The sequence below is a fragment of the Hippopotamus amphibius genome, chromosome 4 (assembly GCF_030028045.1).
Source record: "Hippopotamus amphibius kiboko isolate mHipAmp2 chromosome 4, mHipAmp2.hap2, whole genome shotgun sequence".
Classification (NCBI taxonomy): Eukaryota; Metazoa; Chordata; class Mammalia; order Artiodactyla; family Hippopotamidae; genus Hippopotamus; species Hippopotamus amphibius.
In genome coordinates, this window is record NC_080189.1 from 117963259 (window position 1) to 119116691 (window position 1153433).

General features: G+C 41.7%; 3 protein-coding genes, 1 long non-coding RNA gene and 1 pseudogene across 46 annotated transcripts; 3 read left to right on the plus strand and 2 right to left on the minus strand.

Moving 5' to 3' along the window:
- Positions 1 to 10514: 10514 nt before the first annotated feature.
- Positions 10515 to 78765, minus strand: CREM (cAMP responsive element modulator). Of its 17 annotated transcripts, none has more exons than XM_057731986.1 (10): positions 78479 to 78761; positions 71342 to 71441; positions 60901 to 61024; positions 39788 to 39934; positions 37407 to 37504; positions 37126 to 37268; positions 28849 to 29037; positions 18425 to 18460; positions 14475 to 14631; positions 10515 to 10996 (listed from the first exon to the last, which is right to left on the minus strand). In XM_057731986.1, the coding sequence occupies exons 2-10, from the start codon at positions 71383 to 71385 to the stop codon at positions 10852 to 10854; spliced, it is 1083 nt and encodes a 360-aa protein (XP_057587969.1). In that variant the 5' UTR covers positions 71386 to 71441; positions 78479 to 78761; the 3' UTR covers positions 10515 to 10851. The 17 variants fall into 17 exon arrangements, with proteins under 17 accessions (XP_057587969.1, XP_057587968.1, XP_057587972.1 ...); XM_057731985.1 differs by having other exon boundaries at positions 10515 to 11416; positions 78479 to 78756; XM_057731984.1 differs by lacking the exon at positions 10515 to 10996 and adding an exon at positions 11298 to 11733 and having other exon boundaries at positions 78479 to 78765.
- Positions 78766 to 79045: 280 nt separating this feature from the next.
- On the plus strand, positions 79046 to 184949 carry CUL2 (cullin 2). 5 transcript variants are annotated; one of them, XM_057731981.1, is made up of 21 exons: positions 79046 to 79727; positions 128428 to 128568; positions 136559 to 136661; positions 140916 to 141010; positions 147064 to 147169; positions 148060 to 148142; positions 158627 to 158723; positions 158820 to 158930; positions 162401 to 162563; positions 164178 to 164302; positions 165854 to 165961; positions 167409 to 167468; positions 168144 to 168272; positions 168730 to 168816; positions 169822 to 169974; positions 170263 to 170340; positions 174990 to 175056; positions 178727 to 178929; positions 180780 to 180881; positions 183161 to 183277; positions 184365 to 184949. In XM_057731981.1, the coding sequence occupies exons 2-21, from the start codon at positions 128450 to 128452 to the stop codon at positions 184494 to 184496; spliced, it is 2238 nt and encodes a 745-aa protein (XP_057587964.1). In that variant the 5' UTR covers positions 79046 to 79727; positions 128428 to 128449; the 3' UTR covers positions 184497 to 184949. The 5 variants fall into 5 exon arrangements, with proteins under 5 accessions (XP_057587964.1, XP_057587962.1, XP_057587961.1 ...); XM_057731979.1 differs by lacking the exon at positions 79046 to 79727 and adding an exon at positions 112380 to 112516; XM_057731978.1 differs by lacking the exon at positions 79046 to 79727 and adding an exon at positions 112576 to 112786.
- Positions 184950 to 299922: 114973 nt separating this feature from the next.
- Positions 299923 to 908318, plus strand: PARD3 (par-3 family cell polarity regulator). Of its 23 annotated transcripts, none has more exons than XM_057730263.1 (25): positions 299923 to 300486; positions 403405 to 403506; positions 531730 to 531910; positions 569078 to 569256; positions 588632 to 588763; positions 625746 to 625837; positions 627982 to 628065; positions 640118 to 640243; positions 641365 to 641744; positions 645698 to 645837; positions 648485 to 648613; positions 651014 to 651052; positions 662639 to 662827; positions 664147 to 664317; positions 673583 to 673742; positions 680142 to 680331; positions 685283 to 685431; positions 686498 to 686542; positions 691855 to 692082; positions 706230 to 706461; positions 734450 to 734560; positions 750272 to 750514; positions 888660 to 888780; positions 898668 to 898795; positions 906305 to 908318. In XM_057730263.1, exons 1-25 carry the CDS (start codon positions 300367 to 300369, stop codon positions 906699 to 906701), a joined length of 4068 nt encoding a protein of 1355 aa, XP_057586246.1. In that variant the 5' UTR covers positions 299923 to 300366; the 3' UTR covers positions 906702 to 908318. The 23 variants fall into 23 exon arrangements, with proteins under 23 accessions (XP_057586246.1, XP_057586253.1, XP_057586251.1 ...); XM_057730264.1 differs by having other exon boundaries at positions 299924 to 300486; positions 685283 to 685434; positions 888663 to 888780; XM_057730262.1 differs by having other exon boundaries at positions 299925 to 300486; positions 685283 to 685434.
- On the plus strand, positions 309261 to 317507 carry LOC130850863 (uncharacterized). Its single transcript, XR_009053034.1, has 3 exons — positions 309261 to 309756; positions 311355 to 311412; positions 317436 to 317507. It is a non-coding gene; the product is annotated as an uncharacterized LOC130850863 (long non-coding RNA).
- On the minus strand, positions 502593 to 503559 carry LOC130850862 (deoxyuridine 5'-triphosphate nucleotidohydrolase-like; annotated as a pseudogene).
- Positions 908319 to 1153433: the final 245115 nt, after the last annotated feature.

Sequence of the window (1153433 nt, forward strand, 5' to 3'; positions counted from 1 at the left end):
GATCAGAGGTCTGATCAGATAACACTCCGAGTTTAAGCTCTAAGGATCCTGAGCTATCTTTATCTCAGGTGAAATGCTCTCCGTGCAAGGCCCCAGGGAACCCTTGACTTCTCCCTGAACCCTCCCTACGTGGCCCTTGGGGCTCACCTGTGGGGTCCAGTCACTTGTTGAGGACAGGGCTACAAAGTGAGGGGCAAGGATTTAACTCGGAGGGGGCCCCAGTTTTCAGCTCTGCGGCAGGTAAGAGTCACCCAGGTGATGCCCACCCCTCACCCCCTTTCTCTGCCCCCCTTTTGAATTAACTGGATGGAAGGGGAGCCCAGCCTCAGTGTTTTAAAAAGCGCCGAAGTCTGGGGGACGTCCCAGGTGGTCCAGCAGTTAAGCCCCCATGCTTCCAATGCAGGGGACATGGGTTCGATCCCTGGTCGGGGGAATTAAGATCCTGCAAACTGTGTGGCGCGGCTAAAGGGGAAAAAAAAAAGAATTCTCTCCTAGTTTTTACGAAATTCTCAAATTACAAATGATACTTTACCATTCTTCATATCACAGAAAGCAACATAAAACCTAATTAGTTGACTATAAATAGGCATGAACCATCTCAGTGGAGTGGTGGAAAAGTTCTAAATCTAGATGGTGGTGATGATTGCACAACTAGGTAAATTTGCTAAAAATCATTGAATTGTACACTTAAAATACATGAATTGTGGTATGTGAGTTACATCTCAATAAAGTTACTCACACACCCCAAATTAGTTGCAATGCATCATATGACCACAGAATGTCAGCAAAGACAAACACGAATGATTGTCCATAAACCTATCTCCAAGGAGAACGTCTCCAACCACTGGCTTGTGGCCGCCTTTCACCACAGAAATTCCTCTGTCCTGGGTCTCAGGGGCTTGAAGTTACCAGAGTCAGGTATCAGGAATGAGGAAATATTTTCAAATATTGGCGTATGCAAATCTACAATGATCGTAGCTATCAAATCATGTACTTCATGATATATGCAATTAAGTAAGACATCTCACACCGCAATAATCTTCAGTAAGCAAACTAGAAATTCAGTCCTGTTGGAAATATTAAAATCCTTTAAATCTAGTTTTGGACTAGGTATATGTTCTAGTAAACATATTATATAAATTAAAATTTTTTTTTCTTTTCTTCCTTTTTCGGTTTGTTTTACATATTTTAATTGGCCACGTATCTTTTTTCTTTTTCTTTTTTTTTTTTTTGGCAGTGCCTTGTGGCATGTGGGATCTTACTTCTGTGACCAGGTATGGAACTTGTGCCCCCTGCAGTGGAAGCGTGGAGTCCTAACCACTGGACCACCAGGGAAGTCCCTAGACTTTGATTTTTATGGCTATTATATTTTACATTAAGAATGTACATTTAAAAGTACAATTTAAAACATTTCCATCTAACTCCCTCTCAGGTAAAAAAAAAAGTAATCAATAAAACTTTTCAAATAACTAGTTAACATGGAGAAATCTTCTAAAAGGAGTACAGTCTCTCTCTCTCTCTCTCTCATTACTAATTTAGTTCTTTCAAGAACGTAAAAACAATAAATCAGGTTACGGGAAGGTAAACGTTCTAAGACACTGAAAACCACAGCCATTTCTGGGCTAGCAATGCTTCCTCTTAGCGCAGCTGTGTTAAGATGAAGAAGGGCAGAGACTTGTGAGCTGCGAAATTTTCAGTCAGTCACATTTTGAGCATCTTTATAAATAACTGTAAGTGATGTAACATATGTCTAAATAAAGTCTTCACGTGTCAAGATCTTAAGCTAGGTGACCCAGATCAAAGTAGACGTCCCTGCCTTCATTAAGGCCAGTTTCAGTCTAAGGCCATTTTGCTCATGAACCCTGGTTACAGGCAATCTGAACGACAATTTCTTGGATTAATGACTGCAGTACTGAGAATCTAGAAACTGTGCTCAGAGGGATAAGAAAACAGGGTCTGATGAAATGGTACTTACATTTACTCTTCTCAGAAATTTGAGGGTCAATTCACAGTATCACCAAATGCCAAGGTCAAAGCAGAGGAACAGAGGTTGGGGCCAGTTAAGTGACACAAGGAGTGACTGGAAGAGCTGGGACGCAGCCAGGAGTCCTCGATTTAAACATGCAATCCTGGGACTTCCCTGGTGGTGCAGTGTATAAGACTCTGTGCTCCCAAGGCAGGGGGCCTGGGTTCAATCCCTGGTTGGGGAACTAGATCCCACATGCTGCAAGTAGGGAGCCCACCTGGTGCAACCAAATAATATAAATATTAAAAACAAACAAACATGCAATCATCATTCATTCTACACGTTATATCATCTGTAACATGGCTTTTGGTTTTGTTTCTGTGGTTCTTTTAGTCAGGATGAATTCTTATTTTTATTTTTTTTATTAATTAATTAATTTTTATTTTTACTTTTGGCCGCTCTGTGAGGCTCTTGTGGGATCTTAGTTCCATGCCCAGGGATTGAACCCAGGCCCTTGGCAGTGAGAGCTTGGAGTCCTAACTACTGGACCGCCAGGGAATACCCACGAGCATGAATTTTTAAAAATAACCACTGCCTGATGTGAAAGCTTTGAAATCAAAGTCATGAGACACTGAGGTCTGGGATATTAAATGCCCTGAAGAAAGTATTCCAAGTGATGAGTTACAGCGAAAACGCCATCTGTCTAAAACACTGCAAGTGCATCCTCCTGTGCTCTGGTGGCTGAGGTCTGTGGGGCTGGGGGGCACCCTGGCCGCTCTGCAGAGCCTGCCCCGCAGCCCAGGCCCCCTCGCCCTGGCTGCTCTGGGGACAAACATGGGTCTGAGGACCTCCCACCCCCACGCCCCAACTACTGCAATCCTGAGTATTTCTGGAGCAAGAGTACCAGCGTTTAATGAGGTAAGTCATGTTTCTTGATTGGAAAGATGAATGGCTTAGGCATGCTATGTACCCTTGATAAAGTAGATGTGTGTTCTGCCCTTCGAGGTCTAAACTCCAACAAAATCCAGTTGGGTAATACCACTTCAGGCATCTCAATGAAAGGCTAAAGGAAACCATATAAATAATACAGATACTATATGTGCCAGGGAAAAAAAAAATCACACTGCCTAAAAGCTGCATCCTTTGTGGAAAATCACATGTATTTTAACACTGGTTGGTTAGGTGAGGAAAGGGATAGTAAAAATTCTAGTTGACCAAAGTAGTATGTTAGTATGTATGTGTATTCTTAAACAAATAATGAAACAGATTAATGTTCTAAAATTTGTGATTTCTAACATTCTCTTATTACTTATAATTTCATATATCAAAGTCTCTGAATTTAAACTGTTCAGAGGCAGATAACTTCAACATCACTACTTTCTGTCACTAATCTAACCTCTAAGCAATCCCAAATATCATCAGTGCCTTCATCTCCAGTCACATTTTCTTCATCTTTCAAGTTAAGATAACAAGACAAATTCTGACCTCAGTATCTACTAACAGGATATGGTATTAATTTGTTTTCGTTGGGTTTTTTTAAATTTTTATTGGAGTATAGTTACAATGTTGTGTTAATTTCTGCTGTACAGCAAAGTGATTCACTTTTATATACATACTTTTCAGATTCTTTTCTATTATAGGTTATTATAAGATATTGAATATCGTTCCCTGTACTATACAGTAGGTCCTTGTTGATTATTTTATACATAGTATATGTCAATCCCAATCTCCCAATTCCTTCCTCCCCACACGCTCCCCCCCAGTAACCATGTTTGTTTTCTACATCTGTGACTCTATTTCTGTTTTGTAAATAAGTTCATTTGTACCATTTTTTAGATTCCACATATAAGCGATATCATATGACATTCAGTATTTTAACTATTGAAACATCGCTGGTCTTCCACAGTGAAGGAAACATTTATTTTCCCAGTATCGTCAATAACTTCAGTGATATGATCATGCTCAGCTGATCCTCACAAGGCTGACAGTCTGGTAACAGGTTAAGATGAGAACTGTTGATAAAATGCCATCTGCGGCCAGGGCTGTGACACCCACAGGCAGGACGGTGAGCGTGATTCCTTGACCTTGGTCTCATTTTCCATTACGTTCTAACCACCTAAAGTAACTAATTATAAGCAATTAAAGCAAAACTGGCCATTTTACCAAGAAATGATTGATTCATCTTAAAGTCATTTATTTGCTAAAAACACATGACTTGGAACTAATTTATAAGGTTCCTATATCAAATAGCTCCTTCTGTTTGCGAGTAACTGTGTACCTGTATACTTCTGAGGAAAATCTATAGTCGTAGGGTTTCCAAATCTTGTCAAATTATTGCCCACTCCCCTATAACAGTTTGCCCAAGACCTCCCAGAGTTACTATGCACATAATTCACTAAACTAGATCAGAGAAAACACCTTTTACCCCCCTACCCTCCTCGGGCTTGGGATTTGCAGAGGCCATGGCAGAAAATATCACCCACGAGTTCTGAAGTCTTCATAGACTAAGACTGTTTCAAAGAAAAGGAATTACAGAAATAGCATGTCCACTACGTCAGGCTGTGGCATTAGACCATCTTGTGTGCTCACTAAATGCAGGCTAGGAGTAGCCATTCAAGGGCAACCACGGCTTCGAGGGAGACGGGGCAAGGCCTGATCCCAGACCACGTGGTCAACATTCTCCAACATGAGTGTCTACAGAAGCAGGGGTGGGACTGGCCAGAGGTGGGAACGCCCAGGCCTGCTGAATCAAACCTTGACACAGCGAATGCCAAACACAAACAGACACAGGAGCACACTCATGTTGTCTCCCATCTAAAAAGCCCATTTTCAGGGACTTCCCTGGCAGTCCAGTGGTTAGGACTCTGAGTTTCCACCGCTGGGGGCCTGGGTTTGATCCCTGGTGGACGAACTGTGTGGCCAAAAAATTTTTAAAAAACAAAAAGTCCATTTTCATTAAGGGCCTCCTTCTTTGGGCTACTTAATTCCTCAAAAGTGTACCAGTAGTTACTGTGTTTTGAAAGGAAAGGATTTAGGAATTCCCTGACGGTCCAGTGGTTAGGACTCGGTGCTTTCTCCACCATGCTTGGGGAACTAAGACCCCACAAGCTGCATACCCATGAATGAATGAATGAATGAAAGGTAAGAATTTAAAAATCTGTTCCCAAGTCAAACCCAGCACTGGTCTGCTCATGTCAGTGCTTCCCAGAGCTCACCAGACACTGAACGCAGGAGCAGTCAGGAGCCTCGTCAAGAGCCCGCTGTCGTAGAGACGACTGTACCACGTCAGAGGTCGATGGGTGCAGCGGGGTCGGCCCTGTGTCGTCTCTCTGCTTCAGGGACCACGAGGGCAAATGTTTTCTCAGAACGCTGTGCTTTCACCAAAAGCTGGTCGAAAATCCAGTTTATAGAAAAAGAGAGGCATCATGGTGATACAACGGCAGTAGTTAAGAGTTCTGAGTAGTTCTAGTCTCTCCATTCCCAGTAACTATCAACATTTACGTAAATCAACCTGAAGCCTGGTTTCCTTGCCTACAAAATTAAAGGAGTAAGTTAAACCTTTCTGATCTCTTTTAGCTTGAGGATTCTGTTTCAATGTGCACATCTGCAGCTTTGACATCCCAACAGCTAGTTCTTCAATTGTTGCATCGTTTTCTCCTGATCGGCATCATGGATTTTAAACACTGGAGAGAAAGGATGCATGCTTTTGTTCATTAGAACAGGAAAGGTTTGGGTGTTCCTACGTCTACCCACTTGGACCACAGAACTCTCTCCAGCCACCACCTACCTGGCCAGCACACACCCCCTCTGGCCACCTTCCTGCTTTGGGTCCAGGTTCCCTCGCTCCCTGCCTGGTTTGCGCTTGGCCCTGATCCCTAACAGCTGTGTGACCTTGGGCGAGTTACTTACCCTCTCCAAGCCTGCTTCCTCACCTGCCAGTCGGCAATGATGAAAAAAGCACCAACACTGACGAGAACTAGATGCAATAAGCACCATGTGGTGCACGGTTTGGTGCCTGGCACGGGGAAAGCACTCAGTAAATGGCAGCAATTACTTTTGATAACCACAACTGCGTGGTCAGAGCATCCGCAGGGCTCAGGACAGAACGGCACAGTCTATGAAGTGCCACCAAAGTCTATGAAGTTGCCATGGCCCCTGGTCCCCTCTCCTTCTGCACCCCTCTTACTTGTGGACTTGAAGGAGTGAACATGCTGACTGAATTCCTGTGTCTCTTTCCAGAAACTCCTCAGCACACGGCCCTGAAGATGGGGCAGCAATCTAAGGGGACAGGTGGCACTGTCAATGAATCTCTTTCACAAAAAAGAAACTGGTGACACTGGTTGCCTCCCAGGTGGCTTGCAGCCAGGGATGGGAGGCAGACTTTTCACTATCTCCTTTGACTTTTGTATCCTTTGACTTTTGAACCTTAGGTACCTCTTACCTATATTAAAAAATAAAGTATTTTTAACATGTTTTAGAAGTAGAAAGTATCATCTTTTTACTTTTGAAAAGCAAAACGATACGATGTATATTTTTAAAAGGTTACACCTTCCTTCCTAGGAGTTGGGGAGCTGAAAGGTGAGCTTCACATGCCTCCTCCCAGTGCACCTGACAACCACAGGGCTGTGGGCAGAAGCCATGTGAGGGGGAGAAGGAAGGGTTTTCAGCTCAGGCTCTGACTGCTTTCTGCACAAAGATCCAAGGAATTCGTAGATTTGGAGCAGGGCTTTATCTCCAAATCTGATAAATGGCCCAGGGAAGGTAAAGACCTGGATTAAAAGCAAGAACAAATGGCAATGCAGTGTAGCCCAACCCACACTGGCCCAGCCTCTCAGTGCTATTTTCCAAAATGTTTTTTTAATAAAGAAATCTGAAAAAAACTCTATGTTCCTGAAAACTAAGACTGGCTTAGAAGTCAGAAGGGTTGCATTTTATTTAAGCAAGTACAACCTAGTGTAACAAAGAGCAAGGTTACTTTTCTTCCATTCCTCATTTTCCACGCACGATGGAATTGTGTGAGTGTGTAAAGAGAAATATCTTAGATCTCATTGTAAGTTGTCACACAGCACCCAGTGGCAAAATGGATCTTTGAAGAATAAACAACACTGTTAAAAATGCTTTGTGTTAAAAAAAATACATTTGGAATTCTGAAATGTACAAATATGAAATGTACCTAGGAGAAAATGGATTTATAGAGAAATAAGCCACACACAAAGCATAAAGATTAAACTATGCCACGCTTGAGTAGCTGGCATCAGGCGGGTGTCTCTAGGACAACCTTAGGAAAGATGAAGCACATGGAGGCTGTCGAGAAGCTTGGTGAACGGCGATGATCACTCGGCAAGGCTGGTGCCCCACATGTATCCAAATCCCATCATTATTTTCGATTGTGGACTAGAAAAGCAGTGGTTGGTTTCACAGGTCTTCATATTTTTTTTAATAAATTTATTTTATTGGCTGTTTTGGGTCTTTTTTTTTTTTTTTTGCTGTGCGCGGGCTTTCTTTTTAGTTGCGGTGAGTGGGGGCTACTCTTCGTTGTGGTGCACGGCCTCCTTATTGCCGTGGCTTCTCTTGTTGCAGAGCACGGGCTCCAGGCGTGTGGGCTTCAGTAGTTGCAGCACACAGGCTCAATAGTTGTGGCTCACAGACTCTAAAGCGCAGGCTCAATAGTTGTGGCACACGAGCTTAGTTGCTCCGAGGCATGTAGGATCTCCCTGGAGCAGGGATCGAACCCATGTCCCATACATTGGCAGGTGGATTCTTAACCACTGCACCACCTAGGAAGCCTGGGTCTTCATATTTTTAAAATACACTTTAGGAATAAAGGCATAACCTTACTGGACATAAGAAGAAGAGCAGATGAAGGAAACGGAGAGGCGAGGCTGCTGATGGGAATGGTCCTGCTTCAGGTAAGCACACAGCTCGTGGCAGCACACACAGCAGACGTCCTCCTTTTATTTTCCCATTTTGAACGATTTTACATCACGAGCTACCTAGTTCAATTTGACCAGGTGGTGTAATCCCCTGGCCCAGGATCAGTAATTTCCATCTCTACAAGTCCAGGTGCAAAAACTCTTAGCATTAAAAAAAAAAACAGATGCAGACACAGCTCTGGACTCTGCAACACTGTTGCACGAGACCTAAGATGTTCGCACAGCTTCCAACTTAACACTTGCTCTGTCCACCAGGAGGCTGTAGGCAGTATCTGCTAAGGCTGGGTGGAGAGCTAGCAAATCACGCTAATCTAACAACAAAAGGTTTCAATCCCGGGACAAATCAGATGAGCCAGAATCCGGTGTCCCATGCGGTTCCGAGAGCCTGGTTCCAGCCCCAAGTCCCACAGCTCTTCCCAGCTCCCCACCAGCTGCGGCCTCACACAGCTGATGGCAGACAGCTGCCCACACCCTGCTCTTCCAGAACCTGGTTCTATTCCACACGGATTGGCCGCATGCTTCATAGATGCCCAGAACCCTCCCAGCCCCAGGGGTTCAATCCTCACTAGTAATCCAGAGCTTTTAACTCCACTCTCCTTGCCAGTAAGCAGTTACGGAAGGAGGTGACAATGAGCGTCCAGCTGGTGAGACTCAGGGGGTATGTGCTGCTGCAGGTCTTCTGTGCAAGTTTTCCTTGCTGTTAAGACAGGACAAATGGAAGAGGGGCTGCCAGTTGCCCCTGTGGTGCCTGCACCAGGCAGCAATGTCAGGATTGGGAGACTAGCTGCACAGGGAGTCAACGGTCATGAGGCTGTGTTGAGATACTAGACCTCCTACCTCTGGGCCTGGTGTTTTGTCAGGTGACAACATTTCCTCACTGTTTAAACCACTGGGGAGAAGGGGGGACACTGGCTATCCGGGGCCCCAAGTAGTCAGATGCGATCTCCTTCCTCTGAAATGACAGAGTAGGGTACACATGTGCGTGCACACTCCGTTAAACCAAACCAACCCCCGGCTGCGTCCTAACTTCACCTCCCCTGCCTCCTCGACTCCAGCGCCTTGGGGAGGGGTGCCTGCTCTGTACCCCATCTGGATGCACCCCCTGATACTACCACTCACTTCCACGTCTGCCTCCTGCAGGAAGAGTTCATCTGACCCCGCCCACATCCTTCTCCAATTCTTACATAGAGCGTCTTCTGCCTCGGCTTGTCTACACCTTGTCTGATGATACCTGGGTGGCCCTCTCGGGGTCCACCCTCCGAGCATGCTTGCCACTTACAGTGACTGACCATCTGATGGACTGAAAGGATGAGTGAATGTGTGAATGATGAATGTGCAAGTACAAAGCACCAGTTCCCTTCCCCTGAAACCTGGGGTTTTCCTTTCGTCTTTTCTTTCTTGTCTTCGTTCCTCATCTTACTTCTCTGTAGAACAAAAGACAAAAATTGAGATAAAAGATATTCAGAGCTCAGACTCTGAGGGATGAATAAGTATTTCTAGACAAAGCCGCAAACGGCATGCCCGACCTCTTGGGAGTTACAGATAAGGGAAGGGGATGCCGGTGTGGGGACGGCACTGAGATGCCACACAATGGCCTCCTGGTCTGTGGTCCCCGCCCCCCCCCCCCCCCACAGCGCCACACGATGACCAGTTCCACTACTGAAACTGGGGAGGGTGGGTGGAGGGGCAGCCTTAACAGGTCAGGAGTTACAGCAGAAAATACAGCAAGTCTAGCCCACAGCAGGCCTTCAACAGCTGTCCCACGAGTGAATGAGATGACTGAGCATCTTGTGGTTAGGGCTTTGGGCTTACACCTTCAAGTTTTTATTATAAAAGCAGGATGAAATGTGGGTACCAGTAATCACTCAATGTAACGAACTTCATCTGAATGTGCTGACTCAAAAACATTTGACCTAAAAGCAGCTGTTTTGAAGTGGAAGACCAAAACTTGGGTTGTTTTAGTTTTTACCTGAACACTCCTATGGTTGTTAGCCAAAACCCAAAATAGAGGGCCACCAGCAGGAGATTTCCAGACCATCTGCAGAAAGCCCTACTCCATCACACCAGCTGAATCTCTCATGGTTGCTCTTCTGTGTAAAAGCCCTGGGGCTGTGCTTCTGATGAGATGGCAGAAAGAACACTGCAGAGTTCACCTCCCACCTGGCGCTGGACCCCACTGAAGGTATGCAGATACGATTCTAATTTAAACTTTTAACTCAGGACAGATATTAAAATTTGTGTTAACTTTCATCACGTAATAGCAAACCAACACTAAAAACTTCTGCAAGATCTTTTATATTACACAAGAGAGTAAAAACTGTAGTAAATGTTCAGATAGTTAAAACGAGCACCAAACACTACAAAGTGTAACCAACATGGTTCTATTACAAATTCTCTTCAACTACGGCCTTCAAGGACAGCCATACAATATTTTCTTGACAAAGCAACTAATATAAAAATCTGCAAATGCTGTAAATTCACTTCTGGGCTATTATTTTCACATAGGCATGTCATTAGATTCTTTCAGTTCTTTCCTGAGGTATTTTTTTTGCAGTTTACTTTTATTGTACTGCTGGATGCATTACCTTTGATCATCCTTTCCTGAAATGATTTTTAAAGACCTGCAAAAAATTTTTATTGCATAGGACACTATTCGTGACACAGAGATTGGGAACTGCAAATATGTGGCATTGGAACAAGTCTTACAAATATTGCATTTTAAGAATTTGTTACATACTTTTTTTTTTTTTAACAGTTTGTCTCAAAAAAAATTGAAGTTACAGCTAAGAGTTAGCTACGTACAGTGAAGCAATTTGGGAATGTTAGAGATTAGAAAATATGATGAATGATACAAAGGAGGAAAACAAAGCCATAATTCTTGCCGGCTATATATTGTATTGCCTTCAAAAGCAACTGTACATGTTGCGATCAGTTCATAGTTAAATATTTCTACTAATCTGTTTTAGGAGAGCAAATGTCTTTCAAGGTTTCCAGTTCCTCTATGAGCTTCTTGTTCTGAACTTCCAGCACTGCAACTCGACTCTCCAGACATTTGACATATTCTTTCTTCCGACGTCGACATTCTTTAGCAGCTTCCCTGAAAGAAAGTAGAAGCAAAAGGGCAAACAAAACATTTTTTTTTCTCGCATGCATGCTACGGACGGGGAGGCGGAAGTAAGCTCGGTAAATGTGATCATGGTTGCATTCCAAATCCTGGGACAACATTCCCAACGCAATGTCAAACACTAAGCCAAACTGGGTTCTTAAGGGTCACAAGTGTCCCTTGCACAAGTCCACATGGCAATTAGTAGGACTGCTGCATGTCCTGCCTTGATTAGAATTCAGAGCAAACAAGGTCCAAGTCAAAGACAGTTACTCTGCTTTATGGCAATAAAGATCTTTGAGGGCCTTGAGTTCCTCAATCAGAGTCTTGTTTTGGTTTTCAAGCACAGCCACGCGGTTTTCAAGACATTTGACATATTCTTTCTTCTTCCTGCGACACTCCCGGGCGGCTTCCCTGGAACCAACACAAGGCAAATGACAACAGGAACAACCAACCTCTCAGCACAGTCCAGAGCGGCTCACGAACTTCTGCCCCCCAGACTCAACCGCCAGTCAGTCCTCGGGCAGGTCTGCACAGAGTCGCACAGTTGTGACCAAGCACGTGCCTCGCTGGGAGGCTACCCTAAGACAGCAGGAACGACGGCTGAGTACAACGGTTCACCCGGCGTCCGTGGTAAATGGTGTTTTCTTAGGGCACGCGTCCCACGGTCACAGTGACCAGCAAGGTTTTCAGTAACCAAAACGATAGGACCACATCCCCAAGAGGAATTTCTACAAAAACATTTACAGATCTTTTCAATTCTCTTCATTATTTTTGTCCAGCAAAAGCCACATATTCCATCACAGTGAGTTAATTTCATTTGGTCAAAAATGATTAGCAAAATTAATCCTTAGGAACCTTAGATGTCAGTATTTGGAGATTTTAATTCTTCAAGACTAAATCTCAGTCAAACAAGATCAATCACGACTGCAAGGCAACAGTTTATCGGCTAGAAAACAACACGGAGAAGAGTGACAATAAACGAATCACGCACATTTTCATAAACCAGAATGCAAGGGACTCTGCTTCTGAAACCTAAGGAAGGAGGGAAGGGAGGGTACGGAATACAGCCCTCGGTAATTCAGACAACTGAAACCCGGAAATGTGAGAACACCACGACTGAAAGCACGGGAAGGACCTGAGAGACACATCTGCTAGCCAGGTTTTAAAGCACCGCAGACACGCCCGAAGAAGGACCAGACCAGCAGCCGAAGCAACACACACAAATAAACAGATGAGCTGGGTTAGTCATTTTCACGCATAACCCCACCACAAAAACAATGGGCACAGCCAACATTTTCTTTCTCTCTCCTTTTTTTCAGGGTAGGGAGGAATGGCTACTACATCATTTAACTCCTCTTTAGAATATACCCTCCGATAACAGCTTTATTTTGGAGTATTCCTTTGAGAATACCTGCCTTTGGGGTACCCATCATATCAACAGGTAATTCAAACATATATAAACAAAAGCTGCACGGAATGTCTAATCACCGGTTACTGCAATGCCAGTTAGCATCGCAGCAATTCTGAACGAGGAGTGACACGTGCAACACATTTGGCCAGTTCTGTTTTATTTTTAGGATAGTTGACACTCACTAACAACTGGTTATCTGTGTTTTCTCTGCGGGAAGCAAGGGTCAGCAGAAGAGAGACCTTGAAATCCCAATGAACTGCAGGAAAAGACCGAGCCCTACTTCCCAGTCAAGAACAATGCTGTCATCCTGTGAACTTAAAAGGTTCTCAGACTTCTCAGCTGGTTAACAGAAAAATTAACCGTGTAAAAGTGAACCCAAGCTGATAAACACAGATTAATTTAATCTAAATGATTCTCACAGCACAGTCAAGAATAAATCCAAGCACACTTATAAATTTGCCAGTTTGGGAACACAATTCAACTTTTCCACAAAGAAACTGAAATACATTTCTGAATACCAAGGTTTTTGTGATTAAGTCATTATATTAAATTCTAGATCTGGAAGGAAGATAGTCATTTTACAAAACAAGTTACTACTAAATGAAATTTTAAACGTCGAATGGCAGTGTCATGGGATGTCTAATTTTTCAAGTGTGATTTACCAAGACGTACTATTTCTTGTGAATATCCATACTTCATGTTTCGTGCGCCTGTGTGCACGTTAGTTACCACAGTCAAAATGTTCCAAGCACAAAGCTTTGAATGGTCACACCAGTAGGTAGTACATTCCTAAGTCGTCTCAGCTACGGAAAACACCTGCTTCTTCTATTAATAGCTCCGTTTTCAGGCCTTGCATTTGTCTGGATATATCCTTAGCACGGAGAGAAAATACATGGCAAAGAGGAAAAGCTGACAAGGTTGCTAAAGAAATAACAACTGTTGCTGGGTTGACAGAAATATAATCAAGTATATGTTATGAATGCCAGCCAGAGAATTTATTCTTTTTAAAGACAGTATGTACAAGAGGTCTTTTACATTAATAAGTAAATCCTACATATTCTCCAGAAAACTAAATCTGCAGCTGACAGTGGGGTCTCTTTGAGGTGACCTCAGAGTTAGCACTGCGTGAGCTCTGAGGAAAGATGGCCTGATTGCAGTTCCAGGTTCTGTCCAGTTTGGGCTGTGTGATCTTAATCAGCTTGTTACCTGACCTCTCTGAACCTCAGTTCCTAATCTGTAAAGTAAAGGAGAATAACCAGACCTATTCTCATGTGAAAGCTATGTGCGAGTTACAGAAACGATAGAAACAAGCACTGAAAACTTGCTCGGCAGACACTGAGCGACCGAGCAGCCATTTATCACGTGCTTTTGTCTTGCTCTGAAACTGAAATCTGGAAGCTAAAACAGACCCTTCTCAGAATCCCTTGCACCCAGTTAGTTAGTTCTTTCTAGCCAATGAAATGTGCAAGAACAGGTGAGAAAATGAGAGAGGGGACTAGAAGTATATGTACTACAGGGGGTCTCCACGTGGTGGGCCTGTAGGTAATTTTAATTCCTCCTCTTGCTTTGTACTTGCACTCAGCTAGAATTTTTCAGGATAGATTGTACTTTGGTATAATAGAGAAAAAAACAAAGTTATAAAATGGATAAAAGAAAACTGCATGTAAAAGACAGGAAATTCTGAACTCACACTCAGATTTATTTTGCTCACAAAGCTAAAAATTCTACATATCACCTACTTCACAAAGTAAATATCAAGTACAAAATGAATCTTTATTTGTAATAAAGCCCTTCCATTATCATTAAAGAAGTTAACGTATCTTTTAGATATTACCCTAAAACACATGAGGATGTACTGCCTGCTGATGAAACAGCTTCATGGCTGGAACTCTGACTAGGAGACTTACCTATCAGCACATGCAGAGCACAAGCCCACATAAAATGCCACACAACACGCACCTTGGGAGACATAGCTGAGGAAAAGTAATTTTTTAAAAGCCCTGCAGGAATAAATGATATGTCCCCTAAGTGGTTGCGGTTTCTGGCGAATCACCTTACCTGTTTTTCATTAGCCTCAGCTCTCGTTTACGTGTTGCTTCCTCTGCTAGTTGCTGGGGACTGTGCAGGCTTCCCGGCGAGGCAGCCATCACCACTCCCTGTGGCAAAGCAGTAGTTGGAGCTCGGATCTGGTAAGTCGGCATGTCACCAGTGGCGGCTGCAATGAAACAAAATGTCACAAGTTATATAAACAGCTCACGACTTGATATTTTATATAAAATTGACCTGGAAATAACATACTTCTTTTTTACATGTTGTAAGAGCTTGCTGATGTTTGAGATGATTATTCAGAGCATTACAGAAATCTTAGGTATCAAAGATCCCTTCAGCATTTGGAACAATGATATTCAGCATGCTCTATACATTTAATTGAAAGGTTTTTATCAAAGGCTGAAGTAGAGAGGCTTTTCAACTGATAGTTTATGTAGCCTAAAATCAATGGTGTGCTGGTAAATATTTAACTATCAGCTCTCCAGGGGGTAGGGGCGGGAAGCCCTGGTCTATAGTGTTTATCAATTCCCGTGATGTAAATACTTTCACCACGGCCAGTTTCAAGCTACCAATGTGACTTCACTAAATGTAGACTTGGAAAGACATACCACAGCAAGCAGCACACCATACAGATAGAACAGATGTACATAATCTGAAGAGCATAGATACAATGATTAGAAATGATGAGTTTTAAGTATTTATTAATGTTTTTTCTAATGTAGTTTGTTAAATGTATATGTATTTATATATTTAATTTTTAATAATGGCTGTTTTTGCAACCAATTCATAAAAATCCTGAAAATTTTAATCGTTGGCTCCAGCAAACCAGTGGGAGCTGGCCCTAGCACACCACTGCGAAGATTTTAATTAAGCAGAACATCTACCTCATCTGAATACCCCAGTTAAGAGGTTTTCCTAAACCCTACATCATGCCTGAAATAGTTCCTGAACGCATTTAAGTGTAAGTCTTATTAACAGGTGATGACTGAGGTACTGGAAGGAAAATACTAGCTTACTGTATTTTCAGCTTAAAAACAAGGACAAAATAAGAAACAGGAAAGCTCTACTTAAAGCTGGTTTCTCTAAGGAAGCATAATTTTTGTCTTTCTTAGGTTTCTTCGGATAATAATACCTTTCTAAGTATTCATTTTTTAAAACATTTTCTAATTATAGTACCATCATAGTTAAATGACAGATTTAAATATTTATTTAGTATTCAGATTGAATACTAAAAGTAAGTCCTCAAAGTGTAATAATTTAATTTCAAAATGTGTCTCTCTACTGCAATAAACACAGCTTCCTAGAAAGGACAGATGGATTTAAGTGATGAAACATGTTTCTACCACCAACGTCTCAACTTTGAGAATCTATGGTCCAGAATTAACTTGATGTTTTGATGAGATATTACAAAATAGATGCTCTCTCAAAGCTAAATGCAAGAAAAAGGTTTTAAAAAGCTATCAAATCCTATAAAAATTGGTCTGAACCTAATGCCAATCAAAATATGAAATGTATCACTGCTGTATGTCATTAAAATGTATTACACCTACTGAGGAAGAAACAAAATTTTGCCCAAAAGGTAAAATTAAACCCAAAGGCATTGAAAAATAAAAAAATAAAAACACATATTTAATATATGAAAAAAAAAAAAAACCCAAAGGCAGTTTAAAAGGTTAATCAGAAATTGATCTATATGCTTCTTTTGGGTAAATGCCAGGTTTTTTTCCCCTCTAGGGCTCAAGAGTTAGGTGAAAGAATAAAAATATGGCTTTGGGTAAAGATCACTTAAGGTCTTCATAAGAGTAACAAAAATACCATTTATAAGGTTGATTCTTCCTTCTCTATATAATTTAATAAGCAATGGTGATAACTGGTAGCTGTGATAGATATAAAGATCACCAGCAAAATCTTTTCATGAACTTGGGAAAAATCCTAAATTTGTTTTTGTGATTATTTAAAATATTGTACACACAGATGTCTCATTATATGTCATAGAAAATTTTGAAATATTTTGAAATATTTAAGAAGATAATTTAAAAAATCAGTTGTAAACTTAAGTTACTAAAGTTTTTTTTTAAAGTATTTTTATCATATTGCCAGAGGAGCTAGAATGGTACACAGAACAACAAGGTTCTCTCCTTTTCTCTTTACCCACATTAAGGGAAGGTGGTTATGGGATCATAAAGGTTAAACAATGGAACAGCTGGAGGTGACAGAGGCTTTCTAAAATTGGAACAATGGCCAGTGACAAACGAGAAGTTCATGTGTCGTGGTGCTGGCATTTGCAGCAGCAGGGATGCAGACCTTGGTCTAGGGTTGTTCTTGCCAAACACTGCTCACAAAGAATGCAATAAAATTAATAGAAAGGTACAGAGGGGTTTGCTATGCTTGCTCTAGCTTTGCGTACATCTGCTATTTTCTGTACTGTAAGTTAGAGCAGACTGCTTACATGATGTACAAAAGCTAGTTTAAGAGTGTCCATTTTTAAAAAAAAGGAAAAAAAGGGGGGCGGCAAGAATACTTCACAGGTGAAAAATAAAATTCATTCACTGGTCTTAAAACCAGAGATAGTTCTGTACTTGTGCCTGTTTCTGAAAGCTGAAACTACCCTCCAAGGACCAAACTTGGCACCATGAAGAACAATGGCAATTTCAAAAGAAGTAGTCTTAAAACACTTTGAGCAATAGCTCAGGAAAAAAAATATCGCTTTAAAATGATAACTTGGAAGAGAATGATATATTTGGATATATTAGTTCTCGGATGTTAGCTAACAAACTGGGTTTTATTACAATTCTTCAGACATAGTATACATTCATTTTATCTTCTTCAACAAAAAGCAGTTTGCAGTTCATTAGTCCAAGCCAGAAACAGGAATTAGTATAAATTAATAGGAATTAGTATAAATTTCTGTAATACTCCAAAGAATCTATATGTTAGTACTATTCCAATGGTCACTGACTAAGTATCAATGGATGAATTCCAAACATTCAAATATGATCTTGTTAGAAAGCATGTTAATCACATATGGTCAAAGAGAATCTCTTGTTTTGAGGAAATCCAAATGTCAAAAAGTTTTCTTTTTGAAACAAGTTATCAAAAAGTTTTTATCTTAGCTTTACTTTCCAGTGTTATGGATTCAGTGGTGATTTAAAATAGGTTAGATATTGAGGATCACAGTTCAAAGAACCATACTACATTCTTCGATGACGTTCTGATCCCTGTACTCTTCTCTTAGAAAGGCCAATTCCTGTTCATCTTAACTGCTAAAAGTGTCCAAATTATTTTTTATTCTAGAATTTCACTGTGTAAATTATTTCTGAAAATAAATGGGCTGTCAGTGGGGCCCATTCTTATCTTGAAGAAAGATAAGAAAAAGATATTTATACACTAATTCTATTCTAAGGCACCGAACTTTAAAGACAAGTCAGGGATATCTTTTTTTACCCTAGAATCTAACACAGTCCTTGGCATATAATGGGTGCTTGGTGAGTTTACATGTGCACCACAAAGTAAATTTTGAACTTTTCAGGGTTTTCCAAAAGCCCACTGTCACTCAGAATGTTTAAAATAAGCAATCATTATTATAAGACTATAATTAGCTATTGTTATTACAGCTAAGTCTTTAACACTAAGCCATGGAAAGCCGGATAAGGTCTCATGTACTTATGGCAAACTGGCCTTTCTTGATAAAAGGCACTATTTCTTAACTCTTCCCTTAGACACTAGTCATCTAACCTGGCATTTTAGAAGCAGAGGAGTTCTAATTTTAGGGTGATTCCAACCATCTAACTCCTGATGTGAAAAAAAGAAAGTTTAGGTTTATTATCAATATGTCATGGGAAAGAAAATTCCTAGAACTCTCAAATCTGGTCTGTAACTTCATACCTCTCTTTAAACACGGTACAGCAGAAAAAGCATGGGATTTGGAGTTTGGGTTCTAGTCCAGCTGTGCCACTTACCAGCCATGTGACTTGGGGCAAGTTCAGTTTCCTCATCTGTAAAATGGGGATACATGATCTCATTTAATACTCACAATAAACCCTGTAATGTATGTCAAAGTGTCTAGCACAGTGCCTGGCACATGGTAGGCTTTCAGCAAATGTTAGTTCCCTTCCTCTTCCCTTCCTTAAGCTCTGAAAGACAATGTTCCAAATTATGCTTATACTGTATATTAGTTAAAAGTCATATAACAACCATAAATATATTTTCCCCCTGGAGTTTCCCTTCTAACAAACCTGGGTAATAGAATGACTGAAACGTATGGCTCTTATTCCTTATTTTGTTTAAAAAATATGCCTCTTAAAAAACTTTTAAAATTTCTACTATATTTTATTATATCCCATTAGAGAGTAAGTTATTAAAAGATAATATAAAATGTCCTTTTAAATGTGTGTAATCATTTAAAAGAGAACCTTGAAGGTGGAGAATCACAAATAAACACATGATACCATCTCATCAGACCGGTAATAAAAAAACTGAAAACCCCACAAGTAAAAGGTGTTTGTTTCTTTCTAACAAAGAAAGAAATAAGAAACTCAGCCAAATGCCTATCTTGATAGCTTCCAAAGTGAAACAGTTTATCAACACCCCAAATGATGGTGCCATTACTTGCTTACTTGCTAATCCCAAACACACTGAAGTAATGAGCGATGGAGGTGATGTAGGAGCCGTCCTTGTCAGGAGGGGCTTCTTTCCCTGGCTCCAGAGAAGGAACCACATCCTCACTTTTCTTTTTGGTCCTCTCCTCCCCGCCACCACACCAGTGCTCAAAATGCCCAAATCGGGTTTGTCCTCACCTGGTGTCTCACACTGTCAAAAACTTTCCCTCCTCCATTGCTCCACTTTTTCCAGGAAAATTAGATCCTATGTAAATACAACTAAGTATTGAACATTTTCAAATTTGTTACAATTACTATAACACATAGACCACGTGGAATTAAGCCAGTACTATTTTTTAAGTTACACATAAGGGACCTTCCTGAGTTGTTTATTAAGTGAAACTCCTAAAGTGACCAAAAAAAAAAGTCTAAAAGATGAAATTATGAATACCGAAATTTAAAGTTCTCTATGATAACAAATATGTGCTCTATTGTCCTATGAGAGTAGTGATAAATATTCTAGAAAAAATTCCATTTTGACTACTTAACATGATGCTAACGTCATTTTGCATGTTTTATAAGCAGTGCGTAGTATGCTATTATGACTCGTAACATTAGCATTCATTTACCAATGTTAGGTGGATTTTGAGGAGCAATGTAACGTAGTGTTAACAGAACCAGACAAGGAGTCTGAAAATACAAACGGGTTCACCACTTGCTAGCTTTGAGAGCTGGAAGGGCCTTTACCGACGCTGATCCCAGTTCAGTTACACGCAAATGAGTGTAACGATCCCTGCGCTAAGTGCCTCAGTGAGAGGGCGCGGAGGAAAGCGCTGCTTCCCTCGGGTATTTAAACACGGTCCCCTCAGTGAGGCCTGCCCTGATCCTTCAACCTGTATTACGTGCTCCCTGTGGGTGTCTCATGATCTGACAGCTGCTTTGATAGCACTCACCACATTTGTATTTATTTGTAACATTAAGTGATTTTTAAAATTTAAAATTTTACATGAATGCAAAGTATCGTCATAATTATTTTATTAGGTAATGTATTCATATAGCATACACAACTGGACAAAGTGAAACAATTGTCCCAAATTATATTTCATTAAAAATTTTTCAAAAATAGTGAGGAAAATAACACAGTGGCAATTTCAGTATACTTTCCACACAGGTTTGGAGTTTTATGGAAACAACGTAGATGAGTGACTTGTTATTTTCATTTCCAACATGATTATAACTTACTTCACTACCAACTTCAAGATGCTGTTACAACTGGATCCAAAACATTCTTTTATGTGACAATTTCCAAACAAAAACCTTTTCCAGCAGCCTCTTTTCACAAAGGTGAAATGTATCCTTATTCTCATGCACAAATATTAACTAAGATACTATTTTCCAAATTTGAGTAAGTTGTAACATTTGTTTTTTTTTAACAATTCAGAAATCCAGGCTGAATACAATTCATTAGAGTTTTTAGACTTGCAGACTAAAAGATATGGAATTAGGCTCCTAAACATATCAGCTTATGAATAAAGCCAAAAACTATTTCTAATAAAAATTTAAACTAGGACTTCCCAGGTGGTGCAGTGGTTGAGAGCCCACCTGCCAATGCAGGGGACATGGGTTCGATCCCTGGCCCAGGAAGATCCCAGAAGCCAAAGAGCAACTAAGCCCATGCGCCACAACTACTGAAGTCACCGGCCTAGAGCCCGTGCTCTGCAACAAAAGAAGCCACAGCATTGAGAAGCCCAGGTACCACAATGAAGAGTAGCCCCCGCTCTCCACAACTAGAAGAAGCCTGTGCGCAGCAAGGAAGACCCAATGCAGCCAAAAATAAAAATAAACTTATTAAAAAAAAATTTAAACTATACCTAACGGAATCAATAATATAATTCTATAAACTATAGATATTCATTTTCACATTCGATTCAACGACCCTTTAAGCAAATGCTCTTAAAACCTTTTCCAGGCCAGTCATTATTGTGGAGGCTGATTTTGGTCTCGATCAGCTTTTCAAACTATAAGTTGTAGACCACGAGTAAGTCATTATTGAATTTCATGGGTCAAGAATAGCACTAAAAAAAGAATAGACAAATGAGTCCATCACATAGAGTAAGGATAAGCACTATTTTTGAAACTTGTTTTATATAAATGTACTTGTTTTATATAAACACACATACACACAAGTCTGTATCATGATGTAAAATGTGGGTCATGGTCAAAAAGTTTGCCAGCCAAAGAGCTAGCTCAGTCCACTCTGTTCACAGTCCACACGGGGAGGGAGCGGAACTGGGACTCCAAAGGTGGGTCCCACAGCTGTTCCACTACACCTTCAAAAGGCCCCTTAAATCCTGTGCTCTGCGGGCAAATAAAACACACTTTTCGTTTTCAAATAGCATTTTAAATAAAACTGATTCTGTGAGAAATGACCAGATTTCCAAAAATAATGATTTCCAAAGGCACAATGAGGTCTTGTGAAAAATGTCTGACTTGTTAAAATTTTCAGCATTCTGAAAATTTTAAATTGGGATGGGTAAATCCTGTACAAGCATTATGGGTAAAACTGTGGAAAAAGCTTTTCAAAGATAGTAGTGTGTTCACTCTGTAAACACAAATGTATAAAAAATTTCGTTTATTTACAAGCAAAAATTTTATGTAAATTCTTACTTTAAAATTTAATATTTAAATATATTCTGGTATTCTCAAGTCATTTAATTTTATTTTTTTGTTATGATTCTCTCATGTTTGGACATGAAAATTAGAATTAAAGGCTTAGTCGAAAAAGATATAAACCAACTAATAATTTTTAGAAAATAAATGTATGCACAGCAATGCCTTTTGGTTCTAAGAAGCACATGCCATGCAGTATTTGAGATGAACTTCATCTATATCTTACAATAAATCTGTCATCTGGGGGCTTATGCAGTCTATAGCACCTGTAAAACCTCACAGAAACTTCTCTGAGAAAAACAATTTCACACACAGGCTTTGCTTGCTCAAGACAATGGAAGGTTCCCATCCGGGAAGAAGGTGTGGTGAGGTAGTTCACAGTCACCCATTCTTCAGGAATTTCACTGCAAGTTTAGGACCGGGCTGGCACTCCACTGCAAGGCACTAAGTCACAAGCATTACCTGTAGCTGGGAGCACCGACCGGGGGAAGACCTGCGGGGGGCGGTGGCGGGGGGGGGGGGGGGGGGGCGGCACTTACAGACGCGCACTCCCCCGACCCGGCGCTAGTGGGCGCTGCGTCCCCAGGCACCTGCGCGCGCCGCTGGGCGCCACCGGGCACACGCGGGCCTCCGGCGGGATGTTACCGCGGGGCTTCCGGGGCCTGCCAGGGGTCGGCGGGCGCCACCGCAGAGGGCGGCAGCCCCCGCCTGCGCGCGGCCGCGCGGAAAGCACTGAGGCCATCGCAGCGTGACTCGGGCTGACGTCAGCGTGCCGCCCAGCCCGCCTGCAGTTTAACTTTCCACTCCCCGCCGCCCCGGTTCCAGGAAATGTGGTGACGTCGGCTCTCTGAGCCCGGGCAGCTGAGACGCAGACCATTTTAAACAGCACGGAAGGAACGGCAGGCTCTCAAACAAACACCCCCGGCGCGCTGGGCTTCCTAGGCTGTCTTGCAGCTACATTTGAACACAGCAAAGGCATCGGAAGCTCCCCCCGACACCCCCCCTCCTTTTTTTTCTTTTTTTACAACTCGAACAGAATGTGTGTTTAACTTGCAGCTGTGCTGGATCTGCAACAGGTTGCAGATGAATCAACAGCTTATTTTAGTAGAGCGAATGGAGACAGAGAGAGACGGGGAGAGAGAGAGAGGATTGCCGCCTCGGTCAAGGAGGCAGCACAGTGCTGAGCAAAGAAGCAAGTGCGCTCGGGTGCCTGCACGGAGTGCCGAGTGTACACGGTCACAGAGCACGAGAAACGTCTCACTCCTCTGCTACTAGACAGTTAATACTTTTTGAAACACTCAGAGGTCCCTAAGTAATTTTTCTGAACTTCAAAAACAACTTTGCGGAATTTCAGTCCCTCTTTAAAATTCTTACCTGTTTCATCTCCAGTTACAGCCATGATGGGCTTCTGCATACAGAACTGTCCTGCTTCCCCTGTTACAGGTCCGCATAAAGTGTTCCAAACCAGCAAGCATGTGCAGGGTAAGTAGGAGTACTGACATCACAATGACATCACTAGCCTATCGCTGCCATCAATTTGCTTTGTCACAGACGAGCTCACTGAAACCAAACCCTATAAAACCCCTTCCTGTAATAAATCATCTCAATGTTCTTGTTTCTCGTTTTTACATAAAAATCGAGTTGGGCTCCGTCAAAAAACATCTCATTAGCATGAAAAGTTACGTGGTTATTTCTTATGGGGCTACTTTTAAATTATTGTTCTCTCCAAGGTTTCTGAGTAATCAAAGCAGGCATACATCTTATTTTTCACAACTCAAAGGAGAAAACACACATATTAAAAAAACAAAAAACCTGACAATCAACCCAGAAACACTGAAATACACAGAAATGTATTTCACAGACACTTCTAAACTTAGCAAGAAATACCCGGTGAGCTTAGTTTACTTAACACAGTTTTATTTGCAAAAATACCATAAAATTCAGCTGTTCCTAAGATGACACAGATTTTGCTAATTTCATTTGAAGGGAGTATATACCGAAATCTTAAAAAAATTCACTGTGCCAAAAGTAGCAAGTATTACATAGCATTCTTCTATAAAAAATAGATGGAATCTTATGAATTTGCTCATATTTAATCCTTTTGGCCCACAAAAACAGCAACTTCATGCGGCTCAATCTAATACACTCTTTTACTCAATTAAAATCACTTGAATTTTGTGGTTTAAAAAAACTCATAAATAAATCACAATTACTGTTCATAAATTTAAAATATGTATATATAAATATCCAGTTTCATTTGGATCACTTACTAAAGGTTCAGCACATGAAGAGCTGGATCACTATTGAAAATTTAATGATTACAAAGTTAGACAAAAGACTGGCACACGTTCAACAGTAAAACAGACCACAGCCCAGGGAAAAAAAATGATCTGCATGGCTACTGCACAAAAATAAGTGACATGTACTGCTCTTATATCTTTATCAGTGGGTTTACAAAGCCCATTCCCTGTATGGTTAGGATTCAACCTGATCTTACCTTACGTCAGAGAAAGGGCATTCCACCACATTCTTGCCTTTTTAAATAAAGTACCTCTAGTTAGGCAGGGACTTCACATTCAGACACTTAGGAGGCGAAACATGAGGGAGGATCTGTGTTTCTAGTAATTATCCAGAGCACATAAAATGAAGACATCCTGGCTAAGAAAAAAAAGCCTGGGGACCAACGGAGGGTCCATGAAGGACTCTTCCATCCCAGCCACATCTAAGGGCTTGGTTCCGAGACTACAAGTCAACTTTACTTCAAATTTGAGAAAGTTCAAATTGATTTTAATCTCAACATGTCTTTAAATTGGCACTCAGGTGCTCAGTAACTGTTAGTGTAAAAAAAGGATACCAGAAGGAAAGGAAGAAGGGAGGTTGCTTGTTTGGCTGACTACTGCTATTGGTACAGTTTTAATAAACCCCTGGGACCAGATAAACTCAGTTAATCAGCACACAGGACTAGTAATATTTTCACAGAGGGCGAGTATTTCACTCTCATTCAGTAAATGGTTACTGAACATTTATCATACGCCAGGGACTGTGCTAGGGACTAAAGATCCCTGTCCAAACAGAAGTTACCCTGTGGGAAGGACACAGAGAGTCACAACACAGTGGGATATGTGCCCTAAGAAGGTACAGGGGTCACACCAGCCAGATCTGGAAGGTGGGGGAAGGCTTCCTAGGGAAGTGCTAGCCACGTGAAACCTGGATAATGCACGTGACTGGGCAGTGTTCAGGGCACACGGCTCTTGTGAGGGCCCCAGAGAGGAGGGGGACATGGCACGTCACAGGAAATGAAAGGAATTCCGCACAAAAGAGGGAAAAGTTGAGGGAGAAGTCTAGGAAAGGAAGTAAAGCCTGGATCAAGCAGAGGTAGGGCTTTGTTAGGGATTCAGACTTTGTCTAACAAGTAACAGGCATTCACTGAAGGGTTCTGAGCGGGAGGCTGACAGGATTACAGGCGTGTGAGTTTTTTAGAAACACCACGCCTGACTGCAGAAGTGAGAGTATAATGGGGAAAGGGAAATGTTGAAGGCAGAGACTTTTGTTTTTAAGAACTATTAGTAGCTCCCAGAATCACTGGAGAAATGAATAACGGAAGGCTAGCTAACATTTCAGGAGCAATTCCCAAAAAAACCAGGCCGGAAAGGGAGCTTCTGCTTCTGGCATGATGGGGAAAATCAGGACGCTGCTCCTCCGCTACCAGCTTCAGGGCAGCCACCTGGCGGGCACTAGGGATCCCAGTCATGCAGGGCAGAGGGGATGGCAGGTGGAACAGGGACTGTGACGGTAGGGGCGGAGAGCAGTGAGGAGATACGTGCTTCAGCAAGAAGGACACATGGAGAAGGGGAGGGAAAGGGATGGGTGACACCCGGGTTTCTGCATGAAACAACAGGATGGATAGTTACTGAAATAGGGTAACAACAGGAGAACTAGGGTGGGAAAAATGGCTGTGGGGTTTTGGACTTCCGTTGTCAGAGATGTGTGCCCTGGGCAGGGAGGGATGAGATCACCCAGGGAAAGCACTCAAGCCAGGCGGATGAGGGCCCAGATACAGCCCGAGCACCACCACCCAGGAGCTGGGCAGAGGGGACTGGAAGAGAGGCAGGAGTATCCAAGAAGTGAAGGAAGCAGAGATCAGTAGGGCTAAATATTGTGGAGGGATTGATCAGGATGAGGGCAGAGACTCACAGAGAAACTGCTATGACCTTTCAAGGGGATGACAGGGTGGAAGGTGGACAGACAGTAAGACAAGAATGCCCACAGACCCCGCTATGTTTAACAAAGAACTAGAACCCCTGGCCACCATTATTTTTAAGATGGAGGAGGAGAAGAGAAAAGAAAAGAGAAAGCAAGGAGAAAGAACAAAAGGAGTAAAGACTGGAAGGGAAAAAAACATATTGCTTGTATTTGACATAAATATATGTCACAGTATCATAGGGAGATTCTCCAAGATTCAGCGTATTATTAGAAGCAATTAGAGTTTAGCAAGGTTCATAGATAAAAGGTAAACTTAAAAAAATCAATGTCTCCAAACCAGCAACAACCAGAAAATGTAACAGAAAGCTACCACTCATAATTGCAAACGAACAAACAAACAAAAAGCCAGTAAACATTTAAGAATTAATTGAACAAAGAGGATCAGAGATTCCCATGGAGAAAATTTTAAAGTGTTAAAAGAAGTTAAGATCTGAATAAGTTAAGACATTCTATGCTCTGTTGGTAGGAATAAACTGGTGCAGCCACTACGGAAAACAGTATGGAGGGTCCTCAAAAAATTAAAAATAGAAGTACCATATGACCCAGCAATCCCACTTCTGGGCGTTTATCTGAAAAAACAAAAACAAAAAACAACTAACTCAAAAAGAAACCTACAGCTCCATGTTCACTGCAGTAATATTTACAATACCCAAGACATGGAAACAATCTAAGTGTCTATCGACAGATGAATGGATAGAGAAGATGTGGTATATATATTATGCAATATAATTTTATTCAGCTATAAAAAAGAAGGAAATTCTGCCACTCGTGACAACACAGATGGACCCTGAGAGCAGCACTGCGCTAAGTGAAATCAGACAAAGATGAATACTGTATGATATCACTTATATGTGGAATCTAAACGAACAAACAAACCCAAATTCATAGACAGAGAAGAGATTGGTGGTTGCCAAAGGTGGGGAATGGGGGTGAGTGAACTGGGCGAAGGGGGTGTCAAAAGGTACAAACTTCCAGTTATAAAATAAATAAGTCCCAGGGATGTAAGGTATAGCATGGTGATTATAGTTAATAATACTGTGTTGCATACTTGCAAGGTGCTAAATCTTAAAAGTCCTCATCACAAGAAAGAAAATGTGTAACTATATATGGTTAAGGATGTTAACTGGACTTATTGTGGTGATCACTTATTGTGAGTATACAAATGTTAAATCAGTACATTGTACACCTGAAACTAATAAAATGTTACGTGTGAATTATACCTCAATTAAAAAAGACTTCAGTTCTCCCTAAATTAATCTATAACTTAAATGTAATCTCATCATTGGTTTTATTATATTACATTATTATTATTTGGAAACTCGAACTTATTCCAAATGCATATGAGAGAACAATAGTTCACCAAAGCTAAAATAGAGCTGTAAAAAAGTTAAAATGACAAAAAAAGGGGCACTTGTTCTGTGACAACAAAACCAGTGTGGTGTTGGCACGCAGCACAGGGAATGCTGAGACAGATCAGGGCTGCAAGAGGCCTAGTTACTGCACAATTAAGACGCCCATGGATTGGTGGGGAAAGGACAAACTGTTAGCAGGGAAAACTGGCTCCACATGTGAAGAAAAAATTAAAATGGGTTCCCAGCCAACACTATACACAGAGGTGGACCGCAGGTAGGTTAAGGCCACAATGTGAAAGGTAAAAGCATAAAGCTAACAGAATCAATGTAGAATAATATCTCTGTGACTTATGGAAGAAAAAGAGTTCTCAAACCCCCCAAGTATAAAACTTATGCGTCTGTTATTGATGCAAAACACCAAACATTTAAAAAACTCTCCTGCTTAAAGTAGCAGTAGTTTTTAGTAGATTTTCCATATAAACAAGATAAAATTGGAAGAAATTAGCATTCTTTATGATTTTTCATTTAGACACACAGGGTTCATGAGTATTGGGGAACAGAATGAGTGCTTTAATTTGGTATTTAAAAGAAAACATTAAAGCACTAAGTACTATGGATTTTTTTTTTTTACTCCATAAATGTCACCACTTTTTAGCTCTTCACACACTTTTATTACAGTCCATATAATACCTAAGAGTAAAGCTGATTATCAAGAGATTCATCAGTTATAACCTGCTTTTTTCTATACTGTAAGACTTTCAAACTAAAAGAACTGACATTACTCCCCTTAAAAATAGTGCAAACAGACCAAGGGGAATAGAATTAAACTAAAACACTGGATTGTTGAAAGTTGTATTAAACATGTTACAATTATTTGAGCACAACTGAATGAAATTAAAATAATGTATAATTCAATTTTAATTGAAATCTTAGGTTACCTTAAAAAGTTAGGGCTCCATCCCAACTGCTTTATTTTACTACTCTCAGCTTTCATAAGAGGTAGAACAGGTACCTCAGAATTCAAATATACTAAGAATGGTCTAAAGAAAGAACAAAATCAGCATTTGTTTTGAAATGAGATGTCTAGAAAGTAGACTTGAGTGTGACAACTGGGGAAAAACCCAAAGTCAGTGCATCACAGACTGGATACTTAAATCTTCCTGGACTAGGTACTAAAACATACTCAGTACATTTCTAACCCCCAAATGAAGAATATTTAATTAAAAACTTCATGTTTCCAACTCCTTTTTTCCATTATGCTACTCTGAATTTAACTTTTGTTTAGAGCCAATAAAATCTGCTAAAAATTGAAAACTGTATAATTTATTTAACTTAGTGTTTAATATACTAAAATATTTCTTCACCGAGCCTTTTTAAGTCCTCCCTCCCTCCCCCCAACATCTACCTCCTGTATATTTCAGAATGCTATGAAATCACCACTACATGGTGTGCTGTAGTAACCCACAGGTATTCTCAACGTATTAGAGGAATGACATATACCTTGAACCACCACCTGGCTGCCTGGGACAAAGAACTGCTGAGTGCCATCTGCTGCCTGTGCTGCGTACTGTACAATTGTAGCACCTGGCGGAGGAGCTCCTGAGTTTGTCATTGTTAATGCCTGCAGTCCCTGAACACCATCAGATCCTGGGTTAGAAATCTGGATTGTTCCACCTTGGGCTATAGCAACTTAACAGAAAAAGAAAAGAAATATTAGAGAACTTCAAGATTCACTCTTAATAATCCCATACCAGAAGAATAAACTCTGGGTCTATTTATTACCAAAGCTCCTCTTTCTCAAGTTACCCTTAATTTTCCATGCTGAATTGATAAGGGATTCCACCTTCATGGGACAACACTCTGAAAAAGCTCAAAACACTTGAAAATATCTTATATTCAGAACTGTTTGAAATATGCAGAACTCATGGAGTTCTCCTCCTCCCTGGCACCCATCCAACGAAATTATTTAAGAGGAAGAGTGGAGATGCAGACAGGGAGAAGGTCCAGGTTTTGATTTTCTCCATTCTTTCACATATTTTTAGTTATAAACAACATTCTTCTAACATTTAAGAAATCGTCAAATTCCACTGAGAATTATAATGAATTTGTAATTTTTTCGGTTAACTATTTGTCTAATTTGTCACCAAAAGAAAGTAGTTTTTAATGGAATATATATATACACAGTATATAGCTTTAAAACATATATTTATTAAAATATATATTTCTATATCTATGTTTCTATACTTATTAAAACATATATATGTATATTTAGACTCGAGGTTTTAAAGCTCAAGTCTACAAAACTGTAACCTTTACCATTTTGACTATGTCAGGAGAATCCTGAAATATAGAATGTTAAGTTGGAAAGAACCTCAAAAGGTAACTGTACTGAAAGAATTTGTGCTACAATGTTTAACTCTACAAAGTGTGTTGAACAACTGTAACTAATGGCAACAAATAGGAGGTAGACTTCCTGTAAATACTGAGACTTGCCAGCCATGTTTAAAAATTAACATATTAACAGAAAGTTTCAAAAGAATAATGGATCAAATGTTATGTTTTTAAATTTCACTCTAATGGACAAATAAGTACTATTTAAAATACCTGAGAGTTCCATATACTTTAACATAAAGATGACGACTCCATGTTTTAGTTTAAACACTAGAGGTAAAGTGGAATGGGCTGTTCTTTAAAAAAAAAAAAAATCACACATAAACCAGCTAACTAGACTTTATAGTGGAGATAAAAATGACACAATCAGAATAACACGACACCTATAATTCAATGTAAATGCCTTACAGGAATGCTATAGTAGTGTCTAAAGTATACTCTGAATATTTCTGAGTCATTCATTCCCTAACTTCGTAATGGCATCTAAGCAAAGGTGACAATCTGACTGAATAAACCTGTCAGAACTATTGGTGAGATCAACAACAAAAACGAATTTTCAGTTCTTTGACCTAAGTTTCTAGGGCCAACACAGACGGATGGGTTAACATTTTAAAACCATTTCAACACAGAGGCACTGTCTGGTTTTAGTTTGTTGGCAGGCTGCTATGCGATTGACAGAAACTAAAGAATCAGTTACCAAAATGTCAATAGCGCTGTGGTTGAGAAACTCTGAAGTAATCTCACTTTCTTTGCCTGGCTGATCTAGAGCATTATATTCCGTTCACATTTTAAAAACAAGATTTCACTGTGACTCTCCAAAGATTTCAAGGGTCTCCGGACTCACCCCTTAACAATAAAAGGGTTTGGAGAGAAGTCTGAAAAAGAAGCGATATTGCTTCCTTGGGTCTCCGTGGCTGGACATGAATGAATTTCATATGTTATCATATTTGAATGCATACTTTCAGTTGATAGTCTGATGTCAAAGAAACAGTGCTTTAGAAAAGAAGACATAGGCAGTGTAACCACAATGTTAAGAAGCACAAAGCCTAGCTTACAGCAGGCACTCAATAAATATGACAAATGAACGGCTATCCTTTCCTCAAGACAGAATATATAAAAACGACTTAAGCCACGTGTGAATCTAGAAGAGTCAGATGAAGTATGGCTTCAAATTATAATTATAGAACTTAATTTTCCACATTGACAATACAATTATCAAGCTTTTGAACTAGAAAAAATCTGGATAATTGCTTGCAAGGATAAGGACCATGAAATAGGTAAAGATCCCTATTCTTTCTTCTTTTCATACTCCTTTTTCACATTTTTTTTCAATGTTTCCCCATAGTTCCAACCACACTTCTTTGCTTTCACACTGTGAAAAGCTGATATATCAAAAATCGGTTCCTCTTATTTTATTTTCTGGTCAAGTCATTATATAATTGGATGTGGAAAACAAAAGACATACATGGACACAGAAGCTGGCTCTAGGGGAAAAACGTTTCTACTGATGAGGCTTGTCTTTTAGCCTTTTATTTTTTATACCAAAGGCACTCGATTTTGGCATTATCAAATGAAAGAGGACCCTCCCATTTAAAAATGTTACCTCTCAATTGACAATATTCCCAATGCTTGAAGATTTTCCAATGCGTCAGGATACAAGAAATAGGCTTTGTGGGTGTGTATGTGTGTATTCAAAAGATTTGAGGAGGAAACTTTTTAGGTTACAAAATATTCAAGGACAGCGTAATATGTTTTCAATAAACACACATCAATATAAACAGAAGGAAACATTAAAAGAATTAACTGAATGAGTTTATTCGTATCTTGTTTTAGCTAATTATTTTTTTAACTTACAGAAATTTTCTAGTGAACATAAAAGGTGAGAGAATTTTATGTCATTTATTTTCCCTACCCACTCATTCCAAACATTTTTCTGTGTCTGGAGTATTTTAAAACAAATCTCAGACATCATGTCTGGCAAATCATTTTAAAATAAAATCACTGGCCCATATCAAGGCCATTAACCAATGAAAATAAAACACCTTTGCATTTCCTACTAATTTTACCCTGGGGACCTAGGTTTTAATTAATGCTTTCTTGGACTGATGTATGCAGCTGAGGCATAAAAGCTTACACTTATGGCCACGTCACTGTTTGTAATGAAGAGTCCTCACGGGTCTATGCATACTGATTAGGACTCAAGCAGAAGTAAAAGTGGTTTATTATTTTAGACTATATGCACACTATTTTCCTCTTATAAATAATCCTTAATAACATTACAGTTTGATGAAATAATCTAAACTGAATTACAACTTAACAGTCAGATTATATAATCAATTAAATTCTACTTCAATGTCCATTATTAATTGATTCAAGCCTGATAGTATGTTATCTGCTCGTAGTAATGGTGGGTAGAGGTTAAGCTCTGTTGTCCTAGTTGCTCTGGGAGGTACACCTAACCTTTTGCCCCATAACGTCTCAGGTGAGTTATACCCCATAATTAAGTAGGTTGCTCTATACCCACAGATTGAATATGGAACACACTGACCTTACATTAAAAAGTTTGTCTAGAGAGAGTGTAATTCATTAATTATTTTCCTACTAGGTTAGTTTTAGCGGTTACACATATGTCTTTGTATACATTCTTATACAGTCATGATATTTAGTTAACCCAAGTACAGTCTCCCCATCCCCAACTTACCATACTACCACGGTAACCAGGATGATATCATATCAACTAGTCTAGGCAGTAAATTCTTTAAAAATTCCTGGTATAAAGAATTGTGCTTAAAAAAATCTGCTACTTCCACTACTCATTGGCATTGAGCACCTCTCTCCTAGAGCAACTAATATCATTGAAGCAAGGAAAATACTACATATGGGATGAAAATTCAAGAATTTTGATAAAAAATGTTTTAATTAAAAAATAATATTTTAAAGTCTTATATAGTCAATAAAGAAGGAAAAAAAGAAAAACAAGGGTGGAAAACTGAAGAAAAAGAGTTCATGACCAAATGAGGAAGGAGCAGAATTTATTTAAATTAAGATTTCATCTGGCTTCTTTTCATATGATGCTAACATCTTTTTAAACATAAACCTGTATATATGAGCTAATTCAAACATGAACATGTAAATGTTTAATTACTTACAACTTAAAACCATCTTTATTCCAAATTGCAATAAAAGGATTCATAAAACTTCATTGAATGAACTTTAAAAAGGAACAGCAGACCTTATTCCAGTGAATTCTTAGATTTCAAAAAATGAGCAAAGGGACTTCCTAGGTGGTGTAGTGGTTAAGAATCCGCCTGCCAATGCAGGGGACACAGGTTCAAGCCCTGCTTTGGGAAGATTCCCACATGCTGCGGAGCAACTAAGCCTGTGCACCACAACTATTGAGCGAGCCACAACTATTGACCCCATGTGCTGCAACTACTGAAGTCCACGTGCCTAGAGCCCATGCTCTGCAACGAGAAGCCACTGCAATGAGGAGCCCGTGCACCACAATGAAGAGTAGCCCCTGCTCGCTGCAACTAGAGAAAGCCTGTGTGCAGCAAGGAAGACTCAACGCAGCCAATAAACAAATTAAATAAATAAACAAATAAATGTATTAAAAAACAAAAAGCACAAAACAGAACCTGTGAGTACCTGTGCCTTGAAGCCAAGAGGTGCACAGAGCAGAAGAAAGACTAAAACAGCCTCATGCTTTTACAAGAACAGCAACACCAAGGTTAAAGAGCCAGATTTACATCAAGTGGATCCCATCCTAAGTTTGCTTTGAAAGGTACCTTGGGAGCATGAAAGCAAGGTCACTCCTAAGAGCAACAAATGCAACTGCATTTACTTTGGAATGTGCAAGAAATGGAATCGGTGTTTATTCATTTGAGTCTCCTGAGAATTCTGAATTCTTCAAGCAGTCCACAAAGTTCACAGATATCTTTCTTCATAATGGTGGATTTAGGGTTGACCCACTTACCTTTAGTGTATAAGATGCCAGTAAAGATGAGTTAATAGAGACTCTACCAAGATTCCTAGTAAAATAAAGTAGGAGCAAGCAAAGAGACAGGAACATTTAGGAAAAAAAAATTTGAAGTCTTGGGTGATAGTCCTTAATTGGTAAGGGAAGAAGTAGGGTAGACAGGGGATTAAAAAAAATCATTAGAGATAATTTAATGAATTAAGAAACTTCAAACATTTAAATTTCTTTACCTGCAAAAGCACAGATAGAAGAACCACAACTTCTACTGTTTATGAATTCACTCCCATTTAATGCATGTCTTCAAGTAACATTCTTTGCTAATTCTAAGACTATCTGAACCACCATCGTTCAGAAATATTCTCTTGAGACGGAACAGATTTTCTTTGACCAGAATGACTTAATTGGCATACAGCAAACCTATCACTAAGATCTGTACTTCCAGTAAAGTTTTGCAAGTGTAGCTCACTTTCTTGGTGTTGCAATAATGACTCCCTGCCTATTTTAAGTTATTTTCCCTACTCCCGGAAATAGGCTAGTCTAACTTTCACTTCTTATTTTTGTGATTAAAAAAAATAAGTTGAAATAATAAGGCCAAACTTCCATCAAATATCTCATTTTCAACTACTAAAAATGTGACTACTTGTATATGAGAGAACCTAAGTACACTTATTTTTATTTTATTGTTTTCAGCTTTGACTCACAAGGTCCTTTTATACTTTAGTTCTTTTGTTTTTAACTCCAACTACTCATTACATCCAACTAAAAATAAATGATCCAAAACAATTTTTGAAAAAAAAAAAAAGTGAAATTTGGGAGAAAGTCATCCACGGATACAAGCTGAAGAAAGAATTAAAATTTTTTTATGATAAAAGGTTATAAAAGGGTCTCAAAAGTAGGTACCTGCAAATACACAGAAAAATCTTCAGAAATTCTAGTAAAATAAACTCTACTCTAAAAACCAAAGGACACTAGTAATTGTTTCTATTTCTAGACATTTAAGAACATTTAATCATGAACTTCTGTTGTTATTGCTAATAAGAAATGGTTGATGAAAATGGATCTTGTGTATGTATAAATATGTATTTAAAGCAAATGTCTCCTAAAGAAAATGTTAGTATTCACTTTTCAAATGAAAGAATTCTCAACATAAACAAGTATCACTAAATATCTAAGAAATGCATTTTTAAAAATAGGCAATATCCCTTTTTTTGAGAACCAATAAAATGGCAATTTTTAACCTGTGGACAGCACATACAGGACAACCACAACTTCTTCTAACTGCCAGGATCATATTGTATGAGTCCAAATTAAGCAAGCTAAGTAAGACATTGTCCATCACTTCTAATGTGGCGAGTAGATAAATGTCTATAAACGTGTGATTTTCTAGTTCTCAACCAGAACTCCTGACTCCACTCCCCACCCCCACATACCCCACACCCAAGGGGGTGACACTTAATTTTGAGCCCCCGGCTGCCAGTGCGCACTAAGAGCACAAGAAATAAAGGCTCTGGTGCTGGCTGGAGGAACAGTTTTAATGACTGTGAGTGAGACACTGCCACAGTTCGCTTACATTTCTCTGTTTCATGTCAAAAGTAGCATGTCTTCTTTTCCCCACAGGCAAAATCTGTTATCTCCTTTTTGTCCTCACATTAACTCCCGAGTCTGGCAATTCAGGATCACTCACATTTCAAAGACTAAAAATCTGAGATGCAAAACTATCTCGCTCTGATCTAGGTAGTGACCGGCAGGACCAGGTGCCTTCTTGCCCTATGTCATCTCCAGCTTCAACATCCTCTCAGCCCAACGTGTTCTCACGACTCCAAACTCTCAGCTAATAATCTAGGCAAATTCACCCACAGCATCCTCGCGCATGTCACTTATAAAGAGATCAATTCCTAAGCATCATCAGGATATGCCAGAGAAATGTTTAAGATGACAGCATCTGAGGTCACCCTCCAAACTTTATGACGCCTTAGCATTATTTCAGCAGTAATTTCCAACTTTTTCCCTATCATGACACAAAATAGAAAATAACATGTGTACACCCCAGTGCTCAAGGCCAGAGCTGACCAGCCAGGAGGTTCCAGCAGCTCCAAGCCCTGCCTAGCTGCACCAGTTCTAAAACTTCCACCATCCACTCCCAGTGGGTCAGACAAAAAAGGCACAGAAATCAGAGAAGTAATAAAAGAGAAACGAAGGTGGAAACCTCAAGGTCTAACTCTGACAGACTGTGGGGAGTTTTCTTTTCCTAATGTCAACTTTGAACATATCCCTTCAGCGCCCTGTACGGGCTGTGGACAAATTACACCCCAGTTCTGCCAGGTATCACTGTAGGAGCTACCTGAAGAACTGGAATCACCAAAGCAGAATTTGTTTAATACTTCAAATCTACCATCACTAAAAGAAAAACTCTAAAAAAACTAATGACTAAGCCTTTCCCATAGATTATAGCTTGCTTTAGCATCTAGGTCATAAGTTAAAACCTGAGATTTTTTTGTAGGTATTATTACTTTTTAGAGGGAAAACCGAAAATACACCTAAAATCTTAACACTGTACTTGGATCAACACAGTAATTAACATCACATGTATTCCTGTACCTAACTAGCTTTTTTTTTTTAACTTTGTTTCTGTCCTTTTTCTTTCTTTTCCTCCCCACTTTTCTTTCTAGCTCTCATTTTTTACTAGAGTATTTTTACATATCAAACATTCCTGATTTGGAAAAAGACTAGTCCTTTAACTGAAGCAAAAAGCACAGAATTAACAGCCCATTAAAATGCACAAGACTAAATGTGAATGTATCTGTTTATTTACAGCTTTCAGTGCTTAAAATTTCAAATAAAATGATCTGTCCAATTGCTTTAGTTTAAAATATAAATAAATCACTTTTCCATTCTCTTCTAGAAAAAGCTGCAGCAAAAATTAACACAATAGAGTAGTGAAAACAGAATTACATTCAAAACATAGTTTAGAAAACATATGCGCCTCTTTTAGATTAGTAAGCATAAAATGTAATTGTTGGTAACAAAAGCCAACAAGAATGAAATACAGTCATTTATATCTTTTTATATTCACATGCATCGTAGAGACAAAAAACAGTATTTTAAACTGTTACTAGATATGAATATAAACATATAAATAAGAAAAACCCTCCTTTTATTTTTACCCCACAGTTTTCTTCTATTTTTAGTAAATTTTTTTTTTTTTTTTTACTTTTCAAAAGTATATGACAACTGTCAGTACAAATCTCTCACTTCTTTAACATGCACTTTTCACACTATGATACACAGTTTAGGCATTGTGATGCATTTTAAAATGGGACAGTTTAGTGCCAAAACCCGAGTGGCTTCAAGGAAAGGAGAGAGACTTACAGCTAGCACTACGTCATATGGAATCACAGCATACATACTGTATTGCCCCGTGCTAGTCTGATATATGCTAGTCGGTACTGCCATAGCAGCGATATTAGGTGGCGTTCCTTCTTCCTCTGATTTTTCTTCTTCAATCTTGGGAACACCAGGCACATCAGAGGAAAGTTCATTCAGTATTCTTCTAAAATATAATTTAACAATATAAATAATTAAGATACATGAATGAGATTTAAAACAAAACTGCTATAATGGGACAATCTGATGTATAATTCTCTTTTTTTTGGAAAAAGTATCATTACATGTAGGAAACTTAACTTACCTGTAAGAGGGTCTCCGTGAAAGGATTTCTCTACGTTTATGAGAATCAATCACACCTTCTGACTCTGCAGACTCATCTGTCTCTGCAATTGCTGCTACCTAGAACACAAGAGTTCCTGAAATGCATCGTAAAATCCACGGTGTCTCCTGCATTCACAACATGGTGCTTAAGGGTCTCTGTGTGCAGCACTAAGCGGGGTGCTGGGGACAGAACACACAGAGGTGCACTAACCACGCACACAGCCTGTTTTAGGAGAGGAAGTGCAGACGCGCACAGTTGGCTGTAGAACCACCTTCTGTGCAAAGGATGGCACGGATAACAAATGCTACAGAAATGCAGATGAGCAGCAGGCAGGCTTCAGAAAAGCACCAGATCCAACCCTGAAAATATTTCACAAATCCAGCAGGGGGTTAGCCAGCGAGTGACAGAGGCAGAAAACAACACCACCGCTGACTTACGCTGGGTCTTCCTATTAGACATTAGATAGGTCCAAAGAAGAAAGACCATTTAAGCAGGTAAACAAGTGGGTAACAAGCCTGGTTTATATTACAAGAAGCAGGTTGGGCTTGATGGCAGTAGGTCTTGAAGGTCAAAATAAGGAATTTCTCCTTAAAAGAAAGATCAGAGTTTTAAATACAATTTCATTTTTCCAAGTAATACTATAATAACATGAATAGTAAAGAAAGTCAGGAAACTAAAATAATGAATCTCTCTACAACATGACTGCTCTCAGTATATTCAGCCACCTGTCATAGGGGCTAGGACAGTTCTGAGTTTACAAAACTCACTTTACTTAATGTTACAATCACATGGGAACTTGATTTGGGCACAATCAAAAAAGCTTATTAAAATACCCACAATGCAGGCAGGAATACATACTTCCCAAGGCACACGGATGTGCATACATGTTCACCTACACGTATGACCGTGCATCTCTGGTCATGAACACCCTACACATAAGCACACTCATCCATGAGGAGAACTTATTAGAGCAATTGTCATTGCAAATCAGACAACCACATATCACCACCAAACACTGATCACTTTACACTGGGCTTTCACACATCTCTCATATAACCGTAACGACTCCCTTATGCAAGGCAGGCTATTATTTTAGAAAGTGAAAACTGAAGTTCATCATGCAACAGGTAGAAATTCTAACACAAGATCCACAGACACCTAGCTCTACAAAGATAATTATATCAGCCATTTAACAAAATCCAAAAGAGCCTACTGAATATGAGATAATACTTTCTTCTAGTACCAGCAAGGTTAAAACTAAGTAGAAATACTGGGTTGGCCAAAAAGTTTGTTTGGGTTTTTCTGGAAGATGTTACAGGAAAAACCCAAACGGACTTTTTGGCCAACCCGATATCTGTACCCCAATAAAAGTCATAATACAAAGGAGTGGAAAGACTTTCTTGTTTTACAATCAGGGTCAGAAAGAGTCAGAAAGTCCTGGAACCAAACGTCATCGCAGGAAAGGAAAAGAAAAAAGACACAAGCTTCTAACACGCGTGGTTTTATTACTGCAAGTATCACGTTGCAGCTCTCATCCTTATTCTGCAACAAACTGGATTCAAGTATGCAGAAAAGGACAGGCTAAGTATAAAACACTACATTTGCCCCAGAGATCCTTCTGCCATCAATTAGGTTCAAATAATTTCAACATTTAAAGGATAAGAACAAACTGACTTGAAAAAGGAACAGAAATAAATTCAACAAAAGAGAGAAGCATGCTTTAGAAAATGCATACTTAATAACTGATATCTGTTGATGCAAAAAAAATGTTTTAGCTTCAAGAAACGTTAAGAATTTATGACCAACCTTGATGACAGCGGATAACAAACCACACCTCAGGATCACAACCGCAACACTAACCACGTCTAGGAATACCAAGCTTGAATCTGATGTATAAACGTGATACCAAGTAACAACAATATGATGTCACACATATTGAATTAACAATAAACCTAAATTTCTACCCTCCAATGTGAGTACTGGCAAAAATAGCATTAGTGCTACAATATTTACATTACCGTGTTTATAAGACGTCTCCAAAGAATCCTCAAGGTGCTTTTAAGCATCTTTGGAGAGCTTTGCTAAACACGTCTAAGTTTGAGCTGAGAGTCACAGCTTAAAGGAGAATGACGCGATCTGCAAATTCAGAGCTGACAACAAAACTGCAACTAGAGTCCAATCTATGTATCTAGCAGGGCACCGTGCACGTCACATATAGAAAGGAAATTCGTCTGAATGTTTAATAACAAGATTTGAGCATCAAAGCTACACAAGGAAAAGGAGGATAAATGAATTAGTAAAAGGAAAAAAAAAAAAAGCTCAAGAAAGTCAAAGACAAATCATCTGGGAAGGAAGCTAACCTGAACAGTCTGTATTTGTGGTGACTGGATCACTGATGGCTGTGGTGTCTGAATTACTCCCTGCACATGTACAGTTTGGCCTGAAGGTAACTGTACTAGAGTTACAGCTGGGGAGCCTCTTCCGGTGCCTGATCCAGCTACAGAAACCTGCAAAAATGATCATCACTGAGGATTAAGGCTGGACCTTTTCTTGGTTCTTTACGTTTTTCTTAAAGAAATATCATTCACTATTATGACTGGCCTATTTTTCCTACTTCTAAGAAATGACAGGCAAGCCTGGGTACTTACCATGAGGAGATGGTTACTGCCCTGGAACAGTCATTCTCTGATGTGACAGATATTAAAGAACCCATGCTCCTCACTTTCAGTTCCCATGCTTCAGTGGCTAAGAATGTTCCAAGCACAAAGTTCTAAAGCAGTTAAACTACCTCACTACGACTTCACGACTACTAACAGTGAAGCCTTATTTAGGCCAGAGTATAAACTATCCTCCCTAACTTCTTAAGATAAATCGGAGACAGAACTTAAAGATGGTAAATTATTTCTTAATAAATGAAACTTCCAATATATGGTATTATAGTATTACTCCAGATACAAGCTAATGCCTTGTCTCTATACTAATGAAAATTGCAGTTACTTTTATGCCCCAATAAGTCTTAAAAAAGGCACAAGCCAAAGAAATTCCAGGACCTCTCATGCCCCTAGCATCTCTGAAATAGAGAAAGTGCATGCCTTGGAACCTGTGTGGCCCTTGCACACTTCCCTCCCCCAAGCTTGCGCACCCAAAGGGGCCAGAACCATTGCTTGGCTTGCACAGACAGGGGAGAACAGCCACTTCCCAGCTACCCTGGGTGCTTTCGACAAAGATTCCTACCAGCAAAACACATTACGACCTTCACTTCACTAGACTCAAAACCTGCCAAGTTTCTAATGAGTAAACAACTGAGCCCTAAAGGCCAGTGTAATCTTATAAACTTTGCCTCATTTTATGAAGTTTCACTATTCATCATGACTTACTCAGAACAGCCAAAGACTCTGGACATGAAAGAAGCTACTGGTTTCTATCATGAGTGGTGGTAGGCCACAGAATCTAAAACAAATTTTGAAGAAATCCTCTGTGGTACCTCACTTTAAGGAAAACCAATCATTTCCAATCTACTTACACTAATACTTTAAAAAATATTAAAAACTGGGTTTAAAACAAATAATTAGATTTTTTTACAACATCATTCCCTTGGAAGGCAAACTTCTTTGGCAATTCAAAAGTAAAAAATCTTCTATCCATGCAAGAGCACCTATGCAGAAAGCATTGAAGTAGGTGCACTAGGGTGGAAAGCAGAATTGCTAAAACCAACACCTAGGAAACAATAGCACACAAACAGTACAGAACTAACTACTCCATTGTCCAGGTCATGGAAACCACAGGAGTACAGAACAGAAAGATCAGTGTGGGCCTGAACAACAAGTGGAAGCCTTGTGTAGAAGTTGCCGCTTGAGCTGGGCCTTGCTATGGCCTGGATAACAGTTGGACAGAAAAGTGAGAAACCAGGGCAGAGATACCCAATGTGTAGCCCAAGGGTCAAATACAGCCCCCCTGCCCCTGGTGTGTTATTGCCTACTTTAGATTTCAGGGGAAAGAAAAAGTGCCAGCAGTATAACAACCAGAAGTTTTAAAACTACTGGATCTATTCTACAAATGTTCCCTGCTTTATTGTAAAAAGGTATCCATCTCTTTGTGAATAATTGCCAAAAGCTATTTCTTTGCCAAGTGACTAATTCTCAAACTTTTTAGTCTCAGGACACCTTTATACTCTTAAAAATTATTGATGACCTCAAATAACTTGTTTATGTAATTTATATCCGTACAACCAACTCTTGAGAAAGGAGAAGACTATGGGTAACTTTTGCGGATTTCTGTAACGTAAATTCTCCTACTACGGCAGATTTCAAGCTACCAACGGGTGACATTGAACACAGCTGGAAAAAGACATGCATGATCAGCTCTCACAAGTTAGCTCAACACACCGTTGAGTTACATGTACTGACGTTTACCATAGTAGAAATTAAAACAGAGATGTTTAAAATATTCAGTAACTCGTTTAAAAATAGCAATAATAATTACATTACATGCTAACATAAATATTTTATGAAGACTGTTTTCCAAGACAAAATAATTAATAACAAGAGTGTCAGTTTTACCTTTTACAAATTATTTTAATGCGTGGTTTAACTTAAAAGAGCTGGATTTTCATACCTATTTCTGCACTCAATCTGTTGCAATATGTTATTTTAATCAGTATGTATAGAAAATATGCCTCATACAGATGTATAATTAGAAAAGGAGTATTTCAATAGCTTTTTCAAGAGAAAGGTGGGTATTCTTCCCCGACACTACACTAAAACTCAGCAAGTGGTTGTTCCTCAAAGGTTAGTGGCCATGTGGAATCTGAAAACTCAGTTATGTTAAAATACTTATACTTATATTTTGGATGACTCTTTAGCCAGGCATGATTTTGTAATGTCATGGGGTAGTTATTTGGAAAATACTGGCTCACTGAGTTAAGTATAGATCTCCCACATGCTGACACACTTCATGATACACTATCAGAAAACCACACTCACTAAAATCAATATCAGCTTCATCAGAAAACTATTAAATATTGGGATGTGACCAAGCTCAAAATGGCAGGTGCAGATTTTCCAAAATTCAAAACTTCTGCTTAAAGGCCTGAATTGTATCATTGGCAATAAACACTGTTAACTGTTTTCCTTGATGTGACAAGCTTGCTTCATTTTCTTTAGAGAAAATGTTTTTCAAATACTCAAGTCTGAACAGTCATAGTTTGGCTATTTGCCATTGTTTTGAGAAAAATAATGTCCCGTCAGGGAGTGGGGAGGCGGGTAGTGTGGAAACACAGCTAGAGCGTCTTGCCATTCATTCAGTAACTCAAGTGCATGTTCTCAAGATCACCGTGGTCTTCAGTACACGGCAGAAACGCTTTCAGTGAATATCCCACTTTCATAGCACAGAGTATTAAAACAACATGTACTTGAGGGTCGAGATTTAATACCACTGGTAATGTTTACTGCTTCATCAAGGACAGTCTTCAGTGAAACTGACTTTAAAAAAAAAAAAACTGCAAGTTAATGTAGTGCAGATTCTGATGAACACGGTTTGGCGCCATTTACTCGACTGTGCTAAGGCGCCAACAGTTTAGCCTCCCCCCACCACTGTTTTTGCACCATTGGGGTAAATCCCAATACTGAGAAAAAGGAAAATATATCTTAGTATTATTGTGAAAGTAGGTTTGTCCTCCCAAACCTCCAGGCGTGATTGTGTAACATCATGTTGTAGTTATTTGGAAAACACTGGGTCCTTGGAATCCCCCACAGGGTTCCCCGTACCGCACTCTGCAAAGTGCTGCTCTATCCTCACACGGCCCCTAGGTAGGCCCAGCTCACAGCTCAAAGCGCAGAGGGCTGAAGCAGGTGGCAATTTCAGCTCCACCACAGCAGCAAGGCTGAAACCACCACATACAATAACCCTGACAGAGCATTCATATGTCAGAGATTGAGCAAAATAGAACATACATTATACCCCAGAGTATTTACGAGTATCCTACAGACTGGACCTGAGACTTGACATCGCAGACAGGCCCCATTCACTTTCACGGGGAAATGACTCAGCTTCAAAGAAATTAGATATTTTGAAGAACTCAAGAACGACTCAAGAAAGATTCATGGGGTTTTGATAAGTATATATCACGCTTTAAGTTGCTCTAGCTATCTTTCAAGCATAATTTTCAGGACTTTAAATTATTAAACAATGCTCTCTCCAAAAGGCTTACTGAGAAGAAAACCTGCTATAGAAAGGGAGCTGTACCCACTAATACAAAATTGTATTCCTAGAATTCTGGAGATGAGTGATGGGAATCTGTAACTACAGTGAAAACTCTTATGTCCAAACACTGGGCAGTGCAAAAGCTCATGAGATAACTCTGTAGTTAAACTGTTGAAATAGAGGCTGAGAAGCAGCACAGGTGACACACCCTAGAGTCACAATTCCAATGTAACCTTAAAAAACAACAATACTCTTAGGTCTAGGGAACCTGTCAGGCATTCTACATTCTCACTGGTTTTGCCAAAACTGACACGTGGCTGGCATGAAGCTTATAACTGTATTGGTAGAGTTAACTGGAAAACATCATCATTATTGATAGGAAAAAACTTCATGTGGCTCCCCACCTTTAATATCTTAGCATTTTTATTATTCTACCGATCACATGAGCTGCAGGTGACTACAGGGCGTCCTTGAAGTAGGATGTGGTCCACAGACGGCACAGGAGGAACTCAGGCAAAGACTCAAGAACATGCATGGTGGCTCCTAAGCCAAAAATGGATAAATAAAGAGGCATCTTTCTGTTTTTGTGTAAGGTGGCAGATTCAGTTTTAGGCAGGCTAGGGTGAAAGCAATGGGAGGCAAGGAGAATTATGGGACTGATGCTTGGGTTAGAGCTCAGACAGGAAATAAAGATGTGAGAATCACTGACAAAGAGCAACCTAGAATTCTAAAGAAGGCTGGAAAGAGAAGGGAATTCAGTCTTTCCTAAAGGACACTACTGGTAGAGACACAAACTTTAGTTCACTTGAACTAAAATATGCATACTTCAGGTAGAAACAGAGAGATCTTTCTTACAAACATCAAATATTCATTCCAAGACTTTAGTAAGTACATCTCACAGAAACTAGTACTCATGAATTAACTCATTTTGTGGACCAATCTAGACTGCAGGGATAGAGTAGTGAACGAGAAAACTCTGCTCTCCTCAATCAGAAGGAGACAGAAAACAGATGAAGAGACAAAAACATATTTGGGGTGGGGCCAAATTCTTAAAAGAAAAATGAAGAAGGGTCACTGATGAGGCAGAGGGAGTGGGGAAGGTAGGTACTTAAGGTACACCTACTGTGGAAAGCTTCGCCACGGAGGGAACTTTTGGGCAAAAAGCCTAAGAGAAAAGCAGGAAAGGAAGCCATGGGAAGATCTCTATTAATCACATTCCAACAATCAAGCAGGCAACTGCTCAAAAAACAAGCACATAAAATGCATGTATTTTATATTTCATAATTTTTATACCTCTTTTTAGGAGGCTCTAAAAGTGTGTACAATGAACTCACGGTCGACACAATTTTTACCTTTTTTTCCAGATCCCCTGAAGAATAATCCTCTTCTATAGGATGCCTGAAACATAGATTATGCTGATGCCACCACATCCACTGAAAACCCCACTACAGACAGCAGTTAATCTGAAGAAATAAAGTAAGATGATACAACTGACAGCCTTACTTGGCTTTGGAATTTTAAAAGATCCTAATAATGACACTTATAACTGGGAAAACCTCACAATGTTGTAACACAGCATTTGATTAGCACCTAACTGGACTAGCTCCAATCTGTAGCTAGGTTCCCTTATGATGGGGTTTATGATGTCACAGTGCAGCTGCAAATGTCACAGAGCCACTGAGCCTGCATTTAAGACGGTTAATAAAGGATGAAAAAAATGTGAATTCATGGTGTAGCAAATTTCGCTATCAACTCTGCTGCCTGAAAAATCAGATCTATATATTACCTATTTTAATTCCAAGGACTACAATGGAAACCCAATAACGCTCTACACGAGAAGCTGGAAAATATTGATTTCTGTGTATTAAGACAGGATTCTCAAAAGAGTCTGTTTCTTCTATGGAAAAATAAAGTGTTTAAAGAATATTTCAAATGTTTTAAGGCTGAAAACAAGAAAATAATGTTATAAATGTGAACACGTTAGTAAATATACAAAATATTTCACTTCATTTTTTAAAAAGTTGTATTTAATTGTGCTAAATGAAGACAAACACAAAATGAAAAAAGTAGAATTGGTATCATTTTAGTGTCTTTAGTGTTTTTCTTTCCCATATTGAGGTTTTGTTTTGTTTTGTTTAAACAGTGTGGCTAACAAATTCCAAAAATCAATGGAGTTAAATTTTACCTTGTGAATATCAATGGAAAACGCTGATAACAGAGTTGGCCATGTAAGACTGATATTCTTATATATACTGTGTTAAAACTGTAAGGAGAAGTATAATAGGATCCTTGAATCCTTTCTGTGTGTAGGGCATAAAGAAACACCACCTGGACTCTATAATCTGAACTTAAAAAGGGAGAAGTGACTGTTTCTGCTATTATAATTATAAATGGCCAAATATTGTGTCTCTTCAAAAAAATTTCCCTCTTGAAAACAAAGCAAATATCAGAATCAAGTCATTCTTAATTATATAGTCTATTCTGATAATACTTCCAATAAGCAGTGGTGATCACTGCGACGATCAGTGATGAAAAAATTAAGGTTTCTTTATGCTTTGAAAAACAATGCTCTAGCAAATCTTTTTTCCCTAGCTAATCCTTATAATTTCCTATTTATAGTTCTTGGAGCATCATTTTATATAATAATCAATACAAGGTGTGTTTTACTAATATTTATAATCTTTACAGAAGTCAAAATTCTTTTAGCTCTAGACTTTTAAAAATCAATCTTATATTTTGGTTTCATTAAGATGGAAACTAAAACTGATCATAATTTTCTAGCCAATTGCATTACAAAGTAATAAATGCACATAGTGAGGTAAACTGCAGTGAGATCCTGAGCCCAAAGCGGCACTTACCCAGCAGGTGTCTGATAAGGGCAAACACTGGACTCTTAACAATGACATAGATCATTTCTAATAATGAATAGGAGATGCACATGCCAAAAGTCAGAAGCTACAGAATGAATGCCTAAAACCACTTATTATCCAAACAACATATATTAATCTTTATTTCTGACCAAAATCAACTCATAGGCATATCTACGAAGGAAACTTCAGTTCATTTGAATTATTCTACCTTAATTCTTCTACCAATCACTTGGTGTAAGTCCTAAAGAGTACTGACTTAGCAAAAACAACCTTAAAAAGTAGTAATAATAAGCAAAATGTGGTATATACATACAAAGGAGGAAGGAATTCCTATCACATATGATACAGATGAACCTTCAGGACATTATGCTAAGTGAAATAAACCAGTCACAAAAAGACAAATAGTGATGATTCCACTTACATGAAGTATCTAAAAGTAGTCAAACTCATAGAAACAGAAGGTAGAATGGTAGTTATCAAGGGCTGAGGGGAGGGGTAAAAAGGGAGTTGCTGTTTAGTGGGTATAGAGTTTTAGATTTGCAAGATGAAAAAGTTCTAGAGATCTGTTTCACAACAATGTGAAAACACGTTAACAGTACTGAATTGTACCCTTGAACTTGTTAAGACTGCAGATTTTATGTATTTTTTTACCACACACACAAAATAACAATAACTACTGACCCATATTTGGTGGATATGATAATTAACTGGCTCATTGCCAGGAAGATACTCAATAAATTGATTTTACCAAAGGCAATGAGACTGATCTCCCCATCATTTTATAAGACATAATTCTAAACTCTGGGTGCTCTTATATTCTTGGTCCCAGAATTACTGCTCAATACATAGACTGGCTATTGATGCCAGGATTTATATGGACCAGTTACTAATATATCAAAATGGATAAAAATTAAAATTTTCTATCTATGCTTTTCATACATCCAAGGTCAGAAGCTGAGTTGGGATCTAAACATAAAACTATCCTATCTGCTCCTAAATAATGAAGGAGTAACAGTACACAGTATATATACAACAGTTACTGCATAGTACTGTGCATATATATATAGTATTATATATACAGTAACTGTATGTAGCATATACTTATGATTACTCTTTGCTAACTATGCATTTTCCCAGGTAATGCTCTCTGAAATGGTCTGGTTCAACACTGAGTACCTACAAGTAACAGCAATGCTTTTCTTTTGTTTTTTTTTTTTTTTGGCACACGGGCTTAGTTGCTCCGCAGCATGTGGAATCTTCCTGGAGCTGGGATCGAACCCGTGACCTCTGCATTGGCAGGCGGACTCTCAACCACTGCGCCACCTAGGAAGCCCCAGAAATGCTTAATGAAATCTAAAGCTGCATTGCCTGGGCTCTGCCTTTTACTAGCTGTGTGACCTATGACAAGTTATACAGCCTTTCTGTACCTTATTTTCCTCAACTGCAAAAGAGAATGGGAACAGTATGACCTTTCTACAGAGTTGTTATGAGAGATGAGGTATGTGTATAAAGCATGCAGCAGTGCTTGGCACACACTGAATATTCAATAAATGCTCACTTTTGTTATTTTTATTATTGTTATATTTCATTTAAATAATCTGGTCAAGAATGTAGAGCTTAATTTAATCCTTTGATTTGGAAAGATTAAAATTTTTTTTATAGTCTTCTTCAAAATTGAGATAGGGAAAGAAGAATCGAGGATCTGCATAAAAGTAGAAGTCAAAATCTGAATCAGTGGAAAAATATGGCCAGAGCAAACTGCATCCTTAAGTTTTTTCAGTTTCAGTCCAAAGGTCAGAGTTAATAAATAGTAAAGCCTAAGAATTTAGCTCCTAAAAAAAAATTATAATGAAACTTAGTCTTAACATGAAATTGAAAATCTAGTAATACATTTTATTTTAGATTTTCAGAGCCAAAATGGTGTGAAGGAATTCCTGCAATGTTTTAAAAATCTCTAAAAGAAATCCAAAATACAAAAATTTAGGAGCATGTTAAACATACCATGTTAAATACATTCATGACATTATATCAGAATTTTGCTTGTAAAACAACTACATGTCAGTTTTTCTTCTCTATACCCTTTGGAGGCCTATTTAAGCGTAAGTAGATTTATATTACTTTAGAATGAATTTCTGATACGATATATTTTTTTTTTTTTTTTTATTATTATTTTATTTTATTTTTTTGGGGGGGTACACCAGGTTCAATCAACTGTTTTTATACGCATATCCCCATATTCCCTCCCTTCCTTGACGCCCCCCCTCGGTTCCCCCCCACCCTCCCTGCCCCAGTCCTCTAAGGCATCTTCCATCCTCGAGTTGGACTCCCTTTGTTATACAACAACTTCCCACTGACTATTTTACAGTTGGTAGTATATATATGTCTGTACTACTCTCCCGCTTCTTCTCAGTTTCCCCTTCACCCCCCACCCCCTCCCATACCTCGAGTTCTCCAGTCCATTCTCTGTATCTGCTTCCCTGTTCTTGTCACTGAGTTCATCAGTACCATTTTTAGATTCCGTATATGTGAGTTAGCATACAATATTTGTCTTTCTCTTTCTGACTTACTTCACTCTGTATGACAGATTGTAGTTCTATCCACCTCATTACATATAGCTCCATCTCATCCCTTTTTATAGCTGAGTAATATTCCATTGTATATATATGCCACATCTTCTGTATCCATTCATTTGTTGATGGGCATTTAGGTTGCTTCCATGTCCTGGCTATTGTAAAGAGTGCTGCAATAAACATTATGGTACAAGTTTCTTTTGGGATTATGGTTTTCTTTGGGTATATGCCCAGGAGTGGGATTACTGGATCATATGGTAGTTCTATTTGTAGTTTTTTAAGGAACCTCCAAATTGTTTTCCATAGTGGCTGTACCAACTTACAGTCCCACCAACAGTGCAGAAGAGTTCCCTTTTCTCCACACCCTCTCCAACATTTGTTGTTTCCAGACTTTGTGATGATGGCCATTCTGATTGGTGTGAGGTGATACCTCATTGTGGCTTTGACTTGCATTTCTCTGATGATGAGTGATGTTGAGCATCTTTTCATGTGTTTGTTGGCCATCTGTATGTCTTCTTTGGAGAAATGTCTATTTAGGTCTTCTGCCCATTTGTGGATTGGGTTATTTGCTTTTTTGGTATGAAGCTGCATGAGCTGCTTGTATATTTTGGAGGTTAATCCTTTGTCCGTTGTTTCATAGGCAATTATTTTTTCCCATTCTGAGGGTTGCCTTTTAGTCTTGTTTATGGTTTCTTTTGCTGTGCAAAAGCTTTTAAGTTTCATGAGGTCCCATTCGTTGATTCTTGATTTTATTTCCATGATTCTAGGAGGTGGGTCAAAAAGGATGTTGCTTTGATGTATGTCAAAGAGTGTTCTGCCTATGTTTTCCTCTAGGAGTTTGATAGTGTCTGGCCTTACATGTAGGTCTTTAATCCATTTGGAGTTTATTTTTGTGTATGGTGTTAGGAAGTGTTCTAATTTCATTCTTTTACATGTTGCTGTCCAATTTTCCCAGCACCACTTATTGAAGAGGCTGTCTTTTTTCCATTGTATACTCGTGCCTCCTTTGTCAAAGATAAGGTGCCCATATGTGTTTGGGCTTACTTCTGAGTTCTCTATTCTGTTCCATTGATCTTCCTTTCTATTTTTGTGCCAGTACCATACTGTCTTGATCACTATGGCCTTGTAGTATAGTTTGAAGTCAGGAAGCCTGATTCCACCAACTCCATTTTTCCTTCTCAAGATTGCTTTGGCTATTTGGGGTCTTTTGCGTTTCCATACAAATCGTAAGATTTCTTGCTCTAGTTCTGTGAAAAATGCCATTGGCAATCTGATCGGGATTGCATTGAATCTGTAAATTGCTTTGGGTAGTACAGTCATTTTCACGATGTTGATTCTTCCAATCCAGGAACATGGTATGTCCCTCCATCTGTTTGTGTCGTCTTTGATTTCTTTCATCAATGTCTTAAAGTTTTCTGCATACAGATCTTTTGCCTCCTTAGGCAGGTTTATTCCTAGGTATTTTATTCTTTTGGTTGCAATGGTGAATGGGAGAGTTTCCTTAATTTCTCTTTCTGCTCTTCCGTTGTTAGTGTATAGGAATGCAAGAGATTTCTGTGCATTAATTTTGTATCCTGCTACTTTACTAAACTCATCAATGAGTGCTAGCAGTTTTCTGGTAGAGTCTTTAGGGTTTTCTATATATAGTATCATGTCATCTGCAAAGAGTGATAATTTTACTTCTTCTTTTCCAATTTGGATTCCTTTAATTTCTTTTTCTTCTCTGATTGCTGTGGCTAACACTTCCAAAACTATGTTGAATAACAGTGGTGAGAGTGGACACCCTTGTCTTGTTCCTGTTCTTAGAGGGAATTCTTCCAGTTTTTCTCCATTGAGAACAATGTTGGCTTTTGGTTTGTCATATATGGCTTTTATGATGTTGAGGTAATTTCCTTCTATGCCCATTTTCTGGAGAGCTTTTATCATAAATGGATGTTGAACTTTGTCAAAAGCTTTTTCTGCATCTATTGAAATGATCATATGGTTTTTATCCTTCAATTTGTTGATATGATGTATCACGTTGATTGATTTGCGTATATTGAAGAATCCTTGCATCCCAGGGATAAACCCCACTTGATCGTGGTGTATGATTTTTTTAATGTGCTGTTGCAGTCTGTTAGCTAGTATTTTGTTGAGGATTTTTGCATCTATATTCATCAGTGATATTGGTCTGTAGTTTTCTTTTTTTGTGACATCTTTGCCTGGTTTTGGTATCAGGGTGATGGTAGCCTCATAGAATGAGTTTGGGAGTGCTCCGCCTTCTGCAATATTTTGGAAGAGTTTGAGAAGGATAGGTGTTAACTCTTCTCGAAATGTTTGATAGAATTCGCCTGTGAATCCATCTGGTCCTGGGCTTTTGTGTGTTGGGAGATTTTTAATCACTGCCTCAATTTCTGTACTTGTGATTGCTCTGTTCATGGTTTCTATTTCTTCCTGGTTCAGTCTTGGAAGATTGTATTTTTCTAAGAATGTATCCATTTCTTCCAGGTTATCCAATTGATTGGCATATAGTTGCTTGTAGTAGTCTCTCATGATGTTTTGTATTTCTGAGGTGTCCGTTGTGACTTCTCCTTTTTCATTTCTAATTCTGTTGATTTGCATCTTCTCTCTTTTTTTCTTGATGAGTCTGGCTAATGGTTTATCAATTTTGTTAATCTTCTCAAAGAACCAGCTTTTAGTTTTATTTATTTTTCTTATGGTTTCTTTCCTTTCTTTTTCATTTATTTCTGCTCTGATCTTTATGATTTCTTTCCTTCTGCTCATTTTGGGGTTTCTTTGTTCTTCTTTCTCTAGTTGTTTGAGGTGTAAGGTTAGGTTGTTTATTCGATCATTTTCTTGTTTCTTAAGGTAGGACTGTATTGCTATAAACTTCCCTCTTAGAACTGCTTTTGCTGCGTCCCATAGGTTTTGGGTTGTTGTGTTTTCGTTGTCATTTGTTTCTAGATACTTTTTGATTTCCTCTTTGATTTCTGTAGTGATTCCTTGGTTGTTTAATAGTGAATTGTTTAGCCTCCATGTGTTTGTATTTTTTGCAGTTTTTTTCCTGTAATTGATATCTAGTCTCATGGCGTTGTGGTCTGAGAAGATGCTTGATATGATTTCAATTTTCTTGAATTTGCTGAGGTTTGATTTGTGACCCAAGATGTGATCTATCCTGGAAAATGTTCCGTGTGCACTTGAGAAGAAAGTGTAGTCTGTCGTTTTTGGGTGGAATGTCCTATAAATATCAATTAAGTCGAGATGGTCTAATGTGTCATTTAAAGCTTGTGTGTCTTTATTTATTTTCTGTTTGGATGATCTGTCCATTGATGTAAGTGGGGTGTTCAAGTCTCCCACTATAATTGTGTTACTGTCGATGTCCCCTTTTATAGCTGTTAGCATTTGCCTTATGTATTGAGGTGCTCCTATATTGGGGGCATAGATATTTACCATTGTGATATGTTCTTCTTGGATGGATCCCTTGATCATTATGTAGTGCCCTTCCTTGTCTCTTTTAATAGTCTTTACTTTCAAGTCTAATTTGTCTGATATGAGTATTGCTACTCCAGCTTTCTTTTGACTTCCATTTGCATGGAATATCTTTTTCCATCCCTTCACTTTCAGTCTATATGTATCCCTTGGTCTGAAGTGGGTTTCTTGTAGGCAGCATATAGAAGGGTCTTGTTTTTGTATCCATTCAGCCAGTCTGTGTCTTTTGGTTGGAGCATTTAATCCATTTACATTTAAAGTGATTATTGACATGTGTGTTCCAATTACCATTTTCTTAATTGTTTTGGGTTTGTATTTGTAGGTGTTTTCCTTTTCTTGTGTTTCCTACTTAGAGAAGTTCCTTTAGCACTTGTTGTAAGGCTGGTTTGGTGGTGCTGAATTCTCTTAACTTTTGCCTGTCTGGAAAGCTTTTGATTTCTCCCTCAAATCTGAATGAGATTCTTGCTGGGTAAAGTATTCTTGGCTGTAGGTTTCTCTCTTTCAGGACTTTCAGTATATCCTGCCATTCCCTTCTGGCCTGCAGAGTTTCTGTAGAAAGGTCAGCTGTTATCCTGATGGGTTTTCCCTTATATGTTGTTTGTTGCTTTTCTCTTGCTGCTTTTAATATTTTTTCTTTGTGTTGAATTGTCGTTAGTTTGATTAATATGTGTCTTGGTGTATTTCTCCTTGGGTTTATTCTGTATGGGACTCTCTGTGCTTCTTGGACTTGGTTCATTATTTCCTTTCCCATGTTGGGGAAGTTTTCCACTAGAACCTCTTCAAATATTTTCACAGACCCTTTCTTGTTTTCTTCTTCTTCTGGGATGCCTATAATTCGAATGTTGGTACGTTTAAGGTTATCACTGAGGTCTCTGAGGCTGTCTTCTAGTCTTTTTATTTTTTTATCTTTTTCCTGCTCTGTGGCGTTTATTTCTTCCATTCTATCTTCCAACTCACTTATTCGTTCTTCTGCCTCAGTCATTCTGCTGGTTAGAGCATCTAGAGTATTTTTAATTTCAGTTATTTTGTTATCCATTGCTGTTTGTTTTTCTGAGTTCTTATGAACTGTTTCTTGTACTTTCTCTAATTTGTTATCGAGATTTTGTATCATTTTTACTATCATTACTCTAAATTCTTTTTCAGGCATTTTTCCTATTTCCTCCTCATTTATTTGGTCTTGTGGGTTTTTTTCCTGCTCCTTTGCCTGCATGGTGTTTCTTTGTTTCCTCATGGTTGTCCAAGCTTTTGGGGTTGCTTGTCCTGGTGATAGAGGTGTTTATAGAAGACTGTCCAAGCCTCAGACTAATGTCCAAGTATTGGATTAGACGAATATTCAGTCGGCTATGTCGGGCTCCCCGCAGTCCCATCCGGTGTCCGAGGCCGTCTGCTGGTGTTCAGCTGGTTCTCTGTGGGAATGACTGCGTCCTTCCGTGCATTCCCAATGCATCTGTGGAGAGGGATGCACTCCACGTCTCTCTACTTCGCCGCCATCTTTTTCTCCTCTCTGTGTGACTGTCTGAGCGTCAGTTTTCGGCCTGTCTCTCTTCCTCCCTGAGTTAGAGATGGCTCCAGCCGGGCGCTCGGCTCTCTGATACGATATATTTTTAAACTAGCATAAGCCACTGCATCTCAAAGCCTGGCCACTATTATTCTAACCATCTGAGGTTACTATAACCAATAAAGCAAACATTTATTACACGTGGACCTTGTGCCAAGTGAAGTACTTGGGCTTCACATAAGTCATCTTATTTAGTGGTTAACTGATGAAATTAGTATTTCAATTTTTTTAGGTAAAGAATCAAAGAATTCAGTCTATTAAGTATTTACTTAAAATTATGTATAAAAATTAAGAAAATAATTTTGTCTTTAGTGTTAAAATATAGTACTTAAACTACTTCACTCCATTACTTTTAACTAAACAAACTATACTTAATTCAAACAGTGTGTACAGGTATAAGTTAGGGCTCTTTTTCCTTATACCAAGTACAAGCAGTAAACAAGTCCTTAGAAAAGGTAAAAGTAGAAAGTTTTCAGGACCTGGGAGACCAACTTACACTGGCAGTACCTATTGTGGTATATTAACACATCTGATATCAAATAAAAACCCATTATTTTTTTAAAGATATTTAAAATAAAAGAGGTCTACTGCTGTTTAGAACATTCCTATTGAAAGGCAAGTGTTTTCCTTCAACTATTTCTCCTTGCACCACTGTCATCTGATGTTGTCTCTACTTAGTATTTTCAGCTCCATACCCAGGCTTTTCTTTTTGATGCCTTTTTGGAGAACCACACGTTATATCTCTGATGGGGCTCAGAAAACTCACATTTCTGAAGATAACTATTAAGATGCTGTCATCACAATCAATGAAGTGAACATTTCCCAAAGCCTCTGTGTTTTCCAAATGTAATTCCTTGAATAGTTTGGGGTTTACAAAGGTCATAGTAGCAAAAATTGAAATGAGGCAAAGTAAATAATCTCTGAATCTTATTCAAAGAAGACACTACAAAAATTAATGTTTCAATTTTTAAAACTGCAGTGTCCAGTGTACTATTTTTGGTTTTGTTGTTTTTTTTTAAATTGTGGTAAAAAATACATAAAATTTACCATCTTAACCATTTTTAAGTGTACCATTCAGTAGTAAGTATACTCACACTGTTGTGAAACCGATCTCCAGAACATTTTCATCCTGCAAATCTGAAACCACACCCTTTAAACAACAGCCCCCCTGTACTTCCTCCCCCCGACCTACTCTTTAACTGGAAAAAAGTCACAGAAAAGGTTAAAAAGAATAACTGTTTATACTGTTATTCTTCTATTACCACTAGTGACAAACTACACATTACTAAAGCTAAGAAGGAAGACTTGAATATCAAAGAAAGTACCCAAACCTCGTAGAAAATCATTACAAATACCAGAAAATCTCTAATGATCTCTCAAACACTAAAACATATTTGTACACAATTTTTTCTGATTATAAGGCATATAAAAACAAAATCTTTTTCTGAAATTTGACTTTGATTGCTTTATACCTACTGAAATTACCTTTGAAACACCAATTTTCATTCAAAGAAAAGTATTATCACATTTAATACACTGGGATGAAAACACAGAGTACATTCTAAAGCAGAAAGCTAACCTTAAAAGAAATCTATTAGCTATTATATACAAAGTTATCAAAATATGAGTACAGATTATATAACAAATTCTTACTCAAACTGAACAAAATGGTGACTAACAGATCACAAATTGTCCCTTAAACCCTGAATTACTTTCAAGAATGACTTACAATTCAAAGCAGTACATTTTCTTGAATTAGCTGACTAATAAGCAGCAACAAAGATTTAGCATTTACTAGAAAAAATTCACTGTTCTATTTTTTCCTCCCTATCTCTGTTAATTTCTAGAGATAATTCTAAGTGAATACAAGTATTATGTTCAAAAAATTAAATTAGGGCAGTTAAAAACAACCAGGGGAAGGAATACATAAAATTAAGAAGCAACAGAAAGCCAAAAATAAAATGAAAATTTTTATTTCAAAATCTTAAAAGGAACGTTTTCTCCTTCAGGAAGAGCCCCTCAAGTCAGAGAATAGTATACTGAAGTTTAAAATACAAGATTCAATTAAACACTGAACTTGAACTAGATATACTTAGCCAACAGTAAATATACCAAAATCAACCTAACATGAAGCAGACCATCTTTAATATACAAATATGATGTTGCTGACCAATTATCAATAGCAAATGTTGCTTGTTTTGTTTTGTTTTCTGATAGCCATCCATATTCTTCCTGGTTCTAACTAGGACCAAGAAGATGGATTTCTGGCACAGCTGGCCAAAACAATGAGAAATGTCATTCCAATTTTCCACCACGTTGAAACAGAAAACACACAGTCATACACTGAAACCTATCCCTTGTTAAATCATTCCTACTCCAATCCCTCACTGTGTGCCAGGTCTGCTTTCTTCTAAGGTGCTTCTTTACGCACTGTTTGCAGTTACAGCAGACAGGATAAGAAAGGAGGTTAGCAGAGTAGAACCCCTGAACAACATTCCCTATTGGCTTCCTCTGCTCCATAGAGTCTCCTTGTTTCCAAAAATACAGAGGTCCTTGGAAAGGTTTTTTTTCTTTTGAGAGTTATGTTTTATTCGCCAGAAATTTTTAGGGCGTAAGCCCGGGAGGCAGCATCTCAAGTAACCCTGAGAGAACTGCTCCGAGAAGGCAAGGTGGGGAGCCAGGTTATATAGAAGTTTTGCAACAAAGGGCAGGTAGTCGGGAGTATCAAAAGATTATTGTCAGAAAGGTTAAATTTTATTACAATGAACTCTCTCGAGGCACTACGCTGACCTGATGGTCTTGAGTTTTCTTCCAGCTCTATGACCCATGTGATTCTGCTCCTTTCACCTTCCTTCCTATCTGTGCTGAGGGTGTCACACTCCAGCCACAGGCTGCACCAGCAGCTGTAAGGCATGAGCTCCAGAAAGCACATCCTCTCCTGAGGCTCCATCCGGATTACCTCGCTCAGTCAGATCATCATGGCAGCATGATCAATTCCCAAGAGACGTGGAACGAGAAAAGTTCAGGGTGCTACCACTGTTGCTTTCAGAGTAATTACACATTTGTGAGATACATGGGGAAATGTGAGTACGGAGCGTATACTATGCCAAGGAATTATGCTCAATTTTATTAGGTATGATCATAACATTTGGTTATATAAGAAAATGTCCATAACCCAGAAGAAAGTAAGAATGAGATGGCGTGATGTCTGAGATCTGTAGAGCTGCTTAAAATTCGACAAAAAGGAAAAAAGAAGATAAATGAAGCAAGTGCTACAAAATCTTAATAATATTTAGGTTTCTATATAAATATGGGAGTATTATTCTATTCATTATATATGTTTGAAATCTTTCATCACAAAAGAAATGATAACTTTCCATAACCCATTTAAGGATTATATTATTTCCAAAGGCTGTAAGTGTGCCTTTTAAAACTACCTGTATATATAGTAATTTTGCTTTTCACCATTTTGGCTTTGGGAAACAGTTTTCTCTTGGCTTGATTACATAAAATAGACTCTCCAATTTATCACCAAGAGTTTTTCTGGGGCGGGGAGGAGGGTAGGATCTAGTCTCATTTATGTATCAACACATACACTTAACAGACAAGAATTCAGCTTCAATTTTTGTAAAATCAACATAAAAAATAATTCAAGCAAGAATAAAGCCAGGGCACAGTACTCCACCTCGATGATCTGCCACCCCAGCTTCTAGCCCTGTGACACTGTCACCACATGACTTCTATTTACTTTCGGATACAAATAGAAGGGAAAGGCTCCACTGATACCTGGAAAGTTATAAAACAGAAAAACTGAAAACTGAGAACTCCAGCCTCCCTCAGTCAGTCAGCAGAACAGAGGCGTGAGGGCCAGGAGCAAGCTCAAGTTTTCAGATCTTCGTAACTAGGATGACTGTCAGCGTTAACGTGATTAGCAGAAGCTCTGGAAAGGCCAGGATACTCAAAACTACTACTATCAAATGACCAGAGGCAAAGGATCAAACCCACTGAATCTTCTGGTCACACCTTTTGTTCCCACACTACTTAATGATAATTAGAACATGTAGAAAGGAAAGTAAGTGTTATAAATTCCTCTTTATACAAACCTGAATGTAAGTCTAAAACATCTGGGAATTCACAATCCTTTAGTTTAAATGAAATAAGTGGCAAGTACACAAAATGACATCAGGAATTACTCAGAAGAGTTGGTCACTTTTAGCATATATTACAGGCTTAATTAAGATTTCAGCCTGATTTCCTAATCCATTATATAATATTGCATAATAATAATGAATACTCATAAATGAACAGCTTCAGGCATTACAAGAATCTAAATTGATAATTATGTTTAGAAAAGTTTGACTGCTAAGAACTGTGTTCTAATTGTACAAAATGTCATGAACCACAGAGGATTTGTAGCCTCATATCCATAGAGGACAACACTTAGTTAACCAAAAGGATCACTGAATCAGCATTCAGATTTCTTCTTAATCTCAACATTCCTAGTATGTGAAAGATAAAAACCATAATTTATTTTTGATCAGATATTTTAAATATATAGAAAATAGAGCAACATTGCACCTCTACAAACTTGCTATCCAGACTTAATGACTATCAACATTTGATATATTTGAGATTTCTAAGGACGCAAACTTGATAAATGTAAACCAAAACTAGCCTTTTCCTAGTTCTGTGATTCAGCCTTCTCACAAGTCTCTGTCTCGCCCTTCTATTTTACTTAGCGCTCCCAACTTTCCCACATGCCAGTTCTCACTCCTTTCTTTCGCAGACCCATCGTTCTCTATTACTTCACAGAAAAACTTCTTGAAGAATTTGTACTGCTAATTTCTACTTCCTCTCCCTCTTATTTATTCTCTAATCTACTAAAGCCTGGCTTCTATTCACTAGACACCTATTCAATTCCAAAACCTCATAAATCCAAGGTTACTTTTCAGACTTCATATAACTTGACCTCTTTAGCAACTCTGCCTGAGGCTCACAGAGCTGGGTGTCACCCAGGCTGAAGGTCCTCAGAGTTGCCAACTATCATGACTATCATGCTTAGGCAATGGAGATCGACTGTTTTGACTGTGCTGGCCCAGGAGGCTGGAGGAAAAGGCATGTGTGGAGGACAGGGAAGCAGTATCTAAAAGGGAGAGAAGTGGGGGCAGAAGGAAAATTTGCTTTCAACCACCACTTCAGCAAAAGGGCAGAATTATAGTCTAGGAATCATGGTTATGAGAACTCGACAAGACCCCCAAATTCACCAAAAGATATATGTGCATTCTATTCTATTTTCACAGACAAAAAGACTACAGGATAAACACCAAAATGCTAACAACAATTAAATTTCTGGGATGTTAAGACTACAGGTAGCTTTAATTTCTTCTTTATGATAATACATGCATTTTCTTTTTTTAAATAAGAAAAAGGCTGCTTTCTTAAAAAATAGCAAAGGTCCGCATGCTTATTTTCCAGGGTAACAAAGACGGGTGTTGCCAGGGAGATGTAGCTCCACAGAGCACTTGTGAAGAGCAAACCCCCGGGGAGCAAGTGGGTGTTGGGAGCCTGAAAGAGGAAAGGAAAGCAGGCTGGGTGCATGGGCGTCTTGGGAAAGTAGAGGCCTCACAGGAACCAGTCTGGCAGGAGAAAACCCAGGAGGTGCCTGACCATCCCCTGGGCCTTCCAGGCAGCCACTGGATCCTTTCTATTGTCCCTTCAAGATGCTGCAAACGTCTCTCTACTGCTCGCACCTCAATCGTGATGCCACCCAAATGCTGTCCCCACTCCTGGCTTGCTGACGTCTCATCCAACCCTCACACAGCCACTGGTGTCCTAAATACAGTGAACCCTGGAAAATGTCCTGAGAATGCTTAGAACACAGGATGGTCCACTCTTTCGAATGTATACCACCCTCCACTTACCCTGATCAGCTCAACTTCCCAGCCCAGACACACGGCTCCACTTGGCCTCAGCACCTGCAGTTCCTACCCCCATCCTCTGCCTTTGCGCCTCTGTGCACTCTTCCCTGGCCTAGAATCCAATTCCCTCTCCAATATCCACCCAGCAACCTCTACTCACCCGCTGTGTCCAGCTCAAAAGTAAAATCTTCTACAAAGCACTCCTGGTCAGCCGGCTACTCCCTCTCTCCAAGCCTCAGTCATTTCTATGAAACATCTTACAGCACTTCTTACACAGCGAGAATTATCCCTCAAACATCTCTACCCCCACTAAATCGTGAGATGTCAAGGCCAGGAAATACATATGCCCACGCATCTAGAATAGAACCTGGATACAGGAGGGACTCAATAAGTATTTGATGGACTAGATAAATGTGTTTGTTTTTACTATGTATTTTTATAGATATCTCAGAGATAAAGTTCAAGAGCTGAAAAACAAACATTAACTCAAATTGGTGCTCTGAGACCAATTCAAAGTCTAAGACCTAACTAAAAAGAAAGTAAAGATTAAACCAAGTATATAACAGACAAATGTCAAGATTTCCGTCATCTTTATAGCTAAGAATATAAAACTATATCAATTTGGAATCACCGACCTTTTCAGATAATAATTTGAGGATTACATACTGTGGAGGGGGATTTGTTTTTCCTTTACATAGTGTCTGTTACAATGCAAAAGTAATTCAAACACGTATCTACTCTTCAAAATCAAATCAGTAAGAATGGCTGATATCTAGGGAACAGGGGAAACTGAAGACCGACTGCAAGAAAATAGAACCTGCATGTAATTCGCATTTCCATGCCGGTTAACTTTCCTCGGTGCCTGCCTCTTGCCTACACTGAGTTTACCTGAGCTAAAGTGGGGATTGAATTTTGACCAGTCTGCGTCTGCATGTGAGCAGATTCGCTCTCTGCCACAGAATCTGGTATACTTCCATCCTGCTGAGAGTCAATTGTTTCCATGGTCATTTGTCTGAAAAGACAATAAAAAGGGAGAAGTATTAAGGCCCTATCTGAAATACCTGCTTTCACCTGGCTTTCTGATATTCACTTCTATCATCCAATTGTACAACCTTATTTTTTTTCAAGAAACAGATGTAGTGGCGCTGAGCCCTAACTCGTCAAACTTAAAGGCACCTTCTGTGCTCACTGGATACGAACATTACCAAGGGAGCACTGCAAAACGTTCCATGGAAATTAGTTTGTTTTAAAAAATTTTTAATCTTATAATAAAGTCTCCTCGATAGTTATTTTAAGCCCTCTAGCATAAATTAGTAATAAAGTTAGGTTTTATATTTTACATGAAGTTTAAATATTCTATGACTCTCATAGCCTAATACACCTGCTTTACAATATGAAGCAACAGGAAAGAATTTCCGCATTGTCTAAATTAAGTGTGTTACGATATAAAGATGTATCTGGTTTTGTCAGCACTAAGTAGTTTCTGATTTAAAAAGCCTGTCAAACTGAATCACTTAGAGCTCACAACTCGTCCTGCAGCTCCCCCTTTACTTAAAGAGGAGAATCTAATTTTTCCAGGAAAAACTTAGGAAATAATTTTTTTGCCTATAATTTCAATTTAAGTTAATGATTTCTAAATGAACTCTTTCCAGATAGAAGGTAAACCATATTATGTTACCCTACTATTTGAAAGTATAAAATGCAAAGAAAATAAACAAAATCAAATTTTAAAAACTTACAGGAACTACTCCCTGCTATTGTACATCTTTTCAATTGTCAATAATATAGCATTTTTTTTTCACCTTAGTAGTCTGAATATATATCCAGAAAGTATGTAGGAAACTTAGAACTCTGAACTGAAATGTCCAGCTCTTTTTTTCCAGATTTAATTAGTAACCAGATCCTTCATCTACTTAATACCTTCTTTTGCATTTCAACAACATTACCTGAATCCAAGTCTTCTGTTCTCAAAGCTGTCTGCTATAGTCTATACTACACCTAGAATTACTTCTCCCTATTCAGACATTTCAATACTTACATGATGATTTACAGCAATTATAAAAATAAAAATCTAGAGTCTACTATGAAAAAATGTCTTTTCCTCAACACTCCCCAATTCCTTTATCTCTTTTCTTATGATTTCCCAGCATGGACTCTCCAGTTCTAGGTAAGTAGAGGCCATCCCCCTGCAAAAACTGCCAATTTCTGCAGTTCTACTTTTCCTTGTGAGCAGTTCCCAGAGAGAATACCTAGAACATTCAGTTCTGCAGGATATGAAAATGTATTATCTGGGAAAAGAGGGTAAGGCAGAAACGCTTAGCTAAAGTTTGAAATATCTGAGATTAAAAGGGTTTCTTTGCCGCAGAACTTTCTCAGAAGCTTGAATATTCCAGTGTGACCTGAAAAGTGTGGAGGGTGCAGATCCAATAGGCAGCATTTTCCAAAAGTATCTGAACCCCCAAGACCCTTTTCCCACAAAGCAAGTCCTAGCAGAAGTGTTTTGGAAAGAACTTGAGAAATGTTGTCTTGTGCTATTTCTTACACCTGTATTAAAAGCTCTCTTTAGGCTCCACCAAGGGCTTAGGTCTCCACTCAAACATTACACGCTGAAGGCATTCCCTACTTCAGAAACATTCCTTTAGCACCCTCTACGTGACAGGCCCTGAGAATACAAAAGTGGGGAAGTCAATTAGACCCCTGATTCAAACTTTCTGAGGGGTCTGATTTTTTATATCCAAGAGATTCTGATATATGTTAAAATTTGAGAAAAACTTACCTTATTGATAAATTCTATCAGTTAAACCAACAGTGAACACTTCTTAAATTGTGTGAGGGATGTTACGTATGAAACACAGGAAGGGATGATGAAGTCGGCCTGAGGATGGGGATGTATACTGAAGAATAAGATTTCACCAGGTAGAAAAGGACAGGAGGACCATGAGAAGAAGGAAAGGACAGAGCATATTTGGAAAACAGAGTAGCTGACTGTAGCAGAGAATTGGTGAGGCGCAGGGGAGCCCACTATGTAGATCTAGCAGGGGGAAGGCAGAGTAGATGGGTAGAAGGACAGTCAGAAAGGCTGGATGGAGCTGGATTAAGAACTGCTTTTAATACTCAAGAGAGAAGAAAATGTCCACCTCACTCAGCTGCTCCTCTACTCTAGGTTCTTCAGCATCTATACTATACAACGTTTCAACTATTTGATATCTTCATAGAATTCAGTCAGGAATGAGACAATAACCAAGAGTTACCTGTTAACAGGCAAAACAAATGGCCCAAAGTTCGTACACTGAAACTGCTAAAATAAGAAGTTCCCCTGGTCGGTACTCTAAACTTATTCAGTTTAATTTTAAATACAATTTTCATTTATCTGGTTTCTAAACAGACTGCATATAAGAAGTGACAGCTCAATTCTGAGAACTGTTCTCAAAGAAATGGAAACAAACCAACCAAACCTGGAACTGAAGATTAACTGCACCTAAAACAATCACGATGACTCTGGTCAGAACATCTATGACCAATTTCAAGATGACTGTCAGAGCTGACTGTATTGTTTCTGCATGCAGTCCCCTCCCTCTGTCAGTGGTGGGGAGCTGGCCTTTGGAGAAGCGTCCCTCCTCCCCTCCCCCGGTTTGCCGGCATCCAAAATAAAGCAAACTTCCCTTTCCACCAAAAAAAAAAAAAAAGTGACAGTTGGCTATGGGGTGAGGGGAGGAGAAAATACATAGAATATAATAAATAGGTCAAGAATTCCAAGTGTGACTGTTGGTGGGAATATAAATTGATGCAGCCACTGTAGAAAACAGTATGGAGGTTTCTCAGAAAACTATAAACAGAACTACCATATGACCCAGCAATTCCATTCCTGGGTATATATTAAAAAAAAAAAACCACCCACTAATTCGAAAAGACATATGTACCCCAATGTTCCTAGGAGCACTATCTATGACTGTTAACATATGGAAGCAACCTAAGTGTCCATCATTACATGAATGGATAAAGAAGATGTGGTATACATACACAATGGAATACTACTCAGCCATTAAAAAATGGAATCTTGCAACAATATGGATGGACTCGAAGGGTATTATGTGTGGTAAGTGAAATTAGACAGAGAAAGACAAATACTCTATGATATCACTTATATGTGGAATCTTAAAAATACAACAAATTAGTGACTATAACAAAAAAGAAGCAGACTCACAGATATAGTGACCAAACTAGTGGTTACCAGTGGGGAGAGGGAAGGGGGGAGGGGCAATCTAGGGGGAGGGGATTAAGAGGTACAACTATTATGTATAAAATAAGCTACAAGGATATATTGTATGACACAGGGAATACAGCCAATATTTTATAATAACATAAATGTAGTATAACCTTTAAAGACTGTGAATCACTATATTTTACACCTGTAACATATAATATTGTACATTAACTATACTTCAATAAAACTTTTAAAATTCATTTTAAAAAAAGAATCCCAAGTGTGTAGCAATTTGGGCCCATACAGGGTAAAGTTTCCTAGTTCTTTATATTCGGGAAATGGAAGGATTTATGAGTTGAAATTCAATAACTGATATTCACAATAACTATCCTGAGTCATTAAGAAAAAAATAATTATATTCCATATAATTTAAGGAAAGAGGAGTACACATAATAGAAGCCAGGAAGACTCCCACCCAAAAGGCACCTAATGCTTAAAAAAGTAAACCTAAGCTATTCAGGACTTGTATTTTGAGATATAATAAAAGACTTCATAAGTTTTTAAACATTTCAAAATGTTTTGCACATGAAAGTGTTTTAGACATACTGTTTCAGGCACTCACGTTCACTGTTCCCTCTTTTATTTTCCTGGGTATTTCCAGAGTTCAATCCTTTACCCTTTTTCTTTTTCCAGTCTACACACTTCGACTTCCTCAGTCCTGTATGCATTTGACTCCCAAATCTGCATTTGTGCTTCCCCCTCCTAGTGAGCATCTTAACCTGGAGTCTTCACAGACACCTGTCCCTTCGAAAAGCATCACTATCCACTCAAGCTCCAAAGTTAGAATCACGCGTTTGTATGTGAGTCAGTACCAGACAAACTACCAAAAAACCCATATAGCTAAATATCAGCCACACCACGTTGCCATGAGGCCCTGAGCCTCCTAGGGAAGAAAGGCAGAAATAGAATGTTAGCAGCACCCCACCCCCGCCCCTCCCCTTTCAGCCTCCCTGCCACACTTGGCATCATCTACTAACCTGCTATCCCAACACTGGACCACGCAGCTGCAACACTGCTCCTCACAACTGCTACCGTCCACTCACACATCACAGTAAGGCCCCCTGTACCCCTGTAAGCCATGACTAAACTGCAATGTCCTTTCACCTATGCCAGAATCATATCCACTAACATCTTACGTTCCTGTTTCCCCAGCCAATGTCAAAGATCAAAGCTTCTCTCACATTTCGCTTTCATTCTCATAACCGGTGCCTCCCTTCCCCTCATAATACAATTGCTCACTCCTGCTCTCCTTCGAAGCCTTTGCAATGTGCTATCTGGAACTCCCAAAGCCCCCTACAGCCCCCTGAAGAGGGAGCTACTTGTCTTCCCACAGTGAATCAAGAACCCAATGTTGACCCGATCCCAGCTGTCCTTCCTCTGCTCCTTCATAAAAACTCTTGTCCACTGCAGCTCAAGGTGATGGGGTGTACCACCCTATACTACTCATCCACATACTACCATCCTATACTACTCATCCACATACTACCACCCTATACTACTCATCCACATACTACCACCCTATACTACTCATCCACATACTACCACCCTATACTACTCATCCACATACTACCACCCAATACTACTCATCCACATACTACCACCCTATACTACTCATCCACATACTACCACCCAATACTACTCATCCACATACTACCACCCTATACTACTCATCCACATACTACCACCCTATACTACTCATCCACATACTACCATCCTATACTACTCATCCACATACTACCATCCTATACTACTCATCCATATGACAATCATCAGCTTCTACTTCAAGGACTGACACTGAAGACTTTGCCTCCTGACTTAAAAGAAAAAAGCTTTCCTCTTCATCATTCTGTGTTATGTTCAACACTGAAAGCAAAGGACCCATCCCTCACCCTGAGGCCTCAGTTAATGACTTTCTTCTCTCCACTTCAGCCTTCTACTCGAGTGGCTGGCTGTACACTGTACCTTGTCAGTGTCCAAAACTGCTCCACCTCTGAAATAATTTATTCTGACATCCCACTCTACCAATATCCTATCCTCTCAGCTCACACCTGCCCTGAATTACTCCCATCATGCTTGTATTTCCACCACACTGATCTCCAGACCACTTTCTCCCTTTCAATCAGCCTCCCCCTTTCTTCACATCCTGTTCTAGTCTCCTTAGAATCCATGGTTTCTCATTTTAACCATTGTTTCCCAATATCCTAAATTCTTTCATCCCTTTTCCTTTCATTTTATCTGCTTAGTAAATACCAATCTCAGATAAAACCAATTCAGTCTCCTCTATGCCTCCACCAAGGCTGATGAACAATACTGAACAAAATTATAAAACAGAATATTATTAAGGTTATTGAATTCAGTTTTCAATCTCATAGAAGCAGCAATCTTATTGCTTACCCGGAAGGTTACTCTCCCATAATCTGCTACTGCTTCAAGTCTCCCTCTTCTCAAATCCCTGAGCTCACCTACCACCATATTCCATGTGAGACCTTGCCTCCTGCTTCAGATGAGAACCCCCGCAACTTCCTGCCACCAAATCAACAAATCCACTTACATCTACACCCACCATTTTCCCTTGCTTCCTGCTCCCCACCCTTAAATTCCTCTGTCTGTCTTTGGGATCCCTCTTCATTACACTATGGGGGCATTACACAGACAATTACCCTCTGCCCTCCCCAATGGTCTCCCCCTATCAAGATTTAAACTTGTTCAAATCTCTCCAACCACACACACACACACACACACACACACACACACACACACACACACAAAACCATTGAACCAGAAGGCCTTCTCTAGCTGTTCTCTTGAACCTCTCTTCTTCCTCTCCCTGCTAAACTACTTTAAAGAACTGCCAACACTATCTCCATTTCTTCACCTCCCACCTACTCCCAGACAATCCCAAGCTGGTTTCTGCCTCACTGAAACCTCTCTAGTGAAGGTAATCAATCTCGGTCACTGAATGCAATGTTCACTCTAAGTCCTATCTTGTTTGATCCCTCAGCAACACTCAAAACTGCTGACATCTTCCTTCTTGGACTCTATCTTGAGGTCATGATACTGATTTTCTGCTCTCATCTGATTCTCTGACAATTTCTCTACAAGCTCCTTTGCCAATTCCTTCTCCTACTCTATGTCAACCTTCAACACTGCACATCTTCAGGGCTCTGGTTAGCCTTCAGGCCTCACTCTCCAATCTCCCCCTGTGTAATGTCATCCATTTCTCTAGATTCAAGCACCAGCTTTGAGCTTATGACTCTCAAATCTAGATCTCTGGCCCAGAAGTCTGTCTTGAATTCCAGAATCATATATCCAAGTGCCTATTTAACATCTCCAAGTAGATGTCCTGCAGGTACCTCAAACTCAATGGGTCCAAAACTACCTCCTTTTCTTCCTCCACAAACATGTTCCTTCTCTGAGTTTCTTATCTCAGGAAATGGGGCCCCACCTTCCAACCATTTGCTCCAGTGGAAACCTGAGTGTCATCCCTGAAACCCTCTCCCTTTCATTCCCTACAGCGTCATCACCAGGTGGGATGATTGTACCTTCCAAAGAACAATTTTCTCTGCCACCACTGTCTTGCCAATAGTCATCTTTCTAAAACATATTCCTGCTTAAAACTCTTCAGGCACTTCCTATTGACCGTAGGATAAAATCCAAGCTTCTTACAATAATCATAACTACAAGTACCATTTGTTAAGTGCTTATCATGTGGTAAATGCCTACTAGTTTTCACCCGTAACAACTTTATAAGGGCAATACAGCTAGTTCTTCTTTCAGAGATGAGGAAAAGGAGACATAAAGAGGTTAAGAATCTGATTTTACCACAAAGGTATTGAGTGGCAAAGCCAGGTTTCAAGCTAAGGTCTTTTTCCAAAGTCCCTATTCTCAGTTACCAAGCCAAAATGCCATTCTGTCTCTTTCACAATGTAACCTGATTTTTTTCTTTACAGCCTCATCTTCAGTTATTCCATTCCATCCCACACTCTGCATTCTAGTCTCCTTATGAGCCATTTTTTTGGTCAAATACACATCTTATTCCCCCAGTTCTAATCTTTTATATCTGCTCTTCCTTCTTCCTGGAATGCTTCACCCCTTCTTTGTCCAACAGGCACATTTCTACTCGTTTATCAAGGCCTGGCTTAAGGACACCATCTTTCAAAAGCCTACTTCTAATAGCCTTGGGCAGAATTAGATTTTTTGTTCTGAGTTCCCAGAGCATCTTGTGCAATCCCTCCAACTCAGCATCTGTCTAGCATATTACACATGTGTCCACAAAGTACTAGCGCTAGTGTGAGCAGTAGAGATAACATCTTGGGTTTCAATGTATTTCCAGTGCCTAGTACAGAATCTACCATAATCATTGAATAAGCCAAGCAATCAACTATTCTGGAAGACTATGCAACTCTTAGGTATTACTAAAATGATAAAAATAAGGTTCAGAGAGATTAAGTGACTTTCTACAGGGCACACAACAGATTGCATAACAGAGGATGAACAAGAGGTCTTGGGAGTGTGACCTCAAGGTTCCTTCTACAGCCAGTGCCCTGAGCAGTAGTCCCATTTAGACACATTTTACAAAATGGTGTGCTTTTGAGTATGCTGCAACTGTTGTCACAATCTTCATTTGGATATGCTTTGTCTTTCCCACTAGGATGTAGAGGCTCTAATCTAATTCCATTTTATTCTATTGGAGTGCCTCGTACAGTGCCCAGTACATGTCATTCAGTAAAAGTTTGAAACTAAATCAATTTATTTTAAGGTGAAAATCATCTACAGAAGAGTAAGGTCAGCACTACCAATTTATACAACCTATCATTTTCAAATAAGTTCATTCTGCTGATCTATAGCCAACTGTTCTCAAGTACAACCTCCTAAAGCCACTAAAAACCAACCCCAGGCCAGGACTCAGGCAGAAGATTCAATTAACATTGAAGTGCTCAACATGAGTCAGGCACTGTACTGGGTATTTTCAAACACTAACTCAGCAGGAAATACAGGACCCAGACCGCTGCTGGAAATGATGTACATCAACACTAACATCTCTAAATCAGCCTCAGCTAGGCCCAATGGAATTTATTTAAAAAGTGTAAGAGAAAGATCCATTTTAATCTTGCACTGTTCACGTACATACTTTATAGCGAAAACTAAAGCAGTGTATCATACAATATTTCCCCCCAAATCTCACTTTCTATAACAAATTTTAAACAGTTATACTAGTATTAATAATCTATAATTTAATTAATTATGTAATATTTTAATCTTAAACAAATCCAAATTAGAAAAAGAGCAATTAGGAAATATAAATTACAGAATATTTAAAAATAAAAACATACAACATAAAACAATAAAAAACTAAAACAAATTAAAAAGTTCATTAAGCACTATAAACTAACAGTAAGCAAAATACTGGCAAACATTCGGTTCCACAATTCTAAAGAACCGATAAGGATTTGCTAAAATGGGCGTATTTAAACTTACAAATGATTAATGGTAGTGGCAACATTCTTTTCTTATGAGAGCTAAATATTTCTTCTAAAATCTTTTTTATATTATTAGCAAACCATTTTCTTCTTCAGTAGAAAAGTAAATGTTATCCCAATATGTTCTGAATATACTGGGATTCAGTTTAATAAATGTTAATATAACTATTGTTTTAAAAGAATAGGATCCACCCAGGAGCATAATTTTCAAAGACTTCTAGTGTGAACTACTTTTGGGGGTGGGGGTAGAATTGCATTTGTTTGTTTACTCTGTTATTTTTTAGGCCTTTAGTAGAACATCTACATCAAACTGCAAAAACTCCCCAAAATACTGAACTATGACAAACAGTATGGTACTGTTTGTATATGATTTGTACAACATATTTTCAAGAAATGAATACAAAGGAATATATTTGTAAAAATTATATTTACAATTATAGAAACATGGAGGTAATTGATGACCAATGTTATTTCGGCATACCTATGCATCAAGAACACATAAGATATTTAAAGAGAATGAAAAATGAGAAGAAAAAGGAAAACACATTTTAAAGAAACACTATCCTAAGTACTCAGGAAAGTGTTCTTAAAAGATAGGAACAAAGGAGAGAAAAGGAATACAGGCCAAAAATATCTAAATGAAAAATAAGACAAAGGCAGTTTCCTAATTATAATTAAAGTGTACCATTAACTTATAACTTCTAAAATCTTAGCTGTATCCAACTTGCAAAGACATGTTACACTGCAGAGCAACTATATATACCCTTGTAAAATTTTTTCACCTCTTTTAAAAATAGAAAAAGGAAAAATGGCCAGCAGCAAAAGGAAAAATTAAAGTTCTTTCTATTGTCTATTTTTAAATAGTTTTGATGAACCAGAATGTCTCTAAAAGTAACTAAAAGAAAACCTGAGAAATAATATTTGGATTCCTGTAAAACATTGGCAGAAACTTCCCTCTGTTTTACAACTTTAGGTACAAGTGTAAGTAGGAAAACGAAAACTCTGTTCACATCCTTACATACGGTCTCCTTTCTAAATGAAAAGGCCAGCACTTAGAATGAGCTGACTGTGAATGTTCACTCATCCTCTGCATTGCCTCACAAAGTACATGGTAGAAAAGAAACTCCTTAATTGAATGGCTGAGCAATTTGAGTACATGTTATTATTATATTTTTACAAATATAATATCTATTATCTATTAATGGTGTATACCTATTACTATAGATATATTACTATAGATATACAGCATTAATTTATCCATCATTTTAACTTTAAGCTAAGTAGAACTTTTTTTTTTTAATATTTATTTATTTATTTATTTATTTGGCTGTGTCAGTCTTAGTTGAAGCACTCAGGATCTTTCGTTGCAGCTCACAGGCTCCTCTCCAGTTGTGGCATGTGGACTCAGTAGTTGCTGCAAGTGGGCTTAGTTGCCCCGAGGCATGTGGGATCTTAGCTCCCCAACCAGGGATAGAACCCGTGTTCCCTGCATTGGAAGAGGGATCCTTAACCACTGGACCACCAGGGAAGTTCCTTTAAGTAGAACTTGCTTTCAAAAGAACAGAAAAATTATATATCCACCTACCTTAGATTTGTCTTGATATATTTTTTCCTGCCACATTTGCTCATTATTAAGACATCTGTGATCAATGCTTCGCTCCTTCCCGTTTTCTTCTTTATTTATCCTGCAGTAAAATTATAATGTTGAACTGGGAGATAATAAGATTTTGTTTTAAAAAAATTAAAATCTCTCAAAACTACACCAGAATACCCTAATTTCCAAAAAACTTTAAAAAAAAAAAAAAAAGCACAGAAAGGTGAAAACAACTCCGTATTTTTTTTCAAACTTAACTTCTATTCAATGTCCTTATCTTCTTAGGAAAAAAATTCAAAAAATTTAAATCATGTGCTACTTATCAGATTACTTTCTCTTGAAGAGAAAGCAGTGCTGCATAAATCATTTCATACACACTATACATTGCTCAAAGGTATCAGCTCTATTTTAAAATTATAATAAATTACTTAAACTGAATGAATCTATCATTTTCTCAAATTTCATTCCACTGAAACAAATTTATCAACTATTTTTCCTTTACCTTAACTTCAAAACTGGGTTTTGTCAAAGAATTCTAACTCCAAACAAAATAGTAACTGTTCCTTTAAAATCTCCCCTGATAGCCTTTAATCCATTAAAGCTGGTTTAGACACTCTAGCAATTAAACTCCATTTTTCTTTTACTAGTATCTCTTTAAAATATACACTTAGCATGCTGAATGCAGTAAAATTGGCAAAGAAAAAGACGAAACGAGAGCAGTGAGCCCTCAATTTGTTTTAGATTTGAAAGGACCAACAGCAGCATCCCTAAGTTCCTTCCAGGTGTCTATGTCAGCAACTGGTGGTGCTTGGCCACAAACATGCTATTTTCAGGGCTCCCTCCTAAGTGGTTCCCCTAAAATGATGTCACACCATCCCGCCCATTTGGAAACTAAGTCAGCAGGCAGGTGTGTTGCACCTCATTACGGGGCACCAGGACAATGGTTACTGTTACCACCTGCCACCAACCCTACCATAGGGATGAGAAAAGGTAGGGCATTTGAACCAGGCCACCTACAACATGAACAAAGAACAAGGATGGTGACATTCCTTCAGATTAAACCTTATTCTGTGTTATGTTATGCTGGCATTTTACGTGGGGACATCTTATCTTCCACAACAATTGTGCAACCATGAGGGCAGGGGCCAATTATTTATTAAACAGTGATTGGCACCCAAGATACCCCAGCCCTTGTGCTGAGCACCAAGACACAGATAATAAAATGTCCCTGATCTCCAGGAGCTTGGATTCTAACGAGGGAGACAGACGTTTAAACAAGGAATAATGATAGTATTATCTGAAAATGATGATAAGCATGGCACCATATAAGAAGAGAGAATTCCCAATTTCTCTTGGAAATACCATATTCTTTAATTTCTGAGTAAGTAATACATTATGATTCAGAATCCAAAAATTTGAAAAAGGTAGTTGGTGAAGTCCTGGAACAGCCACCCATTTCCTCTTCCCAGAGGCTGCCAGCATTGAAGACAGTCCCAGCCTCCTGCCACCACCGCCACAAGATATCAAGAGAGAAAATGACCAGTCTCACAACAGAATAGTGACCATCAGATAAACTTGATCCTGACTCAGACTCATCAGAAAATTATTTTATTCCAACTACTAAGAAGTCATCACTGTTTGATCGCCTGCTTGCCAAATTTTCAAGAATGATCTTTAGTCCCTATCTTCCTTAATGTGCCTATAGCATTTCCTACTCCCCAAATTTCATCCTCCTTGAACTCCTCAGGACACCATGTTCATGCTTCCCTTCCAAATTATCCAGTCTTTTGGCCCACTTCTTAAGGGTTGGTATTCTCATGCTTCCAGTCACAAAACCCTCCACACTCTCCCCCAGGTTGGTTCGTCTCCAATTGATGAGTCTCGCATCTCACCTCCAGCCTGGACCCCTCTCTCCTGAGCTCTAGCCTCTATGTATCTGCCTATTCAATATCTCTTAATAGCTTATTCATACATCCTCAAGCCTAAAATTTTTAAAACTAACCTCAACTCCCTCGCTCTGCATCTCCCCTCTTGCTGTACTTTTATCTCGGTTGGGGACCAATATCACCATCAGCTCAGCCACCCTACCCAGGAGTCCTCTCCCTTCACTCTCCACTTCCTTTGTCCCCCGTTCCGCAGGAGGCAATGTGGTCCAGTGGTCATAGCATAGCAGTGTGTGATATAAACAACTTGGCACCGGAGGCTGACCTGGGTATTAACTTGAGTTCTATCCCTTGTTAGCTATGGTTTTTGCAAGAAGGGCAACACAAAAACCCCACTGCAATTAGCATGGTCAAAATAAAAAGAATGTAGAATAAAGGGCAGCATGCCTTTAATGGAAGCAGGAAGAGAAAGAAAACAGAAAAGTACAAGCTATTTCTTAGGTTCTGGATGAAGACAGGTTTCAGCTCTTTGGGAAAGTAGGAGATCCTCATAGGTTAACTATGATGTAAGTAGCAGCAGCAAGTAAGGCTTGAAAGCAAACAGGAGAATATGAAGCTCAGAGTGTGTTTCTGGCCTTTCTCAACCAAGTCAATTAAAAAGTTGGGAAAAAGGCTAGCTGGAAGAGAGGAGCACAGTTGACCCTTGAACGATACAGATTTGAAACACTGTGGGTGCACTTACATGCAGATTCTTTTCAATAAATATACTGGAAAAATTTTTGGAGAGTTGCAACAATTTGAAAAAACTCACAGATGAAACTCATAGCCTACAACTATCGAAAAAATTAAGAAAAAGTTAGGTATGTCATGAATGCATAAAATACATGTAGATACTAGTCTATCCTTAACACAGGCATAAGGTGAGTGATATTTAATATAAAATAATGTTAGTTTTCTTACCGTTTTAAAATTGACTTTCAGAGAATTACATTATCATACAGTATGCCTCTCATAATTGGAGAAACCACATCACAGGTTAGTGGTTTAAAAAAAAAAACAACGTTTCCAATACTGTATTATGGACATGACAGTAATACTGTACACCATAAACCTCTATAATGATCACTCAGTAGTGTAAGGGCTAGGCTACCCTGATGCAATCATATCGATTACACTAGGCGACCATAAGGCAATCATATTGCTGCTTCTTCACTAACAGTGCATGAATAGTTACACCTGTAAATAAATACAAATTTCTTTCTCACATTATCTTCTCATTTTTGATGTCCACTGTTAGTAATACGTATAACATCTACGTTTTGTATCATCTAAGACAATACTGATGCCGTACTGACAAATGATTCAATTCATTTGTAAACTTATGGTACTGATAAATCCAGTAGAGTGCTGCAAATGTATTTCTCATCCATATGATTCTATTAATAACATTTTTTTCTCTAGTTTCTTGTAAGAATACAGTATATAATACATATAATATACAAAATATGTTTTAATTGACTGTGTTATTGGTAAGGTTTCTGGTCAACAGTAGGCTATTAGTAGTTAAGTTTGGGGGGAGTCAAAAGTTACATGGGGATATTCAACTGAGCAGGGGTCAGTGCCCCTAACGCCCATGTGGTTTAAGAGTCAAATGTAACTACAAAGAGCCATCTATGAGAAGTTGACAGGGATGAGCCTATGGTTACGGTGCATTTTAGGTGAAGGAGATGAGTACAGGAAAAACAAAGCAACACAGTAGTAACAGGAAATTATGCCACTTTTAATGTTTTGTAATCTCTGTGAAGCAAAGTTAGAATAACTTTCAAATAACATTTTTTACACTTTTGTGTAAAAATAGAAGTGGCCAGGAATAGTTCTTATAAATAATTATTTCAAATAATTATTTGAAACACTTGTAAATACTGTCTTTACTATTTTGAATATGAATCATATAGAAAGTCAGCATTCTAATATAGATTCAAGGCCACTCCAGTTTAATTGCTTCAGGTACCTATAATTAAGAAATCTTAACTCTTTACTAAAATCACCAAAGGATTAACTATTCAAGCACCTCTTTTTCAGTTCATTCCCCACCTGGTGCCTGCTTTCATCTACTGCAGTCAATGAACAGCAGAATCTGCTGCAAAGGAGGAAATGAAAAATGAGATTCAAATAATCATGGCCTACCTCTACCTCTCCAAGCACCAATGCCCCCTCCCCCCACGAAAGGAAATAAAACTTTCAATCTTTTGGGGAAGTTATTTGCTTAACTAATCATTGTAGGTTTTTCTTTTCAACAGCACACTCCATTACTGCACTTTAAGTACATTTCAAAACACTTATCTACACATAAAGTACAACTGCATTGACTACTAACTAGTAAATCTGGGAAAGAGTAGATAAGACACTGGAATTACCCAAAGTTCACAGAAATGAATTTCAACGTTATTATACTTATGTAGGTCGGTCCTATCTTGTGCATATGAACAAAACTAGTATCTAACTGCAGAAAGATGCCTAAATAAGTTAAACTTAACTCCTCCATCACTTTTAACAGGTGCAAAAGCATCCCAATCTTCTTCATGCATGGTATACAGTTGTCCCAATACCAGAGCTGGAAGCTTTCATCATAATCCATGCTAGGATATAAATTCCTCACCGTTTCTAGGCTAAAAAACAATTTTTGTGCTACCAATGAAAAAATTGAGGCTGTTTGAGAATATGAACAAAACTCTATGACATTTGACATTCTGAGTTAGGATGGTCTAATTTTAAGTCTGCTGTGTTAAAAAAAAAAAGCTTCACTAGGATAACTTTGAGGAAACTGAGTTTATTTTCTGAGTTTATTCTCAAAAGTAAAAATATCAGAATCACATGAACCCCACTGTTAAAATTTCACAGGATTTCACTTGACATTTGATTGGTCTGGTTGTATCACTGTTCAGAAAGTACGCTTGAAGGTGCTTCCCATTTGGGGAGAACCGAGAGACTTCAAAAGAGCCTCACAAAAAGTTGCCAGTAAGGTTTTCTTGGAGACAAGCATCCTTCCTCATCAGTGAGTTAACTAAACAGTCCCAAATAACCTACCAGCCCATGCTTTTCCTCAAAACTGTTTCACATACACCTTGCCAGTAATTCCCGGTAACACTCCTGGGAAGGTCAGTCAAGAGATTTGCAAAGTAGATATTTTTTAAATTTGCTATAACTGAATCATACTAGTAAGACTCAACTTGTCTTCATGAGTAATATTAAGATAAATCCCTGCTAACATCATCCTTAGATTTTCCTCTTCATCCTCCCTTATTTTCTACTGGATATCCTACAGCATTATTAAAGGAAAATCATAAATGATTTTATTGCACACTTTTTATTGCACACTCTATTATGCAATTCCATGGTAAAAAGTATTTTAAATACCTTGTGTTCTTTAAAAGAAAATTAACAAAATGATTTAAAAGTTTACTTCTACATATGCATAATGGATGAGAAACTTTCCCTGAAATCTATATTTTTACAATGTATATACCTGTATTGATAATATTGAAATTGTATTCAGTGTACGACAGTAACTCTTTTCAAAGCTGATTTTTATATATGTCCACATCGGTTCAATAAAGTAGAAATACTTAACAGAATTCAAAGACACTTCAGGTCAATTTCCTTAATGACCAATGTTGATCATATGTCAAAACATCAATGATTCAGCTAAGTGTTAGCAAGGTTCAGTTTTATTTTTAAAAGTCTATCTAAATGGGACAAGACATTTGAGCACTTTCCAATAGACTATGCACGTCGACAATAAACCTGCTTTACTTTCCTGGCCCAATATTAACTTGTGGAGAATACCAGGTTGGGGAAAACAGGAACAGGAATATACGTCTATACTACTAAAGATTCAGTCGGCATTCCTGACGTATGTTAACAACCTGAAACTCCTCTTTACTTTTCATGAGATGCCCGTAATTCTAAACATGATTTCATTTTAATCATGCGATGATTTGCCTCAGTAGGAAACTAGGGCAATCTGTGGAGTCTGGAGTTTGTTAAATTCACCAAATTTCAGTAACCTGCTGGGACACTGCGAAACAAAGACTAGAGAGTTCCTCTGATTTTACACATCCAATAAACATTTATTCATACACTCTTACAAAATGTGTACACAAAACATCCGTGTCATTACAACTTCAGACTCACCAAAGAGACTCCAAGTTGAACAGCAAGTCACTGATCAAGCACGTGCTTACACTGAACTATTTACAGATGCACCAGAAACGTCTGTGTCGTTGCCAACACAACATGACAATGCTTTCAGCGTTTACCCATCCTGAATCAAACCCACTGAAACATCTTTTTAAAAGTTGTGTGTGGATCACTAAGTAGCTCTTTAAACATCAGTATTTTAATATTTAGCATAAGTTAGCCAAAACACATTGTGTGCAATTTGCCTTTCTTTGAGGAAAAAAAGTTCCTCAAGTTCAAAGATTCAAAGCCTATGAGGGGAAAGCAGCCTGTTGTCCAAAAGAAGGATCGAGACTAGGAGAAAAATGTGGTACCCATAGGGAAAAAAACACGAATTGTTCATGTAATCTAACACAGTCTTCACACTGGACCTCTAGCCCTGCGCATCTCGGTTTCTATTTATTTCCAGGAAGGGTGGCTGCACTCCCAGCAGCCGGGAGAACGAGGCAGGAAAGGAAGAGATGTTCGGAAGCCGCTCGGGTGAGCCGCCCGGTTACAGGGCCTCCGGTGTGGACCGGGGCTGGTCCCGCGGGTCAGCATCGCTCAGCCCCGCGCCGGCCGGCCGCCGCTTCCCGGCTCACGCTCGGGACCGGGTCCGGGGTCCCGGGGGGACGGCGGGGCAGACGTCCGAGGACGCGCGTCCCTCTCAGTTCGCGCCCGGGCTCCGGGGGTCTCGCCGGGCGGGCTGGTCCCGGCGCAAAGGGGACGCGGGAGACGCGGGAGACGCGGGCGGCGCGCCCCTCTCGCTGGGTCTCCGGCCGCGAGGACCCGGGGGCGGCAGCTCGGGCGAGTGAGGGCAGCTGACGGGGCCGCGGCGGCCGCCCGCGCAGCGGCCCTCGGCGGCCTCCTCTCGCCCGGAGCCGGAGCGGCCGCCCCTCGGGAAGCGCCCGCCCGGTGCGCGGGGCAAACGGCAGAGGGCGGCCCGGGCTACCCGCTCCGCCCCGCCCCCCGCTCCGGCGCCGCCGCCTCGGGCTCCGCGGGCCCCGCCGGCTGGCTCACCACTTACCGGCCGCGAAGCGATTTACGTAGCGGGCCTCGTCACAGTTTACGGACGCGAGGAGGTGGGACGACGAGCCCCACCGGGACCGGCGCCGGCCCACGTCGCTCCACGTCAGCGCTGATGCGGCCACCGCCGCCTCTCAGCCGAGCGCGACCCAACGCAGCGTCGCAGCCTCCCTCCCTCCCGCGGCCTCGAGTCCGCCCGCCCGCTCGCCCACCAGCGCCCGCGCCCGCGCCCGCCCAGCTCCGCGCCGCGCCTGCCCCTGCCGTGGGGACGCCGGGGGAATCCACGCGCGAACCCCGCCCCCTGCCGGCCGCCAGAGGGAGTGCGCTGCCGACAATCCAACAATTGAATGGAACGGAGTCGGGGGAGGGGCTAGGGGCGGAGCCTGAGGTTGGGCTGGGGGCGGGCCCTGGTAGTGGGGGAGGAGAAGGAGTGGGGTCTGAGAACGGGGGAGGAGGGGCCAGGGGCGGGGCGGGGCGGGGCGGGGCCGGGAGGAGGAAGTAGGCTTGGCGGGGAGGAAGCGCGCGTCGGGGGCGGGGCCTGAGGGAGGGGCGGGCGGGGATACCGGAAGTTGCCCCGCGGCGCCTGCCCCCAGACGCCAGTCAGTTGGAAACAGCTGGTAGAGGTTGCGGCTGTGTCTCTCTTGGGAATCGCTTCACGTGGGGGCGTCCTCAACTGCTAGCCGAGGCCCGCGAGCGCGTCCTGCGGACCCCAGCGCGACGCCGCCGGCCGTGAGCCCTGGAGGCTCCTCCCGCTGCCGCCCCCCGGCGACCGCGTCTGCGCGTCAGTGTCGCGGAGACGCAGCGGGGTCCCCACTTGGTGATGTGACGAAGGAGAGGAAGGCTCTTCGGTGACAAGCAGAAGCCCCCGCCTGGAAGAGAGGAGAGTTTCGTTTTCGTCCAGCTGGAAACTTGGGGCTCTCCAGTAAGAGGGGTGGTTCCGGCCGGTAAAACGGTCACCGGTTGTGCACCAGGAACCCGGTTATGACGGTGACCCCACGCCCGGCCTCAGGTTCGCGGGAGTGGGTCACGCCGAGCACCGCCGTCAGGGACACTGCTTGAAAAGCTGACGAGTGCAGAAAAGAAAAGCGTAATCCACGTAGTGCAGGCGGAGAAGGGCAGCTTTGTGAAACACTAGAATCGCGGTGGAGTTACCCCAGCAGGGGGAAATCCTGAATGTGCAGTGCTAGGTTATGGCCAATCCGAACTACCAGCTGTGACGCGCACTAGCAGAGATAAGAGGATAAAAACTGGTAAGTTCACGTCCTCCTTTCCACGTTGGCAGAGTTTTGAAATTCCTCCTTCCCCCCTATAAACATGAATTTCTTGATAGGAGACCTTACCAAACTCATAAAGTTACATTTAAAAATTAACCAAGTCCTTTTTCTGTGTGTGCTCAGGGAAGGCTGGCGCAGAGTATTTATTCGTTAAGTAATCAATACAGCTCATTTTAGCTCAGGAGGAAAAGGAGTCATTAGATGGAAAGAGAAGGAAATAAGACCAGATTGCTAAACCTGAAAAAGCTTAACATTCCTTTTGGTCACGGTTGACCATGTGCTGGATGAATAGATTTTTAGCTTCGAGTAATTTAGGGGAAGTTGTGATCACTCTCCTTCCCAAAACATTGTTCTCCCCCTACTTATTAGTAAATTTCTTTAACAAAGGAAGAACAGATACTCTTTATAGATAGAATCAATCAGACAAAGGGCTTAAAATGCAAATACGAGTGCTAAATCAACGTATACTAAGATGTAAATGTCATACCAAATCCTTGAGAGCAGGGGAAGAGTATTCTTCCCGAGAACAGGAGACAGAGTACCTGGGGTCTGAAGAGAGAGGGCAGGAGATAGCAGGAAAGGTACGCGCAGTTTCCTGCTGCTGCTAGGACAGATTCACACAAACGTAGTGGCTTAAAACACAAATTTATTATTTAAAAGTTCTGTGGGCTAAAATCAAGGGGTTGGCTCCAGGGAAGAGTCGATTTCCTTGCCTTTTCCAGCTTCTAGAGGCCACCCACCTTCCTTGGCTTGCAGCCCTTTTCCTCTCTCTTTAAAGCCAGCAACAGCTTCCTGGTTCTTTCTCTTACCTCTCTCTTCCACTTATAAGAACCCTTGTGATTATAGTGGGTCCACCTTGAGAATCAAGGATAATCTCCCCATCTCCAGATGAGGTGATTAGCAACCTTATTTCCCCTTTACCATGTAACCTAGCATGTTCACAGTTCACAGGGATTAGGATGTGGACATCTTGGGGGGGGCGGGGGAAGGACATTATTCTGCCAGCACACAGTGAAGGATTCCAGAAGAAGCTTGAGCTCCTGAGACAGATCACCTGCCTCTCAGGGTCATCCCTTGTGAAGAATTCAATTATTTGATTAGAAATGCCAGTAACTGATTTTTCAGTTTCTCATATTTATACTTCAAGAGTATAGTAAAATCTAAAATGAGATATCAGGAATAAAGAAGAGGAGCATGGTTATATTCTCATTTTATGTGATCAGCCACTGTAGTGTCTTCATAATTTGCACTGAGTAGGACCTGGGCTAAATCCCAGCTATATTCAAATCTGATTTTCATAGATCACTTGAAGGGGAATTGTATCCACAACAATTATCTCTGTCACAGAATAGGAATTCATATCAGGCCAAAAGAATCAAAGCAATGGCAATTTCTTGTTTTCAAACTTTTTTTTTTACTCTTTTCCCTATACTACCAATATTTCACTCCTATATGTATGTACAACCTCCTACTGTGTTTGTTTTACTAATTTACTGCAGAATAGAATTATAAAACTAATTTACACAGTCCCTTTCTATTCAGGCTTTAGGATTTAAGACTAACAAATACAGTGTGCCCAGTTTGAATGTTTGAGAACAGTAAAAAAAAGTCCATGTAATAGATACTTGACCCATGATTCTCAAATTTGATGTTTGGCAAGAAATGTTTCACTGTACTAGAAAGTTAACAGTTCTCAGTTCCAGCATAGAAAATATCCTTTTACGTGTGTGTGTGTGTGTCTGTGTCTGTGTCTATGTGTGTGTCTGTGTGTGTGTGTGTGTGTGTGTGTGTGTGTGTATACTTGGTTTTTTGAGTTTGGTAAACTTAAACTTCCAAAGCGAACGTGCTCTGAACTCAGCAGAATATTTAGAACAGTAGTTAAAGGATAAATGTTATAATACAAACTCAGGCCACTGAATTCTTTAAAACTATGAGATTATTTATACTCATTAGACTATCATGTCTCATTTTTAAAATAATAAACTTACAACGAAAATCTACTTTCAAAATTTTTCTACAGGTTTTTAATTGACGACAAATTCAGTTGCCTGCCAGATTTACTGTTTCCACACAGAATTATATTGAAGCTATTGTCAGAGAGAATGGTAAGGACTGGAAAGCTATGAAGCTTGGCTAAAAAAAAAATTTTTTTTTTAAATTTTTTTGGCCGTGCTATGAGGCATGCAGGATCTTTTAAGTTCTCAGACCAGGGATCAAACCCATGCCCCCTGCAGTGGAAGTGCAGAGTCCTAACCACTGAATCGCCAGGGAATTCCCTGAAGCTTGGCTAAAATTGACCTCTGTTCAGCCCTGGAAATTGCAGGGTAGGATTTGATAGAATTAATGCAGAGACTTGGTTCTCTTTTTCCTGAATATGTTTTGGTAGAATAATGGTAGTAATTAGTATTTCTTTTATTTCTGTATTTTTAAGATGCTAGAGGAACACCAGCATGGTAGAGACATCAGTAATAATTAATAGAGCATATGAACTGCTTTTTAAGTACTTTATCATTTTAATTACTTAAAAGAAATTTGAAACTAGCCCCAGAATTAAATCCAATGACTGTTATATAAGACCCTTTACAAGAATCAAGCCCAATTTTACAAGAGGATTAAAATAAAACAGTGACTCTAGAGAGCTCACTCCAACAACTGCTTGGCCAGGGACTAAATTCTGAAGACTAAATCCTATTACATTGATGTGGCAGCTGTCAAAACTCAGGAGCAGTCAAGGTGAGCCAAACTGGAAGCACATATCAAGAGCTGTTAGAAAGCATCACACTGAATTGGTGTGAGACAGGTAATTGATCAGACCAAAAAGAGGGAACAGAAGACTAGGTTAACACAGGAGAAGAGGAGTCAGTGCTATAACTTGGGATCAGGTAGTCTAGGATCCCAAGTTGGATTGTTGCAGAGAGGATTACAGGTGGAGGAGAGGAGAGAATAGGAGGGAAAAGGTAAGAGGGTAGAAGGCTGTTTATATGTATATCCAGCCCCCTTCAAGTCCTTAAGAACTAGAGCAAGAAAGAAGCCAGGTATGAGGAGGAGAGATTGTCACTGTTAATCTGTTTCATACTGGAAAAGAGCTCTGTGCCACATTTTTGCTCTGTGACCATGGCCCTTCTCCCAGCCTACTTTCCTTTAGCTATAGACGAGAGATCATAATACTGACCCCAAAAGGTATTTGTGAAGAATAAATTAACAAATAATGTAAAGGCTTTAGTATAATACAAATCACATTGTAAATGCTTAATAAATATTAGTTATCATTATTACTTTATACAGTCTGTTTATATCATATTCATGAAATAGTAGAAGAGGTAGTAAAGACATTCAGAAATCATCTAGTAAAGTTCAGCCCCCGATTACATGTACTTCTTACATTTTGAACTTACAACCTGTGAAAATGTGATCCATAAGACTAGCCAGCAGCACACTGCCAGATCTCACCACCCTTGAGTCCAACAAAGATTCTCATCTTGACCAAACTCTAGCCAGGCTCCTCTGAGCGCTCTTCTCCACTAGGTCTCTACCTTGGCCTATAAAAACTTGAGCAACTTGAGAAGGAAAGACAGAGCTGGAGGAATCAGGCTCCCTGACTTCAAACTACTACAAGGCTACAGTGATCAAGACAGTATGGTACTGGCACAAAAACAGAAATATAGATCAATGGAACAGAATAGAGAGCCCAGAGATAAACCGACACACATATGGGTACCTTATCTTTGACAAAGGAGGCAAGAATATACAATGGAAAAATGACACCCTCTTCAGTAAGTGGCACTGGGAAAATTGGACAGCTACATGTAAAAGAATGAAATTAGAACACTTCCTAACACCATACACAAAAATAAACTCAAAATGGATTAAAGGCCATGTAAGGCCAGACACTACAAAACTCTTAGAGGAAAACATAGGTAGAACACTCTATGACATAAATCAAAGCAAGATCCTTTTGGACCCACCTCTTAGAATAATGGAAATAAAATAAAAAATAAACCAGTGGGACCTAATGAAACTTAAAAGCTTTTGCACAGCAAAAGAAACCATAAACAAGACAAGCAAGCCCTCAGAATGGGAGAAAATATTTGCCAGCAAACCAACTGACGAAGGATTAATCTCCAAAACATACAAGCAGCTCATGCAGCTTAATACCAAAAAAGCAAATAACCCAATCCACAAATGGGTAGAAGACCTAAATAGACATTTTTCCAAAGAAGACATGCAGATGGCCAACAAACACATGAAAAGATGCTCAACATCACTAATCATTAGAGAAATGCAAGTCAAAGCCACAATGAGGTATCACCTCACACCAGTCAGAATGGCCATCATCACAAAATCTAGAAACAGTAAATGCTGGAGAGGGTGCAGAGAAAAGGGAACCCTTTTGCACGTGAATTGATACAGCCACTATGGAGAACAGTATGGAGGTTCCTTAAAAAACTAAAAATAGAACTACCATATGGCCCAGCAATCCCACTCCTGGGCGTGTACCCTGAGAAAACCATAATCCAAAAAGAAACATGTTCCACAATGTTCATTGCAGCACTATTTACAATAGCCAGGACATGGAAGCAACCTAAATGCTCACCAACAGATGAATGGATACAGAAGATGTGGCACATATATACAATGGAATATTACTCAGCTATAAAAAGGAATGAAATTGAGTTATTTGTAGTGAGGTGGATGGACTTAGAGTCTGTCATACAGAGCAAAGGAAGCCAGAAAGAGAAAAACAAATACCATATGCTAACTCATATATATGGACTCTGAAAAAATGGTACTGATGAACCCAGTGACAGGGCAAGAATAAAAATACAGATGTAGAGAACGGACTTGAGGACACAGAGTGGGGGGGTGAAAGGGAAGTTGGGAAGAAGTGAGAGAGTGGCATTGACATATATACACTACCAAATGTAAAATAGCTAGTGGGAAGCTGCTGCATTACACAGGGAGATCAACTCGATGATAGATAATGACTTAGAGGGCCAGGACAGGGAGGATGAGAGGGAGAGGATATGGGGATATATGTATAAATGCAGCTGATTCACTTTGTTGTACAGCAAAAACTGGCACAACAGTGTAAAGCAATTATATTCCAATAAAGAGCTTAAAAAAAAAAAAAAAAAACTTGAACAAAACACAAACTTAATTTCTAACAGCTCAAGGCCTCACCCCTAGGATGACCCCAGCCACCCTTAGAGTACCTGTCTGAGAAAACTCAGAGCTGCCTGAAGAATTCACAGCTTGTTCCAGCGACATCTCAAGACCGAGACCCTGTACCCCCAGGAGCTTCCATTAGCACCACTTAACACACCCAAACAGGTCCACATGACCCAACCCAACTGATCACTTCCCTGAACTCTACTGAGCCCCATTTGCCCCCCTCCCCCATTCTTCCATTCTGCCTTTAAAATGCCCAATCACCTCTCTACAAATTAGAATTGAGTTCAGTTCATGCTGGACTCTTTTTCCTTATTGCTATAGTAAATAGGTGATTAAAACCACTTTCACTGGTGTCGGCTTTGTTTATCTGGCAAGTCACTGGAAGCCATAAATCATTCAATATCCTTGATTGACACCACCCATGACAGGTGGGGAAATAACCTGATCTCCCTTCCTTTTTTTTTTTAATACATCTTTATTGGAGTATAATTGCTTTACAATGTTGTTAGTTTCTGTTGTACGACAAAATGAATCAGCTCTGCGTATACATATATCCCCATATCCCCTCCCTCTTGAGCTTTCCTCCCACCCTCCCTATCCCACCCCTCTAAGTCCTCACAAAGCACCATCCCTTCCTTTTCTTCTATGACTTTCTTCATTGGAGAGATTTTTTTTATACCTGCCACACTCCCATTCCGCCCTTGAGTGCTTACATTATGGTTAGGTCCACCATGGGCTCCAGTGTTCTCCCTCCATCAGGCTGTGCCTTCCTCTTAAACCCCACATCTGTGCCTTTTTCTTATACCTCCACACTTGTGCCTTCCTCATACACCCCTACATCTGTGCCTTCCTCTTGCATCCCACACCTGTGCCTTCCTGTTATTCCCCCACCCCCATATCTGTGCCCACACCCCCTCCTCACACTCTCACGCTTTAGTTTCTCCTTTTTTTTTTTTTCTCTCTCCTTTTCTTTTTGACTACCACTTAGTTGCTAGAGGAGAAAAACAAAAACACCTTTCTCCCTTACCTTCTCTGATTCTATTTCATTTAGAAAGCCAGATGGGCTTCCTAGGTGGCGCAGTGGTTAAGAATCCGCCTGCCAATGCAGAGGTCACGGGTTCGATCCCAGCTCCAGGAAGATCCCACATGCCGCTCGTGTGCCAAAAAAAAAAAAAAAAAATAGAAAGCCAGAACACATATCTAATCATGCCCCTGGGGCATAAGAGTAGATGTGGTAATACAACTATACCAAGGAAAAAGAAAATGTCAAGTTTTAAAGTCAAATTAAGCTAAAAAAGAGTCAATGCCCTCAACCTCTAAAGATCTCTTTAATGTGCACAGAAGTTCTGTTGAGAATTTCCACAAAAGCCTCAGCTGATGACCTAAATGTTTCTCTAACTAAACTATCCTCCATCTTCAGCATACAAAATGTTTCAAAATTACTTCTACTTTAACTTTCTTCTATTTGTTAATTACTTATAATGCAGAAGTATCATATAATAAGAATCACACATATAGAGAATAAACTAGTGGTTACTAATGGAGAGGCAGGGCAATATAGGAGTTGGGGATTTTTTAAAAAGGGTTATTGCAGGATTGTATGAAATCATGTGTGTGAAATTTTGAAAACTGTAAAGCACTATAGAATTTAAAGAATCTTTCATTCAATAAAAAAAAATAAGTTTTTTTAAAAAAGGGAGAGACATTGATGGTGAATTACTCTCACCAGGCGAGCAACTAGTCTCCCTGAAAAAAAGTATTATTTTTGAGTAAATTATCCCTTCTTGAAGTACCATAATGATATGCTCATAAATACCACTAAGAATATTACAACTAAATGAAACCAAATGTAAGATTTAAAAATATATAGAAATCCATATTTCATGATTTATAGAAGGAAAATAGTATATATCAGAAGCTTTCCAATTGATCTTGGTAAATTGATTTGGATGTTTCAAACATACAGATATGGTACAAATAATTCAAGGAAATGTCATATATTCTCTACCCAGGTTCAACAGTTGTTTGCATTGCGCCCATTTCAGTTTTATTCTCTCCCCTCCTCATTCTCCTCCACTCTTTCTCCTATTATTTATCTATCAATGATTTATCTATCAATGATCTATGTATCTATCTTCTATCTATCACCACCCCCAATGCCATTCAAGATTAAGTGTATTATTTTCTTCTGTTGCCATAGGAAATTACCACTTAGTATTGGATGGCCAAAAAGTTCACTCGGGTTTTTGCATAACATCTTACAGAAAAACCTGGACAAACTTTTTGGCCAACCCAGTAGTTTAAAACTCAGCTAGATAGTTTAAAATAACAGAAATTTATTCTCTCACAGTTCTGGAGTGTAGATGTCAAAATCAAGGTCTCAGCAGTATTTCTTTTGCTACAGAGGTTCTAGAGGAGAACCCATCGCTTCCTGTAGCTTGTGGTGGCACCAGCATTCCTTGCCTTGTGGTGACATGGTTCTAATTTCAGCCCTTAGTCCCACTGCTGCTGCTGCTTTGGTCCTGAAACTCTATCTGGATCTCTCTTATAAGGATACACATGATTGCATTTAGAACCCATGCTGATAAGGCAGGATATCCTCTTTCTCTAGATCTTTAACTTAATAACATCTTTTACCATATAAGGTAGTATTCAGATATTCTAGAAATTAGGAATTTCATACATCTTTGAGGGTCATTTTGAATCCTTCCACAGCAAGAGATATCCTAACCCTTTACCTCAATTTTTTTCATTATATATTTCCTAAAAGTGTATTGTCTGAAACATGGAACAGTTGACCAAATCAGGTAATTTAACACTGATATCATCAGTGTTTATGCCTAGTCATACTGGAGCCTACAGCAAAAGGAAAAATCAGAAATAATTTTGTAATTTAAAATTTTGATACTTTGTTCATCATGGATTGTTGCATTAAATTTTATTTTTAAATATTACATTCAAATGTTATTTAGTTTGATTACTGAATTTTTTGTGCCATCATAAATTCTGTGCTGGGGCTTCCTAGGTGGCACAGTGGTTAAGAATCCACCTGACAATGCAGAGGTCACGGGTTCAATCCCAGCTCCAGGAAGATCCCACATGCCGCGGAGCAACTAAGCCCGTGTGCCAAAAAAAAAATAAAAATAAAAAAAAATAAATTCTGTGCCCAAGATAGGTGGCTCGCTCCTATCACAGTATCCCAGGCTTAATCTGCAGCTCATATTCAAATTGTATCAATTTTCCCAACATTATTCTCAATAGCTGTCTTCTCCATCCCTGATCCCATCCATATGGGGATTCATGAATTGCACTTATCTGTTTATGTCTTTTTATTCTGGAGCTGTTCCTCAATCTTTTCTTTCTTTTTTCAAATAAATTCACTCATTCATTCATTCATTTATTTTTATTTGTTGCATTGGGTCTGTGTTGCTGTATGTGGGCTTTCTCTAGTTGCGGCAAGTGGGGGCTACTCTTCGTTGTGGTGCACAGGCTCCTCATTGCAGTGGCTTCTCTTGTTGCGGAGCATGGGCTCTAGGCGTGCAGGCTTCAGTAGTTGCAGCACATGGGCTCAGTAGTTGTGGCACACTGGCTTAGTTGCTCCGTGGCATGTGGGATCTTCCCAGGCCAGGAATCAAACCTGTGTCCCCTGCATTAGCAGGTGGATTCTTAACCAGTGTGCCACAAGGGAAGTCCAACCTTTTCTTTCTTAACCTTGATATTTTGAAGAGAATAGGCCAGTTATTTTGTAAAAGATCAATTAAAAAAAACTATTTATGGAGGACAGACTTCAAGGAGAACAGTCAATATTACATTATGGCTTAAATAGGCTTCATGGTACCATTATTTCTATGATTTTTGTCATGGAAAAAGATTTTTCCTTCTAAACAGTTAATTTTTCATCAAACTGTTAGAATATAGTTCATCTATAAATCATACATAATGTTCAAATTCAGAGATTAATGAATTGGTAGTAAAATGTCCTGAGCTAACTCTTGCCTCATAAAAGTCAAGATAGGATGGATTTTTCATGCTCTCATTTCCTGGAACAGGCCATTGCAGGCCCTTTGCACATGCCCATTCCCTCTGACTGTAATGCTTTTCCCTTTCTTTTGCCTAGTTAATTTCTATTCATCCTAAGAGCTTAGCTCATAGTGTCTTCTTCAATGAAGCTGCCCTTTACTTTGCAGACTGGATGTAGCCCCTTTAACCAGCTACGGTGCTTTCATTTTACTTAGACTTCTCTTTTGTAGCAGTAACCATAGTTTTAATTAAGTGATTATGTCAGCATGTATTTAAAGCCTATCTCCCCTGCCAGAATATAAACTCCATGGTGACATCTGTCTTATTCAACATTGTTTCCCTGATAACTTCTTAATTATTCCTTAAATTCAACAGTAGGGAGAAATGATATTATGGGTAATGCATTAAGTAGCTCCCAACACAGTTGCATCCTCATATTAGGCTCTTAAATACTTTGCTTTTGTTCTGATTATCCAGTTCAGGGCTATGTGCTGGAGATGATTAAAACTGTTTTCTAAAAAGATGAGGACTAAGATCATGTTATCAAATGAACCAGGTAAAAAATGCACCTGAAATGAGAGATTAGCCAGTGTGTCTCTGTAAAACACAAGGGAAATGATATCCATACTATTTTGCATATAAAATGCCTTATTTTTATGCATGCTCCATCAATAATAAGTACTTTAGCTAGAATTTACCAAGTTCTTGGTCTTCATAAATTGACAGTCTCTTATTTTGTAGATTATAGTGCCATCATGTGGATACTTCACTTTCCTAAAATAAAATGTAACATTTTGTGATAGAGACTAGAAAACTACGATTGGGAAATGCAGCCATCCCACACCCAGGCACTACAACTTGTAATTCAGTACTGGTTCCCAAGAGTGGCTGTATATAGATTCATCTGGGGACTTCTGAATTTGAGTCGTGAGCGTCTTTTCTTTCTGTTGCTTAGAAGTGGCAAACCCATTCGTGCTACCTCTAAAATAATTCCCTAATCCATACACTTCTTATTATCTTCTATGCTAAAAACCCTAATCCAAGATACTAGCATCTCTTGCTGAGACATTGCAATAATACCCTAACCAGTCTCTCTGTTTCCATTCTTGCCCCCTGTTACCGACTGAATTGTGTCTCCCCACTCAGATTCATATGTCAACGTCCCAATCCCCAGTACCTCCGAATGTAATCATATTCGGAGATAAGGTCTTTAAAGAGGTGATTAAGTTAAAATGATGCCCTTATTGTGTGGACCTAATCCTATATGAGTGGTGTTCTCATATAAGAAGAGGGAGAGATCCCAGGAATGTGTGCACAGAGGGGTGAACAGGTGAAAAGACAGGAAGCCACCTGCAAGCCAAGGAGAGGACCTGGAACAGATCCTCCTTTTATGGCCCTCAGAGGAAACCAACACCACTGGTTCCTTGATCTTGGACTTCTGGCCTCCAAAACTGTGAGAAAACAAATTCTGTTGTTTAAGGCAATCCAGTCCACTGTTTTATGTTTTTGGGGTTTTTTTTCATAAATTTATTTATTTATTTATTTTATTGGGTGTGTTGGGTCTTTGTTGCTGCACACGAGCTTACTCTAGTTGCAGTGAGTGGGGGCTACTCTTCATTGTGTTGTGTGGGCTTCTTATTGCGGTGGCCTCTCTTGTTGCAGAGCATGGGCTCTAGGCGCGTGGGCTTCAGTAGTTGCAGCACATGGGCTCAATAGTTGTGGCTCACGGGCTCTAGAGCGCAGGCTCAATAGTTGTGGCGCACAGGCTTAGTTGCTCCGCGGCATGTGGTATCTCCCTGGGGCGGGGATCGAACCCGTGTCCCCTGCATTGGCAGGTGGATTCTTACCCACTGCACCACCTAGGAAGTCCAGCAATCCAGTCCATTGTATTTTTGTTGTGGCAGCCCTGGAAAACCAGTACAGCCTCCTACAGCCCAGTGAACTTTCAAAATATGGTGAACCAAATCATATTGTTACCCATGCTTAAAAACCTCCAAAGATTTCCCATGTGGTTAAAATGAAATCTAAACTTCTTACCGTAGTGGACAAGGTCCTACAAGACCTGGTCTTTGTCTTCCTTTTCAATTTCCTTCTGCAATACTCTTCTCTTGGCTAACTATGCTCTGGTCCTACTGGCTGTCTTTCCATTCCACCAACACAGCAAACTCATCCCTTCTTCAGGCTTTTTTCATTTGCTGTTCCCTCTGCCTGGAAGTCTTGTTCTGTAGCTCGTTGCGTGACTGGCAATGATCTCTGTTCAAAGAGGCCTTTCCTGATTGCTTTAGCTAACCATCACCCCCATCACTTTATTCCCTTACTCTAATTTTCCCGAGTATTAATTACCAGATTAAATGATCTTTTTCGCTTGTTTACCTGGGTATTATCTGCCTCTCCTCACTGGCATGTAAATTCACTGAGGCCAGGACCCTGTGAATGCTGTGCCTGGCACCTAGAACATTGCCTGACACATAGTAGGTCTGCAGTGATGACACAGTGTGTCATTGACTGAAAGAAGGATGTGCAAGTAATATATATAATTCGGCCTGGTTGAAATGTTTAGTTTCGTTTTTTTTTTAAATATTGATTCAATAAACACTGACTACCTGCGTGACAACTGGCAATTTCTAAGGAGACTCAGGCAGTCCCGTGGAGAGGCCCACACGGACCACATGGAACTGAGGCCTCCTCCCAGCAGTCACTGAGGGACCAAGGCCTTTGGCCAACAGCGCCGCAGGTGAGCCCGGAAGCAGATCCTCCAGCCAGTCAGCCCTGCAGATGACTGGAGCCCAGGCCAATCTCTTGACTGAAATCTCGTGAGAAACCCTGAGCAAGAACCACTCAGCCAACGCCTCTGAAATGCCTGACCCACAGAACCTGTGAGAAAATAAATATTCTTTGAAGTCACTGGGTGTGGGGATAATTCGTCGCACAGCAACTGATAACCGATATGTTCACAAATCTGGAAACTATAACTCATCCTTGTTAACTTTCTTCTTCGACTCCAACGTCAAAGCCATCTACCTACCTCCCAAATCTTCCATTTCTCCCTGTCTTGCCCTCCACTATCCAGTCAGTTCTCTCTTAGGCAGATGCAATAACCTCTTAACTGTTCGGCCTGCATCCATTTTGGCCTCCCTTTAGCTCTCCATACTGAGGCTAAAGTGTTCTTTTCCAAACACACAATCTCATGAACTCCCCGCTCCCCCTAAATAATTACAATGACCTATGCTAAGTGCTAAATTCGAGGTAATCTCAGAGATTACAAGTACACAAAAAGAAGCGACAAACTTATTGTGAGTAGGAATCAGATCTCCTGGTTTTTTATTAATACTTTTGCAATAGGTAATATATGAACATGGTACACAATTTCCATGACACCAAAAGGCATACAGTGAAAGTACAACCCTCTCCTGTCTCTATGCCCCCAGTTCTCTCCAAAGGCAACACTTACATAGTTTTTGAATATATCTTTCTGGATGTACTTTGTAAATATCTATTGGCAATTATGGGAAGTGATTGAAGTAACCTACCCTTGTCTCTAAAATCTTGGCCTTCAGCCTGCTTTCAAACCCACTGTCTATAAATTCCTTTTCAAGTCATAACCACTCTGCTTTCAAAACCAGGTAAGGGCAATGTAGATATATTTTATCCATTTTCTTTATTGCCAAAAGGAGTTACGATGATAAGAGCGAACCCACACACTTTGATTTAGCCTCCAGCCCTCTAATCCTTTAATTCTTTGTTTCAATAATTGTTGAGGATATATATTTTTTCTCATCTTTCATAACTCTCTACATATAAAATACATTGTCTCATGCCAACATCTCATTTTGTGTGTGAAATTTTTTTTCTTTCACTGTTTTTGGTTTTTTTTTTTTAATTTAAGGAGGCTGCTTCTTTCAGGATCCAGGTTCTTGGCTCTTAATAAAGCTTGCGACTAATATTAATTGTACTCCCTTTATTGTATATAATTATTTAATTTTTTTGGAACCTAAATCCAGGCCATCACATTTAACCCTTGTTAAATGTCATGCTGTTTGTTTCATTTCTGGAACCCAAATATATCTTTAAGAATCTTGATTCTGCAATGACCTATAAACTGAATTAATTTGACATTGATTTATTGAGTGTCTCGTATTTGCACATTACTATGCTTTCCTAAAATCTCACCTATCTTTAGCACAACTAAGAAATAGAAAAGAAGGCCAGCCATCCCTTCTGCTCTGCCACACCAAGGTCCTAAGCAACCGAGAAAAATGAGGAGTCAGAAAGACTGAGAATGCAAAGAGGGCAGGAGAGAAAAGAGAAGGAGACCAGAAAGTCAAGAGGCTAAGCTCAGTGGGAAAAGAAAAAGATGTCTTGCACCATCTTCTGGGCTCTGTGTGTGTGTGTGTGTGTGTGTGTGTTGTAAATGTGTATGTGTGTTTGTCTTATAGTAACATTTTTTTTGTACAGCTAATAGACTGTATTTAAACTCTCCCAGATGTCAGAGACAGAAATGATTTACCATAAAGTTAATGAATCTTAAATTTCCTTTGCAAGGCCCTCTGTGGGGCTCTAACATTTTTTTAATTTGTAATTTTGTGTTCTTTTTGTTAAAGATGACCCCTCAAATCCTGGGTTTGGTGAGGTTACATTTTATTGTGAAGTTTTAGATTAAATATAGAGGGGGAAGGGTGAATGGGGAACAGAATACGAGGTCAATGTTAGTTCAAACAGGCTGAATGAAAACATTTTGAGTAAAGTAGATTTGGGGTGGGACTACCTGGAAGGCTCCTTGGTTTCTGGCTTAGATCATTTGCAAAAATCCAACAGATTAGACACTGAATGAAAAAATATCAAATTAGAGAGCTTTTCATACTGATTTTACTACTAGTTCTTTCCCTTAATAGATAGTATTATTCAGTTCAGGTTTTATGGAACTTCAGCAATTTTGACTGGAAATGACATTGAATGTCACCTATTTCAAATTTCTTATTTTATTACTGAGGCACAGACATTTAAATTACTTGTGTGATGTTACAGCTACAAAACAGATCTCCTGTTTCTTGTGCTGTATTATGTCTACTTCCTCTAATTAGAAAGTATTCTCTTTGGTGTGCTAGAATTAGAGCAATTAGCTGAACAGTAGCTGTACAACTACCAGTGTCAAAAGTAGCTGCTCTATTCAACATCCATTTATGATAAAAACTCTCCAGAAATCAGACATAGAGGGAACATACCTCAACTTAATAAAGGCCACACATGACAACCCACAGCTAACATCATACTCAACAGTGAAAGCTGAAAGCATTTCCTCTAAGATCAGGAACAAGACAAGGATGCCCACTCTTGCCACTTTTATTCAATATAGTTTTGGAAGTCTCAGCCACGGCAATCAGAGAAGAAAAAGAAATAAAAGGAATCCAAATTGGAAAAGAAGAAGGAAAACTGTCACTGTTTGCAGATGGCATGACACTGCACATAGAAAATTCTAAAGACACTACCAGAAAACTACTAGAGCTCATCAATGAGTCTGGTAAAGTTGCAGGATACAAAATTCATATACAGAAATCCTTTGCATTTCTATATACTAACAACAAAAGATCAGAAAGAGAAATTAAGGAAACAATCCCATTTACCATAGCAGCAAAAAGAATAAAATACTTAGGAATAAACCTATCTAAGGAGGCAAAAGACCTGTAGTCTTAAAACTATAAGATGCTGATGAAAGACATCGAAGAAAACATAAACAGATGGAAGGATATACCATGTTCTTGGATTGGAAGAATCAATATTATTAAAATAACTATACTACTCAAGGCAATCTACAGATTCAAGTAATCCCTATCAAATTACCAATGGCATTTTTCACAGAATTAGAACAAAAAATTTTATAATTTGTATGGAAACACAAAAGACCCCAAATAGCCAAAGTAATCTTGAGAAAAATGGAACTGGAGCAATCAGGCTCCCTGACTTCAGACTATACTACAAAGCTATAGTAATCAAGATGATATGGTACTGGCACAAAAACAGATATATGAATCAATGGAACAGGATAGAAAGCTCAGAAATAAACCTGCACATCTATGGTCAATCTACAACAAGGGAGGTAAGAATATAAAATGGAGAAAAGACAGTCTCTTTAATAAGTGGTGCTGGGAAAACTGGACAGCTACATGTAAAAGAATGAAATTAGAACATTCTCTAACACCATATACAAACACTCAAAATGGATTAAAGACTGGATACTATAAAACTCCTAAAGGAAAACATAGGCAGAATACTCTGACATAAATCTCAGCAATATCGTTTTAGATCTGTCTCCAAGAGTAATGGAAATAAAAAACATAAATAAACAAATGGGACCTAATTAAACTTGAAAGCTTTTGCACAGCAAAGGAAACCATAAATAAAACGAAAAGACAACCTACAGACTGGGAGAAAATATTTGCAAATCATGCTACTGACAAGGGCTTGATTTCTAAAATATACAAACAGCTTCCCCAGCTTAATAAAAAAAAAAAAAAGGTATAGCAGCTCAGAGATATTTACAAGGACGTGTGATTCTTCTGTCTTTCTGCTATACCATCCTAAGAGTGTGGCTTTTGCCTTTACCATTGCTAGATGGCTGCTACATCTAGAGGCACTGTGCCCAAGTTCAGGCAGGAAGAAAAAGACAAGAGACAAAGGGCAAAGTACAAAAGCCTTTGTCTTTGTGAGACTGCCTTTTTTATTTAGGAAAGACAGTTATCCTCTGGGACATTTGCCTACCTCCTAATTTGCCAGAAATGTGTCACATGACCCCCCTAGCTGCAAGGAAGTATTTGCTCTATTTGGAGGGGGGCCAAGGAGAAGAGGGTTGGAATGGCCAAATGAGCCAGCTTGTTTCTCTCTAAGACTGGATCAGATGCCCTTTTTAATACGTGTCCATAACAATCTGTAAGTTGAGACCAACTCAAATACCTTTCAATACTATATCAGTTTAAATTTGAAATGTATTAGTTGTTATAGACATGCAAAGAGTATATTCTGCATATTGTATTTCACCAACTTATATACATTAATAGAAGTGAGTAAATTGAAAACTCCCTGAGGGCAATATACTGCATGTATGATGGTCGCCCAGTATCTGTACTTGAGGATCTTTCTGCTCACAGTGTGGTCCTGGACCAGCAGCATCAACATCAGTGAGGACCTTGTTAGAGATGCAGAACGGCAGGCCCTTCCCAGAGCTGCGAATCAAAATCCACATTTTAACAAGATCTCTAGGTGATCTGTGTGGATATTAAAGTTTTTAAGTACTGTTTTAGAGGATCTACCTCCAAGAGCTTGTCCCCTGGATCTCCCAGTTATAGGAGCCATTACATTTCTCTTGTGCTTAGACTTGTTTCTGCCATTGGCAGTTGAAAGAGTCCTGACTGAGCCAGACAGTCACCATGTATTTTAGGTGTGTTATTCTCTACAGCGACTCATACATTTCTGTTGAATTGAATTTATGATGGAATGAATCATCTAATTATATGCATTTGGAATACAAAAATAAATATATCAAGAATTGCAAATGGATTGCAACTCTCCTGCCCACCCGGGTTAATTGTTAGTGGCACCCTGGCCATCCCAGTGTGTTGAGAAGGACTCTACATTAGCATCAGGTCTCAACAGGAAAGCGCACACTTAGCGATGACTGCTAGTCACAAGCTATGAACATGGTGACACTGATGTCACCCTCTTATCTCAGAGGCATATTTCACATATTTCATAGTGTAGTTAGGGATGGCGGTGATGGTCAGGTCAGCTTCAATATTGCTCCCCATTCATTGATTCAACAATTATTTATTAGGATTTACCAGGTACAAGGATAAAGTGGTACAAGATATACATGGTACCTGCCCAGCTAGAATTTATAGTCAAGTGGGGGAGACAGACATTAAATAAACAATCATGCAAATAATGACTTGATTATACTTGTGGTAAGGGTTATAAAGAAAGAGTATGAAAAATTACAAGTATATGAAACAGGAACCAATCAAGTCTAAGGAGCAAGTTGGCTCTCCTGAACAAGCAGCTTTTAAGCGAAATCTTGAAAGATGGGTAGGAGTTATCTTGGAGAAGAGTCAGTACAGAATTGTTCTGGGCAAGGGATGCTTGTGGAAAGGCTCTACATTATGAAGGAGTTTGGCATTTGAGGAAGTGCAAGAGGACCAATGTGGCTGGAGCACAGAGTACACACAAGACAGTGAGAGCGACTAAGACGAGAAAATGAGGCCGGGGCCAGAGCACAGATTCTCCTTTTAATTACTGTCTAGGAATGATAAGGTCCTCAGGTTAATTGGAGCATGCTAACCAGATTCACATGAGGCCCATTTCCAATCTGAAAATGAATTTAATAATTGATTTCAAAGCTTACTTCCAAAATCAAGAACATTAGATTGCTAAATAGGAATATATTACAGAACTAGAGAGACAAACATCTACTGTGGAAATACACAGACTAATATGGCCCAGTAACTTTCCACTTATTCAAATTATTCATTCATTGCAATTAATGTTTATTGAGTGTCCCATTAGATATTTTTCAGCCTTCTTATATATTCCCTTGTGTTTTACACATACTAGTTGCTCAGTAGCTTTTCAACCTAGTGTTGGCAGATTTGACCCATGGGTCTCTCACATTTCTGCTCATCTTGCAGACAGAGGCACTGACTACTTTTGCTGCAGGCTGTGTTATCAAGGATGTCGCATAGCAAACAGTCCATTATAAAGCCACTGATTATTAAAGATTTGAGATTCCTGATCTCAGGGTCCCTGAGATATAACTGAAACTCACTATGTGCACAGTGATCCCTGGGCTGCCTCATGTCACCCGCGTGGCATTTGTTGGGGGAGACATGGGAAACCAGCGTGAACATGAAGCTCATGCTTCTTGCTGTGATGATGTACATAACAAAGTCCTTTGTCTCCGACACAGGAGTTTCATGTCTTCTGCCAGCATCCATGAAACTGTGGCAACTTATCTGCTTCTAAGTAGCGTTATATTCTCAGACCCTTCACAGTGCCTGACTTATAGTAAGGGTGACCTATATGTGAATTGGTATGTTACAGTATGGAAGGGAAGGTATTCATATAGAAATATGACAGCAATATTAGTTCAGCTTGATGGTAGTGGTAGGAAGTTGGAGAATACAGTCTTGTAGGATGAATAGAATTTTCACTCACAGAGAAGAGTAAAGATATTCCTGAGAAACGGACATTGTACACAAATGCAAAGAGTCATTAAAGGGCCTGATTTGTCTAGAAATAGTAAAAAGTTTAGTTTAGTAACAGGATCAATTTGGTGGGTAGCAGGAGCTAATATTAGAAAATGTTAGCCCATTAAAGAGGGGTATGTCCAAAAGTACCAAATATAGCTGTAATTGCACTGTTTTCTTATTTTCAAAATCAGATTTGCACTCAGGGAGGTAAACTTGCATCTTTGAGCAAACTTGACTGTTCCAGACTAGTTTCAAATCAGATAGTGTTAATCTTTTCTAATAAATGAGACTATTTAAATGTATAAATATGCTTGCCTTTTAAAAACCTTGTAAAACATACTAAACAAATAAATAATGGATTTTTGGACTTCTGTTTATAAGTCTGTTCTTACATAATTTATTGTTCATAATGTACATATATACTTCTAATACATTTCAAAATGTTTGAAAAATGTCTATTCTAAGTTCAGGTGCTACAGCTTAAGTTGTTTTTCTTTTCAAATATCAATCGTCACCTTTATAATTTACATATTCTTTCCCAGCACAGATAGGTAAAGCCTACACATGGAATTGTGAAATGTGGAATCTGAAAGTAAACTTAGGACTCTTCTAGTCTAGTATTCTCTGTATGCTGGATTTAACTATTCTTAGTGAAAAATAATTTTCTTAATAAAAAGCATTAAGCTAGAATATTTCAATTTTCTGTTTTTCTTCCCGCAAATTTTTACACAATTTGTGCTTTCTGTTTTTAAAAATAGAATTGAGGAGGCAGTTCAACATGGCGGCGTAGGAAGCTCCTGAACTCACCTCCTCCTACAGACATGCCAAATCCCCAGCTACATATGGAAACGTTCCCTCTGAAGAAGGTCTGAAAACTAGCTGAAGGGCTCCTGCACAACAAAGGATAAAAGGGCCACGTGGAGATGAGCAGGAGAGGCAAATACTCCACACACAGTGTGGTGACCCACAGTCAGGAGGGATCTCGCAAAGATGGAGCTTCTCCCTAGGAGCAAGGGGTTCACACCCCACATCAGGCACCACAAGCCTCAGGACCAATACCAGAGAGATGGGCTCCCAGGACATCTGCCTTTGAAAACCAATGGGGCTTACCTCCAGGAGACCCAAAAGGCTGTAGGGAGCTGAGACTCCACACCTAAAGGGCTTATTGATTTTAAAAAATATATGCACAATGTGAGAATTAAGTTTCATTGGGGGCAAAATGAGGACTGCAGCCCGGGAGACAGCATTTCAGAGAGCTCTGAGAAAATGCTCTGCAGAGGTGAGGGGAGGAGCCAGGATATACAGGAGGTTTGCAACAAAGCACAGGTAGTCGGAAGATTATTGTTAATTTAAGAAAACCAGATATCTCAAGGTAAGAAATTTAACACTTTTCTATATATGGGAAGATGCAAGCTCTGGGCTCACTGAAATCATTCCTTTGATATGCACCTCACCTATCTGGGGCCTGTATTTTCCCATCCTGAGTTTCCTCAGGGCTCACCACAGGGAGTGGCTGCAGTCTGATGGCTGCTAGATGGCAGGTATTCTTTTCAGCCCTGAGCTTTCTCAGCTCACTGGCTCACATTGGAGGGCTGCAATCGTTGATGACGGTGACATCATTTGTTTATTGATATGACGGGAAATATTCCATTTATAAATATTCCATATATCAGGCTCAAGTGCAAACTCACCTTGGGACCCAGTGCAAAAGCAACGATTCAAAAAGCATCTAGACCTTATGTGAAGGAGACTCATTTGCTTATCATAAATCATCTGCCCCTGGGGAGACAGAGGCACTGGTGGGTACCATTTTTGTACTCTCACTCTACCTTGCTCGTTGCGAGCAATATGCCCCGCCCTGGTGCTCTACTGAGGCACCTCTAAAGCTGGTGTGGTGCATGGAGTCCACACAGGGGATGCCCCTTAAGTGACTGGCTCTGGTGGTAGTGGGAGGGGCTTGTGTTTATGGACCCCATGGGACTGAAACAGAGAGACAATTCTTGGCATGCTACCACCCCTAGAGCATGGCACAGATAGCAGACAGCAGACTGAAACACACCCCTAGTCTTCCTGTGAAAAAGGCCTATTTACTTGTCCTGGAGCTTCAGCCTGAGGGGCAGGCTTATCACACATCTAGAGGCTATAGAGGTGCTCCCAGGGCACAGAGGCCATCTCTGTGCTCTCCCCTGGCCTCGCTACAGCTCACCTGCACCTCCCAGAAAGAAGCTTATACATTTGTCTGGAGTCAAATTTTGCAACTTCGCCAAGGGGACACCGCAAGATCGCCTTATCTGGAGGCCAGCAGGATTTACAATTGCAATCCCACAGGATGGTATATATTTTCATACTTTAAAAGATGCTGCCTGAGGGTAATGTCCAATCAGCCTAAGGTGCAAAATGAGATTCAATTTATGTTCATGGATTGGAAGAATTAATATTGCTAAAACATTTATACAACCAAAGCAATCCATAGATTCAATGCAACCCCTGTTAAAATTCCAATGGCATTTTTTACAGAAACAGAACAAATAATCCTAAAATTTGTAGGGGACTGCCAAAGATCCCAAAGCAATCTTGCGAAAGAAGAACAAATCTAGAGGCATCACATGCCCTGATTTCAAGCTATATTACAAAACTACAGGAATCAAAATGGTATGGTATTGGCATGAAGACAGACACATAGGTCATGGAACAGAAATAGAGAGGCCAGAAATAAACCCATGATAATATGGCCAATTAACTTACAACAGAAGAAGCAAGAATATACAATGGGGAAAGGATAGTCTCTTCTAGAAATGGTACTGGGGACAAACAACAAGGTCACACTGTATAGCACATGGAACTATATTCAATATTCTGTGACAAACCATAATGGAAAAGAATATGAGAAAGAATATATATGTGTGTATATACATATGTATATATATTATATACATACCTATCTGAGTCACTTTACAGAAGAAATTAACACAACATTGTAAAGTAACTATACTTCAATAAAATTTAAAAAAATAAATGGTGTTGGGAAAACTGGAATGCTACATGTAAAAGAATGAAATTAGACTACTATCTTACATCACACACAAAAATTAACTCAAAAGGAATTAAAGACTTGAGTGTAAGACCTGAAACCATAAAACTCCTAGAAGAAAGCATATGCCATAAGCTCCTTGACATCCATCTTGGCTATGTTTTTAAATCAGACTTCAAAAGCAAGGGCAACAAAAGCAAAAACAAACAAGTGGGATTTCATCAAACTAAAAAGCTCCTGTACAGCAAAGGAAACCATCAACAAAATGAGAAGGTGAGCTACTGAATGGGAGAAGATATTTGCAAATCATATATCTGATAAGGGGTTAATATCCAAAATATATAAATAACGCATACAACTCAACACGAAAAAAAAATCCAATTAAAAATGGGCATAGAATCCGAATAGACACTTTTCCAAAGAAGACATACAGATGGCCAACAGGCACACGAAAGGATGCTCCACATCCCTAATCATCAAAGAAATTAAAAAAAAAAAAAAGCCACAGATGTCACCTCACACCTGCTGTCATGACTATTATCAAAAAGACAAGAAATAACACGTGTTGGTAAAGATGTGAAAAACAGGGAATCCTTGTGCATGGTCAGCGGTAATGTAAAATGGTGCAACCATTATGGAAAACAGAATGGAGTTTCCTAAAAAAAATTAAAAATAGAACTAGCATATGATCCAGAAATTCCACTTCTGGGTATTAATCTGAAGAAAATGAAAACTCTAATTCAAAAAGATGTATGCACCCCTCTGTTCATTGCAGCATTATTTACAATAGCCAAGATACGATAACAACCTAAGTGTCCATCAATGGATGAATGGATAAAGAAGATGTGGGTAGGGAATTCTCCTGGCTGTCCAGTGGTTAGGACTCTGTGCTTTCACTGCTGAGGGCCCACGTTCAATCCCTGGTCAGGGAACTAAGATTCCATAAGCCTCTTGGAGTGGCCAGAAAAAAAAAGAAGGGTCTTCCCTGGCAGTCCAGTGATTAAGATGCCACACTTACACTGCAGGGGACACAGGTTCAATTTTTGGTTGGGGAACTAAGATCCCACATGCCACACAGATGAAAAAAAAGAAAAGAAAAGAAAAGAAAAAAGATGTGGATATATATACAACAGAATATAATTCAGCCATAAAAAGAATGAAATTTTGCCATTTGTGACAACATGCATGGACCTTGAGGGTTTTATGCTAGGTGAAATGAATCAGACAGAGAATGACAAAAACTGAATGATTTCACTTACATGTAGAATCTAAAAACAAAATAAATGAACAAACAAAACAAAATGAAACTCATAGATACAGGGAATAGACTGGTGGTTGCCATAGAGGAGGGTGGTGAGTGCGGGCAAAATGAATGAAGGGGGTCAAGAGGCAACAACTTGCAGTTATAAAATAAATACGTCACGGGGATGTAATATAGAGCATGGTGACTATAATCAGTAATATCATATTGCATATTTGAATGTTGCCAAGAGAAAAAAAAATTGTAACTTTGTGTGGTGACAGATGGTAACTACACGTATTGTGGTGATCACTTCAGAGTGTATAGAAATATCACATCATTATGTTGTACATCTGAAACTAATATAATGTTATGTGTCAATTATAACTCAATACAAAAATAAACATATTAACAATAAATTAGGAGTTTCCCCATGACTTAATGAGAAGATAGTAGGATAACTGAATAGAGAATAACACTGTCACTATGTGATTCAATACCACTTAATGTCTTGTCTGTAAAACTACTTAGCATATAGCTCATGGTATATATTCTACGTGTTTCTGAAGAAGCTGCAACTCACCGATGATCCATGATGAAGAGATTCAGTGGGAGAGATGAGAGTGGATACTCACAATACACTTGCACACTTGAGACACTTCTTTCCATGCTTCTTGCCATCTGGTCTACAGACAGGGTCATTCTCTCTGGAGCTTGTGAATATATCCTATTCCCACCTGGTTCTGCAATTCACTGTAGAGTTTATGGAAACTGAAGAAAATATTTTTAGTGCCGTTTTTTACCCTTCGTGCACCTTTGCTTATGATGAGGAATAAGTGAGGAATAAGTAATGCAGGGTAAGAAGACAAAAGTGATTACATGTAGCAGTAAATCAATAAGCGTTTACAACCTTCCACAATGGACTCAGAATTGTCCTGGCACTATGGTGGGTCTGTGAATATTCATCATCACTCTCCTAAGCGTGCTTGTCATCTGGGTGCAGAAGAAGGCAGACCAAAGTGGTAGAGACCAATAGAAATGTTTGTGTTGCGTTGCACATCACAATCTATAAAAGGCACGAAAGATCAAAGTGAGGAAGTTCAGTAGACCTAGAAGGGGAGGCTTCCTGGAGGAAGTGAGAATATTGCCAAGTCTTCATGAGAAAGAAAGAAATCCTGCCATTTGTGACAACTTGGATAAAACTTGAGGGCATTATGCTAAGTGAAATATGTGAGACAGAGAAAGAAATGCTGTGTGATCTCACTTATATGTGGAATCTAAAAAATCTGAACTCATAGAAACAGAGAGTAGGGAGGTGGTTACCAGGGGCTAGGGGGTGGGGAAGATGTTGAGGTCAGAGGGTACAAACCCAGTTATAAGATGAATAAGTTCTGGGAACTTAATGGACAGCATGGTGATTATAGTTAACAATACTGTCCTATATACTCAAAAGTTGTTAAGACTGTGGATCTTAAATGTTCTCACTACGAAAAGGAAATGGTAATTATGTGAGGTGATGGAGGTATGTTGGCTAAGCTATGGTGATAATCATTTCATGATATTTAAGTGTATCAAATCAACACGTTGTATACGTTGAACTCACACAAGGTTATGTATCAATAATATCTCAATAAAGCTGGAAAATTCAACATAAAATATGCAAATTTTAAAATAGAATCTATATAAGATAGTGTCTGAATTAAGATAAAACTACATATCAGCTGTTAAAATAGTAAACAGAATTATTTTATGGTATTCCTTTAGGAATATCCTGACTTCCAGATACTGTATCTCTTTAACTCCTCCAACTCCCGACTTTCATGCATGAGGACCACAAGACTTCTTTGAAGGTTAAGAGAGCTGCTCAGATGGAAGACTGAAAGTTGTTTTTTGAATACATTCCCTGCTTTCCCACTACCCAGAAGGCCTCTTCTCCCATTTCCTCCTCCTCCTCCTCCTCACTACCAGGTACCCACCCACACAGACAGGCATTGTCCTTCCCCACCCTGTTTTTGCTGGGGTAGATTGGTCAGAAATGACAGGGTAAACTGGAGAAAAACCTAAATGAGCAAGAACTTGGACAAGAAGCCATGGTGACACCAAAAGAAGCAGAGTGATATGAAGGAGTAGCAGGAGAGAGCAGGGTCATGGAGCTCTTCTGAATCCCGATGGTGGCAGCTACACCCATCTACACCCATCTAAACGGTGTTAAAATTGATGGAAATGTACATCTCTCCCCCAATCAACTTTACTACATGATAATTTAAAATAAAAATAAATAAAAACAAAGTGTAAAACAGTGCAAAGAGGCCAAGCTTCTTGGCTTTCCTATCGTCTGAAATAGTCCTATGGGAAATGTAATGAGGATTTAGACTACAAAGTGGGCTTGTAGAAATAGTATAGGTAAAAAGACCCACCACATTTACACATATGCTGATTTCTAAGACTACATACATAGTGTATGAATGTGTGACTGTTTCACTTTTTTTTCTTTTTACTAGCAAAATACATCTTTCTGGAAGCAAGAGGTTGCTAACTTTTTTTTTTTAGGTTGGTGTGATACATGGATATTTTTCTTAAACGTTAAACCATTGTGCAATTCTTAGCATATTATTAGTCTTATTTGCTTACACGTAGAGATCTCAACAAGCAAACCATAAAGTTAAAAGGGTCAATTTTTTTTTTCTTACCTGACTCATATTCTATTTACTGGCTCTTAACCTTGCCATACCTACATATGCTATTTTAGAAACCCGGTTGCATCATCTTGCATAGTTCCTATCTCCAGCATTGGTGTTGAGGAGACTAAGCACTTGGGACCCCCAGGCACAAGTTAACTCTGTTGATCAACCTCCTTCCTTTGCCCAGAGATTGTGTCTTTGCCATTTACCTCTCACTAAATTAGCTTCCTTCCAGACTTGCCACATCTGATTTGCTCCTTCTTTATCCCTTTCCCCTAGAATGAGATAGGCCACATTTCTTCTTTTTTTTTTTTTGGCTGCTTTTGGGTCTTTGTTGCCGTGAGTGGGCGTTCTCTAGTTGTGGCAAATGGGGGCTACTCTTCATTGTGGTGGCTTCTCTTCCTTTGCAGCTCTAGGTGCATGGGCTTCAGTAGTTGCAGCATGCAGGCTCAGTAGTTGTCGCACATGGGCTTAATTGCTCCTCAGCACATGGGATTTTCCCAGACCAGGGCTTGAACCCATGTCCCCTGCATTGGCAGGCTGATCCTTAACCACTGTGCCCCCAGGGAAGTCCCCACATTTCTTACTTTTATTAAGTTACAAGATTTCCCATCTTCTCTGTTATCACATTTATCTAGGTGGATCATGATTCATGTTCTGCTCTAGTGACACATATTTTTAATGTGATATAACAGTTGAGAAAAATGTCACCTCTCCTTCTTTCATATATTACATATTATTTATTGTAAGCCATTACTCAGATTCATTCTCTCTTCCCAAGTCTGGGAAATCACCTTCTAAATGCAGTATCTCAGACAGTGAACTTTATGGGTATTTCTTTTTTCTTTATTATTACTTTTTAAAATTTTATTGACGTATAGTTGATTTACGGTGTTGTAGAGGTGTTTCTTTGAAATGAGCTCTCTTTCGACACAGCTTTGATCTTGTTAAATTACCTGTCTGAATGTGACTACAAAGAAATATAAAGGATTCATAGGTAATTTTTTTTAATTTAAAAGAGGATACTTTTCCTTTTCTGTTTAAATAACTTTCAACCAGAATTGTCTAGGAGAGGCATAGATGTATAAACTTCACATCTTGTTCCACCTTCCCATGTGGAAAAATCTTATGGGAGCTTTTCTGATTAAAGACTCTGGATTTTTCTTTTTTTTAGGGGACAGTTAGAGGAGGTTTTTTAAAATTAACAGACCCTATGTTTTAGAATAGTTTTAGATTTGCACAGAAAATTGAGCAGGTAATAGAGTTCCCACATCCCTCATCCCTCCACCCCCAGTTTTCCCTGTTAACATCTTACACTGAGATGGCACTTTTGTTACAATGAATGAATGCATTTTGATACATTATTATTAGCTATAATCCATAGGATTCAAATTTCCTTAGTTTTTTTTTAAATTTATTTATTTATTGGCTGCATTGGGTCTTGGTTGCTGTGCACGGGCTTTCTCTAGTTGTGGTGAGTGGGGGCTACTCTTCCTTGCAGTGCTTGGGCTTCTCGTTGCCGTGGCTTCTCTTGTTGCAGAGCACAGGCTCTAGGTGTGTGGGCTTCAATAGATGCGGCACATGGGCCCAGCAGCTGTGGCTCGCGGGCTCTAGAGCACAGGCGTAGTAGTCGTGGCACATGGGCTTAGTTGCTCCACAGCATGTGGAATCTTCCCGGACCAGGGCTCAAACCCGCATCTCCTGCATAGGTAGGCAGGTTCTTAACCACTGCACCACCAGGGAAACCCCAAATTCCCTTACTTTTTACTTAATGTCCTTTTTCTGTTCCAGGATCCTCTCTGGAAACCCTGTATTACATATAGCAGTATGTTTCCTCTTGGCTGTGACAGTTTCTCAGACACCTTGTTTGTTTGTTTTTATTTGTCTGTTTGTTTTTTTCTTTCAGATTTATTGAGGTAAGACTTAACTTGGTTTTGATGACCTTGACCATGTTGCAGGAGTACTGGTCAGGAATTTTGTAGAATGTCCCTCTATTGGAATTTTTTCCTGATTAGACTGCAATTTTGGGTTTTGGGGAGGAAGATCACATCACATCAAGGGGACACACTATCAGCAATGAGTTATCACTGTTAATGCTGACCTTAATCACTGGCTGACGTGACATTTGTCAGCTTTCTCCACCGTAAAGTTACTCTTTTAAATTCGCTTTTTGTACTGAATTCTTTGGAAGGAAGTCACTTTTCCTGGTCTATACTTAAGGAGTGGGGACTTATGCTTCCTTCCTTTAGATGGAATACCTGCATAATTTATTCGGAATTCTCCTGCAGGAGATTGCTTCTTCCCTCTCATGTAATACTTTATTCAGTCCCTTATTTATATTAGTGTGGACCCATGGGTAGTTAGTTTATACTTTGGGTTATAATCTTTGACTCCGTTATTTTCTTGCTCACATTATTCTAGCTTTGGCTTATGGGATCTCTTGCGGTTGGCTCCTGTGCCTTTTCGGTGTACTCCTATCAACGTGGATATTTTTATTTTTGAGCACTTCCTTACTTTCTTACACTACATGATGTTCTAGGCTCATCTTGAACATTTGCTGCCCTCGCCCTACAGTCAGATGTTTCTCCAGAAAGGAGCCTTGCACTTTTATAAGCACAAAACAGCTCCTTAATCAAACCCCAAACATGAAAACTGTTCTTCAATCTCTCTCTTTTTCAGTTTACTAGAAACAAAAGATGGAAAGGTGTTTTAATAAATGATGTAACCATGAAATGTAAATTTCCAGTGAAGGTTTAAGAAAAGGTGATTTAGGTTTACTATATAAATTATAAAAATGAGACAAATTATTTGAAATAGTAAGTCCCAGAAAAATCAGGACTCTTTGGGTTTCATGTCTCTAAAGGAAGCTTATAAGGACAGAAAATTATTCTGGTTGGGCTTCTCAAATAGTAGGTACTATTTGTAGATTATGAAATGAACTTGGAAAATTTTGAAAGAGAAAACTATGTACACTCACAAGTGGAAAATGAATAGAAATAGACATATTTTGTTTACTGAGTTATGTAATGACATTTTAAGATATTCTACTTAAAATGTTTTCCATTAATTTATCTCTTTAAATATTAATTTATAAAGTACTTTGCCCATCTAAGAATTATTTGTGTTCTCACAAAGGCCAAAATCAGAAAGATTTTTTTGGGGGCCGCACCACGCAGCTTATGGGATTTCAGTTCCCTGACCAGGGATCGAACCCAGGCCCTCTGCAATGAGAGCGGGGAATCCTAACCACTAGACCGTCAGGGAATTCCCCAGGAAGATTTTGAAGTGAAAATAGCAGGCTACAAAGTAGCATATTTATAACATGATCTGATTTGTGTAAACATATTTAATCATATTCATAGAAAAATCTTGAGGAATATTTATCAACCTAAACATGGTAATCTAAATCTATTTCTGTAATATTGGTAGGTGTTTTTTTTTGTTTTGTTTTACAAAAAAGCATTTATTACTTTTGAAATTGGAAAAAAATAAGGGAATTCAATAAACATTATACAAATCCAAAACACATTTTTTAAAAAAGTAATATATGTAGTTTTTGCTGAAAAGTAAAACAAGGAGAGGACTCAGAGATAAACTAGGACTTGAGGTTTAGTTTGGAAGTAAAGACCAACTATTGCTTAAAGCAGTGGCTTGAAGCGTTGACTAGAAAGGATAACTTTTTTTTTTTTTTGGAAGGAAGAAGTAATCTCAATTTAATATTAAGGCTTTATATGCTATAACTTTTAAAAAATGTAACTTCCCTATTATCCATGTTGGGTAAGATATAAATTCCAGAAAGTTCTCTAGAATTTAGAAATAGAGGAGCGTTACAGCGATTCATGTTTGGCACCCTCCATGCTAGAGTTTGCAAGGAAAGTGGTGAGAGCAGAGGTGCTTCATGAGTTCAGGGCAACTGTTCTCAAACTTTTTGGTCCCTGGACCACTTTACACTCTTAAATGTTATTGAGGGACTCAAAGAACTTTTTATGTGTGTTATATCTAACTTTAGTTACCATATTAGAATTAAAAAGAGAAATTAAAAAAAACTTAACTATTAATTAAAAAACACATTTTAACATAAATTGCCTGTCTTTATGAAAACTGAACCTTTTCCAAAATAAAAACATTCTGTGAGCTTTCATTCTTTTAGTAAGAAGAATGCCATTGCTTTCTGTTTTTATGTATCTCTTTAATATCTGGCTTAATAAAAGATAGCTAGATTCTCTATAACTGAGGTATATAAAGAACACAGGAGGATTTAGGAGGAGAATTTAATAATCTTTTTGGGTAATTGTGGATATTCCTCTCTCATACTACAGAAAATTTGACAGGTGGATGTTTCTTTTTTTTTTAAATTAATTAATTAATTAATTGGCTTCTTTGGGTCTTCCTTGCTGTGCACAGGCTTTCTCTAGTTGCGCCGAGCAGGAGCTACTCTTTGTTGAAGTGTGCAGGCTTCTCATTGCAGTGGCTTCTCTTGTTGCGGAGCATGGGCTCTAGACATGCAGCCTTCAGTAGCTGAGGCACACAGGCTCAATAGTTGTGGCTCGCTGGCTCTAGAGCGCAGGCTCAGTAGTTGTGGTGTATGGGCTTAGTTGTTCCATGGCCTGTGGGATCTTCCTGGACCAGGGATCGAAACTGTGTCCCCTGCATTGGCAGGCAGATTCTTAACCACGGCGCCACAGGGAAGCCCCATATCAGGTAATCTTTTGTACTCTGTTTTTTATGTGTATACACACACACCTATCTATCCATTGGTCTATCTTTCACTTTGAATCGATATTTTATCCATGCGTGATTTTGAAATGTCCTGCATTGGTCATATGGAAAATATTGGTTCACTATGTCATGTAGATACTCCACATGTTGAGATGTCTCATCATACAAAATCATGATAAAAATAGTGTGACAGTCTCATCAGAAAATTCTTTAAGCTGCTAGACTCATGGCAGTGATAGAAGACATCTCATATTGAGGTATGGTGAAGTCATTCTGGCTTATACATGATTTGGCTTGAACTTTAGGCTAACTAGAACAGCCTGTCATGGCCCATCACACATACATTGTACATCTACTGTAACCATTACAGAAAAAAATGCATTTAAAAAATCAAAAGGGAGTAACTGTGGTTCAGGATTCAAAATGGAAACAGGTTGTCATTGTGGATATGGTTTCAGACATGTTACTGTATCCTTGAGAACCTGAATTTTCTGAACTCAAGGACACCACCAGCAGTTCTCAAAACAATATGTGCTAGCAGCTGACAGCTGCAACCTTATGGTCTCAAGTTCCCCCCTTTTAACTGTGCAACTATTTTGGACCCCAATCAATCCTTACCTAACAAGCATCCCTATTTCTTGCCAGTTTCATTCCTAAGTCTTAAGGAACAACTAAGGTAACTTTGTAGTTTTTGCTCATATAAGCCTTCCCCATTTTTGAGCCTGGAGGAACAAAATTCAAGTGCTTCTGGAATCTGTGTCTCCCGGGCTATAGTTCTCAGTTTGGCTGGAAGAAAACTCTTTTCTGTTGTTATTATAGTTTATTGATTATTTCCATTGACAGTGTTGATGCAAATTTGATTTCACCTGAAAGCTACATTTTATCATTGGCAACAAATACTGTCAGTTGTTTTGCCTGAAGTGATAGGCTCACTTTATTCATTTTGGAGAAATGTGTATCAATGCCCAAGTTAGAGTAACATTAGTTTTTCTGTCCACTGTTCTTTCAAGGAAAAATGGCGCTGCATGAAAAAAACAGCTAGTTCAGCTGGCAACTCTGCCACTCCAGCGTTTTTCTTCAAGACGACCATGCTACTTTGCTATACAGCAAGAGTGCACGTATGCTTCCTATTTGTTTCCTTACAATGTTAGAAAGACGTGTACTCACGGTTGAAGTTTATACAGCTAATATTTTTCACTACTTCATCAAGGATATTCCTTCAAAGCAAACCAACAAACCAACAAACCAAACTGGGAGTGTGTGGCAGCAACACAACGACCAGTGGGCTAGTTTTGTGACACCCTCTTTTTTGGCTCCCTCCGCCAGGCTTGTGGGGGACCTTAGTTCCCTGACCAGGAATCGAACCTAAGCACACCCCCCCCCCCACCCCTCCACCCCACCCCGTGCAGTGAAATCTGGGAGTCCTAACCACTGGACCGACAGGGAATTCCTTGTTGCCACCCTCTTGACTCCTGCGGAGGCGAGGTCAGCAGTGCTTGTGAACCCAGAAAAAAAAAAAAAAAAAAAAAGACAACGTGGCATTTACTACGAAGATTGTTTTTTTAACATTGGGACCCCTGAAAAGGTCCTGGACATTTCCAGAGGTCTGGGGATCACACTCTGAGAATTGCTGAATTAGAAGAAGGAGAACATGTGAGAAAACAGGTCATATAATGGATTTGCATTTAGCATATAATAACTTTCCTAAAATCAGGACTGCAGACTTCCATTGCCGTGAGAGGCAGATTAGAAGAGGAGAAAGAGCTGTGGGACTTACCAGGTCGGGAGACAGGATTTTCAGTGGGCCTTGAAGGATTGGTCCAAATAGTTTGATGAGAGAGCAATGGAAGGGAAAGGCTTGCTCAGAACGCACAAAGAAGACTAGACCCTGACTTCCGAGATCTTGTGGATACGAAAGGCTGATCAGGAATAAAGCCAGGCTTTTGTTCCCTGCGGTGTTGTGTGTACTAGGAGGTGATGGGTAAGTTTGCACTGTGGTCAACATCGCCCTTAGAAATTGTATGAGAGGAAACCCTTGGACTGACAGGTGCGGGGAGGCGGGGAGTTGGGGTCACGGCTGTGAACAGACGGGCCTCTATTGAAAATACACATTTTATCTCAGAATGTCTACAGATACAAACTCACTGGAAAAGGAGTATGTCCGAGGAAACTCATTTTGCCAATACATATTGATCCTTTGAAAACGCCCATAGAAGTAGGCGGCAAGGAGATGGTGGTGTATCAGAATGTTCACATAGTTCTGAAAGAACTCAAGTGATAAGTCCTTGTGTTGAGACCACTTTTCTGACACACTGTTATCAGAACTCCCAAACTTGGGGGGGGGGTCCCCAGTCCCCAGTCCCCAGCTCAGCGAACCGCGAGTGCTCGTGGGCAGCGGGCGCTGCCAGCAGCAGCTCGGAGCATGGGTCCCGCGGCCTTCCGCGATCGCACAGGAGCGGCCCTCGGCGCTCGCCGTACGCGGACTCTACCATCGCTGGCGCAGGGGTGTCGGAGGCCGCGGAAGAGGAACCCCGAGGGCGTGTCGGGAAAGCCGGGTGTCGGAAGACGGTTGTTTCGCGGCTCGCGTAGCTCGCCCGCCCTTCTCCGTCTCCGCTCCCCACCGCGCCGTCCCATCCGGGAGCTCTGCCGTGTTCCCGCGGCGGCAGGTGAGCGCCCGGCCGCGGCCCCGGGCCGGGCCCCCCCGCTTCTCGGCGGTGGCGGCGGCCGGCGGGGAGGTGCCTGCGCGCAGTAATGGCAGCGCGGTGAGCAGGGACGGAGCTGACAGCCGCCGCCGCCCACCCTCCTCGCCGGGCTTCGTCCTGCGCGCCCTCGGGCTGTCTCCCTCCCCTGGCCCCTGCCCCGCGTCCCGCCTCTGCCGTAGGTGACCCGCCGAAGGCCCGGAGCCGGCTGCGGGAGCCGGGAAACTTCCCTTCGCGGTTAGTGGGTGGCGGGGTTGGGGCGGGGAGAGGAGTTGGGGGCTTGGAGGGGGAGGGGAGGGATGGAGGGGCGGCCGGGGACCGGGTGTCCTGTGGGTGACGCCGGCCCCGGAGCCCGGCCGCCCCCGGACTGCATCCCGGGCCTCCCAAGCCGGCCTTGGCCGCCCCTCCCTCGGCCCCATTTTCCTCCCAGGGAGGGAAGGTGCGAGTGCGTGTTCTCTGCTTATTTACGTGCTCACGCGGGTACACAGCTCTGTGTGTTTGCGGTGGGGGGGCATCAATCTCATATGTCCTCACCACGAGTGTTTTCACTTTTGTTTCCGCAGACAGCGAAGATTGATAGCTCTGGGGAGGAGTGTCCTACGTGCAGGCTAGACCTGTCTCAACACTTAGGGTCTGCTGAAATAAGATCCTTAGTCTCTCTTAAGAGCACTTAGTTACACACCGGGGAGTCTGGACCATTCCCTATCACCCCGCAAATACGTGCATGTACACAGAACATTTGTGAGTCGCAGACTGTTGCTATTGTTAAGTACTCTCGTTTCCCAAGGGATTACTATTACTATTACCGGTTGAAGGGCAGTACCTTGGAAGTTTACAGTTTCATAATAAAACTATTAACATTCGCTACATACTCTTTGCCTTTACAGTGTAAGCATCTTTGAACTAGACCTGTCCTAAATCTACACTCACAGTAAGGTATGGGAAATAATCACTTAGTCCTGATTTGCTACGGACAGCGTTCGGGTAATAGACACTTAAAAACCTTCGAAAGAGTGCTGCCTCCTCTTTACAAGCTCACATTTCTTTCCAAGACAGACAGTTGAACAAATTGTTTATATTTTGCCTCTTTTGCCCAAATATAGTGTTGGGAAGACTCTTCCAAAAGAGTCAGAGATGAAATAGCAGATGTACACAGTGTTTTGAGTTAATCAAACCCCCCCACACCCTTAATCTTTATAAGTTGGGGGAACATCTCTATAGTGTGCACGCACATAGTATGTGGAAAGTACTTTTTCTGTGTCTTTCAGTGTTCACATGCATCTGAACTACTGTTACTTCACCCTCCACCCTCTGGTGAGCTTTCAGTGTTTTGTGTGGGAAGGTAGTTTATTCACGTTTTTTATCTTCACCAGTCTCACTAAATTAAATGCTGTGGAGCTTCTTTAGAGTCAATTTTGCCTTGCCTATCAGTTCAGTGTTTATTAACCACCTGGTTTGTATGCCAAGCATTACTGGAGGCATTAGGGATATCGCCATAAACAAGACACATGAAATTTCTGCTTTCCCGGAGCTTCAATTCTGGGAAGTAATGGAAAGTTAGAAAGTAATTAAGAAATAAAAGCAATTTCAGAGAATCGTAAGTGCTATAAAGGAAGTAAAATAGGGAATTGTGGTAGTGACTGGGACAGACTGCTTCAGATGCTGTGGTCAGGAAAGACCTGAGGTGACTTTTGACCTGATACCTGAAAATTGGGAAGGATTTAGCCTTTGGAAGTCTGAGGGAAGAGCATTCCTATCTGAGGGAACAGCAAGTGGAAATGCCCAGAAGTAGTTTCAAGCTTGGGTTCAGCAAACTGAAAGAAACTCAGTGAAGGTGCGCTGGGACCCCTGTGAGAGAGAAGAGGTTAGGTGGTAGCCAGGGATCAGGTCATGTGAGGTGTGTTATCTAGAGGAGTCTGTTTGACTTTTATTCTTATAGTACATTGAAAAGCTCTTCCCTTTTTGTGAAGCTGTCAGTGATATGGTCTGGTTTACAAGTCTGACTGTGAAGGAGATTGGATAAGAGGAGAAAAGCAGGGATACCAGTGAGAAGGCTGTGGCAGATTTGAGTAGTGACTGGAGTCAACTAAAAAAGATTTTGTGATATATTTTGTAGTTAAAAGTAGTGATTTGGCATGGTTTGGACAGGAATGCAGTTGGTTGGGACAGGGGTGACTCCTGGGTTTGGGGCTTCACCTGACTCATGGTGATAGTGCGTATTGAGATGGGCAGAAGTGAAGGAAGCAGGTTGTTATATGGGGATAGGGTTGGTTGGGTCGTATTACAGAGGACCTATTAGATGTTCATGTGGAGGTGAGAAGCAGGCAATTGGATATGCAAGTCTGGGATTTAGTGGAGAGGTCAGGGAGTCATTCATTCATTCATTCAACAAATATTCTTCAAGCACCAGCTATGGACTAGGCAGTGGGGATGTATAGTAGTGAAAAAATAGACAAAAGTCTCTGCCTTCATAGGCTTTAAACTCAAGTGAGAGAAAGAGATGGGGAGTCATCTGCCTTTATCTGTTGGTTTATTATAATTATGTTTGGGTAGAAACATTCACATGATTCAGAATTTGAAATGTTTGATGGAGTATAGAATGAAAATCTCCTCTATTTGTTGTCCCTGCAGTTTTTGTTGAGGCTAAATATGTCGGTGGTTTCTTACGCATCTTTCCAAAGATTTATTTTGTGCACGTGTAGGCAACTGTGTGTAGATTCTTCTTCCCACTTGGCAAAAGTGGAAGCATATTTTACTTGCTTTGACACCTTGTATATTTTAGAGTATTAAATAGTATTTAAAAGTTATGAAACAGTATGAGAGCACCTAAGGAAAGAATGTAGACAGAAGAGGAGACAGTACTGGGGCACTGCAACATTTTCTGATTTGGTCCCTGCCCTCTTTGAGTTTGGGATCTGCAGATGGGGAGTTGTTTAAAGAGCTCTTATTTTTGTGAGGCTTTTTACAAAAGTTTGCACTGTTTCTTTTGTGTTTCACCTTTCTTTTCTGCCTGTTTTCTTTAAATGCTAGAAAAATGTTTGATTTTGATTGAAAGCAGCATTTTCATATATGTACTGTCAGTTAAATTCAAGTAAATTGGATCTTAATATTTTGAAGAAGTTTGTCTAATGTTAAATTTTGGAAAAACAAGCAGAAGTTTGGAATGTTATCATGAGACATAACACGTTATTGATACTTGAGATGTATGGCTGCATTCTCTCTCAGTAATCAGTTAATAATCAAACTGTCTGTTCAGAGTGATCTGGCTCTTTGCCTGGGTTTGAATCTTAACAGTAATGTTTCTATTGCATTGCAGATGTTAGCATAATCCTCGTGTTATTATCTCACGGAATACAGACCATCCCCAATGTACGGTGGTTTGACTTATGATTTTTCAGCTTTATGGTGGCACAAAAGCGATATGCCTTCAGTAGAAACCATACTTTGCATTTTGAATTTTGATCTTTTCTTGAGCTAGCAATATGGAATAAGATAACCTTGTGATGCGGGACAGTGGTAGCAAGCCTCAGCTCCCAGTCATCCAGGCAGTCACGGGGGTGAACAGCCAGTACACTTAACATCATCCTGTACCCGGACAGCCATTCTGTTCTTCACTTCAGTACAGTGTCAAAAAGTACATGAGATAGTCAACACTTTATAAAGTATGTTTGTGTTAGATGATTTTGCCCAATCGTGGACTCCTGTAAGCGTCCTGAGCATGTTTAAGGCAGGCTAGATTAAGCTATGATGTTCAGTAGGTTAGGTGTATTGAATGCATTTTGACTTATGGTATGTTTACCTCTTGATGGGTTTAATGGGACGTAACTTGATCTTAAGTCGAAGAAGATCTGTGTATAGATTCAAGCTATGCTACTACTGTGTGTTTGGAAAGGCCTGTTGGAGATACTAGGACAGTGAAGTTCCTTTGATTCTTAAAAGTTTTGAGACAGTGATTAGTGTTAAGATTATCAAGTTGGCATCTGCAACAACTTTTGGGGTGCAGGTGAACCCTGTTGATTGACCTGGAGGAGGGGAGATGGAATATTTTCTCTAAGTTGTTTTAAGCTTTGTTATTTTGAAGAATTAAAAAAATCCAGACTCATGTTCTCTACTGAATTTATAATACTTTTTATATTGGTTGACATTTTGCTTTTCAGTTATCTGTATTTAGCCAGATACTTTCTATGTAAATTGATCTACCTCTTTTTTTCTGAGATTGTTCTTGATTTATGAACTGTTTTGTTCAGTTTTATTTTTGTGGTTATTTTTGTTATTGTTACCTCCCTTTTTCTCTTTTTTTGTCTAAGTAAGCAGCTAGTTTCTAGGTTGGAGAAATACAGTCTTTGGTAGAAAATATTTAATATTTCTCTTTGAAGCGTCGGACACTAATTACTATGAAATATGTGTGGAGAGCATATTAAGCTTACTTAAACTCTGTAAATGTATAGATGTTAATGTCCTATTTGAAGATTTCAGTTATCCAAAGGATTTTCATTTATGTATTTTAACGTTGTAAATGATGTTAGTGTTGTTATTTAATCATTGGCTTGTAGCCTGATTGTGTGTGTGTCAGAATTTTTCAGCAGTCAGGTTGATAGTTTATCATTTTTGTTTGTCTTATCAGCTCTAAGCTTCTTGAAGGCAATATCTCTAGTACCTGGTGGAGGTCTGAGTATTGTAAATACTTAATAAATATCTATTAACTTAATGACTTAAGTCTTGTTCCAATGTAGATTGCTTTTCAGATAATAAAATGTTGGATTTACCCTGTGTAAATATTTCTTGAATTTCTCAACTTTGTTTTACTTCAGTTGAAGGAAAGTACAGGATACTTAAAAAAATTTTTTTAAATGTTGAAATAAATGTTTAGACTTACTTGAATCTCACCAGTTTTTCTTGTAATGCCCTTTACCTCTTTCAAGACTCAATCCAGGATCAGACACTGCATTTAGTTGTGTCTCCCGAGTCTCTTCTGATCTGTGATAATCTTTTCTCATCTTCCAGTACCTTCATGCTTGTGATGCGTATGGTCAGTTATTTTGTAGAATGTCTCTCAATTTTGGTTTGTCTGATGTTTTCTCATAGTTAGATTGAGGTTTTACATTTTTGGCAGGAAAACGTACATTCTGTGTTGGAGAATGGTATTTAGAAGCCAAGATCTGGGTGCTGTGTGCTTATTGCCACGGGGTGTCATTGCTTCTAGGCCCTCTCAGTGAACAGAGCTAGAAATGTGTGTATGCATACTAATCCATGCATACACAAACATGTGTGTTTATTTCTGTATCTTTTCATCTGTGTGTGTGTGTATTAAAAACCATGAGTTCATACTGATAACTCTGATTCCAGTCAAGCACTATAGCATTTACACTAGCTGTCCCCTTTTATTTATAACTGCTATTTTCTAACAAAAATAGAGCACACTTTTCTAATAGTCATAATAATGTACATAGTATGAAGTTACCAAAATAACGAATCCAAGGTTTTTAGATATATGTGACTTAATTTAACTCTCAGAATAGAATAGGGTATTGCAAGTAATCTGGGTTGTGCGAAGAGAGGATAATTAGAGTATGCTTTTTAATATTTGGATAGAAGGTCAGGCCTAGGGAAAAAATGCACTCAATGTTTGGATTATTTGTGAAAAGGCTTATTGGTCACAGCGTTGTCTAGCCTGTGTGCCAAAGTGGACTTGCCTACCCATGAGAGACTCAGACAAATTCAAGTTCTCAAACTCATCCCTGATACATATATGACTTTTTTAAAAAAAGTCTAGTTTGTGTCCTAAATTCCTTGCCTAAATTCCTTGCAAAAAAGCAAGTGGAAAATACATTAAACTTCATGCTGATAGGAACGATGTGAAAACTTGGAAAGAAATACTGTCTGTGTAGACATGTGGGAGAGTCTCAGGTTCATTGAGGAGAGAAGAGTCTTTAGTTCTGGTCAGGTTGCCTTTATTTGGGAAGCAAATGTCTTCTCTAACTTCGCTGTTGTATTATAAATACATACCCTACTCCCCACTGTCCCCCTTCCCTTTTTTTGAGACTAAGATTGTCTGCCTGCACGATACATTTTGCCAACTGGGTTGACAGGCTGCTGTATTTCTCTTTACTGTTTTTTTCGCCAATTTCCTCATTTTTTTTTAGCATACTACTAGAAGCTCTTAAGTAGGGAGGTCACATGATGGAAATGACATTTGTGGTTTGGAGCTGTGTGTGACAAACCTTATTACAACAGTAAGCATTGTACTCTGAGCCTCCAACTAACAAAGATACCTCTTGGCTATAGGTAATGGGTCACACATTCAGTACAGTAAGATGAAAGTGTTCAGATGCATTCTTGGAGCTTATTTTCATATGAAATCATGGTAGCATTCTTGGTCAGTGTACACCAGCGATAGCCTTGGAAATGGAAAATATTGCAAAGTTAATAATGCTCTTGCATTGGGTCTTAAGTATTTTCGTTGTTTTGTGTATTTAGAATATAACCTGCTCAATAAGCCCCCTGAATGACATTTTAAAAGCTAACTATGGTATATTGACTTACCTAAAATTTATTTAGGCCCCAGTATTATATCTTTTTGGTTATTTTTGGAATGCCAAATTTTTATTGCTGTAATGATCAATACTGAAATAGAAGTTATCATTTGGTAGGTTTTTGATTTTGTTTTGTTTTGTTTTTTTGCTAAAAGGAGACTCATAGCAGTAAGTGTTTATCCATTTACATTATTGGTAATTATACTTTTGGAAAGCAATGGAAATGTTTATCAGTAATTAAGCTGTAGTTATACTGATCAGTATGTTAAACATGGCTATACATTTTACTAAAACAGTTTATTTTTCAAATAAAATATTTATCTAATTATGTACAAGCGTCAGTTCTAGACTTAAAATGGAATGTTTTGAGATTCTGTTACTGCTTTACCTGCTAGAATGTAATTATCCAAATTACTTCTTTGTATGAAAAATGTCTAAGTGAAGAACAGTATCACTCCAAATTAAAATCCATCTATCTTGGCAAAGTTATATCTTTTGTATTTCTGCTATCACTAGTAACTTTGTTTTTTGAAACATTTCTGGGGTGGGAATTTTGTCAGACTATGTTAACACATCAAACTTTGGGACAGTACCATGCTATTTTGTAGCTCTTTTGACCTCAGTACCTGAAACTTACTGGAAAGTTAAATTCTCAAGAGAAAGGAAAGGTTAGTGACAGGTCAGCTTTTAGTGTTCTGAGAAGTGAGGTATGTGTATGAGGAGAAAAACCTAAAAAGCGAAAGAGGTTTTAGAACATTGCTATCAGAAATCTAGGTAGCTTATCAATTTGATTTTCCTCACTGCTTCTTTATTTTCGTCTTTACCTTGGGTTCCCTAGCTCCTCTCTTAGAATTGATAACTGATTTTAAAATCTCTTTTATCAGAATATTGGTATTTATTGACTTTTATGGAAAGTCAGTGATAAATGAAGAAAGCACAGAGAAGGTCTATTTTTTCTTAGATGATAATTGATAAATAATAAGTTAAAAGTCTTCAAAGAATTTTAATCAGACTTGCATTTTTGGAAAACTTACATTGGCCAAGCTGTTTGGAATGTACGAAGGGGGCAAAAGAGGATACAGGTGGCTCATTTAGGAGGCAGTAGTTCTGTGAGGGGTGGTGGTTTGGTTTAGGGTGATGTCAGTGGAAATGGAAAGAGGTGGTTGGAATCAAGAAATGGTTAGAAGATAGGGTTGACCGGATTTACTAATTGATTGGATTGATTTGTAGAGGAGAGTAAGAGAGAAATCAAGAATGATTAATAAAATTTCTACTTTGAAGAGCTAGGTGTAAGATAATATCATTTATTAAGATGTGAAATACTGGAAACGGATGGACATGTTGAGTTTGAGGGATCAGGTTTATTGAGGTATAACTTACACATAGTAAAAATCACCATAAAACAGATATACAGTTCTTTGAATTTTGACAAATTTATATGATCACATAACCACCACCACAGTCCAAGATATAGAATATTTTATCATCCAAAAAGTTTCCTATTCGCTCTTTTGTAGCCCATCCTGAACCTCTGACAACTGGTGATCTGATGTGTGTCCTTATATTTTTGTCTTTTTCAGCAACCGTCCAACATGTAGCCGGATGAGTCAGTCTGCTTTCACTTGGCATGATGCTTTTTGAGAGTCATCCATTTTTGTCCACATATCAGTGATTTGTTCCATTTTAATGCTGAATGGTATACCATTGTGTGAATGCACCACATCGTTTTCCCTTCACTAGTTGATGGGACATTTGGGTTTCTGTGTTTTGGTAATTATTAATAAAGGTGCTCTACAGATTTGTGTTTAGGTTTTTCTGTAAATATATGTCTTCATTTCTCATGTATAAATACCCAGAAATGGGATTGCTGCGTCACATGGGAAATATACGCTTAACTTTAGTAGAAACTGCCAAAGTGATTATTTCATTTTAATTTTCCAGCTGCAACAAATGAGAGAGTTTCAGTTGCTCCATGTCCTCATCTGCATTTGATACTGTCAGAATTTTTGAGCCATTCTAATAAGTGTATAGTGTATCTTGTTGAAGTTTTAATATGCTTTTCCCTAATGACTAATGATGTTCAGCATTTTTTATGTGCTTATATGCTATCAGTATTTCTGAACTGTCCATTTGGGTCTTTTGGTCATTTATTGAGTTGTATGTTTTCTTATTATTGAGCTTTGAGAATTCTTTATATATTCTAAGTACCAATCTCGTGTGTGTGTGTGTGTATCCTATATCAGATAAATATCAATATTTTACAAGTATTTTCTCCTAGACTGTGACCTTTCTTTCTTTACAAAAAATTTCTGTTGAGGTATAGTTGACATATAGCATTATATTAGCTTCAGGTAGACAATGTAATGATTCGATATTTGTATATATTACAAATGATCACTATAGTGAGTTTAGTTAACATCTGTCACCATACATAGTTACAGATTTTTTTCTTGTGATGAAAGCTTTCAAGATTTATTCTTTTAACAAGCTCAAATATGCAATATGGTATTATTAACAGTAGTAACAGCTGTACATTACGTCCCCATGACTTATTTTATAACTAGAAGTTTACAGCTTTTGACCTGTTTCACCCTTTTCACATACCCCCAAACTCCCTATACTCTGGTATTCATCAGTCTGTTCTCTATACTTACGAGTTCAGTTTTTTGTTCTATGCAGGTTTTTCATTGTTCTATTTCTGTGAAAAATGCCATTGGAATTTTGATAGGGATTGCATTGAATCTGTAGATTGCTTTGGGCAGTATGAACATTTTAACAAAAATAATTCTTCCAATCCATGAGCACAGATAGCTTTCATTTTATCTTTTATTTGTGTTGTCTTTGTTTTTTTTTTTTTTTTTTTTTCCATTAATGTCTTAAGGTTTTCAGTGTACAGGTCTTTCACCTCCTTGGTTAAATTTATTCCTAGATATTGTATTCTTTTTGATGCCATTGTAAATGGGATTGTTTTCTTAATTTCTCTTTCTTGGGCTCTCTATATATAATATAGTGTTACTGGTTTTACTTCTTTCTTTCTAATTTGGATGCCTTTTATTGCTTTTTCTTGCCTAATTGCCCTGGCCAGGACTTCCAGTACTATGTTGAATACTGTGTGGCAAGAGTGGGCATCCTTGTCTTGTTCCTGATCTTAGAAGAAAAGCTTTCAGCTTTTCACTGTTGAGTATGTTAGCTGTGGGTTTGTCATACATGAACTTTATTATGTTGAGGTACATGCCCTCTATACCCACTTTGTTGAGAGTTTTTGTCATAAGCGAATGCTGAATTTTGTCAAATGTTTTTTCTGCATCTGTTGCGATGATCATGTGATTTTCATTCTTCATTTTATTAATGTGGTCGATTGATTTGTGGATGTTGAACCTTGAATCCCTGGAATAAATCCTAGTTGATCATGGTGTATCATCTTTTTAATGTATTGTTGAATTTGGCTTGCTAAGTTTTTTTTGGAAGATTTTTGCATCTTTGTTCATCAGGAATATTGGCCTGTAATTTTCTTTTCTTATGGTGTGCTTGTCTAATTTAGGTAATCATGGTAATGCTGGCCTTGTAAAATGAGTTTGGGAGTCCTCCCACCCCCCACCCCCGCTTTTTTTTTCTTGGAGAGAACCCTCCTGGAGCCCTTTGTTCTGTGTCTGTGTAGACGAGTTGTTGTTAAAGTCTGTGAAGCTGTCGTTCTGAAAAATTCCTGTTCGTCTCTCCTGTGTTAGATGCCTCTGTTTCTGGGATCCCAGGTCTGCCTTGGTTTGTTCATTTCCTCCCGATAGATGATATCTTCCAATAGATTCTTGAGTAAAGTGGCTTCATGGGAAGTGAATTATTTGATAACACTCTTGATAGAGAATTCCAGGTGATTAGTCTTTTCCCTGAGAATTTGGAAGGCGTTGCTCTTTATTACCTTCCAGCTTCCAGTGTTGTAAATCTAAAGACTTTATAATTTATAGTCGGTTGTGATTTTTTTTTTCTTTTCTGAAAACATAGGGAATCTTTTCTTTACTTCCAGTGTTTTAATATGCCAAAAATAGGTGCCTTGTTATTTATTTTAAAATAAAATATTCTGGGTATTCAGTACACCCTTTTAAGTTGGAAAACTAATGTTCATTAGTTCTGGGATAGTTTTTCTTTGATAATTACCTCTCGTAATTTTCTAGAATACATATTAATTGAATGTTAGACCTTTTGGATTAATACTACTTTTTTTTCTTTTACGCTTTCTGATTTCTTTTCTGTGCTTCCCCCCTCCCTTATGTTTATGGAACTGTTATAATGATGATGATGGTAAAGATATTTTTTTTACCCTTTTACTTTGGAAAATTGCAAACATATACAGAAAATGAATGGTGTGATAATCTGTCGTGGACCTGTCACTCATTCTCAACAATTGTAATTTATAAACAAGCTGTTTAATTTTTTAAAATATTTATTTATTTATTTGGTTGTGCCAGGTCTTAGTTGCAGCATGCGGGCTCCTTAGTTGTGGCATGCTAACTCTTAGATTCAGTATGCATGTGGGATCTAGTTCCCTGACTAGGGATTGAACCTGGACCCCCTGCATTGGGAATGCAGAGTCTTATCCACTGCACCACCAGGGAAGTCCCATGCTGTTTAATTTTGAAGCAGATCTCAGACAGCATTTATTACATCCATAAATATTTTGGAATGTGTCTCTGACAAATAATGTGTCTCATTTTTAAACCTCTCATTATTATTGTTATAAAAATTATTTTTTAAGGTCATCAAATATCCCATCAGGTTTCAAATTTCTAAGGTTATTATAAATATAATTTTTAAAAAAGCATAAATCTAGATCTAGATATGATCTATCACACTGTGGTAGATTAATGTGCCTTTTTTAGTTTATTTTATTTCAATTTCCCTTCCACATATATCTCTCTCCAACTCTCATTTTCTTTTCTCTCTGTTTTTCTCTTATGTGTGTGCATAGTTTATTGAAGAAATCTGATTATCCAGTAGTTTCCTGTAGTCTGGATTTTGCTGACTTGCAGGTTGATGGTTAGTAATACTTGTATATATAACAGGTATAGCATAGGAGGAATTCAGAAGGTGTTTAGTAAACAGTAGCTAAAGATAATGATAATGTAATTTTCTTATCAATAAGTATTTATAGAAGTTATAACTTAAATTGTGTTATCAGTATCTTTAGAGGAAAACCTTATTAATGTCAATGTAAAAAGAGCTTACTAATCCATTAAAAAAATGATTTAACTTAAAATTACTGATATTAAACTAGGCACTTTAATTTTGAAGGACTCAGCACATATCGTATCAAACATAGTAGAATGAAACCAGATGCGGCCAAACAATGAAATGCTATTAGGATTAAAGAAATCCCTATGTATTAATATGGAATGCTTTCCCAAATACACTGCTAAGTGAATATATTGGTAAATAAGCAGTATAATACCACTTATGTAAAACAGGTGAAAAAAGACCATCTCTATATTCATTTATGTAAAAAGGGGGGAATAACCATATAAATGTATGAAATACCCCCAGATGCATATAATATATGCCTCCAGTGATGGGAGCTGGTGACCGGAGCATGGGAGTGAGAGGGAGACTGAGACTGCAGAATCTGCAGCCGTGTAAATGTACCTGTTTTCCCCTCCCCTCCACATTAAATTGCTCCAGAATTTTTGGTACGATTATTTCGCCTTAAACATCTAGGAGCTTTATTGAGTTATCCTTCACATAACCATTCAGTGTAGTCATTTGAAGTGTACAATTCAGTGGTTTTTAGCACATGCACAGGGTTGTGCAAACACGATGACAGAACATTTTCATCATCGAATTAGCCGTCACTTCCCATTTTTCTCCAAGTCCCCTAGCCCTGTGCAGCCACTGGAATACTTCCTGTGTCTACGGATTTGCCTATTCTGGATATTTCATATAAATGGAACTCTATAATGTGTGGTCTTTTGTGACCAACTTTATTCACATAGAATGTTTTCAAGGTTTATCTGTATTGTAGCATCTTATCAGTACTCCATTCCGTTGTATTACAGAGTAATAATCCATTGTATGGATATACTACATTTTATTTATCCAGTTATTACTTGATAGACATTTATTTCCACTTTTTTGGCCTTTATGAATACTGCTGCTATGAACATTTGTGTCCAGGTTTTTGTGTGGACTTGTTTTCTCTTGCATAGGAGTGGAATTGCTGGGTCATATGGTAGCTGTTTATATAAATCACTTTTGTAATTATTTTATTTACTATTATTGACAGCCATACATACTTAGAAATGGTACTGTGAGAAAATCTAATCTATGAATCATTTTCAAATGTAATGAAAATTTCATAAATGTTATGGTCATAAAATATTGTCATAATGTTATCTGGAAACAAGTAGACGTGAATTTTTATTTTGCAAATTTTTTTTTAACTTGGAGCCTGTGATTTGTGTTTAGGGCCCGTAACACGCATGGGCCTTAGGCGCAGTACCTGCGTGCCAGCACGTTAAAAACACCAACATTGCACGGGCGAACCCGAAAGAAAGCTAGAGGAGACTGTGGTAATGTGAGGTTTGAACTTTGCAGATGCTCAGTAGGACACAGTCTCACTGACAGAGGATGGACGTGATCCTGGCAGGACATCAGGTGTAGGACATGAGGTGACACAGGAATGGAAACAAGACTCGTATGCATTCTTGTGAGTTGTCTGACAGCTCAGGAAGTGAAAAAGAATATTGCAGTGGTTGTGGTCCTGTTTCTTTCTTTGCCCTGTCTTTTTCACATCCTTACATAAATTCTCCATGAGTCAGTGATCATTTATACAGTTTAGATAAAGTGAAGGAACTTACATTTTATTTAAGGAGCTTAAATAAAGGAGCTTTCTATTGGGCAAGCAGAGAATTTAACAGACTGTTTAGTATACTTCGTGTTATTGGTTTGTTAATTTTTAGTATGTTTCCCTGGGCTGATGCTTCTCTCGCCTTGGTGTCCATATTGTCCCCCATCTAATAGTGGGCGATCACTGCACGTGAACCCACTCTATCATCAATCTATTGGTCTCAGCAGAGAAGTCCGTGCCAGTCTGATTCTGCTAGAACTTGAATAAAGCTAAAAGGTAATCTGTGCAGCCATTAAAGTAATTTATAAGCAGGGTGTGTAGTATGATCCCATTTTTATAAGGGGAGGAAATGAATGAGAAGTGAACAGTGACAACTTTTTGATACAGACTTAGAAACACTGCGATAATCACAATTGAGGGTGGTTTAATCCTCTGATAGAGGTTAAACATAGAGTTCTCAAGTAACACATAAGAGGGTACCTTACCTAGCTTGAGTGGGCCCAGAAAATTTCTTAAAAGCAGATATTCTGGGCCAAGGCTGAACTATCAGTAGGAGTTAGGTGAATGGGTGGAAAGAGGGAGGGAAGGAGAAGAGAAGAACTTTAGGTACAGAAAACAGTGAGATTAAAAGGCAGGGCATGTGAATCAGCCTTTGTGTGCAGTGACCTCTAACCAGAGAAGTTAACGGATTGTGATGTCAAGGAAGGGAGTCCCATGAGAAGAGCAAGGTGGAGAGGTGCTTTAGTCCAAGGTCAAATCACGGAAGCTTGCTGAGCCACGTTGCCAATGAGCTTAAACTGGATACTGTCTATAGTGGAAACCCTCAAACAGCTTTAAGTACTAGAGGAACCTGGTCAGCGCTGTGGTCTAGGTAGGTTATTTTTGTTTCTTAGTGCCAGATCCAAGAGTCTAACCTTCTGGAAGGTCAAGAACTTTGTTTATTGACCACTGTATCCTCAGCCTAGTACAACATCTGGCATGTACCAGAGTATTCACAAAGAATGTTAGTAAGGCAGTATAGTTGTATATGGCAGTTGAGGGCAGGGGTTCCAGCTCAGGCTGAATCCTCCTGTTGCCACCAATAAATAGCTTCGCAACCTTAAGCAAGTTTCTTAATCAGCCTGTGATCAATTTTCTTATCTAGGAAATGAGGAGAACAGTGGGCCCTACCAAATCAGTTTGTTGAGAGGATTGAGTTTATATAAAGCACTTAGATTTGTGTTTGGCTCAGAGTAAGTACTGTGTAAATATTAACAGTTATTAGTATTTCTTTGATAAATGACAAACTAGAACTGCTGAAGGCCTGACCCCAGAGCATTTGTAGCGTTGCACAGGAATGGATGGATTTAGGAAGTACTGAGTAACACAGATAGGGTGTGTGAAAAGGGTAAGAAGTTAAGGTTAATTTTCTGATTTAAAGCTAGAGCTTAAGGTTCCCTCCTTCCCCCAGTATGTACACGTGTATACCCCACCCCCCCCACAGGAATTACAGCTGATCCATTCTAGTTAGTTAGAGGAAGTTTAGGGCCTGGAGGTGGAGTCTTTGGTATGTTGAAGAAAGAGACTTGATTCAGCATGCCACACCCTCTTTTGGGTTTTTGTTTGGCTTCTCTGATTCCTTTTCTTCTCTTCCTTGAAGTCTGTTCCTTGGACTCCTCTTGAGTTCTTTTCTTTACAGGACAGAAACATAAGAAGGGCCCAGGGCCACCTCCAGTTCATGGGCCAGGACCGTGCAGCTGGTCTCCTGCTCTTGTCCCTTTTTTCCTTTCTCTCTCTGCATGCCCCCTTCTCCCTGCTGTCTCCCTACCTCCTTTTCTCCCCTGCAGTGGGACACAAGAGGAAGAACATTTCCCCCTTGTTTGGCCCTGGCTACAGACGAGCTTGGTGCTTCCCAGTCCCAGGCATGAGGGAGAACTTTGGGGAGGATGTGAAGGCACATGCCGGAAAAGTGCTCCCTTGTGCAATTAAATTTAACTTTAAGAGGTTTCTCTCTTAATTCTGTTCTTCTAATGTGATATTGGGAAGGAGTTGGAATCTAGCTAAACTGATGCTTCAGGAAAATGAACCCTGTAATTGTTGTGTGTTTTCTCATATGTGGCCTCAGTCTCCAGTGTAAGGAGTGCAAACCACGAGGATTTGGGACCAAAACCTTTGTATTGAGTGTCTTGTGCATTTCTCATGATGGAGGTTAACTTTTTGGCTCATTGGGTCCCAGCTTGTGTCTCTCAGCACGTTAAATGAAGCTTCTCAATCTTTGGGCCACCCTGGGTTATAAATAATTTGTGCTAAAAGCTTTTTATTTCCTAGAGTTTGTAGTGAATGCAGATGTTCTGTGGAATTCCTTGTCTGGACAGTCATGAAAAGAGAGCAGCCAGTATTTATTGTTCTCACCACGTGCCAGGTTCTGTTCTCACCCCTCCCGTGCATCATGCTGTCTAATTAGGCGTGCTTTAGAAACAAGTAACTGACCTTGTAGAATTCATGCTAACATTACCTTTGTTTTTAATTAACAGATTTCAACACTAAACTTGCACAATGTCTTTGAAACCAAGAGTAGTGGATTTTGATGAAACCTGGAACAAACTCCTCACGACAATCAAAGCTGTGGTCATGTTGGAGTACGTGGAGAGAGCAACGTGGAACGACCGCTTTTCGTATCCTTCCAGTGGCATTGATGCCTGCACCCATCAGCGTGCTAGGTTCATAAGCTTGTTGAGAAGTGACAACAGGTGTGAGCTTTCCTCAGTGGGAGAACATTCCAGTGTGACTGTTTTCAAATATATTGTTCACATTTTCAAGTTCATCGCCTGTATGTGGCAGTCACCAATCTTTGATAATCTTTTGTTCGACAAATACTGAGCACTTAGTATATGCCAGGCACTCCTTCAGGCTTTGGGAGTACAGCTGTGAACAAAACAAACTACTTTCCCTTCATTCTACTAAAGGAAATAGACATTAAACAGGTGTAAAGCAAACCTAATGCCAGTGCTTCTAATAACAGGTTACATACCGTGGGGGGACGTGAAGCAGGGTGAGGGCACGAGCGTGGTTGGAGTGTGTATGTGTGCGGCTCTGGAGGTGGTGGTCCAGGAAGGCCTCCCCGAGGATGGTGATACTGGAGCAGAGACTGGAACAGAGAGAGGGCCCAGGTCACACAGAAATCTGGGGAGAGTGTTCCAGGCAGAGAACAAACAGCAAATTCAGTGGCTGTGACAGAGAAACGTCTCTTAATTGGTTTGTCTGCATCTGTGAACTAGGGGTTTTATATGAAAATATAAATTTGTAGTTTCCCTAGAACAGTCTGAAACCTGCTGTCCTGCATTCCTACATGACAGCAATCTTTAAAAAAAAAAATACATACGTACGAGGGTGAGTCAAAAATTATCCACACTCTGGCTGTAGAATTTATGGAAGTTTTAATATAACGGGAGTGTGGATGATTTTTGATTCACCCTCATATACACACGTATACACACTGTACATAATATGTATAATGTATGTATATTATTATATATATATATACACATTATATGTGTAAAAAACACAGAGCAGCCTCCAGCAACCAGGATATATACTCTGGCACCAAGGAAAAACCCCACAATATTCCAATACTCTTAGTATTTGGGAGGTTAAAGGGGTCTCTAGGAACCCTCAGCCGCAGGTAGCTGGAGTGGAATGGTCGGTGGCTCCTCACCAACTCTGCCCAGTGTATGGTAGGGGCCACGGCTGGCAGGGTCTGGGGATGGCCTGTGCCCTGGCAGACTCCTGACCCACCTCCATCTTCCACCACAGGGACCACCGCACATACCACGTCCCAGGGTGAAGAAAGGGAGTAGGGCTGAGGCTGGTCCCTGGGTCTGAGTGGCACGGCAGTGCCCCAGGGTCCTGACGGAGGCCTTGCAGACTGGGTCGATGCTGTAGGAGCTAGAGACTCTTTCCCCCAGAGGGAAGGTGAGATGTGAAGATGTTATCACCGGAGTATGTGTGGAGGTCCCGAGTCCTCTCGCGCTCAGTGCCGCCGGCTCCACAGTGTCCTGGGGCTGTGTGAGGCATGCGTTCTGAGAAAAGCTTGATTTCATAAGATAGTGATTCAGCTTGTTCTCAATGCCTAACCCAGTTGTTAATATTAAACTAAATGTTGATGCAAGAACAGTGACGTTCTTTGAATTCATTACAGTTGCATTTGTCAGTAGGAAACATTTGTTGGGCTACCTATGTTCTAGGCACTGCAGATACAGAAGACGATCATAGCATTTCTGGAAGGCTTCATAGTTTGCAAAGATCTTCTATATTTTTAATATAAAAACAAGCCTGTCAGTTTGGGGGGACAGGTTGTAATAGATGAGGAAACATACTCAGAGGCGAAGGGACTTGCCCAGGGTTACGCGGATAGTCATTGGTGGAGCACAGACTTGTGTACGAGATTCTAACATCTAATTCCCTGTACTTTCCATTGTACCTGGACGATAATTGATGTAGATTCTGCCTTTGAAGAGCTTATTATTGAACTAGTCTCTTAAACTTTTTTGTGGAACATGATGAATTGTTTTTGGTGGGAATCTTAATAAAACCTGAAAAAGTGTCAAAGGTTACTTGTGCGTTAATGAGGTTGGGCTGGGCAAGTGCTCAGGTACTTTTAAGGCTATTTTAACTAAAATAATGAGCAGAGAGAGAAGAGAAGGAGTTGGTCATAGAAGATTATAAGAAAAGAGAAAATGAGCATAAAGTAAAGAAGATAGAATAAAGCGTGTTCTTGTTCTTCTACAGAATATACAGTTAATTGTTGGTATGTAAATGGTTTTGAGATAGCTAACTTCCTTGGAAAGTGCCCCTTCAGTTACTGATATTTCTGAGATGTTTATTGTTTGATCTATCTAAGATGGCCCAGTCACTCTTGACCTGATCATGTGTTTTCTCCTCCTCCCCTGAAATCAAAAGTGTCTGCAAAAACAGTAAACTTAGGATTGGAATCTCATTTTAAATTTTATTTTGAAAAATAAAGAACTATGTTACCAATTGTTCTAAAGCCAGATTCCCTCCTTTTCCCTGTGATTTTGCCCAGGAATATAAGGTTGACTTCCAACACTCAGGTATTTTAGGTGGAAATTTTAGAGGCTATAGATCTTTTAATATTTTGAAACTGAAAAAAAAGCCCCCCCCCCCCGATTGTGCACTACCATATATTAGTGCTTGATCTTTTACGAAGCGTTTTTTGAGGTGTTCGAAATAGAATATATATTTGGAAAAGAGGGATATACTTGTAGGGTTGAACAAATAATTATAAAGCAGACATGTGCGTAATCACCACACAGGTTAAGGCTAGGACACTGCCGGCGTCCACCAACCCTCCCCGACCAAGTGCCCCTCTTAGTTCATATGCCCGCTCCTTTCCCTTGGAGGTCACTACTGTCCTATTATTTTCTTGTTTTTTTAAAAAACAATATAACTGCTTATATATACAACCCTACACAATATTGGTTAATTCTTTGTGTTTTGAACTTTGTATAAATGGAATCATACTGTGTACATTCTTTTGTGTCATAATTTTTTCTTTCAACATATAATGCATGTGATTAATTTGTTACAGATAACCTTGTAAAATATGTAGTCCCATTTTACAGTTGAGAATATAATGGCCCAAGAAGGAAGAGGACTTCCTGATATTGTAGAATAGATGCTGTGGTAAAAATGCTCAAGTCTCCTTGTATCCTTGAAGTAGGCATCAAAGAAGCTTGGTCTGCCAGCTGAAGTGTTAAACATGCGTAGGTACAGAACTTAGTGAACCCCTGTCTACAACATTTTGACTAAATATTACCTCCATAAGGGCAAGGATTTCTGTCTGTTTTGCTCACTGCTGTATTCCCAGCATTGGATACATATAGAGACCTAGCAAGCATTTGGTGAGTGAATAGCTACTGTCAGTTAAATGCCATGAAGCATACCATACAGATGAAACAGGTAACATTAGCATTCAGCTAGTTGTTGGTAAGTGGGGCTCTTATCTCTCACCCTTCATGAATGCACTGGTGCGGCTCTGTGTACAAGGCATTCTGGTTGGTAGGTAATGTGAGTAGAAGACATAGGTGTCTTCTTGTGATACATAACAAATTACTACAAATTTAGTGACTTAAAGAAACACCCTTTATGATCTCCCAGTTCTGCAGGTCAGAAGTCCACGGTGTGACTGGGTTCCCCACTCAGGATCTCGCAAGGCTGAAATTGGAGTTGGCTGGCTGTGTTCTCGTCTAGAGTGCAGGGTCCCCTTCTAAGCTCATTCCTGTTAATTGACAGAATTCAATTCCTTACAGTTGTAGGACTGAGGTCCCAGTTTCCTACTTGATTTTTGGCTGGGAGCTGCTCTCAGTGACTTACCGTCACTCTCCGGTTGTTGCATGTGACCTGCTTCCATCTTCACAGCCAGCAGTGGCATGTCAAGCCTTTCCCCTTCTGCAGCTGGCGCAGGGGACAGGGGCTGGCAGGGACCTGCTTTCGAAGGGCTCATGCGATTAGATTAGGCCCACCAGGAACGTCCAGGATAATCTTCCTATTTTAGTCAACTGATTAGTAATCATAATTGCAGCTGCCAAATCCCCTTGCCATGTAAAGGAGCTGGGCGTGCTTTCTTATATTCACAGCCCCAGGGGTGAGGGTGGGAAGTCTTGAGAGGCCATTTTTAGAGTTCTGACTAACACAACTGATAATGATGCCCCATGATACAAGCTCTGTGATGGCTTAGGTGCCAGTCTAGGGTGGTTTGGGACTTACCCTTCCAGATGTATATCGAATGTTTACTAGGCTGTGATAGAGGCTGGGTGTTGATGTACATTTACTATTTGTTTCCCTGCGTTGGAGTTCTTTGGTTCTTTTGGTTTGCGGTTGACCCTTGAACAATACAGGTTTGAACTGCACAGGTCCACCCATACTCAGCTTCATTTCAGTAAATATACTGTTGGTCCTGTGCCCATGGATATGGAGGGCTGACTGTAAGGGGCTTGAGCCTACTTGGATTTTGGTATCCACGGGGGCTACTGGAACCAATCCTCTATGGGTACTGAGGGACAGGTGTACTTGTATTCATGGTTTTGTGCCTCTTGGTAGCTGTTAGGGCAATTCCTGGACCCCAACAGTATGATAGAGAAGCTCTCCTACTTAAGGGCAAGATAGATTATATTGAATAAATGGTTTTATGTGTAAGTCCATAGTGACTCAGTGAGGGGTTATTTAAGATTGCTTCCTTGAATGTAATTCTCCCAGATAGGAAAACCTGGCTCTAAAACTACTGTCCTTATTTTAGATACATATTCTATGAGGAGTCTTTTTCAAACCTAGTCCAATTTTGACTGCATTGAAAAATGTTGAGGCAGGAAATCCTATCCCTGATGATCTTCACAAGTGTTAGAAGGAGGGCTCCTTAGTAACCTGGCATCTATGCTTTGAAGCCCATCAGTCTTTCTTAGATTGTGTGGATTGGAAAAGGTTGTATCTGTAGTCATCTCTGATTGGTACATCGGGAACAGTTTCACTCGGTTCTTCTAAATTATAAGATGGATTTTTGATGTTGATCCTGAATCTAGCTATACACTTGCAAGTTCTTTTATTTAATCAATCATTTTTTATCCTTGCTTGCTAATTGATGATTTCATAGGTATTGCATTTTTTACGTCATAGTTTTATTTTTTCTCTTAAGAAAATGTCAATAAAATTTTTCACTTTTTATAGTTTTTTTATTGTCAATTCTTTTTTGATCATTATTTTACCCTTTTCAATTTTAAGATAATCTTATTTCTATTCCCATTGCAAAACTCATTGTTTTTGACCCACTACACAGTACAGTTAATAGCATTAAAACTAAAAATTAAGCCGACGCATAGGAAGCATCTTTTAATAGAGAAGATGAACTAAAATAATTTTGCCGCTGGCCAGCACTGTCTTGTGGTTGTAACAGTTCAGAGCTTTTGCTCTGGACCACATTTTGTTTCTGACTGTGGGAATTTGTAAGTGGGAAGTTCGTACATGCAGTTATCTTTCTATTCTGGCTCCCTAAAGAGTGACGTATGGAAAAGGTGACTTGGGGAAGAGAGTGTTCAAGTCTAAATCTCACCACCTCCAATTATTTCCCATTTTTGGTCTTTTAAAGTGTCTTGTCTATAACCAAATCGTAATTGAATGCGAGAGGGTTGAAAAGAGCTTCTCTTGGGTACTCTTCCTAAGGCCTGATGGTTTCCAGAGTGGTTGGGTATTTGAACAGGTTAAAGAAAAAGAACATATTTAGGTATATTTTTTAGGCACTTGAGTGAAATTATACAATGAGACTCCAAACTATGCTGAGTTAAAATATTAATTTTAAAAATTTATTAAGCTGGACTCCATTAAAAATAATACATGAGTACATTCTCATTGAGGAAGAGTCAAAGAGCATGTAAGTCCTGTGTGAGGAGTGAAATGGGAGAGTATCCCTGGATTCCTCCCTTGCACAAACCCTTTTTCCTCAGCAGAGAGAAGGGAAGCCCTTTAGGTGAATTTTGCTGCTCATTTTTGGTTGTATATACATGCAGTGTATACACTGATACATTAACTTTGTTGATGTAAAACATTTGGGCACATAATTAGCATATCACATTGAAATTAGTTATTGAATCACTGATTTTCTGTATCAAGTAAGTTGTGTATCCTAGAAATAAGCATGTATATGGCTTAAGGGAAGAATAGGAGCAAATATCATCGTGTTGGATGGAAGTTCTGGAAGTAGGTATTAAGAACTTTAAGATAGTAAATATCACCTTTTTGATTGTTGATCTAGAGCCTGGCCAAATTTAGTCATTTAAAGAAAAATAAAATTTAAATTTAAGTATAATATACTGACTAGTGAATGTAGAGGTGAATTCTCACAAAGTGAGCACACCTGTGTACCAAGTAAATCGAATGCTCCTAACACAAATAGAATTTGTGTCCAGATAAATTGAAAAACTTTTTTCTTAGGTGGTTTGTATTCACATCTCTACTTTCTTTGTAATACAGGTTAATTTGGTATGTTACTGCTGAAAAGTAGTTCTTATATCTATACTATTTTATTTAATCTTCTAGTTAATAAAAGTTCATTATGATATCTAAGTTGATTTAAAATAACTGAATGGTTTCTTATTGTAACTTTAAGAAAGAAATTTTTTTTTTTTTTGGCTGTATTGGGTCTTCATTGCTGCACACAGGCTTTCTCTAGTTGTGGCGAGCCAGGGCTGCTCTTCGTTGCAGTGCATGGGCTTCTCATTGCAGTGTCTTCTCTTGCTGTGGAGCACGGGCTCTAGGCACACAGGCTCAGTAGTTGTGGCACACGGGGTTAGTTACTCCGAGACAGTGGGATCTTCCCAGGCCGGGGATTGAACCTGTGTCCCCTGCATTGGCAGGCGGATTCTTAAACACTGCGTCACCAGGGAAGTCCTGTAACTTTTTTTTTTCTATAAAAAAACCTGACACAGTGATATTACACTATTTGGATGATATTTTTGCTTCACTGTCATTTTTTTTAGTACATAAATAAAAATTTAAATACTTAATACGGTAGTATATTGAACAAATATACATATACATGGATACATGAAGGTATTTAGTTACTATTTATAGTTAAAAATAAACAGTGGAGGGACTTCCCTGGTGGCGCAGTTGTTAAGAATCCGCCTGCCAATGCAGGGGACATGGGTTGGAGCCCTGGTCCGGGAGGATCCCACATGCCGTGGAGCGACTAAGCCCGTGAGCCACAACTATTGAGCCTGTGTGCTGCGATTGCTGAAGCCCATGCGCCTAGAGCCTGTGCTCCACAACAAGAGAAGCCACTGCAATGGGGAACCCATGGACCACAATGAAGAGTAGCCCCCACTTGCCGCAGCTAGAGAGAGCCCGTGTGCAGCAATGAAGACCCAATGCAGCCAATAAATAAATTAATTAAAACAAACAAAAAAAAAACAATGAAAGGGGACTTCCCTGGTGGTGCAGTGGTTAAGAATCTGCCTACCAGTGTAGGGGACACGGGTTCAGTCCTTGGTCTGGGAAGATCCCACATGCCAAGGAGCAGCTAAGCCCATGTGCCACAGCTACTGAGCCTGTGCTTTAGAGCCCATGAGCCACAACTGCTGAGCCTGTGTGCCACAACTACTGAAGCCCACGTGCCTAGAGCCCATGCTCCACAACGAGAAGCCACTGCAATGAGAAGCTTGCATACCACAACAAAGAGTAGCTCCCGCTTGTCATAACTAGAGAAAGCCCATGTGCAGCAACGAAGACGCAACGCAGCCAATAAATAAATAAATATATGACAACAGACAAACAAACAAAAAAATAATGGAAGAATTTGGAGGGAACTTAGAAAAGTCTGAAGTCTCCCAGACAGTGACGTCACATGGAGGGGGCTGCTTGCTCTTTCTGGGGTGAGGCTACAAGGTAAAGGGTCAGAGCATGTGAGGTTGATTCCCCACCTCCCTTCTATCACCCAAGTGTTGGATAAGTGTCTTTAATTCTGTATATAAATCTGTATAATCCTAAACTGCAAAAAATGAAACGAGTTTTCATTTTTTAATGCCAAACTTGAGTTAAATTTCATTTGTTGTAAAGTAATATCTCCAATGAATATGAGAGCCTTAACAGTGTAACTAGAGATATCTATGCTTTATGTGTGGCCTATCCCGAACCCCTTGGAGAAAGACTTTATACAGAAACTAAGATTTTTTTGGAAAATCACGTACGGCATTTACACAAGGTAAGGACTGATTTATACATGATGTAAATGTGTATATGGCTACATAGTTATTTGACCAGGTCACTGTTTTCCAGTGCAGAACTTGTATCAAGTTAAGGTTGTTTTGTTTCCTAAATAGCATTTTTCTAATATGTATTTAAGAGCTATGGGTCAAGCTCTATGTTGTTAGGTTCTCCAGAGGAAGTCAGTTTAGTTGCTCAAGATCATACAACTGTTAAATGAAAGAGTAGGGTTGCAAGTCAAGGTTTGTTCAAGTGCTCACATGTCCTCTGGATGGTATTCATAGAATCAAGTTTTTCTTTTACTGTTGCTTCCCACCTCTTGGTGAATCTCTGTCTTTATATTCAACCTTTTAGCTGCCTCTTCATATCTTATATAAGATCTTTAGAAACCTATGTTAAACAGGAGAATGGCAAATTAAAAAGTACAGTAGAAACTCTCTGTGACCAGTTATTTTGGTTAGCATGCCTTGTGCATGAAGGTGACATCACAGACTTGATCTGTGTATAAGCAGTGGATGGATTGTGCAGTATTTGGCTATATGCAGCATTTCTAACTTATTTTGGATTCTGATCTTATCAGAAACTGGATGAGATCATTTATTGTTTGAGCTAGAAACTAGACTATCTTTTATTAGCCCTGTAACCCTGGGCAACTCACTTAACCTACCTTGTGGATTGAACTTTAAATTCCTTTATCTGTAAAAGGGAGATATAGTAACGCAATCTGTGTAATAATGTATCTAACCCTGCACATTGCTAGGAGTAGATCTTTTTCAAGTGGTAGTAACGGGTAAGTAGAGCACAATTGATCCTGTGATATTTCCCTTATGACATTTGAAGAAAAGCTCAATTTTTCAAAACCTATTTTATCTATTTTATTTTATTTTTTTGAAATATAGTTGATGTACAATATTTTGTTAGTTTCAAGTGAACTACATAGTGACTCAACATTAACATACATTATGAAATGATCACCACATTAAGTCTAGTAACCATCTGTCCTCATACAAGGTTGTTACAATATTATTGACCATATTCCTTGTGCTCTAGGTTGCATCCCCATGACTTATTTTCTAACTGGAAGTTTGTACCTCTTAATCCCTCTGACCTTTTTGGCCCCCTACTCCAACCTTCTCCCTGGCAACCACCTGTTTGTTCTGTGTATTTATGAGTCTGTTTCTGTTTTGTTTTGCTAGTTCATTTGTTTTTCAGATTACACATATAAGTGAGATCATGTAGTATTTGTCTTTCTCTGTTTGACTTATTTCACTTAGCGTGATACCCTCTGGGTTCATCCATGTTTTGGCAAATGGTGAGATTTCATTCTTTTTATGTCTGAGTAATGTCCCGTTATATACATATATCACATCTTCTTTATCCATTTGTCTATTGTTGGACACTTAGTTTGCTTCTGTATCTTGGCTATAGTAAATAATGCTGCTATGAATGTTGGGGTGCATGTATCTTTAATTAGTGTTTTCTTTTTCTTCAGGTAAATACCCAAGAGTGGAATTGCTGGCTTATATGGTAGTTCTGTTTTTAATTTTTTGAGGAACACCCTGTTTTCCGTAGTGGCTGCATCAGTTTATATTCCCAACCACAGTGCATGAGGTTCCCTTTTCTCTACATCCTCGCCAGCACTTGCTATTTCTTGACTTTTGATGATAGCCATTCTGACAGGTGTGAGGTGATAGCTCATTCTGGTTTTGATTTGCAGGAAATGCTCTACTTTTTATATACATAACAGATACATTTTAGTGTTCTAGTATGTGCATTTCTCAGTTTATGAAAGTGGTTTTAATGACAAGTAATTTAACCTAGTCTTAAAATTTTTCATATGTTGGTTTTGAAGTTAAAGTTCTGCTATTGTGAGCTGGTTAACTTTGGTTGTAATATAATTGATAACTGTCTGAGGCATTTATAAAGTTTGCAATTTTATATTTTAGCACAGGTTGTAAGTATGATTTTTTAAAACCTTTTTATTTTTAAATAATTTTAAACTTATAGAAAAGTTGCCAAAATAATACATAGACTTCTCAAATACTTTTTACCCAGATTCTTAATGTTAACATCTTTCACAACAGTGGTACAATTATTAAAACTAAGAAATTAACATTAGTATAGTTGTGTGATTTAAAAAATTATAATTGCGAACAAGTTTTATAAAAGTTTAGAAAACTTATATAATTGTATACCACGTGTTCTCTCAGATCCAGTGACAAAAAAAAGAAGTTGGCTAATGTGTAGATGACAAAGTAAATTGTTACTCTAGACAACAGAACTGAAACAATTTTGCCTGTGAGAACTTTTTAAATTACAAAAGTATTGCATTATGTTATAGATTATTTAGAATATATAGGTAAGCAAGAAAAAGAAAATAAACACCACCCATAACATACCTCTGGAATTAAACAGTTAGCATTTTTGATATATCTATTTTAAAATATATCTTTTTTGGTACATATTAAGAAAAATGTAATTTGATGTATGGCTTTTGCATATTTTTGTGTAGACTTCTATTTTTTATTAGAAAATTGAGTCATGTTGTATACTTTATAATGTGTTTTTTGCTTTTAATAACATTGTAGGCCTCTTTGTCATTAAATAGACTTGTGTAATCCTGGCAGGGAGTGTAAACTTTTTCATTGTGTGGAGATACTGCGATTTGTTTAAATATTCCTGGGCATGTAGATTATCTCCTATTCATCAATTTGTTATTAGAAACAATACTTCGGTGAACACCCTTGTAGCTAGGTTATTTTTGTGTTACCAAGTTTTTTTATTGGATGAGTCCCTAGATATGGCATTTCTGGGTCATAAGTCATGAGCAGTTTTATTGTTTTGACTTACACAGTCGGCTCTCCTCATGCACGAGTTCCGTATTGGTAGATACGGAGGCCGGACTGTAGGGGACTTGTGCACCTGCGGAGTTTGGTATCCATGGGGGTCCTGGCAGTAATCCCCCTGCTATGGAGGAATGACTGTATCAAGAAATTGTTCCTGGATTTATATTCTCTCCAGCCATCAGCAGCAGTTCCTCAGGGGGCCCTATTCCCCAGCATTATTAATAGTGGTTGCTATTTTTATTTATTCACCATATGATAGGCAAAAAAGTACTATTTCTAAAAGGCTATTCCTATCATCCTGAGCCTTAATTGTTAAAATTCTAAGTTTAAAAGCATAGCATTTCATCAGAGAGTTAACTGGATAAGCGTTGAGGTCATGACTTGCCTAAGGTCACATGGACGGTTGATGGAAGAACCGAGGTAAGAGCAGCAGTGGCCTCGGGAATGTCCATCCCGTCCAGTGGGTTTTTATTGTTAGACTAGATTTCCATTACAGTTAACTTTTTAGGGTTTCCCTGGTGGCGCAGTAGTTAAGAATCCATTTGCCAATGCAGGGGACATGGGTTCGATCCCTGGTCTGGGAGGATCCCATGTGCTGTGGAGCAACTAAGCCCGTGTGCCACAACTACTGAGCCTATGCTCTAGAGCCTGCGAGCCACAACTGTTGAGCCCATGTGCCACAACTACTGAAGCCCACGTGCCTAGAGCCTGTGCTCTGCAGCAAGAGAGGCCACCACAATGAGAAGCCTGTGCAGCACAGTGAAGAGCAGCCCCCGCTTGCCACAACTAGAGAAAGCCCATGCGCAGCAACGAAGACCCAGTGTGGCCAATAAATAAATAAATAAATTTATAAAATTAACTTTTTAAACAGGCCTCAGATTTCAGTTTGATTTTCATTTTTCGAAAAATAGTGGGTTTTTATTAAGTAAATATAAAACAGCGTATTTAGGGAATGTGGAAAACGTCGATTTTTATAAGTAGTCTCATTCACAAAAGTGAATAACACTAGGTGATGACATACGTAACTAGCAGGCTGATCAAAAGCGATGGACGTGAGGAAATACATACGTACATGGCAATAGAATTACACTGTGTTCTAATCTGATCTAATATTCTAGCCCAAAGAACAGCAAGCATCAAACCATCACATTTTGTTTTTTTCTCTTAGAGAATGAAACGTTTACTCTATGGTGTGGCTGTTTCACTTTCATATCTAAGATTCACATTTTTTTTTCTAGCTCTTTCATTGTTACTAAAAGTAGTTAAATTAGAATGTAATTTGTAAATGTAATACGTAGTGCTTGAATTATGTCACTTATTTAAGGACATGAGTGATCGATTTCATAGCTTACAAATGAAAATGATTAGTGCTTTCTGAGTGGAAACTACTTTTCTTCTTTCTCTAGAGAGTTCTGGAGTCTGAAGAGCAAGTGCTTGTTATGTATCACAGGTACTGGGAGGAGTACAGCAAGGGTGCGGACTACATGGACTGCTTGTACAGGTGAGTATGCTTGTAGGCTCTTGATAGCCTGAACGCCTGTACTGGGCAATTAGAGGAGTTTTTGGTTTGTTTTTATTACCTGTTACGTATCAAAACACGCAGAACGAGAGCATTACCTGATGTATGGCCTTTCCTCTGCCGCGGGGCAAGGTCTGCAGTGTGGGTCATGTGGGTATTTGGGAGTCAGGCAGTGTGTGGAAATGTACCCTGGGAAAACTAAAACTGTACCTGAAGGCATAGCTCTGTTTCCTCAGTTGTCTGGGGCTGTGTGGCACACATTAAATCTTGAGAGATCGGAGGTGAAGCTTCAGCTTGGATGGAACTTGGAGTGAGTCTAAGCCCACGCCCGTCTCCAGCATGCTCCTGTTTGACTCTGGGTTTTAGTGTTTTGTGTTTCATGGAAGTACCCACCAGCAGTGTCCTCCTGACATTCTCCCGCCCTCTCCCCTAGGCCTACTCAGTCACCAGCAGTGTCGTGATGCCTGGTGGCCTCATATCCTGCCTTTCCTCATGCTGTGTGTCTGTCTGGGTTGCTTTTCTTCCTTGCCATGAATGACTAACCCCCTCTGAACTCCCCTCTCCTTGCCTCAGTTTCCTGCTTAGATCTTTGGTGTTAACTGTGACTCCTATGTGTTCCTGTGGCACTCTGGGCTGGTCCTCTCTAACTCATTCACGTGGACATTGGAAATAAGTACAGTACCTAGGTACACAGGCAGAGACCCACTTGTTGAAGGATAGTGGATAAATAAGGAATGGTGCCGCTAAGCTCCTGGGCCTTGTGGCCTGTGATGGCTGCAGTGATAATTTTGCCCTGTGCATTGTGGCTTGGGCCACACATGAACCCTGCCTCCATTTCTTGCTGGGAAGAAGCTGAGGAGTAGAGCTGGGTCTCCAAGCATTAGTTACATGATGCTTTGCAGGAAGCCACACTGGGGCCAAGGCGTGGTTGCCTTGGTGTGTTTGTCCTTCTTTACTTTACTGGTTTGTGTTCCCTTTGGTTTTTACAACAATGCTGGACTTTACTAGATATAAGTTGCCTGTGTTAGAAACTGGAGCTTACTTCTAAATGGCCAGTAGCTGTATTTCTTCTTAGAAGAGCAAAATGTAATAAAACCAGAAACCAGCAATTGCTAACAAGGACAAGGTTTACTGTGGCTTTGGCTTTCATAGAACAGCGTCTGCCATCCATTAAACATCCTGAATTTGATTTTTTTGTCCCCTCTCATCCACCAAGGTGACCCAGTCATAAATAGAACTTTAAGAATTCCTTAGCTAAACCGTGGGGGAGAGCGGGGCAGATTTAAGGGTCAGAGTGAGAGCACACGCATGGCTTTGCCACTGCTGAGGAGCTGGGGCCACATGACAGAAGAGAGCGCTTCGGCTGTGTGCCATGCAGTGGGGTCCTTTGTGAGCTCAGACACTTCAGTGAAGATTCACGTTTGCTTCTGTTCTTTCTTAGTTTTCTGGGGCACCATTCTTTTGGTTCTCCTGCATCTCTCTTCACCAAAACCGATTTGGTACTATTGAAAGTAGTACTATTAAATTGGTACTATTGATAACTTTTTATTAAATTTTGCAATATACATGATGTATACATGTGTGTGCGTACATATAAAGCCATATGAGGTAGTTGGTTTTTTACAGCAGAGGAAAACTAAGGGTTTGAAAGCTTAAATGACTTTGCTCAAGGTCCTTGAGCTGGAAAAATTACAAGGGCAGAATTTAAACCCGGTTCAGTCTAAATAATTCCATTTAACTTCTTCATTCTACCTAGCCTCATTGTAGGTAGTCATTGTAGTCACTTATGTAGGTTCTGTTTTCATCCCTTAGCTACACTCCGTGTTCTTTCTAGGATGATCTCAATTACTCTTGGTTTTAGCTACAACCTATGTATTGATAGCCACCAGAATCAATGTTTTTTTGCAGGCGGTCTAAGTTTCAGAGGAGTATTCTGACCTAGCTGCCTGGACCTCCAGGATGTTCCCTGGGTACATGGTACTGTTGCAGGTGTTCACAACTGAGCTTGTTATCTTTTAGGCACACACTGCTCCTAGTAATTCTCATTTCAGTTAACGGTAGTACTGGACACCCAGGTGTGTATGTCTTAGTTATCCTTCACTGAGGGTTGTCCTCTCTACCTGACCCTTCTTGGTCAAATCCTCCAAATGTCTCTTAAATTTATTATTTCCTTTGCTTTCCTATTCCAGTATATTGCCGTTCAGGCTTTTTATTGTTTCTCACCTGGACTGCTGTTGATAACGTCCCTGTAACCAGTCTCCCAGCCTTTGATTTCTAATGTATTCTATTTAGTAAATTTCTCAAGTGCAGATTTGGTCACTGTCTGAAATCATTTCATAACTCTCCACTGTCTGTAGCAAAAGCTCAGAACCAGTGGCTCATGGGATTCACTTATAGAGTGTTTTGTTTGACCTCTGTGGTGTTGGCTTCATGTGACTGATTTATTTAATGCTATTGGTAGACTGGGTGGTGAGAGCCTCCTCATAGAGGGCACATTTGGCAGTAATTAGATGAAAACTGCTTGGTAGTCTTCACTTGTTGGGAAGTAGATTATCTACACTATCTCTTGTTACTAATCATAGTCTATAAGGAAATCTGTGTGAAGAAATGTGAAGGAAAAAAATCAGTTTTGTTTCAGGTATTTTTCAGTATTATTCTTTTGAAGATTTCTAGCCTCTTCTTTACTCTGATTGATTTGTAAGATGAATATGCATTAGCATTGGTGACTTAAGGATTCCGATTTTAAAGAAAAATAATGATGCTCCTACCCCACCTTTCCTGCTGCTACGTATCTGTTTAGGTACTTAGCTTGAGAACTAACAACTTTTGAAATCCGGGAGGTATTAGCATGAGAACAGTTCTTATCATGGAATTTCTTAAAGATAGATTGAAATGCCTGATTTCTTAGAGGCTTCAAAGTTACCTTAGGCTATTAGTTCTTGTTAGTTAATACTGTTGTGTTACTGCTAGTACTCTAGAAAAGCAGAGGATACTTATTAACCACTTCTGTTGACAGAATGAATTATAAAAACATGTACTACTGTGTGAGTTACCTCTGAGCAGAACAGTCAGGTATTGCCTGTGTGGTAGAGTTTAGACTATTTAAAGAAATTATTGGAAGCTATTTTATTTTATGATTCCCTAGAACATATATCTTTATTTAAAAACAAATGTGTAGTTAATAAATCTGTTTGTGAAATACTACAGTGACTTAGAAATTAAGAATCGTGTCTAAATCAAAGTGAAAAATTATACTACTTACATTTTAAATTATATCTATAAATTATTTTAAAAGCTTCTGTGTCAAGCTTAAACTGTCCAGAGTAGAAATCTGGAATGAGAAGGATATAGGTAATGAAAGTTAGTTTAAAATTTATTCCATGAGGTAAGGAGGATAGTGACTTGTCCTATCAGATATAAAATATATGTCTTCACTAAAAGAGTGTACTGGCTCCAGAATATACCCCCAGGTCTCTGGAAGGGATTCGTGAGTCCAGACATCTGCAGATCTAGCAGCTACTCTTCAGAGTCAGAAAACCCCTGTGCTAAGAGATTTACACTTACTGTATAGGAATAAGGGGGCTGCTGTAGGCTTCTGAATAGTGAGTTGATGATATCCTGAAGACAGAATTTTTAGATGAAGGAGAGATGCACAAATGGGAAGTAGAGACCAGTCCCGAGAGTGTTGCACACAATCCAAGCAGGGAGTCAACAAGTGGCATCGGAAGTGAAAAGGAAAGTAGTGGGGGGAGGTGATGAATAGTGTAGGAGGACGGGAGGACCAGCCGATTAAAGGAGGTAAAACGGAAGGATAAGTGATGCTGATGTTTTATGTAGGATTACTGGGATGGTCATGGTACACTGACCAGAAAAGAAATGGTGTGGAGCAGAGGGTCTTACAGAAAGGCACACATAACGGTGCAGGTATGACAGTTAATCCCCCCTACTTAGCAGCTGTCACTGTTCAAATGTTACATTTGTTTGTGTTTTTATGTCCTACCAGATGGGTAAGCTCTCTGGGTGGAGATTACATTGTTCTATCCCAGTGCCTTGTTGTACCTGGCATGTAGTAGGTTGGTCAGTACTTGCTGAGTGAGAGTGGGAGACCTTGTGAGTTTTCTGGGCCAGCTCTGCCACTTAGTAGCGGGTGGACCTTTGCTGAGTTCTCTAAGCTCTCTGAGCTGCAGTTTTCTTACACGTAGAATGAGGATCCTAATAGTACCGCATGTATCTGCCTCCTAGTGTCAGTCAGCTAGCGTGCTTAGGGCTGTCTCTGACAAGTGATGGGCGCTCCGTAAGTGTTCGTAATTACTTTTATTTCCTGGCATTTGTGGCTTTTATGATCTGGCTCCAGGCTGCTTTTCCAAGTTTCTGTTCTAATGTTAGCTTTCGCTGTCCGTGCTGCTGGAATGTTACCTGTTCATTCATTTCATAATTTGAAGAAGTATTTTTCAAGGACTGCCTATCTGCCTGCGCCTGTCCTGGACACTGTCTGCCAGACCTCACATTCTAGAGAGGAGGTGGGTGTACCAAACAAGTAGACAGAGAAGAACAGGATTATTTCACATAGTAACAAACTCTGTGAAGAAAAGAAGACAGTTGTGTGTTAGATAGTTACTTCTTTGGGGATGGGAAGTGAAGGTTAGTTTGGTTTGGGGTTAGGTCAGGCCTGAGAGAGATGAGACTGATTTGAGCCAAGACCAGAGTGACAGAAGCCAGAGGTGAAACGCCCTCCCCCCGGGGCGTCCGTTTCAGGTGAAGCTCTTGCTTCCCGTCTCTCAACCCCGTTCCCCTTGCCTCAGCTGGAAGGGGCGGTGGAAACCCAGCCGGAGATTATGAGGGTTACAGTGAGAATGGAAGGGAAGGTTAAATGGTATTTTGAAGGAAATGACTTCGTAACTAGTGGACAGAAGAGACTAACATGTCGAATGGAGCACCAAGGTTGTAAGCCCTGGAGCCCAGAGCTGGAGGTGAGTGAGTGTGGGAGGGAACGTGTGTGCGTGGTTGTGGCCATAGCGCTTTATTATCTTTCATCGCCTCCTAGGATTGTCGGTGGAGGTATGCAGTTGAAATTTTTGTTGCCTTAGCTTTCAGTTTTGGCCGTCTGTGAACAGTGAGATGCAGACAGCTCTCGTTTGACACGGTGAGCGTGGGAAAGTGTGTGTGTTAACATAAGAGATTTTGTGGTTGTTGCCTAAATACTTGTATTGTTGATAGCTATTTCCACCTTCGCAGAACCTGTCAGAGGAATCGTTTTAGGTGGTGAGCTTTAAAGGCCTTGTGGAAAAATCTGGGATGGTGAAAAGAGATGCTTGAATATTATATGCCCTTTGTACAGGTTTTATTTACTCTTAGAACTCTTTTTTCAGCTCAGTAATTCTTAGAGTATCACAGTTATTAGTATTTCTTTATAAAGCTGTTTCCCACTGGTAGACAAAGTGATCTTAAGTCTGTCAGTTTTGCCCATATTTCTTCCTGTCTGTAACAATCTATTCCGCTTTTTTACCTACTGATTATGATTTTTTGTTGTTGTTTAAAAATGAAAAGTTTCATATTCAATGGTGATAAAATATAAATTAGAGAACTTACTTGACTTTGATCTTTTAACCATTTTCTGTTTAATTCTTTGCAAAGTGAACTTGGCTTAACAAGAAGAATCTGGGGATATGAGCAAATTAGATTGTAGAGGGTTGGCCCTTGGGTAGGAGATGTTGGGCTATAAGAATATCTGAAATTTTTAGAGCTAAACCTTTGAGTTTTTTTGAGTTTTTTTAAGTGAGGCTGTGCTAATAGGATTTTTTTTGCTACTCTAGAGGTCTTACTGTTTGTCTCTTAGGGCCTTGAAAAGGGAGTTGGGCTGATAATTTTTATCTTTTTTTATTATATTTCTAATTTCTACATAATTTCTTTTGGATATATTATTGAACTGTTCTGTAGTTGATTATAACCCTAAAATTACTGTTCTGAAGTTGCAAGTTACTTGTTTTCCTTCTGGTTTTGACATAGTGTCTATTGATACTACATTTGTTTTTCAGGTATCTCAACACCCAGTTTATTAAAAAGAATAAATTGACAGAAGCTGACCTTCAGTATGGTTACGGTGGTGTAGATATGAATGAACCACTTATGGAAATAGGAGAGGTAGGACATTCTTTAAATGACTGGCAAACATAAGAGTGTTTTTATAAACTGAGGTAATATGATTCACTGCCCTTTTCTTAAGGACACTGAGTGGACTGTCTTAAAATTGTCAAGATTTAGAATAGCCCAGGGAATGATTCCCTGGCGATCCAAGTGGTTAAGAGACTGCACTTCCAACGCAGGGGACGCGGTTCGATCCATGGTCAGGGAACTAAGATCCTACAAGGTGCATGGCCAGAAAAAAAAAAAGAAGAAGAAGAAATTGTCAACTTCAAAAATATTATATGGAGATACTTACACACTTGGTAGAACTGTAAGGAAGGGAATAATTTAACACAAAATGCAGGATAGTGATAACCTCTGAGGGGAACGAAAGGAGGGCATTTGGGGCAATGGTAATGGTGGAGTTGTATTTCTTAAACTGCGTGTTGAATACAGGGGTGTTTTATTATTCTTTAAGTTGACTTACTCTTTTATGTTTGTATGAGAGGCTTTATAATTTCAAAAGCCAGCCAACAGCCAAATCACATTATTTTATTTAACATAACTCCTGTGTTTCTGTTTTAGTGTTGGCGTCCGTAGCCCTTCACTAATATTGGGCATTTAACAATCAATAAATGAAGGTTTTATAAAAATCAATTTTTTCAGTAAGATTTTCAATTAATGATAAAAGCTTAATTCTATTCTTTGTACAAGTCTGATACGGTGTTCACTGTCATTTTAAATTAGAAATTTATTTTCCTATGTATATTCAATTTTCATTCGAATTTTGAAATATAGTTATAAATACTTCTTTTGATGGGTATTTTTACTTTTTAAAAAAATTTGCACAGATGTTTAAATCAAATAGTGAGTGATTCAGCCTTGACGATTTTCTTCTTTCCCGGCAGCTAGCATTGGACATGTGGAGGAAATTGATGGTCGAACCCCTTCAGACCATCCTTATCCGAATGCTGCTCCGAGAAATCAAAAAGTGAGTGTTGACGTTGATCTTCTGGAGTCGGTTCTAATTTGCTGTTTGAAATGGTTTAAAATAGTGAACAGTTGCATGACTGTCAACACACAGGCCTCATTTTACTGTAATGAGCCTCATTTTCCATTTTAATGCCAATATTTTAAAATCGTTTATATAATCTTTTGGTTTTGGGGGGCAGATTTTACTGTGACCTCATATGCTTAGTAAATAAATACGTCCCTGAAGGAAGTGACTTGTTGTGTAATCCTGAAGCCTCTTAGATCTTGTAGGCAGTGCTTAGTTGTTTGAACGTATTCTCATCTGAAACCCTGATGACGGTGACCTACTCAGGAAAACAGATTCTTCTAGTTAGTTGGTCACCTTAATAATCAGTTAACTCGTGAGGTAAATTTATGAGAAAAGGGCTTCCCACTGTCTGTGTGGCCCAGAGTGGTTAACTCTTTACCTGACTGCTGTGTGGATGGAGTTTGGCACGAAGTGAGTTTTCCTTTGGAGCCCAGAGGAACATGCTTGGTCAGCTCTGGCCCAGAAGATTCTTCCTAGACCTCTGCTCTGGGGACTCAGAAGCTGAAGTCGGTCACATAGAGAAATTTAGGTGACTGGCACTGCTGTGAAAGGGATTCTCTTAGACCAGTGAACTGCCATGTGATAATGCCACTCCCTCCAAAACTGCTTTCGTTAAGACCCAAATATAAAGTTTTTTATGTGAGGGAAAAAGCAAAGCGTAGTTACTGTGGGGCTCCTAATAGGAAATGAAGGGTTAAGAAAAAAAAGCCACAAAAGGAGAGACTGTTTTAATATTTAATGTTAATGCCGAATAGAAAATATGTGGTAGTAATTAGAAACTTGGTTTTTAAAAATTGTCACTCACACTTTTAATGATTCCACTGTTTCCGAAGGTGATGAGAAAGAGAAAAGGCAGCAGTGAAGCAGTAGGGTGGAACAGCTTTCTTCCTTCCTCTTTTCTCCGCTGAACTCTGACTGACTAAAAGAACACTCCCAGCAAGAGTTACAGGCTCTAATATTTCCCTTGCTAAGAAATGTTACTTTCTTCTTGACTTGGAATTCAGCTATTTTACATTAAAAGTATAATGGAAATATTGTTATAATTTTCTAAATGCACTTATAATGAAATGTTTCTTTTAATATTTTGATCCAACCTAATACATTTTCCTTAAGTATGGTTGTTAGCTTGTTAGAAACGAATTTTATGAAAAATTAAAGAAAATATAACTGTATAAGAAAAATAATACAACTGTAGGATACTAATCCTGGAAAGACATAGAAACTATATGGTCAGAGACAATAGGCCAACTTGTTTTAGTTTCATTGTTAAAATCAGTTTCCATTAAAATATTCTTTAACATGCTTTACTAATATCTCATTTATTTTTTATGTCCACTCTATTAGGTAGGTATTATCTTACATTTTACAGCTAAGGGTACTGAGCTTAACAATAATAGTATTAAAATATGGAAAGTGTGTACCAAGTAGTGATCTAAAAACTTAACAAGCCAATCCCATTTAATCCTTACCACCCTAGGAGCTTGGTACAAAGAGTTACCATTTTACAGATGAAGAAGTCAGTGGTGTTGCTCTGTTCAGCTCCCATTTTGTTAATTCCAGAGGTTCAGATCTGGGATTTTTAACTCTTAAATCCATTAAAAAGCCTGTCTTTTTAATCCACAGAATATTTCTTCCACTCCTAGCTAGCTCTAGTACTTTAGCTTAATGATGAATACATTTTGGTTTTATAATGCTTTGAGTATTCTAGTGTTTTCACATATATTTTCTTTATTTGATCTGAAGAAGGCTGGGCAGGTTTTATCTATAACTAAACGAATTGAACTTCAATAAGGAAAAATGACTTATGGAACTTGATATAGCCATGTCTTTAAGCTTCCAGTTTGGGTCTTTCTGCTACATTACTTTAACATCTATTTACCCATTGTCATTTGAGATATGGACAGATAGGGTGACGATAAAGCATGATGAGAGACTGGTAAATTGCCCAGAGCACAGGGAAAAGTAGATTGAAAAAGTTGAGGTGGAGAGGATTATACAGGGAAAAGATTTCAGAGCGGGGACTAATGACATGCAATCCCTAATAGATAGACCTGGTCCTGCCCAGATAGGTCACCCTTACTGCTAATGTTATTTAATGTAATCTGAGAGGTTATTTTTTTTGTCATAACAGCCCAGAGTTGCTAAGAGAAAAGACATGTGTCTTTCCTAGTTCTTAAATACATTTAGTACTTGGTACATTGTTTACACGGGGACATCAGCATTTTTTAGATACTGCTGCTTAAGACTGTTCCTGAGTCGGTTCACATTTGTTTAGCCCTGTGATTCTTAAGCACTTGTCCTTTAGCTTAAATGCTTGCTTGCATCACTCAGGTGTTTATCTAATAATAATGATACAGCTCTTTTCCTACAACTTGGGTTAGATAATCCCTATCTCAGTTAGTTGTGTAATTATTCTTTATTTTACCCAAGTAATATACTTCCTCCTTCTTTTAGCTGTGTGGTCTTGGCCTCATCAGTAGATGAATTAATTTGGCTAGCACCTTTAGAGAAAAGAGTACTTCCTAATGTAACTTTGGTTATGCAGAGGTATATTTTATGCTACACCATCACCTATATCTCTAGGGGTTTTTGTATAGAATCACACACAGAACTGTCTTTCATTTTCTTATTGTAAGAGAAATACACAGATCATAAAAATTCCCCAACTCCAAGGTGATGTGTTAATCTTCTTTGAAGATTTCAGAAATTTGAGGGCCATCTCAGCCTTTAAAGAGGTAAAGTTATCTGTCAAGCTAATGGAGGATTCTTTCTTGTGAAGTCAAAATGTTCTGCTAAGTGAAAATTCTTACTAGGTATGAGTGCTGAAATGCTCAGTAAACTATAATAGGATTTTATGACTTTTGAAAAAAAGGTGCAATTGGGTGGAGTGGGGTTTTTGTAGATCAGAAAAGATGGTCTATAAGGGGCACAGACAGAAAAACAAGACAGCAACATAAAATGACGTAAAAGGCTAAACATCTATGCATCATCTACTTTTGAGATACAGACTAGGACCAGGCTCTTTTTTTGATTAATTGTATTCTATAAAGGTGGCTTCTTTTGAGGTATATAAACACTACAGGAATAATCCCAGCTTCATGCATTTTGGAGAAACTGTTTCAGTGAAGTACTAGATTTAAAGTGGAAAGTAGGTTGCAGAATTTTTTTGTTTGCTTAAGAGAGTCAATGAAACAACTGTTAGTTTAATTCTTTTTCATGGTATCATGAAATCTGTACACACAAAATTAAATTGATAATCCAAAAGTGAAGGTGCTCCTCCTAAACAAAGGAAGAAAGAAACAAGTGATGTAATCACAGGTATCTGCATGTTTTTCACAGTGTCTGCTTCACTAAGGAAAGGTGAAAGTAATTCTATTCATATAAGTTGTCTTTTCTAATAAAATAGAATTGTTAACTGGGACTTTCAGCATAGTAACAACCTAACATTGTTTATAATTTTAATAAGTAAAAATGCTGTAACTTCGTGGATGTAAATGTTACAGTGTAAGAATATGAAATGAGAGAGAAGAAAGTAGATAAACTTTTTAAATGCAGGTAAAAGGAATTGCTTAGATGCTTAAGGGTACTGTTGAAAACAGAACTTTTTTTTTTCCCCCTACGGGAGAAGTTTTTATAGAGTTTCTTATAATCTTGTTGACACAACTGTCAATAATTTTTTCACTGGCACTAAGTTTTTTTTTTTTTTTTTTATATCCACACTCTGGCTATAGAATCTACTTTAATTAACTTTTAGAAAAGACAAAGACATCATTTTTCAACATAATCTCCTTGCTTTTCAATACCCTTTGTCCATCTGTCAACAAGCTTTTGTATTCCCTCGTTTTTTTTTAAGCTCTTTATTGGAATATAATTGCTTTATACTCTTGTACCAGCTTTTGAGGTGCACCAGAGTGAATCAGCTGTATTTATACATATATCTCCATATCCCCTCCCTCCCGTGACTTCCTCCCACCCTCCCTGTCCTGGCCCTCTAAGGCATCACCCATCATCGAGTTGATCTCCCTTTGTTATACAGCAACTTCCTGCTAGCTATCTGTTTTACAGTTGGTAGTGTATATATGTCTATGCTACTCTCTCACTTCATCCCAGCTTCCCCTTCGCCCCCTGCACCCCCACCCTGTGTCCTCCAGTCCATTCTCTGCATCCTTATTCTTGCCCTGTCTCTGGGTTCATCAGTACCATATTTTTAGATTCCATATATATGAGTTAGCATGCATTATTTGTTTTTCTCTTTCTGGCTTACTTCGCTCTCTATGACAGTCTCTAGGTCTATCCACCTCATTACATATAGCTCCATTTAATTCCTTTTTATGGCTAATATTCCATTGTATATATGTGCCACATCTTCTGTATCCATTTATCTGTTGATGGGCATTTAGGTTGCTTCCATGTCCTGGCTATTGTAAATAGTGTTGCAGTGAACATTATGGTATATGTTTCTTTTTGGATTATGGTTTTCTCTGGGTATATGCCCAGTAGTGGGATTACTGGATCATATGGTTGTTCTATTTTTAGTTTTTTAAGGAACCTGCAAACTGTTTTCCATACTGGCTGTACCAACTTACATTCCCACCGACAGTGCAGGAGGGTTCCCTTTTTTCCGCACCCTCTCCAACATTTATTGTTTCTAGATTTTTTGATGATGGCCATTCTGACTGGTGTCAGACTTTCCTTTCTCTAATGATTAGTGATGTTGAGCATCGTTTCATGTGTCTCTTGGCCATCTGTATGTCTTCTTTGGAGAAATGTCTATTTAGGTCTTCCGCCCATTTGTGGATTGGGTTATTTGCTTTTTTGGTATTAAGCTGCATGAACTGCTTGTATATTTTGGCGGTTAATCCTTTGTCCGTTGCTTCATTGGCAAGTATTTTCTCCCATTCTGAGGTTTGTCTTCTTGTCTTGTTTATGGTTTCTTTTGCTGTGCAAAAGCTTTTAAGTTTCATGAGGTCCCATTTGTTTATTCTTGATTTTATTTCCGTTATTCTAGGAAGTGGGTCAAAAAAGATCTTGCTTTGATGTATGTCATAGAGTGTTCTGCCTGTGTTTTCCTCTAGGAATTTTATAGTGTCTGGCCTTACATTTAGGTCTTTAATCCATCTTGAGTTTATTTTTGTGTAAGGTGTTAGGAAGTGTTCTAATTTCATTCTTTTACATGTTGCTGTCCAATTTTCCCAGCACCACTTATTGAAGAGGCTGTGTTTTTTCCATTGTATATTCTTGCCTCCTTTGTCAAAGATAAGGTGCCCATATGTGCTTGGGTTTACTCTGGGTTCTCTATTCTGGAAAACAGCACTTTTTAATGCTGAATGGATTCCAAATTGCTATTCTTTTTCCCAGTAGCTCTGCAGTTAACTTCCTAGTGTCACATAGTGTTTGAACAAAAATAAAAACTTAAAATAAGATTCTTTCTTCCCCTTTGAATTAGGAACAATCTATAATATCGGCTGCTATGGCTGATTTGTGTTTTCTCTGACCTGTTCATATGATATTATTCTGTTTCTGAACTGTAAAGATATTATGTATTGCATTGAGGAAAAATATAATCTTGGATAAAAATAAAATTTAATGTAGTAGTCTTTATTCATTTGTGTCTCAGTTTCTGAGAGATGTTTTAAATTTCCCAGCTCCTTTTAGGTTTATTGATTTTCATCATTGCAGTTGGTAGTTTTTGTTTTATGAATTTTGAGCCTCTGTTCTTAGTTGAATAAATATCAGGATTGTCCTCTTCATGGTTTTTTTCATTGTTATGTAGTAACTTTATCTATCTTGTGCTCTTTTTCCATATTCTGTCACATATTAATATCATCATAACAGTTTTCTTTTGGACTTTTGGGGATTTTGTTGTGTGTGTGTATCATTTAGCCTTTTTAGTGTAAAATTAAATATAGATAGAGGAGACCATACAATACAAATGTACAGCTTAACGAATTATTATAAGGTGAATGTGCTTGTCGCTGCCACCCAGGTTAAGAACCCTGCATGTGTCCCGTCTCCTCCCTTTCTCCCAGAGTAACCACTGTCCGACTTTTGAGGCAATCACTTTCTTCTCTTTCTTTATGGTTTTATCACCCATGTGTTCATTCCTGGACTCTGTAGTTTAGTCTTGTCCATCCTAAAAAACACTTTGTCTATCTTTCAAATCTTTTAATCAACGGGTTTCTCCTCCATCCTTTTTTTTTTTTTTTTTCTACTTGTAACTTATTTGTTCACGAATCCTGGCCGTTTGATCTTTAGACTTTACTGCTGTGGATTTTGCTCACTGCACGCTTGAGGCCCATTTATACGTATTCCTTTGTCCTCTGTGTTCCCTGTAAATTGGCAGTTCCGTGGCTCACTCAGACTCCGATTGGTTCTCGCTGGCAAAACCATAGATATTTTGCTCTTTCATAATATCTGATTTTTCACTCTTTTTTTGATGTAAGCAGCCACTGATGCTAAATGCTGACATCTTTCAGTTTATTGAGGTTTGTGAAACAGTGCCACTTTAATTCTATCGTTTGGTGTTAATTTTTTAACTTGAAAAATTGTATAAAAATATATTTACCCTTATCTACTATTTGGTTATTATATAGGAAAGGTGAAATAACTGCTTGTTTCTTTTCTTTATCCAGTTGTCAGGATGATGAGTCAATTTGCTGTCAGCTTCAGAAAGTGGCCAGTTAGCTATTTTTTTTAATGTATCATGATGAAACATATAGACTTAAATACAATTGATGTGTTTCTATTCATTGTCTAATTTTATTAAAGTTTAAATAGCTTCTCTTTGGTTAGTTGGTGCCAGAGACTTTGATATGACCCTAGTCATCCCTGACAGATTTCTTGCTATCTAGTATGTCAGGATGTTCCAGGCTTATCTTGTACATTTTCTTCTCCAGACCTGGTACCAGCTACTCAGTGAAAAAGTTAGTTCCAAATACACAGATACTATGTAAATACGTTCTTGAAAAACTTTGAATGGTCCAGATCCTCTCCTCAGTCTTCCTTTCCACAGACGTAATCCCTGTTGTTGTCTGGCTCACTGTCTTTTCAAACCTTTTCCTATGAATTTTTATATCTATGTACAAAAACAAATATGATACAGAATATTGTTTTCTTTTTTTAAGTATGTATTTTTTCTTTTTTTCTAACTTTTGAAAATCATTTATGACATATTTCTTTTAAAGTTCAATTATATATCTTGATGATTTTTTTATATTTGTACACAGAGATCTTCCTCATTCTTCCTAAACTCTATATAATATTTGGTGTGGTTATACCTCATTTTATTAAACTCTCCTCCTAGTGGTGTGTGTTAGATGGTTTCCAGTTTCTCCATTAGCACAACTCTTGGCTCTGTTACGCACACATGTAGACATTTGGAGCCATGGAGTGTGTGCATTTAGAATTTTGCCCTCTGTAAAGTACCTGTTCTTCCAAAGGCAGCGTATGGGAACCCGTTTCTCTACCACTCATCAATCCTTGATGCTACCAAATCTTGCCAGTCTGAAGATGAACCGTGTCCTTGATTTCCCAGTGCCTCCTGAGGTGCTCTCAGGTGGGGCCCAGCAGTCTGGGTGCAGGCATTTCCCTTCCTCCTGCCACCACACACATGGCTCCTGCGGGGACACACAGAGCAGCTACTCTGCTGACAACCTCGCTGGTTTGGTGCCGGCCCGCTTTCAGTAATGCCACTTCTTGCCCATCCTCCTTCACTGTCTTCCACCCCCTCCGTGTAGCAGTTCTTTCTCTTGCGCGTTTTGGTCTGTAGTTCTGTTGTTCTGGGCTGTGTAGTCTTCGTTCCATCTTTTTTCAATTTCTACAGGTTCAAGGGCTACTGCCCACAATGGAGTATTAAAAAGCATCCTTCCTGTCACTTCTCAGATTTGGGATGAGAGCAGGAGACGGTGTTTAACTTGTTGGAACCATATTCTCATTTTAATCACGGGGGTAAATGAAGGTTCCACTAGGAGATTGATTTGCCCAGTGCCACACATCAGAATTAGGACTTCTGAGAGTTCCAGCCTAACTTTTAATGACCATCACAAACCTGGTCTGCCTTCCTGGATGGCTTGGCTTTAAAATCACAGTCAGTGCTTTTTTGGTCTCTTAGATTTCTTTCCCTCTCTAATTTATTGAAAATGCTTCCTTTTTGCTCCTATCCATACTTAAAATCCTAGCTTATTGATGGTTTACTCACGTACCAGGCACTGTGCTGCATACTTTCTTGGCTTATGCTTAATCTTTACCGTATCCTCATGAGAGTAGGTACATTTCTTGTCTCCACTTTACGGCAGGGGAAGTCTCTGAGTACTAAAGGCTAAGCCCCTGCACAAGGTGACATATTAATGCAGCCAGAACTTGAACCTAGGCAGTCTGACTCCAAAATCCTGGTCTTAAGGGCTACAATAAACTATTCCTATTAGCTCCCATTGTCCCAGCTGAGTGATTTCATTGTGATTTTTGTAGGCATTTTCCACTTAGTTCTGTCAAGATCAAATAATGAGCCCTATTCTAAACATTCTTCATATCCTTTTCTCAAGACTCATCTCTTGGGATCACTGTTCTTAGATGAGACCGGAGCTTATTCAAATAACCAGCCTAGTCATTGCTCTTATAGAGTACTAACTTAGCATCATTTCAGTTTATTTTCATTATCTGTCAGCCTTATAGAAATGAATTATAATCATTTTCTATTGTACGTTTTGTGCAGTTGTAAAAGTATGTGGTGAATCGAATAATTATGCCTAAGATTATCTGAGTTCAGATGTTCTTCTTACAGGAGAGGACAATTTAGTTATTAAGCACTAGGAATGTTGATGTTCTTTCTAGGCACTACCTTACCTGATTCCAGCTTCTCTGGCCTTTTGGGGTCAGAAACAAATGGCAGGAGTGCTGAGAATAGCAGCAGTGGACGTTTTCCTGGTGCTGAGCAGGGACAGTAGGACAGTCATGAAAATAATTTTAGGTAACCTGATTTTCCAAATATTTAGATATTTCTCACGCTTGACTGATTTTCATTTGGTCCCAGACAAAGTTAAAAGGCAAAAAGTGATGCGCTCCAAGTCAGTAGAATAGATTATATTATTACTTCAGCAGATTTAATTTGGGCTTAAGAGGGAAGGTCAGCAGAGGAAATGAGCTCACCACGTGTCACCTTGTATGAACTCATTGTTCTTATTAGTTCTTATATCAAAATGTAGACCTTGTCACTAAGATTCTGTGACTGTCAGAAGGACTATAGCCATATTAATTCAAGCACAAAAAACTTTTCCCAGAAAGTCAAGATAATTAATGGAAGATGGAAAGAGAATTAGAGGGAGGTAGAGGCAGGGAGGGACACTGATATGTAAAGGTTATTGCCTCAATATTTTTCTTAAAGGTTAGAAAATCTTAATATCCCAGTATAAAAACCAGAAGATTTTACTAGGAAATGATGATAATGTATTTTTTCTGTTGCTTTCTTTGTAAAATAATTGTTAATTCAAAGGAAAAAAAACCATTTTAAAGTGAGGTGGAAGATTACCAATGGAGAGGTAAACCTCTGACTGTATAATGGTTTGATTTGAGCATCATTATTGGAGTCAGAAACTTCCAGCATAGAGCCAGACTGTTTTACTGTGGCTTTCAGCAAACTCTTTTTTTTCCCCCCTATTTCATTTTCCCATTTCTGTAATTACAGAGGTCAAAATTCACCTACATTTCTTATTGTGATTAAGACTTACATCACAGTAGTGCCCTTGACTAAGTAGGAACTTATCAAAATGTCCCATGAATAATTGAGATGATTTCCAATCCCTTTGTAACTATAAAGGAATATAGAAATATTAAAACATACCACACTAAATTTCTAAGTAGAGAAATACCTTTGTGCTTAAATGAAAGCAACGCAGTGGCTCCAGCAGAACTCTTAGAGAGAGAGCAATAGCTGTTAGTCATTTCACTAAGCAATATATTGTATAGAGTGTACCTATGAGGAATGCGTCCCATCAGATTACTGTGGGCATGCTTGTGAAGGTTCAAAGACTGAATTATCAGGCCAAATCCTCTAGTAACAGAGTTTGTGGTGAGTGAAGTTTAAATATTCTTAACCACTGGTATTTAAAAATCTTGAATTGATAGGCTCATAGCTACTCTACTAAAATTGAAGAAGTGTCATCTTAGTATCAACATAGTGTCTTTAACTTTATGATTAAGCTTTTCTGTTGTTTATTGAAATGACATCTAATTATCATAAATGTTAATTCAGCTGCAATCTGAAAAATCATTTTTAAGCTTCATGCGTGCATTGACCTTTAAAATGCTTTATACCTAATGTGATTAGACCAATAGAACAAACAGCCATATGTTGGCATACTTTGTATATTTCCATAGACATTTGTATTCTCAAGAATGTTTTGTGTTATGCCTTGTTTTAGTGATCGTGGTGGAGAAGACCCAAACCAGAAAGTAATCCATGGGGTTATTAACTCCTTTGTTCATGTTGAACAGTATAAGAAAAAATTCCCCTTAAAGGTAAAAAGTCTCCTTTAAAAACATAAATAATTAGACCTGTAATTTCTTAAGTTGCTTGTTCTCATGTTTAAAATGTGATTTAATTGATTTATTTAGTTTTATCAGGAAATCTTTGAGTCTCCCTTTCTGACTGAAACAGGAGAGTATTACAAACAAGAAGCTTCAAATTTATTACAAGAATCAAACTGCTCACAGTATATGGAAAGGGTAAGAAAACATTATGTTAACTACATCATCTATTATATATCAGGCATGGCTTTATTTAACATTAGTTATCTTAGTTAATGTATTTTTTTGGTGGAAAAGGTTCTGTTTTTTTGATCATTACACTGAGTTATAGTTAATGTACAACACCTATTGATAAACTGCTGTTCTTGCCATGGCATTTTCCGTGAGAAAAAGTGCTATGCTAGTTTTCATCGTGGTTGATGCTTTCTGATAAATCCTGATTGCTGGATTTGCTTGTCTTTAAAATTAATATATATTTATATTCTTGGCAAAATAATAAGCTGTGTTTTGTGCTTAGTAGATAAGGAGATAGGGTAAGTACAAAAGCTAGATGTTGGGGTTTTTAACTTCCTCTAAAATGGAAGGAAAAAATTAGTAAAAATATAATAATTCTATATACTTGGTCTTTTGGTCTATTAAGTTTGTGGAAGGCTGAGAAAAATCTCCACAAGAAATTTTAATCATTAAACCAACATATTGATAACCATATTTATAATTCCATGTATATTTTCTTAGTAAAAGAATAGTCAGATTATAAATTCAGTCATCAGATAAGATATGTTAGAAATTTTAACTAGATTTTTTCATCCACAGTGTTGGATTTCAAGTATTTTATTATCAAATGAGTTTTGTTAGTTTACCCTTAAGAAAGGTAAAATGTTTGTAGTGGAATAGCTGTTGTAAGGCCTCCATAGGACATAGGTCAGGAAATATCAGTACTTACTGATATGATACAGTGATGCATATTCCACAAAGCCCAGGTCCAGAAGTCTGAGCTGTTTAATTCTCTTCCTGCTTTGTTACTGATTAGCTCTGGGACCTTGAGTAAGTTGTCTAGGACATTTTCCTCCATTAAGTGCAGGCTACAATAAGTCAGTGGGTCTTAGTACTTAGCCCTTTTTACATCTTAGACTCTTGTTAAAGGTTCTAGATCTGATCCTGAGAAGTGTACACAGAGCATCAGGGATACATGCTCTCATCATTATATCTGGCTCTCAGAAACAGACTGTCGGCAGACAATGGAAACAATCCACATGCCTTTCAGGAGTTGAAAAGACAGGCAAAATGCGTATGCATACAATGGAATATCATTCAGCCTTAAAAAGGAATAAAGTTCTGACGCATGCTACAACATGGATTAACTTTGAAAACATTATACTGAGTGAAATGAGCCAGACACAAAACGGCAAATATCGTATGGTTCCACTTATACAAGATATCTAGAATAGACAGTCACAGAGACAAAGTATTATGCATTAGAAGTTATTGGGAAGGGGGAATAGGGTTATAGCTTAATGGTTACAGAGTTTGGTGTAATGAAAAAGTTTTGGAAATAGACAGTTGCACAACATTGTAATTAATGCTACTGAACTGTCCACTTAAAAATAGGTAAAAATGAAGAATTTTATGTTACATGTATTTTACCACAATTTAAAAACACTAATAACGTAATATAACAAAAACCATTGAATTGTATACTTTAAATGGGTGAATCATATTATATGTAAGTTAGATCTCAAAGTATTAAAAGGAAGGCCATTGGAGATTATGTTTGGAAAATAGCATTTAGAAGAATAGGTCATTTAATTAACAGACAATTCATGTGGTCTTCCTACTTCCCTTTCTATATCTTTCCTCTAGGTTTGGCTTTTTCTGCCAGCTACAGGTGGTTTATTTGAAGCCCCGCATTGAGGCACTTCAAAACTTAATTTATTTTTCTTGCTATTCCACGTCCCCCACCCCATTATTGTTATTTTATTTTTTTCCTTTTCTCATCCTCCCTCACCTCTCTCAGACCCACATCCTGATTCCTTTTTCATTTAGTTAATGCGTAAGCACATTAAAGTCATGTTTGTATACTGTACATGGCTAGGACTGTTTTCCTTTTAAAAGAAAAACTTGCTGACCAAAATGACTTTCTTAGTTGATGAAGTATATGATGAACATCTTTTGGTCTCCACACCTTATTGTCCACCTTTGGTTTCTATGACTTTGCCCGGAACTCCTGGCTCTACAGGGTAAGCATAGTAGGAAAGCTAAGACCATGAGTCTCTCAGTCTTGAGCCTAATTTTCCTCAAAGGATATCTGAGAGGTGTCCAGGAATGGTGCATTACTTCCCCTCTCAACACCACTTTTTTATGCCCAGGCAAACTCAGTAGTACTCCCCGAAAGCTTCAATGTACAGGGTTCCCTGGGACCAGTTAAGTTCAGAAACTTATTACAAAGCTTCACATTACAGACTGTTCTTAAACTCGTAAACATTTGTATGTGTATGTGCTATACTAGCATGATTTTCACTGCAAATGTAGTTTGTTTTAAGGTAGAAATTAGCCAGGTTCTCTGGCTGTTATCTTTATTATCTGGCTCTTGTTAATGTTAACCAGTATACTGTTTGTACCTCAGTGCTTTTTTATAGGATAAGCTTTAATAAAGGTCTTGATTGAAATATCTGACTATGACTAAAGTTTTTTTACTTTCAAAAAATTTAATGGGATCTTTAATACAGTAGTTAACTATCATGTACATACAGTTTATGTTTTATAAGATGAATCAACATAAAGTAATTTGATTAACCTACATGATCTAGTTGATGTAAATTACTTTTTAATTTGATGGTTAAATATTCATAAAGTGACCACCAATTCTGATTTTTAATGGTCTTTACCCCCGTTTTCCTATTGCATATAGGTTGCCTGTATATAGGATGATTGGGGTCAGTAAATGAGGACAAAATGCAGACCATTAAACTTTTGTTCTTCACGCATACACAATACTATATATGAAATAGATAACTAATAAGGACCTATTGTATAGCACAGGCAACTCTGCTCAATACTCTGTAATGACCTATATGGGAAAATAATCTAAAAAAAGAGTGGATATATGTATTTGTATAACAGATTCACTTTGCTGTACACCTGCAACTAACAACACTGTAAATCAATTCTACCCCAATTAAAAAAAAATAAAGTATTCAGACAAAAAAAAATAGATTGGGAGTTTGGGATTGACATGTACACACTGCTATATTTAAAATAGACAACCAACCCTAACCTCCTGTATAGCACAGGAAACTCTGCTCAGTATTCTGTAATGACCTAAATGGGAAAAGAACTTGAAAAAGAATAGACACATGTATATGTATAACTGAATCACTTTGCTGTATACCTGAAACTAACACAATATTGTTAATCAACTGTACTTCAATATAAAATAAAAATTTAAAAATTAAAATTTATTGAGATAAAAAAATTTGTTCTTGTTCATAAGACAGTGCTGAAATGTAGGTGACATCTAGTAGCTTAAATAAAATTTGGAAATGACTTATGGAATGTGAGTTTAAATTAGTTATATAATATTTATTTGTTACTTTGCCATGTAAGTTACTTACTCATATTACAGGTGTTTTCTTATAGTAGTTCCTGACTGTAAGAATATATTTCCAAAGGTTCTAGGTAGATTAAAAGATGAAGAAATTCGGTGTCGAAAATACTTACATCCAAGTTCATATACTAAAGTAATTCATGAATGTCAGCAACGAATGGTAGCAGACCACTTACAGTTCTTACACGCAGAATGTCATAATATCATCCGACAAGAGAAAAAAAATGGTAAGTGATATCAAACATCAATACGAAAAAAAAAACATCAATACGAATAGAAATTAAATTATAGACCCACTTTTTACATCATCTTCCAGCTACCTTAGACTTCAAACATATTTAAGTAATAGTCTCTAAAATATTCAATTTACCTTTTTACAGATTATTAATAATCTTTTAAAAGATTGTTTTGGAAGAGTATAATTTTCAAACTGTATTCTAAAGTCAAAAGAGAAACTGGGAGAATGTGTTTGCACATTTTTAAAAATCACAGGGGCTGATTTCTTTAATACATTAAGGGTTTCTAGTAAATAGGAGAAGAGGCAAAGAACTTGAAAAGGAAATATAGAGTAACAGGAACTTGTTATACATTGGATGTAGAGTATAAATCAGTGCAGCCACCTTGAAACACTGACAGTGAGTGCTTGCTAACACTGAACAAATGCATCTCTTACAGTCCAGCCTTTGCTCTCCTAGGTGTTCAACCCCCCACCCAAAATGCATGCATGCATGTACAAAAAGACACGAAACATGCTCACAGCAGCACTGTTTGTAATAGCCCCAAACTGGAAACGGCTCAAATGTCCAGCAACAGTAGAATGAATAAAGTACCGCATATTCACACAGTGGAATATTAGAGAAGAGCAAAAAGGAACACATTATAGTTGCATACAACACAGATGAACCAAAGAAACCAAACATGAAAGAATTGTATGATTTTGTTTGTGTAAATAGTTCAAAACAGGCAAATCGAATCTGTAGTTTAGTTTAGTAAGTAACTAATCTGTCATGACAGTGATTCCCTTTGCAGAAGAACAGGAGGAGTAGTGATTGGGAAGAGGTATAAAGGGGACTTCTGGGTGGAGGTCATGTCTGTTTGTTACTGTGGGTGGTGATAACTTTGAGGGGGGTTGTTCACGTGTGATAATTCATTGAGATATACACTTACCGTCTGTATACTTTTTTGTATGTGTGTTACACTTCAGTAAGAAGTTTAAAATAAAAACCACTGAGATATCATCTTCCACCTGTCAGTGCAAAGATCAAAACATTTGTTGTCAAGGGAGCTCCTGGCTGCTGGGACCTCTGTCTAGAAGGTCCTTCTACAAGCCTAAGCTTTGCACAGCAGTCCCACTTCTAGGAATTTATACTACAGATATTCTCACCCATATGCAGGGTTATTAATTGTAACGTTGTAACATCAAGAGATTGGAAGCAACTAAATTCCCATTAATTGTTAAGTAATTGTAATATAGCCATAAAATGGAGTGCTAAGCAGTTGTAAAATATGAGGAAATGCTTTATGTACTGATATAAAAAGATCTCTAAGTTAAAATGTTATTTATAGTACATGAAATATGCTACGCTATTTGTATAAAAAGGGGCAGAGGGAAGAACAGCTTATTTACTTGAATGGATAGGAAACAGCTTTGAGAGAATACTAAACAGCCACAAATTTGCTCTCCCAGAGGAAGAGGACTGGGTGATTGGGGGAAAAGTGTGGGGGACTTGCTCTGCATACTCTTCTGTAATTCTGCATTTTGAACCATGTATTACCTATTATGTTAAAAAGTATGTTTAAACTATTTGGAAATTTAATAATAAATTTCTTTTTCCCCTCAGACATGGCAAATATGTATGTCTTACTCCGTGCTGTGTCCACTGGTTTACCTCATATGATTCAGGAGCTGCAAAATCATATCCATGATGAGGGCCTTAGAGCAACCAGTAATCTTACTCAGGAAAATGTGAGTTACATAAGGAACTGGAAAATTTTTCTCTTAATCAGATGATCATGGAGTTTTTCTTTTGACTTTACTATTTAAAAGCATGAGAGAACAGTCCTACCATACCAATAAATGAAACATCTTTATTAAAATGTTCAAACCTAGAATTTGTTGGGCACATTTGGGAATCACCAAACTGTTAGAAAATCAATGAGTAAGATAGACTTCTTATACACTGCCGCGTTCGTTTAGCAATTGTTCGGCTTAATTTCTCACTGAAAAGTATGTTTGCTGTTTCTACATAGTCGTGTTTCTCTGTAACTGGAATTAATGTTTAGTTAGTTGTAGTGGTAAGTGTGTTAATCAGTGATATTATAGACAATGTAACAGTTTGGTTTCCTTTTACCTGCCTTGGATTTGATAGCCCAGGAAGCAAGTTTGGATTAGAACTATCTTCCCTAAATATATGCTTACTACCCAAAATACCCAGCAGTGACCCTCATGTCCCTAATCCCCATCTTTCTCAAGAGTTCCCTGCCATTTAAATGACTGTTTACAATAAGGTGTCTCTCCTATCAAAGTGTGCTCCTATTGTCAAATTTTGTTGGACCACCTTCCTTGTTTTCACTAGTGATGGTTGACAAATAAGCTAGCCATGACATGTCACTTCTCTTTCCTAAGTAGAGCTGTTTGCTTCTCCTGTAATACAGTGGTCTGTGTACAGACCTCCTTGTTCAGGAGCATTAATTAAATGCTGATCTCCTCAGTTGTAGATTTATTTGTCTTTGGCAGATAATTCTTAGACCTTATGTCCTGTCACAGTATTGCATAAACTTTCCCATTTTTGTAAAACTATTAATTTATATTGTTTAGAACTAATAGCCTGTATTATTTATTAGGTTTCTTAGTTTTTATTAGTTTTACAGATTCAGGGTGTGGAGTGACATTGGGCATAGAGGCACAGAGTTTGGTGTCAAGGTCTGGATGCAAATACAAGAGAAGGCATTTGTAGGAGACTCAGATAATTAGCTGACTTAGAAGACTTCAATCTAAGTTCATAGCTATCTCCATTAAGAGTGAAAACTCACTTTTGCACTACTAGGTATTTCTTCCCTCTGAGATGTGGGGAACTGTACTGCCCAGCTCTAGGGGGTCTCAGTTTTCACAGGTAATGGCTTTTTAACTTCTCCTCTCTCAGCCTTCAGTGGCTGTGAAGGCCGTTTTGTTTACATAATCCTCTATGAAAGTGATAGGCCTGGTAGTTCTGAGATTGTATCTTGTTACACTGAAGATAGACAGAATTCCAGCAGCAGAGAGAGCTGTGTTTTCCATGGGTTCTTCTGGCAGAGGAACTATAGTCTGCATTTCTGGTGTTGAATGACAGCTACTTTCAACATCAAAGTTTTAGATTTTTAAGACCGTCTTAGCTGAAAACATTTTTTGAGGATGTGTGTCGGGTATAACATTATTTGCCTAGGGAAAACTTTTCTCTTAAACGACTCTTTACTAAGCCTAATTATGTCCTTGCACTTCTTCAAATGTGGTTTTGTACTTTGTATTTCATGTTTTCAGATGCCAACACTATTTGTGGAGTCAGTTTTGGAAGTACATGGTAAATTTGTTCAACTTATCAACACTGTTTTGAATGGTGATCAGCACTTTATGAGTGCATTGGATAAGGTAACTTTTTAATACATGTATCTTTATATATAATTCATTTAATCATCATTCTTTAAGGTAGTTTCAGAAATAGGGCTTCTAATTATGAAATTTCTAATCTGGACATGGAGATTAACCTTAACCAACCAGTTTCATAGTGAAAGTCAAAATAGAAGTATGTAATTTGTAACTTTAAAAAAAATTTATGTATTTTTATTTTTGGCCACATCAGGTCTTAGTTGCAGCACATGGAATCTTTTGTTATGGCGTGCGGGCTTCTCTCTAGTTGTGGCATGTGGGTTTTCTCTTCTCTGATTGTGGTGCATGGGCTCCAGGGTGCATGGGCTCTGTAGTTGTGGTACGCAGGCTCCAGAGGGCATGGGCTTTGTAGTTTGCCACACGCAGGCTCTCTAGTTGAAGCGCGTGGGCTCAGTAGTTGCTGCTCACGGGCTTAGTTGCCATGCAGCATGTGGGATCCTAGTTCCCCGAGCAGGGATTGAACCCGTGTCCCCTGCATTGCAGGACAGATTCTTTACCGCTGGACCACCAGTGGTGAAGTCCCGTAACTTGTAACTTTTAACTGAATAACTGAATGATTAAATTGAATGCTTGAATTATATGGGAATTGAATTTCCCATGATTATGCTATAAAAGGATACTTGTTAATACACTAGTACATTCTGAAAAATATATGTATAATTTTAATATTCTTTTATTTATTTATTTATTTATATATTGGTCGTGTTGCGTCTTTGTTGCTTCACGCAGGCTTTCTCTAGTTGCAGAGAGTGGGGGCTACTCCTCGTTGTGGTGCATGGGCTTCTCACTGCAGTGGCTTCTCTTGTTGCAGAGCACGGGCTCTCGGCACGCAGGCTTCAGTAATGGCAGCACTCGGGCTCAATAGTTGTGGCTTGTGGGCTCTAGAGCACAGGCTCAGTAGGTGTGGTGCAAAGGCTTACTTAGTTGCTCCGTGGCATGTGGGATCTTCCTGGACCAGGGATCGAACCCGTGTCCCCTGCACTGGCAGGCGGATTCTTAACGACTGCGCCACCAGGGAAGTCCCCAATTTTAATATTCTTTAATGCTCATTTTTCCTTTGAACATAATACTTAGGCTGTAATGAATAATATTTGAAAGAAAAATAAATATTATATTTTACAAACTTTTGAATTTAAATTTGCTTACATGGTTGTAAGATTTTTAAAAATATAACCTTATTTTATCTGTGTTCAAATATCAGCAATGATAAAGTATATCTTTCAGTAGGAACAGGATAGTCATTATAGAATGATCATGAGGGATACAGGGAGAAGAGTTTACCCTGTGTTAGATATGAAAACAGTATTAACAAAATGCCATGTTTTGTGTGGGGTGGTAATTTTCAGATGTACAGATTATAGCATATATTGAGCCAGCTGTATTTTCACCCTATTACTGGTGGCTAATTTCTGGTCTGTCTTCTATTTAGGCCCTTACATCAGTTGTAAATTACAGAGAACCCAAGTCTGTTTGCAAAGCACCTGAATTGGTAAGTCTGATGGTTGCGTAAATGTAATCTTATGAAAAATCAGCATTAGAAAATGCAAACTGAAGTGAATGTCAGTTTGTTTTTGTAGCTTTTTTTGAAAAATAGTTGAAATTAATTATTAAAAATAAAAATGTAGCAACATTGTATATAATTTGGCGGTTATTTAAGAATGCACATAGGTCATCTCTGTAGCCTTTTCTTCAGAAATAATTGAAGGAGAAGATACTCCATTTTACAAAGTTTGGGTTTGAAAGTATGACTGCTTTAAAATAATTTGCATTACTTTTCATAGAGATTTTATTTTATCTGAGATCTAAAGGGAATTTGTTGAAAAATGTTTGATAACCTTTAAAGGAAACTTCCTTACCAGGTTGTTGTAAGATTTTTAAAAAGTACTTGTTTAATGTCAGAAATGATAGAACTACTCAAAACTCACCTAGGTGTCCCATCAAAACTTAATTATGATCATTCAGTGTGGGTTAGATTTTTTTACATGTTTATAGTTTTTAAAAAATTTCCCTGATGACACGTATCTTAAGTTCTTTAGTGCACATCCATAATTTTTAAAACATAAGCCTGAGGATGGCAAAGACCGTGATCTTATTTTGTGTTGTTGCCACTGTGCCTCCTTTGAGAAGGCCCCTGTATAAGAGTCACTGTCGATTTCTATTTGAGCTCGCTAAGTACTGTGACAACTTGCTGAAGAAATCAGCCAAGGGGATGACAGAGAATGAAGTAGAGGACAAGCTCACGAGCTTTATTACCGTCTTCAAATATATCGACGATAAGGATGTTTTTCAAAAGGTAAGTTATGAATCAAGAAGTTTTATGTCAGCTCTGATTTATTTTTGAACTTCAAAGTATCAGAAAGGAAGTAACCTCTTTTTTTTTTATATTATTTATTTATTTGGTTATGCTGGGTCTTAGTTGTGGCAGGCAGACTCCTTAATTGCTGCACGTGGACTCCTTAGTTGCAGCATGTGGACTCCTTAGTTGCGGCACCTGGGCTTCTTAGTTGCAGTGGGCGGGCTCCTTAGTTGCGGTGGTCAGACTCCTTAGCTGCGGTAGGCGGGCTCCTTAGTTGCGGCTCACAGGCTCCTTAGTTGTGGCATGTGAACTCTTAGTTGCGGCATGCATGTGGGATCTAGTTCCCTGACCAGGGATCAAACCTGGGCCCCCTGCATTGGGAGTGCGGAGTCTTATCCACTGCGCCACCAGGGAGGTCCCTGAAAGTAATGTTTTAAAATATTTTTTCATGTAGTTCTACGCAAGAATGCTGGCGAAACGTTTAATTCATGGGTTATCCATGTCTATGGATTCTGAAGAAGCCATGATCAATAAATTAAAGGTATTGTAGGCCTTTGTTATGATAATGTCCTAGAAATTATTCCACTAGCACACAGAGATGTTCATTATAGCAGTATGAGTAATAATAGCAAATGATTCATCAACATTTGACTGGTTAAGTGTAAAGTGGTGTAGTTTCATGGTGGGATATGCAAATACTGTATTAAAAGACAAAATCTCTTTATATGTTGGTATAGAATCATCCACAAGAGAAAGTTTTAACTTTATGAAAGACTTATATTACTTATAAATGAACATACCTAAAATATTCCTTAAAGTACAAGTTTTGTGGAGTGCACTTGAATTTCAGTTCACTTTTACGTCATTTTAGCATACACACTGATGAGATAAGCAGTTGCTCGTTCATATTTATCCTGAGTTATTCAGTAGTTGATAATTTTCCTGTATAGTATATGTTGAATGTGATCCTTTTGAAATATGCCAAAAATAACTTATCCTCTGATTTGTAGAGGTAATGTTAACAAAGCTTTTTATATCTCAAGATTAGAGATACAGATTTTCTGACCTAGTGATGACAGAGTTTTGAATAATTTCAGAGAAATAGATTTCTCATTACTCAGTTGATGGTATTAAAAATCCACCTCAGTAGCCTCCCTTTTAACAAATACTCCCAGTTATCTTTTATGTGTATTATCTTTCACGTGTATAGGTGTAAACTTTATAAGGTATCTTACATTCAGTAATGGAGCATTTTGTAGTATTGAAATGATATATGGGTTTATAGAAAAGTTCTTGTTTTAAAGAGAAATTTGTTGTTTCATAAATATTTGTTTTCATTCACTTATTTCATCTGCATTAAAAGAAAAGGAATTTTTGAAAGGTTTGGAATAGCTGCTTTGGGTCATGAATAATACAGGCCTTTGATGTAAGTATACAGGCAGGACCTTTGACCATAGCCCTAGCAGTAGCAAAACATTCTTAATAATCAGTATGGTTTATTATTTTTGTTTTCAAGTCATGTGTTTTTTAAAACTTTCTTTTACAGCAAGCCTGTGGTTATGAATTTACCAGCAAGCTACATCGGATGTATACAGATATGAGTGTCAGTGCGGATCTCAACAATAAGTTCAACAATTTTATCAAAAATCAAGACACAGTAATAGATTTGGGAATTAGTTTCCAAATATATGTTTTACAGGTATGACTGTGTGTTTTATTGTCAGCATTTACTAGTCATTTCAAATACTCTGATACAAAGGATTAATAAACGGATGCCTGATTACCTTTCTTTCAATCAGAATATTATAGCTTCTAAAGTTATATGTTATACTGATTTGGAATGAACTGTGCCCTAATAGTAATGCTGACGCGTTTTATCAACATTTTGAGGAAGGAAAAAAAAGGTGCTTTAGTTGCTTAAAACATTTTATAAACATTTACTTTCAAGTGAGATGTTTATTTAACTATTTTACTTTCCTCCTTTTAGGCAGGTGCGTGGCCTCTTACTCAGGCTCCTTCATCTACATTTGCGATTCCCCAGGAATTGGAAAAAAGTGTACAGATGGTAAGTTTGCGGAAAATATATTGGAAGACCTGAGGAATTTTAATACTTATCTTCATGTTATATCACTTTAAATATTTCTCCCAAGTCTTAAGTGCTCACGTGATATAAAAATATACTCAGAAATTATGGTTATTCTGCCTTGTAGGAAGAATGTAGATTATTGTGGTTTCTAATATTAAAACTAAAATGCTAAGGGTATCAGTTCTTTGTGAAAACATGTCTCTTATTCTTAGTAAACCTTTTATCTGTCTTAAGTAGTTCTAAACTACAAAAATTTTGATATTAGGAGAAAGTTTAGAATCCAGTACTTAAAACAATCATTTTCTAATTTTTCATTTGAATATTGAGCCATTTTTATAATTCATTTATCCCTTATCATAGTTATTTTTATTTCTGGGCTGTAATTTAGGTAAATATATAGAGAATGTGACATATTCTAGAAAAAGCAGATTGAAACTGAAAAATTCAAGTAAAAATGGCTTTTAAGTGTGACTGAGTAGAAACCTTAGACGTCTTACCCGAAGCTTTTAAAGAGACTGTGGAGACTACCTCTTAAACAGCTGTTGAGATGTAATTCACGTACCACCTGGCTTAGTCGTGTAGTCCTACAGTCATTATGTCAGGCTGCCGTAACAAAATACCACAGCCTGGACGGCTTATGAAGGACAGAGATTGATTTCTCACAGTTCTGGTGGCTGGACGTCTGAGGCCAGGGTGCCAGCACGGTGGGGTGAGGGCCCTCTACGGGGACAGACTTTTGCTGTGTCCTCACATGGTGGAAGGGGCTAGGGAGCCCTGCGAGGTCTCTTTTATAACAGCATTCACGCCACAGATGAGGGCTCCACCCTCCCAAAGGTGCTCTAAGCACCTCCCAAAGGCCCCACCTTCTAAAAGCATCACCTTGGGCATCAGGATTTCAACATATGAATTTGGGGAGACACAAACAGGCCACAGCACTATACAGTTCACTCAAAGTGTGCACTTTCAGTGGTTCTCAGTATATTCACAGAGCTTTGCAATCATCAGCACCATTTTAGAACATTTTACTTACCCTAAAAGAAACCCCCTACCCATTAGTAGTCCCCCCTCACCTTCCCCAAGCCGCGCCCCACCCGCAGCCGTAGGCGGTCTGCTGTCTTTCTCTGTAGATTTGCCTGTTCTGGACATCTCGTGTAGAGCTGTGTCATATGTGGTCTTTTGTGACTGCCTTCATTCCCTTTGCAGAATGTCAGGGTCCATCCATGTTGTAGTCTGTGCCAGTAGTTCATTGCTTTTTATTGCCAAATAGTATTCCTTTGTATGGAGACACCACATTTTATTTATCCATTTATCAGTTGGTGGACGTTTGGGCGTACATGATGCTGCTGTGAACATTTATGTACAAGTTTTTGAGTGGATGAACGTGTTTCCATTTCTCTTGAAACTGACCCTTTTTGATTCTCCAACTCACCAAACGAGGCTTCTTATTTCTTGATTGGAAGGAAGTTTGGGTACCATTTTTTTCCTAGCAAAATCGTCATTATTTTTTACTAGTCTTTTTTTGGGCAAGAACTTGAGGTTGTGAGCCAGGTTTATGCATAGGTTTATGAAGTTTAAAATGAAAATGGTATTTCATTACACTGTCTACTCAAGATGTTCACAGTGTGTGGTTTGAATCATTAAATTATGTGTGTATGTGATTTTTGTTTCTTTCAAAATAAGGATTATAAATCAAATAACACAGTGTAAGCTCCGGAATCACCATTCCTGATTTTAAATGTCTGTTCTGCCGTTTACTGTGCTCTGTGACTCTGGGCAAATAACTCTAATTTTCTGTTACTACCACTACCTAGAGTGTTGATACAAAGATGAAATAGGTAAAGCACTTAGTCTGGTGCATAAGAAGAACTCAATAAATGATAGCCAAAAGTAGACGTAATAGTTAATAGTGATAGTAGTGGAAATAGTATTGTAGCCAGGTAGATTTCAAGATACCACGCATAAGGTAGACTTTCCGAATAGGAGTCCAGTTTAGGACTTTCTTCGTCTTTGAAAAGGCATGATAACACAAGCCATCTTAGAAATTTTATGAAGAAGAGCATTCGTTTGGACGGGCAGAATGTGATCCCAGGGCAGGGGATGGGGTAACCAGGTGTAAAGCATTTTGATGTGTTTGTGACCAGGTGAGAGAAAGAAAACTGACCCCTCACCTTTGACAGTATTAAAACTTATTTCTTCTTAAGAGCCTGCTTTTCCATTTGAAATTAAGGGAGAGGGTGGGGGCTGGCAGAAATAATTTCCTTTTAAGTTTGTTATTCTCTTTCTCTTTGAAATAATTATTTTCCAGTAATTATTGGAGCACTGGAATAAACCCCTTAAACTTCATTTATTAACAGAAGACCTTCCCCAGGCTCCAGTGACCCCATTTACAAACAGGAAGTGGATTTCTTTCTGGCTATAAAGTTATGATTCCAAGAATATCATTCTCTTAGTTTGGACTTTCTCTAATTACCAGTAGAGGGAGTTTGTCCTTATATTTTTTTTCCTAGTAAATACAAGTTTTCAATTACATAAGAATGAAAAACCATCTATGTATTTAATAGTGTACATTTTTTCACATGTAAATTAAAATTCATCTTGCCTTAATGATCATTTATATATTTCACATCTTTACCTTAAATATAGCTGTTTATCAGAAATCACATCCATTATACATATATGTTAAAACTATGGAAATTAAACTTTAATTAAAAGTAATTTATTTTGCATATTATACCAGTAAATCTTAAATCTACTTTTGTACCTGGTCCACAAACCTGAATAATACTAAAGAAATATTAAGTAGTGCTTATTAATGCAGCTCTCTGTTTGAAGTGAATAAGCTCATTAAATATGAAATGTTCATTTTTAAGGCCCCTTGAGTTCCAATTAATGCCCTCAAATGGCATTTGAAAGATGCTATCTGTTAGCCTGTTATAACTATGAAGCCTGACTTTAAAATGAGAAGTTTAGTCAAGATAGCTTCTTGCTAATAAACTTTGATTACACAGGTTTAATGATATCATTAAGCAAGATTTTACAACTTTTGTCTTTTAATACCAGGTGAACTGATAATACTCTGATCTGGAAGTGAATCTTTTTGTTCTTGACTAGCTATGGATATGAGAATCTTTATAATCAGATTTTAAATTTAAGGATAAAGGAATGCTTTCTTTGGCATATTGATATCATCATAAAACTTTACTGATAGCACTAGTTGCTAGGGCTATACAGAGGTAAAGCGTGTGCTATCAGAGCTTGGAATATACGTCCTAAAGCTAGTTTTGCACTTAAATAATTTATAAAGAGCATTTTAAAGTTTGGTTTTCTCAGTTTCAAAAATGTTTTATCTTGCTTCTGTCCATAAATACCTTATAAATGTTTCATAACTATGAATTGTATAGTAGTAGTTGAATTTTATTGACACCCATGGAGATTATTAATTAGTCAGAGCATACCTCTGGGATCCTTTTATGACATACTCTGATTTTCTCTTTGTCTGGATTAGGACCAGGCAGAAAATCATAAGTATTCTAGGTGCCAGTCATTTCCTATTTATCACGTGAAGGGGTTGGTGGATTTGCTCATGGTGGAGAACGCTGCACCATTGGAGGGAGAAATGCTCAAGTTTCAGCTTTCCAGGATTATGTTGGAATAAATTGCTGAAAGAATTCACTAATTTTCCTGGCTCACAGCTGTGAACTTTTGTTGTAAGGAGTGGGCATAGTGCAGCTTACAGGGCAAATGTTGTTGATTGCTTTGTTTAAACTTCATTTAGAAAGTACAGAAAGTAAAGTTTGAAATACAAATAAAAGCTTTAGGTATATTACATGTGGCTCGTCATGCTAAAAGTATGTCCACAATTCTGAACTGTGATGTGATGAGTATGTTTATTTTTCAGTTTTATATGGAAGTTGAGTTTTTATCTTTTTTACATTTCAGTATCATTTTCTCACTGCAGAGTATGTACTAGCTTTTTAAAAGATATGAACTCTTATTTTGGACTGATGTCCTACATTCAGTCTGAGGGAGGAATTTGTAAAATTTCAAAGCTATGTTAATAGAATGTTTAACTTTTCACAATAATATCAACAAAAGATATAAAGACAGGACTCTGAAACTTTGCTTGTATTAGAGTTTGACTCTATGTGGAAGTTAAGGCATGGATGTCACTTCTGGAAAAACCACTGATATTATTCAACCTATCCGTTCAGCAAAGGTATTTGTTGGCAAAAAGGGGACTAGAAATGAAGGATGATTTATATTTTCATATTGAAATGTATGTGGTAGTAGTTTTGATCAGGGATTTTATTTACAAAGTCCAAATTGATATCTCGTTCAAAATGATAATTTCTGAATTTATACAAAAAGTTAAATTTGCAGGCTGTGGTTTGGTGGAGAGAAGCACGGACAGGGTTGTAAGTGAAAAGAGCTGGCCTGGTATTTATATGATCCTCGTCAAGAACATGCATGGGTGTGTTTTCTCATCTGTGAAATGGGTAAATATACCAGATGGGCTCTAATGTCTTTTCTAACATGAATTTTCTTCTTACTTTTTTAGTGTAGTGACAGCCAAGTAAGTTAGGTTGTTGTAGCTGAAAATAATTTGATTCCTTTTTTCTTTTTTACAGTTTGAATTATTTTACAGCCAACATTTCAGTGGAAGGAAACTTACATGGTTACATTATCTTTGTACAGGTAAAATGCATTTAATTATATTTAGTTTAATGAAATTTACTGATATGATTATGTTAAAAATTTGTAAAGAGATTTCATAGGCCCTAATTATAGTTTTCTTTTTTTTTTTCCTAATTATACTTTTTAACCTTTTCTTCTTCATCTACCTTTCTGGTTACCATTAAAGCAATTAATAATGAAGTTCAAGTGCAGCACTTTTAGTAGCATTTTATAATTTTGCTGCTTATAAAGAGTTTCTGAATTTTATAGTGGTTTCCTGCATTTCTGTCACAAACCACTTTTTATGGATATTAGGAATTTTATTTAGAAACCCAGACTTGATAAATCGGATACTCCTAAAAACCTCTTCTCTCTAGATATACCAGATATCCTCAGAAATTCATTGACGATTATAGCATGACAAGGAGACCTAACCAATTGATTTTTTTTTAATTTATTTATTTATTTTATTGGCTGCATTGGGTCTTCATTGCTGCACATGGGCTTTCTCTAGTTGTGGCATGCGGGGGCTGCTCTTCATTGTGGTGCGTGGGCTCCTCATTGCTGTGGCTTCTCTTGTTCAGGAGCAGAGTCTCTAGGTGTATGGGCTTCAGTAGTTGCGGCATACGAGGTTAGTTGCTCCGTGGCATGTGGGATCTTCCCGGACCAGGGATCCAACCCGTGTCCCCTGCATTGGCAGGCGGATTCTTAACCACTGCGCCACCTGGGAAGTCCCAAACCAATTGATTTTTATTTGTTGTACTGTAGTGAAAGCAGTAGTAAATGCTTTTTCCAGAATGTCCCAATTAACTTCCCCAGTACTTTCCAGTTTTAGAAAAGTTTAATCAAAATCTGATCATTTCCTTAGCTTCTTCCTGGAACAGTGGGGTCTACTTATTGGAAAGTAGGATTAACACTTTGAGTGACTGGAGCCTGTATTCAATTGCTCTAAGCTCCCTGAAGATGTTAGCCAAAGCAAACACTCAGAATTTCTCTACTTTTGCTAAAGCTATGCTTTGAAAAGTGCATTGAATCAACTTTCCCTTTGTATGAGAAGGAAAAGATAGCTATATATGTTAATGTTTCTTAGAAATGGGACAAGAAAATCTGATTAGTTGCCATACCTTTATTAGGAAATTCATTCACCTAAAAGAAATTTCACCTAAGTAGTTTCTCTTAAGTACCATTCGCTTGACTACTTTATATTTGCAATATGATGTTTCATTATGTTAGTAATATATGTTAGCAAATAATAATTAGTATACAGTAATACATATTTATACAAGTTTATCTTTATTGAACAAGTTAGACATTTTCATTTTTTCAGTAGTTTGTGAAATAAAGAGATGTTTGTTGATAGTATGTGGTCGCTTAGTAATTGGCCTTTAATTTTACATCTATTGTGAATTTTGTGTATTCTCATTTAGTAGATATAATTGATTTTAAGGAACAAAACATTGCTACCCTCTTCCAAGCACAACTGTATCTGATGCTCATTGCTTGAATCAGTTATCTTATTTCTGGTTGCAAATCGGTGGTACTCTGTCATGTACTCAGCGTTTAGTAGCTGACATTCTTCTGTAAAGAAAAACTTTCCCTTAGAGGCTAGGTTGCTGATAGGTGATAAGGGAATAACTCAGGTGAAAGTATTGTAAGAGTTCTGCCCACTCTTTATTTCTGATAATTGTTAACACCACTTGAATTATGGTTGGCTGATTTTTCAAGTATGTATTTATGAGAATGTTTTATTCTAGTTTGGAGTTCAACCTATTTATTCTGAAGGTTAAAGGACCTCTTTGTCATTTTCCCTTTCTATTTACACGGCAGTAATTAAGTGAATCACCCAGATTTGGGATTTCCTTCCCTGCCGCACATGTTCCTCCACCCTTTCCCCAATCTTTTCAGCCAGGAGCTGAGTAATAAGAGAGTGATGCTGAAAAAAAGTGTGGAAAGAGGTCCATGTACCCCTGATACCGATGATTTACTGAAAAGTAGCAAGAAAAAGACATAAGACAAAACTAACAAGTTTTCCTCTTTTTAAGGGTTGAAGAGTGGATTTGATATCAATAAATGATACTTTGACCCCTTACTTGCATTGTCTTCTATGCTCTTTGGGTTCTTGTGGCAGAAGAGTCATTCTGTTTCCAAACCCATGGCAATACATTGCAGCATCTGTGACAGCTAGGTGATGGTCCTAGCTTAATCATCTAGTGCTGGAGGCACTGTTTTATACTCCTTTCTGGGATATGATTAAGCAGTCATTGCACACATGGTGTAATGCAGTTGATATTATTATTTTTTTGCCTCTCACCACATTTCCTAAACTTTAATGTTGAGATGAGGTCCTTAAAGTACTCTTTATACTAATTGTTAGTAGAACAGTCCTAATGACAGTATTCTACTTGAACTCTGTGAATTGGATATTCCAGTTAATTAAACTTCCTTTCATGAAAATTCAGAGATTAGAATTTTTTCTCTAGGTGTTCCTATCCAAATAATTCTGAAAAATATTTCTGAATATCAGTTTTTAAAAAAATAAGTCGCAGCATAATGCAAGTTAGAATAGGCATCTGTGTGGTGATAGTAAGTTGGAGAATTGACTTATATCCTTTAAAATCTTCAATTACATCATGAATTAAATATATATATTATTAAATAATAAAAGAAGCACAAAATCTTGATCAGAGTTGCTAATTAGCACTGACAGGGAGAATGCAGCCTCTGGGGTAAGTTCATGTAAAATACAGCTTCCTTGAGTTAAAATGTAGCACCCTAAAACCAAATCTCATGCTGATTTAGTTTATAAATTCATTAATAGTCAAATAATTTAGGATGTGCGTGTGTGCTTGTGTAAGAGAGGAAGAGAAATACAGTCACTAAACCACAACTTTATGCTTTAGGAAGCAGTTCTTTGACTTGCATTAACTGTTTCTTACACGTTACAAGTGCATATCTGTTTGACACACTGTTTGTTACCAGCTTTTCAGCTTGCTGTCCCCTGGGATGGGTAGAACTGTGGTCGGCCTAAGCCTGAGGTATCTTTATGGTTCTCGGGGTGGTATAGCGCAGCTAGAACGTTTTTATTCCATCAACTGCTTCAACACAATAATGAATCTGCCTGTTTGAGTCTCCTCCCATTTGTGTTTGTTCCTTTTTTGTTCTTAGAAAATTACTGGAGAGAAAAACATTATTTATGAGACAAATATCATTGTTATATTTTGGCAGACATTATGGTTTAGATACTTTAGTAAAAGTGTCCTGCATGCCTGAACCTTCCCTGGGGTAGACCAGATACACACACACAGGAGACAGTTGTTGGTAGCAGGCTGTCATGTTCTCCCTTTGTCTGTCTGTTTCTCCTCTTATGTCCACCTCCTCCTGCTGTTTTTTCTGCCTAAGTCTAAGCCTTCCTATTACTATTTAAAGACATTGTTTAAGCCTACTGGTAATGTTATGACAGCTTAACCGTGATTTATACTACATTCTCAAAACCAATAGCCCTCCCCTTCCTCCTCCCCTGGCCCCCCAGCAAACAGATGATTACATTGCTAGGGGGAATAGCTTTACAACAATTCAGTAAGTTCTTGGTTCACTCTTTCAGGAGAAAATACCTGAAATAAATGATTATTACTGAGGTGATTTTGGAATGCTTCTTTGGTGAGTTATTGTCACAATTTTGTTTTAATTGTAGGTGAAGTTAAAATGAACTATTTGGGCAAACCATACGTAGCTATGGTTACAACATACCAAATGGCGGTTCTTCTTGCCTTTAACAACAGTGAAACCGTCAGCTATAAAGAGCTTCAAGACAGCACTCAGATGAACGAAAAGGAACTGACAAAAACAATCAAGTCGCTACTCGATGTGAAAATGATTAACCATGATTCAGAAAAGGTATGGGGTAATAGTTCAAGGAATTTAAGCATTACAGACATTAAAGCTTTTTCATGGGATGTTTGCAGTTTTAACAGTAAGGTTATAACCGTTAATGCCCTTTGTACTCTGAGAAGCACTGGAATCGTCGCAGAGCAGGCGCTCTGAGTTGGTACTCATGTGCCCTTTGTAGATTGATTTTATTTGTCCTGTACTATGACAGTTTACTGGAAAATTTTTGAAGAGTTGACATCAGAAGGATGCTGGTTAACTGAGGTTTTAAAACTGTCATAAATCTTTCTGGGTTTTTTTTTTTCCATGTGTTTAGTTAATATTTAATTACATGGTTCTGTAATAGGAAATGACAGCCTATTGATGTCTGTTTATATGCATATTTAATACATGTAACTGCATCTCAGGTGCTGTCACTCTCATGTCCCTGAATTTCAGGACTCAACCAAGCCCCCATATACGAGGGTGAGTCAAAAATGATTCTGTAGAATTTACAGAAGTTTTAATATAATCGGAGTGCGGATGAGATTTGACTCACCCTCGTATTTTTAATATCTGTCGTGAAAATAGCAAGCTGATGGTATGTTCCTTGTTTTTTCCTTTGTAACTTTTTTTTCTAGTAACATTTTTTTTTTAATGATATGTCTTGGATATTTAAATGGTTAAAAAAGCAACAGATATGGGTTAAATCTCCTTCAGAGTATGTGCACGTAAGAGAAAACTCTTGTAAATGATGTTTCGTTTTTATTTTGGTTCATGACCTACGGCTTATTTCTCTCACCAGTTCGTTTCGCTAATGTCTCTAAGGTTATGACGATGTCTGTAGTCTGTAATCGAACAGGTCTAAATGGCATGTATGCTGAAATTCAAATCAAGCTTTCCTTAGTTTTCAGAAATGATTCATTTTTCTGCCTTTAGAAACTTAGCAAAATATTAAATTCTTAATATGAAGGTTTTAATTAAGGCAATTAATTATGAGTACAAGTTTTTAAGCTTAAAATTTAAAGTTTAAATTTTTAAGCTTAAGTGCTTAAAAAGTTGTGTTTTTCCGAAGCATGTCATTTTTACTGCCCAGAAATGTACAAAATAAATATTGATAGGTTATTTGCACATTAAATTTTAATTATGAAGCTGGCGTCCCTTCACAGAGTCTCTGTGGTTGTTATTGAGAAAGTGCCATCTGCCAAGTGCTCCGTGGTCCTGTTGGTGGACAGATCCCACTGTATGACATGAGTGGCTTTCTTGAGCCCAATAGAGCTTAAGAGCTAAAAATTGACTTAGCAACTTCCACTAGAGAAAATGCCACTCGCTTCTGGCAGAGTGAAAAAACGTACGTTGAGAGGTCAGAATCACACCGGGTGATGGGAAAGTGGTGTTTCTATGCCATTAGAACCAGCTGGCTTCTCTAGTCAGGTTATTTTTAATTGGTATTTTGTTATTGCAGCATTCAAAAAAAAAAATTTGGTTGTTTGGTTTTTCAAAATGTGGTGGAAAAATTATGAGCCTTGATATTTCATAACAATTAAAAGGTTAAAATTCTGTTTAAACCAATGAGCTTGAGTCTTGTCAGATTTATCTGGTAGTAATATATTAAACAGTTGAGCCAGAAAATAGCTTTATTCTGAATCTAAGCTGATTAAAATTCTTTCAAGTGTAAAATTAGAAAAGAATTGTTTTTTCCTTCATTGTTTAATAGAAGGCAATTATTTTTCTCTTAAATACTGTTTACAATGTAAAAGATTATGAGAGTTTAGTCTTTTTTGCTTGGTCATCATTTAATTTCATGGCATATGATTTACAGGAACTGTTATTTAATGATTTTATTTTTATAAATGTAAATGAATTATTTTTAATTATAGGAAGACATTGATGCAGAATCTTCATTTTCATTAAATATGAACTTTAGCAGTAAAAGAACAAAATTTAAAATTACCACATCAATGCAGAAAGACACACCACAGGTAAGTGCTTTCTAATGTCCTTTCTTTTGACAATATTTAAGCATTGGTCTTTGCAAGTGGTAGCATTGAGACCACCGCAGAATTTTGCATATCAAAATTGTCATGTATCTTCTCTGCTTTATTCTTTGTATTGACTAACCTTACAAACAGTATTTTAAGATTTTTAAAGTAGTAGTATACTGAGTATCTTGGGAAAAAGGTGTCATAGTTTAGTCATATTTGCTCTTTTGTTTTTGTCTTTTCTCCCAGTTTTATTGAGAAATAATTGCCGTACAGCACGGCATAAAGTTTAAGGTGTGCAGCATAGCGGTTTGACTTACATATGTCCTGAGGTGATGACCACAGGAGGGTTAGTGAGCATCCGTCATCTCATACAGATACAGCATTAAAGAAACAGAAAAGAAATTTTCCTTGTGATGAGAACTCTTAGGATTTACTCTCTTAACAGCTTTCATATATAACACAGCAGTGTTAATCATATTTATCGTGTTTTCATTACATCTCTAATACTCATTTATCTTATAATTGGGAGTTTGTACTTTCTGACTGCCTTCATCCAATTTCTCCTCTCTCCACCCCCCACCCCCTGCCTCTGGTGACCACAAATGCAATCTCTTTTTCTGTGAGTTTGTTTGTTTTCGAGATATAATTGGCACTGTGTTAGTTCTTATTACACAACATAGTGATTCAGTATTTCTATGCATTTCAAAACAATCAGTGTGACAAGTCTAGTTACAGTATGTCACCATACAAAGATACTACATAAATTCCCCCACACGGTACATTTCATACTCATGACTCATTTATTTTGCCACTGGAAGTTTATACCTCTTAATCTCCCTCACCTATTTTTCTCTTCCCCCCCCCCGCCATCTCCCTTCCTCTGGCAATCACCTGTTTATTTTCTGTATCTATAATTCTGTTTCTGTTTTGCTGTGTTTGTTCATTTGTTTTGTTGTTTAGATTTCACATATATGTGAAATCATACAGTTTATGTCTTTCTCTGTCTGACATTTCACTTAGCATAATACCCTCTAGGTCCACCTGTATTGTCACAAATGGCAAGATTTCATTCTTTTTTTATGGCTGAGTAATATACCATTGTATACATATGCCACAGCTCCTTTATCCATTCATCTATTGATGGGCACTTAGGTTGCTTCCATATCTTTGCTATTATAAATAATGCCACAGTGAACATAGTCATATTTGCTCTTAAACTGTATTAAAATGTATGGATTTGTTTTGTATTCTTTCCAAAAACTTCTACCTTGTATAGTAATATAATCTCTCATATTTTTCATTTGTAAAATAAGGGAAAGTTTTACAACACATTTCTCGCAAAGAAAGGTTGTTGAAAATGCTTCTCAAACTTTCCTGTGCAATTGAACAATGGGGGGATGGTGTTAAAATTCAGAGTGTGAGCTTGTTGGTCTGGAGCGGGGCCCAACCCCACATGAGCCAGCTTGCACAGTGCACGTCTGCTGCTGATCGCCTCACCTCAGCAGTGGGTGGTGTTCCGGGGCTGCCTGTTCATATCACTGACGTGTCCTGATTGCCTGCCACGAGCCACCCTGACCTTGGGCGCAGGGCAGGATGTGAAGGTATAAGAGATATCAGGCCTCTCCAGGAACTTTCTCCCGCATGGGAGACAGATGGTAATCAATTGCTATTAAATTTGAACCCTGAAATGTTCAAGATCTCATGTTCCTGTAGGCTAATGATAGTGATTTGTAATCTGGGTTGTATTTTATCTTTTAAAAGCTGTCACGAGATCCCTGTTAAGGCAGCGTCGCCTGCCTCTGTGCCTTCCCTCCACTGTCTCTCCTTGAGCTCCTTGGAGAGAGGCCCTTCTGGCCCATCCTTCCTGGCTTCTCTGCTTGAGTCAGATAGAGCCCTTCACAGCTCTTGCCCTGAAGCCTGAGCCAGTGTGCACTTGGAGCCAATTACTAAAGTCTGCAAGCTTTGTGGTATAAGTCTTTACTCATTGATAGGACAGCCGTCTTAAAAATCATTCTGCTTTATTGACTGTTTACACTGAGTACAATTTACAGTAGTGTTCATTTAAAAAAGAATAACCTTCCAACTTTAACTTAAGAAATTATATGTAAATCACTACAGATACTCTTTTGGTAATGGTTATCTTATATTGGGCACATAATCGTATAATTTCATTCTCAGTATTGATTGGAGATTTATTTAAACTCACAAATAAAGTGCGTTAAAAACAAGTGCAGTGGCTTAATGTCTCATTCGCTTGTTTCGTCCTTGTAAAACAGGAAATGGAGCAGACGAGAAGTGCTGTAGATGAAGACCGGAAAATGTATCTCCAAGCTGCTATAGTTCGTATCATGAAAGCACGGAAAGTACTTCGGCATAATGCCCTTATTCAAGAGGTAAAAGGGGGAAAATTCCTCAAGACTTCTTGGGGCAGAGTGTGTTAGGATTAGGAACGTTTCTTTGTGAAGATGATACAGAAATAATATGACTCCCAAATAGCATAAAGAAATGCTTCATTACTTAATGAGAACAGTACTCACAATGTCGGTATTCAATTCATGTTTGGATTTAGAGGTCTAAGCCTCACCGATTCACTGTTGTGTCCGGTTGTGAAGGATGTTGACCACAGCAAACACTCATTCCGTGAATACATGAGCGCCTACCATGCTGGTGACTACGGGCTGCAGAGCAGTTCAGGATGGGACTCCTGCCCTAGTAGGGAAGAAAAGCATCATTGAAATAATATGCGAGTAAATGTAAAAGCTATACAGTACCATGAGGACGTGTATAAAGATCTTGACCTGGGGAAAGCTTTCGTGCACAGATGTTACTTCAACTAAGAGCTGAAAGTTGAGTAGGAGTTAAATGGAAACTTGAGGGTGTGTATGAGTAGTTAGAGTGATGAGTTTATGGTGTAATTTAGTTATGTATGGCTATTATTAGGTTCTACTCCATCTGTGTTCTTCATAATTTTAATTCCTTTACAACATAAATGTTAGGCTTTTTTTTTTCCCTTTCTAAATATTTATTTGGTTGTGCCAGGTCTTAATTACAGCAGGCAGCCTCCTTAGTTGCGGCAGACGGGCTCCTTAGTTGTGGCTCACCAACTTCTTAGTTGTGGCACGTGGGCTCCTTAGTTGTGGCACGTGGGCTCCTGTTTTTAGTTGTGGCTCACAGCCTCCTTAGTTGTGGCAGGTGGGCTCCTTGTTTTAGTTGTGGCTCACGGCCTCCTTAGTTGTGGCATGTGAACTCTTGGCTATGGCATGCATGTGGGATCTAGTTCCCTGACCAGGGATGGAACCCAGGCCCCCTGCATTGGGAGCGAGGAGTCTTAACCACTGCACCACCAGGGAAGTCCCAAAGGTGACACTTTTTCCTTAGTTTCCATAAAAAGTTATTTTTGGTCATCATGTCAAGTTCAGCTAATTGCTTCAGTGTCCTCCTGGTGAGAAGAGCTCTTTAACACCCGTGTCTCTCCCGCAGGTGATTAGCCAGTCAAGAGCTCGGTTTAACCCTAGTATCAGCATGATTAAGAAGTGTATTGAAGTTCTGATAGACAAACAGTACATTGAACGCAGCCAGGCGTCAGCAGACGAGTACAGCTACGTAGCGTGACACGCGTTCCTCCAGTGTGGATGTGAGAAGGTCATTGCCATCGCCATCCGGTGTGTCCTGTGGGGGAAATCAGGCCTGTGCCTCCATAATTTGGTCATTTGGCAGCCCCTGTTTCTCTGCTGTTTACAACATCACCAGTGCCACGTCATGAGCGTCAGAGAAAATGCCTAGGGATATTTCAAGCTCATGTCATTACGACATTTCTTAAAACTTTATTAAAAAAGAATGAGTGAAGTATTGCTGAAATGTGGGAATTTGGCTGGGTACCATGCTTTTTCTCCCCTTCACGTTTGCAGTTGATGTGTTTTTTTTTTTTTTAATGTATCTTAAAGGACATAAGATAAAAAACTTAAATATTGTAATATGACAGATAACCTAATAATTGTATCTACATTAAAATGACAAACATGATATTGCTGCTTGTCAAATAAAAAAATAAAGAAATAGAATGCCTTTTTTATGTGGATGTAGTATCACAAAATAATACATGTAAATATCCGTGAGTTTTCCGAGCAGCTCATGCACTTTGATTGCATTTGTATCTGAACGGTGTAATTCACTTATGCTCCTGTTTAAATCCTACATGAAAAAATGTCTAGATTATGGTTTTTGAATGCATAAAAATGCATTCAGCATAAAGAATGTTTCATTTTTGTGGACTAGAACTGCATTGGATACGAGCGTTTTGAGTAGCGGAGGATTTAATTCCATCAAGAGTTTCCGGTGGTGTCCTGCTGCAGCTCAGAACCAAGAGGGAGGGGAATATGTGTGACCTCACATCTGGCTTAGAAAGAGCTGTCGTTTAAAGGTTGTCTCACTTCTGCTTCCACAGCACGTCAGTTCTGATGTAGACCCACACCCAGCCTCTGCTGCCCGCCCTAAGCCCTTCCTCTGGGATGTCAGTGATCCTGTGGTCCCTGTGTGTCCCTCCCACTCTCGCTACCCGTTACCCTTCCACCCCTACCGTTTTCACACTAGGGGCACTCTCCTGCATCACAGGTGTTCTCAGCAATGCCTAACTTAAATACCTTTCTTTTTTTTTAATCTGTATAATGCATTACACCTGCTGCCACTTATATAGACATGAAAGTCCATTATTTTGTTTATTATATATATCAATAGCAGTATTGGAATACTCTGGTCTATTTTCATATTTATTATCTATCTACCCTTCCCCCACCCAAGACACACATTTTTTTTTTTTTTAAGCTGAGATATTTTAAAGCGTATCCTACATGAATCATTTCACTTATGGTACTTTGGTTTATATCTCTAACAGAAAAGGCCTTAAAAAAAAAGAAACCAGACAACCACAGTTACTTTATTACACTTCACAAATAAACAATAATTACTTAATATTTAATATATGGTCCATTTTCAAATTTCTCTTACTGTTGCAAAAATGGCTTTTCCAGTCGGTTTGTTTGATTGCACTTTTTCTAACTCATGTCTCAAGTGTTTAAAAAAATCTACTGAGCTTTTATGATTTCTATACTGTATTTCTCATTTTCCCTTTGTTCCCCCAGAGAGGAAATAATGGCAAATCATAAAATACTGTACCTCCACTGTCAAAAAACCAAACCTTTGTTTTGATAACTCATTGATAAAGTTTTCCAAAATGATTCCTTTTTTCTTAAATATTGATAAATATTAAATTGTCTCATCCTGCTATCTAATTGTCAAGAAAATATGTTGAAAAATGGACAGAATAGTTGTGCTGAGGTCGACAGAAATGACTGACAGGAGTTTTTGTCGCACTTTTTTCCATCTCACCTGAAAGGAGACATATTGGAGACACGCTTGTCATGCGTGAGGAGGAAGCCGGATGCGCTTAACCAGGTCCCCTCCCGGAGGGGAGCAGCGAATAGGAGGGCTTCAGCGCCCCTTCTGCGGAGGAGCAAGCGAGGAGCTCGGGAAAGAGCTGAGGCTGTCGGGTGGGGTCAGGGTCAGGCAGTGGACGTCATGGCACCAAAGCTTGACATGTGGCCTTGTGTGCACTGCCCAGGGCTGTGGGCAGGAAGGGTCACCGTGACAGAAGGGCAGGGTGACAGGGAAGAGGAAAGGCCCTCAATGCTTTACCTTAGAAAGTAAAAGGAATGTGACCCAAACTTTCAGAAGTTAAAAAAAAAATCATGAGAACTGAGGTGGTTAGTTAACACGTGAGCCAGGGATCTTCAAGGCTGAGTCAAAAATTATCTGCACTCTGGCTGTAGAATTTATAGAAGTTTTACTATTACCGGAGTGCTAATTTTTGACTCACCTTCATATTTTACAGCCAGATAACGTGTGGCTCTTGTCAACACTTTGTCCTTTTCATTGCTACTGTAGGTGCAGGTTTATTCTAGGTTTTGGTCTAACATTGTATGACAATTGCTTTAATATAAACTAAAGAATAGACACTCTGGGGTTTGTGTTTTACTTTATAACTTAAAATCTTGATAGGATTTTATAACCTGTATATGCTACAATGCTGTAATATTTCTGTTAATTTTTTTAAAACTTTATTGAATGCAGACTGTGGCTAGTGTTTCCAAATCTTATTTGTTCAATCTTCAGGTAATCCTGTTGAATAGGCAGTGTTCCTCCCTTTTCATAGATGAAACTAAATGTAGAGTGTTTTCTGGGAGTCATTGCCCGAAACTGCAGAACCTGAATTTAAAACCCAGGCAAAACTGTGGACCTAATAAATACAGTCTATTTATATAGAGTAGCCTGTGAGTTAGATAGAAACAACTTCATTTTTACATGAAGAATAGTTTTTCCTGACTTTTCAGAATAAAAGTGTCTAGTTAATTTGTGATAAACACTTCCTATTTTAGTTTCTTAAGATACTTATTTAAGCTGTAAATATACATGGTTAAGAGACTTGGTACTTGTGAATTTAATATTTTACATTCACACGCACAAGTATAGAACATTTATTTCAAGCGCATATATTAAATGCAAGCCTGTTTTCAATTAGATGTTTTTGAGCTCTATGGTAGCAATGGGTAATTTATTGAGCTCTTAATTTTTGGCCCCTAGCACAGATTCTTGGTTGAGCAAGGTCGGAGTAAAGATGTGAGCTTTTAAAAATACTAGTCCTAAGGGCATTTGTACATGGGCCGTAGATAAATGAGTGGAGATTAATATGGAAGGCCTCACTGGTTGAGGATTGGTATGTTCATGGATGAAGCAATTAAATCAGGCAGCCCTTATGTGAGACAGAAGCCCCATAGGTTGGAGTTCATTAAAAGTGGGCTTCACCGATGGGCGGGAATGATTTTCACCTGCGGTGACTGTGCCGCCTGCGAAATGTAAGGTTTTCCTCCCCACCTCCATCCAGGGCTCAGGCAGTCCCCCTTCGTTTGTCACCTAACAGCCATGCCCTGGGGTCGGGGCTTGTGTGGGTACCATTGTTGCCACCGTCAGTAGCCAAGATACGGTCTGTGCCCACGTGGAGCGTTTAGACTTGCGACAGTCGGACGTGAACATGCCGTTCCAAGTGTAAGTGCTCGCCAAGAGAACTCCTGGGCTCTCCAAGGAGGTCGTGTAAGAGGAGTTCAAAGGCAGACCACGAAGGCAGGAGAGCAGGGGCGACGGCACGTATCCCGAGGTAGGAAGCAGCGGGCAGAACACCTGCGAGCCTGAGCGGCTGATGTTCACGCGGGCGCGTTCCATTTGCGCAAAAAGAAAAAAAAAGATGATGGTCATGTTTTCTTAACTTAGGTGGTGGGTGCGTGAATATTTCTTTGATTATGGTGTGTAGTGTACATATTTCCATTTTTGGTGTTTGTGAACTGTTTCAGAGTCTTTGCAAGGTCAGTGGGAAATGCCTACGCTGCGTTCGTGTGCGGAATGGACTCTGGAGGGCGGGCTGCGGACAGTCGGGTGGACGCAGGAGGCCGGACAGGAGCGGGCAGTTAGGAGAGGGGCAGTGGCGCCCTCTAGAGGGGGCCGTGGGTAAAGCGGACACCGCTTCCCGGTGGACTGGGTGAGCGAGGAGAGGGGTGAGTCAAAGATGATCCAGACTCTTGGCTGTCACAGTGATGCCATCCAGAGAGATGGGAGACCTGGAACGGGATGGGCTGGAGAAGCAGTGGGATGAGCTTGGTTCCAGACACCTTGCGTGTGTCGTGCCTGCGAGATAACCCAGTGGAGCTGGTGGTTGGTCACGTGGGCCTGATGCCCCACCACGTAGATAGATAGATGCTCTGACCCTGAACCTCAGAATCCAATCACAGAGGCTTCTTAATCCACTCTCATTCCCCTGACTCTAGCCCATGAATTAATGTCCAGGAGAAATGTGACTAGAGAGTAATAGACATTTACTGCCACATGGATATACTACATACTCTTTCTTTTTTAAAATATTTATTTATTATGTTATTTGGTTGTGTCAGGTCTTAGTTGTGGCAGGCGGGCTCCTTAGTTGCAGCCTACATGTGGGATCTAATTCCCTGACCAGGGATCAACCCAGGCCCCCTGCATTGGGAGCTCAGAGTCTTAACCACTGGACCCCGGGGGAAGTCCCTAGTACATAGTCTTAAATCATGAAAGTAAGAGCGAACAGGGATGAGAAGATGTGGTCATTTGTACACGTTCCAGGGTTTGTCTTCCTAGGACGTCAGCGGGTGGTCTTTGTCACCCTACTTGGAGGCGAGGACACGTTTGTAGAAGTAGGGAAATTGAGCCATAAGTCAAAGTGCCGTATGATTGTTTCTTCTGTTCACAGTCTTTGTTGGTGTTAAGCATGTACCTTGAGGGAGGAATATGTGTGATTTGCATGCTCCTGATGACTTTAACGGGACCGTTTTTCAACAAAAGGAAGAAACCTTGAGAATTGACTTGTGGAAAAGAACTTGAATAAGAAAGGCAGGGTTTTTTCAGTCTTCATTTCTTTATTGTTTTCTTTTTCTCTATCGCTTACTATTTATAGTTACAGTAATTGAAGAATTGCAGCGTGTGTTGAGGTTCACAGCCCTGGGAAGGGGGGTAGGGCGAGTGGGTTGCTAATTTTGTCCTGTGCAGCCAGATCAGTATTTTCCTTGGAAGAACTTTGGTGTTGCAGGAAAACGATGGAAATGCTCTGTGTTTTATAACTGCCCTGTTTAGGTAGCATTAGCTTGCGGGACTGTGCTTAGCACAGTACTTGACGCGATGCAGAGAGCCTGACCGTCTCAAAGTGGGTGGGTTTTATAAGTTTGTTTGTCTTCTGGGGAAGAAAGGACAGACACAGTGAAGCAAAGATCTACTTTCAGCAGAAATAAAGTGGTTTAGCATAAAGTGTACCTAACATGTGGCCCAAGGAGGTCACTGATACAGCAGAAGTACTCTGACAAAGGGAAAGCTTCATGCTGAATAGAAGAAGAAAAAAAAGCTGTTTTAGCTTTTTTAGCTTCCATACTGCTGAGGTGACTAAATTCAAATCAATGCTGTGTGTGGAGGAAATTTCTGAGACGACTTAGACTGTATGTTTTAAAATAACCATCTCTCAATGTTGGCAGCCAAGGAAAATGCAGCCCTCCAGCCACCTGGTAAAACGAGACTGGGACTGCGTGGTGTGGGAAGGGACCAGGAATGTGGCGGGGGGGATGCCATCTCTGCTCATACCCCACGTGCTCCGTCTGGGGTTGGGGCTACCCTGGGCACTGCTCCACAAAGCAGGGCAGCAGGCACTTAGGCTGAGCAAGAGGTATCCACAGCCTGACCCTGCCGCCTCCGCCCTCTTCCGTGCTGGCATCGGCCCGTGTGCAAACAGAGAAAGCTGGTCTGCATTCCCGTGGAGGCTGCACCTTCAGGAGGCCAGCCTCCATCTGGAAAAGTCAATCAGGCTCACTGCAGACCCAGTCATTTAAATCTCAGCTGACTTGATCCAAAACCTCTGCCACCCATTGGAATTCCTTGAACCCATCAACCTGGGATTGCCCAGGAAGCAGTGCTAAAGGACCAGGCAAGCTAGCTAATGCATCTTTGTGCCTCCTAGACCCTCAATCCCACCAGGGATGACTCACAAAGGGGCCAGGAGGGGGCCAACTCAGGAAGCTCAAGGGATTCAGTGGAGCACTGTACTGTGGTTTCTGAACATACACCTGAGAGATGTGAAGTGTGACGTAAACTCACAGGATCAGGGTCGGTTCTTTTCTGCCTGAAGGGCTTGCTTCGTTAGCTGCTCTGTTTTGCAGGGGGTGTAATGCTCATTTTTATGAGACTTGTCCTATACCCTGTATTGAGTTACATATTCATTGTAGTTTGCTCTCAATTACTGCACCGAGTTGGATAATGTTCCCCCACATTGCGTGTCCACCCAGAACTTGTGAATGTGACCTTGTTTGGAAATAGGGTCTTTGCAGTTGTAAGTAGGTTAAGATGAGGTCACACTGGGTTAGTGTGGGCCCTTAGACAATGATGGGGTCCTTATAAGAAAAGAGAAATTTGGACCCAGACACACAGGAGAGACAGCCATGCGGAGACAGGCGGAGACTGGAGTGATGCAGACTTGACAAGCATCAGAAACAACTGGCAGAGGGATTCTCTGGTGGCGCTGTAGTTAAGAATCCGGCTGCCAATGCAGGGGTCACAGGTTCAATCCCTGGGCCAGGATGATCCCACATGCCTCAGAGCAGCTAAGCCCATGCACCACAACTACTGAGCCCACGTGCCGCAACTACTGAAGCCTGTGTGCCTAAGAGCCCATGTTCGGCAACAAAAGAAGCCACCGCAATGAGAAGTCGGCACACTGCAACAAAGAGTAGCCCAACTCACCGCAACTAGAGAAAGCCTGTGTGCAGCAACAAAGACCCAATGCACCAAAGGGAGGGGGGGAAGGAGGGAAGGAAGGAAGGAAGAGAGCACACACCTAGGAAGAGGCAAGAAGGGGTCCTCTGGAGCCTTCGGAGAGAGCCCAACTCTCAGAGAGCTGACACCTTGGTTTGGGGCTGCTGGCCTCCAGAACTGTGAGAGAATACATTTTTCTGTTTTAAGCCACCACGGTTACGGTACTTTATTATGGCAGTCCTAGAAAACTAATACAGTTCCCTTTATGTGTGTTTGTTTGTTTTTTTGCAGATTGATTTTTTGGTTTTACTTTTTTTTTTAAAGCTCTTTATTGGAATATAATTGCTTTACACTCTTGTACCAGCTTTTGAGGTACACCAAAGTGAATCAGCTGTATTTATACATATATCCCCATATCCCCTCTCTCCCGTGACCCCCTCCCACCCTCCCTGTCCTGGCCCTCTAAGGCATCACCCATCATCGAGTTGATCTCCCTTTGTTATCCTTTATGAGTTTTTAAAGTAGATGTGCTTAAATTTTTTGTGGGTTTTTATATTTTAAATATTTTATATTTTAATTAGGAGATCACACTTTGGTATAAAAATCAACTAAATTCAATTTTTTTCTGATTTTTTTTCTTAAAAAGACATTGAGAAAAAGCTCCCAAAGAGTCAACATTTAGCAGATGAAGAACATATACACAAACAAAAAAGTCAAATGCCCACCTTGCAGCTATGATTGGTTAGCGTATTTGGAGAGAGAAGATTGTCCTTAAATCTTATTCAATCCATCTATAAACTGCTCTGCTCCCTGGAGAGAGCTTTTGCTTCTCCTTCTGCTGCATTTTCCTGCAAATGCTCGCCACCAATCCCACATGTACCAGGAGAAAATGGGGAAGGCTTGGAGTAACCCAAGTCTGTGGTCAGAACTATTGAAGAAGACCTGTGATAAAATACTTGAAAGTTAGATCCGGAAGACCTTACATGCAGATAGTAAAATTCCCAGAAAGCTAAAAGAAACAGATAGAGGAGAAGCAGTAATTAAGATTAATAATAATAATAATAATAATAATGAAATTCCTGTGTGCTAAAAAAAAAGACGTGAGTGCTCAAAGTGAATAAATTTACTAGTTCCCAGGGTGGATTAATAAAACAGCCACTTAAGGAATATCCCTAGTAAAATTTCTGAATTCCAAGAGCAAAGAGGAAAATCTTTCATACTCTGCACTGAAAGGAAAAGAATCAGCTCGGCACTGGATTTGTCTTCCAGAATACTGCAAGCTGGAAATGGTGGAATAACATTTAAAACTACTGAGTCCTGCTTTCCTAGCAGCCAAGATGACTGTACAACTGTTAAGGTAAAAGACAAATATTCAACTTTATGCAAAGATTAAGAGAATAAATCACACATCTACTTCCATTTGGTGTAAATACTTGAGGACTGCAATCAGACTACAAATAAAGCCAAAAAAAAGACCTCAAGATTGGAGTGATGGGCACTGAGCTTTGCAGTGTGTGTTTTGCGATGTATGTAAAATGATAGCATGGTCAGAAATGTGTAACTAAGCGCTAAGTATGGAGCTTGGAATAGAAATGATTCTACAAGCAAAACCGTAATAATAGCCGGGAACTAAAAGCACTAAACTACCTGATGGAGCAGTGGCCCCTGGCTCCCATCGGGCTCCGGGAACCCACAGGGTAGTTGTAACATTCTCAAGGTTTCTTCTTATTAAGGAGGGAGTGGCATGCCTGGGGGAGAGGCATCGTTTGCGCTGTGTTTTTGTTTTTACATATAGTGGTAGATGTACCAGGTGTAGGATGGGATCCACTAGTGAAATGGAAAATTATGGTAGAACTTTAAAAAAAAAATGCCTTTATTGGCGTATAATTGCTTTACAATGTTGTGTTAGTTTCTGCTGTACAACAAAGTGACTCAGCTGTGTGTATACATATATCCCCATATCCCCTCCCTCGTGAGCCTCTCTCTCACCCTCCCTATCCCACCCCTCTAGGTCGTCACAAAGGACCGAGCGGATCTCCCTGTGCTGTGCAGCAGCTTCCCGCTAGGCATCTAGTTTACCTTTGGCAGTGTATATACGTCAATGCTACTCTCTCATTACGTCGGGGGAAGGGGAAGCTGGGATGTAAGGTAGAACTTTGCATCTCTCAGGTCAGCTAAGGACAGACAGAAATCCACACCTGTTCCTTGCCCCATCCCCACTCCCCTCCCCCACAGCCCCCACCCCCACGCTGGAAGGTCTCCATTTCCTTGGCTATGGATACAGAAACTCGAAGAGACCACACTGGACCGGAAAAGTTGTGCCTTTTGGTGTAGCTGGAATCCTGCTTGATCTGAGAGGCTTAGTTCTGTGATGCTTCACAGCCCTGGATTTTTAGGACTTGTGGTTCTGTTCAGGGAGAATGTATACAAACAGCCCTAATACTTCCACAGACATGCAGATCTGCTTGCTCTTGAGCCCAGTTCAGAGCCATCAAGGCCTCGTCCCTGGAGCCAGAGGAGGACTCAGAGTCAGCGTCCAGGCCCCCCCGAGCGGCCCCTCGGCATCCATCTTTCCAGCTGGAGAGCAGCTTGCCTGCAGATCTCCAAACTAACAAAAAGGAAAGGGGAGATAGGAAGGAGAATGGGAGCACATCAGCAAACTTTAGGAAAAGAGAGGAAGCAACAGTATAAAATAAATGGTAAACAAAGTCGTATGGAAGGTTTAAAGCGTGTAATCTTTGTTACACTAAAGGTGCATAGGCTGAATTCCCTATTATAGTAAAAGACAGAAATCATAATTTATATGTTGTTTACAAGAAGCACACAAACCAATCAAGATAGGATGAAAAGGAGGGAAAAGGCAAAGTGATGCAGGCAGATACAGGCAGGAAAAAACCCAGAAGTGACAATACGAACCTCCGACAAAGCAGCGTTCAAGATTAAAAATACGAAACAAAATAGAAAGAGGCCTTATAATAAAGGCAGACTTTACGAAAAAGATATAAACAGTATAAAGCTGTATTCACCAAACAACATAGCAGCTAAATATATAAAGCAAAAATGATTAGGAATGCAAAGAGACTGTAGTAAAAGTGTGATTGTAATTGAAGATTTAAGAGAGAAACTTCTTTTGAAGGAAATTTCCAAACATACATAAAAGAGGCAAGAATTACACCATGTTATGAAAGCATTATGACTCCTGTGTTTTCATCACCCAGCTTCAAAAATTATCAACATGGTGCCAATTATGACAGGAGATTTTCACGTATTCCTCTCAGAATGGCCAACCTATTAGATAAAATGGCATGTAAAAACAGAGAAATTGAACAAGGTCATCAGTGAATATAGTTTAATAGATATACAGTTTTATATACAGAGACCTTTGCACTCAAGAAATACACTACTCCCCTTTTATTTACTTTTATTCCAAGACCCCCAGTGGATGCCTTAAACCATGGACAGACAGTACCAAACCCTATATATGCTATGTTTTCTCCTATACATACATACCTGTGATAAATTTTAATTTATAAATTAGGCACAGTAAGAGATAACAGTAATAACCAAAAATAAAATAGAACAATTATAAGAATATACTGTAATAAAAGTTACGTGAATGTGGTCTCTCTCTCAGAATACCTTATTGTAACAAATTTAATGCCTTTTCTATATTTATTTGGTTGCGTTAGGTCTTAGTTGCGACATATGGGATCTTTCATTGCGGCGTGCTGGCTTCTCTAGTTGCTTCTCCAGAGCACGCGGGCTCAGTTGCCCCACAGCATGTGCAATCTTAGTTCCCAGACCAGGGACCGAACCCACATCCCCTGCATTGGAAGGCGGATTCTTAACCACTGGACCACCAGGGGAGTCCCCCTTTGCCATCTTAACTAAGCACCGAGGCCGCAGCTTTTGCAGCCTGAGTTTCGACAGCAAAACTAGCATGAATTTGTTTTTCCTTCTTCACAATCTCACGGATAGAAGATTTGCTCTCTTAGCAACCTCTGCATATGATTTTACTCCCTTATTAAGTCAAGAACTTTCACCTTCTCACTTAGTGAAGCACTTGACAGCTTCTCTTTGGCCAGCATCACTCCTTTTGTGTTTTGGGGCCAATATTACGTAAAATAAGAGTTATTATTTGCCTTTGCCTTATATTTCTATGCCTCTTATGGAAGAGCAGGAGACAGTTCTACAGAATGTCTCTGAGAAGGAGAGAAGCATCCCTGACACCCAGGTGCTGGCAGATGCAGCCAGTTGGACCCCAGTGCTGCTCTGAGTGGTGGGCACCCACAGGAAGGGCTTGGTGTTCTCCTGCTGAAGCCCAGTGATCTCACAGAACCCCAGGGCCACTCTGTGACCATGCTGGATCATGACAAAAACAAAACCACCCTATAATTATGTCTGAACACAGACAAAACACGACCATCGCCAAAGCCACAATGGCCCAGACACCCTCTCTGGCTAGTGAGCGATGGCTGCTCTAGCCTGCCCTCCCCACAGACAGGGTTAGGACTTCTGGGCAGAACTCACCCCTGCGTCTCAACAGTAACCAGCCCTCCTCCATACCACCTCTCCCAAATCCCACAGGTCCTCCTAACGTGCTTATCTGAGGGGACAAGGAATAAGACCAGTTCGTCCAAACATAGGGATGCTCCTGGCCATCTTTGATTAATCCTCCCAGCTGGGGCTGGTGTGGGCTTTCCTCGTCGTTAGACACACAAGCTGGCAGATATAGGGTGGACACGGATGGTGAATTTTAGAAAATAACTTGGCTTGGGTGGATTTTCAACAACTAGTTGAATACATTTTCCTTAAATGTGATCCGGGAGATCACAGGTCTCAGATGAGGGCTAGAGGGACTTTGGCCGTCCTCAAGTCATCCTCCAAATTATTTTGGAGCATCTTGCCCCAGAAACTAAGGATGCTTTCCCAGACACACAGTAGAAATGGCTGTTCCTCCGTCAGAACTGGCTCCTTTTCTCTGAAATGCTTGTTCATACCCTTGGTCTACTTTCTATTGTGTTGTTTTTGTTGCTTATTGATTTCGAGGAGGTCTTTTTGTATATTTGATAGTAATCTTTCATCAGTGATATTTACTGCAAATACCTTCTTCCAGTTTGTAATCTGACTTTTCACTCTCTTTAGGGTGTCTTTTTTTGTTTGTTTTTTTAATTTTGTGTGTGCGTATATGTATGTGTGTGTGTTTTACTTGTTATCATGGAAAATTTCAAACATATAAGAGTCAAAAGTACTACAATGAATCCGCAGATGCCCAGGTTTTAACAATACACCAGTTTTTAACAATTATCAATGAGCGACTGAAGGTATTTTTGATGAAAAAGAATTATTAATTTTAGGTAGTCAAGTTTATCAATATTTTGTCATGAAAGAGTCTTTGGTCTTACGTATTTTTAAAAAATAAAGTTTTTCTTTGGGGATAATTTTAGATTTACGAAAGAGTTTCAAGGATGGTAAGTCCAGAGCTCCCGTCTCCCCCGGCCAGTTTCCATTTTCCCTAATGTTATCCTACTTTACCGTGGGACATTGTTAAAACTAAGACACCATCATTAGTGCATTACTACGAATTAAACTCCAGGCTGAATTTGGATTTACCAGTTTTTCCATTCACATCCTTTTCTGTTCCAGGACCTCAGGCAGTAAACCACAGTGCATCTGGTTGTCACATCTCTTAATCTGCTTCAGGACCATTTCTCTGCCTTTCTTTGCTTTTCATGCCCTGACAGTTTTGAGGAGTCAAATATTTTGTAGATTGGGCCTTATTTAAAAATTAGTCCTAAAATATCAAATTATACACTTTAAGTATATGCAGCTTATTATCTGTCAATTGTATCTCAATAAAAGTTCTTCAAGAAAAAAGAAATTAGTCCTTACTCTCAGGCTAGAAGAAGTCACCTATGTTTTCTTTTAAAGTTGAAAGTTTTTCTTTTGACGTTCAAGTTCTTAATCTATTCAGGAGTCACTTGTTTAGTGAGGACTGATGTTCATTTCTTTTTCCATAGGTATAACCTATTTTTTTTATCATTGAGCAGTTACTCTTTTCCCCAAGGACTTGCCATGACCCCTCGGTCGTATTTTAATGCTCCTCATTTGCATGCTTCTATTTCATCCCACTGATCACTTTGCCTGTGTGCCAGTAGCACAATTGCCTTAACTACTCTAGCTTCATCCTAAGGCTTTGTGTACGGCAGAGCTAGTCTCTTCTCCTCCGTCTTCTTTTTCAGAAGTGTCTTAGATATTCTTTGCTCTTCCTCATACATTTGTTATGTTTCATAAAAACAAACACGTAAACTCTGTTATGAACTTTGATGGGAGTTGTATTAACGCTATAGATCATCACGTGAATTATGACACTTTAGGTTAAACCTTCCTGCTCATCAACATATAATATCATTCTCTTTATTTGGGTCTTCTTTCATGTTTTTCAATAAAGGTATACAACTTACTGTGTATAGGGCTTGCATATCTTTTATTAGATTTATTTCCAGGCTCATTAAGGTTTTTGTTATTATTAAATGGTGTCTTCTTAAAGTGAACTTTTCTAATTTGTTGTTGCTAGTGAGTAGAATAAAACCGTCACTTATATGTTTCTATATATCATCTTGCCAAACTCTCCCTCCTTTTTATATCTAGTAATTTACTTGTTTTTTTTTTTAAATCATTTCTATCTTTCTGTTTTACTTTTGGCTGCGTTGGGTCTTTGTTGCTGCACACGGGCTTTCTCTAGTTGTGGCAAGTGGGGGCTACTCTTTGTTGTGCTGCGAGGGCTTCTAATTGCTGTGGCTTCTCTTGTTACAGAGCATGGGCTCTAGGAGCTCGGGCTTCAGTAATTGCAGCATGCAGGCTCAGTAGTTGTGGCTCGCGGGCTCTAGAGCGCAGGCTCAGTAGTTGTGGCACATGGGCTTAATTGCTCTGCAGCATGTGGGATCTTCCTGGACCAGGGATTGAAATTGTGTCCCCTGAATTAGCAGGCAGATTCTTTTTTTAAGGACTTTTATTGAGATATAATTGACACACAATAAACTGCATATATTTAAAGTGTAGAATTTGGTATTTTTTTCTTATTAGTAATGTATATATGGCAATCCCAATCTCCCAATTCATCCCCCCCCTCCCCACCCCTCTTTCCCCCCTTGGTGTCCATATTGTTGTTCTCTACATCTGTGTCTGTATTTCTGGGCAGGCGGATTCCTAACGACTGTGCCACCAGGGAAGTCCCCAATTTGTTTGTTAATTCCTACTAGTTTCCTATGAAGACAATCATATCATCATAAAATATTATAATTTTATTTCCTCCCTTTCAGTCCTTATGACTTGAATTTCTTTTTCTTGTCTTGTGGCTGGGACATGCTGAATGGACACGCTGAATGGACACGGTAATAGTGGACACTGTTGCCTTCTTTCTGAATTTATAGGACACTATTCCTACTGTTTTTTAAAAGTCAAAGTTATACTTGCCTCATGAAATGAATCGAGGAGTAAACTTTTTTCTCTATTCTAGAAACATCTTTATAAAGTTAGAATAATCTATTCCTCAAATCAGTTGACTTGCCTGTAAGACAAACTGGGTTTAGTGTTTTCTTTAATGGGAAAGAGCCCATTTCTGACATCCATCATGTTTAGAAAGTCACTAATTTTTCAAATGAAAATGTACTTAGACATTTATTATTCTAGTAAAAAGGCTCTCCTTATCTATCATCTATCTATCTATCTATCTATCTATCTATCTATCTATCTATCACCTATCGTGAAACCTTTGTAGTAGCTGACTCTGCTGTGTGGCTTTTAGGTTAAATATTAGCTGAGCACTTTTGAAGGGCAAGTTTCTGAGTAAAGAAGCTGATTTCTTAAGTGCATTTTGAATGAACACACACACACATTTATATCATATTGTTCTTGCCAAAATACTTTTGAGAAAATGACAGTGTTTTAAAATAAATTAATTCTCTGTGTGTGGATTTTTAAAAATCTGTTTTGTGATGCCAGGCTGACTTCTTTTTGACACTACGTTCGTGTCTCATCCTGTCCCTCCTGACTTGCTGAAACGTGACTACCTGGAAAGGAAGTTCTCCGTGAAGCAGAGATTAGCTCTTTGAGAAAGAGGAAGACAGACAGGCATCCACAGCAAGTCTGGGCAGGTTTCTTAGATCTCCTTTAAGAGTCAGTCCTTGAAGAACAGACTGAACTCTTGCTCCCAAAGATAAAATCAACTTTTCAGAGGAAATGTCAAAAATTTAAGAAATCAGAACAAAGCTGTTATTAATCATACCTTCACTCATGTAGCTGTTTTGAATGCCTCCTATGTGCAAGGTACCACAGTCGACACTAAGGATACAAAGAATAAATATGGGCCAGTTCTTGCCCTCAAGCAACTCCAAGTCTAACAGTTAAGTTTTAAAAAAATATATTTATTTATTTATTGGCTGTGTTGGGTCTTTGTTGCGGTGCTTGGGTCTTCATTGCTGCACGCAGGCTTTCTCTCGTTGTGGCAAGCAGGGGCTACTCTTCGTTGCGGTGCGAGGGCTTCTCAGTGCCCTGGCTTCTCTTGTTGTGGAGTTTGGGCTCTAGGCACTCGGGCTCCAGTAGTTGTGGTGTGCGGGCTCAGTAGTTGTGGCTTGTGGGCTTTGTTGCTCTGCAGCATGTGGGATCTTCCTGGACCAGGAATCGAACCTGTGTCCCCTGCATTGGCAGGCTGATTCTCAACCACTGAGCCACCAGGGAAATCCCAATATTAAGATGATCATTAAATCTGCACAGGGCATTTTGGAAGGTGAAGGTGCGTGTTCGACGATGGCTTCCTGGGGGGACCGATGCTCCCGAGTAGGAACTAAGCCTACGATGGTCCACGGTGCATAATCAAGACTTTGTTTCCAGTAAACAATGGATGGTGACTCCCTTCATTTCCAGTAAACAATGAATAGTGACTCTCTTCTACTACGAAGTCTGAGTTGAACTACTGAGCCCGTGTGCTGCAACTCCTGAAGCCCACGTGCCTAGGGAAGCCACCACACTGAGAAGCCCCTACAGCGCGATGAAGAGTAGCCTCTGCTCTCCACAACTAGAGCGAAAGCCTGTGCGCAGCAACAAAGACCTAATGCAGCCAAAAATTAAAAAAGAATTAATAAAGTAAATAAACAGTGAAGTCAAAAATAAAATAAAGCTATTAAAAAATTAAATATGAAAGGTAAAACAATAAAACTTTTAGAAGATGAATAACATAGAAGAATATTTTCCTGGCCTTGCCTTAACACTATTTTTTTTTTAAAGATCAATACGTTTGCCTACATTAAAATTAGGAACTTCCGTTCATGAAAAGACACTAGGAGGAGAGTAGAAAGGCCAGCACAGACTGGGAAAAGATGCTTGCAGCCTGTCTAGCTGACAAAGGGGCTTCTATCTAGAATATTGAAATAAGTCCTGCCAATCAATAAGGACTGATAACCCAGCAGGGAAACTGGCAGGAGACTGAACTTTACAAAAGCGGAAATCCAGAGGGTCAATTAACATATGAGAGGACAGGCAACCTCATTAGTAATCAAGGAAATTAAAGTTAAAATCACAATAATATACCACTACCCAACCCACAGAATGGCTAAAATTTTTGAAACTGACTTCCAGGATGTGAAGCTACTGAAAAATTCATGCATTACTGGTGGCAGTAAATTGGAGCAATCACTTTAGGAAACTGAGGGCTGTCTCCTAAAACTGGAAATACACATGCATACCCTGGGACCCAGCAAGTCTACTCCCACCTGTGTGCCCCCCACCCGTGCTCCTAGGAATGAGCAGAGATGTGTCCGAATGTGCACAGGGGCACTGTTTCAAGTAGCCCGAGACTAGAAAGAACCCAAGTGTCCATCAACAACAGAATGGGTAGGTGGTGGTGTATTCGCGGAAGAAATGCAAAGAGAACTGTTTACTCTGGAAGCCACGACCACAGCGTGGACGAAGGGGCTCAAATAACCACGGAAGCGACGCGGACGAGCCCATCCTGGGCTACAGAAGAATGAACGCGCTCCCAGAGACGCCCTCAGACCCGCGGTCCTGTCTGCCTCCGCCTCCCCCACCCCTTCTCCTTCTTGAAGTTAACAGGGCGTTTCTTTTCCCACCTGCCCTGTGCTCTGGATCCCTCTCGCTTCTGAATCTGTAACTCTTCCCCGATGGAGACCCCTTCTCTCCCAGGCTCCTTACCTCGGCAAGCCTGTCTTACTGTTACCCTCCCCGCTAGAGCGCACGCTCCCTCCGCGCAGGTTCCCATCTGCCTGGACCACCCGGCAACCGCCGGTGCTCGGAGGGCCTGGGCGCACGGAGAAGGCTCCGTGACCAGTGTCTGAGGGCTGCCCGGTCCCACCTCTGCCTCGACTGGCAACCGACGCTTTGCAGGGCTCTTCCTCTTTTCTGGGTTCCCATCTTTTCGCCCTTGAATGAGCTCTCCTCCAGAGCTCCACGACCCTCTGATCTTGGGACTGGCCCCTAGGACCTGCGACCCGGAGTGCTGTGAAGTGGATGCAGAGGGAAATAGCCTTCCCACCCTCTTTTTAGGAGCAGATGCTGCGATCTGACGCAGAAGGCAGAGGGAGTCAGCTCCACTGAACTGTGTGCCAGGGTCTGTGATAGGCTTCCGGTATTTCCCCCTGTATTTCTGTATTTTTAAATTTATTTTATTTTATTTTTTTGCAGATCAGGAAACATATTTTGCTAGGACTGCCTTAACCAAATGTGCCTTAACCACGGACCGGGCAGCTTCAACAATAGAAATGTACTGTCTTTCTGTGCTAGAGGCCGGAATTCTGAGATCAAGGTGCCAGTAGGGTTGGTCCCTCCTGAGGCTGTGAGGCAGGATCTGCTCCAGGCCTGTCTGCTTGGCTTGTGGATGCTCATCTCGTTTCACTGTCTTCACATCATCTTCCTGTGTGTGTGTCTGCCTCTGTGTCCAAATTTCCCTTTTTTGTAAAGACACAGTCACATGGGATGGGGACCCACCTAATGGTCTCATTTAAACTTGATTGCTTCTTTTTTTTTAAATTAATGTTTATTGGAGTGTAGTTGCTTTACAACGTTGTGTTAGTTTCTGCTGTACAGCGAAGTAAATCAGCTATATATACACATATATCCCCTCTTTCTTGGATTTCCTTCCCATTTAGGTCACCGCAGTGCATTAAGTAGAGTTCCCTGTGCTATACAGTAGGTTCTCATTAGTTGTCTATTTTATACATAGTATCAATAGTGTAAATATCTCAACCCCAGTCTCCCAATTCCTCCCACTCCTACTCCCCCTGTATTTAAAAAAAAAAATTATTTATTTAAAAAAAATTTATTTATTTATTTCTTTATTTTTGGCTGCCCCGTGCAGGTGTGCGGTATCTTAGTGCCCCGACCAGGGATGGAACCTGTGCCCTCTGCAGTGGAAGCCTGGAGTCTTAACCACTGGACTGCCAGGGAACCCCTCCCCATCTCTATTTTAAAAATAATTTAATTCTCAAATCAACCCCCTGAGGTGGTTCTCATGAGCCCTTTTTAAAACGAGAGTGAACTGAGGTTTAGAAAAGGTGAGTCAGGTCTCCGCCCTCCCCTCGCCCCGCTGCCTCCGAGGGACACCTGCCAGAACCAGCATCCGCCTCTATCCCGCGTTTGAAGCGGGCGTCTACGTCCTGAGGCTCTGAGGCCTTGAGCAGGTGACTGAACGTCTCTGAGCCTCAATATAAGTTAAGGAACTGGGTGGGACCCTACCTCCCTGCTGGCTATGTCAACAGGCCGGGGGGAGCTGAGGTTGAGGACCACGCTCGGGGCCGGGATTTGGGGTGTGTGGCAGCCTCTGCCTTGTCCCGTGGCCACGTGTGAGAGGAGCCAGAACAGTGAGGGCCGCGGAGGCAGGGGGGCTGGAGGGAGGGACCCTCGCCTGCACTGGGACCTCGGGGAGGAGGGGATTCCGGGGGCCTGCAGTGCCTTTTCTAACCCTGAGTGGGCACCACGGGACACGTGATGTAGGACATTCCTATAGGGCACTGGACACTCCAGATGCCCCCCCAACCCCCGACCCTCAGGCCCATTTCTGACACCTCCTCTAGTTGCACCTCAGGCCACACCTGTCTCTTGAGTCTTGTTTGATGTCTCAGTTCAGAAGAGGCTGGGCTCTTCCCAAGATCTCTGTCACCTGTCTCTCCCCTCGCGGCCCCTCAGCTGTCGCCTCCTTACCGTCTCCCTCCCTCTGCTCTCCTCACACTGTCCTCTCAGCCGCTTCAAAGCCGTCTCCCCGATGGCTTCAATCTGAGCTGAAAGCTCTCCGCTGGAAATGCTGCGATGCCGCTTTTCCGCGGTGCGGGAGGCACCTGTGTTCTGTCACGCTGTGGGTTTCTCCGTCTGCACACAGCTGACGGGGAACTCCTTGAGGGCTTTGTCCCTGTCGCCCCTCAGCCTGGCCTCCCCACCTGCCTGAGGGAGCAGCGCACGCGTGACCACAGAGCTGGCCCTCCTTTCCACGTCTGCATTCCCCTCCACTGCTGAGCAGCCTTCAGCTGCACTGCGGCAGCCCTTCCTGCCCTTTGCTGCTCCCTGTCCGTGTTTCTACTAATCACTCCCCTCTCTTCTTCTCACGGCCCAGCGCCCCTCACTCAGAGCCGGGGCTCCAGCCGGGGAGGCCGTGGAGGTGGCCAAGTGACATCCTGACAGCTTCCAAGCTTCTCCCACTGCCCTCAGTGCCCCAGGCCCGCAGGTGAGCGCCTGGAGCCTGTTCAGGCTTCTCTCTCTCTCTCTCTCTCTTTTTTTTTTTAAATAGATTTACTTATTGGCTGCGTTGGGTCTTCATTGCTGCACACGGGCTTTCTGTAGTTGTGGCGAGCGGGAGCTACTCTTCATTGTGGTGGTCAGACTTCTCATTGCAGTGGCTTCTCTTGTTGCGGAGCACGAGCTCTAGGCATGCGGGCTTCAGCAGCTGCGGCACACAGGCTCCATAGTTGTGGCTCACAGGCTCTAGAGCACAGGCTCAATAGTTGTGGCTCACAGGCTTCATTGCTGTGCGGCATGTGGGATCTTCCTGGGGCAGGGATCGAACCTGTGTCCTCTGCATTGGCAGGTGGATTCTTAACCACTGCACCACCAGGGAAGTCCCCCTTCAGACTTCTTATCTGGAAGATGTTCACTCTTACGAGTAGGGCTCCCAAACCTGCCTTCTCTCCTGTGCTTGAGAAAAGACCTTGTAGACCTTCTCTTTTCTCCTATTTGGTCCTTCATTTCTTTACGCAGAAAGTGCCATGGGGGGGGAGGGGGGACAAGGACACATCTTGGTCTCTGGGGACCTGCACAGGAGGTGGCACCCACAATGCTGGCCTCTGCTCAGGCCAGGGATGTCCTCAGGACGCTTCCTCACTGCCTCCAACCTGATGTTGACAGAGAAATGCTCTATTAGAAAAAGTTGCCTTGAGGCTGAATTATGGGAACTTTCTGGCAGTGACAGGTTGGCTGTGGTCACTGCAGGCTCTTACAAGTTGTAAAAGTTGACAGTAAGGAGAGTAAGAGAAGGAAGCACGTTTCTTACTCTAGGAGGGGACGGTAGGGTATCTAATGGCTGCAGAACATTCATGAAAATGTCTGGATTCTTGGTTCCAGGGATTGGAGTCTGACTCCAAGCATCTCCCAAGGCCTCGTCCCTGGTCCTGCTCTATTCAGGGTCTACTGGCATCTGTGAGTCTTTGCTCCTCGACAGAAGGAGGAAGCCTAAACTCAGGGCATTGGCCTCTGTCCCAGGCCCAAGGTCACAGCCTTCACAGTAACTATGCTCTTGCCAATCTTTCCTGCCCTCAGGGTCTTCTCACAGCTTTGACCTTTGACCCTATTTACCCCACTGAACCCCCAGGCCTGCCTGATTCTCCTTTATTTCACAAACCTTCTTGGCTCTGAACTTGGTTTCCCCAGTGAGTGCTCATTTCAACTCAACAAACGTTCCTCGAGCTTCCAAGAGAGTTGAGGTCTCTACCTTCAAGGAACCTTTAACTTTGTAGTGAAAATAAGACACTTCCACAAAAATCAAAATGTAGACTATGGTGTTTTAGCAGATGGAGAACCAAAGTGCTACTGGAGCCGAGAGGAGGAGATTAGTTCCAAATGAGTAGAGGGAATAAGGGTGGGCAGGTTTGGGAAGGCTTCTTGGAGGAGGTGGCATTGAGCTGGGCCTGAAGGATGGGACACGCAAATCCAGATGGATGGAAAAGAACATTGGGCAGAGAGGGGGTGTGCTTGGGAAATCACCAGCCTTCCACTATGGCTCAAGTATAAGTTGAGAGAGAGAGAGAGAGAAAGAGACAGAGACACAGAGAGGAAGAGATTATCAAAGGAAAGTTCAATAATGATGTCATTGATGATGTCATGGAGGGTCTTCAGGTTAAGCTCAGAAGCTTAAACTTTTGTAGAAAAAGGGGAACCAGAGAAGAATTTTGAGTCAAGCAATGCCCAAGACTCAATTTGGAAGCCATTCATTTCCCTAATCAGTCACCAAATCTACATCCATAACCTCTTTAAGAATCCATCCAGGTCTCTCCATCCTAGGGTCAGCACAGCCCCTGTTCACACCACCATCTTCTCTCACCTGACTGACACAGCACTGCTCTAATTCGTTTTCCCATCTCCAGACTCCCCTCTGCCATGTCCACTCCTAACGTCTCCTTCCCCTAGCAGCCACACTTGGTCACTGTCGAAGCACAAATCCATTGTGTCCATCTCCTGCTTTGCGACTTGCGAGAGCTTCCCGGTATCCTCGGGATAAAGCCAACATTTCTTTCATATGACACACCTGTCCCTTCCTGTCTCACACCCTTCCTGCCGTGTTACTGACCGACCTCTAATTCTGCATGCCCTTTCTCCATGGGAACGCCCCCTCCACTCATCACCTGGCCTGACCCCGCTGGTCTCTGGGTCAAGGTTCCGCTCTGGTGCCCTTCTCCCGGGGACCTGGCTCTGCCCCCCACCTCCTCTGGCTTCTGCTCCCCAGCTTCCTGTTGTTTTAGCACTTATCACACAGTGTTGAAATAGCCTGTTGATTTATTATTTTCCCCTGCTCTCTGATTTATGATCAGATCTGTGTTCCCACAGAGCAGGTGCTTGGGGCTCAAAAGAAAAAGAAGTGTTCTCAGAAGGATGAGGAAGTGTTCACTTCCTCCCTATGCTGATTGAGCTCTCCTGCCCGCATGGCCCATGCCCTCTGGACAAAGTATTTGCTCCTGTTTCTTCTTCTCTTTGTCTTTCTGTCCAAAGAGGTGACTATGGTGCAGTAGGAAGAAGACACAAAAAGTTTCTTACAAATAACACCTCTGTGAAAATTCTGGAGTGAAATGCCAAAAGGTTAACAGCGGTGGCCTCTGGGGAGTGGGGCAGGAGATGATAGTGTATTCTTTCCATTTTCTCTAATTTCTTAAATCAACTATATTTTGTGATGGGGAAATACTCTTTTTTTCTTCTCTCTCTCTTTTTAGTTTGAAAGATGTAAAGAGCATGGTTTCAGGCAGAATAGTATATATATTAAACTGTCATCTGTTTAGAAGAAGAAAAGCAGAAAAACCATATATTTATAAAATCTCTCTCGAAGGACATATAATAAATGGAGAATCTCAATCACCTCCTTGGAGGGGAGCTAGGAGGCCAGGGCCTGGGGAGGCAGACTTTTCACCATATCCCTAAGTATGTTTTGGACATTGAACCATGTGAAAAAATTAATAAAGTGTGATTACAAAGCTGAGTTTGACTTTCAACCCTCAGATGACTGAGGGAACCTCACTTTCCCCATCTGTGAAATGGAGAAAACAGATCTGACTTCACAGGGTGGTTGCAGGGCGTTGGTGGTGCGGCGGGCTCTGGGGCGCCACCCAGAGGCAGGCCAGGGCCTCTGCCCTCTGCTTCCGTGGTGCTCCCTCCCTCTCACCCCTGCCTGTCCTCCAAATGAAGCTGTCAAGGCTGAACTGTGTCTGCCAATATATCTCCCCTGGAGTCGCCTACCTTGGCCCCCTGCCTGTTGGAACCCAACGAATAGCATGGAGCAAAAGCCACCCTTAGCGACTCTGGGCATCTCAAAGCAGCCAGACAGCTCTTTGTGTTTTCTTAGGCTCTCAGCTTGCCAGTCATTTCCACACATTAGAAATATTTTGGGTCAGCACTGCAGTTTTCAACCACACAGATTCGTTTTATTTCGTGACTACTTCCTTATAATAGCTCTGGGAAAAACTGCGCTGGGCCCCGTCCCAAACCACGTTCCTGGCATGGCCAGCTACATTCAAGATGGTGTCTTGGGTAGAATCATAAACGAAGTCGAGATCTCCTGCAACTTACTAGGATTTGGTCTGGAAAAGAAAGGACTGTTTGGGTTGAGTTTCTAAAAGGCTGTCATCACCACGACCTTCAAGCAGTTTGAGGCAGGAAGAGGAGCTTAATTTGCCATGTTTCTGCCTGTTGAGATCTCCCTGCTTCTCTCTGCAGCCCTGTGGATTTTTTTTCTTCTGTATGTGGATATTTATTGAGTGTTGATGAGCAGTACTTTCTCTGTTGCCTAGGATAGGGCATGCCTGCTTTAGCAAATAAAAATACGGGGCACCGGTTAAATCAAAATTCCAGATAAACAGTGAATATATTTTTAGCACATCCCGTGCAATATTTGGGACACGCTTACATTAAAGAGTATTCATTGTTGTAGCCTAAGGATGTCCCATGTAATATTTGCATATATAGACTAAAAATTATTCATTGTTGATCTGAAATTCAGATTTCACTGGGTGTCCTGTATTCTATCTGGCAACCTTGCCTGTGAAGGACACGGACGAATCCTCCTTAGCTCCACAGGGGAGACAAGAGGCCCACTGCTCTTGCTCGTGGGCCTGGTCCTATTCTTGAAAGCAGCCCTGCGCCCTGGGCCACGGGCTCAGAAGCCAGAGGGGTTGGGCCCAGCGTGCTCGCTTGGTCACCGCAGCCCCTGAGCAGCTCTCCTCCCCCGGCCTGGGATCCAGGTCCAGGATGGGAGCCGCACTCCTGCTTCCCATGACTCAGGCTCCCCCTGAATTTGTTCTGTCCTCTTTCGTTGTTTTATTTTGTTTTTTGTTTTTCTGGCTGTGTTGGGTCTTCGTTGCTGTGCGTGGGCTTTCTCTGGTTTTGGCCAGCCGGGGCTACTCTTCATTGTGGTGCGGGGGCTACTCATTGTGGTGGCTTCTCTTGTTGTGGAGCACAGGCTCCAGGCGTGCAGGCTTCAGTACTTGTGGCTCACAGACTCAGTAGTTGTGGCTCACAGGCTTAGTTGCTCCACGGTATGTGGGATCTTCCCAGACCAGGGATCAAACCCAGGTCCCCTGCACTGGTAGGCAGATTCTTAACCACTGCGCCAGCAGGGAAGTCCCGTTCTGTCCTCTTAAGACAGGTCCACCTATTGCCTTGGTGTGAGGATCCAGCTCGGAGAGGAATCTGGTAGAAATGCCATCAGTCCAGAGGCCCTAGTTCCACTGAGACCCTGTATCTGATGATGTGAGTGGATTCCAGAGGTGGGTGTAGATGTGCACCCGTGCTGAATTCCCTCCAACACCATCTGTGGTGGGGCAGGTGGTGACTGGGGTGCCTTTCTTGCCATTGCATTCTCGTCCAGTAGGTGAATCCCAACAGAGTCTGGGCCGGAGCCCTCGGAGGGAACCATGTCATTTGAAAAAATGGGATTCAAATTCACTTCTGAGTCACTTCATGATGCCAGATGCCCTGCTGGCTCCCAGAGACCCACACCCAGTCATGACTTTCTGCATAGCTGTGACGTGAACTGCTTTGTGGTGCCACCCTGACCTTCCTTCCAATGAGAGGTCATGTGAAAGGGGCCGTCAAGCCCTGCTGGTCAGCGCCCAGTGTGCAAAATGCCCCTTGCAGCTTAGTGAGGCCTAACCAGACGCTCCACGTCGTGTCAGCCAGAGGCCATGAAATAACACATCTGTGCTCGCTGCTTGGGCAGCCGTCACCAGGTACCACACGGGTATTGTCTCTTGGTTCTGGAGGCTGGAAGTCCAACTCCGGGTGCCAGCGTGGCCGGGCTTGCTTTGACACCAGCCGGGAGGCCTCGCCAGCTGCTGCTGGTCACTGGCCATCCTCGGTGTTCCTGGGCCTGCAGACCCATCACTCCAGCCCTCCCCCTTCACGTGGCCTTCTCCCTGTGTCCTGTCACCAGATGCTGCCTGGGACATATATTTTAACAAAAACCAATTGGTTGCTAATATATAAAAATTGGAGGGCTTCCTAGGTGGCGCAGTGGTTAAGAATCCGCCTGCCAATGCAGAGGACATGGGTTCGATCCCTGCTCCAGGAAGATCCCACATGCCACGGAGCAACTAAGCCCATGTGCCAAAAAAAAAAAAAAAAAAAAAAATTGGAAAAGTTGACATCAAAAGTCTAGATTTCAGAATGGATAAAGAAGATGTGGTACACATATACAATGGAATATTACTCAGCTGTAAAAAGGAACGAAATTGGGACATTTGTAGAGACATGGGTGGACCTAGAGACTGTCATACAGAGTGAAGTAAGACAGAAAGAGGAAAACAAATATCGTATATTAACGCTTATATGTGGAATCTAGAAAAATGGTACAGATCAACTGGTTTGCAAGACAGAAATAGAGACACAGATGTAGAGTAAGAAAAAAAATATCAACTTGTACACTTTAAATATATGCGGTTTATTGTTGTTAATTATATCTCAGTAAAAGTTCTTACAAAAAATGAAATTACAGATATACAAAAATAAAGAAAGAAAGAAGGTCTGGATGTCAGCAGGTAACTGTGACCATTGTGCCACGTTTCTAGGAGCAGGTGACCATCTTGTCACACGCATAAGTGTAAACAAATTCTTCAAATGCTTTTCTGAGAGTAAACACAGAAAGATGGGGGACATGGGATGAGGCATGGGGTAGAACGAGGGAAACTGAGCCCCCGGCACCTGGGTGGGGGTGGGGACGTGCGGAGTGGGCCTCAGACCCTCCCGTGTGGCCCCAGCAGTGACGACGACGGTCTGAGTATATGCTGACTCCCCGGCCTCTGCACCACGCTCGGTCCCGCCTCTCAAGGTCCCCTCCTTCTCTGGCAATTTCTTCAGGCACCAGAAAAGGGCTTTCAAGGGCTGTTCTGGGGGTCTCGTCATTTATATATGTGTTGGCTCAGGCCGTGTTTGTTGTAACTCCCAGCCACGCCTGTTTCCATCTGGTTTCTCGAGGTTTCTGGGACTGTCCTCGCCCCGCCTCGGGTCAATCAGAGCTCTGATTTTCAGGAATGTTTCTCCTCTGTATGATTCTGCCCCCCTTAGAACCTCTGCTGAGGAGAGCGCCACAGATGCCGTCCTCGTTCGTTTTTCTGTGCGCAGAGCAGCCCAGGGAGGCATTTGTCCACATCCTTGTCCCAAGGCAACACCGTAGCTAAAATCCCACTCCTTAGTTTACCCCCAATTTTGATTTTCCTGGCTGAGAACCATCACCTTCTTAATTTTTTAAAAAACATCCACCACCGACACACAGCATTTGGCTTTTTAAAGGTCTATTTTCAACAAAGCTCCTAGTCTTTCTCTTTTTTTAAAGATTTACTTTATTATTTATTTATTTTACTTTATTTTTGGCTGCACTGGGAATTCGTTGCTGTGCACGGGCTTCCTCTAGTTGTGATGAGCAGGGGCTGCTCTTCGTTGCGGTTTCTCATTGCGGTGGCTTCTCTTGTTGCGGAGCACAGGCTCTGGGCGCATGGGTTTCAGTAGTTGTGATGCATGGGCTCAGTAGTTGTGGCACACGGGCTTAGCTGCTCTGTGGCATGTGGGATCATCCCAGCCCAGGGATCGAACCAGTGTCCCCTGCATTGGCAGGTGGATTCTTAACCACTGTACCACCTAGGAAGTCCCAAAGCTCCTATTCTTTTAAGTGCCATATATCCACAAGCCAAAGGTTCTATCCCAGATAACCACAAGAATGCACTGAGTTTCAGCTGTTGGGAGGCCAGTGAGGCAGGGGTCCCTGGTTGTCCCAAGGTTCGGGTCCACAGTGGGTGAGATGCACCCACACGAGCCTACGAGGCACACATTGCTGTCCAGGTGCTGGAGAGGGGTGTCCAGAGCTCAGAGCTTAAGGAGCTTGTCCGAGGTCACTCAGCTACCAAAGGGCAGAGCAAGACCCTGCACTTTGGTTCCCTCACAGCAGAGCTGATTCCCCACTGCCTTCCGGTCAGATGACCAACACGCCTCCCACTCAGGGGAGTCTGGCAGGAAACACCCTCCTACAGGGGGGTGGGGAGCACCGTGGGGAGGGGGTTAAGAAGACACACTTTTATTTATTTATTTATTTATTTTCTTTTTTTTTTTTATTAAGAAGACACACTTTTAACTTAATTTTTTCGTGGCTTATTCAACTTCGATTCAGAGCCACTTTATTACCGTTGTAATTCTCAAGAAGCAATAAAATACTAAAATCAATTGATCGATCAGTACAAATAAATATTTGACGCCTAAAAGAAAATGAAAGAAATGGAGGTTCAGCAACGCGGCATTATTCCTTGTCATTGACTTTGATAATCTTTTGAGAATTGTTGTGAATCAATAGCTGTTGAGAGTCTGTGATGTTGGAATGGTTGCCATTATCTCTCTCTCTCTCTCTTTTTAAAATTTACTTATTTATTTTGTTGGCTGTGTTGGGTCTTTTTTGCCGTGCGCAGGCTTTCTTTTTAGTTGCAGCGAGTGGGGGCTACTCTGCGTTGTGGTGTGCGGGCTCCTCATTGCCATGGCCTCCCTTGTTGCAGAGCACGGGCTCTAGGTGCATGGGCTTCAGTAGTTGCAGCACATGGGCTCAACAGTTGTGACTCACAGACTCTAAAGCACAGGCTCAATAGTCGTGGCGCACGGGCCCAGTGGCTCCGCGGCACGTGGGATCTTCCTGGAGCAGAGATCAAACCCGTGTCCCCTGCATTCACAGGCAGATTCTCAACCACTGCGCCACCTAGGAAGCCCTGCCATTATCTCTTGTTGGAAGAGAATTCAGTTCTGGATTTTGTCTCCTGTGTATTACTGCTGACCTTATGGCTTTTTTGAGGTGTATTTTATAAATTTGCATATCCGAAGGATGGCAAGCCCCTTCAGAACACAGACTACGTTCTCACTGCACCTTTTACCATCTGTTCTCTGGGGCATCTTGGGCAAAGTGAGAAAACATTCTCCTCCTAGATCTGTTAAAACATTTGGAAATAAGAGCAATAGATCTTTTTTTGCTCAGAAAACTAAGCAACTAGAAAACAGTTAAGACATAAAAGTCACATGAGAAGGGAAACATACAGTACACGGCTTAACTCAACAGTAAATATTCACATAGTTAATATAAAGGGGATCATTAACATATAAATATATTTGGAGAATGAAAGAGGAAAAAATAGAAGTAGGTAGTTGTGTTAAGTTCACAAAAATCCTGTGAAAACATTGGATCTAAAGTTAATATGTACCAGAAGCATCAGCTAAAATGGTTCCAGTGTTGCCACTGGGAGTGGGGCTTAGGGCTGGGCTGCCGTTTTTCATTATAAACCCATAATCCTTTATTGCCAGCGTTCTTAGTTGAGATGACAAAATCCACTCTAGCTTTTCTCTTAAGGAGACAGGAGTTTAGGGACCAGCTGGAGCTCTAAGAATCATGGGGAGACGTGACAAGGCTGGGTTTCTGCAGTGATTCCCACGCTGGGCTGCAGAAACCGCCACTGCCTGGACGCCCACTGCGCAGGCAGCAACCTGCTCGCCCCAACCCCGAGCCGCAAAACACAGGCCCCGCTCGCCCGGCTCCAGGTCAAAGGTGTGGGAGGTCAGGTGATGGGCAGAACCCACCTCCCATGGTCCAGAGCGGTGCTGAGAACTATCGAGGCTTAAATGCCACTGGGAAGGCGGGTTTTCATGACGTCGAACTGTTCAAACGAATTTGATGTTTTGAAGCCAAGCATACATAGTACTTTGATGAAAATAAAAAGAATCAAAAAAGCAAAGGGCTTTGCGAGCTGCAAGTAGAGCCAACTTTGAGGCTCGTCAAGTACTTCTAATAGGATGAGTTGGCATTTTCAGGTGGTAGGTGGAAAGTTATCTGAAGGTTGGTTTTTAGCTCACTTCATCTTAAGGGATGTGGTGTAGCCCTCTTGCTGGCTGCAGTCAAGTACAGGGGAGGCCAGGAGCCTTATCCTTACGCAGGAAAGAAAGGCATTTGCAAAGTCAGTGCCTCTCCCCCAGTTTCGTTTCGAGCTCCTGACCTCCCCTTTCCTCAGGCCCCTTAAGATCCACATGTGAAACTCGATTATCCTAAAGCAGTCATCTGAAATCACACTGTGTCAGGTCAGATGCCTGGCTGAGCCCTGCCAGGGACAGGTGTCCGTGAAGGAGGGAGGAAGTGGACACTCCAAGGTGCATATTTATAGCAGTTGGGGTTAAAAATACAACCAGCCTGGTCCCAAAGCCCAGGCCAGACGCCACGGTGTGAGGACCTCTGTGATGAGTGGGTCTGCGGTGCCGAGAAGCAGACTGGCGTGGGGAGAAAGGGCCCTCACCAGAGAAAGCCCCAAACATGGTGCACTGGAGGTCTGTAACACCATGAACACGGGCCCCGGGAGGTAACCGGCCACCAGCAGCCTGATGTCTCTTCCCATATCCATCCGGCTTCCTCGCCAGGTGGAGCTCAGATTGTGGAACACCTGGGGGGGGCTGCAAGATATGTTGATGAAATCTGCAGCGCAGGGGGGATATTTCCAAAGAATTTCACATTTAATCACGATATTTTCTCCCCAGTTTTACTGAGATATAATTGACATATAACATTGTCTTGGTTTTAGGTGTATAGCATAATGATTTGATATATGTATTGAGGAATGATCATGGTGGTACGTTTCATTAACACCCATCACCTCACATAGATAACTCTTTTTTAAAAAATTAATTAATTAATTGGCTGCATTAGGTCTTTGTTGCTGCACACAGGCTTTCTCTAGAGGTGGTGAGCAGGGGCTTCTCTTCATTGTGGTGCACAGGCTTCTCATTGTGGTGGCTTCTCTTGTTGCAGAGCACAGGCTCTAGGCACTCAGGCTTCAGTAGTTGTGGCATGTGGGCTCAGTAATTGTGGCTCTAGAGCACAGGCTCAGTAGTTGTGGCACATGGGCTTAGCTGCTCCACAGCATGTGGGATCTTCCCAGACCAGGGATTGAACCGCTATCCCCTGCATTGGCAGGTGGGTTATTAACCACTGCACCACCAGGAAAGTCCTTTTTTTAAAAAAATATTTTATTTATTTAATTAGTTGTGCTGGGTCTTAGTTGCAGCAGGCAGACTCCTTAGTTGTGGCTCATGGGCTCCTTAGTTGTGGCATGTGAACTCTTAGTTGAGGCATGCATGTGGGATCTAGTTCCCTGACCAGGGATCAAACCCGGGCCCCCTGCATTGGAAGCTCGGAGTCTTAACCACTGGACCACCAGGGAAGTCCCCTCCCACCGTTACTCTTTACTTATAAGCTGACTGATTGGCAAGTTTGTCACTGATGTACGTTGCGTTGTATCTATTGAAATGCATTTCTGGAAAGAGATGGAACGTTGTAGAAAACTGCTTTCGTGGTGAAAATTATAAAACCACTTTCTGAAGGAAGAAAAAGGCTGCCAGGAGAGACAGGGAGAGGGCCTCTGCCTGCCTACAGGGACCCAGCATAGAGCAGGTCCCCCATGAGGCCAGGGACACAGACGCAGACCTCGGGGCCCTGTTGCAGTGCTGGATTCACTGACACACACAGCGGAGAGATGTCAGCTCCCGGGTACCCCACCACCATCCACCATCTGGAAATGAGGCCGGGGAGCCCCTCACATGCTGCCCTGGGGAGCTGGACAGGGCTGAGGAGAGCAAAACACGCAGGGATGAGGCCTGACCAAGGAGTACCCCAGGGACCCACACGTGAAATCTAAAAAAAGATTTCTTTTTTCAAGAGAGAAAGAGCTGGGAAGAAGCACAGTAACAGGAGACCCGGGAGTGAGCGGACAGGTGCCTCGCTCCCCGCAACCTGCACATGCTGCTGGGTTGATCACTCACCGCGACTGGGCCGTGGGGTCAGGCTGTGCCCTGGGGACGTGGGCAATCACAGTTCTGAGCATTAAAACATAAAACATCGTGCCTGTGGGCACCTCTAGATGCGCAAAGGGAAAGGAGTCAGCAGGGTCCTCCCCGTCAAGCTGCCCAGAGACCCCGACTAAAGGGGAGAAGTACATGTGTCGAATCCCCTGTGTCCTCTCCCCCTTTATTCTTACCCACCCCGACCTCCCCAGGCCCCAAAGCGAAAAACAACCCAAGAGTGACAACGGTGGCCAGCTTGCAGGTAGAGAGCTGTGACAAAAATCCAAACTAGATTTTCAAGTCCTCCCTGTTTATGCAACTTTCCAAGTGGTTAAGTCAATGATTCCCAGCTCCGGTTTTAGGACACCCCCAGGTATCTTTATTCCAAGGGTGATTGTGAAATTCTAAAAATAAAATGATTTTAAGTCCCTGCGCTTTAAAATAAGCTCACACCTTGTCCTCTTTACAAGCACACACTTTTGGAGGGAAAGAGATTGTGCAATCCAGCAAGAGTCTGATTCCAACAGGCCAGTCACAGCAATCAAAATACCACTTTGTATTTGGGTAACGCTTTGCGGCTTTGAGAGCACTTTCTGATTCCTTGGTTAGTGACTAAACATGTGAATTAATACAAAAGATGATTGTCCTAGCCTCCACATTGCACTAGAGGTAGAAACGGAGATGGGCCCTTCCTCTGGCACAAATCCATCACCGTGTAGCTCATCTGTGAACTTTCAGTTTGTCAGCGGCTGGTGGAGGCGCTGTTTGGAAAGAGGCTGGTGGTCCAGGCCCGGGTAGCAGTGGCATCGTTTGGGCCAGGCGGACAGGGCAATGCAGGGGCCCCGGGTCACGGTCAAAGAGAAGGAAGGGGAGGCAGCTCCAGGCTGGTTCTCCCACTGGGCCGAGCTTGGCTGGAAGTTCTGGGGCCATGGCGTGAGCAGCCGGTCAGGTTAGCAATGAGCTTGTGAGTAGCAAGGCCCAGACTGAAATCTGGGTTCGTTTGTTCCCGAGCTCACACCCCTGCCAGCCTGGAGGGCTGCCTCTCTGTCGAATTCCTAGAACTGAGTTGTGTTCAGAGAAACAAGGGTCTGCTTACGTGGAGCTGCCTGCATCCTAACAGGTTGATGTTTATTTTAAAGGAACATCATGGAAACTGAAGAACAGAGAGCAAACTTGGTTTTAAGGAAAATAAATACAAGACAAAAACAGAGAGAAATATCCTGTGTCATGGAAACACAATTTGAAGAGGTTCAGAAGGTCTTCTGCTGAAACAAGCAAAGCTTCTTCCTTGACTTCTGTCTCTGGCCTCACCCTGCCCAGCGCCAGCCCACCTGTCCACTCCCTCCTGAGGAGCTGACGGGCTGTCTGCTTGTGGTTTTGATGCCTTGTGGGCAGGACGGCTCAGGGCCCCTCACGGGAGAGGGGCAACTCATTGAGAAAATGGCCAAGGGCAGAGAAATTGCTCCGAGGGCCAACAAGACCAGCCAGAAAGAGTGAGTGAGGATGTAATTAGTGGGGTTTGGGTATCTGTCTCCAGAAGTCTAGTCCAACAGGTACATGGAGTGTTTAAAGAATGAGCTAAAGTTAAAAACATAAAAATGCACATTATACCAACAGTTTATGTGTCATGAATGACATTCACACGCACTATCTACAGCTATACTGAATACAGTTTTTCAGTCCATATATGAAACAATGTGGCAGATTAATAATACTGGCAATTGGGACTTCCCTGGTGGCACAGTGGTTAAGAATCTGCCTGCCAATGCAGGGGACACAGGTTCAATCCCTGGCCCGGGAAGATCCCACATGCCACAGAGCAACTAAGGCTGTGCACCACAACAATTGAGCCTGCACTCTAGAGCCCGTGAGCCACAACTGTTGAGCCCATGTGCTGCAACTATGTAAGCCTACATGCCTAGAGCCTGTGTTCCGTAACAAGAGAAGCCACCTCAATGAGGAGCCCGCACACCACAATGAAGAGTAGCCCTGCTCGCGGCAACTAGAGAAAGCTCGTGTGCAGCAAGGAAGACTCAATGCAGCCAATAAATTAATTAATTAATTAATTAATTTTAAAAAATGTTGGCAATCATACTAGCTGTAGATAACCAACACACAAGCCCACATGCTCCTGGAATTTGACAGTTTATTTGCATTTTAGGGAGTCACAACTTAGGCTGCATAAGTACATCAAGGTTCGCTTTATCAATTCAGGGACTGACGTATTATTTTATATTTCACTCTGAAAAAATAAAACTAAAAAAATCTTTCAGGTAGAAAAACACATTTCAGAAAAATCTTTATTTCCCCTTTAAATTGACCATATCTGGCTATATACTTTTTAACTTATTTCAGTATTTGTACCATGGGTAGTTAGGTCTAAGTAAAAAAAGAATTGCCGTTCCCCAGGGTATAATATACACGATAGAAAATGCCTGTCCTTCTGTATTCACACTGACACAATTACAAAAGGGGCAATCGGGGATCTACTGTATTTTCTGCAGCTGTCATTAAAAGCAAATCTCTATTTTCACTTGGGAAATGGGATACATTATAAAAATCAGATCAAAAGAGGCAGACAGTTGTCACTGTTTATATGTAGCTTTACACCCTGGAGAATGTTCTTAATGTTTTATTTCCCATTCATTTAGTAGCTTCCATGGCTAGGTTTGGGTGCAAGGAAATTTCTGGAAATTTACCTTATAAAAAATCATGTACCACATATTCTTAGGATACACTTTCAAGAGTCAGGCATGGTCTCCAGATTTCAATTTTCTACTTAAGTCCTGGCAGTTTGCTACATGTCAATGATATTGGATCATACTTTATATACTATTTTATGATGATTCAGGCAGATTCAGCTTCCAAGAATCTTTAGGAGGGTTGCATCCTTTGTGTATAACAGAATATAGACAATACTGCATGAATAATTTCTAGCCTAAATGGATGGCAACTGCATACTTCTACTTGCTGAGGCCAAACCTTCAGAATCATTTTTTTAAGGGCATTCATTGTGTTTATTTTATTATTATTATTATTATTTTGGTCGCATTGGGTCTTTGCTGCTGCCCGTGGGCTTTCTCTAGTTGTGGAGAGTGGGAGCTACTCTTTGTTACAGTGCATGGGCTTCTTGTTGCAGTGGCTTCTCCTGTTGCAGAGCACGGGCTCTAGGCACGTGGGCTTCAGTAGTTGCAGCACGCAGGCTCAGTAATTGTGGCGCATGGGCTTAGTTGCTCTGTGGCATGTGGGATCTTCCCAGTCCAGGGAACAAACCTATGTCCCCTGCATTGGCAGGCAGATTCTTAATCACTGCGCCACCAGGGAAGTCCCCAGAATGATTTTTGATTCCTCTCACATTGTACGTCCAAATCCACCAGACAGTGCTTTTAACTCAGCCTGTGGAATATATCCAGAATCTTCCTAGGGCTCAAGGCTTCCCCTGTCATCCCAGAGTGAGGCCCCGGATTCGGGCACTGTCCTCCAATCTGGTCCACCTGCCCCTGCCCTGGTCCTCTTTCAGTCTGTTTTCTGCCCAGCAGGCAGTGTCCCTTTTAGGGCATGAGTCAGATGGTGTCACTGTCCTGTCCCAGCCCTGCCATGGCCCCACCTCACTCAGAGCAAGAGCCGCGGTGCCCACAACGGTCAGCCAGGCCCACGGCTCACCCCCAGCTCCTCACTCTGCGCCAGCCACGCTGCCCTCTCCGCCCCGCCTCCAGGCCTTTGCTCTGCCTTCCCGGAGAGTCACCTGGCTGGGTCCTTCACCTCCTTCAAGTATCGGCCTGAATCTCACCTTCTCAGCGAGGCCTGGTGTGAATACTCCCATTCAGGATGGCAAACCGCCCTGTCACGAACAGTGCCGATCTCCCCGTGCCACTCTCCTCCTCCTCTCCCCATAGCCCTTATCCCCTCTAGCAAACCACAGAAATTGCCTGTGTATGACGGTTATTGTCTGTTTTCTCCCCAAACTGGAATGTATGTTCCTTGAAGGCAGGGGTCTTTGTTTGTTCTGTTCACTGATACATCCCCAGATCTAGAATGGTACCCAGCCAGGACAGGCGCTTGATAAATACCTGTTGGAGGCATCGTGTGATGCTGCATCACATGGCGGCTCTGGTGAGGGCCTGCGGGGCCGCGGGCCGCCTCCCCACACTGGGCTAAGGCTCAGTCACGTCTTACCTGGAGAAGGACCAGGGCCCAATCCTTTCAGCTGAGTCTGTTGTCTTGTAGAGGCATTCACGGACTGCCTGGTTTTCTTTTCCTTTTTAGCACCTTTAATTATCCTGAAGAACAATTTGAGTGTGATGGTACATTAAAACATGCTTCTAACGTGGGTATTCTATGCTGCTGTATGTGCTTTTCCAGGTTTGCGGGCAGGGCCGGCCTCGTGAGTAGACCACTCATGTAGTCTCTTGCAGTTGGAAGAGTCTGAGGAAGACCAGCTTGCCTCCAACATCCTCCTTCTGGTGCCGTGGTCCACCAGGAGGTTAACTGAGGGTGGAGGGACAGTTATGGAAGTTCGTGGTGACGCCCACCGGGGCGGGGGTGCAAGTGCTGATTGTTCACTTTGTTGGTGAAATCCTAAATGGTGAGAAAGTATGAGAATACATTAGAAGATGAGTTGAAGCTGGAAGCATGCAAGTGTGTCACAGCAATGACTTGTTGCTGGCATGTCTGACATTCGCAGTCCAGGTGTCCTTTAATGCCCTTCAGAATGGAACGCCAGCGTCTGGTCAGGTCAGGTCAGGATGGGGAAGTGTGTACGTGTCACAGGAGACAGGGCGGCAGGCAGCGTGGTGGTCCCTGGGCCAACCTGCCTGTGTTCCCTAAGGAGGGATGACCGGCCCTCAGGCGAGGCTCAGTTGAGAAGGAACGCTTCAGAACAGCGGTCACCTACCAGACAAACAGCAAAGGCTCTGGGCACCTGGTGACACAGATGAGCACGGCAGGTTTCGTGAGAAGGATTCTCCCCAATCTTTCTGACCAATCCCCAGGGAAGTTAATGGGAATGAATGCCGACCAGCAGTCTGGACCAACACACCTGCAGCCTTTCTGGGAGCACTGGGCTGGCAGCTTTCCTACCAGATACACGATCCACTCCTACACAAATGAGGAAGGGAACAGCCTCCGGCCCTGAAGCCTGCGGCTACTACTCAGACACGGGGCCTTGGAGGCGTGGGTGAGGAAAACAAGTCCCACAGCGTCTGTGACCCTGGTGCACAGACCGTCACCTCCTTCCCCCCGCCCCCCCCCCCGTGCAGTCAGGAGAGTGCAGGGGCTGGAAGTGCGCACAGTGAAAGTGGCACACCCTGTTTGCACCGCGCACATCTGCGGCTTCCGAAGTGCAGGCTTGTCCACAAGTACAACTTCGGCCATAACGCAACGTCTTTCTGCTGCTTCTTCCTGCTTGCAGCCTGGGAGCCTGGCAGGGGCCGCCGCCGGGCCTTCTTTAGGTGGGTCTCACCAGGGTGCCCGGGCACAACCTCTGCTCTGAAGTCCCTGAAGCAGCAGCGCAGCCCTTGGCCCATTACAGGCCTGCCCGGCCCACTTTCCGGAAGGCGTTAGTCCCTGTCCCGTTTCCCAGTGTCCACCAGGCCACAGGTTGGATGATCCAAGAGCTTCCATCACCCGACAGGCATGGACCCGGGGGGGCGGGGCCACGGCACTATAGGGAGGAGCCTGGAAGGCCCAGGCCTGGGGAGGGGCGGAGCCTGGACTGGGAAGGGTGTGTTCTGGGCTGGGCCTGAACTCGGAGGGGCGGGGCCTCAACTTGGGCGAATCCCGAGGTGGTGCAGGGTAGGCGGGGCCAGACTTGGGTGGGGCCTAGGAGGGGGTGGGGCCTGAACCGGGAAGGGTGAGGCCTGGGTGGACTGGGAGGGGCGGGGCCTTGATGGGCGGGTCACCAGCCTGCTGTTGGCTCAGGTCCCTCTATGCAAAGCTGTGAGTCTGATCTGGAGGGGTTTCCTTCTTGAGTTTGTCCTATTCCTCCCCAGACACAAAGGGATAAGCTAACTGGTTCAAACAAACGGAGAAATGTGCCCCCATTATGGGGGTCCAAGCTTTTTCTCCCCGAGCAGTTCCTGGCCATTAGAGTAGATGAGAAAGACACAGGCCCCTTAGGTGAGCTGCCTTACAGGTGAGATGAACTGCGATGTTCCACGAATCAAAATGCTTTTTAGTGGTTTTATGGTTTAAAAAATCATGAAAGAAATACAAGATTATTGCTTAAAAAAACAAAATAATGCTGTTGCATATGAAGTAAAAAGTGAAATCCTCCTTTACGTCTCCTGCCCTCCACTCCCACTGTCCACAGGTAAGCACTGTTGAAGGTTTGCTGCATCTTTCTGGAGGTTTTCCTGTCCACTAAATGTGAGAGCACACACAATACACATTAAACGCATATATGGGATTTTTTTTTCTTATGTACATAGGGCGATAGCTTACATACTCAGACAAAAACACTGCACCAGGAGTGTTCCTAGCAGTGTATTTGATCCACCTCATTCTTTTTAACCAAGGCATACCATTCCATTGTATGGACGCAATCACGAAAACATTTGGTGGCTGTATGAGTTTCCTGGGGCTGCCATTAAAAAAAATTACCAGTCTTGCTGGCTTAAAACAAGAGGAGTTTATTCTTTCAGAGTTCTGCAGGCTAGAAGTCCAAGATCAAGTTGTCAGCAAGAGGCTCTAGGGGAGGCTCCGTCCTTGCCTCTTCCATTTCTGGGGACTCTAGGAAATCTTTGGTGATCTTGTAGCTGTATCCCTCCAGTCTCTGCCTCCATCTTCATAAGGGCTACTCTGTGCATCTTCTCCTCTTTTTATAAGGACATAGAATTTGGGGCCTGTTTTTTGTTTTTGTTTTTGTTTTTTAACAATTCTGTGATTCTTTTTCAGAGCTCTTTCCTATCATCTTTTAAAATAAATTTATTTATTTATTTATTGGCTGTGTTGGGTCTTTGTTGCTGTGCACAGGCTTTCTCTAGTTGTGGCAAGCAGGGCTACTCTTTGTTCTGGTGCACGGCCTTCTCATTGCAGAGGCTTCTCTAGTTGCGGAGCACGGGCTCTGGGCACGCGAGCTTCAGTAGTTGTGGCAAGTGGACTCAATAGTTGTGGCTCTTGGGGCTTAGCTGCTCTGCAGCATGTGGGATCTTCCCGGACCAGGGATCGAAGCCGTGTCCCCTGCATTGGCAGGCGGATTCTTAACCACTGCGCCACCAGGGAAGTCCCGGGGCCCATCTTCTTAACTAATTGCATCTGCAAAGACTCTATTTTCAAATAAGGTCAGATTCTGAGGTTCTGGGTGGATGTAAATTTGGGGGGGACCACTATTCAACTCACTATGGTAACCACAGGTCTTGATGGCTTCATTTTACTGCACATTGTCTGCGTCCCACTCCAAACCCAGATGGAAGAGTCATAAAGGCCCATTCCTGAAGAAGTTTCCATTCATCCCATGAACAGATAGGGACTGAGCACCTGCTGTGTGCTAGGCACCTAGGTTAGAATAGGCTGTGGATGAGACCGGGGCTCCTGCCTCACAGTGCAGTTGCTCTGTGAGACAAGGGCTATGCCTGTTGCCAGAGAATCCCCAGTGCCTAGGACAGTGCCTGCAACTTAATAACTAAGTGTTCCATTAATGAATGAGTGAACGGATAAATGAGAGATACAGATAAACAAGCAGATAATAATAATACGTAGTGGTATGATGCTGCGATAGGTGAAAATTACAGGGCAGCCAGAAGAGCATCTGTAATTTAGACTTTGGGCACTTAGGGATGCTTTCTTGGAGGAAGTAACTGCTAAGTTGGGACGTTACTGGAGTTAGTTAGGCAAGGGGTGTGGGGTGGGAGTGGGTGGAATGTTCTAGGCAGAGGAAATGGTGGCGTGGCAGCTGGAGGTGAAGCAGGTATGGGGAATCGGAAGTGGTTAGAAGCTCAGGGTGGGTCGTGAGCCATCTCCGCAGGAGACACTGGTAGACAAAGCTGCAGGGCCCTCTAGAACAGTCTGTCTAATAGAACCTTCAGCAGTGAGGGAAATGCTCAAGGTGGTCTGTTCAAGGTGGTGGCCACAGCCATGTCTGGCTAAGGAGCACTTGAAATGAGGCTAATGTAACTAAGGAACCGAACGCTTAATTTTATTAAATTTTTAAGAATTTAAACGTAAGGACTTCCCTGGTGGCTCAGTGGTTAAGAATCCTCCTGCCAATGCAGGGGACATGGGTTCGAGCCCTGGTCTGGGAAGATCCCACATGCTGTGGAGCAACTAAGCCCGTGCGCCACAACTACTGAGCCTGAGTGCCACAACTACTGAAGCCCATGCACCTAGAGCCTGTGCTCCACAACAAGAGAAGCCACAGCAATGAGAAGCCCACGTACAGCAACGAAGAGTAGCCTCCCCTCGCCACAACTAGGAGAAAGCCCGTGCGCAGCAGGGAAGACCCCACGCAGCCAAAAATATAAATGAATAACTAAATAAATAAATAAATCTCTGTTGTTAAAAAAAAAAAGAATTTAAATGTAAGTAGCCCCATGTGCTAGTAGTTCCAGTATTAACAAAGCGGCTCTAGATCCTAACATCCTAACGTAATCCAGAATCACAGGTTTGTCCATTAATTCACCTTCTTCCTATACTAAGTCCTCTGCTAAATTTAGCTACTGTTGGAGAGCCAAATGGATCTGAGCTCTGCCTGCTGTCCAGATTAACAGAGGCTCTCACAAATGGTAGCAAGTCAGGAGCTGGCTGGCAGAGGCAGGGCCAAGACTTAGAGCAGAAATGGAATTAACATTTATTAAACATCTGTGGTAATCTAGACACACATGACCATTCTTTGAAACACACAGTTACTTTTAATTTAAAAAACTAAATGTAAATATGCACCAACAGTTGGAAAGACCCATTGACTCTGGGTAGAGTCAACTGAGGATCAGAGGTCAGGAGGTCAGGCAAGGGAATTTCTTTTCACAAAATGCCTTTTTATACTGTTAGATTTCATAGGAGCACATACTATCATTAAAAGTGAGCCAAAAAAACAAAACTGATGGCTGTTCGTGGCAAACAGTGGTGACTACAGACGGAAGGAAGTTAGAATTCCCGTTGGCTGTGGGAGCCAGCCAAGTGAGGTCCAAAGTCAGTGAGATTTACTTGATGCACTTACTGTAGATGAGATTTAAAAAGCTCACCATTTCCCAGAGACAATGTTTTCTAGCTGTTGTCTGGAGAGGGGCAAGGAGGCTCCCCAGATTCCACAAGAAGCAGGCAACCTAAATTGTACCCTACACCAAACAAGCCATGAGTTGTGACATTTTTAAACTGTAACTGGGTAAGGGAGAGTGAATCACAATTGAGGGAATGTGGTCACAAGGAGAAGTGAGGACACAGGTTTGCTGGGCGACTCCAGGGATGTGCCAGAAGCGGCTGCCTCAGCAGGCTGACCTGGCCGTCTGGCTGCAGCAGGACAGCCACGGCTGTAAGGACCTGATAGGGGATCCTTTAAGGGTATTGGGACTCCTTTGTTCTGTCTTTGCATCCAGTAAGTAACTTTCTTACCTTCCTTTGCATTTCCAAGTGCGTTTTCCCACTGGGGAGAGACAGTGCTGACTGTCTTTGACTTGAATACTTTTCCTCTGCTGTTCCTCCCACCTTTTGTTCTTGGTGGTTTGCAGTATTGTTCTCTTTCTCCCTCAGGTGTCCCCATGATGTGACAGATGAGGACTCTGAGGCTCAGGCAGGCTCTGTCACTGGCTCATTCATGGATCCAGCCAGTGGTAGACTTGGCCTAGATGCAGGCTCCTGTCTTTGGAGCTTTATCTGATGTTCCAAACCCAAATCAACTCGGTGGAGCTGGCTGATGGACTCTGGGGGGCTTAGAGGCTGTGCATGTGACTGTGGTCACGTCCAGCTCATGGAGGGGGACTCTGTGTCATATATGTACAGTTTGAGATGGTCATTTATATATGCAGTGCTTGGGGCAGTCATGGGTAATCACCTCTTCGCTTCTGGTGATCTCATTAGTCTCCTGGTCACCAGTTGTGTGAGGTCTCCCATGTTCATATCCCCGACCCAGACCTGCCCCCTTAATTCCAACTTTATGGCCAACACCCCAGGTGAACAGGCGTCTCAAGCCTCCAACTCTTTCATTCTTTCTCTTTTTCTTTTTCTTTTTTTTGACACAGGAATACCAACTTTATTTTATCCAGGGAGGATATTAAAAAAAAAAAAAAACTTTATTGTTTAGAATCACCTTCATTTCACAAAACAAAGGACATGTTAACATTTTAAAAGTAGAAAGGGAATAATCTCAGAATCAAGCCTCCAACTCTTGCTCTTTCCCCCAAAACTTGCTCCTTGTATGACCTCTTATTTCAGTAAATGACAACTTCATGCTTTTTGTTGCTGCTCTGGACTGGATTCATATGTTGAAGCCTGAAGCTCCCATGTGACTGTATTGGAGAGAGGGCCTTACGGTGAATTAAGGCTAAACGAGGGCGTAGAGGTAGAGCCCTGATCCCATAGAACTGGTGTCCTTATACGAAGAGGAAGAAACATGGAGATCTGTCAGCAAATCCTATCTTCAAAATACATCCAGACTTTACCTGCCACTCATCCCTGACAGGGTTCAGGCCGTTGGGTTATTGCAATAACCTGTTAGCTCCCCTTCCCTCACTGGCTTGTCACATCCCCACTGCAGTCCATTCTCAAGAGAAAAAAAAAAAAGTATCCAGAGTAATGCTTTTATTTTATTTATTTATGTATTTATTTTTTATCAAAGCATAGTTGCTTCACAATGTTGTGTTAGTTTCTGGTGTATAGCAAAGTGATTCAGTTATACATTTATTATTTCAGATGCTTTTCTATTATAGATTATTACAGTTATTACAATTAATACAGTTATAATATTTAATTATTCAATTAATACAGTTACAATAATAACTGTATTATACTACACAGTAAGTCCCTGTACTATGCAGTAGGTCTTGGTTGATGATCTATTTTATATATAGTAGTGTATATGTGTTCATCTCAAACTCCTCATTTACACCCACCCTCCCTTTCCCCTTTGGTAACCATGTTTGTTTTCTATCTGTGATTCTGTTTCTGTTTTGTAAGTAAGTTCATTTTTATCATTTTTTTAGATTCCACATATAAGTGATATCATATGATACTTGTCTTTGTCTGTCTGACTTACTTCACTTAGTATGATCATCTCTAGGTCCATCCTTGTTGCTGCAAACGGCATCATTGCCAGAGCAATGCTTTTATCGCTGAAACAGACTGTGTCCCTTCTGTGCTCCCGCACCTTCCACTGGTTTCTCCTCTTGCTCAGGGAAGTCTTCATCTTTAAGAACGGCCTCCAGGCCCTTACAACGTCAATGTTCCCCTGGCCGCCATATCACCACTCCCCCTTCTCCTTTCTGACCTCACCTTCCCTCGCTCTAGTTGCTCTGCTTTCCAGCTGTTCCTCGCACGACCTGTGTCCTTTCCTCTGGCGCGGGGAGGCCTTCCCTGACCACCCTCTTGGGACTGCAGCCTCCCATCCCCCCCACTCTTCCCTTTGCCGGCTCTATTTTCTCTGTTGCCCTGTCACCATCTCACACTGCATATGGTTTGCTTGTTTCTTGTCGATCTTCTGCCCCTAGAATTGTTCTGGGAGGGTAGGGACTATTTTCTGTGTTGTTCATCACTGTGCCCCCAGACTGAGAACAGGCCTGCCGTAGAGCAGCACCCACCCCATTAAGATCTGTTGAATAAAAGGATGGGCGAATGAACATCTGTTTCTTTACCTTTTTTCCCAGAAAGCTCAATCTTTTGAAATCAACCATTCTTTAACATTGGTTTATGTAACTGTCTTTAAATAAAGATTTTAACTCTTGAGAGAGTAATTAACTCCATCACTGATGAGCCCATAGCTGGGTGAATCCAGGCAGCTGGAGCTACACAGCCACCTGATAGGTGCATAGTCTTCACTGCAGGCAAAGTCCTGCAAGGAAAAGAAATGTCTTGAAGGCTGTGTTTATAAACCTTAAGGTAAAACAACATTCTAGCAGTATTTTTGGTTTTTTTTTTTTTGGCCATGCCATGTGGCTTCTGGGATTTTAGTTCCCTGGCCAGGGGTTGAACCCGGGCCCAGGCAGTGAAAGTGCTGAGTCCTAACCACTAGACTGACAGGGAATTCCCTCTAGCAGAGTTTTTTTTTTCAATAAAAATAAACTCCCATCCTTGGGCGTTTTCAAGGATGCTTTTAAAGGCAAATTACTTGGGGCACTTAGTTCATTTGGAAGAGACTCATCTTTTCTACCATCCGCCTGTTACCTGAAAAGCCTTCCTTGGAAACATGGGGAGTTTCCATTCTTCTGGGGTTGGAATAATCCTTGGAGAAACAATATGTGGGGTTCAAGCAGTTCCAGTGGTGTCCTGGGGACTTACCAATAGGAAAAAAGGAAAATTACCCAGAAAAGCAGTGGTTCCGATGTCTGGCGAGGGTCCGCCTGGGCCCGCTGAGAGCATTTGCCGGGGATGCGGGTCGCAGGCAGCCTGGCCTTGGGCCCTTCTTCCTTCGCCAAGCCCGCGCCAACCCCAGGAGGGAGTCTGACACTCGCCCTGCAGCCAAGAACTGTTATTGGAACCCCATGTTCTGATGGTTCCTGCAGAGACCGCTGACAGTTTTTGCTTCCGAATCCCCTCTTCCAGGAAAAGCCTTCTACAGAACAGATTTGAAACCATATCAAGTCACCAAAAAATATTCTTTCTGACAAAGAGGCAGGAGGAGCCAGGTGCTGCAGCTGCTTGCTTCGGTGCAGGAATTGAGTCTGGTAGCTTCTTCCTCGAAGTCCAGAAAGCCCAGAGCACTGAGTGTGCTAAGCTCGCTGCCTCCCACGTTCCTGGTGGGGTTTGGTTATAGAGAGGCAGGTGGTCTCTGAGCTTGGCTCCTGCCCACTTGGACTATGAGAGCTGAGACAGCCTTCAGAACGCTTCTCTTGTTGAATGTCTGTGCTCATTTCTTTTTTCTTTTTTTTTTTAAGATTTGTTTATTTATTTATTGGCTGTGTTGGGTGTTCATTGCTGTGTGGGCTTTCTCTGTTTGTGGCGAGTGGGGGCTACTCTTCATTGTGGTGCACGGGCTTCTCAGTGCAGTGGCTTCTGTTGTGCAGGAACACGGGTTCTAGGGTACGCAGGATTCAGTAGTTGTAGCACGTAGGCTCAGTAGTTGTGGCTCACAGGCTTCATTGCTGTGCGGCATGTGGGATCTTCCTGGGCCAGGGATCGAACCCATGTCCCCTGCAATGGCAGGCGGATTCTTAACCACTGTGCTACCAAGGAGATGCCTGTGCTCATTTCTTAAAATGTTCTGAATCAGGTGGTTAAGAACTGGTGGCTTCAACGTGAAATGAAAGGCATAAGAGAAAAGCATCCTGGATTTTGTACAGCATCCATCTCCAAGAAACATGAAGCACTTCACATCAGGGGATGTCTTAAAATGTGGTGCACAGACTCTGAAGGCCCAGGTTGCCTTCTGTCCCTTGCCATGGGGTGCTGGGTGGATATAAATGATTTGTTTCCTGTCTTTGATAAAGTTCTTAAAATGGCCGCAACGGTACATGCATCTGGTGAAAAAGTTCCAGCAGTGCAAAGGCTTTGTGAAGGACCACGGGGTTTGCTTCAGCTGTCTCTCTGCGCCCCACCCCCACCTTCTTGGCTTCTGTCAGGGGACTTTCAGCTTTACACAGCCATGGTTCACATCTACATTTGCCTCTAGAAACACAGTGAAATCTGGTGCTCTGTCTGTAGATTTATTCCAAATGTTTCAAACAAATAAACAGTGTCTGATATGCAAATGTCAAGGTCTTTTAAGATCTTTATGGTCTAGCTCTCTGAGAGCTGGGTCTCTGTATGATAACCAAACAAAACCCAGGCATGGCCCATCCAGTTATCTTCCAATCGTCCCCTTTGGGGTGGCAGGAGCCATGCAGGCAGCAGCAGATCCCATCATGAAAAGACTTTTCATTCTGCACGTCCCTGCAGGGCTCCAGACCAGGTTTGCAAGGCATATGCAGACGTTGTGCAATTACCTGGGAGGTAATTGCTGACTAGTCTTACTGGTTGCCTTGCAATAAAATCAGGAAGAAGGGCTCTGCAGCTCAACCCCGTCAGGCCACCAGAAGGCCCAGTATCTTCTTCTGAACATGAGTTTAGCACAGCAGAGCTGGCAGAGATGGAAGTGCAGGCTTCTATGTAGCTGTCAGGGCCTGTTGACATCGCCCCACAGAAGCCGCAGAAATAAAATAAAAGTGAAAAGATTTCTCAAAGCCTTTGACAGAATAAGTACTTTTTAATCAGATGCAGAAATCCGTTTCAGCAAACAGCAGTGCTGAAGAAGCCACACGCAGGCCAGAGCATGGCCAGGGCAAAAGAAGCAGGGCCTGCTTTCAGGCTCAGAGACTATGGGCCCAGGTGGACCCGGGTTTGGTTCTTGGCTTTGCTCCTTGTGAGCTCTTGGGCCCTGTTAACTTATTTCCTCTCTGTAAGCCTGTTTTCTAAGGTGTGGAGGTACCTGCCTTACCCTTCTTGTGGGTTGGTGAACCTCCACGCCCAGCAGGCTGTGCACATGGAGGGATTAAACAGACAATAGACAGCTGGTCACACCCCCCCACACACACACCCCGCTCCTAGGAGATGTTCACGTCTTCACTCTGGTCCGTCCTGTTTCAGGCAGGATTGGGCCAACACCTGCAGACGGGCCTTGTCTTCAAAAGCCATTTTAAAACTAAAGTTTCTGGAAAGAATTCCAACTGTCTCTCCATTCTATTTTTGCCAACTGGAATTTTTAAGTTTCAAGACATTTTACCTTTCCCAGGTAGGCTACAAATAATATCATACTTTAAAATTTCTTGACAGGCAATACTGTAAGCATTTAAAGATATGTGTTTTTTCTTTTAAGATTTATTATTTATTTATTTATTTTATTTTTGGCTGCATTGGATCTTCGTTGCTGCGCATGGGCTTTCTCTCGTTGTGGAGAGCGGGGGCTGCTCTTTGTTGTGGTGTGCGGGTTTCTCATTGCAGTGGCTTCTCTTGCTGCAGAGCACAGGCTCTAGGCACGTGGGCTTAAGTATTTGCGGTGCTTGGGCTCAGTAGTTGTGGTGCATGGGCTTAGTTGCTCTGCGGCACGTGGGATCTTCCTGGACGAGGGAGCGAACCCGTGTCCTCTACATTGGCAGGGGGATTCTTAACCACTGCGCCACCAGGGAAGCCCAAGATATGTGTCTTAATCTCAGCCAATGTGAGTCTGAGTCAGAGAGAGATGGAGTTGATAAAAATTCTGTCATTTTATGATTATCTAATAAGATGGAGATCCCAGACTGTGTGTATGTATTCCACGTGAGAATGCATAATACCTGCATGGACCTCATTTTAGTGTTGGCATTAATTTCTTGGCCAGGTTTTTTAAAGGTGTCCATAAATAAGAACACCTTTATAAGATCCTTCCAGTTTCTATTTCAGTGTGTATAAATACATAGAAGTAATACCGGAGAAAATATAGCTATCTCAGCCACTAAAATTTGTGTGTGTGTGTGTGTGTGTGTGTGTACATGCATATTTCCATTTAAAACCCAGTGACAATAATTGAAATAAAGGAACATTCTTGATAGGCATCAATGTAGACAAAAAGTATACTGAAATGCACCGTCATCACTAAGTAAATACGGCAATTCCGAATTAATGAGCGATAAAATTACTCCTTTGTTTTGTAACTCTCTTGCTTTAAAGTTCCGTTTCTATTTTTTACAAACTCACTGAAATACTCAGAGAAAACTCTCAAGGCATCTTCAAGCTGGCTTTTGTTATAATCACTAAATGAAAAATAAGTTAGTTGCTCAGAGTTTGGAAATCCAGGCACTGGGTTGTTCTGGCCTTTTTGGTAAGTTTCCTTCCATGACAATAGCTGAAAATCTCTTTTTTTCCTTAATAAACGCTTTATCTAGAAATTTTAATTTATTTTATTTTATTTATTTATTTTTGGCCACACCACCTGGCTTGCAGGATATTAGTTTTCCCACCCAGGATTGAACGAGGGCCCTGGCGGTGAAATTACCGACTCCTAAACCACCACCATGGAATTCCCTAGAAATTTTTAGATTTACAGAATTATTACAATGATAGCACTAGAGTTCCACACACCCGGTACTTAGTTGCCTCTATTACGAACTTCTTCTATTAGTGTGATATATTTGTCACAAATGGCAAACCCATATTCCTACATTATTATTAAAGTCCACACTTCTGGACTTCCTAAGTGGCGCAGTGGTAAAGAATCTGCCTGCCCATGCAGGGGACATGGGTTCAAGCCCCGCCCTGGGAAGATTCCACATGCCACGGAGCAACTAAGCCTGTGTGCCACAACTATTGAGCCTGTGCTCTAGAGCCCGTGAGCCACAACTGCTGAGTCCATGTGCCACAACTGTTGAAGCCCACGCACCTAGGGCCCATGCTCCACAACAAGAGAAGCTACTACAATGAGGAGCCTGCACACCACAATGAAGAGTAGCCCCCACTCTCAGCAACTAGAGAAAGCCTGTGTGCAGCAATGAAGATCCAACACAGCCAATAAATAAATAAATAAATAAATAAATAAATTTATTAAAAAGAAAAAAAGAACTTGGAAAAAAAAAAAAGCCCACACTTCAGATTCCTTTATTTTTAAACTGATATCTTTTTTCTAACTCCTCCTTCCTGCCTGTCTGTTGGCAGCTTCTTCTCCAAACTCAGCCCCGGGCCATCTTCTCTCCTCACTGCATGTTCATCCCCCAGTGAATTTTATCTGCTTTCTTAGCTTTGGGTGCTGTCAGCACACTGTCAGGGTCCCAGTGGAGCCGAATCAGCTTCCTGTCATGTATGTGCCAACAATCCACATCTTAGAAACCACAGGCCAGCAGGACTGTTGCATTGTTCAGCCTACTGATCTGGAATTCTGAAGAGCAGGCGACCACAAAGTTGCCTACAATGGGTGCATTTAAAAGGGGGAGGCTGCATGTGCTCTAGAGCCAGTGAACCACAACTATTGAGGCCATGTGCCACAACTACTGAAGCCCACGCGCCTAGAGCCTGTGTTCCATAACAAGATAAGCCACTGCAATGAGAAGCCCTTGCACTACAATGAAGAGTAGCCCCCACTCGCCACAACCAGAGAAAGCCTGTGTGCAGCAATGAAGACCCAATGCAGCCCATAAATAAATAAATTTATAAAAATAAAATAAAATAAAATAAAATAAAAGGGGGAGGCTGCACCTATTGACCCTGGAAACTGCTCAGAGCGTGTTCGGGTGAAATGAGAGTCCTCCCAGCCCCGACCATCTAGCTGTCTACTGCCCACGTGGTAGGAGGTGCTCAAGTATTTAGAAGGGCAGCTTCATCTCTGTCTGGTGTGCTCAAAGGAGCTACTGGAATAGCAAATGCCTCTTTGGCTGGTTAGACTGTTCCAAATGAATCCCAGCAGAAAACCAGAAAGCAAGTGCCCTCTCTCCTTCCTCCTAGCCTCCGTCAGAACACAGCTGCCTTTGCCAAGGACCCGGGTTCAATCCCTGATCAGGGAACTAAGATCCCGAAAGTGGCCCCCAAAAAAGTCTACCCATCCCCAATCCCTGCCCCACACCCCTACCAAGTGTGGGGATTCCACCATGAAAGCTCTTTCTCTGGGGTTTCTTGGTGACTTCCGAGCAGATGCCTTAAAAACACGAGTGTGTGGCCAAAGGAGGGTAAGAGTAAACACAATTTTTGTTGGTCCACGTTCTGGAGACGCAGGGGAGGGAGCGGGAATGGGGAACAATGGGGAAAGCTTCGGCACGTATGTTCCCCTGTGAAGAGTCGTAACAGGAGGCAAATAAAATGCTGGGGAGAAGACGCCCAGAAAGACCGCGTGGTGATGATGCGTCTCTCCAAAGATAACGCTCTGGCTTAATGTCGCCTAAGGCCTTTAAAGCCTACACCATAGGACTGGCAGACTCCTAGAAAGGCCATTGTTCTTGTGATGTAATTCACTGTGTAAAAGATTCTATTGGGTCTAGCTCAGTTGGAGTAGGATTCAGCCGCACATCTGTTTGCTATTAAAAGTGTCACCTCCATCCTAACACTCTTCAGCTTGAAGGAAATACATTCTGGGTACTGGAGGCAGATAAAGTGGGATGGCTCATGTACAATTGCCTTGGCTCAAGTTCAGGGGCATTATGACTCTTGGCCTAATAAAACCCATGGGCTCTTTTCAGCTACTATAATAAGATGCTGGTTTTCCATTTAGCCTCCTATAAAGAAATTAGAAATTGAACATCTTTATTTCCTTCGGAATTTTTATATAAGGTTTAATTACACGGTGCTTACCATATTTTCAAAAATGGGTCACTGTTCTGTCTAGCTGTTGGATGCCTCCAAGTGTAGAAATGAATAGGGTCAATGTTTTTTGCCATTTGTACATTAGCAGGGTGTATGCTCAGTGGGGTCAATGGCAAGGCAAAAGGCGTGATTGCTCTTCTGGCCAGTTTGACAACATTGACCTTGATCTGCTGATCTGAAACCACACACGGGAAAACAAATAGGGACGAGTCTTGGCTTTGATACACGGTGCCCAAAGGACAGTGACGGATTAGAAAAATTCCAGTACCCTTTCTTCAAAAATACTTTAAAAGGAGTTTTGCAATGAAAGTGCCTGTCTTGCTGTGAAGGGTGATGCCCTGGGGCCCACTCAGTGCAGTGCTGTCTCTGGCGGCCCCCACCTGGGCTTGCGAGGGCTGGACAGGCCCCCCGGGTAGCTCTTAGAGGCCGGTTCTCTCTCATCAGCACACGTGGACATGGGCCTTGCACACCAGCAGTGTGTGCTCATGGGAAGGGGGCACTAGAGTTCCTGAGCTGGAAGTTTCACTCATTCATGGGACAACTCTCATCCAGTGCCTATTGACTGTTGTTTTTTTAGTGAAAAAAACCCACATCTAAGTGAATTTCTTCAGTTTAAACCCTTACTATTCAAGGGTCAGCTGTATTTACAATTTTTATTGTAAGTTTCATATAGCCAATGAAGTCTCACAAAATGGCTTCATTGATTTTTTTTCCTTTTAAAAACAATTTTATTGAGGTATGATTGACATGCAATAAACTGCATATATTTAAAGTGTACAATTTGATTTTTTTTTCTTATTAGTCATTTATTTTATACATATTAATGTACATTTGGCAATCCCAATATCCCAATTCATCCGACCCCAAACCCCCATCTCCGCTTTACCCCCTCCGTGTCCATATGTTTGTTCTCTACATCTGTGTCTCTATTTCTGCCTTACAAACCGGTTGATTTGTACCATTTTTCTAGATTCCACATATAGGCGTTAATATACGACATTTGTTTTTGTCTTTCTGACTTACTTCACTCTGTATGACAGTCTCTAGGTCCACCCATGTCTCTACAAATGACCCAATTTCGTTTCTTTTTACGGCTGAGTAATATTCCATTGTATATATGTACCACATCTTCTTTATCCTTTCATCTGTTGATGGACATTTAGGTTGCTTCCATGACTTGGCTATTGTAAATAGTGTTGCAATGAATATTGGGGTGCATATGTCTTTTTGGATAATGGTTTTCTCTGGATATATGCCCAGTAGTGGGATTGCTGGGTCACATGGTAGTTCTCTTTTCAGTTTTTTAAGGAACCTCCGTACTGTTCTCCATAGTGGCTGTACCAATTTACATTCCCACCAACAGTACAAGAGGGTTCCCTTTTCTCCACACCCTCTCCAGCATTTATTGTTTGCAGATTTTCTGATGATGCCCATTCTAACCAGTGTGAGGTGATACCTCATTGTCGTTTTGATTTGCATTTCTCTAATCATTAGTGATGTTGAGTATCTTTTCATGTGCCTTTTGGCCACCTGTATGTCTTTGGAGAAATGCCTATTTAGGTTTTCCGCCCATTTTTTGCTTGGGTTGTTTGTACTTTTGATATTGATCTGCATCAACTGTTCATATATTTTGGAGATTAATCCTTTGTCAGTTGCTTCATTGGCAAATACTTTCTCCCATTCTGAGGGCTGTCTTTTCATCTTGTTTACAGTTTCCTTTGCTGTGCAAAAGCTTTTAAGTTTCATTAGGGGCTTCATAGATTTTTGTCAAACTGCATCCACAGGCAACCTAAGTTTACAACAAATGAACAAGTGTGGTTCCATCATGCGTGCTGGTTGATACTTTCCTTTTACGTGAACGAATTAAGATGAAAGTGAAATGAGTAAGATGTGTGTCAGAACTTCACTCATTCGTTCACCAATGACACAAGTGACGGATTTGCTGAACTGGATAACTGGATAATTGGTTTTGAAAACTGAAAAACATTTCCTGAATTTTCTGCGCTTTTGGCAATGGAACAGTTTTTCCTATGACTTCCTTAAGTCCTGATTTGTAGTATCTGCCAATTTCCAAGGTGTAAATACTCCCACAATATTTCCAAGGTGTAAGTACTCCCACTAATTGCAAGCTGCCCAGTGACCTCACTGAACTTGAAGTTGAGGAGAGACATGTATTCCACTGTATACGATTTCCACCATGTGGGTATATAAGAAATATAAATCGCTTCGAGAGCACAGACAGTAATAAAACATAGTAAGATAATTAGGAGGTGACGAATTTTGAGTATTTATTACCTCCATGATGCTCATGAAAACTGGTACAAACATGCTTCCAGATAATCCGGCTTTCGGGAAAAGAGCCCATAATCCAGCTTCTTCTCACCACGTCCACTAGTATGACAATGGTCCAAGCATGGTCATCTTTTGTTGTCATTATTTCAGTCACTTCCTGCTATGGTCTAAATTCCTTTTTTTTTTTTTTTTGGCCGTGCCACGTGGCTTGTGGGATCTAAGTTCCCCGACCAGGGATTGAACCCAAGCCCTCAGCAGTGAAAGCATGGAGTCTTAACCACTGGACCACCAGGGAATTCCCATGGACTAAATTGTATCCTTCCAAAAAAAAAAAAATATGTATATATATATATATACATGTTGAAGCCCTAGCCCCCAAGGTGACTGTATTTGGAGACATGGCTTTTAAAAAGAAGGTTAAATTAAGATTAAATGGAAGGGACCCTAATCCAATATGACTGTGGTCCTTCTAAGAAGAGGAACAGACACCAGGCATGCGGGCACACAGAAGAAAAGCCCTGGGAGACACGGAGAAGGCAGCAGCTCTCTGCATGCCAACGAGAGATGCCGCAGGAGAAACCCAGCTTGCCAGCTGGATCTCGGACTTCTAGCCTCTGGAACTGTGAGAAGGTACATTTCCGTTGTTCAAGCCGCCAGGGCATGGCAGCCTCAGCAAATGATCCACCTCCTGACGGGTCTCCCTGCCTCCATGCCTGCCCCCAGTAGTCTGTCCCCAGCAGCCGCCTGAGCCTGATGAAACGTGATCATGGCATGCCTCGCCCCTGCTGACACCCCATGGGCTTCTCGTGCCGCTCAAGCCACAGCCCACGTCCTCACGCTGGCCAGTCTGGTGTTATTTGGCCCCTGTTCCCCCCTTGACCTCATCGCCTAAGTCTCCCCTTTTCCTGCCTGACTCCGACCGCTGTGCCTCTTTGCTCTTTCCCAACCATGGCAAGCACGTTTCTGTCTTAGGTGCCTTGTGGTGGTCCTTTTGCTCTGAACGGTCTCCGGATATCAGCACGGCTCACCCACGTGTCTCCCTCTCCTCGGGGCATTCCTCAATGTCAGCCTCTTGGTCAGGCCTTTTTTTTTTTTTCCTAAGAATATATATATATTTTTAAATATGGACCATGTTTAAAGCCTGTATTGAATTTGTTAAATATTGCTTCTCTTTTATATGTATGTTTTATACATATATATATATATTTTTTGGCCATGAGTCATGTGGGATCTCAGCTCCCTGACCAGGGATCGAACCCACATCCCCTGCAGTGGAAGGTGAAGTCTTAACCACTGGACTGTCAGGGAAGTCCCTTGGTCAGGCCTTTTGACCAAATAATGTAAAACAGCAAACTTTACCCATGGTCCAACAGTCTCTAACCCCTCATCCAACTTGTCTTCATGATTCTTACTACCTCTGGACGTTCAACACATTTGCTTCCTTATTGTTTATTCTCTGAGTTTGTTTATTGCGTGAGCAAATAAATGAATGGAGTTTCTTGATGATCTTTCTACCTGTAAGTACCCTGCTGTGGTCTGATTTTATTCCAAAGGACTGCTGCTGGGAGTCTCGGAGCCAGTTTAAGAAAAGGAATGAAGTCAGAAGATCAGGCTCTGTGAGTTTCAGTGGGTCTTATGAGACTGTGAAGCTCTTAGGACCTGGGAAGTAGCAAAAGATAACAGATCATGAAAAATGGGGACCTCGTCACTGCCTTCCTTATGAGTTACGTCAGAAGGGCACATGCCACTTAACACAGTGCTCCCAACTTTGAGTAGGAATCAATGTATGCGCGTTGCATATCATTAACATGAACTGGGGTGCCAGCTGCCACTGGCCGTAATTAAAATGGAGCGTTATGGTGTTATAATTCTGTTAATGCAAAACCATCTTGCAGTGAGTAGGAACCAATGAAGGATGAATCTCATTAAATGCAAGTACTTACTCAGACAGTTCCTTAAAACTCCCTCAAATGCCGCATACTGTGTGTCCGGGAGATGCAGGTGGAAATGCATGTCCTTTGATGTGTGGTACAGAGAGGCAGCTGCGCAGAGTGAAACAAAGCTTCCATATGTCCATCAGATGTCCAGGGCTGGTGGAAAATGCGGGGGATGCCCGGAAGACACAGCGGTACTCCTGAGTGATGGGCATTCAGAGACATCTAAGGGGATGACTTCTTTGCCTCTTGAATTCGTTAGTCTCTCGATAAGACTATGCAGTGATTAGTGGGCAGATCTGACTTCTCGGCAACATGGAACGAGAACGAGGTGCTTGGGGGAGGGGGCTCTTTCCCGGGGCAGCTGTGAAGTCGTATCAGGAGATGAACAACTGATTACACAAAAGGAGAGCAGCTGCAGGGGAGCCTCTAGGGGGTGGGGGTCACTGCCCAGAGAGCCACCAACCTGGCAGGCCGGGAAGGCAGGGCTCCAGCGCTGAGCTGCCAGGCGACAGCTGTGGCTGCAGCCCCAACAGACCCCACAGGGCCATCTTCCAGGCCGGAAGCTGGAGACGTGTGGATGGCGGCCTTGGTTCAGCTGTTTGGGTAATTTTGAGCATTTGGCGTCACATCTGGTGTCAGTGATTTGGTTACTGTTTTACATATTTCATTTCATGTTGGGTATTAAGGGATGAAGCCAGTCGTCCACAGAGGCAGGGAGTATGGAAAAAGAGCCCCCTTCTGAGCGAGTCCTCAGGTTACAAGGTTAATCCGCTCCTGTGGCTCCTGTAAAAACTGCTAATTGAAGCGTGGCTCAAGTCCGGGAATGCAGGCAGCATCCTTGTCCTGGTTATCACTGCATCCTTATGGATGTTCTTTCAGCTCCTGGCCCGACTGCCTTCCTGTGGATGCTACCTGGTACCGGGACAGATTTTTTTTTCTGAAATGACTGTCAGAATATTGTTTTAGTGTCACTTGCCCATAATTGAGTATTGGCTCTGTGAAAAGAGGAAATCTCTAATGTGTAAATCGGGTGTCAGTGACAGACCTGTGATCATTTCCTAAGAGTAAACAGGTGGGTGAAGAGTCATACACAGGAGATGCTGTGGTTATTACTAGACCGTAGGTGGGGAACGGTGTGGGCAGGAACGACCGTTTGCCCTATAAGCAGTGGGTCTCAGTGCAAAGAACACACAGAACTTGGGGTTGAACCTGAGTCGCGTCTTACAAACAATGTGGCTGTGGACAAGTCCCGGGCTCAGCGTCCCCACCTGCAAATGGGGACAGCATGCACCTTAGATGGTTATTTGAGGTTGAGTGATGGGGGTATGTGAACAAGACGGGCGATCTGTCCAAGCAGTGCCAACCTCAGGCGTCCCTGGTGCTGGGCACCTGGGACTCCTGCCCAAGCTCTGTCCCCCCATCCCTGCCTCCACGCATCCCTGCTCTCCCCGCTCATCTTCCTGCCACCTCCATGCCTTATCTTGATCGCCCATCTCCTTTTTTTTTTTTTTGGCCATGCTTGGCGGCTTGTGGGATCTTAGTTCCCTGACCAGGGGTCGAACTCAGACCCTCGGCTTTGGCAGTGAAAGCAGGGAGTCTTAACCTGCTTAACCACTGGACTGCCAGGGAATCCCCTTGGTTTCCCATCTCCTGGCCACCTTCCAGATCCTACTCTCGCTGAGTTTTAGCTGCAATCATCCCCCGGGTAAAGGTGTCACTGATTTCCTCTGTATTTCACACTCAGCAGTGAGAGCATGCCCATCTGTAACTGCCCTGCGTATCAGTCTCCCCAAGTAGATTCTTAACCCCAAGGGTGGAAACTGCTCCATCTGCTTGTCTGGTTTAAGTAGCCAGAGGGGAGGCTCAAGGAACACCTGAGCACCTGCTTTTTCTGGTCACAGGATAGAAAAGCAGGTGTTGACATTATATGATAGTTTTGTAGGGTTTCCTGTTAGTCTTACCCAAGTTGGAATTAAGGTGACTGCCTTTGATAAGGTGGTGGGACCATCATCCTCTGGACAGAGGCAGAGGAGAACCCTAGGCGGCAGATGCAGGGACGGAGGGCTGAGGGGAGCTGGGTGCTTCCCGGGCCCAGCAAGCCCAGCGTGGCGTCTGCATCCGAGCATCTGCAGAGCCCCCCTCAGGCTGGGGAGCGGGGCCAGCAGAAGCCAGAGAGCACTTGTGTTTCCAGAAACAAGGGACTTGTTATGACTTTTCTTCTAATTCTAAAATATCTATTAAGCTTTCACAATGAGCCAAATACTATTTATAGGGTCTCTAATAAGCTGGTTTGTGCTCTCAGAGTCAGTGTTGAAAGCACAGTAATCACAGTTTTTTAGATAGTAAAGAAAAATATTTTCCCCGACTTCTGAATAGGTGGGCTCGCCCATGCTGCTGTTTTCTGCTGCGTGGACCCACAGGGGCTGCTCTTGGCAAAGCAGGGAAGGAAGCAGTGCTTGTCTTTCCCACCCAGGTCCAGCTCCGCGGCTCACCGGAACCCGCACGGCTGTCCAGAGCAAGCCCTTTCTTCCCCGGGGAGCTCCGCACAGCCGTCTCCCTCCGGAGCCCCTCACTGGGTCATGTTCTAAACGAAGTATTGATCGCTTTTCACTGCTAGGATGATGCATACGAAATTTAGGGCAACAATGGTCACATATCAGCAGTCTCATAGCGTTCACCTGACAGATGTCAGATTGAAAGAAACAGACGAATTATTTTAGTTAATAGCTTAAGGGAGCTTAGAAGTCATTAGGAGCCCAGACTCAGGAGTCAGATGGGCCTGAGTTCAAGCCCTGGTGCTGCTCCCTACCCCCATCTCGCCTCCCAGCTGTCCAACGTGAGAAACTATCTCCCTCAGTTATCAAATGGAGGTAATAATGCCGACCTTCGCTGTCTGGTGTGACGATTAAAATTCACAACCCAGAAGAGTGTTCTTACCAACTGACGGGCATTTACAGGTGAGCCTTGATGATGTGCTGGTCGCAGAGCAGATCTTAGGTGGTGTGTCCTCCTTCGTCTGTTTGGAAGGCCTGATGAATGCTGAGTGTGCCCCCCCCCCCCCCCCCCCCCCGCCCCCATGCCAACGCCCATCAAAGTGATTGATGTGTATTCATGTGCGGAACTCTCAGATAACAACCCTGCAAGGTAGATACTATTATTATTCTTCCCACTTTACAGATAAGGAAATGGAGGCTCAGAGAGGTGAGGTAACTTGCCCAAAGACACACAGCTAGAGAGGGGCAGATCTGGGTTTCAAATCCATGCCGTCTGCCTCCAAGGTCCACACATGTAATCTCCCTGCACCTGGCTTCTCTCTGGGTCCTAGAATCGACTTGGATAAGAACTGGATTTCAAAAGACTGTCTTATTAAAAAGTGGGCAAAGGGCCTGAACACACATCTCAGCAAAGAAGATACACAGATGGCAAGAAAGCACATGAGAAGCTGCTGGACATCATGTCATGAGGGCACTTCAGGTTAAAGCAATGAGATACCACTACATACCTCTTAGGAGGGCTAAAATCCGAAACACTGACAACAAATGCTGGTGAGGATGTGGAGGTACAGGAATGCTCATTTATTGTTGGTGGGAATGCAAAACAGTACAGCCACTTTGGAAGATGGTTCAGCAGCTTCCTACAAAACCAAACATACTCTTCCCATAAGATCCAGCAATCACATTCCTTGATATTTATCCCAATGAAATGAACCCTTGTGTTCACACAAAAGCCTGTACACGAACAGTAGCTTTATTCAGAATGGCCAAAACTTAGAAACAATGAAGATGTCCTTCAGCAGGTAATGGAGAAATCAACTGTGGCACGTCCAGACAATGGAATACTATTCAGCACTAAAGAGAAATGAGCTAGCAAGCCATGCAAAGACACGGAGCAACCTGAAATGTGTATTACCAAGTGAAAGAAGCCAATCTACAAGGACTGCTACACTGGACCCCTGGGGGTCCTGAGGGTTAGGACTTGGCGCTTTCACTGCCAGGGCCCAGGAACTAAGGTCCCACAAGCTGCGAGATTTGGCCAAAATAAAAATATAAATAAAAACATGAAAGGATTACACACTGTGTGTTTCTAACTATTCAGGAAAAGGTAAAGCTATGAAGACAGTGAAAAGATGTGTGATTGCCAAGGGTTGGGGGGAGGTGGCACCCAGAGGATTTTTAGGGCCGTGAAGCTAACTGCAGTGGCAGGGACCTGTCACTACGCATTTGTCCTTTCTACACACAGGTGTAGGATGCCGAGAGTGAACCCAAATGCAAACTACTTTGGGCTTTGGGTGATAATGAGATGTCAGCGTCGTTCCTCAGTTGTAACAAATATACCATCTGGGGCAGGATGTTGATTGTGGGAGAGGCAGAGCACATGTGGGGACAGGGGTGTCCCAGGGGCATATGGGAACTCTTTGTACTTTCTGCTCAATTTTGCTGTGAACCTCAAACTGCTCTAAAAAATAAAGCCTAGGTAAAAAAATAAAAGACTGTCTTTGGGGACCAAGGAAGACTTTGGACTAACCCTTCCTTTAAGCCCCTCCAGGATCTAACTTCAGCACTCAGAAAGGAAAAAAAAAAATCCCTAACTTCAACTCAGAGCTCACCAGACCAACACAGCAACCTTGCCAAAGCTACACGCATGTTTGTGAGGAAGAATTCCATTTTAACACAGCATCTCGGAACATGGAGCTGGGAGATGAGGAAGTTTCTAGACATTAGAGTTTCCGGAATAGCTTCCTGGTATTCTGGGCCCGGGGTTTTTAGGACAAGACTCTTAGTGAATGAGGTCGTGGACATATGTGTGAGCAAATGGTGTGTGGGCTCACGTCACGCACCAGCTGTGCGTGAGTCAGAAGCACTTTTTAAAAAATCTAAGCTGTTAGTGAAATCGAGAAATCTAACATGCAGAAACATCAGCTCTGCGTCACTCAGAGGCCGTCATCAGACACATGTGACGTGGAACAAATAAACTCAGATGCTGAAATAGTCATTTTGTTTTCTTTCTTGTGTTACCGTATCAAAACTCAGAACATGTAAGTCTGCTCAACAAATTGATTTTGTTTTTCTAAATCAATCAATCAATCAATTAATTAATTAATTGGCTGCGTTGGGTCTTTGTGCTGCTCATGGGCTTTTCTCTAGTTGCGGAGAGCGGGGGCTACTCTTTGTTGCAGTACATGGGCTTCTCATTGCGGTGGCTTCTCTTGTTGCAGAACACGGGCTCTAGGTGCACGGGCTTCAGTAGTTGTGGCACGTGGGTTCAACAGTTGTGGCTCATGGGCTCTAGAGCGTAGGTTCAGTAGCTGTGGCACATGGGCTTAGTTGCTCCACAACATGTGGGATCTTCCCAGACCAGGGATTTGAACCTGTGTCCCCTGCATTGGCAGGTGGATTCCTAACCACTGCGCCACCAGGGAAGCCCAACAAATTGATTTTGACTCATAATTTCGGGGCCTGAACAGAACTGGGACAAGCTTAAAAAAAACCAGATTGGAAAAAAAAATTGAAAATACTACTTGTTCTGTAGATGGGGTGGTTTCAGGGTGTGAGCTCTCCTTGCCATGAAACACTACTTCTATTTTACCTGGACTACACAAGGGGGGAACTGGTAGAAGGCTTACAGGTGGAAGTTTTCAAGTTCTGTCTGTAAAAATCTGAGAGCATGTACATAATAAGTCTGATGAGTGAAAACTCTTTCGTTGTCTGTGCAGGAGTCCTGGTCCTCAGTGAGAGGAGAGGAAACTCACTTTTTTATCTTCTGGATTTCTATCTTCTTTAAAGGGTGCTTCTTCCGGATCCTTCTCCCCTTGTGAGCTGGTCACACATGGTAGAAATAAACTCACCCTCCAGGACCCACCTTTGCTTTTTGCTTACAGCAGGCAAAAGAACACTCCCCAAAATTCTGAGGGCTTTTCCTGATTTTATAATTGCTTTAGATGTAAATTACTTGGGGCTTAACTTCTGCTTCCATTCTTATTCACCTTGTACTAGAGAGTTTTCCATGCTGGCAGGTTTGGTGTTCCTACAGACCAGTGATGTCTTGTTCCCTGAATAACTGGTTTTGGAATGGAAAAGAATAGGTAGAAATAACTCATAATCTTTGACTTCTTCAAAAAGTACTTATTTTTGTCAGTGAGATTGGCCTTCTTCTGGTACAGAGAGTCACCTGCACCTCAAAGTGTTCATGGCAGGCAAGTTGAAAATGCTCCATTAGGACACGAAGGAGACTTTCCTACATATTCTCTAACAGGAAAAGCCAAACAAGTTTTCAGTCTGTCATAAAGAGGCAAGCAGACATCATGATGGTGATTTTCCTGAAAATCTGAGTACTATTTATCTATGACTTTATTTCAGAGATGCTCAAAGAAACGGTTATCATTTGAACTGCTTGACCATCTACTCAAAATGGTCAACAACACTGATTTTTTAAGAGGCCAGGTAACGTTTTCCATGTGCATTACTCTATTATGCTGGAGTAATTGGACAGATGGAGGCTAATTTGAAAATACATTAAGATGAAACGAGATGATCGTTTTTAATCAACACGGGAAATGTGTAGCCCTTCAACGTGTCCAAAGCATCCCACGAGCCAGCCCCTCACGTACGAGACCAGGTGCTCAGCCGTCAGGGAGGAGGCTGCACTCATGTAAAGGTCCTGATTCCAGCCTGTGGTTCCTGATGATGGTGCCTGTCACTGTCCCTCTGAGTCCACTCTGAGGAGTTAATTAATTGTCAGCCAAACAGTCTCAGTTGGTGGCTGGAATGAGACTTGGAAACTGACCCATCGAGATAGTCTTCTCAACGGTCACCTTTCCTCGAAGCTCACGGTTGTGACGGCTCTTGGCCAGGGTTCACATCTAGATATTGTGTGGCTCCTGCTGCTTGGTGGCCCTGGGCAGGGCGCCCTAAGTCCCTTCTGGCTGGGACCGGCCTGGAGGGAGGGGCTGGCGGCTGCCGGGCTGGCAGGGCTGCCGGGGAGCCTCTGTGCGCCGCCTGGCGCAGGGGGAGAGCTCTGGCCCCCCACTCTGCTGACTCTGGGGAGCAGCTGCCCCTCGCTGCCATCCTCCTCTGAACCTTCTGCCTTCCCCAGAAGGTCTTCCTCACGTGGCACTGTCTGGGGTTATTTTTGAATTAGGCTGTTGGCACTGAGTCAGCAAGTACTGATTTTGTTTCCCGGTGATGCTGCAGCCCCTCTTTTCTGCTCACCCGCCTTCACCTCCAGACACCATGTGTAGCAAGCAAGAGTTGAGCACTTGGCAGATGCTTAGTAAACACGGATCGATCGATTGGCTGACGGATTGAGCGGGTGACTAACCGGTGGGTTGATTGGAGCTCCCTGCTCTTTGCTTACGTCATGGCGATGCACCCCCCCTAAGGACCGGGTGGTAGGCAACATGCATTTGAGGGCTGGGCTGGGCTGCAACCGGCTTAATCTCGGAAACCTCTTCCTCCAAGACGTCCAGCTCCGAGAGACTCACATTTGCACGGTTAAATCCAGAGAAGCATCAAAACACTCAAAGCCTCAGGACTGAAAAGTCATGGGGGGAGGAGAGGTGGTCTGCGGTGGGCACAGGCTGCTTTCTTCTCTGGCTCAGGGCCCTCTGCAACCGAACAAAAACAAGTGCTGGAGGCCTGCTGGCTTCTGGCTGAATGAACTAGTCAGAAATATGGTCACATTTCCCCCCTCTGAGCGTCACAGCCCCTGCTCCAAGGGAGCTAGCAACTGTGTACATTCGAACAGCACAGGGAAAGGCCAACTCCCCTGGTATTTTTGACACTGCAAGGTTCATCTCTGTCTTTAGGTTTAACCTGGAACATTGAGGATCTGAAGTGCATTAATAAGCCAGGGACATTGTTAGCTGCCGTCCCTGCAGTGGGAGCGGACTCTGTCTGTGTGTGGTTTATGATTTTTGAGTTTACTGTGCCTGGCAAAAATAATTATACAGAGAAATGTTCTTTATTACAAACTCTTCTTATACAGTACAAGACAATTTGGTCAGACTAATTGCTAAATGAAGCTTGCCCCTAATCAAGCTCAGCTGATTAATTTTAAAAGTTTTGACAACGGACATTTTAGGAGTGTTTAACCAGGCTAATAAGTGCTCTTAAAATAGAAATCTTATGATAACTACACTCTAAGCCGGATAAGTAAAAATATGCAATGGATGCCCCACCCATTAGCCACAAAGGGAAAAATTATAGCCTATACGTACACATACATATACGTATCTCCTTTCAGCTGAAATCCTATAATTTATTGTATAAGATTATAGAATAGGAACAAATAAGGAAATGGTTTAGTCTCTGATGAAATTTTAGCAATAAAATATGTTGCTATGGTTCGTGGAAGCATGTATAAATAAAGTTTAAAAGAAAACCTCTCCCTGTCCCCATATATAAGCAGTGCAGATGCACACCCTCTATTTTTACTCTGTTTTTGAATGAATAAAATTTAGATGCACAGGGCTTCACCTTTAATAGCCAAGGCCTTCTTTAGCTATAAAAATATGGTTCTTTCCAGGAGATTTCAAAATTCACTTCACATACACCTGAAAAACACGAACACACAATTGGCTGGTTTTCTTTACGTGATAATAAAATCATCTGTTCTCTAACCCATCCTTTTTATCTTTGGCAGAAATGTGACTGTACTCTAACCCAAAAGACATCTGTTAGCAATTTGCAGTCTCTGAGTGGCCCATGGTTTTATAGGAGCTTCATCTGAAACTCTGATTCATTTGTTAAGAAGTCAGCTAACATAAGTGGGGTCTGGACAGCCATCCCTGCACTGGGATCTGGGGAGGGTCTGGTTAGAGTCTGGGCTAAGCAGAGGCTCACAGTATCCGGCTGATGGGCCCGAGGTTTCCGGGCTGCCCCAGAGCAGGCAGTGGTGGGCGGCGGCACTGCCCACCGTGGGCCTGAGGTTGGATGCTGAGAATCTGGTCTCTCGCCTTGTCATCCTATTTTCTGTAATATTCTCTTACGTTCACAGAAGGGTCTATTCTGAGTTGACACAAGGATGTTTCTCAAGTCATAAAATCGGAAATCACACTCGCATACTGGGACAAATGGAAAATCTCCCCCTTGGATTCACAAAGACACGGCTCCAAGTCCAGGTCCACGGTGCTCTGACCTTAGGGAAGTAATGAATTTCTTCATTATTTAGAAAATGAACATAATAATGCCCACCTTGATGGAGATGAAATGATCTGTGTTATGTTTCTGGAGTGAAAAAAGTGTTATTTTATAAGGCCAGGTACCCCCTACTCCTCATTGTGTTGTTCTTAGTCAGAAGATGTGTTTTAGGCCCTGGTGTTTGCACAAAGCAATCAGAGGACAGGTTTGGAAATTAGGGGGGATAGTTTTGCTTATTTCTCTTTCCTGATGCTGGAAGAAAAATAAGCGATGAGGCTGTTTTACATTTTGTTAGTCAAGAGGTTTCCTCTCCTCCTAAGTATCCGCACAGCCTTCCGGGGGAAGGAGGTACTCAGGTTGAAGCCGGGTTACCCTGGATTTTTCTCGGCTTCAGTTAGTTCGTCTGTAAATTGAAGGGATTGACATCTAACTTGCAGAATCATTTCAGTATGAAAAATAACACAACTAACACAAACAAACAGTTGCTGCTATTTTTACCCTCACGTTTCTTCCTGTTTCGAAGGATGGTCAGCTATGCCTCAGAGGATGCTACCCTCAGAGAAGAGAGGACAAGCGAATTATGTGAAACAGTGAAGAGGAACAGCATGCAGCTGGGCACGTGGTAGTTTTCCAAGAACAAATATGTCAGAATCATGGCATGATCTACTCTCGTTTCTTTCACCTGTCCAGGCGGGTACAGGGAATTTAAATTCTGAGCCATGTTCCTTTCCCCCATCACCTCCATCCTTAGGAGATAGGATCACATTTTAATAAACAGACATACAGCAACAACAAATATATTCCAAGGCCAAATATATGTTGTCTTAGGACGACTTGATGTTGTTGACTATAGTTTTACTTTTCTCTCTCCCACGTGATGGGTTTTATGAACTTAGGACAGAACACGAGGTTCTTTTCTAGTGGTCAGTGGTGCCCAAGAGGAAGATGGGGAGAAGGGATTTTTCTGATTGGTTTGTCAGCTCAGATGAGGCATGAGTGCCTTGTCCAGCCCCTGCCCGCTCAGGCCCAGACTGCTTTCCCCACATGAGCGACTGAGACCGGCCCCCAGGCCCGTGGGCACCTGACAGCCCATCCCTCCTGAGATCCAAGGTCAGCCAGACCTGGTTTCCATGCAGACCCCTCACTACCCGAGAGGCTCTGAGAACAAGATGTGCACCTAACATCACCTTTCCCAGCAAATTTCGGCAGACTTTCTCCTAATTCAGCAATTTCCCTGACTTTTCAACCTGCATGTGACCCTATCAGAAAGAATCCTAAATTAAGCTCCCACAGAGGGAGATTTGCCAGTTTTTATGATCACGAGAAGGAGAACAATTTCTTGAACACACGTGTTGTCCTTTTAGGGTAAAGCCACAGAGAGTCAGTGTCTGTGAACATTATCTTTTATTTTCATCATTTTCTCTGCTGTGCTTTACCCCTCTTCCTCTCCCCTAGCCCTTCTCCTTCTCCTTCATTTTATGTTTATTTCCTCTTCTCCTTCTGCTCCAGTCTCCTGTCCCAGGCAAACTCCTCACACCCTTTAGGGGATGGAACTGCCCCCTAACCATGGCCACAGCCCCACGCGCCCACAGAGCATCCTCCCAGGCCCCACCCCCCTTCACGCTGGCTCAGACACTGCCTCTTTCCTGGTGGCTCCATCCGGGAAGGAGCCCCTGTGGCCCACTCCCCGGGCAAACAGTTCAGTTTCTTGTGGCTCTTTCTTCTAGCATCTACCTTCATATTTCTCAACAGTGCACTTACTCTGCTATTTTTCAGTTCATCACGTTTAGACATTTTCTGTTGACTTCTGATTCTAACATCTGGACATTTCTCTATAATACACCCCCCCTTTCTCCCTCCCCCATGCGGTTGTTGTATTTTAAGAGAGGACTGTATCGGTGCAAACTATTATATAGAGAATGGATACATAACAAAGTCTTACTGTAGAGCACAGGGAACTATATTCAATATCCTGTGATAAGACACAATAGAAAAGAATATGAAAAAGAACGTGTATATATATATATATGCGTAACTGAATCACTTTGCAAATCAACTGTACGCCAATAAAATAAATTTTTTAAAAAAGAGAGGGCTGTATTAATAGTATCAGCACGATTAGGATCTTTTAAGCACTGTTCAGTGCTGAGCCGTGGAGTGTGCTATAATTGTTTCCTTTCTTACACAACATTCCCCTTTTTCCTGGAATGAATAATCAATGTTTTGTCTTTGGGGGGTTTTTTTTGTCTTTTTTATAAACTTAATTTGATCCACAAGCTTCATCTAAGATATTATAAACATTTCAGTATTATTTTTCGAATAGTGAATAAACTAGTTAATCAATCAATTCCATTCCTCCTGCCCTTCCCACCTCAAGCCCCTGGAAACCCCCTCCCAGACCTTTTCACTCTCCTGTTCTCATCTGTACTGGCTTGGACAAAGCTGTCCCCTTTACGGCTTACTGCTCTCGGTGTTGAATCCTACTTCCTGGGTTGCTTTTCTTCATTTATGCTCTTGATTTGGAGGGGGAAGTCAATCACTCTTGAGAAAGAATGTATGGGAGGTAAATCTGTGTCCGTGCAAAACCAGTATTGGAGATTTTTCTCAGATGATCTTTGCTCCTTGTGTGTCCTTCTGTATTTGAGAGGGAGGTTCTCAGGACGTTCTCTGGAAGCTCTCTGTGCTGATGGAGCTTGTCAGCTCAGGAACTTCTGCTCTGAATGATTAGGTGGCCTTTTCATTGGCCCCAAAGTCAGCCTGTTCAGGGTGTTAGGAGAAGATTCCTGCAATCCCAACCCCTCCCCCGCTGCCCCTTTCCAGGGGACCAGAGGGCATCCTGCTGGAATTCTGGAAGCAGATAAGGAATGAAGGGGGTCAACTTGAAGAATTTCACTTAATAATCCTATGTTCAAGCCCTGGGCTCACCCTGCTTTCTCCTTGTCTCCTTCTGGTCTCTTGTCACTTGGGGTGCTGAAGAGGGTGCACGGGTGGGGGTGGGCAGATACCTGATTTCTGGGCATGGGGGAGTGAACACTTCCCACCTCCCTGTCTTCAGTTCTGAGCTTTCCGGGATCCCCTGGAAAGAACTGGTGCTCTCTTTAGCATCCCCTCTGCAAACCATTGATCCAGTTTGCCTTCTTTCACTCCACAAATTAGCTGCCCCTCCACCCTTGGCTCTCAGAAATGTGTTCAAGTCTTTCATCTTCTGATGTCTCCTCTACCAAAATCTCTGCCCTTGTGTTGGCTGCATTGGGTCTTCATTGCTGCGCAAGGGCTTTCTCTAGCTGTGGCGAGCAGGGGCTACTCTCCATTTTGGTGTGCGGGCTTCTCATTGCGGTGGCTTCTCTTGTTGCTGAGCACGGGCTCTAGGAGAGTGAGCTTCAGTAGTTGTGGCACGTGGGCTCAATAGTTGTGGCTCTCGGGCTCTAGAGCACAGGCTCAGTAGTTGTGGCACACGGGCTTAGTTGCTCTGAGGCATGTGGGATCTTCCGGGACCAGGGCTCGAACCCATGTCCCCTGCATTGGCAGGCAGATGCTTAACCACTGCACCCCCAGGAAGTACCACCCTTGTGGTTTTGCATATTTTTTATTTTGAAGGAAAAGGAGACACATATACGTGGCTAATTCATCACATTTAACCAGGAGCCTTAGACCTGTCAATTTTGCTGAAAAAATCTGGGTGGTGGGGACCCAGGCTCCCACATACATGTTCAACCCAGAACAGCCGAAAAGGGGAGAAATCTCTGAAAACCTGGACAGTGAGTGTGTACTGAGAACCTGGCAGTCATGATTTAGATGAGGTGCTCCTGGAAATATGCTGGTCTCACCACCACCCCATCCAGGCTGTGCCAGAAATACCAGGCTCCACAAATGCTGTGTAATGTGAGGGACACCAAGCTCCTACAGGCCCAGATGTTCTTCTTCCGAAATCACTTATTTGACCTGAGAGTCAAGGAAATCCACACGGAAATGTGATATGTTACCTGAAGGGCATCCCAGTCACCGTAAGCACCCACGGCAGGGGTTAGTGTGTCTCCGTCAGCAGCCTGTCAGGGCAGGGGTCTGGTGAACCGGGGCCTGGTTGCCCAGATTTGGGGGAAGGTGCTGGAACTGCCTGGAGCTGTGAGATACCATCTGAGGATGAGAGGCCAGGGGGCAGAAAGGGGGCCTTGTGGGGCCAGCAGGGAGCACGTCAGGGACAGAAGGTGCTTCCTGAGCCAGGCCCGTGCTGATCAGGCATTTGGGAGAGAAACATGGCCAAATACTGTGTTCAGACCCAAGGACCCAGGTTCCCCTAGGATAACTGGGCCAGAATCCAGAATCAGAGTCTAGTGTAGTTGCATTTTCCAAGAGCAACCATGAAATCACCCCCAAATATTTTACATATTTGATTTTTTGAAAGAGTTATTTGTTTCTTATGGTTTTTGCATTAATAAATAAAATCAGTTTGTAGTTTTCTCTATCAAAGCGTGTACTCTCAGGCTTCAACATCAGTGTTATATTTCAAAAAATAATTCCAGGGTTTTCCTTCTTTTCTAAGCTTTGGAATGATTTCAGCGGAATTAAGTACTACCTGCTTTTTAAAGATTTGGTAGAATAATCCTGTGAAATTAGTCAGGTATTTTTAAGACTCTTTGACAACTCTTTCTTGTATGAAAATCAGTCTGATCTGATTTTGTTTCTCTCCTGGGGATCGATTTTGCCAAATTATATTTTCGGAGAAAATTATATGTTTCATCCAACTTTTTTTCCTTTTCTTTTTTTTAAATTTTTATTGGAGCATAGTTGATTTACAGTGTTGTGCTAGTTTCAGGCGTACAGCAAAGTACGTCAATTATACATAAACATATATCCACTCTTTTTCAGATTCTTTTCCCATATAGGCCATTACAGACTATTGAGTAGAGTTCCCTGTGCTATACAGTAGGTCCTTATCGGTTATCTATTTTATATATAGTTGTGTGTATATGTCAATTCCAGTCTCCCAAATTATCCCTCCCCCCTCATCTAACTTTTCAAATATACCTTTATGGAGATAGGTTAAGCAGTTCCTTATGATTATTTTAATACATTTTTTTGTGGTTATTTTCCTCTTGTTTCTTATTTTGTGTATTTGCATTTCTGCTTTAAAAAAAATTAAGTTAGCTAGTGCTTTAGCTATCTCTTTGCTTTTCTCCCTAAAGATGAAGGTTATTTATTTAACTTTTTTTTTTCTGTTTTCTAACTTAATAAGTTAGAAAGTTCTGGTTTCTCGTTAATTCCCTCTTTCTACTTTCCTTTTATTTTCTTGTTGTTTTTTAAGCCCACCACCTGCTGTGTCTCTCAGAAGGAAGCCCGCTGGGTGGTGGATGAGTGCTCAGGACATGACAGAAGGACTCATGTTTCTGGAGTTCTAGAACCACTTTTGAATGTATGGGGGAAAAAAGTGCAGTGAAGCAAGGAATGAGGTTATAGCCTTGTTGGAAAGCAACAGGCTTGTCCTTAGTCCTCGAGACTTTCTAATTCCTCATCTGTATCTGGGAGCCAGCTGTCCTTTGGGGGAAAGAAAAAAGCGTTGGCAGAACAAGTGATTTCCCTGGGTCTCCTGCACGAAACTGTCATGTGCAGGTGGGTGTTCCTGATGTCAGGTGTTGCTTTTAAGATAGAGCTATAGCAGGACGGTGACGTGGCCGCGGCCTTTTTTTTTTTTCTCCTTCTTGATCCTGATCTCTTGGGCTAAACGTAGAATCTCCTGCAGAGGTTGTTCACACAGAGGACAGCAAATGAGGGACTAGTGACAGGGACCCATGTTTGTCATCTAAGCCCTGATACACAACAAAGATGGGATCAACCAAAAAAATTAAAAAAAAGAAGAAAGAAAATAAGAATACACGTGTAGAGAAGAGAGTTTGATACATATTAATCAGAGCTATCAGATTTATTACGTGTGATATGAGAGTTCTACATGATCGATTTCATTTTATCTAGTCAACTTGTCATAAACCATAGAGACAAGGATGAAACCAGTGTGTTTGTTTATTTTTCCTTTAATATCCTATAAATTCAAGTTTATGGGAGCTATTGCTGTGTTATTTGGTGCTTAGCTATTTATAATTGTTATATCTTCACGGTGACTCACACCCTTTAGTTTTATAAGGTGCTTTTGTTGGTCTTGCTTAATCACTTTTTTTGGCCTGAATTCCAACTTACTTGAAAAACCAGGATCCCTGCTTTCTTTCGGTGTATTTTCCCCTAATCTATCTTTACTTATCCTTCTATTTTATGATTTGTTTTACTTGTGTCTCAGGTGTATAGAATTCAGTTCTGCTTTATAATGAAATCCAAAAATATTTTTTCTCTTAGAGCACTAATCCCATTTGCATTTGTTTATTGACGAGATAAATGTATGTTTAGTCTTAGTTCTGTTATATTATATTATGTTATGATTTGCTTTCAGAGTTTCTTTTTAAGTCAGCACAATTCCATTTCATTTGTTTATTTGTTGGCTTTTGCTTTGTTTCTTAGATGTAGTCTTTCTGATATTTAGGAAATTAGTATATTTTCTAGTAGATACCTTTATAATGATAACTTTATATAATACCTTTAACCTTTTATTTACATAGAAAGCAGCTATTAGTTCCCTACTATAAGCAATGGTAAAATTAGTATGTTTTCTCTTCCTCCTCATTTTACTACCACTTCATTTTGGACAATAATGTAATATTTATTACCATTAATCTTTGTCCTTTTAACAGCTTTATAGTTTTATTACTTGAGTTGTCAGCTCTTATGTCGGTCAGAGTCTAGGAAAACAGAAACCATGATAACAAGTTTAAAACAAAGTGACTTAAACTCAAGGAAATGGGTATACAGGTGGCAGAAATCCTAAGAAGCCCAACAGAACTCTGAAGAAAGCAAGAGATTAGTAACAGTGATAAGTTGCTACTTCCCCTAGGGGGCAGGAAGGAGGTAGTGTTACTGTCAAGGACCAGAGTTACCTGGTGGTGGCTGCCCCAGGGGAGATGCAGCTCCTGCTGGAGGCACTGCCCAAGGCGTCTCTGCCCCACTCTCCAGCCTTCCACCAGTGCCTTCTCCTGGCTGACCCAGCCAAAGCCATCAGACCCAGGACGTAGTAACGCAACTGGCTGGGATCAGCCCTCTTGTGATATCGACCAGAGTAGCAAAGGGCAAGGATTGTATCTGAAAACAAGCAGGCCAAAGACTGCACAGCTTTAAATGGTGTCCTATGAGGGAACTGACGTATCCAGAGTTGGTGCCCTCTCCATCTGTGTTGGTGGCGTCATTTCTTAATCCAGTGTGACTGCGCTTAGTAAGAGGCTGTATGGACAAGTTCTGACAGCTGGAAACTCCAGGGTCCAGTCTTGGAGGGGATACGCTTATGTGAGTTTTACCTCTAGGAACCCTACCACGTTCTCACCGTGAAGATCAATCACCTACGGCTTCCAGACCGAGGAGGGGGAAGCAACCACTTTGAAATATGCCCAAAACACTCTTGTTCTTCCCTCCATGGAAACTAACCAACTAACCAGAGCTTAACCAACCTGGGGGAAGAAAAGTCCTCAACTCCAACCTTCCATGTGGAGATCTTACACCTCTTACAAAAATTAAATCAAAGTGGATCATAGCCCTAAATGTAAAATGCAAAACTATAAAACTCTTAGAAGGAGATAAACATAGGAGAAAATATAGATGACCTTGGGTCTGGGCATGATTTTTAGATACAACACTAAAAGCACAATACATAAAGAAAAAAATTGGTAAGTTGGACTGCATTAAAATTTTTTAAATTAATTAATTAATTAATTGGCTATGTTGGGTCTTTGTTGATGCGTGCAGGCTTTCTCTGGTTGTGGCAATCAGGGGCTACTCTTTGTTGTGGTGCGCAGGCTTCTCATTGCAATGGCTTCTCTTGTTGCAGAGCACGGGCTCTAGGTGAGCAGGCTTCAGTAGTTGCAGCACGAGGGCTCAGTAGTTGCGGCTCACGGGCTTCGTTGCTCCGTGGCATGTGGGATCTTCCCGGACCAGCGATCAAACCCATGTCCCCTGCTTTGGCAGGCAGATTCTTAACCACTACACCACCAGGGAAGTCCCTGCATTAAAATTTTAAACTTTAAAATTTTAAACTCCTGTGGGCTTTTCCACATTTGCCACCAGTGCTGCTGTGCATGCTGCGTGGACCACCCTTAGCCACTGGCAAAAGCCACAGAGATGGGAACTCCTGATCTCACCTCCCCTGTAAGTGTGTAGCCCCCACCCCTCAGGCCGTCAGCTTCTGTTCACGCCCCAGTATTTTTTTTTTTTCTTTTCTCCTTCTCCTTCTCCTCCTCCTTCTTTTTTTTTTTCCTTCTACTTTTTGGCCATGCCACATGGCACGGGGGATCTTAATTCCTCGACCAGGGGTAGAACCCGCACCCCCTGCAGTGGAAGTGTGGAGACTCAGCCACTGGACGGCCAGGGAAGTCACTCTCCAGTACTTCTTGCTTCATGTTCAGGTTTTATACTCGTCTTCTGCAGCAGAGTGGAGAGATTGTCTGGTTGTGTTCTAGTCCATCAAATCCAGAGGCAGAATCTTTTTTTTTTTTTTTTTAAGGGGAGAAGACCTTCTATTGAGATTTTGCTATAGATATGGCTACAGAAGGCTGGGAGGACTGAAGGCAGCAGCTGCCATCTGCCTCTGCACAGTTCACTAAGGAACCCACGGGAGCCTCATAATGTCCAGAGGGAGAGAGGATCCCCTGGATGCCATCTGGCATGAGGAGTCTGATGTGAGAGAAAAATAGAGAGGGAGAGGGAGAGAGAAAGAGAGAGAGAGAAAGGAAAGAAAGAAGCAAAGAAAGAAAGAAAGAAAGAAAAGGAATCTTGATTGCAGTTTTGATATCAGAATGGATATGAGTAGACTTTTAATACCCAGAAAAGAGACTTCCTGCTATTAGCTGAGAATGACTGTGGGAGCCACGTGACCTTGCTCACTCGGGCAGGGAAACGTCATGATTCTACTTCACAGATGATGGACAGTTTGACTAGGTAAACCCTGAACCACTGAGTCTCTGCTTTTCTTACAGAACAATATTTACAATGACCAAAAACAAATAAATGTATAAAGAAATAAAGTTACAGAAATAAGAAAGTTCTAGGAGATTTCTCTATCCATTCAAGCAATGGACTTTGTTGGCTTCTGTTGAGGTTGTGGGTGTGGGTCTGGAGTGACCACGCAGGATTTGTCTGAAAGCACTTCTTCCTTAGGAGAATCCGCTCTCTCTCACCTGTGGGGCTGGTCGATCACGGTGTCCTTCTCCATCTGACCACAGAGACAGGTGTGGGGGCTCAAGCAAGGCCAGGCGCGTTTCTGCTGTGTGGTTAGGAGTAGATCTGACTGGCTATTTCTGTGTGCCTTTCCAGACACGTTCTTGCCCTGCGTTCACCTGTTCTCGCTGTCCTGGGAGGCTCCCTGATCCTTCAGCCTCCCACTGGACTGAACCCCTGGCGCACTGCCCAGAGATCAGTGAGAGGGCGGGCAGAGGCCAGACTGTGGGGGTTCACGGTGCCCCCCGCCCAATGCCACAGCTCCTGTCAGAAAGCCCTCTCCAGGACCTCCCTGGTGGCGCAGTGGTTAAGAATCCAGCGGCCAATGCAGGGGACACGGGTTCGATCCCTGGTCCAGGGAGATCCCACATGCCGCAGAGCAACTAAGCCCGTGTGCCACAACTACTGAGCCTGCGCTCTAGAGCCCGTGCTCCACAACAGGAGAAGCCACTGCAATGAGAAGCCCCTGCAATGAGAAACCCGTGCACCACAACGAAGAGTAGCCTGCCCACTTGCTGCGACTAGAGAAAGCTTGCACACAGCAACAAAGACCCAATGCAGCCAATAAATTAATTAATTAATTAATTATTTTTTAAAAAGCCCTCTCCACGTAGCTCCCCACTGCACCTCACCTCCCCAAAACTGCTTCCTCCTCCTGACTCCTCCGGCCTGGGAGTAGTAACAGGTCCTGTGGTTTGTAGCACCAAGGACAGCACTAGCTTGTGCTGGTTTCCTTAAACCCTGCGCTCACCACCGTAAATGACCCCTTTATTAAATTATCTCACATCACCTAACTCTGAGTGTGCGATCTGTTTCCTGCTAGGACTTTGGTGGATACACTCTTTCCCCTTGAAGGGGGTGAGGCCGGATTTGCTCGTGGCCACCAGCCAGGCGAGCAGAAACAGAGCCATGGGGTAGAGATGGGCCTGATAACATCCTCTGAGCATCTGGACTCAGCTGGGTCTGCAGCTAGCTCTATCCCAGTCTTCCCAGAAGTATCAATGAACAAATTCTCTTTTTAAAAAAATTAATCTAATTGGCACAGGATCCACGGAATTTATGGGGAGCTTGCTGGCTATCTGTGAAGCACCGGAATGCAGTTCTTACCTAGACTTGTTATTGCGTGGCCATGCCAAGTTACGTCATTCTTGATTTCCTTATCTTTGTCACAGCTAAATGTTCACCTGCCCCTACTAGCCTATCTCATGGTATATTGAAAGAAGACCTTCAAAGCACAATATAAATTCTTATTTTGTGCCCAAGATATTGGCAATGCAGTTCAAAGTTTAAAAAAAAAATTATTGGAGGAAATATGTATCATATTCCCTCAAGAGATCTGGGCCTTACATAGAAAGTTCATATATGCAAACCCATGTTGGTGATTCTGGAGCCTAGGGACAGAGGACTTATTTAAAAAATGGAAAGTGCTCTTTATCCGGGTCCCTGGGAGACTCTGGGAAGCAGGTAGGTCTTTGCTGCCGGCCTGTGGCAGACCCCATGATTTGCTCACTTGGTGTCCATCTCCCACTTCCTCCTTGCTAACAGAGCTCTAATTTTGTTGAGAAACCAGTAAGTCCAGCCCCAGGTTATGGGCATCAGAGATCTAATCTAATCGCTACCATTAATGTTTCCCACTACTCCAGTCTCCCTGGAAGCTGGGGTGGCCATATGCCCAGACCTGGCCAATGGCCCCAAAGCGGAGGTCGCCAGGGTGGTGAGAGCAGGGTTGCTCAATCCTGGCACTTCTGACATTTTGAACCAGACAATTCTTTGTTGTGGGGAAGCCAGCCTGTGCGCTGTGGAATATTCAGCAGCATCCCTGGTCCCTACCTGCTAGATGTCAATAGTACCCTCTTACTTGTGACAACTGCTAATATCTCCAGACATTGTTCAATATCTCCTAGGTAGTAAAATCACCTCCGCTTGAGAACTACTGTTTCAGAGGAAAGATCGTGTGTTGCTGATAAAAGGGAACCCATGTGCCTGGTACCTTCTTCTCTGTCCTGCCTCCTGCCTCGGACAAGGGTGTGGGCATTGTAGCTGCAAAAGCCATCCTGCGGGAAGGACCAGACGATTCCCCCGAAACCACTGCTGCTTAACCGCAACCACCTAGTATGCGTTTGTGTTACTGCTGCCAGGTGTTCTGAACTTTTAACCAGATACGCTCCTAATTGCCGGTGCACATAGTGAGCTGGGACAGGTACGCTCTCTGCACAGCACTGGAGGTTGAGATTTATAAGATCAAGATGTAAAACTCAATTCTCCACCTCCCTCTATACTAGCAAGAAACAATTAGAAATTGAAATGAAAAAATACCACGTATGACAACATGGAAAAATATTTAATACTTGAAAATAAACCTGACAAAAGATGTGCAAGACATGTATTCTGAAAACAACTAAACCTTGCTGAGAGAAAAGACTTCAATAAACGGAGACATAAACCATGAGTTCTGAAAACTCAGAATGGGTGAGATGTCAGTTCTCATCAAATTGATCTATAGGTTCAAAGTTATCCCAGCAAAATTCCAATAGGTGCTTTTTAAAATGTAAATTGACAGGCTGATTCTGAAATTTTATAAAAATGTAAAGGAGCAACAAGAAGCAAAACAGTATTGAAAAAAAGAATAGGTTGGAGTACTTACACCACCTCCTTTCAGGCTTATAATCAGGTAATCAGGCAATGTGGTGTTGGCGTAAAGACAGACACATAAACCCCTGCCACTGAATAGAGTCCAGAAACAGGTCCACGTGTGTGTGATTAGCTGATTTTTGACAAAGGTGCCAATCTAATTCAACGTGAGATGGACAGTCTTTTCTGCAAATGATGCCGGGACAATTGGACATCCATGTGGCAAAAAAAAAAATAATCTCAACCTTAACTCATGCGATACGCAAAAATTAAGTGAAATCCATCATAGGCTTATGCATAAAATCCAATACTATCAAACTTCTAGAAGAAAACACAGAAGAAAATCTCTGCTTAGTTGGGGTAGGCAGATTCCTTAGGCAGGAAGAAAAGCACAAACACAAAAGAGAATTCATAAATTGTACCTCATCAACACTACAATCTTCCGTTCCTTGAAAGACATTATTAGAAAATTAAGTGGCAATCCATAGAAAGAAGAAAATATTTGCAACCCACACATATAAGGAAGAACAAGTATCTAGCATATATAAAGGAGTCTCTTTTTTTTAACATAAATTTATTTATTTATTTATTGGCTGCATTGGGTCTTCGTTGCTGGGCTCGGGCTTTCTCTAGTTGTAGCGAGCAGGGGCTACTCTTCGTTGCAGTGCGTGGGCTTCTCATTGCAGTGGCTTCTCTTGTTGTGGAGCACGGGCTCTAGGCTCATGGCCTTCAACAGCTGCAGCACATGGCCACAGTAGTTGCAGCACGTGGGCTCAATAGTTGTGGCTCACAGGCTCTAGAGCACAGGCTCAGTAGTTGTAACTCATGGGCTTAGTTGCTCCGAAGCATGTGGGATCTTCCCAGACCAGGGATCGAACCCATGTCTCCTGCATTGGCAGGTGGATTCCTAACCACTGTGCCACCAGGGAAGTCCTATAAAGGAGTCTTACAACTCAATAATGAGAAGAAAACACCCCTAATTTAAAAATGGGCGAAAGATTTAAACTGACACTTCACAAGAAAGACACAGGAATAGCCAATAAGTACATGAAAAGATGCTCAGTATCATTAGGCATCAGAGAAATGTGGATTAAACCACAATGAAACACCCCTACACACCCACTAGAATGGCTAAAATGAAAAGAACAGACCATATCAAACACTGGTGAGAGTGTGGAAACACAGGAACGCTCATACCCTGACGGTGTGAATGTAAAATACAGTACGACCATTTTGGGAAACAGTGCAGCAATTTCTTATAAAGCTAAGAATATACTCATCACACCATCCAGCGAGTCCAGTCCTAGGCATTTACCAAGAAAAATAAAAACATGTGTCCGCAGAGACTTTTACGTGAATAGTCCCAGCCATTCTGTTCATAATAGTACAAAACTGGAAACAATGCCAATATATATCAACCGGTGAATGAACACACAAATTGTGGTACAGCCATGCAGTGAGATGCTACTCAGCAACACAATGTGAAAATCTACTGACACACAACAGCATAGGTTAGTCTTACACATACGCTGAGCAAAAGCAGCGAGACGCAGAGCATATATGATATGAGTACACTTACAAAAATTCTAGAAGAGGCAAAAGCAATCTCTAGTTGCCATCTGGGTGTGTTTTTGGGGTGGGGGGAGTGTTTTGCAAAGGGGCAGGAGGAAACTTTTTGGAGTAATGGAAATATTCTGTATATTGACTGCGGTGGTGATGGACGCACAGATGGATAAATTTGTCAGAATTCAGCTCTGTGCACAGCTTAACGTGTGCGTTTCATTATACGTAGCTGACTTAAGAAAGATGACCCGGACTGGTCTTTCTGCTGTATCCTAAGCTATAGGAGGGGCTCTGCCCCTGAAGCGATGGGGGGTGGGGGGTTGCTTGTGGTTTCCCAGTTCTATGACGAGATGTCTTCCTCGTTGGGGAGACACAGGAGAAGGTGGATCTGACTGCTAATCTAACCACATCTTCTCACTACCAGTAATAAAAGAGATCCCTTCTGAGGCACAATATAACTTACTGATTTAAATACTTTCTTATTTCTGTCCCCAGGTGTCACCCCCTCACCCGTGTTAGAATCAAGCTTTCTTCTGCTTTTCTCCTTGTGCCTGACACACCGTGGGTATCAGTAAGATATAACAGATGCCCAGCTGTCATCTTCTGTGTCTTATTTCTCAGTTGGTTCCAGACTCTGAAGGGAAAGATGCAATTGTTATTTGTCTGTCTCCCAAAACTCTAACAGCCCTCTCCTCCTATTGAAAATAATAATAACAAAAGCACAATGATAAACCATAAACTGGCCATAAAGAAACATTTATTGGGGACTTCCCTGGTAGTCCAGTGGTTCAGACTCCGTGTTCCCAATGCAGGGGGCCTGGGTTCGATCCCTGGTCAGGGAACTAGATCCCACATGCTGCAACTAAGAGTTTGTATGCTGCAACTAAGGAGCCCATCTGCCGCAACTAAGTCCTGACATAGCCAAATATATAAAAAATAGCCAGGACATGGAAACAACCTAAATGCCCATCAACAAATGAGTGGATAAAGAAGATGTGGCATATATATACAATGGAATATTACTCAGCTATAAAAAGGGATGAGATGGAGCTATATGTAATGAGGTAGATAGAACTACAGTCTGTCATACAGAGTGAAGTAAGTCAGAAAGAGAAAGACAAATATTGTATGCTAACTCACATATACGGAATCTAAAAATGGTACTGATGAACTCAGTGACAAGAACAAGGACGCAGATACAGAGAATGGACTGGAGAACTCGAGGTTTGGAAAGGGGTGGGGGGTGAAGGGGAAGCTGAGATGAAGCGAGAGAGTAGCACAGACATATATATACTACCGACTGTAAAATAGATAGTCAGTGGGAAGTTGTTGAATAACAAAGGGAGTCCAACTCGAGGATGGAAGATGCCTTAGAGGACTGGGGCGGGGAGGGTGGGGGGGACTCGAAGGGGGGGGGGAGTCAAGGAAGGGAGGGAATACGGGGATATGTGTATAAAAACAAATGATTGAACTTGGTGTACACCCCCAAAAAAATAATAAATAAAAAAAAAAAAAAAGAAAAGAAACATTTATTGGGTGTTTACTATGTGCCAGGTTACTACACACGAAAATGCTTATAACACGGCATATCTTCCTCATAATAATCTTCATAATAACTCAGTGAAATGTGTACTATTTTCATCTGCCTTTTGGAGTGGATAAACTTTAAGCAGAGAGAGGTTAGGTAACTCACCCACAGTCACACAGTTAGTAGGTGGCAGAATTGGGTTTTGAATCCAGGTAATCTGATCCCAAAATGATGGCCTCACCCACCACTGCTTCCGATCTTGTCTGGCTGTAGTCCATTTTGCACACAACGGCCTGAGCAATTTTTAAAAATTAATTAACTTATTTATTGGCTGTGTTGGGTGCTCACTGCTGTGCTCAGGCTTTCTCTAGTTGTGGCGAGTGGGAGCTATTCTTCATTGCAGTTCATGAGCTTCTCAGTGCTGTGGCTTCTCTTGTTGTGGAGCATGGGCTCTAGGCTTGCGTGGGCTTCAGTAGTTATGGCACATGGGCTCGGTAGTTGTGGCTCGCAGGCTCTAGAGCACAGTCTCAGCAGTTGTGGTGCACGGGCTTAGCTGCTCCGAGACATATGGGATCTTCCTGGACAAGGGATCGAACCCGTGTCCCCTGCATTGGCCGCTGGATTCTTAACCACTGCACCACGAGGGAAGTTCTGAGCAATTTTTTTTTTAGATAGATTTTATCAGATAATTTCTCTGCTATAATTCCTTCAATGGATCCCTATGATCCTTAGGGAAAAAAACAAAAACAAACAAAACAAAACAAAACAAAAACCCTTGATATGGTTCATAAGACCCTGCCACATCCTTTCCAGACTCATTGGAGCCATTTTCTCCTCCCTTACTCTTCCAGGGCCACACTCATCAGGCACATGACATGGCTTCCTGCCTCAGGACCTTTGCACATGCTATGTTCCTTACATGGAAGGCTCTCCCCACACCACTGGTTCTTCAGGCTGTGTTGAAATAACACATTTTTCAGGAGGCTTCTCTAAGCCCTTATTCCCAAAGCCAATGGTATCTCCCTTTTATTATCTCCCTTTAGCCTGTGTTTTACAGCCATGGCACTTCCCACAATTTGAAGTTATTTTCCTTTCCTGTGTGTAACTGGTATGACCTGCTTCACCAGCTTGGGGTAAAAATTAAGTCACAGTGCTTCATTTTTCAAGTCAGAACCGGCTCTGGTTTCCACCAGCCAGATTTCCAGGAAGCTTACAGTCTTCCTAGGGTTGTGAGGAGGTTCTTTTTCCATCAAGTTGTCCAATAACTTCAGGGGTTTACTCAGCTCGAAGGGGCCAGTCCTGACCCCAAACACCTCGACAAGAGTAAGCTGAGGCCTCTGATGAGTTCAGTGGTTCGAGCCCTTGCTTTCAACGGTTGTGCTCCTTGCTGAGAACTGCCCCCATGCACTGCCCCGGTCCACCTTCCTCGGCTGAGTTCCCACTGCGGGGCTCCCTGTGTGGGGGCGGGGTGTCCAGCGTGGCTCTGGGGCTCAGCCCCAGCACCCATTACCCTCCCAGTGGCCTTGGGGGTCCCGGCTCTACGCCAGGCTCTGTAGCTGGCACTGCCCCTCTGTGGTGCATTGGAAACTGGGCTCAGGAGAGATCCCTGAGGACTCCAGCCTGCTGCAGTGTAGACAGCTTACACTCCGGAGTCCCCCGTGGGATCCAGCTGGCTGCACATCCTCCTTCCTGGTGGTCCTGCTTCCTGTCCCCCCTCAACGACCCACACCCTGGAACCCCATACTGGTGAATCCTCTTGTCTCAGGGTTGGTGGCTGCAGGGGGGGGACCCAGGACCCCTCCCTTGTGACGAGCCACCCTCCGTACCCTTGGCATTTTCTCTGTCAGCTGATCCCTGAAGGCACCTCATCGTCCAGGCTGTACCACCTGCACCCACCGTCAAGGTCTCCTTCCCTTTCATCCCAGGAAGGCCTGGGCCCTGTGCAAGTCGCGCCCCCACCCCTTCCCCGCTTGCCCGGAGCACTAGGAGAAGCAGCTTCTGTCGGGCACACACAGACATGGGCCTTTTGACCCTTGCTCTAGAGGAAGGGTGTTGCTTGCCGCTTGTCACCAGGACTGGCCGCTCAAGTGAGCCTTTCCAACACAAAGACAATTCGCTCGCGAATAACTGAGAACTTTCCTAAATAGAAACTGTGAGACACTTTTAAATGGAAGGTCATTTTAGATTAAAAAAGAAAAGAAAAAGAAAGACTCCATCCTACTGTTTCCTCACTGCATGTGGGTCTCCTGTTTAAGCCTCGGGACCTCAGCTTCTGAAAACCTACTCGTGCCGCATGGCGGGCAGCCAATCAGTGTGTGCTGAATGAATGATGTATCACCAACTGCTGACAAAAGTCACGCCTGTCAGAAAACCAGGACAAGAGTCCAGGAACCAAGCGATTAGCATAGAATTATCTAATAACCTTATGTAAAGCTCATCACGGGTAGATCCATCTGTCTGTATACATGCAATCTTATCCATGTTTTCTTCTTTTTCATTTCAAGAAGGGCTCTTTCTTTTTCACCTGGAAACTTTCAAGAAAGATTTCAGACATTCCGAATGGCATGAAAAAAGAAACTAAACAAACACCAGGGAACCCACCACAGAGTTTAAGAAATAAACCCAAACTACAGTATAGTTGTAGCCACCTGGGTAACCCTCCTCACTTTCCCTCCCACCAGAGGTGACACTGTCCTCATTTGGAGAAACGTCCACAGCCCAACTCAGACGTGACCTTGCCCCTCCCCCTCCAGCCACCGGCGATTCAAACCAGGTGCCCGCCCCACATCCCTGGGCCAATCAGCTGCTGCTTCTTTAGACGCGAGAGCCTGAGCTAGGCTGCTGTGCTGAGCACGCTAGTTGTAGGGCTTAGACTTTTTTTGGGTGTGGCCACAAGGAGCCTTGTGAGAGCAGAGTGTGAGTAGTGCCGAGGGAGTAAAAGAGCAGATGCTCAGCGAGGGGAGGGGAAGGGGGAGGGGAAGGGGGAGGGGAGGGGAGAGACGGGGAGGTAAAGAGAGGGAGGGGGCACAGGGAGAGGGGGAAGAAGAGAGGGAAGGGGGCGGGGAGAGTCTTTTGCCCTGTTTCCAAGTAGTTTCCTCTTCCCTGTTCCAGACCCGCCTGCCTCCCAGACCTGCCTGCCTCCCAGACCTGCCTGCTCTTCCTAACTGTGATTCGTGACAGTCTTTTATAACCTTCCCATGATCTCCATTTTCCTTGAACTAGTTTGGAAGGATTCTATTACTTTTAGCTAAATAATTCTTTAAATAAGCTTTCTCCACAGAAAAAAGAAATAGTATTCACTCAGTACAAGTGGACGAAGTTCCTAGAATCACAGATCCAACAGATGTTTACTGAGCACCTATTGCAGGTTTGCCAGGATTTTCCCAGTTTGAGTACTGCACCTCCGTCTCTGCACACTGGGACCCTGGGGCTGCCCTACTTCAGTGTCCTGTCTTGGTCCTCTAATTGTTCATACTGCACAAGCATTCGGCTAGACTTTAATGGCTAGAAAGTTCTTCGTGCTAAGTTTATTCCATCTTCATTTAGTTTCTACTGCCATATTCTACTCTGGTTCTTCTCTGGTAGGACGTATTTCTCCAGTGTTAAGATCTATTCCCTTCTGGCCAGGCATGAGCTATAATTTATGCTTGGATTGGTTATCCACTGCCTACCCCAGAGCAGGCAAAAATTAGGGTACTTTCCAGGCTCCAACAGTCCCCTGGCGCTATGCCTGCGTCCGTTCCTTCCTCGGGAGGAACGTTTGAGAACCCCTTTCTCTGGCCAAGTGACCCAAAGCACTACCCATACGTGTGCCCCTGACACCTGTATCCGTTCATCGAACACATCCATTGAAACTTTGGCGCCGACACAAGACTGGGAGATGAGTCCTAGATTCCAACAAATATAAGCAAGGTCGTGAGCACCACATTCTATAAGAGAGACAGGTCAGATGCTAACGGGATTGAGAGGAAAGAGGGAGGACAGACGGCTGGGGGAGTCGGTCACTTCAGATTAAAGCACCGTCTGAAAAAGCAACTGCTCAATTGCAGTCTTCTAAACTAGCAGACCGAGCACACCAACCTCATTGTGAAGACTGACTAACTTTAACAGGTCAAGCTTTTGGAGAGTATTTTTGTTTCATTTTCAAGTCAAAGCACTTAGAGACCTCGCCCTGAACTGCCCTTGCTTGAGAGGTGCATGACCTACCCCCTAATTTAAGGAGGTGTCTTCTTTTTTGTAAAAAATATTTTACAAAAAATTGACGTACAGTTGATTTACAATGTTGTGTTAATTTCTGCTGTACAGCAGAATGATTCAGTTATACATACGTATATATAAAAAATACATTATTTTTCATATCCTTTTCCATTATGGTTTATTACAGGATATTGAATAGAGTTCCCTGTACTATACAGTAGGACCTTGTTGTTTATCCATTCTTTATATAATATTTTCATCTGCTAATCCCAAACTCCCACTCCAGCCCTCTCCCACCTCCCTGTCGGCAACCACAAGTCTGTTCTTTATGTCTGTGAGTCCGTGTCTGTTCTGTAGATAGGTTCATTTGTGTCATAGTTTAGACTCCACATATAAGTGATATCATCTGGTGTTTGTCTTTCTCTTTCTGACTTCCTTCACTTAGTATGATAATCTTCAGGTCCATCCATGCTGGTGTAAATGGCATTATTTCATTCTTTTTTTTATGGCCAAGTAACATTCCATTGTATATATGTACCACATCTTCTATATCCATTCGTCTGTCGATGGACATTTAGGTCATTTCTAAGGCTTGGCTACTGTGAATAGTGCTGCTATGAACGCAGGGGTGCATGTATCTTTTTGAATTAGAGTTTTCTCCAGATATACGCCCAGGAATGGGATTGCTAGATCATATGGCAACTCTATTTTTAGTTTTTTGAGGAACCTCCTTACTGTTTTCCATAGTGGCTGCACCAACTTACATTCCCACCAACAGTGCTGGAGGGTTCCCTTTTCTGAGGAGGTGTCTACTTAAGCGCCACCTTCGCTGAAGCCTCCTCAGCTATCCAAATAGCACCCCGATCATCGTTCTCTATTTTTCTTCTTAGCATTTATCATCACGTATTACATATTTTTTGTTTGTTTGTTTAATCTCTTCTCCACCTCCCACTAGGATGGAAGCTCCATGAGAGCAGGGGTGTTATCTATTTTATGCTCTGCTGTATCTATAGAACAGAACATGCCCAATAAATGTTTGCAGGAAGAAGGAAGGAAGCGGATAAGTTTTAATGGAAGAAGAAAGGTCTGGTGCTGCTAAGGTAGAGCAAGTCCACTCCATGTCTTAGTTCTGCCACTTACTGGCTGAGTGACCATGAACAAGTCACTTAACCTCTCTGAACCTTGGTGTCCTCATCTGTCAAATGGTGGTAATACTAGCACCTGTGGGCCTTGAAAGGTTGTTGGGAGGAGTACATGGGGTCCTCTGTAAATAGCTTAGCAAAGTTCCTGAAAGTGGGGGCAGGTACCCCATCAACAGGAGCTACAATGATGTGTATCGTGTTGGGGGGCGGGGGAGGGTCCACAGCCCACAGTCTTGGATGCTCTGGTAGAAGCTGATCCTCCTGCAGGGAAGGAGGGCAGGTCCTGACCAGGCTGGAGGTGAAGGTCAGTGGTTAATGATAATTGGTGACCCAAGTCAGTCTTTGCCCTGAAAACCAGCTTCTCAGATCTCCAGACCTCCAGTTTCTTTGAGGATCAAAAGAAATACCTTATATGAAGAAGTTCCTTTTAAGCCATGAGTTGTATATAAAGGCTCTTATTATGATCTCCCAATTGCCCGAGGCTGTCTATATATAGACGCTTGCCCATCCTGTCCTCCAGGCACTGTCCAAGCAGAAACATTGCTAGTTATCTGCGTCCATCTCTGCTCAAAAGACTGTTTCCCCCTGAACTTATTTTATATTATTTTAGCCTATTTTAATATGGGCTTTTAGGGACTTCCCTGGTGGCACAGTGGTTAAGAATCCACCTGCCAATGCCGGGGACATGGGTTTGAGCCCTGGTCCGGGAAGATCCTGCATGCGTCAGAGCAACTAAGCCTGTGTGCCACAACTACTGAGCCCACGTGCTGCAACTACTGAAGCCCACACCTAGAGCCCGTGCTCTGCCACCAGAGAAGCCACCATAATGAGAAGCCCGCACGCACACTGAATGAAGAGTAGCCCCCATTTGCCGCAACTATAGAAAGCTCACATGCAGCAACGAAGACCCAACACAGCCAAAAATAAATAAATAAAATAAACAAATACATTTATTTTAAAAATGAGCTTTGAGCAGAATAAATGTACTTTTCTATTATTCTACATTATCATATTACAATCCCTTTAGGGAATGTTATCTGCTTTGGAAAAATGCCTAGTTTTTCATTATCTGCGTCTTTGTTGGTGTAATTTCTTTGTCTCTGTTTATAAATGTGTACTCACTTTGATTCATTTTTATCCCTGTACTCCTGTCCCTAACCTCCATGGCAGGATCACAACGTAAGCCTTAGGAACAATTTCCCCTTACTCACCATAATGTGTTCATTCATTCAATCATTTATTCATTCAACAAATAAAATGTCCACCATGTGCCACAGTGGACTGAGCGTAACACAGATTTAAACAGAGTGGATTTAAAAACGAAGAGCTGTGGAAGAAACTAGAGCAGGGGAGGAGGACAAAAGGTTGAACTGTCAGGGGTTTCAACACTGGGATGGCCGGGCTGAGTTCACTGAGAAGGTGGCATTTTGTAAAGACTTGGAGGAGTCAGGGGACTGTTCTGGTATTGATATCTTGCAGAGTCCCAGGAAGCAGGGCTGGTAAGTGCGAAGGCCCTGGGGAGTGAGTCAGGTCAGAGAATGAGCCCGGGAGCAGGATGAGGGGGAATAAGTAGTAAGATGTGGGGTCACAGGTGGTGCAGGGCCTCGGGACCACCCACTGTTAAGACTCACAGAGGTGGGGCTTCCCAGGGACAGGACCGGCCTGATCAGACATCCGCTGTAACAGGGTCACCGCAACTGCTCCAGTGGCAACAGTGGGAGGCAGAGCTGTTCTGCAGCCAGCAGGCACCGGGGCCTGGAGTGTGGGTGTCCTTGCTTATTTTCATATCACCTTAGTGTGAGGGAGGCAAGGGTGCACGCAGGGCGACCAGGCGGGTGACTGTGGCGACCTTCCAGGTGAGAGGTGTGGATGGCTTGAACCGGAGAGGTGGCAGCACAAGAGGTGAGAAGGGGTTGAATTCTGGAAATAGGTAAAGAATAGTCCCTTGCCACTATTTAAACATTGTCAGTGATCTATACTGGAAATGTGACTTCATTTGTATGACACTGTTAGTTTAAATAACCCCTTTTCATATTAAGGGCCCAGGAGGCTGGTGCAGATCCTTTCCTCTGATGTTTCAGCCCAAATTCTACCCCTCCATTTCTTTCTTTCCTCCTTCCTTCCTTCCTTCCTCTCTCTCTCTTTCTTCTTCCTTCCTTTCCTTCTTTCTTTTTCTTTTTTCCAAATGTTTATTTATTTGGCTGTGTGGGGTCTTTAGTTGCAGCATGTGGGATCTAGTTCCCTGTCCAGGGATGGAACCTGGGCCCCCCTGCACTGAGAGCATGGAATCTTAACCACTGGACCATCAGGGAAGTTCCTCCACCCCTCTATTTCAAGTCACGGTCTCCTCCATGCATCCCCATCATCTCCATCACAGCCGAGATGCCTTCCCTTTCACAAGGCCAGGGCAGGGCTTCTGCTCCCAAAGGATTTTCCTCCCTGTGTCCCAGCCTCTGGCTCCCCCACCATCAGGATGTCATTAACCTTTTCTTTAAATGCCTACGCTTTGACTTGAAATGAAGCAGAAACACTCTTCATTTTCTCTCTAAAAGTTCGACTTGTTAAAGTTGGTCAAATTTGAAAATGACATTTTAAAAAGCCACTGACCTAACTATGTCAGCTAAATCCCACCCTCTGCTACATGGTGTGGGGTTTGGGTAACACGTTGCTGCACCGTAGAGCTGGGCCTGTGTTATGTTATCCATCCAGGCTGCTGCCCACCCAGGGCTACACCCCAGGACTCCGCTGGCATTTTGTTCTCTGTAGTTTTAAATAGCCTTAGCGACTGGTCTAGCACGGTGCCTGCATGAATACTATTCTTCTGTTTTCTCTTACAGTTCTTAGTGGGGGGAGTGCTTCCCCCCCAGCAATGAACGCACAACTTCATCTTGTGTGTTTGTTTCCCATGTTGCATGTGTTAATATAGTTGTGTTTCATGTTCTTCTTTTTCCAAGTACTTAAAAAACAAAATACAGAGAGCTACACATTGTAACCATCTGGCTATAACGCCATCCGTCGCCCTGAGTGTAGCCCACAGGAACTCTATGAATGATTAAATTGAGCATATGACACTGAACTTGGTCAACTTTGTGATGCTCCTTGCATTATCACCTCAGCCTGACCCCAGAATGCAATCAGGGTATGTTGAAAATCCAGATGAAACAACACTCATTTTCTGACCAAAATCAAACTAAGCTTACTTTCCCTTTACCCCAGAGAATATGGTCACACTGCCATAGACTCTACATGGTTTTTAAAAGTTTGGGACAGAAAAAACCAAGCACCGTTTTTGCTTTTGGTTTTGTTTTGCACTCTTTGCACTCCTTTATGATTGCTTTTGCTTGTGGCACACGAACAACATTTCAGAAAAGACGGTCACCTCCAACCTACCATGTGAGATGGGGTGTTGGGGGTCTCGACATTGAGGGCCCTCCCATCCCACTTCGTTGCTTGATAACTTTGACCTTGGCCAAATCACATCAAGTCTCTGAATCCGAATTTCTTCTTTCATGATGCGATACTGATTCTCCTTCTCACAGGGCTACTGTAAGCCCAGGAATACCAGCGGTCCCAGCAGAGGCAGACAGAACTCAGTGCTGAAAGTGTCGGCTGCTGGAACTCCTCTCCTAATGCTGGGTCTTTCTGAGGGCCTCAGCTCTACCTACCCACCCCTCCTCTAGAGTGTCTTCCTGTGTTGCTTTCAGTCACCAAACCCCTCCTCACGCTTCCACAAATAACATCATCTCCTTGTGAAGGCTCTGTGGAAACCACAAAGAGAAACAGCAGTGTCTGGGATAATTAACACCCTATTGGTTTTTTTTTTTTTTTTAAACTCTCCTGAACTGTGTTAATTTTCCCCCATTGTCAGTTTCAGTTTTTCCCAAAACTTATAGAAATGTTCAGTATTACTTGGTAAAGAATTACTGCTTGCTAATTACTGTTGAAATTTTTCTTTCTAGCAGACACCAAACGAGCATCTGCCTTTCTGCTATCATGATCACACTGCAAATCAAATTTAACAACCTGTGGAATAAGCAGACCCAGAGACAAATAGCACTTGTGCACTGTCACATGTTTTAGCAAGTTAGAAAATGGATCAAATCCTCGTAGGGGGCAATATTTAGTTTGGGATTTGCTCTGTCTTCAGGGCACTTTAGGTACTAATATCCTGGGGAATTTTCTAGACAAAAAAAAACCCCAAAACCAAAACAACTCCCTGTTTTCAAATTCTCCAATCTGTGTCTTATCAGTGGTTATATTTATAAATTTTATTGTTTGTAAATAAAGAATATAACAAGGGAAAGCATTTGGGACAAGGCACAGGCTTTCATAGAAAAATAATCAGCTTGAAGCGTTTAACTTGAAATAAGGATTAAGCACACTTAGATAACCGTCTTACATGGTTACGAAGTGTTTTGTTTTATTTTCAAATGTCATTTGTCTTACTGCAAACTCAAAGCCCTCCTGTGCAACACTTTCTTTAAGCAGGAAGACAAAACCAGATGTGAATTAATGCCTTCCTCTGACACCTACCCTTTCTCTATTCTGAGCTCTTCAATATTCAAGGTGCCTCTTTTTTTTTTTTAAAGTAAGAGTAATTCTGTTTTATTTTATTTTATTTTTCTATTGAAGTATAGTTGATTTATAATGTTGTGTTAGTTTCAGGTGTACAGCAAAGTGATTCAGATATACATATGTCTATTTCTTTTTTAGATTCTTTTCCCTTGTAGGTTATTAGAAAATACTGAGTAGAGTTCCCTGTGCTATACGGTACATCCTTGTTGGTTATCTATTATATATAAAGTAGTGTGTATATGTTAATTCAAGGTGATTCTGAAGCATGTAACATTTAGTTTCTTTAAATGTCCACAAAATCAGTGAGTTCTTTGCTATTTAGAATTTAACCTCTTGAAAGCAAGTGCTTAACTGTACTTTTCCTGTTGTATTGCCGTTGACACATTTTCAATTGACTTTCATATATAAACCCATCACTGTTCTCTAGGTTTTACCAACCGCCTTTTACGAAAGGTGACCTTTTCATGGCGAGATTCCTACAAGATACTGTACGTACTGCATGCCTTTTGGACTGGCACCTGGCGTTGTTTTATTGATAGTTCCTGACAGGGATTGGATTGACTTCCAGATATACAGAAGAGAGATGCAAAGAGGCAAAAATGCAAAGATGCAACACTCATTTACAAGTACTTTTTTTCAGAGAAGTTATTCATTTAGATGACAGTACATGAGCCACCCTCTCTTTAATGCCCAAACTACTCAGTTAAAGCAAGTGTTTCAAGAAGGGACTCCCTAATGAACCATTTCCTGTAGTGTCTTGTTGCTGACAAGTATTAAGCTCTTTCTTCTACCTACAGACTATCCCAGGCTCTTTTTATGGTTTCTGAACCCATCTGTTCTAACCTGTACTCGCTGCTATTTAGAATACAGATGTTAATTACCTCTTTAACATCTCCCAGCTCCTTGCTAGAAGCCTCGAATGCCCCCAAGTAGCTATTAGGTTCTCAACACCCAAGCCTTTCCTCTGGTTTTTCACCCCAGCCCGAGCTGGACCCTTCTCTCCCATCAGCCCTGGTTAGAGGGACAAGGATTTGCCCTCCAGGCAGAAGTACAGACCTGGCTCTTCAGCTGTCTGCACTGAAGTCCCAACTAAGGTAGACCTTCTCCCTCTGAGTTGAATAAAATAATCTGAATTCTAAACATCTTAAACATCTCGTTAACAGGATGAGTTCAGACATGTCAGAGAGGCTCTTTCCCACCCCAAGTCTGTCCAGCTTGTTTGGAAGCTATGGTTTCCCTTAGTGATGTGCAGCCCTGGCTGGGTTTATTCCCCTACTGGGCAGTCCATGGGTTAAGGCTGGTGCTTTATTATGGTTTCTTTTCATCTGTGGGTCCTATCATCTTTTCCCTCTGATTATAAATTCCCTAAGGGGTCTAACATTAATTCTGCGATTGTTATTGGTTTGTCAACTGATTTTTTCTTTGTTTCTTGTTTAATGTTCAGAAAGTTGCCACGTAATGAATGAAACCCAGCTTCCAACAGGCCTCTGAGAGCACAGAGAAAGCCCATTTATCAATAGAATGAAAATATCACTTTAAATCATTGTTGAGAATGACTCAGTCCTACACCTTGAAAATAACTCATTTTAGTAGAAATTAAGTACTTGTAATTTGATGAGTCTTCTAGAACTTTGTGCTAATTATCATGCGTTTAATTAATTAATTAATTAATTAATTAAAGCTCTTTATTGGACTATAATTGCTTTACACTCTTGTACCAGTTTTTGAGGTGCACCAAAGTGAATCAGCTGTATTTATATGTATATCCCCATATCCCCTCCCTCCTGAGACTCCCTCCCACCCTCCCTATCCTGGCCCTCTAAGGCATCACCCATCATTGAGTTGATCTCCCTTTGTTATACAGCAACTTCCCACTAGCTATCTATTTTACATTTGGTAGTGTATCTATGTCCATGCTACTCTCTCACTTCGTCCCAGCTTCCCCTTTGCTCCACCCCCAACCCCATGTCCTCAAGTCCATTCTCTACATCTGCATCTTTATTCTTGCCCTGTCACTGGGTTCATCAGTATCATTTTTTTAGATTCCATGTATACGAGTTAGCATACGGTATTTGTTTTTCTCTTTCTGGCTTACTTCGCTCTGTATGACAGTCTCTAGGTCTATATCGACCTCATTACATATAGGTCAATTTCATTCCTTAATGCTTCATTTTATTATCAAAAGCTTTAGATGAAAGACTGCCTTACAATGGCAAAGAATGGAATTTTTTCAGGTCAGTGAGTTCTTTAACTTTATTACTTTACTTACTCCTAGTAGTTGATAATTGAACTGAAAAGGAGGTAAGTCAGAAAACAGTGGAAAAAGAAGAGAGCACAGTGCCAGGCAAGACTAGATTCTCCAAAAAACAAAAAACAAAACAAAAAAAAACCCAACAAAAAACAAAAAACTGAAATTACCAGATACACACACACACACACACACAGAGGAATAGATTCTCAACAAATGTGTGCTGAATAAATGAAATGAAAAGGAGAAAAGGAGTCCTGAAAATTTAAAAATGGCCACACTGGGCAGGATCTCAGAGCTCCTGGGATCAAATTCAACGAAAAACATTCAGATCATCCCACTGTGAGCGTGAGTCTGCTTTTTTCCAAGGGGAAAACACGTGTTTCTTTTTTGAATCAAATTCTAGAGAACAAAAAGGGGCAAAAAGAATGTCAAAAGAAACTGAATGAGACAACGAAGGCAAAGAGGAAACGTGGATGAGTCTGGTAAAAGGAAAGCTAGCAGAAATGATGCAAATTCACTCACGTTTCTGTTTTTCTTTCTTCTTATTCCCTTTCCTTCTTTCTAGTGTTTGTACTCAGAATTCCAAAGGGAGATTTGAGAGCAATTTGGAAATATGTTAAGTGAGACGACACCAGGTGGCAAATAGCAATTTAGTTCTCCTTGCCAACAGGGCTAAAGACTTAGCGTGCTTTTTATTAGAAGGGCCGGGTGGGAGGGAGAGGGGAGGGAGAGGGGAGGGAGAGGGAGGAAGGAAAAAAGCCATTAAGTGTGTTGTGATGAAGGCTGCACAGCGACTGATGGGGTTCGGATAAGAAATCTCTTAATACACGCATGAATTCCCCTTTTCATCCTGCCTCCTTCTAGAAAATTGGGTGTACAGGCATTTAAGACGTTTTTTCTGCAGCAAATATTTGCACGGGAGTCGTGTGTTGACACTGTGTGGCTTTGGATTTCAGGGAGCAGGCCGATGCCTCTCAGGACATGTAAGTACAGATGGCCGGCCCGCCACACCCGTGAGAAGCTAGCTGGTTTCAGAGGCAGCTCCAAGAGTCCTATGTGCAAACCGGGTCAAGGACGGTACTTTTCATTTTGAAAATAGGATGAGGGGTCTGCTTCTGAAGTCTTTCATGTGGTTATGTCCTATTTGGTTTTTATCCAACGGGAAAATTGGATTTTCTGGGACCCTATATAAAATATCCTATTTGTTTTTTTGGCTGCATGGCTTGAGGGATCTTAGTTCCCTGACCAGGAATCGAACCCACGCCCCCCTGCACTGGAAGCAGAGTCTTAACCACTGGACTGCCAGGGAGGTCCCTAAAATATACTACGAGGGTGAGTCAAAAATTATCTGCATTCTGGCTGTAGAATTTATAGAAGTTTTAATATAACTGGAGTGTGGATAATTTTTGAATCACCCTCATAAATAGACACTGATACATACATATTATTTAAGATAAACTAGTAGATCTGGCCACTGCTATTGCTATTATTTCAGCTTCTGGACCCATCAGCATCTTCAGCCCCTGTCCCGCTGTGGAGGCTGCTGAAGTTCTGTCTTCATTCTGGCTGGGAAGTTGGGGAAGCCCAAACCCAGTCTACTGACTTGAATCAGAAGGAAGGAAGGTTCCTCTTTTTTTTTTTTTTTTGAAGTCACACACTCTTCTTTTTTGTGAAGGTCAGCAGCTGTGAATGGAAGAAGCAGGTAGGAAGTTTCGTCCCCAAGGGAGCCGAACATAAAGAGAACCGTGAGATGCACTGAGGTGAATGTCATGAGCTCGGTGCCCTGTCTGACCAGACCCTCCATCGTGGAACAGGAGGTGGTCTGCCCAGAGCGGCTTGACACATCCAGAGAGGCTGGCCTTGCTTTCTGCCTCCCCTCTGCCCAGTGGACAAACAGGTTGTATGGATGCAGTGGGGGCAGGGCACCCTCTGGTGTGAGGACCACCTGTCTTTCCGTGAGTTTGTGGGCAGCAGTCTTGTCAGGCTTTAGACTCCGGGAAGCCAGTGGCGGTGAGAAAAAGGGCCCAGACAGGAAGGGATGTGCTTAAGACACTGCAGAGTAGGTGGTGAGGGGGCAGAACACACTGGCCGCCTTGGGAGCACTGGAGGCCCGAGGTCCAGGGTGGCTATGTGGGTTGTGCAGCCCTTGTCAGTGAGTTTGGAGATGGAGGAGTCATCGGGGATGGCTTCAGGGGCCTGATGGAGGAAAATGAGGTCTCCTTTGTAGCAGCCAAGAGAGTTCACTTCTCAAACAGACCTATGACACTCCCGGGGCTTCTGTGAACCACCGGGGCTTCTGTCTGCAAGAGGCTGGTTCTTAAGCTCTGCCAGTGGACAAGGTCATGGACATAGTACTTTGCTACCGTGACCCTATTTCCATCGCAGGCAAGTGCACGCAGCACGGGCCATGCAATAAATAATAACAATGACAGCAACACCTGTGCAACGTTTGCCCTGCCCCAGGTGTGGCACTAAGTGCTTACATACCCGATCTTATTTAACCCCAAAATAATACCCAGAGGTCAGCGCCATTACCGTCCCATCCTCCACATGACAGAATGAGACACCAGCTGTCCCTGCGTCTGCCCTGAGTTAAAAGGTTAGGAACCAAGGATCCTTCAAGCTTCCTGTGATCATCGGCCTTTTCTTACTGAATTAAGAAGCCCAATCTGAACACATCTTGCACAAATCCTCAGGCCAAAGTTTTCTCCTTTTCTTCTTCAGTTTCAAGTTTGTTTTCTCAGCTGATGAGATTGTGGGTGAAGTGACATCACCATCTGATCCGTATCTAAAAACATTTTGGCTAAAAAAAAATAGAGATCTTGAACGTGCTCCCTTAATTACATTTGACCATTTGAGCAGCTGCGTGAAAACCCCGGGTAGCCGGCCTGTTCTGCAATTTGTTTTGAAAACAAGCTTTTTAGTCTCTCGGTGGCGGCGAGGATTCTGTGTAAAGGGTGTACACTGTGAATCACAGTTTCAAAGGAAGGCGACAAACACAGCTCTCAGCCAAGCAATTTGTAAAGCTGGATTGCTGACAGAAATCCAGGAAGCAGCAGAAAAACAACCAAACACAAAGACACAGTCAAGCGCCTGCGTGTGAGCTGGAGCACCCACGTGGAAGGACCCCCAGGGTGAAGGGAAGACAGGGAGCAGAGACCCCGAGGGGCTGAGTCCAGGATGCCCGGCTTGCCTGCATGTGATACCTGAGCCGCCTTCAACAGCTCCTAACGTGTGTTCAGTTCACCAAGGGAATAGGGAACGGAATGTTTCGTCAAGTAGATTCACAGGTTTTATTTTATTTTATTTTAGAAGTTCTCACATTCTTTGTTTTTTTTTTTTTTCCAATTTAATTTTATTATTGGGCTGCGTCAGGTCTTCGTTGCGGCACGCAGGCTCTCTAGCTGTGGTGCTCGGGCTTCGTTACCCCACGGCATGTGGGATCTTAGTTCCCCCGACCAGGGATCGAACCTGAGTCCCCTGCGTTGGAATGTGGATTCTTAACCACTGGACCACCAGGGAAGGTCTGGATTCATGGTTTTATAGTAGTCATGAACTCAATCAGTCCAAATTTCTTTAATGATTACTTTCATGGATTTCATGGTCTTTTTCTTCAATGATAATAATAACTAACACTTATTGAGCTTTCTACCTTCAACATGTGTCAGAGTCTCTGTCCTCACTTGAATGTAAGCTCCGTGAGGGCAGAGGTGTCTATCTGATGTGTTCGGTGATGTAGCTACAGTTCCTGAAACAGTGCCGGGCACAAAGCAGGTGCTCGTTAGGTGTTTGGCGACTGAATGGATGGATGAACACATCCATCTGTTGCATGTTGGCAGGTAGTATAAGGGCTTCACTGGTTCATTTAGACTTCATCACTATTCTGTGCAGTAGGCATTTGTTGTTCTTCCTATTTTACAGATGAGCCAACTGAGTCCCAGAGAAGTGACTTAGCTTGTCCAAGGGGCAGAGGCAGTATAGGACCCAGACAGTCCCACCCCAGGGTCCCCTTCTCCATACTGCTGGTCTTCAAGCTTCATTTGCTCACTTTTAGTTTTTCCTCCATTTCCCTAAATTTAATTCCTTACAATGCTCTTCTAATAGGCCAAACTATTTTATACCAAAACCTTCTTTACACACCAAAAAAACCCCTTAATTTTGCTCTTTTGAAAGCATACAGTATTGAATAGTCTTATTGTTTATGCCAAAGGGCCTTGAGTTAGTTTAGATGTAGAAAAAAAATTGACTGGAGAATGGAAATATGATCTGAAGGAGAACCTTAAACTTACATTTCTTTTTAAGAGATGATAACTATTATAATGTTTTTTCATAAAAAGATATCTATACTCGAGTTTTCTCTGTGGAATAATATAAAAAAATCATTTCTTGGAAGTAATATGAAGCAAAGTTTCCCAGGTCATAAAATAAAAAATCCCTAATTTTATATAGCCTTACTAATTCTCGAGGGCAATTTTCTCTCTTCAAGACAATGAGATAGATGTAAATGATACTATGTTCAGAGAAGTACAGGCTTACCACTAAAGAGAGAGATAAAAACATATTATTTATCTCACTCTTGGGCATATATCCAGAGAAAACTCTAATTCGAAAAAAATACATGCACCTCAATGTTCACTGCAGCGCTATTAACAACACCCAAGACATAGAATGATATAAATGAACTTTTTACAAAACAGAAGCAGACTCACAGACTTAGAAAATAAACCTGTGGTTACCAAAGGGGATTGAGAGGGGAGGGAAAGGGGGAGTGATAAATTAGGAGTTTGGGATTAATATATACGCACTACTATATATAAAAAAGATAAATAACAAGGACCTACCGTATAGCACAGGGAACTAGATTCAATAACTTATAATAACCTATAATGGAAAAGAATTTGAAAAAAGAATATATATACATATAGCCGATGACTTTGCTATACACCTGAAACTAACACAACATTGTAAATTAACCATACTTCAATGAAAAAAAGTGGTTAAGAAAACATACTATTTAACTACAATTGCAGCCTGTGCTGAGCTAAATTTTTTCATGATAGATACTCCTTATACATTGGATATGTTTAGGGTTACTTGCTCAGGCAAAGAAAAATCAAGGAAAACGTCTGTTTTAGCACTGTATACTGTTGAGTTTGCTCTCAGTTCAATTTTGCACTCATGACTAACCGACAACATTACAGCTTCTTATGTGATAAAGCTCCACCCTCCACTTTCTCCAGCCATATCCTGTCATCTCCTAACCCTGGTGCCCATGCCCGTTAATGAAACTCATGCTCCAGCCATCACAGATGGTCATTCCTTTTGCATTTTGGAAGAGCATGATAAAGGAGGTAGAAAACCTTTGCTGAGGATGTGTCCACCTCCTTTAGGTTTCTTGGGTCTCTGATTACCATCCAGTGGAACTTGGAAGTGAGGACATAGCATTAAGCCCAGCCCTTTATTGGTAGTAATTTTTGTAAGTGACACTCATTACTCACAAAAAGTTCATAAATTTAAAGCCATAGACTTTTTTTTTAACAAAGTCTATCTTTTTAAAAAAACTAAATGTATTTATTTAGTTTTAGTTTTGGCTGCGTTGGGTTTTCGTTCCTGTGTGCAGGCTTTCTCTGGTGGCAGAGAGTGGGGACTACTATTCCTTATGGTGCATGGGCTTAGTGCAGTGGCTTCTCTTGTTGCGGAGCACGGGGGTCTAAGAGTGAGGACTTTAGTAGTTGCAGTATGGGGGCTCAGTAATTGTGGCTCACGGGCTTAGTTGCTCTGCGGCATGTGGGATCTTCCTGGACCAGGGTTCGAACCCGTGTCCCCTGCATTGGCAGGCAGATTCTCAACCACCGCGCCCCCTGGGAAGTCCTAGAGCCATAGACTCTTAAGAGAGATCTTAATAATCGTTTTGTACAACTTCTCAGGTAATTCAGAAATCATGTATTAGCTAAGTCCTTACTGAGTTATATTAGCAGAAGGCTAAAGTTACAATGGCAAGTTACAAGTTCTTTTTAAAAATATTATTTTTCCTATTGAAAATGTTTTATGATAAACATGGAAATATGGCTATATAATTTGTGTGTGTGTATCTCAAATTTAGCTGAGTTAGTGGAAACAATCTTTATGGAATTAGATAAAGCCTCTTTTCTTTTGGACAACCCCTCTACTTGACTAGGCTTCTCAGACAACGTGAATGTGAAATCTGAATCATATTTGAATGTGTGGAAAAATATACCATGAAATTGTCAGATCCCATAGTCCATTGCCACCCTACATACTAAATTAGAAGGATCTCTCCCAAGAGAAAGCAGTTCATCTCCTACTTTCATTTTTCAAACAACAATCATGTACCCTGGTTGAATATTTATGTCTCACTTTAAGAGAGGCTCTTCAGCAGTTTTCTTTCTGCAACTGTAGAAGGTTCTTCCTCTGTAAATGTAGACTCTTTGGAAAAACAAAAGCAAACATTTTCTTACCAATTTTCATGTCTTAGTTCTGTCACATTTTCCTGTTAAAAACATTAGATTTTTATCTCTGATTTATTTTATGCTCCTTTGATTGGGTCTGAGGATATTTAAATGGTTGTAGACCTCACATTTTCTAATCCAGATCTCCACATCTTTAATTTTTATGAGGAAAAACTGTGTTCCTTTTCTGCATTTCACCAATTAATTTGACAAATCATGCCCTCCTCTATCCTCTAAGGAACATTTCCAAATATCTGCTGAGATCTCTTCTCCTCCACATCCCCAGGGTCCTCCCAAAGGCCGTCACCTCCCAATAGCACATATTCACTGACCTAAGATTCATCCCCTCCCCCAGCCTCCATCGACCTTTTAGCTTTTCTTGGGGGGGTTAGTTTTGATCACTGAAGATAAATATCTCCCAATATGCATAAGCTCAATAGGGATTATATTATAACACCATAATGCACAATTTTTAAGCTGAGTGAAGTGATGCAGTTAAGTTTTAAAAGGAGACCCATGGTAATAAGGTGATGATAATATTGCTCACTTATTTTCCAAAATTCCTTGGAAAATGAATGTGCACAGTTACACTTTACAGATCTTGTACTTTGCAATCACAAAGTATAGTCTCGACTATATCAACATCACTCAGAAAAGCTGGTGATGATAAAAGCTAAGGACATCATTCTATTCTATACAGGTTAAAACAAGTTTAACTTACCTATCTGTGTATATTGTTTTAAATTAGTTTAAGGTGTTTTTCCTTTTGTAGCCTTTCAGATAGGGCTATATAGAGTCTGCCACTGTCACTATATCTGACATCTGTCACTATATAGAATCTATAGAATTTGGGGGACTTCCCTGGTGGCACAGTGGTTAAGAATCTGCCTGCCAATGCAGGGGACGTGGGTTCAATCCCTCGTCCAGGAAGATCCCACATGCCGTGGAGCAACCAAGCCCATGAGCCACGACTATTGAGCCCATGTGCTGCAACTACTGAAGGCTATGCACCTAGAGCCTGTGCTCCATGACAAGAGAAGCCACGGCAATGAGGAGCCCGCGCACCACAACAAAGAGTAGCCCCACCTTGCCGCAGCTAGAGAAAGCCTGTGTGCAGCAACAAAGACCCAGCACAGCCAATAAATAAATAAATAAACAAACAAATTAATTAATTAATTAATAAAAAGAATCTATAGAATTTGGGTGAGGAAATATTCTTGATTCTTCCCTTTTTCTCACCCTTTCAACCCAACAAATGTCAAGGCTTTCTGATCATAACTATAAAGTATTTTTCATCTTTGTCCGCCACATGGAGATTAGAAAGGAAGAAATAAACCTCTTATTATTTATTGATGATATGCTTGTCTACATAGAAAACCCAAAAGGTGATACAGAAAAGTTATGAAAATCAATAAGAGTTTGGCTAGGCTGCTGAATACAAAATCAATGCATAAATGCCAATTGCATTTTTATACACCAGCAAAAGTAATTAGAAAGTATGATTTTGAAAAAAGGTGCCATTTACAGTAGCAGCAGAAGTATAAAGGAGCAAGGGAGAAATCTTCCAAAGTGAGCAAGCTCTTTATGAAAACACTTTAGAACTTTGTGGATTGACATTAAAGAAGGACAAAATAAGTGGAAAGATGTATTATATTCATAGATGGAAACAGTCAATATTAACTGTTCCTATATTGATCAATTCATTTTAAATCAAGGTCCCAAAGGTTCTTCTCACTCTCTCCCTGCCTGGAACTTGACAAGATGATCCTAGAATGTATGAAGAAGAGCAAAGGGTGAAGGCTGGTCAGGAGACTCCTGAAGATGTGTCTTGACTTGTTATGTTATATAAGACCCATTATACGGTAGTAAAGACTGTTGATGTTGGCACAAGGTTAGGCAGACAAATGGAAGACACTAATACAAATACAGAAACTCTATTCGTGACTGGACAGGCATTGAAGATTTGTTTGAAGATTCATGGAAAAAGGGTGGACAATTCAATAAATGCTATTGGTCCAACCAATTGGTCATAAATACAGAAAAATTTAAGCTGGATTGCTCCCCTACACATGAAAAATCCATTCTACAAGAATTAAAGACTTGAAATCAAAAGGCAAAACATGAAAAAATTTAGAAGACAATCAGGAGAATGCATTTATAAGCTTGGAGTAGGTATAGGTTTTTAAAATAAGATGCTGAAAGCACAAACTATGAGGGAAAATAATGATAAATTCGAATACATTAAAAATAAAAATGCTTGCTCATTGTAAGCCAACTTATGAGAGTAAAAAAAAAGTAACAAACTGGGAAAGGACATTTTCAGTACATACCATTGACAAAGGATCAATATTCAAAATATACAAATTAACAAAACAAGTAGATACAAAAACAAAACAAAATACCCTCAAACAACCCAATAGGGAAATGGGCAAAGGTATGAAAAGGTACTTCATAGAAAAGGAAACATAAGTGGTCCATAAATATATGAAAAGGTGCATGATGTCATTTAGCAATCAAGGTAAGGATAATTAAAGGCACCAATTAGATAATGTTTCACATGCACACTGAAATTAAAAAAGTCTAACACTACTAAGTGCTAGAGAGAATGTGGAGAAATGGAAATTTTCACTTTGGAAATTGGAAATTTGGCAGTGATTAGTGAATCCCACATGTGCAGAACCTACAACCAGGAAGCTCTAGTGCCAAGAAATACATCCTACATATACATATCCTATTTCTAGCACGTGCACACCAGGACAGTTGTAAAAGAAGTCCACAGCAACCTGGTTCCTAACAGCAGGATACTGGGCACCCAAGTGGTCATAGACGGTAGAGTGGCCAGATCGTAATATTGTCATACAATGGTCATCTATTTCACAGCAGCATGCATCAATGTACCTGAATTCAATAATATAATGTACGCCAAGGAAAGCATGGCATGTACTGTACACCATGCAATTTCATTTCTATGAAGGATAAGATAGGCAAAACTAAAGATATTGCCTAGGGATATGTATTTATTGGTTAAAACAAAGGAGAAAGGCAGGGGAAGTTGACATGAAATTCAGGAAGGAAGAGGGGAAGCCACTGAGAAGGGGCTTACTAGAAACAGTGTTTCCTAAGAAGGATCTGTTTCTTAGGGAACAGTTACATAGAAGGTTAGTATTATTATTCTTTAAAATGTGTATGTACAGTTGCATAAAAGAGAGAGAAGCAGAGATGGAAGAAAGAGAGAGAGAGAGAGGGAGACAGAGAATTTCACATGGTCCATTACATCCTTGTCATGTGACATCCTGATGTCTTTATAATAAAAATTTCTCCTTTGTTCTCTAATATTATGGGCTGAATTGTGTTTCCCCAAAATTTATGTTGAAGTCCTAAGCCCCTGGACCTCAGAATGTGATTATATTTGGAAGTAGGGTCTTTTTTTTTAAGTTGAAGTATAGTTGATTTACAGTGTCATGTTACTTTTAGGTGTACAGCACAGTGATTCAGATATTGTATATAATAATATACTGTAATATAATACAATATATATAATGATTATTGTCAACAAGAGTGTTACCAAACATTTGTTTTCAAAAAAATCAAAGTCATTCCCCCTAACTCTGGACTATAAAATAAATATAAACAATAATGATAATGACAGTAGTGAGAAAACCATTTTTATCAAGCACCTTCTATAAGTCAGAGACTCTGCTGCTTTGTTTACTTTATCACTCTGGCAGCACCCCGATGAAAAATTTATTTATTTTCTTAAAGAAATGTTTACAAATGAAGAAGTTGAGGCTCAGAGAGTTTCATTGTCTTGCGATGAACAGGTGACAGGCGATGAATAGGTGACAGATCTAGGATCCAAATCCAGACTTGTTAACGCCCAGGTGCTCTGATTGCCCAACGATGCTCAGATTTGGGTTTTGCAAGCCCCCCTTCCCATGGCCCTCCACACTGTGTTTCCCCAAACCCCACAGGCCCTGGGCAGCTGCTACCATAGAACAAGATGTATGACGGTTGCCAGGATGCTGGGAACTTGTCTCATGGTTCTGCTTAGAAGCTGCTCCATTTTCTTCCCATTTGAAATGGTTATGTTTTCTCTCCCATGACTGAAATGGTTACCACTGTTAATGCAAGAGCTATTTTCACATTCCAGCTATTGCCTGAAAACAAAAAGTCCTGTGGGAATAAATATGACCTATTCAGGACAAGTTCTAGCAAGCTGTGTTTAAGGTTATTTATATTTTCCAAAGGCTTCTTATTTCGAGTTCATAAATAAATGTGCATGTTTGCACTGCAATCTTCTGGAGATCAGAATTGTGTTTTTCACTGCTTTATATTTCCTTTATAATTCTCTAAGAGCTTGGTATGCAGAAAAGGTGTTCAATAGTGGAACTGCTGTCTAGCTGATGGCAAGTGGTTTTTGTTTTGTTTTGTTTTGTTTTGTTTTGTTTGTTTGCTTGTTTTGGCTGTGCCACATAGCTTGAGGGATCTTAGTTCCCCAGCCAGGGATCAAACCAGTGCCCCCTGCATTGGAAGCTCAGAGTCCTAATCACTGGACCACCAGGGAAGTCCCTGGTTGATGGCAAGTGTTTGTGGAACACTCAGACTCTTACTTAAGAGTTTCCTCCTATCTAGGTCATAAAGAGCTCCAGGGAATGAGAACTTTGTCGGACTGGACCCTTGATTGAAAAAGCCTTCCTTCCATTTTTTTTAAAATTTATTTATTTTATTTTTTATTTATTGGCTGCATTGGGTCTTTGTTGCTGTGTGTGGGCTTTCTGTAGTTGAGGAGAGTGGGGGCTACTCTTCATTGCAGTGCTCAGGCTTCTCATTTCAGTGGCTTCTCGTTGCAGAGCACAGGCTCTAGGCACACGGGCTTCAGTAGTTGCAGGGCGTGGGCTCAATAATTGTGGCTCACGGGCTCTAGAGCGCAGGCTCAGCAGGCTCTAGAGCGCAGGCTCAGTAGTTGTGGCGCACGGGCTTAGTTGCTCTGCGGCATGTGGGATCTTCCTCAACCAGGGCTCGAACCTGTGTCCCCTGCATTGCCAAGTGGATTCTTAACTGTTGCGCCACCAGGGAAGCCCTTTCCTTCCATTTTTAACAGCAACCTGGGGAATGATTGACCAATCGCTAAACTTTGAAAATCTGCTTTTCGCTGTGCATGTATGCCATAGAAGGGCCCTCACTGTCTGAACATAAAAACCTACTTAAATGAAATCCACTTCTAATGGGGAACAAAATTTCATATTAATTAATTTTTTAAGATTTTTTTGATTGAGATTAATTTAGAAAAATGAATCTAGATAACAAAAACCGAATTTTCAAAAATTTATATTAAGGAGGTTTAGATTAGGTCACAGTATAATATGAACTAAGTTTTAGAGTAAACCAATGAATTATTTATTTGGGAAGGAGGTGAATTTCTGACACAACCGTATAATCCAGCATCCTTTGCTTCCTGGCTGATTTTACAGTCTGACCATGGAAAGAACTGTTTTTACAAAATATCGCCTAGCTTCACCAGTTTTCCCAAGGGCTCGTCTTAATCCTTTGATGTTCAAACTGTTCTTTTCTGAAGCCCCATCTTCATCACCCTTGTGGATTCTCTTCTGTCTTCAACAGTCCAACCCGGGCAGACCTCCCCTGATCCACAGCACTGCCTGTGATGAGGGCAGTTGTCCAACACTGTTTCCATGAAAATCCACCCATCTCATGAGATGGCAGTTTTGCTCTGTGCGTATCTGCACCGGATATTTACAACCTCAGATCGTCAGATCGTTAATGACTTAGGACCTTGGTGACCCGGACGGCGATGGAGACGTCTCCATTGAGCAGAAAGAGACATCACAGTGGCCATGCATGGAGCTCCATTAGTGGCCTGTTTTGGTGGTTGTTTCTCTAAGCTATGTAATTTTGGAGCTAAGATAAGAACATTTGCCCATTCTGATTAGAAGTGGTGGGGTGGAGGGAGAGGAAGAAAGAAGGAAAAGAATTAGAAGGATCTAAGGTATTTGCTCTTAACTTCCTTTCCCACTTCATCCCATTCAGGTCTCTTGATGGTCCATATTTCTCTGGAATAACATCCTCCTTCCTGCTTCAACCCCAATTCAATTAACCCCAGTTACTAACATTTCCTGCCCACCCACTCTTTCCTCTAACCCCAAGCACTGGCGGGAAAGGGAGGGAGCCTAGAAGGGCCTGGAGGGTAAAAGTGCTTCTCCAAGAGGCATTTGGCCCAGTCAACAATGAGGAGATGGATGTAGGCCCCGAGAAAAGGTAAGAGGATAGCACCTTTAGTCCCCATCCCATAATTTAAATTCTCAGCACACCCCAGGGACCAAGGCGTAGCTCCGTGCAGCAGCTGCTCTAATTACAGCCCTTCAGGGAATGCCGTCATGCTCTCTCCAATCTTCCTCTCCACCACCCCACCCACCTAATCACTGCCGCCCAGCCCAGGCCCAGAGTCACCACCTCCACTGCTCTGCCAAGGCCTACACCGAGGTTAGATGACCATTCTGTTCCAGAGGAGCTGTCTTTAACCACAGTGGAATTCCTTTATGTCTGTAGGTTACATGCTATCTACACTATAATAATCTACATTAATGAGATGAATCCACTTGTACCGACACGAAAAGCTGCCCGAGATATATTCAGTCACCAAAAGTTTGCAAAACTGTATCCATGATAAAACATTTTGTTAAAGTATTTGTATTGACATATATATTAGCTCATGGAACTGGATGTTAAAATTGAAGATTTGATAGACTCAACATAGTTAGGAAAGATGTCAGACACCACGTGAAATGTGATACAGGTCACCCTGGAGGAATCTTCAGAGTAAATACTGAAAACTGGTTCTGGGACCCTTGAATCCTGTCGCCCATTTTGAGAATACAAGCAAGTGGAGATGGAGGGCTTTGGGAGCAAATGTATTTGAAGAGTTCTGCTACCGAGGGCCAGGAGAGGTGCTTAGCCCTTTGTCTGGAGCCCAGAGAGGATGGGCATCTACAGACTCTTACAGAGCTGGGTTTGTGTCCCTTGGAATTGGGGGACCCCACGGGTTGGTGCCTGATTTACGCCTGACAAAGCAAAAGTGGCTTGTGACAGGCAGAGGGCAGCTGGCTGCGTTTGAGAAGTAACCACGCTCCCACAGACCCCGTGTATATGGACACGGGATGCGTGACTGTTTCTTGCAGATCCCAGGCCAAGAGGGAGACAGAGCCAGTCTGCAGCCACTTAAAGTCCATTTAGGTCCAGAAGGAGGATGGGGAGGGCCAGGCCCTCCCTCAGGGAGAGTCTGAGTGAGGAATAGATCCTGAGACCCACGGGCTGAACTGGGCAGGATCCAGTTGAAGAAGGGGCATCCCCCAGGCCTGGGGACTTAGCAGGGGACCCCCAAGATGGCCCCAAAACACCCTGGAAAGGAGGTATTGGCTCAAAGCATTTGTCCGCGCAGAGTGGCAAACAGCAGCTGAGTGAGGAGGTTGGAGTCTGTCCTCAGCTGTCTTCCCCATGCTCAACTTGACCAAGCCGGCAAGCGGGGAAGAGAAGAAAAGTAAGAAAACCAGACCCATCACTTGCAGGGAAGAAAGTCTCTCTTTCGCGCGAAGGCTGAATTGATGCATAAAATCTTGGACTGGATACCTAGTTTCTGATTTGCTGCTGTGTTTTGTGATTGCACGACAGTTTCTAAAAACTGAGTAAGAAAATTGAGGGGACTGCCACGTGTTGAGCCAGTGGCAGAGGAAAAGTTCCCCACTGAATCAACTTCGAAGGGCTAGAGGGAAACAAAAACAGAATGGCCTTTTTCTCACACCCTTGTTGTGCTTTGTGGAAAGACCGGTTTCATAAACAAGGTAAGATGTCCAGGAAGTGGACACACCAGCCCGGGTTATCTCTGGGGGGCTGAGGACAGGAAGTTGTTCTCTTTTTTCTTATCTGTTTCCACTGTGTTTGAATTACGGAAGCAGAGCATGGTGACTTTTGTTATCAGAGAAGTCATGATGATGAATGTGTCCACCTAAATCATTCGGGGGAAAAATCGTCTCCATGAGCTAAAAAAAAAATATGGCGAGAAAGAGAGCAAGCTGAAAAACAAAATACCAATCATCATAGCTAACATTTGTAGGCAGCATTCCATTTTCCAAAATATTTTTGTTTTAATGATCTCATCTGATTGTTACAGCAACCCTGGAGATGTACATCTGAATTATTCACATTGTGCAGATGTAGAAACAGACACAGTCATAATTGTTGGTGCCTTCACTTGGCCAACAACACTGCTAGTGATGAGAAGGCTCAAATTCAAGTCTTTGGCTCTAAGTCCCATATTCCTCCCATTTCATAACACCAAGTGCTGCCATGGAAGGATATTTAGTTGCCAGGAAGCATTCTCCCAACCTACTCCCTATGGAGGACACGTGGTGCCCTGGTGGACACGACACGATAAAGCCATGTTGACACCGCCTGTGTTGACAGTACTTTTACGAACTATATTCCACTTTCCTCTCTAAACCCTGGAATCTCTATGTGTTTAACCCCTCATTTTCCCCCACCTTCAAACTGATATTCTTGCTGAATTCCATGCCTATCAATGACTCCATCATTTTTCCCATATCACAGCCTCCAACTTCAGTTTTCTTTGATTTCTCCATCTCACTTTATTCCATACTTGGTCATTTTAAAGTCTAGAGGAACTCAGACCTGTCCATGATCCATTTTCATGGATTGGACCTCTTCCCCTTGGTTCAGACATTTAATTTCCTGTGTGGCTCACTGCCAATTGTCCATTTTCAAAATTATCCTTTTCTGGAAGTTTTATCTGACCACCTCTGGCCACTGAGGCTTCAGCCTTCATGTTCCCATGGTAAACTTCACACTGTGCTATAATGGCCTGTTTACATCAATCTCTGGCTCTCTCCCCTCCAAGAAGAAGGACATCCTTGAGGGCAGAGATTACATCTTACCTTTTATCCCCACTATTTAGCACAGTGCTTGGCAAAATACTAATTTCCCAATAAAAATTGAATGAGTGAATGAATACATTTTTCATAAAAGGTATCTCTGGAGCACATGAAATGCGGGTGTCAGAAATGGGAGAAGGGAAGCTGGGTGTCAGGAGAGGGAGGGAGATGGCCAAGGGAGGCACCAGGGCCCTGGTCTGTGATCCAGTCATGCTGAGAGAGAGGAGAGGGTGAGGTGCAGGCCCTGGGGAAATGAGCTGCTTCAGCCTGCATCCCCACTCATTGGACTCTGGGCAGCTTTAGGGGAGGGCGGAGGGGGTGAGCTGCAGGGATGTGGTGGAGACACTCCAGAGGCAGTGACTACGAGTCACTGATCACGTGGTCATGCCTGGGAGGGCAGCAGAGGGAGCCCAGGCCCAGACAGCTGTTGGCGGTACAGCCCTGCCCAGGGAGACGCTGTCCACTCAGGGTGAGATGTTATCCTAAGTCCTAACTGCAGGGGAGGGCAGTACCCCCCAGAATCACTGCTTGTTGCCATTTTGCCAGGATGCTGAGGCAGGGAGGCCATCCCAGCTGATCAGACTCCTTTCCCCATCCTACACTTGGACTCTAGATCCTTCAAAGACTCCTCACTGACCACTGAGTAAAAGAGGAACTTTAGCATAAAAAGCCATCCATTACCAGGTCCCCCAACACATCTTTCACTCTTTACCTCCAGCCACTCACTTCCAAGAATCCTCCACTTCCACAAGCCTGTCCGCTCATCACTGCTCCACCCAAAGCCTTGTGTCGTCCTGCTCCCTGCTCCTGCTCAGTGGGACCTCCTTCCTGAATTACCTGGGAGCCACCCTCAGGATGCAGGCAGGAACATCTCCACGCTGCCTCTGGGCTGAGCAGGGACCCAGGGCAGTAAAGGGAGGTTGTGCATGCATGTGCACATACACACACACACAGAGTAACAGCCTCTAGCATGTTCAAAGTAACAATCTCAAAGGAAAAGCCATGGGAACCTGCACATTAATTAGCATCCTAGGTGATGCTTAGCATCAGGCTAAGGTCTTAAGAGGAACCTCAGAATTTCAAGGTACTTTAACATACAATTCAAAGCCCTTATCATGTAGATGTATTCATTTTCTATTGTTAGGTGACAAACTGCCACAACCTTAGTGGCTTAAAACAACAGACATTTATTAATTCACAGTTTCCGTGGGTCAGGGGTCCAGGCATGGCTGAGCTGGGTCCTCTGCTCAGGCTCTCACAGGCTGCTCTCAAGGTGTCAGCAGGGCTGTGGTCTCATCTGGAGGCTCAATTAGGGAAGAAACTGCTTCCAAGCTCATCTGTTGTTGGCAGAATTCACTTCCCAGTGGCTGTAGGATGGGGACCATGGCTCTGAGGGTACCTCCAGCTCCCGGCCACATGGCCCTCTCTGTGGGCCATTCATGACATGGGCAGCAGAAGAGTCCCCCTCAGGTGTGCTGGGTGGAGTCTTATAGGATGGAATGTCATCACCAGAATGGCATCCCATCGAGTTTGCCATATTCTGTCGATCAGAAGCAAGTCACAGGTTCTGCTCCCACGCATGGGGAAGGAATCACACAGGGTGTAATTTACTGGGGTTGCCTTATTACGCATCTGCTGCAATAGATCAGGACATGGACGCTCTGAGAGATTAGCCTGTCAAGGCCCCAAAAGAACGAGAGGCAAACATGAAAGTAGAAGTCATATTTCTTGCTTCCAGCCAAGCGTTCTTTCTACTCCACACTGTCTCCTGTCTTCTAATCACTGTGCCTTGCTTTAAACCACAGTCAGCAAACTTTTTCTGTAAGTAGCCAGATAGTAAATATTTTAGACTTTCTGGGCCATATGGTCTCTGTTGCAACCACTTACCTCTGCTGACGAAGCACAAAAGCCATAGATAATACGCAGGGAGTGAGCACGCCTGCGTGCCAACAGATCTCTATTTATGGGCACTGAAGTGTGAATTTCATGTAATTTTCATGTTATAAAATGTTATTCTTGGTCTTTCTTAAATTTTATTTATTTACTTATTTGGCTGAGCTAGGTCTTAGCTGCGGCACATGAAATCTTTTAGTTGGAGCATATGGGATCTAGTTCCCTGACCAGGCATTGAACCTGGGCCCCCTGCATTGGGAGTGCAGAGTCTCAACCACTGGACCACGAGGGAAGTCCCTATTATTCTTGTTTTGATCTTTTTTCTCAGACATTGAAAAATGAAAGAAACATTCTTAGATCACAGGTCACACAAACAGGTGGTTGGTCAGATTTGGCCTGTGGATTCCATCGATGGCTGTTTTTTCACAAGGACACACCTGCTCTGCTGAGGAGAGGCAGGCCCACTCAGCAGGTGCCTGTGGTACCTGTGTGGTACCCAGCACACAGTCGGCATTTACTTCTTTCCAAAATAACAACTTAGGAACCATTGTAACATCTATCTCACAAGGCTGAACTCTGGAATGAAGACGATGCCACAGAACCACCAGGTGACAAGGGTCTTGCTGGTCATTAATGACTAAGATGTATTTCACAAACTGTATTGAGCATCTATATGGACTAAGCACTATAGCAGACACCGAGAACATGGTGGTAAGCAAAAATAGAAGAGGTTTCTGCTTGAATGAAGATTACATTCCTTTGGAAGAGACAGGCAGTGAATTAATAAACAGGTAACTGTGTCATGTGTCAGATGGAGAAAAATAAAGCAAGGGGGACAGAGAGGGATGGGGAGAGCTATTGTTACTCTATACCGGGGGTCAGGAAATGCAACAGAGGCCTAAAGGATGTGAGGGAGGAGTCCAAGTGGATCCTGGGGTGAAGGGCATCCTAGCAGAGGGAACATCAAGGGTGAAGGCCCCCAGGCCTCTCAGCCTGGTTAAGGATCAGCAGGACCCGTGGGACAGAGTGGACAGGGGAGGAGTAGAAGAGGTTTGGGGATGCTGGGTGGGTCATGGAGGTCCTGGTAATCACTGTCAGAACATTGGTTTTGCTTGTGCATGGGCTGGAGGGCACTGTGGGGCTCTGAGCAGGGCAATGACAGGGCCTGGCTCCCAAGGTCACCCACTTGAGAGAAGGGCTGGGTGAGGCAGGCACACATGATGCTGTTTTGTCAGCACAGAGACTTCTTGCTTCTCAGGGTTCTGGGTCCAGGACTGGGCCCACTGCATTGTGGTTACCTGGGGGGACCTCTCTGTCTGGAACAAGCTGAGATGCTGAGCAGGTGACATTCCAAAGCACAGAGTGAGCTTTTGAAACTGAACCCCTAGCCTAACAGAGTAATGTGACAGAGGAGGGAAGGATGAGTCAGCCATCTAACATCAGGGACAGGGGAGCAGCAGGGCTGGGTGCGCACTGGTCCAGCACACCTGAATGCCTGCACAGAATGCCAGGGCCTGGGCACCACATTTCATCAAAGGGCAGCCTCCCTGCACTCACCTGCACCCCATCTGACATGAGCAGGTCTGGCTCTGGGGGAGGAGGACTTCTCTCCTTCAGCTGGATAGGGACCCGGATGGGACCTGGCTGGTAACTCAGGTCGGCCAACTGCCCAGAGACCCTCTGAGAAGGCCCCGCATGATTGTTTAATTCCACCATAGTGACTGCAGCTAAAGCGTCTCTGTCACCCCGCCTCACTGTTTCAGGATTTGAGAATTTCAGACATTGATTCTTGACAAGGTTAAGAAAAAGTATGTTGTTCCAATTATGAACCACAATGCATTTTTTTCTCTTTACTGAATGAAACTGCTCAGCCACATTCACTAAAAAGTCTTTAAAAGCTGATTCATGTCCCCTGACCAGAAGTCCTTCAGAGCTAGATTTATTTAAGCCCTGGTGTGAGGCTTTATGTGAATTCATTTCATCCTTTTGCTTTTAATCATCAAAGGTTAAGTGTCCTCTGGGTGAGAAGAATTTCTCTTCTTAAGAAATGATTAGGACTTCCTAGGTGGCGCAGTGGTAAAGAATCTGCCTGCCAATGCAGGGGACACGGGTTCGAGCCCTGCCCTGGGAAGATTCCACATGCCACGGAGCAACTAAGCCCGTGTGCCAGGAAAAAAAAAAAAAAAAAAAAGAAATGATTAAAATCATTGCCTTGATCTGCTCCCATTCCACTTCATTTTCTCAAAGTTTTTTAGAGTTAAAATAAACAAAAAATGACCTAAGTACTTTATGCTTCTAGTAGAACCAGGCCCACCTTGGAGAGAAGGCAGATGGTCTACCCTGCTGGGAATCCCAATTGAGACTAGGAATATCACTACCTATGTCTCTGGTTTTCCCCAACTTAGAAGTCTAGCACTCTAGGCCTCGCTGGAGAACTTGACCCTGAACTTTGCCCTCAAAGAACCTCAGGTGGAAACACCTCTCCACACCACTGGCTGCCCTGATCTGCCTCAGGTCAGGTAGCCACTAGGAAGTAAGCGGCTCAGACTGCAAATTTGCCTCCAATAGTTGGATTTTAACATCACCAACTGTGCCGTTTTCACCCTGCTCTGTGCCCTGCTGGGCTGGCCTTCAAAGCCTTGATTGACAAGTTCCCTTGTTCTTAGGCTTTGGAGCCTTGGAAGGACAGAGGCATTTGATCAGGGACCAGGGCTCTGCTGGGTGGATCACGACGATGGATGGATGCATGGATGGATGGATGGAAGGATGCAGGAGATGGCTTTCTGTAAGGAAACCGGGCCTCTTTCTGCATTCCGACGCTGGGCGACACGGTGGGATCTAGAAGTCATGATCTCATCCTGGACTCTAGCTTTTCCAAGAATGGTGGTCCTGACACAGCTTCCAGGCATTTCTGGGGACTGGAACATGACAGCAAGAATGTGGTGGATACTTTGGTGACGGCAACTGATGCACTGGTTGAGGGTGATGTGGAATATTTTGAAGGTGAGGACTTGTTGCACATGGTTGGGGCATGAAAGTCAATACCACCCCATCTGAAATCAAAGCTGGTGAGTCAGGTGCCTCTTGGATCACATCAGCCTCTAGGGTGAAGACACAGCATCAGATGTGAGGGAAAAGGAGTTGGGCCCACCCTGTCCTGTGCAATTTTCTCCTGTTTTGAACCAGGTAACTCTGAGTACTTTTCATGTCTGATGACACCTTTCAGTAGATTGAGGGATCATTAAGGCTCCTTCTCTCTTTCTTTTCCTTTCCTTTTTTTTTTCCTTTTCTTTCCTTGGCTGTTACTCTCACCCATACAAGTCATATGAGCTCAAGCTTCATTAGAAAAGCCACTGTTGGGCTTCCTAGGTGGCGCAGTGGTTGAGAATCTGCCTGCCAATGCAGGGGACACGGGTTCAATCCCTGCTCCAGGAAGATCCCACGTGCCGTGGAGCAACTAAGCCCGTGTGCCACAACTACTGAGCCTGCACTCTAGAGCCCATGAGCCACTATTGAGCCCATGTGCTGCAACTACTGAAGCCCACGTGCCTAGAGCCCGTGCTCTGCAACAAGAGGAGCCACGGCAATGAGCAGCCCACGCACCACAACAAAGAGTAGCCCCCACTCACCGCAACTAATAAGAAAGCCCGCGCACAGCAAAAAAGACCCAACACAGCCAATAAAATAAATAATAAATAAATTTATTAAGGAAAAAAAAAAAGGAAGAAAAGCCACTGTTTCTAGACTCATGTTTAATGTTGCACAACAGAGAAGCTCTGTGGAGCCTAAATGCCATTCTCATTTCCCTCAATCTTTGCAGTTTATCCTAAGCACAGCTATACCATTACAAGATTCGTATCTTTGTCAAGAAGCCATCTTTCCCCCATCCCTGCGTATTCATTCACTCATTTACCAAGCGCTTACTGAGCAACTAGCCTGAGTCCAGCCTTGGGAGAGCAATTCTAGGGAAGCGCTATGAATAATACCACCTCTGCCCTCGGAGAGCTCCGTCCACTTGTAAGTTCCTCGACGATACATGTGGCTTCCAGCATCGGCAGTCCCGTCCTCCGGAGATGCACTGTCCAATAAGGTGACCACCAGCCACCTGTAGCCACTGAACTCTCATGAGGTTGGACGCGTGCTGGTTACTCAGTGTTTGAATAAGTGAAGGCGTGAGTGAATGCATACAGCGGGCTGGTTCAAAGTGAGACGTGCTGTATGTATAAACGACGCCCGGGGTCATGAAGAATTAGTAGGCAGGACTTCCCTGGTGGCACAGTGGTTAAGAATCCAGCTGCCAATGCAGGGGACATAGGTTCAATCTCTGGTCCAGGAGGATCCCACATGCTGCGTAACAACTAAGCCCGTGGGCCACAACTACTGAGCCTGTGTGCTACAGCCTGCGAACCACAACTATTGAGCCCATGAGCCACAGCTACTGAGCCCATGTGCCACAACTACTGAAGCCTATGTGCCTAGAGCCCGTGCTCTGCAACAAGAGAAGCCACCATACTGAGAAGCCCGCGCACCACAACGAAGAGTAGCCCCCTCTCGCTGCAACTAGAGAAAGCCTGTGTGCAGTAACAAAGACCCAACTCAGCCAATAAATAAATAAGTAAACAAACAAACAAACAAAAGAATTAGTAGGCAAAAGAATATATGAAAAATGTTGGTTAGTAGACGTTTGGTTCTGTCCCAAACTTCCGTTAAGACGTGGTCTATGCCAAAAAGTTCTCGCTGTTTGGTCATTTTTGGTCCTGTCCAAAACACCTATGGAGACGTTTGGTCCCTGCCAAAAGGTCCTTGATATTTGGTCACATCCAAAACCATATGTCATGGACCAAACATGCTCATGGATGTTTTGGACAGGACCAAATGTCCTGCAAGGAAAATATTCATTAGTATTTTTTAAAAGTCGATTATATGTTGAAATGATAATAGGATATGTTGGGTTGAATAAAATATATTATTAAAATTAATTTCATCTGTGGCTGGCTACTAGAAGATTTAAAGTTACAAATGTGGTTCGCTTGATGTTTCTCTTGGACAGCTCCACTCTAGATGGCCTGCTTCCACCTCCTTCTCTTTCTTCTCTCCCAGGAGTGAGCATTTCCTCTGGGTACCACCACCATCCCTGATGTGTAGCACCTATCATACTCTAGTGGCTGCCTGTTCACCTCTGAGACCTTTTCCAGACTGGGCACCTCTTGAAGGAGGAACTTACTACCCAGCCTGTGGTGTAGTGCTTGGTATAAACTAGGTGGACAATAATTATTTGGTGAATACTGATCCAATTCTCCTGTTAGACTAAACTTGTGTGAGGCTAGGCATACAAGATTGTTCACATGGTCTTAAGCATAATATTGAGTGGGCATGCAATATGTGTGTGAAACATTTCAGAGATAATTTTAATTTCTAAAGTACAACTGAATTTTCAAAACTCCTATAAATGTTTTCTTTATTCCTAATTATGAAAGCTTTTAAGGGTAAAATGCTAGGTAATACAATACTGTTGCTCACACGTGGGGTGTCTATTTATTTCACGGTGCACATGAATGCTGCTGGATAAGGTTGCATTTATAGTCCATGTGGTCACACCTGTCCATTTGCAAAATAGGCACAAAGCCAAGCTAGATTCTAATTAATTCTCAGAATTCTCCGGTGTTTTCAAAACCAATTGAATCAATCAATGGTAAAAGAAAAGTATAAGTAAAGTAAGGGTCGTATTTTTTTTTTACATAAAATAAGCAGAATTTAAGACAATAAACACACTAGAAACTATTTATGTGACATTTGACCCTTGACGTTGATGATTTTGCTTCTCACTGGGACTGGGTTTGCTTTCATGCTCATCTCAGGCCAGAAGCAATTTAGTCAAGTTGAACACTTTGTAGATGTGAAGGTAGCCTGGCCCTAATGCAGCTTTATGGTTAGACTTTAGGTGAGTATATTAGTGAAAACAGATTCATTTTTTGTGAGGAAATTTTAGAAATCTGACTCAAGACACCAAAGTGTCTGGTGTCTAAAATTAACACAGCATTAACTTTCCATCAGTTGTTAACATAAAAGGAATCACTGTATCTAGATAAACTAGGCAGATTTAAATAAAGCTTTAAGGCTTTATCTGGTTAGCTAAGCAGGCATTTTAGTTATTAATCTTATGATCATATTTTTGAAAAACTGTCTAACCCCTTATTAACTATTGAATAGTGGAAGGAATTGATGTAAATAAAGTGGTACGGGGTACTTGGATGCTGCCTCTTTCGTGAAGGCAGGCCTCCCTCCCAAGTACTGCTGTAAGCACTTTGCTGGCACTTAATATTTAATGTCTTGAACTACAGTTATTGGAGTAGCTATCTTATTCTAAAATCTATACTTTTCTTACTCACTTAAAAAATTCTGCTTTCCCCATGGAAGTCCCTCTTTAGCTGCAGGCGGAATCGAATTAAAGTGAAGTGAGTACAGGCCTGAGAGTCATGAGCCCTGGTCCAGACACTGAACAGCTGTATCACCAGTCTAGCAATTTCTCTGAGCTTTGGACTCCCCCCTACCCCCTTCTCCCTTCCTCCTCAGCATCCTCCTTTGCTATCTGGTCCTGATTTTGTTATCCCTCACCCACATTATGGTAACTGGACTCTACTAAATGACACACTCCCATGCGGCAGCATATACTAAATGTATTAATACATTATTTTATTTAATCCTCATAATTTATTTAATCCTCATAACTTACAGAGATCATCAGCCCCACTTTTCAGTGGATAAAACTGAGGCTGGAGAGAGATTGAGTGCGATGCCTAAGGCACTAGTAAGTGGTAGAATCAGGATCTGAATCTACATCCCAGCGATGTCTGATTGCCTCTGGCTCTTTCTGAACTTGCCTTTCAATCAGAGCTATTTTGAGAAAGCCCCATTCTAAAGTAGTATACTCCTCCCTCCCCAAAACATTAAAACAGAAGCAACATCTATAATTACGAGTAATTGTTATTGTGGATCCAAGTATTAATATAATAAGCAAGAAGACCTCAGCAAGATTTGTTGTTATTGCTGTCAAAAACTAAGTCACTGGGTAGAAAAGTTGAACGTCGCTGCTAAACAGCAGCATGAGAGCCTTTCCCCTGAATGTGTGGAAGGAAACCTAGGGTCTCTTTCTGGGTCTGCATCAAGCTTTCTCTGTGGCCTTGGGCAAGTGATGTCAACACTTCTAGCATCCTGGGGTGAGGTGGGATGCCTACTTGTTGCATTGCTCTGCCAGGACAACGGATTGTACTGGTCAAGGGCTGTAGATGAGCGGAAGTACAATGTTTTATATGACAAATTGCACTATACCTGGGGCAGTGGAAAGTGCAGGTATCCTGGAAAGCAGATGAATCTGTCCTGCTTCCTTAGTTTAAAATGGGGGGGGGGGGTGGATGGTCACCAGCTCTTCCTGCTCTACATGCTGAGGTTCTCCTTGAGCCCACAGAGCTGTCGATTGCTTTCACACACCCTAGGAACGCCGGCAAAAATGAATCCACTATCGTTTGCGACAGAGGTGGGCCGGTGACGACGCCCTGCTGACATCTGCCATTCTTTCAACACAACGATACACAGTTGTAAGGAACCCCAAGATTCCTGCCATAACTGAGACAGAGGAGCGTCTGTTACTTTTCTTTGACTTGGTCTCCGTTCCTCTAAACTGTCGCCTGTCCCACTGCAGGTAACTCCTTGCGGAGCTGCTTTCCTCTTCCCGGCCGAGGTGGCAGCGCTCGGCGCCGGCCTTCTCAGTGTATTGTTCATAACTTTGCGTTAAGATTGCTTGGGTTGCAGAATTTTAAGAAATAAAACGATGTGAACTGCTGATGTTGGAGTCGCGCACGTTGAAGCGGGTGGGTCGCCGCGGGGTCACAGGAGCTTCTAGGTAAGTAGTGGCCTCGGGAGACGGCCCTCCCGGCAGAGCACCCCCTCATTTCTGCCGCGAACGCGCAGCCCGGCCGCCGGGGCGGGGGCGGGAGCACCCGGCCCTCCCGGGGCGCGAGGAGTCTGCGGCGATTCCGCCCGGGCCCCTCCAGCCCGAGGAGGGGGATTCGCAGCGACAAAGGAAGGGGGGCTCCGGAGAGGCTGCGGGAGGCGGGGAGCCGGGAACTGCGGCGCAGGGGCTGGGGGTCGGCGGGCGGGCAGGGCGCGGGCGGAGGGAGGCGGCCGCGCGCTCCGCCCCGCGCCCCGCGCCCCGCGCCAGGTCGCCGCGTGTGCACAGTGTTGTGGGACCGCCGCGCCCCTCCCCTCCCCTCCCCTCGGCTCCCCTCCCCTCCCAGCGGCTCCCCTCCCCTCCCCTCCCAGCGGCTCCCCTCGGCCCTCCTCCCCTCCCCTCCCCTCTGCGTCCCTCCCCTCCGCTCCCCTCCCCGCGCCTCCTCCCCGTCCCTCCCCTTGCCGCCGTCCCCTCCCCCGCGGCCCGGAGCGAGCGCCGCGCCAGCGCCACACGGCCCGGCCGCCGAGCGCGACGACACGCCGAACAGGTGGCCGGAGGCTGCGGCGCTGCGCGGGCACAGGCGGGCGAGCCCCGGGCCGGGCCCGGCGAGGCGAGGCGAGGCGAGGGCGGCGGGCCGGGCATGCGAGCCGATCGGGCCCCAGGCGCCGGCCCCTAGCCTCGCGCCCGCGCCGCACGCCCCGCGCCCCGCGTGCAGCCGCCCCGGCCCCGGGCGCTCCGGCCTCTCCGGCCGCGGACAGCGAGGGGCGCGGGCCGGCCCGCGGCGGCGGCGGCGGCGGCATGAAAGTGACCGTGTGCTTCGGGAGGACCCGGGTGGTCGTGCCGTGCGGGGACGGCCACATGAAAGTTTTCAGCCTCATCCAGCAAGCGGTGACCCGCTACCGGAAGGCCATCGCCAAGGTGAGGGGCCGGGGGCGCGGGCGGGGGCGGGCGGCCGAGGGGGCGGAGGAGGGGAGGAGGAGCGGGAGGAGGGAAGACGCCGGGATCAATATGGCGCTTCCTGGAAGGGGAGGCGGAGGCGGGGACCGCGAGCGCGCGGCGGCCGGCCCGGCCTGCGCCCCCCGCGCCCGGGCTGCGCGCCGCCAACTTCCCCGCGCCCGGGCCCCGGCCCCCGCCTCTCCCTCGCGGCCCGGCCGCCGGCGCCGCGAGCCTCCCGGGAGCCGAGCCCGAGCCGCGCCGGGGCGCGCGGAGCCCGGCCGGACGCCTGTTCCCGGCCGCGGGCTGCGGCCCCGGCTCCCCGCCCAGGCCCGCGGGCGGAGCCCGGCGAGGGAACTTTCCTGGTGGAGCAGAGTCGGCTCCGCGCGCTGGGAGAGCGGCTCGCCTGTGCCTCTGGGCCCCCGCCGGGGGCGGGGGCCCCTCCTGCGTGCTGGGCGGGGGTCCCGGGCGGGTGGGGGCGCGGCGCGGGCACCGATCGGCTCCCGCTGGCTCGCGATCGTCGCTGGAGCCCAGCACCTCGGTGACCCAGAGGCCCCGGAGCACGGCTCCTGGAAGGAGCGGAGCCCCGAAATCGGGCGCCGATTCCTGAGTTTTCCTGCCGGCACCTCGCCGATGACCTGTCTGCGACGAACTCCACGCGGAGCCGGGGCCGCGGCCCGGGCCTGGAGTTGCCTAGATGTCCCTTTTCCCGGTGGAGGGATAACATGGTCTACACTTCACCGCATTCCTCTGCAGTGTGTCAGAAGTGAAAAGGCATTTTGTTAAATTGTTTTGTCGTCTGTGTCTGTTTGACAACAGCCCACGCCTCCCAAGTTTCTCTCGAGCACCTGAGGATATTTCCTCTGCGGCAGAGTGGCGTTTGGTGGAAAGCATGTTCACTTTCAAAATTTCCTTTTTGTCCCCGATCTTGGAGTGCTTTGAGTCCTGTGGGTTTGGGCGCCGCAGGTGAGAGGGACAGTGGCTTTGTCAAGGCTGATTGTGTGTAAACAGGGTGCTGGGGTGGCATTCTCCAAAGTCTCTCAGAAATTAGAGGGAAAAAAAAACTTTTTACACTGTCGTTTTTAGTACAAAGGAAAAATTGCATAAATGTGGCCTTTAAAGATAATCTTGGGGACATTTCAGAACCTGACACAGTGATGGAAGATGTTGACGTTACTTAACAGCTCCAAAATGTTCCTTACAGTTGGTTGAACTCTTTTATTGAAAATCAAATAAAATTAGTGGAAATTGGGCACCGGTTTATCTTGAACCACTGTGGGGGGGAACCCCTCAAAGCCTACATTTAGCATTTTAAAGGATTGTTTATGAGTGACAGTTGGTGAGCTAAATGTTCTATATCAGTAATCAGGTTGCACATGTACTCAGGAAACCAACAAAATAAATCATGAAAGGAAAGAGAAATACAATAATATATACTCTGCAGTGTGCCCAAATTCCTGAGTAGGGAGGGGTGATGGACATTTCTTTGCTTACATGCTAAATTTAAAATTTACATGCTTAAAATTAGTCATTTACATGCTTAAACATTAACATGATTAAAATTAGTCATATTTCATTACACACACCATGCATGTTGGTCGAACAGCTTGTTTGGGAGACACAAATGTAGTTGTTTGAGTCATGTGTACCTTCCGCAGAAACTCTTAAGCATTTACTATGTCCATGGCATTGTTCTGGGTGCTGGACATCTGCGGGACCTACGGCTGCTTGTGGAGGTTGTACTGTGAGAGTCTAGGAAAGAGGCTCCGTCTAGGAAAGAGGCTCCATGGTCCTTTGAGTGAGGGCGACCAGCCTTTGCACTAGTGGGTCGTGATGCAGTGGGGAGAAGACAGGCCTCTGGGGTGTTGGGTAGATGGAGTTGAGAGGCCTCGGTGAGAGATCTGGACCTTGTTTTTAGGTATCAAGGGTGGTTGCACAGTGACTGGGAGCATGGAGAAGAAGTGCAGGTTTCTGCAGGGCATCTGGGAAAGCATCCTAAGAAAAGGAGCCCAAGAGCTGAGTAATGGCGGGTAGGCTTGAGATTGATTCCTTTTCCTGGTGGAGATGGAAGGAAGGAAGGATGATTCTCAGAGAGTGATGATATTGGATACAAATAACTCAGAGATGATTCAGGGTTTTCCAAAATTATTTAAATTCTCTTTAAGTGCAACTCACAGTTCAGAAGGTAAATTTTAAAACAGGCCTTGTGGTCTACAAAGGTCAGTCATTGGATCACAAGACTGTTGACTCTCAAATGTTGCAAGAGCTGGAGTTTCTTCCAGGTCCATTTGTGTTTTTTCCTCTTAAATGATTAGGTAACGGCTAAGATTAAACTTCAGTCACTCTTCCCATTTCTCCCACCCTGTTTAAAGTGATTATGAAGCAAACACTTATTAATACTTGTTTTAACTTTTATTTTCTTATCTCTTCCTTACTCCTTACTGTTGAATAGAACAAGATAAATTTTGTATGAAGAATTGGGTAACTGGGTAGCTGTGGAGTGGTGTTTGGTTGCTAGGTGACATGTGCCGTGACAAACTCCCATCTGGTGGGGAAAATGGGGGAAGATGGTGTTTATGGCTTTGTATAAAAACCAGCTAAGCTGAGGGGGAAAAAAAAAGGAAAAGGAAAGAGAAAGAATGATCCCAAGCCCCTAAGACTTTCTCTGCAGTGAACATTTTGTGGTGTGGCAGGACTAATTTTTTGGCATTATATTTGAGCTGTTTTCAGGTTAAACAAATCAGTTTTTCTGGGCAGTGGAGTGGTGTGACTTAATACCAGAAATGTCCTCAATAAGCAGATATTTGGAGGCTTACACTTATTCAGAGCAATTTTTTTTTCTCCAGTGAAAAAATGGTTTTCTGTTTATGATCACTGATCTGTGAAAATGCTGTGGCTGTTCTTCTCCATCTATCCATCCTCAACCAGACCATCTGCTAGACATGGAGAACCATGTTACGTGGGTCTTCTGTGTATGTGACTATTCTTCTCCTATCTGTGGCCTGGCTCATCCATGGTCCCCAGTGGACAAGAGTGCAGAGCACCAACTGCTGGGACTCTGTAGTGTGGTGACTTGGCTTCTCAGGGCTTTGCCAGCTCCTTCTTAATGCTGAGTGGATCAGGGCTGGCCCTGAAACTTCCCATTTGTCCTGCTCTGCATCCCTTTGGTTAGGAGAAAGATAAAATCTTCATGCTTTTTTTTTTTAATTGTTAATTTGCTGAAAGGCTACTGTGTGCAAGATGTCATGCTCTATGAAGAAATGTAAGGCTAATAAATTCTTGCACTCCAGAAGAATGTAATCTGGGAGACAGGGTGAATATATTAAACTATACATAACAGAATGCAGTAGCATTAATTAGCAACAGGGTGGTACATACAGACAGTAGTTGCTTCTGGGTTTCAGAGATGGGAGTGGTCCTTCTGGCTTGAGGGGTGGTGATCTCCTGTAATCACTGGGGTTTGAGTTGGGCTTAGAAAGTGGGAAGCCTGGCTTGGATTTAGGACAGTGCTTCCTAACTGGGTGGTGGGGTGACCTCCAGAATGACCTGCCTGGCCAGGTGTGCCAGTTCTGTAGGGCTGCGGTGGGGTCCAGGCGTGTGAACCTGGAGAGTGCCGGCTGCCATTCTGAGAGGTGGGCGGGAGGGCATTGCAGGTGAGCATCAGGGCTACTTTGGCTCCTGTGCTGCCTTCCTGTCGGATGGTGGGGCAGGACCAAGCTGAGGAGGACTGGGAGTGCCAGGGCTAGACGCTGGGACTTCCTACATTTGGATGGTCTGGGGAGGACTGGGGTGTTTGGGCAGGACACGCGCTCCTCTGGGAGGAGGACGAGGATTGCTTTCATCCTCAGAAACACTGCTGATTGCTGAGTAAAGGAGGGAAGACGGGGCAGGAGTGAGGGAGGGGAGTGGCTGGAATCTCCTAGCTCACCCTCCCCCCACCCCCCATAACCCTCTTCTGAGGGGTGGCGGGTAGAGGGGAACTTTTGGGTTTGGAGACCTAGGTGTTTTCCCCATTTAACCTTGGCCAAACCAACCCTACAGAGCCTCATTTCCTCATCTCTAAGACGGGTTACTCCCTTGCGGGGGTTCATGTGAGTGCTGAGGGGATGCTGCACGCGAAACTCCTCAGCACTGGATCCCTAGTGGGTTTTACTGCCTGTGAGACTTTACCAAGTTTGGTAGTCTACTATTCCTGTTTGGGTGTTTCCTCTTTGCTTAAGAAGACAGTGTGTAATTTAATTAAAGAATTGGTAGAAATGTTAATATTTGTCCAAGCAGCACCACGATCAGAAGAGAGCAAATTGCGTGTGTGCGCGTGTGTGTGTGTGTGTGTGTGTGTGTGTGCGTGTGCGTGTGTGAACTTAAAAGTTGTGGACATTGGCTTTACTCTAGGTTGCTTTCTTGGCCTTAGATTTTGGGGCCACTGCTTTTGTCCCTTGAGAGTGGAAGAGTTATGTGAGAGTTATTTAATAGCAATTTGTTGTTATTTAAAAAAAAATGACAACTTAAGTTTATGGGCAGTAACTTTTGAAAACGTGCTTTCCTTTTTTTTGAGGGGGAGGGGGCATGTTGATCACTAAAACCGTGTAAGTCATGGTTTTTATGACAGATCCTGTGGTTGCTGTGAGATTTCTCGTGAACAGATGGATGACTGCATGTTGTTACACATTCACAAGCTTATTGAAACTTTTAGGAAAACAGTTAGACTGTTGCAGAGTTTGAATGACCATATTTTTGAATAGTGAAATGAAATAAATTTTGTTATTTCATTAACATTTTCCAATCTTCCCCTTCAGAAGGGAAAAAATAAACAAACATGTCTGAAAGGCTGATCTTTCTAAAATGCACATCTGCACATACTCTTCTGCTTAAGGGCTCCAAGCACCCGCTTTCCCCAGAGGCCAAGTCCTGCCACCTTGGCAGGGCCTATCCCTTGCAGGACCCCTCCTACCTCCAGCCTCTCCCTCCCTGGACACCCCCACCCCATCCCTACACACCTGGCCTTGCTTGCACTTTCCTGCCTTTACTCTGGCATTTTCTGTTTGTTCCGCCTGGACCACTTGCTAGCTTCATGTCTGCTCATCTGTTGAGCCTCAGCTCAGCTCAGGCTGGCCCTGCATCCCAAGGTGGCCTGAGGTTCTCCCAGCTTGGCATTTCTCCTGGGAGTTTCCCCGCAGCTCCTGTACTGACCTGGAGGAACGTGCTTTGCTGTGGGTGCTTTGGTGTGTTTGTTTCGGAGCAGAACTGTGCCCCTTCTCCAGGTGAGGTGCTTGAAGGTGATGGCCTTGCCTCAGTTGTACCTGGATGGCCAGTATCTGCTTGCAGGTTGCGTAGATACGAAGTGGAGAAGAAATACATGGCACATTTTCTTACAAAAAGTGCACTTTTGCTTTGGAGACTATAATCTTAAGGACTTTAAGGTTTGGTATGTTTGGCATATTGGCACAAAGAGAATGTAATTGAAACTCAGATTTAGTGTGATTTTGGAGTAGCTGCAAGTTATTCTTTTGTGTCAGCTGTCTTCAAGGAGTTCGGTCTGTTTTTCAGACCAAGTAGAGGGATTGTCCTGGGGTTTGCATTCGGCCTGGTTCGAGGCAGGTGGCCAGGGCAGTGCAGGAATCTGGCCCCGAAACACACCTGTGCTGGGTCTGGTGCTTCTAATTCTGTCAGTTGGAATCCGTGGGTAAGTGCCAGGAATGGCAGAAATGTTTAGGATCTGAGATTCACAGGGAGAGTCTGGCGATGGGAAGTGCTTCTTGGCTCATGGTGAATACGAGTGAATTGGATGCAGAGGTAACATTCAAAGCCCCGCTTGCACAGAATCTCCATCTTTCCTGGGAGGCTCGTATCTCCCTGTAGAGTTGGATGCAGGTGGGTGGTGGCGAACACTCGACAGATGACCAGAGCCTTCTGCATTTTTTTCAAGGATGGAAAGAAATATGTAACATTGGTCCAGGAAGGTCCTCTCCACAGGTGGAGGTGCTTTTCCATGGTGGAGGTGGGTGGCTGGGTCCACACAGGGGGCTTTTCTCCTGCTTGGCCATTCATGCAGCAGTCCTAGCTGCCACCAAGGTCAATGGTAGTAGAGCAGAGGCTCAGGAAATTTACACATTTTACTGATCTTTGGTATCTTTTATGTTTTACGTGGAAAATAGAAAAAAAATCTTTATGAAAAGAAATGCACAGTTCTGTGAGCATAGTAGAAACATGATTATTTTTTGTCTTTTAGTCATTATTTTACCTTGTTGAAAATTTTTTTTCCATTTGGAAGAGGATTATGTAAAAATGCCTTTCCTTCACGGCCCTGTGTCTTCCTGTGTCTGACCTGCCATCTTTATGTGGTTCATGCCATTAAATATGACTTTCATTTATTCTTTTTTCTTGATCAACTAATATTGGAACTTAGAAACAATTTCCAGCTTCATTCCAAATGACTTGAAATGTCAGTTTTGTAATTTTTTTCTCTCAAAAGTAGCTAACATACGCACATACACACATGAGAAATGAAAATACGTGTCTACACAAAAAACATGTACATGAAAGTTCACGGCAACATTGTTCATCACAGCCAAAAAATGGAACAAGCCAAATGTTCTTCAACTGAACGAAATGTGGTGTATCGTCACATTAGAATGTTCTTGATCCATAAAAATGAAGTTGTGATACATGCCTCGCTATAGATGCACCTTGCAAACATTAGTGTATGTGAAGGAAGCCGGTCATAAAGGCCCACATGTTGTATGAGTCCATATATAGGAAATGACCAGGATAGGCAAATCTGTAGATACAGAAAGTAGAGTAGTAGTTGCCAGGGCCTTGGGGGTTGAGGGTAATGGTGAGTGACTGTTTATGGAGATGGGGTTGGTCTTTGGGGTGATGAAAATATTGTAAATTTAGGTAGTAGTGATGGTTGTATGCCTCTGTGAATACACTAAACATCATTGAATTGTACCCTTTAAATGCGTGAATTTTATGATATATTATTAAGTCTCAATAAAGATGTTAAAAAAATAGATGACCTAAGCCACTACGAACAAAGCTCCATTTTTAGGTATTTTATAGATCTGAGAGTCCCATAAAACATGTTTTTCTGTGTCAGAGATGCTCAAAAACCTCAAATGAAGACTGGCTGTTTTTAGGAGTTTTCCATACAATGTGTGATCCTGCTTTCTCAAGCCTGCTTACTCTCTCCTGGTGCTGTCTGCTAAGCCCCCGACTGCTGAGGCTCTCGGTCCCCTGGTCCCCCCATAAAGGCTTCACCAACTAACCCTTCACCTGTTCTGCCTTGTTCTCACTCAGCCAGAGATTCCTTCCTGCCCAGCTCACCAGCTGCCCTGCAGTTGATTCAAATGCCCTAAGATGTCCATGTGGAAAAGCTTTTCCAGTTTTTGGTCTTGGACTGTAGTTTTGAGCTTTGGCAAATCTCACAAGCTCTCTGAGCATCAGTTTTCCCATCTTCATCTTCCCATATTCAGAGGTTCTGGGCTGGGCTCCTGCTGTCTGTCCGCCGGGTGACAGCCACCCCGAGTCTGCGTGGTTTGTTGTCTGCCCATGGGACCATGAGGCCTGAGTGGTGTGCAGTGGCTTTTCAGAGGCGCAGACAGGGTAGATCTCTACTCCACCCACCCGCCCTGTGAGAATGTTTTGCTTCTCGTTCTTTGAAATGATGGGCTTGCCCCCCAGGTCAAACATATACTGTTTGAAAGTTAGGATGTATTTTGCCTGGACTGTCCCTCAGAATTCCTTACTGTCCCAAGATAAGTATCTTTTAAAATAAAATTACATGCTCAGAAGTAACTTAATAAGCCTATTTCCTTTGTGAAATGTAACTAAATGTATGCTACTGCATGATTCTAAATGAATGGTATATGTGTATATATACATACACATGTATTCATGAACTTGGTATTTCTGTGGTGGTATAAATTTAAGTGGTTTTAGAGGTGACAGGTCAATATTTTCCCCACTTTTAATGGTCTTTAATATTCAGAAACACAAAGACAATTTTTTGGAACCCAGGTTTGTTTTTTTCTGGTGTGTAGTTTTTCTTGTTATTGTATTGCATCCCTGTGTGATAGGATTTATGTTTCTGAAAAGGCCTCTTTGAGATATTCTGCAATAAAACCGATGTTTCCTTCTTTGTGTTGATTTCAGAAAACAACTCACTGTATATCAAAAACCTAAATACTACAAAAATGCTAAATACTAAAAATATGTGGTATTAACAGATGAAAAACACAAAAAAGAGAGTGCTGCTTTTTGTAAGTGGTTGATATGAGACTGGGTTTTTGGGTTTTTTTTAAGCTCTTTATTAGAGTATAGTTGCTTTACACTGTTGTGCCAGCATCTGTTGAACAATAAAGTGAATCAGCTGTATTTCTACATATATCCACATATCCCCTCCCACCCACAACTCCTTCCCACCCTCCCTACTTTTTTTGTTCTAGTTATTTTAAGTATACAATAAAAACTGGGAATTTTTTTTCATGTTTGTGTTTTAATTTTTTTCTAAGTCTAATATTGAATCCAGAATTAAAAAATAAACCGTTTTCCAGGGACCACACAAAGGCATTGAAGAGGCAGCATTTGTAACTCTGAAACCCAGTGTGCAAAGGCACCTGTGAATAAGTTAGCCAGGTTCCTGCCCAGCAGGGTCATCCTCCAACCAGAGATTCTCTCATTCCAGCCAGCAGCACCTGCAGAAGAAGGAGATGAAATGTGCAGGATATTGGTTCCTGGTGACCCACCACACAGGATATGAGTAATCGCTAAATCCATGAAAGCTGAATGTAGGATTTGGTATCTTTACCACTTTGTTAGAGATCTGGAAAAAACCTTTCAGACAAATCAAGAGGATCTCTAAGTGAAAGTGCCTCATTTGGACTGATAACTCTTTAAACAACTGCATCGGGAAGGTGGTGGCTTTTCAGCATTTGTACTGCCTGAAGAATCTGAAATGAGTCATATTTTACATTATGAAGGCACATACTATCAGGAATATTTTTTTCAAGGAAACCTGGAAAGCTGATAAAATCCTAAACTTTTCACGGTGGAGTCAGTTTTATCTTTTGTATTTTATGACCCACTTCTTAAAAACACAGATGCAAAAACGCAATTAGCTGGAGGTGGAAAGTTTGGTGGTGGGTGTTTCTTTCCTCCTAGGAGGCAGGCACATCAGCGTGACACACTCTGGGCCAGGATTCAGAAGAGGAGATTGCATCATTTGTGTGTCTGAGAGCAAGAACGGCAACCTCTGTGAGTCCAGGATTCTTGGCTTCTAATACCACGTCCTTCATGGGATTGTTGTGAGGGTATGAAGAGAGAATGTAAAAAAAGCATTGTAGGAAGTAAAACGGAGTGAATGTGAGCTGTACTGTTCTTTCGTTTTTGCTAAGGACAGTTGCCAGTGATTAAGGCTCGCTTGAAAAAATGCTCCTAAATTGTTTCTTCTCATCCTCCTTAGAAATGCTGTAGATGTGGGAAATTGAATGTTTGGTAAAGAGGTTCTCTCTTAAAAAGTCTCCAAAACATTCTTCTGCAGTTTGAGAAATAAAAACCCAGTGACATTGATTTAGATGCTCCAAAGATGTCCATAGTGGAAGAGCTTTTCTAGTTTTCAGTTTTGGCTACCCTAATTTTGAACTTTGGCAAGTCCCACTAGCTCTGTGAGCCTTAGTTTTCTCATCTGTAATTTGGGAATGTTTCCTTTTGTTGGCAGTAATGAAGATCAAGGGATTTAATGTAGATAATCTCCCTGCTGTATTGTAGACTCTTAGTCATTTTTAGATCTTTTTCTTTCTCTCAAGTTTTACACATAGATTAGGCACACCTTTAATGGCTAATTCTTAAAGTCAACTTGATTTTTATTCAATTTATAATACCATTTGTCATTTTTCATGGTGATTTGTTAAAGAGTTACCACTTTCTTCTTAAAAGTACTATAGAAATTCCAGTTTTAGTATTTACTAATAAACCTATTGGAAATTGGGAAGAAGAATATTCTGATAACCCAGTAGTTACAGCTGATTCTTTTATAGATCAAGAAGCGTGTTTGTCTATCTTAACTGTGTGACTTTTTCTACTATTAGCCCATGTTCTTTTCTTTTCTGAAGATTTATGTATTTATTTTATATTTATTTTTGGCTGCATTGGGCCTTAGTTGCCTCACATAGGATCTTTGTTGAGGTATGAGGAATCTTTCGTTGAGGTGTGCAGGCTGTTCGTTGTGTTGTGTGCGCTTCTCTCTAGTTGTGGCATGCGGGTTTTCTCTTCTCTAGTTGTGGCCTGGCATGCAGCCTCCAGAGCGCATGGGCTCTGTAGTTTCCGGCACACGGGCTCTAGTTGCAGCTCACGAGCTCAGTACTTGTGGCACATGGGCTTAGTTGCCCCGCTGCATGTGGGATCTTAGTTTCCTGACCAGGGATTGAACCCGTGTTCCCTGCATTGTAAGGTGGATTCTTTACCACTAGACCACCAGGAAAGTCCCAGCCCTTGTTATTTTCTGAAATAATTGTGGCTGCCATACTGCTAGATGAAGGGAGATGATGGAAAATTTCTTTGCTGTATTTACAGTATTTTAAAAGGTATTGGTTACACATTTTTTCCATTAAAAAAATCTTCTGAAAACTTGGAAAGAGTAAAACTAGAAATTGTAAAAACTATTGATTTTTATAACACGTACAGATGTTTTAAAGACCTTTAGCGTTTATTAACTAGTAGCAGTACTGAGAATACGCTGGAGCTCAAAGAGAGAATCTGAGTTATAAATAAAATGGGACCCCTCTAATCCTTCATTATATAGGCCTCTATAATTCACACGCCCATAACACTTCTTTATTCCTCTGGATTTTTAGATGGTGATTTTGGGCAGCTAAATCAGCAGCAAATGAACACAGAGCACCTTTTGCTTGGGTAGGTAGTTGTAAGGCTTGACAGATTGATGTGACTTTTAATACCTTATACTTCAGCTACAGGCACCCGATGCCAATCACCTGAAGACTTCACCCAAGAATTGACCTATTTATCATCCTGAACAGGGAGTGGTGCCCAGGAGGCTGCTCAGGGTTCCGGGTGTGGCCGTGCTTCTTTGTCAGACGTGCGAAGTCATCACAAGTCACCTGGCTTCGCGCTCAAGAGGACCACCTATTCTCATTTACCTCTTCCCCACCATAATGTTGAGAGTTGTCTTCCTCTCTTTGAGGACTTTAAACCTCTTATTAATTAAAGTACTGCTTCCTTCCTCTCTGCATATGTGTTTAGGGAAGTTGCTAGGTAGTGATTAAAACAGTAAAGCTTATCTAGTTGTGCAACATCCATATTTTGATTTTGATACTTTCCATTATTTGTTTGTAAACATTGTGTCATGTGAGTGCATTTGAAATCCAAAGCTTTTGTTTCATACAGGACATGAAAAAGAGATACAGCAGCCTGGCAGATTGGAATTTATACATATCTTTTCCTTTCACTATTTCCTGTGTTTTTGTGCTTTGTAATGAAAGTGATAAGTGATGCTTTTAAAACCTTTCCAGTATTTTATAACAAAACTGTAGAGAAACAACTCAGGGGGATTCTCCCCCCACCCCAAGCTTGCTTGCTTGCTTTTTTTTTTTTTTTAATTTATTTATTTTATTGGCTGTGTTGGGTCTTTTTTTGCTGTGCACGGGCTTTCTTTTTACTTGCGGTGAGTGGGGGCTACTCTTTGTTGTGGAAGCGCGGGCTTCTCTTGTTTCGGAGTATGGACTCTAGGTGCGTGGGCTTCAGTAGTTGCAGCACATGGGCTCAATAGTTGTGGCTCACGGGCTCTAGAGCACAGGCTCAATAATTGTGGCACATGGGCTTAGTTGCTCCGCAGCATGTGGGATCTTCCTGGAGCAGGGATCGAACCCATGTCCCCTGCATTGGCAGGCAGATTCTCAACCACTGCGCCACCTAGGAAGCCCGCTTTCTTTCTTAATTTATTTAGTTTTGGCTGCGTTGGGTCTTAGTCGCTACGCACGGGCTTTCTCTGGTTGTGGTGAGCAGGGGCTATTCTTTGTTGCGGTGCGCAGACTTCTCATTTCGGTGGCTTCTCTTGTTGTGGAACACGGGCTGTAGGTGCTTGGGCTTCAGTAGTTGTGGCACACAGGCTTAGTTGCTCCGTGGCATGTGGGATTTTCCCGGACCAGGGCTCGAACCTGTGTCCCCTGCGTTGGCAGGTGGATTCGTAACCACTGTGCCACCAGGGAAGTCCCACCCCCAGCTTTATTGAAGTATAATTGGCAAATAAAATTGTAAGGTATTTAAAGTGTATATCATGATTTGCTATATGCAGACTTTCCCCCCATCAAATTAACACATCCATCTCCTTGCGTATTTCTTTCTTTATGTTTGCTGAGAACATTTAAGTTTTACTGTTTTACCTGGGAGAGTTTTAGACAGATCTGTTTTGGTAGGTGAGATTTTAATCTAAAGCAAAGGAGTTTTTGGTCCTGGGCAGTTTTTCCATCTACAAGGAGGGAGGCAACTTCCTGTATAGATTCAGGGGAGCAATATTTTCAGGTCAGTCTTGGCTTTTGGTGTCAGTAAGCTTTTTAGGTCAGGATGGATGATCAAAAGCTCCTGCACAAGAAGTGCTGTATCAAGGGCGTTATTTTTCTGCCTATCAGACTGGGGAGCTGTTGAGAAAGTACCTGTAACAGTGATACCCATCACGTCTTCTCAGTCCCAATTTATTGAGGAGTTTCTGACAGGCAGGAGGGGAACCAGGACACAATGGCATGGGGAATAGTAGCAGTGATACCCTTATTATCAAGAGTCATGGTTAGCACTTTGAGGGCGTTTTGTGCATCACGCCCTAAGTGCTGGGCTCATGCCCCCAGTGTATGCCTTAATCCCATGGAGTGGTAGTGACGCAACTCTGAGTTTATGGGTGAGGACGCCCGGGCTAGAGGATTAAGAAAGTGGCAAAAAGTTGTACATCTGATGTGACCCCTCTGGCTGGAGAGCCTGTGCTGTTCCAAGAAAGAGTAAACAGTGCCCATCGGAGAAGGCAGGTCCATTTTTTACTTTATTTGGTTGCACCAGGTCTTAGTTGTGGCTCACTGGCTCCTTAGTTGTGGCACGTGAACTCTTAGTTGCAGCATACATGTGGGACCTAGTTCCCTGACCAGGGATCGAACCCGGGTCCCCTGCATTGGGAGTGCAGAGTCTTAACTACTGCACCATCAGGGAAGTTCCTGCAGGTTCTTTTCCTCAAGCTGCTCATGGGCTTAGGGAAGAAATGTGCCTTCGGGATGATGGAGCCGGTTTGGTCAAGGAGGCTTCTGTGCGCTTGGCTAGATGTCGAAGCCCCTTGCTGCTCAGGTGTGGTCTGTGGACCATCTGCGCTGGTCTTGCTTGGAAGCTTGGTAGAAATAGAGAATTATGGACCCCATCCCAGACTCTCTCAGTCTGCATTTTAACCAGATCCCCAAATGATCCCAGAAAAGTTGATCTCAACCCTCGGCTGCCGGTAGGAGCACCTGAAAGGGTCTTAAGAACTGGATGCCCAGGTTCCCCGCAAGCCAGGGGAATCAGATCTCCGGGTGGGGATGTTGCTGTGAAGCTCCTCGGGGGTGCTCTGTGCCGCCGGGGTGGAGAACTGCTGGATTAGAGCAGCCTCCAGGCCCTTCGGGGTGGTTGTGTTATGCGACCTGGGACCTGCCGCCTTGTAGCTGTGCATGGAAATTTCCAGAACACGAGTTGAGAGGATCAGCCAGGGTGCTTACAGGCTGGTCACTTATGTGACAATGGCCCAATCTGTACATTTTCATTTCTGTCTTTTGAAGTCACTCACTTTAAAAAAAATTTTTTTATTTTATATTGGGGTATAGTTGATTCGTAATGTTGTGTTAGTTTCAGGTGAACAGCAACGTGATTCAGTTATATGTATACATGTATCTATTCTTTTTCGAAATGAAGTCACTCACTTCTCCTGCCTGTTAATTTTGAGTTGTGTTTGTGGACTAAAGTTCACAGCACCCACGTTAGGAATTCCTTAGGGTTTAGCCGTTAACGCTGAAGGATGTCTAGTGTGAGTTTAATGACAGAAGTGAGTTAAAGGGTCCAGGAGGAGCAGTAAAAAGTCAGTATGGGGGTTAGAAATGAGGGGGGAAAGGAAAGGTCATATTGTGTAACATAGGTGAGTTTTGGTCCGAGTCACGTGATGGCCTCTGGGAGCCTGTGATGTGCAGAGACAGGACAGCTAAGATGTTTGGTTTTGGTTAAAGCAGGCTTGTGAGCAGTGGACTGAATGCTCCTTTTGCTGGAGTTTCTCTTCAGGCTTGTTTGTGGCTGCGTCTCTGTGTGCAGGAGAGAAGGCACACCCTCTCCAGGCCAGCAGGGCATCCCTCTCACACACTTCCACACTCAGCTTGTTGGAACATTCCCTTCAGACAGTCCCTGTCCCCACACCAGAGAGCCAGGGCAAACGTGTCTCTGGCCTGAGGCCTCAGGACCCTGAATGTGGGTCAGAGGATGTGCCTGCCCTGGATTTGTTTTATTAACTTTGACCTGGCGTTGTTTTTGTTTTTCCTGGCATCGTGGTTCCTTCTACTTTTTTTTTAAGAAAGGAAGAAAGGAAGAAAGAAAGGAAGAGAGAAAGAAAGAAAAAGAAAGGAAATCATTCTTTTTTTTTTTAAATTAATTAATTTATTTATTGGCTGTGTTGGCTCTTCGCTGATGCACACGGTCTTTCTCTAGTTGCGGCCAGCGGGGGCTACTCTTCTTTGCAGTGCGTGGGCTCCTCATTGCCTGTGGCTTCTCTTGTTGCAGAGCACGGGCTCTAGGAACGTGAGCTTCAGTAGTTGTGGCACGTGGGCTCGATAGTTGTGGCTCACGGGCTTAGCTGCTCCGCAGCATGTGGGATCTTCCTGCAGCAGGGTTCGAACCCATGTCTCCTGCATTGGCAGGCAGATTCTTAACCACTGCGCCACCAGGGAAGCCTTACTTTATGTTTTTATACGTTTCCTTTGTTACTTGAAGTAGGGAAAAGAGGACAAACGACCAGCTGTCATTCTTCACACTGAATTTGCCAACTGACCTTTGTTTGGACAGCTTGCATGTGGGGCTGGGCTCCTGGGCGCCGCCTCCTCGCCATGGTGCAGGGAGGACCCCACACAGGGCTCACTGGCAAGAGGTGATTAGGACAGTACATCATTTCCTCAAGGGAGCTTTCAGAGCTGCAAAGTGCAGTTCTTGGTAATAATATTTAAAACAGTGTCTTCAAAGATACTGTAGCTGTAAGAATTTACTAGTACTGAATTTTACAGACCTCCTAGAAACTACTTTAGTTAAAGGCATGATATGTCTGGGAGCAGTGCCCATGTGAGAATTTTTTCGTATTCGGCAGTTTCAAATAGCACTTAACTATAAGCTGATGAGTGTAAATGTTGTTTGAAAATTTATGTGTGTTAAGGTATTGTTGCTTAACAAACCATCCAGAACTCCGTGGCTTAAATCAACAACTAACTATATCTCATGATTTAGTGGGTCAGGGTTTGGGCAGGGCTCAGCTGGGTGATTCTTCTGCTTCACTTGGGGTTACTGGGGGGTGTTCAGCTGGCAGGTAACTTGGTCTGGGGGGGGTCCTAGATGGCTGCATTCACATATCTGGTGCTGGTGGGGGTGGTAGAAGCTTGGGGTTCACTGGGACTGTAGACCAGAGCACCTAGTCATCGCGTCTCCAATGTGGAGGGCTCAGGGCTCCTGGAGAGGGTGTCCAGAGTCAGGAGAGGAAATTGTCACTCTCTAAAGACCCACACCCGGAAGCCAGCACAGAATCATCATCACTGTCTTCTCTGCGCCAAACCAGTCACTAAGCAGCCCAGATCCCAGGGCAGGGGATGTTGGCCGCACTTCTCAAAGCCTGGATTGCCCAGAAATTTGTGATCTCTTTATTCTGCCATCAGTGTAGGGGTGTGTGTGTGTGTGTGTGTGTGTGTGTGTATTGCATGTAACATCAAACATTTAGCCTTTTTTTATTGTTTTGTGTCATGTTTTAAAATTCTCCTTTTCTTGATCTGGGCGCAGTAATAAAATGTATGTCCTGAACTGTCAAGGTTGACAAACCTATGAAATAGTTGGAGTTCCTAATTGATGAGTCGAAAGACGTGACAGCTTTCCTGGGCTTTACTGCAGGAAGAAAAATGATAATCACACCTTACTAGGTTTTCCATGGCATCTTCTCTAAGAGGTTCAAAGTGTCTGTGCCACTCATGATTCCTTTATCGGAACGTCCTGTGAGGTACATCAGCCACATACCCTCAAGTTCGTATACCGACGAGGAAATGAAGTATTTCCATCAGTCTGTTAATGAACAGTGTTCAGAAGGCAGCTCTTCCAGTGTTCCAGGTACTGATTAGAACTTGAGTTATGAGTTTACCTTTCTTAGATGGGATTCTGGAAAATGATGGAGATTGACTTTTGAACAACTGGTAATATTTTGGATTATGTGCCAGTTGCCAAACAAGGGTCGTGTCTGAAAAAGAGTTAGTTATTTTTCTAATGTGGAATTTTTTTGGGTGGACGCTTATGGGTATTGCATCACTGGGGTGTTTCACTTTAATGGGTTGAATTCTCTGTGCTAAGCAGAGACAGGCAGACAGTAGACGGGGTGAAGGCGGCTGTCCTCTCCTGAGTGTGTGGTGTGGACTGAGGGTGGCCTTGGAAGTAGGAGACCCTTGTCCCCTGTGTGGTGTCCATTCCTGAGTCTTCCCATCGTGGGAGCATCTCCTCGTGCTGATGGGTGATTAAATGGAGTTTTCAAGGGTGGCTTTATATGTTAAGCTCACTTTGCCCGTGCTGTTTGGTGCCTAACCTTTGGGTGGCGTGCAGCTGCACTGTAATGCTCTCAATGTGATATTGCTTACATTCACTCGGCTTTGCTTAAAATGAGACACTTTACATATAATTGATAGGTATCAGGCTTTGGAAATAAAGCTTTCCAGCCACCGCTTGTTAAGGGCATCTCCTGGTGCATGACCTCTCCCCGTGTGCGGTGACCCACCCTGCGTGTTCCCAGCAGGACAACTCCCCAAGGACAGCTTTCATCACAGCACTGCCCAGCACAGAGAAGTCCGTGGGGCCAGCAGGGCCTTCCAGGTAAAAACAACATGTATTGGCCTGAAAACGGCCCCCTGCCTACCTTTCTCCCCGATGTCCCACCACCTCTCTTCACTCTGCCCGTCATGACAGAGCGGACCCTCGGGTTTCCCTGGCCTGGAATCCTCTTGCCTTGGTTTCCCCTCTCACCTGGGTCCTCCCATTCTCTCCTCTGTACTGTCACCAGAGCTATGCCTTTCCGCTCTGATAGATTTAGGGGCTCCCCGTTGTCCCAGGACAGTCCCTCCTCCAGGCGGTGTTCAAGGCTCTGCCCCTGCCTGGGCTTCTCGCCTGGCGCTGCCTGCCACTGCCGGGCCCCGCGGGGCCATCTCTGCCCCGGCGTGGTCCCAAAGGTGCCCTCCGCTCCTCCCCACCCACAACCCAGAGAGGTCCAAAAATAAGGCGAGTTACAGGGATATAAAGCATCACTAATACAAACAGGTTCTTTATGAAAAGAAGTTACCCCAATACTTTCAGCTGTGTTATTACATGTTTTTTTTTCCCGTTTTTTTCATATACAGTAAACTGCATATATTTAAAGTGTACAATTTGATATTTTTTTCTCATTAGTAATGTGTATATGGCAATCCCAATCTCCCAGTTCAGCCCCCCCCACCCCCTCCACCCTGCTTTCCCCACTTGGTGTCCATATGTTTGTTCTCAACACATCTCTCTCTCTATGTTTGCCTTGCAAACTGGTTGAGCTGTACTATTTTTCTAGATTCCACATATATGCGTTAATATACGATGTTTGTTTTTCTTTTTCTGACTTACTTCATTCTGTATGACAGTCTATAGGTCCATCCATGTCTCTACAAATGTCCCAATTTTGTTCCTTTTTACAGCTGAGTAATATTCCATTGTATATATGTACCGCATCTTCTTTATCCTTTCATCTGTTGATGGACATTTAGGTTGCTCCCATGACCTGGCTATTGTAAATAGTGCTGCAGTGAACATTGGGGTGCATGTGTCTTTTTGAATTATGGTTTTCTCAGTGTACATGCCCAGGAGTGGGATTGCTGTGTCTTATGGTAATTCTGTTTTTAGTTTTTTAAGGAACCACCATACTGTTCTCCATAGTAGCTGTATCAATTTACGTTCTCACCAACAGTGCAAGAGGGTTCCCTTTTCTCCACATCCTCTCCAGCATTTTGTTATTACATGTTTTATTACTTGTAAATAATTAGAGGAGGATGGACTTTTAAGAGACAACACGCTGATACCATCAAGAAGGATTTCTTGAGTGTTCCTTCTGCAGTGTGGTGCCAGCTCTAGCAGCCCATCTCCATGAGGAATCCGTGGTGCTGCCTGCCTTCCGCTGCTGACAACTGTGGCTTGACATGCTAGATTTAGTGCGCTCAGATGTCACCGTAAAGATTATGGATATGCACGTTCCAAGGGTGGATGACTTTTCCATAAAGTGGATAAAAGAGGGGAGAGTGTGTCCTTTGTGGAAAAACAGGGGCCTTGGAAACTACACGGCAACTATGAGTCATGCTGGAGTTAATTAAGAAATACTCCTGTGGTGGTGAGGAGCCACTTTTTTTTTTGTCTTTTATAATTAAACTTGAATGAATATTAAAAGATGTGTTTTCTTTGCCTTTGCTGTGCTCTGAGGAGTGGAGTCTGTGAAGCGCTCATCGTGGGAGAACAGGTGCTGCTGTATTGATGACAATTTTTGAATCAAGTGAGGAAAGTGAAGTGGCAGCCTGAGCTGGGTGTTTGGAGTATTCATCTTTCCTTACCTTGGAGAATCGGCAAGACCTTCTGGACTGCGTTCTGTTATCACCGATCTCCTCAGCCCCAGTGCTAGGCAGACCAGGAGGTCCATGCAGAGCGAGTGGTGTAGGGGCACCTTGCGTGAGGCTGAGCCTGCATCCCGATGGGTCTGGGGCCATTAGGTGGTGGGTCACAAATAGGTAGGTGATGGATCTGGGTGAGTTAGATGGGGGGGGTTGGGGCAGTTAGAGGAAGCTGTCAGAGCAGGAGGCGTAGGAGAGCCCACGTGTAGCCCAGGGCAGCCTTGGATCTGCTGCCCTCCAGGGAGGCTCGGTCTGCTCAGCCTGCTGGCTCCGTGGGAGGGGCCGAGGGCTTCCGATGGGGTGAAGTGAAGGATGAAGTGTGCGGAACCCTCCCTTGTTCCTGTCTCTTCCCTGAGGAGGGCACTGGCCCTGGCGTGGGCCCTGAGTTCCTGTCCCTGCTCTGGGGCGCTGGCTGTGCCTGGCAGCGGGCTCCGGGGCTCGGGGGCTTGGTGGGCGTTGGTTCAGGGGTTGCTGGCAGCCCGGGGTGTCAGGGCCGCCCAGGCTGAGCTCAGGGTGCTCTGGCCGGTCAGGTGGTGTCCTGTGTGACAGCTGCTCACTCAGAGGCGTGGAGACTGCAAAGTGACAGTGTATGCATGTGGCCAGATTTAGGAATGGTCATCGAGGGAAAAAATTGTGTTCTGTGTTCTGTGTTGCATAACTGAACCGAGCAAGAGCATCGTAAAGGCGAGTTAGGCCCTCAGTTTGCTTTCTTTCTCCCAGTGGGGTGCTTTTCTATTTTATGATGCTCTCAAACTATCAACCAAAGTGTGGACGTCTGTGTGTGGCGTGTGTCCATGTGTGTCCATGGGTCTTTGGGTACCACGGATGTGCGTCTGTGGGAGGCTGGGATGGAGGGTGGTTATTGCACTGCTTGAGTTCTCTAGTCAAAGCCTTGGGATTTATGTTACAGTCATAGGCTGGCTTTTGGTGTCTCCCAGGGAATAAATCCTTCTAATAAATCCTTCTCTTATATAATTCTGTGGATTAAAGAAATGCAGTCACTTTTTGTATGGCTCATTAAATCTTAAAAAATCCATCTATACTGGGGTCTGTTGCCGGAATATTTAGAAACCACTGTACAGAAAGCTTCATGTTTTGTTTTGTTTGTTTGTATTAACTCAGCTATAGCCTGATGTTTCCTGCTTTGTTTACGAACTGCTCATTTCTTTACAAGCGCTGCATTGCATGAATGCTGGTTCTGCACAGGGCAGGGCCTCCGAGGCCCCTCTCTGCCCCTCGGCTGGTCTGTGTGGGTGTTCATGCTCTCGCCCGCGAAGTAATCCAGCATCTTTCCCCGCCTTGTGCGTGCACCAGCATCACTGCTGTGGCTGCCTCCTCGGGGACCTGACTGATTGGTAAATTAGTGCTGGCAGAGGAAGTGGAAGACAAGGCACAAGTGTTTTATTTAAACAAACACACTCTACAATTTATTTTATTGGATTTTGTCCTTTGAATGAGAACACCACAAGTAATCCTATTACAGTCTAGCAACTGCGTGCTCACACCGGATTACAGGCTTCGGAGTGTGTCGCCGTGCCTTCCGAAGCGCATAAGTCTTTAATCAATGAGGCAATTTCCAGATTCATCAATAATTAACCAGGAATACCACACGTTTTATCCCAACCCAAAGCTGCAGCGTGTTTGAGACGGTCTGCTTCTGCAGCTAAAATCTCTCTGGAGCTCAGCATTCAGCATCTGGGAGCTCAGGATACTTCCTCAGAGATGCTGGTTGGAGCGGGTGTGATGAAAGTTTCCTTGAAAAATGCTAAGCATTATGTTTACAGGAACATAAATACTTATTTTAGGAAATTTGGAATATACACATGATTTTGTAGAACATAAGTCACCTACAGTTTCGCCACCCAGAATAATCTAAAATTGGAGTATGATTTCTGTATGTTTGTGTGTATGTAAATACAGATGCTTTTTAAAAATACTTGAAATCATGATGTATGATTGTTCCTACCTTGTTTACTTGATATGTTCACATTTTCTCATGTCTCTCTCTCTCTCCCTCTCTTTCCCTTTTTTTTTTTTTCTGGCCACAACATGTAGCATGCAGAATCTTAGTTCCCCGACTAGGGATCGAACCCACGCTCCCTGCATGGAAGTGTAGAGTCCTAACCACTGGACTTCTAAGGAAGTCCTTCCCATGTCTTTTAAAAATTGTCTTAATATATTTTAAAGGTTGTATAGTATTTCATTGTGTGGATATATACATATTTATCTAACTGTTTGCCTACTGTTGGAAATTTGTTGCCCCATTTTGCACCATTTAAAAATATTGTAACAATCTTAGTGCATAAAATTTGGTCTCTGGTTTGGATTATTTATTTAAATTAGGTGTATAACTTTTGGGGGGGGTAGGAAGTTATGAACTTTTTCAAGGCTCACAGTTTATGTATTTTGCCAGTTTGCTTTGCAGAAGCTGCGCCAGTGCATGCCTGGCCGCGCCGGGAGGTTCTTCTTGCCTCCGCCAGGGAGACCTCCTGGGTCAGTGGGAGACACGCTCACGCTCACAGCTGTGAGCCCCTGGGCCCAGGAAGGAGGTCTGCAGCCTCATTTTGACCATCCGTTGGCTGGGCTGTAATACCTGTACCCTCCCTTTGAAGGTTGATTGAGAGACACGGATGTGAAAGGCGTGACCCGGAGCTTGTCCAGTGCAGGCATAGAGTCCTTGGTCGTTGTGGCGGAGGTGACTGATCTTACGTGCAGGGTTTAGATTCTGCCATGTTACTGGAGCAGGACAGTGACTTGGGAGGTGAGTGGCAACCACAGAAACTCGTCCCCCACTTTCAGGGAGACACACAAAGTGCTTCTCTGAACTGGGATTCTGCGTAAAACAGTTCGACAATCAATATTTTTTTAAAATATTTTATTATTTATTTATTTATTTATTTAATTTTTGGCTGCATTGGGTCTTCGTTGCCGCACACGGGCTCTCTCTAGCTGCGGAGAGCGGGGGCCACTCTTCCTTGTAGTGCGCAGGCTTCTTATTGTAGTGGCTTTTCCTGCTGTAGAGCACAGGCTCCAGGCATGTGAGCTTCAGTAGTTGCGGTGCATGGGCTCAGTGGTTGTGGTGCACAGGCTTAGTTGCTCCACGGCATGTGGGATATTCCTGGACCAGGGATCAAACCTGTGTGCTCTGCACTGGCAGGCGGATTCTTAACTGCGCCACCAGGGAAGCCTGACAACCAATGTTTAATATTAAAAAAAGAAACAAAACTTCTTTTCCTGAGGATGCTATGTGAGTGGAATGCAAAGGTGTCCTCATGGGTAGATAATTTCCCACCTGTCCACACGGCACCCTGTGTCTTAGGGACCCTGCGGTGCTTAGTCAGTGCATGTCGGGTGCCCCTCTGTCCTGTGCACTGACTAAGCACTGCAGGGTCCGTAAGACACAGGGTTAGGGTTAGGGTTAGGGTGGACAGGTGGGAAATTATCTACACAAGAGGACACCTTTGCATTCCGTTCACATAGCATCTTCAGGAAAAGAAGTTGTTTCTTTTGTTTTTTTAATATGAAACATTGGTTGTGGGGGATGGCATTTTCCACAACTTTCTTGATAGCCTGACTGGGTTATGGCTGTGAAGTTTGCCTTTTCTCCACTTTAAGACGCACGTTTCCTTTGCCTCTCTGGTCTTCAAGGATTCCTTCCATCTTTCCTGAGATACAAAAATGCTGAGTATCTGCACCTCTGTTCACCCTGCTGCTTACATGCTCCCATACCTTATTTAGATGAGCTGTAAAGCACATCGGTCTTAGCAGTTCCCTGACAGTTCTGATCTGCCCACTCGTCTTCTCACTGAGGTGGGGTATCTCGTCAGCACTGCGTCTTTTGGTCAGATTCTGCTGTTGGAATCCTAATTGTTTCGTCCGTTTCTTTTGAGTGTGTCCCGTCTCCCCATCACTTGTGAAGGTCGTGTCCTTGTCACTAGTGCGTTTGGATTAGTCTGTACTGCGTTGGTACTGTTTATGTGAACTGGGTTTTATCTTTGTATTCTCGAGCTACGTAATAAGTTTATAAGGATTTTTGTTAAGTTTCCTAAGACTGAGAAGAGTTGGGAAAGACCCAGTAGTTTTTCAGTTACTCGACTCTGAGCTGGATGTGGTGCTAGTTTCTAGACTAATTGCTTTCAAGAACTTTGCACAAGCCTTGCAGCCATGTGTCCCACTTTCGGGTGTTTGATCCTCCTGAAATAATGACGCACAGTAGTCACTTTTTCACTGAAGTCTGCATGACATCTTTGAACTTCTAGAAACAAATCTATATGTATATACTGGGAAAGAAATAGACATAGGATCCTAAAACTCATTTTTAAGTTTTTAACACGGCAGTGAGTGTCAGAAATGGGTAGATATTAGGTGGATCTTTTGGGCGTGCTATTTGAATGGGATTGAGTCCGGTGTGTGGTTGTCCTGAGCCGGCAGACGCTGGTGGGCACCCGTGTTCCTTTCTAATCCCCAGATGTCACGAGATGCCCCTGACTGTAGCTACGTCCGATTGCCATTCATAAAACTGACTGCCCAGTCCTGCTTGGGTGGCGGTGGTGGTTGCAGTGTCTTTCAGGCTGTCAGAGGGTGTCCCCCCCCCCCCCCCCCACCATGGCCCCCTCGCCCTTCCCTTGTGAGGCTCACACTGCTCAGACCAGTGAAGTGTTGTTTGTTGATTTGGGCTTTTCCTGCATCACATGCTTTGCCATCACTTGGCCACTTTTAGTCCCTGATTACAGGTCAGATCTTTGGCCAGAACAGAAAATGGTTGCCAGAAAGAGTCAGTTTGGGTTATCCCAAGCTGCTACCAGAGTATGGATTCCAAAGTGCAAAATTAAGGAAATAAGGAGAAAAGTGTTAGCAGTCATGGATTTAGATGTCGGGGGTTTCAAAACATAACTATGTGGTACTTGTGCAAGCTTTTGGAGATTGAGGTCATTTGAGATTTGAAAAACCATTCATTTTTAAAAGCATAAAATCATTCCTCTTTTTTTGTATTTAAGTAAAAATGTAACCTGACATCCCAGGTAGCTTTGCTGTGTGGGCTGAAAGATTAACAGCATTTCTTTGAAGCTCTAGCCATTATTTCCTAGTATGAAGCACTTTAATATTCCTATAAATGAATTTAAATAAATTCCAGTATCAACTTTAACCATTTCCAGCAATTCTAAGGCAGCCAGGAAGCTTAGTTGGTGATTGGATTTCTGGCACCACTTTTCAAAGAGGACATTGAGGTGAAGATGGAGAGGAATGAATACTAGGACTTACCACTGCTGTAATGCATTTAGTAAGAGGGTGTCAATGCCCATGAACTGTTAGGGTGCCACCTGACAGTGTGGGAAAGTTCACGATACATTCCCAGTTCCACAAGATTAGATAGAAGAGACAGGACTTTTCCTGGGAAGGGAAGAAAATCTTTTCAAAAGTACATTTGAGGGACTTCCCTAGTGGTCCAGTGGTTAAGAATCTGTCTCGCAATGCAGGGGATGCCAGTTCGATCCCTGGTCAGGGAACTAAGATCTCACACGCCTCGGGGCAACTAAGCCCTCGAGCCGCAACTACTGAGCCTGCACGCCTCAACTGGAGGGAAGCCTGCACACTGCAACAAAGAGCACATGCCACAAAGAAAGATCCTGAGTGCCACAGCTAAGACCTGATGCAGCCCCGCCCCCCAAAAACAAAAAAAACTGCATTTGAAAATACCAGAAGAACGCTTATCTCCACTTAGACCTGCTCTTTTGTTACTATCCAGATCTTCATTGGACAAAGTGAAACATCCAAAATACTTAAGACTTTTTCTCCTGCCATCTCACAGAGAGCTAACATTTTCTTCTCTTATTTTTTATTATTTATTTATTTATTTATTCATTCATTCATTCATTTATTTTTGGCCATGCCTTTTGGGTTGTGGAATCTTAGTTCCCCAATCAGGGATTGAACCCGGGTCCTGGCAGTGAAAGCCCGGAAACCTAACCGCTGGACCACCAGGGAACTGCCTCCTTAATTTTTATATCTTGCTATTTATATTGTATGACTTGGACTACTATTAACTTTTTAGAATACTTACTTTAATTATTAGAATGATGGTTATAAAAAAAGAATACTTACTTTAAATATTAGGATGATGGTTATAAAAACTTTAAATATTAGAATGATGGTCAGAAACCACTTATAAGATGCTCATTTTGTATATAGCATGTTTCCAAGTAGTTAAAGGAATGCATTAGATGACTTGGAAACATACTAAACCAGCAGCACAGTATTTGTTTTGGCGTGCTGAAATATGATGGTTTCCCTTTTTTTTATTCTAAAGTTTTTATGATGTAGTTATATGTTTGTGATAAATTAAAACTGTATATATAGTCTCTTGCTTTTATTTTAAATGTGCTAGAGGACTTATTAAAGTCTTAATTAGTATACACCCCGAGGCAATTATTCTACATAAAAGTTGACATCAGTCAAGTATCTAAAAGTTCAAATAAATATCCTTTAGAGAGAATATTTAGAACCCAAGATTTCTAGATGGGAGTTACATCAGTTCCAAATTAATGCTTTTTAACTATTGTCCCTTGGATTAAAATAAATTCAGCATGATTCTGTCAAATCTTAAGTTTTAGCCACACTGACAAAGGTGGTATTTTAAAAATGTTTTAAACTAAATAAAGTTTAAATGCTTATTACTTTAAGTCCTTCTTGGAATAAAGCTGGCATGTAGGGGGAAACCAAATTAACCTTTGTAAGTCCTTGGGTAAAGATGACAGCACTGACGTGTTGAGGGGATAATTCCTAGTAACTGCAGGTCTTCTGAGCAGCCAGAAGTGGAGTGGCCAGCTCTTAAGTGTGTGGATGTCATTGTGAGAACTGCAGGTAAGAACAGATGTAGGGCTCATCTGAACGTTGGAGGCTATGAAAAATGGAGCCCCTTAGGGAAGACCTTTCTCTGTGCTCAGGGTTGGCTGAGCACCTCTGGCTCTCTCAGAGGGTGTTGGGGTCCTCCTTCAAGATTCCATGGTAGCCTTTCTAAGACTTTTCTTCAGTGCTCAGTGGAGGAGGCTGGGTGCGGCCTCTGCTCCCCTAGGACTTCTTAGGATCTCCTGTGAGCATATGGGCAGGTCCTCTCACACCTCTTGATCAGAATGGATTTGGGTTACACCCTGGCCTTAAATTGGGCCTCTGTAATTTGATGGAGGCTTCTGCTATGATGCAGTTGGGTCCAGGAGCTAGCTGGGGTGATATTTGAAGGAAAATGATTTGGTAATAGTGGAGACAAGGTGTATTCCCTTATTCTGTTCTCTTTACAAGTTAAAAATATCTAAAAAGTATAGCAGGCGTGTCACAATTTCTCAGTAGGTACCAGATTTAGGTATCACCGTTTAGAGTGCTTAAGTGCTGTGAAGAGAGAATTCCATTAATTACACAGTTTTGTTTTTCTGAAAAGTTCAAAAACATCTCCGCTGCTGTCTTGTGACTGCTGGGACGGTGCCGTTCCGTCCTGGGTGTTCAGCGGGGCTCATATGCTCCCCCTGCTTCAGGAGCTGGCTTTTCCCCCCACAGAACTGTGAGCTCCAGGCCAGGGGTGATGCCTTGTGAGTATAGACCGTGCTGAGAAATTGTTAATTTGTGTCCTGCTCCCTTCCCCCACTTCTCCTCTGAGAACCTCTTGTTTATTCAAGTCACTGAAGCTGAATGTCTCATAGGAAAAGGCATGGTGTATTTAGAGATTCAGATCCAACTTTGTTTAAACATTCTATTACAGGATCATACTAACCTTTTCCTAAAAACACCACCAGACTCTTGGTTTGAGAGGGTTTCGCCTGTTATTTTTCCCTTTTGCATCAAGTGTTAGCCGTGAAAGAAAGCCTAAATCTGGTGGGTCTCTTTATTCTGCTCTTTTTTTTTTTTCCTGAATGTGGAAACCACCAGAAACCAATAAAAAAGAATGGGAAGTGACTGGCAAGCAGACAGGAAATACCAGTTTCCTTAGCGAAGCATCACAGCTCATCCAGAGCCTGAGAGGTCGGGGTCAGAGGGGCGAGGGAAACAGCGCAGAGGACGTCTCTGCTCCCCGACCTGCCGCATCTGCGGGCTGTGTGGCCTCTTGGAGATGCTCGGCGGTAGCGTCACCCAGATTCCTAGTTTGATGTTCCTGTGAGCCTCTGTGCAGACGGGCGCTCTGGGGGCTGGTGGGGGAGGGGTGCCCCAGGGTCCTCGAGGGGGCAGAGCTTCACGAGGTTGCTGTGCTGGAACTGGGAAGCCTGGGATGCGAGAGTCATCCGCCACCCCCCAAGTTCAAGAAAAGTACAGAGTAAACGGAAGTACTTCCCTTCAAATACAGGAAATCCCCAGTTGCTTTTATGTTTCCCCTCACAGCTGTGTGAAATAATATCTTGCAATTTAGCCTTAACACTGAGTTTCAGCTCCTTTTACTGCGTGGCATCCCGGGGGTTGGTTTTCAGTATTTCCTTATTACAGTGTATTGTATTTCTCGTCTGCACCGATTATTGTTCTTTGTTAGTTTAGAAGTCCTGTTTTACCCAGAGAAACTGAACAGGAAAATAACAGCAATTTTGAATTGCAGCTCTCCCTGTTTTTATTTTTAAAAATAGTGCTTTTGTAAAAACTGTGGCAAGAGAACAAGAAGGGGTGTGCTGTTGTCCCTGGGGATAAAATAGGCAGGAGATCAAAGACGACACCGTTTCCACTTAGCAGTGATTTCATTAATGAATCCCAGTAGAGTTTTAACAACAGAGCAGGATTTCCTTCTATTGTAATTCTCGATGACCTCCAGGATATAATTCTTTAGGATAGTACTCATATGACCTCTTTCTGATTACAGGCTTGTAATAATTAGATATTTATCCCCAGAAAAAAATGCCATAAAATTTTATTAGTAGTGCAAGGGAAGTGATTGTGTACCTTATCGTGTAAATTGTTATCTTAGAGTCTACATCATTCCAAAAATGTATTGAGAAGGCTGTTGATCAAGAGTTCTCCCATAAACCGACACTTGGACTTACAGAGCATACCCTTCAAGCGCCTGACAAATTGTACCCACACTTCCATTGTTGAATAGCATCTGGGTCTGAGGGAAGAAATGGAAAACCAGGGACGTATTTGGTGATTGGTTTTGAGGTTAGGTTAGGTCAGGGGCAAAATAAATATTTTAATAAATATGTATTAGCAACTTTAAAACCATTCATATAAAAGATGCAGAATCAAAATAAACTTCACAGTATTTCCAAAATATACTTCACAGTATTTCCATGGGGATAACCAACAGCTGTAAGGCACCTCCTGTGCAAAGAAGCTGATGGAGAGAAGACACGGAGAGTGTAATGGGGCACGTTGATCCTGTGTGTCACTTGGTGGCCTCAGTGTCATCGTTGGTGGATCTCTAACCATATGGATGGTCAGCTACAAGGGATCAAAGGAGACAGGGACCCAAAAAACCACCCAGGAATTTGCCCCTGTAGACGAGTTTCTGTGAAATGGCCACATCTTCCCGAAATACCAAATGAGAGAGCTGTGTTGGATTTTTTCATTTGTGAATCTCATCTGTCTAGTATTTGCAGTTTTACAGGACGTGTGATTGAATTGTTATAATAAATGAATGTCTCCTACTGCTTGCACGGTCTGCACGTCACTTCGCAGAAGTAGTGAATCCAGTGGGTTCTTGTAGCAAATTCAGAAATGGGTGATCTCCGCCTAGTTGCTTTATTTTATATGGGTGGTGACTGTAACTTTATCCATATCAATGTTCATTGATTACATATATTGTATATGCTGTAGGACGCTAGATTATTCTAAGTCAGAATCCGACAGCTTTGTCAGTTAGCTGTTATTTGGCCATCCCTTGTGAGCGAAAATGCTGGTTTACCTGCCTCACTTTAAGGAATTGGGGTGGGCTAAATGCAGAAGCATTTTTACAAAGGATGCACCAAGAAGAAAATCACACTAGGACTTTTAAACAGCAAGTTGTTCATTGAAAATATAGATGTCATTAAAAAAAAAAATTTTTAGGTTGGTATGTTTTTTAAAAAAATTAATTAAGTGTATTTATTGGCTGCATTGGGTCTTTGTTGCTGTGCAGGCTCTCTCTAGTTGCGGTGAGCGTGGGCTACTCTTTGTTGCGGTGCTCAGGCTTCTCATTGTGGTGGCTTCTCAAGTTGCAGAGCACGGGCTCTGGGCATGCATGGGCTTCAACAGTTGTGGCACATGGGCTCAGTAGTGTGGCTCAAGGGCTTATGGGATCTTCCCGGACTGGGGTTCAAACTCGTGTGCCCTGCATTGGCAGGCAGATTCTTAACCACTGCACCACCAAGGAAGTCCCATATATGTCATTTACATCAGTTCAGCTTACATACAGTTCCCCCAGATAATTGATAGAGTAGAATGTAGGGCAGTACCGATCTTAAGACATCGGTTTTAAATATGAAAGTCTTCTGAGCCGTGGAGACATTTTCTTCACCAGATGTTTGCCTGGGGATCACCCCTGTGGCAATGCACTCAGCGCCGTTCGCAGCAGCCAGTTCTAAGGCTTAAATACTCTTATTGGAAAAGCTCAGTCGGCCTGACACCTGCTTCATCTTCACCGTTGGCAATTCATGTTGCTTGTCATTCAGGAAGACAGGCGAGTCTCTTCCCCTCCGTCCGTGATACGCAGGTCTGGCAGCTAAGAACCCAGCAAGAGGTTGAGGCAGCACAGCAATATTGCTGCTTGCCGGAGAGGTGGATCCGAACCAGCTGCTGTCTGGTGTGTGTCCTCGGCCGAGGGGCGTGGAATCAGACACACTGGGAATCAGAGCTGGAGGTCACCTGGTACTCTCTCCCTCCCTCCTTGCCCACTTACAGGGGGCACCTGGAGGCCCCACGAGCTTGCAAGTACTATCCAAAGCCACACACACACGGTGGCTGTGAGCTCAGTGAGTTTCATTTCACGTCTGGGTTCAATAATGAAAAGGTGATCTCCACGTTGACAAGTTGCTAGTTCTTGTTTCTGAGTGTGGTTTTGACCAGGTTCAACACCCCAGGACATTTGCCATCTGTATACAGTTTCACCATCTAATATAATAAGAGCAATTTGGGAAATTTAAAAAATACTTGGTTGGCATTTGGCAACCATAGTATAAAAACTGAGGCTAGTTTCATGAACGCGGCCCCGGTGGTCCCAGGGTGGGTCCCTGGCCCCTGGCTGATGCTCTGAGTTCACTGGAATCTGCTGCTCCTCCCCTCCCCCAGCTCCGTCCGAGGGAGAGGGGAGAAACTTTGGAGGCATGTGGACATGGGGTTTGGAACCATTTCTTAGCTGTGGGACCTCAGACAAGTTACTCAACCACTGAGTTGCAACTTTCTCTTTGTTTTGTTTTGTTTTTTTGAAAGGCATGGCACTCCCTCCCTTGAAAGGATGTCGGAGAATAAAGCTCTTACTCAGAGCCTAACGGGTCTTCTGCATCCTTGGGGAGGCAGCACGGCTCATCTTAATTTTCTGATCTCTTTCCTGGTCTCATGACCATTCTTCAGAGAATCAGCCATTCATTGGTTAATTAAGAAATGAGCATCTCTTACTGAGTTTGTGGTGCTCGTGATGTGAAGATGCCCGTCAGAGCCCCTAGCCCTGTGGGAAACAGCGGCAGCAGGGGTGAGGAATGGGGTAGAGACACGAGCGCCACATGTTGTGGGGACCCAGGGGAGGTCACCTTCGCTCTTCCCAGGCGGATGGCAAGTAAGAACCCCTCCATAGAAGATGACATCGGAGGTGGATTTGGGTGAGTCCACTGGGGGAAGAGGGACCGACCTTGGAGGGAGGGGGCTTATCATCAAGGAGGGGAATTTGTACCTGCCTCCATGAGCAGTTGAAGGTTCTAAAGTGGGGTTCTAAATTACATGCAATTACTGAAAATACTTTGGAAATGTTCTTATTTTTAAAACTTTTTTGGAGGGAGGGAGAGGCTATGGATTTTCTGCACAGTGTTGTTCCTTTTCCAGCTTGAAATTCTTCTGTTATGAAAGACCAAGAAAAAATACCAATTGCTTAGTAGTAGCCTACATTCACCACACTGTAGCCTGTCTCTTCTGTGCTCCAGATATAGCTTAGAACCTTAATTTCCTCCTTTAGTTACTGAAAAGCAGATTGTTCCTGCACTTCAGCTGATTCTGGGGTTTATCTTCCTGACAGAGTTTTTTGTGGTTCATACCACAGTTCTGTTTCCTTCTTGGCCATGTGCCTGCCCCTCCAGTTTTTAGATATGTTGTTTTAAAAACTGAACCACCCAGCAGTCAGATTACTTGCTTCGGATAGTGCTGCGTTATCTTTCTCAGATTGTCATGTTTTAGTGTCTCCGGTGCTGCAGAAACAGTGATCTCTTTTAGGTGTGTAATGTGTATTTTTTCTGGACTTTTCAAAATTAGGTCTAGAGATGGTGTCCGCTGTGCTTCTTATTCCCTTGTCTTGTTATTACTAGTTTCAAAACTAGATTCTCACTCTCTTCCAGGGTTCTTGACTGCCTGACTGATGAGTTCCTGGTTGGTCCAAACTATGGGTGGATTTGATTTGCTTCATACTTTCCCAACATTTCTCAAATGAACTACGTTTATTTTGTTAAAGAACAAAGTGTTATTAATTACAGAGAATGAAACAGGATAATTACTTCTCTTACTGCTTCTTCAGAGGCAGGTCAAGAGTTCTTATGACATGCTCTTAAAATTCTAGAGTGATACTTGCAGGTTTCCCTTACATCTTGATTCTGTGCAAATTTGTGGTTAAAAATAATAAAGTTTTATATATTTTTATATACATAATTTGGTTTCTCTGGACAGTAAGTGGCAACTGCTCATAGCAGTGCGTTGTCTATTTTGCATCCCTCTTCTTTGCACCCAAATTTCTTCATGCTCCCACAAATATATCCAGCATTTTCTATTGTAATACATTTTCTGAACAAAGGGTACCTTTAACTGGCAGCCTCGTGTTCCATTGTCTGTCCAGTCTTGGTCCTGTAAAGAAATGTATTCTTTTTGCTGGTCAGTCTTTGTCTAATGGCACAGAAAGGATAGAGTACTGCTGTATTTTGAGCAGGTTCTCTGTAACGTAACCTTGAACTACTGGGTACCGTGCTACTAATTCTTTCTATGTTGTATCAGTCTCCAGAAGAAAGGGATTTTGGAGTTTAAAAAAATTTCCTCAAAGTATATTTCCTTTACCTGAGTGGCACTTGTCTTCAAAGCAGTGATTTTCAGAGCATAATTTTGGACAAGCCTTAAATGCCAATGCAGATCTTCTTCTGGGTTCTTCCATTTCATATGCTTTTTTTTTTTAAGATTTATTTATTATTTATTTGTTTATTTATGGCTGCATTGGGTCTTTTTTGCTGCGCACGGGCTTTCTCTAGTTGTGGAGAGCTGGGGCAACTCTTTGTTGCAGTGCGCGGGTTTCTCATTGCAGTGGCTTCTCTTGTTGCGGAGCACGGGCTCTAGGCATTCAGGCTTCAGCAGGTGTGGCATGTGGGCTCAGTAGCTGTGGCTTGTGGGCTCTAGAGTGCAGGCTCAGTAGTTGTGGTGCACGGGCTTAGTTGCTCTGTGGCATGTGGGATCTTCCTGGACTAGGGCTCGAACCCGTGTCCCCTGCATTGGCAGGCGGATTCTTAACCGCTGCACCACCAGGGAAGCCCTCATATACTTTCATTTTTACCAAACTAAGTAAAAATTTAAGAGTGACTGAAATTTGGTATCTGTAAATGAAAAATTAGTGTGAGATTTGAGTTCAGTATTTTGAAGTGTGGATGTCACTTAGTACTTGGCAAGATTGCAAAACAGTGACAGGTATGTACATGCAGGTGATTTTAATTCAAGTAAAACTTGAGAAGGGAGTTTATCAGCATAAGATCAGTGTGATCTTTGAGTTGGTTGTGGTTTTCAGTGGCTGCTTTTGTTTTGCTTTTAAATTATAAATTAGTGCATTTGGCATCATCATTAGCAGCTTACAGCGGCACTGTGTCATGTGCATTTAACTTATGCTAATCTATAAATATTTGCTTAAAAATAATTAACAGTGTGTATATATATATATATTTTTTTTTTTCCCATGCAACATTCTCTTAAACAAGTCAGACTTGTATTTACCAGACTTCTGGTATTCAACCAAAGAAATAACAATCTCTTCCAACACTACAGGAAAAACTGGCAGCATTGGCCTTTGTGAGAGAGAATGTAATACTCAAAAAAACCGTATATGTGCTGTGCTGTGTGGTCTATTTAAGTAATTTTCGGGGATAATTTTGTCTTAGCCCTGATTGTAGAAGCCCTGCATAAAAGGTGATGCCGTGCAGTTTGCTGTGAATTCTTTGGCTAAATCTACAACGTGTAGTGATGCAGTTTATTACCAGCAGCACTGGGGGACTGTACTTTTTTAATAATGAGAATTTAAGTTAGGTATGCTTTGGTGTTCAAGCACGACCCACCCACGACCCTGTTTCAATAGGTGTATATTTTCACTCTCAATTTGTTTCTACGGTGACGGTCCATTTTGTCCTTGAGTTTGTTCTCTGTTGGGCAGTAGTAATGGTAGAGAAATGTGAGCTGTGTTAAATAAACTGGAGAGCTACTGCCTTAAAGCAAAGCAGTCTTTCCTTCCCAGAGGTGTGAGTCCCTGGGCGTAGTGTGTTGTTTACTTCTAAACATTCATCCAACTGATCGGTGATAGAATTAAGTCCCTATTATTCTTCCTCCGGTATGAAAGCTTCTCATTGAAAATGCGAGGCACTTATGGGGCACTTTGACTCCATCAAATTAATGAGAATATTAAGAGCCCAATGGATGCTTGGCCAAAGGACTCAAATGGGCAATTTACAAAGGAGAGAAGTAACTAGTAAAAGCCATGGAAAAACACTGAATAAACCTACTATTCACAGACTCACAAATTAAAATATTATCATTCATCTTATTAAATTGGCAAAACAACAAATGCATAACATACCCAATGCTACAAAGTCACAGTGACCTGGTGCGTTTGGACCACCAGGTTGCTGGTGCTCTTGGGCAAAAGTGTACATCTGCTTTGGAAAGCAATTTGGCAAGATTGTCAAGATCTACAAAAATGTTCTTACCCTTTCTTTCAGTTCCTGGGATATTCTTTATCCCTAGGAAATTGAAATTATGAGTGAGAATTTTCAGCCAGCATTATTTAAATTCTGAAATCCTCAGAATGACTTCAGTGGTCCAGAAGCAGGAAAATCGTCATATAAGCCACAGTTTATCCATTAGAAGAAATAATATGTAGCCATTAAATGTATATAAAGACTTTATAGCAAAGTGAAAAAAGGTTATGCTAGGTTAAGTGAAAAATGTTGCACAATTAAATGTACCATACCATTAGAACAATGTTAAACAGGCTGTAACTAAGGTAAAACTCAAATGTTATTTGCTGAAGGGTGGAGAGTTTATAGATGCATTTTCTTTTCTTTTCTTTTTTGTTTTTTGTTTTATAATTAAGAGTTTCATCAAAGTAGAGAGAAAATTAAAGAATTAGATAAGGCTACGGTAGGATGAAAATGAGATGCTGGGGTGACTTTATTTTGAATCCAAGGAAACATGTCAGCTCCTTTGGTGTGCCGCCTGGTTCCGCTGGCAGTCCATTTGCTGTGGAAGTGGGTACTGTTTTCCTAGATGCCTGGGTATGAATGAGAAGTAATTTTGGTAGTGTTTTTTTTTTTTTTTAATGTATTTATTTATTGGCTGTGTTGGGTCTTCGTTGCTGTGTGTGGGCTTTCTCCAGTTGTGGTGAGCGAGGGGAGGAGGGGCTGCTCTTTGTTGCAGTGCGCGGGCTTCTCATTGCTGTGGCTTCTCTTGTTGCAAAGCAGAGGCTCTAGGCAAGCGAGCTCAGTAGTTGTGGCTCGCAGGCTTTAGAGCACAGGCTCAGTAGTTGTGGTGCATGGGCTTAGTCGCTCCGTGGCATGTGGAATCTTCTGGAGCAGGGCTTGAACTTGTGGCCCCTGCATTGGCAGGCGGATTAACCACTGTGCTACCAGGGAAGTCCCTAATTTTGGTAGTTAAATGAACATGTTAAGGCCATATTTTAAAGCTCTGATTCCATCTGCTGAGTGTGTCTGTTTTTGCAAAGGTCTTCATTGCAGCTTCCTTGTTCTTGAGAATACAAACCAGAGAACCACGTAGAAATAGGTTTTTTTTTCTTAAGTATTTGAGTAAATCTTTGAATCATCAAATGTTTTGACTCTTACTCCACAGTTTGAATCATTTTTATTATCCTGTTTGCAAAAGTACTCTCCTACCTTTGATATGTAATTGTTATATTAAAAACTCATGCTTTTTAGCAAAGTACTTACCACATTTTTTGATAGTACACATCTCTCAAAGAATTTAATCCTCACTGAATAACTAAGATCACACATTTTTGGATGAAGGTTGAAATTTACGCAAATGCTTATTCATGCTGTATAAGCGGGTCTTAGCCAATAAATAGGCATATCTACTCCATATCTTGGTGACCTCTCAGTTTTTTTTAAATTTAATTAATTAATTAATTAATTTATTGGCTGTGTTGGGTCTTTGTTGCTGCACACGGGCTTTCTCTAGTTGCGGCGAGTGGGGGCTACTCTTTATTGTGCGCGGGCTCCTCACTGCCGTGGCTTCTCTTGTTGTGGAGCACGGGCTCTAGGCATGTGGGCTTCAGTAGTTGTGGCACACGGGCTCAATAGTTGTGGCTCACGGGCTCTAGGGCACAGGCTCAATAGTTGTGGTGCACGGGCTTCGTTGCTCTGTGGCATGTGGGATCTTCCTGGACGAGGGATCGAACCCTTGTGCCCTGCATTGGCAGTTGGATTCTTAACCACGGCACCACCAGGGAAGCCCAGTTATGTTTTTTATTTGCACATGTTTTCCTTACTGTTCGAGGAGAAACTTAAAGTGGATTTATAGAGAAAATGTTACTTTGAGAAAAATATGTGGAATCTTTCCATAGCTGTTTTTTTCTTTTAGTGAAGAAGCATCATAAGAGCCCCTAGCAGTGTACTTTCTGCATTTTTGTTTGTGTTTGTTGTGTGTTTGGCAAAGGTTACTTGAGTCAGCAGCCACAGTGGTCATTCACAGTTTGGTGAGTTTTTTCATTTAAATTTACATCTACAGAAGAGCCTCCTCATTGAATGAAATTTGCTTCTTGGAAGATGGGGAGGAGAAGTGTAGGAGGAGCTAAGCTCTGCTTAGGGCAGATTCTTTCCCAAGTCTCTTCAAATCTTCATTTTTCATCTGATTTGTTTGGTTCTTTACTCACTGGAGTCTGTTTGTGTGATAAATGAAAAAAAAAAAAAAAAAAAAAAAAGGAAACCCCATCTGTTGATTCAGCCAGTGTTTGCTGAGCACTTAGCTGGCACCAGGTACCATGTAAGGTGCTTGGAGAGACATGGTATCTTAGCACTTGAGTATTTTAGAGGCTATTTGAGAAAATAAGGTTAGTCTCTGCTTTTGGATTGTAATCACTGGCATATTACAAGGCCTAAGTTTGGAAAATTAGTGAGGGGTGCAGTACCCTTATAAATGTAACATTGTTGTGAAGAAAATCTTGATGAGGGATCTTTCTCCGACCTCTTCTCCCTTCATCCAGAAATTTACTTGAGTTGGGTAGCTTTGGGTACCAACCTGCAAACCTTCCGTTGCAGGTTTTACCAGTCATCACTTACTCTCCAGTGTGTTTACCTACTGGGCTTGTCAAGTTAAAAGGATTCACAATATAGTTATTACCCTGATGGAACTCACTAACAGGAAGGAGAAGAAGAAAAAGTGAATGTCCGTGAACATGAATCTTCAGGGACACAGAGAGCCCTGTAGCTTTGGCCCCATGGAGGAGATGGGACTTGGCTTTGGAGATTAGACCTTGCTAGAGTAACAGATTCCAGGCCAGGAGACAAGTCTGAGCAACGAGGAATCTGCAGGGTATCATGAACTATACATACAGCAGGTGGGCTGGAGCACAGAGGGAGCTGTCGGCTGCCTTGGAAGGTGAGATGGGAGAGACCTACCTGTGTGGCAGGTTGCACATGCAGACGTGGGCATTTCTCCCTTATTCCCTAAGAAATAAGATCTTGTGAAGTTTTGAATAGGTGAGACTCCTGATGATATCTGAGGAAGACTACGGGCAGGGATCTGTAGGGAGGTCTCGGCTTGCAGAGGGGATAAACAGAGGACCTGGGGGATGTATGTTGTATGAGGTAGTGAGCGATGAGCATCTGAATGAAGATGCTGGTGGGAATAGAAAGGGCTGATGCAAGGGACGTGGCTGCTTCTTTGGGTAGGGCATGAGAGGAAGGAGGCAAAGATACCACGCAGAGTTTAGGTGCTGAGAGACAGGGATGGAGAATTATTCAGTCATAACTCAATTCCAGGCCAGCAGTCATCTTTGTAACCTTGCATATCATTTTTCTCATCTGTAGACTACGGAATTAACCTGCAGGTTCCCTTCAGCTTGGAAGTGTAATGATTATCCACTTGTGTGTAATCACACATCTTTTTTTCTGAGGACGGCGCTGGCTTGTCGTCGAGGATAATTTCAGGCCTCCTGATTTTTGGTGTGCACATGTCAATGGGATACTGTAGTAAGACTGCTGGAATTTCATCACTGCCACATGTGGGAAGCCTGGCTGGATGAGTTTTACTGTTTTTTTTCTGTGATATTTCATTACATTTTTTTCCTGTGTGTTTTTTAAAACAATTTTTTGGCCTGCGGTGCGGCATGCAGGCTCTTAGTTCTCCGACCAGGGGTCGAACCCATACCCCCTGCAGTGTGGAAGTGTGGAGTCTTAACCACTGGACCACCAGGAAAGCCCCTTTTTTCTGTGTTTTTAAATGCTATACTCCTCTAGAGCAGCGCTTCTTCAACTCACGTGCACACACCAGGGAACTTGAGAAAATGCAGACTCTGATTGAGCAGGTCCAAGGTGGGGACTGAGGGTCTCCACTTCAGACAAGATCCCAGGTGTTGCAGGTGATGCTGGACCTTTTGATGGTCAGGAGCAGCAGGGCTCTGCAGGAAGGATGCTTCTACTTAAATTGCATGCTTTGAAAATTAATTTAATTTTTGATGGTGGGCAGGAACTCCACTGCTTCAGGTTTTTAGCGTAATTTGAATATTGTGTGAAGGTGGACTGCGTTTGTACCCTGCTTTCCATGTTGCTAAAACATCGTAAAAAATCCCCCCACCTCCCTTCTAGAGCTTGCATTATAGAAATAATAATATTTAGAAAAAGTTTTATGTATTAAAATAAACTTGATATTTGAATAGTGATACTTTCTACTGTTGAAGAAACCTAAGTTACTTAATAATAGCGGCAAAATACTGGATCGTATGTTTCCAAATGACTTTCTGCAACCTGCAGTTCAGAGCAGACCAAAGAAAATTAGTGGAGTTTATTTTAATAGTTTCAAGTAAAATGGCTTCCTTTTATTTTGAATCATGACAGCACAGGAGAATAAACTGTCCTGTGAAAAATATTGGAATTAGGTTAGTGAAATATGAAGCATCACTGTATATCTGTCATATTTTAGTGCCAAATGATTTGAAGCAAAAGCGATTTCAGCTGCTTAAGAAGGTAATCATGGACAGAGAATGAAATTTTTCTTTCTTTGAGAGGATGACTCCTGATTTTATTATCTCTTTTAGAGAAATATCTATAAATAGGCATTTTAAATAAAGGGACATACAGAGAAATCAGTAAAAAAAAAACAGGTTACGAAACCATTAAATTAGTCCAGTTTCTAGCATTCAGTTTCATTGAGTTGTCCACATGTTTTGGATAAATTTATTGCTTAATTGCTAACATTAAAGGTACTTTGTACGTATTTTTAATGTATTGATGGTCTACCTTAAAAAGGCTGACCTTGTTAAATTGATATCTGCTTTTTATTGCAATTAAGAATTCTTAAAGATGTTTATGTCACAACTTGCACTATGTCCTTGATAGGCAGAGTTGTAGATCAATTTCTGAATAGGAAATAAAACATTTTGACGCTCTGGTAATAAAATCACTTGGATGAGTTCCTATTCACATTTTTAATATAATTGAACGTCTCCAGAAACAACTTTTTTGCCAAATTTAGTGTAATTTCCTTCGTTTAAACATTTAGTGTAGTTACAGTCGTCCTGGCTTTTTTGTTCTGTTTTGTTTTTGTTTGTTTTGTTTTTTTAAGTGATTTTTAAATTAATTAATTAATTTATTGGCTGTGTTGGGTCTTTGTTGCTGCACACTGGCTTTTCTCTAGTTGCGGTGAGCGGGGGCTTCTTTTGTTGTGGGGCACAGGCTCTAGGCACGTGGGCTTCTGTAGTTGCGGCACACACACTCAGTAGTTGTGGCTCACGGGCTTAGATGCGCCGAGGCATGTGGGATCTTCCTGCAACAGGGATCGAACCTGTGTCCCCTACATTGGCAGGCGGATTCTTAACCATTGCACCACCAGGGAAACCCCCATCCTGGCTGTTTTAAAGAGTTACTGGCTCAAGTTGTAAGTGTCATCTGCCCATAGTGACAACAACAGAATGATATGTGTCCATATGTTTAATTAGTGAAGACATTCCTCCCACTCCAGTTCTGTTAGCACTGCTGGCTGCTCATGGACCAGCCTGCCTGCCAGCTGCTTTAGCCATTGCTTCAATAGCAAATGTGGGAAATTTTGCCCCAACCCAAGGGTTTCAGAGAGATTAGCTGCCTTGATAGGAAGGGCTTCAAACCTGATCACATGCGCTGCGCAAAATCTGTTTTTATCTTTGGATCCTCTTTATATCCAACTCTATTCGCTTGGTTTATTCATTCAGTTCACACAGGCCTGTGTGTCTGTTTTATGCCGGCGTTATCATCCGATGGGTATATTTCTGCTATAGAACTTACCAAGGCATTACAGAGTGGTTGGAAAACTCAGACACCCTTAGAGGCGCGTCCTTGTGCTTTGCTGGTTGGGAGGAATGTAGGCAGTCTCGCCTTCCAGGTTGAAAAATTTCCTTGGTGTTTGGATCCCTGACTTCTTCCCACTGTCAAGGGCTGACCCGAACTTGTTTCCAGGAGTGACCCACCTTTGTTGGCTTACCCTGTGAGCCGTTAGGAAATAGTGTCATTTTCATTTGCTCTATTTCTGTGAAGCTCCATTAAACAAGGTCTGAGCTCACCCCGTGGAAAAACTGCTTTGTTTCTGCCTAAAAGGACAGGGCATTCATTTCTGCCAGGTCGGTTCTTTTACATATACCAGCCTGGGCATGTGTGTGTCTTTGCCTAGACACCTGTTGCTTCATGAGATATACCACAGAATTGGAGGAGGTGGTAAAAATTGTTCCTTGGCTTGCATTAGAACTAGACACCAAAAAAAAAAAAAAAGCAGCAAGTGTTTGTAAGACTTACGTGGGTGGGACTGGCTGACGTTATTTATCTTTCTCAGTTCTGTGTAAGTATTTTTTGCTTTAGAAAGTTGTTTTGCACTAACAACGTGCGGGCAGATGTACCCTGCTAACTGCACGGCAACCATCTTGATAGTGGTGGTGATGGGAGCAGCGAATGTCCATTGTGCTGTGGTCCTCAAAAAATGAACCCAGGAGGCTGAGTGATGCTGCGTCCAACAGCTGGGATGGGCAGAGCTGCGCCGTGCCTGCTTTCGAGGGGGACCCGCCCTGGTGAATGGCTTCAGCACTGCTGTGCTTTGTCCACATTTGCTTTCAGAGGCCAGAACATTTTAAAAAATATTTATTTATTTATTTATTTTTGGCTGCATTGGGTCTTTGTTGCTGCATGCGGGCTTTCTCTAGTTGCGGTGAGCAGGTGAGCAGGGGCTATTCTTCGTTGTGGTATGTGGGCTTCTCATTGCAGAGGCTTCTCTTGTTGTGGAGCAGGGGCTCTGGGCACGTGGGCTTCAGTAGTTGTGGCTCATGGGCTCAATAGTTGTGGCTCGGAGGCTCTAGAGTGCAGGCTCAGTAGTTGTGGTGCATGGGCTTAGTTGTTCCGTGGCATGTAGTATCTTCCCAGACCAGGGCTCGAACCCATGTCCCCTGCATTGGCAGGCAGATTCTTAACCACTGTGCCACCAGGGAAGTCCCCAGTTTTGTTTTTTTTTAATTTGTTTGTTGTTGAAGTATAGTTGAATTACAATGTTGTATTATTAATTACTTCTGTACAGCAAAGTGACTCAGTTATACATACACACACACACACATTCCTTTTCATATTCTTTTCCATTGTGGTATCACAGGATATTGAGTAGAGTTCCCTGTGCTATACAGTAGGACCTTGTTGTTTACTCCAGAACATTTTCATCAAAGGAGTACAAACTTAAAAACCATTATGGATTACATCTGTATAGTTTCTTGAGGAAAATCTTGAATAAGCATGTTTTACAATGGCAGATTTTTTTTTTTTTTTTTTTGGCACACGGGCTTAGTTGCTCCGTGGCATGTGGGATCTTCCTGGAGCAGGGATCGAACCTGTGTCCCCTGCATTGGCAGGCGGACTCTTTACCACTGCGACACCTAGGAAGCCCTACAGGTCTTCCTCCTTCCCCTCCTCCTCATCTCCCAGAGGAGCACTTGAACTTCATTCCGGAACAACCTCATAGACTTTTAGGGTTTTGAGTTCCCAGAGGAACATCGCAAAACCTGCGCAAATCCGGTGATGCTAGACCTTAAAGGTCATAGGGTCCGAGGATGGCAAATCCATGGCCCCTCGTTGTTCCCCAGCTTTCCAGTCTGGTGGATCCTGAGAAAAGGTCTCACGCTCTCTGTCTGGAGTCCCCACGTAACCTCAGTCATTGCAGGCGCCACCACCAGGACATTGAAACTGGACCTTGACATGCACTTTATTCGTGCCCTCTAATTTACTCTCAGAGCAGACATTCTGGGTTAGGTTCCTGTGGTCCAGGGCATGAGTCATCTGGCCGCAGTTACATACCAGGTAAGTGGAAGGCGAGTTTGGACTTCCAGTCTAGTGCTTTCCACTCTGCTGGGCCACCCTGTCCCTCTGGGAGTGAGCTCCAGCCCTGTGATGCACCTGCTCAGAAACGTCCGTGCCTCCCCTTTACCTACAGGCTGTTCCTCCCGTAACTCAGGGCCTCTGTCATGAAGTGTTGGGTGAAGGATGCCTTATCCCGTCCAGGTAAGCCATTCTGTGCAGGTTCTTAGCAGGGGTGATGGGATGAGTCAGACGTTGAAGATCTGTCTTCAGGGAGTGGACAGGCCAGCTCAGGGCTAGAGGCCTAAGCTTAGCTTTGGAACACGTAGAATACCAGGCGAAATGGGATCGTTTTCACCAGAGGGAGAAAGTGCTTTTGTAGCACAAAGGCGTGAGAAGTGATCATTGGTTGAATAACCAGGAAAGATGTTGGAGGGAAGATGGCGTTGTGTAGATGTTAATAGAAGAGCAGATATGTGGGCCTGTTGACCGGGACAGCCTGCTGAGCCATGGAAGTGATGGGATGGCTCGTGTCTGACTGAGGTGCGGGAATATTTGTCTGGATAGTATAGCTGCAGGTGGCGGACAAGGCGGTAAAATGGCATCGTGTAATAGAGGGCCTTGGATGTAGGACCATTGGCTGATACTTAATTTAGGACGTAATTGGGAGCCACTGAAAGTTTTTGAGCAGGGGAATTAAGGGATTGGGGCTGTATTTTAAAAAGCTGGCTGTGGTAGGAAGGGCAGATCAGAGCAGGGAATCCACCCCCTCCTCCCCCGCCTTCCTCATTTTGAATTAATGTCACTTAGGAAAAGAGCCACGGAGACTCAGCAGCTGGGGGTTTAGGTGAAGAGGCACTTAGGCCTCACACCCAGTTTCAGACCCAAATGGCTGTTGTCAGTCTGGGAGGAGGCTGTGCTGGGGCAGAGCGAGCTCTGAAAATAAATAGCAGCAGTTGTGCTGCTGAAGCCAGTGTCTCCCACGTTAACCAGAAGGCAGGTTGCAGGCAGTTGTGGTTCTGGGGAGCGTGGAAGGGTCGTGGGGTGTCGTGTGTGAAGTGGGGAGACGTGTAACTGAAGAACACCGGATAGCTTTATACAAAGAAAAAATTGGCACGGAAGATTTTTGTCTAATGTAACTCTTTAAAAGTCTCAGGAATCAGTCTGTCAGGGTTAATGACTGTGCAGATGTATAACCTATGTTTTTTTTTAAAAGACCTTTGAGTTATTTGGAGCATTTTGGTTGTTTTTTCATGGTATGTACAGTGCTAAAAGTATTGTTCTATTTTTCAAATGAGGGAACTGAGAAACACTGAGGCCCGTTCATCTGTGTAATCCTTTTAGAGCTGAAATAATTTAATGGAGAAGAGAGCAATTCTGTGTTCTGTTACTGCTGTTTTGCTCAGTTAAGCTCCATCAGCGTTTGGTTAAGAAGGCTTTTTTAAGTGAACCCATCCTACCCAAATGTCCCCTCCCCCGATCAGTCAGCCCTGTTGTTCTTTAGTGAGCCCATTGCGTTTCTGGTGTGATGATACTGTAACATGTTGTTATACATGTTCTTAACCCAATTTGTGTTCCTCTTAGACCGTGGACTCCATGAGAGCACAGCTCCCTACATCCTCGGTCCTGGTGTGTACGTGCTCAGTGGATGTCAAATAAATGGAGGAACTAATATGCACCTACAGTGAGGTTGGGGTGGGCTTTTGGGGGTAAAATGAACAATTGTAATTGCTGGAATATATGCAGACAGCTTCAGTATATGAGGGAGGGAGGTACTGTTGGGACACCCCCTGCCCCATTTTATAGAGTAGAAGAGTGAGGCTTAGGGGTCACTCAGAGAATATCAGAGGATACGGAAAGGGCACTCATCCGTGCCTCTTCATTTTCATACCTTAGTGCTTGTGAAATATTATTTTAAAGCGCTCATGGGGTTTCCAGTGCCATGTGAAGCATTGGCGGGTATACGATAAAGGTTGGCTGTGCACTGATCCTTGGGGGCTGTCACTGAAATGGCAGTGGAATAAACAGATGCAGAACCCATGACATTTACAGGAGTGTGTCCATGGTCCAGGGAGAGAATAACGGAAGAGTAGCTGGTGACATTTTGGAGGGTGGGTGAGAGGTGGGCCAGCTCTTGTTCCCCAGTTTAAAGACTGGCTCGCTCCAGATGGAGGTGTAAATGTGAGGGTGGTGGGCGGGGTGTGAGAACAAATGCAGGCCAGCTGCGTTCTTTGGTGGTGCTGAATTCTGTGTTCAGAGGCTTTCAATTAAGCCAGTTGAAGGCATTTTTTTTTTTTTAATAAATTTATTTTATTGGCTGTGTTGGGTCTTTTTTTGCTGTGCGTGGGCTTTCTTTAGTTGCGGTGAGTGGGGGCTATTCTTCGTTGTGATGCGCGGGCTCCTCATTGCTGTGGCTTCTATTGTTGCGGAGCATGGGCTCTAGGCGCGTGGGTTTCAGTAGTTGCAGCACATGGGCTCAATAGTTGTGGCTCACGGGCTCTAGAGCACAGGCTCAATAGTTGTGGTGCACGGGCTTAGTTGCTCCGCGGCATGTGGGGTCTTCCTGGAGCAGGGCTCGAACTTGTGTCCCCTGCATGGGCAGGCGGATTCTCAACCACTGCGCCACCTAGGAAGCCCCTGAAGGCGTTCTTTTAAGTGAGAACTTGGTTGTAGAGGTGGCTCAGTAAGGGGTGACGGAGTGGGTCAGGGTGGTGGTCCGAGAGCGTGGCCGAGGCTGCGGTATGTGGGGGCACTGGCGGAGCTCATGGTCCTGAGATTAAGCCGTGCCCCCCACACCTGTCGGTTGGCTGCCGCGCCCGTCTCGGAGCAGTACGTGGGCCACCCTGGTTCTGCAGGGAGTCAGGGTTTGTTGATGGTGACATAAGTTTGAGATCTAGGTCGGGTGGGATGATGGAACTCATTCAGCTTTGGCAGGAGGCGGACGTCAAGGGACTTCATGGAATTGCTTGATGGAGGCCTGGGAAGGGGAGGTGGTGAATGTGCGTGTTGTCAGCTCGCTGAGCCAGTGAGGGCTGAGCACCGAGGTTGACGCTGAACTCGAGCTCAGCGCTGAGAACTGGGTGTTTACCTGTTTGGACCTAAGGGAGTCACACCCATCACAGCCCTGTCTCTGGAGCCGCACCCCGACCGTGCTCACAGGTGGTGGCCTGTGTGCAGGGCTGCAGCCAGGGCTGGGAGCCAGGGACCGAGCTGTTTGAGAATAAAGGTGGACAAGGGCCAAGCCAGGGCTCCTTTCCCTTTTCCCTCTGTGGTGACGCTCTCAGAGCGACTGCTCCAGGGCTCTGTATGGTAAACTTCGACCTTGGAAGGTCCTTCAAGCACGAAAGCGTGGAGGAGTAAAGGAGCTGGCAACATAAGGAGACGAAAACATTTGTATGTGTTTTTAAAAAACAAATTCATGCTTCTTACAGACAGATTGCAATCTTCTCTCTTAACATTTGGTATTTTCATCTTTTTTTTTCTCATATTCCTGTGAATTTGGAGATCACACTTAGATGACCATTTATTCCTTTAAAAACATGTTAATGTTTTCTTCTATTAATATTATTTTAAACATTCTTAATGGCTTACATATTTCTTTGTATGGATATACCTTTTGCATAACTTTCCTTCCTAGATATTTAAGTCGTTTTTATGAATAACCCTGCACTGAGCTTGTTTGTATGTAAATACTTATCTAAATATCCAGTATTGTCTTTAGATTCCAAAAGAGGAGTTATTGGGTTGAAGGAAGCAAACTGTATATATTGCCATGTTGCTTTTTAGAAAGGTTGTAATTTTATAGTCCCACCAGCATACCAACATTTATGAAAGTAAATGCTTCATTTCGCCTTTATCTTCTGAATTCTATCATTTTTTTTAATTTTTTATTTATTTTTTTATTTTTTTGGGGGTACACCAGGTTCAATCATCTGTTTTTATACACATATCCCCGTATTCCCTCCCTTCCTTGACTCCCCGCCCCGAGTCCCCCCCACCCTCCCCGCCCCAGTCCTCTAAGGCATCTTCCATCCTTGAGTTGGGCTCCCTTTGTTATACAACACCTTCCCACTGACTATTTTACGGTTGGTAGTATATATATGTCTGTGCTACTCTCTCGCTTCGTCTCAGTTTCCCCTTCACCCCCCGCCCCCTCCCATACCTCGAGTTCTCCAGTCCATTCTCTGTATCTGCATCCTTGTTCTTGTCACTGAGTTCATCAGTACCATTTTTAGATTCCGTATATGTGAGTTAGCATACAATATTTGTCCTTCTCTTTCTGACTTACTTCACTATGTATGACAGATTGTAGTTCTATCCACCTCATTACATATAGCTCCATCTCATCCCTTTTTATAACTGAGTAATATTCCATTGTGTATATATGCCACATCTTCTGTATCCATTCATTTGTTGATGGGCATTTAGGTTGCTTCCATGTCCTGGCTATTGTAAATAGTGCTGCAATAAACATTATGGTACAAGTTTCTTTTGGGATATGGTTTTCTTTGGGTATATGCCCAGGAGTGGGATGACTGGATCATATGGTAGTTCTATTTGTAGTTTTTTAAGGAACCTCCAAATTGTTTTCCATAGTGGCTGTACCAACTTACAGTCCCACCAACAGTGCAGGAGAGTTCCCTTTTCTCCACACCCCCTCCAACATCTGTTGTTTCCAGATTTTGTGATGATGGCCATTCTGATTGGTGTGAGGTGATACCTCATTGTGGCTTTGACTTGGATTTCTCTGATGATGAGTGATGTTGAGCATCTTTTCATGTGTGTGTTGGTCATTATCATTTTTAAAATTTTGCTAAATTTATTCAAAAATCATAATTAAAAAAGTCTGTTGTCCTCTGCTTCCCGGAACTTTACCGAGGGGGCGTGTCCCCCGCTGCCCTTGTGCCCAGCAGTGTTTGGATTGCAGCAGCGGCAGGAGTGGATGTGTTTGTCAGCCAAAACCCCGAAGAGAACTGGAGGCCACTTTTCAGTATGCCTCTGCTTGTAGTTACAAGAAGCCATTATTGGTCGCCTCTCGTTAGCCCAGTGAATTGAGGTTGAATTAAAAAGACACGGAGTCGGTTGTCTCTCTCGGGATGCTCAGGTGTGCAGGAGCACCCCACGAGGGCCTGTCACTTGCGCCCCCAGAGCTGTGTTTGCTCCTCTTCCCTGTGCCCGGAGGAGCAAGGTGCTGGGCTCCACCTGCCTCTCTGTCTCCTTATCCCGTTGCATTTTTCAGTGCCCTTCTTCCCAACTGAAATCATCTGCCTTCTTTGATTCTGTGTTGTCGCCTTAGGATCTGAGTCTATTGTAATAAGCACTTGGGTTTTCCGGTTGGTGCTGTCTCACCAGGATCTGGCCTGTCAGAGGTGCTGAGTGAGCCCCAGAGGCTCTCTGTTGCCCGTGGAAACAAGTGCAGACTGTCACCCCATCTTCGGGTTGTCCCAGCCGCTTTCCTGGACCATCTTCCTGAATGACACCACCCTGCATCCCATGTGCGTGCCCTGCTGCCCGGGGCCTCATTTCCCTGACTCCCTCCTTTTACACGGGGCCCCGCTGAGGACTTGTCGAGCCTTTCGGGTCCAACTCAATGTTCTGCTGGTCTCCCCGACAAAACCTTCCCTCACACCCTAACTGGCTCTAGTGCTTGCTTTTCTGCACCCCTGAAAGTCATCCTCTATCTTAAAAGTGCCTTCTAACAGTGTGTGTAGTTGGGTCTTTGTGCCTTTGGGTTGGGGACCTCTGCTCACCCAAGTTCCTGGCCCAGCAGCTGAAGGCCCACCAGACCTTATGCTCAAAGGTCTTTGCTTCACAAACTGCTTTTTTTTTTTAAATGTATTTATCTATTTACTGGCTGTGTGGGGTCTTCGTTCCTGTCCATGGGCTTTCTCTAGTTGCAGTGAGTGGGGGCTACTCTTCATTGTGGTGCGCGGGCTCCTCATTGTGGTGGCTTTTCTTGTTGCAGAGCACAGGCTCCAGGTGTGTGGGCTTCAGTAGTTGCGGCTCAATAGTTGTGGTGCACGGGCTTAATTGCTCCAAGGCATGTGTGATCTTCCTGGAGCAGGGATCGAACTCTTGTCCCCTGCATTGGCAGGTGGATTCTTAACCACTGTGCCACCAGGGAAGTTCCTGAAACGGCTTTTTTTTCTTTCCTCTGAAAATTTCTCAGAGTTTCTCATTTTATGTCTTAAGTTGTATATTTTTTGGCCAATGAAATACTTAAAATATTACAGCTGGTAGGAATCTTGGCCAATATCTAGTCTCATTAGAATACGTACCTGTGCTGTGGTTTTTCCATTAACTTCTGCCCCAGGAGTTTTGGATCAGCTTTGGGGCTGGTAGCAAATGCAGGTAACTGTTTCCTGATTGGGAGTCAGAGTTGACACTTCCTATTGAAATGTTTTGCTGTCTGGGATATGAAGCAGATGGTCGCTTATGGCAGAACAGATGTCTGTGTTGAATCAGAGCGTTCTAATCTGCTCTTGTACCTTGAGGTGTTTCCCTTGGCAAACACCCACTTCTGACCTGCTTGTTTCAGCTTTGGGTGATTTTCCCTGCTAAGGGGCTACATACATCCTTACAAAGAAGTCTGATAAAATATGACAAATGAAACATAAGTAATTCAATATTGGTTAATCCACATGCTAATTCCAGTGCAAGTCCAATGTCTTAATTGACTGGGTAAGTGGCAGTTCGTTGATAATTAACATGAACTACTGGGGCTTCCCTGGTGGTGCAGTGGTTAAGAATCCGACTGGCAATGCAGGGGACACGGGTTTGAGCCCTCGTCCGGGAAGATCCCATATGCCTCAGAGCAACTAAGCCCATGTGCCACAACTGCTGAGCCCATGTGCCGCAACTACTGAAACCTGCACACCTAGAGCCCATGCTCTAGAAGACAAGCCACCGCAATGAGATTACTGTGCACTGTGACAGAGTAGCTCCCGCTCGCCACAACTAGAGAAAGCCTGCACACAGCAACAAAGACCCAACATAGCCAAAAATAAAATAAATTAAAAAAAAACCCCATGAGCTACTGATTATGACACTAAAAAAGTCATTTCACTTAAATACAGTGTGAGTCTTCAGATGATCTGTTGGACTCAGGCTGTGGGTGGGCTCTGCCTGGTTTTGAAACTTAACTCTGTCACTAAGATCTATGTAGATTTAGGCATTGACCTCGCATTGCTGTGCTTCAGTTTCCTCATCTGTAAAATGGGGGTGAGGGAGGGTGGTAATAATAGTCTTGCTTTTAGGATTGAGTGAGGGTTACATGAGTTCATGGGTGGAGTGTGCCGAGAATGCGTCCTGGCTCATAATCACCACGTAATATTAGCTCTGCCACTAATATCAGTCATGCACCACCACTGTCCTCATCTGAGACATCGGAGCCGTCACTGTCCGTGTGCACAGTACAGGGACTGGGAGAAGGGCCAGAAGGTGTCCAGCTGGGACCTCTGTGTGGTCTACCCAGCGTGGCTTTTTTGTTGTTGTTGTGTTGGGTCCTCGTTGCTGTGTGAGGACTTTCTCTAGTTCCAGTGAGCAAGGGCTACTCTTTGTTGTGGCGCTTGGGCTTCTCAGTGTCGTGGCTTCTCTTGTTGAGGGACATGGGCTCTAGGCGCTTGGGCTTCAGTAGTTGCGGCATGTGGGGTTAGCAGTTGTGGCACATGGGTTTAGTTGCTCTGCTGCATGTGGGATCTTGCCAGACCAGGGATTGAATCTGGGCCCCCTGCATTGACAGGCGGATTCTTAACCACTGTGCCACTGGGGAAGTCCCCCCAGCTTGGCTTTGTTTCTCTTTCTAAGGTGCTGATTGTACCAGCTGTTTCCAGGATATGTAATGTCTGTGGACAGTTTTAGTTTGAAAGTATGGGTTTTTGAGACTCGCAGACATAGAGAACTTGTGGTTGCCAGGGTGAGTGGGGGGATGGGGGTGGTTGGGGAAAGGCTGGACTGGGAATTTGGGATTAGCAGATGCAAACTATTGTATATATATGTATATCTGAATCACTTCGCTGTGCACCAGAAACTAACACAACATTGTAAATCAACATACTTCAATAAAATACATTAAAAAAAAAAAGAAAGTTTAGGTTTTGGAGATCTTGTTTAGGTTTGAGCCTTCACTCTCAGAGTGTATGTTATTCATTTTAGGATAGAGATTAAATAGAGGTATTAGAAAACCAGTGTGTTGAAGTTGAACTTCCAGGCTGTCTTTGCTCAGTTTGCATGGTCTCTGCATTCCTACAATATTGAGCGCTATTGAAACTGGGCAAAAATACTGTGTAATTTAAGCTCAAGGCTCAGAAATTTACGCATATAAACAACTTGTTACTTACCTGAGTGCCTAGTGGGACCTTTGGAACCTGAAGGTGATTTCTTCCCTCTGGGAGACTGTCCGCACATTGCAGGGTGTCTGGCTTCCCTGACCTCTGCCACTGAATGCCAGCAGTGTCTCAGCCCTTTGACAACAGAATTTCCAAAATGTTGTCATTCAGTGGTACCTCCCCCTTGGAGAACTACTAAGACAGAGGAAGAAATGTGAGTTCTCATGACAGGATCTGTCCCTGGTGCCCATGTTGGGGAGAAAATGCTCAGTGTATGGAGTGTTGGTTAGAACCAGTCTGATAATATTGATGTTCTGATGTACAGTGTTTATTCTTAAACACATAACACCCCCTAGGTGCATGTTGTGTTTGCACAGGGCAGTCGGAGTGCTCTGCAGGTGTGCTGCTTGCTAGGTGTGAGAGCTCGTGTTCTCCAGGCGTGTGGGACCCTGCCAGTCCCAGCACCAATAGCTGTGGTTTCTTCATCAGCTACAAAATCGCTTTTCCAAACCCCAGTCTCTAATATATCAAAGCTACTTTGTGGGACATAAGAGCTTTTGTTGTGTATCGTAAAGATGGAAAGAAACTTTACAAAAGTAGTGTGTAGTAAGCTAGGTTGCTAAGTGTTCTTGGGTCTTGGGACCTAATCTGTAATTGGGCTGAACTGGATGATTTTCAGGGTTAGAAGCAGAATCAGAGGCTTCTGTTTTTATGATTTTCTTTTTTTGAGATAGACTTGTTTCAGTGTCATGAAAAGTATGAGTCTAAACTAAGGCATCAAAGTAGCCCTGTCAAGTGAAATTGAGTTCTCTTTTGTGGGTGCCTGTACATGTACATGTATATGTGATGTGGACACATCTTATGGGTTCTCGAACTGTGTATACAAAGCTTCCTAGACGTGTGCAAGCACTTTTTCAAGCCCCATCCTTGAAGCTTCTTCTTCTTTAGTTCCTTTATCATGACATGCATAATTCCTTCGGTGGTAGCACTTTGTTCCTTTAAGATCCTGTTCTTAAATACAAAGTAATAGCCTTTTTGGGGGACAGGGGGAAAGCTTAAGATACTACAAAGATAGCACAGAAGGAAGGCATGTGTCTTTGCTTAACGCTGATTCTCCAGGGAAATCCACTCATTTAAGCGTTATGGGAGGAACGCTAGCATCATTTTATGTGACTTAGTAGAAGAAATGTGCCATTATTTGCCTCTGGAAATCTCCTAGGAATTTTATAATTTGGCTGAATTTCTAAAATGGTTCACTGATCATTTTCTTAGAGTTAAAGAATAATAACTCCTAATTGTTTAGTTTTAAACTACCCTAGATACTAAGATATGTGTGTAACTTTTTTTTAATGTTTGAAAAATAGTAAATCCAAATTAGGATTCTTTTTATTTTCAATAAGGCCAGCTACTTGAATACATTTTTGCCTTAAAAAAAAAAAAGATTGGTTGAACCTTATGGCCAAATAATGTCATATCTTCTATGATGGGCTCTATATAAAAAAGTATATTACTTATTTATATAATTTGTCTATTGCAGTATAAAAATTATCCCAAAACGTAGTGGCTTAAAACCCCGGATGCTTATTAACTCATCGTTTCTGGGGGGCAGGACTTACAGTGTGGCTGGGCTCGGGGCTCTGTCTCGTCTCTTATGAGGCTGCGGTCGTCTGAAGGCGAGAGTGGGGTTGGGGAACGGCAGATGTTCGTGCATGTGGCTGTCAGCAGGAGGCTTCAGTTCCATGGCCAGTGAGTGCGTAAAACAGAAGCCACCTGCTTTTTATAACCTAATTTGGAAGTGACAGGCCATCTTCTGCTATATTCTATTCATTAAAAGTAGATCAAGGAGAAGCGATCACACAGGGGTATGACAGCCAGGAGGTGAAGATCACAGAGGGTATTCTAGAGGCTGCCTGCCACATCACGTTTACTTATGTAATACACAGTTTGCTAGAGCTTGGAATTACAGTGAACGTGTTGAAACCTGAATACCTCATGGCCACGTGAAAGATTTTGATGGGTAAAGTTCTGTTTCTGAAAATGTGTAAAGAAATCTCCAAGGAAAATGAAGGAGTTTTAAAATTCATAATGTTCTAAGCAGAAAACTCAGTGGTATGTGCAGAGCTTTTCACTATTTTAAACCTTATACTGTAAGACTCTTTTATTTCATATGTGAACTAAGTGACTTATGAATTGCCACTGGGGGTGAGCTTTCATTCAGTAATCCTCTCTAATGTTAGTTTTTACCTCCGCGTTATTATGCGGGCTGAAATCTGTGTGCTTAACATGGTGTTTGCTCAAAAGAGTTTTGCCTTGCTTTTGGGTGAGGAGTGATGAATTGGCTGCCCTAAACCAGCTCTCTCAGTTCATTTTTAGACTGATGCTTTTTTTTTTTTTACCCTCTTTTCACTTGCTTTAACTTGGAATGTTTGGTTGCTAAGTATATCATCCTAAAATGAAATGGTCAAGGCAGAAAGCTCTAGAAGTTTATTTTCCCTTTTTGCTGAAGGGAATAGATGCCAGTCTCTTGTGGAAATAACCTCGATGATGCTTTTTAATCTTTTGGTGCGACACATGGCATGTAGGATCTTAGTTCCCCAGCCAGGGATTGAACCTGTGTCTTCTTCATTGGAAGTATGGAGTCTGCATTGGACCACCAGGGAAGTCCCATAACCTCCCTGATTCTAACCAATAATCTGATGTTGTCCTTAAGCAGGGTCACTTGTGAAACAGTTCTCGAGTACATTGTATCTACTATTAAGTCTCTTAAGTGTAGACACAATGCTTATTGGTTACATTTATACTTAGCTTTGCTTTTGAAGGTGGTGGGACCAGTTAGATCCTAAGTTTAGAGATTTGATAGTGTGACTAAAGTCCTCAGCCAAATCTTTGCTATTCTTTTCTGTGCAGTAGTATATTTATTCGGTTTCCTATTTCTGGTCTCAGTATTGTCTTTTTTAAAAATAATTTTTATTTTAATTAATTTATTTTCGACTGCGTTGGGTCTTCATTGCTGCGCATGGGCTTCCTCTAGTTGTGGGGAGCGGGGGCTACTCATTTTTGTGGAGCACGGGCTCTAGGTGTGTGTGCTTCAGTAGTTGCTGCACGAGGGCTCAATAGTTGTGGCTTGCAGGCTCTAGAGCTCAGGCTCAGTAGTTGTGGCTCACGGGCTTAGTTGCTCGGCCACATGTGGGATCGTCCCAGACTGGGGCTCGAACCCATGTCCCCTGCATTGGCAGGTGGGTTCTTAACCACTGCACCACCAGGGAAGTCCCTCAGTATTGAGTCTTGATTAATGGAAGCAGTGGTAAAGTATTTTCTCTTCATTTGTTTCAGTTCTCACTTATCTTCAGTGCCTGTGATTCGATAGCTTTTCTTTTCTCTTTTTCCCTTTCTGCTCTTCTTGGGCAGCAGTGAGTATCCAAATGCATCCTCAGTGTATGCTCTGTTTACATAACCTATTCTGTCTGACACAGCCTTCTGTCACGACTCTATTTAGCTGTTTCGGTCACACCCATTATACAATGGGGAATTTCCAGCGTTAAGCCCTCCTTGTCACTGGAGTCCAAGGTGTGCCTTTCAGGGGGCGGGGCTAGAACTCTCCAGGTCTTGCATTTTAGGTGGGAGCTGTTCTTAGGGATTTTGTCTTCTGTGAATGAGTAACAGTGAAATTAATCCAAGGTCAGTGCTTAAATTAAAACACATTTACCTATTACACTGTAAGTTGAAGGTCCATAGCTACTTTGCTGCCCCAATGAGAAAATGATTCATCCTTAGGTGTTGTTCTGTAGAGAGCATGACATGATAGAGGAAAAAGGAAATTGCAGGTGAAACAGCGGCTCTGACTGAAATTCTCTTGGTTTCTCTATTGTTCGTTGTTTCAAAACTACTTTCCTGCAGTTGAGCGTGGGCTGTAGTGCAGTGTGGTGGGGAGGCTTTGGAATGACATTCTGCCACTTCCCAGCCACATCACTTGGAAAAATTACTTATCCTCTCTGAACCTGGGGTTTCTCATCTGTAAAATGGGGAGAATGCAGATTTCCTTGCGAGATTTGCTAGAGGTTCACAAGAATGTATGAAATAACATCTAGCACAGTGCGTGGTGATTGGTGGTTATTCCAAAACAGTTAGTGGGATTTTAAAACTCTTTTTCTTTGTTTAGCTTACATTTCCGAGCCTGGCTTCTCCCATGTCATTGCTAAGACCCAGGTTGTGTGAGGTTTTGTTAAAGTGGTCCATGTAGATGACAGTTTTGTGTCCAGCATGGTCTAGGCAGCTGTTGTAACAGAGAAACACTGAGCACTTACAGAGGGGTCAGGAACAGGTGTGATTTAGGAGTAAAGAGCAGGGTGGGCTTGAAACTGAGTTAATAGCAAGGAGTTAGTTTAGGAAATTAGATTTCATGCCTAAAAGCTTTGTGTGTAAAAAGGCAGCTTTGCCTTCAAAGAGAGAATTTTAGAACATCTTCGTGAAGCACCAGCAGTGAAGCCCTCCCAGTGTAAGGGCAGAATGAGGGTATTTTACAACAGTTGTTAGAAAAATGTGTCCCTTACAAGGGTACGTGCAGGCCAGAACCTTGGGCATGGTCTTAGTTTGTCCAGGGGAGTTCAAAGTGGTTTTCGATATGCTGTTTAAGAAAACAAATCATTCCAGAGTCTCAGTGAGTGGAAAAGGAGACTGGAGATGAAAGGCAGATCCTTCCATGTCTGAGCTCATAACTGCTGTGAATTTCCTTAACCAGTTACTGTGGTAGATGAGAATGCACACTTTAATTTTTCTTTAGTTAAGACTAATTAATGTTCAGGGCTTCCCTGGTGGCACAGTGGTTATGAATCTGCCTGCCAATGCAGGGGACATTAATTCGAGCCGTGCTCCAGGAAGAACCGCCATGCTGCGGAGCAACTAAGCCCGTGCGCCACAACTGCTGAGGCCCGAGTGCCTAGAGCCTGTGCTCTGCAACAAGAGAAGCCACAACAATAAGAAGCCCGTGCACTGCAACGAAGAGTAGCGCCCTTCTCCGCAACTAGAGAAAGCCTGCACAGCAACGAAGACCCGACACAGCCAATAAATAAATAAATAAATAAATTTATGAAAGAAATATGTAATTGGAACCACATATGTAATTGGAAAAAAAAAGACTGATGTTCAGCTATGAAGTTCAGTTACCATCTCTGTATTTGAATCTGTCATGCAAACATCCTGGAAATACATATTTTGGAAGTGATAAAAGTTGAATGTAAATGAAGCCTCAAAAATAAAGAAAAGGATTCAAAATAGCATCATAGATTTCCAAAGTGGCTTTGGATCAAAAGGAAAAAAACCAAAAAACAAAATGAACCCCTTAACCTTGTACATTACAAAAGAATCAAAGAGAAATTTTCTTCCACAAATATTCAAGAAATCATCCCATCCATCTTAACCTGACAGCCCTCCAGAAACTAGGAGCTTTGCACTGTAAACAGCTTATTGGTTCAAAAGGACAGAAACTGTCTATAAAAAGGTGAATGGAGAGGGGGGAGGGGAAGGAGGAGGGGAAGGATTACTGTCTACCTGCCCAGGGCTGTCAATCCAGGTCGGACCCCAGTCCCTCTACTGGTTTTACTTGGCATCTTGTTGTGAGCCAGCTGCTCCCCTTTGAACCCACAGCAGTGACCTTGGTGGGCATCACAGGGAAGCTCTCCACCTGCAGCCCTCGAGCAAGAGGGGCCAGCCACCACACTTCTCACTGTTCTCTTTGAGGCAGGTAAACCCAGCCTGTCTTGAATCTTGAGATTTGTGACTATCTGATCCAGTTGATCTATCATCATTTTCTCTGTTCTGTAATTAGTTGATCAACACAGAAAGGGAAAGATAGAAAAAAATGTTGTACATGGTTAGGGTGGGATATTTTCTTTTTCCCGTCCCTCATCTCAGTTCTCATTTTAAAGCCTATTCTTTGATCATTCACATCCTTGAAGAGAGACCGTTCTTAGGAGGCCTTTGATTAGGACTCTGCTAAGAAGCAGCAGCAGATGCTGACCTTGGAGGCTAGTTTAGGTTACTGTTAGCACTGAAGATGCAGGTCTGGATCGCAGTAGTGCGGAGCACAGACCCTGACTAGGACCTCACGAGTGGCCAGTTGAGCCTCAGGGAGGAAAGGCTCCCTGTGGGGGGTGTGTCCTTGCACCTGGGGCTAGTGCTACACCCAGCTGTTCTTGGTGGAGCTGTCAGTCTCCCTGCCCATGAAGACTTCTGTCTTTGGCTCATTCCACTTGTTTTAAGGACCTTGGGAAAATGATAGTACCTCCTTGATCGAAATCCTCAATTTGTTGATAAGCTTGGGGGATTTCTTGCACGTGGTCCTGCATCTTTGCAGTCAACCCATGTTCTCATCACTACTGACATCTGTGTCGTGGGTTGAAGTGTCTCTTCCTGCTATTAGCTACTCAGAAATGCCATTTGTTAAAAGGGGAAGGTTATGTCTATGAAAGTTATTTGTGATGAGATGTTTCTATGTGTGTAGTTTAAGTCAAGGGATTGTCTGTCATTTGACACAGTTGGAAATAGTTTTTGGAAGTTGGCAGGGTTTCAGTTTAGCCTGTATAATTTGTTCAGAGAAATCTAGAATTTATAGAAGTTAGCTGAAGATGGAAAAAAAAAACTCTGCCTGATTTTGAAATTAGTGGTTTTTAACAAGTGTATGTATACTATGAAAAGGATAGATTCATTGTAACAAAATATTCCTTGTTGCTAATAAAGTATTTGAATCTGTCAGGTATAGCCACGTGGATGCATAGAAAATAGGTCAACCTAAAGTATGGTCTCTGCTTTCAAGGAACTTGCTTATTTTGAGAGGTACGGGATGAGACACAAGTTGTCACCTAAGGCAGGAGGTGTAGAAATAGCCATTATGATTTGGAAGAGTTTTTATTGGTGCTGTGAAGAGCTGCTTGTATATTTCTCAATAAGTGAATGATTCAACAACATTAAAAAAAATCTGCATGCTGTCTGATTTATGACAACTAATTTTTGTTTTTTCCACAATTTCATAAAAAACACTTCTCTTGTGTAATTCAGGGGAAGCCGCTTTGAGGTGGCTTCATTATAGGCAGGGCCGTTCTGTTTTGTTAATATGCTGTAAGCCTGTCAAGCACGCCTATTTCCCGATATTTTCTAACATATCCTAGATAAGAAGTATGCCCCTTTTGGGCTTTGAGTTACTTTTTTCTCCCTGTACGTCCCCCATGCACTTTGAGGTGGATTTTGTGCCTCTCCCTTTCCCCAACACGCTCTCCTGTCTGTGAGTCTCTGCTTTTCCACGGGCTGGATTGGCTGGTCTAGAGAGAAAAGAGAATTTGTCCTCTTGGATTTTGATAGCCAGGCATTTGAAAGTCCAGAGTTCACAGAACTCTCTGCTGTGCCCTGTGGGGATGGACTGGCTGGGAGGATGTTCCCTCTTCTCCAGGAGTTTTCCAGAGTCTAGGAACCAGGCTGGGACACTAGCCCTGGAAAGCAGGTGAGGGCACGGAGGAGGGAGGGTTAAATAATCTTGTTTTCGGTGAAGCCTTCCACCAAGTAATTCAGCCCTGATGGGTCGAGGATTTTGTATGTTGGAAACTAGGATGCCCACATGCTTTAAGCGAATGCTTTAAGGGGGTTCAGTGGAGCTTGCATTTTGTGGTGTGAAATCACTGGTGTGTGTGTATTTCATCCAGGTGGGTTAGGACTGAAGGGAGGCAGAGGAGAAGAAAACTTGTTACTAAATTAATGAGAATCAAAACATTTCCTTTCACCCTTTCAGTCTTGGTGGAAAATTTTGCTTCTAATCCTCTGCTAAAAGTTGTGCATGCTGTGACTGGTATCCTATTACAGCTATTGTAAGTAGCTAAATATTTACTTGTGTCCCAATTGATATTTTGATAGGCAGCAGTGAACTATACAATTGCATTATTTAACCAGAGCATGAGTTACTTTCTGTGTTACTTTCCACGCTCAGTGGTAAGGTCTCAGGAATATTTGTCTGTGCCTTTGGCATTTTAAATGACTGCATTCCAAGGCTTCACTTGCAGTGATCTGGTCTTACGTGGAGGGATTTAGAGCTAAAATCCATTGGTGTGTCAGGCAGATGTGGCACTCCGTGGTTCACGGTTGGCACCGATACACCTGTTCTTCGAGGTTTGCCCGGAGCTAGGCTGCCAGCTTCTCCGAGGCTGCCTTGAGCTCTTGGTTTGTTTTTCCATTTGTCAGTCCAGGTGCCCTTGGTTCGTGGGTAGTGTGTCATCCACTTCTGTTCCTCAGCTGGGTGTGGGAGAAGAGGAGAGGTTGCGTCTGTGCGCACATCCAGCCGGGTCAGGTTCTGAACACCGGTCCCTGGGGTCCGAGACAGCAAGGCTGAGGCCACCGAGTGCGTCAGGAGGGGTTTACCTGCTGCTCTGGTTCTTCTATTCTGACATCTTGTGATGGGGCATCGGGGGAAATCGGTAGTGGTAGAAGAAGAAAGCATTTCCACTCTGACTTTGAGACCAGTCCCTGTTAGTATTAGGTTTAGTAGCGATAGGCTTCCTTGGAACAAAAGCTTTTGGCCGAGGTGTCCTCAGAAGCTCCTGGCCGTGCACATGGGGAGAGTGGCCACACATCAAAGTACTGTCATCTGGCGGTTACCGAATACCAGTCTTTTCACATTCAGTTGTGTGACAGGTGACAGCATCCCCCTGCCAATTAAGGACAGGTGTCTGTTGTAGGTTGGATCTGCCTCTTGCATTTTCTTTGGATATTTTGTGAAGAGATTCCACTGAATTGAGAGACAGAAGTATTTGGGGTCAGTGATTACACTTGACCCCATAAAACACTCTAAAGTGGTCTTCATATCCGTCATCTCCGACTTAGCCTCAGAGTAAATAATTAAGTATAAATACTATATATATGTTTTTTCAAAACTTTCTTAGCTTTTGCTACAGTTTCAGGGCATTTAAATGACTTTTCTAAAAAGTTTATCCCATAAATAATATAAAGGGCTGCCTTATGCTATTGGAGCTGCTGGGTCAGGAATGCTGTCTGCACAACAAGCCTGTGCACAGGCTTTCTCTAGTTGTGGCGAGCAGGGGCTACTCTTTGTTGTGGTGCATGGGCTTCTCATTGTGGTGGCTTCTATTGTTACAGAGCACAGGCTGTAGGCGCTCGGGCTTCAGTAGTTGTGGCATTCATGCTTAGTTGCCCTGAGGCATGTGGGATCTCCCTGGGCCAGGGATCAAACCTGTGTCCCCTGGATTGGCAGGAGGATTTTTAACCACTGTGCCACCAGGGAAGTCCCCGTACACTTCTTATGTGGTTAGCAGATAGGTGGTTCTCTCCTGGTTAAGCGTGTCTCCACTAGTACTTCCTAGTTTACTGGCACCTTAGAAGCTAAGTTTTTCTTATCCCACAGAAAAATCTCCCACAAAAATAAATTGCCATTCTGTAAGGAAATGTGTCTAAATTTTAGTTTACTAAGAAAAGCTTTAAATTAACAAATTAGGAGAACTGTGTATCTCAGATGTGTAGCCAGCTTGACCTCCCTGTCTCACGGGCGTGCAGTGCTTACTGTGCAGAGTTGAGGTGCTCTTGCTGTTTTAACCAGAGTCCTCATCGGCACAGCAACTGTTTCCTTGTATTGGGTCATTATGCCCCAGGTACTAGGCTGAGTATTTTTATGTGTTTAGTATGTAGAGCACCTCAGTGAGGGATTCAGCCTCATCTTGCAGATGAAGTTGTTTAAGCAACTTCCCCGAACTCATGCCAGCAGTGCCTGGAAGTGAGGGGTTTGCGCCTGGTTTTGTCTGATGGCAATGCCTGTGCTTCTCTGCATGCCTCCCACCCCGACTTCACAATACAGAAGAGTATAAGTAAGAAGAGAAGAATGTTTCTTATGTCACTTCCAAGAGTAGTCCAAATGGACATAGTGTATAAACATTCAGACAACTTGATCAGTACAAACAAGAAATAAAGGCTCTTACCCCAGCTCCTCGCCTCCAGATGTAAACACAATTGTGGCTTCTGCACAGCCTTCCAGTTTTCTAGGCTTTTGGGTAGGTGTGTGTGTGTGGTGGCGGGGGGCAGGGGTATAATTCCAATGTTGGTAATACTACAAGAATGCCTGTTGCTTTCTAGACGTGGCATTGCTGGACCATTTCTCTTTTCATAATCACTCCTTTTGGCTTTTGCTTGAAATGACGTATCTTCCGTAAGTTAGATATTTTTGACTCTCTTTCTGTATTCTGTCTCTATTCTGTTTATTTTTTCTCCTTTTCTCTCCTCAGTCCTGAACTGTTTTTAATCCTGGTAAGGCACCTCCACGTTACCTTTTGCTTTCATAATTTTTCTGAATTTTCTGTGTTTATTTTTCAAGAGTATAACTTTAGACTCATTTTGCCAAAGCTGACCCATTCCACAGAAACGGGACAGAGTGAAAGCTCTTAATATTGTCATTGAAAGTGCGTTGTAATTGTCAGTTGTTGCAGGGAGGGAATTGACATCTTTAAAATAGTTAAATCTAACTAACTTAAAAAAAATTCCAAGAGTATATATAATTTTCCTTTAACTTAAGTCCTTTTGGGTCACTTTTTAGAGTTCTAAATCTCATGTAAGTCCAATACACTTATTAAGTGTGTCCTAGGTACTTAACCCTGCCCCCCCCCCTTTTTTTTTTACTTAACTCTTTTGATTGCTATTGTCAACTTTTCCTATTTTTATTTTTTATTTTTATTTATTTTTTCATTCTATTTTTAAAGTGGCTATAGTTTATATATAGGGAAGCAATGATTATGTTTAATTTTTGTAACATGTATGAATTATTTGTTTCATTATAATTCAGGTTATTCTTTTGGGTTTTCCAGGTATGTAATGCAAATAATTATAATTTTGCCTCCTTTTCTGTATTCATAGCAGATATTTCCTTCTCTGTTTAGTTGCTTGGCTAGCACTTCCAGAATAATGTTCAACCAGTGTTAATTAGCTTCCAGCCAACTATCTGCCAGACGACAGGATGTTTTTGGTATAAAGGATATCAAGGTCTACCATAGAGACATATGACTATTAACTTTATAACTGTGGAAACAGATAAAGGGAAAGTAAGTTGAAAACAAAAGTACATGGGGGAGGTAAGAGAAGAGGACTAGAGTTTGAGGAGTAAATAACACGAAAATCTAAGGGAAGAAAAATAAGGTCAGTCTGGGTAGAAGGGCTGCAAGCAATGCTGTGCTGAGTTGGTTAGTATTTTGTAACCAGCTGTGCATCAGGCACTGTTTCTGCCTGACGGATGCTTTGCAGATAATAACATCTTTTCATGAAGTGCCTGCGACAGAGGGGCAGCTCCGTCAATGTCTGTGAAGGGGTAAACGAAGGGAAGGGAAGGAGGGAGGAGAAGGGAGGCTGCTGCTTGGAGGTGGAAGAGTTAGATCCAGGTGAAATGTCCCCAACAGGGTTAAAGCACGTGGTCCTGTTTGCCCTGTGGGGCTTTGCAGGGGTGCCTGGAGTGGGTGTGGCATGGAGGGCTGCTGGTGGCTGAGATGAGGTGGCAGCTCTTGGAGGGGAGATGGCCAGTGTTGGCTCCTGCACCCACATTTTCTCCGTGTTTCGTGCTGTGAAGACAGGAAAGAGGATGGACCAGGCGCTGCCCCGACCCTGTGCCTGCGCTAGGACTGTGGGTGTTAAGGCTCCTGGGTCGGAGAGCAGTGAGGTTTGAGCTTTTCTGTCCACCTCGAGGAGCACACAAGGGCACAGGGTGTTGGAGTGGATGGGTAGCCTGGCAGTCCCAGGGTTTGCTGCAGAGCCGCCCTGTAAGAGTGGTTCCTGTAACTATCGTGAGCCCTTCTCAGCATCTTTCTCAAGGAGCTTTTCAGTCACTGTTAGTCATGGGCCCTTTGATTAAATGAACTCTTGTGAGGAGGGAGCCCAGTAAGATGAAAAGACTGCTTTGGGTTGTGGGAAGAGGGCAGAGAAGAGTTGAGACCATCTGTCTGGGACGCAGTTTGAGGGCATTGGGCTGGGTCTTGAGGACACTGCCTGCAGCTCAGTGAGAATATCAGCAGACGTCAGTGGACTTGTACTGTGATAATATTCACTTTTGGTTGCGCGGTGGCAAAAGGAGCAGAGCAGTTACTGCTGGGAGGGTTCAACTTTGCATTCATAGCTCCCAGTATTTGCTTTTGTTGTTTAAGGGTGAGACATTTGCCTTCCATGGTTTAAAAATAAATTATGTTTCCAATATTCTGACAACAGTATTAAGAATTGATTTTAGATTCCTAGAGGCTCCTTGCTCTTTCCTTTGCATGACGTGCGATCACTAAGTTCGCAATAGCAGCTACGTGTAAGACCATCACCTCTTTGTGGGCAAAGACACCCGGCCCAGTATTCCCTCTAAGTCAGAATAAACTGTTAAAGGAATAGTGTATTTTACCATGAGGTTTATTAGTTGGGTACAGGGTGTTTTTAGAATTCTGGATTCTTTAGTGCGTTTAGGGAGGATTGGAACGCAGGAATGTCTGAGTGGAGCTCCTGGCTGAGATGGAGGAGGTCAGGTCTCTGGCCTGTGAGGTGATGTGACCACTTTGTAAGGGGTGCTGCTGGCATTAAGGGGGAGGGGGAGTCTGGGATTCCTCCCTAGTCTGGGAATTCAATGTTCTGTTACCTGTTCCCCAAGATGAGATGCTGTGTGCTGAAGGTAACATGCGTGGGAACTTCTGAGAGGAATTACAGACCACACATGATCACTCAGCCTGCGCTATAAAAAGCAACTTAAGGAGACTTTTGTGTTGCAACTTGTAAATCTTTGTAAAATGGGAATATCTGCTAACTCCAAAGTGGTTTTAAAAAGTAAAACCTAATAGGCCTTGGTGGTTTAGAATCTGCCTGCCAATGCAGGGGACACAGGTTCGATCCCTGGTCTGGGAAGATCCCACATGCCATGGAGCAACTAAGCTGGTGAGCCACAACTATTGAGCCCATGTGCCACAGCTACAGAGTCTGAGCTCTAGAGCCCACGAGCTGCAACTACTGAAGCCCTCGCGCCTAAAGCCCATGCTCCGCAACAAGAGAAGCCACACGAACGAGAAGCCCGCGCACCCCAATGAAGAGTAGCCCGTGCTTGCTGTGATGAGAAAGCCCACATGCAGCAATGAAGACCCAATGCAGCCAAAAACAACCTCCCCCCAAACCCTAATAATGCATTTTATAATTATTTCTTATAATGAGAAACAAAAGGGAGAAACTTGGTGGCACTTGAAGAAAAATGTATTGGTCACCTGATGGTCATATTGGAACAGAGGGAGCACCTGGGGCTGTTGGGCATTTTGCTGGCATATGACAAAACTGTAATCTGCTTTTTAAAAAGATGTGAAGCATCTGTTCTCTAGTTTTTGAAAGAGTGTCATATGGAATGGTCATTAAACATGACTACCAGTAGGTTAAAACATTAGAGACATCTGAAAAAAGTTAAATTTTTGAAAGTTGTATGCATTCATTTCCAAGGCTATTCCTTCCGGAGCAGGGCAGATAATTTTGTTAGAAGTTCTATTATATTAGAGAGTATTATTTTTGTTACAGCTATAGTTTTGATTTTTGAAGAGTAAAAATACTGGGAGGACAAATGAGGAGAGCTTTTTGCATAGAAAAATTTCAAGGTTAATTACTGTTACGCATTTACGTATTAACAGCTTTAAAGATGCGGAGAAAGAAGGTGAATCACTGAGTCCCCTTGACTTGCAGCCCTGGGTGGGACTGGGAGGCGTGGGTTCTGGTTCTAGCCTTTCCACTAACAGTCAGTGGGCACAGAGTGTGTGTATTCATTTCTGGAATTTACCCTTTTGAAAACTCTTCTTAACTGCAGCATGGTGAGTTTAGTGTCTTGGTTACCACTGTTGATTTGCAGGACAGAGAACATGCCTGGGAGGATGCAAAAGTCCTTCTCGCCTCTGCTTCCTCCTGCTGACTTTCCTCCCACTGCCGGGTGGAGCACTGAGGGGGAGCTTGCCCTCGGCAGAGGGTTGACCCGAAGAGACAGGTGTCCGGAGGGGCTGGGTGTCTAGCCCGAGGCCTGAGCTTCTGCCTGTGCGCTCATTTCCTGAAGCCCACTGACCCTCTTCTGATCCCTGGGGGGAGCAGTGTGGCCTGCGGTTACGATGAACATTTGGAGGGAAGTTTTCAAAACTCTCCTCAAATGATCCTGTTTTTATTTAAAATTTTGACATTTTATTCATCGTGGATATTTGGCATTAATTTTGATTTTTTTTCAAAATTTGCATTAAAGTGTTTATCATGGCTACGGAGATTCTGCACCCCCCCACCTTAAGTTTTGTCTCATAGGCAAATTTGCCTTGTCTCATCCAGTCCCAGCTATGCTGCAGTCATTGCCTTTTAAGACTGTAATTCTTTGCTGTGTATCATAAAGTGGTTATCAAAGCTAGCTAATTTGGAGGTTTAAACAAGAGATTCCAGTGAGAGGTTGGTAAACGATGCCTGTTTACACTGACGTGGTTGGTGGCCGGGCTAGAGCAGCTGCAAAAACCCGACGTGAAGACAGGGCTGTAAGGCGGGCTGTGGTCAGGGTGCCAGTCTCTCCCCTTAGGGGTGAAATGAAACCTTTTAGTCTTTCAATCCTGGAAGGTAAAGATAAACAGCCAATATTGGATTAACTTTTTAAAAAATTTACTACTTTTGAGGTGGTAAATGTAATATTCTTGCTATTGAATGCATCTTAATGGTGAATTTTTTTTTTAAACTGGAATTTCTCAGGGTAAATATTTCAAGATTAACACAAGTAATGAAAATCTTCCTCCAACGTGTGTAATGTTGGGAGAAGCAGAGCCGTCTGGCTTGTTGGGGGCGCTGGGCTCTGTCTGTCACCGGGATTGCCCAGGCCTGGCTGTTAGCTGCTGCTTGCACAGGCTCAGAGTGTCTGGGGATCTCGCCTGCTAGCAGAGACATGCTTCTCCTTGGAGCAGTCTAGCAGGCGGCCGGCCCTGAGTGCCGGCCTTGTCTGCCAGGTGCCCAGCGCTGCTGTATAAGGCAGGGAAGCGCCGCAGTGGGAGGGCCCGCCTTGCCCCCCGATTGAGGGGACGCAGAGCCATCCCGGGCAGTCCCGCGGCTTGCCAGCCCTCAGGCCGGCTCTGTTTTCCTCTTCCCTCCTCCCAGACCGTGGCGTTGACTTTCGATAACTGACATGCAGGATCAATATTCACGTGACCTGGGACAAGTCACTGTAGAATCCATCAGGCTGGTGAGGGTGTCTGTGTGTCCAGAGGACGTAGATTTTAGGTAGGGGAGACCCTGGCCGCTTCCCTTTGGCTCTGTGCGCTGCATCAATTGGCAGGAGATTTCAGGATCTGAAATTGAGAGTCCGTTTCAATCCATTATGAGAGGCAAGTAGGAGGGGAGGCCCTCTGTGTGGCAGGTGCTGGGTAAGCTGGGGTCTTATCAGGGTCGATTTATCCTACATCCATCTCTCTGTCCATCAGATCTATCTCAGAAGCGGGTCTGAGGCTGTGCCACCTCCTTCACTCCGAGCTGACGAAGCTGTGTTGGGTCATTGACTCTGAGCCGTGCAGACGAGAGCATTGAAGTTACTGACCAGCTGTGTGGCTCTGGTTCCTTAGGGAAGTGCCTACTTGCGAAGACAGGGCAGAGAAGCACCAGGCCCGGGGTGGGGTTCTGCCCGGCCTTGGGTCCTTTCTCTGCACATGCCCTGGAACCCAGATGTTCCTAGAGGTTTCCTGGTTGCGAGAAAGATATAGCGGCAAATAGTGAGAAGATGATGATACAATTTAATTGAATGTCTGCTAAGTCCAGGGCACTCTCCCAGTCCTTCACGCGTGAATTTGGAACCCATGAACTAGGTGTTATCTTCACATCGTACACGTGGGAACGTTGGCGTTCCGTGGTGGGAGATGGAACCCGAGACCCTGTGCCTCCAAAGCCTTTGCTTCCAGCCAAGAGCCTATGGAGGGAGAGCGTGGGCCTCGGTCTCTGGGGGTGCACTGTGCCCGTCCCTGTTGCTGGTTATAGATTTTTTCACTCTGGACACGGGGGGCTGCCTGTGTGGTTTCTTCTCTTCTTTCAAGAATTGATTTTTAAAAGAAACACATATTTTAAAAAAACCCCGCAAGCAGTATGGAAGTTAGTAAGGACTGAGCCTCTTCTTGCCAGTTTCACTCTCTGGCCTGAGAAGCCTGGCCGTTCCCTCTGCCCTGCCCTGCACAGGCAGCGAGGGAGCGGGTGTTGGCTGCGGGCGGGGCGGGGGGTGGGCGGGCTCAGTGGATCCTCTTTGAGCTTCTCTGTGTTCTGAGGGCCAAGTAATGACCCCTGATCTGATGACACAGTTTTGCTGCTAACCTGTCAGGACATTTTAAGGCCAGGAAAACTGACAAGAAGAGAGGAGCTTGGGCTGTAGGATGTGAGATGGAGACCACCGATGTTATGACGCCGTTCAGGGCAACCGGACCGAGAGAACTGGGAGTCTGGAGACCTGGGTTGGCAGGGGATCTAGTTAATCTCCCGGTTCTGAGGCTGTCATGTGCCTTTTCATCCTCCCAAGGTTGTTACGGGGAGGTGGAGGCAACAGAAGCACAAACATCCTGAAATGTAAAAAGGCAGTTCTTGTGCTGGATGACGAGAAGGAAATGTTTTATTTGCTACTGGGTTTTTTGTCCCTGAACCTGCTTGTTAGGAGTTTGCCTTACTGTTACCTGTTTTAATGATTTTGTAAACCTTTATATTTCTAGGGATTTTGTAATCTTAAGAAGTGTCACATGAGTTTACAAAAGCCAGCCATTGTTCGTTGCACGGAAGCAAGTGTTTTATCACCGTTGTTACTTTCTCTTTCTTGTTCCTTCTTCATTGTGAAGCGGTGAGAGACTTCTCAGTGAAATGCACAGTGTGCTGATTCCTGCCTGGTAAGGGCTGTTGTCCGGGAACCTTGCACCCCGGGCTGGTGAGGACCACAGTGCACGGACCAGGACGAGCAGAGTTTCTTTGCTGCCTGTTGGGTGCCGTTTGGTTTCTGGCCCCTTGCACGTGGCTGCACTCTTGTGCACAGCGGGCCTTCACGTCTGCTGAGATTTGGAGGCATGTTCATTCAAAACGGTTAGAGCTTTTGGTGTCCAAGGAAAATGACACAAAAGGAATTAGCTGTTTTTTTGGTCCATTGAAGATTTTCTTTTAAAATAAAAAGACATATTCGACCTGTGAAAACGTAGCAATAGGCTTTTCCATAGGAAACAACCTGTTTCTAAGTTTGGCATATTATTGTGTTTGGAGATATGGTCTCGAGTAGACCATTGGCCCATTGGTCTGCCCGTCTGCAAAGAGGCCAGTTCCATTAAGCCATAATACTCAGTTTTGGGAAAACAGTTCTGTGTGACTAAGTTCTATGCATTTATACTTAGGTGTGTTCCATTAAAAGTTGAACTCAGGAGTCCACGGTTTGAGACCTCTCCAGTGTTGTGTGCCCAGCGGATTGTTTCTGCATAAAGAGACATAAAGTCAGGTTTCACATTTTAAACATTTAAAATCACCATCGAATTAATTGATTTTATTATTCTGAGAAGTCTGGATCTAAAAAAAAAGATATATGCCCATTAATTTTGGGGGGGGGTTCAGAATAAAGATTTGTCTTTGAGTCCCCAGGAGGAGAGGAGAGGGGACAGAATTTGTTGTGCATAAAATAGAAAAGAGCCTGGTGGGGGAAACATTTCAGAGCTTTAGAACAGATTGACTCGCACATGGAGGAGACGTGGGAGATGACAGGTGGGAGGAGTGGGGGATGAGATGGGGGAGATGGGGTGGGAACCCAAAGAGCCGTTCAGCTCTGAACACGCTTTTCACAGCCCTGCCAGGAACTGATGTAACTGCCAAGGTGATTGACAGAGGAAGTTGTCTAGAGCCACGGCCACCAATTCAGAAGGCCGGTGACTTTGAGATACTTGGGTCATGAAAGAGGCCGAATCCTAATGGCACATTTGTTTACGGGGAGACCAGATCCATTGAAACATTTTTTTTTTTTTTATCATTTTGCATTCGGAGCATCTGTGTCTGCTTGAATCACCTACTATCTCGGCGTCTAGGACAGCTCTTAGAGGCATCATCTCCTGCCGCTCAGCTTGGAGCTTTTTCCAAGGAGAGGCGTCTGCCTCTCAGCTCTGACTGCGCTGGTTATTGTCTGGGAAGGGGCCCCGCCTGCCTTCCCTCTAGCACCCGTTTCACATTTCCTTCCCTCCTCCTCTGGGGATGGGTGGGGGCTGGCTCTCACCAGCTGCCGGCTTTGTTTTCTCTCTAGCTGAAGCCCTCTGACACCCGCCTCCGTCCCCTTTGCCTCCTGTGAGCCTGTGGGAGGTGAACCCTGGTGGTTGTCTGTGCCTGCACGTCTTCCACGGCTTACGGTGGCTTGTGTTACTTAACTGAACTCTAGATTTTATTTGGTTTTCTCCAGTGTTTCCGTTAATGTCCTCTTTCTGTTCCATTGTAGTGAGTTGCCAGTTGTATGTTAATAAAGACTTACATTTCAATGTGCAGTAATTTTGTTTCAGCGGATGGTAGCGGGGAGCGTGAGTTACCGCCTCCTGGCCGTCATGCTTCCTTACTTCCTTTGGTAGGTATTTCATTCAGATGCATCATTTATAGCCTTTCACTGAAGACCCCCATTTGTACTTGTTCTGGTTTTATGTTTTGTAGTAGTGTGTTCTTTAAACACTTATTTACAAGTAAAATCAGCAGTACGTGGTGTGAAGTGGCAATAGACTTCCCTCTATTGTCATGAGTTTGAATGCACAGTAATTCTGATGTGCTGTTGGGCTGATTAAAAGTGAGATTCTATCAATATTTTGTAATAACCTAGAAGGGAAAAGAATCTGAAAAAATATGTATATGTGCATATACATAGATGTATATGTGTATATGTATATATATATATATATATATATATATATGAATCACTGTGTTATACACCTGAAACTAACACGACATTGTAAATCAAGTATACATTAGTTTGAAAAAAAGTGGGATTCTACCTGTTTGACAGATGGGTCTAGTATCAGCTTTTCCGGGACCAGTGGTACTTGTCCAGCTATCTAATAAATGTATTTTCCTTAAAATCGCAGATGCGTGTATCATATAGGATACTTAGTCCAGTGTGGGAGGAAGGAGGGGAGGTTGTTTCTTAGTGGGTTAAAAGTGGCATTAAAAATTAAAAGAAAATAGTTGAGGACATTGCATGTATTAAGACCCATAGCCTTTAGTTCAGAGTCTCCACTTATTCAACAGGACACCCACACCTGGTCTTGCCTTTCTCCTTCCTGGCTCTTAGCCCAGGTGCGTCCTGTGCGCCAGGTGCCTAGATGGCGTCTGTCCCAGGCTTCTGGGCGTGACACATGGCATGCTTGTGTTCCTGTTTTCTTAAATGTGCATCAGGCTGACCTGCTGTGGTTTTGCCTCCCCAGACATAAGCTTGTTGAAGAAGGGGACCTAACTTCCACCTCTGTGGCCTCAGGGTAAATGCCACTCAGTGATGTTTGTGGCAGACATCTTTTCTGTCCCTGGGGGACCAAGGTTAAGGGCTTGACTTCACCTGTCTTTGAAGGCAGATGTAACCAAGAACCTACAAGGGCTTTCCGCTTTTGCCTGTTGTGACTGCAGAAATAGGAAATCCTCCGTGCCTGACCACATAGTCACAGAATAAACTTTGGCTTCTGTTAAAAAGTGAAAGGCAAATTGTATGAGTGAGAGACCTTTGACTTCACAACTGTTAGCTCAACCACCTAAATACACACTGCAGAACCGAATTCTTGGGACCAGATAGCACCGCACATCCCTGCCTTCTCCCTCTGTCCATTCATGATCCTGAGACTGGATCTGAATCCTGCTGTTCTCAGCTGAGATTGTGGAGAGTCTCAGCTGTAAAAGGGGATGGAGGCATGAGGCTGGTTGCGTCCAATGTTCTGGAATGTCTAAAGTAAACTATTTCCAGCATTTCAACATCACTCTTAAACTTTCCTTTCTGTATTTGTCACTTTTTAATGAACATAGCGAGTAATACAGAAGTAATTATTAAAGCAATCAATTTCTATCTGATTTCTTTTATAACACAGTCTTTTAATGAGAAAATCAGCTCTAAATTGAGTTTAACCAAACACATATTATAAATGCATGTGGGTGCGTGAAAGGTGAACTTAAGTCTTTCAAAGGAAACCATTGTTCTATTAGTTCATTTTGTTCACAAACATGTATAAAGCATGTACTTTGTGCTAAGCCCTGCTCTAGGTGTTGGGGCTCTGGTGATGAAGAGGAAACACAGGCCCCGGCCTCACGTACCCGGTTCACAGCCGGTCATGTGGGCGGTGGTGGCCGTCACTGACTGGGAGGTCCGGGGAGGAGTAGGTTTGGAGGGACTTCAGGGAGCTGCGCTTGGTCGTGTTGAGTTTCAGATGCCAGCAGTATTTTTTGTTTTGTTTTGTTTTTGTAAAGGCCAAAATTCAATATTCAGTTATCGTTACTCCCTCTTAATTGTCTAAGTGTTAAAATTTTGCTATTTTGTTGCAATTGTAATGGTCATTCAGTTTTCTTTCTTTGGTCCTCACGCATGAGTTAATTAGAAATGAATCTTTGGTTTTGATTGTTTCTTCTTTCTTCCATTGGGGAGAGAGGGATTCCTGCCCTGGGATACGGCAATGGCAACGACCAACCCCATGACACCTGACACTGGACAGATGTGCTGGTCAGCAGGTTATTATGTAAACTGTATCTTACATATCCCACAGCTCAGGGGAGGAGAGCCCCTCATACCGCTCGGGGTGGGGGTCCATTCGGGAACAGAGTGAACAAGCAGGGGCCACGGGGGGGCAGACTTTGTAGGATCGGGAGGGCAGGGTGACCCCTGGTTCCCCCAAGAGGATATAATTGGCTCGTTTGAATAATTCCATGGGCTGGTGGGGAACTAGAGGCTGTATCTCAGGGATGGGCAGGAACTGGGCTTGGTCCTCACATGGAGGGTTGGTGGGTGGGGGCCTTGTCTGTGGGATCAGAGTGAAGAGGGGACTTGAGCTAGGCCATTGGAAACCCTCCTGGTTTTCCAGATGTCAAGGTAGTACGTAATATTGAGCCTCAGGTTTAGGCCTTACACCACATATTTGAATTAAAACAGTGCTTTATACTTATTAAATGCTATAGAGAACGGTTCTTCCATTTTAGAAGGCAGTAACATATTTGAGAGCATAAATATACAAATAATTACAATATCAGAAATACACGTATCATGGAAGGATTTAAGCGAGCCAACAGCAACATGTGGTCCACCCAGCTTCTTTGATCTGCCAGGTCTTGGTTGGGTCCAGAGGACTGACTGCTGGCAGCTCTGTGTGGCTGCACGGGAGGCCAGGGCATCCTCCCAGTGCACGGGGCTCTGTTATGGGCCCTAAGGCCTTTATCTTTCTTCATAAAATTTTAATTCCTATTATGTCTGGCTGAAAGGAAGAAAACATGCCTGGATAAGAAAGTGTTTCGAATATTGACCTCTAATTCATGAGATGCACGAAGTGACTGGGGGAAAGAGTACTGATTTCTGCAACTTACTTTGAAATGCATCACAAAGTAAGGTGGAAAATGGGTGGATAGACGGATGGATAGATGGACAGATTTGTGATAAAGCAGATATGCGAACCATTAATGGTAGAATCTAAGCAGTGGATATATGGGAGTTTACAGTCTGATTCTTGCAACTTCTGTATGTTTGTAGTGTTTCATAATACAACAGTGGGAGAACAGTGTTTCAAAGTAGACGAGGTGTATGTTGTTAGTGAATAAAGCTAGTATTTGAAGAGGGTCGAAAGTATTTGCGTGCACATGTAGTAAGACTGTTCAATAGAGTTTTTTTAATTTAAAATTAAAAAAAAACCCTTAAGCATAGTTGATTTACCTGTGTTAGTTGCTGGTGTACAGCAGTGATTCAGTTATACATACACACACACACACATATTCATTTTCCTATGTATATTCTTTTCCTTACTCTTTTCCATTATGGTTTGTCCCAGGATATTGAACATAGTTCCCTGTGCTCTACAGTAGGACCCTGTTGTTTATCTATTTTATATATAGTAGTTTATATCTGCTAATCCCAGGCTCTTAATTTATCTCTCCCCCAACTCCTTTTCCCTTCAGTAACCATAATTTTGTTCTCTATGTCTGTGAGTCTATTTTTGTTTTGTAGAGAAGTTCTTTTATGTCATAGTTTAGATTCCACATGTGAGTGTTATATGATATTCGTCTTTCTCTGTCTGACTTATGTCACTTAAGGTGATAATCTCTGGGTCCATCTATGTTCCTACAAATGGCATTATTCCATTCTTTTTAATGGCTGAGTAATATTCCATTGTGTATATATGTACCACATCTTCTTTATCCATTCCTCTGTTGATAGACATTTAGGCTGCTTCCATGTCCTGGCTGTTGTAAATAGTGCTACTATGAACATTGGGGTGCATGTATCTTTTTGAATTAGAGTTTTCTCCGGTTATATGCCCAGGAGTGGGATTGCTGCCAGTAGAATTTTTGAGAGAGTGTGTGTGTGTGTGTGTGTGTGTGTGTGTGTGTGTGTGTGTGATGCAGGGTTTTCATGTGAAAAATATACATTTCACAGCTTGAAAACACTGGCCTTGGGTGTTTTTTGTGATGAAGTGTGCAGCCGTGACATGAGCGCCTGGGGAGATGTACCATGCTCTGTAGCTCTCATCCCACAGGTAGTCAGGGGAAAGCTAGAATAAGTAAATGAAATTCCAAGTGTCTAACTTGACAACGAATTTTTGTTCAAGGGTTTAATGTTGTTGAAGAATTTACCATAAGATTAGATCATATTATCAGCACCGGCTATTTTTGTCTTGTTTTCAGTTTTAGACAAAAGAAAGGGAAACCTTTCATTGATGGGTCGAAAAAAATGAATGTGTATATTCAGTTGCAAATGTGCAATATTTGCAAAATGTATTTTTTTAAGGGAAGAAAGGAAAGGAGGATGAAAGTGACTCGGTTTATTTATTTTTTAGGACTTTCTCCGTTTCAAAATTACATATTTTGGGGTATGATTTTTAAAAGTCTTAATTGCTTGTGCAAAATATTTGGGAAAAACACACATGAAGGGCTTCTCTGGCGCAGTGGTTAAGAATCCACCTGCCAATGCAGGGGGCACGGGTTCGAGCCCTGGTCCAGGAAGATCCCACATGCCTTGGAGCAACTAAGCCTGTGTGCCACAACTACTGAGCCTATGCTCTAGACCCCGTGAGCCACAACTACTGAGCCTATGTGCCACAACTACTGAAGCCTGCATGCCTAGAGCCTGTGCTCAGCAACAAGAGAAGCCACTGCAATGAGAAGCCCTAGCACGGCAGCAAAGAGAAGCCCCAGCTCTCCAAAACTAGAGAAAGCCCAAGTGCAGCAGTGAAGACCCAATGCAGCCAAAAATAAAATAAATAAAAAACAAACAAACAAAACACACACACACACGAAGGAAAAAATCTATAATTTTATCACTTCAAGAAAGTGTTTATTACACACATGGGGTGTACACCATATATAAAGCATTTTGCTTAAAAAATTGGGATTGTACTACATATATTGCGTTGCTGAAATGGTTATAGGCAAAATGTACTGACATTTGCCACTTAGTTTGAAATAAATAAAAAAATAAAGTGGGCTAATTGTTTCAATTTTTTCTATTATAAGAGATGTCATGAGCATCTTCCTGAATAAATGATTGCATTCCTGAACTTTGTTTCCTTAGGCGAAATCTTTGAAGCCTGTTTGGTTAGGCTAGGTAGCATTTTCATAGGCACTGCTGATGAAGTCAGGGAGATGGAATGCTTGAAGTATAAGCCAAATTTGGGGGCTGGCAAGCACTTTTCAGCTGGAACAGATCATTTGAGGAGGAGGAAGAGCAGGAGATAGGCAGAGAATTTAGATCATGGTTAGTTACACAAGGGTTCAATGCCAGATTGAGTTGGGACTTCAAGTCCCATGTACTGGTTTTGTGAGCATCACCACATATCCCATAATATCTCATAGCATGGAGGTAGCATCACTTTGGTAACCGTCCCTCTAATGATAATTCATATTTTTTTCCAATATTCTGTTGTAAATAACTGCCATGACAGCATCGTTACAGATCTATTCTTTGTGTGGGAGATTTTCCCATAGAATCTGAATGAGTTACTTCGAGCAAAGGAAGTGCACATCTTATGTTTTATTAGATGTTGACAAATTGCACTACAAAAGATAACTTTATGCTTCTGGCCTCCTGTGAATATTAAATTATCTATTTCTTATTATTATTTTTGTGGTCAACTTGGTAGTCAAAAGTTGGTATATGATCATTAATTTACCTTAGTACTGGTAGGTCTCAGTATCTTTATATATATGTGTGTGTGTGTATATATATATATGTATATGTATATTTTTCTCAGAATTTTCTATTTATCCATTTTTCCTTTGGATTGTTTTTCTTATGAGCCCTTTATAAGAGTAACTTTGTGCTACATGCTGAAAATACATTTTCTGTCTTTTCTGTATCGCTTAACTTTTTTTTAAAATGGTGCATACTGTACTCTACAGAAATTTTTAACTTTCTGGCTTTTGAGTTTCACTTCCAGAGTCTTGATTAAGAAGGCCTTACTCATCTCAAATTACAAAACTATTCTGTTTGTAAATCTAATACTTTAAACATAATAAAATAAAACATTTAGAATATAATCTTGAGTAAATCTGGAATTAGTTTTGTGTTTGGTAAGGTAGCAATCTAACTTCTTCCCTGCATCACCCTGCCTGCCAAGTAAAGAGCTGGTTGTTTTAACATAGTATCTAAAATTTTTGTTTTGTGTCTGTTTTGTTTTTAAAGTGCCCACATATGTACAGAAAGAGCAAATCTTCACTGATGGGAATTTGATCTTTACATATGGAAGCGTCTTGTCCTAGGACTTTTGTAAAGTACTTAGTTGATATAATATCCAGTGTTTACTTTTTTGGTTTGGGTAACACTGATGCTTTGCATTATGATCAGAGTTTTTACAAGAAATTATTTTTTGGACCTGAGAAATAAGTGGTAACTTTCTAAGTCATAAATGACAAGATTAGGAAATATTTTATTTTGCAGTTCATTCCTTTTGACTTTAAGAACACATGGTTTGCTTACATATTCTTTATACTGTTTTTCTGAATAAGTGACGGTTTTGCTGTTTATGGGGTTGATTTTGTCAGGGGAAATAAGTGGAGAACAGCTTTGATTTCATGTTTGCAGAAGCATAATTTACTCTTTTTTGTGATAGTAGTTAGCTTGATATTAGGGATTTTGAGAAACATGGTTCTTATTAAGTTTGAATCTGCTTATCAGAACAGATACCTGATGAAAACTCTCATGTTTGTCACTAGTTTTTTTTTTTTTTTTTTTTGAACTGGATACTTTTTCTTATTAGTAACAGCGTGGCAATATGTTTGCACTAAAACCTTAGACAACTAGTAGTAAAGAAAATGATTTTTTCTGCTTAAATTTTGTCTTCAAGAGAAAGAACCCTTTGAAGAGTGATTGTAATGGGATTTTTCAGTACTAGTAGTTGTTGGAAGTGATGCTGTAAAGTTCAGCTTTCATATGCAATCAGGAAATGGCTGGTAATGACTTGGTTAGTCATGCTTTCACTTGTGATTAATGGTGTTATCTTTGAACTTCGGTATAAAGTCTAAGTAAGAGGGAAGCATATGTTTCATTGTACTAGTGAGACTCTTAGGTTTGCAGTCAGACAGAGATGTATTGCCCAGCACCTGTGTTTTTCTTGAGAAACCTCCCCTTTCCTTGCCTGATCCTGGCGGTCTCCTTTCTTGCAGTGTCAGCTCACTTCCTAAAGAGGGCAGGAGAGAGGGGCATCCAAAGAGCGGGTGGGCAGTAGGGTAAGAGACAGGAGACCAGGGTCTTCATGCTGGGACTCCTCTGTGGGGCCCCGTATCTGCCCGGTGCTGAAAAGCAAGGGTTCTCTCTCAGGTGCTGACCCTCACTGCTGGCGGGCGTGTGTGTGTGTGTGTGTGTGTGTGTGTGTGTGTGTGTGTGTGTGTGTGTGTGTTTGGGGTGGGGGTGGGGGGGCGTCAGGGATGGTCATCCTTTTGTCCAGGGGTGCAGGTTTGTTTTATTAAGACAGATACAGGTATTAGGGAGTAAGATGTACATGTCACATGCATTTTAAAGATAAAATCGAAATACTCCAAAAGAGGCTTGGAAGCCCTTTGTGCCAGGGGCAGGGGAGAAGAGGGCTGTGCGTCTCAGACCTTCCTCCACAGGAAGAAAAGTATGAACTACATGTTAATGTTATCGGTGACTCTTCCATGGTTTAACGTTTTCATAAACTTGCATGCCCCGGTGGTGGTGTTTCCTCTAATAGCTCTTTCATAGATAGGGGTCTTTTAGATTAGAGACAGGGACGCCTCCCTGCTGTCTGTTTTTCAAGGAAGGATTAATAGCTGTGATTGATCGTGCAAAAAGCTATTCTTTTCAAGGTTTTGTCTTGCAGAATCCTTCCTCTTCCTTTTATCCTTACCCTGTCAATTCTGAGAAGCCGAGGACCCGGAGCCTTGGGCTTCTTTCCCAGTACGTCTGTCTCCTTGAATTTAGTTGGCTTACTTCTTTGCTTCCTTCTTGTAAATATTTGCAAATTCATTACAATATTTACTTTCCCTGTGGTTTCAGTTAAAAAAAAAAGAAGATTTTGGCAAAACGTGTGGCATGCCGAAGAAATATTGGAATCGTAGTTGGGAGTTGGAAGTTTTTAGATCTCCCTCTCCAGTTAACGTTTAATTTTGAGCCTTCATGTTCTCAGTTGTGATTCACGACCTCCAAATTCTTTGCATTCGCTTAAATCTCAGTCGTTTTAATGGCAGATAAAAAGTGTTTTATATTCTTTGATGGCCTAAAAAGTGTTGTTTTAGGAAGAACTCTAATATATAGGACATATAGGGTTTTTGTGTTGTTTCTACAAAAACTCGGTACAGCAGTTCAGGTAACGTGATACCTGCTTAGCGCTCACTCTGGTCAGCACTGTACCAGGAACTGTTGCAGCTGTCAACGTCAGCAGTTAGTCTCAGGTAAGAGACTCATGTGAAAGAACAGCTCTTCAGATGAGAGTCGAGCAGAATTGATAGGGCAACCGAGGATCTCATACTGGAATACATTTTCTTTACATACAGCCTCACACTCAGACCTGCTCTGCCGGAGAGTTCTTGAAAGAAGATAGATCAGTCATGATTTTGTATTTTGACAGTTTTCTGCATCAGAGAAAAAGGATAGGCAGAGAGAAAATAAAGAAATAGCTCAAAGCATATTTTACAGATGTTTCTAATGATGACTTAATCATGTATGCATTCATGGGGATACAGATATCTTTACAATACAGAGACCCTGCCTATGGAAATTTGTAGCTGTAAAATTCTTAAGTTTGGGGATCAGAGTTGAGTAACTTACAGTGATAAAGCTGTGTAACTAGGTCAAGTTATGGGCTCTTGTCCCTCCCCTGTTGCTTTTGGCATTAGGTCATTTCCTTTTTTAAAAAAACATTTATTTATTTATTCATTTATTTCTGTATTGGGTTTTTGTTGCTGTGTGCGGCCTTTCTCTTGTTGCGGTGAGTGGGGGCTACTCTTTGTTGTGGTGCGCAGACTTTTCATTGCGGTGGCTTCTCTTGTTGCAGAGCACGGGCTCTAGGTGTGCGGGCTTTAGTATTTGTGGCACATGGGCTCAATGGTTGTGGCTCGCGGGCTCTAGAGCACAGGCTCAGTAGTTGTGGTGCACGGGCTTAGTTGCTCTGAGCAGTGTGGGAAATTCCCAGACCAGGGCTCAGACCGGTGTCCCCTGCATTGGCAGGCGAATTCTTAACCACTGTGCCACCAGGGAAGTCCCAGGTCATTTCCTTTTAATTGGGAGATGATCAAATAAGCATACCTATGACCTCAATGCTGGATTTGTTAAAGAATGGTTTTGAGGACTTGGGTTTACTCTGTCTCACACAGCATTCTTCTTGATAATCCACAAGGGAAATTTCTTCCTGGTGATACACACACAGTTGTGGCTCCCTTGTTACGTGTATGTACTCAGTGAGAGGGGTTCCCTCCTAGCCCGGGCTGCTAGAATCCTCAGAGCCAATCTGGAGACTTCATGGAGTGCATTTTGGATATTGCCCTTGGCTTCATCTTAGTTTTCTAAATTTAATTTCTCTACTCTTGATTTCAGATTATTAAAAAACAATACTGCTGCATTCTGCAAATTTGTAGCTGTATAGTACAGTATAATGTAGGTAAAAAGTTTTCAATCTGCAAACTCGTTAATTTCCAGACATAGTTAATTTATCCTTTAGAAAACAACAACAACAAAAAAGGTTTGGATTTTGAGGAGGGAGAGACTCTTATGAGTTATGGTTGTGGACGAAATGCCTTTTTAACCTGACCGCTTTTATATATTGCTGAGTTTATTTTGCTGATATTTTGGTAAGGGTTTCTGTGCCTGTGTTCATGAGGGAGATAACATATGTATTTTAATGTCATTGTCTGGTTTTGGTATCAGGTTAATGCTGGCCTTTCAACATGAGTGAGAAGTGTTCCCTTGTAGTTCTCGAAAGAGTTTATGTAAAATTGGCATTAATTCATCCTTAAATGTTTTTAAGAGAATTCAACAATGAAGCCATCTGAGCTTGGAGTTTTCTTTGTGGAAAAGTTTTAAGTTATGAATCTATACTTAAAAACAGGGTTATTCAAACTTTCTATATCTTTTGGTATCAGTTTTGGTTATTTGTGTCATTCAAGGAATCGGTCACTTCATCTAAGTTGTCAAATTCTTCAGCATGAAGTTGCTCATAATATTCTGTTATTATTTTTAATATCTGTATGGTTTGTAGTGATGCTCCTTTTGCATTCCTGTTATTAAAATTTGTGATTTCTCTTTTTCTTTGATTAGTATAGCCAGGGGTTTATCACTTTTATTAATTTTCAAGGACCCAGCCTTTGGTTTGGTTGATATCCTATATTTGTCCGTTTCCCATTTCATTGATTTCTCATTTAGCTTTACTATTTCCTTTCTACTTTGGTTTACTTTGGTTGTCTTTTTTTCAACCTTCTTCAGGCAGAAACTTTAGATCATTGTTCTTAGACCTTTTTTCTTTTGAAATATAAGCACATAGAGCTTTCTCCATCAAGCTTTAGCTGCAGTCCACAAATGGTGATATGTTGAGTTGTTGTTATCGTTTGGTTCAAAATCTTTCTAATTTCCCTCGTGAGTTCTTTTAGCCTTGGGTTATTTAGAAGTATGTCCCTTAACTTTCAAACATCCAAACATTTGGAGATTTTCCAAATATCTTTATTATTGATTTATAGTTTAATTCTGTGGCTAGGGAACATACCCTGTATTATTTCAGTCCTTTGAGATTTACTGAGACTTGTTTTATGACCCAGCCTGTGGTTGAATCTGGGTGAATGTGCACTTGAAGCCCTGTTTGCTTCTTATTTTAGCCAGAGAAGGAAAGACAAGTTGGATTGAGAACAAAACAGCTCCTCTCTGCAGGCTGAGGTGTGGGAGTTGTGCGTGGAGGCAGGCTGCTGTGTTCACAATGACTTTCTTGGTGTATTTTATGTGGGAGGGGATCTGGGGGTCCCCTCCCTGTATGATTGACCGCAAAGCTATAATAATGAAACAGGAGGCAATTGTAGTCTATAGAAGGAAGATTGCCTAATTGGTTCCTTCCTCAAACTACAAATTCGCTCACATTCTTTGGGCAACTCAAAAAAGGATGGAAATATGATTCGTCTTACTGAAATTCCATTTTTCAGCAGTAGGGCTTTTATGTAATATATGCAGTTGTCCCTCAGTATCCGTGGGGGCTTGATTTCAAGACCCCCTCGGACACCAAGATCTGTGGATGCTGAAGTCCCTTATATACAAGGGTGAGTCAAAAATTATCTGCACCCTGGTTATATTAAAACTTCTGTAATTTCTACAGCCAGAGTGCAGATAATTTTTTGACTCACCCTGGTAAAATGGCATGGTATTTGTGTATAATCTAAGCACACCCTCCTGTATACTTTAAATCATCTCTAGGATTACTTATTAGATTATTAATGCAATGTAAATACTATGCAAATATGCTGACACATGGCAAATTCAAGTTTTATGTTTTGGAACTTTCTGGAAATATTTGTTTCTTCAATATTTTCGATCCACATAGTTGCTTGAATCCTTGGATGCAGCACCTGTGGCTACAAACGGCCGACCATACGTATTCTAAGGATGATAATTTCATAGGTGGATGACTCAGACTGTTTTGTTGTGAAATAATTTATTCACTATGCATTTCCTACTAAAATAAATACTAAAAAGTTGACGCCTTGAGCCTTTTCTATCTTAACTTAGAATTCTGTAGCTGGAATGAGACAGGTAGAATAAAACAGCCTGGGATAGTCAGGACAAAAATTATCATCACCTTCCCTTATAGAAGTTAGACTCACAAGGGACTCAGAGAAATACAACCACTTGGCAACAGGAATTCAGTTTTATTTTGTAAGAATGTTGACCTAACTGAATTTTACTAATCCCTAAATGTTGAATTTTTTAAAAAAGGATTTTGTTTGTACTGCATTGTGATCGTTGTAAAATCATGACAAGTCACATCTGCTACTGGAATTTTTACCTCAATACTAAGAATACTGATCTGTTGTTCAACAGCTCCCATCAGGGTGAATAAAGGGTGAAGGAGGCACTTCTGTGAAAGTCTGATTTCAACCAGTCATTGATTTATTATCTAGTTGAAAGTTTTGAAATATTTACTGTATTTTTTGGAAACCATGGTAACGTTAAATTTTTCAGTGATGTAGTTTAATGTGTTTTCCAGGCTCAGAATCTCACTTTCAACAGCCCGACATTTCCTGCATCCATACATTTATTTGTCCAGAAGGGCATACTTCCTAAAAGATAAGCTAAAACATTAGAACTGATGTGTGTGTCAGAAGTATCTCACATTTCATAAGATGAACCATGTATGTTATAAGATGTGTTATAAGATGCTTCAGGAGGGATAATGCTTATCTTGGGTCAGGATATAGCCCTGAGAAGTTATTTTTTTGAGCATTTTAAGAAACACACTAAAATTCTTTATGGATTGCTCTTTAGTTCTGATTCAGACCGTAAGACTTATTAAAATTCTCCCATGCATATTGAAAAGCCCCTGATTTTGCGAAAGCGAGGCAAGGGGGATGTTGGATGTGGTTTTTATCAAAAGGATCCTCCCTTTTTCTCCCATCCTTTTAAACTGAATCTCTCCCTGGGGATAGATCACAGATGAGTGTAGAGCAGCCAGAGTGCAGTACAGTGAGCTGCTGGGCTGCCGTCAGATTACTTTCTGGCTCTTCTAGGAGGTTGTTCATTGCATAATGAGTTAATTGGTTGTGTGTAACCTCCTTAGCGTATCTTTCATTAAGTGGGGTTTTTGTGTGCGCACACTGGTCAGATTGGCTCGTAGTAGCAGGCCTTCTACGTTAAATCAAGTCACACTCTCTGAAGATGTTTAGCTTCCATTTCACACATAGAATATTTTAAATTCTCACGAGAGCTTTTTATTCACAGCATTATCTTTGTGAAAAGAGTAGGCTGCTTTTAGCACTTGAAGGGTTTTACATATGAGGGTATTTTGATAATTTTGCCAGGTGTGAGGATTCAGAATATTGCACGACACATGACAAACTGTTTTAAAAACATTAATGGACTTCCTGAAAATATGAAATCTTTGATCGCTGCTTCTAGGTAATGGGAAAGAGAAGGTAAGTATAGAAATGGTTGTGTTCTGCTGGACAATAAAAACATTTTACTGCAGCTTGCAGTGACATCAGCTGACCGGGGAACACTTAAAAATAGGCGACGGTGTAATACAGTCACTGGAAAGCGGGTAGTAGCTTTAGTGGAAACGAATCATTTTGAAGTGGAAGGGCACATTTAGGTGCCTGTATTCCATTGTTTCATGCTCCTCTTTTCGGGGATGTTTCAGGATTGAAGAGAATTTCGCTGCTTTTGTTTCTGAAGTGCTCTGTGTTACAGTCCGTGGAAATATTTAAGATTGGGACTCGCTGGCTATTAACGTGGGTTTTTCTAGTCTGTGAAGATGTTCGCCAGTGACACTTATTATCAGAGTCGGTTAAAAGTCTTGTTTGCTGTGTCTTCATGTACAGATTTCCCTTTTTGTGTGTATTTGAGGCACTGCATACTTTTGTTAAGTATTTGAGAGCCAAAATGTGAGAGCTTTTTCTAAGAACTGTGCTTTATTAATGGTGGCAAATTCTTAACTGGATTGAGGAAAACAGAGAATGAAGGACTTTTTCTCTGCATGATCTTTACCTGAGATCCATCACACACGACCCACTATGAAGCCTCAAACCAGTGGAATCTAGTCAAATAGAATAAATGTGGTCTTTGACCCACAGTGTGTTCCGGGGTCTGGTGTTAGGTTGAAGGTGACTCCTCAGACGTCAGGTGCCCGTGGGCGGTGCCCAGTACGCGGTGGTGGTGGAAGGGCGGGCTGTGCCGGATACTGACATCATCCCCAATAGGAAACCCACTTTTAATTCTCAGAGAGAGTGTTTAACAACAGGACTGGAAGAGTTTTATTCTGGCAACCGTGTAGGAGCAGGGATGGAGAAAGGAGAGACCAGAGACAGGAAGCAAATTCAAAAGGCATCACAGTGCCCATGTGTGCTTTTACACTTGGGTAGTTTTTGATTAAGAAAACAAATGTAGTGATCTCCCTGGTTGCTGTGCTTGGACTTGTTCCAGTGAAATGAATTTCGACCTCTTTCCAAAGTACAGGGGGGCAGTTCTTTGCACTTTCAGGCTTAAGCCACCGGAAGAATCGGCCTGCTGGGGGTCCAGTGGGGCTTGCCCGGTCTGCAGGGGGAGGTGGTGGGGACAGCAGTGCTTCGATGGCGTCTGTCACAGCCACCTGAGCAGGTGAGAAGGTGCCATGTGGCTCAGTAGAACTCGCAGCTTCTCCTGAGACCTGGGACGTCCAGGCAGCAGCGAGACCACCCCCCACATCCCTGGTTGTCCTCTGCAGGCTGCAGGAACCCCTGTCCCGCCCCCTTCATTGGCTCTCTCAGTTCCCGTAGGCATGTGAGCCTGGGACGCTTGTTTAAACGTGACTTCTCTGAAATGATGGACTAGCCCAGCACACTGTGTGAAGGGGGAATAGGTGGCCCTGTTTTTGTGGCTCTGGGGATGGTATATGTTAAGGGTGGTGGGGTCCTTAGAGCTTGTGCTGCTCCTTTGTGATTACAGATGGGGAAACGGCCAGAGCTTTTAATTGCCTGAGCTCACACAGCTAGTTATTGGCAAAGCAGGGACTGGAGCTGATTCCAGTCCGCAGAATCTCGTGGAAAGCTGCCAGCCTGCAGGGCTCTGGGGCTCAGGGACACTGTGGCTGTGGGAGAGCCCCTCCCAGGGCTGGGCTTAGGGAGGACGCTGTGCAGATGCAGTGCTGGCCTTTCCCGCACCTCTAAGAGAGAACAGCTTTTGTTTTAGGAAACCACCAACTCCGAAGTATAAAAATAGTTACAACTGAGAGCTTTAGGGAGCTTTAAGAAGTTATATTGCATCTGGCTCACAGACAGTTGGCTGTTGATGGCTAAATTTAGGCAGAAATCCGCGAGGTGCTAATTGATCATCTATACTGACCTTTAAAGCTGGGAAGAACTTGGACCAAATCTCAGTCTAGAGAAATTTACGCCTAGATACTGCATTTAGCTGCTGTGTGGCTGAGAATAAGGGAACAGGGGATTTCTTTATAAACCAGGTGTGTGCTCACCCAGGAGAGTAGAATCCGTCCACACCAAGCAAACCATGTTCTGGTTGCACAGAACCTTGTTATTCAGTGGTAATCCTCATGGGAGGTGTGAGAGCTCCCAGTGCTGGTTTCCAGACCAGTTGATCTGGGTTGGGGTGGTGGATAGCTAGTTAAGAAAGCTCCCCGGGTGTTTCAGGTGAAGTGGGGTTGAGAACCCTTATGTACACCCTCCACTCCCTTTTGCGGTGCATTGACCTTACATACTTGCACCCTGAAAGGGTAGGCTTTACAATGCACAGTACCCATCCACACAGTGGAGGAAGGGGTTTTTTTGAAAATCCTGGCTATAATGATGGTAACTAAACTTACCGAGCAGTGACTAAATGCCTTGAGCTCTTTTAACTGCTTTAAAGGTTTCGAGTCCTGTAATTGTTTTTTGTGTGTGTTTTAAAAAAAATTTATTTATTTATTTATTTATTTATTGGCCGCATTGGGTCTTCATAGCTGCCTGCGGGCTTCCTCTAGTTGAGGCGAGCAGGGGCTACTCTTTGTTGTGGTCCGTGGGCTTCTCATTGGCTTCTCTTGTTGTGGAGCACGGGCTCTAGGCGTGAGGGCTTCAGTAGTTGTGGCACATGGGCTCAGTAGTTGTGGCACATGGGCTTCGTTGCTCTGCAGCATGTGGGATCCTTAGGGACCAGGGCTCGAACCCGTGTCCCCTGCGGATTCTTAACCAGTGCACCACCAGGGAAGTCCCGTAATTGTTTTAACTACTCTGTTCATTGGGAACTTCTGTTACTGACATTTCTCATCTGAGGAGAGGAAGGTGGGGAGAGGCTCAGTGGTTGGCTCCAGCACGGCCCAGGGCCTGAACGCTGACCCCCGGGCTCTGTTGCTTGTGCGGAAGCAGCTAAGGCTCCCTTCGTGTTGATGGTCAAGAAGTCGCTCAGCCTGTGTGGCTGGTTCGGGGCATCGGCGTTTCTACTGCTTGGGTACTTGCTCCACAGCACGTCTTTGTCCCTGGGACCACGGCATCCAGACGTGCGATGTGCAGGAGTTCTGGAAACGCCTGCTGCAGGGTGGACTGATCGCGGAGCTTTACCCCACCCCCACCCGTGGTGCTTTGTCTTGGGCATCAATAACATGGCAGAGGGGTGAAAAGAAAAACAAAAATGTCTCATGGTTTGTGGCCAATTTCACTAGTGTGTGTATATATATGTGTGTGTGTGTGTATTTATATTTTCACTGCAACATTTCCTGTGGTTCTGTGTGCTGTGTTTACGGTAATAGTAATCAGGTTATTTTTAAAGTTTATTGAGATTAGTAACAGGTCAGCTTATTATATATAATTTAACTTTTTACAAGCAGATTTAGAAATTTACTAATAAATTTAGAAACATTTTACTAACAAATATGGAAATGTATGAGCTTTTCAAAAAAACTAGTCACATAGGGAACTGAAGGGAAATAAACAGTTCTGTCTGTACTATCACAAAAGAATGTATGGTCGTATAAGACTTTAAACACAGGCGTGATTTGGAAGGACATTTTAATTGCACGGCTTCATAGGCCATGATGCAGTTTCCTAATGCACTGCATTGGGGTCCCCCCCCTTAAAAAGTGTTTTGAATAGAAGAATGTTTTAAACAGTATAGGATTCATTTTGCAGCATCCTCAGATTGCCTGTTTATTTTCTTATGAACACATGAGTTTATTCTAATTTCTGATTAAACTGCTCCTATGCTGAATATGAAATATCAGTTAAGAATGTGTTTTGTCTTGATGGGGTGAAGGCATCTGAGGAGGAAAGGAACCTCTGCTCGCAGAGTGCTCTCTGCTGGCGGCTCTGGGTTTTATCAGCAGTCACAGAGCCATTATCCTCTAAGTAACAGAAGAAGGAACGTGAACTTGAGAGTCAAAGGCACTTTTTAACTCTGACTCCCAGCAGCAGCATCTTTCTGCCCGTGGCCTAGAGTGTAAGGCAGCCCCGAGGAGGAAGCAGCCCCATCCGGGTCCTGCATCCCCACATCCCTGCATCCCTATGGAGTTGCCAAGCCTGAGTGAGCGGGCGCCTTCGGTGCCTCTGCTGCATCACTGTGATCAATACTTGAGCATATTTTAAAACACAGTGTGCTAGGATAATGTAAAATTTATGAGGTGGTTGGGCTTTACCCCCAAGCAGGAAACTAGTGAAAGTAGGAAGTTTGAAAGTTTCTTGACATAATAAAGCCTTGGTTAATTACTCTGATCTGATTGATACCTAATACATTTTGATTTTTAAAGGACTGCTTGAAATATACAGTGATTTGAGCTGAAAGAAGTTGAAAGAAGACCATCTTATCTGTGACAGATAAAATTTGGGGAGTCAGTAAGGCACCATGTTCATTTAAAGGGGAAAAGCTCCGAAAGAAAGGTCGTAATAGATATGATGACTTTGCTGGTGTGTGTGTGTGTGTGTGTGTGTGTGTGTGTGTGTGTGTGTGTGTCTGTGTGTGTGTGTGTGTGTGTGTGTTTCTGCTGTCATTGACGACTTTTCCTCTTAAGGTTTTATTGGAAACATGTGAATCAAGGACAGCCTCTACCCTTCAAGTCAGTATATGTATTTGGCAAACGAGAACATTGAACTAAAAACACCCTGCTCTTGACTTTGCTTTGTAAAGGCCATTCTATTTTGGAAGGGGGTTTTAAACATGCTTTGTGATATCCCAAATGCAGAGACAAACAATATGAAGTTAAAAGTTTTTGAGCTGGAGGCGTTGAGCCTGTGCCCTGACGTGAGGAGGGAGTGGAGGGACCACAGGGGCCGCCCTGTTGAACACCGAGCGTGAGTGGCCCTGCACCCACTGGAGGTGGGGCCGCCAGGCCTGTCCCTCAGTCCCTGATGGTCACAACGCCTCCGTGGATGCTTCCTGTGATGGTGGTTGACAGGGACTCTGTGCATTGAGCCAGTTTACTCTTAAAATGTGCAGTAGGTAAACTATGCCTTGTTTTCTCTGAAGGTGATGTTCACTGGAAAGTGCAAGGGTGAAGAACAGGGTGGCAGTGGGTGAAATCTTACTTATTACTATTTAGAAAATGACAAGCCAGTGTTTTTAATAGTGTTAGAGCTTATATATTTGTAATTTAATATATTCTTAGTTAAAGGTATTGGCATAACCCCGATATACATTTCTTTTCATCTAACTCACATTGGCAGTGATACTTAATGCTTTATTTGTATCTTCCATCAGATACTGAGTCAGCCTACTTGTTAGATTTCTCATCTTCTTCAGTCTTTTCCTGATTGGTGAAAGTGTGGCTTCTGACATCTCCAGGAGATGCTGGCCCAGCAGTGTCTATGACTTCAGCTGTGGGACCTCAGTGCCTTGCTCGCCTGTTGATCCTGCATGGGTTGAGCGCCCCAGTCACTTGCCTGTCCTTGTGCACATCTGACAATTGCAGGGAGAAGCCGCCCCCCACCCCCCCGCCCAGCACGCTCGCCAGGACTTGGAGGGAAAGGGGTCGGTTCTTCCGTGTCCTCCTCTCGCAGTCTCTGCAGAGTCCGGGAGCTGGTCAGGCATCCCTGCAGCATCAGCCCCCATCATTTCCCTTCTTTTCACGTGGTTTACTCTACACTCTGTCCTTTCCACAGTTGTTTGACTCTTCAAAGACAACATGGAGATACAGGAAAGAAAGAAACTTAATTTGAAGGTTAGAATTCTGTTATCTTTAGAACACAATCTCCTCAACTCTGGAGTTGATTTCATTTGGTTGCCACTGGTCTTTGTGAAGAGTGGACCTTGCTTAGGATTTACATATAATCCAAGTCAGGTTTGCTTCTGTATCATATTCCTTTGCATAAGCTTTGTCAAGGGAGCTTGAATATTTGGTGTAGATTTAGAATTAACACATAGCCCTTCTCGTGATATTTATATTGCGTTTCTGCTGTGATGGGGTGCAGAGTTGTATCAAATGCCCTCTACTTAGTCTGAAAGGTTCTTTCTTAGTTCATAACATTGTGACTTCTCATTAAATGAGAGTGACAGTCCTGAAAGGCAAATTATTTTATTTAAATTATGATGGATTTTGCCTTCCTAAATACCTGGGCACATTTTTAGGTCTTTAGTGGTATATATTCATGTATCTATAGGTTTTATTTTAGGTGAGTTGAGAAGAATTCTTGACATGGTACAAAATGGCATCATTTCAAAGGCAGGTTTTTTTTCACAAGTAAGAAAAAGAAAGAAAGGGAGGGAGGGAGGAAGGAAGGAAGGAAGGAAGGAAGAAAGAAAAAGGAGTGTCAGTAAAAGAAAGAACGAAAGAAAGAAAGATGAGTGTCAAGAAAGAAAGAAAGAAAGAAAGGAAAAGAAAAAGAAAAAGAAAAGTGAGTGTTAGTAGTCTACATTCTATTTATATTCACCTGTGGGAGCAGTTGTTTCCCGACGTACCTTGCAGCACAAACAGAAATTTTGGTTCCAGTCCCCTTGTGTGTGGGTCTGTGCATAACAGAGACAGGTTTTTGCAGGAATGTCATGTGACTGTGGGACAGGCTGACACAGAGGCTTTGTGTCAAAACATACACTCACCAAGGCCAGATGGGCTTTGCCTCTTGTTTGGCGCCATAGATTTTCAGTAAGAATGGGCTCTAGTGTTGACATACGTGGATGCACTGATCTTATGCTAATTCAGTCATCTGCACGATATTCGTGGCTCTGCTGTGACTTGAAAGGAGCTGTGTCTTGGTGGCAGGAGGTGGTCAGAGGGCCGGGCTGGACACGCCTGATGCTGTGGGTGCGGGGCTGGTGCCTGAGAGGTGGGGGTCGCTTCTCTTGCTCACACAACACACGTCAGACAGGTGTTCTGCTTTCCTTGTCAAATCTTGTTGACCTGCTGTTTACTTTAGTGTTTTGATAAACAGGAAGCACTGCTGCCACGCTCCGAGGCGGGGGTGGGGGGGGTGGGGGGTTGTATTTAAGGACCTGTTATTGTTAAACACATTTGAGGAATGGGAATTTTACCCAGATAGGATTTAACTTTAAAAAGAGGAGGGATGGAGGGAGAATGTAGTCCCAAGATAACCCCATAATCCTTAAAATTTTGGAATTAAAAAAAAATGATTTGGGGTCTTTTGAAATGCTTATCAGACATCAAATTTGTGGGTTCACATGTGCTGCTTCTGTGGGTGATAGCTTGGCTCGTTTAAATGGTTGTTCAGAGCAAACATGAAGCTTGAGATGACATTCAGATTAGGGCTTGGGTGTCAGCGATTCGCATGCGGGTTTAGAGAGCCTCTTCTGCAGCCTGGCTCTCGCGGGACCTGTGTGCACGCCTCAGCTCAGCACATCTCAGTCCCGGGGAGAGAGGAGTCGAGTACAAGACAAGTAGTGAAGGTGTGTGTCGTGTCCCGACTTTTCCCTGCTGTTCAGACGTGCCATGTATATCTTGGCCTCCACCTTTGTCCTAAGACGTCCCCTGTTTGAGGTGATATAATTCCTTCATAAAGCGTTCTTTGTCTTTGGTATTTTCATTCCTGTACCACTTGGTTGGCGTTTAATTTAGATACCTGGGTATTGTTAGTGAACTTTCCACATACCTGTGGCTTGCCTCCCAAAGTTGATTTGAACGTCTTGGAGGATGGGGGCCTTACATAGACCTGGTTGTATCCCCTTTATCCTAAAACACAAGCGCCACTTTCGGACTGAGCGGTAAGTGTGTCATTGTCTGCTGGTGTGTAACATGCCATCTTGTTACCTGTGCTGTTAAACTGGGTAACGCGTGTTCAATGCTTTCAGTCCTTAGGGGCCTCCAAGAGGATGTTCTTCCATATCCTCGACTGTGCCTGCTGGCAGGAATCTTCCAGTAGTCTGGGTGGGCCCATGGCCTTGCTTTCTACTTCGGGGGGTACAGAGCTGTGGTTCTCCCGCTGTCAGGAGGCTCCCTGGCTTTGGAAAGGTGGATAGGAAGGACAGAGCTCAGAACTCTGCTGCTGCAGAGACTCGTGTTTGTAAACGTATGTCAGCAGAGAGCGTCGTAGGGAAGGTCAGGTAGTTTTAAGTTTGTATGACGAGTTGCTCTCAAGATCAGAGTGTGGTGGTTGTGGACCTGCTTCTCGTCCTTCCGCTTTGAAAAGGAGAGCCTCCTGGAGTGCGTGGAATTTTCGTGACTGACGGAGCGACGTGTGAACCTCAGAGATAACCCACCCCCTGCATGGCTACCCACACGGCCTCGGGTGTCCGCAGAGAGGAAACGATTGTGTCAGGCCCCTGAGCCCGTGGGGTCCTTTCAGAGCCCTTTTTGTGGCTGTTAGATAGACAGGCTACATGCCCACTGGATGCCTCTGTCATTAGAGCCAGGCTTTCTCGCCCCACCCACTCTATCTGTGCATCGTCAGAGCTTCACAGACCAGCTTTGCTTCTGTGTTGCTGTTCCCTCCACCCTGTCTGATAAGTTTTAGTACACGTTTTAATTGTTGTTTGAGGTAGCTGGGTTCATGCGTTAATTACTAGTTGCATAATTAGGTTTTGCCTGAGTTCCCATTACAACTAATTTATTTCTTTGCTTCCATGCAGGATTTTTATCAGAAACTTTACTTTCAAGTATGACGTAGAATAGGGTTAGTGCAGACCGGTTGGGTTTGGGCTTGCTATGTTTTCTGTTTTAGTGCTTCAGTGGTGCTGCTTAGTGTTTTTTTGTTTGTTTTTTGTTTTTGCTGAGACACTGTGCACCGTAATTTTTTAGAAGCAATAAATCGAAGGCACTGTTACCTAAATTTCAGATACCTCATATGGGAAAACTTTACAAGGACAGTGAACTAAGCCTGTATCTAAGGGATTAAGAAATTATATGGCATTAACCTGTGTAATCAATCTCCTTTACATATTTCATAAGGTATCTTGGAGCCCTTCCTTTAAAATTCCCCAATTTCAAATGTATTTGAAATTGGCCAGATGAACCCAGATAAGGTTATGAGTCATGCTAGGGATTTTCAGGGTAAATCTAAGTGCCAACACGTTTTGAAACAAATGAGTTAGTAAAGGAATACAAATTGGTCTTTGGTTTGAGAGAACCGGTAACCTGTGTCGGTGAGTTTTGGGATTTGGGGCTGTGTTTAGGAGAGAGTCCCTGTTTCTTCTGATAGTGACTCTAGGGGGCAGGGACCTTTTGCTTCTGTAACCCTTTGTCTGTCCAGTGTCTGCCATAGTGGGATGCTCCGTGAGTGTGTGAATCTGGTCCCCAAGCTCATTAGGGGGATAATTGTAAAACACGCACATCTTCAAGACATTGTTGTGGGTGCTGTGGAGAGATAGGGCGAAAGATCAAGTGGGATTGAAGACTGATGCTGTGAAGAGGTAGATGTTAGCAGGAATTGACATTTGGGTAAGTTTTCCACAGGGGAAGGGGTGGGGGGGTGGCTTCCCAGGAGGGAACAAATGAGTCACAGCAAGGAGACCCCGTGGACCAGCTGGCCCAGATCTTGGTGTATGTGGGGCCTGTGTGTCCCTTCCCTGATGAAAATCATCCTAAAAGCTGATGCGTGTTCCTCGCCTCCAGAGATGTCCGTGGTAATACGGTTCAGGAGGACTCTGGTCTCTGGCACATCTTTTGAAGATACCATCAAAAGGTGGCTCCCTCCCCGGACCGATGGTAGGAGGAGTGTCCTGGGAGGAGGCCGCCCCACATCTGGCATTAGCAGTCCCGAGAGACACTGGGACAGGCTCCTCCACCTTCCCGAGTGCCTGTGGTCCGAGACACCTTCTGAGCACCCGTCTGGTGTCCCCCGCCTCGGGGCCACACGTGTGATGTGGTGGTGCTGCGGCCCTCTCTGCAGGACCCCATGCAGCAGGGGCTATGCTGGCTTTGGGCGTAGGGGCCACAGGGTGCGGCTGGACGGCTGCGTGCCCAGGCTTCCAAAGAGGAGATTCCAGGTAGGTGCAAGTTCCTCACCGTCTCCTGTCTTAGTTCAGGAGTATTTCTTCTGATTCAGTTCAGCTGGGCACAGCAGGTGTAAGGAATTAATTGCGGATTTTTAGGCAATTTGAGATAAAGACAAACTTCTTTAAAGAAAAACTGGGAGGTGGCTTTTGGATTAAGTACTATGAGGGGGGAGTGGAGAGCTGCTTTGGGGTCAGATTTGGTTGGTTCGTTTTATATTCTGAGCCATTTAGAGTTTATCATGTTTCAGGGAGGGTTTCTTTCCAGGTCAGAGAAATTCCTTTTGGTCTGAGTCAGCCTTTCTTGCTGGCTGGTTGGAGAGTAAGTAGGAGAGGGGAGAATTGTCTTTTGTTAGGCTGGGTGAGAGCCTTAAGGATCTCCTAGGTTGGTTATTTCTTTATAAACTCTAGAAAAACATTCAGCATTTTAGTTTGCTTGAAGAGATCTCAGTTATTGCCTGAACTGCACAGGTGCGGTGGGCCGCTGAGGCTGTGGGGTGGCTCTCTGCCCTGCGGGGTCTGAGGCCCGCTGTTGATGGTTATGGGTTAGTGTTTTCCTGCAGCTTGGAATCCAGCACTGCCAGGTGCGTGGCTGGAATGAAACGCTTCTTAAATCAGTGTGTCTTTATAGGTAGCAGGGGGTAAAGCATCACTTCCTCATATTGAAGTTAGTCAAGTCTGTTAACTGGTGGGTGATATATTTTTCATTATTCTTTTTTTCCATTCTAAGCCCCCCCCCCCCAAAAAAGGCCTCTATCTTGATCAATTTTTCCTTCCACATTTGTCCCCCTGACAGATTTGTTTGATCCTCGTGCGAAAGGCAGAGTGTCAAAAAGAGCACAGCAGGAATTTTGAGGTCAGCACAGTATCTGAGCTGAAACTCCCTTTCCTCTTCTACTGTAGTTACCTGTGTGATGATCTCAGGTTAGGTTTCCTGCTCCTCAGTTTTCACATCTGCACAGGGAGCTGGAAGTGTTTCCCGTGAATAAGTGTCGTGGAAACAGTCCCTGTGCGTGAGGGGCCCTGCCGCCGGCCCCTCGTGGAGTCAGGGCAGGGATGGGGAGGCCAGGGGAGGCCCAGTGCAGGCTCCTCCCTTCAGGGCTCTGGTGGCCACCAGGCCTGGAAGGAGAAGCTTGGAGTTTGGGTGCAGAATCCTGTAGGTCCACATGGTTTTTAGGGACTCAGGCTCATATACTACCTCACACCCCTTCTCTGGGGTCTCCAGCCCATCAGGTGATAGTACTGCCCACTCCCCCTGCCCTGGGTGTCCTGATATTTACCAGGTGGTGAGCAGGGGAGAGCTTGGCTGGCCCAGGTGAGCTGTTGTCTGGTCATGGGCAGGCTGTCCAGGTGTCCCCTCACTTCTGCCCTGTCTTCCCGGCCAGTTGGTGCTGGGGCTCTGTGGGTGAGCCTGAAGGTGTTTCTGCTGGAAGTTGGAGGTGACGTTGGAAGGGTGGAGTATCTGGACGGCTTCTTTCCCCGCAGCTCACGTCGTCTAGAACCTCAGCCGGGATAACCGCGCTGTGGTTCTTGAGCGCGCTCTGAAGTCAGAGGGTCTTGACAAGGCACCTGTGTCCACCGGGTTTCTTTTGGCAGTTAGGGGAGCACAAGCTGCGTTTGTTGGTTATAGTTCCTGAGAAAGTTTTGTTGAAATGTTTTTCTTTGCCCAGTAGGGTTATTATTTTATACATATTTTCCACATTATTTATACAACAACATGGGGCTTTGTTCATTGTTCTGTGCTAAAAAGAGCAGAAGATGGCCCCTGCCTTTGGGGAATTTATCTAGAGATTAAAAAACACCACTCGTGTACAAGGACGTAGGCTATGAAGTGATGAATCTGTGGTCTAGATGAGCAGCTTGGGGTTGGAGCCCATTTCCCAGAGGGGGTGGTTGTGACCTCTGTCGGGAGAGGTGCAGACAGCTGGGTGGTTGGAGCTGTGGGGTGAAAGCATTCAGGTGTGTGGAAGGGGAGGGACCAGCATTTACTGAGCACCTGCTCTGTCTCAGACACTGCTCGGGGTGCTTGGAATGGGATCCATGGAAAGCCTGGGAAAGCAGGCTTGGAGAGAGCATTGAGTGCTTGGCCAAGGACGTTGGGGTTTAATGTTTAAGGATGTAGTGAGTCACTGGAAGTGACTCATCACAGGGCAGGGACACAATGAAACAGGTGTTTTGTGAAGATGGATGTGGTCGCAGGATCCCGATTGAGAAGAGAGGGCCCTGGAAGCAGTGAAATGCGTTAGAAGGTGATCCCATGACTGAGAACAGGAGAAGAAGGAAGGGGAAAGGAAGGGATGTGTTCACTCGTTATTTAAGGTGATACAATTATAAAATTATACATATGTGTTTATTATGGAAAATCAGAAGGTGCTGTACAGATGAGGGCTGCCCGTTGTGTGCCGCCGTTCACGCCTTTTATCTGTGCCTGCAGGTTGCACTGTCTTCAGACTAAAGATGAGATGAGACCTTCCATGATTTTCTGTGCACAGCATTTACATTGCTGTGTAGTGCTTCATTGATTGGATATACTCAGCCAATTGCTAATTGTTGGGTATGTGGTTGGTTTCCTATTCAGTATTATTGTTTCTTAAAACATCTGATTTCATGTATACATCTTGACCATGTAGACAAATATTTTAAATTCCTGGGTTAATGGTTATGATCAATTTGAAGCATTTTAATCCAAATTCTCCATCCCTGTATACCTCATGCATCCCCTAGAAACAAGACTATTCCTTTTTATAATTACTGTATACTGATCACATCCAGGAAGTTTTCCAGTTATCAGTTCTGTCACATGAAATGACAGATTCTTCGATTGTCCCAGTACTGTTTTTTGTTTGTTTTTTAAATACATTTTTCTCCAGATGCAGGATCCACTCTGTGATCATAATTGCATCCAAATATTAGACAGTGTGGATTTTTTTTTTTTAAGAGAAAACAGCACAGTTGTGTTATTCAAGGTCTCATATTCTGGACTTGTCTTGTTTCCTTGTGGTGTCATTTGACTCGCTTATCTGTCCCCTATATTTCCTGTGGAGAGGCTAGTTTTATGGCTTGATTAAGTTAAGTCCAAAGAGGATGTTGCTGCCAGTAGGAATGAAGAGAAGTTGGTTTTGGGAGAAAGATAAGAAATATAAGCTTCGTAAGTTAGACTTAAATTGGACTTGATAAAAATATTGTTATCAGTTATTTCCCAATGGACATCCTTTTATTCATTGCATTAAAATTTCCTGGCAAGCAATCAAAACAAACTCCCTGGGGAATTCAGACAGCTCCCAAAGTCATGTGCAGTGAGAGAGGTCCATGTTTGAGGCTGACAAGTCTGGAGGGCTCTCGTCCAAAAATGTAGATTTTACACTTCTCTGCAAAGAGCTTAGAGGTGAAACAACTCTGAGAAAGAGTTTGTATCTGACACTGACTGTGAATGTATATAACCATCTATATAGTCATCACAGGAATGACAAATATATATGAATGTATTCATGGTGATGGTTTTTAAGATGTAGTAACAAACATCTGTTTGATTTAAGAAGTGTTCATGGGACTTCCCTGGTGGTCCAGTGGTTAAGACTGCATACTTCCACTGCAGGGGACACAGGTTACATCCCTGGTTGGGGAACTAAGATCCCCCATGCCACACAGAGTGGCCAAAAAAAAAAGCAAAGAAAAAAAAAAAAACCCCATTAAATCATTAGCCCATGAATTTATGAGCTAAAACATAATACATAATAATACATAAATACAAAGCATTTCAGCCTTGAGAAATGTTGATTCAGTCCGACCAGGGTAGAGCCTGAGATGTGGAACTTCTGATGAGTTGTCAGGTGTTACTGATCTGGGATGGAAACCCACTCAGAGGACCACTGCTTCAAATCATGGATGAGATTTGAACTGTAGTATGATACTTAGGTGAGTGGTTTTTCAGACTTGACTTTTTAAACAGGCAAAACTTTTTTATTAAAATAAATATTTTCTAGACCTCCCCATTAGGCAAAATATTTAAAAAATGATGCTGTTGGGAAGAGATTGGGAGGAGGGGCTGTGGGAAGACAAGCGCCTGTGATGCTGTCGTTGGAAACCATCTGTGTGGGTCTGAGAAGCGGCTGGGAATGAGTCGGCAGGTCTAAGGCTCAGTCCTGGACGACAGCGTTTATTCACTGTGACTTCTAATCAGCAGCTTACGCTCTCTGAGTCTCAGATTTCTCATCTGAAAATAGCGATTAGTAAACCTCCCATCACATTAGATAATGCACACGAATGTGAAGCAGATATAACTGGTGGTTACTGCATTCTCATTCTTGCCTTGGCTCTGTCCCAAGCCAGCTCTGTGAGCTCTTGTATATGATTTCTACGAGTGGGGCAGGAATGAATGGGCAGGAATCGGGGAGTATCCATGACTCAGTTGATCTCTACGTTGTTATGAAAGTGATGTCACAGGCAGAGAGGTCAGCAGTGGGCCGATTTCCCACATTACTGGGCTAATGTGTGACCCTATGAGAGATTATGTGCTGCTTTTAATAAAGCAAAATGCCAGAAGGTTATTTCCTTGAGGTTGGAATGCACCTTTGGTTTCTGGCTGCCTTTTTCTTGTTTTTGATTGACATATTAGATGAAGCCATCCACTCTTCAAGGGAGGCAGCAGGTTTGCGGTTTGCTCTGCTGTGTTGTGGTGGTGAAGAGGTGGCATGGGCGTTGGGTGTGGTTGGGGGTAGAAAAGTAGGGGTGGGCAGCAGAGTACACTTACCACGAGGGACTGGCTAGTATTTAATGGTGAGTGAGGTCATTATGTTATTGTTGAATATCAGCTATGTTTTCTGCCTTTATTGAGAAGGCAACAAAAAAATCTGTGTAATGTTACTGCAACAAAATTGAAAATGGGTCCTGTGGTTTGAATGTTTACATGACAGGCATTTTTGAAATGGGACTGATTAAAGTAGCTAAGGTCAAAAATCGCATATACAGTAGGCCCTTCATATCTGTAATCTGTGGGTTCTGCATCTCAGATTCAATCTGATCTACAGATTTCAATTGAAAATATTTTAAAAAAAATCCTGGAAAATTCCAAAAGCAAAACTTGAACTTACCACCCGTGTGGGCAACTATTTGCATAGCACTTACATTGTATTAGGTATTATAAATCATCTAGAGATGATTTAAAGTGTCTGGGAGGATGTGGTAGGTTATCATTTTTTACAAGGGACTTGAGCACCTGTGGATTTTGGTGTCCCCAGAAGTCCTGGAACCATCCCTCCCCGCATAGGTACTGAGGGAAGACTGTACCATGTCTATCTTGAAATACCAATGATTCATTAAAAAAAAAAAAGAACTTTAGAACATATTTTAAGTGTCTTTTTTTGGTTTACGTAGATTGGAGAGATACTTACCAAAAGCATCTAGCATGAGGCATCAATCCTACTGACTGTGCTCTTCTATTGACTTTAACGAGGAAATGCATTCTATCAATATTTGTGATGTCGTTACCAATGACTTCATCTGCCCCCAGACACAGTTATCCTCGGCTCATAGGATGAATGGATGCTAACCTTGAAGCCGTGTGCCATGCCCATTATTTTAAGGAATTTTTCGAACGGTTTCTCGTCTTTTTGATTTTGAGCATTGTAATAGATGTGCAGAGTCAGACGGTTCTACCAGGATTCTTGTGAAAAAGAGCAGCGCCTCCTAGAGAGGTGGCCTCTCCCAGCTCTTGTACCCGATCCTTTCCATATTCTCCTCCGTTCGAGAGCTTATGTCCGTTCTATGTCCATTCTTCTCCTCCTCCTCCACTTCTCCTCCTTCTCGTCCTCCTCCTCCTCCTCCTTCTTTTTTTTTTTTTTGTCTGTCTTTTGACTCAACGTGGAAGATTTAACCCTGTTTCACTGCCCTGTGTGGACTTTGCCTCCCTTTTTCACAGCCACTTCTTGGATTTCTGTTTCTCTCTCTCTCTGTCACACACACATATGTACACACACACACACACACACACACACACACACACACACACACACACTTTTTAGACCTCTTTCCCCGAAAAGTGGTTATAATTTTGATTAAATATTCAGTGTTCACATTATAAAAGCTTATAGCTGAACCATGTATGATGGATACCCTGATTATTCTTCTTTCCTTCACAACTTTTGGGGTTTTCCCTGGAATGAGCAACTTTTCCCCCCCTTTGGTTGGTCATCTATGAATTTGCAGCTAATTCCATCCCAGCTCTGCCAGCTGTTAGGTAGCAGCTCAGTGTGTTTAGTTGCATTGGGTCCTCTCCCAGCCACGTCTTGGGGACGGCTCCCCATTGGACCAGCCCCCCTCCCACCCCTGGTGGGGGTCCTGGCAGTTTTCTCCTGTGTCTGCCCTCTGCTTCCTGTGCTATGCCGTCCTCATTCATGGTTATGTCTTTGTTTTGTTGGTGCACATCCTCTAGTACTCACTTGAGAAAGGGACAGAGAGGGTAATTGTTTGGAGACACTGCATTTCTAAAAATGTCCTTTTCTACCTTCACTCACACTTTACTGATAGTTCTTGGCTGAAGTCTAGAATTCTGTGTTGTAGACCATTTCTCTTAGGAATTTTGAAGTCAGTGTGCTGTAGTCATCTCAGTTTTGGTGTTGCTCTTGAGAAGGTCCAACCCCTTCTGATTTCTGAGTCCTTTTCCCTTCATTGTGGTGACTTATATTTTACTTTCTGCAAGTTTCTTCCTCCCTTCCTCCCTTCCCTTCCCTTCTTTCCCTCCCTCCCTGCCTCCTTCTTCTGGCATCTGATTCTACTAAAACCTCACCACAAACCTTTCCCAAATCTTTTTAGTGAACGTAATCTTTTCCTCTTCTGAACTCACAAAGCATTTTTATATTTCGTTTTCTTATGACTCATGGCCTGTCTTTTTAACTGTTTGTTTTATCTGATAAATCTTAATTGCTCACAGTAGGTAATGATTGTCAGTGCTTTGCACATAGTAAATACACAATTTTCTTGGATTAGCATGAATTTTCCAGCCTTAGGTTTACAAGTATATTCTCACTTGAAGATTTGACAGGATATAGACCATCGCTGTACGCCATGGTTAATGCAAGAGTAGGGTACTGTTTTATTTGCAGATGCTTTAATTGAAACTTGCATGGGCATAAAATATGCAGCGCTTGTGTGTTTCCCAGGTCACCACTCGCAAAAGCTCAGTATCTTGTTATACAGCATGGTGATGCTCTTTCTGGAGTGTGAGAGATTTCTCGAGATTCGGATGGGAGTCAGTCTTTCATTAGGACTTTCCCCGCACTGTTTCTCTTCCTGTGTCCTGGGATAGGGCGGGTATCAGCATTCTTTGCACCTTGCATCTTATCAAATCTCTGTGCTTTTATTCTAGCTGGTCATAGAAATGTTCCCTGCTTCTTCTTCCCCAGTCATCTTGGGTGAGAAGCAGTGATTCTCTGTGTGGTTTTGTCTCCCGATTTCTTCTCTGGGCTCGGATCCGTCCTGGGGAGCCTCGCTTGGTGGGGACATTTGCTACTTGGTAGCCCTCTCTCCAGCCACTTGTTGGATGAATCTTGTCTTTCATTTCATGCTCATGTGTGATGGATTTTTGTGCATCATACTGTAAACTTATTATTAGTGTTCAGTTCTTTGGTTATTTTATATGTACACATACAGTAAGTGAAATATTTTTTTAAAATCGAGTGTTGTGTCACATTTGTTTTTTAACCTAATGACAGGTCTACAGATTGTAGAATTTATGTTTTTGATATTTTTAAAAGTGGCTTGTCACAGCTTTCTGTTCAGTTACATTTCTGAGTTTGTACAGCCAGGACAGCAGTGATTTCTGCTATTATTATTTCAGACTTAGTGTAAACTACCGCAAAGTAGAATCAATGAGTATGCGCTAACATTTTTAGAAAACAGTTTTCCCTCATGGGTACTTGACTGTTCTTTGAAAATACTGCAAGTCCTCTGGGTATCGAGAGAGAATCCTGTGGATGCAGGCTGTCCTTCATCCTGAGAGACTACTCTTCCAAGGAGTTGCGTTTCTCAGTGGCCAAAAACATCCTTCCTGGTTTTTATACTCTAGCAGGAGGAGGTCATTTTCAGGTGCACTGCTCAGATCTGATTTTTTAGTGTGCTGTGCTCTGTGGAGATCACTGATGATTCCCTCTTGGAGCCTCCTCTCCAAACGGTCCTTTCCTTTCAGCACGTAGTAGTGAGTGACATTTAGTAAGCGCCAGCCTGATGAGTGCCTTGACATGGTGTTGTCATGGCTACTTGGCATAGCTGACTGTTGAATCAGGACCTCTCTGGAGGCAGGAGTCAACAACTGAATCTCAAAATTAGACAAGCCTTGACCAGATCCTCAAAGGATGAGAAGCCAAGTTTGTAGAGTATTTCAAGGAGGAGGGAGTGACCAGCGGTATCAAATTCTGCCGATAGACCAAGGAAGATGAGTCTTGAGGCCTCATTTAGCAACATGGAGGCTGTTGGTGACCTTGGTGGACAGTTCTGGGACCATGGTGAGGGGGGAGCCTGATTAGAACAGGATTATGGGAGAAGAAGAGTCTGAGACGACAGATTTTTAAAAATCTTGCTGTCAAGAGGGTCGAGGTGTGGTAGCTTGAGGGTGAAGTAGGGTCAGCAGAAGGTTTTGTACTGTTATTTTAGCATCTATAAAAATACAGTATTAACAGCTTTTAAAGGCTCAAAGTTTTCATCTCAGTACTATTTTCCATACTGTTATGGTTTTTAAAAAATTTTATTGAGGTGTAGTAGATTTATAATGTGTTAATTTCTGCTGTACACCAAAGTGATTCAGTTATGCATATATATATATATATATATACACACATTTTTAAAAAAATATTCTTTTCCATTGTTGTTTATCGTAGGATCCTGGATATAGTTCCCTGTGCTGTACAGTAGGACCTTGTTGTTTATCCGTCCTCTATATACTAGTTTGCATCATGCTGTTACGGTTTTTAGGAACATTAACAGTGAGGCTGGAGACAGAGTTCTAACCTTTCTCGGGGTGTTCTGGTCAGGAGAGGCTCTCGGGGAAGAAGATGGCTGAGGAGTCTTGATGGATGGGAGTCAGCCTGGGGGGTGGGGTGGGGCCCAGGCACTGGGTACGGCAGGGAGGGGAGCAGTTATACAGGGCACAGTGTGGGCTGTGAGAGGGGAAGTGGTGGGAGAGAGGCTGGACCTTAGCAGGTTCTCAAGTATCGATTTAAGAGGCTGAGAAATCTTTAGGAGGGAATTTATTTCAAAGGAGTAGCTCCAAATGTTATAGAGCGGCAGTAGGTTATGATCTCATATGGAAAGAGTGAGGGGGATTAAGAGGCTTTAAGAACGTGTTTTATAAGCTGCATTTTGGAGGTCAGTCTGCTTCTGTGTGCACGAAGTTGTTTTAGAAGTGAAAGCTGATATTTAGGTTGCTTAGGTCATCCTGCAGCTTGCTGGGGGGAAGCGGAGGGCGGGGTGGATCCGTGGTGAGTGGCTGAGGGTGGTGGTGAGGGGCCACCTTCTCTTTGTTCACCCCCAGGTTGCTCATTCTTCCCGGTTTCTCTTGCAGAGTTAATACCATTTGGTAAAGGAGGGGAGGAGGATCGTTTCTTGCCGGACTTTGTTCTCTAATGGCTCAGCAAGTCTAGAAATGACAAATTCTGGAGCCTGGCTGGACTCACAGCAGCGGGTTTCCTAAGAACTGTGGGTGACATGGTAACCAGGGAATTACGCAGAGTGAGGCCCAGCGAAGGAAGGGGATGCCAAGGGGTGTGTGTGTGCGTGTGTGCGCGTGTGTGTTCTACAGACTTACTCCCTGTGTTCTGGGTGAGCAGCTGATGTCAGTACTGAATCTCCTTTTAAAGATGTCTAGATGGATGAGGGTGCAGATGGGTTATTGGCGTAGTAGTTTTTATGATAATGCTTAATAACTTTTGAGAATTAGGGTCTGGACTGCTTTCTGTGCGGTTAAAAAGTGACAGGGATTGATAGTTATGGATTTTTTATGTTGTTCCATTTTAGTGATTCTTAGGCATGGCTCTGTGAAAGGTTCCCTCGGAGGGCTTCAAGAATATGGGATTCCCTGGCCCCACCCCTGGAAGGTCTGAGTCGGTAGATCTGGGTAGGGTCCAGAATCTGTACTTTAAGTATCATTAATCTTGTGCCTCCTTCATCCCAGCCTTTCCTTTTAGGAAAAAACTGTACCAGACATCACTGGTTAGGTTAGGAAAATGGAGTGTTAACTTGATTTGAACTCTTTATTAGTAAATCTGTGCTATGGATGATTTAGTAGCTAACAGCAAAAGGTATAGTTTAGTGTAAGAGAATGTTTATAGAAGTTTAAAAACAACTATGTTCTCTCTTCACCTAATTTTAGAACTTGGTTTTATGTTATCTTGTGTATCTGTGTGTGTGTGTGTATGTGTACACGCACACACACATGCACACCCCCCCCCCGCCTCCGGTAGAAGTGTGTAACACTTACAATGAAGTCTTTTTTTCTTCCTTCTCCCCCAGTCCCACCCCTAGGGATAACCATTGCAAATTACGGTATGTACTTTTGGGGATATTTCTCTATGCTCACATACAAGTGTATGTCACTTTGTTTTTACCAAAATAGACTCAAGCACACACACTGTTCTGAGCATGCTTTGTTCACTTGAGGTCTTAACATTCTTCTGCGTCAGTATGTTTAGATCTGTCTGTAGTGATTACGCTGAGCCACCAAGGCAGGCAATCTCCTTTTCTTCAGATGGGCTGTGACATGAGCTTTTCAGGTTTCCGCAGTTCCTATCACAGGAGCGTATCAGCGTCTGAACCAAAGGGATGTGTATGCATGAGTAACGCCATCATAAAAAAAGGAAAATTTGACTCCACCAAAGATAGGGAGCCACCGGCATTTTCAGTCAGTTGGGATATTGTTGATGAGGCCGATTCCTGTTCCTGGCGGGAGCTTACCCAGGGTACCTTGCTGCGTTCCCTTCTGGTGATGCTAACTTGCTGTGTATTCTTCTGTACAGGATCCAAACTACTGGATACAAGTGCATCGGCTGGAACATGGCGACGGAGGAATTCTGGATCTCGATGACATCCTCTGTGATGTGGCAGATGATAAAGACAGAGTGAGTTCAAGTCCAGGGAAGCAGCTCTGAGTGCATTTTGTGAAGGCTGGGGAGGGTGTGGGTGGGGGGAGCACCTCCTTCCCGTTTCAGACACACATACTTTAAAGAACATTTGGGCCACTCATGTTGGTATGGTTGTTTTATAATAAGTATCATGAATCTTCACTTGCTTGAACCGCAGGGTATAATGTTTTTCTCGATACCTGGGACATGATACTGGGTTTTGGACTTTTAAAATGGCAGCGTTATAAATGGAAATATCTTTAGGAGGTTTCCACGCACCTCTCCCTCCTCTCCGCCCCCCCCCCCCCCATTTTAACCAAATGTAACATCTTTCTCAACAACTCAGGCCTGTCATTACGATCGCTGTTTCCCTGTGCGACATACAGGGTTTCTGTTCTGATCCCAGTGGTGGCCCATCCCAGCATCCTCCCTGTGCGCTTGGCTTTCCGGAAGCCGCCCTTCCCTCCGTGGCTCCTCTCCAAGTGCTGTCACGCTGCAACAGCATCTTCACTGCTGGCTGTGATGGCATCACTGGCCTGTGTCCACCCTCCTATCTGTCCTCCTTGAGGGAAGGACGCAGAGGAGCCACTCAGAACATGTTAGGACTCTGTGGCAGGATGCCAGGCTCTGGGATCAGCGGATTCTTGAGTGGACAGGGTGCTGACTTGAGCAGGCTGTGGCCATGCCCCTTCATGTTTGACTTGCAGTGGAAGGCTGGGAGGGCTGGCGGCCACATCCTCATCTGTTCATCACGGCCGGTGATAGCTCAAGGTGGGCTCCGCAGCGAGGAGGTAAATCGCCCAGTGCTCACTCCTGTCCCTCTCCGGAGCGCTCCAGCCACTGGCCCCTCACCTCCCGGGCTGTGGGCTGGGAGCGCGCACCTGCTGTGTCTTAGTCACGCCTGCATTCCTGACAGTTAGCCTAGTGCCTGGCTCAGAACCAGCCTGGTGTCTTATGTGTTTTCTTGAAATCTTAAGGAAAATGAAAATTTTCAGGGTATCAGGTATTGTGTGATGTCACGGATGTTTGGTTTTCTGCTGTAGTGGTTTGTCCCCTTCACGTACCATGGGCCAGGAGCACATGGTGTCGAAAATGCAGAACTTCTCTGCTCGTTTGTGGTTTGCTGCTGTTTCTCCTGGTGTCTGTCCTCCTTGTCAGGCTCTTCCGTGAGCCAGGAATAGGGTGGCTCGCAAATCCTTTTCCTGCAATCTGCATGAAGAATGCCCTCTAGAAACTGAAATTAAGGTCATTTTACTGTGCAGCTCAGCTCCAGAGCTTAAACAACTACAGAGATTTATGAAGAATTTAAACAGGTGCCCTTTCCCAGCCATAATACTGGAAAGAGATGAGCTAATGTTGTATTGATCTTCTAATATTTCCTCCTCTCCCTTCCTCTTGCTTCTTTTCTTTTTCTTTTTCTTTCTTTGGTTGTTTTTCTTCTATAAAAGTAACACAGCTTCTTATGAGGGAAAAGAAAAAGGAAAAGTCACCCAGGACCACATTGCTGCTTAAAGCTCGTTACTGTTGCTATTTGAATGGGCTTTGCATCCTGATGCTTTTTTCCTGCAGAGACAGACTCACTCTTTTCTTCTTAAATAAAAAGGATTAAGTAGTAGCCTGCTTTCTTGGAGTTGATTATAAATACATTTCTACATTCATTAACCATAGCTATGCCGACATAGCTGCACAGTATTTTGTTTTAGGGCTTTATGTGCTCTTTCATTCTTTCTGTTTTGGATTCTTGGATTTCTGAGCAGGAAGCTGAGTGGTCTTGTGTGCGTCCTTCGCACCCAGCAGCAGTGATGAGCACTCCTGTTTCTCTCCCCCTCCCCTCCCCTCTGCTCCCCTCCCTTCCCCTCTCCTCCCCTCTTTCTTTTAATTGAAGTCTAGTTGATTTACAATGTTGTGTTATTTTCAGATATATAGCAGAGTGATTCAGTTACATGTATATTCTTTTTCAGATTCTTTTCTGTTGTAGATTATTACAAGATACTGAAAGCTGTTTGGTTTCTGATTGAGCATAGACGTAGGTTTCCCCCAGGATGGTGCCATCCTGCTTTAGGCTTCAGCCCGAGGGGTGTAGCCCCAGGCGGGCTCATGAAGCCCAGGTAACGCTCCTCCCTGCACCGCCATCAGCATTCGCACTCCAGTCACGGTTCCTGTTTTGAGTAGGTAGAGTATTGAGCTGTAGGCGTTCAGCCGTAAGATTTGGAAAAGAACTTTATACTGAGACTTAGTTTACTGCCCAGTATGTGGCCTTTTGGGTGGGTGTTTCACGTGTACTTGAAAATAATGTGGACTCTGCAGCTGTTGGATCTGTAAAGGTCAGCCAGGTTAAGGGGGTTGATGTTCTTGTTTAAATTTGGGGGCAGTTTGTTACTCAGAAGCTGAAAATAATACACTCTGCTTTCAACACAATTAACCAGTAGATCACACGTAACAACCCAGGGTAAGGTGGACTGTGTGATCTAAAACAGCTGCGTATTGCAATCTTGGGATACTCAATAAACTGTGTGTTAGATTTTTATATTCTTATGTGAATTTGATGATAAATCTACATTTTCTGGAATCTTTTATTATATATCCTATGTAGGTTAAAAAAATCTTTTAACCTGAGAAAAAGGTTTTAAATATTACTAAGGGAAATAAGTTTTCAGACAATTTTGTATCATGTAGATTAATCTCGATTTTCAAATCGAAAAACGGTAGAGGGTACAAGGTACCACTAACTAAAATAGTTTTTAAATCATTGTTTTATTCAGAAATATTTAAATATGTGTATGCATATAATTAAATTTTTGAAGGAGCATTTTAAAGGACCAAATTTTAAGGTATAACTGTGAAAATATAATTAATCCAGAACCCCAGCACCCAGATTCACCGGTGTTGTTGGACGCATTATGCAAAGTGAGGGATTGTGTGTAGTGAGTTGTCTGGCTTTTTTCCATGGTTCTGAAATTTGATTCTGGTTTAATCACCCTGGAGTGTTTTCAACTTTTTTTTGGCAGTTTCTCTGACTAAGGATCTTGACACCTATTTTGCTTTTAGGTTAGAAGCATTCTCCTGAACAATAAAATTCCTCTTTGAAAACATGTTCTGTTTTATGAAACTGCTCTGGGCACCTGCATTTGATACCCTGCTCTCCCCCAAAGGTGCTCTTTCTGCTCACAAACTGTGAAAACAAGTCTCCAATGGCCCTGCCCGCCTGTCAGTCTCTGTAAGAGGGAAAACCCTCTCAGAGATACAGATATATATATATATATATTTTTTTAAATTAATTTATTTTTTATTTATTGGCTGCATTGGGTCTTAGTTGCTACGTGCAGGCTTTCTGTAGTTGCGGGAGAGGGGGCTACTCTTGTTGCGGAGCACAGGCTGTAGGCATGTGGGCTTCAGTACTTGAGGCTTGCGGGCTCAATAGTTATGGCTCACGGGATATAGAGCATAGGCTCAGTAGTTGTGGCGCACGGGCTTAGTTGCTCCACGGCATGTGGGATCTTCCTGGACCAGGGCTTGAACCCGTGTCCCCTGCATTGGCAGGTGGATTCTCAACCACTGCACCACCAGGGAAGCCCAGAGATACAGATTTTATACCTGGTCCCTGAATTTGTAAAATTATGAAAAAATATCTTTTAATAGAGGGAAGTGAGGATTAAGAGGCAGTAATTCAAATGATGGCAGGAGAAAATTGAAGGATCTGTTTAGCTATAATTTTTCTCATTATCTTTTGGTTATTAGAGTTCAGCTTGCAGCACTGAGGAATTTTTCATTTAGTGCCAATACGAGCCCAGTTCCAGGGTTTACCCAGGTGTATTCAAAATGGTGTGAGTGTGGGTTGTCTTGTGTTCTTGGAGTAGGTTTGATTTTCTAAGACGTAGAATATTCTAGGTCTGCTTTGGGCATGAAGACGTGCCCTGCTGGTTCGTCCCTTCTGGCCATTGCTGCTTCCAGGCTGGGGGCAGAGGCAGCCGGCCCGTGGCCGGTCTGTTTACTCTCAGGATCTGAGCCTCCGTCTTCTCATCGACATTCTGCCACGTTGTGAAAAGCTGAAGTGGGTTTCACGCCATCCCCAGCACTGTTTACAGCAGCTGTAGTGAGAACCTTCCTGAGTGCTGCGCTGTGTTCTGTCCGAATGTCTTCCCGGTTTGCTCTTCATTATTTACAATTTACTACCCGTGAGCCTCTCTCGGTGCTCCGTCCCTCCCGTCATCCCCTCTGTGAACTGCAGTAAACCTAGTACACAGATGACAGAGTCAAAACCCTGGACATTCACATCTGCCTCCAGGGTGCACCTTACACTGACTGTAGCGTGGAAACAGGTTTCTGGGGGAAGTGACCAGCATGCAAGAGTCGGTGGGGTGGTGGGGTGGAAGGATGCTTTTAGGGGGGCGTGATCAGCAAGAAGAGAGTCCTTTTGTCTCTCACAGCACTGTCTTCTTTTATGTCTTCTGTGCTCAAGGTGAGGTAAGCTGTGGTATCAGGCATTTCCTGTGTCGCAATGGGGTGTAATTCTGTTTTGACCTAGGATGATGTCATGCGTGTTCTGTTTTGGTGATGAGCTTGGGAAATAATCTTCCACTATCAGTTTCTTGCTTTTCGTAGGAAGGGTTGGATGGGATAGCAAGGTAAACTCTTTGAAGAGTTTGTATGTTTAGAGTGGGGTCCAGGCACGGTGAAGGGTTGTTGTGGAGACTGTTGGCTGCTGCTTGTTGGAAGGAAGCCAGGATTCTCTGGGGGACAGTCTGGTCAGTGTCCTCACGAAGAAGAATGTTGAGAAAAGGAAACTTTTAAAATGTATTGGGATTGTGGGCAACTCCCACATGTTGTTGAAAGTTAGCACAGGGGCACTTATGGAATAGACAAGTCAAGGTTGCAATGTCCAACCGGAGCTGAGTGCCCCTCCCCCTACCTAAAGGTTAGGTAGAGAATTTTTTCAAACCAGGGTGCCCGAATAATAATAGCAATTTAAAAGATAGCACATATAATAATTTCCTTTGAAAGAAAAGACTTTTAGTCTTTTTAGTTAATTTCACCTTTTTGCTGAGCACCTGTTGTGGGCCAGTCATTGTGCTTGGTGCTGTGATACATTGTTGAACAAAAGTAGCCATGGTTCCTGCCTTCTTGGGGCTTAGGATCTCTTGTGAGAGTCAGTGCTGCTGATAGGTAATGATTCTGAGGAAAAGGAACGGTCCTGTGAAAGATGTGACCAAGCTGAGGGTGAAGCAAGACTTGCCTTAAAAAATGCGACCAAGCGGGGAATCTGAAGGACAGCCAGGTGAGGACGAGGGATGTTAGGTGATCAGATTTACATGTGAGAAATATCCCCAGCTGAGTGTGTCAAGAATGAATGGGCAGGAGGCAGAGTGGACACCGGGCGATGTGTGTGTGTGTGTGTGTGTGTGTGTGTGTGTGTGTGTGTGTGTTTGTGGCGGGGGGGGGGCAGTTTGTGGGCTTCGTGGGAGGTGGGAGACGGATGGAGGTTGGACCAGGTGGAGAAGTGGGGAGTGGGTCGATCTGAGGTGGTTTAATAGGTAAATGTGACGGGGTGGGGGTCATTCCCCGAGGCGGGGAGTGTTGGGGTGGGGATGACTTGGGACCTGGGTGGGAGATCAGGATTCAGCCCTGACTTTAGTCAGTTGGGGTGCCTTGGAGGTGTTAGGCAGTTGGATATTTAGAACAGAAGTGCAGAGAAATGTGTGAATCTGATATAATTCTGTGAAAAAATCAGATTAAAACAACATTCAAAATATGGTTTAATTTTAGTGGAAATCATTCTGTACATAGGAAAGGGTTTAAACTACTGATTGAAAACAAGTTATCTCTGAGGATGGCGTGGGTGGATAACTGGGATATTGTTACTCTCTGGTTTTTAATTTCTCCATAATTTTCCTTCTGCCTAGTTCCAATATGACAAGAGCATTAGGCAGTTCTAAATTTAGGTTAGAATAGAAACTTTTTTTTTTAAACTTTAGTATGAATTGGCACAGGTAAGGAATGATTTAAAGAGTTTGCTAACTTGGAATTGAAATCATTTGTATAAATAGATTTCATTTAACTAGATGACTTGATTAATTTCCTCCTAAATGGATTTATTTTAGATAGATTCTAAAGAAGGACGTATTTAAATTAAATGCCAAGTAGAGCACTAAATGGCTAATTAATTAACTCAAAGGGATTATTTCCCAACATTTACGTGTTTCATGAGTGCCGATCCGCCCACAGCTCATCACTTTGTGGGTGGATGGGAGTGAAGGGCCAGGTGTCGCAGAGGTGGTGGTGGTGAGGGGTGTTAGCTGAAGGGAACAGAAAAGGGGGCCTGGCCCTTGCAGGGCTTCTCGGAAGCAGTAGGAGCTTTGGAGGTGGGCGCTGCCTGTCGAGTCTTGGCTGGGGGAAGCTGTGAGGCGTTTGCTTGGCTGGGGCCACCCAGTGAGTCAGGCGGAGGGAGGTCAGTTATGTGAATCCTAGGCTGGAGCTTGGTTTCCTGATCTGCTGCACGTTGCTTTTCTGTGGCTTCATCCGCGAGGGGCATCTTGTATTGGGGGTGGGGGTGGGGTGGGGGGTAAGAGCCCCCACTGCCCGTGTCTGAATCCTGGCCCCACAGCTTCTTTTTACCTTATGTGCTTTGCCAAAGTACTTAATCTCTCTCACCCCCGTTTTCCCATCTCTACATGGAGAATAGTGATTGTACTTACCTCGTAGGCTTGTATTAGTTTACGTTTAAACCTGAGAACTTATGTCAGGGTGTCAGCCTTGTGCTTGGCAAAAATAAGACCCCAGGAAATGATAACAACTGTCACCATCGTTGGTCACTGTTGTTGCCACCATCAGTGAACTAGCAGAACTATTCATTCTTTAAATACCGCTTTCTAACGATCTAAAAACAAACATACAAGCCAGGCTACCTTAGGTATTTATTTTATAAAATGAATTTCTATAGATATTTATTTTCATTTGCTTCTTTTTATATAGTTCTATCAATTTGAAGAGCGCTTGGTACAAATAGGTGCTCAGTAATATTATTTGAGAGGAGAAATATGTTGTTTTCTGCATCTTTAGAATTTGAGGATTCCTAGTATGCTATCAGAACCTGAACCAGAAAGGAAGCAAAGGTCGCAGTTTTGACTTTTAGTATTTACTGAAAACCAAACCAAATGAAACCCAGAGTCTTCACATCAAAAGCAAAGGCAGCAAAAGCAAAACTATACAAGTGGGACTACATCAAATTAAAAAGCTTCTGCTGAGCAAAGGAATCTACCAATATTAGGAAAAGGCATCCTACAGAATGGGAGAAAATATTTGGAAACCATCTATCTGATAATGTCCAAAATATATAAAGAACTCAAAAAACTAAAAAAACCAATTGGATTAGATACTGGACGGAGGAACTGAATAGACATTTTCCCAAAAAAGACACAGAAAATGACCAACAGGTACTTGGAAATGTGCTCAACATGACTGATCACCAGGAAGACAGAACTCAAAACCACAGCATCACGTCACACCTGTAAGAATAGCTGTTACCAAAAGACAGGAGACAACAAGTGTTGGAGGGGGTGTGGAGGGAAGGGAGGCTATGTTCATTGTTTGCGGGGATGTAAAGTGGCGCAGCTGCAATGGAAAACAGTATTTAAGTTTCTCAAAAAATCAAAACTAGAACTACCAGAGGATCCAGCAATCCTTCCTCTGGCTATTTATGCAAAGAAAATGAGAATACTATCTTGAAAAGATATCTGCCTTCCCATATTCATTGAAGTATTATTCACAGTTGCCAAGATATGGAAACAACCCAAGTGTCCATCCACAGGTGAATGGATAAAGACACACACACACACACACACACATACACACACACACACACGAGAACAGTACTCAGCTGTAAGGAGGAAGGAAGTCCTGTCATTTGGGACAACATGGATGGACAACCTTAGGGAGTTTATGCTAAGTGAAATGTCAGAGAAAGACAAATATGTATTGTATGATCTCACTTATATATGGAATCTAAAAAAGCCAAACCCATAGAAAGAGAGATTATAATAATGGTGGTTAACAGCGGCTGAAGGGTGGGAGAAGAGGGGTGCTGTTGGTTAAAGGGTACACATTTAAGATGACTAAGTTCTGGGGATGTAATGAACAGCATAGTGATTAGAGTTAGTAACTACTGTATTACATGCTTCAGAGTTGCTGAGAGAGTAGATTTTAAATGTTCTCACTACAAAAAAGATATGGTAGTTATGTGCTGTGATGCAGGTGTTAGCTAATACTAAGGTGGTAATCATTTTGCAGTATAATCAGTGCATCAGATCCACAGTTTGTACACCTTAACCTTACACAGAGGTATATGTCAGTTACATCTCAATTAAAGCTGGGGGGCAGGGGGAAGGAAGGCCTTGTTTACAGTTTTAAAATATTACTTGGCCAACACTGACAGTTCTCCAGAAAACAGCGCATCTCAAAACAAGTACGCCAGAATAAATGCTATGAAAAGCTGTTTTACAATAACTTTCATCTTTTAAAATGTTTAGCCTAGGTTTTCCTTTCTCTCCTATCTAGAGTGAAATCTATAAAGTTCAACTTTTTGTGTATATAATAAACTGTTATCACAAAAAGGAAAAGGAGAAAAGTAGATGACTGTTGGTTTCTGCCTCATTAATATTTTCTGAATAATTTTGGAGAAGTAATTATAAATGATGAACAAGATCCTTCCATTCATTCAATTATTCATAAAGGATAGAAATCCTGTAGAGAGGAGCAGGTGTCCGTCCCCGTATCCCCCCCCCCCCCCCCATTTTAGAGTAAAAGAGGAGGACAATAGGAAGAGTTTGGATCCTTTGATCCTCTTATAACTCCAAAATAAGTCAACTAATAAAACTGACTTATGTGCTACACACTGTAGCAGGATACGGCTGTAACTTTGTATCAGCCCTGGGAATTGGATGGATGTTAGTGTGCTCCGTTTGGGAAGAGGGAGAACCGAATATGCTTTCTGAACCTGCAGACCTCTTTCACTTCTTTGGGCTCCTGTTTGGCTCCAGGAAACAAACATTTTAATTGTTGTTTGGGGTTGGAGAAAGAGGCTAGTTTAGCTAGTAAAATGTATTGATTTTAACTACTGTATTTAATTTTGTCAGATTACTTATATGTAATCTTACATGAATGTTTTTTAAAATGCCAAGAGGTTAGTGTCATGTATAATTGTATCACAGTTGTCACAATTATCACAATTATTGATACCCCATGTTCATGTATCAGACTAAAATTACAGCATGTGTCTGAGCAAAGGTTAAGCAGACCTTATAAGTTTGCTCATTCCTTCATTCATTTCATCCTTCTGACATTCATTCAATAAATGCTTTTCAGTCTCTAATATACTGGAGAAACAGCTGGAAGTGCTGAGGGTTTATTGGTGGTGGGGGTGTCCTCTTATCTCACAGAGCTCTCCTTGCAGTGAGGAAAAGCAACTCTGAAGGCAGTGAGTCTGGGCTGCCCTAGAGCATAGGGGGGTGTGACAGCTGTCAGGAGACAGGAGGGCTAATTTCAGTGGATGAGAAGCAGCCAGATCTGGGAACAGCTGGAGGAGGCAGTGGCAGCAGCATGTACAGCAACCTGAAGTGGAAAAAAGGTTCGTGGTTCTGAAGGGAATGAGTGTGGCTGGGAGACAGTGGCAGATGGCAGAGGGGAACTGGGTGGGGTTGGGGAGGAAGGGGGGGGTGTTATTAAGGACTGTATTAATCAATTTGAGATATGCTACTAAATGCAATAAAAAGCCCTTAAACTGTCAAATTGAGAAGTGACATAATTAGAGGTATATTTTTAGAAGGTTGCTTTGGGAAGAATGCATTATAGACATGAGGAATGAGGGCATAAAGGTGTGTCGAGGATGATTTTAGAGTCTTAACTGGAGCAAGGGGAGGTGCTGTTGAGGTTCCATTTCATTTAAGTGCAAGATGTTGGGGTTGGAGACAGTCAAGTCTCCTTCCTATTGAGACACTGAACTGATTTTGCAATGCCTTTGAGACACCCAAGCAGAGATGTCAAGTAGGTCATTGGACATATAATTCTGAAGCTCAAGGGAAAGATTGGAGTTGGAGATGTGAATTTGGAAATCGCTACTGTATAGAATAGATGATATTTAAAGGCATGTGACAAATAGTGTTTCCACATGGCAAAAATTTGCAATTATTCTAACCTAGTCATCTTTATTGGTTCTTGCAAGGGCGCACACCCTTGGCTTAATACTTGCCTTCACGGTGATGGAAAATCCTAATAACATTTTAATTAGGAAATTAGTGTTAAAATGTGGAAAAGGAACTCCTTAAGTTCTTCTGAGTCAAACCATTTGAATGAGAGTATCACGAGATTTCGATTTTGAGGAAAACAACTGAGTATAAAAGGCTATAAAGAGACAGCTCAGGGAGATTACCCCTCAGACATGAGGCAGTGGTAGTATTATTTCTAAGATGTGCACAGAAAAATCACTCTCAGAAAGCCATGAGAAATTTGTGAGTGCTGTAACCACTTGAGCTTAGATGGCAAGCACCTGACTGCCACCCAGGAAAGAGCTTATTTAATATAATAGGCATATAGTAAAACCCCACCTGGAACAGGGGAATCCTAGAATCTGAATCCCATATTTCAGAATTCTGAGACCCTGCATTGGAATGCCTAATTGACTGCTTAGTTTCTTACAAAATATTAAGCAACACTTCTTTTTAAGGGGACAGTCAAATGGTGACTGTCCTCAGGCATTTTGTTGTTACCAGTAGTGTGTAGGGTCCGCAGAGATTTCTCAGTTCTAGAAACTTGAGACTGAAACCTAGCTTTTTTTAAATTTAGCCTTAGACGTGTTTATTGAGCATCCATTCCATTCCAGGCAGAACCTGAGATGTTGAAGGAAACAGGAAGTGCCTGCCCCTCGGGATCTGTTGTAAAACAAGAAGATGAAAGTGCTAACAAACTGTTTTTCATCTAAAACACTTTTGTTCCATGTTCTAGAATTTGGTTATCTCTTTTTTTCTTAGTCTAATTTAAAGTAATTCCAAGTACTTTTCAAGCAAGAAATGGTCCATATGTAGGTGGGAATATTCAGGCTGGATAAATTAGGAGGTATGTTCAGCCTCCAGGCCAGAAGTGCTTCTAATCCCTCGAGGTCCAGTGGTTAGGACTCGGTGCTTTCACTGCCGAGGGTCCAGGTTCGATTCGTGGTCCAGGTTTGATCCCTCGTTGGGGCACTAAGATCCCACAAGCTGCATAGCACAGCCAAAAGTGGGGAGTGGGTTGGGGGAGACTTTCCCTCTCCCAGAAAGGCAGTCTTAAGGTAAAGATAATTCTACCTTCAACTGACATAGCAGATCACTGTTTAATATTGTCCCCTTTAAAATTCCTGTACTTCTATGATTTATCAGCTAGATATTCTGGTATAGGCTAATGTTTGATTATGTAGTTTAGGCAGTTACATAGTTTCTTTAATGATTGGTATGTGTGTGTTTTTACAGATAATGGTGGTATGCCACTTGTTACAAAAATAAACTCTTAGGCTTATGAGCTAAATTTAAAAATATCACCTTGACTGTACTTCCTTTCAACCCTTGGGTTAGCCTGTGTGTGTCCCAAAGCATTGAGTTTTGTGGGGCTCTAGTATTAATAGTACCATGAGTATTAATTGTGTTGTGAGTATCAGTAGTATTCAGTACTCACTACAAAATGGAGTTCTCTCATTTCTCCGCTGCCTTCTTTTCCTGCCCCTCCCTCACACTCAGCCTCATTCAGTTAGTCCTGAGGTCAACTGAATGAATGATGCTCTTGCTGCCTTTGGAAAGGACATAAAACACCCTCCTCACCTTTCTGGGACAGAGGACGGGTGTCCCAGACTCCTATTTCATTTTTCTCGTGAGTATCTTGTCTTATACTTTTCTGAGTAAAAGTATTCGAGCATCGGATCATTCCACTTCTTATTCACTGGGAGAAGAGAGTGTTCGAGGAGTTTAGAAAATACTCCTGCTAAGTAAGAGGGCTCCTGCTTTGAAGTCGGGGTTGGGACTCCATCCTGTCTATTTTGGCAAGGAATGAGTTAAAGAGACTTCTTTGAGCCTGCTGTGTGTACTCACACCCTGCTGACAGCAAGGTGTGTTGCTACACCCCGTGTCCCTCCCGACAGCTACCCCTGGCCTGTTTAACTGGTGAAGGCTGTTTTCGTTTGGTGCAGTGGAGCTGTATTCCTGGTCTCCCTGCCGTATACAGAGTTCTCGTGTCCATGGAGGGTCACTTATATGAAAAGGGTTCTGTCTTATATTTCCTACCTGTTTCTAATTTGTTGCCCTTTCTAGAGGACTGAGCAAAACACAGGTTGTGCATCTGGGTTTTGGGGACTGTTCATCTGGGGATCATTTTTTTTTTTCTGTAGTTAGTTTTGGAACCTGAGTCACTGTGAATTTTGCCTTTCTAATGGATTGAGATGGCAGACAGGTTGACAAGGAAACCTGCGAAGAGGTATTACTCCTTTTCTAGAACCTCTCGGAAGGATTCAGTGAAGGCGCTGAGGCTTGCAAGGTCATTGAACCTCAAAAGAGCCACTTCAGAAACCAGCAAAAGGCAGGTTGGTACAGAAATTTCTGATCCCTTTAACTTTCCTTTGGAGTTGAAAGTAGTTGAAACTTTTGGGAAAAGTTTCTTGATTAATTTGAACATTCCTTTGAAGTTTCAAAAACATGTGACACCTTCTGTGCCGTCAGTTGGTTTGTGGATGTTTATTATTTATTTGGGTGTATGTTTGTTCATTTTTACATGGGTTTAAATTACTCTGTTTCACAACACAGAGTCGTAATGTTATCAGAAGATTCTGATTCCTAATATAAATTATTCTCCTAAAAGCTTGTTTTAATGAGGACCCTCATGTTACTCAAACATCTCACTGAAAGGATTAGTTGACTTTTGTGCATAAATGAAATATTAGAATAAAAGCAAATTAATGTTAATATAATTTCGTAGGATTATTGTTCCATAGGACTGTGTGGAATTAAACTGATTTTTTTCTAAAAAATAGTTGGAGGCTACTGCATGGAAATATAAGTGATAGGAAGTGATTCTGGCTGTGTGCTTTCCTGTTGTTTTGTTTTACTATCTCTGTGTTGAGTATGTAACTTGAGGCTGTTCAAACAGCAGTAATACATAACATGTTTTTTAGTGGTATTGTCTGCTAGAAATGAAAAGAGTCCTCTTCTTAATAGTAACATTTTTGGGGCTCCTTTTCAGTTACCAAACAGCAATAATTGGTGAAAAGTCAACTCGCATCTCACATAGAATGTGATTTTTGTTTTTCCTTTTATCATTTATTTTTGGACAGGTGCCATGGGTTACGTGTGCCTCCCAGTGGCCTTTTGGTGGAATGTTTATTTTTAAACTTCAGTAAGAGTCATGCTCACCAAGCCACTATTAGGGGAAGGATTGTGTGTTCAGTATTACAGAGAAGTGCTTCAGAACGACTTCCTCCATGTAATACAAATTCAGCTCAAATATGTGATAGTCACCTGGCTAGTTTCTGAAGCGCGTGTGTTTCGGAACATCTCAATGGTTTATAGAAGTGGAAAGTGAAAACTCACGTGTATCATCAGTTCGGCACGTCTTTTGGTCCCCACATGTCTGCTAAATCTTGAGTAATTTTAATGTCATCTTTTTCCCCTTCTCTTCCTTGTTATCATGGAGAATGTTGAATATCAGAAACAAATCAAGTCTGAGACGTTCCAAATCTGTTTCCTCCAGCAGAAATCACAACCGTAATAGTTGTTTGTTGGTTAGGAATTCTCAAGAATCCTGATTTTTTTCTGTGTGACAGTTGTTTATGTGCAGATCAGTGTAAGTTGAGTTGAGGACATAGATTAAAACCTCTTTTTAAGAAATTGAACCTTCTGTATAGAATATACAGAAAATAATACCAGAAATGAATGAAGAAATTAAGGGCGCTGGTTCAGTTGGCAGAATCTTTCTCTTCCCCCTTGAAGAAGCATCAAGTTGAAAACTCTGCTTGGGGACTTCCCTGGTGGTCCAGTGGTTAAGACTCCACGCTCCCAATGCAGAGGGCCCAGGTGCAATCCCGGTCAGGGAACTAGATCCCACATGCATGCCGCAAGTAAGGAGCCAGCACGCTGAAACTGAGCCCTCCTGCTGCAACTGAGACCCGGCACAACACATTAATTCTAAAGAAACAAATAACTTAAAAAAAAAATAAAGAAAACTCTGCTTGAACTTGAGGGTGGGGTCCTGTGTGTTGGCATTCCGTGCTTGAGAATTTCAGTGTGAGTGCCCTGTCTTGTCATTAGGGATTCTGCGGCATCGTTTATAGAAGTAGGGTGTTCACCTCGAGTTCTCTGCCAAAATCCAATTCGTCTAATTAAATTCTGCTGAGCATTTCTAACTTCCTGCCCAAAATGACTTCTAATTGCTTGTAGTTCCAGGGCTGGTAATAATAGTAATGGCGTGGTGCTCTCGTAAACATGCTTTTAAGTGATTACGTTCTGGGCTGTTTGGTAAGATGAGATTACTTTTTCATGCTAAAGATGAGACATGGTCTTTTGAAGGATGCACGGGGACGTTGGCTGTTGGTGAAGAGCAGCTAGATTCCTGCTCAGAGTTCCTGGGTCATTTTGTGTGTGGCAGTGGGTGACACTCATGGCAGGGAAAGACATGTTGTTTTCCCCCCTCAAGGAAGATACGCTCCCTCCTTCAGAGCCTTGTTCCTCTGATAGAAGCTAGCGTGTGACATTTAAGCAGCCTTGTAATTTCAGTTTCGTGCATTGTTTTGCTTAAGGAAAGGTTTGCATAGAACATAGGTTTCAAAATCAGGGTTTGTAAACTTCTGGGGGCTGGGAGGGGGTGATGGTTAGGACAAGGGTATGATGATGCCTCTGAGAGTTGTCAAGAGGGTTAAGATTGTATATTAAGTGGAAAAAAACGAAGCAGAAATGTCGTATAGGGGACGGTTCGCTGGGCTCACAAGGCAAAGCATTCAATTTAAAGCATGTATGGTTGAAAAATCTGCCTCAGCCAAAACACAACAAGGCTTTTGGAGTAAATGGTCAGAATTCATGCATCAGGACGTGTGCGTGGTCACGGGTGTGGATTTCAGTCATTTACTACAACACTGTCACTGTGATCACGCATCTATATGTCTGTCTCTGTGCTGACTTACTTCTCATCTTGATTACATAGAAAATCGCAATCTAAACGTGGAAGTCATCAGAATGACACATTCTGACAAGGTTGCTGAACGGTGGAAGAGCAATGAAGCGAACCCAGAAAGTTAGATGGTTTTTTAAACCAACAAAAAGAAACCTTAAGAATTGTAAGTTATATAGACGTACGTTTTAGCTGCTAAAGAGCCTTCCTTTTTTTAAGTGGAAGACACAGAACTGAAAATAAAGCTGCCTTGGTCATTTAGGGCCTAAGGATAATTATTTTGAACCCCTTTGTTAATCATCCCCAGGTCAAAAGCAAGGGGAATTGGGTGGATTTTGTATTCAAACACTAGAAATTTGTAGTGTTTGTCGTGTGAGCGAGTGTGTGTGTGTGTGTGTGTGTATGGAAGATAACACGCTAAGGCTTTTTGTCTCATGCTTTTCCATGTTCTATTGACTGATATGTAGAAGGATCACAGTTGATCTAATAGATCTGTGTGCACAAAGTTGTATTTTTATACCATTCTCTCCGTGATAGTGCCGCTGCTTGTCAGTGAGAGATTGCATTTATGTCCAAAATAATTTGAGGTACGTTGCTGTTTATCATAAAACACTAAAACGAATGGCCCTGCTAAGTGTTTGTTAGAAAACTGCTTTAAGAATAGGTAACAAGTTAGGAATATGTAACAGCACTCCTATTTCATAAAATGTAACCACCTTTTTTTTCTTTAAAGAGAGAAGGACTTAGAAAGTAGAATGTATATGTGTAGATAACTTGGAAGAGTGTTTTGTTTCTTTGTTACCAGAATAGTTTCCTAATGATAGCACAGAAGATAGTGCTGGTCACTGATGTCACCCAGACAGAAAGAAGTCTATTCTTGATAAGTTTTGTGACATTGCTTTGCTGTGTCCATATTACAGTGTCATCAAGGTTGATTCTCTCTTACTCTTGTGCTGCAAAAGTTGTACGTTCTTGCCTTTTTCACAACCTCAGTTAATGGAAAGCTCCAAAACTTAAATTCAGTTCATGTTTTCAAGAATAGCTTGTATATTTTTTTAATATTACGTTTAGCTTTACCCTATGTAATGAGGTGAAAATGTGCATATTGTAGGTCTCAAAGTATCAGTTTAAAACATACAAACCTTTAGTATTTGTTACCCTCAAATTATTCTAGGACAAATAAATTTTCTTCCAAAAACAGTCTGTCCTCAGATTGAGCAATTTGTGATTTGGTTTGAAACAAGCCATCTTTAGTTATTTTTAGGGAAATTTGTGCCAGCATTAATTGTGCTCCTTAGTTCTCCTTTGACATTTCTTGATTAGGTGGTTTCGTCTGAAATGGCAGCTAACTTAAAGTAGGCTGAGATAATTTTGAATTTAAGAATAGATCAATCCAGAGCTTTTCATACTTAAATATCAAAGGGAAATGAAATACGTGTAGGTGATAATGAAATTTATCATCCTTGAGGCGAGCAAAGACAAAGACTGTTGAACACCATGTTTCAGAAGGAATCAGGAGGGGCCAGCGTCTGTAACGTCACTCAACCTCCATTCCTTACTGTAGTTAGTGTCTCACCACGTCGTAATACCAGCCGAAACAGGCCTTGACAACCAAGAGTCAGAAGGACCAGCATGAAACGTGGCTCATTTTGAATGAGAAAGTTAGACCATGTCTTTGGAGGATTCATACATATTCTCTTGAAAGACAGCAGCTCTTGTATAAGGAGTGTCTTCAGACAGGGTAGAAACAATGCAGCCCATCGGTGGGCGGACGTGATTTATTATCATGAGCTGTTAGTTATACATGTTCCCAAGGAGGAGCCCCCGCTGTCAGATTAGAAAGGATGGTTGTTCCTGCCACGTGGGACCATGCAGTTGCCTGGTTAGAGTGACTGCGTGCTCGGCTGGTGGTAAATTCCTTGTTTACCTTTTTGGGCTGTGAACTAAGTGCACTGTAATTTATGTTAATTTGTGCTTTAAAAGTCTTCAATTTGGTACTTGATCATAAGGGTGGGTGAGAAAGATGAAGAACTGTGCGTAAATAGCAGTGTTCCTGGGGAAAGGGAGAGAGGTTAACCTTTTCCATCTGAGTCATGTGTAAATAAACCCAGGCTTTTTTTTTTTTTTTTCCAGTGATATATCGATTTTCAAGTGGTGTCTTTAAAACCACAAAACACGTTGTGTTTGAAATTTGTGACCTGCTTCTCTGTCCCTTAGGGACTCTGCTCCTGAATTTGTGGAGCTCTTACAGCTTGTGCAGCTCTTCTTTCTAACAGTTGGTACGATTGACACTCGCTTTCAAAGAATCAGTTCTCTTTGATTTGGAAACACATATAATCATATTTTGGCAAGCATTTTCCTTTTTCAAGTTTCTCCTAACCCTGGTGTTTCAGTGTCTCTTGTGGCATTATATGGTAACCTTGGCCCTTAGTGTTAAATTTTTTGTTGAATTTAATTTCCGTGTCGAGTTTGAAGTACTTATTACTATGACACAAATACTAAAAAATTTTTAAATGTTTTCCAGAACTTTTTTTTGCTTTCTTTAGCCATATTTATTACTTTTATTTCATATCTATGCATCTATAAACAGCATATTGCTTTTTTTTTGTAAATTTAACTGGTATTAAGCCATTGGTATTCGTCTGCAACTTCATTTGTTCATTGTGTTGTTTTTGAAGCACATGTTCATATACATAAAACTTGTCTGTTCCTTTCCGTGGCAGCATAGCATTCCACTCTGCAAATATACCACAGTTTGTTTTCCCATGTTCCTCTTCATCAGCATTTAGGATTCCATTATCTATGTTCTAAACATCAACGACCAAGCAAACTTTTAATTTTTCTTTTCTTTTTTTGAATTGTTTGAACCTTGTGGAGGAGATAAATGCCTTACTTGAGGAGGTTGGTTTGAAATTCATCCTCTTTTAAAGTTTGATTCATGGGGTATCACTTTATATTGATTTTCCCTTACTGAAATTGGCATTTTTATACAATTCAGATATCTGTGGATACATCTGAGTTTCCTGATTCAAAACTATTTCTTAATTGCAAAAAGCATGGCCTGGCCTTTATCATGCATCTTACCCTTTCACTGGAGCCGTGACTAACAGAAGTAAGGTATGTAGACCAAACCCAGGGGCAGCTGTCTTGTTGCTGTGTGTGATGCAGCCTGAAAGCTTATTTCTTTTGATTTGAAGACTCTAATTCCTACTGAGGTCTCAGCTTCTGCAAGAGTGGCCACTGGCAGGTGTCTTCCATCCTCTGACCCTCACCAGTGACTCTGGATCCACTGTGGTCTCAGGTTTGTAGACCCAAATGGCTGCCCACGCATGGGTAAAGAAATCAGTTGAAAAGTGAGACAGAAGTACGTTTCTGTGTTTTTTGTGAGGCTCAGTTACATAAAACTTCAGGTTCTAATGATCTCAGCTCCTTTCGTGCTTTTGGCTCTCTCTTCCAAACAAAGTTGAAAGTGTAAATAAAACAAAACAAACTAAATTCCTCTTGGATCAAGTGTTGTGGGATTGTACTTGGAGAATTTTTATAGTTTGATTGGACTTCAGATGTCATGTAACCTCAGGATTCTTCACCACAGGTTGAACCAGATGCTGTAGACACAGACATTCTCAAGCATGCTTGTGGGGGCCAGTCGGGGTTGCCCCGCCGGCGCCTTTATTGACCTCAAGTGAGTGTGGCCTAAACCACTGAACGCTGACATGTGAAGAAACAGCTCTGGAGAAGTTAAGGGACTTACAGAAGATAATGGGACTATATAACTGCAGATTTGAGAGTAGAACTCAATGGCAATTAGCATAGGACATGTGCCCATCCCAGGAAGAAATGAGAGTGTGAGACTCTGGGCCCTGGGTGACAGCTGAGCCAGCATGCTGGTGTCATGTTGGCTGGTGTCGGCCCTTGCTCACGTGTCCCCGTGTTCTGAGACAGGTGAAGGAGTCTTTATAGCTGTGTAGGTGTGACCCCCGGTAGAGATAGGAGGCTGACTACTAACCTCCCGACACATTCCCACACCAGGGATCTTTATCTGCAGTAACAGGACAGGTAGGCTTCTTTCTTTCGGATCAGGATTGAAAAGTCAAGATCAAAATATTTAACCTGGTTACTGAGACAGACTCTCTTAGCTCCTTTAACACAAAGTATGACCTTGTTAACAAAGTTATCTAACTCTGGATAGCTTTTCAGTATCAGTCTGAGGAGGACACATAAGTTGCTTTCTCATAGGATTTATATCTGTATTCTTTATCGGAGAATTTCCATCGTAGACTTGAAAGCCACATTTTTAATACGTAACTTTGAAATATGTTTTCCTATCTATATGGAAGACCACCTGAGGAGTCCAGATGTCTTAGGTAAAATATTTTTTTATGAGACTGAGGCGCTACGCACTGTGCTAACGAGGCACCTTATTTTTTTAAAATCACATTTTTATGCTGATCCTCAGAACACTCAAATCACCAAATCATGGGGAAACAGGCATCTTGTCAAGGATCCTGTTTCTTTTCATTAGTTCCAAACGAATTATCACCCCCTTTTCTTTTTCTGTTTTTTTTTTTTTTTCTTTTTTTTAAGAGCATAGGCTCAGTAGTTGTGGCGCACAGGCTTAGTTGCTCTGTGGCATGTGGGATCTTCCTGGAGCAGGGATCGAACCCGTGTTCCCTGCATTGGCAGGCAGATTCTCAACCACTGCGCCACCTAGGAAGCCCATCACCCCCTTTTCTTACAGTGCAGTTATGTCAGTTTTTTCGTCATATAAAACAAAGCCTTTAATTTTTCAAGTGTTTAAAAAAAGCAGTCTTCTGCTTAAGCCAGCCTTGAAGATATGCACAAAATTTACCCGTTTACATTTTTTCACACCCAACACCTCAAGCACCCATTCCATACAGAGCACTGTTCTAGGTGCAATGAAAGGGATTCTTAACCTTAGAAACATGACTGCACTTTCAGGAATTCTGTTATCTCCTTTTCCAGAGAGTAAAAATAAATAAAATCACCATTGTTTACTACTGACCTGCTCCAAATCCATGTCTGGCTCACAGAAACACTAGTTTCTGCCACCTTTAAGATGTTCAGTGAGCTCAGCTCCTAATAGTTGTGTTAATAGTACAGGCATTTTCCCCCCTTGTCTTTTCTGTCTCTCCCGTATTTTCATCTGTTGTATCCTCAGCACCTAGAACAGTGCCTGCCACATAGCAAGTGCTCAAATATTTGTTGAATGAATGGAAATGAGATATTACCTGAAGTATCTTTGCTTTCAGAAGGCCCGATTGTGTGAATAAGTTTTTTCTTTTTCTTTTGCTTATCCATAAAAATTAAATATTTACCATTAGATTTAAGTGTAACTACAAAGAAGGCTCTGGAGACATTTATATTCTGGGCATTTATATTCTGTAAAGCCAGGTTTGAAGGAAGAGAATTGTCTGTTTTCTCTTTCTCTCAGCTCTTCTTAGATTTTGATTTTTCTTGAAGCTACTCTGGTGAATGTGAACTGTGATAGGTACTTTCTAATTCCAGTCTTCATGGAATGTAGGAGGAGTGTGGTGACCATGAGGCAGTCGCTTGTGCTGAGCAGGTTAAATCAGGTGGAGAGCACGAAAAAACCCCCAGTACAGGCAGTTCTGTAAAGGAAGGGAGCAGTTCTGCATACAGGAAGGTGTTTTTATGGTGGGGAAACAGACCTTTTTTATTATGGCCAAGAAATTGACCTGAGATGTGGTTTGTGTGGGCCTGTGCTGGCCTTTGTTGTTTTCATTTGTCTTTGCAGGTGAGGGCAATTACTCTTTCACCCATCTTCTCCCTTAACCATTACAGGCCAGGGGTGAAAACCCACGTGCACCATCGTCCCATCCAGGAAGCTAAAGGACCAAGGAGAGATGTGACACATCTCTGTGTAGTATCTCCTTCCTTCCTGGCTTTTTGGGAAGTCCCTCCTCCTCACTTCCTTCCGTATGACCTTAAAGCACTGAAGCAGCCGGTAATTCTCCTTCAGGCCCTACAAATGAGAATGGAGCTTATTATAATTACTTTTAACAAAGTCATCACAGTATAATAAGCATTTCCTGTGGAATTTAAGAATAAACATTAGCTACAGTAGCTGATGTTTTCATTCAGCTTAATTTATCAAGACCAAGTCCACCTTGGCTGGGCATTTGGCCATCAAGTCATCCAACTGGACTGGACTAGAAAGGGGAGCACCCTGGCCTTGTCTCAAGCCACCCATGTGGGTGCACCTTGATGCTTAGAATGATCTAGTGCAAATATTTCTCAAATATGCTAGATACAGAATCATCTAAAATCATTCTGCATCTTTCGGTGCCAAAGGCTGGCAGATAAAAATCTCTCTTTGCATAATGTTCTTTTGGCTCTGTGATGAATCAGGTGATGACACTACAGCCCCCAGTTGTCACTGCGCTGTTGGTGTCGCCACAGTGAATGTTGTTGTGGGTGCCGGGGGTCTCACCACCATCACTTGCCCTGGCTGTCGATCAATATGTTTTGAGAACGATGGAATGACACTTGGAGTACAACCTACTCTTTCCTTAGATATTGAATTCGAATTTTTGACATGTTGACATTACGTTAACAGAAAGATGGCTTCTACCAGCTCGTTGGCCCTTGATGATTGGTTCATTTTAATGTTTGGATTTTGTTCTTGGATTTCCAAACCAATTTTTCAACCTGTATGTCAATAATTATGTTATAATTAAGTTTAGAGTGTTTCTGAAAGATCTGGAACAGATGCTTTTGTTGTTGGGTGTGCATATCAAGTTTCAAATTAGGTCCAAACAAGGTCTGGTTCAAAACATCCATCTTTAGTTTCTGGGATCCTCTATCCTATATTTTCTGTGCATGCCCTCCTCCCCCTCTTCCTGCCTTTAAGGATGAAGCGAAGGTAGTCAGGCCCAGAAACAGAACAAGAAATGAGGAGCCCTCAGTGGACAGGTGGCAGAGGGTGAATAGGACAAACTTGAATGTCTGGAGTTGTCTTGTTGAGTCATTCCTATAGCGCCATCTAGAGTCTGATAGTGATACTGCATTAGCTTCCGAGCTTTGACAAACGGCATAGGGAAGTTGAGATTCTTAGATACTTTGTATTGTGTTGGGAACCAAAAGTAACCAGTCAGCAGAAGTTTCTTGCTATTGGATTAGCCAAATAATTAGTCAATACATATTGCATGAATACACATGCTAGCGTTTTAAAAAATCATCAATGCCTCAGTAGTATACCTCCTGTACTTAAACTGGGGTTTTTGGAGGATTGGGTTTTATTTAGAAATAGATGGTTCACGAGAATCTCTCTTTTGGTATGATTAACCTCTAGCTAATTTGAATTTCTGTACCTATTTCGATAAAGACAGTCTAGAAATCTTTATTATTAATAACTTGCACAGATTATATTAATACAGGACACTTCTCCAGGCAAGTTTTCTTTTCTCTTAAAATGTATGCTTTTCTTGGTAGTTGTGGTTTTGCTTATGTTGTGTCCCTACTTAGTGGGATGCCTTTGCAGAAAAGTGTGCATTCCCTCTTTTGGGCTATCTATCTGTCTATCTAAAACACACACACGTAAACACTTACATAATTTTTGAAGTGGTTCTGAACTGTCTGCAGATTCTGTATAAGCCGTTACAGAGAATAGGACAGAGTGTGCTTGAGAACCCAGAAGTGATTAGGAAAAGGTATTTAATATTTTGCACAGAAAGACTTGCTTGGGACAAACTTCTTAATAGCCTTGTCTGGGATGACAGATACAGTGGCCACTAATTTGACTAAGAAAAAGATTCTGATTGCATTTTCTGTTATACAGACGTTGACATAAATATATTAAAAGCATTCTTTTGGGGGAAAAAAGTGGAAAGTGGAGTGTTTTGTGGATGAATAGAATGACACAGTGTCTTTAAAATGTTTGCCATGCTCGGCACCTCCCAGGCCTGGTGGGTCACACACAGGAGCTCGTTCCCTGTGTTCAGTGTGCCTGTTTATCACATCAGTATTTGCCTACAATCGGGTGTCTGAAAGTAGAGAGAGGGAGCGTGTTGAGACCCAGGAAAGCTGATCACTGAGAAAGAAAGGGCCAGCAGTTCTTTTTGGCCACCCTGAGATGTCAGCTGAGCCGGCTTTAGAGAAGGTGATCACAGACAAGTGGAGACACCGTTCCCCTGACACGTGTACCTCCAGGAAGGTGTGGGCGTGGCTCTCTGCCTGCATGTTTTAGGCCCTGAGATCCCAGGAACCAGATCTGATCCTCTCCCCAAGGGGGTGCGGTCTTTGCAGCAGGTGTGCCCTTTTCTTTGCCTGCACTACTGGGTGATGGGGGGAACCTTAATGCATCACCGATTGTGCCGACCCCTCCCTCCCCCCAAGGGCTTACCTGAAGGTCAAGGGCTCTTGTCTGTGTCTCTGCTTTCACTGCAGCAAAGGCCACTGTCGCTGAGCTGTTTGCAAAGCCATGGTGATGACAACTCTGCCCTCTGCGATTCCTTCCTCTGTGTCACTGAACCTGGGTGAAGGCCTGTGGGCCATAACCCAGGGCCAGTTTTAGCTGCAGATGAATAAATAGATCACATCCGTTGTTTTTTCTTTCCCCTTTATTCTATGTGAAGGTGACGCTTAAGAGCTGTTACTTCCTTTCTTAACCTCCACAGGAAAGGGCTTGCCCTGCTTTCTCTGCTGTGACCATCAAGCCTTCGTTTGATATGAGCAGTTTGGGAAAAACCACAGGACCTTCATCAGACCTGTTCCGGAAAAAAGCTTGTATTTTTGCTGCATGAATGTCCTGAGTTCCTTTATCCATTTACCTGTTTTAGGATGTTTGCAAGTAGGCTTTACTTCCTGAGAAGCGGTTGCTTTATTAATTACGGAAGAGCTGGCTTTGTCAGCATGCTGGGTCAGCGAGATGCATCTTTTTTGTGTCTTGTTTCTCAGGGAGAGTAATTACTTCAATTAAAAAGTAGTTTTTGACTTGAGGGGCCCAGTATGTCCTGAAGGCCTACGTTATGTATAAAGATGAAAGCCTTTGTTAGACCAAATCCTCACATTATTCCTACCAGTCCAATTAATTATAATCCTAGCCCTTATGCCACATGTGAAAAGTGACTTTTGGTAGATAATTTAATGTGTGAAAGAACAGCTATTGTCAATTCAGTTTTTCAAAGTAACATTTATTGGCCTATATGGGAAAATAATCTAAAAAAAAAAAAGAATGGATATATGTATATGTATAACTGATTCACTTGGCCGTACACCTGAAACTAACACAACATAGTAAATCAAGTATACACCAATAAAAACTAAAAAAAAAAAAAAAAAAAAAAAAAAAGTAGCATTTCCTTGTTGAAGAGGCCAGCAGGTTCCGTTCTTGGGTGCCAGGGTGGATATGAGGGGCGAATTGGGATACAACATCCACCACCACAAAAATGGCTTAGAGTATTGAACTAGAACACAGTGCTTCTGTGTCACGTTTTAAAATAATTTTCCACGTGGAGGTAGCTGAGCACGGCTGTGTTGGGTAGTTCAACCCCTGCTGGTTCTTGCTGCCGAAACCGCTATCCCTGGTGCTGACTGGCATTCGTGGGGTCTGGACTGTGTGGCTCAGCCACGGAAAGCCTGGTGGTTGCTGAACCCACAGGTGAAAACCCAAGGACCATCTCTCTGTGCGTTCACGCTGTGTATTTGGGTCAGTGAGAGAGTGGCAGGCTTGATCCTCCCACGCGTCTTCATTTTGCCCAGTTTGGCTGTGCCTTTCAGTGGCTGCACACTCAGGGTCTGCCCCGCACAGCTTCCCCACCCCTCCCACCCCCGGGGGAACCACCCCGCCCACCCTGGTGCACGTGGCAGCCCTGTGCACAGTTATTTACTCCTCAGTTGATGCTCCTCTGAAAATACCAAGTTTAAATGTCCTTTGTGTTCTAAAATTTTATTCTAAGTTGTAAATGGTCTATCTTTCGAGAAAAATAAACACAGTGCAGGCATTTATGTTGATATTATGTGTGGTTCAACCAATCTTCTGTCCCATGAGAAGCCTTAATTAAAGCCAAGGACTTTTTAGTTTAATTTCAATTTGAAATTAAATGAAGAAGGAATTTTATAATTATAAAAATTGTAAATACTGGAGGGAAGCGTAGAAAAACATTTTTTTTTTTTTTTTTAAATCGGGCTCCTTTGAGGGAAGAAGCACAGGCGCAGGTGGTGTGTGGGGTCGTGTTGGAAGCAGAGCCTGCCCTGGGCGCTGGACTCCTTAAAACCCTTCTTCTTTTTAGGTCTGCTTCCTGAGGGTTAGACCAAGCCCAGGCTGTGCGTGCTCTTGTTTTGCGTAAGAGTTTTCTATGAAAGTGGATTTTGTGGGTAGATTTTAACCAAAAAAATTATGCAAATTAAATAACAAATACTTGGAAAATAATGTGTATAAATTTAGCATTTATCCTGCGCCGGGCATGATTATAAGGACTTTTAAACAAATGTGATGAGCACCATCTATGCGTGGATTCTGGAATCTTCTCCATCTCACCGGTGAGGAAGCCGAGGCACTGAGGCAGTAACATGGTATTCGTCAACCGCGACCTGGCCACTTAAGCTCCGCCTCTGTCGTATGTCCTACGTGTCCCGCTCATCTGTCGGTGGTGCTGGAGGAAGCCTGGAAGGGAGGACGGGAGGTGGCACCTGGTGCTTCTTGTTTCCTTGCTCTCCCTGCCAGCATCGCCCAGCCAGGGCCATTCACTGGCAAGCAATTCTAGCTTTCAGCTCTTTTTCCAGCAGCCCCAGAACCAGGTTCATCAGCCCCTAACGGGCCGAGCACCCGCTCAGATGTCCCGGCACCAGCTCTGCTGAGCGCTTCCTCCCGGCTCCTAGGGGCCAGCCCAGCCTGGCAGTGTCCCCACGCAGGAAGACCCTCTGCCAAGCGCCCCACATCCCAGCCCCAGCAGGCAGCACCCTCTGCTCAGAGGCCGGGTACCAGCTGCCCCAGCCCCCCGCCCAAGTCTCTGGGTTCTGCTAACCCCCATGTCCCTCCTTCTCTGTATCCCCAGCTCCAAGCTCACCAGTTTACCTGCTTCCTTATACTCTCTGTTGTGATTTCTGTTTTCCTTACTGGACCCTGACTTGTACCTTTGGCATATATTAAATAATATTCAGGATTAAGCAAATCAACTAATGAAATAATTTCAGTGAACTTACCCTAAGAAATGTCATAATTTAAACTAGAACCTAATTATGAATTAGTACTAATATAGATTTTCACATAAATACCAAAGGGTATAAAACCCAAATAATCTTTTTTTAAAAAGCTGGAATGATCTCTTTATTGAGTTCCAAAAAGATTAAAATAAAGCTGAAACAAAGTAGGAGGTAGCCCCCATATATTAACTAGTAAAAGTCTGTGGCTTTTGGGGAAGATGCTGATCCAATTAGAATAAACAAGTATTATTTGATTTTAATGAACTCCAAGTGGACTTAAGAAATTCTTTCGTTAAATGAATTTCAAATGACAGCAAACCTCTATGTCTAAATTCATTTCTCTTCACTCCTAATTTAAGGAAGCATGAAACAGTGTTGAAGATGTATGTGTTCTTGTTCTGGCTTTTCTTATCTGTGCCTTTGCCAAGGATCTAAAAGACCTGGTCATGGACTTTCCTGGTGGCGCAGTGGTTAAGAATCTGCCTGCCAATTCAGGGGACAGGGGTTCAATCCCTAGTCCGGGAAGATCCCACATGCTTCGGAGCAGCTAAGCCCATGTGCCACAACTACTGAGCCTGTACTCTAGAGTCCAAGAGCCACAACTACTGAAGCCTGTGTGCCTAGAGCCCGTGCTCCACAACAAGAGAAGCCACTGCAATGAGAAGCCCGCGCACTGCAATGAGGAGTAGCCCCCGCTCTCCGCAGCTAGAGCAAGCCCCTGCACAGCAACGAAGACCCAACACAGCCAATAAATAAATTAATTAATTAAAAAAGAAAAAAAAATGAAAAGACCTGGTCACTATTGCGAAAGTTTAGGGTCCACGTTTGCATCCGAACATGATTCCTTGCGGAGTGAAATGTAGAGCTGTGACAGCTTGGCTCTTCCCCCTCAGGCACAGTTTGGAATGTTTAATAAAAGGCTCTTTCCTCACCCCGTGTTTCCGTTGAGCTTGCCTGCATGCCTTAGCTTGGTGCTTTTGCAATTCTTATGTAGCATCTGTTCCCCAATCTGAGGGCGCTAACAAGGCCTTAATACAGATAGCAGTCAGGACAGCGGGGAGCTGCCCCTGTGGGCTTCTGGCTTCTCCCGCGTCTTGAGTTATTATTCATAATGTAAACTCTCTCCGCTTCCCAGCATGTACATAATTAATGGAAGAGACTATCCCAGGAAGTTCAGCAGCCACAAGTAGGTCACCATTACCAGATGTTTAATTATTGTCATTAGAAAGCATTTGGAAATACCTGGTGAGCTTTCTGAAAGCATAACAATAAGCAAATCCCTTTGGATTTTGATGGATCAGTTCTTTTGTATTGAACGATGGTGGAAGTGATTACAGGCGCAGTGCTGGGGCCGTCCTCTGCATATCTTTATCAAAAAGAGGTAATAATTACGCTACACTCAATATGAAGTACACGCCATCTTCCTTTTCATTTGTTCCCTGATTTCCTTCAGCGGTGCCAAGTTTTAATTAATGTGCTTCGATAGTATGAAAACTTGAGCATCTATAATTACATCTTTAGTAGCAATATTTAAACCTTTACTGACAATATAGTTATCAGATGCCACTTCCAGGAATTAAGGTCAGTGATCTGGAACCTCTAGGAGATATTGGAATGGGGTGTGTTTCAGATTTTTGTTTTTTTAAATTTTGAAGGTTAAAAATAAAATGCAGAATAGGAGAGACCTAGAGAAATGTAATGTTAGAATAGATGTACCACCACTCTGTTAACATTACAGCTTTTTTTGTTTGTTTGTTTGTTTGGGTGGCATGTGGGAGCAGTCCTGGTAACTAAGTTTGACCAAGGAAGGGAATTTTAAAGAAAACATTCATATTTTTTTTTTTTTACTTTTTTCTTCAGTCTCAAGTTTGTATATCATGAAAATTTTTTGATTTTTTACTACTATGTGAGAAGGCTGTTTTCCAGCCATCCTTCTCAAATGTTTGTTTTTGAGCTCACACTGAAGATTACACTAAAAAGTCCTTTTGGTTTTTGAATTCAGTTCTAAGCGGCATAGGGAATTTCTGTATCTTATTCTTTTCTGCTTTCTTTCACTGCTCCCCTTGTTTCTCTTAAGATTTTTTTCATTCTCTTTCTTGTGGCTTGTCTTAATGGCTTTAAAGTTTCTGTTAAGGTAAAGTTTTGGTTTTTAGACCAAATTTCCTAATCTCCAGTTGCCTTGAAGATGGACCCACTGGCTCCCCCTTGTGGACCCTCTCTGTATTGTTGTTCCCAAGGCTCTTGGTACAACAGCACTTGATGTAACATCATTGCTGTTTTTCAGTGAGAATGGCCATATTCTTCAGAGTTCCCATTCCTTTCTTTACTCTCCCCGGCATTCTGCCCTGTTTTGCACGTTTTGCAGTGATATCATGCACGTGACACCCCCCCACACCACCCCAACTCCTGTGTGATCAGGAAAAACACAGGCTAGGGCAATGCCTTGTTGTCTTTTACAGAGAAAACACACAAATAAATCATTGAGAACTAATATGCTAGAACGATTTATAGACAAACACGGAGCAGTGTGCACAAGCTGAACAGGTGGCCCTAGCAGAGAGATTCTCATAAAGCCTTTGTATGATGTGCAATTCAAGCTCCACTTTTTAGGAGTTTGCAGTGGTTTGATAGGAAGCTACATTTACTTTTCTTTTGAACAGTGTAACGTAAGCACAGAGTCTGGATTCAGATGGCTTTTAACAGGGGGTTTGAATGACAAACACTATTCAGAGTTGTGTGTAACGGACATTGGGCAGAGTTTTGGGCTCACAAAAGCATTTGCCATGTGCTCTTTTATTTTCATGATAGGAAAGAATAAATGGTGATTTTTTTTTTAAGCGCTTAATTTTATGGTTCTTATAAGGCACTTGGTGTATAGCAGGGGGTGAGCAATCAAGGATGGGTTGTGATTTTAGAAAGAAGAGGCAAGGGTCACAAATGTTTTGGGCACTAGCATTAGGGAGTATAAATGTGGAAACGCTCCTCGTGTGTCCGTGTAGCAGTGGGCCGTGTTCATTAGGGAACAGCTGGGGAAGAACCCAGAATAGGAGATTTTGAAAGCCAGATGTCGGAGCTGAGTTTAGGAAAAAGTACCTTGTGCTGGTACGGGAAAGGTTTTGTAATTGGATTTGGTGTGTGGCTTGATCTAATTTAGCAACGTAGCAACCGTGGCTCTGTTTCTGTTTTTCATCGGTGGAACAATTGCCTTTCCAATGGAAGTCACAGGCATTTTTCCATAGAAAGGCTGGCAGTGCATCTTGGATTCTAGAGCACAGAGTCTGGATCCAGGTGGCTTGGGTTCAAGTTCAGTCCAGCTATCCGGCTGTGTGACTTTGGGCAAATTACCTAACCTTTCAGTGCATCTGCAAAAAGGCTGTGATAATAATAGTACCATTTGCAAGGGGGTGGCTGTGAGAGTGAAAACAGCCTGTGGTCGATGGTGTTGCCTTATACGCCTTACTTGTTATTATTTCTTTCTTTTTTCTTTTTTTTTTGGGGTATCTGCTTAGCCTTCCCCAGAAGCCAGTAGTGGCGTCATCTTTAAGGTACTTCTTTGAACTGTTTTTCACAATTTTATTGGCTCCAAATGCATTTATTTTCACCTAATCCCTATTAGGACCATGTAATCACAATCACATTTTTATAAAGGTTGTCAGTTTACTGTTAGAGCAATTAATAAAGACAAGGCGTGAATTATTCTGTTAGCTCATGCCTCTGTGTTAAGCAGATTTGAGGATTCTACCATCATTGGGTATGTGTGCGTGCATGTGTGTTTGTGTGTGTGTGTGTGTGTACGCAGGCACTAATGCTTCTCTTCTAGATTTCTCTTCTTTCTGCCTTGTAATCGCATCTGCGGGTAACAGGCCACAGAGAGCAGACCCTTCCCAGCCGGGTGCCCCGTGGACACTCCCAGGGCTGTGCCAGGGTCCTCTGGGCTTGTCTAGGCCAGGGTTCCGTCTCCAGGTGCATCTTTGTAGAGACATCCCGTGGGTCTGAGTTCCTTCCTCTTCCCCTTCCAAACGCCCCTTCAGGGGTTCACGCTACACGTGCTATTGTTATGTTCATTGCGGGAGCGTTTTCTTTTCAGAGGAGGCAGAGTTTGTCAAAACAGCGAAAAAGATGAAAAGATATAATTTTTTTCAGTCCTTAAACAAGATGAACAGATCTCTAAGGGGACTGAGGGTGACGTGTATTAGGGAATGTGTGAGGGACAGGCTGACCAGCAGATCACAAGGAAGGACATCGGGTGTTTCCAGTTTAAGTATCTGACCCTGCGGCTTTGCTTATCAGGTGTTTCTGCTCCTCAAAATTGTCTCCTTTTCAAAGTTTGAAAATAATTTGTTCCCTCCTAAAGAACGAAGTCCACGTGACTGACCCCAAATATTATTTTTCTGATTATTATTCCTCGTATAAGACCCTCCAGATCTTGCACTTTGTTAAAGGTGATCTAAGCTAACACATTTTCCCCTCTTAAACACGTGATTTGTCTTTTTTTATTTATTTCTCATCCCTTACCAGCCTCAGAGCTCTAGGGCTTGTCATTTAAATGAGCACTTCTGTTTTAATGCTGCTTTCATCCCCTTTGCCTTAGCGACCAGCTTTTTTTTTTTGAAATGCAAATCTCTGCCTATCAAGTCAAAGTCTGACCCACTTATACAGTTACTTTCTATACAGGCTCCTTGTTACAGCTGAGGAATCTGCATATTTGTTGCGTATGGCTGCAGCCAGCCTGGGTAGTAACGTGTCATTCCCTAGAATCTGAGTCTGTCTTTCCGCTAGAGGTCTTCTGGTGATGCTGCAGGCTCAAAGCCTCCCCGCCAGGTGGCGAGACAGGACCCATCCCACAAATGCACCCCAGTCAGTCCGCTAGGTCCTGCCGCATCTGTGCTCTTGTCTCTTATTTGGAGGATGTTGGCCATTTTGGAGTCTCAGTGTTTCTATCCTGTCCCTGCCTCTGGCCCCAGCATCCATGTGGTTATTCAGCAGAACATCTCAAACCAGGTGCCTTCCCTGCTGTCTGGGATCTAGTGCTCAGATTTGGAAAAAAGTGAAAGGAGACCTCTGTCTCAAATTCCCTAAGGAAATTCGGAATGAGAAAAAAAAGATGTGAAAGCGCCTGGGGCCATCACCTTGTTCTTGTCATCTGCCCAGACCACGCCCATACCCTGGCCTGTCCCTCCGTGGCCAGCAGTGGACTGAGAGGTGGCCCTGTGTCCTGAGGTCGTGCACGGATGGGGTGTGTCTGCACAGTCACAGCCGGCTGGCTGGGGGCTCAGGGAGAACTGGGAGGGAGGTGCTGGAGGTGGGCCGCTGTTTTTTCAGCATGAATAAGTGCTGTGTCTGCTCCTTGGGACTTGCTTCTCCTTGGGGGCCGGCCACGAACCATGGGACCACACTCTGCGTGTGAAATTTGCAAGGAGGGTAGGTAGTGTGTGCTGAGGTCTAAAATGTGAGTGGGAAATGGGGGACCAGTCGGCTCACTTTGTTCTGCAAAAAAAACCCCAACCCTTTGTCACCCAGGAGAGGAGAGCCCGAAGTAGCTAATTCGATACACATCTCCTAAAGCCCACGTCTCTCTCACACAGTAGTAAGGTTGCTCAGGGACGTCAGCCTCCTGGGTGTGCCTTCGTGACCATCCAGCATCAGGGTTCATGGTCGTGGTCACTGAAGGCAACTTGGTTCCAGAGGATGCAGCTGGTGGCTTCGTCACCTGCCAGGTCTGGCCAGAGGGTGGTCTCAGGGTTGCACAGCCCCAGAATCTGGGAGGACTTCCAAGTCGGCTGTGCAGACCGGCTTCCCGGGTCCCGAGGGCGTGGAAAGTGTCACCCCCAGTCTGGCTGAGGAGTCAGGCTGTTGGGGACTCCTCTGCAGGGACCTTCCTGGTCCGCGTGAGGGATCGCTGTGTGTGTGGGGGCTGCCCCTTGCTGTGTGACTCCCCGGGGAGGTCGGTGGCGGGACCTGTGCTGTGGGAGGAAATCCCGAGAGAGGAGGTGGCAGGTCACACACCCTCTCAGGAGGGGTGTTGGCATGTGAAGGCAGGCTTCTGCTTTTAGAGAAAGTGTGTCATTCTCTGCTCAGAACAGCAGAAAAGCACACGGGAAGTCTTTGGCGTCATTGATTTTTGCCTTTTGGAGCAAAAAAAAAAAAGTCCCCTTTTTGTGCCAGTGCTTCCAGGAGCACGTGAGCTGTGCCCGTGGGTCCCCAAGCACGGGCTGGGGCACTGGGGACGCCCCTCCACAGCAGTCACGGTGGGGACACCACGGTTGACCAGCAGGCTGTGAGCACCAGGGCGTGACCACGGGGCTGGCTTCAGCCTTCTCGGTTTTCCCTCCTTGCCCCGTGCTTTCTGACCCAGGTGCTGGTAGCAGCTGCACTGCTGAGTGAGTTGGAGGTGAAGACAGTTTCTAAGCTCACCCTGAAGGCTCCAGGTTTTTCTAGACTTTCTCAGATATTTAAGCAACTTTTAAAAAACATGCCCAGGCAGCCGCCGTGCTGCACTGGAGTTCGTCACCCGAGGTGCATTTGGTCTCCGGGCGTCATGGTCGCTCACAGAGGATGCAGGTGCCCGGTGATGCCCTTCTCAGGGCCACACAGGCATGGGACAGGGGAGAGGACCCGGAGTCCTGAACGTTCAGGGACCTGCCAGACTCGGTCCCTTTAACTTGCAACGTACGTAGCTCTGTCGCCACACGTAAAACCAACGACACGGCTTTCCATCTTGGAGGAGGTGTTGGCCGGTAACATGGTGGGTTCGTCCTGATTCAGCCTCCGGGATGTGTGGCCTGATGGCCCAGCCCCTGCGAAAGCGCCACGTGCTCGGGGCCGGGGCGCGGAGGGGGCCTGCCATTTGTGTGGGGCTCCTTAGATCTCCACGTGTCACAGGGTCTTACCACAGACTCCTCATGGCGTGGCCGACATGAAGAGAGGAGCTTTCCTGGCGTTTGTTTTCAGATGAAATACATCAGTATGAAAAATCAACTATAAAACATTCATGAACGTTTCTGGAGTTCCTTTTAAGAACCGCTCTGAAGCGGACTTAACATTGCTGCTTTTATTACAGACACTCTGCAGTTCAACTCGACTTCATCGGCTTGAAGTCTTGGGTTCCCATGTGCGTTTTAAGATGATATAGCATTACATGAGGTTTCAGTCCGTTTATAAAAGTCAGATGCTGTCCACAGACCCATGTGCGTGCCACATGGCAGTATTGGGATGAAGAACGTGTTTCTATTTATAAACAAATATGCTGGTGAGTATTGCAGGTGTGATGTGCATATCGGATGTCTATCTGCCATCGGTCTCTGCAGAGAATAGCCACGAGGCCCTCTGCTCTTGGACCCTGTTCTTGGAGGTTCCAGTAGAGGCCCCTGAAGCAACACAGAAAAGCTCCCACTTCCAACGGCAGTTTCAAACAGTACAAATATGTTTATCATTTCTTGATTGAATATTTTTCAAAAGCTAACGTGCTAGGATTTCTCTCATGTAGGTGTTAGCAGCTGCTTATATTGATTAGAAGACAAAGAGTGAAGCTATGTGATGCTTGCTTGCATTTTAGCTCGAAAATCACAAGGAAATTAAGGCTACGTGTCAGCCTGGTTCTGACACAAAAAGAAGGCTTTCCAGACTTTTTTCTGGATTTTTCTGTCAGGTTTAGATCTGCTCCCAGGGGGCTTGAAGGAAAGGCTGTAAAGATTCCATTGTCACTGCCTGGGTACTGGTTATATCTTAGAATACAGAACAGCTTGAACTTGGTGGAATTGTATTGGTAGGGCTGCTGGCTTTGCCAAAGCTTCAGCAGGCATTCTGAAGTCACCTTCTTTATTTAATTCTGCCTCACTTCCATTTGTAAAGCTGATACCGGTGCCCTCCAGATGTGGGGCATGGCAGCAAGGTGGCCAGAGCCCTGCCCTCACAGCCCACATGCCAGCTGAGCTCACGGTGACGGATGGTTTGGTGAGGGTGTATCATGGATGCTGTTTACAACGAGATTCTACTGCGTACAGACAGAAGTTCCACATGTGAGCAGCTGTCTGGCTATGTTTAAAGCAGCTTATCCTCCTCTCCTTCCTCTTGAAGTGTATAGTAGCCATCAAGGTGGGAGAGTAATTAGTAAAGCTCTCTGCTTAAATAAGAGCAAATACTTCCACGTTTCCAAAAAATAAGTACTAAGCGGGAGTCGTATGCCTCTAATGACAGAAAGGACCGTGAGAGGTGCATGGACATTTGAGAGCGAGACAGTGATGACATAGAAGATCATGCAGTTATTGCATTAGAGACGTGACTGGGAAGTGTTCCCATCTAAGTAATGAGCAGAGTGTGCTTAAGTGAAGAATATTCCGTGAGAGACATAAAGCCCTAGCAGGCCCCTCTCAGGTTATTAGTGGCTGATGATCACACTTGGTTTTATTGCCAAATTACTATTATGCTCTCTGAGGTATGAAGTGATATTAATGGCCATCTGCAATGAGAAGTAACACTTTATAGCTTTGCTATCATTTACACATATTAAAATATGTTGTAATGTGGGAGAACACCCCGGGGGGGGGGGAGATGAAAACTTAGGAGTTTAATTTGAAATGCAGTTGGGAAATTATTTGGATAAGAGAGAAAGCTTTAGGGCAAAATTTCAATAAAAATATGTTATTTTCTAAACTATTCATGAGAGATGAGTCTTTTTCATGTACCTGGACTTAATTATGGTTACCAAAAAAAAAAAAAAGGTTTGGTTACTTGTAGCCACTCATCTGTACTAATCCAAAAACAAACATGAAAAGTTATTAATGCAGCTATTTAGGAAAAACATAATTGATTGTTTGACTGTAAGTATTTAGATATTATAACCACCTATTGATATTTGGTATTTCTAACTTGCTTCTTTTGTAAAAAGTCATATTTCTGCACTCTTACTGTGTTGGGGGAGATTATGTCCTAGTTACTATAGTATATACTTTCATCAAGGCTCCGTCTTCTCCTAGTGATTCTCTAGAGAGCTAATCAGTTAAAGAGATTTTCTTTTCCATTTCAGATTTTAGCCTAAAGTTTTATTCTTAGTAGCCAAATAGTCTCTATCTATGTAACAGGGAAGAATTAGAACATGTCAAATATAGTAACACACTTTAATAGTTTGCTCTAAAAGCCTATTAATCAGTTGGTATCTCTGCTTACCTGTATTTCTACTCCCCCCCCCCCCCCCCCCATTTCTTAGGGGAGTTTTTATTCGTTCGTTGATCCAGTGTTTAAAGGAGCCCAGAGGGTCTGGCTGTGCTCAGTGCAGAGGCAGCTGCCCTGCCTGCCAGCCTTCCCCTCCCCATCACTGTGCACAGATACAGGCCCTGTTTGGGTCACCTTCAGAGCTGTGCGGCAGGGGCCGTGGGGCTGTCTGGGGCCTGAGCTCCAGAGGCAGTGCTGGGCCTGCCCTTGTACCAGGTGCTCTGGGATCACGGGGGGTCCCGCCATCTCCCACCCTGAGTACCTTGCAGAGGCCGAGGAGGCGGGTGGCAGCCCCATCTCTGCTCTCCCCAGAGACGTAACCCTGAGGGGCTGGGCAGAGGCTCCTCGGAGACCCAGCCTCCAGGGACCGAGACCAGGAGCCTGAGGCAGGCCAATGCCGGGCCGCTATTCCTGATTTTTAAAAACTCGGTTTCTTAATGTGCTGGTGAGAACGCATGCCTGCAAAAAAAATCCTTGGTCACCTTTGGCGGCAACATTGAGTCCAGAATTGTACTGTCTTGCTTGGGATTTATCTTTATCATTATAGTCACCTTTATTGTTATTTTCTTAAAACTGTATGTACTGCCCGCTGGTCTGAACATGACAGACACGCCCCCCCCCCCCCCCCCCCCGAAAATTAGATGAATATGCCAGCACCGCAGGGAAAATGTAATACATAGGCTTTCTTTTACTTGTTTAAAATATGTATTTTTACCATCACTTATTCAGCAAATTAATTTCTTAAGATTCATAACCTGCATAAGACTGAATGCCAGCTTCTGTATCACTGAGAGCGTGGTGGCCCCAGCAGAGTCCCTCAGGCCAAATGGATGCCCGGTCCCGTTGGTCGGGGGGGCATTTAGTGCAAAGACTGCAGAGCTGTTGTGTACCCCGTAAATGGCATCCTGGAGGTGGAGTGCGTCTTTCATCCTTATTCCGTGGACTGGTGCCTGGAATGAGCTGCCAGGAAGAATCCTGGGGCCCCAGGTGCACGGTGACGTGTGCAGTGCCCCAGGTGCCTGGGAGCTCACAGACGGCTCCCCCTGCAGCCGCCCTTGGCCGCAGAAGCCGGCATCCGCCACACATGCATCTCAGCGGTCAGACGGTTGTCAGGGCGCAGAGCTGGGCCTGGGGGACCCAGCTGCTACTTGTGTGAAGCTGTTTTAATGTATTAAGCTTTGAAAGCTCCCGCTGAGCTGGGTAAAGGCTTTGTGTCCTTCAGGCCCCCATGTTTTATCAGTGTACGGCGGCAGGGCAGACGTCTCCCCGGCTGAAGCTCAGGCCCCGGGATGTGTACTGGCAGGTTTGACTCTGCAAGCCCCCAGAGACACAGAGAGATGGTTTTGAATTTTGCGTGTTTGTCTCAGAGTTCAATATCCAGTCACTGTGGACAGCTTTGGAAGGCTTTGCAGCCTGAAAATATTATGCAGGCAGTAAATGGAATAAAAATCTGACACACACACAACATATGTATCTTGTTACTGTGGAGTCTTTTACTTTTGTATGTTTTGTAATGCTCTTTTAGATTTACATGAGAAATGATATCATTTTAAAATGTGGAGAAAAAATTCAGTGGTATTATGTTTGTAAGTCTCAAAGCATGAAGTAACAGAATTAGAAAGGCCTTTCTGCTCTTTTGACTTATTTATTTTATATTTCTGTTACTAAAGGACACGAATATATTTAGACAATGTAGGACTAAACTGTACACAGTCTCCTGTTCGCTCACTGCAGAGATGTTCCTTGAGCTATTTCTTTTTCTCCACCTTTATTGAGGTATACTTAACGTATAACACTGTAAGTGTAAGGGGTATTATGTACTTGTGTAATGTGTACTAATTATCATCCTAAGGTTGGTTAACACACGCATCACCTCACAGAGTTACTGTGTGTGTGTGTGTGTGTATGTGTGTGTGTGTGTGTGTGTGTCGAGAGCATTAAGATCTACTGTCTTTGCGACTTTTATGTGTGACAGTATAGAATTGTTACCTGTAGTCACCATGCTATACACTACATCTCCAAAACTTACTCATCTTATAACTGGAAGTTTTGACCTTTTGGCTAACATCTCCCCTTTTTCCCCAACCCCTCCAGCCTCTGGTAACCACCAGTTAACTCTGTTTTCTTTTAGTGCAGCTTTTTTTTAGTTTCCACGTATGAGCCAGTTTCCACATGTGAGTGAGATCATAGAGTATTTGTCTTTGTTTGACTTATGTCACTTAGCACAACACCCTTCAGTCCATCCATGTCGTCACAAGGGGCAGGATTTTCTTCTTTCTCGTGGCTGAATGATACTCCATTGCATATATATACACCCTGTTTTCTTTATCCCTTTATCCATGCACAGACACTTAGGTTGTTTCCAGATCTCAGCTACTGTGAGTAATTGATGGGGCTACAGATGTCTCTTCAACACAGTGATTTCATTTCCTCTGGATATTTACCCAGAAGTGGAATTGCTGAATCAGATGGTAGTTCTATTTTAAATTTTTTGAGGAACCTCCGTGCTGTTTTCCACGGTGGCTGCACCAATTTATGTTCCCGCCAACACTGCACAAGTGTTCCCTTTTCTCCACACCCTCAGCAACACTTGTCTTCTCTTGTCTTTTTGATGATAGAAATTCTAACAGATGCGAGCTGATATCTCACTGTGGTTTGATTTGCATTTTTCTGATGATTATTGATGTTGAGCATTTTTTCACGCACCTGTTGGCCATTTGTATGTCTTCTTTGGAAAAATGTCTATTCAGGTGTTTTGCCCATTTTAAAATCAGATTTTTTTTGTTGTTGTTGTTGTTGAGTTGTATGAATTCCTTACATTATCCTTGGGCATTATCCCCTTATCAGATAAGTGTTTTGTAAATACTTTCACCCATTTCCTAGGTTGCCTTTTCATTTTGTTGATTATTTCTTTTGCTGTGCAGAAGCTTTTTAGTGTGATGTGGTCCCACGTGTTTATTTTTTATTTTGTTGCTTATAGTGTCATACTCCAAAAAGATCATTGCCAAAATCCATGTCAAGAAACTTTTTCCCTATTTTTTTCCCCCAATCGGTTTTAGGTCTAATGTTTAAGTCTTTAATCCACTTTGAGTTAATTTTTTTGTGAGTGGTATAAGATAGGGGTCTAATTTCATCCTTTTGCATGTGGATGTCCACTTTTCCCAGCACCTTTTATTGAAGAGACCATCATTTCCCCATTGAAAACGGGGAACGTTCTTTTCTCCCTGTCAAATCTAGTTGACTGTATATGTGAGGGGTTATTTTTGAACTCTCACTTCTGTTGCATTGATCTATGTGTCTGTTTTATGCCAGGACCATAGTGTTTTAATTAAATATAATTTGAAACCAGGGAGCGTGATGCTTTCAGCTTTGTTCTTTCTCAAGATTGCTTTGGCTTTTTGGGGTCTTTTGTGATTCTGCATGAATTTTAGGATTTTTTTTTTTCTGTGTCTGTGAAAAATGCCATTGGAATTTTGATAGGGATTGGATGGAATCTATAGATGACTTTGAGTAGTGTGGGCATTTCAACAGTATTGATTCTCCCAATGTACGTATCTTTAACTTTTTTTATCACTGTCTTTCACCTCCTTGGTTACATTCATTCCTAAATATTTTATTGTTTTTGATGCTATTACAAATGGGATTATTATCTTTATTTCTATTTCAGATATAGAAACACAATTTTTGTATATTTATTTGTATCCTGCAGCTTTACTAAGTTTGTTAATTAGTTCTCACAGTTTTTTGGTGGAGTCTTTAGGGTTTCTGTGTATAACATCATGTCATCTGCAGAGACCATTTTCCTTTTTCCTTTTCAATTTGCATGCCTTCAGTGTCCTTTTCTTGCTTAATTGCCTTGAGCCCTTTCTGTATATGAGCTGTCAGGGGGACACCAGGCTGATATCAGTGCAAAGGACACACAGGCCCTGCGGTGTGGTGCCCACACGGTGCCCGTGGCCCAGCAGAATCTTATTGTTCCAGCGCTAAGACTGTCCCATTAGGGCATGTACATGCACTTCATCCTGGGGGATTGTCAGGGAGGTGGCCCCTGAGATGCCTGCTTTTAAACCAGAGGAGTCACCAGGTGAAGGACAGGTAAGGGAGACCTGGAGGGGGAGGAGGGGGTCTTTCCTGCCGGGCGGGAAGACCAGCAGGGTCGGAGGCAGAGGAGAGGGCTCAGGAGGGGCGGCGAGGGCGGCGGGACCATCCGTCCACTCAGCAGACACCTGAGTGACTGTGGGGGCCCAGCGCGATTCTAGGCGCAGTGAAAAAGCCGAGTTTGTGTGCTTGTGATCTTTATGTTTGGGGGGGCGGGCATGGACAGAAGTAGACACGCAGGGCGTGAGGAGGGCTGAGTGCTGACGGCACGCGTAAACGGGGGAGGGGGGCAGCGTCACGTTGACCAGAGGTGGGGTGCTGACCTGATGGGCTGCTTGAGTCCATTTTCTCTGATGGGCCACGTGTAGGCAGAGGCTCTCGGAGGCGTTTTAGGGCTTCTGGATCGGTTATAGGAGTGCAGGAAGCACGGAGTGGGCTCACTAGGGAGTGACCAGATGTGTCTTTATACAACTGGTCTGGCTCCTCTGTGGACCATAAAGCAGTTACGAGGCTCTTGCAGAATCTAGGAGAGAGGGGAGGGCGGCGCTGGCTGTGGAAAGAGGAAAGAGCGGGTGGATTTGAGAGGCTAGTTAGGAGGTGGAGTGACAGGCCACGGTTTCTGGCTAGTACAGCAGAAGAGGGGACGAGGGTGGGGGGTGGTGATCACGAGGGAGGTTTTGGCACAGAGAGTGGATGGGCTGTGTGTGGCGTTCAAATTGGTCTGTTGAGCCGGTGATCAGGTTTGGGGCTCCTAGGACAGGTCTGGCCAGAGTGATGAACTTGGGCGTGGCTGAGGACCAGGCGCGATGGTCTAGGGAGAGCCTAGGTCACGTGCATGAAGGTGAGAGCGTCCTGGGCTGAGCCTTGGGGCCTCCGGTAGGGTGAGCCCTGCTGCAGCAGGGCCTGGGGAGAGTGGGTGGGGAGGTGAGGGATGGGGGGGCTGGGTCCTCAGCCTGGGGTAGCTGCGGTGGGCCAGGGGACTGGGGGTGAGGGAAGCAGCTGGGCTGTGGCTGGAGGGGGGTACAGGGAGCCAGGGAGGGAGGGGAAAGTGAAGGGTCGTTTGGAGGAAGATTGGAGACAGCTCACAGGGCTGTTGGAGGGACTGGCGGGGGGAGAGGAGGAGGAGGCAGCAGTGGGCAGAGGTGGTGGACAGTGCAAAGCGCGGAGGAGGCGGGAGGGCCTTGAGCACAGGGCACGGGGACCCAGCTCTGCCCATCGGTGCAGGGCTGCGTTTGCACGCGCATGGGACCTCGTGCCCACCGTGCCACCAGAGGTGCCCTCTGCCTGGTGCCAGAACCTCCGTGCATCTGCTGGTCCCTTGAAGCCTCTCGGCACACCGTGTCTGTACACTTAATGTTACATAGGACGGGGTTAAGGGTCCGCGAGGCACCTCCCTTCCAGCCAGTGGGTCATCACCCGCCTTTACGGACTAGGGCACCGACTCAGAGGTGAGGAGCTGTGTCCGGGCTTGCCCAGCCCTGCCCTTGGCCTTGGATCACGGGGATGGGGGTGTCCGGGGGGCGGGTTCTGAGTGGCCCTGCTGGCAGCCTCCTGCCCTGTTTCCTCCGCACCCTGTGTCTCTAGGGCGTGTGCTCTGAGGATCGCCTGTGGGCTCTCAGGTCACGCCTGTTAGAGTTACTCAACCTTCCAGGAAAGGCCACTGTCTGGGGAGAGATTGGACACGAAGGCAGAGCTGGGATACTCTTAGATTCTACCTTTGCCAGAGGTGGCCCGGGGAGGACCGTGATTTCCCGTGTAAGGAGCAGGGATGGGAGCAGGGATGGGCCCATCCTCCCCTACAGACAGGCCTGCCGGGACCGCTCCTGGTGCCGGGGCCGCGGCGCCAGCAGGGAAACTGCTCCACTTAATTGCTTTGCAGCTTTGGCCTCTGTGGTTTCCTTGCCAGCCTTGGATGTATTTTAGCACAAGGAAGAATTCAAGATGGGAGTTGTTGTAATTATACAATACAGTGTGCTCATGATAAGGAAGTCGTACATCATGGGAGAATGTGAGGAAGGAACTCAGAGCCGCACTATTTCTGCCTCGGGTAGCAGAAGCCCTCTTGCTCCTTAGAACGTCCCAGGCGAGGGCTGAGGAGTTGCTGGTCCAGGAGGTTGGGTGCACCTCTGCCCTGAACGGGGAACCTTGGCAGGCTTTGCAGTGGGGAGGGGAGGGGAGGTCTGTCTTCTCTGTGTGTGTGTTCACATAAAGTCTCCTGTTTGTCAAGTGTGAGATGTGTGCTGTACGTATAAGGATTCTCATAATAGCCCCGCTAGGTTCACGGCCGAGGAAGCTGGGGCCCCGGCTGCTCACCTGCGAGGTGGTCCCTCACGCTGAGATCCGGCTCTCACCTCGCGCCCTCCACCACACAGATGCTGAGAACAGCCCCAGGGCCGCGCCCGTCCTGTTGGTTTCAAAGCATGTTTTATGGTTCCCCCTGTATTTTCCTGTGCATTTTAAATAAAAGAGTCGTGGTCATAATATATATTATATTTTCCCAGGCACGCTTTTTCAAGAAGAGGTTTTGTATCATCGTTATGTACCCGCCTTTATGTTTCATCAAATCTTGTTTCATAGATTAGAATGAATTTGAAGCCAGAAAAAATCTTAGATATTATGCTATTGGCAGGAGGACCTTAGGCATAGTAAGAAATATTCTTTGGAATAACCTCTCACAGCCGTATTTCATATTTTGTATTTCTCTTCTAAGAACTGTGAAGGAGTTTAATTTTATTTTCCCCAGAGGGAGAACTATAAATCTTATAAATACTAACAAAGGTGTTTGTGGATGATTGAACTCAATTCATAACTAATTTCCAAATCAAAGCAAACCCGCTAAAAAGCTAAGCTTTTCAAGTGCTTTGTAACACCCAGGTTGAAGGGGCTCTTCTAAGACTAAATAGTTGAGCTGTTTTGTGGTATTTTTATTTCAGAATGCCCAGAGATGCAAGTCAGTGTTTTGCTGATTTTCAGGGTGTGATTCCTGGACCTTCCAGCAGAGGTCGCTGCCAGGTTGTAATTGAGTTTTACTGCTGGCAACTAAGGGGCCTGTGTCTGCGGTGCTTTCCAGAGGAAATGGGTCTGAGTGTGATGTGAAAATAGTTAGATTTTATTGTAGAATGTTGTCATGAAAATTACCATAGGTGTCATGATAGCATGTGTAAGGTATCTTAGAGGATATGACTGTTTCATCTAGTGTTCAGTGGTACATCTAGTAGATGTACTGAACGCTTTCCAGTTAGCTACCCGGCGAGGTTTGACGTAAAATAGGGGCAGTTACTAAAGGTGGCTTGATTCCCTACTTAGCCCGCTCCCCCTGAGCTTGATTTGAGTTTTATAAAGGAACTCTTATAAGTTGAGAATTTGAGACGCATCTAACTTTTGGTGTGATTTTAATGTAGCAAAAAAAGAAAGCATGACAATTCCTTACTGGTAGCTTTGTGACTTCCTGTTGATTTTTAATTGTTCTTAAATTTCAAGTATTTCTTTCCCAGCTCCAGATCCTGGTAAGTGATTGCATTTTAAATGGAGACTCAGTCGGCCTTGTTACACTCGTTCTCCACTTAGCCCCTCCCCACAGTGTCCACAGTATCTTTCTGTGGACTTTGTCTCCCAGACCCACACAGCCCTTATATTCCGTGGACTTTATTACTGTTTTCTCAGTGCAAGAATGGTGGCTGCAGTAAATGTCTGTGTGTGTATGTGTGTTCTGTCTGTATATACGCGTATCGATGCAGATACATTTTGGCTTAAGTTTTTTAGTGTGAAAATTTTTAAGTATCATAATATGTAGGCATGTCCATACATTTCTGAGGTTTGAGTATATTTCATGCCTGCAAGCTTGATTATTTAACGCCCATCAAATGCCATTGAATTTTTAGGAGCGACCCCTTTCTATTTTCTAAGGTTAACTTGTGTTTCTCTTTTTTTCTCCTTTATCCAGTTGTCTCACTCATTTCACAAGCTTTTTTCCCTGCCTGCCTGCCCTCTTCCTTGAGAGGCGCTGTGCCGGCACTGTCCAGTAGAGGGCAGCACGACCGCACAGCGTCCCGCAAAGTCTCAGGGCTTTCTTTTCGGTTGGCAGGTGCGAGGGGCACTTGTGAGAACAAAGCACATTATTACTGAACGCAGAAACCCCCAGCGACAGAGCATTGTCGTGAATTCAAATACACGATCCGGGAAATTCTCAGGGTCCCGGGGGCTGGTCTCCAGGGCGAGCTGGAGACACTGATCACTTGTAATTAAAGCTCGCACTTGTGGATGGGGCGGGTGCTGACGTTACCGGGCGGCCCATTGTGGGGCTTGCCTGTGGCAGGCCCGGGGAGCCAGCTCCTCTGATCCCCTGAATACTTATGAGGCATAAAAATAAGAGTTAGTGGGGAGGAGGCTTACGCTCTGGATTCATCCTTGTTTGTGAAAAGAACGGAAAATACTCGCAAATAAAGGCATGTGGGTTACTTTATCCATCTTGCAGGAAGCTAGGCTCATAGCACCTGATGGAGTCCCTGCTAACAGGCTTATTTTACTTGTTGGTTTCTGGAAACTGGACCATTTAAGTGTTGAATCCTTGCAGCGGGGGTGTAATTATAGTATTAGATGTGTTGCTTTGTTATTTGTGTAACGGGTCTTAGAACGTCATCTTGATTTTAAGGTTTGATTTCTTCAGGTTTCATGCCTTCTTTTCAACGTTCTTGGTGCCTCACAGAGTTTTGAATGTGATAGGTTGTAGCCAAAAGGTTTCTATAATACGGGCAACTGTCCCATCCCTCCCCTTGCTCAGTTTTCCTGGTAACGTACTTTTTTCCAAGCCGTGCTCTGATGCTTCCGCACCCCAGTCTCCCCGCCTGTCCATCAGGGCAGTGCGCCACCACGCCCCCCGGCTCTTTCTGCACGGGTCCTCCCCACCAGCTCTCAGGCAAATCAGTGCAGCGACATAGCCCATCATGAAGTAATCGGTTTATCCCGCTAACTGGTTGACAACCTCAGGTTGACGGGAACGTCACGCTATCTTAGCATCCCGGTTGCCTTGACTCTGGGTGAGCTGACTCGAGGTGCAGTTTGGCTTCTGTTTTTCCTCCTCCGTCACTGTCTCAGTTATGTATTTGAGGCTTTCAAAGCCTCTCACCTGCGGGTGTGAGATCGGGCCGAGGTGCCAGCAGTGAACCGGAGGCAGAGGCCCTGCCCCGCCCCCGAGGCCGACAGAGTGCTAGCTGCAGGCCTGACGGAGAAGGTGGGCTCCTGCCGCCAGGTGGATGGCCTGAGTGACCGAAGCCTGGAGAGACTCGGGCCACCTGGCTGAGAGCGTGGAGCGCGGGCTTGGGCAGGGAGAGCAGCGCTTGAATTTGGGTGTCCGGGGGCTGTGGCCACTGTTGGTTTGGCTGAAACTGAGCCTTATAGCCTCAACACATGCAAAAGCTTGTGTGTATCCTTTGGGCAGAATAAGAATGACCGGTAGAGTTTTGGGGTTTTTTTTTTTTAAAGAAGAACAGTACGTTGACAGCATCCTCATCCTCGTTAGACCAAACCCCTACAATGTTAAGACCAAACGTGCTGTGGCTTGAGGTTCCGTTTGCCCTACGCCATCACCTCTGTGACCTTGGGGGTTCCAGAACCTTCCCTGACTTTGTCCACTGATGACTGTGCTCTTTGCCCATCCAACTTGTGGGACGATGTCATATCATGTTTATAAAAGCCCAGCACGATATCTGTTGCGTTCCAGCAGGTGCTCACATGGGCGTTTCTCTCTCCATAATCCTTTACAACTGAATTAATAGAAAAAATCAGGGTTAAAACAAATATATTGACTATTTCCTACATGCTAGTTGTCTGACCTCAAGGATCAAATAGTTCAGCGGACTTGACTGATGTGACTCGGTACCAGGTTCTGTTCTGATTCTTTCTTAGCTCACTGAGTGCTTTTAATCACTCCATCCAAGTTATTACCCTCACTTTACCCCTGAGGTCACTTCCTGAGGACAGTCAGGAAGGCTAGGAAACCTTTCTGTGTCCAGAAAAGGAGGAGTGGGGACTCAGATGCCCCCTGTGTGGCCCCAGGGTTGAGCCCTCAATGGGCACCCACAGAGGTGCCCATAGCTGCCCTCAGAGAAGGCGGGCTGACTCAGGCTCTCTGCTCCTGGCACTTGAAACACTGCGGCCCCCACCCTTTCCTGCAAATATAATCAGAGCACAGGCCACGTGGTCATGTGCAGCTCCCAAGAGAGAGGAACCTGTGCCCAGTCCACAAGCCTTCACTCCTGGGGGCCTGGGGCCTCCTCCGTTTGGAGCTGTGTGTTCGGTGGGGCCCCGGGCAGCCTCGGGGGAGCTCCGGCGCTGGTCTCCGCCTGGCCCCCACCTCCTTCACATCGGGGCGTCCCCGCTTGGATGTTGATGCCTTTCGTTGGCAGCACCATAGCTTCAATCTTAACTAGAAATCACCCAACAAATTGAAAAGGCTCCCAGTTCTGGAAATGGAATTTTGCGGCTTTCCCTCAATCCGTAAGATATTTGGAAGCACCACCTGTAGGGTTTCTGCAAAAAAGCAAAGCCATCCCCGTGTTTCACTGGAGGTGGTTTTGTTGTCAGTTACTCCTGGTGCCTGTGAGGGGACTGTTAGCCCATGGTTTTCTTTCTTTCCTCCTTATTCAACAGATCATCTCTTAAAAACCTTGCACCTGCCCTGCTCTCAAAATCTCTCTGTTCCTTTAAAGCCTGACTTTTTTCCCCCTCCCTCAAATTGTAAAAGTAGTACAGACTCATGGAAAAAGAAAGAGAAGTGTATAAAGTGGAAAATAACAGAAAAGGCCCCAAATACCACACCCCTGCCCTCCCCTGGAGGGAAAACACAATGATCGTTTTTTTTCTTTTTTGGCAGGATCCTTCCAGAAATTTCTGCACATATATGAACATTTTAAACACACCCCCACACACAAATGGTTTACTGCTATACATACTGTTCTGCCAGTATATCTTGGATGTGTTTCCACATCAGCAAATATAGATTGACTTCATCTGTTAACAGCTCCTTAGTAATTAGGGGATAATTTCTTACAACTCCCCTATATTTTTTGGTTCCAAAGCAAGATACTGTGGACCTGTTCCCACGGTTCTCCCCGCACCACTTCCTGTTGTCAGTGCTCTTCCAGCCCTGCTTCCTCTAGGCAGAGCTGCACCTCTTGACGTCACCCACTCTTAACATTTTGTGGCTTTCAGTTGCCTAGGTATGTTACCAGTGACCTTCTTAATAAGAAAGGCTTGGGTCACCGAACTTGAGCTGGAACTAGAAGCAAATGCAGTTGAATAGGGAATTGGGGATCAACACAGAACAATAACCTTTTATTCGTGGTGTCAAAGTTGGAGCCTCCAACTCAGGAGAGCTTCTGGGGATGAAAGTTCTGCCATCTGGCCGGCAACCCAGGTTCCCCGTTGAGGTCTGCACCCACCTCCTTTGTTCTTCCCCGAGTTGTCTTTGGCCACAGGGCTCCGTTCACTATTTGAATTTAATGGGAAATCAAAAGACACTCAAACAGTGCATTAGAAGAAAAATCACAATTAAAAATATAATTGACTCCTTATATTTGAACCAATGTAAATATTATCAATATTTCTGTGACAGTATAGGTTGCTAGGTTTATTTTCTAGAGCTGTATGCGACCGACAATTTGTATTTGTGTATAATCAGTATAATTAGCTTTCAACTGCATAAGATTCTCATTTTCAAAGTACGCAGTCTTAGCTAGCCCATTTCTAATTTCCCTCTAAAAGCTGCATTTTTGAGTGCTATCTACCAGGTGTAAATGCCACAGAAGCTAGCGTGAGTAGCATTATCTACGATTATCTGTGTGAAACTGTTCATACCTCCTTATTTACTTTTGATTTCTGTGTGTTTGGTATCAGCCTCTGAAAATCAACGTGAATTCCTTATTTTAAGTAAGCCTGAAGTGCTTGGGGGAAAGGCAGCCCCCTTGGTCTACTAAGTGACATGGAGATTGTGATAGACCCTTGACATGGATTTTGAGTTGGATTCTGGGTGTGGGCGGTGGGTCCAGGAGGAGACCCAGAAAGTGGAACTGGTAAAGCCAGTGAAGAGCCAGTCACTGTGGTTGTAATAGCTGAGGTTTTTTTTTTTTTTTTTTTGTAATAACGGACAGCATTGTGAATTTTTAGGTCTCTCATAGGTGCCCAGTTATTCCAAGCCTAATCCCAGTCCGGTGTTCTGTGATGTTAGAGCAGCGGAATTTGTTCTCCACTTTGGCAATTCTTGTGATGCTGTGGGTACCAGTTCCTGGGGCAGCAGCTGGTGGGAAGGTGGGGTCAGGTCCTCAGTGGCACAGAAATAGGAAAAAGAGGCTCTTGGACCCCCTGTGACCCCTGGCCCTGCTGGGGTGACGGCTGACTGCTTCGCCTGGAGAATGTTCTCTCCGCATTTGCCCCTTGCTTCTCACGTTACCCTCATCAGTCCACCTGCCTTGACATCATTTACCTTTCCGGGCCATATGTGAATGTGGTTTTGTACCAGATTTAGAAGGAGGGCAGCGGGGAGGTGGGGTGGGGTGGGGTGGGGAGGCCAGGTGGGTACTTTCGGCAAGTTGACCACGTGGGTGTTTTGCATCAGTGGTCCCTCAGCCGGAATTTGGAAGGTTGGAAAATAAAGATCTTCGTTCACAGAAGTCACTCTGTTTGCTCCTCCCAGTGAGTCTTAGAGAGGCCAAGTGGGACTGAGGTGCCAGGCCTGGGCTCCTGGTCACGTGTTTGGAGGTTGGGAACCTGGACAGGTGAAGGAGGTGCCTTCCTCACTGGGGCCCGCGTGCACCTGCCAGATACGTGCAGGGGCTGTGACTGCGGCTGATTTATAAACTTCGTGACACTGAACCTGGCCTGGCAGCGGACGCAGAGGGAATCTGTTTTTCTGGTTTTGGTGATCGGGGACCAGCTCGAGGCCTATAGGAAGTGGAAACATTTTCAGTTTCCAAAGGCCTGAGTTATCACTGCTGTGTCTCATTTTAGATCTGCTGTCCCACCACCGCCTCCTCATCCTCTTCTCATTTGATGGTCTGTACGTTCAGGTGACTTCTGTAGGGCATGCTCATTATGGGGGGGTACAAGCCGCATTCTCCCGACCGCAGTGGGGACAGCTGCATGTATTCCCGTGCATTTTATCTCACACGTTAGATATTTATCTACGTACTGCATATATTCAGTGTCTAAAGATCTGTAGTGTTTGCTTATTGAGTAAATAAGCACTGTGGACTATTGACCTCAGGAAATTGATAAGTTATTCAAAAAACAGTCTTAAAATCTAATGAAAGTGGAGGGTCTTGAGTGTTTTGGTGCTTTTTGTTTTAATCAGGTCACTAAACAGAAGTTATGACAACCTGATGAGTGTTTTATCTCAAGCATTTGAGCTACTTGGGTGGTCTCCTTTTATTGGGTCCCAGATAATGCAATGTGATTATTAATTTTTTTTAACTTTTTATTTTATATTGAAATATAGTTGATCAACAGTGCTGTGTTTAGTTTTAGGTGTACAACAAAGTGATTCAGTTATACGTATATATGTATCTATTGTTTTCCAAATTCTTTAAAAAAAATTAATTTCTTGGCTGTGTTGGGTCTTCGTTGCTGCACACGGGCTTTCTCTAGTTGTGGTGACTGGGGTCTACTCTTCGTTGCGGTGTGCGGGCTCCTCATTGTCATGGCTTCTCTTGTTGCAGAGCATTGGCTCAATAGTTGTGGCTCATGAACTCTAAAAAGCACAGGCTCAATAATTGTGGCGCACGGGCTTAGTTGCTCTGCAGCACGTGGGATCTTCCCAGAGCAGGGCTTGAACCCGTGTCCCCTGCATTGGCAGGAGGATTCTTAACCACTATGCCACCTAGGAAGTCCCTCTTTTTCAAATTCTTTTCCCAACTAGGTTGTTGCAGAATATTGAGCAGAGTTTCTTGCGCTATACGGTAGATCCTTGTTGGTTATCCATTTTAGAAATAGCAGTGTTGTAGACATTTCTCCAAAGAAGATATACAGATGGCCACGAGGTGCATGAAAAGATGTTCAACGTTGCTAATTATTAGAGAAATGCAAATCAGAATTATAATGAGATATCACCTCACACTGGTCAGAATGGCCATCATCAAAAAGTCCACAAACAGTAAATGCTGGCAACATTAATTTTGATAAATCAGGGTACATAGGTATGAAATGTGCTTCGTTGAGGCCCTCTCTGTGAGGCTCTCCGCTAGCAGATTGGAGGTGATTTTCTTTCTGGGATTGCAGTCAGTAGTTGCTCTGAGCTGGAGAACATAGTGCTGCCGTGTCCTTGCTGACCTCAGCTTTGTGTGTGTGTGTGTGTGTGTGTGTGTGTGTGTGTGAGTTAAGGAGACCCCCCTGCCCCCCTGTGCTTTGGGATTACTGCTTTTGTACAGGGAGACTGGAAGACTTCCTCTTTTTTTGGCAAGGGCTATAAAGAGAGATCACATTAGTATAACCTTTGCCCCCTAAGGTGTGGATGAGTGCGTTGTGGTTGGAATTTAATTTTAACAGGTTTTATCAAACTGCTGAAAGATATTGAAAATGTTTAATATGAGAGTCGGGGCAGTACATCACACGTGGGCTTGTTAAATCGGCGTCCGCGGGTGTGGGCGCTCGGGCCGAGGGTCCCTCCCGGGACCTTCATTACTGCGCCGGCCGGGATGTCGCGGTCACCTCGTAACTCTGCGATATTGCACGGCTGCTGGAGACCGCGGTGAAGGGGGATTTAACACCCTGTCTCCCCTGCCTGGGGGAGGGCTTAAGAACCTATTCTTAGATCATTTGGCTTTTCACCGGGATTTTAAAAATCATATCTGAAGTATGTAGGCAAATCATGTTAGTGTCACCTGCGACATTGAATGGTGTCTTGTGACCCCTCCCATCTCTGATGCATGTTTTTTTCTTTTTGGTTCATTCTTTTCCCCTCCCCTTTCTAAGCTTTTTTTTTTTTTTTTTTCCCTTCTTTTTGTTGACTTCCAATTTTCTTGCCAAAATAACACATTTAGGATACAGGTATGGCCACCCTTCTCTTGTTGGCGATGCTCCCCAGGGACGCCTTGCCGGTCCTGTGTCTCAGGCTGGATGGAGCCTCTACCCCATCATCTAAGTTGGGGTGGCAGACTATGGCCCTCGTGCCAAACCTGCCCCCTTGTTGGACCTGGCTGCCGTCCCTGTGCACTGTCTGAGGCTGCTTTCACTACCCAGCACGGGGCGTTGTTGAGGAGTTGCCTTGGGGCCCAAGACACCTACTGTCAGGTCCTTCACAAGAACAGATTGCTGACCCCTGATCTAAATCATAGCGGGTATTTAATAACTGCTGAATGAATTGACATATGAAAGATTTTCCAATCAGGTTTTACTTAATGTAGAAACAAAACCACTGGTCACCGGTGCTTGGGTCACTGGTGCACCTGTTGTAAAGATGCATCAGAGCACGTGATTGAGGTCAGTCCACACGGATGTGTATCACAGCATCAGCTCCTTGCTAAGTGCAAATGTTGTGTAAGCGTCTGTGCGGTACCTCTCAGTAGGAAAAGGGAAGACTTGGGGAAATAAGTTGTTGGACTTTGGAAAACATTCCCAGGTAGCCTGGATGGGCATCCCACATTCATTGAGAATTAGTTCCTTACTCTTGGCTATGCAAGTCCTGGGAGAGTCAGGCAGGTGAGGGCAGAGCCTGTGAGTTCCTGCTCCCTGTCTCACATGGCGAGGCAGGCCATGCCCACAGAGAGAGCTGGCGATTGTGTGTGCAGACAGCTTCAGACATTTCAAAAAACTGATAAAGCAACTTCTGTGCTCCCCTCATTTCCTCCTGAAATCATTCATCTTCTTTCCCACATGAAACTTTAAAAAGTGTTTCGATCACAGTGCTTATGGACGGTCTGTTAGTTTTGTAGGGAGGCTGTCACCAAGGACCGAGAACTGGGTGGCTTAAACAACCAAAGTGTATCGTCTCACAGTTCTGGAGATGAGACGTCTGATCAGGGTGTCGGCGGGGCTGTGTTCGGTCTGAAGGCTCTGGGGAAGGAGCGTTCCTTGCTTCTTTGGGGCGTGTGGTGCCGCCTGTGTTCCTTGGCTTGTGGACTCATCCCTCCAGTCCTGCATGTGTTCACATTGTCTTCCCTTGATGTCTGTCTGTCTCTGCGTTCAAATTTCCCTGTTTTACAAGGTCACCCGTCATACTGTATCAGGGTCTGCCATAGTGAATTCATTTTAACTTAATTGTTTCTGTAAAGATCCTGTCTTCAAATAAGGTCTTGTTCTGAGGTCCTGGAGCTTAGGACTTTAACATATCATTGGGGGGCAGCACGATTCAATGCATAATAGGTGGATATCTCAGATCAATATAATTCAAAAGGATGTTTGGCTTTAAAAGTGAAGTCTTATAAGATCATTGCCAAGAGAAGGCAACATGGCATTCTCTGAGCCCAGATAGTCTTGGACATGATTGCTTGGGCTTCATAAATGGGCTCACGTGTTGATTGCATCGGTCATGATGTCTCTCTGGATATGCACATTCAGTGTGGTTGGAAAGAAGGGCCTGGTTTTGAAAGTTTGCCCTGAAGTTACAGTGCAGACAAGTGTGTCAGACGTGAGGATCATAGCCACATTCTTTTCATGTGTTTTGTCATTTCCTTGGCTGATTTTCAGATGTTTGTATCCAAATATGAGTTTCAGCCCTCAAACCAGTCAGAATTTACTTTTCGATTTTACATTTTAGTCATAACATATATCATGCATAGTCTGTGAGTGCTTTCAGAGATGCTGTACTGCCAAATGTAGAGTTATGAGTTAATCACACAATCATGTCCAACTCAATTGTTCTTTTTGTTCAGTTTTCTTCCCCGTCCTCTCTAGAAAGAGAGAGATTGAAAAAGACAAGCTTGATTCTCACACAGAGAGAGGATGAGAGGATGAGAGTGAGAAAGACAGAGAAGACACTTCCTCACATGGAGAGGAGGAGAGAGCAAGGAAGCATGCACAGAGAGTGATTCCAAAAGGGTTGCCAGTGCACCTGCCCTTCCACTCAGTGGACATGATTGAGAATGAGCATTCAGTGGAGGTTGGAGTTGCTCTTCCCTTGATCCCAGCTCCTCCTGGTTGCCCACCGTCAGCGTCTTGCTGACCTCTCTCTCTCTCTCCCTCCCTCCCTCTCTTGGAGAAGGGAGTGGTTTATTATGACCCTTCAACCCAGGTCAGTTACTTCCATGTTTTGGGCAATCTGCTCCACTACTGGGCAGTTTGAAGACATTTTAAAAAATGATACTGAACAGGTAAGATCTTAGCCTTCTGTCCCAATTTAGGCTTAAAAGCTTACCCCAAGTTAAGATAGCGTTCTGGTAAAGCTGACTTTTAATCTTACTTTGAATCTCCTCAATACCACTATTTTCAATATTTGGAATGAAGCTGCCCCCCGCCCGCCTTCAGTTTGCATTAATGGGAAATAACTAAACTTGGATTTCTCCAGCTACAGCTTGGGCATCAGACGTCACAGGCCTGTGAATCTGCAGGATACGTGGTTCGGGGTATGCCTGGAGGGGCCTTTCCCTGACTTGGCATCACTGGTGACCACGGCTCCCACCAAGAAGTGTGCCTGGTGACTAGTTGGCGCTCAATGTGTTATTTAAGCTCCTCTCTGATCGTCAGCTGCCTCATCTTATAGGTGAGAAAAGGAAAGAGCCGGCCCTGCTCTTAGAAGTTACTGGGCGCTCCTCTGAGGACAGCACATAGATGAGCCCCCAGAGTCGGAAGCATGCGGTGAGGTCTCCGTGGTGGCTGAGGCAGGCAAGGACTGGGGACTCCGGGCGAGGTTGCCCTCTGTTGCTTTCATGTGTCTTCCCGGCCCAGAGCTGGGACTGGGGACCCCGGCCCTGGCCTGAGGCCTGATGTCCCCTGAGCTCTGCTGGTGTGACACCAGGGCGGGGTGAGCGGGTCTCCCTGGGTGCCGACCTCCCAAAGGGGCCTGCGCGGGGTGGGGTGTCAGCTTTCCAGCCTCCTGACCATCGTGGGTAGAGGTGTGTCACGAAGCCCTGCATCCCGGCCCCTGTGTCCTGGGACAGCCCCTCTGCCGGGGTCCCCTGTGGGCTAGGCGCCCTCATCACAGGCAGGGCCTTGCTGACCGTGCTGGCCTTCCCGCCGAGTTCCTTTTCAGTAAGTCCCTCTTTCCTCACAGTGCTGGGACAAGGCTCCAGGTATCACCCTTGTTCCGTAAAAGCCGTAGCTTCTGCTCCAGCTGCTGTATTCCCAACAGAAAGGGCCAGTGCCCTCTTACCCACATCTTCCTGCCTCCAACAGGAAGGCACAGATGTTACTGCAGGAGATGCAGACAATCAGGAGACCAGTTTTTCACCGCGGGACTATCTGCTTTCCTGGGGAGGTGACATGAAACACGGCGGAGACACACGCCGGTGACAGCGGTGGCCGGCGGGCAGTGCAGGGGGACCCCTGAGCTCTGGCCGCGATCGGCCTGTAGGCTTGTCCTGAGGATGTGGACTGCGGGTCTGGGGTTTGGAGGATGGATTGGGTGGGGGGGGCTTCTTGTGCTAAGATGTGTCCCACTGAAATTTATTCCAGCTCTTTTGGTTAACGGTGGGGAGTGTTGTCTCTGGGTTTCTCTTCAACCACTTGTTTTCTTCGGATGGTAAGACACTCTTGTCCCAGAGGTTTTCCATTCAAATGCCTCGTTCACGATGAAAGTTGAAGATTGAAGTTATTTAAAACGGAACATAATTATTTAGGGGAAGAAAGTTTGATAGCCTGTTAAAAGATGCCTAGACAATTCCTGTTTTGGTTTAGTTGCACTGTGAAATAATGCATATTTAATGTGCATAAATAATCGTGTGTCTGGAGCAGGCAGGTCTGCTGTAAATAGATGCCCTCAGACGGGGTGCAGTGCTGTTCCTCCACGTGTGGGAGCAGCCTTGGGGACTGTTCCATGGCCCCCCACCACCAGCCCCCTGTACGTGCTACAGACACAGCCGCGTGAAGTGTCAGTTTTCACTTCTGGGCTGCTGAAGCCCAGCTTATATTCCCGTATGCTTTTGTGTCTTTGTAGAGCACTTTAGGGTAGATTTTTTGCTATTTCATCACTTTTCTTACTCTGCCTTCAGGGGCCAGAAACACTGACGTCTCACACGTGACCTGCAAACTCTTAAACTTCTGACATGGGGCTGAAGGGCCAGGAGAAAGAAAACAGTCCATTTGTCAGGAAAAAAAAGAAATAAATGAAAAAGCTCCTGCAAAAGCTCAATTCCCACTCCTCTCCAGTGATCATATCAGGAGGATTATGAGAAATACTATTAATATGGACTATGCCCTGGGCAGTAAAAACCAAACCAAGCCCAGGCAGTGTTGTCTTGCCATGCATTTTGTCCTAGCAGAATCATCTTGTTTTCCCCAGAGCTTCTTATTTTTGTAAAAGACACTAAAAGCAACTGACTAAAGTTTATCCAGTATGTTCTTTGAACCATAATTTATTCACTGTTTTTATGTAGCCCGATGGGAGTCATTGTAATTGATATCTTGCTTACAGATACAAACACATCTCTATCTCTGCAGTGGCTCCTCCCTGCCCCCAGAGAAGGGGGAAAAAAGCCTTCCCTGGTGACTAATGTTATCTGTCATCCTTTTGTAACAATTGAAGTGGCTGACATTTTAGGTGAAAGTTATAGTATAGGATTATTTTCAGAAGCTTCAATAAAGGAAACATAATTTCGTTTCACACATATAATTTTCTTATTTGCTGTCCCTTTCTGTGTTAATTCATGAGATCTGGAGGCTTTGGGTTTTAATTTAAAACAGCACTGGTCTGCAAATCCAACGTTGATATTTCTATTAAACTTAAGCAAAGTGTGTAAATCAGAAAAAAATGAAGTTTTTCAGAATAAATGATGATCTTGGATTTCTGTCACTGGAGTGTCTTCCAAATTAAGTTCTGTAAATGTATGTTTCTTTCTATATGTTTCTAACAGATAGGTAATGTTGACCTGTCTAGAGGAATTCTGTTTCCTTTTTAGCAAGCAATGTGGTCAGATGTGAGTTTTGGGTTAATAAGTAAAAGTCTCCAGTTGAAACAGGTGCAGGAATGGCCACCTGTAGAAGTACCTGGTTCTTCTACTGAATTTTAGGAAAGGTGTGAAAATTAAATAATGATTAAATAAGGGATTGGGATTCACGTGTTGCCTGAGAACTCGGTTTTCTCAGCTGCCACGGAGTGTTATGTAACGTGAGCACCACAGTTTGGATACTTATTTCATCAACATACATTTTAAGTGAAAATATATTTAGTTACACAATATTTTTTTTCAGTTTAGGTACATGAAGTAGGTTTAATAACACAAAAGTCTGACACTGGAAAAAAAAGGGATCTGTGTATCATATGATTGTATCTGTCCTTATTGGTATAGCCTGCCATGGAAACTTCTATTGCTTCTATATTGCTTCTTTAGAAAGCATATATTTCCATAAAGAATTAATGCAATGATTTTTGTAAGGAGGTGGGAAGGCAGAGGTGCTGTTTATTTCAGGTCATGATGTGAATCAGGAGTCTGGGTTCTGTCTTGAGAGTTTTCAAGGGTGCTCTTGAGCTGCTAGGAATGTGTAAATCAGTCGTGTTCTGTTGTTCACTGTTGGAACTATGAATTCTTTAATGGGTCCTGCCTGATTTTTTTTGTGTGTGTGCAAGCATAGAATAGAGTGGGATTCTCCTGCCATTTCTGTTCAGAGGTTTCTCTTTGGGGATCACTGCCAAGGAAGAGGTCATGCCAGCCCACTCAGGGGAGCGGGGACCGCCCGTGGGCTCGAGGGAACTTGCACGCCCGCTCAGTGAGGTGCCAGGGCCTGCATGCGACCATGTTGTGATGTGGTTTTTTTACCCTATTCTAAGATTTAAGTGCTTCTCCTCTCCTGTAGCTTTCATAAGGAATGAGAGCTGGTTCATCGTTAGGGATTTGGAATCAGAAATTTCCCACTTCTAAAAAAAAAAAAAGAAAGAAAGAGAGAGAGAGAGAAAGAAAGAAAGAAAGAGAAAGAAAGAAAGAAAGAAAGAGAAAGTTTCCCACTTCCTTTCAAGCTTTGAACTTGGTCTAATTAAGGAGTGCTCTGAAATTGCAAGGTGGGCTTTTTATCTGTTGATCGGTGGGACTTTTAAGCTGATACCTTGGAAGCAGAACAGAGATGCAGAAACAGATTGGATTTTGTGGTGGATGAAACGCTCACCCTGATTTCGACTTTTCTGTGGTATTCATCAAGCAGCAGTATTGTTTTCTTCAGTTGTCTTTTTAGTAAGAAAATTGATATACATTCCAAATGAAAAGATAAGTTTATGCGAGTCTGGATTTTAGCTTGTCTGCATATGAGGGTTCTGTGAAGGGTTTTGTTTGCACACTGGTTCTCCTCCTGGTTCAGAAGGAGAGGGAGACCCTCCACACCCCCAGACCTCTTGCTTTCCACTGACATTGAGTTTGGAGTAAGTGCATCTGGAAAAGAAGCAGGAAAATGCCAATGGAATCTGAGAGCACAGATGGGTGTGGGTTCAGCTGCTCTAGGTTGTTGATGGAGGAAGAATCACCTCTTGGTCATTAGGGATGCAGGTCGTGTTTTCTCGCTTTTTTCTTTTTTCTTCTTTTTGGTAATAAGTTGATGGCATTTGAGAAGGAGACGCCAAAATGAAAAGGAGGTGAGATCACATTATGCATGAGTGGTTGATGACCTGGGGACGTTTCTCCTATGTGGCTATCTGAACAATGTCTATTTTTTCCAGTTGTTTTCACTCCATGAGAGCAGGACCCATGGTCTTGCTGCGGAGGTGGTAGGAGTGTTCATTTGACCCCTGGCGCCTGGCATAGGGGTGGAGCTCATAGTAGGTATTCTGCAAGTGTTTGATGAATGAATAAACAAAGGCATACACCTGCAAGTCGGTTCTTCTGTCACGCAGACACGGAGGTAGGCTTGCTCTGCCCAGTGCCAGGGCGAAGCCTGGGGTCCTGTGTTAGGAAAATCTTCCTGAATCAGAGCTCCCTGAGATTGCTGCCTGGGGAGGGAGGGACTGCAAGCAGAGGGTAAGTGGTGGAAATACAGCGGAGGGCACGCAAAGGTTTTTAATGGGCAGTTAAACCAGATGATTCTAAAATGCTATTTATATTCTAAGACTCCATTAAATATTTGAGCATCTCCTGTTTCCATAACGATGTGTGAGTCACCAGGGAGAGATTCGGCAGCGTGTGCAGCGAGATGCCTACCTAGGCTTGGGTATTCCTACCCTCAACGTGCAGTAAAATAAAACTTTAAAAATAGAACTTAGCAAATAACAAATTATCAATAGATACAGTGAAATTCAGGGTAGTTGAACCATTCACTCAATGAATAGTTGAGTGCCGATAGGCATTATAGGTGCCGGGGGTCATCTTTGTCGTTGGAGAGACTAGCGAAACCTCCTGGGAGAGGATGTGGGTGGGGCTGTAAAGATTTGTAGCTCGTTGGTGGACGGGAGCATCAGTTGGCGGGGAGCGGTGTGGAGTGGGGGAGGCTGGTGCAGGAATGGGGAGGTGCCCCGGACAGTGAGGAGACCTTCCTTAGGAGAGCAGTAGCAGGGAGACCAGGAAGGAGGCTGGGGTCACTGTTGACCTCAGGTATCGCCTTACCATTGAGTTGATCATGTGATTGGGTTTGGAGGGAGAGGTGTGTGAGGTTCAGGTGTGTTTAGAAAAGTGATTGCTGGGCTCCCCTGGTGGCGCAGTGATTAAGAACCCGCCTGCCAATGCAGGGGACATGGGTTCGATCCCTGGTTCTGGAAGATCCCACATGCCTCGGAGCAGCTGAGCCCGTGTGCCACAACTACTGAGCCTGTGCTCTAGAGCCCGCGAGCCACAACTGTTGAGCCCACATGCCGCAACTCCTGAAGGCTGCTCACCTAGAGCCCGTGCTCTGCAACAAGAGAAGCCGCTACAATGAGAAACCAGCGCACTGCAACGAAGAATAGCCCCCACTTGCCACAACCAGAGAAAGCCCATGCGCAGCAACGAAGACCTAACACAGTCAAAATAAATAATGAATAATAAAATAAATCTTTAAAAAAAAAAGGGAAAGGAAAGCGATTGTTTCCGCCAGATAGGAATGTGGAGTAGGCGAAAACGATGTAATCGTAGTCATGGGGATCCCACTGGCCAGAGTCAATCAGGGAGGTGTCAGAGCTAAAAAGACATTTGACGTTTTGTTAGTGGCTCATCTGTTTGCTGATTTAAACTTACATTTGCTTCATTTTGGGTCTTTGCTTTTTTGGGCCTATTTTCTTTTCAAGTGGATTCATAGGCATTTACCACTGTCTCATTTCTACACTAATCGTGGCTGACTTTGTCACCCTTATGGAAGTATTCTCACATGCTAGCTTCACTGGTGTAAGATGTCACTTGATGTCACCAAGAGTTGAGAAAAGCTATTTTAAGTGGGGTGGGAAAGGAATGTATTTCAGTTTTTAAAGGAGCCACTGAATTTTCAAGCAAAGCTGAGAATTTTAAGGAGCTTAGGCAGTTGTGCATTCTGTAACGTCGGGAGGTCTTGTTAAAAAGGCTTTGGATTTTATTCTGGGTCTTGGTTTCTAGGTCATTGTTAGTGGGACATCATTGGTTGCTTATAAACAAATATAATCTGGTGTGAAGTGTTTAATATTTTAAAATAGAGATTTTAAATATTTTAAAATCTTAATATTTTAAAATAAAGGTTAGGAAGCCTGAATTTTAGAGGAAATGATAGAGGAATTGTTCTCTCCCCCCCCCCCCCATTTTCCTCTTCCCTCTCCCCCTTTCTACCCACCCTCCTCCTCCTCCTTCTTCCTCCCTGGGGCTGTGGCTTAAAAAGGCCATGATTTTGCGGATCCTCTGTTGTAATAATATAATTTTGCACTAGAGAATACAATTGAGTATCAATATTTATAGAGAAGCTGTAGCTAATACTTTCAAACGGTTTCCTTTAAAAAATTTTCGTGCTAAATTGCGTTTCTTTTAAATTTTACCTCTCCCAGTTTTACCTAAACTAAGAAGGTAAAGAGTTTAAAAATAAAAATTTAAAGCTCTGAGTTTGATCTCTTTGGGCTCTGAGTCCCTGGAGGCTAACCCCGTACTCTGTGAGGGTGGCTGTCCCTTCTGTGAGTTTAAATGTCCAAAACCCAGTCCTGTGAAAACTGTTCCTCTGCCATGTGTTCTGTTTCAGTGTGTGAAACAATTAGTATGTGGTTCTGTGGGCCAGATTACTAGGTTACCTATAGACACATTGAAATATACTTTAAAAATCTTTCTTTTTAAAAAAGTTAGGGAAAAATATTAACCAGTATTAACAGTGTTTTAAAAATATGTGTTAGACATTTAGAGTATGATTTAAAGAAGTGTTCTGGGTACCTTTAGGTAATTTGTTAATAAATGTGATCATTCTTAATTAGTTCCTTATCCTTGAACAGCACATTGGATTATTTTATTTTATTTTATTTTTTGGTCTCATCCTGGTTTTCCTTGAACTTTATAGTTTTACTCCTTTTTCTCCCATTCATCTGTCAGAGGACTTCTTGATATATTCAAATTCGTAGTCTCCAGAGTTTCTGCTCTTATTAACTCTTCTTCAGAGGTGGCTCTGAAATAATTTCCCAGGGGATCCTGCCCCTGCCTGGCAGGGCCGTGGTCCTGCTGCCCCACGCAGGGGAGCATGAGGAGGGAGGTGGTGGACTCAGAGGACGGAGTTGGCTGACTTAAAATGTCATGAGCACAGTTTCCAAGAAGAAATAAAACTTTAAAGGAGGAAAAACATTTTTTTTTTCCTTTCTTCAAATTTAGCTCTTTGCCTTTGAAAACAGGACCCAGGGAAGCAAACACATCCATACGAATATGTGTATATGAGTATGTTTGTTAGCACATTTCTTTGTTTCTAAACTTGTCCTATTAGTATGGCCAAGGAGTCTGTTCCCAGTGATTGCTTTAAGTTTTAGTAATTTGTGTAAGTTGGTTCACAGAAGGGTTTGCTGATCAACACCTGCAGCTCGTGATGCAACGTAATTTCAAAAAGCAAATTTAGAATAAGAATTGACAAAGGTTTTAGAAAAAGGTGCTTTTTTTTTTTTTTTTTTTTTTTTTACTACACGGGACTCATTTTTTAAAAAAAATTTTTACTTAAATTTTTATTTATTTATTTTCATTTACAAGATGTTTTTGGCATTTTTGACCCTAAAGAGTTTGCACCATAAATTCAGAAACTTGGAAGCTGATCCCCAGAGACTATTGGGCAGAAAACCATTTTTTAAGCCTTTTTGTTTTATTCTACAGGAAATGAATGTGTTTGCCCTTTTCCCGCGGTGCCATATTGTCTGCATTTTCTTTCTGTTCGTATAATGGGCAGAAAGAGTAAGGAGGCCACACATTTGCTAATCCTCTTGATGCTGTGTGGTGCTACGCTGTGGGGCTGAATAATTATGATTAATTGTCAGCTGGACCATGTGCATTTCAGAGAGTGGATTGTAATTAAATAAAACTTAATGATTTTAACATTGGGCTACTCCAATGTATTTTCGATACATAGCTCTATTATTCCTACAAGATATACTTTGTAATTGCACAGATGTTGTTGAGCTCAAATTTCAAGCCATAAAAATGTTTTGGGACTGCTTTCTAATGAAAATACGGTTTCCCGTATCTTTGTGTTTCACAGATTAGACCTCAGAAAGGTGAAAACTGAGGTGAATCAGAAAGAAAGCAGGTGGCCAGTAGCACACATGTGCACACCCTTTCTTGTTGCACGTTGCTTTCTTGTGTAATTGCTCACTTGACCCTGTCTTTACATATTTTTATACAAGTGCAAAAGTAAGTTTATGTTAATGATTTAAAATACTTGAAATGATTGAGCCATCGTGGGTTGGTTCTGAGCGTGCCTTTAAATTCGGATAAGAAGTTATTTTGTGTGATGGAGTTTAAGTATAAATATGTATTAGCGTTTGTACGGTAAGTAGCTTTGGTTGAGTTATTGTCAGCTCTATGGGTTTAGGCTTTATAGCAGCTTGGAGAATTATGTACATTAACGTGAAAGATTGATTACATTTAATTTTCATTTAAGATTAATTAGTATTGTTGACTTGATTGGCTGGCCAGGTACTTTGTCATCTCCCTTTCAGCTGATTTCCAGCCCAAGGTTGCTCATTCATCTTGCAGGAGAGTAAGTTGGTGTCCCAGGTTCTTATTTTTCCCGTATTGAGAATAAGGATACCCACCTTGCTGTGTTGCTGTGATGACTAGCAATACTAGGTTCCGTTCATTGTGTGCAGTAATGTACACCAGAATTAAGACGCTTTCTGCATCCATGATGTCAAGAAACCTCGCTACTACTCTTTGGGGTAGGAATTTTGCCCCAGTTTTCCGGATAAGGAAATTAATCATGCACGTTTCCCATGGCTTGACCAGGGCTGCATGCTGCTCCTAAGAAGCTGAGTCAGAACAATGCATGTAGAGCACCCAGCACTGTCCTCTCACATTGTGGTGGTGGTTATAGATCCACAGTGACCATTGGAAAGAAGTGCGTGAAAGGAGGTGAAACCTAATTTTTAAAACATTACATTGTCTCAGACTTTTTCTTTTTTGAAAATCACGGTTGTCCTCTTCCTAAGGGATAATTTCTCGCTCAGTGATAGGGAAAATGTATGTTTAAGGATTTGGGGGTGTATTTGGAAAAGGATTTTATATGTTTTTAAATTTTATGTTTTTAATGCATGTTAAACATAGCTTTAGGACACGGGTGTATACAGTGATACACATATTTCTAGCTGCATCTTTGTTTATATGTAGCTTATACACTGTGTTTCTAGATGGGTACTGTATTTGAACTACTTTATTCTAAATGTCAGGCATTAAATTTATTTCCCATTTTCGTGTACGTGGATTAAGATCAGTTGATCCTCCCCTGGATTTCATTGTGCACAATTGTGTATGGGACCTCAGGGGTGGAATTCTTGTGGTTGGTCCAAGATCTAAATTTTTCTCTGGACCTCCTATAATTTTATTCCGATCTGTCCTCTAAGAAGTTCATAGGGACGGGATTCTAAAAATGATATTAATTTTGTGATTTGCTAAGTTAATTTTTCTGGCCACATTTGAAATTACGTTTGAAAAGGCATTAGGAAGATCTAAAATTACTCTCTTATACTTCTTTTCCTTGCCTTCCTTGGCATGTGAGTACTGTCTGTGCCCTTTGATAGTTTGGTTTTTAAACTCTTCCGCCTTCCAGTTTTGTCCAGATAATGCTCAGTTAGATAATGCCTCTCTCACGGTTACGCTTTTCTATTGTTTTGTATTTCTAGAAAAAGTTAAAATTTCACATTTTGACTAGCTCACTTCTTTTCCATTTTTAGGTTGAGGACTACAGTTGTTTAACAGTGAACTAACTTAGTTGTCAGGCGAGGTTATGTTCCGAAAACGTCTGCGTGTAAGGTACAATGATTGTGATGGAAAACATTCATATTTGTATTACTTCGTGTTTAACACGTAACTAGTAAACATAGAATACCTCTGCAAACTATAATTAATTTTCCCCGCCATCACAGATTTTTACTTTTATGGAAGCTTTGGATAATGAATGTAAAAATAAATTGGTCCTGATTCTGCCTGATTCTAGATTCATGGGTGTCTTCCGTTTTTGGGGGTGAGTTGAGCAGGCATCAGGGCCGTAGACTGATTTCAGCTCTCCCCAACTGTTCAGGAACTAGGATGTTTTCAGCACCTTTTCTTGTTTAAACGAGAAAAGAAAACCACCCATTCCCTCCGCCCCGCCCCGCCCCATCTTTGTGTGAATGTATTTCCCTTGGTGCTGCTTCCTTTTTAAAGTTATGGAAGAGCTGAAATGGTCACGTTTCCTATCAGCACACACACAGCCTTGCCAACTGGATTTGCAAATATAAATAAGCCTTGTGTATTTTCATTAATCAACACCTATGGCTATTTTCTAATTATTCTGTTCGGTACCACACTTTATAAAACCCAGAATTAATCACGTGCTGTGTTCAGCAATTTCATTTTACAGTCAGTGGCGAGCGTGATGTGAAACAATACAAAGTGCCCCCTTGCCCCTCCATCATCAAAGAAACCTCCTAGCATAGCGGGTTCTAGGAACTCCAGAAGTAGTCTTTGGTGCGTGAGTATAGTTCAATCCTGATCTTACTGATTCCTTAGAGTTTTCCTCCTATTCATTGTACAGACATGCCTCTTTTCCTTTGAGTGACACAGTCCACACGCACCATTTTGGGGTTCACCTGATAATCCCCCCAGCTCCAAGGCTGGGTGTCTGCTGCGACGGCCTGCTTGGTGACGTCCTGGTCCCACAGTGCCAGCCGGGGTTCCATGAGTGCTGCTCTCTTCTGTTGTTTTGAACAGGGACACAGTCTAGCACGTTTGACATGTCATGTCTGGAAGAGTTTGAGTAGCAGCCAGAGACTAGTGAGCACCTGAAAGCAAACCGCACCCTCACTCGGGACTGGCTGTGTAACCTGTGGAGGTGCCCAGTGCAGAGTGGATGTGCTGAGCGCCTGGTTCAAGAAGTCACCATTCAAGACATCGACAACAGAGTGTAAACCCAGTGTGGGGCTCTGTGCTGATGTGTGGTGGGTGTGCCCCTGAAGCCTGCCCTGCTCCTCCTCTGAAACAAATGAAGGAAGGACACCTATGTGTTTCTCACAAAGCTTTCTTTTCTTTTTTTTTCTTTTTTTTAGCTCTTTATTGGAATATAATTGCCTTACACGGTTGTGTCGGTTTCTGCTGTACAACGAAGTGAATCAGCTGTATTTATACATATATCCCCATATCCCCTCCCTCCCGCGACTTCCCACCCTCCCCATCCCAGCCCTCTAGGTCATCACCCATCATCGTGTTGATCTCCCTGTGTGATGCAGCAGCTGCCCACTAGCTAGCTATTATATATTTGGTAGTGTATGTATGTCAGTGCTACTGTCTCACTTCATCCTCCCAGCTTCCCCTTCACCCCCCACCCCATGTCCTCAAGTCTGTTCTCTACATCAGCATCTTTATTCTTGCCCTGTCGCTGGGTTCATTGGTACCTTTTTTTTTTTTTAGATTCCGTATATATGAGTTAGCGTACGGTATTTGTTTCTCCCTTTCTGGCTTATTCAGAAAGCTTTCTTGATTCTAATGTTAGAGGGCTAAGCAGAGTGAGGTGTACCTAGCTCTGTCCAGTCTTGGTCTTGAAATCGGGTTTTTTCTTTCTGGTTGACCGCTGGTCCTCCCACTCTGAGGGGTGCCAAAAGATAAATTTACCTTTCTTCCCTTTTCTCAACACATTTGGAACCGAAGAAGGGTGATAAAAACAGACATCACCGCCAATAAGTGCCGTTCAGAATTTGCATAATGGTTAGAGTTTGTAGAAAACACAGAGGATCCCTTCCTTTTAATCTATTCATTTTCCATTCATACTCTTTTCCTCCCAGTAATCCCAGGCAGTTACTTAATTATTTCACTGTTCTTCTAGCTGTTACACATTAAGAATTCCTACTGTTGGCACAAAACCCATCACTTAAGCCTCGTCTTGGGAATGCGTGCATCCTTATTATTTCTGATATGGCCATGAAATGTTGTGGTTTTTAGCACATTTGTGTGTACCCTGGAGAGTTGTTTGCAAACACGGATCACATGTGTTGTGAATTTATCTGTAAAATGATGGAATATTTTTATGGTTTTAATGTATCTGGAGTAATGACTTTGTGGGTGGGATGGGGTGAAGCTCTGACAGTTTTGAAATCTGTAAAATGCAGAAAACTTAGTACTGCCTTTTGAAGCACTTAGATGGGCCCCCAAAGATTAAGCTTTGCGCCAAAGCACATTTCTCAAGTTTGCCTTTCACCACAAAAATAATGCATCTATCGACGGATCTGGACCGCTCCTTCACGTCCCAGCTGTGTTAGGGCTGTCCCACAGATACTGTTAACTTCTCGGCCCTCTAAGACCCGCGAAGAACCATTGACCAAGAGAAATCCTGGAAACGCATGCTGCACAGCATGTGAACTTGATGGAGGGGGTTGGATCAGGCATGCTTTTCCCACTTCCAGCCTCATCTCTCTGCTCCTCCCTCTTTCTCTTGGTTGCTCTGTTGGTTGGAGGTACCCAGGCTCCCATATCACCTTCCCCATCGCACCCCGAGTGTATGCCTTTAGACACCCAACTGCACGTGTGTACAGATGTACTTTCTCCTATGAACACTGGCAAGACTAACAAGAAATTACGTGCATTTGTGGATTTGCTGGTCACAGTTTTATAACTCTCACAGAGGTATATTTCATTGGGTGTTTGCCCTTTGCTTTGGGCGCCCTATTGTGAAATGAGGGAATCAACTTCTTTGATATGATTTCAAGGTAGCAGTTTTTTTTGGGGGAAACTAGATGTTTTTTGAATTTCTTGTTCTTGAACGTCTCCAGGACTGAAGGAATCTCTGACAGTCACCTCTTTCCTCCAGGATTTGGGTATAAAGAGATTGGTGGCATGTGGGATGGATTTGGGTATCAAGGGATTGGTGGCATGTGCGTAATTGTCTTTCATTGAATCCAGAGCAGTGGCCTACACCTGCTTAGCATCTTCCCACCTTTCTCTTTTCTCCATGACCGCTACATGTATATTTTCTAGTTCTTTTTTCTTTTCTTCTTCTTCCTGTTTCCATTCCTTCCTTCCTTTCTCTCCTCTTCTGGTCCTTCTACTCCCCATCTGGTATGCTGGGTGACTATTATGGCCTCACATACGGCTACACAACTCTGGTTAGGAAGTCTTTGGCAAAGATGTGAGTTGTCGAGTCCCCCCTCTTTGCTAATCAATGGCTTAGATAATTGAGGTTCTGTTCTGAACTGTGAACTCTGATTGACTTGGGATTCCCTTTCCCCCAACGCAGGGTGAAGTGTCCCATCCGGGACTGCGTATCTACTTTTCAATGTGTTCCTTTACCCTTGCCTTCCTTTCTGGCTTTATTTTGGAGGGAACTAGGCAGAAGGGACAATCTTTGCAAATTAAACCCAGACGAGTTAGTGTTGTCATTGGGCAAAGAGTATTAACGCCTGTGGTTCTTGGAATGTGTGGGGTCTTCTCTGCCAAGGGCACGAGGCCATGAAGGACAAAGATGAGCTCTTAAGGGAAACAAGGATGCAACTTTATTAGCACCAGAGCCGCAAAGCACGAGGCAGGAGGTCCTTTCTAATTTAAACTTGCAGCCCACCCAGGTGCCATTGCTTCACTGGAACACCTTGGCAAGCTGCCAGCAAAGAGTAATTTTCAAAGCACAATGTTAATTTTTCTGATATGCTCTCTCAGGTCCTATATACTCTGCTTAATTTTGATAGCCGTTTGCTGCTCTAGCACTAGAAGGTACTTTCTTCTTTCCATTAATCTCTTTCTACCAAACTGTAGCATGAAAGGATACAACATTTTGAAATTTAAAAGCTACAGCGTTACTATTTGTCAGCTATTTTAAACTGTCACCATTTTTTGAGTACTAGTGATCGTGGATACATATTTTACATTTTCGAACCTGTTTCTCTTTCTGTTCATCGTAGGCATTACGTGAACAGTAGAAAAGGCCGTTAAACATGGACGCGTATGTATAGTGAAGGATTGAGGAACTCTTATGTATCTATAAACCCATGTAACTCCCACCCCGATAGAGCTGTGGAGCGTGCCCTGTGCCCCGGAAGGCTCCTTGAACCCGTTTTGCCGATGGGCAGTCCATCCCCCAGCCTGTCGTTCAGACTGATCACTGTACAGTAGTTTTTCCTGTACTTGAACTTCACAGAAACGAGATAATACGATATACACTCTCTTGTTAATGGCTTCACTTGTTTATTATGTCTGTGGGATTTATCCCTGTTGTTGGGTTGTAGCAGTAGTTCATTTTGTGTAGTAATCTATTGTATGGTTATGCCACAACTTTTTAATCCATTCTAGATTTTTTCTGGTTTGGGGGTACTTCTGATCAGTGGTACCTAATGCGTTCGACACCAGCATGGATCGTTTTTTTACAATACCCTACTATACAAGAAAATTATTTGTTGTAAACACAAAATAATAACCTCCAGAAATGAAATGCACTGAAAGTTTTCCTTTAGTGAACCTCCAATATTTAATTATGTCAGTTAGAAAAAAAGTATTACAATACAAAAAAAGGAGAAAAGAAATGGATAAATAGTTTTTAGTTACACTTATTTTTATTTTTCTGGAAAGAAAAGTGAACACTATATACCCACCTGTGTATCAGTCTGTCACGTAAATGAATAACAACATTGTGGTTTCTGTTTTTCCTTCTCCAATTTGAGGACGATGGTAGAGAAATATTTACTCCAGTTGAGTGTGGGTTTTCTTCTGGTAGGGGAGTGTGGAAGAGAAAGGGCCAATGATGGGTGGTGGTGAGTGGGGGAAGCTTCCAGACCTGCCTCCTGAACGTTGACTGAGTCAGGGGAGCTGCCTGGTCGGGGCGAGGATGTTCCTGGTGGAGGGACTCGTATTTACGTTGGCAGAGGCTTTGATGTGGTTCTGTAGGGGTACCAGTTCTGGACCACGAGAAGTGGGTGGAGGGCTGGCTGGAGCAGTAGCTGGTGCTGGGTGCTGGCAGGCCTTCCCGCTAGGCTGGGCTTTCAGTGTGGGGCATCTTGGGGCATGTTCAGATTGCGATTTTAGGTCATCAGCTGTAGTGCTGGCCCCCTTATGAGAAGCTGTTCATAACTCTTTACTCCTCTATCCCTAGAGCTTATTGATGGCTTTTGACCTCTGCCCTAGTTTTTAACAGTTTCCAGGTGTGCTTGGTGCTGGGGCAGAACCCAGTTTACTCCTGAAGTCCTGGGATAAACTGAAGCATGCCCGATGATATTAATAGTTCAGTTTAGTAAATATTTTGGAAAAAAACCCTCTTTATGGACATTCTCTCCTCCCCCACTTGAACAAATTTGTTTTTTCTTTCCCATATTATCCAGAAAGTGCTCTGAAGACTTGCAGGGTTACCTACATTGAATGTTTTATATATTTTTTACCTTTGAATACTAGGATATGTTATTCCAGGTTGGACAACTCCCTGGAAAAAAGCTCAAGTTTAACTTCAAACTGAACATGGTGCCAATTTTATGTTCCAGCGTTGTGTCTAACTTAAAATTCCAACCTCCCTGTATCTGTGCTCTCTTTTTTTCAGAACTGTGTCTTTGTGTTCTTTCTTTCAGTGGGCATAATTTATTACACCTCACTTTCTTCCCACAGGAACTTCAGAGATTCCTTCTTGCTCTACAGAGCACATTAGAATGTCTTCTCTTTTTCAGTGTCTTAATTAGATTAATATGAACATGTGTATAATTAAATACATTCTGCAGTCCTTAGCCGAGGGTTTCTTTTTGACTCTTTTTTATTTGTTTGTTTCTTTGTATGTTTATTGGCTGCATTGGGTCCTGGTTGCTGCGCGCTGGCTTTTTCTAGTTGTGGCAAGCCAGGGAAAGCCCAATGCAGTTATGTTTCACCAAGCACATTTTCCAAAAAGAGGTAAAAATTAGGGCTGGATGAATATTTCTTGTAATGCTGCCAAGGTTATCTGCACAGACACACCAAATCTTACCTGATCCATAGTGACCGTATAGGATTTAACTGGAATAAGAGCTCAGGAACAAAAGCAAGAGATTGGAACAACATTTTGTTCTTAAAGATTAATGTGGTATCCACGTCCACTCACACTTTTTTTTTTCAAGGAAAGAATTGGTATGTACTATAAGGATAAAACTTTTTATCCTCATTGTTTATTTGATATTTGAGAAAGAATAGGAAAAAGAAAGTTGAGATAATTCTAATGCAGAAATTGAGGTAGAATATTTTTGACCTAAATAATGAGCTCTTCCTTCTTTGAAGTAACTATGTGAAAAAGAAAATTTTACTTTGTGTTTATTTCAGTGGAAAAACTTTATTACCCTACAGCATACTAAACTTTACTTTTTGTTCTGAAAAGTGACTTAGTTATGGTGACACACACTGTCCTTCCTTGAAGTATTTTAGATGGGTAATTCTGAAAAGCATCACCATAATTGGTGTTTGGAATGTCACTGGGTACACATGAGGATAAATAAGAAAATGTGGTGAAATCAACTCGAAATTTAACCAGATTGGAGACATCATACCTTATAGGGTGCTTTACGGAGTGTAGTCATATTTGGTAGTACTTTGTAGTAGATTTCAGAAGTTGTAGTTTCAAGCAAAAAATCTTTTATTCCTGAATTACCAAAGGATTTCTTTAAGACCCTGAATACTCAGTAAACACTTATGGCAGTACTTTGCAATAGACATTTCTATTGTAGTATATACTATTTTGTATTTTCAATTTATTAATCTTTGCTATGCTGAGAGGAAAATAAATCTCTTTCCCTTGCTCCCTCCGACCAGAATGACTTTTAAAAATTTAATCAGAGGCTGATTTGACTTCTTTAAAGCTAGAACAGAGGAATGAAGACAGAATCTCACAAACTATAGTCTGCGTCTTACAGCCTGATATTTTTAGGGAATGTTTTGATTTTAGATCCTTAAGAAATTCTCATATATTCCTGGACCACAGAACTCCAACCTCACGTTTTGGATAAGCAACTGAAGAATAAAAATGATGATGACAGTGGTCCTTTACTGTATGTCTGCTGTTCGCTTGGCTCTTTCCTAGGTGTTTTAAACTTTGCTGTCATATTTAAGAGGCAGACAACCCTGCGGCGCTAATCTGAAGAATTGAAGAAACTAAAGCTGTGAGAGTTGGTTGGCCAAGATGCCCCCTATCCGAAGGGCCAGTATTGGGATAAAAGCTCAGATCCGACTTGCTTTAGGGCTGTGTCCTTTCAGTGTCCTTATCTGCCTTCAGAAGGACTTCACAGCTAGAATAATCCTCTCTCTCTGATTGCTGGCATCACTTACTTCTCATTCTTGAGTTTTTCTGGTCTCTAGCCAAGCCGTGTGAGAGGAGAGCTGAAGAGCTTTTTACACAGGCTTCAGTGATGTGTGTATTTGTGTAAATGGGTCACAGAGTCCACCCAAGTTCACTTCCTCATGACAGAAATGACCGTATACTATTTTACTGAGGCTTTCTAGTGCTAGTTGGAAATAGGAGTTGAAATGTAATAGTCATTAAGTGTAAATCGTGGGTCATTTCAAAGACGCTGTTCTTACACATTGATCACACACATGCTAGGTCCTTTGAATAGCATGCTTTGACTCAACAGCCTTAACCAGCAGCACAGGTTCCCCCAAGCTTGGCATTGTCCTCAGGGCGTACGATTGACTGTTGAAGTAATAAACCCTTTCTTTGCTCTCGGTGAGCTGAAAGGGAAGCTGCAGTCTGAGTGCTTGGGAAGAGGCATAAGTCATAATTGTAGGCTGTAATAAATGTAAATCCATGAGAAATGGTTGCGCTTCAAACAGCGGAGTAGCAGAAGCTTGTAAAACCATGCCCCAATCCTTTCTGGGGCCCAGATCATGGAAGAATTATTCATCTTTTTTTAACCGTGAGATTTCTAAGGCTTCTCACAATCTCTGGTCCCTTGGCTTCCAGCAAGAAAACAATATCAAATCTTAAATGACAGAAATGAATTCCTAAGTTAAACTTTTTCAAGTTTTTGCTAAATTTAACTAATAATAATGCTCCTGCGGAGGATAGCTCAGGCATCACTTCCTCAGTGGCGCTGAGCTAGCGTTCGAAATTCGAGATGACATTCTCTCTGATCCCCTGTCTGGGTAATCGTTGATAAAACATTAATCATCTCAAGGTTCTGTTCAAGTCCATTGATGGAAATAGTGAAATGTAATTTAGCTTCAGGAATTGAATTAATGTTTTCTCATAGCTCTGAGGTATTCAGTGATTTATAGGTTTCAGTGCTGGAAGGTGTGCGTGTCTGTGTGGGTGTTTGTGTGCAGTAGTGGATCTAAACAGGTGATTACAAATGATACACATTCTGTATTATAAAAATGTGTGTTAACTCTGTGGTGAATGTTAGTATGGTTTTGTTGTGTCTGTCATTGTAACATTTATTGTATTATATACCCAGTACAAAGCAGTGCTCCATTAAAAAGTGTTTGTTGAATTTTTTTGAAACTTTTAACTGTGGGTGTATGTATGCAGACGTGGACGTGGGTCTATATCTGTAGCTATATCTGTATATATACCTACCTATAGATATATCTATATCTGTATCTAATGATTTATTTTCAAGAAGTGGAGAATTTATTCTTATTTGATTATTTATACTATGAACCTCTAGCATACAAAATTAGCTTTCCAATCCATCATGCACCTCCTTTACAGCTCTTTGATTTCTCCCATCCCTTACTTTCTACCCTATAGCATTTTTGCCTAAAACCCACATTAATAACATACTCGTGTCTTTCTTGCTACTCATTTCTTTTAAAAAGTTGCAGTAGGTTGCCGGTCGCAGTGCAGAATGAAAGTGTGGGTCCCTTGTTCAGAAATGATTAATAAGTTTGAAACTGCAGCAGCAGAGCATTGAGCTAAGTGCGGGGGACCCTGTGCGGTGACGCTAGTCGAACGCCCACGAGCCAGCCCTGAGCTGCTGTCGGAGCGCTAGTGGAAATAATCTCAGGGCACTTATTCACACTGATCTGTGAAACGATTACCCTTATTGGCCCGTATAACATCCTTGTACTGCTAACCAGTCATGGTTTTACATAGTGTTTGCACAAAACTCTCAGGATGTGGGGAAGCATGAACACGTGGGTGGTATAGAGATAGTCGCCCCTGACACTCCGCACATCTCTGTGCATAAAACAGAACATGGCCACCAGACCACAGTGATGGTGATATATAAGTCCTCCTTCCTTTGGAAAGGCTCAAAGTCATTGAGGCCGTGGCACGTGAATTCCTCTGCCAGAATGATGCTTCTTCTCCTTTGTCCTTGACATAGCACTGTGCCTGCTTTTTTATGGTTGGATTTAACTCTGGGAGCAAAATGCACTCCATTTTTTTAAGGTGAAGATCTTTATAATAATAACAATAGAAAAATTGATTTTTGAACGCTTGGGTTACTCATACACATGGATTTGTCAAGTTTTCTGTGCAGGGAACCCATCCACCCGTGTACTGAGTCATACACTTCCAATTGTCTCCCCATTTCCTGCTTCCCTCTCCCCTCTCCTCCTTTGCATTAAGGGAAGTGTGCGGGTAGATAATTCCAGAAGCCAAGGAAATGTTTTTCATTTAGGATTAGCCCAAGGAGAAACCTGAGGTTTGATGAGAATGGTCTGAGGTCTCTTCCTGCTCGCTCATCCGACTAGATTGCCTCTTGGTGCTTTTCCAAATCCTTGGTACTGAGTTCCTTCAATCAAGTAATTATTTCAAAGAAAGTGATCAGGTTTCTAAAGGGTCATTCCTTCTTTTAATAGTCTCGTTTTTTAATACCTCTTTCCCTTATCTTGATCTCCAGGTGTCTTACTTCTATATCCTTTAGTTGGGGCTGAAAACTAATTAGCATGAAAGTAGTAATTGTTGCTTGATATTACTAATCTATTTTCTTTTCATGGATATTTGAATTATCATGGGATTTTAAGGAAAATCATTTCTTTATAAAAAAATTCTAGTAAACATCTTGTAAAGGAGTCTGGTTCTCTTGGTCTGGAATGATAACCTGAATTTTTTGAGTAAGTGATAGTTTCATATGCTCAAAATTCAAAATGTATGACTGCAACCACCATCTCCAAGGCATTTAGTTCCTTCCTTGGAAGCACCCAGTGTGTGTGTGTGTGTGTGTGTGTGTGTGTGCGCGCGCGCTGCGCGCGCATGTGTCCTTCCTTCTAGAGTGACTTTAGGCTTAAATGAGCACGTACATGCACCCCTCCCTCATTTTTATACAAACAGGTTTTACGGTTTTCCACCTTTTAAAAATTATCTAAACTATAATGTGGGATTTTACAAAAGGTAATAACCTTCAGCACTGTAAGCAGTGGAGGCGGGACAGTTTGAGGGATAGGAAGTGTGTGTGCTCAGTAGTCCGGAATCACACCCGCAGGCCACAGTCACCTTCTCTTCTCATATAGTTAGTACTATCTGTAGGCTTTCAGGGTTTTGCCAGAAGAAGGGAATATTAGAAAAAGTGGTGGGCCTTAGTACTAGAAATGATAAAGAATTAGCAGGGGAAATTTAGTAGATTGTTTTTAAAAAGAGAAATTAGCATCCAGTTAGTTTAATTTCAATTCCTAATAGACTGATGAAATAACATTAACAAGAATGTGTAAACATCTATAAGATAATGGAAACAGGACCAGAGACTTTAAAGTGGCAATCATCACACAAAAACCTGATTGCTTTCCTTGATAGCTTTATAGAATTACTTGATTAAAAAAAGGCTATAGATGTTAAATATCATGATTTTGAGAAAACAGTTTCTTTTTGAAATCTTATGTACCAAATTAACTGAATTGGATAAAAAAATGGTAAATGTGTAATAGACTATCCAGAGAGGTAATGATTATTGAAAACATATCAAATTGAAGAGAACTACAGGGTAACATGTATATATTTTTTAAAGATCTGGAAGAATTAGCTAAGCCGTATATTAATGACACCTATGGAGAATGGTGAAAGGGGGGGTGCCTTTTGTTTGCTTCTCATGAATATTAGAATGAAGCATAGGGTCAGACAGACAAGTTTAGTATAATAGTATAAGGTGAAAAAGAGTTCTTTTCAAAAATCTATTGTAGGAATTTCCTGGTGGCGCAGTGGTTAAGTATCTGCCTGCCAATGCAGGGGACACAGGTTCGAGCCCTGGGCCAGGAAGATCCCACATGCCTCGGAGCAACTAAGCCCGTGCGCCACAACTACTGAGCCTGTGCTCTAAAGCCCGTGAGCTGCAGCTGTTGAGCCCACACACCACAACTGCTGAAGCCCACACACCACGACTGCTGAAGCCCACACACCACAACTACTACAGCCCGTGTGCCTAGAGCCTGTGCTCTGCAACAAGAGAAGCTGCCACAATGAGAAGCCCGCGCACTGCAACAAAGAGCAGCCCCCACTTGCCGCAACTAGAGGAAGCCCGTGCGCAGCAACGAAGACCCAATTGCAACCAATAAATAAGTAAATAAATATTAAAAACAAAAAACCAAAGCTATTGTATCTGTGGAGAAGTCATCAAAGTCATGGGTCAAGAGAAGGAAAAACCTAGTGGCCAGATGACTGTTTCAGGAGATGGTAGTAATAAAATAACAGTTGATTATTATGTGAATTAGATATGATATTGATGTACAATTAACCTAAAGATTTTTAGTTCATATGGTGGACAAATATGAAGTGCCAATCTCAGAATACTACTATATATATCTGTCAGCTCCACTACCCTCCTATCATTAGATTGTATCATGACTGGGCAAACCAAGAGCTTCTACTGCAATAAGGGGAATTTTCAAAAAAGGAGTGTCTCTCAACGGAGAAGATAAAAAAGTGGACATACATTGTAGAGACACACGTGAAAATTCATTGAGCCAGATGACATTTGTTTTCTTGTGAATTATTAGACACAACTTTCTGATGAGTTGGGTACCATGTCACTGTCTTCCTCAAGGTACTGCACACCACTGCTTGAGAAGGATGAAGTGGAACCAAGGGGCCAGCCTCTGAATGCCCTTCACCACAGATGTTGTCCCTATTTTACACATTTAGGCTTTGCTTAGAGAATTTGCAGCGTCTTACCAAGTGTGTTACACACAGTGCGTGGGTCTTTAAGCACACAGCTCTCTCCTGCTTACTAGACTAAAGAGTCTTTGCACTGGATTTTCTGAGGTAGCATCAGTAGTCATTCTTCATGTTAGGACGCAGTAGGGATATTATGTCTACATAGACTAGGAGGAGGATAAGATTTCAGTCTCCAAGGCAATCATGATGGGTTGCCCTTTTGACTTAAAGAGTCTCATTGCAACAAATGCATGTCTGCTTTGGAGCAGGAAGAAACAATAATTTGAAAAATAATAGCTTGAAAAGTCACTGGGACATGCCACACATCTTCGTGTCTTCAAATTTGTGTATCAAGCACAGGTTTTCTAACCTAAGTGATCCTAAGAATTTGTCATACTATATGATTCATGGATACCAAAGGCTCTGATGAATAATACCCAGAAATGGTAGCATTATTGATATGTCAATCCAGTGGAAATGAAGGAATTAAAACTAGTCCCTAATTTTTTGTATTGATTTTTTTTTACAAAAAACATCAATTTTATAGAAACTTTTGAAGAATCAAAGTGATAGAAAATTGGAAAGCACATTCTCCTTCTGGTAGGGAAAATGTTCTTTTTCCCTTTCTTGATGAGTATAACATAGAATCAATACTAATACTGTTTGTATTGTCCTTTAGTGTTTACAAAGTGGAATCACATGTATTCTCATATTTCATCTGTGCAGTGACCTCTGGAAGATAAGATTTCCTAATTATGTTTTTTACTGTCTATTTCTTAAGTCTGTCTAAAAGCAGATTGACTGAGCTACATTTCCTCAATTTAGAAGGCTGGCCTAATGAACTGTGTGATGGAACATTCGAGGAGGCAGAGGAAGGGAAGAGACAGGGATTCTGGGTGATAGAAACTACTCCTGAAATGATTTCACCAGCAATCTCACTTCTTTATCCAAAGGCTGAAGACAAAACACAGCCCAAAGACAAGGAGAGCAGGGAGCCACGTGTGTCTCCTAACTTGGCAGTGGAGTCGGGCTTTACTGCTGTGCCTTGGGGAGAAGGACGCTTTGGGTGTCTGTTCTGCAAAGTCAACTTTGTTTTTTCTCCTCAGTATCTTGTTTTGCTGGCATATGCTTAAACTTGATTTACATTTCATAGCATTAAAACAAAAACTGAGATCTCTGTATCATTCTTTTTATAATTATATTTACTAAATATTTGGTAAGTACTTTTTCGTGAATCTTTGACTTTATTAGTTAATTTTTGACTTAATTGGCAGTATACAGCCCCCAGTTCCCCAGATAACAGCAATGGCTTAAACATGTTAAAAGTTTACTTCCCTCTTACATAAAGAAGTCAAGCAGTTGGCATCCTAGGGCTGGTTGGTATAATGGCCGCAGGGTCAGAGAAGCAGGTGCCTGACTCACTTCAGTGGTATCTTCAGCCCATCATCCTCATGGTCCAGAGTGGCTGCCAGAGCTTCAGCCATCAGGGCCACATTCCAGGCATCAGAAAGGAGGGAAGAAGGGTGCCTGGTTTCCATTTTAGGATGATTTTGTGACATACCAGATAGCTTTCCTGCTTTTATCCTGCTTTAGTTGTAGGGCTGATGAAAAACAGCTTGCTGCAAGATAAGCTCAGCCCAAGACCAGGGTTCCTTACTGAGAGGGAGAGGAGAGTGGGTCCTGGTGCAAGGACTTCTTGTCTTGCACATGTGTATGACGCTGCTGTTGAGGGTGCCTCTGCAAGGCGTCCATTGTTTCTGGTTGCACAGATCGGTTTGTAAGGGTTGAGAGTCTGTGACTTACTGTGCTGCATGTAGAGGTGCATATATGGTATTAGAATAATCACCTGATTCATTACACTAGGGGCTCCAAGAGGACGTTGGAGAGCGTGTTTGTTCTCACAAGTCACTTTCTAACCAGTGATCCTCATGCTAGATTTTTGTACTGCTTCTAATTTGGACATCATTTCCCAAGACTCCAGTAGGAAATGTAAGCAGCTTGAGGCTGGAATAGTTTTCTGTGTGATTCCCAACTCCCTTATTCTGTAAAGGAACAAAAAAGTGCCTAGAGAACAGTGGGCAAAACGCCAGCCCACCATGTCTTTAAGGGTCTGAGACTTGGCTTTTGAGAATAGAAGAAAATTCCAGAAACACTCTTAAGAAAGTTATGATTTCTTTCAAATGTGATTTGGAACAGCAAAGGACAATATGTTTTATAGCACAACTTTTAAGACAACTGAATTGGCAATAAATTCACGTAATGAAACTTCCAGCAAGTCTTTATATTGCGACTGGGGAATTCCTTGGTTCTTGGTGTAAATTTTTAAATAGTTAATATCAGCTTTCTATTCTTCTGCTCCATTCGTTGCAGAGCTAATGGGAAAAAGGCTTGCTGTGTGACAAAGAATGCCGTCTAGTTAGCCTGTGAGTCCGCGCATGTGTGTTTTGGTGTCAGGCTTGTTACATAGTAGTTTTTAGGCACTTGAGGGATTGCCCATGGTAGTGTAATCGTGAGATTTTCTTTCTCATCCGTAACGAAGTGAAATCGCTCCTTTCCACTGCTGCCTCGTCCAGGACCCCAGCATTCTGGTTCTTTCCCACAATCCATTTGCATCAGGTTCAGCTCTACCCCAGCAGAGCAACTCCTGGTTTCTCAGAGGCCTGGATCTTAGTTCTAGACTTCCTGTTGAAGGACAATATATACAGTTAGGTAAGCTGATGTGTCTTTTGTGGCTTCAGGATTCCCACATTTAAAACAAGAGCTTGAGTGACAGTATTATTCTCTTCCATGTCTGAAATTCTGAAACTCTGTGCAACGGTTTCTTTAAAAATCAGCTAAAAAATTTTCTAGAACGTATTTTCCAAAGAATCCTAAATATGTGTTAATTTATATTTAAAGAGGATAATTTAAGTAATGTAATAATTATTAGCTTTTTAAAAGGAATTTAAGTCAAGAAATGTTTGATATTTAAATATTGATTATTATGAGTTCAAGTAGGTAAGCTTTTTTTTTTTTTAAATGATACCTATATTTTGTGGGAAAAAAGAAGTTGAAACAAAAAATGTGACTTTTGAACCCTAACCACAGTCTACATTTTCTGTTAGAAATTAAATATGCAATGGAATATTACTCAGCCATAAAAAGGAACGAAATTGGGACATTTGCAGAGACATGGATGAACCTAGAGACTGTCCTACAGAGTGAAGTGAGTCAGAAAGAGAAAAACAAATATCGTATGTTAATGCATATATGCGGAATCTAGAAAAAATGGTACAGATCAACTGGTTTGCAAGGCAAAAATGGAGACACAGATGTAGAGAACAAGCATATAGATACCAAGGGGGGAGAGCAGGGGAGGGGGGGTTGGGGTGGGATGAATTGGGAGATTGGGATTGCCATACATACATTATTAGTGAGAAAAAAACCCCATCAAATTGTACACTTTAAATATATGCAGTTTATTGTATGCCAATTGTATCTCAATAAAAATTCTTTAAAGGAAAAAAAAAAGAATGATACGTGTGTTGGATCACTTAAGTCAAATAAGGAGTCATCTCGTGAGGCAAATCATCTGTCACGCAGCCTCCTTGACGACATTCAATCTGATTTGTATTCAAATAGTGAGTCTCCCTTGATTGGCAGCCAGCATTGTTCTGAAGTTAGGTGCCTGTCCTGAGTACAGTTGTATCTGTAGTCTTTGCTTACTCTCCGTAAATCTTTATGTGTTCACATTTGATCAGGATTTCAAACTTAAAGTATTTGAATATGGGAGATTTCAGGTTTTTGAAGTAGATTTTAAAGATAACAGCCAGGATTAGTAAAAAGTATGGGAATAGATACAGCCTATAAATAGGAAATCTCATTTTACAATTTTTGAGATTCTATCAGGAATATTTAGTTGGGAGATTTAAAACTACTTTCTTTAGTGAAAATGGTAGGTATTATTTATTTAGTGCCTACTGTCTGGCAGTGATCTAGCCTCTTTACATGTCTTTTCATTTAATCTCTCCAAAAGTTTCCTGGGAGAACCACTGTGTCAGAGGTGAGGAAACCAAGGTCATCCAGGGTGAGTGGCAGGAAGGCAGTAGACACCAGGGTTTATTGAAAAGGATGTTGCTGAAGTGGTTTATTTAATACTTTGCTTTCTTGGTTAAGCAGATCTCTTGAAATTGTATATGTCTGGCAAATCCTCCCCCTCTCCCGACCTCAGTATGTCTCCTTGTAAGTAATGGGAATTCAGCCTGAACTGATTCAGGAAAAAACCAGAAAATGAAAATTTTGCCTGCATGAATGTCTGATTAGTACATGTATTTTGGTGTATCCTAATGCTCTTAGAAACGTAAGGCAGGTGCGTTACCTCAGGGATTGAGTGCATTTGAGAAGCAGGAAATATGAATGTGAATTGGTAAAGGCACAGGCTGTGTAGACAGAGAACCTGGGTTTGAATCCTGGCTACACCTGGTTCTTGACACGTGACCACCCAGAGCCTCAGTTTCTTCACACGTTCAATGGGCTAGTTAATAGGACTCACGTCAGCTTAATGAGATGATGCTTGTGAATTGCAAGCATAACATTTGACAAAATGTGAGTTGCTGTTGCCATTTTACAGTGTCTTCTTTGGTAATTTTATTGTTCACTGGCACGGGAATATCTTCTTGTTCGATTTAAGAAAAATAGCATGTCAAGAATTTTAAAAATAAGAAATGAAGATTTACTAAATACTGGGTGTATTTTTATAGGTTATTTAAAAAAAACAACTCTATAGAAGTCCTCTAAACAGAAGCTTTTCAGTGTGCCCAGAATATGATTCAGTTAAAAATTATTTTCCTTTAAATTATTTTTTTCAAATTTTCAAAAAATTTCTGTGATATGTTTATTGAATAGTAGTTGAAGTACTCTGAGGAGGTGTTACAGTTTTAAAAAGTTTATTCTAGTGTCAACTGGCACATTAAATCAATGATCCGTGTCCCTGAATAGGATAAAACTTTGGTTTAAAATTTAAAAAAATATAAATATATTTTTTGGGGGTAGTTCTATGGCATTTTTTATTGGGGAAAGTTATTTCTCATTCCCATTTTACAGGCAGGGAATGATATAAGAGCAGCAGAGAGTGATGGATTCCGGCAGAGGAGGAAAAGGGTGTGAGGAGACAAGCATCCTTGATTCTCATTCAAATTGGATTTGTTCTGCTGGGCTGTGTGGTGTTACCAGTATGGCCAGCAGTTTGAAACGTTTTTAATTTTGCTTCTGGGTTGTCATATAGTTCAGTGCATGTTACTGGAAAGATCTCTTGGGCAAAGATGCTAATTTAAGAATGTTGTCAGTCTAAATGTTCCTAAGAGGATTAAACAAATTCCACAGCAAATAAACGGACATGTTTGGAAGGTTTTCCCCCAGGTAATTTCCAGAAAACACACACGAATCATTGGCTAAACTAAATATACAGGTATATGAAGGAGCCCAGCTCACGTGGGGACCGTCGCAGAGGGAAACCTCATCGGTAGGCTTGGGTTCAGCTGTAGGAGCTGCACACCGTTTTAATTAGAATTTATTTACAGCAAGAAGCTGCTCCTGGGTTTCTCTTCCCCAAAGTCAGTGAGGCAGCTCTCCTCTTTGCCTCATCATTAGTATTCAGAGCTCCATCAGCCCGCAGTTCAGACTCTTTCCCTTGTTTTTGTCAGGGAAGATGATGGAGCAAGGTTGCTTAGAAACACTTAGCGACACTCTCAACGGGAATTATCAATCTATCCTGTGCATTCACCTCCACACGCAGGGGAGAAAATTGAGTTTTGCTGCTGACAACGTTAATTGATTGCAAGTTGTTTTAGAGGGAGTATGTTGAAAACCAGATTCCCTTTTGCTTTTTATGCTTTGGATGCAGAGAAGCTATACGGTGACTCATTCCACTGTTAACTGAAATGATCGTGGACGTGTCTGCATTTGGATTTGTACGTGTTAGTATTCAGATCTTGACACTGGTCAGCTTACAGGATTCTCTTTGGGCTTCGGAGACTGTTTCTGTAGTGATTTCTTTGGTTTCCAATAAATTCGCACAGCTGTCTCCTTCAATAGAGTTCTGATGAGTGCAGTCAGAGAGTGACACGTGAAATTGGGGTGGGGAGAGGGCTGAAAGGAAAACCAGCCCCCAGCTGGTCACCTCTCGTTTTATGTGGTCCAAACATGCTTTCGTCTTTTCGTCTTCTCTCTACCCCTTCTGGTCAGAAAGTCATCTTCAAAAAATTCTTGCCCTAAAATGTAAAGTCACTGTATTTGTTTCTGTGATTGATTTCAATTGGCCTGAATTCATTCTTTAAAAGATTTTTTCTGATTTGACTATTATGAGCTCTTAAAAGCTGAGAGAGGACAGAGCAGATGAGAGAAAGTTAGACAAGCCAACTGCCTCTCTGAGGTCAGGATGGGTAGACCTGGAGTAGGAAGAGGGGCCAGAGGCAAGCAGAGCACGCTGCTTTGTTCTAGTCTGTAGCCCTCCCCTCTGCAGCACCTAAGCCAGCTTGTGTGTTTCAAGCACAGTACCTTTCTTCATTAATGTGTTCTACCAAGGACTCCCATTGAAACCAATACATGGAGATTTGGGGAGGCCATGCCTTTTACCCTCTTATCAAACATCTTTTATATATATATATATATATATATATATATATATTTTTTTTTTTTTTTGGCCGTGCCGTGTAGCCTATGGGATCCCAGTTCCCCGACCAGGGATCGAACCTGGGCCATGGCAGTGAAAGGCCAGTATCCTAACCACTAGGCTACCGGGAAACTCCCAAACATCTTTGAAACTGATTCTTATTTATTTAAGGTGACACAGAAAAATCACCTGCAGCGCTTGAAAAAGCAGTGCTCGTCCCCTGTCTTGCTCTTTGCAGATTCTGATTTAATGGAAAAGAAAGGTTTCTAAATTCTTATAGGATATATTAATCTATAAGGTTAACATTTGTAGGATGTATTATATTATAGGCTAATTCGTGACTGATCAGGATAAAGTTGCAAATACAAAGGAAGTTACTTATAATAAAAACATTAATCCAAAATGTAAGTGTTCAGACTTTAACCTAACTGGAAAACAAATGACTTCGTAACGTCAAAAGACCTCTTTAACTCCCTGTTAAAGTTACACGTCTTGATGGCATTTCATGAAAAGTGGATGCACAAAGCAAATTCAATCCAGAAACTACATTGAACCTGACGCTGTGAATTCCTTCTAAACCGCAACTGTAGTGGGTCCTTGAAATTCCTGATGTTAACTACAGAGACTATTTTAAATCTCCAAAAATTCTAATACCAGTGTATGATGTAATGAGCCCCACAAAATATGTTGAGGCAGAAAACATGCAGTGCCTCGTTGACTATAGAAATAGGATATAAAATAAATCCTTATTAAGAAGAATTCTACCACCAAAATAAATTTTGTGTCATTTTGCATCATTAGACAACTTCACTATCATTTATTTTACTACCATATCTTGTAGTTATATTTTATTTATCTTTTTTTTTTTAAAGAAAAAAAATAATTTTATGACTTCTTGTGTAAGAGATGACAGAGAGCAACAAAGCCATTCATGGGATGCTGGTTAGTCTAAGATTAACTCAGTCACAACTCAGTTCATCTGAACTCATCTTATTGCACTTTTTTTTCACATTACCTTCTTACTTGGGAAAATCCCTGTATCAATTAGTTTTGTTAGGTAAACAAACTTTTTTCTTACTTACAGCATCAGTAATATTTTCAAGATAATCCAAAAAAGTGTAGATGGAGTTAAGAGTTAACAGTTGCTTGCTTTCATAACCCAGAGTTCACACACTCACATGTATCTCAGTTTGAGAAATGTGTTTTCTTTGCGCAAATTCTCATTGCTTTGGTAATGCAAGGGCAGATAGTATTATTTGCATTCTCTCACTAAATCTGAAGTCCTATATTATTTTTCCTATTAGTGAACTTAAAAAAACCCAAAACCCCCAAGTATTGTTGTTTACCTAAGTAGCCAACCTTGTACCAATGATGCACAATCAAATTGGTCCAAATATGAATTCCTTCATTAAATGAGAGAGTAATTTCACAACCCAGTGTTCCAGAAAGTTGAATTGAGCGTTCAATTTTACTAGGGACGTTAGCGTTCTTAATTGCATCACTCATTGCTTTCTCCAACAGAAGTTTCCATTCCATCTGTTCTTTTGGTTTATTATTCTTTGGTGTGTCATTTACTTTATTTCCCAAATATATAGGATTTTTGCTTTTGTCATTTAAAATTATTGCCGGTGTTGCTACCTCATGCTGAAGAGGAAGCCTTGTGACTGTTTGTTTTTTAGTAGCTGATTTACAGTGTTAATGCTACCTCACAGGGTTATAAACACCAAATGAATTATACATGCAACAGGCACGTAGCAATGCTTAGCCTGTACTGAGTACATGTTAATGTTAGCTGTTCACAGCCTCGTCATCATAATTAATCTGATATCATATATATTAATCCACATTATCCTTCTAACTTCTCCAGAGGAAGAAATTTCATATTCTAAATATCTTTGCTGAACTTAAAATCAAACACTTTTTAAAACCTTGCTATTAATGGGACTATAAGTGCCTGTTGTGTTTACTTCTGCTTCTGCACCTCGTTAATGTGAGAGGGTGATTTTCTATGGCTGATGAACTTACAGGACACTTGAGTTAGTCCTGTGGGTCGTCAGGGTGGTCTGAGAACTTCTAAGTTTTAATTTCTAAAGTGGGTACTATCGACAGATATACCCCATGTAAACAAAAGCTCTGTGGAGTTTTCAGTCACTTCTGAGAGCAGAAGTATTCCTGAAGCATCTAACTTTGATCAGAACAGGTGAGGAGCAAGCCAGCGACTCCTGGGTCCCCTGTGGCAGCTGAGCTTTGCAACTGAGTTTGCTCACTGAGGCGTGAGCATAAAAAATTAAAAACTCATTTCTCTGTTACCTTTCATAGAATCCCAGAATGGAATGTTTTACTACCTAAAGAGGGGTGCTAATTTTAATTCACATTCATCTAGCTGTAAGAATAAATTACTCTGCCCCTGTCACAATTTGGAACTTAATAACCTATTGGAGTTTTGGGTGGAAACAGAAACAGCCCAGTACATCTTAGTTTCTCCTGAATAGTCCTTTGTAGCCCACCTTCACCACTGAGAAGGAAGACATTACTAAGCACTCTTGTAAACCAACATAGTTTTTGTACTGTGTTTATAAAGTAACTCAAACAACAGGTAAAAATTTGAGTATATTTTTGAGTGTTTTGGCTAAAACTAGGACAGGAAGCAACTTTTGGAATTCAAGACTGAAAATTCTTACAGGATTATATACATGTGTGTCTTTTTTCTATTTTTAAAAAATTTCATCATTGCGTATTATTTGTCTCTGCTTGAGGAAAGTAAAAATGTGTATTGGTGGCATTGGAATCAAATTTAGCAAGATGTAAGACCTTTAATAATGGTATGGAAAATTTAATCTCACCTATTGTTTCCAGTTGTCTGAGTAGGAAGGAAAGGCTTGCTTAACCAATGGTCACTTAATCCTCATTCAAACAGGTATGGGTGAATTTCATTTCATCATTTTTTTATGATATTATATAATTTTTAGTAGCATTTAGTGATGATGACGTTAAAAAATTACTGTCACTTATAACAGTATTATATAGCATCACTTATAACAGTATTATATAGCATCACATATTTATTTTGAGTCATTTTTCTCCCTGGCAATTTAAAAATCAAAACCAAATTAAATGTGTGTAAATTTGCTTGTGGGTAGTAAGATCACCCCTCCCCTGCCCCGATTCTTGTGTAGAATGATTTTTCCATTTCTCTATAGTTTCCATATGCTGATGTTTAAACCTTAACGAAGTAAAGCTTTTCTTATTCTGCACGTGGCTAACGTGTTCCTGTCTTTACTTGCTCAGAAGAGCTCTGGGAATGATTTGGTTATACCTCAGATTTTTATTTATAAAATACTGTTTATCTGGCATTTAAAAAGTTTTCGTGGTTTTAGATAGTAAGAAAAGTTGAGTTTAGCTTTGACTATTAATACCTATTAATTATTAATCATACTAAGGAATGAGTCTGTTTTTGGAAGGCTTTATTAACGTTTTTATCTGGAGATAATAATAGACACTGTAAATGTAATTGCCTGTGTCAGTTGAAATATTTCATATTCAATACTGTTAGAAATAAAAGTTCGGGAGGGAATTAGGCAATTGACATTTCTGTGCATCCTTCCTACAGCTGAGGGAATTGAAGTTCAGAGAGGTTAATTGCCCGAAGTCAAACAGCGAGCAAGTTCTGGAATTCTGGGATTTCAGGGTCTGACTCCAGTGTCTGTTCTTTCACTTGCAAATTGCTGCATCGGAGAGGAACAGAGGGGGTCACCCCCAGCTCTACCACCTCTTAGTTGTGTGTCTCTGTTATTATATTATGAACGACCATGTTATTCTTATTCTTAGACCTCAGAGTTTTATTATTGATGAACATAATTGCAGAGGTTTTTTAAAAAATGAAATCCCCTTTATTTTTGTTTTTTATTTCTTTAAAAATTTAAAAATCCAATTTATATTTTTTGGTATAATTATCAGAGAGGCAGGTTTATTGTATGGACACTTTCAAATCGAAGAAGATTTTGTTTCATAATGAAAGTATTTAAAATCATAATAAACTAAAGCTTCTTCACAGGGTGTCTCCTTTGCCAATAATGGCGAGATTCCTGCAACACTGGTCGACTATGAAAGTGTGATCCTCATGGTCGAGAAGGTCATTCACATCTGTAAGACTAACTTCAGTTGGGTGAATTTTGAGTTCACTTTTCTGTCCATGGATAGTCCCAGCCAGGATACAGTGCAGTTTGTTTGAAGGCAGTTCCTGAAACAACTCCTCTATTTGGTAGGAAGCATAGATAACAGACTGGAAGGGTGGTCCTGGTGGTGATCGATTGGGTCTGGAAGGGACGGCTGAGGGATGGTGCCTATTTGATGGCCCCACAGGAAGAGGAACGCAGAGTGAATGGAAGACAGTTGATTTCCCTCCCTCTAAGCCCGCCAGTGGGTAGTTCAGGCAGAACTTTATACTTTGTACTATACTTTGTAGACAGGCAGACCTTTATGCTTTGTAGTAAACTAATAGGCGTGCTAGCTAGTCCCTTAACAATGATACACATCACACCATCTGAGGACAGATGGCTGGAGCATAAATCTGGACATGTCAAGTCTATTGTGCAAGGCTTCTTGGTAAAATATTGATAGCTTAGTGTCCAGCTGTAGCTGCTGGTTTCTGCTCTTCCTATGTTTATCTCATTGTTTAAACAAATAATGCTCTTACTCCTTTAAAAGCTACTGGAAATTTTAAAATTAGATTAAATTGTCAAAGTACATAACCGATGTTTGCCTCTCTCTGTATTTGTGTTAATGATTGATTCGAAGTTGTGCTCTGTGGATGAATTTAGTCTCTGAATGTTTGAAATTCTGACCAGACCAGTTGTTTAATGTTAAGTCAAATCAGTGTAAAAAGAAAATGCTGCCAAAGGACACAGTCTTCTTAAAGTTTACAACTGTTTCAGAAATGACTTGGTGATTTAAATTTTTATAATACACATTACACCAAAGCAAACATTCATTCATAGGAACACATACATATGTAGTTTTTATTGTAGTTTAAAATGGTCTCAATTTTTTACCACTATTTTTAAAACGAGTGTGTCCATATTGACATTGTTTTTTGAATTTTTTTTAGTAGATTAGTATTTTGTTTTCAGAACATATACTAAATCAGTTCATGGTGTAACAGGGGTATGTTACAGAGGTTGATATTTACACTCCGTTGAATATCTTTTTTCTCTGTTGCACATTAACTAGCAACCCTGTTTTCAGGGAAGGTCCTCTCGAAAACATCTCATTAACCTCGGTTTTCTTTGCGTGGGGCACTGTACTAACACCTATAAATTGCATTTCCTGTTATTAGTTTCCTGTGTAGCAGTCTTTCTTAACTAGTCTATGCTGCTGTTTATTTCCAAGTCTTTACAGAGGAAGTGACTATAAATAGAGAAGTTAAATTTTATCCTAAAACAGATTTTTTAAAAACATCCGGAAAGTATCTGAACAGTTCTAGAATTTAAAAAAAAAAAGTCTACCCCTTAAAATAGTACATTCAAAAAAGAGTTTTATTAATAACATTTAAAGACATGTTGTTGTCTTAAAGCAATATTGGCTTTACAGCCCTCAGATCGGTGTCTTGTGTGTTGTTTGCCCTGATGCAGGAATGGACGTGCCATTGCAAAAACTCTTGGATTAATTTGTTTAATTAATATCCAGATAGAATACTATAAATGAGGTACTGTGGGACTTCTATATAATATTTTCCATTTGCAAAAGCAAAAACGCATGTAGGAAAAAGAAAACACAAGACTTACGTTTAACGCCTGCTTTTTTCTTTGTTTTGATGTTACCCAGGTAAATTTTGTGTTATGATCCGTTTTGCACCACTTTCTCTACCATTTTGGGTCAATGTTCTCACTGCATTTCCTGAATAATGTATTTACCAGACATTCTACTCCGTACACCCCTGAGTCTCCACCTTGTTTGCCCCAGGATATCTTTGCACTTGCCTGTCAGAAGGGCCAAGTCATCACCCTGACCTGGTCTTTAAGGATTTTAATCTGTGTTTGGAATTGGTCACAATTGGTGTTTTGCTATAAGATTAAGCCTCTTTGCAGATGCTTCTAACGACCTGTATAGAAATGTCCCTTAGGAGTGCTTCATGGTGTTTTCACATCATTTACAAGAATGCACAGCTCTATCTGTCAATCTCTGAAAAAAAATGTTGAAAACTTTCTGCAAAGTAGAATATTTCATTCTGTGCTATGGGGTTGACAGGGCTGGGCATTGCTCCTTACCCACACCGACCGCAGGGGGCTGTTGACTGAGCCTTGAAACACCCCCCACCCCCAGTAGTAAGACGAGCCCCCTCCCTGCTTTATCCTTGGGGTGACCCCAGGATCAGTGTTGGATTGCCAGTGGGTCAGTTCATTGGACTTTGTTGAATCATTGAAAAAATCAAGATTGATATTTTCCTTTTGATAAAGTGGAAAACTAGTTGAAATCATGACTTTAATTTTTTTAATTTTTTGCCATTTAGAAAATGGGACAAGTTAGGAAAAAACCAATTATCATGATAATCTGAATCCTGCATTTTTCAAAGGTTGTCTCCTGCACCAAACCTGGTGATCTAATTAGTGTTGTGAGCTTACACCCGCTCTTAAAGGAAAGGACCACTGTCCTTTCACATTTGAAAAGTGAAGGTCATCTGTAATTACCTGAGGCAGAGGTTTCCAGGTGTATTAGGCCTCAAAATCACTTTCTAAAAAAGTCAGATTTGAAGAATTAGGAATAAATGACTTACAGAGTTGTTAAAGAGCAAGTTGTTTATTAAGTTAAGAAAAACGGGATTAAATCTTTCAATGTTATGTCTTCTATCTGGCCATATGGGCTTCAGTAGTGACCAGATGAAGCACTGTCTTGATGTAATTAAACTAGCTGCCATAATTGGGTATAATTGGACAGTAAGTTATTTTGGGTTTCTGGCCAGCAGTTAATGTCACTGATGGTCTGAATTTATTCTAATGCTATTCACTTGACAGACAGCGTCGCTTAACAATACTGAGTGGGCTTGAGAGCCACTTTCCTGAGCTTATTCTTGGTTCGTCAAGCTAATAGTTCTGTGCATTTGGACAAGTTACGTGGCTTTTCTGGGGCTCAGTTGACCTGTCTCTAAATTGGGGATAAGAGATGTACTTACTTCATAACTGTGTTGTAAGAAATAAATGAATTACAGTGACCATTTGAGAAGTGTTGGATATTTTTATTCCATCAGTAAGTGAAAACGTATCATAGTAATAGCTTGTAATTATAGACTGAGATAATAAAATGTGTTTATAATATTCTCACAAGACATGAGCATCCCAAATATCTACTCAACCTATATGTGTGTCATAGAAAATCCACTCAAGAGAGAGTTAAACAATAGAGAATCTATACTTTGCATAATCACATATCCTAAAATAGGGTGTGAGGTTTCGTTAATTATGTAACTCAATAATGTTATGAGGGATCCAGTTCTTTGTTTTCTATCATCCTCAGCATCTAGGCTGCTTCTTTTCAGGATCACAGAAGAACTGTAGTGGGTCCATCTCACACATTCCAGCAACGTGAGTTCAAAACCCATCCCTAAAGCCCTAGGAAGACTTGATCTACTGACTTGTGGGCTAGAATTGAGTCCCTTGTTCCTCCCTAAGCAAATTCTGAAAGTGAAATGAAATTACAGGGAGTCACATAGCCAATCAGAGACATAGATACTGAAAAAATTGGGATTCAGTTAGTGACGAGGGAATTTGGAAAGGATATTGAGTAACTAGCATAGTTGTAGCATTTATTTTTGTATTTTAAATAGATAAATAACATTTATTTATGTATGAATAAAAAGGCCAACATTTGGGTATATGTAGCCTACCTACCAGAGGATGAATTAATTGTTATATTATAATTTCTCCTCATGAAAACCCTATGAGGTAGAAACTATTAACTCCATTTCATGAATAGAGAGCGTCAGTAGTCCAAGGTGATGGAACCAGGATTTGCTGGCAGATAACATGGTCCTCCAAAGTTTAAGACCTTTCCATTATAAAGTGCAATTTCTTTTTCCTTTTGGGCATCAGGATATTACATGATGCTCTTAATCTTATGTTATTGTAACAACAATTTAACTTAGTTATTTTTGAAGACAGGTTTGAATTTTATGTATAAACAGATTCTGTATCCAAGACACAGTGTTCCGTATTCTCTTATTTCTGTTTTTTCCTTAATAAGTGAACTGTTTCATTAAATATAAATTGGATGTAGAATTTGTGAAATGCTTCATAATATCTAATGGAGTAACATGTAAGTACTTCTGCTTAGCCCTGTGACTCCAGCAACTCACTGTAAAGCACACAGATTTTAAACTCTGATTTTTAAGATGTTAAAACAGGACCCCCCCCCCCCCCCCCAGAGTGTCATTTTTGTCTGTCCTTAACGTATTACGTCTATAACCTGGGTAACTAAAAGAATGGTGATACAAAATATGGTTGTATTTAGAAGGATGAATGATTGCAGTGTCATGGTTAGTATAGAATAGACTTAACTGGTGTTCATGGAACTAGAAAGATGCATTAGTTTAAGTTAAACAAAAATCATTACTTTTAGTAGGTTAAAAAGACCATATTTCTCGCTATGACTCTCCTTTTCCCTCCAGAAGACGGTGATTCATTTGGTTGAAACTATGTTCTGCTTGGTTTTGAAAATGGTTTTAACAGTTGTAGAAATGATAGACTTAAAAGACTTAAATGGTAATCCTCCCATAAAATTTCTGATAAGAAACTTGGAAGACGGAAAACTGAAGTGGATCTGTAGAGTAAGCAAGAGGTCCTGGATGCCAGTACTCAGAGGGGGATGTATTGGGCTCCACTGATGGTCCCTAAGGGTGTTTCACCAATTACTAGGCTGTCCGATGGGAGGATGACATTTCAGCATGGCTTTTGCCCTGTACCTGCTTTTAATGAATATGATTGTGGATAAGGGTAAATGGAAATTGGAAGTGAGAAATCAGATACTGAATTGAAATTACAGGAAAAATGCAAAGCAATTGGTAAAGGTTCAGCAAGAGAAGATTCCCATCATTTCACCTTTGTAAATGTCATGGTGAAGACTAAGGCTGGAGTAATTTAATTCCTGCAACACAAGAGGTTTGGGGTTGTGGTAAAGGGGATTTCTTGTTCTTATTCCTCCTCCCACCTCACCATCCCCAAGATTGGAGACAAAGTGTAATTTGCATCAGAAATTTGGAGTAATCAAGAGAATTTCCTGGTCCCTGCCCCCCCTTCTCAGGAGCAGAACCTCAGCTGTTGCTCTCTTAATGTTGAATAGCAGTGCCACCTATTTTTACCACTAGGTTTTTTTTGTAAATTAATTAATTAATTTTATTTTATTGGCTGCATTGGGTCTTCGTTGCCGCACATGGGCTTTCTCTAATTGCTGAGAGCAGGGGCTACTCTTCATTGTGGTGCACAGGCTCCTCATTGCCGTGGCTTCTCTTGTTGCGGAGCATGGGCTCTAGGCACATGGGTTTCAGTAGTTGAGGCACACGGGATCAATAATTGTGGCTCACAGGCTCTAAAGTACAGGCTCAGTAATTGTGACGCACGGGCTCAACCAGGAATCATACCTGTGTCCTCTGCATTGGCAGGAAGATTTCTTAGCCGCTGTGCCACCAGGAAAGCCCCAGGTTTTTTTTGTTTTTAAACCTTACCCCAAAGAGTGGTTTGAGAGAGTCCTAACCCAAGTACATGCCCAGAAGGGAGGGATAGAGACTAATGTGACCTCAAATTTGGTTGTTTTGCATGAAAAAGCTGAGTTAGTTGCAAATGCCTCAACACATCAAAAGAGGACTGACACTTTGTTCCCCTCACTATCCTCTGGAACTCAGGAAAATGTGATCAAAATTTAATACCATTGTCTCAAACGGAAAAGGGGTAAAAAGTGCTCCTTGGGCATGTGTGCTTTCTGCTGTTCCCTAACCGCTCCCCCCACCCCCAAACCAGATTACAGGGTACTGGCCCCATTCTTGAAAGGCTTTGTCTCCTTGGAATTTTAGAAATGAAGTTCTTGCATCTGTTGATACTAACTTCCAAACATAGGAATTGTTTTTAATACTAGAGCCATGTATCAAAAAATATTGTATGCTAACTCACATATACGGAATCTAAAAATGGTACTGATGAACTCAGTGACAAGAACAAGGATGCAGATACAGAGAATGGACTGGAGAACTCGAGGTATGGGAGGGGGTGGGGGGTGAAGGGGAAACAGACGAAGCGAGAGAGTAGCACAGACATATATATACTACCAACTGTAAAATAGATAGTCAGTGGGAAGTTGTATAACAAAGGGAGTCCAACTCGAGGATGGAAGATGCCTTAGAGGACTGGGGCGGGGAGGGTGGGGGGGACTCGAGGCGGGGGGGGGGAGTCAAGGAAGGGAGGGAATACGGGGATATGTGTATAAAAACAGATGATTGAACTTGGTGTACCCCCAAAAAAATAAAAAAAAATTTTTTTTTTATCCCTTATCTATGACCAGATATCTGGAGTGTTCTGGAAGGTTTTGGGAGACCCCTTAGAGAGTTGCTTATTAATTGTTTTGTACCTTATAACTAAAACATGTGGCTGTGTTGAGATTGACAGTATAATTTATACACATACATGAAAACATTTATATTTGACGGAATAAATTTAAATGTTCACTGACTTTGTTATTTTAAAGCATTTTCTAATTGAAATATATCTTTAGTTAATCCTCCTTGGCTATACTGTCTCATAATGTAAATTTTCCATAGCTAATGATGTTACAAGTATACCCTGGTATGCCTAGGACAGGGCTGTTTTGTACCCATAAATAGCAAAATATCATCCTCACTGATTCATGAATTAAAAAGGTAAATTTTAAAAGATGCATCACACAGAGGAAATGAAAGAGTGTTTAGTAGATCGGGTTGGTTTTCTGCGACATTGTCTATACTAGGGTTGTGTGCTTTTTGTGTTATCAAGTCCTACACGTGGCAACCCCTTAAACTCTTTAAGCATTAGAATTAACATATATAGAAGCATTTGCTTTTGATAAGTATTTGTGGTATCATTAACTTTTTCTGCCTCAACACGTCAGTTTTGAACAACAGTTGTTCTGGGTTTAAGAAATTTTATTAATATGTGCCAATACCCCAGTATAGAACCTATTGGAAGTAATATTCAGGGCATAGTAAAGTCAGCCTTCAAAAGGGCTAGGAATAAATATCCCAAAATGCTGTTTTGGACTCTGATTCCTTCTTCAGGAATCGTGATTAGCTATGGTTTCTCATATTTAAGTCTTAGAAATTAAGCAATTCCTTCTGCCTGGGAAGCCAAACATTTACCACTATTTTGAATTACTCCGTAGGATATACTGGTTTTTATGATCACATAATTAAGGCACATGACCTATGTCAGCTTCTAATTCAAACTTTTAAAATCTGTTACTTTGTAAAAAATATTTGCATAAATAAGAAAACTTTTCACGGATTCATTTTTATTTTATTTATTTATTTATTTATTTTTAAGAACTTTTATTGAGATACAGTTAACAGACAATAAACTGCATCTATTTAGAGTGTACAATTTGGTATCCCAATCTCCCAATTCATTTCCCCTCAACCCTGCCCACTTTCCCCACTTGGTGTCCATATGTTTGTTCTCTACATCTGTGTCTCTATTTCTGCCTTGCAAGCGGGTTGATTTGTACCATTTTTCTATTCACGGACTCATTTTAAATGCCTCTTTCTGTACAATGTGAGGGATCTCAGTTCAGCTGCCGGAATCATCTTATCTGCACCCATGGTTTTCTTCTTCGCTTTGACAAGTCGTAGCAGTAGAAGCCTCTCAAGTGCGTTTTTGTTGTTATAATCACTTCTGTTCTCATTGAGTAAGTAAAGTCAGATTATATTGCTGTCCTGGGAGTCATCCTTTTTACCAGTTATTGTGCGTCTTTCTCTTCGGTGAGTAACTCTATTTATTAAACTGTGAAATAATGATATACAGAAGAAACTGTGTCATTGACAAGTGGGCATTCACTTAAGGAATCATGACTTGCTGGGATGTTATAAAGGTAGCAGTCTTGTTTTTTCATTGGTATGTGTTTATTCGGACTGGTAACTATTGCAACTCAGGTAGAATTTATTACAACTCAGTGTTTCACTTTTCTTTTAGAAAGTGTTGTGAAAGCTCTAGACGCTTACAGTTTAAAATAAAATCAGGCTTAAAAAACATCTTTGGCTAATTCTTTAGAGTCTATAACCCTTTTCTAAAAATGCACGGGTTAGCAGTTACAAATAAGAGGGCAAAACACCTAAGCCATGGGTTATAGAAAATCATAGCAGGTTTGCACCAATTAGCCTACAAGCTAGTTCAATGAAACATTCTACTTCGTCAATAAAATCAGTTCAATAAGATCGAGCTCTTGTAAGACATGCACAGTTAGCTGAAAAGGCAGAGTGTGGTACCAGTACTAACAGGACGTGTGGACCAAGGACAGAAGAATGACAAGGAGTGCTTTGGTACAGGGACTCCAGAAAACATAAGACTTTGGAAAAAAGTCTTTTAATCCTGGAGGAGTTGTTTATCTCAGGAAGAGGGAAGAGCAAATGTGTGGGTTTGGAGGAAGCATCTAATTGATCATTGGTTCTGTGTAATTGGAATAAAAGCTAAGTGTGCACCTGGGGGTGGGGAGGGGACATCGTGGAAGGGAAGCTGAGGCACAGATACTGTCTTTGCAGTAGGTAGTTTACAGTCTTGCAGATTTAGTTTTATAGAGTCAAGGGCCTGTCAGAAAGAAGGTAGAACTCATTTCTAAGTTACTTAGGACTCGACACTTTGAGGACATGAGTTCGTAGGCACGGCGAGTATTTTATCACTTGTTCTAAAGATCAAGGCAGTGATGATAGTTTACTATGTGATTCTTGCCCGTAATTCCAGATGGCTGATAAAATGAAGCAGAATTTCTGTTAAGAACTACAGCTACCAAAAACTTTGTAGCAGCACCCGCTCGAATTGGTTTTGGAATAAGCAAGTCCTAAATGTGCCTCTGATGTGGCTGGGCTAGATCATTTGGGCAGTAGCACTGAGGGATGTAATGACACACTCAATACTTCTGAACAAAGAGATGTCAGCCGACGTGTCAGTAAGTAGGTAGGAGCTGAGAAATTTTTGGAATCTTCTACAGGGGAGTGTGTTTGAAAGATCTTCCTTTGTCCATTCCTATTTTATATGGCCAGTAACACCACAGTTGTTTGCATCTTTGAGAAACAGTCTTGGCAGAATAATAATAACAATAATAATCATGTCATGCCTTTTGTATTTTCTAGATATTCTGATTGGTAATTATTTTCTGTGCATGTACTATATCCTATATGATGTGTTGGGCGCCAAGGATACAAAATTGAATAACACACAATTCCTACTTTTCAGGTAGCTGAGTAATCCTCATCTGTTTTCTTTCCCAAACCACTCAGAGATAAAAACACATTCCAGTGGTAGGAGTGATCTACTTTGGAAAGGGTGTCGGTTTGGCGGTTGATATTCCTCTGTCCCGGGTGAACCGCTGGGCCATGGGGCATTGCTGTGCCACTGGCCGAGAGAGAAAGTTAAACCCGCTTTTACACCTCCTTTATCACCCGTGCCTGCTGATGGCTTGGGGTCAGGTACGTGTATGTGTTCAGAAAGATTTTGTATGAAATATAGACCATCTGGGTACCAGAAATATCCTTGTCTAGATATTTGCAGGTGGGACTTGGAAAAGTGAAGGACAGTGGGCTAGTGGAAGAGAAAGAGTGTGTTGGGGAGGGTTAGTTATCACCCTTGAAGCCCATGATTGGAACAGGTATGGACAGAAAAACCCAAACATTATAACTTTGTTCATCTAAATGAGCTTAAGCCAAGGGACTGAAGAGTGGTAGCATAGTTGCATATGTTAAATCTTTGTTGCATGTAGGATGTTAGGGTCTATTCAGCTGAGTTTCTTGACGTTCCACATAACACTCGCCAAATCAAATTAGTGTAAGAATGAAATTGGGATGGTAGCCTAGGGGTTCTTCATAACCTCAACTAGCACAACAGGTTTATAGGAACAGGGACTAAAAAGGCATTAGGAACACCAAAAGTCCCTCTTCTCAGGCTGTGATTTCTTGCTTGCATCTGGAATTCTGCCTTATTCTTCCTGCCCTAGAGCAGTTTTCCTTGCCCCTCTCTTTCCATGTTATAATTTGTTGGTCTCACACCCATAAATGTGCCTCACGATAATCTCCCAGTCCCACCTGCAAGTTCCCTGGGGAGATAATACAGTTGGTCCACTTTAGACCAAAGGTCCAACTCTGATCTCATCAATGTGGCTGGAAGAGGACGGTGCAGGTGCAGTGATGATGGTCGTGACCGTGGGGATGAAGTAGAGACACTCAGAACACCTGTGTTTACCGTGTCCCACCCCTTTGGATGGGTGGTAGGTAGGTAGGTGTACAGGTGAGAGGAGGTGTTTCTCAGAAAATGGGGGATGGCACTGAACTTGGGCAAAGGGGCCTTATAAGATAAGGTATGATTACAAAAAACTAAAACATCTTGAGGACACTAGAAAAAATAAGGATAGTAAAATAGTAATGCAAGAAAAACATTCAGGTGTGAAGGTTTCATGCTCCATGTCTTTGGTACAAGGCTTTCTAAAAGTTAAAACAAAATTTGAAGTATTCATTATTCTTTGATCCTATAGCTTTGTTTTGTTCCTCAGTTATTTTGATTTATTTTTTTCCTAGGAGATAATTTTCCCATATATGCCATATACATGATTTTGTCTTCTAAATGATTTTTAAAAATAGAGGTAAGACTTCCCAACATTTTCTTCAAGCAGAATAGTGATGGCATCATTCTGCTTGAGTGGATCGGGGCCATAATCCATGTCTTGAAAGCTCACATTAGAATTACTGTTCTTAAAAGACTGCATCTATTTATCCATTTTCAACCAATTAATAGGTCCTCAAATATTTTATTCAATGCCATCAAAATATCTTGCTATTAGTATTCTAGGTTTTTCCCCTTGAGTGAATGACTTTGCTTATTTTTCTCATTGTGAAAGATGAAAGCGTTGGTGTGGTTTTGATAAAAATATATCAATTCTTACTGTTAAAAGTTTTTTTGTCCCAGTCTTAAGGCTCAGTACTTAAAAATGGCCCTGATCCTGTGGGACCCTGATTCCTAATGAAAGGCTGTTGAGTTGTCATTGATCTCAATTGTAACTTGCTTAACTTGGCATACGTTTCTTTCAGTTTATATTAAAATTCTTTTTTAACTGTGGGGATTACTCTACTTAAAAAGCAAAGTCTTTAAATGATGAAGGATTTACATTCTTCTTTTTAGATTACCTAAGAAGAAAGCTTGACTTTAAGCCATGTGCCAGGTACTCTAACTTTTCCTATTGCTTAAAAAAGGCAAGCATTCAAAAGTTAGTACAAAGAAAGAACCTAAGCTACCTTTCTTCAGAATTTTTCACATTCTTAGTTCACTGAAAGCATTTGTCAACACTTCATCACTAATATGGAGTATAAGTTAATGATACACAAAGTTTAAAAGCTCTTATATTCAATTAGAGGACCTATTAGCTTTGAAAGCAGTAAACAATAATTGGCATTTACGGAATTTTAAATAGGATCTGCATGTTGTATTTTTGGTTTAGAGCACGTATAGCTTTGTGTTACGCTGTGAAGCTTGATGTTCTGAGAATGTAGTTACCTTTTAGCATTTAACCTAAAGTCTCTTCCTGATTTTAATGTGGAATATTTCCTCCCCTTAATTGCTAACATGTTTTTCAAATATTTACACGTGATTTTTAAGGTGCTAATTGGCACTAGAATAGCTGATGGATGGTAAACTGTTAGAATCAACATTAACTTAAAGCATATCCGTAATAAATTTTTGTATCCTGGCCTGCACTTGCTGGCATTTGTGCATTAAATGCATCCTAGCCTAGCAGTAAAATACATAAAAAGGCAGTATGCAGTTTGAGATTTTACCTTTCCAGAGCCTCGGATGCCAGCCACTGGGTCTGCCTCAGCAGAATTTAATGGAGTCTTTTGCAGAATTGTAAATGTTACGGAGAGGGTCTTATGTTTTTGCACAGAACATTGCCTGTTTACGTGTTACAGCTCATTTGGTCCAGTGGGGTTTTTAAAAAACCACCTTTTTTCTAAAACCCCAGATACGTGGTTAACGTCGTCTTTCGTGTCTCACTCTTGCTTGCTATTTCGTGCTTGTATTTCTTCCCAGATTTTCTTCCGTTGCCATTAGTGCGTTCCATAAAAGCATGCATCCGGCAGATCGAACGTGTTCCACTGAGCCAGGCATCCTGCCCCCTCACCTGCGCATCCTCCCTCATCTCTCTGTAGCTTCCCTGAGAATTTGCTGTTTATCCAGTACACCATTTTTGCAGTTATTCTGTTGCTGTTCAAAGATGTTTAAAAGCCTTTTCTCCTCTGAATGCAGAACCTGGCCGGGAACCCCAGTCCCCAGGCCGTTTTCTTGTGTGGCCCCTGGGGATCCGCTCTGGGAACTCAGGTTCAGGGGGCCTGAGAGGAGGTCTGGGGTTCCCCTGTCAACCGCGTCTGCACTGGTTCTGACCCCGGAACCCTGTCTGGCGACCACTGTGCTCACAGAGAGTCATTTCCCAGCTCTGAACCTGCCTGCTGACAAGGACTGGAGGGTTGATTAGTAGGGATTTGCTGCCGTTCTCCGAAGTCCTCCTCAGCACGTGGTGAAGTCTGGTGACAGTGGCTCTCAAGTGTCGTTGTCTCATTGGATTATGTTGCATCGTTTATGGAGTGTCAAGTGTGTGACATGCTGCTTTATCTAAGGGCACGGTCACTTCAGTCAGCAGTGACGTAACATTTCAGTGGGTTTTCCCGTTACGTTCTAATAATGGTTATTCTTTCATCTTAAATGCTTTCTCAGTCCGTTTACCGAAGTTCCCTTAAAGCTTCAAGTCGGCCGTGTGCAAGATATAAAATATCTGTTCTTGGCATAAAATTTTAATTATTTCCAGTGGAAGCAAAACCTCCTGAACCCCTTTCAGTGTCCTCTAAAGCCTGAACTTCCTCTATTTCTGGGTGAAACAATCCGTTCACAAATGAGCTGTGCAGTTCCATCACCCTTTTTGACTTCAGACTTTTCTTTGCCAAAATTTAACAGTAGAACACCAACATTTCCTCTATAATCTTCATCTGTGACACCAGATCCTACATCTATGAAGTGTCTTGCAGCCAAGCCAGAACGTGGAGCTGCTCTCCCATAGCACCTGGAAGGAAGAGCTATCTGGATTTCGGTTTCACAAGGGCTTTGTCCATAGCTTGTGCTGTGTACTGTAAGTCCCCCATGTAGGAACCTTCAAGTGGCAAACTTTCAAAGAGCGAACGTGCATTTGCATGTCCCATCACATAAGTTAGTTCACGGGTCTGGCGTACATTGTCACATGCATGCATCCTCTACAAATGGCTGCGCTTTTGTGTGCTTTACTGTAGAGTACTGTATAGACTACAGTGGTGCAGTATCTTCATGTCAAGCCCAGGAGGTCAGGAAGCAAGTGTAAAGCAGCAGTGATGTAGCTGGTACTACTATACTTTTCAAGGTACTGTACTGTGAGATTAAACATGTTTTCTTTATTTTTTGTGTTTGTTTTTTATGTATTATTTGTGTGAAAGAGTTTTATAAACCTAATACAGTACAGTACTATATAGCCGATTGTTTTAGTTGAGTACCTAGGCTGACTTTGTTGGACGTATGAACAAATTGGACGTAGACGAACGCGCTCTGGGACTGGAACTCATTTGTGTGTAGGGGACTCGCTGTATAGGTCATAGCCTGTAGTGTGTGCAGACCCCTTGGTGAGGGCGGTGGCGTGCTCTGAGAGCTGGGTGAGGCATAGCCACATGGCGCCCTCCTGCGAGGGCCGGGCCCACTTGCTGGGGCAGATGACTGTGCCTCTTGAGAGCAGGGCATGGTGGGGCAGAAGAGAGCACGAGAGAGGGAGCAGGGGGAATGAGAGAGAGAGAGAGCAGGATGAGCCCTGCACACAAGCTCTAAACTTCTATTTTTAAACTTAGAGTTAAAAGAGCAAAACAAAGTTTTCTTTTATCTGAGTTGGAAGAAAATCCTAATTATCTCCAAATAAGGAATGATTCTAAAATATGTAAGCCTCACGTTGGGACACTTGTTTTTTTTAAGCCTCTGTAAATATGGTTTCCTTGATATGCTTTATGTTGCACTGTAATATTGTTTTTCGAGGGAAGAGTTAAGTTTCTCTCTGGTTCAGTACGTAAAGATGGAGAGCATTCAGCAATGATGTTCACGTCACATGGTTGCATGCAGGGACCGCTTCTTCCTGGCTGTGCTTCTGTGCGTCCAGCCATAGCACTTTTGGGTGCGCCAGCTGTTTGTTTAAGGAATCAATACATGAATCACCATGTATTTCACACAACTTGTGGGGTTTCCTTTCAGCTAAGTTGGCTTAGATGTGAGAAGGTCCAGCAAAGTTTTCGCCCTATTATTAGATGATTGGCAATGCTGATCTGAAACGGGATGATTCTCCCTGATGGAAGTGGACTTCTGCCTGGCGGATGGTACCCTTCCTCAAGCTGTCTGGACGTGGTCATCCAGAAGAAGTAGAAGTGTGCACTGGCTCAGATGTTTGTGTGTCCAGTCTCTGTCGCTAGGACCTTCTCACAGAGAGGTCAGAGAACCACAGCTCCTTCCCACGTGGAAGGGAAGAGTGGAAGTGCATGACCCATCCAAAGACAGATACACAATGAAGTTCACTTTTTGAGATAAAATTTGTAACTCTAGTGTTTCAGTGGAATTTATTCCTGTTTGGGGATCATAGGATATCTTTCAAAATAACAAAATCCTTGTGAGTCCAACTCTAGCTAGTGTGTAAACTCAGTGTATTTTAGGAAATATTATAAATGTTCTGTTGCTAAAATGGCAGCCGATGTAATGAAAAAGCAGAACTGCATCAATGGGAAGCAGGGGTTGGCTGGATTCTGACACAGTTCAGAAAGCAACTTCAACAGCAGCAGCAAAACTCACCCCATCCCATATTGGTCTTACTTTATATTGTGGATTCAAAACAGAAGAGATTCTCCCCTCTATAAAGTGAAGGCAGAGGGCTACGTTTTATTTCTTTTTGACTGTAGACAGTGAAGTGCATCGTAAAAATTTAAGACCTTTGGAGGAGAAAATTATTGAAAGTTGCCTTTGTTGTCTTATTACTTAAATAAGGCGTTGTGGTCAAATGCTCTAAGTCAAAGGGAACCATCGGAGTTCTGTTGAGACAAATCTGTAGTGTATCCCAACAGGGCTTCTAACTCAGAGTTTCTTACATGGGAATCAGCACTATTGCCAGCAGTTTCCAAGATACTGGATTTTAAAAGATATCGCAATTAATGTATGGAAAAAACACATTGGCTTGAAGTTGCTAATGTTGGAAGAAAGCAGCTAAAACATTAAAAAATGGAGCTGTTGAGATGAGAGCTCTCTGATGTTTGCAGTGCCTTTTTCCTGCTCCCGCCCATCCTCTTTATAGATGCTTGGGTAGTTTGGTTGGTTGGACTTAGCCTGTGGAAGATCCAATAATGGATTTTCCTGAATCAGTCTGCTCCTAATAATTGAGACCTGACTATTTCAGGTGTTCAAACTTCTGAGAGTGATGAACAGGAAATAGGACTGGGGATGTGATAGAGACCAAAGAACGACTTAGGAGGCAATCCTGTTCAAAGTATTTACAAAAGTAAAGCCCATCCATCAAAGGTGCCTCTTCTGTGACTCTTTAGTTCTTGCCATTGGTCTTCGAATCAAAGAGAAGAGTGGCTCTTCCTGTTTGGAAGGCTAGATTTTTGAGGAGGATTTTATAAACCACTATGCTTTGAGTCAGATTTTAGTGCTATTTGAGTAGTGAATTTCATGCTGTTGTAAACAGTGGAGAAACTTCTGTAGGAAATGAGATTTAAAGATGAAAGGAAGAGAGAAAGAAATTGTTTTGACTTACAGAAAACTGTGTTTCCAGGTTTTATCAATGTTAACTGCTTTCAAATAAGTTTTTAAAGAACAGACTGGCTAACTGGTGAAACCTGAAAAATCAAACGGGGAGACTTTGTGCTTGATCAGTAGAGACTGAGCTGTCCAAGGATGCCAACCCCATTTTAACTTGTTTGTCACCATCTCATTGGCTTATAGAGCCCATTTATCAGGTCATGGGAACCACATTTATCAAGTCATGGGAAAACTTTTTTAAAATATCAATTTATTTATTGGCCGCGTTGGGGCTTCATTGCTGCACGCAGGCTTTCTCTAGTTGCGGAGAGTGGGGGCCACTCTTTGTTGCGGTGCACGGACTTCTCATCGCAGTGGCTTCTCTTGTTGTGGAGCACAGGCTCTAGGTGTGCAGACTTCAGTAGTTGTGGCACGTGGGCTCAATAGTTGTGGCTCGCGGGCTCTAGAGCGCAGGCTCAGTAGTTGTGGCGTACAGGCTTAGTTGTTCCGTGGCATGTGGGATCCTCTTGTACCAGGGATAGAACCCGTGTCCCCTGCATTAGCAGGCAGATTCTTAACTACCGCGCCACCAGGAAAGTCCCCATGGGAATTTTTTTGTGTTTAATCTAGGCTAACTTTTCAGTAGTTAATAGAAATGATGGTCAGAGTTTGCTGGTTAATTAGCCATTTTAAGTATAGTCATTGCCTGAAATATGTTTTTCCCGTCCGCACAGCGTATTTTTTTCTCTCATCATTAAACAGTATTTTAATTTGAGTTGCCACTGGAGCAATAACATGTCAGGTTATGCGGGGAGAAGAAGAAAGCTGTCAGTGGTAATCCATCCTATTGCAAACTCACCCAAGTGCTTCCCACCCCCTCCCCAATCTTGATGAGCATTTCTAGGTGATAATAAGAGCTAAACGTGATTTCCTTACAGAGCTTAAAAGCTGTATGTCTCAATGTAATAAATCTTTAGGTGGATTCTTGGCAGTGATGCATATGTTTTATATGTGCTGTATCTCCAGTCATAATTATTTAATACACATGGTATATGTAACCTTTATCTTCCCAAGGGGAAAAATGATGTGGTGTAATTCTGGCAGATTATTTATGTTGTTTATGCTTAAAATGTTTGGTAAATAAAAATGCTGTGTATCTGTCTTTGAAACCCCTACTGTTCTGTTTTTAAATGGTTGTATGAAAGTAAAGAAACTAAGCAGAGTAAGTAATCTTGTTTCTACATATTTCTTCTTGTAAATTACTGTAAATTCCTAATGTTTATTGAATTGACCTGTGGATGGGAACTGGCTGATGGTGGGGGTGTCCCCCTAACTTTTTGATGAATAGTTTGATAATGTTACCCGTCCCATAAATTTGCATGAAGATTTGAAAGTTTCATTTGCCATTGTAGACTAGGAAAATTTCTGTGTTCTTATTATCAAATACTAGATAACTCAATTTCAGAAAAATAGCTTTTGGAGTAAGTTAAACAATTTAAGAACACTTCTTGCTTTGGTGTGTTTGAAAACTAGGCAGCAGGCTGATAATTTCTTGCCTTTTCAGATAATTTGATTTGTGTTTTGGCCGTAATAAGTGTTTTATCTGGCTGTCAGGCGTCCTTTTACCATGGTCTTAAATTATATCACGTTCATTCATTGTGTTGAACGAAAAGGATACATTAAATGTCTAAAACAATACTAATGAAGAGGAAAGCCACTCACTTAATACAATGAAAATAAAAGCTGTATATTTTTTTCCAGTGGAAGCTTGAAACTTGTTGATAAAATAAGTATTGGTAATTGCTCTGATCTACAAAGTACTTATTTTTCTTCTTTGTACGGAAATGTGTTCATCTAATATATTTAGTGTTTTAGTGAGTAATGTCAAGTGTTAACTTCAAAATTTAAAACAATTTTTCACTATTACTCTGCTATCAATATATGTTGAATATTCACTAGGTTCTAGAAGTATAGAACATGTAATTTATTTATGGTATTTTTTTCTAATTTCATTTTGTCATAAATATACATTTTGCATTAAAATATGCTTGTAGTGTAAGGCACTGGAAAACAAAGGAATGCAAAGCAGAAAATATAACTCCTGTGATTCTGCAATATCATATGTTTACTACAATATGTTCATATTTTGGAGTGTGTCATTTGATCTTCTTTCCATGCTTATGAATATATATTTTAATAGCTGTATCAGCTTAAAATACTATGGATGTATAGTGATTTATTTAGTACATCTCCTATTGTGTATAGTTAAGGGTGTTGTTACAAATTTCTAATAGCACTGTTATCAGTATTTTCCCTCTCAACATCCATGTTGCTAGATTCTCACCGAGATCTCATCCACATGTCTCTCTGTTGACAAGCGCTTTCCAGCAATGGTGGTGTTTGGCCCGTCACATCTCTCATTTCCATGAGTTTAAGGGGCCTCAGGTCACTTCGAATGCTCTAATCCCGGAGTGCCTGTTATGCTCTCTCTCATCTCGTCCCTTTAGATTGGGGCAGTTGGGATTTTGGTGAGAGACGAGCCAGTTGTGGAAACTTGGCCTTGATTCAGGAACAGGTGATCACATTGCAAAGACCGCATTGCAAGGTGGGCTGCACATAAGTTATTATTATCTTTTAAAAAATATCTATCTATCTATCTATCTATCTATCTATCTATCTATCTATCTATCTATCTATCTATCTATCCATCCTGGGCCTTAGTTGCAGCACACAGGATCTTTAGTGGCACACAGACTTCTTAGTTACAGTGCACACGCAGGATCTAGTTCCCTGACCAGGGATCGAACCCGGGTCCCCTGCATTGGGAGCTCGGAGTCTTACCTGCTGGACCACCAAGGAAGTCCCTAAGTTATTTCTTTAGTGAAGCAATTAAACAAAAATTTGAACTGATGAAAGAGGACTCCAGTGGCTGTCTGAAATTCACACCCTGCCTATTTTTTGAGCATCATCGTATGTGGGGCTTTCTACATGTGATAGAAGACTGAAATTACATCCCGAGGGAAGCTGTCCATTTCCACAGAGCTTATGTGAGTTATTGACTGGATGAACTTGTACTGTGAGAGCAAAGGGAGGGACATGCGCCTTGCGGGTAGTAGTGGTTAACAGTAAACTCTGGCTTTACACGGCTTCTTAGAGTCCCAGCTTAGTGCCTAATATGACTGAGCCAGAGCTGCTCCAGTGTCATGAGTTCCTGCATCGTGAAATTTTCATAAGGGTTAGATGAGCTGAGTCGTGGATGTTGCTTAGCTTAGCACAGGAAGTCTTAACACTCTAGTTGGTCTTTGTGCTGTCACCTGCAGGTTAGGGCAGTGCTTCTCCAACTTGACTTTGTGTTAGAGTTGCCTTGGAGGGTTTGGGAAAACAGATTTCTAGCCCTCAGCCCCAGAGTTTCGGATTCAGTAGGTCTGGGGTGGGGCCTGAATATTTGCATTTCTAATGAGTTCCCACCGCTTGCCAGGGCCCACACTTGGAGAACCTCTGGGTTAGTGCATTATAAGGGCAGATAGTATTTTGAACCAATAAATCATGTAACTTTTTCTTTTTGGCCACTTGCGTGGATAACATTTAAGTCACTTCAAACTTTTATCATCTAGTCCCATTTTTTGTAAGTGGTCAAATCTGGATTGTTTTGGATTATTGTAGAAATTGAAAGCTAGGATTACATAGTTATTTTAGAGCTAGAATGATGTAGAATTTTGAGGATTTTGATAGCATTCAAGTATATATATATAATATATGGGCATGTAATATTATATGAGTGTATAATAGTGGCTTCATTTTGATAAAAGTGGTTTAATAAAAGTCATTTTCCTTTGATACGGGCTCTGCATATGTTTCTGATGGATCTAGTACATTAAAACATGGGATTTCTTTTCAGAATTTTAAAATACTTTTAAAATAATTTTAGAAGTTTTTGCAGAACTTAAAGTAACAGTAGACGGTGAGCGCTTTTTTTTTTTTTTGGCTTCTTCATGAAAGATCTGCAGAGACTAGGTGCCTTTTCATGGCATTATTTCTGCCAGGTGTTTAAAGCAACTGGAATCATCTTGAGTATTGTCGTGAGCTGTGATCGATCGGTCGTCATCTGTGAGAAAGAAGCCTCACTCGTGTAATTTGCTTGATGAGTGCAAGACCGGGGCAGGCACTGAGTGTATGGTGTTGACACACTTAATTTAGTACTCCTTCCACAAAGCTATTGCATTGACTATTAATTGGCCTTCTGATAAAATTTCTGCTTAATGCAAATGATGAAAAAAAATGGACCCTTGGATACTAGCTGCTGCTACTGAAATAATTCGTATGCCGAGATCTCATTAGTGACAGCAAGCACATTCATTTTTCTTTTGAGCTTAATTAGGTTTCTTTTAAATATAATGATGAAAATGTATTAGACTGTGATTAAAAATTTTAAACGAAATCCGTAACTTCAGACTTCGCAGTTTGTTGTTCTGTTGCCTTGTCTCTTTACTAGCAGCTTGAAAAGCAAAGAGGAGCTTGTTTGCTTTTCCATGGCAGTGCCTCTGTCTGCAGGTGTGACATTTAGGAGTTTCAGACCCAACACACTGCAACTTGCATTGTGGTTTGAAAAGCACGAGTGGTGGACAGGAAGTTTCTGCTTGTGTTTTCCTGGCTTGGTCTCGTTTCTTCTTTATTTGTCTCTTTCTGGTCCTTTCTCAGTTACCGTCTTCTGCTTTAGGATTTTGTAGTCAGCTCTAGTAACTTACTCTGGTGGTTTCTGATGATGTGAGAGCTCTCTTATTTGTAAAGTTCTTGTGTGAAAAATTGCTAAGTTTAAACCAAAAAAAAAAAAAAAAAAACCCCACAAAAAACTGAAACCAGTGACTTCTTCACAATTTGGGAGGCATAGGAATTTATTACTTTATGGCAAAAGATTTACAGATTATGAGAGGTGTCCTGCCTTGCTCTATCTTTTTATTAATTTGTCACAAAATCCTTTATCCTCGTTTAGTTTCACAGCTCTCTGCAGTGTGCATCCATCATTTCTATTATTAGGAAAAAAAGTGGAACTAAGTTTTAACTATGTCCGTTGAGAGGCTATGGTTACGTGTACTTCTTAAGTATTAGCAGACCGTGCTTACGGCGGTGCACGTGTGCCCTATAGGAGTGACCCTCAGATGGCGAGAAATACAAGATCAGTTAGTGGGCTTGAAGCTTGTGACTGTCTCCAGTGTTGGCACTGGTACCATTTGGGGCTGGATTGTTCTTGGTTGGTGGGGCTGTCCTGTGCATTGTGGGAGGTTCAGCGGTTTTCCCTGACCTCTACCAGCTAGAGTCAGTACCACCCTCCCCTAGTTGTGACAACCAGAAGTGTCTCCAGATGCTGCCAGTGTCCCCGGGACAAACACCCTATAGTAAGAGGTGTGGCCCAGTGAAAAATATGTAAATTTGTAAACAGCTTCCTTGCTTAAAATATAGAGTGACATTTTGTATTCTGTTCCGTTTCATTCATTCCATTTACCATTTTATTTAAAAATTATTGTTGTTATTTTTTGGCTGCGAGGCTTGTGGGATCGTGGTTCCCTGACCAGGGGTCAAACCGGGGCCCCCTGCATTGGAAGTGTGGAGTCTTAACCACTGGACCACCAGGGAAATCCCTAAAAATTATTGCAAGGGTATTTTTTTCTGGATCGGGTGGGTCCCTATGGCACTTAGTAGTCACTGTTTGTGGGATAACGATGTGTTGTGGGTTTTCTTAAAGTGTGGAGTACCAGGGCTGAAGAACGTGCTTTGTCCTGCGCTCCCTGTAGCTGCCGTGTGCAGGAATGGTTCTGAGACACAGCAGCAGGGGAGGCAGCAGAACCGCCCAGGGCCCTCCTCCCTGTGATCCGATACCTTCCGTGCAGGACGGAGTGTCCTGGTCCAGACCTGTGGCTGCCTCGGTTGAGGAGTCAGAGGTTACGCCGTCAGCAGGAGAGGGTGTGCTGTCTTGGGCTTTGGGGGCTTTGTAGAAGATTCAAATGGGAGGTTGCCTGTGAAGCCAGAATTCATCCATAGAAGAGCTGCAGGATGGGAGAACTTTGTTATTCCCTTAGGAACACCAATTAGATCTTGGGGCAGAAGGCTTTTGAGTCTCATACTACAGATTGGGGAGATTTAAATTTTCATTTCTCTAAAGGAAGCGTTTAGAATGTTAGGTGTGTATGCACTGGAAATCCTTCCCTTCTCTTTGCATTTGTATTTCTTGTGCAAATACCATGTGTGAAATATCAATTACACACAGTTATGTACAGGACAATGGTTCTCTTAGGCAACAAATAAGAAACCTTCCAAGTGTCTTATAAATAATGTGTTACAATGAGAAAAGAAGCATTAACTTTATCTCCTGAAAAATCGGCTCCTGTATTTTCTATGTTATTTTGAATACGTCTTTATGGAATGTTTTGATTATTTAATTTTTGTTGTTGTTCTTCTTTAAAATTTTACCTGTATCTCAAATTAAGGCTATAAGAGCTTGTGAAAAAGTCGCTATGATGGCTACATATTTATGCTTCCATTTCCAATTTAGGAATGGGTTTGTGCTCTAAAACCTCATTTTAAAATTGGTTATTTGGAACTCTGCTATTTTTTTCATAGAAACAATATTGCAAGTAATAGTTGGATTTCAGACTCAATCAAAACAACTTACTTAAATCAGAAGGTAAAGGAAATTTCATATATTTCTATCTTTATGAATGTAATAGAGTACTCATTTTCTCCCCTCGTGAGTTCTCTTACTAGAAGTTTAGCAGATGGTCTACTGGTTTGACTGGGACTTTTTCTTACCTTACAGGATTTGAAGTATAGTGTGTATTGAACCACAAGGTGCTTTAGAGGGTTCATTCATTTCTTCAGTAAATATTTACTGTGTACCTAGTATGTGCAAGGCCACTGGTTGAGGCCCTGGGACCTTAGCATTGAATAAAATGGACAGTCCCTCCCCAATGCCTGCTGGCAGTTGGGAACTGACCTCTAATTTAATGCCCTGGGAATGGGGTAGGAGGCCAGGTAGGAGGCTGCCTGTAGGGCTTGTCCTCCTATGGCCAACAGAATCCTGGGAAAGGGGCCCTGGGGTTCCTGAAGTCCCTGCTCCATCGACCTGGTTCCCACATTCTCCTTCTATGCTGTCTGTTGTGCACGGGTGCCCCTTCTGAGCTCTACGATTGCGAGATGCTCATGGTTCATCTTTGTCTTCCCAGCGTCAAGTGAGCCTAAGGCACTGATGTGCTTGTAAATGTTCAGCAACCCACCGATTTGTAGTTTGTTGGTTTCTGTGGTGTGAATGCTCTACCGCGGCCAATTTCATGAACCAATGTGACATCAGTGAGTGTGGAGTTGGAAACACACCGGTCTATACCAGTATGTAGTATTTCTACCCTGTGAATGAGATAGACGTGTATATGCTTAGATCACACATAGCAGTGAAATGCAATAACGTAATTAGGAAGGGGTGAGTTTTTATTTATTTACTACCTTTGTTTTTTTTTTTAAGAACTTTTATTGAGATACAGTTAACATATAATAAACTGCATATATTTAGAGTGTACAATTTGGTATTTTTTTTCTTATTAGTAATGTGTATATGGCAATCCCAATCTCTTAATTCATTCCCCCCCAAACCTCCTCGCTTTCCCCACTTGGTGTCCATATGTTTGTTCTCTACATCTGTGTCTCTATTTCTGCCTTGCAAACCAGTTGATTTGTACCATTTTTCTATATTCTGCATATATGTGTTAATATATGATATTTGTTTTTCTCTTTCTGACTCACTTCACTCTGTATGACAGTCTCTAGGTTCATCCATTGAAAGGGCAGACTCTTCAATAAGTGGTGCTAGGAAAACTGGACAGCTAAATGTAAAAGAATGAGATTAGAACACTCCCTAATACCATACACAAAAATAAACTCAAAATGGATTAAAGACCTAAATGTAAGGCCAGACACTACCTTTGATTTTAACTGAACTTATTTAATAGTAAGTTTGCATAAGTAAATTTTAATAATGACTGTTAACAGTGGGTTTGCAGAATTCCTGAGAATTTAAGTCAGTTCTCGAGAGCCTGCACACCCTTGGGAGCTCCACAATACCTTGCCTGAAATTCCTATGGCCAGATGTTAGAACCCAGATTTTTTTCCCCCATTTTATAAAGGTAATATGGAAGATGTATCGTAATATGTAACATCTCCTGTAATGTTGGAGGCAGAACTCTGTAATCAAAACATTGATGTCTCTGTGGGAAAACATGTGAATATTCACCAATATGTGAGTAAATGTATATTATAAATGATTCTGTATCAGTTCAGATTAGGTTTTGCCAACAAATGTGCTTCTCAGAAACTTATAAGCAAAACGTTCATTTCTGGAGCCGTTTGATTTTGGAATTGTGGATAAAGCATTGTGAATCTGTATTATTTGTTTACAAATCAAGGTTTGTTATTCCAGGTCTATGAGAACCTGTGTGTTTGCTTTCTTGATTTCAAAGAGAGTGGAAACTCAGCAGCTCTCCTCCTGGAATCAGAGCTGCCCTGCAGGAGGGGCCGTGGCCCCGCTTCCCTCTTCTTCCTCTGAAGCCTCTCTCCCTGGGACCCCATTGTCCTTCAAGACTCTTCCCATACTTCATTCTTTCTGCCCAGCTTCTTGGCCCCACCTCCCCCAGGGCTTCACCCCAGTAGATCTGATTCTTCCTTCTTCCACACAACCGTCTACTGCTGCTCTTTTCACCCAGTGTTTGCTATATCCCTCCTGGCACTGATGGGTACAGAGACCACAACATCTGGGGTCAAGCCCCTGAGCCCATCCTTCAGAAAGTGGAATGAAACTGACAGCTACCTCCAAAGAGCAAATTCCCGGGGTGGAAGTGCGTTCCAGAGTTCTTGGAGTTGTGTCTTTGCAAAGCTTCTTTTCTTTCAAGTCCGGTGACTGAGACAGTTAGATTCTCATGGGTCAGACCCATTTCTTTGCACATCTGTTGTGTCTTGTTTATCAAGGAGCATATATCCCAGGGAGGTCACCTGGTGGTGGCATCCAGGGAGGTGGCCACGTTAGAGAACAGCGGCCAGTCTTCCTGCAGTGCCTCTGCAGGCTGGCGCTCGGATTTCCTGACTCTCTTGTGGTTTTTAAGGCTCCGCTGGGAATATTTGACACCAGGAATTCTGAATCACTAATTTGAGGGGTTTTCCATTAATGTTATTTTCTGAGGGGAACTACTGAATGAACTTATATTTTTAATCACATTATGTGGAAGTTTAATTCAGCCTTTCTTTCTTGGTGAAAGTATTGCATATAAAGATCTTGTCTTTATACAGTCTTGCACCATATTCTGTTTTATTCATTTATTACACATAGCGATGTCACAGTTTGTGAAGCGACTTCTTTCCCTTCCTAATTTACCACTTGCCTAAGTGTGTTTCACTGTCTGACAGGATTGAATCAGGCCAGTTTTAAGGTGGCAGCAATTTATAAATTGTGTGCTTCTTCCAAAGAAAAAGCAACAGCCTATATTAATGGTTTGTTTACATGAAGTTTGTGTTTATTTCTGGCAATTTTGATGTTGTGTCTAATCAGATTTGTGTTTTACGAGAAGCACTAACTTGGCCAGTTTTGGGGTTTGTATTTTCCTTTCTTTTAGGCTAGTGTGCAAGGTTGTGGGGACTGTGTCTCACTGTCCCAGCAGTGGCCTTTTTGGCGTTTGCTGTCCCGCCTGGGTAGGCAGACCCTGTGGTCTGTGGGGTCTCTTGAGTGTGAGAGTGATCTTATTGTCTGAGCACTTTCCAACTTCTGGGTCATTAAGACATTTCCAGCATTTTCTGTGGTTTCAGAGATAAAACTGTTGTTGAGAAGCGGGGGCCCCACAGCAGTCAGGGTCTAGGTTGGTCTGCCACGGGGTCTGGAATCCCCGGGGTCTCCTCGGCTGGCAGATGGTTCCCTGTGGTTACTTCTACATTGTCTCTCTCACCTTTTCGTGCAGTCCTTGGGTCATTCTTACTGGTGTTTTCCATTCCTTATGTCGTGTCCAAGGTACTGACTGTGTGGATTCCGTCGGAGGAGAGCAGGGTAACCCGCTGAGACCACTGTACCCTCCCGACGGGGCGAAGTGTCACTGCAAGTGTTCAGCCAAGGACCCACAGGGTTCAGGATCCCACGGTGGTGGCTGGTTTTCTGGGGTGGATGTGGTCTTCTAAAAAAAGCATGAGATCCTTCTCCCAGGAAACATGGTGATCTGTGGGAAATAACGGTTCTGAACTCCGTCTCCTTATAATGCCTTTGTCTCGTTTTTCTAATAGTGTCTTTAGAAAACGGAATGGTTAAAGATATAAAGAGCTTAGTCCTGGTTCCGATGGGGTCCGTGCCATGTTTGTGGAACGTGAGACATGTTGGTATTGGGGAGTACTGCAGCCCATTGCTGCTTCCATAGATGGGGGTGGGGAGCGCGTTAACGTAGACTTAGCTCTTTCCCAGATTTTCTTACGTTTGGTAAATTTATGTCACTTTTAGATCTGAAGACATAGTAACACGCAGTGATTTAAATATCTTTAATATTTATTTGTATGTTTGGGGGGGAGTAAACAATTGGAATATTTGAAACATTACTGTGCTATTGTGAAGTCCTACGTGTTGGCCCTGATTTGTGGAGACATAGGTATTAACTTGAGGCTGAGGTGTAAATGGTGTGATAGACCCAAAGTGGATTAGAGGTGAAGAACTTGGGACGGCTTATCTGTGGAGTATTTCCTCATTCTTCTGTCCACAGGACACTCTACACTTTCATGCTTACATTTTTAAAAAACACTAACCACACTAACTTGATTCCTTTACCGTAAAAACTGGTGTGGGTAGTTGTCCAGCAGGTCTAGTACCAAAACCAACAAAAATTTGAGCATTTTGAGTTCATTGTACTCAGATTTGGCTTTTTAAAGCTTAAATATATTTTCAAGGTCACTGCAAATCGAATGTTAGTTTTTAAAACTGTTTTACTTTAACGTTGCTTTTCTTGACTATCTTTTGCTACCCTTAGTCGTGTAAGGTACTGGACTCTTCCCATTGCACGGACTGTGTCGTAGCCCTTTTATATCCCCGTGACAGTGAGTGGCCTGTCATTTTTGTCCCATAGACTCGGAGGTGGCAGACACTGCGAAGCCCCTTGATCCTTCTCCTGACCCTTAGCCGTTTTTGTTTCTGTGTTAGAAGCTTTCCTCTATCTTTTTTAAATGTTTTACTTCTATAGTTTTCTTCCTTACCTTTTCCCCATCCTGCCCTGTTTCTACTCAGGCTACTAGACTCCCTCAGGATGTATGGAGAAGAAATGTAGGGATGTAGTGAAAGCAGCTATTTATAGATAGTTGTCCTAAATGGTTAACTCCTGTTTCTGCTGACCTTTGTATCATTTGAGCCTGGAGTATCTTGCCCAGTGATACAGTTAGTCTTCAAAATGAACAAAACACGGTGATCCGGATAAAGACAGTGGCACCAACCACCGCCACCTAGCCTGCTGCCGCGGTTCTGAGCCCGCTTGCCTTGGGCTTGTTTTTTGCTCAGTATTTGCAGACAGGCGCTCATGTTTGCTCATAACACTCTCCCCGGGTGTATAACAGCTTCACAAGGTTGGCATTCATTATCACCCTCTCCATTTACCAGACGAGGAGAAACTGAGGCGTGGAGAGGTTAAGTCACTGGCCCAGCCCCACGCAGCTCTTTAGTGGGTGAGTTTGGATTTGAACCAGGGTCTCTTGGACTCTGACAGCGGCCACCCAGCAGTCTGCTGTCATTCATCAGCCTGCAAGTCCACACATCCTTCAGGGCTGGTCTCAGTTCCCTCAAGCCTTGTGCCCCCTCTTTCCATTGACTTTTCCCACAAGAACGTCTTCCTGCACCCCCCGGCATTCATGTTACTTCCATGTGCTAATACCTCCGAACACTGAGAGGCGCTGCCCTCCGAGGAACCATCCTCCAGAAGGGAACTTGCCAGCCACGTGCAGGTTAAGCGCAGCCTCTCGTGGAAATGGGGTGTTTGCTGTCTTGTGACAACCTGTTGAGTGCCTTTTGGAGTTGCATCTTTGTACTAAAAGGTAGCATTGCAGGCGGCCCTTTTGTTACTTCTGTTGGGTGGATGTGTTTGGGGAAGGCTGCGTTCATCCCAGGACGGACACCCTGTGGGTAGATCGTGTCTCTCTGCACCGGTTCTCCTGTAGGTCTCCCTGTCGTGAAACCGGTGGCTGTCCGCTTCCTTGATGTGGCCGTGCTGGCCTGGCCCTTCTGCTTGTTGGGCATGATGGAGGGTATGTGCTGTGCAGTGTCCTGCAGGGATTCAGAGCAGAATTGTTGACTCTAGGGGCACGTGGGCGATTCTGCCACTTTCAAGCGGTGATGGACTACGGGCAACCCTGTAGGTTTCTCGTTTCCCTATGTGTTGAGTGGGTGTGACAGCAGTGCTCTTTGTATTGAGGATAAGAAGGGTCAGCTCCTGCCATTAGTATCGCTTGGTTGCTACTGCTGCTGCTGTTACTGTAATCACATTTTTAAATAGTCAGGAATCTTGTTTATGATTCTCTTTTATTCTAATCCATGTAAAGTGACTCCTTATTTCCAGGTTTTCACTTTGAACATTTGTCTAGCAAAATGGGAAGAAGGAGTAGAAAAAGTAGGAGGAATACTTCAAGGGAATAAAGAGAATTTGAGGATATGGCGAAGAGATTTATTCTCTGCTAATGTATAACTTTGTGGTTATCAGCGTGATGTGATGAAATTTAAGAAATGTGTATTGGTATTTAGTTGAATGTTAGAAAAATGTGTTTTTAATTGTCTTCTTTCTCTTAGAGGGGAGATCTGTGAATCTGCTGGAGCTACATCCAGAATTCACTGCCTCTATGAATTTTTTTTTTCCCTGTGAAGAAGGTCCGTTCGTTCATTCTTGGCACACAGTAGGTGTGTGGTGTGAGTTAAAGAGTAAGTAAAGTGAAGCAAGTGATGAGCTGTAGCCTTATAAGCCGGTGCAACGTTGTATAATCAGCAATGCAAGTTGTGATACTTCTTATAGGAAAGGTGGAAACCACAGCTGGAAGGGTTAGGGATGGCGGGAACACCTGTGACTCTCTGTTTTGCATCAATCCTGAGATTCTAGACTCAGCCGACTTCAGACATGCTTCTGGCTTCAGAGAATAATAAGACCTGAATGTTAGCGTGTTGAGAAGTAGGAGGACGATGACATGGGTAATTGGTCTCATTCCTTGAACTAAGGTACATGCTGTGCTGTTCTCTTCCTCTCTTCTTGCAGGCTGTGGTTTGCTGGGTGTGTGAGCCAAGGGGTGAAGTTAGGGCATGATGCCCAGAGGACTTGCAGTGGATGAGCTGCTGATATTAGCTCGCCTACAATTTTCAAAGGGATTGCAAAATAGATACGCAAAGTGATATTAATTCATCATGTATTTATTGGGGCACCTCTCAGTCAGGAGCAGGGCGGGACACAAAGATGAAAGAAATAGACCCTTTTCACAAGAAAACCAAGAGTTGTTCACAGAATCCTCATCTGTTGAGACAAGCATATTGTGAAGATGAATTTATCTACTTCATGTTATTTGAACAAATATTTGAGTGTCTATTTTTTGTACATCCACAGACTAAAAGTTAAGTTTTTTCCTATCCTTTTCCTATTCATCCCCTATTATTGAAATTCTTTTAGCATGGGTGTTGAAATAACTTGTTTAAAATATGTATTGATGTAAGCTTCCTTGAGAAAGTGCTAATATGCCTCCTGGTGGTATTTAAATACTACTGATCACTACCCCGTGATACTTTTCCGGTATCTGTGAAACCAGGTTTTCTTGAGTGTACTCACATTCTTGAGTCAATTCTCTAATTTCTTCCAAAATGAAATTGGAGGAAGAGAAGAGAAGCCTGCAGTCTCAGCTTTGTGCAGGTTTGGTTCTGATTTCCCTACACACTCCACATCCAGATTGGGACCTTAACTAAACTCATTGCCCAGTTCCATGTTGTTAGTCTTGTAGTCCGCCTTCCACCATGGACCGCCATCTCCAGGTGTCCACTGGGAACTGGATTCTGGATGTACCTCAACTGAATGCATTGTCTTTTGTCCCAGACTTCTTTGTCCTTGTACCTCCCCACTGCCCAGCCACCCAAGCCACAAACCGAGACACCTCAGATTCATTCGTCTGCCTCCTCCATGGCGCCACCCGCCCACCAAGTACCAAAGCCTTTTAAGTAAGTCTCAGTTCTGCCTGTTAATAATTGTCTTCATTGTCTTTTCACTCCACTGCTTTCCCATGCGTCTAGGCCCTCCTGACTTCTTTGCTATTGGACTAATGAGCTGCCGTGTTCACCCCTCCAGTCCTTTCTCCAAACTCCTCCAAACCTGCTGCAGAACAAATGCAGATTACACTGCTGTGCATTACCCTGGCTGCCCCAGGGTTTTCAGAATGAAATTCACATGGTTAACTTGATCCCAGAGCCCTTCATCTTCCCTGGGTGATAACCTCAGTCTCTTGACGCTCTCTCGAATCATCACTGTAGCTGACTTTTATTGAGTACTTGCGACCTGCAGGAACTCCTTCGAGCCCTTGTTCAGAATTAAATAAATAACATATGCAAACAGCCCTATGCAGTGCTGAGACCCGGAATGTGGAGGAGCAATCCAGGTCCCACAGCTGGGGGTGGGGGGCACCTCTCTGTGCCTCAGTTTTCCTGGGGAACCCATCCAAGATTGGCAGCCTTGCCCTAATGAAATGAGTGGAGGGCACTGTGAATGATGGGATGACCTTGACTCGACCCCCCCGCCCCAGTTCCAGGTCAGAAATTTCCTGTGAGATGTAGTGGAAGGAAAGCAGAGACTTGGTCTTTCTTCAGAATATGTTCTCCCAAAAATTCAGGTTTCCAAACTCTTTGTGCTTGGCTAAATCCATTAGATGGCACTGGATTTCAAAAGATTTGCGTGAAATTTTAGTATTAAAGCGACTTGTGGATTGGGGGAAATGTTTAACTTCTAAGGTATTTCTTTTCATCTGTCAAATATGGAGGAGAAAGGATTGACACAATTAGTATTTATTCTGTGTTCACTTTTTTAAAAAAACATTGCTAAGCAGGTTATACTAATGAAGAGTTGTTATAAAGAATTTTATTATTTAGTTACTTTTTGAATAAACCTGCCAGCTGATTAAAATGAGCCTAATTTAATCAGCATTGTGTTGCATACTGAAGATAATTTGGGATAATGTCAAGGACACATTATCTCTCCTTTGTGGAAGGTAGTGAGATAATGAGTGTAGCAAAAAGGAGTCAGAAAATGTTTGAAGTTTTTCATCTCTGCCTCTGGGTGGATATTTAAAAATCACACTTTTTCTTTTTGCATGCAAATTAAACTGAAAGGCATTTTGTAATGTAACATTAGTGTTATATTTTACAAAACAAATTTGTTGAACTCTGATCTTTCACTAATATTGGCTTGTGGTTGTCAGAATGAAGACTGACTTTTTGTTACGTATCAGTGTAAACTGAACTTTCATTCAGAACTTGGCGTGAACAGAAGTAGTGGGTTTGATGCCTCTTCAGTGGGAAACAAATCACTGAGAAGCAGGGACTCACAGTTCTTCTACTGTGCTTTTCTTAGTCACTTTTTCTTCTGTGTCCCCTCCTACTCCTCAGAGTCAATGAATGCCATAGAATCTTCTGAATTCCTGTCTTTTAAAGCAGTTAAACTCTCTTTCTCTGATGATGCTTTTAGATGGAAGCTAAGATGTCGGCGGGAGTCTGGTTCAAATTGTGAAGTCAGCAGTTAAGGGATTACTAACCCCCAAGTGAGTCCCCTATACAAATGGCAGGTTGCCTTGGAAACAAGGCTGGCTCCTTTAGTTGGAAGTACGATCTTGATCTCCTCTGTAAATGCCAGGGAGGATGATTTGCTTACCTTTATCGCACCATCTCTGGGTCTAACGTTGTGCTGAGATACCTTCTGCCTAACTGCTTCTCAGTACTGATGGCTTTGTGGAGCCAGAGCCAAGTTTTCTTTTCTCGTGCTTCTAATTATAAACATAATCTGCAAAATTTAGAACTAAGGAAGCGATCCTTTAAATTTCTATTTTAGGATGGGAAGTTTTCCGCTACTGATTGCCAGAAAAATAAAGTATTAGAGTTTGCCGGATTTGACTGGCAAGGAATTTTAGTGATGAGTCATTTGTCATCTACTCAACAGTGAAATCAGGGATGGGTTGATTAGGGAGAGTACGTGAACGCAGTGTCCTGTGAGCTGGTTATTTGATGAGGCGTGGGTGGATTTCTCCTGTGAGCCTGGAATCACCTGATGTATATGCACTCCATCCAGCACGGAGGCTGGGGCACAGGCTGGTGGGAGGCTGCCCTTGCAACTTGACGCTTAAGTAGACTCCTGTATCTTGCTCATTGTGGGGGTGGTGAGGGCATATGGAGACAAGGTTTCAGGTCAGTGGAAGAGGCCTTGGCTTAATTTACCTGGTTGGCTGAGGAGGTAAAAAGACTCGAAGGCTTCCTAACCAAGGTCTCAACTTGGCTTCAGTGGATTCACCAAGTGGAGGCAGAACTCCAGAAGTGTAGGACAGCAGGGATGAGCTCTTACCTCTTAAGACCCAGTGGTCCTGCCCGGTGGTAACTGTGGTCCTGCGTTTCTGGGCTCAGCAACCACATTGCAGCTTCTCATCCCTCTGGTCTGTGGGTCAGGGGTTGGGGAGAGTTGAGTCTGGTGCCCTAGAGTGGGGAGTCAGTGCGCAATGGCATGTCTTTGTGGGACCAAGAGGGAAAGTGTCACTCATGCATACTTTTTCACCAAAGTTCAAGTTGGGGCTGTGAGTTTTGGTAGTGTACCTTTTAATCACAGTTTAGAGTAAGGCATTGATTGAAAGGCTGTGTGTGCGTGTGTACGGTTTTGGCTTGTCTCACTGCGCCTGTTTCCTGCGTGATGTTGGACTTTTGATTAATAACACATACATTTTTAAACTTAGGACCCCCCCCCCCCCAAGACTATGGCATTCACCAAAGGAGTCACTCTTGGGGGAGTCTCTCATGGATGATTTGTCGATGTAGCTGTTCCTGAATCAATATGTTAACATGTATTGCTTGGCAAACTAAATTGTGTACATATTAGAGCCCCTCGTTGTTGAGTCCTGTTTCCACACCTCGATCACTTTTGGAGAGATGTGTGTTGGAAGACTGGCAGAGTGGCAAGGTGGTGGTGGGGGTATACTCGTAGATGAGCCCTGGAGCTGGAAACAGAGACAGATTTGGGGTTGAGTCTCCAGATGCAGTGTAGGGAAAGGACTCTGGCTCTTTGCCATTTGCCATTCTTAACTTAGGCAGGAGGAGAGTGGCTGCGCCCTTCAGGGTGCTCATGGCATTTAGAGTTCTTTTCTAAGCTTTGGTGGTTTCTTTTTTTTTGGCATCAGACAAGATACACTTAATTTTTCAAATGCTGATGAAGCAGAGAATTAATCTTGCGTATATAACATTTAAAGCTTTTCAGTGGCAAGCTTGAGATTCTCCTTCCGCCGTGACTTAGTTTTTATTGGTATAGCTTGTATTACTACTATTATAAAACACCACTGGCCCAAATATATTCTTTTACTGTTGTTTTGCTTACTCGACCAGCAAAACAGTAGCTCTTTAAATGAGCTTTTAATGATCCAAGAGAGCAAGTAAGGCTCAGAGAATGACTAAGGATTTAGGGTTGCCTCTGTCATTAAAGTGAGTTCAGTCATTACAAAGCTTACAAATTGATTTAATAATTTTTTTTTTATTTGCCCATGTCTACACAATAATTCATTGTTACATCATTACATTCGATTCTGAGGTTCATACAGCTTCTTTCCCAGTTTTACTGTCATTTCTTCGAGGGGAAGCTGCATGTGCTTATGGTAAAGTCACAACAAATGCCACCTCCTCCAATTTGGAATCAACCCATCTATATCTGATTAGCCAATTTCAGATTTATTTTGTTTTGTCTTGCTGTGCAGTCTTGCTTTTTATTAACACTTCAACAATAGTGTAATGTAGTTGTAACCTCATGGGTGGGTACAAATGGAACAGTGGCCCTTGGTGACAAGGATGGGAGGGGTTCCCATTATGTCTGACAAGTGGGTCAGCCAGCTCATAGCTACCGCATTTGCAAGTGTTCATTGTGGTTTGCGGTTGACACACTCAAGGCTATTAGTTGGGCATAACTCTTAAATTGGGAATCTAATTAGTCTGAAGGCTCAGTGGGTGACAGAGTGTCACCCTGAGGGACAGTGGAATTAAATCTCAGCTCTGAATTGTAAGCTGGGGAGTGTCACAGGTGAATAGATTTCACTGTGATTTCCAGATGAAGCATAATATCTTTATTAGGTCTCTGTGACCAAGAAATATTCCCTTCTTAAAGGATGCTGTTAGCTCTTGTGGGACAGTGGCCTTTGATCTTTGACAGGTAGGAGCTTCTGATGCTGTTGGTCTCCTTGGTTGTTCAGGTAGCGAGGGGAATGTCTTACCCCCTCCTACATGGTATATTGTTTGAAATGACACTGTTAAATATTTATCTCGTTAGGTTCCTTTCTTGTGACTAGGTAACACACTGTGCTAATCTATATAACCGTGCTAGTGTCCCTTCCTTTTCCTTTTTTTTTTGGCTGCACCATGTGGCTTGCAGAATCTTAGTTCCCTGACCAGGGACTGAACCTGGGCCCTGGCAGTGAAAACGCGGAGTCCTAACCACTGGACTGTCAGGGAAATCCCTACCATGTTTTAAAAAGTGTATCCTTGAGTCAAAGGGCAAAATAAAAAGTAAAGGTATTGGTATGCATGATTCTAACTATAGAAATTCCCAGATTGACCTATGGGAAGAAAAAGTGATTTTTGGAATAGTGATAGTTTAGAATTGTATGTTCTAGAACAGCCTCACTTTGGGCATAAAATACACGTATCTCCAACTAATTGATTTTTATTGTTAGCCTTTTTAAAAAATTTATTTATTTATTTATTTATTTATTTATTTATTTATTTATTTATTTATTCGCTGGCTGGCTGGCTGTATTGGGTCTTCAGCGCTGTGCACAGGCTTTTTCTATTTGCAGTGAGCAAGGGCTACTCTTCATTGTAGTGTGTGGGCTTCTCACTGCGGTGGCTTCTCTTGTTGTGGAGCACGGGCTCTAGGCATGTGGGCTTCAGTAGTTGTGGCACACAGGCTCAATAGTTGTGGCTCATGGGCTCTTGAGCGCAGACTCAGTAGTTGTGGCGCATGGGCTTAGTTGCTCCTCGGTATGTGGGATCTTCCTAGACCAGGGCTCGAACCCGTGTCCCCTGTGTTGGCAGGCGGATTCTTAACCACTGCGCCACCAGGGAAGCCCTATTGTTAGTTTTTTTGAAATGTTGCACTGTGCTACAGCTCTCACATTTGTACTGCATTTTCTCTCCATTGCATTTATTCTTCACAGGCAGATCTGCCCATGAAACCTCCCTGCCATTGTTCAGAGCTGAGTTGCTTCATATGATGTGATTGTTATCTTGGGGTTTAAAAGGATCATCATTGTAGTGTCATGTGAAGAAGAATATTGAAAAATGTGGCAAACACAGAGAGTTCCCCACCAGAAGCACAGTCACGTGCATGAGGCCTCTTGTGTTTCTCGCGAATTTTGTTTTGATCCCGTAGACCACGTGCTTCAGTGGAGTCTGGCTTACTCATTGAGGCCACTCATGTTCCTTAGGTGAAGAAAGGGTCTTAAAGGCATCTTCAAGTTCAGTGTCATTTTTAGTATTTTCCCGCATACTTTGGACCTTCTCCAGGGCCAGAAATGTGATGCCTTTCTAGAGAGTTATATGTCTTTATTTCAAAGTCAGACAATTTGATATATTAATGTTGAGTGTACAAAAGACGTCCTTGAGACTCATAGTAATCAGCTTTCTCTGGATACGTGCAGCCTGTACATGAAGAAATCAACAGAGACGGATGGCTCAAGGGCTTTGGCAGTAAAATGACTTCAGAGGGTGTGTGGGGTCTGAGCCTAGAGTCTCGGCAACCTTGCTTAGACAACTACTTGACTTAAGTCCCGTGCCATTTCCTGTATGAAGACAGAATCCACAAGATCCTTTGATTCTTTTAAAAAGCTCTTCTGATTAAGACTGGGTGATGGTATCTTTAGTTACCCTCAGATATGTTCAGAAACTTTTAGGTAGTGGTATCAAAATTATGTTAACTTGGTAAGATGGGGTGTTAGCTTTAGTTAATCAAGAATGAACAGAATTCAGTTCCAAGACTTGCAGGTGGTCATAGCCGGGAGTTTCCCAGCCGGCCTTGCTGTCGACGTATTAGATGCTTCAGGGCAGCGAGGTTGGGAGAAAATAAGATCTCTGAAGTTGGATAGACTTGACTTCCAATTTCAGATTCATTCTATACTTATAGCTCAATTCTAGTCATATTAATCTTTCTGAGTCTCAGTTTTCTTTTCAGTGGAATGAAATATAAAAAGCTGCTCTGTGTTTGTGTGAGGGATTGAGGTGAGGATGGAGGGCACCTGCAGAAGAACTTCACTCTGAGGTTATCATGATGTTGAATTTTTCTAGCAAGGCTTCTCCTTTCCTCTTCCTGCTGTTTTCCCCCTCTTATACGTGTGTCGAAGAACTTTGCCTCAGTCTCTAGTTACTCTTGAAACTGATCCTCAGTTTTCCAAAAGTGTAGATTTATTAACCACCGCACTATCACTTAATAATAGCTAACAGTAAGCGTGTGTTTGTATTCTGAAAGTCGACATGCTTTCTCTCTTATTTGTCACAAGTCTAGGAGGAGAGGTCCTGGCACTAGATTAATTTCCTATTGCTGCCATAACGAATTATCACAAACTAGTGATTTAAAACATCGCACATGTATTTACTTGCAGTTCTGTAAGGTAGAAGTCTGACATGAGTAAGACCAAGGTGTGAGCAGAGCTGCAGTCTTTCCTGGAGGCCCTAGGGGAGAATTCATTCCCTCACCTTCCGGAGGCCCCCGAGTTCCTTGGCTCATGGCTCTGTTGCCTCATCCTCAAAGCCAGCAGGGTAATCTCTCTCTAACCATTGTCACATCTCCCTCTGACGACAGCTGGGAAAGGGGGCTCCACTTACCCAGACTCCTGTGATTAGACGGGGCCCACTGGATAAGCCAGGACAGTGTCTCTGTTTTAAGGTCTTTGATCTGAACCGCATCTTCAAGTCCCCTTTGCCATGGAAGGACCACACCCATGGGTTCTAGGGGTTTGGATATGGACACTCATGGGCATTATTCTGCCTGCCATGACCACCCTGCTTTTTTCAGGTGAGGCCAAGTAAGGCTTCGAGATGGCAGGCAGGCCAGTAGGTCAGGCCAACATCCATCTAAGAAGAAAGATCAGAGCTGGTTTTGAATACAGTTCTCTCTGTGAATTCTATGCTCCCAGCCATTGTGCTACACACAGTTCTGGGCTTTTAGGTCACATTTTTATCCATGAAAGAGGCCACCCTTGATCCAAGTGGTTTACATATACATTTGCATATGACGTTTACAAGTTGTGTTTTCTTTTCCTTTTTTTATATTTTATTTAATTAATTATTTAATTAATTAATTTCTTTTAGCTGCATTGGGTCTTAGTTGTGGCACATGAGATCTTCCTTGTGGCATGCAGGCTTCTCTCTAGTTGTTGTGTGCAGGTTTTCTCTTTCTACCTGTGGCATGTGGGCTCTGTAGTTGTGGCGCACGAGGGCTCCAGAGCACGTGGGCTCTGTAGCTTGGAGCACAAGGGCTCTCTAGCTGCGGCATGCAGGCTTAGTTGTCCCGTGGCATGTGGGATCTTATTTACCTGACCAGGGATCGAACCTGAGTCCCCTGCATTGGAAGGCGGATTCTTTACCACTGGACCACAAGGGAAACCCCCGAAATGGGTTTTCTGTTGGAGGGTTCTAATGCCTCAGGCAGCTGAAATGACTTGTTCTGAAGGAGGTGGAAATGTGTGGCCAAGTTTGGAGTTTATTTATAAGTGGGTGTTATCCTAAATTCTGCCTGTCTTTTCTCGTGGAGATTGGATGGGTGAATGGACCAGAGGAGTTGAAGTATTAACTATTGAAAGTAAAAATGAGCTTTCAAAAACAGTCTACTTCATGGACAGCAGTGAAGATTCCATCTGTTAAGCTATGGATTTGAGTCACGTTTCACAAATTTAAAAGCAAGACATTTCCTTTATTTTTTGAAGGGCATGATGGAGATTTTTAATATGTGATGTTTCTGTGAAGGTCTCATTTCTTTTGCTGTGCTACTATGTATTCTTGTAGAGTAGATTTTCTAAAATTATATATCCTTCCCAATTTAACACAAAATTACTTTATATCTGCACCTGGCACTTAAATTTTGGTTTAAAAGAAAGCTGTAGAATTGTATGTTATTGGCATATTGCAAACCACCAACTGTGATTCTGCCACTGAAATTCAAACAGCATTTGTTCGTGGCACAGTCCAGATTTCATAATACTTGTGTTTTCTAAAAATGCTGGAGATAATTATTGAAACTAATATATGCGTATAAGTTCTTCCATCATGTGTGGCATTTAAAGACTCGTTCTTTCTAATTTTCAGTCTCCAGTTTCAGTTTGCAGAAAGGACTTGATTCTTGAGAGAACGCATCATTGTGAAAAGTTAATAACAAAACTTGAATTTCATTTGCTTCCAATTAAGCACCAAAATGTCAAAACTTAATATCTTCAAAATGCATATTAAGCCATACACCTTGTGAGAAGTCTGATGAAATTAAAACCAAGTACAGAAATTCAAAATCCTGATGAAGAGCTTGAAGTCAATATTGTTAGCTTATCAGGGTTACCAAGGTCCTTGCCTTCTAGTTTTATTTCCCAAATTGAAAATCTGAAGTTGGATGTTACTAGAGGGATGAGCGATCGAGTGTAGCATCAGCAAACTACGGCCTGTGGCCAAGTTCTGTCCACCACCTGCCTTGTAAATAAAGTTTTATTTAAACATAGTCACCCTCTCTTACTCATGTATTGTGTATGGCTGTTTTCATGCTACAGTGCTGAGCAGAATCCTTATGACAGAGACTGTTTGAATTGCACTGCTCCAAAAATATTTACTACCTGGACCTTTTCAGAAAAACATTTGCTGACCCTGATCTGTAGAATGTCTGTCATACTAACACGGGGAGATGTTTGTCAGTCAGATAAACAGGCTGATTATATATGTGTATATACACCTACCATAAGTATACATACAACACACACGTATATACTGTATATGGAAACTTCAGTGTATATATACAAACACCTTTCCATTTTTTATAACTGCTGAGGATTTCTTTTCCCACTGATATTGCTTATTATAAGGTTGAGTGGTCCAACTATTCATCCCTCTTTAATTTCTTCTTACCACTTAACCTTCCTTCAGATTGTTTAATCAGCTAATTATATAAGATGCCACAGCAGGATTCTGAGCTTCCTGTTTATCTACATGTCTCTATGACCTTATGGTGGTTTTCTTTTTTGTCTTATGAATTGATTGATGTAAATAGCATTTGTTCAAAATGACAAACTGTAATTATAAATACTTTTCATATTCTGTGAATACATCTTTTGGTCCGTTAACTGATAGGAGTATTGGCGTTGAAAAGGCTTGAGTTGGAGGCAGAAGGCAAGGTTCTTTTTGGGTGTGGTCCTGGCTTTTGTCTCTTTGGAAGGCTAAGCTCAGTTTGCTCGGCGTGGGATTGGAGAGTGAATGACCAAAGTGTTAGAACTTTATTACTCTTAGAAATTTTAAAGAAGTGCTGCTGCTGTTTAGTTATAAGAAGTAGATTGTATTTTAATTTTATGGTACTTGGTCATGCTGTATTATGAAAATTTCCAATTTTGAAATAATTTTATATTTCAGAAAAGTTACAAAAATAGTACAGAGTGTTTCCATATACCCTTCATCTATCCCTAATGTCCAAAATAACCATAGTATAGTTATCAAAGTTAGGAAACGAATAGCACTGAGTCCATACTGCTACCAGATCTATAGTCCTCATCTGAATTTTACCTCCTTCTCAGTGGTGCCCTTTTTTCTAGCCCAGGATCCAGGAAAGGACTTCACACTGTGTGTAGATCATATTTCTCCTCAGTGTCCTCCAATTTACAAAACTTCATCAGCCTTTTACTTTCCTGACCTTGATATTTTTAAAGAGTATGAGTTATTTTACAGAATATTCCTCAGTTGGGATGTGTCTGATGTTTCCTCACAATTAAACCAAAGTTACGCGTTTTGGGCAGGAATACCAAAGAAGTAATGTTGTATACTTCTCAGTGCATTTTTCAGAGGGTACGTGCTGTTGCTGCATCTTCTTACTTGGCAAAGTGCTGTCTGCCACGTTTCTGCCCTGCAAAGATACTCCTTTCTCTTTTTAATTAAAAAGCATCTTATGGGGAGGTACTCTGAGATATGCCCACATCTCGTCATATTCTCACCCATCAGCGTTAGTATCCATTGGAAGACCTTCCCTGCGACGGTTCTGACCGTGGCGGTTCCCTAGTGATGATTTCTCTTTTGGTTATTTCGGTTACTTCTTCCATATTTATTAATTGGGATGCTCCAGTAAGGAAGAGCTGTCCGCTTGCCACCATTTATTTATTTATTTATTTATTCAATTATTTATTTATATCTTTATGGACTCACAGATGTTTAGTTTATCTTGGGTTATAATCCAATGCTATCATTATTTAATTGTTTACAAGTGTCCCAACTGGTTTTGGCCATTGGGAGCTCCTTCAGGTTGGCCCCACTTCCCTTTGATGTGCTCTTTAGCATCCAAGGTGTTCCAGGATCTTCATATATTTTCTCTGCCCCCATCCCTGGAATTAACTGTTTTTCTAAGGAGTTCTAGTTCATTTATTGGAGAATGGTATTAGAAACCAAGATATGGGCACTTGTGTTCATTGGTTCTTGAACCAGCAATTTGACATTGAAGCAATGTCATCACTTGTAAGATCTCTCAGTGGACATTCACATCCATCCATCCATACCTGTCTGCCTACCTACTTATAAAGGCCACGAGTTCATACTGATGCCTCTAATTCTAATCTAATACTACAGTTTATTTCCTTATTTGTAACTTTTCTTTCTGACATCGGCAGCTTTGGCTCTCACTATCCAAAATATTTAGCCTTGCATTAAACAGCGAAAATAGTTTTACAAAGTTACTCAGTTCTTTTCTTCCCCATCCATTTCGGTGTGGTTGTATTTTTCATTTGTAATGTAGTTAGGTTTATATGTTTGTGCTGCATTTTAGATTCACTGACTCCCAGACCCCCACCTTGCCTCCTGGTTGATTTCAATTATTTGTTTCTGCTTTAGGTATTTTAATCATTATGACGGTTCTAAGAGTCAGAGCTACAGAAAAATATATTCAGAAGAGTGTCACCACCCTGTTATCTCTGTTATTGTTCCCATTCACTCTTTCAGCCCTGTTCCCTCTAACTCCCTGTAGGCTCCCAGTCTCATTAGTTGCTTATATCCTTCCTGTGTTTCTTATGCACAAATGAGCAGATACTGCATGGCTGTTAATATCCCATTCTTCCCATATGAAGGGTCCCGTATACCTTTTGCTGTATATACTATATGTTATATATATGTATTATGTATAGGTGTATATGTACTTTCTTTTCCATTTGATATATCATTTGTAGAAAGATGTAAAGCCACTCCATCCCCTTTAGCATTCTATGATATAAAACCATTTTATTATTTATCATCTGTAGAATTTTGCATGTGAAATGTACAACTTAGAAACATAAAAGTAAAGCATCAAAACTATAGGCAAGACTATTTCTTTGAAATTTTGCTTCTTAAAACATTCCTGGGTGTGTAAATATCAATATTTTTCCTCTAGATTTACATCAAAGGTGTTGTACGTTTTTGGTTGTCATTTTAAATGCCTTTATGTTATTTTATTTTATTTTTTTTCAGTTCTGATGGGTTTATATATATATTGTTTTTGACATACAATAAACTGCATATATTTAAAGTGTACAATTTGATTTTTTTTTCTTATTAGTACTGTATATATGGCAATCCCAATCTCCCAATTCATCCTAAATGCCTTTGTTTATAATTGCCAATTTACCTTTCATTTCTAGCTGGTGGCAGTGTTTGATGAGCAAGACCCACATCACGGGGGTGATGGCACCAGTGCCAGCTCCACAGGCACCCAGAGTCCAGAGATATTTGGCAGTGAGCTCGGCACCAACAATGTTTCAGCCTTCCAGCCTTACCAAGCAACAAGTGAGATCGAGGTCACCCCTTCAGTCCTTCGTGCGAGTAAGTGCATATTTCATCTTCATTTACGGGGATGCCAACTTGTGTTACCCAGCCGTGCTCCTGTGAATGGAATTCATTATCTGTTTTTATCAAAAACTGATTAAGTTTAGAACCTGGGCAAATGTCTTTTGCAAGAGAGGTAGGCAAGATTCTTTACGTTTTCATAGATTGGGCTTACTTTACTTTGGACGGGTAAACTTTTAATTGCTCACTAAAGGTAATTAAGGATAACAGTTAAAGTTATATTACCTGAGTCTTTCTTTCCTTATATTTTGTCTGAACACTAGCACAAATAGGAATGATCCAGTGAAAGCAGACCTAGCCTGTTTGATTGACAATCAACTTGGTTATAACTGTTACTTGAACTTTATCTGGAGAGCAGGGGGTGAAGATACTTCAGGGATTGCAATCTTCAAGTATTGGGAAGAGCTGCTATTAGATAACATCTCAAGGAAGGAAAATATTGGACTTAGTGAGTTTATAGTAGGAATCCTAGGATGCAGAGTGCCCAAGTTCTGGGACACTAGCTTAAAGAATTCTGTAGCCATTCCTGCCAAGCTTACTCGGAAAAGTGAAGAACTTCTGCTAAACATACTATTTAGTGTTTGTAATTGTATAATCTTATCATTGAGCAATTGTTAAGACTAAGACGGCCTATTTCAAGAAATGTATATGTTAGAAATCATTTATCTTTTAGGCACGTCTATTTATAACAATTGCAGTTTTTCAAGTGGAAAATTTAGTCTTGTGTGATGTTACTGGTAGTCTTCAGTAGATCTTCACATAGAGATAGGTAATAAGATATAATAATATATGGAATATAGTTAGATAATTTTTTAAATGTGTAGTTTATTCTTACAAAATGCATCCTTGTCCCCACTTTCCACATCGGTAGCAGTCTACAGCATTTTGGTAATTTGCTTCTAGATGTTCATAAACTATTTCTGCTTCCACTTTCTCTTGGGCTATGTAGGTGATGCCCAGGGGATCATGTATGGATCGGGACCAGTGCTAACCACTTTCTCAGACTGCTTTCTATCTCCTGGACAAGAACACTCACAGTGAGGGCTGGGCACAGTGGAAAGTGTTGCCAGGGAGACGTGGACAGGAACAGCCACTGTAAGGTGTTTTAGCTGGGTCTTTCCTTGTCTGTAGGAGACGTAGATTGGTTTGTGGGAATAACATTTGATTATTGCGTGGATGCTCTATGTAAAAAACCTTACATGGGATTTACTTCAGGCAGTGTTTTACAAAAGGTGAGGTGTGTACCATGGATGGTATGTGAAGTAATATGTAAGGGGTGCACAGGTCATTTTCTTTTCTTTTCTTATATACCGGCTCATTAAGTCCATGCTTTAATGATTATCTGCTTGGAACAAGCTTGTGTTTAAAAAATGGATTGCCTAATTTCGATTTAAAGAAAATTTTAATTAAATAATAGTACAAGTATTCATAGGTGCCTGATGTTTGGAAAACAGCATCTTTATGTGAGTAATTACACCTTACTGTGTATAATGAAATGCAGAGTTTTTTGTTGTGTTATCATTGTGGTTTTTTTATTCACGTGTTTTGTAAAGCAAGATGCACTTTTAATTTAGCTGCACCTTAAAAACGTGTTGGAGGGAAGGCCAGTCCTGTCTTTAGGTTAAGAAGAATTTGAATGGCTTGCTGCCCATCCATTTCTACCTTCTGTTTATTTTTATTTTCTATTTTTTGGCCGTACCACGTGGCATGTGGGATCCTAGTTCCCTGACCAGGGATCAAACCCATGCCCCCTGCATTGGAAGCGTGGACTCTTAACCACGGGACCGCCAGGGAAGTCCCTCATGGGTATCCTTTGACTTCACTGACTCAGGAAGATTTTTACCCCCCCCCCCCCCCATATTTGTCTGGCTCTGTGTGTTAAAATTTAAGTGCCGTTTTCAAGTCAAAACATCTCTTTTACCTCATTTTTACTGAGAAAAGGAAGTTATATTTGAGACATATGTGTTGTCTTATAGCCATCAGTGGGAAAACATGCAGATATTCAGAGCAAGAAGCTCTGAGTGTTATTTGCTGAGGTTATTGTGATTTTATGGCCTTGGCAGGCATTGGGTAAATGCATGTTAAACACCTACTAACTACAAGGTATGGTAGGTTTGGTGACTATGTAAAAGTTACCCAGTATATGTGAGTCATTTTGAACAGTATTCATACCATTCATTCGGAAGTAAAACAAGAGTTGGGCTGTGGTGGCTAGGCTTTGTGCTAGGTGATGAGAGTCCAGACTTGAGTTAAGAAGGCCTCATCCTTGCCACCCAGGAGTTTACGTTCTTCCTCATTTTCAGATATAAAAATAAACCAACAATATGTAGAGATTTGTTCAGTCATGGAATAATCAACTCCGGTTAGGGGCATGGTTCATACAGCCTTTCAGATAAATAAGCGCCAGTATTTCTCTTGAAGAAATAAAGTGATAATTGTCCCGTGCATGAAGTTACTCACCTCCTTCATTCCATAAAGAATTGATGGAAGCTAAGAACACCGTAGAACTATCATTTTCCTGTGACTATGACGTGAGAAAAAATGAAAACATTTTCTTTTCCTCCCAGAGTTCATTTTTTCCCCCTTTTGATTAACAAAATTTTTTTTAAGAAACATTTGAGCCTCCAGAGGTGCTGTGGGTCCTGGACATTGGACCTCCTCTGCCTTGGGACCGTCCACAGTGGGGAAATGCAGAGGTTTTCAGGCCAATAGAGCCACTGTAGGGAGTGGTGCATGAGGAATGTGGCAGTTTGACACCAAATCCTTGAAACTGTTTTCTGGCATCTCTTGGAAGGTCTCTGAATCCTTCAGGCATAGATAGGTATGCTTTGATTTAAAGATAAGCAGATATGGATAACCTGCATAAATGTTTTTTTTTTTTTTTTAACCAGACTTTTGATAAGTTTGAGAGTATAGTCTACTTTACGCTTTTAACACGAGCTTGCTGTGCAGATACTCCTTTGTAGGACAGTGGTTTAGAGCACTTATGGTTCAGAAAGAGTAAGGCAAAGCCACATCACCCAGGATCGGTAGTGCTGCTCAGCCTCAGCTCCCTCATCTCCAGGTACCTGGCCCAGGACTGTGGGGAGTAAATGAGATGCTTGAACTCCTGAGCGTGCCTGACACGTGAGGAGCACTGGAGTAACGGGAGATTATAGGGAAGTAATGGTGATAACCATGTCTCTTGAGTGCAGACCCAGTTCTTAGGGATGTTTTAAAGGCTTGAGGAGGTACAGAACCCAAGTAAATAGGATGTGTCGTGTTGGATAGGACACACTGCCTTTCTTAGGGAGGTGGGGTGGAGTGCTTTCATACAAAGGGGAACGGTGTTCTCTTCACCTCACAGTTCTGTGATAGATGGTTAATGATCTCTGTTTTTAGTGTTCATGAATCCAGGTTTAGAGAGACCTACTGTGCTCAGGGACACAGTTTCGGGAGCAAATAATTGAGACCAAGTCTAGCATGTTTTCCCCCACTCTACGATTTTTTTTTTTTTTTTTAATTCTCAAAGGTTGCTTATAGGGGTCAGACATTCTGGGGGTAACCTGGATTTAGAATGGTGGCAGGATTCCTTTTCACCTCAGAATGCTGATTTAATATTTCCTTTGGAAGAGCCAGGCTGAAGATTTGAGATTCCTTGGTAGTGGCATTACGCTCTAGTGATGGAAAAAGTCCTAGAAATAGAATTGCTGTAGAAAATTTGAAAAACAAAGTATCTGATTAGAGTGTCTTTTAACATTTTAACCTTTCTGAGCTACCTTAATTGTATAGTTAATTCGTATCCATTTCTGGCAAAATGTTGCTGAAATGGTGTTCTTTAAATAATTGGTAAGATTTTGCTAGCTCCCTAACTTTCACAAATTACAGAGACATCGAGAATTGCTATACAGGCTTGTGTCATAAAGTTAAGCACCCCCCGTCCCCCCACTCCCATGCACCTCTTTCTTGAGCTCTAAATTTTTTTCTTACTCAAGAATATGAGGATTGGTTTTGTCTTGCTAGGAGATCCAACATCTTTGGTTTAGAGATCTATCCTCTTAACATTACCCGGTATTAGAATACTATTTTCTGGATTTGATTTAAATATATATTGAAAATAGAAATAATATTCCTATTGTATTTCCTTTTAACTTGTGAAGTGAAGCATGGCATACAAATGGCATTCTCAGTATTTCAAATAATTACCTTCTTACTGTGCAAGTTCTAGTCAGAGTATAAAACCCATCCAGTTTTGTTGTAGATGCAATCTGATTATTACATGTTGACAAGGTCATATATCTATTAATTGGATTGGAGATGGGATACAAAATTGCTGTAATTATTGTAATTTTCTAGCTAATTGCAGGGTTGGTGGTGAGTATTTTACTTCTGCGAAATGAAAAACAGTATTCCATCAGAAGTTGTTTTATGGGGTTTCAGACATTTTGTTTCATATCTTTGGTGCTTTTTGCCCACAGAGTATCTCTTTTGTATCTTTTTTGTGTATCTGTCTACCTCTGAATGTCAGAGCTCTCATTGGCAGGGAACAGTGGAAGCAGCAAAGACAGAGAGCCGGGAGTATGCTCAGCTACCTCTTTGTTCTGGTTGCCACGGTACCTCTATTGTTTATTTATAAATTGGAGTACTCTCCTTTCAGACTTACAATCAAGGTTGGATGGGTCAGATCCAATTGGAAGAGGACTCCTCTGCTCTGCTCTCCTGTCACCTGTGCACTCAGAAGTACTCCCCGAAATGAGCATTCTTCACTACATTCAATCGTTTATGTGCTCTTTTTGGGGCATGAATAATTAAGTGAATTATTGGTCCGCCTACTTTGCATTGTAATATGGGGCTTATTTTGCATATTCTCTGTCTTTTGTATTTTTTTGCTTTATTTAAGCTAAGCCAGCTTCTAAGAGCTGGAAGCCCAGTTGACATTTTAAAAATAATGGTGTGTACACAAGGTGAGTGCGTTTAGAGGGTTGCAGGTGGGTGGGGGCGGAGTTACTGAGGGGGTGTTGGAAGCTCGCTGCTGAGGATGGTGCGAGCAGACTGATGTTTATTCCCTGCTGGAGTATAAACTGGAGGCGCAGGTGAGAATTGCCAGGCCTAATGAGCAATTTGGCAGATAAGACGGGCTGTCAGGCGACAGCAGTTCAGCAGCAGGCACATGGTCTGCGGACCAAGATGCTTGTTCCAGAGATGGCGTTTCAGAACCGTAAAGAAGGCCTTCTTTTTCGTTGATCTCTGGTGTCACAAAGATGTATGTTTCATCCTTCACTTTTCCAATGAAGTAACCAGTAATCAACATATGGTGGTTTTGGTTGCAAAATTATTTTTAAACTTGCCTTTTCATATGGTTCATCCACTTAAAAAAAGGCCACAACATATTTTCCCCAGACCAGAAATGTTTAAGATGCTAATAAAATGTAAGCGATCACTGGCTTCATTGGGCTGAAACATTTCGTCTGTGGTCTGTAGGTTGGAACCTAACAGTCCACAAGGTAACGGTATAGTCTTTTCAGCATACTGGGTCATTTATATCTGCTTCCTTTACCCAAGAATCCTTTCCTTCCATGGAGCACATGAAAATCTAGATACATGCGTGGCTTCTCCCCACAGAGGCTATCAGGATGCTGTATTGCTTGACGGACCTTGGGGACAGGTTTCCACATCTCTGTAGGATGGAGCAGTCCCTTAGGAAATGGCCAGGTCCATCTCCCCTATTTTTACCATCAGGAAACTGAGGCTCAGCAGAGTGAACTAACACAGTGTGCTTACAGCAGAACCATAGCACATATCTTCTGATTTGAGACAAGTGGAGTTATTGCTGAAAATGTATGGACACTTACTGTATGTCAAGGTCCCTTTGTGGCATTTCCAGACTTGGGTTAGAGCATCTTTGCACTTCCCCTCTGACACCAGTCATCTGAGTTACCTCTCAACAGAAAAACCATTTGCTACCTACATTATTTAATTACATCTTTGTGAAATAATTAAAAAAAATCTCCACACATATGTATACAATATTTGACACTTAATAATGGTAACTGTTGGGCCATTGCGGGGAGGAGTATATTTTAGAAACTCTGTGCCCCATGTAATCAGATGGACTTTGGCCTGTAGTTAGCAGGTGGTCCTTGATCATTGAAAAGGCTTCCTCTAGTGTTCACAGCACCACCTAGGTGGGATCTCCACACCCCAAACCTTATGGAACTGGACTGCTTGTGCATAAAGCTCTCTGTATCCGTCACACCTCCTGAAATCTAGGGAAGAACACTTTTACAGACTCCTCCCCCTCCCCCCACCCCCCAAGATTTCCCTACCATCCAATCACTTCTATATTCCTCACTTTTTTTTTTTGTCCTTGGCTAGTATGTATATATATATTTTTTCTAAGGGCTTTTATTGAGATATAACTGACATACAATAAACTGCATATATTTAAAGTGTACAATTTGATATTCTTTTTCTTGTTAGTAATGTATATACGGCAATCTCAGTCTCCCAATTGGCTAGTATATTTTACTTGACTCTGAGTTCTTGCCTTGTACTCTTGCCTTTGTGTGAGAATATACCTTATGTGCCCAATTTTTATCTGTTTATCAGGTGCAGAAACAGTCACTGACACTTGAAAATTTGTAAAAGTAATACAGCTATGAATATACTAAGAAGGTATGATTTAAATCGAAGCAAGAAAGCCCATTTTCAGATGGCAATAAGAAGTGCATTACATAGAGAAAATAATTGTATGAAAATGTTTGAGCAGACACGATTAGATTTAAACAAGCTTTCTTTTTCACTTTCATCCTCCTTTCTAACCAGGTATCTTTTTTCTATTAGCACATGTCACAGAGAGACCCGTATGTGGATTATTTTGTCATCATGAAAGCCTGGCAGATAACATCTTTCCTTTTCTCCTTGCTGCTCTTGATATAGATCTCTTGTGTAGCTCTTCTCGAAACTGTGTTTGCTTATTTATTCTTTCACTGCTTTCAATGTCAGAAATGGCTTTGCGTTCCTCATTCTGTTTGCTCCTGTCTGCAGCTAGAGACTGGCTTCATCTCTCAGAATTGTTGTGTGAGTCCCAAATGGGGAGGGGCTGAGAGGCAGCCCTGCAGGGACAGAAGGGTGCTTGGTAAATGCACCCCTGAGATTTGCACCCCTTGTGCCTTTTCCCTGAAATGGACAGCGAGCAGTCTCTGTGATGGCCACGTTTCAAAGAGAAACCACCTTATGTCTAAATCAGTATATTGATTCATGATACCATTTTGTATTTACGAATTTCATTTATGTTGATGTATAAATTAACAATTTATTAATTGTTATTTATCAATTCATTGCCTATATTTCAGCAAATTGTTTTTCTCCTTAATAAAGAGCCCTGGCGCTGCAGCACGTGTGCATAGTGGCGTGAGCGTGTGTGCTGCAGGACACACGTGAGAGAGGACAGCACCTGCTCACAAAGAGCTTCTCTTCCCAGCTCTTTCTGTGGCTTAGACTTGATGCTTCCTGTATGTATTCTCTTCCTGTTGGCATCTGACAGAACTTCAGTCTAGAATTTTGGTAACTGCAAACAGGGGACTGTGCTTCTATTATCTTACCTCTCTTGGTCTCAAAAATGGTGCAGACCATGGACTGGCTTATTCTCAGGTATTGTCACACCACCTGTTCCTTGGTGGAATGCCTTTCCATTTATGTTCTCTCTAAAAGTTGTAGAAAGTTTTCTATCTTTACATTTTTCTACATCACTCTACGTTTTCTCTCTGTTCTGGGGATTAAGCAGCCACTGTAGGTTGTTATTTCAGCTCTTTCTTATAGAGCTGAGGGTAAATACAGCAATTACAACAGCTTGTTGCCTGGGCTGCAGTTGTATTTCAGCCATATTATACAAGCATCGTTTTCTTGTCTTTATAGTTGTACTCTAGTAATAAGTCTTTGTATGTACACACACACACACACACATATAGCTGATATTTAGTGAGGTTACATATGGAAGGAGTATAGGAGTAACATGTACCTTCAGGAAAGTAAATCATTTTGTGGAGATAATTCCCATGTTTAAAGATGGAAAATTACAACTGGATCCATCTAGGACCAGTCATCATATGGAAGGAGCAGGAGCCAAAGGGCATTTCAGACTATACTCTACTCAGCCCATCATCACATTTAATTAAAATGTCAGTATGCGCCGTGGCTGATCCACTGGTTAATTTGTTATTTAGATCAGCTCGAGAAGTATTTATTTTAAATATAGAATTTGTGTTAATGCATTGGAAAAGAATATTCTCTTGCTTGGCAGAGATTTTACAGCCTAAAGATTTATGACTTAGAACAACAAAAACCAGCTGGTGATCAGTTTGCATAAGTAGTGTAGGGAGTATCTACTGATGTTGGATAATAACCATTCTTATGTAACCAGAGTATGGGGATTGGGAATGGGAGGCAGAAGCAAGGTCATTGAGGAGTCAGTCACAGGGACTTCCCTGGTGGTCCGGTGGTTGAGACTCTGCTTCTACTGCAGAGGGGCACAGGTTTGAGCCTACGTGCCATGTGGTGCATCATAGAGCAGAACTGCATTGAATCCTGAGAATGGATCTGTGATCCCTGGTCGAGGCTTGGGGATCGTGTGTCCACTCTGGGGTGGGGGCATGGGGAGGGGAGAGCCAGGTGGGCAGGGGTCTGTCTGGGCTCACCCCTGATGCTTGATCCAGAAAGCTTCCCAGTCTGCCTTCCTCGTTTCTCTCCCTCATCTAAGACATGGCATCTCTTCTCTTCAAAATTGGGAAATTAGTTTAATCAGAGTTAATACATAGTTTTTGAAGAGCAGGGCGTTTATAATTTTCTCTGTGTGTATATGTGTGTATCCATTTTCTATTCCTGCTATAACAAGTTATCACAAACTTAGTGCCTTAAAACAATACCGAGTAATTTTAGTGCCATACCTCAGAGTCTCACGTGGATCTTAATGAGCTAAAATCCAGGGGCTGGCAGGGCTGGGTTTCTTCTGGAGGCTCCCAGGGAGCATCCATTTCTTTGCCTTTTTCAGCTTCCGGAGGCCACCTGTGTTCCCTGCTCCTGGCCCTTCCTCCATCTTCAGCATCAGCATCGCTTTGACCGTTCTTCTGCAGTCCTGTCTCCTTCCCTTTCCTTCTGCCCTTCTCTTCCAGTTTTGAGGACTCATGTGGTTACAGTGAGTCCACCTGGAAAACCCAGGCTACTCTCCTCACCTCAGTCTTTGCCTTCATTTTGCATGCAGAGGCGCTTTTGCAGGTCAGGTCACGTGGCAGGTTCTAGGGATTAGGACCCAGACATCTTTGGGGGCCATTATTCTGCCTACACCACATACAATTAATATATACTGTTGTGAAGCAGTGTGAAAAAAGTACCACTTCCATTGCTCTACTTTTGGGGTGATATCTTTCCTCATCAGGTGACTCTGGGTACCACAGTGAGTGTCTGGGCCAACATTTATGTGATGATCATTTTGATTTAAGTACATTGGAAAGGAAAGTAATGAACATTGAGACAAACCACCTCATTAGAAATGGTTTGAGTCCATTTCTTTTTCTTTTGAGACCGTTTTCTTTGAGACCATTTCTTTTTCTTTTCCTCCCTCCCTCCCTTCTTTCCCTCCTTCCTTCCTTCCTTCCTTTCTTTCCTTCTTTCTTTTTTTTTTAAGTATTTATTTATTTATTGGCTGTGTTGGGTCTTTGTTTCTTCGCGTGGGCTTTCTGTAGTTGCAGCACGTGGGGGCTACTCTTCATTGCAGTGTGTGGGCTTCTCAGGGCTTCTCTTGTTGCGGAATACAGGCCCTAGAGCTTGTGGGCTTCAGTAGTTGAGGCATGTGGGCTCAGTACTTGTGGCGCACGGGCTTAGTTGCTCCGCGGCATGTGGAATCTTCCCGGACCAGGGCTCGAACCCATGTTCCCTGCATTGGCAGGCGGATTCTTAACCACTGCGACACCAGGGAAGTCCTTTTGAGACCATTTCTAATTTAGGTGAACCAAACAGAGCAATGTTTGTAAAAATATCACTAGCCATTATTGTATAATTCTGTTTGCTTGACAAAAAGAATCTGTGGTAGTAATTTGATATTTATCTCTTTTGTATAATTAAAAAGAATTTTCATAGTATTGACTTTTATACTCTAAGGGTGAAATTTTGATTAGAAAAATCATGTGCAGTTTTTGAAAACTGAAAACATTGGGCAGTTTCATTATCTCATATGTACTCTCTCTTCTTGCCCAAGTTCTCCTTACCTTCCTCATGACTTACTGTATTTGTTTTTTTAAGCTTTAGAAGTTATTGCACATGTTTACTTTAGTTATGTTCTGGGCCTTCCCATAAAGTAACTGAAGAGTAACTTCTAGGACGAATACAAAAATTGATGGAGCTTGTGTGATTAGATGTAATTTTCATTCTTGAACCTTCATATCAGTTCCTGTTCTTGAGCTCTCTTGGAAGTTTCTAACCATTCTATTTTAAACAGAGGCTTTGAAGTGACTGAAGACAGTTCTCATGAGGGTTCATGAACACATTCATCTAAATAAACTTTTTCTTTTCTTTCTTTCTTTCTTTCTTTCTTTCTTTCTTTCTTTCTTTCTTTCTTTTTATTACTTTACCTTGTTTTCTTTTTTGGCTTGTAAAGAAGTGGATTGTTGAGCATGTACCAATCTTTTAAAGAATCAAAAGTTTTCTAAAACATAGTTCTCTTTCCTAATTCTGTGTTTCCTTATATGCTGCTTTATTTTGTAGCTGCGTGTGTATCTGTCTGACAGTTCAGGTTCTGAATAATGGAATGTGATAAAAGACTATATCTTTGAACATAAAATTTCAACAGATCCAAGTTCGAATGTGTACTTGATCTTTTAATTTTATTTACCTGGGTGCTAACATTCCTTTAATAGATTTTTTTTTTTTAACACGGAAGAAATGTTTTATAATATTTTCCACTGAACACAATTTTATATATATTTCAATTTTTGTATGTTCTCCAAGACTGTAAATTTATACGGAAATCTCAAAAACAGCCTTCTGTATGTATATCCTCAATTGGATATGCTTGATTGGGGGCCAGTGCAATACTCTATTAGTGTAGAAAATTGAGACCTTAATTAGAAAAGATAACTACTGAAAGCACATCTAAAATGACCGCTCTCTGCTCCATGGTTACGTCATCCATCTTCATTCACTTCCTTTATTATCAAGACATACTGAATCGCTGCATTTTTGTTAAGGTCTTATTTATAAGACTTGATTGCTTCAGAGGAGAAGTTTGGTTTAACTATTGATGGTTTCATAGCTGTGGTTATCATCCCTTACTGACTTTAAAGACAGTGTATATACTTAGAGGGAAAAAAAAATTTATTTTTTCTTTTGACCGTGCTGCATGTGGGATCTTAGTTCCCCAACCAAGGATTGAACCCACGCCCCCTGCAGTGGAAGCGTGGAGTGTTAACCACTGGACCACCAGGGAAGTCCAAAACATTTTTGAACTATAAATAAATAGAGTTACTATTGGTGGCAGTTTTATTCTCTGGAAGTTGGCCATTGTAAACTTTGATTCCTATTTACTCATTTACAGTAAATGATGCTTCACCATTGCTGGGAACAGAAATGTTGATGTCTGCAATCTGCTTTCTTATGCAAGAGTCAGGATTGTCATCACAGTGGTGTACTAAACATGTCTGGAAAAGATGCGTGTGTGTGTGTGTGTGTGTGTGTGTGTGTGTGTGAGATTTTCAGTGATTCCTTGCCTTTATTTTTGTGTATTTCACAAGTATTGTCCTCTTTTACTAACTGAAAACTGAGTTTTGATGTGGGCTTTTTAACTTAAAGTGTCCATAGCAATAGTAAAGATTATTACATGACATGAAGCTATTGTTCATAAAACCAATGGGGCAGTTTTTTCTGTATGATGAACATATTACATTTCTAAATAAATGAAATGTTATATTTTCTAGATTTTTTTCCTCATTTACTTTCATAAACTCTGTCCTTGAAATAAGTACACATCACACACATGCCACACACACACAAGACAGTCTTTTAAGGAAATTATTAATCAGATGAAGCTAATAAATAGTAAAGGCTCTCTATCTACATCTGACTGCTTTTTATAATTTGCTTCCAATTTCTGTGGGTTCCAAGCTTCAAGTTTTTATGCTACTCATATTTGAAAATTTCGTTTTTTTCCTGTCTGCTCATCTGCTAGTCTAATTGGTAACGATTATGCTTTTGAATATTTTCTCAGAATAAACTCTAAGACATCAGATTAATGTGAGTATTTTTCATGTTTCTCTACCATTACTTACTGTCTATCACTTTTGCTCCTTGAAAAGATCTCCTAGGTGTGGAGGGGGCGGGGGGCAGATGCAGGTGCTTTGTGTCTGTACCTGGACGAGGATCCCATGTGCTTCGTCTTTCTCAATAATGGAAGACATCAGACTACAGTAGTACTCGTCACTTACCTTTTCACAGTCAAGGCGCATCTAAATAAATGGGGTTCCGGGCCACATCTAGACCCACTACATCATGTTGTTAAATTTCACGTTGCATCTTAGACCTTTAATTTGTGAGGAACAGCACTATAGCAGGCTTGACTTCACAAATCTTTTCGGTAAAACTGAGCCTCTTCTGAATAAATATCGCATGAAGTCAGCACAGCCTGTTAGGAGGAGATTCACTCAACTGTAGCACAGAGAATAGTAAAGAAACCATCATGATGAATATGCAACTTTACATGGCTTTCCTTTTTACAAAATTTAATCCTAATTGGGAAAAAAGACTATTATTCAGTGTCATTACGTTGCATATTTTTACTTGTCATTATAACTTTCTTCTTTGCAAGATCACTTGTCTTCTGTTCCATTTTTTAGCATAGAAAATTTCAAGCATATACATGAGTACAGAGAATAGTGTAAGGAAATGCCATGCCCAACTCTCAGTTCTAACAATTATCAATTTGTGGCCAGTCTTGTTTCATCTATACTCCCCCAAATGGGATTATTTCAAAGTAAATTGCAGATCTTATATCATTTCCTCTGAAAATATTTCAGTACTCTATATTTCTAAAAAGTAGAACTTTAAGTATATAACCTATACGATACTTTCTTGATGCTATGTAATATAATATAATTATTAAAACTATTTTGTAAATGCGGTTTTATATTTGGTTTGTTTAAATCAGCATCGAAAGAAAATCTGCACGCTGCACTTGATTGATATGTTTGTTTTAGTCTGTAAGTTCCTCTTTCTGTGTATGTCTGTGTGTGTCTATAAACGGGTATGAGTACATATATATATATATATATACACACATACACCCATACACATTGCAATTTATTCATTGAAATTGGGCTGTTTTTCCTGTGGTTTTCCTCTGTCTGGATTTTGCTGAATCCATCCCTGTGGCATCTGCTGTGTTCTTACATACCCTGTGTTTCTTATAAACTGAAAGTTATTAGATGTAGAGTCTTGATTTGATTCTGGTTTGAATCTTGACAACAGTGTCTCCAGGTGGTTGTACGGTTCACTCAGGAGACACGTAAAGTCTGGTTGTTTCTCATTTTGTGATATTAGCAGCATTGGTGATTATTGCCTAGATCCATTATTTTTTTTTTTAATGTTTGCAGCATGTTGATATTCCAGTTCTTTCATTTCTTGGCCACATTATTTCTATAAGGTTAATTTTGGGGGGGGGGTCAACTAGTTTATTACCCTGAGATACGCTTTGTACAAGAAGAAAACACCAAATGCCTAATTCCGTCTCTTTATCAGTTTTCATAATAATGAGTTTGGGTTTTTTTTGGCTAACATCCTCCTGGTTTCATTTTTCCTGTTTCCCTCTTTTAAAAAGTCACTAAGAACTCATAAGCATTAATATGGTTTTTGCTTCAGTGTATTGCATGATTGTTCTTACTGCTACTCAGATCACCCATGTTTGTCGTCGTGCGACCCCTCTAGACTGTTTCCTGAGTGCTCTGGGTAACAGCATCCTTGGTTTCTGCCATGAAACGTGTTCCACACTCATCTTGTATATTTTCTGCCCCATATCTGGCATCAGTCACTTCCCAAAGCAGTCTTGTCCTGTTAATGAGAAGAGGTATTCAGAGACTGCCGTGCGGGTACATTGGTTTTATTTTGCTACGCCTAAAAGTAAGTTAAAATTAAGAGCATCCTGGTCTCATTTCAGTTTTCAGAGTGATGCCCCAAAGTGTAGTGAGTCCACTCTTGATGATTGGAGAGGTGACTCTTTCTAGAGGCACTCATCAGCGTGGGCCAATTTCAAGTTTCCTTGAGTTGAGTTCTGATGAAGGTCGTAGGTGACTGTAAGACTAGTGTTGGGGAGGTCCCTGGCCGGCCAGGGGTTGGGACTCGCCACTTTCACTGCCAGGTTCAATCCCTGGTTGGTGTGGCCAAAAAAAAAAAAAGAGACTTTCTGTGGGCACTATGACTGTGCGTGTGATGAGGTCGACTCTGGCAGGTGTCAGAGCATAGATGCACAGTCTGCTTGGCTGTCAGTAGATGCCAGCACACAGAGCTGCCAGCGTGCTGGTATTTGTAGGGAGTCCCTCAAAAGGACTCCAAGGCGGTTTTGTACTGACTGGCAGCCAGTGTTTTAAGGCTTTGTTGTTGCTCTTCAGTTAGTGAAGAAGAAGTGGCATCTCAGTTCGTGAGCTTGGCATTTATAGGTGCCCTGGTGAAACTGAGTGGCCAGAAAATTGTGCCAGATCACTGTCCTGTCTGTAGTGGACACCGTGGGGGGATTCGGTCAAGGCCAGGGTTGCCGGGGTCTGGAGGGGGTCTGTCCTAACTGGCTGTCGCTGGGAGTGGCGCTGTCCCCAGCTGCCACAGCCTCACCAAGTCCCGTGACTTCACGACCTGCGTTTCGCCTTCCAAGGCTCGTGTTGCTGGTAGTCTGTGCAGTGGGGTCACGATCAGGGATTTGGGGAGACAGAATACTAGAACTTTGCGTACCTCTTTATTGTCTTGTGTTGTAGAATTTACCATTTCTTATGTGTGTTTAATAATGCTTCTGTTAGTCGAACATGAGTTTAAGTGATAAATAAATAAAAACCTATACTGCTGCACGCTCAAGAAGTTTTTGCTACTAGTGCTCTGTTATCAAGAAAGTAAAGCTCCGCGCTCATCTCTGGCCAGTCTCGCTGCATCCTCTCTTGGGCAGCTCTGCAGTCCGTTCTGCACGTAGCAAGAGTGATTGTTGAAAAACCTGCATCTCTTTCTTTCACCCCAGAGCTTCAAAACTTTCTGTAGCTTCTCAATAGTTTTTAACGCAGTTATTATTGGTAAGTTTTGGTAGGGTTTGCAAGAACTGTTTTGTGTCTGTCTTTTCAACCCTGTACTCAGCTCCCTTGCTTGAGTTTCTTGGGTGGGTCTCAGGCTCCCGTGGCTCCAAGTACCCTGTTTCCCCAGGTGTGGGAAAGCTGCTTCTCAGTCCTCATTGCCCACTCGTCTCACCTTGACTTATCCCTCAGGACTCTGCTCAAGGGACAGTTTCTCTGGTGGGTCTTTCCTGATTCCACACACTTGCAGTGTGGTCCTGTAGTGCCTTGTGCTTTTGGCGACTCCAGGAGAAAAGGGAATTTGTCCAAGTTCTCCAGATCCACTGGTGTGCTGGTAACTGTGTAACAGCTGAATCTCTGAAACCAAAAAAGACCTGGCCTGTAGCATTTGCCCATTTCCGTGGTGTAAGTACTCTCCCTGTGGCCAGTTTCAAGTTCTCGGTGTCACATCACTGAACACAGAATTGGAGAGAAATGCACCATTATATGGTCTTCCCACCACAGGGATGCAGTCGATGCATCATGAGCATATATATTAACCACCTGTAGTAATATTAACCACCTGTAGTAATATTAACCACCTGTAGTAAAGGAGTTGAGAAGTGCTGTGTTTTGAGTCCTTATTATCTTTGTTTTTAATATAATCTATTTAATTATGTTTATATCATGTAAATTTTAATAATGGTTCTGTTTAACGACCAGCTCTCAAAAATTTCAGAAAACTTAAGCTTTTCTCATCAAATGGTTTGAGGCAGCTCTGCAGCTCCCCTGGGTGAAGCACAGACAAGTCACACGTTTTGAATTGATTAAAAACAGTGGAATAAGGCCAGTATGGTAGGTATTTACTGCAGACAGTTCCAATTGTGAGGGGCCTGGAGCAATTTTGGGACAAGTCAGTGGAGGTGGAAGAGAGAATGTTACAGGTAGATCGATCTATAGATTAGCAACATGTAGACACTGGCTGGATTGGGAAAGGAGGGAAAGACAATGTTCAGATTTTGATCTCGTCTGTACTAAAAAATGTGTATAACGCCCCTCCCCTGTGAATTTTTATTTCCCTGCCATTCTTGGCATTTATTTTCATATCATATCTACGCCTGTAGGTGTGTGAAATGGTAAAGATGAACCTGAGCTATGCCTCTCTGTCTGTCTTTGCAAACCCTTTGCAATGATTTCCCTTTCTGGGATGTGCAGTAGCATGGCTGGCAATGCACACCTAGTGGTGCACGGCAGCCCTCTCAAGTTTTAGCCTGATGAGAGGGCTCTTTTCCTGCTCTTTTCCAGTGACTTTGCTGTCATAAAAATACACTTAGTTTTTATGTTTGATATTTTAATTCAGTAAATGTGTTTTGACATGGAGCGAGCCCTCTGACAGCCTGTTTGTTCTTAATGAATCTTATGATTAATCTGTAAAGATGTTGAATACTGTTTCTTTTTAATAGGAATTTCTCTGTTTAGAATTGCAAGCCCTCAAAGGTTGTGACTTGACAAAGTCGTTGTCTAATCCCTTGTAATGATTCTACACTTAGATCATGGTCATTTTTACCCATAATTTGCTTTAGGACATATGAGATTTTTGTGAAATTTGAGGTTTCAAAGGTTCGAAAGATTTGGTGTCACTTTTTTTTTTTTCCTTCATAAAAGTAGACCAGTGTTCAGTCCCAGGCCTTTTGTGAAATGTGTGATGCCAATTGGAATACTATTGCTTGGAATAAATAAATAAATGCCAATTAACTAAATTCTTCAACATATATTTTTTGAGCATATTAAGTTCTAGACATGTTAGAATATTGGTTATGTTTGTATATCCTGTTAATTTTGATACTTTAAAGCTTACCATGCTTTGTATAAATATGTTGTTGACACTGTATAGACCCGATAAGTTAGATATGTGCCCTGATGATCTAGTAGACGTGGATTTATATTGATCTCTAAAATAACTGTAAAAACAATATTTAGAAAATAAAAATAGAGAATCATAAAAAAGTAAAATGTAAGTTGAAAACTAAGACAAAGGAAAAGAAAATTTTATGTGTATGCAGTGTGTACCTGTACCACCTATCACATAGTATTTAAGTCCACAAAACTTTGGGTTTGCTTCCTGGCAGCTCACATGAAAAGGGGAACAAGATCAGTCTTTTAACATTTCCTTCCTTATCAAACTTCTTGACCAAATACAGGCTTTGTCAGGCTCCTCGCGGATGTGTACATATAATTTCAGTCTGTCTGCCCGTGAGATTTTTTTTTTTAAGGATTTATTTTATTATGTATTTATTTATTTTGGCAGCATTGGGTCTTCATTGCTGCACATGGGCTTTCTCTAGTTGTGGCGGGCGGGGGCTACTCTTCATTGTGGTGTGTGGCCTTCAGTAGTTGCGGCACCTGGGCTCAGTAGTTGTGGCTTGTGGGCTCTAGAGCACAGACTCAGTGGTTGTGGTGCACAGGCTTAGCTGCTCTGCAGCATGTGGGATCTTCCCGGACCAGGGATCAAACCTGTGTCCCCTGCATTGGCAGGCGGATTCTTAACCACTGTGCCACCAGGGAATCTCCTGTGAGAGTCTTTTAGGAGTTTACTCTTCTCATTTTTCTTTTTTTTTAAGAACTTTTATTGAGATACAGTTAACAGACAATAAACAGCATATATTTAGAGCGTACAATTTGGTATCCCAGTCTCCCAGTTCTTCCCCCCACCCCGTCCCTCCCCGCTTTCCCCACTTGGCGTCCATGTGTTTGTTCTCTACACCTGTGTCTCTATTTCTGCCTTGCATTTCCTCTTTCACGGTTGTTAGCATTTGCCTTATGTATTGAGGTGCTCCTGTATTGGGTGCATATATATTTATCATTGTTGTCTCCTCTTCTTGGATTGATCCCTCGATCTTTATGTAATGTCCTTTCTTGTCTCTTGTAACATTTTTTATTTTAAAGTCTATTTGATCTGATATGACTATTGCTACTCCAGCTTTCTTTTGATTTTCATTTGCATGGAATATCTTTTTCCGTCCCCTCACTTTCCGTCTGTATGTGTCCCTAGGTCTGAAGTGGGTCTCTTGTAGACAGCATATATATGGGTCTTGTTTTTCTATCCATTCAGCCAGTCTGTGTCTTTTGGTTGGTGGATTTGGTCCGTTTACATTCAAGGTAATTATCGATATCTATGTTCCTATTACCATTTTCTTAATTGTTTTGTTTTTGTTTCTGTAGGTCCTTTTCTTCTCTTATGTTTCCCACTTAGAGAAGTTCCTTTAGCATTTGTTGTAGGACTGGTTTGGTGGTGCTGAATTCTCTTAGCTGTTGCTTGTCTGTAAAGCTTTTGATTTCTCCATCGAATCTGAATGAGATCCTTGCTGGGTAGAGTATTCTTGGTCATAGGTTCTTCCCTTTCATCACTTGAAATATATCATGCCACTCCCTTCTGGCTTGCAGAGTTTCTGCTGAGAAATCAGCTGTTACCCTTATGGGAGTTCCCTTGTATGTTATTTGTCCTTTTTCCCTGGTTGCTTTTAATAACTTTTCTCTGTCTTTAATTTTTGTCAGTTTGACTACTATATGTCTTGGCGTGTTTCTCCTTGGCTTTATCCTGCCTGGGACTCTCTCTGCTTCCTGGACTCGGGTAGCTATTTCCTTTCCCATGTTAGGGAAGTTTTCAACTAGAATCTCTTCCAATATTTTCTCGGGTCCTTTCTCTCTCTCTTCTCCTTCTGGGACCCCTATAATGCGAATGTTGGTGCGTTTAACATTGTCCTAGAGGTCTCTTAGGCTGTCTTCAGTTCTTTTCATTCTTTTTTCCTTATTCTTTTCCGCATCAGTGATTTTCACCATTCTGTCTTCCAGGTCACTTATTTGCCCTTCTGCCTCAGTTAATCTGCTTTTGGTTCCTTCCAGTGTATTTTTCATTTCAGTTATTGTGTTGCATATCTTTGTTTGTTTGTTCTTTAATTCTTCTAGGTCTTTGGTAAACTTTTCGATCTTTGCATCCAGTCTTTTTTCAAAGTCCCGGATCATCTTCACCATCATTATTCTGAATTCTTTTCATGGAAGCGTGCTTATCTCCTCTTCATTTAGTTGTTTTCCTGGGGTTTTATCCTGTCCCTTCATCTGGTACAAAGTACTCTGCTTTTTCATTTTCTCTATCTTTCTGTGGCTGTGGTTGATTCTGCTGTCTGCCCTCCTGTGGAGGAAGCTATCTAGGAGGCTAGTGCGTGCTTCCTGATGGGAGGGACTGATGGTGGGTAGGGCTGGGTGGGCGGAGCTCAGTAAAACTTTAATTCAGTTTGGTGGGCAGAGCTCAGTAAAACTTTAATCTGCTTGTCTGCTAATGGGTGGGGCTGTGTTCACACCTTGTTGGTTGTTTGGCCTGAGGCTACCCAGCACTGGAGCTTACAGGCTCTTTGGTGGGGCTAGTGGTGGATTCTGGGAGGGTTCACACCAGTGAGCACTTCCTAAAACCCCTGCTGCCAGTGCCCCTGTCTCCTTTGTGAGCCACAGCTGCCCCCCACCTCTGCAGGCAACCCTCCAACACCAGCAGCTAGGTCTGGTTCAGTCTCCTATGGGGTCACTGCTCCTTCCCCTTGGGTCCTGGTGAGCACACTCTTTTGTGTGCCCTCCAAGAGTGGAGTCTCTGTTTCCCCCAGTCCTGTGGAGGTCCTGCAATCAAATCCCACTGGCTTTCAAAGTCTGATTCTCTGGGGATTCCTCCTCCTGTTGCTGGACTCCCAGGTTAGGAAGCCTGACGTGGGGCTCTAGGGGGTGGACTTCTGTGGTATAACTGTTCTGCAGTTTGTGAGTCACCCACCCAGCATTTATGGGATTTGATTTTAACGCTATTGCGCCCCTCCTACCGTCTCATTGCGACTTCTGCTTTGTCTCTGGATGTGGGGTGTCTTTTTTGGTGAGTTTCAGTGTCTTTCTGTCGATGATTGTTCAGCATTTAGTTGTAATCCTGGTGCTCTTGCAAGAGGGAGTCTCATTTTTCTTTTAATGACCATATTGCTTGAATTTTCTTTCAGCTAATCTTACACGTCATGTATGAAAGAACTTATTTCTGTGGAGGTATATTGGTATCTGGTGGTCTGAAGAGTAAACAGGAACAGAATCTATAGAGTAAATACAAGTGAATTGAGGCAATTCCAGAGGAGCACCAGATTCGGGATGGCATTAAACCGGATCTAATGAAGTTCAAGGGCAGGTGCTTGGCTCTCGGGAATGAATTATAATGTATTAATCCAGCTTTGTTGGATAGACAAGATAGAAGAAGAAAAAATAGTGAACATATTCTTGTTTGGAAAGCCCCATTTTGCTATTAATTCCCTTAATTTACCAATCATTGAAAGGTGAATTATCAGAAAAACACTTCAGTGACATTTGCCTGCAGCTACTAAATTGGTAGTTTTGCCTGAATTACTTGATCAATTCAACCTAAGTTCCAATTGACTAAACGTTTGGCTGAAAAGACTCTTTTGGTGAAAATATAGACGATTTCACAAGCTTGTAGTGACACATGGTATGAAAATACAGATTATGAGCATCCAACACGTTTCTGTTAATCCAAGTAAGTGTTCCTGACTTAGATATAAGAGCAAATGCCATCATGGTTACAAAAGCTGATGTAAAATGTAGACATTTTAATAGCCATGTAGTAGGACATTTATAATATTATTTTCTAAAGGTTAACTGTCAAAGTTTAGGTCCTATGAAGAAAAAGTTTTTAAATGGCTTAGAATATAGTATTTGTTTTGTTCTCAATTTTTTTTTTGACAGAACAACCCTTCTATACTTTATTTGTAAAAATCAAAAGCTGTTAGAGCCAGAAAGGTTTTTTGAGGTTGAATGCAAGCCCTTCTTGTTATAGATGAGGAAACAGAAGCCAGGTGAGAATATGGACAGCCCAGTGCTGTTTTAATCTGTGTTGTGAAGCGTGTGGTTTACTGTTTGGATTAGGACCTAAGCGTGTGTGAGCATGTCTCTGTAACAGAGGATGCCCGGACGCACCCTGTATCCTGTGCTACCCTGTCATCCCGGGAGACTCTCGTCTTTTGTACGTTGAATCAATTTATGGTCACATTTGTGGAGAAAACTAAGGAGGCATATTAAAAATCTGTACTAATGTAGATAAATTTTGTAAAATCAAACAAGATTGATCACCATCCCTACTTAATTCAGAGCAAAGGAGGGGAACCTAATTTTTCTATTTTTCCACACCTCGTTTGCTGTGATGAAAATGGCATTCTGCTTTGAATCATTTTCAGTGAAATGATTTTCAATATTGTTGTCTTTGTGGCATTTTGACAATTAAAATGTATTTCTCAAGCCCACTGGAAATGCTGCAATGCTTTTCCTTCTTTTCATTTTTTCCACTGGTCGTGTCTGTGCTTGTTGCCTAGGAAACTACTATTGGGTTGAATTCTGTTCACGTGCTCGTCAGGCTGTCAGAGTTATGGGTAAAGTTCATGACTTTACAGTTGTAAAAGTGCTTTTTAAATATTAGAAATGTTTTATGTATATTAAAGTGCTTTATCTCCTCAATTAAAAAGCAGCCAAGCCGTTGTTTGGTTTTCTTAAAATAATAAATAGAGGATTTCCCCCCCTTGATTGTTATTGGAATTTTCTCTCTTGTATACAGATTTACAGTAGGGTTTGAATTGTCACAGTGGGCTCATTCCAAATATAGCACTTTAATAAAAAAATTCCTCTGTAAATATTTGTTTTGTTTCTTTGGGGAGCCATGGACATATATTGTGATTTCCCCAAATGTGCAAGTATAAACATGAAAACATTACATAAAAAAGTCCAATGAGATCTTAGAAAATGCAGGTTATTTGCCCTATCTCTAATAAGTGGAGAAATTATTCTCTCTATATAACATTTTCAAATTAAAGTTAAAAATAAGCAGGAGGACTGCCTCACATCTTATCGTTTCTTAGTGATTAAAAATTAATAAAACTGAGCATTTAGGATTAATGATTGTTTCATTATATTTTTGTGCAGCTAAATTCAGTGTCTGACAAAATTGTTTACATATAAAAAAAATGTCAGTGATGTGTGTTTTGCCCAGTGTGGTAGCCACTAACCCCATGTAGCTGCTGAGTCCTTGAAATGAGGCAGGGGAGACCGAGGAATGGAATTGAAGTGGCCGGTGTGGCTAGTGGGTTACTGGACAGCACAGATAGGGGCCTTCCTACTCCAAGGCACCACCTGGGGACTTGTTAGAGATGTGGACTCTCAGGCCCCACCCTGGACCTACTGAATCAGAGTCTGTATTTTTAATGAGATCTCTTAGGGTGGATGTGCAGTGCTTTCCAGCCTAGAACAGTGACTCCCCACCTTGGCTGCAATTGGAACTGCCTGGAGAGCTTGTAAAAGTAGTGCCTTGGCTTCATCCCAGACCCACATGCACAGAAACCAGCATTTTCCAGAATGGTCCCAGATCATTTTAATGGCTAATGAAGATCTGGAGCCACAGATGAAACTCAGTGTACGAGCACGTGCAAGGTGGGGACGGGACGACCTTAGGACTGACCTGAATTTCTGACCTTTTACTAAGATCAGATAAAGGAGGGCTGCAGGTGAGAGAGAGAGAGTTAGTCCTTATTGAGCGCTTGGTATATTGCAGGCATTATTATCCTAAATTGGCTGTGTATTTGACTGAAAAGACTCTTTTGGTGAATATTAGCATATTTTGCAAGGTTGTAGTGACACATCGTGAACATATAGATTGAACCTATTAATCCAGATAAATGTTCCCTACGTAGATATGAAGCATGAAGTGTTTAGTTTTACACACACTCACGTGCGTACACACACACACACACACACACACACACACACTCCGTGAGGTCCCCCCCTTCACTGTGCTACTCCCCATTCCTCCCCACAAATCTCCTAAGAGTAAAATGAATTGTGTTGAAGTTAAAAGCCTCATTTGTTTGCTGATCTTAGCTGAGGGGAACCTGTCTCATTCTGAAGTTCTCTTGTGACCTTTGTTTTTCCCTGTGGAAAGGATCACAAAGGTCCCAGCATCAGCTGAGCCATTGGCTCAGCGACAGCGACTTTCCTCCAGCCCTGAGGTTCGGTGTGAGTGCAGCTCACGTGCATTTACTGCTCTCCTACCTTGGCTGAGAGGACCATGACGGTAGGGGTTGGTGAGGAAGCTGCAAATGTTAGAGCCCTGATCATTACGTTCTTGGTGTTGTAGGTTTCCACGCTTCCTGGAGAGGGGCGTGCTCTCTGTGGCCCGACTGTCAAGACTTGGATTTGTCTCCACTGGTTACTGACAGGTTAACTTCAGCCAGGATGTCTTACCCCTGGAACACTGGTTTCCCTACCTATACACGATGGGAGTAGTAATGTAACCTGTTTTGTAGCCTTGTTCTAAGGAGATGATCAATTAATGCAACAAGGTTCTTAGCACACGCATCTCCCGTAGTAAATGCTCAATGAATGTTAGTGATTACAGACTTAATTGGCTTGTTATAAATGATCAGGACGTGTTTGCTTTTCCATGACTCTTTTCTCAAGAAGAAGGAGGAATGGATTAGATTAGCTGTGAGAGATCTCTGCGCTTTGAAGGTAACACAAACAGACACGCAGCCATATGGTTCAGAACCAGCCAGTCTTATTGCCGCCTTGCAGCAGCCGGGCCAAATGTCTTTATGAATAGCCAGGATGTACAAGTCTCCGTGGCAAGGAATTAATTTAAAACTGGAACACTCAGGACAGGAAAGTGGATAATGAGCTATTCAAATGCTTTTGCAGTACTACCGTCAGACTCCCCTCAGGATAAACTAGCATTTCTCCACCTTCTGCAGCCCCAAGGTCTTCCTTGGCTTCATTTTACTCTATGGTACTGATCCCCTCGTAACATCATCTGTTCTTATTTGTTTTTCCATTGTCCTCATCACCAGTGAGGGAAATGTACAAGGGGAATGTACAGGGGATCTCTCTGGTGATATAGATCACCAGAATGTACAGTCTTTTTTTAAAAATATTTATTTATTTATTAAATATTTGGCCACATCAAGTCTTCGTTGTGGTGCGTGGGCTCTGTAGTTTGCAGCACGCGGGCTGTCTGTTTGAGGTGCGTGGGCTTAGTTGCCCGACGGCATGTGGAATCTTAGTTCCCTGACCAGGGATCAAACCCCTGTCCCCTGCATTGCAAGGCGGATTCTTTACCACTGGATTAACTGGGAAGTCCCTGTACAGTCTTTGAGGGATCACTTAGTGGCAACATCTAGAAGAGTGCCTAGCACACAGTATGTGCTCAATAGATATTTGTATTGAGTGAATGACTTTTGATACATTCTTGTATAGCTGTTAGTACCATGAAGATTCAAGTTCAAGATGAAGAGTCTATAGATCAGCAAAATGAAGTGTAGAGAGTCTAGTGGGAGTTTAATACCTGAGAGCTAAGAAGGGCCTTGCCATTGTGAAGTAGTTGATGATGGTTAATGTGCTAGTGAAATAATTATAAAGTCTAGTACAGTAGAGGACCTTCAGATGTACATCCTTAAATAATAGGAAATTGGCTCGTGGAATTAGGGAAAAGCTGGTCCCTAGTTAGAAGAAAAATATTATGCTTTTGTATAGTATTATGAAATAAAGGTTAAAATAATAAAGGAATGGGAGAGTAATGCTAATCAAAAGTTAACTTGACAGTTACTGAGGTACTTGAATCCTTAATAAAATAACGGAAGACAAATGTCAAAGGAGAAAGGGCACTGAGCATTTAGAGAATATCTCCAATGCAATCAATAGTCAACATCAATTTTGAAAGACAAATGACTTGTCAGATGAAGTTGATAATTTCAAAATTTAATTTACGTGATTGTTGGACTAAATTGGTACAGTGAAAGTGATATAAGGGATTTGATACGGATATACATATAAAATTACATGTGAAGAATTAATTTAGATTTGCTTGTACTCATTCTCATAGGAGAGCAAACACTGTGTGAAGGACAGTAGTGCAAAGTTAATATTACAGAATTAGTAGGATGTTGTTGAGACTCTTGGCCAGAGAGTTTATCACCAATATGTCAATTAGCAATTCTTTGAGCTTCTTCCAACAGAAGAACTTTTTTTTTTTGTCTTCCCTGGCCATCTAATATCTGTAATTGTTTTTTCTTTGCTAAAAAGATTGCCCTTATAATACTCGAGACAGTCAATGTGAAACGGATGGAGATGGAAGGATAGTCACATTTGTTCATTTCTTTTATTTATACAACAATATTTTAGCAAACATTAGCTCAGCTGGGATCTAGGGGTGGAACCTCTAAGGTTAATGAGGGAGACAGACAAGAGAGTACTGGTTCTAATCAGTGAAATTATCAGTATGCTTTTGGAACCTCAGGGACTCCTTAGAGAAGGTGGTGCCCTGCAGGCTGACCTTAGAGTGGTCAAGACAGAGTGGAATGGGGAGGAAAGGACGATGTCTGGAGGAGTCTGTGGCCTCTGGTCACTTCAGAGCATTCCAGCTGGATCTGAGCTTCAGGTGGACAGGTGCTACTCAGATCACGGGAGTAAGTGCCAGGGCTTAGTCCTATGTCCTGTGACCCGACGGGACCAACCGTTCTGAGTCGTGACATCTGACATGTGGTTTAGCAAAGGTGTTATGGTGTTCTGTAGGGGATGCTTTCAGAGGGCCGGGCTGGAGGGAAGGAACACATGGGCTGTTGAGAACCCATCAGATGATTTTTGCATGGCTAAAGACAGTTTCAGCGAAGCATAGCTCTGCTGCACGGAGTCTTAAAGTGTGGTGATGGAAACAGCAGCCTGGATGTCACGGGGACACTAGAAATGCCGAATTTCGTCTTCCATGACCCGAGATGTGTGGAATCATCTTAACAAGATCCCCAGGCGCATTGTGTACCCATTAAAGTTTGAGACTCTCTGAGTTACAAGACCCTGGTTGGCTCATCCAGGGCTCCCTCCCTGGCGTTCACTTTCCACATCACCTCTGTAACTCTGCACTTGAGCCACACGGAATTGTTTGCTATCCTTGCACTTCTGTAGAATTGAAGCGTCTGGCCTCTGCCCCTGCAGTTTTCTCTGGCTGTGTGTTTTCTTCCTTTCTCTGCATCCCACTAGCCAAACACCACCATCACCATGACAAAACAAAACCCCCAACAGACAAACCCAAACCTTCAGCTTTGCTGTCGTATTCATTCACTTCTTCGCTGGTTCAGCAAATGCTTGTTCAGGGTGAGCCTCTGGGGAGTGTGACGGTGACAGGCGCAGTGTTATTCTCTAGGAGTTGTGTGCTCAGGAGAGGCGGATCCCCAAACTGACAACGTGGCAGATACACTGGTGGGATCAGGCCATAAATGGAGTCCCTTGCAGAAGGGGTCGGGGCTTCCTAAGAGAGGAGACACGAAGAGGATGGAAGGACAGCAGGGAAAATTTAGCTGTCCCTTCTATTGTGAAGTCTTCGAGGATGCTTTTGGAAAGGTCCTCCCTTAGGTGCTCTGGTGCCTCTTGGTATTTCTCCTGAAGCACCGTGATCACACTGCACAGGGCTGGGCGAATCGTGTGCCTTTTCCACGGTGCTGCAGCCTCCATGAGGGCAGAGGCCACGTCTGTACCATACCCTGAACTGCCTGGGGACCGGTGCTCAAAAGTATCCACTGATGAAGAGAGGGAGGTTTATGGTTCTGTACTGGTGGGCTGATGGGGAGGAAGCTACGTGATAGTGGGTTAAAGGAAAAGGCAGGGATGAAGCAGTCAGCTCTTCCTTCTCTGAGACTGCTTATCAAGGAAAGAAGCAAGAGAGTAGTATCTGGGGAGGAACCCGGAGGAAATGGGGTTGGCTCTCTTTTTAAAGATTTCTGAGTCGATTATTCATTTGACGGATATTTATGGGAGAAGGTACAGTTCCCATAAATATTGTTGAATCCCAATGCATGTGTCCCCAGTTGATGGTGAGCAAGGACCCTCTGCCTCTTCTTCATGTTCATACTGCAAACAAGGTCCCTTTCGTGGTCTGCTTGGTGCTGTGTTTTTCATGTTTTTGTGCTTTCGGTTGGTGATTTTGCTGTTCAAAATGACCCCCGAACGTAAAATGCTGTTTCATGCTCCTAAGCACAGCAAGTCTGTGACGCGCCTTATGGAGAAAATACACGTTAGTTCCGTTTCATTCAAGCATGAGGTTTAGTCCTCTTGGTTGTGCGTTTCATGTTCACGAATCAACAATATCAATGGAATAAGGTGTCTTTAAACAGAAACACACGTAAAACACGGCTGTGCATGGATGGGTTGGTGAAAATGCTGGGAGCAGAGGCTCCGACCTCACCTGTGGCCCCTTCTGGACCACTGCTTCAGCACTTCTGAATTCAGGGAGGGTTAGCAGCGGCCTGACAGCACGGCTGCCATGGACGACAGGGATCAGGTACTTTCTCTTCCAGGGGCCGCTCTGGGTCCCGGGATCAGGTGGTGAGGAGGACAGAGCCGGACTCGACCCTCATGGCCCTCGCCCGCCAGCTGGGGCTGCGGTCCCTGGAAAGAGACAGAGGGCGCGCGCAGAGCTCCGCGCACATCTGGGCGGGGAAGCACCACCCCTCGCCCGAACACGGAAGTGCCCCGGCTTTGCCTCTTCTTTCCCGTCTCCGAGTATTTCGTTCCTTTTCCAAGGGGACTGGCTCAGGAGTGGCTCCAGCCTGTTCCCAGCTCCCGTGTTCCCGCTCCCTGTCTGTTTCTTCCCTGTCTTGTTTCTTTCCTCCTTACTTTCTCATGCCCTCAACGTCAGTCCCCTGCTTGCTCACTATGGTATTTTTCTGAAAAGATGAAACCGGAAACGTTCTCCGCGAAAGTTTCTCACAGTCCTGTCCCAGAGAAGGTCTGCCGTGCCCCCGTCCACGTGGCCGTGCCGCCCCCGGCCCTGCGGTGGGTGTCGCTGGCACCTCGGGGGGCCATTCCTCTTCTTACCCTCGCCTCCTCCCTTCCGCTCACACCTGCTTTGACCTGTCCTGCGCCCTCGCCGGGCAGGTGGGGGTCTGTTCGAGTACTTGTTCTCCTTTGAATGTCCAGAGTGGGATTCCCTTGGAGTGATTTTTTTCCACAATACACGACTCTCAAAGGACACTGGGCCCTGTGTTCATTATTCTCTAGAATCTCTAGAAGAGCCGTGTCTCGTGGATGCTCGGCAAGGGTGTGTTGACGTCACACCTGCCACAGCAGCGCAGAAAGGGACCCCAGTCAGTGAAAGGGCCAAGGTCCCCTTGGCAGCACTGTTCTCTCTGCTCTTGGGGCTGCCTGGGTGCTCCCCATGGGCCCTGGCGGGAGCTCAGGACCCTCACAGCACCGACCCTGTCCCTGAGCTCTGCCTGAGCAGAGGATTTGGGGACACTGAGTTTTTATGTCCAGATTCAGTAGCCAGTGCACATTTTTATGAGGCCCTGGTCATTCCCATAATGGCCTCAGGCCAGCCCTCGCCTCCCTCAGGAGGCAGGGAGGTACACCCGAAGGGTTTTCCACCTCTGCAGCCAAGATCTCACAGACCAGAACCACCCTCTCCTACCCTTGGGATGACAGGGAAGCAGCCCCTGAATGAAATCTTGAACGGTTGGGACATTTTTGTTGTTGCTGACTGATGTATTTTAACCAAGTTAAAAAAATTTCAGTTCCCACTCTGGGGACGTGTGCGCACGCACTCAGGGAGGGAGGCTGGGCAGTTACTGTGATAGAGGGAAGACCTGTCCTCCAGGTGCGTGACTGGTTGATGCTATCAGGAGGGGTGGGAGGAAGGGGCAGAGGAATCCCACCAGCAGCACGTGCTCCTGCAGGCCTGCTGTCCTTGCTGCCTGTGTGGTAAGGGTCGACCCCTCACAGAGTGTCCGCAGGCTCCAGGCTCTCTGGCGGGCCTGGTTAGGCCGGGGGATGCCCTGATGGCCAGGTGCTGTTGGAGAGGGACGGGAGCGCTGCCCAGCTGGGCTGTGCTGGTGGCTGTGTCCCTGCAGTGAAATCCTCCGCGCCCCTTGCCTCTCGGGTACTTCACCTCCGGCTGTTTTTCCTTAATCCTGCTGTACATTTGTCCTTCCTTTAAACTTTTCTCAATTGCCCCTTTCTGAATCAGCTGTCTGCTGCTGGACTGGATGGATTTGAGGAGTTGGTGCCCTTTGAGGAGCAGCCGTGGGGCATGGGACCTGGGCAGTGAGGATGAGGGGAGGCACAGAGAGCACGGAGCACGTTGGAGGAGCCGTCGGTGTGGATGGTCAGCAGGGCACCAGGACATGTGCAGCAGGAGGAGACTGTCCTAGGAGATGGGGTTAGAGAGATGCCTTCAGTCCTGGTGGCTTCAGGCCTTGACCTCGAGACATCTCTCCTGGGACCTTCTGTTTAATTCTTTGGAGGGCTTTTATTTACTGTTTTAAATTGAGATAGCTGTAGAATCACATGCAGTTGTAAGAAATAATATAGAGGGATCCGTTGTATATTTCCCTCACTGGTAAGATTTTGAAACACTGTAGTATTAGATCACAACTGACACTGAAACGACCCATCTATCTTATTCACATTTGCCCGCTTTTACTTGTACTTACGTGAGTATTTGGAGGGTTTCTGATCAGGGTGGTTGTATGATCGGTTTCAGTGTGAGAATTCGAATGATGCCAATTTGGTATGCCTGAGAAAAATTCTTGGTTTTTCCTTGTAAACATTCATGTGACATTAGAACATTGCGTGTGTATTTTCCCCTTGACTCTCTTTTCCCTCCTTCTATGTGTCTAAGATTCAGTGGGACCAGTTAACATGTCCTCTTATCTATAGAAATGGGTTTTAAACTCAACCTTCCCAAGGACTCATCTGTTCTCTCTAGTGAAGTGTAAGCATATTGTGGCTTTGACATGTCTCGGTTCTTCCCGGACAGCAGTGCGGTCAGATCCAAATGGCATGGATGGAGGGGCCATTGACAGACAGTCCAGGGACAGCTGGGTCCCAGAGGTGCAGCAGTATAACCTTTGACCTAGCCCTACACTCTCTGTCCAGGCCTCAGTGCACTCATCTGTAAATGTGATATTTCAGTTTATCTCTCAGGTGCCTTCCAACTACAGTATTCTTTATTTATTGCTTGTATATGTATTATATATTATATATATATAATAGAGTGATAAAATTCATTTTATATTCTTCTCTCTGAGTCAGTCGCCATTTTTTCAAGCTTATTTCCTGCCTCACCTTCCCCAAATTTCTTCCAAGGATTTTATCTCAGTAAGTGAAATACCTATAAGTACCTTTATTTTTTTATTTTTTTAAGAACTTTCATTGAGATACAGTTATAAGTACCTTTGTGAAAAGGAGCAACTTATATTGGAAGGTGGACTTTGCAATCCTGACGCCAGATTTCTCTCCCCGTGGCATGTGTTAATGACTTGGTCCTTCTCACTGTGAGATGTGTCTTTAGGAAATGCATAATTACTCCAGAGATGGGGGAGATGGTCTTCATTTTGCATGAGGAGTAATTATGCTGTTTGCAATCATATGTTCTAATAGAGCATGTGTCACTGTGTATTATTTTTAGATTTGATTAAATACCTTGACGACTGGTGCCTATCTTCCTGGAAAAGGTTTCTTCGTTGCCTTGAGTGGGTAAATAATTTAAAAATCACTTGAAGAATAAAAGAAGAGAAACACTGGGAAAGCTGATTAGGAGCTGGGGTGTGATGTGTAACCATTAAAAAATGTATATATCTGCCCTTTTAGTATTTGCTCTAATTCATTATTACATATTCCATTTTCCCACTTATTTAAAAGGCACCTTATCTAGAGAAGCAAATCAATATTTACAGTGCATTAGTGCCACAGAGAATTTGAGATCTTGTGATGAGGGTTTATTGCTGTTTTATCCACATTTCAAAGGAAGGCACACATCAAATGGCCTCCCCCACTGTCCGGGACCTGGTGACATCGTCTCCGTCCCCGTGTGCTTCATCCAGTAGCTTAATTATTGAAGATCCTCATCTTTGAATTTTCTTGTTAATATTTCAGAGGCTATACTTTGAAAATCTATATATTAAATAAATCAGAAGATTACGAGGAGAGAAAGTTTTATTTTCGTGTTTTGAAAAGCATCGATTTTCCTAAAATGGAGGGTGAGAAATCGTAATAATAGTGACCAAATTACCTCAAATGAGACGCTCCCATTATTTCTAATTGCTCTCGAGAACACAAATTACATCAGATTATTAGCAATGCTGAAGCAGGCCGCGAGCCCCAGACACGTGGAGCAAATTATAGGCAAAAAAGGCCGTATTTGTATTTTATTTCTCTGAGGCCAAGACAAAATTGCATTCTTTGTGCAATATTATGTTTTATCAGGACAGTGAGAGGTGGGGAGCTTGTCAGATGAATCAGGCAGTTGTGTTTCGTGCTTTGTTTTGTTGATAAGGCCAGACGTTTGGGATCATCTCTTTCCTCAAAATCAGGTTCAACTCGTCCAAAGACCTCATGCCAGTTGTGGCTACTTCTGCACTGTTCCCCACAACTCTTGTGCATTTTCATTCTCCTTTGTTGCTTGTGATACTTTCACTTAGTTAGAGTCAACTGATAATTCCTGCTGATGCTATTCTGACATGCTTTTCTATTTTTTTCTAGTACATCTTCATAAATTATTTTAAGTTCTCTTAGGATGAGGTTTGGGGGATGATTGCCAGTATTGGAGTATAGGACCCTATGTTGAATCACAATTTTTTTTTTTAGTATTAAATGATCTTCTGTCCCCATTAGTGCAGCCTCTGGTTTTATAGACAGGGAGACTAAGGTCCAGTGAGGTGAATCGACATTCCAGGACTGTGCGTCTAGGCCGGTGGTTTTTTTTTTTTTAATTTTTAAAATAATAATTGGATTTGCTTTTATTTTATTTATTTTTTACTTATTATTACTATTTTTTGGCTGCGTCAGGTCTTTGTTGCTGCGTGTGGGCTTTCCCTAGTTGTGGCGAGTGGGGGCTACTCTTCGTTGTGGTGCATGGGCTTCTCATTGTGGTGGCTTTTCTTGTTGCGGAGTGCCGTCTCTAGGCATGTGGGCTTCAGTAGTTGAGGCGCATGGCCTCAGTAGTTGTGGCGCAAGGGCTCAGTTGCTCCACATAGGCCAGTGGTTTTTACTGTGTGGTCTGTGGGTCCTTTGCATCAGGAAGGCCATTTCAGGGAGAATGTTAGGCAAAACTTTTCATAGTGTTCCAGAAACATATTTTGTGTTGTTCACCAGCTTGACATCAGCACCAGTGGTGCCCAGACACTGATGGGTAAGATGCAGACCCCTTGGCACAAAGTAAGATGGTAGCACCAAATGTATTCTTCACCCAACACTCCTGCAGTTAAAGAAAAAAGCCATTTTATCTACTGTTCTTGATGAAGCAGCAGAAATGATGACTTTAAAAAGACCTTACCCTTGAGTACACAATTTAATATTTTGTGTGACAGCATAGGCAGTAGGCATAAAGTACTTGCACATATTGAAGATCAGTGGTGTATTGAGAAAAACTTTCATGTGATGATTTGTGTTGTAAGCTAAGGTAACCATATTTAATGGAACACTATTTTTGTTTGAAAGAAGGATGGAAAAACTGTGTTTATTCAGATATTGGTGTCTGGCAGGGTTTCTAGAAAATGGATGAAGGGAGCCTGTCACTACATGGCAAACGACTGACAGTATTCATTGCCAAAGATAACATTCAAGCTCTCTAGTAGAATTAGATTTTGGAAAACTTATATCCCACTGTGAGCAGGACAACTTCCCAATACTTAATGATTTTTCTGATGGAATTTGTAATGATATTCGCATATGTGATTTTCTGATATAAAGAAATATATCAACGTTTAGAAGATTGGCATAACCCAATTAATAATATATTCCAAATATTTAATGTTAGAGAATTTTTCACAGGTAAAAATCCATTCAAGGTGTAAGACAGACCAATGAAACAAAGAGTGAGAAGTTTACATTCCATATTGCAGCTAACCTTTGAGAAACTAACTTGTGAAGTTTTGGTGCGGTATCAAAGAAGAAGATTTATAGTTATCTGAAAAGATTATTAAAATTCTGTTTCATCTCCCAGCTAACTATTTGTGGAGCTCTTTTTTTCTTTGTATACTAGGTCATATTGCAGCAGGTTGAAAGCAGAAGCAGAGATGAGAACCCAGATATCTGCTACCAAGCAAAATATGAAACAGTGGTGTTCCCCCATTATGTATGCTTCATTCTGTAAAAATGTTTTCATAAAATTGTGTTGTTTATGTTAAAATGTAATAGGTTTAATAAATATTCATTTATTAAAAATGAATAAATATTTGTAAAAAATGTTCATTGTCACTTCTAGTATAGTAAATATCCCTAGCTATAACCCACATAAACAAAAGCTCTTTGGGGTCCTCAGTAATTTTTAGATTGTGAAAAGGTCCTGAGGTCAGAGTTGAGAAATACCGGTGTAGGTGGGTCTCCCCGGGGGCATGCTTCATCATCTTAAACATCGTACTTTCTCTGTTGAACTAGTAGACTTTTTTTCCCCTTCTCCTATTTTAACATTTTTGAAATTGGGACTCCTGTTGTTTCAGTCTGTATGTATAACTAATGTCTTAGTTCCTTAATTCTCCCAAATCTGATGATGCTATTAGTTAAAATTATTTCTCGGTGTATGTAATTTTACTGAGAAAACAACAAAATTCTTCCCTTTTACAAAATTGAGACTAACATTTTTATCTGCAAGTAGCGAGAAGTGGAGTTTGTTTTCCAATGAATGGTTGGATAATAAAATTAATTTCATGATTTGGGTTGTGATGGAGCAGTGACCTGGGAGGCTCAAGTTCTGGCCAGGAAACTTTCCCTATGCTCCTCCTGTCACTTCTCCAAGCCTCTGCTTACTCATCTGTGAAGTGAATCACATGTTTTTCCACTGGGACTAATGCTAAAAACAAAAAAAGATTTAGATCCTTTCAGGTCATTGGTTTCGTAATGTTATTTAGTGTGTGTGTGTGTGTGTGTGTGTGTGTGTGTAAACTGGATGAAAATGACATAATTTTCACACAAGCATAAAACCAAGAAGAAATTATACACCGATAAAGATGTAACTTTCCACCATCAGTGTGAGACACTGTGTCTAAATTGTAGCAGCGTGAGTGTGGACCTATGCTGTGTTGCGAGATCTTCCTTTTTGGACCCAGTTTTGCTGCCTATGTGCACTCTGATGCCTGTTCTTACAGCTCAACATTTGCAAGAAAACCTTGACTCCAATATCATCATGATGTCACTTGGCGTTCCTTTGCTGAGAACATATTGTTTACTTTTTAAAATGAGTTCTGTTCTTTTCTCATTCGCCTGGTAATCAGATCTAGGACACCTTCCTGAATTTGACCGTGGCCGCCCCCGTAACCATGGGGTCTGAAACTGCAGGGGGGTGCTCGGTTACAGGATGGTGCAAATGAAAGCTCCAGACGGTCCTTGTATTCGTTTCTTTTATCGCCATCACTAAAATGAAAACAAGGAGTGGAATGCGTGAGTGACTCGTAGGAAGGACTGCTTCGTAGCACGTCTCCTGGGGCGTCCTTCACAGTGTGGTTTTTGTAGACGCTGCCTGGGGACTGTGCCCCAGCATCTCCCCAGAAGGAGTAACCCAAGGGTCTGCAGTCCTGCTGTGACCCACCCCCTCGTCTGGAATCCTGTCTTTTTCCCTGCATCTAGAATTTTGAGAGTTACAAAGAGGGAGAGTGCTAATTATTTGTGTCTGTTTCAGACTAACAGGTTAACAGGGCGACCATGTCCCTTCACAAGACGATGATCCTAATTATTCCTCTAACCTGAATCGTGTCTGCCATGTGTTTCTCTTGGGGAAATGTTCAAAAACAAGTTGAGGAAGCTGTTTTATTGTGTCCAAGTGAATTCAGTGAAATTTATAGTCCCTGAATTTATTTGGGGGTTGAAAAGGACTTTCATGTGGTTATTTTATTATTGTGGGTACTGCTTTTAGTCATTACCTCTGTACCGTTTTTAAAGGCCTTTTGTGAACGAACAGTGCTTCTTTTAGACTTCACACACACACACACACACACACACACACACACACACACACAGGCTGAGGTATACAGAGTTCCTTAACAACTATATAATCAGCGACCCCGTAATTGGAAAGCGACAGAACCCATATCTACGGAGCATTATTGTGATTTCCCAGAAGTATTTTATCCTCCCTCCTCCCCATTTTGTTGCTTTTCTGCTTACGTTTGATTTTTGAGTCTGGGAACCGTTTTGTTAATTGGGAGGGAACTTTTCTATGGTAAGAGCATTGTACCTGTTAACACACGTAGTTCCTTAGATGTATGTTTTTGTGAACTTGTTTTGAGAAAAACTGTATAGTTCTTTGTTGTGTTTTATTTTTATTTCTTTGGTGCAAATTTTAAGCAGTCAGGGTTTTTACACACACTTTTTACACACTGAAAATTGAAAATTATTCTTCCCCATAATTTTCATGTATGTTTCTCTCAGCAAATTAAGATAACCACCAAAAAAAAATTTAAGATAACCAGCAACAATCTTAAATTGAATGTTCAGCACATTTCCCTCCTCTGGTAATGCTATTCAGGCTCTTTATTGGTTATAAGATCCTCATGATGTAGAAGCAAATGTTAAATGCAATGTTATTATGATTCATATACTTCTGTTTTCTCTGATCGTTTCTAGTTTGCTTTAACGTATTTGAGACTATTTGATTGACAGTGGTTTAAATATAACCTTCAATGTGTATAAATAGTCTATCTTTAGTTTCATAATCCTCAAGGATCTCCGTAGCCACACCGTCAACCAAATGCATCAATATTCCAAAAATGTTTCCCATCGAGTAAATGATGGGTTTCCTCCTTCACCATTAGAGCTGTTTTGTTAGAGGCTTTTTATAAATGTTTAACTTGCACCCTAGTTTTCAAAAACAGATTACTCTAAGCGTAATTTAATCCAAAATTTTTGTCTTATGTCTATTGTGTTTTCCACTCTGTTGATGCGTGGGGCTTTTGGTTCTGATTCTCAATGCCAAAAACTCTTCTCTCTTGTTTTGTAGTTCTGTTTCTTTTCTGTAGCAGTGATCATACCTGCTAGGATGTTCTCAGTGCTACCGTGCAAAGGTTAGCCCAGGTTTGTTATTGATTTTGTTAGAGTAACTGCAAACAAATTCCTCTTTCATTTGAATACAGGTGCTAAAACACCATCTTTTATGTAATTGTGTGTGTGAGTATGTGGCAGACGCTACCTGCGTATTGGCGAACTACTTTTAAGATTTCCATTTTCTTAAGGATAAGAAGTATGTTCGTGCTCTGAACTTTCTGATAATACTGTATTGAACAAACGAAATATTTTGTTTTACAGACTTCTTTAATAGCCGAGCCAAACCGATATTGGGATGATAAGAACAGCCATGGTGGTTACTGCCACTTTCTGTTGAGTGCATGCCACGTGGCAGGCACTGGTTTACGCACTTGAGTTCACGGAGTCCTCCTGGTACCCTTAGGACAGAAGGACTGTTTTATTGCTGTCTGTGTAGGATGGGACCGCAGGCAGAGGACAGTGAGGCCACTTGCCCAGAACCACAGAGGTAACCACTGTGAAGGGCAGATGCGAGCCTGGCGGTCTGGCTCTAGAGAGGATCATCCTGCAGGCACCCTGTTTCTTTCATCTTGTAGATATCCTGTTTCTTTCATCCGGCAGATACCATATGTCTTTGGCAGTGGAGTGTTTTAAAGGAACTAAGGGAATTCCTGCTTAGGAGGCCAGCCCACTGTCACCTTAAAGTGTTTATTCTGTTCTTTAATCTTTTGATGTAACTACATTTATCCTCACGTGGAGTTTACAGACGTTAGGTTATCTTTAATAACGCTGTTTTGTGTTGTAGATATGCCTCTTCACGTCCGACGAAGCAGTGACCCAGCCTTAATTGGCCTTTCCACGTCTGTCAGTGATAATAACTTCTCCTCCGAAGAGCCTTCGCGAAAAAACCCCACACGCTGGTCGACAACCGCTGGCTTCCTCAAGCAAAACACTGCCGGCAGCCCTGCAGCCTGTGACAGGAAGGTAACTGCTTCTAGTTTGTGTCTTCTCCGTATCAGTGATGGGTGTCAGTTGTGGACCAGGCCTTTGCTTCCAGGTCCCTGCTATGTCCTCTGTGACCTTCACACCAAAGTGCAGATAACTTGCTATTTTATATTGCCCTTGGATTTCTGATAAAATCTGTGCTATATTTTATGCACATTTATTTATGTATCCCTTTTTTTAATGGATAATATGTTCATATGATTAAAAATGAAACCTTTTAACATGAAATATGAACACCTAAGATCCCTCTCCCAACTTGTCTGCTGGTCACCCTGTGTCTCGTCCTGGTCACCCCATGTCTCTTCCTGAGCTTTTTGCATGTCCTTACAGGGATCTTTTGTGCATGTATAAGCACATATTCATGTTGGCCCCTGAGGTGCATTAAAGAAATCACAGCCCATGGACCATTAAGGATGAAAGTGGACGCCATCCATGGTCATTTGCTCTCACTACTCAATTGATAATTTTATCTCCCTACGAAATGGAAGTGTACTGTCTAGTCTTAATAATATTCTCTTCTTTGACCTAATTTGATTTAGTCCACGACCTAATTTATTTAGTCTAAGTAAATAAGCTTTATTTTAGTCTATTTAGTCTACTTTTTCTCCAATTTGTGTTAATGCTCCTTGTCATATATTCCTACAGAAGCCTTATCCCATTCTGTTATACCTCTAACCTTTTATCCATTCTGTTATACCTCTACCCCTTTTACTCTTAATGAGCTTTGAGCTGTGCTTCTCATTTTCACTGCTGAATCTATAAAATAGATTCTCAGCAAACATCTGTTGAATGAATTAATAAACATTTTTCAGCACAGCCAGTAATTGAGCACCGTATATATTGAGAAGTGTGGAAATACATTAGTCACATATTAAAGTAACGTAAATGTAGTTTGATATTTGCTTGGTTTATCCTTTGCATCTATGTCAAAATTCCTGTTTTAAATATTTCTTTTAACTTGGTTTTGCATTTTAGCAGATTCTTCTTTGTACTAGCTCAAGTAAAGAAAGAAAGAAAGAAAAAAAAAACAGAATATATAAGTTTAAACTGAGAAGGCTCTACCAAGAAAAAACAATGTACTGTAGTCTCTGATTTTTTGGATGAGAGGTTTAACTGTTAGGCTCACTCTTCTGATATATTTCATTAGATATGTGATGAGTTTCTTCTCATTGAGCTTACTTAGCCTGAAAATTTAGAATGCTTTATCATGCAGTAGACTATTCAAAGAATCGGTTTTCTGAATAGACCTCATGACCTTTCATTTGTGCTCAGAATAGACCTGATTTACATGGATATTCACAAATCTATAACAAGCCAAGTTGGTAGTTTAAAAAGTTTTATTACTTTTAAAAAAGGTTTTCGCTTAGTTGAGGGACGGTGGGTCAGAAGTCATTGAGGTAATCAAGGTGATCTTTTTCACTCATTCAACGTCTTGGCCCTACAAACCAGCTTCAGCTGCAGCACACAGAACCACAGGAGCTATTTTAAACAAAAAAAGGACTTAATATTGAGAATTTGTCAGAAAATCATCGGAAGGGCTGGAAGAGCAGGCCACGGGCTGGGCGCCCAGGGCTTTCTGGACGATGCAGTACAGTGTGTCTGGGTGGCCCGGGGAGGGGACATGGGTACAGGACCGAGCGTCCCCCTGCCTGCGTGTGCCCACTGGACATCAGCACCGTCTCCACTTGTGCTCACCTTGCCTCCTGTCACCTGTGGAGCTGGGACCTGAACCCAGGAATGCCCCAGAAAATGCCCTCAACTCCACCGCTTGCCGCTAACAGCAGCCCAAGAAAATCGCCTGTTTCACAGTTATTAAAATCTCAGGCTTATTGAATACAAATGGGCAGAATGCAATTGGCGCCAGATCCTTACGTCCAGGGGCATCTGGGAAATGGATGTTAGCCTTCCAGGCTCTGAAGCCCAGGGAGGCTGCCTGGAGAGGATGGAGATGCTCATGGCCAGTTAACCATGTCCACCTCACTGCTAGTTCTTTTTTATTTTATTTTTATTTTTTGGCCGTGCTGTGTGGCATGTGGGATCTTAGTTCCCCAACCAGGGATCGATCCCGTGCCCCCTGCAGTGGAGGCGCAGAGTCTTAACCAGTAGACCGCCAGGGAAGTCCCTCACTGGTTCTCTTTTAAATAACATGCATCTATTATTGTAAAAAATTGGGCAACTAGTAGAATAGAACAAAATTACATTATCCGTAATTCCAAAGTCAGTAACAATCAGGATTAAGATATTAGTGAACACACACACACACACACACACACACACACACGCGCGAGCACGCACACAGAGTTGGAGTCATTCCACGTCTACATATTTACATCCTGATTATTTCTACATTTTTTTCATCTCAGGGATTTCCCCTGGTGTGAATTTTATTAGAAAATATTTTTTTTTTAGAAAATATTTTTAATGAATGCAAAATATTCCAGTGTATAGTATACTTTATCATTCTCTTATTGTTGGACATTTATACTTTTTTTTTGGCATTATAAATATCAGTGCTGTAAGACAAACTTGAATGCAGTTTTGTTTTAAAAATGGTTACTTTACCCAACAAGCTTTTTCCCTATCAGGAGTGGTATTTAATGTAGCCAGACGCCTACACTTTCCTGTAGCAGGAGCCTTGATTCACACACTTATTTTTAGATGAAATTGTATTCACATTCGACACACATAAAAGGTAATGTGCTGTGAATTTGTCTTTCAAATTATCTTTGGCTTTACTTTTCAGATACCTACTTACTAAGTTTCCTAGTCTAGATTTTAAGCTGTTCGTATTTTAGTCTGAGGAGTTTTTTGTGTTTTGTTTTTAAACAGGTATATGTCTGATAAATTCTGTCTTATTTTCAGTTATAAAATGACTTCTAATGTCTTCAATATTAAGAAAGGATGCTTGAAGGAAAGCATACTTGCTTATCAGTATTAAATTTTGTTTCTGTTGTGTCCCTGAGAGCTTACCTATGCTGGGCAATTTCAAGATGTTATAAACTTTTATCATTGTGTAGAGGTTTAGGTTTTCTGTGTAAAAACATGGAAATAAATTAGGAGTTCACAGTCCTGTGATTCATTCATCTCTAATGGTTAAAATAAGTTGATGTTTTTGTATAACTCATCTGCATACGTGAGTAGCTTCTATTTTTCCAAGTTAAATAAGCAAAACAGTTTTAGAGTAATGTCACCCATCAGTTAAAATCTCTTATTTCTGAACTGGGCAGTTCCTTTCTCGTGTGTGAGGATATGGCCACTTTGAATTCTCCCTTGTGGTTCAAAACCACAGATGAGAGGTGGAGTCTTCCCAGTTAAAACAGTGATACTGTTGCATCCCACTGTCAAGTTTAGAGGGCAAAGTGCACGTATTTTGATGCTGCTGAGCCAGATGAGGGCTCACAGAGACCAAGGGTGTCATGGGCTCTGGATTTCTTAAATGTTGTCATCGTTTTATCTGGCAGTGAGGCTTAGAGGGGAGAGTCTTGGCTTTTTTTCAAAGTTCTTTGGGACGTCGGCTTATTCCTGTTTCCCAGGGTCTTGTGGATGACGCCCTTTACAGCTCTTTGCCCACCCTTTGTGTGGAAAGTATCTTGCGAGAGGATGTGTTTTCATTTGAGATTTCGTGTGTGCGTATTAATACTTCATCTTGGAAAACAGTGTTTCAGTCAGTGTGAATACTCAAGTCGTTTTGCCACTCTTTAGCCATCCTTACGAGGTCCATGTCCCCATGAGTGAGGAGGCCACCTAGGATGTGGGCAGGGTTTGATTCATTCCAGCATGGTGAGGAATTTATCAGAAAGAGCCTGCCATGAGGTTTGAAGGATACGATCCCACGTCTCTTCGTTGAGCAGTGGTTATAAACTGTTGTTCTTTTCCATAAATAGTTAGAGGTGATACATTTCTAAGTTGTATTGGCCTCCCCAATTAACATAGGTAGAATTAGCATAAAAACCATATTTTGACGAGCTTCCAAGAGAGATTCTTACCTGATCAGGGAAGGGGAGGAAAGTGGTAAGAGAACAGATTGCCTTGGCATCATTAGGATAAAATTTTTTCCCCCCATTTCATAAAGAGAAACCTCGGGATGTTTCTGACCCTCTGGGTTTATTATTTCTGTTTGATTTAGTTGCTCGGCACGTTTGATATCTTTCCAATACCCCTGATGCATGCAAACTCTTGGAAGAGCTGATGTCTTAATTGTGTCGTTGTCACCTCTCTTTCCGTTACATTCGAAGCGTTGTGAGAGCTTCCTTCTAACTTTAGAAAATGATTTTTACAAACCTTTCTCCTGGTGTATTTTGAGTCCCCAAACAGTTTTTTTTTTTTTTTTTAATTTCTTCTGATGATACTTGTAGTACTTCTTGCTCTTTGCATGTGTAAAGTAATGAAGCGTATAAAGAAGCAGATAAGTAATTTGGGGTGTTGACATTTGGTGTATGAACTTGAGGACTTCTTTGGAGCATCGTATAGCTCTACACAGATGGTGGCTGTCCTGGGTATCAATGGGGAGTCCTCCAGTAAGCACAGTTTAATTTCCTGCCTTTTTTCCTAATTTGTGTTACATTTGAGAGCATTTTCCTGTGTCTCCTAAATATTGATAGTTTGCACAAGTTTCTATAATATAATGATTGTTTTTGGAGTTATTAACTTGATTTGGTGATTTTGTTGTTGCTTAACATATTTATACTTTTGCCTTTTTTTTTTTGCTCTTATAACCTTTAGAAGTACTCTTCAGAGAATATCCTTATATACCAACTTAGGTTGACATCTCTGATTATTTTCTTAGAATAGATTCTGTAAGTAGACTTATTTGACCAAGGAAGCAAACATTTTTACAGTTATTGATAATTGCTTCCCATAAATTCATGAATAATAAAGTGAAAAGTACTTATGATGTATAAAGAGCTCGGTGAGAAGTCCTAGATGGGCTGGGCTGGGTGATGAGGGCTAGGACAGTGTCTTACTGAATAGTTTAATGGTTCCATCTGGCTGGTATCAAAATTACCTGTGGACATTTAAAAGATGAAACACAGTGATACCAATAGATTCGTTTCCCTGTTTCTGGACATTTGTGTGTTTTTATTTAAAGCTCCTCTGTTGATGCCAGGGCGCAGTCTTTTTTAAAGAACTTGGGTCCAGTGGAAAACGGCAGGTGTCTTTGCCTGTCGAGAGAAGGCAAACAGGATTATAATTATTTTGAGATGTCTTCTTGTTACTCTCATTTCTCTATCTTAGAATAGAAACTGGAACGTGCAGCGTGTTTGGTTTTGTGACACTTCACTTTTCACACTTAGCTCAAATTTATCATTTTTAAATGAAAAGCTATTAAATTTACTTTTTTTTTTTTAGTTTTCTTTTTTTTTTAAGCTCCTTATTGGAATGTAATTGCTTTACACTGTTGTGCCAGTTTTTGCTGTACAACAAAGTGAATCACCTGTATTTATACATATTTCCCCATATCTCCTCCCTCCTGCGTCTCCTTCCCACCCTCCCTATCTCAGCCCTCTAAGGCATCACCCATCATCGAGTTGATCCCCCTGTGTTATGCAGCAGCTTCCCACTAGCCATCTTTTTACATTAGGTAGTGTATATATGTCAATGCTACTGTCTCACTTTATCCCAGCTTCCCCTTCGCCCTACCCCCACCCCCATCCCCCGGGGTCCTCAAGTCCGTTCTCTACATCTCCATCTTTATTCTTGCCCTGTCACTGGGTTCATCAGTACCGTTTTTTTTTAGATTCCATATATATGAGTTAGCATACGGTATTTGCTTTTCTCTTTCTGGCTTACTTCACTCTGTATGACAGACTCTAGGTCCATCCGCCTCACTATAAATAACTCGATTGCATTGCTTTATATGGCTGAGTAATATTCCATTGTATGTGAGTTTTCTTTTAAATGTATTACAACACTCCATGAGATATTGGGTCCTATCTGATCATTACAAAACTAGACCAGGAAATATTTTTCTAGATGGAAGCTATGAGGAAAGCAGTGTTTCTGTTCATTGTTACTGTGTTGTGTGCATCCCTCCTCCCCTCCAATCTTAGTTCAAAGTGCATTTGAATACATAAGGTCAGGACACTAAATTCCCAGCATTAGGGTTTTGAGTCAGACACAAGGAACCTCCAGAAAATGCCTACTACCTGTTTTATTGACAGCAAGAAAACTTTTGCGGTTGATACGCAGACAATGCAATAGCAGTGCCGTTTGCATCCTAGTCCGTGTGACTCTTTGCGCCACCTGCTTCCTGGCTCATTCATTCATTCGCTTTTTCATTCATTGTAAAGTGATATTCTCAATTTACCTATTTTTTGCTTCCTCATCCTCTTCTCAAACCTTTGGCGTCTTAGTCTGCTTCTCATTTATTCTTTCTAATGTAGAAGACCAGTCATGTTGGTAAGTTTTTTTAATTTTTAAACTATTCCATTTGACCAGTTGGCTATTAAAAAAAAAGTTGTTTATCTTTTGGTTATTTGTGGGTCAACCATGGCTGCCAGCTAGTTACAATAACCATCTAAAACCTCAAAGGATGCGCTAAGAATTTTTTTTTAAAACTGCAATTCCTTTGTAAGAGCCTTATAGCTGGGTTTACTTTTCTGGGGTAGTAGGTTCGAGGGAAATCCCACTGAGACCCAGTTCTTAGGCTGTCCTGCTAACAACATTTGTACTTCACGTGAAAGTCCTCTAAAATTATACATTTCACCCTTCTGCTTTGCGTATTAAAAGACCTTAATTTGAATGCACTGCATTTTTGTGCAGTAAATGATGGCTATACTCATTTTTACAATAGGCTAACCTCAAGTGCCAAGCTCCCCAAATCTGAGCTGTTAATAACCTAGACTCATCTATTTCTGTGCCACATTTAGGAATGTAATTTCCCTTCACATACTTTAAATATTATAATTTGTGTTCAAAGTCATGAAATCTTAAGGTGCTATTGAGAAAATGTTTAAGCCTGGATGTGATATTTTTAGAGTTCACAAACCATTCCAGGAATATAAATCCAAAGCAATGTCAAGATCCTTGTTGAGTACCCTCAAAGTTACATATCGTACAGAGGGAAATGAAGATGTTATACCCATTTTTCTTGACTTGGGAGAGGAGACCAGGAATGGGCGCTGATTAAATTGTATTGAACAAAAATTCACATGTTCTTTAGACACTTAAAAATATGTTGGCCTCATTTCATCTTTTTAAGTTGGTTTCTATTTTTATTTTTTGATACTTTAGATTATAAACATACCTACTTCGGATCATGAAGTCATGTCCTATTATTAAAAAGAAGAAATACCAGGTACCTCAGTCCCAGCCGAGTGTAGTGCTGGGACTGAGGTACCTGGTGTTTGCTTTCCAGCTTCTGGGGCAGCTCTGTTTTAATTTTCACGTGCTCTAGGCGCCATCACTTGCTGGACTGCCTTTTAGGCGACGTTTTTTACAAGGTGGGTGTAGAAAGGGTTTCCATCTATCCCATCTCCGAACGGTACTGTTTGTGAAGTGTTGGTATTTTTGTGTAATGAGAGCCAAGTTGATCTGAGTACTTGCTTCTTTCTCGGTGTGTTCTGTGCTGTATCTCATATAATCACTCTCTGAAGTGTAGTTTACTGATGAGGAGGTAGAGCCTGAGAGAGTTGAAAAAATTCACCTAAGGGTTAAACCAGCTGCTGAGAGAGAAAGTTGTGTTACGAATCTCAATGGTCCAGTTTCATATTCTGTTCTCTTAAGTATGCTACCCACTTACAGACTTTATATATTGCCCTCAACGTTCATTTAGTTTAATATTTTAAACTGTAAAATATTTCATAACAACCTTCTCATTTCTGTCACCTTGAAACCTGTTAAACAGGAATATAAGAATATGCAGCATATATTATTAAAACATACACAATTTTTAAAACCTCAGCAAGTCTATATTATATCTTCACATCTTAGTCTTGAGTACAAATATGCCAGCTTCATTCATATCACTACTAATGATCTGATTTTGTTAACTGACCTCCATTTCTTTCCCCTTTTTGGGGGGAACTTTTGTCTTTGTTTTTTCTCATCCTTGTGGTTGATATTATTGTTATTGCAAAATTATCTCCTCAGTTTTCTTCCTGATATGTTATGTGTGTTGCTCAAAGCAGCTTAACAACAACAAAGTGGATAATGATATAATTGGATTTTAACCCAGAGACCCAAATAAATATCCACGAGACTACACTGATACTAATAAGTGATTGAATAAAAAATAAAATGGGGAAAAGGTCCAGATTTCCACGCAGGAGAATTCCAAATAATAAATGTAATACTTCCCCCTCCAGAAGATGGAGCTTAATTTTTTCCCTCTTGAGCTTTGGCTGCGTTTAGTAATTTATGTCTAAAGAATAGAGAATGGGATGAGAAAAATATTAACTCTGTCGTGGGGAAACGTGGTGAACTGACCTGAACTCAGTGGTCAAGGTCAGTATCACTAGTGATAAGTCACAGTAATGGCGTGGGCCCTGATGTAGTGCAGTGAGATGGGACCTCAGTGGAATTTCCCCCAAAACTCTTGACTCGAGTTTAGTCAAACCAAATTTTAGACAAACCAAATTTGAGGGATGTTCTACAAAATGCCTGACCAGAATTCTTAACCAATGTCATGGTCACAAAATATCAGGGAAGACTGAGAAACTGTCTCAGATCAGAGGAGTCTGAGAGACACACTAACTAAATGCAGTATGGGATCCTCCCGTGAAACAGGGACATTAGTGGAAAAAACTGATAACTTGCAGATAAGTCTGTAGTTCAGTTAATAGTGTTGTACTGATGTTAATGTCTTAGTTTTGACAAATAAACCAAAGTTATGGAAGATGTTAACATTGGAGGACGTTGGGTAAATAGTATGTAGGGGCTCTCTGTACCATCTTTTCTGTAAATCTAACCTTTTCCCAAAGCAAGAAGGATTTAAACACCCAACTTTCAGGTAGGTTGTATCACCCGCATTTTGTGCTGAGGACCGGATGGCAGTTGTTGCATCAGAAATGAGAATTACAGAACCAGGATTCAGCCACTGGGCTCCAGGAGCCTCCTGACACACCTGTGTGTTCCCTGAAGTATATCTTTTGTTTTGAACATGAGTTCTTTTAAAAGTTCTTTAAATGATGTTATTAAATATTGGTTTAAGTTTGGCCCCCTTCCCCGCTACAAGCCTGAGTTTGAGAAACACATCAGTTTTAGACATGCTGCATCTTCATGGCTGAGAGCTTCTGCTTTGTCTTCATTCTTTGTCCTGACATCCTCCTGCATTAGCTGTTTCCTTTCCACTTTATTCAGATTAAGATTTTTTTTTTTAAGGTGTGTATGTGGGGTCAACAGCAATCACTCAAAAATTTCCCAGAATCACATTTTCTAAAATTATAATTTTCAGTTATAATTTGAGGACCAAAATAGTTTCCTTGAAAATTAATATTCTTTTCAGAGAACATGGTTTTTCTGCTGCTGGGGTTTGAAGAGAAGGACTTCATTCTTTAGACATCTGAGCCATTAGTTTCTTTTTTCTTTTTTTAAATTTATTTATTTATTTTATTTATTGGCTGCTTTGGGTCTTCGTTGTTGCACACAGGCTTTCTCTAGTTGCAGTGAGCAGGGGCTACTCTTTATTGTGGTGCACGGGCTCCTCATTGTAGTGGCTTCTCTTGTTGCGGAGCACAGGCTCTAGGCATGTGGGCTTCAGTAGTTGCGGCACATGGGCTCAATAGTTGTGGCGCACGGGCTTAGTTGCTCCGTGGCACGTAGAATCTTCCCAGAGCAGGGCTCGAACCCGTGTCCCCTGCCTTGGCAGGCAGATTCTTAACCACTGCGCCACCTAGGAAGTCCTGAGCTGTTAGTTTCTTTATGCTCAATGCTTCTCTTGTGGAAGTGGAGCTTTGTAGATACTTCTTTTGGTCTTTGAGTTATAACCCAATTATATCATTATTTACTTTGCTGTTAAGCTATTTTGAGCAATACATGTAAAAGAAGAGGGCTGAATATATTATTTCTCAATAACAATAACAACAATAATACCAATTACAAGGATTAGAGAAGATAGACAAAGACAAGTTTCCCCCCAAAAAGGGAAAGAAATTGAGATCAGTTAACGAAGTCTGACTTTTAGTAGTGATATTAATGAAGCTGGCATATTTTTACTCAAGCCTAAAATGTTAAGATATAGACTAGGTGAAGTTTTAAAAATGACGCCAGTTTTAATAATTAATAACCTTTATTACTTACTGCTGATTAGTGCTAACTATTCTTTTTAGAATTTTTTAAATTAATTGATTAATTATTGTCTGCATTGGGTCTTCATTGCTGTGCGCAGGCTTTCTGTAGTTGCAGAGGACGGGGGCTACTCTTCATTGCGGTGCCCAGGCTTCTTATTGTGGTGGCTTCTCTTGTTGTGGAGCATGGGCTGTAGGTGCGAGGGCTGCAGTAGTTGCAGGTCGTGGGCCCAGTAGTTGTGACACACGGGCTTACTTGCTTCGCAGCATGTGGGATCTTCCCGAACCAGGGCTCAAACCTGTGTCCCCTGCATTGGCAGGTGGATTCTTAACCACTGCACCACCAGGGAAGCCCAGTGCTAACTATTCTTATATTCCTGTTTTAATTGCTTAACAGAAGGTTTTAGAGGAGACAAAAATGATCTTTTACATTTTTCAAAAATGTACCTGTGGAGATGGTTAACTTTATAAAAACTAAATTGTGTCAAGAGATGGTACCTGAGGACTTTTCACAAAAATGACTCAGTTGTTCTGCTAATCCACCCAATCTATTGAAGTTATGATTGTAAAGAGAAAAATGTAAGAAGGAGCTGCTAATATTTACATCACCACCTTAATTATATACAGTGCCAATTTGAGTAATTTCTTTGGATATATTTTGCTTTAAAATTAAGGTAAAAATGTTTTCAAATTTTAGCAATTTCTTTGAATATATACGTTGCTTTAAAATTAAGGTAAAATATTTAGATAGCTAAGCGTAAAAGATGCATCTTGCACATTTAGATAAGATGTAAGACGGCGTATATTTTGGAATCAGGCGACTACTCTAAATGTTTCTCTCTCTCTCTCCCTCACGTCCTCTCGTATCTGTTCCCTCCCTCTCTTGTGCAATTCGCTCCTAATGCAAAATGCCATTGTTATTTCCAATTTTAGTTTTGAGATATGAACATTTGGAGTTGTGTGTTTTTGAAAGAAAATGAAATGTAGATGGGTGTTTTGTACCTTCAAAATAAGAAACATGCAGCACTTTCTGAAATGTTCGAAAACTGTTTCAGATTCAAATTTGTTTTGCGGAGTCAAGCAAGTTCTTCTCGTCATCTTATTGTAATTTTGGAAAATGAGCCAGGCTCCTCAGTGTGGTCTGACTCGAAGCATTTGTTTCCTGTTTTTTCCTCATACCCTTGCCCTTGGTGGAAGGAGTAAGGGCAGAAGTGGTGGTCCCGACCTTGATGACTGTGGGGTTCAGATGGCTGGAGAACAACCAAGTGACCATGTTGGTTTTCATGAAATTCTGTGAAGGAGATGAAATGGGAACTGCTGTTTTTGCCTCTTCCCTTTTAGCCCTTTCCCGTAGTTTCTCAGAATCCAGATGGAGATAACATCTTTGTAACTTGAAAAAAGATTATACTTTCCTCTCTATCTCCTTTCTCCTCACCCCCTTATGCATGATTTCATAGGATAAAGGAGATCATCCCAGTTGTATCAGACAAGAAATCATTGTATTTAAAACAATTTTAAAGCAAACATTTTACTCTTGATGATTCCTAAGACTATGTAGTGTTTATCAATGAACCAACCATCTCTAACGTAAACCGAATTTGTGATTTGAGATTGTGTAATACCTTAGCCCTACTTGACAAGCAAACACTCGGGAGATACTTTCCTGTGGGAGGGGGTGGTTATGTAGGAACGGCTGGATATCAGAAGTTTTATTGCTACCCAGGTAAGTACGGTTCCGGCTTAGATGGAGAATGAGGAGCTCGGAAATGTCATCACTTAGAAATTGGGCATGGAATGGGGAGGCGTAACCGTGGGAGCTGGTTAGTCATCCCAATCTCCGTAGAGCATGTGTCGTAACTTCTCTGAATCCCTGTTTCTTCTTTTAGACAGTGGGAGGTTCAGCTGCATGTTCTCTAGCCTTTTTCTTCCAGCTTTTAAAATTCTATATCTGAGGTTTTTCATGGCCTTCTGAACTGTCGAGGCGGGCTAGGCACAACAGGGGAGATTGGTTCCAATAAGGAGCCTGAATGAGGCTGAGTTTCACTGATCTTTTTCTTCTTGGATTTCCTGGTCTGCTCCACAAGCAGATCTGGTGGCTTCAGAGACCTCTGAGCTCTGATGGTCACCTCTGGAAACATCATGGCCTTCGTAAGTTGGTGTACCTCCATGCGATATTTGACCAACCCCTTCTGTGCCGGATCCTGTATGCTCATAGCCTGATGCATATCTGTGTTCCAGGGCTTATTTTTCTTACCTGATATCAAGACTGTTATCAAGGTCAGTTGTAAGTTGTGAGATAAAACTATAGTACCGAGCTTCTGGCTTTGTGAACATATCAACCTGAAGGATTTGCTGTGTGATAGGAAACTTATTTGCAAAATTAATTTTAATTCTCAAATGTGTTCTTCCATATTGGAGGGTTCCAAGATGATTTTTTAATTTTTTTTGGCGTATTTAACATTCTTGAGTGTCCCACTGATCTAAATGTAATTTTATGATCTAGAAGCTACTGAGCATGTATCATAAAATCTGGAAAAGACAAGAGTTCAGAATTTTTAAGGCCCGAATGAGTTTTGAGAACTGTGTATTGTACCTTCAGCATTTCAAAGGGGGGAAAAACTAATATAATTTGATGTATATGCTAGGAGATTTTACTTAGTATATTAATAAAAAAAGTGCTTGGATAAATTGATATTTTTCAACTTTTTAGAAAACTAATTTCTGTTCAAAACAAACTCAGTTTAAAAAAATTAAAATAGTTAAAAATAAAATACTTATTACTTAACGAAGTTTGAGCTGAGGAGGTGCTGTGATAAATGTTTTGGCATTCAAAATCTTTGGATTTTGACCCTTTTATTTTAAACAAGTTACAGTGTCAGTGTCATCAGTGTTCCTTGTTGCAAATTCTACCACATTTTAGTAAATTATGTATGTATCATTTATGTATAGGTATATAATCTACTATTAGATAAAATTTTGTTTTGACAAAAAAAATATGAATGTTGGAATTTCCTCTTTGTCTTGTCATAGTTCTGCTCAGAAGTTAGGAAAAAATTTTAGAAACATATTCTTTTGTCTTCTCCACCCCCCTCATTCATAATGACTAAGGATGTGGAAGAAGGCAGTTCTCAAAAATGCAAGTAAGATGTGCACATACATGTGCCAGTATTTATGCTCATTGAGGGACAGGAACGATCGCCAGCATGGAAGCGAGCCCTTGATCTCTGACCAACAGCATCAGGCGCTGCATGCAGGATTTTGGTCACCACGTATTTCAAGTAATGCTTTCTCAGTTCATGACACTTAAAAATAGCCGTGTGCCTAGGGTAAGTGATGGTAATTACTGTGTTTGCAATAAAATCCTGTGTTTCCTTACCTTAAGAAATGCCTTACTAGGTATGCAGTTGGTTTAAACGGATAGGAACGGTCAAACTTGCCCACTTCATTTACAAGTTGGTTGTTGAACCTGTGTTTGTGTGTGTGTGTGTGTGTGTGTGTGTGTGTGAGAGAGAGAGAGAGAGAGAGAGAGTCGATTCATTTACCCCCCACCCCCCATTCTTATTTATTTAGAGGGTAGTTTGAAGGTCAGAAAAGTACATTGGCAACAATCCTGTTTATAGACCATTTATGGTTGTTACCTTTAAGCCTTAGCCTTGGCATCACTTCCAAGGTCATGTTCTGGTGTAGCTGTCAGGAAGCACAAAAGACAAACTCTGGCCCAGGAGCAGGGTTGGGTCTGCCGCATTGAATTGACAACATGACTACCGAAGATTTTAGCAAGCTTCCTGCAATTAAAAAAAAAAAAAAAATTGTCCTAAGCCATAATTTCTCATTTCACTTCAGCCTCATAATTTCAGGTTAGACATCCTGAAACTAGTTTCCTTTGTTTTTTGTCTATCTTTTCTTGGGGAAATGATAAAGCCGAAAATTGAATTCTCTTTGACTACAATTGCAGAGTTGAAAAATACTGTAAATTTAAAACCTTAAAACCACATAGGAATATTCAAAACCACAGGATGTGTAGAGGGTGCAAAAGTGAAATCTATATGAATTGGGTGTTTGGTGTATCCCAATATGGCACAATTCCTGGGGATTTTTTGTTTTAAAGATGTTTGGAATTTTTGTGTTGAGATAAAATGGAAATATAGTTGGGTTTCCTCTGCTAACATAGAAATATCCATGACTTCTGTAATGTGCCTGAAATATTCCTGTATTTCTGCAGTAGGGATGTAGGTTTGCTGGGAAATCTGACCATCAGCTAAATAGCTGTTTCTGAGAGATAAAGCCTTAGAGCTGCAGCTTTGTATGCCAGGAATAAGCCTCTATCCCAAGGCATTGGGTGGGTTCTGTATGATTTCTTTTTATTGAATTGTAATTGGCTCAGGGAGGGGGGAGAAAGACCAGTCACTTTCCCGACCCTGGAAGAGAGTTGCTCCACAGCCAGGGTACTGCTACCGGGAGCAGCAAATTAATGTGCATTTCTCAGCCTGGGTGGCTTTCTGACACCTGATGATGTGCAAGTACATTTAGATGATAAGAAAAATCCCTGATCGCAGCGGGAACATCTGTTTTTTTCTGGCAAGAGGGAACGTTTCCTACTCAGTGCAAAAGCTTGAGTGGCTGTTTGGGCCAGTCTCTTAAGTGGAGGATTAAAGTTATAATTTTAAAAGAGAGTAATTCCTTACAGTATTTTTCTTATATAATCTTTTAGTTGTAAAGTGGTGGCTTTAATAATTTTTTTATTGTTAGCAAATTTAGTAATTACTAGGGTTTTCTATGTTGGTCCTACTGCTCGATTTTTATAAGCCTAAAGAAAAAGATTTCTCTTTTATTGCTTTAAAGTTCACCAATATACGGAACGGAGATATTAATTTGATCGTAGAATAAAATAGATTTAAAATCCCATTCTCAGATTTATTATAAATACAGCCCTAACTTGTGAAAAATATCAATGACAAAAGAATTTGTTGGTTTATTTTTTTCTTTAGGTATACAACATAAGTTTTGCAAATACATTTAACAAACATTTTGAGTTTTTTGAGATTGACTGTAATTTGGTTCATGAAAAATGTAGATATTCTTGCATAGACACAGTTAAAAGTACCATGATTTTAAAATCATTTATACTGGAAAAATATATTTGAATTGAAAATAGAACTTGTATCCATTTCAGTTGGAAAAAGTGACTATCCAAGCATATGCTGTGAAGTAGAAAATGTATGTTATAAGGTTTATGGCTATGCTCACATCGTAGATACTAATCACAGCTTTATTAGGATTATACTGTGTGCTCTCGATCCAAACTTCAGACAGAATTTTAAGCACGAGCATTGTTGAAATGCTAGTAGCACCTGCATGGTGCTGTTGGCAAAATAACAGATATGTTTCATAACGATTAGTAATATGTTTTAGAAATTCTTCACTTACCCGGTGATGACTAAGGTGACCGTAACTGGACTTTTCATACATCATAACTAAATTAACATATGTGTTTATTATTGACATTACCATATCAACATTGAATTAGGAAATTTTTTCTGTTATGGCGGTGTAATATATTTTGTTTTTCTTACCAGTTACGTACTCAAAATTGATCCTACGAATATAAAATTGTAGAATTTTTCTGATGGAGTTCAAAAGGGCAGATCTTTTGATTTTTTTAGCTTTTATCTGCCTTAATATGATTACTTTGTGGAGGCCTGCTGTGTGAATTACATGTCATAATTGACGTAAATGGAGAAATGCCACACTACTTTTTAGATGCAATTAGAAATAATCACATTTTCCACAGACACTGTATACTGTAGGTGTGATGTTAGATTGAAATAGGCATCTAACAGTGGTATACATCTTTTAGTATAAATTTAAAAGTACAGTTGTATTTCAGTGAAAGTGAATTTCCACTGAAATTTGTCGTGATACCTTGTTAAAGCATTCCCTTGTCGATTTCATCTTTAAACCAACTGATAGAAATGTTCCTTTAAAATTCTGGGATTCTGAAACCTTGTGAAAATAGGAAACATAATAAGTATTTCAGAAGAAGCCATCCACATAGGTATAGGCCACTGAGCTAAGTGCTAGAGTTTAGAGGTGACTGGCAATCTTCTGCCTAGGTGTCACTGTGATCATGGAAATAGCAGTTTTAAAAATTAACCAAATTTTAAGTTAGAAGTATAATTAGAAGTAAAATTGGAATATAGTGGTAACAGAAAGCATGACATTATTAGTTGTGTTGAGAATCAGTGACTGCTTCTTGAAGAAAGCAGCTTGGGAACTGGGTGTTGAAGAATGGTGAGTATTTTACAGAGGAAACGGTGCTGGGGGTCTGGGCCCAGGAAGATCCTGTCAGAGGTGAGGAGGCCTGTGGCACCGCAGGTCCCCAGATCTACCTCAGTGCTTGTCCCAGGTGTCACGTGACCTGACAGGCATTTTAGAAGAATCCTCTGTGGAATGTTGTTGTAGAGGATAAGGCTTGAGCCAGCCTCCAATGAAGAGGCTGCTGTGATCGTTCAGATGAGAAGCACATTGGTCCTGGACTAGGGTGATGGCCAAAGGGTAGGATCTTGGCAATGAACTGTGAATTAACAAGACCCAGCAACTGTGGGCATTAGGCAGGGCAGAAAGGGGTGAAGGGGGTGATGACTTTTTCAGAAGGGTGCTGGAAGTGATATAGGATTCAAGTTTCATTTTGATTTACTGATTTTGAGGTATCTTTGGGACATCCTGTTGGAAATTTACATCATGAATTCAAAAAAGAAGTTTAGTGTTGGTGACCTGTGTGTAGAAGTTGTTGGGGAGGAGGCTTTGAAATTGTACACTTTTGAGGTTTTTCGGGGAGATGGTAGTGAGCGGTCCATAGGAAGAGCCCACAGGGGCCACTTAAAGAAAGATGAATAATGATGCAGGTTCAAAAGGAATCAGAAGGAATTACCAGCAACTTTTTAGATTCTAGACATTGAGAAAAGAGAATTTTGTGGCATCTGGTCTCTTCACTTTAAAAATATATTTTTCCCTTTGCAAGGGGTATTTGGTCACTTTGCATACACCTGGTTCATGATCAATTTTTCACCTAATGGTTTCAGCATCCATTGATTATCTTTGCATGAGTGAGTGATTGCATTAGGAGTTGAAAATGGTGATTTTTTTTCTAATTCTGTTCATTATTCTACTTCTATTACTCGGCATTTATCTGAAAAGACAAGCTTTCCCCCTTGACTGGCACTATTGGTTTCTCTGAAATACAGTTCCTGCTGAAAGGGCAGGATAGATTTTTTAATGCTTTCTGTTTGATTATTCATTTTCAAAGTAAAAAGATGGTTTCATAATCACCTCTAATGGTGACAAATGAATAGAAAACCAGGTCCCCAGCCAATGGTAGGCGCCCCCACGATCCTTGACGTAAAACGTGTGCTTGTATTTCTCCTCACTTCCAACCCTTCTACTCTTTGTGGACATGTAAGGTTCCACCATTATTAAGTTTATTGGCCCTGTGTGATTTATTTGAATTTCTGGTCAGTTAGTTTAGGGACTACCGCAGGAAACAGATCGTTTTGCTTTGTTCTGAGGTTATTATGCTCAAGTTTTAAGGAAGGGCACTTAGTACTTTTGAGATACAATGAATGTTAGTTTCTTCATTTGTTTCATTCTTTTCTTTAGACTTTGTCTCTGCTTAGTTTACCACTTCCACATTCCTGTAAGCAAGGTCAGGACTTCATCCCTGGGCGCAGAGCAACAGGCTGACCTTACCAGCATTTTCTTTGCACTTGAGGTTATGCCCTGTCACAGCTTCCTTGAGCCCTAGTAACCAGAAAGGTACAGGGTTTTTCTAGTAAAAAGTACTTGGTGCTAGTGGTTTTCTCCTATCACGTTTTTAAGGTTTATTTTCGATAGCTTGATTTTAAAAAAATTACACAGTTTCATGCCAGAGTTTATACTGGTAGATACTTATAGATTAAAATTTTGTTTTTCATGTGTCACAGCATTGGCATGGGTCTAGGACGATCAACTGATTTTTAAGTTTTATTCTCTGATGAAACAGAAAACAGTATGCTCGTCTATTGCTAAGGTCTATACAGTGCAAACCTATTATATTACATTTTTTTTGTTTCTGTTTGTGTGTTGACTGCTCATGTGGTTTAAGTCATGAAGAATAAGAACCAACATGTATATGATGATATGTACAACCAGATTACTCTTAACAAAGTTTTTAAGGGAAATATTTGGGTACTTAGAGTGGGGCACTGATGTAAGTGGGTTGAACATTTTAAATTTGTTCTTGTAGGAGATACTTAGATTTAGTTATCGAACTAATATGTTCGACTTTCCTGCCTTATCCTAGCCTTCTCATTTCTTTTCAGAGCATTGAAATTAAGTTTTACAGCTCTAAAACTAAAGCAAGTTGTTATAAATTATTATTTGAAAGAAATACCTTGGTTGCTCTGGTGTGTATTACATTAATATTTATCAGCTAACTAGGTTTTTATGTAAAGACATCACTCATCATAAGCATGTCAGGGTGAACAATTATGTGTCTATTATGTACCATGTATTGGGATAGGCTAATTTTTTTCTCTACTTGCTATTTGAATTAATGTTTACAATTAGCTTGTGAAGGAGGTCACGGGAGAGCCCAGAGTCTTCAATCTCTTGTCCAAAGTTGCAAAACCACAAGGATCTAAATAAAGAGCCAATTCATTCGTCTTCCCTGTTTTAAACACTTCTGGTGTTTTATAGAAACTATCTCGCAATATTATTCTAAGATTGGAAAGAAGAAGAAAAGAGAAAATGCCGTGATTGAGTGACGATAAAAGTCTGGTATAGAAGTATTTTCCATTTTATGGTGCATGTACTTGGCCCAGGGAGGTAGTTTCGAGAGGAGGGCAGAGTGTGTTCTTCTTTCTCTCTGGGCCTCCGTGTGTGGCCACAGCCGTCAGACTCTTCCCAGGCAGGTGACTGCGATTCTGAGGTCTACCCTGGAGAAAATGTCCTCCGTCCGCTCTTTGGTATAGACTTGGGAAAAACATTTTCAATACATAGAATCATTTTCTGCACTTTTGAAAAACCAGGTGCATCATTAATTTTCAAGGTCTGGTTTTTTACAAGACGCCTTTTTGTTTCTTTTTGAATAGAAAGATGAAAACTACAGAAGCCTCCCACGGGACACTAGTAACTGGTCTAACCAATTTCAGAGAGACAATGCTCGCTCGTCTCTGAGTGCCAGTCACCCAATGGTGGACAAATGGCTGGAGAAGCAAGAACAGGTAACACGAACGAACCCTCTGCACGCGTCGGTGGTGTAACTTCCTAGCCCGTCCCCCAGACGTTTCCCTCCATCACAGTAATGCTGGGAGATAAGTGATTCTGTCGAACTGTAGTTAAGGACCAGGCTCTGTTTCAGAGTGTGTCTAATATTAATGTGGAATGTCTCGGTGGTGGTCCCCGATGAAAGATTTCTCATAAGCAGTTGCTGTAGATGCTCAAGTATCACCACCGTGGAGGCTGCCGAGGCACAGATACTTGGTGTGAAATGAGGTTTTCTGTTATCCCTGACTTCACTATATGGGAGAAATAGACACTATAGCGTTGTTTCGGCACTTAGACTATCTTGTCAGGTCTGGGGACTTGTCCTTTCGTGAATGTCCAGGGCCTGTTGTAGGTGTCTGTGTTGTCAGAGTTGCTTAGTTCACTCTGCAGGGTAGTCACCTCCAATTCATGATATCAGAATTGTTCTCCACTCAATATATATAATGGCTTCCTGTCTTGGGAAGACGACTGTTTGCAACATCACTATTCATATGAAGACTAAGAATTTATCTGGTAAGTTTTGATGTATAAAAAATTCGTGCAGTGTTTTTTTTTTTTTTTTTTTAAAGTGTGAATGGTTTACTGTTAGTCACAGTGTTTTCTCTGTAGTGGGAAACCCAGTGTTTTCTCTGTAGTTTTAATATTTTGATATTAAAAATCCACTTATTTGGTTCCCTCATCACTTATATTCTTTAAAAAGTTCACATGGATGACAAACTAGGTGAGTACTCGGTGACAGAATGTTTTGTTATGTATCTGTTTCAATAATTTCTAACATTATTGCTAATTCAGTTGTCTAGATCCTGGAATCGCTGTTTTTCAATTTAGATTAATGATATCAGTGGAAAGAAACCCTAAGTGTTTTACTGAATTCACCTCAGTCTATGTTTTACAGCATAAACCTCCTGAAATAGTTCTGTGTCTGTGCGGTGTTTGAATATGAAACAATAAAAGAGGGCAGTTTGCCTTTGATACCTGTGATGGTCTGATTTTTATCCTATAGTAAGGAGCATAAAACTTTGTGTGATGGAAATAATTTTAAGTTTTTCTTTTTTTTCCCCTTAATGTGGACCATTTTAAAGTCTTTACTGAATTTGTTACAACACTGCTTCTGTTTTATGTTTTGGGTTTTTTGGCCACCGTGCATCTGGAATCTTAGTTCCCCAGCCGGGGACAGAACCCACAGCCCCTGTGTTGGAAGGCAAAGTCTTAACCACTGGACCGACAGGGAAGTCCCCAGAAATAATTTTAAATAGTTTAAAAACCATGGAGGTTCTACTTAGGAAAAACAAGTGATCAAAACAAGTGAAAACCAGTGATAATGACATAGTAACACCAGTTAGTTTAAAATCTGTATTGTTTTTAGAAAATTATTACTTTGAAGTAACTTTTTAGGGTTGAGATAGTTCCTCTCGGGCCTGGGGTCAGACGGGCTGCTACCGGCTCTTCACTGTGTGTGGGGTTTGGGCGCTTGCTCGCCTTGTCTGCCCCTCAGTTTATTGCCAGGGTGGACACAGCAGATGGGGTAATCACAGAACTGGCATCATCAGTGATGTAATCCCTGCCGAGGGCTTAGAGTCGTGCCTGGTACCCAGGCAAGCTCAGTGTGTCTTAGTATCTTTGCTGGGAAAACACTGGGTGCTGATACAGAACATCTAGATTGCATGGTAAGGAAATCCTCCTGCTCCTTTAACAAGAAGTCTGGGGAAGGGAAGGTGGGGGTTCCTTTCTGGCCCAATGGCCTTCCTGAGGGTCTAGGTTCCCCAGCTTCTCCGGGAGCCCCCGCAGGCTTGGCTAGTCCTTTCCTGCCAGGTCCGCACCATCACATCCTTGCAGAGGAAGGGGGCGGGCCCTTTCTTCATTGCAGCTCATTTGAAAGCGATGTTTTTCCTGCCACCACCACCCCATTCCCTGCCCACCAGATGCCCTCTGTGTTTTGTTGTCCAGAATCTCATGACCTGCCTGCCCATTTATTATTATTTTTTTATATTTGTTTATTTGGCTGCATTGTGTCTTAGTTGCGGTGTGCGGGATCTTTCGTTGTGGTGCACGGCTGTCTCTCGTTGTGGTGCGAGGGCTCCAGAGCGTGGGCTTAGTTGTCCCGCAGTATGTGGGATCTTAGTTCCCTGACCAGGGATTGAACTCACGTCCCTTGCATTGGAAAGCGGGTTCTTAACCACTGGACCACCAGAAAAGTCCCTGCTTGCCCATTTCTAATCCAAGGCATTGGTTTAGACTAATTGCATTTGACCTGCTGGAGCTGGGGTGGTAATGGGGGTTTACCTTCCCTGAAACACAATTGCTCATTACTAAACACAGTCAGGGCTCCGTTTAAGCTAAAGATGCTGAATCTGACTGTTTTTATTGCAAGATTAGGAGAAAAACATTGGCAGCCCAGAGTTTCTAAAATATGATACATTTTATTATTTCTAAAAATAAAACTGTCTTACTATTGCTGTTGTTGGCCTGTTTTAAGGAAAGTAGTATAGTTTTTTCTTTGTAATTTTGGGGTTTCTTTTTAAGCAAAAGGGATGCATTGAGAAGTCACGCAAACACCTTTTTTTTTTTTTTTTTTTTTAAACTAAGCCTTGATTTGCTTCTGTTGAAGTTATTTGAAGTATTTGTTCCATGATAAGAAAGTTTAAAAAAAAAAGTGCTTTCTTAGTCTACGTAGTCCACTGTGGATGACATTAGCTAATTGATTCCCGAGCCTGCAGTATCTTCTTCCTTGGCCTAAGTTTAAGAAAGGACCATTCATTCTTTAAATTTAATGATTTACCATCAGCAGGGTAATTAATGAGCCTGAAGTCTGTTTAACTGGACGGGAACAGCAAAAACACAACCAAACCCATATTAAAACTTCAGCTAAAAGTAAGCACGATTGTTTGGGCCGAAGAGGACAAATAGGTTACGCTGGATACACCGGAAATCGAGTCCAGCCATTCTCATTTAATTGTGGATCTATTCCTTTAACATGTTGCCATGAGTCATCTGACTTTAATGGCCTGATGTCTCTTCTGTGGTTTTTTTTTTTCTGCCTTAGTTTTTGCCATTAAACGTATAGTAAAGGAGTGGTATCACGTAGATGAAAGAATGTTTCATATGGTTAAAAAAAAAAATCAGCCCTTGCCTTTATGATTTGGGATCACTGGGGTGGAACTGATGTCTTCTCTTAGTTATTCCATCTGGACTGAGGAGGTCAAGAGAGTTCTAGATTTTATATGCCTCCAGTGGTTTTGTTTTTGCTCTATTTCCTACTAGAGTGCTTGTCTCTCATTATCTCTGTTTTTTGAAGGCAGTTGTGACCACCTCAGCTTTGCCAGTGGGAATAAACAGTAGGGATGAAAAGGACGAAGGCGGGTGTGAGTGCTGAGCTAGCAGCCACCTCTGGAAGCTGAGGTGCTGTCTCTTGTGGGACTGATCTTGCATAAGGGGGCCATTGACTCTTCCTTCCTTCTGTCACACCTCTGCCAGCACAGGTAGGTGGTGTGTCTGACCTCTGACCCCGGAAGCCCGTGGAGTCAGCTTCCAGAACCACGACTGACTCACTTGGCTCAGAATAGTCTGTAGCTGCATCCTACGTCGGGGTCATCTCAGAAGGTAGAGGACTGAGCGTCTTTCAGAGGCATGCTTTTCTTCTCAGTCTTGTGACTTCCTTCTCCTGAGAGCTCTCAGAGAACGCACAAAGGACCTGCACGTGAAAATGGCTTTTTGTTGTGTTGCCTTAAGAATGTTCTCCTGCTTCTGAAATGTTGACTCTGAGACCCAAGAAACAAAAAAACACAGCAACCCGCTCAGTGTTGATGTGTGGCAGTGCCTTAAAAAATCTGAATTCTTTTAACGATGACCATTTCCCTAACTCTGCGTGGACTCTAATTTAATATTGGCAGATCATAGATCGTAAGCTGCCTTTGTTCTCCTGTCCCCACAGTTTATTGCAACTAATAAACGCGACCAAAGAGGAGGCAGGAGCTTTACAATATGTGATTGGGAGAATTGGGGACCAGAATGTAGAGGGACCTTCAGGGAAATTTAAGCTAATTGGGAGAGTGCCATTTTCACTACCTTGTCTGGGTGAACAGGCCTGAAGCCAATTAACAGACAGAGCGAGGAGGTGCAAGGCACATTCCAGGCCCCACTTATGCTCTGTTACAGGGGACGGCTGCCCTGACCTTTAGAGAAAAGTCTGTGCTGTAAGGTTCTTCCCATCAAGCAAAAACTGCATCTAATTGGCAGATTATACGGAGGGAGGCAGACTCAGGGAAAGACCTTAAGTGTGCGGTGATGACGAGATTCAGGTTTGACACGGAATGTGCTGCCCCCCTCCCCTTTGGAGCCTGGGAGGCCAGGAGTTTTAGAAGCACTGAACTGTCTTTTTCCTTCTCATTTCGTGCACTTTTGTCACCATCTCCAGTCATGATGCTTTTGCTGCAGGCTTTTTTATGCAGACAGAACATTTCTGACTTCTGATCACTTATTCCTTCTGAAATGAAGGTGGCTAGTCCAGGGATAGGTCTGTTTTTACATCAGCCTGTATTTGTCCTAGAGATTATAATGAAAAAATAGCTGAAAGTGGAATAGAAAACATGTCATAAAAGAATGCCAGAGAATGCAGCCTTATCATTGGTCTTTTTCTCAAAAAAGAAGAGTCCAACATTGTCTGCTTATCCTGATGCTTTTTAAACTTTGGAAAATATTTATGTGTTTTAAACTTTATGAAAATATTTATGCTTTTCAAACTTTTGAAAATATTTATGACTACTATTCATATGCTACACAGTGAGTATATTCACAAATCATGGAACAGGTAAGTTACTATGAAAGTGTTTCATTTTTACATATGGTTATAATTTAAGGCCAAATTTTTGAAGATCTAGGGCAGAAATAAATTTAAAAATTAGAGCCTGTTTTAGATGTGAGTAAACAGCTTAGTGAAGAAACATTTTTAAGCTTATGCAGATTTTATATGGGGATAGTTTAGAAAAAGTGTGTGAGTTGGTCACTAAGTTCTTGCGATCCTAGGTTTTGCCTGTTTCACCCTGGTGTGATGAATGATGGGGTCAGGGGTCACGCTGTGGGCCCTGTCTCCATACCTCTCTTCGTGGTTGGTTTTTCTTCCATCTGCCTGCACAAGGGAAACTCCTCATCCTTTCCCAAGTGCTTCAAAGCCTCTTCTAAATGGGGGGAAAAAAAAGAACCTCGTTTCATTGATGCTTAGAACCATCCACGTGGCATAAATAAATTGTTTTCCAGAATAGGAACTGATCATACTTTCTTGATGACAAAATGAAGAGGTGGCTTCTTCAGAAATCTGATTACAACAGCTGCACACCAGTCAAAAATGACTGCAGGCTCATCCCATCAGAACAAGGGAGAGCTATGGAAATTCTTACCTGGGAACTGGCCAGGCTTTGAGACCTGCGCTGACATTAATGGGACAGGAGGTTAGGGTCTCGTGCTGTCAGATAGTAATTGGAGTGTGGTTTGTTTGTTTATTCTTTAGTACATAGACACTGAGTAACCAAAAGACTGGATAATCTGGTTAAAACTAATCAAAGCCCTGTGCCTCCCAATTCTATAGTTCTGCAGTTTTCTATTAAAAGGCAGGGAATTTATTCATATTATTTCCTAGTTGGCAAAGTTTTGCAGAACTTGTGCGGAAGCAAATAGAATTGTGTTCATCTCTGGCAGCAGCAAATGTAGAAACTAAAAACTAAATTTAGTTTTCATTATAAAATGCCAGCGAGCTTCTTAATAGCAGAAACCTGTCATGTTCACAATAACACCAAAAATAAAGCCAAAACAACCTTGGAAGAGAGGTGTCGTGTCTCCTGAATGTGCCAAGAGCAGATTATCTCGTTGTGCTTTGATAATGGGATGCTTGCCGCTATAATACAAATCTTGACATTAGTTGAGGTTTAAAACACTGTAAAGCGTCATCTCTGTATGTGACATATTAATTTTCCGAAGCCCTAGACATATTCTGCTTGTATTATCCAAGAACAATGCACTCATGGCACTTGCCAGCCACGTGCAGGGCCACTTTGGATGGTGTTTTCTCGTGAGAACAACAAGCAGCGTTTGAGCCTTGCATAAATCCAGTGGCATGTAACTCACTGGTGTGGTCTTGTCTCGGTTATATAAACTCTGCAAACTTCATCTTCACTGTAGACAGAATGGGGAGCATGATGCCACTGTTGGCTTCGTGCGTGATGATGAAATGAGTAACACGTGTGGAAATGCAGATCCAGTGTTTGGTGCATTGTGGGCACTTGCTGGGTGCTGCTTTCCCGTCTTTATTTTGGGTAGGGGTAGCCTGGACCACGCTGCCTAGCGTTGAGTCACAGGCGGCGTTTCTCCGGGCATATTGGGAGTACCATTCTGTGTGCTGGGCTGGTTCATTTTCATCCCTGGGGTATTTCTAATGCCCTCATCATCCTTCCAGAATTGGATTCTTGCTTCCATGGCATCTTATCAGAATTAGAATAAAAGTTAATCATTTTAAATCATCTCTGGTTCTTTTCTGAAGAACATAATCTGACATAAAAATGACATTAGTGTTAATCTCTGTGTCTGTGTCCATTTTTTATATTCCCTCTTGGTTTTGGCAAGCGTGCGTGGTTTTGATACGATTAGATCTAAGGATACCATTTGAGAATGCTAAGTGTCGTACAAGGGCTTCTGCTTGGCCACTTTCTAAGCATCTGGGAGCCTTCGTGAAGTGAACGGAGCTCGGGAGACGCAGGGCTGCCCATGGGCTTTTGGAGTGGGGGGGTTGCAGTTTAAGGGGTACTTGTCAATTCTGCTGTTCCTTTATGACGGGCCATTTTTATTGCTTCTTTGGCCTATGGAGCTAAAAGCCTGCAAGCGGCAGGGAAGCATGTCAGCAATTCTACTGAGTGAAGAATCGGTGGTGGTGTGTGGATGAACCTTCACGGGGAGTCTGTTAGTAGCTGATGATTCTCTTGCCTGTGAATACAGCTGCTAGAACGCAATGTCTAGAGCTTGTGCTGTGGATGAAGGCGCGTTTTCTTTTTTAGCTTCGACCCTCAGGTGCCTTTTCATATATTCATCGCAGGCAGTCTTCAAGATTTTGTTGTGAGCTGTGTGATGAAATATGACCATGAAAAGAATACAGGCTTTCTCCTCTCTCTTTATCCCCACCCATCTGTATGTTATTTGCTTTTGAAAATTTGTTCTTTATTTCTCCGTTCAGTGAGCAGTGGAACTGCTATCCTTTAAAAAATCCTAGTTAAGGAATTGCATTAACCTCTTTAGCTTACAGTATGTTGTTTTCACTGCAGCCTGCCTGTACCAATTGAATCCCTCATAAGCCACTTTAAATTTTGGAATGTTATGATCTAGGTAGGTATACTTTTTCAAAAATCAGTCTTATATAGTCTTTTCCCAGCTGTCTTCAACAGGGTTCTGGAATGGTCTGGAAAAAAATTGCCATTTTTAAGCACTAAAACATTTTGCCCAATGGTTTTATGTTTTTCTTCCCCTGCTGAGGCTTGGGTGTATGTGCCCTGTAGTATTTTCATTGGCTTTGTGTATGAGCCATTTTTTCCATCAGTCCCTCCCTCCCTCCCTCCCTTCCTTCCTTCCTTCCTTCCAGTATAGTTGAGTTGTAATATTGTGCCAATTTCTGCTGTATAGCAAAGTGACTCAGTTATACCCATATAGACATTCTTTTCTTATATTCTTTTCCATTATGGTTTATCATAGGATATTGAATGTCGTTCCCTGTGCTGTACATTAGGACCTTGTTGTTTCTCTTTCTTTCTCTTTCCTTCCTTCTTCCTTCCTTCCTTCCTTCCTTCCTTCCTTCCTTCCTTCCTTCCTTCCTTCCTTCCTTCCTTCCTTCCTTCCTTTCTTTCTTTCTTTCTTTCTTTCTTTCTTTCTTTCTCTCTCTCTCTCTCTCTCTCTGCTCTTACGGCTGAAAGGAGGTTATTGATCCACTTCCTTCAGTATTTGAACAAGTTTTACAGAAGAAAATACTGAAAAATAAACATGTAGTTTCCACCATATACACCTGACAGTATTGCAAGGCAGGAGGGTTTGTTTGGGGTGGGCTTTTGGGTTTCACTTTGTGTATTTGTAGAAATATATCCTCCTTTGCAAGAAGAACGTATTACTTGAAATATTTTTATTTTTGGTGAATCAGACTTAATAAGATTAGAAGATGGAGCACTGTTCTCTCTCTCTCTTTAAAATTTTTAGGAATACTGTAATTCCCAAATTGTAAGATAAACTAGCAATGTGTTTATGAACAGAACGAAGTTAAACCCTTTGAGAAGCGCACTGAGTCTTCCTGCGGGCGGTGGTCCCTTATTTCTCTGAAGTTATTCTTGTATCCTCCTGTTCCCATCACTGTGTTTACAAACCTACCTGGGCTTGTGCTGCCGTCCGACCTCATACCTGGTGGAAGCTTCCCTAAGGCCAGTCATCGTCACCTCTGTTCTGTCTACCATCCCTTCTCTGTCTTAGGACTTTGCCTTGGTATTTAACTCTCTCTCCGCAGCCCTGAATGTGTGTGTGTGTCTCCCTGCACCAGATCTTTCCAGGGAGCCCCTATGTGCTCCGTTGACACTCCCTCTGCCCTACACGCCCTCATCTCCTGTTGCCTCTGCCTGGCGTACCGTCCCTCCCCATTCACAGATCCCGTTCCTTCCTCTCTTTCGCGTGTCCAGTCCAGGGGACCCTCCCTAATCCTCATGGTTGGAGGAGGGGGACAGCCCTGCTGCGTTACATTATCGTCTCTTCTTTCATCAGCCTTTCGTGTATAACATTTATGAGTTTGAATTTATCTTTGCTTGTGTCTGTTTCCACGTGCTCATATCGCACAGGCATCATCTTGGTTACTGTTTGTAGCTCTGAGTCATCCCCCTTGTGTTTTTGAGTGAATAAGTGTTTCCATAAATTGAAAAGAAAAAGTCCATACTGTATTTTCCTTTTTCTGATACCATATATTACAGGTGGATTCTTTGCTGGGTGGACTAGATTGACCATTTTTATGCTATATGATATGATGTTGTGATTTTTTTATTAGTTATGAGCTAAAAACTGCAGATTATAGGTAAAGCAGAGAAAACCTGTTAAATATTAAGGCATGTACGTAAGTAAACCTTATAAACATGGTCATACTTCTGCATCATTGATGTTTGGCCGCATCCTGGCTTGTTTTGCAAACGGTGCAAGTTTAACTTCAAAAACCTTGATCTGGCGGAGAGCGCAGTCTTCCTCATCCACGGGCTTATGTAATCACTTCGGATCTTTCCCTGAGAACGTCTCGTAACTGAACATGGATACAGGTGTGAAAAGGTGAACACGATCCATCTGTTACTAACAGTGTCTCTGCATCCTTATAATTTTTCCTGTGTCACAGTTGGTCACAGTTGCCCTGGGAAAGCCACCTGAGGCTTTTAAGGCTTTGTCTAGAAGGTCATGGTTGTAGAGGGTGAGAGCTCCTGGGACTTACTTAAGTGAGGTGTTAGTGGGACGTGAGGAAAAAATGTTGCTCAAGGTCCAACATAGTCATCGATTCTATTAGCTCTAAAAATTTTAATTACTTGAATATTTCAAATATTTGATTATTGAAAGATATTAAATTATGCTTTGTGATTATAACTAAAGTGACAGATTAATTTTCCATTTAATTGGAAAAACAATATTTTTACAAACCATTTGATTGTATTTAATATTTTATAAGCAAGTAAGTTGAAAGTAATATATTCTCTCTTAAATATATTATATATTTTATTTGTTTCAGAGCTGTTTTCTTACTGTTCACATTTTTTTTTCCAGAGAGTGCTGAGGTTTTTTATTGTCATTAGAATGAATATGAATTATACTATTGCTCTGGGACCCCAGCCTGGCAAAAATTTCATTTCCTTTTAGAGACTAATTTTCTTATTCTAGGAACAGTGGAGTTAGGTATTTACATGTTCAATATATAAAATATGGATATTATAAATTCTGATCTACCATTGGCATTTTAGATCTAGTATATAGCTTTTTGATATTATTTTCTTCATTTAATTCTCTGAGTAGAGTTTCTGTTTTTATACATGGATATTTCATATAAAATTGAGTTTTAGAAATTGTTTTCAAAGAGAGGAGTGATGTCCTTTGTGTGTTATGGAATTGCACAAAAAGTTTTTTAGTAAAAGGAATTGATTCTTATAGGAAGATAACCTCACATAGATTGTAGAGTTTTTTCCTTTTTTTAAATTAATGCTTCTAGGTGTCCCTGTTTATTTCTTATCATCCTCTGGGCTTATTGAACATCTAATGAGATGAATGATAAGAATTATGGGGTCTTCCCTGTTACCCTGGAAGATAGCATACTCATTGGACTATATGGGGATTAATTTGATAGCAAGATTTCTTTTTTTAAATTAAAAAAAATTAGAATATGTTATTTACTTGAGTTTTGCAAAGGTAACATATTCCTAGTTCTCAGATCAAACATTATACATGGATATTACAAAATACTGCCTTCCAGCCTCCAGCTTGCCTCCTCTTATGCAACCACTGTTACCAAGTTCTTGTGGATCCTTTCAAAGAGTACCGTTCTTTCATGAGCAAATATGAAAATATATCCTCTTTTCACATTTTTACGTAAATACTATCTGTCATCTTCTGGGCTTTGATTTTTCTGCTGAGAATGGCTGGGTAGTCTTTGTATACTGAAACATAAAAAGTGTCTATTTTTGAAAGTTTAAGAATTTTCCTTTGTACAGATGGGACATTGTCTGCTGATGAGCTTGTTGATTGTTTACTGTTTTGCTCTTGCAGACAACAGCCTAATGAAAATCCTTTGTCCTTCAGCCACTTGGCACTGAGTATCTCTTGGATAGAAACCTACAAATGAAACTGGACATTTGTGGGTTTGTACGAGAGTATATACCTGTGTAACTGTGATGGATGTTTCCAGACTGACCTTAGTAGATGCTGGACCAAGTTACACTCCCACCAGCGATGCCCAGGAGACCCCGTGCACTCTGTCATGTCATGTTAGAGCATGAGGTTCTGCGGAATCTGTGCCTTTAAAATCGTTCCCTTTACCTGCTCTCTGGAGCAGAAGGCTATGGACACAGTTGGCAGCATGAGAGCTGAGAGTGGGCTTCCTTTTACTCATAGGGAGAACAGGCCACTCAATCCCCCTCTTCCTGGGAGGAAAAGGAAGCCTTGGTGGGGGGAGGGTTTCCTGTTACTCCTTCACAGAGTAACACAGAGGAAACACGCAGTAGTATTAGTTTTGATGCTTAGTGTTTCTGTTGTGGGTGGGTCTTCCTGCCACCCCTTTATCGATATCCCAGCGCTTCACCCCTGCACCCCCAGAGCCCCTGAACTCATTTGGTCTCCAGATTCATCTTGCTCTCACATCGTTGGCTTTTTGAACATGCTCACCAACTCTCCCCTTCCCTCTTCCTAAGTGCTCTGCTCCTGGTCCGAACTTGGAGGTCTCCACCTCTGGAGATGTCCTGACACCTGCCTCCCGTGGTCCGTTACCCTGTCTGCCTACTCCTGCCCAAACCAAGGGAAGATGCCTTTCTTTCCATTGTAGCACTCCCCCTGCCCGCTTTTTTAGAATTAATTTTTATTGGCGTATAGTTACTTTACAATGTTGTGTTAGTTTCTACTGTATAGCAGAGTGAATCAGCCATACGTATAAATATATCCCCTCTTTTTTGGATTTCCTTCCCATTTAGGTCGCCACAGAGCATTAACTAGAGTTCCCTGACCTACACAGTAGGTTCTCATTAGTTATCTATTTTATACAGAGTATCAATAGTGTATCTATGTCAATCCCAATCTCCCAGTTCATCCCACCACCCCTCCTTGGTAACCATACATTTGTTCTCTACGTCTGTGTCTCTGTTTCTGCTTTGCAAATAAGATCATCTATACAATTTTTCTAGATTCCACATATGTGTGCTAATATATGATATTTGTTTTTCTCTTTCTGACTTACTTCATGTTTCATTTTAATTACGTATCTTTCTCTTTTAATGAGAGCATAGCCCATATCTGTTGCTCAACATTTCTGTTTTTGAGGGAGGCAAGCTGAAACTTCTAGTAGCATTAAATCTCTTTCACAACCTTTGCATCTAACTAAGCACAGCTGACTTTCACTGAATGCATTTGTAATTGTAAAGGGCTACCTGCTTATAATTTGTTTATCTAAACAGTTCTTCCCTTAAAATGTTTTTATAGCAAACATTTTGATAAAAAATATAGTTTTCTGTAGATAGTATATCTTTCCTTACACTGAATGTTTAAGTTTTCAAGAATCTCTTTCAGATTAAGTTGGGAAAAATTTGAGGGGAGGGCAAGGAAAGTTAGATTATATCAGCAGAAATCTAGGCTTTTGGACTTACTCCTATTTTAAGTCCCTGGAGAGACCAATTTTCCTGAGAACTTTGTATTTTAATCATAAACAGACCCGATTCAGTAATACTTTCATAAACCTTTGGCTGAGAGTTTGGCATTAATGTCCTGAACTCATAGAAAGAGAAACATATTTTTGTGGATTGGCCAAGAAAAATAGGTCTCAATTCAAATAAAAATAATGTTTGTTATTTTAAAAAGATTTTTCCACTGAATTATGTGTTAAACTTTTTGCTAATTTAGTTGTTTAATATTGGACACGACTTAGGCAGTGATTTGATATACTTTCTGTGGCACAATATAGTGACTATTTGAATTTTTTAAGTTTTGCTTTTGAGTAGGAGTTAAGTTGAATTAGGGTACACATAATTATTTAACTTTTATTATTTATTTCATGGATTTTTATAAAGTCGTATTTCCTTAAATATATTGGAAATCATAAAATATGCAAGGGGCTTATTGATGGTGAAAATGTCTTCTTTAAGGTGCATGTGCATTTTTCCTTCTGTAAGTGGCTGGACTAGCATTTTGAATCTACTGCATCCCTGGAAAGTCTTTCTCTTGACTTCTCTGACATTCTGTCTCTAAGCTCACTCCTTGTTTTATTTGCAGAAATGTCTTTTCTTCTGCTCTGCCTGTGCACGCAGGTCATTTTTCTAAATGGAATTTTATGTGCCCCTCCTTGGCATGACCTTTCAGTTTCTCTTCCCATCCCTCCAGCCTGGTGTTGCCCACAAATCCTAGCCGACCACTTCTGTCTAGATGTCTTCGAGCTGTCTTTACGCTTTCTGCCTAGAAGAGGGGAAGTGGTCGCCGATGTAAAGGGCAGTGTGAGTTGCAACCGCGTGTTCTGAACCTGACTCTCCGTGCAGCTCTGCAGTCCCTCACAGCCTCTGTATGCCAGAATGACCTCACCCCCTGTGAAATTGCCTGTAGTTAATGTCCCAATGTTTCCTAGAGCTGGAAAGTTCTGTAATTGTCAGTGACTTTCTTATATCTTGTCATTTTGCCATGGTTCTCCCAGGTTTCAACTTATTTTCTTTCTTTCTTCTCTTTCTACTGCTTCTTGTTTTCTCTGTTGCCCGGTACTACGTATTATACCTTTAGTCTTGCATATGTACGTGTCTTTCTACCTTCTCAGCACCTGTTCTCACTGCAGCCATACTCCTTTCGACTGGACTGATGTTACATGTGTCTCCCTCTACCATCTGTCCCTTTTTTAGTCAGTGCTGCATGTTCCTGTTTGCTTACCACCGTTTGCATTGTATCACCTCCAAGTTTAAAGGCTTTAGAAAACTCCCTCCTGCATGGATTTAAAATTAATCTCATTAGCTTGGTGTTCTGTGTACTCTGTAATCCAAAATCCAAGTTAACTTTTTTAGACTTCATCTCCTACATGACCTCATGCACATCCTATGCTCTGTCAGACTCTGGCTCCTTCCTTGAAAATAAATATTCTATTTCTTCTGCAGCAGATGTCCCCCCACTCCCCCCAACCTTTTGAATCAGTGTTATGTCATTAATTACTTAATCCAATCTCTGGCCACATGAATTTTTTAAAATTAAATTTTTGTTTAATATTGTGATATAGTTGATTTACAATGTCGTGTTAGTTTCAGGTGTAAGTCACATGTGTTTTGGATGCTTGCTTTAAGACATCGCCCTGCTTGAGAATGGAGTGGTTGGAACAGGGAAGAGACCAGAATCGGATCCTAGTTCCTGCTTCTTAACGGGAATCTTGAATAAGCTACTTTATAAGGTAGAGACCTTCTTTGAGGGGCAGAACCTGGGTGAAAATGGTCACTTAAGGAAAACCAATATTCCAAAAGTCTCTCTGGAGAACAAGGAGTCTGGTAAAATTTTGAGGAAATCCAAATCACTGATTTCAGTTAATGGTCTTTCGGCAAAATACCAGTCAGCTTTTATCCTGTGATGTCAGGGGTTATTTTTATTGTTTTTGAGTCAAAGATGTTCTGATGCTGTCTGTGTGGAGCCCCCTATGAGGAGGCCGTGTCATGTGCTCACAATCAGAGGCTCAGATTTGATTCCTGCCTTGAGGGATGTGAATACATCTGACAGCTCTGAACCGCCCTTTCCTCATCTGGACAATTGGGGGGATTACATCATTCTCACTAACACAGTTCAGAAGCTTTAACAACTTGATCATAGTGGTTTACAGATTATGCTCCCAACCAGAAGAACTTAGCTTTCTGTTGCCCTCAGCTGTGTGACCTTAGTCACTTTGATTTTTCTCTTTAGTAAAATAATGCAGCTCAATATTCAATAAATGTTACTTTAATTACATGATGTGTTAGTCAAAACCTAATAGAAAAGTTATTGCTATTCTCTGCCACACACCCTGTCCTAGCGATTGTTCTAAATTTTCAACAGTCATGTTCTATCATTAGAACTTACTTCTTATCTTTAAATATAAGGCCTTGTTGGACAGAATAATAAGCAAATTACATTCAACAGTCTATTCTACTGTCAAAAAGTCTAGATGATGATGATGATGATGGTGATGATTGTGTAGCATGTGGTCAAAACAATTCCATTCTTGCTCTCAGATGCCTTATAGTCTCTTGGGGCAACAGAACACTGCAGTCCTTCTGTGCTTGTGGTGATAGAGGTGAGTGAAAGGCATCATGTGAACATTTCAGTGTATGTGACACTTGGACAGGTATTCAGGAACTCTACCCCAAAACGCTAGGACTGCTTTGGATAAGTAGATGGTATTCACTTGGGTCTTGAAAGATGACAGTGGTACCTTGTAGAGCCAGGTTACAAAAACATGAGCATAGGGAAGGTTTTGTTGGTGAGAAGTCTGGTGTGATGGGAGTTTAGTGTTCACGTGTGGACAAGATGGATATTAGAAGTTAAGTCGGTTGTATGCACGTATCCAGATATATATTATACAAAGGCAACATGGGTGATGGAGGAAAGGGGTCAAATCTGTCACCTTGGTTCAAACAACAAGTTTCTTTACCCATTAAAGTACACTGAAAATGGATTTGAGAAGAGAAAGCCCATTAGGAGGATGAGAAATAATGTCCTAAATCCATGCTGTTGCAATGGAGGTAAAAATAATAAATTTGATAGGTACTAGGAGGTAGAATCAGTCAGTTTTGGTAATAATCAAGATGTGATTTTCTGTGGTTGAGACACTATAAATGGCTCACAGCAATTTCAGTAGAATGAGGGGCCAGGCACCAGGTTTCTTGGGGATTGAGGGATAAATGGGAGGCATAAAACATGAGAAACTAAGAGCAAAAGAGGAAGGCATTTTGTTTTTTTAAATGATGGGAGGGATGTTGCTTAGTTGCTTGCTGATATGAAGTCATTGCTCATTGGGATAGGGCCTTTCACTCAAAATTTCAAGTTAAAGACAACCTTGATTACCTTGCATTAATAAGCTAGGTTTCGTCAGGCTTCATATTTTATTAGCTCCTCCTGGAGTCTTGCAAAGACCCTTCTGGTTTCTACTGACCTGAATGGTTTTGTGTTACTGTAATATATCTCGTTGTCTATTTCTTCCAACAGATTACTATGAATATATTAAATAACATTGGACTTGATTCTTATCCCGAGGGATTCTGACTATTAAAATCTCTGTTCACGCTAAGGAACTTTTTGTTTGGTAGAAAATATGATATGGCCGGTGACTTTCTTTTTTACCCTCTGCATGCGTTACTCTACATAATGAAATGATGAAACTGTTTATCATCAAACTTTAGCGTCTTTCTTCTATTATTTTTCTACTATTAGGTAAGATGCTATTGTATAACTCATTGCCACTTATGGTATATACCACTTGCAAATACAGACGTGTATCTGAACTTCAAAATAAAGAGGAAAAAAAAACAAAGGAAAAAAAAATACAGGGGAATTTAAGAGTTAATCTTCAGTCTGTCGTGAGCTGCTTTTTGCTAGAATAATATTGCTTAGGGACTTCCTGCGGATAAGAAGCTAAAAATTGGGCCAGGGTTTCATGGTTTCTTTTCAATTTCTCATATGACTTAAAATTTGCCAGGTTGTTAATATTTGAATTGTAATAACGATTCTGTGAATTAAAACAAACATCATGGGGATTTTAAGATGGTCTGGAAAACCTGGGTGATTGTTATAGAATTTAATGTCTTGATACTCCAGGTCTCATCAAAACAATTTTAATAATAGCAAAAACATGGGCTGCCTTTTTTTTTTTAACCCCAGGAGTCTGTGTGTGTGTGTGTGTGTGTGTGTGTGTGTGTGTGTGTGTGTGTGACTGTATATGTTCATCTCTGTGTTGGTATTTAGTTAGGGTAATTTTTGGTTGATAATAATTATAAGGTATACAATTTCTTGAACTTTACTATGTTAAACCTTTTTTTAAACTGAGCTTGTTTATTTTATTTTTTACTGAGATAAAATTGATGTATAACACTGTATAAGTTTAAAGTGTACAAAGTATTGACTTGATACATTCCTGTTTTGCAGTGTGGTTACCAGGATAGAATTATCTTATACCTCTATCCACATCACATTGTTATCGTTTCTTTTTTTGTGGTGAGAATAATTAAGATATAGTTTCTTAGCTTCTTTGGAATTTGTATTATAGTGTTGTTGACTAATAACTATGCATTCACCCCCAGTGCTAAGCTCTTGAAATGGGCTATCCTTATATAGGACCTATGAGGTAGGTTAGCATTAAACCCATTTCCTGATGACAAACATGAACCTTAGAAATGATACAAGTTGCTAAAGGTCACACAGGGAGGACAAAACTTTGCATTCAAGTCAAGGTCTGCCTGGCTCTAAAATCCATGCTGTTGTTTGTTTTAAGATCACTGTATAGACAAAGATAGCTTCTCCCTAAACTGAATTCCCAGGGGTGGGGCTTTCATCCATCGATGTGTCTTTGGGAAGTCTGTGAGGTCTGTTCCTTGACTGCACAGGCTTTCTTAGGGTCTTTTCTCTGGTCTCCTGCCTGGAATGCTCTTTCCCCAGACTTACCCTGTTTAACTATAGCCCATCCATCAAACCTGTGCTCAGATCTCACCTGCTCCCTGAGACCTTTCCTAACCCCTGTTTATGAGTGGAAGTTGCTGCCCCTGTTGCACCCCCGCTTTCCCTGCCTTCTTCATTCCCAGTTCTCCTGACTGTCTCTGTTTTTAATGGCACTTTCTTACATACATATAATCTGCTTATCACACTTGTGAATTTTCCATTCCTGCCTGTTAAAACATGTTTCAGGAGGCCAGAAATATTGCCTGTTTGTTCGCGCCTGTGTCACTCATGCCTTGGACAGTGCCTGGACAACATAGGTATTCAATCATTGAATAAATAAATAAGTGGCTAGATGCATGAAAACTCCCTGAATTCATAAGGAAGATACCCATCCCTCCTTTTTAATGAACTTGTTCCCAGGGATAAGTGTGCGTGGCTTCTTTCAGGTTCTTCCTTTATTAGACTCCACCCAGCGTCTGTCCCAAGGGGGGATGATTTATATATTCATTGATTGAATTTAAAAAACGTGGAAACAAAATCACTCACTTGAAAAAAATATATGCACCCCCACGTTCATTGCAACATTATTTACAGTAGTCAAGATATGGAAACAACCTAAGTGACCATGGCTGGATGAATGGATAAAGAAACTGTGGTAGGTACGTGCACACACATGATGGAATATTTTTCAGCCGTATAAGTAAGGAAATCTTGCCATTTGTGACCATGTGGGTGGGCCTGGAGGGTGTTATGCCAAGCGAAATTGGACAGAGAAAGACAGATATCACATGATGTCACTTCTATGTGGAACAAACAAAAACAAAACACCAAATTCATAGATACAGAGAACAGATTCCTGGTTGCCAGAGGCAGTGGGGGTGGGCAAAATGTTAGGTAAAGGGGGTCAAAAGATACAGACTTCCAGTTACAAAGTAAATAAGTCCGAAGGATGTAATGTACAGCATGGTGACTATAGATAACAATATTATATATTTGAAAGTTGGTAAGAGATTAAAGTTCTTCTCACAAAAAAGTTTTTATAAGTGTGCATGGTGATGGATGAACTTGTCATGGTGATCATTTTGCAGTATATACAAATATCAAATCATTATGTTGTACACCAGAAACTAATATAATGTCGTATGTCGATTATATCTAAATTAAAAAAAACCCATGGCTACCAGCTTTTCAGCTGTATATGATTCGGAGAAATCAGAAGTATCAAGAACTAGCATATACTAGTCCATTTTAAACGTTTCCTTGGGATCTTTTTGAAAAGCTAAATTGTGTTTAGCATTTTACAAATACAGATTGAAGAATAACAAAATTCATGTTGAACCATATTAATGTGTATATTTTTGCATGTCACCATTCGAGACAGCAGGATGGCCAAACTGCGAGAGTTAATGCTCCGTAAATGTTATCAATAATGCTGTTTAAGTGACCCATTGTGGTCTGTATCTTCTTTCTGTAAATGTACACCTATGATGTGTCTCGATTCAATTCCGCAAGAATTACGGTACATGTGAAATATGTAACAAGCTGGGCTGGGCAACGAGCATCTCCTGGTCAAAGGGACGATTCCTGTCCTTAGTCATGTAGATGGCTGCAATAATAAGTATAATAAGTAAGAAATACAGGAGCATGTGTGCAGATGCAAACACAGAGTTCAAGCCCACTAAGTTCTGGGCTCTTGGTCACGAGCCATTTGATCACTTATTTCATTCTCCTAATGATCATACACCCTTGTTTTGGCCATCTGTCTCCCACGCATGAACTGGTTGTTAAAAGTATGAATGCTGTTAATCAGAGTATACCATTTAATAAAACAATTAGGAATAAAAATTCCTCTTCACTTTGGTATATTGACTTAATGAAGCCCTTTTTACTAAACTATTTTTGACCGATTTTCAAAGAAAATGAGAGTAATTGTCTTCTTACAAATAGAAGCTCACCTTCACTAGGAATCATGGAAATGCAAGTTAAAATATTGATTTTTTTGGCTATAGTTTCCCTCAAAAAATTTAGCTAAAAAATTTTAGCAATCAAATGCGGTTGCAAGGATGTGGCCCCATAGGCACACTTGCGTGCTATAGATTGGAATGTAATTGATGAAGCCTTTCTGAAAGTGAATTTGGCAATATCTGTCTCTGATTTCAAAATTTTACTGATGGGAATATTACCTACAGAGAAATGTTTGCTCATGGGTAAGTATGTTAATTGTTACAGTGGTAAAAAAATATATAGAAACAAGCTATGTCCATGAATCGAGGAGTAGCTATGTCAATTATTTTATATTTGTACTAAGGAATACTCTGTAGCCATTAAAAGAATTGAGGTAAAAATATCTATATAAATATTGAAAGATTTCCAAGACGTCGTTAAGTGAAAAGAACAAATTTCACAGGGTATATATAATATGTTTCATTTCATATAAAAATCACACCTGACGATATGGGCATCTCATGTATATACAGTTATAGAGAGGGCATTGAAGGGATATTTTCTAAAATACAACTGTGATTCATTCTCAAGAGGGGTCTTGGACTAGGACTGTAGAGGTGACATGGGACGTCCATGCTTTATTCTGTATACTTTAGCATCAGTTTAATGTTTTATGAGATGACTTGATGATGGGGAAACACTCCCTATAACATTAAGAAAAACTGCTAAAGAGACACATACACTCCAATGCTGAGGTGGGTTGGTTTCCCATCCTTCAAATAACGTTTCTTTGTATTACTTCTCTGCCACTCTTCCCTCAACACCCAACATCTTCTTTAACATTTACTTGATGATCAATTTTTAATTAATATTTTAATATTTAAAAATTAGCCTATTATGTTTTATATTCAGTTTTATAAATGCCTAGTGTCTTTTATTAAAAAGTTTAACGCATTCTCAGGGGACTAGATTGGAGTCACTTGCCCTCTGAAAATGGCACATGACCAGATAAACATCCTTGTGTCTCCTACCGTGATTTGAAGGTAGTCACTCAAATTAAAGATTTCTAAACAGATTAAAGTATTTTCTGAAGAACTGTAATCGTGGATATTTAAATGGACCATGAATTTATTTGCTCTCATTTGTGAGACAAAAGATTAAGTCTGGTAGAACAACAGTTATTTCCTATTTCCGTTAGGAATGTCGATAATGTCCAAAATAAAGAATACATAATCACCACACATGGTACTTTACTGTCTTGAAGAGTTTCATGATAAACTTCTAAAATTTCACTTTTTAAATCTCAGAAATTATCATCCATCCGTCTAATACATACAAATATGTTTTTTTTTTTGAATTAGTAATCCAGATCTTTGAAAATGTACAATTATGAAATGGGTTTATTTTTATAGATTTGAGTATGCTTTTACTAAACAAAAGTTATTTCTTCTTTAAAAGTTGATTCAAGACTTGCCTTGCTACTTTCCTACCACATACTCTGAAAATAAACAGTATCCTTTCTAGGTTCGCCACAGGTCATTTCCCTCTGTGGAAACTTTTATAAAATCACATTGTGATTTGTTAAACCATGGGAAAGCACCTGTGAAGTTCTTGCCTAAATTTCTCATCTTTCATAATTTAAACTTAATTTCTCTCCCTCCTTTCTTGCTTTTCTTTGAGGGTGGGGGGTGTAGTTTAAAATATCAGCAGAGCTGAGCAGAAATCAATGCATTTAGTAATTGAAAGCCATTAAAACATAGAGTCTTACCATTTTCTTACAAAAATTTCCCCTCTTCCTACCTATCTGTATCCTCTGAAGTAATTACTTTATATAAAGTTCTTTTCATTGTTTAGGTAAAATATCTCTAAGATGAAATAAAGTGCTTTGTTCAAAATGTATGCACTTATAATTATTAAACATGGAAAAGCAATGTTATGCTCAAGGCCACTACTTTCAGTTGTTTTGCTGAAAGGGAGAATTTGGGGTGAAGTACAACCTGTGCTTTGCACCCTGAACTAGGTCCTCCAAGGGGACACCTTTCTCTAGTCTCACTTAGATGCCACAGAGGTACCAGATGTACTATGGTGTCTAATCCATTTCTAACTGGCCTTTTAGGAAATTCAATTTCCAATTCAGATAAGGATTGTCCTTTGCTGTCAGAGTGGTGCTGGTCATTGTTAGAAAGTCATTGCTTAATGGTACACATGGTCCCCGGCTTAGGATGGTTCAGTGCACATTCATCAGAAACTGTACTTCAGCTTTGAATTTGGACCCGGTCATGTATGTTCGCATCCTCTCCTGTGATGCTGGGCAGTGGCAGTGGGTCGCAGCTCCCAGTCAGCGTGTGATCAGAAGGGTAAACAACCAGTACACTGACAGTCGCTCTGTTCTTCGCTTTTAATACAGTGTTCAGTAAATGGCATGAGACATCCAACACTTGATTACAAAACAGGCTTTGTGTTAGACAATTTTGCCCAGCCGTAGGCTAATGTAGGTGTTCTGAATGCATTTAAGGCGGGTGAGGCTAAGCTGTGATGTAGGTTAAGAGTATTAGATGCATGTTTTGGACTTAGGATATTTTTGACTTATTATGAGTTTATTGGGATAAACCCCATCATAAGAGATCTGTAATTCATTTGTTAATCGGTTCAAATAATAGTTAAACATCTGATACATGGATGGCCTTGTTAGCATATGAAACAAAACGAAGCAATAATCTGGCCAAGTATGATTGTGTTATACAGAATGTTGGTATTTTATATTATTGATATTCTTTTTTTAAAATTTATTTATTTATTATCTTTTGGGGGGTACACCAAGTTCAGTCATCTGTTTTCATACACATATCCCCGTATTCCCTCCCTCCCTCGACTCCTCCCCCCCTCAGGTCCCTCCCCCTCCCCGTCCCAGTCCTCTAAGGCATCTTCCATCCTCAAGTTGATTGTTAGTCTTCTAAGAACTCTTTCCTTTCTTTCTAATCGCGCCTAGTACACCTGACTAACCATAACCGGCTCCCACCTCATGGTCCTATGTCTTTCCAACTCTGTTCAGTGACATCATGGTGGTACTTTGAAGTCTTCCACAGGGGGCGTATTTGTATTACAGGTGTTGGCAAACATGACAAATCAGATCTTTTTCCATTAAAAAATTTTTTTTTCCTTTGGAGAGCCCGCTCTTAGATATCCGTGTACTCCTGGGTGTGTCACATCTTCACGCCACTTCCTTGAAATGACTGATTATCCCTCCAGGTCTCTGCTTTGACAGCCTGTCATTGCGTTGGGTTTTGTCTCTAACCTGGATGACCAGACTTCTGTTTACCCCAACCCAGTTTCTGCTGTGGGTTGGGGTAAACAGAAGTGTCTGCCCCCACCTCCCCCCGGAGCCCCCAGAAGAGCTGGGCTTAGGTTTGTTCGGGTCCACCTCCCAGTGCTTTCTTAGTGACATGGCTCTGATGGAAACCTCAGGACTCCAACTTGAGGATGTGATGTCACACTGACCCTTTCAAGCCTGCCAGTCCTGTCAGAGAAGCAAGACAGGGCGGGAGTGTTCTTGGAGGTGTTATGTCTTGAGAAGACCCCTGCTCCTTAGCCGTGTGCTGGGTATTTTTAAAATACATTTGTATCTTGATGGTATCTCTTTTGAGACGGTCAGAAGTGAGGGCTATCATTGCAGGTCTCTTTGACCTCCTCAAATATGTTTGACTCAACTACGTGACCTTAGCAGCTTCACTAGTCATAGTTTTTGTTTAATGATTCTTTTAAGAAGTTGGAATTTTACTCACATCTGATTGCTGCCCTCAAGCATATGTCTAGGCACAAAACCCCCTGCAGTTCCATTTTTGCAAAGAATTCTCATATGTGGAAGCGATTTTCAAAATGCTAGAGAACAGAGACAGAGGATGGATTTCACATTTAATGACTGAGGGAGAAACACCACTGCTGAAAGAGGCCTGGGAATCTGGCACCTAAGGCTCCCAGGGAGAGAAGAGTCAGGATGAAAGGGCTGTGAGACTTATTTTAGAAATTGCCTAATGACAGATTCAGGGTTTTGAATAGGAAATAGTATTTGGTATTCAAGATTTCTCAAATAAGGGAAGAAAGGTAGCTCTGGCCCTTGAAAAGCTAATCTGAATCACAAAGGCTGAGCTGACTTTACAGGGAACGTGTGGAAGGCTTCTGACTATGCTTCCCTTGTATTGTCTTTATTTGAAGATACTGCAGTTTGTTCACCCCCATGAAATAAGTCCACGCTCTGGGTCGTGATGCTAAAGATAGCTGTTGAGCTTTTGAAAAATACACTGACTGTCTGATATCTTAAAATGTATTTCAGTTTGTTCTTAGTTACAAAGTCTGTTTTCTACCAAGTCGCAGTACTTGCTGAGTAAAACTTTGTAAGAGAGGAAGTTCCTACCACTTAGCAGTCCAATTCAACCTGTCTATTATCTGGAGAACAAGTAAGCAGACAACTTGATCCTCTTCTATCTGAACATTCAGGAGTAAATATTTCAAGAGTCAAACAGTTCCTATCCCCATGAATGACCTAAATAAATATTTCAGAACTTTTACTTTTGTAACTGAAAGTAACCAGTGTCTGTTATGTTTTCTATTTTTATTTGCCCCGTACATCACTGCTGCATCATTTTATACTAAAAATTGTAATGTCTCTTACTCTGAAGGCATCTCTTTCTGGTAAATATTGATAAGACAGCCTTTCATATAAAATGAGCTCAAGTTTTTTAGTCCATTTGCAAATCACGAATTCCAGATTTAATTATATCCCAAGGGAACAACCTAAGGAAACCAAAAGAACTGACATAATTGGATCAAATTGTGTAATCAAAAGCAAATGATACAGTTATTAAACCTAATGAAATGATTTCCCAGCATTTAATTCATTTCTCTGATTCACGAGATTTTAGTAATAAGTGATTGCGTTGAAGGGGATATTCTGAACAGTCACCCCTCTAAACAGTCCTTTTCTCCAGGATGTTTTTGGTTGGAATATTTCTGAAGGCTGCACCTTAGAAGAGATGGTTGGTATCTTCTAGGATGTGAGTGAAAGGAGGGGTGGCAGGAGGTGACATCTGGGCCCTTATTAAATATAGCCAAGAAGAAAGCAGTGAAAGGGGCAGATGCTTGTATAAAGTACCATTCTCTAGATTACCACCTCCATTTTACATAAAGAGAAAATGAACCATAGTTGGTAATAGCTGTATGACATCTAAAGGATTAATATCACTAATTCATAAAGATTTTTTTGAAATTTGTAGAAAAGAGTAGGCTTTTGATAAATAGATGAGTGAGATGAGTAGATAAATCAACGAAGAGTCTATGTGACCAGTTCACAGACAAGATGGTATGTCCAACCTCACTAGTAATCTTGAATTCAAGTAAAATAGCAGCGAGTCTTCCTGCTGAGCAGATTAACTAAGGGGTGTGTGTGCGCGCGTGCGTGTGTGTCAGGACAGCCTGTCAAGAACTGAGAAGGGTCTAAAATGTTATCCTGGACTTCCTAGGTGGCGCAGTGGTAAAGAATCTGCCTGCCAATGCAGGGGACATGGGTTCGAGCCCTGCCCTGGGAAGATTCCGCATGCCACGGAGCAACTAAGCCCGTGCGCCACAGCTATTGAGCCTGTGCTCTAGAGCCCATGAGCCACAACTGCTGAGCCCATGTGCCGCAACTATTGAAGCCCACGCGCCTAGGGCCTGTGCTCCACAACAAGAGAAGCCACTACAATGAGGAGCCTGCGCACCACAATGAAGAGTAACCCTTGCTCTCAGCAACTAGAGAAAGCCTGTGTGCAGCAATGAAGACCCAGCACAGCCAATAAATAAATAAAATAAATAAATAAATTAAAAGAAAAATGTTATCCTTTTCCAAGCTGACAAGTCAGGTTGCTACAGTTTTATGGACACTGATGAGAAGCCAGGAGATTTCAGAGAGGAAAGATTGTGTTACTTTCGACACAGCAAGCAGCACAGGCATCGGCATATGTACTTCTGTTCCTCTGACCCCCCAAGACCCGCCGAAGTGCTGCCAGCGGGCCCACGTGGAGGCCTGCGGCTTGCTGTAGGCGAGGAGCCTGAGCATAGGCAACTTGGATCTTTATGATGGGCGGTAAGGATGCCTACACTTTGTGAGAGAGAGAGAGAGAGAGAGAGAGTTAGTTAAGACGTGCAATTACGGAAGAGTCAGATGGAGAATGCCTTCCCAGACACACAATAAAAGCTGTGAAATGGACCGCTTACTATGAGGCCTGTAGTAATACCAATTGGATTGGTCCTTTTAGAAAGTGATTTAGAGCTGAATACCTTCAAATGATCATGTCATTTGGAGCATTCTATTTTAGACATCCTTCAGAGAAAATAATCCTGAATAATGAAATGGTTTTATTTAGAAATCCGTAATTACTGGAATTTTAAAATATCCTGTGGTAAGTGAATTGATGAAATATTAAATTATTAAAATTGGTTGCTGTAAAATTTGGAATAATGATACATTAATTAAAGTATATTTTATTACTGTTACTGAGTAAGCACAGAAAACCTATGTGAGTTCAAAAAACTAGAGGAAAATAGCAAAGGGAAGGTGGAAAAGATAGAAATCATCTTGTGCATTGTTGTCCTAGAGAGCATGCCATATTTTATTACTATAGCCAAACTTTTTTTCCCTTGTAAGATAGAAGATAGACTTATTTTTAAAACCAAATGAGTCCAGTGGTTCGGACTTTGCCTTCCAATGCAGGGGGTATGATTTTGATCCCACACCTGGGAGCTAAGATTCATTTTATGCCTCATGGCCAAACAACCAAAACATAAAACAAGTAATATTGTAACAAATTCAAAAAAGACTTTAAACGTGGTCCACATCAAAAAAATCTTAAAAAAAAAAAAAAAACCCCAAGTGATATGTTATACTGTAAGTTTTAGTTCTGTTTTACTTATGCAGTGTTCTGAGCATTTTATGTTAAGTAACTCATTTGATCCTCAGAGAGACTCAGTAGATAGTATTATTCTTCCCAGTTTATAAAATGAGTTAAAGCAGAGAAGTTACGTAATTTGTCAAAATCATCCTGCATGGAGATTCTGTTTTTAACCACCAGGCTGAAGTGCCATACCAAACGTAACACATGTTTATTGGGTTAAATTAGTGTATTTATTTAATATCTTAACTTTGTCTGGCATTTGCATCACATCCTGGGCATTAAGGGCAATGCAACAATACCCAGTTAATTAGCTTTATTAATGTTAACCTCTACGTTTATCATAAACTTTTGAACCGTGATTTAAAATTGAGCATTCAGACTAATCATCATTGCCAGGTACCTTGTGTGAAACACATAATAGGTTTCATTTTGTTTGAGAGAATACAATCTCTTGATCCCCAGAAAATCTACAAACAGCTTTTGCTTCATTGAATTTAACTAGAAAATTGAGTGAAAACGAAATTTTTGTTTTTGAAAGATACTTACTTTATGTAAGCCATTTACTGGTTTCAAGTAAGTTAATGACTGCATTTCATTTGTGAAATTTTAAGATTGCATTGGAAAGCAATAAACCAGTGCAAACTCTAATAGATGTTTACACGAGTGGATTTTGTTACAGGACCCATGTGTTGCTCTTTACTTGTTTATGAACAATTTAAAATAATGAGGTGTAGAACTTCAGGGACTACAAAATGTAGGCCCTTCAAAATTAATAATGGTGAAATATGTATTTATCATCAAGGAAAAATGGAGAAATATAAACATCTTGGTTCCTGTTGGGAGCCATGTGAGATTTTGTGGACCACAGAGCCCAATGGTGAACTTGCCTTGCTGTGACTCTTCTTCACACTTTACTCTTTCTTTGATTTTTAATTGAAATTTCTTCTAATGTTTTTGATATGGTATCTTCTTCAACTTTTCTGCCATTCAGATACTATACCAAAACATTGATTTAAAAAAAAACTCTCTGCTTGACTTCTTGGCCTGATTCAGTAGAATGTACATCAATATCAATGACCAGTTCCATCTTTTTATTTCCCTATAATGCTCTCTTTTCTTTTTAGATCCCTGATTCTTTGAAAAGTCACTTTTCAGAGAAATTCTAAAGCAGTGATATTATGCAATAAAAAATAATTTATGAAAGTCATATAAGGTTTTTTTTTAAAAGAATAAAAAACAGCCTTTATTTCTAAAAGATTTTATGCTCATTGTAAAAATACTTAATGTTATAAAGACACAGTAAAAGTCACTGTTATCCAGGTATAATGGCTGGTAAGATTTCCTGATGTTCATTATTTATATGTTTCTCCTAAAATGAAAATTCACACACAAAAATATTTTAATAGTAATTCTCACTCTATGTGAAAGTATATATATTATATGTGCAGAATTTAATACTTTTTACAACATAAATTTTATTGCATTTTCATTTCTCACAGGCCCTGGCCCTGACTCACAAGTTGGCTAGGGTCACATCCAGTACTGAATAGTTCTGGGTTCCTCTTCCCTGAGTAAAATAGAGTGAGAAAACATGGTGAAACTGAAGACGTTTTCAAAATCCGGGGCTGCGGCTGCAGAGAAATCTGAAATCTTTTCTAGGCCTAATTTCCTTATAATAAGAATTCCTACCTTGTTGTGAGGATTAAGTGAAAGATTGTATATGCAGCTTGTGGTACGTTATAGATGTTTAGTAAAATTGGTTCTTTCTCTTTTTCCTAAAAATTTTGTTTACATATGTAAGGTGCTTTGCATGTAGTGATAGCCATGAGTCCATCCCAACAAGCTTATAAGATAAAGTTTTATTTCCTTTTTTTGGGTTAGGAAAGTGGGGCCTGGTGAGATGAGGAAGACACAGCAGGGGCAGGCCTCATACCCATGTTGGTTGTTCATTACACCCCTGCGCGTGCTGGGCGGATCTTGTACATTTCTAGATATAATCTCATGGAGAGCATTCAGTAAGCTTTATTAAAGAAAAGAATGTTTTGCATGTCAACAGCACAGCTTTGGTATTCAAGCTACCTTGTGCTCAAAGAATTGAGAACTTACTTAGCACATGGTTACATTGCTCTGTTATATTTGGAGGAAAGACTTGCACAAACTTAATTCATAAAAAATCCTGCATGCTTTGTTTATAGGAATATGTTTAAGGGTTGTGTTGTTAAGAATTAAATTGAGGTTGTATTGGGGACTAAAGAAGTGGGTTCTTTAGTAATTGGCATATCAGAAGTCCTCAGTATATACTAGCAATTATCATTTTATTGTTAATTAAAATTTGTAAAGTTTAAAATTTGTAAGCGTCTTGCCTTTTTCAGAAGTGAATTGTACTTATGTGTAGCAAGAAATATCTGTTTAGATTTTTTCTTTCTTATTGATTTAAATAAAAGTTTACTTAAAGGTATTTTAGTTTCTATGTTAACAAATCAGTGGTTAATTTTGAAATCACTTTTAAGTCAAGGAGAAATCGAGTTTTTGAAAGAAAATAATTATAAATGTTTTTTTAAAAATAGGTCTCGATCCATATTGTTTACTTACCCATGTATTACTTATTTCACCCCCAAGATAAAGTATTTTAAAATGTCACCATGAGTAAGGATTAAAATGTTATTGTTAGAAAGGCAAAATTGGTCTGATTACAAAATCAGTGCATTTCAATAGTCTGTAAATCAGAGTATTTTTTCAGGAATGTTCAAGAGAAAAACAGTGGGTGTCAGTCTGATAAGGAAGCCATACCTGAACCAGATTGATTAGGCTGGTTAAAATCATGTCACCTAATGGGTACATTTGACCATTGGTGTGTGGTAGGGAAACTGAGGTGCTTCCTGCAAAACCAGTGGCCTCCATATTGTTGAAGTGGTGATCGTGGTCCAGTCTTGGGGATAAATATGGATAGGAGTGAAACAGAGGATGCCAGGTGAGATGCTGGAGTTAGTTACTGATTTCAGTGATACTTAGTAAGGCTTCCTTTGTATCATGGAGTACAGGAAAAATGGAGGAGATTTCTGCATACGATTGGCTGCTGAACTAGATATCGACTGATAAGATTCCTCCACACCCTGAAACTCTAATAATCTATGAGAAGTAGGCTTATATTTTGGAACTTATTTTCGAGATTCCACTGTGCATGTAACAGGTGCAAAGATACATACTATTTGTTGTTCTCTGTGGTTAGATAGCTTCATAAATCAGCACCATCTGTTCTTCTAAAAGACTCTTCTCTTGCCTTGGGTTGTGTGGAGTCATGTTGTGTATGTTTCAAGACAGGAAACGTTTCATTTCGGTGGTAAATGGAAATTTCATGGACTGTGTTCTATGTTTGCCTTTCGATTTGGTCAGTATTAGCTTATGATGTTTGCCTTTCCATTTGATCAGTATTAGCTTATGATGAGAATATTAGGCATCCAGTTGAGGGCATGCAGCTCACATATAACATTCAAAATCACAGGTATTGAATAATTCTTCGTTTAATCCAAAATTATTTGGTGTTGAGCTCTGGGTTCTGTGGAGCAAGTTTATATTATAATGAACTGCACTGCCTTTAAAGGTATAACAGCCCTTCATTTCCCTCTATAATACAAGAATATATTTTTATTTTAAAAAGTCTTGTTTATTATCTAGTATTGTCTAGTCTTAAGAGTATTTGAATTCTTTTTTTATATAAATATTTTTACTTTAGTAGAATATAATGATCTTTACTTATTTATTTTTTTATAAATTTATTTTATTTATTGGCTGCATTAGGTCTTCATTGCTGCACATGGGCTTTCTGTAGTTGTGGAGAGCAGGGGCTACTCTTCGTTGTGGTGCGTGGGCTTCTCAGGGCGGTGGCTTCTTGTTGCACAGTACGGGCTCTAGGTGTGCGAGCTTTAGTAGTTGTGGTGCACGGGCTTAGTTGCTTCGCGGCATGTGGGACCTTCCCAGACCTGGGCTTGAACCCGTGTCCCTTGCATCCGCAGGTGGATTCTTAACCACTGCTCCACCAGGGAAGTCCCATAATGATCTTTAAATAAAATATTACACATTTCCTGATTTTATTTCTTTAGAAGTTTTAGATTTATCATTTTCAGTTGTGAAATCTCCCTCTCCCCAAATGTTTTCAATTGTTTTCCACATATGATGAGAAATTATTTTTTCCCTGGTGATTTGGCTGATTAATCAAGTAGTGGCAACCTTAACACAAGAGCCTTCTGGAATCCAATTTGTGATACTTAGGGGAATTGGAAGCAGATTCCCCTTGGAATTTATTTTCCACTAAATGTGATCCCCCCAAAAGTGGTTTAATTCATGCTGTCAACATTCAAATAAGTATTTTCTCTGAGATGCTATGGCTCACTAATAGTTAATATGTCTCTCATTAAGTTCAGGAAATTTTGGAATTCTAAAATTCTGAAAAGGTGAAAAAGATCATTTAGTTGAGCATTTGTGTAGCAATATAATTTAACCAGTTAAATTATTCTGCTGTAAAAAATAATAATGAAAACACTGGAGGAAGAATATTATCAATTTGTTTAACAAAGTATCATCAGAACTTTCATATCCTTTCTTGCTTCCTTAATATAAAAATCAAAGATAGGTAAGCAGGAAAGTTAAGTATGCAGGTATAATTTAAGTTTTTTAAAAATGTTTTAAAAACGATTAAATTATTTCTTAAAATTGTAGGCTTTTCCTTAAAATAGTAACTATTCAGAACATTTAGATCCTTGGAACTCAAGAGTTTGAATGTAGATATGCAGGTGATTGCTTTCTGGGTGAAGTTTTATTAAGTTCCATAAAGCAGACAGTGTGCTTTTGCTTTCCTTGTTTTGTACACAAACCAGTTACAAAGTTTGTCCTCTTATTTTATATGAGTGGTGGAGGCAGGATTCAAATTTAAATGTTCTAGTTACAAATCTTGTACTACATTGCAATGGCATCCACTTAAGTTTTTGGATATCATTTGAAAAAATCTGTGAATGTAGAGAAGATACTTCGTACTCATTAGAAAAAAATACAAGTAGATAATTTTTGAAATTAAGATAATTAGGGATTTAGCCAAATTTAGTTTTCTAGTTCACATGATTGTTTGTGATTTCAGAATATATCATCCATTGGTCCTGCAAGGACTTTTTCATTTGAAGGTGAGTCTTTATATTATTAGTATTATGGAAGAGAGTAAGATTATTAATTTTTATGAGAAGCAGAGAACAAATGAAGCTTTTATCACCATTTGTCAGATACGGGTTTCTATCCTGATCTAAAACTCACTCTTTTCACCCAAGCTTATCAAATATTCATTTTTCTCTCACCGGTTTTCTTTTCTTTGACTGCTTGACTCTTCCATCTTAAAAAAATTGCTGAGATCAATATTATACGGTAGGTAAAGGGTTAACAAAATCTTTTCCCCCTCTGCATGAGAATGTAAACTTTGGTTGTTGTTTTTTTGTTTGTTTTTTGGTTTTTTTTTGGCTTCCCTTTTCTGGAAACTTGATAGAGGTTTCCGTAAACTATCTTTGTATGGTTATTAAATTATTTTGATTGGCAAATTGCATCTGGACTTGAAAAAGTATAAGTATCTGACAAGCAGCTGTCCCTATGGCAGTGTCATGAGTCATACTGGCTTCTCTGAGGCAGGAGGCTCCCAAGCCAGGGCAACGCTTTGCATCCAGCCCATGTGAGGCTCTTGCCCCTGCACCTGTCATCTGTGGGAGCCACAGGAAGAGACCCTGGGCAGCTTCAAGGACTGCTTCTGCAAAGGACAGCAGCAAGATACTGCCTTGCTGGCAAGTTGGGTTTCCTGCCTTTTATCCTTTGCATTAAATCTGATGCCAGGTGGCATTTGGGGGGGTCTCGAGAGTCTGGATGTTTAGTTGGATCTAAAGAGCCTGTCTTGATGCGCATTTCAAGTACATAGTCAGAGGGACTTTCCTCGTGGTCGGTTAAGAGTCTGCCTTGCAATGCAGGGGACGCAGGTTTTATCCCTGGTCAGGGAACTGGATCCTGCATGCATGCCACAACTAAGAGTTCACATGCCACAACTAAGGAGCACACATGCCTCAACTAAGGAGCCTGAGCCAAAAGCTGCAACTAAGACCCAGCACAACCAAAATAAATTAAAATAATAATTAAAAACAAACAAAAAATGCCAAATATGTAGTCAACGTAAAATTAAATACATCATACTGGAAGGTGTTTCATGAAAAAACTAGCAGTCTCTGTGTTCTCCTTCTCTATGTTCCCCCAGCCCCTCTCCCCAGAGGCAGCAACTCCCAATTTATGCAGACGTTGGTTCTGGTATTTACTTCCATGTTTCTGCATAAAATATTTATGTTGCTCTTTCCTGGTTACCAGTTATTGACATCTGTTGACTTGCCATTATGGAAGAGGGGGGTCTTTGCTTTTATGCCACTTTCACTTTCCCCGTTCCCATCCTCTCAGTATTGTTACATGAAAAGTCCAAGTAAAATCAATAGCCAGTGTCACATTATATGGCGATGTAAGAACTGCTCACTGTATAACTAAGTAGGTACTCTGATTACATTTCCTTCCCTACACATTTTCCTTTGTTGTGCTTGGAGCTAATTGCTCTGACTTTTAAAAAATTTGTTTTGTTTTCTCTATACATATCTTTAGCCCTCCTCCCGCCCATTCTCTTATCAGGTCTGTCAAAATATTTCCCAAATGTTCAAAAATATCGGACTGTTATTATTATTTTTTTCTCATGGAGATTGACTTCCCAGACCACTCCATCCTGCTACTCTGATCTGAACTCGTTTCTGCTTCTCTGGGCTGTCTTTTCACCATATTCTGGGACTTTCCTTGGGTTCTGTCCATTGTTTTATTGAATTTTCTGGATTTTGCTGGAGCACATCCAAAAATAGCTTTATATGAAAGGGTCCATGGGAAGTAAAGACTTCGTGTTGTGAGTTTTTTTTTCTTTTTTTTTCAGTTTTCACACATGATTTTTTTGTTTGGTTGGGCATATTGTCCTGCATTGAAAAATAAATTTTTTCCTTGATATAGAAGGTGTGACTCTTTTATCTAGCAGAGTTTAATGTTGCTGTTCAAAAGACATTGTTATCATAGAGCATTTGTTAATCATATCCCCAGTTTTAGTTTGCTAGTGATCATACAGGTGCTACCACTTGACAGTGCTCAGATTAAACTCTGTTGTTGGGAGATAATTCTCCATGGTTCTCTTGCATTTTTATACATCTTGAGAACAAAGGCCTTTGTTCTGGACTCTTCTCTCAGTGATGTGAGTACAGCAGACAGCCTTGAAAGATAGGCATAGTGTCTCCTTCCAAAGCAGTGAGCAGACATGCTTACTGTCTCTGTAAAACGTTCAAGTTCCCTGGGCTCAGGTTTCTTCTGTGTGGGCCAGTGTCCCCTGGCCCTCGTCACATCACCTGTGAGAATTTTAGCTTAAGAATTAGTGCATGAAAGGATGATGCTGTGGTTAATGCTGCTGTTGTAATGAACTGTCCTTGTCTCTGACCCAGGAGTCTCTTGTCCTCTGTGACAGCCAGGAAGCTGTGGCAGGCTCACTTACCAACTTTCAAGTAGGGTGAAATCATCGACCCATCACGGTTCTTTGCATCTATTTTGTCTTCGAAAATTTCCTCAACCAACAGCCCGTGGTGTTTTCTTCTTCCTGCCATCTACTGGATTGTATACAACACTTAGTTGTTTATATTTTTTAAATATGTTTTGTCATTCTGAAGCCCCTTTATGATGAAAGTACTTTGTAAACAGCAAAGTGCAACAAATGTTGGGTTTTATGCAACTTTTTAAAATGCAGATGATACATTTTATAATTAATTGAGTAGGTAATATATTTCATATTAAATTTTACTGCAAGGCATAAAGTATGAATGGATGAATTTATACTCTTAAACTATCTCATAGCTGTGTAACATTACCCTAAAACATTTACTGAGGGATGTTTTATATGTCATGTATTGATTGTTTATTTCTCTTTTCAATAACCGCCAGCATGTTACTGTCAGTTACCATGTGTCAGGTACCATGTTATCCTTGTGACGTGTTTTATCTTACTTATTTCTCTTGGTACTATGAAGAAGATGTTTTTATTGTTCCTAGTTTACAAAAGAGGGGATAGAAATACAGAAGGGGTATATAACTTGCCTAAGCATATACAGTTTGCAGATGGCACACTTAGTGTTCACATTTACATTTGTTTAATTTTCAAATCTGAACTCTTAACTGCTACACTCTGCTGTAAAATGGAGAGACGGTAAAAGACAAAAAGTACATTGAATCACTTGAAAAGATTTTTTTTAACATTGTGTAGTTTAAATTAATGCTCTAGGTGTTCCATCTTGATTTGACATATACAATATATCAAATATTTACTTCATTTACTATGGTGATGATGGAATTTAGTGTATAACTTCTGCTAAAAGTAACTGTGTTCAGTTGCAGCCTTTAAAAGTACAAAACAACAAAATATAGCAACATAGGAGCTGATGTGTACACATCCAGACACTGTGGCTCCCACAGCAATTGCAGCTCAGCCTCAGGGCAGTGAATTTTGCAAAATAACTGAACACCATATGCAGCTACATGAAATAATATTCTACATGTTCTTGGGGGCCTGGTAATGGCCACCATAGGAACAGTGAATGTGTCAATTATCAGTTACTGTTTCATCACTGTAGTTTGGGGTATTTCATTTATGTGGCCATTTCATAGTGCCACGTAGATGTTTTTGCTGGTTATACATCATAGTGGTGTTTCAGCGGTGCTTAAATTATTAATGAATCCTGAAACGAAATGCCTTTAACCCATGAGACTATTTGTATGTTTTCCATCTGATTTATATACAATCACATTTCTCTCCTCCCTATCCCCACTTGCAGTGGAAAAGCATAATTTTGGAAGTTCTTGTTTACATTCTAAGTGTGGTTCTCAGGCAGGTTCAAGATGCTGGTTAACCTTCGAAATGTATTATGTGCTGGTGCTTAAAAGAGATAGATGAGTAAGAAGTATGTACTAGAGCCTCTCAAAACACAGGATCATCAATCTTCAAGTAGCTTGGCTTCATGCAGTGCCCCGCCACTGAGGACGCATGGAGTCTATCTACACTCATAGAAAAACTCGGTGCATTGAGCTTCTTATTTTGGTAGATTCTCAGAGGAAATGTAAATTGGGCATTACCAACTGCTCTGCCTTACCGCCAGTATTGCTTCAGTGAGTTGAAATATTGTTTGATGCTATATCCTGAACCTATAACCTTTGCTTATCATTTTGTTGATTGATGTCTCTGTTGATACATATCGATTTCTGTTAAATACATGGTTAAAAATATACAATTTTTCTCTAATGGTGGACTCTCATTAGATGGTTTAGTAAGTTCACATATATACTCACTGTTATCAAATTTATGCAGTATAAAGGATAAAACTAACAAATTATATGTGTATATAAACTATATACATAATCTTCCAAGATATAGATTAAATAAATTTTATTGAGTTGTATGTGAAAGAATATTACCCCAGAGATTCCTGGGGATGATTTTGTTTTCATTAGAAAAATATTTACAGAGTACCTGCTGGGTATCAGGCACGGTGGATCCAAGGTGAAGCCCACATGAGCCTCTCAGCCACTGTGTCTGGAGATTCTGAGTCTTTTCTGAATATTCTAATTTGCTTAATAAGACCATTGATGTCATCAGGCATGTTTATCCTTATTCACATGATCCTGCAAAGCCAAGTTAACTGTTAGTGAGCTGCTTAGTGAAAAGACAATGGCCAATATTCTAAAGTAAGGCATATTCTTGGGTGACATTTCATTGACTTTTATGAACTGTCACATGTATTCCACATGCACCTTTGGAAGCACCAGCATACTTGCTCAATTTCTAAAAAGTGGTGGAATATAATTTTTACAAAATACTGCCTTTCTAAAAGGAAGAATACAGTGATGGGGTTTGGTTATGTTAGTCTTTGTGCCTTTTCCTGTGCCTGGTCCTTTGTAACAGAAGTAAACAGAAGTGGTTCTTCATGGCTAAGATCTTAAATGCCTTTACCTCTAAATGATCAGAAGATTGGTTTAGGGTAACTTTAAGTGACATTTCACAGGATGAAGTATCTAAGTCTAGGATTGTACTTATTACTTCATGTTCATTTTGACAAGATGTGTTAATAGGAACTAGGGAACTGACAGTAGGACTGAAGATTTTGCTGTTGTTAAGGTTTATAATGATCTCAACTGTTTGGGTTAGTAAAAATGCGAAACATGCATCCCCAGTGTAACGTGCTATTTATTAGTGTATTATGACATCCTAGTAATACGTAATTACTTCCTAAAACGTACACCAAAAAGTGAAATAAAAATGATAAGAAGGTTAACATTAGTATAAGTTATAACATTTTCTTTTCTTATTGCAATGGCATCTTGCTCACCCCCTGAGATGTGCTAACTCGGGAGACTTATTGCTATAAAATGCAACTTTTCACGTGTACAAACCCATCTTTTCACTAAAGGTCATCCTCACTAGAGGAGAGACATAGTTAACTTGATCATAATGCCTACTAGACTCCACAGTTTTATCCAGTTTCCTTTCATTCACTGTATAAGAATAAACCTGACCCACAGTGTGCTTCTCTTTGTATTGTGCCCTCTCTAGGATGAGGATGGTACGGAGGAAGACAGCAGCCGTGTTGAGCCTGTGGGGCACGCCGACACTGGTGTGGAGAACATACCTAACTTTTCTTTGGAGTAAGTTACTGACGGTTTCAACTAAGTTTGTAATATCTATGTAGCTTCACTGACAGCAGCAAGTATTCTGAAAGCATATGGCATGTGGAATGTTTGTGCTTAGTTAAAATATGCCTTGCATTGGTTTGTTTTCCAAAGAGCATCTTTCATCTACTGAGTTAATGATCTAATGTAAGAACTAGGGCATGGAAATTCACATGTACCTGCTCTAAGTGTCATGCCTTGGCAAATACTATTAAATTATAATATAAAATAGTATTTGATTGAAAACATTTGTCATGTTCACAGCACTGTAACTGTTTTCAGATGGCTTTTATATGTCAGTATTTTGGTCATTTGTTTGTTCTTCAACATTGCTAAATTAAAAACGAGATTGTAGACATACGTTACTGAAAAATTAGTTGGATCAGGTAAGCATTAGTCATTCTAGTATATATATATTTTTGATTTGAAGAAATAGATTCTCTCAAGACATTTGATGAAAAATTACAAGTTAGGGACCTTGAACATGATTTTAAGTATAAAAGGTCAAAGAAAAAATTCCATATATTATCACAACTTTACAATTATCTTACACAATGGCAGGTTTGAATGGAAGATGTTCTCAAGACGTCTTCTAAGGTACCATAGAGCAGGGAGGGCAGTCACTCTAAACTTCTTTTTTGATTTTGGGTAAAAGTTGGGGGTCTAAATATTAATAATTAAACTCTTAATTTTGTCTTTTCTTGGTCTTCCAAGGAAGGGCCATAAGACCTTTCGCAGTGAGATTAAACAGGCTCCGAATCTGATTATGTTTGGCCCTTTAACGACCAGCACTCTCTAAGTATTTACACTTAAGAAGCACTTGCACTGTCATAATTCTTTTGAGAAAGAATATAAAATAAAATAAATGTATTAAAGTTACAGTATTAGTTGGCAAACCATCTTAGTTGACAAACCAGTCATTAAATAGGTGCTCACAATGGTATTAACAGTATCTACGATAGGATTTTAGGAAATTCTATGAAAATATTAAAAAAAAATCCATTTAAATAGTATTACTTTAGTAAATATGTTGGCAATATGACAAAATTTCAGTTTTGTCCTAATTTGTGTTTGTGATTAAATCTATACACATAAAAGTACAGTTGCAGCACTGGCATTTTTCCATCGCCTGAAATCTATACTGTGATCTTGGTCAAGTCTAATCACTTATGGTTGTCCAGGTTGCTTAAACTAGATATGTAATTGAAATAGTATTTCCAAATATTGATCATTAGATCAGTACTGCTTAGATTTCTGTGCAGTCCTCACACCCACAGAAATACTTACAAAGAAAGTGAAATCTCATTGGAATGGTTTAGAAAATTTACATTCTCTAGATTACACCAATTTGTATTAAACTCGGACTTATGATATTAATATTAAAGTGCTGTAATAGAAGTAACTTCATGTTGCTTCATATAATTATCTTAAAGACTTTAGGGTTCAATTACAAGCACCCTTAGGACAGTCATTTGATTTTTTGCGGGTATCCACTGGGGCTGCATTGCCTGCACTTGCAGTGAGCTTACAGCAGGTAGGACAGTGACATTCCAAAGAGCTCTGAGTTCGGAAGTAAGGGTGGCTGTATCCCATCTGGACTGCCATCTCCCAGGGCAAAGCTTTGACCTGATTGGATTATTGGAGGAGGGACCAATGATGTGACACGTGTAGGAGCACTTTGTAAATTATAAAGTGCTGTGCAGCTGGAACATCTTTATCCCATTAATCTTCGTAGTCCTTGAATAGCAATTCGGATGGGAAACTTTCAGTGGAAGTCTAGAGGTGTGATCACAAAATGTGAACCTGGACTACACAGAAGAGTGTGGTCCGAGAGCAGCGGTGCTGTGTCATTTTTAGTGTAGTTATTTCTGATGATTGCTCCCCCACCCATGCCATCAGACTAGTGTGCAGGTATGTCGTGTTGAATGTGCCCTCATCACCATGCTTCTGTTCCAGAATGTGTATGTATATGCGTGTGTGCCCGGTGGGATTTTTCGTTTTGTCCTCCCTCGCTGTTTATTGTGCGTCTGTGTCGTTGCGCTTTTGTGTTTGGTTTGGTTTTGGTTTTGGTTTGTGACGGTCCATGTTCATGCTCCCTCATTCATCATATTGTCTCACAGTGATATGGTAAAGCTCGTACAAGTCCCCAACGATGGAGGGCCTCTGGGAATCCATGTAGTGCCTTTCAGTGCTCGAGGCGGCAGGTAACGTATCTTGCAGGTTTTTAATTGAATCATAATGTGGAGTGTTTTCTCTTCATGTATGCTTAGATAGAGAGTGGTGTTGACTTAGCATATGCTTAATAGAAGCCTTTTCATGTGGGGGGCCACAGCGCCTTCAGTCACGTGTATGCATCGTAATCACAGCAAGCGCTTAGGCGGATGAGGAAATCGGGCATTTACATTATCCTAATAATTTTATTGGGCATCACGTCCGTGCAAATTGATGATAGCCGTTAGAGCCAGAACCCCAGCCGAATGTGCAAAGGAAAGGGAGAGCTTAAAGCAGTTTTCTGGAAAAAATGTATCCAATAAAAATGATCTGGATAACATAGAAAAGGATTCATTTAAAATTTGTTTTTATGTTTATTTAGTTCTTTAATTTTATACGATTTTGATGATTATGTTTGAAACTTTTTTAAGTTAGACAACTGTAGTCTTATTTCCTGCCATGTGACTTATGTCTCCTTCTCTTCAGTCTGCCCACCCAAATGTCAAAATTTTGTACAGGTTGTGAGTATGACTGTTACTTTCTAGAACATATATCCTTAAAAACATCACACATTATATGAGTTTCTTTTATCCTGCTGCTTTCTTTTTGTGAAAGAATTATTGTATGTTTGTTCTTATATATATTCACATACTTTAAGCTGATTTTGCAACTAATCAAACGTTTGATGAGCCTCCATCATCCACAAATGAGATGCTGCCTCCTTCCCCCCGGGGGTGGGGGTTTAACCGTTGAAGTTTAATTCCGTCCTCTCCTATTTATCCATCTAATGACTACCCAGTGAAGCATATTTATGAACTACTTGGCTTCTTAGTTTGAACTTCTTTCTTTTATTGTTATCATTTTATCTACTTATTTTTTAACTTCCTTTACACTGGGAGAAGAAGAGGGAAGCTAGAAAGTTGCTTTAGGCCAGTGACTGAGAACGTAGCCCATAGTTTCAACTCCTGCCAAGGAATTACAAGCATCTAGTATGTTGTAAGTGATGGGTAGAATATCAGTTACAAGCATGTGATGGGATTATCTATTTAATTAAAAGAAAAAGTATTTGAACAATTGTACTACCCTCCTGGTATATGTTCCTGACAGTACCGAGACCAGATTTCATATTTTTGGTAAAGCATATGCTTTATGGAAGGTCTGGAAGTCGAAACTTTTTGATTCACCTAGAACTCTGCTGGAGTACAAGGCTTGAATGTGAGCGTTATCTAACAAGATGTGAAATTCACCTTGAACTAGAGGGTGGGGGAGGGGTGTCATAGTCACAGAGTACGATTGCTTTCACTTTTTTCCTTCTTTTGTTCTTGTGCTTTTTTTAAAACTCTGGAGAAGCATTGAAACTTCTTCAAAGAACTTTCAGTTAAATAAGCTTAGTTGTTTTCAAAATGGCCCTTGCTTTTACCTCCTTTAAAAATTTTAATGTTAAATGATCTCAGAAGTTAAATCCTTTTTCCATTTATTTCATGCGTAGAAAAATAAGATAAGAGTAAAAATGCATGGGTGATAGCTTCCCAATATTAGTGTGCCTTTAACTGTTCGTGGAATATAACTCATCACAAGTGAGATTTAATTGTGTATGTAGCAGCTTTGAACCAGTATTTCAATTACAAACGTTATTTTCTGTTATTTATTATACCTTTCCTACCTCAGTGTGAAAGGGTATTAGGATAAAATAAACAGGTAAAAAGCCTAAAGCGAAAAAAGAATATGATAGAAAAATAAACCTACTGCCGATTAATTCAGTGCAAGGCATTTCACAAAATCCACCAGTTACTGGTTACCATGGTGTTTTGATATACAGAACACATTCAAGTAGACAAGGATCCCGTTATAGGACTAGAAGTTGTTTTATTGCTGAGTCATTTTTAATCCCTGTTGATGTGGCAACTTAATGAAGAAAATCCTATACAGCTTTCCTATGCAAGGGACAAAGAGATTAAGAAAATAAGATTCTTTATAAACCCTTTTGAGGCAGCTCCAGTGTTCATACTGGGAAACAGAACAGAATTCTTTCCCCAACACCTGTGATGCATCTTTGAGCTTCCTCACCGCCTTGACAGTCATGGTTTTCAGAGTGAGGCTGACAAAGGAGAGAACAGCAGGAGGGCTTCTCAAGAATCCTAGATGCCAATCTTCAGGAGCCAGAGACACACGTATCTCCCTTGTTCTCAGAAATGCTGACACTCGAATTCTTCCCAGTCAGTCAGAAACCTTCCCAAGCGTTTACCATGTGGCTGTTCCTCTGTTAGGTGCTGGGAAACAAGGAAGAACAGGACACAGTCTCTCTCCAGGAGTTTGCAGTCAAGAGGGAGTGATAGCCAAGAACTCACACAATTATAATTACGTGCTAAATGCCGACATCTTTGTATCATAGGTGCTCTGTGAGCTGATAGAGGAGGGCTTGTCTGAATTAGGTAACTTGTTGTAGAAGATGATTTTAATTATGATGACAGCTTCTAAGGAGAGCTACATCAGCTCCATGGTGGCTGCAAGGGCATATTAAGCAATGCAGTAAAGCAGAAGGGAAGAAATTAAGCAGAACTCGGGAAGAAGTTGCACATATTATCCAGTGGGAATACAGGAATCCACATGCATGGGATAGAAGTCGAAATTTCCAAGAATAACTTTCTTTGTACAAAATTCCAAATCATACTTGGGCTCTCTCCGTTTTGGAGATGTAACTAATTGAAGGACGCTTACTGAATACTTATTTTCCTAAAAGTGACACATGCATGTCAGTAGTGCTTTCTGATTTCAATTTCCAAGTCAAAAAGTCTCAAGGAACAGTGCGGAATGGGAATTACACACCTAAAGAGAACAAACTCAATGCCGAACATCTGGAATATCAAAAATAATTCAGGAAAATAGGAAGAATGTGAAGTCAATGTTTAGAGAAACTTTCAAAGCTACTTAGGTATGAGGTATTATTAGGGCCTAAGGTATAATGAAGTTTTTTGAATAAAGATCCTGCTGGGCCCACTTAAAAAGGCTCTTTTCTAGAGCAGGTTCAATGTTGTTTCCCAGCTGGGGGCAGTTGGCTTGTGGCCCTTCCCCCAGCCACTGCTTTGGATGCTGGAAACAGAGACAAATAGATGCATGGGAGAGACTGTGCTGTCTCCCCCTCTCTCCACCCTGCCCATCTACTTTTCTTTTCTTTTCTTTTCTTTTTTTTTGATGTGGACCATTTTTAAAGTCTTTACTGAATTTGTTACAAGGTGGCTTCTTTTTTTTTTTTAATGGTTTTTTTTGTTTGTTTGTTTGTTTGTTTGGATTTTGGTTTTGGTTTTGGTTTTTGTCTGAGAGGCCTGTGGGATGTTAGCTCCCCGACCAGGGGTCAAACGTGCACCCCCCGCATGGGAAGGTGACGTCTTAAGCACTGGACCGCCAGGGAAGTCCTTGTGCTGTCTCCCCTGATGCTCTCTTTTTCTCTAGTCATCATCTTGTATTTTATTCAAAAATATAGAGTTAACCGATCCCCACCCAGGGCTCTTTATTCACAGTTTTGTTACCTTGAAATCGATTTTCACTTCACACATATAATTTCATTTCCTCCTGATTTAAATGTCAAACATAACCTTCTTATTTAAATCACAAGTGCTACTACTTTCAGGAGGGCTATGCCAAGTAATTGTCATTTCCTTTGGCAGAAAAACCATGTTTCATGTTATATTTTTTTAATGTTTCTAGGACCTAGCCCAACGGTATTGCTCAGTGAAGCTTACTGTGACTATCCCATTAGCTCTGCATTGCTGTATTAGAAACAAAACAATAAGGAGGTATCCTGGCTTGATGTTAATGAGTTTTCCTGAGCCTTTCTAATTACTTACGAATATGATTATGTTGTCATGTTAGGTATTTAGAAAGCAAGATATAAAAGCATATTCTGAAATGGGGCTGGGCTTATGAAATAAGATTTTCTATTTAGTTTTTTGTTTTCTTTTTTAAAATTTATTTATTTATTGGCTGCCTTGGGTCTGTGTTGCTGCACACGGGCTTTCTCTAGTTTCGGTGAGCAGGGGCTACTCTTCATTGTGGCGCACGGGCTTGCAGTGGCTTCTCTTGTTGCGGAGCACGGGCTCAATAGTTGTGGCTCATGGGCTCTAGAGCACAGGCTCAATAATTGTGGCACACAGGATTAGTTGCTCCGCGGCATGTGGGATCCTTCTGGAGCAGGGATCGAACCCACGTCCCCTGCATTGGGAGGCGGATTTTTAACCAGTGCACCACCAGGGAAGTCCCTGTATTTAGTTTTAAGGTCTAATTGAGAACTATGGATATAAAGAGATCTGTACTATTTGACAAAAGAACTCTGTGCACGTGTGCCATAGGATTTAGAGGAAGTAGGGCTATTGGCTATTGGATGCTATGAAGCAGTGGAACTTGATGTCTTCCTTAAAGGAAATAATAGGATTTATGCTAGTGATGATCTGGAAAGATATTCTTCCCAGGAAGAGAATGTATGAATGGAAGATACTCCATACAAATGTGTATGATTTGCTGAGAAATAATGAGTCAATGATTTGAAACTGTATTAGAAGATAGCGCTGGAGAGATGGTTAGAAAGCACTTTATGAATGGCCTGTGAGACCTCATTCAGTAAACAACAGAGAAATTATTGAAGGTTTTTGAGAAATATCATGGTATTATTTTTTAAATAACTATTATTCTTCTACTTGGACTCCCAGTCTAACATATAGTGGATATTCTTAATCTTTTCCCCTCTGGAAACATGTATGGCCAAAGCATATTATTCTTAATAAAATGCAACCTGCTTCTCCATGCCTTTTCTGTAATGGGCGTTTCCCATTTATATACATTCTTTATTCTTAGCTCTGGGGCCCTTGGGATTTTCTTTCACTGTGCTTTTTCTTATGCAGATAGTAATTGTATGTTTATTTATTAAGCAAGTTTTTGTTTGTTTGTTTGTTTAAGGATCTGGTGTCTCCTAGGCACCATTCTTGATCCTAGGCACACTCTCTGTAAAGGGTCAGATAGATAATATTTTGGACACTGTGGGCCACCGAGTTTCTATTGCAAGTGTTCAATTCTGTCATTGTAGCATGAAAGCAGCCATAGACAATATATCACCCAACAAGTGTGACTGTGTTCCAGAAAAGCTGCATTTGCAAAAACAAGTGGCAGGTCGAATTTTGGCTCATGGGTCGTAATTTGCCAGCCCTGCTCTAGAGAACCAAACAAATAAAAAATGCCTGCCATCATGGAGTTTACATTCTATTATTTCTCATATTTAAAATTCCTTCTCCTCTGTTTCCTATTCATATTGCTTTGGGGGCAAGAGTCCAAAACTTCATTTCCACTTGCTTGGTTGATAAGAAAGCCTTTTATTGTAACCATATATTACTTCCCGTCAATACACACACTAATTCTAACACATTCCCAGGAGGAAGGGAAATAGAAAAAAATCAGCCTCGTTTAACAACCTGCAGTTGATAATAGGCACTCACAGATTTCTTCTTCCCAGTGTCTGATTGTCATTCATGAGACTTGAGGAAAAATCTAGGAAATTAGGAAAATAGTCCTTGGTAAGAAGGAGTGTATGTGTGGGTGGGTCTGTGTGTTTCAGGCTTTCTGCTTCTGCCTCATGCTGCTAACTGCCTTATTAATTGCTTCTTAACTTTCTTTTACAGATGTGTCATCATTTGATTTGTCTGATTAATTTTGATTTGTAACCCAAATGATTTTTTTCAACCATTTATCTTCAGTTTGATAGAGTATCAGGTGAAGAGTTAACACCAAACCTTTTCTAGGGCCATATTAAAGTTTCTTTTCATGACTTCTTTTCTGGACTTATTTTTTTACTTGCATTACTATCCATAAATTCTGCCACCTAAAGCTAAAAAAAGTTACATCCCTAAAAGAATATTTTAAATGTTTAGGTTTTGGAGTTGAAATAAAAGTGATCCTATTGGAAAATATATATTCCTGTGATCAGATTAATATAGAAAAGGAGTGAAATATAAATGTTTGTTTTCTGCATCGTAGATGCACATATTGAATAATTTTTTTCTGTCAAATAAAAACTGGAGTGTTTATAAAGTTTTTAACTATTCTGTATACAAGAGTAGCTAGCAAACTTCTTTGGAAAGCCTTAAGAAAGAACATACTCCTCTACTTAATTATTCAGTGAAAATCTGTGAACCTGGGTCCTCTGATTAATATTTACAGGGGTTATAAATAATGTTAGTTATAACTCTTAGCTCATCTAACCTTTATTATATTATCTTTTGCTCTATAACACATCAAAAACAGAAAGTTCATCTTCTTTCTAGAATTTCCAGTTAGCTGTGCTGTCTTCCCTCTCTGTGGCAGTCAGTGACCGCTTAGACCACACGCTGAGTCTTCATGTTGTTGGTAGAGGGGTTGTTAGGGATTGTCCAGGTTTTGAGGCCAGAGGTGCCTGGGACAGAATCTGGCTCTGTCTTTTTAGTAAGTGTGGTGTGGGCAGGTTAGCTTCACTTACCCTCAGTCTTCACATCTAAGGGCTGGGACACTCCTCCGGCATTGTGAGGTTAAAACAAGAAAATACAGGTACTTACAAAATACATGTAAAGTACCTTTAGTGAGCAGCTAATAAGAATAATGTTTCACCTTCCATTTATCTTCCTGTGACGTGCCCTTGAAATTCCCTGCAAATGCTGGGTGTTCTGGGTGTGCTGGCTCTCTAGGCAAGTGCCGATGAGTCTATATAGTAGTGGAAAGCAATCTCTTCTATCGTGAATGTGAGATGAGAAATTACTCTTAGATCATAAATTTGAGAATCCCAGTACACACTTATTTGGTTAGTTGGGTGTATTTGTTAATGAAGAATTACAGCCAATTGGAATTTCATGGAAGCAGCTCAGGTGTTAGAAGAGCTTTATTCTAGGCTTGTGTATTTCAGCTCACTGTAGAGTTTTAAAGTTGAATATTCACTTTTAAAGAATAGATATGCTCTTGCACTTTGAGTACTTGATTTTAATTATTTTTCAAAAAGCATGATTTAACTTTATTAACTGAATCTGTAGCCTTTCGTCTGGAAGTTGTCAGCTGTGCATGCTCAGCTGCAGACTTGTTCTAATAAAGAGACATCCTAAATGCATTTGTTTTCGAGAGGAAAGTTGTATTTTACGTTTAGCTAAATCTTGCTTCTTTAAATGTAGTAGTATGGTGCCTATCATTTCTGCCCTAATCTAAAGGAATTCCCTACTTTTACTTGAGCAGTTTTGGGTCTACTTTATCTCCTTCACTAAAGATTAAAAAAAAAAATCAAGATTTTAGGTTAACTTGGCATCCTGGCTGTGGTTCTGAGGGATCGAATGTAGGTCATTCGATCAGTACTCAGCGAGGGGAGAGGGTCTGGCTGATGGGAGCCATTCTGCTCATACCTTCTCTGCCTTCGCTGTAGTTGTGGTGTTTATACTGTGTCTGCTTTTATTAAGATGAATTATGATCATTTCCATACAGCTGGGTGGCAGTTGTGGGAGTTTACATTATCAAAGCAAAACTCAGACTTGCTCAGCCAATTTAGATGTCAATAAAACATTTGTTACTTATTTTCAGTTTTATCATTGGCTGTAATTTATACTTAGAATTGAAAATGTTAACATGTGTGACTGAGTTTGTTTTAATTAAGTGTATAATTAGGCTAATGAACCTTGTAAAAATGTAGTGGTGCAATCCTTAATATAATCTAAGCAGTTAAATTTCTCATTACGCATCCAAAATCATGTGCAGAGATGCCGCCTTTCGAGGGCTTGCTCTCTGGGGCTATATCCTTCTTCTTTGCCCTTTTTGGGGGGTTAAGAAACATTGTACAAAAGCCCTGACGGAAGACTTCAAAGAAACGTGTGCATTTACGTATTTTTTTATTTTAGGAAAATTATTCAGAAGTGGGATTTGTACGTAGTGGACATAGTATTTTTTTCCTCCTAAATTTTTGGAAAGGTAGAGAGACCAGGGAAGAGGAGTAGATTTGGAGATGTTTCTGATTTACCAGAAGATATCCACTTGCCCAGAAAGATTCTTGCGAAGTCGGGTTCACGTTCAATTCATGCAGGAGGTGAAGAGGTGCTGTCTCATGTACCCTGAGCCCTGTAGCTGTGGCTCCCAGAGCTGCCCTCCCTGCTGCATTAATAATACACCTGCTTTTCCCCCTGTGCTTGCCAGCACAGCCAAGCTGGTGCTTCTGCCCCGAGACTGTTCCCCCAATCAGAGCTCCCCCAGCTCCTCGCCTCCCACTCCTCTCTCCTCTCTTTTTTGCAACGTGGTTTCTTCTTCTGATGGAACATGGTTGCCTCTAATAAGGGATTCTGGTACTAAGCGCCTAGAAGAAAAACCATTCTCTGCTCTGGCACAGCGACATGCCAGAATGCTCTGACCTTCACAACCTTCAATTATTTTCTCTAATAAGAGTGTTATGGGAACCACAACACCATCGGTACTCACTTCTTTATTCCTTTAGAAGGCATTCTAGCTGGTCGAATTTGCAAAGTCGATCCCTAAAATTTGTTTCCAGTTGTACGATGCCAGCCGCCTTTCCCCGGGCGGTGGGGGGCATGGAGACGTAACTGCTGGCACCTCACACACACGGGTTTCAGGAAGATGAAGCCGCTGTTATTGCTTCCCGTTGATTTCCCTTCAGAGGGTCCTCTTCATTCTCAGTCTGGCCATTATGTTATCAGTTCAATTTTCCTGTGAAGTTTTTTTTGATAGTTATTCCCATTCCTTTTTAATCATTTTCACCTAGTGAAGCAAATGAGATAATTTTGCAGATTGTACCACTTCCCTTTTAAATTAATCCATTCTTTTGGAGAGAGTGATTCTAATAGTCTGGTCAAGTACTTAGAAATCAGCAGGCTACTAACTTCTCCTTAATTCAGCCTGTTCCGTTGATGCCCTGATCACTTGCTGCATCACCCAGGGTGAAATTCTTCCCTTTCTGCTCCTCTACCTAAGCGCACCCCCCCCCCCCCCGCCCCAGCTCTCTAGTCTCTAGTGCTAGATAAGAGGATTCTGAGATTTATGTGACTGCTTTAATAATGTTGGATTCTAAAACCTCATTTAATAAACGTCTGCAATATTTCATGTAAATGCGATAGCATATTTGTTTATGATTTGTAACATTTTTACTGTGTTAGAATTGCTCATGCATTTGGCCATATATGAGGGCTTGTGTAGAAAGACAGGCCATTCAGTGAACGAAGCATGTCAGGCCTTTTTGCTGTGGATTATTTATTCTAGAATGATTCCCATGGGGGGAGAAAAGTAGATTTAAGAAAAGAAAAATGATTATCTAGATGAATATAAATCCATAGACCTATTCATCTGAAAAATATTAATGCCACTTGTAGAATTAAATTACAGATTTCCAAGTTATATTATTTAAACTGTCATAGTTACGGAAAGGTTCTAGTGGAGATAAATTTATAAATTTGAACAAATGACTGGTACTAGTTACCTGCTAAGTAATTTCCATTAAACATAGTCTCTCTCTTTCTGTTTCTCTAAAAATATTCTGTGGACTATTTTAGAATACACAAAATATTTCAGAATACATAAAAACAAAATAATTTTTGGTTACTTTATTCATATTAATGTTGTAACTGTATTGAGAAATTGCTCACAACTCACCGATTAAAAACTAATTAATTAACTGGAGTGACTCTTGGTAGGGCATATATTTACTCAGGGGTTGAACACATGAGCTTGAAAGAAGTGCTGTTGGTCTGCAGAGGCAGCTTTTAGCAACAGGCGTGGTACCAAGTGGTGGCTCTGTTAGGACTGCCCGTGGGTGGCTGAGTCATCTTTTCCTTCCGCTGTGCTCTCACGTGGCTGCTTGGATAGCAAAATGGCCCAGTGTCTTTTTCTGGTTCCACTATAACTGTGATTTAATTTTATTTCTCTAATTATTTTGTCCCATTCAACAGAGTCATAGGTATATCTTAATGATGTGATGCCTTTGATAGAACACTTTGTTCAGTTGCCCATAGACACACGCAAACAGTGGGGAAGCTTAGGGAGATAGATAGGTTGTGGGCTTGGTGACATTTTAGCAGTCACTTCATGATTGATGAAGCACATTTAAGAGACCGCCTCCTGCCAGTAGGGACTCAGACAGTCAAGTTGCCCGTGCCGCTGTGTCAGTGCACTTTCTCTTACCTTTGAGCTCAGAGAATATTTATATTTATTTAGTTCCAATATACGGTGGCAAGTAACTAAAAATGACCTACATCGTATTTTTTTCATTAGTCACCAGGCTTCTTAGACTCTTAGACTAGTAGGTGCTAATCCCCAAATAGTAACATGACAAAAGGCAATTTAAATGTTATCTCCTCTTACTCTTGCAAGTAGGTATACTTAATCGTAGTAAACACCACGCCTCTTTACTATATTTAATAATAAAAATTCGAATGAAGTTAAACAGTGACTCAGTAAATGTTTATGAAAGAAACAAGGTTAAACTGCAAAATAACAAGCCGAAAAAGGACCTTTCCTTCAATTCAGTTCATTTCAGCTCAGTCTGGTATTTGGTATAAATGACACCATCATGAGAAAAAGGATCTGAATCTGAATATTATTTCACTTATTCTGTTCTGCAAAAAGTTTCTTAGAAATAGGAGACTTGTTTGCCTCAGCTACACTCAAGCACCCATTCATTCAGTTGTCACCTGTCAAGACCTTACTACCAGCTGAGTGCTGGAGCCTGTACTGCTGAGAACCGCCTTCCAGGAGGTGACAGTGCAACAGTAGAGATGAGGTGTGTGTACAAGTAACAGGAACAGGGGAGCGAGATCAACAATGACAATTACTGCAAAAGTTTAAAAGAAGAAGGACGCTGTCTGTTGGAGTGTCTTTCTACTGGAAAGCATATACAGGGTACTGCAAATTGTGCTCTATTGGAAAGTACAGAGAGGCGATTGGAAGTGATGGTGTCTTCAACTTTAACTGATGCAGGATTCTAAATGCTAGTATCTGTATGGGCATTTTTTGTTTCAGTATTGGGATTATGAAAGAAAAGGCAAGTTTGGGACAAGCCAAAAATAAGTTCATAAAAATTTTAGCGTGGTCCTGATTACAGAATATGTGCTGTCCGTGAGTCAGAGCATCAGAATGAGGTGAAGATTCCCATTTCTTACCAAGCTGTGATCATAAATAGTGTTCGCTATTTGTATATAGAATGTCCATCCTGTCAGTCAAGGAGTTAGTGCTCTAGACCGAGTACCTTTGTAATAAATTTGTTTTCCCCTCCATCTTGGTCTCTAACAGTTCATTCAGACTTTTCTTTCAACTTAAAGTTTGAGTACACATGGAAGGGTGGGGTGACCGTCATTATTGGAATGTCTCACTGGCTTTCTGTTTTCTTCCGATGGGAATAATGGCAACAAACTACTTACTTTTGGGAGACCTAACAAGTTTTGAAATTCAGAACATGGGGCATTCCCAAATTCAGATGCCAGGAATGGAAATTCTTCTGCTTTTGAAATCTTCCCAATTTTCCTTCTCAAAGGTACCATGCACCCGGGTTAACCGCTCCTGGTTACCTTTCCTTTCGTGGAGAGATGGGGTGCCATCAGCACTGGACCAGCTGGCCTAAAACAGAAAACGGCCACAGCTGCTCACAAATCTCTGCTCACCCGCACTGCCCGCTGCCGCAGCCACGGAGCTGTCAGGCCAGCTCTGCTGGGTGCACTTTTCAGCCTAGAGAGACGTGTGCAGTTTGTTTCACAAGCATAACACTGACATGCCAGAAACAATTGCTCAGATTTATTGAAAGGATCCCTTTCTCCACATCATTTATACGGTCGTGATTTCTGTGTTGCTGTTATTTTTAAATGTCTGAATAGCGATTCAGTGCACCCCTTTAGCGGGCAGTCTTTGTATATAATATAATATAATATATTATAATATAATATAATATAATATAATAATATATAATAATATAACATATAATCCTGGCATTAAAGCAGTAGGGCATTGTGCATGGTGGAAATATTACGTGTGTAATGATTTGCATTCTTAATGTTCCAGAACCCTGGGGTTATTAGTAAAACGATTGGAGAAAGGTGGTAAAGCTGAACAAGAAAACCTTTTTCATGAGAATGATTGCATTGTCAGGATTAATGATGGCGACCTTCGAAATAGAAGATTTGAACAGTAAGTGTGCGCTGCCTCATTGCTGCCCTTTCCCGCGTCAGGAGTGACAGAATGTGGGCGCTCGGAGCACCTCAGACCACGCGTCTGTGGTCTCTGCCTTCTGCGGCAGTGGAGCCGTTTCTGTCATTATCTAGCTTTTAAAAATTTCATCAAACTCCAGGTAATCATTCCCATTAGACTATTTTTCCAAATGCCCTCTGACCGACGCAGCACTTCCTAAAATATTATGGGCCCAATTCAGGCTTTATAGTTTGGCCACTTCCTCGCCTTTTGGAAAAATCACCAGGTTGCTGGTTTTTATTATACTTTTAACTCACACTTCCAACTTTGTGGCACATTGTGCGACAAGTTGGCAGACGGAGCTCCTTGGACCCACAGTGTCCACTTGGATTTTCCTTATTTTGACTCAAGCCTTTACTTGCTTAAAAAGATAAAAAGTATCCAGTTCCTATAAAACAAGGCAGGAATGAGCAGAAATCATAAAGACCTGGTTTAAGACCTGACTAGGGATCCAGGTGAGATGGCGTAGCTTCTTGGGCTGATCTCGGAATAGCACTGCGACCAACAGCTCTTAACATTTTGAGTCATTGAAACTGCATTGGCCCTCCTGAGATTTTTGCATGCACAAACGTGGATTAATTTTTCTGATAAATAATGGATAGTTGCTTTCCATAGTTTTCTAAGTATATTTATAAATATATTTCTTTAAAAACTCGACTGGTCTCCTTATAAGGAAACACTTTATGATTTTTAAAAGTTGCATTGGATAATGTAAAACGAAGGTTATATTTAATATCTCAATATTGAGATGATAATACCTCTTGTGCTTAAAACTACAGTAGGATTGAGTGATTTACAGTGGAGGGCCCGGCATTTTGCCTGTAGTTGTAGATAACTTTGTCATTTTTAGTTAGAGAATGAGAAATTTGTGTTTGGAGACACAGCCCTGCTGCTATCAGAGCTTGCAAACTCGATTGATAAATAGGTTATGAGAATTTTCTTTTCAGTTTCAACAAAGTCTGTCCGTCCTCGTTACTTCATGAATGCACTTAATTAAGCTCATAATGCCTTCGAGTCTGCCAGTCTTCATTTGCTAACGTCCCATTCTTTCTCAAACCCAGAGCACAACATATGTTTCGCCAGGCCATGCGGACATCCATCATTTGGTTCCATGTGGTTCCCGCAGCAAATAAAGAGCAGTACGAACAACTGTCCCAAAGCGAGAGGAACAATTACTATTCGAGCCGCTTCAGCCCCGACAGCCAGCACGTGGACCACAGGAGTGTGCCCAGTGCGGGGCCGCAGGCTCTGCCCAGGGCGCCCCGGCCGAACCCCCCGCCCGAGCACGCGGACCCTCACCCCCGACTCCTACCTCAGAGCGCACAGCCGGCGGGAAAGCCCCCTGCCGCTCCAGCCCCAGCCACACACCACGTGTTCAGTCCCAGCAGTGGTTACAACACCAAAAAAGTAGGCAAGAAGCTTAACATCCAGCTTAAGAAAGGTATGCCCTGTCTTCTGAATTTATTTCACTCAATATATTTTCAAAAGTTACCAACTAACCCAAAGCACCCTAAGTCTTATCTCATTATTAAGAACTAATACATCTTTTTTAAAAATGTGTTTAAAGGTGTATTTTTTTTTATGCTTTTTAGATTCACTTTGCTGTATAAAAATTAACATGTAGGAGATCAGAGGACAGGCTTTAAACATTACGTTTCTATGAAAAAAGGTAGCAGCCTTTTTTTTGCTGTAAAATTTTTGACAACCAAGGAAATTAGGATGTTACCATCAAACCCAGAGCAATTGGGAGGCTCTGACTATTTTGAGCTCCCCACTTGATGTCCACATACAGTCCCCCTAGAGGACGTTAGAAGTACTTCCCCCATTTCAGCCCATCCTTTGGTGATGGGAAGGGATTGACTCCTTTGAAGCTATTGGTGGTTCCCGGTGAAATGCTGAGAAGCAGGGCCACTAGCCCCTTGTCTCCTGCTCTTCCAGAAAATCGCATTGCTTCCCTTTCTTAAGGTGACGCGGGCAATTGGAATGGGCTATGCTAAAAGTTTATTACCTACGCCTTACATCAGTGTGTTTATTTAAGGAGCCCCCGCCCGTAGGTGGCCCATCCTTGTGTACAGGATGCTCGCGTTTCCGTGCTGGCCTCCCCGATGGCTCAGAGCAGGCTCCCAGGCTTGACTTTCTGATGCCGAATCACCGTCCCCTCCAGGCACTGAGATACGCTTTTGCTGTTCATCACCCCTTTTAGCTGAGCATTTTTATATATTTTTAAATCATGACCTTCAAAATGGTGTCATTATAAAGAATAGTTCTCCTTTTATGAGCTCAACCAACTCCTACAATTAGTTGTAAATGAACCCAAGAGAGGCTGAGTGATTTCCTCAGGTCACGTGGCCATTGGCAGCAGATTCTAACTGGAACCTTTTCCATATCCTTACATTGAGACTGTTCTTCTTTCCATTTGGGGTAGGGTTTACAGTGCTGTAAACTCTGAGATTCCTATTTCCTTTCTAAATCATACTCTTTCAATGAACTTTATTTGAACCACAAATTCCTTGTGTCTGGTTACTGGCTTTTTAAGCTCCAAATACTTGGTTGACCCGATCAGGAACTGACAGCCTCACTCCACTTTAGAAACCCCTTACAAATACAGAATCACATCGGCTTAAACCCCTTTTAGCCCTGTTAATGTGTAAATAAGAGGAATATCAGATTCTCTTTCTTCCTTTTTCTCCACTCAAATAAAAGGACCTGGTTTTTCTCTCCTAAAAGGACCTGGTTTTTAAGCAAAAGCATATCAAGAAACATAAAGAGAGTTGTATAAAACATAAAATTCTGCTTGGGATCTCTCAACAAAGGAAGAATATTTTCCATTGTCATAAAGATATTTGTTCATAAATAGCTCTTCCTTTTTACTTTGATATAGCCCTGTTCATTGTTTAATTACAGTTTTCCATGCAATTATTATATGTTAATACCTTATGATATAATATGAACTTTTTAAATGAAGTGAAATTTTATTTGCCATTAAAAGAATCACTCTTTTGAATACAGAAATCATTAATTTTATTTTGATAGCATTTAAAAATATATGATTACATGGTACAGACGTTAACTTAGAACAATCATGCTCAATCAACATAAAAATAGAAATAATGGTTTTCTTTTAAACACTTTTCTGACGTTGAGTTATATGACTCATACAGCGCCTCATAGATCTGGCTTGAGTTTTATTTATTAACTATGAGAATGTATGGGAAAAGTCAGAAACTGCCTGTGCATTCTTCCAGTACTTACAAACATTTTGTATAAAAAATAAATCATGTTCACTATAAGTAACAGTGACAAAGAATGCTCATTGTCTTTGATTAGTATTAAATGTAGATTTTTTAATATTTGTATGAAGTTGAACAAGCTTTCATTGCAGTTAACAGACAATATTTTTACTGATTATTATTCCATTTAACGTTTTAAATGAAGTACATCAAAAATGTAGGGTGTGTCAGTGTTAAACTTTAAATTCAGTTGAAAGTGAACTGACACAATTTGAGTAACACAGGATCTTCATAAACTGAGGTCAAAGCTAAGGACTAAGAAAGCCTTCGTTATAATGATTCTTTGGCATAATTTTGGAGCTATGAACCTGTCAAAATAGAATAGCCCCTATGTACCTGCTTCCATAATTATGATTTCTTAATATTTATTGTCATTTTGGCATTCTCAAATAACCCTGCTCTTTTATAGAAATTAGCTTTTTAATAAAGTCAGAGGAGAAGGTCAGTGATCTATTTCAGTCAGTGCAAAATGTTTTGTTGGCTTTGCTAAATGAAAATTGATATCTATTTATCTTTCTTTGAAAGGTCATTGCCTGAACTTTTAGCTTACAGATTTAGGGGTTATTGCTGATATTTTAATAGTGTTTTCGTTCATATAACAATCAGTCTTTGTAGTTCATAGAAATTAATATTGCAAAAGGAGAATAATTTAGAGTTCTTCCTTAATAAATGTTATTGCAAGTCATTAGAGTTTCATGAAAGCACAGAGACATATGGAAAAGTCCCAGTAGAATAATTAGGAAAATTTCATATAGACAATATGCCATTCAAGTCTTCACAAAAGACTTAAGAAATTAACAGCCCAGGCACATTAAAGTGATTTCAGACTTGAAGTAAATGAATGTTTTGTTTGAATTTGAGAATATTTACAGCAGGTTTTGTTATAAGTACTGGGTTTTCATCATTTCTACTTTGTTTCCTCTTTAACCCACATTTTTATTCATATTTATTTGCTCATGTTTGTTTGTTTACTTAGAGATTTATACCCTGACTTACGGTTTTTTACTGAGTACTGTGTCAAATTAATGAATTCTTCTGTAGATTTTTCACCTTTACATGTGTCTTTTTTCTTCCTTTATTGAGCAAGTATTTGTCCTCATATCATTTTAACTGGAAAGGAATCTAATATCTTAAAAAGTAACTTTTTCAAAAGCTCTGGTAGAAATTAATCACTATGGGAAGTGTTATAAAAATTCTGTGATTCATTAGAAATTTATCATCTTCACATTTTTTTCTTGGCTTTTTCTGGCTCACTGCATGTTGGTTTCAGCGATATAACCCCTTTCGGTGAAAGGCGTTTTATCGTGTTGAGCCTATAAGGGTACCTGTCGAGAAAGCTGCCAAAGAGCCTTGATTTGAAATTATACAAACCAGCACAGTGATGAATAAATGCCTCATTGGTTTCAGTACCTTTAAACCTCATATGGTGATCCTCAGACTCGGTAGCTATGATCTCAGATGGGTAATTTGCCTTTTTTTTTTTTTTTTGAGACATATACACACCAGGATTTAGGTGAATTAGAAGAGAACTAGGCAAAAATAATATGGTTCATCCTGTCAGTTTAGAGAGGTTCTGTTATCTGTATCTAGAAACATTTCTCTTTTCACCATTTCTTTTCCATCTCCTTGGACTTGTTCTCTTCCTTTTCTTCACTGCGTACTCTTCAAATCTGGATACCATTATTGCACAAAAACACTTGATACTTGAGATACTGTGGGTTTTAACAGAAGGTTTTTTTTTTTTTTGTACAGAAATTATTTTCATAATCAAACATTTAGACCAATTTAAAAACATTCAGCAGGCATATTTGTGTATTATTTTCATCTGTTTGAGTAGGTTCCCATTTCTTCTTAGACTAATGAATTTTGATATATATACCATTTAAACCTTCCATAAGTTGGTCTATGTTGAAAAATCTATTACAAATTTTAAAGTATTAAAAGAAATGTGTAGGTCCGTGTGAAAGTTATAAATTGTCAAGTTGAGATGGAGAATAATAACAAATCCTTCGTGTATGATATATCTGTGAAATTCAGGATTTCTCATTTTTGCTTACCTTTTTTTTTTTTTTTTTTTTTTTTTCCTTTTTTGTTTTATATTCAGGTACAGAAGGTTTGGGATTCAGCATCACATCCCGGGATGTAACAATAGGTGGCTCAGCGCCAATTTATGTGAAAAATATCCTCCCAAGAGGGGCTGCCATCCAAGATGGCCGACTGAAGGCGGGAGATAGACTCATAGAAGTGAGTGGCTTCAGAAGTTCCATCATTCTTGAAAAGTTCCATTTTCAAGGGTCAAAGTCCTTTTAACGTTTTCATAAAATATGAAATTAAATTATATATTTTAACAGAAGTATGCATCCTAAACAATGTAGTTCTGCTTCAGTTTTACATTTCTTGCTGTTATTTGATGAGAAATGTCTTTTCATTTAGTTTACTCATAAATTTTTAGTTACTTGGACATTTGGTTTATGAGATAACATAACATTTGTCATTATGTAAGTACAGTGTCTGTTAGGTTATATTTCTGGATGACTTTAAATTTATGTCTGGCAGTATAGAAATGTTATCTCCGCTGGAATCAGAGCAGAGACAAATGAAGTAAATGAAAACAGTGTGTCTTGATGAGAAGAACAAGGAAATTTGGAAATGTCAGCGTGGAGAATGAATTGAGACATAAAAATCAAATGTCAGGAAACAAAAATAATTTTTCAAAATTTCCTTTCTGTACCTCATGGGTTTCGGTTCATTGATCTTTGAGGCTGTCTTTGATGTACATAAAGATACATAATTTCTTATGTATGAAGTTTGTATGAATGTTGTACATGTAGAAATAAAGGGGAGAAATATGGAGAAAGAGGATACTTTATTAGCGGTTTTTCTTAGTGTTTTCTTTAGAAAACATAGTCTGTATATTTAGCGGCAGACACTGTGTTTTGTAACTATTTACTAGCATTCAGATACTAATGTTAAATGTATGGAATGGGTAAACAGCAAGGTCCTACTCTACAGCACAGGGAGCTGTATTTAGTATCTGATGGTAAACCATAATGGAAAAGAATATTTAAAAAAAGAATGTATGTATGTATATAACTGAATCACTTTGCTGCACAACAGAAATTAACACAACACTGGAAATCAACTGTACTTAAATTAAAAAAAAAAGTACTAATGTTAAGGTAAATTTTTATGACATTATCCTTTTTTCTTAACTTGTAGTTTCATATGTAGTTTTAAACTCTCCAGCTCCAGCTCTTCTTCTAAAGATTTCTTGAAAAGTAATGGAGCAAAGGAATAGCTTCCAGATTTTTTCCCCGTGACTACATTTTGGGCCTAGATTCCTTCAATCTTCTTTCTTCTTTGCCTTGTTCTTATGACACCATGTTTTAAAGAAACACTGGTAGAGGCTCAATAAAAGGGAAGGTTTGAGTACAGATTGTGTTTAGGGTATTGTTTCCAGAAAGGGCCTCTTGTCCTCAGGTGGTAAGTGGAATAGTATTAGTCCCCGTTTGTAATTGTAGCTTGTTTCATTTAGGAATAGTCTTAGCTGGGATGTGAGCCTATTTATTTTTGCCTCTAAATCAGAAAAAAGTCTGTCCTTTGGTCTCTGTCCCTCACCTCCCCCTCTCTCCCTGCATGGCCCCTGCCCTTCTTCCTTGCTAAAGGTAATCAGTTTACTTTTGTGTCTCTCTTTCATCACGTAATTGCTTTACTTGTGGCACATTATAGAGACTTTTGCTTTTCTTTTTGAGGAATGGAAGGATCTGCAACCTGTATCTCTTTGAAATTAGGTTTTATTTTCTGTAGCTCTCAGGTGCATTTTAAACCTAACTTTCCAGTATCCGTGGTTGTATTTATACAATATCAGCAGTTCTGTGGGCAAGAAGTTTTCCTGAGTATCTGGATGTTTGCAAGCTTACATTTAAAACAAATATCAAGTGATTAATTTTTTAAAATTATCTAGAAAATTTTTGCTTTCTTCAAACCTGTTATTACTGACCTATTTCCTACAATCCCTTGATAGTCGTGCATTGAGCTATATAAGATGGGTTTTCGTGGGGGAAAGTTTCCAAAACGTATTTTAACTACAGGGAGGTTTTGATATTACAATTTAAATGATATACTTAATTGCCTTAGACAAATGTTATTTCTGTCTAAAGAGAGTAATATAGAATACTTTAAAAAAGAAATTTCCACTCTCATTTCTATTAAAAAGGTAGTGCTTGCTGATAATATTATACTTCCTACAAAAAATGATGAGATTCCCCAGGATGTGGTTCTTTCAAATCTCTTTTTTTCTTGTAGAATTCTCATAAATATCGAAAAATCTTAAGGTGAAATCTTAAGGTGAAATGCTAGTCCCCCCAAAAATATTATTTTGTAGAGATTCTTCTTCAGTGTTTGCTTTTTAGGGATTAAAAAGTTATCCTCATAATTTTTAGTAAAATTTCAATGAAAGCTAAAATGTTTTTACCAAAACTTTTTATTGTGTTTTTGCTACCCTCTGCAAGGATGGCACCTTTTTATTTTGGTGTAAGGAAACTGTGATGCACAAGGGCATCAAGACATCCCAGTTCAAAGACAGGAAGTTTTGTGTTAACTTGGCGTTATAGATATATTTGTATCTCTGGTTATTTGTTAATGCACTTGTGGCTGTGCTTTTGGCTTATGGATGAGACTTGAAAGATTGACTGCTTTCTGCCTCGCTTCCAGATACCTGGTCTGCATTTCTTTATTAGCCCCGGCAGGCTGGTGGTTACCAGATCAGGGCAGAACGTACCAGGCAATGAGCCATGTTCCATGGCAGACGTGGTTGGTTCTAGAGTGTGTGTCTCGTCTCCTGTTATCTGTTTGTCCAGTACTGCAGCTGAAAACTTTCTGTCTGTTTTAGGTAAATGGAGTCGATCTAGCAGGCAAATCCCAGGAGGAAGTTGTTTCCCTGTTGAGAAGCACCAAGATGGAAGGGACCGTGAGCCTTCTGGTCTTTCGCCAAGAAGATGCCTTCCACCCAAGGGAACTGGTGTGTAAATTCAGAGCAGATGAAAGGTTTCTGATGCACATGAGCCAGGGATCTGGGCTAGCGAATGGCTGGCCAATGTTTATTAAGACATTTTCCAAGTAGTTTCTATATTTTATATATCTTTCAGCCTTAGCATAATATAAGCATTCTTTCTTCATATTTCTTCTGTTTTGGAAAAAAGATATCCACAATGTTGAATGTAGGAGTATTTGAGAATCAGATTGCAGGGATATTTTCTAGGACAGCAAATGTTTATTACTGAATGCTTTTAGATGGACTGATTGAATACAGAGATGTCGATTATTCCATAACTGTCACTTCAAAGGCTGTTGTTGAAAGCTTGCCATCTTCTCCACTACATATGACAAATTTTCATATTTCAGGTTTTTCATGGTACGTGTAGCTAAGCCAAACAAAGATGCTTGCTTCCTGTTGTTTGAAAAAGAGGAACTTAATTAAATATTCTTATTGAAAGTAAAAAGACCTGAGTTGCAGTAAGCCCCAGGGCCGTGAATTCCTAAAGTAGACATTATTTGGAATGACACAGATTAAATGAAAAGGCATTTGTTTGCAAACTATTTATTTCACTTTTTATACATATGTCAATGCATCTGAATATTGGAAATGGCTATTTACATAGTACTGGTGTGAATGAAATCTATATATTAAATTGATGTAGTTCTTAACGTTTTTCTGCAAAAAGTGGTAGGTTTTATTTATGTGTAGAAATAATATAATCGAAGGAGTCACCTTTATCTTGTTTTGATGTGGTAGGAAGATTGTTTTACTTCAAGTAGCAGTGGTATTTTAAATATTTCAAACCAGATCCTAGTTGGGTTATTGTAGGACATTTGAGTTGTCTTACAGATAGCTTTTAGCTTTAACAATAATTAATCCACATACACTATGGGTAGGTTTTAGGGGAGCAGTTCCCAAATTTGTCAAATTGCTCTAATTCTCTTAGGCTTACCCTTCAAGTATGGATGTGTCACGGTTAACAAAAATTTCCTTTTATTATAAAACAGATAAATTTTAGTCATGAGAATATCCCATCCCTTGGTTACAGACACAATGACAATTTACTCAGATTTCATGGAAATTTCAGATTGCGATAGGGCTGAAAACTGAACACTTGTGTTTTAAGGAGATTTTGAGAAATGACGAAAAACTTCTGTATTTCTATTTGAAAATGTTTAATGCATTATTTCTCAATTTAAATTCGGTTTTCCATTTTCCCCCCACTGTTATCCAATTTTGTGCTTAAAATGCCACCTGATCCTAAATCTGGAGTTGTCTCTATTAAATTGTAAATGAGCACTTAAAAAAAACAAAAAAAAAAACCCCACAGAGCTTTAGATGCCGTGAAGCTTTCGTGCTTCCTCAGCGTATCTGAGCCTGGCTGATAGTTGGCATTATTAGGCTGCCAAAGCTGAAACACTGCTCTTACAGCCTCTCCCGAGTTAGTGCCAGCACAGACCAGCTTAAGGTTATTCAGGTTCTTCTGGTCCAATTTTGATCTTCCAGGCTTCTGTTTTCCCCTTCTGCTGCCTCCTTTTTTTTTTTTTCCCCTCCTCTTGGTTATTTAATTTATTGCTTGTGAGCATTTCATTAAGGAATGAGCCAGTAGGCCGTCAGTTTATTATTCACATTGCAGCTGCTATTCAAGATTTAAAAGAAAGAAAAATTTGAAAACTTAAAGGGGGGCATTGAAAATGATCTCTCAATCCAATTAATGGAATTCTTTTCCTCTGTTTGGGGTGTCTGTGTTTAAATTCCGTGTCTAAAACAAAATACGTTTATCAATAGGTGCCTTTTTTTAATAAGTCAACCTTATAACTATTAATTAAAGCAACTCTATAATACATGAAAAAAATCACATTTATAACCCATGTAATATTGTAAAGTATAATGCTTGTGGTTCAGACTGTGGTTCAGACTGTTATTATCTGGTCTAGCTATCAAATTACAATACACCTTATAATTCAGATTTAGTTGGGAAAATTAGAAAACAAAATTAGAAACAGTGCCAGGAATAGAAAAGCAGTTTGGTGAGATTTGTTTTCCTCCAGATAATAAATTCATGGTGTTTTGTGAATGAGCAAGTAAAAATTTACATCTAGAAAAATTGTTTTAAACACTTTCCCCTAGTACACGGGTGTGTGTGTGCACGTGAACACACACACACACACACACACACACACACACACACAAAGATAATAAAACCACATCAGTGAAAGTTTGCAAGACAGAGTAATGCATCATCCATAATATAATCACCCTCTGTATATTTTGTGGATTTTAAGAACAAACAATTTTTCCTTGAAAGTAAAGCTTTGTGTCCCTGTGTGTTGAAGATGGCTTTGGTCAGTCTGTATTTATGTTTTTCTTCAATTCTTCTAGAATGCAGAGCCAAGCCAGATGCAGATTCCTAAAGAAACGGTAAGAGCTTTGTCTTTTGTAGGATGCAGAGATGTTGGAAAGATAAATTGAACTAACTTCTTACTAATTAATTATGAAGTTACTTGTCCTCTTTTCCTGGCTCATAATAGATCCTGTTATATACATGGATGTATTAAGTCCCAAAGGGTCTTACCTTAAGTGACTTATTGCTACTACCACAAATGAAGAATAGTTTGTGATTGTTTTTGATCAGACAGGGATAAAAAAGAGACAGTAAACACTTTCCTATTCACCTGCATAATAAGAGGGACCAAAATTGGTGAGCTTAGTGGTTTGAGAGAGAGATATATATATATATCTCAAATATATATATATTTCATGACTTGTGAAGTGCTATATTATAAGTGGCTACAAAAATGCAAAAAAGAAAAAAGCAATTCAGGCATAGAAAAAATAGGGAGGGCTAAAAGTACAATAAAAATGTATCATAAACAGGAAAAAAATATGCCAGCAATTAGACTAAACATGTTGTCATAATAACTTATATTTAATAAGTTTTTTATTTATTATCAGTTATGATAGCATTTTTAAGGGGCTAATTCTCCTGATCGAAATAAGTTTTCACAGCTTAGATTAAAACGCAAAAACAGGCGTTTGGAAGATAAATCCTAATACAGGCTGAAAATAAAGGAATAAGTTGAATTCTAGCAGGCAGTACTAACAATGAAAGTAAGGACTGCCGTGTCAGTCTGTGAATTCATCTTTCTTGTGTGGGGATGCACTGCGTGGGGAAAAAAGAGAGGGTGTTTTATATTGACACATGGTATCATCAAGTAGAAATTCTAACAGTCAGAATCTTTTCTACATTAAACAGCACAGCACAAAAACATGTCATTCTCAAACCCTTGTGAATAAAATGAAAATTTAGCAAAACCATATCCATGGTGGGTGGTGCTAATATGTATTTTTCCAAAATTTGACATGTTAGATAGACAAATTAAGTAAGAATATGAAGAATTTGAATAACATAGTTAACGCTAATAGCATAACATAATTTAATTTTTCTTGACACATTCATAGCCAGACATCTTTGAACCTAATAAACAAAATCTTGTTTTCAAATATTCCTTCATTACAAAAATGAATGAATAATCAGACCTCAGAGGAAAATCAGTAAACAACCTTGAGAATATTACACATTCATAAGTATAGGTTGTAGGAAATTCATAGCCTTCATTTTCTACCTATTAAATCAATAGGTCTGTGATAGTTAATCAGAATCACAATAGAATGTGTGTGTGTGTGTGTGTGTATGTGTGTGGTGGCGGTAATTCAGAGGTGAGGGGAAATTGGACAAACTGATTCTAAAGAATCAAGTGGGGCACAAAAATGATTTATTCTATTTTTTTCTTAAGATTTTTTTGATGTGGACCATTTTAAAAGTCTTTATTGAATTTGTTACAGTATTGCTTCTGTTTTATGTTTTGATGTTTTGGCCTCAAGGCATGTAGGATCTTAGCTCCCCGACCAGGGATTGAAACCACACCCCCTGCATTGGAAGGCGATGTCTTAACTACTGGACCTCCAGAGAAGTCCCTGATTTATTGTATTTTAAAAGACAATACTGATAGCAAAATGTACTTTAAAGCTAAAATACTTAAAATAGCATGATGTTATTATAGGAACAGACAAGTAGATTATTTAAACACATTGATGATGGAAGCAGTCCCCGTGTTTACATGTTTCCGTGTGTTTGTTAAAGGAGGCATTTCAGAATAGCAGTAAAGAGTGGTTTATTTAGTGTTTAGAACAATTGGCCATTCACTGTAAAAAGTTAGATTCTTTTTCTTACACCAAAATAAATCCCAGTTAATTACGAAATGAAACCGAAAAACATAGCAAAAAGTATTGAGAAAATACGTGAACAATTGCTCTGTTAACTTTGGAAAGTAAATGCTTGTCCTGGCATGACAATGCCAAAATATCCTAAGAGTATAGATTGATAGATTTGTTTATATGTATTAAAAACCTTGTAGAGCAATAACCACACCGTGAAAGAGTTGCAAGGTAAATGCTAAAGACGGGAAGTATTTTGCAACGTGATCCTTGGGTGAAGAACCACTCTTTGGTGTTTGGAATCTTAACCTCATAGAACTTTTTGGAAAAGTGAATGACTTCACACATAAACTGTATCTGTTTATGTCTAAGATGATCTGAGATGGAACATAATATAAACAGTAAAGATATGCATGTTCTTTCAAAACACTTAGTCGGTCCTGGTGAGGAAATTGAGGATTAGCTCTGAAGTTTTCAATCGCTAATGGGAAGAAGCAGCTTTGGCTTTAAGTGTGATATTTTGTTGAGAATGTCTAGGTCTGTTCTACTCTACACCACACCCTCAAGCCTTTTGTGTTCCTGTTAGCATGCCAGAGCAAATGACAATGCAGTCACCTTAACAAAAGAGATGATATATATGTGTACGTGTCCTACTTGAGATTACAAATGAGAATTTTTTCTGGTAAGGGTTTTCCAAGCTAAGTGAAAAAAAAAGTACAGTTTTTTGTTGTTTGTTTGTTTTGTCTAAACCTTTTCTTTTTGGTTTCTTATTCTTTCTTTTGTCTCTCACATCTGGGCCTCTCTTTCTACTCTTGCTAGGCAATACTATTTGGGCTGTTATAGGCTTCATGTTAAAATTATAATTTAAAAATTGACTTCCAGGGTCTCTCCCTCTCTCTACCTTTTGATGGCAAGTCTTTAAATTCATTCAAGTCATGAAATTCTCTGATATTATTTAAACTTTCAGGTGATTGTGAGTACCTTGAGAATGATGGCATGTCCTCCAGCTCAGTTAGTTTGTTTGTTAGTTGATTATCTCAGTGACTCCCGTAACTGATTAAGTCTGAGAAATTAAAAAAAGTTCATTTAGGTAGATGAGTAGGGCTGTACCAATGGCTTGTAGACCTTTTAAATATCTGAGATGTAGGTTTCTTGTACATCTTCTAAATATTGCATTAATTAGTGAAAGCGGATGACTAGAAAGTTTTTAGGTTATCCATTCAAAATTGGACGAAAAGCTGAGGCTCAAGGTCTCTTATTCCATGTCCTGAACAAACTCTTTTGCCTTTGAAAAGTTTATTCACTTGATAGTTTATTCATGTGGATGTCCAGGTTGGACAAGACAATACATGGGTGTTTTCTCCAGAGAAACATGGGTGTTCTCCAGAGAAACAGGACCAATGGGATGTGTAGATATATAGACAGAGATTTATTATTAGGAGTTGATTTGTGTGATTATAAAGGCTGGAACATCCAAATCTGCAGTGTGGGCCAGCAGGCAGAGCCCACGAGCAGATAAAATCCAAAGGCAGTCTGCTGGGAGAGTCCCCCTTGCTCAGGGAGGCCTGTCTTTCTGTTCTGTTCTGTTGTTTAAGTGCTTGGATAAGGGCCACTCACGTTATGGAGGGCAATCTGTTTTATTCAGAGTTCAGAAATGTAACTATTGATCTCATCCAAAACACCTTCCAAGGGAACACAAAATTAACCATCACAATGAAGTAGTGAATTCACCTGCAGGTTACCAGGCCTTGACTTACCAAAGTGCCACTTTCTTCCTTGGGCTTCAAAGCACTATGCAAGCCTGCTTAGGAAGGCCCCCAAGAACTCTTCAGTAAGATCCATATAAGAATATAATTGTATGTAAAACAAATTCAGAGCTACTGGATAAAAGTTGGGCTTTAGAAAATGAGTGTTTAGAGATGATACTAGATCATATGAATAAGATGTAAAACATGCTTAAAGGTCAAGAATTCAACATGCATTCTAAGAGCTAGTGGGATCTCCCTGTAGAAACTGCAAGGATACATTGAGGAGCTTTGGGAAACCTGCCTGAAGATCAGGAAGCATCTTGATAAGTTAACTTCTGACAGCTTATAATCTTGATTTGGAAATTTAATGAGCTAGTCAATAAGCATGGTCATAGGCTTCTTAAACTAATGGTTGGTAAAAGCTACCATGTTAACCCCACTGTAAATTAGGAAAACAGTTGAAAGAATTAAGAAAACAATCCCATTTACAATAGGATCAAGGAGCATATAATACTTAGGAATAAATTTAACCAAGGTGATAAAAGACCTGCATGCTGAATGTTGTAAGACATAGATGAAAATAATTGAAAAAGATAAATAAATGGAAATATATTCCATGCTCACAGATTAGAAGAATTAATATTGTTAAAATGTCCATATTACCAAAAGCCATCTACAGATTCAGTGCAATCCCTGTCAAAATGCCAGTGGCATTTTTCACAGAAATAGAAAAAATAACCCCTAAAATTCACTGAAACTATATTGAATCTATTGGATCTCTAATAGCCAAAGCAATCTTAAGAAAGAACAAAACTTGGAGTCATCACAAGTCCTAATTTGTCTATATTACAAAGCTACAGTAATCAAAACAGTATGGTACTGGCATAAAAACAGACATGTAGACCAGAACAGAGAACCTAGAAATAAACCCACACATATATGGTCAATTAATTTATGACAAAGAAGCTAAGACTATACAATGGGGAAAAGATAGCCTCTTCAGTAAATGGTGATGGGAAAACTGGACTGTCACATGAAAAAGGATGAAGCTGGTCCTCTCTTGTACTCCATATACAGAAACCAACTCAAAATAGATTAAAGATTTCAATGTAAGACCTGAAACCATAAAACTCCTAGAAGAAAACATATGGGGCGAGCACATTGACATTGGTCTTGGCGATGAATTTTTGGACTTGACACCAAAAGTAAAAAATAAACAAATTGGACTACATCAAATATAAAAACTTCTGCACAGCAAAGGAAACCAATAAAATGAAAAGACAACCTATGGAATAGTAGAGCATACTTACAAATCATATATCTGATAAAGGATTAATATCCAAAATATGTAAAGAAATCACAACTCAATAGCAAAAAGATAACCAGTACGATTAGAAAATGGGCAGAATAACTGAATAGACATTTTTCCAAAGAAGGTATATGGATGGACAACAGGTACATTAAAAAGTAGTCAACATCACTGATTCTCAGAGAAATGTAAGTCAAAATTGCAGTGAGATAGCACCTCACATCTATTAGAATGACTGTCATCAAAAGGAGAGGAGATAAGTTGATGAGAATGTGGAGAAAAGGGAACCCTTGTGTGCTATTCATGGGAATGTAAATCAGCATACTCACTATGGAATTCAGTATGGAGATTTCTCAAAAAATTAAAGATAAAACTACTATATGATCCAGTAATTCCACTGCTGGGTATTTATCCAGAGGAAATGAAATCTGGATCTCGAAGAGATATCTGCACTCCTATGTTCACTGCAGCACTTTTTACAGTAGCCAAGATGTGGAAACAACCTAAATGTCCATCAATGGATGAATGGATAAAGAAGATGTATACACACACACACACACACATATACACACACACATATATACATATACACGTACACACACGTATATGTTATATGTATACATATATATTGTATATCACTTATATGTGGAATCTAAAAAAGCCAGACTCATAGAAACAGAGACAAGAGTGGTGGTAGCAAGGAGCAGGAGAGTGAGGGAAAAAAGTAGATGTTGGTTAAAGAGTATCAACTTCTAGTTATAAGACAAGTCCTGGAGATCTAATGTAGAGCATGGTGATTATAGTTAATAATACTGTGTTATATATGCAAAAGTTGTTAAGGGAGTAGATCTTAAATGTTCTTGCCACAAAAAAGAAATGGTAATTACATGGTGTGATGGAGGTGTGTTAGCTAAGCTATGGTGGTAATCATTTTGCAGTATATAAATGTACCAAAATAACACTCTGTACACCCTAAATTTACACAGTGTTATATGTCAAATAAATCTCAACAAACCTGGGAAAATACAGTCAAATCAGACAAAGCAAATAGGGAGCCTAATGGGGGGACTGAATTATGGGGTGGTTACATCTTCATCCAAACTTTGTATAAATTCTTTGGGACAAACTGATCATCAGCCATCTCTTTTGGCCTATAATGTAAGTTAATTTTAATATTCTAAGTAACAGAGATGAAAGAGTACAAAATCCTCTAATTTGAGTTTTTGTTGAAGGTTTATATTGTTACACACTAATCGTGCTGACCTTAATTACTTTGGTTTTGAGCATCAAGTGGTAGTATCACCAAGAATTTTATAAAATGTGTGCTATTTCTAGTGCTTCAAATTCTCAAACTTTTTAAAGTCATGATTCAGTGAAATACTTTTCAATTCAAATGATTCAAACTTAGTTTAAAACAATCTTATTCCACGATTGGGACAGAATAATATTTTCATGATCTTACAAAAATAGTAATGATTTTTGTATAGTGAATCTCTGTATCAATTTTTAGGGGATTCGTTTGAAATTCTTTACTTTTACCATAGTAAGTTAAGGATTTCCTAATGTTTGGTGTATTTTTCCCTTGGGAAACGAATCTTAGTTATTTTTTATCGTACTCCTTTTGTGGTATAGTGATAAAAATTAATATCTTTAAAATTTATTCTATGATTTTTTTGCTATTGAACTCAAGTTATTTGAAAGGTTATGTTGTTAGTAATGTCTGTTTTAAAAATAAGAACTGTTTTAGCTATAGCAAAACTATTCTGGATTAATTGCTGTGTGTAATTTTTATTCTAAAACATCATGCTTTCAGAAAAGTTTCAAGAATAGCCTTAGAAACTCCAGTATACTCTTCTTCCACATTCCTCAATTGTTAATATTTTACCACATTTGATATGTAATTTTCTACCATCTTCCCCTTCCCTTCCCTCTAATTTTTCCTCCTTTCCTTCCCAATATATCATTTTTTTTTTCAGAATTGAGATAAATTGTAGGCGTAATTCCCCTTTATCTGTAAGTCTTTCAGTGTATGTATCCTAAGAACAAAAACATTTTCTTATGTAACAAAGTTATAGTTACCAAAGCCATGAAATTAACATTGACTTAGCAGTGTTGTATTACCCACTGTCTCAGTTAGTGTCTTTCATGGTTTGAAGACATGAACGAATGAACAAATTCGTAAAAATAGAATCCTTAGGCTCACGCCTGGTGTCTAGTTGTCGTGTCTTTTCAGTCTTTCTTAATCTGGAACATTCCTTGAGTTTACCTTTCTTTGCTTTTCATTTTTGAAGAGCAAATTACTTTGAGAATGTCCCTCATTTTGAGTTTGTGTGACATTTCTTTGAGTAAGGATTTTTCTGGCTTCACATTGCAGATTATCAACTGTATCAACTGTCCTTAGTATTAGTGGCATCAAGCAAAACATTTTAAAATTCTTTAAATGTTATTTATTTTACATCTACTGTTTGAATGAGAAAAGAGCACAATAAAGCCAGAGGTGACATTTTAACTTTGCTAATAAGAGTAATTAACCTTAAAATATCAGGACAAATATCGTGCATAAACACTCATCTCACATATGGGATAAATTAAAATATACAGCTTAAAGAAACTGGAGGGTTATTCCTTTATGCAAAAAATAAACATAACGTCTCTATTTAAAAAAATCCTCCTCTTGATTAAAACTGTAAATGGTTGTCATCCATTTGTCTGCTCTACCTGCGTATTTATTTACATTTTAATAATGTAAATTTATTTAATTGATTTATTTTTTTTATTGGCTGTGTTGGGTCTTCGTTGCTGCACGCGGGCTTTCTCTAGTTGTGGTGCGCGGGCTACTCTTCATTGTGGTGCGCGGGCTTCTCTGTGCGGTGGCTTCTCTTGAGCACAGGCTCTAGGCATGCGGGCTTTAGTAGTTGTGGCACATGGGCTCAGTAGTTGTGGCTTGCAGGCTTAGCTGCTCCGTGGCATGTGGGATCTTCCCAGCCCAGGGCTCGAACCCATGTCCCCTGCATTGGCAGGCAGATTCTTAACCACGGCGCCACCAGGGAAGCCCCCTGCATATTATTTAATCTCTAGATGTTGAATATGTGTATTAGCTCTTTAACTTGTATGAACACTGGTGTGTTAGGTGTGAGAATATGATGGCATAATTGTTCTGTAAGATCCATCATAAGGTTTGTTTTGTTTTTTTTAAAAAAATTTTATTGAGATACAGTTAACATACAATAAATTGCATGTATTTAGAGTGTACAGTTTGGTATTTTTTTTCTTATTAGTAATGTATATATGGCAATCCCAATCTCCCAATCATCATAAGGTTTTCATCCCTAGCTCGTCTTCCCCATCCCAGTGCTAACCTCTGCCCAACGATTCCAACAATTATGTTTTGGCCGCATAATATAATCAGCTTTTATTTCCTTGCTACCCATTTTGCAGATTAATTGCAGGCTCCATGTGGCCTGTGGGCCAGCTGTCTCCCCCCAGCTATTGGGGCTGTTGTTTGGAGAGGAAGGAAAACTGGGCTTTAGTGCTGGTTACTTGTTTTCCTGTCTCGCTGCAGACACGTGTGCATCTTTTCTGCTGTTCTGAGGGTAGTGGGAAAGTAAATAGCTTTCATACTGCCCATGCAGTAGGTTCCCTGCTTCTAATATGCTTAGCAAAAATGCCTTTTTTTCCCTGGACATCAGAAGGCAAAAATGCCAAAGGAGTAATGGCCAAGGGACAACATGATAGGTTGCATGGATAGAAAAATCACTTTTGGGTACATACATGCCTGTACACGAGGGCCATCATGTGTCCTTGAGTGACATTCATGTCCAAATGGCTTAAGGAACAAATTAAAGGGAAACAAATATTTTATTGTGTTTCTTTAGAAAGAGCTCGACTCAAGAAACGGTTGAGATAGTACACAATCTGGGTGGAGTAACAATCGAAGGTGATAGAAAATTAGCTTTTCCTTTGTATCAGAAAGAAGAGATCCCCATACTAATAAGATTTTGGAAAAATTCTCTATAAAGTAGCCTTAAAAGTGGTTTCTGAAGAGCAAATTTTTTAAAACATTTTGCTGCCAGAGAATTAAGTTCTCAAAGTTGGCATTAATTTCAGTCTTATGTCAAGAGGCAAATGGATTAATAATGTAATATCCAAGGAAAAGTAGAATCTCTCGCTTAAATGTTTTTAATGATACTAATGGCTTAAGACTTGATAAGAAAGGTGCACACGAATATTATTCCCATCTGCGGTTTTCATATGAAATGAAGCTTTCCCACGGAGAGCACAGTCTCCTTTAAGACAGGTTCAGAGCAGGGCACGTCAGGAAGTGACTCGAACTTGATTAAAATTTCTCTTCCTATATTCAGTCTGCTCCTTCTCTTGATTTTTCAAGTAGAATAAAAATGAGAATTTTAAGCCTTAGCGAAACATTATGGAAATGTCAAAATCAGTAAACGTTAAAAAGCCAAACTGAAGATACAAATCAGGAAGTGACAATTAAGAACCTTCCAGATTTGAGGCAAATAAATGTACTGAAGGATCAGACCTAAATGTGCCCAGGTAAGGACTATCCTTGGTTTCCGTGTCTTTTCAAATGCAGCTTTCCCAGGAATGGACAAAGTGAATTTTATCATTCAGTTACTTCTGAATTTAAAGTAGAAGGGGCTGTAGTGTATTTTGATACTATTTTGTATTTCAAACATCAAAAACAGATTTTATATTGAGATAGCTGTATTCATTCACACAAGGTCTTTATTTACCACTCTTCAATTGTTTTGAACCATATGGATGAAAATAAAATTTAATGGAGCAAAACCACTATATAAAGATACTTTTGCATAGTAAATATGATGTCAGTATTTTGATAGGAGTATTTAATGTTTATTTCTCCCCAATCCATTGATTTTATTTGAGCTGTAATTATTCTCTAGGAATATTTTTAAGTGTAAGGCCTTTATAATGGGCAGATACAGGCTTTATTTTTATTTTGATACTGAAATGTTTTTACTTTATATAGTTAACATGCTATCTCTCTGTATCTTTTCAAGTTATTCTTTTTTTAATATTCTTTATTATATAGTTTTCCTGTTTTTAACATATTAGTGATTTTTTTTGAAACACACCTTATGCTGATAACTGTGAGACTATCTTTTGAGATGGCACAAAGAATGTTAACGTTGAATATTTGTAAATTGGAAACTTTAAAAAAATCACGTTATCATGGATTTGGAGACTTGAAAGTAACATATCTCTTGTGTTGTGATAATCTTAAAAAAAAAATCTCAGTGATAAACTGTGTACTTCCAAAAATTGTTTCATCTAATTGAAATATCTGAGATTGCATGTTAAATCTCCAAATTCCTTTTAAAAATTATTTTATCATTACTAAGTTAATTTTGATAATTATTAGAAAAATTTTTTTAAATGTGTTGAGATACAAAGAAAACAACTGAAGGTTACCTACATTTCCATTGCTCTGCAGTAGGCTTACATGTGTGTGACTGAACATTCTTGAAAAGTGCAGCCTTTAAAGATGCCTTATTTTCTTGCCTAATTATGTACCATTAGATGCTGAACCATTGGATGCTGAACCATTCTTTAGGTGTAATTTGATACTTTCAGCTTGAATGACTAGAAGGATGCTGGAGAAATATTCCAAAATTATGAAAAGGGAAGGAGGAAAAGTTGTAGGACTGCATGTGGCAGTTAGATGTTATTCAGAGAGCTTGTACCAGTGTCTGTTGTGTGACCTAAGTGAAACACTGAATTTGATAAAGAATTCTGGCCTCGCCTATTTAGAGGTGGCCGGTGTAGAGCTGGGATCACAGAAGAGGGTTACAGAGGCAGACGATTTCCTCTTCCGGTGTCCGCCATTTTTACATGCCGCTCACTGCCTTTCATCAGGTTATACTGCCTTTCATCAGGTTATACTGGAAGCATTCATTTCCTCCCTGCTGGTGTAGGGGATGTGGGCAAAATTTCGTGTATCTCAAGTGTGTTGGATTCTGTAACAATCTCCTTATGCACTTGATGGCTACAATTATGAAATCAGAGCTGGCATATACAGCTCTTTAATTAAACAATATTGCTTGAATAATATCCACCAGCTATAAATGTATCCTACAGTATTGTGGAAAAAATTTCTCTAATGTTGTTTATCTCTACTTTGTCTCACAGATGTTGAAGGTTAAAACTCTCTAGTGACTCTGAAAATAAATAGTCTTTCTGCTGACTTTGTATCATCAGGATTTGTTATTGTTTGTGAAAAAAATGATACGCCCTTAGTGAACATTAAACTATTAATAACATTGAAAATTCCCAGTGAAAAACAGAGGGACAAATGAGTTATATTTACTTATTTGTATTTCCTGCTGTTACTGTTTTTCTCCTGTGGTTTAGAATATATAAACAGATTAAAGAAAAAGACAAAAACACAAAACACAAAAAACCAAGCCAAAACTCCGAGTCTACATGTTTTTAGTCTGCTACATTTCCCCTCCTATATTTCTCAGAATCTGGTTTAGGTTTGTTTCAATATTGAAACAAGTGCAGCACTAAACTATTAGCAGCTGGTTCCAGGAATCATCTGGATGGGTGCAGATGCGCTGTTACCGCAGATCTTGTGGACCTTTGGTGGAGATACTGCGCCTGTCATGATTAAAGAGCTGCTCATCAGCAGTCCTTTAAAATAACAGAAAGCAACACTGGAATATAATGTGCAATTTTGTTTCCTGTTAGAAAGCAGAAGATGAGGATACTGTTCTCACACCTGATGGCACCAGGGAATTTCTGACCTTTGAAGTTCCACTGAATGATTCAGGATCTGCCGGTCTTGGCGTCAGTGTCAAAGGTAACCGGTCAAAAGAGAACCACGCAGACTTAGGAATCTTCGTCAAGTCCATTATTAATGGCGGAGCAGCATCTAAAGTAAGCAAATGTCAACCTTATCAAGCTTAGGCTCATTCACAAAAATGTTTACTCACAGCCCTATTCTTAGTTTGGAAACATAGAAGCTGTAGGGGTGAATTCTTCCCTCTACCCTCTTAGATTCTGTTTCTGTGGCCTGTGAATTAAACTGATGAAAGACAGATTAACAGGAGAAAAAGTTTACACATTTTCTTGGTGGTAAAATTTCCAATTTGACATGCATGGGGGCTCCACCGGAAAGAAGTAAAAGCCTAAAGAAGTGGTTAGACTTGGAAGCTTATATACCATTTTTGTAAATAGTGATAACTTGTGGAGTAGGAATTATACAAAGAAAAAAGGTTCAGGCTTCCAGGGATGGTAAATCTATGAAGGAAACTCATGGTAGAAAAGACTTATTTTGTAAGCTCTTCTGAGTGCATCTCTGTCTCTGGTAGTGAGGGTCATTCTCCCCTTCCAAGTGTGGGAGAAGAGAGGGGTCACCTTCTCAGGGAGAACTTCATGCCCCGCGTTCAACCATAAGCAGGGAGGACAGAGCCCCCCTCCTGTGTCTGTCATTTCTCAGTTGCCTTCTGCTGAAAATAACCCACAGGCCAAAGTGGCGTGTTTTAGGGTGGCGTATTCTGATATCCTGTAACACTTAAATGTTTTCTGTATTCTTCCCAATACCCCATCTATGATCAAACAGCTAGTGAAATCTCAGTGATGTCTCATTTTGGGGGTGGGATTTGTATCTTCAACTCCCCATTTTTGATCTCAGAAAATTCACAGCCCATGGTCATTCTAGTGAAATGGAGATTATCTCTGCAAAGACTTAGCTCAGATTTTGGCACAGAGCTGCCCTACGGGAAAGGTTAATCTCTTCCCCTCCCCTCCCCTCCCCTCCCCTCCCATGGGTCACTTCTCCTGTTTCCCAGTCTAGAGAAAATTTCCTGGCTGTCTGTGAAGGGGGCACTTCTCTGCAATTGTCTAATAGCCTGGAGCTTTTGCACGTCTTGGGTTGTAAATAACCTCTCTGGGTGTCTCTGGAAGCAGGAAAGTAATCACTTTGTGTCCTTTGAATTAGTATGCTATTTTGGTAAACAGATTATGATAATGACTTGATTTACAAATGTATAAATGATTGAAGTAGACACAGGCTGCAAGGGCTGCTTACACATTATTATGCTGGTGTTCAATTGGGCATAATTCATTAGTAGTAAAGCCCTTTTTTTTTTTCTTTTTTGCTTTGTTTTTACTTTATTTATTTAACAAAAGAGAAAGCAGCTTCTTTTTAGCACAGGCTACTTAATGGCACTTATTTTTACCTTCCTCCTCCCCAGGATGGGAGGCTTCGGGTGAATGATCAACTGATAGCAGTGAATGGAGAATCCCTGTTGGGCAAGACCAACCAGGATGCCATGGAAACCCTCCGGAGGTCCATGTCCACCGAAGGGAACAAGCGAGGAATGATCCAGCTCATTGTGGCAAGGAGGGTCACCAAAGGCGCCGAGGTAAAGAAGGAGAAAGACAGAAGGCATCGGAGATGGTCGTAGGACCAAGTTCTGTCCTAACACTGGGCCAAGAATAGCAGGTCCAGGGGCTTGACCTCGAAAGACGCTCAGTTATCTTTGCCAGCTAGAGTTTATTGTACTGTCAGTGGGTTTGTTTTCTGACTTCTGTGATCAAGATATCCCTAAGTGTGCAGTAAGATTTCTATAGCCACCTCAACAGGTAACACTGGGATCTCAAAGGCACCATTAGCTGGGCTCTCACCTTGGAAACAGAGCCACGCCTTCCTGCTCTGAGCCCGCACTTTCTCTTCTGTTCCGCAGTGTTAAACCAGGAGGGAGAAACACTGAAGCAATTGCCCGTTCCCTTACTTACCTGGAATGGGCGCTTCTTGCAAAGTTCGTCACAGAGAGAGTCTGTTTCTCTTGTGACGTTGTCAGAAGTGTAAGCCTTCCTTCCTACCCCTTGGCTCCCTTTCTCCTTCCCTGGTGGGCTGAGTATTTTCCTCTAAAGAGGCTGCCTTTTCAGTGGTATGTCCTGCATAAAGCCATGGTGGGCTTTGCTCATGCACTGCCTTCTGCAGTCAGGCGTGAGTGGGAAGGTTTAATCTTCCAAAGGGTGTGAGCATCTTTTCCCAAAGAGGAAAAACCTACCAAGTAGAAACGTACTTTCTTGGATAGCGGGGCATTTGAAAATTTAAAGGGAATTGTATATAGATTTGCTAATTCATATTAGAACCAGGAAAAAAGTTTTTTTCAAAGATCATTTAAAAAGTATGTCGTCTATAGGAAACAGGTGGGACCTGTTTGCTGAAACTATAAAGTTTGTTGTTTTTGTTTGCATTGATGCTTAATTCCCCATTTTTAAATCAACTAAGAGAAAATGATTAGCAAATGGTACAAAGTGGACAAACTGGAAAGTATAACTGAACTGCTTAGGTGTTTTTCTTAATTTTAAAATCTGGATTTAATATATAAAGCAAGCTTTTCAGGCTGTGGTGTTGGCTCATCCAGTCATTTAATACAATTGGATTTTGTTACATACCCTTGAATTCAGTGGGTAGTTGGTGGAGGGAGGACCAATTATTGAAAGGTTATTGACCGTAGGCTTATTTTTACATTGTTTTTATTTTCCAAATGGAGAATGACTTAATGGTCATTAACAAATTAACTTCCATAACAGCAAGAGAACAGTGTCACCTTAAATAAAAACCTCAGGGTGGAAAACTGTGGAAAGTAAAACATTTACTTTCTTATGATAAATATAAATGCTGATCCCTCAGAGTAGGCTACTAGGTTGATTTTTCTTGATAATAATTTTGATTGATTTCCAAATCATTAACTGATGTTTTTATGTAAATTCTACAAAGAGCTATGCGAAAACTTCTCCACAGTAAGTTCACAAGACACATTGTTCTTTATTAGGTCTTTTTCAAAAATGGAATAATTTCATATCCCTTAAGCCTGTATTCACTTGACAGGTGTTCACTGAGCATCTACTACATTCCGAAAATGAGTTAGATCCTGGGGATACCATGGTGAATAAAAACAGATAGGGTTCCCTCTCTGGATATTCTCCTGGACAGTAGATCATATTCGTAGTCTCTTTATTTTTATTTATTTATTTTTAATTAATTAATTAATTAATTAATTAATTAATTTTGGGCTGCATTGTGTCTTCATTGCTGTGTGCAGGCTTTCTCTAGTTGTGGCAAACGGGGACTACTCTTTGTGGTGGTGCGAGTACTTCTCACTGCAGTGGCTTTTCTTGTTGCAGAGCACGGCTCTAGGCATGCATGCTTCAGTAGTTGCAGCACGCGGGCTCAGTAGTTGTGGTTCATGGGCTCTAGGGCGCACGGGGCTTCAGTAGTTGTGGTGCACAGGCTTAGTTGCTCCGTGGCACGTGGGAATCTTCCTGGACCAGGGATTGAATCCATGTCCTCTGCATTGGCAGGCGGATCCTTAACCACTGTGCAACCAGGGACGTCCTTCGTGGTCTCTTTGAAAACAAACTAAAATTTCTAGCACCTTCTCAAAGTTTTCTTTCAGAGAAAAGCATTGAAATGTCATAAGAGGTCTTAAAATGTAAGAAATGGACCGAAGGTCAGCATCCTGAATCTAGATGCGCTTTCATTTGGTTCAGATGGTTCCCTCTTGTTCCCCAAACAAACCTATACCAGCCTGAAAATATTTTGATAAAAGCACTGATTTGATTCCCTGTTGCCCTGTAAAACTCATGGAATTGGAATCCCACTGCAGTATCTTTGTGTCTCATTCACTTCTGCATGTGAGTTTATGTGAATGAAAATGATTTAAGTAAGGGGACAGAGGTAATAGGCAGTAATAGACTTTAATATTCAGTATTCTTTTTGGTATCATTTTCATACATTGCTGGTTATTACTATTTCTTAGAATAGAGTAAGCTTATAAAGCAATTATATAAAAAAAAATCTTATCACGAGTGCTGTGCTGTCTTTGTAATACCAGCGAAAAGCCTTTTGTACTGATGGGGTTTAACTAAAGAATTATCTGAAGACAGAGGAGCTCATTTCAGCTTCCCATAAGTCTTAAGACATGATTTTGCTGCTGTTGTACTTATATTATATATTACCTTTGGAAAAACATCTCCCTGAATTACCAGGAGGGTGTGTGTAAATTATGTTACCGTAAATATTGATATAAGCATAGGGCATCTTGTCGTGGATGAACCTGAAGCCAGAGTAATGTGCTGAGTTCTCTCCTCCTGGGTCCATCCGTCAGCTGTGTGGTCCGGCCTTTGACAATATCCCAGAACTATATCTTACTAACTCATCTTTAAATCAAGAGTTTGCATACTTAATTTCAAGCTAGAGAAGATGCAAATTTGCAAAAGAATATCTTTTGTGCTTTGTCACATCTTCCCTTGCCCTCTCTTATAAGTGGGAAGTGCTATATGTTATCTTAATATGTTTTCTTTAAAAATTGGCCACTCTCCATACTAGGTATCATCTTACCCTGCTCTTCCCCGGTCTTTGTTCTGGTACAGCACATTCAAGACATTTTCTAGAGGATATTTCTCAGTCTCTTCCGCTTGACCCCTCTGGAGTCTGTGAACACTGCCTCATTCTTGAATCCTTTCCTGCCAGCTCTCTCCATTTTTCTTCTCCTTCCCTCTGGTCCTCTGTCTCCCCTAAGGTTGCTTTCTTCTGCCTCTTCCTTTATTGGTTAGTGTTCCCCCAAGGCTTTCCTGGGCTGCGTCTTGTACTGCACATACTCCCTGGGAGACCCTAGTTCCTTGGTCTTTGGGTACCACTTTCCCTGTGATGAATCTCCTGGTCCTGTTTCCAGCTCAGGGCTCTACTGTAGTTCCAGACCCCTCTATCCATCCGCCCATGGAGACGTCCACTGATATGTCTCTCAGGTACCTATGCTCTTTCCTCCCAAATGTGTTCCTTCCTCAGCTCTTCATCCACTCTTTCCTCCTTCTCCCCGAAATAGCTCCACTGTTTCTTCACTTGTAGAAGCTGGAAATCTGGGGCGGCTCTGACCTCTCAAATGCCTTTCCTGTTTCTGTTGCCTCCTCCTCTGGAATCTTTCTCTCCTCCCCCACTCTTCTCTATCCTCCTGCCCTTACCCCATCATCTCCCCGGGCTCTCTGCTGCAGCTCCCTGAAGGATTTCTCTCTCAACCCATTTTGTCTACACAGCAGTAAGGTACACCTTCCCACAAAACAAACTGATCACATCACTCCTGGCCGAAATCTTTTCGGGAGCTTTCCATACATTCCAGGATGGGTGCCAGTCTCCATCGCATGGCCACTAGGGCGTGCATAAATTGGCCCCTGCGCCCGCTAGCCCGTCCCTATGCTGCCTCTGCTCCAGCAGCTCTGCACAACCTGAAATTTCTCAGATGTCTGATGCTGCCCTTCACCTCTGGATTTTCCACATGAGTCAGCTGTGCTCCTTGTCCCAGCAAAGACAGCCTTTAGATTTTCGTATCCTCTCTCCAAAGTCTTCCTGTAGCCCCGGGTACTCACCTTCAGGCAGCAGCTGTCTCACCATCATGGTTCCTCTCTGGTTTTCTTTGGCGGGAACTGCAAATTCTGAGATGGCTGGGACCTTGTCCATGTCCCCATCACTGGGGTCCAACCCAAGGCTGACACCTAAACATGGACTGAATGATGTGGGAAATAATCACGGCTAGTCAAGCCTTTTTAGAAGAAAATGATTAGCTTAGTTACTGTTAGACGCTGAAACTTTAAGAAGACAAGGTAACACAATTACTATTTTGGTGGTGATTCTCAATTCCCTTCACCTTCCTTAGCTCTAATGCTCTTACTTCCGTATTTAAAAACATTTTATAAGCAGTAATTATTTCTTTAAAAAAGAGAGGGAGAAGAAATGGCTTCCCTTTGTTTTGTGCTCCCGAAGGATGGATGAACTTTTGGGGCATCTTTTCCATTGGAAAGAATACATATAAAGCAAGAGGCAGAAACATTGGGATCATCACAAAGGAGGAATTTGTTGAGGACTTTGAAGGAAGACTTTGGGAAACGGGTGTGAATGCCTGACATCCTGCCTCGTATATTGAAAATAATCTGTGCAGGACAATTATGCTGATTTTAAATGTTCCAAGGAAATTAGTATTTGTAGGAATTACTGTAATTTAACTTAGCTTGCAGCCATTTCATTCTATCTTTGTTAGACATGATTTCATATAAAGCCTGTCTTGGTACCAACAGAGGATAAGACCAGGTAAGTTTTGTCTCAGCCCCCATGCTGAGGGATTTAGTCACCTAGGACTACTTTTTTTTTTTTTAAAGAAGAAATAAAACTTTTTATTCGCAGATAATGTGATTGTCTATGTAAAAAATCCTAAGGAATCTACAAGGCAATTACTTTAGAACAAAGAAGTGAATTTAGCAAGATCACAGGACAGTAGGCCAATGCACAAAGTCCATTTATTTGTATGTACTAGGAATAGACAAATTGACAATAAAAGTCAGTATCATGTACCATAATTTCAAAAACCATAAAATACTTAGGGATATGTTTAACAACACAGGGAATCTCTGTACTTGTAATTCTATAAAACGTCACTGAAAAATTAAAATAGACCTAAATTAGTGGAGTGATATATGTTTAACAGACTCCGTATCCTTGAGGTATCAATTTTCTGAAATTGGCCGATAGATTTAATAAACTCTCATTAATCATCCCAGCAGGCATTTTTATAGCAATGGACAAACTGCTTACCAATTGGCATTATTAATTTTTATATTATTTACTATTAATAGTATACTAGGATTACTATTATTATTTAATTTACATGAAAATCTAGATCTGAAAAAACTATTCTAGGATGAAAATATCATTGGTCGCTTCTGGGCGGGTTGGCATTGAGTGGGAAATGATAGGAAGGAATGTAATGAGGGAGTGGCAGTGCCCTTTAACCAAAGAGGGGTGTACGTTACATGGGTTTATCAGTTTGTCAAAACTCACTGAACTGACCAAGGAAGGACTGCTTGAAAATGAATTCTCTCCCTAGGTTTAATTCTCTTAGAAAGCTACATTAGGATTGGAAGGGGCCTAAGGTATCATTTATGATTCTCTTTATTTTATATATGAAGAAATAAATACAGGGAGGTCAAACGACATGCTTAATGGCTACAAGGCCAGGGGCATGGCACAGTAATTTAGAAGCAAGGTGTCCATCCCTCTTAGGCACATGAGAGGGTCTGATTGCCTGAGTGTGTGGTTCAGTCAGTTGACACCCTGGCTGTGTTGGGAAGAGACGGACCGTCAGCCCGTGCGTCCCAGCGTCAGGCAGGCATCACGTGCTGGGCCTGCCACAGCCAGGCTGACTTCACCCTCTGGTCCTTGCCGTCAGTCACACGGGGACGTGAAGGACATGAGCTGTGGTTCTGCATGAAAGCGTGAACTGAACCCTGAAATTCCAGCCACTCTTCCCTGAAGAAAGCTAAATAAACCCTGTCTTCCTATACATTGTCTTGTGTTCACTTGTCCTTTGGATGTTAGTACTTTCTGCAACGTGTGATGGTAATCTCCATCAGCTCTCTTACTTTCAGCCTGTGCTGTGCCCTCAGCTTTAAAGGCCTGCGTCCATGTGGCCTATATGCGTGAGATCTCTAAACCGTTTTAAGGAAACTCTGAGTCATTCACTCGAATGGATTCATCCGGTTATTCACCCAGTGCCTGCTCTGTGCCAGGAATTGAGGATAAAATAGAATAAGCTTATAAAGACTGAAATATTGGATAATAAGATCATGCCAGTTACTAACTGGGACCCAGTTTTAGGTTTGCTGAAGGGGATTAGGGCCGTATCTCTGCCAGCTTTTCACCGTTTATAGTTGAGATGGTGGGATACATTTTCTTTATGTGAAAGACATGATTTGACCCACTAATGCACACTTAGAACAACATGAGATTTTATTAAGCCCCCCAGATATTGTATTAGTTTTTCAAAAGAAACCAATATTTTACCTTTTCTCAGGAAGAGTAGGACAGCTGTATAATATAGAGCATGTTCATTGGACGATACCCAGTTTTACTTTTATTAAATAGCACTTATTATTTTCTGATTATAAAAGCAACATATGATCGTTTGAATGTTTTTAAGAGCATCCTGTATTTACATTGTTTTTAGATATGGGGTATTTCCCAATTTTTATGCCTTTGTAAATAAAGTTTTGATAAATATTGATTGGCGTGAATCTTTATTACTCACTTAACTTATTATTTTGTGAGGATAGTGACCACAAAGTGAAATAAATGGCCTGGTCAAAGAGTGTAGGATATTTTTTGACCTGTGACATACATTTCCATGTTACTTTCGGAAAAGACTGTATCACTTGATGCTTATCCCCAGTGTGAGTTATCTTGCTGCAACCTAGGGCTGAGTTTTCTTTAATGGGGGGAAAGGCTTTCCTGTTTTCCTAGGGATGGAGTTAAGGGGGGGTCCCACACAACTACCCCTACTTGGGACTGAATTCTGTTGGATGGAAGAAGATTTTTTGCAGTCGAAACGACAAAATGAAAATTGCAGTTCTTTTATTTTGGTGTCTTCTTCGAATTAAGCTCAATTTGATTAGGTTTTTATATAAGAAGATCAGAAGGGCCTGGGAGCAGCCCATATTGCAGGAAGGTGAGGCCACTCTTCCAGGACCGCCCTCCTTGGAGTGGCTACGCTCCCACTTCGATGCGGTGCATTCCTCTTTCTTAAACTCAATTGCTTGCAACAACAAAAAAAAATCATCAAAAGATTTAAAACAAAACTCGGTACCCCAATCAGTTTTTTTTTTAAAAGAAATTAAAAGGCATTGTATCTTCTGTTAAATATTTATGTAGGAGGCCATTGATGTCTTCATTTAAATCTGTCTTTTGAGATGCAAATTAGACTTGGTTAGGGAGGTGGGGAGGTGCAGAAGCTTTCCCATGAAAGTGTTCAAGTACGAGGTTCCTAATGAACAGGCATCTTATTGTTTTTCTCAGGAAAGCCTGCATGTGCTGTTTTTTAAATGGAATTTTTATTTGACTTTATAAAATTCTAAAATAGCCTCTTGGGATATTTAGGGATTTCTCATAAAGGGGCTTTATAAAGATTTTATCATCTAGAAAATTGCAGTTGTATGGTTCAATTAAATGTATTTGTTAAGCAAACTCGAAGATATGTTGTCTGTCTTATGATAAAATAAATTACTGTGTAGGATGCAGGTCTTGCATGTTGAGACTTGTATAGCAGGTCTCTAATGTATGTGCTCATTAAAAAAATTCACACATGCCTGTTTTTAAAGGTGTTGCATATTTGCTGTGTTTGTTTTTGTTTTTACCTCCCCAAAGTACCTTGGACTTTAGGCATAGTGTTCTTTCAGAAAATATTCTTGCATTTTTTTACATCCGAGACCTTGAATATTTAATTTATTTTTCAGTAAAGCTGTCAGTTGTAATCTGCAATTTAAAAAAACAAAACAAAACTAATAAAACAAATCGTCATTTCACAATTTAAACCTTATTGAGTCTAATTCACTAGCACTGCAAGTTTATTATTCTCCCGCAGTTTGACGTGCCTCCAATTGTAATTGTGTTGACCCTTCGATGCATTAAATCTCCCCTGTGCTTATCAAACTGGGCGAGATAAGTCTACAATTCGGAACTTCATTAAATATCTCATTTATATTAAACAGATGATAGCTTCTAACAGAAATAATAATTTGTTCAGATGAAGGAGCCACAGTTGTGGTTTCCTCTGTTTGGAATGTGCAGTCTTCTCTCCACGTCATGCTGCCCACCCCCAAGCCCTCCCTGCCTCTGGCTGCAGGCCAGCTCCAAAGCATCATCAAATATTAGTCAGCGGGGTTAACCTCAGAGCCACATTGGGAGGGTCTGTGTGTTTTGTTCCTCCTTGTTTCATGGCCTTACTCACATAGAGTTCTCACTCATATTATTTTTATAAAGTATTGGATATATGACTTATAAGGCATAGCTGTTTTAAAGAATGCTACATAACTATTTTAATTCTTTTTGATAGGAATTCACCTATATTCTTTGCAGATTATATATGTTTGTGAAATAGGCATCTTTGCCTGCTTCATGAGAATACTTGGTCTTCTGTATTGTCAATATCCTATGTAGTTTATTTTCTCTCAGTATCTCATACTTAATATCACAATGAGAGAATAGGATGTTTGTTTCTAATTTCAGCAAAAGAAACTGACACTCATTGTATTGTTGAAGACACCTGAGCTGACAAGTGGTCTTTAAGTCTTAGAGAGTAGGTGGTCATCCTCCTTGCACACACACCAAGGTGTGTTAATTGTTAGGTGTATTTACACTTGCTAAGTGTAAAAAGTAGACTTAAATTCCAGCTTCCATTGTGATAATGATAAAGCATGTCTTGCGTAGGGCAGCATCTCACAAAGAATCTGGAATTAAACCATAACTTAAATTGACTTCAACAGATACTAACCGTCAAACTGGAAAAAAAAAAAATAAGCAATGAGATAAGTTTGGGGGAAAAAATGCCTTTAATATACATATTTTTCCTCCAGTGGTTGAAATCTGACAGAACTTCACAGGAGGCACAGTGTAAAGTGGCACAGAAAGTTGGTCATTAGGCAGAACTGTCATCACAAATTATTTTGGTACAGGGTGAAAAGTTCTAGTTCATTTGGTACCCAGTTGGATGCAGGCCTTGGGCAAGTTGTTATAATTCCCCCCTGCTGCTCATGGGCCTCCAGTTCTGACTTTCCCTTGCCCCCCCTTCTCTGCAGCTGAAGTCACCTGGGAGCCCCTCTGGACCTGAGCTGCCCATTGAGACGGTGCTGGATGATAGGGAACGAAGGATTTCCCACTCCCTCTACAGCGGGCTTGAGGGGCTTGATGAATCACCCACAAGAAATGCCGCGCTCAGTAGGATAATGGGTGAGTCAGGTAAAACCCTGTTGATCACATCTTATTTTTATGCTTTTACTGGTTCACGGAGAGGTTATTAATGTAATATTAATGTAAAGGAAGCCCATGTTTTCAAGAGAAAAAGGAGCAGGTTCCTTGTCCTCATTCAGGAAGTGTTAATGCAAAGAGAGGACATCAATATATTGATTTTGTTAAGTGAGTTTTAGATCCTGTAACACGTGGGGAAGGAAAAAAAAGAAGGGGGTCAGACAGAAGTGCTTTCCAGGGACCCAGGTATTCTTAGCGTGTTTGAGATGATAAGTGAAGCTGTGTTTTGTTTTGGTTTTTTTAAATAAAAGTGTAATGGTTTATAGCAAGAAGGATTCAAAAGTTACATATTCCCAATAGCACTGTTTGGAGGGAGAGGAAAAAATACGCATATGCGTGTATATGAAACATTCACATTTTGTGGTTTGTACTTCATAAGGTGTGACCCTTTATTAATTGCATCTCGACTTTTTCAAAGCCTTCCTTTGAAAACCCTGAAACTGGTTTTTTGCATCCTTTGTTTGCATTCAGCACCATACTGTCTGCGTGGCCCCCAGTGGGTAATGAGGTTATTAGCACTTGCTCTGCAGCCGTTCAGCTCTCTGCTAATAGATCCGGTTAATAAAGACTTGCTTTGCCACCAGAGTGGTTGGATTTACTGAGTCGCTCATCTTGGGATTAGCTTGTGAGAGTTGTCAAATTTAAAACGCAAGGAGCCGTTTTGATTAAAATTGCACGTGACATCAAACACTTTTATTGGTGGTGTGTTTTGCAAGCCTCTAATATGAAGTACAGCCTAAATTTAACTCCATTTTGAGCACATTTAATGGAGATTTAATACAAGTCACGTCTCCATTAGGAAGCTTCATTGGAACAGGAATTTGTTTCCTTCATCAGTGGATGTTTATGGAAACCCTGCTCTTGGCCGGACATTGTGTATATACTTTTGCCGTAGGTACAAAGAGGAGTGAGAATCAGTCTGCCTTGAGAGAACTTTCTACTGGGCATGATTGGAAAAATACGTGAACATGGCTGGTAGAATTTTCTGTTGTTCTTCCTCTAATCCTACTAGCTTTCTTGTTTGGAAAAATTGCGAAATTCCCCATTTCTTAGTTTGTTACATGTAGAAGGAAGACATGCCAGCTCTCTGGTTTAATTTTGCCAACAGTCATTCCGCCTGCTTGGCATAGTGTAAGTCGGGGAAGGATGCCACAGGTATTGCACACCTGTCAGATGACAAGAATTGCACGTAGTTTGTCAGATCAGCCTTCGCTTATTAATGATCACTCTCCTCACTGCGGTGGGGTTTTCCCTCCTTTCCTGGTTTTGCTGTGACACTCTGTCTTCGTTAAATACTTTTTTGAATTGATGAAAAATCAAGACCCCTTGAACGAGAAAGAGAGTGTATGTGTTCCCCGGATCTGTGTACATACAAAGTGATTCGCTGTAATTTCCCCTTTATTATAGGAACATAGGACTTGCCATACTGAATCAGACCATTGGTCCACCAGTTCCTGTAACCTGCGTCCTGCCTCCAATCCCTGATGCTTCAGAGGAAGGCGAAAAACTAAAACTAAAAAGCAAAAAACCCCCAGTTCACCTAGTGACCTTTGGAAATGCTGTATATATGGGTTGAGGAGTCCTTCTTTTTCTTCAGTCTGTTGCTCTGATTTTGTCAGCTGTGGCCTTGATAGTCCTCTTAAGTTTGCATTAGAATTGGCTTTGTTTTCCCTTCCCTCTGCTAGAGATGGAATGGACTTTAAAATTCCAGATGCTTCTGGCGGGGCAGTAATCTTCCTCCCGGCTCTGTGCTTTGTCATGTACTGTGCGTGGCCTTTTGGGCTTGGGGGGTGATAGACTCTGTACTCTTCGATGATAGGCCAAATTGATGTTGAATGATTTGGATATTTTCTTAAGACAGTTTTTTACATGGTGTACTGGAAACTAGGGGTCCCGTGTAGTTTTACTCTAAGAAATGTGTATGCTTAATTTGATTTATCTTGAGTTCTACACGTTTGAGAATTCCTCAGTCTTTGTCAGTTACTATTACAGCATCATTGGCCCTAAGAAACAAACAGTGTTTATAAGGTCACTTTCCACTTAAAGTTAGAAATCTTGCAAAGATAGTACCTTGCAACAAGATACCAAAGCAAGGTACCAAATATAAGAAATTAAAGCACTGACTTTCAGTTAACCTAAACCAATAGCAGCAGTATTTACTGCAGGGAACAGTATCTGGGTGCATGGAAAATTTTCAAATGTTGTTTGGTTAGTAGTTGTCTTCTATACCTTTAGGAGAACTCCTGTGTAGACACCAGTGGAGGTGGTGGTATCTGTTTCATGATCTGTTATGATTCAGATAGAACTTTCTATTGAAATTCCAGCTGACTACATTAAGAATTGATTAATTTTATGTGGACAGGGTGAATTTTCACAGAGAGTATTCCTCCTGTGAGACTCTAGACCCAGAAGGAGCTTTGAGGCTTTCTGATTTATTTCTATGGGAACATAACTCAGGAGAGAAGCTTCCAAAGAATAAACCAAAAAAGGAAGAAATTTTGGAGTTGGAAGCATGTCAGATGTCATCAGCCATACTTTCCCACCTAGCAGATAAAAGAACTAAGTCCCAAGATCCCATGATGATTTTTATTTTGTTCTTGGCTATTTCCTCTTTCTAAAAATAGCCCTCTCTGGGGAATTACTGGGATGACACAATAAGTGTTAGTGACGTTCATCCTTTATTAACATCCGTGCTTAAGTATCCACATTTTCAAGCCACTGGCTTTAGACAGCCTATAGAATCTTCCATTCTGGCAACCATCGTGATTTAAAAATCAAAGAAGTTATCTTTGACACAACCTTAAATATCATGTGCTCCAACCTACTTAACGTCTGTGCAGGGGAATTTTGGACCAAAGAAATTAAGTGACAGGTCTGAAGCCCCAGACTTAAGTGTTTCTGAACCAGAATTACGATGAATATCTTTCTGAGTCACGAGTCCCATGTTACTGGAACCTGACTGATCTTCTTAGCTTTTGGTGGGGTCAGCCAGAGTTGCAACCAAAGGCAAGAGTTCTCCAAATGTCATCTGTACTGGCTGACTTTCCACTATCATGGATTTTCAAGGAGTAAGCTTGGACAGTCATCAAAAGGAAATCTGTAGTTGAGCCTACATAGGGTTTCTTCCTTTTAAAAGCCTTAAAAATATTTTACAAATTGCTGGAGAGTCTTAACTGCTACTAATAATAACCATAGAGGTGATAGGTGTGGCTAATTTCACCAGTGTGTTCACTTCATAAGACATCACTAGCTGACATTTGGGAGCATGGACCCTTAAATGTTTTCCAGTTTTTTATCTGAAGAATGTTTCTGTTTAAAGCACACCTGAAATGTGTTCTCTCCATTTTTTAATGTAATCTCAGTAGTTTTTATAGTCATGCATTTGTGGTGAGTTTAAAAAATAATTCTGTTCAGAATACTTTGATCTTGTTAGAAAGTCAGCGTAGAAAAGTGGAACGTTAATGTTGTTTTTATTGTGAGTCAAATCGCTGGCAATTTTTCCTCATTTCATCTGTTTCTGCTGTCGTGCATGGTGTTGCCTTCTGTGTAAATGTCCCAATGAATAAATGTTTAGTAAACAGTCATTCTGTATCTCATTGTTTCACTCCGCTACAGTCTAAATCTTAATTTGTTGGTTAACTAGTTGAGGAAAGTTTATTCATCGAAAACCAGATCAAAGGCTTCTGAAATCTCCTTTTGAAGGGTTCACATTTAGAATGTGCCAAGTACCCGCAAACACAATTGAGAGTTATTCTAAGGGGAGTTTGCTTGAATATAGAGTTTGATAGCTTAGTTCATTACCCCCAATATATTTCTGGACCCAGATCCCAAAACAAAATTCGTCGTAAGTATGTTAAAAAGTGGAAAATTGATGGAAAATATATATTCCCCAGTCTTTTGAAATATTAGCCTCCAGAATCATGGGTGAAAGAAAAAAAGCCAGATCTTTGTCTTATTGTTAATAGGGACATTTTGTGCCATTTATTTGGGTATAAAATTTTGGATCACTTAAGGAACAATATTTCTACTCAAAACAACATAAAAAAGGACTGTCACGTGGACAACCATTCTGTGTTCCACATGGCTTGCTAGACTGTCTCCCAGAACATATTGCATAAAAGTTTCCATTTTTGTGTTTAGAAATGAAGGTATTATAATTACACCGTAATAGCTTCTTCCAATAAATTTCGCCTGTATGAGGACATGGCATTTAATGCTGCAGCGTGTGCCTTGAAAGTGGTGAGCTGTCAGGGATAACTTGGGTTTTGTCATTCTATACACTTTTGGGGGAACAAAGTATGTTTTGAGAAGGAAATATTTCTTTAGGTAATAGTGCTGGAACGTCCAATGTTATTTATGAATGATATTTTATTGAACAGATTTCTGTCTTTCTGTACTAATATCTTAAAACTCAAGTAGGCATAAAAGAATGATTTAAATTCAGGAAAGGGAAACAAAGAAGTATTAACTTAGATTTACATTTTTTTCATGAGCATTGATAAACAGTTGCTAGTTTTCAGTTCGTCAAAGTGGATGCATTTCAAGTCAAAATAGAGTATTTTTCTTGATAATTTGCTGAGTAGAGGTTTCAGTGAACATATACTATTTTTGTCATAGAGTAGTTGGTGCTAAGTAATGAATGCATTTGAAATTTCCAGCAAGTTTGCTTTACTGGGTTGTCCTGAAAAGATATACATCAACTTAGTTTGCCCCTTTGTTAAAATGTCTATAATAATATATATTTTAAAAGTCCTTCAAGCCTATATATACCATCTCCCAGTTTCCAAAATGGTGTTAAAACAGAAATTATTGTTTACACATCCTTGTGAATGTTTAAAAATTAGATCTTAAGACAGATGTTAACATGTTCATGAACTGCCTTCACATTGCTGTTGTGCTATTTTTAAAAGTAATTTCTCGTAGAGGACAAGGACACCCTGTTTAAAACGGTGGTAGGATTGGGAAAGTGCAGCAGTCCTTTTTATCTGCATGGGAACCAGGAGAGCTGACTTAACAGATGTGGACATTGGACTTGAAATGAAGTGTTTCCATCCTTCTGTAAGGTGACAGGGAAACTATCCATTCTCCTCGCTGTGTTGGGAGAGCCAGGCCAGTGGGACAACACCACACCATGATGCATGTTTGTCTGAGGACAGCCTTTCACAAGATACCATGTGAACTGAAGCCTTACCCATGAGTTCTTGCTCAGAGGAAATATGGCACAAGATTTGAGGAGGAAGCCAGAAGAACCATAGGTGTTTTGGGGAGGAAGATCGCAGCATTTGGAACCCAGCTTTATCTTTAAGGAATCAGGCCCTTGAATCATAATTTTATCCCAGGAAAGATAAACACCTATCACACTGATCCACGAACCTGAGCAGATTTTCCTGAAAGAAACTGGTCAATGTGGACAGTTCTGGGTCTTTTCTTACCGAGAACACTATATCCTAATTGAATAGCAAATCAAAATTTACAAGCTCCCCTGTCTTGGCCTGAAATACCTCTGAGCAGTGAGGTCCTAATCTGTTCTCTTTAAGATCCCTCCTGCCATCACCCCACAAGGCCCCGATTCTGCGTGCACTCACCTTTGATGTGTTGCCAGAGTGCACTGTGGGCTTTTCTCCATCGTGCGTTTAATGTTGCTGCTGATATCCAAAATCAACGTCGTCATTTCTTCTAGCAGAAGAGATCATGTTCATTATTCAAAACCCACCTTGAACGTTGACTTTTGTTAAGTCTCCCAGCATCCTCTGCCTTAAGCTGCCCAGGAGATTACCAGCACCAGTGAGTGCCAGGGCACTCCTGACACATCACTCACAGCACCAGTCAATTGCCACTTGATCTGTCTCTCTCCTTCTCTAGGATGTGAGCCATTGAGAGGCAGAAATTACGTCTTTCTTACAAACCTGCTAGGTGGTAGGTGCCCAGCGAGTGAATGGGTGAATGATTGATGTAAGTCTGCAGGGCTTCCCTTCAAATTTCCTGGTAAAACTTTTCAAAGGACTTTAACAGCTTAGAATCTCCGTGGCATTTTTACGTTAGAAGTCGGTCTGGAGATCATCTCTGGCCTCAGGAAACCTCAAACCAGAGACATTGAATGAATACCGTACCCAGAGCTCCATAGCTGTCGTGTCAGAGGAAGGAATAGACCAGAGGTCTCCATTAGACATCATTTATGAAAAATAAAGTTTATTACTTCTATTTTGTTCTACTAGGTTGAGCAGATTTTGGAAATTTAGACTTTTTCTTACGTAGCAAAGTATTAACATTCGTGTACATAAGCCTCGGATGTCTAGAATTTCTTTTTCTTTGTTTTTTTCCACTGGACAGGTAAATACCAGCTGTCCCCCACGGTGAATATGCCCCAAGATGACACTGTCATTATCGAGGATGACAGGTTGCCAGTGCTCCCCCCACACCTCTCTGACCAGTCATCTTGCAGCTCCCACGATGATGTAGGATTTGCGACGACAGACACTGGCACGTGGGCCAAGGCTGGCATCAGTGACTCAGCAGAGTGGTAAGAACGCTCCAGCGTTGGAAGACATTGGTTAATTACCATCACACTTGATTTTAGGTTTAAATGGTCTGTCACTGAGCACAGGGAATCAGTTTCTTTTATAGCGGCGTTCTGAGTTAATAATCATGATTGGATACTCAGTTATCACTCTTTGAAAAAAAGATTCCCCCCCGTCTCAAAGCCCTGCCCAGCTGTGTTAGCCTTTCCAGGGCTATTGTTAAGAATTTAGCCAAACCAACAAGAAAACTACCACGAACCCCCAAACCCTACTCATTTGTTAAGTTTCACTGTTAATTATTTTAGGCATGTGTTACTTTGATGAATTATTTTGCTATTCCATAAATAAATTCTAAGCAAATCCCTACGGTGACTGTGAGTGTGTAGTAATTAGCTGACTCTGGGAGTGGGAAGAGGCTGTCACAGGATTTCTTTTCAGAGCGCTGTAACTATTCGTCTTTGTATTTACTTCTAACGTGGTGACTTCTGGGGCAGTCTAATGCTATTTTTTTCTCCTCTATCTCTGAAAATAGAAGAAAACGTTTGATATTATTGAGCCAATGTGTGGCACGTAAATGTGAACGTGTGTCTTCATTTGCATGCCTGGTAATTTTATACATCAGTAAGCAAAAGGAAAGTCCCTCCTAGGGGTGACCTTGGAAGGCTGTCGTGACAATTAACGCAAACCATGTGAAGCATTATACCAGAATTTTCTTATTGCCCTTTCCCTGGGGTCTCTCATGAATCCATCAGCAAAATGATAGTTCAGTGTGGGGCCACTGAGCTACACTCAAGCCCACGTGATAATAGCTTATCTTTGAATGAGTTTTTCGGTTCAGCGTAGAGGGGAAACTACCATGTAAAGTAAACCCCACCTGAGATCCTCAGATGCTTTCACGTTTACCGCTACAGTTTATATCTTTTTCTGAAAGTGAAAGTAATGGCGGAGACAGTAAGGATTAGATATTTACAGTATTCATCGTAGGGACAAAAGCCTTTGCGTCTCCACCGTGATGAGGAATTATGAAGGCAACCGTAGGAGTAGGTCTGTTTGGGGCCTTGAGAAGCGCTATATTGGTGAAAATAAATAACGAGCAGGGCTGGAGTGTGACATTAATTTCCCTAAGGGGATTCATGAAATGGTGAGGACTTGTATGATTTTGCTGTGGGGAGCGTGCAGGGGCTGGAAAAGAATATGAATGAAGGGTTAGCCAGACAAGAATGGCAGCTGTTATGAATCAGAGCAGAAAATGTGAGCTTTTCCAGCCTGACAATATCTCCCTAATCCTTGATGAAAATGTTATGAAAACAAAAGGGCAATAAGGCAGGATTAATAACTGGAATTTTAATAACTTTGGGGGGGGTCAGGATATGGTTACATTCTTTAAAAAATCAGCTGTCAGTCCTACAGACTAGCTTGCTAAGTATGCTAGTGTATTGTTTCTTGTGTCTGAAATTAGTTTAATGGGTATATTGATAGGAGAGAATTAATTATGTTATGGTTTAAGAATATTTAGTTATTTTAAGACGCTTATTAACTCACAAACTCGTTTGACATTTTTAATTGTGTGTGTGTAGAGTTCACTGCACAATTGTGCAAGCCTAAATATGTCAGATGGCTAAACCTTGCATTTGTTAACTGATAGAATATACTTTTTTTTCAACCCATGAATTCATTTAGGAAACATAACAATGTTTTTAAGGTGAAAAAGGTAAAACAGCAGATTCTAATCTTAGTGACAACATAATTTCAGAGGATATAAAATTAGTTTAAAAAATATGCCAGTATGTGGCTTCTGGGTAACATTAGCAACAACAACAATTTGTACTTATTTGAAAATTCTTTAACATAATTTCTATTAAAAATGTGTTGCAGATTCACTCTGTCCACAAATGTGATGCCTATTTGGAGTTCAGGTTTTAGTGTATTTCACATGATATAGAAAAGGGTTGAAGAGTGTGTGCAGAGTGGTTGAAGAGATCAACTTTCAGTATCTAAAAGAATTACTCTTGCACTTCCCTGGCAGTCCAGTGGTTAAGACTCTGCCCTTTTACTGGTTAAGACACCACGCTTCCACTGCAGGGGGCATATTTAGTGTTTGCTGTTGCAAAATTGGGTCATAGTTCTCACCATATATGGGTTTTAATTTTTTATTTCTAGAACTGTGTTTTTGACTTGGGGTGAATGTGCCCTGGAAATTATAAGCATAGTATGGTAAGCATAGTAGTATGTGGATACTGCTATATAAACATAATATACATGCACATATATATTTAAGAAATACATAAAAGCAGTCTATAATTACATACATAATAGACACTGGAGCTATGCGCACGTGTGTATATACATAGGGTCTAAGCAGAGTAGTATGAGAAGGGGCACTTAAGGCTTCCAAATGAACATGAACCTGCTTCTTCCTGGAACATCACATTTATTCAAAATTTTGCAGAAGAAAGATGATATATTAAAAATGAAAATATTTAGTATAGGATGCAAGTAAAATAACATTGATTAGGATATAACACTGATTAGGCTATAACATATTAAAAAAATTGTTTTTGCATTGAGCTGAACTCCCAGTCCCTGTGGGATTCTCTTTTCTCAGTCCCTGGGCCAGAATGAGGGTGGACAAGCTAGGTGCCCAGGGTAGCAGACTTAAGGAGGGTCTCACTCTCAGGTGTGGCCTCTGAACTCCCCGCACCCTGAGATCAGAGCTGCCTTGAATTCTGAGTCCCAGGCACCTACCTTACCTCCTCCTGGGGCCCTGCTCTATACTTGGTAGCAAAGATGGAGAAGGATCATTCACTTCCTTTTTAAGGTTTTTTTTGTTTTTGTTTTTTTTAATAAACAGATTGGAATATTTTAATGTTATCTCAGTAATTAATTTTTATAAGTCAGGAATAACATTGGCAAGTTTCTGTTAGGTTCATACACCAAGAATAAATCTGGCCTAATAGATACATACAGAACTACACACAGCAAATGCAAGGATGTTTGCTTTTTAGCACAAACTGAATATATAAATAACTGACAATATATAAGACCATAAAAAAAAAACCCTCTAACTTGCATACAATGTAATAAAACAGAGAGTGAAATAAAACAGGACCGAGATTAGAAACAGAAGATGTGAGTGAAAATATTGAAATATGTGCTTGCAGGGATTTCCATGGCGGTCCAGTGGCTGAGACTCCGTGCTTCCAAGGTGGTTGGTTTTTAAAGACCCTACTTCCATTATCATAATTCGCGTTACGTTGATAATTTGAGATAGCAAGTCTTTGTCGGGTAATAATAACTTATTTTGCGTGGCGGTTTGCAGTTTACTGACAGCTTTCCTCTCGTGCCTTTGAATTCTCCCAGTGGCCCTGGCTGGTGGATGAGGCCAGTCTTCTCTTCACAGAGCCAGTGAGGACATAGGGGCTCAGAGCATTCAGGCCACGTCACCTGGTGGTGAAGCACTGTCTCAGTGTCTTCCTTGTCACAGTTTTTGGTTTAGCCCTTCCCTAAGGCCATCTGTCATTTCATGAACAGTGAATTGCAGCTACATTTCTAATGTATTTGCAAACCAGATCACTACCCTTGTACCCATATGCATGGTCATTCCCATAGGGTCAGTACAGGGTTAGAGAAGCTGGTTTCCAGCAGAAGCATGAGGAGGGCTTGTATACTGGAAGATGTAGTGGAGGCACCCCCACATGCTAGTGTGTCCAGTGAGCTGTGGAGGGATGTTCTCTTACCTGGTCACGTAGGCAAGGTGGCTGCGCACTGACATGGAAGAGCTCTCTATGTATTGTGTGCCCGGCACAGAGAAAAACCATTTCATTGTGGGGACTGGGCTCACAACACCTGGTGATGCTTCTGAAACTGTTCACGGGTTTTTACAAATAGGACCAACTCCCCTGCCACGTCCATCGTGAAAACACTTGGTACTGTGCCCTGTTACCACTCATCTGCCCTGTGCTTTGCCGTCCCTGCTACAGCCACTGTGTTGATGTCACACAAACCGAATGCCATCAGGTCTTAGTCATGCTTTTCCTGACTCCCTGGATACCCTTCACTCTCCCATCTGCCTCTCCACAGTGTCTGTTTTGTGCTTCTGGTTTGGTATTTTTCTCAGGGAATAGAGATCTTTTCTTATTTGTTATTTTGACTTTGGTACCCAGCACAACACCTTCATCAGAATAGGTTCTACTCATGATTTGTTGAGTTGATTTCTTCTCAGTTGATTAAGTATTGCAGAGAAACTACATCCTCGTAAAACTATGTGCCATGAAGGTGTTTTCTTTTTTCTTTTCTGAAACACAAGATAAAGGATATAAAAGATGACCAGAACATACCCTTTTTTTAAAAAAAATTTACTTTATGGAAATATAGTTATTTACAATGCGTAAATTTCTGCTGTACAGCAAAGTGATTCAGTTATACGTATACATACATTCTTTTTCATACTCTTTTCCATGATGGTTTATCACAGGATATTGAATATAGTTCCCTGTGCTCTACAGTAGGACCTTGTTGTTTATCCATCCTGCATATAGTAGTTTGCACCTGATAGTCTCAAACTCCCAGTCCATCACTCCCCCATTCCCTCTCTCTTGGCAACCACGAGTCTGCAGAACATACCCTTTTTAAAACTTCCATTCAGTTGCAGTTCATGTAGTCACTTATTTGCTACCAGTATTTGTGTTAGTATATGAAAAGTTTCCTCAAATATTCAGTCTTTCTCACATGAGGAAAGAATTGCTCTAAATGTAAGTGAGTGTCATATTTTCCCATTGCCTCCTACACAACCACAGGTTTTTTGATGGACTGTATTTGTGTTATTTAGTTTAAATATTTCTGAGGAATATATGTATACGTACATTCATACACACAGGTGTAGATGAACTTTTCCTGAATATCATGTCTTCTATTTTCAGTAACTGTTTTTATGTTTCTTTCTCTTTACACCAGCTCTTTGAGTCCAGATGTCGATCCAGTTCTTGCTTTTCAACGAGAGGGATTTGGACGTCAGAGTATGTCAGAAAAACGCACAAAGCAATTTTCAGATGCCAGTCAATTGGATTTCGTTAAAACGCGAAAATCAAAAAGCATGGATTTAGGTAGTGAGTACAATCTCCATGAATCTTTATCTAAATAAGGTTTAGATGCTTTCAGATGAAAATTGATGGTCCCAAACACATGTCTGTTTACTGTGAGCCATAGAGAAAATAAACGTGAAATGAGGCAATTTGGCAAAAATGAGTTTTTCTCGAAGTTTGAGATAACTATATTTCTCCTAAGTGGCATGTTTACATCATGTGCAATATGTTAATATATATGTTTTCTGATGAGAAAAGAAACAAACACATGTGCATATCATGCTCTATTCATGTATCTTTCTTTGAAAAAGATGAAATGTTTTAACACTTTGGCTGTTTAAGACCAATTTCATTGGAATATGATTTGGTTGGTTGTGGGGATTCTCGAACTAAAAGCAAAAGTTTTGGAGAGAAACCATTATCTCAATCCATGTCTAGAGTTTGGTTACCTCGTGATATTTTCCTTCCATTGCTGTCCTTTAAGGTTTATTTCATAGAACCTCTTATGTGTTGATAATTAAGGCCTTTAATTGGAGTCATAATTTGAGAGCATATTTATTGTAGAAAGTATTTGGAAGCAAATGAGAGGAGGAAAATAATCCTAGTTGTTCAATCAAACACCAATCAGGTAGTGTCTCTTTTTAAATCCAAATCCACCAAAAACCAAAACAAACAAAAAAGTTAATTAATTAATTAATTATATCCATAGACTGAATGATGAGAAAAACCTTTGTTAATCAACTGTAACGTATTTACGCTGTTCTCTGGTGGCTGTTTGTACTTCAGGACTAAAAGCATTAATTTATCCCATGCACACAAGAAAAAATTGGGTGATGCCTTGCCTGGCTAATTATGATATGCTAACATATCAATAACACACGTGTCTGTAAGATGAGATGACTGGCATTGCATGGAGACACTGCTTTTTCCCCCTTTTTTGATTATGAATGTTTGCTTGATGTTTCATATATTTTGCATGAAATATTACCTAAGAATTATCACCTAACTGGAAAGATCTGGGAATGGTTGCAGCATGTTGGGCTGTGGGACTAACTGGGCTAACCGTTATACATTTACCTTTTAACAGTAGCTGACGAGACTAAACTCAATACAGTGGATGACCAGAAAGCAGGTAAGAATGGACACTTAGACTGTTGCCATAGAAACTGCGGTCCGAGGAGCTTATCATAATTATAGAGCTGCCAATCATGTGGCACGTAAACATAAATATTCCAGGCTGGCACGGATGTTTTCATTGTAGGAAATCAAATTGTACAAGAAAAGGAAAATTTTCTGTGAGAAAAAAATTTATCAGCGTAGTACATACTAAGTAGAAATATAATTTAGTGCTTCAGAAATGCTAAAACAACCTAGGTTTCTTTAATTATATTTGTGGAGGAATGTTTTGTCACAATTTAAAAAAGAAATCAAAATCCTGAAAACATGATCTCTTAGGTGGATTCTTTCAGTTTCCAGGTCATCTATCTGATGCGTAGGTTAACATCCAAAAAATGATTCTCAAAGTGGTGATTTTGAGTTGAAGGATAATGGCACAAACGTAAATATTTTCGCTGAAGGACAGTGTCCAGTATTTCTATCATTCGTCACTCAGGAAACCTTAGTTCTTTTTTGGAGGCAAGCATTAGTTTGTAGTTACCTAACATTGAATTAGACTGTATATTGCATCCTTATTTTAACTTTGTGGACCTGCTTGAAAGGTTTTTTTTGTTTTGTTTTTGCTTTTAACTATTTAAGGTTTCTAAAATGCTGCCCAAATCATTCCATAGAAACAATAGATTATGTTGAAATGGGCTTTACATTATAGTAGATTTTACTTTATATGTTATTTTATGACAGTAAGCAGAGGAAAGTCTTTATGTGTAATTAAAGTCACGTGCTTTGTACAGCTGAGCCTTTTGATTTATTATTATAAGTTTGGAATAGAGTTTTAATTATTCTAGATCCAGGATGATGTAGTTATACCACTTAGCACTAATTAGCTTCAATTCACCTTTTTAACCTGCAGTAGTAATTAGTTTTAGGCTTCTTGAAAAATGTGTATCCCACATACATATGTAAAGATAATTGTGGACATGGCTGGAGTTTTCACATTCTGTAAAGGTAGATTGTAAAAACTACATCTAACAAATCATTGGATTAACTGTAGTGCAGGACGATTAACAATAGCCTCAGCCCTTATTAAGTAGTTATTTCTTTTATCAAACATACAATTCATTGGAATTCTGAAGCAGGGCTAAAGAAAAAACATTCTGTGATAGTTTACATATGTAAATTAGTAATTCATTTTTGGAGTTAATGGTATTCAGTACTTTTCAAGAAGTAACCCCCATCCAAGTTAATGTTTATGAAAAGCAAATTGAGCTGCTCAGGTTAAAGCACATGACTTTATATAATACGCCAATTAGGTAAAGTAAGGAAAATAGTTAATTTAACCAATTCACTAACAGGAAAAGAACAATTTATTGTGATTAAAAAATAAATAATAATAATATTCAAATTTCAACTGAAAACAAATAACTTTCATGGTGAGAGGCAGATTTTTATCATCTAATTGAATCATCTGCTTTTATAGTGTTTTAAAATGTTAATTAGATAAAAAGCATTTTTAAAATACTATATGCAACCTATCCTACCAAACTGAACTGTAAAAACTTGAGACAAAAAATTATTACATAGATGTCAAAGTACTTTCTGGTCTATTGGTTTTAAATCTACAATGAATAACATATCTACAGTGAATGCTTCCCGTCCTCCAGTATTAGTGAACAGATTTTCAGTTATTTTTCTTTATTCACTTCACTTAAATTGCTAAGATTACCATGATTTTACAGTTTAGTCCAAAGGTTTTTGGTGGAGTCACAGCGGCATTTTAGTGTAGATCGTCTGTCTAGCCGTAAGCCTTTCATAATGAAAATGGAATTCCATTTCCCTTTGCCCTTACAAAAGACATCCTCTACTTTTTTTTGGCGAGAGAAGTATTAGGAGATAGGAGTAGAAAAATAGACCTAAGGAAAATAGTATGATTATGATTTCCCCCTTTATTCCTGGATTTAGGATTTGTCTGTGATATTTGGGGTTAAATTTACTTTCTGCAAGAAAAGAGAGAATAGGAATAAGAGAATTGGGTTTCTAATAGTTTAATCCTTAAATATAAAAAATAATCAAAGTATCCTAATGACCTAAAAGACTTATATAAGGAGCTTCAAAATACTCTTTTAAACTTATTACTTTAAATAATTTAAAATGTTATTTTAAATTTAAATTTAGAGACATTGACTTTTTGTGTGTGTGTGTAAATAAAACTAATCTTTTGCCCTTGCTTTATTTAGTAGGAGACATTTTCAATTTTTATTACTGCTAAATGATAAGTTTATGACGTTAGGAATATAGTGACCCTCACTTAGGAATCTTATTACTGTATTACTTAGCAAAATCTTTGTTCAAGTTTTTTTGACAAACATACCACTAACATGAGTGAGATCCATGTTATAGATCAAGTCATCAAGCTCTTTATGTAAAGAACCAGAGCGTAAATAGTGCAGTTCTTACAGACCAGACAGTCTCTGGAGCAGTTATTTAATTCTGATGTAGTGTGACGGCAGCCATGGAGGATGTGTAAATAGATGGACATGGCTGTGTTCCAGTCAGATTTTCCAGATTTGGCCCACAGTTTGCTGATCCCTGTTATAGATGCACAAATTATAGATGTTATGAAAATTTTCAACCATATATAAATATGAAGACTGTAGTTTATTAACCTACCAGATACCCAATACCCATCATATAAAATTATCAACATCTTGCCAGAATGTTATACTACAGTGTTAAGAATTTAGAGAAAAGAGTAGATAGGTAAGCTCCCGGTTATGCTTGCAAAATAACTATTGCTGGGGACTTCCCTGGCTGCCCAGTGATTAAGACTTTGCCTTCCAATGCAGGGAGTGTGGGTTCAATCCCTGGTCGGGGAGCTAAGATCCCCCATGCCTCAGGCCAAAAAACCAAAAACATAAAACAGAAGCAATATTGTAACAAATTCAATAAAGACTTAAAAAGAAATATATATATATATATGTCTGTTGCTTATTTAGTTACAATTCCATCATTTCTTTATCCCAGATTTGTTTGTGTTTATGTTTCTTTATAAATACATATATACATTTACCTATACACATATCAATATTTACATACATGTAATATATATACCTTTATTTGAATAAATTGCCATTTCTGAAATTAAGTATTAAAACTTTTAGTGCTCTGAGTGTATTAAGTCAAATCTCAGCTATCTTCTCATACATAAATTACGTTTTTATGGTATTCTTTACTGGAAGCATCAGACCCTCACTGGAGATATGTACATAGATACATATAGATACATACATGTGTACATACATGTGTGCACATATGTATGCATATATACATACACGTCCTCTATAAACCCAAGAAAGCACCAGATATTTGCCTCATAAATGTTTATAGGACCTAAATGAAGCTAGTAAGTTATGAAAATTGATAGGCATCCTTTAGTCAGGAAAAGATCTTCCCAAGGCTTATTCTAGAAAATGTGAAGGTAAGTGTCCCTGCACAGGAATCATCTTTTCCCTTTCTCTCTGATTCCTCGATTTCTTACTTTTTCTTTAGTTCTTTGGAACACAATTCATTTTCCTTCCTGTGACGTGACTTTTATGGATATTTAAAACATGAACTTGTCAAAAATTACAGGGCTATCAAGAGAAAAAGTAAGATTGATCATCCTGAAAGAAATATTTCTTGTGAATTTTTGTCATAAAATAGTCAAATATATACAAACTTGCATGGAGAAAGTTAAATAAATCATCTTTTTCTCCCAAGCGCAATAATTTATGGAATATTTTTTCTTCATTAAAATCATCTGTCTGCCTTTCTGCCTATGTTACATTTTTAACATACTTATCCTAACTTAAAACGGCTACCCCATTGTGAAAATTATGTGAAAGATGTCATGTAAATGAATCTTAAAAAGATAATTCTTGTTTTGACTCTCCCCAATTTAATTTTTATTCTGTTTTATACTCTGAGCCATGGAAAGCGCATGTCAAACTATTTGTCTTCTAGGTGATAACGTATCAAGACTACTCCTTAATTGTTGATCCACGTATAGGCTGATGGCCCCACATGGAGATAATCTATCCAGCCTCTCATACCCTCCTATTTTTTTTTTTTCACCTGTCTTTTTCACAGTATAAGTGAAGAACTAGTTCTGTAACCTGGATTGCCCAGCTGGTGGTTGCTGGTATTTCAGCCCTCTGGAGGCTAAATTCATCTATCTCTGAGTGCCAGGTCAGGCAGTCATGGATGAGCGTGTCTTTCCTGGTTAAAGAAATGCATTCTGATTGCCTTCTAAAGCTTGGTTATGACCTTGGGCCTTCCTGCCCTAGATTCTCACATCACAGAGCCACAGTTTTTTGTTTTTTTGTTTTTTAAATATTTATTTATTGACTTGGCTGCACTGGGTCTTAGTTGCGGCACTCGGGATCTTCGTTGTGGCATGCGGGACCTTTTTTTAGTTGCGGCATGTGGGAGCTTAGTTCCCTGACCAGGCATTGAACCCAGGCCCCCCTGCATTGGGAGTGCAGAGTCTTAACCCCTGGACCACCAGGGAAGGCCCCAGAGCCACATTTTTAATGCTCAGAATTCTCCCCTGCCATGCTACTGAAATTTTCTTGGTAATTGTGATGTCTGGAGATTTAAGTACTCACATATAGCTCTGGAGCCTTTTCTCCTTCTCTCTCTCTCTCCATTATATACTTTGTTTCTATTCACATCTTGTGTTGCTCTTCCCAGAGAATTACCATTTTCCAGAGTTAGGTTTCTACCTGGTCCAGGGTGCCCTGATTCTATTGGTGACACGTGGTCTCTCATGCTTTTCTTACTTGGTGAGTTGTCTGAACCTGCACCATGATGAGGAAGAGACTTGAAACTCGTTGAGATCAAAGTTTCATTTCCGTTGGAAATAACGTTAAACTGCCAAAAAAATGATTTCAGCCACGTTACAAAGCTTACTCTGGGTTGTGTCCTTTAGCTTTCTCATCATTCTGCTTTCCACAATGAGCTTCTGGGTTCTTCTGACTCTTTAGATTATTGACATGACTTTGAGCAAATGATTAGACAAAGGTTTCATCTGTTGAGCTAAAAATGGAAACTAGTAACTTAGGGTGTTTCCTAATGAGAATAGAGAAAATAGACCCACGTTAATATACATTTGGGGAAAGTTAAAATTAGTGACTGTTACTTTGCTTTTTATATCTTGCCACCCGCATTCCAGAAGTTGACATTGAGCAAATACTTTGTTTTTGTCCCTGATATTTTCCACAATTCGTAGATATTCAGACGTCATTTTCACCACTCATTCTAACTAAGATTTTGTTCTTGCAAACCTCCAAGGCTCCCCCAGCAGAGATGTGGGGCCTTCCTTGGGTCTGAAGAAGTCAAGCTCTTTGGAGAGTCTGCAGACAGCAGTCGCTGAGGTGACTTTGAATGGGGACATTCCTTTCCATCGCCCGCGGCCGCGAATAATCCGAGGAAGGGGATGCAATGAGAGCTTCAGAGCCGCCATTGACAAGTCCTATGATAAACCTACAGTAGATGATGACGACGAAGGCATGGAGACGTGTAAGTTTACAATGTCTGAAAGAATAGCTGTGACAAGCGTCTCTATAGAGCAGCAGTTCTTAAAGTGTGCTCCAGGGAACCCTAGGGGTTCCCAGCATCCCTTCAGAGGGATCTAGGAGATCTAAACTATTTTCATAATAAGATGTTATTTACCTTTTTTACTCTTATTCTCTCACAAGTGTACAGTTGGGTTTTCTAGAGGCAACATGTCATGTGATATTACAATAGATTGAATGCAGAGATGACAGAAGAGTCTTTTCAGTTAGATATTAGAGTTGCCATTGTTCTCAGTAATTGTTTCTGGAAAATACAAGGGATTTTTTTGGTAAAAAATATAATTTCTGTTAACATGAAATCAATTATTTTTTATAAAATAATTTGTATTTTTAAATTTTCTCAGTTTTAGTTTAGTAATTGATGATATAATCTACATAAAATTTTATTTTGAGTCCTTTATAAATTTTAGGAGTATAAAGGTATCCTGAGACCAAAATATTTGAAAACCGCTGCTGTAGAGTATGTCTGTAATATATCTCAAATGAAAATATGTAATCATCTGTGATTTTGATAACATTTTTGTTTCATTTTTATGAATTACTCTTGCTTTCCTTGAACTGAGCTAGCAAGATATGTTTGTGTATGTGTGTTTCCAAATTGCCAGATATTTGAAGCCAAGATTATTGAAAGTCAGAGGTTACCATGAATGAGCAATGTGTTTTCCATAGTATATTGAGAAAAAAGTCACATTTATAAATACGTACAAACGTATGCTTCAGGGAGTTGCCATTGTAGTTAAATGTATATGGTGTAAAAATAGCCATTCAATTTAAACATAAGGAAGAAACTCAGTAGTATATATACTTAGAAGAGAAAGGACTAGAATCCTAATAGAAAAAATTGTTGATTGGTTTATATTGTTCATAACTAATAATTCATGTTTTAAATTTTTTAACTTCAAAGTGACTGTACTCATCTAACCACCATAAGAAAAGCTAGAGGGGGAAAAATGGAAGAAAAGCTGGAGACACCACTGCCCAAGGTTAAAGCAGAGATCATTTAGGTGGATTGTAAATGATTACAATTTAACTTTTGGATGGACCACTTCGATCACACATACCTAAGGAAGATTGTGGTGGGGAAGGAGAGTTTTAAATGAAAATCACATTCTGGGGAAATTTAAAGCGAAATTATATAATCTTTGCCTGTCAAATATAATGTATTTGGGAAGACGAATATTTCTGCTATAATGTAACACACAAAGCAAAACTTAGGAGAGGATCACTGCTTTCTCCACCAGCCCCCCCTTCCCTCTCCCCCTCCCCCCAATTCTTAGTATAAATCTGGACAGTTTTTCACTCCATCCAGCCAGTGATTTCAAATATATGCAGCCCTTTCTGCCAAATGAAGAACATATTTCCTATTTTTGCTGCCAAGCCTGGTCTCCAAGATCCTGAGTCATATGAGCTTTCAACCCTCTTGGGTTTTTCCCAGCGTATCAGTGGTTCCTTGCCACCCTCACCAGTATGACTCGCGCTGCCTTGCTAGGGTGGGGACCCTGTATCACTTAGAGACCTTGCCTCTGTCCTGGGTGCATATTTAATAAGAGATACAGTGCTTTGACACCTCCATATTTGTTTTTGTAAGCATCGACAATTTATGCTTCTGAGCTTTTTTCTTATTCTGGTTAAAATGTTATTTAAACTCCCTCATAGAATGCAGTTTTCTCACATAGATCACTTATTGCAAATGCACCAGGGGATGGAGTAGCTATCAGTACCAGGCATGTTCTTAATTCTGTAACCTCCAGAGCTTCCCACCAGTGTGAACATCTAAATTTGTCCCTGTCTAAACTTAGTTTTTTTTTAATTGGGAAGAACAGATTTAAGTATTTTATGTGAAAAATTTTGTATTAACGATCATCAAGACAAAACCAAGTAGACAAACTACGATTTGTGAATGGGATGGAAAGTTCTGGGCAAGACCTGGGAGAGACACTGTGAGACGTGCACCTGCAACCACAAAGTGCTGGGTTTTCCCAAAGTCCTGACTTTATGATGTTTTTTTTTTTCAGACCAGTCTGATGAACTTTGATTATGGCCAAAGAAAGGCAACTATTGTACATTTCAAATGTGTGCAGTGTGGGTTGTCAAAACTGTATGAGTAGAGTGACATGAGCCTGGGGTCCCATCCACATTCTTCTCACCCATCTGGGATTTGGGTCAAGTTGCTTAAAATCCTTGAGCTTTAATTCCCTCACTTGTAAAAGTGAAGCTTTGGACGCCCAGGTCATTGATGCTCAGGTTGTGTGTGGCAGAGTCTAGTGAGGAGGGGAGGCTCGGTCGTTTGGGGGAGTCAGGAAGCCCGTGGGAGGCTGAGCAGGTGGGGCTGTGCCAAGGTCACCAGCTCCCCCACACCCCCAGTTGCCTTAACAGTCGTGGGTTTTTTAATTTATTTATTTCATTTTTTTTGGCTGCACCGCGCAGCTTGTGGGATCTTAATTCTCTGACCAGGGGTTGAACCCAGGCCATGGCAGTGAAAGCACCGAGTCTGACCATTGGACCACCAGGGAATTCCCAGTCGTGGGTTTTTAAAATCACTTTTCATACATTGTGGTTCTTTGTCAATTTGAAGTTTGAAAAAAGGAAAGTTCGCAATTTTCCAGAAAAAGTTTGAAAAGCTCTGGTTTAGATGGTTCTGTTTCCGAGGTCCTTTCCAGTTTTAACTTTCCATGACTCTGTGCCCCGCTTCACTTACTGACCTCAGACTTGCTGCCTGCTTCTCTCGCCATCTGTGAAGTCTGCAAAGAAAGATGCCACCATGTCTTATTCCTGCATAACCAGGCTCAGAGCTGCACAAAGCGCTGGAGTCAGTGACTATTTGTCACATCAGTAAACGGGCTCCTGCTTGCCTAGCACCTCTGTGTGTGAGAGACACACACCAGACACAGTGAGCTTTGGGCTGCGGCGCACAGGGTGGCAGTGACATTTCACTCCTTCTGCTTGCGTCCCGCACTGGACCTGTATGTCTGAGACCTCCAGTGCCTTAGCAAACCATTTGTTTTTCTATAAAAAAAAAACTGCTGGTGGTCATGAGATTGTCACCTTTATGTATGACTAGATACAGGTGTGAGAAAGAAGCCTGGCTCAGCTAGCTCCTCTTCTGGTTTCCTAAACACTACCCTTTCCAGAGTCAGGCTGTGGATTCTCACAACATGGTCCGCACACTCTCTTCTGCTGTCTGCATTTGAGTTTCTGCTGGTGCTCCTTGCCCGGGCATCCTCGCCTATGCATCCTGCCTGGGCATCCTCGCCATGCGGGTGCTGTCCCCGGCCACGTGTTTAGGCCCTGCCGTCCTCATGCTCTGTGGGGCCCTGTGGCTGAGGGCTTTTCTTGTATGGAGGTGGGACTCAGGACTCAGTTATGGCCACCGTTAAATTAAAGATGCTGTGTCACTGTTGAACGTTTCTCTGAAAGAAACACTGGGCAGACAGTCTTTGTTAGATGGCCGTCCTGTGAGGATGCAGTCCGTGCACCCCAGAAATGTGGCGGAGGGGGGCGTTAGTTACCCGTGCCACCCAGCCGCCTGTTTCTGTCCCACGCAGCCCTTTCCCTCTTTACAGGGAAGCCTGGTTGATTGCTCTTGTCAGTCGGGTCGAGGTCCTCCCCGGTGACTCTCTCTCATGGCTCGGAACAGGCTTGCCTCTTCTCAGCAGCGTTGAAATCGTGGCATGCACACAACAATGGGGGCCAAGAGACCGGGGCAGGATCCATGTGGTATCTGGTATCTGTCATCTTCTGTAACACTTACGTGCTTCCCGTGGAGATGGCAGAAGCCAGCGTTTTTGTCTCTCATTTAATCCATCTGGCCTCTCCGTGTTGTGAGTGTCTGTCTGGATCAAGATGGAGCTTTGTATTCTGGGGCCCATTATCTCTGAGGCCCTACCTGTGTTTGACAGGTCAGGGCATCTACAATCTGCTCCCTCTTCGATGCAAATCACATTCCCCGCCTGGCTCCCAGCAAGCAGCTCCTACATCCCCCATAATAAATCAGTTTCTCTTGAAACCAACAACGTGGATGTTATATCACATTGCTTTGTTTTATTTCTGAAAATATGGAGTCCCATTTTTTTTCTCTTTTAGAAGTTACCAAATGGTCAGCCTTACTGTCAATTCAGTAACAGCGTTTTGTCAGAGCCAAGGAGGTGAAACACAACAAAACCAAAGACTATCCTGTTAATTGTACTTCTCCATTTTAAGATCTATCCAGTTTACAATTTTAAATGTGAGAACTGTATGCCTCGAAAACATAGAGACAGCTTGCTTTTGAGTGGCTTGCCTACTTTCTTATAGTACTCTTTACAGGAAATAAGAAAAAAAGCATTGCTGTAAAGTATACATAACTTAGGTTGGTGTATGAGATTTGAAGAAACTGAATTTATGTTAATAAATCAGCTAATCTGAAAGCTTCCGGGGAATTTTGTTTATTAGCTTCTAAGTAACATATTGCATGAATATCTCAGATTTTCAGCTCTCAGCATCCTCCACATTTCTAGCCACCTTTTGTCACCACCTATTTGAACAAAAATAATGCAAACTAGATTGTTATCTTAAGAAACCCTATTAGATTACCGTAAATCTATAGTGGAAGAATTCAGTATATGGGTTTCAAAGTCGAAGTACTTTGTAAAAGATTTCGCATTTGGTTAATCTATCTTAGTGGATAATTAGGTGTTGATCTACAAAAAAAAAATATTTGTTCTGAAGTTCTGGGAATAAGAATAACCTGTCTTATCCTCTTATGCCAATTTGTATACTTAAGTATTTGCAATTTAAGAAAAGAAACTTTGATTAATTTTAGGAAATTTCTAAATGCAATAGAAGTGTAAGCGTGTGAAGTAGCCAAAGCTATCTATTCCTTATATTTCTTTTTCGAGATGAAAAGTAAGTTAAGCTAAAAGTGTGATGAAAAGTCACATCTGAAGTGTTTGAATTATAGAATCCTCATTTTAAGCATCTTTTTTTTTGATAAGGAAAAAGTATGTAAATGGTTGACCAAGATTGTACTTAGGAACAAAATCATAGCATGTGTACCTCCTGATTTGCAGTCCTGTGAGTTTTCTAGAATATTAAGCAAACTTCCGAGTGGGAAAAGCCGTTACACTAAAACTATTATAAAGTATTAATGAATTTTAATATTAAAATCTAATATTTAGGCTATAAGTTCCTGAGGGGCTGGAGGTGGTTCGACCTGGTGGATAAACCAACACTTGAGAGGCAGTGTGGTTAATGGCTGTAGTGCACAGGTTACCATGGCACCAAAGCGTGGGGAACCCACGCAGTCCATGTGGAAGTTGAGTGCAGTGGGAAAGAGCGGAGAGAGGGCTTCCCAGATCGGTTGAGGTGAGTAATATTGCTTGAGTGGTCTTCAGCAGGGTGTGTAGGAAACGTGGGGAGCGGGGACCACTTTTGGACCGCCATTGTCCTATTAAGGTTGATAAGTGCACTGCAGGTGAGAGCATGGTGAGGCGTGAGGTTTAAGACGTAGGCAGAAAACAGATCACAGACTGCTTCATTTAAATTATTTTTGTTCCTACTAAGGACCTTAAAGAGCATTTGAAGGATTTCAAGTAAAAGAATATGATTGTTGGGGCTGTAGGATAGTGGGTGGGTTGTTAGGGATGGGATGGTACGTGGCAGTGTTGGTGGCAAGACTGGTTCTGTGACCGTAATGCAATAAGCCAGGTGGGTAATGATGCTTGGCAAAGCGAGAGGACAGGGAGAAACTGCATTTACATGCTTAGCATCTCACACATAAAGATGGATGAGGACGATGTGATTTTTCTCATTAGTACCTCCAGGCTCAGAAACTTGGAATTATCATCTCACTGGGTAATCACTCCATTACCAAGTTTTCTTAATTTTTCCCCATGAAATCTCCTAATTTCTCTCCTTCTGTCCAGTCTAGCCCCAGTCCTCATTCTTTAATATCTGAAGTTACTTTGAGGCTCTCCTAACTGGTCCGACTGTCTCTACATTTGCTGAGTAAGCTCTGGGATCATACTGTCCTCACAGTCCTTCAAGCTCCGCTGCTCGTCCTCATCCAGACTCTGCACCGTCCGTGGGGCTTATCTTCTCACTGCCCTGATTGTCCCCACTCTCTTGAGTACATTGGACTGTCATCTTCCTTCTTCAGGATACTTTTTCCCAAGCAATCTGATTTTCCCTTGACTTTTCAAAGCCCTGAGTATGGACATTCCCTGATTTGCAGTGGTTCCACTTAGGATTTTTTGACTTTACGGTGGTTTGAAAGCGACGTGCGTTCAGTAGAAACCCTACGTCTAACTTTGAACTTGGGTCTTTTCTCGAGCTGGTGATACGCAGATCCTCTCTGGAGATGCTGGGCAGTGGTGGCAGCTGCAGCTCCCGGTCAGTCACGTGATCAGGAGGGGAAACAAGTGATGCCCTTACAGCCGTTCTCGTTTCCATTTTCAGTACTATATTCACTAAATTACGTGAGACATTCAACACGTTATTATAACGTAGGCTCTGAGTTAGATGACTGAGCCCCACTGTAGGCTAATGTCAGTGTTCTGAGCACATTTAAAGCAGGTGAAGCTAAGCTATGATGTTCAGTTAGGTGTATTCAATATATTTTTGACTTTTGGTATTTGCAATTTATGTTGGGTTTATTGGGCTGTGACACCATTGTAAGTCAAGGAGAATCTACATGTGGATGTGTCAGACTTTTTAGTATAATGTACTTTTTTTTAACATCAGGGAATTTTTGTGGATCTCCCAATATGGATTGTACGGCTTGGGAGTTAAAAATACTGGCTTTTCGGGGACAGTCGTTTTGATTTCTCAATAAATAGCAAAACAGAGCCCTGCTCGCCATTCACTAGTCCATCACATTTGCACATCTTTATGTTGTTATTTATTTTTGTTTTTCCACTTAAAAGAGTCAGAGCAGTGACCTGGACTCTCTTTCCTTGACACCGTAGATAATTTTTTCTGTATTGTTAAAATAAACATTTGACACCAGTTCAGTCCTTGATGAAAATAAAATTCTTAGTGGCAAGTCCAACAGTAGGTTTATGAGTGCTACTGTTTTCATTGTGCAGCCAGTCCATTGGGTAGAAAGGAAAGCCTTCAGCTTCTCTCTACATTGTCCCCTGTGGACAGGAAACAATATCCATTGTGGTCCATCATTTGAATGTGAAAATCAATTATATATTGAAAGCAAATTTGCAAAGGTTCAGAAGAGGGAGGGTCCGACCCTCACTGTATTTGTTCTGCAGCATTCTCTTGGGCAGTGGAGGTGACATTCTACCAAGATATTTAGGAGCATTTTACCTGTTTGTTTGGAGGGATGCATTAAAGAAAACTTTAGAATATAAAGTAGAAGTGAAGAATGGTTTCTGGTCTTAAACTCTTGGGAAGTGTGGTTTTATATTTTTTGTCTCTCTACTCCTTACCCCAATGTAAACTGAGAGGTTGGCTTTTTTTTTTTTAAATGAAATAAATCCAATTTTAGAACAGTGGGTTTTAGAATCATCTATTTGAACATTCCTCCAGTTGCTGAAACCCCTTCTCTAAGACCACTGATAAATGTCACCTGCTTCCTTCATGGCTTTTTCTCCTTTCAAGGTCATACTCCGTGTTCTTCAAAATATCAGTTATTATTCCCACCCCACATTTTAGTATAAAAGCTTCTTAATTCTTCATGTTTCTTGCCAGCTTTGTGTGTGTGTGTGTGTGTGTTTTAATGTTCTGAAAAAGCTAAGTCTTTCCATTGCCAAGAGCTCATCATTCTAATGTTAAAAGTCAGGGTCCAGAAAAGCAGATCCTATTATTCGACACCATCTGTGTCACTAGCTGTTCATTTCCTACATCTTTTCTCCTTTTCCAAAGTCAAATATTCAACTAAAATAAGAAACAAAAATAATATGTGTATATATATAAATATATATATAACTATATGTATATTTATTTATAATAAAACAGCCTCAAATCCTTTGCAGGACTTTGCAGTGCCTGGGAGTTCAGTCCTCATTTATTTTTACTACATTGTGTTTTATCTAACATTAGTCAATAGAAATTGGTAGTGGTCAGTGGATTTGCTAAGTCTAGTGAAATTTTCCAATTACTAATGTCTCATTTTAACTCACTCACTTTAAATTTTACAAAGATAGATTCTGAAGACTGCATGATCTTGTGTCCAGTTATTACGTTTAATCCTTTGTCTTCCAAAGAAAATATTAAATTACTCAAGAATATGTGTTTCTATTATTAGATATTTCTAATTCCTAGAATAGTTCTTTCTAAACAGGGAGCAGTGAAGGCTGCTTTTCATGTGATGGGCTATTTGTTCAATCCACTCAACAAATATTTAATAACACTTCTTTGAGCTATGCCCTCAGAGGAGAGTACTTGTTTACCGGCAAATAAGAAGTAATGCTATCATTTTCATTTTGTATTTCTCCGTTTCGTATTTCTCTGGATGTTTGTATCAATTCATTTAACACTAGTAACAAGTCTGAACAAATCATTTGATTCTAGTAAAATTGTCAAAGCTGCCTAGAGTGACATTTACTGCTAAATCTTACACTTATGATAAATAGTACTGTAGATATTCCACAGCTGCTCTAAAGTTTGATTTATATAGTGTACCTATTAGGATGCTTTTTCTTTTTCTTTTTCTTTTTTTGTGGCTACATTGGATCTTTGTTGCTGTATGTGGGCTTTCTCTAGCTGTGGCGAGTGTGGGTTACTTTTGTTGTAGTGCGTGGGCTTAGTGCGGTGGCTTCTCTTGTTGTGGAGCATGGGCTCTAGGTGCTTGGGCTTCAGTAGTTGCGGCACGCCAGCTCAGTAGTTGTGGCATGTGGGATCTTCCTGGACAAGGGATCAAACCTGTGTCCCCTGCATTAGAAATGATGTTATTGAAGCCCTGCCATCTCCTGACCCTTCTGCCACACCATCCACAAGTCAGCTTATCCAGAGGGTAACTGCAGGCCTTGTATTGCACTTTCCTGATCACATCCAACTGAAGGGAATGAGCCATCTCCCCCCAGCATGGAATATGTTCATTTGGGGTGTTGGGGCTGTTCTTGGACTCGTAACATTGGACTAATAAATCGACAGGGGCAGGGACCCACAGGTTGGTGTAAATTTAGTAATGAATTCAGCCCTGGAAGCCAGGTTGCATTCCTCAACACCATCGGAGCTCCATTAGGAAGAAGAGATGGAGAGATGGATTTGGGATAAGCAAGCCACAGAGATCATTGCAGTCTCAACAGTCTTATTGCTTCTCAGTGGAATAAAAAGACTAATGACCGTGTGGCTTAGAGTCAACTGTTGACAACGAAATGTGTGTGATGACCAGATCGAAGTGTTTATTTATGGCAGAAGCTACAGAACGTTGAGGTTCCACGGACACCTAAGGTCATTTTCTCCATAATCATTACCATGGCAGTGCTCAATCTTTTCCAGACTTCTTGGCGACCCAATGCTAACGTGATAGCTTGCAGAACCAAGTAGCTCAGTTTGTCACATGGACTAGAATTTTAATCGAGCTATATTTGCATCTGTTGAAAACATGATAATTAGGTATGTCTTAATTACAGAATGTTCTGCCTGAAAGAAATAAGCAGCTTCACGTTATACCTTCTTTAAAAAGAGAGACTTGAAAGTACCTGTCTTTGTAGGTAATCACATGGGAAAGTAGCTGATAGTGCAGTGCCTAGAGCAGGTTAAAATAGGCAGAAATATTAGTCAAAAATAGAAATTTCCATTTGTGTGGAAGGAGATAATCACCTTTCTTTGTGTAGACTATCTGCAAGAGGAAAGCAAACAATCTGTAAAGAGCAAAATGAAAGAGAAGAAAAACGTAAAATTTGTATAGCATTTAAAATAGTCAATTCCCTGAATGTAGGTTTGTGATTAGTTCTTGCATTGTAATGTACTGTATGAACACAATAGATCAAGCCATTTACGGGTGATGTATTGCCAGTACTCTTCTTACTTGAAAAATTGTTTATCTGAGTATCTTTAGTGTTTTCTTAGTTTAAGGGAATAAAAATATTTTATGTACCTTATTATAAAGCTAGTATAAAATGTACAAAGATTGGTTTTAAAACTGAAAAAAAAATCTGACTAGTCTCTCAGTGACCTTGAATGCATACATTTTTTTTAAAATATTAAGCATGTGTAACCAATTTCCTTAAGCTTTTAAAAACCACAGTAATTCTGCATGGGGATGGGGTAAAGTGAGATTCTTATTTTTCTCTATCAAATAAGTTTAGCATTTGAAGCATATATAACACAATACTCTAAAAGAACATCTTATGTTTATACATATGAAGCCACATATTGCTAAATATTTCTAATTAGTTGGCATTCAGAGGGATTAGTTACATCAGTACACCCCCAGAAGAGTTTCTGTGATGGTGTATTATCTAAATCAGAATGTTCAGAATAAGCATAAAGAATTCTCGAATGTGCAAGCATGATTGTAAAACAGTCCACTTGCTCGGGGCGGGAAACTGAGTGAGGCGTTTTGATCTTATAAAATGAGGTTACAGAGCCTGAAGTTAATCAATGATTTAATACTAATTTTCTCTGTTTCACCCAGTTTAGAAAATAAGTTGTATTACATACACCAGGAAATTATTGTGACTATGAGAGGAATTGGCATCAAATGTGACTTCAGCATATAGTTAGTTGTGAAGGCACTGCCTTTATTCTGTGCCGGAGCCAAGAGCAGACATATGCCCCGTGTGCTTCTGCCAAAACTGTTAGGCAGAAAACTAGCAGAATCGCTACTGATCTTTCCATTCATGATTTATGGTAATGGTCGCTGTGGAAGACAAAGTCATTTACGTGTATTGAGCTCATTTTTTTGTTTACCGTTTCAGACATTGTAGAGGATCTTACAATCCATTAGAGGATACGTAGAGCACTGACAATAGTAGCATAAAACTCTCCCAGGAGCTGATGAGAGCTTAACTAAGAACAATGGCCTTCCTGGGGTTACTGTTGCAGGGTGTGGCTGGTGTTGTCAGGCTTAATTAGAGGAGCGTAGGCAGTGTTCTGAAGCTGGAGCATGGTGATACACAGAAATTGGATGAAAGTTTGGCTGGCTGGGATGAAGTCAGGAGTCAGGTTTACCAGTTGTCTCCCAGTTGAATAGCCACTCATGGGCATCTGCTGGCTGTCCAGCAGTCCTCATTCTGGAAGCTTAGAGAATAGGAAATGGACCCGCAATCATGTGAGAAGTGCAATAGTGAAAGTTTGTACAAAGTGCTATGGACGGATAGGTAATAGGAGTTTTGCCTGCAGGACTTTTAGATTATTCACTAGTATCCATTTATCCAACTTGATTATACCTATAGACACACCTAGGTTTTGTAGCTCCTGGGAACTTTTGAGAATTGTTTTATAATGATGTGGTCCATTACCTCAAAGTCGAGGCCACACCCATTTCCTAAAATGTGGAAGCAGTGGTTTACAATTACTGCACAGCCCAGTTCAAGGGTGTTTTTAGACAAGATGCTCCAACCCTGCTTAAGCTGTATTTACATTCTCTTGGGGAGCACCCATTTGAAAAGGCTACACAGCAAGCCCCCCCCCCCCCCCGGCCAGTAGGTCAGGATATTCTTTCCCTGCTCTGTGTGCACTGTAAAAGTGACAGCCTTAACTCAGCATTTATTTGCAAGGCTATGGATTTTCGCTAGCAATGTCCACCTGAAAGCTGTAACTGGCTTCCTCTAACAGACCCGCACAATTCCTATTTCCCTATGAATTGACAGAGAGGAAAAGAAGCAACTTTTTAGAAAGCTGCCTTGTCTCTTGGAAGAGGAGAGTGGCTCCCCTTAGATACCCCAGTGCAGAGGGAGGCCAGCCTTCCTGCTCACCTCTGTGGTTGGGAGCTGGTCCTGGAGTCCCTGTGCACAGCTGATCGAGCTTCTGGAGTGATTTCATCAGTAGCAGCTACAAGTCACAGCACTGAACGACCACACCAGATTGACAGTGGGTTTCTTGAGATGCAGTGCTGGCAGCTGGAATGATCTTCTGGGCAGACCGTGGAATGACTGGGTGATAGATGCCCCGCGTCCATGCTGTATGAAGCGTGGAATTGAGCAGTCACAAACAGAGCTGATCAAAGAAATGCACGGAGGTCTGGCTGTACCAGAATGTAATATTGAGAGAGCCCCATACCGGCAGTGTGCTGGCCCCAAACCTCTCTGTTTCCTCAGCAAGAAATGGAAGACGTTGGTCTAAATGACCTCCAAAGTACCTTCCCGATTTAGACACAGTGGTGTTTTTTACTCTTTGGCTATACCCAGGGCATGACCTGCTGGGATGGGAAATATGTTGGCTCATGTTTTTAATCAAATGTGGAAACAAAAGAATTCTACACTTTTTTTGTATTATGCTACATAATTGGCATTTGCTTAAAAAAATTTTTTATTTGGTTATGGTTGTGCTGTCATTTGTTAGTATCTTCTGAGATCTGTGAGGGTTTGATGGCAGAACACTAAGATACTAAGATTGTTTTTTTTAATTTAATTTTTATTTTACGTTAGCGTATAGTTGCTTTACAATATTGTGTTAGTTTCAGGTGTACACAAAGCGATTGAGTTATACATATACATGTATCTATTCTTTTTCAGATTCTTTTCCTGTATAGGTTATTACAGAGTACTGAGCTGAGTTCCCTGTGCTGTACAGCAGGTCCTTGTTGATTATCTATTTTATATACAGTAGTGTGCATATGTCAATCCCAAACTCCTAATTTATCCCTTCCTCCCCTACTTTTCCCCTTTGGTGACCATAAATTTGTTTTCCAAGTCTGTGAGTCTGTTTCTGTTTTGTAAATAAGTTGATAGTAAGATTGTTTTAACTGGTCTTACTATATTCTTGAGTTTGTGTGTAGTTAACTCAAGTGCTGTTGGAGAGGCAAGACTGAGTGTCACATGAAGATATATGAACTTGGTCTAGAGGTCAGTTCTTTGTGAAAGATTTCTAACTGTCTTGTATATTTCTGTGTTAGAAGAAGCTGAAAAAACACTGATTCATACTTTATTCATTGATGCAGGGGGGCAATGACCTCAGATTTCAAGGGGGGATCTGGAGCCCCAATAATTCTTATTATATTTGGAAGAACGGCTTAGGCAGTTAATCTGGAAAAAGTTTTATGAGAATGACTGTTGATGGGTGCATCTATTGCTTCTTAATATAGAAATTCCTAAAGTTCTTTTGGAGGTAGAAACCTACTCTAGTTACGTGTCATTCTTTCACATGCAAAAAGGTGCGGGGTATTGCCCTTGGACCATATGCTTACTGAGTGTTGCTTCAAAGGATGGAATGTTGTTATCACTGAGTAGAGCTTTTATCTGCAAAGTTCAAAGGAGTGTGAGGCTCTGGATTTATGCCTTCGTGGCTCCATCCCCCTCTGCTCACCTGCCATTGTGTCGACCGACATGCAAAATTATTTCGGGGTAGAACACATAGGAACGTTGACTTATGATGTTGGCCTCTTAATGACAGTATAAGGAAAAGTTAGCAAGGCTGTGGAGATCTCGTCTTCTCTATGCAGAAATCACAAAGGGACGTATTTGGGAGGCTGAGGAACAAAGTCCTGTGCTGGCATTGGTGTGCTTACTAGTGAGGAGTGCAATTGAACAAATTCATGAGTGGCTGGGGTGGAGCTAACATCACCTTTTACCCAAGAGGAAAGGAAGCTCTTGGCGAGGGGCTGCTTGTTCCTCATCTTGCAAATGTGGTACACAGGACCCTTGGGGTCGGCTGCGCAATGAGGGCTTGCTTATCCACCCAGCAATATAGGCTCTATGTCAATACAAGGGAAGCCATCCAGCCCGGGAGCCAGATTACTGTTACTGTTAGCACTGCTCTTATTATTACTGTTACTCTCTTACTGTTGCCCTGTCACCTTCACACAGGAGTTCACAGATGTGTAGTCATCATCTGCATCATGTGTTCCTTCTAATTCTACTCAGAAGTAAACGGCCTTGCAGGCCTCGTTGGAAATGTGGGAAAGAAAACCTTCACATGACTTCAGCCTCCTTATTTTTGTCCCCTTGGTTCCCCCGGTTCCTTATGTTTTTTGTGTGTTTGTTTCCTTCCAAGTGGAAGAAGACACGGAAGAAAGTTCAAGATCAGGGAGGGAGTCCGTCTCCACAGCCAGCGACCAGCCTTCCCACTCTCTGGAGAGACAGATGAACGGAAACCAGGAGAGAGGCGAGAAGACTGATCGGAGGAAGGAGAAAACGGGGAAAGAGAAGAAGAAAGACAGAGACAAGGAGAAGGAGAAGCTGAAAGCCAAGAAGGGGAAGCTGAGGGGCCTGGGAGACATGTTCAGGTAGGTGCTGCCAGCCGGTCCCCACGTGTACGTGCCAGGCCAGTGCAAGGTTGAGGACTGTGACTTTGAGGTCAGCCTGAGATTCTTCTCTCATTCCCAGGCTTCGCTGCTGCGTTTTTACTTTCTTAAGGATTTCACTTGAGCTATTTCAGACCCTTTTAAAGAGCCTGAAAGATGCTATCTTACCAACCATGTAAATAACTGTTGAAAGGAAGGAGGGCCAGAGACAAAGGGCCCTTACAGCCCTGTTTGTTCTTTTGTGTATGTGAACAATGGTTCATTGTTGAAATTGAACATGGAGCTGAAGTTAGTGGTAGCGAATAAAGGTTCATTAATAACAAGTCTAATAAAAAATGTTACAAATAGAGCTTCAATTAAGCTGTGTTGATTAATTTAATACTTATTACTTCAGTCGGTAAAGATTTCATTAAACGCAGGCTCTGGCTGTTTCCTGACAGTTGTTTTTGTGCCCCTAAATTATCCTCTAGGATTACTTAGCATATCATTTTTTTTTACAAATCATGGCTGCACAATAAAAGTGACAGGTTGTTCAGAAGTTGCTCTGAAACTCTCTCATAAATGTTCATTGGAGGTGATTTATAATATTCAGGTATTTAATGTTAAATATAAAGATGGCTTGATTGTTCCATAAATTAAACCCCTAAACACATCAAGATGATGGTTTAAAATTGAAAACAGACGGCATAGCCCCTTGACTCTTCAAAAAGCAGTTATCCTGCGTTATGAATCCCTTCCTTTTAGCCTTTTTTTAATTGCAAAATGTGAACAAGAGTTTTTATTTTCATAGAATGTCCTGAGTTATGGTCCTGAGGTTGACCTCAATAACTCAGGGGGTTATAGATAAGTCAGGGTCGTGAAGTGAAGGACTCAGGCCCAGCCTGCAGGCTGCGCACGCACCAGATGCGTCCTGTGGATGTGTGGCTAGGTCAAGCGCGTGGAAGAAGTAAGCTACAGACGCAGGTAACACAGAGCCCGGCCCCTCAGCAGTATCGGTTTTCATTTAAATACGCTTGCTCTTCTGTCCTCAGTGCTTCACAACCTGGGATTTGCATCCTTTGACACCAGAGTTTTTCTTGTTTATGTACGGCTCCTCTTCAGTGCATTTGCAGTCAGATCATCTTTCATCATTATATTCCGTGTCCAGGAACACTTACGGATGGAATTGCTCTAACTGCCACTTTATTTCAGTTTCTGTGTTAGGCAGAGGGCTTCTCACTCCGTATATGCATACTGACAGCTCGTAATCGGGCACGTACGTAACGCACAGAAATAAGGCTGTTGCCCATCCATTAACATCGAGGGAATTTGCACCCCTGTCTTCTTTAAATCAGAGAACATGAAAGAAGAGGAAACCTCCCCTAGGATGTACGCATCCGGCCTGGAGCCCAGTCTCACTTCCAAGCCTTCCTAAAGGCTAACGGCTTGTAGGTTTCCTTCATCCATTTATCTGATGGATTCAGTGCTCTGTTCTTCTCGTGGAATAAAAAATACAAGCAAACTTCTAGTTTGTTTATAAATTATTTTAGAAGTTATACATTATTTCAATTATACATTATTTTTTTCTGTAACTTGCAACTCTAGAATAAGAGAGCCTTTGTGGTAGGGCTTTCTTTGGGGGGCCAGGGGAGTGGTGAGGGTGGGGGCCACGGGGAAATTTATATTGTTTCAAAGGGACCCAGAATGCAACCCAACCCAACCCCATTTTTGCTAAAGTTCCGTAAAACACTATATGATGTTTTCTCTAGATCAGATTCTGTAGATTATGTCTCTGACCCGTAGTGAAAGCCAGCTTTGTGATAAAGAAGTTGGCCCATTTGTAACTTCAAAGGCCTGAGTAGTCTTGAAAATCAACTCCTGTGTTTAAGTGCAGGGCCTGAAGTTATTTGCTAAAAACCAAGCTCACAGTCTCCCAGTGTTTAAGAATGGCAACTAAGAAAATCATGGACGTCCGCACTTTTCTGGGACCGATTTGCTGGAAGTCAGCCCATGTTGGCTTGTGAGAGTCAGTTGTTCAATTTTTAGAAATTTTGCCAACTGACTGTTAAACCCAGCCATTATTAAAAATTAGATAAGTTCTATAAAAACCAGAGGTAATTAATACTCAAAAGTCACCACTTCCTGTTTATTTGATTACATTTTGCTGTGACCTCTGCTTTTGAGGTTGTTTACGCTCATTGTATTGGCACGGCATGCTGATACTACATGTTGGCAGCTGAAAATCAGCCATGCTGGGAGTACCTATACCCCAGGAAGTGTATGAATTCCACAAAACAGAGCTTTTTCTCCCAGGAGGGCCACACACCACCACATGGAGAAGGCAAATGTACTAACAGGTTGTAGTGTCTCGTCTAGTTTTCTTGAATGTGGTTGTCTTCTGTCTGGTTTCCCTTTGGGAAGTGGTTGAAGCTTGCCGAATACCCCTCCTTGAGAATGAGTTGAGAATCCTTTATTAGACCAAAATAAGCTTTTTGTTTGGTTGTCTGTTGGCTCTTACTCCTTCACACCATGATGATATGTCCTTAGCATTTGAGAAGACTCTTAAAGCCTTGTTAGATTTTTCAAAACATTTTTTACTGCCTTCCATACCTACTGGATCCAATTATTTGAGACAAATAGACTTTCAGGTTGATTCTTTTATGTTTCCTTTTTTTTTTTTTTTTAAATAACAGAGGGGAATATAGTAAGATTTAAAAATTAGTCGCTTCCTCTTTTTTCTTTTGAGGAGAATAGGATGTGATTTCTGTAGCAGTGTTGCTATAAAATACCTTAATCAAAACGTGTATGTGCATATAATTTCTTAGAACACTTTGTAAGGTTCAACTATAGCTGCCCAATGTAGGCCTGAAGTACAAAGCAGGGGTGTATGTATGGGGGGGGAGGTGTTGCTATGAGTTGCTTCTGTTTTTTGGTTTAGTTAACAGAAAGCAAAAGGTAAGCGTAAGTGACGTTAGATGTTGGGAGTCTAGCTTTTTAGGCACATGAGCTTTTCCTCTTTAGCCTTTTGAGGGAATAATAATATGCTTTCCTTCACAAGCAGGCTTGGGGCTCTACTCCCCACCACCTCCCTCCCCTTGACCTCCCTCCCCTTGACCCCCAAACACACATCCCGTACTCCCGCCCCTGTAAGTTGTCTGTGATTTTGGTTACATTTGACGAGGGCCACATAGATGTACCATGTCTCAAAAACTGGACCAGAGGAAACCACGGCACCTTGAGTAGGTATTTTTATGCGTTGGTCTCTGTAGACGACATGGTTTTCTCCTTCGTGCATGGAATAGTAGTCACAAAAGCGACTTCATTATTGATAAACAGGTCTAGGAAAGAAGGTTGGGAGTCCTATGAGTCACTCCTCTGTTTGTAAATTATAGAGTATATGAAGTGCAAAAGCTGCCTTAATGCAAGTTTTAAATCACAAATTTAAACCTATAAGGAATGAAATGACAAACGTAACGTGTTCCATGTTTGTATGAATTTCTCCTTGTTTGGACGACATCTTCTTTTGCCCCTAAGGTACCCCCATTGCCTTAATTAGAATGGCTTTGGATCTGAGAAACCTGAGTTTCTCTATTAAACAGGTAAATGCGACTTTGTTGATGTGATTATTCTGCGTGAAAAGTGCAGGGCAGAGAGAGGGGCTGAAATGTGGAAACTTTGTATACGTCTGATTCTCCAATGCGTGGCTATTCAAATTTAATATTATAAAATATTTCTGAGCATTCTGCAATTGTGTGGAATTGTCACCAAAGAGGGAACTAAGTCTGTTCTTTAGAAGAAGAGAGATCTGTCGTTTAATGTTTTAAATGTGTCCGTTTTTAAAGGAAGGCAACAGCATTGTTAAGCAATGTGCTTTTGCGTGAGTTTGCATATCCAAAGTGAAATAACCAATATGATAATAAACTCCCTTATTTGGGACAATATTCTCAGATAGTAAGCATTTAAAAGTATGTATTCCCCCTTTTTTCAGCCCTCGAATGAGTGTAATTCGAGGCTACCTTTCCTGGAAAATTAGAATCGCTCTCTTTTGAATGCCGGGGAATCGTCTGCCCTCTGAAACCAGAAGTTCCTGGTCGTGACCTCACTCACGCCTCAGGTGCTTTGTGTGCTGTTGTGACACATGATGGCCGAGGGCCTGTCGCCCCCTGGACCACTAAAGCAAAAGCCATGTTGCACCGTTACCATTAAAACTGAATCCTCCAATTACACTGAAGATGATTGCCTGGGTCCCTACAGCATGGTTTTATTCAGTTCTGTACGAGGAAAAGGATAACTTAGCTTGAAAGCTTGTTTGGTTGAAATCAGATATACAGCTGTCTTTCCCTTTTTAGAATATAGTTGTCTTCAGAACACTGTGAACACGATCAGATAAAACTCAGTGCCGTAGTTTGGCTCGCACCTTGTAGGCTTTTGAGAGAGTAACGAACACGCGTCGTGGTTGCCTGCCTTACCTGTGCTCACTAACCGTGTGTCTGTACCGTGTTTCTCGTTTAGCCTGACCAAACTGAAGCCCGAGAAGAGATGAACAACAAACCAGAGTCCAAATGTCTTGAGAAGCACATATTGCACAGTTTGTTTTTTTTTTTAAACAAACAATAAATGTACTTTTAATGAATTCCTAGTGGCTGTCGACAAATTTTGTTTACGACATCAGCAGCTTTGATGTTTTCGTAATGTCCGTGTGAATCGCTTTGGGACTGTCTGTTCTTGAGGCCAAGCTTGGGGGTTGACGGCTCGACAAGGCAGAGAAGTGTTTTTTCCTCTCTTTCATGGCCCCCTTTTCATAGTGGAAAACCAGTGTCCTCGCTGCTGGTGTATTCAGAGCTCACCCGCCCATGCCCGTTGGGCGTGAGGATGGGTGCTTTGGGAGTACCTATGGGTGCTTTGGTTTTAGTTTCATTGTGTGACACTGTCTGTGGACACAGGCAGACAGAGGAACAGTCTGCGGGTGATGAGGTGTGTGGGCTGGGATGGTCACCCATCCGTCAATGGACACACGGGCCAGTTTGAAGGGGACTTTTTGGCAAAGGTTCATCCCTCGATAGGTTACACAGTTTAGACAAACAGACGGGGGGCTGGGAAAATAGGTGTGGGTGCTCAGGGAAGGCTGAACCAGCAGGTTCTTCCAGTGTGAAAAAATAGAGAGACGTTGCCAAAGAGTGATTCTGAGGTTTGCTGGGACCCCAGGGAGTGAGAGCACACGCTCTTTTATAAAAAACATTTCTGGAAAGAGCTGCCAGCCCAGATGTTGGCATCACAGGTGTGAAAGCTCGTGCAGGTGGATCTCAGACTGTCCTTCCTTTAGAGTGAAGCCTTCGTCCACAACCCCTTCATGCCTCATGGCCCCTCGGGATTTCAGAGAAAGACTGTAGAGTTAGCTCTGTTTCCTGAGAGTGGTAGAATTGCATCCCACTCAAAGAGAAATGCGATGATGAAGAGGAAGACCGTGTCATAAATGGAATTGTGGTGGTGGGGTGGGTGCTCGTGAGAAGGATTCACCTTCGCTCTGACCTGGTGGCCGTTGGCCACTCCACCCTCGCCCCCTCCCCGGCAGTACTTTGTCCTGGGAAAGAAGGAGGTGGAAGAGAGCGATTTTGCATACATTTGTTTTCTTGTTTCTCATCTGGACAGAGGACAGGTCCTTCATATAAGTACATCTTTTGGGAGATTTCCTTGGAATCAGTTCTGAATTTGTAAATCCCGTACTGAATATATGCTTCTTTTAATGTGAATGGAAACAGAGGTTCCCTTTTTTAACAGAGGAGAGTAAGTGCCAGACCGACCTGTTAGCAAAGATGAGTCCTAGGGCAGCTGATAGCATCCTTGGCGAGGATTCTCGTTAGAAGCTGAAGCAAAGCACCTCTGACATCTCCAGCGCGGAAACTGACTGCAGAGGGAGCCGGGGGGCGAGGAGCGTGACGGCCGGGCCTCCCTGAGACCTTTCCTGATGTTCTTTAATGCTGCTTTTCCAGAGACCCGCGGCCTGAATACAGAACGCAAGTGTCAAGGATGACACCTACTTTATAGTCTCTGTAAAGCAAACCTTTTCGTAAAAGAAATTTTTGACAGTTCTGAGATGCTAAGTCAATTTCAATACCAGACTGTGTAGAAAATGGAATCCTTTTTTCTGCCGTTGATGTGAAAATTGAAGGCTAGTGACTATTCACTCCTTACTAACACCGGGTAAATAAATACCACGCGCCACTGAAAACTGCACTAGGAGACAAGCTTGGTTAATGACATTCACCACAACACAGATTGGAAATCCTCTTTCTGAGTCTTTTTGCTTGTTGCCGTTAGAGACTCTCTTTCTGTCTCTTATATTAAATATAATGGATCAAGTACATGTTATTCCTAAATGGACTTTTGTCAAGCTACAAAGTATTATATAAAAGTCACTGTTTAATCCTTTCCAACAGTCTTTTAAAGAATTCACTGGGGAAGGGACCTCTTACATAATTGAATGTTCGATGGTTTTCTTCTGACCTATATTTAATAACCGCCAGCTTAGAAACAAGAGACTAAAATTGGATTAGACTTCCTATCATGGTGAAATAACCTATGGTCTCCTGTTAACCTTTCTACTTAAATTTTTTTTTTTTTAGGACAATCAGCCACCCATGCTTTAAGCTCAGGCCAAGTCCCCCCAAGCCGTCTGATCCCCTCTCACTTATGCTGGGACATTGCTCTAGCAATTCTTCTCTCTCCTGCACCCAGACGCTGGCTCTTCCCTCCTACATCACCCACTCTGTTCTATCCTCCACCTTAGAGAAAAGTCTCTCTTACCCTACCCCCTCTTCCAACTACTGCCTCGTTTTCCTACTGCCTTGTTTTCTCCTCTACCTGTCATAGCAAACCCTGGGATCAGTTTCTTTCTGCTGCCTCCATTTTCCTGTTCTCTCTCTTTTCTTTTTTTTTTTTAAATAAACTTATTTATTTATTTATTGGCTGTGTTGGGTTTTCGTTGCTGTGTGCGGGCTTTCTTTAGTTGTGGCAAGCGGGGGCTACTCTTCCTTGTGGTGTGTGGGCTCCTCATTGTGATGGCTTCTCTTGTCGCGGAGCACGGGCTGCAGGTGCACAGGCTTCAGTAGTGGTGGCACACGAGCTCAATAGTTGTGGCACATGGGCCTAGCTGGTCCGTGGCACATGGGATCTTCCCGGAGCAGGGCTCAAACCTGTGTCCCCTGCATTGGCAGGTGGATTCCTAACCACTGCGGCACCAGGGAAGTCCCCTGTTCTCTCTTAAACTCCCTTCAGTGAAGGCTGCCTGTCCCTTGGCTTTGTAAAGCCTGTTCTCACCCGGCCACCAGCGGCCTCTACTGCTGCATCTTCCTGCTATGTTCGCACACTCTCCTAGGTCTGGGAAGCGTTTTACACGTTGATTCCTGCTCTTCTCTGATGTCACCCTGCTGGGGTCTCCTTCCTCCCTGTCCTGTAGCTGTCTTCTTTTGCCAGTTCTGGTCCTGCCCCGTTCTCCAGATACTGGAGTGCCCAAAGCTCAGGCCTCAGTCTCCTCCTCTTTTCCTCTTTCCTGTAACACAGAATGTTTGCATTCTTAGAAAACAGAGCCTCGGGGCTCTAAAGACAGTTGGGGGTGGGGGTGGGGCAGACAGTCTGAAACCCAGCGTGTGCTCTCCACGCGGCTCAGGTGTTTCTCTGGACTGTTCCTCTCTGTCTTCCTTTCTCACGTAATGGCAGCTCTGTTCTCGGTTAGATCCAAAAGCGTGGAGTCGTCCTTGGTTCCTATTTTTCCTTTCGCCCCACATTTAATCTATTATGTACAAGAACAAAGGCCCATTTGATCTCTTTTCGACACATCTCTGTGGTCCTCATACGTTCCAGCAGCCCCACTCCCCTCCGGGATTTGGGCAGTGGTCCCCCAGCTCCTCTCCCCACTCCCGCCCTGGCTTCTCTGCTGCCTATTCTTAACTTCACAGCTAGAAGTCCCTCCTCTCAAGCCAGAGACCTGGCTTCCAGGTCTCTCCGATGAAAGCTGAAATCCTTAGTCTCCCATTGGATGCTACAGGATCCGCCCCTCCCCCAGCCCTCTGACCTCATTCCTTCTACTCTTTGCTCTGCTACCATCACCCTGACTAACCCCTGCTCTCTTCCCTGAACTGCCAGGCCCACTGGAGCCTCCGTCCTTGCTCACCCCGCTACTGGAATACTCTTTTCTCAGACAATCACGGACGGGTTCACTCTTGGACCATTAACATCTTCCCTCAAGTGTCAGCTTTTCAGGGGGCCTGTTCTGCCCCACAAACTGTTCTCTCTCCCACGGGACACTTCCTGCCCTACTTGTGGGCATTCTTTTTCTCCTTTGCACTAACCACCCCCTAACATACACTCCATCCCACTTGCTTGGTTTAATGAGAAGTCGACAGTGGTAGGGACTGTGACCCCCATTTCCCTGCTGCATCCCGTGCAGACTGCCTGGTGCCTTGTCAGTGCCCAGGGAAAGTACCAGATGCCAGCTTGCCCGGATCCCCCATCTCCTTGGTGCAGAACTGCCGGCAGTGCCTGCAACAACGCCTGCTCAGAGCAGCCTCCACCGATGACCCAGGAAAGCCCTGTGAATGCGCTCCAGGCCCCACGGCCTTAAGGTTAGAATGCTAAGGTGTCCGTCTGTGCCCTTAGCCCTCAGAGTGCACAACAGGACCTGGGAGCCTGGTAGAAACGCAGCATCGCAGGCCCCACCCCAGACCTCCTGACATCAGAATCTGTGCTAATCAGCCCTGGGGAGCCCTGTGCAGGTTACAGGTGGGGAGGCCACCCCTCCTCCAGCTCCCGGAGTCTGCCCACAGCATCGGTCTCCCCGCCCGCAGGGGAAACAGGCTTGGGGACCGTCCTGCTGGGCTGCCTTTCCTTCCTTTCTCTGCTCCGTCACCACTTCCCAACCAGAATTTCTGATGTAATGGAAAATTCTTAAATCATTTATGGCTCCTATGAGCTACTTCCGTCAGACCAAGGCCCTGAACCCTTGTCTCAGGATCTGCTTCTGGCGAAACCCAAACTAAGACAATGTGTTTGCTGCATAAACAGGTAAATAAGTCCATGAAGTTGCTAGAGTAAGTGCTGACAGTGCAGGTGAGGCGTTTCTATTGCAGCTTATGAGCAGTGAGCGCACCAGGGCCGGGCTGGTGCTTGTCCCCGCCTTTGGGAGATGAAGTCACCGCACGAGTTGGCCTCTGACTAATGAGATGGTCCCCAGGGAGCAAGCCTTTTCATGCTCCTGGAGCTACATCCTGTTCTTTGGTTTGCTGTGGAAGTGACCGTTTTCTCTGCTCTTAGTAGCCATAAATGATTTAAGAATTTTCTATTACATCAGACTTGCAAAAAAGATGATAGAATTTCCAAGTTAAGTCCCTCCTATCAGGCAGGCCCCAGCCTTCAGGCTGGGGGTCGTATGGTTGAGGGGTCATTCAAGATTCAAACAAGGAGTAAGTGTTAAAATTGCCCAATGGATGTCTTCCTAAGCCTCAGATGTCAAGCTGCAGGAGATGGTGTAAGATCCTGTCCCTAAAAGAAGTCAGAACCTTGGTTTTACTCTTCATAAGCTCTCGGAACAGCTGCCCCCAGAGTGACCTGGTGGCTGACCTCCCCCTTTCTGGGGGCCACTCCAACCAGCTTTAGTTTACAGACTCCCCCCATGCCTAGGCGGGGCTCAAGAGCTTTCCCCTTTTCCCTCCCAGCCCCGCAGGGCCTGGAATGGTCCCGATCAGTAAGGTGTGGCTTGACCAAGATGGGGACAGCTCACCTCCTTCCTTCCACAACATCTGTAATGTTTATAATATAACTCACCTTTCATCTGTACTGAAAACAGCATCTCTCTCTATCTCACTGTCTTTTGGTTTATGTTATAATCCCAGTCCTTAAACAGAAACTAAAGCAACAACTTTACATCCTCTGTCCACACAAAGGAACAGAGATTTTGAACGGAACTGACACAAGCTAACTGGAAAATATCCCCACTTTCTGTACTAAGACTTTCTGTCTCTGTCTCTGCTCTTCTAGTTACTTTAGAGGGCTATCCACCCATGACCACTTCTTGGCCCTCGTTTCTGATTTGGGGGGTGATGGGCTGGTCATTATGACTTTCAGCTGAGGAAGAGAGCATCACTCGGGTGGCATGCGTCCACTGGCCGGGAGCGGTCACGGAGTGCTGGGGCCGGTGGACAGGCTGCCCAGAGCGTTATTCGCAATAACCCTTTAACCCTCACAATCGCCTTGTCAGGTAGGTGCTCTTTCTAGCCCCATTTGATGGATGAAGAAACTAAACCCACAGGTTGGGAGAGGTGAACTAGTTACTGAGGCCACACAGTGGGCGAGGGTGGGGCCCCTGGGTTTGAAGGCTGGTCCCCCTTTAGGGGCAGGTTTCCACCCCTCTGCTGGGCCACTCGGCCTCCCTAGCCTCTGCCCGTGGGCTCTGCTGTCCCCAGCCCTGCGTGGGAGCCGAGATGGCTGTGCAGGTCATCATGTGAGGTGGCCCCTGCTGCTGTGTGCTCTGAAAATGCAGGCCCTGCCGCTAGCCGGGAAATGTGGAACTTAGTACCTTTGGAACCTGGCTTTTGTTCCTATTTGATTTCTGCAGCTTCCTCTGTGTTCTTCTGTCTCTCCAAAATAATTGCTAAGGACTCAGGAATTTTATCATTAACTAAAAATTACCAGCTGCCACATCCCCTTGTCCACAACTGACCCGCAAACCCGTCTGTACTGTATCTGGAAAGCTGGCGATTATGATTTTAAAAAGGCCAGCTTTCCTCCTGCAGCACTCTCTCAGGACAGCCTGTAGTCCTGTGAAGGTTCTGATTCCCTTCCTGTTTTCATACCTCCTTTTCCCTTCTCTTCCTGCACACCTTTGCGCTGGCTCCATCGCTGCTGTTTCGTTTATTTTCTTCTATTAGAACAATTGTGAGGCTGTTCTTCCTTTCCTGAGAATGTGCTTTCAGCCTCTACTTCCTCTCCTAATGCTCTGGTGTTTCCTCTGTTCTCCCTCTCTCTCTCTCTGCCACACCCCGTCCCTGCCGCCCAGATCAGCTCCTGCCTGGTCCTTGGATGTGCCCAGCCCTGGGGACCCGCCCTGGGAGGCTGTTGCGGCTCCGGGCCACCTGCCTTGGGCTTCTCTGCTCACTGTGTCCATCTGGGAGCCTCATCCCTGGCTTTGCCGGATTCCTGCTGCTGCTGACGGGAAAATAATTGATCTAATTCCTGCTTTTACAACTGATGTTAGCAGTCAGGAAAGCATCTCAAGTGTACTTTTGAATTCCTAGAATTTCAGGTTTCTTTTCTTTCCTTTTTAATTTTACCTCCTTTTAGAATATTGTGTCAAAAAACACTTTTAATTGAGAAAATGAGAGCATCTACTTACTTTATCTCAGGATGGGTTGATTCTGGAACAGTTTTAAGAACGTAAAACTGTTGACAGGTACTCTAAGAAGAGGGCGGTTTTCCTTTGGTGTCTTTCTAGGGCTGAGCTGCAGCCACTTGGCAACGGCAAAGTGTTGATAACCATTTGGGTAGAACACTCTCTACTGCACACCCGAGTTGTCCTAAGCACACCTGGGGAAAGGCGATTCCCCTAAAATAAACTTGGTGTGATGTGTCTCTACATTCAGGTAAGTACAAATAAGCAGTAAACCTCCTGGTGAGCTGTCATAGTTGGTAAGCAGTTCTATTAAAGATTAACTTTCATAGCTTCTTTGCAAATTGGCAGGGAGAGCTGTAGATCTGGGGCCAAAGAAGTCTTGTGAAGGGCAGTGCTATCGCTAGATGGTGCTTCAAGCAAGAAAGGCATTTACCTGTTGTGGAGCGGGGCAGGACCTCTGGTCCTGATTACTTCTTCTTTGGCTTCGTCTTCTTCTTCTTCTTCTTTTAATTGAAAGGAATTTTTATTGACGTATAGTTGACTTACAATGTTGTGCCAAACTGCTCTTTAGCAAAGTGACTCAGTTATAAACATATAGACTTTTTTTTTAATATTCTTTTCCGCTGATTACTTCTTAAGGGAACTGCCTCCTTCTCCCACCATATCCAGTCCCACCTCTGTCACCCCCGTCAGCAGTGGTGTCAAGTGACTCAGAAGCAAAGTGTAGCAGGTATGTTCCACCACGCACCCCACACAAGAGTCACCTGGGCAGTGAAATGAGTTCTAAGTATTTAACTACTCACCTGGAAAGCGTTGTTTCTAACCGCGAGGGGGTGGATTTTTTTCAAGTTTGTTTATGGAGTGTGTATGACTTTTTCAGTAATGGTGAGGCAAAAGCTTTAATCTGCACATTCCACGAATACTTACTGGAGGCCTCCTCCAGGCTAGGCTGGACACCAGGTGTGGGGAATTGAGTGGTAGGTGTAACCAGAGCAGGGGTCTGCGAGCCAGTGGCCCTGATGCTGTGGCCCTTGGGAGGGGGCCTGTGCTGGGTGGGGCTCAGAGCCGGTGAGCCCAGCCCAGGAGGCAGAGCCACCGTCCCTCCCGAAGAGGACCTCAGAACCAAGGTCCTGTAGATGTTGTGCCTTCTGTATCTGAAGGAGTTTCTGCAGGAGAGGAGGATTTTGCATCAGAGGGATTCAGACTCTTTTCGTATGATCCTCAGCAAGGACCACATTCCAGCTGCACCCCCGTGTACACATACGCGCAAACAACTCCAGCAAACATTGAAGCCGTGTGATCCTTGCCCTTCCGCCACGTGATGGGCTCTGATGCTGAGAGGCAGCAGGGTATAGAGGTCAAGGGCCTGGGCTCTGAAGGTAGACGGCTTGGGTCCAAATCCCAGCTGTCCCCTCAGCAGCCTTGCATTTGGGGCAAGTTCGTGACTATCTTTGCGCTTTAGTTTTCTCAGTTGTAATGTGCGGATCATAAGGGTACCTGCTTCCCAGGGTTGCTTGGGAGCTCAACTGAGGGAATATGTACAAAACACTTTAGAACCCCTCCTGGCACAAAGAATGCGCCGTGTAGATGCTAGCTGTTGGAGCCATTATTATTATTCTGTAATGCCGTTTTCAAAAAAGTGCTGAGTCCCACTACATCGGTTTTACGTCTTTAATGGGTTGAAACACACAATTTGAAACGTGCTGTTTAGGTTTGCAGAGGTGTAGGGGAGGAGCCTGGAGGCATTTAAGAAGCAGGGTGGCCTGTCCTGAAGGACTTCTGACCCAGGACTTTACCCTGAGGACACTGGGAAGCCATTCAAGAGAATGGCTTGATACAATTTACATTTTTTTTTAGAAAATTATGATTTTTAATTTTAAGAATTTGAAAGGGCTGAACCAGAGAGAACACAGGAACTCTGTTAGGCCTCTATTGTAAAAATCACGGCCAGAGATGGTGGTGGCTGAGGGGACAGAGATACAATATTTGTTTCTCAGGAGGAATCTAGGGGACTTAATTATTTGTTTAGATATAAAAAGTGAGAGAGAAAACAGTGAGAAATACTTCCATGTTTTGGCCCAGTCGGTGGGGTGGATAGTCACGTGCGGACAGGAAACCCTCAGAGGATCGTATTTGCGTATTTGGAGGAGACAGACGTGTTAAACCTGGCGTTTACTTGTCTGCAGGTAAACGCGGAGGTGACGGAGGCGGATGAGGGGGAGGCCTGGCGATGTGGAGATTTGGGAGCTGAAGATGGAGAAGGTGACTGAGCCCGGGGCTGCCTGGGAAGTGTGTGCAGGGGCAGAGGGGCAGAGCCCAGAGCTCTGAGGACCCTTCGGACGCCCAGGGGCTCAGCCTGGGGACTCGGTTGGCGGGAGGAGATGCAGTTGACCCAGGAGAGGCCGCTGCAGGGAGAGGTGGAAAACTGGAAAAGTGTGGTTGTCAAAGCCAGGGCAGGAGCACGTTTCTTTTTTAAAATTACTTTGTTTTATTTTACTTTTCTAAAGTATAGTTGTTGCATAGTATTATACAAGTTACAGGATGTCAGTATAGTGAGTCACAATTTTTAAAGGTTCTATTCCCTTTATAGTTAATATTGAATGTAAACTATTGGCTGTAGTCCCCGCGTTGTACGGTATATCCTGTATCCTGTCTTACACCCACTGGTTTGTGCTCTTACTCCCCACCCCCTAGGCTGCTGCTGCCTGCTCCCCTCTCCCCACTGGGAACCCCTGGTTTCTTCTCTATATCTGTGAGTCTGCTTCTTTAAAGAATGAAATGTTGCCATTTGCAGCAACGTGGATGGACTGGGAGGGCATTATTATGCTAAGTGAAATAAATCAGACAAAGAAAGACACATACTGTGTGATATCATTTATACGTGGACTCTAGAAAATACAACAGACGAGGAGTGCGTTTCCCATCCATGGGAAGGACGTACACAAAGGTGCTCCCACCGAGGGGTCCCAAGAGCGCGTGGCCTCGGCGGCTGGGAGCTGCTGACGCCAGGAGGTGTCCCTGGACCCATGTTGAGTGGGGACCGCTGTTTCGTGCTGTACTTTAGCATCTCTGTGGGATGCCAGTGCAGACAATCTCCTGACGCTAGTGCTTGTTCCCAAGTGGAGGGTATTGTGTAATAACTCCTGTTTCAAGAAGCAAAGCTCTCTATTTTCCCCCAACGCTCTCTACGCAAGCACAGAAACCTGTGCCAGATTCCCCTGGTTTTGAGCAATAGAAATAATGTTTTAAGTGGTATGTGAATCCCAACGGTAGATTTTTACAAAGCTTTGTGCAAACTAGGATATAAGGAATTAATTTTTTTTTTTTTAAGTCAGTTATTACCAGAATAGAACTTGGAGGCAAGGTGAGTAGAATGCTGGAATGGTTTTGTTGACGGTGGAATGGCTGTTTTCTCCAGAGGAGGAGGAATTGGTCGTCCCCGTCTCTGTCCTCTTCCCTCCTGTTGGCAGCTGTGGGGCTGCTGTGCACGTGACCAGAGCGGGTGGACCCTGATGACTCAGATGCTAAGTGACAGTGGGACTGTCCTCCAATTTTCTCTCATGTTTACCAAACAAGAAAAATCCCAAGGTCAGAGAAATTGCTTACTTCATCAGAGCACCAGCTTTAAAATTACCTTGTGTGAAAGCTTTTTTTTTTTTTTTTAAATATTGTGACATTTAACTATTATAACATATACTCAGGAGTCCTCACCCTACACTGCATGCATTTTCAGACTGTGTTTTCCCAGGACCTATTTTCCCAAGATTCATGGGTGCTTCCATTCCTGTGGCTTCAAAAAAAAAAAAAAATTAATAAACTGCAATTTGCAGATATTTTTGTTTTTCAAGGCAATGCTGATCATGTTTTATGTTCCATCCAAGGGAATATGAAGTTTCGGGTATGTTCAAATGATTAATGGTTTATCTGGACTGTTGAATTGGTTTATTGAGCCTGTCAGTGATTTTAGTTCACTGGCCTTTCCTGAAGGGTTCCTGGCTGTGCTCTATGTATATGCAACATTTTTTAAAAACTTTCCATTATTTTTTATATGCATTTTTAATATCATGAATCACTCTGTGTATTCTGCACTTTATAGCCATTGTTGCATTCAGAACCATTGCAGCTAGATTTCTTTCTGGAAATATATTTCCTAGGAAAGTGTAGAATTATATGTATTTCCTGCTGTGACACAATTTGGACTTCTTTTATATTTTCAGTAATAGGATATTATAAACTAAGTAATGTTTAAAAAGCAGAAAATGCGACTAGTTAGCTATTGTTTGGTCATAGTTAGAAAGCATTACAAAGCTTTAGAATGTTATTAAGAGTTTAGATCTGTCTTCTCAACTTTAATGAACAAATACCAAAAAAAAGTTATATAACATTTTCTTAAGGAACTCTTTCTTTGAAAGGCCCCATATTTAAATATAGTTTTATCCATATGGGTCTTATTATCTTTACTGTCAAAGTTTTATGCTTTTTCTCTTAGAGTCGACCCCTGTCTATTTAGTCTGGCAAAACTCCTTTGAACATTATTTTTCTTGTGAGATGGGAGCTACATAATTCACTAAAGCAGAATTTTCATAGTATTTTCAGGTACTCTGGTCAGCAATAGGAAAGGATATTTTCTTCTCCAAGTATCTTCCATGGTCCTGAATACATGCAGCTAAGAGGCAGCCGTCTAATTAGAGAGAAACACCATGAACAGCCAAATAATAAAAAGTATGTGAAGGTGTCTCTGCTCGCCAACTGGAGAAATGCCCACATAGCTTCAGAAACAATGAGGGGAAATGAAATCACTTCTGACTCAGGGAGTGTTGTTTTCTTCTTGTCTTCTACTCAGAAGTCTTTGTCAGCTCGAATGGCAGTATTGGCCTGAATGGAGGAGGCTCCTGTTGGTGGGTTCTTTGGTTCTCAGTTAGTTCTGCTCTTTCCCTCTTGGAAGGCTGTTAGCTCCATCCTGCTGTCCCTTGGCCCTGGTAGACTGACTGTGAGGGTGGCGTCTTGAGGAGCAAGTTAGTTGCTGGGAACTGTGGGACTGAACCAGTTGAGGTATTGCTGTGAAGAAGGGATTCTTTACAGATGTTGCAAAGGATATAGTCTCCTTTCCTCTGCTTGGGAAGCGGGATACCTGAGAGGAAACACTCCTTCTTGGATAGATGTGGATAGATATGGGTAGGCAACTAGCAGAGTCTGCCCTGGAGTGCCTGCCCCTGGGAGCTGCCTCTCCATCGCATGGTTTCTGAAGCCAGGTGGTCTCTGGCCTCTGAAATTGCAGCTGCTCCGTAGCACTCGGCTTCTGGCCACCTCACTCTGCTGTGCCAGCCAAGCCCCACCACCACCAGCCAGATCATTTTGGCTTAACCAAAAAAGACCACAAATCCTGGAAAACCTGATTATATCTGCCACTTGACGCGGTCGTTATCTTCCCAACTTAGGGAGCCTAGAGGAGCTAGCTGGAAACAGAGGACGAGGGGCTGAATATATAGATATTTTTGTTAGAACACTATCTTTTATTTATTAATGAATTCTGCCAGCAGTGCGTTACCTGCTTAAAAACGTTGTATTTAATCTTTGCTACCAGTATTTTGTATGGTTAGTATTTTTATTATTATTTAATAGTGCCAGCTGTCACACATCCGATAACTCATGTCTTTCTGATTTTGGAGTACAAGTTCTCAGTCAGTGTTCTAATGTTGATTGCACAACTTCGGTTGCCTTTTAACCCACTAATTTGTATGGATATATTCCCCAGATAGTCCAGCTAGGTCTTGCCTTCTGGGACTTAGATGGTCATCAGCATTCAGCCTTAACCGTCTTCGTAGAAAGACCTTTCCTTCTTTAGTGTAGAGGCAGTAGTCCTGAAATAAAGGGAGAGTTTTTGGTGAAGACCAATCACCTTCTACTGTCCTTCGAATCCCCTTCTTCTTCCTTGTAATAGTAAAGCTGTCACAGTGAACTTAGTTGTTTGTCTTAAGGCCTAGCCCAGTAGTTCTCAACCCCCAGGAATTTGCCCCACAGGGGTCTTTGGCCGTGTCTGGTGACTTACATGGTTGTCGCAGGTGGGGAGGGGGTGCTGCTGGCATGTGGTGGTGAGAGGCCAGGAGGCTACTAAACAGCCTACGATGCACAAGGACCCCTACGCACCCCCCTCTCACACGTAGGAATATCTGACCCGAAATCTCGACAATACCAAGGTCAAGGAAACTTGCTCAGTCTCAACTGCTGTGCAAGATGTAATTGAATTGCTGACCTTCAGATAAGTTTACCTGGATGCTTCGATGTTCTGGGTCTGATTTTCTCAGGTCCATCTGTCAGCAGCACGTCTCAGCCATCCTTCTATGTGGGGGACCCCTGGCTTAAGAGTTAAAATTACATTGGTTGCTTTTGAGTATTTATAGTCTAGTTGATGTTATGCCATTTGAGGCGTACATGATGATCTTTCTTACAGTTTATTTTGAATGTGATTTCAGTGCAGTAAAGATGTTGCTTTACTTTTAACATATAAATGAACGTGAAGAACCTAAGGGGTGTTTGCAGGGATTGAGGTCAGTCTAAGAGGGAGAAGGGCATTCTGTAGCGGGAAGAACTTGGGGTTTAGAGTTTGCAGCCTTTTCTTCCCAACGTGGCCCCATCAGCCTTAGTTTCCTCACCTCCACTTTTTTCACATTTCACTTTAAGAATGAAATGAAAGGATATGTATGGAAAGTTTTTTGAAATATTAAGGTGCTGCACATCTGTCAGCTCCTGTTATTTAAGTTCTGTTCTCATGGGCTTTTCTCCTCTTAGATTAATTATTCCTGTGTTAGTTCCTAGTAAATATTCTGAGTGCCTTTGCTAGAAGAAAGATGTATAGTTTATTTCTATCCAGAAATATGTGTGTATGTGTGTGTGTGTGTGTGTGTGTGTGTGTGTGTATTGCCCTCAATGAAGTTTACTAATGGTTTACTGATAGTTTACTCATATACCATGATTATACTAGTTAAGACCAGACAGGTTGAACTTCAGCCCAGGAAAACCGACATAATGATATCCTGTAACTGCAGCTGTACCTGGGGAGATGTGGGGATTTAAACCGATGTGAGTGGTGTTGGCTCTGGTGTCAGGAGGGTTTGTTGGACGAACACGTGTGTTGTGACGGAGCCCCACATACGCCTTGTGTTTGCCGGAGAATCATGGCGCCTCAGACCACACAGCAGGCAGTGCAGACGTGACAGTTCTTGGGCGGTAGACGTGAGTTGGGATGAGAGGAATTCCAGGCCAGTGCACAAATCTACGTGTTCTGTATTGGAACGCTTGTTGAACTCTTGAGCCAAACAAGGAAAAGTGTGGTGGTTGCCACTTGTCAGATTTCACGTTCTCCTTCCTAGGAGGGGCGGGCTGATTGGGGGAAGACCCTAAACATGTCTCTTCCCCCGGAGCCCCTGTCATTCGATTCCTGAACCCGTCCCAAGATTGTGGATCCCAGTTACCAGCTGGGTTCTTACCCACGGGTGAGTCGTAAACAATACCAGTGCTATGCATTGTGTTGGAGTGAAGCCCCAGCACAGAAGAGTAAAGAATCTTTTTTAGAAAAGAGCCGTTGATATGTTTGGGGTCACACGATCATCCTCTGTGTGTCTTAGACTCTCCAGGACCCAGGTGTGCTGTGAGAACACTGATTATAACCAAAAATGTGACCTTCGGTGCTTTGTTCTGTAAGAGGGTGGTGTGAGGCAGGTAGGTGGTGGGTGTGGGCACGGAGGCCTGGGAAGCCACAGGCTCTGCGGGCACCTGCTTGTTTTTCTTGGTCTGAGCGTTAGGTGTGGCCGCCAGCTCTTCGTAATATGCCTGCACAGCCCTATTGGGCCTTAAAAGAACGTGTCAGCTCCTTAATGTTAAATCCAAATATGCAAATCAACTGAAAGATAAGAAATGAAAAGCTCTGCCTCCTAATTTACTCTGTAGAGAGCATTCTCAGAAATGTGAATCAACAGAAATTGTTTCTTATCATCGACAGAAAAAAGTGCTGACTGACACCCTAACTTTACAGATAATGAGATCTTTGGGGAAGTTTTAATCTTTCGAAGTTTCCAGGAGCTGTCCAAAAAGTCTGTTTCCTTTCTCCCCTCCCCTAAACTCCAGTGACCACATTATCTGTCTTTGACACTTTCATTTGCTCTGCAGACATAAGGATGAGAATATATTTGAGGGTGTTTTAGCTGTCCCTGTGATTAGGTATCTCGTATCAAGTGTTAAAACATAGAATTTGAATCGCAATACATATTTAATTGAGGGTGAGTATTTCTGACTCTAAAAAGATACCCTTCAGCTTGTGCGTGTGTTTGCATTACTTTCTAAGCAGTTATAACCTGGATGGCAGTTTGAGGATCAGGCAAATGGAAACAGAAATTATTAGAATTGTCTTTGTTACTAAATACTCCTGATTCTTTGTCCTAATAGCGTGGAAAAAAAGGTGTGTTGTAAAGTATTGTTCTGTCTTTTACTTTTTCTTCTTTCAAGTGCCCTTTTACATAGATGTGTTTTTTGACTTAGGTCTCATTAGCATTTCTTATAGGAACTGCCTTTGGGGCAGTACCACTTACTAAATTGTTCTGATGCTTTAGGAAAAGGAAAACCATGGTAACCAGATGTAGGGTATGATTATTTGCCTCTAACCTGGCAAAGTGTTGGGTTTAACAAAAGAAGCTTAATAGAAATGTTCAGATTGACCCTTCTCATCATTCGGGCTGCTTAGAGCTCAATCAATCTCTCATTATTATCAGAGTTATTCGAGCAAAGGCAGCAGTGATAGTATTTTTCATAATCACTCCTTGAGCCAAATGTAATTTGCAATTTGTAGTATTGTATTACGAAACAATAATGCATTAAAATGAACAGTGCAAGAATTAGGAGCCTAGTGTTAAAGAAAGGATCCAGAGAAGTAGTTGTGTGAAAGACTCAAAATTGTTTAAAGTGGACATGGCTGATTTTAATGCCAAATTAAGTATTTAGAAAAATCAGAATTGTGTCTTGTTTTTACTATATTTAAATGTGTGTGTGTATATATATATATGTATATATATATTTCTTATATGTAATAATATATATTATTTATTATAAAGTCAACGTAGTAGCTGGGGGGAAACAAAAAAATTACTCTGCATGTTATTTGCCTTTGCATGTTTGGTGTTTTGGGTTAGTGTGGTTTGATTACCTGTGTCGGTATGTTTTGAAAAAAAATGAGGTATATCAAGCCTTATAAAAATTCTGTACGGAACAGCCATTGCTGATTGACCCCTCTTTACAAAGAGGAAATTTATTTACTACGGAAAGTATGTCATGTGGTCCATGAACTAGCTGATGTCAGGGAAGCTTTAATATCGTGATTAAGATACACTTTGCCCCATCTTTTGTCACTTGACTTGAATGGCTCTAAGTATAGGTTATAAATATTATTTCAGAGTTATTTATGTATTCATCTTATGTTTTGAAGGATTACTGTGCTTACTTTTTTTTCCCCTTAAGTCATTATATTCGGATCTCATGCTTTTTTGGGGGGGTGTGTGTGTTTGGTTTGGTTTTTAAGATCTTTGGAGTTTATGATGATTCTTGTAAAGTCAAAATTGATAATGTGCTGGGTTTAGTTTCTTAATTGCTTTAATATTTCCTTGTCCATATCCATCCAGGACTCCTGCAGTGTCGGGTTACTAGGCATATCTGTGCATCCTTCATTTGATAACACCGGCTACGCAGGGGAAGACTGCACTTCTAAGGACATTTAATGGGGGTCCTGAGAAGGATACGTTGTCCATTAAGGGAACATCACATGTCTGAAGGCTCTCCTAGCTTGGTTAAGTAGAAGCTATATTTTCTTAAAAAAAAAAAAAAGAAAGAAAGGTCACTTATTTTTTTCCTGGGTGCCAAGCAACACAAATTTAGTTTATTAAATCTAATCAGACTAGCACTGATGAAAACCATACACAATCAAATAATGATTCTCAAGTTTGCAAATTCCCTTTTAAAGAGAACCCCTGCTACCCTGCGCCGACTTGAAACTGCATTCCATTTGACAAAAGCGCTATCAAGTTGTCATGTACCCTTTCCAAGGCTGCTTCTCATCATGGTTGATTACCATGATGTTTTTTGCCTAAATGGGAGCTTTCTGCTTTTCCTAATCAGCCCTCTCTTCCCTGATTTATCCAGCTCTGCCACAAGCCACTGCTGAGCAAATGGGTACACGATCGTGGTAGCAATTTCTTAAAATGTCACTAAAATATGGAAGATCCTGTATGGGAAGGACACGTTAGAGAGGACTTTTTTCCCCCTCGTTTATAAAATGGAGGCTGAGGCACCCAAAAAAAGGGGGGAGGGTGGTGTGCAGAAACCATGAGCACATCATTATACAAGAGACATGCACACAGTGACTTCTTGCTGTGTTACCCTCTGATTGGGTTTGGGTGGTTTGACGGGCTTCTGCTGTTGCCTGGCAGGATTTGCATATATTACGCAGACAACGTGGACTTCTGAAGTGTCACTGCACTTAGAAATCTTGGCAGGCTCCTAGAAATGGGGATGTGGCAGTTTGTGTGATCCTTTCCAATGGTTAGAATCCGTTCTTAACCTTGTATCTGGACTCCTGGTCTTCATAGGAGAGCTCGTCCAGGAACGATGTCCCTTGGACCTCCTTGCTGCTGGCTGTACAAGATGTATCTCATTGATTTCAAGAAAGATGTTTTAACCAACTGCTTTCAGTATAAAAGCATAGAGTGACTGGCTGCCTTTGCTTCCTAAAGCTTTGGAGGTGGCTGGATGTGGTAATAAAAAGAGTCTTGGGCTGGAATTCTAGCTTTGCTGCTTACTTGCTAGATGACCTGTTAGATCACTAAATCCCCTTGTGCTTCCTGGGGGTTTTCCCTAAACAGGAAGGTGAGAACACCTACCTAATATGCCGGTTGTGAGAATCAGTGAGATCAAGATCATAAATAAGAATTCAGTCAATTCTAGTTAAGTGTAATTAAGTGAGCAAAAGAGCCTTCAATAGGTGCTCAATTCTATGTCTCATTTAGGATTTACACAAAGTGAACTTCATGGGTCTGGGAATTTCATTTTCTCTAGGAGTGTCATACCCACCAAGGTCTCTTAAACTCAGTGAGGTGACCTGAACTCTATTCCTGGCTTGCAAGGTGACTTTGGACAGCTCCTCATGTAGACCTCTTGGGCCTCAATTTCCTTGTCTGCCAAATCAAGACATTGGACCAGATGCCTCATCCCGAGGCTTCCATCTTCGTACAGATCTGCACATGGAGCTCCAGTGCACTTGGAACAGGAGGGCACAGAATAATCTACAGAGACACGTGGCTAGATTTTTATTTTCTTCAGCTAAAATTTAGAGCGGCTACCTTTTAGGGCTTTAAGGCAAAAATCAGTTCCTAAGTTCATCACCGGGGTGATGCGTTATGGCAAGTCACCACTCACACCCAGAATGTGGGGAAAGATTATACCAGAATCAATTGAAAAAGGGTTTCTAGAGAAACTTGGATTCAAACTACTTAGGAAAAGTATCACTCAAAGGACTACAGAGGAATGAGGTTAAAAGCTGGTGCTTTTGCTTTGGTTTGAGTGAATGTGTGCCCTGAGGCAGGCAGATGGGGATGCAGGAACAGCACTGGATGGGGTCTTCAGTTTTGCTCTGCAGATTCTTGAACATGGCCCGTGGGCAGCCGGCATCTCTCAAGGATCTTTAGGGCCCTGGCGCATTATTACAGCCAGGCAGTGGTCAAAGGCAGGGTAGAACAATGACTACACCAACATGTGCATTCACCAGATGCTGAAAGATTCCAGAAAGGACAGCGAGTTCCTGGAGAAAGGAAGTGATTAAATCACATGATGGTGCAAATATGCAGAAACGAGGGGGACAAAACAAAGTGCAGGGGATGGAGTTAGATGACTGTGTTGACCACACCAGTGCAGGAGTTGGGTTTGGCTTCCGGTAGCTGACACTGAATTTGAACTTGTGCCATTTTTCACTTCTCTCCGCAGCCAAGCAATATCACTTAACCTATACGTTTCTTAGGGTAAATAGTAAGACAAGTCTTATAACAAAGCCCTCCTTAGATGTGAAGACCTCGGTAATTAGCATTGAGAAATACCAGACTTCTTGGTGACATTTCAGTGAGTTTTTTTTGGAAGAAAATCTTATTTTGAAAAATTTTCCTCAAAACTTACAAGATAATTGGTTCTAGGTGGTCTGTTCATCTATTTTTAAATACGGCAGCAGATTTTTTAAGACTTTCTTTTTCCTCTATTGTATTTTCAAATATGATATTAGGAAAAGCCCTTTCATTCCAAAACCAATTTTATTTTTATTTTATTTATAGCAGGATGCTGTGTGTCATTCAGCCTCATCTTTCCTAAAGATCTCTAATTTTAGTAGCGGTATAAAATATGGTAAAATGGTTCAGAGAGAATGAGGTTAATTTACTAAAAACCAAAATGATGGTTGAAAAGCACAAAACTCTTATCAGTAGTTAATTTTTCATGGCAGCTCTTTCTATATAAAAACAACAGAATTGTGTTGCAATCGTTGTGACTGTTGGTTGGTTTGTTTTTGTTCTTCCTCCATCCATCAGCAAGTGCACATCTCGCCCATCACTCTTTGCAGTAATAATATATATGGCTCGGATCTGGCAGACGGCAATGCTCTCATTTGTAGCGTGTCATGGTAGAACCCATTTGGCAGATTACGTGGAGATTACTTTAGCTGAATGAAAACATCGCTGTATCCCTTATGAAGAAAGCCATATGTTTAAGCAATGTTGCAATCAATTTCACTCTGATAAGACGGGCTCATCCACTGTTATCGTTCTGTGAAAGGAGTCTTCAGTGGCTTGTTGGCATTTTTTTCATTGTAACTTCTGTCTTCATAGGGCAGTACCTGTAGAGAAATTTTTCCCTACCAATTTGTTCTCAAGTTCTCCATTTTTTTGTTTGTTTGTTTCTTTTTTTTTTTAAAGGCCATTCTACTGTATTAATATGTCCTAAGATTTGACCAATAAATTCTTCTAGAGGTGGTGGAGATTTCTCTTTGAACATATGAACGGGGTGGTCAGAAGGCGATTCATGAAACTGATTCTTTGCTGGGAATGGATTTGCTTTCTGGACGTACTGTTAGCACAGTATTTTTTCAGCTATTCTGTTCCTTGGAAAATGACCCATTTGAAATTCATCTGTGGCTTTTAAAAGATAATAAAATAAAGGTAATTGATGTCCTCCAAGTTTCTAAGCATCTTGCTATTAAATAATGGTCTTCATAGGTTGGTTACTGATTTCAGCTGTGAAACTGACTTTGTTAGCACATGTGTAGCTAAAATTTTTCAGTGACCTCCCCTGTCCCTCTTTCAGGAGGAATTAAGCAACTATAAATTAAGATGAACACTAGAATAGATTGGGAATTAGACTGATGAGGGTATAGCTGATTTCTTTTTCTTTTTATACTCTAGAATGGTTGGTATATTTTTTTCATTTGCAGTCTTTATTTCATTCTGTCAAAGAATTACAGCTGAGGGATCCATTTTTACCCCAATTATCAAGTAATGTGCTGTGCTTTTATAGTATGCCTTAAAGAAATCACACAATTTATTATCTAAAGCAGGCATTAAGGGAAAAGTACAAATGCTAACCTATAAACATTTCATCTATGATTTGTTTACTTTTTCATATGTTTATCTTGATACTGTAATATCTATAAATTTATTTATTTATTTATTTATTTTATTGGCTTTGTTGGGTCTTTTTTGCTGTGCGTGGGCTTTCTTTTAGTTGCAGTGAGTGGGGGATACTCTTCATTGTGGTGCGCAGGCTCCTCATTGCAGTGGCTTCTCTTGTTTTGGAGCACGGGCTCTAGGCACATGGGCTTTAGTAGTTGCAGCACATGGGCTCAATAGTTGTGGCTCACAGGCTCTAAAGTGCAGGGTCAATAGGTGGCACATGGGCTTAGTTGCTCCGCGGCATGTGGGATCCTCCTGGAGCAGGGATTGAACCGGTGTCCTCTGCATTGGCAGGTGGATTCTTAACTACTGAGCCACCTAGGAAGCCTGATACTGTAATATCTAAAAGGAAATAGTTTGATAATAAATTTTACAAATAATAAAGTAGTATATTCTGGTGATTAGGAGGCAGCCTGGGAAACTAATATTTTGACATGAAATACAATGAGAAAAAAAAATTCAGTTCCTAAATGTGAGTTGGGATTCACAGGGTTTTCTTTTTTTCTCTTTATCATGTGTATTTGAGATAAAAAACTAAAGTTGGTAGACTGAGATAGAAAACTGAAACTTCACAAAATAGGATGAAGATCGTTAAAAAAGAAAAATCCTAACAATAGCTAGTTAAACTCAGTGTTAGACTTGGGGCCCAAAATATCTAAACCTCTTTAAAACATGGTAAAGTCAACCACCTCAGTTTTTCCTCATATTATTAACTCAAAGGACAGATTCTTCTTGTAAGATTAAACTGAACCTTTTGGTATAGATAGATGATATAGCTTGTGCCGTGGTAGTGTTTCTCAAATGTGGTACAGGATTGAATGTAGATAATCCAGAACGTGAACCAGCACCACAAACACAACAGGTCAGTGTGGCAATGTTGTATTGTCTGAAGGATATTTATGAGCTGAAAAACTAAATGGTTAAATGATTTCCCTTTAGGAATCCTTGTTATAAATAAATGTCATGTATTAAGATTTGAACTTAGTTGTCTTGAAGTTAGAATTGAATACATTTTATATTTCCAGATGCCTCAATGTTGCAACATTTTTACGATGGGATTCACATGGGCTTTAAATACCATCTACATGCAGATGACACTCAGATTAATTTGTCCAGCCCTGTCCTCTGCCCTGGACCCCTTGTAGGTGCTCAGTAAATATTTGTCAGATGAACGAACACTGTATTTTAGATGTTGACTCCTCCCGAGATGTGTCAGTTGTTTATGTTTGCTCTTTCATTTATTTATCAATTCATTCTGTAAAGACAGACATGCTTAACTCTTAGGCTTTATTGATGTATTGACAAAGACAAAGGAAAGAGAAAGTTTTTATTTTTAATGCTTTGTAGTTATTAGTTTTCAAAGCAAGGTGCATACTTTCTCCCTTGTAAGAAGTCATCAAGTTCTGGGCTTAAGTTCCTAGGGAGTTTTTCCTTTCTTTTTTTCTCTTTTCTTCTTTTTTTGCAACTGAAATGATCTTCTAATTTCTAAATAATGTTAAAATTTAAGGATAGATTTGCTTTATGGAAGTTAATTTTACAGGCAGTTTTCAATGCCAGTTAATAATACACATAATTTTAAAGCAATAGTGGTGGCAATACTTGAACTTTTTTCTATTTTAACATTTTAAGAATGCTTTCGCTTATTTATTAACATAGTATTACTTTGGTGAACTCATGAGGTATTCACATGTACACTTCCTTCACAGACCAGTATTTGACATCAGATTTATATCAAAAAAGAAAGATATATGCTCCCAACCACCCCAGTAATTGAGATACTTTTTTCTTTTTTATATCAGCTTTGGCCCTACCCTTTTACTCTTCTCTTTTTCAATATGATTACTTGTCAGCATAAGCCAGATTCCTACTTTGTGCTCAGAAAATGCTTGGTATACTTTATATATTTATGAATGCTTAGTTGAGTAACTGTTTATAAAAGATTTCTTTTTTGAAACATCTGTTGACCAAATCACTACAGATGAATATTATTTCAGGGGATGGAGCACACACTTTCCAGGCAACATGGTCCAGAATAAAATAGAAAAAAGTAACAGAGCAGGAAAAAGAATGGATACCAAGTCTGAGGTTTCTAAGGTATTTTGGATGCCCCAAGGGAATATTAGTTTTCTTGGAGAGCCTCAAATTCAGTGCCCATCTGTGGAAATACGTGTGGACTGTTTTTGAATCACGTTTGTTCTTCATGTTTGTTTTTGATCAGATACAGATTTCCAAGTCAAAGATGCCACATTCTGCAATAGCTTTTCATCAGATTTGGAAACAATATTTGTTGAGACTGCCTTAAAGCTTTCAGTTTAATAAGCCCAAAGTACCATCACCGTATAAATTATCCTTTTTACTTTGACCCTTGCGAATGTGACCGTGTTTGTCGGTGTTTAAACTACAAGGAATGTTGCCAATCAACCTGACCGTGAAAATAAAGAAGAGTAGTTGTTTATGGAGAGATCATCAAAAAGACGTTTGTGGATTACCATTCTGTAGTCCTGAGAGAAACCCACTCTGATACAGATTTTTATCCTCTGGCACCTGAAGCACTCGACACTGTTCTATACGTTTATGGATTGTGTGTTTAATAAGGATGAACTGCAAGGATTTTGTTGTTATTTTTGTGTTGCCTAAAGAAGAGTGGGTATGGAGGCCATTTCCAAAAAGGGTTTTCTCTGGAAAGTTCTAATTAAAAAGGATTAAAGTAATCTGATTGAAAATATTAATCCTGGGCAGGAGACACCGGGGCCTCATTTTGAGGACGATCTCACTTCATTGAGTGCATAGGTCTTTACCCCAAAAGAACGACGACGCGTTTTGTATATATTGACAAGTTAGAATTTTTTGTTATCAACAGGTTTGGCAAACATCGCAAAGATGACAAGATTGAGAAAACGGGTAAAATAAAAATGCAGGACTCCCTTACGTCAGAAGAGGAGAGAGTACGGATGAAGCAGGAGCAGGAAAGGTAGATTTCAGTTATTTGGTTGAACCTCATTAGGGGGAGGTTCTTTTGTTCCTTTCTACTCTTTCTTTGTTTTCTTTAACATAAAGAAATAGCATTCGTTTTATTTTATTTTATTTTCTGTGTCAATCCAACTGCTGATGATTGGATGAATACAACATAAAGAACGATTAAAAGAAAAAAACCTTATATATATTTGAGACAAAGTGAATTTTATTGATTTCAGTTAAGATCTTTGAATAAGAGATGGTAGGGCATATGAGATGAATAAGTCAACATTAATAATCACTTAAAATCACAAAAAACATAACATTCTGTCTCATTCATCTATGAGCATGTAGTATAATTTCAAAAATTCTCATCTGGAAATAAAACTCTGATTAATATCTCGCTTAAAATATTTTGCTTTATAATAAGACTTGAGGAAGCTCTTGGTTTTTCACTGTGTTGTTTTCCTATCAAACCTGACATCTGTTTATTTTTTCTCCTTCTATTTTGCCCATCATATTTTGTGTGACATTTTTTACCTAAATTTTACTTCATCTCTTTCAGAAATATTGCTATCTCTTATTGAATCATTTCATGTTGGGAACCCAAAGACTAATGAAATGAATGAAAAGTTACTTGAAGCAGACATTTGAAAAGAATTTTATAAACAATTAGAATTTTTCTCATTATAACTTGGGGGGAGGATGAGGGAATCATCTCACCCTGTATTACTAGAGTTTGCAAGCTTGGAATGAACTTCTCTGTGGCATCAATTTCATTTTCAAGCTGCCACAGCAAGAGCTACTATTCCTCTTTTACTTTTAATAATCTGGGGTATCAGGGGGTTTCTGATGCCTTGATCAAGGTTATAAAGCTGAATATCGTCCACAGCTAGGATTGTAACCCAGTATCTCTAAGACCAAGTCTGGTATTCTTAGTATAATTCTAGAGCTGTGGCACCTTTGATCTCATTCTTAACAAAATGTAAGAACTAGACAGGGTTTTCTCTAGAAGTGATTCGTGTCTGGATATTTTTCCTTTATCTTTCTCATACCCCGAAGTGTTTTTTGTGGTTGTTGATGGTGGTGGTATTTTTGTTTGTTTGTTTGTTTTTATTTTGATTTTGTTTTTGCTGGGATAGTTTACTCTGATTCTCTGTAGCTTTGCAGATTATAAAATACGTAAGTGGGGAAAATACAAACTTTTAATCTGTGATGCAGCTTTGGGTCTATTCTTCTGGTTCTTCTCCAGTTTTTAAAAAATCATTCCATCTTTCTTGCTTTCTCGACTCTCTCTAATCCTCACCAATTTGGGCATCCGCAAACTTATTAATAAACTCACTGTTTTTAGACCAGGACACGCAGTGTTCCTTAGGGTGTGGAATATGGCATTTAAGTGCTCAGTAGTATAAATGTCTATCCTACAAGACTTTCTTATCCCTTAAGGAAGAGTGTATACCAGGTAAATGTATGAACTCAGATTTATCCACAGGCAAATATGTGATTTAATTAGAGAACAATCTAAAGGGTAGAAAGAAACATTATACTGCTCTGTATCTTGATGCCTGCCAGAGGGGAGAGCATCATTAATCCTGCACCATTTTTTCATATTCTAAATATTCCTGTTTTTGCAGTTTAAGATTAACTGCTCTGTTTCAGTGTGGAATTCTATTAGCATTTTCCAAAATACTTTTATAATGCATAGTCAAATTTTTACAGCCAAACAATGGTTTTTACATAATGGCTTTCCTTGTATTATTAATTTGCCTAAGGCATAGTTCACCTCTCAGCTTTGCTTTTAATCTCCATCTCTGTACCTCTAATGATGCAATACTTCTGGGAACTAGGTTGGTTCTAATGAATTTACAATGTACGGGGGAGGCCTAAAATAAAGAATCTTTTAGGGTCAAGGAACAAGTGAATGGTCCATTACAAAAAATCAATTAGCTTCATAATTTAAGAAAACTGTTTGACTTTGTGTTTCAATAATAATTTTTACAAGTATGTTTTATTTAAACTCGTGGATCCTGCAACAGAGCAAGTGAACGTATGAGACTCATTGAATTGTGTAAGTGGTGCTTGTTTAGTGTGTTATTTTGATAAAGCAAGCCAGCTTTTGTAGGACCTCCTTCCTATTCTGCCTGTTGGCACTGGCATTGCTCCTTTTGAGAATGGAAACTGCAGCTTCTTTGGGAAGAATCTGATTGGAGGTAACAGAGAAAAATAAATAAACCACTGCTTATACTCTCATCACAGCCTTTCCTTCACTGCTGATTGGCATTGAAGGATCTCCTGTAACATTATTTATGACTATAGCTATTTGAGTTCCAAAAATCATTTTGGCTGATTCCATATAAAAATAGAAAACCTGATATTCCTTAGTTATTAGTTATGATATGTCCATATACCAACATATTTTTTTTTTGTCCAGACGAATTCATGAAGCCTGAATATTACTCGAGATAGAATATTGAAAAATCAAAAGGACAGTGATCTAGTTGAAAATGGTTTTTCCTACCATGTTAAGATCTATTTAGATAGTGACAGTGAATTAGATTCTTCGGAGCAGGGGTCTGAGATGGAATTTGCCTTCATTCTGGCTCACTTCCTTTCCTTCCTCTCGCTGTCGTCCCTGGGAGCTGGGGTCTTGGAGACACGCTGTCTACTTTGGAGAACTGGAGGAGAAGGATCCTGGGGTGGATCTGTCCTCTGGCCCCACTAGCTCTCGCCTGTCACACACTGAGCCTGCTTCCCTGAGATCTCCTCTCGAGAAGTAAGGCAGCAAGGGTGAAGTTAGCTGATCCTGGGATGTGCTATTTTGATTTCGGGCTCCTCTGAGCTCTGAGCCTGGGTATCCTACCCATTCAGGGATGCTGTTGACCACATTTGGTTTAAGTGGGGAAACGAAGCCACGCAGTTGGTATTTGGAGCTTTGTGAATCCAGGGCTTGCTGCCTCTTCCTGATTTCTCTTTCAGGTGTACCTTGGGACAGAGCCCCTGTTGGCTCATGTCTACCACACGACAGGTTGGGGCTCTGAACCCCAGATAGCACAGGTTCCATTAAATAATCTCTGTGACTTCAGGTCCACGTAGCTTCCAGTATTAAGCACATCATGCATTTCTCTGTTGACTCGGGGTCAGAAGGAACGGAGTGACTTTCTGCTGGTTTTGCTCTAGTGATAGCTCCGCTTCTATTTTGATTGCGGTGTGGGGTTTCCCAAACAGCATTCAGCAGCGGAGAAAGGGCTCCATGTGGAAATATACTTGAGAAACACGTGCTTCAACCAGCTTACTCCATTATTTCTCAAAACCCTAATTCTGTGAATGCACAATGTGAGTCACCAAAATAGGAATAATCATCATTTCATAACTTATGAACTCACAGAACATCCCTCTTCACTTTTTTTTCCCATAAAGTGCGAATATCTCTCAGAATTTGGAGTCAGTTGGGAAATAGTGATGGCTCTTGGTTCAGCCCTGTCCAGCTCCTTCACCTAACTGGATATAAAAATCAGAGTTGATTTTTTTTTTTATAACGATCGCAGTAAGTTTAGTGAACATTCATCATCTCCTATAGATACATTAAGAAACAGAAAAAACATTTTTTTCCTTATGATATGAACTCTTAGGGTTTACTCTCTGAACTTATCGGACGTACAGCAGTGTTAATTATATATTTAATTATATATATTAATTATATTTATCGTGTTGTGCATTGCACCCTGATTACAACTTATTTATCTTGTAATTGTGAGTTTGTAGCTTTTGACCACCTTCATCCAGTTCTTCCTTCCCTCTCGCCCTGCCTCTGGTGACCACACATCTGATTTCTGTTTCTATGAGTTTGTTTTTGGGGTATAATTGACCTACAACATTATGTTAGACCTACAACATTATGTTAGTTTTGGGGTATAATTGACCTACAACATAGCGATTCAGCATGTCTGTACATTTCAAAATGATCACAGTGATAAGTCTAGTTGTCATCTGTCACCCTATAAAGATATTACATAATTATTGACCATATTTCCCACACTGTACATTTTATACCTGTGACTTATTTTATAACTGAAAGTTTGTACCTCTTAATCTCCCTCACTTATTTCTCTCCTCCCCCCAATCCTGTCTCCTCTTGCAATCACTGTTTGTTCTCTGTATTTATGACTCTCTGTTTAGTAATGTTTGTTCATTTGTTTTGTGTTTTAGATTCCACATGTAAGTGAAACCCTATGGTATTTGTCTTTCTCTGTCACTTAGCATAATACCCTCTAGGTCCATCCATGTTGTTGCAAATGGCACAATTTCATTCTTTTTTTATGACTAATATTCTGTTGTTGTACCGCATCTTCTTTTTCCATTCATCTGTTGATGGACACTTAGGTTGCTTCCATATCTTGGCAATTATAAATAATACTGCTAAACATAGAGGTGCTTGCATCTTTTCGAAATAGGGTTTTCATTTTCTTGGAATAAATACCAAGGAGTGGAATTGCTGGATCATGTGGTAGTTCTGTTTTTTATCTTTTAAAGAACCTCTGTGTTGTTTTACACAGTGGCTACACCTGCTTGCTTTCCCACCAAGAGTGTACTGGTGTTCCCTTTTCTCCACATCTTCTCCAACACCTGTTATTTGTTTGATAATAGCCATATTGACAGATGTGAGATGATATCTCATTGTGGTTTTGATTTGAATTTCCCTGATGATTAGTGATGTTGAGCATCTTTTCATGCACTTGGCCATCTGTACATCTTCTTTGGAAAAATGTTTATTTAGGTTTTCTGTCCATTTTAGGGATTTTTGCTTGTTTGTTTTTGATGTTGCATTCTTTGTTTTGAATATTAACCCCTTATTGGATATATCATTTGCAAATATCTTCTCTACTCAGTAGGTAGCCTCTTTGTTTTGTTGACAGTTTCCTTTGATGTGTAAAAGCTTTTTAGTTTGATACAGTCTTATTTGTTTGTCTTTGCTTTTGTTTCCCTTGCCTGAGGAGACATATCCAAAAAAATATTGCTAAGAGCAATGTCAGAGAGCCCACTGCATATGCTTTCTTCTAGGAATGTTATGGTCTTATGTTTAAGTCTTTAATCCATTTTGAGTTTATTTTCTTGCATGGTTGGAGAGAGTAGTCCAGTTTGATCCTTTTGCATGTAGCTATCTAGTTTTCCTAACACCATTTATTGAAGAAGCTGTCTTTTCCTTGTTATGTATTCTTGTCTCCTTTTTTGTGGATTAATTGCCCATATAAGTGTGGGCTCATTTCTGGGCTCTGCATTCTATTTCACTGACCTGTGTGTCTGTTTTTGTGCCATTACTATACTGTTTTGATTACTATAGCTTTGTAGTATGATTTGAAATCAGAGAGCATGATACATCCAGCTTTGTTCTTCTTTCTTAAGGTTTTTTTGGGCTATTTGAGGTCTTTTGTGTTTCCATACAAATTTTAGAACTATTTGTTCTAGTTCTGTGAAAAGTGCTGCTGGTAAGTTTATAGGCATTGCATTGAATCTAGATTGCCTTAGGTAGTATGGTCATTTTAACAGTATTGATTCTTCCAATCCATGGGTATGGTACGTTTTTCCATCAGTCTTTGTTATCTTCACTTTCTTTCATCAGTGTCTTATAGTTTTTCGAGTATAGGTCTTTTACCTCCTTAGATAGGTTTATTCCCAATTATTTTTATTTAGATCTTATTCTCCTTGATGCAATTGTAAATGGGGATTGTCAGAGCTGGTTGTTTCATAGAACTGTGAGCAAGTTCCAAGCCAGTGCTGTGACCTTCCTCTACTTTATGGCTTCTGTTTTGGATAGTTATGAATCTTATCCCTGATCCATCTTTTTTTTTTCCTCAATTCTCTCTTTCCTACACGTTTCTCATCTGTTTAAAACATATATATTTTTAAGGTCTAATTATAAATTTATTCTAATGCTAAATCTACAGAAATTTGAGGAAAAAAACATAAAATAGGAAAACAAAAATTTACTTGTAATAATACCACTGTTAACATACTGGTCTATGCCATCCTAATTTTTTTCCTATAAAATACATATTTCCACACATACATACTTTTAAAAAGCTAACATCTATTTTCAGTAGCTAACAGCTATTTTCATTTTGATTTACTTTGCATTTTTATACGTTTTTAGAAAATCACGTTAAATGTTTTGTGGAACAAGGCCAAGGTTGTATGAACAGGATGGTTGAGAAGGAAGGACAGAAGGAAGGAAAGAAGGTCTGAAAGATGAAATTTTAGCTGTGAAATCTGGCCAGATTCCCCAGTTCTCAAATAATATTAACCTCATATGTTATTCATTCTATTAAATGAGATTTATAACTTTAACTGACTTACATTTTGTAGTTACTCAGCAAGGGATACCTGTGATGATATTATTATCTATATCTACCTTGAAAGTTGGAAATATTTTCAAAGAGACTGACTGCTTCTAGTGGAGGCATGAAAAAGGTAATGAATTTCTTATGAAATTCTTCCAGAATATGAAGATTATTTGTAAATCTGCTAAGGACTTATGACTGAAATGTTCCATTTTTCAAAATGATAATCGCCTTTAAAAGCCTTATGTTTTCAATACCTGGCCATTGAACTATCTTTGTCCATAAGTGGTACACTCCAGTTTTTGATGTGTCATTTTGGAATGTTTTATGGCATTTTTGCCTCAAGTTCCCAATCACTGGCATTTCTCTTTTCAGTTTTACCAACTGTTCCCAATATCTGCTTTGACTAAGCACTTGAAAAAATTTAAAAAATTTTTTCTTATCACTTTTTATTTTATTTTATTTTTGGCCGCACCATGAGGCATGTGGGATCTTAGCTCCTCCATCAGGAATCAAACCCACGCCCCCTGCAGTGGAAGTACGGAGTCTTAACTACTGGACCACCAGAGAAGTCCCCAAGTACTTGAAATTTTGATAAAAACTTTTTTGTGGTCTTTCTTAGTTGGTAAGATCCTTTTCAGAGATGATACATGTTTATTAGTTAGTTTTTGCAGAAATTAACTTTTAAAAATATGTCTCATAATGTAGTAGTAAAGCTTCTTTAAAGTGCATGGATAAAAAAAAATTAGTGAAATTATAGAAGGAATAATCTATATACTAATAATAGCAATAATAGGTGCATTCCCTATGCATCTGAAAGAATAAACAATTTTCACTCCCTTTAGCTTGAAAGTTAGTATTCAGCTTCCCCAAATTCTGACATCAGAACCCAGATATTCTGGATAATTTTTGCATGCAGTTCACATATTGTCATTCAAACACAGCTTGACTTTTAAAACTTAAGCTTTTAATGGAAAAAATGTATTTTTCTATCATCTAGCAGAGTTCTTCATATTTTCTCCGACCTCTTGAATCCTTCAGGATAGTCAGCTCTATTCAGTGAGATTCGTTCATCAGACATATTTTAAGAATTTATTGTGCAAGTGAACAAATTTTTAGAAAATCTATTAACTTTGTGGAAGTCTAAAATAGACCAGTACTTGGGCAAATGGGAACAGCTTTTATTGACAGTCTGTAACTGGAGTGGGAAAGGCAGGTTTTGTTTTTGATGAGAGCTGTCTTACATGTATTTGGCATTGTAGCTCCTCTTTGAGTTGGAAATAATTGTAGGTGCTTTGACATTTGCGAAAGCTCAAATATAATGCAAGTGAAAGAGCAGGTATCTATGAGAGAGAGAGTGTGTGTGTGTGTGTGTGTGTGTTTTGGTTAGTGAAATATCATTCTAGTGTTTTCTTAGTGTAAAAGAAAAAATTTTGTTGTTGACAACATATTAAGTATATAAAATGATGGTATACAATTTTTATTATTATTATAATTGTTCCTCTCTCAGGGATTCCTTACCTTTGTTAAGAGGGAGAAAAGATTTAAACCTCGTAATATTAAAAAATCAACATAAGACATTATAATTAATTGTGAAAGTTGGTGGCCACAGAGCTTTGGGAAGGGAAGAGGTTGCTGGGACTCAAGTTTATAACGAACACTTCATAGAGATGGTAATTTGGGGTCTAGATCTAGTTCCCAAGAACTTATGAATTTAGCAGAATGGAAAACTTCTACACACATGCTCAGGTACAGGGCTCATGGTGGGTGCACATTCTTGTAACTGCTTAGATTCTGGAAGAGTTGCGGTTGTATTGGTGGTTAGTATTGTCTCTATGAACGCTTTTATTTCTTTTTCAGCTTTTAATGATTTTATATTATAAAACTGCTATTATCTCATTTTAGCTTTGAGGGATGAAGTTTAACTCTCCCCCCCACCACCACCTATTATAAGGTACCACTGTGGATTTCAAAAACGTGCCTTCTTCTCTTGAATTGGAAATGTGCCTCTAAAACAGTTGTTCTTGCTCAAGAATTTTTTTTAAGGACCCATTCAGAAAATGGAAGGCTTTTCTTTTCAAATCAACTTTTGCCCCAATGTTACAAAAGTATTAAAATCCTACTTAAAATTATGCCTTTTCCAATTTAGCAGGATATTGTCCTTCTTTGGGGAATTCAGCACAGACACCTCATTGGCAGCTTACATCTTGGTAGGTGGCAGTTGTTAGATTTGCCCAGCAGGGTAAGCTGAAGATTGAAGATTTCTGACATCTGCCATTTGCTGAAGTGTTTTGAGGGGCAAATAAAACATTGTCAGTTGACCACAAGCTGCTGTTAAATTGAACAGTTTTTTCCAGTTGCCTTGTAGCTTAAATTTCATTCTGCCATGAAATTGGGTTTATTTGATGAATTTCTGTAATACTGATTTTTAGAGAGAGGAAATGTTGTTGGGAAAAGATCCAGGAACTTTGTTCCCAGAATGAGACTTCTGGATGGTAGTGCAATAAGTTGGGGTAAAATGTTTCCCAAAAGAGTTTATTTCAAGCTCTTAAATATTGTTTCGAAGATAGTTAACACTTATCTAATATGTAGAAATCTGAAGTTTATTTTAATTTTTGTGTTAAACTATTAGTATAGTCTATCTTTTGCAGATGTTAGAAGTGTTTTTTTTTTTAATTAAAATCATTAAAGGTCAATTTCTGCTTTTTGGAGTCTTTTTTAAAATGCAGCATTCAATACATTCTAAGTATCGAGGCGTCATAGCTTTGGAGGTAGAAGTATTTTGGATACAGCGGAGTAATTTAAGTACTCATTGATTTTTCCATCCTGAGAAGTTGGTTCCTCAGTAGTGTTTCTCAAGCCTTGTATCCTTTCTGGCTATAGAAAAACTATACTTCATAGTCATAAAAAAGTTATTTTCATTTTACTCTACTGCAATTAGTGCTAAAAGCCATTTATTGTAAAAGCAAAAATTCTAATGAATAGAAATGTTACAAGAACAGAAGTCTTGTGTGTTTTATCTTCATCATGCATCATCCATTTTAATTAGAGAAAAGGGTGGTGAATACTGTGACAAGAGTCTGGAATGAAAATCATTAATTGATGTCAAGCTAAAGAGAGACTGTTAGCATGAATTTAGTGACAGCAGGAAAGAAATTAACCTTATTACTTTATTTAGTATATTACATTATTTTGTGTGTTCTTTTCTATGCAGGTTCAAGGCAATTTCATTATCATAATGGGAAAGACTTTTTTTTTCCTTAACAAAAAAGAAAGGTGTGAATATTTATGTTTGAACATACCAAATTGAAATGATAAATTCTTTACTAACATTTTTTAAAGTCTTAATAAGAAGTTTTAGTGGTTGTTTTAATTTTTTTTTTAACATTCCAAGAATAGGGAACTACTGCATGAAGAAGATGTTGCCTGTCAATGTCAGAACAGCTGTCTGCCGTCATTTAAACCTCAGAATGGTTCTCTTGTTTATGGCTCAGAACGACTTTTTGGACTGCTTAAAGCAATAGACATTTATTTCTTTGGCTAAGTTTTGGGCTAATCAGTTACTTTTGTCAATGCTGAGGTTTGGCCCGAGATAAATTAGATGGATAATGCTAAACAACAACCTGACTGTTCAGAAAAATGGATGACTGTTACATCTTAGACATAATTTGTGACCCCAGGGTCACCGTCAAAGAGCAGAGGGGGTGTCCTTTTATAGTATTGACCATCTGGAACTGTTAAGGGTTACACTGCAAGATACCCTCTTTTTGAAAAGTTTCCTTAAACTATGATATTTTCCTTAAACAAAACTTCTCCCTGAGCCAAATATTTTTTTTCTCAAATAAGAAAAATACAAAAATGAAAATATGAAATGTAAATATGAATATAAAAATATACAACATGTATATGTAACTTTTGGTTGTGTTTCAAAGTCTGTTTTCTCACTTTAAAATAAAGAAGACATTCAGATGTAAAAGTATGTAATAAAATCATTGTGCATCTTTTGTTGACTGAATTGTCACTAAAATGCACCAAAACCACAGTGCATTCCTCATTTTAGAACTCTACTTTTTAGTGCCGTTTGCAAGGCAAGCTTCATTAGCATTGATTTCTAGAATGAACTTTAAAATACACATTGGCTCAGGCTCGTCACCAAGTTTAGCAGTCCTTTGCAACCAGTCCCACCTTCGGTGGCCACAGATATACTGTAGTTTTAGTCTAAGGTTTCTGTCAAAAGTATGAACCACTAGCATGGAAAGGAAGGATACAAACAGCTTTTATAACTTTGGGGATAAGTTTATTGGTGATGACAAGGTAAACAATAAAAATGTAATTTCTTATGTTATTGGAGCTTAGGGGAAAAAATCAGTGTTTTTGGAAAGTACTATAGATGTGACTGTAATGTTTATTGGATGCAGTGGTGAGTGGCAATTAGTAGTAATGTGCAACTTTGGGTAAAAGAAAGCAATTGAGAACTGTCATTTATGATTTGTACCTCGTGCCACTAAGCATTTCTTCTGAGCCATTGACTGTCAGAAATTGACCCCAAGTCAACATGCGTTTCTGTGTAATTTGGAACAAAAGAACTTTCAAATCCAGGACCCATCATTAATGCATTGAAACTGATGTGTAAGTAGTTTGGGGAGATTATCTAGGTTTGGAGCTTACCCTGAGAAGAGAATGTTCCTATTCTCTTTTTCTGATGGCTTAACAGGGCTGCACTTTCCAACCTAAGTAAGCTTTGCTTTTAATCAGCCACAGGGTTCAATCATTTTTAAACCAATCCAAATCACTCCCTTTGGTTTTAAGAGGTTCTCCAAATTCAGAAGTTTTGGCTTTGTTTCTAGTGTAGCCCCTTAAATTTCTTTGGGTTCCCAAACTTCAAGACTTGAGTGAATGCCCACCCACCCTGAATATTACCTATGATTAGGTGATTGTCCAATGGTGACCAAATATACTAGTAAAGTGGGTTGTAAGGTAAGTGATCCTAATTGAGCTTCCAAATAATACCCCACTGAGGTGAAGAAAGAAGTCATTTCCCTCTCTTGATCGCTTTTTTGGCTGAATACAGAGTCAAAAGGACAGTATGGTGCAAACGAAATTATCTCTGAACTTAGGAACTTTTTCATTGTGAATGTCTAATATTTCGTGGTAATCAGCTTCTATAATGACATCCTCGACTGTCATGTTTGCTCCTAAATGAATAAGTAGACTATAATAAAGAATCAACTATAAATTTAGATAAATTTCACATTAGAATTTGAGTTGCTACTTCTTTTATGGGTGTACTGTATGTGGGACTTATACTGATTAGAATCCAGGACTCTCCTGTTAAAAATGTATACATTTCCAATATTCCCTCCTGAGTTAAGAAAATCATTGGTTTTCATCTCAGGAAACAGATCTTCCTAGGAAGGTTTTGGGAATGTATAAGGCATTTTTGGTTGCCCCAATGGCTTGGGGGATGCTGCTTGATGATACGTGGCTGGAACTACTTATGCAGGAAATCCTACACAGCAGCGGATTGTCCTTCCTCAAATGTCCCTGGACCTCTTTTTAGAAACACCGATCGAGGTAAACTTAAGTACTTCCATTTTGTCAATAGAATTGGGAAGTAAAGAAATTAGAGAAATTTGACCTGGTGGGTCCAAAATTTGGAAAACCAGGCTGGCATGATGGTGACAAAGTAGATGTAAGAAAAAAACCAAGGGAGGAAAAAAAACCCCACAAATTTTGCTTGCAATGCTATGTGACAATTTTCCAGCTTAAAAAAAACAACAGCTGTATTCTGAAATAATTTTAGATTTACCGCAAGTTGCAAAGATGGCACAGAGAGGTCTTGTGTACCTTCATCCAGTTTTCCCCAACAGTTACAACTTGCATGACTATACGACAATATCAAAACCAGGAAGTTGACATTGGTACCACCTGTGTGTATAGTTCTGCGTCATCTTATCCCATGTGTAGATTCATGTAACCACCACTGCAATCAAGAAACAGAAGTATTTCATCACAAAGATCTCCTTTTATAGTCACACCCACCCCTTGATTACCCCTTGGTTACAGATTGGCAACCGTCAATCTGTTCACCATGTCTATAATTTTGTCATTTCAAGAATATTACATAAAGGAAATCTTACAGTCTGTGACCTTTGAGATTGACTTTTTTTTTAAGTAACTCAATACCCCTGAGATCGATTCGAGTTGCCATGTGTGACGGTAGTCTGTTCATTTCTGTTGCTGAGTAGTATTCTATGCCCTGGATGTTTCTTCAACCATTGTTCACCTATTGTAAGATATTTTGGTTATTTCCAGTTTTTGAGTATTAGAAATAAAGTGTCTAGGAACAATTATATACAGGTTTTTGCATGGACTTAAGTTTTCAGTTCTTTGGGATAAATGTCCAGGAATGCAATTGCTGAGTGGTATGATAAGTGCGTGTCTAGTTTTGTAAGAAACTGCCAGACTGGTTTCCATGATGGCTGTATAATTTTACATTTTCAACAGCAGTGTGTGAGAGATCCAGTTTCCCTGCATTCTTGCCAGCATTTGATAATATCACTTTTTTATTTTAGATGATCTAATAGGTGTGTAGCGATAGCTCTTTGTGATCTTAATTTGCATTTCTCTAATGGCTGCTGATGTTGAACATCTTTTCATGTACTTATTTGTCATCTGTATATTCTTTTCAGAGAAATATTGCTTCATGTCTTTTGCCCTTCTAATTGGATTGTTTTCTCATTGTTGAGTTTTGAGTGTTCTTTATATATTCTGGACATGAGTCCTTTGTCAAATATGTGTTTTGCAAATACTTTCTCCCAGTCTGTACTTGTCTTTTCATTCTCTTAGTATTTCTACAGAGGAAATGCTTTAATTTTAATGGCATCGTTTATCTGGTTTTTCTTTTATGGATTATGCTTTCGGTACCATCTCTAAGAATTCTTCACCATTGCTGGTCCTAAAGATTTTCTTCTGTGTTTTCTTCTAAAATTTTATAGTTCTACATTTTACATTTAAATTTGTGATCCATTTTGAGTTAGTTTTTGTATAAGGTATGAAGTTTAAGTTCAATGTGGGTTTTGCTCTGTTTTGTTTTCGTTTTTGCACAATTTGTTGAAAAGACTGTTTTATTCCGTTGAATTGCCTTTGTACAATTATGAGAAATCAATTGGCCATACTTGGTTATTTCTGGGTTCTTTATTTTGTTCTGTTGATCTAAGTGTCTATCCCTCCATAGAAACCATACCGTCCTGACTATTACAAGTCTTGCAATCAGGAAGTGTGATTCCTTCCACTTTATTTTTCTCGTCACAATTGTTTAGCTCTTCTGTCCTTTGCCTTTTCATATAAATTTAAAAATAAGCTCGTCTATATTTACTAGAATCTTGCTGGAATTTTATACGAATTACATTAAACCTGTACATCAGCTTGTAGAGAACTGACTTTACTATGTTGAGTCTTTCATCCACAAATCTCCAGTTGCTAGATCTTCCTTAATTTCTTCCATCATCATTTAGTTTTCAGTATATAAGTCCTGTACATGTTGTTAGGTTTACATCTATGTATTTTATTCATATCTATAAACCAACATTTATAATCTATATATTTCATTGTTTTAGTGATCGTAAATGACATTGGATTTTTAATTTTGGCATCTGTGTTCATTGGCAGTATATAGAAATACATTGGATTTTTGTGTACTAATGTTGTATCCTGTTACCTTACTGAACTTCCTTTTTAGTTCTAGGAGATTTTTGTAGATCCCTTGGGATTTTCTACAAAGCCCGTCATGTTATCTACAAATAAGAACGATTTTATTTCTTCGTTTCCAATCTGTATGCCATTTATTTCCTTTTCTAGGCTTAGTTCATTGTCTAGGACTTCCAGCACTATGTTGAAATGTAGTGGTGGGAGCAGACATCCTTACCTTTTTCCTAATATTAAGGAAAAGCATTCAGTCTTTTTCCACTATGTTACCAATAGGTTTTTTTATAGATGCTTTTATCAAGTGTAGGAAGTTAGTTCTGCTCTATTACTAGTGTTTTTGAGGATTTCTGTCATGATGGCTATTGAATTATGTCAGATGCATTTTCTGCATCAATTGATATAATCATGTAATTTTTCTTCTTTAGCCTATTAATATGATGTATTACATTGATTGATTTTTTTAAAATATTGAACCAACCTTGCATTCCTGCAATAAACATCACTTGGTCATGGTGTGTAATTCTTTTTATACATTACCAAATTCTATTTGCTAATATTTTGATAAGGGATTTTGTTTCTATATTAATGAGAAATATTGACCTGTAGTTTTGTTTTTTATTATTGGACTGTCTTCATCTAACTTTTTATCTTTTCTTTTATCTTTTGAATACTTTCATGTATCATTTATGCTAGCAGTGGTCTACTTCAAATATGAAAAAAGTAAATAACTTTGCAATAAAATATTAAACACAGCCCAAAGTACTGCTTTTTATAAACAAGACTTCACTTTTAAATAAATATTTAAATTTGTAAGTATGTAATAGAAATATTTTTTCCCATCGAAAGTTGTCAAAAGTCTATCAAGGGTAGTTTACTTATCTTCAGCTAACTAAGGCCAACTTAGGACATATATCACAGGTTGATGAGAAGTTTGTACCAAGTAGCTTAATAAAATGTTAGGAAATATTTAAACATATCTTCAATAAAAGGAGTTATTTAAGGTCTGTTTCTTAGTTATAACACAGGCCAGTTTTATTTCAGAATTTGATTGAGTACATGCCTTCTTGTCCTTAATCTCAGGATTTGCCAGTTCTGTATACATCACATAAAATCAAAGTCAGTATCATTAGACTGGGATATTCTTTTGCTGTTAATAAAGAATTATGGTGTGGCTTCATGGTTAAGCTTCATAGTATGTTGAAAGTGTATGGTATATTTATAATGAGTAAGATTGTATGTGGTGCACGCACACATAAATGTGTACATATATAGTATATACGTGTGTAACTTTTTAAAAAGTGACTTTTTGCCTCGAAAAATTTCATGAGTAAAACCCACTTAGTGAATGGCTAAAACTGTTTATGCCTAGTGAATTTTTAGAGCTAATTAATAAGTGATAATTTAAGAGGTAAACCGTGACTATGTCTTACTGACCTGAACAAAGATATCTGAAATGATAATTTTTGAGCATCCATGACATTACCTTGACAATCTGAAATGAATATAACATCAAAAAATAAAATAATGAAATAAAATAAAATGACCATAACATCATTGATCCTATCCATCTTCTTAGAATTGCATGAAATAATATGTATTTTACAGTGTATTTTGATGAATGTTTCTATGTGCAGTTCTCAGGAAAGGCATAATTTCTCTTGTTCTGACTTGTTCTAATTTTACAGGATTCAAGCCAAAACTCGAGAATTTAGGGAGCGACAGGCTCGGGAGCGTGACTACGCTGAAATCCAAGATTTTCATCGGACATTTGGCTGTGATGACGAGTTGATGTACGGGGGACTTTCTTCCTACGACGGTTCCATGGCTCTCAGCACCAGACCCCAGAGCCCGAGAGAAGGGCACATGGTGGATGCCTTGTATGCCCAAGTGAAGAAGCCGCGGAATTCCAAACCTTTACCTGCAGACAGGTAGGCTCCGGGAGCAACCAGGCTATTGCTTCCAAATCAACTTTTATATAGTTTGTGACAAGGCAGTAGAGTGTTCATCAATTCTCAAACCAGGACTGCCTTTTATTAATGGCCTTTAAAAAGCCGTTGTGTCTAAGAGGATTGAGTTTACACAAATCAAAGCCTAATGGAAGGAACAGTAGAGATTTTGATAGCTTGTCGCATGATCCCAACATATTTCATCTTGTTCTTAAAATGGCTTCAGTCGGGAGAGCTAACCCGTAGTTTATAACTCAAATAAGAAGCAAACTTGAAACTATGGTTCTTCTGTTTAAGGCATATTTCCTTTTATTGCTAGGAGAGCCTCTAGTCGTGGTAGTTAAGTAGATGGGCAATGACATGATTTGTTCCAATTATGATTTATTTGGGCCACTTTTTTTTGAGTGTGACATGATTTCATATCATGAAAGAATTAGTGAATGAGAGGTCTAGCATAGCCAGTCTTCAAAGTGCTTGTTAATAGCCACAGACCACAGATCTGACTCTGTGTATTAGTATAGCACAAAGGAGTGCAATGCCAACCCTATGTTAATGGTTATATACTTATTTCAAATTTTATCTGAAACAATTTAGAAACAGATTTTTTTCCACGCCTCCATTTATATATTCAAACACCATATAAAGTTTAGTTTATGAAGAAAATAATACTCATTTCTTTTTATTTGAAGCACATGCATGATATTGTCATAAACAATACACCCATCCTATCCCATTTTATAATGGTGTCTTATAATCATTGCTCTATAGTGGAGCTAGGCTTTGAGCATTAAAAATAGTAGCTTTCACTTCAAAGTAGTGGTTCTTTAGCACGTATCAGATACTTGGAGGGCTTCTTAAAACACAGATTGATTAATCCTTACCCAGAATTTTGATTCCTTAGGACTGGAGTGGAGCCTGAGTACTTGTTTTTCTAACAAGTTCGTGTGTCTGATGCTAGAGCTGTAGTTTATGAACACCTGCAAGACTAGAGATGTGTTGGAATTCCTTCGTCTCTAGCACCCATGTGTTATTTGGCTACTGTACTTTGCAAGCTGTCCATGTTTTTTACTCCCAACTGTTTTTAATAGAGGTTTGCAAAGGCAATACGTAGGTAACCCTCAGACAAACCCAGAAAGAAGTGTTTTAAAGAGTAGCAAAAGGGGAAGCAGATCTTAGGGAAAACTCATCAGATTATTGTTCCATTCTTTCTTTTTTTGTTTGGTTTTGTATGGTTTTAGGGTTTTTAAAAATTGTTTTGTGAAGATCTATTTGGTATTGATTGTAATGAGTGAGTCTTGTAAGTTAACATAGGAGGCTTACAGTTTATTCAAACCTCTTTGCTGTTCACTGTGCCTATTATCTAATATGGGTGTGTCAGGATTCAACGAATGTTATTATCAGCGACAGTGACATTTTCTTGAAAACTCTTACTTGGTTTTTGCTGTACTTGTGAAAGCTGTTTGTCAAAGGTCAAATCGCACTTGAAGGCCATGGATGCCCCATGGAAAGTGTTTTCCTGGGAGAAGGGACAGCTGTCCCTTCAACAGGGCAACACTGCAACACTGCAACACTGGCACTGCCAGTTAGTGACTTCTGGAAGAACTAAAAGAAAGTTAATGTGTTATTGATCATTGATAAAAACATTGATCGTTTTCGACACTTTCCACCTCTAGTCTGAAAATCTAAAAGGTAGTGACTTATCGTGATTATTCACATGGCTCAGAAGTGTACCCCCTGACAGGGCTGGGAGTCAGAAGGGGTCTTTTCAGCTCCTGGGGTCCAGAAATGGTTGCTTTAAACCCCTGTTTAAACCCCAGTGCCCTGTAAGCATCAGAGCCTGTCCTGAAGATCTCTGCAGATTTTCAAAAGGCCTTCTGTGTCCAGGGTCCTGACCACTCCAGGCCCCCAGCATCCCAGTCTGCAGGCTCAGCTCTGCTCCGGGCTGAAACTCAGCCTTCTAATTCATTTCCATCAAAAACCCACTCAGCAGCGCATTCCAGAGGGCGCTCTGGTCATGGGGAGGAGCCACAGCCACCAGGGGACAGCTCAGAATCACATCATACACATTGCTGGGTTCAAAGTCCGTCTCAGCCTCACTCAGGCACAGCCCAGGCAGCTGGGTGTCGGGGATTTTACCCTTCTGTGCATTAGTGCCCCAGAAGGGTGATTGGACTAGGAGCTTTCTAAGACACATCCAACTCAAGAGAAATGTAATTTACTTTTTTTAGAAAAGGATTGCAGAAATTTAAGTTTTGTGTTTTTGTGATTATTATTTTTACAGAGAATAAGGTGTCCATTGGACGATGATATCACTAATCCAAAAAGGTGCGAACTACAGCACCAGTAAAGTATTTCTTCATCAGCCTGTAACTGAATATGAATTTGGTGTGGAACTAATGGCATCACCTCCATTGCCTTTTTCTGTCAGAGTGAAAGCTGTAAAAAAGTGTTTCTCAGACTCGAGTAGCATAGAGACTCTTTAAAAAATGATCTCTCGATAGTGCCGCATAGAGTTAAATTGTTTTGATTATAAGGTTACTTAAATATGTATAAAAATAAAATAGGGCTAAACTCCTTCTGTTTACAGCCCTTATATAACTATAAAACCAGACATCTTTACAAATTAAATACAAACAAAACAGCAAAACCATTACATTCAAATGAACAACATTAATTTAACATGGGCAATAATGTTTTTTTTTAATCTAAAGTCTTGCACAAATCATGAATATGGGGGTGGGTGCGCTGTGGCTGGTTCATTTATGTTTGTTTGCCCCACAAGCCAAGGGCTGACTCAGTTCAGTCATCGCTCTTCTCAGTTAGATTCTGCAGTTCTTTTTGCATGTCTGTATCCTGTGACCTGTGACCTGTGTGCTACATCCATGCATCCTAATGCATGGAGTCCAGCCTGCTTCTCTTACCATTAGCTGGAGACAGTGAAAGTAGCATTTCTTGGTGCCTCTGTGTCTGTAAACTTAAATTCAGACAGCAAAATAACACATAAGGTGATCTAGAATATGCTTCTATTAACTTTCTAAAAAGTTAAATAATGGAACCGTAAAACTTGAAACTCCTCAGAGAGAGTTTATACCCAATAAAGAAACTCCCATCAACTAACTGAATTTCACCTGAGTTTGCCATTGGTGTCAGATGAACTTTACTATTCAAATTTTTGGATTTCACAGGGAGCATAGCCAGTTCGTTGACAGTCTGAAGCGTAGCCTGAGTCTGTTCTGGGATTTTTATTGTTCAGTGAGAAAGCTGTGTTCTGAATTTCACTGCTTAGCATGTTGATTGATCTAATGGAAATGTGGGTCTGGTAGTCCCACATGGAAATAACCAGAGATAATTTATTAAGTGCTGTGAAGTTAATGTCAGAATGGGACACTTTCTCAATTTCCTCATTATTTATAAAATACTGTTTCTAGGATGGCTTCATACTCTGTCTGGCAATATTGTCCGTGCCTGTTTAATGGGATTGACACACAAACTATGATCTGACTGTACCCTTTGGTCACAGTGTCGTTGCTACCTCTGTTTACTAATGCCCTTGGTAACAGTCTGAGTTTTCATATTTGGTGGATGCCGAGGAAGTCTCCCCCACCCTTCTGTTTTCCATGAATAACAAAGCTCAGACTCACCAAAGTGTTGGTGTACTTACTTTTATCTGCCTTATAAACAGAGACCTCAAAGATGTAGCTATTGTAAATGATTCCTAGTCCTGTATCTCTTTGGTGGAGTGTATTTCGTCTGTGATTGCTGCATCTTCAGAGTCTGGTGCAGCACCTCTGTGTTCCCACATTTCTCCCCCACCGTGGGAGACACTGCTAGTCGCCTACCCAATACCTCTTCTTCACCTCTTCCTTACGTAATAGGATCCCAGTTTTGTTCAGGCTGGCAGTGTGCCCAGCTTAAAATTTTCAATTTCCCGGGCTCCCTTGCAGTAAGAGGTGACCACCTGACGTTTATTCTGATGAATGAGGTAAGTGGATCTAGGATGGGATTTTCTGCCAAGCTAGGTTTTTCCTGATGAAAATGGAGTTGACTCAGCTTTTTCCCTTTGCCATTTTCCCTTCTCCCTGCCTGGATCTGGATGGTGCCTTTATTTATTTTTTAACTAATTAAGTAATTTACTTTTGGCTGCGTTGGGTCTTCGTTGCTGTGCACCGGCTTTCTCTAGTTGCGGCAAGCGGGGCTACTGTTTGTTTGCAGTATATATGGTCTTCTTGTTGCGGTGGCTTCTCTCGTCGCAGAGCACAGGCTCCAAGTGCCCGGGTTCAGTAGTTGTGGTACACAGGCTTAGTTGCTCCGCGGCATGTGGGATCTTCCTGGACCAGGGCTCAAACCCATGTTCCCTGCATGGGCAGGTGAATTCTTAACCACTGTGCCACCAGGGAAGTCCCTGAATGGTGCCTTTAGATGAGGCTCATCTAACAAGCCTGAGGATAAAGGCCACATGAAGGAAGAAGGAAGCAGCCTGGCCCCTTGAGCAGCAGCTCCAATCCTGGCTTGCCCGCCCTCTGCTCCTGTTACCTGGCAACTGAGCCCTTCCTTGCCTAAGTCTCCCTCCAGCAGGGTTCTGTTTCATACCCAACACCATTCTGAGTTTAGCGAGTCATGCACACAAGAGCCCAAGGGAATCATCATCTTTACATCCAGGTTGTCTACACATTGGAGAACTGCCCCCTTGTCAAATCATTGCCACAATATTTTGTGAAATTAAGTAAGAATTATGAAATTCTTCAGTATTGCTCAGTGATCTCTTCTACCTTTTGTTTTGTTAGCCTCTACTTAAAGAAATGTTATTAATCAAATGTCTGTTAGCATATATTCTTCTTTTTAATTGAAGTATTTGAAGAATAGTCGACATACAATATTGTAGTAATTACTCGGGTGTACAACATACTGATTTGACATTTGTATACACTGTGAAGTGATCAGTACAATATGTAGTTACCACGTGTCACCATAAAAAGTTAAAATTTTTTTTTCTTGTGATGAGAACTTTTTTTTTTCAATTTATTTATTTATTTTTATGGTCTGCGTTAGGTCTTCGTGCTGTGTGCGGGCTTCCTCTAGTTGCAGCGAGCGGAGGCTACTCTTCGTTGTGGTGCACGGGCTTCTCATTGCAGTGGCTTCTCTTGTTGTGGAGCATGGGCTCTAGGGCTTCAGTAATTGTGGCACATGGGCTTAGTTGCTCTATGGCATGTGGGATCTTCCCAGACCAGGGCTTGAACCCGTATCCCTACATTGGCAGGTGGATTCTTAACCACTGCACCACCAAGGAAGTCCTGTGATGAGAACTTCTAAGATTTACTCTCTTAGCAGCTTTCAGATTTGCAATACAATATTACTGACAGCAGTGATCATTCTTAACTCTGATATATCACTACCTCCTACCTCTGTCAACAATCCTGTTATAAAATCAGAGGCAGCTGAGCGTGATGTCCAAGATACACACTGCCTGACTTTGGCTCTGGACTCTTCCATCATCACTGTAAACTCTGTGCTTCATTTTCCTCATCTGTAAAATGGGGATAATAGTGGTACTTACCTCATTAGGCTTGCGGTGGATTAAGTTTGTTAACATCTGTAAAGTACTTAGCACAGTGCCTGGTCCACAGCAAGCACTGTTTAGGTGTTTGCTGTTGGTATTATAAGTTGGGAAATGGGCATTTACTCTCAGGAAAGCACAGCATCCCCACCCGGATGCAGAAGCAAGCAAGGAACGAAACCAGAATGAATAAAGATGGCTTTATTCCTTTATATGTAATATACATAGAACAGTGGGGGGATGCAGTACTGCTGCTGCCACCCTTCAGTAATCGAGAAGCTTGGTCACTAAGTATCCTCCATAAATCACATCATATCATGAACCATTTCTCTTTAAATTAGGACTTACTGAGTTCAGTGTGAGGCATACCAGATTGCTTCTATGGTGTAAATACTTGGAAGAAAAGTAGGTGCTGGGTATCGGAAAAAGGCTTATTTGAGAATGAGTTGGGGGATCGTGGTCAGAACATGAGTCATCAGTTTCAGTCTGTTTTTTGACAGTTCAAAGGTGTTCGTGTTGTACTTTCATGGAATTCTTTGATGTTCTTCATGTTTTACTTTTATGAAAGTCTTGCCGATTCCAAGCTTCAGTGCTCCATGGAGATACGGAGACTTGGACGTCTCAAACCTTGGCTAAAATTATGATATTTGTCTCTGCGTCACATTATCTGCTAGTGGGTCAGGCAGGCAGGAACCACACTTGAGAACTATCAAAACAGTGATCTTCCAAATTTCGGCATGTATACCAAGACGTGGAGTGCTTCTTGCCAACGCTGACCTCCATCCATTGGTATCCTGATTCAGTAGATCTGGTTGGGGACTAAGAACTCACATTTTCAATAAGCATCTCAGTTGACTCTAGTGCAATTGGTCCATCCACCCTTTGCAAAGCACTATCCTTGGGCCAGTCAAAAACAAACTGGAACTCCAGTATCGGTTAGTTTAGTGTAAGGTCTGTTTACAGTGGAGCTGTGAAATAATTTATAATTTATAATTTCCATATAAATACGCATTGTTCACCTATGGCCGAATCATCATTTTATTCAAAAGGTCAGCCTGTAGGTGTGTTATTCATAAACTTTAGTCAGTGCTTCTTGACACTTACCAAAAGGTTTCTTTTCATGTAAGTTATACAGTTTCAATTCAAAAGTTTCTTCTGCTTTGAATTCTAACAAAGAATTGATGGAATCTTCGGTCAATAATGCTTTTTATTTATTTGAGGACACCATGCATTTATATTTTTATAGTCAGATCCCAGAATCTGTAGTTAAAAACTCCACTGAGAGACAGCTCTAATGGACATTTGCTGACTGTCACCATGCAATCATTTGCCACCAAGAGAGCACTGTCCTCAAATATAATTGAAATAAAATAGTTACTGCGCTGCTATAAATCTAAATAGCAGGAAAATAGTAGGCTAGACTCCCCCAGCTTGCTGAGGACACCTTAATGGAAACATAAATACCATAATCATATGCTTTTTGCATGCATTTTAAGACTAAAGAGAAAATGCCGATTTTAAAAGAAAAGACCTCTGTGAACTTGTTTTTTCCACCGTTAAACAGTGGAATCCAGTCGTGTCAAAAGGAAGTCTGGCAAACACAGAACAAAACTAATTTTCTTAGCTACAGGCCGTTATTAAACAGGTTCTCTTTTTAAAATGTTGGGTCATATGACAAAGTTGTATTTGCTATTCAAAAAGTCAAATACCATTTTATTTACTTACGTTTACTTAGTTTTTTTTTTTTTTAATCTCGGCTTCCCTTGAGGTGTGAGAAAGTAATTCTCAAATGGAGTCAATCTCGTTGTAACAAGTGTTGTGCAAGTTGGTGCCTTTGCTGATGAATGAGCTTCCCCCTGGCCCCATTTCAGGGTCCCCGCTACCCATCGCCTCAGCTCCGTCCACCTCCTCCTGCTGTGGCCGGACCACCTCTCTCCCTGCTTGCTGAGGATGGGCTTTCCTTCTTCTTGGCCGGCCCTGTGAACACTCTTTTGAATACCAGCCCCACCCCTGCAAGGAGCCTGCCCCTCAGTCTCCCCTTCTGGTCCCTTCTTAGCCCGTGCATGGCTGCCGCCACTTCCGCATAGCTGGTAAACATGCTGCCGTCTTCATCATGCTGTTTAAAAAAAAAAATCCTTTTTTACCTTCTGGCTATTTTCTGCCCTATTTTCCTCTTCACTTTAATCCAAACTTCTTGAAAGATTAATCTAGGATTGGTAGAGACTGCTGTTACTTCTTTCCTACATCTTGTTCACTCCACGTGGTAGGTAGAAAAAAATGCCCCCGCCCTAGCCCCTGGAACCTGTAAGTATGCTTCTTCATGCAGTGGAAAAGCACGCTGCAGACCTGATTACCTTAAAGATCTTAAGATGGGGACATTTCCCTGGATTCTCCAGATGGGCCCAGTAGATCATAAGTGCAGGAGGCGGGAGAGTCAAGGTTGGAGAGAGACTTGAAGATGTATGCTGTTCAAAAAGGAAATCCTGCAGGAGGCAACAACATAGGTGAGTCTTGAGGATGTTATGCTAAATAAAATAAGTCAATCACAGAAGAAAAAATACTACATAATTCAAATGTATATAAGGTATCTAAAGTAGTCAAACTCAAGCAAAGAACAGAATCATAGTTGCCAAGGCTGGGGGAGAGGGTAATGTTGCGGGGGGTTTGCTAATATATGGGTATGAAATCTCAGTTATGCAAGTTGAAAAGGCTCTTGAGATCTGCTATACAACATTGTGCCCATAGATCCAAACACTGGAATTGAATGCTCAACATTTGTTGAGAAGGAAGATCTCTTACCACAATAAATTTTTTAAATGTGCAAAAAAAAAAAAAAAAAAAAAAAAAAAAAAGTAGGCTGCTGCTGTGACGATAGGAAGGGGCTATGAGCCTAGGAGGGCAGTGGCTTCTAGAAGCTGGTAGAAGCCGGGAAGCAGATTCCCCTCCAGGGCCTCCAGAGGGAACCAGCCCTGCTAGCACCTTGGTTTCAGTCCAGTGAAACCCATTTCAGACTTCTAACCTCCAGCACTCAAATGTGATACATTGGAGTTATCGTAAGGCAGTCGGTTTGTGGGCATTGGTTCCAGCAGCCACAGTGTGTTCGTTTCCCGGTGGCCTCCTGGACTCCTTGTTCAGTGAACACTTCCGTTCTTTCCCTCTGGGTCACTCTGGCCTCCCTGAAGCTCTGTTCTCTTAGGTTCTATGTTCAATACTTCTGTCTCTTGCTTCCTCCTTCCTTTGCGACTCTTCCTTCACTGTCTCTTTAGAGATTCTCCTCTCTTTGTCCCCTAATGTTGGATTCCCTAAAGAAATAGCTCTGGAACACTGCTATTCCCTGCATGTTCCTTTTGGTTGTAGTTTTACCTGCCGTGAAGCACTGGTGATTCATAGTCTACACTAGCCCAGCCCTCTCTGCAAGCCCTAGATTCTTGGAGCTAATTACCAGCACATGCTTCCTGTGTCTCCCCGGCACCTAAACCCAACCCACCCAAAACCAAGTTCACTGTTTCTCATTCCAGACCTCCTCTAGTATCATCTGTGTTATGTCAGAGAATGCTGTCACCACCCACATGTTGACTCTAGACAAAGCTTTTCTTCTGCAGCCAGCCTCCTTCCCCGGACATCAGTCAGTGACCAAGGCCTACAAATTTGATATCCCAAATAATTCCAAACCCTTTCTCTCCTTCCTTTCTGCTACACATGGATGCTGGCAGTAGTCTCGTAACTTTCCCCCAGCCTCCAGTCTTCTTCTCCTCAAATCCCTACTTCACCCAATACCTGGAGGTTTCCATCTCGAATTAAAATTTGACATCTCTTTCTCTTGCTTAAAATTATTCTGTGGCTGTTTATTGTCTCCAAGATGCAGTCCAAGCTCCGCAGCACGATGCCTACGGGCCCCAAGGCCTCCCATTTCAGCCTTCTCCCTAATTATGTCAGGCTGTGTCATATTGGCTCACATCATACTTTCCTAATAGAGGACAAGTCTCAAAGTATCAATCCAACTTCATCTAATACATGGATGAATGAAGTGGTTCTTTGGTGTTATATGTTCTGCAAATGTTACATTTTGGTGAGTAAAAACAAGCCATCACCATTCATTAAGCTATTCTAATATAGTTAGAGATGCAGCAATTAAATTAAAGGCTGAGGTGACATAAACAACCCAACAAATGAAATCTCAAAAGTAATGAAGCCATAAATAAGGTCATGGCTAATTTTAAAGACTTCTTGTTTAATTCTTTTTGTTGATTAACATTGCCTGAAACCACAATTTATTTGGAGAAGTAATGCCTTAATGGGGGTTGTTTATTTATATATTTATTTTAGCCTTGGAGAACGTTTAAATATTCTGCAGAAATATGAGGATAGGCGGAAACTATTTTAGACCTTGGTACTTATCAGGCAAATAGTCCTCCAGCAGAGCGTGTTCGTTTTGTTTTAATGTCTTTCCCTTTGCAAGGCTCTGAACTTTGGGGTCTTTGATGATAAGCTGGCCACACTAGTGGAAATTCCCTTTAGCTGCTTGGTATTTCATTTGATTTTAGCCTTCAAACAGAAGCACCAAAATCCTGCTTTACATGCGCGGTAACTTATCTTTTTATTTTGACCCAACCGCTTGGTTCTTCAGTCCTTTAGACAGTCCAAACCTGTGGATTCAAGTGCCAATCTTTTTGGTATTTAGTGGTCTTAGGTTGGTGTTTTTTTCCTTCTTGCTTTTGCACCAGGATGGAATATCAGTCAACTCAATATAAATTCATGAGGATTTATGTGGAGCCCTGTTGTGAGATGCATTTTCAACTTCTTGGGAGACTTATCAAGATCTGAATCCAAAATCCATTTTTAAATTAACTTCCCAGATGTTCCAGAGCTTTTCCTTGGGCACCCCAGCCCTCAGTGTGGATAACTGTTTGATTATTCTCTACTTGCTGTTTCATTCCTCTCCTTCCTGTAGTGGCTCATTTGTTGACTTTGTGTAACTTCAGGAGAAGCAGTAGTTGATTAAAAATGATGTTTGTTGTCCTTTCCAATCAAGGAAGTCCTTAGATTCTTCCAGTAAAATAGATGTATAGATGGAAACGTGAAAATTCCAAACCTTCTGTATTGTCACAGAACAGAAAATGATTAGGTAATTCATATATTCTGTGAATCTGTAGTAGTTATTTAATATGCATTTAAAATGGCATAAAGGGACTCAATAAATAGAATAAATGAATATTATTATAAATATACATTTCTGTAAAACAGTTGTTTTTTTGGCTGTGCCACTCAGCTTGTGGGATCTTAGTTCCCTGACCTGGGATCAAACCCACGCCCCCCTGCGGTGGAAGTGCAGAGTCCTAACCATTGGACTGCAAGGGAATTCCCCAAAACAAATATTTTTAAAACTACCTTTTTCCGTATCACTTTATACCTTTCATTATTAGTTCTAGTCAATAAACTATACAGGGATTACTGTTGAATCCTTAGGAATACAGAGTTTTGAAAATATTTGTCCTTGAAACAAAATACCTTGGGGCCAGATAAACAGCTCCAAGATGGTTCCTTTTGGTAGGATGGTGGGGTGGGTGGATGGCTCTTTCAGCTTAGCTTTTTCACAAATACATTTAGTATAATTTAAAAAGTTGAGCAGATGCTATTGGGCAGGAAACTAATCTTACCCAGAATTTGTGCTTCTTTATTGCCCATGTTTTGAGGGAAATTCTTGGTTACCTCCCAGAGAGGCCTGCATGGCACAGGCTTTGGAGATGTTAACCTTCCGTGGGTGGAGCCTCACGGAGCCTGGAGGGGACTAGGGAGGAGCAGGCCAGGGATCCCAGCTCCTATCAAAGCTGAGCTCTCCAAATGAAGTGAGGAACAGGATGACCTTCGGGAGTCTGGAGGATGTCCTGGGTGTGCATGAGTCCAGGTTAAAGTGTGGTCACTTGGAATGGATGGCAATGTCAATCTGAATAAAAGAAATAGCATAAAGTCTGAATTAAAGGCTCTGTTCAAAGATACCATACTTTGAATTTTAAAGAGCACCCAGCAACTCAGATGAAGGGCTACCAGTGCTCTAGGGAGCAAACCTTTAGTTTTTAAACATTATAGATTGTTTTTATTCTAATTTATATATAAATCCAATTTGCTTAAATTTGGTTTAGATGAGACACATTTTTTGCTTTGAACACCAATGGAATAGAAAAGGATTATCCTATATTCCCTTCAAAGAAATCCTCCTAAAATCTCACTTCTACTATAAATGTGTATAGAAAAAAAAAAATTTACTAGGGGAAAGACAAATTTCTTCACAGATTTTCAAAAGTTGTAAATGGTGGTCCCTAAAATAATTGCAAATTACGTAAGAGAAATCCTGCTATACTTTCATGCCAACTTCATATAATTCCGGAATTGTGAAAATATATTTAAAAAATAAAAGTATAGTGTTGTCTTTCATGCAGGAAAATGTGACTTTAAGGAAAACGTTTGGCATACCAGGACTTACTGATTGTGACAAGTCTCTCCAAGTCAATCTGCATGACAACTAAATACCAGATATCTTTTGCTTCTCTTCTCCAGTCTCCGCTTTGATACTTAATGGGTCATTCAGTGCCAGGTACAAAGTTTGAAAAGCAATAGTTGCTTTGTCTTTTGAAGGTTATATAATCAATTGGACCAGCGTCAGGTGCGTAGGCAGAGAGGTGGTAAGGTAAAATGTTCACTCCAAGTTTGCTTTAAATTCTGATGGCGCTTAGAATTCTTAAAGAAGGTTGGGAACAGAGATGGACAGGATGCAGAAGGAACTGGGGCTACGTCTGCATCTCTCTTCTGGCCCTGGAAATAGGTTCACCTGTACCATTTTTCTAAATTCTACACGTATGCATTAATATACGATATTTGTTTTTCTCTTTCTCACTTACTTCATGCTGTATGACAGACTCTGGGTCCACCCACATCTATATACACTACCATGTGTAAAATAGATGGCTAGTGGGAACCTACTATAAAGCGCAGGGAGCTCAGCTCGGTGCTCTGTGATGACCTAGATGGGTGGGATGGGGGGGGTGGGGTGGGAGGGAGGTCCAAGAGGGAGGGGATATATGTATACATATAGCTGATTCACTTCATTATACAGCAGAAACTAACATGACATTGTAAAGCAATTATACTCCAATAAAAAAAAAAAAAGGAACTGGGGCTTACTGGGGTGGGGGTAGGGGGTGGGTATCCATGGAACAAGTTTCAGATGGCACGACTCCAGGGAGTCCCACCAAACTCCCAGCCACTGGGGACTCAGACATGGATGGTGAGTTCTGGCAGGTGGCACTCCGTGTCATGAGGAATGAGGGTTTTCTCTGAATTTCACGGTCACATGTGGCCTGTGGGGGAAAGGAGGACCTAGAGATGACTTTGATTCTGTATAATTCTAATTCTGATGCAGGAATGCAGAAGAGTTCTGGTTTTGCAAGCAGCATTAGCATAACTTAAAAAATCACCTGCTTTGTGACAGAAACTAATGCTGAGGATAAATACTTATTTCAGATTATTCTCTTTTCCTTCCGTTTCCTCCTTTCCTTTCATCTGGATGTTTAAGCTTTGGGAAATCTTCAAGGGCTAAATCTTCAAGAGATCTTTGAACAAGCCCCAGATTCTTGTACCTATTCTTGCAGTCTCCGTGGCTGTCCATTCCCCTCCCCAGTAGTTTTCTGGCGGCTGAGGTGTACAAGGATGTGGGAGGTGTGTGGGACACAGAAATGAATAAGAAATTCACCTCCCGCTTCCTCTTACTTGGTGTCACGTGACAGTCCACACAACATAGGGTACCCAGAGTGCTGTGAATTCAATAGGATGCTAAGGAAATTGGCGCAGGATGGGGAAGGAGGGGCTTCTAAGACGTGTTGTGCTTGAGCTCCATCCTAAATGGGTCAGTGCTATAACATGTATAATATGTAATATGAATAATATAATTATATGTGTATATATAGAGATGTGACTGACGGTGCAGCCTAGTTCGTTTACGTGCTGGATTTATATGCTCCTGGTAAATATTAAATATGGTCAACACTTTACTGTATAAATTCCATGATTCCCTTCTGCCTCTAAGAGCCAGTGGCAGAACTGTTGTAGCTTTTCTCTGAGTGGTCTATGCTTTGAAAAGCAGTATGGGATTTCAGCAAGGAAGGCTTGCCCAGCCCCTCGGCCTCTTGGCATCTTGAACCCTCATGCAGGTGGGACACTGAGGGCTGCAGGATAACGAGGTGGAGCCGGGATGGGAAGAGATGCTACAGACCTTACTGGGCAGCAACCAGGTGGTTTCTGTGTGGGCGGCTCAGGTACCGTGAGTGATTTGGACCTCATGTATCAGTTCCAAAGCAGGTTCATGAGAATAGTAATGTCTTTAATATAGCATTGGAGAAGTCTGAAATTCTTGTTTTCGCCATTTGTGACTCTGCATGACATGGGATTCGAAATATTGCTAGGCCTGCAGGCTTTACTGGACCATTGAGGGTACAGTATCTGTTGAGCCTCTTCTAGACACAGTCTACCTTGGGAAGCCCATTCAGGAAGATGGACAAATCTCATGGCATCATCATCTAGTCAACATTTTCTTTCTAATGTGATTTCTAAGGAATTTTATTTGCCTCTGGGTGAATTCCATTCATCCCTCTTTGTAATGAATGAACCCAAAATGTACTACACTGGTTTCTTTGAAAGATCAGCACATCTTTGAATTGTCTTGGTTTTGCTGTAAAATTTCCAACCTTTGTACTAGATCAAGGCCACCTGGATGTAGGTGTAGGGTTGTCCTTGCTGACTGAGGGATTGACGCCCTCCAATGATCCCATCTGCTGATAACTGAAGCGGTGGGTTGGCTGATTTGGAAGGGTGGTGATACCCTGGTGACTTACCCGGACTTCCTTTATAGCCATTGCATGAGACCATCACTTCCCCACTTTCACGTCTAATTCATTCTTGAAAATGCTTAAAAGTCAAATGACTGTGCCAATTTCACCCACGTGTGTACGCAGGAGTTGGAAGAGGCTGTGTTCCTGGAGAGATGAGAGTCCATGGTGAAACTCCCCTTAGGCACTGGTGATAAACTCTGCTGTCTTGGAAGAACCCAGGACTGAGGCAGATACAAGCAGGGCCCTGCCATCCCCCATCTCTGTGGGGACATCTCTGTGGGGACAGGCCGGTGGAGCCATGCCTCACCCTTTCCCGTGGACTGATGTCCTGCTGGAGTGCTCTCTGAGCGCTGCCCCAGGCTGGCACTTGGCCAGCACCGTGAGCTTTCTCCAGGGGTCTCCTCCTGGAGACCCTTCACTGCCGACCATAGGAAGGGGACCACTAGGAAGACGGTCAGTCAGGGAGGGGAAGGTAGGCCAGGTGACAACTTGTCATTCCAAGCGAATTCTGGGACGTCGCTGGAGCCTCAGGCCCGAGGAGGGAGTGAGTCCCAGGTGCTCCCACCTGGAATGCTCTCAGGGTCACTCCCATGGCAAGAGCCCAACTCCTCTGAGGGGCCCAGGCTCTGTCCCCACAGCAGTGGCAGGGAGGGGCATTCGCTGCTATGAGGACACACAAATAATTTAAAATCACAAATCTCTCCCCACCAGCTTCGCCGACCTCCTTCAGCACCTTCCCTGCTTTATTTTTCTGACTAGCGCCTGTGATGTGATGACCTGGCGTATTCATGCCGGAGAAATTGTGTTTGTCATTCATCTCCAGCAGCTAGAATGGAGTTCCTTTTTTTTTTAATTAATTAATTTATTTTATTGGCTGTGTTGGGTCTTTTTTGCTGTGCGCGGGCTTTCTTCTTAGTTGCGGTAAGTGGGGGCTACTCTTCCTTGTGGTGCACGGGCTCCTCACTGCTGTGGCTTCTCTTGTTGCGGAGCACAGGCTCTAGGCGCGTGGGCTTCAGTAGTTGCAGCACATGGGCTCAGTAGTTGTGGTGCACGGGCTTAGTTGCTCCGTGGCATGTGGGATCTTCCTAGAGCAGGGATGAACCCGTGTCCCCTGCATTGGCAGGTGGATTCTCAACCACTGCGCCACCTAGGAAGCCCTGGAGTTCTATTTGAATGTAAGTGTTTGGGTCTGTGTTGTTCACGGCTGTATTCCAAGGGCTGGCGCATAGGCGTTCAAATATGTGAAATCAAGGCAAGAATGAAGAAACCAAACTCCGCAGCAGCGCAGAACAGGCAGCTGACGGGGCGTTGTGTATGTCAGGAAAACCGGAAGCGTGTGTTTGGGATTTTAGAGAGGGCCTGCTTTAGAAACAAGTATGGAATTTCTATCCGCAAGATGTAGTTAACCATTTCAATTGTGAAAATCTCTTTTGCTGATGCTAAATCTGTGATTCTTATAGGTTTCCTAGAGCTTATGTAATTTAGAGAGAAAGAGAGAGAGAAATGAGACCATACAATGTGATCTGCTAAGAGCAGGTGGGATACAGGTGTGGTTGGCATAGGTCTGGAGCCTGAGCTCACCTCCCAGAACTGCCAGTTAACCTTTGTGAGCTAACCTTCAGTTAACCTCACTTTCTTGTGTCTGTAAAATGGGGATAGCGGTACGTATGTCATCAAGTTTGTGTGAGGATTAAATGAATGCCTCCATGTAAGGCACTTGGAATACCGCCTGGCACGTAGGAGGAGCCCAGGAATCGTTGGTCACTATTATTATCATGCTGCCATCACCACCAGCAGCAGCAGCATCTGTGTTCTTGAGTTCACGGAACATGTAGAAGCTAAAAGTTTGCTGCATAAATTGTTTTTGCGTGAGTATGATATTGGATGATTCTGTAGTTTTTTAAGCATCTTTTGTGTGTAAAACTTTTAGGTTTCTCCACTTTTAATTTTGATGCTACAATTGATGCCTGCAGCTTTTTACATTCTATACTGATGCTGACTATGGAGAACAGTATGGAGGTTCCTTGCAAAACTAAAAATAGAGTTAGCATATGACCCAGCAATCCCAGTGCTGGGCATATACCCATAGAACACTGTCATTCAAAAAGACACATGCACTCCAGTGTTCATTGCAGCACTATTTACAATAGCCAGGACATGGAAGCAACCCAAATGTCCATCAACAGATGAATGGATAAAGAAGATGTGGTACATACATACAATGGAATATTACTCAGCTGTAAAAAGCAATGAAACTGGGACATTTGTAGAGACATGGATGGACCTAGAGACTGTCATACAGAGTGAAGTGAGTCAGAAAGAGAGAAACAAATATCGTATATACTGATGCTAAAATGTGCCTGGCTGAGGACATTTGACTGATTTTTGTAATTAGGAAGTAACAACCTGCAGGAATTTGGTATAGTATGTAAGCCTGAATAGTCACAGATTCATTTCCCAAACAGGAGACTAAAGTGACGAGGGTTATGATATTTGAGGACATGAATGAAGCCTGTGCAGGCTTGGGACTTTAGTCAGACCTCCCACGGCTCGTGATGTGATGTGTGGAAGATGCCTACCTTTGGAGACACTGTTTGTGCCGCTTCCTCCTGGAGCTGTGGGCTGGAATGATAAAGCTGTTTTCAATAGCTCTGTGATCTATTTAAATAAAAACTACCATGTAATTGCATAATATTGGTATTATAAATGCCTTGTATTCATTATATGATAATTAATTAAAATAAGGTTCAGTGTTAATAAATATGTAGTAGAGTATTATTGATGTTTTATTTATGGTACATAGGAAATGTCCCTTGTGGTCTTTTTTTTAATTCTCAGCTTAGAAACGATAAATCAAATATGAAAAGAAGCTAGATTCTTTTTTTCTTTTATGATATGCCTTTTTCTGGCACACGTGTCCACGTACCTGGTACCTGGCATCTGCTATGTACATACCTTACAAAATGAAGTCTGACTATACCCAAGGATAGCTAAATGCCCATCAAGGAGTCAATGAATGCATTTGAGTTGTTTTAATTAGCTAGGTGTGATTTAAAGGTTGCCTAAATCAAAAAGGCTTATTCATTTTTCATCAATAATCACTTACCTTAATATTTCATTAGAACCTGCTGATTTGCAGACCTCCTTCTGGGCTTTGATTCATTATGACTGCAGACGTAATTTAACTTTCCCTCTTTTTCTCATTCTATATTATACTCTTTCATTTCTGAGACACTGTTAAGATGTTTCCAACATTCATAGGGTGGCTAATTGATCCACCTTTTTTTTTTTTTAAATGTGCTTAAAGCTAAGGGTTCTAGGCTGTGGAAAGGTGTGTGTGTGTGTGTGTGTGTGTGTGTGTGTTTAGGCCGTTTTCCTTCACCATTTGAATATCTGATAATAAGGTGCAAATTTTCTGTTTCCTATGTTCTGAGAGTAAGGGCTGATTTGTCACATGCAGGAGTCGGGAAGTAAATAGTTTAGGCGCATTCTTAAGACTGTGCCATCAATCTGAAAGAACAAAGCATCTTGTGTGTGGCAGACTCAGCAGATGAGACTGCTACCTGTACCTATACCTTGTTTTCAAAGAGGTTCTCTGGTTGCTTTAGATGCAGACCTGCACTTGACCTCTGATGCGCTGTGTTACCTGTGTGTCCTCAGGTAATGGCATCATCCCCGGCTTCTGTGCTGCCTCCTAGGGGGCGCTGCTGGGACACAGCGAGGCTGACAGATGGGTCGGCGCATTAATCTGGCGCATGCGCGGAAGAGCGCCATTCCGCTTCTGAAATTGCCCATTGACTCTTGGGCTGGTCTCAGCCAGAGACAGCCTGTGCCGGGGTGGGGATCTGATTGGAACATCTTAAAACCCCAAATTCCAAGCACCTCTCCTTAAGTGCATAGAAAATCCTAGGTTTTTTGGAAGTCACTAATCTAAAACGTGGGAAATCCCTAACACAGCCTAAGACTCTGACAAGCTGATGCTAGCAGTGAAAAAATATATACATGAACAGATATTTTAATTTTTCCCGATTAATTATGGAATACTCTATGTCTGACTCCTGTAGCCATGTTAAACAACTTGTATACATTGCATATTATTAACTCTCACCAGCTGTACCAGTTTTGAGGCTGAGCAAAAATTGCTTCATGTTAAGAAATAAAAATTTATGTGCTTCAAAATTTGGTAAGTGTATGTGTTGAAAATTATATAAATATTTTCACTGGACGGTAACCTTTCTTACCTTTTTACTATTTCCCAGAAAACATAGTGCTCTTTCCTCATGTCCCAGATTTCTGTTACAGAAATATGTCTGAAAAAAAATTAATGCACCACCAATAAATATATAAATATCTACTAATGGAGAATTAAAATAACGCTTATGTGTTAGGAGATATTAGCCACCATTAAAAAAGTTGTCAGCCAACCATTAAAAGTCCTTGTTTGCCCAGAGCTACTCTTTATATCTTGCTTAACTTTGGAATGTTTGTTGAAAACCCTTTCCATAAAATAAATACTTTAATATATTGGAGTTAATATGTCTTGCTTTGGGTGAGTATGTAGATTTCAATAATTCTATGCTTTGCATATGACTTCACTATTCTGGGGCGGGGGCAGGGGGAGAGTTTTGAGATAGAGTGGACAGTGTCTCTTTTCTAGACTTCTCCTTTACCTCTGTGATCCTCTCAACCTGCCTGTCCTGTTTTACAGCCTTTGTTTCTTCTGCATGTGAATGCAGCAGGTCTGAGGAAGCACAGCAGGTGACATTGTCTGCTGATGTGGTTTTAGATTTAGATCTTAGTTCTGCCACTTAGGAAGTTTGGTAAGTTATTTAACCTCTATGAGCCTTGTTAAACTCATCTGTATTTAAAATTTTTTGTCCTATTGTTGGGCCATATGTCATCTGTGTCCTGATTTTTATATTTAGAAAATACATTCTTTATAACCATCCATCATAATCTGAGTTAGCAGCTATTGGGGGTAAAAGAGAAATACAGGTCCAGCCTCTGCTAGTAATGCTCTTCTAGTCTTTTGGGAGAAAACAGACGCATTTAAATAACACAACCGGCTTTATGGGCCATGCTGTTTATTCTAATAGCTAGACCAGAATGGTTTGATTGACTTTTTAAAAATCTGGTATGTTTTTTACCATATGGCCAAGGCCATATCTAGAGTGCCAAGCTAATAAGCCTTCTTTTCTCTGCCAGTGAACCATGGAAGTTATTAGCAAAATGTTTTATTTCGAATTGATCCGTTTTCCAAGCTCTTGGTGGTATAAACACCCATCTTAAGAGATAAAATGTGGATTATCAAGCATTAGTCATTGGAAATTTGTTGCACCAAAGAACCACAGGCAACCAGTATGTGAAATGACCCAGAATGGAAGGTACATAGTACGGTCGAGGATGCCTGAAATGTTATAAAACCACCCTAAGTCATTGGTTGTGGGTACACAGTACAGGTTATGTTCTTTCGAATGATGTTGTAACATGGGAAGAATGTAAAACATGAGAGTTCAGTAATACTTAGCAATGGCATGTTTTTCTTAGATAGGGTTTAAAATAGAATGACTTTGTGCTTTCTTCATTTTTATAAAGGGCTCAATGTACAAATCCTTCTGAATCATAAGCACTAATTCCTGTGTATAGCAGTGCAATAATATAACAGGATTAGATTGTCCTCTAATCTAATCAGTCAATTATTAAAGAATTCGTGGCATCCTTAGCTTCCTTGGTACCAGCAGAATATTTGTATCTTTCATTTCTCTCCTCCTCATGTTTGCATTTTCCTTGACATCCTTTAGCATATGTACCATATTTAAATTAGCTTTTAAAATGTGCTTTTGCCTCTGATTTCACCATCACAGTCCTTTCTGGATCTGTTTCTGTTGACTGACTTCTCTGCTAGTTCTGGGTCACATTTTCCTCTATCTTCTTATGTCTAATAATTTTTTCATCAGCTGTCAGACATTTTGAATTTTAGGATGTAGTGGACTGTGTTTTGTTCCATCCGGTCAGCATTACCAGAAGTCTCATCCTAAAGTCTAGTTTTGGTGGCATCACTTCTGCCCCAAAAAGCCTGACTGCAGAATCCAGTCCAAATTTCTTAGTGTGGCATTCTCCTCGCAGAGAACCATCACGGTCTCAGCCCTCTGTATTTGTCCTCCTCAAAACTCTAGTCTCTCCAGGCTGTTTCCCATCCCAGAATACAGCAAGCATTTTCCTACATCAGTTCCCATTACATGCGCTTTTTTTTCCCCTTTTTTTAAAAATCAGTCTGGAACTGATGCATACAGCCTTGTTATCTCTATTGTGAAAACCCCAGTTCTCCAAATGCCATCTTTCGTAGTTTAGTACAACTACTTGGAATGAATCTCTCCTCTTCCTTGGATTCAAAAGAGTTTGTAAGTCTATGAACAACTTCCTTAAGTGCCTGTACAGCGTAGTTAGAAGCTCTCTGTCTCCACTCCACTTTTTGCATGATTTGTATTTTTCCCGACGTTCTTCTGGACATTGTCTTTGGTGATGGTGGGAAATCATTAAGGCATTCCCCAAGAGCTGTTGTTAGGACTTGATTGCAGTCTCAGACATTGGGATGTTATCACTCTATACAGCTGTACACAGGTTACTTCTCCTGCAAGCAGATAAAGACTTACCTAAGGATCATGCCTCATTCACCCTCATACCCTCCAAATGCTTTTGTACATTTTTGGAGAATTTAAAAGTGGGTATGTCAGATGAATGAATGAAAAAATTTTGGCTTCAAGTTATTTAGTGATTTAATTGATTTATTTAAGAAGATTCCTTTACCTAGCATGTGGCTTCAGCATGTAAGGATAATTCAGTTCATAAAAATTAGGTATCTGTAGCTTTCCAGGAACATATCAATGACATGGAACAGAATAGATTGCTTTACAAATCCATTCTTACACTATATTTTTTGCTAGGACTCTTTTCCCCCCAAATGACTATAATTCAGTGTTAATAAAGTTGTATATATTTTTTTCTTTGTACATTTCTTAAGCCAGCGATAATAATATATTCTTCTACTGATAATTCTGTATTTAAGACCAGGAAACAAAGAACTTAGGTTATTTTGGGACCCTTCAGTATCTGTGCAGTGTCTGTTTTCTTCCTGTGCGGCTCTTCAGACATCACTGGGCACTGTGTTTAGCTAGGCATAACATTTTGCTGATTTCCTTTAAGTGTTTCCTGAGTAAGAAACATATTATCCCTTAATCAGCTTCTTTTAAGATGTCTGTTTACACTAAACAATTAGTTTCAAATTCTAAGCAAATGCCCTGGTAATTAAACATTGTCTGAAGGAGCATCCTGTTACTGTACTGCAATGTTGAAATCCAGGTGCAGTAGAAACAATATTAAGCTTATTAGCATGTTCATCAATTTCATTGATCAGTTGCATTGAAGCACTATATACTGATGTAAAAATTTTTTTCTCTCAAACTTAAACACTATACGACCTCGGGAAACTTAACACTTCTCTCCCCTCTTCTGTAAACTGAAATAACTATATACAAATAAATAATAATAATCACTCTCTTGTAGGGTTGTGTGGGTTAAATGAGATAATATAGGTAAACCATTTGGTACAGTGCCTGCTTGCAGTATTATAAATACCCAATTTACTGGTGGTAGAGGTCAAATCTCATGTCAAAACTATATTATGAGATGCAAACTATTATATATAGGATGGATAGACAACAAGGTCCTTTAGTAGAGCATAGGAAACTATATTCAACATCCTGTCATAAACCATAATGAAAAGAATATGAAAAACAATATGTATTTGTATAACCAAGGCACTCTGCCATACAGCAGAAATTAGCACAATATTGTAAATGAACTATACTTCCAAACAATTTTAAAAAACTATATTATGATAAGAAGCCTTCTAACAAGTACATCTTGAAAATTCAATGAGAAGCACAGTTACTTGAATAAGCATTCTGTTTTAGCACATTATAAATTTTTGGACAACTTCTTGGACTTAGTTTTAAATGGAATTTAATCTGTATAGAACACTGGCCAAACTATGGAATAAATAAAGTGAGAGACTCCCTGACTGTGACATAGTGGGCAGAGTACTTAATATATGTCACATATGCATGATAACAATTTTGTATCTCTCTAGTGTGTCCTGGGTAGGGTGTTATAAATGTTGCCATCAGCTGGGATGAGAGCTTTTCAAAATTGGACTGTCGGTAGATGAACCACTGTAACATTAATTGGCGATAGACTTTATTTCATAATGTGTGTGATCTGTTGCAGTGGTAAAATAGGTTATTTTTAGATTCCCATATAAAATTGTTTTCTCACTAGATAATTATAATTGGCTCTGTGTGTAACACAAATTTTAAATATTTTATGTTATTAGTAACACCAACGTAACACGGGAATTAAGATAGAAATGCAAATACATTTTCCCATTTCTTAAACTGTGGCTGCAAACAGAGAATTGGTTCTGTAAATTATTTTTAATGTGCACAGTTTTTAACAAGGTTCTTAAAATGGTAATCATTTCTCGGTTTCTAGCATCGAGGGGTAGTGATGGTTTGACAGCCATACTGTTGCTTTTGTAGGTGATGAAATATTGGTTTTCATTAAATTTTATGCTAAAAACCCTTATTTAGAATAGATTTCTACCATTTTAGAGCAGGAAGGAAGTTAACAGCCTCCTATTTTACAGAAGTGGGAACAGAGGGGTGGGGATGCAGAATAAGGTGGGTACTTCTTATCCTCATTTTTCCAGTTAAGGAAGTCTTGGTACCTTGGCAGGAATACCTGCGGGCTGGGGGCCTGCTGTCCTCATGTAGGAGCACTGCCTTGAGCGAGTCTTAATCACGAGTATCCTTTTTACAGATTTATAAAAACAGGGATAATCATTCCTGGTTTGCCAGTTACAGAAGAAATATATATTCATCAAATAAAGTATATATGTGAAAGCATACTTAAAAACCCAAATCCCTACCTGTGTGTTGTGTCATACTGTTACAATTACCCCTGCCTGTTGACCTCTTTTGCGACCTATAGAATTTCGTTGAGTAGGTGAGTTAATTCAAAGATGGATATGATAGCAGCTTTGAAAAGCAGAGTGTACCTCACCATGCCAGAGGGTTATTGGAATACTCCTGGATTTAGATATAAATATATTTTTTATAAGCAACACACAAGTAAGAGTCTAATTGGACTTCAAGTGAGAAGAGATTTTTTAAAAAGAACTCAAAATGCACAATCTTGAGAGTCATAACCAGATTTCCTTCAGAGTTAAATTAAGCAGACACAGCTGTTTGTGAGTAAACAGTGCATATGTGATCTGCATGTTTACATCCTTTTTATTGAGAACCTGGTAAGATGCTCTGGCCTGGGACATCCAGGTCCATTACCTCCGAGTCTCATGTCATCCTAGCTGCTCCCACTGGCCCAGGAGGTCATGGCACCCTCGGCTTTGTCCGTTGCCGTTTTCAGTCTGTTACAGGTTCTCGCTTAGCATCTGGGTATCCCTTCCTTGCACATGGGCCAAGGCACGTGACCTGCTCTGTCTCAGGTGCTCACCCTGCCCCCTGCTGCCTCCATCCTTCATCCTCCTCTGGGCTGCTTCCCATGCTTCTGTTTGGTTCTTTTCTTCATTTCTCCCGTCTCGATCGAGCTCTGGATGCCCTGCTCCACCCAGGCCTCCTCACCCCGCCCCTTGGCCTCCTTGGGCCTATCGGGTCTGCCTGTGTGTCTGTAAGGTCCCACACGGTGGCTGGCAAGCAGTAGGTGCTGACTGACATTTGTTCCATGGGTGTGCATGTGTTTCATGTTCGTGTGCATGCTTACAATGTGTTTCTACACGCTTATGTGTTTGCGTGTATGTTCACATGTGTGTGTCGTGCATGTACGGTGTGTGCTGTGGATGTATGTTTGCATGCATGTCTGTTTGTATGTTTATATGTTTGTATGTCTGTCTGCATGTGGGGTGTGGGCTCCCCGCCCCTTGCTGGTGAGCACGCTCACCTCCTGGCAGGAAATCCTGCTGGGTAGGAGGACAGCTGACTCCTGGCTGTGCCACGAGGAGACCATCCCCCCAGGACCAGAGCAAGCCCTCTCTTTATTTTTATTTATTTATTTATTTTAAGAACTTTTATTGAGATACAGTTAACATACAATAAACTGCATATATTTAGAGTATACAATTTGGTATTTTTTTTCTTATTAGTAATATATATATGGCAATTCCCATCTCCCAATTCATTCCCCCCCAACCCTCCCCGCTTTCCCCACTTGGTGTCCATATGTTTGTTCTCTACATCTGTGTCTATTTCTGCCTTGCAAACTGGTTGATTTGTACCATTTTTCTATAGTCCACATATATGTGTTAATATACAATATTTGTTTTTCTCTTTCTGACTCACTTTGCTCTGTGTGACAGTCTTCTCTTAATTGCTCCATGTCTCTACAGCCCTTTCTTTATGATGCTTCCTGTTGCTGGTTTTCAAAGCACCTCCTTTCACCAAATCTAAAAATCCTACCTTACTTCCAGGCAGCTACGTACAAAAGGCTGTTTATCAAGGATTTTGCTTTTAACCCTTCTTTCATGCCTTCTAAAAGTTCTTCTTCCATAGTATATCATGGAGAGCTTCTAGAAGCCGTTAACATGGAATAACACACATTAATAGTATGATTCCTTTCACCAAACCTGAACGTTATCGTACTATGAAAGTAGAACTTTTTCGTATAAAACTTAGAAAATACAGAAAAATTAAAGATCTCACCCCAAGCCAATAAGTATTAACACTTTCTTAGACACTGATATCTGATATCTGCATATGTGTACTTATACGAAACTAAAACTAGAGTCATAAACATAGCTTTTTAGGAAGCTGCCTTTTTACTTATACGTCACAAACATCTTTCCATGCTCCTAAGTATTCTCTTACAAAAGCATTTTTTAAAAAATGGCAGCGATATTTCATTTCATGCATTTATCTTGCTCAAATTGCTGAACTGCCCCAACCTCAGTTTCCTCACGTGTAAAAGGGAATAATGATACTGCCTTAAAAGGTCTCAGGGAATTAAACAGGAATAATGCCTGTCCCAGAAAGTGCTCAGTTGATTATTAGCTGCAGTTTTTATTTATCCATTTCCCTACTGTCTTTCAATAACGTAAAATGCACTACAATCTGTCCTACTACGATTTCTTGTGACTCTAAATCTGTACTTGTATTTTATCAATCAAACATTTTTTAAAAAATAAACTTATTTATTTGTTTATTTATTGGCTGTGTTGGGTCTTCGTTGCTGCACGCGGGCTTTCTCTAGTTGCGGCGAGTGGGGGCTACTCTTCATTGTGTTGTGTGGGCTTCTCATTGTGGTGGCTTCTTTTGTTGGGGAGCACAGGTTCCAGGCATGCAGGCTTCAGTAGTTGTGGCACACGGAGGCTCAACAGTTGTGGCTTGCAAGCTCTAGAGCACAGGCTCAGTAGTTGCACGGGCTTAGTTGCTCCACGGCATGTGGGATCTTCCTGGAGCAGCGCTCGAACCTGTGTCCTCTGCATTGGCAGGCAGGTTCTTAACCACTGCGCAACCAGGGAGGTCCAATCAAACATTTTTAAACTCTAAAATTATACATGTTCTTCATTTTTAAATAGTATTATCAAAAGATGGTAGGGCATTTCTATTTAAGGCAAATCCCAAGTTTGAAACTTCACTTTAGTGTTTGCCCTATGTGTTTCCATCTGAAGGTAGAAGCTCCCCCCACTTCCCTCCATCTGTCTCATCCTCGGCCTCTGACACTTCTTCCACCCGACCTTTAGCTAAAGGTCGATGTTTCCCTAGGCTGTTCCAGAAAGACGCTCTGGAGTGGCCCTCCATTGGGTCTGGACAGCTCCCCTCCTAAACTCTTATTTCTTCTCTCTCTCAGGGCTCATTGGGCTGCTTGCCTCAGAGTGGTATTAGAACAGAGAAATTGTCTATCAGACAATTCTTGAGGACTTCACCAGTATTCTTTCAGAGGGCACGTGACCTTCGGTAAAAAGTTGTTTAATTTAATTTAAACGTTCTTATTTTGAGTCTTTTTTCATTAGGTGAAGCATGTAAGTAAACAAATTTAGAAATGTTGGACTCTTTCTGTTATTTTGAATTATTTTTAAAAATGCCCATCTCTACTTCTCATGAAGATCTAGTCCCCTTTTAAAATACATCAAAGTTAAATTTCTGTTCTCGAGTTCTGTATATACATAATCCATATTCATGGTCATATAATGCAGTTATTAAGAGTTGAAAAGAGGGCTTCCTAGGTGGCGCAGTGGTTAAGAATCTGCCTGCCAATGCAGGGGACACCGGTTCGATCCCTGGTCCAGGAAGATCCCACATGCTGCAGAGCAACTAAGCCTGTGCGCCACAGCTATTGAGCCTGTGCTTTAGAGCCCGTGAGCCACAACTGTTGAGCCCATGTGCTGCAACTACTGAAGCCCATGCACCTAGAGCCCGTGCTCCGCAGCAAGAGAAGCCACAGCAATGAGGAGCCCGCGCACCACAATGAAGAGTAGCCCCCACTCACCACAACTAAGAGAAAGCCCGCGCACAGCAAAAAAGACCCAACATAGCCAATAAAATAAATAAATTAATTAATTAAAAAAAAAGAGTTGAAAATCCTGTTAGGCTTTAATTAAGTTGACACAGTGTATCTGTTATTTTTTTTTCTGCATTTCATGAGTTACTCAATCTTTCTCATCGGAGGTGGGGAGTGGACATCTCTTACCTGGACCCCTGTTTCCCAGATAGAGAAGATTTAACGTGGTTGGCATGGCATCGCTTTTTAAAAGCACTTTTGCTGATTTTGAAAATATTTTCTTATGTTTTCCCTTAAAATTTCACATCTTTCTCCCCCCCCCCTCCATATTTCTCTTTCTTAGTCTAAACCAAGTGTTGGCTGCCAGGTTCTTTGTTCTGGGCCCATATGTGTGGGAGATATCTGGGACTGGGGGAGTTTGTCACCCTCCTGACATCTGTATTGTGGAAGTGGGACCGGCCATTGAGGAAAGCCAGCACAAAGCCTCCGCCATTCCTTTACCGACGCCTTCGCGATCCTGCCCACATTTCAAAACCAGGAGAGCCTTGTTGAGCCTGAATCTGTTAGACTCTGAAATGCACCCTGGGTTTTGAGGAAGAAGTGAGCCCATTTATAGCTTTAATTACTCGTTTGGGGTACTACAGGCTGATGCCAAAGCCAGTTATCACCAGCTTTGATTAGAAATCAGGAAAGGCAGCTGCTGAAATGCAGAGTGAAAAGAATTGTATTGGATTAGAAAGGCGTTCTTTTGAATCTGAAAGAGAAGGCAAGCATCTTTAGGAAACATCTGAATATGCATTTATTTTAATAATTGAATAGCTGGAGGTATACTACAGTCCATTGTAGCTTGGAGTGGTTTTCATTATTAAATTAAGTGCCTTTGTTCAGTTCATCTACATTTTCCCATTGGCTGCTCTAGTCTTTTCCCTCTTTTAGCTCCATTTTGAGGCAGTGTTACATCCCAATTTGTGGGTTGAAATGTGTCAATATTCATAAACTAAATTCATGAACCATCTTCCCAATCATTTGAGCTGATGAAACACCATTTACCAGTGTGAAGCCAGGCCAGGAGAGGCATGTAAAAAAGTGCATTCAAATGCTAAGCTTAAAAAGACAATATTCTTTATTCCCAGTTCTGTGCACATGAAATACTGCTTTGAGTCCTATTATTTTACCATTGTAATTTCGGATCAGAACATATATCAGAATAATGTCATAAGCAAATGCTCATAAGTAAATCAAAATTTTAGAGTTAAATTCACATATATATGGCCATAGCTTGTAAAACCAAAAATGTTGGGAAGATTTACTTTCCACATTTTGAAAGCTGTTTGAGATGCTGTATGGAAACTTAAATAAGGCTTTATCCTGCTATCTTTAGTTAAACTTCGTGAAATGGCAGCATTTCTCCTGTTTCTACAAAAGATGATCACAGTTGCTTCAGGAAATAGATAAATAAACAATGTATATAGAAGTATGCCTATCCCTTAAATAACTGTGTAAGCACTAAGAATAGTTGTATTTATATTCATATTTGCAGGAGAGTAAACATTTATGCAAATACACTAAGAAAAATTATCAAACACTTCTTCTTCATGTGCTCTGGCTTCAAAGTAAAGCTGAGAATTTTCACCCAATTATTTAACTCTCGGCAGTGTAATACTTAAACAAAACAAAGATAACATTCTGTACCTACACAATGGATCAAAACAGCTTCCTTCATCCTCACTTTGGACCATCTGTTTAAAAGAAACTAAAAACCCTCAGGAAGCAAGCCTCTAATCTGTGGTTAAGAGTTTAAAGACATAGGCTCGTTCTGACAACCCGGTGCTCTGTACAGAGAGCTGTGATAGGTCTTGTATTAGCTGTAAAAGCCTGCGTGGTTTGACCTCAGCATCTGTCACTTACAGCTTCTCTACTCTTAGTAGGTATTGTTCAATTCTCTTTGTGGAGCATCTCAATCCACGTTATTTTAGCACCAACATCCACTGTTATAAATATTGGCAATAATATTTTCCAGGAGTTAAATTATTCCTAAAGTTTCCAAATACTTCAAAAATTGTAATTCTCATGGATAAATTGGGAGATTGGGACTGACATGTATACACTACTATGTATAAAATAGATAACTACGAGTAAGAACCTGCACAGGGAACCCTACTCAGTAATCTGTAATGGCCTATATGGGAAAAGAATCTAAGACAGAGAGTGGATATATTTCTATGTATGACTGATTCACTTTGCTGTACACTTGAAACTAACACAACATTGTCAATGAACTATACTGCAATTAAAACAAAACAAAATGAAAAAAAACCCCCAAAACCTAATCAACAACAACAACAAAAAAGAAAAACAGAGTAGGACCATGCTTCTACAATAAACCATCTTGAAATAAAAAAATAAATGAATAAAAAATGAATCATAATTCTCGGCCACCCCTCCAACACCCACCTGGCAATAAGACATTTGCGTAACGGAAGTCACTCAGACTTACTGGAGAACAGATTGATTGGTGTCAAGAGTGTGGTGAACGACGTTATTCCACATTATTCCTTCTTGAATCCCACTAACACTTTTGAAAGTTTTACCTTGGTTCAGAGATTTGGGCATCCATGAACATTTTCCAGACTTCAGCATCAATGGGTTTAGGGCACTTCCTTCCTGTGATCTAGGGTTGCAAGACAGTCAAGTTGCAAGACGATTTGTACATACTATAAACGGGGAAACAACAGGAACGGAAAGGCTTCTAGTTTACTAGAGGTGAAAGAACGTTTTTCATAATTAAAGCTTTTAATGACTATTTATCATATACTCATTATAGGAACATGCTATTATTTTTAGTTAAATAAATTACCTCTTCTTTATTAGAATTGTGGGGAAACTCGAGCAAATGTGATATTAAAGCTGTAGTGATTGGGCAACCCTGGAAATGGAAGTGGCTGAGGGTGGGAGTAAGAGTACCTTTCAGTGTCTGAGTGCTGGAATTATAATGTCTATGCCTCCATATGGTTTTCTTTGATTGACATTGTATCACCAGACAATAGGCTGTGTGGACTGAGTACTCCTCCCTATTCTTCTACATCATAAACTGTAGATGACTGGTATGATAGCCAATCACAGACCCTAACGCTGGCCTCCTACTTCAGTATGATTGGATTAGGTGTAATCGACAAGGTCTTTTGTGACTCAGATTCTAGCATTTAGGATTTCACCAACTATAGAACAGATGACACTGTCCTACTGGAATCCTTTAGTTGTACAGGATTTTCTTGATACCTTCTGTCTAATATAAAGACCTTTAAAAATGCATGAATGTTTTTGTACAGTTGGATTCTTTTAGGGGGAAATACTGTTTGGAAGCATTTCAGCTGGAAAATGCATTGAAGTGGATATTGTCAGATATTTTCTTAGCACAAATAAAAATTATTTAATACTACATCAGATATAAAAGACACACAAATGCCAAAGCAATTATTGTAACCTTCACTCTTGTAAATACACGTCACTGGCTCTTGTTTTGACCGATAAGACCACGAGTGAACTTGGTCTTAGTCAGAACTTGGTGAGATCTGATTTCATGCTGGTCACATTCACACACACACACACACACACACACACACACACACACACACAGAGGTTTGTTTGTTTATGTCAGTCATTTGAGATCAGTAACTAAACGGCAGTGGTAGTTAATGTGGCAATTAATAAACACATAAATGACTCAGAAGAAAGTGAATTGTCCACAAAGAGTGACCATTTGTAAATAATGCCATGTCCATTGCAAAAATACCTGTGAATAGGAACGAGCAGGACAAAAGCCACTAATTTGAATGAGGTTATACAAAAAAGTCCAAGTGGGAGACTGGAAGAAGGCCTAGAACCTTCTCAGCCCTTGAAGTCACCTTCATCCTTGCACAGCAGGGGACTGACTTTGTAAATCTCTTCTCTGCTTCTTCTGTCTCACCAAACAGTATTACATTTTCAGGATAACTTTTTGTGACATTCCAACCTTTGGAATTAAAAAGATGTTTATACTTCTATAAAAGAATAATCTTACTTTTAAAAAATGAATGCAGAAAGCACAGCAAAACTTAATAAATTCACATTAAGTAGGAGAAAGACCTAACTAAATTAGTGGTCTGAATTATAGAATCTTAAAAAAATGTAATAGTAATTTAATTACTTTCAGATTCATGGAGTTCCTTGGAGAAATTTCTTTGGTAAATAGATAAGAAAAATTTACAAATAGCACATCAGTGAGTAAATAAAGCAACATTTCTAAAGAATCCACCATGGACTAGGATTTTTAAGTGGTTTTGCTCCCTGAAGTGTCTGCGTGTTATGAATTTGCCTTGAGAGATCACTCTCTATGAGACATACTGAGAGATGTTCCTGATTTTTAACTTAACTTGCGGTGTTTGGAAGTCCTTCATTTTCTCATTCTCTCCTGCGTTCATTCACTGAGCAAATCCACGTTGAGGTCATTGTGCTGGGGACTCAGATGTGAGTTCCGCAAAGCCCCTGCCTTCCACATCCTGTGGGTTGGAGTTAAGGAAGCATGTTTTAATGAATAAATATTTAATTACAAATTATGTTAAGGACGGAATCAGGGCTCTGAAATACTTTCGGAAGAAAGCGATTTCTTTGAAAAGATGCCATTTAGGCCAAATCCCAAAGAATACAGAGAGGTCAGACGTGAAGGATAGCACAGTCCGGGCAGAGGGAGCTACAGGAGCCAGTGAGAGGCAGGGAAACAGACAGCATGTTCCAGAAACGAGAAGGAAAAGCCAGTGTGGTCTGGGATGAAATCAGAGAGGCGTGTGGAAATGGAGCCTATCCAGGCAAGGCTTACAAGATGAGCTTTATTCAGTGTCAGGGGGAGGTGTTATAGTGTGTTTTAGATTGTGAGCACAGTCTGGTTTATCATTTTTAAGTACCCCAATGGCTGCTCTGTGCAAAGCAGATTATAAGGCGGGTATGTCAGCCAGGAAAATAGAAACGACGCTAGGCATTTCAAACAGGTGGGATTTAGCATGGGCGCCCAGTGACACAGGGGGTGGAGAGGAAGAAGGTAACACAGAAGTTTCTAGAGGTAGCAGATGCAGGCAGCAGCTCTCACAACACAGGGTGGAGTCTAAGGTGGCTTTGGCACAGAGATCATAGATAAATACCCTGCAGGGGGCGCAGGACAGCTGTTGTCCCGTCACGGAGCTGAAGCTGTTGCTCTGGCCTGGAGGCTTGGACTAGCTGGTGGGATGGGAAGGGAATCGATTTGAGCTGGAAGCCCTGGGACCTGCTGTGATGCGTGGTTTCACTGAGAAGGAAGTCAAGAGGAACTCCCAAGCTTCTGACTGATGGAGGTAGGGAAACCAGGAGGGGCAGGTGTGGGGAGGAAGGGAAGCATTGAGTTTAGAACAGGTTAAGTTGGGATGTCAAGTAAACCATTAGGTGTGTGAGTGTGGTGATCAGAGGTGTGTCGGCAGAGATGCACACGTGGGAATCATCAACTGTCAGAGGGTTTTAAACACTATGGAACTGGATGGTGTCATCTAGGGAGGGGATGGAGAAAGAGCAGGGCTAGTTCCGAGCCCTGAGCGTTTCCAGTCTTGACGGGTCAGCACAGGAGAGGGAGAGAGTGAAGGACACAGGATGGAAAGAACAGCAGGAGGGATATCAACACAGTGCGATTCTATAGAAACCAAGACCGGAGGGAGGCAGTGGTCACCTGATCGTAGTGGTGCTGAGTGTGTAGAATGAGATGCGGACAAAGGATGACCGTAGGTGTAGCCACATGAGGACACTTGGCTACATGCTTGTTGGGGTAAAAGATGGAAGATGTCACAGAAGGCCAGGGCACTGCATTCTGACACAAAGCATCCTGAGGGGAGGGAAAGGTCAAATTGTTTCTTCAGTTTAGGGCACCATGCAGAGCTGGGCAAAAAGAAAAAAAAAGAAAGAAAGAAAGAAAGAAAAAAAATTTATTCAAATCCATGAGTCCTGATAGTTTCCTAGCATTTATCCTCTACCTGCCATGAGACGAAGATCCCATCTACGCATCCACGTTGCTTTCTCTGCATTATAACTTGGGGCTGGAGTACCCGGTGTGTCTATTGCACAGATCCAATACTTAACTGATTTCTATGACCAGCTTTCTTCAATCATACCACTCAATAAATGAGGAAAACTCCATTCGTGTGCTAAAAGTCCTCATGTTTGGAAAGTCTCTGAAAAGATGTTGTTGGGACTTTATTTAAGAGCTGACAAAAGGCTTGCCTTCCCCAAGTGCCAAAGTGAAGGGACATCGCAGCATTTTAGCAGGTTTTCTAAACTTTGTAGGTCTGCTCTGGGACGCCAAAGATCAGCAGTGTCACTGTAACCTTTTCAAGCTTTGCCGCCTGCCTGTCACACCCAAGTGAAGCCAGCTTTACCGAGTGGTCAGGGCGATAAAACTGCCATGGATTGGAGTCTTTGGAAATTGACATTTTGTCAGCTTTATCAGGTCCCAAATATCCCATCTGGACTAAAAACATAATTTAGATGTTGCTCTTGTATACCGTGTAAGATGTTTTCTAGTAACACCTGCCTCTGCTCTTGGACCAGGATTGGAAGGGGGGTTGTTTGCTAAATGATCGATTCATATTTGGACCTTTGTTAGATTCTATAAAATGCTTAACATAGGCCTGAGAGTCTTAGACTGTTATCTCTTCTTACAGAAATTATCTTTCAGTTTGCTTTGGTGCCATAATTAAAGAGATAAGAGCAGAAATCCTATTTCTTGGTCAAAGTGCTATTTCTATAGTAGACAAAACATGCATTGTTTAACTTTACTTATCAACAGCCCGCACTGCTATTCACTCAGGTTGTATTTAATAAGTGTGTTCTCTTGGGCCAAATGTCAAATATATCCCTAATGAGTTCAATGACATCACCGAGCACGCTTATGTTCCCTGCCAATAGTCAGCATTGTTGGAGCAGATCGCATTAGCTGGCGTTTGAGCACAGATGCCAAGGTCAGGACATTAACAAGCGAAAAAAAGCCAAAGATTTAAAGCAAAGTCTGTCCATGTCAGAGAATGGTGGGCGGCTGTTTGGGGAGAGAGGTGGAGACGGTCCAGGGGTGGCCGTGGCCTCGGACAAGTTTTCGGTATGTCTCTGCCTTGTGAAAGCCATGTAAGTCAGTGACGGACCTGAAAGATGATCACCCTTAAGCCACAGCTGCCACTTTGAATGTTGAGTTTTGGACTATGCCACAGACAGCCCTGACGTTCTAAAATTGATAGAAGTTTTATGACCTTCAGAGGTAAATAAGATATTTCCAGCTAGTGTGACTTCTAGAAATAATGAAGTTCAGCAAGCAAAGTTGCTTCTTCATAGCAAACAGTTCATGAATAAGTTCTTTATTTGTCTTTTAAGATTGTAGCACTAAAGCACATGTGCGATAAAAGGGAAAAAAAATCTCGCGTTACATATATATTTTTTCCAATAAGAGTGGAGTTTATAACATTTCATTTGTGGACATGTGGATGTCTAAATCTAATTTGACAAACCGTGGCAGATTTTTGGGCTAGGATGGGCCTCTCCTTTGGATGCAGGTGGAGGAACCTAAGAAAGAAGAGCACTATTAGAGGAGATTTGTGTTTTTTAAAGTTATTACTTGTACATTTTCTCCTCTGCCTTTTAAATTTGTTGTCGTTTCAGGGAAACTAGAATAAGGGGTTCTGGTTTTGTAGGGGGCTAGTTTGAGCAGTTAAAGGGCAAAAGAAGGCAAGACATCCCAGTACCAAGTTGATTAAAAGAAACACAGCTTCTGGTGTTCAGCAAAGTGAATGAGTTTTACATATACACGTATCCACTCTTTCAGATTCTTTTCCCATATAGGTTATTACAGGATATTGCATAGAGTGCCCTGTGCTATGCAGGCAGTCTCTGTTAGTTATCTATTTTTTATACAGTAGTGTGTCTAGGTTAATCCCAATCTCCTAATTTTTCATTTCCCCCCGCATTTCCCCTTTGGCAACCGTAAATTTGATTTCAAGATCTGCGAGTCTGTGTCTGTTTTGTAAATAAGTTCATTTGTATCGTGTTTTTATTAGATTCCACAACCCTAATACAACATTGTAAATCAACTATACTCCAATAAAATTTTTTTTTAAAAAATGTAAAAGAAACACAACTTGGTGGGGATAAAAACCATCCCAGGACTACGTTCCAGTGTCCACAGGGAGTTGCTGGGCGTGGAAAGCTTCCAGTCTCTGTCTTCCCTAAACAAACACCTAGATATTGGCTATATTGAAGTGTCTTTTTACTAAAGCTTTTTGACACATATAAATAAAATGCTTAGCTTAACCAACGTGAATTTATGAAGAAATCTGCCTTCATAGAGCAGGCTGGGGTAGAGATGGAGGCAAGAATGGGACAGGGACACAGCGCTTCTGGTACCAGCTGGTGCTGTGGTCTGGACTGGGCTGTGCCTGCTGTATTTCTCTCCGTCCAGGACATCGGCAGGTTGAGGCTTTCCTGGTTTCTGTGGCCAGGGTGGGTTATGTTCTGTTGTACATATTTCTTTATTGGCTGCAGTCTTTGATTTGTGGTTGACTCTTGTATTAAATAGAGCCCACAGGCCAGATGATTTCCTCCACTCAGGGCCTCCCGGAGCTGGGGGAGGAAAGGTTATCCATATTTGACATTAAGATATTTGAGTTTTCTCTCTCACCTCACAGCTGACCACATGCCTAATTACGAACTAAAGCTATGGTGTTTTCAAACCATCCAAATGTAAATAGGAATTAATACAAGAGCTACATAATAAGTATTTGCGGATTAAGAGTTTGCACTTAATTTTCTCATGTAACCAAAAGTATTCAAATGGGCAATTTGGATGAATCGTTTAAAATGAAAGAAGTGTTTCCTTTGGTGCACCTGCCTTCCTTCATTCATTCCCTTGGTCATTTGTTCATGCGTCGCCCAGCAACAAAAATAATGAAGATGGATTAAGTGTGTTGAAAGCATCAGAAATACTAGGTAGAACATGGTTTGAGATCTTAAGCTTTCAATCTGGTTACAGACACACACGCCCCCCCAACTAGAAAAGAAGAACAAAGGGACATGTGAATAAGAGCAAAATAATACCATTTAAGAGACATATGTAAGCTTAATAGTTGTGGGATGTGCTTAAAAAGAAAAATGCTAAGCCACTTTTGGAGGGGCAGGCATGACCTGCCCCAGAGAGAAGGGGAGGCACCCCAAGTAGGAAGAGTCCTGTAGCTGATGCTGAGAAGCTGGGTTTGGGAAGCCACCGCCCAGGTGCTGTGATGTGGAGTAGCTGTTTAGGGGGCTGAGGCTTTAGACCCAAAGGAACAGGGAAGCCAGTTGCTGGAGGTTTTGAGGCTGAGGAAAATGACAAGGAAACACTACTGGTAACCCTGGGACTTGCATAATTTGGATATAAAGGGAAGAAAGCACAATCACAGGCAAAGTAAGGTGACTGTAGAAATGAAAGCAGAAAAAAGAGAGACTTCAGAATAATCCCAGTTAAGACCCGCCCCAGCACAAAAGTACCTGTTTTTAACAAAGGAGAAGGTGAAAGAGTTTCACATGATGGGGGGTTTTTATCAGCATAATTTGGGGGCATGACGTTCTTTCTTTTACTTTTCTACTCATTTGTTTAAATATTTTTATCATGCTCCAGGCTCATCAACTGTCATGCTGCCTTCAAATCTTTACCTTTCCCTATTTGCACCCTAGCCAATACTTTTTAATAACTTTATCGAGGTATAATTTACAGACCGTAAAATTCACCTGTTTTAAGTGTACAATTCCATTATTTTAAGTACATTTATAGAGTTGTGCAACCATCACTCTAATCCAGTTTTAGAACATTTTCCATCATCCCAAGAGGTCCCCCAGGTCCTCTAGCAGGTAATCTCTCTTCTCATCCCCAACCCTGGGCAACCACTTACCTGCTTTCTGTCTTTATAGAGTTGCCTTTTCTAGATGTTTCATATTTTATCTAAATGGAACTATAAATTATAATTTTTTTACATTTGGTTTCTGTAACTTAGCTGAATGTTTTCAGGTTCATCCATATGGTACCATATATTAATAGTTCCTTCTTTTTTATTGCCTCACAATTTTCCATTGTGTGCATATTCTACATTTCATTAATTTATTCACCAGTAGGTGGATATTTGGATTTTCTTTGGTGTGGGGCTATTAGGAATAATGCTGTTATGAACTTCTGCATACAGGTTTTTATGTGGACACACGTTTTATTTCTCTCAGGTAGATATCCAGGAATGGGATTGCTGGGTTATATATCATAGGTTTATGTTTAACTTTTGAAAAAACTGCTACACTGTTTTTCAAAGTGCCCATACCATTTTGTGTTCCTACCAGCAACAGATGAGTTTCAATTGTTCACATCCTTGTCAACACTTGTTATTGTCTGGTTTTTTGATTAAAGCCATCCTCATGGGCATGAAGTCATATCTTATTATGATTTTAATTTGCATTTCCCTAATGACTAATGACATGGGACATCTTTTCATCTGCTTAGTAGCCATTTGTATATCTTTTTTTGGTTAACTATTCATATCTTTTGCCTCTGTTTTAATAAGGTTGGTTGTCTTATTGGGTGGTATGAACCCTTTATGTATTCTGGATATAAATGCTTTAAGAGATATATGATTTACCAATCTTTCTCACAGTTAGTGGGTTGTTGGTTTTCTTAATAATGTCTTTTGAAGTGCAGTTCTTACTTTTGATTAATCCAATTTATCATTTTTTCTTTTCTTGATCATACTTTTGGGGTCATAGCTGAGACCACTCTCTCTAACCCAAGGCCTTGAAGGGTTTCTTTTATGTCTTCTTCCAGCAAGTTTATAGTTTTAGCTCTTACATTCAGGTCTGTGGTCCATTTTGAGATGACTTTTGTGTGTGGTATGACATAAAGAACTAATCTTATTTGTATGTGGATATGCTAACCAGCAATTGACTCAAGATAGGCAAGAGTCTACCTGGCAAACCCACCCATTCACTCATCCATTCATCCTTGAGGACCCAGCTTGATAATTATGTTCTCTCTGATGCATTCAGTGTCCGCTCTCCTCCTCTCTGATGGAACTTGCTTCTTCTGTGTGTCTTTGTACATTTGCTAATTGTTGGGTGTAAACCCTGTGTGATCATAATGTCTTTATATCTTTCTCCCTCGTTAGCAGAGGGACCACTTCATCTCCAGAGCCTTAGTGCCAGAAACCTGGTAGGACCTAAATTATTTGGGGTTGAATTTGATTAAATATCAGCCTCTGTGAACCTTGAACGTCTCTTTCTCTCTTTTTCTCTTTTAAAATTTGAAACACGCTGGCATTTGAAACAACAGCAATGAAAATAGTCCAGGGAACCGGCTTGTGCAGGAAAAGGAATAAATCATGCTAGCTGACAGGTCCCAGATTTTTGCAGAGCTGCTTTGTAGCTTTTTGAGATAGATCTATAAAAAGGGACAGTGATTTGATGGGACTTGAACAGGGTGATGTATAAGCTACAGACCTAATGAAATAGCATATCTAAGAAAGCCTGGAAACCCTCACACGACAGCAGACGTGCAACCAGCTCCATCTCTATTATTTACTCATGGTCCTCCTGTGCTCTGTTCCACTGAGGGCCATCCGTGTCCCTGTTGATCTAGAGACACACCCTTTTTCCAGCTCCCTGTCCTACACACTTCCCGCTGTGGCCCCTGACACATTGTTTTTCTACTCTGTAAGGTGAGACAACAACCAGTGCCTTAAGGATTTATTTTAAATTTGCTGCAGTAAAGGTTTGTTTATATTTCTTTGTAATCAGGTGAGAGAGAAACTAGCTCACTTTCTCCACAGATATTTATTGAGGATTTAGTATGTATTAAGCTCTATGCTCTATGTCCTGTGGAAGATGCGCGCGCGCACACACACACACACACACACACACACACACACACACACACGCACGCACTTGAATGAGACCTGGCCCTGCCCCCACAGGCAGTTTTCAATATGTTTAGAACGTTGATGAAAGAAGAAGAAATAGTCCCCAGTTCCCCAACGTACCTCTGCAAAATCTGCTGAGATTTTCCCAAATCCGGCTGAGAAATAATCTTTCCCTATTGTCAATGTAGGCAGGATTCAGACAGCAGAGTATCTGGGTATTGATCTTCTTAACTATGTCTTAGGAAAAGCTTTTAAGTCAATCTCTCAAGGTTTGTTGTTTTGAGACAGGAACGTAAGGGCAGCCATGAGCCTAGGATTCTCCCTCTAGAGGCTCAGCTGCTCGGGAGGTTGAACCACATCAAACAGTAGGGATCAAATACATTCTCACGGTTTAAGAATGAGCTTTTTAATATCCACCTTTCTGCCCTCACCTTTCCTCTAGTTTAAAGCACGCAGTGTGGGATAATGCTTAGGCTGGAATTTGGAGCTACAAAGATCTGGGTTGGAATCTTGGGAGTCTGTGTCCTTGAGTACATGACACAATCTCTCTGAGCCCTAGTTTCATGTTCTGTAGCCATGGTGTTCATACCTGTCTTGCAGAGAGGTTGTAAAGAGCGACTGAGTAATATCTGGAAGGCGTGTGGATCTAAGCCTGGCGGGTAATAAGCTCTTATTAAACAGCCGTCGTTATTAACATTTTTGACTATTTCTGTGCTACTTGAACTTGATTATGTTACACTTGTGTGGTCTCAGCATAGCATTCTGTGCTCCACATAGTGTCCCTTGCTCTGATTCTCTTTTTTTTTACGCTCTAGATTTCTTATTAAAGAAATCACCTATTACAGATACGGTCCAATCCATCTGCTATTCCTTTCACCTTCCCCTTTAAAGATGTGAGCAATGTCCTGAAATCGGTTTTTGTCCCCTAGCCCATTCTTTAAAACTCACCTGCCATATATTAATATTGACTCAGTAGTATCTAATGTATAATCCATATTCAGATTCCCCCAGTTAGTACAGTTTGTTTTGATCCAGGAGCAATTGAGTTCTATGTATTGCATTTGCTTGCACTTGTCTTTCTCAGCTTTTTCCCATCTAGAACGTTCTCTCCCACACATCCCCTTTTCATGTCTTTTTTGATGGTGCTGTTTGTGCAGTCCAGCTGGTTGTCTTGTTATAACGTCCCAGACTGCCACATGCTTGTGGTTTCCTCGTGGCCAGGAAGCCCCAGGTGGTGATGGGATAGTGCGGCCACAGCCTCCGCTGCATTTCCCGCATCCTCCCTGCTTCCTCTGTGACGTCACACGTACCACCCCATCTCTCAGAACCTGCTTCGCATCTCAGATGTGGGGCTTGGATTTATTGTGCTGGGATTTGGCATCCAAGAGGAGCAGGACAGCTGAGCCGTTAGAGCAGGAGACTGAGGCAATGATTCCAAAGGGCGGCGAGGGCAGAAAAGCTTCTTTAAAGCTGGAAGTTAGGGAAAGGTGTTGCTGGTGGTTTCTGTTCCCAGAGCCAAGTTGCTGGTCCATCCTGGGCCTTTGGCAGCCCCTCTCTGAACCCCAGGGATGGTCACGGACCCGGCCTAGCCTGCAGGTAAGTAAGAAGAGCATCCTGCCCCTTCACCACCACCAGGTGGATCCCTCCTTCTCTCCATGTGTTATTATCTGGTTATGCCAGAAAGCTGCTGCTCTACTGTTGCTTCTGTTATCACATTTATTGCCAGAGCAGTCGGGTCTATGGAGGGTTCCTGAATCTTTAAGGCATCTCTCCATTTGGAGCTGGGCTTCCCACTGGCAGCCCCAGTGGGAAGAGCCCTGCGCTCTGCTTTCTGCAGGCAGGCAGGTCCCCGTCCTCTGTGGGCAAGCCTCATTTTTTCCCAGGTCATGCTGAGGACAAAAACTCCTGCTCAGACACCTGGGTCGTGGTCAGGGCCAGCTGAATGCTTGGTGAGGCCCAGTGCAAAATGTAAACTTGGGGAACCTTATCTGAAATGCAAGGGGAAAAAATGCCATAAAAGGCACGAAAATTCAAAGCGCCTTTCTTCTGTAGTCTCTTTTCTGACTTGTCATCATGTTTTTAATTTGCTATTGAATGTTGTTCCAAATAAGGAAACATTGACATTTTAAATTATTAGCATGAATTTTACCGTTCATCTTTATATTGCACAATGCCAGCCTTTTTATTGTGGTCAAAACCACATAAAATTTACCATCTTAACCATTTTTAAGTGTTCAGCTCAGCAGTGCTAAGTACATTCACTTTGTTGTGATCAATGCCAGTTTTAAATGCAAATATAAGAGCATTTAACTCATGCATGGAATCACTGAGATTACATAATTTGTTTTTCATAAAGTATACATGTACATGTACCACATTGTCAACAGAACAGAGAAGCACAGCACAAAACTAACTCAGCTGTTTGTATCTCTTCTCAATGAGTGTGTATTGTACCCACACGCCCTGCCTTTGACTTATTGATGAGTAAGGAAGGATTAAAAGGAAAAGGAACTATGTTACCCCAGCTCCCCCTTCCCTTCTGTGTCTTCTTTATATTGTAAGTGTTTGGTTAATTACAGGAGTGAACACCAGTAAGAAAGGATACAGTAGGACTCCTTGGTCATTCCTGTTTCTTAGAATGTTACCTCCTTTCTGCAATTGAAGCAAGTTCAGGTTTGAATGGCAAGCATGGTTTTTCAGGACTGTCAGTTCCTGTGCTCGGGGAGCATCCAGAACAGAACATGGAAATGGGGTGAGGGCGACCCTCAGTGGACACAGTGTTGCTGGGATCTCCTGTCCTAACACGCATGATCCGTTGTCCCATCAGACTTCACTCCCACAACACAAGTTCAAAGATAAATGATCAAGACTGTCGAAGCAGAGCCCTGTTGCTACACAAGCTCTGAGTGCCTGTCCAGGTCATATACCGGTGGGGCTGGTCCTGCCCTTGGTAGATAATTTTACACATCTTTGCAGGAAAGGAAGATTCTGAGGACTGCACTGCTCTTGGAAGGCCCTTAAATCAGACCACTTAGAGTTTTGAAATCAGTCTCCCCAAGTCTGGCCCTGTCCCCACACTTTTCCCTTTCTTCATTTCAATAGCTCTTTCCTTCATATCCCAGATGCCATGTGGCAGCTCCAAGAGGTGGGCTTGGATATGCTTTATTAATCAGAATACACTTAATTAATTCAAACTGTTTTGTGACTCACAGAACCACAATTTTCTAAGATGTCTAAAGCATGGGTTATCCAGTGAATATTTTATTTTATTATTTTTTATTTTATCTTTTTGCATTTACTTATCCATTTATTTCATAAGAATATTTTATTAAATATGTGCTGGGAGGTGCACATTCACAGCTATGACCTAAGAAGGAAGTATCGTCAGCCCATTTTACAGCTGAGGAAATTGATGCCCCAGGCAGGTAAGGTGGCATTTGGCATTCCTCATTTACATTACAGATCCCCATATTCTGATTTCAGAGCTTTGTCAATAACCCCCTAATGTGAGGGCTGCAAGAAAACTTCCTTCTCTGACGAGTCACCAGTCCCCTTTGAAGCAGTTCGTGTCTGAGCATAAAAATGTACACATAAAATGCACTCTAGGTGTGAGGTACCAGGTGGGATCCAAGCGGAGAAAACCACTCATTAGTTTGAAGGTTGCAAATGGATTTCAAAAGTGGGACTGTCCCTTTCGCTTCCTGCTGGAGATGAAAGTGTACAATTTTCACAACATATTTTTTTCAAAAGCTATATGAGAAGCTACATATTTAAAAAAAAAAAAATGCAACATGCCACTCCCCATCATCTCTGTAGTTCCCCTGTGGTTGAACATTTTAATCAGTTGTTTTTGTGCTTTAAAGATTTTTCATTTGATTTACAACTTGTAGGAGTGGAGTTGCAGTGAGTAATCAGGAAGAATGCGGTGCAGAGGACAAAAGGAAGGTGAAACAGCGTTAATAATTTAGTTTCAATAACCTTAAAAGGTTTGCTGTTCACTTTTAACCTTGTATCCCAAAAAGCAAGCTATGCAGTGAATCAGAAAAAATGTTTCTTTTAATTTGCAAGTCATATATTTAAGTCCGCTTACAGGGAGTGATGTATTCCTTAAACAAAAAGGTCCAGAAGCAACTGCAGCTGCTCGTTTCGATTCTGGCCATTTGAGGTTGCTTTGCCTTTGATGGGAAAGATCTTAGGGTTTAAACTCTGCAGAGGTTTGCTTTCAAAATGTATGGATTATTATAGTGTCAGATTATCCATTTAATAACATTTCAGTTAGTGGCAGGCAAATCTAAAGAGACTCACACTGGCTGAGAGGCAAGGAGGGAGCAGAACAGACTGTTGATGGGGGAAAGGTGACGAAGAGGTTTGCAGGTGATACTTAGAATCTACTGTCAAAATAGAGACGGGCTGGGGCCAGGCTTGGCGAGGAGCTTTAAAACACTTGCCAACTAAAATTTTAACATCTCAGGAGGACTGCTAAATTAGCAGAGAGATTTTTCACCCAGATCTCATTACCAGCCCTATTAAAACAGTCCCCGTTGAACATTGTACTGCGCCATCGCCTAGAAAATCGTCAGGTGCGTTAAGGTGTACTTTGTTTCATAATTAGGGGGAGATGCATAGTCCAGCTACCATGAGAGAGCTGGTGGCACCTTTCTTTGGGGTCCTTCCTCGTCTTTAATTAGGAATATGTACCTTAATAAACAGAACCAGTTTCTTCCTAGGATTCTTCTTTTATTTCTGGTCTGGTGGTATTTTGTTTCTCAGTTTTTGGGGAAGCATTATTGGCCCTTCCTCCCTCATAATTGGGAGATTAGCCTCCTAGGATAGCCTTGTCTTATTCACCTGGAAGAACAAGAGAGGCTGAGATTATTTGGAAATCCAGAAGAAAGATTACTAGATTATTTTGATTTTGATAAGTTAAATGGGCAGACCCAGCTGAAAAGGGGAATTAATAATTCCCAGCCCCACCATGGGTTTTGATTTTTATGGTGAACATTTAAAGCGGTCTCTTCATCCTTCTCTAGGCCTGTGAATGCTGTATCTGCAGCTCTGCCTCCACCCTTTGGCCTTCGGTACCTGTTGCTGAATCTCTCTGCATCCCCAACCAATCATGACTTACTCCTGGGCTCTTAGTCCTGAGCACCAGCCTCGACTTGATTTCTTCCAGTTGGACTCTCAGCTCTTTTGACTGGAACTTTCTTGGATGCTCAGCTCTTGTGTGAGCTTCCCTTCCAGCCAATATTGGGCCCGGATTCCTCACTGTCTTGCCTTAAAAAGTGTTGGGCTGGTTTAAGTTACGTAGAGGAGCCCTTAATTATTTTCCAAATGCAGACCTGATCTTAAAATATCCTTACACTCTGTCATTCTCAGATGCCACTGATCACAGATTCAATCGATTTTTCACCCCTCCCCTTTCGATTTCTCCTTCTGCATCCCTCATGCTGCTTGCCCTCCTCTTCCCCATCCTCCATGCCCTTCCTCCTCTTCCATATCCTCCATGCTCCCCTCTTCCACATCCTCCCTGCCGTTCCTCCTCTACCCCATCCTCCATGCCCCCCTCTTCCCCAGCCTCCATGCCCTTCCTCCTCTTCCATATCCTCCAAGCTCCCCTCTTCCCCATCCTCCATGCCCTTCCTCCTCTTCCATATCCTCCATGCTCCCCTCTTCCCCATCCTCCATGCCCTTCCTCCTCTTCCATATCCTCCATGCCCCCCTCTTCCCCATCCTCCATGCCCTTCCTCCTCTACCCCATCCTCCATGCTCCCCTCTTCCCCATCCTCCCTGCCATTCCTCCTCTACCCCATCCTCCATGCCCTTCTCTTTCCCATCCTCCATGCCCTTTCCACTCATAAGGCAGGATCACATCACCTGTTGTACTTCTGTTGAAGACCATTTTAAGGATGACGGTGATAATGAATTGTCATTTCCAAAGGCTTACACAAGTATGGAGACTTGTACAAATGGAGGGTTTTTAGAAGTGTGGGAAGTGGTCTGTACCCTTCCTATTCTGATGGTTGCACCAGCACTGCGGGCAGTATCAGGGCCTTAGCACTCACCACCATCTCCCAAGTGATGACGTGATATCTAGTCTGCCTTCCTGGAGAGCGTGATGAGTGCTCAGGGATGGAAGGGTAGTCGGGTGGCCCATCCCAGCCCGAGAGGGTGACGTCTCAGGCAGGTCTAGAATGCATGATTTCAGACTCTCATCCTCCGTGCCAGAAACGTCCCCTTCCCCCAACGCACCAAATCCTATCACCCACACTCTTCTGAAGAAGAAAAATGACACTTCGATGGGTAATCACGGGAGGTTTCATAATGAAAGAAGTCATTTGTCAAAAATACAAAGAAGAAACAAATATGTATTTAAAACGAAGAGTTTCTTTTACTCGGAAGAATGCCATTGGCTGGGAGTGGGGACAGAGTTTAAACGTGACGTGAGCTCAGAACACGTGAACCAGAGCAATTTCCTCTAAAGTGTGGTCGGCTGTGGTGTTAACCGCGATGTCCGTGGTCGAGGAAATCACCATTATAGTTTTCACATGGGCGGGAAGTCAGACGTGCCTTGTTTACATTACTGCCATTTATAAAACATTTAAAACAGCTATTCTGCTGAATAAACATTCAAGAGCCTGAAGGATAAGCATATCACTTAAACTTCTTAAGACTAAACTTTCCAAACCATTTCCTGCCAGAGGGACCCAACAGCAGAACTGCAAACTCTGTGCCCCGAGATGAGATAGGCCGAATTAGATTAAGCCGCTTACTGTTGACAAGTCTATTGATCTGAGCTGAGCGCGGTTTCCTGTCCCTGCCAGCAGTCAGATTACTGTGTACAATAACACAGTGGCCTGGCTTATGTGAAACTGGGGACTCCAAGCATCAGTTACCCCAGGAAGGCAGTGGCACCGGGAGATAAGGTTAAGCTGCTTGCAGTGTTTAAGACCGCTGAAATCCAGGCAACATGTTTGCTGCCTAAAATGTTGCTTATAAATGTGACAGTGTTGCATTTATAACATTTCCAAAGAGATCATCCAGCCTTATTCTCTGCAGGTAGTAGTACAAATAGCATTATGAATGCTTATTGTTAAAGCAGTGTAACCCACTTGCTCAATTTCATGCATGTTTCTTAAATATTTGCATAAAGAGATTGAATTGGGTGGCGGGACATCTAGGGTGTGGTGGCCATCCTCTTAGACCAGGGCTGTGCCCACACGAGAGATTGTAGGTAATGCCAGAAATAAGTGTCAGCCATTTGATGTGGATGGGTTTTTTTTCTTCTTTTGGGGGGACCAATTGAGTAGATTGAATCAGCTAACCTTCTTTGCATTTCTAATACCTACTCATATGTTTCCAGAGAGCACTTACTTTCCTAAATACTAATTACTGCGTCTTTAATGCCAAAAGCATGGAGAATACAGAAAAGCACAGTGAAAAACACAAACGTCACCTCCAGTGATCATTAGTTTGTGGCTTTGGATAGAGTATTTCAGGTATGATTTTTGAATACTTCTCTTTCCCTCCCCCCTGTCTCCCCCACACATATACACACACACATGCAGACATTTCTTCCCCAAACACTCATTTAGTTGTGCATATGATTTGTTTTCATTTTCTTTCTTTTCTCTGGTTAAAGGAAATGTGGCTTTTCCTGGCTTCGAACATTATGGAAAGGAGAGTAGTTGAGCATATGTTTATATACTTCTGTAGAGAGTGACAGGAAGGTATTTTTATAATCCATGAAGTTGGGACTCTTCAAAAATTCCTGGTGAGTCAGCTCTTCGAGTCTGTTCACACAAGTTGTTAAGTTTCATACTTAAAATGCAACTCCTTTTCCCTGTAAGAGACGTTCACAGAGCAAATTCCATGCTTTCTGGTAAGACATATGTGCTATGAGTTGGATGAAAGGATAAATTTTATGAAAGTGACATTTCAGTTTGCTTATTATGTATGTTTCAATACACATTCATCTCAGAAATATCTCCCTTACTTTATTACAGGTAGAAACAGAGTTTCATATAAAACTTAGGAAATCCCTTAAATATGGTACTGATGAAAACCAGACCTGGAAATGTGACAAGTCCGGGCACATTTTACTAATTTAATTGTATTTTCCAAGTTGACCTCTTGAGATCGGCACCGTCCGCAATAAGGCTTTGCAACATTCACACCATTCTTTTCCATTTTATACCCTCCGAGAATGATGCATAATGAATGTATTTAAAGTGTGGTTAGCATTTATTGGCATAGTTTTAGGTTTTATCTTTTAATGAGGTTTTAATTGGTTTTATTGCAGGATTTATGCAAGGTGCCTGGAATGCCAGTAGGTGAGGGGGACCCAACAGGTCAGCGGGCCACTCATGCTGACATGATGTCCATCAGCAAAGCTCGTGTGCTAACTTCCTGGCTGGGCTGATCCCTGAAGGAAACCAACCTGATCACTTGAGGTTTTTCAAAAAGTGTCATAGACTCTTTGAAGTGCCAAAGACTCATCTCATAGTTTTCCTTTCCTGAGAAGTCCTGACTTTGTCGAGTTTTTTAATCATCTTTGAAATGTCCCTTTCCGATATTAGACTTCTCCGGAGGAAGAGTTGTTAAAGGCTCCTCCGTGTATGATACGTGCAGGCTCTCACTGTACGAAAAACAGTGTGGGCAGCCACAGCTTTCCCCTCTGGGTAATGGCGGTAGCAAGCAGAAGGAAGGGCTGGCGGCAGACCCACGGGCTGGTCCCTCTCACGTGCACAGAACACAAGCCCCCCACGGCCGCCCCGCTTTGTTTGAAACCACAGGGTCCTTTGTGGTCAATTTCACTTGTTCCTGACAGTGGGGCAGGAGGAATTGCTGAATTCTTTCATGCACATTGCATGTATGACCAGATGAATAATGCCAGTGACTTCACGATGGCTTCTGAAATCACAAAAACCCACCCCGCTCCTGATTTGTAGACCCCGAAGAGCTATAAATTAAGGCACTCTACGTAATCAAAAGAGTCCACATACAAAAATCATCATGAAAAGTTACCCTGTAAAAAAACCACAATAGGTTGAAAAATGTATACCAGAAAAAAAGTCCGCAGTTTGTGGTCATCCAGTGAGACAGTTCTAGGATGTAGAGCACTAGCAGCTGCTTTCAAACCTCCTGTCCTCTGAGTCACTGCTTCGTACTTTGCCCTTAACCGTTTTGTTTATGTAACCATCTTATCTCTGCCTCAGGACGTGAGCCTTTGAGACCCTCTCTTGTCCCCCAGACAACCAGACAAACAGAAAGCCTGCACTTAGCAATCCTCAGTAAACGTGCATTGGTTGGCCAAAGAGTTCGTCCAGATTTTCTGTAAGATGCCATGGAAGACCCGAACGAACTTTTTGGCCAACCCAATACTTGGTCATTGACTTGAATCAAGTGAGGCCAGTAGGTTTTCTAGGTCTGAGTGGAGTGTAGGGAGTCAGGATGAATTAAAGTTTGGCTTCATATGATAGAAGCCCCTGGGGGAGTTTTGTAAAGGTCTGAGGTCCTGTGAAGAACAAGAGAAGCCAGGGAAATTTTAGGTTGATTTCAGATGATTTTAGGAGTGGGATAGAAGAGGAACACTGGACATGAAAGGGCTTTCAAGAAGAATGTCCCGATGGGTCTGATGAGCCTGAGGTTGGAACAGTGTTGATAGAGATACATCTCTTTCCTGCACTCTTGCAAGAGCTTCCTAACTGGTTTAGTCATGAGTCTCTGGTCCCTCTAATCCATCCTCAGTATGGGGGTTTGCTGATTCATGAATATCCTTTCTTAGGGCCCCCCACCCATTAGCTAAAGGGTCATATCCAGGCATCTCAGCACCTTACAATGAACTGAGTCCCATCCACAGTCCATGGTCTTCTCCTCCTACCATTGTACCCTGCACCCCCTGTGAACCCTCCCACCCACCTTCCCACCGTTCCCTCCTCCACAAGGGGCTGAAGGACATATAAGACATGTCTTAGTCTTGCTTCCCTTATGTATATATTTTTCTTTCAGTTTTATTGAGATATAACTGACTTATAGCACTGTATAGTTTAAGGTGTGTACAGCATCATGACTTGACTTACATATGTCATGAAATGATTATCACAAAGAGCTTAGGGACCATCCTCATCTCATAGAGGTACAAAATAAAAGAAGTAGGAAAAAAATTTTCCTTGTGATGAGCACTGAGGATTTACCCTTTCATGTATAATATGCAGCAGTGTTAATTGTATTTATCATGTTGTACATTGCATCCCTCGTACTTACTTATCGCATGACTAGAAGTTTTTACCTTTTGACTACCTTCATCCAGTTCCCCCTCCTTCAGACCCCTGCCTCGGCTAGCCAGAAATCTGATCTCTTTTTCTATGAGTCTGTTTGTTTGTTTGTTTTGGCGGTAGAATTGACCTACAACACTTAGTTCCTGTCACACAACATAGCGATTCGATATTTCTGTACGTTTCAAAATGATCACCACGGTAAGTCTAGTTACCATCTGTCACCATACAAAGATATTACATAGTCCATTTTATACCCGTGGCTCATTTACTTTGCAACTGTAAGTTTGTACCTCTTAATCTTTCTCACCTATTTCTTGTCTCCCTCATATGTAACATTTTGTGATTAAGCCTTAGGAGTTATTTCCCTACCTAACTGAGGCCCTTTTCTGAATATCTTTCTAGCCCTTATGGTCTAGCGGAGTATTCTGACTTTGAAGGATGGAAACAAAAAGCTGGAAACAAGAAAGCAGAGAACAAAATAATGATGCCAATTGGGGCTAGAAGAGATTGCCGTCAGGGATCAGGCTAGGACAGTGTGGAAGATGCAAGGCCGCATAGGGAGGCAGTCACAGGGTCCACAAGAATGAGCTTAGATCACATCCTGACGTGAATTTATTAAAGAGGTTATAAAATAAATATTGGCAGCGCTGTAGGAATCCAGGGGGAGGAATGAATAATTATGAGTGTTGGACTCCCCAGCAGGGCTCATCTGATAGAGATCACGGTGCTAAACGCAGCAGGGACGACGCTGATTTGAACACACCGCAATAAGGAAACGCAAGAAGGGGAGGGATGGGCAGGAATATACATGGGAGCAAAATATAGTCCAGAAATATTGGGGACCAAAAAAGAAAGGTAGTCTAGGAGCTCTGACAGATTCTAAAGAAATAACGTCGTACATGGTACACAAAAAAGTGGCCTTTTGTTGTGATGGAAAAGAGGAAACTCAGCATCCCCAGATTCCCGACAATAGGAGCATCAGGGAAAGGAGCGTCGGGTAAGGGGGTGGGGGGGGGACTAATAGAGAAGGGGGCTCTTGGGCAAGGGACCGACATCTCTGCTCAGTTTTCCAACTGGAGCTTTGCTTCCTGCTCTTCTCCCTTCTTTCTCCCTCCATCTCTTTCTACTTTGGCCTTGTCCTTGCCCCTCCCCAGATTCTGAGCATTTCTAAGTGTTCAGTCATTTCCCGATATCAGGACTCCGATCTTACAGAGGAAACACACACTTTGGAGGAGGTGACTTGGCAGAGAGGAAAGGGCCTTCCCAGACTTCAGGGTCACATGGGCCCAAACTGGACATAAATCCTTACTCAGTGACTTCCTGTCTTGAGGACCCTGAGACGCGTTTCCGTATCTGTGGATTGGGGTGATTACACTGACCTCATGGAAGGGTAAGAATTAAGGGTCAAGGGCAGAGAAGGAATGTTTATCAGTGGTTATAATGTGCCAGTCAGAGGCCAAAGGGCTGTGCATGCGTTCTCTCTCTCTCTTTTTTTAAATTATTGAAGTATAGTTGATTTCCAATGTTGTGTTAATTTCTGATGTACAGAAAAGTGATTCAGTTATACATACATATACATTCTTTCTTAAAATATTCTTTCCCATTATGGTTTATTGTAGGATATTGAATAGAGTTCCCTGTACTATATAGTAGGACCTTGTTGTTTATCCATTCTATATGTAATAGTTTGCATCTGCTAATCCCGAACTCCCAGTCTATCCCTCCCCAAACACCCTCCCCCTTGGCAACCACAAGTCTGTTCTCTCTGTCTGTGAGTCTGTTTCTGTCTCGTAGATAGGTTCATTTGTGTCATGTTTTAGATTCCATATATAAGTGATATCATATGGTGTTTGTCTTTCTCTTTCTGACTTAGTTCACTTAGTATGATAATCTCTAGTTGCATCCATGTTGCTGCAATGGCATTATTTCCTTCTTTTTTTATGGCTGAGTAGTATCCCATCATATATATGCACTGCAGCTTCTTTATCCATTCATCAGTTGATGGACATTTAGGTTGTTTCCATGACTTGGCTATTGTGAATAGTGCTGCTATGAACATAGGGGTACATGTGCATGCATTCTCAGTCCTCCTGACAACACCATGAAGCAGGCGTTCAACAAGATAACATGCATGACCACGTTGACACAGCAAGTAGGAAGCAGGACACTGTCGCCGTCTCCTAATATCACAGGGGAATCTCATCAGGTCTGACACTGCCTATCCCTCCCTCCCTGTGTTGAAAAACTAAGTCAAGAGGAAATTTTTGGTTTGTGAATGGCCATTGTGGACTGAATTCTAGTTTTCTTGGGGATCGGGGGGTTGGGGTCATCCCAGACCATCACAGGTCCTGGGAAAGGAGTCCAGGCTGTGGCCTCAATGACACAGAGGTGGGTCACTTCTCTTACACAGTTACGGCATCTTCACAGGTAGCAAGTTTGTGCTAATTAATATCTATTATGTCAGAAATGATAAGTTATTTCCATTTTGTACCGCCGGGTAGATCTTTGCTCATTGTGTATGGAGGAGCCATAAGAAGTTGAGCTGTTTCAGGGGCTGCAGGAGCCCTGGGCTTCCATGCAGAGGTGGTACCCTACCAGAAATACTTTCTGTCTCCTCTGGTCTTATCAAACGCCTCCTCCAACATTCACAAGCAAAACATGCCGGGCAGTCCTCTCATGAAAGAGCCATTCTGATTTATGTTCATGTGTCACTGAAGAGTTAAACCACAATCTTCCTAAACAGAGTAAAGAAGCAAAACCCAAACACTCTGAGTATCGTTCCAGTTTCTCTTCTCTTTACCACCTCCAAACACACACACACGTGGACGACACAAATGGACTCACACTCACAACCATCTTTACATTTATCATGGTAGCAGAAATGATATGCGAGATACTTTCCTATGTTATATGTTGGGAAATCCTTAGTCCTGGTCTTGCACTGAGCACATTGCAGACAAAGACAATATCATGTAGATGTTCACAGTTGGTATGAATTCTAAAGAAATCTTTCTATCCTTGCAATATGTGGATAATTTTAGAAAGATACATGTTATAACTTCAATGAATCTAATCTCCACGAGGGAGGATTTTTGGTGACTGAGGCTGAAGGTGACATGTGACTGATAATCAAACTGGGTATCTATTTTGTATTTCTGTCCATGAATATCTCACCTGATATAGTTTTATCATTGCCACAACTTTGTGATAAAAATAAGAATGTTAATGATAACTAATAATAGCTAACATTTATTAAGTGCTTTCTCAGGCAAGAATTTGCATGCATTTTCTCATTTTGTTTCTGCATCGTCCCTGTGAGGTGGGCACTTTTTAAAACCATTTTGTAGCACACAGAGTTTGCAGAGACTTAGGGCGGTGACTCAGCCGAGCTCCCGTGGCTATTAAGCCGTCGAGGCAGTGTTTGAACAGGGGTCTCTCTGAATCTGGTTTCTTTGCTCCTGGTAAAGGAAACTGAGTTGAGAACTATTTTCCCTATTTATAAAAGATGTTAAATATTTACTCCCATGGTAGTTCTTCCCCAACACATTAATATTAAACATTAACTTTATTGCTTTTCTTTTTTTTATTGGCGTATAATTGCTTTACCATGTTGTGTTAGTTTCTGCTGTACCGTGAAGTGAATCAGCTGTATGGATACATATATCCCCTCCCTCTGGGACCTCCCTCCCACCCTCCCACCCCATCCCACCCATCTAGGTCACCACAGAGCACCAAGCAGAGCTTCCCGCGCTTTATAGCAGGTTCCCACTAGCCGTCTAACTACTATCAGCTATCTCACCAAGAACAGAAGCATCCAAGCTTTCTTCCCAGAACCGTTCTCTTCCAGGTCCAGACTCTAAGCCTGGCACTGACAACATCTCCATGTAAATCCCACCCCTCCTTTACCTCTAGACTATTTAATAGCATGATATTAAAAGAAGCTAAGTAAGATTGAATCCTTTGGAATCCCGATAACCACATAATCCTCCAACTAAATATTCTGCTAGACTTTTGATAAGAAGACGTTTCCTGTGAGATGGAGTTTATTTCTCGTGAAAACAACCAGTGCATTCATATATTCTTCCTCTCTTGAACCAAGAAATGGAATTTAAAGGAATCCAGGATTCTTAGATTACCGAAGTGGAAAGAAAATCCAGTCATTTTTTTCCCTTCTAGTTAATTTTAAATGACAGGATTGAAGTTTGCTTTGTTTTACCTCTTTTTTTCCAGGAGGGGAGGTGTCAGAACATCATCCGTGAACATCTAGCTTGCATTAAAACGGTCGGTCATCCTCAAATAGGATTACTTTCCCCCTTTAGTCAAAATATTCCTGTAGATCAGACAAGTATATTTCTGAAATATGGTCGTAAAGGACTGATCGCTCCTGCTTGCTACCCAGTTATCCTGAGAGGGGTACCTGGGAACCATCACATCCTGCCATCCTCGCTGCGTTTCTTGTCTGCTTTGTCCGTCACCTGTAACGCGGTACAAAATGAGACTCACAAGAAATCAGCTGTCGGTGAGCCTGTGCCATGAGGTGTGATGTATCTGTAAACAACCTTCTTAAAGATGTATTTAAAGGCCTGGCAGCCCCTGGCGGCCTTGGCAAGGATTTTGAAGATTTAAGACCAAAGGGGTATCGTTGGTAATGGTAGATGAGAATTCGAAAATATTACTGTTCTCATCTTGAACAACTGGCTAAGTAGTCATGTGAAGCCTCTATAACTTGGTTCATCGTCCCACACGCGGGCCACCTGCAGGCAGTCTTCATGCACGTGGCATCCTTATTGTCAGTTACTTTTCTTTGCTAAAATACTTCTTCTGTAATGAACACTATTATTTGCAATTTAGAGAATGGCTCATTAGCCCTGATTTGACTTCCGTCCGTGACAAAGATTGAATTTTTTAAAAAATGATACATACGTGGAAGGAAAAAAGTAAATCTTATGTTCGTGGCTGTGTGTTTCTAAAAAATGTAATTCTGCTGATATATAGCTAAAAGCAGCTCATTAATTAGCAAAGGTACTTACGATTGTTTTACACCATTGAGAATATTCAAGCTTTGAAAAATTGGAGCAGTACACTTTTTGCATGAGAATCCCAGGCATATTTTGTCCAGAGAGAGCTCATTACTTTTTTTCTTTTATAAAAAGTTAGATCACTGCCTCTTCTGACATCCAATTTCTATTTTCTGAAAAAAAGAAAAGGACTTTTAAAAAAAATCAGATACTTGAACTTTTCTAATAAATCCTCAGTGTTCACTGTGAAGGGAATTTTTATCATCTTAAAAACTAAGATCATATCGGTTATTTTTATTTAAAGCTGGGGTTGAGAAATTTGAAATGAAACCTTTTTGATAAATATCAGTTGGAAATTCCCATAAAGTTTACCGTGTGTCTTTAATAGTGTGTGCTTTGGGGGGATTTGTAAAAACAAGGGAAAATCATCTTTTCTTGGTAAAAGGAAGGTGGAACATGCGTTTAACCCTTTGGTGACTTTAGGCCTTATTTATGTAACCAGCTTTGTCCTGAGAGTGAAACTCAATCCATGGTGTCCCAACCTGTGGTGACCTCTGACACTCACCCCCTCTGAGGACGGGGGGCTATTCCCCACCCACTCAGGAAATGCCTTTACCAGGAACCTCACGGCTGGGGTTTTACTTTCTTCACGTCCTGACTTGTTTACATTAAATTAGCTTGCAGATCAGCTCCATGACCCAGCAGTTAGTGTAAGGGTTGCTTATTGAAAACACTCACTGCTGTGCTTGTTTTTATTTATTACTTTTTTTTTTTTTACCCAAGAAATGCAAAACAAACAGCCGTCTGAATGAGAAATAGAAGACTGAATCTTAATGAAGTATGAGTCCCTCTATAAGATAAAGGGGAATATATTTTAGGAGCGGATTGCTGATGTAAGCTTAATGTCTTGTTTCCCAGCTGAATTGTAAACAGGGAGGGAGACCTCACCTGCCCCAACTCTCGCGATACACAGACCAGCAAGCACACCTGTGGGCACCGACACACCACGGCCGATGGTGGCTTCAAACTGGGTGCCGGGCAGGGGACAGCTGCGTGCCTGCTGGTTGATGAAACTGTGTGGACTCCGCACTGATGCTTTTGAATTACACGGAGATACCACCCGTTTTCTCTCATCTCAGGAGAACTTCCTCCAGAAATGCACAAACGGGCCAGGCCTGGACCTTGATAGGTTCCCAGTAGCAGAAGGAGGGGCATAACCAGGGCATTAGGGGCTCACTCAAGGCAATTGTCACCTGTTTCCTGCTACTGACAGTGATGGATTTGCCGAAACTGTCACAACAGCAGATGCCACCTTGCGAGCATTCGTCTAGTTTCCCACCCTGGTTGCTAAAGGTCTGTGATTAACAGCCAGGGGGCGATAGAGTTCCTGCCCAGCCAGCATGCTGTTCTTCCCTCGCTGTCTCTGGGCCATCACGTAGGCATACGTCTTGGTCCTTCTCAGGCACAGCCACCTCTCACACCCGCTTCTGGACCACCCCCTACTGCTCTCTTCCATGAGACGGAAGTGAGGGTCTGGTGAGATGCTGTACTGGACTAATGGTCAACTTGTGTACATGTGTACAGGTTCTCTCCACATCCTTTCCTCCCTCTCACCCCACACTCCACCATATGGCCGCCCCTCCTCCCACGCTCAGCATCGGTCCTCAGCCATGGCCCGCTGGGGTTTGGTGACAGCAGCCCTCAGATGCCCAGCCCAGGGGGTGGGGGATTCTATGCAGAGCAAGAACCTCCTCCCAGTCCAGGTAGCCACGGCAGAAACAAGCCAGGGAGAATCTTTGAGATCTGCTGCCTTTTCTGGACCCCAGATGAACTTTAAAAAGTGGGGAGCCCCGAGGAACAGTATTAGGAGGTGAGTCCTTGCATTGCTCCAGGATCTGGTCTCTGCTTCCTTCATCACGTCACCCAGGCTTTGCCTTCTTTGTCCTGGTGCCCTCTTTCCCTCCCTCTCCCCTCACTTCCTTCTCCAAAATCCAAGGCTTTGTGTATGACACCTCGCCAGAGTCCTAAGTGATGACTGTTCATGGATTTATTTCTGAAAACTGATCAATAGGATAGAGTTGGAAGAGTTTGTTTTTCTTTTAAAAACATTTTTTTAGAAAAGCACTGCAGGAAGATTTGAATACTTTATTAATTTTTTTCTAATATCGATGCATTGAAAAGTTTTTCCCCATTACACCTGTAGCGTTTCAAGAGAATTTAGGCCAGCATAGGAATATTTTAAACTCGAGTTCACATATCAGTATAACAGACTAAATATAGTCAGCATAGGCAAGTTCAACAAGCAGGTGTCACAGTTCTCAGCCCCTGCTGATTCTCGCCGGAAAGTTCCAGTGACTTCAGCATCAGATGTCTCTTAGTTGAGACAGACAAAATCAAAGATTCTTTTTTCCATTGTTACATATATAACACACTTAATTGATTTCACTGGAGCCCTGAGGCTGCTGTTGACGAAATGTGCTTATGATGCAAAGGTTTACAGTGTGTTGTTTTCCAATTTTTTTGAAGATGAGTGTCCCCAGACTCAAATTATGCCTTACGTTTGTCATAATGAAGCTGGTACAGTCATTTTGCTTAATTATGGTTGACTGTCTAAAACTGCTTTTCCCCGGAGTCATTGAAAGTTTTATTGGAGTTTTTTAATATGATTGTAAAAATTAACGGACTTGTAGTTAGATATGAGAAGCAAATCCAAAGTTTGCCAGACAAGCAGTTGTTCTACTTATAGAGTGACACATTTCTGACTATATAAATAGATGCCAGCAATATAGATGGCGTGAGTTGGAAAATCTTATGCTGGCTAAAGTCCACATCAAGGAAGATAATTTGAAAATTAATCCAGAGCCTCCTGTAACTTTCCTTGAAAAGGTAACATGTTATCATTGTTGAAATTAACACCATCACTAAATGTTGATATATCAAGTCTTACTTTCCATACTCCTTCTACTTTCTTTGAGAGATCTAGGCTTAGTCAATACATTTACTATTCAGAAACCTCTAACCAAGAGATAGAACTCTTAAGTATGAATATTCTAACTACAATCTAGCTGCCATTGATTTTTTAAAATAAATTTATTTATTTATTTATTTGATTTATTTATTGGCTGTGTTGGGTCTTCTTTGCTGCACACGGGCTTTCTCTAGTTGAGAGCGGGGGCTACTCTTCATTGTGGTGTGTGGGCTCCTCATTGCAGTGGCTTTTCTTGTTGTGGAGACAGGCTCTAGGCACATGGCCTTCAGTAGTTGCGGCACACAGGCTCAGTAGTTGTGGCTCACGAGCTCTAGAGCACAGGCTCAATAGTTGTGGCTCACGGGCTTAGTTGCTCCACGGCATGTGGGATCTTCCTGGAGCAGGGATCGAACCTATGTCCCCTGCGTTGGCAGGCGGTTACTTAACCACTGAGCAACCCAGGAAGTCTTGCCATTGATTTTTTTTTTAATTAATTAATTTATTTTATTGGCTGTGTTGGGTCTTTTTTGCTGTGTGTGGGCTTTTGTTTTAGTTGCAGTGAGTGGGGGCTACTCTTCGTTGGGGTGCGCAGGCTCCTCATTGCCGTGGCTTCTCTTGTTGCGGAGCATGGGCTCTAGGTGCTTGGGCTTCGGTAGTTGCAGCACATGGGCTCGATAGTTGTGGCTCACGGGCTCTAAAGCACAGGCTCAATAGTTGTGGCTCATGGGCTTAGTTGCTCTGCGGCATGTGGGATCTTCCTGGAGCAGGGATCAAACCCGTATCCCCTGCACTGGCAGGTGGATTCTCAACCACTGCGCCACCTAGGAAGCCCCTGACATTGATTTTTAACCATAACATGGGAGGCATCTTTGACTCATTTGAAACATTCTTCAAAATAGATCCAACATCTCCCCAAATTCTCTGAATGAAACATTTTCACATCATGCTTATATCATAATTTTAGTATATTTTCTACTGCAGCAAAATCAGTCATTGAGAGATCGGCAGAACTCATGTGTGGATTACAGGCGATGATTCCTCTGATAATATTTGGGAATGCTGGCTTCAGAAGCTTTGCAGACGATGCAGAGAGCTAGGAGTCAGGGGGAGTTTTACCAGCCTCAGAATTGCTGTTCATTTGATCTGAGTCTAGGAGAATTTCTCTGGAGGAGCTGTTGGAGATTAGTCCATTTTGCCTTCATTCTTCAGGTGCTTGGCTCATACACTGAAGTGTTTTTCTGTTCTATCTCTTGGTAGAGTCAGAAGGAAACAGAGCTCCTTTTTCCATTATAACCACCCCACAAATGACCTTCTAAATAAGTTAAACAGTCCTGGTGTCTTGGCGCAGGAGAAAGTGGAGATGTGTCCCATGGGTTTGCAGATGGCGGCAGAGCCTGGGCGCTGGGGGAGGCAATGTTAGAAATCTCTGTCTTGGTTATCTTCAAATGCAGACCTCAGTGGACTCCAGCTCTGGCCCCTCAGATCGCCAGACATTCAGTTTGAGCCAGCTCAGGATGGCCACTGTCACTGAGAGGTCGCACTGTTTTTTTCTGGATCTAAGCCACTTGTCTTTCATGTTGTATCACAATAAGAGAAATCCATCCATGTGTTGTGGTTTAAATATTACCAGGAAAGGAACATATTAAACACATATTTAGACCTGTTTTCCTTTTTTTCTTCTGTCATTAAATTGGAGATAAACTCAAAAAGAATGGATTCTCTGATGTAATTGCATCAATGCATATAAGGAATGCCATCATATGCAAAAACATCATTTGAAATAAAAGGAAGAGAAAGCTTGTCTTGCGGAAGTTTCAGACATTCTGGGAAGGAGTTTTGCCCTCTTGCCGGGGCCCTGGTTCTGGATCCGCTGTGTGAAGTCACTTGGCTTCTCTGTACCTCTGATTTACTCTTCATTATGCAACGGGATGTTTGCACAAGAGGTGATGCTTTCTTCTTCCAAAGAGTGGGTATCTCAGTCTTCCATTGCTCTTTCACATCTGCAAAATGGTAAAGGGAAGTGTAATGAATATGCTTGAAAAATCTTTAAACTACTTTGGATGCTGTCTGGCCCCTCTCACCAACTGCAGCGATGCTCTGGGGTGCAGGTCCCCATCTTTCAGCTTCACCTCTGTAGTTAGTACCCAGCACACCCAGCACGAGTGAGCATTCAGGGAGTGTCTGCTAAATGGACCACACTTCTTCCCTTTGGATTTTTAGGGTGATGTGCTCTGGATCCTGATTGTGGGATACTTACGTGAGTCTTTTGACAGATTAAAACTCATTTTTAAAATTAATTCCTTTTACTTTAAAAATGGATTCATTTTATTTTAAATTTGTCTTTGATGTATAAAAATATATTTTATTTTAAAAATTATTTTAATGTCTTATTTTTAATTTAATTTTTAATGTATTTTATTTTAGTTAGTTCATTTTCTCTTATTTTCACTTAATCTCTTGATGTGTAAAAAATTAGTTTTCTAAGAGTAGAGTTGACATTTTTGGTGTACGGCTCTCTGGATTTTAACACAGAGAACCACAAAACGTCAGTTCTGCTCTGTGTTGATTTAAAATTTAAAAAACAAAGCCTCCCTTTACAAAAGCATCAAGTCAGGACTCTGAAGGGATGAACCAGCAGCTGGAATTTCTCTCTCCAATATGCCAGCCCTCTTAATATATGTGGCTTTTCATTTCTTTCTAATTTTGAATTATATTTCTCTGTGGTTTTCTAATAATTTATTTAAATAAAGTTTTACTTGTGCTGAGATAAGGGTCTTCCTTCGTTATAAAATACTGTTTTTAAATCATGGGAGAATACCTGTTTTCGTCCCAGAGGGTTCTCGCAGTGGGAATAAAGTGTGATTCATCAGCATTTCCTGAGAGCAGCTTCTAACAATAGTTTTAGTGAGTAGCAGTCCCTGAGTTCACTGTGTGCATTGTGACTTGACTTCATCCTCAGAGCTCCCTGAAAGTAGGTGAGCGCATCCTTCTTTGACAGGTGGGAGATGAGAGTCGTAGAGCAACTGCGTAGTTGGGGACAGACACCAGACTGGAACCCAGTTCTGCCTCTGTCTCCAAACCCACACCTTTCCCATTCCAGACTGTCTCCCATGAGCAGTTACGGGGATTAGAGATAACGTAGCAGCTGCGTGTGTCTGTTGCACACACAGGCGCTCACACATCTATTGGAGGGAGAGAAGGGGAGGTTTGCCAAGAAGCTGCCAAAGAGTTTGTTCGACGTCTGCCCTGTTCATAAAAGAGCAGAGACTGAAGCAGGGACAGCCACACTCGTCCTGACGCCTGCGTTGACCTCGAAGCCAGCTGTAAACCATCTGCTGGTGTGGTCCTGCTGTCCGTCTGGGGCGGTGGTTCCATGATGTGGCAGGAGCCCCAGGGTGGACAGAGGCAGTAGCCTACTAACTAATGCTTTGTCCCCTCCTTCCTGTTGTCACTGCTCGGGGTCTGTTGATGCTCAGCCTCCCAGCTAGCCCGTTCTTTGTTGCACATCTAGCTGAGCGGCTGGACCAGCCCCGATGAGCTATCGATATCTTATTGGAATTCAGTAGGTAGCAAGCGTGTGATGGATAGACAGAGGGCAGCCAGCAGTTTCCTTTTTCTGAGACAGGCTGAGACTCCTCAACTGGAGATGAGCAATAGCAGATAGATCCCATGTACTGACACAAATTCCTTTCCGGCTGTGCTTCTTCTTTCGAGGGAGGTTTTAACACCCTCTGTTTGGGGCAAAAGTTCCACAGGGTAGCAGCCTTGGTTTTTTTGTTTGTTTTGTTTTTTAAAATTTATTTTATTGAAGCATAGTTTATTTACAATGAGGTGTTAATTTCTACTATACAGCATAGTGATTCAGTTATACATATACATACATTCTTTTTCATATTCTTTGCCATTATGGTTTATTACAGGATACTGAATAGAGTTCCCTGTGCTATGCAGTAGGACCTTGGTGTTTATCCATTCTATATGTAATAGTTGGCATCTGCTAATCCCAAACTCCCAATCCATCCCTCCTCCATCCCCCTCCTCCTTGGCAACCACAAGTCTGTTCTCTATGTCGGTGAGTCTGTTTCTGTTTCGTAGGTAGGTTCATTTGTGTCATGTTTTAGATTCCACATATAAGTGATATCATATGGTGTTTGTCTTTCTCTTTCTCTGCTTCACTTAGGGTGATAATCTCTGGGTCCATCCATGTCGAGCAGCTATGTTCTTTTTTTTTTTTGTAATTAGTTTTTATTGGAGTATAGTTGCTTTACAATGTTATGTTAGTTTCTACTGTATGGCAAAATCGGAAGGAAATCCAAAAAAGAGGGGATATATGTATATGTATAGCAACCATGTTATTTTACCCTTGCCTCCCAACCGCCCATCTCTCAATAAGTTAACTGCAGGAAATCTGTGGTTTACTCTTCCTGTTGTTAAGAGATTTTGGAATTCAACACTCTTAGGGGCTCACTCTTCCTGACCCTAACTTTTATGGGTGATATTAGACCAGTGACTCAGCCTGTCTAAGCCATAGTCCACGAAAGAAGAATCATGGTTCTCCCTGTCTCTTGGGGTTGATTTGGGGATTAAGTGAGACAGTGTATAAACTGCTTAACGTAGCCAGAGGTCAGTAAGTTTTCACTGGCATCACTATTTGTAACAAAGAACCACTGGATCATAGCCTCAAAGATAGTTCATTTATAAAATTCCACTTTTTTTGAGCAGGTCTTTACCTACCAATCCCGTTTCATGGCTGTCTTGATGATTTCCTTGCCTCGGTAAAATTCAAGATATACACATAACGTTCAGGAATCACTAGTCCATTTATCATGGAAACAACATTCTGCCTTTTGTTGGGCTATGCCATCGCTACTCACATTTGACGGGTAGTCTTTGCCGTTAAAGAATCCTGGAGAATGCCAGGGTGAACTAGGCTGTAACTAAGAACTCACACCTTACTTTTTGACCCAGTACTGACTCTCCTGGTATGTAATCAGGAGAATTTGCTCACAAGAGAAAGGTTGCATCCTCTGTTCTCGAAGGTACGAGAGGGGTGCTATTGATGCACCTTGTAGGAAGGGGAATTTTTATTGCTTTATTCTCAAGTTGTTATTTGGGCTTCCTCGACATGACAGGGCAGCTTTGCTGACAGGCAGCTGGATTTGGGGGCGTTCTCAACGGCTGGGGAGCAGAGCAGACTCTTGGTTACCAGCTTGAAGCTGTGGCTGTGGCCTCGTTAACTCTGGGCTCTGCCTGCATTAACCAGCCACAGGGGATGGATGTCAGCACTCGTGATTACCTCATGGTCCTCACACCGCTGCTTCAGGGAAGACCCTCCCTCTAGGCTGCATGTGGTGTGTCTGTGGCTCCAGGGAGCTGGCCTCCATGTCTGTGGCTTCTCCAGGCTCGGGCTGGTCCTCTCTTTAAACAGCTCCACAGGGAAGCAGGGCATCACTCACTTTAGTCTGAACCCACAGCTCTCAAGTCCTGCCTGAGCACATTCAAGGTCTGAGGTTCAACCTGGCAATTTGGCTTTCCCTTTGTGTTTGCCTATTTTATGACACCTTTTGAGGGATGTAACTGCTTGTGACAATTTCGTAAGCTGTAAAGGGATATCGGGGTGCATCCGTGGTTCAGTTGACTGTCGTAAAACACGACAGCCAGTGAAAATTTCCCACCAACTGGAACAATTTTTTAATAATAAAAGGAATAGGGTTCACTATAAAAATTCAAAAATGCAGAAAGGCATAAAGAAAAAATAAAGATGATCCCGTATCCTATCAACATCCTTCTAGGGCCATCCTTTCAAATATCTCCTTATGTGCCAATCAGTGATTTCAAATGGGCATTCTTCTAGATGTTAAAAATGGGCATTCTTCTAGATGTTAAACTAATTTTAGTTAACATTGGTACCCAGGTGGAGTTTATTGAAATATGATAAATCTTCATTGAGTCACTCACTGAATGTTGATGATAGGCATTCCTTGGAGATAGCGTGGGTTGGGTTGCGGACCACTGCAGTACTCACAAGAAATTTTTGGTTTCCCAGTGCATATGAAAGTTATGTTTAGACCATAGCCTATTAAGTGTGCAGTAGCATTATGTCTAAACAATGTATATATCTTAATTAAAAAATACTTTGTTGCTTAGAATTGCTAACCATCATCTGAGCCTTCAGCAGTAGCAGCAGTAACACCAAAGATCACTGATCACAGATCATCAAACAAATATAATAATAATGAAAAAGTTTGAAAGAGCGTGAAAATTACCAAAATGTGACACAGAGACACAAACTGAGCAAACGCTGTTGGAAATTGATGCCAATACGCTTGCTCCAGGAAGGGTTGCCATAAACCTTCAATTTGTAAAAAAAAAATGCAATATCTGTGAAGTGTAAGATGAAGTCTGTCTGTATAAGGAAAAAAGACCCAAACATTAAAGTCATAATTGCCAGGATTACGAATGTTTTCTCTTTTCATCTTTTTATATAGCTGTATTATCTGAATTTATTATGGTCTTTTGATAATCAAAAAATAAAGTAATTTTAAATATAAGCTAGCTAGAAATTTTGCACATGCTTGGCTTATAGAATTTTTTTTCACAATTTTAATTACTGTACCATCTTCTAAAAACATGCTGCTATCGTTGTATTGTGAATGTCAGGCTCCAAGATAATTTCTCATTCTTTTCATGAAATAATAACAGATTTACATTCTTCTGCAGTAGGAGCTAAGGTCTGCATAATAAACAATAGTGGAGAATTCAAGCAAGTAACTAGTTAATTTATGTTAAAACAATCTTTGATGTGTTCACCTAGAATCATGGATTTGCTAGTTCACGCCTTACACACCTGGTCTAAGTAGGAGAGCAGAGCTGAGCAATTTTTATGTCCCAAAGGAATTAAATGCAAACTAATGATGTTTACATTGTTGAAGGGATCTATGCCAGGAACTTGGAGGTTAGTGGTGGGGTGTTTCTTTTGTTTGCTTTTTTGTTTTAAGTTTGGTAGAGGTGGGCAGGTGGTCTGTGTTTTTTCTTAGAAGAAAACAATATATCGTCCCAAGAGTTGTCTGAACAGAGTGCCGATGGGACAAAAAACAGAAGGTTGAAGGTTTCATTCCAGTTCTGGTCCAATCAGTCCTTCAGATGGAATAATTAAAACATGAAGACCATCTGTGAATACTCAGAAGCCAACTGAATCTTAAAAACAAGTGTTTTCCTATGAAGACATACATAGTGTTTGGTCACCGCAAGAAATTGTTCAAGATTGTGTGCTAGATGTCTGTGCATCTGTGTGTGTGTGCAAGTGTGCACATACTGTTTAATTTTGGAAAACAACAGATTGTTTCAAGACAGTGTTCAAATTCGTTGAACTTAGTTTGGAGCTATTTCCCGATCTAGTGAGGACAGGTGGGAAAGGACAAGGTGGTGAACTGTGATGTCTACCTGCTTCCAGGCTCAGCCAGCCATTTCCAGAGGGGGACACACAAAGCTCACACTGGAAAGTTACATCAGGAACAAAAGAAGTAGTCGAGGGGGCTACCTCTGGGATGTCCCACAGATACTGGTTTTAGCTCTGGTCTCCCTCTTAACATCATTAGTAATCAGAACAGAAAGGGTACAGTAATCAGTACAAAGTATTTGTAACGTAAAAGATAATATAGGTCAAAAATAAGTAACGCAAAATGCCACCGTCGTGAACATCTGTGTGACAGAATAAGAGCCCCAAGCTCCCTCTGTTTATTTCACGCATTGTTCAATTTAAGATGCGAGGTAGGATCATCCCTGGATTGTGTCAAAAATGGTCAGGAACACAAGAACCAGTCCACCATACAAGGAGATGCAAAGATCTCAAGAATAACGGTGGTACAAAAGTGAGTCTCCCCTTAGGGTGCTCTTGAACTAGATGTGAGCGGGGATAGATGGGTGTGATCGCATGGGTGCCCTCTGTCTAAAGCCACGTGTCACAGAGCTGAGTCAGCCTGTGTCACCCCGCCGAGCACCAACCCCGAACTCTGCCTGGGTCACTTGTTTCTAGCAAGTGTAGACAAGGGGCTTGCAGACCAGCTACAAGACGGATGTTGAGAAGAAATTAAATGACATGAGAGGGAATAATTGGGCCAAGAGGGGGAAGGTAAGTTTAATGTAAATCCGTTCTGTTGTAGCTAATATTTCTTGAAAGCGAGGTCCGTGTACCAGCCACTGTGTCAGCACTTTGCGTGGGTTCAGGCGGCTTTGTCTACACTTCGCTCTCACAACAACTCTGTGCGTTACTGCGATGATCCACGTTGACTAGATCGGGAAACTAAGATTCAGGGAGATGGTCGATGAGCTTGCCCAAGTGTTCGTAGCTAGCGAGTGGCAAGCTTTCCTGTTTGTGAGGATGTGAGGGTGTTTGTGTGTACACATAGAGCCTGTCCTATTCTGTTTGCTGACAGCACACACCTCTTCCTAAGATTCTGTTGGGATATCTGTGCCCATCTACGTGACTCTAAATACATTTTTAAGCGTTACTTCTTCTGGTACCTTCTGTCCCTTCTCTTTTGCGTGTAACATATGATGCCTTATATTCTTAGTTATATAAATAGATCTTGTCTCCCAAACTGGAACCGGTTTCTTGAGGATGGTGAATGTGTTTCCTGCCCCAGTACATAAACACTCCGTAAGTGTTTGTTTATGATGTGTAAATTTCTGAGTTGTCTCTTTTAAAGAAATTTTCTCTGACAGGCACCTAGCGTGTGGCTGTGTACCATCAGTTAATATTCATTTGAGTACCTTGGGTGTGTGTGTGTGTGTGTGTGCGCGCGCGTGTGTGTGTATTCATAGCAGGCTTTCTGCAAATGTGCATATCATACATTATATTCACAGAATGTCTGTTCTAAGTGCCAGACGCTGCTGGAACAGCACAGAAAAGAGCAGACACCTTGCTTAGCGCAGTGAAGAAAGTCCACCGTCAGCACTGAGGATCTTATTATTTGTCTAAGTCTGAAAATGACACACAAAAAATCAATTTTATTTTAAGGTTGGAATTAGAGAAGACGAAACTTGAAGGAAGAAACCACAAATGTTGGGTTAACTATGTTCAGTTCTTTTGCAGCTTATTCTATTTAATTGATTATTGGTATGCTTTTCCTTCAGAGACATCATTTGGCATATTTGTTTGTAAAATAAAACAACTTGGATCCTCCCACTTACTAAGCATGGAGAGATCACTTTGGCTCATCTTGAGGTATTTGAAGACAATTCAGGAAGTTATGAAATCAGGACTGGGGATTTGGACTGCTAGACCAAAAGTAGCAAATCTGTTTTCTCAATAAGCATATGTTGACATTTTTACTAAATAGATAAGTTCATCAAGTTTCACCTTCTCTAATCACACCTGCTATAAAATTTAAGTTTACAAAGTTTTCTTAAGCACTTAGATAAAAATGGTGTTTCTTTTTTCCTCTGCTACAATTCCACTGGTGCCCTTCAGGGGCTCTGGTGATACCTTAGATCTTTCATCCACAATCCATCGTCATCCACCTAACAGCGCCTTGAGAATGGAGGGAGAAAAGCATTTTTTTTCTTTAAGGAAAAACAACAGCATAGCTTTGGCATGTTGCAGGATATTCATAGTGATTTCTTGAATTTTTTTAGGCAACTCAGTTCTCGCTGGTTTCCAGAGACCACAGCTGACCTATAAATTCCCTAATTTGTTTGCTTTAGAGAGATCATCTCAAGTGCAGCATCTGTTTTTGCTTTCTCTGTGAGATCTTGGTTTTACATCAGGAGGACTGAGGCACAGGGAAGTCACGTGACCAGCAGAGCCCACACAGGAAGTGGCTGGAGCCTGCTGTGCCGGGAGCTGCCTCCAGCCGTGCGGCCCAGGGCCTCCCTTACTGCTCTACAGAGGCAACTTCCACCCTAGCTTTTCGACTGTCTTTGAAGAATAAACTCCATCTGCCAGTTAACATTATTTTACAGCTAGAAGATTGTCAGAACTTTCATTCTGCCTAGGTATGTCTTCTTTTGGACAGGCAGCTTTCTTTCCTGAAGCTCAGAGCAGTAACCTAGAACTACTTTTTTTTTTTTTAATTTAAAAGCATTTTATTTTTTAAAGAACTTTTATTGAGATACAAGTGACATACAATAAACTGCATATATTTAAAGTGTACAATTTGATTTTTTTTTCTATTAGTAATGTATATATGGCAATCCCAATCTCCCAATTCATTGCCCCCCAAACCTCCCCACTTTCCCCACTTGGTGTCCGTATGCTTCTTCTCTACATCTGTGTCTCTATTTCTCCCTCGCAAACCGGTTGATTTGTACAATTTTTCTATACTCCACTAAAATTGCTTTCAGTATGTAGAGGGGAGAGCCTTCTGGACGTGCAGTGGTTATTTATGAAGCTTGGGTAGGGGTGCTCCCTGGCATGTTCCAATGAAATTAGAGAGATAAAATTTTAATGTGGGAGGCACTTATATTTTAAGCATGTGCTACCATTTTGCTCCCTCTTCAGCCTTGCAGAAATGGCTGCCTCAGGAAATCTCTTCCCAGAGCCCCGGCAGACCCCATGCGCAAGGTCACAGGGAGAGGAGCACCCCATAATTTGTGATGTTAGTGGAAATACAAGGCATTGAAAACCAGGGAAGTATCAACAGCTTCCATCTCTGCAAAATAACCAACTTGAATTTTCTCACATAAAGAGTGGCTCGAACTGTTCCTCCAGCTTCTTGTAAGGATGGTGGAGTTATTGTGAATATAAATTTAAGCTCAAGAGGAGAGAGGGATGTGGAGAAAAATCCAATTAACTGAAGTGAAAGTCATATAGAATAAACTACCCATCGCTAAAAGAAATAGTTTTTAAATTGGATGAATCTTTAGAGGAGAATTGATAAACTCTGTCCTTATTGTATGAGAAGATGCACTTTGCAAATAATATTTTCCAGGAGACATTATCTGCTTGAGGATGTTTCATGTTCTTATTAAGGAGGCGATTAGAAGTTTGGAGCCTTTTTCATCATTCTGATTAACTTGCAGGGGAAAATCTTCCCATTGCAGCATTCATTAGACAGATCTCTTTGTGTGTACAAATATTAAAAGTAGTCTTGAAAGTACTATAGGTAAGCAAGGAAAAAATGCACTGTTTGTTTCCTCATAGAGTTGACATTTTTATTTAGGGAAAAAAAACCCGTGAATTTACAATCTCTCCCTTTCTAGGTTTTTCAACATTTCTTGCAAATTGTATGTAAATGAATGCAAATAAGCAATCTTCACTAGCAAGCTGCTTAGAAGTGTAAAATGCATAAAATTAAGATGCTGAGAGAAACGTGCATCTAATTAAGGTAGCATGTAAAGAAATGTTTAAATTCAAATTAGACACTTAAGTGGGAAGAATTACTTGTTTAATTCAAAAGATGTTTTGTATAATTCAGGGAAGGCTTCTTCTTAGCAGTGTTCCCATTTCTGTCAAAAATCAGTTTTAGGAGCTGTCACTGGCTCAGCCAAACTTTAAAATTGATTTTAACCTGAGTGCATTCTGCTTTTAATGCCTTTACCCCTAAAAGACCGGAGAGTGAGGGTAGCAGTGTGGAGATCACTGTTTCTACCCATTCACAAGAAGCTCCCATGATGCTTTCAAAGCCTTGAAATGCAGACCACGGCCAACCAGCTATCCTTAGATCCTAAGGTTTTTTGCACAAGACAGGAAGGACGCCAACCCAAGCCATCAACAGGCATCTTCCAGCCTCGCCAGGGTTAGAAGAAGAGGAGAGGAATTTGATCTCAAGTTGGTAGCCCTTAAATAAATAGAAGACATTTTTGCAAAGCATGGGGCAACAAGGAAATTATCGAAAGCTCTAAGATCTGTGTTGAGAAGATATCTTGTAAGATTGGTGCTGTTTCTGTCTCAGACACATCCTCCTGAAGGGTAGACAGGAAAGTGGTTGGTGCTTAATTTTTAAGCATTCCACTTCCCATGGAGGAGTTCTGGCTTTGTAACCGGATTGTGTTCCTCTGATTTCAGTGCAACTCATGTGTTAGCCCGGAGTTTCTCTTTCCTGGCTTCAGAGATAAAAATAGTTCCTTGTTATGAAACAGTTTGGCTCACATGTCATGTTCAAAACTCTCTCTTGGACTTGGGTTCCCTCAGCTGGAATCCCTCCGTGTCTGACACAGGGAATTAGGGGGCAGTGCCGATACCATCATTCTTCATTTGGGGGGTTGGCTCTGTTCCCTCTTTTCAGCAGGGGCAGAAATCCTTCTGACTCAGTGCCAGCCTCTTTGATCCTTCCCGCCCCTTCTGCCCCAGACCATCCTCACCCCCACCCACCCCCCGGGGCTGACGCTCCTATATTGAGCCTTTGGGATTGTGAGTTGGAAAACATCTGGTTGGTAATGTCCATCTTCGATCCAGCAAGTCAATTTGGGTTTAGTCAGAAGGGTCATGGTTGTTGGTGCTCCCTCCTAGGACCAGGGGATGTTTGTGATATGGAGCTTGGGGTATGCCTTCCCGTGTGCTGGCCCTCATCCTTCTCTCGCCCTGATTCCTTAATACTTTCAGTGACTGCCTCTCCATCAGTGGTTGGTTCAGTGATTGGTACAGTCAAGCCCAGAGTCCATCTAGCTGCCCACCTTTCCTGCAGGGCCCACATTCAACACAGTCAACAGGTTCAACCCTGTAACTTTCCTCCAGTCTGGCCCCTTCCCTACCCCGTCTCCCCCGGTTAATGATGCCTCCATCTGCCCTCCCCACCCCACCCCCTCCAATTGTCCATGCCATCACTTGGGCTGCTTTTTCTTACCTAAACTTTTTTGTTGTTGGAATATAGTTGCTTTACAATATTGTGTCAGTTTCTGCTGTACAGCAAAGTGAATCAGCCACATGTATACATGTCTCCCCTCTTCCTTGGAGTTCCTTCCCCTTTAGGTCATCACAAAGCATTGAGTAGAGTTTCCTGTGCTACACAGTCTGTTCTCATTAGTTATCTATTTTATACATAGTAGTGTATATTTGTCAATCCCAATCTCCCAATTCATCCCACCCCCACGTCCCCCCCCCTTGGTATCCATATGTTTGTTTTCTACATCTGTGTCTCTATTTCTGCCTTGCACATAAGTTCATCTATACCATTTTTTTAGGTTCCACATACATGCATTAATATACGATATTTGTTTTTCTCTTTCTGACTCACTTCACTGTATGCCAGTCTCTGGGTCCATCCACATCTCCACAAATGACCCAGTTTCATTCCTTTTTATGGCTGAGTAATATTCCATTGTATATATGTACCACATCTTCTTTATCCTTTCATCTGTTGATGGACATTTAGGTTGCTTCCATGTCCTGGCTATAGTAAATAGCACTGCAATGAACATTGGGGTGCATGTGTCTTTTTGGATAATGGTTTTCTCTGGGTATGTGCCCAGGAGTGGGATTGCTGAGTCATATGGTAATTCTATTTTCAGTTTTTAAGGGAGCCTCCATACTCTTCTCCATAGTAGCTGTATCAATTTACATTGCCACCAACAGTGCAGGAGGGTTCCCTTTTCTCCACACCTTCTCCAGCATTTATTGTTTATAGATTTTTTGATGACAGCCATTCTGACCCGTGTGAAGTGATACCTCATTGTAGTTTTGATCTGCATTTCTCTAATAATTAGCGATGTTGAGCATCTTTTCATGTGTTTGCTGGCCGTCTGTATGTCTTCTTTGGAGAAATGTCTGTTTAGGTCTTCCACCCATTTTTTGAACGGCCGTAGCCTCCTAGCTACCCTCCCCCACTCTCGTCATATACCCCTTGGCTCTTTTTCATGCTGCTGACAAAGCAGATTTTTCTTAAAACACAAATCATCTGTCACATCCCTGATGGAGGGCTTTCTGGTGCCCATCATCCCCTTTTGGGTATAGAATGGTCTGATTCTACCTGTCCTTTTGCTCTGTTCTTCCCCACATTCTGGGCTCCAGCCTCTTGCAAATTGGGACTTGCAAAATGCCATGTCATTGATATTCTTACGCCTTTGCATATGCTGTTTTCTCTGCCTGAAATACTCCTTCCCCAGCAGCATCTTCTGTGTCTGTCTGCAAACCTGCTACTCATCTTCATGGTCCTTCTGTCACCTGCCTGGGCTGAACGTGTTGTGCTCTCTTCTTCTTCTTCTTCTTTTTTAATTTAAAAAAAATGTTTTAATTGAAGTATAGTTGATTTACAATGTTGTGTTAACTTCAGATGTACAGCACAGTGAATCAGTTTTATATATATGTATATATGTATGTATACATAAACATATGCATACCTATATATGTATGTATCTATTCTTTTTCAGATTCTTTTCCATCATAGGTTATTACAAGATACTGAGTTTATCCCTGTGCTATACAATAGGTGCTTGTTGATTATCTATTTTATGTGTAGTACTGGGTATCTGTTAATCCCAAACTCCTAATTTATCCCTCCCTCCACCGCCTTTCTCCTTTGGTAACCGTAAGTGTGTTTTCTATGTCTGTGAGTCTGTTTCTGTTTTGTAAATAAGTTCATTTGTATCATTTCTTTAGATTCCACAAATAAGCAATATCGTATGATATTAGTCTTTCTCTGCCTGACTTACTTCACTTAGTATGAAAATCTCTAGGTCCATCCTTGCTGCTGCAAATGGCATTATTCCATTCTTTTTCGTGCTCTCTTCTGTTGCATCCCAGATCTCTGGTCACATGCTCATTGCACGGTGCTCTAAGCTGCCACCTCCTGGTCTATCTCGCCATTAGGCTGTGAGCTCCCGGGGGCAGGAATCGTGTCAAGTGAGATGGTACCCAAGGATAAGACCGTTCTAGTTCTCAAGCTTTTTGGTCTCAGGCTCCCGTCACACTCTTAAAAATTATTGAGGCTCTCAAAGAGCCTTTTGTTTATTATGTGAGTAAATGGGCATTGATACTTACCATATGTGAAATTTAAACTGAGACATTTAAAAGTTATTTATTCACTCCTTTAAAATCAACAGTAATAACTCGAGGGGGGGCGTCAAGGAAGGGAGGGAATACGGGGATATGTGTATAAAAACAGTTGATTGAACCTGGTGTACCCCCAAAAAAAATAAAAAAATTAAAAAAAAAGGAAAAAAAAAATCAACAGTAATAAACTCATTACGTGGTATGACAGGTGCTACATTTTTAAATACAGGATAACTATTCTTCAAAATAAAGTGTACTGAGAAGATGGACGTTGTTTTACATGTTTTCAAAGCTCTTCATGTTTTTAGGATGTCTGGCTTATTAAGAGAAGACTGCTGGATTCTCATAACTGCTTGTACATTCAGCCTGGTTCAGTGGGTATGAAGACGGTCCACCTTGACTGTGGGTGGTTTCCTACACCAAAGCTGACAAGTGGTAGTGTCTTTCATGAGATTGTGATGTGAAACCTGAAACCTCAGGGATGAACTTTTCTCTGTTACCTTGAAACTATTGATCTCTCCTGCTCTCAAAAACCGTTTTTTGACCCCTGCGTGATTTTAGTTACACCAGGTACTGGTCACTTGGATAATATGGGTCCACTAAGTTCTAAAGATCTTCCAAATGATGATTCATTGTATTACATAGGAAGAGAGTACAAAATAGAAAGCTCAAAGTATTAGGAAGCTATCAAACTCACGGTGAGTTTTCCAAAGATTGAATTTTTACTGAAAAGCCCAGATTTTATCATTGGCCACAAATATTGTCCGTTAATTTTCCTCAAAGGAACTAATCCACACTTTCATTTTCGGGAAAATGGCTTTTAAATACCTAAGTCTGAATAACAGGTTTTTGTCACTTGTTCTTTTTAATTAAAAATGGTGTTCTGTGGGGGTTAAAAAAAAAAAAAAGAGGCTAATTCATCTTACGACTCCATCACACAAGTGCTTTTCCTTGAGACGAGCATCAGACGTCTGTATGTATGTAACACAGCTGCTTTATTGCTTGCTTTCTCAGAGGAGAATATTAAAAAGAGGTGTACTCGGGGTCCAGATTTACTAACTTTAATATTTACCGCTTCATCAAGATTGTGGCTGAGTGAAACTGGCACTCATTTTCCTTCAAGTGCTTGGAGGGGAAGAACTCAACAACCACCAGTATAGTCTGGTGCCGTTGCTTTGATTTGTGCCAAATCGCCAGCTGTTTCACCAGCTCCCTGGGTCACTGTCTTTGCACCATCGGTGCAAATGTTAATCCAGTGAAGAAGGTAAATGACATCTTAGTATTATTATCAAATAGTTCTGACCTTGTGGACCCTTTGAAAGGGTCTTGGAGACCCAGGAGTACACAGACCACACTCTGAGCACCATGGGGCCAGAGGGTCAGGCTGAGGCCCTTGGCGGGGTGCAGAGTTAGTCAGTGCTGTGCCGGGAAGGACGAGGGTCGGGGGAGAGGAGCCAAGTGGTCCCATTTGTGCTTTAGAGTGACTGTGCTGGCTGCAGGGTGGAGCGTCTTCTGGGAGCTGGGAAATTGGAACTGAGCATCACTGCCAAGATGAGCCGTGTTTTTTTGAGTTGCCAAGTGAATTATAAGATTGAATAAGCCCCCCACTTTTCAACACTTTGGAGTGGTGTCTGTGTTCCAATCACACTCAATTGCATGAATAAATTAGTTTGGAGGTACTTCTGGGTGTTCTTGTATCTGCTATGTGGGTGTTACTCGGTGGATGAATCCTGGGCACATATACCTGTATCCACGTGTGTAAACTCGGATGTATGGGCACTGTTGGCTGGTCAGCCTCTCAGCCTGTTACTTCCTGGCCCCGTTTGTGTTTTATCATCAGCAGTACATTCCTTGGACTGTACACATGCATCCTGTATCATATGTGGAAAACATTTGTTTACCATGGAGACCTCCCACTCAGGGGAAGTATGGGAGACTCATTACTCAGTTAAAAGATCCAGGTCAGTGTATGTTCAGAAGGAATCGCCCATCATTCGCTCAGACAGGCAGTGCTCTCCTAGGATTCCATTCAGAAGCCCTGCCCCTCTGTCTATCTCTTTAAAAATACTAAGCGAAAGACAATGGCTCTTCAAACTCGGCTGATTCCATTGTGATTGATCGGAACCAATTTTTAAAGTAATTGATGATATTGCCTTAGTTGAGTCTGTTAGTGCAAATAATTATTAATCAATATGCTCTCAGCTCTTACTTGAGAAGATAATTCGAACACATGATTTATTCCGAATCATTTCAATTGAGCTACCTTTACAAGAGGAAGATCAATGGGTGAGTGGTCTAAAGCCCTTTAATTATCTGCAGCTCCTTCCTCCTTTCCCAGCCATACCTACCCGGTGGTTTCCTGTCCCACTCTGGCAAGGGTGACAGGAAAGTTTTCATTGCCATGGGACAAAGATAATATATAGCTCATCTTTGATTGACTAGGTTGACTAAAGTGATTTAGTTAAATGCCTTAAAAACAAAGCCTGGTGGCCTCACTTTGGAGAGTATCGTTAGTGCTGCCCTAGAAAAAGAAGGAACGCATTGTCAGTTCCCCTCCTGTTGGAAAGCAGTTTACTGCTGAGGGTATGAATGTCGTGTCACTCAGTTCACCCTGAAAACACGGGGAAACCGGACCACAGGAGGAGATTCGGGGGGGAAGCACTTGAGGCTGGGCGTATATTACCCCCGACATGACTGCTTCAACATGTTGTTGAAGATGCTTTGGGACTCCCTTATGCTAAGCCTTTCCGACGTGGGATTTGTTGCTTTGCCCTTTCAGGGCAAAATGTTGTGGTTTGCTGTTTTTTTTCTGTGAGACAAGATGAAGAAGGAAATTATCCTCACCAGGGTCGAGTCTACCTTCATCCCCGGAAAGAGCTTCCAAGCATCTGTTTTGGTTGCTTGTGGAGGGTACAGGAATGTGTGGGTCTTGGCCGGGGACTTTCAGACGTGATTCTAACAGATGGGAATTTTTAACAACACTTCCCTGCATGTCCTCGTAGAAGCATCGAGATGTTCTGTTATAGTTCTTGCCCAATACCACTCCTCTTGCTGCTATTTTAGCATCTCTAAATGGCCAACTGTGAGGGCGGCCCCAGCCTTCAAGGCCAGTCCTTGAAGCCTCCACTCCCTCCCCCAACGCCCTCCCGGGACCAAGATTCCACACACCAGTAAACTGAAATCCAGCTCATTGGTAGCAGCTGTGCAGGGTCCTATCTCCAGAAGGAAATGTTCTTACGCATTGAATAGAGCTCATACTATCAATTAAACAGTGGGAGAGAGCAAAGGTGGGTTCTGATAGGACTTGGGGTTTTTCAGAAGCTAATTGGGTAGACAGTTCCGGAATGTCTGGCTTGGAGTGGATACTACAGGGAAGGCCAAGAAAAACGAAGGCCTGCTTCTGGCCAAAGGAAGTCACCGTCCTGTTGGAAAGAGTGGGAGCGGAGAGGGGAGACGTCGGATGTTAAGGGTCCAGGAGACAGGGGCTGGCCCCAGAGGGCAGGGGGAGGCAGATGGCTGGACCCTCGACGTCCAGCAAAGAAGAAGGAGGGGCGGATGGGTCACGTGGGTCCTTTGAGGTGGACACTGCTTGTGTGTACCTCCCCCGCCCCCACCCCAGCTGGTCCCTCCGTGTTCCCTGGGGAGAGTAACCCACTCTAGGCTGAACGGAGGGACGCTGCAGCATAAAATCTGGGTCAGCCATGGTCTCTGAGATGACTCCTTCCAGAATGATTCTCAGAGTCGCCAGTGGAGACCAGGGGGCCACAGTGAGCTGTGACTGAGGTCAGACCTTATATTCCAACTCGTATCAGTAGATCCAAGTTGGGAGGTCTTTCTGACGGGGGCTCTGGCGGGAAGCGGACGGGTGTCTAGGAAGGTTGAGTCTCCTTTCCTTGGACATTCCCTGCCCCGCTCCGCCTACATCTCTTCTCGCTCGTGTTCTCTTCCTCCGTGCCCATCAGTTGAGTTAAAGTGTGAGAGGCTGACCCCTCTCTGCGGCTCCCTGGAGAAGAAGCTCCGTGGGCCACGTTCGGGACGCGCCCCTTGACTGGCTCTGTGCGTTTGGGACGTGCACCTTGACCAGCTCTGTGCTCTTGGGCACAGCACCCACTCCTTGGAGGTGGAGTTTTCCTGTCTGTCAAATGGGTGTAATACTTGTGGGATTGTTGTGAGAGTCAAATGGGACAAATCTTCATGCACCTTCTAAATTGTAAAAGTCTGCAATATACAATGTGTACACACGTGTGTGTATGTAATACAATCTGTAAGGTGTTATTTTACTTTTTCAATCTTACCATTCCTCCTTACCTACTCTGGGGCCTGTCAAGCTTCCCGGTAACTCTTCCAGTTCCGAGATGAAGCCCTGAGTGGGAGTTGTGGTCACTGCTTGCCCTGTCACCTTCTCACCAAACTTACTTAAATATCCTAGAGCTGAAAAGTGGACAGAAAAATATCCTATAATAAATGCCATGTCTGAGTTCCATGGAAAAGTTCAATAAATATCCAGCAGATGAAGGCATTACTTACGATTCCTTTTTTCCCTTTGTTTTTTGTTTTTGTTTCCATTTTTAACGTACAAGAAGACTCATGTAAAGCCTTTTCTCCTTCCTCTAGCGTGTTTGGAGACCTGTATGACAGTGTGCCCTCATGTTGTGTAATACTAGTGATATGATACAAAAGACTGTTTTTCAGTACAAAGGAACGGAATTCTCAGAGACCGATAAAAGTTGCCAAAGATATTTGCAGATCAGGACCCTGGGTGATGCTTATATAACCTCCCAACTGTTTTCCCAGGTTTAAAGTGAAAATAACAGAGATAAAGGCAGAAAGTACGTATGAAAACATGATATACGAATGGCTCTTCCCATCTACATAACAAAATAAACCAGGGGTCTAGGCCCTAAAATTGATGGTCATGGTGGTCGTGGTGGCCTGCTCCCCTTATTGCGGAGGAGGGGACAGGTGACAAGAAGGACTTGTTAAACAGAACAGAGAAAGGCTGCAAAACATTTGAGGGCAGGAAGTGGCAATAAATACTACCCTTGGTTGGAGCAGCAGGAGACCTTGAGGTGAGAGCCATGTAATCACTCAACTGTGGAATTCGGCCAGGGCCTCCACCAAGGGACACGGGGAACTTTCCAGAAAGCCCAGACCTCTGTCTTATCTCCTCCCAGTGATGAGAAAGTGAGATGTGAAATTCCTTTCTGGAGATGGGATTTGCTTTGCATGATAAGTTCTGATTTCTTTTGCAGGCTTCGAGCCTGAGAACCGAGGGTCCCAAAATAGATCCTTGAGAAAAACATTAAAAATCCGAAGCCCTGCACAAGCTGAGGTGCAGGACTCGGTGATCCGGGTTGTAAATCCACCACCCACTGAACAGAGGAAGACCTAGTTAGGGAGACTTGGTTTTCTTATAAGGCATGAATTAGTGCTCTGGGCAGTGTGCCCCAGTGGAAAACAGAATAATGCTAGTAATTTGCATTTATATAATACCCCTTGGCTTGTGGATCTATAAGCACTTTGCAAACATTAATTAATTCTCTAAGCCCCCTGTGAGCCTGGGGGTGCCTTTGGTAACTAATCACCAAGGAGGGCTAGAGATTCTTGCCAGAGTGGAGACCCAACTTAGTCGAACACTGCGGGCTTGGGAGCCGAGAAGGTTGCATGGAATTTTTATGAGAAAGAACCACAAAGGTAGAATGTGGATCAGCCCGTGTGGGAAATAAACCTGGATTTTATGATCAGGTTGAACGAAGGTCGATTCACGAAGAATCTAGTTTCTCTTCTGTGATTCCAGGCATCTGTCATGCAGTGTGACTGTGTTGCCTCTTGCTGTTCCCTCTTCAGTATCAAAACTCTGCTTGTACTTGGTTTGAAGCTCCAGAGATCTGGGTTCAGCTCACCTCTGCCCAGTATAGGAGGACAGGCGGCAGCTGGACCATACTGGAAATGAGTGTTTCCGTAGCTGTTTTACTAGTCAGTTCATAGAATCATTCGTTCATTGATTTATTCCCTCAGTTACTGCTTTATTTGACAAACACAGGTTTTTGAATTTTCACTTCCTATTAGGCATTGGGTTTACCTCCAAGGACTTAAATGTGAGAAAACTAACCCCTGCCTCATGGTCGAAGGGCTCCATGCTATTTTCTTTATTCTCCCCATGTCAGGTGAGTATTTTTCGTTTCCCCAGCTTGCTTATCTGACAGAGACAGAGTTAGGATCATTGGAATGTTTTTGCAGTTTGGATGTAATTTACCAATAAACATTATGGACTTGAATATCTTATGAGAAAGACACACTTTGCATGGAAGATAGCAGTGGCGTGGCATAAAAGATCCCATTTATGTGTGTAGTGAAATCTCACTAATTCTGGCCTCTTAGAAGGAGTGTTGGAAATTGTGAAAAGTTCAAGCTTTTAACGTTTTTTAAAAAGAGAGCTTTTTTTTTAAAGAAGTGTAGAGTGAAGCTAGACCAACAAAGTGCTGACTTTTAGGGAGACTAGGAATTTGCTTGTACTGAGTGAGCTTCTGGCCTGCATCACCTGGAATGAATGGGTACTTTTGAAGTGCTTTTTTTTTTTTAATTGACTTTTTTTTTTTTTTTTTGGAATATAGTTTCTTTTACAGTGTTGTGTCAGTTTCTACTCTATGACAAAGCGAATCAGCTATGCATATACATATATCCCCTCTTTTTTGGATTTCCTCCCCATTTCGTTCAGTGCAGAGCATTAAGTAGAATTCCCTGTGCTATACAGTAGGTTCTCATTAGTTATCTATTTTATACATAATATCAATAGTGTATATATGTCAATCCCCATCTCCCAATTCATCCCACCCACCCCCTTCCCCCTTGGTATCCATACATTGTTTCTCTACATCTGTGCTTGAGAGCTGGTTATTAAGCAGTTGTTTCCTATGATAGAGTCCCATTGTGTTAGATTTTTTAAAAATACAAGTATGCACAACAGCCCTTTATAGATTAGTGTACAAGCCAGCTTCAGTCTGGCTCTTCCCAAGTTGTAAGAATGAGCGGTGTGTGAATTGCTGAGAGAGATCCTGTGTTCACACACATGTATGTCTGTACCGTGGTGCAAATCAGATGAGATGGTTAAATCATTGAGGGGTGAAGTAAATCATTTTTATGTTACTTTCGAGGTAACTAGCATGTAAGGAGAGATCTATTTGGGGGGGAAAATATATATTTTTTCAAGTATTTTTGAGCTCTAGGAAAAAGGATGAGATTATGCTATTGCTCCCAAAGTCTTTGCTGAGCCAGCCACCAGGACAGTGACACAGGCGTGGGCTTCAGGAAGAGGAGAGCTCTTGTTTGGTGTGTGTGTAAAAGATCAAACACGCCAGGGCTGGAACTCCTCCCAGCAAGACACACACTTTCTTTCAGGCTGTTGCCAGCTGGTTTTGCTGTGCGGTGGTGTTAAGCTTTGCAGATTGAAAACATCTGGCTTTTCACCAGCCCTGTGTACTCGGAAGGAGAGCAGTGTTAGCCAAAGTAAATTCACCAAATTCTTATCTGACACATTTAGTTGACCCTGATATGATACGTTGGGGCAGTTTCTGAGGATGAATCCTGTTTCCAGCTGTGCAACTTTTCTATCCTTCTCCTGCCTCTTGAAGAACCTGGGTTTTAAAATTTGGAGCTATGTCTTTACCTTGGGCTTTCAAATGCAGGGTCAGTAGCCGAGCCTGAAAGTACCAATGTTATTCGCATAGAGGTCAAACACAATGTTTCCTGTAGGGACATCCTGAATTACAACGCTGCAGAGCAATCCCACGTAACCAGATGTCAGCGGGTTCCAGAAAGATGGCTTGTTACCTGTGGCTGTTAAGACTGCTGGTATTAACTGTTTGGGAGGAAAGAAAGCAAATTTGTAGACAGTGGAAAAATTTGTATGTATCTACTAGACACATACCGAGAAACAAGTACGAAGTGTAGTGATGGGACTCTTGGTTGTGTTTACCTTCTGCAAGCATCCTTTACGGTTTGGTGACCCTTTTCTTCTTCAGTAGTGTACAGAAGTGGTGGGGAGATGTCAAGACTGAAGCTTCCTCTAAGTCTCTCTCTGAATTTTAGCATATGAATGTGTTTTAACTTGCAAAATGGACATTGTACAGATTTGTATTTTTGAACAGCCATCCACAAACCGAAGGTTGGTTAATTGGATCATAGCTTCCCACTGAGTTAAGGCTTCAGAGCTGACTGACCCGTGTTTATAATGGGTCTGCTCTTGTCATTGGGCTTGGCATTTGGCTTGAAGTGTCTCAAGAAGGTAATAAAACAAAATCCACTAGAGAAAGTTCTTAAAAGAGACTGGTCGAGCCAGGAATATTTATATTGTGTCAGCAGTGATTTTGCATATACCTATTGTGTGCTAGGCATGTATCTGCACAATAATCGCATCAAGATGGTAGTAATTATCCTCATTTTACATTGAGGCTCAGAAAGGTGAAGTAGCTGGCCCCAGGTCATCCAGCTAGTAAGTTCCTGTGTGAGTTGCCTCCCTGGTGACCAAAAATATGTTGGAGCTTAGGTCATCATCTTGGATAACTTAGCCTAGCCCCTTCTCCAATTTTAAAGCGCTCAGAAGATGAAAAGGAAGCTAACACCCTTGAGTATTCAGGGTGAGTACCAAGCACTGAGCTGAACACTCTTCCCCTTGCTGTTGAGGCTTTTCTTGTTCCACAAGCACATTTCTTGTTGCCCCAGGGCCTTTGCACTTGCTGTTTCTTCTGTCTACAATTCAGTTTCCCCAGATCACCATGTAACATAGATGTACTTTCCTCCTTCTTGGAGAGCTCATCGGACCACACTGCCTCAACAAAACTGCAGCTCAAACCATTCCAGAGCCTGTGCTCTCTGTGGATGCTGCGAACTGACTTCTATTTCTCTGCCTGCCTAGGTTATTGGCGTTCTGTACTAGTAAGGAGTTTTAGCCACAGTCTGGCCTTAGGATACCTGCTCCCCTGCACACATGACCAACGTGTTCCCAAAGGAAGCACTTGAGAAACAGGCTCTATTAAAAATTTAGCATGGTTCTGTTTCATGGATATGGTGATTATTTTCATTGATTTTTACCTTAGACTTCGATTTCCCTATACATAAGCCTGAATATGTGTTTTGTGTTGGTTTGCTGAATTAGAATCAGATAACAACTGGAAGATAATTTCATTTAGGACAAATGTAGCCAAGCATGTGGTATCCGGCATGAGTTGTGTGAAGAAAGTCAAGTCATGTTATGAACAAATGAGTTCTGAGTTTCTTTTGAGTCTGGGGACATTTATTTATCTTGGATTGTTACAGAGATTTTCTGGACTATTTTTCTCTAATTACCTTGATTAATATTTAAGTGGTATGTTTACATTTTGAGTTGATTTATGTGACGCTTTGCTTTTCCTCCACTGAAACACCCAGGTTTCTCGTGTTACCACATGATAGAAACCATCTCCCCTCTCCATGCCTCCTGCACTCGAGGCTGTCTCCAGCTGAAGGATGGCAGCGCGGATTTTTCGAAGCAGCCGCGGTCACACAGCCGAAATGTTCCACCAGAGGGCTGTCCTTCCGATCCCCATGCTATTTATAGATGCCTCCAAGCAGCGCCTCTGTGACCTGCAGTAGATTTAAAAATACACTCTCTAAACTTGGTGTGTGTGTGCGTGTCTGTGTGTGGGTGCTGTGGATGAATCACCTGTGTGTTATTTCTGTGTTAGAAAGGCAGGGAGAAATATTGGCATTTCCCCCCACGACCCCAGTGTTTTCCTGGCTGTCCTCTCCCGCAGTTTCTGTGGGAGGGGGGCCTTGGGGCAGGGGCAGTGTGCTCGCCTGGCTGGCTAGGTGACCTTGCAGAGGCCACCAGCAGCTGACGGCTCCAGGAACCTGGTATCCAGTCCTGAGTCCAGTGCTTCTTTCTTATCATGTTTGAACCGAGTCATCTCTCATTCATCATTAGTGAAACAGTTTTAATCATAGGGCGCGTTCTTGATAAAATTAAGAAAGCACTGTGTTAGCTGACCACCATGCAGATTATGGGAAGTAACAAGGATCATATCTGTGATCACCCAATTGATTTTTCCCTTCCTTCTATCCCAAAGCATTTTTCTTTGGAGTTGGCAAACGTGCATCCCTTTATATACCCCAGCCCTACGTTTCAAGGTCCGGCATTTCATTACGAATTTAAACAGAGGCAGGTCCGTCCGTTTCTACGTGGTGACTGCAGATAATTCCATAGAAGCCACTCAATAAGGAGCATCCATGAGGGTTACTTTCTTATTCCTGTTTTTCCTTAGGAGACATTCTTACTCTAAAGGTCAGTGTTTGTGAAGCATTCTCGCTCATGGGTTTCTTTTTTTTTCCACAGAAAGATGAAAACTCATTATCTTGTCTTAAAAAGAAAAAAATGTTGGCACCCACATCTCTGTGGTCTGGTAGAAAGTGGGCTGTGGGCTGAGCTGGCCTGTCCCCCGGATGCCTTGACTTTCATAATCTCCGCTTTTGTCACTGAAATCTTAGGTTTTTCCATTTGTTGAACTTGGATGTATGAATAAAAGAAACCAACTTTTCCATAGGTAATTATTTTAGAGGGAAGCTGATTGGTGTCATGTTATTTTGTTAGAGAAATCTCAGTGTATTCACAATGCATCTTTTACCCCCTTGTCTCTGTAAACGTGCAATTTACAGAGATCTGCGACCCCAAATGTATTGTTCTAATTAAATCACTTTGAACAAACATAAAAATTTTATGTATGTTACTTTTTATAGCAAAGACGATAGAAGATACTTCTGCAGAAGTATTCTTCTGGATACTTTAGCTTGTGTTTTATTATTATAGTACGTCTCAGGATCAGTGATAGTAATTTGTGGAAATAACTTTATAAGGTCGAAAGCAGTTGAAGAAATTAGAGTGGCCAAGGGCTGCACGTCCCCATCAGGGAAGAGCTGCTGCAGCAGATGAAGGGGTGAGGACCAGGGAAGCGAGGACTCCCGCTTCCTGGTGTCGCTCTGTTAACTGTGAGGGCGGACGTCGCAGCATCTTGAAAGCGGCTGTGATGTTCCCCAGCCTGGTGCGGGCTTCCTGCCCTTTCAAGGGAACTCCTTGATCAGGCATTCGACTAAAACGCAGCGGCTGGAAAGCAGTGCTTGTGTTCTGATTGCCCAGTGGGTTGAGGTTTGGGGACAATAAGTGGATATCAAGGAAGGGTCAGGCTTGAAAGCTGGCAGCCCAGTGAGCAGACCAAATCGGAGAAAAGAAAGGATGACTTTTTTTTAAGTTAATTTTGTCTAAAATAGAGGTTTTCTTTCTTAAACATTTTGAAATCTACTTGATGAATACTTGTCAAATTGATTTGGGAGGTCTTTGTCTCATCTTTTATCTTCTTCCATCAGATCACGAATGCAGATCTTGGCTCTAAAAGAGGTGTAGACCCAGTATGCATCCACAAAAGAATAGCCGCCCAGGAGCTGCGTGGGAGGAGGGGAGGGTGGGAGGTGCAGGTCAGAGCAGTGCCCATCACTTGGTTATTTCCTGCTCCTGCTTCAGCATCTGCTGTGCCAGAGTGCAGGGTTAAATATTTGGTGCATTTTTAGAAGACTTCTTGTCCTTTTGCTACTTTCTTGCCTTCTGTATGCATCTATATAATGTATATATATGTATGTATTTATACACTTGTACACATCATGTCTATGTATGTGTGTATATATATCCATGCTAGCCTTAGATTTTAAGATCAAGACATTTATAATAAAAGCAAATAATGGCATGGATTCCTCCAACCCTACTCTTCCTAGGAAGGATTTTTAAAGAAAAAACCTTGATTATGCACAATTGCAGATCACTTCCCACTGACAATCTTATACCAAGGAAAGCCCTGTGACTTCAGTTGCTTTGTCATTTAGGGTTTTACAATTGGCTGACTTTCATCCATACAGCGGGGCTTACCCCTTGCAAGCTTTTTTTTTTTTTTTTTTAATTGTAGTCATTTTTTGGATCTGATTGCACCAGCCTTTGAAACACCTAAGTCCCTTATCCCAGAAGTCCAGGCCTCTTCCAAGACGTCTCATGGCATAGAGAGTGATTGGCAAGCCTTGGGTGGAGGTGGGGGTGGGGACTGCGGCGACTGGTACAGGTGGCAGGAGCTGCCCCAGAGACAAAACGCAACACCACTGGGCCCATTATTTTGGTTGGAAATACGTAAGAAAACCTTTCCTCAAAGTGGAAACAATAAACAAATTATCCACTTCCACCATCAGCTAATTGAGGCTGCCTCTCAATAAACAAGAGGATTTTCTGCTAACAAGCACTTTTACGAATTTAGTCTCCAGTGCTCTGCTGCGCTTCCCCCATTTATTTTATGCTCACTAAAAGTTTTCTTTATAACATTGCACGTGAGTGATACTGTCCCTATCTTTGCATTCTCATGGCTTAAAAGTCTGTGACTGCCATTTAATTGCCGGACACATTTTTTTTTTATTGGAATTAAAATTAAATTAGTTCAACTCTTTTATATGTTCTTGAATCTAATAAACCAAGGAAGGAAAGTGGCAGCCCCAGCAGTCCACATGCAGACAAACCCCAGTCATTTTGGGAGCACGGTAACAACTTCCTGTTGTATAATAACCTCTTATTTTAAAATCACTTCAAAGAGATGACTTTTAGTCCAAACGTACGAAATAAAATGTTATCGAGAAATGTATACGTTGAATATTTGAGTAAGAGTTACCGTCTCTTTATCTATTTATATGTTGTTTTCAATCATCCTTGTGTGAAGGATGCTCGGTAACTAAAGTCACTATTTAAAAATTATCTTAATACAGTGAGAGGAAAAGAGTGGTGTAAGTATGAAAAATGTAGTATGAGAACTTAAACACCTGTTTTCTGTTTAGCAATATAAGGGGATTTGAATGAACTGACACACATGGGGATTTAACACTTAAATTGTTAATATAATTTTACTTTAAAACTCTCGACCATCCCATAAAACTGATTGTTTTAAATTCCCTTCCTTATATCTCCTATATTCTTCACTCTATATTACCTTCGAATACAAGGGAAAGTAGTAGCTTTATTAGGCTTTTTAAAATCCAGGGCGTTCATTTATTATAAATTGTCTGATACTTGAACGTCTAAATAAAATATCCCATTGCTTGCCTGAGGAACATTTTTCCCCAAGTGGAAATATATTTTATTTTATGTGCTTGTGATGATGAAATTGCATAGTACCCTTTTAGAATCAAAAATTCATGGAGACCATTTAAATGTGCAAGTTTATGATCAAGTCTCTGGGGCCCCTGCACTGGCATATGGAAGCATATTTAAGTTTATTTTTAATTTCCTTTATGGCTGGCATGGTTTCTTTGGGTTCAGACACATGCACATTTATTCACATGTTTGCACGTACACACACACACACACACACACTAGCAGAAAGCATAAACAGGGCTTTTCCAAGTTATCAAGGCAATTTTCTGAATGAGCTGCAAAACTGAAATTAATATCTTTCCGTAGAGTCATCAAGGACAAAAGCCCATCATCTGCCAGAGCTGCCTGGTACTTAACTCGCTGTGAAGTTAGTGTGGATTTTGTGTATATAAGGAGGCGTGATCGGGGGAACAGGCAATTCTTTTTGACCATGTGCAGTTAAACTCCATAATGGTACATGTTCCGACTTAATTAGTTCCCATCATATAATGTGATGCGGCCAGATGGATATAATTAATGATGATGATGTTGTAATAACTTTGCCATTATAGGTACTAGGACCTCCAAGTGTCAAATGAAGCATTTGTATTATTTTAAAAATACAGTGAATTTTAAATTGATTTTGAAGTGAATTTGTATTATAAATAAAATCCTTGAAAATAACTAATGCTGTTCCTTCCTGTGATAACTAAAAAAGGTAGCTCCCCCTTATCAGTTATTCTTTTTTCTCAATGAAACTGTATATAGAAACTTAGTATGTAAAATTAATCAAAACAATTGTTTTTTTTAATTTTTTTTATTTTTATTTTTATTTTTTGGGGGTACACCAGGTTCAATCATCTGTTTTTATACACATATCCCCGTATTCCCTCCCTTCCTTGACTCCCCCCTCGAGTCCCCCCCACGCTCCCCGAACAATTGTATTTTATTAATATAAAGGTCGTCTTAAGGTCAAAGATATTATATTTATTTAGTCTAATAAAAGTCCTTGAGAATTTTGAGTCACGTCTGTAGAATCTTAGAATTCTTGAGAAACATTTTTTGGAGAGCATCCACTTGCTGGCATACAAACTCTTTGATCTGATGATTTTCTTACTTTTACCACAACCTAAATTTTTACCTGATGTGTCCCTTTTGCACCAGCCAGACAGGTAAGCATCAGGGTTTCAAGATGGCATGCTTTTCCCTCTTCTTTCTTTCCACGTTTTTCCTGATCTTCAAGGCATAGCTCAGGACCTTCTTTCTCGTAATTCTTACCATTTCATGATATTTCCTGCATTAACATCCTTGGCTCTGTAAAGCTGCTTAACTGCTTATGTGTGCATATCTTGTCTTCCCACCTAGACTGGAAACTTCCCTGGTTCAAAAATAAGAAGAAAAATCAGCACTGTTCCCAAACTCAGCCTAGCATCGTGCTGTGCATATAGTTGCTGTATAACTAATACTTGAAGGGTGAATTTGACATTTTGAACAGTCCTACTCAAATAGGTACCACTTAGGTTTATTTCCGTTTGGCCATGTGTAAATTGGGGTACGTTTTCCTCGAGAGCATCATTATGCTTTCGGACCCATGCTTGGGTCAGCCACGCAACCAGCACGTAAAACATTGCTTCCATGACCAAGTGGCCAACCGTGTAACGTGCTGGAAGGAGGAAGTGCTCCCTGTCCCTGTCCGAGGGAGGCAGCAGACTGCTGCTCCCTTGGTGATGGGGACTTGTGGCCTTGGGGCCTCATCTGCAGAAGAACTCGGAGCAGGGATGGGAGCCCACAACCAGGACTCTGGGGACCATGCCAGCTTGTTGTCCTTCTTCACTTGCTGTAAGAAGAGGACCTTCTGTCTTGGAGCCCAGGTGCTCTCATGTGGCAGTTGAAGGGCAGTGACCGGGTGGCTCCTCTAGTGGCAGAGTGTCCGCGTGGGCTTTCCAGAATGTGGGATGACTTCATCCTTGGAGATGCAGTCAGATATCATGGTTTGGAAGTTGGAGGGCTTGCTAAGTCCTCGTGTTGCCATTGTGGTGGGATGCTAGGAAAGCTGCTTCTCTGCTTTCATTTACCTGACAGGAGAAAGGTAGCATTCTTCATCTTAACAAGGTTCCTGTAAAGCTGCATGTATGAAAAATGGGCCCATTCACCCTCTGGGGGAGGAAAGAAAGTACACATTTTTCATCAAGCCTTGTGGGTAAGTATAGTGAATGTTTTCTCAGAGTGTGTGTGTTTCCTTCCCCAGCTCCAACTTCAGCCTCTGCGCTCAGCCCCTCCCTTCAGGTGACAAATAGAACCAGCTTTATAGCATGCTGGGCAGCGTGACTCCTGACATTGTGTAGAAATGGCTGTGGCTGTTGGTATGGCCTTGAAAAATTACCGGCTGAGATTTACCAGGACCCTGTATGGTTATACAGGATGTGCAGGTGGTTTCATGGCCAACTCAGAAAGCACGCTGAGGGCTGGGAAAATTCAGAAAGGAAGACGACAGTCTACACCCTCGCAGAGGTTAAAATCCAGTTGTGAAAATAAGACATCCATATGTGCAAAACTCATGCGTGCAGGAGAGTAGCCGATGTCTTACTCACTAGTCATATGGTAAACAAAAAGTGCTTGAATTCAAAACAGGCCGTCTCTCTGAGGTCCGAAGTGATTTGGAAGATCTTATGAAAGAATTCCCAGTCGGATTAGGATGTAAAGTGGTAACAGAGCTGGTAATGATGAATATTTACTGTTTCTTATTTGTTTTCTCATTGTTCATGTATCATAATGAATACATTACTCGTTGCTTCTAATCAGTGAATATTGTCATGTAAATTTCAGAGCAATTATCTATACCTTTTTAGCAGGATATTTTAATTCTCATTTATGTAATTTTGCTTGTTTTTTTTTTTTTTTTGGTCACCAAACAAATAGGAATCTCAGGCAGCCCAGAGAGCCGTAAACATGGTATTAAATGACTTACATGATGAGCAATGTGGGCAGTTAGGTCTTTGCTGCTCTGATGGGGTCCGTGGACCGGTGGCATTAGCGTTACCTGGGAGCTTGTTTTAAATGCAGAATTTCAGGCCCTATCTGAGACCTGCTGAATCAGAGTCTGAATTTTCACAAGATTCCCGAATAATACACTTGCACTTTACTCGGTTCCACTCTCACCCGATTCTGTGGGAGCTCTTTACAAAATTGTGAAGGTGGGTGCTTGTCTGTATACATAGAATTGCTATATATGTAATTTTCCTTGAGCGTGATGCATTATTGACGAGAATGAAGTTTTGGAATATTATGGATGAGTGATTTCTGGCCATAGTTAAAAGTTAAGTGAATACCTAAACTATTTTCCCAGCACTTGGAGTTTTTCAAAACTCAAACCATCCTTTGGAAAACACTGTTTTCCCTTTTATATCCGAGTCCATATGAATTCAATTTTTGTGGGAAATGTAAGCCACATGTTTCTGATTCATTTACACTTAACCCTTGAGAAGGTTGTGTTACAACAGCAATTGCCTGTCCAAAAAATCTCCATCTTTGAGTAAATCCTTCATAAGGGCAGAGAGATGGGGAAAAGAGAAGTGGAGAAAAGTCACTGGAAAGACCCCAGAGAAATTGGGTTCGGGTTCCGGGCCCTGAACCTGGAGGCAGATCTGTGCAGCCTCTCTGTGTGGACAGCTTCCATTTTACACATCTTTGGTGGGGGTGGGGTCGAAGGATTGTACAGGTTTATGTGCTGAAAAGAAACAAGACACGTGTAGGTCAGGCAGCCTAGCCCAAATCCATACTATGACTAACCATACATTGACATTTCTCTCCCTTTCTTCAGCAAATTGAATTTATATCACTTTGTGAGATTTCTGTGTGTTGACCCCCAGTAGAGACCTTCTCCATATTTCTTATTAGTGACCTCTTAGCCATGCTGACAATGTGGACAAAGGCTGCTGGGGAAGCCCCGGTGGGTGATGAACCTACAAAAGCAGCTTTGGCTATCTTTACTCTGAGTGTTACCGTTTGAACTGATGTATAACCAGAAAAATTGTAAAATGCATGAAAGCTTCTTTTTGCCTCTTGGTAAAGCTTAAATTCTAGCTTGGCAAATCATATATTCGATGTGACACCTTTTTTTTTTCCCTCCTGATGGTTGGATAGTATATGTAAACACATGTCCACGTATGAGAATATATGTCATGAAGAAAGAGTGAGTGTTTACGGTGGGAGAAAACAATGGTCAGGAAATCATGTTTTCTGTTTAGATATCTACCCTTACATTTAGTGGGTTTTGTTTAGATAAGAGGACTTGGCTTGATTGCGGTTCTTAGTGGCCATTGATAAACGAAAGGGCATTTGAATTCCGTGTCTAACACATTATTCTAAGGAGCCAGCAAATACATATTCATATGACAGATGCTCTAATCAAGGCTGAAGGTCTTCTTAAATATTTTAAAAAGCAACCTTGGCTCTGGAAGGCAGAGAGCATGCTAGCTGAGACTGTGATGGTGATTTTGCCAGATTTCCCCGTGCCGTAGGCTTTCAGGGGATTGTCTTTTGTGGCGGCACCTAATACCTTCCAACAAGCCCTGCCCATTATCTGGAAAGACATCTTTTCTGCTCTGTCGTCAGCTGCCTGACTCTTCCTCCCAGAATCACCCCCTGTCCACCCGTGAGCCTTCCCTGTACCCTCTGCCTAGGGTCAGGGTGCACCATCTGCGCACCCCCTACATTCTGGGCTTCCCTCTGTCCTAACATGTGTCACTCTGGCGTATAATTAACTGTTTGTGTGCCTGTCTTCCCCAGGGTTGTGACTCCGTGTTGCTCTGTGCCTACCACCTATACACAGTAAGCATCTGAATTGTTGGATGGATAAACCGGTGACTTAATAGTGTCTTAAACCAGCTCTTAAACGTTAAACCTCTTCTAAGGATGCTGGACTTAAAGTTTAAGCGTGTGGCTTGAGTTTGTGGGGGATTCTGCAAACGAATCTAGCGTTGTAGGTTCATGTCCTATGGAAGCTGAACCTTGATTCTCTGTGTCTGGTCGGCCTCTTCCTGGCTGGCCACCTCCCAGACGCCCTCCCTGGGTCGGGGGTCCCTAGGTGAAGGAACCACACTGACCATCAAGGCTGGAGGAGGAGTCCAAGCAGAGGTGGCCAAGGAGCCTTTGTTCCATCCTTGGAAGTTACTGCTGTGTGGTTTCCATTCAGCTAGTACACTCCATACCTCACTGCTCCGTTCTTGAGGTTGTTGAAAATATATCCCAATTTTAAAGACTTTCGCAGATGCCATTTTCACAGTTTCCTTCTCTGACCTCTTCCATCATTTGCTTAGTAAGTCTCACTGTTGGAAATGTATTCTTTTGCTCTAATCTAAATCCCTCAATGCCCATCGTCCCCTCTATTCAGTTCCCAGCAGAGAGGGGGAACAGCTGGCCACCTCCAAGTGGTCTTCCCTGGCCATCCCTTGGATCATGTATCATCGCCTTGGGGTTTCCAAAAGTTTCTCATTATATTTGTGAGTAAAAACAAAACTTGAAGTTTCAGCTCGAAGCTTATCAGCAGGATATCCAGCTTGTTTTGTCATCTCCTGCTCTCCTGTGTGTCTTCTCCCAGGCTGTTTTCCTGTCTCCTTTTGTCACCATCCTGGGTCACCAAACTTACACCTGTGCTCTGCCCTGCTTCTGGTCTTCCCCTGCAGTTGTAAGCTTCTAGAAAACAAAGATTGCATGCCTCCTCTTTGTATTTCCTGCGATGCATAGTACGTCAAAATTGAATTTTCAGCAGCTGTTCCTTTCTTTGACATGCATAGCATCAAGGTTGTCTGAAATTAATTACAAAATGTAGCTGGCGAACTTAATTCCTACTCACAGGGAAAAGTCGGTATAGAGAAGAGGCATTTTAGAAACAGTTCAGCACCAAAATGTAATGTGAAAAGCAGAAGGTGGAACAGAGAAGATTCTGTGGTATGCATTTCTGAATTCTTTATTTGTCAACAAGGCGGCAGACATTTCTAGGTAGCATGAAAGCATATTCCATTAAGTGTATTTCCGTGGTGCAATCCAATATAGAAAGTGGATTTGTCGGTATTAGGGATAATTAGGATAACAGTAACACCAATAATTACTGTGAAAGGATTTTGTATGGCATAATTAATGCCCTCAAACTCTTAGAAATTCTTGGATGAAAGAAAATACTGAAGTGGGAATTTCGGTGTTGAAAAGACAAAAGCAAACCGTGTTTGAAATCTGTTACCAAACGTCATGTTTTATGAGCACAGACTGGCAAAACATCAGGACACAGCTGTTGATTATAGATGCGCTTTTTAGTAACTGCCTCGGAGCCAGGGAATCCAGTACAGGGAGAGCCCGTCAGGACAAGCACATCACCCTCGCGATGACTTACCAAATCCTACGCCTGTCCTGAAGATTTCCCCCCATGTCTCAGAAAAGTATTTGGCTAAATGGAAGCACATAGCAATGTGTGGGCTTGAATATTTAACATCAAAACCAAGCTTTGGCAAGATGTGTTGGCCTAGGCCAAAAACATGTTCTCGGTTCTCAGGATTAAAGAAAAAAATTTTTTAAAAATAGAAACTCATTTTAAAAATGAGTGTTGGCTAATACATCTTTTATCCTAATGTAACTTTGCAGAAAAAACCCACCATTTTAAATAAAAGTGTACATCAAGGGAATTATCTACTAAGCTTTCATACCAAATCCAAAAATATTACTAAATAACTATTTCTGAAATGTAGTGTATAGTCTATCATGTATTAAATTATTAACATTTCTATTGGAGGAGGCATTTTTCATAAAATATTTAAGCTACAGATCTCGGAACTCTATTTTGGCAACTGATACCAAAGCTGCAAAATGAAGATAGCTCACATGTTACAGTTCTGTCAAATATTCAGGTTTTTCATTAAGGAGAAAAGAGGGAAAGAAAAACCGAACACCAAGCCATTACTAGTGACATGACCTTTGCTCCAAAAGACCCGTGTTTCAACATAATACTCCTGCACCCCTGGGAGCAGTGAAGGCCAGAGGGCAGACCTTTCTGTTGATGGTGGTACATGATTTTAGAACACAGGGTCAGTGGACATTTCAGTTAGTACCAAGAGTCTGTTATTGTACCAAAGGACACAAATGTGTATCTATTAAAATAATTAAATTAGAAAACAAATTAGAAATTGATGTCTTATGAAACTACCTTCCGTTACTAGAGTAGAGACCTGTTCAAGCATAAACAAGTTACTCTGTTTGAAATTGGTAGAATGCAGTCAGAATATAGCACAGATAAATTACCCTTAAAGAAGACGTTTTTCTATTTTCCTCAGTTCTGCTCTCTCTGGGCTTTCTAATCTTTTTTTTTTTTCATTTCAGAAGATGTTCTTTTTTCCATTTACGTGAATATTGCTTTTTTCCCTTTTCTGCTGCTAACCATAGGAGTAATTTCTTGACTTGAGAGGGTTTTTTTTTTTTAATAATATTTCTTTAGAGAATGAAGAAACATGGAGCACCTTTTCTTGAAAAACACTCAGTACTGCTCCTCGTGTGGAGTGTATAATGGAAAGGCTTTCCCGGGAGCCTAATTGCACGTGGCGTGGCGTGCATTCAGGTGCTATACAGCCCATCACACCAACATGCACATGCTGGCACAGGCCAGCCACAATGCTGGACCTCCTCAGTGACCCGAAGGTGCTCAGTGTAATTTTGCACTAAGGATGCTCTATCACAGTCAGACTTCGGGGAAGTCAGGTCTGGATGAATAATTGTTAGGGAACAATATTTAATATCCTACTGTGGATAAATGGGAGCTTTCCACAGCCAAGCTCAGCTCCTCCCCTGCCTGAGGTTACTGCCTCAGACAGACACACAGACGCAGCCTGCCAGCGGCCGATGTGAAGGCGGCAGAAAAACGGAGCTGACACTGCAGCATAAATCTTTAGTGACGACCAGGTTTGTATCATCGCTGCCCAGACAGATTGGCCATGCTTATTTTATTTCTTCTCACAAATCACTCTTTTAATTGGCATGATAGTTTTGTGTTTTGTTTTGTTTTTTTGTTTTTGTTTTAGTTTTTTGCAAATATTGTTCCCAACATAGTGCATTGTTTCAGATGGAACAATCAGAATGTTGATACTGGATTATTAACTAGAAATGGAGGGAAACACGGGTCACAAAGATCGTCAAGGTTTACTTTTAGTTTATGTTTTTAAACTTCCAGTTACAAGATAAATGAGTACTGGGGATGTAATGTACAATATGATCTGTAGAAAAGTTGTTACGAGAGTCAATTTGGAGTTCTCATCACAAGGAAAAATCTTTTTTTTCCTTTTTCTTTCTTCTCATTGTGTCTGTATGAGAAGACGGATGTTTGCTGAACTATTGTGGTAATCATTTCACAATATATGTAAATCATACCATCGTGCTGTGTGCCTTAAACTTATATGGTGAGGTATGTCAATCATTTCTCAATAAATCTGGGGAAAAAATAAAAAGCAGTGTTTAAGGAGAATTATAGGTTAGGTATCGTGTGTGTGTCTGTGTATGTGTGTTGTGGGGGTGTTTATCCAGTGTTTTGTGACCGGCCTCTCTACTAGAGGAATGAAGGGGCTTCAGGGGCTCAGAGTCCTTGCAACTTTCTGAGTACTCTAATACAAGTGAAATTTCTGGTGTTTCCATTTGTCAAGTTTAAAATAGAATTTCCCTTGAGACTCAGGAGAATTAACATCCACCGATACTTCTTAAAAAGGAGCATAGTTCATACTTTGGAACACACCAAACTTTATTGCTAAATTTAATTTTATTTTCCAATTAATTTTACCCAATAGAACAACTGTTTTTCATAGCTTAATGTTTTATCGACAATAAAGTAAAATCTCATTCCTACTTCATATCTTTGAGTTCAGCTCATCGAATTTGAGAGTGGGATTCAGGAAAGAAATTAAAAAGTGGCTGATTTTAAAGACAGAATCAGGACTTCCTTGGTGGCTCTGTGGTTAAGAATCTGCCTGTTAATGCAGGAGACGTGGGTTTGAGCCCTGTTCCGGGAAGATCCCACGTGCCATGGAGCGACTAAGCCCGTGAGCCACAACTACTGAGCCCATGCACCACAACTACTGATGCCCATGTGCCTAGAGCCCGTGCTTAGCTATAAGAGAAGCCACCGCAGTGAGAAGCCCGCACACCACAACGAAGAGCAGCCCCACTCGCCACAGCTAGAGAAAGCCTTCTTACAGCAACAAAAACCCAATGCAGCCCAATAAATAAATAAATAAATAAATAAAATAAAAATAAAAAAAAAAGACAGAATGGTGATAGTATTAACAAATATAGGGATAATAGAAGGAGGGGAAGTTCTGGGGAGAAAGATTGAATTTTTGAATGGTTGTTCCTCAATATCCATGGGGGACGATTCCAAGACCCTCCACTACAGACACCAAAATCTGTGGATGTCCAGGTCCCTGATGTCAAATGGCATAGTGTTTGCATATAACCTACACACAGCCTCCATGTACTTTAAATCATCTCTAGATGGCTTATAATACCTAATACAGTGTTAACACTACGTAAATAGTTGCCTGTGCATGGCAAATTCAAGTTTTATTTTCTGCAGTGTTGTGGATTTTTTTTTTTTTTTTTGATTCTCAGTTGGTTGAATCTGCGGACGTGGAACCCGCGGATACGGAGGGCTGACTATGTATAACAGGTTTGAAATGTTGTCGGCATATGCGGGTGAGATACCCAGTAGGCAGGCAGTTCATTAGAATAATGGATGTGGGTTTTAAGAGAGAGTTCAGAGCTGCACGTAAGGGACGGGCTAGCCTGTGGATGCAGCAAACAGAATAAAAGATGAGTAATAACTTGGTGTACTCCTCAACAAATACGGGGAAATTCATGTTTTTGCCAAAGGAAGAGAGTCAGCAGGGTCAAATTTTGCAAGAAATGAGCCTCCAAAGAGGCCACTCACTGCTGTAACTACCGGAATGTCATGTGAGGGGGCTTCCCTGGTGGTGCAGTGGTTAAGACTCCGCCTGCCAATGCAAGGGACATGGGTTCGAGCCCTGGTCCGGGAAGATCCCACCTGCCGCGGAGCAACTAAGCCCATGAGCCACAACTATTGAGCCCATGTGCCACAACTACTGAAGCCCAGATGCCTAGAGCCTGCGCACCACAACGAAGAGTAGCCCCCACTCACTGCATCTAGAGAAAGCCCACGTAGCAATGAAGACCCAACACAGACAATAAATAAATAAATAAATAAAGTTTATTTATTTAAAAAAATGTCATGTGAGGATGCAGTGGGTGCAGCTGAAGCCAAGCCACTAGGTGCTGAGAAAACTGTGAAAGGCGGGTGTGGGGGATAAGTGGCTCTTGGCCAATGTTGGGCACGAAAGGGTTGAGGCGGAACTGGCCCTTTAAAACAATTGAATAGGAAGGTCAAGGAAAGGCTATTAAGCTGAGTTAAATCAACGGGCAGTGAAGGAGGCGTTGATGATGTAAGAGGAAAATAACTCAGGTAGAGACGTCTTCATTGCTCACCCGGAATGTGCAGGAGTGGAGAGGGCAGTGTGCTGGCAGGTGGGTGGAGGAGGGTGTAAAATAGAGACATGGAAGCGAGAGTTATCCTTGGAAAAAACGGGGACGATTTTTCCTTTCGCGCCACGATGAAGTTTGTCCCCAGACAGCACCTTACAACATACTAGATATCCCGTATGGTTTCAGGAAACACAGAGTCTGGCTTTTTACATTTCTGATTTTCCTGATTATAATGGAAGAATGTTCTGGTGTGCTGGAGATGTGATGGGAGGCCAGAGTGAAATTTGATGTCCGCTTATCGAAAGGGACGGGGAGGAGCTGGCCGGCTTCACCGGCAGGGCTGAAGGAGTGGAGGAGAGGTTCCACATCAAAGCTAGAGAACTGAGATTTACTCAGCTTATAAAAGAGAAACGGGATGGAGAGGTAGTTCTTATTCTCAGAAACACAAAGGGCTTTATGAGGGTGAGTCTGACCGGTTTTTTCTTACTCTTCTGGAGGCCAAAATAAGGGTGAAATGAGTTTAAATTAAAGGAGTTTTTTGGGTTTTTTTTGGTCCGTGTCTTAGAACTTGACGAAATGTTAGGGTGGGGTTTTTTTTTTTTTTGGAGGAAAAGAAAGACTCAACTGTTTTGAAAAACTGATATTCAGTTGGCTGAAGTCAAGGGTCAAGGCCAGGTGACTTCTTGAAAACTTTCCATTTAGTGACTTGATAACTTCTATGGCTGTTTCAGGCAGTTTGTTTCAGAAATACTATCATGTGCCCTTTTTTTTTTAAATCAAAGAAAGGACTATGAAATTAAAGTACTATCTTTGTGTGTGTGTGTGTCTTCATCCAAGGAGGAGAGAAATTATAAGTATTTTGTGAATTTTGAAAAAGAACAATTTCTTTATGTGTAAGTCAGCTTTAGACTGCCCAGTAAAACTACAAGACATCTTCAGCTGTGGCTGTAAAACGTCTGCAAAACTTGTTGCTGGAATTGGCCGAAATGTTCCTCAGAGTTTTTTTAAAAAAAAAAAAAGAGCTGGTCTCCGGTTCTCTCTGCTTCAGACTGGTGGTTCTTTGTCTTGCATTGTCCTGTAGTTTGGTGAGAAGAATTCAGCAGCTGCTATTACTCATTGAAAGCTTTGGCATATTCCTTTCTAGAACGTTCTGACATATTACAGAATATATTTATCATAAGTATATTCTTATGGTACTGAATGAGCTGAAAGTATCCCTGTTGAGTTAATTCCTAGAAATTATGAGCACTGCGGCTGTTCACGCAGAAGCTGTTCACACTTGCCCATGGCAGCGGGAAACCATGACCGTGCTTCAGCGTGCTCAACAGTGTTAACAGCTCAACGGAAAAACTGCCCATTTGAGGTAAACAGAAACTTTTCCATTTAAACTCTCAGAAACTTTTCCACTCATCTCTTCCTTTTCTTCATTGTCTGGTAGCTCTTTGTTTGGAATGCAGAGTCTTCTACAAGCTACTTCTCTGCTTTAGGGAAGGTCTGTAGCAGTGATTTCTATTCTTTGCCTTCCACAAGCTGGCCAAGGTGTGCGGTGTTTTATTTAATCATTTTTGTGTCTATGTTTACTTTTATATATTAAGACTATAATAACTAGGCAAAGTAACCAATGGAATGACAATTCAGTTGTGTTGCTTTGTTCCTTGTCACCTCTTTCCCTTGGGTGTTTAGTGTTTGGGGAACCCTTTGGTATGAATAGCAAGAATCCTTACTTCAGAGTGTCGGCGTTTACTCACTGGACCCCTTCTCCTCTGGGTCCTGCCGTAGAACATCCCTGACTCTGAGTCTGTGGTCCCAGTGGTCCTCTCGCACCCGTGCTTGAGCAGATCTTATCTCTCCGAAACCCTCCAACACAGGGTCTGCCAACCATGGCCACAGACCAAGTGTCCCGCCTGCCATCTGGGGGGATATCGTCTGTTTGTGGTACTTTGTCTCCCACAAAGGCAGAGCTGGGTCGTTAAAACAGACTGTTTGACTGAAAGTATTTGCTATACGGCCCTTTATAGAAAAAGTTTGCTAGTGGCTCTCAATCCCACTGTAAATGATTTGTCCCCTGTGTCTTCCCACCTTTACCTCCTGCTCCCCTCTCTCGCTAGCTGGGCCTCATGTATCTCAGCCTTATTTTTGACTGACACTCCTTTTTTTTAGTCCAACCACATCATCACCTGTGTTATCTTTTCGTCTCATGTCCTTTCCTAATCTTTTCAAATTTTACTTCTAAGATCCAACACACACGCATGCTGCCTCACTAAGAAGTCTTCTCTGATTCCACCAGCAAGGATTACTCTACTTTTCATCTAAGTTTCTATCCTGCCCTTTCTGGTACTTCCTATCCCAGCCCATAGAGGGTCCAGGGGCTCAGGCCTCTTCCCCCCAGACTTAACTTCCAAGATAAGGGCCCAGCCCTTCTTGGGGTGGCTGCTCTGAGTCCCAGCCTGGGTATTGGGCTTAAGTGCCCACCACCTGTAGTCTAGTGGGTGACACATCACTTGTTTCTGAAGCCAAACGTAACAGATTTGATCTCCTGATAATCACAGAAGCATTTAAATTAATTTACGGTGATGTGAAAAGCTACCCTTCGTGGGCGTCGTGAAGTAAGAACGTGGAGTTGTTTCTGCTCCGATGGTTCCTGTGTGCCCTGTGTCCCCTTGGAACTCAACTTGCCACTCTGGGGACGCGTTTCCAGCTCTGAAAGTACGGGGTTTCAGATTCCCACGTGGTGGTGGCCTCTATCCGAGCAGCTCACTCCCGGGTTGTGGGGATGAGTCTGAATTCTCACAGTCTTGTTGGAAGTGTGTGGCCGGGCTGGTTACTTTAAATGCCCATCTGAGGGGACTTTCATTACTTGGGACTGGGGGCGGGAGTGGGGTCCTTCTAGCCTATTCGGTCAACGTTTAATGGAGTTTTTTTTTAACTAATCATTTCAACCCGAAGTTGGAATTCGGGGGAATGTTGCCAGCTTACCTCAGCCCAGGTGCACCTTGTTTTTCTCCTTCCTGGCACGTAACACAATTCTAGTTAAAATTTATTATGGGTGCAGTTACTCCTTAAGGACAGGAAACATACCTGTTCCAGGCATCACTTTATGCTCAGCACGTAGCATAATAGGCTCTGCTGAGAGGCATGTAATGACATGCATAGGTCCACACCCCCATGTGTGTACCTTTCTTTACTCCAGCGACTGTGTCTCATTCATCTTTTTATTCCCTGTGGGTGTAACACAGCGCCTTTCACTCATCCTGTAGAAATGCAGGAATGAATCCATTCCTTAGCCTCTTGGCACTGAATTTCAGGTGAGTACCACCCCCCAATTCATACTAACTTAATTCTCTTTTATGATGCTACTCGCTAGTTTGCACTGGCCTAAAAAGGAAACTCACGTGGGGCGATGTCTTCCTCCACGTACTCCCTCAACTGGGCCTGCATCCTAGGCCCCAAAGTTGCATCACTCCTTTTCCCAAGAGCGTTGTAATGGCTACACAGTCCTTCCATCCAGCTGGTCAGTTAACTGCACATGGAAGGGGCAGAGTTTCCATGTTGGCAAGAGATCTGGGGGATACACACCATTGTCCTCTTGCTTTCTTCCTCATTGGAAAGCAGTGGCATCGAACATCAAAAAACAATGACAGAAGATGATGCCTTTGAAAGGCAATCTCTTCACCTTATTCAGTGTGAGAACACAGCCGGGAAAATGGAGTGTGACTAGCACAGCAATTACTCACCTTGTTAAATCTAATTTCAGAACGCCTCCGTGGCCCATTATTTTAGCACATTTTTTCTTTAAATGTACCCAACGTGAGTTGAAACTTCAGTTCTTTCGAAGGCTATTGTATTGGTGCCTACTGATTGCACCAGGCTGTAGACTCTTTTTTATTTCTTTTAATATAAGCACTTAGAAGACACTGAATCCAGTCTGTTTTGTTTATTGACGTCTTGTTAGTTCTGCATAACTATTTCATGTGTTCAATATTGTGAATCTTTCAAATAACCAAAGCTTACCACTTTTTAGAACTAAAAATATTCCCTGTATTATCTGCAGTATTGAATTGGAATTCTCTTAAAGTAAATGTAATGATTTCATAACTTCCCCCGGCAGTTATTCAAATAATAATTGAACTTTACTTAATGGTTCTAGGCCACCTATTTGCATTAATTATCTTGTTGGGCTTCTAAGATATAAAGAACTGATTGCTCCTATATTAAATCACTTAAGATTGTTAAAATATTTTAGTGTGTCTTTATAAGACTTCTATAGTCATCTACCTTCTCTCACCGCCATTGTGCCCTTGATGCTTTTAAGATGCTGTCTTATTTTAAATACAAGTTCCTGGGTGAATATGTTAAGATGACTATATTCCGTAAAAACCCACTCCTCCTGTAAAGGCAGTTTTGTGTAATAATTAAAAGAGTACACTCTACGTTTATTAATTAATTAATTTTAATTTATTTGTTGTGTTTGGTCTTTGTTGCTGCGTGTGGGCTTTCTCTCGTTTCGGCAAGCAGGGGCTGCTCTTCATTTCAGTGCGTGGGCTTCTTATTGCAGTGGCTTCTCCTGTTGTGGAGCAGGGGCTATAGACCCGCGGGCTTCAGTAGTTGCGGCACATGGGCTCAATAGTTGTGGCTTGCAGGCTCTAGAGCACAGGCTCAGTAGTTGTGGCACACGGGCTTATTTGCTCCTTGGCATGTGTGATCTTCTCAGACCAGGGGTCGAACTGCGTTGGGAGGTGGATTCTTAACCACTCTATGTTTAATCCTTGTTCAGCTATCAGCTAGCTTTTGATCTTGGGCAAGTTACTTAATTTTTCCATTTCTTTTCTATTGCATCAGTTAAATGTGCACAATCGTTCTCACTTCCTAGAACGGCGAGGATTAGGTGCCTAGGACAGGCCTCGTGTGCGGAAAGAGCTACATAGCTGTGTTAGCTGTTTTTGCTGTTGTTACACTAATGGGTACCATAGTACAGAGAACTGATTTTGGCCAGCTGTATTCTAGGTTTGGGGATTGGCTAATAGTGTAAGATTGTAAATTGGGGGATTTCTATTCGGATTATCCTATGTGTTGCAATTTTTAGATGACCCTCCCTTTTTCTAGGAGTTACACAGATGTGGGACTAAAGTCAGCCTTCTTCCTGCCTGTGATTGAATCGGTAGTTATCCTGAACGTGACTAAGAGTTGTTACCCATCTGCCTGTGTGCACACACTGTGGAGTTTTGTGCCGTAAACCACAGCGCTGGGGCGTCCCTCACACGGACGCTCTCCTGCTCACAGAGTCCCTCAGCTGCTATGCGGGCTAAAAAGAACATTCAGAACTTGCTCTGTGTCTTAGAGCCAGTGAGCGACAGCTGAATCTAGACTTAGGTCCTTCCAGAATGTTTCAGTGAACTAGATCCTTGCCTCCTCTGGCCCTAGAAGCACGTGCAACTATTCCTACGAACACCCTTCACCACAGGTGTAGTTGGAAGGAATTGCTTGTTACTGATGACAAAATCCCAGGTTTGAAACTCTGTGATCGTTTGGTCCCATAAACTCTGTTTCTCTTTCAAGATTTGAGAATGCAAACGCCACAGTTCAATCCTCAGTCCTGAAAATATCTGATGGAATGGTCGGGATCAGTATCTCCAGATTCTTACCAACCCCGGGCCTTCTGACCTCACCTCTCAACTTGCCTTTAATAGGTTCCAGGGTTCTACTGTCCAGTAGGGAAGGCACCAGCCACATTTGGCTCTTTAACTTCCAAATAACTAAAATTAAGTGAAGTTAAGAACACAATTTCTCCATTGAATTAGCCATGCATCAAGGGTTCAGTAGACCCATGTAACTAGTGGTGACCGTTCTGTCCAGCACGGGTGAACCACCCTTCCGTCATGGCAGAGCTGTGTTGGACGGTGCTGTAGAGGGGTATTCATAGAGGCACACGGAGCATACACACTGTGGTTCCAGCTGAGATCTGGCCCCTGCGCTGTGGCACAACGGACAGGTCTCAGGTGAGCTCTCAGGCTTCCTCTGGCCTTTGAGATTAAAGCCGGGGCTGCCAGAGTTGGGCCTGAGCACGGGCTGCTCTTCTGTTTCTCCTGGGCTCACCTACTTCCTGCTTCGTCTTAACCACATGGGCAATGTGAAATGGAAGAGAAAAGAGAATCAGAACTTATCCAAGGGCTTCCCTGCTGGTGCAGTGGTTAAGAATCCGCCTGCCCATACAGGAGACACGGGTTCGATCTCTGGTCCAGGAAGATCCCACATGCCACGGAGCAGCTAAGCCCGTGTGCCACAACTACTGAAGCCCGCATGCCTAGAGCCCATGCTCCACTTCAAGAGAAGCCACCACAATGAGAAACCCATGCACCGCAGCAAAGAGTAGCCCCTGCTCGCCACAGCTAGAGAAAACCCGCATGCAGCAACAAAGACCCAATGCAGTCAAAAATAAATAAATAAATAAATAAATAAATAAATAAATAAACAATAAAATAAAATAAATCTTTAAAAAAAGTATCCAAGAACCACAGGAGGTGTGAAGATGCCAAAGGGAGAAGAAATGTGAGAGAGATTTCTCCAGAAGATTCTATTGGTTGTTTAGCTTCCTCCATGAAAGTTATTTCCTACCTCATGGGTCTTAAAGACTCTCTATTGCCTTTGAATTGTATCAAAACTTCTCTTTTGAGATGAGATGAGAGATGGACAACTTTTAATTTGTAAACCACGGGTCACTTCCCATGGTCAAGTTATGAAATCATCTTAGGTTGTCATCAGAGGTTTTTAAAGAGAAAGAGCTACAATAGAGTAGAAGATATTAGAGTATATTAGCAATAGAAATGGTTTTGTTTCATAATCTCTATTTCAGTTATAAATTTCCATACCCTTATTGTACTGGTCACTATGTAAAATGTGCTTTTTATTGTGGGTTGTGGTCAAAATTTGAATAATACTGGGTTAGAACTGTATCTCACACGATAGGTAGAGTTCTTTTTCTCACTTTCCAATGCCCATCTCTGTAAGAGTGTTAGACTTGCTTAGTCATTATGTCATCCTTTGCCGGGTATCAGAACCATGAAGAGTAAGTGCTTCATTCTGGGGTGTGTATGGTTGGAGCAGGGGACCCTGTGCAGGAAGCATACGATGGTTTCAAATCTTTACAGGAGTCACAGGCTTGGAAATCTTGGAAATTTACGATGGAAAGAGTTCTGTTGTGACATTTGCAGGTTTGAGTAGAGAGAATCCTTTCTGATTGGTTTTATGGAGGAAACACTGTTTAATGTACTCATGATGTTCCCTGTTAGGAGGTACGGACGTGGAGTATAACTGCTTATCAAAGAAAATGAAAGAAAATGGGAGAAAAGGGGAGCACATCCCTGGAAAGCGTAGATCCGAGGTTCTCATTCATTTAGCAAATTCAGGGAGCACGTATTTCCCTGGCATTGGGATCAGGGCTAAGGGAATGAAAATGAAAATGAGATGGTCCCTCCATTCAAAAAGCTCATTGCCTAATTCCAGAGAGAGCCAGTCCAGTGAGACGGCCGGGCGTGGAAGGGTATTTTCATCCTCGGGGCCTTGCCTGGTCCAAGTAAATCTTCTGCCACACGTCACCCTCGTCATGCCAGACAAGTGTGAGAATCTCAGGCCTTGATGATGCGTGCTCCAGTGTGCAGTTCACTGGGCTCCATGCACAGCCATTCAGAGCTTTATAAGTAGCTATACAATGCGATTTTAAAATTCAGCTTGAATCTTTTCGTATCATAATCACGCTCATGATTCAGCAGAGGTTTTTTCATGTTGCATTCATACTCAGGGGCTGGTGGGTTTTTTTTTTTTTTTCCCTCCCTTTTTCCACTGAGAGAGTGCAGACGGGAATACATTGAGGGGGATGAGCCTTCATCGTCACCTTTTTTCTTCGCCGAGGTATTTATAGTAAGAAGATTAAATGTGCTGAAGCTGTTCTTCCCATTCATGTAAACCAAAGAGACAAGGAGTTTAGTGAGCGTCTGGGCTGTGATTTGGTCTAATGAGAAGAGCATCGCTGTGGCAGCCTGGTGACTTGGAGCCCAGCTGAGCTCTGTCCCCACGGCTCCGGGGGGGCTGCTCCCTCCGGAAGTGGGATCGAGCAGCTCGGATCCTGCCCAGGGCTCGGGTGGGGCTAGAAGCGTAAACGTCTCAGGCAGAGCCTTGACTGAAACTCACCTGTCCCTCCTGAACTTCCTTGAGGCAGCACGTGCCTTACCCCAGGCTGACCGGCTAGGTCCAACTGAAAAATCAGGGTGTGTAGTTTGACCCTGAGCCGTCGGCTTATGGGCAGAGTATTTGAAATTGCGGCTCTGCAGCACGATCTAGGACTTGTGGCTGCTCTGTAAAAATTAGGAAGTTGAACCGTGCAGCGTAATACTGACCTCCTGCCTGTGGACCACGTGGCTTGCATCCGCTTGCCCTCTTCCTGCGTAAGGACCATCGTCACAGGGAGGCAGCTTCGGGGTCAGAGGTGTGAGTCACGGCCCTTTGGACTGTGCTGAGCAGCTGTGTGTCGCCCTACTTGGGCAGAGCAGCGAGGTCGCGTGTCACATCCACCTCCGACCTCTGAGCATGACGGGCTGTGCGGATGGTCCCCGTACAGATGCCGGGTTCCCAGCAGACCTGTCTGTCGGCCAGTAGCCACACTTCTCCACTGAGCTCCTTTCATTGGCCTTGTTGCTGCTGCCACGAGAGTTGAAAGAATTAATATGTAGAGGTACACATATACACATGCGTCCACACACACGTGTCTTTAAAGAGCTCGTGGTTTCTGAGGATGGCGAAGGGAGAAAACAGTGTAAAGGAAAAATGCCCAAAGGGTCCTCTTCTGCCCTGGCCGACCACCCATCTTCAGAGGTTCCTGGTCCTCAATTCCCAGGTCTCACTGGGGTCCTGTAGAACCAATGCTTCACCTCTTGGTGTCTTCCCCCAAGGCTCAGCTTTCCACCTTTTCCGATGTGCTAAGTCCCAGGCCTTAGCCTTCCAGCTGCTAAAATCGTATCTTTCATGTATTTATTTCGGTCTCTTATAGTTTTAAGACTTTTCGTTCCTCTGTTGTTATTTTAGTGGAATTTTTTTTTTTTTTTTTTTTTTTTTGCATTTGTTCCTTGCCGAATAGGAACCAAATAAGCTTCTTTAGTGAGAGCCTTCAGGATAGCTGTCCCTCCAAGTAATTAAATCAGGAATTTGGGCTAGAGATACTGGTTGTCAACAGAAGCAGGCTCAGGATATAGAAACCCTGATCTGCCTTGCATCTTCCTTTGCAGATGCAAGTTCTGGCCGCCCTCACTTTTAGTGGAATTTTGAGAGAGAGCTGAGCTGCCTATCTCTACTCAACCTGTCCTGTTTGACTGGAGTCTCCGCAGCCTCTCTGTAGGAATCATCAGCATCCAGTCAGGATCCCTGAGCCACTGCTCCTCAACCCTGCCTCACCTTCCCGGGGTCCACCTCTCCACTGGCCGACACCTGTTCTTCGCTCCAAGCCCAGCCCAAATCCAGGGAGCCTGTGAAGTTGCACCTGGCCCAGTCTCTACCTTTCCTCAAGAATTGGTCGCACCCCCCTTATTTTCACACAAAAAACTATACATTTACTTTCTGACTTAAGACCTTATCTGTTATTATGTTACTTGCCTGTTGAGTGTAGGAACTGTTTTTCACACCTAGCTAGGTATTCTCCACAGTGGGCAGGGTACCTGGCATCTGATAAGTGATTAGTAAATTACAGTGGTAATTGTTACGAATTACAAATTGCAGAAATATGTTATAGCAGCTTTAAGTCTCAACTCATCTTCCCATATTAACTGGGAAAAACATTCTTCACCAAAAGCAATGAGGCAGCTATGGCCCTGCAGGTGTGGTGTTGGGGGAGGGGCAGGAGGGTGCAAAGAAATAAACCACAGTTCCTGCCACTTCTCTCTCTCTCTCTCTCTCTCTCTCTCTCTCTCTCTCGTCTTAAAAAGGAAGACCCTCCTACACTGTTGGTGGGAATGTAAATTGGTGAGGCCACTATGGGGAACAGTACGGAGGTTCCTTAAAAAACTAAAAATAGAGCTACCATATGATCCAACAGGTCCACTCCTGGACATATGTTTAGAGAAAAACATGGTCCAAAAGGACACATGCACCCCAATGTTCATTGTAGCGCTGTTTACAACAGCCAAGACATGGAAGCAACTTAAATGCCCATCGACAGAGGAATGGATAAGGAAGATGTGGTACATACATGTAATGAAATATCCCTCAGCCATTAAAAAGAATGAAATAATGCCATTTGCAACAACATGGATGGACCTAGAAATTGTCATACTGAGTGAAGTAAATCAGAGAAAAAGAAATATCGTGCGATATTGCCTATATGCAGAATCTAAAAAGAAATGATACAAATGAAGTTATCTACAAAACAGAAACAGATTCACAGACTTAGAGAACAAATTTATGGTTACCGAGGGGAAGTGGGGGGGAAGGGATAGCTAGGGAGTTTGGGATTCACATATACATACTGCTATATTTAAAATGGGTAACCAGCAAGGACCTACTGTGCAGCACAGGGAACTCTGCTCAATATTATGTAACAACCTAAATGGGAAAAGAGTTTGAAAAAGAGTGAATATATGTATATGTATAACTGAATCACTCTGCTGTACACCTGAAATTAACACAACATTGTTAATCAACTATACTCCAATATAAAACAAAAAGTTAAAAAATAAAAATAAAATAAGTGTGTTTTTAAAAAAAGGAGGGTTGGTGGGTGAAAGATGGGAGCACTGTGGGGAGAGGCAGACTCTTAAGGAGATGTTCCTTAGTCCGCCTACCCGGCGAGCCGGCACGGTGTGGCCCAGCCATTCAGTGATTGGAAATCTTTGCGGCTGCTCCTCTGTCTGCGGTTGTTTCTTATTGATGGGGAAAATCAGGTGATGCCTGTCTGGGACTGTCTGTGTCATCCTTTGCTCAGAAGCCAGGCAGGCTCAGTTCCAGGCATCCTGAAGTTGGTCCATTGCCAGGAAAGCTGTGGGTGTTAAGGGGATTCACCAACGGCTATAAAATTTGCAGTATTTCTTTTCATTCAAACTCACGGAGGAGAGAGATTCACTTGTATTTGCCCAACACATATTATTATTATTATTTTATGTTTCCTCAGAGAGTTTTCCCGCTGAAGCCTCACATTCTGTTTCCCGTCCCCACCCTCCCCACCACCATACACACTGTCATTTCCGTGGCAGGTCTGTTTGTCAGAAAACTCTAATTGCTTTATGTGTGAGAACATTAAACTGCGATAAATTTATGTACGCAGCTGCTCCATTACTGGAGAACAAGTTTTATCTCCTAATAAATTGATGTTTCTTTTTAGTGTCAACTAAAACCAAAATTTACACCCGAGGAGGTGAACCTTAACATTAAATAATTACTTCAATGCCACTCGTGGTAAGAAAGGGTCTGCACTACCCAACGCTAGAAAGGCTGGAGCCGGGGAAATGGTTTTTTCCTCTGTTAATTGTTTCTTGAAAGCATAATTGCACAATGGCTTTAATTGAAATAGGAATGGTAGCTATGCCCTTTTAAAGCAGATACTGTAAATAGTGTCATCATTTGGTATGAGTTACACCATCAGGGAAAAGACTAAAAGGCTTATTTATGTTGAAGGGTTAGGGGGAAGGAAAGAGATTTGCTTTGGTGGTTTGTCTGGAGTTGCATTTAAGATAATGGGGTAGATGCTTAAAATCTGCTGGACTTTGATGAATATTTAATTCATCTTTTCTACAAGACTTTGAATTCAACCGACTACTAATAAAAGACAGAGCTTGGACAAAGGACTTCTGTAAGTTTGACTTTTAGAGGATCTGAATTAAAATAGCCAGAGGCTGGCTTTCTTCTTATTTTTGCGTTTATTATACCTCAAATATGGTGCTCTTTTAGGAATAATATACATTAAAGACTTACTTGGCTGAGCCTATGTGGGCTAAATAAGAAATAGTATTATTATTATTATTATTATTATTATTATTATTATTATTATTATTATTGGATTCAAGTCTTTAAGGTAGATTTTTAAAAATTGAAGTATAGTTGATTTACAATATTATGTTGGTTACAGGTATACAGAAAAGTGATTCATATATATATTCTTTTTCAGATTTTTTCCCTTATATGTTATTACAAAATATTGAGTGTAGTTCCCGATGCTATACAGTAGGTCCTTGTTGGTTATCTATTTTATATACAGTTGTGTGTATCTGCTAATCCCAGCCTCTTTAGGGTGGATTTCTGCAGAGGGGAGAAACTGTTAAGAGAAGGTTTACAGCGGCTGCGCTGTTCTTTCTGTTTTTCTTTATTTAATCCCCATGGTGAGCCTGCAAGGAAATTCACAGAAGCAGTTCAGAGAGGTTGTCATCTGACTCAGTTCACACAGCTAATCAGAGAGAGAGGAACTGTGATGGGAACCCAGCTCTCTGCTTTCATACCCCAGGCTACACCTGCCTCTACAAAGCTTCCTTTTCCCTGGATCTGAGAGATTCTTTCCAGATCACACTGGGGGCTACTTCTGCCACAGCCGGATGATGGGTGGTGTGTGGAGGTCTCAATGCCTGAAGGGCCAGCAGACACCCTCAGTGGGTGAGACCCCTGCAGATACCTATGTTTACTTTAAATTCATCTAATGATCTGAAGTTTATTATATATGTGTGTGTGAGAGGGAGAAAGAGAGACATCCCCTAATTCAACTATGGCACAGATTAGAAATCTTTTTCTCCAATTTCTACGCATCAGGAAGACAACAGCAGCAGAGTGTTAAAGCATGGGCCAACCTGGCATAGCCCTGGGCTAAGAATCTGTATATTTGCATCATCCTGAGTCTGCCATCTCCTAGTTTGTTAATAACCTTGGCATGTCATTTTATCTCTTTGGGCCTCGATTTTCTCTTTGCTAAAGAGAAGGAGTTGATTGCAGTGATCTTAAAGCTACCTTATGATATGAGTGTTCTTCAATTCTAAAAGCATTGGTGATCATGGAGTATAGTCTGCAGCCAAAGAGTTATTTGAGTGTTGACTGTTCATTCCACACTGTGTAAGAAACAGTTACAGTTTCCTTTTCTTTGCCTTAACCTTCCCAGCCCATGTCTGAACTAGAAGACCGGAAAGCAGACAGTCCAAGGACAGCCTGGATGTTGTTCTATGCCAGTTCTATCAATTATCTGGGAAGTGATTGGAATATTCCCTGTTTTAAAGCTGGGTTTGTTTTTTAAGTGGCATTTGAATCGAATGTTAAATGCCACGCTGGAGATCAACACACACCCAAACACTTAATTGGACAATCTGTGCTGTCCTGGCTCTAGCCTTGTGGAAGAGTTCTGAAGTTGATGGCATCATTTTTTTGAAAGTCTCTGTTATTTACTGGGAAAATTATTTCAAAGTAACAGAAAGAGCCTGTGAAAAGTCACTTAAGAAGCATGTTGGGTCTACAGGGTAAAATTAAAGGATTTAACTAAAAGACATCCCTCTTCGTCTTCAAAAAAAATCTGGTCTTAGTCCTCTGTAAAGTCATTTTAGGTTTAAAAAAAACCAAAAGTATTATGATATTTAGTTGGCATGTTCATTTCATGCCAAATTTCTAAAAATTTCTTAGTACTATAGAGAGATAGATGAGAAACCGACAGCTATATATAAATAGATATAGCTAGCTAGCTATATATATATATATTTTTATAGAATCTTGTTTTCTCTTGTATAAGTAATACATAGACTGTATTTAAACTCGTTTTATAGTATTTGCAGTCTGTTTTTACTATTAAACTAATTATAAAGATTTAGAATTATTATATCTTTGCTTATGCAATCCATTGTTACTATATCATGGCCTTATCTGGCACCAACTCCTTGGTCAGAAACATAACCTCCAATTATAACATTACTCCTATGGGAAAACGTGATTCACTTTACGATGTGGTTTCTAGGAATACACTGTGGTGAAAAGTCGAGAATGCCTGCCTTTTTCAAAATGTAAGCTTTTCAGCCTTTTATACCATCAGTTGTGCCTTGGCAAGATGTGAACAATGTGTCTTAGATTGGAGGTTGTTCATGGATTGGATCTGAGGGGGGTCTCAGAGCCCCCCCACCAAGTGCATACAAAAGGGATAACAAATGTATATGTCAAGCATAAGCTTCGGTTGGAAAGTTTGCTACAAATACATACACTCATGTTTTTGAAATGAGAATTTTACTTAAAGTGTTATAAAATAAAAGATCTCTCTTCTCTGTGATGCCAAGCATCTTGATCTTCCAAACATAGACTGATAAATCCTGGTTTTTCTCTTAAAAATTCAGAAGCTCATTGTCCTGTTGAGCTCCTTTTCATCATTAATTAGACGTATATTATTGGTAAAAATCTTTAATATAGTATTTTAATTACTTCTAAGATCCTGAGATCTTAGTTACAAGATTCCAAGTTACAAGGACAAAAATAAAAATAAAAAAAGCTTATTAAGTTTTGGGGAAGTACTTAAATTGAGTATGTCTAATCAACTTTTTTTTTTTAAATCTCTTGCATAATACTATCTATTGGGACTTAGAAGTTACACAAACTAAATAACTCATCTGTAAAGAAATACTGAGAATATAGTGAATGGTAGCCTTGGTCCAGAGAGGGCACTTACTATACTCTTTCATAAGAAGAGTGAGCCAGACTCTCAATGGAATAAGGAATGTATTTGATAACAGATATTCAGCTAACATCAAGGAAGTGAGAAGGTTAATCTTAGAGACTTGGATTTAGGATACTCCTGACAACAGTACACCAGAGCTGTCAGGTTTAGTTCATTCAAACAAAATTTCAATTTACTTTAAAGTTTCTTTCAATTAGTGAAACCTTAGCTCTCATGAAAGGAACTAGATCGACAGCCCCTGAAGACACTCTTTTCTGTCATCAGCACAGCAGATGCCATCTGCCAGCAGCCCAGGTATCACAAGCCCAAGGCCCAGCCTGGAGGGAGCAAAGAGGTTGGTGTTTGGACCCACAGGGATTCCTTGCAATGAGCCTTTATCAGCAGAGCCTTGCAGGTTACTTGAGGTGCTGCTCAAACCGAGCACATTTTTATGTCTCATGCGATGTCCTCTTCATAGGCACCATCCAGCCTTCCCTTTTGCTTCTCTATTGCTGTGAAAAGTAAACACAGTCCTTTCCTAATAATAATGGTTGGATTTATCATATGTACTCATCCCTCTTCTCTTTCAACATGTTCTTTCCGTATCTGATCCACTGTTGTGGTTTAAATCACACAAGTGCATGTGTTGACGGCTGCGGAAGCTCTCTTTGCAATTTCTCGTCTCTCCTACAGTGGAAGTGCAGAGTTTTAACCACTGGACCACTAGGGAAGTCCTTTCTCGTCTCTCCTGATCTGCAGACCCAGATGTGTAACCTACTCTGTGCCTCTTTCTAGAAGTCATTGTCTTCAGTGTTTATCAAGTGCCTGGGTTAGATGCTTTCTTAGACATCATCTCACATTATTCACATACACCTAAGCCAAATATTATTTCTATTAGAAGAGTCAAAAGAAATAACTACTCATAATAGGGAACGAAATTCTAGGCTTTATATCCCATACTCAGCAGAGTGGTCTTTGTGACCCTCTGGTAACTGTGGTTAGTGAAATAAAATTTATTCTGTAGGAGTATTAACCACCAAATTTCCAAAAATTATTGGCAGCAGTTCTTAAAAATAATTATTTAAATGAACTTTAAAAGGACCCACAAAGGTAAAAAAAAAAAATTAGAAAATTGAGCAAGTAATTGTAATTGGACATTTTTTCTCACAGTTTCCTGGTAGCCAGGGCAAAAAGGACAACATGAAAACCTTGCTCTGTGACCCAAGGAAATGTATGAGTTTACCTGGAGAAATGCTCTCATTAGCAATGAATTCAGGAATTGTTTTTAGCATACATACTTGTAAAAGGGAAACTGCATAACAAAATGACCATTTTCAAGTGAAGGGTTGTATAAGATTCATGAATGTTCTTCTTATGATCATTTGTGCGATACATAGAAATATATGAGATCATGTGTAGAAACACCTTCTCTGGTGTTATATGTTAGGAGTAATTTCTCACGTATACACGTTCTAAAATAAAAATTGTGTAACGAATTGGATTACGTTTGTAAATATAGGGTTGCGAAAAACACAGAAATGTTCACCTTATGACCATTTGTCATACTGACTTTTGACCGAAGTTGAAGATCTAACATTATATTGTAAAGATATTTTCCTGAGAATTTCAGGTAATGTAACTTGGAAATGTTTAGCTTTCAGGATCAACATTCTTGGTCTTATTATGAACAATAAAATGTTCATTTTTTTTCCCTTTTTTGTTAATTGAAGTATAGTTGATCTACAATATTGTGTTAATTTCTGGTGTACAGCAAAGTGATCCAGTCGTACATACATGTACATATTCTTTTTCATATTCTTTTTCATTGTGGATTATTGCAGGATATTGAATATAGTTGCCTGTGCTCTACAGTAGGGCCTTACTGTTTATCTATTTTACATATAGTAGTTTGTATCTGCTCATTCCAGATTCTTTTTTTTTTAATTTTATTTATTTATTTATTATTTTTTGGGGGGTACACCAAGTTCAATCATCTGTTTTTATACACATATCCCCATATTCCCTCCCTTCCTTGACTCCCCCCTCCTCGAGTCCCCCCCACCCTCCCCGCCCCAGTCCTCTAAGGCATCTTCCATCCTTGAGTTGGACTCCCTTTGTTATACAACAACTTCCCACTGACTATCTGTTTTACAGTTGGTAGTATATATATGTCTGTGCTACTCTCTCGCTTCGTCTCAGTTTCCCCTTCACCCCCCGCCCCCTCCCATACCTCGAGTTCTCCAGTCCATTCTCTGTATCTGCGTCCTTGTTCTTGTCACTGAGTTCATCAGTACCATTTTTAGATTCCGTATATGTGAGTTAGCATACAATATTTGTCCTTCTCTTTCTGACTTACTTCACTCTGTATGACAGATTGTAGTTCTATCCACCTCATTACATATAGCTCCATCTCATCCCTTTTTATAGCTGAATAATATTCCATTGTGTATATATGCCACATCTTCTGTATCCATTCATTTGTTGATGGGCATTTCAGTTGCTTCCATGTCCTGGCTATTGTAAACAGTGCTGCAATAAACATTATGGTACATGTTTCTTTTTAGATTATGGTTTTCTTTGGGTATATGCCCAGTAGTGGGATTACTGGATCATATGGAAGTTCTATTTGTAGTTTTTTAAGGAAACTCCAAATTGTTTTCCATAGTGGCTGTACCAACTTACAGTCCCACCAACAGTGCAGGAGAGTTCCCTTTTCTCCACACCCTCTCCAGCATTTGTTGTTTCCAGATTTTGTGATGATGGCCATTCTGATCGGTGTGAGGTGATGCCTCATTGTGGCTTTGACTTGCATTTCTCTGATGATTAGTGATGTTGAGCATCTTTTCATGTGTTTGTTGGCCATCTGTATGTCTTCTTTGGAGAAATGTCTATTTAGGTCTTCTGCCCATTTGTGGATTGGGTTATTTGCTTTTTTGGTATGAAGCTGCATGAGCTGCTTGTATATTTTGGAGGTTAATCCTTTGTCCATTGTTTCATAGGCAATTATTTTTTCCCATTCTGAGGGTTGCCTTTTAGTCTTGTTTATGGTTTCTTTTGCTGTGCAAAAGCTTTTAAGTTTCATGAGGTCCCATTTGTTTATTCTTGATTTTATTTCCATGATTCTAGGAGGTGGGTCAAAAAGGATCTTGCTTTGATGGATGTCATATAGTGTTCTGCCTATGTGTTCCTCTAGGAGTTTGATAGTGTCTGGCCTTACATGTAGGTCTTTAATCCATTTGGAGTTTATTTTTGTGTATGGTGTTAGGAAGTGTTCTAATTTCATTCTTTTACATGTTGCTGTCCAGTTTTCCCAGCACCACTTATTGAAGAGGCTGTCTTTTTTCCATTGTATACTCGTGCCTCCTTTGTCAAAGATAAGGTGCCCATATGTGTTTGGGCTTACTTCTGAGTTCTCTATTCTATTCCATTGATCTTCCTTTCGATTTTTGTGTCAGTACCATACTGTCTTGATCACTATGGCCTTGTAGTATAGTTTGAAGTCAGGAAGCCTGATTCCACCAACTCCACCTTTCCTTCTCAAGATTGCTTTGGCTATTCGGGGTCTTTTCCGTTTCCAAACAAATCGTAAAATTTATTGCTCTAGTTCTGTGAAAAATGTCATTGGTAATTTGATAGGGATTGCATTGAATCTGTAAATTGCTTTGGGTAGTACAGTCATTTTCACGATGTTGATTCTTCCAATCCAGGAACATGGTATGTCCCTCCATCTGTTTGTGTCATCTTTGATTTCTTTCATCAATGTCTTAAAGTTTTCTGCATACAGACCTTTTGCCTCCTTAGGCAGGTTTATTCCTAGGTATTTTATTCTTTTGGTTGCCATGGTGAATGGGAGAGTTTCCTTAATTTCTCTTTCTGCTCTTCCGTTGTTAGTGTATAGGAATGCAAGAGATTTCTGCACATTAATTTTGTATCCTGCTACTTTACTGAACTCATCAATTAGTGCTAGCAGTTTTCTGGTAGAGTCTTTAGGGTTTTCTATATATAATATCATGTCATCTGCAAAGAGTGACAATTTGACTTCTTCTTTTCCAATTTGTATTCCTTTATTTCTTTTACTTCTCTGATTGCTGTGGCTAAAACTTCCAAAACTATGTTGAATAATAGTGGTGAGAGTGGACACCCTTGTCTTGTTCCTGTTCTTAGAGGGAATTCTTCCAGTTTTTCCCCATTGAGAATGATGTTGGCTTTTGGTTTTTCATATATGGCTTTTATTATGTTGAGGTAATTTCCTTCTATGCCCATTTTCTGGAGAGCTTTTATCATAAATGGATGTTGAACTTTGTCGAAAGCTTTTTCTGCATCTATTGAAATGATCATATGGTTTTTATCCTTCAATTTGTTGATATGATGTATCACATTGATTGATTTGCGTATATTGAAGAATCCTTGCAGCCCAGGGATAAACCCCATTTGATCATGGTGTATGATTTTTTTTAATGTGCTGTTGGAGTCTGTTAGCTGGTATTTTGTTGAGGATTTTTGTGTCTATATTCATCAGTGATATTGGCCTGTAGTTTTCTTTTTTTGTGACATCTTTGCCTGGTTTTCATATCAGGGTGATGGTAGCCTCGTAGAATGAGTTTGGGAGTGTTCCGCCTTCTGAAATATTTTGGAAGAGTTTGAGAAGGATAGGTGTTAGCTCTTCTCGAAATGTTTGATAGAATTCGCCCGTGAACCCATCTGGTCCTGGGCTTTTGTGTGTTGGGAGATTTTTAATCACTGCCTCAATTTCCGTACTTGTGATTGGTCTGTTCATGGTTTCTATTTCTTCCTGGTTCAGTCTTGGAAGATTGTATTTTTCTAAGAATGTATCCATTTCTTCCAGGTTATCCAATTTATTGGCATATAGTTGCTTGTAGTAGTCTCTCATGATCTTTTGTATTTCTGTGGTGTCCGTTGTGACTTCTCCTTTTTCATTTCTAATTCTGTTGATTTGCATCTTCTCCCTTTCTTTCTTGATGAGTCTGGCTAATGGTTTATCAATTTTGTTAATCTTCTCAAAGAACCAGCTTTTAGTTTTATTTATTTTTGCTATGGCTTCCTTCCTTTCTTTTTCATTTATTTCTCCTCTGATCTTTATGATTTCTTTCCTTCTGCTCACTTTGGGGTTTCTTTGTTCTTCTTTCTCTAGTTGTTTGAGGTGTAAGGTTAGGTTGTTTATTCAATATTTTTCTTGTTTCTTAAGGTAGGACTGTATTGCTATAAACTTCCCTCTTAGAACTGCTTATGCTGCGTCCCATAGGTTTTGGGTTGTTGTGTTTTCGTTGTCGTTTGTTTCTAGATATTTTTTGATTTCCTCTTTGATTTCTTTAGTGATTTCTTGGTTGTTTAAGAGTGAATTGTTTAGCCGCCACGTGTTTGTATTTTTTGCAGTTTTTTTCCTGTAATTGATATCTAGTCTCATGGCGTTGTGGTCTGAGAAGATGCTTGATATGATTTCAATTTTCTTGAATTTGCCGAGGTTTGATTTGTGACCCAAGATGTGATCTATCCTGGAAAATGTTCCGTGTGCACTTGAGAAGAAAGTGTAGTCTGTCGTTTTTGGATGGAATGTCCTATAAATATCAATTAAGTCGAGATGGTCTAATGTGTCATTTAAAGCTTGTGTGTCCTTATTTATTTTCTGTTTGGATGATCTGTCCATTGATGTAAGTGGGGTGTTCAAGTCTCCCACTATTATTGTGTTACTGTCGATGTCCCCTTTTATAGCTGTTAGCATTTGCCTTATGTATTGAGGTGCTCCTATGTTGGGGGCATAGATATTTACCATTGTGATATGTTCTTCTTGAATGGATCCCTTGATCATTAGGTAGTGTCCTTCCTTGTCTCTTGTAATAGTCTTTACTTTCAAGTCTAATTTGTCTGATATGAGTATTGCTACTCCAGCTTTCTTTTGACTTCCATTTGCATGGAATATCTTTTTCCATCCCTTTCCTTTCAGTCTATATGCATCCCTTGATCTGAAGTGGGTTTCTTGTAGGCAGCATATAGAAGGGTCTTGTTTTTGTATCCATTCAGCCAGTCTGTGTCTTTTGGTTGGAGCATTTCATCCATTTACATTTAAGGTGATTATTGACATGTGTGTTCCTATTACCATTTTCTTAATTGTTCTGGGTTTGTATTTGTAGCTGTTTTCCTTTTCTTGTGTGTCCTACTTAGAGAAGTTCCTTTAGCACTTGTTGTAAGGCTGAATTCTCTTAACTTTTGCTTGTCTGGAAAGCTTTTGATTGCTCCCTCAAATCTGAATGAGCTTCTTGCTGGGTAGAGTATTCTTGGCTGTAGGTTTTTCTCTTTCAGGACTTTCAGTATATCCTGCCATTCCCTTCTGGCCTGCAGAGTTTCTGTAGAAAGGTCAGCTGTTATCCTCATGGGTTTTCCCTTATATGTTGTTTGTTGCTTTTCTCTTGCTGCTTTTAATATTTTTTCTTTGTGTTTAATTGTCGTTAGTTTGATTAATATGTATCTTGGTGTATTTCTCCTAGGGTTTATTCTGTATGGGACTCTCTGTGCTTCTTGGACTTGGTTAATTATTTCCTTTCCCATGTTGGGGAAGTTTTCCACTATAACCTCTTCAAATATTTTCTCAGACCCTTTCTTGTTTTCTTCTTCTTCTGGGATGCCTATAATTCGAATGTTGGTACGCTTAATGTTATCACTGAGGTCTCTGAGACTGTCTTCTATTCTTTTTATTCTTTTTTCTTTTTCCTGCTCTGTGGCATTTATTTCCCCCATTCTATCTTCCAACTCCCTTATTCGTTCTTCTGCCTCAGTCATTCTGCTGGTTATAGCATCTAGAGTTTTTTTAATTTCAGTTATTTTGTTATCCATTGCTGTTTGTTTTTCTGAGTTCTTATGAACTGTGTCTTGTACTTTCTCTATTTTGTTATCGAGATTTTGTATCATTTTTACTATCATTACTCTAAATTCTTTTTCAGGCATTTTTCCTATTTCCTCCTCATTTATTTGGTCTTGTGGGTTTTTTTCCTGCTCCTTTGCCTGCATGGTGTTTCTTTGTTTCCTCATGGTTGTGCAAACTTTTGGGGTTGCTTGTCCTGGTGATAGAAGTGTTCATAGAAGACTGTCCAAACCTCAGACTAATGTCCAAGTATTGGATTAAACAAATATTAAGTCTAGGAAACACATACATGTATAAGACACACGATTACTGAATCCATTAGGACATAAGGCTCTAGAAAGACCTGACAGAACCCCAGTGTGCTATCAGATCTTCAAAGAGAAACCCAGCAGAAATTGACAACTGAAACAGAACAAATCAGAGACAAAAGCAAAAGCAAACAAACAAACAAATAACACCTTACACATACAAACATTAATCCAGGGAGATTTTGTAAGCTAGGATCAAATATAGAAAAGAGCCAGAGTACCACCAGAGAGAATGGAGATTCTCAGAATGAAATTAGACAACTGTACTAAGAACTAAGATAAAGACAAAAACCTAATATTAAATACCAAGGCGGTACATCATCTGGAGAATAGAGCAAGGAGTCTGAGCAGATCGATAGTGTTGTGTATAAGTATGTTAAGATAAAATAAACTTAAAATGGCTGGAAGAAAGGGGAACAGAAGTGTAGTGTGGTTGGAAATATGCAAATAAAAAGAAAGGAATAGAAATGTATAAAAGATAGGGATGAAAGGAAAGTATGAGAGATGTATTGTCTGTACTACCAAAAACTTAGCTTGATACAGAAGTATATAAAAAGGCAAAAAAAAAAAAGAATAAAAAATATCATTAAAAAATTATGTTATAAAACTTGTAGATCCCTTAGGGCTAAGATCGTATTTAATAAAGAAAAAAAAAAAAAGGAGAGAAAAAGAAGAAAAAAAAAAAACCAGAACTGATCCCAGAATGGACCAGTTCAATAGCAGTTGATACTAATATTTCTGTTTCCTTAGCATCTCAGCTGTGTGTCCTTCTCCTTGCCTTGGGTTTTTTTGCAGTATTCTGTGACCAGCAGAGGTTTCTTTATTGTTCGTCTGTAAGCGTTGGTGTGTGGGAAGGGAGAGGGTACAATAGTGGCTCCTTCCCCTGGGAGTGAGTGAGCAGTGGCGCACTGTTGTTTCAGTCGGGCTTGGAGGTGCCTGTTGCAGAGGGATGCCAGTGGCTCAGGCGTAAACAGAAAGTCTTAGAGTTGGGCCTCTCTCGGGTTTGTTGTTGTTGTTGTTGTTTTCTCGGCAGCCTCCCTGCTGCCAGCATTCCAAGGGGTTTTAATCTAGCCCCGCCCAAGTGCCTGAGGGTGCTTGTTATCCCTGAGCGCCTTAGGTGGCCCATGGGCGTCTCTCCGCTGCCTGTTGCAGAGGCACTGAAAGAGAGAGAGAGGCTACCCATGCAGCTCCTCCCCCCCGCCCGCGAGCCTGCAGCCTCCAGCCGCCATCATGGCCGGGCAGCTCTCAGGGACGGGCACTCCTCTCCGCGGACCTCCTCCCTCCTGTCCTCTCGGTCCGTCACCTTACTGGCAACAATGTTTCTCACCCTGAACCGCCTCTCCGGTTCCCATGCTCCCGCTCCCGGACCCTCTGTTCAGCTGTGGATCGACGTCCTGGTCCGGGAACGGTAAGCTGCGCTGCGGACCCTCCGTATGTTTCTCACTCCCTCCCGTCTGCCACAGCTCCGCCGCTTCACCCTCTTTGAGCCCTCGTAGATGCCTCCCTACCGGTCATGTCAGGCTCCTTGCGGTCCTTTCCGGCGTCCGAGGCCATCTGCTGGTGTTCAGCTGGTTCTCTGTGGGAATTATTGCGTCCTTCGGTGTATTCCCAATGCATCTGTGGAGAGGGATGCATTCCACGTCCCTCTACTTCGCCGCCATCTTTTTCCTCCCATTCCAGATTCTTGATCTATCCCTCCCCCACCCCCTCTCCCCTTTGGTAACCGTAAGTTTGTTTTCTACGTCTCTGAGCCTGTTTCTGTTTTATAAGTAAGTTCATTTGTGTCATAGTTTAGATTCCACATATAAGTGATATCATATGGTATTTGTCTTTCTCTTTCTGACTTACTTTGCTTAATACGATCATCTCTAGGTCCATCCATGTTGCTACAAATGGCGATTTAATGGTTTCTTAAATTTGGTGAAATATAGGTATAATTGCATACTTCATACATACTTACATTTTAGTTCAGTTTGCAGCACACACACACACACAAAAAACAGGCTGTATTGATTAAAAGAAAAAAACCCCCAGATTCTGGCAACAAAAGGGTAGTGGATTACTTCTTCAAAGTTTTTGACATGTTTTTGGAGAGGTAGAGAATCAACTCCTTAACTGAATCCATGTTGTAATAAGCCCTAGTGACTTGATGGAAACAATTTTGCAAAATTTGCAGTAAGTATCATATAAATTTGTGTTTATTAAAAACACCCTCAAGTTTATTAAATGTTCTGCATTTTACCCGTCAATTCCGTGGACTCCATACATCTTTATAAAGTTCTGTAGATAATGTTGTGCCAAGACCATGCAGATGACATTTTGATGTCAAAACAAAATAATGTAGCAGAAACCTATAGAAATAATGTTGCAGTGACAAAATGAAATGTCAGTGGAGGTCTATTGTAGCATAATGTCAAAACAAAATGTCAGCCAAAATCCATGGAGACACTATTATGATATCAAAATGAAACAATACCAGTGCCAGTCTGTAGAGACATTACGCTATGAGAAAAGACAAAACAGAATGATATCGTTGAGATCTGTGACTTCTGAGTCTCAATGTAGTTTCATGTCAGATAATTGGCTTGTGACAAACATGGGTTATAGCTCAGTATATATTTTCTAACTCCTTCTTTTGCAGCTCAAGAAAATATCCCAAACTGGTTCTTTAGTATGAATGCCTGTGTTAGAATATTGCTGATGCTAACATCTAAATCTGTGTCAGTGTCTGTGTCTATGTTCATTCTGGGCTTCTGTTGCTACCACATAATTAGTTCTATTTGGTCTTGGCTTAGCTTCCCTGCACACTAGTACTTGGACATCAGTTGAACATAAAAATACTGGAAAGACGGTGTTACAATCTGCTTGTAATGGATCATACTGGGTTTTAGCAGATGCTTTGCTCCATTTCTTTCTCCTCTGTCCTCAGGTTTGGTTGGCACTAACCCTGCCTCGGGGAGCCTTCAGGCATCAAGGCTGGTTTTGAAATGTACACCTGAATTCCCATGACCTTTGCCCTTTCCACTCATGGCAGCAGCACCTTGGCTCGATATTTACTCTACCTGTTTTCCAGCTCTTCAATATTAATTGAAAGGTCAAAAGTTCTGTGTTTATTGCAGAAAAACAAATCTTTATTAAAATCTGTAATCATGTGAAATTAGGATTGTGTCTCAAAAGAAAGTTATTTAAATTAGTAAAGTGTCAGATTAAAGTCTTTGAATAATATTTTAGACACAGAGAAGTGAAAACTTCACCCTATGAATCACTTTATAAAGGTCTAAATATTTTTATCCACATTTTAAGTGATTTGTGTCTGGAATTCAGTATTATTGATTTTTTTTCTGAAATTTGAAAATCCCTGAAACTGAGAAAGAAAAAGTCAAACTAGAGAAAAAAACTTTTTCTCTGAATATTGTGCCCAGAAAAGAAATAATGTTTTTTCTCATTTTTACTCAGCTACAGTATAATTTTAAAAATATTAAATATTTAAGTCTCATTAACTAGAAGCCAGTGAAGCAAACCCCCAGTTAGCCAATGTGTTTGCAAATTGCACACTTTTTAGGAGAAAAAGGTAGATGCCTACAGAAGTGCTACTGTTGGGAGTTTGTAAAAAGAAATGTCAAAAAAAAAGTGAAAGGGCTTTGGAGCAATATCTATAGTCAGTAGAATAAGATTCAGCTCAATTTCTTCCTTTTTTTCTACTCTGAGTAGTCAGTAATAAGAACTAAAGGTCATGAGAATCTTGAAACTTTTTAAGAAGTTAAATGATATTCATTATTCCTTCTTTCCAAGATGGAAGAGACTTTAGTGCTTTCTAGAAGGATTTTTGAACATGATTGAAGCAAACAGAAAGGGCTTTTGATAAACTTTTAGTTAGAGTATCAATTGGTTCTTCTACGACTCTGATTTTTCAGCATCTTATACTAGGTTTAATTTGCTTGTATTAACTCACATGTAGTAGCCACAGAATTATCTCCGAAAATGACATTAGCTTTGTGTGTGGTGGGGTCTCTGGAGTCTGGAACTGTATTCTCAAAGCATGCTCTGTATCTGGGGCAGGACTGCACTGTGGGAAAAGTCATGACACATCCTTTATCATGAGCACCAGTGGAATGATTTTAAGAGATCCAAATGGGAGCTGGTCACTATTTGGCAGGAGAATTAAGAGTGGAGGCCAGAAAATATTGAAGCAGAGGATTAAAAATTATAAATCATAACCACCACATTGACCAGCGGGAGTAAACTTGTGTAATAAACATAAAACCACACTGTGAATTTCATCACATGTCAAAGAAAGGAAAACTATTTTGAGTATTAACGTCAGAACGTGCTTTTTAGGGGGAGAAAGTTTGGACGACTTGGGTAAATCATTAAAATAGGATTTACTTATTTTTGGAGTTTTGTAGATTACAAATGCAATGCTTTAAAAATTTAGTCTCCAAGTTAACACATAAAAAATACAAACATATAGCATAAAAACGTATACTTTTAAAAAGTTATATGCATATATGTGTGTGTGTATATGTATATAGATATATGTAAAGTCCTAAAAAGTAATATAGAAATAATCCTAAAGTATATTGAGGAATGGTAGATATTATCCTGTTATGAAAAACAACTATATTATAATTTTAGAACATTGACTTCCATGCCTTACACACACAGGAAAAAAATAATAATGTAAGTATCCATGTACCTTGAAATATCAAATATTCTTGAAAAGATATTTGATCTACTTGAAAATAATTGAGAATTAAGAATAATACAAACTGGAAAGTCTAAACTTGACATAGAAAATAAAGCTACGTCTTCCCCTTTCCTTCTCAAAAATGACTCTAAAACAACAAAAAGAAAAAAAAATAAAACAGCAAAAAGAATAAGAAGCGGAAGTAGTATCTCTATTTTTTATGAAAATGGGTGTATCTTTTTATTACTGCATATGGTGACAGAATAACCCCAGGATGTCAAGAACCAAGTTGAAGCCCCTCACACCAAAGATTGGCAGGTTCTCTTCTGAAGAAACTGAATGGCCCCAGAGAAGGAACCCTCATACACTGACCTGTGAGAATCCCCAACCGTAAAAGTGGCTCCCTGCCCAGCCTTTCTGGAGTAATATCTACCGTTTCATAAGCTGCACCTATGCACATAATGACTACTCTGCCTTTTAATGCCTCATTCCTTTTTTTTTTTTTGTCACGTGGCATGCGGGATCTTCGTTCCCTGACCAGGGATCGAACCTGTGCCCCCTGCAGTGGAAGTGCAGAGTCTTAACCAGTGGACCACCAGGGAAGTCCCAATGCCTCATTCTTAAATAGAAGGTCAGGCAAGCATATCAGAGATCTGAGGAACGCCTTAATTATGGAAGACAGACCAAAACAATAACAAGAAACTTAAGAGAAGAACTTGGAAGAAACAACAATTACAGGGAAGAGAGTAGGAAATACTTAAAAACTGTTAGTGATACCCACCATGAAATAAGAGAAGATATTGCAACCATGAAAACATGACCAGGAAGGATTATTAGGAAATTATGAAAGAACTCCTGGAAAATAATACATATGATAGCAGTATGAAGAAATACAGTTGAAAGCTTGGTAGGGAATATAGAAGGAATTTCCTCAAAAGTAATAAAATAGGAGACATGAGACAAACATAGCAGGAAAGAAAGAGAAAGAAAATCAAAAGTTCATCTTGGGAGGTCCAACATTTAACATATATGCTTTCTAGAAAGATAATGATGGAGAGAGTGTTAGAGAAATAACATAAGAAATTTTCCCACAACTGGAGAATATAAGATTCTAGATCAAAGAATCACCCAGAGCCCAGAAAAATTGATTTAAAAAAAGGAGCAGTGGGAAGTTTCAGAATACCAGAAATAACAAGATGATCCTTTAAAAAAGTATACAATAAAGAGTTGGGAGTCAGAATGTTAGATGACTCAACAGTAACATTGGGAATTAGAAGGCAATGGGGCCCTACCTTCAAATACTGAAGGGTATTGTTTTCTAACCTGTAGCTCCATCCCTCACCAAACTGCCAATGAGTGGTGATAGTAGAATAAATATATTTTAAGCATGCAAAGATGTAACATTTTTTGTTTCCAGCACATCCTCTTTTAGACAGCTATAGAATGTGTGCTTTAACAAATCCCAGGCTGTTGATGGAGAGAGGGGCTGGGACTTCTGCTGTGCAGGGAACTAGGGAGCCAGTGCAGACTGGAGCGTATGGGATGAGCACGGGGACTGGAGAGCTCCAAGAAAAAAACTGGAGTTGATAAGCTGTGGTAGGTTTGATCCTATGGAAATTTGTATTAAAAAGCTGTAGAAAGGGAGAAAATATTTGCCATAAAAACCACACATATCTGATTTTTAAAAAATACACCCAGAACGTTTAAAACTCAACAATAAGAAAACCAACAATGTGATTAAAAAAAAAAAAGAGCCCAAGACCTTCACAGGCATCTCACCAAAAAAATATACAGAGATGGCTGATAAGCATGGGAAAAGATGTTCTACACCATGTGTCATTAGGGAAATGCACATTGTGAGATACCATCACATACCTATTAGAATGACTAAAATCCAAAACACTGACAACACCAAGTGCTGGTGAAGATGTGGAGCAATGAAAACTTATTCATTAGTGATGGGATGCAAAATGGTACTGGTACTTTGGAACACAGTTTGGCAATTTCTTACAAAGCTAAACATAAACATCCTTTTAGCATACAATGCAGCAATCGTGCTCCTTGGTATGTACCCCAAAGAGTCAAAAAATTGTGTCCACACAAAAACTTGCACACAAATGTTTACAGCAGCTTTATTCATAATTGCCAAAACTTGGAAGCAACCAAGATGTCCTTCAGTAGGTGAATGGATAAAGAAACTGTGATGCATCCAGACAATGGAAAATATTCAGGGCTAGAAAGAAATGAGCTGTCAAGCCATGATAAGACATGGAGGAAACCTAAAGGTGTACTACTCAGTGAAAGAAGACAGTTTGAAAAAGCTCATACTGTATGATTCCAACTTTATGACATTAAGGCAAAACTATGGAGACATCAAAAGATCAGGGGTTGACAGGGGAGGGGTGGTGGGAAGGGATGAATAAGCAGAGCACAGAGGATTTTTAGGGCAGTGAAACCACTCTGTATGATGCTATAATGATGCATCCGTGTCTTTATATATTTCTCCAAAGCCATAGAATGTGCAATGCCAAGAGTGAACACTGCTTGTAAACTATGGACTTTGGGTGATAATGATGTGTTGGTGTCGGTTCCTGAATTGTAGCAAATGTCCCACTTTGGTGAGGGATGTGGGTAGTGGGGGAGGCTGTGCCTGTCTGGGGGTAGGGTGTGGGGGTAGGGTGTGTAAGGGATAGCTCTGTACTTTCCTCCTGAAATTTTGCTCTGAACTGAAAACTACTCTAAAGTCTTTTTTAAAGGACTGTAGAGAGAGGCTCTAAGAAAACAAAGCGAAAGAAAAATCGTGACTATCATAGAAGAAAGGAAATGTCACCATAGTGCTGCACTTGAATTAGCAGTGAACAATATATAATGTAAACACTAAGAAAAAAAGTTATTGGAAAGTTGTGCTAGAGCTCTAATGGGAAGAATTGGGAGTGGGAATGGGGTTGTAGTGTATAAGAGAGCTTATGCTTCACCTACCTTCAGAGAAAGTTAACAGATGTCTTCCCTTCCTTTTCCTTCCCTTCCCTTTCCCCTCCCTTCCTTTCCTTTCCTTTTCTCCCAGTTCTGTTAAGATATAATTGACATACAGCGCTGAATAAGTTTAAGGTGTACAGCATAAGGATTAGACTTACATACATCATGAAATGATTAACACGATAAGTTTAGTGAAGAGCCATCGTCTCATACAGATGCAAAAGTAAAGAAATCGAAAAAACCAGATGTTTAAAATTAATGAATCAGAAGATAGTGGTAAAAATGTGTCATTCCAAAACATGGTTAAATACCACAGGTATTTGGCTAGATATGGATTATTGATAAATCCCTAGCCTTTGTTTTGTGTAATGAGTCATATTGATAATATTGATAAATTTAAATAATATTGAGTCCCGTATCAAAAATCACTAAGTGAAAGAAAGTCAGTCATGCAGAAATCATCAAGAGTGTATCACAAACTGGGAATTAGGATTGATCCATTCTGACTGTCTAAGGCTGAGTTAAAAAGAAAGATATAGAAAACAGCTAAAAGCCTTAAAAGTGGTTTTTTTGTTGTTGTTGAGGGGGATTGGGTAGTCAGAGGGACAAGATGTCATAAAAAAGGAGATTCTTTTAAGGCTTTTCGTTAGCATTGTAAAATATAAACTATACATAGGCGAGTATTACTATGAAAAAAATGTAATTTACAAAAGAATGATGTTTACCATTAATTCCAAACCAATATGGTTTGGAATCACACTTTCTGTGCTTTCTCATAGTAATTCAGCTAAACATGAAATGAGAAGTTAAGTTGATTGACATTCCTGTCTCATTTATTTCCAGATAAATAATTTGTAAATTAGGTCGTGGCCAAACCGTGAATAGAAGAAAAGCCTAGAAAATTATTAACTAATAATTATGAAATTAATTCAGAGGATAAATAGTAAAAAAAATTAATTACTAGTCAAGAAAAAGAGTCTAATGATCTTTAAAATGATTAAAAACAATAGATGCAGACTCTTCATTTGGGCCCATCCAATGTTCTGTTTTTTTTTACAAAATGAGTAAGTTTGTGTTTCTATTTTTATTCTAGGTATCAAAAACATTTCAGAGTTAGCCACTCATGAAACCTACAGGCACTGTATCTCCTGTTACATTATTTTCCACTTTAAGTCATTTCAGAAAAGCCATATGGAATTTAATCATTATTTGGAATTATGACATGAGTATTAAGCACTGAATGGCATTGGAATTTTTGTCTTAAAAAACCCATAGCTTAGTTTTGTATAGTATTTTGCAATTATGCTGTCATTAAAGACAGAGGATGCAAAAAACAAAGAAAATATTAGCCTTAAATTCTGTGTAATCATTTCATGATTAAAGAATTAAAGTAATGATTCTATAATTAGTTTCTACACTTGTATGATAAAACCTGTGTAATGTAAAAAAGAATCGTTTTATTTTGTCATCAAAACCCATCAGGTTTTGTAACTTAATTTCCATTGCTTTTTTACTTTAAAATTCCATAATGTATTCCTGATTTTCACTCTTCTTTTAGTTCTTCAAGGTTTTCACCTATAATATTAAAATCCATTCGCTCTTTATTCAGACACTCAAATGTATATTTCAGTTGAAGCACAGACTTTAACTGTAGGTCACAACTGACTAACCTTTGTATCCCCAGTGGTTTTATCGAATGAATAGTATAATCCCTAAACTTTCCTCGACTCTCTAACCCATTAGAATAACCTTACGTGTCCTTGCCATTTAATAGACAGTTCAAGAAAATCACACGATTTATGAAAAGTAAGTGCACTTTGGGCATTAACCCCAAATGATAACTGCTTCTTGCATTGTGCAAAGAAAAATGACATATGTGGTTTCTTATAGGCAGTAACATTTTATTTTCAAGAGTGCATTTAAATTCATAGGTATACCTGGAAAACATTTTCTCTCCCATCATGTATTCGTTTAAAGCCACACAGAGTTGCCTGCTAGGAAGACGCGTGGCTGCAGAGCTGTGCTTCTGTGCACGGCTCAGCCCCCGTCTCTCACAGGGGCTTGTGGAGGTTCAGTCTGGATTTCTCCACCATCCCTGGGGTTTTAGAGTCTAACATTCACCCTCACAGTCTTCAGAGACTGTTTCGAAAGGTTTATTAGAATATGATTTTGTTGGGCTTCCCCAGTGGTCCAGTGGATAAGACTCCATGCTCCCAGTGCAAGGGGCCCCGGTTCGATCCCTGGTCGGGGAACTAGATCCCACATGCATGCCGCAACTAAGAAGTCCGCATGTTACAACCTAGAGTCCGCATGCCACAACTAAGATCCAGTGCAGGCTAAACAAATAAATAAAATAAATATTAAGAAAAAAGGAATATGATCTCTTTGATAATAGTTTTATATGGACAGTTTTTGAAAGCTCGCTAAATAGTATGACTTTTGTGCTGAGCTTTACCATATATGCCTCCCTGGAGGTATGGCCAGAAGACTCAGCAGCCCTTTTGGGTAGAAATCAACGTGGATTATTGGTGTGAAATTTACTAGTCAGGAGGAGCCACCTCAGGCTCACAATGGAATGTCTTTTTTCGTGTTTTTATTGTTGGGTCCTGAAATTATGTGTGTCTCTGCGTGTTCTTTGTAGCTGGAGGAATTCCCCTCGAAAAAGTAAAGCTAAATTTTTCTCACTCCTGCCTGAGCCCAGGGACAGGCTAATAAGGAAGACTGATGACAGTAATAAAATGGGGCGAGGGGTACATTCCTGAGATTTTGCTGCTTATAAAATGATAGCCCTGTTGCCGAAGGACCACAGAGGGACTTGGACTGAGACCCCGTCCCAGGTCTTTCTGTTGGAGAGAGGGGACCCTCCCCAGGACTCATCACGTCAGAAGCAAATGTAGTATTAACAGCTTTGGTGACCACCTTTTCAACCCAGAGAACATAGCTGTATGTTTTTAATTTGTTATGATTTATGACCCTGAAATTGGTGTGAAATGGACAACAAATCATGGGTGTCAGAATCTGAAAATGAATTTTATCAGCTGAGGAAAGTGAGTGCCTCTGGGATTTGCATACGTTTCTCATAATTCTTTTCATATTACAGAGGATGAGTAACCCTGTGAAAATAAACTGAAAATGACACGATATTTCCTAAGTAGCTAATTTCACATGTACACATAGACATATATAAATATAGCCATTTAGCCTCACTTTAGACTTTCCCTATAATTCAAGGTAATTTGTACCTACCTGTAGAAATATTTGTCTGAAATCCTTAGGGTAAATATTAGGACCATTTGTTACATCTCACAAATATCTAGGATTATCTACAGAAAAATGCGAACGGTATAACAAGGTATTCACCAACTTTATTTTTTCACCTACAAACTTGGAAGAGAGAATTTATACCAATATAAAAATGGCTAAGATTGAAGAAAGATCTATCTCCCAATTTTTCAGATGTTATAAATACCTTTCAGCGTCTCAAAAAAGCTGCCCTTGTTAGAAACTAACTTTGCATGCATAATTAATCTGAGCACCACATTCCTCCTTCACAACCAGAAGAGAAATTGAATTCAGGTGTTTGCTGAACACATGGAGGATTTACTGTGAATTTATGACCTGTGGTTTGAGTGTAAAACCCCAAGATACTTGCTGATAAAACTTAATGAAGCTTGTGCAGAGGAGCTATTTTTATTTGTAGTTTGGTAATTGATACATTTCTTGGTTTAACCCCCCCACCCTTTTCCCCATTCCTCATAAATCTTCCAGTCTGAGAGGTAGAGCCATAGCAGAAAGCCAGTCTTCTCACGTCGCGCTAATATGTACCTAAGCTGAAGCTCAGAGTTGGCTTTGTCATGGTATTTTGGCCTGTTCCTTCCCTTTTAATTTAGCAATTTATGCCTCTTTGCCTGCACAGGTGACAGGAGGCAAACCATGGGCCATGGGAAGACGTGCTTCCAGGTCCTCTAAGAGAAGCAGAAGTTTACAGAGGAGTGATACCACTTTGCCTTAAGGAAGCAAAGATGGGGCACGACGTAGCTCATCTTTAAAATGAAGGCAACCGATTCATTGCCATTTAAAGGTTGTTTTGCTTTGTTTTGTTTTGTTTTTGCCCCTAGAGGAAGCACACCTTTGGGGACGGGAACCTGCCACACACACACCCTAGCAATCTCTCTCTCTGCTCTGTCCCTAGGATTTCACAAAGAATGCTCCTCATTTGAGCGCCAGGAAAGAGAACATATGACACGTGCTCCGTCTTACCATACGGGGTGTAATGGGTTTAATGAGAAACCTGTGTTTGCTCACTAATTTGCAGCAATTAAGAACTCAGTTCTGACATCTGTAGATTATAACTACTTGTCTGGCGATTACAAGATCAGGAATATTTTATGGAATTGCTAATCAGGAGAGAAAAATAAAACCGAGAAGAGCGTTGTTTACCTGCAGCCTTTGAATGGCGTTGGTTCCTGGTCCCTGAGCTAGCATCCCTTCTTAGTTCAGTAACATCCCCACCCCACCCCCGAACACTTTAGTCATCCCTGTTCAAGAACTTGTTTATATCCACTTTATCATGCTGACAATCTGTCTGCTTTGAAAGGATTACAACTCCCTACATCCACGCGTGACATCACAGTAAGACATTGCTTAATGATCTGAGACGCTTGTGGTCATCGCTGACTGCCTGTTTCCAAAGCTATGTGACAGGTCTGCCCTACATATGTTTTCTCCGGTGTCACTTTTGGCCTGCTCCAGTCTGGGTGTCTGTTTTAAGTGACATGCAGGAAATAGTTGAATTTGGGCTTGCCATTGGTACTAAAAAAAAGGGACCGAAAGCTTTTCCCTTCCTAGGATGTAAGAAGAATTAATCGGGCAAGGGAGGGAAATATGCTCTAATTTTTCTCCAGTGAAAATGTCTCCAAAAATATGAGGAGTCTTGCAGGATAGGTTGTTCCCATAATGTACTGGATCTTTAGTCTTTGCATCTGTGTCAATATCACGGAAATCAGTAAAAAGATACATTTCCCTAAATAAGTAGACTTAAACCAAGGAACTTTGCATGAAGGTTGTGTGGTTAGCTAAAGACATCGTCAAGGCTTGGAGAAGTCAGAAGTCAGCACAACAGGATCTGAGTATGAATGAACGAAGTCTTGGAAGCTTTAACTTACTATCTCCTTTCTAAGTGTGCTGGGACGCAGACCATAATGAGGTTTCAGCATCTTGATTGTGGAATCCCAGGATCTGAGGAGGATGGGTCTCTGAAGTGCTGGCAGGTGGAGGAGAAAGAGTTCTTTAAGCAGAGAAGTTGGCAGTTTCCCTCTCCAGTGTGCCCATGGTTATAACTGGTGGGGAGGTGATAGAAATATGTCATCAGGAAAAAGCTTTGAGTGTGGAGCTGCTTTATTTCCACCATCTCAGATATGATTCAGAAATTGGCTTCTGCATTTTTTTTAATTGGAAAAAAGAATAATGTCCTTTTGCATCCCCAGTAATTGGATGCCAAGTACAGGTGTGAAATTCACTAGCATTTGGAATAGAATTTTGTTCTTAGGCCAAAATGTAAATTGCTAGAGCTGAGAAGTATAGAGCAAAAATAAAGAGGCCGAAGGTATGAGCTGATATGGTTAACCAAAATCTTTACCATGTACCTATTCTTTTGTAAATTGGGGATTTGAAGGAGATCTGTTACCTGCTGAATCCTTGGCAAAGTAAGTAAAACCAGTTTTAACCAGGATTATCTCCTTGTGAGTTGTGTGCTGACCCAGATCCTAGCAGGTCACCAGTCTTGGCCAGAAAGACAAAAACTAGCATGAGTCCTTGAGTTCAGTTTTACCAAACAACCTGGTTGGCCTGTCTGTTCTTACCACACTCTGGGAAAACCCCCGATTGCTGCTTTGGCCTTTAGGAGGGCTGATTTGCAGAGATCACAGAGCCAGAGTGGGGTGTTTTGGTGAAGTGATTGGGGAGGTTGACAAAAGGAGTCCCCCTAAGCCATTAGATAGATTTCCACGGGGCGTTCTTGGCTGTACACTGCGGTTGAGGGAAAAGAGCGCTCCTTTGGTTTCAGGTGATAGGATCCGGCAGTTACCATCTTTCAGTGACGTCTTGTGCAATAGTATTTCCTTTGTGCAATTTTTCTCAGAAACCAGAACTTCAGAGTGACTAACCATATAAATGATAGTGGTAAAACTCATTCATCAAGTATGATTCCTCTCTTTTACTCTGCTCTTGTAACCAACAGGCTTTGCAACAGGCAGTATTTATTAGGTTGCAATTGTGGGCAAGGCATAGTTCTGTGAGCCCTTCTAGGCCACTTGATTTCATTTAATAAGTGTGTACAACCCCCTCACGTTGTTTAAGGTGACGTGGTGGTGATAGTGGTGGGGGATGTGTGTGTGCTGAAGGCAGGAAGGTTTAGGGAGTTTATGTTATCTTTTGTTGTCACCAGAGAGAAACACACCATGCAATCACCTTGCAAACCCCTGTGTGCATCACATCCCCTAACATCCTACCAGGCAAATCAAGTCACATGGCCAAGGCCATCATCGGTGGGTATCAGTTTTCTATTGCTGCATAGCAAGTTAACACAGACTTAGCAGCTTCAAACAGCACATGTTTGCTGTATCAGTTTCTGTGGGTCTGGAGTCTGGCAATGGCTCAGCAGAGTCCCCTGCTCAAGGTCTCATTCCCGTGCGACCAAAGTGTCAGCCGGGCTGGGTTCTCACTTGGAGGCTGTGCTCGGGAAGCACCACTTCCCTGCTCCTGGAGTTGTTGGCAACATTCTGTTCTTTGATGCTGTAGGATTCGTGCAGCTTTCTTTTCCAAAGACAGAAAGGAGAGAGACGAACTAGTAAGATGGACCCTGCGTTCTTATATAACCACATACATATAGTCATATCCATGTCTTGACCTTTGCTGCATTTTGACTGGATAGAAGGCAGTCACATTCCCTGCCCACACGCATGTGTTTGGGTTGCACAAAGGTGGGAATCCCAGAGGGATCGTGTATCCATCATAAATATTTGCTAACAATTTCCCTGCTGCGGGGATGTGACATACAAAACATACACATGTTACATGATTGTAGTGAAGGCCAAAACCTAAGAAAGAGAACTAACAAACACTGTAAAACAGTATTTGGGTCAGAGGACAAGGATTATGGAGGAATTGAAAGGGAAAGATGAACATGGGCTGCAGTAGTTAGGAAAGGCTTGAAGGAGGTAGAATTTGATTTCTTTGACTTCCTGGTAGAATTGGAAATATGGAAAGAAAAGGAGAGGGTCTTACGGAAAGAAAGATGTGAGCAAATTTACCTCCTCTCTTCCTTGGGAGCTTCTCTTCTCTTAGAGACTAGAATCTTCTCCCCCTTCTGAGCCCGTGGACCCACCCCCTCCCTCTGTCTTCCTCCTCTCTTCCCTTTCTCTTTCTCCTTCCTTCTGTGGTACCAGCATGGTACCTCCTTGTTCAGAGCAATGAGTGGTTATTCTCCCTCCATTGAATTCTGGTCTTAAAGCAATGCCCTCTATTCCAGAGTTCTGGATTTCCTTTGCATAATTAAACATGCAAATGTTAACGTATTTTTAGTCCACAAAGAATTCATCAGTCACGTCACAGATGCCTCTCTCTCAGCGTATGCTGGTCTGAAAAGATAGGTCAGAACTCAAGCCTGAAGGCCAGTATGCCCATGGTTAGGCAGATCAGGAGCAGAGGCAGGGCTACATGGGCAATGCCCAGTGGTCTTTTTTTTTTTAATGTTTGTTTCTTGGGCCTGTTGCTAGGGGTCTACTAGCCTTATCTCAGTGCAGGGAAAGTAAATAGCCTAGAAAAGCAACATATAAAATAGGCAGCATCTTCAGAATATAAAGTAGATGTTAGAAGCTAGCAGGCAACAGACATATTTTTTTGTCTCACCTAGGATTGAAAAAATAAAATAAGCCAATACTTAAAATTAGCGTGGGGGGGGGGACTTCCCTGGCAGTCCAGAGGTTAAGACTCTGCGCTCCCGATGCAGGGGGCACGGGTTCGATTCCTGGTCAGGGAACTAGGTTCCTGCAAGCTGCTTGGCACAGCAAGGGGGGAAAAAAAGGGCTTATTTAAAAAAATTAGAGTAGGTGACAGTAATTCTGACTTCTCTCAAAAAAAAAAAAAAATTAGAAGGCAACATCAGACCCACATCCCTTCAGGGCAATAATATACTGGAACCAAGTAAGAGCCTCCCTTTCTAGACCAAGCATATTTCTCCCAATTGTCACAGAACGTACTTGGTGCTTCGAGCGCAGTGGGTCTCTTTCACTCTTTAGTTAACTGCCCTGCAGGCATTGGAATTGGTCCCAACTATGAAGCCTGCAGGCATTGTTTCCAAAGCGTTGTCCATAGAGCACCTGCCACGCTTTCAAATGCATGCAGATTCCTGGGCCCTGCACTAGCCCCGGTTGACACAGAATATATCAAGATGAGTCTCAATCAGCACTTTTTAACAAGCACTTTGGATGATGAGATTCATACACAAGACGTGGCTAGTGGTGAGACCCACAGTTATGAAGTCTCTTTCCTCATTCAGGGCACCTGCGGAGCCTGTGCAGCACGGATGCAGGACGGGCTCCGATGCTTATCTACTTCTTGTGGTGGCAGTTCGCATGAATTGGTGTTTTCAGCTACTTTTGCTTGTGAAGCACATCTCAGGAGTCCAGTCTGAAGGTTTTGAAGCTTAGCACTCTGTGCGATCCACCTCTGATAGGCGAGAGTACATCCCCACGGTAATTGGATGGGAAAGATTTAAGTCCCGTCTAGGTCAGGGTTAGGTTGTACATGTGTGTTAGCGAGGGATCTCGATAGTGTGTGATCCAATGTACGCGTTCTTGACCCTGTCAGAAAAAATCCCAGATCGTTACTGGACCCAAACCCTCTTCATTTAGTTTAAAATACACACACACGGGACTGCCCTGGCGGTCCCAGTGGCTGAGACTTCACCTTCCAATTCAGGGAGTGCGGGTTCGATCCCTGGTCGAGGAGCTAAGCTCCTACATGCCTTTCAGCCAAAAAAAACCAAAACATAAAACAGAAACAATATTGTAACAAATTCAATAAAGACTTAAAAAAAATAAAATACACAGACGCACATGCGTGTGTGCACGTATATAAATACCAACGTGTAAGGAAGGCTAAATGCTAGTGTTGGACATAAACAGTGTGGATTTTTTTACACAAAAACCATCTCTGTCATTCCGCTCCTCCTCCCTCCTTTCTGAACACTGGCTGTAAATTATCATTTACTTACTCATTAAGAGTTTTATTGTCTCATTCACCCATCTGATCAACATAGGTAATATCTTTATTATATGTCTCAACAACAAAAATAATAATAATAATGAGAGACTTTAAGTTGTCAGGGAACCCAAGTGTAAGTTGGTTGGCGTCTGCAGGAATTCGTCACAAATGCTAATGAGTATTTCAAATTTTCTTTGGCCTGCTTGGCAGAAGAGGTAACCAAGAACTATAGAATTCCAGATGTGCGTTATTGGCCTTTAGATCCTGGCCCAAGAGGCGGAACTAAGCAGTTGCAGTGGTTCCGTCTCTAGAAGCCAAGATTTCACCTGCACACTGCCAGCTGTTGTTCCCCAAGGATGCTTGATGGGCTCCCAGTCTTCGGAAATCTCCATCCATCAGGAAACTACTGCAGCCTTCAACCCTCAGGTGCTCTGCTAGTCTTCAGCAGGTCAGTCTGCTTCCTCTAGAGCATATGAAGAGCGGAAGCAAGGAAAAGAGAGTGAGTCCGTGGTCTCGCCAGCTGCTCATATTTGGAAAAAGGTCAGAAGTGACTTCCAGAACTTGTCTTATACCGTGAGAAACATGAAGTTCACCAGGATCTAGAAATTAAAGACCTTGGGTCCACTTCCCTTGTTGGGAGACTGGGAATGTACATTGGTACAGCCACTATGGAGAACAGAATGGAGATTGCTTAGAAAACTAAAAATAAAACTATCATATAATCCAGCAATCCCACTGCTGGACATATACCCAGAAAAAAAACATGGTTCAAAAGGATACATGCACTGCAATGTTCATTGCAGCACTGTTTACGGTAGCCGAGACGTGGAAGCAACACAAGTGTCCGTCGACAGATGAATGGATAAAGAAGATGTGGTACATACATATAATGGAATACTACTCTGACATAGAATGAAATAACGCCATTTGCAGCAACATGGATGGACCTGGAGATGATCATACTAAGTGAAGTAACACAGACAGAGAAAGACAAAATATCATATGATATCACTTATAGGCGGAATTTTTTTTTAAAAATTTAAAACGATATAAAAACTTATTTACAGAGCAGAAACAGACTCACAGACTTAGAGAATGAATTTACAGTTACCAAGGGGGAAGGGTGGGGGAGGGATAGATTGGGAATTTGGGATTGGTATGTATACACGGCTATATTTAAAATAGATAACCAACAGGGACCTACTGCATAGCATGGTAAGGAACTCTGCTCAATATTCTGTGATAACATAAATGGGAAAAGAATTTGAAAAAGAATAGATACAAGTATACGTATAACTGAATCACTTTGTTAGGAGACTGCACATTCAAGTGATTGCAAATACTAAGAAGAGGTCCGTTTTCACCAGTGGTTTGGACTTCATGGACCTAATAATTATGGGGTTAAAACTGTCTGTGCTACATGAAAATAATGGGGAAATATTTCTACTTAGACTTGTAAAACACTTTGCCAGGCAAGCCTCCTACAGCCCTCCTATTAAAAGCTGTGAAGTATGCCAGGAACAAAAGAGTCACAGTTGGAAAGAGGGCAGTGAGATGAGTGAATGTTCACTTTCCTAGCCTTTGTCTTAAGAATCTGTCCACGTGCCTGCACCATCACAGTTTCACATGGAGAGTGAGGAGTTCTGTGGATTGGGCTTTCCATCCGGAAAATGTATTTGCTGGGACAAGATATGATACTGGGTATATGATTTAAAAGCCAGTAAGAATAACATCTTGCCAGGCTCAGGAGCGTGGAGGGGAAGTTTGAGGTGGTACCCACATGTGGACGGAAGCCTCATGCTGTCCACTAGCACATTTTACAGATTAACTTTCCATGTTCTCTGGCTGATCAGTTCCAAAGGTTTATCAGAAGAGGAACAAAATGAACACAAGTTTTCATTGACTGGGAAAATCATCAAATTGAATGAATCTACAGGATATTCCAAAAGCTCTCATGAAATTGATAGAAATATAAAGGTGACAGGAACCCATCCAGGACATGCAATGATGAAAGACGATCCCATATTCTTCGAAGATGTTCATGTTATGGTCCTGGATGTGATCATTTTCAATTTGAGATTTTCAAACCTTTGAATTCTTCAAAATATGTGAAGTTATACAAAGACATATGTTGGTTTGAGAATTTTATAGTCTCTCCTCTGACAGACTTTCTCTTTCCAGGCCACCTCTCACAAATGGCATTCCCTAGGGAGCTGTGCAGCCAAAAGAACTCAGATCCACTCTGAGTAACCAGGGCAACGTGTCTTCAACGCAGGGACCCATCCTCCTATTGGCTGACAGCTTCCCATTCTGCCAGCAGCTTGGAGGGGTATATGTGATAAATATAAGACTTGGTTCTTGTCCTCAAGAAGTCTGAAGTTTTGTTGGAAAACTGTATACCTAATGTGCTTGAACAACTGTCTGGATTGGATGTAATTTTGTGCTCAGGGAATGAAATCTACCAAAAGTGCCGTGAGATTTAAGATTGATTTAGTTTTGGTTATATCTATTACTCTTGCAAAGTACTGTTTTAAATGTGTGTGACTTAATAGAGGAGGGGCTTTGGCATCTGCTGTGTGTTTTACTAAGTGATACAACAGGGTATAGTGAGATGGGGCTGGGTTAGTGGCCAGAAGATTCTGGATTCTGGTCTCATGTCCCCCACTGGCCAGGGGAAGACTGGAGACTTCAAACAAGCTACTTGTCTTCTCTCAGTGGCAGTTTCTACCTGTGTGTGTGTGTGTGTGTGTATGTGTGTGTGTGTGATACTGACTTCTGTACCTATCATAAGCTTTCTGTGAGGATAAATCAGAATTCAAAGCTATAAAAAAGAAGGCATTAGTATCAACTCATTGGTTCAATCAAACTACCACCTGAAGTTGTTTTTGAAATGCTTTTCATGTGTGCTGTGAGCGTTGGATTTTGGGTATAGACCTCTGACAACTCACAAATAAGAACTTCATATAATGGCATTATGAAAGTAGTACTGCAGGTTTGTGAGGCTATATTGTATGATGTCATCTCACTTGATTGTTACGACGATGATATTTAGAGCAAAAAAGATTCTTACGTGCACTTCCTACATATAAAGAAGCTGCAGCCCAGAGGTATTGTGTCTTATTCTAAGAAGGTGGAGGAGCTAGGACTGGACCCTGGTATTTCTGACTTTTCATGCAATGTCCTTTCCAAAAACTTTTTGCAGCCAACACCTTGCCAGATAACAGAGAGGAAATGAGGCTTTTAAAGAGCTGTGTAAAAAAGGAATGTCTAAAAATACTGCTCGCCCTTTTGAATATCTGTCTGAAATCACCTCAATAAGTCTTAATCATAAGAACAAAATGAAAACATATTTTAAATGCCTCAATATTGTCTTACAATTTCACTTCCTCTCAAACAGCACCATTTCACAGCAAGCTGCCATTTTTTCCCTAGCAACTGCCATCCACAGATTGTATTTCTGAAGGGTGTTCATTGTTGCCCATTTTGTCTTTCAGCAGCAGATCAACCCCTAGCAACCATGATCGGATACAGCGTCTCCGGCAAGAATTTCAGCAAGCAAAGCAGGATGAAGATGTGGAAGATCGGCGACGTACCTACAGCTTTGAACAACCCTGGGTGAGTGTTCGGTGCCTCAGCACAGTTGTGGGAAGTCCTGCAACTTCCCTGCAGTACAAGCCACTAAGCTGTGACCTCGGACCTTTATGAAACGAGATGAGATGGAGCCAAGTTCCTTTGACCTTTAGCATATTGACCTTTTCCTCATTTCCATCTGGGTTTCATCATTGCTAATTTCATTTTATATCTTGTTGCACCATCTGTCTGTTGCGTAATAGGTTTCATTTGCCCGATGATGAGGCAGAGCGGGAGTATTCTGACTCTCAACTATGCATTTTTTTAAAGTTTAGTACCTATTTTTCTATACACATTTTTCTGAGAGCCAGATCCCCAGTAAATCAGTTCAGCACGTCTGTGGCGTATCTATGCTGCACAAAGTACAGCAGGTGGAGATTCTTGATGCTGTACTTGTTGAGCCCCTGCCAACATGTGTCTGCCTCTAGCCCAGTTCCCGTCCCTCCTTCCACCGCCTCCAGAGTGGTCTTTCTACAGCAAAGCTCTGAATGACTTCTCAGTGCCCCCAACATAAGTCCAGAGTCCACAGTGTGGTGGGCTAATTAACCTTCCCCAATCCAGCCCCAGATTTGGGCTCTGATCTTGGGTTTTGCCTTAGCAATGATGGCACTTCTGGGATTGGGAGGCATTGGAGCAGATTTGGGGGTGTAAGATGATGGGAATTGTGAAGACTCTTTTTGGAAACTGAGAGAGTCAGCTAGAGATGAGAAAATAGGCTGCCTGAGGCAGGAAAATCTGGCTGAAGGTATTTAGTAAGTCCAGTCAACATGGTAGTGTGACCAAAGCCATACTTTGAGGACTGGGACTAGAAAAAATAATTTTTTAAAAAATTTGTTTTATTGAAGTATATATTTCATTGATTTACAATGTTGTGTTAATTTCTGCTGTACAACAAAGTGACTCAGTTATACACACAGACAGTCTTTTTCATATTCTCTTCCATTGTGGTTTGTCACAGGATACTGAATAGAGTTCCCTGTGCTCTACAGTAGGACCTTGTTGTTTAGAAAAGTAATTTTTTAGATTAATTCTGTGATGAAGACTGGCAAGACAGATGTGACAGAAAGTCAAGGAGGGCAAGCCTGGTGAGGATACAGGTGAAGTACTGCCCTGTCTGGGCAGGGTGGTCAGTACAGCTCAGGGAGGTGTTGCCCTGATAGCCTGGGAGGATGCTGGGGGCGGGGGTGTTATAAAGCCTAGGAGGTTGTGGTCAAAGAGTGTATTTTTGGAGTCCAGGAACATCTGGATGATGTTGGGATCCAGGGCGTCCCATCCATGCATGTGAGTTCCTGAAGCAGAAGAGTGATTAGGGTCCAAAAACTGAATGTGTTCAGTTCAGCGTGTGTTGGGAGTGTGATTACACTTGATATTTGGGAGAGTAGGGGCCGTGGAAAACTGCTGTGAGAAATGCTGACAGAACTGAGTGTGGTTATATTGGAGGGAAGGGGAGATGAAGGTGGGAAGGTTCTAGGAGCCATCAGTGCTTGATTGAAAGTCTGAACAAAAATGGTATCAGGACAGAATGCCAGCCTGCTAGCTAGGTCAGAAAAAAATAATTGAAATTTTTTCTCGGGCCTCAGTTTTCTTATTTGTAAACCAAGGGGTTTAGAGTAGCTGACTGAGTGTCAGTTACTAAATGTTTTGTTAGAATTAACATTTAAGAGGAAGCTGGGCGAGTGGAGTAAAGCAGATGTTGGTAGATCTCCTCAGGTTGAATACAGAGGCCTCCGTGGACACAGGTAACTGCTCCATGGGTCAGTGCTTCTCCAGATGTGGTCCACGGACCAGCGCCTTCAGCTTCTCCTGGGGGCTTGTCACACATGCACATTTTTGGGTCCTGCCTCAGACCTACTGGATCTGAACTTCTGTGTGTGAGGCCCAGGAATCTGTATTTTAATAAGCCCCCCAAGGCATCCTGAAGGACGGTCAGCTCTGGGAAGCCTTGCTCCAGAGTTTAGAAAATCCAGCACCCTCAGTACACTCCACAGAAACCCAGAAACCCATCAAAGTTCTGATCTGGGGTTTGGTGATGAAGTTGGAGTTTGTGGAAGATTCATCTTGCAAATGAAAGAAGCAAAAGGAAAAATTGGAGAAGCCGTCTCAGTTTGAAGGACCTCACCTTGGTTCAAGTGAGGAAGATGGGGCCTTAGAACAGGCAATATGAGACAGGCATCCCAGAGGAAAAACTCAGGAAATCAATCCTAGCTGACTTTGGGAGGTTATAAAACATGTGCAACAGATTTCATACCTATGAGAATTGAATTGTCCTCTGCAACAATATCACTATTAATAATATTGAGTTTATTTTTCTAGATGATCAAGTAAACTGAGTCATTCCCTTGTAGCAGCAGGATGGAATTATGTTCATCTACTTCTATTGTTTGGCTTAATGACTCAACCTAGTCCTGCTAGGTTTCTTAAAGCAGACTTCTTTTGTGGTGTGGGGTAAACATCCTTAACTGTGTGTATTTGCACAAAGGTGCTGAAAGGAAGAATGAGACTAGTGACAACCTGAAGGGATAAACAGCCACTGCATATGGAAATGGTTCTCACATCCCCAGCTCTAGCAGCCCAGCCGCTGGAGGGCATCTTACTCCCCATCCAGCCCAGGAGGGGCAGCCTTGCGTCATTTACTTTATCTGGGAATGTGGATTTCCAACCAGCATGTTTTATTCTGTAATTAATTATTTAACTCATAAAATTTCTTGAGTGTCTATTATGTTCTGTCATTGCGTTTGGTTCTGGAAACAAAGAAAGAAAGCCCTTAGAACCCTACAGTTGATCTGATGCAAAGGAGGGGAATGCTTTGTACAGTCTTGATAGGGGGGTGCAGGGACGATTGAACACAGAGAGAGGAACCACACACCCAAATCAGTCATGGGTGGGCACAAAAAGCTTGAAAGAACACCTCTTTGAAGCTGGAAGATATTTTAAATATACAACTTTGAGAAACAAAGGAGCCTATCTTTGGAAACTAAGATTAACGGGAATTATTTCCGGTTAGTGACATTGGCTCCACCTGCAAGATCTCCAGGTTTATTGGAGGCTAAATGAGCATTTCCTGCTTCTTAGCTGTAGTTTTGCACTGGGAGATGTGGCACCGGTTTGGTATCCATTTGATTTCTTTATAAGTTTTTTTTTAATGCAGTGTGTGAATATTTTGACATATGTTTCTATGTTAGCTACCTAATATGAGCAATCACGTTGGGAAAAAGTGCTTGAGGATATCTTGTACATTAGGAAACTCAACTACTGAAGGTCATAGGCCTTGCGTATCAAAATGCCATAGCAACTTCAGATGGGCGACTTGGCTTGCATTGCCATTTCCTGTAATGACTGAGCGGGAAATTATTTGGATGACAGGCTGATTACTTTGGGAATGTAATAATTTCCTAAATTGTGGGTCGGAAGTTGATATTTATTTATTTATTTCATTTTCAAACAATTGGGATCTTGCTGTGTACTCTTCGTTCTACAGACCATGTAAATGAACCTGAAGTGACTGTCATTCTACTTAGTGTATTAATTTTCTTACCAATTCACATTGCTGCCTTATTAAGAGCTGCTCAGTTATTCAAAATGTAACCTGGTCTATGGTTTTTAGTATCTGTTTTACAAAATGAGCTCTGAGTATCTTGGAATCTTTGTTCTTTTTCCATATATATTCTGACCTGAGACAATCCCTGTGTTTGGAAAGGATGAGGCCATGATCTCACACACTGGAATCGTTTGGAATCAGTGTAAGGAACCACAGGCACATGTAATCAGTGTTAAGGAACCACGAGCACATCTTCAAGCTGTGTGTACAACTTAGACCGTATTAGCTGACATTGTCCCGTTTGTTAGAAATGCCCACACATGAAGTGCAGTCAGATGTATCATGTAGAAAAATATCCCAGCCAATGACTTTACATACAGAGATGCTGCAGAGAATTCCTCCAAGTGGCCCTTTTCAACTCATCCATTTTCAAAATGTTCTCTCTTCTCTAGCAGTACAGCATGCACCTGTTCTGGGCTTTTGTTCAAAATAACATTTGGGCCTGAGGGAGCTGATTTGTGGCACAAAAGGTCTTTAGATGAGTAGAGGCCCGGAAAATTTCCTTAGCTCCATAACTGAAGTGAATTCTTTCCCAAGTTGAGTAAAAGAAGAAAAAGCAGCTTCTTCCCCCGCGTAGTGCCAGGTGCAGCAGAAATAAAGCAGCAAGTTTTAAATCTTTCTTGAGATAATGGAACAATAGCTGAGGCTGGGGTTATTATCACAGAGCTCAGATATGGACAGGACTTAGTGCTGCTTTTAAAAGAATTAAATTGCAGGCTGCAGACCTAAGTACAGCATGCTGTTCAAACTTTGCAGATACCTGAGTGTTGCCCACAAGCCGACTCGCCGGCTGAGACGGTTGATGGATGGGATAATGGAGTCTTTAATAGCTGGGTTGCTAAATCCTTTCCATCCCGGGTGGGCAGTGACTGAAAGTAGTTAGCTCTTCAGATGGAAAATTGATCCTCCATGATGTGAATAGCCTCTTCTCCCCACGCTTTCTTCCTAGCTGTCTGTCCTTAAACAAATAAAAAAAAAAAAAAAATCTGCCCCTTTCTCCATTTTCTTGCCTTGGCCTTTTATTAATGGCTCCTCTTACCCTTTTAGGGTCTTGCCTGCTTTAGTTAGAGGGCCGGTCACACCACACAGCCATCCTGCACCCTTAGATGGCCTTCCCTGGACTTGGGGAATTTGAGGAAATGATGTTCTCTTTCTGTCTTCCTTTGTCCTAAGACTTTAAAGGCATCTGCGTCATTTCCTCCGAGTGGGCCTCCATGCCTGGACCCAGGAAATGCCTTCTTAGTTGACAGCCCTGCTGTGGGTAGTGTTACTCCAGTTCAAATTGGGTGGCGATCACTTCTCTTGGAAATCCCCCTGGAGAAACCCATTCTTGCAGCAAAAGGGTGCCCTCTAGTCATGGCAAGGGTGTCTCTGTGCCGCTTCAGAGTAGACCCCTTTCTGGGAGCCCCATAACCCGCCCTCCCAGCCAAAGCCTCCGTGATCCTCAGGTCGTTCTACCCACAGAGCCCTCAGGTGTTGAAGTTCGTGAGGCTGCCTGCCACCCATCAGTGACACTGCAGGGTGGCTTGTAGAGCGGCTCCTTTATTTTCAACCCATCTGCTGATTAAGATGGGAAAATAGATCCAAACCCTGGTTGGGAAAGATGAGAAGAAGACAAATAGTGTGTTAAGACCAAAACACATATTTATAAAATCTTGATGAGGGAAATTGGTGTGCGTGGCAATTTTTCAACCATTACTCACATCATTAGTAGCAATTAAGCTTTTCAACATTCAGAACCCACAGAGTTCAATCGATAGCTCTGTAAGTACAGTGTGTGATGGGTAGAGGAGAGGGCCAGGAGGACAGGATCCAGAGACAAAAGTTAACTTTGTATGGATTAGAGATTGGCCATAAGTCCACTATAGAAAATCATTACCAATATTAGCAGTGGCCACTTTTAAAGAGAGAAAACAACTTACGCTCAATGACCATTTGTTATCAGAATGTGGAATTCATACTAGGATTGCAGTGCATCTGAATGGCTGAAATAAGAACTTCAGACCCCAAGGGATATCACTGTTCTTTGTACTACTGTTGTCCTCCCTGTCACCATTATCTTCACCATAGGTTTTCATCCAAAGCACAGAAAGTTTTTGCATTTTATTTTTGTTTTCTCTATGTGCCCTGGACATATGTGAAAATTTGAAATTTTTTAATGCTCATAATTTAAGTAGAAAACCCACCCCAAATTATCATTTGTAAGACTAGCACATGTATGTGTATGTGTGAATATATACAAGTGCACACACATGGATCCATGCTTTTTCTTATCTATATGAAGAAAAATTCGATTATTTAAAAATTATTAAATATTAATAGAACTAATGAATTTTATTTCATGAGACACTTTTTTTTACATTAAACTGCATATATTTAAAGTGTACAATTTGATATATATTTTTTTCTTATTAGTAATGTATATATGGCAATCCCAATCTCCCCATTCATCCCCTCCTAAACCCCCTGCCCCCCGCCCCGCCCCTCCCCACCCCGCCCTGCTTTCCCCACTTGGTGTCCATATGTTTGTTCTCTACATCTGTGTCTCTATTTCTGCCTTGCTAACCAGTTGATATGTACCATTTTTCTATATTTTGCATATATATGTTAATATACAATATTTGTTTTTCTGTCTCACTTCACTCCGTATGACAGTCTCTAGGTCCATCCATGTCTCTACAAATGTCCCAGTTTCGTTCCTTTTTACAGCTAAGTAATATTCTATTGTATATATGTACCACATCTTCTTTATCCGTTCATCTGTTGATGGACATTTAGGTTGCTTCCGTGTCCTGGCTATTGTAAATAGTGCTGCAGTGAACATTGGCGTGCATGTGTCTCTTTGAATTATGGAAGAGACACACTTTCATATGAAGCTCTAAAAGTCTTATAATTATAATACCACCTAGTTCTAATTGGTACTGAAACTTTGTACAGTGTACATTTATTTTTGTTCTTTCTTTAGTCTATTAACTATTAACAGTTTGGGTTTTGTATTTTTATTTTTTGTATTGTCTACTTTTATTTTGGAAAAATAAGGATGATTTTACTTAATGGAGAGAAACGCGTAAGGACTTAATTTAGTGAAACACTATATGGAAGATGTTTTCGATATTTTGTTCTATACTAGTAAGTGATACCAAAATTGTGCAGCTTTCGAAGCTTTATATGATTTTTTTATGATATAAATCGTATCTCTTTATACTCATGATAAAGACCAGTACTTGGCGGCTCATTTGCAAAAGCAACCTGCATAGTTTTCACTTGTGGTTTTAAACATAAGCCTAGAAGACAGTCACGCATCGTGGTTCTCCAGTGAGAGAGAATCATGTGTTTACTCCTGTCTTACAACCTCTGTCATTATTATGGCCGTGGCTACCTGGGTTATTTTTTACTTAAAAAGTCATTGCTTGTCACCAACTTCATCACAAACAAGGCCAGGGTTATTTATAACTTGCCCTCCTAAAACAGAGCTCTTGCCTTGTTACCTGGTAAACCTCCAGAATCATTACAATCATGTGTTCCCTGTGTGTTTCCTTGTATAGATGTTGCTTTGGTGCTGTAGTTGCTGGTGCCTGTTATCTGAAAACATGCTCTTCCCTCTGGGGTTACACGTGATCTCTTTCTCCATTTCTGTCTTTATGTCTATGATTCTGGACTCTAGATACGCTACTCTGTTTCTGCCGTAGGGATGGAAACCACAAAACCACAGTAAAAGTCAGGGTTGTCGGTGGGAATACTGTTCCCACGATTTACATTTTTGTGAGATCGTCTTTGAAATCGTGAGTCAGGTTATTTTTGATTCAGGCCAAGTAGAAGACTTGCCAGGACGAACTTTGCTCCTTGCTGCTCTGGGCCCATCATGCACACAGTCTTCTTGAAATCCGTGGCCCAGGCAACTTTCATCCTAAAGATAAGGGTGATTCTTCCCAAGAACCTGCTCTTTTGCATGCTCTGAGAAGAGAAAGAGCATGAAATATTAATAGTAAGGCTGAGGCTTGCATTTCATCAGAGTGAGCAAACAGATTATGTCAGTTTGCTGATTCCAAACTCGTTCTCTCATTCTAAGTTTTCAGATTCCAGCTGATGATAATGTCTTTACTAGGGTTCATTCAGATCCCATCAGATGTGCCCCTGATAAGGCTGGCGGGGAACAAGTATCAGAAAACACACAGTGGAGGAAACAAAAGCCCTTCAACTTTTTTTTTTTTTTTTCCTCCATCGGAATCAAATTTTCAGGCCTCTGGGAGAAACAACTCAAAAATACACCTGAAATTTCTACAAGACCTTGCATTTTCTTTTCACAGCTCCACAAGCAGCGTGTCACAGAACAGCGTGAGCTTGAAAAGCTGGTTACTAAATCCTGCAACAGAATGCCAGGTCTTTCAAGACCGTTTGACACATGTGTGTAGCTTAGACTGAGTGTAAAGGAAAGGAAAATGGGGTTCTTGTTGAAGGCGTATCTCTTCGCTTCACTTTCCCCGTCTGGTGGCCTTTCCCCAGGCTCCGCACCAGTAATAGATCAGCTCAGCGCTTTTCTGGGCCGGCCTCATGGAGGGTCCTAGAAGAAACTGTCTGTCTCCTTAATGTCGTTGATGAACAATGGCTTCGTGCTTTGTTGGCATAAGCAGAACTCACTCGGCAATGTGTTTTCTTTGCTGAAGGCACCACGGGTGTTGTTTGCACGGTGTTGTGGAGTGGGTCTCCAAACGGACATTCATTCCAATGTGTGTGGTTATAAACATCCACTAGTAGAGGCTGGGGTATTGTAAAAGCCTAATCTCTTCACACAGTATTTTTGTATCAGAATATTTTTAATATGCTCACTGACGATGCCCATAGGCTTTGAAATTTTGTCCTGCATATTGCCTCATTATCGCTTACCAACAAATGGGATATGCTAGCTGGGCAGAAAGGGGACAATAAGGTTGCTTTCTTTCTCTTCACACAAAAGCCAACCGGAGGAGCCGGTCTTTAAGGAGAAAGCCCACGTGTTATATTACCATACTCGAAATGAATGCCGAGACTCATATTATGTTAGAAAATGATTATCGAGCCCAAGTCTGGCTTTCAACTCTAGAAGAAAATCAATAACTTGTTTGTAACAGACATTCTTCGTTCGGAATGAGCCTATTGCGTGATGTTGCATAACACAAAGGGGCCGGAGCTCGGCGAGCTCCGAGAAGGATTATTTAAGAGCACATGGCATTGGTGCTATGATCCACCGTCGTCAGGTGTTTTGTAAAGTTAGAGGCAGCTTTGTCTATTTTGAGTGGAGCCACTTTTAAAAGGCCAGCTCTTGAAGGTCAGCTAAAAGCCGTCAGTGAAAAGCTAAAGCAGCCACAGCGCCCAGTACCATATACTCACCCAATATCTGGTTGTGGTCAGAGGCAGCAATGAGTCGGTGACCTGCGGACCAGAGTTTTTAGCCAGGAGGATTGAAAATTTCTCTGTAGCTTTTAATTAACCTAGGTAAAGTGCCATTTCCTAATAACGAAATCTGCTACATTGTATCCTACGGCTAGGCTAAAATAGGTAACTACAAAAAAGATTCACCGGCTTGACCACCCTTCCATTGTGTACCCGTGGACTGTCCCACTGTTGTGAATTACTGAAGCAAATTTTTATGTGTTTTGGCATTTGTTTCTAGACTTCTGAGCAGCCTTACTCCCCTGTAATTGCTGTATATACACAGGATATAAACTGGTGGCAAGTGTCAGTATTTACCAAACCTCACTAGGCAGACTAGAAAGGTGGACCTTTCCATTTTAAACCATTCTAAAGCTGTAATTACAATTGAGGGTGATGGGGTGGTTGGGGCTCACAAGACCAATGAGATGCCTCTTGAGAAACTTGCACTTCAATTTTTTTTTTTTTTTTGGCTGCGTTGAGTCTTAGCTGCTGTGCGTGGGCTTTCTCTAGTAGCAGAGAGCAGGGGCTACTCATTGTGGTGGCTTCTCTTGTTGTGGAGCGTGGGCTCTAGGCGTGTGGGCTTCAGTAGCTGTGGCACATGGGCTCAGTAGTTGTGGCTCGCAGGCTCAGTTGCTCCGAAGCATGTGGAATCTTCCCGGACCAGGGCTTGAATCCGCGTCCCCTGCATTGGCAGCCAGATTCTTAACCACTGTGCCACCAGGGAAGTCCTGCGCTTGATTTTTAAAAAATTCGTGGAAGTTGCAAAATGTTTCTAAGTCAGTCTATAAACATCTGAGTAGTCGCCCGGTCCTGTGAGAGTCGTAATTCCTCTCTTGTGACATATTGCATTCTCCTCCCGCAGCCCAGCTCCAGACCGTCGGCGCAGAGCGGCCGGCACTCCGTGTCGGTGGAGGTGCAGATGCAGCGGCTGCGGCAGGAGGAGCGCGAGAGCTTCCAGCAGGCCCAGCGCCAGTACAGCTCCCTGCCCCGGTAGGCGCACCGCCCTCCCCACCCCGGAATGTCCCCATCCTCCCCTTCCTGGTCCCTTGGGAGATCCCTCCTTTCAGATGCTCTGGCTTCTCCAGTTCCGAGGAACCACGCATAGATGGTGGGAGTCATGGCTCTCTTAGAGCCCGTCGCGTGGCAGGGAGACCGGGAGGAAGGCGTTTCAGGAGATGCTCACCCGACAGGTCCCTCACTGGAAGTGACCTGACCCATGAGGACTGGGCATAGGGATCAGACCTGGGTTTTGGTACAGTAAGTCCCCTACATAAGAACGAGTTCCCTTCCAAGAGTGAGATCGTTAAGTCCTATGTATTCATAAGTCCCACAAAGTTAGCCTAGATACCTAACTAACGCAATAGGCTGTATAGTACTGTACTGTAATTGGTTTATAATATTATTGTTTACTACAGTACTATAGAAAATTGTAGTATATACTATTATGATTTTATAATACAAATAATACCTAAGAAACACAAAAAATAAAGAAAACATTTTTAATCTTATAGTACAGAACCTTGAAAAGTACAGCAGTACAGTACAGAACAACAGCTGGCAGATACAGGGGCTGGAATCTAGCGAACAGGCAAGAAGAGTCACGGACTGGAGGAGGGAGAGGAGGTGGCAGGTGGTGGAGCTGAAGGCTCGTCAGCAACAGGAGGCGGAGGGCGAGCTGCAGTGTCACTCACGCCTGACGCGGATGGCGCAGGTTCTGGTTCTTTCCTGGAACCAGATGCACGTTCGCAGCTTTGAAAGTTCGCAGCTTGAAGGTTCGTATGTAGGGAACTTACTGTATCGGTTCTGCAACTTCTGTGGGGCCAGAGACAGATTCCTCAACTAAGAAATGGAAAGAGAACTTTGACTTTGCTCAGCTCAGGGGGAACTAGGATAAATGATACCGTGTAAATCCAGAGTTCTCTAAAAGGATAGGAGCTAAATGCTTCAGGCATTGTATTGAGGGGTGATCGGTGGTCCCAAACCTGCCTCTCTTGCCTTCCTGCCACCCCTGTTCCTGCTCAGTGTTGAACCTCAGAGAGTCCTGGGATGCCCGCCTGCCTAGCTGATGGCCGAGCCAGAAGGGTTTCCCTGCTGGGCCCCCCATGTGGAAGCCCCTCTGCCCCAGGGTTTCTCTGCCAAAGGCCTGGAAAGCCCTCAGGTAACAGCGCCTGAAGATATTGAAATAATAGCCATTTTCCATCTAAGTATTGTAAATAATGAAAGTATTTAAAAACACTCAGCTTTCCAAACTTCCCCAAATAAGTCACTCCTGTCATCACAATTCTTACAGGCATTTGTATGGAATACGATTTCAAAACCAGGTGACAAAAGCATTTTGGGTAGAAAATAGTCCACTTGCCATGTTTATATCAAGTAGGCCATTTTGAATTTGGGGAGAACAGTGTTGGGGTGAGGCAAATACTTATCTGTAACCTTGACCGACTGATAGAAAAGTGATCTCGATTCTAATAAAGGTGAGTCCCTTTTAATGTTAAATAATCAGTGTCACAGCCCTGAGGGACTTCGTCACACTGACCCAGGTCAGCCACAGCCACGTGGGTGTGGCTGAAGCTCTGTACCAGGAGGGGCCTGCCCCGTGTTGGAACTTGATTCGCTGTTCTTTCTCAATCCGTAAAGCTGTGTCTCCTTTGAGTACTAAAGTATCCTTTCCTTTAAATACGAGCGTAGCTAACAGTTATGTAGCCCACTCTAGGCAAGAGTCATTGACGTTTAGGTCTGGGCGAGACCTTGGAGGGCACGTCTTACAAGGAAACAGCTCAGAGAAATTCAGGAACTCCCCCCAAGGTCACACATCAGAACGTAATTCCTCCAGAATTCAAACCCCAACCAGCCCAACCCTAACCCTAAACCACTGTTTTGTAACGCCCATTGGTACCAAGGGCCTTGGTGCCCACGTTTGGAATGTGAGCAGGTGTAGATGTACAGTTCTGTGCTCTGCTGCCCTTAGCACTCGGGAGAAGGCTACCGCCTGAATCACCCCAGAGCATCAACACTTCAAGGATTACACAAAAAGCCTCTTCTGGTAAGATCCCTTCTTGCAGCCTGTCAGCTTGCGTTCCGTCAGAAAGGCGAGCGTGGTGATGGGGAAGACCTGACAGCCGTGGTGTGGCCCTGGCATTCCGGGCACTCAGGGGCCATCGCACGTCACGGCCCATGTGGATGGCGCTGTCCATGCAGGGGCTGTGATCTTGTCGGCAAAATGTTGGGCTTCCTGTATTTTCGTTGAGTTTGAGAGTGTTTGTTAGAAATGGAGGAGTGTGTGTATGAAGAAGTGAGATGTGAAATGACCAGGACTAGGGAAGGGGGAAGAGGAGGGATGGAGGTGGGATGGGGCCCCAGAGGAGAAACTCTGGGGCCCCATCCTCGGGAAGAGGACCAGACAGAGGCAGGTACGTCCACGGGGTCTCTCCTGCTCACCTTCTAGAGCCGCCCAGTTCTCCACACGGATCCTTTCACCCTGTCGCCCCCCCCTCCATCTCCACTCCTAACTCTGTCCGGCTCTCCCCTCCTCTGTGCTTCCCTCCCTCCTCTCCCCCCAAAGCACAGGTAGAAGCACCTGTAATTCCATGGACCAGAGGCTTGCTGCTGCTGGGACCACTGCTGTCAGTTAGTGTTTCCCTCATAACCAGAACTTTCCCTCTGGTCAGTTGTAGCTCCCTTGCCGTTAGCCATTTTATTTTGTGAGGATAGGAGAAAAGGAGAAATCTTAAAATTAAAGAGCTGTGTGCGTTTAGGTGAGTGGGTCAGGTCGGCCTCTACATCACGTTGACTTCTTTGAGAGAGTACAGGTGGGGGAGGTAATTTGCATGTAACTTATAGTCAGCCCTCTGTATCCATGGTTCCATCCGTGGCGCCTCTGTATCCGTGGATTCGACCAACCACCGGCCGTGTCCTCCTGAGGTATTTGCTATTGGAACATATCCATGTATAAGTGGATCTGTGCAGCTGAAACCCACGCAGTTCAAGGATCAACTGTAATTCCTCCACGTGCATCTCTGAGCAAGGAAATTAGGAACTCAGGGCCTTACACACAGCTTGGTTCCTTGCAGAGAACCTCACTCAGCCAGAGGCTGGAGGTCAGAGGCGGGCTGTGACCTGTATGAGATGCAGGCGAGTGCCCGTTTCTGACATGTGATCTTCTTCAAAGACACTTGACCTCAACTCTTCGGACGTGGACAATTAGCGGAGTTTGGTCTAAACAAATTGCTATGGCATTTGGTACCAAAAAGATTTCACACACACACACAAAGAGTTCAGTTGCAAAGTGGAGCATGAAAGAAAGCAAATGGTCATGGCTTTGTATCAGGCACGCTAGGTGAGGTGGTTTGAATTAGAGGGATGTATATGCACCAGAGGGGTTTGTAAATTCTCACCATGATTAAGGAAACCTATAAGCAAAATTCAGGTTACATGGTGAAATGTCAGCAAGAAACACTAGCCAGGTGGTAACATGAGATCGGGAGTTTGGGGGGGTGGGAGGGACCTCAGTGGCCCCACACTTAATTCTCAATCAGATGAGGATTTCTTTTTTATTTTATTTTTTTATTCCTAAGTTAGTTTTCTTTTTTTTACCTTTTACTTTCTTTTTTTAAATCCTTTTTAAAATTCCTAGCTTAGGGACTTCCTTGGCAGTCCAGTGGTTAAGACTTCGCCTTCCAGTGCAAGGGGTGCGAGTTCGATCCCTATTCAGGGAGCTAAGATCCCACGTGCCTCGTGGCCAAAAAAACCAAAACCTAAAACAGAAGCAATATTGTAACAAATTCAATAAAGACTTTAAAAGTGATCCACATTAAAAAAAAAATTCTTAAAAAAATAAAACAAAATAAAATAAAATTCCTAGCTTAGTTCCTTAATATCCAAAAGGCAGCTCTAAATCTGAACAGAAGTGTGTTGGGCCATAGTTACTGACAGGAAAACATATTCAGGATCCTTCATTGAATGTTTTTCTTTATTCTCTTTCCCCCTGTCTCTCTGTTTCCTCTCCATCTTTCCTCCTGCTGTTGGTGGCTTGTCCCTCATCCATCTTGCTTCCTGGCTGTGTCTCCATGCCCTGACTCGGTCTCTTCCCCCCACCGCACCCCCGCCCGAGGCCCATTTATTACATCTCTCCGCTGCTTGACACCTTATCAGCCATGGTCTGTCTGTCTTCATCCCTCTGTGTCCTCCCCAGCAAAGTGACTGACGGCTTTCCTCAGGCGCTGCGGCTTTGCTGGGCGTCCTCCACGTGACGGTGGTCTTCAGGAATAACCACGAAGAGTCAGTTATTGCTGCACCAGGGTCTGTGCTTGGGGTGGACTCAGGCGTGTCCAGCGAGCTCATTCCAGGACCCAGCAAACCTGTGCTGGTTGTCAAGAAATTCATTGGAAGGAATGATGCTCTGTGGCAGCTGTGGTTATTCATGGCCTTTGAGCAGCCCTGGGAGAGTGGAAAGCTTGCTTCTGAGTCTAACTCTGGAACGTTTGTGAGTTGCTGCACTGAGTGAGGGTTCTCCAGTTAGTCTTTGGTGCCTTTCTCTGCTCCCCTGATCTCTACCACCCCTTCAGACAAAGGACAGAAAGCTAATCTTTTTATTTTTTTTCCCTTGGTCAGAAAGACGCCCCCCCCCACCCCAAAACCTAGAGCCTAATCATTGGAGGCAAAGTCACTTGAAAGTCACCCATTAGTCAACCGTGTACTATATGCCACACTTTTGTGAGCATTTTACGTCTGTGATTTCATTTATTTCTCCCCATAGCCCTGTGAGATTAGAGATTATGCCTGTTTCACAGGGGATGCACCTTGGGCCCAGGGACGATAAGCGACCCAGGCTCACACAGCTGCACATGAAGACTCAGGGTTGGATCTGTGTCTAAGGGATGCCCAGCCTCTCCTGCCGTGCCCCGTGACTGCGTGCCTCGTCTTACAGTGAAGGAAACTCTTACTCTCTGCTACTTTCTCGTGTTTCTCTACCACCTGCTTATTTCTTGTCCTCTTCTTTAATCAAGAGCGTGTTGATACACTAGCTTCCTTTCCAAGGAAGCATGTGTATACGTGTGTCCATGCGTCCATGTGTACATATCTGTGTATGTACTTCCCCCACATGTCTTACTTCTAACCTCAGGGAGGTATTCTTCCTTCTCTCTAAACTGCTTAATTTGAAGAAAATTCTAGCTACAAGACATTCTTTCTTCCACATCGTCATAATTTCCACCCTGAGCAAACTATTAGTGAATTCTCCATGTGTTTGAATACAAAAAGACTCTGTCTTCCTGGACTGATTCAACATTCATCTTCTAGTACATGACCACGTGGAGCAAAGCCTCAGGCTCTGTGGAGCTGGGGATGGGGATGGACAGGGCTAGTGGGTCCCCGAGGGCTAAGGATGAAGGAGCCTATTTCCGGTTATCCTTAAATTGATAACTAACCCTTGAAGGAATCCCATGTTGCTATAACATCAGTAACAAGTTTGTTGTTTTAATTAAAGTTTCATGATAAATGTCAAATCCCTTGGTTTCATGCTGGCACTTTCCATCATTCATGGCTCTGAGCAGATTAATTTATGACTCTTTAAGTGAAGATAATCAGTGCTTTAGGCAAGTAAACTATTCCATCAAATCTAAGGATGCTCGCTTGGGCCAATTGTACGCACGGCCCGATTCCCATTAAAAGGATGGTTATACTGTAGACTGTTCAATTAATCAGAATCGCATCCAGGGATGATTCTGGTCATTCGTTCAGCTTCCTTATGGAGCATACCCTTGACTACACTTTAGCCCATATGGAAAATGGGCACATTTCATCCCAAACCATATTGATGGCACTTCCAAATGTTCAGAAATGCAAATGACTTCATTCCTGTGGGAGACCCAGTGCTGCGCAGACCTTATTTTTCCTCTACCAGAGCCGTTTTGAACATTCTGTCATGTTGTGTGTGTGGATGTGAAAGGCTGAACATTACGTACTGTCAGCGAATGATTTTCTTATTGATAAATGGAGCAATATATTTTGTTTTATGACTCAATTCTCGCTCCCTCTCTTCCATTTTCAAGGCAAAAAATTTAGGGCATATCTTCCTTTCTGGCACAAAATTGTTTTACTTTATCATAGCCAATCTTATTGTAAATTCATAAAAGCATCTAGAGACTCGATAGTAAATTAAAGATGTTTCAAAACAATAATGTTTCCTGAAAATGACGTGCAACTTTATTGCAAGAAGGGATAAGAAGTTGAAATTTCTCTAGGACTCTGATTTATTTCCCCATCCTGGGGTGACAGAAAATGAGTTGAGTAAGTTACCGTGGCCTTGGGTAGGGATACCGTGGGCAGGAAAACAGTGCTTACTCCACACACATCCAGTTTCTGCAATCTTGATGAGCGTGTATTCCGAAGGGTGTCAGTTGCTGACATATACAACTCGAAAGCCAGGGCTTTAAGGGACTGCCTGTTGCATTTTTAATCATAAAGGAGTCTAGACTTAAATCTTTCATAACTCATATCGTAATCCATTACATGTACTTCATATTAGCTAGCATCTCTGGCATGATGGTGGCAGCTGTGTAAAATACTTGTTTGGCTTGTTTAGAATTGAATTGTAACGTTCTGAAGCGAGCAATTATTGCTGGTGTAGAAGCTGCCAAATTGCTAATACCCCTACACAGTATCCTGCCAATGAGTCTAAATTGCAGGAGATACTGTTACCCTAAGCAGAACAGACAGCACCACCCAGGCACAGAAGCAGGACCCTGTTTCAGAGTAGCTGCGGAATCTGTTAGCTGTCTCTCCTGTGTAGCCATTGTTCATACAGACTAGTCTCAGACTTGAGCTTGTCAGGGACAGTCCTGTGTTCATCCTCCAGCCCCATCACAGTGTCTGGCACATGACTGGAACCAAATACAGTAAGCCCCCTACATACAAACGAGTCCCATTCTGAGAGCACGTTCATTAAGTCCAATTTGTCCGTAAGTCCAACAAAGTCAGCCTAGGTACCCAACTAACACAATCGGCTATGTAGTACTGTACTGTAATAGGTTTCTGATACTTTCCACAGACATAATACATAACAAACAAACACAAAAAATAGAGAAAACATGTTTAATCTTACAGTACGGAGCCTTGAAAAGTACAGCAGTACCAGCTACATCACTGCTGCTTTTACACTTGCTTCCAGACATCCTGGGCTTGAAATGAAGATACTGTGCTGCTGTAGTCTATACAGTACTCTACAATGAAGTGCACAAAAGCACAACCGCTTGTAGAGGATGCACGCATGTGACAATGTACATCAGACATGTGAACTAACTTTTGTGATTGGACATGCGAACACACATTCGTATGTTTGAAAGTTCGCAACTTGAAGGTTCGTATGTAGGGGACTTACTGTAATGTTTGCTGAGTACAGAAATGCTATTCTGGCTCACCCCTGCTCCTCACTCCTTCCCTCCATCCCCTTCCTTCCCCTTTTCCCAATCATCACACTGACCTTTGGGCTTTGCTTTCTAGGCAAAGCAGGAAAAACGCCAGCTCCGTCTCCCAGGATTCTTGGGAGCAGAACTACTCCCCCGGGGAAGGCTTCCAGAGTGCCAAGGAGAACCCCAGGTATTCCAGCTACCAAGGCTCCCGGAACGGCTACCTGGGTGGGCACGGCTTCAATGCCAGGGTCATGCTAGAGACCCAGGAGCTCCTCCGCCAGGAGCAGAGGCGGAAAGAGCAGCAGATGAAGAAGCAGCCCCCTCCCCCCGAGGGGCTCAACAACTATGACTCGTATAAGAAGGTCCAGGACCCCAGTCACATCCCCCCCAAGGGGCCCTTCCGGCAGGACGTGCCCCCCTCCCCTTCTCAGGTCGCCAGGCTGAACAGACTCCAGACTCCTGAGAAAGGAAGACCCTTCTATTCCTGAGCAGGAGGAGAGCGGACGCTTCGTGTCATGCAATAAAAGGACATTTTCCTACGAAGACTTGTATTTTGGGAGTTTTTTTAAAACCTCGGTGGTACTATGGAATATTTCTGTTGCTGGTATCAGTGCCTTTAAGCAGTGTGGGCAATTCGATGGAAGGCCTTAATGTCTTTGCCACTGTGTCCCAAGTGTCTATTTCATGGAAGAATTTCCCACCATCTGACAATCACCTGTTCGAGGCATCATACGCTCTGCATCTCTCGGGTACCAGGAATCTGGCCCAGCCCGGGAGATGTCGTGGCTTCACGTTACCGCCCCGTACACCTTGTGGCAACGGATTACCCTGAAGTCAAGGGTGATGTTGATCCCTCTTTTTACCCTTTAAGTTTTTTAGGTGAGGCGACATCTCCATCTCTGGTGGATGAAAGTAGGTGACAGACACCAGAAATTGGGGCTCTGTGGTACTTCCAGGCACAGTCATTTTGAATTCATTGTAACCAGTGTGGTCTCCCTTTTCTTTCTCAGCTCCTTGTAACAAGAAAGTTCCTTCATGTAAAAGCAGCTAAGCCATATTCCAACACTGTTTGGTTATCAGGGGCGTCCTTTTGTAACTGCCTTATAACTCAGTGTTACCAATAAAGTGATCGTTCTGTCTGCGTTTGTAAATACCCTGCTTGGTCCTGTTCCTCACACATGTGTTGAGTCACCACGGCTCTGTGCGGGGAACAGAGAAGATGGGCATCAGCCCTGGTGGGGAAGGGGGCCGCCCACCCACCAGCCTGGTGTGTGTCGTGACGTAGGGGGTGGCAGCTAAAGAAAGAATTCTCCCAGGATGAGCGTCTGTCCCCGTACCTCCCAGTCATCCTTTTTAAATTAGTTTTTGTTTGATGAGTTGGCAGGAAGGGCACAGCATGGGACACAGATCCGTCAGACACTCATTTTGGGATTCCAACCCCTCGCCTGCTTTCTCTGGTTTTTAAGAGCCGGTTGGAATTGATGTTTGTGTGTTCATCCACCTGCTGTCTCGCTGCCTGGTGATGCCATCCAGGCTTCTAGGTAGTTCTGCCATGAAACAGAAAAGGTAGATAAGAAGAAAGCCATTCCACATCCCACAGAACATTCTGGTGTCCCCAAACAGCGATAACAAAAGATGGCGGTCGTGTCGAAATGTTAACGTACGTGTGGGTCACGAGGACCCGGGTTGCTCCTGAGTTTCCATCTTCTCATCTGTTGGTCTGAACATCCTATTGTCAGCCGTGGCTGGATTGCTAAAGTGCCTGCGAATCCCAACGTGAAAAAAATTTGAGATGAAAGTTCAGCATACTGTGTGTTAACAAAAAAGAAAAAAAAAAAGACAGGTACTGATATGCCTTTTTTTTTTTTTTTTTACTGGCACATTGTATTTTTGTGTCCACTTGTTTTTAGAAAACGTGTGAGGGGTCCATCCCCGTCCCTGTGTCTCTTTTGCATTTCTGTGTAATGGTTCTGTTTGTTCACGGAACGTAGCGATGTTGAAATGATGTGACCTCTGATGACAGTGGCTCTTCCTCACAGCCTCCCCTGTGCTGTGAGAAACAGCTTCCCCTGTACATACAAGACTTCTAATAAAAGGCATATTTCTCCCTGTTCTCTGTGTGTCTGTAATATTCCTGTGAAAACTCTCCTTAGCTGGGTTTTTTTTTTTTTAAGTCATTAGCAGGTGTAATTTTTTCCCCATATTTAGAGAAAGTTGAAAGTTTCCTCATTGCTGTCTGTGCAAACACGGAAATGGGTGATTGTTTATTTGAACACCTGAGGAGAGAGGGGACAGGAAAGAGGGAAGGACCTAATTATTGAGTCCACTGGAAGGCCCAGGCTACCCAGAGCAGCTGCGAAATTCTGAATGGAAGGAGCCGATACACTAGAATAAATAAAAGAATAATTATACAGAGAGAGATGTAGTATTTCCATCGTTCCCCTTTGCTCTGTGGACCATTTCAACAGGCTGAATGTTCTGACTGAGTCCTAGCCGTGTGTACCTGGAGCCCAGAGAGAAGTCTAAATTCGAGCCCACTTCCAAACTAGCCTGGTTCTTACTTCCCAAATTACACAATGAGGCTCCTTCTTCCAGAGGGAATCTCATTAATATTTGTGCAGTGCTTTGAAGGCACAGAGGGCACTAGATCCCCAGGTGGGTCTTGTGCACCATTATGGTTGTGGTACACACCCAAAGGGCACGCTTTGCAAAGACCTGTTTAAAATGCCCTCCTGTGGAGGACTGAGCATCAGCTGTTGTCATAGCAACCCTCATCCGGCCACTAAATCCAAATACTGTCACCTCAGAATTAGTAACGAGAGGTGTATCGCAAGCCAAGGAGATAACACATCTTTGGTTTTTATATGCCTACAAGGTATGGGAAAGTAGAAAAGTGAAGATGGACAGATTTGTTAATTTTCTCACTGACCAGGAGGCCCACTGCAAATGCCAAAACTCACAGGTTATTTATCTCAACTGACAGTGAGAAGCAGAGCAGGAGAGGCCATAGCGAATGTTGTGGGGGCCTAAATCACAGAGGATTTGTTGATTAAAACTGACAATTGGAGCCGCACAGAGAAGAGGAGGAGAAATAGGTGTGGGTCAGCACAGAAGTGAGAATATGCCCAACGAAGCAATCATGTCTAAATGGACTGGCCTCTGCTCCAAAACATCCCACAAGGACTTGCTGGGACCAGTGGAAGAGTGTGTCCACAGGGAGAAGTCCCAAGTCACGGATGGGGGTGGGCGGCAGCCCCAAGGCCCTCGCAGAGCTGAGGATGGAGGTACAGTCACTCCACTGTCCCTCAGAAAAGATGCTCCCACTGTTAACACCTCTCTTAGCCCATTAGGACTATAAATAGTCTTATAAATATGTATATGTAACTATACATTATAAAAACATTATATAATGTATCGATAGTCTGTGTAACTTAAGCACCACACCCACTTCCTCTCCCTGGGGATAGTTAGACCAAAATCAGCTCATAGGTGAGCATATCCTAGGCTGTCGCACTGAAAGGGAGGACAGACGGACCTGGGCTGCTTAAATTTTCTGCCAAGGAAGTCAAATCTATCAACTCAGAAATGGTAAACCAAATGAATTTTGATTCATCAAGTGGAGGCCATTGGTTTTATTGCAAACCCTTTTAGAAAAAGGGCAGAAAATAAGCAAAGATTCCTGAGCACCACTTAGGTGCAGTGGGCTTTGTCACGGTCCACCACCATGAGTCTGAACGCGAGGCCAGAGGGAGGAAGAGACCAGGGGTCTGGAGGCTGCTCTGTCCACATGATTTACCCCCAAAGGGCACTCATCTCCCGGGCTGCTCCCCTTCTCCCATTGTTTTCATTAGAAAGTGTACGTGTTTGCGTGTACTCTTGACAGGTGCATGCAGCACATGTGACATGCATACTTGATTCCATATTTAGCTGTTTATTTTCATGTGTCCCTTATTTCATCCTTAAAACCCAAGTCTTGCCTCCAGCTGATACCAACCTGAGCTTAAGCAGATAGTAATTTGTTTCTGGCTTTGTTTGCTGGTCCTGGCAGAGGAAGTGACAGAGCTTCCATCACGTTTGTCCCACCATGAATGTCCTCCTACGACACGGTGTGGCGTACATTTAAATGTCTATGTAACAGTTCTTTTCCTTTTCCTTTTTTTTTTTTTCTTAACAAAGCTTACTCTGACAATGACATGTCAGGTAAGGAGATAATCTTCTTTTCTTACTTCAGAGACAGGATATCATCTTAATAAGGCAGCTAATAAGAACGTTCACAGGTCAGAAAGTGAGAATGATGGAGAGACTTTAATGGAAAACCACCTTCAGTGCTGAGTAATGATTAGATCACAAAGCTGGTTGAATTAAACTGACTTCTTTTTTTTTTTTAATGCGAGGAGGATGAGGGTTGTGATTCTGAGCACAAGCTTTTTTTTTTTTGCTTTTTTTTTTTTACCACGAAACACATATTTTACTTCAGAGTTCATGGGGAGAAGGTGGGATTATCATTGCATTCCACACAGAAGGAGCTTATTTTCCCATTAGATGGGCTTTCCCCTCCAAAATCCATCATCTTCTCAGCCAGCATACATCTTCCTCGGCCTCCTTTTCCTTTTCCCTCAGCTTTCATATTCAGCAAAGGAAAAATCAATGGGTGCCCTTTGTCAATAAATTTAGTTTTTTTAGATTAAATCCTATAGTGGAGAATTTCGTTTTTATAAAAGATTCCATTGAGTCGGATAAGATGAAATGTCTTTGCTAAAGAGGGTAATCACCTTTCCTCGTGAGTTTTTTTTTCTTTTCTGAGTTTACATTTCAACAATCAGTTGTTATTTCCTCATTTTTAATTTTTTAAAGCGAGTTATCTGTGCGCTAGCCTGTCACTCCCCCAGATGTGTCTATTTCATTCCTGACACGGGAGAAAAGTGCAAGAAACAAGGACTAAGGCTTCCCACAGTGAGGTTGAACCCTTACTCATCTTTCATCCTTAACACTGATTTCCTCACAGGATCAATTAAATGTGTGAAAAACATGCTTTTTTGAATTGCTCCACTAACTGCTGAGTCACCTTGCACTGTCGTTGGCTTAGAAACACTGGTTGGAGTTTGTTCCCATCTCTGCAAAGTCTCCTCCTGGGATGTCACCAGCTCCTGGATCAGCGGCTGAAAGGTGGTGTCCGGGCAGGAGCCCTTCTCCCCTCTCTGAAGGCAAGTTGCTGCTCCCTAGGAGGCTCCTTCTGGAACTGAAGTTTGGTTTCTATGAGGGATTTTGTGATGCAAATATTTTAAGTACAACTTTGAAGATTTTGCCATTAAAAACAGCCTCACGTGGCTCAGGGCCCAGCCGACTGCAAACTACAAGGGGGAAGTGCCGTAAATTGGTAGCAAGTGACAGGAAGGAAACAGCCCAAATTTCTAAACCAATTGTGACCTTGGTGAACGATTTGATTTTAGGGTTCAGTTCGTATCTGACTTGCTTTTATTCGGCTCTCGTTGTCAGAGGCAACAAATTTATCATGGTTGTTTATGTTGGGATGAAATGGGAGCCAACATTAGCCTGACAGCCCAGAGAGGGGTGGAATGAGGACGCGCCCTGAAAACTGGGTATTTTGGAATAACGCAAACGTGTGAACTTGGCTGGTGGGGCCTCCACGTGAATGTGTCCTGCACATGCCCTTGACTTGCAGCTCCATTTCCAACCTTCTTTAATGTTAACTGCATAGCTTGCGTCCCATCTAAGCCCGAGGAGCTCGCCCTCTCATCCAAGCATCCAAAGCGTTAACACAAAATCTGAACCGGCCATCAGAGTGCACAGCGGCCCCTGACTCCCACGTTACTGGGTTGACTCATGCGTGTACTGCCTTACAATTTGTACAACATTCTCTTCTTTTGCATCCCCAAACCTTGTGAAGCGCATTAGAGAAATGAGAGTCCAATTTTACGCAGGAGGAAACTGGGACTCCGAGGGTTTGTGACTTGTGGGTGGTGAACAGCCCAATCGCAACATGGAAGCCATGGTCCTGAACCTGTGGGGTTATGAGGGTTTTATCAAAAGGAAAGCTTTTTATTTTTAACAATTTAAAATTCCTTGCTGGATGGTAATTCATTGATTGGGAAAAGAAACACAATATCATGCAGGAAGAGCTAGGGAATTAGTGCCCTCAAAATAAATTTTATTAATCATAATACTGTTTGCATACACTTAAAAATTACATATGTACATATATTATATACGTTATGTGAGGTAATATAATGGTTCTATAATGGTTGACTTTAGTCCAGAAATGCCTTTTGAAATAGACAACCAGCCAGGCCTCCGTGTGGATCTGCAGACCCCACTGGTTCCCTTGTTGGTAACCACTGTTCCATACCTTGGATCCTTTGCTTCACCATTTAAACCTCTTAGACCAGAAAGTATGCATTTCTTTATTTTTTAAAAAATATTTATGTACTTATTTATTTGGTTGTGCCGTGTCTTACTTGCAACAGGCGGGCTCCTTAGTTGTGGCTCCAAGGCTCCCTAGCTGCAGGACGTGGGCTTCTTAGTTGTGGCATCTGAACTTTTTTTTAGTTGCAGTGCACGTGGGATCTAGTTCCCTGACCAGGGATCAAACCCAGGCCCCCTGCATTGGGAGCACAGTCTTATCCACTGCGTCACCAGGGAAGTCCCCAGAAAGTGTGCATTTCTAAGCCAGGTTTTAATGTTGAGAAAAGAAAGAGTCCTATGAGATTAAACACAGTGAAATTAAAAAAAAAAAAAAAAGAGTAGGGTCTGCATCATGAGAAAAGCAGGATGCAGTAGAACAGAGTGGCCACAACAGAAAGCCAATCCTAGCAGGCGAGTTTCTGAAGCAGATGCAAAAGAGACCCCAAATGCTAATACAAAATAGAAAAGATCGCCGGGAGATTGTGCAAAAACACAATAACGATTTGCATTAAATCATCAGCTGTTTTCAGCACAGATGGGAAAAGCCTGTTACAAAATGTTGTAAGACATTTGCAGCAGGTTTCAAGCTGGACAGGCATTAAAAACATTCTTAAGCTTTTCACGTTGCAATAAAAATGTAAATCATTTTTAGTGAGGCATTCTTCTTTACCTATCATTTTTCTTTGTATTTTATTTTCTTTTTGGTCAAGAGACGACAGACGTACTAACAGCCAAGGGGAAACAATCCATTTACAGACTTGGAGAGAGAAATTTATCTCCAAAGATACAGCATATTAATTATGCATAGAAAGAAACTTTTAGCTCTGAGACATTCCCAGTGAAACGAGTGGCTTATTTCACTCAAGATCCTAATCAAACACAGTCACAGCATCTGGAGAGAAACGCAGGCGGTTACTGGGCAGGAGGCAGGACGCAGGGTTGGGCGGCTCAGAGGGATGGGACGCCTCTTCCAGGAGGCTCTCTGGGGTTTGCCTGCTGCTTCACCATTCACCGTATGGCTGTGTCCTTCCTCTGCTCCTTTAAATGGGCTGTGGGGTTGTGAGGCAGGAGCCAACAGCTGCTGCTCCAGGGCCCACTCCTCTGATCCGTGCCCCTGGAGAAGAGACGCAGACAGCCACAGACTCAGCGTCTGGAAGAACTGGCTGGCCCAAGGAAACGAGTTTCCAATAACTAATCCAGCTGAACGAGGCACTTCCCTTGGCTCCAGCTCTGCTTCCCGTAAGCCAGGAAATGTTCTCTCCATTCATTAGGGGACGGCTCATCAGGGACATCTAATCTCTGATTGGCTACTTCATACACTATGCTAGTATCTTCTGCTGCCCATCCGAAGTCCTTTTAGGGTTCCCTCTGGACTAATTGAAAGTCATGGATATCCTGTTTGTGTGATCTATTCAAGGTAATTGTAAGGCCACAAAGAGGCCAATATTGATTTTTAAAGACTATGCCCCTTTATAGGGTCGAAATGGATGATGTGTAATGTGGAGTCAGTTTAGGGAAAATCATTCATTCATCCATTCGTTCACTCACTCACTGAATTTTAGCTCCCACTGTGTGCCGTGTGCTGGGTGATTCTAAGAGGGAATCGCTGATTATAGTCAGAGGGTGATCCTGGCGTGAGAAAAATGGAGGGTTAGGAAACAGACAGTGAAAGGAAGCCAGGAGTCTACTATTTCAGGCAGAGCAGACAGGGATCACAGCTGAGCAGAGGTCTGAAAGGATGAGGGAGCCCTGGGGCTGTTTGAAGGAAGAGCCTGCCTGGGGGAAGCATCCCAAGTGCAAAGGCGAGGCCACCGTGTGTCTGGTGTGTCACAGAGCAGTCAGGAGGTCCGGCCTATGACTTGTCAGGTGAATGGGCTGCAGAAGAGGGAGGTAGTGATCGAAGCTGGATGAGGAGAAAGTGAGGGCAGGAGTCAGGTCGAGGACACGAAGCAATGTCAGTCCTGGATCGGGGCCAAAGAAAGGCTGGAGTCGGGGATTAGAGCTGGTGAGTGGGGTGCACCGAGGAGCGATTGTGGAGCGAATATGAGGGTGTGGCCTTGGGAGAAGGTGGCTGATGTGAGACGGTCAGGGACCGCGAGACCAGTATGGCAGAAGGATCTTCTTCGTGGGTGTTGAAATCAACAACAGCAACGAAGACGGGTGCGAGACAGCGGTTCAGGTGCTAACACCCTCACAGGAGGTCTGATAGAAGCCTGCCACCAAGAGTGAGATAGCACATATTGTAGTGAACTCACAGCTGCAAAGGATTGGGGGAGGGATGTGGAAAAGGGAGGAGGAATGACCTGGAGCGTCAGTAGAAGTGAGAGGGACACCTCGCCCATGGCCAAGCCCAAAATAAGCGCCGCGGGAGGGGAAAACAGCTGCCCCTGGGAAGGCTGCAGGATCCATAGGAGAAAGAAGTGGTAGGATTGGAGAATGCCCTGTAGAGATGTTAGACCACATTATGAGCATAACCTAGAGGTCTTGGGTGTCTTCTGATGAAGTGAAAGGGGTGCAGGGCTGAAGTTTTGTGGTCTTTGAGCGGGAGGTAGAAATTCAGTTCTAACTTTTGTCTACTTCTCAGATGCTGGAATGCTGGAAGGCAGGAGTCCTGCAAAGCATTATGGTCCTCTTTGCCTAGGAGTGGGCTGCTGTGACCTCCTGCATCACAGCAGCCGAAATGCCCAAACCCACTTGGTGATGGTAGACACATCTTTCCGTCCATCCATCCTTCTGGGGGCTGATACATACCAGACGATGTGCCGTCACTGCACATTCAGTGATCAACTAAAGAGACATGGACGTTCTTGTTAAAATCACAGTCCAAAGACAGACGCAAACACACTGAAATACACACTAATAGATGTAGTATGTTAAGCTGTGACAAGGGCTCTCAAAACCAAGTTGCTGTGAGAGAAAAACAGGAGGAGGGGATATAATTACGGTGGGGACAGTGAAAGGTCTAGTGACTGTGAGTTGAGATCTGGAGGATTCTGAAAATCTAACAATCGGCAAAATATCAAGAATCCAGAAACTTCATACCCTACGGCATTGAGGTTTCATTTTCTAAAATGTAACGAATGAAACAACCCAAAAGGTGGACAGATTTATGCCCAAATCAGTTTCAAAAAACATCGCTTATTAAAAAATTGGACCTAAACATGCAAAAACAGGAGAATGGCTAAGTAAATTATGGCATATGATGTTATGTTATCAGTATGTTATGTTATTAAATTGCATGTTTATGAATACATTTCACCAACATGGAAATATAACTGCAACATAATGTTCAGTGAAAGAAAGCAAGATACCAAATTGTGCCCACATCATGACTAACTGCATATACGTGTGTGTACACATCTATATACATATATGTGAAGAAAGGGAAGAAGTACCAGTATTGAGAGTTATCGCTGACTGTTTGGATTAGGATATGTTTTTACTCCTTTACCTGTGTCTCCATTAAAATAAAGACAGTCGCTTTATTTTAGAAAAATATAAAAGCTTTTTAGTTACCCTTAGGCCTTTCACCCACTGCTCGACCATGTCCCCTGTGACAACAAGTGCTACTGCCCGCTGGGCGCCCAGGACTGTTGTGGGGGACATCTATGGTCAGAAGAGGGGAGGTCGCCTGGGATGAGGTGATCCTGCAGGACTCAGAGACGAGATGCGATTGGGCTCCTGCCTTCACGGAAGGATGGTGTGTGGGATGGGTAGGGGGAGGAGCCTGAAACGCGCAGAAGCGGAGCCTGCGAGCTCCAGCTGAGAGGCTGGACCAGGCCCGGCCGACCCAGCTGCGGAGACGTTTGAACGTGGGGCCTGGTGGGAGTGGCAGGCCCTTTAGAGTTCACGGACTCATGCATTCACCTCGTGTTTGTTAAGTGGGTCACATACCATTTGAGGAGCTTGGGAAACACTCGTGAACCAACCCCTGCCCCCATCAAGCTTACGCCTGAGTGTGTGTTGGGGCAGTGGGGGCAGAGAGACAACAAGCAACAGCTCCATCTGTAAATGTCACGCTGCGGTGAAGGTGCTGAGTTGCTGGGAAGCAGCCGCTGGGATGAGGATGCGCAGGAGTGCGTGTGGGGGATGGGGGCCGGCCGCCGCATTAATTGGGGAGGTCAGGTGGCCTCATTCCAACAGGGCCTGGAAATCAGCAAGCTTAGCCACGGGGAAACCGGAGTTATGGAAGAGTGGAAGTTACTGGTTATGACGAGTCCTAGAGCCAGGGGCTAAGGTACCGAGAAGATAATTAGAAGGTGGGCATTTAAGGAACAGAGAAGCGAGGATGTTATCACGGAATGTTATCACAGGAACACTGAGGACCCCACCCATGATGACACTAGTGGCGCTGAGGAGATTGACAGGGAACCGGGCCGGGAGCCCTCGATGGAAGCTGGCAGGATGTTCAAAGATGAGAGGAGAAAGGTCTGGGGCCATCACAAGGATGAAGGAAGGCATCTACCCTAGCTGAGGCCCGAGGAACACGGGAGGCAAGCAGCAGGTGGTAGAGGAGCTGCGTCCTCGGAGCTGGGGTTCAGAGGGGAGGCTGAGAAGGCATGGACTGCCTCCAGTGAATTCCTGAAGCACTGGGGAGGATTCCTGAAGCCGGGGAATGGCAGGAATTGAGGACAAGATAGGGGATGCGTAGAGCTTTCGGGGATCAGAGTGTGAGGGATGAAGGGTGTCTGGGAATCTGGGGTTTACGGTCTTGCCATAAACAGGGCATGGTGCCATGCTGGCACGGCCATGAGTGTAGGGGAATAGGGAGGGGACTGTGTCTGTGGCTTCCTCTTCACCTTATTAATAATGGATCTAGAGTTATATGGGGAAGCTACATCCTGCTCTGAGCCTGCGGTCTCCTCTTGGGTCCCAGGGAAGGGAGGACAGCCTGGTTCTTTTTTTTTTTTTAATTTAATTTAATTTAATTTAATTTAATTTAATTAATTTACTTATTTTTGGCTGTGTTGGGTCTTTGTTGCTGCATGCGGGCTTTCTCTAGTTGTGGCGAGTGGGGGCTACTCTTTGCTGCGGTGTGATGGCTTCTCATTGCTTTGGCTTCTTTTGTGGAGCACGAGCTCTAGGTGCGTGGGCTTCAGTAGTTGCAGCATGTGGGCTCAGTGGTTGTGGCACACAGGCTTAGTTGCATGTGGGATCTTCCCAGACCAGGGATTGAACCCGTGTCCCCTGCATTGGCAGGCGGATTCTTAAGCACTGCGCCACCAGGGAAGTCCCCTTCCTGGTTCATTTTTGACTCTTGTTGTAGGGAGGGCTCAGGGCCCCTTCTTGTCTGCAGCAGGTTGATTTGAGGGTTTCTAGGGAAGCCATCCTGGGGAGCAAGCAGCGGGGAGAGAGGCTAAGAGCAACATTTCAGGAAAACTCCCTGCACCATCATCTGCAGGTAGGATGGACGGGAAGATTAGCTGAAAGATGGGGGGGCCAGGCAGTATTGGTCATTGCACGAACTCGAAGACATGCAGCTGAATTTCTTGGAGGGCAATTTAGCTTATCTTGAGATCGAATGAATTACCTACTCCAGGTACGTGGAGCCAGTGATGACATTGGCGTGCTCTGTCTTGGGTACATCACTATGAGCCTTTTTCGGTGGAATAGCGTGCGTATGGGTCTGATCTCTGAGAAGCAGACACCAGGATGAGGTTAACTGGGGGAGAGGGGGATGCGTGCAGAGGAGCCTGGTAGAGCCTTCAGACCGAGATGCAATTCCGACTGCCCCGAGGAAGTGGAGAGGAAGGCCATAGATGACAGGGAGGTTCTGAGGAGGTTTGATAAGGCCCATGGGGAGTCCTTGAGCCAACGTCACCCCTCCGAGGAACCCCGAACAAGTCTGCCTGAGCATCCCTGCTGTGCTGCTGGTGGAGAAGGTCATGGAAAGCATGGCCTCAGTATAGAGAAGGGATGGATTTCAGAGGGCAGCAGCTGGGACCCTCAGGAAACATACTTGCTCCAGGAGAGGGTCCTAGAGCCACCCCTTCACAGTGGCCATCCATGATGACACCCGAAACCACCCACATCCCATCCATCAGCCAGCAGACTGTGTGTGCATCTGACCACTCTGTCTTGGCCGGGATGCCTTCCCTGGCCCTGCCCCCAGTTCCACATCTGAGAACATAGTTGGGGCTGAGTGGAAAGACATAGGGATACTGTCTTACTGTGTGTAACTTGTTTGATCTTTTTTCTTGAAATATCTATATTTTATTATACATTTTATTGTACAACAATACCTGAACAGTCCAATAAATGAGCTTTAAACGTAGCGTGTATGTACAGGAGGTTAATTTTTTCTTAATAAATCACTCTATGTGGACCATGAAAGCGCTAAGATGTGAAGATCTCTGATACACTGTACTCCGTTGCTTAGTATTAAGAGTAATAACCAAAATTGGAAAGATTGTTGATGTGGAATGATAAAAATATGCCATATTTTAATCATCCCTTTTCTTTTCATAAGGATCTTATTGTGTCATAATATGTTACAAGAAGCCCCAGAGAAAGAAGAGGTCTCCAACTGGGTGACCTGTGATAAAACTGAGTTTTCTTACTTATGGACTGAGAAGAGTAGAGAATCTTATGGCCTCTGTACCTGAAACAGCTGCCCTCACAAGTCCTTGAGTTATTGCCAGTGATCCCCACTTATTGCCAATTTAAAGCCCTTGAATGTTTCGGCTCCTGCCTCGATTTCCCAACTAGTAACCATCCTGTTTTCTCTGGGTAAATGTCAATGATCAAAATTATTTTGACTCCTCTTCACATCTGCTTGCTCCGTGGGAATTTGTTGGTATTGACAGTGACTTAAGCTAAAGAAACTAATAGAGAAACTAACTTCCACTGAGCATGTGTGAGAGAAGTTTGGAAGAGTTTTATTTTTTTCCTTTAAAAAAAAGCTGGGTGCAATAAAGAGGAGCCTGAGAAGTTTTCTAAACCCTCAGGTTGGTTCAGCAACAAAAGCCTTACATCCTGTTTGCTTGTTTCCTTAATCATTGATTCAGTACCTGGAACAAGCTTACATCTTTTACAATGATGAACTCTTGGCCTGATCTTTTCTGATTGGACTTTATCAAAAGATTTTAAAGTTCAATCAAAAAAAGAATTGTTTAAAAGCTTAGCTTTTACAAATACAGGAAGTAAGAGCTCTCACTTAGCTACAGATTGATCATGATGGAGAGTTGGATTCTAGCAGGGGAAGAGCATCGGATGTTCTCTACAGGGTGGAGACCACCCTAGGATCTCTCTCCTCCCATCCGTGGCCCAAATCATGACTTTTCCAGAATGCATCCACGAGATGACTATTTTTTCGCTAGAGCTCAAATCGAGGGTGAGCAAGAGACACAGAGAACTCATGGAACAAAGTGGGAAGTTTAGGTACAAGTTTTGCAGTTCATCCTTGGGATGAAAAAGCTGCGACGAGGAGCAGGTGCCTGGCACTTAGGCAGGCCTTTGAATCCTGACATGACAAGACGCAGAGGAGTCTAGAGCCATCTGATTACTATTTAATAATGTTGGCCATTAGGAGACTGTCAAAGATTCATCCTCTGCCCGGGAGTGCCAGCCTTTCTTTTGAAACTTGGAGAGACTGGCGAAAATGCTGGCTTTGGCAGATGGCCTCTTGGCATGCGTGGGAGTATTGATCACCCTTGCAGGGTAGGAAATGCTGCTCTCTCTCTGATTAAAAGTTTCTTACAAAGGAGAACACAAGCCTAAGGTGGTCAGCATGGTTAATAGCCTACATTAAAGAAACCTCTACATTAAGGAGTGTCTGTTGCCAGAGTGTCCATCCTGATTATTGCCACCGGGTGACTTTAATGGATCTGACAGTGTTCCTTTTCCCTTTAAGATGCTGCCTCCTTCTTTAGTCTGACTCAATCATCGTGCATCTTCGCTTTGCCCATTTTCTTTCTTTTTTTTTAAAGATTTATTTTATTATTATTTATTTTTGGCTTTGTTGGGTCTTCATTGCTGCCTGAACTTTCTCTAGTTGTGGTGAGCGGGGGCTACTCTTCATTGCAGTGCCTGGGCTTCTCATTGCGGTGGCTTCTCTTGTTGTGGAGCACGGGCTCTAGGCGTGTGGGCTTTAGCAGTTGCGGCACGTGGGCTCAGTAGTTGTGGCGCACGGGCTTAGTTGCTCCGAGGCATGTGGGATTTTCCTGGACCAGAGCTCGAACCCGTGTCCCCTGCATTGGCAGGCGAATTCTTAACCACTGCGCCACTAGGGAAGTCCTGCCCATTTTCTTTAAAAACCCTTCTTTGCTGAGATCGATGATTTTTCATCTGCAAATGGAACCATCCATTGGAAAAAACCCATGAATACTAAGATTTTTAGAGACACACATGTTAAATCCCATTTTGGTGAAACTGAAGTTGAGATGTTGCAACACCTTGCACAGTGATTCATCCACATGCTGCAGGGCTCAGGTCCATTCAAATCCAGATGAGACTTTGGCCCATTGTTTTTTAAAACAGCTGGAGCCCTTCAAGACCCCAGAGGTGCACCCTGAATCCTGGGACTCAGGTGAGCTCTGAGGCCCGATTCTGATGCTTAAATCTCCACATTGATCTTTTCACCTCGTTAACCTCAAGGATTTGTTTAATCCCAGCATTGTGTTTCAGGCTTATTTCTGGCTTTGATTCACATCTCCTCTATGCAAGTCCTCTTTGGTTATTCAGCCTCCACTGCCCTTTGGTTTGACCAAGCAGCTCAGCTGCATCTCTCCAAATGTGCTCCAGGCTTGCTGTCCCCAGATGGCACCCAGGACACTACATCCATCACCTCTGATAGGTTAACTTAGTGAAATTAATTGACCATGAAATTAACTTGGCTTCTTTCTCATAGTAGACACTCAATAAATGTTTGTTGAGTGAATGGTTGGCCTGAAACTTTATTTAGAGGACTTGAAGTTTTTGCTGTAGTGTCTTTCTGATTTCCTGTTTTGCATTTAAAGCAAGCATGTGGTGTCTCTGTAAACAATGAGAGAGAGGCAGAGCAAGAGAGGCAGAGCAAGAGAGACAGAGCAAGGTATAAGAAAAGAGATATAGGTACGTTTGAAGTAGAAAAACTTTAAAGAGGCAAATACTCTGCAACTCTTGAGTGACTTTATTTGGGAATTATCCCTATTGAAATTCGACATTTTTTAATAAAATGTGGTGGGTGGGATATTGACCTCTGCCTTCATCTCTGAAGTGTTGGTGCGCCTCTCGGATCTGTCCTGGGCCCTCTTCTCTTTTCTGTTTTGTCCCCTTCCTGCTCAGTCCCTTCCACTGCCATGTACATGGTGAAGACACCTGACCCGAATGTCCCTGGGACCCTCACTTCTCACGTGGTCTTCACTCTGCTTTGCTCTTGTCTGCGGCCAAGAGGAGCCACTGCCTCTGCAGCTTGTGCCCTCTGTGGACCTACCAGTGCCTGTGCCCGAGGCCCTGGTCTCCAGGGGCCCTCAATTCCCCACTGGGGCTCACCATTCCCCCCTCCATTACCCCCAGTTTTTGCTTGTGACACAATTTAGTGCAGTGTCAAGGGGCATGGGCTCGAGTCAGTTGACCTGGGTTTGGAGCCCAGCTTTGCCATTTACTCACTGGATAATCTTGGATTTTAACCCCTGCAAGGCTCAGTGTTCCCATCTGTGAAATGGGAACAGTACCCCCACTTCAGTACTACCTCATTGGATTGTTAAGAGGATTCACCAATAATGCAACTACTTAGTCTCATGCTTAGAACCTAAGTGCCCCCCCAAATGTTAATAGTTATTCTTCTTCACAGATTTTCCTTTGTGAGAGTATCTCCTTCAGTTTTTCCTGGCACCGCCCCCCCCCCGCCCCTTCCATCCATGGGGCTCAGAGGGGAGTTTGCAGGGATGTTCAGAAAAACTGGATCTTAAACAGTCACTGGGCTCTTCATCCTCCACCCACTGGCCCCTCTCCTGTTCCCTCCTCTCCTCCAGCTGATGCCCTTTATATAAACTGACTTTTGGAAGCTTTGATCTCCGATTCATCGCATGCTCAGAGCGGGAGCATCCACGCTGGGACCCTGCACCCAGCAATCTTCTCAGTATTATGCATACAACTCTTACCCCAGGGGCAGCGTCCACCACTCCTGTCCCCAAAAGACCCAGCTCATCTTGCCCGAACTGCCGGTGAGTGACAGGCTCTTGCTTCCTGAGGGCTGGGTGGATACCTTCAGGATATTGACTTTAACTCCTCTTTGGGTCTGTTATGCTTTGGAGGGGATTTCCCAACATGTTTATAGGGTAGTTGTTTAAATAACTCCAAAATCATAATTTATTTTTGGAGCTTATTATGCTGCTTAATTTCCTTAAATTATTAAGATGATCTGGTTTCTTGGGAAGTAGTTGTGTTTCAGGGTAATTTAATTCTCTACCATGGGGAACAGTTGGGTACTGCCTGGCGGGGGGGTGAGAGGGACACACTGGAAAAAAAAACCTATTAAGTCTATTCGCTCTTTAATTTTCCTGGTTCCGCTGCTCAGTCCCAGGTAAGAGAATATTTATCCATTACCCCGCTTGCACAGATGTTGCAAGAATTCTCAAACGGCCCCTTCTCGCTTTTGTTTTTGTTTTGTTTCTCTTGCAGTAAGAAGGGCCCCTCCGAGAACACAGAAGTCTGTAGAAGGAACGTCCAACTGTGAGTGAAGATTGTCTGAAGCAGATAGACACACAGGGGCCGAGGAACACAGTGAATAGTCCCTGGTGGTCAGGACCAGGCTGTCCTATGGCCACAGGGTGACTTGCTAGATTATTTGGTGCCATTTGCACTGGGAGCTTCCGGTTGGGGCTGTATCCTGAAGCCAGACCATCCTTCCTGAGTCAACATTAAGTCAATCTGCAGTTCAAGGGACCCACAGAGCCTCATGGTCTGTGACAAAACGTCCAACTTTCTTAGCTTGACTTCAAGGCTCTCTATGACCCAGACGTACCTTCCTGGCCTTCTCCCCTCTAGGTCGCATCTCTAACTTCCCCTCCCATCAAACCACGTCCTGCCTTCCTGTCTGACTTGGGTGCAAGACCTTCCTCACCCCTCAACATCCAACCCGATTCCTGTCTCCTTCCTGCAGATCTCTCCCCAGCTGCTCTGTGATTTCTCTCCACACACAGCTCTTCGATTACATACCCCTCCCACCGCGCACGTCTCACATTTGGCTTCTCGCTGCTGGTTGTGCTTCCGTGTGCTCACGTCTTACTGATCTCCCTGGTGTGTCAGCTTCCCGGAGGCAATGCCCGTAGTCTGTGTTTCTGTGTTTTCTCCGCTGGCCTTCTCTCCTGGCAGCTTCCCTGCAATGTTCTTGATTCATTGATTAATTTCAAGCAAGTCCAGGCTCTTTGGGAAGCTGTCAGCTCGTCAATCCTATAATTCCCTGCCTACCAGCAGTGCAGACCGGCAACACGATGGAATCCATTTCACTCCGACTGAGGGAGGAGAGCTAGGTCAATTCAGTTCAGCAGGCACTGAGCAGGTGCTATGGACTGCATGCTGTGCCCAATATTTTGTTTTTTAAAGATACGTTGGCTGAGTAATATTCCATTGCGTGAGTGTGAGTGTGAGAGTGTGTGTGTGTGTATTACTCAGCCATAAAAAAGGATGAAATAACACTCTTTGCAGCCGCATGGATGGACCTAGCGATTATCATACCAAGTGAAGTAAGTCAGACAGAGAAAGACAAACAGCATGTGATATCCGTTACATGTGGAATCTAAAAAAATGACATAAAGGAACTTATTTACAAAACAGAAATAGACTGACAGACACAGAACATAAATTTATGGTTACCAAAGGGGAAAGGGGAAGGAGGGATAAATTAGGAGTTTGGGATGAACATATACACACTACTATATATAAACTAGATAACCAGCAAGCACCTACTGTAGAGCACAGGGAATTCTACTCAATATCTTGTAATAACCTAAAAGAATCTGAAACAGAATGTATATGTGTGTGTATATATGTACATAGATATGTACATATATATATAACTGAATCAGTTTGCAGTACTCTTGAAACTAACACAACATTGAACTTCATTGTACTTCAATATAAAAAAGAAGATATTTTGGGCCCCACTTCTCTCTTCGAACAGCCCACTGTTTACGAGATGTCATTTCTAACATGAAAGAATTAGGAAACACTTGGCCCAAAACAAGAGGCCGTATCCATCCAAGTGCGAGATTCACTGAACTCTAAAGACGAGATGTGTGGAACAGGTAGTAGGTGGTGTGGGTTCCAAGATGAGGGAGGGCAGAGAAGGGAGCCTCGGGAGGAGCCAGAAGCTTCAGGGGAGAGGACAGGGTGGGCAGTGCTTTCCATGAGAGGGACATCAGATACCTCAAACCGCGGAGTGATGAGAAGAAAACGATCGCTCGTTATGCGTCAGACATTATGTAGATGCCAACTCACTTATTCCCCACGTCCCTGCAAGGCTCACCTTACCTATCACAGGGGAAGAGTCCCCGGGAGAGGTTAAGTCACTTGCTAAATACACGAGCAGTACTGGCAGCCCGGAGCCCAGCACTGGCTCCGTCCATCACCAGGGAGCCGGCCCAGAGTGAGGGGCGGAGCCGAGGGAGGGAACGCCCCCTCTGGAGCACCCCACCCCCCACCCCTCCCGTGTCCAGGACCCACTCTTCTCTTCTCCTAAGATGCAGCTCAGAAGGAAGGAAGTGTTCAGCTTAGGAAAGAGACCTGTTCTCAGCCGCTTCTACCTGATCGCCACCTCCTGGTGTTCACGCCCTGTGTGACCCCCCCACCAGCCCTTATCTGGGGGCTGCGCCTGGTGGCCTGTTTCTAGTGAATAAATTATAGCGAAAGCGATGGGAAGTCTCTTCCACAAGTAGGTTATCGCAGATGGTACCTTCAGTCCTGCTGGCACCCTCTCTCTCTGGCTTTCCTTGTCTGTTCCCCCTGATAACTCCAGCGGCCGTATAGAGAGGTCCACCTGGCCAGGAGCTGAGGGCCTCCGGCGTCCAGCGTGTGAGGAACGGATGCTACCAGCAGCCGGGTGCTGGAGCAGACCCTTCCCCAGCTGAGATCTCGGATGACAGCGCCGCCTCAGCCCACGTGATTGCAGCCTTGGGAGAGACCCAGAAACAGATCACGCAGCCACGGCTTACCTGGGTCCATGACCCATGGAGACAAAGCGACAATACACAGCGTTTGGGAGTAATTCGTTATGTGGCAATATTTAAATAATATGAGACCCCTTCTGAATGTGCTCTCTCCTATGGCTGAAGTCTGACCTGTCGTTAGAAACCTCAAACATTAGTCACTTCAATTGAATCAGTTAAAAAAATACTGTCTGAATGGCGTGCAAGCCATATGTTTGATTGGATTGCCTGGTCCCAGTAGCTGCTTATGCAAGGAAGGCTGGGAATTCTCACACTTTCCTCCATTATCAGAAATTCTGGAAAGAGGCTAGAGAATCTGCATGTGTAAAAGCACATCACGTGCAGCAATATTCTATTTTGGTCTGGATGGTAGTTACTTCAAGAAAATATATTAAGCTGTAGAGGTAAGCTTTGTGTGCTTTTTCTTATATGTCAATAAAACGTTTACTTACAAAAGTGTTGCCCGTTGATGATAAGATACACACATCTGAGATCCAACAATCTGCATAGTTATCATTTAAAAGGGTCAGATGATAATCATAGCTTGTTCGAGGGTGAGTGAAAAATTGTCCACACTCAGGCTGTAGAATTTATAGAAGTTTTAATATAACTGGAGTGCAGATAATTTTTGACTCACCCTTTTTTAAAAAAAAGTAAATTTATTTATTATTTATTTATTGGCTGTGTTGGGTCTTCGTTGCTGTGCATGGGTGAGCAGGGGCTACTCTTTTTTGCAGTGCTTGGGCTTCTCATTGTGGGGGCTTCTCTTGTTGTGGAGCACAGGCTCTAGGTGCACAGGCTTCAGTAGTTGTGGCGCGCAGGCTTAGTTGCTGCATGGCATGTGGGATCTTCCTGGCCCAGGGCTCGAACCCATGTCCCCTGCATTGGCAGGAAGATTCTTAACCACTGTGCCACCAGGGAAGTCCCTTGACTCACCCTTGTATTTATTCTTAGGCCATTCTGAGTGCTTTAGGTACGTTAATGCACAACAACCCTGTGAGGTCGGTGCTATTATGGTACCCATTTTACAGATGCAAAAAACAGAGCACAGAGTGGTTTATTATCTGTCCACAGTCACACAGCTAGCAAGTGGTAGAGCCAGGATTCAAATCTAGGCAGTGTGGCTCTGCATAGAGCCAATGCCCTCAACCAGACAAAATTAGAGACGGAACCACCCTTTCTCAGGCTCCCTTGGCCCTGATTCTACCTGGTCCCTTGTCACGCAGCTGCCTCAGCACAGCTCTCTGAAAGGCCATCTGGAGGGAGCGGGGCAGCTTCCTGCAGGCCTGTGCCTGTTGGCAGCACACATGCCATCCTCTCCCTGCTTCTGGCGGAGAAGGGCTGGATGGCCACCTCCAGCGGTTTTCTGGTTCTTGTTTGGGACCAGCCCCAGGCCCCAGGGCTCTGCCCCATCCCTCTGTACCACCCAACCTCGGTGAAGAAAGACAACCCCTCTCTTGGTGTCATCTTCTCCCAGCCACAGTCACAGGCCCACAGACGGTTTCCTCTCTTCCACAGGGATGTCTTGTGGGCAGAGGTGGATTCACAGGGCCGCTCACGAAGCTTCCGCTCCAGGCGCCTCCCTTGCAAGTCCGCTTCCAAGAAGACCTTGCGCCTTGTGGGGGAGTCATTACTTTCTATTCCTTTTCTAGAGCTCCCCTGGCTGTGGGCGTTTCACACACTAGTTTCAAACCCGAGATTTGCCCCTGCTCAGGGTCCTTCTAGGTGTTGTCTCTAAAATTGAAACCTCTAGTCCTGCTTCTCCTCAGGAGCTCGGTGACCAGCCCTTAAGTACAGTTCTCTCTGCCCTGGTCTCTCCCACTCACTGGAACTGCCTGCTTTTCCTGGCTTCCACTTTTCTGGGGTTGAGGAAGAGACTCAGGTATCAAATTCCCCTTTCCTTCTGGCCTAGAACAACAGGTAAGGCCTGCCTCACCCTGATTCCCAGAACACAATCAAGTCCATTTGCTGGAGCAAGAAAACCAGACTCCAGATTTCACCTCCCTCTCCCTGACACCCTCCCCCACCCTATGAATCCCCATCTCCAGCCTTGCAGGGGCCATGAGCTAATTTCTTAGGATGCAACCCACATCCCATGTGTGAGGATGTGGGAGGCACAGTAATTACCCTTTCAGCTGATTTAAGCTTCCAGGTTACACACAACATGTTGGCAGTTGGGAGAAAAGGACTCTACTATCGTTATCTAGAACTGGTGGAATCTTGTGATAAAGGTATAAAGAAAATCATTTTTTTCTGCCCTGGACTTTGGCCAGAAGAAATGTCGAGAAATTCTTTTGTGAATAGCCATTCACAAATTTCAACAATTGTTCACTCTTGATGCTAACGTCTCTTTGCATGAATGATTTTCTCATCTTTATGCAGAATTTTTCCACATTTTTGTTGACTAAAATATTACTAATCTAATTTCCTATTAAAAAACTCATTTCCAGCATTGCAGAGCTGAAAGGTGCTACCAACCATTTAGTCTTCAATTTACATACAACAAACCCTGTAATCTGATGGGGGCTTTTACACAAGGGTGGCTGCAAGCAATTACATGGGCAAAGAAATATTTTAGTCCAGAGCTGTGTGCTGTGTTAATTTCATCTGTTGAACTCCCATTGAGATTTCTCCTATTGTTAAATTGCCTATTGGTGTGGATTTAGAGGAGAAACTCCACCAAATACAGCAATTCAATGTTATAATGCTGTTTGTGCTCTAATATTTTCCTTTTAATTATAATTTGGGAAATTGGGGTTTATTAGAAAAAAAGCAGGCATCCAACTGGAATAATTTATTCCATTTTTCTCCTCTCAGCACCATGACAGAGTAGAACATTTTCCAGGTGAAGTATTGATTTGGAAAGGGCTGGAAAAATTCTTGATGTCACAACAGGACTCTGAGGTGGACTGGATCTCGTGATGTCTGGCATGGGAGGGAGCGTGGGGTCTGGACTGCTGGCCTAGGGGCACTGTAGCTATTGGGAAGGGTTCAAGGGGAGATTTCAGAAGCTAACTCCAGGTCATGGGGAATTATAGCCTCAGATGCTGCAGGCTCAGGTGTGGTCAGGCTAGTGGGTCCCCTCTGTCCGTCCATCCATCCCTCCATCCATCTTTTATTGAATATTAAGCATATATTATATCCCTACTTTGGTATCTAGTGTTTTTGAAGATACAAAGTAAATATTTAAAATTCTTTCATTTAGTCATTCAACAAACACTGAGCATCCACTTTCCTGGTGCCATGGTAGGTGCCAAGGACACAAAAATGAAAGCTGGAGCCCTGCTCTCACTACCACACAATCCAAGCAATCCTTACAAAATACCTTAATGAGTGCTGTCATAGAGGGAGGGGGAGCATGGTGTAGGCCTAAACAAAGTCAGGGGGAGGGGAAGGAGAGGAATGGCCAAGGAATCTTCCCAAAGAAGGTGCTAGATGCTCAGAGGATAAAGATGAGGCAGCTCCCAGAAGAGTTATAGACATATTTTTTTTAAATAAATCTATTTGTTCATTTTTATTTATTTATTTTTTCAGCTGTGTTGGGTCTTCGTTGCTGCATGAGGGCTTTCTCTAGTTGTGGCGAGTGGGGGCTGCTCTTTGTTGTGGTGCTCAGGCTTCTCATTGAGGTGACTTCTCTTGTTGTGGAGCATGGGCCCTAGAGCGCACGGGCTTCAGTAGTTGTGGTGCACAGGCTTAACTGCTCCGGGGTATGTGGGATCTTCCGGGACCAGGGCTTGAACCCGTGTCCCCTGCATTAGCAGGCGGATTCTTAACCACTGCACTGCCAGGGAAGTCCCCTGGACGTATATGTTTTAAGAACAGTTTTATTGAGGCATAATTGACACACAATAAACTGCACATATTGAAAGGATATAATTGATAAGTGTTGTCCTATGTTTACATCTGTGAAATCACCATCCCAATAAAGATAAGGAATGTAGCCATGAGCCCCCAATTTCCTGGTGCCCCTTTATAACCCCTTCCTGCTGTCTACTTCACCTTCAGGAAACCACTGATACCTTCTGATACCTTCAGATTAGTCCAAATTTTCTAGACTTTTATATGAATGAAATGATGTAGTATGTATTTTTTTTTGTCTGGCTTCCTTCACTTAGCATAATTATTTTGAGATTCATCCATACCGTTGTACGCATGAATGGTTCAGTTCTTTTTTTTAATCCGAGTGCTATTCCATGGATTGGATTTACCATCATATGTTTGTTTACCTGTGGATGGACACTGGCACGTTTCCAGGTCTGGCTGTTATAAATAAAGCTGCTGTGAACATTCACATACAAGTCTTTGCGTGATTGTAGCTTTCTTTTCCTTTGGGAAAATACCTTGGAGTCTAATGGCTGGATCTTATGGTGGGTATGTGTTTAATTTTTTGAGAAACTGCCAAGCCCCCAACGTTCATAGCAGCGTTATTTACAATAAGCAAGATATGGAAGCAAACGAAGCGTTCATCAACAGATGAACGGATAAAGATGTAGTATATTTATACAATAGAATATTAGCCATAAAAAGAATGAAATTCTGCCTTTTGCAACAATATGGATGGACCTGGAGGGTATTATGCTTTGTGAAATAAGTCAGACAGAGAAAGACGATTACTATATGTTATCACTTATATGTGGAATCTAAAAAAAATAAAACAAATGAATGAATATAACAAAACAGAAACCAACTCAGATATAGAGAACAAACTAGTGGTTACCAGTGGGGGAGGGGGAGCAAGATAGGGGTAGGGGATTAAGAGATACAAAGTGGTATGTATACAATACATAAGCTACAAGAATATATTGTACACCACTGGGAAAATAGCCAAGATTTTGAAATAACTTTAAATGGGGTATAATCTATAAAAATATTGTATCACTATATTGTACACCTGAAACTAATATAATATTGTAAATCAGCTATACTTCAGTTAAAAAAAGAAAAAGAAACTTGCCAAGCTGTTTCCAAAGTATTTGTACCATTTTAAACCCCCACAGCAGTGAAGGGGATTCTAGTTCTTCTACATTCTCATAAAAGGCATATATTTTTTATCTGTCACTGAGTGCAAAGGGTCCCGAGGTTCAGAGACCTGCATCTGTCAGTCACAGAAGGCCCCGCCCACCCTCCTCCGCCCCATCAGCTGGGCATCTGTCTTTTCTCTCGGCTCAGTTTAGAACAAGAGCAGCCTTGGCGGCTCCTGCTGGAAGCCTGGCTGAGGGCACTGGCAGCAATGCGGTCACACAAAGTGGAGTCCAGGCTGGTGCTTTTGTTAAACAGCCCTTCCTAGAAAAGCTGGTGCGCTATAGACACTGCTCCTTTACAGCTTTTCCTCGTGGGAGGTTTCAACACTATCTACCTCGCAGGACCCAAATCCTTCCCAAATGGATGTGATTGTCGGTGAGAAGGATTATGGAAAACAGCTCCACCACGTCCTAAAGCATCTTCCCCTGTGCGCTGGTCAGCCACCCACCTTGCTTTGTCCTGCATCCGCTGTATAATCACATCCCAGGCCCCGGCAGAGCAGACAGGCGCATAAAGGACTCCTGCTATGTCCCTTTGACCAGCCTTTACTTCAGAAACCTTTTTAAGCTAATTTTTCCTGACATTTCCTATAGGCCTTTGAAAACGTGGTGATGGGGAGAGCAAACGTGTGCTCTATTACATGCCTCCAGAGCAGGGGGGTGGTTTACATCTAATCCCCACCCTCTGCCTCAGACCGGAACCGTCGGGGCCGCAAACAGCTAAGAAGATTAAGAAGCAAACGCTGGAAGGCGGGATGTGTGTGTCCAGAAAGTACCGTGGTCTCATCTGCCAGCCAAGTGGGCCCGAGTTTTCCCAGCACTGGCCCCGGGAGCAGTCTTCCTCTTTTCACAACCGCCCAGAGCAACGTGTATCACTGTTGTTGGCCTTCTCTCCACAGTCCCCTGGCTTCCTTCTTCCGGGGAATTTGGATTCAGTTTGTGTTTTTGTGTTTGTACCCCAAGGTCCCCACGGATTAGCCTTATGGGAAATGTGCTAACAGAGGGAATCAGGAAACTGAAAGTCAATCTTTGCAATCACGTGTTCCCGTGGTGAGGCAGCCTCTGGAAGTTGGTATGTTGGTCTGGCAACCCAGGTCGGAGATGTTGGGAAAAGTGACTCCAACCATCCCTTGCCCAGAAGTGAGCCTGGGACATGAGGGAAGGGTGCTCTGCAACCCCCGATCAAGACCAGAAGCTCAGGGGTGGTGCAGGGAAGCCAAGTGACCAAACAGGCTGATGTTGCCTGGGGTAGCTGAGGTTTCTAAATTTTTTGTGGGTTTTTTTTTTTTTGGTCAGATCCCCCAAGATCTGCCTATTAAAGGAGGTCTCATCCTCCTGGAAAATGTTCCTGTGTTTTTTCATGTCTAGATGCAGCGAGGAAGAGAAGGTACTGGTGAAAATCATGGTGACAAAAAGTGAGGAAAACGTTAGGGCTAGGAAAGACCTTGGTGACTCTTATCCAAACTCCTCATCGACTGAAGTGCAGGAAGAGGCTCAGTGATTCTCTTGAGCTGGTTGATTTGCAAACTACACGTATAAGATGTGGCCCTAAATAACTCTGGGGTAAGAACAAATCCACCATCAAAGAAAATCATGACACACTGGGGGCTTCCCAACAGAACACACTGCCCTAAAAGGAGGCCCTGAAGATTCCACAGCATTTTCATAAGAGTGTGGTGTTCTGAGCTGACTTTGGAAGGCGGCTACCATGTTGTCCACCTGCTCTGTGCCTTTCAGTTCCTGCCTCTTCAGGACTTCGCTTGTCACGACCTCAACTCTACCTCCCAGCTTTTTTTATCCTATCCATAAACATGTGGCGCTTCCACTGTTCTGGGAGCATCTTCTTTGCTTCTTTTCAGATACTGCTCTTGCTGCCAACATGATTTGGTTTCACAGTTCAGATTTCTGATGAGCACATCCCGTATCTTTTGAGGTGGATGTCGCTGACCAACAAAGACACTGGCTTGCCCATGTATGGGTTGTTTATCCGTGATCCAACATGATCTGGTGGTGGAGAGGGGCTGCTATCTTTATTATCTTTGTTTGTTTGTTCTGATGCGGACCATTTGTTAAAGTCTTTATTGATATTGTTGCACTATTGCTTCTGTTTTATGTTTTGGTTTTTCGGCCCGGAGGCCTGTGGGATCTTAGCTCCCCGAACCTGTACCTCCTGCATTGGAAGGCAAAGTCTTTAACCACTGGACCATCAGGGAAGTCCCATGGGGCTGTGTTATCTTAAATGTGGTTGTTTAAGGTGCTGTGGGCGGGGCAGGCGCTAGGACCATAACTCCGGCACTGTCGTATGTGGGGACAGCCGGACAGTATATCCAACGTCTTCCCCAAATTTACAAAATGCCCAGCCTGTTTGCAAAGAAATTATACAGTCACTTCTGGACAGAGGGACCAGTCAAAGCCTGGATGTATTCATTGCTGAGGGATAAACTCTAGTGTTTCAATCTGATGGCTAGCTTTGGTTGCTTCTATTTGGTTCCTAAACATTGCTCAGATTTTTCGCTTCTATTTGGTTCCTAACATTGCTCAGATTTTCACTCAATTCTTCCTGTTTCTCATAACATAAAAGTTCTTAAAGTAGCTGGGAATTTTCATTCACTGTCGGGTATCATCTCCATGTGAGGCACTGTGTATTGCCCTTAACAGATGCCAAAGAACATTTTGCCAAGTGACCTCAAAGGACAAATGTTGAGTGATTCTTTCTTTGTAGAAGCTGCATCTTTCTTCACAAATAAGATTTGATTTCAAAAGGTAAATGACTATTGGTTTCTACACAACAGCAAATAGATCTACAGACTTTAAGAGCTTGAAAGGGAAGTGTAATTAGCCAGAATACATGCTAGTATGTTTCACTTCCTACATTTGAGGTCTTCTTGTCCTGCTGTCTCCTGGGTATAAGAGGCAAAGGAAGAAGAAGCAGAGGGAGAATTATTCTTCCTGCGGCTGTGTGGCGACCTCGGGGTTTTGCTTTCTCGTATCCATTCCATCTCAGATGAGGAGTTTCATGCAATCACACCAGTTCCATTTGTCTTGTGAGGTTGACCAGGAAGGAGTCTGAGACCTGATTCTGGCCAGCAAGACATGAGGCAAAGTCTCTTGGGGGCAGAATCCCAAGGAAGAGAGAGTGGGTCCTCTGTATTTTTGGACATAGCCACGTGCATGTTTGGTAGGGCTGCCATAACAAAGTATCAGTCTGTACGGCTTAAATAATAGGAATGTATTGTCTCATAGAAGTCCAATCTCAAGGTGTCGGCAAGCTTGGTTTCTTCTGAGATATCTCTCTTTGGCTTGATGGTGGTCTTTTCTCTGTGTCTTTATATGGTCTTCCTTCTGTGCATCTGTGCCCCAATCTCCTCTTCTTATAAGAAGGCTAGTCTGCGGACTTCCCTGGTGGTCCAGTGGTTAAGACTTCTCCTTCCAATGCAGGGGGTGTGGGTTCGATCCCTCGTTGGGGAGCTAAGAGTCCCACATGCCTCGCGGCCAAAAAACCAAAACATAAAAATAGGGAAGCAGTTCATTAAAGACTTTAAAAATGGTCCACATAAAAGAAAAAATCTTTAAAAAAAAGAACACTGGTCTGATTAGGGCCCACCCTAATGACTTTGTTTTGCCTTAATGACCTCTCTAAAGACCCAGTCTCTAAATACAGTCATATTCTGAGGTACTGGGGGGTTAGGACTTCAGCATATGAATCTGGGGGACACAGTTCAGCCCATGCACTGCATCTGGCGTGATGCCTGAAACAGCTGTGGCCGCCTCACCGCAGCCCCAGGAAGCACCCGGCACAGCCGGCGATGGGAGCCCGAGAGCTGGAGGTCTGAGCTGCCTGCTCTGCTTTCCCTCCCACCTCGCGGATGACAAATTTCCTTATTGTTAATCCAGGCAGAGCTGGGGTTTTCAAAGGCAGCCTAAGGGAGGACCATAAAACCTGAAAAGTGAACATTTAAGCAATCGGTGTTTGCAGGGCTCCTTTGAAGGGGAGAGAGGAGCACACTGCTTCTTCCTCTTTTGGAGGCTTGATTCCTTTCCCCAACTCATGAGCACGCGCACACACTGCTGACGTCTCTGTTCACCCCTCTCCCCCTGGCCACTCATCCCTGGCTTCCAGGTAGGGGCTGGAGTCCCCACCTCCATCCTCAGCCACAACCCATGTCCTCCTCCAGTCCTGGCTCCAAGCGGGCAAGAGCCCGGCCGTGTCCCCTGCAACACACCTTCGCTGTGCTGTGCCAGGTGAATTGAATTCTGTCACCTCCGTGTTTCGCTGCCAGGCATCGTCGACACAGAGGGGCTCAGCAGAGACTAAGAGGAGTTCTCATCCCCACAAAGCAGAGGTCCTGGGCATTTCCGACACACAGAGGTGTGATTGGTGCTACCACAGGAAGAAATCACAAAAATGGCATAGGCTGTTCTAAAAGCATGTGGGAGGGACGTCTTAGGAAATCTGGGGTCCAGGGAGGGGTCTTAAAGCAAGTGTCTTCTTCTGCCCCCAAGAATCTAGGGTGGCTGATGCGGGGGGGCGTGGGAAATGGGTCTCCTTTGCAGCTTTTGGCCGCACCCAGAATTCCAGCCTGCTCTGTCCCTCCTCCCAGACAGCCACTCCTAAGTTCATGCCAGACAAACTTCCCTCAGGGTAAGGACGACTGCCAGTTCTCCGGGGGAGGGATTCAAGCCGTGGAAGAGCAAAGCTCTGAGGACATCATGTTATACCCACTAAAATGGTGTCAGGAAGCACAGGAGGGAGGCGGCTTCAGGAAGAGACAAAGTACAAGGAGGCCTGGGATTGTGCTGGGACAATCTGGGCCTTGCAGATGCTCTGTGACAGTGTGTGTACTCAGGTCCTTCTGTGACAGTGCCTCCTGGGCCGCCCACCCTGCCACCCGGTCGCTCTCTTCCAGCACTGGTGCTGCTGCTCGCCTGGCACCCACCCCCTGAGGTGGCTGGGGAGGGGAGGCCCGTGTGGGGTGCTGGCCTTGGACACCTCTTCCCATCCAGGGTGGACACCTCTTCCCATCCAGGGCGGACGCCGTGTTTGGGGAGAAGTCCTGATTCAGAACTTAGAATTTGAATTTTCTGCTAATCGGATGCGTTTCCTCTGGCTGCAAAATAATATTGTTTCGGTTGTTGAGGAACCCTCTTTTAATCGAGCATGGGGTTGAGTGGCTACAGTAGGATCATATGCTGTGCAGATGTCGGGAGAATAGCACAGCGCCCAGGTGACAATTGGGCCATTTCTCATGGCGGGCGTGTTATACTGCACAAGTGTCTTCCCAGATTTTCCTCAGTGGGTGCCAAGGTGCTGATCTGTGACTGCAAATGCAGGACTCCCTCCCCAGGTCTGAGGCATGGCCCCACAGCGAGCTATCTGTGCCTGGAACGCAACTCAGCTTTGGTTTACAGGCTGATATCTTGTGGGCTCTTAGTCTGAGTGAGGCTCTCTCCTAATCATCAGATCATTATGACACGTATTTGTTTGATGCAGGGCAATGAAATATTGTTACCTCCATTGGGCTGGCTGTCTATTGTGGACCTGATTTCATAATCCCTGCTTAACAGAGGACTCCTTGATGTCTTTTGTAGTAAAGAACAGGTACCTGATAGAAGATCCCTTTGGGGAAAGGACTTTAGTGTCATTTAAAAAGCAAAGACTAAAGTTTAATATTCCTAATAGTAATTGCTTTCTATTTTGTTTTTCATAACTGAGAGATATTGTTTGGCTGAATCTCTAGGGGGAGGTGAGAGAAGCTGGCAAATAATCCCAGCTCTGAAAGCCCTGATAAAATTAATGTGTTCTTTTACTTTAGAGACGGAGGCGGGTCATGCATTGTTTGCTGGGCACTTTCCTAGCACGCGGACACCGTGGGCCACGAGGTAGGTTTGTATCTGTTCGCTGAGAAATCAGACACAAGCACGGGTGGGGTTGAGAGCACAGATTAGTACGAGGCCTCAAGTAGATGCTTTGTTTCTCAGGACAATGGGATGAATTTAGTGTTCAAAACGTGACCTGAATAACATCAAAGTAGTTCAAAAGTTGGCTTTTAAACATCTTTTAGTGGACAGAATTGGAGGTTTGTTTTTTTTTTTTTTTTAAAAGAAGTTATTTCCCCTCCCTGTTCACCTGCTAGCAGGTAGTATTCCATCTGTGACAGCCAGGGTTCTTTCAGTGCAAGCAACAGCAACACTGCTGACCTTAATCTGAAAAGGAGTTTATTAAAATGATATTGAGTAGCAAATATATCTAAACCATTTGAAATACCAGGGATCCAGAAGAGCCCATATCAGGGTACCTAAAGGACACCTAAATCAGAATACAGTGGCTTCAACCATTTCTTGTATTTTTATGACTTTGAGATTCAAATGTCAGGAGAGATTAATTTGTTCAATTGCTCTAAGGGACAGCTCCAGAATTCCGATGTAGGAGGGACTTCTGCACTGTAACAAGCACAGTGCTTGGGGTGATTTTGTAAAGGGGCATGTGAGGGGGCTGGTGGAGGATCTTTAGGTGCTTCGTAGCATCTGAGTCACTTCTTAGTGCCAAGACTACACACCCACCCCCTGGCCAACAACAGCACAGTGCACCTTGACTTACAGACCTTCAAGATTGGGAAAAAGAAAACAACAGATTCTTTCCATCCTACCTTCTTTAAGCATGTTGTTGGTAAATTCTCATGAGTTAAGCCTCTGACAGTTTCTAGGTCCAAAAATGACAGCTGTTCCTTCTTTCTAAAGCAGCACCTGCTGTCCCCATGGCCATACCATGGGTTGTCTACTCAATGTCCATTTCTAACCCCCTTCTTTTCTGGAAGAAGCCATTTTTCACAAAAGGCTTGAAAAAATGCCGTGTATTGATTTTGGCATTCTCTCCTGTAGCTGGGTCATATGATCTAATTCTGGCCAATTAGATGCAAGGGGAAGTGTGAGAAAGGCTTGAGTCGGATACACATTTGATGCTGTGAGCCATGGCAGCCATTTTGGGACGGTGGGGACGAGACCAAGGTGGGGTCAGTGAGCTGGGTAGATTTTAGTCCTCATGGGTCAAGTAAAGGAGGACCACCCAGATGCTCAGATGGAGATTCCTCCATGGGTCCCCAAGAGCAGGGGTCAGGCACAGTCAACTGCCTACCCTTCCCCCAGGACCCTCTCTCTGACTCTCTATCCCCAAGCAGTTGGCAGGTCCTTACTGCCCCCCTCCTCTGCCACTTTAAGGGGAGGAATCAGCTGGGGCTTGGGGTTGAGGGAGCGTCTCACGGGAGGAGATGTTGTGGGCTGACCTCTCTGTGAGGACCTGGCTCCTTACTGTCCCAGGGGGGTGAGAGGAAGGCCTCGGTGTCCTGCCTCACTGCTCACTGTGGCTGATTCTCACCCTGGTATCTGGACCAGTCCTGACTACAGACCAGAGGGCTTTAACAACTTAGCATCAAATCTCTTTTGTTGTCCATGCAGCCTTGATGTTGGGCCACATTGTGTACTGATCACTGTGCTTTTATATATTCCTGGAGCTCAGCTCTGGCTTTGTATAAACGCTCTGGAAATTGGATGCTCTCTGGTTCCCTAGACTGAGCTCCATCTGGGCGACACAACCAGCAGCCTCGTCCCCTAGGATTGGGGACGGGACCGGGGAGGGGACCTGCACTGCACATAGTGTGGGTGACGGCTAAAGCCCTGCGTCTTCTTGCCTTTCTTCTCTAATGATTGCAACTGCCCCCCAGCTTGGCCTTCTGAATTCCCCTGGTACCTCTGCGCCTTTCTGTCCACAGAATGAATGAGGACTGCTAGGCTAAGAGACTCAAAAGTATGGCATAAAAATAGTGTTTATTCACTCGTGTGAAAACAGCTCAGAGGCAATTAGTTCAGGACTCAAGCTCTTCCTGTCTTTTCTGTTTGGCTGTAGGATGACTCTGAGATCTTCAGCTTTCTAAAATGGCTGCAGGAAATCCAGCCATTATGTCCACAGTCTCACCAAGAGGAAAGGAAAGGACAAGCAGCCCCAGTGGAGCGCTCTCAGAAACCCCCTTTCATCTCCCTTGCCTCCTCCTAGCTGCAAGAGTGGTGGGAAAGTACAGACTCTCAGCTGGGCACATCTCCACACAGAATAGGCTGGTAGGGAAGAGGGGGAGACTGGAAGTTCCCAGCACTCTCAGCGGCATCTGACTCTTCTCACCTGTTGACATGAATGCTGACCACTGGTGGGAGGGCTACCTGTGCTCTCTGGCTGTCCCCCGTGGGCCCCGTGCTGTCCTCCTTTCCTTCCTCCTCCACGCGTCCAGCTGTGGTGGGAAGACCCAGTTCCAGGGTCCAGTCCTGTCCTAAACCACCTCTCCAATGACAGCTCATTGGCTGTGTGACCAAGAGAGAGCCCTGAACATCTCTGGATTTAACACACCCACCTCTGTGAACAGCAATGGGAGGTATTTCTGGGTATACCCTCCAGAGCGCATTTAATGCTGTACAGGATGGCCTTGAAACCCAACCTCACTAGAGTTGACTTAAACCACCTAGGCTTCTGGAGAAATAACAGGTCTGAAATAACAATGGGTTGCACGCAGGTCCAGCTAGAAAAGTAAACTTGATGAAAGGAAGCATCTTGGCAATGGAGGCGTTTGTGTTACTGACCCCTTGTTGTGCTTCCCAGGGGTCTGGTGTCCATCAACACAAGGGATGCATGAGCCCCGGTCCCCATTCTCACACAGTTGCTGATACTTCTTTTTTTTTTTTTTTGGAAATATTTGTTTATTTATTTATTAGCTGCATTGTGTCTTCATTGCTGCGCTCAGGCTTTCTCTAGTTGTGGTGAGTGGGGGCTACTCCTCCTTGCCGTGCTCGGGCTTCTCATTGTGGCAGCTTCTCTTGTTGTGGAGCATGGGCTCTAGGTGCACGGGCTTCAATAGTTGTGGCATGTAGGCTCAGTAGTTGTGACGTAGGGGCTTAGTTGCTCCGCAGCATGTTGGATTTTCCTGGACCAGGGATCGAACCCGTGTCCCCTGCATTGGCAGGTGGATTCGTAACCACTGCGCCACCAGCGAAGTCCTGCTTCTTATTTTTTAACCAGCAAATGTTAGTAATGGTGTAAGTTTCTTTTTGAGGGAATTAAGATGTTTTCAACAAACTGCAGGGCTTTCACTTTCCCTCCATCAGCAAGAATCCTGGTTGAGATGGTTTTCATAAGTTTTCCAAAATGCATATTCCATCACTGGGCTGGGAAAAGTGGACCTACTTGGAAAAGAATGAGTTAACTGTCTGACTCCTGTGGTGCACGTTTGTTTCTGTCGGGAGCCCCAGTCTTCCAAACGTGTGGGGTCTGGTGGAACGCAGGGCCTCACTTTCGGCTGAGAAATCTTCAGGGGCTAATAATTCTTTCTCCGCACTTCCTAGCAAGTGGGGTGTAGGGAGGACCTAGGCTGGGGAATCAGATGCTCTTTCCTGGACTCTGAACTTTGAGGAAGTGAGTCAAAGACAAGGCAGGAGATGAAAAAGCATCCACAGTGCAGGAGTCCACGGGCTCGATCCTCCCTCGGGAACCGGCACTGGTGCCAGAATCTCCCGGTGGGGGAGATGGTAGGGATGCGCGTGACCCGCCGAATGATTTCTTGGTCTTCTTGGCTCTGTTTCCGCCTTCCACCTTCCAGTCTATTTGCCAGACCTTGTCCCCTAGTTTTGATCATCTATTCTATGAGCTACTTGGTAGCCTTATATTAAACTCCTTTATGGCTTAAATTAACTAGGGTGGCTATTCCTTGCAACAGAGAGCAATCACGGGCACTTTGACGTCACTTTCCTGTATTGGGACTACTTTTCCTCAGCTGCTTTTCACCGCAGACTTTTGCCCTCTCTCGTGGGTCTCCAACACTTGACAGAGGAAGTGGACGTTGCCCTGGCTCTTGGAAGGGAGAGAGAGAAAGGTGTCAGGAGAAAAAACAGTGTGAACAAAGCCATGACTGCCGGAACCCGCACAGCACTCACGGGAGCCGGAATGAGCACATGTTGTAATGCAGGTGAGCAGGAGAGGGGCCAAAGAGGGACAGATGGGTGTGTAAGGGGCCAGGAGAGCCATGGCATCACAGTGCAACAGAAACGGAGGGACAGAGGAAGAATTCTGAAGAGGGAAATGACCTGAGGGAAGCAAAGTTCATACAAGTCAGGCAGTAGGTCTTAAAAAACCCAATTCCTAAGTCTCAGCCTGGGAGACTAGACAGCAGAGTGGTACCTGGTGAAGCATCCACTGTGTCACGATGCCATCGTGGGTCCTGGTACAGAGTTCCTACAATGGGCAGCATTTAGGGTGAGGTGTTAGTGGGAAGAAGGAATATGACTATCACCATGGAATTGGTCCCATTACCAGGCTAGGATTCCCATTATTCACAGTATTTAAGCCATCCTAGACCTCCAACCTGTGTCCTCTTGGGGATGATCTTGGTAGGAAGGATGGATTTGACTTCAGAGGTCAGTTTAACTTCTGTGAATCTATGAGTCAATGAAATAAGGAGCCATCCAGATTTTTAAAATAAATAACACATGATTTGCATGTATTTGCATGTAATAAAGATACCTGTGCATGAAACAATATGCATTCTACAAGAATATATATATTTTGTAAGATTGCATGCACATCAAACACAGTCGAATGGCTCTTAGTGGGGGAGCAGGAGTGGTGTATGAAGTTAAAGGGAATTAGTTAACTAATTAGTTGAGACAGGGAAAAGAAAAAGATGTGGTTCAAATATATATTTTGGGTATTCATATAAAAGACATGAAATAGTGGAATGCCAGTTTCTGATTTAGTTGGAAGAATAAACTCCTCAGGAGTCAGCAGTCGGAATCTTATTTTTAAGCTCTCATTATTTTGAAGAATACTAGACTTGGGTTGTAAATGTCTCTTTTATGCTGTGACATTATTATTTATTAAAGCAATCAAAAGAGAAGCACTTCTGGTACTGCCATGTCCCCACCGGATCTCTACCTGAGAACTCCATAACTTAATTCACTCAGCCACTGTTTGCTTTAGTTTGCTATTCGTGATAACATGAGAGAGAAAATATTGTTGACTTAAAAATTTGTTTTACTAGGTTTTTCTAAGGCAATTTTCTCCAGTGGTTTTTCACAGTTACCTATATCATCAGGGAAAGGTAATATTCCTTAAAAGACTGTGCATCATTATACAATGTATTTGATTTTGAAAAGAGGAGGGAGAGTCTCTCTCTCTCTCTGCAGTGAGATTCACTCTCTCCTGCCATGTATTTAATGAGCCACCACAGCTAACTCAGCTTCACTTAATTTAAAAAGAGATGTGAAATTGCTCCCATGTAAAACTTGACATTCAGATTCCTTACCAATGTGTCCTCAGCAAGATCAGTCACTTTCTTGGCTCTGTGTTCTTTCTTGTATCTCAGACAACCCATATGGGATCACTTTCCTTCTGCCTAAAGTGCATTCTTTAAAACTGTGCTGCTGAACGTGTGGTCCACAGAAAGATTGCCAGTCTTCAAACTGTCAGTTACCACCACAAAGTACAGAAAGTGAGAATCTAAAACTTGTATAGCAATTTAGAATTGCTGAATACCCAAGGGATGATCAGTGTACTTGACTTGTTGAGCAAGGAATAAACCAAAGGTCCAAGTCCATGACAGATGGGACATTTAAAAAAATACAAAATCAAAAACCTGATTCTTCACCATGGAAAATTTGAGAAACACTGCCTCAGAAATTCCTCTAATGAAGGTATGCTGGTGACAAAATCTTCATTTGTATTTTACCTTCGCATTTGCAAGATTGTTGCACAGGCTCTAGAATTGTACATGGACAGTAATTTTCTTCAATATATGAAAGATATTTTCCATTGGCTTTCAGCTTTTATTGTTACTTTTGAGAGTCAGCTGTCAATCTAACCATACCCTTTTATATTTTCTTGTTTTTACATGCTCTCTTTGCTTGTAGTTTTCTGCAGTTTCACTGTGATGTATGGAGGTGTGAGTCTTTTTATTTACTCTACTTGGGATTTATTGTGCTCCTTAAACCTGTAATTTGACATCTTTCATCATTCTGGAAACTTATCCATTATTATTTCTTCTAATATTGGTTATTCCGCTCCTTTTTTTCTTCTCCCCCTTTAAAACATCAAATAAAATATATGTTAGATATTATCAGTCTATTCTCTATGCCTCTTACCCTTACCTCTGTATTTTCCATCTTTTTGTTTTCCTGTGCTGCATTCTGGATAATGTTTTCTGACTATTTAAGATAATGTGCACTCTTGATAATTATTGTCTGATAATTCCACTATCTGAAGTTTCTTTCTGATGGCCTCTTCTGTTGGTTGCTACTCATGATGTCTCACTTCCCTGTGTGCCTGATTATCCTTGATGGCAGTCCTTCCTCACAAGGGGTTTATGTTTGCTCCTGCTAAGTTCTTGGGGCCTTACCAGTCTCAGACACTTAAACCAAGTGGAAAGCTTTAGGTAGCCTGAACTGGCATGCCAATCTTTAGGTTTTGGTTACTTCTGGTTCACTGTTAGCTTAAGACTGACCCTCTTTTGGGTTCCAGCTTATCTGGGGGCCACCACACCCTTTGTAAACTCTGGACTAGGATTTGTGTCCTCCTACATAATGAACTTCACAGGATGAAAATTCTTGTTGGTCCAGATTGGCAAATGCTCTCAGGGCAAAAGTGCTACAGATTCCTTTCTATCTTATCACCTCTTTAAGAAGGCAGTTTCTTTATTTTAATCAGCAAATTTTGATTGTTTTCAGCAGGATGATTGGTCCAAATAGCCCATCTTGCCATTCCTCAAAATAGAAATGGATTTCTATTCCTAATTCAGAGCAGGGAAATGACTAATGTAAGACGTGCTCCTGGAGTGGTCAGCAGGAAAGAATGACCACTGGAGTAAGAGACTAGAGGATCATGTGGGAGAGGAGTTCACTTACCCTCGTTGCTCCAGGGCACAATACAAAGTCCCCATTTTGACTGTTTGGGTCAGTTGGGAATAATGGCACTAGTGTCATATGAGGTTGGGTCAAATTCAATCCATGGGCTATGATTCCTTTAGTAGAATTTGTGGACATTTTTGTCCTAAACAATATTTCCAAAGATAATTTAGAGTATTCATGCCCACTAAAGCAAAACTCTAATTTTATTTAGAAGAATCTATCTGAAAAGGGGGCTCCTGGGTCCTGTCTCCCACGCTAGAGATCTCGGGCTAGAATTGCAAGCCACATGGCCAGTTTGTTTGCAATTCTGGGATTGCTTCCTTGAGCAAACAAAGTTGCCTCAAACAAAAGTTGCCATAATGTCATATTACATAAATACTGGAATTCTCCAGCAGTGTTTCTCAAAGATGAATGCATGTACAGATTACATGGAGATCTTGTTAAGATGCAGATTCTGATTCAGTAGGTCTGGGGTGGGGCCAGATACTCTGCTTTTTTTACAAGCTCCCAGGTGATCCCAGTGCTACTGTTCTCCAAACCTCACTTTGGGGAACAGTAGCAAGGCCAATAGCTCAGAACTTCTCACAGTGAACCTGGATTTGTGTTCTTTCCCTAAAGAACTTCTCCACACATGGAAAAAAAATTTAATAAGAACTGGAGTGTCAAGAGAGGAGCTGTCTCAATGGGCAATGCCATTAAGTATTTACAATTGCACAGCAGACACAGCTCCTCACATGAGATTATCTCCTTGGGGCCCAGAAATATGGATAAAGAAGAAGGCTTCATGATTCTTTATGGAAGCAGGACCCTAAACCAAATTCAGTCAGCAGTTTCACATTTTACTGTCATTGAACATACTAGTGAATGGTTGTTTTTATGTATTTTTCTCTGCTTTTTTTTTCTTCCAGATCAATCATTTTGTTTTTATCTTAATCAACCCTCTCTATCTTATTCTTTGCTTGCTCTAAGAAAACAATTGTATTTGAAAAGGTTTGTCTTTTAGTTAAGTAAAGCGTTAGATGGGAAGAGAATGAGGGGTGGGGTTGAAGGGCAGTTCCTTCCTGTGAAAGTCAGGTCTGCCCTTTGCAGAGCTGACCAGGTAGCAACCTGCAAGTCAGGGCCATGTGGAGAGCAGAAAAAATGCTGGAAATCTCAGTACTACAGATGGCAGCAGCCCCAAGTCTTAGGTGAGGCTCTGTTAAACTGGGGACAGATGGGGTCCCTTCCTCAAAGGTCAGCTCAGATGGGGAGGAAGGCAGGTCAGCCAGTTTGTACTAGTGAAGAAAGTCCCCAAAGGAAGACTGTAAATAGTAAAGCTAAGCTACACCTGGAATTCTCCATCCATCAGCAGCATAACATGTGAGCATCCCTGGATGGCTGTGTGGAAAAAACATTGGAAGTATTTTGCTGGGAATTAGGTGTCGTGTTGTTGGGGAACATCTCTCATGAGAGGCTGGACAGGGCCACACATGGGCTAAGTGGTCCAGGAACCAGAGTGCATTCCTCCTCCAGGCTCTGCTCTCCAGCACCACATCCTCCCTCTAACTTGTTGGGAGCCACTTCTGCATAAGGTGGTACCAAGCTCTTACACTCAGTCATCACCCAGAATCTTGCTACTCAAAGTTGTGGTCCATGGGCCTGCAACATCAGCATCGTATGAGAGCTTAGGAATGTAGGTTTTCAGGCCTCGCCCCAGACCTCCTGAATCAAAACCTGATTTTTAACAAGATCTCCTGCTAGTTTACAGGAGAAATGCTGACCTAGAAAACAGATAAGTTGTTTTAACTGAAGGTGCCCTTCCTTAGCCAAGTTTGGAGAACTGACCCTGGGGGCTGGTCAGGAAAGCCAATGAGGGCTCTTGGCAAACTCCTTCCTGAGACAGAAGGACCTCTCAAGGAAACCCAAGGTTCTGGATCATCAGTGCTTATATGGGCTCGTTCTCATGGTCCAGCTAGTGAGTTTGGAGTTGTCGGAGGTTTTTTTTTTTGCTTTGATATAATGAGATAAATGTATGATGTTGAATTATCTTTCTCTTCTCTAGACCGTTCCAGGAATAATCATCCATAAGCCTTAGGGGAGTTGAGATGAAAACTTTTGGAACATGAAATTTTGGTCCAAATGGGATTTTTGCTGGTGTTACTAATTAAGATTCTTGTCAAAACTAGGCCAGCTCCATGCCATCCAGTTGGCAGTATGTTTAGCATCTCTCTGTAAACACACAGTGGCTTGTACAAATAGGAAGGCTTTTCTTTCCCATCTTAAGGAGGGCCTGAAATAATTCCCAGAAAACTCTAGAAGTTTGCCTTTGCCATAAAAATAGTGGAATTCATTGAAAGCTACCTCACAGCACCCAGACAGGATACGGGCTGGCCAGTTAATTGGCCCTGGGAACGGGTGGGTGGTGGGTTTCATTCTGGTCAAAATGCAGAGGGGAGGGCCGTCTTAGCTTTGCTTTCTGAAGCGCTTAAAACTTTGCAGTTAGGTGATGCTAGTATCCAGATACAGTAAACGAGATGCCTGCTTTTCATTAATGACCCTGTAGAATTCCTTTCTGTAGTTGTCGCTTATGAAAAAATTCTCCCAAGCTTTGCACAGCTGGTGGTTGGGTTCACTGTGCTCCTCCTTGGGACAGAAATCACGATTGTCATCTCCTGACTTCTGTATGGTTATGGGAGAGAAAGGAAGAGTTTAACTCTTTTTTCTCTAATAGACTGGGGGTGGGGGGAGTGGTGACCGTGGTTGGCCAACACAGCCTAGAAAGCTAAGTAGCTGGATGGAGCTGGGGCTGGAAGCGTCAGAAGGGAGCACACGACACCAGCCCAGGGCTTTGAATATTGTATGAGCAAATAGCCATGTGTTGAGTGAATGACTGAGCAATTGATTCTCCACTGGGACAGAGATTTTGGTCTGTCGTGTTCATCTCTGTATACTCAGAGGCTAGCATGGTGCCTGATAAGTAGCAGACTCTCGACGAATCTGTTGAATGTGTGAATGGATTGGACCATTCGCCTTTGGGAGGTAACTCTTGAAACTGAGTCTATTTATTTTAAAATAAATTTATTTATTTATTGTCCACGTTGGGTCTTCATTGCTGCATGTGGGCTTTCTCTAGGTGCAGCCAGCGGGGGCTACGCTAATTTGTGGTGTGTGGGCTTCTCAGTGCAGTGGCTTCTCTGGTTGCAAAGCATGGGCTCTAGGCATGCAGGCTTCCGTAGTTGTGGCACACTGGCTCAATAGCTGTGGCTCATGGGCTCTAGAGCACAGGCTCAGTGGTTGTGGCGCACAGGCTTAGTTGCTTCATGGCATGTGGGATCCTCCTGGACCAGGGATCGAACTCGTGGCCCCTGTATTGTCAGGTGGATTCCTAACCACTGCGTCACCTAGGAAGTGCAAAACTGAGTCTATTTTGCATCGCTTAACCTTTTGCATTTCTTCGCATTTCCCACTGCCTACAGAATCCCCATACTTATTTCCTCTGTTTACCTGATGGGGTCCTCCAGTACCTGAGCTGACCCAGAAACTATTGCTGGGTCAATGCAAACTGCTTGTTTATCAAAGTGGGACATGGAGATGGGGGCCAGCATCCAGCATCCAGTTTACAGACTTTTTAAAAACAACAGCTGGAAGGATTTTCCTTTGGAAATTTGCTAAGAGCTAATGTAAGATTTAAGAAGATCTTAGTGTAAGATCTAAGCACATCTCACAAAATGGCAAACCATTTCCCCAGCTGTTGGGCACTGCTCAGGTGCTGTATGAAGACCTGGTGTGTTCAGGCTTTAGAACTGCTTGGATAGAGAAGCCACAGGAGGGCGAGGGCCCTCCAGTTCTGCCCGATCCCATTTACTCTGAAGCTGAGCTGGTGAGTGTGGCTGATTGCAGGAGTCACAGAGAGAAAGTAGCACGCATCCAGCATGAGCAGTGGGGACAAGCCTGTCTCCTCCGGCAGCACAGAGGCTGGTAGGCAGGGAGGACTCAGGGTCCCACCCAGGGCTGTGGTGTGATTCCATCAGCGGGGGAGGGAAGAGTTGCACCCTCCGTCTCCTTCACAGCTTGGGATAGTGATGACGTGTATTGACACTGAATGTGACTTTGCTCCACTCGAAGTGCTCTGATGGGAGAAAGATTTCATTTTTGAAAACACCTTTGTATTTTTCTTCTAGGTCTTTCCTACCAAGGGACTAGGGCTCATCCAACTAAGTGAAGGGTGCCTGGGAGGGAGGGCAAACTGGCCTCCAACCAGTGTCAGGAAGAGAAAGTACTAATAATATTTCTAGCTGTGTGACCCTGAGCAAGAACCTCAGCCTCTCTGAGCCTCAGGTGGACAGGTTATTACCACTTAGGGGGTAATTATACTTCCCTTGATAAATGCCTGGCTGGCACACAGTAAGGACACTTGCTGTCATTTATTGAGTACCTGCTATTATTCTGACCTAAACTTTGAGAATTAACCATGTAGATTACAAAAGGAGTTATCAGCCTTGTGTGCTCATCTGGGTACCATATCATTAAGAGGAGAGACAGCAAATGCTTCTGTGCATTAACCCATTTTTCTTTTGAACCCTTCACTTGTGTTATAATAAGTGCACATAACCACAGGCCACTTCTGTGGTTCAGTATCAATGTCTCCTTTCTAGAGCTCACTCAGCTTGGATTAACGGTGAAATTTAGACACTTCTCTATATGTATATGTGTATGTGCATGTATGTATGTGTATATATGCGGGTGTTTTGAAAAAAATTGAAAAAGGTCTGTTATGCTTGTTGGCCTAGGATCACTGTTCAAAAAGCTGCACTGCTGTATTAATTTATGCAAAATCCCTGTAGAAGTTACCTATCCTGTAAGAGTCTTTGAAAACATTTTTTGAAAGCATCTCAAACTTAAAATTGCAAATACAGATTTTCTTAATGGAACTGATTGAGATCAAGTTGCCAACCGAATCGCTGATCATTTCTGAATCCCTTAGAGTGTATTTCTTACAAACAAGAACATTCTTCTGTATAACCACAATGCTACCATCAAAATTAGGATATTAAAAATGATACATTTCTATAATCTAATCCTCTGACGTCATTCTAGTATCACCAACGGTCCCAATAATGGCTGTACAGCAAAAGGGTCCAATCCAAAATTGACACTGCATTTAGTTATTATGCCACATTAATCTCTCTGTCTAGAAAATTTTCTCAGTCTTTGCTTGATGATGCGGATGTGGACATTTTTGAAGATTACAGCCTTACAGATTACAGTAGCACGTAGAATATCCCTCAACCTGGGGTTGTCTGATGTGCCCAGTTCCCACGGAAGCCAGCCCCACGTGGATACCCTTCACCCTACTAGGGCTCCCATCCCCTGGGCTGGACCACTGCCTGACACCCCTTGCAGGTGACCCTTCTATGCAGATGTCCCCCTCATCCTCTTTGGCTTCTTCACCCCGCTCTGGGCCACTGTGACCCCCTCCCTCGAGTGCTTGTTCTGCCTCACCTAATAATTCTAGGACTGGGTAGTTCAGGAAAGGGTCAGAATGGGAAGGACGGTACCAGGTTTTTATGATTTGGAATACAAGCCTTTCCTTAGTTTGAAAGATTGTACCAGTTAGTTCAAATCACCCTGAAACTTTGATGTGGCATCAACCCCATCCCTGGGATGAGACAGAAACCCCAGAACTATGGTAGGAAGCTCTCACTGTGATACTAGTAGGTGATCCCCCTCTACGTGTTCTCCAAATTGATCTTCAGGAGCACAGGTTGCCTTTCCCATCCTCACGTTGTTCATCGATTGCATTTCTACTGCTTTTGTTCCTGTTCTCAGTTCTCTGCTTATGCTTCCCAAATCCAGCAAACAAACAAAACAAAACGTTCACAGCCATCCATGCCTTCTACTGATGAAGTGGGAAAGGATTACAACATTACAGTTTTAGGTGAGAAAAAAAACAAAGCAAAACAGAAGTCCTTTTTAATCCAAGTGTTACCCCAAAGACCAGGATTTCAGTCAACCTCCCTTTCATCTCTGGTCCTTTTGGTGTCTTACGACAACCGTCCTACCCCGGAGGGGACTTCCAGAACCCATTACCATTCAGATCTTTACCTCTTTGGGATGGGTTGCCCCACATCACGTGTTACTAGAGCGAGGACAGCCTCCTGCAGCAGCCACGGTCCCAGGTCACATCTGGGACTGCTTTGCTGCTCTCCAGCTTCCTGTTTCACAGCAACACCGCGCATCCATTTCAGAACAGGCTTCCACTTAAAAGTACGACCGTGGCTACTTGTGTTCGGAAGTGTGAAATCAAAGGAGATGTTTTGGAAAAAGCTTCCTGAAGTAATAGGAACTTCTGACTGCCGTTTTCACATAATTTCTTTCAAAAGCATTCCTGTTGTATGGCTAAGTGTTGATGCAGGCAATGCCACTTGAAGTGGGAGGGATGATATTTAAAAACTCCTCTCAGCTGTTGACATGAGCTTCCTGGATTTTTTTTTTCTTCTTTTAAACAAATCTTAATGGAACAAATGACATGACAAAATACTCTGAAAGCATCTGCAACATGAGCTCCACCTACACACGCCTCCAGATAATCATCTCGGCCAGTCTGAATGCCTGTTTTCGGTGGGTGTCTCCGGGGCTGACTCACAGCTCCACGCTCTGAGCCCAGGGTCTCCGAGCTCATTCCCTACACACTCGCGTGGCTTTCTTTGATGTAATCGGGCAAGGCAAGGCGAGTGCCCTCTCAACTCTTCCGAACCCCTGCATCTTCTCTCAAATGAGTTTGGCTTTTGAATGGTGCCTGGAGGGAAGAATTTCCTCGCACGAGATTTACATTATTTTCCTGCTGTGCTTTAGATATCATTTTTAAAATTCCATTCACACTAGCAGAGGAAATAGTTTCAAGCAAATAAAGGGGTTGAAAATCTATCTCCTCTGCACACCCGTAATTCCCACTCTGCCCCACTGTCAACGAATCAAAGAATCAGGCCATCAGGCACTGGCTAGAACGACCTTCTCCGGAGGTGTCCCAGATGATTTCTAAAAAACACAGTGGGAAGGGGATGTGGATCCTTCACATTGCTTCATTCTCCTCTCGATGTGGGCAGGACGGCTGCTTCTCAGAGTGGGGTGGAATGTTGAGAGTGTTGGGTAGGTGGTCTCGGGATTGAGACCCCTCTAAGCCATTGGTCGTCAGGGAGAGAAATCTGGGTGGTGAGACGGCATGGCCTGTGGTGTGAGGCAGGTGACAGTAACACAGGACTTACGTGGAAACAAGGGGCAGACATGCCCAGATCCTTCCTCAAGCTGGGAAAATGCAAGACATCAAGAACATTGGGGCTCGACGCTCCTTAGGGAAGCGGGGACCTTCATGTCATAGTTTTCACAAAGCTAACCTCATAGGGTCTGAAGATAGCAAAGTGCTTAAATTAAATCCAGCTCAGTTAAGTGTATCTAGAGAATCCCTCAAAGAGATGCTGAGAGAAGTGATCGATATATCTGATCATGGTTCTTAATAGGGCTGATTTTCAGACTGGCGTGGAGAGCAGACTCCTACAGCTGTGACACTGGACAGCTCGTAATCAGGTGTTGGTTCTGTGCGTGAATCGGGTCCCCGTTGGTGGACAGGGTCGGTGGGCACAGCTGCCCAAGTGAGCTGGCCCAGCAGGAAGGACATGTCCACTTTGCCAGACTGAGAGACTGGAAGGTCCAGGAACATTTTCTTGCGCCTACGGTCTACGTATTTGACGCACTCCTAGAGCCTTATCACTCCCGTCTGTGATGGAAAGATCACGTAATGGGAAGACTCTGGAAAATCACCTTAATATTTTTGACTCTGTTGCTTAGGAATAAACACAAGCACCCACCAAGCAGTTGATGGTCATCTACCATCACTAATTTGGGTTCTGAAATATTTCCTGAACTGGCCAGCTCTCAGTGCCCTACTTTTCTGTCATCACGCAATACTGTTAGTGTTAAGATATTGAAGGGAGCAACCTAGGTCACGTAACTGAATCTCGATGCTTTACGGATCCTGTAAAGTCAGTCAAAGCGGATCCCAACAGAACAATACAGGAGGCAGGCACTTTTTGGTCTAGGGGAAGGAAGGGAAGGCCTATAACTGGGTCACAGGAAACCAACCTCCAAGACGGATGCTCTGAAATATCGTCATCTCTGGAACAGTTGGCTTCCTGCTGGCCTGCCGTGGGCTGGGCAGCTCCCAAGGTCACACTGTGGCACAGACAGGACAAAGCTTCATGGAGTTTGCCTGCCCCCCGTCTCCTGCCCCATCCATCTCTCTGAGTGATTCTTGGCTTGGGGTATGCACTGCACATTAACGATGGGTAGAGTTTGCCATGACAGTGCTTAGAAATATACATGAACTTGAGGCATCGAATCCCAAGCAGGAAATGAGAGCTGAGTAGAGGGATGAAAGCTCTTTTGGAAGGAGAGAGCGTTCCCGTAGCCATCTCATACCTGCCAAGCTCAGGGCTGTTCTCTGAGTGGATGACAGGACTCAGTAATCACGTGTGACTCTCTGTGCTCAGGCCCGAGTCCCCACAGGAAAGTTTATTGTGGATCTAAGTGGAGAAGTTTGGTAACATTTTGCTCTTGGGGTTTGTGTGAAGGGGAAAATCATGCAAAGTCTTTTTTAGCTTTGACTTCTGTGATTCTATGGAAACAAGGCAGCAGTACTGAGAATTCAGGGAAAGAAAGAACAGCTAAGGCAGAGAAGCTGTGGGGTAGGGGACAGTGGGGGGGGGCAGGGAGAGGGGGAGGAGGCACAATAGGATGTATTTGGGACTATGCTTCGCTGTTCACTTTTGTCTCTGAGATCTGAAGTAAGGAAGTTTTTCAATGGGCTGTTGATTCGGATCTGAGAGGGAGAGTTATGGGTGGTGTCCAGAGAACAGCTTTGGATGAGAGAGAAGGGTGTCTGGATGTCCTGTTGTCTGGGCATTTTCAACCTTGTCTTGTTACTAATGCCTTGGAGTTTCCCCGCCCCGTCAGGAACAATGGAACAATAAGACAACGTTTCATTTGAATTGTACCCTATTTATTGTAATCATGGGTTGGAAAAATCTCAAGGGCTCAGAAATGCAGCTCTGAGATGGTCTGTATGCTTGAGGCTGGGGCAGAGGTGCCTGGTGCGTAACCCGTCTCCATCTCCGTCTGCGTTGCTGCCTGTACGATGGAGACGTGCACTGAATCTGTGGCAGATGGCCAGACTGCTCTCAGAGTTCTGAGTGAGGATATGGATATTTACATATACACAAACATGCCTCGAGCAGCTGTCTGTCCTGTGTCTCCCTGGCGAAACCGGAGACAGGGCCCCCAGGTCAGCACCCCCCGGGCCATTGTCACTGCTCCCCTGCTGTTCCTTCTGACAGCACGTTCAGCGTACACATCCCACGAGGACCTTCCTCTGAGGGTCTGGGGAGCCGTCCGTCCTTCACTCTTTGATCACACAAAGTAGTGTAGTTGGAGAGACAGAGTGGAGATAAGGAGGGCTAGTGAGAACGTATAGCTATTGGTCTCAGTGAATTTGAGACTCCGAAGAATGTAACCAGTTGCTCCATCCAGCACCTTGACTTGAACTTCAGAAGACCAGTCGACGTTAGCCCGGTGTCCCTTCTGTGCATCTGCTTTCTTCTACTCTGGTGTGGCTTGATGTTAAATTATCTGATTAAAAAATAATAGGTGACAGGAAACCGTGGAGGAAAGGGACTTTTATCTAGGATTGAATATAAATGAGACAGAGTGACAAGGATTGTACTTATGAATTTAATATAATCTACATGTAACCCGTTACAGGAAAGATTTTAAAGATGTTTAACAAGTATTTGCCCATCATCGCCCTCATCAAAGCGGCCTGGTGGCTGCCACCATCTGGGACGAACCTGCATGCTACACAGCCCAAGTCCCTGCTAGGAATTCACTGCATGGAAGTGACGACACAGATACGAGTGTACCTGTTAATATTGGCATATGCTGAAATCCGTGTTGAACAATGAACAGTGTGGAGATGGCGGGACCTTTCTGGCCAGCTGATACAGATGAGATAAACACTCTTCTCTTTCTCCAAGTTGCCAGCACAGCTGCTCCTATGCTCAGAGCGAAGCAGTGGTCACTGGGAGGAGTGGTCCCGCGCTGTCAGCTGGGGAGTGAGGGTGGCCTCCCCGGCTTGGATCGCCGATTCCACTTAGTGGTAGATCCCATATTGACTGGGCTCCGAGATTACTGTCCCTTCAGCTCCTGCTCACGTCCCCAGGTGTGTGTTCCAAAATGCTGCACTGCACTAGCTTCGTGGGTCTGGAGGGGCCCAGGGCATGAGGGCTCTGCTTGGCTGGGACCAGTCCTCTCCCATGACCTTCGCCCTTGGTTGAGCTTGGGTCACCAGACCAGACCCCTTTCCCTCTTGTGAACTTCCTATCCGGGTCCTTGGCTTCTTTTCTGCCACAGAACAGCCAGGGTCCCCTCGCCCATGTCGGCTGGCCTCTCAGATTTTCAGAATTGGGAAGCAGTTGTGGCCACTGGCAACACTCCCTCTGCAGACCCCTTCACCAAGGGCTCCTGGGGCTGCCTTCCTCCAGCCACAAGTGTCTCTTCTGGGTTTTCCTTAATGCTCGTGGCACCTGCTGGCTCTACAACTATTTAACTAAGAAAAGCAGCCCAAGTTATTCCTCTCACGAGAGTGAAAAATCAGCTCCAAATGGACTTGTCGGCTTCTCTTTCTCGGGCCAGAGAAGTGCTGAGCATTGGTTTAAATACTCTGCCCTTCACTGTACCCTGTATGGACTCCAAAGAATTAAGCAGAATCTCCCAACTGTGGAATGGCGTTTGCCTTTGGAGTGAGTGGATGTAAGCGTGTCCACTTAATGCCAACCCACGGCCGGCTGCCGGCCCTTGTGTAAGCAGGACCCAGATGTTCCAGCTCCCTCCTCGCCCCTCTGCCATCTGTCACAGCCCTCCCTGTCTCCAGGGCCCACGTAAATCATGGCCCTCTTTGGAGAGATGCACTGAAGCCTTCCATCTGCCCGTGAACTGGCGGTGGTAACTCGCTCCTCCCCCCGCCCCCGCCACGGCTCCCATGAGTGTCTTTCCGTACTTGTCCAGACACCCCAGAGTAGAACGTCCTTGAGGAAGGGCCGTGACTTGGCTTATCTATGTGCCTCTCTCCTGTAGCCCATCCCGAATCACCCCCACGTGTCACGCAGCTGATGTCCTGCAAACGTCAACTCCATGAACTGAGGGATGTCCAGAAAAATGAGCAGAAGGTGCCGTGACTCAGAGCTTGGGACTCCTCTCTGGTGAGCTGGAGGGGCACAGGGGACAGTCCTCCTCCTGACAGAAACACTTCCTAGGGCTGGGGAAAGCCACTTTCTGTTATCAACAACCGTTGAAGAGCTACCATGCTAGGGCCTTTCCTTCTGTAATCTGATTTCTTCCACACAGAAAGCTGGAAGTGTTATTATTTCTGATTTCCAGAAGAAATAGAAGGTCAGAATCAAGCAGTGGTCATTGAGGGGCTAGGATTCAAATGCCCATGTGTCTGTTATGTTCATTTCACATCAAAGTGCCTCCACTGGCCTCTTTGGGACCCTGCTGTTAAACAGCCTCAAAGCCTCCCAGTTCTAGATCCCTGAGGTCCCAAGTGGTGGGGTCAGAGGGGAGCCAGAGAAGGCTCTGCTGTCGTGATGGGACCAGCCTTCCTCCCCTGAGCCAATGCCTTCAGTGAGGGTGTACACTGAGTGTTGTTTTCTGGTGTCACACACACAAGCAGAGTGTGTTTGACTGTGGTGATGTTTACCACGGCGTTGCTCACGATGCTTGACTTAGCGCCAATGAACTCTACGCAGTTCTAGCTACCTGCTCCACGTAACACCCCTGGATGCTGCTGGATACAGCGTCTCACGTTCCCCCTTGATTTTGAGGGCTCTGGGCTTGTTGTCCCTGAGTGCTCTAAAGTGCTTCATTCACATGGAGGTTGGGACCCCACCGGCACATGCAAATGATAGGACGCTTCCTGGAACATCGCTAAACCTGTCGCCATTCAGGAGGGTTCTACGGTTCTACTTGACCATATGATGCTAAGGGATTTGTGAGCTACTGCAGATCTGGACAACAGTGGGTGGAGGAGAAGGAATTTCAGTGATGAGTAGGTTTAGTGGTAATTAAGAGATATTTGTTCTCATGGCCCATCTACTCCAGAGAGAGCAGTGTGCTCTCTACACATCCACCTAAAGATGGAATCAGACTTGAGAGTGCCCTGGACTGTCTACCGGCTTCTACTTCTCCAGTCTCTTGGGACTGCAATATACTCTGCAGTTTTTCAGTTCACTGTTCACTGAAAACTAAGTGATAAGCATATCCCTGCATCACAGGTGGAATTTTTTGAAAGAAAATTGGTGTGAGAGCAGACAACTATCCTTCTAGTTGCTTCCACGGCTTGCAAGGGATACCAGGAAGTATGGTGGCCTCGGGTCCTTGGTTTGATGTGGTCAAGGAAGGTGGTGACTTCCAGCTGGAGGGTGGGCATGGGAGGCGGTCAGAGGGCAGAAAGAAGGGCAGAAAGGGATTTGTTTCTCCCCAACTTAAATCTGCAAAGCAGTTAGAAGATAATACAATATGTACCTTAGATTTACCAATCATTGCCATTTAGCCACGTTTACTTTCCTTCACTCACACACACACACAAATCTACTACACAAATATACTCAAATATGCTGATTTTTCTGAATCATTTGAAAGTAAGTTGAAGCTGTCATGACACCTCGCCCCTAAGTACTTCAGAATTCGTCCCCTGAGACCAAGGGCCTTCGCTTACATAACCACACCACCGTCATCACACCCAGCTAAACTAATAATTCTAGAGTAAGGTTTAGTGTACAGCTCATAGCCACATTTCTCTAACTCTCCAAAGGTTTCTTTAGCAGCTTGTGTTTTTCTGTGCATAAGAGGGAAAGAATTTTAATAGCTCTGTGTGTTTTTGAGAGTAAAATATTGGAGGAGTGGGAGTGAGGCCTGAAGGGTCACTGGGGATGTTTTTTGTGTCAATTATTCTGTGAGAGCCATGCCTTGCTGTTGTCCTGATACCTGCCGTAACATACTTTTCCATGGACTGTTTCTTTGAGTGCAAGTCCACAAAAAAGACGAAGTCTTGAGAGACCCCAGTAGTTTTTTGGGGGAGAGTTCTTTTTTATTCTTTTTTTTTTTGGTGGAGAGATTACATAGCCCAGGTTAATAGTAGCTATTATTAGTATTCAAGCTAGTGATTCTCAGACTTTAGGTTGCTTTTTTTTTCTCATCTGGATAATTAATTGGCTCCTTTTCCAGTTCACTAATTCTTTTTCCTCCTCTGTCTAATCGGAGACACAACTCGGCTATCAAATTCTTTTTTAAAATATATTATTTATTTATTTATTTTTGGCCGCACCGTGTGGCATGTGGCATCTTAGTTCCCAGACCAGGAATCAAATCTGAGCTCCCTGCATGGGAATCATGGAGTCTTAACCACTGGACCGCAAGCGAAGTTCCTCAGATTCTTAATTTCAGGTAATTTCTTTTCTTTCTTTCAACTGAAGTATGGTTGATTTCCAATATTATACTAGTTTCAGGTGTACAATATAACAATTCCATATTTTTATAGACTATACTCCATTTAAAGTTATTACAAAGTAATGGCTATATTTCCCCATGCTGTACAGTATAATCTTGTAGCTTATTTCATACGTAGTAGTTTGTATCTTTTCATCCCCTACCCCTATCTTGCCCTCTGCTGCTTCCCTCTCCCCATTGGTAACCACTAGTTTATGCTCTATGTCTACGAGTCTGTTTCTGTTTTGGTATAACTATTCATTTGTTTTATTTTTTATAGTCTACGTATAAGTGATAAAATACAGTATTTGCCTGTCTCTATCCGACTTCTTTCACTATGTATAATACCCTTTAGGTCCATCCAGGTTGTTTCAAATGGCAATACTGCATTCTTTTTTATGGTTGAGTAATATTCCACTGTGTATATACACCACATCTTCTTTATTCACCTGTTGATGGACACTTAGTTTGCATCTGTATCTTGGCTATTGTAAATAATGCTGCTTTGAACATTGGGGTGGGTGTATCTTTTCAAGTTAGTGTTTTTGTTTTCCTTAGACATATACTCAGGAGTGGAATTGTTGTATCATATGGTAGTTCTATTTTTAATTTTTTGAGGAACCTCCATACTGTGTTCTATAATGGCTGCACCTAGTTACATTCCCACTAACAGTATATAGGGTTCCCTTTTCTCCATATCCTCCTCCACATTTGTTATTTGTAGATGTTTTGATGGTAGTCTTTCTGACAGGTGTGAGGTAGTATCTCCTTGTAGTTTGATTTGCATTTCTCTGATGATTAGCGATGTTGAACATCTTTTCTTGTGCCTGTTGGCCATGTGTATATCTTCTTTGGAAAAACATCTATTCGGGTCTTCTGCCCATTTTTAAATTGGACTTTTTGTTTTTTGAAATTGAGTTGTATGAGCCATTTATATACTTTGGATATTAACCCCTCATTTGTCATTTCATTTGCAAATATTTTCTCTTCAGTAGGTGGTCCTTTCATTTTGTTGATGGTTTCAGAGTTTATGGTTCTTAAGAAACCCTTAGGATGGTTGTTAAAATCACAGATCCTCAGCCTCTCCCACCAAAGATTCTGATTTCATAGGGGTAGGACATAGAAAGCTGTAGTTTCAAAGCACATTCCAAGGGACTCTGATACTTGAAGACAGAATGATTTAATCCGTTAGGCCTGTTAGAGATACACTAAAAAAATTCCTTCAGTCAGGAATATACATTTTTAAAATTCCAAGTGAGTGATTTAGTAATGATGGGCTTCTAGGCAAAACCTTGCTCACATAGACACACACACATGCACACACAGGCACACACAAGCACTCACTCACTTGTGCAAAGATAATGTTTTGAAGTGATAAAGGGCTTTCCTACCTGTCACCACACCAGGTAATAATGATTCCGCTTACATATAATTTTGGAAAGAGCACTGTCAGATGAAAATCAAGCACACTAAAACTAACAATAAATATGGCATTCTTTAATTTCAGTTAATGTAAAGCAGAATATAAAGAACCCAAGTCAAGGGCATCTTTCCCAGACCATGTTCTTCTGGTCGCTAGAAAAAAACCTGAATTGGATGATAGGCAGAAGGAAGAGTTTTCAAAAATATCTGCATTAGGTCCAGAAAAAATTAAGCCGGGGCAAGAGTCTCCAATAGACTATTTCAGTGACTCCCTCTTACTCCTGGAAGAGCTTCCTCCAGGCCTAATGAGGATCCAGGGTGTATCTACAAGTGATCGAGCTAAAGAGGGAAAATGCCCCATCACACTGTGGGTGCATCTTGAAATACAACAGCCTTGGGGTCACTGGGACATTCCTGGGTAGACCACATTCAGGGTGACCCTGTTCAAACATTTTGGACCATGTCATCTAGCAGAACAGAAATAAAACCTTCTGGCACTTTTCCAGCAGGTGAAATATGATGTGAGAACAGTATTACGGTGCCTGGAGATTTTACCAACAGATTTGGGACCTCAGGGATGCCGCTTCAGGGGTGGGGCCTCCAGAACGCGTCTGAGCCAAGGGCAGCCTTCATGGAACCGGGTAATATACCAGAAGAGGCATTTTTCAGAACTGAGCAATTTTTAGAAAGAGATTCGAAAGCTTAAGGAGCCTAAAGAGACTATTTAAGAGAGATATGAATATACTTAGACTGGATTAGGATTTACAGATGAAGGATAGAGTGAATTATCTCTGTGCCTTAAGTTTTTTTTGTCATAAAAAAAAAGTGATTTGTGAAAATATTTTCCATGCACAGTTACTGAGAGTGGTGACGTGGTTGGGGAGGAACCAGCCAGCTGGTTGAATGATTGTGATAAGCAGTCGAGTTTTGTCTGCGTGGAAATATAACTGATTAATTAGAATCCAGATGGATTTACTAGTATTTTCTGGTCTATAAATACCTGTGCTCTGGTGACTTGGATATGTTTAAATGCCTGTAGGAAAGTCTTTGATGAATTTCAAGAATTTTGCATTTTGTGCATATAATTCATATATTAATAAATCCCAATAACATGGAAAGAATCCCTTTGCCATAGGATATTTTCGAGATATGAAACAACTTTCCCCCAATCTTTCTTTTCTTTTTGTGGGAAAAAACACCACAAATTCTTTTTTATTGAAGTATCATTGATGTGCAATATTATAGACATTACAGGTGTACAATATAGTGACTCACAATTTTTAAAGGTTATACTCCACTTACAGCTATTATAAAATATTGGCAATATTTCCTCTGCCCCAATCTTTCCTTTTTTTAAAATTTTATCCTGTTCCCTGTTCAAGCCTTGGACTATTCTGTGACTCTTGGCTCTTAAAGGGGAAATGAGGGTAGACAACAGAGAAAAAGAAACCTCTTCCTGGATTGTTTTTTCTTTTAATGGGAAAGGCAAGGACTCAACCGACGCAAGATTAGGGAAGAAAACCTCATGAGTAAAAACAAGGCTCCTACCTGATCTCCCTCTCCTTCAGGCCCTGCACTAGGGAAGATGTCCAGGTCCAGAGGTGGAGGTGGATGGAGCGAGAGGATGGAGACCACGAGGAGCGGAGACGGGGCAGACAGGAGAGAACTGAGGGACAGCTGCCCAGCCTCCCTGGGGTGGGGGGACTGAGCTGGCATCCCGCTCGGCAGCTCAGCTGGTGGGGACTGACTGGCCCTCACCAACGCCTTCCAGGCTGATCAACCCCAGGTGGGGAGCTCCCCTGAAAATATCTCTGGAAACGTTCAAGAGAAAGATGTGGGGTTCTGGACACCCAGCAGGGCAACGGAAGGGAAAAAGACACGCCTCTCTCTGTACATGGCCAGGCTCAGGGACCACTGGAAGGCCCCTCTGAGCCAGGGCAGTGTGATACACACCCCTTTACATAGGCTCATCAATGGCACTTTAATTTTCCTTGTCATGGTGCTATTTTTGTGTCAGTACTTTGGTATTAGAGGTGAGAAAGTGGACAAAAATCTCTTGTAGTTCACTAACAGGTGAAAGTAATCCCTCTTCTGAAACACAGATGTAATCAGGTCCTTTCCCGTAGAAGATCCTATGGGGGCCTCTAGCATGTCTCCCAAGCAAGGAGCGCAATATCCTTTGCAGTCAGACCACCTGCATCCCCCGCATCCCTACAGCCCTCTGGCCCTCCACACCTCTGCACACCATGCACTGAAGGCACATTGGACCAGCCACAGAGCATTGAGTAGAGTTCCCTGTGCTACACAGTAGGTTCTCATCAGTTATCCCTTTTATACATGGTAGGGTATATGTGTCAGTCCCAATCTCCCAATTCATCCCACCCACCTTTCCCCCCTTGGGAGATACTGTATTCTTTCCCATGGTTTAAGAGTCTCTAATTAACATGATTCCAGGAGGGGATCCTGTAAGGAAGAGAGTTCCCTATCAGTCTTTCAGTGATGCTTGAGAACCCGTCACAGTTTGTGTTTTTGGACCAAATATTTCAACACCATTTATAGAGTGTCTTCTTTGTACTAGACACGATTGCCCCTTTTTCTACCCCCACTGAGCCAAGGGAGGGCTGGATGACAGCAAGGAGTAGAGAAGGGAATGGGGAAAGCTCAGCTCCTCTGAGTCCGCATGCTGCCATTCCCATCCAGCTCCCAGTGCCCCACATATTCCAAGGTGAGAGGAAGTTTGGGATGCTCTCCAGGGAAAGAGAGGAGACACCATGCTGCAGAAATCTGTGACTGTTGGCAAAGCAGAGCCCAAAGTGAGCTGGTGCCTTTGTGCTTCCAAAAGGAAGGTCATCTGAGGGTGGAGGCGAGATTGATGCTGTACAGAGTGGGAAGTGGGCAGAGAGAGGAAGAAGCGAGCTCTTCTATCCTGTGCTTGGCACCATGCCCCTGCAAGTGACAGACCTTCCAGGTCTTTCACTTAAGACCTGAATGAGTCATCGCTGGCCAGGGAAAAGCTCTGCGGCGGGAAGAATTTTGGCAAACTCTCATGCTCCTTTGCCACAGATGGAAGTCATATTTCCATTGATAGAGGACAGTTGGGATGGGGAACGAGGCTTAAGAGCAGAGTCTCGATGTCCACGTGTCCATCTTCAAACACTCTATTCCAGGATGTAGCTGGCCCTCTGCTCCATGCCGTGTGGGAAGTCACCACCCCCGGGACACCATCCTCATCCTTGAAGAGCCTATATCATTGATGCAGAGGAAAAGGCTGACGTGCACCAGACATTAATCAGCTATGACACTGAACAAAGTCAAGTGCCAAAATAAATAGCTGTCCCTTTGGCTTGTGGGATACAGGTATCCCCCACTTTTCAAATGTTTGCTTTACACCACTTTGCTTTGATGAAAAAGCTCCAAGAGTCCCTGTTTTCATCAGCCGAAAGAAATCCAAGGAGGATTTTAGCTTTTACAAAAAAGAGGTCGTTGCTTCTTCACTTTACATCCTTTTAGCTTACCAAAGATTTCGCAGGCTTTCTTTTTGGACAGCGGGGGAAATGTGTACCTTGGAACACAGGCCTGGCTCTAAGGTGCTCAGAGCCCCAGGTAGGCCCTGATTCCTTAGCAGCAGCGAATATCCCATCTGCCCAACAGCTGTGTCTGCCCTCTAGGGCCATGTGGCTGGACACAGTCCCACAGAAACATCTGCTCTGCCCAGAGCAACTCCCAGTGGATGCAGGCTGTGAGAAAAGGAAGCAGGGAGAGGGCATCCATGGTGATGTCTGCAGCTCAGCAACCCATTGCCTGATGGGGCAGAACCTCTCTGTGGACGTTGCTTGTGCTTGTACCGGTGATGGGACAGGATGGACCATAAAAGGGAAATTGTGAAATATTTTGATGACGTTTCTGACTCTACCATGATGCACTCAAACTTCAGATTTAATCACCTGTGTCTCTTGCAGGCCTGCAGGTGGATGGGTTCTTGCAACCATGAGCCCAACAGAGTATCCTTGGCCTGTGTGTTCCTGGTTATGCGAAACCGCCCACTGGTGTTTTCTTCCGTCTATCTTGGTCTTCACTCGTCTTCCATCAGATTGCCTCCTGCTTCTCCTTTGTTACTCCAGCCCTTCCTAACATCATTTTCATTCCTGCTCCTCTTGGAAATGTCTCAGAACCTGATATTTATACTTGCGAATAGAGAACGAGAGGAAAAGAGATTTAAAAAAAATCTGTGTAGACAGGTCCCCTAAGTAAGGTTGAAATAATCATTGAAGCAAAGCCACGTGGACATTGTTCTTTGTTCTAAACCCTAGGGTGGTGCTCAGGGGTGATACTCTGGGGTGACAGAGGGAACCCCAGTTCACGGACATGTGGCATATTTGTAAATCGAACAGGAAAGTGTTCCCTTTCTGACCTTTTCGCACTCTTCTTGATATCAGAGGCCAGCCCTGTTCCCAGGGCAGGAGCAGCTGCTCCCAGCTTCTGTGCCAGCGCCTGGCAATTCCTTCCCAGCGGGGAACTCCTGGTGACACTCACATCCCAGTTATCTCTCTCATCCCCTGCTGGCTGGCCCCACAGCGGGGCAGCCCCGCTGCAGGAGAGGGAGCACAGACTGCCTTGGCTGACTCATGTCTACACAGAGGCCACCAGAATGTTGGAGTTGGGTTAATCCCAGGAACTCAGAAGCAAATACGAACTTTCTTTGTGGTAGTTCTCTTCCTCTAAGTTCCAGGAGCGTGGAGATGAAGGTACGATGTGTCCACTGGCTGGTTTTGTCCTCTCTGCCAATGACACTGAAGGACAGAGGATGGACCCCTTGGGAAAGGCCACCATGTTTATCGACACAGCAACTGAACAGGTCTTTGCTTAGAGTAGATCCTTGGTATTTAGAGAACAATGGATGCTGGCACCACGTTTCATGCCTGAGCTCACTCACACATTGATTCTGTAAACAAATCTTGTGGGCTTACCGCCAATGAGGTATCAGGCTTTGCGTTGACTTGAGCACACTCAGCAGGGGGTCAGCAACACTGATAGGTAGAACAGGGGCCGAAGCCAGGACCAGATGGATGGGGAGAACGTCTGAGCTGCGGATGCTGATGCTGAGAGGCAGCTTGACGGCCCAGGAGTGATGGCCAGGTGGATGTTGAGCTCAGGGGTAACTGCACAGATCAGCTACGGTTTCTCGACTACTTATTAGGTACCATTCAATCCTCATAACTAGACCACAAGGTAAGGATTATCCTCTCCATTTTGAAGATGAAGCTGCTGAAGCTTGGGAAGGATAAATTGATCCCAAGAAGTAGGGTTTGAACCCAGGTGCTCTGAATCCAGAGCTTTAAACTACAATCCACACAACACCCTTGAGTGTGGTTAGGTAGGTGTCAGTGATATATGACATCCATCTATCATCTATCATCTATCATCTATCTATCTATCTATCTATCTATCTATCTATCTATCTATCTATCTATCATCATCATTATCTATCTATCTATCTATCTATCTATCTATCTATCTATCTATCATCATCATCTATCTGTCTATCTATTGTATGATGGGCTTTGCATGGCCATAGGAGTCAAGGAGACAGATGTGGAAATGGCATTGAGTCTCTTCCATTCATGGCAGGACCCAACTAGTCCCAAAGAGAACGGGAATTCGCGAGAAGGTGGCAGGGTATCAGGACACAGGCCTGAAGACTAGGCTCCAATTCCAATGGGAAGAAGGACTAACAGGGAGGGAAACTACATGGACACCCACCTTGTGAAAACTCATTGGAATGGCCTGAACAGGCAGGTAGATGGAAAAATAGAGCCTGGTACCTACAGGCAATTCTGGTTCCAAGTACTTAATTGTTCCTATACCCAGGGCCCAGTAAGTCAGAATGGACACTAGATGTAGCCTTGAAGCAAGGTCCTGGTCAGCCTTGCTAACCAGGTGAGTTGGATGCTCACCCTTTAGTCGCTGGGCTCCGGGGGAAGACTGGGGTGCTGGGGCAGAGGTCAGTCCTGCTCCTCGTGCTGCCCCAGGCTCCCTCCTGTCACGGTGCCACAGGCCCCACCGTTTGGCTATGTCCCCACAGCCACGTCTGTGTCCTGACACCAGCTACGTGGGAGGAAGCTCATTTCAAATTCCATCAGCCTCAGTGATACCAAGCCACCCAGTGCCATGCAGGCCCTGGCAAGGTCCAGAGGACATGGGCCAGGGGCATGCTTCTGGGACAAAGGCAAGCACAGAGCTGCCCCCAGGACCTGGGGAAGGAAGGCTGGGCAAAGGCATGGTTATCCATCTTCATCACCTTGAATATTAGTTTCACATTCACACAGGAAACTGAAGGGTCCCAGACCTTGATTTCTGTTCTGAAATGCACAGCTACTTGGATATGCACTTACGTACTGCTTGTCATAGTAGAGAGAATGTCCAGCTGTCCTAACAGGCCCCATATAAAGGGCATCAGGAGGCAGAAGCTTATTTCTCTCTCTCCTGGCACAGTCCCGGCTGCTACGTGGCTTCCCTCTGTTGGGGACCCAGGAGGGTCCTGTCTACTTGCTCTGCTGTCCCTAAGATTTTGGTCTTGTCTACACAGCCCAAGTTGGTTTGCCACCCAGTCTTCACATCAGGTGCCAGGAGATGGGGGAGGAGGAGCGGAGGGCATGCCTCCCTCTTTCGGGCATGACCTGTAGGTGAGCACGTCACTTCTACCATATCCCACTAACCCGAGCTTAGCCACGTGGGCGCTCCAAGCTGCAGGAGGCTGGGATATATATTCTTCCTTCTTTCTTCTCCAGTGGTCCCTCCAGCTACTGAACCCTCTATTAAGAAGGAGGTATTTGGGAAAAATCAACAGGCTCGGTCACGGGCCCTCAAGCATCCAAGTGCCTTCTTCCCTCGTAGACCACACCCAGCCGTTTCCCAAGAGGGACCACCCTAAAGTCCCATGGAGTCACTGCACCCAGAAAAGTCTAGGATCTCTGGGGGAGAGGCAGTCACCTCTGTTCCATCTCTGTGAGGTTTCTCTACACAGTGAAAGGAGTCATCTGCTTCCTGTACAACACACCATCATAGCACAGGGTGAGATTAATGATGGTAAGCAGTAAAAGTGCCTGTTCAGAGGAGGGAAGAGAGGGAAACACACAATGGTCACTGGACCATAACCGTGATTGATCCCCTCAGGCAGAAACAGCATTGACTTCCCGGCCTGGCCTTGCAGCTGTGTCCTTGGGGAGCACCCTGGTACCCCTGGGGAGAAGCAGCCTGCACCCTTGACAAATTCACAGGGCAGAGTGGCAACCAGCTTTGAAATTTTACCTGTGAATCAGAATCTGTTATTTCAGGGCCCTTTGACAGTAGAGGAACCCATATCCCGAGTAAGGCAGTGCTTTAAAAATTCTTTAAAGACCTGGAAGCCAGAGAGAGGAGTTGCTAGCATTCTTGTCATCAGGCCTTTTTAACTTTATGTGAGAGAAACCCACCTCAAGTGAGCTCAGGGGTCAGGGGGATGCAGTGGCTCACGGACCCACAAGGGCAAAGTTAGGTCTAAGCCTTGGGAGGATGGAATTGGATCAAAAAGTCACTGGGTTTTCTGATCCCTGGTCTCTGTTGCTCTGGGTGTGTCCGAGTCCTATTTTGTTTTTACAAACATGCCACTTTTACCTGATGGCAAAAGTGGTTCCTGGTGGCTCCCAGATTCCCCTACAGAGACTAGGGAGTGGCTTCTCTTAGCTCATGGTCAGAAATTCTCAGGGCAGCTCAGGTCACATGTAGCGAGTGCCGTGGTCCACATCCCCGCTAGAAGAAGCGCTTGGTGGCTGGGAGGGAAGAGCATCTCTCAGAAGAAACAGGGGAGGAGGCTGGGCAAACACGATGGAGGTGCCTCATATGGCCCCGGTTGGCCCCTGAGGACCAGGTTCAAGTCTTCTGATTCCTGATCCCACGCACTTCCCAAGTTCTGCCTTTTCTTCTGCTGTCTGGCTCCGTCAGTTTTTATTTCCGTATCAGTGACATGTGATGGCTGGGTTTGAGCCGTCCCATTTCACATTCAGCGAGGATACACACGTGTCAGGTCATAATCCTTCTCGGTCTTGCAAACCAGTTAACACTGCAAACAGGCAGAACCATTAACATGCTGACTTACTTTCCTAACGTAATCATCCTCCGGCAAGCTGAGCTTTCCTGATTGATATTCGACCTAATGAAGTTGATCTGGATAAGCTTCCCTGATCTCCAAGGACACAATTCTAACTGTGAGGAGAAAAAAAATTTTTTTTGGTTAAAGTAAGTTTAATATCTTCACAGAAATATGCTTTCCAACCTCCCTGCTGGGCCTGACTCACCTGAGCATCTTCTGTTATGGCCTGTGTGGAAACACAACCCAAAGGCTGAGGACCCCCTCTGTGCCTCCTCTGGATACCTTCATGGCCAAGGGCTGTTGGCCCTACCTCCCCCTCCCCCACCCCTCCTCCTCCCTGGAATGGAAAGATTCAGTGGGTTTATTCAAGCATCTAGGAGGATAACAAGGAAAGAAGGCAATAAAACGGCAGACAGAAGAAAGGAAGTTTGCAAACAATAAAAAATGGCAGGAAGGTTCCCAGCCCATCTGTAACCCATTAGAATATTGTACACCATTTTCCAGGATATTTTTTCCAGTATCGTTTTCGGCTTCTGTGCTTGTTCAGAAGAGCCCATTTGGGAACAAGGACAGTGTGACTGAGTAAATGAACCCCTTTGAGGCACGACAGTCCCTGGAAGTTTCTTTGAAGGGTCTTGATGGTGTTGGTAGTAAAATGACAGATAGGAACAAGCCACTATTAATGTCTATGTGTCCTTAAAACCCACTTCCACAAAACTGATTTTCTAAAGACACGATGTGTTTAAAATTAAAAACAGAGCTTTCAGATGAACAAGTGAAATTATTTTTTCCTGTGAAGCTCTCTAATTCTTGTCCTGTCAATAGGCCAAAAGTGCCAAATACATATTTTAGTGAATGGTATGGGAAAAATGTCTTTTAAAATTTTTTCTTGTGTAGAGGTTATTTATATTCTGACTTGCAAATCCCATAATTCCGGGTCTAAAAGCAGGGAATTAAATATGCTAGCTGGGAATAGCTCTGCGAGTTTTGCACAAGTCCCTTAACTATTACCGAATTCAACTGGAATAATTAAGAAATATTGGAAGAAGGAAATTGGATCTAGGAAGTTTAAATAATGTTTTCAAAAATTTTTTCAAATGGACACGTATGATTTCCATTTTGAAAAAAGTTAAATTTGGGGAAAAGATTAACAAGCAAATTGCTCTTAAGAGGGATGTGAAGAAAGGACTTTATATTTCTGTTTAAAACTTGTGTTTCTATTTAAATGTATTTTAAGGAATGTCTTCTGGGAGGAAAAGGGATGTGTATGGTCATTTTAAAGTTAAGAAGATTTGGGAATACCTTTGAAACCTGCCAAATGTAATACAGGAAGCATATGTCTGTGTGTCTGTGTGTGTCTGTGTGTATCTGTGTGTCTGTGTGTCTGAGTGTGTTTGTGTCTGTGTCTCTCTCTCTGTGTGTATAGGTGTGTGTGTCCCTTCCCAGTGAACTGCAGGCTAGGATGCTTGCTGGGGGAAGAACGCTTCCATGGGCTGCAGCAGGAGGGGCACAGGCTGCTCCTGTCCCTCCGATCACTACTGTTCCCGTGAGTCAGGACCTCATCTGCTTGCGGGTCTCTGCTGGGCCCGCATCTGGATGTCAGTTCTCAGCCGGGAGGCTTCCTCCTCCCCCACCAGGGTCCAGCCAGCCGCTGCTTCCCTGGGCAGGTGGAGATTTCGGAGGGATGGCATCGCGTTTGTTTTTCATCTTCGCTTTCTCCGTCCAACTCGGTGTGACTGGGAACAGGCTCTCCTCCCGCCACCTGTCAGGGGACCGCCTTTGCCAGAGAAGAGGGTCTGCTCCCTACTCCCCAGCAGCTGCTTCCCATTTTCCTCACCTGCAGGGCTTCAGGCCAGACGCGCTGGGGACCGGCAGAGCCAGGCGAGCAGAGACTAAGAAGAAGAGCATCTGGTCGTGGGGGCGGCCGCTGTCTGGGCATTAGGCTCTGTCTCTCCTGGGTGCTCGTGCCTGGGTCCCAGCGAATCTTGTCCTTGATCTCCCTGTATTGATAGGATGTGGGCACTTGGTCCCTTTCTCCACCACCCTCCCTGCTCTGCGGCTGCCATCGCAGACGCTCTTTGCTTGGACTCTGGGTTTCTTGCCTTGATTTTCCAATCTGCCCTATTGAACACTATTGGCTCCTGAGGTCTCAGAGAACATTGCTGCCTGGATCCCCTTTCTCCTTTTTGTGCTCTTTCCCCAGCCCTTTCTCCGCTCAGAGACAGCAAGTTCCAGAGAATCAGTGAGAGGTGACAAGTGTCACATGCAGAGTGAGCTTTGCAACCGTGCAGACCCGCGTTTGAATTCTAGCTCAGCTGCTTTCTTGGCCTGATCACCAGGATCTCTCCACCCCTGAGCCCCAGCTCTTTCACAGGTAAAGTCACAATAACAGTAGCCCTGTCACAGAGGTCCCAGATGTCCTTTGCGTGTGGTAAGCAACACAACTGTGCCTCTCTCCATCGGGGGACTGGCTCAGTAATTGATGAAATGTCATGGCAGACCTGAATCTGCAAACTCACAGTGAAAAGAGGACTACAATGTGTCCAAATTAAATCAAGATTTGTATCATAGCCATTTGCCATTTGGGTGGAAAATGCCACCATTTCCTACATGTCCCATTCAGCCAAAGGGTCTGCCTGTGTCCTGTGTCTCTACAAAGCCAGCCTCCGGCTGTGACCCAGGAGTCTGGGTTTAGTGGCATGGTGGCTGTCTGTGTGGCGACCATGGACAAGTCTGGACAGGCCTCCTGGGAGTTTGCCACGAGCCACAGAGCCCAGCGGAAGCAGACGGGTGCTGAGACCAAGCCTCAGGAAGGTATCATTCACACTTGGCCTCTCCCTTTCTTTTGAATTCTTTCTTTAAAACTGTATCTTGTCTCCTGTAACTTCCCTACAGATTGTAAGTGGGCCAGTGGATCTCAACTGAACATTTTATTCAATAAGGTTACTTCTATAAGAGAAGTTGAATTGTGGTGTACCGAAATCTCCATTACTTTAGGAGGCACTCAGAAAGAGGACCAAGAACTCCAGCTTCTGAAACTAAAAGTCTCTCGTCGCCCCCAGCTATTTCCTCCAAATCATGACAGAGCTACGTTAGAGTCATCGGGCCCCAGGTTTATGCCAAGATGATCCAACCCTCTCACTCACAGCAGACCTCACTTCCTGTCTTTATACAGCGTGTGGATAATTTGGGGCCCTTTTTTTTTTCTGCCTCTGAATTCCTAGAAAGAGGATTTAGATTATATACTATAGCTGATTAGAAAGAACCCCATTCAGTCAAGCATTTAATATTGAGTTATTACCCAAGCCTGACTCTGAGAAATAGACATTGATCCCTTCCCTGAACGTGGCACTAGAAGAAACAATGGCATTTTCTGTTCAGAGAAGAGTGGGCAGTGTTTTCCAGTCCCCTGTGCCATGGTGACACAGAGGTGGCACTGTCATTAAGCTCCAGGCTACACCCCTGGAGAGCCTACCACCCAGTCCTGAGAAATGAAAGATGACATCTCGAAACACACTTTTCATGATAATCTCTTTCAAAATTAACACGGATAAAGGTCTCCAAAAGCTATCAAGGCAACTTATGACAGAGATGAATGTAAGCAATACCCTGTTAAGTATATCCATTAATCACTATTTTTAGAATTTTTTTTACAAGCAAAAATTTTTTTCTTTTATTTTTTAGTTTTAGTTTGCCTTCGAACACAGCTATCTGGTGAACTATTCAAGTGAGACTAGATGCTATTAACTCTTTCTCTCCCACTGATTTAGCCTCGGGTGTGAAAGGAATTCAGCACACTGTAGCACACAGTCTAGAAAATTCTGCATTGATCATGTGATTCTTGGTATCTCACCAGAATCATGAAAAGGCACTGCCTAGGCAGCCACCTGTTTGTGGTGCTGGGTACAACATGGCCAGAGGAAGCGGAGAAGTATTTGCTCCCTGGGAACGTACGCTTGGTTTTACCACTTTTGAAAATCCAACAGAAGGTGAGGCTTATACTCCACTGGGGAGTAGACTGCCGTAAGATTAGTGTTGCCAGATCGGGAAGTGCAGGACTATTCTGTTTCTGTTTTCCCTCATTTGTGTTCTTATCAAGCTATGTAGATGAGCTATACTCTAACTCAGAACATGAGAGAGTAAACTGTGTGCACGTGTGGGATGTGTGTGTGTGTGTGTACACGTGCATGTGTGCATGGCAACTCACAGGAACACGTACACGTACACTAGCCATGATGTTCTTACCATGTAATAGCCATTCTTCTAAATTACTTCCCCAGATCTTAGACAACACGTGATATGACTAGGAATCTGCAAAGTAGGTCCCTGAAAGTGAGGGATGGTTCCTATTATAGTGGGTTAGAATTGCCCTTGAACTGTCACATTTTCTCCTTTCTTGGCAGGCCTATCCTCTCCCTGCCTCCTTTAAACTTTGGGCTACAACTGCTGTGGGTTTGGCTCCTGACCTCACAGGAAGCCCCCCTGAAGTTCCTGGATGACTCAGAGCTCTGCCTCCACGTGCAGGGCACCTCAGCATCCTCTGAGTGTTGGTGCCTGACGCTGACTGTCAGATCTGTCTGCTGCCCAGGCTCTCAGTCACATCCTAACCTCAGAAAACTCTGTGCTCTGGACCATCCCCTCCCTTCACCCCAGTGTTCATAGAAAAGCTATAATACGCAGTGTTTCCTTCTTGACTGCTGTGCTGCACTGGGACTCCCGTTCTCTGCTGCCCTGGTTGTGCTCCCTTTTGAACTATGGTTATCTTGTTTTTATGGAGTATCTTTTGCTGTGGGGCCTTCCTGAGTGGCATGTCTCATTATTTAGGGTCTGATTTCACTCCAGACTGAATGATAGTCCATCTTTAAGGCCCTCTGCTCCTCCCAAGACTCCAGTTTCATCATTTACATCCCATCATGCACCTTGACTATGAGGAAAGACCAAGCAATACAAGGACAGCAGAGGACTTCCAGGGACAAATCAGATGACATGTCATATCCCTGATGGACAAACATGCAAAAAACTTCAACAAAATATTGGCAAACTGAATTCAATAACACATTACAAGGATTCTACACCATGATCAAGTGGGATTTATTTGAGGGGCACAAGGATGGTTCAGCATCCAGAAATCAAGGTGATACACCACATTAACAATATGGAGGATAAAATCATATGTTCATCTCAATAGATGCAGAAAAAGCATTTGACAGAATTCAACACCTTCTCGTGATAAAAATGCTCAACAAGCAGTAAAGAGATAACATACCTCAATGTAATAAAGGCCATATATAAAAAGCCCACAGCTAATATACAAAAAAGCATTTTTCTAAGATCAGAATAAGACAAGGATGCCCACTATCATCATTTTTATTCAACATAGTACTGGAAGTCCTAGCCAGAACAATTAGGCAAGAAAAATAAATAGAAGTCATCTAAATTGGAAAGGAAGAAGTAAAACTTCTCTATTTGCAAATGATGTTGTATTATATTTAGAAAACCCTAAATATTCCATCAAAAAAACTGTTGGAACTAATAAACAAATTCATTATAATTGCAGGATACAATATCAACATATAAGAATCAGTTGTGTTTCTATACACTAAAAATGAACTAGCAGAAAAAGAAATTAAGAAAACAATCTCAATCACAATTGTATTGAAAAGAATAACACACCTGGGAAAAAATTTAACTAAGGAGGTGAAAAATCTGTACCCTGAAAACTATAGGATATAGACAAAAGAAATCAAAGACTCACCTAAATGGAAAGATATTTCACACTCATGGGATGGAACAATTAATATCGTTAAAATGTTCATATGACCCAATGTGATATACAATTTCAAAGTAACCCTAACAAAACTCCAATGGCATTTTTCACAGATAAAGAAAAAATCCTAAAATTTGTAGGAAACCACAAAAGACCCTGAATAGCCAAAGCAATCTTGAGAAAAAGGAGCACATGCTACACATCTGGATTTTAAACTGTATTTCAAAGCTATAGTAATCAAAACAGTGTGGTATAGGCATAAAAACAGACACATAAATCAATGAAACAGAATAGAGAGCTCAGAAATAAACCCATGTATATGATCAAGTACATTACAACAAAGAAGTCAAGAATTTACAATAGGGAAAGGACAGTCTGTTCAATAAATGGTGTTGGGAAAACTGGACAGCCACAAGCTAAAGAACGAATCGGGATCCCTATCTCACACCATACACAAAAATGAGTTTAAAATAGATTAAAGACCTGAGCATAAGACCTGGCTTGGCAATGATATTTTTTGGGTTGACACCAAAAACAAAGTCAACAAAAGCAAAAACAAACCAGTGCGACCATATCTAACTAAAAATCTTCCACAGAGCAAACTGTCAACAAATGAAAAGGTAACCTACATAATGGGAGAAAATATTTGCAAATCATATATCTGATAAGAGATTAATATTTAAAATATATAAGAAACTGATAAAACCCAATAGTAGAAAAGCAACCTGATTAAAAAATGGGCAGAGGATCTGAATAGATGTTTTTCCAAAGATGACATAAAATGGCCAAAGGTACATAAAAAGGTGCTCAACATCACTAATCACCAGAGAAATGAAAATCAAAGCCACAATGATATATCAGCTCACACCTGTTAGAATGACTATTATCAAAAAGACAACAAAAAAAGTAAAAAAAAAAAAAAAGACAAATAACAAATGCTGGTGAAGATGTGGAGAAAGGGAACTCTTGTGCACTACTGATAGAAATGTAAATTGGTGCAGCTACTATGAAAAACAGAATAGAGGGTCCTTAAAAAATTAAAAATAGAACTGTGATATGATCCAGCAATTCTACTTCTGGGTATATATTGAAAGAAATGAAATCACTGTCTTGAAGAGGTATCTGCAGCCCATGTTCATTGCAGCATTATTTAGTAAAACTATGCCTTCGAAAGAAGTGTCCATCAGTGGATGAATGGATATAGAGGGTGTGGTGCATATATACAATGGAATATTACTCAGCCTCAAAATTGAAGGAAATCCTGCCATTTGTGACAACATGGATGGACTTGAGGGTATTATGTTAAGTGAGGTAAGAGAAAGACAAATATTGTAAAATCTCGCTTACATGTGGAATCTAAAAAAGAATGAACTCATGGAAACTGAGACCAGATTGGTGGCTGCCAGAGGCAGGGGTTGGGTGGGTGAAGTGGGTGAAATGGGTCAAAGTATACAAATTTCCAATTATAAGATAAATAATTACTGGATGTAATTTATAGCAGGGTGACTATAGGTAACCATACTGTTATATTTTTGAAAGGTGCTAAAAGAGTAGATCTTTGCTATATATATATATATCAAATCATTATGTTGTATATCTTAAACTAATACAATGTTATATGTCAGTTATATCTCAATGAAATGCCCAGCTGGAAAAATCGTAGTAAAACAAACAACAAAGTGTATTTGTGTTGGTATTTCTGGCTGGCTCTGCTCTTTTCAGATCTGGAAAGAGGCTTTGACTTGCTTCGCTGCTCTTGGGCCCCACTCTCTGGTTCTCTGTATTTCCTGTTACCGGATTCCTACTCCCCCCAACCCCCAACCCTGTACAGCCACCAGTCCCTGGATTCCATGCCTCCAAATCCAGACATCACAAGATAGAGCAGAGCCCCAGCAGTGGGTTATTTATTGACACAAACTCAGGACCAAGCATCCAAAGGTTGCCGTTCTCACCGATTATTAGCTAGATTGGCCCTGATACGTCATGTTTCTTTTGGAAGGCAAATATCCCTGTGCATTTTACAGAGTTTTGTTGGCAAGGTTGAGCTTCTGTCTACATTAAGAGAGCAATGCTACGGGGTATCATCTGGAGACTAGAGATAACTCACCCTATAGGATAGACACACAGAAACTGTGCGGCTCTGGTGCATCGTGTTGTGCAGGTTTACCCCATTATCTAAGGCACCAATGTCCTCTGTTAAAATGCAGATATACTATCTGGAGGAAAGCCTGCCAGATTGGGTATCAGCAAAGTTGGCTTCCGCCTTTCCTAGCTAAGTGACCTTTGTGTGGAAGCACAGAATACTAGACATGGAAGGTGTCTTAGAGGCACTGAGTGACTCTCCTCACCCAGTGTGTGAAATCCCCCTAAAACCTCCTTCATGTTTCCAGTGACAGGGATGGATCACAAAGTGAGCAACAGTATTCATGGAGATATCCAGGTTGGCTTTCTGGTGTCGTGCATGTGATTGCTGCCTCTTTTCTTTTTCAGCTGAGTCACGCTTTGTTCTCACACTTCACTGCCTGTCCCCAGCGAGTTTATTTCTATTAAATGCTAAAGGGTGTTCAGGTGCTTGTCATAGGTCATAGGTGCCCTAGGAAGCCTGGAGGAGGAGAGGGACACCACTCTCTTGGTCTCTGAGAGCCTGCATTTGCATTCACTTTCGGGAAGCCACATCATATTTCATTCCTTTTCAGTTAAAATCAGCTAAAGCCTCTGAATCGTTTCCTGGTGAGCTGTCAAGTCACTCCTCTCCTTTCCTGCAGGGGAGTGGAGTTTTGACCCTGAGGGCAGGATTTTAAATTTATTTCAAACACCTTTATCTTACTTAATGTTGAGCAAGCGATGGATTTTTTTTGGCGAGGGATCAATTTTCTCATCTCCGAGACGATAACGATGTCCACCCCTCATCCCTGCTGTGTGAATAAAGAGATGCTGTATCTGAAGGATGCAGGGTGCCTGCTCTAGTGCCAGCTCCAAGCCATTGGTGGTGGCTTCCTGAAGGGCTTTATTGAGATGATTTCTGAGGACCTAGTTGGAAAGAGACCTGTGATTGATTTGTGACGTCTGCCATGGTGTATGTGTGTGTGTGTGTGCGTGCACTACATCGTTTTGGATACAGATTTGTCATACTTATACTATACCCATGCAGGAAATATTATCGTTATTAATTCATTAACACTGAACACATATTAATCATCCAACATGCGTTAGAGGGCAGGTGCATTTTCATGAGAAAAGAGCAGGACTCATTACACAGAGACCCGAGAGCATTGTGGAGGAGAGGAGGGAGGGGCACTGAAAGGAGGGAAAGGAATGTCATGATCCGATTTGTGTACCCCTCAAATTTGATTCCTGGGCTAGTAATGTGGGTCAACGTAGGTTCTACAGATCGCCCTTGCAAAGACTTTAGACGAGGGATTGGAAACTAATGTCCACAGGGGAAGCATTGGTAACATCGGTGAGGCAGTGGACCAGAGAGCTCTGGGGAGTGGGGTGAGGTGAGGTGTACACGCTCCATCCAAAGGGAGCAGGCCTTCCCCCCCACCCCCGCTTAGTCATTTCCTCTCAGACGTGAATACGGGCTCACTGTTGCCAGAACACTCTACTTTTAGAGAAGCTGAAAATCTGGCATTTTATGTAAAATATTCCATTGAAAAATGTTGACTCAATTAAAAAAATAACTGTGGATTCAACAAAACACATCTGTGGGCCAGATTCAGCTTCTAATTGCCAATTTGGGACCTCTGTTCTAGATGCCACTAGAAAAGAAAAAATTAACTCTTATTAACAAATGCTTACACATGTACAATGGAATCTCATTAATTCAGGCCAATGGACAGTTACTACCCACCCAAAGCCCTGGGTTCGCAGACGTGGATTTGGCCTATAGGAATCTTGGATTGCAGTAGAGGGTGATATTTCCGAGGTACAAATGATTGTAATTAAGGTTAAAAAAAAAATACTGAGTGCCACAAGAGAAGTACAATAAAAATGCTGAGAGGAAGTTTTGGGGGGCGTGGAAAGGACATGTTGGTGGAGAGGAGCTGGTGGTGGAGATGGTGCTGGAGATGGGCCTCATGGAATGGGAAGGTTTCCAGAGAGTAAACGTGATGGATAAGAGCCAGATGTGAAACGTGGGTGTAATTCGTTGAAAGGTGAGCAGTCTAGTTTGCTTGGGGTTTAGAGCAGGTAGAGGAACAGTAAATGGGAAAGGTGGGCTCTACAGCGTCAAGTCATGGTGGGCTCTGAAGACACATCGGGGAAGTTTGTCCTTAATCCAACAGGCAATGGGGAGGCATGAACGCGTCTAAGTAGCAGAAACATAAGTGGAGCTGGACGTTCCGTCAAAACCTAGAGCCTGCTGAAGAGACAGAATGTTAAGATGACCGATGAGAGATCTTTTGGCAAAGAGTAAGAACGGCTGAAACCAGAATGGCGGGTGTGTAACGGAAGTGGGGGGGAAGATGTGAGCAAAACTGGGGACGTGAGGTGCATGGGATCTCTCCACACATTGGACTCAAGGAATCAAAAGAGAAGTGAAAAACAGGGAAATGGAGGAATAGAGGAATTGGGAGGCAGGAAGAGGGGCGTCAGGGTAGAATGCAGTTGTGTTACCTTGAGTTTAAGGTGTCTTCAGTCAATGAAGTTATAGAAGCAAAGTACATGGTTCACAGTGTGGTTGTGGTGTGAGGCACGGAAGTCTCTGTCAGAGACGGAGAGAGAGGGATGGGGAAGGAGGAGACACAGAGACACAGAGAGACAGCGAGAGACAGAGGGAACCAGACGCTTGGGGAAGCAGCTGCAGGAGATAAGGTTTGGCCATTGAAGTGAAGATGGGGTTCTTGACAGGGGCTGGGGAGGGGAGAGGTAGAGGGAGGGAGGAACAGGGCAGCCTGGGGCCTGGACCTTGGAGAGTGCCTGTGCTCAGTGGGGGTGGGCAGGAGAAAAGGGGCCAGGAAATAAACCATCTAGGATGGAAGAGAAGCCAGAACCCAGATGCCAATGAAAACTCATAGGAGAGACGATGGGTGGCCATTGCTCGTCCTGTGGAGAGGTCTGGAAGGCGAGCTCTAAAATTTGGCTTTTCATCATCCTTTTACTTAATTGTTCTCACCAAGCCCTCCGGTGACCCCTTTGCCCTGGAACCCAATGGCTGTGATTTAACTTTCCTCTCTTAATAGCGCTGGACACTGTCCGTCTTTCCTTCTTGACCCATTCTCTTTCTTTGCATTTATGAGAACGTGCTCAGTTTTCCTTCTGCTTCTCCAGCTCTTCCCACGCAGTCAGCTTTTTCACTTCTTCCCCAAACACTGTTAAATGTTACTGTTAATTAGATTTTTGTCTCTCTTGTCTTCTCCTCTTTTTTTTTTTAAGCTCTTTATTGGAATATAATTGCTTTACACTCTTGTACCAGCTTTTGAGGTACACCAAAGTCAATCAGCTGTATTTATACATATATCCCCGTATCCCCTCCCTCCCGCGACTCCCTCCCACCCTCCCTGTCCCGGCCCTCTAAGGCATCACCCATCATCGAGTTGATCTCCCTTTGTTATACAGCAACTTCCCACTAGCAATCTATTTTACGGTTGGTAGTGTATATTTGTCTATGCTACTCTCTCACTTTGTCCCAGCTTCCCCTTTGCCCCCCGTCTCCCCAACCCCGTGTCCTCCAGTCCATTTTCTGCATCTGCATCCTTATTCTTGCCCTGTCACTGGGTTCCTCAGTACCATTTTTTTTTTTTAGATTCCGTATATATGAGTTAGCATACAGGATTTGTTTTTCTCTTTCTGTCTTACTTCACTCTGTATGACAGACTCTAGGTCTATCCACCTCATTATATATAGCTCCATTTCATTCCTTTTTATGGCTGAGTAATATTCCATTGTATATATATATGCCACATCTTCTTTATCTATTCATCTGTTGATGGGCATTTAAGTTGCTTCCATGTCCTGGCTGTTGTAAATAGCGCTGCAATAAACATAATGGTGCATGTTTCTTCTTATGGTTTTCTCTGGGTATATGCCCAGGAGTGGGATTACTGGATCATATGGTAGTTCTATTTTTAGTTTTTTAAGCAACCTCCAAACTGTTTTCCATTGTGGCTGTACCAACTTACATTCTCACGAACAGCGCAGGAGGGTTCCCTTTTCTCCACACCCTCTCCAACACTTATTGTTTCTAGGTGTTTTGATGATGTCCATTCTGACAGGTGTGAGGTGATACCTCATTGTGACTTTGACTTGCATTTCTCTAATGATTAGTGATGTTGAGCATCTCTTTATGTGTTTGTTGGCCATCTGTATATCTTCTTGGGAGAAATGTCTATTTAGGTCTTCCGCCCATTTGTGGATTGGGTTATTTGCTTTATTGGTATTAAGCTGCATAAGCTGCTTGTATATTTTGGAGAGTGATCCTTAATTTCCTCTGTCTGTCTCCAATGATTTCAGCCACCATTTGTATGTTAATGGTTCCCAGATGCCCTCTCCAAGTCAGAGCTCATCTGATCCTTTCTGGTTGGCCAGTTGCCAACCAGTCACTTCCAACTGGATGTTTCACAAATACATCGAACTCAATACCACGAAAACTCAACCTATTATCTCCTTGGCCTCCCCACTCTCCCTCCTGTGTTCTCTGTCACAGTGAATGATGCTCTTTGCCCAGGTACCCCAGGCAGAACTCAGGGCCTTATCCTTGACTTCTCCACCTGCTCATCCCGTATTCAACCAATCACTGACTCCTCTAGATGTTTCCTCAATGTCTGGAAAGACTGATAATTTCTCTCTCCACAGGAACTGCCCTTGCCCCGGTCACAGCACCTTCTCGTGCTCCTAAGTGCTCTCCTTGGGTAAGTCTTCACCATCTTCCATTAATTTTCTACACTACAGCTTCAAACCATTTGATTATTTTATTCCTATATCTTAGGACCCTTCAAAGGGTTTTCCCGTAACCCAGAAGATAAAGTCCAAACTTCTTAATGTGGCTCACAAGATCCTGGCCTCATCTTACCACTGCTCACGCTCATTTCTCTGGTTTCCCCTTTCCTTCCTTCCTCCCTTCCTCTCTCTCTCCTTCTTCCTTCCTCCATTTCTCCCTCTCTTCCTTCCTTCCCTCCTTCCTTTCTTCCTTCCTTCCACCTCTCCCCACTCTACACCCTTGGGCTCCAGTCCAGCTTAAAATTTTCCCTAACAACATACCACTTCTTACCTCCTCTCTTTTATATGACCAGTTCCTTCTGACTAGAGAATATCCCTTGACAAAACTATCACGTCTTGCTAGATGCTACTAATTCTTGCAGATTTCAGCTGGGATCTTTTCCTTTGGGAAGGTACTCTTCCTTTGGGAAATATTCCTGAAGCCAGGAGAGTCTGCTGCTCTTCTCTATCATGTGACCCCTGAGTCATGGTTGCTTGTACAATTCTGCCTACCTCTCCTGAATTGTAGCCTAGTTTATAAGTTTTTCTTGATTCTAGTGTGGAGGACATTGCCTGAAATATAATAGTCTCTTAGTAAATATTTATTGAATTGGTTATGAATGAGCTATTCCATGTGGTGAAGAAAGGATAGCTGGTGACTTGAATAGCCAATTCAATAGAATGATTTGGATAGTTTCCGCCTTGTAAGATTTTCAGAAGGTTGTGGGTCTTGGGGAAATAAATCAGTGACTGAATTCCGATTTTGGCCCTAATTAGATGGAGTGAAATCCATTTCAGTGATCCAGGCACAGACTCACAGATTATATTTTTTAAAAATCTAGTTTGTTTTAGAGCACCAAAGGAAACAGTTATCAAAATGAATAAGGATTTATAATTAAATAATCAATTTGAATCAAATAGATGTACCAGAAGTGTGAAGAGACAGGAAAGAAAGCTTTTACTCAGTCATTTTCCCTGAGTCTTATTCGCCAGACTCGATTAGTTTTTCAGCACTTTTTTTTCTTGCTCTGTGCAAAGAAACACCTTACTATAACATTTGATCGCAAATTAATGAATGAGAATCACAGACCATTAAAGCTCAAAAGGAATTTAGCGATCATCTAATTTAAATGCCTGGCTTTGTAGTTGAGTAATGAAGTTTTGGCTTTCCAACAAAATACCTTGTAGACACATGCTTACCCAACAGATTTATTGATTATTTACTATACAAGTTATTGTCTTAAGTGAAGTTGGAGGGAATTACAGAAATACATGACATTAATCATGCTATCTCATTTGAATGGGCCCTGTGTCAGCTAGTTTACCTTCTACTCTGACAGCATGATAGGTTTACATAAATAGGCAAGTAACCCTCCCAGAAAGGGCAAGTACCTAGTGAACGTTTGAGATAAGAGCTTGCGGAGAGAAAGGAAGAGAGCAGGGACTTCAGGCTGAGTTGGTCAGGAAAAGGCTTGAAAATATGAGACTTGAGTGTGTTGTGTGTCAGCCCCAGAATCACCCCCTTTTTTCAAATTGGAGTGTAGTTGAGTTACAGTGTTGTGTTAGTTTCTGCTCTACAGCAAAGTGAATCAGCTATACGTCCATCCCCTCTTTTCTGGATTTCCTTCCCATTTAGGCCACCACAGAGCAGAATCAACCCTTCTGCTCCTTGCCTGTTTTCCCTGAACCTCAAATAAACAATCCCATGTGCCCAGGAGGGACTGCGATCGTGTGGAGGGAGAATTCAGATATGACACCATGAGTCGGAGGAAGGGCTTGATGAACAAGATGTGAACGGTGAGGTTCCCAAGGTTGAGTCCTTTGTGGGACGCTTCACTCTGTCAAGGTGTGTGAATGGCAGTCATCGGGATGCTGAGAGAACAAATCATTCTCCTGTTTATAATAGAACAGGGACAGCTTAATTACATTTCTCATTTTCCTTATTAAACCCTGGGGTTTTGTTTTCAATAGTTGGTTATTTGGATGCTCTGACATGTCAACATTATCTCTTTTGCTGTTGACCTTCTCTCTTCTACTTTCTCCTCATCAGCCAGAGCCAGAAATATGTTCTCCAGGAAAACAATTTGAAGAATATTCATCAAATCATAGATTCCGTTTATAAGTGTACGTGTCTGCCACGGACACAGGAAACTAATTTAGGATTACCAAAAGGGAGAGGGAGTGAGGAAAACGCACATTAGGAGAATGGGATTAACAGATACAAGTTGCTCTCTATAGCATAGGTAAGCGACAGGACTTACTGTATAGTATAGGGAATTATATTCAGTATCTGATAATTACCTATGCTGGAAAACAATCTGAAAAATATATGTAACTGAGTGACTCTGCTGTACACCTGAAATTAACACTGTGTTGTAAATCGACTATTCTTCAATAATAATGTAAAGTAGATAGAGGTGTAAGTGTCTAGACTTTTCTGCTGGTGTTGCTCTCCGGGGCTTCATTCTAAAGGTCTGTGGAATTTGGAAGTGGTCTTTCTCCAGCTTGATGGTGGGAACGTTAAGTGGCCCAGGATTGAGAGAGGTCATTGTGTTGTTGGCAACAGTCATACGCCTTGATCTTGATCGTAGAAGCTCTGCAAAAACATCAGGGAGTTTATTTGCAGGGCTGAAGATAGGGGTCATCCTTTAGAGAAACTGAGGTTTGAATTACTGATTTTTCCACAGACATAATGAGCAGATTTCTTATGCTCAGCTGTCAGATCTCAAGCCCGAGCCCTTATAACCCCTGTGTGTTTTCCAGTCTCTCCGCGGGTTAGTTGTCTCTTGTATTTTTAAGAATGGCCTTCTGCCTGTGAGTGTTTATTGGAGAAACGCTTAGCATTCAGGACCCAACCTACCTTTTTAAATGATTGGTCAGCCAATCATTAAAAAAAGATGGTCCCTTTCCATTTTCTCCTTTTTTAAACGGGGTAGAGGCTTGTGTTTGGCACGTACAGCAGCCTGGCAGGAAGGCAGGTTCTAAACATATTTATAGAAAAGGGTTGAATTCTGAACTGGTGGTGATGCTTATCTGTCAGCTCTTTGATGGTGCTGCTGTCGAAATAATTTGTTTTCCAGGAGCTGACTCACCAAGTTCCTATTTAGAGGTGATAGTTAGTCTTTAATTAGTAATGGTGCAAAAATGAAACTGGGAAAAAGATAAGATGCTTGAGAATTTAGCATTTGTTCGTAAATGTCCACTTACACGTTGAATAGCAGATGTGCTTTATACTTAGAACGCAGACCAAAAAGGGAAGAGCCCTGTCTCTTAAGACTGTTTCATCCTGCAAAGTGGTGGTGCCGTTCGACGGTGGCGCAGGAGGGCTGTGTTAGCTTTTGGGGCTGGAGAAGGGCCCCCCCTTGCCCCCCAAGGTGAAAGTTTTACAGCCTGTTGGGAGCAGACATGAGAGAGTCTCCTTTCTCTGGAGCGCCTTGTGCCTTTTAAGATCATTCTTCTTGATCACCTTTTTGGGGTTAGTTGTGATTGTTCTGCTAGATTTTATCTGGGGGACCCCACTCTCTCTTCCTAAAGCCATCGTACTTCTGGCCCTGATTTCTCAATTTTCTCTTCTCTGATCCCCGTGTCCTTGGCTGACAGGTGCTATCATAACCTTGCGTCTTCCTTCCAGGGGTCACACTTATTGGGCATTACTAGGTGGAGAGGCTGCCCTTTGGACTGCTTTTCCAGAAGTACTGATGGATTTTGGTGAAGTCTTTGTTCTGGGTCCCCATGGACCTGAGAGGTTCGCTCCTGAAGCCACCCGGGCCGTGTTTACCATTTCTCCCTCTCCAAAGACAATGAGCCCATATGGGGTTTGACCCTGCCACCCTGCCACCATTAGCATTGTTTTTGAAAGAACTCAGCTAACCCAGTCACAGCATTTGTGACTTTGTTCTGCCAGCTCAACGGCCCCAGAGAGGAAATCATTTCCGCGCGATTGCTTGTGGATTGCAGCTCCTCCGTCCAGCCAAAGGGCTCCTAGTGTCTATTGGGGTCACTGACCTGCCTCCTGGGTCATCTGTAACGTGACAGCTTTCAGGCTGGTTTTGCACCTGGGGTCCAGGGGCTTGACTGGTAAGATCGGGAAGTTTTCTGAACGGTGTCACCTCACCTACGTTTGGATCCAATGATCTATTCATTATTAGGGTCAAATTCCTCTTACTTCTTACTGATCGACTTTATGCCTTTTCATCTGGTTCATCGGAGAAAGCTTCTGAGTCATAACATCAGGAATGAGAATGTGTGTGTCTTGTTATATTTGGTGGAGCCAAATTCCTTTGTGTAACCGTCTTTCTTAACCAGACCATTCATGTGATTTTGTTTAAAAATCCTTTGGCAGTGCTCTTGGAAATGAGTAAATCAGTTGCATGTTTGGATGCTTGTTTGAGAGAGCAAGCTGCATGTTTACCCCTCCTATCCTGTGGAAAGTTTTCTACACAAGACACAAAGGATCCATTTCAGAATGGAAACCAAAGGGATGGGGCAGGGAGAAGGGAGTGATAGAGACGTCAGGGGCGTTGGAGGGGACCCTGTCCTTTCGGGGTGTCCCATGTGATTTACAGACTGCTCAGGAGCAGAAACAGTTTCTGTTTCAATGTCACGGTGGGAAGAGCCGGCCTGATCCTTAAGAGGGTCGTGCACGTAGTTCAGTTCAATTAAAATGCTCTGGCTCTGGTGTCCATAAAACATGGCTTAAGGAGAAGACAGTTTAATGCAGAGCTTCCCTCGCCTCTCAAGGACAGTAAGGGGCTCCCACTTGGCTGCAGTTAGAAGCCTCTTCCGCAGGAAACTCGGGCCACTGTGACCTTGCGTGTCTTGGTCCTCTTCATCTATGGGAGGGTCCCCAGGCTCAGTGATGCATTTTTCCTGCCACCTTACAGAGGATCCTGACACTTCAGCTGAGCCCAGCTGTTTTTTCTGACTGGTCACTTTCTCTTTATCTCTCCCACCAATCGGAGTGGCAGCAATGTTCCCGTTTATCATACACTGTTCTGTGCTGTCATTTAGAAATACTCACGCGCGTGCCCAGTGAATATTGATAAGATACCTTTGGAATGAGATAAAATGCGGTGAAGGAAGCGGATCTTTCCAGTGTGATAAAGAACTTTAGAATGTGTGATGAAATGTGATAAAAGCACGGCTACGAGGCTATTATTGGGAAGAGCCGTCTGGGATGTGCCCTGTGCTCGGGCTTGGGGGCCAGGGAGGATGCTTATTGTTTGAATCTACTCTTTCAAAGGTTTGGGGCCTTTCATTTTGTGATTCTAAGGGAAAAGCTCTTTGAAGGTCATGTTTGAATTAAAAGCTGTATTTATTATCTGTTTTTCCATGTTATCTATATTACAATTGCATATTGAATTTGGAAGCCCAGAATCTCCTGAAGGTAGCTATTTTCTAATTCCACTTTTATCCTACCCTCTGGTATAGTATTTGTCAGCTCCTGTTTGCATCTGCTGGGGCTGATAAGGTAGAAACGGCTACCTGACTAACATTATTATAGTTCTCTCGTTCTCCCTCTCCTGGCTAGTTTGAAATGATGATCGCCTCTGGACTCCAGTCACCTGCTAAAAGAGAACACGGCTGCCAGCTGCAGCACTTTGAAGTCATGGTGGCTACATCTATTTGTAGTAGGTGGGACAGCCTACTCACCGTAGGAGCAAGAAAGGGAAAGGATCTGAGGGAGGGGGTCAGTGTGGGACTGAAATGGACCAGGTGAGTGCTGGTTTTATAACCAAAAGCCAGGAGCTCATCCTTATTCAGATTTCAGAGAAGGCCATTAATCTCTCTCATTTGGGAACAGTGCCGCGTGGACCATAGGGCTACTGTGGTCGCTCCAAGGATGGGTAGGCTGGGGCCAAGGGCAGCATCCTTGAACTGACCTCATTATGGACATATTTTCTCAGTCTAGCTAACTTTTTTAATTTAGGAGAGAATCATAATAATAAATAACAGCTAATCTTTATTTGAAACCCACCACTTGCCAAACATTAGCGCTTATATGACTCTTAGAAACCACCAGTAAAGTGGGTCCTGCTAAAAATCAGCATTTTACAGACAGTGAAAGCAGATGCTTGCTTAAAAAGATTAAGCGACCTGCCCAACGTTGCACAGATGTGTGAGAGAGAGGAGTTGAATGCGTGCAATCCTTATGTTTTTCTCAGTGGAGTAGCACTTACTTTACCTTCCATGTCTAAAAGAGACAATGTCACTTCCAAATGCAGCCGTCATAGGCATTGGAGGAATCGGAGGCATTGACACATAGATTTTTTTTTCCTTGCCTTTATTGACATATAACACTAGGTGAATTTAAGGTGTACAGCAAGTTGATTTGATACATTTTTATGTTACAAAATGGTTACCACCACAGCTGAGCTAACACCAGCCTCACATCACATAATTACCTTTTCTTTTTTTGTGGTGAAAACATTTAAGATCTACTGTCTTAGCATCTTTCAAGTATACAGTACAGTGTTGTTAACTATAATCACATGCTCTATATCAGAGCCCCAGAGCTAACTCATCTTATTACTGGAAGTTTGTACCTTTGACCAGCATTTCCTTATTCCTCTCCCTCCCCTCCCCAGCCTCTGGTAACCACTATTCTACTCTCTGTTTCTATGAATTTGGCTTTTTTAGATTCCACATATAAGTGATATCATACAGTGTTTGTCTTTCTCTGATTTCTTTCACTTAACATAATGCCCTAAATGTCTACTTTTTTTTGTCTCAGATGACAGAATTTCCTTCTATTTAATGACTGATTAATATCCCATTGTATAAAAATACCGCATCTTTTTATCCATTCATCCATTGATAGACACTTAGGTTGTTTCCATATTTTGGCTGTTGTGAACAATGCTGCAATGAACACAGGAATACGGGTGTCTCTTTGATACACTGTTTTCATTTTCTTTGGATATGTACTCAAAAGTGGGATTGCTGGGCCATACGGTAGTTCTATTTTTAATTGTTCGAGGAATCTCCAAATGCTTTTCCAGTGTGGCTGTCCCAATTTATATTCCCACCGACAGTGCACAAGCGTTCTCTTTTCTCCACATCCTCATCAACACTTATTATCTCTGGTCTTTTTGACGACAGACATTCTAACAGCTGTGAGCTGATATCTCACTGTGGTTTTGATTTGCATTTCTCTGATGATTAGTGATGTTGAGCATCTTTTCACGTACCTGTTGGCCATTTGTGTGTCTTCTTTAGAAAAATATTTACAGCCCATATTTTGTTGGATTGTTTGTTTGTTATTGAGTTGCATGTGTTCTTTACATAATTTGAATATTAACCCCTTATCAGATATATGATTAGCAAATATTTTTTCCCATTCTCCAGGTTGCCTTTTCATTTGTTGATAGTTTCTTTTGCTGTGCAGAAGACTTACGGGTTTTTGAGAATCTAGGGAAAATTCATAATGAGGTCAAGTTCTGACCTGTCCCTATCCTCATGTCTCCTTCTACTTGATTCTGCAATAGAATGATTACACTAAGTTCGCTTTTGAGCTCAGGGATATCAACCGCTCGTTATAAATTTTAAATGCGTTGGGATCTAAAAATTGTTTCTGAAACAGACTTGGCTCTTTATTACGAATAGGCCCCCCCCCTTTCCTTCCATTTTTCTTAATGATCACTCATTAGAATTAATAAATTTATAGAATAGTTGCTGAGCACTGACTGAGTGCCAGACCATATTATCTAATTTAATTTCCATTTTATAGATGAGGGAATTTAAATCTAGAGGAGTTAGGTGACTTTCCCAAGGCTGGACGTGAGAAATCTGATGCTTAGTTCTGACACAGTGCTTGTCACGGGGCCTCTGAGCAGTGTCACTGTCACCGTGGGGGGAGGGGGCCTGGAGGAGTAAAGCCGTGCGGTACGTGTGCTTCGCGATGGCCACTGGGTCGGTGTCAGGTGGGATCGAATGTTTAGAAACGGCATTGCCTTTTGTTCTGAGAACTGTTTCCTTCAGCATATTTTTCTTCCCTTTGACTATATTCAGAAGAATAGATAACATGTCTATAATCTTGAGAATTTTGAGATTTAGAAAAAATAAACAGATTTCCTTTTTTTTTTTTTAAATTAAGCTGGGATTAAGATTTTTCCAGAATTTCTAGTTGGTGGGGAAAATTACAGCCACAGTTTATTCTAGTCATAAAGGTATGTCTTGGTATAATGGAGAGAACGCCACACAAAGACTGAGTTATCAGAGCTACCAGTAGACAAAACCAGCCCATGCTGTAGTTTCCAGATCTCCTGTCCGTTCTCTGATGAGCTTGGCATAGGTTTAAGTTACTCACATGAGGTTTCCAGAGGCCTCGGAGCTGGATTGGAGGAATTTTTAGTTCCCATATTCCCATTCTGTCTTTGTCTTCCACTCAGAAACATCACAGAAAGGAAAAATGAAGCAGGGCAGGGAAGGAGTGTATTCCTTCCAAAATACACACACATTACCATCGTGCCCCAACACACCAGGCCTATCTCACTCTATGATCCAGTGGAACTCATGGAGTAGAGAAAACCCACGGAGAGAAAAATATCTTCAAAGAAAACATTTCTCAGAAGAATGTTAAAAAGTGAAGAGTGAGGCAGGAAAAAATTCCTTAAATCTTTGCTTTTCTTCTGGCTTCCATTTCTTTTTGCTAAGGGTTAAAGAGAATCCTATCTTCTTTTGCCTTTCTCCCTTTGTATTATAATTATTTATTCATTTGCCTTCAAGTCTTAGGTTTTTAGTTATAAGGTACTTTGGAAGTGCAAAGTATTTGCTATTAATGTTTATCCATGACTTGCTTTTCTTAAATTTTCAGAAGTATTCCTATTCATCTTGTTTACGTATTTTCTTCCATTAGCTCATTTCTGCTTTAATGGCAATTTTATTTCATACTTTAAATTTTCTCTAATCTTTACTACTGAATGGGTTACTTTAATGAAAAATGGAAATAATTATTGTTTCTACTCAAGAAAATGTCTTTATTTCACTCAGAGCTGTCACTTTTACTTGTAAGATAAGATAATTTAAAATGGAATGAAATTCTGTAAAGCTGACTGCACTAAGAAATACTGACAAGCAGTGACAAGAGGAAACTTCTGTTTCTGATTGAAATCAAAACACTGGGCATATATTTTACTAGCTTTGTAAATAATTTAAAAAGAATAACAGCACAAAACTTCCCATAAAATTCTCACTCTCTCTTTTCCTCCCTGGAATTTATGTAGTCAATTAAACTGATAACATTTACGATACTGAAACAGATAATAGAGCATATTCATGGAATGGTATCTTGTACTCCCAGTATTATAAAGAATAAAAATTATCATTCCAGCGACCTGGAGGACCTGGACCTAGAAGTAACCTCTGTTAACAGGTGTTTCTGTGATACTTTCCTAGATTCTGACTTACCTATTTATCGCTCACATTGTTTGTAGCTAGCTCCCAGGCTAGTGGGGTAAGGGAAGGACCTATAAAATACAGCGTACAGAGTTTTCAGTTGTGGAGAAACGTCATTCACAATGTTTCTAACCGTCACTCATCATCAGAGAAATGCAAGTCAAAGCCACAATGAGGTATCACCTCACACCGGTCAGAATGGCCATCATCAAAACATCTAGAAACAATCAATGCTGGAGAGCATGTGGAGAAAAGGGAACCCTCCTGCACTGTTGGTGGGACTGTAAGTTGGTACAGCCACTATGGAAAACAGTTTGGAGGTTGCTTAAAAAACTAAAAATAGAACTACCATATGACCCAGCATTCCCACTGCTGGGCATATACCCAGAGAACACCATAATTCAAAAAGACACATGCACTCCAATGTTCACTGCAGCACTATTTACAATAGCCAGGACATGGAAGCAACCTAAATGCCCATCAGCAGATGAATGGATAAAGAAGATGTGGCACATATATACAATGGAATATTACTCAGCCATAAAAAGGAATGAAATGGAGCTATATATAATGAGGTGGATAGACCTAGAGTCTGTCATACAGAGTGAAGTAAGACAGAAAGAGAAAAACAAATACCATATGCTAACTCATATATACGGAACCAAAAAAAAAAAAAAAGGTATTGATGAACCCAGTGACAGGGCAAGAATAAGGATGCAGATGCAGAAAATGGACTGGAGGACACGGGGTTGGGGAGACGGGGGGGCAAAGGGGAAGCTGGGACAAAGTGAGAGAGTAGCATAGACAAATATGCACTACCAACCGTAAAATAGATTGCTAGTGGGAAGTTGCTGTATAACAAAGGGAGATCAACTCGCTGATGGGTGATGCCTTAGAGGGCCGGGACAGGGAGGGTAGGAGGGAGTCGCGGGAGGGAGGGGATACGGGGATATATGTATAAATACAGCTGATTGACTTTGGTGTACCTCAAAAGCTGGTACAAGTGTGTAAAGCAATTATATTCCAATAAAGAGCTTAAAAAAATATTTGTAACGATTTGCAGTGCAACTTAGGAAATCTGTTAGAGTGTTAATTGTGAAATGTGCCCATTCAAATACACTCTTTGAATGCTGTTACTCTGCTCAAATGATTGCAAGGCAAGATAGAATGGAAAATACACCCTTGTGACTCAATGCTTACCTCAAGACCTTTAAAAGATCCAGTTGATGAGTAGAGTAATAATGTTTATTTTAAAAGGAAAAATAAAGGTCCGTTGACTCTTTCATCCTTGGGAGGGGGGATAGACCAATGATTTCCTAAATCTTTTGGACATTTTGTAGTTAAATTTGGCATGTTTTATGCTTTTAATTGTAATAATAATTAAGGAAGATAACCTTCAGTTACACAAACTTGTTTCCCTCACACCCTGCGTTCTCTCCCGTATCAGCTCTCACTGTCCCAAGCATTTCTGTTCATGTTGGAGGAAGATTAGTAGGCCATGTGGGGGGCAGCACATCTAGCCTCAGTCCTCGGTGCTCCTCTAGGCTTTGCCTCCCTCCATCTGTGGCCACGTGTGTCTCCCTGGTCTGCCCTGCAGTCAGTAGACTCTGAGTGTGGAAGGGATTTTGTTCCCAGGAAGACGTTTTGTCTACTAGAAGAATTACACAGGTAATTGCTCTTTTCATTTCCACTACGATGAGTTGACCTGGAGAATTTTTAAAAGTAGAGTTGCCATTGCTGTTATTTGTAAACCTGTAGTCACATTCCTTTACTTAGTAATAAACACATTTAAATTACTCCATTTTCTTTTGGAGAATACAATGAGGAAAAGAGAAGAAAACCACCTCTAGTTTGATATATACCCTTAGATGAGAGTGTTATAAATCTCACCTGCACTTTAGTCAAACCTTTCAAGCTTTTGCAAGTGATTATTTAAGGTTATTCTTTCCCTAGGGAAAGTGGCCAATAGAAAAATTGAATAACTGGTAAAAATGATACGAAAGAAAATGGAATAACCAATTATCATAATGAAAATTATTATCGATTGTAATACTTCCATGAGGAAGCTTATTAATTTATTCCTTTGATAAACATTTATAAAACTATTTATAAGGGGACACTGGGTGGCGAATGCAAAGAATCGCGTAATGTTGACTCTGGCCTTGGAGTCTGTAGAAATGCCACTCTACAGGCATAATGTGATCAAATGTTATCAGAAGGCACAGGGAATTCCCTGGTGGTCCAGTGGTTAGGACTTTACGCTTTCACTGCTGAGGCTGCAGGTTCAACCTCTGGTCTGGGAACTATTATTGTCAATGGAGATGAATTGAATTTGCGTTAAAGAAGCAAAATTTGACCTGGGTCATTTTTACTGACATATATGTCAATTATACTGATATTAGTTTCAGGTGTATGATGTAATGATTCGATATTTGTATATGTTGCAAAATGATCACCACACTAAGTCTGGTTAATATCTAACACCATACATAGTTACGATTTCTTTTTCTTGTGTGAGCTGGGTCTGGGCCAATAATCTGGTGGGTCTTTATTGTTTTCCTTCCCAGCACCCATTTCCCTTTCTTCCTGGGACATCTCTAGATTCTTGGGGAAATCCAGCCTTTTCCCACCCTGCAGGGAAAAAGGTTAAACAGAATTTGGATTTAAGCACAAAAGTAGTTCACATCAAAGTGGAATTTAAATCTAGCTCTCCGTGGTTGGGGACTACAGATATGAGGCCAGCTGAGAAGGGTTAGTTTTATGGGATGAGTATGGAGAAGGGCTCTGCAGGTTGAATCTGGTTGCAGGCGTGTGTGCAGTTAACAAACACCCCAAAGGTCCAAATGGAAGAGACGGGGGTCTTGGTTTGGACTACCAAGCTCTAAACACATACCTGAAGTCAGTGCTCATGAGGACGGACCGTGGGAGAGACATCAGGAGCAGACCAGGGAACACAGACCTCTGAAAACTTGTTTCCAAAGTTCCCTGCATCAACAGTTACTGAGTATCTACTTACTATGTGGTACTGATGACAATACTGAGGATGCCAATAATAATAATAATAATAATAATTAATAATAATAGTAATAATGTGGCAGCTACCATGTGTGATGTTGCCTTCCATAGGCATGTTACACATGTTACACGTGATTTAATCCCCCTTACAGTCCTGGAGGAAGGACTATTATGACTCCACTTGATAGGAAAGGCACTAAGGCTTAGATGAGCTAAGCCACGTGCTCAGGTCCCCACAGCCAGGACCAACCCGGTTCTGCGTGACTCCATGCCACGCTCTGAGTCATCAGATGACCTTGCTTTGCACGAGTTAAGCAGCAAGAGAACAAAGACGCAAATGACAATTTCTGTTTTATAGAAAGCGGTTGAGGATGGACTCTTTCCACATCAATCACTCATTTCAGAACATTTAGGAATATTTTGAGCAATATTTGCCTTGATGTGATTAGCCCTTTTAAAATTGTATTCCTTAACTAATGGCATTCTAAAATATCCTTTTGTCTCTGGTGTTCGAAAATCCAATTCACTCTGTAGACGGACTATAAACGCAAATAAGAGCATTGATTTCCTCATTTCATCACCTCCAGAGAACAATTCATAAAGCACGGACGTTCTAACCAGCCAATCAATAGCCACTACTTAAATCACAGACTCAAAGAGTAGTTTATTATTAAAAAGTGTTCCTCTGAAGATGATGTTAAATGAAAGTAAAGGAACCTATCTGGGCTATGATGTGTATTCAGCTTCAGGAAATAGTCTGGAGGAAAGGGTCCTGTTAACTGTATTTAGAGCTTTTCCTGTTTCTGGTTCCTGCCTGAGGAAAAGTGGGGAAAATCCAATTTCTCAAAAGCCACTTAAGTGTTATTAAGCAATTCATGGAAACGAGCAGGGCATTTGGCAGGGCTTTCCCCCCACTAGGATGTACAAATCAGACACTATCTGTCTCATCTGGGCCTATATTTGACTACAGAATAAATACAGATCTGCATGAAATGTTCACTACATCCACCAAGACGACCAGACTCATTAGTTATTGGAAATGCTATTATCTTACCCATTCTGTAATCCTATTTCTGGAGTTAGTTACGTAATTTCACCCGACACAGAAAAGGAAACTTTGACCTGAATTACATTTAAAATGAGCTTTTCACTAAATCAGGAAGAAAGATTTTTTTTCCTTCTTAATGAATCATAATTGGAAGGCTGAAGAGGTGCGAATGTGAACATGAGAAAGGAAATAAGGATTCCGTTAGTTATTCCAAATAGTTCAAATATTTAAAGCTGTACTTTGTCACTCCAAGTTGGGGTTTCTTTTTTCTTTTTTTTTCTTTTAAAAAGAGTTTTATTGAGATATAATTGACATACAATAAACTGCATATATTTAAAGTCTATAATTTGATATTTTTTTCTTATTAGTCCTCTGTTTCATACATATTAATGTATATACAGCAATCCCAGTCTCCCGATTCATCCCTCCATAGCCCTCCAGCTTTCCCCCCTTGGGGTCCACATGTTTGTTCTCTACATCTGTGTCTCTATTTCTGCCTTGCTAACCAGTTGATCTGTACCATTTTTCTAGATTGCACATATATGCATTAATATGTGATATTTGTTTTTCTCTTTCTGACTTCACTCTGCATGACAGTCTCTAGGTCCATCCATGTCTCTACTAATGTCCCAATTTCATTCCTTTTTACGGCTGAGTAATATTCTATTGTATACATGTACCACATCTTCTTTATCCGTTCATCTGTCGATGGACATTCAGGTTGCTTCCATGTCCTGGCTATTGTAAATAGTGCCGCAATGGGGTTTCAGCTGGACTGTTATTCATGTTTGTCTAATATTGTGTTCTTAAATTCAAGATGCTTTTAGTGCTGACAGGGATTTTTGAAATCCAGTTCTCCATCTAGATGAAAATTTTAGATCCTAGCCCAGGGAGATGTGATTTGCTCGAGATTCCACAGCAGGAGGTCCATGATTTGAACTTATGACTTTGGTTCTTAGTCCAAAATTCACTTCATTCTACTCTCTTCTTTCTCTGGGAATTACTCTAAAAATGGAGAGTTGACTTGGCAATCAGTTCAATGGAAATTCTGTTATTCTTTCTAATCCATAAGACATCTGTCGATGAGGAGACCAGTGAGGTTGCCGGTAGTCTACAGAGTTTCTTGTTTTCCTCAGTTCAGGGAAATTTCCTTTAGATAAACAAAGAAAATGTTTGTGCCTTGCCTTCTGTATTTTGAAAAGGCACGGAGAATAGGAATGCTACATGTATAATCAGATTGTGCAACATGTTGCAAAGTGATATTCTGTAATGTTAAATTGAAATACTTTGTCTAATATATACTTATGAGTAATAGCAAGATTTATGCTTAAAATGGAGTGCTTTGCTGTTTTTATAAGAATAAGGCTCGACACTGATAGAGAAGCATGGAAGACTATTAAGGGTGCTGCCTGGAGCTATTCTGGACCAAATAGTCCTTCTTTGGCAGGCCACAGGGACCTGAAATCTCAAATTTAGCATTACCTTTTTCTGGAATGTTAAAAATTCCTTATTAGTGCACAAATATCCTTGGAAGAGGTAATACTACTGAATATTTTGCTGCATTTGCTATAAACACCTTAGTAAGTATGGGTCTAGATTTCCCCACCAGGGGATATTTCTACCAAAGGGGAAGTCACCAAAGATAAGTTTTGCCTATTTAACAATTTTGCCTAGAGCTGAACCTGAGTATTACTATGAATAATAAGTGAAAATAGCTTAAATTCCATTAGTAATATGATTCTAGCCAATAGATTTTATACTAGGAGAGGATGCTATTATAAATCATTATTATTTTATGTTCAGAAAATGAATACACCAATGTTTCCAGCAAGGGAAAAATGCAAGCCAGCTTTCACCTTTCCTCCTGAGGAAAGTGATGAACTAGTGTGCATTTAGAAAATGCTGAATGTCTTTCGAGTCTAACCAACTCTGTCCCTCCTAAAATGTTCATATGTGAATTAGGCACTTTGAAGTGTTCTTTTTTTCACTCAACATTTACTGATCTTAAAAAGAATTGCTAGTGTAAAAATATACCTTTCCTCCGAAAGAAATCTGTTATAAGAAAAGGTGTGAACAAATGCATCATGTTTGTCTGACATGTTGAAAGTGGCTTATTTTATTCAAAGGTTTTATTTTTTTTTCTCTTCCTTTTTTTTTTTTTTAAGTTCATGTGCAATGCAATTTAAGAGGTAGATGGCCAATAAATAGTCTGCCTAGCAGGGCCCATTTTCTGTGACTTCCTTCTCAACATTTCCTTTCCTAAAAGGCCCCAGCATTAGCTAATCAGATAATGGAAAAGGGAAGGGTTAGTCCTTAGCCCTTTGTAGTTTGGGAATTTTGTGGAACAAAGACCATAGTTTTTCTTCTTTTCTTCTTACTTTTTGGTGTCCAGTAGGTGGTAGGTCCTTAATATTTTGGAAATGAATAATTAATCTGATAATTGAGTTCTCAATAATCTAATACATGATAAATTCCCAAAGTTTTTTTTTAAGGTAGCTATTAAAATCAGGGAGGAAAAATTTAGTATTATTTTGCTATTCAATGTATGTTATAAAACAACCCATCAATCTCCACTGGATATAGAAAACCTGTGAGATATCTGTGAAATGGCATGATTAAGGTTTTTCTGTGACCCATTTGCCAAAATACACAAAACTTGGAAACCAGAAAATAATTATCTCTAGGCTTGTGTACCATTGTGGGGGAGGAAAGTGGTGAGCTGCTTTGTCCTTTATGCAGTAAATCAACTTTACCTGGTAAAATTAGGACAGAAATCATAACACAAAGGAACATTTTTGTTAACTATTTTCTATGTCCTAAATATTTAGGTAGCATATCACTTTTTTTCTTCCAAATAACCCTCACCAATTTGTCTTTGTGTCACGTAGACCCTTCCCAAGTTGGGCGTAATAGATGATTAGTGTATAGTGCTATGTCTCAGTGATTCACAAAGAAACTCTGGGAAATATTGGATGCAAAGATTTGATTTTTTTTTTTAAATTTAATAGGGTCTAAGTGGGGGGTAGATTCTGCAGATGGGCCTTTTGGGAGACATTTTTTAGCAAAAATATAAGTGCAGGGATTGTGTTAGAGCAGTGAGAATTAGACTAGACCACTTCTCTCATCTTATGTTTTGAAGGCAAGATGTTAGCAAGGGGATGTCAAAGTTGAGAGCGTTTGTAAATTAACAGGCCAAATAGCGAAACTGGGGAGGGACCAGCTGGGAAAGCTGACTCTGGGTTCAACTAATTTTATATGTGCAACTTGCATCTTAGGGCCAGCTTCTGTTCTCCCTATAAATCTTCATTATAATCTATCAGCTATCAGAACATTTCCCACTTAAAGGACCCAAAAACATGAGTGAAAAAGGATAACATGTTCTTTTTTTTTAGCTTTTTATTTTATATTGGAGTACAGTAGATTAACAATGTGTTAGTTTCCGGTGTACAGCAAAGTGATTCAGTTACACATATACATGTATCTATTCTTTTTTTTATAAATTTATTTTTAAAAATTAATTAATTGGCTGCATTGGGTCTTCATTGCTGCACATGGGCTTTCTCTAGTTGCGGTGAGTGGGGGCTACTCTTCACTGCGGTGTGGGGGCTCTTCATTGTGGTGGCTTCTCTTATTGTGGAGCATGGGCTCTAGGCACATGGGCTTCAGTAGCTGTGGCACACGGGCTCAATAGCTGTGGCACACGGGCTTAGTTGCTCCTCGGCATGTAGTACCTTCCTGGAGCAGGGATCGAACCTATGTCCCCTGCATTGGCAGACGGATTCTTAACCACTGTGCCAACTAGGAAGTCCACACATATCTATTCTTTTTAAAATTATTTTCCCATTTAGGTTGTTACGTAATAATGAGCAGAGTTCCCTGTGCTATACAGTAGGTCCTTGTTGGTTATCCAGCTTAAATAGGTATAAACATTTCTCTATTATGTCAGGATGAATGGAACCAAGAAGAGACAATGTCCTCCCTAAAAGAGATTACATTCTAAGGGGAACACGACACCTGATCTGGAGTGGGAAGGCACAAGTTTTTTATCAGAGAGATAGTTATTCAGCTGATGTGAGTTGAGATGGTCAAAAACTGCCTGTCACTTTAAGCCAGTTTGTACGAAATGGGCAAGTTTGGTATTCTACCAAAGCTCAGCCCAAGAGTAAGGAGGAGTAAAACCATGGTGGCCTGAGGGCAACTTTGTAAACAAAGACCAACTATTGTCCCAATTGAAATGTGGCTGCTCTTTTTCCCTAGAGAAGCTTCCCCGGGTCACAGATTAGGTGCTGTGGCTTTCCTTCCCTCTGCCGGCTCAGTGTCCGTTGGAGGCAGCGTTGGGCTGTCGCCTCCAGGGCTGGTCATCTGTCACTCTCCGGGATAACTCTATTTCAGAGGGGTTGTCGAGTGGCCAGGGAGGCAGCAGGGCTGCCTGCTGTGGCCTGTTGTCTGGGCCTGACAAGACCCCTCCCTCTTGGCCAGGCATTGACCTGAAGTCCTGGGCTTACGGCCATGACCCAGCAGCGCCAGAATGATCTGCATCTTGTCCTGTTCTATTTCATACTGAAGTTGTACTCTGCTAAGCAGGAGGAGACTGTGTGAGAAGCAGACAAAGAAGAGAACCAGGTATCATGCAGGTTGAGGGGCACTTAATGTTGAAAAAGCAAAGGACAAAAATCTGTGCACATTTTCTCGTCCAGTAATTTCCGATTTTTTTTTTTTGTTTCTAATATTGTTTGGCTTCATGTGGCTTTTCAAGTCCTTCTTTGTTTTTCTGCAGGTGTTTGTAAAACCTATAGGTGTGTGCACGTGCTCTCACACACACACAAACACATTTAAATGAATTTTGTCCAGAGAAATTAGCGATGATTACAAAATTAGAGCAGAGCTAGTAATGTTTTCATTTAGTTCATGCATCTCCAAGAAATTTCTTTGCCATTGTTTGATTGATTTAAAGGAATATTTTCTAGCACGGAGTAAATATCAATAGATAGGTTTTTCTGCTTCATGGGGATTTTAAAACCAAATCCACTTTGACTGGTTTCCTTCAGTTCAAGTATTTGCATTCTATAGTGAATGAAATTTTAATCTGTGGGATCTCCCTGGTCTCCATGAGTTTTGCTGACAATGAGTTGTTTGGAAGGAGGGGCAGCGGGTTATGTGAGGAGATGCTGACGTCCATCATCAGTGGACACAGGACAAAAAGATTTGGGTTGAGAAATGTAAGTGCCTACATCAACTTTTAAATAAAAATACCATCTTACAGTGAAGTGAAGGAAATGACAGTTTTTCAGAGTGGAATCCAGTTAAAAGGTTTTGGGGAAAGAGTCTCTTTGGTTTAAAAAGATAAAGAAGACATTTATTTTACCCTAAAAACACAAATTTCATTCCATTTTTGAGTCCATGACAGGCTCTACCCTTTATCAAAATGGACTAAACTGCACCATTACAGCAAAGCAAGCTGCATTTCCATCACTGGTATGGAAAGATGGCCTGGATCATAAATGACAGACTAGCAGAGGGCTAAACACTGCTTAGCACAGCTTAAGATGGGTTGATTTCACTGCTCTTAATTAGATATCAGGAACCAGAAGTTAACATAAAAATAAAATTTCCAGGAAAAATAAATGTGCCAATTAATCTCTGGGAGGTGAAAATGATCCTTGTGGAAAGCCATCTTCATTCAGGTGCATATCACATTTCCCAAATGGTCCATGGATTCTCACTCCAGATTACTCTGAACCATATTTTAATCATCGGGTCTGACCCCCAATCTTCTTCATTTGCTTAAACTGCCTTCTGGAACTGGTTCAGCTATTACACGTTGACTTGTTCTGGTCCCTGCTGGATCCTAGATACCATCTCCCCAAAATGCTTCCCTTCCATATTTCACACATATCTTTTCCAGCTGGTCTCCCATGCACACAGCTAGCCAGTGCATCTTAAAGTGTCTTTAGGACACTTCTTGTGCGTTCAAGAGGTGGAATAGGACTGTGCCCTTTAGCTGTGTCTAACGACCTCCATGGTTGGTGAGGGGAGATGCATTGCTGAAGGAGCAAGTGTAGCGGGGTGGGGAGAAGGTTCTAGAACCATCAGCAACAGCGTTGGGATTCCTGAATATGGGGGTAGGGGAGAAGGAGGTAGAGTGTGGAGAGAAAACAGATGGGTTAGTACATATTTAATTAGGCACTTTCTATTTTAAGCAACAGTCACTCAGGTTAGATGTTGGTGAGTATGGAAGCCACGGAAAGAGAGATAGGTCAGGTGCTCCCTTAAGAGCCGCACAATCTTTTGTCATGATGTGTCTCTTTCCCTTTGTTTCATTCTACTATGATCCCAACTGACCATTCCCTGCATGTCCAGCTGAAATCCCCCAAACCAGTCTGGTTAACTCTTCACCACTGACGCTATTGGCCAGGGCTATTTGTGACACAAAGCTGGGCCCTGGTGCCTGTGGGAGGGCTCTGCTTGTCCTGTCATTGGCCATCTCCAAAAAGCAGCCAGAGGGCAGTGGTGCCGGGCAGTCCCGGAGGGCAGAGCAGTTAGCTGCAGGTGGAGCATAGCTGTGACTGGCTCTATCAACCCCTCAACAGCGTCCAGTTCAGTGCGGATGTGCAGCGGTTTACACCAAACAGAAAATGGAGAGAACACAGGTGTTATGCTACCTTTGTCAAAGGAGCAAGTGGAAATCTTGGCAATGAAAGAGATGAGGGATTCTCTTGAGGCATCTTTTGGAAGAGGTAAAGATGGTGGGACAGATGGGTGAATCACATTCTAGATTACTCTGAGGAAGGTATCTGAGGTATGTAGTAGAGGTGAAGAAACAAGAGGCACTTAGAGCAAGGAAGGCTTGGAAAGGAGGAGCAAACAAGGATGAACAACTTTTCCACCTCCTCTTTGGAGAATCTGATCTGCACTGAATTCTCTGCCACGAGCTCCTACCAGGGCAGGTGATTTCTATTTATTTATTTATTGGCTGTGTTGTGTCTTCGTTGCAGCGTGCGGGCTTTCTGAAGTTGTGGCGAGCGGGGGCTACTCTTCCTTGCGGTACGTGGGCTTCTCTTGTTGCAGAGCATGGGCTCTAGGTGCACGGGCTTCAGTAGTTGTGGCATGCAGGCTCAGTAGTTGTAGCTCACGGGCTCTAGAGCGCAGACTCAGTAGTTGTGACACATGGGCTTTGTTGCTCCACCGCACGTGGGATCTTCCCAGACCAGGGCTCGAACCCGTGTCCCCTGCATTGGCAGGCGGATTCTTACCCACTGCGCCACCAGGAAGCCCAGAGGGCAGGTGATTTCTTATCACAATCTTCACAGAAATAGTGGGAAGAGAATATTTTCCCTTCTCTGTAGCTCGAGGGCATGGGCTGCGTTCTGTAAAGGAGATTGGGAAAGCGTAGGGCGAATTCTCCTGAGTGGACCACTTTGACCATTTCTCTTTGTGTTGCAGACTGAGTCATTCCCACAACCTTTCACTTGTGGGGCCCTTCTCCTGGTTGGGGCCTTGATTCACAGCAACTGCCTTGACTTGCTCTCAAATGATGAAAAAAACTTTGACAATGAAGAGACACAAGAGCTTTAACCAACATATCATTGGTAACTAGAGGCATTACTGCACACAGAGTCATTTTATTAATACAAAACCCTACGATCTTAGTATAGAAATGCAAGTTGAACCGAAAAAAAATGAATGAGTCTGAGTATCTATATGCCTTTTTGCCTCCTAAGAATATTCTGGGAATGATATTTTGGTAGAGAGGAGTAAAATATTTCATTAAAAATTTAGTCTGCACATGAAAATGGAATGTTGAGGACAAACTAGGATCTTTCATGGTACGTGATTTGCAGGAAGACATTTCAGCTTCCTCAGACACAGGTGAGCTCTGCTGAGTACTCGATACAGCCATCCCTGCAGGTGGATTCTTAATAGGTGTTCCCTGGTGAGGAGCTCCTGCTAAATGTGCGCCTACATGCATTGGTTTTCCTTATATTCAAGTGGGGGAGGGGGATAAATTAGCAGTTAAGGATAAACATTTACACAGTACGATATATAAAATAGATAAACAACAAGGACCTACAGTATAGCACAGGGACCTGTACTCAATGTTTTGTAACCTATAACGGGAGAGAATGTAAAAAAAGAATATATATATATGGCTGAATGACTTTGCTGTACACCTGAGACTAATACAACACTGTAAATCAATTGTATCTCAATAAAAATTTTAAAAAGTAAATTACAGAACTGTAATGTAGGTAAACTTACTCCAAGACAGATGATAAGTTGCTTAATACGGTCACATGTGTAATCATTTTCTGGGCAACTTAAAAGGAAAGAGGTACAGTCTGATTTGACCTCCACACGTGCGGGATGGAGTGTGGGATGGAATGTGGCCTGGAACTGGCACCCTTGAATCAATGTGCTTGCGTCATTTTATTTTTCTCTTTTGGCATTTAAAAAATCCAGTACAACTGTTATGAGACCTATTTTTGTCTTCTCTGAGGCCAATTACATTTTAAGCTGGACCAATTCAATAAAAATGAATTTGAAAAATATAATCAACACAGAAAGAGGAAGCTAAATGTGCATTCAGTCCCCAAAATTACACATTTCCTTGCTCTGCAGAGAGAGGCTATTGGGTGGGATATTCTTGGCATTTGTTCATTTAAAGATAAGGATAACTCCCTTCACGCAAGCCCTGCCAGCAGGATGCGATGGGAATTTCATTAAAGCCTGTGCGATTCTGTAAACATGTTCTTGGGCGTTATAGAAATTCTCACCCCGCCTCACATCCTTTTGCACGCACCCTCTGTGGATGAGTCTCCTCATTTGTCTTGGACGAATGATGTCTTCTTCTAATTAGGCAGATGCTTCTGTCTTAGAGGAGGACCAGACAATATCTCATTGAGCTTTGTTTTTTTTTTTTTTTTGGTTTTGGTTTTGGACAGTGCTAGAATTAGCCTTGGAAGTCAGTCTCCTGATTGACTCGTGTCTTAATTAAAGCCCACTTTGATTGATTCTGCTTGTGACTTTCCGTAGGGAGCACAGAACAATTTCCCACATTGACAACGTGTTGGATTGGCTGGCGGCTCTCGATTCCCTGATGTGTTCTGACTTTCACAACCCACCCCGGCCCCCCGCCACGGAAGCCCAGGCTGCTGTGGACTGCGTGTCTCTTCAGCGCCAGCACAGACAGAGCACCCCACGTTACTTTTCGGTTTTCCTTTTGCTGTAATACATATTCAAATGCAATTACAAAACGCGATCTTATGGAGTAAATATAGTGATGTCCATAGTTTCTATCATCGTAATAGTTTACATAAGAGAGAAAAATCACTTCCAGAATCTGAGCAAGGCTGTGTTGGTTTCCGCCCTCCCTTCTTTGCCTTTAGCTTTGAAGCCTTGGAAAGTCCTAAAAATTAAATTGGCTTCTTCTAATGCATACAGATGGTAATGCCTTGTGCTCGGTCCAGCTGTCATTTTCTTCCTCAAAAGAGTGGAGGGGAAAATACGTATCATCAGATCACCTGCAGCCCTGAACTTACCGTAAAAATGTGAGCATTCTACAGAGAGTAAGAGAGTCCATCTGATGTCATACATCTGTATAAAAGAAGATCTTTTCTTTTTTGGAAAAAAAAGAGTTTTCAGTGTAACTCATTACCCGCGTTCTTTCAAACAAACTTTCAATTTTAGGGGAAAAAAAAAAAAGCAACAACAGACTTGTATCTCTGCTAAGGAGACCATCATTTGAAAGCTTTCCTGTTTGCGTAAGGAAGGAATGGTGTTTATAGTGTCACCCGGGCAGATTATCTCCCCAACATTTTACATTAAATATATGAAGAGTCCAGCCATCCTCTGGCCCAAGATAGAACCAATCTCTCTCCAGGGGCCCATCTAATTTCTCTTAGACTGTGTCATGTCCAGCCCTCCATTATACCTCAAGTTTATTTTTTTCTGCCCTTTGGGAAGGTTCTTACCTTGTCTTCTTAGTGTTTGTTAAATGTTTATTAAATAAATGCATGGGCTTTTACAAAGGGAAAAGCATGTCATCCACATCTTTATGTAACGTGTCTGCGGTCCTGTGTCATTGAAGACATCAGGGAAGACGTCCATACTGTGTCTGGCTTCTAATTGTCAAGGTCTAAGAAATTCATAGCTTCAAATACGGCCCAAGGTTGTGCATTTTTCATGAAATAATGCAAACGAGGTGAACAGAGAAATGATCACACTTGAGCTGACGGAGGGGAGAGCTGTTCACTTAGCGAGCACCTCCGCCAGCAGATTGCTGAACATTTTCCGAGTTTATTTTGCCGGGTGCGTAGGCCCACTTTGCTGGAGCAAGGCAACGGAGATGCGCTTTGCCAGAAATCTGGAGTAAGGCTTATGTCGGTGCTATAGACGAAAACTTTCTTTTAGGGCATCATGTAATTCTGTCTTGGCTATTCTTCAAGCCTGCATTTATGCCTAGGTCAATAACAGGAAAAAAATCTGTTATTAATTACTATAATTTGAAAGGAAGTTACAGTTGACCTCCAGCAATCTGGCTTGGCAATCTAAAGACTTTTACCACTCAGATTTTTGGAATTGCCTGAGCACAAACATTATCTGCTGACCACAGTGGGAAGGTTTCTGTAGAGATATCTCCAGCTCCATGCAGGTACTGCATTCCAGGAAAGGTAGTGAAAAAGGGTTTTTATTTTTTTGTCCACAGAGTCTTATTTTAGATTGTTTAAGAAATGTCTCTCTGCAAAGGAGTCAGTCCTATGGTATAGTTACAATCCGCCTGTGTGTAAACTTGGATTTCCAAATATCAACTTTACCTGAAATGACGTGCTGCCGTACTTGAAGATAAATTACTGTTTGGTTACAGACACCAGAATTAAGTAATTTCGGGAAGTGAATTACCATATTGACCTTGGATAGACCTGGGAGGACAGCTTGCCAAGATGGGGCTGTGGCCAAGTACCTGTCTCGTGTATGTGATTTGGACTGCACCTATTCTTCTGATTTATGATCAATCTGCTTTGATAAAACAGATTGTTTGAGTTATATTTAACTGAATGTTCATTTCTTCAACTTTTCCTTTAAATGCGGGTAACTTCAAAAATCCAAGGGTCTCCCGGAAGGTGGAGTGGAAAGACACTCGTCCTTGAGTGCGGACGTAGACTCAGCGATAGAAAACCAAGAAATAATGAAGTGCCGAGTGGGAGGTTGGACTAGATGGTCCCCAGCTTCCCTTCTTGCCCTGTGGTGCCGATCACCAGTATTCCAGAAGAAATGGAATTCTTCCACCACACTCTGGCCTTGTCCTGCACATTCACGGGAGCCCAGCATTCAGTGATGACTCCTAGGGCCGCCATCTGTCCATCAGTGTGGGTGGGAGGTGACCACACAGATGCCCCGATCTCTTTGTAAAGCTATCCCAGCCTAAGGTGCCCAATAGGCAGGCATGAGCGGAAACCTCCCTAAGATAACATGATGTTCTCCTTGTAATCCTGCCCTACCCTGAATGGTCTTGGCATGTTGTTCAAGCCTCTCTTCCAGCATCCTTCACACCTGCCTTGGCTTCGAGTTATGTGTCTGCCTACCCCTCTCTCCACTAGCTTTTGTACTTTCCTAGGGCAGGAGGCAGGTCCCAGATCTCCCTTTATTCCTCACAGATTCTAGGGCACTTCACCTAGAGTAGGTACTCTATAAATGCCTAAGAGGTTTTGGGTGTGCTAGTATTTCCTTAGTTTTTCTTCACCTTTCTTAAAAATTGCTTGAAATATATTACATGGTCATCATAATTGAATTTTTGAAAAGACAGCATGTCAAGAACACCGGCAGATTTAATTTTGTTCAATATAAACCAATTCCCTGTTTCAGCTGCACAGTAGGTCATGATGGCAAATGTTCATAGTCTCTGGCATGTGGTATCTACTCAAGACATGTTAGCAGAATATACAAAAAAAATTGGATGTGTTCTGTGCCAGGCACGGTGCGAGGTGCTGGAGATACACATGAAATGGGGCCTTCCTTAAAGGAATTCAGAGTTTACCAGATGATGACAAGGTAATCAATATCTGAGGTTTGTTTAGAGCTTTACCTTGTGTTTGTGGAGTGCTTTGAATAAAAGTTGCTTTCAATTACATGGTTTCATTTGGTCTCACAATCTAGTGAGGTTGTCAGCGCAGTAACTTATTTTTCTTGTTTATCAAAATGTTAGCTCTTTTCCCTCTTCCTCTTAAATACAGATGTTTTCCTATTATTTCCATGTATCTTTACTATAAAAAATACAAGAAAAAAGGCAAGATCTATATCTATATATCTTTGGGTATGCACACACGTACATAAACCCATACACATACAAACATACACACATACACACATTCTATATTTTACTTTCAGGCCTTTTTCCTGATGCCATCTTTGTTTTTTACATAAACATGGATTAATACACACAGAGTTCCAGGCTCTGTGAGAGGTTTCGGTGAAATAAAATCAAATGTGGAAGTTTCTGTTCTCAAACGTAGACTTAAGCAAGACAGTCAAAATTGAATCAATAATGACAATGGAGACCTGTAGAAAAGAAAACAACACTTTTTATAGAAACAAACTGAATGTGATGTGAGATTGGGTGAAAACTGGAGGGAAGTCAGCATTGGAGGCCAAGAGGAGAGAGAATTTCAAATATTGAGAGTATCAAGATCGACCCCTATCTCACACCATATACAAAAGTTAACTCAAAATGAATGAAAGCCCCAGAAGTAAGGATGGAGGGTCACTGGAATTCCAGAAACTGAAGAACTGTGGACTGGGTTAGTGGTTGTATGTTATACCAGGACAATCAAGCCATCAGGAAGGTCGAATAGAACTAGGGTGGAAGGAAATGTTGTAGAACAGGTGCCAAAATGCTCTGTGAATGTGTGGGAGTTACTGAAAAATCAGCAGATAACAGTGACTAAGATGGACAGAATGGCCTTGTTGTTTACACCATCTGTGTATTTCATTTTCCTCATACTACAAACATTTTCCTTGTTATCTACCTTATATACAGTTATACTTTTATAACTGATGGTTATAACATAATTTATGAATCTCTTGCCACATTTAAGTTGTTTCCAATTTTTCAATATTAAAACTAATGCTATGGTAAATATAATTTAGTCCCTTTTTAATTTCATATACATTTGCAAGCAAAATCAAAGGCAATTTTGAATTCAAACAATGGTTTTGCTTTTTAATTTAACAACTGATCTAATTGGTCAAATCACTTTGTTGACTGGTTGAATTAATTTCATTCTCACCATTCAAGAAGTTGGCCCTACCCTGGTTATTGTTTCAGATTCCTAGTCCACTAAGAGAACATAGTAGATAGGTAGAGAGTCCTCAGTACTTCAGATGGGGCAATTAGGTATTTTTCTGGTTTCCAAATTGAAAATAAAGTTTTCTGACTTTCTTTTGACCAGGGAATTTGCTAGATCTGATCTGTGAGATAATCTAAGCTGTAAATTAGAACTTCAGGCACAAATATGTCTGAGTGTACGATAGCTATTTGGAGCTATTTGGAGTGATTAATGATTATGTCTTGATGAGAAATAAAAAGTAAATTTCTGGGTTAATTGTTGGAAAATCAGAAATGTTCTGAATCCCTAAGAGAGGCATATGGTTCAGAAATCCCAGTAAATCAGTGGAAAACTAGGCTTCAGGGTAGTGTGGGGAGCAGAAAATGATGAAAGAAGGAGAAATTTATGTCAGCAGATAGACTGCTAAGATTACCAGGAAGAAATTCTCCGCTGGAAGTTGGAGGAGGAAGTCCTTTTGTGGTTTCATATTGGGAGGGAAAAGGGGAAAAGGAGAGAGGGTCTGCAGGAGGTTAGCATGTTCTGGGAATAAAAACTGGATACAATTAGAACAGCAAAGGACTGAACCTTTACTGAGAGCCTGCTATATGCCAGGCATATTAATAAATTACTCTATTTTATCTTCACAATGATTATATAATAGAGGTATTGTCACCAACTTGAATTAGGTTTGGCTGCCGATAAGAGAAAATTCAAAACAAGCCTGGCTTAACCAAACGGTGTTTCTTGTCTCAGAAGAGTGTGAATGAGTCAGTCCAGGACAGATATGGCAGCTCCATGGTATCACAATGGACTTGAACACCAGCTTTTCTTTTCCAAGATTCTTAGAGTGGCTTCATTAAGATCCCAAGATGACTGCTGAAGCTCCAGCCATCACATCTGAGTTCCAAGCATCAGGAAGGCGGGAATGTGAAAGGGTTTCTCCTTAACAATTCCTGCTTTTAAGAAGTCTTCCCCGAATGTAAATTGGTCCAGCCACTATGCAAAACAGTATGGAAGTTCCTGAAAAAATTAAAAGTAGAGCTCCTGTATTATCCAACAATCCCACTTCTGGAGATATATCTGAAGGAAATAGAATCATTATCTCAAAGAGATATCTGGGCGTGGGGAGTGAGCAAAATGGGTGAAGGAAGTCAAAATGTACAAACTTTCAGTTATGAAATAAACAAATCTTGGGAATGTAATTTCCATCATAGCATCTATAGTTAATAACACTATATTGCCTATTTGAAAGTTGCTAAGAGAGTAAGTCATAAATTCTTATCACAAGAAAAAATGCTATAACTATATATGGTGACAGATGTTAATTAGACTTACTGTGATGATCATTTCATATTGTATATGAACATTGAATCATATTGTATACCTGAAACTAATATAATATTGTATGTCAATTATACCTTAATAAAAAAAGAAAGAAAATAGGTACCTGTACTCCCATGTCCATTGTGGCATTATTCACAAAATCCAAGACATGGAAACAGCTGTGTACATCTGTGGATGAAGGGATAAAGAAAATGACATTTATATTTTTATATTATACATTATACAAATATTATACAAATGCCATACACACACACACATGCAGAAATATTATTTAGCCATTGGGAAAGAAGGAAATCCTGCTACTTGCAACAACATGGATGGAGGTTGCATTATACTAAGTGAAATAAGTCAGACAGAGGATGACAAATACTGCATGATATCACTTATACGTGGAATCTAAATAAGAAAAATTCATAGAAACGGAGAACAGATTGGTGCTTTCCAGGGTTGGGGGGGAGAAGGTGGGGGGAAATGGATGTTGGTTGAAAGTACAAACTTGAGTTAGAAGATGAATGAGTCCTGGAAAAACGTGTACAGCATGGTGACTATAGTTAATAATATTGTACCTTATACTTGAAAGTTTCTAAAAGGGTAAATCTTAAATGTTCTCACCATACATACAAAAAAAATGTAAGTACATGAGGTGATGGGTATATTAACTAATCTTATTGAGGTGATCATTTTGTGTTATATATGTGTATCACCTCATCACGTTGTACACCTTAAACTTACATAATTTTGTATGACAATTATATCTCAATAAATCTGGTAAAAAAAGAAGTCTTCCCAGGAGTCCCCCAACAATTTTCCTCTACATCTTACAATTATGTTCTAATACCTAAGACCATCTCTAGCCACGCCTAGCTGCCAAGGAAAACTGACTTTGTTGTAAGTTCACTTGGTACAATGTTTCCGCAAATGAAAAACAGGGTTCCGACAGGAAGGAGGAGAGAAGAACAAATATTGGGTGGTTAACTAGCATTCTTGAATGCTTCCTTCTCTTGTCTTCACTATGTCTTTGGAGAAAGTAGGGCTCAGGGCATTAGCCAAGGTCACATGCCTGACAGGCAGAGGTGTAGGGATTAGAACACAGGCCTGTCTGGCTTCACAGCCTCCTTTCATTAGAGAGGCACCAGCCCTGGACAGAAGAGTCTTCTTGTAGAGTGGAACATGGCAGATCCATGAACCAAAAAGTAACGGTTGTGCTTTGAGCCTGAGAGATGTTTACCTGGTCCTCATCTCCCTAAATGGATGAAGTTAGATTCTGGTCTGGGTATCATTTTTCATCTTCAAAAAACTCTTGCTTCTAGGAGTTTCACATATGGAAATAATTAAAATGGGTGCAAAGATTTATGTGCTAGGATGTTCACTGAAGCTTTATTTATAATAGTGGAAAATTAAAAACAACCAAAATACCCAACAAAGGAAACTGGTTAAATTACAGAATGCTGGAACGTCCATATGGTAGAACACATTGCAACCATTAGAAATCATGTTCTTCAAGAATATTTAAGGACATGCATGATAGAGCCCATAAGTTATGTTAAAAAGATTAAAAATAGTAATCACTATGATCCCAATTTTGAAATATATGTGAATGGAGACATAGGAAGAAACCTGGAAGAATAAGCTTGTTCACAGTGGTTCTTTTGTAGATGATGCGAGTATTAATTATTTTACTTTTTATTTATGCTTTTCTGAACTTTCCAAATTTCTACCATGAATATGTATTGCTTTTGTAATCAGGAAAAGCTCACACGTGTCATTTGGAAATATGCTTCCTCCTTAGAAAAACAGTTTTGTTGTTCTCAAGTTGACTGGCTTAGATGTTTAGCATCTACAAAGTGCTAGCATGAAGAAGGTTCCAGCAGATTGACGCCAATAAATATTTATTGAGCGCGGGTGGTATGGGAGCCTCTGTTCTGGGAATTGCTGGAGTGGCAGGATGCAGGGTACCAGCTACAGAGATGAACAAGGCAGGCTCCCTGCCCCCAGAGGGGTCTCTCTCTGAGGACTCTACCTGGGAGGTGATGGTCAGAGAGAAGGGCCTCAGGCTGCTGTGTGGTGACAACCAAGGCAGAAAGGCATGATCTGAGACTTGTGTTGTAAGAATGCAGTAAACATGTCTTCTCGTTATTAAATGCACAGTTCCCCTTTCTCTGTGTCGGTTGTAGTACATACAGACTGAAGTCAGCTTGGGCTGCTCACCAACAGAACTACCCATCTGGTCTCCCCACGGGGACCTAAGACCCTTGAAGGAGAGAATCAACTAGTCAACCTTCCCAAGGAAGACACCATCTTGCTCCAAACAACAGCGACATAACAACAATAATCAACAAATGAATGAACCCACGAATGGGACGAGGATTCTGTTGGGTTTCTATGTAGTTAAGAAAGCATCATTGTGCAACAAATGAGCTGGTCTGTGTTCCAACCCTGGTCCCACTGTTTATTGGGATTTTAGCAAAAAACAAAAAAAAATCCAATTTCTTCTTAGTTTGAATTGGTGAAGATAGTAAGCCTCGTTTAGGTATGAGAAGGCTCTGTTAGAATCCAGGCAGTATTCCTCCTGCTTTAAGCCCCCAGATTGGCTTCTCCATAGGCCTCTCTCAATTTTGCCTTTGGCCCTGGAATGCAAGCTTCACATGGCAGAGTCCCTAGAACCACCTGCAGGAGAAACTCATCATCTTCCTGTGCCCAGGTTCGCCATAAGGACCAAATCTTAACAAACACACTCTCTGGGGGCTTAGCCTCTCCCACGCACTCACCAATCCTGTGCCACCAGTGATGGCCTGGGAATGACCTCTTTTCTACCTGTGTGGTCCTGCAGTTTTCTCGTTCTGAGAAAACTAGGTTTTTGCCCACAGCTGTGGTGTTTTTATGTTGTGCTTTGGTAATGGGAGGGGTTGGAAAGCTCATTTCTATGGGTAGATGATTACATTCTTGACTAGGTCAGAGTGGAAAGGGTTCTACCCCTGGGGAGAAGTGTTAGTCGTCTACTAGACCTCCAGCCTCCATCCTGCCTGGTCATGCTGCTGGAGGTTAAGGCTGCTGGTGACAAGGAGGTGGTGGGGTGAATGGTTACCCTTATCACTTCCAATGTCAAGGGAATGACACATTGACACGCATTTCCTTTCTAAGATTTTTTTGTTTTAATATGATCTGGTTTCAGGAAACATCACACCTGGTCCAGCACACCTGTCTTTTAAAATTACACTTGAAAACAATTTAGCCAACTCACTACCCTGTTCAATACCTTTTTTCCCCTCTAAAAATAGAGCTCTTTTAGAACCCTTTCCTTCCATTCTTTCTTCCAGGAAATTAGACCATATGTTTTCTTGGCTCAGCGTAGCTCTCCCTGAGTTCTCTTTCACAACAGATGAGCAGCTTTTAACTTGCCTTGAAGTGCAGGAAAGGTCCAGGCATTTACAGGAGGCCAAGGGGCAGGAAGGCAATATAGTGACAACGTAGGTGCAAATGCCGAATGTGCTCCTGTGAGGGTGCTCAGTGGATGGGCCTGGCTTAGTGCATCTGTGCATCTGTGATGCTTTGGAATCTGCCCTCATGAGCTGCAGGGGAGGGCACCATCTTTACAGGATGCCCATTTGCAGCAAATATTGGCAAGCCACAAGGCATTTAAGTGGGTATCGTGGTTATCCTGAGATAGTTCTTCCATCTATTACAAGGGGAAAATACCCTACAGGGCTGTCGTGATGGTTCACATAGTGGCACTTAGGAGACGCTGCTGTAATGAAACAGACATGGATGCTTTGCTCAAGTCAAGGAAAAAACAAAGTTTTTTTGTTGTTGTTTTGTTTTTCTGTTTTTTAAGTAAAACTCTCCTTTTAAACAGTACTAAATATTGCAAATTAAACATGCAATGAAATGTCTGACTGTTCTGTGATTGAAATATTTTTTGTGATTGAGGCTATTTTCTGAGGCTAAAGAGAAACCTTGCTGTAAGTGGCCCTCAGGAGTCCAAAAGGTGGGGCAGGTACAGTTTGGGCTTCCACATCTGTTACCCTCAATCTCTCTCTCTCTTCCATCTCTTAGGAGCTTTGCCACCTTGGATAAGCGAAAGAAGCTTCACATTTCTGTTTCTTCCTCCGTAAGCTGTGTTTTCATCATCTCATCTTTTTTTTTCCCCCAGGGGCCAGGGCTGTGCTGTAACCAGACAGGGTCTCCACTGAGGATGCAGCCCCAAGCATTCACACCACGGGCTACACCACAGGTGGGCAAATAAGCCTCCTGAAAATGAACTGTATGCTGATTATGGCTGGTACTTGGGTGGGTCTTTCTTGGAAGAGGTAAAGTGTAGAATGGGTAGCTCAGGGATTAAACATAATCAGCTCTCTCTATTTGATCGTAATCAATGTGTGTTGTCCTCCCTCGTTGGGTAAGGATAAAGAGCATTCAGCTTCTGTGTCCTGTGTTCTAAACCGGGGCAGGGCTGGGGGAGGGGGGAGGGGGCCTCGGGGGGAAATGCTCCCAGTGAATTTGGGTGGAAAAGCAGCACATAGCAGCACAGAGTCCCATGTGGCTCCAATCAGAGCACAGCGGCTGTTCACACTGTGTTTTTTGATGCTGAGTTGCCTTTCTGTTTGTGTGGGTAGCTTGGCACGATGCTCTTCCAAAGCATTTGTTTGAGATGTTTCAAACATAGCAATTTAATGAGTGGCAATAAAAATATCTTTATTCAAGCAGTGTCTTTGGTTGTGTGTAGAGTATATCTATTGCATTCATATTCTGGGGCTTTCTGGGCGTGAAACAATTTGAGTTCTGAATGTAACGGCAGGAGTGTGCACTGTGGGGGAGTTGCTAGGTGAAGAGGATGGCCAGGGCTGTAACATTGCTACAGATGGTTAATGTGTTTGTGCAGAAAAGTTGCCTCTTTGAGGCACCACTGTGCCAGTCCAGAAAACTCACCTGTAGGTTTCCTCATCAGGCAGCAGCAGAGGTGTATTCACTCAACTTGTATTATAGTTTGTACTGTGAACGGATTGCTTTGATATGAGATTTAGAGAAAAAAAAAAGGCAATGTTACATGAAGGGCGATAGAGTGTGTTTGTTTAATTCTGAAAGACTAGGTTGAATTTTGGGAAACTGTCATGTGTGGACAAGGACCACACTGGAATTGTGCCATCACTAAAAAGACTAGCATTTATTATTCCCACTTATGCAATCTTCAAGCAGCCCTAGACATGTATCAAGTAGATGATGCCAGTGCTGTAGATCATGGGATAAAATGGAGGGTAAATTTCTTAATCTTCAGTTTTTTAAGTGAGTCTAATGGTTTGGCACTGACCAGGGGTGCATCAGGAAATCCACAGGGGATTTTTCTTGAGTGACCCTCATCTATCCACAATGGGAGGACACAGATGATTTGCCTGGTGGCCTGACTTTATAGAACTGGGAGAATTGAGAATTATCGCTTCTCAGTCTTGGAATGGCCCCAGGGGACATGGGTGTACAGAAACCCCGAGATAATCAATTGGAAAAAAAAATTAGAGATGATAGTGAATGCTATTTTAAAGTAATGTCACAAAGTCATCACCAAAGCCAGAGCTTGCTTGTATACCAGACAAAGCAGCAATTAGGTAAAAAATACATTTGAAAAAAAGATTCTAATTCGTAACAGCAACAAGAAAACACAACTCCTAAAAGTTGGCCTTGTAAGAAGTATATGGGATTTACATGAAGGAGACAAACAAATATTGCCAAGTGCGTGGGTAGATAAAGTAGGATGTGAACAAACAGAAGAGCAAACTATGTTCCTGGTTAGAGGATAAATATGGTACAAAAACAGCAACTGTCCACAAGTCTATTCATAAACTGAACTCAATCTTAAATCACAATGGGTTTTGGATTCCGAATTGATCTGGGAAAATCCCATAAATTATGAAATCCAGTTGATTTTTCCCCTAAATATTTTCCCTGTTCCTCCACATCACATCATCTCTCCTACCATCCAGGCAACTATCATTGTTCGGACTAGCTCCTCAGTATCCTCCTTTTTCAACCATTGCCCACGGCAACCTCCAATCTTTATTTTTTTTTCTTAAACAGTAATAATAAGGGGGATATCTGATTTTGTAACTCCACTGCTTCTTATCATGTTCAGATACAAGCTCTGTCCTCCTGTGGTCCACAGGGTCCTGCATCACAGAGGATACAGGACCACTGACCTCGCATCTTGGCTCTCTTGCCTGATGCAAGCCATACTCCGGGCACTGTAGCTTTAGTTTACAAATTGCTAGTATGTTTTCACCCCCAGGTCTTTACCATTTCTTCTGTTCGACTCTCTCTTTCTCTTTCTCTTCCCTTGGTTATGTCTTCCTTGTTGTCTAAGACCCAGTTCAATATCATATATCTCAAGGAAGACTTCAGTACGCCCCCTCTCATTTCATGGCATGACCCCATATTTCATAGCATGCATGAAAATTCTAATGAATAGTTTGTGTAATTAACTGTCTAATGGTTGCATATCCTGCTAGAATATAAGCCTCATGTCTGCAGACGCTCTTGTAAATTCACCTGTGTATTCTTCTGCCTGTCACAATTCCTTATATTAGCAGTTTCTTGGAATACTGAATAGAAATAAGGAAGGAAAAATATTAAAGAGCAGGAGAGGACCTGTGGTAACTGATAAATAAACACAATAAAGCCATAGTGATTAAAACAAGTATTGCTTATCTCAGAACTAAAAGAAAGGTCATTGAAACAGAAGACAGTCATCCCTAGGTATCCATGGGAGATTGATTCCAGGACGCCTGAGGATACCAAAGTCTGCGGGATTACTAGATAAAGTAAAATCCATTTAACATATTACGCTAGGACAATTCACTAACTGTTTGGATTACAGATATAGAACTCTACCTCCTGGATAACAGCATAAATCTTAAATAAGAGAGAAAATAGCAATAACTAAATGTGTTCAAAGGAACACTAACTTGTGAATTGTTAATAGGGTTAACATGAAAAACTAGCTCTATGGATGAATCAGTTTGGGAAGTGCCAAATTAAACTAAATTAAACTGGTATCTTTACTTCAAAGAAAACTCTAAAAATGAAGTTAACGTGCATTGTGAATTCATGAGCTGCATTAGAATGCAGCATTTGGCATAATTATGTAGAACTATTTTTATTTTCAAAGTATAATACCAATTTGGGAAATTTGGATTAAAAAAAAAAACTCCAAAACTAGAGGACAATTCCAAGAAACATTTTAATAATTTTGGTATTTGGAAGGCCTTTCTAGACGTAATATTGAAGGCAGATCTCCAAATGGAAAATTGTGTTATTAGAGGTTCTTTGCTTCTAAACAGAAGGAAACCTCTCCTATTGACTGATTATAGTCAAAGTTAATATTGTTTGCGAACATCCACACTCTCTCCCTGGGTAAGAGTTAAACTTTTCTGCCTCTGTAACATCTGGCTTGGTCATGTGACTTGCTCTGATCAATGGAAAGTAAGCCGAAGTGATGGTATGCCACTTCTGGGCAGAAAATTTCAGAGTGGTTTAACTTACTATTTCCCTTGCCCCATACCCACTGAAGGATGTATCAATAAGAAAATTCTGCCAGTTTGGGTCCTAATTGGCTTTGAGGAGCAGAAATTTCTTGCCAGCACAGAATTTGAGTGAGGGATGAACTTGGGTGATGTCTGTCAGGTTCTCTGTTAAGTTGGTACATTGTTGCTTACATGGACAGTTTCATTAAGGAAAATGATAGTCACTGGATTACTATCAGGAGCTCTCAGAGTGGATGCTTGGAAATAGGCAGGCTTGGGAAATGATAGTTATCCTAAGAGCTTTGAAGACTAGAAAATCAAAATGATAAGAATGATTTTGTAACAGGAAACAGGGCACTTCAACTGGAGTTAGGAGAACTCTCACTTTTTTTCAGTTTCTTTGTCCTCCAGCTAAAATTTTAAATTTCAAAGAAAGCAGGTACTAAAAGCCTAATTTTTATCACATATCCACCCTCTGGCTAAGGGAGGTGAGGCTTCTAATTATAGTCTCTCTAGAGGATGCCCAACGGGAGTGGAGGAAGGAATTGGAGTGCTGTTAAGGAAAGGGTATAGATGCTGGGAAGCCAACATACAAACATTCACTACCTAAATACCAGTAGATTTCACCACTAAAAAAATGCAGTACATCAAACACACCTTGTAATACAGTTAAAGAAAAAAATGAACAAAAAATATCTGTAGTTTGTGAAAGCAAAAGGCTGATATCCTAAATATATAAAAACAAATTAAAAGCAAAAGAAGGTGACATCAATAGAAGAGGACCATCCCAATGCAAAAGACATAAACAAAATTCCAAAATATGAACTCTGCACAGCCAGAAAATTTGCAAAAATTTGAGGTCTCCAGCATTCAACAAAATGCAAATTAAAACAGATGTATTTCATCTGTCAAAATTTTCAAAATGGATACTACTCTTTTTTTTAAAGGAGGAGGAAACTTCCCTAGATTAGTGTTAGATTACAGAGAAAACAGTATTTCTCTCATACTCTGTGATGAGTGTAAATTACTCAGTCTCTCTACAGAACCATTTGGCAGTATATATTCAAAGCCTTAATAATCCAATATTCTGTAATAACCTAAAAGGGAAAAGAATCCAAAAAAGAATATATATATTTATGTATCTGTATAACTGAATCACTTTGCTGTACACCCAAAACTAACACAACATTGTAAATCAACTATACTCCAATAAAGATAATTATAACCATTTTAGATTAATAAAAAAATAATGCTTACAAGTTTTGACTAAATAATTCCACTTTGATCAATTTAACCTAAGGAAATAGCCTCAGATTAGGGAAATTTATTCATAGGAATGTTTATTTCAGCATCATTTATAATAAAGAAAAATTAGAAATAACATCAATGACCAATGATAGAGAATGTGTGTAAAATAAACTTCGGTGCATATGTATGCTGATGCAGCCAATAGAAATGATGTTTTAGAAAACTGTTAATGACATGGAAGATCGTTGATGTTATATTATTATGTCAAAAAACCGTGTTGTAGAACAGGTACTATAAAATGCCAACTGGCTAGAAAAATATTTGTTTGGAGGATATAATAAAATGTTAGTGAATTTATTTGTGACGTGCTCTTGGGACAATAATGTAAAATTTCTTCTTTGTGTTTTTCTATTTCCTCGTGCTTTCCCATATTTCTTAATTGTTCTATAATGATTCATAACATTTGCCAACAAAGCCTAGTTAATAAATGTTAACAAAATGTATCACTTTTAGCACATTTTAGGAAGCTATTGATTAACATAGTAATTTGCACTTTATAGTTTATTAATACAAATAACACATGCCAGAATTTTGCTTTAACATGCACTCTCCAGTAATTAGAAACTGTGGTCTACAGAAATATTTGTTATCACTGGAAGATTTTAATGCAAAAATTAAATTTAACAAGTATACATCAAGTGCTTTTATGTGCCTGGTACCTTGGTATAGGATGGTATAAGATATTCCCTTGAGAAACATACAGCAGCTAGATAAGACCTACCATGCAGAAGAGGGTCAACCTCACATAGCAAAGAAGAGGCAAACAAGCTTCACTTGACATGGTATACTGATGGAGACCTTAGGATGCCAATTCCCAATGTGGGATTGCATTTAAACTTTCACTGTCTGTATGTATGGGCAGCCAACTTCTCTATGTGAGGTTTACATGAAAGATCTATAGTTCTAGCAATTTTATTTTCAGGTACCCTCTTGCTTGGGAAAAAATTTTTTGCCCAATTTTTTTTTAAATATACTGTTTTAAAAAAATGATCTGATATTTGTCTTGGGAAGTTGCCTTCTTTGAAGAATGCATATAGGCTTGCCATTTATTTCCGGTAGTCCAAGAGACTTATTTCTCCATGGATTCAGGGCTATATTTATTTTCTACCTCTGTTTTTATGGCTACATGACAAAGGATGTTTCTCCAGTAATTTCCTGGTTTTGCCTGTTTTTAGGTCACTGCTTCAGTCATCAACAGCAATGCAAAAATATAAGCGAATGTGACCCATATTCTCCAATTAGTAATATTACGTTTATTGATGTGTGCACACACACATGAAATAAACAGTAAAACATTCCAGTTGATAAAGTGTTAAATGAGTGACATATATGACAGGGACTATTAGCATTCTGAGAAGATGGAGAGTAATCAGAAGGGACTTTAAAGACTATTGCTTCATAATATGGAAGGTAATTCAGATATGAAATGTTATTACTGATTGCTGTTACTAAGATAATAAGCTATGTAGTAAATCTAAATTTAAATGTCTATTCTCAAAATTCACTGTACCATGGCTGGTTCCAGAAGGGAGCTATATTGTCTAGGAGTAATTTGCTTCAGGCAATAGATACATTCCTGAAAATTCAGGTGAAACTGTTATTTGCTGAATTAAAATTATTTCCATAACATCTGCAATTTGGAATAATAACTCCAGGGCTGTTCTGGTAATCACATGTGAATTTAAGAAAGATGTCAATCTATTTTCATCATTAGAAAAGAATGAATATAAAGAACTGCATGATTAAACTTGCCTATTTCTCCTTCATCTTCACTGCTGAGGATTACAGAGGAACCATCCTTGATATTTTGCGAAAGCCAACTGTTCCCTTTGTCCACGAGATCTTATCCTCTCTCAAACTAGGACATTGTTCTAATAATTTTCCTCTCTCCTACACCATCATTCTCCCTTTCCAGTGGATTATTCCCATCAGCACATGAATATGTGATCATTTCTCTCATCTTAGGAAAAATGAAACAAACAAAATACTCTTCTAGAGACCACTTCCCCTATTGCTACTACTCTGTTTCTCTCCTTATCTTTTTATAAAAACTAAGAGTTTCCCATATACATTCTCTCTGATTTCCTTCTAGTCATTCTCTCTTGCATCCTCTCCATCAGGCTTTTGCATCACCACTTCCCCAAACCTCCATCTTCAAGATCACAGGTGATCGCCATGTTGCTAATCCCAATGGTCAGTTCTTGGTCATCATTTTACCTGACCTACAAGCAGCATCTGAAATAGATAAATAAATAAATAAATAAATAAATAAATAAAAAATATATACACACACACATACATCTTTATCCATTCATCTGTTGATGGACATTTAGGTTATTTCCATGTCTTAGCTACTGGAAATGGTACCTCTATGAACATTGGGGTGCAAGAATCTTTTTGGATTAGTTTTCGTCTTTTCCAGATATATGACCAGGAGTGTGATTGTTGGTAACTCTATTTTTAGTTTTTTGAAGGAACCCCCATACTGTTTTCCATACTGGCTGCACCAATTTATACTCCCATCAACAATGTAGGAAGGTTCCTTTTCCTCCACACCCTCTCCAGCATTTATTATTTGTAGACATTTTGATGATGACCATTCTGACTGGTGTGAGGTGATATCTCATTGTAGTTTTGATTTGCATTTCTCTAATAATTAGCAATGTTAAGCATACTTTTTTTTTACGTGCCTATCACTTGACTATATTCCCCATAAAGGCAGGGATTTTAGGCTGCCTGTTTCCATCAAGTCATTCATTCACTTACATATTTGTTTTAAATCACTCAATGAGTTGAACACTGGGATTCCAAAGATAAATAGGATATAATCCCTGCCTCCTAAAAGTTTACAGTCTACTGGGAAAGATAAACAAACAGAGAAACATGATCTGAATTCCCACACACTATCCTTAGTATCAGATCTTTACCTCATATAAGATTTCTAAAATAGAGGCTCACATTTCTGTGAATGAATTGACATGTTATTTTTGTCATTTGAAGTTTTTGTGAGGAATTCTTTTGTAAAGTGTAATCACCATCTAGTTCAATAGTAGTCTATACCTGGATGAACCCTCAGATATGGACACATATAGTTATGTTATAGAGCTGAAGAATTTGCTGCCGAGAAATAATGTCTTAGGAGAAATAACGATACCCATTATTTATCGGATGTTATTATCTACCAGATGCTGTGCTGAATGCTTTACATGGATTATTGCATGTAATACTTACAACAACCTCATGAGTTGGTTACTATTATGGTCTCACTTTTTTTTAAGCTCTTTATTGGAGTATAATTGCTTTACACTGTTGTGCCAGTTTCTGCTGTTCAACAAAGTGAATCAGCTGTATTTATACATATATCCCCATATCCCCTCCCTCCTGTGACTCCTTCCCACCCTCCCTGTCCCACCCCTGTAAGTCATCACCAATCATCGAGTTGATCTTCCTGCTATGCAGCAGCTTCCCACTAGCTCTCTATTTTACACTTGGTGGTGTATATATGCCAATGCTACTCTCTCACTTTGTCCCAGCTTCCTATAGATGAAGAAAACTGAGGCTCAGGGAGTAACTTGATATATGTGGTAGAGCTTCCATTCAGACGAAGGTCTGTCTCATTTATTAATCCCAGGCTCCTGTCAAATGAACGTGCTTAAGTAAGCAACCGATTGGCATCTGAAATCCTTTTTCTGATTCCCAGTGCAATGGTTTTTCTACAGAAAATTGCTATTTTTGTTTCCAAAGTGTTTTCTATGGTGGTTTTATCTTTTAAAAAAATTTTTTTTTGTAGTTGACACGTACATCTATACTAAGTCTTAAGCAAACAACTAGGCTAGTAGTTCTATGGCCACTGTTTCTCATCCATTTTCCAATGATTTAGGAACAAGAGAGAAAATTGAGATGGAGTCACATCTTTATAACAATGTCAATAATCTCTTTTGTTTATGTACCATTAAACCAACATTCTGCAGGAGAGCCAGACATCTTCAGCAGTTTGATAGTACAAGGGCAATGAAGTAGCTCTATCACATCAATGTATATTGCACATGATTGTTTACACACAAGCACACAGTTTGCTATAGTCAAAGAAAATGCTCATAAAAGTTTTTCCTTTCCTTGCATCACTCAAAAAGTCATTTACTCCTCTTAATGACAGAACAATCTGTGTATTTTTGCAATCGCAGTGAGTAACTGTAAAAAACATTTTGATAACATCAATAGAAGCATAGCATGGTAATGTAAAATTAATGAGCGAGATGGCAATCTCCTTTTTAGGCAAACCGTACTTTTATAGCACAGCACACCCTCTCAACTAGTCTGTTCTCAAGAACCAGAGACTATGGGCATTGTGGTGAAGTAAGTATCTAAGGAAGAGGGTTGTGAGTGATGGATGTACTGTACGGTGGCTGAGTATAAGATATAAAGAACTATGATACTATGTATACATTTACTCTTTTAGAATTTATTTTTTGATTCTCTCATAATGGCTAACAACATGACTGAAACTTAACTGACTAGTATTTAGTAAAAATAAATAACGAACTAAAGTTAGTAAACAAATTGGTAGGTGCCACCCCAAGCTTTTCTGCTTTCCAAAATGGTATAAGCTCAATGATCAGCAAGAACAGCAAAATTCATCGATATCTAGCCTTGCCCCCCAACAGTAATTAACCAATTTCATTGTCAAGGCTGAGATGCTGATTTTCCTGCCTTGTGTCGAGATCCAAATCTCTCAATACGTACATACTGAACTGGAATTTGAACGAGAAGAACTGTAGTGTCTTTCAGACTCACTATTCAGAGGGGTTGAATTGCAGAAAATCAAAAGTGATCAGGAGGAATGTTTAGAAAGTAAATGTTTGATAAACACTGTACGAATTGTGTCACCTCAAAATAATTCAGGAAGTATGATCTGATTGAGGCACACAGAGGATGAGATGTGATATTCCACTCAGATTCGGTGTGGTTTCAAACAAAGAAAACACGGCTCTGTAGGGCTTGTTTTAATTGCCACTTTATTTTCTTCTGTAAATTATGGTTTCTCTTAATATGCTTGTGGGCTGACAGAGGAAGATGGAGAAAGTTGTGAATATACTCAACTTGCTTTAAAATGTTTATTGTTTAAAACATTTTTTTCTCCCATTTTTTAAATTGAAGTATAGTTGATTTACAATGCTGTGCCAATCTCTTCTGTATAGCAAAGTGATTCAGTTATACACATATAGACATTCTTTTTCTTAATATTCTTTTCCATTATGGTTTATCGCAGGGTATTCACTAGAAGTGTGTAGGCTTTGCTGCACAGCTGCCAGAGTGGCGTTACCCACACGATTGTTCTAAAAACTCAAGTCATGTCATCGGTCTCCACGTCCTTTGGGTTTTAAATGTATAGAAACATACTGGCAATTTGAACATACCAGCTCTGTTGCCAAACAGATGGTTCTTTACTCATAGAGCACAAGCAGCATCTCATAAAATCTCCTTTCAAATGGATGTTATCACAATGGTTAAACTTCCATGCTTTTGAGACAGGAAACTAGTAACTTCTCAGCTAGCAACGACTGCCCTTTGTCAGTTTGCTGGAGCAAAAGGAGCAAATCTTTTGAGAGTGGTGTAAATCTAACATGAGTGTTTATTAGAATTGATTATGGTGGTCTTATCTCATTTATATTGCATGCATTTTTGTATGTATTGTTTTACTTGGGCTTAAGTTGGCATTTTAAACTTAGTGGTCGTATAATAATTTGTTCCAGGGAGTTTTGCCAATTGCATCTGGCAATGATGGGGTAGGAGTACCCACATGTAGCTACCCTAGTGATACTTGATAATTGTGGGTTAATTTATCTGAGGAAAACCTTGCTTTCACCCATACTCCCTAAGTACTGTCCTTAAAAAAACAAAAACTTATGCACGCACCATTGATAGTAACTAATATTAATTATAGCTTGGTTCACATCTTAACTCTATTTTATTTTTGCATAGATCTTTTGAAGCCAAATTACTTGCCTCCCTCAAGGAATGTTGAGAGAGCAAAATTTATGGCTGTTTAAGAAAGAACAGTCTATTCTTAGCAAGGGTGTTGTAAGGAAGATTTATTTATTCATTCATTCATTTAGTTAGCTGATGAAAACTTTTCAAACGCCTACTGCGTATGAGACATTATACTTAACACTGTGATGTTTACGAAAGATGTATTAGTCAGAACTCCAGGAAGTGAACTAGTGGAAAAGCTGAGCTATGTGCAAAAATTACAACACAAATATGGTAATTATAATACTTTGAGCATGAGACACCATCACCTACCTGATATATAAACTTAGAAAATCAACATATAAAAAGGAAGAGGCTACATATTTCTGACTGAAACTAGGGGAGAAGCTTAGACAATAAAGACACATTTGGTGGAGTCTTTAAGAATGCATAGAGTCTTGATAACTGGAAGTAGCTGGAGGTCTTCAAATCAGAGAGATGGATGCTGGAGAGTTAGAGTGAGTGGTACATCCTGGTAGTCAGGGACCATGAGAGAAATGTGAGTAGGGGGAAGGTATGATGGTGCAGAGCAGTTGAAGATATTTGGGAGGGCTTTAATCAAAAGGCTTGAGATCGGACTCTATTCACTGGGTAAATGTAAATCATTCTCTGAGCACGTCTGAGTAGGAAATTAACACAAAAAAACAATACTCTATGAAGATTCATCTGGTACCAGTGTATACAATGAGTAGGGATTTCAGGAGACTGGAAGCAGTTACATATCCCAGGAATGAGATAAACAGCCTGTTGAGATGGTGACTGAAAATGAAACTGATGGAGATATTGAAGCTCCCAAGTACAATGGAAGATATTCTCTTTTTTCTAATGAGAAGGGAAATGGGGTCTGGTTAAATACGCCAGAAGTTTGGGGTAGTGAGGGAAAGATGGAGATTGAGGGCTTTTGTAGGGGCAGTGGGAATGAACTTGTGAAAGCAGAGCTGGGAGGAGGACTCTATAGACCCAGAGGCAGTGGGGGAACCAGCATCCTTTCTGTAGACAGGCAGCCAAATGGGGACCAAGGAGAGGCTGCAGGGCTCCCTTCCCTCTTGCTTTTATTTCCCATTCTTTCTCCTCCTCCTCTTTGCTAATGCTGTCAGACAACTTCCTCTGAGTTTTCACCTGCTGACGAAAAAATTGCTACAGGCATTCTGGCTCTAGCATCGTCCCAGATTCAGCTCAAAGGCATCAGCTTCAGCAGCTTAATTTTGCTGCTGTGTGGGCCTGGGGGTAACGGGAATGGAGAGGAGGAGAGATCCAACAAAGCTGCGTAGAAGAATCACTAGAACTTAGTGCCCAGTTCGATATGGAAGGAAAAGGAAAACCAGGGACAATGGTGACCCCCTGATTCTGAGTGTGGGAGACAAGGAAAATTTCAAAAGGAAAAACTGGTGTGGGGGAAAGTAATAAATTATAGAGTCTCATTGTTGATGGGACCTTAACTAAGTTCATTAAATCTAACCTTGCATCCAGTGTTCAGATCGTCTCTATATCCATTTGCAAAAGGAACGTTCAACCTAGGATAGGCGTCTCCAATAATAGGAATGGTCTATCTCCTCAAAAAGCATCTCCTAACTGTGGAGTTTCATTTTAGATTTCTTGCGTTAGTGGTCAAGAGAGGCTGTTCTGATTGTTGGAAATGAAGGATTTTAAGTCAATAGAGAGACCAGAGTTGGAGATAAAGATTTAAAGCCAAGGAGATGAGGTGACTTTGTGAGAAGTAGCTAGGAGAAACAGTTAATGGTAAGAGAAAGAGATGAGGAGAGAACCACAATTGGCCTTTAGAGGACAGGGCAGCAGAAAAGGAAGTACAAAGCAGAAAGAGACCAAGGGAGGAAAAAAATTAACAGTATCATGGAAGTCAAGGAAAGAGAGGTTCACAAGAGAGAAAATAATGGCAAATACTACAGAGAACAAGCAGAAAGGACAAGATCAGGAAACTCTTCCCAGATTCTTCTAGATCAGATCTTCAGAGTGTGACTTGGTTATCATGTTAGAAGTCATTTCCTAGAATATCAGACACAATCATGCTTAAATTTCAGGATAACATCATTTCCAAATCCAAATATGAATGACTTATTCTTTTCAAATCATTCGACATTCGTGCCTGGGCCAGGTTCATTCGTGTATTGTATAGTAGTTGTATTGGATTGTATACTTGTCTAGTATATTGTATTGGAACCAATAGTATAGTTTCTTTTTTGTCAAAGGTGAACGTTTGAATGTTGAACTCAGAACCCTGAGATAGTACATGTTATCCAATTAGAAAAATACCTAGGGTTTGAGTATCCTGTGTTATGTTTTTATACGGAGGTTTCCCCACATACTTTATGCTGTTTTAGTGGACTCCAAGGTGAAGTGGTTTGCGTTATGAATGTACTTTGGGGAGAGATGGTTCAAGTCTGTCCTAGGTTGTCAGTGTGGGCCGTTGATGATTTCATTTTAATCCATACTGGACATTTCTCCATATCATAGAATCACTGACCATGACATCTGGCAGAAATGGCAATTTTGCTCACTGCAGGGCCAGCACTACCAGGATACAGGATATTACAGATCAGAGTAAAGTGTTTTATCACTGTTCCCTGGGAAAGTTCTCTGGTACCTAAGGCTATTTTCTACAACCTATAACCTGACCTATAAAACCTAATCATAGCTAAATGATTTATTTTGTTTTATATGGATAAAGATGCTGTTGAACCACAGGCCTCATCTGACTAGGAGGTATAATTTGAGGGGTTCAGAAAAGCATTCCCTCAGGAAAAAGGTTTACCTCAATGACCTTGCTATAAAGCCTTGACATTCACACATTATTTACATTTTTGTGGGTTGAGTTCATGCATAAGTTGATCTGATTAGTTATCTTGGCAGAGAACCTTCCCCACCCCCGGGGCTGGGGGGATGTAGGATGGGGACATTTTGATGGAAAGAAATTTTGGGAAAGATCTAGCCTTTGGCATGTTGTGTGGAATGCACGCTGTGAGCAGCAAGGTGAGGGTGTGGGGACCAGTGGACAGGGAGCACACTGGGTTCCTGGAGAGACGCTGAACCCTAAAGAGAGGAGGGTGCAGGTGGGGTTAGGGAAGCACAAAGGGTGCTATTTCTTTCTCTTTTTTTAAAAAAAATAATTAATTTATTTTTGACTGCGTTGGGTTTTCGTTGCTGTGTGCGGGCTTTCTCTACTTGCCGTGGGCAGGGGCTACTCTTCATTGCAGTGCACAGACTTCTCACTGCAGTGGTTTCTCTTGCTGTGGAGCACGGGCTCTAGGCGCCCGGGCTTCAGTAGTTGTGGCACGTGGGCTCAGCAGCTGTGGCACACGGGCTTAGTTGCTCTGCAGCCTGTGGAATCTTCCCCGACAAGGGCTCAGGCCTGTGTCCCCTGCATTGGCAGGCTGATTCTTAACCACTGCGCCACCAGGGAAGTCCCTAAGTGTGCTATTTCAATCAACATGCTCAGCCACACCTTAATTTTTCTCTTTCACTCAACTGAATAGGTTTGTCTCTAGTGCTCCGAAAGGTCGCTAAGAATAGGCTTATCTGGACCTACAGAAGACAATAATGGGGGCAAGCTTCGGGAGAAGCCAAATGGGTATTCAAATCCAATCTCCATCACTTTTAAGATGTAAAAGTTGGAAACAGTGCTCTGTTCTTTGACTTTCTTTCCATCTGTTAAATTGACGCACCTTCTTGGGAATGTTGTTACAGGAATTCAGTGCAATAGCAGGTATTATATACAACCATCCGTGTCATGCCAGATGCTGATTGACACTCTTCTCTTCCTCTGGACCAGAGGTGAGGTGGGCTTCAGGTGGGTGGGACCTGAGCTGAGAGAGGTCCTGGGCTTGGCTTCATGGGCCACTGTTGCCACCCCGAAATTCGTAATCATTTTTGAAATAGGTGCTAGTGTTGCCTTTGGGTTCCTCCTGGTGGCGGTTGCTCCCTCAGCGCGTGGGCCCGTCCCCCATGCACGCATGCGCACTATTTCCTCACTTTCTAAGGCGATGAACCGCTCGGAGGTGATGACTAGACCAGTTGCCCGCTGTGGGGAAATGGAGGAGGATGAGAAAGATTCTTGAGAAGCCCTTTATCTGATGTGAAAGAATTTTTAAAAAGGAACGAAAGAAGCATAATTTCTACTAAGCTTTATTTGGTCAGTGAAAGCATTGTGGGATGTCAGGATGAATATTTAAGTACATTTCCTCTCTCTTTTTTTACATTACATATTTGGAGCCTTAAAATGTACATATTCACATATCCTAAAACACAAACCAAATAATACAGCTGCCAAAGGATTTCGATATTTTAGCACACATTTGTTTCTCTTTCATTTTGTTGATGTCTAAACACAGGCCTTCAAAATGAAAATTCCCTCATCTAATTTAATTTATTCACGTCTTTACATTGACTCCCTGAGCTGGGTTGTGCTGAAGCTTCGTTTCCAGGCTCTGAAAGCAAAGACCAAAACCCTGTGGAGTATTTTCACTGAAGAGGCGAGACAAGTTTTCATGGACTTGGCCGTTGATTGTGCTGCACAGGGGCGCAGCTTCCCGGGAAGCTCTACCTCACTGAATGAACAAAGACTAGGAATCGCGGTGCTTTTGCAGCCTGCGGCCCCGAACACTAGCCCAGGATCTGGGAGTCACATGGAAGCTGGTGTGGCGTGAACTGTCAAGAAGGACCAGAGTCAAAACGAAGACTCGTGAACCACTGAACACAGCTGACGTGTCTCACAGTGGTGTTGATGGCAAATGTGCTATAAGATATAAGGAGATGCTTTGTCAGAGCCCTGCTTTGCTTTCTGTCTGGAGAAAATTTCAAAGGCCTTGAATAGGCAGAAAAAGGCATCAAGATAAGGGTGAGCCTGGGAGCCTCTTCAGCTTGGCCGCTGTCCAGGCAGCTCTGTGACATTACTTCCCATCAAAGATCCAGAGGGGCTGGGAATAGAAGAAGTAAGAAGAAAATGGGGTTCTTTCCTGGCTTATCACCTTTGAAATGGAGCTTCGTGTGGGAGGAAGAAAAAAAGGAGCAGATGAACGATTTTATTTTGATGCTCCTCTAGATTGCTAACCAGGCTAAGGATGGAAATGCCAGCATTACCATGTAAAAGCCTAGTTACTGGACACTGTCTTCTAACTTAAAGCAACATGACCAAAGACAGCACCACGAACCTCTTTGCCAAAGTTCAAAAATTTTTTGAGCATGGCGTCATAAGCCAAGGAAGTTTGGATGAGTGTCTCAAAGTTGAATTCAACGGATGAGTGGACATGAAAGGACTTTGCAAAGTATAAAGTGCCATTTAATTGCCTGGTGTTATTATTAATTAAAAGCAATTCAACTTCTATTGGAAGCTTGTGTCCTTTTCTGAGAAATATGCAAATTGTTCTTAGATGTAGTACTTAATTGGTGGGTAAGAGCAGTTTTTTTATCAGGGAAGGAAAACAAAATGGGACTTACTGAGAATGAGTGAACCAAGATTGTGAAACGTAGAAAAAAAGCGGTGATGATTAAAGTCAATTCTCTGAAACTAAAAAACCAAACATTCATTCCTAATTTTAAAAGGGGACAGGGGTGGGGGTGGGTAGTTTTACAATGGAATGCTGACAAACCAACAGGAGGCTATCAACTGGTTTGGAAAATGGAGAGAAAAGTTAGCGCCGTGTTGCTAGGCAACAGATTCCCAAGCTGAGTTCTCTTCCTTTCTTAAAGGACTGGTGCGATGTTTTAGTTCTGCAAATACTAGCTATTTATTTACTTCTTCATTGTGAATTAGAAGGATTATTCTCAGAACAAGATTGGCAAAGCCAGAAAGAGCCCAAATGCAGGCAATTAGAATATGATTAGGGATTTGCTATGCGCGGTAAAATAATGGCTACTCCGACCAAAAAAAATAAGTTTTATTTGGCCAAAATGATTCCTAATGAGAGCTTCAAGTCTAAGAGAATTATAGTTGCCCAATAAAAATTTATTGCGAAAGATAAAATGACTCACAGAAGACAAATGGCCGAGTGGCTGACAGCAAAGAAAGTGAAGAGTTGTCGTTTGGAAAAGGATCCCGGATGTATGTTGAAGGGTCAAGTCCCCCAGGGGGCTGTCCCTTGTAGGTCATCGCTTCACAAACATGCAAGATTGGTCGCTGCCAGTTCTCAGGTGTGGACTCTGACCCCGCAGTGGAGGGCCTCCAAGGGGACCGATAAGGCATAGCCTGTTGGTTTGCTAACCAGGAGATGGAATCTGTGGTCTTAGAGATGAAAGCCCCTCCGAGTCTCCCTCACAACAGAGCCACTCCATCAACTTTCCTAATATGGACTCAGACTTCAAGCTGGAGGGAGGGAAGGAAAACACTCTTGGCGCTTGAGAAAAAGGGGAGGATTTGATTAATGTACAGATAGGGAGTGAACCCGTTCTCAGGGAAAAGAATCTTTGATCAATGGTATGAAGAAGCATCTTTCAAAGCCCCTCAGATTCCAGCCACTTTAGAAGGACCAAAAAGAAGCTGATTCAGAGCCCAGCTGTTGTTATTAAAACCAAAACCAAAACAAGAAAAGGAAAAGAAAGACTCTGCAAAATATCACCTCAACTGGATGACCTGAAACTGCAAAGGATGTTTCTCTTCAGAATTCACTTCAGAACTGGAGGGGGAATGTTTGGGCCACTGTGTTGGAATAAATACAGGTCTTCTGGAAGAGCAAAGGGGGAATTTGTTAGTGGTCTTTTCCCTACAGAACAGGGCCTGTGTCTGTGTAGGTGGACATCCTCTAAAAAGAGCAAGTTGACCTATCAAGTAGTAGGAAGGAGACTAACTTTGATCAGTTACCTACTCTGTGCAGAACACCCTCACATGGGTTATCTGGTTTAAACAATAATTTTCTTCAGAGCATTCATACTGTATGAAATTGCTGATGGAAAATACGGATCCTCTGTGCTTACATGAGCAACCGATGGGCAGATGCTTTAGAGGGAGTGAGTAATCATTTCATCTCCTGTGCTCCACATGTGAGTCTGTCCAAATGTCCAGTCCTTTTGAACTCAAATGTCAGTTTTTGATGTCAGCTTTTTCTAGAAACCTGTTTTGCCCCTTAATTATTTTCTTTCTGATTAACAGTCAAACATGAATTTAAAGGTTTTGGATGTTTGACTCTTCTGATCCAGTCCTCTCAATGAAGTATCGCACGTACATGCAGGTTAAAAAAAAATGCTTTTTGTGGTTTGCCGTCAGAATGCATAAAAGCATAAATCCAGGAACATAGATACCTTCTTTCCATGGGCCTAGGTGGATCATTCATGGCTAGCTGCTAGAATGTTCCTGATTGCTACTTTTCTCTTACTCTTCTTTCTTTACTAAAGCTGGTTGATCTAGTACTGCTACTCTCAAAACATTTAATGAGTTTCAGAGTTCTCCAGCAAAACGGTACCACATTTTCAGTCTACTCTCCGTGCCATTCAGAAGAAGGAACGGATCCCTCCTTTTTGCATACCTGTCCCGTGAAATGAATCTGAGTCTTAATCAGCAGAATTGTCACACTGAAGGGCTGCCTGTGATAAGGACACTGCCATCGATAATCCCCTGTTGCACTTGTCCTGCCAGGAGTTTGATCTGTGGGGTGTCTTAGGCTGAGCCCCAATACTTGGGGGGCTGTAGCTGCAGTGATGCCTCAATCCCAGCTGCTGGTCAAAGCAAGCTGTAGGGAGTGAGCATAGAGGGGCAAAGGCAGTGCTTACCTGATGAGTGCCCTGTGAGCCCAGCTCAGGGCCAGGCTCCTCAGCTGGTCCAAGAGAGCCCTGTGGTTCATAGACCTGCTTCAGCCAGACGTAAAGTCCAGGTTTTCCGCGAGGCATGTTGGGCTGCTTCAGGGCTGCATTCTGTTGGCTTTGAGGTGTGACCCTGGGTCCCTGCTGGTCAGCACTTCCCCCAAGGACCTCAGGTCACCTCCATCTGGTTTTCCACTCTGCTTCCTGGGGCCTGGCCTGTCAGTGCACTGCTGAGAAGGCATAAATCAGGGATGCTCTCCAGTCTTTATCTCCAGTGGGGATCTCCACTGTGGGAAGGACCTCTGGTTCATAACCAAATGTATCAACTGGGGCGTGCCAGAGTCTGGGCCTAACGCCTATGCTGAAATGGAGTTTGCCATTCTGTGTGGAGCTAAATAGTTCATTTTCTGCCACGGGACAGAAGGAAATCACTCAAAGAAACCTTTGGGGTTGACGATCCCAACAGCTGAAAAGCTACAGAAGAAAAAAGAATTAAGTTTTTCAGAATTGATTGCAATATTTCGAAAGATATTCTTTATCTCTTCACAAAATCAAACTTTCCATTTGGACTTGTCAGAGTCAGCTTTTAGCAAGACCTATTTTTACGGTTCTTTTTGATTAATGGAAAGGAGCCGTTTTCTTTTTCTTCACTGTAATAAAAATCAAGCCGTCGGAGGGTGCCCTTCAAAATAGAAATCAGGAGATGATTTGAACAGAATATTAATCCCGCTCTTTTAAACTCCTGTTTTCGTATCCTGGTTTAACAAACTAAATTTTCAGCCAATCTCTTCTCTAGACGGCGATCTACGTTTTGTGAAAATATGAGCGTTTCCGACAGAACTTGATCACAATCTTTCATGCATTCTTTCCTATTTACAGATAGCGGCAAGAAGAAAGGCTGGGTCTCATTCTTTTGTGCTTGAATAGGCCAGACAGAATGTGTGATTAGATGAATTTGGGCATCTCAATCATTTTATTGTAGCTATTGTTATCGTTCAGAATTCATGGGGCGTAATTTTTAATTCAAGAATACAGAGTGGATTTCTCTCTTGGAAAAAAATTATTTCTCAGTTTCCAGCGATAAGGCTTTTTAGAATCAGGCCATGAGCTAACTGACAGCACAATGGAGTGTACTTTACTATGCATTGCTTTAATTTCACCCCATCCTACAGCCCATCTTAAAACTTTTGCCAATGATGATGTCTTCCAGAAGCTCTGAGGCCCCTTTGGAATCTTCAGCAGGCATCAGGATTATTTTAATGGCTCAGCCTTAAAACCTCTTTTATCTGAGCACCCTCAGTTTTTTCTACCACCAAATTTGCATCAGCCTGGTTCCCTGAAACAGTATTTCTCAACCTCTTTTCGTTAATATCCTCCTACACCACCCTGCTAAGTTTTTTTAGACAATTTTCCCCTAATTGCTCCTTGAAATTTTAATACCTCAAATATACTGTATATTTATTTATGTACTGCGGCCCTCCATATGACCATAAACCATTGGAAAATCTGAGATTCTTTTGCCTCCCAAGAGTCGATTTCATCACCTTGGGGCAATATCCCCCACCCCAACATGTACTGAAATATACACACAATACTACCAAGTCAGTCTTACATTTTGTTTCCCTAAGGCACAATATGTGATGAAAACCTGTTGAAATGATTGGCTACTGATTGAAATGTACTTATTATTATACTTAATGTATATTTGCACTAAAAGATGATACGTCTTGAGTATATACCTCCTTCTGGTAATGTCAGCACTGTGGCTGCTGGGCTGTTATGTTAGGGGCAGTGAGGACACAGCTGGACTCAAGCTGAACATCCAGACGTTGGTCTTGGTCTATAGGTGTGTCGTCAGAATTCAGCCCAGTCCACGAAGGAAGCAAACGTGCCGTCAGCCAAGCCTAGTCAGGATACTACACTTATTTTGTGGGGTTTCCGCTGCAGCGTGGCTTCAAGGTAACAAAGATGATCTCCCTCCAACTGTCCTCCCAACCTTTTCACCCTGATCCTGACACCTTCAACCGGAATCAGCTTCCCTTCCTCCGTTTTGGTTCTATGATGTTGCATTTTGATTTCAAAGAGGGTGAAGCAGATGAATAGGAATGACAGAAGAAAGGAAAGAGGAGCACTAGGAGGAGACACTGGGAAAGGCGTAAAGTGTCTGATCAGAGAGGAAGGGATTAAGGAAAAGTGTTTGGAAATTGCTCTAAAAACTTACAGATACTCACAGAATCTTCCCAGCCAGCCTTTGCTTATCAAATCCTTTACAATGGGGGATATAGATTCGGAAGAACGTATCATACTTACAGGGAGGTTAAGTGACTTGCCCAAGGTTACCCAGCTAGTAACCTGCAGAGCCAGGATATGAACCCAGACAAATGAATCCTGGGGGCCATCTCATCATCATGTACACCAAGAACCTGCCCAGTTTCCCGGGTGGCTCCCTTTCCCTAGCCCCACCCTCTCTGAATTCTCCAGTAGTTGGTGTTATTGCCTGGAACAGTGTTTTTCCAATTGTCCTTAGCAGAGTGATGTGGTTCAACTTTTACTGTTTCAAGGGATTCTCCAAAGATCTCATCTAAAATGCAGATTATCATTCTCCATGCCTGAAAAAAGAAGATCCAGAGGTTCTAAGTGGAGCCCAGAAAACTGTCATTCTAATAAGTACTCCCAGTGACTGTCCTTCACATGGCCTCTGTACCCTCTTTCCTTGGGCCCGTGGTCCCACTTCTTGTTGTGTCTGATTGCATTATTGGGCTTCTGCCTAAGATTTCCTTCAGGGAGAGGACTCTTCAGCTGTGACAAGTTGACAATCACAACTCTAACTTTTTCCTAGTAATTGTTTCTGTCTGACATGATTGGATGCTACTTGTGGAATATTTTGGCCCAGCTTCTGGAGTGCTATTATTTTAAGGAAACAGTTGGAGAATGACTAGTTTAAAACAGAAGTGGACTCTTAACTCCTTTATTGCAAGACTGGTACCTGAAATTTTCCAGGGAGAGCATCTCAAAGCGACTGCATTATCAACAAACAACTATATAATTGTATCATGATGATGATTTTTATACAGCCTGGGTGCCTGGATATGTATGTTCTCACAAGTACAAAAAGAGAACAGCATTGACAAGCCTGTTTGGAGTTCGTTAGAGTAAACATATCAGATTCCCCAGGGCATGAGTCAGTGTGGTGACAAAATTCTTAGGATGCACTTTTTCTTATATGGAAGATGAGAAAAGTTGGGTAGGGTATTTGCTCCCTAATCAGGTTCCAAAGTTGAGGAGAAGGCTGTCCTGGCTCCAGCTGTCAATCTGTGTCTAGAAATGTCACCAATAATTTGTAGCCTGGAAGTGCTTGACTTGTGGACCCCTGGTGCTAATTGGATCCACTGATTTCTGTAAAATCCCCACCTGTCATCAGCTCAGCAGTAGGTATGATACTGAAGCTCTAATGAACCCAGAGATAACTTTAAGGAGTTGGTCTGATTTCCTTTGATTTAATTATTCAGCCAAAATTTTGGAACTTTAGGGAGGAAAGTTCTTTTATTGTTTCATAACCTTTCATTATGATCCAAGCTGTTTAAGAAAGAGGTCAGGTTTTATCCTGGAAGACACCGCATTCCTGTGAAAGACTGTTAGAATTTAAGGACTTGTCGAACGGGTGGAGCTTGGTTAGAACCTGCAAGGAAAATGAGTCTGGAATTCTTGTTAACTAGGAATGGACTTGTTTCACAACAGCAGAGGAAGTGGGGAGCCAGGAAGTGGGGAGCGGGTGACCTGGGGCTCTGGGCTGCTGCCTGAGTCATTTTGCTTCGGTAGCTATTTTCTTTGGTGCTTCCATGTCAGAGCAGGAGTCCCTGGCAAACCTGTTTTATCTCGCCCTGGGAGTTCCCTGTCTCTAAAAACAGAGACTGTCCTGTCATGGGGTACCATCCTCTGGGAGAAACAGGAATACATTTGGATGGGCTCCAGCCTGCCTGGCTGTTCTTTGATAGCACAAATGAGGCTACCCGTGTCCTTTTCTTAGCAGGGCACTCGCAGGAGCTGTTTGTGATGAAGGTGACATGGGCTGCTCTGTGTATAGACTGTTACCACCTCCAGCTGGGCTGAAGTGCTATGGTCTTTGTCAGAATATTCTTACATTATAGGTCAGAAAAATATGTGCTTACGTTCTTATGTTTATCTAGATGGATAGAATGTAAAATGCCTCTCTTCCCCAAACATACCCCACCAGCCACCTGAAAATCCCACAAGGACCCAAATGCTCTTAAGAAATTGAGTTTATCATGGAGAAGCAGTTTGCTTTTATGGTGATGGAGAACTTCAATGCCAGCAGGGAAAACACGCTTGTATTGTGCTATACCGTTTGCTCAGACTAACAATTTAATACACTGTCCCCATCAACCAAGGTGCGATCGCTCTCAACCCAATGATTGTACTGATTTTGTTCTTGTTCACGGAGCCCTCGGGCCCTTGCTGCGGCTCTCATCCAGGCACCAAAACAGACGGGCAAGGAAAGACTTGTTAAGTCATGCAGCCTGGTCATCTGATCCTGGTGGGGTGTCTTTCTGACGCCCGGACTTGCCTGGACTTGAATAATGCCAGCAGGAGGGCCTCAGCATCTTCCCTTGGGAGTTGATAATATATTCTCATCTTGATGTGGGCATATTTTTTCACTTCGTGATTTTTTTCGATCATTCCTGGGAAGCTGGTTCTCTGCTTAGGGCTCCCTTTCTCCTCCTCCTCTGGGTTTTTCCTGAGATTTTCTGGCGGAGAGGGATGGGGGGTGTCTTAGACCTTTGCTTTGTAGTAGACATCCTTTTGCTAAACTCTGTCGGCTTTGGATTCCTTTGTGATGCCAGCTCTCCTCCCCTTCGCGGTGTGATGGCTGCATGTCTGAACATTCCCTTCATTTGTTTCCAGCCCCTTCACTCTGCGTGCTGTTGATGGGTTCGGGCGAGAGAACGAGAGTGTGGGAAGAGAGACGTGTGAGGACCAGGGGCACCCCCTCGCTAAGGACCCCAGGAGACAATGGTTGGGCTCAGCTCTGATTTGGAGTTGAAGATGCCAACGTGGAGAAAAGACTGGAGATGCTGGCTTTCCAGGATCTGAGATGGAAACTGTGAAACTGAAAAACAGGCTCTTGCAATCCTGCCACCTGCCATGTTTTGGGCTCAAATTGCTGGCCTGGATGTTCACCTTGAACTAGCTTCCTTCCAGGCCACTGTCTCCTATGTTTGTTCTCTGTTCTCTCTATGACTGTGCTTCTTTCCTGTAACCACAGATGATGTTTTTAGGGGTGGGGGTGGGGGGAATCCTTGAGATCATCCTGTGCAGCTGCCTTCAATGTGATGTGAAGACTCAGGCCCCAGAGAGGCGATGACTTCTTCAAGGTCACGCAACAAACTGGTGGAAGAGCCGGGACCAGCAGCCCAGCTCCTGAATCCCAGGCCAAAACTGTCTTCTCTAATGGATCGCTGGTTCAATCTCTGAAGTTTAGAAAAGGTAACTTCTGCTGAAGCAGCTGCCTCCAAGGGTGCTCAGAAAGTAATGGTGTGCATTAGTTTGCCGGAGAGAAATGGCAAGGAAAAGAACTCACAGGATTGAGAGAAGAAATGTCGGATAAACCTTCAATTCCTCTTCTGTAGGAAAACTAAAATGAACGCAGCGCGTGACACCAGATTAAATGATTTGACTTGAAAGCTACCATCAGTAACATCGGGGTTTTCTCCCCTTCCAAAAATAATGGATTTCCTCTCTTTTTAAACAATAAAGAGTAAAATTTTGAGTCAGGTGTTCTAAGCATTATTTAATCACCCAAAGTTTCTTTACCTATAATCCTTGAACCAGGTGATACATAATTAGATGATTATAATTTGGAATCTGGAATAAAGTCTTTTAAGTAGATCCTGTAGTCGGTAGCAACATGTATGACTAATGATAAGGAGACATACCCTGGTTGTAAATTCCTTTACCTCTGATACTGTTTATAATTTGCCTTTGAGTTGTCCTGTAGTCTGTTACCCAATCATGGGTTTTTGTTTTTTTTTTCATTGACATGTGCATGTGAGAATGGGCTGTTGAAACTGTGCTGTTCCCTACTTGGAGACTCCTCTCAACCACAAATGAGCTTTTCTAGGGTGTTAATTATATAATTTCCTAATTCTTAACCCTAAAATGTTATCCACTAATGGCAGCGTCTCAAAATAAAGGTGAGAAAAGGTACTTATCTTCTATTCTGATTCTGAATACTTGAAACTAAGAACCTAATCTATTTCTCATGTTACAAAATGTAAAATAGGAAGAAAAAAATCAACTAAAACTTTCTCCAATTATCTTTGTGGCTTTGTACTCTAGCTTTCTTCCCTGTAATATAAAAATACTATTTCTAAAGTGATCGAATAATGTCAATATCTTCTGCCTGAGACATCAGAGAGCTGTAAAGCACATTGAATCCAGCATCCAGATAAGAAATGTTCTCCAGCTGTGGGGGTGGGTGGTGAAGAAATGATAGGCTAACATGGAGATTTCACCCGAGATGAGGAAGTTCTTTCTAGAGGCTTCACAGTATTAGATAACAGCAGATATATGTGTCCCTGTTGCCTTTCTTGTGTCTCAAGGCCTGAGCAGCTGTACGTGTACCCGCGTACACTTGGTATTTACACACTTCCTTTGGAAGCCATCTTTGGTTGGGGTCTTGTCACTGAGCGTAGCCTCTGTAAGGACTTGTATATATGTGGACAGTGCCCGTCATCCCCCTCCAGGGCACGCACCTTATACATCCTCCTCAATGCAGTGGTACAGACTTTTATTAAACAAAGATGTATAGCGTGATAGCTGTGAACTGGGTATGGAAACTAAGAACCTTGGCAAGTGGTCTCAGTCTTTTAAAAGTCTGTCTCCTTCAGGCTCTCTGTTCTTTGGGTGGTTTCCTATTTTGGGTCTTTCTACTTTACCAAGTGTGGTATTTATGGTTTGTAGGTACCCACGCTGGGAGGAGAGCAGCTCAGCCCTTGCAAGGCTGCCCTTGAACAGACACCTAGATTCCCAGCCTTCACAAGGTACATAGTACACCATCTCACTCATTGTCCCTGAGCAACTTTGATAACATTCCCACTTCACCTCTCTTCACCTGAAGCACCGAGCTGCTACTTTCTTACATTGACCAGTCCCGTTTACTGAGAGCTAATCTGATTCCCAGCCTAGGTGACTCTGTGCACAGTGGTTTTAGGAATGCTTCCTGCCTCGCTGTGGTGGAGCCACGGAGCCACACTTACCTGGGAACTGCCCTGATGAGAAGCCCAGAGACCCAGGCCAGGCCCCACCCATGGGGGCCTAACAGCCGGGTTATGCTTCTGGGCCCAGCACACATACTGGAAAGGTAAACTCAGTGGATACCTTGAAATTAGCGACCAACAATTTTCTTTTTTCCTTCTTTAAAAATTTTTGCTTATTTTTTTTTGTTTTCTTTTTTAAATTTATATTAGAGTATAGTTGATTTGCAATGTTGTGTTGGTTTTAGGTGTTCAGCAAAGAGATTCAGTTATACATAGACACATACCCATTCTTTTTCAGACTCTTTTCCCATATAGATTATTGCATAAATTTCCCTGTGCTCCACGGTAGGTTCTTGTTGATTATCTACTTTATATATAGTAGTGTGCATATGTTAATTCTAAACTCCTAACTTATTCCTCTCCCGACCTTTCGCCTTTGCTAACCATGCATTTGTTTTTGAAGCCTGTGAGTCTGTTTTGTAAATAAGTTCACTTGTATCATTTCTTTAGATTCCACACGTAAGTGATATCATATGATATTTGTCTTTCTCTGTCTGACTTACTTCACTCAGTATGACTTTCATTCTCAGACTGAGAGGACAGACCCAACACCTCCACGTCCCCAAGGTGTTAGGATTATAACAAGAATATGTCTGTACTTGGTACCACCCCATACGATCTGCTCCTCATCCTTCTGAACTTCCTTCTGGAAACGTCCCATCAAAGAAGGATGTGCCAGACCAGTTGTGCCCAAAGGATGCACCCAGGTGCTGTCACATGCGTTCTTGGGGACGGAGGCAGGAACAGGCACTGACACATGGCATTTAACTCTAGGGAAAAATTATGACGAATGTTTCCACGTCTGTTTCTGGAGCTAATTCTTCATTGCTTCTTGTTACCTGTAGAATAAACTATGAACTCCTTTCCAAGAGGCACGTAAGTCTCTTTATGACCTTCCTGCTCCTAAACCCTCGTTCTTTGACATCCCCCCACACCCCGCCATGCTAGGTTACAGATGTACAGAACAATCACGTTAGTCACCCACATTTATTCATTCAGTGAGTATCCATTGATGGCACGTGGTAAGGCAGGTCTGTGTTAGAACTGGGGCAAAGCAGTGGACAAATGGGTCCCCTTGGTCCATTCTCTCCAGGGCAGGCACGTCCCTTCTGGATGCTATGTTATCTGCTTGCCCTTCTCTGATAGACTCACATACATCCTAGTGATTTCTCTTATAATCCATCTGCTCCCAGAGACCTTCTCTGATCCTGAGTCTCAGGTGTCCTTCCTTCATGCTACTCCATCACGGAAGGCATATCTCCACCATAACAACGGTCACCCTAGTTTTAGTCAATTGTTTACCTCTGTGACCCTCTTTCTCTACCCCATCCTCCCGTCCAACACTCCACTCACATTAAGGTTCTTAGCAAATTTTAAAATAGGATCTATGTCTTGTTCACATTTTATCCTTAGGGCTTTGTACAGCACCTGACATATACCAACCATTCAATAAATATGTTCTAGACTCACTGACTGATTAATTTACTGAGGCTACTCTGATTTGGGGTTACCCAGTGTACATACAGAGTCATAGACTGATATAATTGTAGGCATGAGAGAATTTTGTAAGACCATTTTTAACCCTCCACGTCATAGATGAGGCATTTCTTAGTTGAATCACAGGAAGCAATACAAATACCAAATACCCAGTGTTTGGAGCTGCAGAAAATCTGTTAACAGAAATGATAATAACTGAAGTCAGAGGAGATACTTCTATTTGGCAGTTAGTCTAAGTGCTAGCTAGTACAGCAGGTAGGACCTTTGTGTGACGATAGATTATGTTGAGGTCTGTTCTGCTTTGTTGTGCTCAAGCTTCAGAATCAAGGGCCATAAGACATTTACCCAACTGTGAGCTCAATGATGAATCACGAGTTACTCCCCTGCCATCTTGCAGCCCCACGTGTGCGGAGATGTTCAACGAAAGACTCCAAGGTGGGGGGAGAAGAATCGTTCAAGGTTAGGGTAGAATGCCTGAGATGGATTCAAGTGGAGAGGGGAGGGGTGGAAATGGTTTTTATTAGATTAATGGAGGTGAGACTTGAGTCTGGTGTCTGGAGGAGCTGTTCTGGTTGGAGCTGTGAGGCAGGAAGGAAGGGGAGGAGTTGCTTCTCTAGAGGAAATTAATTTTTTTTTTTTATCCTCTGATGTATCCTCTCTTTTCATGATCTCTTGCTTTTCTTTTCTTCTCTCCTTGTGTTTCTTCCATAGAAATTGCTGTTTGTCTTTGGCAACAGTTCAGTTCTTTAAAATTCAGCCACCTGTGTGTGCTGGGGAGCATATGCTTCTCATCTTCTCATGAGTTGCGTTTAGAGTCAGTGAAGTTCTACCAGCATGGAATCTGCCCAAGAAAATGTCCAACAACTTGTGGAATGTGATTAAACATTGATAAAGGCAATTCTTTTATTTTTTTAATTGAAGTATAGTTGATGTAGAATATGATATAAATTACAGGTGTACAACACAGTGATTCACAATTTTTAAAGGTTATACTCCATTTATAGTTATTATAAAATATTGGCTGCATTTCCTGCATTGTACAATATATCCTTGTAGCTTATTTTAAACCTAATAGTTTGTACCTCTTAACCCCCAACCCCTGTACTGCCCCTCCCCTCTTCCCTCGCCCCACTGGCAACCACTAGTATGTTTTCTATATGTGTGAGTCTGTTTCTTTTTTTGTTATATTCACCAGTTTCTCATATTTTTTAGATTCCACATGTAAGTGATATCATACAGTGTTTGTCTTTCTTTGTCTGACATTTCACTTAGCGTAGTGCCCTCCAAGTCCATCCCTCCTGCCGCAGGTGGCAAAATTTTGTTCTCCTTTACGGCTGAGTAGTATTCTGTTGTGTATAAATACCACATCTTCTTTATCCATTCATCTGTTGATGGCCACTTAGGTTGCTTCCATATCTTGGCAACTGTAAATAATGCTGCTGTAAACACTGGGGTGCATGTATCTTTTTGAATAAGTGTTTTTGCTTTTGTTTTTTTATTTTTTGAGATATATACCCAGAAGTGCAATTGCTGGGTCACATGGTAGTTCTATTATTAGTTTTTTGAGAAAACTCAGTACGGTTTTCTACAGTGGCTGCACCAATTTATATTTCCAATAGTGTGAGAGGATTCCCTTTTCCTCACATCCTTGCCAATGTTTTTTATTTGTGTTCTTTTTGATGATAGCCATTCTGACAGGTGTGCAGTAATAACTCATTGCTGTTTTGATTTGCATTTCCCTGAGGATTATGATGTTGAGCGTCTTTCGTGAGTGATGAGGGCAGTTCTTAAGCTAAGAAATGACTTTTCTCACTGACAATTCATGACCAGGCCAGTTGGATGTTTGGAGTGTGTCCTCCACGTGGTGACTTGCTTCTCTAACTGGTGGCTACTGTGTTTCTTAGGGCCTTTTAGCCCATCAGCTTATAACTGTTAAAATTGGCCAAAAAAGGAAAACAAAATACCAGTATTTTTATATCTAACTAAACCAAAAAACTCCCTTAATGCATTAAGGTCTTAAACCAGGACCATTAAAAGAAAATACTTTTCAAGATGAAAGTGAGGTGTTAACAAAGCTTTTGATATTTATAAATGCAAAACAATGATTTTAAGTTTAGATTTTATATCTTCAAGCAAAATTTACAAGGAATTACTCACTGTCGCCTGGATGTTCTTTCTCTGGGTTACAGAGCTTTGTAGGGCTGCTCAGGGGGTGACTATACACTTAACCTATTTTATCGTGTGCACTTGTTTATAGCCTATATTCTTCTACAAACTTACAGGTAATGCAAATGAAGGTCATTTTGATAGATAGATATTTACAGTTCATTACCTTGAAATTTAACAATTAAAATATTTATCTGAGTATTTTTATTCCAGTAAAATGTTTTATCCCAGTAATTATGCTCTTTTATTCATGTACAATTTCAAACAGTTTCTTTTCTTATTTCAGTGATTCTCCTTCCTTTATTGGACAGACAAACCTATTTATTAATAAAAGCCTAATAAATGCCAGGCAACCCCTGGCTCTGAGCTTCCTAAAGGAAGAGGAGGGACAGGGAGGAACTAAGCAGCTTTTGTTCAGGAAAGCTGTCGTGATTTTTTTCTCAGCACGTGAAGCTAATGTGCCCAGCAAGGAAAGCACTGTAACTCCTTTGTTTCTATATTTCTGACTTTGTGTTAATCATCATTTGTTTTATCAGAAACTTCTCATTTCCTTGAAATATACAATTTTAACAGGATTTGGTATATCCTTAAGTACCTCTACTCCATCTCATAGCAACTACTTTTTCCTGCTGCCATGTCAAAATTTATAATGGAATTCGATATAATTTTAAATATTTGATGGATTTTTAATTTTTAATATTTGAGTAGCTTATATATTACATAGTAAAATATTTAAAGCATATAAAGGATATATATGAAAAGTAAACCTTTCCTCATTCCTTGCCTTCAGTTTCCTATTTCCAGTTCTCTTTTCCAAAAATAACCAAGATTACTCATTTCTTACGTATCCTTTCAAACACACACTTATATATGCAGAGTATTTATACTTCCCCCTCCCCCTTTGGACAAATAGGAGTATATTACACTGTTCTGCATTTTATTTTCCTCGCACATCTGCATATCTCAGAAAATGTTCCAAATTGGTAATGAGATGGTATAGAAGTACCATCTCATTTTTATAGCTGCACTTTATTCCAATGTATGGAAATACCATAAGTTATACAACCAGTTTCCTATTGATGAACATCTAAGGTGTTTCCAATATTTTGCTATTATCCTCCACTATGCAGTGACCATCCTTGTCCATGTATCTTTGTGCACACACGCGAAACTATCTGTAGGACACAGTATTAGATTCAAATTGCTCGGTCGAAGGGAATAGAAGCACATTTTAATTTCAATAGGTGTTGCCAAATTGCCCTTCAAAGATATTTCCCCAATTTATACTCATAGTAACGTGGCTTGAGAATATGGGTTTCTCTTAAAAAATGCACCATCTGTAAAGAGAGGTAACCTGCTCAACATTTGCCACTGCGTCTTGCAATCAGCAACTAAATGAATCTACCAGACACTACATGTAATTAAGAGCCCATTATAGTTACTACTGAAATTAGTCAGTGCGATGCTCTGTCTCACCTTCTGAGGCTGATTAAATGTATGCTTAACATCCCTGCCTCAACTTGCAATCCTGCCAGCATTTAGTGGCTGTACCCAGAGCATTTGACAGCAATGCTCACTGACAAGACAGAGAGGGTTCTTTGTTCAGACAAATAAAGGTCAATGTCTTCAGCCGGATGCTGTTATGTTAGACAAGTATTTAAACGCTGATCTTATATCTCAAAATTCAGCAAAATATTAACCATGATGGGAAGTTCAGCAGGTGTTTGCTCTCCCTGCCGAAAACCGTCTGCACATTTGATGACGGCTCATAATCAGATCGTTCAGAGTCAGCCTGAAACAATCCTATCTGCTTTTCACATGTCAGTAAAAATAAAAATGGTTTCAACCTCTGATTTTAGAATTAGGAATGTTATGGGACTTTCCTGATGGCTCAGTGGTTAAGAATCCGCCTGCCAATGTAGGGGACGTGAGTTCGAGCCCTGGTCCAGGAAATTCCCACATGCCACGGAGCAACTAAGCCCATGTACCAATATTACCGAGCCTGTGCTCTAGAGCCTGTGTGCCACAACTATTGAGCCTGCATGCCACAACTGCTGAAGCCCACACGCCTAGAGCTCACGCTCTGCAACAAGAGAAGCCGCTGCAATTAGAAGTGCTTGCGCTGCAATGTAGAGTAGCTCCCGCTGTCCGCAACTAGAGAAAGCCCACATGCAGCAACGAAGACCAAACACAGCCAATAAATAAATAAATAAATAAATTTATAAAAAATAAAAAAGAATTAAGAATATTAGTTTTATTATTATTGGTGGATTAAATATTTTATAATGAATTTCTTATAAGTATTTTTTCATATTTGGAAATTCTCCATGAGGCTCCTTTTTTCTCTGTGTTGTGTTACAACCAAACCTACAACCTTTTCAGAAACCTGAAGTGAATCCTTGTACCTTGCTTTGTCAATTTGGCTCAGTGCTCTGACCTCTCTGGACATCAGTCTGCCATCTACATTTGGGGTCAGTGTTTTCTTGTTAGCTTGTAACAGCTTATAACAGCCTGACGGTGCAAATCATGACTTTTCACTCATGTAAAAATATTAAGCGCTGGACCACCAGGGAAGTCCCATGATGGCAATTCTTATCTTCTTCTGTTTCTATTCTTTATAAGCTATTTTCTTTCTTAGTATTTCTTCCCCTAGCTTTACTTTTAATGTGTCACTCCTCACTCTACAAACACTCTGCTCATGCAAATCAAATTGGACATGTTCCAAATTAAACTTTTCCCACCCAAACCAGCTCCTCCTCTAGAGTTCCCCGTGTAAGTGAGTTAGTGTCACCGTACATCCGTGACACATAGGAACACTTTCTTTTCTGTCCTCTGCCCTTCCTGCACAGCCCATCAGTCACCAAATACTGTTGATTCTACCTCCTAAATTCCTCTCAAATCTATCTACTTTTCTCCATCTTTAGTCTTATGGACATAGCCTCCTAAATGACATCTCCACATTGACTTGATAATTCCAGGTCATTTTTCTACATAAGGAAAGTAAGAGTAACACTTCTATTGTAAGCCAAGACAAATCAACATGGGCCATATTTACCCTTTCACCTGAAAAGCTAAAAGACTAAGAAAAATACATGAAAAAAAGTTCTCAAGACATTGGATGACAAGCCACCAGGCAAGAAAAGACAGAGACACTGAGACAAGGAAAGAAGCCAGGTGAGTCCCACGAATGACCCAGCATGTGATGTGGAGAAAGGGAAGCCGCATGGAGCCTAGTCATCTCTCTGAGTTAAGGAGAGGGGAGCTGGTAGGGCAGAGAGGTTGATGTTGTGATTAGAGTTCACAGGACAGAGTACCAGAGAGGGGAGAGCTGCAAAGAGAGAGAACTCTGGAAATCTGCTGGTGTCCTCCACGAGTATTCTACCCAGGGTGGAGGAAGAACTAGTCAAAAGCATTAGAATGAACAGTACCCAGAGCTCAATTAGGGCTGAAAATAATGCCCATTCCTAGCAGTCAAAGTGGAAAACCTCATAATTTATGGTTCATTGAATAGAGTACTCAGTAGTCTAAGTAGTGAGAAAAATTTTCCATAGACGTAATGCTCCACTGGTCCTGCCTTACCATGCTTAAAAGCAAGACCCAAGAGGATCACAATGTCTCCAAGTAATTTGACCATGGGGGAAAAATGCAAGAAAATTTACAGGAATACAGAAAATATTCAACAGCCAATAAGGTAAGAATCACAATGTCTGGCATTCAATCAAAAACTACCAGGCATACTGGTAGATGTCAGGAATAGCTCTTAAATAAATAAGCAAATTAAAAAAATATTGAATCCAAAAGAAAGCAGAAAAAAGAAAAGAAAAATGAGAGTGAGAAATAGACAGGATAAATACAAATAAATAGTGAAAAGATAGATATAATTCAACCACTTAACAAGAAATAGATGGGACAAATAAAAATAACAGTGAGATGGTGGACATAACCCAACCATTTCTATAATTACATTAACTCACAATGGCCTAACACTCCAGTTAAAAGGCAGAAATTGTCAGATGGGGGAAAAAAAAAAAGCAAGAATCACTATATGCTGTCTGCAAGAAATGCAGTTTAGCTATAAAGGCATAATTAGGTTACAAGTAAAAGTATGGAAAAAGATATATCATGTTAATACTAATCATAAGAAAACTTCAGTGGCAATATTGATATCAGGTAAAATAGTTTTTAGAGTAAAGGATACTAGCAGTGATAAAGAAGGTCATTTCGTAATGGTAACAAGTCAATTCATCCTCTAACAAAGCCATCATAAATGTTAATGTGTCTAATAACAGAACTTCAAAATATAGGAATAAAATGAATGGATGGGCAGGCATAAGTAGACAAATCTTGAAGAATGTCCATAAACAAACCCACACATACATAGATAATGAAGTTTCATTGCAAAGGCAATACAGTGGGAAAAAAAAAGATGACTTTTCCAACTAATTTTACTAGAAAAATTGGATAACCATATTCACAAAACAACATGAGTTCATACCTTATAGCCATATACAAAAAGTCACTCTCACTGGATCATAGATCTAAATATAAAACATAAAACTTTATTATAAAACTTCTAGAAGAATACTTTTGTCTTCACAGGAGAAAATTTTTGTGATGTTTGATTAGGTGAAGAATTCTTACATATAACATCAAAAGCACAATCCATAAGAGAAAGAAGCTTGAAAAATTAGATTTCATCAATTTAAGAATTCCTGAAATTCTCTGAAAGCACTGTAAGGAAAATGAAAAGACACCCGCTGATGGGGAGAAAATATTTGCAAATCACATATCAGCTAAGGAACTTGAATTCAGAAAATAGAAAGAAGTTTCAAGACTCAGTAATAAGGAGATAAACAGTCAAAACCAAAATGAGCAAAGTATTTGAATAGACATTTCACCAAAGAAGATATATGGATGGCAGATAAACTCATGGAAATATGCTGAACATAGGTACATGCAAATTAAAACCACAATTACATGTTGATACACACTGATTAGAATGTGTAACATTAGAAAGACTGATGATACCGATATTGGCAAGGATGTGGAGCAACTGGAACTCTCATATTCAGCTGGTGGGAATACACATGCACACGACGCCTGTGGAAACACAATGTGTCAGTTTCTTAAGAAGTGAAAGATACACTTACTATATGATGAAGCCACTCTCTTCCTAGAAATGAAAATATACGTCCAAAGATTTATACACAGGTGTTCCTAGCAGCTTTATTTGTAATAATCCCAAACTGGAAACAACCATGATGTCTATCAACAAGTTAATGGATAAACAAATTCTGCTATCTCCATACAATCAAATACTGCTCAACAGTAAAAAGGAATAGATTATTGATTTTTGCAAGAATATGGATGAATCTCAAAATAATTATACTGAGTGAAAGAAGTCAGCCCAAAAAATAATTCATACTATATATTTTTATATATGAAATTTTTATATAAAATTCTAAAAAGTACAAACTTAACTGTAATGAATAAAGCAGATCAGTGGTTCCCTGGAGATTGGAATGGGGTTTGAGGAGAGGAGTGGCAGGAAGAAGGGATCACAGAGGAACATGAGGAGTTTGGGTGATGGATATGGTCATTATCCTGACTGTGGTGATGATGGGTATATACATGAATCAAAACTTACCAAATTGTACATTTAGTTATATGCAGTTTATTATATGTCATTTATAGCTCAATGGTTTTCAAAAAGGAAATAGAAGCTGACCTATTTGAAGGTCTCATATACTGCCATTTGACCTATAAAATACTAATTTTTTTAAAAGGCTGTGTCTTTGACTACAATACAATTATGCATTCTTGAAGTATCAGTAGATGAAATTCATAATCTTATAAAATATACAACCAAAGAGACCTTAGGGTTTCAGCACTAATGTTTTTTAGGCGAAGAAATTAGCCTGGATGGGGTAAACTGATGTGCCCCGAAGCATATAACATTACAGTATGTCTAAACCAGCTCACAGAAATGAGTTTTGGTTTCCTGCCACCCAGAAAGCTAAGTCACAGTGACATTTTAACAAATGGTCAAAATGTCATGTTCATGTGATCGCAAACCTGACTTCCTGATGGTGAAATCTCCTGGTTGAAAAATCCAAGCAATCTTTTGAATCATTGTTGAGTATAGCACAAAATAACCAAGAGTTTCATTGGACCATAAATCTTAATCAAAATATTTTGGTGTATTCTATAGCCCATATTGATGGTTTTAAATGAAATGCATTTAATATATGTAGCATTTGCTTCTGTGCAAATTAGAAAAAGTCATGTTTTCCTCAGGATAACTTTGCTTTCTACTCTCAGAAAATTGTCACAATATGCTTTTTTTGGTTTGTTTAAGATCAAAAGAATTTAATTCCATTTGCTGAAGAATGGTGGTGATAAATACATGGATCTATGACTTTTTCAATGTGGGTGGCACCCTGTAGAGTTTGGCAACAATAGAGGCTCTAGAGGTACATTTATCAGAAAAGGCAATGTACCACTAAGTTATTAGAAGTCTAACTGCTATAATTTCAACCAAGGCATTTAAATATTATTAACTCTGAAATTTTAATCGTCAGCTGGTAAGCAGAAGTGTATTTTCATACCAGTGTATGTAAGTAACTTTTAAATTAATTGTTCACATTGACATTTTGGGGACATTTGAGAATTGGAGACAAGACTTTTCTCCATCTTTAGGAAGAAGTGCTTTAAACCCTGTCATTTATGAGTTGAATATATATAAATAAACAAGACAATTGTATTTTAGAAAAAATTTTTTTGCAGTAATAGTCTTTCTAATTCAAGATGACTACGGATGAGGTCACCGTGGCTCAGCAACGTGTTTTATTTAAGACTGCACTCAAGAGAATTTGATTTGCTTCCCAGCTCTACAGTTGGGCCAAGGAAAGTAATTACAGTGATTAATAATAATATTTGATTTTCTAGTCCCCAAGCCCACTCCTCAGAGCTGGTATTGTCGGGAGGCAGAGAAACAAATTGCAGGAAGGAAATGAGAAGAATGTCCTACCACTTGAATTTGTAAGCATTGCACGGTCCCAAAGCTGCCATTGCAAACCCTGCCTGTGTCACCGATGAATTTTTACATGAGATTTTCAGCACGTTGTTTTCCTGGTCACCCTAGAACTGAGGGCAGAGCAGCAGTGGTGTTTTTACTCTTTAGGGACAAATTTTAATGAATAATCCTTAAGGAGTACCTCCTCATGTTTGTTAAATGCTGTTAAGGAATTTGTAAGTGGTGATGGAGAGTTCAGATCTAAATGAGTCAGGGCCTCTGCTTGGAAATCCCCAAATGAAACAAAACAAAAATAACACATCTTTTGCCCTTAAAAGGATCTCACGTTCTCATGTTCTCATCTCTGGCAGGATTTTCATGGCCAATGCAAAGAGAGTTCTAAAATACCCAAGATTTAATACAAACAAGTAAATGAAGAGAGAGAGAGAGAAAGAGAAGGCTGCCCAGGGCAGGGCCGAGTTTCAAGACTCTGGTAGCCTTCAGCTCTGCCACTACCAGGAGGAGTTGCTATGGGAACCATTGCGAGAGATTAAATATATCAAGAGTACATGATTGTGAGAAATGGGTGGCAAAGGGAATTATATTAATGTTGAAATGATGGTTCTTCTCTTTGTGGGGTTTTCACATTTTTTTTTCTAAATCACATACAAAAACTCTTTCCCAAACACAGAGCTCATTAACAAATAAGTCTTTGCTGTGTGCTAAACACAGAGAAAATAAAATGCTCATATTTCACAGTAAAAATTAAAGGGTTATGATTTTTTTGTGGTGCTTGCTCATTTTCTGACTGCAGCATCACTTTTGGAGGAGACTCTGCCATCTCCCCTTAACTGGTAAAATGACCTCCCAGGGCTATTGGCAGAAGGTTCCGGAGCAGGTCAACATGAGGTTCCTCTATCACATATGCCACATTTATTTTGTCTCTAATTGTAAAAAAAAAAATTTTAACCTCTGTTTCTCATCGCAATGCTCCTTAGAAAAAAAATTTTCCAGGAGAGTCAAAGCTAGAAGGATAATTCTCTTAAGAAAGTTTCTTGAAATAATGTAAATACTGTGAGTTGAATTAGGGTTCACCAAGTTCAGTATTTTTCAAAAGAAGCTTTTCCCTCCACCTTCTCCTCCTCCTCCTTCTCCTCCTCCTTCCTCTTATTATCATGACTTTTTCTCAGTCTCTGAGAGGTCAGTTGTTGAATCTCACCTTGCAAGTGGGGAAAGTTGGATCAGAGAGTTTCAGGAATTGACTCCTGGGGTCCTCGTCACCCAGAGGCAGAATCGAAACTCTGCATTGCCAGGCCATTGTTTTGTCTGCCACCACATTGCTCCTCTGCCCTCTTGGAAGAATTTATTTATTTTAAGAAGTAAGATTAAAATTAGGAAAGTCCATTGTTCTTTCATTTTCAATCAACTTGTTCAGATAAGGTAGGTTTCTAAAGCATTATGGGAAAGGATTTCCCTCTTTTGCAATTATTATGGGTCATGTTTCCAAATAAATCCCTGCAAGGCACAGATTGCACTTTTTTGGTTTACTTTGCTTTATTATTGCTGTCACAGTTGGCTGAGGAAGAGCCGTGCGTCTGATAAGATGATGCTCTCCGAAGATTTATTCTCTACAAACATTCCCTTCTAGAGAAATAGTCTAACAACAAGACATTTATTTTTAAAAACTGTAATATCTACCACATATAGATGTATCTACATTGACGTGATTAAAATTAAGAAGTAGACTAAGTAAAGAGTCCATGCTTTTCAAAATATGACCTCACATTATTTCAAACATAATAAATTTTTCACTTGGAAAAAGAATGAACAATAAGAAGAAAGAAGAGGCATCTAAGCCAGGACGCTCAAGGCTGGGTCCCAGAATATGTTTGATCCCTCCTTCTTTTGCCCAGTGCTGCTCCTTGGTTGTTTCAGAAATGTACTCAGGGTGGTGAGGGACATCAAAGGCTGGGGATAAAAGGTTGGAGATGGTTCCCTGGGTGGGATCAAGGGGTAGTATCTTGGGAGAATTTGTATGGAAATCATGCACAAAGATATTTTTGTTGGAATAAAAAAGGATCACCAAGTTTTCTTCTATGAATCAATAAACATCACTAAACAACAATAATACCACCAAGCCTGACACGGAGGTTGCTACTAGTTGCCATTTGCTTCTCAGACAGAAGCGTGATGACCACCTTCCATTCATGTGAATAAAGGATGTTCATACGTGTAGACTGCATGGCTCATGAGCTAAAGGCTCTGTAAACAAATGCCTCCATCCCGCCTACAAACTTTGGGAGGTGGCTGGAAGCAAGGTTGGGTAACTGACATGGCCTTCATCTAATGGTGAAGCGTCTTTGAGGGCGGTGGCCGGTGACATGGTCCTCTCCAAATCAAGCATCACCAGCTCTTCTCCGCCACCCTTTCTTGAGCACCTTTGGTGTTTTCAGCACTACAAACAAGCCCACACTTAGATGTTGAGAGTTGGGTGATTAAATTAATCCTCCCACCACCCTCTGCTGGAGGGCTTGGATGAGAGCGTGGTAAATGTACACACCTTGTTCCTTTTATAGATTCGCTCTGAATCATCTCACTGTGGAAGGAAATCAAATGCAAAGTCATATATTAATGCATTTAAGACTCAGGGTTTACATTCAACACGCTTCTGTTTCATTTGTGGGTATTTTCCTCCTCAAGTGCTGTCAGTTGCCACTTGGTTTGATTCTTTTCAAATGCCACTTGGCAGTAATGCTGACCACATCAATTTCGTATTCTCTTCTGTCTGACTCGAGGATGTCAGACACTGTTTCATCTTAATGAGGTCTAGTTCTATTCCTATTACCAAGCGATTTTCCTCCGATAAATCACAGTGTCCTGTGGTGTCATTGCACCCGTAATAGCAGGCAGGTGAAGAGTGAACCTCTGTGCTTCTTTCCAAACTGAGCTCTTGCTCTTCGGCAGAGCTTCCAGGCAAGATCTTGAACAAATTCCTGTCCTGTGGATTTCCCTGTGTCATGCCTGGGCTCGCCCCTCACGGATGCTCTGATTCATGGTGTGAAATGAGGTCTCCTTAAGAGGGTACGACATGTGGCTCACTTGAAAGGTTTCTGCTCCCTGTGAAGGGCCACATATGAAAGCTTTTCTCTTTGGTCTTTAAGACGTGCCAAAGCAGACCCAAATGACTATTTTCCCTGGAGAGGGTTGTGTTAAGTTAATTAAAAATAATGAAAAAATTTTGACTTTTCTGCCTAATGCAGCCAAGAAAAAAATCCTGAGATGAACATTCATGCATGCATTTATTCACTCAATACTAATTGAACTCCAACCTTGGGCAAGACATTGTTCTAATTGACCTGTGGGATACACAGCTGACAGACCTTGAACGCTGGGTGGGATTAGGGTTTCATTTCGGTTGTGATCAGAGAGGTATTTCCACTGGAGGGAACAGTGTGAGCATTGGCAAAGAGATGGAAAGGGCACAATTTGTGTGGGATAAAGATGTTTGGAAAGGCAGGTTGAAATTCAAACGTGATACAGCTTATTATGATAAGAAGTAGAAAACTGGACTTTAAAGTCAGAGGTGTGCTTCAGAAATCTACAACTTAATTCCATCCAAATTATTCCAACTCTTCCCAAAGTTTTGGGATGGGAGGCGCTTAGAGTTCAGTAATTCCAGGAAAGTTGCGGTGATGATCCGACCTAGGGCGGGAGCAGAGAGAAGACGGAGAAGGTAGAAATCAGGGGTTGAGGTTTCAGGGAGACCATGAAGAGGACTGCATTTTTAAAGCTCCCCAAGTGAAATGCAGGAGGAAGATTATGCAACATTGTTCAACATCTTAGAAAGGCTTGTTTTCAAGATAACAATATCTAGGGATGATTGCCTTAAGTATATGCAGTCCATCAACTTTTCTAAGGAGACCACATTGTCTTGGATTAAGCCAGACGAGGGTACAGTGAATTCTCTGGAATACTCTGGAATTCTCTGAACTGCCTTATGGCATTCTCTGATTGACCTCTCCTCTGGGGTTGAACCATTGGCATGCGGTCAGGGATGTATAGAACTCAAGTCTTTTAAAAGCCATTTTTATATCATGTAGAAAAGCTGTTGAGAATACAGAGAATTCTCTCTAAACTGACCCAGGAAAAACTTTTCACACAGGTCTTCATACCAGGACCAATTATACTTCTCTTGAGCAATTGCTTTCTTTTCTAATAGTTTCAAGAAGGTGTTTCCTTCTCTAGGTTGGCTGCTAGAAAATGTAGATCCCAGTATACAGCAGACTTCTAGTGAACTGTATTTACAGCAATTATTGTTTCTTTTTTCCTCATTTTCTTGGCTTGCTTTTAAAAGTATTGTATATACTTATGTAAGTCACAACAAATCATTTTAGGAGTAAGAAGTGACATAAATAATAAGTAAAATGCGAGTTACAGAAAACACTTAATCTTTCAAATATACTCTAGGTTAAGACTTGAACTTTCTCCCTTTTTATCCCCAAGGATTGAAGCTCTGAGTCACAGCGTCATTCATTTACTGGAATCTACAGTATAAAAACAATAGCGGAGAAAACTTCTAGACTTGTGGAGGGCCAGACATGTTCCCAATTCATATTGTCTTTTGGCGTGGTCTGATGTGACCAGTTTCCAAATAGTTATTTAGAGAAAATTCTCAAACATAAATATGAATTAGGAAAGAAAGCATTTGGCAACTTTGGGACCCAGGAATTCCAAACAAAAATGAGGATAGAACATTAAGTTCTTCAATTTCCTGATGCAGAATTTCTGGGATCAAGAGCTATAAAACAAGACAAATTTGAAAAAAAAGATGCTTCTCTTTTCTCATGTACACAAAGAGACATATACTATAGATAGGAGAATAGTTCCACCTTATATATATTTAAACTAATTTTCTGCTTTCAGGCCAATTTGGTCAAAATTTTGCCTATACAATTTCTCTCGGAACATACAGGCATTCATCCCAGAGTCATATGCATCTGTAAATAGTTGAAAAATCAAACAGTTCATGCCACTTACACTGCCAACGTGACACCCCATTTAAATGTTTCATAAATGTTTTCCAGATTTGCAAATTCTCTTTGATGTTTTAAATTTAATGAACAAGTGCTGAAATGGTTTTACAGTGGAAGTGAGGCTTTTGAACCAATAACTAAAGTGGCTGTCTCACTCAGATCACCTGGGGATACAATTTCTAGATGCCCAAATGGAGTATACCTGTCTGGGAGTCACTGACTTTTTCAGTGAAAAGTAATACATGTATTACTGTAATTGCCTGTGGAGAGCGCCTGCACCTGTCCCCACCAAGTCAAGTTCAACACCAAGCAGCCAATACATTGAGATCTGGAAAGAGCGCATATGATTCTCGGTTCTCTGGACAGGTATTCAGACATCTCCAAGGATTTTAAATAGGCCTGGATACAAACCGTTGCTTGTGAAGAAGGGGAGAAGAAAAATCCTGGTCTAATATATGAAGACGTGGAATCACAGAATAACGAGGCTTTCCATTCATTGAGAGAAGGGCTTGAAAAGCTGTGTGTATATTTGAACCAAACTTTCCCCTGTGGGAAAGAAACAACAATTTGACTCTGTGGGAGAGAAACGACACTTAGTGGTGAGCCCTCTCCCTGGTTCCTGGGAGCGTGGGCCCCCCAGACACTCTAGTGCATCTAGTTAACCTCATCCTCTGCTAAGAGGCCTAAGAGAATACGCTGTTGCGTTGCCCGTTTAAGGCACATGGACGCTGGGTTTCCCGTATTTGTCCTGCATAGTAACCAAGCTCTGGAGCAGAAATGTGTCTATCAACAGCGCCGGCAGCATTGGCACTGCCTGGGAGTTTGTCAGACATGCAAACGTATTGGCCCCATCCCAGACCTGCCAAATCAGAATCTCTGGGGCTTGAGGCCCTACCCCAACCCCACCACCTCAGGGGTGATGACAGGCGATTCTGCGATGTTGAGCCCTGACTAGAGGCACCTGCAGCTCCCTGGGCTCTTTATAACTTTGGTGTTGGCCTCCACAAGTCCCTTGCTCCCAGCTGTCCTCAACATGGTACCCTCAGTCACAGACTGTCCCTGGAGATGCCCTTCAGCTGTTTCCTCCCAGCTGGCACGTTTCCCTCCCACCCCCCAAGCCCCCCCAACAATGCAATGCATCCTCCCTTGTTTCTTCCTAACTGCACGACCACTTCATGCTTCCCTTCTCCCTATTGTGGGGACGTAAGAACCCTGGACGATTCCTGGAAGCAGAGAATAAAATCCCCCTTCAAAAAAAGAAAGCTTTTTTCTTTTTGTTTCTTCCTCTCCATGCGCTTCAGTGGCTTTTTTTCATTTATATTGTTCTTAGTCATAAAGCTCGAGTGACTCACCTTCCCAGAGGTGGAGGTGGGGCCTTATCCAGTTTGAAAACAGCATAAGACAGTCAAATCCTCTTCCACATTCAGCGTAATGGTGCTAGTGGCTTGTTGGACAGAGACCAGGGGCATCCTTCCTCCGGTATCCACGGCTCTCTCCAGGCCAGGGCTGAGGTGTCTCTCTTTATAGTGGGACTGGCCACCTGCTGCTGGTGGCATGAGAATCTGGATATGGGCCCCCAAAGTGTACGTGTCAGGTTACAAAATGGAGGAAGAAATAGAAAAACCAGCAATATCATTCCCGATAAGACTCCCTGAAGTTCACAGTGAGGCTAGCAGTTGAGTCTTCGAAGGCAAATTTTGGGGTTTGGGTAGGATGTGGTTGGCTGCACATCAGGAAGTGAAGGCCATTTCCTGTTCCTTTCATTAGGACCTCAAGTTCGTCATGGTTACATAGAATGCTTCCAAACGTTTTTTTGAGCATCTTAAAGAATTTACCTCTCAAAAAGAAAGTTTGGACGAAGGTCAGCGGGTTAACTGCATTCTCCCTTTTGAATATACAAATTAAAGAATCCATTTCCCCAGAGCTGGCTTTAATTATTCGTCATATGGGAGGCTTGGGATGCTAACTCAGGAATCAGGATATTACGTCGTCTTTCTATCAGACTGTCTTGAGCCTTAACAGACTGATTCAATTAATTGCCCTTCCCACGTAGTGCTGTCTTTTGTGAGCCATTATTCTACCTCTTTTGAACTTCACTTCCTGCTCACCACTCAACCTTCACAATCATATGCACAGATACTCTTTTTCCCCCCTTCCCCTTTATCTTGAACTCTTTTGGTTTAAATACCTTTCCAAACCCTTGAAAAAAACACTTGAATTGCATAAGGATGTCACCTGTGTGCTGTATTTCCTAGAGAAAAACCATGTCATTCATTGCAGCCCCATCGCTAACTTTCTCTGACCGTAATTAGCTCGTTCACCAAGTACAGTTAAAACTGTGGTCTTGGTGGTGTCAGAGCAGCTTCGTAGCCCATCTTACTCCCCTTTCCTTGCAAGCTTTGAAACACGCCCCACCCTATTTATCTATTTCAATACAATCTTCCCATCTAGCCCGAAGACAAGAAAGTAACTTGGGTAACTCTCAACCAATTTGCTCTGTCCTGACACCTCTCCCTGAAATCCTGAGATCTTAAAACTGGTACCAAAGATGATGTGCTACTTATATGTGTGACCAGAGTATGATCAAGAGAAAGGCTTATTGTTTTAGGGTTGTTGTCTTAATCTGTTTGGGCGGTTATAACAAAACACCATAGACCGGGTAGTTTATAAACAGCAGACATTTATTTCTCACAGTTCTGGAGACTGGGAAGTCCAAGGTCACGGTGCTGGCAGATTCAGTGTTTGGTGAGAGCCCACCTCCTAGTTCATAGATGGCTGCCTTTTCCTGGTGTCCTTGTATTGTGAAGGGGGTGAAAGGGCTCCCCAAGGCCACTTTTATAAGGCACTAACCCCACTCATAAGGGTCCCACCCTCATGACCTCATCACCTCCCAGAGGCCCCAGCTCCTCACACCATCACATTGGGGCCTGAGCTTTAACACATGCATTTTGGAGGGGTGCAAATATTCTGCCTATAACAGTTGTATATTAATATGTGAATTTTAGAGAATTAATGGATGTTCTAATTGGCACTCTTTTGGTAAAAACATGTCTAAGTGTTGGGGAAACAATGAACAAAACTAAGGAGAAGACAAAGGATGGAAAAGATGCTTGTAACTAACCCCTGAGGCCTCTTGATGGTAAGGTGGAGGAGGCCCAAGCTGTGCACCTGACCGTGGTCATGCCAAGGCTGACATTCATGGTCCTTCTTCCTCCCCGTCCTGCGTCTCTGACACCATTCACACCCCACTCCCTATGCCCATAAGCATCCTCCTCCCGCTCCGCTGTCTACATGCTTTAGATACTCAGTTAGTTGTTGAGGGGTAGGGTCCCAGTGACTGCCTGCCACTCTCCTGTCTCAGATGTTTGCATTTTGACAGGGGCATCAAGAAGCTTAATGAAGGCACCAAGCTCAGATCCGCTACATGTGCCAGTAAGTCTGTGATGACCCATGACTACAGCTGTGAGTGGCTGTTCTTCAGGTCCTCAGGAGAGGTGGTGTAATGTTTGGCTGCAGGTGGGCAGATCAAGGATCCCTGGGATGTATTTTAGCTCTTACTGGGAATGGAGAGGCTGATTCTGTGTGTCTATGAGTGGTAAGCTGCCCTCAGGGTGAGCCATTCTGGGGAAGGGGAGTCAGCTTTGGGAATCAGTGAAGCACTGAGCATGAGTCGGGACAAGAGGCAGGGAAGTCCCTTAAAATTCATGCCTGGCTTCCTCCCTTGTGCTCTTCCATGCTTTGCCATTCTATTAAGTGATGTGTTGGAAATAGGGAGGGATCCAGACTGGGGTGGGGGGGAGGGGTCTCAGGGATGGGGATATATTTCTTCCACAAAGATGAGCCCCAAGCGGGCCATTCTCAAATCTCATTGGCCTTCCATTCACAGCTCTGTTCTGCCGTGTCTCCTTCACAGCTTTACCAGCTGCAGGAAGGCCCCAGAGAGCAAGGAGCAAGAGAGTCCTGGGTCCGGAAAATCTACTGCTCTACTGTGGATGGGGAAGAGCACCAACCAGGGCTTTAAGAAGCAAGACAAGGTTCCCCAGCCGCTGGACCACAGGGGGGTCTTTATGAGCCGCTGTCACATGACCTTTGTTGTGTTGAGTGGATGCTCCTGCCTTTGCTCCTGGCTTCTGGATCTCAGCTTGTATCTGATTGGCTGGAGATTGCCTTGAGCTTTGCGTACCATATACCAAATGTCCACACTGCAGGCTTTCCATGTGTGTTTTTATTAGATGCTAAAGGAGCAATACACAGATTAATATATTTATGGGAATTTTAGAGTATTGTGGGGATTATTATAAAGTGCCTCTTTACACAGATGTCCAAAGACTAAACCTGTTGAAAAGATGACGTTGTTTTCTTTCTCACTCATTTCAGTTCAGTCCTAACTGTATCTGTATTCTTGTTATGTTCTTTCTTTGGCATATATTGAAAAATATTGTCCCTGGTCCCTTTATGTGTGGGGAATAAGCTCTGTCGCATACTTACAATTTAAATTTTTTATTATGGCCGATTTTTAAAAAATAAATAGTTAAATTGCTGTTGTATGAACTTCATATCTGAACGTGACCCTCAGTTATGGTTTGAGTATTGGTTCAGAGCAGTGCTGACCAGTAGAAATTTCTGTGGACATGGAAATGTCCTTTGTTGTCCAATATGGTGGCCACTGAGCCCTTGAAATATGGCTAAAGTGATGGAGACTTTGAATTTTTCATTTCATTTCATTTTAACTAATTTAAATTTAAACATCCACTTGTGACTACTAGTTACAATAATGGCTAGTGCAGGCCCAGGGTTTGAACAATGGTGTGCGCCCATGTGGATGGAGAGATTTCTGAGATATCTGGAAGGGCCCTTTCTCCGAAATCACTGTCCCACTCACCAGCTCATAATGCTTGAAATAGCTTACACAGCAACACAGCTGTTATAGACTGAACATGTATGTCCTCCCCAAATTCACATGTTGAAAGTCTAACCCCTAAGATGATGGTATTAGGAGGTGGGGCTTTTGGAAGGTAATTAGGTCTTGAAGGTGAAGTCCTTGTGAATGGGATTAGTGCCCTTATAAGAGAAGACGGAATAGATGCTTTCTCTCTCTCTCTCTGTGCCATGTGAGGACACACAAGAAGACAGCCATTTACAAACAGGAAGATGGTCCTCACCAGAACCCAACTACTCAGGCACCCAGATCTCAGACTTCCCTGTCTTCAGAACTGTGAGAAATAAGTGCTTGTTGTTTAAGCAACTCGGTCTTTGGCAATTTGTTACAACAGCCTGAGCTAAGACAAAAGTCCTAAAGGCAAGTGTGAGTGGACTTGAAATTCCTGTTAAGATTGGGGAGGTGGTGGCTATAACATAGGTAGGGGAAGACCTGGCTTTCCAGATGTTATGCAAGGAAATCAGCCTCTTGGCTTTAGAGTGACTGTTGCTTGTCAGGGATGCACCGCTATGTTCTGACTCCCAGAGAAACAAGTGGCATTTCTTGTCCAACGACTGACCTCAGACTCTTCTGTGAGAGAGGGGAGGGAGATGTGAGCCAGAGGACGGTGTTTCTGAGACAGCCACCGTGGGAGACAGGAAGTAGCACCATGAAGGAGAGAAAAGAATGGGGCTAAGACAAACTACATAATTCACACTTTCCCCCTGTCCTTCCCCTGGGCTGAGGAGAGGAGGTAGTGGGAGGGTTGCAGATAGCCCAAGAGAACCCAGAGCAAAGGTCCCTTGGCCCTGCCATCTCCAACAGTGGCAACAAATGGGGAGTTTTGTAGTTTCCCCCTTGATATACTTTTTGAGGGCAGGAGTTGTCTTTAATTTGTCTTTGAATCGCTCACAAGACTAGCTCTCCAGAAATGTCTGAGGACTCAGTGGAAGGGTGTCAGAGCTGGACTCCTCCCCCTTTGCTAACTCCCCTCTCATAACTGGGACAGATCCTGCCTCTGCTCCCCTCTGCCCTAGGGGAAACCACCTGATAGGCCAGGAAGGCAGAAGCGTTAGGGCCTCTGTCTCCTCCTCCTTTGAGGGTTTGTGGCAGTGGGAGAAGGACAGTGGCTGAGAAGGATTTTAAATGCCTTAGCTGCCAACTTGTTTGAGAACTACAAAAGGATGTGAAAATTTAAAGATGCCCGGGCTTTTACAAATGATTTATGAATTCCATTAGCTGGAACTCATTTTACCTTTTCCTTGGCACCTGGTTTGGGACAAGGTGAAGACTCAGACATTTCTGGACCCCATTGACAGAGCTGGGATGTCCATCTGTTTGTCTGTTGATTGATTTATTGATTGATTGATAAAAGGTAAACTTTGCATATGGTGGCTTCCCTATACAATTCCCATCTCCCAGCTCACGCCTTCCTTTCTACCTCTATCCCCCCACTATCACTCCTGTGGCAAAAGTATTTTCTATCAAAAGGAAAAGCCACGAATCTTCAAATTATTAATCCTGCTTAGTCCTGTGGCCAAGGGAAGTTTAGTGCAAGTATTTCAGATGAATTCTTCACTGTGGAGGTTTAGAAAGAACTGGCCATTGAAGAAAAGATGTCTCAGATTTAAGAGTTGACATCTTAGTAATACTCTTTATTGGTAGAATACAGAAAGTTCTATTGACCAAGCTCAAAAATCTCTAACTTGAAGACCACTCTATTTTCCATCTACACTGGCATTGTGACGTAGTTCTAAAACCAACCTCAGCTCTTTCAAGTGAGGATGCTGTAGAAATACAAATTGTTAATTTTATTACAGTTCCCTGTTTCTTCTCTGCCCCTGACAATTTTTTGGACAAGTACACACACTTATCTTCCACTCACAGACAACCTCTCAAGTAATGAGAGAAAAAATCAATTGTTTGGAGAAAAAACTATTGTCTATAACTTCGCTGCTATAACACACTGCTAGTTTTAGGAGGGAAAAAATAATACCCAAACCTAACTATTTACAACAGCTGATGACCTGAAGCATTGTTCTCAATGAGAGATTCAAAAGCTTGGGCATCCTGTGTAATGAGCTACTTCTGGCTGCAGGGTGCCTGGATTCTTGCATTCAGAAATACCACTATTTCAGAAGGATGCCAGGGGTCCCTTTTGATTATGTAATTTATTGATCAGAGCAGTACTCTTGTACTTTAAAAAATATTCTTGGATTTTGTGAGTGGTTGTTACTGTTCATTAGTGCCAGTTATGCTCTATGTTATAATTACATCATGTTATGCCAATTTTATTAAGTAATTTCTAGATGGCAGGAATGGTTTCAATTTAACTAAACATTTTCAGAGCACCTGCTTCCTCAGGTCTTTTATGCTTCCCAGCCTTTATTTGTAACTGAATTTCATTAATTCCATCTTTGCTGTAAGTGGGGTGAATGAATATATATTTGTATTTTTCTCCCTTTCTCCCTCTCATTCATTTAAGTAATTGATACTTAAGAAGTGAGTAGCACCCCTGCCAGTTCCCCTGCAGTCCTACCTTATGCAGACCTCTCCCCCTCCCCATCCCACACACCCATTACCATTTCTGATTCTTGGCTATTTTCTCTCCTGCAGGCCTGTGTCTTCAAGGCTGGACTTGGATGTGTGGTTGTCCTCTCAAATGAAACACGTAGGACAGGTTCCCTGGGTACATCCTTGGTGACACAGCCATCCTGGTCGCTTGGGCTGGGAACCTCAGAGTCACTGTGCAGTTTTTTCTCACCCCTCAGGTCCATTCATACCCAAGTCTTTGACGCATCCTCTGTCCCCGACTTCCAGCCCTACTGTCCCCCGTGACTCAGACCTTCACTTCCCTTGAGCTTTACTGCACCAGCCTCCCAGCTGCTGTCTGTTTTGCCCTTCCTACCTCCAACCCACGTGTGTGGTCAGATTCATCTTCCCAAGGATACTGCTCGGATTATGACAATCTCCTGCTCAGAAACCATCAGTGGCTCCCCTTTGTCTGCTAAATAGTCTCCCCACTTCGGCATGGAAGTCAGACCAACCAACGTGAGACTCTCCGGCTTCCTTCTCAGCCTCTCTCCTCTCCCTCCCCTGCAGCCCCTCGCCTTTGCTGCTGCTCTCTCTTCTCATACTCCTGCGTGATGAGTGCTTATTCTGCCTCCTCTTCAAAATCGTGCTCAAGGGTGGCCGTCTTCATACAGCTCTTCCCAACTTTCCTGTAGCCCGTAATGGGGAATAAGTTGAATCTATTTGAATTGACACATTATTATTTTCTGGAGACCTAATGACACTGTATTGTGTCTCAAACCAGCATGTCCCAGCTTTGTCTAAAATGCAAACTCACTTTACATTTCCCTCCAATGTCCCCTGGCAGGCAGATTTGACCAGGACAGGTGTCATTCCTTGGTTTCCCCCACTGGGCCACAGAGATGGTGGTCACTTTGTCATCATCACCCACTACATTATGGCAACATGCTCTCACTGTCATTATGAAGCAGTGATGAGGCGCGGCTGTCTGGCTTGCGGCCGGGAGCCTCCTGTGCAGAGCAGACCTTGGGGCTGGGCTGGGCGGGGGATGGGAGCAAGCCAGACAAGGCAGAATCAGGAGGAAGTTGTGCCTGCAAGATTTTAAGCAGGGGCTTCCCTGGTAGTACAGTGGTTAAGAATCCTCCTGCCAATACAGGGGACACGGGTTGGATCCCTGCCCCAGGAAGATCCCACACGCCGTGGAATAACTAAGCCTGTGCGCCACAACTACTGAGCCTGCACTCTGGAGCCCGTGAGCCACAAGTAATGAGCACACATGCTGCAACTACTGAAGCCCTTGTGCCTAGAGCCCATGCTCCGCAACAAGAGAAGCCACCACAATGAGAAGCCTGCGCACCGCAGGAAAGAGTAGCCCCCCCGCCCCACTCTCCACAACTCCAGAAAGCCTGAGCGCAGCAGTGAAGACCCAGTGCAACCAATAAATAAAAATAAATAAATAAATTTATTAAAAAAAAAAAAAAGGTTTTAAGCAGAAGTTAAAAGGGAGAGCCAGACAAGGACTGAGCAAATCAGATGCCACGGGAAGGATGTCTTCTGGGCGGAAGAGCTTTGTGGCTACATTGACTGAAGAAAGTCACTCTCTTAATGAAATGACTCAGATCTTCCCTTGTAGTTTCATCCAGGGCCTTAGAGACCACGGCTAGAAAAAAGGAGGCTCGCAGACCTTTAATGAGGAATGTGACTGCAGTGTGCATGTTTCTGTCTATCAGTTAACAATGAGTAATGAAATAAAACACATCTTGAAGTGACTCTGACTCCAGTGCCCTGAAAGACGCCCTGGTAATCAGGAAAAGTGATCTTCTTCTGTAACTAATCTGCACGAGGAACCATATCGAGTGACTTGGCCACCTGGTCATTTATACAAATCAGGAAAAATATCCTAGAATTATGGATTTAACCGTAGCAACAATAGGTGAAAATAAAATGGTTAATGTCTTCTGTTATTGAACAGTAACGTGAACTAAGTAAACTGACCAAAGAAAGTCACAGATGCTGTGCTAGTGAAAGTGTCACCAGGATTTCTTTACAGATTATTTATTTTTGTAGAACTGTTCTTTCCATTTCTCTCAGCCCTCCTTAAATGAAATACTTTAGTAACTTCTACATATTTTAAGATTGTGTTTTTCAGCTGTTTGCCAAGTGGCAACATTCTCTTCCTTGGCCTCTTGACATCCCATGAGCAACTCATTTTGCTCCAGAAATTCCTTATTTATTTATTTAGGCTGCATCGGGTCTTAGTTGCAGCACGCGGGATCTTTCGTTGCGGCTCGCGGGCTCTCACAGGCTTCTCTCTAGTTGTGGAGTGTGGTTTTTTCTCTCTAGTTGTGGATTTTTCTCTCTAGTTGCAGCACGTAGGCTTAGTTGCCCCATGGCATGTGGGATCTTAGTTCCCTAACCAGGGATTCAACCGGTGTCTCCTGCATTGCAAGGCAGATTCATTACCACTGGACCACCAGGGAAGTCCCTGCTGCAGAAATTTCCTGATACATTTAGATGTTGGCTCTAAAGAAAACTTTCTTTTTTTAAATGGAAGTTTTTGGTGAGGAAACTAAGTGGCCCACTTTTACGAGTGTAATTGGACTGAGTTCTCTTTAAAAAAAAAAAAAGGAGTAAGCTTTGGGGCACTTCAAACCTCATCAACTGTATTTGATCCCAGATATTATCTGGGCTTATCTTGAATAGGAAAATGCCAAAGGCTCTAGTGCTGAGACTCCAAGAGCATTTTCACCCGTCAGGAGCCTGATGAAGTTTATTATTTGGGGTCCAAAAAGCTTTAGGTGCTTACTGACCTGGACCAAACTTGAAAACATTAAAAAGAGAAAAGGAATGTTCTCCTAATTGAAAGCCCCAAGGAAACCACAAAGTAGAGATGGTCCACAAAGTAGAGATGGTCACTTCTTGGTGCAGGTTGGGGAGCTGAGTTTTTCTGCCCAGAGTCTGCAGCCTGGGAAGGTACATTTCCCATCACCTCCTGAGACCAGTGACATCCGACACCACGTTTACAGAAGCTCAGCCGTGTTTTCACACCTGGTTAAGTGTCCATATTTCCTTGCATCCAAACAAGAAGTGAGTTTTATACATATCTTTTCGCTCAAGTGTTTGAACTCTCAGGAGAACCATTCAGCAGCCTCGTTCTAGAGTTGCTCAGCCCCAAAGGTCAGATTTATTCAGTACCCACAAAGGATCCCAATGCTTGCCAAGAAAAACAGCCCAGCAGCTGCATCCTTGCTCGTGTGGTGCAAGCTTTAAAATATTATCTTAAAGTCACTGCTTTGGGGACGATAAAGAACCTTTGGCCATACGGGTATTTTTGAGGGCTAGTTAGTGAAATACCTCCCCCCAGATTATCACTTTTTTCTTCCATTTTCTTCCATTGCCTCTGTTTCTTCCAATTGATTAAACTGCTCCAAATTTCTCTTACATAATTTACTTCAATTTTCCTACAGAAATTACAAAGATCCCGTATTTACCAGGAAAAAAATGTCAATGAAAGAATTATTTGAAAATCACTTCTGGGATAAATTATGCTATTATTTTTATTACTTTATTCACAATTGGATATTGATGGTGAAAACTCCAATTAACTCAGTGTTGTGATTGGGCAAAAGAGGCTGCTTTATTTAAAAAAAGGGGGGGGGGTTTCCTGAATGGTTGGAGGCTGGTATAAATTCCCCTTGTTCAGTCTTACCAATACCTGTCTTCAGGGAGTAAGGTTTGGGGAGGCATCAGAGGGTGGGGGGGGGGGGGACATTTAAAGAACATGCACATCTCCAGTATTTCCATGAAGTATCTGATGAATCAAAATGTATTTTCTTTCTTTTATTCTGAAGGGTGTGTTTTCTTATCTCTTCTGTAAATTCAGTATTTTTCAACCCAAGAAAAGGTCGCAGATGACATGTGAAATTTTAGCAGCCAAGATAAACAATATTCTATTAAACCAAAATATTTTTTGGCACTGGCAGACCTCCTCAACTCACTGGGAGGTTTGCTGAGGGACAGTGGGAGTGGAAACTTAACTCAACTAGGGATTTCTAACTTGAGATTTTGCCAGTCTTTCTTTGTATTAAACAGTTACAATTCAGGAGTTTTCAGCCAACAACAGTATCTTCACTAAATTTATTCCATTAATGAACCTTACTCACATACTTGCATGATTTACTGTGTATCTTTTCCTAGGTTGGTCTTGTAGTATGGTCTCTTGGTAGAAAGAAAGTTGCCAAACAATTACCCTTTTGCTCCTGTCACCAGAAGGTGCTGTACTATTGCTGTCTTGCCTTTGATAGTTCTTCACATTTTTTCTCTGCCCTTTCACTCCGGAGCTGAAAGCTCCTACACAAAACCAGAAGGTTCCATGCATGACAATCTTTTCAGGGCACTCACATCTCTGCAGTATATACAAAAATAAATAAGCTGAAGAATCCCAAAGGCAAGGGGAGACATGCAAAAGAGCAGAGATCTTATTTGCAACCAGAATTCCAATTCTCTCTGCAGGAAGATTATGCAGGACTTAGGGAGAAAGATGGAAAGACACAGGAATGGAAATTGATGCTTTCCTCAGAAATTTGAGTCCCAGTATTTAAAGGTCATGGGGAGATTGCCAGTAGTTCACATTGCAGGCAAAGAAAGGGTTTTGGCCTGTTCCAATGAACAACTCCAGGTACAGAAGGGGAGCGGCCACCCCGATTTTCCTCCATCTGTGTCACCCGGGACAGAGGTGAGGTCTCCGTGGACCTCAGTGCAGCCTCCCTCCTGTGCTTCCTCTACAAGCTCAGGTCAGAGAACACGCTGCGTTCTAACCCCTCTGGTTTGGATGTACCGAGATTTCCTTCACTGCTTATGTGTGGAATTGTTGGAAATGTCCTGAGAAGCCATTGTTTGATCTTCTTTCCTTTATTATTTTCTCCCCACACAGAGTGTTTTCTGTGGGGAGCTCAGGACCACCTGCTGCAATTAAAGGACTTAATTTGAAGTTCACTTATGTCTTGCTGGGTCAGTGCTCTGTGAGCCAAATTATCGAGATCCTGCTAATGACCTGACAAGGAGAAAGCCAACCAGGGCAATTGGAACCAGGAAGCAGTGAAGGAAATGTGGAAACAGTAAGATGGGTTTGTGAGAGAAGGACTTGCCAGCAGCCAGAGGGTTCACAGGGAGGTCACAATGTAGTCAGGGGTCTATTAAAAAGTGACCGGAGGAAAGGAATCCAGAAAGTTTGGGGAAAGCTGCTGAAAAAGTGCAATGGAGCTGAGTGGGAGAAGAAAGAATTTTCCACCCCTGAGCTGTTCAGAGCCAGGCACAAAAGACGACAGTGAGTCAAAAATTATCCACACTCCGGCTGCAGAATTTATTTTAATTAACTTTTAGAAAAGACAAATACGTAATTTTTCAACATAATCTCCTTGCTTTTCAATATACTTTGTCCCTCTGTCAACAAGTTTTGTATTCCCTCATTAAAAAATGTTTTAGGCTGAGCTGCAAGCCACGAATGCACCGCTGTCTTCACTTCTTCATCAGAAGTGAATCCGGCTCCTTCTTGATGGCTAACACATGTGAGACCTTCCTTGAACTTCTCTATCCATTCATACACACTTCTTCGCAACAAAACACTTTCTCCATACTGCGCACAAACTCTTCGATAAATAACAGCACCAGGCACACCCTGAGACCACAAAAAATGAATCCCTGCACGCTGCTCTTCTTTCGTGCAAATCACAAGTGGGGCATCCATTTTTGCTCGCACCTCAGTTACAAATGAACTGATGTAACACGTTCATATCTGCACAGCAGTGACTAGGGAGACAGTAGTCTTGAACGGAAAGCGCTCATAAGACAGTGCGGCCAACAGAAGTTTTAATATAACCAGAGTGCGGATAACTTTTGACTTACCCTTGTACACAAAATATTCCAGATTCTGACTTTTCACCAATAACATTTCTTTTTTTAAACTACTTTATATTCACAGTGGCCAGAGGACATGAGCAATGATGATTATAATAGTAATATGAACTAATAACCTTATTATGTATTAATAATAACTATAGTAAAATATTTACCATTATTCAACATCGAGGTGGACTGAACACGTGTGGTTGGCTGTATTCCCTCCCAAGTGCTTCAAAGCTGACAGTAAATAATTTTAAGAGGTTTAAGATCAAAGGACAAAGAGACTGAGAGAGGGCACAGAGGAGACGAGACGTATCGGTGACATTTCAGAAGGATGGAAAGCAGAGGGGAAATGGAAAGAGACATCTGAAATCTCTGTGCCTCCAGAGACTAAACGGCAGTGAGGATTCCTTTAATTATCTCATAGGATCTGGGACAGGCTCAAGAATTGGCAAAAAAGATACTTCAGTAGGCTGGAAATTCTGTTTAAGGAGTTGTTAGAACCCCATCTCCTCTCTCTTCCTGACCTGAGCAGGAGGCAGGCAGAGTCTCTATAGAAACAGGAGCAGAGACTCTACATCCCTGCTCACAAGGCAGCTGATGGCAGGTACCTTGCAGAAATGAGAGCCGGGACATTCTGAGACTGTGTCTTACTGAGAGATGCACCTCCCTACCCCCAGTTCTCTCCCCTGCCCATGGCCCCAGCCCCAGCGCCCTGGCAGTGACGAGAGGTTGGAGGATTTCTCTCTAGAGAAATGGGTGGTCCCAGGAAAAAAAGACTTCCTGATGCTGGTATTTGGGGTCATCCATTAACATTGCTGGTCCTTGTTCTGCCCTTGAATGCAAAGCTCATAAGACCCACGGAGGCACGCAGAGCTTATCCTTAGCTCTCTAGTTCCTCTTTCTTAAATGAGTGATGGGTAAGAACACGTGGAGAGACTTCCATGTGGAAGGTAAAACAAACCAAAAGAAAGAGAGAGAAAAATATGAAGAAAAGCAGCACTGTGAGGAGGAGAAGGAAACTAAAACAAAACAAAACAATGCCCCAAATAAGTATTATCTTCAGAGTGAGAAGGAAGATATTGCATTTATGAAATAACAGTATACAATGGGAAAATTAGAAAGAACTTTTAGAAATTAAAAATAGTAAAAATAAAATAAAATATTTAATAACAAAGCAAAAAGCTGAAAATTGTTCAAAAGGTGGAAGAAGAATGAAGGTGACTTTTATCCTTTTAAAAGGAGAAAAAGATAAGAAAAGTAGTGGCTCGATCCAGTAAGTAAAATATCTAATTTATAAGCATTCCAGAAAGAGAAACATAGAAAAAATAAGGGAGAAGATTATCAAAGATATAATTCAAGAAAAAATTTCGAAACTGAAGGACATGAGGTTCTACACTAAGATTCCAAAATAATAAATTAAACAAACAAAAAACCCAGACAAAACAAAGCACCCAAGACTCATTACGAATTCCAGAGCAACAGGGATAAAGCTTCTACAGATTAAAAAAAAATACAAAAATACAAAACCAAACCACACACACACACACACACACACACGCACACACACACATGCATGTGTACACACACATACACAAAGCATTGAGTTTTAGAATTGCACCAGACTTCTTTTTTTTTTTCTTTTTTTTTCACCAGACTTCTTAGTAACAGCAGTATTGCAATGCCTTCAAAATTGTAAAGGAAATGTTTTCCGACCTGAAATTCTTGAGCAAGTCAAATCAGCAAATGAAAGTGAGGAGTTTTGAAGACATATTAACCTCTCAAAACAGTGACCTTCCCTGTGTCTTTTCTATGGAAGCCTCTAGAATATTGTTCTAGGAAGACAAAGGAGTAAAGAAAAAGATAGACGATCAGGAAACTGTGCATCTTGTGCAAAGGAGGCAAAAAAGAAGTTTCCGAGTTGATGGTGAAGAGAAGGCACAAAACTGCAGCTGTGCATATTGAAACCAGAACAGATTAGAGCAGGAGATAGAAGGCTCCAGGGTTAGAATTTATGATGCATGTGGCCATGTTAGGAGGCCCCATCTCTATTAAAAAATGACTGAGTGATGGGGCAAAAAAACCCAATCAAACTAACCAAACTGAGGCAACTATGAACTGAAAAAAATTATATGAAGAAGGAAATCTTGTCACAGTTCACTGTGTGATTCAGCTGGACACAATAGTTGCACAGAGTAACAAAGTTGTTATATAAAGTTATGGGAGGATGGTGGGGAACAGGAGACTCTGTGTGTGTGTGTGTGTGTGTGTGTGTGTGTTTATTGGTATAAGAGAGTTAAATCCTCCCCTGTTTTAATAGGGAATAGATACATCAGGTCTGAATTTAATTATAGTATTTAGAAAAATGGAAGCAAGTATCAAAAGAATCAGCTAAAAAGCTGAAGCTCTTGCCACTGGGCAGTAGGACTCAGTGGAAAGAGGTGTGGGGAAGGGATAACTCTGGTTATTCATGATAAACTTTGTAGTACATTTTACTGTTTAAATTATGCACGAATATTGATTTCAAAAAACAGACCATCTAACACTCTGCTATGCATTAGGCATTCTTTTTCATAACTGTGCTTGAATCGCTTCGGTATCTCCTTCCAGGCCGTATTTATGCAATGGTTAGGTAGCTTGAAATCATATTCTTTAGCATATCAATGTTTCATAAAACATGGTTCTAGTGAGTACAGTAAAAATGTTTAGTGGCAAAAGTTGAAGAATTTCAGAAGAGAAAGGATGGGAATATGGTTTTAAAGGGGATAGAAATACAACAAGTCAAAAGTATGTCTCACTGGAAATTAGTCAAAAGCCATCGGGCCAGGAGGGTCCCCCAAGCCAGGTCTCAGGATCCAAAATGAAGTGCTCGCCCGTGTCACAGAGTCAGCCATCTGGATCACCTGCCAAGCAGAGCACCAGAAATAAGCAGTTCTGTGATTTTGTCATTCATACTATTGTATGAATCTCAGAAAATAACGTGATATCTTTGAAGTCAGGACCATGAAATTGCCATAGAAATCATTGTATGCCTCTCTGGATGTCCTTGAATAATTATGAATAAAATAAGGGAAAAGCAGAGTGTTGATGCTGAAGGTGTCTTAAGTGCAGAGCCAGGATTAATACCGCGTTTATTTGCTTGTTATCAGCAGATACATTATTGGGGCGGGGGGGGGCATGATCATTGTGTAGAGTCAGAATTAATACCTTGCTTACTTACATCAGCAGATCTCTGGGAGGTGGTGGTCATTGTGAAGTGGAATTTTTGTATTTCAGTCGCATGTACTCAATCTGTTTTTCAAGCCAAAAAAAGGAAGATGATTCCTTGATGTTGCAGAATGTTTGCTGTAAGGACAGCGTGGAGGGACAGCTCACAGAAATCTGTCCTTCCTTCGATTTCACAAGAAAACTTAGCAAGATCCCACAGCACTGAGTTGTTGGAGGCTAAGCAATTGCCACTCGCCTGCCTCGCTGTCCACCTCCCTAGCGCCCTGGGTTATCTCTCTAGAACCAGCCCTGATTTTGGTATTGAATTTTGCAGGCTTACCGCCTAAGTAATTACTGGTATCAACTTTGTAACCCCTGGGCTCTGAGCAGGTCTAGACTTGCCCCTCACATTCGGTGTCTTCCATTCTGCATTCTCAGCAGGAAGAGAATTTACACAGCAAGGATTGCGGCGTAGAAATCAGATTATAAAACTTTATATACTGTCGGTGCCTTGGACTCTATAAAAATCGGTTTTCATACCCCGCTTGGGTTTGGCACCAGATTAGGAAAAGCTGAACTCTGGGTCCTGAGGAATCCTCTTGTTTTCTCAACCGCAAACTCACGTCCCCGGGAATCAGAGAAGTAGCCGTAAGCGGTCTGGTTGTGATACCTGCCAACGTTTGCCTCAAGCAAGCCCTTAACTGCTTTCATAGTTCACTTTTAAAATGACGCAGTCCATGTACGTCGATGAGACTAAACAGTGTCAGCTGCTGGCTTTCGAGTGGTTTCTCTGATGGTGTCTTGATATTTCTGTGTTCTCACTTCCTTCCCCTGGAGGCATCAGCTTCTATGACTAGAGCTATTAGTTCCACCCAAGACTGTAGGCTAAGGCAGGCCACACAGATGATGGATGCAGAAGACAGATGTTTCTGAATCCAGTTACAAGCTTTAGACTGTGTCAAACACCCAAGGAAAGGGTTATTATTCTGTCTCACTCATACATTCAGCATTTGGGTTCAGGTGGGGTGTGAGACACAGACAAGCTACCAGAATATTCTGGCTTTCCTCTCCCCACTGTGTCTCTCTGTTTCTGTTTATTCTCCATTTTTCTTTCCTTTTTCTGGGAAGAATAGCTCAAAACTGGGATGCCTCTGTTGTGAAAGGTTTTCTCTTTTTTTAAAGAGAAAAAAAAAGAGTTCATAACTGATTCACCTCAGTTATGAGCTCATCTTTTAGATCTGTGTTTTAAATTGCTTTCCTTTTAATCAGGATATTGGCTTCTTTCAACAAATTAAACCAGAGCATTAGAGTAGCAACTCAGTTCATATTTAAGGATTTTATTTTTCTTTCCCAAACAAGAATCTAATGCAAAGACACCTCTACATACGCTGCAAAATCATTTGTTGTGTTAAAGATTCCTTTCACCAAAATTAATTTCTAGGCCTTAATAATGACTTTGATTAGATAGTTTCAAGCTCTGAATATCCTTTCCAACATACTGACAGAGCTTTAAGAGAAAAAAATTTCTGAGTAGGGGAGACAGAGTCCTGGTCTTTCTTTTGATTTGGAGTTCAAATCGTTTGTTTGGGTCAGACTCAGAGTAGAGAACAAAGATTTGGGTCAGTCATTCTTTGATAACTCCTCTTCATCTTGGCCCCCCCAGCTTTCCCTGCAGCAATGTATGAAAGCTTATCAAAGTTGAGAACATTGAAACAGAGCTATGGGGAGTAGTATGGAGAAGGCAGTGGCCTGTTGGAGAATGTCTGCAGTTACGTAAAACTGAGATCCTCTATGCTGGGTGATGCTTTCAACAGTGGTGCTGTTTTACAGACCCGCTAGATGAAGGAGGGATACCTTTAAATCTTCCCTAGTACACTTTATTTTCTATGTGGTTACTGATAAAGATAAAAACCTCTGTTATCGAGGGGTTATTTTCCTTTCACTTATCTCTCATTTCCTCTGCTTAGGGAAACCTCACTTCTTATTAGTACAAGTTTATTCACTTAAACAGAGGCTGGGGGAGAAATGTGTGGTTTTCAAAGATCCACCTCTTGACCTGTTACCACTAAATGTTTTCATTAAATCTTCCCATTGACGTCTGTTTCTGATTTCCTGTTTTGCCAGTTGAGCTGCATTGATGCACCGTTGGGGACGGGTAAGGCCATCTCTTACCTGAAGACAAAGACTCGACCTGTCCTCTGTGATAGATCTGTTCCTCCCTGCTGCGTCTACTCAGATGCTTACGACAGACATCACCGCTCTATAATGAAGCCAGGGCGGAGATTCGCACCCCGAGGACTTGGTCATGTGATCAGGAGGACAGGATGTGTATCACCTTATGGCAGGGTTTAGGGCCAATCACCAGCATGAGAGAGAGAGAGAGACTCAAACCAACCATGATATTTATTTACACGTGAGATGGGCTAAAAGGAGCATCTTAAGTAGCCTCAGGTATAGAAAGAAGTCACACCGGGCAGCCTGGAGAGGTTTGGTGGAAAGGATGGAGGGCTGCATCCTTTCTCCTTGGGTGAAGCTGTGTACACGTCTCTTAGTGCGCGTGCAAAAGGGAAGATGGCCCAGCTGATCCTAAACCACATGGATGTTCCACCTCATCTCTTTCTCTGATGGGGAATTGTGTGGGGTGTAGACGGAAGGGAAGTGTGGGGGGATGAACAGAGCAACAAGGGCAGCGGAACTGGTTCTGGGCCCCTTAGAGCCCCGACAGGGGCGTGGATCAGTGAGGGCTCCTGACGCCCCTCGGCTTTACTCCTGCCGCCCCCAGAGTCCCCCTCTGCTCTTGTGCTTCCGTTCATCCAACTGTATCATCCCGGGGTGACTCCACCCCGCTAGGCAGTGTACACAAGCCCTTCTGTTCTTCAGTCTGACCAGCCGGCCAAGCCCACGTTACTCCCTAAGTGCCAGGCGCTCCCACCTTGCTCTCAGCTCTCCTTCCAACGTGCTCCTCTCACCTCCAGCCTCCTAGACGTTCTCCATTGCTCTTCTCCTCCCGGAACCCAGGGTCAGACCCCTGCTTCCATTTCTCCTGGGGAAACCTTGCACAGACGATCCTCTGTTAGAGATTCTGATTCCAAAGATCCAGAGAGAGAGAGAGCTCCACGCGTGCGTAGTGTCCGAGGTTCCCCCTGCAAATTCTGAGAGTTTGGGAACCACCTGTGGACATCACCTCTCTGGGAATCTTCCCCAATCTGCCCCTTCAAACCAAACCGCTGTGTCTTGGACTGTGTGTCTCTCCAATAAATATCCACGTCATGAGGGCAGGGACGCAGGCTTAGAAGTGGTCCAAAAAACACCCATTGAACTGAACTGGAACTGGGGAGGGTTTCCTCTTTTCTGCTCTTGCTGAAGCAAAAGCAAACTTTTTTTTGGCTAGCTTTCGTTGCTTTTTAGAAAAATAGGACTTTAAAAAAATAAGACAGTAGGAAAATTACAAATCTGCAACAACAAAGTTCTTACAAAGGCTGGCAATATTGGTCCTTGGTTGGTGTTGAGATGTGAATGATGCCAGCTCACACTTACTCAAACTGCTTTTTGTTTTTTTAAGGTTGACTCAGGTGAAGTCCCGCTTCTCATGCTTTCAGTCTTTCATGTTTTCTCAGGAAGAAGACTCACATGCTCAGTTTGTTTCCATGTCCTCCAATGTATCTCTTCTTTCTCTCTCTGTCTCACCCAAACACATGCACACACAAATGCGCGTGCACACACACCCGCGCGCACACACTTGTGCCCATGCCTGTGTGCAATTTTCCGATAGACTGTGCCAAGCCTGAGACACACAAGCTGAACTTTGTGAGATCCTCAAATTTGCAAAATTCCGTCACCTTCTTTTGCTCCCTCGCTGTCCCATTTTCAGCAAACCGTTGCTTCTAGAAGTCTTCCAAGGTAAATTCATTTCACGGATGCTGAGAGGAGCAATGCCTGATCCTCACCTTTGGTTCTCTGTGGGTCTAGAAGACCTGATTTTGTGCTATTAGCTGTTATTTTTGTTGATGAGAGTGCTATTATCTGATTTAAACATCGAAGGGATTATTTTATTTTGTTTGTGCCCCGGAGGCTTAAAGAAAAAAAGGAAAGAAAAAAGCCGGCACCATTTTGAAAAGGAAAGCATCCAATAATTAAATATACTTTCCCAGAGAGCTCAGGAACAGATGTTCTGTCTCTTCCTGGAGTGGGAGGGTGTGGACTCTGAAAGGATTGTACCCAGAGCATGTTTCATAATCTTAAAAAGTCAAGGGGTTTGAGGAAGGTCCCTGAACATGGGAGGTCTGGTTGGGGTAAATTCTTACTTATGCAGCAACACAAAAGGGAATTTACCACAGTTTTTGGCAATCATATATTTTTTGAATTTTTTTTCGCTGAACTCTCAAGATGAGAAAGATTTTTATCATCACAAATTAATAGAGTTTTTGAAATTGAGAAAAAAAGAACCTTTTAGACTTGGCTATGACAGTTTTACTGAGTAAATTGTTACAGCGATTTCCTTAACAGCCTACCCCACAGAAGGAAAGTCTGGCCATGTGAGAAGTGAAGCCAACTTTGGAGGAAAAATCGTTAACAAAATAGATGGGAACGAAGGAAATTCTTTTCATTCTATTTTCTGTAAAAATGATTCTGAAACAGGTAAGACTATTAGAGTCACCTGAGGAACATTTTCAAACACACTTCTGCCTGATCACCCCTCCCCCACCAGCCTCCCCTCAGCCTCTCCCAAAGGACATGTAATTTATTTTCTAATTTTAATTTAATTTAATTTAATTTTACAGGTTTCTCCATTTATTTGGCTTATGGAGTATATACTTATCACCATTACAAGTAATGATAAAATGAATAGCTAAACCATGGTGCATATTTCAAATTATTTTTTTGGGACAAATACCATAAAACAGAATTATTTGGTCAAAGAAAAAGAACATTTCAAAATTCTTGATGTATTGCCAAACTGGAGTCCCAAATAGTGTGCATTGATTTATACGGTCTATATCTTTGTCAATAATCCTTGAAATATTTGAGAAGGAAGAGAATATTTCACTGTTGTCTAATTTTTTAATTTCTTTGATTAGTAAATGAAAGAAAACATTTTTTAGTTGGTTATATGAAAGGGCACGTAATTTAGAAAGGCTCCCAGGTTCATTCCAATATGCCCTTCCCACCCCACCTAGCACCCTCTTCCTCAGTTTTAGAACCGGCTCTACAAAATATAAATTCTGGAAGAAAGGACAGCTTCTTCAGGCTCTTTTAGATGGAGGATGACTTGATTTTTCTGATAGCCTGTCCTATGGCCACCCTCTGAAATGGCTTCACGGCCCTGGTCCTTCCTGTTCGGACAGATTAGACTCTGAAGGTAAAACCACTCCTGATTTCCTTAGATGCTTGCTTCAAAGTGGAGTCTCAACTGCTCATTTTGTGTGCTGTGTCCATGATTAAATTCATTCTGTATCATTTATAGTGTTATTCTTTTCTCATCTCTCACTGAACTTGAAATATCTGCGTATCCGAAATCTTCTGGGACTGAAATAAATCTCCAAAGTTATACAATTTTTAGAGTTGGAAGGAGCACGAGAGAGTGTCTCCCACAATTTTGCAGAAATTCATTTTATAGTATTCTAGTCCGTCGCTGCTTGTGTATTTGCAAAATTTAGGCACCCGTTACTTCATGTGGAAGTGTCTTTTATTTTTGGAGAGTGCAGTATTGAGCCAAATGAAATGCACTTCTCTTAAGGTCTTCTTGTTCTGTGAATCAGAGAGAGAGATGGCCCGTCCTCCTTCAGTAACTTCTCCTGAGCCCCAATCAAGCTGTCAGTCGGCTTAGGGTGGAATACACTCACATTTGGTAATCATGGATGCCATGCCCTCTGCTGAATTTGATTTTTCAGCATATTCACAATTCTCCTGGTAATCGAGCAGTCCTCTTGGTGTTCATGTGACCCTTCTATGGTAGTCAGGGCTGGGATGGGAAACAGGACTGTTAGTTCTGACCACAACCACCACATGACATTGGACATTTGGGATCATATAGAACAAATATCTGTTCATGGAATTTGTCTATTACCATCTGGTGGTTTGGGCATTACTGGGAAGCAGTTTTAGTTTTTTTGTGTAGAGAAAAGCCATTTGAGTCTGGGCTTCTGGGGTCATTTCTCACGTTTCTTCTTCAGAAATGTGTGCACTTGGTAAATATATTTTTACTGTTATGACTAAACTTGTTTGCTTTTCTGTTAAAAATTTGGACCCATTTCCATTCCAAAATCCTCGTCTTCTTAGAAGCACTAGTATGGTTCCCATTCCTTACTAACGTTTACGATTGTCTATCACCTAAATACTTGCTTCATGTTCTGTTTATTCTCTTCCCTGACACTTAATAAAGATTTCAGAAACTCTCTACTGTAGTTTCTTCCAAAATCCCATGTGTTTGAGACGGATGAGCTTCTCTTTTTTTGGCTGAGTTGGGTCTTTGCTGCTGTGTGCGGGCTTTCTCTAGTTGCGGAGTGCGAGGGCTACTCTTCATTGCAGTGTGCGGGCTTCTAGGCGTGTGGGCTCAGTAGTTGTGGCACGTGAGCTCAACAGTTGTGCCTTGCAGGCTAAGAGTGCAGGCTTAGCAGTTGCGGCACATGGGCCTAGTTGCTCCGAGGCATGTGGGATCTTCCCGGGCCAGAGATCAAAGCTGTGTCCCCTGTATTGGCAAGCAGATTCTTAACCATTGCGCCACCATGGAAGCCCAAGTTTGATGAGCTTCTTGATAAAAAGATGCCCTGTGGAGGCTCCTTTGTCTATATCCTGGGAGACACGCTGTGGCCTGAATTCAAGACCAAGATGGAAGGACTGGCTGATTCTTTTTTCTTTTTTTTTTTTTTATTATTTTTTTGGGGGTACACCAAGTTCAATCATCTGTTTTTATACACATATCCACCTAGGAAGCCCAAGGACTGGTTGATTCTTAAAGTGGTTCCCATATGTGCCACATGACTAATCTAATCAACATTTTGGGGTTTGAATTTCTTCCCCCAAAAGAGATGCTAAAGTCCTAACCCCAGTACCTGTGAATGGAACCTTATTTGGAACTACATACATTTATAGATGTAATCAAATTAAGATGCGGTTATTTGGTCATATTGGATGATGGGATGGGCTCCAATCCAATGACTGGTGTCCTTATAAGAAGAAGAGAAGAGACATAGACATACACAGGGGAGAAGGCCACGTGAAGATGGAGAAGAGGCTGGAGTGATGCAGGTAGAAGCCAGGGAGCACCAAGGACGCAGGCACCACCAGGAAGAGTCTAGAAAAGGTCCTTTCCTAGGGCCTTCAGAGGGAGCATGGTCCTGTTGAGAACTTGATTTCAGCTGTCTAGGCTCCAGAATGGGAGAGAATACGTTTCTGTTGTTTTAAATCACTGAGTTGTGGTACTTTCTTTTTTGGCGGTCCTAGCAAATTAACACAGCACTCAAAAAGGGTTTTTGGTTTACTTGGCCTACAGAGGAAGTGACTTGGAACTCCTGTTTGCAGACCTCCTGGTGTTAGAGGCAGAGCCTGGAAGGAAGAGTCCAAACAACCAGGTCTGTAGCTCTGAACAATTACATACCCGTGACCCTCAGGTTTATTTCACTCACTCCATCATCCAGCAAGTGTCTGCTGAGTATGTCTGAGTCCTAGGATTGAGTTCTGGACCTTAATGAGCTTTCAGTCTAATAGGAAAGATGAACAATAAATTGAAAAATGGGTAAAAAAAAAAGTAAATAATGATGTCATTGCATTAGTGTCAGTGTCAGGTAGAAAAGAGTATCCCTCGTTCCTGGCATAACTCCTGAAATCTTTGTAATCTCCAGAGTTACTGAACCAAACTTGGGTCCACTCACACATAGCACGGCAAAGCCAATCTACTGACACCCAGTTTTGGCAAAGAAAACTATAGTGTTTATTACAGGACCCAGCAAGGAGAATGAATAGCTTGTGTGCAAAAGACCCGAATCCCCCAATGAGTTTCAGGGAAGGGTTTGTAAAGGCAACATTTGGGGTGCGGATTGCAGCTCATGGGCTTTCTTCTGATTGGTTGGTGGTAAGGTGACAGAGTGATGTTTCAGGAATCTTAATTATCAGCCATCTGGTTCCAACTAGTCTGGGGTCTATGTGCTTGTAGTCAGCAGGTAGTCACCATCCTCCACCTGGCAGTGGGGGGAGATCTTAGTTCCTACAGAACAACTCAAAGATACATGTCAGATTCTTATGCATTTCCCTTGAGGAGAAACTAGCACTCTTTTCTTTTCTTTTTTTTTAAAGCTCTTTTTTGGAATATAATTGCTTTACACTCTTGTACCAGCTTTTGAGATACACCAAAGTCAATCAGCTGTATTTATACACATATCCCCAGATCCTCTCCCTCCCACGACTCCCTCCCACCCTCCCTGTCCTGGTCCTCTAAGGCATCACCCATCATCGAGTTGAACTCCCTTTGTTATACAGCAACTTCCCACTAGCTATCTATTTTACAGTTGGTAGTGTATATATGTCTATGCTACTCTCTCACTTCATCCCAGCTTCCTCTTCACCCCCTGCCCCCCTAAACCCGTGTCCTCCAGTCCATTCTTTGCATCTGCATCCTTATTCTTGCCCTGTCACTGGGTTCATCAGTACCATTTTTTTTTTTTAAGATTCTGTATATATGAGTTAGCATACAGTATTTGTTTTTCTCTTTCTGGCTTACTTCACTCTGTATGATGGACTCTAGGTCTATCCACCTCATTACATATCCATTTCATTCCTTTTTATGGCAGAGTAATAGTCCATTGTGTATATATATGCCACATCTTCTTTATCCATTCATCTGTTGATGGGCATTTAGGTTGCTTCCATGTCCTGGCTATTGTAAATAGTGCTGCAATGAACATTATGGTACATGTTTCTTTTTGGATTATGGTTTTCTCTCAGTATATGCCCAGTGGTGGGATCATTGGATCATATGGTAGTTCTTTTTTTAGTTTTGTAAGGAACCTCCAAACTGTTTTCTATAGTGGCTGTACCAACTTACATTCCCACCAACAGCACAGGAGGGTTCCCTTTTCTCCACACCCTCTCCAACACATTGTTTTTAGATGTTTTCATGATGGCCATTCTGACCAGTGTGAGGTGATACCTCACTGTGGCTTTGACATACATTTCTCTAATGATTAGTGATGTTTAGCATCTTTTTATGTGTTTATTGGCCATCTGTATGTCTTCTTTGGAGAAATGTCTATTTAGGTCTTCCACCCATTTGTGGATTGGGTTATTTACTTTTTTGGTATTAAGCTGCATGAGCTGCTTGTATATTTTGGAGATTAATCCTTGTCCATTGCTTCTTTGGCAAGTATTTTCTCCCATTCTGAGGGTTGCCTTCTTGTCTTGTTTATGGTATCTTTCACTGTGCAAAAGCTTTTAAGTTTCATGAGGTCCCATTTGTTTATTCTTGATTTTATTTCCATGATTCTAGGAGGTGGGTCAAAAAGGATCTTGCTTTGATGGATGTCCTAGAGTGTTCTTCCTATGTTTTCCTCTAGGAGTTTTATAGTGTCTGGCCTTACATTTAGGTCTTTAATCCATTTTGAGTTTACTTGTGTGTATGGTGTTAGGAAGTGTTCTAATTTCATTCTTTTACATGTTGCTGTCCAATTTTCCCAGCACCACTTATTGAAGAGGCTGCCTTTTTTCTGTTGTATATTCTTGCCTCCTTTGTCAAAGATAAGGTGCCCATATGTGCGTGGGGTTACCTCTGGGTTCCCCTTTCTGTTCCATTAATCTTCCTTTCTATTTTTGTGCCAGTACCATACTGTCTTGATCACTATGGCCTTGTAGTATAGTTTGAAGTCAGGAAGCCTGATTCCACCAACTCCATTTTTCCTTCTCAAGATTGCTTTGGTTGTTCAGGGTCTTTTGTGTTTCCATACAAATCGTAAGATTTCTTGCTCTAGTTCTGTGAAAAATGCTGTTGGTAATTTGATAGGGATTGTGTTGAATCTGTAAATTGCTTTGGGTAGTATAATCTTTTTCAGAATGTTGATTCTTCCAATCCAAGGACGTGGTATGTCTCTCCATCTGTTTGTATCGTCTTTGATTTCTTTCATCAGTGTCTTCTAGTTTTCTGCACACAGGTCTTTTGCCTCCTTAGGCAGGTTTATTCCTAGGTATTTTATTCTTTTCGTTGCAATGGTAAATGGAAGAGTTCCCTTAATTTCTCTTTCTGCTTTTTCGTTGTTAGTGTGTAGGAATGCAAGAGATTTCTGTGCATTAATTTTGTTTCCTGCTACTTTACTAAATTCATTGGTTAGTGCTAGCAATTTTCTGGTAGAACCTTTAGGATTTTCTATGTCTAATATCATGTCATCTGCAGAGAGTGACAATTTTACGTCTTCTTTTCCAGTTTGGATTCCTTTTATTTCATTTTCTTCTCTGACTGCTGTAGCTAAAACTTCCAAAACTATATTGAATAATAATGGTGAGAGTGGACACCCTTGCCTTGCTCCTGTTCTTAGAGGGAATGTTTTCAGTTTTTCCCCATTTAGAACGATGTTGGCTTTTGGTTTCTCATATATGGCTTTTATTATGTTGAGGTAATTTCCTTCTATGCCCATTTACTGGAGAGCTTTTGCCATAAATGGATGTTGAATTTTGTCAAAAGCTTTTTCTGCATCTATTGAGATGATCATATGGTTTTTATCCTTCAATTTGTTGATATGATGTATCACATTGATTGATTTGCATATATTGAAGAATCCTTGCATTCCAGGGATAAACCCCACTTGATCATGGTGTATGATTTTTTTTAATGTGCTGTTGGAGTCTGTTAGCTAGTATTTTGTTGAGGATTTTTGCATCTATATTCATCAGTGATATTGGTCTGTAATTTTCTTTTTTTGTGACATCTTTGCCTGGTTTTGGTATCAGGATGATGGTGGCCTCATAGAATGAGTTTGGGAGTGTTCCTCCTTCTGCAATATTTTGGAAGAGTTTGAGAAGGGTAGGTGTTAGCTCTTCTCGAAATGTTTGATAGAATTTGCCTGTGAATCCATCTGGCCCTGGGCTTTTGTTTGTGGGGAGATTTTTAATCACTGCCTCAATTTCCGTACTTGTGATTGGTCTGTTCATAGTTTCTATTTCTTCCTGGTTCAGTCTTGGAAGATTGTATTTTTCTAAGAATGTATCCATTTCTTCCAGGTTATCCAATTGATTGGCATATAGTTGCTTGTAATAGTCTCTCATGATGTTTTGTATTTCTGAGGTGTCCATTGTTACTTCTCCTTTTTCATTTCTAATTCTGTTGATTTGCATCTTCTCCCTGTTTTTTTGATGAGTCTGGCTAATGATTTATCAATTTTGTTAATCTTCTCAAAGAAACCAGCTTTTAGTTTTATTAATTTTTGCTATTGCTTCCTTCCTTTCTTTTTCATTTATTTTTGCTCTGATCTTTATGATTTCTTTCCTTCTGCTCACTTTGGGGTTTCTTTGTTCTTCTTTTTCTAATTTTTTGAGGTGTAAGATTAGGTTGTTTATTCGATCATTTTCTTGTTGCTTAAGGTAGGACTGTATTGCTATAAACTTCCCTCTTAGAACTGCTTTTGCTGCATCCCATAGGTTTTGGGTTGTTGTGTTTTCATTGTCATTTCTTTCTAGATATTTTTTGATTTCCTCTTTGATTTCTTTAGTGATTTCTTGGTTGTTTAATAGTGAATTGTTTAGCTTCCATGTGTTTGTATTTTTTGCAGTTTTTTTCTCTAATTGATATCTAGTCTCATGGCATTGTGGTCTGAGAAGATGCTTGATATGATTTCAATTTTCTTGAATTTGCCGAGGTTTGATTTGTGACCCAAGATGTGATCTATCCTGGGAAATGTTCCATGTGCACTTGAGAAGAAAATGTATTCTGTCATTTTTGGATAGAATGTCCTATAAATATCAATTAAGTCGAGATGGTCTAATGTGTCATTCAAGCTTGTTTGTCTTATTTATTTTCTGTTTGGATGATCTGCCCATTGATGTAAGTGGGGTGTTCAAGTCTCCCACTATTATTGTGTTACTGTTGCTGTCCCCTTTTATAGCTGTTAGCACTTGCCTTATGTACTGAGGTGATCCTATGTTGGGGGCATAGATATTTACCATTGTGATATCTTCTTCTTGGATGGATCCCTTGATCATTATGTAGTGTCCTTCCTTGTCTCTTGTAATAGTCTTTACTTTCAAGTCTAATTTGTCTGATATGAGTATTGCTACTCCAGCTTTCTTTTGACTTTCATTTGCATGGAATATCATTTTCCATCCCTTTGCTTTCAGTCCATATGTCCCTTGGTCTGAAGTGATTTTCTTGTAGGCAGCATATAGAAGGGTCTTGTTTTTGTATCCATTCAGCCAGTCTGTGTCTTTTGGTTGCAGCATTTAATCCATTTACATTTAAGGTGATTATTGACATGTGTGTTCCTATTACCATTTTCTTAGTTGTTTTGGGTTTGTTTTTGTAGTTCTTTTCCTTCTCTTGTGTTTCCTACTCAGAAAAGTTCCTTAAGTAATTGTTGTAGGGCTGGTTTGGTGGTGCTGAATTCTCTTAACTTTTGCTTGTCTGCAAAACTTTTGATTTCTCCATCAAATTGGAATGAGATTCTTGCTGGGTAGAGTATTCTTGGCTGTAGGTTTTTCTCTTTCAGGACTTTCAGTATATCCTGCCATTCCCTTCTGGCATGCAGAGTTTCTGCATAAAGGTCAGCTGTTATCCTTATGCGTTTTCCCTTATATGTTATTTGTTGCTTTTCTCTTGCTGCTTTTAATATTTTTTCTTTGTGTTTAATTTGCATTAGTTTGATTAATATGTGCCTCAGTGTATTTCTCCTTGGGTTTATTCTGTATGGGACTCTCTGCACTTTTTGGACTTGATTAATAATTTTCTTTCCCATGTTGGGGAAGTTTTCCACTATAACCTCTTGAAATATTTCATCAGACCCTTTCTTTTTTTCTTCTTCTTCTGGGATGCCTATGATTTGAATGTTGGTGCACTTAATGTTGTCATCAAGGTCTCTGAGACCATCTTCCATTCTTTTTATTCTTTTTTCTCTTTCCTGCTTTGTGACAGTTATTTCCCCCATTCTATCTTCCTACTCCCTTATTTGTTCTTCTGCCTCTGTTATTCTGCTGTTTATAGCATCTAGAGTATTTTTAATTTCGGTTATTTTGTTGTCCATTACTGTTTGTTTGCTCTTTAGTTCTTCTGAGTCCTTATTAAGTGTTTCTTGTATTTTCTCTATTTTGTTGTCGAGATTTTGGATCATCTTTACTACATCTTTACTACTACATTACTCTGAATTCTTTTTCAGGCAATTTTCCTATTTCTTCTTTATTTATTTGGTCTTGTGGGTTTTTTTCCTTTTCCTTTGCCTGCATGGTGTTTCTTTGTTTTCTCATTTTATCTAATTTATAGGATTTGCTGTCTCCTTTCCCTATGCTGCCTAGTAGTAATTCCTTGTTCCTCCCCTCTGCTCCCTGTGGTGGGATTTGTCCAATATCTTGAGTCGGCTTCCTGGTGGGTGGGGGGGGGGGGGGAATCTCGTGTCTGCTTTACGGTGTGTGGCTCTGTGTCTTTACTCTCTGATGAGCAGGGCCATGTCAGGTGGTGTGTTTTAGGGTATCTGTGAGGTTAATATGGCTTTAGTTTGTCTGTGTGCTGATGGGTGGGTTTGTGTCCCTGTCTTGTTTGTAGTTTGGTGTGAGGTGTTAAGCACTGGCAGTTGCAGACATTTGGACGAAGCTGGGTCTTAGACTCTGATTCAGGGCTCTGTGAGAGTTCTCTGCAGTTAATCTTCCCTGTGTCTGAGGACTCCCTAGTAGTCTAGCATCCTGAATTCAGTGCTCCCTCCCCAGAGCCTCCTACTTGGCTTCTGATGGAGCAGTCAAGACTTCAGAGGTTGCTTGTCCCAATAATAAAGGGATTTAAAGAATACTGTCCAAGCCCCAGACTAATGGCAGAGTGTTGAGTCAAACAAACACCCAGAATGGACCAGATCAATAGAATTAATGATAATATTTCTGTTTCCTTGGGTTCTCAGTTGTAAGTGTCCTTCTACTCACCTTAGGCTTTTTGTATTACTCTGGGACCAGCAGAGCTTCCTTTATTGTTCATCTGTAAGCATCGGTGTGTGGGAAGAGAGAGGGTACAATAGTGGCTCTTTCCCCTGTGAGTGAGTGAGCAGTGGCATCCTGCCTGGGTCATGGCAGTTCAGGTGGCTGTGGTGGTGCCTGTTGCAGAGGGACATCAGTGGCTCAGGTTGAGAGAGTGACTACTACTGCGGCTCCTCCCACCTGCTACAACACTGGTGGGGTGCCCTGCCTGGGTCACGGCAGCTCAGTCGGCTGTGGCAGTGCCTGTTGCAGAGGGACTCCAGCCACTCAGGTGTAAACAGAGTGTCTCCAGAGCTGGGCCACTCTGTGGACTTTTGGCTCTCTGCTGCTGGCACTCTAGGCCAGCCCCACCTAGGGGCCTTTGTTATCCCTGAGTGCATTAGGCAGGCCCGAGGGAGCCTTCCTTTGTACATTACAGCTGCCAAGAGAGAGGCTATACCCGCGGCTCCTCCCCTGCTTGTGAGTCAGCAATATCGAGCTGCCACCATGGCTACCCAGCTTTCTGCGGTAGGCATTCTTTGCTGCGGATTTCTTCCCTCCTGTCCTCTCAGTCCATCTCCCCAATGCCAACAATGTTTCTCACCCTGAACCAGTTCTCCGGTTCCTACTTTCCAGCTCCCAGACCCCCTGTTCAGCTGTGAACTGATGTCTCAGTCTGGACATGCTGAGCCAAGGTGTAGACCCTCCATGTGTTTCTCACTCTTTCCCATCTGCTGCAGCTCAGCTGCTTCACCCTCTTTGAACAGTCCCAAATGCCTCCCTTCTGACCCGGGGAAATTCCGCATTGGAGAAGGGGTTTCCCCGTGAGATAAGGGATGTTTCCCTGAATTTGGCAATCTCCCCTCTGTTTCAGATCCCCCGATCCCAGGGTGTGGGACCTATCCCTTTCCTTTCTTCTCCTCCTCTTCCTCCTTTTTTTCCCCCTCTGTCCTACCCAGTTATGTTGGCATCTTTGCAGTCCTTTCTGGTGTCCGAGGTCATCTGCTGGTGTTCAGCTGGTTCTCTGTGGGAATTATTGCATCTTTTGATGTATTCCTGATACATCTGTGGAGAGGGATACATTCCACCTCCTTCTACTTTGCCGCCGTCTTTCTTCTATCTAGGACTCTGTTTTATCACTGAGCTATTGTTGAAGTTATCATTACTTTTCTTGCTTGACTGCTTTTCCTTTGTTTCTGCTGCCTCGCTTTCCTCATTAGAAACTGCTTGAGCCTGCTCTTTGGAACTCAGGGAAGGCTTAGGAGACTAAAGCCTGTTTCTACAAACAAGAAACAGGGGACATGGATGGGCTTTAGTCCCGAGGAGGGCCCTGCAGGGTCCTGCTCTTTTTTTTTAAATTAATTAATTAAAATTTTTTTTGGCTGTGTTGGGTCTTTGTTGCTGCATGCGGGCTTTCTCTAGTTGTGGTGAGCAGAGGCTACTCTCCGTTGCAGTGTGCAGGTTTCTCCTTGTGGTGGCTTCTCTTGTTTTGGAGCATGGGCTCTCAGCACACAGGCTTCAGTAGTTGTGGCATGTGGGCTCAGTAGTTGTGACTCACAGGCTTAGTTGCTCTGTGGCATGTGGGATCCACCCAGACCAGGGCTCAAACCCGTGTCCCCTGCATTGGCAGGTGGATGCTTAACTACTGTGCCACCAGGGAAGCCCCCTGCTCAGTTTTAAGAGTAAGCAATTATTTTATGTGCTATCGAGATTGCTGGTGACTGGGGACCCCATTCATGGCTTCAGGATGAAGGTTAATTATCAGAAAGACAAAGGCATGAGTAGAGGGCTGAAACTTTCAGCCCCAACCCCCAAATGGGGAGGGGAGAGGGGCTGGTGATTGAGTTAATCACCAGTGGGCAACGATTTTTAATCGGTTGTGCCTACATAATAAAGCCCCCATGGAACCCCCACAAGTTCATGAACACACTGAGGTGGTGGGAGGGTGATGTGTCTGGAGAAGACAGGAGGCTCCACCCTCCCCCCAACAGCTTGGCCTGACTTTCCCCTAAGTGGTGAGAAGCCTGAGTTGGGGGAATTCTCATTGTCATGCGTGACCTGCTCCTTCCTGGGACCAGAGCTTGTGAGGGGACCTCAGCTCTCCCCTGACTGCTGTCCTGGACCCCAGCCCTCTCCTGACTCTTGTCCTGGCAGCAGGAGCATCTGGGATCATTAAAAAGCCCTCAATGTTCAATATTTATCGAGTGTCTGCTCTGTGCCCGGCATGATGCTCACTGCCAAGGATGCAGCAATGAAATCAGATGTGGTCCCTCCCTGAAGGAACGCACAGTCAGATAAGGGTGTCAGGCAGGCCCCCTGCAGCGTGAACAGCACACATGAGCCAGATGCAGGGACTACTGGGGAAGCATAAAGAAGGGCCACCGAACCCGAAGAGAGGCTTCACTTTTTCTAAACAGAAATGTCTTCAGAACAACGTGTCATACTCGAATCTACTGTATAGATCATCTCAGCAGAGAGGACTTTAACATAAGAAGAAAAGCTCAGTGATGGAGGTTGGAAAGAAAGCCCAGTTATCAAGGGTGTAGTCGGGTGTCTCTTGCTGCCTTTGTTTTGGAAATGAGCAAAAGGTTTCCATCAATCTTTTGAACTTCTAGGTTTAATCTAAATATGATTTGCTTTTGCTGTGCCAACGATTCTACTGCAGGTAAAATGGAAAAAATGGCATCTATTCCCCCATTATCATGTAAATCCCATATTTGAATATTTCAGTGCCACTGTATTTTTTTCCACATAAGTTCTTTTCTTGCAGGCCTGTGGGAGAGAGTAGGTTATATTATCAATTGAATTTTTTTTTTAACTTCAGGCTAATGAATCTAAACTTTGCAGAAAGCCGCATTCGGAGATTCTGTCCATATTATTTGTGCGTGGTTGGAAGGTGAGAAGCCTAGGGCAGCAGCTGAGGCTGCTGACAGGGCAGCCCCAGCGGAGGGGCTCGTGGAGAAGACCAAGGCCACTTCCGTGAGTCAGCTTGTGTTTCAAATTGCCCTATTATGGGCTGAGAGATTACTGAGCCAAGGAAGATTGGGGGCTGGAGAATGAATAACTGCTGTTCTCAACAGAAATAATTCCTGGAAGTGGGGGCAGATGAATAGTTAGGTGGAGAAATAGATGACTAAGTGTGTATTTCCCAAAACGATCAGTGGCCCTATGTCTTTATTAATGTCTGATGGGCTAGTTATCTTGTTTGAATTTATGAGAGAGTAAGTTCAGGTAGGAAAGAGATAAAGACCAAGAGCTTGTTTCAGAAACAAAAGGCCTGGACTCTTCTTGGTTTTTTTTGTAATTTATTTATTTATTTATTAGCTATGTTGGGTCTTCGTTGCTGTACATGTGGGGGTGACTCTTCATTGTAGTGCTCAGGCTCCTCATTGCAGTGGCTTCTCTTGCTGCAGAGCACCGGCTCTAGGCTTAAGGGCTTCAGTAGTTGCTGCACACGGGCCCTAGAGCACGTGGGCTTCACTATTTGCAGTGCACGGGCTCAGTAGTTGTGGCTTGCAGGCTCTAGAGCACAGGCTCAGTAGTTGTGGTGCACAGGCTTAGTTGCTCTGCGGCATGTGGGATTTTCTCAAACCCGTGTGCCCTGCATTGGCAGGAGGATTCTTAAGCACTGCACCACCAGGGAAGTCCCCGGCCTGGACTCTTAAAGTGACCCTTTTCCTTTGCAGAGATGCATAGCTCAGGTCTGATGTCAAGAGCTTTGGGGAGCTTTTGCGAAGCACTTGGAACAAGCAGGCGTCTGTGCTGGCCTTAGCAGGATGGACTTCCATCAGTGCTCAAAGAAAGCACACAAAGTGTTGGTCTCTGGGACTCTGCTCCAAGATAGGCTGTGTAAACACAAGAATTTCTCAGAAGTCTGGGAGATTTTCGAGGTTAAACTGGGATAACAAGCAAACTCTAAATCTCAGTAGTGTGTAAAAACAGGGTATGTTTTCTGTCCATGCACTTGTCCGTTTTCTGCCTTGTCCCGTCTATAGGACCTAGTCTGACAGAACAAAGCCAGCTAAAAGATTGCTGGTCAACGTGGCAGAGAAGAAAAAGATGCGAGTCACACACTGACTTTTCAAGCTTCCCCCGGAAGGGACCATGTCACCCCTATTCCCTTTCCCAGAGCTGATCACAGGCCCGCACTTGGCTAGGAGAGCGAGGAACTGCAATCCTACTATGTGCTCAGAAGAAAATCCAAGAAGATATGCTGGGCAGCTCCAGTGGTGTTCATAGCTACGTCCATGGCAGTGCACACAGGTCAACTCTGGACAGCCTGCAAAACTCCAGAGAACCCTTCTTAATTTCCAGTGTGTTTGTGTGTGCGCGCGCGTGTGCAAAAGTGAAGAGCTGAGACTGAATATAAACAACCCTACAGAAAGACAAACAATGTCCTCCCTACCTCCAGCCTCCCTGGTAAATCACTTATGCATCCAGGTGCTTAATTTATGTTCTAAGAACCTCTGTCTGCTGGGCTAGAAATGAGCTGGGACAGCTTCTGGGTATGGCTGAAGAGCATCTCTTCCCCAGAGAGAAGGAGAGAAGAATCAGACTGTCTCGAGCACGAGGCGGGAAGCCAATCGTCCGCTCAGGACACCAATGGGAAGCCTGGAGGTTTGGAGAGAAAGGAAAGGCATTTTTGGTAGGGAAGCAATTCCCACCTCTGGGTTTCTAATCTTGTGTAATGATTTTAGCTGGCACAGAAGAAATTGGGGGAAATGATACATCTTCTCAGCTCTAACCCATCTTTTGCCTGATTAGTGCTTTATGGAGATTGCAAGCTATTCTGGAATCCGGTTGACACATCCTGTGCAGCCGGGAAGAAGTGGACAGTTTGCACATCCTCGGGTTCATGTTAATCACAGCTTTGCACTGCCCTGTCCACTTTCTTTTGTCACTCACATGGGTTTTTGTGAATCACGCTGTTTACAAATCAGGCTAAATCCACATGCCATAGTTGCCTCTGAATGTCCAGATCCAAGCCCTTCTTAACGGTTGGGTGCAGTGAGAGGGTTATCAGTGGACAGAGCGGGCAGGTCCCCTGGGAGGGATGGAAGCGCCACGCAATTCAGTTTCCCATGCAATACCTTCAAGAGCTATATGAACTTCCCTTTGGGAACTGAAGGTTCTGGAAGCCAAATGTCTGAGATGTACCAACTCTAAGTTTGCCCGTGTTCATAGCCATTTCCTCAAAATTTAAGATTTCACTTCCAGGATGTCCACGTAAGCAGCTTATTTTGTGTAAAATCTGAGATTCATTACGTGGGTGTACAGACATGGAGAAAAATAAAGAAACCACCTAAAACTAAAAAAATATTTCGAAACGTGAGGCTGAAGGAATCTTTTTAATCTGTAAGTCAGATGGTGTTATGTCCAGAGAGCAAAGCTCCATTGTGCTTCGTTTTATCTACATGTTTCCTCTGTTGAAAATGGGATAGATTTGTGAAGTCTACTTTTATCAAATTTTAATGATTATTCATTAAACATGTTTGAACGAGATTAATGTCAATTTCAAATATACATGAATCCACCCCACCTGATTCCCCCACTAATTAGAAAAACGTTTCAGAGTGCCTGGCTCTAACCTAAGTTGTTCAGATGAAACAACTTCAAGACAATTTTATATGGTTACATTCACAAATTTGTCAGCAAATTTGTAATTTTTTTCTTGATGATGAACATGCTGAGGTGGGTAAAAGGCACTGCTATAAGGAGGTCTTAAGTGTTGTGTTGGTGAGGTTGGGTGGTGGTTGGTGGGGAGTGTGCTGTGGTCCTAGGGTGAAGTCTCAGTATTGGTGAGCCTGTGACTCTGGACCCACCCTCTGTCCCTTAGATGGGATAGGATGGTGGGCTGTAGTTGGGTATTTCCCTTCCTCCCGGTCAGTGAGGCCTGATGAAACCCCAGCAGGTGAGGCTCAGGTTAGCTAGTTTCTCCTTAGGGCAGCCCTGGTTAATAGAGCAGAGTATCATTTCATGATGGTTCTTTTGCCCTCCCTGGATGAAGCACTTGGGGACTTTTCTCTGATCTTCACTATGACAACCAGGTAGAGCTCCAGGAGGAAAACTCACCAAAGTGTGGGAGCGCTGCCCCCTCCGCTCCCCATGACTGGGCCTCCCTGGAGTTTTAACTCTGAGACTTGTCCACACTGAGGCTCCAGCAGTTCAGTTCAAGTCCAGTCGATTACAGTTGAGGTTTTCCTGCCTCGGCGCCCGTTCCCAGGAGGTTGTGGCTTGTGGGTTTCTGCTCCCGTAAGTCGTGATTTTCTGTACTCGCCTCTGAGTACCTCTACTTTGGGAGGCAGTGGTTTGTCCTGTGTCCTCCTGTCTCTGTTGGCTCTAAGAAGAGTTGTTGATTTTCAGTGTGTTGAGCTTTTACTTGTTGTTAGTATGAGTGATGGCTTCTAAGCTCTTTATCTGCTGGACTGGGAACCAGAAGTTTATCAGCAAATGTGAGATGACATTTATGTGCCTGTCCTGCATGGTGAGCCTGTGTCAAAATCCACATCTATAAACGACCACAGCGCTTGATGATTTTCCTCCATGAGACCCCCTAGTACTCAGCACCCTGCCTGGCGCAAAGTGGTTGTCGAGTCAACATTTGTTGGCAGACCAGCTAGCAGATCTGAAAGGATGACTTCCCAACAACCAGAAGAGAGTCTGGCCAGCAGAGCCGAGGATGTCAGGAATAGCCAATCCCTAGCTGGTGACCCCAGGAGGGAAGGAAAAACAGAGGATGGAAAAAAGAGAGAACAACGGACAAAATGAAAAAAAGAAGAAAAGGAGATGCAAGATGGGAAAGAACCCAATATCATGGCCCACAGCAAGGTTCCCATCTCCACTGCCCCAGGCGGCATGGGGGACACACTGCCCCCTCCAGCTTCACCGTGGACTTAGGCCCCCAGGCTCTTAAGCCCTAACCAGCACATCAGCATCCTCTACATCCCACTATTCTATCCTCATTCATCAACTTCCCGTAACGAAGATAGATTTTGACATCGGCATGGGGAAAAGTGTGGGCGTGGAGTTTACCGGCTACGTGGGGTCACCTTTGAGAGTGTAAGGGGTGCTCTTAATAATTACTCAATAATTACATCAGGTGCAACTGGGACTTCCTGGGAATCCTGGGAGATGGTGTGACCCTACTAATAGTCCATTCTGCCTGCAGGTAATTTCCCTTTTGGGGGTTGAAATATAGGTATATCTGTTGGTATTCCCATACTATCAGAAAATGTGGGTGGTTAGCGCTTTATGTTTTTACTTCCAGTTCTTGAGAACCTGTATACATACTACACACACATCTCTCTTAACACCCCAGAGTTTCAAGCACTCTCTCCCTTCTCTATTCGCTTTCTTTTTTCCTCTCACTTTGTACTAGAGTTTTATGTGAACCCATCTTTCTTCCCCACTAGATACTATACTGTTTGAGGGCAAAACCCACATTTCTTTTTTTTAAAAAAAAATCTTTAAATTTATTAGAAGTACTAATGAGAATGAGATTTTGATAAACATAAAAAGCAAAAAGACACATGTAAGGAAATCATGATTTGGGAGTAAGAAAACTTATTTACACTGAACTTAAGGGTCGGGGGCGGGGAAAGTCATTCTGAAATGCTTTCTTTTCTGATGTACCTTTGAAAGCCAATTTGTGTTAAATGAGTTTACATCTAAATTTGCGTTCTGTTGACAGTTAACTCAAGGGTCTTTTATCCACGCTTAATGTCACTAGCTATATCCTGCCATCGATCTAAGGGAAAAACTCCCTATTGCAATCAATGGGGAGTTCTATGTAAAAATCAATGGCAGGATATGGCCTGTAAGAATGGTGGTTACTATAAGCTTTCGGCTGGGCGGCCTCCATCAATGGTACTGCAGGGTAACCCTTTTGATCATGTTCAAAAACAACAATGAAAAAACCTGCTACGCTTTAGAAGGGGGAGAAAATGGCAGGAAGGAAATGGCACTTGTTTGTGCTGGATGATCTGCGTGTTCCCACGGTTTCACAGCAGCTTTGCATTGTCTTTGCAAGATTCTCAAAGAAAAATCCACAGAAAAAGACGAATGCTTGAAAAAAGTCTGTATTCCTTGAATGGGAAACAAGTGCATATTACCATACCTAATAGCACACATCAGCCCGTTTGAGCGGAACCACCGCCCCCTCCTCGTTTGTACAGCAGCCCCTGGCTCACATCTTACCCTCTGCTTCAAAGGCAAGGCTGGCTCATGGAAGATGAGCAGAAAAGGAGTCAAAGCCCCCAGGATGCTCACTCTCAGTTTTAAAGACCTGGTGTTTTCCGGGCAGGAAAAACGTCTGAAAACCAAATTCTAGAATCATTTGAGAAAAAGTCTGGACCACACAGAGTGAAAGATGGCAGACCTGCCATTGCTTTTTGATTATTTCGCTAAAAATGCATACCTGAAAAAAAATGCATAACTGAATGCATTTGGAATCTCTCTGTTCTGAGCATGGTAATCAGTGCCTGACCACAGTTAGACTTGCTGATTTCACCAACAGAGGAGTAGCCCACGTCATGCTCTAGCAGGACTTTGGAGACACGATGTGAGGGTGGTTGGCCACAGCTGCCCCCGTCCTGTCACTCACAGAGGGGGACGGTCAGTATACCCATCACATCGCCAACCCTGCATATGCTGAGGAGAGCAGCTCTCGATGGTGCTAGGCTTACGAGACTCTGGGAGATGAGTCCCCCACCCCCAGCCTTGCACTCTCGGGTGCAATTCTCCAGGCTGGACAGGTACCGTCTGCCCCTTATTTATTATGAGCCATGCTCTCAATTCCCTTTTTAAACAACATAAAATTGTATTCTGTTGGATATAAGGGAAAAGGGAACTTCCTCCTCTCTCTAGGTAAGATGCCCCTTCCCGCATGTAAGGCCTGCAATCAAGGCCAATACTGTGTGTACCCCGTCATCTGGGGCAACCAGGAGGGCCTCCAGCAGCCTGGTTGCAAGGTCCACTCCTCCTTACCTGCTTCTGCCTGAAAGGAGGGATTTTGTCAACAGCCTGGAAAGTCTGCAGGACATAGGAGAAATAATGGCTAATGGCACCAGGAGGCAAATTAGTTATTTTAATCCTGAAGTTCTCACAATGAACATGTGAAACCATGTCAATGTCTCTCAACCATGTACAGTTGGTTTCCCTCCCCCAAGTCGTATCTGGGAGTTGAGTAGTATTTCAATGGTCGGGGAGGGGTTGGGTGAAACCGGGGCAAATATTGGCCATTTATACTTCTTACGTGAGAACAAACACGAAGAACCCAAAACTTAGACAGCAGTGGACAGAAAGTAAGAAGGACCAAATCTCCCCTGTTTCATTCTATTTTTTCTCCTAATTCTACACATCCATTCCACAACAATCTGAGTATTTGCTGTGTCCCAGCCACCATAGTAGGCACTGAGATTAAAGATAAACAAGGTCACTGTTTCCCCCAAGGGGCCCATAGCCTGGCATATAAGCAAGAAAACCAGGCTGGGTTATCCCTTGTGAAACAAGGACCAGGAAGAAGCACCTGAGGCAGCCTTTGGAAGGGGTTCCAGGGAAGCGTTTCCAGAGGAGAAGGCGCAATTATCCTTGAAGGGAAATTTTGCCCCCAAACAGGACTTCGCCTGACGTAGAAGTGCCATATTAAACAGCCATTGAAGAGGTAGAAGTAGCAGGACATAGTGACCATGAGAACATAACCGTGAAGGAAAGGGGGGCAGCCTAGGACAATTCAGATGGAAACTTTAAAAAATAGCCTCAAGGATGTGAAAAAGCATGGCGTGTCTTAGGAAGGATAAAGTAGTTTTGGGGTTTCTGGAACTTAGTTTTGGTGAGAAAGAAGACTGAGTCAAATGATGGAAAAGTCTTGGATGAAAGTAGTTGGCCTTGAAGGTGCTCTGTGGTGACCTAAATAAGAAGGAAATCCAAAAAAGAGGGGATATATGTATACATATGGCTGATTCACTTTGTTATACAACAGAAACTGACACAGTAGTGTAAAGCAACTGTATTCTAATAAAAAATTAACTAATTAAAAAACACTTGAAGCCTTGGAAGCAGGCAGGAGTCAAATGATGAAAGGCCTTGAATGCCCATCTAAAAGCAACAGGAATCATGTGACCCCACTTCCATTTCTCATGTGATTATTCCTTTGGAGACCAAGGGGCAGTTTCAAGAGGTATTCAAGAGAAATCTCTTGAAAGAGACTAATGTAGCCAAAGATTGGGATTGATACAACGGAAGGCTGGGAGAGCAAGGATCTTGAAGGACTAGTTTCTGGCTGGGGTAACCAGATGCAGCGTTGTTAAGGCAGCCCGCGCCGGGAGGAGGCAGGCGAGGGTGCTAGCCCAAAGCTCCGTGCAGGCACCCAGGAGGAGAGTGTGTGTGCACCATGACAAATAGCTTTGCAGGATATAAGATGTTTAGGGATTGTGTCTGGTGGCCTCCCTCCTCTGTCATTGACAGGGCTGAGCCGAGATCCAAGGATGAGATGGAGATGGAGATGCTTTAAGTGTGGGGGGGCCCCCAGGCTCCCTGGTTTTGCTGAGAGCACGCAGGATGCAGAGGGGAAGAGAAGGATGCTTGGACCAACTCCGCTTGACCAGGTAGGGGGCTGGGGAGGGGCCACACTGACTTTTTCAGGAAGCAACCCCCTCACTGTGGCCCCAAGGCACCTGTTCACATCTCATTGGATTGCAGTGGATGTTTTCCTCACCTTTTCCCCCACTGGATGGTGTGATCCCTGAAGGTGGGCACAGTAATCTTTCATCTCTCTATCCTCCTGCCCAGCATTAAGAGATCCTTAAAGTTTTGCTGAATGATTGACTAGATTAATATGGAGGAATCTAGAGAGACAGCAGCAAGATTAGGAGGTAGCTTAGCACCGAAGCAGCTCCATGTGATTACTAAAAGGCTGGGTTTGGTGATGACTGTGAACTTCTAAAGTGTCGTGGATGTTAAATTCAAGTACCCGTGAGGCTTACCTCTGTTGCCATCTACTCAGCATTTCCTGAGGGCTGGACCGGCGTGGAATGGAGAGACAGGCTTGGGAACCTGACCTCACCATCTTGACACAAGCAAGTTCAGCTTGTATTTATTGAATACGTCACATAATAATATACACTCACCATTCAAAGCACAGGGCTATGCTGTGTGTTGTAGCCTCTGTGGGGAGACTTACTGTGTAAGGTACTGTCCTTGTTCTCAATTAACTGACAGTCTCTCTGGGAAGCAAAATGAAGCCTATGCTGTGAATGAAAGAGAAGTTTGCATTCTGGTCACCAAGAGCCAGCATGGCGGGTGTCAGATTCTCCTCCTGAGTCCTTTGGATGTTGACTGGATTGACCTCCTCCAGGTGTGGCCATACCCCTGGGGAGCTGAACCTCAAGCCCATAATTTTAGTGCTTTTGTTTTATTCATAAGATGAATATGGAAAATGATAACATCTGACAGTGAGCTTTATTTCACTAATACTCTTGGTACTGGGGACAAGAAACCTTGTGACGTGAGGATAAGAATTAAAGACTAGAGAAGAGTGTGGAGACGGGGTGGAGAGTGTGCAGATTCTGGGCAGGGTCTTGAGGGCCCAGCAGACAGGACTCTGGTCTCCTAGTTGTGGTCTGAGTTCTCTGAGCCCTGGTTCCTCCCACTGGAAGGCAAGCACACTAACTAACGCCTTCCTCACGGGCTTACGGTAAAGCCCCTAAAGGTCATCTTGTGTCTGGCATGCAGTAAGACGTGTTCTCTGAAGGCACCTGCACATACGTGAGCCTGGACGGAGCGTGATGGACTCTTGGTGAAGCAGCCACGTGTGCAAATCCACACTCCGGGGAATGTTTCTATCCACTGGTCTGAGAAAATGTATTCTTTGCAAAGCGCTGCTTAGACTATAGGCTGGAACTGAGTGTTTGTATGATTTATAAACTAACCCCCTTCCTTATTTTTAATTTCTTATTAATGAAATAGAATGATGACAGTGAAGACCTAATGATGTAAAGTACAGAACCCAAACTAGGGGCAGTCCCTGCTTCAGCGCCAGTATATTTTGTGTATTTAAAGCGAAATATAACTGGCTGCTAGAAATGGCACAGGGGATGGTAGCTGTCATTCCTGTGGTTGCTATTTATTATTTGGTGATTTCTTTTTATGGCTGTATCATATGATTGATGTGAAGAAATGAACCTTTATCCTGACTAGTGGTTTTTTTTTGTTTTTTGGCTGCACCGGGGGGCTTTGGGGGATCTTAGTTCCCCAACCAGGGACTGAACCTGGGCCTGGGCAGTGAAAGTGCTGAGTCCCAACCACCGGGCCACCAAGGAATTCCCTAGTGTGTTCTTTCTTTTCTCACTTGAGGACCCACTGAATTTTTGTTCTGGTCACATTTGACCAGAGGGGTATAGGAATAACCTTGGTTTTAAGAAGCTCTCTTTTGAAATTGTGTTGGTGTCAGTCAGACACAAAGAATAATGCAAATGGGTTTGCAGATTAATTTTATAATAATGAAGAGCGTTCTTATCTGGTTAAAATGATTGCGTTCATGCTGGCATTTTAAGATACATTTGCAGATTCGATTTTATGCCTAATACGTTGTTTATTATTTTCATTTACTACTGAAATTAATGGTGTTATGTTTACATAGGCCCAGAACTCCTCTTCAGACACTGTTTTTGTAAGGCTTGTGCTGCAGGGCTTTTAGAGCAAATTATAACCTAAGGCTGTCTTTGTGATGTGGCCATCTCGAACCCGTGGGGGAGGTAGGTAGGGCATACATAAGTGCATAAATACACGCTGTCAAACATCCAAATAAAAATGTGAAATATTCAATTTAAAAATGAGTATTTTATCTATACAGTGCCAAAACACCCAGATTTTTGGCTGTCTTTGAATACGAGTGGGCGTGGAGAGTCAAAGCGACAGAGCCTTAGCTGGCTTGGTATCTCTCTCTTGTATCTGGATTTGGAAAATAATCTGGAGCTGTGTGCTCCAAGCAGGCAGCAGCCTTGAGCATGGAGGTAACTGCACCCCCCTGGTTCTCATGCCTGGTGATTTTTCTCTGCTCCAGGGCTCCCAGTAACTTCTCTCTCCTGGAAATTGATTCTCTTGCCTCCAAAAGCCATGTGGGCTTCCTGAAGGCACAGACATTCTTACTTGTCTCTTGTGGCTGGTTTGGTGGTCAGCTCCTCCGGTGACTTTTCTCTCACAGTGGATATAGGCAAATGTCACTTGCATTTCACACTAAAATATTTAAACACACACAGATAGATTCAGGATCTCTGATTTCTTCAAGAAAGGGAACAATTTGGGTAACAGTTATGCAATCAAAAGGTGGTTTAAAATGTTCAGGATGGTTATTAATAATAGCTACCATCTAGTGAGGGCTTTCTGGGATTTGCTTTTTATGTGCGCTATTTTTTATAGAGTTTTTCCTATGAGATAATGACTAGTAAGTAACCCCAGTTTATGGTGATAAAACTGAGGCTCAGAGAGGTTAAATAATTTGTCCAAGATCACACAGCTAAAGGATGGTAGAGCCAAGGGTCGGTCTGACGGCCAGTTTGCTTTTATTACTGTGTTCTGACAGAATCTCAACACGTTTGCACATATGAGTCTAGTCAGACTAGAGGTTAACCTATAGGTGGTAGTTTACAGAGTATTCCTTTTGTAACCTGTGCTCCATTTTGCTTAAAAAAATGAGTGTCTCTTTCCCCTCGTAAATGTTCCAATATGTTCCCTGAAGGACTACATCCCACCTGCCTGAGAGTCACTTGTCTTATCAGCCCAGGGACAATTTTGTCAACCTTTGCTTTCTTCAGACTATGTTACCAAAAATCATTTCTCCGTAATATAAAAAAAGCTGTTTTGTAGCCTTTTGCAATTACACATAATTCCCCATCCCACGTATAATTCTGATAAACCTCTCTTGAACTCAGAGCCCTTGCTTCTGCCTACTCACAATTCATGCTATTAGAGACATGTTGGTTTAAAACCGCTGGTGAAGTATATCGTTGAATCTATGAGATAAAAGGTAATGTGAAAGTCCCTTCTCCCTCACGTGAGTATTACACACAGAAGATGTTGATTCTGAACTCTAAAAGCCAGCCAGCTAAATTTCACAGTGACAGAGAGAGTGGAGATCAGTGAGTTGGCATCTAGCATCCCTGTTAGGGAAGCAAAATGTGTGTTCTTTTTATGGCGAGTCCAAGGCTACATGGAGGCATCTATACCATGTCACTCGAGTGACAACTAAAAAGTTGCTTGGGACAGCGTCTCCACACAACTCTGGGGGCACCACTCAATTTATGTTGTGCAGTGCGCAACATATACAACCATCCATAACAGTCCTGCTTGCACCAATGTTCTCTGAGAGGATCTGAGCTTCTGTTCTTCATGATGAAGATATTGTGTGAGACAATGGAAAATATGTATTTTGGTTTCTGCCCCCCATCCCTGGGACAGAGCTGGTAAAACCTTTGTCATTTCCTAAGTGATAAGAGCACCAGGAGCATGTTTTGTTCTAATATTTGGTCTTTGACCCCAGTTCCTGACACTGAGCTCCTAAATCCCTTGGGATTTCCTGGGTGATAGGAATGTCTTTTGTTCCAATGAGGTGATTCTGGATGGACTCCTGAATGGGGGCCCGTCCCCAGAAAGACCAAGCCATGATTAGAGGCTTGGAATTTTCAGCCCCACCCCTTTCTCCAGAGGGGAGAGAAGCTGGAGAGGGAGAGCATATTGATCTCCCATGTGATGAAGCTGCCATAAAACCCCAGGGGGTCCAGGAGTTTCCAGGTTGATGAACACGTCCGTGGGTCAGGAGGGTGACACACTCCAACTCCATGGGGACAGAAGCCCCTGCACTCAGGACCCTCCCAGACCTGCTCTGTGTATCTCCTCATCTGGTTGTCTTTCTGTATCCTTTACTCTATCCCTTAATAAACTGGGAAATGTAAGTTGTGTTCCCTGCGTTCTGTAAGCTACTCTGGCAAATTAATAGAACCCGAGGAGGGGATTGTGGGAACCTCTGACTTGTAGCCAAGTCAGACAGAAGTTGCAGGTAACCTGGGGACCTACTCCTTGCAACTGGCATCCCAAGTGGGGTAAGTAGTGTCAGAATTGAGTTAGATTCTCGGTCACCCAGCTGGTGTCTCAGTGTTGCCTGGTGTAGGGCAACCCCCCCCACCGCCCGCAACACGGTGTCAGGAGTGTTGTGAGTGTGGAGGCGTGAGAGTCAAGGAGAGACACGGGAGGAAGACAGGGCTCTCTCAGTACGGTATGAATGTGCTTTTTTTGCGGAATAACCTCATAACTGTTATCCTAGAGGACGTTCCTGAATAATGGAAGTTGGGAACAAGTGAATTTTGCTTTTGAAGGAGGTCAACTCAAGCTGAGAAGTTCAGACTGAAATCTGGCTCCAGGTGAAAAGATCTGGAGGAGACAGGGTGTGGCCTGGATCAAGCTAGGAGCTAGGAGACCTTAAAGGAGGGAAAAGGGCACGTTTTTCATCGCTGGGATCTCCTTTTTAGGATGTGGCCTGGGTCCGTGCAATCAGCCACGTCCAGCTTGCTCCTCTGTACTCTTTCCAAAGCAATGGACCTCATCAGGCTTCTTTTGATGGACTGTTAATATGGCTAGACGTTTCATAAGCTGAAAACACAAAAACTCTTGGGCTTCAGAAGTCTATGAGGTGGAAATTATCAGAATCATTCCGGGGTACCTACTATGTGACACGCCTTGGAGATGCAGCTAAAACTGGCAGAGACCTGACGTCAGTGAGAGGCAGCTGGCACACGTTAAAATGTGTGTACTATTTCATGGGCTGGATTTCCATAAAGCTAAGAGGTAGCTCACGTGATCGGGATGTCAGAACACTTCAAAATTACCATAAAGGAATGAAAGATCAACCTTTTCAAAGTATAAAGGAAATTATTATCAAAAGCAATTAAAAGGGATTGATGGGTTCTTGCCAAAGACAGACAGATACAAAGGATACAGTAGCTGGTATGTAAGCCAAAGAAAGAGCAGGAGTCCAGGGTGCTGACTGGTGAGAACAGAAATAGCCCACCCCCATGCAACCTGAGGTCCAGGTGAACTTGAGTTGAATGTCCCATTGTATTCATTAGCATAACTTTTCTAACCCAGGACACTCTTTCCCAGGAAAATAACTTCATTGTTCACCGTAGGAACAATTTACGGGACCAGTCAGTTCTTCTATAGGAAGCATAGTTTTCATACCAAGTTTGGACTCTTTGCCTGAAATACTTGCCTTTGTCTTTCCTACCAATCCTAAAGTATTACATTATGAACTTCACTCAGTCATAATCAAGCATCCCCTTCCTCTGTCCCCTGATAGAAAAACCTACCTTAAACCTGAAGCAATCTGGAATATTCCACTCTTTACAAAGAGATATTTTTTTTTCCTGAACTTTTTTTTAACTGTCCAAAAAGCAGAACCTCCCCAAATAATTCAACTATCATAAACCCCTCTCTGGGAATTTTGCAACTAGAGAAGACTGACTCCTGTCACTCAACAGGAGAGAAATCAGAAATCAGAAATTGACCCTGGCTGGGACTTCCCTTCCAATGAAAGGTGTGCTTGTTTGATCCCTGGTTAGGGAGCTATGATCCCACATGCCATGCGGCCAAAAAACCAAAACATAAAACAGAAGTAGTATTGTAACAAATTCAATAAAGAATTTTTAAAAAAATGGTCCACATCAAAAAAATCTTAAAAAAAAAAAATAAAGAAATTGGCACTGGTATAAGAAATCACCTAAACATATACCCTTTTCCCTGCTCATCTTCCACTATTAAGATGGTATATAAAGCCCCAAATTCTAACCATCTTTTGAGTCACAGTTTTTGGTGAATTCCCATAAATTTAGGTGAATAAAAATGTGCCTTTTCTCTTGCCAATATATCATTTGTCAGCTTAATTTGCAGAGCTTCAATACTGAACCTAAGAGTATAGAAGAAAAGTGTTTCCTCTCCAACAAACCAAATTAGAAAATCTCAACAATGCCCAATCTTGTCCTTTCCACTTCAAGATGCTATCAAAGCTCTGTGGAGATGGTGTCCTCTCCCCCCAACCCCCACAGCAATAAACTCAACTTTGTCTTGTCAACACGGAGTTGGTGATATTTTGAGAGTCAGCCCTTGACTCTGCATTTCAAAAAGTGGTGAGAAACTTCTTATATAACAGAAAGGCTTCACCTAGCCATAATGTTACTATTCCACTGGAAATCACAGAAAAAGTATTCCTTTTTGTCAGGAGGCAAGTCTTAAAAAATCTCTAAAACAGATTTGTCCCAGAAATGAAAATTTGTGTACGGGCAGAAAGGGATAGAATTTTTCATTAGATCCCAAACAGAGATGGAGTTCTGTGCTTTGATTTGCAAGACTCTAAATGCCCTGTAAGATGTTAATTCTGCTATTAGACAATTAGTTTGAAAACTTAGTATAGCTCATCCTTCACAAACTCACATCACAACATATTGAATTCATAAAACATTCATGGCTGTAGCAGAGTTCATTAAATAATTTGCCATAGCTCAGCTGGTCCCTTCATTGGCTCCTGGGATACTAACACAGTGGCAGATAACAGAGCCCATGCATAGTGAGGGGCCTTGCCCCATCCTCTTCCAAGGGGCTCAGGGGATTTTAGCAAAAGGTGAAGAGCAAGCCTTAGGAATAGATGTGCATCCTGGTTTCCTGGAAACTAGTCACAAGGCAGTATAATCTTCTCCAATTCTCTGACAATAATTTGTAGAACATTTTTCTGCCTTTTAGATTGAGTTAAAATGATAGCCCAGATTTGGTTCCTCCCTGTAATAATAAGACTGTTATTTCAAAGTGCAGCCAAGATGGTCAGGCTAGTTCCAGAGCCATTGATTGCTATTCCCATTAAAGGAATAGTGCAATTAAAATTATTATTTTTCCATTAAAATGAAAATTGGTTACCTAGAAGAAAAAAGAGACTGATTTTTCAACTCTGAAGCCTATTACAAGGGGTTGGTACAAAACACATATAAAGAACTTGGTTGCTGATGGTCTTGAACTACACAGAAATGTATAGAGTAGGTAACAAAATTGACCAGAAGACAAATTAATAAGAAAAATATAAGGAATGACTACTATGCTTTGGAATGGTGTGATTACAGTATCACTGGGAAGAGGCAAGCCAACTCCACTAAGCATGCTAAAATCATTTTACCAAAATGATTTTAAAATCTTCCATGTATTTTAAATGGCACAAGTTTTATTAACTTCATTCACAGATATACTAAAGGCAATACAAACAATGTTAAGAGCTGTTATGTGGCAAGAAATGATATAATACAGATAAGGAAAATGAAATTATGGCCTTGTAAGATTCGATCTCAGGAACCTTAGAGAATTGGCACTCGGAGTGGTCATCAGGCCTAAGAAAGGATGAAATTGCTCTTAAGGGGTTGTACTGCATGGAAACCAAAATGACATCAAGCTTCAATAACTCAATTCTAGGGAAGGCTGAGTAGGATGGGTTTGTTTCCAATAGAGCACAAGAGAGTTCTGGTTGGTGTCTTAATTGCTGTTTTAAAATAATGAAGAGAACGAAAACATTTCTAACAGCCTCTTCCTATTTGTCCAAAAAACAAAGTCGACTGTAAGTATTTGACAGCTGATACAAGGATGCTTTGTTTGGGAAAATATCAGAAGGTAGGCTGTTAAGAGCTGAAATAATACCCAGGTGCTTCAAAGAAAGAAAGAGAAAGCACGAGAAATAAATAGGCAGAATTGAACAGAGACAAGATAGCGTCAAGGTGTGCCAGACACAATGGTCCTTTCCTTCTCCCGGGACATTTGAGCAGCTGATGAGAGGAACAAGCCCATCAAGCTCACCGCGCAGCTTAGTCAGGAATGTAACTTTCAGGGAGAACGTGCAGTGGCATGAAATCTTTCGCAAAGAAGTCTCATGGGCATTCCTTCAACTCCTGCTGAAATTCCCAAGATTCCCAGGAACATCTGATTCTGAGCAGGAAAACCCCAGTTCCCGTTTGCAGTGTTACCTTTTTTTTTTTTTTTTGCAGTGTTACCTTTAATGTTCCCATATAACTATTGCAGCAGAACGAAGGGAAGAAAGCCAGTCTTGAAGGCATGTTTCCCAAAGCCTTAGGCATTGTCTTCCCATTAAAGTCATCTGGACTGATTCGATTTTAGATTGAATTTGACTAAACTGTTTAAATGTCAAGCAGATACGGCTCCACCGTGTCCTTGGAAACACGGTATCTCCTGAGCTGAGGCTCTGTTCTGTCTGGGATTGAAGGAGTCGGCGCAGGGAGGGGGGTGTGTGGTGTAGCTTGATCAACAGCTATTTCTTGGGCTCAGGCCATGTATTTGGTTCTTTGTCACAGAGGCCTGATGCCTATTTTCAAGAAGTTTGTCACCTGGTAGAATTAACATTACTTTACTGTTCCAGGGAGCGTCTTGCCGGGCAAATGGTTGGAATGTTCATTTCAGAAATTTACCAAGATCCATCACCCCTTCAATGGAAAGTATCAACAGACAGTTGGTGCCCTAAAATTCTTTGAACCCTTGGTCTGAAAACCCTTACCTCATTCTTTTCGTTAATGCTGGACTGTAATCTTAACTTGATTCGAATCAGGGCTCAGCTTTGAAAAATTCACCTTTAAACCAAACTTCAAATGCTCAGTAAGATCCAACCTTGCCCTTTTCCTCCCAAGATGTTTCCAGAACTGTTTGGAGGTGGGGGTCTTCCTCACGTCAATAAGCAGCAAACTGAGCTTTGTCACTCAAGAAGATGTGTTGGGACTTCCCTGGTGGCGCAGTGTTAAGAATCCACCTGCCAATGCAGGGGACACGGGTTCGATCCCTGGTCTTGGAAGATACCACATGCTGCAGAGCAACTGAGCCCATGAGCCACAACTATTGAGCCTGTGCTCTAGAGCCCAAGAGTCACAGCTATTGAGCCCACATGCCGCAACTACTGAAGCCTGAGCACCTAGAGCCCGTGCTCCACAGCAAGAGAAGCCACTGCAATGAGAAACCCATGCACCGCAACGATGAGTAGCCTCCACTTGCCACAACTAGAGAAAGCCGGCACGCAGCAACGAAGACCCCACTCAGCCAATAAACAAACACACAAATAAATAAATGAATAAATAAATTTATTTAAAAAATTATAAAAAAAAGGATGTATTGGCAATGGGGACATACCCACAAAGAAGTTGTAGGTAGGTTGTAGAATGGGGATTCCACACCAGTGTTATCTGATTTGAACACTCACTCTCTTAACAGCTACATATAGCGCTTCTCCCGAGTGGGGTTGCAACTCAGATTTTTCTGGGTTAGAATTTGAACAAAAAGAAAACTTTGTGACCGAAAAGCAAACTCAAAACCCCCAGAGTCAAACCAACACCTGAAAGTTATTCCACCCAGGCAATTTTCTGTTGCATTAGACACAAGTCTGTGTGATTATATAACAGAAAATTGACTCTGCAAAATAACTGTAATTGTACCATCTGACAAGTAAACTACACGAGAGAATAGTGAATTCCTTTTAAATGAATACCTTGTAAAGGAATAGAGGGAAGAATTACATCTATATACTCCCCACTTCTATTTTTTTGCTGACAAAAACCCTTTGTCAATATTCTCTGACCAGCTATTCATTTTAAAAGGCGTCGCTGTTCTCTTTGTTTGCATCCTGTTTGCTGTCTGGTACAATTACAAAGTAAATTAAGTTGGGTACCACAATATGTATTACGCTCTTCACTCTAGTGGAAGCTGTAGTTAAGTTTTTAAGACATTTCTATTGTAACCCCAAGTTTCACTCCATTGAAACTTTCCAAAACATTATCCTTTGGGGTTAAATTTTTCCTTGCTTCTTTTAAGGCCAATTTTATTTTTTCTCTTTTTGGAACATAAAAAAGATTGCCTGCAGCTGCTCCTGAGTTATCGGTGGGTTAAATCAAACGGCTATTTTCATTGTAAAATACTTTGTTTTATAATCTCTGCAAAACTCAACAAAGAAAGTTGTCCCAATGGAAATCCTCATAACACTTTAAGAGTTATGTAAAAGGCAAATTTATTACTATTTGATTAGACTGATTTCCAGGTAAAAAAAAATCAAAACAACCCTACCTTATGAAGATAGAAAGCAAATGACTAACCCAGTAAATACGGACACTTAGCTTATGTTAAAAAGGCACCATTCTTCACTTATTGACAAATATTAACGAAGCGCCTACTTTGTGCTAAATGCATTTAATCTCTCCAATAATCCCCGTGGACCAGAAACTCTTTGGCAGATGAAAATACAAAAGCATAAAGTGATGCAAATTAGACAAAAAAGATAAAATGAACACTTTTAGTAAATTAATGAAAACTAATTAGTGTTATTCATTCAACAAACATTTGTTGAGCACCTACTCTTTGCTATTGGGACTACAAAGGTGAGGAAGACAGACACGGTTCCTGCCCTCATAGATCTTGTCCTGTGTAATGTTTTTAATTCTGGGGGCTGTTAAGAGGATCCCATAAAGCAAAGGATATAAAAAAAAAACATTTCAGCTGTAGGGGGCCAAGTATCTATAAACTGAAAAATGTATGATGTATCTCGTTCTGTGCTTGGTTCTATGGAAGATACAGTCTTACTGGGGCAGGTCAGGGAATGGGACACCTTACATGATACCGTGAAAGAGCAACTAACATTGTGAAGGCAATGGTAACTGTAATCTGAACAAAAATTCAGATTCCAAGTATCTTGAAACAACCATATTGGAGAGACATGATTGTAATAAGGCTGAGGCTGGCCTTGGAATCAGGACATTAATTTTAGAGCCAGGCGTGATGGCAGAGGTAGATAATCCAGTTTTGTCATTTTCAAACTCAACTTCTAGGTGTCCATACAGGTCCTTCTCAAAGTCCCACATGGTGAGGATGAGTGTAGACAGATGAAAGGAAAGCAAGGACAAGACGGAAGAAGGCTCTGTGCTCCCTTTCCATAAGAACAGTCCTATGATTTTTTTATGTATTACTTTCTAATACTGGAAGAAAGGACTCTCCCGCAAAAGAAAGAAAAAAAGAGGATGCCATTTCAAGATCATTTATCTGGTCTAAATACCTTCCAGGCAAACCCTTACATCTACTATATCATTTCCTTCTGTTTTAGGTTGAATACAAAAATGGGAATAATTAGATTAGTGAATGGTCAAGGCAAGAATTTCAGATGTGATCATAATTAATGCAAATTGTCCTCCTACAGATCTTACTCAGGAATTCATTTCAATATTGAAGAAGCCAAGAGGATCACACAGTTCAGGATCCGAAAGTTTTTCCACGTCATTCACAAGGAATTTCAAATTAGAGATGCATCTGTAAGATAAAACTTCATTTAGGGAAGGCCTGGGAAGAAAGAAACTCCCTACTACAAAGGAGGGCCTCCCACACATGCGAATCACTGGACCCAGGGTAATCATCTGTCTTGTTCAAAAGCATCAAAGCAAACCAACAAGATCACCTTTCTTCATTTTCCAGAGAAAATCATCCACCATGTGAATCGAAGCCATTCTGGATCAGAAGCCCCTCTGCTGTCAGATAAAAAGATGCTATCAAACCCATGTATAGAATATCCAAGATCAAGGGGCAATTTATCAAGATTAGGAAAGTTCTTTAATCATCTAAACCCAGATGCTTAGAAGAATCCACACTCTTCAAGAGACACTGGCCCTTCTGGCTACAGGGAAGTTAGTACTTCCTGCAGCACTTTTTGCAGCTCTGGAAATGACCACTAACCTTTTATCAACTTCATCTATGCTTATTCTTACCGAGTCCAAGCTCTTATTGCTCGACACGTGACAGGCCAATAATTGTCAGACGAGGTGTTGGGGCAAGGAATAGCAACTTTATTTGGAAAGCCAGCAGACCAAGAAGATGGTGAACCAGTGTCCCAAAGAACCATCTTACCTGAGTTAGATTTCAGGCTTCTTTTATACTGAAAGGGGAGGGGCTCTGCCTGGTTGTTGAAAAGTTTTTGGTGCTGGAATCCTTCATTCTTGCAGCTGTCCGCATAGGTCTAGTCACATGTTTCTGTAAACCTCTAACAAGACAACGGGTGTTTTCTACTCTGCAACTTTTTATCTCTAGATGAGTGGGAAAGTGTTGTGCCTTTAAAGGGTGGAGTCTTGAGACTGGGATCTCCTGCATACTTCAGGCTATAGGCAACATTCTTTTACAAAAAAGGTGCAGCACGCATGACTAAGCACAGTCAACAGAGCATTGGGTTAGAGCCAAAGGCATAGATCCAATATGCAGTCAGGCTTATTCTTCTCTGTTACCTTATGACTAGCGGAGACCCATGGCGCTACTTCTAGGTAACGTGCTCTGTGTCAGATCTGGTCCAACCAAGATGATCAGGAGTAAGAGATAAGAACCTCTGGAAGAACTAGGTCTTTCTCACTGTCTATGTTCAAGATACTGAATATTTAGTAGAAAATAAGTATTTATTAATGAATCAGTGAATGCACAGGAGTATTATAGACCCAGCTAGTACTATACACAAGATGAAGATTAAGGTGGAGAAGGGCAATAGAGGCTCATCTAGTGCACTGAAAACAAGAAACTGGAAAATGAGACAAAACATCTCCCATGGGCAGTCTCTCATACACTATACTGTGCAGGGAAAACTTTAACAGGCTTCCCTGATCGTAGCCAACCCAGGCCAGAGGAATCAGTGGCTGTCGTAATGCAGGGAGCTGTCGTACGACAGTTCATTGCAAACATGAAATAAATCCCCTGTGGGGTCACTCGAGTAACCTAAACTCTCACCTAATCTAGCGATGATTTATAAAGCTCTTTTCATGTAGGATGTAATCTAGGTCATGTATGGTTTAAGAGACTATACTTGGATTTGGTAAATAAAGCAGTATGAAACAGGCTGAACAACACGTAGAGGAAGTCTGGCCTTGGAGTCAGCCACAAGGGTAGTCTCTCTTCTGTGTGCTGGGAGTAGGGGTGGATTAGGAGAACCCCTTTATACAACAATGTCTCCCCCATTTTCTGTCACATATTCTGAAAGTTCATCACTAAGCAGCGTGGTGAATTGCTGTGAGCACTGGCTTTTGGCATCCGACCTACCTAATTCTAAATCTCAGATTTGCCACTTATAAGCAGTGTAACCTCGGACAAATTCCTTACCTCTCTAAACCTTCATTTGGAACATTTGACAATAATTCCTATTCAGTAGGGTTTAAGTTTAAGCAAGAGAGTGTGCGAAGCCCCTAGCCCATGGTAGCTACTCGACATGTTTTGTTATTTTTGTTATTCATTCATTGCCTTGAGCTGTGATGACAATTTGGTCCACAAAGGCCACAATTAGAAGGTTGGAGAGAGGTCGGGGCTTGGACCTTGGTTAGCACCTTGGCCGAGATTAGTTGCTAGTAACCAGAAACAGGATGCATCATGAAACCAGGAGTGGGGATCAGGAGCCAAAACAAAGACATTGCTGTTTGCTGTTCCTGGGTTTCCTCTGCCATTTTCTTCTGCTTCGCAGGAGCCAGCCCCTTCTTTTCCAGGCAGATTTGCTTCCTTCTAGGCAGCAAGGAACTGCACAGATTACATGAGAAGCCACTGCCTATGGCTCTCAGGCTGCCCTTCCTTCTGCTCGGTATGTTCCTGTGAAAATGTGGCCACGAGGGTTCATGCACATCTCAGGGCCTGCAGGTCTAGTTCATGGGAATCTTTTGGATCCCAGAGACCTAAGTGGACTTCCATTTTAGTGTTTATAAAACCCAAGAGAAATTCTTGCCAATCTCCTGGTTTTTCTAGGGGAATTAGAGTACACAAAGGCTTGTAAAGTCTTTGTGAATAAAATGGAATACATAAAGATAGAGTTGTCATATGTTTCCATTGACAGGAAAAGCCTGCTTTGCTCCTTATTCTTCTAGTATCAATATTTTATCAAGACTTCCTCTTCTGTAAGATTGGGATGTGAACTCTGTAAACCACCTCAGGAGTCATGCCAGCTCCTTAAGGCTGTAAACATGTTCCAAGAGCACGTTTCCCAACAGTGTCACTCTGTAGAAATCCTAGTTGATAGGACTCCTGAAAATGCTAGTCAGAAAGCTTCTGGAGTTTTCATATGATGTGGACACCAACTCAAATGCCATCCCAGATGCCAACTCAGGAATCTTCTACAAATAATTAAATACAGAATGAGTCAAGCGCTACAGAGTGGTTTTGCTTACATGTTCTACCTCAGAAAAAAAAATTCTGTAATGAAATAAATATTAATTTTCATGCATGGACTGTGTCCAAAGAATTTTGATTCTGCTTAGAGAAATGTTTGAAGTATGATCTGATTATGATACTTAAGGAGAAGCTGAAATCTTATCTCAGTGTCCTAAATGTAATTTATAGCCTTATCTTATGTAAAAATAATGTAAAATAGGATAATCTTAAAGTGAAAATGTTTTGAATAGCTATTAGAGAATGGAATTGGTGGGACTGTATCTAAGTAATAGCTCAGATAAGCCATATCTTTTCTGAGTTTTTGAATTTATAAAAGTAAATGACATTTACAAAATTCCATAGGAATGATATACAAAAAATAAATAAATAGCTTACCCTTTAATTGAACTTTGGAAATGCTGGGAACGAAGATTATTTTAATAAGGCAAATCTCTGGAAAACTTTCAGTTGCTGGTTTGATATTTACTTGTGCAATTTTATTATGCATTATGTGCTCTGCAAAAATGTGAATACATTTATAAATATCTTCATTTTCATGGCTTTTATAGCTGTTTATATTTTCACCTGAAAATTGCTTTACTAAGAATGATTGTGATTAATTGAGACTGGAAGTAAAAATGACCATGTGATTATCTATATTCTGTTTCATCATTGTATTGTATAAATATTCATTATTTCATTATAGGCATACCAAGAGTAATGATGTATCATCTTATCTTATCATGTGGCTTTTTAAAATTTATATGTGTTTGATTTCAGATATGATCTTTTCTACAAGGCTATTCTCTGAACAGGTGTTCATTTAAGTGGGCTTCATTGTTTTTTGGGTTTTTTTTTTTTGCATAAAATTAAACTGCCGAAGCAATAGACTCTAAAAATGTTTGGCTTCAACATCCTAACTGTTTTAATTATACCTTTTAAATAGGTTTAAATGCAGTTAACTCACATTTAACCAAAACAAATCTTTCGAGAATAAACATTAACCCAAACTCCAAAAGTCCCCACACCAATAGCTGCTGGAAATTAAAACCCTCCCAAAGAACAAATCCTCCCAATTCACAAATAAGCATGTGACTAAAGAAACACTTCCCACTATTTATGGAGGGAAAAACGATTTCTTTTAAAAGTAATGCCTATTGTAATCTAGAGAGCTTACTGATATGATATTTCTCTAAACTTATTTTAAAAGGACTTTGAAAAGGATTCTTTGTTTTGTTCTTTGAATCAAAATTACATATTCACAGAGTCTAACTGCAGTGTATCTTGAACAATGTCACAATGATGTCTTTATAACATTTATAGTAAAGTAAGAAGTTCAGAATGTTTGATTAATTCTTGCTGACTTCCATAATCCATTTTCTCGCCTGTATGTGCTCCCAGAGTCTACAAATCCTTTAATCAATTCATCAGACTTGCCTATAAATGGGAAAGTTGGGGCTCAGTGAGGTCTGATTATTCTAGAAGGTAACTGGGTATTTGCCTCTTGACCTGAGAAACAAACTTGCTTTTTGCAGTGGGTTGACCTGTCGCACCTTCATCTCAGGCTAGAATGCCCGCTAGGAATTTGCTTCATCTGCTTTTGAGAAAAGATCCCACTTAAGAGTTGATCTCTATCTCAAACTGGTAAGAGAACCAGAGGGTTTATCGCTATAGTGTTTGTCACATTATGAAAATTCTCCAGAATCTTTATGATGAACGTGAAGAGCAAGCCGGCAGCTGGCAGTCTTTTGGAGCCCGATGCCAGGCCCTGCTGGGATGCTCTGAAGGAGTGTTCTACAGTCAATCAGTAGAGAAATGAGGGAATTAGAAACAGACCCCTGATAAATCACAATGTCACCAAAGTTGCAAAACTAAGTACATCTCATCTCTGCTGAGAAATTACCAGGATACACTTGATATGTATTTAGTCTAGGAATCTGTAGTTCACATGAAAAAAGAATATGGAAGGGGTTATTATTAACTTTCAGGAAGGAAGTTTCAGGAATATGTCTGTGGTTGCCACTTTATTTTGATTTTCATTGTTTTTAGGCAGGTGTCTGGCCCCTTCTTGCCAGGCAGCCTGGCATTTCGTCTTATTTTTTTTGATTGGGAAACACATTTTAACATCTGCAAGTCATTTGTAACCTAGCGCTCAGCACCGGGTTTTCATGTATCTTCTGCCGTTCTTTAACCCATGACAAATACATTGATTTACCGTGACAAACTTCCAAAAAGTTTCTCCGTTTGGCAGTGATTTACAGCAAGTTCTACTAACAAAATGCATTCTTGCTGCTCTCAGCTTGAGAGGGGGGAGAAAAATTTTGCTGTCCCATAGGATATGGTTCAAGTAGGGATCCAAAGAGTTATTTTAACAGGAATAAACATTTGCTTGTTAAGCAAATAATAATTTGCTTAATTAGAGAAATCACTTTTCGATGGTCTTCCATGTATGGTTTAGTACGTTGTTACTTATATCTTTCACTAGTGTGTAAAAAACACACAAAAATTTGGTTTTTATCTTCATTCGAATAACAAAATTTCTCTTTAGTGTGTGTCTAACCAACTTTATGGTTTGCGGAATAAACGAGATCAAGTCAGCTAAATGGTAGAAGCAAGATGCCTCTTTCAAAACAGCCCACTGGGAAGAGCAAACATGGAGGCAGAAGCTCTCACCGTGCAGTCGAGCCGTTTTCTTTGAACTCTCTCTCTTCACGCAACCTGTATCCAAGTGCATCATGGTTTTCAACGTAGTTCTAGATAGAGTTAAAGATCATGGCAGATGAGAAAAAAAATGGAAAATACACACTACTATATACAAAATAGATAACTAATAAGGACCTACTGCATAACATGGGAACTCTACTCAGTACTCTATAATGACCTGTACGGGAAAAGAATCGAAAAAAGAGTGGATATATATTATGTTTATAACTGATTCACTTTGCTATTCACCTGAAACTAACACAATATTGTAAATCAACTACACCCCAATAAAAATTAAAAAAAAATAATTAAAAAAACAAGGTAGCAGAGAAGGAAAACACTGACAAGTAAATAATTACAGCTGAAGCTGAGCAAGAAAGACAAGAACTGTGACGTTCTGTGCAGGGGAGTGAACCAAGAAGTATTGGAGGTGATATGTCTTTTTATACAGGGTCTTGGAAAGGGCAAGCATTAAGCGATGAGAAAAACAAAAAGGCGGATAAAGAAAATACTTAAATCAGAGACGAAGTTTGGTCAAAATAAATCAATGGCTAACGTCTGGAATAATGAAAAGGACTCATCAACCTTTGAATGTGAGGAGGGAGGGGACCCAGGGCTGGGGTGGGATGGCGGGACGTCCGAGCTGAGACATGGGAACCAGGTGGTCCAAGCCTAGAGGCAACAGGAAGCTGGGCATCTACATGTGGATTTAGATGGGAATGTCAACCCGGAGGCTCAAGTTCTTAGTCAATGTATATACCTATGTAGCACCTCTGATACACCCCCATAGACTTTATTTTTTGCTAAATGATTTCATCCGTTGCTTGTAGGGCCTCTGAAGTGCATTAATGTTCTTAACTTCCTCCATCTCTCTTTCCCATTTGGCTTTAGATAGAAAAAGCCAGGACAGTAAAAAGGGGCTTCCAAGTGCAGATCATGAATATCCTTTGAAGCCTCTCATGAAAAAGACAACCAGCCTGCCTAATCTCTTGAATGTTTGACTACGTTATAACCGAATTTGCCGTGCGTTGAAAGAATGTGATTAATATCTCACCTCAATTTTCCTGGTTATCCCAACTACAAATAAACAGAGTCCCACTGCTGATATTAACTTTAGAGGTCTTTCTTGGAGGATTGTAAGTAGACGATTTTCAAGTGCCCTGAACTAAACTGGAACTTTGCAAGTATTTATGATGAGAAATTGTCATTTTTAATTGCTCCAAGTATCTGATGGCAAAAAGCATTATCATGTGCATGTAAAGCCCAAAACTCATGAGTTAAATTATAAAACTATTTTCTCCCCCTCTCTCTCAGTATATCAATATCTATATCTACATGTATATATTTAAACCAAATTTTTTTCTGGTTGATTGGACCATACCAATAGAATTATAAAAAAATCTCTGGCCAAGAAATAGTTAGTCATAGCATTTTTGTTAATAATTCCAAATGTTCTTGTCCAGGGGAGGGAAGAATGCTCTCCAGCCATAAATCTTTCTAGTGTATAGTGAAGCTGAAATTGTTCCTTTTGTCATGATAGTACCAAATGCAAGGAGGAGTCTGATTTCACCCATTTTGACAAAATAAAGGTGCTACTTCTACTTCTTTTATATTTTTTGAAGTAATCTATTTCAGCTGATTAGAGCTATCTATAGGGGTGTTAAAAAAAATCATATAGAGGTGCCATGATTTCTAATGGTCTCACCTACTATTGAAAAATGTGTGGACCCCCCCCAAGCTCTTTGAACATAATGAACAAGGCAATTTGGATATATCACTGACATTTATTGCTTCTCTGTGGTTTCTAAAAGAGAGGAAGTATGGGGATTAGAGAGGATTTGTAAACTATATATTACAGGAATCCACTTGGAATCTCCTATCTAAACTTGATAGAACTGATGCAACATGTTTCTATGGGTCAGATTTTTGTAGCATTAAACTTTATACATCAAGAATTATTCTGACCGTCTTTGATTTCTCAGTTCATTTCCAGTGTCTCTGTTTAGGTACAAGGAAAGATAGCAGATGGTGTTCACATGTAGTGTGTGAAAATTTCTGCAATCAAACCAGTCAAGAGTTACCTTCTGTCGATTCCATCAAAAGGTCATTAACCAAATTTCATTATTACCTGAGCCAGGATTTGTTTACCTTTGCTTTCAATTCTGACCAAACTGAAACCTGGATCACACTGCCCAGGGTCATCAGAAGTCAAAGCTAAATTCTAATTCTTGCCCACTGGTTGTTGATTGAATAATTAGGCATGAATTCACCCCTGCCAAGACGCCGGGGGATGAAGAGGAGAGGAGAGCATAGGAGGAAAAGTAGAGGAAGAAACGATCATGAAAATTCCTTTCAACTTTAAGTCATTGACACCTGGTTCTGGAAGAAATATTGAGGAAATGATGTGAACAGTCTTTTGTAGTAAGGGTTAGTGATAGGTTTCATCAGGGCTGCCCAGAGGTGGGGAGACCAGATGCCTGGGGATGGTTTTCCATCTTCTCCTTCCCTGACCAATTCCTCTCATCTCAAAACTCAGCAGGACCTCAGACTTGTGTGCTCTTATAGCACTTTGAATCACTTACAGGTTTCAATTCTTATCACATGTAAACAGTTGAATATGAGAGGGTCTCTCTGCCTTATAAAACTGTAAGCTCATTGAGTAGGGAGCATACTTTGTTCAAAGCTGGGTTTACTGCAGTGCAAAATACAGAACTTTGCACATGCTAAATGTGAGAAAGAAAAAAAAAAGGAAAAAAATTCTCCATTCAGTAAGAATGGGGAAAACAGAGATTTAAGTTGAAAAAATGGTTTCAAATAATCTTAAGAATAACAATAACAAAGGAGAACATCTTTTTACCAAGATCTCCGAATTTAGAGCAAGGAGCAGGCACCAAAATCACAGCACCTCTGTGCGTGTTTCTTTAAAGCCAGTTATAAGTATTTTCTTTGCAACAGTATGCATTTCCTCCCTCTTCACACATGGATTTTTTTAAAAGGCTATTTATTTGGACATAATTTTAAACTTAATGAAAAGTTGCAAATATGATCCAAAGACCTTCTATACACCCTTTACCAAGAATATCACTTATTGCTCACATTTTATCCCATTTGCTTTATCATTTAATAACTCCCCCCCACCCCCTTACATCTCTCAGGAGGGATCTTTTGAGAGTCAAGGACAGATACATCACAGTGAGTCCTAAATATGTCAGCTTATGTTTTCTAAGAACAAGGAAAGTCTCTTACGTGTGCCCCCTCTGAACACAACACAGTTATCAAAACTAGGAAATATAACCTTGGTGTAATCATACGATTGGATCCACTGTCCACATACAAATTGCATCAGTTGATCTGATAACATCTACCTTTCTCTCTGTCCTGAATCCAACTCAGAGTAGTGAATTCCACTTAGCTGTCATGCCTCTTTAGCCTCCTTTTTCTGGAACCATCCCTCACTCTGTCTTTGTTTTTCATGACCTTGCCATTTTTGAAGAGTATAGGCCAGTTATTTTGTAATCCACCTCTCAATGTATTTTTATGTGATGTTTCCTTATGAATAGGTTCAAGTTATGAATTTGTGGTAGTAATACTACAAAAGTGAAGTTATCTCCTTCTTAGTGCATCATTTGAGGAGACACGTGATGTCCAATGTCCCGCGCTTGGTGATGTTAACTTGGGTTACTTGGTCATGGTGATGGCTGCCAGGTTTCTCCTGTAGCTTCTTAGGGGTCTTAATCATAGAATGTAAAATTTAAAGGAGTAGCCGAGGGAATCAACAACAAACAAAATTGAAAGTTTAAATGAAAAAAATAAAATTGTTACATAATTGTTCCGTTTCTCTGCAATTACAATTAAAAAAATCTGGTCTTCCATGTTTGCTTTTTAATGACTTTCCAAACATTTACTTAAACAAAACTTACAGTTGGTATTACCATTTTATTTGAGAAAAAGGATGAGTGATTGGTAGGCATTGTTCCAAGGAGTTTGATGTGTAAGTTTATTCAACCGCGCTTTCCTTCCGCCAGACTGTACTCGTGCATGCTGGGTAATAACGTGTGTTCTACCACCTGAGAAAGCTTCTCAGCGGAGGAAGGAAGGGAGCCCTTCGACACAGGATTGTTTTCTTTTAGGTCAATATGTGAGTATTTTTAAATTGTTCCAAGATTTCTAGGGATGGAAAGAACTCAAGAGGTCCGAAGTTTGTTGCCGTATCTTTGGTAAGGATTATACCCAAATCATCTCAGGAAGATCTCAGCGTATCATTAAAATAAAAAGCATAGCGCAATCTAGAATTACTCACCAGCCCTCTGTCGCTCAGCTCTTGTGGCTGACCAGGTAAACAAGAACTAGATTCCTTCTTCAGACTTCTCTCTGGCCAAGGGCAGCCATGGGCAGGGACAGAGCAGGACTCAGCCTGGACCTCTCACAGTTCGGGAGGAGAGATCCTCTTGAACATAACCTTTCTATAAGGAGGTATTTCGCTGAGACCATCCAAGGGGTTGCAGAGCTGAGGCAACGTGGGACACTGATTTTATACTCTGAGTTCCACCTCTCCTCATGGGTACCTGGGGCTTTGCCAGCTGACCTGGATATTCTTGGTGGACCCGTGGAATAATGAATTGATCTGAACATCCTTGACCTGCTACTTGCGAAAACTGAGCGGTGGTCTGGAATAGGGAGAGATTTCTCTGGCTATTTTGTGGGGGAGGGAAAAGAGAAAGTATGGAATACCTATTCTGTGCCAGGAACAGTCATCCCATTTTATTCTTCACCCAAGCTTGTGAAGCCGATTTCTTCAATTCCTTCATTCATTCATTTATGAAAGTGTTTAGTGAGTAGCTACTATGTGCTGGGCTTTGTGCAAAGTGGTGGAACTCAGTGTTCCTTGCCTTCTGGGACCTTCTAATCTTATATATTTCGTCATTCATGTGACTTGCATCAAATTTTAATTAACTGGGTGATTAGAATATTTTTGTGATGATTAATATATAGGAAGATAATTAATAAAATATGTAGCAAGTAGGGTGGAAGGAAGCTGAGCAAATGATCTGTTTTCCCTACATTTTTACGTGATAAAGGAAGGGAATATGAAAAAAAAAGAACAAAAGCCAACTTCTTTGATTTATGTTTTTAGTTTTAAAATTTGACTCAATTTTTGAAATGAAGTATATTTCGCATATACAGCAGATTCTCTGATTTTTTTGACAGCTCACAGTGGGCCTTGCAGTCACCTCTGTTACCTGAGAATACTTGGCCTCTGAGATTTTCCCTTAATCATACTCGGATGAACTTTATTTCAGGATCAGCCTGTCTGTTTCACAGGACTGATCTCCTTCCAGACTTCAGATGGGAAATGTCAGCCCTCCTGTCAACATCCCCAACATTTAAATTCCTGGGATACCAGAGATACTCAGAGAGAACAGTCAGGAGTCGGCTGTATGCACACATGACTCCCACAAACGCCATCGGGAAGAGCCAAGGAGGGGTCTTCTCAACCATTTTTAATAACAAAATAGGCAAAAAAAAAGAAAGAAAAAAAAAAAGGCCAGTAAAAAGATTCTACAAACCAGGAATCATCTCCTTGCTAACAAGTTTAGTGTGGTATATATAAAACAGAAAGAAGTAAGGTTGATCATTTATTTGACAATTTTTTATTGATAATTTTGATAATTTATCAAAAATTGATAAAATATGTATAGAAATATTTATTTGACTGTTTTTCAATCCAAAAGCTTGGGGATGACATCCTTGTGGTCGCAGATGGCAGGGACTGACCAGGCTTCTTCATCAAAAGGACATCAAATTTACTCCTGGGACGAAGGCCACATTGGCCCAAGTGGGATGTTTTGAGATGGCCTAAGTGCAGCACTCTCCAAAATGGCATCTCTGCAGAAGCGTGTCCTTCAGCCCGGCCGACAGGGCAGCCAGCACAGGAGTATGACTTTCATGTCAAATGATCCTCCCCATCATTATGTTTGAACGTGTGAACTTGCCCTGTGACTCACATGCCTGAGCGCCGCACAGCTGACTCAGAAGAAATTCTCGAGGTTGTTTGCTATGTCGTGAAGAATCATCCCCATTCTGGCCCGCAACGGGCAGGCAGCAATGCTTTGATCTGATTACAGGGCTTACTGCGATTGGTGGAGTGCTAAAATTAAGCCTGGCAACAGCCTACAGGGGCAGAAGGATTTGTTCTGTGGACCAAGGGGCCGCCCAGAAACACACAGACGGGCAGCAAACAGGTGAAGCTGAACTTGGGCAAAGATGCCATTTCAGAACAGATGTGAAAAATGTGCAGGATGAGCTTGTGAAGGATTCGAGGTGGGGTGGGGGGACGGTGGTGACCTGAGCCTGCGATGTTATGAAAAGGCTCGGAGGGGAGGGAGCTCTTTTCCCAGGAGACCGAGATCTGAAGAGACTGCTGAAGAGATACTGTATTTGTCACAGCGAGAATAATCAGTGTGTTGGCATTTGGACTCCAGTGACAGGGATGAAAATGAGATTCTGTGAAAGACGTATCAGAGTCAATAGGCAGGGGCTGGGCTGTGGCAGGAGGGATCAAACAACCAAATGGAGACGATTTGCTGCAGAAAGTGAGACGGCTGTAATTGTCTCAAACCGAGCATGCACCCGTGTTGGGGGGGACGTGGGATGCTCAGTAGAAATCGGGGTGAGATCTGAGCAGTTGGCGAGGCCTCCTGGTGAGAACACTGGGGGGATAGTTGGACGATTACTTCCCAGAGGGAGACAGTGACTCTGGGGTGTGTGTGGCCATCGGACCCCGCACCAGGCTGGATTTTTGGTTTATAACTTAACATAGCTCAGTGTGACCTCCTTCCTCTATGCAGCTATTACATGTGACCCAGATGCACCATGGGTGAGAAGGTTTGTACTTGGTGACATATTTCAGCAGAGCTCTATTAACTAAAACTAGAGTATGAGTCGTGGTTTACCCAGGCCAGCCTGTGTTCCGCTCCTGGATTTCTATTTATCAGCAGGCTGTGACCTGGTGCATCTCGTACAGTTCGGATCCATTCTTACTGGCGTGTCAGCCAAAGTATGCCCATCTCATGCAGGGCCATTGGTAAGGGTTGAATCACGACAATACCAATCATTCGTCCACCCCCAAGGCAAGTACACAGAGGGGATCCCAAGGCAGCACGGTCTTTGCCCACACAAGTCTCTGACGAGGTGGGGAGGGGGCAGGAACTAGTTCCCTCCGTTCTCTGGAGGGGTGGAGACACGGGTTCAGTGAATCGCCTGGGATCAAACAAGAATGACAGCTTGCCTCCAACTCACCTATCACAAAAAGTGGATTTTCTCAGCCCTGATCTTATTTTCTGTATGAATAATGTGCACTGAAACCTGTATTCTGAGACCACCTGCTCCATCCAATCTCAGGGAGCTTCTAACAGGCACTAAATGAGAATAGAACCTCTTTCAGGGGCAGAAAGATCATTTCTTAGCGGAAAATAAATCCTTAATGGGAAACATAGCCTGAGGCTGCTGGGGGCCTGGGGAATACAGGGTCTCTGGGGGATGCTCGAATTAGTCCACACACACACACACACACACACACACCTTTCTCCACAACTGTTTAAAAAGTTCATACAGAGCTATAAGAGCTGGCAGTCACGTGGAGAGCTCCAGGATCTGATTTCATGAGCTACCTTCAAGATCACTTGAGAGTCAATTAAAAAAAAACCCTGCCATAAGACAGGGCACATTCGTGGAACAAGGAGAGAAAAATGGAAAGCCCATCACCAGACAGACATGTGAACATGGAATTTGAGAGAGAAAAAATGGCCAAGTGCCAGTACTTAGAAGAACAAATGATGCCTTTTAGGCCACAGAAGCCTGGGGCAAAGCTAATGGTTTATGGAAAGGCCGCTTTGCCAGTAATGGCTGTGGTCAAAACTGGGTTCAATTTAGCAGTAACACAGTCACTAAATGCTGTGGTCATTTTTGAACATAAACTTTACATACATTCAAAGACAAGATCATCATACCCAAGCCTCTTTAGAAAATAGTACTACCTGATTGTAAAGGAAGATAGTACTTTTATTATTTTAAATTAGTTTTCAGATACTATTTAGGCCTCTCTCTTCAAATAGCTTCCTTTCAGCTTTCCCAGCTCCTGCCTTATCTACAATTCTATCTGAACAATGGGCGCTGAGACCTGTATAAAGTGACTCTGTGCTTGACTCTTCTCAGAAAGCCTGTCATAGACATTCAGGGGCAAAACTATTTCTTTGAGGTGATGGTAGCTCATTTTTCTAGATAAAAACAGATCCATAGTAAAAAAAAAAAAAAAAAAAGAATCTCCTAACATAGCTGATGTTTCTAGTCCTCATTTGCTCTCTGGGGAGAAGATCTCTTGTTGATTATTGCAAAAATATGCCAGAGATAACAGAAATTCTGTCTGTATTTAGTTCCCAGAGAGGAACTTTAAAGCTATTTATAAGTTTGTGTGTGTGTTTTTGTCCCTTTTGGTTGTTTTTTTTTTTAGGCTATTTATGACAAACAGGGATTCCATCACTTATAAGTTCACCACATAAGAGCTTTTTGCTATAAAATGCCAAATGAGTGGGAGAAAAGTGAAAACTTAGATCTTCTAGGTGTTTTCCACATCTTTACTTGATGTATAATAGCACAGATGTCGGTCTCTTGCATTATCTTCCGATTTTATACCTCTGTTCCCGCCCTCGCTGGAATAGATGCTGTCATGTGAAAGGCAGGCCTGTGAGACCCCCAAGAGATGACTTGGTCCAGATGTGTTATGTGTCACTCAGATCTCAAGAGGGTAAGGACACAGAGCCAGCTGCCTGGGTTTAAATCTTGGTGATTGTGGACAACTTGGTCGTCCTGTACCTGGGTGTCTCCGTCCATAAAACGGGGATAGTATTAGTACCTACCTCCTGTGATTGTTGGGAGAGTTCAACAGGTTTTTTAACAAGTGTGCAAATGTGGGACCAACTTCACTTTTATCACTGATGTCATCGTTTTAACTATGATTCGTGTCTCACTTAACTACTGATTTGTACTTAACGGCTTCTCTTCCGGTAATTTTCTGGAGCTCTGGACTACCTTTTTGGCCTAGGGCTCCCTTTATTTTCCTTGGGAGTGTGTGTTTGTGCAGAACTTGAGTGCTGCTTTGGAAATGAAATAGAACTTCAAAGCCTGAAAACAGCCGCTCGTTTGTTTAATATGTAGCATCAACTATTCCAACAAATAGTCAAAGTTCCCCTGTCCGGGCCAGACTTTGCTGTTCAATACCACGAGTGAGGATTTCACTGATAAACCACGGCTAAATCAGAATGTGGATATTTGCATAAACACACTTGGCCCCACTCATATGTGAAGACGGCTTCTAAGTGCTGAAAGAGCATCTGAGCAAACTTTCTAGAGCAAGTGGATAACAGCCACTGAGAGTGCATCTGCGTCTTCCTATCTCAGTCCCCATGCAGGTGCTGTGGGGACCACAGTTCTTTCTTTCTTGGCCAAGAAACAGCTATACGAAGAGTGGATTATAAAGGCCTGAAAGCCAACCCTGTCAAGTCAGAGCGCTGGTGACTGGAGCGTCCTCGGAGGCAGCCCTGGGAGTGGCTGGGAAGCAGGTGGGGTTTGCTCTGGTCTCTCCAGATGCCCTGAGTCAACTTCTCCTGCTTTCCTTCTGCACTGCTCAGTGCCCCCATCCGACGGCCCCTCAGGAAGTGCCCAGGCTCTGCATCTGCTCTGATCTCATTTTCCATCTAAACAGACTTGCTTTCTTGCCTGCCTTCTTAGGACTCTGCGCTTGGCTAGGAATAATGTGATAAACTCAATCTAGTTGCCATGAGCCTCATATGCACACGTGTGTGTGTGTGTGTGTACAGAAGCACACGTGCAAGGGTTGCAAAAGATGTTAGCGACTGAGCTTGTTAAACTCCCAGATTCAATGTAAATTTTAGCAAACATTGGTGATGCCCTAATCCCAAAAAGAGAGACCTAGGGAGGGTTGCACGGAGTTAGGACCAGTAGGGAAATTTGCCCAAGGAAGTCGTTTCTTCTGTCTCTCAGGTCCTGCAACATCGTTATAAGTGGCCTGAATATTATGTTGGCTTTGAAAATAATATTAGAGATAAAATGCTGCGTAGGCCAAATCCAAAGGTGCTGGTTGACCTAAGCTTCATGACTAGTGATTTAAAAAAAACTAAAATGTTTCTGGTTGGAAGAGGACTTCAGCCGGTCGAGGAGACGCGTAGTGGCAGGATTTTGAAAGCTTTCAGTCCTGCTTTGTGCGTTAACATCACTGAGGGACATCCTAGCACCACAGTGGCCGGGCTGTCTTGCCCCTCGGATCCTCAGGGCCTCTGGCCGAGGCTGAGCGGAGTAGTTTGAAAAGGTTCTAGGCTTCCTGCCAATTCCTCCGTCTCTGGTTAAGAGCTGACCCACCACACAGATGCATTGGGAATGCACGGAAGGACGCAGTAATTCTCACAGAGAAACAGCTGAACACCAGCAGACGGCCTTGGACACCGGATGGGACTGCGGGGAGCCCGACATAGCCAGTAGGGAGGCATCTACGAGGGCTCAAAGAGGGTGAAGCGGCGGAGCTGTGGCAGACGGGAGGGAGTGAGAAACATTCGGAGGGTCCGCAGCGCAGCTCAGCGTTCCCGGACCAAGACATCGATCCGCGGCTGAACGGAGGGTCCAGGAGCGGGAGTGTGGGAGCAGGAGAGCTGGTTCAGTGTGGGAAACATTGTTGCCGGTAGGGTGACGGACCGAGAGGACAGGAGGGAGGAGGCCCGCGGAGAGGAGTGCCCGTTCCTGAGAGCTGCCCGGCCATGATGGCGGCTGGAGGCTGCAGGCTCACTGGCGGCTGGGAGGAGCCACGCGCATAGCCTCTCTCTCTCTTTCCGCGCCTCTGCAACAGGCAGTGGAGAGAAGCCCTGCGGGCCACCTAAGGCGCTCAGGGATAACAAGTACCCTCAGGCACTCGGGTGGGGCTAGATTAAAACCCCTTGCAACGCCAGCAGCAGGGAGGCTGCCAAGAGAAAAAAAAAAAAAAAAAAAAAAAAGAAAAGAAAAAAAACCCCTAGAGAGGCCCAACTCTAAGACTTTCTGTTTACGCCTGAGCCACCGGCGCCCTCTGCAACAGGCACCTCCAAGCCTGACTGAGACATCAGTGTGCCACTGCTCACTCCCTGCCAGGAGAAGGAGCCACTGTTGTACCCTCTCCCTCCCCACACACCAAGGCTTACAGACAAACAATAAAGGAACCTCTGCTGGTCACAGAATAACACAAAAAAACCCAAGGACAAGCAACCCCAAAAGTTTGGACAACCATGAGGAAACAAAGAAACACCATGCAGGCAAAGGAGCAAGAAAAAAACCCACAAGACCAAATAAATGAGGAGGAAATAGGAAAAATGCCTGAAAAGGAATTTAGAGTAATGATAGTAAAAATGATACAAAATCTCGATAACAAAATAGAGAAAGTACAAGAAACAGTTCATAAGAACTCAGAAAAACAAACAGCAATGGATAACAAAATAACTGAAATTAAAAATACTCTAGATGCTATAACCAGCAGAATGACTGAGGCAGAAGAACGAATAAGTGAATTGGAAGATAAAATGGGGGAAATAACTGCCACAGAGCAGGAAAAAGAAAAAAGAATAAAAAGATTAAAAGACAGTCTCAGAGACGTCACTGATAACATTAAGCGTACCAACATTCGAATTATAGGCATCCCAGAAGAAGAAGAAAACAAGAAAGGGTCTGAGAAAATATTTGAAGAGGTTATAGTGGAAAACTTCCCCAACATGGGAAAGGAAATAATGAACCAAGTCCAAGAAGCACAGAGAGTCCCATACAGAATAAACCCAAGGAGAAATACACCGAGACACATATTAATCAAACTAACGACAATTAAACACAAAGAAAAAATATTAAAAGCAGCAAGAGAAAAGCAACAAACAACATATAAGGGAAAACCCATCAGGATAACAGCGGACCTTTCTACAGAAACTCTGCAGGCCAGAAGGGAATGGCAGGATATCCTGAAAGTCCTGAAAGAGAGAAACCTACAGCCAAGAATACTCTACCCAGCAAGAATCTCATTCAGATTTGAAGGAGAAATCAAAAGCTTTCCAGACAAGCAAAAGTTAAGAGAATTCAGCACCACCAAACCAGCCTTACAACAAGTGCTAAAGGAACTTCTCTAAGTAGGAAACACAAGAAAAGGAAAACACCTACAAATACAAACTCAAAACAATTAAGAAAATGGTCATTGGAACACACATGTCAATAATCACTTTAAATGTAAATGGTCTAAATGCTCCAACCAAAAGACACAGACTGGCTGAATGGATACAAAAACAAGACCCTTCTATATGCTGCCTACAAGAAACCCACTTCAGACCAAGGGATACATATAGACTGAAAGTAAAGGGATGGAAAAAGATATTCCATGCAAATGGAAGTCAAAAGAAAGCTGGAGTAGCAATACTCATATCAGACAAATTAGACTTGAAAGTAAAGACTATTAAAAGAGACAAGGAAGGACACTACATAATGATCAAGGGATCCATTCAAGAAGAACATATCACAATGGTAAATATCTATGCCCCCAATATAGGAGCACCTCAATACATAAGGCAAATGCTAACAGCTATAAAAGGGGACATCGACAGGAACACAATAATAGTGGGAGACTTGAACACCCCACTTACATCAATGGACAGATCATCCAAACAGAATATAAATAAAGACACACAAGCTTTAAATGACACATTAGACTATCTCGACTTAATTGATATTTATAGGACATTCCATCCAAAAACGACAGACTACACGTTCTTCTCAAGTGCACACGGAACATTTTCCAGGATAGATCACATCTTGGGTCACAAATCAAACCTCAGCAAATTCAAGAAAATTGAAATCATATCAAGCATCTTCTCAGACCACAACGCCATGAGACTAGATATCAATTACAGGAAAAAACCTGCAAAAAAGACAAACACATGGAGGCTAAACAATTCACTCTTAAACAACCAAGGAATCACTAAAGAAATCAAAGAGGAAATCAAAAAATATCTAGAAACAAATGACAATGAAAACACAACAACCCAAAACCTATGGGATGCAGCAAAAGCAGTTCTAAGAGGGAAGTTTATAGCAATACAGTCCTACCTTAAGAAACAAGAAAATGATCCAATAAACAACCTAACCTTACACCTAAAACAACTAGAGAAAGAAGAACAAAGAAACCCTAAAGTGAGCAGAAGAAAAGAAATCATAAAGATCAGAGCAGAAATAAATGAAAAAGAAAGGAAAGAAACCATAAGAAAAATAAATAAAACTAAAAGCTGGTTCTTTGAGAAGATTAACAAAATTGATAAACCATTAGCCAGACTCATCAAGAAAAAAAGGGAGAAGATGCAAATCAACAGAATTAGAAATGAAAAAGGAGAAGTAACAACGGACACCTCAGAAATACAAAAGATCATGAGAGACTACTACAAGCAACTATATGCCAATCAATTGGATAACCTGGAAGAAATGGATACATTCTTAGAAAAATACAATCTTCCAAGACTGAACCAGGAAGAAATAGAAACCATGAACAGACCAATCACAAGTACGGAAATTGAGGCAGTGATTAAAAATCTCCCAACACACAAAAGCCCAGGACCAGATGGGTTCACAGGCGAATTCTATCAAACATTTAGAGAAGAGTTAACACCTATCCTTCTCAAACTCTTCCAAAATATTGCAGAAGGCGGAGCACTCCCAAACTCATTCTACGAGGCTACCATCACCCTGATACCAAAACCAGGCAAAGATGTCACAAAAAAAGAAAACTATAGACCAATATCACTGATGAATATAGATGCAAAAATCCTCAACAAAATACTAGCTAACAGACTGCAACAGCGCATTAAAAAAATCATACACCATGATCAAGCGGGGTTTATCCCTGGGATGCAAGGATTCTTCAATATACGCAAATCAATCAGTGTGATACATCATATCAACAAATTGAAGGATAAAAACCATATGATCATTTCAATAGATGCAGAAAAAGCTTTTGACAAAGTTCAACATCCATTTATGATAAAAGCTCTCCAGAAAATGGGCATAGAAGGAAATTACCTCAACATAATAAAAGCCATATATGCAAAACCAAAAGCCAACATTGTTCTCAATGGAGAAAAACTGGAAGAATTCCCTCTAAAAACAGGAGCAAGACAAGGGTGTCCACTCTCACCACTATTATTCAACATAGTTTTGGAAGTGTTAGCCATAGCAATCAGAGAAGAAAAAGAAATCAAAGGAATCCAAATTGGAAAAGAAGAAGTAAAATTGTCACTCTTTGCAGATGACATGATATTATATATAGAAAACCCTAAAGACTCTACCAGAAAACTGCTAGCACTCATTGATGAGTTTAGTAAAGTAGCAGGATACAAAATTAATGCACAGAAATCTCTTGCATTCCTATACACTAACAAGGGAAGAGCAGAAAGAGAAATTAAGGAAACTCTCCCATTCACCATTGCAACCAAAAGAATAAAATACCTAGGAATAAACCTGCCTAAGGAGGCAAAAGATCTGTATGCAGAAAACTTTAAGACATTGATGAAAGAAATCAAAGACGACACAAACAGATGGAGGGACATACCATGTTCCTGGATTGGAAGAATCAACATCGTGAAAATGTCTGTACTACCCAAAGCAATTTACAGATTCAATGCAATCCCGATCAAATTACCAATGGCATTTTTCACAGAACTAGAGCAAGAAATCTTACGATTTGTATGGAAACGCAAAAGACCCCGAATAGCCAAAGCAATCTTGAGAAGGAAAAATGGAGTTGGTGGAATCAGGCTTCCTGACTTCAAACTATACTACAAGGCCATAGTGATCAAGACAGTATGGTACTGGCACAAAAATAGAAAGGAAGATCAATGGAATAGAATAGAGAACTCAGAAGTAAGCCCAAACACATATGGGCACCTTATCTTTGACAAAGGAGGCAAGAATATACAATGGAAAAAAGACAGCCTCTTCCATAAGTGGTGCTGGGAGAACTGGGCAGCAACACGCAAAAGAATGAAATTAGAACACTTCCTAACACCATACACAAAAGTAAACTCCAAATGGATTAAAGACCTACATGTAAGGCCAGACACTATCAAACTCCCAGAGGAAAACATAGGCAGAACACTATATGACATCCATCAAAGCGCCATCCTTTTTGACCCACCTCCTAGAATCATGGAAATAAAATCAAGAATAAATGAATGGGACCTCATGAAACTTAAAAGCTTTTGCACAGCAAAAGAAACCATAAACAAGACTAAAAGGCAACCCTCAGAGTGGGAAAAAATAATTGCCTATGAAACAACGGACAAAGGATTAACCTCCAAAATATACAAGCAGCTCATGAAGCTTAACACCAAAAAAGCAAATAACCCAATCCACAAATGGGCAGAAGACCTAAATAGACATTTCTCCAAAGAAGACATACAGATGGCCAACAAACACATGAAAAGATGCTCCACATCACTAATCATCAGAGAAATGCAAGTCAAAGCCACAATGAGGTATCACCTCACACCAGTCAGAATGGCCATCATCACAAAGTCTGGAAACAACAAATGTTGGAGAGGGTGTGGAGAAAAAGGAACTCTCCTGCACTGTTGGTGGGACTGTAAATTGGTACAGCCACTATGGAAAACAATTTGGAGGTTCCTTAAAAAACTACAAATAGAACTACCATATGATCCAGTAATCCCACTACTGGGCATATACCCAAAGAAAACCATAATCCCAAAAGAAACTTGTACCATAATGTTTATTGCAGCACTATTTACAATAGCCAGAACATGGAAGCAACCTAAATGCCCATCAACAAATGAATGGATACAGAAGATGTGGCATATATATACAATGGAATATTACTCAGCTATAAAAAGGGATGAGATGGAGCTATATGTAATGAGGTGGATAGAACTACAGTCTGTTATACAGAGTGAAGTAAGTCAGAAAGAGAAGGACAAATATTGTATGCTAACTCACATATACGGAATCTAAAAATGGTACTGTTGGACTCAGTGACCAGAACAAGGATGCAGATACAGAGAATGGACTGGAGAACTCGAGGTATGGGAGGGGGCCGGGGGTGAAGGGGAAACTGAGACGAAGCGAGAGAGTAACACAGACATATATAAACTACCAACTGTAAAATAGTCAGTGGGAAGTTGTTGTATAACAAAGGGAGTCCAACTCGAGGATGGAAGATGCCTTTGAGGACTGGGGTGGGGAGGGTGGGGGGGGCTTGGGGGGGGCGTCAAGGAAGGGAGGGAAGATGGGGATATGTGTATAAAAACGGATGATTGAACCTGGTGTACCCCCCAAAAAAATAAATAAATAAATTTAAAAAAAAAAAAAAAAAGAGCTGACCCACCTAGATCAGCTGGTGTTGGTCCTAGTTCTGCCACTCACCAGCTGAGGGAGTTTGGCTAGGTTATTGAACGTCTCTTAGTTTCCTAAATCTGTAAAACAGGCACAATACTACCTAATGTGCAGCGTCATTGAGATGAGTTGACATACCACAGGTAAAGGGCCAGGTGCACTGCAGGCTTACCTACAGTGTTAGTTTCACTTCCCACATAGTCAGTTTCCTCATGGCAAAAATGAGGCTGTGATTTACTCCAGATCAGATATTTCTGTGTATCAGTTGGCAGAATTTTACCGATGATAGCTGATTGAGAAAGTTAATCCTCAACAAAGTCCATTTATCACTGCTGCTTTTTCTGGAAAGGCAGAGGCCAGCATTCGCAGTATCAGGGTAGATGTGAGCTTTCAGGCCGTCAGCTTGTAACAAATTATGTCCAACACAAGTATGGTAATTTTGTGACAATTGTTACTCTGCGGGAAGTTGAGATGAGATGACCAAATATATAATTTTCATGTTTCAACTTTTCTCCACCAACTTATTATCTTTAAATAGAAAATAATGTACAAACAAAATGGTTAGGTACTCTTTCTTTGTTCCCACTCTTTTTCTGTGAGGTCTCTTCAAAACCTGATGGTCTTCAAGCTGTCTACAAAGTGCTGCTTTCAAATATTAAGGGCCAAAGTTTCAATTGGCCTTCTTTCCCTCGCCTCCTGTTATTTACAGGTGCTGATTCTAAATGCAAAAATTCCCATTTACTAGTGTAATTACCCAATTTATATGCATAAAGGTGGGTGCCACTCACAAAAATTAATGCAGCCTGAAATACCGCAGGTAAGGCCAGTTCAAATATGATTCTCACTTAACATATTCAGTCCTGGCCGGGAACTCCACTGGCTACATTATTTTAGTTATGCCACATCTCTTAATTTTATATCAGTGTCATGATGGGGTCCCGTTCTGAGTGCCCACAGAGGGGTTTGGATTGGATCTTGTAGGTGGCGGGGAGCTTGGGTGGGTTCTTCAGGAGGGTGATATGATGGAACTGGAAGTTTTGCAAAACGAATTTGTTCACCTCTGCAGGGTGCCTGGCAGATCCTGAGCTCTGAGACACACAATGAGGCAATCACCAGTGAAGCTATGTGGGCCTGGGGATCTGGAAGGGAAACACATCTGGTGGGTGGTGGGTCGATAAAAAAATGTTGGTGATAGCTTAATATTCACGCCAACTGAGATGACTCCGAGCATCTCAAGGTGCCCAAGAAAATAATACAGGTCTTTAACTGGAAGGGGTGGTGATTCAGGAGTTCCTGCTAGGAGATAAATAGTAAGCTTAGTAAGGACATGGTCCTTGGTAGCAGGGACCATATCTCCTTTTCTGTGTTCCCCGTAGTATTTTATACAGTGTTATAACCTGAGTGCATAGATGCTCAATGGAAATGCTGATGGAGAATTGACTGAGTGACCTGGGAATGTCTGAATAATATAATCACAAGGCAAAGCAGGTCCAGGATGACTGGTTCAGGGTTTTGCCATCAAAGGTTTACACAACTGAGAATTTTCACTGTATAAGATGGGAAGCTAATAGAAGATATGCCAAAACAAGCCTGTTCCAGAAATCTGGTAGACTTCTATTTCTCTGGCTTCCTTGATCTGCTGTCTTTGTCTGTGTTGCTGGCTTTCCCTTACGCTGCTATTAGCGGGAGAAAGTAGAACTCCGGGTCTCCACACCTGGGTTGGTACAGTTGTGTCAGGAGGCAGGAGGGAACCTGCGTCGCCCGGGAGCCACATGGATTGAACGTTGTGTAGTCACACTTGTGAAGCCCCCGAATGCCGTTCTGCATCTGGTCTGTGCTTGCTGGTGCCCAGGGATGACAGGAACCCTGGCAGCTCGTTAGATGACAACCAAGTGGACGCCACAAACCCTGAAGTTACACAACATTCACATCTGCCCTGAGTTCACATCTATTAAAAGCTGCTTGATGCTAGAGTAAGCTCTATCTTTGGACCTGGCAAGCTTTTTAAAGCTCTTAAAACAACTTGCCGTTTAGGAAGGCAAGAGTCCAAAGACTGAGGCTTGAAATGACCATGAAGACTGGATTTGCTTTTTCAGTGGCCAGCAAAAAGGAAATCTCTTTTTTTTTTTTCCCTTTGGGTTCACCACCATGTGGGCCAATTTCCCCTCATATATTCAATAATCTGTATAAATTTAACATCAAATGATTAATGATTTCCCTGCCAAATTTAAGGAGACAATTGCACTCAAACCTCTCTGATATCAATGGCATATTTAAAAGTCTAATTTAACAGTAACATACTTGGCTTTTTGATTCCTTTTGATTTGCCTTATCTTTTTTTCATCAGCTTAGGAGATTTTTCAGCTACAGTCTTTTAGGTTTCTTCCTAACTCTCAGTGTATGTGGGCGCCTTGGGCTCTTTTATTTATTTATCTTTTGGGAAGATTTTAAAAAATTGAAGTATAGCTGATTTACAAAGTTATGTTAATTTCAGGTGTATATTGCAAAGTGATCCAGTTATATGTGTGTGTGTGTGTGTGTGTGTGTGTGTGTGTATATATTCTTCATATGTATATTCTTTTTCAGATTCTTTTCCCTTATAGGTTATTATAAAATATTGAGTATAGTTCCCTCTACTATACATTAAGTCCTTGTTGCTTATCTATTTTATACATAGTAATGTGTATCTGTTAATCACAAATTCCTAATTTATCCCCCTCTTTTCCCTTTGGTAACCATAAATTTGTTTTCTATCTCCATGAGTCTATTTCTGTTTTGTAAATAGGTTCATTTGTATCATTTTTTCATATTCCACATATAAGTGATATCACATGATGTGTGTCTTTCTCTCTCTGACTTAACTTCAGTTAGTATGATCATCTCTAGGTCCACCCATGTTGCCGTAAATGGCATCATTTCATTCTTTCTCATGGCTGAGTCCCTGCGCTCCTTTAGAAGGGAACATGGTAGTGAGAAGGTCAGAATGTGCCCTTTCTGCTCTGGCTAGACAAAGATGTTCGCATGACTGGCGCTGCTAAAAGCAGGCTCCTCAACTGGCCTGTTTATCTTCACGGGTCACGTTTGAGGAATTCTTTCTATCCCAGTCTCCTGATAGGGAAAGTGAATTCCAAACCCGAGGCCAATACTTTGAAAGGTTATGGGAAAAATAAATACTTTAGTGTCTGCAAATAATCCTTTCTTGCTACAAGAAAAATATATCTATTAATAAAATAAAAATTTTTGTGCAAATATTTCTTCAAAGAGAGGCAATAAAAATGACAAGGCATTTTACACGCAGGCCTCCAGCCCATGGTAAATGTCTTGAGTCGCTACAAATGCTGTATTAAGTCCAGAGTAAAGTGCTTGTTGGACATGAGATCATCAGTCGTGACTCTGGGAAGCAGGGATTGAGTGGAGGGTTTCCCGGCTCATAGAAAAGCCAAGCCAGAGATGGGCCTTCTCAGTGAAATTGCCTGACTGCTGACTCCTTTGTTCCTGGAAGGTCTGAGTGAGAAGGGAATGGAATGAAATGATTGGAGGATCCAGGTTGCACCTGGCATGTAAATAAAATTCAGGGTCGTCAGGACCTCTTTTTAGGCTCTAACAACCAGAAAGCTTATTTTTATATCTCTAACTGGGGAAATATGAGATGTTAAATATCTACTTTTCATTTTTTTTTCTTTTTTCCTTTACCCCTCCCCCTCCTTCAGGTAGAGGGATATTTGAAACTGCAAAATATTTCAAAGATAGTATTAAGGGATTAATAAACTGGAATTTTAAATTCCATAGGTCTAGAAGTATCTTTAGATACTTCTAAGCCTTTAGAAAGGTTAGTTTGAGACAGTTGGTGTTTGCACGTCTTAAAATAATACCATTAGAAGTCTAGTAAATGTCTTCAGCAGATGCAGAATGATAAAAAAAAATCTTCATCTGTAAAATTAAAATTTTTAAATACATATTTATTTTCTCTTTTTTTTAAGATTTATTTATTTATTTATTACCTGTATTGGGTCTTTCTTGCTGCACACAGGCTTTCTCTAGTTGCAGGGGCTACTCTTCTTTGCGGTGCCCGGGTTTCACATTGCAGTGACTTCTCTTGCTGTGGAGCACGGGCTCTAGGCGCGTGGTCTTCAGCAGTTGCGGCATGTGGGCTCAGTAGTTGTGGCTTACAGGCTCTAGACCGCAGGCTCAGTAGTTGTGGCACACGGGCTTAGTTGCTCCATGGCATGTGGGATCTTCCTGGCCCAGGGATTGAACCCGTGTTCCCTGCATTGGAGGCAGATTCTCAACCATTGTGCCACCAGGCAAGCCCCATATTTATTTTCTAAGTGTAATACATGTGGATTGCAGAAGTGGAACGTACAGAAAAATATAAAGAAGAACCTTTTAATAGAATTGTTCATAATCTTACCACCTTTAAATATTTTGGGAGTCTGGCAGAGAAATACATGTTCACATACACAAAGTAACTATACTAGCATCATATTAAATATACAATTATATGCCCACTTCTTTCCATGTAACATTTTTTTATCTTGAGCATCCACCATAACATTAACTATACATCAGAAATGTGGTTTTTGGACTTCCCAGGTGGCACAGTGGTTAAGAATCTGCCTGCCAATGCAGGGGACGTGGGTTCAATCCCTGGTCTGGGACGATTCCACATGCTGCAGAGCAACTAAGCCCATGCGCCACACCTACTGAAGCCTGTGCGCCTAGAGCCTGTGCTCCGCAAAAAGAGAAGCCACTGAAATGAGAAGCCTGAACACCACAACGAAGAGTAGCCCCAGCTCTCTGCAACTAGAGAAAGCCCGCCCGCAGCAACAAAGACCCAATGCACTTAAAAATAAAAATAAATAAATAAATAAAATTTTTAAAAAAAGAAATGTGGTTTTTGAAGACAGAACAGATGACTATCTTATGGCTAGCCCTAAATTAATATTACTTCATTGTATGCCACTTATAGTTTCCAATTTTTAGTTATTATAAAGGGTTACCTCAATGAACAATTATGTATGTGTTTGTGTGTAGATAGCTGGATAAATAGATCATTTTCCTAGAATAATGTCTAGTAGAAGTATTACTAGGTCAAAGATTATGACCATTTTTGCAATCCAAGTTTGGATCCCAGGTCAATTTTTCAAAGTCATCCTTGCCAGGAGCTGCTGATTTGAGGCCAGTTTCCTTTGGCAAGGGGTGGGCCATCCTAATGGGCAACTCCAATTTATGATGGGTATTATCCCAATTGGCAGACACAAGCCTCTGTGAGCTTGGCAGCAGTGGGTCCCATCTAGGCCTGATTTTACCTCCACCTGCCCAGAGTTCATTACGGACCCTGGAGGAAGGCCCATCCATTCACAATGAGCTCTTCATGGGCAGAGGAAACAATGCCGGACATTGAGATGCTTGCTGGAGGTATCAACTTTGTGCAGACGGCTGCATCTCTCCTTCAGTTCACCAGCTTTACCCCTGGAGAGCCGAGTGAACTGCACATCCCTCAAACATCCTTCCTATCCATATAAGGGAGAAGGATAACGAATGTCTACTAGATGCAGCAATTAATCTTTAGAAAAAAAAGAACTAATGTGGGAAGAGCGTCTGCAGAAGATGCTGTATTCTATTTTTGGCAAAACGTGAGCATCTATAGATAAATTGTTCTGTCTACTGCACATTCAGATTTTACCACCTGTGAATTTAATTGAGTCGGTACCTAAGTACCAATTTAGGTAATATGCTCATTTATAAAGTTGGTGCCTGTGATTTATCCTTACAACAAAGAGGAATTGGTTTTCTTTGGATTTTCAAAGTTAAAAACATGGTTATCTTACTTTAGGCCAGTTTAAAGTTTAAAGGAGAGTGGTGACCCAGGGCCATTTGTCACTATGTGCAAACATCTGTTTTCCTCTGGGTCACAAAGAAACACAGCTTCCCTGTTTTCAATTATTACATTATTTTCAGGGCTTCAGGGATTTCTTGTTCCAGCCACAGTTGGTTCCCCAGTCTGCCCTCGAACAGCAGCTCTGAAATGGCAGCCAATGCAGAACCCAGGTTTATAGGGCAACAAGGACAAGGGAAAGGATGTGTTTGGGAGTGAAGCAGTCAGCATCGTCCATGTGAAGATCACTCAGGTGTTTAATAATTACGATTGCAGTCGGAACGCTCACAGGAGACAGCCGCACTATCCAGACATCACTGTTTTGCCTTAGCAAGTCAGCCCTTCTGTGGTTTGGGTTGGAAGGTGATGGATTCTGGATGTGCACTCTGTGAAAGGAGAGATGGCCAGGGTCTCCTACCTCTCCATCGTCAGAGCCCAGCACTTGGCCGAGCCCCCACTATGGCTAGGAATCCACGGGAAAGAACCTTAACAGATATTTCCTGTAGCATTTAGATTTGTACTAGGGAAAAAAAAACTCCACTGAGCCTGTGGCTAATTTTGTTCCCTCTAGTGAGTATGTGTATTAAAATTAAAGTGAAAACATACTTTATAAAAAATATTTGCATCCCAGGTCATCTTCCTGTAGAGCATCACATACAATCCTTTTATTCATTCTCATTGAATCAAGGAGTTGCTGTGGACCTTCTAAGATCTTCTCGCTGATCTTCTGCCTTTCAGTAAGTGAATGACCAAGTCACCTAGGACAAATGAGGCTTCTACTTTGTTCTTAAGTATATGATACCAAGTATTGGCGAGTGTGGGAGGACATGGATTCCCTATACACTGCCACCTGTAAGTTGGTACTCTCAGCACTGTCTGTAATCAAAAAAAAAAAAAAAAAAAAAAAAATTAAAAACAGCTTAAATATCTACAATAAGGAAATAAACTCTTTAGATCCATGTCATGGAAAACTTTGCAAAAGGTAGATCAATATATACTGACATGGAAACATAAGCAAGATGAATATTTTTGAAATGAAGAATACAGAAAAATATGTATACTAGGATAGTATCTATCATATATAAATAGAACGCTACCCACGAGATACATGTACTGAGTGTGTGAGTGTGTGTGCATGTAAGTAAAAGATCTGGAAAAGTACAGAGAAAATTAACTGCTGTGTTGCACATGTTTTGAAACAGAAATTAGGTGTGGTGGGAAAGAGCATGGTCTAGGGGAACCTCAGCTTTATTTGTGATGATTAAAATTTGGATAAGTAGTGTTTATTACTTGTATATTTTATTCACTTATTTCTTGCTTTTAATTTACTTTTGATATTACACTGCTACTTCATTATAGGATTTACATATTTATTTATTATTGTATATATATTTTTAAAAGGTAGAAGAAAGTCTCTTGAGAGCAAGGTAGACAGCAAGCACTAACTACGTGTTGTCACAGAGGTCACCAAATGCTGTACGCCACTTCAGCATCTCGTATCCTGGATTGCAGACCTTTTTCCTTCTGTCGAGCTGAAATCTTTCCCATTTTAGCTAGAGTTGATGCTTATTTTTCCAGGTTTGCCCTCCTATTGGGCATTTTGAAAATTCAGAGAAGCCTATCAGCATTTCCTGCCTGTTGCCAGCCCTCCAACAAGCCTGCCTTCAAAGTAAGCCAGCTTCCCCTTCTCCCTGGAGGGGAGAGAGTTCTCTGCTCTGCTCACACAGCTACTGGATGGCGGTTGTGCTCCCTTGAACATGAACATCAACGCCTGTGCAGTCTTAGCCTCAGGACTCCCGGACCAGGTCTGTCCACATCTTATCAATGGCACACAGGAATGGTCCCTGTGGGCTGAGAGGAAAACATTCAGATTTATTTTTCTTGTTGAAGGTGATTGACCCTGGGAAAGAGTGCCCCTTATGGAACGTGAGCTGTCAAACTATCCTGTGGACAATTAGTTCTCTGCGGCTCGTCACATATGAATACATATGTGCAAATTTAGAAATTTAACAATTCAAGCCAAACAGACTTATCTACCCACAGTGGGGAAAAATGTTCACAGTAGATGATGTGAACTGTTGATCCAAGTTCTTTTTAACGCATGGAAACAGCTGTCTTACTTTTCTCACAAGTCAGCAGCCTGTAGAATTCTATTACCCGAGTCAAATTTAACACAATTTTTTTTTTAAATGATGAGCTTTATGATGAGAGACAAATCTTTGGTTGATGGCAAGAGGTGAGGGCAGCAGGATGAATCTACAGGAAACAGTGCTACTATTCACAGAGAAGGGAAGGTGCCCCACTCTTTCATTTCACTCTTTGGCCCTGCTGGGTTCCTCACATCAGATAATGATGTTAGTCTCACCCTTGTCCCTGCCAGTTGACCCCCAGGGTGATGTTAAAGTGATAGCCCGCACCGACAAGTTCTAGAAGCTTTCCCTTCTTCAGTAATTTCCGAATATTTAAAAAATGTCTTTCTTAGGTGGTTTCCATCCACACAAATTGATGAAAAGCATATGCTGAACAGAATACAGCACCAGAGGATGACAGAGGAGACGGGAGTTCTTGTGAATAAAACATCAGTTGCCTGGTCCTCCTGCCTTTGACCTGCTGGATGGACTTCCAGCCTATTGGCCCCTCTACCAGCGGCAGCCCCTTGAGTCCCCATGGGAGAGCCATCCCTCGAGGGCTTGGCTGGGTGTGAGAGCAAGGCCACTCCCAGACTGAGATCTGCCATTGTTCCTTCTCTCTCAGGTCCCGACAGAGGGATTCCTGGATGGAATTGGCTCCCACTCTTCCATGCCTTCTGCCATCCAAAGGGAGTCTTGAGAAGACACACACCCACCCTTCCTGAGTCAGGGTCATCTGAACATGGAAGGACTCCTTCTGTCCCTGAGTTTTCCCCTGCCCTAGAGTTATTTACAAGTCAAATTCCTCCCCCATCAGTTGGAAATATCCTTGTTATTTTGTCTGTGTCTTTTAAGATACTACGTTACAAACATGTAGCCAATTGTGCAATTTAACTGATATAACATCTGTATAGTCTTTCCCCAAAGAATTTGAACATTTGTGGTCAATGTTGAATGCAGGGAAATCAGAGGGTATGAGCGTAATAAGACTGGGAGCCCCAGAGGGAAGGTGTCCTCAGAGGAAGCCTGTCCCTAGTCAGGTTACCTAGGAGTGGAATTACTGACACCCAGGCCATAGGAAGCCCTCACAATAGGTTACTGCTCACGGCTCTACCATGTGCACTGGACCAAGTCCATGGCCAATCACGGCTTCCACCTTGAAGGACAGACTCTTCTAGCGGCAAAGGAACTACAGAAAATTTGAATACATTTCCATTTCTTTTAGTTTCTTTCTTTTTCTCTCTTTGTCCAAGTCACTTTCTCTGAATTCAGTTCAAGGAATTGATGTAAAGGTTAAGTCTTCCCCCCCTTGCTGCCACATTTGTAGTGCAAGTAGCACTGAGGACGTAACACAGAAGTACAAACCTGACTGCATGTTGGATCTATTCCTTTAGCTCTAACCCTGTGCTCTGTTGCCTGTGCTTAGTCATGTTGGCTCTGCACCTTTTGTAAAAGAATGTTGCCTATAGCCTGAAATATACAGGATAGCCCATTCTCAAGGCTCTGACCTTTAAAGATGTAACACTTTTTCATTCATATAAGGTAAAAAGTTGCAGAACAGAGAGTAACAGTTGTCTTGTTGGAGGTTTACGGAAACATTGTGACCAGACCTATGGGGATAGCTGCAAGAACAAAGGATTCCAGCCTCAAGAAGTTTGCAACAACCAGCCACACCCTCTCCCCTTTCAGTATAAGAGAAGCCTGGATTCTAACTCAGGTAAGATGGTTCTTTGGGATGCTTGTCCACCTTCTTCTCTGCCAGCTTTCCAAATAAAGTCACTATTCCTTGTCTCAACACCTTGTCTCTTGATTTATTGACCTGTTGTGTGGTGAGCAGTATGAGCTTGGACTTGGTAACAAGGAGGTATCTATAGACATACATACATAGAAAGAGCTTATATACAATTGAATGAATGAATGAACAGAAGTCTTTCAAACCCTAAATTAACATGCTGAAGCTTCTCAACCTGGTACCTTTTGCAAGGCGAAAGAGCAGGAGGAGAAGATGACTCAGTGGGTGGTGTGTTCCCCCCCCACCCCGCCCGCCACCCCCGAGAGCAGACATGCTCTCTGGGGTCTGAGGAGGACAGCATCTCTCCCTCACTCAGGAAGAACAGCTGGTACTTCTTCCACTGCTTGATTAGAAAGAAATTATTTTCAGAAATCATGAAGGGTTTTGTCTTTATTAAGTTATGGATTTTTTTTTACATTTGCCTATTTCTATTTTTTTCTTTTTTTTTTTTTAACCCTAGGCTATATCCATGGGATTTGTGGAATTAATTGGAAACAAAATTTCTGATACTCAATCCAGTCAGCCTTTTCCCACATGCTTGCTTCTTCAGAGGCACTAGAACTTTCTCCAGCTTATGGGCAGTACAAACTGCAACTTCACTTCAAGACCAGAACTAGGGGCTTCCCTGGTGATACAGTGGTTAAGAATCTGCCTGCCAATGCAGGGGACACAGGTTCGAGCTCTGGTCCAGGAAGAATCCACATGCTGTGGAGCAACAAAGCCTGTGCGCCACAACAGCTGAGCCTGTGCTCTAGAGCCCAAGAGCCACAACTACTGAAGCCCTCATGCCACAACTACTGAAGCCTGTGTGCCTAGAGCCTGTGCTCCACAACAAGAGAAGCCACCGCAATGAGAAGCCTGAGCACTGCAATGAAGAGTAGCTCCCACTCGCTGCAACTAGAGGAAGCCTGGGCGCAGAAACGAAGACCCAACACAGCCAAAAACAAATAAATAAATAAAATAAATAAATAAAATAAATAAATAAATAAATAAATGTACTAAAAAAAACCCCAGAACTAAACATGGGTGCCAGTTGGCCCTGTCAGCCCCAGACAAAACTGGGTGCACTGCCTTTGCATTCACTCCTGTATGATCGTCTTTTAGCTATTTCTGAACCACCTGGAAACAACTGCCTCCATGTGTACACACACGCACACATGTACACACAGAGGCGTGCACAAATACTCATACTTGTTTTCTATAGAGAAAATCATTTACTGCACTTCGTGGAATGACAATTGTACTGGCACCACTGGCTTAATCCGGAAGTAAACAAGCTAACCCCATTTCAGCACAAGGCAGTAGGCGAGGCTGCACAACTGAGCAGCCCAAGTATTTACTGTTGCATTTGTTGCTGATTTGGAAAACAAACAAATGTGTATTGACGTAAAGCAATCTAAAAATGCAGTTCAGGCATACTGACTTTTTCACACTTAGGCATCCGAGAGTAGCTGAGAAATGAGAGATTCAACCAATGATGGATGCATGCCAGCCCCTGGTTGGGAAGCACATTCGAAAGCTTCTTGTCTCAAGCGCCTATCATAGTTTTTAGCACAAAACGAGCACTATGGTTGGTACTTTGAATGTCTTAAGGGGAGTGGATGAGCACAAATGTTTGGGTTTCAATACATTTTTTTCCTCCTCAAGGCCTTCTCTCTATCAGGATACACACAGAGGGATCTCTTCAAGAAACCCACACCCACTGCCTCTATGCTTCCCCAGACACCTGGCAGAGACAAGTGAACTACCTCCACTGACCCAGTATAGCCCATAACTCAGGGTAAATTGGAAATGATGGGGAATCTGAGAAGGTTTCCCAAATACAGATGCCCTTTTTTGATAGATGAGTTATCCCAGGGATTCCCAATCTTTGGGTAACTGCCACACTTTATCACCAGGGTTCTGCTATCCTTGACTCTCCTTGTCTTCTAAAAGCTTATACTTTAGACCCATGAGCTAGAATGTCAAGACAATTAAAATTACTGTTATCTTTTGAGGTAGTTTATAAAAATACGTGAGTTTTCTGTTCTATTCATTGTAATGCTCCCATTCTGGGACCACGTCAAGGTGGCCAAGAGTTGACTGTCATCTTTGTAGTGCAGGAAGAGCTGCCATCCCGTAAAAGTGGGTATCGTTTGCTACTGGTGCTTCTTTGTACATATACGAAACAGTATGGTCCCCAAATCACAGGCAACCGTTATTTCATGCGCTGACTAAACAGAGTAATTATAGGTTCTGAGCAGACACGATTGAAGCTGCCTCAGTTTGGGCTTTCTTTTTGTGGAAGTGTTTTAATTATATCTTTAATGGCCTAGAATTCACAAGAAACTGAAAAGGCAATACATTGATATTCTTTCTGGGGGTGTATTGGCTGACTGTGTTTGTTTTGTAAAGTTGTACAAGGAAATGGGGAAAAGGCTATAAATACCCAAGGAGATGCTTATCTCCCTCTGAAACTGGCAGATTTCTAACCTCAGGGTGAACCCTGATGTGTAGAGCTTTAGGTTGTTTACAGGGAGGGACACAGCACCCTTTTGCAGTTTTCAGGGTCTGCAAGATGGATTTCTCATGCTGGTCTTCTAGCAAATATCCATTGCAGTCATCTTGCGTAGCTTCAGTGAGTCTAAGCTATAAAATAAAACAAGAAGGTTTGTGCTGTTGGCATTTTCATAATGGGAAATAGTTGAAAAGCATTATCTTTTACCCAGACTTGAACTTTTAAAAATAAGTTTAGAAGAAGTTTTTTAAAAGTTTAGGAGGATATCATATTCCTTGAAAGGTTATAAACATGTTCCTTATTTCTTGAGCCATATGGAATGCATGATTAAACGAACTGAGAAAACATATAACAGTGCCTACAAAGTTATTTTTATTGTATTTGATGCATTAAAAAAAGAAAGGATATTTTAAAATGGAGGTTGGTGATGACTTCCTTCTGGAGTCTCCCGTGAGTGTGTTTATCAAATGCCAGCAAACCAAGCAAATCTATGAATCAGTCATATTAGTGGGGGAAAAAGTGGGTCAAACAAATTACTTGGCCTTATATAGCTGAAAGGATTGGTTAAACGACCTAGTTTTTTGCTGGCCAATATGTTGGCATGATGTCTTGTAGCTATAGTCCAAATTAGTTTTGGAGGCAGCGTAAACAAAAGATTGAAAAGACTGTCTGATTAGCTCCTTTGCTTTTTATATGTTTAGTGTTATTTTACTTGCTTTTTTGTTTGTTGAGGACAACGTGTTTCTCCCGAGCTTAGGAGGAATAAGTTACCTCCTGACACTCTCCCATAACCTCATCCACAACAAGAGAACAGAGAAAAAAGTGAAAAAATTCCTCTTTATAGATTCATGGATTCTCTTTTTTACTTGCAGTAGAAACATCCAACACCTACTAGACTTTCTCACTGGAGACTGACTTGGTTTATATAAAAGCAAAATTCACGGGAATGTAGAAATATTAGTCTATTCAGTTCTTAACACTGTGATATGGGGCCTGGTTTGGTGACAGTGTCCTGAAAGTCCTGTGACTCTGCTGGGCATCTAGTCGCATGCGGAGGGGAATCCCCCTGGGGAAAGTCTCAGCCTAAGTAGCGCATCAAGGCAAGTGGAAGAACACTGTGTGGGGCACCATCACATCTGTCTCTCTAGTGTCATTCACCCAAACCCCCACGGGCTCCAACAGCAGTCCTAGGAAGAGAAAGCCATAATCAAAACCTCAGTGCCACAGAAAAGAGCTGACTTCCTAAGAGCCCTGTAACAAACGCTAGGGGCGGCCGCCTCATGGCCCGTCTGAGAGCACAGCGCTAGTGTGGAGGCGGGGGGCACACTCTCCCTTTAAGCTTGGTGCCAGGATGTGAACCAGCTCCAGCAAATGGCCTTTGCCCCAGCACTGTAGTAGCACAGGTATCTCTGGGCAGGTGCATTTCCATGAGCATCACAGGCTCTGGTACCATCTCAGAAGTACGGTGGCACTGGAGCCTTTAGGCACTGGTGGAAGGATCAGGCCACTGGCATTACCGTGGCAACTTGTGTGTCCATAGCAACTGGAGGCATCTCAGCAAGAAGCAAGATTAAAGGACAGTGGCGGGTGCCACATAGTACCTGAGAGGATTCAAGCACTCAGGGAGTAACCTGCAGAGTCCCCTGGGAGGCAGCGTGAGGACTGGAGGGGCAGGCCACTCTGCGTTTGTGTGGTCAGGGGAGAGTGAGACAGAGAAATACCGTTTTGTCACAATGAAAGTGGCCTTCCCGTTGTTCTTAGGCCGGGGTGGTATTTCAAAGGCTCAGACTAAGATGCTTGGAAAGGCTATGGACTTCTTGTATCCCAACCTGTTGGCAAGAATTACTTTTTGAAAATCTGAAGAGAAACTCTTTTAGTGTAGAGTTGCTGTCAAAACTGTGTTATCTTGTCAACCGGGGTGTCAATTAAACTGCGCTTGAAGAAGCATGTTTGTAGCTCCCCATCATATATGGTCTCTCGGAATTTCTGGCAGCAATCCTCCACATACAGTGCACGCAGCGTGTCCGTCATAATGTGAGAATGGGAATCACATGCTCGGCCTCCCTAAGGGGGAGAAAAATATTCTCTAATGTTTTCCAGAAATGACACTGTTTCTCATTATCTGGTGCGTTTCGTGTCTGTCGTTCAGCTCAGTAGGTTGGATTCACATCAGAGTGGTTGTTTCCAGGGGCGGCACTGGGGTACCAGCATTTTCCTCTGCTACAAGTTTGGCAAGTACATATCCATTTCTCTGGAGAAAACAAAGCTAAATTCTCCTTCCTCTCCACCTTACCTTCTGCCACCTCATTTATACTACGACAAGTGTGTTAGCTCTATCCTGAAAACACATCCCCAGAAATACACAGTTGACATCGAAATAATGGACTTGCTTAAGGCACCACAAGCATTTTCTTTGCCATAATTTACTGTTTAGACATCAATTTAGTTCTTGAAGGGGTTTTGCAAAATATAATCTCACAGTACGTTTCAAGACAGAAGGGGGCCAGATGGTCTATCCAAACCCATCCACCTGTCTGTCTAATGTTTGTACCATGGGATTTTTTTCTTCCTTGTCCGGCTCTTCTTTGAATATACCCACAGTGCGTGTCTCATCGTTGCCTTTGGTGGACTGTTGCACACAATAATTATTATCTGCATTAGGAAGGTGAGTACCTTTTTTTCTTCCTAGAAGCTGATGGGGAAAAGGTTGACCATGATGCACTTGAATCTTATACTAGCAGGTAGGCAGTTAATTGGGAAATGAAAGCAACCTAGCACTAATTTGCAGGCATGTTCAATTTCATGAGTAATTGCCATGGAAAAGGTAACTTGGGGGTGGGCTCAGTGGAGCTGAACAATAGACATGTCTAAATATGGCTGTGGCATTTGTGACATATGTTCTCTGCCTAGAGGTGTAAGCAAAAGAGAAGGGGTGTTCCTAGAGGTAAACTTTAAATCAGAAGATGTAAGACATTTTTCAAAGGAAAGTAAAAGCAAGGGGGGCTGCGGGTCTTCAGTGAAGTCAGATGTTCTCTCTGAGGGCTGGGTGCTGTATTGCAGTGCTGGGTTGATGCTGGTGCTGTTGCCTGGGTCTGACTTTCTCTCTCCAAAGGCCTGTACCTGCAATCTTGAGGGGAGAGTCTGTATTTTACCCTCTAATAGCCTATGCAAGACCTATGACCATGGCTTGTACCTAACAGGCTCTCAACAAACAGAAGGTTTGGTGGAAATACGTAAGGTGTGGGCTTCCATCTTGAAGGGAGTGTCCAGACTGAAAGCTTTGCAGGATCTAGTGTTCTAACCCAGCACTGGTTGCCACAATGAATGGCGAAGAATGTGTTCACTTTTGAATTTCTTCTGCTGTGTATCTCTGTCCTCCTTACTGTCGACCTTCTACTCCAATCTGTTTTTTTTTTTTTAAATTGAAGTATAGTTGATTTACAATGTTGTGTTAGTTTCAGGTGTACAGCAGAGTGATTCAACCACGTGTGTGTGTGTATACATATATTCTTTTTCAGATTCTTTTCCTTATAGGTTATTACAAAATACTGAGTATAGTTCCCTGTGCTATACAGTAGGTTCTTGTTGTTTATTTTATATATAGTAGGGTATATATGTTAATCCCAAACTCCTAATTTATCCCTTCCCTCGACCTTTCCTCTTAGGTAACCATACGTTTGTTTTCTATGTCTGTGGGTCTATTTCCGTTTTTATAAATAAGTTCATTTGTATCATTTTTTCAGATTCCACATGTAAGCAATATCACATGGTATTTGTCTTTCTCAGTCTGACTTACTTCACTTCGTATGATAAACTCTATGTCCAGCCACGTTCCTGCAAATGGCAGTATTTCATTCCTTTCTTTATGGCTGAGTAGCATTCCATTGCCTATATGTGACACACCTTCTTTATCCATTCACCTGTCGATGGACACTTACGTTGCTTGCACGTCTTGGCTACTGTACACAGCGCTGCTGTGAACACTGCTGGGGTGCATGTGTCTTTTTGAACTAGAGTGTTCTCTGGATACGTGCCCCAGAGTGGGATTGCTGCAGAGAATGGTATGGAGGCTCCTTCCACCCCAATTTGATTGCTGGGTATTTAAGTGCTCTCACCCAAAATGGAACTGCATCAGTGACTCATGTTCCTGAGGTAAACCATGAACCAGGAAGAGTTTTACTGGATTCTTGGCCAAAAGCTGCCTCCTGTGCAAGAGAGTCTACAAAATTAGCCCAAGAATCTGGGATTATGGCCCCAGGACGGGACTCCTTTAAATGGGATATCTGCTCAGCTGCAGTTTGGACCAGAAGCCCACAGCTAGGGGGCCCACATTGTCAGATGGCCCAGAGGCATGTTTCATACCCCTAGACACGTCCTTGGGGGTGGAGAGATGGAGTCCGTAACTGACTGGGCCCTAAAAACAACTGTTGTGTTTGGCTGGCGGTACAGCCTCAAATTCTGCCATATGGTGTTAGAGGCTCCTGACCAAGTCATAGCCGAGAGGGGACACAGCAGCCTCAAAGAAAGAGTCTCTTTCGTGAAGCAGGGAGGTGGTCACTAAGACTCAGACTAAGAATGTGTGTAGACTGAGGAAATTAACTTAATGGGAGTATTAAGGCATATGGGGAAGCATTTGGAAGAATCACAATTTGACTACTGGCTCCCCAAGTCCCTAAGAAAAAATTCAGGAAAGGTCTCTTTACCATTTGTGAATTGTGAAATAAACACATCTCCGGGGCGGGGCGGTGGTGGTGCGAGGGTGTGTGTACATATTAATATTCCAGGGGTGTGGGCAATATGGACACCAGTGATGACTTCCAAAGTATTTGCAATTCCTCCCCGACGGATTCACCTGAAATCGGGTGTGCTGCACATCCTTCAGGGCTGCCAGAATCCTTTTGAAAGGAAGTGTTTCTTCCCATTACCTTTCAAATCAGCTCTCCCGGGTTTAGCCAAGTGCTGTGTTTCAGCGCGTGAAGCAGAGGAAGAGGAAGTTTACCTCTCGGAGAAGGGGAGAGAGGAGGCCAAGAGAGTAACTGCAGCCACATTAGAGAGGAAATGTGCCTGATGACTTCGCTGGGGCTTTTGAATCCTCACCATTTACCAACAATTTACTAAATGCCTTTGCCAAACTGCATCTTCTTCTGCTCCCATTGTTCTACAGAACTGAAACACGCCAGCACAGCATTGTCATCTATGCCAATGACGGTCACAAAATGGCTTTTTCTCCTTCTGCAGCAGACTGCCTGCAAAACATAAAAGAGTGTAGTGATGCACCCGAGCAAATTACCCTCCCAAGCTCATTTAAATAACGTTTTCCCCTCATATATGCAAAATTCAGATGAATATTTACAACATCCAGGAATAGGTACCACGGGAAGGAAAAAAAAGAACGACATGCGACCAACCCACCCCAACCCTGCAAGGGTAATCATTCTCAAAATGCTCCCCAAACAAATTGTTCTGCCTGCTGTTGCCCAGCAACCATCCCACTGCGGTATGCAGCCCGGGCACGTAAAGTGGGGCAGTCCTCTCTGCTCAGAGTGTGTACAGTCAGAAGAGCAGCAGAGACGGAAAGCAAGATGTGAGAAGGGTCAAAGTCAGGGTCAGAAGTGCAGGTGGCCGTGACCCTAAAATCAATTTGAAGCACTATTTGTGACATTTTTCCGTGTTCCATCGCTTGACGTTCGTCTTGCAATGAACCACCTAATCAGACGTCGGGGACCATGGGACCTTGGGGTTTCCGTAGTGTCAGGTCAATTTCTACCCATCTCAGTGTACTGCCTCCTATGAGGCAGACCGTTATCTTGGCTTTGGAGAATCTCAAAACTGTAAAGCTCTGAGTCGGGAGAGGATGAAGTGGCTAGGAGGCCCTGACAGAGCTCGCCCAGGGCTTCAGCTGGACCCAGTGCAACCCGCTCGTGCAATGGCAAGTCCTTTAGAGAAAACCCACCCTGTGGGAAGGGCAGTTCCCTTAAGGCATTCTTCCAAACGTATGGGACTACGTTTTTATTCATCTTTCTAACAGAGGTACACGTACAGAAGAAAAAGAGGAAAAGGAAGGGATCATGTAAAATAACCTTTCACCATATGGCACTAATCATGTGTCTTAGGGGAGTTATCTAAGTATATAAGGGTGGGTTATAGTGGACTCAGGCCAGATCACGCCTCCACCTAAGGCCTGGGGTGATTCCAAGTATCATTGGAACTTTCATTGATGTCTAGGTATTTTTTGGCTGGTATGGTAGATCTAAGCAACAGATGACTTAATTCATAATTAGATTTTACTTATTTATTGGTTATTCATTTCTGATATAATTAAGGAGTTTTATTCAAGAAAACGTACAATTATTTGGGGAAGAAATTAATTCATAATTGTTTAATCGATGACTGATGTGAGCAAAACATTGACAATACATCTGAAAACTACCACATAAAATTTCCCCAAATACCTCTTTGATTAGGAAGCCTCTCCTGCTCAAAGCTCTTCAGTGAGTCTCCGTTCCTTAGGATAATATTTAAACCCTTACTTTAGCAAGTTTCCAGCACTGTCTGGACTTATCTGGCTAAGCCCAATCTCCCACTCCTCCCCTTGGTGAAACCTGGGCTCCACCAACCCAAAGGTGTGGCCTGACAGAGCAGAGACCGTAGATCAAGGGGTCGGGCATCTGAGTTCTGGTCTTGGCTCTCTCCTGACTCACTGTGTGGTTAGCTAGTGCCTTAACATCCCCGGTCTTTGTTTCCTTACAAGAGCACTGTGGGCGTGAGGCCATGTGATTCCAAGACCCCGCACACTCAGACCATGACTCCTCCAGAGTGTTTTACACTGTTGTCCACACTCTCACTGTAGGTCCTTCCTTCTCTGTCTTTCATGATATCGCTATGTCCTTGTTTTCTTTCCTTGAATGTTTTTATCCATCTGTTTCTATGGACTGCTTCCTCATTCCACCCTGGAATACCGAAGGTACCTGTCTTCAGCAAGCCCCTCCTGCAGTTTCCTGAATGAGCTCAACTCTGACCGCAACTTCTCTGATGCCCGCACACTGACCTCTGCCACCTCCATCTCCAGCCCAGAAGGCCCCCTGAGTTCCAGTTATACATTTCCAGCTCCATCAGACTCTCCACGGGGAACCTCAGGCACCCACCCCTCCCCACATTTCCAAACCCAAATCATCACCTTCGTCCACAAACCAGTTTCTCCTTGACTTTACACATAACATTCAAATTTGAAGACCTCGTTCTTTCCTTCCCTAACTCTTTTCCAAACTCAAGAATCAAGTCCATTTTCAGAAAGAACTTACTATACCTTATTTCTTTCATAATTAAAGTGCCCCAAATTCTTATCTCTTACTCCCCAGGTAAGTTATTAGAAGCACTTATTTTATTTTATTTTTTTTTATATTGGAGTATAGTTAACAATGTTGTGTTAGTTTCAGGTGTACAGCAAAGTGATTCAGTTATACATATACATGCACCGATTTTGTGTTTTTTGCAATTATTTGCCAAACACTGGTGTTCAGAAAGCATTTTTCTCTGTATTGATTATTACTAATGATCCTGTCTTATTAATACTAGACTTGTCTTTTCTTTCTAGTGCTATTTTTATCCCGCCAGAGAGAGGTAAGAGCTGTTAGCCCTCCATTCCTTTATGTACATGATAAGGAATAGAGCTGGCATAATTTCTTTTCTCACTGCAAGTCTGCTTCCCTTATTTATTTTTTCATATTTAAAGAAATAAAGCAAGATGTCATAAAGACATTATAGCAAATATTGTCATGACAAGCATTTGTAAGTAAAGGAATTCTCGTCTTGTTTGTGCTACCACAGCACGTCCATTTTAATTAATCTTTCAAGAGGAGCTTAGACAAATTTTGGTTCTCAAAGCAATGATATGAAAAAACAGGCTCCAAATGCCTTGGAATGGTTTTGGAAAGCTGATGGGAGAGATATGTTATGAAGATGAACTAGTGGCTTAAGAGCTGTTATAATTCCTGATTCTGCTTCAGATGCCTAATATTTTCTGCAGAGGCTCAAGCAAAGCTTATTGCTACATTTCTGTGGTCAGTGGAAAAGCCGGGTGTGAAACTTGAAACTAGGAATAAATGAATCTTTTTTAAAAAATCAGATTTAGGTTGGGGTAAATATCCTACAATACAGTGGAAATTTCATGGAACTTACCTAACCTGCTCCCAGGAGACTTTCAGAGCTTCCTGCCATGCTGCAAATACCAAGAGGATGGACTTTCTGGGGATATTTCTGTGCTTCACTTCTGACTCTGACAAAAAGAAAAAGTAAAAGATTGTGCAAATGAAAATTGTTCACCAAATTCCTTTGGGCCAGCACAGAGTCTGGACTGGAGCTTAGGGTATACTGTTTATTTAGCACTTAAATTTATAGAACAAAATCTTAGTTATAGAAACCCACTGAAATAAAGATAGCTGCTTATCATTTTAAGAATTAACTATTTCTCTAAATGCTTTTAACATGAGAAATATTCTATATCAGTCTTAACAAAACTTAAAACTTAAAATTAAAATTGAAGAAGATCCAATTGGTGAAATACATTCAGCTATCACTCTCAGAATTACCTTTGGTCTCCAACTCCTCAAGCCAAGAAAATTTAGTGGAAGAGTTCAAAGGACATATTAGAAGACAATGAGTAGAAGATGTGATAGGAACAGATTTAGCAAAAGAACCACACTGCCTTCTGATTTCTTGGGCTTTTGCTATGTACGAACTTAGTTCAGGAAAATTGAGTCTTGGAACTAAATTTTTCTTAAGCAAAATGTGTCTAACTTTGCTTCCACTAGGTTGAATGAGCAAAATTAATAAAAGCCTCACATGCTTCTCTGGGCTGACAGCACTAGACAACTGAACCCAAAAGCTGTAACAGTGGGTGATGAGCTGATAAAACCAGATTCGTGATGGGCTGCGAAGTCACAGTTGCTGTTCCCACGTGTGCCACTTCCTCGTGCTGACACCGAGATGGGCTAGACCCATCCCCAACCCCACCCTGGGGCCAAGAAAGCACTTGGTCTGCATCTTCCAAAATAAACTCAAAACAAGTCATTTCCTGCAGTTTTGCCGGTGTGTGGTTGCAGGGGACCTCTCCTGCCTAGGGAGGTGTTGGGTTTGACCATGACTGCCCCATCCAGTCCTCGGGCAGGTCCAGCCACCGGGAGGATCTGAAGATTCAGGGCCATGATATGGAAGGTCTTTGGCCGAGCATCAGGCAGTCCCATGTTGCAGGTGGGGTTCAGCTGCCCCGTGACAGCCACCAGGGTCGTTCATCCCTCAAAGTCCATCAAATTTGAAGTTCTATTCAAGACTTCACTCATTAAATATCCTTGTATATAGCAAAACCAGCAATGCTACGATATGCCAAGCAACAGCACAAAGTTACTGTGATCTGCACCTGTAAAATGCAATGTGACTTCATAAAGACCCAGACCAAAGGAAAAAAAGATAACCTTAAATTTCACCTAAGTATCTGGCCGGCCTCCTCCATCACAGTTACATTCTCTTGACTGTTGGCATGGATCCCATGGTTCCCCTGGCAACAGAGTTCTGCTCCTTACTCCCAATTTCCCAATTGACTCCATGCTATGTTTTCCATGTCACTTACTCCACTCCTTCACTTTGGGTTGCTTTGTTTCACTCTATTTTACTACAAAAGTGTTTCTTCCTATATCCAACTTTGCATATTTGCTTTCTTTCCAATTTCAGCCCACGTAATTCTGGCCACAATGATTCTTAGAGCCATCCATCTGCACTTCCAAAGTGTTTAAATTTCTTTCCACGGCACATAATAGAAACCACCTCTGAGTAACTCAAGCAAGAGAAGGAATTCATTGGAAGGATAGTGGAATATATCATAGAATTCCAGGAAGAACTGAACAAGACAAACTTCAGAAGGGAAGAAAGAAGGGCAGCTCTAAGTGACTTCAGGGACAAGACAACATAAACTTCCTTTCTTAAGTATCACCCCCAACATTATTCAGCTGCAAGGACTCCTACCTAGGAGAGACACGGTTGAAAATTCTGAATTTCCACAGAGAAGGATCTGATTGACCCAGTTTAGCTTTGGTTGCCCAACAGTCAAGCCCTGCATGAAGGACTTAGAGCCAAGAGGACGAGTGTTTTATAGAGATGCATCTGCTTCCTCTGGAGAAAGGTCTGGACATCAGAGTCATTTCCCTGAGAAAGAGGAATCCTTGTGAGCTCGGAAGACGTCACAAGCATAATAAGTTCTTTGAATAGCTAGATCTCGGTCATGCTTTTTTTGGCATCTGCTTTGTGTGGTATACATTTAAAAAAATATGTTTCTTCCCTGGGCTAGACTGTTTAAGCTCTTGCATGTGGAAATGGGCTGTGTCCTTTCTCTTGCCGCACTTAACTGGTGAGCTTCCAGTAAAGGCCTGACCAGCCAAGTCAGCTAACATGATGCCAACTCTTGAAGGGTAGGTTTCACTTGGCTAATGTTCCTTTCCTAAATCAAATACTTAATAAACACCCACTATACACCAAGATACCTTCAAGCCATTGAGTATTTGTAAATAAATTAGACATGACCCCCTTTGTTAAGACAGATAATCTAGTAGGTTTTCTGTATGATTCATATGTGGGAGGGAAATGAATTAAAAATACTTTAAATAGATCATTATCAGACCCATTTGGAGGGTTCTCAGAAGCTGGGCAGTTTCTGCTTGGGCTATGATGTGGATTCCACCTCAGGCAAGCATTCAGGGAAATGCCATAAAGGATAGGATTCTGATTGACTGTCTTCCCCCAGCTTCCACCCTTAAAATAGTGTTTTTGTTAGCATCCACCAAATCTGCCATTTGGAGTAAAAAGTATACACCAAAAAAGTTTTTTTTCCCTCTATCTGAGATCTTGTTGGAAGACCATGTATATTTCTCTACTTTGTTATCTGCGATGACCAGCAGCCCAAAGGGGCTGGCCAGGTGGGCTTCTATTACTCCCTGGACAGCCCAGCTTGATTCCTGAGGGCGTATGGTCACAGGTAGTCAAACTCTGAGTATCCCAAACAAAAGGCTAAAACTGCAGAACAATCTCCCTGCAGCTGCTGGCACAGCTTTGCAATCTATAGGGGTTTACTGTTACTCAACTCAGGTCCGGCTGCTCGCTGCTCAAAAATCAATACCAAGAGAGGCAAACATTGGTAGGAAGAAAGTTGCTTTTAATCAGAATGTTGGCAATCTGGGGAGAAGATGGACTCATGACCCCCCAAAGCCAACTCCAAAGATTCTGCTCGGCCATGGAAGTTTTTAAAGGGAAAAAGGGAAGTACTCTCAGTTCATGATTGTGATCAGGGGTCAGAGTCGTCACCATCCCCCACTGCGTGCAAGCTCGTGGACTTCTTGTGATGTTTCTTTAGATGCTATCTTGTTCTCACAGTTCACACAGTTTGTTCCTGAGAAGACTGAAGGGGAAGCTAAGGAAGAGATCTTGTCCTCTGTTAAATACTTATTCTTCATTTCTACTTCTTTGATCTATGGAAAGAACCAACAGGTTAGGTAAGGTATTGTGTGATCGAAGATTTGAAAGGTGTGCTAGGGCCGGAGATGAGTAGAGCATGAGGGCACCGGGTTGAAAAGTTAGTTACAATGTAGCTTTGCTAAATTGACAAGAAAAGGGGTTTCCTGCTGAGGGGGGTTTCCTGCAAAAAGCTGCTTCCATTACTGTATATTTTGTTTCAACATGCAGATAAAGATGCTAATGTAAGGAACTGCCACAGGTTAATCAGTTGATGGTTCCTCTAGTGGTTTTTGTTTCTTTAAGCAAGGGGATGAATGAACAGATTTGGCCTTGGGATGCCATTCAGCTCAAAGTTGGTGGCATCGCAAATGGCTTTAATAAATGAAAGAGGTATTTTGGCAGAGCCCATTGAGGCAAATAAAGATTAAGGTCCTCGCCAGCATCCTAGAGTATATTAGATCCTCTACTTTAATCGCTTCTTATGAATGGAAGGGACACAGGAAATGGAATTTTAATTTGTACATCTAAGCTATGCTTTTGAAGGAGAAGGTCTCTGTGACCTTATGGATTTGAGAAAAAAAACTTTATAGGGCATAGCTGAAACTGGCATAAAAGTTATGTTCCATGGCTGACATTGCTGCCGTTTGATGCTTGCTGTCAAATTGTAGAAAAGCAGGACATGAATCCCTGATTGATTTTTCCATGCGTGCATTTGTAACAAATAAGGCTGAGTCTGCCTAGAATGGTGTGATGTTCAGAAACAGCAGAAACATAATCAGTTTCTGTTCTGTACCCCCATCGTGAGTTCTAGGGCTGGTGGTAGCTTTAACTGTTTTTACATCAGACACAGGCTACACGTTCTATAGACATACTGACATAGTCTATGTCAAGCCCTGGGGGCTTCCAGCATGAATAAAGAAAGCCCTAGAATGGCATTGGCATTCACTTTCAGAAAAGCAGGGAGAAGCCATAAACAGCATGGTTGGGGTGCAGGCTGCCGTAACTCCTTCACTTCGGCCCTGTTATCATTTCCTCGGCGCTGTGTTTCCTGCCACGCCCTCGAATGTGAGTGTGTTCTTTAATGATGGAGCTTCCTCTTCTTTTGACTTGGGGTGTTCATGACTTATTCTGCCCTTAGCTCATCATTCCTCCTAAACCACAGCTGTGGTGTGGTTACATCTCTGCCTTTGCTCGCATAATTCTCATACCATCTTGCCTGCCCAAAGATAAACAGCTGGATTTGTGTTATCAAGCAATCTAATCTTCT

Bases quoted from the DNA above. Each gene is read 5' to 3' on its own strand.
- PARD3 (XM_057730274.1), top strand. From the start codon at position 392,270: ATGTGGTGGTGCTGCGGCCCTCTCTGCAGGACCCCATGCAGCAGGGGC. The intron at 569,257-588,631 runs GTAACTGCTTCT...CTTTTTGAATAG, and splicing joins CTGCAGCCTGTGACAGGAAG to AAAGATGAAAACTACAGAAG. The intron at 686,543-691,854 runs GTAAGAATGGAC...CAAACCTCCAAG, and splicing joins AGTGGATGACCAGAAAGCAG to GCTCCCCCAGCAGAGATGTG.
- CUL2 (XM_057731981.1), top strand. From the start codon at position 128,450: ATGTCTTTGAAACCAAGAGTAGTGGATTTTGATGAAACCTGGAACAAA. The intron at 128,569-136,558 runs GTATCCTTCCAG...CAGTGTAACTAG, and splicing joins ACGTGGAACGACCGCTTTTC to AGATATCTATGCTTTATGTG. The intron at 147,170-148,059 runs GTAGGACATTCT...CTTTCCCGGCAG, and splicing joins CACTTATGGAAATAGGAGAG to CTAGCATTGGACATGTGGAG.
- CREM (XM_057731984.1), bottom strand. From the start codon at position 71,385: ATGAGCAAATGTGGCAGGAAAAAATATATCAAGACAAATCTAAG. The intron at 61,025-71,341 runs GTAGGTGGATAT...TTGTCTTTTCAG, and splicing joins TATATCAAGACAAATCTAAG to ACAAATGACCATGGAAACAA. The intron at 18,461-28,848 runs GTATATGTCATT...CCCATTTTACAG, and splicing joins CAGCCAGGTGGTGGTTCAAG to ATGAGGAAACTGAACTTGCC.